The 1,153,433-nt window shown below is 38.3% G+C and overlaps 2 protein-coding genes across 7 annotated transcripts; both read left to right on the forward strand.

The window, feature by feature from the left end:
- The first annotated feature begins 12,218 nt into the window (after nt 1-12,218).
- CDH12 (cadherin 12) lies at nt 12,219-817,808 on the forward strand. 6 transcript variants are annotated; one of them, XM_060774685.2, is made up of 14 exons: nt 12,219-12,534; nt 265,807-265,899; nt 494,054-494,213; nt 604,728-605,140; nt 673,740-674,034; nt 742,776-742,895; nt 749,699-749,866; nt 771,185-771,372; nt 782,539-782,792; nt 797,226-797,362; nt 802,369-802,490; nt 808,347-808,464; nt 813,172-813,423; nt 816,565-817,808. In XM_060774685.2, the coding sequence occupies exons 4-14, from the start codon at nt 604,919-604,921 to the stop codon at nt 817,062-817,064; spliced, it is 2,376 nt and encodes a 791-aa protein (XP_060630668.2). In that variant the 5' UTR covers nt 12,219-12,534; nt 265,807-265,899; nt 494,054-494,213; nt 604,728-604,918; the 3' UTR covers nt 817,065-817,808. The 6 variants fall into 6 exon arrangements, with proteins under 6 accessions (XP_060630668.2, XP_060630671.2, XP_060630669.2 ...); XM_060774688.2 differs by lacking the exons at nt 12,219-12,534; nt 265,807-265,899 and adding an exon at nt 365,386-365,512; XM_060774686.2 differs by lacking the exons at nt 12,219-12,534; nt 265,807-265,899 and adding an exon at nt 493,477-493,753.
- Nucleotides 292,324-293,262, forward strand: LOC137096813 (uncharacterized; the record flags this gene model as incomplete). The annotated part of the gene is made up of 1 exon (XM_067467043.1): nt 292,324-293,262. A coding segment is annotated over one exon (792 nt), but the record flags the coding sequence as incomplete, so codon positions are not given.
- Nucleotides 817,809-1,153,433: the final 335,625 nt, after the last annotated feature.

The raw sequence follows: 1,153,433 nt of genomic DNA on the forward strand, positions 1-1,153,433 counted from the left end.
GAAGATGCCTACCATAGATGTTGCCAAAATGTTAGAAGGGAATGCTTCTGGAACATGGCCATACAACCTAGAAAACTCACAGCAACCAAGTGTGTGATTATAAATAGATCAATAATAGCTGGAATGCATATCTAGGGGATAAGTCAGAGACAATTTCAAGTGTGAGCTGTGAACAGCAAACCCCGATGCTGCTTACATTCAGAAGTGTGGAGTTCATAGTGGATATTCTGAGCTCGTTGATGTTTCACCTAGTCCAAACAAACCTAATGCAGACACCTCTGTCTTTGACTAAGTAGTTTCAGTGCTGTGCCTTTCTCAATCATTGTAAAGTAACATGAAGGACTATTGATAAAGAAGAAGCATAGCTTTTACTTGGCAGCAATTTCTCATCCATTCATTTTATATTTATATTCTGACTTTCTCCCAACACTGAGATCACAGCAGTTTCACAGCTTGATTAGAATTAATGCATCTAAAAACACAATAAAAAGTGGACTCTCACATTACAAAAAATAGCAATTGAATGTTAAACACTTCATTAGCCTAATAAATGTCAAGGTACACTGGGAATATGGTTTGCTAAGGATCCTACATTCTGCCTGTGGACACAGAAACCCTGGAAAATTTAAATTTACAAGGATCTCAATGTTTTTATTATCAAAATTTTAATTCAACCTTTGTGGCAAAAGAAGCACTAACTTTCTGATCACATTGCACCACATATAAGAAGTTGGACCTTATGTGGGACAAAGATTGGCAAAATTGCTTTTGTCTCAGTAATATAACACATTTTGAATGCAAAAGTTCTAAGATTCAGTTTCCAGCACCTCTAATGTAAGGTATTATTAAATTTCTCCCAGACAGTCTATACAATAATATATTCAATGGGTGAATGACCTCTTTGGTAAGGTGCAAGCTTCTTAGCTTCCATTTGTTCTCAATAACATAATGTTTTCAATAACAACATGAAATATGAAATAAGATAAGTAGCACAGAATGAGCTCAAGTTCAAAATAAGTTGTTTCTGGGGAAGTCTCAGCTTAAAATGTCTCAATTCAACAACTTCATCCAGAGAAAATAGTGAGGAATCTCACCCTTCATTACTTTTATGGTAGCATTCAGCACATCAGTGGACCTATACATGTGCTTCATTCTGTCAAGGACTTTTCATGAGTGTTTGGTGTCCTCATGAAGTGAACCTTAACTGGGTTATAACATAATATTTCCCTGGTTGGCAAGTTTAGGACTTCAATCTTTTCTAAGAATAGAAAAATATAACACTTGAACACCTGAACAGGCTAAACATTTTCACATATACAGGCAGTTGTCCATTCCCAGAGAAGCAACCAGTAGAGTTCCAATCATGCAATTGGAAACAATTTTCACAATTACACCTTCACCCTATAGATTCATGTGCCTGTCCTCCCAACCATTGTTCTGTGAGGCCTGATGATCTTCTGGAGCAGCATGAGAGTTTATGCATGAGGAATGGGGAATAAGAAAAAAAAGTGGCACAGTGCCTTTTGTTGTATGTGGAAATTATTGGCTGAATGTCCCAGATCTGCATCCAAAGGTATGGCCACTAAACAATACTGGCTTTCTTCAGACACCATAACATCTTGGAAAAGGAGTAGAATACAGGCATTAAGGAGAATGATACTAAGTGAAAAAAATCTGATGAACAAAATAACTGGGAAAGTGATCACATTAAAGCAATCATTTGCAGTTAAATACATAGCATTACAGAAAATGAAACTTAAATGCATTGGCTATTTCCAGCCTTGCCCTATATAGTAACTCATTTTCTGGAAGTAATCAGTCACTGCAGCAATTTCTTTTTTCTTAAAATACCAATGCCACCTTTTTCAGCGAAAGCCAAAAGTGAAAGCATTAAACATTAGGGCATCAGGTCAAAAAGTAATGCCCTACCATTGTCAGACATCAACAATTGTCTAAGTGTATTATAGATATTTTGTCTGAAGAATCCATTATGGGACACTGTTGGAAGCAAGGTGGCATGCGTAGAACCCTTTAATAATAGATTGTCATCTATTGTGAAGCTTAAAACTTCCCACTGCCAGGATTCCCAATAACTTGCCTATTGTTAGTATATAAGAAAGCTCCCAGTGTTGTCTGCCCTCCATGACATGTCTATTGTATACTATTGGCATTGCTGTGCAGGGAATAGATAGACTCTTTCATACAGTTGGTTAACTGTAATCACTAACTTAATTAATTAGAAGTGATGGACAGTTGATGTTTTCAGATATCCCAGAAATACAAGCTATAGTTATAAAACCTGGACATATGTGTGTGACAGCTTGGAAAAGTTACCTTTTTGTATAGAAATAATTCCTCCTGTTAGCAGAGGAATTATGGGAGCTGTGATAAAGAAAAAAAACGTTACTAAATTTTGGTTGGTGTGTAGGTAATGGGTGTCATGAAAGGAAGAAAAAGATTGCTAAGATGTAAATGGAGGGATGAATTGGAATTTGCAGTTGCCTGGCAACAAAGAGTTGGTGCTTTTCGACATTGTACATGAACTTGGGGTACTAGTGGATGACAGTGATTAAAAATGTCATAGATAGATAGGTAGGTAGGCAGGAAGGGAGGCTGCACAGTCAGGCAGGAAGATACAAGAGTCTCGAAGAGAGAAAATAGGGGGGAAATAAAGTTTGGGAATGTATGGTCTAAATACAATCATCCCCTGTGTGAGTCTTCTGCTGTACTCTTCTTGCAAAAACTGTATATGAAGAGGAAACTCTATCAAGAGAGCAACTATAATTTTGATTAAAAATCTTCTCTACAAAAGATATGAGGAGAGCAACAAGCATCATACATTCAATTTGTGACAAATTTCCATCCAGCATTTTCTAATCAATTAGAAAAAGCCATCCATTGCTTTCAGAACAGCTACAGCTATCGGGAAGCCTCCAGATATAACTTTCCTCTTACCAACAAATTTAAGAAGATGCTGGCAAACGCTGTCTTAAAAACTCTGGTTAGCAATCCAGGATAACACTCTTATGCTTCAGAGCATTGTATCATCTGAAAATACCTTAAGCAAACTGTCACTTTTAGGAGCATAGTGACCAGCGGGACCAACTATATTAAACAACATATCACTTTTGTGTCCTGAAATCTTATTCATATGATTGAATGCAGGCATGTAGGACATTATTTGCAACATATAGACTAAACATCCCATGAGTCTGCTATTTAAACCAGGAAGCCAGAGAATTGAGTTGGCAGGCAATTCAAAACAAATACCGTATTTACTTGAATGTACTGCACATATTTTAGCTTAATTGCTTAAGCAAAATGGAGATGTGCAGAACATTTGATAGTACATTAGAATAATGCATCAAAAGGTGGCTGCTCCCCTCCATCAAGAAGAGGATAGTGAACCCCCCCCCCCCAGCTTCTGCCTGATGGAGGAGTTGCGTCTTCTCAGCTGGCCTCATTCAGCTCTGAATAAGGCCAGCTGGAAAGCCACACCACAGCCATGTCAGACTCAGCTTAGCTTGATGTGGGGAGCCATTTCTCCTGGCCTTCCAGGTCAAAGGAGAAGGGATCCCCCCCTTCCCAAGCACATTTTCCATAGCCTCCCAATGAAAGGCTAAAGAAAAGGACTCCCATAGCATCATAGTGAGAGGCTGAGGGAAAAAACTTTCTTCCTTCCCAGCCTTTAAAGTAAAAAAAAACTAGTTGGAAAAAAATTCTTTGGATACAAGTCCCTAAATCCTCCATCCAGCAGGTGGCAAAATAGTTAATATGAAATGGCCTTTATTTACAACAATAATGGAGAGAGAAATGCTTGGAAAGGAGGACTACACATCCCAGAAACCTCCCACTCAGCTATTTTATGTAGCCTTTTGGAAAAAGGTCCATTTTTACATTGCAAGTGTCAGAACATGCAACTAGCATGGCTTTTTAAAAAAACAAGTAGCCACTTTGTAATAAAACCTTTATAATAAAAAAGAGAAAGATGATACCTGGACATGGTAGGTGCTGCTTCTCCTTCCTTTACTGGAAAATACATTTTTCCTAATATGCACCTAAAAATTAAATTGTGTATTACAATTAATGGCACATTAGATTCAAGTAAATATGGTAATCCAAATCAGCCTCTTTGAGGGCACTTCTATACAGGCCCCAAAATGCTGAAGAAACTAAGATAAAGGGAGGTGGGTTGGCTAAATGATGCCTGCCAAAAATGTGCACTGGATCTCATTAATGGCCAAAAAACATGTGTTAAAATGTGTTCATAAACATTATTTTGTCCATTTTTGCATATTTGCATGGCTGTATATCCCTGCACTCAAGGAAAACAAGTGATTTAATTCCTATATGCTGGTCTGCTTTTTTGTTTAATTTTCACACTTTTATACCATAAGAGTGGGGGGAAAGGCCAAGGGAAGTAAAATAAGTTGATTGTGGAGTTTTGTTAGTAAGTTAGGTCTATCCATAAGTCTAATGTACATCCAAGAATGAAGAAGCTGAAGGCATTGTTATTCATATTTCTATTTTTAAAGCAGCTCCATTCACAATGTCTTTAGCTTAGAAAAACAAAAAAAAATCATTTCTTTTTAATTCTATTTGTCTTTCTTGTTGATCTGCTTTCTTCTTATATTGTCCGATATTTTTGTTATCTTCTTCTCTGGGTTTATACTTGTCGGAACCCAGACACCTTAAAGAGCCAGGCTCAAGAGTATTGTTGGGGTGGTTTGTTATCTTAGGGTCTCGTTTCCTGCTCTGGGTTGCAACAAGTATGTCCAAAGAAATAGTTTATTAATACAAAGCAAAAGAGAATCAGAGACACTTACTTCAGTGTCCCTGGTCATAACTCAAAAGCAGCAGCAAGTTTCAGCTTGAAAAATGAACTAAAGCAATAATCCCGGTTATCCAGAGAAAAGATCCAGATTATTATTTATTATTATTTATTTCACGCATTTCTACCCCACCCTTCTCAACCCCCGAGGGGGGACTCAGGGCAGCTCACAGAAGGCACAATTCGATGCCAGCAATACAATAGTAAGATAAAATATATATCAGTAACAGTTACAACAATTAAAACAATCCAGTTATACAACACAACTAATAAAAATCAATCTAATGATCAACGTTAGCCAAGCTCAAAATCTGTAAATTCATTCCGCATTGTAATAATCCTATCCAATTCTAGTCATCATTGTCCTTTGTCTGTTTGCCAGATTACCCAAAGACCTGGTCCCATATCCATGTTTTTAGTTTCCTTCTAAACGAGAGGAGGGATGTTGATGACCTAATTTGCCCAGGAAGCGAATTCCACAGGTGAGGATTAAACTGAAGTGCTTCTAAAGTCACGCAAAACAACACAGCAAATGAAGGACAAACAAAGAGCCGTGAAGAGAGAGAGCCGTAGTCAAATGCAGTCCAAAATCAAGGAAGAGGAAATCTGCACTCACAAGAATCCAAGCCAAGTTGTAACACGAATGGAAACAGCAACATGCAGATCCAGGACCCAAGCCCAACACGAAAGCGGCAGCGACAAAACCCAAGGCACAAAACCAACACTTTGCCTTCTGCAAAGTTCTTCCATTTCAGTGCCATAAAATGCTGTGTCCAGGTTGGTTCATGAATCAAGGAACATGAAAGGCACTGCAGATTACTTCAACCAGAGAAATCAGCCATAGCAGAGCACCTTATGAACCAACCTGGACACAGCATTTTATTTGAGAACACAGAAATGCTGGACCACTCTCACAACCACCATGTCAGACTACACAGAGAAGCCATTGAAATAAACAAGCATGTGGACAATTTCAACAGAAAGGAGGAAACCATGAAAATGAACAAAATATGGCTACCAGTACTAAACTCTAAAATTACAACAGCACAACAACAGAGAGGAAGCAGGCAGAGACATCTAATTACCTCTCAACAAAAGTTTGCTCCAGGCACAGTCAGGCCATTGTATGCTAATCAAGGTGGTCAGTTGAAGCATTCACACCTAGCTCCAGCAGACAAGAGTCCTTTGTCTCACCCTGGTCATTTCACAGATATATAAACCCCCTTTTCCTAGTTCCAACAGACCTCACTACCTCTGAGGATGCTTGCCATAGATGCAGGCGAAACGTCAGAAGAGAATGCCTCTAGACCATGGCCATACAGCCCGAAAAAACCTACAACAACCCAGTGATTCCGGCCATGAAAGCATTCGACAATACATTGAACATCTCTACGGGTTCTAGGAATCTTGGTAGATAATAAGCTAAACATGAGTCAACAGTGTGAAGAGGCAGCTAGAAAATCCAATGTGACTCTAGGCTGCATCAGTAAGTGCATAGTCTTTAAATTGAGGGAAGTCATAGCCTCACTCCATTCTGCTTTGGCGATTTCAGGACACCGCAATTCAAGAAAGATATTGACAAGCTGCAACATGTCTAGAGAGGGGTGACCAAAATGATGAAAAGCTTGAAAACCGAGCCCAATGAGGAACAGTTTATGGAGCTGGCTATGCTTAGCGTGGAGAAAAAATGACTGAGAAGGGTCATGATAGCAATGTTTAAATTTTTGGAAGGAAATCACATTGAGGAGGGAGCAAGCTTTTTTCTGCTGCTCTGGAGACTAGGACACAAAGCAATGGATTCAAATTGCAGGAAAAAATATTCCTCCTAAACATTTGGAAGGACTTTCTGACAATAAGAACTGTTTGGCAATGGAATACGTTGCTTTGGTGGGCATGGTGGAGTCTTCTTCTCTGGAAGTTTTCAAGTACAGATTGAATAACCATCTCTTGAGGGTGCTTTGATTCAGTGATCCTGCATGGCAGTGGGTTGAACTGGGTGGCTCTTGTGGCCTCATCCAACTCTGTGGTTCTATAGAGATAGAATGGCTTCCGCCTTGTTCTTCCTTCACCAAGCTAAACCCTTTTTTATTCAGACATTTTAACTTAACTGTTTTAAAATGTATTTTTCTTTGGTTTTAATTGCATGATATTTTATTCAGATCAAAACCATTTTAATATTGTAATAATTTTGATTCTGTTTTAATTCTATTTTAGTATTTATTTTTCATATGTTTTAGTTGTATTGTTCTTTTAAATGGTGAGTTGGTTCGAGTCCTAATTTTGGGAAAATGTGAGATATTAGTAATAACAACTGATGTGAATGTGCAGGTGAAAGAAGACTTCCTCTGAGCTCTACATAGTATGAAACAAAGCAAGTTCTAATCTGTATTTCACTATGCTTCTCTCAAGTCTTTTCCCATTTGCAGTCTATTTCATTACATTCCAATCTCTGGAATACCAAGGAGGAAAAAAAATGAGTATATTATTTGGGTAAGGAAAATTGAGAGTAATCACATAGCACATAAGACTGAACTATCAGTGGTGGTGACTATGTTGAATAATTAGCTGTGACAGTTAATAAGGTAGAGCCAAGAGTTTTCAGCCATTTTTTCTTAGTGCAACAAAATCACTTTCTTGTTAATGTTTCCTCTTTCAACCCACACATATTAGAGTCTGTTTTGCAGTAAGTATCTGCTATCTTGATATAAACAAATTGATCATGTTGAATTTAACATCAGATAATTTTGGATATAACTATTGGTATGTTTAATTCCAAGCATTTGGTCTTAGGTAGCAGTCTATAGGTTGGCATGTTGTACTAGAAATCACACATAACCTTCTGTGATCTTGTGCACTGCACACTCCTCAACTTTCCACTTCATCACACTAGAGAAAAAATCATTTAAAATCTGGTTTTTGCCTCCTGCAGAATTCTGAAGTTTTTAGTTTAGTGAGGCTGTTAAAGGTTCCTCCCTAAACAACAAACCCCAGAATTCTGCCAGAGGCAGAAACCAGATTTTAAGTGGATTTTTTTCTCTAGTGTGATGAGGCAATGTGTCTTTTTCTGAGCCAGCTGAAGTGTTATTTGGTAGATATTTTAGCATGCAGCATGCAGAATGTGTGAGAGACTGCTCGTGGCTCCTGGACCACCTCCTCCTACCAATGGTCTAGGTAACCAAGAAGGCAGGCCTCCCAGGCTGAAAATCCTGCTGCCCAATGCCAGGTCATTGAATGGTAAGACAACTGCCACCCAAGGGTTTTTAATCTAATTTAATCTTGGATGAGCATGCTGACCTGGCTTGCATTACAGAGATCTGGTTGGGCAAAGTGGGGGGAGCAAATTTCTCTCAACTCTGTCCACCAGGTTTCAGTGTGCAGCAGCAGACCAGACCTGGGGGTGGAGAGGAGGAGTCACAGTGGTCTATAGAGATTCCATCTACTGGACCAGGTGCCCCATCCCACAGTCAACTACTGTCAAGAGTGTCTATTTAAGAGTGAGCGGCCGGGACAGAACAGGGATTCTGTTGGTGTACCATCCACCCTGCAGCTCAACAGTCTCCCTGCCTGAGCTAACCAGGGTGGTCTCGAGCCTAGTGTTGGAGTCCCAACGGCTAGTCGTGCTGGGGGATTTCAATAATCATGCTGAGACCTCCCTGTCAGGAGTGGCTCAGGACTTCATGGCCACCATGACAACCATGGGTCTGTCCCAAATGATATCAGGCTCCACTCATAGTGCTGGGCACACATTAGATCTGGTATTCTGTTTGGGACAGGATGATGGTGACGGTATTGTGGAGGAACTTTCCACTGTTCTTTTATCATGGACCAATCACTACTTGGTCAGATTTAGACTCACTGGGGCTCTAAACTTCTGCAGGGATGGAGGACCAATTAGGAAGGTCCATCCCAGGAGCCTTATGGATCCAGATGGATTCCTGATGGCTCTTGGGGAATTTCCTGATTCTCCATGAGGTGATTCTGTCAAAGCTCTGGCAGACCTCTGGAATACAGAGGTGGCCAGAGCAGTTGACACAATTGTTCCCCAGCGTTTTCTTTCACAAAACAGATCCAAGTCAGCTCTCTGGTTCTCCAGGGAGCTGGCAACGATGAAGCAAGTGAAAAAGAAACTAGATCAGTGTTGGCATAAAACTTGCAGCGAATCCCACCGAGCACAGTCTAGAGCTCATTTAAAAGCCTATTCCGTGTCAATGAAGGCGGCAGAAAAAGCCTTTATAGCCGCCAACATTGCATCTGCAAAGAACTACCCGAGAGAGCTGTTTTGAGTGGTCAGGGGGCTTTTAAACCTCAATCAGCTGGGGACCCCTAACCAATTGACAACTCATTTTGAAGAGTTTGCAAGGTTCTTTGCAGATAAAGTCACTCAGATCCATTCTGACTTAGACGTCAGTATCGATGTAGTCTCCATCGATGTGGCTGAGGCATCTGCTTGTCATTGTTTATTGGATCATTTTCAACTTGTGCAGCCCGAGGATGTGGACAAGATCTTGGGAGAAATGAAGCTGACCACCTGTCCTCTAGATCCTTGCCCATCTTGCCTCATAAAATCTGCCGGGGGGGGGGGGGGACTAGCAGGGTGAGTGAAAGTGCTTGTGAATGCCTCCTTGACTCAAGGCGTAATGCCAAGTATTTTCAAGGAGGCAGTAGTACGTATGACCTCTTTTAAAGAAATGGGCACTGAATCCCACCCAACTTAACAACTATAGGCCAGTGTCAAACCTCCCTTTTATGGGTAAGGTTCTGGAGAAGGCAGTGGCCTTACAACTTCAAAGGTTCTTGGAAGACATTGATTTTCTGGTTACATCTCAGTCTGGTTTTAGGACTGGCCATGGGAGAACTAGACAGGGGGAGTGTGTCTGTGCTAGTTCTCCTGGACCTCTCAGCGGCTTTCAGTATAATCGACCATGGTATCCTTCTGGGCTCCAGTTATTTCTGGAGGGTCAGTCCCAGAAGGTGGCTTTTGACTCCCTGGCTGGTGGCCTGTGGGGTCCCTCAGGGCTTCATTCTGTCCTCTATGCTGTTCAACAACTACATGACACAGCTGGGACAGATCATCCGGAGATTTGGAGTGTGGTGACAAATGTATGCAGACAATGCTCAACTCTATTACTCCTTTCCACCTAATACCAAGGATGCTGTCCTGCCCCTAAAGCATTGCCTGTCAGCTGTGATGGACTGGATGAGGACTAATAAGTTGAAATTAAATCCAGACAAAACAGAGGTACTCCTGGTCAGTCGGAAGGTGGACCAAGGTATGAGTTTACAGCCTATGTTGGATGGGGTCACACTCCCCCTGAAGACACAGGTTCACAGTCTGGGAATGCTCCTGGATTCATCGCTGACCCTGGAACCCCAAGTGTCAGCAGTAGCCAGGAGTGCCTTTGCACAATTAAAACTATTGCCACAGTTGCACCCATACCTCAAGACGCCAGATATGGCCATGGTAGTCCACGCCTTAGTAACATCCCGCATGGACCATGGTCGCCCCCATCTCTGTAACTCCCTCCCTAAAGAAATAAAGCTGCCCCCTCCCTCCTCTCCTTTAAAAAACAACTGAAGACCTACTTCTGCTCACTAGTATATGGAGAGGAGGAGGAATAGATGGTTGAGAAATCACTGCCGGCTCTCTGGTTGAGAACTTTTTGTATTTTGGCTTTCCTGGTCCATGTTAGCCAAATGACCTCATTTGACCACATAACCAACCCATATCATTTTGTGAATCCTTGCTGACAGTTGTACACTAATGTGGATGCTTTGTTTAGATTTATGTTATTATAGAATTTTGTCTGATTGTGTGTAATTTAATTTATTGGTGTCAGGTTTAATTTACTGATGTTAGGTCTTGATTTGATGTTTGGCTTTAATATTACTTTTATATGTGAGGGTTTTCTGGGATTTTATGTCAGTATCATGCGTTTTAAGTAGGCATTGAATGTTTGCCATTGTTATGCTGGAATCTGTCCTGAGTCTCCTCGGGGAGATAGGGTGGAATACAAATAAAGCTTGTTGTTGTTGTTGTTGTTGTTGTTGTTCTTCTTCTTCTTCTTCTTCTTCTTCTTCTTCTTCTTATTGTGCTGAAGAACATTAACAATCATGCTGAGGTCATTTTGTAAGGAGTAATTCAAGATCTCATCATCATCATAGGATTGTCCTGTTATATCTGTTGCCACCTAGAAACAGCTCATACTCAAGTGTAACCTAGTTTTCTTTGCTGAGTTTTCTTTGTGTAGCTTAGTTTAATTATAGCAAATCTGTAAAACAGATTTGGCCTAAGGTGCCTCTGCATCCTCTTGTGCAACCCGATGAGTTCACTACAGAGGTTTCCTAAAACTCAGTTTCTGGGGATACATACTGTAATTTTTGGGTTCTATGTCTGGACGTCCTCAGAACCATGGGTCTTGGGGTCTCTTTACAGGTTCTTCTATTTCAAAAACAAAATAAATTAGTGATTTCCAGTCTAAAGACCTTTGGCCTCAGAACTTATGAAAGTAGTAATTAATGTTTAATTAATTATTTAATATTTTGTCTTCTTCTCAATATGGGAGACAGGTTAGACCCTATATTGCCATGAGAATGAGTTTACTTAACTTCTTAGGGGGTCACAGGCAGTCAGCATGGGCAAGTGAGTGATAGGAGACCAAAATCCATTTTACTAGAGATCTTTACAAGATGCTGGACTGTTCCAGGATTTGACATTTTGCTCCCAGAGACAAATGAGTACCTGACCCCATTCCCATATATCCGCACATTCCAGGTACAGAAGATGATTAGCTCACAATCTCTTTGAGTGCATTGAAAGAACACTGGTTTACCTAAGAGGGCACAGAGCAAGCTCTGTGAAGCAAGCGTGGTAGTTTCATTCAGTCGCTGCACTTTACCTAATGGTAGGGCTTCCCAGTACTATCTTCATCAATACAAACATGGTTAATACCTGGCATGAATTGAAGTTAAGTCATAATATGAAAAATGTTCCTTATATCTATTGGCTTATAATATGTTTCTGTCTGTGTGTGTCTGTGTAAGCAAGCAACTAAAAGAGGGAAAATCCACAATGTTTGGCCAATTGCAATAATTTTTAGCTCCTTTAAACTTTGCATTCTCATGTTCTTACCCTTCTTTCAAAGAAATCCTACTTGAATTTCTTATTCAGTTGAGGATTCTCTTCAGGTTGGAAGACACTGAGGCTTAGAAACTGAGAAGTGTGCCTACATATGAAAGGGCAGGGTCAGTTTTAAGGAAGGGGTTAAGATTACTTCCCCCCTTTTCCCACAACTAATACATTTCAAATGCATGCTCTGCATGTGTCTTTTTGAAGGAGGGTGGTAGAAGGGGAATCCTTAGTACCTATTGGCTAGGCTCTATCAGCTGCGGTTTAGCTCAAGCTGCTGCTAAAGAGCTGTATTGATCTGAAGGGTAAATGTGTAGAGAGAGCCAGAGAGCTAGAGAGAAAGAGAGAGATCCAGATCCAATCATTTCTGAGAAGAGAGACAATCTCTCTGCCAGAAAGAAAGTGCTTTCAACCCATCTGTGTTCCTTGTCACATCTTTGGTGAATGAAAAAGAGGACGCCTGTGAAAGCTGTTTGTTGCTACGGTGGGGTACAGACAAGGTTTTCCCTTAGCCGAAGCTGCTGTTGCATCTTGCGGCCGCTGCTGCTTCTCTTACTGCTGCAGTTGCATATAGCAGGTAAGCCTGCCTTTTAAAGAAAACAAAATGCTGATGATTGAATGCATTTGGCTGGTGTCCGCAGCATCCTCCGACCCTGGAGCCAGTGAAGGGGGGAGGGGGTGAGTGTTTCCAGGATTTGCAAATGCTGCATCCTTAGATTGGTTGGGAAGGTGATTGCAATCTGGAGGAAAGGGAATAAGACTGTTTGTTGTCAGCTGTCCCAGACATGGTGAAAGGGAAAACTTGAACAAGTTTCCCCCCAACAGTAGACAAGTCTCTGGGATGCTTAAAGTATTGGTATGAAGAGAAGAAAGGGGATTGCAATGTCGGAAACAGCTCCTTTGCCAAAGTGTGTGGGGGGCAAATAGCAGATAATCCCCCTCTTCTATGGCTCAAAAAGGCACAGGTCATGCTTATTGATTGCTTGATGTTTGATGTATTAGACATAAGGACAAGAAATTGTCACCCTGTGTTGCTATCACTGGATTTTTTGTTTTCTAAAAGTTCATTCATCATCATAGCTAAACTATAATACAGAACTTGAGTTTAAGTAAATGTATGACCAATCTTATGATTTTTTAACAAGGTAGCAGATGGTTAGAGCACAGAAAAAACGGATCTTTTAAAGGGTGGAAAGAGGATTATTTCTTTGTATTCAAAATAAATCTACCCTAGGCAACTTTTCTCCGAAATGCCTGTACCTGTTGTTTTGCTGACTGTTAAACATATTATATTTCTGAGCAAAGACCTAACTCAGATGTAGCAAATAATGTGATTCAGTGCAAGCTCTGTGGTGGTAACCAAAACGGGAATAATTCTTGAATAAGCACTTGCATGGACAATTTATCAGGGAATTGTTAGCTTTCCTGGAAGCTTTGTATTTTGGATGTACAAGTGGGATAGGAGAGAAGCCACATCATTTGTTTCTATTTTTAGATGCATAACCCTCCCCCCCCCCCCCAATTAGATATCTGATTTACAGTTCTGTGACTTTAATAGCTTTGTATTCAGATTTTAATTTTTTTTAAATGCCTGTTCTCAGTTAATGTGTTTTCCCACAGTGAAAAATTAGGTGACCAAATGATTTTTTTTTTGTTTCTAGGTTCTGCAATTATGTTGGGATCCTGCTTGTTTATTTTCCCCATGCATTCTAAAACATATCCACAGGGTGGTTATGAGGGAAATAGCTATGGCTGTAAATATTGCATGTAACCCCCTATCCCCTCAAAAGTGATTGGGATTTGTTTGGATGTACCATTTTCCATTTCCAATTTAACCAACAGAAGCATAACAATTTAAACATGCCAAGCAGGTGTTAATGGCAAGCAAAGCACTTTTCAGTATATGCTTCACTGGCTGTAACACAAAATATTATTAAGGGTAAGCATTATCCATGGAAGAAATGTGTTAATGCAGTCATATAATTCATATACTAGTCAGGAGGTATTTTATAAAATCCCCCATTAAGACCTGATTAGATGTGTCAGTCACTGTCAAAAGGTTGTTTTTTTCCTGAGTTTTACAAATAAGTCTCCAGAAAGGGGAGCCAGATGGTTATACCACCAAAGTCATAAGCAGTTAATTGCAGAGCTGATTCATAGCCCTCTGGAACATATCAACACCTCAACGGTGAAGCTTACATCTTTTCTGATCAAACTAGTTGCTTTGTGCTCACCTGTGACAAGATCAAAGAGTCTTTTTGAGGGGAAATGATACAGTAATATAGTCACTCTGTTCTCTGTAGTAAGACAAATCATGGTTAATATGGAAAACTACACCAGAGAATAATTTGTTTTGTGTCTCTCCCCACAATTATGAATTGCATGACACATTTTTGGTCATCATTGTTCAGCATTAACATTCATTTGTCATAGTTTCTGCCAAGCTTGTGGCATCCCCTTTCTGTTTAGTTGGAAGGCAGCTAGTAGCTATAAGCTCTCCCAAAGCTTATGTCCTATTCACCATGGCAGAAGGAAGTTTCACTCCACCAGAATTTGAACGTTCTCTTAGCTTATTCACTCTCGCTGTCACTCAGATAACTGTATGCGGTAATTCATAATGCCCACTTGTTATGTGTATCTGCATGAAACATGAGTGACTGGTGCCAGCTTACTCAGATTTTTTGCCTGCATCATGAACAGAACTGCCATTCCCTTGCCAGCAAAAAAGCAAAGATCTTCATAGCAATCAACAGCTCAGCATAAGGGATCTCCTTCTTTTTTTCTTTTCTTTTTTTAAATTCCAAGAGCTGTGCAATATTATGTTTTATGTGATTATCTGTTATCTGGCATGGACTGTTACTCACCCCAGCAGTCCTAAATAGCAAATGAATAGAAGCAAATCTGACCATTTCAGTAGAATTTACTTGCAACTAGCAAATCCATATCACATTACTTCATAGGAAGAGAAGTCTTGGAAGTTCTGTGTCTTTCATAGTAAATCTTAACAGCATAGGAAAAGTGAAATCTCATAGGAAGATCCATTTAGTCCAACTCCATCTCCTCTGCACAGCAGTGATGCATTACTGGCAGATGAAACCACACTGTGGAACGAGTAATGTGATTGCTGTCACTTTTGTGATTGCATAGTTGCTCCTACACCAACTCTTCAGTTATAACATATAAGACTCCCTGGGGCCTAATTGTCATGTTAGCATTCTGGAATAGTTGCCATGCAAGAATTTAATCACCTTGGGTAGGTTCTATTGTCAAAGGAGCAATGATACCAATATCACTTCTCAGAAATATAACTGATTTGGAATGCAATATAAATTGGTTAATCAAGAGGACATCTGCTGGACATCCCAGCATTTTATTATGTTCCTTTAGGAAGAACTGGTAGTCAGCACACTGTTCCAAAGCATTTGATTGAATGTGAATGGTTGGTTGCTAAATATTAGTTATAAATGAAATTATTGTTCCTATAATTAATTCCGTGTGTGTGTGCTTAAATATTTGCATATTTTATCTGTAAAACACCTAGCCTGCAACTCAAGGTGATATTTGCTACAAAGTCAACCCATCTCCTCTGATCTGCTAAAAAAAAGTGCTGGAGAGATTTCCAGCCCTCCAAACTATAATGATGGTGAAAATATCACATATATATAGGTCTCTGAGTGTCTGCATTTTGTACTTCCCTCAGGATTAATCAGATTCTTTCAGCTGCCTTCCTCCTTCCCTCCCAACACCTGGTAGTTAGTAAAAAGAAAGGATTATGGCATAGGTTGCCTAAAGTGATCATAGATAATCATGACAATATTGTCTTTTATCATATAAAAGTGCAAAGACATTCATGAAAAGGTCCGAACCATTTTGAGGTCAATTATAGATGTTGAGGGATGAGGATCTTATAGTGTAGTGGTTCCCAACCTGTGAGTCCCCAGATGTTTTGGCCTACAACTCCCAGGAATCCCAACCAGTTTACCAGCTGTTAGGATTTCTGGGAGTTGAAGACCAAAACATCTGGGCACCCACAGGTTAAGAACAACTGTTATAATGCATGGTTGCATATATATATATATTAGGGCTGGGCAACCACGGAAAAAATTGTTTCTAAACTCGATTCGTTTTTAGGGGGTTTTTACGTTTCGATTTTTAAATTAATTCCGAAATTTTCCTTTAAAAAATTCAATATTTACGAAATTTCGTAAATTACGAATCAATTACGAATCGATTTCAAAACACTTACGAATCGATTCGTTAATGGCGGGCGCGATCGCGCAATACGCTAAAAAAACCTCCAAATGGGACAGGAAGCTTCCCTCTCCCTCTGTTGTTGACTGTTGGTGTGATAATTTATTTTTTTTCACTGAGAAAACAAACAACGACTATAAAACTTGCACCAGACATGTGGAAATAATAACGAAACGATTTCGAATCAATTACGAATCGATTTCGGAACAATTACGAAACAATTACGAAACGAATTGAAAAAATTTGTTTCGTTTTTTAGTTGCTCCTGAATGTTTCAATATCGCTTCGTTATCAAAAAATAACGAATTAATAACGAATTACGAAATTAACGAACGAAACCGCCCAGCCCTAATATATATATATATATCCCCAGATGCCACATCTCCATGCACATGACAGTGATGTAGAAATTTTAGCATGATCCAATACATTCCTATGTGATCTGATTATTTCAATGCTATTGTGTAGAATGCGATCAAGAAGTTCCCCTACTACAATTGTATAAATATGGTCGGTTTCTGAAACTCTACATTCTGAAATCTATTCTACCTCTAATCAAGACCAACCACTAAAAACTAGTGGCTAACCTGGACAAGGTATTGGACCTACTTATCTGGAATTTTGCTTGATTTCAACCGGATTTAGTTTCAAGTCAGCTTGCTCACAGCAGATCACTGCTGCAGTTTGCCAATCATTTCACAATTTTATCCTGTTAAGCTTTGCATAGTAAATTCCTGTAAGCTGCTTTGTTGTTAATTCCACTTTCCAGATAAAAGAACAGAGGCTGTTCCCGGAGTTCCCAAGAAATGTCATAGCTGACTGAAGACTGAATCCAATTTCTTGTAGTAGAAATTTAAGGATCATTTTGTCATCATTTATACTTTTAAATGGTCTGCCTAACGCAACATGAAATTCCTAGTTTGAGGATAGAAAATCTCTCCCAGTAGTCTTCCAAATGCTGTTCAGTTACAATTCCCATTATCCTGACAATTGACCTTCATAGTCGAACTGATGGGCATTGGAATCCAGCATCACAAGTTCTCTTCTTCTGTATTCCTGTAACTTCATTTCTCTTCAGAAATGTTATTCTTTCCTATAATTGAGCTACCACAAGATCTTTCACCTTTCTTTTTTTACTTTTCACAGTGTAAGGTGTTGTTTACATTAACCAAGAAATCCAGGTTTCTAATAAAATGTAAGGTTGGCAGTCTTCATGGTGCACAGTTCCTTCCAATTGGTATCCCAGGGTTTGGCTGTTTAAACCAGCTTCTCCCACTTCAGTCTAAGTTGGTGGGAGGATACTTGGAAGTTTTCTGGAAACTCCAAAATATCCCAATGCTTTGGGTAGAATGGACACCTGGGTGGTGTCCAATTTGACCCAATCAGCTGTTGGGAGCTAAAAAATCTCACTGACTGATCTCGTGACCATGCCAAAAGGGCCCCCTTTTTTCTTCCTGATTGCTTAGGCACCTCATGATATCATTGACATAGACACTGGTGAACCCAGGCAATCTCCCATTTTTCTTCCTAGTTATGTAGGTGCTAGGAGTAGTAATGGCCTGTAGGGGGTGAGACACAGCTGTCCTCTCCAGCCATGTAAGCCAGAGACATGGATCTGTGTCCATGGTTGCCCTGGGACACATTTACACTGGGATATGCTGTATATGTCACCCTAAGTGTACTCATTTTAAGGTGGAATGAGTGAACACATTGATGTAATGCAGAAAATGGTGTATAAATTCCTTTTTGTTTATTCATAATAAGCAAGATATATTTGCGATATACCTATTAGGAAACTTCTTCTCATTCTCCTTGCAGAGAGAAACAAAGATGTTGGACTGTCCAATATTCCACACATGAGAAGGTCAGAAATAAGAAAATTAGTAGGAAGAAATTCTATGTTTAGTTATTTATTAATAAGTTAATTCCAATTCAAATTACATTCATATAAAATGTGCTATGAACTATTATGTTTCTGGTAAATTGCTTTTTAAATACAAGTTAAATGCCTGCATTTAAAGTCTTTCAAGACTGATAACAAAAAAAAAAAATGCCATCCATGGTTTTACCCAAATGATTTTCTTCTTTTAATTTTGGGAGAGAAGAAAGAAACACATAATTTTGAGGGAGGTTTATTTTTTACATTGCCTGTCAAAAACTGTTCTCTGTTTTTCTTCCCCTTCTGCATAATTTGAACTCTTATCCTCCTCTTTTCCTATTTATTTTCACCAAAAGTCCTAGGGTAAAATACTTCAAAATTTAGCTTCTTGGGACAATGGGAAACTTATGTGAAGATTTGGGGAAATTATAAATCACAGAGCACATTCATCCTCCTATTTTTTTATTTTATTTTTATTTTTTGATTTCAGGACAGTGTTTCCTGGTAACATGGCATTTTTGTGTATGCAACTCAGCCTTCCATCATTTTAAGAGGAAATATTTCAACAAAAGTTCTCTCCCCCCCCCCCTCCCGAAAAAAAAAAATCCCAATGTCCTCTACAGCATGTGTGGGGCATTTTCCCTACAAATTATGTTTTCTCTCTGGGTGATTTAAGACTCAGAGGACGATTTCTGTCAACAGGAAGTGACTCAGTTTTGATAAAGAGGTAAATTTATTTGGTACTGTGTTTCTTATAGTGAACGAATAACCTGTTTAATAACCTATTTGTAGAATTGTGTTAGTGTTGAACTTTCAACATAAGTTAATATTTTTTTTTTCAAAATATATTTATTGATTTTTCCATATACAATTAAAAACAGAGGGTGTAGGAATGTGGGAAAAGGGACACTCTAGGGAGTCGAGAGTATGGGAAGGGAGAGGGGGGTGGGGGGGGGGCTCTCACTCCAGAAAAGCATTCATATCATAACTATCATACAAAATCTACTTCAGTTATATTTCATTCGCGGGGGACTTGGGAGGGGGGGGAGTGACAGGGAGGAGGGGGTGAAAGTGGGGGGGGTGAAAAAGTGCTTCCCGAAGCGCCTGCGAAGCGTCTTCCACTGGTCAATCCTTGGAGCGTTGCATAAGTCCTCAGTCTTCTGTATTTATTATTGGATAAGCTTTCTGGTACTCTATTTGGGATGGATATATGGTTCATGTTTCTGCATCGAAAGGAGATTTGATTTCTCTAACAATTGTCATTTATTCCCTTTTTTTTTTCTTTTCTCTGATCTCCAAGTAATTTAGGAAACTGCTCCAATCTGTTGTCTTGGTATTGTTTTCGGATATTCTTTGTGTCAGGAGATCCATATTCAAGATATCGTAGACCTTTAGGATCCACTGTTCTATAGTTGGAACTTCTCTAGATTTCCAATATTGGGCCCACTTAATCCTGGCGGCTGTGGAGAGATAAAAAAGGAGCTTAAGTTAATATTTTTAATCTATATATCTATATATCCACATAGTTAAAGCAATGGTATTCCCCATAGTAACATATTGATGTGAGAGCTGGACTATAAGGAAGGCTGGGTGAAGCAAGATAGACACTTTTGAACTGTGGTGTTGGATGAAAATTCTGAGAGTGCCTTGGACTGCAAGAAGATCAAACCAGTCCATACTCCAGGGAATAAAGCCCAACTGCTTACTGGAGGGAAGAATATTAGAGGTAAAGATGAAGTACTTTGGCCACATAATGAGAAGACAGGAAAGCTTGGAGAATATAATGATGATGGGGAGGAAAGGAAGGAAAGGGGAAGAGGGGCTGACCAAGAGCAAGATGGATGGATGATATGCTTGAAGTGACTGGCTTAACTTTGAAGGAGCTGGGGATGGTGTTGACCAACAGGGATATCTGGCATCTCTTTTTATTTAAATTGTCCAATGTAATGGAAAACTAGGTTGATTTTGTTATTATAGGCAGGAAACAAATACAATCCTAGTACATAATATTTGTGTATACATATCAATGCATTGCCAAATCATCTGCATTTTGTGTACTTTTCAAATTGACGTTTTCTTCTTTTTTTAACCTTTGTGGAGTGTCTTGCAAATTCCAAAATGTGAACATTTCTGACTGTCAATTTCATTCCAAGTCAGACCAGGTGGTACAAAGTGTATAGAGTCTAAGAAGGCTACTCCACACTCAATCCACTATCGTTTTGAAAACCATTTCACTATTTGGATCCTATTCCACTCTGTAACATTCAAATAATAACTAAATTAAGTAAAATGAACACTTTATAGGATATGCCACCAAATGGAGATGTTCTAGTTTTCTTATGGCTGGTGGTATGATTGATATTATTGAAGTAGACTGCAAGGTGGGATCCAGTACAAGAGGTTTTGCCATCCCACAATTGGAAACTGGCTGTACTCTAGGACATAGAGTACAACCCCATATCTGTATGGCCTACATTCTTCTCTAGGAATTTGCAAGGGCCATCCATGAAACACTATGGTAACTTCCAACAGAAGTAGATCAGATATTCACCTGGAGGCTCTAGAAAATTTCTGAAGAAAACATATTTTAGCAGATAATAGTAGGTGAAAATGTAGGTACTGGTTCGGCAGGTAGAGGGATTGTACTGTATGGGATATCATACAATGTTGGTATATGTAGCATGCCTACAGATTCGTTTCAAATATCAATGCTCAAACCAGTTCAGGAACCATATTTTATGGCCTCCAAAGTGCTTAAAACTGTCTTCAGTCCTGATCGAGCATCATAAACAAAAAGTGTTGTTTAGCCCCTAGTGTCTGCAATACATTATTGATTTGAGGAAGTGGATATACATTTTTCCACCGCCTAAACAAATGAAAAAGATGACTACATCCAAGAGTTGATAGGATAGAATCCTGTGTGGCAAACACGACTCTGTCCACAACACTGGACAACACTGTCCACTAGCTTTGCCTCACTTCTATGTCCTCACTCCTTCAGTATCTAATACGGCCTGAGGCTGATATAACTCAGATGTTGTATGCAACATTATGAAGGCAAGAAGGTACAGAGAAGTAATGGCGAAAATCATAATCCATGTCTATCAATTTAGCAGTCTTTCAAATTCTATAGTTTAAATGTGGGGTCTCTGCTCAGGCATGAAGTCAGATGGTGAATAATATGCATACTCAATTTAAATATGTTTGCATGAGATCACAGCATTACAGCGTTCTTACCCGCTGATTTGTAAAGTACTTAGAGAGGTCTTGAGTATGAAAGCTTCTCCTTCAGAGTTCCATTCTCTTTTACACTATAAATGGCCCATAAAAATGCCTCTCCTTTAAGTGTATGTATACACACACAAACTTCTGTATACACACACTTAAATGGGTGACATTTTTATGAGTCATTTTAAAGGGAGAATAGAATTTGGTATTATATAGCACCTATCATACTCAAGGTATTGCAGAGCAGTTTTCCAATGCACTTGAGTTATGGCTCATGCCAGCAAAAGAAGCTGCCTAGACAAATGCTCCTAACGGGAATAGTGTCCAAAACACCAGGTTCATCTATGGCTCTTCTTAAAAAATAGCCCATGATCTTCAGCTTTTACTCAATTAGTTGGCTGAAAGGGGTACAGTAAACTGGAATTCAGCATCTTATGTGAGCAACAGCTCCATAAAACTCAAGTACAGCTCCTTCTTTTTTCTTCTTTTTCCACCACTTGGTAGCATTGTGGAGATATTAAAATTTAGCAGACAGCTGGGTTTAGAAAACAAGGTTTCTGAGCTTTACAGAGAGTTCTGCATTAAAATACATTAGATTCCATTTAAGTTGAGGGCTGAGCACATCCAGTGTCTTTTCCTCAGTGACGCTAATGCTTGGGATGGGAAGTGGTACATTTTAATATGTGTGTGTTCTTTCTGTGCATTCTTGTTCTGCTCTTATCTCAGCAGAAGGGGTCCCCAGTGGCACAGTGGGTTAAACCCTTGTGCTGGCAGGACTAAAGACTGACAGGTTGGAGGTTTGAATCAGGGAAGAGTGTGGATGAGCTCCCTCTGTCAGCTCCAGCTCCCCACGTAGGAACATGAGAGAAGCCTCCCACAAGGATGGTAAAACATCAAAATATCCGGGAGTCCCCTGGGCAACATCTTTGCAGATAGTCAATTCTGTCACACAAGAAGTGACTTGCAGTTTCTCAAGTTGCTCCTGACACACACGCACAAAATCTCTGCAATATTGCTTAAATCAAAATAAAAATGTGAATTTAAAGAGACCTGTACCAAAGAGAGGGAAAATGTGACCTTCTGGATTTATTTAGACTTTAATTCTCAGCATCCCACATTACTGGCTACACTGACTAAGGCTAATAGTAGTGCAGTTCAGTAATACTCCCCAATCCACTATTATAGAATATTCAACTAGTCCTTGACATGCTCTCTTAAAAAATGATTGTGGCTGTCACTATCAGACCATATATAATCAGACATAAACTGCAGAAACAGGAGACAAGACAGTTGTGCTGATATTAGAGTTGAAATTCTTCATAAATTTAATTCTCAAAGGAAGCAACTCGTAATTTTCTACCTGCAACAGGAAAGTCTTTTAAAATGTGTTATTTTCAAGATCTATTAGCTGCATGGGCTTTTTTTCTCCATAGAACACAAGATCTTTTGCATAAAAACAGGAGTTTCTGCACAGAAAATAATATTTTAGTGCACAAATATAATTTTTATCCATGAAAGTGTCATTTCCAGTACATAAAATACTGCAGTTGGGGACTTACTTGGTGCAAATTTAGATATGGGTTTTTTTATGTTCGTTAGTTGTACAGAAGTAGAATTTTTATACAGAAAACAAATAAGAAAAAAGTACTGCATATATTCATGTATCAGTCAACCTTGTCTATAAGTCAAGGGGAGGTTTCAGAGCCAAAATTCTGTCTTTTGATATGATCCATGTATAAGTTTAGGGTTATTATAGACTGAGAGAAAGGTGGCAGCATCACCTCAGGGGGCCAATTGTCTCTGGCTGCCGCCACCATTTTTCCATGCAGACATTCAGAGTCCAGGGGTGGTGCCATGATGCAGAGAGTAGGGGGATAATTGTGTCTTTTAGGTTATCTTGTGATGGACTAAGCTTTCACCTTTCACCACTCTACTCAGAGAAGGGGATGGTTCCTTTTGAGAAAGAGTTAATATACAGTTTGTACATTGACCCATGGATTAGTTGGCCCAAATTTTAAAGTCAATTGTTGGCCTAATACATCTAGACTTATACATTGACTATATATGACTTAGGCTTTGTATAGAATAATCCTGAAAAATGAAGATTCTCATCAATTTGTGATTCTTCTTGTCAGTGTTTTCAAAAACTTGGGAAATACTCTCTTAGAAGGATGTGATACTTTCATAATATTATCTCAGAATATGAAATACCTCACCAAGTCTCAAAATTAGGAATATATATATATATATATATATATATATGAAAATAGCAAAATCATAGAAACCATTTTTCACTAACAACAAACCCGAATCAGAAGAATACTGGATTGATGAGTTTTTTTCATTCTTCAGGACTTATTCTGAACAAAATTTGCATGTGGTTGTTATGTGTGTAATAAAACAACATTTCTCTAACATTTCATTGTGCCACTACAATTGGGAAATCTAATCAAATCAATTTAAGCAGTACATTAATTTAATCAGCAACTTAATGGAGGTTTTATCTAATAAATTGGGAACGTCTAATGTTATTCTATGAGTTTTATTTGTTAGAGTGTGATTCAAGAGTATATTTCCTTATTGTTTCTATTGTGGTATACAGTATAATAGAGAATGATTTTCTTCTTTTATTCCATTTAATAAATTGTGATAGATAATTGTTCTGGTGATGACATTTAGAGAGGTTTAGAGAGGTTTAGAAGATAGGGAGAACTGGCCTGGCCACAACAAGATTATATTTTCAGCACCAAGCTAAAACATTTATCTTCTCCCAGGTATTTGATGAGGTTTGATAGACATTTTTTTAAAAAAAATAGCCTCAGGCCAACTATTATTTGTCATGCAGAGGGAAATGGTCCTTTTAAAGAGTGTGAGATCTGAGAATGTGTAAATTAATTGAAAGGAAAGTGGTAAATTGTGAAATAAAAATGACTTAGTGGTGAGAAAGTTGATTTTCCAGCATTATATAAATAGTTGGCAACCTGCTTACATGGTTATTTGACATACCCATTTCTTTAGTTTTAATTTGCTATTTAATAATATGATTGGAGCCCTGGGTGGTGCAGTGGGTTAAACTGCTGAGCTTACTTACTGAAAGGTTGCAGATTCGAATCCGGGGAGCAGAGTGAGCTCCCGCTGATGTCCCCAGTTTCTGCCAACCTAACAGTTTGAAAATAGGTAAATGTGAGTACATCAATAGGTACCGCTCCGGCAGGAAGGTACTCTATGCAGTCATGCCAACCACATGACTTTGGAGGTGTCTATGGACAATGCCAGCTTTTTGGCTTAGAAATTGAGTTAAGCACCAACCCCCAGACTTGGACACAACTGGACTTAATGTCAGGGGAAAATTTTTACCTTTACCTTACATCTGATAGAGTGAATATTCACCCAGAATAAATTCTTTTCTAAATATGCTTGCTGTAAATTAGGTTGGCCAGAGATTTTGCTATAAATATGACAAAACATATTTTCAAGTAAAGATCATTCAAGCTTTATAAATTTGCTGCTGTTGTCATCATGAATCATAAATTCCACATGACTGCTAGACTTGTGCATGGATTCAGAGTGGCCGATTCCGTTTGGCCAATCCGGCTTGTTCAACTTGGTTAGATGGCCATAATGGTAATGGCTCAGCCATCACATTTTTTTTGTTCATAATGAGACCATGTGACAGCAAATCACGGCTCATCCTCCCCTATTTGGCACCTTGTGGCTCACGGAGAGGCTGTCATGTGCTGCTCACATGGGGTTTCCCTATGAGCCCAGTTGGGCCAATCAGAATAGAAGAATGCTGTGATGTGTTTTATGCGCTGCTTCCTTAACCCCATTGCTCAAACCCAGACCTCCTTGAAAGGAAAAAAGAAAAGGGTCCCAAGAAGGATGCTTCCTTGACCCTGTTCTTCAAACCCAGAATCCCTTGTAAAGAAGATAGGAAAGGGTCCCAGAAATGGAAAGGGGAGCCTCGTAAGTTCCCCATTCCTGCCAATGGACCAGATCTTCCTGGATCTTTCAACTGCCTAGCTGAAAACAGATTTTTCAATTAGCTGATTGTCAAGAGGCTCCCGAAAACTGATCTGGGTACCCAACAAAATCCAGAAACCAAAAATGGTTTGCCCTCCAGCTGAATTGCACAAGCCTAATCACTGCTATTCCCACTACTCTCCTCATCCCTCCTGTTTTGCTTCTAAGGTTAAAGTCCAGTTCACCTGGATAGACTACTTCTAGCATAAATATATATGGCTAACACAATTAAAGGTTTCTTTTCATATTTATGATACTTCAGCAATCAGTTCCTCATGCTTTTCTTTCTTTTTGCTTGCTTCTGTCTTAAGCTTGACAGACAGTAACCTGTGATAAGGTCTTATTGGTAGTAACATTGATACAGTGTGAACTCCAGAAATATTATAATAATAATAATAATAATAATAATAATAATAATAATAATAATAATAATATTGATAATAATTCTGGGCGACTTACATGGGGCCAAGCCCTACAACACAGCAACTGAGAGGGAATGCCAGCCAGATGGACATGCCATCTTTGGGGATACTGTGTGCTTCAGGCATACATGCTGTGTGCTTACCATATTTTGAGACAATGTAGGTGCCTGGGGCTGGCATGCCATACTTGGTGATGGTGTGACTCCTGTGACAAACAGGATGATGAACCAAGGTGTACTAGCTCCATGATTGCTTCAGGTTGACCACAAGATACACAGTGGCCGACCACAAGGTACATGATTGCTACATGTTTACTGGAACTGGCCGACCACAGGGTACATGGTTGCTACATGTTTACTGGAACTGGCTGATTACAGGGTACATGGTTGCTACATGGTTACTGGAACATGATTGCTAAATGCTTGCCTGAGGATATATAAGCTTCTTGCCTGTGCCATTAGGGCGTGGCAGCTTGGGATCGGCATACTGCATGTTATGTTGTTTGTCCACCTTTCTCACTAATCAGTAGAAATAAACCTGTGTTTTGCTCAAACTGTTTGGGCTCCTGTGGTCCATAGTGTCCTGGCAAGTCCCCGGAGTGAGGGACAGTGTTCCCTAGGCTTATTTCTCTTTCACAACAAAATAAAATCAGAACATAAACAAGAACATAATCAATTACATAAAACATACACTATAAGAATATTACAACCAATATACAGTAAAATAAAACCATTCGAGACACAAAACAATGAGTGGGCCGCATGTACAAATTAAAATACTGAGGATAATAACATGGAGTGAGATAGCAGTGGAGCAACTTATTGTGAGGGAGAAACTCTTCCGAGATGTTGTCAAGAAAAAGGACCTTTGTATAAAGGGTGCACTGAAGAGAAAATTGAGGGTAAATGGTGAAATGAGATTGTATAGTTAATCTCTGAAAGCACAGCAGAAAAGCCCCCACTTTCTAAGGTGGGGGCTCGCCTAATCTCACCAGGCAGTGTATTCCATATTCGGGGAGCCACTGAGGAAAAGGCTCTCTCCCTTGTTCCCACAAGTCAGGACTGAGATAATGATAGAGGTGAAAGGAGAGCCTCCCCCAAGGATTGGAGGGATCTGACAGGTTCATGGAGGGAGATACGGTCATGAAGATAGGCTGTTCCCAAACCATTTAGGGCTTTATAGGTAATAACCTGTACCTTGAATTGGGCCCGGAAAATAAACGGCAGCCAATGGAGCTCCTTAAACAGAAATCTTCAGCTGATATCTACGCAACTTATATATTAGTTTTTAAAAATAAATAAATAAATAATAGTTGTCCCGAGCTTCCAATAGATGTGGTGTTATCTGTGCTTTTGTCATCTAAAAATGCTTTAACTAATTTTATTTCTGTCCTTGGACAATATTGGGTTTTAAAATGACCTACTAAAAATCAAATCAAATACTGTAATTCAGAAGATCATTTCTAGACACTTCAGTATTGTTGAACTATGGTTCTGAAAAAAATACTGTAGTTACTCAAGTCTAATGCTCACCTTTTGTCTAATGCTCAAGTCTAATGCTCACCTAAATTACACTGCCAAAATTGATTTGATGATGCATTAGAATCATGCATGGGAACCCACCTGCATTAAAAGACCCAGAAAGACCTATAACCCTGGTGACTAGATGGGGGGGGGGGTGAAGAAAATGTTCCTAGTGATGAAGCCCAAGAGCTCTGTGATGTCTACAGAAAAAGGAGGCTCACTATGCTGGAAACCCAGTCATCCCTGCTACTTAGAAGCAGAACCTCCTGGCCAGTCCTCAAGGCAGTCCTTAGGGTCTCTCACTGCTCCCCCTCCCTCAGCAAATCCAAATGTGCATCACATTTGATGGTGCATTATACTCAATTAAATATGGTATTAGACAAATAAGTTGAAGATTATGAATAGTATTTTTTTCTATTTTTATTGAATTTTCAAATTGCTACAATTTAAATCCCCCAGTTAAAACCCCCAAACACTAAAATAAGACAACCAATCCTCAAGTCAAAAAGAGTACAAATACAAATAAAAAACACACAGTTGACTTCTCCCCACTAAAATTAAGGCATCCATCAGAATATTATAATGTACTTTTATTCCACTGGTTGCTTCAACCTCTGCTAAAAATAAACAAATATAATTAGAATTAATTATTGCCCACGAGTAATATTAATACAAACAAATTAAACAGGTTTATACATAGCTGATAATTTGTAGTGAATATGAATTTCGGGTGGCACAGACAGCAAACCTTTGAGTTAGAAATCTTTTTCAGAGCAGGCATGGGGGTAGTATGGGTAGTTTCGGGGTAGGAACAAGAAGGTCATACCACATTTGATTGTACAAGTGGTAATTATCTTGCCTGACATTAAATTTAGTAATCTCAAGGCCTTGATCTTACATCAGAATGTGACAAACCAACACTATGTGAATTCAATTTGATTCAGTGGATCTAATCTATATGGCTGTAAACACTGTATATTGTTTATGTTGTCTCCTAAACATGAGGTCAGTGTAGCTCCATTTCCCCTACATGGCACCATCAATTTATTGTGAGGTTGGAATGATTTTATACACCAAAGCAAACCACTCCCTCCACATTATACATATTTAAAAACCTCTTTTGAGTTGCATTGTGAATTTTAATGACTGTGTGTCTGTAATCTCTCTGCCCCCTTCTGGAATTGTACATCCCCTGAGGATCCAGTTTGAGTCAGAAGGTATAAAATACATTTCAATAATAAAAGGAATAGTACAGAAAAGCTTATTTTACTTTCTCAGCTCTTGTGGAAAGTCAGCCCATTTTCTCCACAGCATCAGATACTAAGAGAATTTGTTGAACATTACTCGTACATATGCTGTTGCAGGTGGGTGGTGGGAGAATCCAGAACAAAGCCAAGCAGTCATTCACACTGACTGAACATGATGTGCATATAATTTATCCATCTTGATTGATGCCAACTGACCTGGGAGAATTATTTCAGGTTGACTAGAATAGAACATGATTGGAATACCATTGCTCTCAGAATGGCCTATAACTGACCTGGATCATAAACTGGCATTTGAAAGACTGAGCTAACCTATTTTGTGAGCTATTGTGTGGGCAATTCCCCTGGTGGTACTTCCTTTTTGGCTAAGAGCTTTGATCCACCTGGTTTGAAATGCCAACACTCCTGGCACAGACAGCATGGCCCTCAGGCTGAAATCAATTCCCTGCAAGGAAATGTATTGTAAAGTATTATTTATTGTGTTTGCTTTGCAGGTTCTTTCCATCTTTATCCATATGCCTAGAACACATGATTAATACACTGGAAATGTTATTAATAGTAAAAACAATAGTAGAAATACAACAACAACAGACATCCTCTTATTGACTCAAGAATCGATTCACCTATTTTTAAGCTGAACAGTACACATGCAAATTTGATGGCAAAACTGTACCTAAAGCAACATTAAACAGCAAATTGAACTGTCTCAGCAAATAGTCCGACCGCATTGCTCAAAATATAAGCATTCAGAGAGGACATTTCATGCTTAGTTCCCTTTTCTGTTGTTCCCTCAAGCCGAGAAACTCCCAAAGTGCATCCTATTCAACAATAGTCCGGGGGGGGGGGGGCAGAGAGGCAGAAGCATTTGTAGAGATTCCTCTCTTGTTTTGGCCATTTATGATGCTCTCATTCTTCAAAATTAGGACAGTGACTGGGGTGGTAGCAATGATTTTGCCTTGATAAGACAGAAATTTATCCATATGTATCACCAGCTACTGTTCACTTTTTCCAGTTAGTATTTTTTTAGTCACACAGGATGAAAACGAATTGCTCAGGAGTAACAGCTGGAAAAAAATAAGTCTTGACTGAATTGTCAACTTGGGATAACTCACTGGAGAGCAATCCCCCTCCCTTTTAAACACAATGTTAGCTTCCTCATAGTGCAACATCCCCAAATTCCAGCAGTGTCCCCAATTAAAGTAAAGCCTCAGGATGTACTAAAAACTGGGAGGAAATCTTTGAATGCTGCCTCTTAATTGGTTCTGAGATTCAGGTCTGTTATCAGAACTGAACAGGGAAGAATCAGTATTAACACCTGGACTCATGTCTATGCAAAATTCAGAGTTCCTAAAGCAGCAATTAAATGGCTTAATCTTAAAACCCTCCTAGGTTCAATTCAGTAGATCTGCTTTGAAGGGCAGTGCTAATTCTTCATGAATTGCCATTTCACATTAACCAATGCTGTTTTAATTTCTGCACCATTTCTGCTAGGCTCTCATCCAACTTCCTTCCAAGGCCCCCTCCCCTGAGTGACTTTCTTGCTTGTCCTTTAAAACAATCTAATATATATTTGTGCTTCCAACTGCAGCCCTCTCTCCTTTATTAGCCTCATTTGTTTCCCACTATCTCAAGCAGGAATCTCAAGTAAAGCCACAATAGAAGATGTTGAGGCTCTAAACTATGTCAAGATACTAACCCAAACTGTGTGTCTCTCTCTGTGTGAAAGTATATTATCATAAAGATTATATAGAATGCTTGAAATGAAAAGCAAATATATTTAGGAACTCTTTTTAACATCACTGCAACACTGATGCGGAAGGTACCACTTTATCTTTATACCAGGCTTGTGAAATTTACAACCTCATCACATGGCGCTTTCATCCCAGGACAGTGCTGAGACGCAACCAGAATGGAGCTCATCACATGACACAGGGCTACTTCCATCAGGGCTCATGCTGGCTTCCTGCATGCTGCATCTCGTGTGATAACCCATGTTCTCAGAGGTCAAGCTAGGGACAGTGCAGGAGTAAGCCAGGGCCAGATGGATATCAATGTGGGATGGAAAGAGAGCCATGTAGAGTGCTTCCCAACAATTCAACCTACCATCCAACAGATTTGCCACACTACCTCACAGATGTCCCTGCCATCTCCTAGCTTAAGGACCTTAATGTGGTGATGTCCTAAGTCAGGATGATCTAAGGGTGAATGGCCAAAGGTCACCCAGTGATTTAAAGTTCATTGGGGACTGGAGCATGAAGATTTAAGCCCAAATTCAGCATCTTAAACCTTACATCTCTCTTTCAAAGAAAAAAGGCATTCAGATATACAGCAACATACTTATCATTTAAAGGAACATTTGTGCCCAGTTGTGCTTGCAAAAATGCTCACCCATCTTGATTTATTATTTTGATTTCATTTTCCATTGCCTTTGTGTCTAATATCATCTCATAGCCCAGTCTTAATGATCATGTAACATTGTGATACCATTTGCCTTCAATGTGTTGGAATCGCACATTAATTTGGGAAGAAGAAAGTGAATCATTAACAGGGAGGAAACATTGCCAAAACTACATATAAATGGTGTGATTGCTAAAAAATAAAACAAAAAAATGACACTGAACCAGATGGGAAAGGAAGAAAAAGTGGTTAATTCACACAAACTATTTTCTGCAGGAACTATTTGTACCCCTTAGCAATAATTTTCCATCCCCAAAATAGAAAGTGGTGCAGCTTGACATATAAGTAACATCATTAGTGTGTGAACTCGGACAGTAGTAAAGCTAAAGCAATCAGTTATATTCCCCATACCAAGAGTATTGACCATTTCCCCTCCTTTGGCTTCAGCTGTACATTTTAATAGAATATCAGTCCTCGGAGCATTAACACATTTTGGAGCTTTTAAATCAACTGTGACCTATTCAGTCAGAGGGCTGCTCCAGTAATGCAATGGCTCACTGAGGTTAATGATGGATCATGGTGTGATGCAATTTGTACAGTGCCATTTCACCCATTAGATTTCCCCCAATGTTTGTGTTGGTCAGGATATCACGTCAAAATAATATACCGAGCTGCCCTTCATTCCAGGAGAAAAGCTTGTGATTACCGGAAAGTCTGGAAAGCTACACTGGGAGGGGTTCTGCATTTTAGAGGCAGATGATAAATTTATCATGCTTACAGCTAGAGGATGATAAAAGCAAGCCAGGTCAGGTTCCTCGGTCACTCTGTGACACCTGCCTCCTGCGGCTCCAGTTGACAATCTGGATGAACAGACAGTTGAGATGTGAGTAGAAATGAGACTTCTGACTCCCTCTCTGTTTTTAGCTACCATTTTCCCCAATGGGAAAGGTTAGCCGACCTGCCCTGCCCTGAAAGATTATTTACAATAAAACTGTCTGTAATTTCTCTCTTTCCTGCCTCCTCTACTGATGGACACACATGGCCTGCCTGAAAACACAAATGATGTGGCACTTCAAACTCACACTACTACTTTTCAAATATTTTTTTAAAAGAAATGACTCTAGATGACACATCAGAGTAGATCAGGCTGTTCCAGGCACCTAGAAGAGGGGAATGGAGTTTACTTTCTATAACTGTAAATTTGCTATAACGCTAAAGCAAGTGTTTCTCTCCTCAGTCCTCTCAGCCTTCATCTACTCCCTTGAGATTGCTGCATAGAGGAACTGTTATTCTGAAAATAACTGAAATGATACAAATGGACAATTGGCAATTTTGAATGCTTTTGAATGTTCTCAGGGTGAGCCTGTGTTCTAGTGTTAGTGTTTTCTCACAAATACTTTCCCAAATGGTTTATCTCTGTTGGGTTGCCCTAGCATTGCAAAAGGCTATCTATGTCATTTAGTTTTCTATTTGGATCTCTCTTACAGTCCTTTTGAAGCTATCAGATTGCAAGCTAATTTGTCTGCCTGAGAATCCTGAATGTTAGCTATGGAAACCATCAGAGGGAATTCTGTATCACACTCTTTACTTCTTGTACTTATTTACTTTTTTTGTCCTGTCTTTCTCCTGATATAAGGATTCAGAATGACTAACAATAAGTATAAAAATGCTAATTAAAAACGATGTGAACACATTTAAATATAAATATGATTTTTTTTAAAATGAACAATTTAGTTTATTAAAATTGTGAAACAGTACAATTTAAATATATATATTAAAATATTCACCCACTTTATAATCCCAATCTAACCATCTTTAAAAGCTCATTCTTCATCAGTTTATGAATTTCTGATGGCAGAGAAATGTTTTTACCTGCCTACAAAAGGCAAGCAGGGATGGGGCCATCTTGGTCTTTCTAGGGAGGGAGTTCCAGAGTCTGGGAGTACCCATCAAAAAGACCCTCTCCCTTGTTACCACCAAATGATGTTCAATGACAGGCCAAGCTTCTTGAATGCTTCTGCAAAGGTGTTTAGAGTGGCTTATAGAGCTGCTTCTGAATGCGCACAGATGACATTGTCATCAGCATACTAGAGTTCTATAACATGTTGTTGTAACCTTGGTTTTGGCTTTCAGTCTGCTGAGGTTAAACAGCTTGCTATTTGTCCGATAGATGATTTCCACTCTGGTGGGAAGCTTCCCATCAACAAGGTGAAGTATCATAGCGATGAAGATGGAGAATAGAGTTGGGGCAATAACCCCCTGGCTACATGCCTGCCACCAAATGAGGTTGAGAAGGCCACCTCCAGAACATTGTAGTGTTCTCACGTACATTCCCTCATACTACATAGCAGCATAGCAGATTCTGGTCAGATCCCTCAAGCTCAAAGAAACCTCCTTCTGTGAGTGTCTGCTCATATGACAGGAAGAAAAAAGACCATCCTTGTCACATATCCCTCTCACATGAGTGATTACATATCCAAGTGGATGGGTGGGAATGTCAAGCAGTTACTTCTCAATCACGATTGAAATAGATCTCAATCAATCCCCAGCAGCTGTCTACCAGGAAGTGAAAATTGAGGGATTTTCATGGTTCCTTAACAACCCCTAAACTACATATGATCATGAATATGTAGCAGTTATGAATGTGTAATTGAAAGTTACATTTTTGAAACTGCTTAATAGGCTTCTGGCCCCTAAGTATGATTTGTTTCATTGCTTTAGCCACAAACAAGTAAATGTATTCTGCATTGTTGATAAACCAAGAAAACAATGAAATAATTTTCAAGATAAGCAAACTTGAGTCATCCAAACCTATCTTCATGCATGAACCATGTTAGAGATTGAGATCTTCTTGGGAGGTCCTGCTCTCAGTCCCACCTCCTTTGCAGGTGCAGTTAGTGAGGGACTGGAGACAGGGCCTTCTCAGTGGTTGCCCCTTGGTTGTGGAACTCCCTCCCTATTAGCATCAAATAAATTATTATTATTATTATTATTAGTAGTAGTAGTAGTAGTAGTAGTAAGTAGTAGTAGTAATAATAATAATAATAATAATAATAATAATAATAATTTGTCAAAAGCCCGATTCTAAATGGCCAATTGCATACAGGGAGGAAATAATGAAGATTTTGTTAGAAAATAGAGACTTGTTTTTTGGTATTTAACAAAGAAGACAAAAATATACTTTGAGATAGCAAAACAGGGAATCTATTAGTATAATGATAAGGGTAGGTGTGATACTGGTTCCATATTGAGTGTTGCAAGTCATGGGTGGTGGTTCACGGGCAGGAATGGGGGGTTAGGGAAATAATGTTTGTATTTTGATTGTTGAATTTTGTATATTGCATGCTATTTTCACAGAACACAATAAAATTTATACCAATAAAAAAGAAAAAGGGGGGGAGCCCTATTCTGGCTATGAATGGGTAAGATTTGCATTTGAGTCCATCTGCTAAAATGGACCACAATTTAAAATGTTATTTGTAATGTAGCTGACCTTAGTCTGTTTTTGGATGTATGAGAAACAACATGTGCATATTTGCCCACCGAGATCTAGGGCTTAATGTTACAAAAAACATTGAATCCATCTTTACAATGACATGGAATTTGAGTTGCTACCTCTTTCCCCTCCCCGCTATAGGGTCTTTATTTATACCTTTTGGGTATGGTTGATTGTGCTGGATAGAAATTTTGTTTCAATACAGTTTGCATAAGAATTTACCAACATGAACAGATAACCTCATCATGGGAAAGAAATTTCTTATGGTTAAAGAAAAGTGAGGAAGAGCAAAAATGACACATTTTGACCATGATTACATTTCTGGAGAATTCAAAAAGTTAAAACCCATTAAGTTGGTCCGCCCCAGGAGGCTTATGGATCCGGATGGATTCCTGACGGCTCTTGGGGAATTTCCCGCCGCCTCGGTTGGTGATCCTGTCGATGCCCTGGTCGCTCTCTGGAATGGGGAGATGGCTAGGGCAATAGACACGATCGCTCCAGAACGTCCCCTCTCAAGTAGCCGAGCTAAACCAGCTCCTTGGTTCACTGAGGAGTTGGCAGCGTTGAAGCGAAAGAAGAGGGAACTAGAGAGCGTGTGGCGTTCAAATCTGAGCGAGCCAAATTGAACACGGTTTGTGTCCTTTTTAAGGGCATATGCCGCGGCAATAAAAGCCGCAAAGAAGACTTTCTTTGCGGCTATTATTGCATCTGCAAAGAACCGTCCGGCTGAACTGTTCCGAGTTGTCAGAGGCCTTTTAAAACCCACCATGCAGGATGGGTGCCCTGATGACTCGGCAGTTCGCTGTGAAGCCTTTGCTCAGTTCTTTGCAGACGAAGTCGCTTTGATCCGCTCTGGTCTGGATACCATATTAACGGCAGTCTCTGAGGATGTAACATGAGCATCTGCTTGTCCGGTTTTGATGGATTCATTTCAATTGGTTCAATCCGAGGATATGGACAAGGTGCTTGGAGGAATGAGAGCTACCACATGCATCCTAGACCCCTGCCCATCCTGGCTTCTGAAAGAGGCCAGAGGGGGATTGGCTGAGTGGGTGAAGGTGGTGGTTAATGCCTCCCTTCGGGAAGGCAAAATTCCAGCCAGCTTAAAGCAAGCTGTAATAAAACCGCTGTTGAAAAAACCATCACTGGACCCCACTCAATTCGTCAACTTTTGGCCTGTTTCCAATCTCCCCTTTTTGGGCAAAGTCCTGGAATGTGTGGTGGCCTCACAACTCCAGGCATTCTTGGTAGACACGGATTATCTGGATCCGGCACAGTCTGGCTTTAGGCCGGGGCATGGTACCGAGACAGCCTTGGTCACCTTAGTGGATGATCTGCGCCGGGAGCTCGACAGGGGGAGTGTGTCCCTGTTGGTGCTGCTCGACCTCTCAGCGGCCTTCGATACCGTCGACCACGGTATCCTTCTGGGACGCCTCGCGGGAATGGGTCTTGGAGGGACTGTTTTACAGTGGCTCCGCTCATTCCTTGAGGGCCGGTCTCAGAAGGTGTTACTGGGAGACTCCTGTTCAACCCCACAACCTTTGTCTTGTGGGGTTCCTCAGGGTTCAATACTGTCTCCCATGTTGTTTAACATCTACATGAAGCCGCTGGGTGAGATTATCCGGAGTTTCGGAGTGCGATGTCATCTGTACGCGGATGATGTCCAACTCTGTCACTCCTTTCCACCTGCTACTAAGGAGGCTGTCGAGGTCCTGAACCGGTGCTTGGCTGCTGTGACGGTCTGGATGGGGGCGAACAAATTGAAATTGAATCCAAACAACACAGAGGTACTCCTGATCAGTCGTAAGGCCGAACAGGGTATAGGGTTACAGCCTGTGTTGGATGGGGTCGCACTCCCCCTGAAGACGCAGGTTCGCAGTTTGGGTGTGATCCTGGACTCATAGTTGAGCCTGGAACCCCAGGTTTCGGCGGTGACCAGGGGAGCATTCGGACAGTTAAAACTCGTGCGCCAACTGCGCCCGTACCTTGGGAAGTCTGACTTGGTCACGGTAGTCCACGCTCTGGTTACATCCTGTTTAGACTACTGCAACGCTCTCTACGTGGGGTTGCCTTTGAAGACGGCCCGGAAGCTCCAATTAGTCCAACGCTCGGCAGCCATGATACTAACAAGAGCAGAGCGCAGGGAGCATACAACTCCTCTGCTGCACCAGCTCCACTGGCTGCCGATCTGCTACCGGGCTCAATTCAAAGTGCTGGTGTTGGCCTTTAAAGCCCTAAACGGTTCTGGCCCAACTTACCTATCCGAACGTATCTCGGCCTATCAGCCCACCAGGACCCTAAGATCTTCTGGTGGGGCCCTACTCTCTATCCCGCCTGCTTCACAGGTGCGGCTGGCGGGGACGAGAGACAGGGCCTTTTCTGTGGTGGCCCCGCGGCTATGGAACGCCCTTCCCATGGAGGTAAGATCAGTTCCCTCATTGATGGTTTTCAGGAAAAGACTAAAAACGTGGATGTTCGAGCAGGCGTTCGGTTAACTCAGTGCAATAAGTGTAATGATTGAAGGACTGGCAATCTGGACGACGAAACTGGATCACGATTTTAGTCAAGAGATGAATTGGATTGTTTATTGATATATGTATTGTGGATTATGTTTTTATGCTTTTAAACTGTATACTGTTGTTTGTTATAAGTTGTTGTAAACCGCGTTGAGTCGCCGGCTAGGCTGAGAAATGGCAGTATACAAGTATAGCAAATAAATAAATAAATAAAACAAATGAAAAAAGCCCACTGTTCCCTTCATTGCTACATGCTTGAGGGTATGATAAAAAGTGCATAATAATAAGAGCATATAGAAGGGGAGAAAATGTAGAGTGAATGGATTAATTCTCTAGAAGCTGTTTTATTTGAAAAGGTGTGCTGTGAAACGCGACTTAATGGAAAGGGCAGTGATTAAATCAGGATTATTAAAAAAGCAAATAAAAAATCATAGTGTGGTATTCCATCCAACCTATTTTTAGACTTTATACATTACAAAATAACTCTTTAAATTCATATTTCATTGTGTTTTGATAAGCCATCTTACAGAAGATAAAGATACTTTATGTTAAAGCATAGGAAGAGGTTTAAACATGGTAGGATAGTATATGTGTGTACATTGTGTGGAATGGGAGATGAAAGACTGACAGTTCAATCCTTGATATAATTAATCTTCTGTTTTAAATGGGTGTTAACTGCTGAGGATGTTAACTGCTGAGGATGTTTTCACTTTCAGTCAATGTGCTTTGGTGAGTGTTGTAAAGGAACTTGTTGGCATTATTTGCTAAAATAAATTTTAAAGTGGAAGGCACAGTCTAAACCAAGGGTCCTCAAACTAAGGCCCGGGGGCCGGATATGGCCCTCCAAGGTCATTTACCCGGCCCTCGCTTAGGGTCAACCTAAGTCTGTAGTGAGTTGAAAGCACGCAACAATAACAACAATCATCAGATCTCATCAGTTAAAAGCAGGCCCTCACTTCCCATTGAAATACGAATAAGTTTATATTTGTTAAAATTGTTTTTCATTTTAATTATTGTATTGTTTTTAAGTGCTTTTTGCACTACAAATAAGATGTGTGCAGCATGCATAGGAATTAATTCATTTTTTTTAAAATTATAATCCAGCCCTCCAACAGTTTGAGGGACTGTGACCTGGCCCTCTGTTTAAAAAGTTTGAGGAACCCTAACCCTCATACCATTCCTAGGGCCCCATATTTTCCATCATCCCCAATTCTCTCTCAATCTCTCTTAAGTCTTTGAAAATATTCTACTGACACACCAAATCACAGAGTCCAAAACTTCATAGGATCCAGACATGGGAGTAAAAGTGTAATCATAGGGCTAGAACTGTGAAAGGTGCCCAGAACAGGCTTTATTTGGGTTCTCGTTTTAGTTTCCTTTTTTGTTTGTTTGTTTTGTTTTTCACTCTCAGTCACAGTGCTTTGATGAGGGTTATAAAGGAACTTGTTGACTGATGCCAACAAACTACTCTAAATAATGTTCATTCATTGCAACTTCTCTATCCTTATACCTACCCTTGGCATTATTTATAGGTTCGATCTGTAATGCTTTTTTTTTTTCAGATTTCTTTTTTTTTTCCAAATCACAAACACATAAAGCATCATTCACCTCTAAAGTTCATGACAGCTTTGTAACCAATCTGTCTGGTATTTGGCAGTTTCTTTATCCTCAGAAAAAACCACCATGCTTCAAAAAGTTATCCAAATAGCCCTCCCCTCTCCATATTTTGCTTCTATAATTTGATTTTAGAAATATTTAATTGCTAACTTACATAAGAGTTGCAGCCTGAACAAGTCTTTGCTGATTGGAGGTGAATCTCATCAGTTGTAAAATTTTATGCATTTTCTATTAGGGTGATTCATAAAAGTCAAAACCCAACAATGACTACTTTTAATCGATAGTGTTACAAAATATCTAACTCAAGCCATGCAGGGTACATAAACTAGTAAACATATAAACATACAAATTTTCACTTTTATATAGAGAGATGCCAAAATGAAAATACAATGACAGTCAGTAGAAAGGCATAAAGTTTTTATCTGCAGTAATCTGAGCCAGTTTTCAGAAGATTTTATACTGAATTTGGACTTTTGTGCAAATTTTCCATGTGATAACATCTGTAGCAAAAACTGTCTTAGAATAGCAGTTGGAATCATATGATTTTTCAGATGTAGAACTGTCATTTCCAGTAGCTCTAACCAGTATGACCAGTGGAAAGGGATGCTGAGAGCATCAGTCCACTAGTACGTGGAGAACCATGTAATTTCCACTTCTGTTTTTGAACATGTCACAGGTTCCCTGCCCTTGTTTTTGGCAAGAGAGGATTGCTATGAATGTTCTCACTGCCATTTTAATCTTCTCATTGATAACTTCAGATTTTTTTGCAATCTTCTCATTTTACCATTTGCAATAAGAATAATTTCAAGTGGGTACAGAATATAGCTGCTGAAATGCAATACATTGGAATCAAGGAAGAGGTTCATTAGACTCTTTTACTTACTTATGGTCTGGTAAATCAGGGAATTCTGAAGCAAGCCTTTTTCTTCACAGAGTAAAAAAAGAAAAGAAAGAACTTTGTATTTCAGAAGCAATTAGGCTGGTGACCATCCTAATCTCTGCCCTTCCCTGCCAGGAAAAGGTTTAAAGATTATAAGGTGCAAGAATTTATATTGAGGAAAGAACCCTGAAACTTTAAGAATCCACACTGGAAAGGGGAAAACCCACCCTGTTAGCATTGATATTTATTTCTTCATTTTGCCAGAAAATGACAAATGGGACCAAAGCAAGTCAACAACAACTGGAAAAAGGCGACCTTTTCTTTTTTAAAAAATTGCATTTATTTCAGTATACCTTTCATTAAGGAAATTTAAGTTCCCCAGGCTGTACAAATCATTTTCCTATCAAAATAAAAGCCCTAGAAATGGCATGGGTCTAGTAGCCATTCTGAGGGTTTTACCAAAAAAAAGGAAAAATGTGGACAAAAGGAAATGACTGAAGGGTTTCATTAAACTGTGAGCATTTGCCTCATTAACGTTCTAATTTTGGACCAATTTTAAAGCTGTCTTCCACTGTCATTAACCCAGCTGCATTCTATAATGCACGTACTCTGAACATAGAGAAAGAAATGGCTTTAGAAACACTGATGTATAATTATTATGAAAGTTTTGCACACCTCATTTGGCTGAAGACTTTGACATTCACTGTTCTTGGACATCCCTCAAACATGTCATCACTGACTTGCATTTGAAGCCAGGGTTCTCCAAGCAGCCGTTCTTCCCATTGCTGTCACCTCCACTAGATCTTGACTAAACTCTGTACTTCATTATAGGTTGATCACCCATGGAAATAGTTCAGATCTTAGAACAAGGAATCAGACCCAGAATGAAACTGGGAGAGATTTGTACAGAGACTGGACAATTGGTGTGGAGGAACTAACCATCTCTCTGTTGCCATGGACTGACTCTCACCTGATAAAGTTTAGGCTTACTGCACCCCCCCCCCCCCATCTCTGCAGAGGTGGAGGACCAATTAAAATGGTCAGCCCCAGGAGGTTTATGGATTCGGATGGATTCCTCACAGCTCTTGGGGAATTTCTCACCACCTTGGTAGGTGATCCTGTTAATGCTCTGGTCACTCTCTGGAATAGGGAGATGACTAGGGAAATAGACATGATTGCTCCAGAACATCCCCTCTCAAGTAGCAAAGCTAAACCATTTGACAGTGATGAAGCAAATGAAAAGGGCTTTAGAGTGAGTGTGGCATATCAAGCACAATAAGTAAGATTGAGCACGGCTGTGTCTCTGTATAAGGGCAAATGCCATGGCAATAGACACCACAAAAAAAACCTCTCTTTGTGGCCAATATTGCGTCCGCAAAGAACCGTTCAGTTGAGTTGTTTCGAGTCATCAGAGGGTTGTTAAATCCAGTCCCACAAGATGGGATCCCTGACCACTCAGCAGCTCGCTGTGAAGCAGTTGTGTGGTTCTTAGTGGACAGAGTCTCTGATCCACACCGACCTGGACTCCATGATAACTGCAGTCTCTGAGGATGTAACACGAGTACCTGCTTATCTGGTTTTGATGGATTCATTTCAACTGGTGCTTTCAATGATATGGAAAAGATCTTTGGAGAAGGGAGGGTGACCACATGCATCCTAGACCCCTGCCCATCCTGGCTGATAAATGAAGCCAGAGGAGATTTGGCAGAGTGGATGAAGGTGGTGATTAATGCCTCCTTACAGGAAGGCAAGATTCCAGCCAGCTTAAAAGAGGTTGTAACAAAACCACTGTTGAAAAAAACCCGTCACTGAACCTTGCCCAATTGAACAACTTTTGAACAGTTTTCAATTCCCCCCCCCCTTTTGGGCAAGGTCTTGGAATGTGTGGTGGCCTCGTAACTACAGGTGTTCTTGAAGGAAACTGATTAGCTAGACCCAGCACAGCCTGGCTTTAGGCCAGAACATGGAATTGAAACAGCCTTGGTTGCCTTAGTGGATGATTTGCATAATGAACTTGAGTGTGTCCCTCTTGATTCTCCTGGACCTCTCAGTGTCCTTCAGTAACATAAACCACAGTATCCTTTTGGGATGCCTCGCAGGAATAGAACTTGGAAGTACTGTTTTACTGTGGCTACGGTCCTTCCTGGAGGGCCGTTCCCAGAAGGTGTGGTTGGGGATACCTGCTCATCCTCACAGCCATTGTCCTGTGGAGTCCTACAGGGCTCAATATATCCCCCATGTTGTTTAACTTCTACATGAAGCCACTGGGAGAGATCATCCAGAGTTTTGGAGTTTGATGTCATCTGTACGCAGATGACATTCAACTCTATCACTCCTTTCCACCTGCTACTAAGGAGGCTGTTCAGGTCCCGAACCAGTGCTTGGCAGCTGTGGCAGTCTGGATGGAAGCAAACAAATTGAAAGGGAATTCAAACAAGACAAAGGTACTCCTGACACAAGTCTGAACAGGGTATAGGATTACCCCTGAAGACTCGGGTTCACAGCTTGGGAGTGCTCCTGGACTTATCCCTAAGCCTGGAACCCCAGGTTTCGGTGGTGGCCAGGGGATAATTTGCACAACTAAAGCTTGTGCACCAGTTGTGCCTATACCTTGGGAGGTCAAGGGCCAAAAGTCTTTTGGACATCCCTGCTCTAGATCATAAGTATGTTCTACAGAGAATACCACACACAATGATGCATTTGTATTAATGACACAAAATCAGAGTTTCCTGGAAATGTCTTAGCAAAATGCCTCACTGATTATTTTCTATTCTGTCTGGAGGTCATTATTAGCTAGTTAGTGCTCTTTGATTTTCTGACAGGTGGCTATAAACCTTGATGAATGCCCCCTGTCAGCAAAGCAAAATGTGACCTCCCCTCCCCAAAAAGTTGGTGAATCCTAATAACATAGATTATTTGATTGATGCATATGATGCCATTTAATTACAGGAATAAATGAGGAAGAGGAAATTTGTCACTTCCTCATTTATTATCTCCTAATTAAACTGCAGCTAACCCAGCCCTCTGATTGGTTAACAAGATTATAGAAGTAATTTATGATTGTTCACCACTACAATAAGATAAAGCAAAAGCATAAATTATTATAAAATACTAGGACTTTGGACCCAAGTTGTCTTTTGTTTTAAAAAAACAAACAGTAAAAAGTCCTGCATCTTCCATCTGTCATTGTGTGTGTAATTTATGGAAGCAAACGAAATACTTCTTCTATACAATGACAGAGTACTTTTTCAGCCTCTAATATTTATGCATATGCTATTTTGGAGGCCAGCATAGATCAATATTATAGTGGAGAGGAAAGCATTTGTCTTGGTTTAGGCTTGTATATAGTTCATTCTGGATATTTTGCTTAGCATCAAAACACAATAAATAGACCCAAAGGATGATGGTAATGCCACATCTCAGGAGTCATTACATCTTAATTGTGGCATCTTACTGGTAGGCACCAGATTTAATTAAATATAAAAATTGATCAGATTTTCCCAATCTGACTTGGCAGAGGGGCCAGTTTTTCTTTAATACTGTTATTTGACTGGGCACAGTTGCTAGTTTTGAAGTCCCTTGGAATGTATTGCTGATGGAGCCATCATAATTAATGTTGGTTTTCATGGCCTTTCCTTATGTTTCCTCTCCTGGTCTGTTATGTGCTGTTAACAGGTTAGGTTAGTACTTGAGCTAGCTATCTATCTATCTCTATCTATCTCTCTCTCTCTCTCTCTCTCTCTCTCTATCTATCTATCTGAAGATGAACAAAGACCATCCCTGGAGAAAAAGAAAGAAGTAATGTGGCTCTCACTAAAGATGAAATCTTCATTTGCCCTTCCTTTAGGTGAGACAGGAAGTATATGACATTCTTCTTTCTTCGGTTGTCTCTTTGATAGAACATTAAAACTGCTCATCAGAAAGTCAATATTGTCCATCAGCTTAAGAAAGACTAATGTCTTACATAACTCAAGTTTAAAGCTGTACCTTTGATGGCCAACCATGAAATAATGAGACCAGACACAAAAATGGGTTAAACAAGGATCACTTTATTGATCTATAGAAATTAAAATCTACTGATTGGATTCCAATTATTTCTGAGCTCTAGAGTTTTATACTGTCATCCATAAAAAATGGCATGAGTTAACTGTGCTTCACTATACACATATAGCATATTATCATGGAAGGAAAACTATAGGTATCAACAATGTTGTATAGCAAGTACAAGAGATGGTATCTCTAGATTTAAGAGTTCTTTAACTATTTTTAATTGATCTGACTGTTTGAACTTCCTAGATTAAAGAAACAACCCTCTCAGACAACACACACAGGCTTTATTCTTGCTCTGCTCTTGTAAATGGTAAAGGTAAGAATTTTGAAGAAGTTGCTGAGTATGATGTTCAAAGTATAAAATTAAATACCTGAAAGCTTGTCCAAATGACCAAGGATTATGTGGTAATTACATGCAGCTGCAAAGCTATCTCACTTTTGTGTTGTCAAAGGCTTTCATGGCTGGAATCAGACCTCACAACCTCTGAGGATGTCTGCCATAGATATGGGTGAAACGTCAGGAGATAATGCTTCTGTAACATGGCCAAACACCCCAGATATCTCACTTTTCATTGCAGGTGTTAGAGAAATCGGCAGCCTAGTCTATCTAGATATATAATTCCACAAACTGAGAAAGTACTATTTTAGAATCAATACATAATTATCTCTAAATAACCATTTTTCACATTTATGAAGTCCAGGAAGACTGATTTCTGATATATTAAAGTGGCTGATATATAGCTGTCCAGATGTTTTTGAACTCTTTAATCCCACCAGGTCTAGAAACCCTACTGAAAAGTCAGGTATAATGGGAGCTGCAATCCAGCAAAATCTGGAGTCACATATGCTTCCCATCCTTCCAATATATGCTACATTATCTCTCCTATAATTGTTTTTGTCATTATTGGATGATATTTTTAAGTTCTCAGGCTTTCTTTAATTTCACCTGCTAAGTGCTGGAAGAATTCATTTCTTTCAGACTCCAATTACAAGTTAGAGTTCAGAAATGTAATTTGAAGAAAAACCTAACAAACTTAATAACAAATAAAAGTTATCTATAGTTGGGCAATGGTAGAATGATGCAACATGGTTGACTCCAGCATGTTGTTGCATTCCCAAAGTCTGAAACACAACAAGCCAGCACTAAACCATGTGATCTTTCTCCTCTTTCTCCTCTTTCTTCCTTATAGTCAATGAATAAGGCAAACACTATTTCAACCACAAAACCAAAGAATGATGCTAATGTAGGACCTTATCACTCTGAGGTTCTGAAGCCGGGCAACAGCAGGGGGATTTCCCAAGAAGTGGGGAAAAATGTTACCCTCCACATCACCCCCCACACCACTTTTCCCATAATACAGGAGAAAGCGTCACCATCAGACTTCCCCCATTTTATCTAATGAAAACTCTCCCATGTTCTCTGGGAAGCATCCTTTATGGAGCCCCACCAGTTGTAGCCTTATTTTGTATGAAGGCTCCATTGAGGAAGCATCCTAGAAGCATCCTAGACACTCCCCAAAGTGCATGTGATGAGGTCCAAAGTCTCTAAGGCAGTGGCTCTCAACCTGTGGGTCCCCAGGTGTTTTGGCCTACAACTCCCAGAAATCCCAGTCAGTTTACCAGCTGTTAGGATTTCTGGGAGCTGAAGGCCAAAACATTTGTGGACCCATAGGTTGAGAACACTGCTCTAGGAACAGATTCAAGCTCTGAAACACCATAATGCTGATATATTTTATTCTCACGGTATTTTCAGTATACAAAAAACTTCCAACAAATTTGATTAAAAGTTGCTGCCAGCAAAAGTTAAAAGTAATTGAGATGGTTGCAACAATTATAATGAAAAGGCCATTGTAAGTGAATCATATGACAGTTTAGTACAAAGTTAACAATGCGTTTCTCTTTTGCTCTTCTTTGATACAATGCTTACTGAAATTTATTAAGGTATCTAGACATGAAAAATGCAAGATAAAGGAGCCTGCAATAACACGGCACCCATTGGCTATAAATATGTTAGATAGGATCAATTTACTGCACTAGTTAATTATTTGCCAGCTACCTTCATAACTAAATGAAATTTGTTTTACAGCCTCCCATCTCAGAATTGCCTCACACTCTTCTGCTTTCTCCTCTCCCTTTCTTTTTCTTCTTCTTCAACACATTTCAGAAGGTTACAAATGCAATTAAATGAGAAGGTAAATTTGTTTGCTAAACCTGCCTTAATGGTGTGCAAATAGAAAAAGGATGTTTTGATAAGTTTGCTTTCTGCAATCAATGAATTAATAAAGTACCATGGGAGGGGAGGCGGTCAAATCACAATATAATGCTCTGTTTCTAAAAACATTTCAGCTGGAAGCATTTGGATGATGACAACAACAATGAAGGCGCTTTATTCAAAAAAATTCTGGATGGGTATTTTATTTCACACATTCACATACCACAAAGTACATTAATGCTGCAATGCTATAGCAACTTACTTAAGAGTAAGCCCCATTAAATTAAAAAATAATTTTCATTTAAGTAAATAATAGCATCACTGTGTAAGAAAATACTGTTCAGAAATAAAAGTTTATTGAGTTTAACACACAGCAAAGTGAGAGGAAGATTGTACCCATTAATGATATAAAGCAGCAATGAACAATGAACATAAGCCTGTACTGTGTCCCTGATGCCACACAATAAGGCCACTTGGAAAATGTGTGTATGTGGGGGGGGGGGGGGGGAGTCAGGTTTTGAATGTGAAACATTATTCCTCCGAAGCAGAAGCTCAGTTACTGAGGCTGGATCTACACAGCCTTATATCCCAGGATCTGATCCCAGATTATTATTTTATCCCAGATTATCTAATATTGCAGACACATAATCCAGTTCAAAGCAGATAATCTGTGGGACATAGGGTGATGCAGATCCAGCCTGAGCTTCTTCGCCCCTCTTTATATCCCTTCTATCCAGCACTAATCAGATTATTGGTGAGGCTCATCTTGAAATGTAAACTGAAAAGTATCTATTGCACACATTCCCCTTAAAAATATATGACATGATTAATGAGAATTTTTAAATGATTGTTAAAGTGGAATGTTGTATGAAATTACTTTGAGAATACAAATATTTTGCATAGATTCCTCATGCATTTACAAAATGGGTTGTAGGTTTTTCGGACAATATGGCCATGTTCTAGAAGCATTCTCTCCTGATGTTTCACCTACATCTATGGCAGGTATCCTCAGAGGTTGTGAGGTCTGTTCTTGATGTCCCACTGACAAAAATCTCCATAGACTGTGTGCTGTATGTAGATCAATTAGTCAACCGCTAGTATTTTTCATCTTCCATGGATTAATAATCATAAATGAAAACAGCCTTTCCATAAATGCAAACAAGCATGTATTTATGTTAAATGGCTGACCAATTTATGGACTGCTGGGCAGTTATTAAATCATTTAGCATATTTGTCATATCTTTCAACCCATATTCCTTGGTGGCTCCTGCTGGGTTCAGAATTTTAAGTTTATCACAGACTATCTCAAAATTGTAGATATAATTGCTCTCTTTTCACAACCTCTTTCCTCTGTATCAGTATCGAATATGATTTTCTGGTTGTGTTTGAACTCTTTTCTCATAGAATATAATAAGGATGCAATTTAATGTGATAGAACAAAAACATTGAATCAATGAGACTTACGTTATTAACTCACCATTTCATAGTTCGGACTAACTGATCTATAAGAACTGGGATTAACCAGACTATGAGAGTTTTGTACATTTTTGATTAAATATATATTAGGCATGTGTGATAAATAAATGTTTCAAAAGTCATTACAAAATTAGAGGTCACCAGCGATTTGTTTCTAAAGTGTTTCTAAAGTATCATTAGTGAAAATTTCATTACTATTTTGTTAATGTAATTGTGCACCTGGGAGACTTCTGAGGCTCCTTTCCCCCTCATTTTTACAATGATTGTGATGAAACATGCTACAATGGTAGAACACATTTACCACTGTTTGACCATCAAGTTTGAAAATTTTGTTACTATAATGAGAGTAATGAAATATCATTACTATTTTGTTAATGTAATTGCACACCTTGAGAGGCTTCTGTCTGGATGGGCCCCCAAATCACTTCAACCCATCCCTAGTAATAAAAAGCAAAGTATACATTAAAGTAAACTATAAATTACTTAACAACCTATTTGTTATTCAGTTGTGGCACTCAAAATCTGCTGTCTGAAATGGATATGATATTCAACCTAATAGTAAGCCTGGCTTTGCCGTCTTGTTTTGGAAGAAAAAGTTTGCTTACCACACTAAGTCAATGCATTCAAAGCTCTCTCTCACACATACACAAAACTTTCGGCACTGTTCTTAAATGCTTAAATGCTCTACTAATATCCTATCTTTGTGTTGCTCGACTTTATCATCAAAAAGGGATTTGTTCTATTTCTTGCAATTGCTAGCAAAGACAAAAACACCAAATACAGCAAAAAATGTAATTCCAATATCTAAGACCTATCAATTTTTTTTTATCTCTGTTACAGCCATGAGATAGAAACTCTACCTGAAATATGAATTTCAAATCTTCAAATTTACAGCACTGGTAAATGGTTTTCTGTTGTGCTTGATTTTAGGCACTGATGTTGGAAAACTTGTTCCCTATATTTCACAGAGTTTCTTTTAAAATAAACCTGCTGACAGCTCAATGTCAATGTGAAAAAACCAAGAGTATGCTGTAATTGCTTCATAAGAAGAACATTTATTTCAGAGAAAACAACAAAACATTTGCTGGAACCAAGCAATTTTTCATTTATGGTTTTTTGAGAGATGTGACCACAGGCTACTGAAACATCAGGATTAATATACCACCAATCAGACCAATAAACATATGTGGTTGAAGGGTAAGAAAGGGGTTGCATTTTTTCTTGCCCAGAAGAGAATCACCCTTTTCTTTTTCATTCATACTGAATTGAGCATGCAGATAGAGAGAAAGGTAAAATCAATAGTAATTTAGTTTTCAGATCAACTTCAAACAAAAAGGAAGTTGAATACTTTGGGGAATAAATTATAGAAAACTTTTGTATGGGTCTTTTTGTTCATTATGACAGGGTTCTTAAAAGAAGATTTGAACCTTCCAGCTTTCATAAAGCATCTCCAGACAGGGCTTAAACCCCGCAGAATTGAGATCTCCACTTATGATGAGCACTTTAGGACAAGAGGCACAGTTCTCCCCCCCCCCTCTCTTGGACTGATGCCCTCCTGTTGTTGATGACCCCCATGTTCTGGCACTTTGGGCCATTTTTAACCCCTTCATAATGTTTTTAATGACTATGTCATTAAAGAACTGGGCTTTCCCGGGTGTTGGCCCCATGCACTGGCATGGGGCCAACCCAACCCCCCATAAATAAATCACTGAGCTGCTGAACTTGCTGACTTAAAGGTTGGTAGTTCAGATTCGGGGACCGGGGTGAGCTCCCATGGTTAGCCTGAGCTTCTACAATATGAATGGGTTCCTTAGTAGACAGGTTAAACACCAATAATCCACTTATAAAGATAACATAATGAATAAGTCCAACAAATAGGTAAATTGTGAAACTTAGACTGTTCAATTCACAGTAGTCACAAAATTAAGCAATATGAAATAAGTTCTGTATAGTCTTTTAGTGATGTCGTTGTATGTTCATGAATCAGCCTCCCACGACCGGTTTCGGCCTTTGCTTTAGGCCTTCTTCGGGTGGTCTGTAATTTTACATACATAAATACATTTTACAATTGTATAGGTTGAACATAATGAAATAAAATGCATTTAGAAATACTTACAAAGTTCAGTCTTTTACATATGTTCTCATAAGAGATACAAGTTTTTTTGCAATGGGGTCTAGGTAAAAGGAACAAATTGTGGCTATTAACATTTAAACGTTACATATATCAAAATAAATGTTTTACCAATATATTTCACCAAATAGGTGTATACTCACAAGATACTCTGCTTCTAAGTTTGATTCTAATTGCGAGTATGAACAGGATCTGGGGGTTTCCTCTATTTAAAGAGGAAAATGCACATCAGATGTAGAGGAGACAGAGAAGTTAATTAAAGGCTCATTTAAAGTTATAGGTGTAGAGGAAGTCACCACTAGATGGCATTGTGAGTAATGTACTCCCCAGGGATGTGTAGTATGCAAGGGATAATACAAAAAATCTCAAGGTTATATATAGCAACTGTATGAATTGTATTCATTAAGACCGTGTGGGTGTTCCGTCCGTAATCTGAAGATCCAATATGTTTCCCTTTGTAGGAGTTTAATGTTAAAGTCCATGTGTTTGGATTGTGTGACTACTTCTAATATGTGGTATTTGAAAGATTCAGGATTGTGCCGTAGATCATCAAAATGTTTATACAGTATGGAGTCTCTGGAATTAGTTCTAATTTTGCTCCGGTGTTCTATAATCCTAGATTTCACTTCTCGACGAGTTTGACCCACGTACATCAGATTGCATTCACAAGTAATCATGTAGATAACTCCTTTAGTTATGCATGTAGCAAAATGGGAGAATTTAATATTCAATGGTGGGTGTTGGTGTGTAAAAATTTTTGTCTCCACCAATTGGTTACACACTGAGCAATGGTGGCACCGATAATTGCCAATCAGATTTGATTTCATGGTCCGAACATTATGTGTTAAATCTGAATGTACCAAAAAATCCCCGATACTCTTGGTTCTTTTATATGCTATTAATGGGGGTCTTTCACAGCCTGGGATGTCCCTTATTAGGTTCCAGTATTTTTTAATTGTTCTGATGGCTAAACTGGACATATTAGTGAGAGTAAGTGGCTATATTAATCTTTCTACTCTAGGTCTAGTCTTGTTCTCTAGAAGTTTAGACCTGGGAATATTGGCTACTTTTAGATAAGATGATTGTATTATATGTTCAGGATATCCCCGGTTTCTAAACTGTCGTTTTGTTACCTCAATCTCCTGAGTGAAATCCTGTTGGGTCGAGGAGTTACGTTTAATCCTGAGCATCTGTGAAAACGGTAGATTATTTTTTAATGCCCAATGATGGTAACTATTGTAGTGTAACAGAGAGTTTCTATCCGTGGTTTTACGGTGGTTTCTCACCCTCAATCGGTCGTTTTCTTTTATAATCATGACATCCAGGAAAACCAAGGATGTGGCACTGATGTTCCCTGTAAATTTGATATTGTGGTGTACTGTATTGATCCAGGATAATAATGTTTCTGCCTCATGATGTGAGTTTATAATGATGAAGATATCATCAATAAATCTGCAATATTTGATTATGCTATCCGCTACAGGGTTATATGCACGATTCAGAATTATATTGTTTTCCAAATTATCCATAAATAAATTTGCTATTGAAGGTGCAACAGGGCTGCCCATGGCCACTCCTTGTATTTGGAAATAATATTTTTGGTCAAATTTAAAGAAATTTTTTTCGAGAATGATATCAAGGAGGTCCAACAAAAAGAAAGTGGGAGGGTGACAGTTTGATCTCCTGTTCAGAGTAGACTCACATACTGTGCGTGCCTCTTCTATTGGAATGCTAGTGTATAATGAAGTTACATCTATGGACATCAGAACAGCATCTGTTGGAATCACCAAGGGTTCAATTATATTGATAAAGTGTTTAGTGTCCCTAACATAAGATGAAGTCTGTTTTACAAAGGGTTGTAAATGGTAATCCACAAATTTTGCTAATGGTTCTAGAATGGAGCCTGATCCTGATATGATAGGACGGCCCGGAACTGGCCTGATGTTCTTATGTATTTTCGGTAAAATATACAGTACAGGGGTTCTGGGCCATGGAGTGTGTAGATACTTATACACATCCTCTGATATATATCCAAGCGACAGTCCTTCCATTGTCACCGTTTTTATAATAGATTGGATGTGATGTGTGGGATCCCGTTCTATATTAAGATAGTGTTCTCTTATTGATAATTGTCTGTGGATCTCATTAATATAATCAGTATGGTTCATTAACACTATGGCTCCACCCTTGTCAGCCGGCTTCCAAATGAGGTTTTTGTCATTGGCTAAACTACGAAGCGTGTTCCACTCACTGTTAGAAAAGTTTGTACTGTGTGTCCCTTTATTTTTTGTGAATGTGTGACAGGACTTATTCATTATGTTATCTTTATAAGTGGATTATTGGTGTTTAACTAGCCTGAGCTTCTGCCAACCTAGCAGTTCAAAAATGTGCAAAGTGAGTAGATCAATAGTTACTGCTTCAGCAAGAAGGTAACGGCACTTCATGAAGTCATACTGGCCACATGACCCCGAAGGCATCTATGGACAACGCCAACTCTTTGGCTAAGAAATGCAGATGAGAATCCACCCTCACCCACCCCCCAGAATTGAACTCAACTAGACTTAACATCAAGGGGAAACCTTTACTTTTCCTTTATTGTGCTATTTTGCTTTCATGTTTATATCATTTATTGCATCTGTTTGTTTGGTTGTAAGTCATGCCCAGTCCTCCAGGGAAATGGGACGGGGAAAAATAAAGATGATTATGATTATTTGATGTGTCAGGAAGCAGGGGAAGGGGAACAAACCAGGAGTGATTTTCTGGGGACAGACTCCTCACAATGCAGAAACATTTCCAGGAGTTTGTCTCCACAGGGCCCATACCCCATTAGACCCGGGCCTTTCAGGAAGCCCCAGGTCTAATGGATTATCTATTTAATTTCGGTTTTCCTGCTTTGTCCTGAATTAATCCTTTTTTTTTTTACCTGAGGCATCATTTGGACACCTCAGGTAAAAGTCCAAGAGGACACTGTCTGGAAGCACCCATAAATATGTCTATACTGAACCTTTTGCAAGAATGATCTGCCATTAATTTTGGAGGCAACTAACAAAATTGTTTCATTTTCAGATGTCTCATAGATGTAAGTAAGAATTCACTGTAAGTGGCCAATGTAATTTGTTGGGGTTTTTTTGTAGTAAAAATCGGAGACATTTTAAAAATCAATATTGGCAAATAGTGTAATAATAGTAATAGTAATAATTACAGATGGCACAAAGAGCCTAAAAGCAAAAATAAAAGTAAACACAGTATAAAATACAATAAAATAAGACACATGCACATATAAAAACAACAATGTAGACTCAATCAAGCTGTGATCCTTTAACCATGATGGTAAATTCCTGGCACCATGATCGTGCTGTGAACATTGGAATAAAATAAGTCATGAAAAGAGGCATGGAATTAAGTACGTATAGCTCTGCAGTGCTGTGTTGTCTCACTGAAAAATCTTACTTTGTGATATATTTAGCATATGTGAAATTAACAGTCTTTCTCCAAAACTACTTCAAAGTTAATGGAAAGCTGCCATACTCCATTGTTCTCCCATAGCATCACATGATAGAAAAAGATTTGGAACTGAATGTGTTCTTCCTAGACAGCTGAGATCTATTTCCTTGCTATCTGAGTGAAGAGCCTAGAAATAATATATTGATTCTCAATTTTTACAAGACAAGATGATAGTTTAAAAGGTGTTTTGGATTTGACTCTGATTTGTTCTGGATTGGCTACTCCTGATTGGATTTGCACTCCCTTTTTAGCCTAGTTGATGTTAGTCCCCAGCACACCTTTGTCACTACAGGAAGGCTGTTTCCCCACAATTTTTTCAAATATCCAGTTATTCATGTCAGCTGTTTATGGAAAATATAAGTCACCCACAACCACAGATACCTGAACAAGTAAGTTCTCATTTGTACTTTTATGACAATTCAGAAATGATAATCTGGTATAAAATGAGGTTGCCCATATGCCACATCTAACAGTATTCTCAGAATTTCAGTGAGTGATATATTTCTAGGTCAAATCCTAACGGGGTCCCTTTTTTCCCACAGGAAAAAATGTATTGGACAGAGACCTAAAATAGGCCTTCCTCCATGGCAGCAATATTGTTGACATTTTAACACTGATCTGCTTTTTTGTGCATTGATTCCGATCAGTGATTATTTTATTATTTTTATATTACACTGCTGTTTTATTTCTCTCATTTTTCTGCATTACCCTTTTTGTTGGAAAGGTGTTATGCATGTGTTTGTTTGTCTGGTGGTATATATAAAGAATATAGTAAACAATATAATGCATACTCAAGTAGCAAACACTGGGTGGTCCTTTCTTATGCTCATTTAGTCATCCAGGCATGTAGCCGGGGGGGGGGGGTTTGAGGGGCTTCAGCCCCCCCCCCAAAAAAAAACTTATCATGGTGGTCCGCGAGAAGGCCTTACTGGTACATTATTTAAACTGTTATGTTTATTCATATCATGATCTGATCACCATGCTCAATATATCCCATATGCATGGGTGTATTAGTGTAACAATACAAAAGGTTTGCTAGGGTAGACCTTCTTTCACTCAGACTCAGCCCTCTCCAAATCAAACTCAGCTCCCCTCGAATCAAAATCCTGGCTACCGGCCTGGTCATGGCCAAATTATAAAATCACATCCTTAATGGGGCAAGTGACAAACCTCTCATATGGTGACAGTACAATGTTGCAAACTTCTCAGGCTGGCCTAAGAAAAAATGCTAAGAAAAGGTTTTATTATACATCAACAATCTCCATTCCACAATCAGTCTTACATCTAGCAACACAACTGAATTTCCACTGTATCTCTTTGCTTGATGTCCTCCTCACAGTTCCTCACAATAAGCCCATTGATGCTTACTTGGACTGAAGATTAGGGTTGTGCATGGATCCGTTTTTCAAAATGTGCTCTGTTACACCCAATCATAACAGCCATTTTCTTCCTGACTTCAACAGACCATATGGCTGCTGAAAATGACTGCTTTCATTTTTTCAGCTACATGTGCATCACAGAGAGTCAGCCATATACCTGCATGGGGTTTCCCTGTGAGCCCTGCCTGTTGAGCCAATCAGAACAGAAGAAAGCTATGCCTTTAATCCAAGCTGGGTTTCCATTTTTTTGTTGTGAGCAGGCTTCTGAGAGAGACAGGTGATCTAAATTATCAATGCTGCTTGCAGTTCTGCATGGCTTGGTTTGCTTTTTTACTCAAATAGTTTACTTTCTACAAACTTAAGAAACTGCCACTGATGCTGCACTTCACATGAGGTAAGCTTCAAATCTGGGGTAGAAGTATCTTGCCATTTATAAAGCTGCCATAAAATGAAGAGGTAATTTATATCTTTTTAAAAAAGAATGTGTAATGTGGTGTGGCTCCCATTGAAATAAATGTTTAAAAGGTGGCTTAACTCAGCTTCATTGAAAGGGTGTTGAGGGTAAATGATGCCAGAAAGAGTAGTTTCCTAAGTCTGATGCCTTTAAACCAGGTCTTATTGAAGGATATAAGAAGAACAGATCCCAGAAAGAGTGGATTCTTAAGCCTGATGCCTTTAACCCAGGTCTTATTGAAGGATATAAGGAGAGCTTAGATCACTCTTATTTGTGAGACGGAATGCAGGAATACAGGATATAATCTGCAGCTCATGAGCAAAACATTCACAGTTCTGTATACATGCATCAAAAACTATGAATCTGTAATCCTGAGAAGCTAGAGCAACCAATAGACAGGCAATGCAATTCAATTCCTTTGCAGTCTGCCTGGAATAACATGTTAGTAATAGAAAAAGAGTCCTTTTAGCTTTCCGTTAAGTCATTTTGAATCCATGCATTCATTCAGCCATGAAGAGATAAAGAAATTCTGCGGAATATTTTGCAGGTATAGAAAGACAGCTTGTTAGCTTTTTCACAATGATTTGGCAGTCTTCCCACCTTTTTATTTTTTTAAAACTATTTAATCCCAGCCATAATATTACACACTTATTTTAAAATGGAAGATTTTCTTTGAAAAGTACTTTTATTTGCATGTATTTTTTTGTTTTGATGCAATAAACTCCCACAAACAGTTTCTTAGGTTAAGACCCATAGACTCCTAGTGGGTTCATGGTTAGGATTCAAGAGGGATGCAATTTCCTTTTTGTCACAGTAAATTTTATGGTAAAATGGGAGTCTTTTCAAAAGCAGTCTCCTCAGTGTCTTTGTGTGTGATTAAAAAACAAACCATACTTCTTCCAAATTTGTCCTGGATCCCAGGAGGATGCAGTTAATCATATACATGCATACACACATACATATTTGAAGTACTTAACAAGCAGAACTAAAAATATATAAAATGAACAAAACATTTGGCTTCCCAATTTGTTGTTCTTTGGTATTGAAGTGTCAGCTCCTTCATGCATTTTGGAAAAAAGGAGAATATTTAGATCTGGGATCCTCAAACTTTTAAAACTGAGGGTCAGTTCATGGTACTTCAGACTGCTTGGGACTCAGACTATAGTTTGAAAAAAGAAATCCTATGTACACTGCACATATCTTATTTGAAGTGCAGAAAAATGTGAAAGAACAATGCATTATTTAAAATGAAGAACAATTTTAACCAACATAAACTTACCAGTATTTCAATGGGAACTGTATCGACTTGCTTTTATTGGCTCACGAGCAGTCAAGTTAATAAGGTTTGTTCTTGTTGCTATGTGCCTTCAAGTCTTTTAAGACTTAGAGCAACTCTTAAGTCTAACATTTAGGGCAAGGACTGGGTAAATGACCTTGGAGGGTCACATCTGGCCCATGGGCTTAAGTCTGGGTACCCCTGATTTAGACTTAGGAGCCAACACTACATGGCCTCACCCTATGGGAAAATACTATCATCCACTAAAGAAAGCTAGAAAACAAGAGTGGTCTAAGCTGTCACTTTGGATGCAGTTTCATCTATAGTAGCAAAAAAGGCAGAAGCCAAAACATTTTGCTCACCCTCTTTTTGGGGGTGGGGAGGTGAGTGTGGGTTGTTTTTGCTATTATTATTATTATTATTATTATTATTATTATTATTATTATTATTAAACAGTTCAACAATAAACATTACGACCGTTATAACACAAGATGTTGTATAACACATACCAATGCAACAAAACTCAACAATTAGACACAAATATTTTAGAATATTTTTGTTAATTTCTTCTTTTGTCCCTCTTTGTCTCTCTGTTTTAGAGAAGTCTACATGAAGGAAATTTGTTTTCAACAAAATATTATAAATAGTATGAAATAGTTTTGACTGTATTTTCAAATGGGGTTGAGAAACCCCACTCCTGAAATAGGAACTGTTGTTCTAGAGAGACAGTCTAGACATATGAGCATACTTTTAAAAATTAACATTAGGAATAGTCAATGTGTTTGGTTGCCTTGTTAAGATAAGACTCACAGTCCTGGATTTTCAAATTAGTTCACCACCCAGAAGACTTTTTTATGTGATGGTTTTGCTATTCATGGCATTTATGAGGCAGGCTGTATAAATGCTAGCAGGTTAATAACCTTTTTTAATGTTGATTTGGGATTCGACAGCATTTACATAATAGACCTTGGGATTTTGCCTTAAGACTTCAGAGCCTTGTTAGAACCCTAGGGGGTCTTTCAAACCTTTAAAATAAGAACGGTTAAATTCAGTTTCCTTAAACTGCATGGAGATATCCCTTCAATTAAGGATTCTGCCAAAAGGCATGGGATATCTTACCTGACTCATATAGCATGCTCTCTCTTATTATAATGTTTCTTGAGGATGTCGCATATGGGAAAAAAACTTTCTATAAATTTTATGTCCTTTATTTCAGATTTTTATTTATTTATTGTTTCAGGAGCAACCAGACATTTGTATTACATTTTTAACAAAACAAACAAACAGACAGACATAACACAAAGTTTGCAAGCTTGGTAATTGATTAGATGTCCTTTGACCAGTATCTGGCCACTTGGAGTGCCTCTGTTGTTGCCGTAAGAAGGTCCTCCATTGTGCATGTAGCAGGGCTCAGGTTGCATTGCAGCAGGTGGTCAGTGGTTTGCTCTTCTCCACACACGCATGTTGTGGATTTCAGACTTTTTCATGCCACTTTTCAAGACAAAGAAGTTACCACAAAGTAACTGTAACTCAGACAGAAAAATGATTTAATGTATTTGTAATACAGTTGCTAAAACCAAGAACAACTGGAAAAATAATTCCCGAATATTACAAAAAAACATGGAATACATCATTATTAAACCATCACAGCAAAACATTAGTCTAATCATCAAATTACTTTAAAATAAGACCAACAATCAACTTCATTTTTAAGATTGATTTCAAATCAAATCATTTATTTTGGTCATTGACCAGCACAGGAAATAGAGTCACATTTTCATACAAACTTGGTATGTTTGGTACATTAAAAATATAAATATAACTACTGAAGCACAATATGGGTGAGGGAGCGGAAGGGAAGGGGAAACAGGTTAAAAACATACAATGTCCAGATCCATCACCAAATTGTAGATTCAGAAAAGATTACTGGACACACAGTTAACTTTTGGGACTATTGATTAAGATTGATTTAAAAACAAACATCTGCAGCATCTATCTGAAGGAAAATGAAGAAGAGCAGAACTTATTTCTTTAGAGTGATAACACCTTAAATGTGGATCAATCACCTAGATATGTGATTCTCAACCTGTGGGTCCCCAGGTGTTCTGGCCCACAGCTCCCAGAAATCCCAGCCAGTTTACCAGCTGTTAGGATTTTTGGGAGTTGAAGGCCAAAGCAGTTAGGGACCCACAGGTTAAGAACCACTGAGCTAGCTGTCTTTTCAGTGGACTAGATTTCTCTCACTTCCTGTTGTCTCACCCTGGTCTTGTAAGTCAGAAGTTTGTAACCTAGGGACTGTCTGTAGAGACTAAGTCCATAGAGAATATTCTTTGTTAGGAAGTGAGCACCAAAAGATTCTGAGATATGAAGAAAAGTGAAATATATCACATGCACCAGATTACAAGTTTAATCTTTTGCATATATTTTTATGACCTCATCTAACATGATACTGAAATTGATGTGGTTTATGGCGGATCATAGCAATTCCAGCTGTACTCGTGGGGAGGGGGGCATGTCACTCCATGCCCTTTGTCGCCTGACTCACTCATTTCCCCATCCCATGAGGAGAAGTGTCAGCCATCTGGCTTTCCCCCATTGAGCTCAACGGAACACTGGAGTACTCCCGTGTTGCTGTCATGACAGCATATGCTGGTTGAACTTACCTTTTGTGATGGAGCCCTGAAGGAAGTAGTTTGATGTCATGAGATGGGAACTGGTGGACTCCATCATAAAACAGAGGATCAACCAGCATATGCTGCTCATTTGGACCACAACTGATGAGGTCATTGAAGGGATGTGAGAGGAAGGCTGGAAAAGAATGTTACTTCTAAGAAACAGCTGTGTTTCCAAACATCAACTGTTGATGGGACATCAACTTGGCTCCATAAAAGGCATGCCTATGTACAAAAATGCAAGTAACTGTGATTAAAAATGCAAGTAAATATTTCTGTGCATTTAACATTTTTGAGAAATTTTGCAGTTTCCATACATGTTTATTATTGACACCATTTTAAAAATATAAGAAACCGAAACTACAATTCCAAGCCTTCCCTTGTTCTATCCATCCATCTATATATTTATCTATAGTTTTTTAAAACCTTGCTTTTTCTCCCTCCCATTTTGCACAACCATTGTTTAATGTGGCAGTACAATAGCTAAGTTACCAACATTTGGATCCTCTTTCTTCCCACCTTTCTAGTATCCTCTTCCTTTAAAGATCCTTTTTTGCACCAATTCCTGTGATTAATGAACCAGTTGTGGCTATCCGTATAAAGTATATTGTGACAAGGGGGCATATGGCATGAAAGGTCAGAAGTAGCTGTACCGTAACAATGATTAAAATGCTGAAAATGAGTTATGGACAGAGAGATGACTCCTTCTGAAAATCCAAGTAACAGGAGGGACATTAAACTATCCTTCTTGATTCTTGTCACTGAGCCACTTATGTACCCTTTAGCTCCTGAACTAGCATTTTGGCTCATCATCATTAGTCCAGATAACTTCAACCGGTGAAATTCTAATGGGGAACTGTAGACATTTCCAGAGATAGTTGAGATGACAGCTGCTTTACATATTCAAATTATGTCTCTATTGCTTTCTCTTGTTTGTTTTTTTTAAAGTGTTCTAAACCAAGACATAGTATTTGGAAACATTTTAGGAGCCCTTCCACACAACCTTTTATCCCAGAATATTAAGGCAGAAAATCCCACATTATCTGAGTGTGCACTCAAATAACCCAATTCAAATCAGATATTGTGGGATTTTTCTGCCTTGATATTCTGGGATATAGGGCTGTGTGGAAGGCCCCTTAGTTTCACATTTATTGGGGTCTATATGTGCATTCACAGTATGCTTTTGCCACCAAAAATTACATTGTGTGGATGAGTAAAGGTAAAGGAAGAGAAAGCTTGGCAAAAATAATTCAGATGACCCTGCTGTCTGTCTATAATTTCACCAGGAGGTGTGTTTTAGACAAAAGAGACAATGGATTTTAGTGCAGACATACATAAGCCTGAGCAGATGTAACCTTTTTTATATTGATGGACTGGGATTCAGCACTGATTTATGCAAAATGCAAGATGTGTTAACATTTCAGGATTTGATGTTCTCCAGCACAGCATTTGAAGAGATCTTAAACATTTGCTGTCTGGTTACAACACATGTGTTCATACATAACAATAAAGTAAAAGCAGAAAATATTAGCCCTCCAGATGTTGTTGGACTACAAATCCCAACATATTTAATTACCAGCTAAAGGCAGAACAAATGCAAGAAACGCCAATAGAATCATATTGACTACTCCTGTATATTAGTTTCCATATTGGTCATAGATCAATAGTGTGCCAGTAATCCATGCACAATACATTGTGTAGGGTTAAGACCTAGAAAGTATCTATCTTCATTTATTTATTTAAAGTTTTTTTTATATTGCCTTCCAGGCATGATACTAGGCTTCATAGAACACTAAGTCTAATTGATATTCATGTCCTCAAAATCTCATTGTGATTGGCTCTTGACCTCTCCTATGCAAAAGGAAACCAATTTCATTTATATTGTTTTATTGATGCCTGAGGTTAAGGGCAAAGGTACATCAGTCTCATTTATCTGACTCCATTCCTTGCTGAGGCAGCTTCAAGAGCAAAATAGCTTTTGCACACTTAATCTAACTTGTCCCATAAGTTAAGACAAAAGAAAAACTCACCATATATGATAACATGAGAAGATGAGTACAATATGAATGTAATTAATATTTCTGTGAAATTCAGCATAACTAAAAAATAATGTGATGTGCTTTTATTTTAATGAAAAATGCACTGTTTTCCTGCTGATCTACTCCTCGAAGTGTTCTCCTGGAGTTTGTGATACATAAGAAGGGTGAAACTAAGTGAAGTCAAACATGCATTCTAGACTTAAGGAGGTAATTTAAGGTAATTTAAGGAAATATTGAATGCAATTCTGTAATTGGTTAAGCAACTGAACTGAAAGAGTGCTCACCAATGGTTTCTCTTCATCCTGGAAAGAAGTGACTAATGGTGTGCTGCAGGTTTTGGTCCTGGGCCCAGTACTGTTCAACACCTTTATTAATGACTCGGATAAAGGTTTAGAGGGCATGCTTATCAAATTTTCAGATGATACCAAATTAGGAGGGATAGCTAATAAGCCAGAAGAAAGGATCAGTATTCAAAATGACCTCATCAAATTAGAGAGCTGGGCGAAAACTAACAAAATGACTTTCAACAAGGAAAAATGTAAAATACTACACTAAAGCAGGAAAAATGAAAAACAGAGATACAGAATGAGTGATGTCTAACTCAATAACAGTCCATGTGAAAAAGATCTTGGAGTCTTAGTACCTAGTACCTATTAATCTATTCACATTTGCATTTTTTTCCAACTGCTAAGTAAAACAACAACAACATTTTAAATTGATTAGCCAGTCCTCTTAAAAAAAAATACAAATATACAGGTAGCCATAGATATATGCATCAGCTATCCTCGTCTCCCCTACACTGCACCCCAATCTGAGCTTTAAACAAAAAAAAGGGCAACTTTTGTTGTCAGAATGGGGTTATAACCAGCCAACAAAAATGAGGTTTTGGCCGCTGTATCTCAACTTGTTTTATTGCAAATAAAAGGCTATAAGATTAAAAGGATGTGAGGGCGATCTGGCTGCGACATCTGTCACCCCATTGATTGCCAGGGTTGATTCGGCTGATATGGCTGGCTAGGCGGGTATCCCCTTCCTCCCTCACGACTCCATGTGCGTCCGTCCTGAAGCTGCGCACTTGGTGGAAGAAGAAGACATCCCAGGTATAGAAGGAGTGTACCGAGGTTTCCAGTCTTCGGTCCTGGGTATACAATAGCTGTGCTAAGAAGAAACTAGGGCTAACAACAGGAACTCACCCTGTTCTGCGGATTCGAACTACCAACCTTCTGGTCACTAGCATAAGGCAGTGGCAATTCTTCTTTAACCATAGAATTTTCAGAATAAAACAAAGGTTGTGAACCACTTCATTGTTTTCCTTACAACCAGTTCAGTACTTTCCTCCTAAAGAACTTCAGAGCAAATTGATTAAATCTGAACAGTGCATAGATTCTGATTCTTTTCCTTTACTTTCTGCACTGTGGAGAAGGATACTTTTTTTTTGCTTGTACAAATTTTCAATAAAGACTTTTCTTTTAAGCTCGGTTCTGCTATACAGTGTGAAATGCCAGAATCTAATAGGGAGGAGTGAAGTACGCATTATGTTGCATATATAGCAGATGGTGGGAACTCAGCTAATAAACAAGCATTAACCTAGTACCTGTTGGTGCATCTGGAAATAAATCCATACGAGGCTACAGCTGGTAGAGAGATAAAGAACTAATGCTGAGCATAAGGAAAAAGGAACAAAGAGGCACTTGAAACATTAGAACATTGAATGTATTTCTGTTTGCAAATTGGAAATTGTCCTTTTAAATAGCGCAATATAAAAACAAGCAGGAGAGCAATGGGGTGGAGAAGAAGGGAATGAATATGAGCCCTAAACAACTTAAGTTGGAAATAGCGGCTGGATGGAGGAGAGAAAACCGTAATGATGCTCAAGCAGAACACAATACATAGTACAATGCAGAACCTAGGAATGTAGATATTCTCATATTTCATACTTAGATGCAAGAATCATTGAATTCAAATGGTTTTTCCCTGCTGGATGATAGCTTTAGAAAGTTACATGTTTCTGTATGAATGCCATGTATACACATACAAATATACACACAAGCACTATACAGAAAATTGAATTTGAAACAAATGCCGTCCAAAAGAGGTGAACAATATCAATATTTTGCAGTTTTGCATGTTCATGGCTTTACAGCCAAACCTTTTGTTGAATAGCACAGCTTTCCTTCCCATGTCATCTTCTTTCTCCACCTCCTGTTGTCACATCTAGACACAGTTGCCTTTTCAGAAATGGTCCTTTGCCCTTTTCCACTAAACCCTTTTTAATTATTATTCAGGAAGTATAGTCAAAGGTATTAAAGTACGTTGTCGATAATAAACTGAGCAGTACGTTGTCGATAATAAACTGTCCTATCCCCCACCCCATTTTTACATTTAAGGAACAAGGCTGATCTATGGACCTCAACACATGGGACTTTTTGCCCAACCTATGACGTTAATGAGACACAGCCAGGATGGAGCCCACCAAAACCCACTGCATGAGACAGGTCTACTTCTGGCGGGGCTCCGTCATGGTTCTGTGCAAACTGCACCTCAGCAGCAAACTAACAGACAGCCTGTATTATCATAGACTAAGCTGGAGACAGAGAGAAACAGTGTATGATGGGAAGGAGGTGATGTGGGGAGTTGGCCAACAGTTTTTTCTGCTGCATCATGGATTCACCCCATTGCCTCATGTATTCCTCTGCTGTTTCCCAGCTTATGGACCTCCATGTGATGAGGTCCTAATACACTTTGGTATCTGAAGGAAAGGGCAAGCTGGTACCATTCCTCCATTCCACATTCCAGGCAGTTGGATCTTAACTTACCACAGGCAAGGGATTACACATCTGATGACCACAGACTTAGGTTATACATGACATACATAGCTTGGTCTTCCAGCATATTGCTGCTGCTGATATACAGCTTCTATGCCTAATAGCAGGGTTGTACCTGTAAGGAACACTCTTGCAGGATTCAGATCTATGGATTAAATTTCCTCTTGCATCTCCTTCCCACTTTAAAAGAAAATCCTTTGAAGTGTAAGTGTGACATGTGCCTGCAATTTTAAAGCTCTCTTTTAATGTGCTGCAGCTCTCAGAAGTCTGGGAAAGACCAATTCAGGGAGTTCTCAGGGGGCTAACTGAGTTGAGAAATGAAGAATGATCTTGGTGACTGTGAAGAAAAAAACTAATAAAAACCCTGGACTGATGGCTATTGATAAAGCTCATCCATTCTCTCATCCAATAGATTTATAGTATATACAGCTCTGCAGCAAAGCTTCCAGAGTTTTTGTTGTATTCAAGTATAACACAATGCATAATTGCAACATATTAGAAATGATTAATCTTTGTGTATAGAGATTTGTGTAGTTGTGTTTCAGTTGTTTCTGTTTGCATTTACAAAGAAATTAGCAGTGCTGGTGCCAAGCAGACCTTTCTGTTGATGGAATTCTACAGATGGGACATGATTCTGAGAAATATCTCTCTGCTTGCCATTTGGCATATCTTGTACAATAGAGTAGTTTCATGCTTTAGTAAATGAGAAAAAGATGTACAAAGAAAAGAATAGGCCATATAAAACTTTAAAGATGAACACCAGAAGACAGTGAAAATCTCTGTTCTTACTATTTGAACCCTTGTTTCCATATGGTTCCGTAGTCTCCAAATATTCTAAGTTAGATCTTTTTACCACACAGTTCAATAATCAGTCTAACATGGAAAACTGTAACATCGATAATTGTGGTCAGGCAATTTCTATCCATGTTAGGCTTAAACCCTAGCCTAACAGATGAAAAATACTCCAGGGCAACTCCCTATTAAAATTTAGAACCAAGATGACTTCTTGATTGTGAATGTGATCCTTTAGGACAGGTACAATTCCAAACAGAAGAGGTTGAACACCATATCTATGAATATATTATCCATTTAACTACATAAAATAATTTATTTGCATTAATACAGGTATCTATAGCACTTGACTGAACAAGAGAAATATAGCTGAGCATTTTAGACTGTTGGTAGCACTTCATCTCAAATCCTCAAATTACTTCATATTTGGGGGCAAACTAATTGTGGATTGTCTTGTAATAGTCAGAAATTAGTAGAATCAAAAGTAACTCCTCCTTTATCAATGGAAAGCTCAAATTTTGGGTATGGAGACACAATCAAAGGATAAGTGTTACAATATCCATGTTATTTGACTGATACGTATTTTTGTCATTTATGTCATTAACTATGTCTGTATGACTATGACTATGTAGACTTCAAAAGAATTCTACACTCATTTGGCAGGGCAGATAAGTGTGTGGATATATTTCAATATTTAATCTCTTGCAATATGTATTCTGATAAAGTGAAGACTCCAGTAAAAATGTAGAACTGCTTCCAATTATGTATTATGCTATTTTTGTGTCCCAGTTCAGCTGTCGGGTGACATTCTTTTTATTAAGCTTTTCTAACAGCTATTAAATGGAATGCAATAAGCTAGTAATGAATGCAATAAGCTAGGATGAAAACCACCGATTCACAGGTAGAAGCTAAGTTGGTGAAATTCTAGAGTTTTTGAGGTTTAATTCATTCTTGTTATAACACTTTGGTATCAGAAAAAAGAAGAAAGTGACGTTTGTAAGAATGTTTTGAAGCATCATAGTTAAAAGGTGTGGAGAGCTAACAACCCAGAATGAAAAATTTAGCCTGAGAAAGGAAGGAATTTCTTTAAGAAGGAGAACATTGCACAAATGACACAGAGCCTCAGACTAATTGACTGTGAAATTATTTCGCAAACAGTGTCTTAAAATTTGTGACATCCAGTGCCCTTAATGGGGTTATGAAGTACACATGCAGAAATACTGTGGAAGCATGGCAATAAGAAGAGAGAAAATATATCTGATGGGTTGAATCTGGATTCAAAGCAGAAAGGGGAAAACTCCTATGCCCAAACCACTTGATCCCCCAACTTGGTCACCCACCCATTCCTCCATACCCTACTCCCAGTAGATTACAGAGAGATAGGCAGAGAAATCTCTAGTTATCTCCTTCCTTGTGTGATGCTCTCCCTATTGATTTTGTGGGAAGGAAGAACATCATATTAAACTACCTACTCTCATTTGATCCTTGCAAGGGCCCAGTAAAAGTGTCCCATTTGATTTCCAACTCTCTTGCAAAGTTTATTTATGTATTTACTACACTTCTACCCCACCCTTCTCACCCTGAAGGGGACTCTGGCTTTACAAAGGCAATGATACAATGCCACACATATACATATTGGTAAATAAACAATGCATTAAAATCAAACCAATTAATAACACCAATGTTTAAAAAGATCAATTAAAATCATGCTATTCAAGTCACACACTAGGGCCATTCCATTCGTCATTGTGTTATTTTTTATTCTCTTATTCCACTGTTCCAAACTACTAACCAAAGGGTTGGTCTCAAAGCCATGTTTTTTTAAAAAAAAATTCCTGAAGGCCAGGAGGTAGAGGTCTGATCTAATTTCACTAAGGAGGGAGTTCCATAGATGAGGGGCTACCACTGTGAAGGCCAAGTCTCTCGTCCCCACCAGTTACACTTACTAAGGGAGTGAGACTAAGAGCAGTTCAATTATAAGTTCAATCCAGAATTACAAGAGATTTGATCATTTTAGGATGTGTTTGCCGATTGATATGATCATACATTTGCCTAATACAGGAGCAGGACTCATGTGTTTAGATAACAGATGTCTCTGAACTGCAAGTCCCATTATTATGTGGCTTGAGGTGGTGGGTATTGTATAATTAAATTTAGAGAGTTGAATGGATTTTGCATTTTGATATTTTTTCTAAAGAGGGGAAGATTTTCAATGCTGCTCAAAATGTTTTTTTATGTTCTCCCTTTAGCTCAGATCTAATAACTGCTTTTTCATAATTGTGGGGGTTGTGATTCTTTTCTCATGGCAGCTAGTACTGCTATAAAGTAGAGATTTAAGAATTTGCATCTCTGAGGCCCATCCTTCCCGCAGTGCTCTTTAAATAATAACAGTACACACTTTCATGTGAGAATAAGGTCAACTACAAATATCTACTTGCAAGAAGAAGTCCTGATGGATTCTTTTAGTTATGGGGGTGTAGGCCATTTGAAAAGATTGAGGCATTTGAAAGAGGACACTCCTTTTTCTCAGCAACAGCTGATTCTGAACTGGGTGCTCATATAACTGAGTAATAGTGACGCTATTCAGAACACATCAGTTGTAGAGAATAAGACACTTCTTCTCTGAATATTGACACCATTATTAGACTTCTTCCACTTTAGATTTTTTAAAAAATTGTGTAGCTTTCTTAGTTTTTAAAAAAATGCACAGCATGATATTTACAAAAAATCATGTTGAGGATGGCAAGAAAAGATAAACCATTGCAATTCTCCCACCCTCTATGTACTTTGGACTACATTAGATCTGTCTAACATGGAGTAGCACAGAGCCTACACTATTTTTTTGTTTAAACTGTATCAAAGTCAGTTGACACAAGGAAGCCCTTAAGCACAATTGTACATAACTCTCTCTCTCTCTCTCTCTCTCTCTCTCTCTCTCTAAGTCTATTGCCTGTGTGGTCTCCCCACTCTGTCAAATTGTGGGTCCAATACTGAATATAACAGCATGAAAGTGAGTTCCACGGAACAGTGCATAGTTTCTTCCTCTCCTAATTCAAATTCATGCTTGAAAAAATGTTTGCAAACGATTTATTTTGTCACAAGGTTTAAATAAAAGAGAGGTCTTATGGCAAATATCAATTTCACAGGAAATGGGTCATGGTACTTTTGGGAGAAGAAAAAACAGAAGGAAATTCAAAACTCCACAGTTCTTTGCTTTGATTCCAAATTAAATGGCTTTAAGCAACTCCCAAGGTGTTCTTCTAACATAAGCAGTATTTCCATTTTTTTTCCAAAAAGATCCTCAGTATGTAGGCACAAAAGGAAAATTATACTCAAACCAACAAATAAACCCTCTAGTATCAGAGTCTTTGCTCCCCTTAGGAATGTAATTATTCACAAAGGGCACTTCTATACTGACAATATAATACAATTTGGAACCAGATTGGAAGGAACAAGTTTCACGGTGTGGGTGATAAGACTGCCATGCCTGGAATCCATTTAAGTTGAAGAAAGTGATTATACTGAAATCAACTTGCAGCCCTATCCCCTACCTCCCCCCCCCCCATTTTCTGCAGAGATGCACCAGAGGCTCATGGGTGTGGGGTGGGGGAAGAAACTGACAACAAGCAGCAGAGGTGATCAATTCCTGCTCCATGGACTCAGTTTTCCCCCTGCTGGTCAGCTATGTTTCCTGGGCAGTTTTGGGCAGTCCTCATTTCTGGGTTCTTTTCTGTGCTTCATTAGGGATGGGTGACTACCATGCACTCTACATTTTGTGGAGTCAATTTTGCCCTGATTCTGGAATCCCCTGGTATCTGCTGCAGTGCATTTTTGGTTCAACTCTTCACTTTCCTAAAACGTTTTTTTAACAAATTGTATACCCTTATATGACTGGTGTAGTAGTACCTAAAGTTTCTTCTTGAAAGCAATTATAAGTAATGTATGCAATGTTCTTTCTACTGCAAGAAAGACCTAAAAGAAACTCACCAGTGTCAAATGTTATTCACAATTTAGTTTATTTTATACAGAAAACAATAATGAATAAAAAAGACCAGTATCTGACTGGGAAAAAAATCAACATACAAATATTAATCCATTTAGCAAAGTTATTTTCCATGCTAATCAAAAATGTTTGACTTTTACAAAAAAAAATATAGCATCTTCTGCACTGAAAGTTGAATATTCTGTGCATGAATTTTTTTTACCTTTCCCCACTATTTTTAGAATATCCCTTCCACACTTGCCTGTCCATTATTATATCTATTGTACACAGAGCTCCCCTTTTTGATCTTGGATTATTTCCCAGTGATTGAAGACACTACAGTCTTATTATCTGAAGCCCGCATGAACTTTCTGTTTCCAATTACATTAGCCAATCACATTTTAAACTACATTACTCTGGTTGCTAGTCCAGTGGAACTTAAATGTTTATTTACATAACAAGCCTTATTCATTAAGTCTTGTTGTGTAAGCTATTGTAACAATAGCCAATTTGTTCCATATTCAAATTTCACATTATCTCTGTAAAGTATCATGTTATATCTATCTATAAATATTTGTCTAAGCATGTTTGATGTTTATCATCTTAAAAAACCAACTCTGTCAACCTGTTATCACATTTTGATAAGGTGCTGAAAACTACTCCAACTTCTAATTGCCTCTAAGCTTCATTGCATTTTTTGATACAAGTTTCAAAGATATCCAGAGTCATGCTAGGCTTGTGCCAGCATAATACAAATGAGAACTGATTCTGAATTAATATATGCCAGCTCAATGGCCAGTATAGATGTATATCTGATGTGTGAATTTTTCTAAGGGTTATAACAGCTGTGGATCCTGTTCACTCCCATGTGTACTAGGGATTATCCTACACACTTTATCATTACAGCCTAAATTTCTCTGGGTGAATGCTTTAGCTCTGCACAAATTTTGACTGTAGATATTAGATACATATTGCAAAAAGATAATGTTTTACTTTCACATGAGGTCTAGCCAGTAGCTACCGATAGATAGATAGGTAGATAGATGATAGATAGATAGATAGATAGATAGATAGATAGATAGATAGATAGATAGATAGATAGATACCGCCCCCCAAATCCCCACCCCATATCATCTAACTTGCTTTTTACATAAAGTACTGCTATGGGTTTTCCATTGTGGTCTAGGGATTTTGCCAGCAAAATTATGTTATTTCTTTTGTCACTACACTAGACTGTAGTATCTAAATGCAACAGAGCATACTATTAGTCCATTACTACTTTTTTCAAATGCATGATTAAGTGCTTTTAACTTTAAAAAAGGTATATATTAACAGTGCAATGAAACATCCCCTAGAGTGTCCTAATGCCATTAAACTAAGATTTCTAAAGCTTCAATTGATCTATTAAGATTTTCTTTTTCAAACAGTCTATAAGCTTTAGGTAATTCATTGGAAATAGGCATATTTTAAAAGTCAATTTTCTCTTTTAAAATTTTAATTAAACTCCTCCCATGTGAACATCTAATGGATTCCTTAACATTATAAAGAGTTCAGAAAGTGTTCTGTGATTGTAATGGCTTCTTTTACTTTGTTAACTGAAATTATCATAATTAGTCTTAGGTTGCTCAGATTCTCTTTTGACAATCAAGGTTATGATGAGGAAATTTTCTGTTTCTTTTTCTATTTTTTAAAAACACAATCTCAAGTTCTTTTCCTCTCAAATGTGAAGAAAAGTGTCCATTTTGTTAAATTCTACTTTAAACAGAAGTGATTTTTTTTCCTAATCTATGTTAAATGAGTTTGATAGGTAAAGGCATTCAGTAGGTCCAGGGACAAAAAGACAGAAAACTGTTAATAGAAGACGGAGAAAATATTCAAAATAATTGAAAAAATATGAAAAAAAAGAGTGTCAGTTAACCCTTATGAGGAAAAACCTGGATTCCTGACAACCTTCATGCTTGAGACTTATTAAATGAACAATATGCACACTGCAGATTTTTTTCTGTACAGAAAGACTGTACTGAATCATCCCAAGAGGTGAAGCATTGGAAGAATGTGACCCTTGCCCCGAGGAAGCTGAATATAGAGGGCTGGTTCCTAAATTGCGGGTCCTGACCCCAAATGGGGTCTCCTTAGCTCAATGTTGGAGACACAAAACCTGGCAACAGTAAAAACTTTCTGAACACCACCCATTTACACAAATCTGGCAACAGCAGTATGCAGTATTTACAGTGGGCTCTGCAAAATATTCTTCAGTTGTACTCCCCCAAAAGGGAAATCAGCCTGTTTAGCAAGCCTTTCAAATGCTGGTTTATTATAAGTAAATGTTTGATTTCTATACCTATCTTATGTACCTGTATACCTAGAGTCATGTAAAAAAAATTCTCAGGCAGAAAAAGGATCACAGGTGAAAAAAGTATAAGAAGCCCTGGTTCAGAGAATATGAATCTCAACTTGCTGGCAATCTCAACTAAAGTAGACTCACTGCATCTATGACTGAATGTAATTCAATGCTTCTGAACATTTTTCTACTCTAGTTAGGATTGCCAATAAAATTCCAGCTCTGTTTTCAAATGACGTTGGATGCATTTACATAGTACAATTAGGGCACTTTAACACTGCCTTAATTGCCATGACTCAATGCTATAGAATCATGGGACTTATAGTTTGGTTTAATAACAGCACCCTTTGGCAGAAAAGGCCAAAGACCTTATAAAAATGCATGTCCCTTGATTCAACAGTGTTACTCCTTGGCAGTTAAAGTGGTGTCAAGCAACATTAATTATGCACTGTAGGTGCATATTTGTACTGCTCGGTATCTTCTTTTTAGCCAGCATCAAGCCAGCCACTCCATACAAAAGGATCTTGGAGCACATGAGATACCCAAATAGACATGTCTTCATTCTGTACTAAAATGCTGCAGGTTATGACCTATTTAAATTTAATTTTAAATTGTGGTATGAAACAGCCTATGGGGTTCAAGTGTTTCCTATATATACTGTATATATATACATACCTCCAGAGTCCCTGCTACTAAATTTCTGTGGTGTGGCAATATTTTTTCCCTATGTTTTTCCTAAAACAAGGCATGATGGGAACATAAACTCTGTATACAGTGTTATTGCATTTCTGGGATTGCAGTTCTAGTCATAAAGAAGGTGTTCATTTCTTGTTGTGGTGACACTGTCCTTTTTTTCTCAAGCACTAGTTTCATTCCATGGTGTGGAGAGACATCAAACAGAATGAGAAGGAAGTGAAATTTGTCTGCCCTCGAGTTCAGGTTTCAAAAATGTCAGGATTTCATTATATTGAGATATTGGTAGAGACTGCTTTCGCAAATGTTGCCCTTTTAATATATGAATATTATATATGTCGTCCTGCAGGATGCTCAGCTGGAAAGCCACATGTTAACTTTATGAGTGAAACCATAACTTTTAGGAATACAGATCTGCCATGTCTGAAATGCTAATTATGGCGATGGACGAGCTTCAAAGGGATTACCACCTAGGTTCAAATGTCCACCAGCTGTAGCAGTTCAGAGGCAGCAAACCAGCTTGAAGACTTAACTTTACCAGAGAAGGCAAATTAGTTCTTTCTGAAATTATACAGCCAGGCAGGAAGGCCACAATCTCTTTGAAGTTGGGCTACTGCTAACATTTCTCAAGCAACTCAATTTCAAAGAGAGAGGCTTCCTTTACTTGCCTTCTATATAAGTAGTATGTCAGAAGGGACTGGATTATTTTGTTCCCACCCCTCAAAGTAATATTTTAACACTAGAAGAGAGATGTAGATATTTTCTCTAAAAGTTATACAGTTTCAGTGTGAATTTTTTTTCACACAGAGAGATCTTGGAACGCAGTCAAAATTGAGTACCAAAGAGGTAGTGCAACTTTAGGTCATTTGCTGTAGTTTCTTTTCTTTAAAAAGTATGTAACTTCAGCAAGGCTATCAATTTAGGTAAAAGTCTATCCCAACTGAAACATCTTTTTTTGAAAAGCTAAAGTATATGTTCTTTTCAAATACAAACCCTGTATAAGGGGAAAGCAACATGCAGCCTACAGGCATCTTTTTATTCTCATATGCTCTGTTTATTGTACTGACTGTGTCCCTGCTGTCTCTAAATTGACAGCTTTTGCCACCAACTTTAAAACAACAAAATTATTATGACTCCCTCCCTTTCTTTTCCATTGCTTCAGAAAGATAGAACCCCCCCCCCTTCACTATCATCCTGCCACAACAAATCACTGTAAGCTATTGTAATTGCTGCCAAATTAGCCAAAATGACTAAGAGAATATTGTCATACATTGGACACATACTGATTCAACATGATACACTGGAAAAGATTATAATCCTTGATAAATTGAAAGATAGTAGGGAAAGAAGACAATCACATGGAATATGGAGTGCTCTGTAAGAAACACTTTCAGATGGTTGCCAATAGCAGTTTGGATTAGGCTTAAACTTTGTTACAATTGGTATACCAATGGAACTTAAGTTATATCATGATTAACTTGTATGACTTGTTTCAGTGAGCAGTTACTGCATCTAATTTAATCTGTGCAGCAACTTGTGTTGTGATAGCAACTGCTATAGGAATAGTAAAAGAAATGCTAATCCTGTGACACTCAGGGCAGTTCCAGACAGGACTTCAATGCAAGCCCAATTGATTGGGCTCGCATTGCAGTCCACACACTGGCCCAACATCCACGCTTTCCTGGGGTAGGGGGTGTCCAGATGTCATGCTGGACCTTCCAGCAGGGCACCTGGACACAAAAGAACCCCTCCCCAGAAAAGCCCTAGAAATAGAAAACAATTTACTTGGACAGCATTTCCCTGCTGCTGGCCCTCTCCTGGCACTTAGAAAATTTTCTTCCTCCCCCCTTCTCCTTGCACGTCATTTCTACCTGCCAAGAGAGAGCTGATAGCAGGGAAATGCTGGCCAGGTAACTCATTTTATTTTTAAAGCCCTTTTTGAGGGTTTTTGGGAGCGGGTTAGAGTCCTCTGGGCTGATTCAGCCTGGAAAACATGAGGAAATAGTCCAGGCAGCAGCCATAATGGGTTAGACCCGGGTCTTCCAGAAAAACCCAGATTGAATGCACTATCAAATTACTTTGGGACAAAGCAGAGTTTTCCTGCTTTATTCTGAAGGAACTTGTTTTTACATGAAGTGTTGTTTGGACACTCATGTTAAAACATGGCTGCTCACACATTTTGGGCTCTGTCTGTCAGATGCCTCTGATGATGGAGCCAATTAAGCTTTGAAAGCTTGCATGGGATGTTTTGTGCTTATTAGTTGACCCCATAAAGTTATGTTTGGTTTATGAATTTTGAATTTGTATTGTTCCATGATCAACTCATATCTTAATATTTCTGCACTTAGCCTATCTCAACCAAAGAACTGTCACAAAAATCCCAGACTGGTGTTCAAAAGTCATGCAGATACTAGACAAGGAGAACAACAGTGAATTCGGCTTTTAAAAAATGTGTTTCAATGAATGTATTTCATAGAAATATGTTTTAATATATGTTTTTATGTGGTGTTTTATGATGATGTGTTTAAATATTTTGTACCCCACCTCGAGCCTCGAGGAGAAGTGAGTATGAAATAAACATTATTATTATTATTATTATTATTATTATTATTATTATTATGACATGGGGTGTGCTAAAAACAAAAATCGGCATCCCATTCCATTCAATCAAATTCTATTAAATAATATTATTTCATGAAAAACTACAAAACTAGTGTTCTAGTATGAATGAAACCACAGTGTGAGTATAATACTGTGAATTCCTGTAAAAGGAAGCCACAATCTTTTTCACTCATATTTTACATATTATTCATGCAAGTAAGTATCAAACATGAGTTATTCCCCCTCTTTCTGTAAACCTATTCCTATACAGCTCTCAGCAGTACATCTAGGAGACAAATGCAAATCAGTTCATTCTTAGAAGCCAAAATGCTTTTACAGCTGCAAAAGTACAAGGCAGGGAAACACCTACAATACAGTAGCTATGGATAAGTAAACATGTTCCTGATTCACTCTCTTATTTTCCTTTTCTAAGGGTGCTTTTTTAAGAAGTGCAGCGATTCACAATAGACGAAATTGAAGGCTTAACAAAAAACTACATCTCTTTCTTTCTTATTGAGTTTAATATCTGCCTATCTCTGTGCCATGGTTGGAAAAATCAAATCAAATAAGTGTGCCTACTGTGTCTGGTGGCTCTGAAAAAAGTACAACTCTTACACACAGAAGTGCAGAAAATGTTCCATATATTCTTCCACAATAGGGTGAATCAATCCTCTTTTATCTCATTCTCCTATTCAATAGGGTCCCACTGTGTTGTGTTTGATCTTTTCTTTTTTAATGGGAGGGTTTCTCAAGGGGTATTGGATTCAAGGAATAGGAAAGAACCTGAAAATTTGAGGTATTTAAATCTACTCTTGGGAACCCTTGGACCAACTGGAGAAAGGGGAGTCACACATTGTAGTGAACTAACTCTCTTCTTACACTACAACTGCCATCTGAATTCCAGAGTTTGGAAAATTATTTTTAAGATATTACAGTGGAACCACTACTTAACAGCATCCCAATTTAAGAGCATTTTGAATTAAGAGCTGTTGCTCAGCCTGGGTTTCACTTTCTCATAACAGCAGTGTTTTGAGTTAAGAGCTAACACCAGGGATAGCACTAGTGCCAGAGGGAGTGCTAGCATGAGAGTACAGGACTTTAAGGGAGCAGCCTCCGTGCCTTGTGCTCTTGTCCACTTTGAAGAACTTTGGGTTGGTTGATTTTATGTGATTTTTATTCCTGGTATGTTTGGCTTCAAATGAATACAGTCTGAAGAATATGCCATTTCACTTTGTGCTTCCTTGCCACAACTTTGTGCTTCTGCCATTTTAAAGTTGATATGAGAATGAACAGTTTTTGCCTTGCTGTTACTCTGGCCAACACACATTTTATTGCCTCAAATGTGCTTACTTGCCACAACTCTGTGCTTCTACCATTTTAAAGTTGATTTTTTCTTTTTTCAATTCATCCATGTGAATCTGCATTTATACATTATTTGTTATATATTAAGTACATTTTCTTATTTAAAAACACATCACAAAATGGATTAATAGCATTTCAATACATTCAATGGGAAAATTCACTTTGAGAGTACTTTTTAGTAACAAGCCTGGTCACGGAATGAATTAAACTTTTAAGTCAAGGTAACACAGTACAATGACCAATATATAGATAAAAATATTGTTTTTGCTGCTGTTGTTCTTATTTTGCTGCTGTTGTTCTTTCTCTGTAGGTTAAGGTGGGTAACAACAAGTAGCACAACACTTCAGTTATAAGAGTATATAGAACCAATACATATTAAAATCCACTTTCATAATAATTTGGCTATATCTGCAAATGAGACTGGTCTTTGCTGCTGAGTTAAACTCAGTGACTTGAATTGATTTGAATCTCTTCCAGAAGGTCATTTCAAAGACTGGGGGCAGCTAAAGAAAATGGCTTTAAATAAGGCTTTAAAGGTAGTAACCAAAACGTTGAACTTGCTTGGAAACTATTGGGTGGCCAGTGAAGGGTTTTTTAAATAATGTATTCTGGTAACTTCTCAATGGATCAATAACCAGACTGACTTCTGTATTTTGAACTAACTGGAGTTTTCAAACTTGTTACAGAATATCCCAATGTAGAAAGCATTGCAGAAATCCAGGCTTGAGGTTTCTATAACCACCACCTTTAGATCCTCCAGTTCTTGAACAGCTGATGCAATAGTTTATGATGAGAATAAGCACTACTTACTATTGTGTCTCTCTGGACTGACATTGGTGGAGTCAGATGCAGTACCACTCCCAGGCTGCAAATACAGTCTTTCAGGGGAACTGTAACCCAATCTAGGACCAGTTGATATACTTCCGACCCAGGTTAGGACCCTTGATAGTCAAACCTCCATCTTGTCTAGATCCAGTTTTAGTTTGTTTTTTTAGCATTCTAACCCATTACTGCCTTAGGCATTTATTTAGAGGAGACACACTCTCTTCATGTAACGGATGGCATCAGACTGCCAGTATATCCAAACAGCCTTCTAACCTCTATCTGACTTTGGTTTATTATGTCAATGCCACTACGAGAGAACTGTTCAGTGTGTGTGGCGAAGAGACAATCCTGTAATTACAACAAAGTTAACCCTCATGGGTCATAACTTAATTCTTCTGTTTTTGTTTGTGTGTATACATACTGCATAATTCATTTAATAGCTTCATCTACATAAATAAAAGGTAGAAAGAGATTTGAATATAACCTTTAAAAATAATTATTATTGAAAAGCACAAAAACAACCTCTTTTCACCTGTCATTTCAATATTTACAAATATACTTTTCATCCTTATTACAGAATTCCAAACTGTTCTTCCACAGTTGCATTAGTAATCATTCTGTTAAACTGTTCTGGTGTTACAGTCAATCCTATCAGTTTAACTGATTCATTTGGTCCTCCTGTTAAGTTAATATAGCACTTTTTATGCAAAGTGAATAACTGAAAAATGGCTGGAATCCTGTTGTGTGTTATACACTCTGAAGTGATCAGCCATGTTTCTCCAGACATGTGAAGAATGTCTGCCTTTGATTCAAAGTGGTGGAAGAATGTGACACCACTGTGCATGCAAGTGTGCTTTATGCATAATCATAGAGCTGGGAGAAACCACATGCGCCATCTGGTCCAACCCCCTGCCATGCAGGAAAAAGACAATCAAAGCAGCCCCAACAGATGGCCACCCAGCCTCTCTTTAAAATCTTCCAAGGAAGGAGCTTCCACCACATTCTGAAGCAAATGTTCTGTCAGAGTGGTTATAGTTATTTTATATGTATGTATGTTTTCAATGTGTTTGTATTAGTATTATAATGTATTACAATGTATTAGTTTGCATTTCAAAGATGGATTCAGCTGAGTGTTAGAATTGTTATTAAGAGGCAGAGAGAGAAAGAACCTTGAGACAGAGATAACGAAAATTCCTTTGCCCAGGGAAGCAAAAGGGAGTTACCCAGCTTGAAGGACAGGATGTTTATTCTTGCCTGTATTATACTGCTGTGTCCGTCGCCATCTTTTAGTGTTCCAAAATGTAGTTCCTATGTAGTAGATGCTTTAGTAAAGCTCTCTTAGAAGAATGCTGCCTGAGATTGTTTATTTCTGAAACTACACGCCTGTTGCGCCAGACTGGAGAGTCTGAACTCTGACATTGGTTATGGGCCCGGATTATGCCCAGAATTACGCCCTGATGACCAGATCTATGGATGATAAGAGTACCAAGGAGCAGACCTGTAAGCATGCTGCCGGAGCCCTGAATTGCAACCCAGTTGACAGAAGAGGCTGACGGAGCATGGGAACTGAAACAGCCTGACGGAGCAAAAGGAGAGAATTTTGCCGTGGCTATTCAGTGTGAGTTGATGACAAAGATTGCAGCCTGCGGTGAGTGACGCGGCTGAGTTTTGAGAGAAGATACGCAGCGGGGCGCGCTGGGCCAATTGAGTGATTAAGAAGGTGATTGATGTTGGAATCTGCCAAGCCATAAAACTGCCAGAAGCTGTTTTTCTTACAGCTGGGCTTAAACTCGGGGACCGAGGGTTAAAACATGGCTACGTCTATCAATCATCCTACAGTAAGTTTTGACAAACTGAATGATGACAATTACAATGAATGGTCCATATACATGCAGCATTTGTTGGCAAGAGAAGGATTACAAAATTGTTTAACTGGGACTGAAGCAGATCCTGAGAAGAATCGTAAAGCTATTTCTACTATTGTATTGTGCCTGAGTGGTGGTCAACTTTTACACATAAGGAATTTACAAACTGCAAAGGAGATCTGGGATACTTTAAAGGAAATACATGTTACTGACAGTGTTGTGGCAAAATTAATTTGGACAAAGCGGCTTTACAGAGCTAAGCTTGAATCAGGAGGAGACATTCGCACACATCTCAAGCTGATGAAAGAATTGTTTATGGGATGCAGTTCCCGGGGAGTGGAGCTGAGCAATGAATCAAGAGCTTACGTTCTTTTGGCATCATTAAGCTCTGAGTGGGACTTTTTATTTCATTCATTACAATCAGTAAGAGCACAAGATTTAACAGTAGAATTGGTGTGCAGTCGAATTTTGCAAGAAGATGAGCGGCGACGTTATGAGAGAGAACAAAGTCTTTGCGTGGGGGAGTCAATAAACACAGCCGATGAAGCACAGCCATCAGTCAGGTCTGTTACAACTGACCGGAGATGTTTCAACTGCAATAGAATTGGACATTTGGCACGTAATTGTGTTGAGAGAAGAGATCAACCCAGAAGCAGTCGTGCTCATGGTTCTAGAGGTCGCGGAAGCAGAGGGGGCTATTATGGGAGAAATAGCTCAAGTCAAGCCGAAGAAGCGAGGATCATGGTTGCTGCTGTAGGAGAACTGGATGGCATCAAAAGAGACAGATGGGTACTAGATTCGGGTGCGACGCATCATATTTCGAATTCTCTACGTAATTTTAATTGCACCCAATATACCCAGGGGAGTATGGTAACAATGGCTGATGGGTCTTATCTCATGTTTGAAAAGTTTGGTACCTGTTATATCCCTTGTCTTAATGTTTGTTGGGAGAAAGTATTGTATGTACCAGAAATGAGAACTAATCTGTTAAGTGTAGCAACTTTGACTGAACATAATTATCAAGTAAAGTTCAAGGGAATTTATTGTTATATTTTTGACCCCAAGGGTGCCTTGATTGCCAAGGGTGTGAAGAAAGATAAAATGTACTTAATGTTTGAGAAATTGAATCAGACAGAGAGCAATGAGAATGTACAAGTGCAATGTGTTAAAAATGAGATTCAACATGACAGGTGCATACATTTACTCCATAGGATTATGGGGCATGCTGATATGGAAGTCTTGAAGAAAACTTTAAATTTGTGTCCAGAATATGAGCTTGAAAAATGTTATTTTGATTTAAAATGTGCAATCTGCAGTGAGGTAAAAAGACAACCAATTAAGTGTTACAAGAAGTCCAAAATTAGAGCTGAGAGACTTTTCCAAATAGGACACATTAGTATTGCAGGACCTTACCAACAAAGTGGTGCAAATTCTAGATTTACTATGTTTTGTTTTTTTTAAATAATCTTTATTGAAGTTTCTTTTATGTTACAAAGTCTTTGAAATATAGAAAAAGAGGGGTGAATTGGGGTAAGGAGGGGAGGTGATGGGGAAGGCGAGGGAGGGCAGGGGGGGGCAAAGGAAGGTGCTAGTAGGGCGAGGAAAGAGCCAAGGAAGAAAGGAGAGTAAAAGAAAGAAAAGAAAAAGAAAAAGAGAGGTTAAAAAAAAACATAAATAAAAATAAAATAAAATTTAGAGACAGATGTTCTCGTCTCTCTTGTTGACTTCCTTTGTGACCTCCAAGTGGATCTTCCCTTTTCCTTCTTCCATTTTCGAGGTTTCTTCTCTACTCTTCTCTTCTGATTGTTATTCTGAATTGTTATTTATTTGGTTTATATAATTTGTTACTTTTGTCCAATCAGTTTCCTTTATCGGGGTTCCTTTATTTTTAGATAACAGATAGGTTAATCTATCCATATTTTTTATGTCCAATATTTTTTCTATCCAATCTTTTATTTCTGGTATTTCTTCTTTTTTCCAGAGTTTTGCATAGCAAATTCTTGCGGCAGTACTCATTAAAAAAAGGATTTTGTCTGTATCTCTCTCCATTCTCGTATCGACTATTCCCAATAGAGAAACCTCAGGCGTGAGCGGTAGTTTTATATTTAATATTTCTTGTGTTGTTCTATGGATTTTTTTCCAATATTCTTTTGCTTTTTGGCACGACCACCACATATGAAAATAAGAACCTTCTAACATCCCGCACTTCCAGCATTTGTAATTTAGATTTTTATACGAATTGTTCAATTTTTGGGGGGTCATGTACCATCTATGTGCTACTTTCAACCAATTTTCTTTTAATTCTGTGGCATATGTGTATTTAAGTTTTATTTTATTTTCCAGATTTTTTCCCAATCCTCTTTCTTTATTGTTTTCCCTAAGTTCTCATTCCATCTTTTCATATATTTTTTTTCTCCTTCTGCTTCTGAATTCCATTCTAACAATTTCCTGTATAATTTTGTTATTATCTTCCTTTCCGTTTTTAATATCTTGTCCCAGAAAGTGTCTTGTTCTTGGAAACCGAGCCTTTTATCTTTTTTGTAGCACTCCATTATTTGTCTATGTTGGAACCATGAAATATTTTTATTTATCGCATTCATTTCTTGTTGTGTTTTTAAAACCATCTCTCCTCTTTCCTTTTTTAATAGTTCCTTGTATCTGGGCCAATTGTTCCATCCCATTTCCCTTCTTTGCGTAGCCTCCAGGGGGGATAACCATGAAGGGGTTTTTTCGCCAATTTTTGCTTTATATTTCTGCCAAATTTTAATGATAGCCGATCTAATGAAGTGGTTCCCAATTTTTTTTTCCTTTTTTTGACCTTCGTACCATAAATAATGGTGCCAGCCAGTTCTTAGCTCAAATCCTTCTAATATGAGTAATTTCTCCTTTTTCAATTCTACCCAATCCTTGGCCCACATCAATGCGCTGGCTTCAAAATATAGTCTTAAATCAGGCACAGCAAATCCTCCCTTCTTTGTATCTTCTGACATATTTTTGAAATTAATTCTAGCTTTTTTGCCTTGCCAAATGTATTTCATTATCTCCTTATTCCAATCTTTTATTATATTTTGGTTCCTAATTATAGGTAAATTTTGGAAGAGGAAGATCATCCTGGGTAGTATTTTCATTTTTACGCTGGCAATTCTCCCTAGAAGTGATAGATTCATATTCTTCCAGCTTTCCAATTCTTTTTTCATTTTTCTCCATCCTTCAATGTAATTATTTTGTAGTAGCTGTAAGTTCTTTGCCGTTAATATTATACCTAGGTATTTTAATTTAGTTACAATCTGTATGTCCCATTTCTCTGCTAGTTTTTCCTTTTCTTTCCGAGTAATATTCTTTGTTAGGGCTTTTGTCTTATCTAGATTTAATTTGAAACCCGCTACGTCGCCGAATTCGTTTATGGTTTTTATCCATTTTCCCAAATTCTTCTCTGGATCTTCAATTACACATATGATGTCGTCAGCATATGCCCGGAGTTTATAGTCTTGGCCTTGTATTCTCGTGCTTTTAAGTTCTTTGTCTTCTCTAATCTTATCTAAAAGGACCTCTAACGTCATAATAAAAATCAAGGGCGAGAGGGGACAACCCTGTCTTGTCCCTTTTTCTATCCCGATTTTCTCTGTTTCTTGTTTATTGACCCAAATTTTTGCCTCTTGTCTCTCATAGATTGCCGAAATCATATTTTGAAAATAATATCCAATATCCATCTCTTTCATAAGTGCTTTAAAGAAGTCCCAATTCACCCTGTCGAAGGTCTTCTCCGCGTCAAGAGCGAGAAACATTACCTTCTTTTGGTTATTAACGTCATAGTATTCAATCAAATCTAGTATTGTTCTAACATTTTCTTTTTGTTGTCTATTTGGTAAAAAGCCGGATTGTTCTTCTTTAATTCTATTTTTTAACAATTTTTTTAATCTTTCCGCAATTATCGAGCTATAAATTTTATAATCCAGATTCAATAACGAAATGGGTCTATAGTTTTTTACTTTTTCAGGGTCCGAATTTTCTTTGTGCAGTACCGATATATTAGCTTGTCTCCAAGAGGTTGGAATTAATTTGGTCTCTCTAATTTTGTTCATAATTTTATTTAAGTAAGGTATTAGTTCCTCCTGAAAGGTCTTATAATAAATGGCAGAGAACCCATCTGGGCCTGGTGCCTTTTCTGTTTTAAGGTTTCTGATTGCTTCTTTTATTTCTAAGTCCGTGAATTCTTTATTTAGATCTTCTCTTTCTTCCTCTGATATTCTTGTTATTTTTCTTTCTCCCAGGTATTTTGAAATCTTTTCTTTATCAATCTCATCTTTTTTGTATAAATTTTTATAGTACTCCCTAAATTGCTTTTTTATTTCTTCTTCTTGTGTGTATGTTTTTTCACCTTCTTTTAATTTTGTCACGAATGTTGCTTCTCTCTTTGCCCTTAGTTTCCTGGCCAGCCATTTCCCTGGCTTATTTGCGTTCGTAAAATAATTTTGCCTCAAGGATTTTAATTCTTTCGCTCTTTCATCCATTTCTAGGTGCTCTCTCTGTTTATGTAATATTTTTAATTTTTCAGTAATTTTGCTGTTTCGGGGTTTTTTTTTGAGCTTTTCTTCTTCCTGATTAATTTCTTCCACAATTCTTTCCCAATCTTGTCTTTTCTTTTTATTCTTTCTTGCTTTCTCCTGGATGAAATTACCACGCATAACTGCCTTACTGGCTTCCCAAATTGTATATAGATGTGTTTCTTCTTTATCATTAAATTCGAAAAACTCTTTTAATTTTTTCCTATTATTTTCAATATCTTCTTCATTTTTTAGTAAATTATCGTCCAATCTCCATTTTTTTGTTGTCCTAGATATTTGTAATTTCATTTCTAATGGGCAGTGATCTGACTCCATTCTTGGTAGAATATTTATTTCTTTGACATTAATCATTAGGGAATTTGTTAACCACATCATGTCGATTCTTGACCAACTTCTATAGCGACCCGAATAGAAGGTATAGTCAATATCTTTTTCATGTTTTGTTCTCCAAGTGTCTTGTAGGCCATACTCTGTCTTCCAATTTAGTATTGATTTTGGTAAATTTCCGCTAATCAGCTTCCTCTTTTTTTCCTGTTTTGTCAGTTTACTTCTATCCAATTTACCATCTGTCACTCCGTTAAAGTCTCCCAGGATAAGTAAATAGTCAAATACTTGGTTATCAATTTGTTTCTTTAATTTTTCAGAAAATATCGTTTTGGTGTCATTTGGGGCGTAAATATTACAGATTAGCAGTTTTTTATCTTGAATCGTAATGTTAACACCCAGGAATCTTCCCTCCTCGTCTTTAAAAGCTAACTCCGCTGGTATATCTTTGTTTACATAGGTTGCCACCCCTCTTTTCTTTTCGTTGGCGGAGGCATAAAACACTCTGCCCAATTGTTTGTTATTTAAATGTGCTACATGCTTTTGTATTATGTGAGTTTCTTGAAAAGCCACGACATGATATCTTTTCTTTATTAATCTGGTAAATATTTTATTTCTTTTATTCGGGGAATTAATACCATTGATATTATTAGAGTAAATTTTTAGTTCTCCATACATTCTTCTTTTTGTGTCTCCTTCTCCTCTTCTTCCTCCTCCCTCTCAGTCTCTCCGTATTCTTCTTCTTCGTCCTCAGTCTCTTCTTCTACTTCATTTTCTCTTTCTTCCGTCCTTCTTGAGTTCTCTCTCTCTATTACTTCATCCATGGATGTCATCTTGTATCTTTCTGGTTGGGCTCTTTGAAATTCTTGTCCATCCTGTTTTCCTGATAGGGTTCTTCCTTGTCTTTTTTCCATTCTTTTTTCTCTCTCGTACTTCTCTCTTCTTTTCCCAGCCTCTCTCTTTATTTTATCGAAGAAGTCTCTTGCACATTCTTCATTAAGGATCCAGTAACGTTGCTCTTTATATGTTATCATTAAACCGTCTCCTCTCTCCCAACGGAATCTGATATTTTGTTTCTTTAATTCCTCCGTGAGAAAGTGATATTTCCTTCTTTTATTCAGTGTTGCCTTCGGGTATTCCCTCATTATAGCCACTTTCTTTCCTTTATAATATATGTTTTTGTTACTATTTATTCTTAATATTTCATCTCGAACCGTTTTTTTTGTTAAATTCACTATTACATCTCTTGCAGTTTTGTTCTTTTTTGCATATATTGTGTTAACCCGGTATATCCTGTCCGTGTGGTTTATCACTTCTTGCTCCGTCCATTCTAACATTTCTGTTAGGATTTCTACTACTTTCTCTTGTAAGTTCTCTCTGGTCTCTTCTGCTATATTTCTTAATCTGAGTTGATATTCAAGATTTTTTGCCTCCATGGCTTCCTGTCTTTCCTCTATACGATGACTTTTTAGGTCCAGAGTTTTTACTTTTACTACAATTTCTTCCTGTTCTTTCTTCAGCTCTTGTTTTTCTTTTTTTAGATCTTTTAGCTCTTTTTGTATGGAGGTTATATTTCCCTTCATAGCTCCCAGCTCTGCCTTCAGTCCTGCCATCTGTTCTTGGGCGATGTTTTGATAGGCATCCTGTTTCTCTTGCATTTTATCCTGTTTTTCTTGTATTGTTTGAATTTCCGCCAATATCTTTGTCATCATCTGTTTTAAATTCATGTCCTTTGGGATCGTCTCCTCTGTCAAAGAACCTTTCCTGGTTGGTCCTTTCATTTCTTTTGACTCTCTGTCCCCTTTGTTTTTCGGTGTATTCATCTCTAATAAGTAGATTCCCTTTTGTTTCTTATTTTTCTATGTATTCTCTTTTCCTTATGTGCTGACTCTGAGGGTGTAAGTGAGGGAGTTTAGGTAAAGAACTAGACCAGTGGAGCAGTTAAAATACTTTTTCAATTTATCAGCAAATGCTGGATTAATTTAGTATTAATGTTAATTGAGGTATAAATTATCCTTTGTTTCCTTACCCTCTCCTTCTTAGTTTTCCTGATTTTCTCTCTTCCTCTACTGAATTGCTGGATTGGTAACTCTTATTCCTTCATTGGTCTCTTCTATCTTCTTTTTGTTCAAGTTCTTTGCCTTTGGTCGCGTTCTGTCTTTCCGTGCTCTTCTCCTCGCGAGATTCTGACGTTTTCGGCGTTCTTTTTCCTCTTTCTGTCCTTCTTCCGCCCTTCTTCCGCCCTTCTTCCGCCCTTCTTCTCTCTATCCTACTTCCGCCCTTCCTTCTTCCGTCCTTCTGCCCTTCTTCCGCCCTTCCTGATCTCTTCTCGCCTCTTCTCGCGATGGCGCGCTCTCGCTGAGTCCCGCTCTCGCTTTTTCTCGCGCCAGTTCGTTCCCGCGATTCTGAGCCGCCCGAGACTTCCTCCCTCCAGCGTCTACTGTTCACTCCCCCGCGGCTTTCTTGTTTACCTTCACTATGCGCCTTATCGCTCCTTATCTTCCCCTGAATGGCTTATTCAAGGTCAGTTGCAGCTTCTCTTCAGTTTCCTGTCTTCCTTTGTTCCAAATTATCTGGGTTCCAGTTACTATATTATTTCTAGGGCGTTATTTTTGGGCGTTATTTTCGGGCGCTTACTTAGGGCGTTTAAAAAATATTAATGGGATTCTCCCGAGCTATGGTTTGGTGGATTGATACAATTATTGATTTATTCTCTGGCTTTTGTTATTATTGCCTTATACCGGGGTATCGGAGTATTTGATTGAGAAGGGGGGTGTCTTCACTGATTTATTTTTCTTTCTCCCTTCTTATTCTTTATACTTTATACCCCCCTTTTCTCTTCTTGTATCTCCGGACCCTCGTTTCTCTCGCTATTCCACTTAGGGGGTGTTTATAATTTCTCTTTCTATCTCTTGTGTTCTCTTTCCTCTTTCCTTTTCTTCTCTCTCCCCTGGGGGCTTCACCCCTTCTGTTTCAAATCTGTTTTTTATTTCTTACCTTCTTGTCAAATATGCCTTCTTCGTTTCATCCCAGAAGAGGCTTCTTCTCCACTTTTCCGTCACTTTCTTTGTTTTCTATTTCTTCCTTTCCATTCTCTTACTTCTTCTTGCAATCTAAATGTGCTCGCCCGGAGATATACAGGGGGGTAAGTTCCCTGTGCGCTACTGAGACGGCCCGCCTTACCTCGGAGATCTTGTTGCCGGATCCTTTAGGAGCCCCCCCTTGAGGAGGGAGCCCCTTTTTGGACCATCGGCCGATCCCCTTGCGGTTACGCTGTTTCTCTCTCTTCGATCCGAGAGAGAAAGGGAGCTTTTTGCTCTACCCAGCCGTCTTCAGAGCTGACACTCTCTTCCGAGCTAAAGTGCCTGTCTCTCCGCCATGGCGGCGCACCGGAAGTCCCTCTAGATTTACTATGTTGATAGTGGAGAGATTATCTAAATTTTCTTTTGTATATTTCTTGAAAGATTTGTCAGAGGCCACTGAGAAGCTCGGAAATTGGTTAAAAATGGTTGAGAATGTTTTCGATGTACAACTGGAGATGCTGTATATTGATAAAGGAGCTGAAGTGTGTAAAGATGAGTTAAAACAGTTTGTGAAGTCAGAAGGAATTGAAGTCATTGAAATGAGTCAGTTTAAGAATGAGGAAGGAATTGCAGATAAAAGAATGGAGTATATAAATGAAATGAAAACATGTATTTTCAAAGACTCGAAGATTGAGAATGTTTACTGGCCAGAAGCAATTCACACAGCTAATTATATAATGAATCGTTTATGGGATCAAGTGTTGGATGATATTCCTTTTCGTAAGTTGTATGGCTATGCACCAAGTTTCAGACACATGAGAATCTTTGGACACTGTGCAAATGTGTTATTATCTGTGAATGAGAGAAACAAACGCAACCGTTATCGTGAGATGTTTTTCATAGGCTATTATAAGAATTATCTAAAATTTTTGAGTTCACCACAAACAGTCAAGTTAGCTAGAGTGGCATATTTTCAGAGATTGAGAGACTGGGAAGACATACACACTAACAAAGAGAATTTACATGGTTTACCCACAAAGAGAGAGGAGAGAAGAGTTGCACCAGATGTAGAGGTTGAGCAGAAGCACAAACAAGAGGTAAAGATTGAGCCAGATACACGTAGAAAAGAAAGGAGTGTTGCCACAGGCACAGAAGTGAAAAAGAGACATGAGTCAGGAACACACACACAGACAAAGAGTGAGAAAATAGCTAAGCAATATGCAGAAGTGATGCAGAGGGTGCAAGAGTTGGCAGAAAGAGGTACACATTCAAAGGAAAGAGAAGCCACATACAAGTCAGAAGCAGAATCACCACAAAGTAAAGGAGAAATGACAAAAACACCTGAAAGAAAGAGTTTGCAAGTTAAACAGGAACCTGAAGAGCCAATAGTTACAAAGCAAGTTAGTGTCATGAATGAGAGAGATGCAGTGAAATACATGCAGTACCATAATTCAGCCACTGGGGGCGTAGATACAGTTGCAGTAGGGAAAGATTATAGCTGGGACGATAGTGATTTCTAGAACCAGCAAGTACCGGAATGTTTTGAAATGAAATGAGTTTGTTATTAATTGGTTTAGATTGTCAAAAATGTAATAGTGCAAGATGTTTGAAATTGTGTTCAACTAAAAAGCGTAGGTGCCTTTGCAAAAATGCAATGTGTTTTATGTTCTTTGTAGTTTTGCTATGTGTATTGCTAAGATTTTTATGATGCATTTATTTCCCCTGTATTGTTGTATTGAGACTAAGAAGTCATATCATGTGGTGTAAAGTTATAGAGTGTAAAAGGTTACAATTATTATGAAATGATTATTAAAGGTAATGGTTATTAAAGTATTGAGGTAACGAAGAATAGTAGTTATATTGAAGATATGATGTATTAAGTAGCTATGATGTATTAAGAGAACAAACGAATATTGTACTTAAAGAAGAAATGTAAGAATGATATGTATTAAGAGAATGATATGCAATAAGAAGTAATGAAGAAGATTAATTGTGTGTATTGAAGAGATTACAGAATCACAAAAAGACATTATGAAATGAATAGCAGTAATGATATAGAGGTGATATGTAAAAGAAATGCAGAATTGTATGGAGACATGATTGTATGTACTAAGACATTATAAGTTTGCAGAAATGTGTTATGTAATGAAAAGAAGTTATTATGTGTAGAAAAGTTATAATGATGCAAAGCAGAGTAATATGGAAGAAGTATAATATGTGTTTAAGATGTAATAGAAACAAACAAAGAAATGATTGTATGTAATAGAAATGTTATTAGATTGCTAAGAGAAGTTAAGAGAAGCAAATGTATGATGAAGTTATTATAGAAGTTAAAAATAGTAGACAGATGTGTAAGAGTGAAGAGTAAAGTTAAAGAGCGAGAATAAGTGAATATTGAAGTTGAGAGTTAAGAGTCAAGAAGTTACTATTATGCAAACCACATGTATGTATAAAGAGAGGTATTGTAACACATTGAAAAAGAGGGGGAATTGTCAGAGTGGTTATAGTTATTTTATATGTATGTATGTTTTCAATGTGTTTGTATTAGTATTATAATGTATTACAATGTATTAGTTTGCATTTCAAAGATGGATTCAGCTGAGTGTTAGAATTGTTATTAAGAGGCAGAGAGAGAAAGAACCTTGAGACAGAGATAACGAAAATTCCTTTGCCCAGGGAAGCAAAAGGGAGTTACCCAGCTTGAAGGACAGGATGTTTATTCTTGCCTGTATTATACTGCTGTGTCCGTCGCCATCTTTTAGTGTTCCAAAATGTAGTTCCTATGTAGTAGATGCTTTAGTAAAGCTCTCTTAGAAGAATGCTGCCTGAGATTGTTTATTTCTGAAACTACACGCCTGTTGCGCCAGACTGGAGAGTCTGAACTCTGACATGTTCCACCATTGAACAGCTTTTACAGTCAGAAGGTTCTTCCTCTTTTCCTGCAATTTGAACCCATTACCCTGGGATGTAGTCTCCAGATCTTACATTTGTCTTTGTTTAACTTCATTTTGTTAGTTTTGACCCAGCTCTCTAATCTGATGAGGTCATTTTGAATTCTGATTCTGTCTTCTGGAGTATTAGCTAACCCCCCCCCCCCCAAAAAAAATGGTGTCATCTGCTAACTTGATAAGCATGCCTTCTAACCTTCATTATTAATAAAGATGTTGAACAATACTGGGCCTAGTACCAAACCCTGTGACACTTCACTAGTCACTTCTTTCCAGGGGGAAGTGGAACCATTGGTGAGCACCCTTTAGGTTTGATCACTTAACCAATTATAAATCCACTTAATAGTAGCATTGCCTATTCCTCATTTAACTACTTTATTTGCAAGAAGGTGTTGGGGAATGCTACATCCACACCATTCCCTGCATCTACCAAGCTTGTAACTCTATCAAAAACAGAGATAAGATTAATCTGGCATGACTTATTTTTGAGAAATCCATGTTGACTTTTAGTAACCACAGTATTGTTTTCTAAGTGATTGCAGATGGCTTCCTTAATTATTTGCTCTGGGATCTTTCCTGGTGTTGATGTCAGGCTGACTGGAAGGTAATTGTTTTGGGTCCTCTTTTTTCCCTCTTTGAAGTTAGGAACAACATTTCCTCTCTTCCAGTCTCCAAGAATTATCTAAGATTATTGCCAGTAGTTCTGAAGATACTTTGCTACTTCCTTCAATACTCTTAGATGTAGATCATCTGGTCCTGGGAACAAATTCATTTAGAGTAGCTAGTAGGCCTGGGTAACAACACAAAAATTTGTTTCTAAAATCGATTCGTTTTTTTTGGGGGGGGGGTTGCGTTTCGTTATTTAAAAGAATTACAAAATTTTCCTTTAAAAAAGTTCGGTATTTACGAAATTTCGTTATTATTAACAAATCGATTCGTTAAGATGGCGGACCCTCCGCGCATGTGCAAATCACTTTTTTCTTTTTTTAGAATATTTTTTGAATTTTTTTAAGAATAAAAGAAATATTTATCAGAAATATTTTAAAATGGAAAATTAACAAAATGCTTGCCCTGTTGTGGAGTGAACACAGCCACAGGACAGGGACAAACACACACACAGGCACACAAGGTTTTTTTCTTTTTTTAGAATATTTTTTGAATTTTTTTAAGAATAAAAGAAATATATTTATCAGAAATATTTAAAAATGGAAAATTAACAAAATGCTTGCCCTGCCCTGTTGTGGGGCGAAAACAGGGCAAAGCCTCCCCGCTGCTCCCAGCAATGAATGAATGAATGAATGCAAGCACAAGCAATGAATGAATGAATGAATGAATGCAAGCAAGCAGCCAAGAGCCAACCAAGCCTCCCTCCCGCACCTCCCGTCTCCTTCGCAATGAGCAATGCGGCCACGCGGAGCCGCTTTTAAAGGGCAGCCCGCCCAATCACAATGAGCCACGGTGCTTGGGAGCGCCGGATTTCCGAAACGGGTGGAAGCTCATAAAAAAGATGGAGGATGCCGTTTCGATATTTAAAAACACTTCCGGGTTTGAAAATAAGTTTTGTAATCATTTTGTAATTGTTAAAAATAACGAATATTTAACGAATTACAAAATTAACAAACGAAACTGCCCAGGCCTAGTAGCTAGATATTCCTGGATTACTTCTTTACCTATTTTGGGTTGCATTTATCTTGTCCAAATAATGTGCATGTGCTTGCATTAATGTTGTGAAGAGAGGTGGCACATAAGCCTTCTTATTGCCAGCTAATCAGACATCACAGTAAGTTTTGAAGAGAGAGGCTATCGGATAGAAAGGACACAAAACTGAGGCTTGTAACATATGGTAGATGGGGAAACACTTGCAGAAAGAGATAATGGAAAGATTGCACAAAGACAGAGAAAATCTGCAATAGATACAAGATAGCCATCCAGTCCTGAATTTGATTCTAGGTTGCTGTGAATTATTAAATAGTGAGAGGATTAATGCTTGATCTAACAGCGTAATAATAAATCTCTACTTGTTTATTCCTTTTTTTCCTTAACCATATCTGTCTGTTCCTGAATCTGGCACCTACAAGCAAATACAATTTTATTCTGAAACATGCCTGGCTTCCAATCTGACTTAACAAGTTATTTCAACTAGTGGCTTTTTATAATTTTCATTATACATTTACTTACTGCCTTGTATTTTATTGTTGTGAGGTGCATTGAAAACCATTTCTAGGGGAAAGGTATGGCACAAATTAGATTAGATTTTGATATTTTAGTCTCACTTATTATGGAGCACCCACTTAGCTATATGTGGATCTTGTTTTCATAAGGTACAAAATCTATCTGCACAAATTTTTACAGGAATTTAAAAAAAATCATGCATTCTTATAAAATGCATTTTTTAAAAAGAATGTACCCTAGTGATTTGGTACATTTTGAATAATATTCTACTCTTAATCAGTGATTTGTTGCCACTTATAACACATTTTTTTCACTTTTGGGGATATTTCATACCTTTTGCAAATAAACTCTACATAAAAGATTCATTTTGAAGCTCAAGTATCAAGTTCAGAGGGCAATTGTGAGGAGAAAGAGGGTAAGATGGACGGTTTGGATCTGAAGATTTGGGTTATATGGACAGCCCAGAAAGGATCTGTCACTGATGTACATATACATTTGATCATACATTAAATTGCACATTTGGGGTCTTGGTTCAATTGAGCAACATTGCTATTCAACACAAGAGTGGTATAGTACAATCAACACATTACTTTGCATGCAGAAAAATACATTGTGCAAACCACGTGTAGAATCTTGATGATAATGTAAACGCAAACCTTTCTTTGGTCTGGCCCTGAAAATGTACCCCCTCCCCCATCACAATGTTAGAATAGTTCCCTTCCTTTCTATGATTGAGCCATTTAAAACATAGAGGTGGGGTGGGGGCTGTCTCTGATGAGCATGCAGTCTTTACACAGGTCTTAGCTACTTAAGGTGTTAATGGGATATGTCAAACAAATGCCAGATCACTGGTGATGCCAACCTATAACATTGTCATTTCTGTGCTGAATCGTCCTTTAGTCTGTGCCAGAGATCGAAAATGAAATTGCATCATGGAGCTGAGACATCATTACTTCAGTGAAATCGGGGTTATATAGTGAGCAGCTGGAAAAGAATATCAAGTAGTGTGTAGAAGAGAGCAGTTTATAAGCTTAGGGTTCCTCAAATGAACTTCAGAGCTGTCATGAGACATTGGTTTTGAGCTGTCAAAAATCTTAACATTGAACCAGGATTTCATTTTGGTCATGCAATGCTGAAGTTGTTTATCAGAAACTCCGAGTCATTAATCCTTCCTTGAAGCCACATAATTAAAATTCAAGAAGGTATTATTTTGGATTAGTGCTGGAATTTTATACATGATGTCACCCTATAAAGTTTCCTTATTTTATGCCTAACCCAGCTCACTTATAAAGCAGAGACCTAACACCAAGTAAATTGGCTGCTGGTGCTATCAGCATCCTGCAGTGTTTTTTGTTAATTATCTTGCCATAGTTATCTGATGCAGATAACAATCTTTCCAAAAGAGGAGACAGATTTAAAGAGGCAGGAGTAATGAAAATTGATTTTTGCAGCCTGTCATGAGAAGATCTTTTGGGAGGCCCTTCTCTCCCCCCCCCCCCAAATGATCTTCCTCAAAGCAATATGTAGTCCAGGTGGGGGGCCCAATGTGGCATACTAATTATGGAGCCTGAACAGGATGTGTCTGATGTGATTGACAGCTCAACACATGAAAAAGTCTTCTGAATTGAGTTCATTTGTAAAGCACCCTGGGAGAGTGTGGATCCAGCTACTGGGAGGTTGTAAGAGCAAAGATGAGAAAATAAGATCAACAGAATGAATGTATTATTACAAAAGCATGTCTGGGTCTTATACAAACCATGCATACAATTTTAAAGCATGTCATGTTGACAGAATAACATATCATTACTAGAATCCCAGCAGTTACGGTGATGTGAAGACTAACAGTAAATATATGATATAATTGTTACAGGTCAGTACTCTGGAACTGGCTAGCTACATCTTTATCCTTTTCTCTGTTTAGGTGGCTTCAAGTTGCCTCTAGACTTATGGTGCCCCGTGAATTTCATAGGGTTTGTTAGACAAGAAATACTCAAGAGGTAGTTTTGTTTGATCTTTTCTTTCAGATATAGCCTACAGTATCTGGAATTCATTGACAGTCTCCCATCTAAGTTCTAGTGAGAGGAGTATAGTGCCTAGATCAAAGAGGGTAACGGTGCCCCTCTATTCTGCTTGGGTCAGATCTCACCTGGAGTACTGTGTCAGGTTCTGGGCACCAAAAGGGAGATGGACAAGTTGGAATATGTCCAGGGGAGGGCAACTAAAATGATCAAAGATCTTGAAATCATGTCTTATAAGGAGCAGCTTAAAGAGCTGGGTATGTTTAGATTCTAGAACAGAAGTTTGAGAGGAGACCTGATCACCATGTTTAAATATTTGAAAGGCTATCATAAGGAAGAAGGTGCAGGCTTGTTTTCTGCTACCCTGGAAGCTAGGACTCAGAGCAATGGGTTCAAATTACAGGAAAGAAAATTAGGAAGTACCTCCTGACCAGCTGTTCAACAGTGGGAATCTCTGCCTCTGAGTGTGGTGGAATCTCCGTCCCTGGAGGCTTTTAAACTGAGGCTGAATGACCATTTGTCAGGGGTGTTTTTTGCTTTTCCTGCATGGCAGGCAGTTGGACTGGATGGTCCATGCAATCTCTTCCAATTTTATGATTCTAGGATTCTGTGACCCTGCTTAACCTCCAAGAGTAGATGGTAATGTGGTGCTACATGCAAACACACTTTTTTTCCTGAAATTTACCTGGCTTCCACTCTGACTTTTCAATTTATTTCAACCAGTGGCTATTTATAATTTTCATTATAAGTTTATTCATTGCCTTGTATTTAATCGTTGTGAGATGCCTTAAAACCAGTTATAGGGGAAAGGTGATATACAAATTAGGGTAAAATAAAGGATAGTTTGGGAGTCTACATAGCGTCTAGGATAAAAATGCAGTTTTTGTATTTTGTCTTACTTTTAAAGGTGCTACCATTCAATCTAAAACTGTCTATCCTGAAAATCTCAAAATTACTCTCTGTTGGTGGTAATCAAGGTACATCAACTATCCCTAGCCATTGTTCAGATGGCTATCCAAAGCACCAAATGTGCTTCATTACCAATTGCACATTGGTGCTGATGTGCAAGGCTCCCAATGTATAATGTTCACCTCCTCCTCCTCCTCCTCCTCCTCCTCCTCCTCCTCCTCCTCCTTCTTCTTCTTAACTGCATTTCTATACCACTTTTCTCACCCCTGAGGGGACTCAAAGTGGTTTACATAATAAATGGCAAATTCAATGCCATACACAACACACACACACACACACACACACACACACACACACACACACACACACACATATATATATATATATATATATATATATATATATATATATATATGCACTTCCCATACTAAATTCTGGCTCATTCACCCAATAACCTGAATGCTGAGTTAAAATTGTAGATGGGCTAGTTATTTGTTGGATTTACATTTTAAAGTAAGGTTTCCCAATTAGTATGTCTCAAAACTTCAAGCAAATCTGTGGTGCCATTACTGGTCAGATGAGCATCATTCACATATTCTGGTGGAAAAAAAATGTGTGCAGACACACCTGAATTAATGTGTACAAAATTACATAGATTTGGGGAAAGTGCAGTGAAAATATGGAGTGATGTCTGTGGAAGTTCACAATTGAAATAAGTTTGTTGATAAAAAATGAGACCCTTGGAGAGCCTGAACTTCACAGGTCCACATTTTAGCTACTGCAGTTGTCCATTAGCTAAAATAAATTCTTAATACAATTTATACAGTATTCCAACCACAGCAAAATCCCCAAAGAGGAGATCAGGGATGCCTGAGGAGCAAGTTGTTGACTCTCAGCAGTTCTTCATTCCTGACATGAGAGCAGCAAGGTGAAAGAGAGGTTGGAAATTTCTATTTCAGCTAACATAGCTGTGTGGAAGGAGTAAGGAACAACTAACAGCTCTGCTTTATAACTAATTGCCTTTTTCATTTGTGAGATGGTGTGATATGACTTGAAGATACGCAAAATTAAGAAAAAGGAAAAAAAATCGGGGAAAAAAACCGTTTCTGTACAGGGATCCTTGGAGCCTTCCTTGTAGTTTCTCACACATCAATTTATACAACATATTGGGCTGTTATCTTGCATTTTAAAAAAATCGACCTTTTGTGTGTGCCACCTTTTGAGAGAAATATATTTTTCAAAAGGTAGTCAAATTTATCAGTATTACTCAGCTCTGGTGGAATCTTCTTTTGTCAGCTTCTTTCTTGTTTGATGTGGAGGTCATTATTTTATAGAACTCAAACATTGATCATAGATATGTCTGAGAGGGTTAGAATTTTGATTTAAAAGAGGAATTCAAGTCAATGTTTTAAATAGATTGAAAATGCTTTCATATGCCATCAGATTTCTTTGACAGGTTGAAGAATAAGGTTAAGAAAATTGCACTAGATATCAAAATGAGGAGTAATGATCACCTTGATAGTGATGCCTCAGGCATATGTGCTTGGGGATTTTGTACCAACTTTGTCCCATCCGTTGAATAGGAAAGCTTACAGATAGAAACACTGGATGCTATTCTGCTGTTCTTACAGGCAGTAATTCTGGAAAATGCACATCATCACCCTATGATTCTTGTGAAGGTGTTTTTCGAAAGACCTTCACAAATGTGAAACAGGGTGAAAGCCCACATTAACTTTCAGTTAGACCCTCAGTGCCTTCTCTCTTCAGTTGTAATCTCTGAATGCTCTCAATATCATCCTAGAACATGTTTACATGTTCCATGCTATCCTCAAGAGTCATTTGTTGTTGTGCTTAGTATTTTGGTCTTTTTATAATGGATACTTACTGACACACAAACTCTAGAAAAGTCTTCCTTTACTTGATGGGTTTAAAGTAATCATACTTTTACAGGCTGGACAAACTAGACAAGCTATGATTACTCCTCACTGACCATAATTTAGCTAGTGCATAAAATGGTAGGAGGCGTCACAGAGAAGCCCTCTGGAGTGCTCTAAAGAGCTGGTCTGCAAGCCATTCATTTGACAGGGGTGGAAGTAGCAAAAATTCTTCCCCAATCATGTGCAGGAGAGAATTTTGTGCAGGAGAGTGACTGTATCATGTTTTTTAAAAGCAATCAACCACTTAATTTATACAGGTATATTGATAGTAAAAGTGAGACTGTAATCGTATGCACACCTGGAAATATGTTCCATTGAATTCAGTGGAGTTTACTTTGTGAATATATGCAAAATGGTTGAGTGAAACCTACAGCAATTTCTGAGTAGTCTATGTCAGAAACTAGACCATTCAACTGGAAATTAAAAAATCCAGAGCAATATGTGGATTAAGAGATTTTCAAAGGACCTTTACTTTTCTTAGGAAGAGGAATGCCATAAATACCCGATAATGTATTTTCAGCCTTACTCTTAAACAAGTGCTTAATCATTACATAATATCTTCTTTCATTATTTTCTTTCAGCATTTTTTTCTTTTCCTTCTTTGCTTTAGCTTTTCTTGACTAAAATAACTCATAATTGCAGTGAAGGAAATGCTCATCAAAAAAGGAAAGAGAAGTGAAGTAAACTGCTGGTGAATTCAGAATGATTTTATGTCTTGCATATTATACACACACATACTATTTTAGATGGGAATTATCCCCTCTATTCCTGTTAGCAGCTAGGAAATAGAAATGCTATGTTAAAGCTAAGAGATTATTTCAAATGTACAGCTGAACTGGCAGTTATTGGATGAAATGCACAAAATATGCCTACGCCAGTACACTCCAGATTTTCTATCCTCCAGGAAAATTTTCTGCACCAATGTGTTTACAAACAATGCTATGCATTAACAAAGAAAATTTGGCCATGTTCCACTATGCACATTTGGTCAATAAGCTATTTAAGTCTTTTAAACCTTTGCCCAATTCAGGAATAGGGAAAGTGCGGCTTCCTATCAGCTTCAGCCAGCATTTCTAACAGTCAGGGATGGTTGGAACTGTGATCAAATCATATCTAAGAAGCTATTGCTTCCTTATCACCTCCATATTTGAAATGAAACTATATATTTTAAAACTCAGATAACATTCTTCACCTCAATATTAAAAATTGATAGTTCTTTCTTTGATGTATTCTCATCCCATATTAATTATCTATACCTGTCCATTCTTCTCAGTTTGATATAATCCCGACAAATCTTTGTAATCCCACTTTTTGAAGTTGCCATGCTCTTTGCTCAGCTGTTTGCTCTTCCTAATTAATACCTTTAGTCATCTTGACCACACTCTAATGTTGCTTAGCCACTGTTTACATGTGTGAAATGCTAGAGGATATTAACCTTTGATAGCCTTATAGAAATCTTCAGGAAAAATCTAAGGTCTAAGAATCAATAGCCTATCAATATCCCATAAGCAACCTTTATTTTATGTTCACATATAGAGGTAGAACATGCATTCCACTGAAGGGTAATTGATTCAGTAAACTCCTCTACATTTGGAGGTAGTTGCTATGAGAAGCCATCACAAAGGGCTATTTCAGTTGGTTGAGGGCCACTTTAATCTGTATTCTCCTCTCTTTACTTCCTCTATTTTGTTGTCTTTTCATGAAATCAGTCATAAACCTGGATGATAAATAGTTCATATCAGAATAGGTACACTGAAGTTACTTTCTGATAAATGGCTTTAGATTTCTAAATTAAAGCAATGGTATTCCCCGTGGTAACCTATGGATGTGAGAGTTGGACCATAAGAAAGGCTAACCAAAGGAAGATAGATACTTTTGAACTGTGGTGTTGGAGGAAAATTCTGAGAGAGCCTTGGACTGCAGGAAGATCAAAAAATGAGAAGACAGGAAAGCTTGGAGAAGATAATGATGCTGGTGGAAATTGAAGGAAAAAGGAAGAGGGGTTGACCAAGGGCAAGATGGATGGATGTGCGTGACCGCATCTCTGTGTACAAACCCACATGATCTCTTTGTTCATCTGGAGAGGCCCTGCTCACGATCCCACCTGCATCACAAGCACGATTGGTGGGGACGAGGGATAGGGCTTTCTCGGTGGTGGTCCCTCGACTCTGGAACTCTCTCCCTAAGGACATCAGGCAGGCCCCATCGCTAACAATCTTTAGGAGGAGCTTGAAAACGTGGTTGTTCCAGTGTGCCTTCCCAGAATAAGGAAACTCCTAGCATTATGTCCCAACGCACTTCATCAGAGATCTAGGATATCTGCATGCCCACCCCCTCCAAACATCCCACCTGGTCACGCCCAGCACCTTTTAACTTTACTTATTACATTTGGCCCTGCCATTGATTTTAATTGCGTCATTGTATGTTGTTGATGTCATTGCTTTGTTTTTTGAGTTATTTTGCTGTTGTTGTTGTTATTGTTTTTACTATTGTATTTGGGCTCGGCCTCTTGTAAGCCGCACAGAGTCCTTCGGGAGATGGTAGCGGGGTACAAATAAAGGATGATGATGATGATGATGATGATGATGATTATTATTATTGTTATGTTATCCTTTAAGTGACCGGCTTGACCTTGAAGGAGCTTGGGGTGGTGACAGCTGACAGGGTGTTTTGGTGTGTGGTGGTCCATGAGATCAGGAAGAGTCAGAAGTAACTGAATGAATAAACAACAACAACAACACACACACACATGTATATATAAAGAGAGGGGGGTCTGTTTTTGTTTAAAATGTCCAACGTAATGGAAAACTAAATTGCTTTTGTTATTGTAGGCAGGAAACAAATACAAACCTAGCACATAATATCTGTGTATACATGTATACATTGCCAAATCATCTGCATTTTATGTATTTTTCAAATGGATGTTCTTTATTTACCTTTGTGAAGAGTATTGCAAATTCCAAAATGTGAATATTTCTGACTGTCAATTTCATTCAAGTCCATGTTCAGGACCAAATTATTATGCCTCTGCTATATAAACTATGCACAAATTTGACTTGTATTATGTAAGCAGAAACGTACATTCCTGCTTGCTATTGAAAATCACTCCAAGATTAATTCAGCGTGTGATGTAATTTTAGAATAGCTACTTTTTTAACCTGCATTGATGTGGAAGGTTTAGTTTAGCCTGTGAACAAATACTGCCATGTTTTTATTTCTGTTTTTGTAGATGGTCACTTTCAGACTTATTCAGCACCAGGAAGGTTTGAATTAACCAGTGTACCCAATTTCAACTTTATGGATGTTGTAAATGTATTTTAGCACCATTTCCCAACCAAATACCCTTCAATGCTTCATATGGCATTGTCTACCATTCTTATTTATTTATTTATTTATTTATTTTATTTCTGGTATTTCTACCTCGTCTCTTCTCTATCCCGAAGGGTGACTTACATTTTGTCAGTGATTTGATGCCATTACATATAAACAATTACAATAATACAACAACAATTAAAATATATACAGCATTAATTAAAAACCGTATATAAAGCATCAATTAAAACAATAAACGATATCATCAGCTGTAACGCCATTCCAGTCAATTTCCAACCAAAGTGCTAATTATGTCTGCTATCCAAAAGCCTGGTCCCAAAACCACTATTTCAATTTCTTCCTGAAAGCCAGGAAGGATGAAACCGATCTTATCTCATTTGGAAGTACATTCCAGAGGCAGGGGGCCACAGCTGAGAAGGCCCTGTCTCGTCCCCACCATGCACATTTGTGATGTTTATTTATTTATTTATTTACTTCATTTCTATCCCGCTCTTCTCACCCCTCAGGGGACTCAGAGTGGCATACATCATACATCTAGACAAAAATTCAGTGCTTCATTATACAAACCATATAAAACATAACATAAAATCAGTAGAAACTGTAAGCATATAAATACCATTTAAAACTGTTAAAGATATTAAACCATAATAATCCCATACACAAACAACACATTGCACAAATTCTTTAAGCACCCTACTAGAGCCTCCCCTTTCCCCAGTCAAGATCCAAAGGCAGTGCCTCTCAACCCACCGTAAGGAGCCAGTCCCCAGGAGCTGAGGTCAAAGGCAGCCTGGAGCAGACAAACACTGCCCTTTCCCCAAAGCTCCATGCTGCTGATGTTCTTTGGCCGTCTTGGATGGTGCTGTTGGTGGAAGTGAGAGCAGGGCCTCCCTGGATGATTTTAAATTATGAGGTGGGATGTAGAGGCAGATGCATTCAGACAAGTAAACTGGGCCAGAACTGTCTAGAGCTTTATAGGTCAAAACTTTGAATTGAACTTGGACCGGCAGCCAGTGGAGCTGACATAACGGGGCGGGGGGGGGTATGCTCACTGTATGTTGCCCCAGTTAGTAATCTGACTGCAGCCCTTTGGACTAGCTGGAGTTTCCGAACTGTTTTCAAAGGCAGCCCCACATAGAGTGCATTGCAGTAATCTATTTGGAATGTAACCAGCTGGTGCACAAGTTTTAACTGTGCAAAAGCTCCACTAGCCACCACCAAAACCTGGGGTTCCAGGCTCACTGATGAATCCAGGATCACTCCCAAGCCGTGAACCTGTGTCTTCCGGGGGAGTGTAACCCCATCCAACACAGGCTGTAACCCTATGCCCTGTTTGGCCTTTCGACTGACCAGGAGGACCTCTGTCATGCCTGGATTCAGTTTCAATTTGTTAGCCCTCATCCAGTCCGACACAGCAGCCAAGCACCAGTTCAAAGTCTGAACAGCCTCCTTAGTAACACGTGGGAAGGAGTGACAGATTTGGATGTCATCTGTGTACAGATAACACCTTACTCCAAAACTCCGGATGATATCCCCCAGCGGTTTCATGTAGATGTTAAATAACATTGAGGACAGTACTGAACCCTGAGGGACTCCACAAAACAACGGTTGTGGAGTTGAAGAGGTGTCACCCAGTAACACCCTCTGGGACCGACTCTCTAGGAAGGACTGGTGCCACTGCAGAGCAGTACCTCCAAGCCCCATTCCTGAGAGGCGTCTCAGAAGGATACCGTGATCAACAGTATTGAAGGCCACTGAGACATCCAGCAGAACCAACAGGGACACACTTCCCCTGTCTAGCTCCTGGCGTAGATCATCTACTAAGGTGACAAAGGCTGTTTCAGCACCATGTCCCAGCCTGAAGCCAGACTGTGCCGGATCTAGATAATCAGTGTATACCAAGAATCCCTGGAGTTGCGAAGCCACTACATGTTCCATGACTTTGCCCAAATAGAGAAGATTGGAAGCAGGACAATAGTTGACTAATTGAGTGGGGTCCAGTGATGGTTGTTTTTAACATTAGTTTTATAACAATCTGTTTAGTACCATATCCTGGCTGGAATCTTGCCCTCCTGTAAGGAGGCATTAACCACCACCTTAACCCACTCTGCCAAACCCCCTCTGGTTTCTTTAAACAGCCAGGATGGGAAAGGGTCAAGGTTGCAAATGGTAGGCTTCACCTCTCCAAGGTTCTTGTCCATGTCCTCAAACTGAACCAATTGAAATGAATCCATTAAAACCGGACAAGCAAATGCTCATGTTACATCCTCAGAGACTGCTGTTAATGTGGCACTGAAGTCGGAGCAGATCAGAGAGACTTTGTCTGCAAAGAACCAAGCAAATGCTTCTCAGCGGTCTGCCGAGCTGTCAGGGATCTCGCTCTGAGGTAGATTTAATAGTCCTCTGACAACTCGGAACAACCCAGCTGGATGGTTCTTAGCAGACGCAATATTGGTTGCAAGAAATGTTTTCTGTGCAGCCTTTATTGCTGCGCCATAGGTCCTTAAAAAGGAACCCAGTCATGCTCGGGCTGATCTGCAATGCTTCCGCCACCACACGCACTCTAGCCTCCTCTTCTTTTGCTTCATCACTACCAGCTCCTCAGTGAACCAAGGAGCTGGTTTAGCTCGCTTACTCGAGAGGGGGCATTCTGGAACAATTGTTCTTGAATAGCATAACCAATAACCCAAGATGTTAACTGTTCTGAACCATAATGCATTGAGGGCATCACGCTGTGTTGATTTACATACCCACTCTTTGGCTTGTGGGAGAAATTGAGAATATTTGTATTTTATAGCAATCAGAATGTCTTAGATCTTGCACGTACTAAATATTTTCTTATTTAGTCATATAGTTAATTATTCTGCCAATGCTGAGTGTGGGAATCATCACGTGTTTGGGAATTTGTATAGATAACAAAGACTTTAAGCAGTGAGGCTTAATAATACATCTTGAAATTTTCTATCTTTTTTGATCAAGTCACACCTATTTCCCAGGAGCACAATTTGATGGGGTTGTCTTTATGGACAGCTTTCCATCGACTTTACAGTGGAATAGCATTTATGTGAGAGTTTATATCTTAAGAGTCTGCCATGTCATTTGGAGCTTTCTGCCAGCTGAAACTTTTGCATTCTAGTCATTAATAAAGTAGAAAGGTGACCTTCCTCTCTCCCCCCTCCCTTTATTGTTGTTGTTATGAAACTTAGACTGGAAATAATTGACATACTTCGAACAGTCTCTAAAGATTAATTAGCCACAGGGAGAAATGTATTAAATCAGCCTGGGTTGAATGAAACGCCTCTTCCGGGAGGAATAAAACTGAAGTGCAGGGGGAGGGGGGGGGTAGACTCAGGTTGCTTTACTACTGCACCCAGATCCATGACAGAAAGACAGCTAATTCACGTTTGAAAGTTACACAGTGAATAGTACAATTATCCATATTTTTCTTGAATCTATAATCATCCTTAAAATTCATTACTAAGATTTTTGCAGTGTGACATAGATTGAACCCAAGTATGCTTACTCAGAAGAAAGTACCATTATCCCCAGAGGGAAACTCTTTCTGATTAATGTACTTAAAATGTCATACTTGTTTCTAAATATTTTCTTCTCTTGCACCCAAATTTTGTAGAGATTTTTTTCTGATGTGAAATCCACCTTATCATATAGTGCTTTTCTCCAAGTAGACCCATAGACCTTCCTGAGATTTCAGTCATCCTACAGTTTTCAGTACTGAAGCAAAACTAAATATGATGAAAGAGATAGGATAGTCAAGGACAAGTGAATCTCAAAATGACAGATAAATCTGCAGAAAATAAATGGCAAGCTTATGAGCTAAGAAGGTCATCTTTGAAGGTTAATAGAAACGGTACACAACTACAATTTGAAGTTTGGGATCTGTTTATAGAGTTCTTATCTAAGCACAGAAAAGAGACCCAAAGTGATATTAAGTGAATAACTGACGATCTCTATGCCTGAATGGCAGGATGCTAAGAGTCAGAAAGACACCTAGAATACACAAGGAAGAAGCTCCCATAGTATAAACCTTGTCAGTCACATGTCAAAAAAATCATATTACAGAACTGCAGAGTGAAAACTAAAGTGACAAAAAAGTCATGGTAAGAAAGGACTTCATGCAAGTTTTTTTTTTTTTTTTTGCTAAAAAGGTTTCAACTCCTTAGCTACCAGTTCTGTTTGTATATGTGTGTGTGTGTGTTTAATTGTCATCAGTAGGCTTTTATGACATCCTGTTGGGGCATTGTGCTATTGTAAACCCTCCGAATTGATCTTGCCAAAAACCAACAGGCAACCATCATAAGTGCCTATGCACCAACACTAGATGCTGATGAAGACATCAAGGAAAATTTTACTGTCAGCTGGACACCGTCCTATCGGAGATACTTAAGGAGGACAAAATCATCCTCCTGGGGGACTTTAATGCAAGAGTCGGGAGAGACTTCAACCCGTGGCCAGGAAACAGGAAAAGACGGGGTTGGAAACAGCAACTCAAATGGCATCCTGCTTCTCACCAAATGTGCGGAACACAACCTTGTCATCACCAACATGCTCTTCCACCAGAAAAACAAGCTCAAGACATCATGGAAGCACCCCCGGTCAAAGCATTGGCACCTCTTAGACTACGTAATCACACGTGCCAGAGACCACCGTAATGTGCTCCTCACAAGAACCATGACAGGTGCTGACAACTGCTGGACAGACCACAGGCTAATCTGATCCACAATGTGTATCAAGATCAGCCCCAAGTGCAGACTCCAAAGAAGAAAGACAAGGCGCAAAACACCCAAGCCCTTCAGGAGCCCTCCAGACGAGCCCTTCTCCAAACAGCACTCAAGGACCATCTACCCACAGAAAATGTTGAGGAACATTGGAACAAACTGAAGACCTCTATCATCACAGCCTGCAAAGAAACTATTGGATATCAAACCAAGAAACATCAAGATTGGTTTGACGAAAATGACAATGAGATCCATTAGCGCTGCCTCCAGCGTGCTGGAAGAAGCAAAGACCACCAGCATTGAAGTGATGGTCCTCCGCCATCAACTCCACTGGACATGCCACGTTGTCTGGATGCCCGACCACCATCTCCCAAAGCATTTGCTCTACTCCGAACTCAATAATGGAAAACAGAATGTTGGTGGACAGGAAAAGAGATTTAAAGATGGGCTGAAAGCCAACCTTAACAACTCTGGCATAGACACTGAGATCTAGGAAGCCTTGGCCTTTGAGAGCCCAGCTGGAGGTCAGCTGTGACCAGCAGTGCTGCAGAATTTGAAGAGGCACAAATGGAAGGTGAAAGAGTGAAACATGCCAAGAGGAAGGAACGTCAAGCCAACCCCAACCGAGACCGCCTTCCACCTGGAAACCAATGCCCTCACTGTGGGTGAAGGTGCAGGTCAAGAATAGGGCTCTACAGTCACCTATGGATCCACTAGAATACTGACCCTGGAAGACTATCCTACTCATCCAATGAGGGATCGCCTAAGTAAGTATTGTAAACTAACTGTGTAAAGTTGAATTGTGCCAATGCAAAATGATCATATTCTCATTACAAAGGCGAGATACATGGCTATACCAGAGATACAATTGCACAAGTGGTGCCAGCAATATCTCCATAGAACAATTTGTCCTATTGCATGATACACTTCCAATACACAATGTTTCATGATAAATTATGTGACCTACTGTACAACATGTTCTGGTGCACCACATGTCCCAATACACAATGTGTCCTGATTCACAGTCTGTACCAATGCCCACTTCCGGGTGCACAAGATGTCTCCTTGTGAAATGAAAACTCTACTATACAATAGGATATGACCCGCTGTGCAGTCCAGCTGTGGATTGTAGGTTTGTCATTGTGAGGTTACACAATAGTGGATATTAGTATTTGTAGTGTCCCCTTTTTTAAGTTGAAAAAGAGGCATCGATGGATTACAATGAACACCCATTTCTGAAAAAAATATTTTTAAAACCTACAGCATGTGTGTTGTGCTGACCACAACAGTCCTTCTATAGAAGTCATTACACAGTTGGGAATCAGGGTTAATGAACTAATGAAAAGATATGTTCAGGTGACTTTGCCACAGCTGTGTTGCTGTTGTTTGTTGTTATGTGCTTTCAAGTCAATTCCAACATATAGTGACCCTATGGCAGGGTTTTCTTGGCAAAATCTGTTGAGAGTGATGTTGCTACTGCCTTCCTCTGAAGAGGGCTGAGAGAGTGTGAAGGTCATTCAAAATGTAGGTCTTGAATCTTGATCTCCAGGGTTATTACCACCACCATCTTCATGGATTGATGATGACAATCATGGTTGAGTATGATTGTCTTTCAGAAGTAGAGTCTTGGTGGTGGATCTGTAAGTGACTGCGAAAAACTGTTCTGGATCCAAATGGTTTTTCACATTGAGGATATAGATTTTCAGGTGGGTGGCTGTCACAAAAGGGATTTTACTTGATGTGCCTTCCTTAAATGCTCAAACCACTACAGTATTTATTTATTTATTTATTTATTTATTTATTTATTTGGGGTTCTTTTACCCTGCCCTTCTCACCCCGAAGGGGATCCAGGGCGGTTTACACAGTAAAGGCACGATTAGATGCCTGCATCACAACAATCATCACAAATTACAATAAATTCACAGTTACCAACAGCTTCATGCATTATTCCAATAAAATCAATAAAATCAATCAGTAGACTAGCTCTTACACTAGTACTAAGGATGAAAGAAACAATTTGTTAGATTTAACAGTATCGGTAGTTTGTGTGTGTGGCTGAAACCCATTGCATGAATAAACACACATATTATACTTATAGGTTCCACAAAACAATGCACATGTTTTAAAATATAAGGGGCTAGAATTGTGAAATTTACAAGCACGCTTAATGAGTGGTGAAAAGTATGTGTATGATACAATACATAAATGTGTATTTTCAGGAAAAAAATGTTTAGAATGTTTAAGAAGTTAATCATAGGAAGAACAAAAAATCTCCCAACCTAATATAACAAAAATGGTAATAATAAATAGGCAGCTTTTGTTCTAAAATAGCACAAAATGGGCTTGGGAATTTAAACACTGTAGTGCCAGTATAAAAAGATTTTCTTTCCAATAAAGTCCAAAGGGCACCTGGATCTCCCAATAAAAGATGTAATGTTCGACCACTTCTTTGGAATAGAGGTTAGTGTCTCTAAGTACAAGCTAAGTACACAAAGCACAGGGGAGCTTCTGTGTCTATTTCTGAAGCAGTAGTAAGTATCCCATGGAGATGAGATAGGACAGGATGTCCTTAAGCAGTAGCATACATACTACTTGAGTGTGTGTATGTGCATGGGGGACTAATAATAAATTGTGGGGCTATATATATATATATATATATAGAGAGAGAGAGAGAGAGAGAGAGAGAGAGAGAGAGAAGGATGCAGGTCGAAGATCTAAAGAACTTTCTTCTCAGTGCTAGATCTCTGGTCAAGTTAGCAGCCTTCCCCAGTATTTCAGATTGGGATATCTAACTTTAGATGTCTTTTAAAACATTCTATGTTAAGTTTCAACTCTGTCAGCAATTGCTATTTAGGAACATTATGGACTTGGAAATCTGCTCCCCCTTCTGTTTTGACTTGGTAAAAGATAGATACATAATTACACAACTTAGTTTAGTCCATAAAATGAAAGTAGAAATACTTATATGTCACTACTAAGTATTCTTAAAAATTAGTATATCTCAAATGTAGTAAAAATGTGTGTCAAGTAAGTGTTTTGACACCTTGTGATTGGAATCCTCTTGAGTGTTAAGGCAGAATAAGTACTGTTTAGACAGATGGCTTTGGTTTTCAACATTTATAGTACCCCATTAAATACATTTCCACATTAATCCACAGTGACATGTCACATGTGCTCATCTCCATCCTACTATGACTCAAACAAACTTTGGAGTGTCCCTGATACTAACTTCAGAATAGTATCAGGGACACTCCACATGCCCCTTCTTCTAAATTGACTGCCACCGCTCAAGAGCCTCCATCTCTGTAAGGATGCCAGAAGAGCTTTACCTTCCTGTAATATTAAATACTATCTTCATCTATATCTTGAACAGTGTTTTTATAAAACTACTTCAGACAGAAAATATGTTTTAGCCCTAAATTTTCCTTGTTTTTGAACAGATAATAGGTCATGACAGTGTTGACAGTCCCATTGAACAGAACTTTATCTGGCTTTCTTTCAGTTACAGCCTTTCTCTTTTTCCCAACTTCTCTCTACTCTGTTAAGTAAGCAAATAACGTTTTTGGAGACAGAAGGTACAATGAATACAGATTGACATCACTTTAACTGCCATGGCTCAATACTATGGAATCACACGAATTGTAATTTTACAAGGTCTTTAGTCTTCTCTGCCCAGACATGTAGCCCGGGGGGGGGGGGTGGTCTGCGAGAAGGCCTTACTGGTACATTATTTAAACTGTTATGTTTATTCATATCATGATCTGATCACCATTCTCAATATATCCCATATGCATGGGGGTATTGGGGTAATGATACAAAAGGTTTGCTAGGGTAGACCCTCTTTCACTCAGACTCAGCCCTCCCCCCACCCTCCGAATCAAACTCAGCCCCTCCCGAAACAAAATCCTTGCTATGGGCCTGTCTCTGCCGAAGAGTGCTGATGCACCATAAAACTTTAAATATCAAGATTCCTCAGCATGGGGCTATGGCAATTAAAGCAGTATCAAACTGCATTCATTTTACAGTGTAGATCCACTTTTACAGTGGTATTTTTTTTTTTTAGGTGAGGAGCAATAACGTGCATAAATTGAAGGAATGTCACTGTTCTTTAATTTATTTGTGATTTTCCAAATGAGGCATTAGGCCAATTTGATATCAGAATTATGGTTGGAGTTCTTTGGTTCAACATAATTCCCAAGTTCTTCTCATTGTGAACTTATAATATCCTGCCAATATTCTTTATGATACAATTTTCCTGTGAACAAGGCACATCTGGGTGAGATGGAATGTGAGGGCATGCTTTTGATAGAAAAGCTGTGTAGTAATAGAGCTTGAGTTACAGTTTGGGAAATGTTTCAAGAGAACATTTGTTTCTCATCAGCAAGATCGGTGAGGTAGTTGGAGACAACTCTATCAGCCAGTGCATGCTTACTTGGATTAACTCAGCAGTGAGAGAGAGACCCTAAAAAACCTTCTTCTTTAAAAGCCTGCCTCAACAATAAAAAAAAGGTTTTAGCCTGCCACCAGGAGGGCATCAGGGAGTTGTTCCAAAGGTGGTAGGATTTTTGGGTGATAATATATGGAGATGCCCAACAGTGTATAAAAACAAACAAACAAAAAAGACAATGGCTGACTTAAGAAAACGCAAATGCCCTCTGTTAGAGATGTGGGTAATGTAGATATTGATGGCAAATGGAGAGGCAGCATTTTGAAGGCCTTTTCTGGGAGAAAAAGTGGATGTATAATAGTTTTAATTGCATGTTTTAATTGAACGGTTTGGACAGCTTAATTGCATTTTATTATTTTATGCAATTCATCTGGGGAATCTTTCTACACTGAGAGGATACAATTAGATAAATTGAAAATGTCAAAAATAATAAATCTCCCTACTGTACCTTAACAAGGCTAAGCACCAAAGGTCAGACTGAACAAGTAATAATCGCAAGTCTTGAAATTAACAATATCAATATATTAAAATGTACTTCACTGTGGACTCTGGCAAAATTGAAATCAGGGAGCATCTCAGAACTGGGAACAGTGGATAAAAGTTTCATTATTTTATCCCTAGATGACTTCCCTAGAATCTGATCTGCAAATTATATTATTGGGACAGTATCTTTGATGGATTCCAGATACCAAATAGACTTTATAAACACAAAAGAGGAGTATTCGAACCCAATACCTTAGTTTCTTAGCAAAGCAGAACTCACACATTTCAGATCTTAAACGACTGACTCAAGAATGTATTTTCCTAATAAAAGAAACATTTCCAATAGCACAACTCGGTGAGAATTGTCCATGAATTGTATGTCCATGTAAATTGGCCATGCATATTTGTGTCTGTGATGTAGTGCTTTATGCTTTGGAGAAGGGCCCTGGAGAACAAGGTTGAACTCTACTCACCCATCAAAACCTAATGGGTGAGGATGGGTAAGTCACACTTTCTCAGCTTAAGAGGAAGGCAAAAACAAACTTCATCTGAACAAATATTGGCAAGAAAATCGTGTAAAAATTTCTCCTTAGAGTCACCATCATCAGATCTTCTATATGATAAATGATATATTTTTTTGTTGTTAGATATTTCTAGGCAGGAAAAAACACAGTAAATCTTTCTCTTCCAGTTCAGCTTTGCTTATATAGCAAGGCCTTTTTGAACTCTGGCATTTCTCTATCCTCTTGAGTCTTGATTGGATACTAGTGTCTCAAACGTTCCAGTTTTGTTTTTCAGTTCAGATTTGTTAGTTGGCTTGTTTCTGCCTCTCAGGGTGGTTCTACACATCCATTTAAAATTAGTCAGGAGTGAATGGAAGAGAACCAGTTCACTGCAGACCATCTACATAATCACCCCAAGAACTAGTTGGAAGCTGGGATAGAGGCCACAAAGATCCACTAAGTGCAGGTTGATCTGAACCCATTATTTTTTTATTTCATCATTTGGTGAGATCCACTGATGTATATCAGCATGACAAACTCTAATAGGCATTGGCATGACCAGCTCTGATGCACTTCACCATGTCCATTTGGATTAAGAGCTAGACTAAGGCAGGCTTCAACAATTGGGGACAAAGGGATGGAAAAAGGGCCTTTCCATGAGAATGCTGTGATTTCTTCTTGTGGGGGGAGGTGGTTGTTTGCCTTCCAGGGAGCTGTGTTTCCAGGTTTTTCAAATGAGTCAGCATTAGCCATGTCCTGATGAGTGCTCCATGTTTCTTGGTCTTGATTCCAGCCCTGCATGGGATATAAACTGAATGACTGCAGCAGATTTTGAGGCATATTACTGAATTTCTGGTGAGTTTTTAAATAGACTATTTCAGACTGGATGCATTATGTAGCATTTTGTAGACACCCTGACCTTGAGGCAGTTTCGCACTATATCACAATGTCAGTATGGAACTGCTCTTAGTGTGTCACATGACTCATCTTTGGCTTTAGGTCTAGAGTACTAGTTGATACCAAGACCCTTGGCTAATTCCAGATTACTGCTCATAGCCCGGCTCTGACACAATAGTTTAAGAATAGCACAATTGCCAAATTTCTGATACTGATGGCTGAATCAAGGCTTAAGGCTAAAATCAGAATGAGGGACAATAGTAGTATGGTGACCTGAAGACCTGGTGGATCTCCTGAAATAGAGTTTGAACACTGAGGTGACATGGTTTCTCTGGGAACTTTATATACACAATTACACCAGACTGACATTCTGGCATCATATCACTTCCTAGGGGCAGGAAGATTTTTCTGATATGAATGCTCCATTTGAAGCTGTCAGCGGTTTTCACACTGAAGGAACCTCGGTGATGGATGTAGAGGGCATTTAAACCACAGGACAGCAAAATCTACCTTAAGAGAAACTTCCATTATCTGCTTGCTGAAAACTAATATTTAATTTCAGTAGGTTATGAGGAGTGCCTGCTTTCTCCTTAACATACCCAGATGTTACATTTGGAACAATGAGTTTATATAAATAGACCATATTTTAATTCCCATTTCAACATACCTAGTTATCTAGTGTGCCTTGCCGGAGTCATTCACTGTCAAGAAAATATTGTCAATCACTTATTAATAAAAGAGAGTTAATTTAAACCTTCTTTAATGCTTTGATGTTTTAAACTCTCACTCAGCAGGGAGTTTTTAAAGGAAGTCATGAAAATAAAGTTATGTCTTTATCATCTGTGATCTTGGCATAGAAATATCTGTTTAAGGCTTAGCTTTGCTTAACCTCATATCTCTACCTTATAAATTGAAGAAACCTAATATTTTATGCTGTGTTTGAATGGTATGCAATTTGTAGCCAAACTGTTTTAATGAAATGTGAAGTAAATTTTGCAATCATAAAGTGCAGCAGGTGCTTTGCAATGAATTTAAGCAACTGATTTCACAGGATTTTGCTTTTATTCCTGAGAAAGTTTTTTTAATAAGTTAATTTAGCAGTATCAGATAAAATCCTTCTCATGTTCTAGAAAAAAATATGACCCAAACCAAATGAATAAAATAACATAAACACATTATTAAACCACCCTTAAAGGACTTGTTAAAAACTAATAGACAGCTGGATCCCAAGTGGACTTCTGTTGATGACCAGCTTGATGGAAGTCAATGTACCTTTCTGACACAATGCTTTAGCCACATTATATCTAGAATATAGAATCAAAGTCATTCATTCTGCAGCTAAAGTCCCAAGGGAGGCATTCACATTACAGACTTCCTGGGCAAGTAAAGTCAATCATCAACACTGTGTCGAGGAAAACCTTGATGAGAAAAATGCCAATGTAAAGTCAGTACTGGTAACTGAACCCAACTCAAGAGGCAACTGGAGGTTAGAATAATTTCCTCTGTATGAAAGAGGAATAGTTTCAACACATTATTCTCTTCCTATAGAATTTTAGAATTATTAGAAGTAAGTAATTAAATCTCCATAATAAATATGAATATGGTGAAGTCTTACATTGGATTGCCATATTCTAGCTCCTCAAATCCAGGCATATTGTACATAGTTTATATTGTTTTGCATATTATACAAAGTGCTATAGTTATACATATTATACAAATTATTACAATTATGACTTTCTAAGTATGTCAGTTCTTCATGTTAATATCTCCCATTTGAGTGCTATATTTTAGTCTTGGTGCCATTCTACATAGTAAGTACTTTTCCAAGAGCACTAATAGAAATACCTTGATAGTGCTGGACATGGAACAGGGAGTACATCAATACCACATAGGTCAAATGGGCCCTGGATGAGCTACTAGGTGATATTGAGTGTCTTGTCCACTAGACTCCTTGTGAGTAAGAGCCTGTCTCAGGCTCCTTCTACACAGGCCTTAAAATCTACAAGAAACTGGGAAAAGCGGGGTGAGGTGGGGTTGGTGGCTAGATGATGATCAGTGAAAACACGCACTGGATCATGGGATTGGAGGGAAACAAATGTTAGAAAGGTTCTCTTTAAATTTGCAATTGCCCAAAAATGCACTGCTATGGAGGACTGTATATTTCTGCAGTCAACCCCCCTCCCGCCCAAAAAAAATGGGACTTGGTTGTGATACAGTGGTGTGGACTGCTCTGATCCTCATTTTATAATCCCAAAGTAGCTGAAAAGGTAAGTAAAAAAAAATACAGCCACAGACACCCAGGTGACAAAATGGAAAGATGAGACTATAGCAACCCCCATGAGAACTCTCTCCAACCATTCCTTTGTTCTCATATTTATGAAATTAAACAGAGCTTTAAATTACATAGTAGGTACCAACATGACAAGCAAGTGACTCCAAAGAGAAATGGGGTTCAAGAGGGCAAGCCCAAAGGCAGCAGGATGATGAAGAGATATAATGACAAAAAATCTGCTTATGTGCACTTTCTTATATCTGCATCACTGCTTATGAGGTCCTGCACATCTGTGAGTGTCAACTAAAAAAAACAAACACTTCTGGTGGATGTCCCACATTCATTTTGAAAAACCTGCAATAACAAGGCCTTTCAGGATGCTGGAGGACTGAGCTCTGTCTTTGGATTTTCCTTAAAGTACCACAATTTTTGCCCCACTTTATGTCCCAGATTAAGAGGCTGTCTGTCTGGAAGGGCCCCCAGCATCAGAGGCAGTCAAAACCCTGTGGTTGTTTTATTTTCTGTTGTCATAAGTCAGACATGACTTTAAGGTACATAACAATATCAGTTTCAGTTGGGGAATTAAGGATGCCTGGCCTTTCTCACATCTGGAAGAACATAGACCTTCTGTTTAAGCCAGCTACCTGGTAAACTTGGCCTGTTTCTGACTCAAATATGGATTCCCTTTCTTACTCCCTTGACTATTCTATCTTACAATAGAGCCAGTCTTATACTATCCTGAAAAGCTCACACTTTTGTAGTTTTCCCCAGAAAAACAGGATTCCATCCATGCTAAAGTTAGACAAATATTCAGAGAATATACTTTGATCAGAGAAGAAATTTAATATTTAGCATAACATTTTGCATGTTTTGAAAAATTCTGAACAGGTTAAGTAAGCCCACCCCCTTTTTAATTTTTTCATTTTTTTATATATTTTGGTAAGCACTACTTGTTTTGAGGTTTGTATTTTCAAGTGCAAGATAAGCCCAAGTATTCAAAAGCTACATCTGTTCAAAGCTTACAGATGGTCTTTTGTGTTTTCTCTAGCTTCTGCATAATTATGTGCGACACTACATTTCTTTGGGAGATGTCACCATGTAGAGATACATTATAATTGAACTTGAATCTGTGCATGCTCCATAGGGTTTTCACAATGGTTATAATGATTTCTTCAGTTTACACATTGGAACCTCTTGAGCAAGGATGAGACTTGTAGGCATTAGTCAGCGTACTACTTATTGCTAGATGGAGGAAATAAGTTTTATTTTTATCATATTTTTCCTGTGAATAAAATAAGCCACAAACAGCTCTCTATAAATTTGGGGGGGGGGGGGTCATCTAAATAGCCATTTTGTTAACTGAGCCATCCAGCAGAAAATTATAATAGTGCTATCTAATGTATGTTTATTCCTGAAATGCGGAGAAAATCTGAGTCATTTTTTCATTATATATCCTTTCCTCAATAAGGGTCAACAACAACGATTCTTTATTGATTAGTCAATTTTGACCATATCAAAACATGCAAAACATACAACACACACACACTTACCCATACATACAGTAAAACCATATATGAATATAAGGCATCCCGGCCTGCTGGCCTGTCGACCCACTCCTAAATGATTGTGCATCTACAAGATAAAAAGATTAAAAGATAAAAAAAATGATTAATTCTTTAAAGTAGGGATTGGGCGGGGACGTGGGTAGGTAAAACTAGTGGCATATCCATATTAAGTTTTTAAGTTTGAATTTTTTTTGGTGGCAGCAAGGTCACCTCTCTCTGCTTCCATCTTCTCACGGATGGCCAGCGCTTTTTCCGTGAAAAGGGTCAATTTTAAAATAGAGTAAGATCATCTTCCATGATCAATAAGGGTCACAAAACAGATAGAAACAAAGTAGAACTAAAATAAAACAAAACAAAATCCCCAAACAATTCTGATAAAATACAAATAGCCTGGAGCCAACTCATTCTGGGATTATAAATCACAACTACGACTTTGAATTAAAAGCCAAATGATAGCAAGTTAAGTTGTTGTACATAACAAGGAAGTTACATTATTTCTATAAATAACTTGTATTGCACAATACTAGTGTAATGCTCACTGCAGCAATAGTTAGTTGGTTTATATGCTGTATTGTCATGTTCCACCTCCAGTCTTGCTTATATACACCCATCACAGTTTACCAACTTGAATAGGTTCATGATGCCCTCTGAAGCCAACCAGCATGCAACAGCTCTTGGCAGAAGGTGTCTCTTCCCCATACTAGCTACACTGTTTAAAGTGAGGAAATTGTCTTCCCGCACTGGCTATATTGTATGCAGTTCATCTGGCAGCAGAACAATTTATTTCGTCTCTAATAATCACCCTCCTTTTCTGTCAAAAAAAGGGCATGAAATGTGGCTATTATGCAATAAAATATGCCCCCACCTCAACTGTCTTGATTTGGCAGGAATAGTCCTCATCAATAATCTGTTGTCCCAATTTTAGACCACCTTTAGATGGCCCTGGTCCTCCCACTTTCTTCTTTGGTCTTCAGCTTACGTTAATTCATGCAAGCTGATTTCAAAGTGCACAAGTATTCTGTACAAAACTACTTCAAGAGATGAGACAGAAGACTCAGGCAAAAGCAAAGTGCTAGAAGCTCTCCTAGCTTGTGTGTTTTTCTCATTAATACATTTTGTCATCTTGAGCATGTTTTGATGTTGCTTGACCATACATTATTTTATTTTATTCTTTTGAAATGCTAGTAAGTATGATTTATGGAGATCAGAATCAACCTTAATGTGAATTTCCATATAATCTTAACAACACCATTGCAACAGTGGGGTATATATCTAAGGAAACACATGCAGTACTGTACCATTATATATTAAGGATGCATGGGCTGTCTACATTCAGAGAAAAATGAGTGCAAAATTTGTTAAAGATGAGCCACAGAGATCTGCAGACTGGTACAAAATTAGGAGGAAGGAGTAACAGGAGGTTATTTATTCTTTTGATAGCTATTTCTGAAGGTGGGAAAATTCACTATTCTATTGAATAAACAATGTGTTCCCAGTGGGATCTGTGACTGAAGCCAAATTTTACTCATTGTATTATGAAGAATTCATGTGATCTCTTTTATAGAAGCTCGAACCTCTAGTTCCTCAGTATGAATGGTGAGTGATATTTCATTCCATACTTTATTCATTTATCTAAGGACCATCTCCATATTAAGTCACATAGCTAAAACTAAAAAAAAAATGTTTTAAAAACCCCACACATAATAAAATGTGTGTAAAAAAAGAAATCCTTTTGGATAACTTCTATTTACTTCTCTCTTTGTGCTAAATGGCTAATTGCCAGAATAACTTCCAATGTCAGAATTACTCTCCAGAAAGCTTTCTAATGCTGTTCAAATGCAACTCTGAGCAGCATAACTACAAGCAAAGAATGACTAAGGTTTCTATCCAACATTTAGAGGGCCTCACATACTCCATCCTTAACTATTGCTATCAGGGAACAAACAGCATAGTATGAGTTCTGAGACTGCCACTAATCTTTGTCCTCCAGAAAATATGAGTGACTCTTCATTCTGGAAAATGAATTCATCCCTTTGCTGCTTCATATTAGGATAAAGTTTATCAACTGTCAACTAGTACACATCATGTTGTTAAGACCTATATAAACGTGGCTTTTATGTGACAAGACACAATATAGATAATGTTTTTGTTCCTATATAGGTAGCAAAGAAAGATTTCTTCTCTCTGCAGATTCACATCCAGATGAGCTGTTCAGAGTGATAAGAGGTTTAACTTAGATACCTTCCCATTCAAACCCATTATTAGAACCTTCGGTAGCTCACTGTGATGCCTTTCATAACCATTTCACAGATAAAATTGTTGCATAAAAGCCAACTTAGATGATTTATTGCAGGAGAAGTTGATAATGAGGTGTCCAGTAACTCTATGATTGCAATGACAGTGGATCAATTTCAATTGGTGAGTACTGTCAATGTGGACAAGCTGCTTGGACATGGAGCGGGGTGTGTGCTGATGACATCCACATATGTTTCTCCATGCCTTCAGAAACACTCTCGGCTAAAAATAGTGTGTCTCCTCTGAATGAATGACTGGAGGAGGTAATGGGCTGGATGAAGGAAAACAAATTGAAACTAAATCCAGACAAAACAGAAGTGCTTGCCATGAAGGGTTCTAACCTAGGGATGTAGATGTGTCAGTCAGTTCTGGATGAGGTTACACTATCTGAAAGACTGTGTTCACAGCTTGGGAGTGCTTCTGGACCTGTCTCTACCAAAGTCAGCCCAGATGTGGTGGTCAGGAGTGCTTACTGGGTCATACAGCCCAGAAAACTCACAGCAACCCAGTGATTCCGACCATGAAAGCCTTTGACAACACAGTAAAGCACATTGCAGAGGTCCAACATTGAGGTTACCAGTGTGTGCACTACCATCTTTAGGTCCCCTGAATCTAGAAAGGGGAGCAGCTAGCATATCAGTCAATGCTGATAGTAAGCACTCCTGATCATCCCATCTACCTGGGCTGACATTTGGAGAAACAGATCCAATAGTACTTCCAGGCTGCGAACACAGTCTTTCAGGGGGAGTGCAACCCCATCCAAAAACTCAAAGTGCTCAATATATGGCTGTTTTATTATAAAGAAAATGAAATGTGTTTCAAACTGTATATATTTTATGGCCTTCTTCAGGGCTACATAAAAATAAATATGAAAGGACAACACATAATTAGATGAAAACACACACATAATATTACATCAGAAAAAATCATTTTAATTCTTGCACATTGCCTGGGGCCTGTAAGTACTGATTTGAAATTTGACTGAGGCAGAGAATCTTATTCCATTTTTCTGTACAAAAAGAAACATGTGAACTAGACTCAACTTCGGTTGATTTTAGAAGCTGGTCAGGAAGGGGAAAGAGTGAGAGTTGATGCTCAAGGGCATATCCATGTAACTGAACTGACAGAGGAAAAGAGTGTCTAAGAGCTCTGAAGGAATTTACTCCAGTAGGAGGAGATCAAGTTTGCTGTTTAGTTTCCTAGCAGCCAAATATTGTAATTTTAAAAGGCACTCACCCTCTTTTTTTGGAATCTATGAGAATATGGTATAAAATGCTACAATATTATTCCTTATCCAAAAACATTAGATCTAGAAGGGATAGATGCAGATAGATCCATTGAAGAGATTTGATTTAGAGTAAACTAAAGATTTCACATATATTTAGTTTCTTATTTTGAACCATGCAGAAAAAAGCAATCCAATGGAATCTCTACCAGACCTTCCACTGCTTACCTATTGATACTTCGGTCCTGGGTATTATAATTATATTATATTATATTACAATTATAATTATAATACTATAATTATTTATCTTTTTCAAAACATGTGTTATATTTTTATCTTATCCATGTTCTGAGATGATCAAATTGATATAGCTAATGCTGATATTACTGGTTGAGTTTCATAACTGAGTGGAGATTTGATCCTCCATTTGAAATTGAAAGGGGGTGGGAAGCATTTCAAAAAATTTAAATAGGTTCCTTTCTAACCCAAAGTGTACCCAGAGTCTAAAGATTTAGATTTGGAATGAGAAGCAATTGAGAATACAAAGAGGCAATACTTCTGAAACATCTAAGTGGGTTTGATGCTGTGCAAAGTACTTTGGGAAATGCTTTCAGCATGAATCATCTTTAGAACAATTTTGGAGCAAGAAATTAAACTGTATTCAATTCTGTAGCTCATTTTTCTCAAAATTAAGCACACTGATGGAACATCTCTTGTAAAATAACAAATTTTACTTTTATGCTGTCTGCAGTGGATATGATTTGAAAACTTAATATATATTGAAACACACACATACACATGTTTCCAGTATAGACTGACAGGCACAGGTTGTATGTTAGCTGTTTAACTGAAAAGATTGAGAATGCTATCTAATAAGATGTTTATTCTAAAAATGGAACAATAATTAAGGATTTAAGCAGTTCTTAAAAAGTTAAGCACTTAAGGTCTTCTACCTGGATGAGCAAAGCCCCATGTTTGATTAAAAAACAAAATTTCAATTTTTTTCTATCAAGTTTTTTTTAAAAAAAGTGAATTTTGAAAAATCTTTCCAGTAAACTATACTAATTTCTTTCATCCTTATAAGAATGTAATCATTAAGTGAAAAAAAGCAAGAGAAAGAGTAGAGCTTTCAATACATGTGATATTAAGAGAGATTATTGGGCAGAGATTTCATCAGAGTAGTGAAGGAATTTCCAAGGTAATTTGTTATGATTTTCTGAAAACCAATCCAGATATTACAATCAGTTCTATAGACATGAATGCATGCCTTGTGCTGAGTTTCTGAGCAAAAATCTAGCTTTCCAACAGCTTCGAGAGTCTGTATAATGCATGCCAAATGTCCACTTGCAAACTGTCTAGGTTTTTTAATGTAAATTTGCACTCTTAAGGACAAACCAACACATTGTGGCACCATACAGGAAATGTTATATATAGAGGGGGGGAGGGGGGAAGAGGGAGAGAGAGAGAGGCAAACTTTATGTTCATGTATGAAATGTGTTTTCACAAGCTCACCTATTATGGCAACAAATATAGGAGCACAAAAGTTCACATTGCCTCTGGAGAATCTCTTGTGAGTTACATGCTGACACTGGAGCCAAAATAAGGCAGGATCGCTAGTGGGTTATTGGCTTTTGAAGATTTTACAGTTCAGGACCTATTCTGCACAAAATTCACACACAATATTTGTGTGTGGAAAAGGCACTTTCTGTGCAGGTAATATTATCTATGCAAAAAAGAAAGAAAGAAAGAAAGAAAGAAAGAAAGAAAGAAAGAAAGAAAGAAAGAAAGAAAGTTTAATGTTGTTTATCCCATAAGAAAAGTTTGTTATGCCTGAAAGTATGACCCTTGTGCGCATGTCCTGAACTGTGAAAATCCAGGAGTCTTTTTGTCAGGATGTCTCAAGGTATATGTGTATGACCCTGTTCCAAGTATTTTCAAAACCTTCATTCCCATCTTGCTTCCCACATCTACACTGACCACTTAGTGAAAAGGGCCAACAAAGTTTATAAGTTTTCTTAAGGTCTAAATTATATGTTGCATTCTCTTCAGTGTTAGATGTCTTTGGTCTCTTTCAGTAAGGTCTTCAACAAGGTCCCCCGGGACCTTCTGGCAAACAAACTAGTTAAATGTGGGCTAGGAAAAACAATGGTTAGGTGTATCTGTAATTGGTTAAGTCAATGAACCCAAAGAGTGCTCACAAATGCTTCCTCTTCATCCTGGTAAGAAGTGACATGTGGAGTGCCACAGTGTTCCAACCTGGTTCCAGTCCTGTTCAACATCTTTATTAATGACTTAAATGAAGGCTTAGAAGGCATAATCATCAAGTTTGCAAATGACACCAAATTGGGAGGGATAGCCAATACCCCAGAAGACAGGAGCAGAATTTGAAATGATCTTTACAGATTAGAGAGATGGGCCCAAACTAACAAAATGAAGTTCAAGAGAGACAAATGCAAGATATTCCACTGAGGCAGAAAAAATGAAATGCAAAGATACAAAATGGGGGAAAAGTTGACAGCAGTACATGTGAAAAAGATCTTGGAGTCCTTATGGACAACAAGTTAAAACATGAACCAACAATGTTGTGTGGTGGAAAAAAAGCCAATGGGATTTTGGCCTACATAAATAGGAGGATAGTGTCTAGATACAGGGAAGTCATGCTACTCCTCTATTCTGCCTTGGTCAGACCTCACCTGGAATACTGTGTCCAATTCTGGACACCACAATTGAAGGGAGATGTTGACAAGCTAGAATGTGTCCAGAAGAGAGCGACTAAAATGATCAAGGGGCTGGAGAATTATCATTATGATGGCTTTGTATAAATATGTGAGGGGAAGTCATAGGGAGGAGTGAGTAAGCTTGTTTTCTGCTGCCCTGGAGACTAGGAAGCGGAACAATGGCTTCAAACTACAGAAAAGGAGATTCCACCTGAACTTTAGGAAGAACGTCCTGACTCTGAGAGCTGTTCTCTCTCCCCCGGAGTGTGGTGGAGGCTCCTTCTTTGGAGGCTTTTAAAGAGAGGCTTAATGGCCATCTGTCAGGGGAGTTTTGAATGTGATTTTCCTGCTTCTTGGCAAGGGGTTGGACTGGATGGCCCATGAGTCTCTTCCAACTCTTTGATTCTATGATGTGGAACAATGGCTTCACACTACAGGAAAGGAGATTCCACCTGAACATGAGGAAGAACTTCCGAACTGTGAGAGCTGTTCAGCAGTGGAACTCTCTGCCCTGGAGTATGGCGGAGACTCCTTTTTTGAAGGCTTTTTAACAGAGCCTGGATGGCCATTTGTCAGGGGTGCTTTGAATTAGGTTTTCCTGCTTCTTGGCAGTGGGTTGTATTGGATGACCCACGAGGTCTCTTCCAACTCTATGATTCTATGGAATCAAAATGCTGTTTGTTTTCTGGAGAAAAATATACAGAAATGGGAAGCGTACATTGAAATAAGTTGTAGAAGTATGGATATATTACATATTAAGTGACAATTGAAAGTCTTATATGCTATTCTTGTCACTAGCAATTTCTTTTGGATCAAGTATGAGTGAGATCCAATTTATTTTAATTTTTAGTGAAAAAATCTGTGTTTTAATTGCCTAATGAAAATATAGTCAATAAAGTATGTTTTGCATTTTATTTTCTTACAAAGAAAAACCCAACTAGCTAAAATTCAATATTTGCTTTTTCTCTTCCTGCCCATGGGGTAAAGAATATGTAAATCAGTTAGCCAAAATTAACCTCAAATTAGGATACATCTAATTAAAAATGTAGTGTTTCCTGTGGAGAAAAATCTGGGGTTTGAGCTTCACATATATTCTTATGCGTAAACTTCCATTTGCTTAAAAAGGCACAATATGGCTAATTTGGATTTTAAAGAAAAATTCAAAATAAAGCCTCATGTTGTTTATATATGCAGACTTTATAGCTTGAATACAAAATAAAGCCTCTCCTCTTTCTCCCTGAATTTTGAAATCCACATTAACATACCTGTATACTTTTGAGTTCATTCATAATAGATAAAAGTCTGCATGTTTAAAATTGAATAAGCCTTCAGGGATAATGCAATTAAATAAATGATTTTAAACAGTAGAAGTTTTTTTTCTCTCTTTGGGTACAAATTGTTGGCTTGTCTGACTGTCATCAGTATTATGAGATTACCAGAGTTTTTGGTCCATGAAATCAAACATATTAGTAGTCGTACTGTGTGGTTGTTGTAGTTGGAGACTCAAGTGCATTGACTTTCAGGCAAGCCATCATGCAAGTAAATAACTTTCCATTTTACCAATGAGAAGGATACTCATCAATTTTAGCATAAATGTTTTAAAAATTAAAGCACAGGCATCTCCCAAGTTATAAATAAGATGAGTTCTGTAGGTTTGTTCTTTAGTTGTATTTGTTCATAAGTCAGAACCAGGACTTTTTTAAGTGTAACCCCTTGTATATGTATATGCATATGCATATGTATACACAGATGCATGTATGCATGCTTTGGATAATATAAGGAAGGCTTTACACCTTTGTAGTGCTTGTTTTGCTGTCTGTGTCCCTGTTCAGAATATTTCACAACATTTTCTGTCCTTGTGATCATTGGATTTTTTTAAAAAATTGGTTATTGTGGAAACAAGGACTGGTGAGGAAGTTTCAGTTTTTCCATGATAACTCCTTCTGGGGTGAATTTTCCTTTCTGGGGGTAGATTTCTCTCACTTCTTGTTTTCTCACCACTGTTTGTAACTATGAGTTGTTTGTAATTCAGATGTTTATAACTCAGGGTCTTCCTGTAGTCCAAACACACCCTGGGGATTTTATGGGCTGCCTTCTAAGCTTTTGATGCCTCTTAATCCCTCTGATGATTGATTTTATGTTTGTCTCAATCTTTATAACAGGATTTTGAAATATGACAGGAGTGCTAATGAAAAGGTAGTCCATATTATTACAGTTTAGCCTCATGCACATGTGACAAATTTTCTGCTGGAGGTGATCAAGAGTTTTTTGCCACCTGAGGCAGTGCAGCAAGTCGAGGTATCTCACCTACCATTATAAGACCAAAGACTAATCAATTTATTTTGGCATCTAAGACCAAAATGTATGGCAACTGACTCTCATCCTCCCTTGTCAGTAAGTATAAGTTGCATGTGGAAGACAGTATGTTCATACTGTAAAATCCTGGCATATGAGGAGGATTACTGATTTTGATGGCTTCCGTAGAAGTAAATTATCATATCCTCAACCTCTGTACATGTTATACGCTAAAAGTAATGTGGAGCATGGCCCTTAAGGACCATTAACACAGAGAAGCTGGCTGATGTTTGGAAGCGACACACGGGATTCTCAATGCAACATTCTAAAACTAATAAAGAATTCAAAAACAGGAAACACTGCCCATGTTGTGAATCTCAAGGTATGTTTCCAGCATGGAACTGGTGATACTAACAATGGTCTTTTTGATACTTTACAAAATTCTCTCTTAAGCACCAGCAGAATCAGCAGAAAAATGACTTCAAGATTATAAGGTTTGTATAAATTTATCAAACTCCTGTTCTGTAATCTGAGGGGGAAAAAAAAACCCGGGGACAGATAATGTTGTTTCTGTTCTTCTCCAGTGAACAATTAAAACCACAAGGTGTAACAGAGATTATTTAATTTTCTTCTTGAAAATTATGACATATGGTGAGGGCTTCCACCAAGGGGGGGGGGGGGGAGGCAGCATTTGAAATCAATTTCTGTTTTGCATAAAGTGCTTGATAAGGCTAACAACTCCAATTATATAAATCAATTGAAAAACACAGTCTTTTATTTTTCCCTCTATGATAATGAAATTTATAATGAGCAAGTATCACTTTACTTACAATATCAGTGTTCTGTACACACATATAAACCAAGGCTTCGAACTCATGACCTTTTGGTCAGAGTGATCTTAATGCAGCTGACACTCAGCCAGCTGTGCCACAATCCCTGTGCCTTAATCAAGAGCAAAAAGTAGATAATACATTAAAAATACTTAAGTAGTGAGTACTACACACAATCTTTGTGCAGGAAAGAAAAATGCTTAAAAGTTTCCGTTGTGGCCAGAGTGGTTGTTTGAAACTAGGGGAGAAGGGAAGGAGCTGAGACTTCACAAGACTTTGAAACTTTAGGTTTTTCTAAGTTTAATAATTATAATTGAGAAAGAATTCAGGCTGTTTTGTATCATGTGCAAGAAAGGAGTAATGGATGCACAATTTTTCCATGGCATGATTCAACACTGAAATATGTCCTTTACGTACCACAACTGGTGGAGCAAAGCAATATTTGCTGTTCTTTTTCAAGCAGTAGAATATCTTTGGAATGCTCTTCTGTCTACATTTGCTGATTCAAGTCTAGCTGACAGCAACTGCACTGAAATGGCTCCCTTGTTCACAACCACAAAGTGACAAGCTGTTTCCAAAACTTGTTAAGACATGACAGCCTCTTGGCACACATTACATTGGCAAAGAAACGAGGTCCTTACCTTAGATATCAGGCACTGAGATGTCCTGGGCATTTACAGCATCAAACCCTACATGAGTAAACAAAGACATTGTCTCAGATATATTTTAAGAGAATGATGAAATGTGAGTCTTAAAAATCAGGAAAGGCAGCAGGGATGCTACTCCAACCTGTTTACTTGGGGACAAAGATATATTCAATGTTATGCTCTGAAATTAAATAGGGAAGATAGTGAGTTTTCATTTTGAACTAAATGTTCTTGTTAATTTCTGATGAGTGGAACAATCTTATCATTTTATTATTCAGAATGCTGCACATATTTTGTTGGGCTCTGGTTTAACTATTTATTAACTATTTATAATTAATTTAGTTACTTCATTTGTATACTGCTCTTCTCACCCCGAAAGGGATTCAGGGCGGTTACACAGGTAGGCAACAATTCAATGCCGTAAAATATACATACAATAAAATAAATTGTATACATTGAAACAATAAATTAAAATACATATAACATTAAACATTAAAAATTATTAAAAGACCACACAGTCAAAATTCATAATCCAGGGCCACGTTAGTCATCAACTAGAGATAAGAGTAAGTTAAAATTTTGATAAAATTATTTGTAATGACCTATCTAATATTTTTGTCAATTGATGCTAAATGAATGTATGTTTCTTGAGACACTCCTTGGGCTAGTCTACTGTTGAAGACTGTGGTGATACCTTTTACTGTTATGTTTTTAGCTGTGGTTTTACATTTGGTTTTATATCAGTTTTATTATTGTGCCAGAACCATTTTAGAGAACATTTTCAGCAAAAAATAGAAATAGATAGCTAGATGATAGAAAGAAAGAAAGAAAGAAAGAAAGAAAGAAAGATAGATAGATAGATAAGAGCAGACAATATTCCAAAACATGTACCGTGGGTTTTCCAACTGAGTATCAATGAATGAAACATATAATCAAATAGTAGTACCTGTAATATCAGTTTACTTCCTTGATGCTCAGGGTTTTTCCCTTTTTATTTTGTTCTGCACATGTGTTTTCCACATTGGATTTCAATAAAAAAATGAAATTCAGTTATATTATCTGAAGTAATGTAGGGACTAGATAATATGACATAATCATCTATCACAGTTGATGCTTAGAACCATATAACATGCCCCCCACCAGTCCTCTGTGCGATTACACTGGGGCAGAAGTGTGCTGGCACAACACGGGAGTCATGTTTATGAGGAGCCAGGCTTTTAAAGATGAAGGTTTTTTAAAGATCGAATTAGGGTGTGCTGTGGTTTTTTTTAAAAAAAAAAAAACTTTGAACATGTTTTTATGGATTCTAACTGTGGACTCTTTAATACTATTGATATTTTATTCTGTTTTAATGTTTGCATATTTGTATATTTTCAACTGTATGCTAATATTTTTATGTTAAGCTATGTTGAATCTCCTTCAGGAGAGATAAAGTGGGGTGGTAACAACAACAACAACAATAACAACAATAACAACAACAACAACAAGGCACATCCATGCCAGTTGGGTATGGAGCCTCCACCAGAAGTTAAGGGATGGCATGTGATGGCTATGTGTCCATCCATTCCTCACCTGGCTGGCAAGAGAAATTGGAGGAACCATATTTTGGAGTGAGGGTCATTGAAGTAAATTTGATTACCATTCATAGCCAGGAGTCCCTGCAAGACATTTTTCACAGTAAATAATGTTTGAAGTCCAACACTGAATAAGAATTAAATTAGAAAATGTCTACATGTAAAATCAAAGTATTGTCTCTCATCTCAATGGAGGATATTTTCAATCCATACTACATTTCATATAGGCAATGCTTCACTACTTGGTAATGAAAAGAAATCCTTCACTAATAGAAGTTTATCTCAGACTCATTTGAAAATAAGGTTTTTACACATTCAGAAGGATTGTGATGAACTAAAACAAGCTGTTCTTTTTTTTCCAAGGCCACTTGCTAATTTAATTAAGGTCATGTAATGAGTAACAACTAGTCTGTTACAATGTTCCTCTATGCCTCTTTTGTATGACTAATATTTTAATAACTAAATGAGACTTCTTGCTTATTCATTAATGCCCAGCAGATAAAGCTGGATGGTTTTAAATTCCCCCATATTAATGCCATACAGACTATTTACATTGCTGCATAATGGACAACAACATGCATGTCAACATTATTTCCGCTTAAAAATAAACAGTGATGCACTCTTTCTATTACATTTTCCACAATAACAATAATCTTGTAAATGAAAAAAGGAAGAAAGATATTTTAAAATGCAAACTAAAGTGAACCAGCAAACCAACAACAATAATCCTATAAATGAAAAGAAGTAAGAAAGATATATTTAAAGGCAAAGCAAAACAGCAAAATTGAAACCCAGTAATTTCTTGCTTGCACTCCCAGTTTTCAAAATATTTCTTAATGCTCTTGGAAAACTTAAGAATGAAGGTTGAATTACCCTGTCATATATGTTCTGTTACCCACAATTGTGTCAAATATCCTATGTGATACATGGGATATGGCCAATGAATACCAGCTGCAAGCCTAATCTAAAATATATTGACACAAGAAAAAACCTAGATAAGGTGCAGGAAAGAGGAAATAGATCCATATTTGCTCGAGTATAATGTGCCATCAAATGTAATGTGCACTCAATTTTGCAGGTGTGCATTACAAAAAAAGTTGTTGTTGTTGACTGTAATGCAAGGCATTGGTGGCCAAAAAAAGGCTCATGGGAAGCCACATCTCTCCATCTGGTCTTCCCACCAGCCTTTTCACAGCCATGCATCTGCCTCCTTTGTCCCCAGCTGGGATCTCTTGCCCAACAGTGTGGATGGGTTTAGGTCCATGATTCTAACATGCCATCAAGTCTAATGTGGACCTCAATTTTAGCTATATAAATTAGTTTAAAAAGCATGTGTTAGATTTGTGTAATTATGGTAATATAAGTTCTTTTTTTTTTACTTCAAAGATAAGGGCAGTGTATCCTGAAATAGGAGGCATTAACCTGTGGAATAGATATTATGTATAATAATTACAACTTGATGACCCAGTCATACGGCAGTTGATAGCCCTTACCAAAAAGCTAATACCCAGAAATGTTTTGACTTTTAGATTTTTAAAAATAAAATTGGAATACCTGTATTTTCATATCTTGGGAGGCAAATCTAAACATGAAATCCATTGATATATCACTTATGCATGTAACCTAAAAACAATCATATACACAATATTTGCAATAATATCTTGCAGGAAACAATGTTTCTATATATTGAACCACAAGAAAGCAAAGGTGTCACTATTTCAGCCATATAAGTAGACATTTTCAGATTTTGGAGTATTTCTAATTTCAGAATTCTGGAATTCTAGCTAAGGGATGTTCGACCTAAAGAGGTTAATCTCAGTACTTCCATACTGTTTGTAGGGTATTTTAGTAGCTGTACGATCATCAATCATTCTCATTTAAGTTCAGTGTAATGTCATAACTAGAATATTCAATGGCCATTTGACATTTTCAGGATCTAGTCTATCACGAAAAAAATTGAAGGTCATGGCGTGACTTGTGGCCACTTACTATTTTCAGCCTGACTTGCCTTGCATGTCTGTTGTGAGAAAACAGTAGAGATGAAAGGGGTCTCATTGTTCACCAGAGAAATGATGGAATATGCAATATACATGTAACTAATAAAGTAAATAATCTGTATGTTCCTCATCTCACATTCCAAATACAGCACTTAAACTACTGCATTACAGAAGAAGTCCTATAGTAATGTGAGCAGCCTATTCAGTCTTGTGACAAGAGGCCTAAAGAGGCCTAATTCTGAAGGTAGAAGGTGTTGCTTTGTTCTAGTATATCATTTCTAATTATCTTTCATGGTGAGGGAATTGCAAGTGTCCTTCCCAGTTTAGGAAGCATTTATTCATCCTCTCCAGTAACTGCCAAATTTGTTAGATAACAACAGAGTGTTAACACAGAAAGCCTCCAACACTTCTACCCACTAGCAATCACTTTGGTGACCTTCAACAGCCTGTATTGGCAGCTGTATTGACATAGCCTCCATCATGGCCTAATTGTCCTTACTCCTTTCCTTATTTTTTCTATTAAAGTTAGGATGTGAAAAGCAGTTCGATAGCTGAGGCACTTCAGGACCATCAGTAATTTAATCTCCTTCCACACATCTCCTTTTCAAATGAATTTAGCCTCTTGAAAGCTGAAGCTTGAAGGGCCCTGTCATTCTAGCGGCCTACATTTGGAACAAGTGATATGCAGCTGTAAACACTTCAGAGCTGCAACGAAATAATGTGGGACCAGTTGACATATACCTTTCAGTATAATGCACGGGATAAGTGTTTTTGTCAACAATATTTTTTAAATCGTTTTTATTAAAAACAACATTTGATACCTCTTTATGACAGTTGCCCATGCAGCACATGCATTCACACATGCCTCATGGTCTAAATTGCTGCCACCCTGATGATAATATTCAGCCATTCATGTGATGCTTAGCATAGTTTCCAAAATGTAATAAAATCAGAAGGTTTATGGCAAGCTAGTATGTGGCTGATATCTCACATTTGTCTGTATGACTTAGAATATCTGCAAACGCCTAAGTCCTTGGCTTTTTACCTTGCAATACTTTAAAGACTCCAGATCCCAGCTGAGCTTGGAAGAGCCTTTTTAAATCCCCATGTCCTTTTCTGACCATTTGGGTGCCTCCCAGTCCTCTGACACTTTTAATATTTTTAGTTATTTTAAAGTGTGATGATTTTTTCCCATGCAGCAGTCTGTAAATTCCCTCTGGTTTAGTTTTCAGGTATTTTTTTTTATAAAAAAAGAAATTGCCTATTTGTTCAAAATCAAACAGCTCTACTGTTAAAATACCAATTTTGGAATGTCTTAAACAGACTCCTGAGAGTTAAATTTGTAAAGTAAAATAGTTGAGGGTATTTTTTATCTATGCTGGAGGTTAGAATCATAGAACAGTCATCGTTGAAAGAGAGCACAAGGGTCATCCAGTCCAATTCCCTGCCATGACAGCCCTTATCTATGACCATTCAGTTTCCAAATAAGGAAATTTTATCTAACACTGAATCCGCACTGTCAAACAGCTATGGATCATTGCCCACTAGCAACTTATTTAATGTCTCCCCACTTCCACTATTGTGTTCTTGAACTATTTGTCTCTATAACAGTGGGGCTATTCATGACCAGCCATGCAATGATGCGAACAGGCAGCGAAAGTTTGCTTGAATAATGGCTCCTTTATTTGCCTTTGGATTTTCTTCTTTCCTATTTAAGTTGATTGGACCTGAAAGGGGCACATTGGACCCTTCTACGCAGGCCCAAATCCCAAGAGGAATTGGGATTTTATGTCCCCGTTTCTCTTGGGATTAAGGCCACAAAGCTGGGCCAAACTCTGTGCTCTTAAGAAGGGGTGGCTACATGTCCTCCTGGCTCAACCAGAGATTGACCAGAGAGGGCATTTAGCCAGCCCCCCAGCCCCCCAGCCCAGTCTGCATGCTGAGGTCCTTCAAATAAAGTTTCTGATGAATCAAAAGGACGGCTCAAGAGGTTTGGAGAGGGGAGGGGGAATTTCCCCTCTCCAAAGCTTCTGACTTGTCATTTTAATGTTTAGGGAGCAACAGGGGGAGGCTGGGAGGTTAGGGGGTGCCATCCTTTGGGCTCTTAGAGCCAAAAACCAAGATGGCAATGGAGATTGACCTCCGGGATTGTGGAATATGAGTCATTCCCAACAGGCCCAGCATTTCAACAGATCCATATATTTCAGTAAGATCCAGATATGTTGAGGTGTTTTCTTAGTCCGTAGTAAATGGGGAAATCACAAGTTACTATGGATTAAGCTGGGTTAATCCAAAGTGTTGTTTGATGGGTTGTGGGCTTTGGGCCTGTGTAGGAGAAAGTTGGTATGAGGAATAGCTAGGTCAGGGCAACAGCTAGATTAGGTGTCTGCCCTACACTATTTCCTCAAGTTTCTCTTAGGTGAGACACCCAAGTCCCAAAGGCAATATAATAGTCCACCTGGATGCCCATTTATTAGAAAGTAAGCCCAGGACACTTCTACTTCACGTCCCAGGACCTTATACTTGAGAGCAAATTCCCCAGGTCAGCTTCAATGTTACTCCTTTCCCACCCTGCAAATCCCAGGACTTGAAGAATCTCTTCTAGAGCTCTGTCCTACACACACACACACCAAATTGTGTAGGTGGTGGGGAAACTGAATATTTGAAACCCCCCCCCCCCACACACACACATACACATTCACACCTGCCAGATATTAGGCAATATACAGACATGCCCCAAAGCCAAATTCTTCAGATACAGTATGGGAAAGGTAAAATAAAACAGGTAAAGAGAAAGAAATGTCTACCTGATTCAGGAGAAACCTGAAAACTCACACTTCACTGTAGGCAGGAGGACATGCTGTATTGTTTCAAAGAAGCACATGAGGACTTGAAAAGCCTTAAATAGCTTCATACCAACTTCACTACCAATTACATGTTGCATTCTGGCAACTGCATTAAACATGCAAGTTTGCTCATCCCCAAACATAATGGTATCAAAAAGGTACCTTTCCCCACAGCATATTTTGACATTCTGGTGCACTTCATATTATCTCTAGTACTTGATGTGTTCTTGACCTTGAGAATTCTATTTTCTTTCCCCACTAGTATTAACTAGTATTGTAGCTCTTCAATATAATTATTATTCATTACCATGTTCATAGAAAAAAGTACCACCCCCCCTCCTCTCTCTCTCTCTCTCTCTCTCTCTCTCTCTCTCTCTCTCTATATATATATATATATATATATATATCATACATAATAAACTAATGCTTTTAACAACATGCTTATCGATGTACATTCTCTAAACTGCACCAGAAGTCACATGGCTGTTCCTACTTATGGTAACAGTGTATGTGCATTATTTATTATTTATAGATCAAAGGATTCCCAGACACACTTTTAGGACATCATATGCTTTAGAAGGTTGCGTACAAATTTCAAGATAAAACAGAAAATATATATGAAATCATCATCTGAAAACACATCATGTCACTTAAAAATGAATGTAAGAAATTAATCCAATGTATAGCTATTAATGGAATTCAAATTTGAATTGATGTATAGAAAAAAATATATGTAGCTAGGTGATAGATAGATGATAGATAAAATTGCTAACAAAAGTATGAAAAGGATTTCCAGAGGGAATTGGTTGCATAGATGTGTATATTCATGTTTTATAACAGTTCTCACCATAGTTCACTGGATGCTGTTTTTAGTTTAAATCATTGTTTTATATGCTAGTAGTTTTTATCTTTTATTATTGTGTATTTTTATGTGTTGTTCCAGGCACATTGTGCTCTATGTAAGCCACACCAAGTCCCTTTAGGGAGATGGAGTCGGGATACAAAAATAAAGTTATTATTATTATTATTATTATTATTATTATTATTATTATTATTATTATCAAGGTGGTTGTTTCGCAAAAACAGTGACTATATCACCTGGTAAGAGAATGGTAAATATCTGATTTACCAATAACAACTGCAATGATTATTTAGAAAAATTATTATTTGATAGTAGACTTGAAATGAAGAGGCATGGCACTAAAAACTCCAAAATTCAGTATATATATAGAACACAACATTCTCCTTCTGAAGACAGATTCTGAGTAACACTGGGATATAGAAAGCTGTTTATAAGCCAATACATGTGGGGATTACAGAATTTGCCCAGAACACTTCTGCAAGTGAGTAATATTGATAAAGTTACCTGTTGAATGGTTTTACTCTACAATCACAGGAAGACACTTCTTATAAGCTACTCTGAGGCAGAGAAATGTATTAAGGTGGTTTTTGAGCACTTTTCTAAATTGGGGCCATTATATTCTAGTCTGATGTCTATTACTGGCATGAGGCTTCCTTCAATGAACCATCTGTGTCAACTCTACGAGGGGATTCAGCAGAGAGGAAACTCAGTACCATGTCAAGTATGCTATGCATTGTCATTGACAGAATGCTAGATTTTAGTTATGCGGTACAAGGTTCAAATTTATACTTTGAATATAAGTGTCATAAGAAAAGTTAGGTATGGTTATATATCAATTTCTGTCTAAGAATGGAGGCAGAAATTTATATATGTGTTGAGTTGACAGATATGGCCATTTCTGGACTTACTACATAACTAAAATGTTTCAAGAGCCTTGTGTTGAATTTACAGTCTTGTAAAGTAACTTCCCACATGAAAGCTTGGATTACATTAATTTAAGGGTAAGCAACTGATAGCTCTGTGGATTTTTTCAAGCCTTGTGGGCATCTTAGTGAGATCCATCATAGTTTCAACATTCTATGATCTGCTGTTTGATGTCTTAATATATTTTGGCTATTATTAATCACTACAAAGAAGTAGAACAGTGGGGATTTTGTGTGGTTTGAGAATGTAATCACAATTGTTTTTACTAAAGACTGTGATGAGCCAATTCCTGTTAATAAAAATCCTACAATCTTTTGTTGTCTGCAATAGTTCCTTACATATGAAGGAATATACAAGTGTTTTACACTTCTTTTCATGTCTGTATCAATACTTCTCAAGTCAATACATGTGTGATCTCCTAAGCCTCCCTCAATTTCTATCTCTCATCTCTGTTTTCTTAGTGTACATGTGTGCTGTTTTTCAATATATTTCATTAGGAATACATTCTTCCTTTCACTTTCTCTCATCCAAATGCCATCTACCCCAGACATTTCAGATATATTTATTTTTTTTTAAAAAAAAAATTCATTATTTGTCCTTGTTCTTTCTTTTATATGGGAGGGGGCAAGCAATTAGCTTTGGAAATAATTCTCTCCCTTCCCCCAACATTTCAGTAATAAAGAAAATTATGTGTGAATCCCTTCCTAACCTTGATTGCCCCTTCTCCAGCTCCATTTCTCATCAAAGCACTCACCATATGTTGGACAACAATTGGTAAAAGGCATGTTGGAGACAGTTTTTTGAGTAATTGATGCTGACATATTCTGTAGGTGTCAATGCCATTGATCTGAGGAATAGTTTTCCTTTTCAGTGAATGACATGTGGAGTCAAGGATGCAGACAGTACATATTTCTCCTGTCCATCATCAGTTCTCTGTTTGCTCTCTGAAATATGCTCAAACGTGTCTTCTGTCTTCCTTGCAAATTTATATCAGGCTGAGTAATATTTCATTTACAGATCACATAACTGAAGAAAAGAGTTGTGATTATTCTGCCAATTTCCACTGTGAAGAACTATGTGTACAGCTGATACCAATGTGTGTTATAGTGCCCAAAATCCTCTTTCAACCTGACAGATGCATGAGAGCTGTAATTTTCTCTTCGTGGGCCATTAGTTGCACAAAGAGAACAAAACTACAATTGGATTGTGGCCCTTATGTATGCATTAATTTAAACAAGATTTTGATCTAATTTGGAAATGTCTTAGAGAAAAAACAGTGTTGGAAAATGGGGTTCTGTCAGACCACAAATAGGTTTGGTACCACTGTGATATTTCACTATTAGCTTTAGCAAATCATTTAGGGCTCTATTACCAACTTTTATATCTTTAACCAACTTAATGTAGTCACTGCGATAAATAATCCAGGGTTTGTGGTGTGGGTATCAATATCACACTTGAAATGCATAGTTCTGCCTTTAAAAGGAGGCGGGGAAAGATCATAAGGAATTTAGAAAAAAATGTTTTCTGGATATACTGGATGTTGGCAGAAAAAGTTGGGCTTACTCCAAATGCATTGGCAACTTTGTTAGCCATTAAATAAACTTACCTGGAGGTATGGATAATGTTCTTTATTGGATTGTGTTCCCCTTTGAAGAACCAGAGGGCACATCTTGAGAAATAAAAAGATATGGAATTGATGTGCACTGACTAACTGGAATGGCTAGACTAGGTTTAAGGATCATGTGATTGTTTTATATGTTCTTAAACTGTTTTAATATATTTTATAACTCTGTTTATATATCTGTAATTTGTACATATCCTATGGCTTTGTATGGTTGCTTACTTGTAAGCCACTTTGAGTCCCCTCCGGGATAGAAAAAGGCAGGGTAGAAATGCCATAAATAAATAAATAAATAAATAAATAAATAAGCAACAATGACAATAACAACAAACATTATTTATATCGCACCCCATCTCCCCATGGGGACTCAAGATGGCTTACAACAATGATAGGCAAATATTCAATGTCTAAAAATGCAATACATTAAGCGATACAATTAATTAGTATAAAAATCAATAATATAAAGCAATAACATAAAATAGCAATAAAACATATTAAACAGTATCAATAAGAACAAAATTAAAAACTATTTCCATAGACCATTTCATGTTTAGTAAGGCCAGGTTTTTAATCATTCATATCTCCATATGCCTGGGTGCATAGGAAGGTTTTTAGTTGTTTTTTTAAAAGAGGACAGCAAAGGGGGCATTCTGATATCCTTCGGGAGAGAGGTACAGAGGTGAGGGGCGATTAGAGGGAAGGCTCTAATTATCCTCACTAGCCAAGTTTGGGACATGGCTGGAATCGAGGGGAGGGCTTCCTCTGGTGAATGCAGTGACCAAGCAGGTTCATATGAAGAGAGACAGTTGGTTATGTAGTCTGGACCCAGACCATTTTGGGCTTGAAAGGTAATTGAGAGCCAGTGGAGCTGCTGTAACTTGGGAGTTGTTCTCTCCATGTACGGCACTCCCATTACTAACCTTGCTGCTGACCTCTGAACCAGCTGAAGCTTTAGAGCACTCTTTAAAGGCAGCCCCATGTAGAGTGTATTGCAGTAGTCCAATCAAGATGTAAGTAAGGCATGACCCAGATCTGGTGTCTCAAGGTATGGGCACAGCTGGCAAAGGCACTCCTGGCCACTGCGAACACCTGTGGCACCAGGGTCACCACCAAACTGCAAACCTGTGTCTTCAGGGGGAGGGAAACCCTGATCTGCCTTGCAACTGACCAGGAGCACCTCTGTCTTGTCAGGATTTCATTTCAATCTATGCTCCCTCGTCCAGTTCATTACTGTTGACAGACATCGGTTCAGGACCAGAATAGAATCCTTGGCTTTTGGTGGAACGGGGTAATAGAGTTGGGTGTCACCTGCATAAATATGACACCAAACTCCAAAATACTGGATGATCTCTTCCTGCAGTTTCATGTAGATGTTGAACAGCATGGGTGACAGAATGGATCCCTGAGGGACCCCACAGGCCAAAGGCCAAGGGGTTGAGCAGGAGTGACCCAGCTCCACCACCTAGGTTTAGTCCTCTAGGAAAGAACAGGATCATTGTAGAGCATTGCCTCCAAGCCGCATCCTAGAAACAAGGCCCAGAAGGATACCATGGTTAATGGTATTAAATGAAACTGAAGGGTCCACTAGAACCAACAGGGACAAATTCCCCCTGTCTAATTCTCTTTGTAGATCATCTACCAAGGCAACCAATGCCATTTCAGTTCCATAACCAGATTTGAAACCTGATTGAAATGGATACAAATAATCGGTTTCTTCCAAGAAACTCTGGAGGGCATCATGGTCAATAGTTGTTTAACTGAGTGATATTCAGTGCTGGTTTCGTTAATAGAGATTTTACTATGATCTCCTTAACACTAATTGGCATTTAGCCTTGTGCAGAATTAATGCAATTCAAGACCACTTTAACTGCCATTGCTTAATGGTATGGAACCCTGAAACTTTTAGTTTGGTGAGGCACCACCACTCTTTGGCAAAGTAGGTTAAAGACATTCCATAGCATTGAGTCATGGCAGTTAAATTGGTATCAGGGTGAAATAATTTTACAGTGTAGATGCACAGCCACTTTGAAGATCTGGGGTGGTCTTGAAAACACCACTGTTCCCATAGTGACAAGTACTTGTTGTGGCTTGGAGTCCTTCCACCCTGGTTCAGATGGGCAACCTCTTCTTCCTGATGAAAGCAAATTTTGACATTGAAATCTTTGCCTTAAATTTCACTTGGACTAATGTAAGAAGCTCTTCATTAAGTTACCCTTGGAAAGTATTTGGCAATCAAAGTTACTAAAATTAATGGTGGCTATGGTGATGACTGACATGAATTTTGGCGACAATAGCCTGACTCCTCTTTGGAATCCTAACTAGAATAGATCTATTGAATCAATTCCTAAATTTCAATTCACATGTATATCCTATTGACTCAGTTGGTCTATCCTAGTTGGTGTTATATTGCTCCATCAGTGGTCATTTGCCAGCCCCCGTCCTCAGACGGATATAAAAAGGCATGACACACACATAAAAGGGTATGGCAATGTAGAAGAAGTCCATCAGACGTAGGCTGCTCTTTTCTCCCTGAAAGGCAAGATCAATAGCAATTGGTATGGGGAGAAGGACTTTCAGCATTGCTCTGTCTAGGTTTGATGGGTCTATATTTATCAGCTCTTTCCTTCTGAGGCCACAAGAGTGGCCACTGGGATGGAGGGAAGTCCTTTAATCAGTTGTTGGGCTGACACAATGGTTTTGTGCCTGTTGGGGCATGAACAATATTTATACCAGTGCATCACTGGTCTTGAACCAACTAACCTGGCCTTGAGTGTGTGTGTGTGAGCAATTTAAAAGGCTTGGTGTCAGGACAAGCTATATGAATACCTTTTCCTATATATGCCTGCTCAGAATTTGCAGTTTCTAGCACTAGATTTCCAACCATCTAGTGAAGCTAATTTTTGTCCCCAGCAGATCATCTTAGCTCCATTACAGTTTCAAGGAAATTGTGAAAATTTCACTATTCCTTTGGAACACTGGTGGGTTTGTATTGTTGAAGGCTTTCATGGCTGGAGTCACTGGTTGTTGTAGTTTTTTTGGGCTGAATCACCATGTTCTAGAAGCATTCTCTCCTGACGTTTTGCCTGCATCTATGGCCGACATCCTCAGATATCACAACCTCTGAGGATGCCTGCCATAGATGCAGGCAAAACATCAGGAGAGAATGCTTCTAGAACAGCTCGAAAAACCTATACCAGCCCACTGTTGGGTTTGAATTTCTTCTGGATTGGTTTCAAACATGTTGTGTTTCTGCTTTTATTATGTTGTGATTTTATGATACCACAGTTGCTTTAAATGATACATCACTTTGTGGTCTCTGATAGACAGATTAACAATATTTAAATGAACAGTTCTACAAACAGAGCCAAAATGGTTGTGAAACGGTGGGATACAACAAATAGCAGCAGGCTAACATTTTAATTAGTGGGCTCACCAGGGACACATTTATTTCATCCTGTGGGCTTATTACACCCTTTATGTTGTCTGATATGTGGCTCATTGTCATTCATTCCTATGAAGATAAATGAAATGTTTCAGAAAGTAAAAACCCTTTTCTCTACCTCTGCCACAGATTGACTTAACTCCTAATTATAGGCATTTCAGAGTTGTGTAATACTTCTCCTAATTTGGAGTAAACAGACCACATTTTCTCTGCATGATTTTTAACACATGCCCCATCCTATTCAGAAATAACATATATAACTGTCTTTCAAATTCAGCACCTTTTGCTTTAGGTATTGGATGTTTAGTAATGATCTGATCAGTGGTTCTCAACCTATGGGTCCCCAGATGTTTTGGCCTTCAACTCCTAGAAGTCACAACAGCTGGTAAATTGGCTGGGATTTCTGAGAGTTGTAGGTCAAAACACCTGAAGACCTACTGGTTGAAAACCACTGATCTAGATGCTTAAGAGTCCTTGGTTGGATTTTATAATACATTAACTTTGTTTTTAGCACACCTGGATTTCCAGGTGTAGCTTAAATCACACCAGAGAAAGATATATTCTCCAGTGAGTCCCATTTACATTATGTCACCTTGAATATTTTCTTCTTGACAGTTTTAAAATAATCTGCTTTGTGATTTCATACAGGAGAAACTGCAAAGGAAAAAAATAAAATAAAATAATGGATCACACTAAGAGTTTTTAATCAACACATTCACCACAGAGGAAGACTTTTTCTTCAACATCAGTGTGACTGACTTTGCTGATCAGTTGTTTTAGAAATTAATAGAGACAATAGAATATGGGTCATTAACTTTATTGGCCTTTGCCTTAACATGTGATCAAATCCAAATCTCTCCCAAGATTGTGAATGACGCACACAAGAAGCAGGCATAGTTTTAGTTCTTCTATTCATCTTGTCAGAGACTACTGTAGTTATGAAACAAAATGATGGAGTGATTTAATTTTAGGAGTTGACTATGTGGAATGAAGTCATACACACTTGAAAGGAGTGCCCGGCACATTTAGATGGATAGTACTTGAATTTTCCTTTTTCTTTATAAATCCCTTGCCATGGTTTGCCTCAATGCTTTACCATGAGGTTCCAGGCAGTACAGTCTCCATCAAGTGATATGAATGGAGAAAGTATTCCTTACTATGCAGGTCTTCTTTTAAAAACTGACAGTGTGCTGCCCCAAAGAAGAAATGGATCACTAAGTAATGGTGGTGCTACTAAAAACAGGTTCAGACCCTGTTTATTTTGTTTCTTGGGTGGGGTGAGTGTTCAATCAATAGCAGACCTATGAATGGACAGAAGCCACTTGTGCATAACCATAAGACAACCAGTTGGCCAGATAATCTCCTCATTCCAGGGATGTTGGATTTGGGACAAGTAGGAAAGGGATTTGAAAAAGAAATACTTCTCCTAATCTCATCTCTCCTTCCTTGATTTCCTGGGAACCAGGAAAAGTTTGCAAGTGCCTGCTGCCCAGAGAATTTGGTTTTCTGGCACTGCCAGTGGTAATAAAGCCAGAATATTGAGACTTTTCAGTCCGGAACTATTTAGGAGAGTGTCTTCGATTACTGACTCTTCCATTTAGTTCCAGTAAACTAGTTGTTTGCTTATGAAACAGAAGTCTGACATGTATTAACTTACGCATATTTGAATCTTCCATCTGTCTATGTAAGTGTGCTATATAATTTGTCACAACATCATGTAATATAAATGCATTCTTCAATTATAATTGACTACAGGATCACAGAAATTACTTGAAATCACATCTATAAATATGTTAGTTTCCCTGAGATATGAAGTTCTTTGGTCTGGTATTTCATAAAGAGAAAATCACTGCTGTCTTGCTAATTTCATATCAAATCAAGAAGCATCCTTTTTTTGCAATGCCTTTATGACTATTAAAAAGAAGAAAAATATTTAGTTTTTTTTCCCAGTTGCACCCTGTAAAGGCCCAACACATCACAACATTCTTCTGGCAATGTCACATGGCTGTGAAACCTGAAATGACAATATTTGTAGAGAAATTCAAGCTGAAATAACTTGAAGAATACCAGAATGACACATGAGGGCCACAAGCTGATTGCTTCATGATATTTCAAATTATTTGTGACAGGAAATTGTAGCTCATGTTCAACTACTACAGTTATGTGATTTACAGAGTTACAGATCTGAAACTAATTCATGTTTAGAAATTTTACATAGTCATGATCATGAGACTCTTGCCATGATTATAGCAAATCCCCAAAACCTCCTTTGCTGGGCTTTCAGCTTTTTTTGTTGTTGTTGTCAAAAACCAGAATCCCATTATTTACTGGGAATCACCGACGGGGATATAAGTTTAGACGCAAATGAAGATTTCTTGTTTATGTTTTTGACCACAGCTGCCAGGATCCTACTCGCACAATTATGGAAGCAGAAAGAAATTCCGGCTAAATTCCAGTGGATAAAGAAGATAAATGAGATTAAGGACATGGATAAACTAACCTTTTTATTGAAAAAGAATACAGGCAATCCAATAAAACAGACAAACTGGTCAATAATTGAAGACTATATTGAAAATAGATTAGGGGACCTTTAATCACACAGAAGGAGTATGGAAAATACATATGGTTGAATATAAAAGGAACAGTAATAAAAAAATAAGGGTTGGACAGGATCAAAGGAAGTCCACATTTTATTTTTACTTTATTTTTATTATTATTTTTCTTTTTTTCAATTTTTTTTCTTTTTTCTTCTCTCTTTTTTTTATACATACATTTTTCATGGGTTGTTTTTTTCTTTTTCTTTTTTGGGGGGTGATATGTGTAATTCTTCTCTATTTTCCTACTTTTCTATCTTCTCTAAATTATTCTCACTCTTTCGATGTATTCTTATAATATTCTAATTTCAATAAAAACATATGAAACGGTCAAAAAAAAAAAAACCAGAATCCCAAAACGTGTGGCTCCATAGGTGCCCAGTAGGCCTGGGCGGTTTCGTTCGTTAATTTTGTAATTCGTTAAATATTTGTTATTTTTAACAATTACAAAATGATTACAAAACTTATTTTCAAACCCGGAAGTGTTTTTAAATATCGAAACGGCATCCTCCATCTTTTTTATGAGCTTCCGCCCGTTTCGGAAATGACGTTTTAGGGATGGAGGATGCTGGGTGCGCCAGGAGCCAATCCGGCACTCCCAAGCACCGTGGCTCATTGTGATTGGGCGGGCTGCCCTTTAAAAGCGGCTTCGCGTGGCCGCATTACTCATTGCGAAGGTGAGGAGACGGGAGGTGCGGGAGGGAGGCTTGGCTTGCTTGCATTCATTCATTGCTTGCATTCATTCATTCATTCACATTCATTGTTGGGAGAGCGAGGGCGGTTTAAGGACCTGGGCTGGGAGCAGCGGTGAGGCTTTGCCCTGTTTTCGCCCCACAACAGGGCAGGGCAAGCATTTTGTTAATTTTCCATTTTTAAATATTTCTGATAAATATTTCTTTTATTCTTAAAAAAATTCAAAAAATATTCTAAAAAAAGAAAAAAAACTTGTGTGCCTGTGTGTGTGTTTGTCCCTGTCCTGTGGCTGTGTTTGCGCCACAACAGGGCAAGCATTTTGTTAATTTTCCATTTTTAAATATTTCTGATAAATATTTCTTTTATTCTTAAAAAAAATCAAAAAAATATTCTAAAAAAAGAAAAAAAACTTGTGTGCCTGTGTGTGTGTTTGTCCCTGTCCTGTGGCTGTGTTCGCTCCACAACAGGGCAAGCATTTTGTTAATTTTCCATTTTTAAATATTTCTGATAAATATTTCTTTTATTCTTAAAAAAAATCAAAAAAATATTCTAAAAAAAGAAAAAAAGTGATTTGCGCATGCGCGGGGGGGGTCTGCCATCTTAACGAATCGATTCGTTAATAATAACGAAATTTCGTAAATACCGAACTTTTTTAAAGGAAAATTTTGTAATTCTTTTAAATAACGAAACGCAACCCCCCCCCCCAAACGAATCGATTTTAGAAACAAATTTTTGCGTTGTTACCCAGGCCTAGTGCCCAGCAATAGGGTCTGTGATAACCAATTTCCCCAATTTCAGATGAACTCCATAGAGTTGCACAAGGACTATATATACATCTCAGGGAATGCCCCAACACTGAAGGCCCTTCCAGACATGACAGAAACTGGGAGGGAGTGAGTTAAAATAACCCTCCCCCCCCACCCCCAGGTCTGTTCCTGCTTCGGAAGCCCAAAGTCAGAAGGTTTTTATTACTTTTAGGCTCTTCCAAACCAAATCTATCCAACTATATTACCTACAGTTTGGCTTTTAAATTTAAAAAAAACACCTGAAGTATCAAAAGACCACTGCTTTTCAAACAAAATAGGAATATCCTCATCTTGACACTAGAGACTGATTCCATGAACATTTTCCTCTCAGGAAACAAAACAAGCCCAGCTGGAAGACCACACATTATCTTCTGTGAGGCAAATTTGCACTGCTTGTGCATTCAAACAGGGAGACTATCTGGTTTCCAATAACCCTGGCTAACCCTTAGACAGTCTTTCTTTCTGGGCACTGTTTTCACTTATTTTCCTAACTATGTAGCTGGTAGAGGAAGGCTTATTATCTGAGATTTTCCCATTTAGCCCATCTACCTTGTCTTGCAAGCATGGATTTGCTGTCAGCCAGTCCTTACTCTCATGCCTGACTACAGTGAAGCTTCTTCTGAGTGAGGCTGGATCTACAGTGTCTTATAATCCAGTTCAAAACAGATAATCTGGATTTTATATGTCAGTGTAGATGGAGGCTCCATCTATTGTGATTCTCTGAAGTATTTTCAGTACAAAAAAAGAAAAAAAATGTACAACTTATATCAGTGGCAAGGCATTGTTGGATTGCAATACTCAGTGTTTCTCATTCCTGGCTAAGGTGGTTGGAGCTGCTGGAATGTGGAATTTAACAATACTTCCTTGTTGTGTGACTCATGAACTTGTCTTAAATAGTTAAAATTGCCCACTATATTGAAGGAGATTGGGAATTACCATACAGTAGCATCTGAAAACCTGCTTTTTCCTTAAATATGATGAGAACAGCCTGATTAAGCATAAAATATTTCTTAATATAGGAAAGCAGCCTTGTGGCATTTGGAAGGTTTCACATAAATCACCAACAATCACAAAAAAGATACTTAAATATGACTAATGTGCTGACATATGACAGTGTAGAAATAAAAATGGATTTTATTTATTGTCCAAATAGTTAAAATATGACAAAGGAACCTGAGATAAAAGAAATTTATTTTCCAAGTTTTGATCAGAAGGTCATCCTAGTACTGAATGCCAGCACTGTAGAAATCTAACCCCTTGTTTCAGAAAGTTTACAATCTGCTTGCTTTGCATTTTAGAAAGAGGAACAAAAATTTGAAGCAGGAGTTTCAGGAGCCACTTTTGTAATTAAAGTTGTTAAAGTTGGGTTGTTAATGTTAAAATTGGAGAGTTGTGCATAAAAATGAACTCCACAGATGTTATTTGTCATAAAAGTAGGTAACAATAAACACCACCTTAAATTTACTCTGATTGACAGTCAGTTCAGGAGATCTCTGTAAATGTAACTTTGGCAACTGTATTTTATTGTTAATTCCTAAAACGTAATATGGTAGTCCTAAGGTTACAACCTTTTATCAGAATCCTGGAATTCTGGGATGATCTGTATATTAGGGTTGTGCTTTTGGGGTAAACTCTGCCCCATTTTGTGTCCCAGCTTTTGGTTGAGAGCCTCCCAAAATTGGGAGGGTTGTTTTTGGTTCGGACTCCTGAAAATTCGACCATTATGGAGAGAGGGACTTCCCACTCACTGGCTCCTCTTTGTGGGTATGTGCTTCTGTTCTTCTTACCTGAAAACTGCTGTTTCTACTCTAGAGTAAGAGGAACACTCTCTGAGAGTGCGGGTGTAGCAAGGTGTGCAGGCAGACCCGAAAAGTGTGCACACCTACCAGTGCCTGCAGCTGAGCAGGTCTTACTCTACAAAAAGAGGTGCTCATCTGCAGGCATGTTCTGGGCCTGCCTGCACACCGCACCACAAACACACTCTCTTTCCAAACCAAGAAGGCAATTTCAGCTGTAGATGAAAGTAGGCTTTTGTGTCAAACAGATTTTTATGTGGGGAGGGGGCTTCCTGCTCATGCTCCCAAAGGAACAGAAGACATGAAAGAAATGGAAGAAATGAATTCCATACACAACTCTACTGTAAATAATAATAATAATAATAATAATAATAATAATAATAATAATAATGTATGGATTGTGGATGTTGCAATCCCAGGTGACAGCAGGATTGAAGAGAAACAACTGGAAAAGCTGACACGATATGAGGATTTAAAGATCGAACTGCTAAGACTCTGGCACAAGTCAGTCAAGGTGGTCCCAGTGGTGATTGGCACACTAGGAGCAGTGCCTAAAGACCTTGGCCTGCACTTAAACACAAATGGTGCTGACAAAATTACCATCTGCCAGCTGCAGAAGGCCACCTTACTGGGATCTGCACGCATTATATGTTGATACATCACACAGTCATAGACACTTGGAAAGTGTCTGATGTGTGATCCAATACAACAGCCAGCAGAGTGACTTTGTCTGCTGTGGACTCATCTTGTTGTGTTTCTAATAATAAAATAATAATAATAATAATAATAATAATAATAACAACAACAACAACTTTATTATTATATTCTGCCACCATCTCCCCGAAGGGACTCGGGGTTGCTTACAAACAGCACAAAGTGTCTAAAAACAAACAAAAGTGAACACAATATAAAATACATTAAAATAAGAGACATGCACATACAAAAAACATCAATTCAGACTCAGTCAAGCTTCGATCCTCTAACCCTGCTGGTAAATTACTACAAGACTATTGGAATCATTTCCACTGCTATCAGGAATGGGTTTTGGCAAAGCTTGCAACATTTAATTATGACTAGGCCACTTCAAACCTATAATTGCACAATACCTAATTTACAACAATGGGAAAATTCATTATTCTGCTTGAGCTACTGGGAGAAATGCAGTCAACCTCAGAGAAAAAGGGAAGTCGAGACCTCTTTTACACTGCCATATAATCCAGATCAAAGTAGTTAATTCACATTATCTGTTTTGAACTGGATTATATGAATCTACACCACTATATAATCCAGTTCAAAGCAGATAATCTGGATTTTATACAGGCGTGTAAAAGAGGCCTGAGGTGTGTAGCAGAGGATGCCATTGTCTTTGCTGATCAAAACATGTTGGTACTGTGATGTTGTAAACCCTGACTCCACCATACTACTGTTACAAGCATGCTATTCTGTTTTCATTATGTTCTTCTTTGTACACAAATGTAATGTTGTGTGTGCAAAACTTTTCTTGTGACAGATTTTTGTCATTTAAAAAAACCCAAGGTTGAGAAATCATTGAAAATATGTGCAAAAACTCTCATAATCTACCCAAAGTGGGAAGAAAATGTTTGAAATTATGCATGCAAGAACAACAGAAGGGAAGGTTTATCTCCCTATTGAGTTCTCTGAAACTTTTATCTTTTGGAAATCTTCTTTTAGGGTGGAGGAAGCTGACAAAGTCATTTAAGCAGACAGAACTAAGTTTTATGATCTTTTTGATATTAATAAAATGTATACCTTCTTCTGTTCCTTGGTTTGTTTTAATATGCTTTTCATGAAAAATATTTTCTTCTTTAAAACAAAATTGAGAGTTACAGTAAGAGTCATAGCTGGGAAACAGGGTTTTAGCATTTTAGTGAATAAATAACAATTTTATTTAAAAAATAATTAACAAGGAGGACTCACTAGTTTCACTGAATTTTAGAAGGCATTGCTTTCCCGTTCTAGAAGAGGAAAACAACATAGTAAGTCTTTTATACACTGGGACATCATCTACACTGTCAAATAATGTAGTTAAACTGAATTATATTGCAGTGTAGATGACACTAGTGTCAGAAAGGAGGAGGAACAAGTAAATGTCAAGAGAGCACAGGTCCCTTTTACACAGCTGTATAAAATCCACATTATCTGCTTTAAACTAGATTATACGGAAATGTAGACTCATATAATCCATTTCAAAGCAGACAATATGGATTTGATAATCTGGATTATATAGCAGTGTAGAAGATGCCATTTAACCAATGCATTCTATATCTCTCATAATTAGAATATCTAGCTGCTTTTGCGTTTTACTCTATATTCTCTCTCTATGGCCCCTTCTACACTGCCATATAAAATCCAGATTATCTGCTTTGAATTGGATTATATGGAAGTGTAGACTCATATAATTCTGTTCAGATTCTGTGGATTATCTGCTTTGATAATTTGTATTACCGTATATACTTGTGTATAAGCCAAACCGAATATTAGCCAAGGCACCTAATTTTTCAACAAAAAAATTGAGAAAATGTATTGACTCGAGTACAAATCATGAGTGGAAAATGCAGCAGCTACTGGTAAATTTCAAAATAAAAAATAGGTACCAATAAAATTACATTAATTTGGGCATCAGTAGGTTAAATGTTTTTTAAACATTTACATAAAACTGTAATTTAAGAAAAGACTTTGCAAATCTGATTAAACCATTGTTTAACCTTCTTCAGTGTAAATGTGCTTATGCATCCTTCCAGTAACGATAAAGAGAGTAAAATAATAAATGTAATAATAATAATAATAATAATAATAATAATAATAGAGTAAATTAATAAATGTAATAAAAATAACAAATAGAGTAAAATAATAAAAGTAATAATAAATAGAGTAAAATAATGGAAATGTAATAACAACAATAACAGAGTATAATAATAATAATAATAAGAAGAAGAAGAAGAAGAAGAAGAAGAAGAAGAAGAGAGGAGTAAAATGATAAATAACTTTGATTCAGGTATAAGCAGAGGGGGACTGTAAAGAAGCACTAATCCCACCGCTTGTCAACAAAATTATGTGAGGAAGTATTAATCTTCTTTTAAAGCCACTAATATTCTGTGAGGAACCTTCTTTTAGATATCAATTAAGCTGCCACCAATATGTTTAGAGACGCTGGTTTAGGTCTCTGTTTATCTTTAGTTGTGTTGTGAGGTGACTTTGGTAGTGTGGAATGCACCAAGCATGAAAGCAATCGAGGAGGCAGGTTTGAAATACAAAGAGAACAAGATTTATTGTTAACAGAACGTAATTGTTGCAGTTTTGAGAATTTGAACTTGGCACAAGGCTTGATGTTACAAAATGGCTGGTTTGAGATACATGCTTCTGATGATACAATTCTACAAACTTCTTCTTTAGTGAAGTGCTTATACTACTTCAGAGTTCCCTATTGTGAATATCCACACGGTTTGCCCTATACTCGGAACAAACCACTGATCACCAGTCTTTCCTTACTGGCAATCCTGAAAACCCCCTCTGTTAGATTCCTTTAACCTAAGCAATCTAACAAGGTAACACCTTCAGCTTTCTTGCTGAAGAAATATTCACAAATTCTAGGAACTACTGAATTCTCACAGCTTCACAACAGAGCCCTAACTGGCACTCCTCTTCCCCGGGTCTCTTCCACCGGACAAAACTACTTTTCCCAGAGTCCTTTCTTGACTCTGCTATTTCCCAGAGCCCTTAACTGGCTCTCCTCTTCTCCTCAGGGTCTCTTCCGCCTGACTGGAGCTTAACTGCCACTTTCAAATCTTTTACTCCTTTAGCTCCGCCCACCTCCTCTGAGGCTTTGTCTTGTCACCATGGCAACCTATCCCTCACAGCTAGGCCATGGCAATAAATGTAATACATAAATACAGTTTAAATACAGTATAATAAACACTCTATAATAAACATTTCTCTACACCTTCCTCCCCAGAAATATATTTTTGCACATTTCTTAATCCTAGAATGGCAAAAATAATCCTACATATCATTTAACAATAAATACATATACACCAATTCTGAAAGGGAAACATATTAGGGTTAAATACATTTCAATTACACATACATACAAACCTTTAACCTACGAAATTCTAGTATCATCTATGGATGTGGTATCAAAGTCTCACATTTTTATACTTATACATATATTTGTAAATATTTATTGCCTATTGCAAAACGTATATACCTATCACACTTTAATATAATGGGTTCATATCTTATACCTAGGGTATGAAACATATACAGTTCACCACTGTAATAACATCATACATTTCACAAATTTGCAATTAAAACAGGTTAACCATTTTTAAAATATTACACTACATTACACATCTATTACCTTTTTTCATTAACACTTTTATTACGCAATGTGTTATTTGATCTGGCCCTTGTAGAGAATAAGGTTTTTGTTTTTTTTTCTTTTACTCAATTCCAATTCTCCTTTCCCTGATACCCATTCTCAAATTATAACAGGCCAATACACTTCCCCCAGTACCACATTCTTCTTCTTTCTCCTCTCCGCTACTGGAGTTATCCTCTTTCCATCTGGTCTTCCAATTATCAGGAACAGTTCTGTTTTTATCGAGTTCTAAGGCTTGAAATGAGACTTGCTTCAGCGTAGCACTCTGTTGTTGCGAAGAATCAGCACTTCCTTGAATATTCTCTCCTGGTCTTGAAGAGAACTCGCCACCGTTGGAAGAACAAACAAGAACACCTTTTCTCTCCTTTGTGATCTCATCACTGTAGTCTGGATGAACCCCCGAAGCTGGAAATTGTAAATTCTTCCTTTTATCACCAATATAGTCTGTGTATATTAGTTTTCTTGTCAGTCTATCAACTTGGCTTTTATTCTCTCTTTCTTCTTTGTTCAAGGATAAAGGAGATTTCTCTTCCGACACCTGGCCAAATCTTCTTTTTCTGTTCACCCTCTCTTCATATGTAGACACATCGACATGTTCAGAGTTAGCAAGGAAGAGTTGATCTAAAGTTTTACTCTCAACAAAATGTCTCTCTTTTCCACCATCACCTGTCATAGGGTACAATCTTGTATTTATCATTTTGTTGATGCCAGCTCTTTGATAAGTTTCACATAAACTCTTATCCTCAGCTATAGTTCCATTCTTTAGAACTTCTTTTGTTTGATCATCTGGAACTTTTACAGTGGATGAATCATGTCCAGAAGTCATCTTAATTTCAATTAGCCCTTCAGGTGTATGGATCTTTGTTTCACAGAAGACCCCTGGATATTCTGGACTCGCATCAGCTTCTACTGTCACATCTAGAGTTTGTTTTTCTTCAGCTTTCCCTTTAGATTTTATTTTATTGTCTTTGTCAAAAAGTTCGGCTGAGGTAATTTCTTTATGTGGAGCTGAAGGAAATACATCTTTTAAGGCCAAGGATTCCTCTTTCTCCTCAGAATTTATCACTTGTCTTTCCAGACCTATTGTTTCTATACTCTCTTCACTGGCTCTCAAATAATCAGCCACTGGAATCGGCTCTGCTGCAGGGCTTGTTCCTCGTTTGCATGGTCTCTCCTGGCTGTACACTTCTGACTTTATATTTGGAACACCACCTCCAGCAATAAATCTATAGGGTTGTTCTTCTGCTCTTTGTTCCTGTTGAATTTCCTCAACTCCTCCTGTCTTCGTAACAACCTTAGCAACTGTAGCACTGGCTTCTGGGCTATCATCCCCATCTTGTCGGATGGCAAAACACAGGGCTTTCTGTTCAGGGCTTTTGTTGATACATTTTTTCTCCCCACACGCCATCTTACAGTATTTAATCTCCTCAGCCAAATCATTTCCAATTAAACATTGGTATGGTATGTCAGGACTGACTGCAAAATCCCACACACCCTTCCATCCTTCATATTGTATTGGCAAAGTCACGACCGCTGTCGGAATCGCAGGACCTAAGCCTTTTAATCTTACTTCAGAGGTTGGCTGCTGAAATCTCTGAGGTATTATTTCGGGATGCACTATGCATATTTCGGAACCTGTATCTCGGAGTCCTTTCCTGTCTTTGTGATCAATAGAAATGGTTTCTAAGTAGTCCTTAGATGGGCTGCCTGACAGGATGAACAAACATTGTTTCTCTTGAGGCTCTGAGCTTGAACTCTCCTTTGAAACAGTATCTGCTTCTGCCCTTGGTGTTTCTTTCATTTTATTCACAAAGAGGGTTGTTTTCTCCTTCTTTAACAGGGGACATTGATATTTTAAATGATTCCATTCTCCACATTGAAAGCACCGTCGTTTTACCTCAGGAGCAGTTGGTCTTATTACACTCTGCCTCCTATAGGTGGTGTCTTCTAATTCAGCACCCTTTTCTTGCTGTGGGCGCTTTTGTTGTGAATAAAATGGCTGCCTGTTTGTTCTTTTGTCCCCTGGCAGATCTTCCCTTTTAAATCCTTCTTTCAAGGTTGTTATTTGATCTGCCATACCCGCTGCCTCTACAATCGTGGATGGCTTGCGATCTTGAATCACCCAACGAATTTCATAAGGAACTAATTGGAAAAATTGTTCCAATTTCAAAAGTTCCCTCAGCTGTTGATAATCTTCTACCTCAGACGTCTTTATCCAACTATCGAACAGTTGAGACAATCTAGAGGCCACCTGAGCAAAACTTTGTGTTTTATCTTTCTTCAACGTCCTGAACTTAAATCTATAATATTCAGGAGTCAATCTATATTCCTGTTGAACCTGTTTCTTAAACAGATCATAGTCTCTACAAGACTCCTCCGGCATCTGTCCATAAATCTGCAAAAGTTTCCCACTTATCTGTGGCCTAAGGTATGTCATCCATTTTTCCTTAGCCACTCCAAAATCACGACAACATCTTTCAAAAGATATTAGGAATTTCTCTGGACAATCCTCCTTGGTATATTTTGGGAATTTCTTCATCAAATCTGGGGTATCCCCTCCAGATCTCCCTTCCTGAACATCACTGGATGTTTGAGACAAAGCCAATCTTTGTTTCTCTAGCTCAAACTCCATTCTCTTCAATTCTAACTCCTGTTCTCTCTCTCTTTCTCTTTGTCTTTCTTCCAGTTCTCTCTCTCTTTGTTTTTCCTCCATCTCCAATCGTTTTTCCTCCAGTTCTCTCTCTCTTTGTTTTGCCTCCATCTCTAGTTCTAACCGTCTCATCTCTAATCGTTTTTCCTCCATTTCCAGTTTGTATTTATAAGCCATTTCTGACATAGGCACTGCCTCTGTCTCTGACTCAGAGCTCGAGCTTTCCCCTTGGTCTCCCTCTCTTTCCTCAGCCAGCTTTCTCTGCCGCCTGGTAGCCATGTTTTCAGCAACTTTTACCTCACAACTTATTTTAAAATTAAACTTAAGGCACTCGATTAGTTGTTACACGAATCCCGTCGTCTGCCACCAAATTATGTAAAGAAGCACTAATCCCACCGCTTGTCAACAAAATTATGTGAGGAAGTATTAATCTTCTTTTAAAGCCACTAATATTCTGTGAGGAACCTTCTTTTAGATATCAATTAAGCTGCCACCAATATGTTTAGAGACGCTGGTTTAGGTCTCTGTTTATCTTTAGTTGTGTTGTGAGGTGACTTTGGTAGTGTGGAATGCACCAAGCATGAAAGCAATCGAGGAGGCAGGTTTGAAATACAAAGAGAACAAGATTTATTGTTAACAGAACGTAATTGTTGCAGTTTTGAGAATTTGAACTTGGCACAAGGCTTGATGTTACAAAATGGCTGGTTTGAGATACATGCTTCTGATGATACAATTCTACAAACTTCTTCTTTAGTGAAGTGCTTATACTACTTCAGAGTTCCCTATTGTGAATATCCACACGGTTTGCCCTATACTCGGAACAAACCACTGATCACCAGTCTTTCCTTACTGGCAATCCTGAAAACCCCCTCTGTTAGATTCCTTTAACCTAAGCAATCTAACAAGGTAACACCTTCAGCTTTCTTGCTGAAGAAATATTCACAAATTCTAGGAACTACTGAATTCTCACAGCTTCACAACAGAGCCCTAACTGGCACTCCTCTTCCCCGGGTCTCTTCCACCGGACAAAACTACTTTTCCCAGAGTCCTTTCTTGACTCTGCTATTTCCCAGAGCCCTTAACTGGCTCTCCTCTTCTCCTCAGGGTCTCTTCCGCCTGACTGGAGCTTAACTGCCACTTTCAAATCTTTTACTCCTTTAGCTCCGCCCACCTCCTCTGAGGCTTTGTCTTGTCACCATGGCAACCTATCCCTCACAGCTAGGCCATGGCAATAAATGTAATACATAAATACAGTTTAAATACAGTATAATAAACACTCTATAATAAACATTTCTCTACAGGGACTTTTTCAGCCTAAAGAAGGGCTGAAAAACTCAGCTGATCCTTGAGTATATACAGTATGTGTCAGTGTAGAAAGCACACACTTTCAATTCATTTGTTAACCTAGGTTGACCATATGAATTTCATATAGTGTTCTACATGCTGTCATCTGTATTGTAAAAGGGACAGTGTATTTAACCCTTCATCAGCCTGCCCTGGTGTACTAGCTTTTTCTTGTGCTGCTTACTGAGAAATGATGGCTTCTGCTAAAGGCTCCTCCTCTGCAATAAGTAAGCTAGGTTAGGAGGGCTACTAGGAACAGCTGATCTCCAACTCCGCCACTGACACTTCCAACAACCCTTTGTCCTTGTTCTGAGAGCTGCCCAGGACAGATGGCTTACACCTGTCATGGCTGGGATACTGCTATTTGATGATTCCATATATCTTGATATGCCATTGTGACTATCAGGGATACAGCAATCAAGTTTATTGATTTATTATAAATAGATGTAAAGGGTACATGTGCAAGCCCTCTTTAACTGAGTCTAAGCTTTATCCAAGCATGTTTGTAAACTCTCTTGAGAAGATCTAATTGGAAGGCAGGATGTAAATTGTTTAAGCAATAGGAGGAATAGGAGGCTACGGAGTGTGGAGCCAGATCCCTCTAAAAGTGAATAATGATGCATTATTGATTTCAATATTATGTCCCTTAGTCTCTGAGTGATTATAGATCTGTATTAGGTTCTATAAAATGTATCAGGTTTGTGGCAGTGAAAATGATTCCAATAGTCTTATTGCATGGCATTTAACATAAAACTGTTTATAATCATGAGCCAGTAATTATGATGTTTCATGCTTATTTTATTACTTTTGTTATTTCATGAATATTTTTTTGCCTATATAATGAACATATGTTAAAATTCATAAAACACAAATTCTCTTTTCCTTTTTCTCCCCCCTTTCACACTCTGAATGATTGCTTCTTCATTGGGATTAACTCTGTCACAATTACCCTCTTGTCATCCTCTTGAAGGGAAAAAAGCTCTCATTACTAACAGAAAATATGTTGTGAATTATTTAGCAGCTTATTTCGTAATAATAAATTGGAAGGAAGAATGAGGAAGGGAGAAAGGCAATGGAGACATAAATAAATAGCCCTAATGCCCATTTAACATATGTGTGAGATATTTTGAAGAGATTACGGACATACAGCCTTGACATGGAAATAAGATACCATGCCAAATACTTCATTCTGTCGTGTCTTTTGATGTCTATTAAGTCTACCACAGAAATGCATCTTAGGTTTAGTGTAATTCTTTTTGTATTTCACTACATTTGATCACATGAATAAGTTCTTTCAAGAGTGGGTAGATTGTTTAAGGCAGTGGTTCTCAACCTGGGGTCCCCAGATATTTTTGTCCTACAACTCCCAGAAATCCCAGCCAGTTTACCAGCTGTTAGGATTTCTGGGAGTTGAAGGCCAAAAACATCTGGGGACCCCAGGTTGAGAACCACTGGTTTAAGGCCATCATATTAACTAAAATATTGGGTGCTCCCAGTGGCACAGTGGATTAAACCTCTGAGCTGCTGAACTTGCTAACCGAAAGGTTGGCAGTGTGAGTCTGGGGAGCAGTGTGAGCTCCCACTGTTAGCCCCAGCTTCTGCCAACCTAGCAGTTCGAAAACATGCAAATGTGAGTAGATCAATAAGTACCGCTGGTGGGAAGGTAATGGCGCTCCATGCAGTCATGTCAGCCACATGACCTTGGAGGTGTCGATGGACAACGCCAGCTCTTCAGCTTAGAAATGGATATGAACACTAACCCCCAGAGTCAGACATGACTGGACTTAATGTCAGGGGAAAACCTTTACCATTTTTATTAACTAAAATAGAACCCTTTTTCATCCTTCAGTGATTTTCACGACTTTTGTTTACTTGCTTTTCTTTGACTCTTTGTTCAACTCTTCACATTGAAATTTCTCCCACAACCTTATCCTTCATGAGTGAGGAAAATCAATTTGTTGGTCTCAGATGGTAGAGGTGAGGCAAAGTTATATCAAGCAAGGCATGTCAAAAGTGTATTGGGCAGAAGGGTTGGGATAAGGAGTACATCTATTTAAAACTTGCTCCATCTCCCTTCTTTTCTTCTTTGATCTGAAATTAATGTCCCATAATGCAAGTAATCTGGTTAGTTTGTATCTCGGTAAGGATCCCCCAAGGTATTTTTCCCCACAATGTAAGTAATCTGGTTGCTTTGTACCTCAGTTAGACACATCCTCTGGGTATTTTTGTTTTTACATATCCTGGGGAGTAGAAATGGGAAGGGTGGAGCCTTACATAGCTCCTAGTTGGTTTAGGGGATGGGTGGTGGAGGGACTTGAGTTTGGTAAGCACTTATGGCATTTCTTTCAGTGAAGAATGGGAATCTGGTCCTGCCCCTGAATATTAGCAATCAGGAAGTGGAAAAAATACTGTCCTTGGGTCTATGTCTATCTTGCCTAGGGAAGGAAGTCTAGAGGTGACCACTTTCACAAATGCTAATGCATGCATTAGGTTATGCATAGTACTTAGAAAGAATTAAATATGTCACAATAAAGTTACCTTTATATCCATTTATATGTTTTGTGTGGTCTAATTGTTCCATCTTTTGGTCAAATAATCCACATTTATTTAGCATTGTCACATGAAATGAACATAGTGCTTTGGACATCCAAGTAATATGTACATAATTATTCTATAAATAAAAGATGGGAGAGGTGACCTTCTAGGAGTTCACTGGTGCTGAATGGAGATGAAGTCCGGCAGCATCTGGACTTGGGTTTTTAACGGTCAAATTTATTCAATGAAAATGTCTTGTGATGGAAGAGAGATGACAAAATGCAGTTTCAGTAAAACTTTACGTTTACTGGACCATGCAGTTAACATTTTTATTGGGCATGAAAAGGTCTCCACTTGTATTAACTCAGGAAGTTTCAGTTCTGGAATTGGTTTAACACTGAAAAGTTTGTGTTCATCCGTTCTGTATTTTAACTTGAATGGCAGTTTTGTATATTGGGAGTTCTGTTGGTTTGTTGCAATTTTGTTTATTTTTACCTGAAAACTACCAGGGGAAATTTGCCTATATGACAACCTACGAATTGCACATTCAGATGAATGAATCTGTGATTCAACAGCAAGACACATAATTTGTTTTCACAATGCTTTTAAGGTTCAATCCCTGGAACTTCCAGTAAAATAGTGGTAGAACTGGGACTTCAACCTTTGCATAAAAATCTTATTATTTAGAGAGTTGTTGTCAATCACAGTAATCATTCTTGGAACTAAGAAAGAACCTTATTCTATGACATCCACCCCTTCCCCCATTTTTTAAACCGTTTTAATTAATTTAGGGAATGAAAAATGATGGACTCCATCCTATGATGCAGAGGGACTTCCTGTCTGCACCCATCAAGCTCCCTAATGTAAACATTTAAAACAGTTGTTTTTTTTTTAAAAAAAAAAGGGAAGGGAGAAGACAATCAGAGATCATCTCAGGAGCCTAGGGTGCATGATTTCTAATTTGCTGAAAACACATGGAATGGATTCTGACAGATTTTCTCATGTTGAGTAATTTCAGTGACATGGAGGAATTTGTATTCTTCAACACATTGCTTCCACTGAATTTTCTCCTTAATAGTAATCTAGGTTCAAAATTGTGCTCTTGGTAGCTTTTTAACCCAGCCCTGGCCTAATGAAGGGAAGAAAACCTAGCAGAAAGGAATTGTGGCAAAGTGGTTTATAATTACACTGATATAATGGAAGGAAGGAAGTCATGAGAAAGACTTATCATGGCAAAGGCATTTAAAATTACACCAAAATAATAAAGGGAACCATGGGGATCATGGCAAAGTGGTTTAAAATTTCATTTGTGTAATGAAGGGAAGGCAAAGACTTATCATGGCAAAGGGATTTAAAACTCTCCCAACTACTCTTTCCAGCCAATGGCATGAGGTTGATAGTAACCTTGGGTTTCAATATTGAAATTTTCCCTGACAAAAAAAAGTAATACGTAGAGGGTGGAGAAAAGGATTCTCCGTGTGATTATTTGGAACATGTGGGATGGGAAGATGGAACATGAAAACAGACTATTTGAGATCTAACAGAATGATTCCATTTGATAAACAGATGGTGCCTGATGCTTCTCAAGGTCCATATGATAAGGTCCGAAGTGTGAAAAACATGCCACATGGAGTTTTGCTTTGTTTTTCACACATTTTCCTGATTCAAAATTCCCAAATTGAACACAATAGCAGGCATTTTGCACTTTTTTTCCAGCCATGTAATGAGTTCCATTAAAAGGGAAGAAACAACATGTGCACAATAGAAATATGAGTAAGCATTTCATACATTTCTTAATTGTGCATAAAAATGCTTTAGTTAAGGCAGGGACAAATTTATTAATGTGCCCCTCTGAAAAAATGCACACAACAATTCATTTTTCTTCTTTAAAAATAACCCACATACAAAATCACAAAATGAACTTGAAAATTTGAGAATGACCAATTTTGCAGACAGACATGAATGAAAGAGCTGTCCTTCCTTAATTGTAAGTTTATTCATGCAGCTTCCTCTAGTCCAATTCTTTCCATTTTTGACTTCACATGAAGCAGTAGGTGGTCTAATTAAAATAAAAGAGAGAAAGTAGTTCTGTGTGTATGCTGTTCCAGTTTTGCTTTCACATAATTAGGATGATGGCATTTTTGTGGAAAGAAATTGACTCCAGTGCCAATTATGTGCGTGTTTAAAGCTGTGTAAAACTGGCTGTCACTTCAAGGGATATTTTTTGATAGTTTCCTACATGCATATGAAAGCAGCATTAGCCTTAGTTACTCCTGTTTATTGCTTCTCCCCTATTGCTTTTTTTGTGCATTACGTGTTGAGCTATCAGATGTCACTGTTTTCTACTTATTTAACAGTATTGATGGAAATCACCTTGCATCTTTTTTTGACACTGGCCGATTTAGCTACAAGCCACCTTTTCCAGCATGGAGATTCTTAATCAGCCTGAGGCAGCATGCATTAGGAGGAATTTTCAGCAGAGAATGAAAAAGAAGAAAAAGAAGATGAAATGAACAGCTCCTTGAAAGAGCCGTTACCATCAGATTAACTCTGATTCTCTACAGGAGCACCAAATTACCCTGAAGTAATAATTATAATACATTAGTAGAGGTTTAATTTCCAATAAGTGCTGTCTGTTTAAGTGATCACAATCTCACCATGGCTCAAAGAACAATATATCTTGGTACTGGTGAGAAGGAACTTGCACTGAATTAAAAGACTAGTCATAAAAAAGCATTATTGTTAGGAAACGAGGACAAAAATACACCCTGCAACTTTCCTGTTGCTATATTTATAGGTTAAAGTCCATTAGCAAAATGTTTCTTTACTGATAAATAGGCACCAGGAATGTTGCCATTTATCTAGAGAGAAACATTGAAATTTCCCATAGTTTTATATAGAATATTAATTCCAGTGCTGTATAGTTGGATTCATAGGTACAGCATGAGGTTATATAATGGTCAGAATTGCCATCTGAGGCACTTCTATTTTAAGTCCTGGCCAACCAGCTATGTGATTTTTCAGAATACTCCATTCAATTATTCCTTTGCTGTTTTTTTATCCTCCACCCACTAGATGTGATTTAGATTTATCATTTCCTTTCCTCATGGTGTGAGCATTGGACTATGAACCTGGAAACCAGGGTTCAATTTCCTACTTATCTGTAGAATACCACTGGGTGACCTTGAGCAAATCACACTTTCTCAACCTATAAGGAAGGCAAAGGTAATCCCTCCTGACCATTTTTTTCCCCAAGAAAGACCTATGATAGTTGGCTTTAGCATTACCATAAATTGGAAATGACTTGAAAAAAAACGTAAGTATTAAGGGTGTTCTGCAAATATTTGGACTTCTCTAAGCCTTGTAATAAGTGGATTTTGGCTACCGAAGGAATGAGACTGAGATAATTATTTCTCCAGTAGTATATTGGATTGCACTATGTTAAACCGTAAGAAAAGTACCATTTTGGAATACTCAGATACTAGAGGGTCAGCACAAATGTATATCCTGATGAATGAAGAACAATTCTGGTTATATTTTAAAAGATGTCATAAAGAAGAGGGAGCTGGCTTGTTTTCTCCTGCCCTGGAGATTAAGGACCCCATCACATTGAGCCAGGGAACAGCAGGGGCATCCATGGGGCAACAGGGCAAATCTATGAGGCAGCAGGGGAAACTATTGTCCCACACTCCCCCATCCCATGGGGGAAACTGTCACTAACTGACTCCCCCACTCTCACCCCCACACTGGTAATATTACAAGATGGTAACATTAAAAGTAATCACCTACAGAAGTACAGCATGAGTGCTTCATGTGTGTAGATGTGTAACTGAGGAGCATCACAGTCAACTGCTAAGGATTAATTGCATGGTATAAGTAGGACAGGGAAAGCCAGTGAAGAAGAAGTGAACGCAGTTTTTCAGCATTCACATTTTTAATACACATTCCCTTATTTGACCCAGAAATTTGAACCCAGACTTAGGTAAGAATAACAGCCATGAAGAAGGAAGTTAGAACAGCTGTTCTAGCCTTAACTGAGCCACGGAATACAGACAAATCACTATCTGCCAGGGTTACCTAATATGATTATTGTGAGCATAAAATAGAAACAAGCCATATATTTCACCCAGAGCTCACTGATGGGAAGTTGGGATGGAAAATTAGGATGGAAAGTTATTATATAACTGTAGCTGATAAATGATATTAAATTTTCAGATCAAAAACTAATATAAAATTGAGAATCCCATATTTATCACCCACTGTCAGGTGCAAGTTATTTGGAACTTGGTAATGTGTACATCAAAGACTTGCAAAACCTAAACAGATGACTGGTGTGTGTTTGTGTGTATGTGTGTTCAATTATAAAGGATTAAAAGCAGGTTGGACACTTTATGCAAGCACACTCATATGCCTCATTTTTAGAAGTCTGCCTATTTCCTGTTTTGATATGCAGATGAAGCTGTATCTTCACATATGAATCTTTCTATTATTATTTTAAAACATAGCATTCCCAATTGTCTGAATAACTAATAACACAGCTGGTCTGCAGTAATTGGTCTGGGTTAAAACTCTGTGAAGATCTTTATGCCTATTTTTCACAGTTTCTGGTTCTAATGCTAATCTTTTGGAATTTTTGGAAAAGAAGCAGTCTTTTTTTGGCATTACCCAAAACAATATTAAAATGCACTAGTTATGTGTTCTGAATTCAGTATAAAGCAGAGTACCTATTGAATTATACTATGGCCATTTCTACACTGCCATATAATTCAGATTATCAAAGCAGATAATCCATATTATCTGCTTTGAATTGGATTATATTAGTTTAAACTGCCATTATAATCCAGTTCAAAGCAGGCAATGTGGATTTTATATGGCAGTACAGAAGGGGTCAGCATCTCAACCAATTCAACATAGTGTATATACTATGACCCGAATATAAGCTGAGTCACCTAATTTTACATAAAAAAAACTGGGGAAACGTATTTACTCAAATATAAGACGAGGGTGGGAAATGCAGAAGTTACTGGTGAATTTCAAAATAAAAATTGATACCAATAAAATTTCATTAATTGACTCATCAGTAGGTTAAAAGTTTTTGAATATTTACATAAAACTATACTTTAAGATAAGACTGTCCATTTTTCTAACCTTCTTCAATGTAAATGTGCTTATGTATCCTTCCAATAATAATAAAGAGAGTAAAATAATGGAAATGTAATACGTAACAGTAATAATAGAGAAAAATAATAAATGAAATAATAAGAATAATAACTAGAGAAAAATAATAAATGTAATAATAAGAATAAATAGAGTTAAATAATAAATGTAATAAAATAATAATAGAGTAAAGTAATGTAGATGTAATAATAATAATAATAATAATAATAATAACCACCCAGTAAAATAATAAAATACTAAATAACTTTGACTCAAATATAAGCTGAGGGGAGCTTTTTCAGCCTAAAAAAAGGGCTGAAAAACTAGGCTTAAACTTGAGTATATACAGTAGTTTGCGGCAGTCACAAAAACTAAGTTTCTGGAGTATAATAACCACTTGCTAAATAAGTACTGCACACTTAAACAGGAAATAACATTTTCAAACCAGGAACATTCTTCCCAATTCTGTCAGATAGTATTATTCATGACATTACTGTAAAGAATCTATTATATTAAAATTGTTATGTTTGAGCATTTGTATTTAAAAGGAAGTTAATATTCTAAAAGAATCAGCTCTTTACATTTGGTTCTTTCATGGAACAAAAGAGTCACATCATGATTTAGTGTGTATTGTTTTGGTGTTTTGTTTTGTTTTTCAAAATGCAAGTAGCATGACCAGGGGAATATTCTTCAAAATAAACAATTAAAAGTTCAGTCTGTCACACACTTAAGATTCGAAATTACCATACACTCTTTAAAAAAAAAAGAATGAATAAATCACCCAGTACAGATTATATTCCAAATAGGGGCATATGTCCACATCACATTGTGATGGGAAAGCATGGGAAACTGTCCCTTTAAGGTAGAGAATCACCCCTCTTATATCGTCAACAGCTCCCTTTCGAGTTCTGCCTTCCCATCAGATTCACATGTGGAAACCTAAAAGCTGGCAATAAATTCATATTACGTTCAGACATAGTCAGTTACTTTTTTTTTTTAATCAGGAGAAACAACAATATCTGAAAGCAAAGAGACCTCTTGCTCTGCCCAAAGCCCCTTACACTGAAGGAAACTGACACCAGTTTTAAACTACTTTTTTCCAAGGGATAAAATTGTTCTGCACCAAACTTCATATGATACAATAGACAGTGCTCCAGGTAAAAACCATTTCTTTCCATGGGATAAAATTGTTCTGCACCAAATCCCATACTATACAAGAAACTGCTGGTGGTTGGGCAATGAAAAAGGGTGGGAAACTCTTGATGGTTCCCATGCCACCTGTTTTTCAGTTGGAACCATGAGAGTAAAGCACGTTAAGAGGTTGTTTTTTTTTTTGTAGTGTCAGGAGTGTCCTGTTGTGAGAGAATTGGCCGTTTGCAAGGACGTTGCCCAGGGGACACCCGGATGATTTTTTGATGTTTTATCATCCTTGTGGGAAGCTTCTGTCATATTCCCGAGGAGCTGGAGCTGATAGAGGGAGCTCATCCGCCTCTCCCCGGATTCGAACCTGTGACCTGTCGGCCTTCAGTCCTGCCAGCACAGGGCTTTAACCCACTGCACCACCGGGGGCTCTGGTGTTAAGAGGTAGGAGCTCTGAAAACGATTACTGGCCCGTGTTCAGAGTTCCCTCCTTTCAGGACATTTGAGCCTCCTTTCAGCCTTGCAACATGTGGTGAGCTTTGTGACTCTCCATGCTTGAAAAGAGGCAGAAGTGTCCTACAAGGGGGAAGTTTCTCAATGTGATGAGGTCAGATTGCGGGGTTCTCTCATTTCAGGACATTTCTGCCTCTTTTCAACCATGGAGGGCTATGCATGACAGCTAGGAGTCATTTAACTCAGGTGATGAGCTCAGTGCCTCTCCATGCTTGAAGAGAGGTTGAAGTGTCCTACAACTCGAAAATGTCTCAATGTGATAATGTGGATAGTCATCAAATCTACTTTTTTATTAATATTAACAAGTCACATTTTCCAATATGAATCTACAGACAAATTAGAATGCATTTATTTGCTGAAATCAGAGGTTTCTTAACTACTTTTTGAAAGTGTGCATACTAGAAGTATACCCCAAAAGACATAAATAGTTTTTTGCAGATGTGTCTTTTGACAATTATTCTGATGTCTCCAAATTAGTGTTACAGCAGTCTAAAACAAATATATATTTTAAAAAATAAAAATTGGATGAAATCAAAGTTACTTGATCAGCCTATCTCTAGTTCCCTCTTCCCTCTATTTTTCTTCTTCTTCTTTTGGGACCAACACTTTATAAAGTGACTCATGTATTTCAAACATAGGTTTTCCATAACTGGATTGTAAGTTAAACAGACCCTTTTCAAGTGCCTAGTTTTCAAGCTGAAGGGATGAAACAGGACACTTGAATTAATTTCAGTTTAATGAGTGTACAGCAGGTAGATTGGATTTCTCATACCAGGACTTTGCGAGTATCAAGGAAGTTGAACAAGATCCCCAGTCAAATATTCAAAGCATGAAGAAGAATCATGATTAGCTTCCCAAATGTTTCCAGTATCTCTGGTACAAATAATATTCTATTTTATATGAATAAGAGAAAGAGTGTGATAGGATTGCTGTTTTACGCTGTTTTTGTCCATGCACACTTTCCTTTAAAAGCCAAAATCTGGGTCCTACTTGATGGAGAGATCTGTATTTTGGTCTTCGATTGCCAGCCATTATGTCCATCTGTTCCACTAATATAAACCTGGCAAAGAAGCTTATTAAATTTGTATTAATTTCATTACCACTTTCTCCTATTATGGTAGCTTCAATAAAACCTCTCATGCTGCTGCTAGTGACTCTGATTTTCTTCCTGTCAGGCACATTTCCAATAAACACACATACATAGATACACACATACTACCAGTTTATATTTCCTGGTGGAATGTAATGTGTGGGTTATGTATAAGGCAGTTGCTCTGTTCTGTTCTTCGGGTTGGCTGAGTATTGATTTATGAAATCCAATGTGATTCCATTACTGTGTAAAGAGATTAATATTTTCTTAATCCTGTCAGGTTTGCAACTTGATTTATATTTTTTTACGAATGTGCCTAGGTGAAGGTTTTTTCTTATCTTTTAGCTTGATAGATTTAAAGTCAGGGTGTCAGATAAAGGTCTAAATAAAAAATATGAGAGGCCAGACCTATATCTCTTACCGTAGTTGGTGACATACATACTGGTTTAAGGATAAATAGGATCTGAATCAGCAAGAAATTGTTTTCCTCAAAAGGAGCCTTGAAGAAAACTGTTATGAAGTTCAGGCCACACCTCAAGTAAGTCTGTTTATGCCAAGAACTGCTGAACAGACCTTTTCAGACTTAAAAAATACCTGCTTTGTGGATAGAGATCACGTTATATCAGTTATGGTATAGGGCAGGGGTCCACAAACTTTTTAAACACAGTTTGAAGGTCACAGTCCTTCAAACTGTTAGCGGGCCAGATTATAATTTGAAAAAAAACACGAATGAATTCCTATGCACACTGCACATACCTTATTTATAGTGCAAAAAACATTTAAAGACAATACAATAATTAAAATTAAGAACAATTTTAACAAATATAAACTTATTAGTATTTCAACGGAAAGTGTGGGCCTGCTTTTGGCTGATGAGATAGGATTGTTGTTGTTATTGTGTGCTTTCAAGTAGTTTCATACTTAGGTTGACCCTGAGCGAGGGCCAGGTAAATGACCTTCGAGGGCCGCATCTGGCCCCCGGGCCTTAGTTTGAGGACCCCTGGTATAGGGTCTTGCTCACATTCTTCTGAGATAGGCTACTGAGCATTAGAAAAGGGCTTCCTGCTTCTATTTCTGTTTAATATACTTTCTGTTAGGGAAAGTCTAGGAAAACATTTTAGATTCAAATTTACAAACAAAAGAAAAAAATCTCTCAGCCAGCATGACATCAGCTAGAGGATTCCATTCTGTTCTTTACAGTAAGTCCTTAAGAGAAAATAAATGTTTGTATTACCGGGAGACGGAGTGAGTGAGTTCTCTTAAACTGATTTATCTACCAAGTAGAATTTATTTGAGGGTTGTGAGGAATGTTATTATTTGTATTCTTGTTGTACCTACCTCACATCTCCATCCACATGAGACAATGCCATTCATTGGTGAAGGGAAAATGGGGTGGATTGTGCCTATGTCACTATTATTGCTACCTCCAGCAAATAGTAGAGCTCTGTGTGAGCTCCTGATCATTGTGATTACCCTGTACTGGCAGCAACAGTGTGGCCCACATGACCAAATGAAAGTAGAAAGACTGGCTTCCTCCTTCTTCCCGGTGATGTGTGCACCTCCACAGATGCCAGCATAGGATGTCCATGATGACTAGGAATTCACACAGACCTTTGCAGCCAAATGGAAGTGGAGACAATATTATTTATTTATTCATTTATTTATTTGTGATATTTCTATCCCACCTTTCTCGAACCCAAAGGTGACTTAACAATATATACTTAAAGCCACATTTAAAATAGAATTAAAGTACATACAATAAGACCTTTAAAAACATATAAACCCAATATATAAAACCAATATCTTCACTGTGAGTCTTGTTGTCCAAAATCATTGTCTGAGCCATTCCAATATTCAATTTCACATAATTTCGTGTTTGACTGTTGCACTCGTTCAAATAGCCACATTTTCATTTTTTTACAGAAGGTCAAGAGGGAGGGGGATGACTTAATATCCCTAGGAAGGGAGTTCCACAGTCAAGGCACCACCATTGAGAAGGCCATGTCTCTCGTCCACATCATCCGTGCATGCGAAGAAGACGGGACCAAGAGCAGGGCCTCCCCGGACTATCTTAAGCTCTTCATAGGGAGAGATACGATATTGGCAGTGAGAGGATGCTTCAGTGGGACCAAAGCAGTCTCAGCCTAACTGGACCATGGAAAACATGTACCTTGTACAGATTTCTCATTGATGCTTGCCTGTGTGTATTTGTAAATTGTACACATTCTTAGTCATTCGTATTTTTAAACATGTTAGCTTGAACTTATGCACACCTCATTGTACTAAAATGCCCAATGAGCTGTCCAAATGCATTGGCTTTGGAGGTAAGATTCCGTTGGTGTCAAAGAATGAATACTTCTGTTGAGAATTGTGTACATAAAAATTATTCTCCATCCTTCCTATAATGTATTTTTTTATGACCATATAAGAAGTGACAACCTTTTTCTGTTCTAATTATCCATGCACAGCAAAAGTAGAATTGAAACCTAGGTGAAAATGGACACAAAACATGCACCAGCTTGGCAGCATTATTAAAAGAAACTGTTTTCTATTATTTTTTTGGTATAGGGATCACATATAGAAGTGTGCCATATGAACTGGTGATCTACCGTTATCACAGTTACTGTGGGTTTGATGCACATGTAACTTGGAATACATTAATTCGAGCAGTTGACATTTCTTCTTCTACAAATTATGTACAAAAGATGTAAAAGATGTCAAACACTTAATAAATCAAAATGCATTTTACATTTTATAGAATTGTCTTCAATAGAGTGGCATATCTTTCTGCACAATTAAGATGCACTCTTTTCTTGTTCAGTTCTGAGCAGTGACCTATAGATAGAGGGAAGAAATCGTTGAACAGAGCACAAAACAAAATCTGTGACTCACAGAGATCGGAATAAGCTCAGAAATTGTTTTTTTCCCCTTTTACTGACATATATCAAATTCCCATGATTATTTTTTTTTTGCCCTCTTCTCTGGTTCTTATAAATGGCACACATGCAGCTAAGCCCTATATATGTCTAGTCAGAAGCACATCCAACTGAAGTTAATGAGATTTATTACCAGGTAAGAATTTTAGCACTCAGGTTATTTTCTGCAGACAAACTTAGTTTGAATCAAAACTAACAATAAGATTTTAGAAATAAATAAATAAATTGTACTGTGATAGTATTGGATCAGTCTTAATCATTTAAACAGTGAATAGGTAAACAGACTACATCCAGACATTTCCTTTCCCCCTTCATTTTTGTGTTTCAGACAGGTTGTAGTCAAAAGGACTAAGCACATAAGCTTAATGGATTGAAAATGTTATCACCAAGAAAGCTACATTTCTCAGAGCTACCCTAGTTACAGTCATCTTACTTGACATAATAACAAGATCATGCTTAGCTTCCATAGAAAGAGAAAGAAGGAAATTAATCTGAAACACATTTTATCTACGTCAAGGCTAGTCTGATCCTGAAATATATCCAGATTTTGAGTATAGGCATGTTCTCTGCATGCACAATTGGGTGAATACCCTCCATCTGAGAGTACATTAAACATATAATAGAAATCCAAGTCACATGTGCTAAATACATCTGAAACTGCCATATTTCCATAATGTGGGACAGCAGTCTCACTTCCCAATGTTTTTAACTTGACTGCTTTGTATGATAACATGCTCTGGCATTAGCTCTTAACTCAAAATGTTGCTCTTATGTCAAAGCTAAATGGGTCAGAGTGACAGCTCTTAAATCAAAATATTCTTAAGTTTATTTATTTATTATTTGTTATTTATTAACTTTATTTATACCCCACTAACATCTCCCGAAGGACTCGGTGCGGCTTACAAAGGCCAAGGCCCACAATAAAACAACAGCATAACAAATACAACAATAAAACTCATAAAGCAAAACAATAAACATTAAAGCAATAACAATAAACATAAAAAACATTAAGTTAGGATGCTCTTAAGTAAAGGTTCCACTATACTGTCAATTTCTATGGAAAATAGCTCTCCAGTCATTCTTGGAGTTTGCTGGTCTGCTCAAAGTAATAAATAATATCCATCTTTAGCTTACCAAAGTCAATGAGTTTGAAGATCTTCTGAGTGGTATTATGATTATTTTGTGGTTGTCTAGGGATGTTATATGCTCTTCCAGAGAACATGGGAAAGTAATACTGAGGTATATGTGGGAAGATTTTTCAAATTAATACTAGAAGAGCTTGTAAGGGATGGAACTGTCTATAGTCCTTTTATACAAACCTCATTTCTCTGTATCACAGGAGTAGGAATAATCTCAACATCTGGATGCTTTCTGACTGCAAATCCCAATAGCAAAGACAATGGAGAGGAATTATGGATGTTACAGCCCAATAACATTGGAGGACCACACAATCATTCCATATATGACGTATGACTTGTAGAATAAATGGCTTAGAATTGTTTTAAAAGACATTGTTATTTAAACATGGTTCTTAATACGTATGTGTTACCTCAAACATTTTGACATAATACCTCAGTTGCAATTCTGGTTGTGTAGAACACTGCTTAAAGAGACTTCCATATTAAAAAATTCTTTTAAAGTCAATAACCTATTAATTGAACCAGCACAAAACGCAGAAGAGATTGCTGAGATTACTCTCAATGGCAGTTTCAGCAGAAGTCAGAAAATGCCTGTGAGAATAAAAAAAACATTTAAGATGGTGATGAACAAGGACTAGCAGAAAGGGACAAATCTATCATTTTGCAGTCTTTATTACTCGTGGATGTGTTCACGCATGTTTTTGTTTTGCTCTATTTTCCTTGGTAATCGACGTTTTTGGGGAAAAAAAGTCAGAACATGACTATTATTTCAATACATTTTCATAGATAGATAGATAGATAGATAGATAGATAGATAGATAGATAGATAGATAGACAGGTAGATTCTTTAAAATAGTTTTTTATAAACACATTTTTACTATGTATACCTCATCAGCTTATTCCTTTGGTAGAGAGAATCAAAATCTATGTTGATGTCAAAAGTCAATGCAAACTATTCCCTGATTCTTACTCCCAAAGATGTCTGATTTTATCATCATCCATAAAAATGCAATCCTGATAAGAATCATAAAGAAAAAGTCTACAGCCATTTACAATTTTCAGTATCACATCATAACAGATAAAGCCTCACTTTGTAATTTCATCATTTTTACTACAGGAAAACCAATCCTCATCTGCTTCATGTCAGGCATGAGAGTTCAAACAAATTGAAGATGTTCCCATAGGAAAATTGTATTTTTCACATGGTGGTTCTTGAAATAGGATGGAATAAATGCACATTCCCTGTGCTGTTTTAAGCAGTAAATAGATGACCAGAGTCATAAGTAGGAAGTGAATATTTTTGGTATTTTAGAAGATGATGGGAGTCCAATACCATCAGCTCCTAGTGTTCAATCCAATGAGCTGTATGTCAGGTGTGAAGCAGAAATTACATTCATAGTAGTAATAGATATTTATGGCATATAAGATGGAACATAAAGCCAGCCTCATAAACCATATAGATGAGACCATTTGTCAAGAAGTTAGGTTGGCTTGTATTATTGGCGAGGTGTCATTTTTTCAGCTCTGAACCCTTATCATATCTAGCTTACAGCATAAAATACACAAAATGCATATATATCAGTTTGACTTTTGTAAAAGATGGCTGAGATACAATTAAAATCAATTACAGTATTTGGAGTTAGCACAACATTGGAAAGTGATCCCTCATTTAAGGACCTGAGGCAGTGAGTAATTTTGGGAAGCATAGGGGACAAGAATTAGGGCTGCCAGCCTACTTTGCAGGACCTCTCTAAAATTAATGATGTGACAGAAGGACAGCAGGGGACATCTTTTTCCCTCAGCTGTACCTCAGTGTAAGACAGCTGCCTCAGGCAGGACATTTAGAATGCTATGAAAAAGCAGGTAATTGTTAATACCTGAATTTGTCTAAATTGGTTTCTGCACTATTTTAGAAATGGTGAGGGGTTCTTTTGGGGTCCTTAATAGATCCATCATAACATGACTGGCTTGTGGTGCTACTTGGGTTCTTGAGATACTGTTTGCTATTTTATCTCAGGATGTAATCTGTCTCAGGCTAAAAGTGTCGTGGAGACTTTTACATTGAGTATTAAACTTCCTCAGTGGTAGCTTTCTGGGTGCATTTACACTGTAAAAGCCATGCAGTTTTTAGTACTATGGCTCAGTGCTGTGAATCCTAGGATTTGTAGATTAGTGAGGCATCAGCACTCTTTGGCAGAGGTTAAATACCTTGTAAAATTGCAACTTCCACAATTCCATAGCATTGTGCCATGGCACTAAAAGTGGTGTCAAACTGCAAACAGTGTAGATGCATCCTCTATTCTTGCTCTACTTTACTCAAATTAGGAGTGTGCAACTCAACAAAAAAAAAATACCATTTTCGGTCCAGTTTTTGGCTTCCACCTCTCTTCCGTTTATTGGAAAATGCCCAAAATCGGGATTGTGGTGTAGTTTTTGTGCTGGTAAGATTTGGTTCATTGATGCCAATGGGGAAAATTTAGAGACTTATTTCTCTGTCATTCTTAGGCCTATCAACATGAAACATGACTCACTTGTAAGCCACATTTGCAACTGCAAGCCCGACAAGTTTCAGAATGTTTCTCCAATCTACTGGTTTTGGGAAAATTTAAAAGTTTTTGGTATAATATTTTTTTTTAAAAAAAGAAAACATACAAAAAAGGATTCTGGGAATTGAAGTCTAGTGTGTGCCATAAGAGAGGAGGGAAATGGAAACAATCAGGCCTCTGATTGGCTGAGAAAGAAACATTTTTTTTAGATTTCTAAAGATTTTTTTTTAACTTATATGCCGCCACTCCCCTGGGGCTCGGAGTGGCTTACAAGAATAGCTAAAATCTAACAAAATTTAAAAGCAATTTAAAACAATTTAAAAACAACAATATCAAACATTAAAAGCCTGTCGAAACAGGTATGTCTTACATGCCCTGCGGAAAGCTGGTAAGTCCCGCAAGGCACGGACTTCAGGTGGCAGAGTGGCAAACATGAGAAAAAAAGAGGGGAGAGAAAAATCTCAACTCCCATCATGGCCTGCATGTGAGCACAGAGGTTCCTTATATGCCTGTGCTGTGCAAAGTGCTACTTGGGAAAGTGAGTTCCCAGTGGGGCCCTCTCTAAAGGAGAGGCCTAGGGAAGCTTTTCCCTCTCTCTGGCTTTATTTGCCTCAAGCAGGCACTCCACCGAGGGGGGGGGGGGTGGTGTTGGTGGGGTTGTTCAGGAAGGCTGCCGGGTTAGAAAGAAGAAGAGAAGCCACAGCCACTAGGTGTCTGCTCTTGCCTGATCTGCTAGGTCATTCACACACCATGGCCTCCACCTTAGGTAGAATGCTGCTCAGCTCCATTAGCTCCCATTTGCCAAAAGATCCAGCTGCTAGTGATCCGTATTGGTTGAGCCTTTCATTCCCAATTCAAGTAACTTCCCAGTAAAAAGAATGAGGGGTTAGCTGAAAATGGACCCCAAGACAGCATGACTTTTGGCCACACTGCACAAACCTAGTGCATACTCCTACTGCAAATTAACAAAATGGTGACCAGAAGAGCCTTGTCAATTGTGCAATAGTATCTGGAGAGTCTGGCCATGATGTTTGGAGTGGGGCGGAGTGAGGGAAGTGGGAAGTACTATTAAAAAAACAAAAAAAACCCATTTTTTCTCTTATATGTTTGCATTGAAGATCTTGCAAACAAAGAGGGGGAAATGTTTATGTTGAAAAAATTTATTATTTATCCATTTTCTTTTCCTCCTAAAATTAAATGGAAAGTTTCCAAGGCATCTTATTGAACAAATAAATAGGTTCTTGGCTTATAAGGGTTTTTCCCTCCTCTTGCTCCAATGGAGAGGAACAGTTGGATTTCCAATTACACATACAGCACTGAAATTACAGACATTTTTAGAAACTGAAGAAATAGACAAAAAACATATCCTTTTGTCTCTCTTATGGATACAAATACACACACGCGTGCATGCACATACACACACACGCACACACATACATAGTGAGTCCAATAGAAACATAAGGACAAATCTATATATGCTAGTTATCTTGAATATTTTTAATACTCTTTTTCAGTCACTGTATTTTAACTATGGACTTTCTCAATTTGTGCTGCTAATTAATGAGATTAAGCTGTCCTTTGGCACATTCTTTTATGGTGTTCCCATCGGCAAGAAATAGCATTTTAATAATTGTTTGTGTGCTTGTTTTCTCCATTTTATTTACATGCAGAATAAGTCTGAACCATTTTGTTATTTTAGCAAAATTCTCCAAAGGAAACTTTTCTCCTGGTGAACATGCAAATGACTTAGCAGTTTGCAAATAAAACTTTTGTCATTATCAAATAATGTTTGAGGCTTCAGGGAGTTCACAATATGGAATATCATTTGTTTCCTCTCTGTGCATTAATTTACAATGCACCATGTACATTTAATGCTCAGTGCAACCACTGGAAAGTTGCCACTGAAGTTATTTGATGTGAAACACATTAGGCACCCATCTAATCACAATATTACAATAGATAAACCCGATTCAGGTTTATATCCTGTTTCCTAAAATGGATTATCAATTTCTTGGAAAACAACAAGTAGAATGTCGATTCAGGTATTTCAATTCCGTGCTACAGTAGGTTGGGTCCTCTCACTTTGTGTTATCCCAGCTGCTAAAATACTTGGTATCCCCTCAAAAAAATGTAATTGTTTTTTATTCAGGACTAATCCATTTTAGCAGGCAGACTAAAGTACAATTAATGTATAAGAAATAAATGATACTTTTTGATACCGAAGATCATAAAGGAGAAGTATATTTCCTAAGAAGGGTGTGTGATCTTCCTAAATATGTTCATTTGTTCATATTTCACTTCTTTCTCAAAACCATAAGAATGAAATGACAAATGCTACTTTTGAAGACTGGATTCTTAGTTCATTGGGATGGAATTCCATCACATCAGACATACAGGGTGTGTGATGCTGCATAATAAGGATGTGACAGGGCTATAGATCTTTTCATTTTTGCCCAAATATTATAAATTGCTATGATCAATAGCTTGAGTGCCATATTTGTAGATGTAATACAAAGAAGCTACAAAAGTGAAGCTCCTTGTTAACATTTCTTAGCTCTTTTTTCTCAGTGTGTGGGCATTTAACTGGCATTTTTGGCTGTAAATCTAGAGTGATAATAATCCTATTGACTTAAAATTAAAGAGTCTTACTTTAATTACTGACACTAGTTGGCATTTACTATCTGCTGCTTAGAAAACCTTGTGTCACAATGAATCAGTTGGCTTAGTGAAATCATTGTGCTTGCATGCCTTTTTAGTAATGGGAGATTTCAGAGTCATTCTAAGACTAGATTAGAAGTGGGAATTGTGCAGTCTTCCAGATGTTCTTGGACTGTAAGCCCCAGCACCCCAAACTAGCATAACTGAATATTTGAGTTACACTCCAATAACACAATCCTCACTCTCCAGGACTATTAGATATCAATACTGTCTTGCTAAATAAAAACAGGAATCAAGCAATTCACACTATAATGCTTTTGAAACACCACTCTGTATGGTATCTTAGGCTCTTCTTGTTGTTTATTGTCATCAAATCATTTCTGTATTATGGCAACCCACACATGAGAGACCTCAAAGAGATCTTGCTCTTAGCAGTCCTGCTCAGGTCTTGCAAATTCAAAGTAATGGCTTTCTTTATTGAATCAACCCAGTCTTCATTTCTTTTCATAATGACTTCCACTTTACCAAGTATTATTTTCATTTCTAATGATCCATGTCTTAGCTAGGGATTTTAGCTAGAAATGCATTATTCTCTAGATTATTTTTCTACCACATTCACTAAAGAAACAAACAGACCTTGAATTCTTTCTATTCCATTTGTGAAGTTATATACTTATATACTTACTTTTGCAAGTCTTGAATCTCATGAAAATCTCAAACATTTCCACTTGTCAAAATCAGCCCATGTGCTTCCAAGTGGGAAAAGACCATGTTATTCTTGATAGCTAGGTAACTAATAAGCCTTTCAGAAAGAAAAGTTGGTGATACTGATTCAACATTAACTAATCATGAAAATGAATATGCAGAATGTCAAAACTTACCTTTAAAATTTTATGGGCTCAAAGTCCTGGGATTGGAGAGGTTAAAAAACTGTTACTTTGGGCTCTTCCAGACAGGGCTTTATCCCAGGAGCATCCACTTTTAAAAAAACACGGATGTTCCTGGGGCCCTGTCCACACTTACCCCAGAAAGCACATACTTTCTGGGATGGGGTGTCCGATTTTCTTCTGGTACTGGTCCGAGATAACACCTGGAGACTCTATTCCCCTCCCCAAAAGCCCCAGCCCCTTTAAAAAATGAAATTACTTACCAGCCTCCATTGGAGTGCCACTGCAGTTCTCCTGGCACGTAGAAATGACGTGTCAGGAGAAAGGGGGAGGAGGAGCGATTTTCCTCCTCCTCACCCTTTTCCTGACATATCATTTGATTTGTATGTGCTAGGAGAGCTGTTGTAGCTCTCTTTTGGAAGCCGGTAAGTACATTTATTTTTTAAAGGGGGGGTTAGGACTTTGGAGGAGGGGGTTGGGATTCCCACAGTTTTCTGGGCTAATTTACTGTGGGAATGGTGTCTGGAAACCAGAAGTGATGGGTTTAGGGGCAGAATAAACAACTATATAATTGATTTACCACAAACCAGGGTTTTTCTGGTTTATGGAAAATCAATTTGGGATTGTCCAGAATGTTGTCTAGATAGCCACCTGTTTATTGCAGAAGTTTCCATAATACAGGGGTTGTCTAGATCCTCCCTTGATTTCTCCTGCTCAATTTCTTCCATGTTGAAACTGAATTTGGAATTTAAACTGACTCCAACAAAATTCTTACTCACCCCTAATTTTAGCAGCTAAGAAATGTAATACTGGAAATACAGATATTGCCTACAACATAAACAGTAGAATATCTCTGATATTTTACTCTTATTCTAGAAACTATATCGTTCTTCATTATTTTTGTTCCATTTTAGCCTGTACAATTTTCTCTCTTTCTAAATACTTTCCCACAGGACTATTGAATTGATATCCATGACTATTAAACGAGGAACAATGGCGACAATTAACTGAGCTAGCTCTGCTCTGTTCATAGATTCACCATCAGAATCTATGGAGCAGAGGTGTGCAATTCAGTAAAAACCTGTTATGTTTTTGATATCCAGATTTTGGTGGACCCCCAAAACTGTTTTTCGGGAGCCTCCCAAATTTGATCTGGAAAAAAAATCAATTTTTTGATCTGGCCATCAAAAGATCTAGAAAGGGAGGAGGAAAATCGCTCCTGCTCTCCTGACATGTCATTTCTATGTCTCAGGAGAGCTCTGGCTACAGTCTACTGGAGGCAGCATAAGTTTTCTTTACTTTTGAAAGGGGTTTGGGGGCTGTGGGGGAGGGGGGTAGGCCTTCTAATGTTCTTGTGGGCCAGTCCTGCAAGAGCATCTGGACATCCACCTCAGAAAGTATGCGATTTCTGGGTTGGGTGAAGAGAGCCCCCCTGGAACATCCACGTTTTTAAAACACGAATGATCCTGGGATAAAAGCCTGTCTGGAACTGTCCTCAGAAGCCTGCTTGCAACAGAAAAATGGAAACCAGCTTGGTTAAAAGACATATCATTATTTTCTTCTGTTCTGATTGGCTCAACAGGCAGGGCTCGTAGAAAACCCCATACGGGTATGTGGCTTCCTCTCTGCTCTTCATACATAGCCAAAAATTCAGACAGCAGTTATTTTTGGCAGCCAAGTGATCTGTTGCCACTGGAATAAATGGCAGCAGATCATTTGCCATTACAGCTGGCAGAAAGGGCTTTTGAAAAATCGAATCATGCACAACCCTATGATTCACCATATGTTGCTGTTTATTCATTCAGTCAGTTATGACTCTTTATGACCTCATGGACCAGCCCACGCCAGAACTCCCTGTCGGCTGTCACCACCCCCAGCTCCTTCAAGATAAAGTCAGTCACTTCAAGGATATGATCCATCCATCTTGCCCTTGGTCGCCCCCTCTTCCTTTATCCTTCCATTTTCCCCAGCATAATTGTTTTCTCTATGCTTTCCTGTCTTCTCATGATGTGGCCGAAATGATTCACCATATAGCATGTGGCAATGATTGCAGTATAGATAGACTGGACATAATTACTTTAAATTATTTTTATTGATCTTATTTTTAGCTTCCTGGAAAAAGAGTGCTCTTGGTTTTAAGTACCAGCTAGTCAAAGACAGGTTATAAATAGTGGAATGATCTTCTTTGTTTTTAACCTTATTGCTATGCTGCCTTCCCTTTTTCTTTAATGCACTCAAAAGTCTGCTTTGATTTTTCTGAGTGTCTTTGAACATTAACAAACTATCTTAATCAGCATGATTTTCAAGGTTCCTTTGCTCAATTGCTAAACCTTGATGGTTAAAGGACAGGAAAATGCATGAGGAAAGTTTCAAGTCTGTTTTTTTTAAAAAAGAAGTGCACTATATGTTCCATAATATGTACATCAAGATCAGTGTGAATCAAGACCATTGTGTATGTTCATTAATTGAAACTGATCTAGGATTTTATTAAATTTAAAAAGGACAGAGCCTGTTATCAGTAAATGCCACCTATTTACATAAATCTTACTTCTTCTAGATGCTTACTAATTATAAATTGAGGTCTGTCTCGGTCTTATCTCTTAAATCTGTAGTCCCACTCAGTCTATTTAGAATATCTTCACCAAAGCTTTATTTCATAGTTTTAATTAATTTTTATATCATTTTAAGATTGTTGGCTTTTGCAAAGTATTAAGTTAATGTTACAAAGAACAATAATAATTAATGAATATGGGAATTTTAGAAGCATTGTTTTCGATTATCTTTAATGAACCTTTTATTTTCTGAAAATTTGCAAGTTTGGACAAGTTATGTTTTGCTTTTCTTCCTTCACCTCTGCATCTGAGGATACAGGCAGTCTCCAAGTTGCAAACATCCAACTTACAAATGACTCATAGTTACAAATAGGGGTGAGACAACAGGAAGTGAGAAAAATCTACCCCTCAGAGGGAAAATTCACTCCTGACAGAGTTATGACGTTTAAGACTTCTCAACTAAAGCTTTCCCACCAATGCTCGTTTCTAATTATCACAGGGACAGGAAATGAGGTGAAATCTTCCGAACAGGGATACAGAAGACAAAACAAACACCTCAAGGGTGTTAACTCTTCCCTATGCTATCCAAAGCTAAAATTTTTACATATTTCTGACCAGAATTACACTGTACCTGTTCCAACTTACATACAAATTCAGCTTAAGAACAAACTTACATATCCTATCTTATTCGTAACTTGGGAGCTGGCTGTATATTGTTTCTTGCTGTTCTGCTTCAATTACACGTGTTCTGTTGATTAAAGAGATGGACAAATGTGGATATTGGCACCATTTTGAGGACTAAAAAGACTATGTATTCATTTATTGAATTTTATTTTGAAATGACATTTTTAATTCTCAGCAACGATATGCTTAACAGTAATTTTCCAAGATATCAAACCAAAGTCTTTCCCAACTGTTTGAGAGACTTTTCACTATTACAGGCTATTACTATTTCAGAGTCGATTGGGGTAAACTGTAGGGGAGATGCAGATATGATCTGGACCATAACCTTTTTAACAGCTTGTTTATTTTAACTTATGTTGTACTGTAAGTGTTTGTCAAATGTTTTTGATACAGCCAATGGGCTAATCAATACTGTACTGTACTATTACAGGCAATATTTGGAAGGTTCTGCCTTGAAAAGAAAAGGTCCTTTCTCTATTCAGAATTGGGCACTGAATGCATATACTGCATGGCTGGCTAACATCTTCAGGGTCCGTGTCCTTAAACCTCTCCCTCTCTCCCTCCCTCTCTCCCTCCCTTCCTTTCTCCCTTCCTTTCTGTACAGAGGCCATGAGGAGGTGATTTCACCAGAATTTCAGGCAAGGCACCTAACATATGAAGCAAAGCTAGAGAATTTTTTTTAAAAAAATTATTTGTCCATCAGTCACTTTCACTTAAACCTAAAGTAGGGCAGCCTAATCAGGGCCGTTTTTGGTTTCATTTCCCCCATTACCTCATCAGAAAACCCTGGTTATTTGGTGTTTATTAGTATGAATAAATTTATTTTTGTGTGAGGTGGGAATCATTGGGTTTGGAATACCTGCATCTCATGAAATGCACTTTATCTGTCCCTAATATACCATATATACTTGATTATAAGCTGAGCTGAATATAAACCAAGCTACCTAATTTTACCACAGAAAACTGGGAAAAACTATTGACTCAAGTATAATCCAAGGATGGGAAATGCAACAGCTACTGGTAAATTTAAAAAAAATAAAAATAAAAATAGATAGTGATAACATTAAATTAATTGAGGCATTAGTAGATTAAATGTTTTCGAATATTTACATAAATCTGTAAATTAAGATGAGACTGTCCAACTCTGATTAAATCCTGTCCAAACGGATTCTCCCCTACGAACCATCAAGGTTGTTAAGATCTTCTGGAGGGGCTCTGCTCTTGATCCCACCACCTTCACAATCGCGTCTGGTGGGGTCGAGAGACAGGGCCTTCTTGGTGGTGGCCCTTCGGCTGTGGAACTCTCTCCTGATAGAGATCAGATCTGCCCCCTCCCTCCTGACTTTCAGAAAGATGGTAAAATCTTAGCTCTGGAATTTAGCATTCTCAGATTGATGATCAAATCAATAACTGTTGACCACAAGGCGGATAGTGATGAATTTGTGATTTACCTTGATGAATTGGCTTTATGTAATTCTTGATATGTATTTTAATGTGTTTTAATGTATTAATGTACTATGATGTTATTATGCTTTAGTTTATTTGTATATTGATTCTCTGTTGTTCGCCGGCCTGAGTCCATTCTTGGAGGTCGAGAAGACCAGTTTATAAAAGCTCTAAATAAATAAATAAATTATTCTAAGCTGTTTCAATGTAAATGTGCTTACATATTTTTCAATAATAATAGAGTAAAATAATAAATGTAATAATAAAAATAATAACAAAGTAAAATAATAAATGTACAATTATAGAGTAAAAATAAATGTAATGATAATAATAATAGAATAAAACAATAAATGTAATAACAATAATAATAAGAGAGTAAAATAAAATGTATAATATAACAATAGAGTAAAATAATAAGGGTACAATAATAATATAGTTCAATAATAAATGTAACAATAACAATAATAGGGTAAATAATTAATGTAATTAATGATCATAATAAATAGAATAAAATAATAAATGAAGTAGATATGAGATACCAGAATTAAAATTATTGTAAAGATTTCAGAACTGAAGCCAAATAATGGAGTGGTATTAGCAAACAAGCACTTCCTTTCCTGCCACCAACTTCTTCATCATTGCTCAACCAATAACTTCCCAGACATATACTGCAAAGTTTTTCCTAGCCCACTGTGTGCCACCATAAATTTATCAGTTTCTCTGTTAATACCATCTTGATAAAATTGTATTCCTAGGTGGGGAAAAGTGAAAATGAAAGAGTCAGCCATTCTTTCCCTTTGAGATGTGAAGGTCACTGGACTGATCTCTTTCTCAACCTGATTGACATTACATGAATGTTATGGGGGTTCATGTGGAAGACTGCAGGACAGGTGGTTTGTAAATGAAACTCTCTCAAATAAACTAACTTAAAACCTCACTCTTTTTCATGCAGGCATGTCTGCCTTTTCACAGAGTACCTTGTTTAAAATATCCCTTTCTTTGAATGACAGAAACTATAGCAATGACATTTTGCCCTGTAGGAGAATGAACTCCTGTGTTTTCTGAAATATACTTCAGAGGCCAAGCATTCATAAACTGTGGCAATTAAGAAGGGGAAAACCTTTTGCAATCTGAAAAGCAAACAGAGGGCAAGGGAGGAGATGAGCCAACTCAAGCACCTTTAATGAGAAAATGCTTTTTAATCATGAAACCACCACATGACAGAAGCTGCAATTTGGGCCACTTTGATATCTGAACAAGGCAATTTATTTTCATTTATTCCCCTGCTAGGAAATAGAATAGCCTGCACTTGGTACCAGTGTGGTAATCTGGATGACTTGGAATTTGCTAGGAGGAAAACTTTTCTCCTTCTCTCCTATACTGCTGACTCCAGGTAATCTAATTGTGAATGTTGCATCCAATCTTGGAAGAAGATTAGAGGGAATATTACTGCAGGACAAGTTGTGAAGCAATTTGTTTTTCTGTAAAACAGATGTTTCTGATTAACAATCTCATTTTTGGTTAGTTTTTGGAATACATTTTACACAATGGAACAAACATGCAACAAAATGTTGTAAAGGTCCGACATATTCTCTTTCCAGATGATCAATTGATGGCCAATCATGGAAGAATGATACCAGACACAGAAATATGGGTCAAAGAAAAACATTAATGTGTACTCCCCCTCCTTTTTTTTTTTTTTTACTGGAAAAAGGGTGTTGTGGCCATTACAGAAAGACAATAACTGTGTGGAGCCAGCTGTCTGGAGTTTCCTCTCTCTTACTTCCCCTCTCATTATCTGCTTTGAACTGGATTATGTGAGTCTACACTGCCATATAATCCAGTTCAAAGAAGATAATCTGGATTTTATAGGACAGTGCAGAAAGGCCCCTAACTGTCTCCAGATTGTGTTTCTTTTTCAAAGGAGGAGGAGGCAGGAGGGAGAATGGAGAGCCCAAGACCCAGTCAGCTCTAATGTTATAATTAATCAAGAAAAGCAAGAAATAAATTTCAAGACCCCCCAAAAGTGGGGCAACTATTATGCGGCAAAATATAGTACTTCCTAAACCTCGGTGGGGTGCATCTGCAGTGTAAAATACTGCATGAAATTGTGGGAATTATAATTTGGTGAGGTATTGGCACTGTTTGGCAGAGAAGAATAAAGTTGTTGTAAAACTACAATTTCCATGATGATCACCCTGGGTAGCTGGGAAATTAGATAAAGTAGCCAGTATGTCAAAAGTATGAAGCTTGTTGGATTCTTACCCTCTTACTACCAATATTGTTATGTCCAGTTATGTGTGTGTTGAGTTTATTGTGTTGTATATTTCTTAAAATAATTTTGCTTTAGTATTCCTGTATTCATTCCCCCCATCTATCTATCTATCTATCTATCTATCTATCTATCTATCTATCTATCTATCTATCTATCTATCTATCTGCAGCTACTCTAAAGTCACCATAAAAAAGAATAAAATAAATAGATTATTTCATTAATGCCAATAATTGGCTGTGCTTATTGAGGGAGAACACATGGAAATTAGGAAGGGAGTCTTCAAGTAGGCACCCATATTTCTATTTCACATAGAGAAGAAACGATGAAGAGGGGGAATTATTTGTTTGTTAAATCTAGGATATCTTTAGAAACCATTGGAAAATACAGTTATGGTGAAGGTCTACTTCAGTGGTGTACATCAGCAGGAATTCATTTAATGATATCATTAAAACTCTGAAACACTCTGTAATTATTTGTTTCAAAAGATAAACAGGTACATTCAGTGACAATGGAATGAGACAACAGAGTCTTATCAGAAATGCTATCCTAAATTGTACATCATTGTACACGGTTTAGAACCTAAATTGTACTTCCTTTCCAACCTTGCAGGAAACTGAGATGGGTGGACAAAGAGATGTTTGTTAAACTTATGAAGAATCCTAACATAAATCTAGAGGTCAAACAGTGTCCTTGTGTGTGGCTTTTGAATGAAAATCCAGCTATTTCTGCACTGGTGTAAATGTGTATTGGGGATTATATTTGGAATGACTACATGTGCAACCAGATTGCACACAATGGATGTTTGATCTGCCCTGTAGCATTTTTTAAAAACCCTGAAATCATGGTCCTAATACTAAGAGACCCATAACAATATCTTTAAAGAAAGTCAATGTGAGGGAATCTAATCTTTTAGAAGGAGGTTAGACCATCCAGGTGCATTATGGCAACTGTCAGTTGTATCCCTGCTTGTCCTTATGGAGAGAAAAAGCAGGATATAATAATAATTATTTTTATTATTAATAATAATAATAATAATAATAATAATAACAACAACAACTATATGCTGCTCACCTTCTTTTATTAATTTAGATGTCATTACAAAACATTCTAAGAGAACCTGTGTGAAAACAGTGTGAAAAGTTCTGTGGGGATGAGAGGTAGCAGTTCTGCATTTAATAAGTTTCTGAACAAATTTTGACGGAGGCAAAATATATATATTACCAGTCATTGAGAAAGGATCAACTCTAGTTCCCCCAGTCAAGGCCCTTTAACAAATATTTGAGCCTAAAGAACAGTAATACTGAGCATCTCTTATTGCCTTAAGCCAAGAACCATAGTTCATCATTCATTAGTTGTGCTGCTGTTTGTATGGACTGAACTAGATAGCCTTGGGGTCTCTTCCCATTCTATAAATCTATAAATATTAAGATCTTGGTTACATCTGAAGATTTCAAAGTAGTATAAAAAAGGAAAAAGAAAATACAATATTTTAAAAATACATAAAGGCAAGATACAAGAATTGCATTATGTATAAAACGTCACTGCAAAAACTAGAATATATATATATATATATATATATATATATATAGAGAGAGAGAGAGAGAGAGAGAGAGAGAGAGAGAGGAAGAAACCTAAAAAATATATTGCACAACAAGAGTTTTTAAAATAAATGAACCAAGTAGTTTCTAGGATGATGTCTCTTGAACTCCTGTCCCATTTAACTATACAGGAGTCAGTACAATAATTTGCCTTAATAGTCCTTAGCTATAAGTTGGCCATATGGTCATATTTCTTCAATATCATTCCAATAAAAGGAGAGATGGGGGAATATATTTAGTTAAAAGTGAAACATGCATCAATTGCTTCAATAAATTATAAAGCCTTATATACTTAAACAAAACTTTTGCTTCAATATGGCATTTCTCTTTGGAATCCTTGGGATCAAGTAATTACTGACTTACTCTCTGATTCATTAACCCATTTTAGAAGCTCTAATGGGATGCTAGGGAGTGTTAGAAGCAATAGGATTAGATGAAGTCCTTCCAGAAGCATGCCTACTGTTCCCATCTTTGATCAATATAGAACAATGTTTCCTTTCGTCAACAGTGTAGAGGTTTTCCTTCACTGATGCCAATCTTTCCAGAAGCTACTTCAACAACCCATCAAGTTTCTTTGAGCTAATGAACACACTTATTACTGATATTGAATCATGGAGACTCTATTTAGTTAGAAATAATTACTGTTAAATAATACATGTAGCCATCTTGTCATCTAATTTAAAGTGGGCTTGAGGTGGGCCATGACACCGCCTTTAGGAAATTTTCATAAATAGCAGTATACAATGGCTTGCTGTTGAGGGGAAAAATAATAATTGCCAACCGCTATGACCTGCCAGAACTCACAATGCTAATTGGGGAAAAATCTCATGCCGCCTGTGAAAAACTCCCCATTGAGGTGCTGTGTGATGTGCATACACACTTTTCTTCTAGTTTAGTTTGGCTTGCTTTTTTACGTGAATGTTCGGAATACATTTCTCATATTGATGAAAAAAAATTGTCAATGAGGCTCTGTGTTAGTCAATAAAGAGTGTTTTTCCTCTTCGATTGCCAGAAGTAATAAACTCTGACATGAAATCCAGATTCCACTCACTCTCTTAATGAGATATCTTGTAGTCCCAAAGGGAGCTAGCATCTGAGATGACAAACACCATAATAACTCTAGACGAATGACAAGTCTGTTTACCAGGCATTTGTCCTGCTGTATAATTACTGACTTTGGAACTTATCACACCCAGTTCCCTTGAGTACAAGAAGTCGTGAGTCAGAGCAGGCTCACTTCTAGGCTGCAGTTGTTGAACTACAGATTTATCTCTTCTTATTCTACCATATCTGATCTTTTTGGTTGCTTCCCTGACTACAAGAATTATGATCTCATTTTTTTTTGCACACTTACTGAGAACAGTGCATCGTAGAGATTTATATTTTTTACTGACTGGTAAAAGTGAAAAACGATCATCGTCTGTATTATTCTTTCTATAGTTATCTGTACTAGTGTTCGGTTGGGACACCTTGAGATACCTGAATATCAAAGTTATTTTTCTCTTATTAATTGAGTTGAAATTTTAATATCTGTCTTTAGAACTAGTCCCTGGCTTTTGCATGCATTGAGATCCTCCAGATTATCTTAACTGACAACATAAGTAACACCTGAGAAAAAAATGTAGGCCTGTGACTCTGATATTATCACTCTCCTTCTCCTGTATGAGATTTTTATTAAAGAACTTTACCTTATCAAGAAGGCAAGGAAGCTTCTTAGGCTTGCATGATGTGTTTGTGCATTTTTGTTGGCCATGGCCAATAAAGGTACTGCTTTTTTGTTGATTTTTTTATTTTGTTGTACAAAGATGATGTATCTCTCCTTAACGGCGCTCCATTCAGTCATGCTGGCCACATGACCTTGGAGGTGTCTACGGACAACGCTGGCTCTTCGGCTTAGACGTGGAGATGAGCACCACACCTAAGAGTCAGACATGACTGGACTTAATGTAAGGGGACTACCTTTACCTACAAAGATGAAACTGAGTGTACATCTACATGCGACACCTGCACCTTGGATGAGGCTAGAGAATTGATGCTTCAGACTGGCCCCAGATTCAGTGGAGGTTTTTACATGCTCTGCTTCCAAACTGCAGCAACAGCCAGAGTCGGGCCATTCAGTTGTATGACCATCTTTAATTTTGCTGTCATTTGTCACTATGACAGCTGTCTCCAAAGTTCCAGAGAGCTTCTGGCCATCACTGTCTGCCTTTTACTGACATCAACATAGGCACCCACATGATCTGGGACAGTGCCCCTCCTTTTCTCAGGTCATGTGGGCTCCTTTACTTATGTCAGCAAAGGAGCCCAGTGATACCAGGTACTTTCCAGAGCTTCATGGCTACTGCTGCAGTGACAAACAATAGCCCATGAAAGTTCCACCCCCTTTTCCTTGTGTGTAGTGCACAGGAAAAATGAAATAATGTTACTAGCCAATGTGGACAGCTGGACTTTTTTAAAAATAAGAACTTATACAAATGTCTACACCAACCTCAAAATATTCTGTCAAGATAGGATAAAATTGAGTAATCCAAGAAAAACTTCTGGCCTGAGTCATTATCTGGTCCATGAGCTGCATCCAAGCAAGACCTCTGTTTTCAAAAAGGTTTTAAGCAGGAAATCTTTGTTGTAACTTTATCAATATTCAATTTCTCTCTCCATTAGATTTTTTTTAAAAAAAACTAAGAACAGTTGCCAAGGTGTCCTTGTGTTGGAAAGATAAATGTTGAAATAAAAGAGATGGATTCATTTGCCTTTTTTTATTTCTCCACCTCATCTGTCTATCTATCTGTCATTTTGGCTGTATAAACAGTCATGCAATATTTCCTTAATTGACAAGCAATTTGACAAGGCCATGTTGTTTAATAAGGAAATCTTTTCTGGGCCAATGTCAGCAGTATTACAAGGGAGGTATCCCAGCAAATGAAGAGTTTAGCCAGAGACGTAATACAATCATACACAGCTGTCATTGCCTAGAACTCATTTCCATTTTTTTCTAAAATAGAGGGAAAGTTTTAAGTTGTGATGTTATATTACAGAATTATAGGGTGCTAGTCTTTCAATATATGAAGATATACTTATCTATCGTGCTTCTAATTATGTTCTTGGGAGACAGGAATCTATTCCGTGGATGCACAATATTTTCATAGCAATAATAATAATAATAATAATAATAATAATAACACTTTATTTGCACCCCACTACCATCTCCCCAAGGGACTCGGTGCGGCTTACATGAGGCCGAGCCCAAATACAACAATACAAGCAAAACAACAACAGCACAAACAATTAAAATAAAAACATAGACAATAAAATATACAGCATTATCAATAAGAGAACACACAATTAAAAACAGTGTACTTTATTTGTAAATAAAGTACAGTGGTATCTAATCTAAGGATCGGTAGGACTTCAGGATCTCAGGTAGGATTATTTCTCATCTGTTATACAGTTTTTTAATCAGGAAATTCCTGGAATTGAAATGAGGACCTTCAGCACATAACATGCCCATTTAACACTGTTTTTAAGGATTCGCTCAAAAGGCTGCCTTGCTTTTATCATCAAAAGTGGTGATGATGGGCTATTTGGGAAATTCCAAATTATTATATAGTATAGGGCAGGATGTTTGGGTGGGTGGGTGGAGAGAGGGTCTTATTCATTACTACTCGAAGACATTGGTACATTTGGAGATATTGCCAGTTCTGTATGTGGCCACATGGGAGAGAGATTTCAGTTCTATTGCTCTCTTCAAGAAGAGTGTAAAGTATGAAAACACATCTTTTTATCTGGCTGCCCTCCTCCTCCTGCAGAGTTAAATTATTTTAGTTGTCTTGAGGTGACAATGTTTTATCTTGTCAACAATGTAGAGGGGTTTTTTTTAAATAAAAAAGTTAAAATTTAAAAAGTAAATAAAAACAAAAGAAACAAGGAGTTCATCCACATGTGATCTGTATCATTCATCATACAATAACCTCCAGCAAAGCAATCAGAAAACCCTACATTTTTACATCACCATCACACTCCCAAGCTCTAGTTTTGAGTTATCTTGAACAGAAAAGAGCTCCAAAACTAAATAGCAGTCACATTTTAATGTACCTTTGTTATCGACTGAATTTGGTACATGAAAAATACATTTAATAATGTTATTCTCGAGTGATTTTAGATGGTCATATTAAGAAGTCTCTGGCCTTGATATGAGGCAGTTTTTGAGTTTTTAATTTCCATCCTCTTTCCCTCTACATTTTGCTTACTATTTATATACATTTACTTTGGATGTATTAGGGCAGTGGCTCTCGACCTTCCTAATGTCGTGACCCCTTAATACAGTTCCTCATGTTGTGGTATATATTTATCATATCAAAAGTAAACCAAGAGTACAGTTGTAATGTATTTTAAAAACACAATGTTTAAAAACTTGTCATTATATTAAATGTCCTTTGACCAGTAGCTGACCACTTGGAGTGCCTCTGGTGTTGCTATAAGGAGGTCCTCTATTGTGCATGTAGTAGGGTTCAGACTGCTTTGTTATAGGTGGCCTATGGTTTGCTCTTCGCCACACTTGCATGTCGTGGACTCCACTTTGTGCTCTCATTTCTTAAGGTTGGTTCTGAATCTCATGGTGCCAGAGCACAGTATGTTCGGCACCTTCCAAGTCACCCAGTCTTCTGTGTGAACAGGGGGGAGCCTCTCATTCGGTATCAGCCATGGCTTGAGGTTCTGGGTTTTAGACTGCCACTTTTGGACTCTTGCTTGCTGAGGTGTTCCTGTGAATATCTTTGTAGATCTTAGAAAGCTAGTTCTTGATTTAAGGCATTGGCATGTTGGTTGATATCTGAACAGAGGATGGGTTGGAGATGTCATTGCCTTGGTCTTTTCATTATTGACTGTTACTTCCTGGTGAATGCCGAGTGGTTCAATCCTGGCTAAACAGTATAATTTCTCCAGTGGTGTAGGGTGCAGACATCCTGTGATAATGCAGCATGTCTCATTGAGAGCCACATCCACTGTTTTAGCATGGTGAGATGTGTTCCACACTGGGCATGCATACTCAGCAGCAGTGTAGCATAGTACAAGGACAGATGTCTTCACTGTATCTTGTTGTGATCCTCAGGTTGTGGTTAATTAACTGTAAGTTTGCTACTGCTATGAATCGCAATGCAAATATCTCATATGCAGGATGTGTTTTCATTCACTGGATGAAATTTGGCACAAATACTCGATATGCCCAAATTTGGATACTGTTGGGGTTGGGGGAGGGATTGATTTTGTCATTTGGGAGTTATAGTTGCTGGGATTTATAGTTCACCTACAATCAAAGAGCATTCTGAACTCCACCAATGATGGAATTGAACCAAACTTGGCACATTGAACACCCATGACCAACAGAAAATACCATGTTTTTGATGGTCTTTGGTAACCCCTCTGACACCCCCATCATGATCACCCTCAGGTTGAGAAACACTGGATTAGGGTATTAGACCCTGAGTTTGCTGTTGTAAATGACTTTGTTGTATGCTCTAATTTCAGAAATCTATAAGAAGTATTTCTTTGCACACAAATGTATGTTACCTGCCATACTGAGGCTGACTTGAAATTCATTGTATCTCCGATGTTTTTAAATGAAAGTGAACTATCCCTTCTTCTTCTCTTCTATTTCATCACAAAATAATAGGAGGGGATGGAACAAAGGCAAGACAGAGCTAGGTTTTTTAGAGGTTTTGTTTTACATTTTTACTGTCATAAATGGTGACAAGCCAAACAAATACTGCTTTAAAGACATGAGATCAAGCTGAAAAGATGACATTGATATCTTTCAGAGGTATGATACATTGCTGAGATACCAAACAAAACAGCAGGTTAGCCCATCGGCCTGTTACAGTCAGTGAGGTAAATCAACAATGCATGTAGAACCAGAAGCAGTGAAATTTAAAAATCAGGAACAAACGCCTACCTGCCATTGATCTGCCACTAACAGGTTTGAAATAAACAGGTAATCAAGCAGAGAAGCAAACAAAAATGAGTGAAATTTAAAAACAAACTTATGGTGAGTAAATTTAATCCAGATGTCAATGATGGAACTCCTGGCACCTCATAGTGTGGCAGATTGTCATTATTCATAAGATCCCTTATAAAGCTCTTCATGAATGAAAAATATTGGGCTTTTGCAAGCATCCTGAGTAAATAGTGAAAATACCCATAGATTGAAGTCCTTAAGGAAAGCTTGGAAAATTTTCAGTGTGATGATCTGAAAATTTGCAGTGTGGTGGTCCAAAAATGTAAATCTGCAAGTGCTGGCTGTCTGACACTTCTGTGAAAATACTCATGGAGTCACACGACCTCATAAGATGGGGCTTACTTCGGCGTCATACTCCAGTTCAATCCTAGTTGACCCACAGAGCCTGCCAGCTCCCCTCTCATGATGCAAAGAAACTTCTGGCAGGGCTCCGTGGGTCAACTAGTGCAGAACTGGAGTATGCCGCCGAAGTAAGCCCCATCTTATGAGGTCGTGAGACTCCATGAGTATTTTCACAGAAGTGTCAGACAGCCAGCACTTGCAGATTTACATTAATATGCTGCCATGGGAAGCCTCCCCATGTTGCACCGGAAGAAATGGGGAGAAGTTGCGTGATCAGTGCTTCACACAGTGGGATTGGCTTAAAGAGAAGCCAGGTGATGTGGGGCGATGGGTTCCCCATGCCCCCCAATGACAGTCGCCAAATTTGTCATGATGAACGGCGATTTCTATAGCTCATGTGAAAAAAATCATTAAAGACAACTAATTCTGCCATTGTGCCATACCTTTTCATGGGGTAGACATTTACATTGGGTAAGAGCAGGGAAAGTTTTAAAATGTTTTCCACTCTGTGATGTTTTAATTCTTCATTATTTGTTCCTTATCTTGAGTGTCCTTGTTAGTTGAGAGGTGTTATAGTAATAAACAAAATACATACTCAAAGAATAAACTTTACATTACACACAAGGCATAAATCTTACATATTACTGTTCCCTAACCCATATACCATCTGTGGAGGAGGCACACCGTAATCCAAAGATGATAATTATCTTCATTGGACATATATCTATCTGTATAGGAATCAAATTTTTATTGAAGTGTGTTTAAGAAAAGACAATTTCTTTGTTTTCAGCACAGTTTAGGTTATAACAATTATTATTTTATTTTTATACCCCACCAACCATCTCCCCTGGGGGACTCGGGGCAGCTTACAAGGGACACACCCAATATTACAATTAAAACACACATGTAAAACACAGGTTCAAAATGTTGGTATTCTCTGCACCACTCCCAAAAAATAATCTTCATGGCAATAATATTAATCCATATGCAGACACCTTTCTTATATGTGTTCATCTAAAATAACATTCTGTCTGAGGAGACTGAAATGATATTAAAATTATTTCTGTTGTGTTTCTGGCATGCCCATGTTGGCTCTTATACATACGTGAAGGAGTTGTTCATAGTTGTCATCTATTTTATGTTATTTTACTAATACAATGTCAAAAATACCAGCAGTCCTCTTCTTTGAGATGGCAACATTCAGTACAGTTGAAAAAAGTTTAATTCCTAAGAACCTCTAGGCAAAATGCACTTTGGTGGCATTTCCAGCCACTGTCACTAAGTAATTTTTTTTCTCTTTCAGTCTCTCTATGAGGGAGGCTTTGCCATTCTGCATCAGAGAGTTAGTCATCAAGCCCAGTGTCTTGCCTCAGGCAACAGCCAATACATGCTTTTTTGGATGAAAGTGCAAATAAGACATTAGTCATCTTGCCTGTTGAATAGAGATTATGGGGTTCTGTGCTAAGGGCTTCTGTCAGTCATTTTGCTACCTGGTGCATAGACATAAAGCTTCTATTTCTATTCCTACCTTGGCTATGGAAGTATTTGTAAAGGAGTGCTGTACTTTAGTCCTAACCATGTGTACTTATTAACAATCTACACTGATTCTTACAGCACAACAACATGGCATACTCAGTTCAGTGATATTACTGAAAATGACATCCACTGTTCTGTTTTGATATAGGAACAGATAATTTAATTCATGTGGTAAAATAATTATGTTATGCATTTTCCCTATTTATAAATAGAAACCAATAATATGAAGTAAGAAGAGATAACCATAGTATATTGCTGGGATATGATGAAACACTGTGGGTCAGAGAAGGAGAACTTAGCCCACAAAGTTTAAATGTTATGTACTATGTATCATGGCAAGGTTCTCACATACTCCAAATGGCATATATTTATGATCTCAGCTTTATTTGCCTTTTTTACCTGAATTTTTTTCCCTTGAGAAACTGCAAGTCACTTCTGGTGTGAGAGAATTGGCGATCTGCAAGGATTTTGCCCAGGGGACACCCGGATGTTTTGATGTTTTACCACCCTTGTGGGAGGCTTCTCTCATGTTCCTGCATGGGGAGCTGGAGCTGACAGAGGGAGCTCATCCATGCTCTTCCCGGATTCAAACCTGTGACCTGTTGGTCTTCAGTCCTACCAGCATAAGTGTTTAACCCATTGCGCCACTGGGGGTTCCTTTTTTACCTGATCAAACTACTGCATTTCAATGTACGATACCAACATTTCTTTGGATATTGGAGGGAGGTGGAAGGTTACATGTAATTTAGTAATTATACCACATTGTTAAAACAAAAAGAAAGGACAACCTTGATATTTTCTTTTCTGTTTCCTTTCATGCAATGACATAAAAAAGTAAAAATATTAAAGAACCTTGACTCGCAACTCCATTAATTAGTATTTCACCCTCATCAAGTAATCAACATTTTCAATTAACCTACTGTTTCAACCAATTAAAGTGTGTGGTCCTAAGAAGCATGTTTATATTTTTTTGAAAAGGACTCAACAATTTATAATGGTTTCTTTAGGTAATCCTTTGTGGCTGAATATGATTACCTTCCAAAGGTAAAATTTTGGTGGTGGGTCTGTACGTGACTTTAGAAGCCTATTCTGGTTTTGCATGGTTTTTTTTGCAGTGATTACACAGTTTTCCAGATGGAAGGCATACACAACAAGGGTTTTCTTGTCCCACCTTCCTCTTGGCACATTTCTCCCTTTTGCCCTCTCTTTGTGCCTCTTCAAATTCCTACTGTTTTGGGAAATGGTGATTAGGTCATTTGGACATAATGGCCAGTTCAGTGAAGTTAATGGTGGAGGGTCATTGCATTCATGCTGGTGGTCTTTGCTTTTTCCAGAATCCTGTCCACCTGTCTTCCCAAGAGATTTGCAGGATTTTTGAAGGCAACACTGATATATATAGAATGTCCAGGGTGGGGAAAAGAACCCATGTCTGTTTGAAGCAAGTGTGAATGTTGCGATGAGCATATGTGATCAGCATAGAGCAGCCTTGCAGCTGCAAAGTCAAACAGTAAAGGTATTTGCATGGCTGTTGTTTCCGGGGGGGGGGGTGTCCTTTGTTTGGGGGGTGTTAACTGGCACTTGATTGTTTGCTATAGGGAATTCCCCTGTTTCCAAGTTGTTTTCTTTATTTACTTCTCGATTCTGGTGTTACCAGATTTTGTTCATTTTCATGGAATCCTCCTTTCTGTTGAAATTGTCCACAAGCCTGTGAATTTCAATGGCTCCTCTGTGTAGTCCGCCATGATGGTTGTCAGAGTGGTCCAGCATTTCTGTGTTCTCAATATTCTGTATCCAGGTTAGTTCATCAAGTGTTCTACTATCACTTATTTCTCTGGTTGAATTAGTCTGTAGTGGCTTTTATGTTCTTTGATTCATGTTTGGGACCACCAAACACAACAATGACAAAGGAGTTTGTAGAGGAACCCCCTCCTTCTTGCTGATTGGCCAGGTTGCCATTGTGACCTCAGCAGACATGACTGTATCAAATAGGTGCTTGCAAGGATCTCTGTGGCTAGTGAAATGTGGCTGTATCAACACAGGGATGATCAATTCCTTTCCCTTTCCCTGTATTGATCAATGGTGATTGTGGCAGTGTGTATGTAAAGGACTCAGCTGAAACCGACCCAACCCAGTTTTTTCAGATTGTCTAGAGATTCCATCAACTCCAGAGTGAGGAACAAAGTTGGATTAAGGGTTTAACAACTCCAGATGCTTACCAGAAGTCTCTATCAGCCATGAGGATTGTTAGCTCTGGATTTCTGCAAGTATATTTTGTTTTGTTTTTTTCATATATACAGACACTGGCTTTGAGAACTGTTCTTTGTCGTTCTTTTTGTGGTGGCTTTCACCTTTCTATCTACAGATTCTTTGAGAAAAACTAATTTGACATTTTGAAGAGTATAAAACATTCTGAATATTTCCACTTGCAAAATATAATAACAAATATGATCAACCACTCATGTCTGGAGGAATAAAAAGTACTACTGACACTAGTAAAGGTGACACCCATATCCATGAAAGTACTGCAGTCCCCCACCCCTCCACATCTGTACAAATTCAGTTGCATGGTGTCCTCACATTTTTCTCCACAAATAGTGTGGAGAATATTGAGACTTCATTGGTGCACAACTTTTAATTAAGTTGTCTTGGTAAGATGCTTCATTTTTAAAACTGCACATTCTGACTTGCTCATCATGAAAGTCTGCAAGTTCTGAGTTTCTTTATTTTACTGCCAAATATAATTCACTTTCAGCTGTATGTGCACTAGGCACCTGAGACATGATTATACCCAGTAGAAAATAAATAAGCCTGCATACCTCTCAGCTTTTCACAGCAGTGGCTTTCCTTTAAATTGCTGCATATAGAAAAAAATGTGGAGATATTATGGAAAAAATGAGAGTGTTCACGTTCTTTCCCCATTGTCTGCTCCATTGGTTGCCTTTCAAATGTGAGGGACCCTGGTTAAAAAATCCCTCTGAGACATGAAATCCATTGGGTGACTTTGGCCATATTCTAACAAATATCATAGCTGTGCTGAGAAAATAAAATAGAGCAGAATCAATCATGTATGTCCCCAACATTTCTGTGAAAAATGGGTGCAGGTCCAACCATTTCCTCCCTACCTTATGTTGTTTTACTGTAGTATCACAATGTCAGAACTATTTGCCTTTGAGCTAAGGTTTAAGGTTTTATCGTAAGTGTTTTCATGGTGCATTGTTGTGAATTTATTACAATGTGCATTACAATGTTCTTCAAAAGAGTGCATAGGCCACATTGATTCCAATCACCCCATTACCTTGTCAATGCATTTATTTATTTTCTGTCTCCTGCTATCTCCCTACATGTTCCCACTATGTACTGGATGTCCCTACTGTGTCAGTGGTCACTTTACACAGACATACCTTGATCTATCCTGCCTCATATTCTCTGGACCATGCTTCTAAATTGCCAGCTCTAGCTCTTTTGTACAGCCATCAAATAGTCCTCTTACTTGTGTTTGCAAAAGCTGCTTCCACGAGGGTAGGAGCATCATCAAATGTCCAAGGAGTTGCAGTGGGGTTTGTGAAACAGTTTTCTCATCATATCCCAACCATACAGTCCTGATTTAATATGAATCAATTCTCCAAAGGGTTTAACACTATTCTCTTGTTGACTGGCAGTGAAATGCTTTGTGTACAGACCTGTCAGTGTCTAGTATTAAATTAAGCTCTACAAGTAGAAGAGGAAAGAGCAGTAGCAGATCCTTGTCTCTCATAACAACAGCATAAGCCCTTAAAGAGATATTTGCATTCTCTAGCCCAGCATATTTAGGATTGATATGTAGGAAAAATATTTAATCAACAGCATGCATCTTTGTAAAGGAAATGTCAAAAATAACTTATTACAGCTCTTGTCCATAGACATTTAGCAATGCTAGCTATCTTTGCTTGATCAGGATTGAGTGTTTTGTTTTTGTTTGTTTTTTAAATGGCTGACAGCCTGACATATGCAAGGCTTATTTCTGCTGCATTTCTCTCTTTTTCATATATGGAATTATTTTTCTGAAGAATGATAACTGTGCTTTGTGTTGATCAGAAGTCTTTTTATGAATATAAAGTTTGAAATTTAGGGTTCCTATTTTCTGTATCTTTTTTTTTTTGAAGACTGAATTTACAGCCATAAAAAGAATGCTGATCTTAGCAACTCTATATGATGGTGGCGAGGATAATGGGATTTAATGCTGCAAGTGTTGGCTAAAATTTGTGAAACGGTTCAATATACTTTGCTAGGTAAAGGTAAAGGTTTCCCCTTGACATTCAGTCTAGTCAAGTCTGATTCTTGGGGGTGGTGCTCATCTCCATTTCTAAGATGAAGAGACAGCATTGTTCATAGATGCCTCCTAGGTCATGTGGCCAGCATGACTGCATGGAGCACCATTACCTTCATGCCAAAGCGGTACCTATTGATCTACACACATTTACATGTTTGTGAACTGCTAGGTTGGCAGAAGCTGGACCTAACAGTGGGAGCTCACTCCATCCCACATATTCGAACCACCAACCTTCCAGTCAGCAAGTTCTGCAGCTTGGCTGTTTAACCTGCTGTTTAACCCACTGTGGTCCCTTTCTATACTATGCTAGTACCTCCAAATTAACAGGATGTCCTTGATCCATTTATGAACAATCATGTGATCACAGCTATCCATCCAGGTGGTCTCTGAATAGTTATGCAGGCAATCCTGCAATCAATGCTGTTATAAAAACCAGTTTCCCAGTGGCATAAGGGATCCCCATCTGAGATTTAGGTTGCATCCACACTGAAAAATTAATGCAATTTGAAACTATTTCAATTGTGATGGCTTAATGCTATCAAATTGTGTCTGTTGTAATATTACAAGCTTTCTCTGACAAAGAGTGATGATGTCTCAACAATCTACTATTTCCATGATTCCATAGCCATGCAATTAAAGTGGGTGCAAACTGCATTAATTCTATAATGTAGATGTATTCCTTGAACAGCTTCCTCAATCAATCAAACTCTATTATGGTCCAAAGACCCAATTTGTTCAGTGGTAAAAAGTATACAACAGATTCATAAACTGGTAAGACCACTTAAAAATAGGATGGGTGCAATGCAAGATGCATATGAACAAGCGGTTTTTTTATGTCAGATTTTTTTTTATTTCAGGAGTGACTTGAGAAACTGCAAGTCACTTCTGGTGTGAGGGAATTACCTGCCAGTAAAGATGTTGCCCAGGGAATGCCCGGATGTCTGATGTTTTACCATCCTTACAGGAGGCTTCTCTCATGTCCCCACATTGGGAGCTAGAGCTGACAGAGGGAGCTCAACCCACTTTCCTGGATTCAAACCGCTGATCTATCGGTCAGCAGTCCTGCCAGCACAAGGGTTTAACACATTGCACCACTAGGGGCTCCTGCAAATAGTTACAAGGCAAGTTTCAACCTGAGTCTTATATAGGATGTTGTCTTATCTGTGATACCTTGGAGAAAAACTTGGCTACAGCCAAGGTCACATGGGTGAAACTGTTAGCTAGTAAAAACTTTACATGGAATTGGGCTGATCTACCAGGTAAGTTTTTCGTTAGTGAGTTAATAATATGTAGCTGAGCTTATAAAAGCTACAGGACAATAAGATGTGATATATACATTCAACAACCTGTTATTACATCAGCAGAGTCTTGCATTGTATGAGACTCTCGCAAATCTACCTCAAAACACTACAGATGGGAACACATTACACCTTGACTTTGGGAATAGACAGCGATATTTGGGCACAGTCAAGTTCTTAAGATAATTTGCTTTCTGGAGAGGTCCAGCATAGAGATGGTGTCTCACCAAGCTACAACTTCCAGGATTGCATAGCCGTGCAATTAAAGCAGAGTCAAACTGCATTAATTCTATAGTGTAGAATAGAGGCATTCCTTGAACAGCTTCATGACTTCAATATAAAGTAGAGATTGCCTTGGTTATTTTTAAAACTGTAGGGTGATGATGAGGTTTCATGTGTTTTACTCCATGGTAATAATGGAGAACTCAAAGAAGAAAAGGGGAGAAAGGGAGAGATCGATAAACTGAAATTGGAAGAAGAGATAATAAGAGAACAGGAGATGCGAGAAAAAAGAGAAAAAAGACTGAGATGAGAATGACTGGACAAGAGTGAAACATATATGTTACAAAACAAGGCAAAACCGGGTGGTCAGACATTAAAAGAAGAAGAAGATGACGAATAAAATTTACTCAAATAACGTTAATGGACTAAATTTCAAAAAAACAGCGACAGTAGGTGCTAGAAATGTAAAGCACACCAGGGATCTTTCTACATATGTGGTGGAACTGTGTAAAAGCTAGAGACTTCTGGAAAGACATTTATAAAACAATACAACAAATTTTGAAAATAAGGTTCAAGTTTAAGCCAGAATATTTTTATTAGGTATGTTTGACTTTGCATTAGACCAAAATCAAGATAAAATTTTGACTTATATGATGACAGCAGCAAGATTAACTTACGCAAAACTTTGGAAACAGAAAATGATTCCAACTAGAATATCATGGTTATTAAAATTACTGGATATAATGAATATGGACATACTGACTTATCAAATTTCATGCCATTCTCCAAATCCTAAAAAGAAAACAGACTGGACATTACTAAAATGTTTATTTGAAAAATAAAAATCTGGAAATAAAAGTTAAAGAAACTAATATATGAAATACAAGGAACAATTGAATTTATATACAAATAGGACTAGCAAGGTATAAATAATTTCTTTTTCTTTCGATAATAATTCTTCGAGGCAAAGACAGGAAGTACCAAGTTTCCTTTTAAATTCTTTGTTCCCCCCTTGGTTTCGGTTTTGGTGTTTGTTTGCTTTTTCTTCCTTGCCCCCTCCCTTTTTGGACTACAGTTTTTTCCTTCAACCTTCCTACTTTCCTATATACTTATAATGTTTCCCGTCTTTTACTGTATCACTATAACTTTCCCGAATTAAAATTATCAGTAAAAAATAATGGAATGAGAACTGTGCAGCTCTTCATTCCTGGATAGATTTATTTCAAAACTTGCTTTTTGTTTTCAATCGGACATCTACATGCACAAATGTACAACATCACACCTAGTGGAATAGCACTTTTCTGATTGATTGTTATTTATACTCATGCTAACCTAAATTATTTGTTAGTGCCATATTCCCCTTACTATTTCCATCCTCGAATAGACAATATCATCCCTTTACAGACATCTCCAGTGCTGAAAAATTGAGCATACATCTGTTCTTGTCCTATAGCCCTATATTAGGATATATGATGCAGTCAGCAGTGGAAACCTGTTATAAAGGAAACCTGAATTCCCATCACATACACAGAACTATACTCTTTCTTATAGATTTTGCTTTTTGTGCAACTTTTCTCCACAGTCTACTTACATTCCTTTGTAATCCTTTCCCGAGCAACCTCCTTATAACTATCACATTTTCGCAGCTTGGATACAGTAGCTTTCACTTTAACCTCAAATAGGCAAGAGAATATCACTTTCATTCTTTCTCCAGGCTACACTCCATGTTCTGCTTCCTTTGCTAAGTGCACCATCGGCTATTATTTCCCAATTTTCTAGGTGGAATGGAGCAGTGTATGTGTGTGCTTCCTTCAATGTGTGAAAATAGGGAGAAAGTTAATACCTTTGTGATCTTACATGGGCAAATGTTGTGGGAAGAAAAAAAATGCTTTATTATGGCAACACTGGTTGGAAAGAATTTGAAAGTCCACATCAACAACAATAAGAACAACAATTGCAGAAAAAATATCAAAAAAGTAACAATGGATTAATTAACCATAACATTTTCCCCTTTACTGTAACATATTTTCAACCTACTCTCTTTGACATACTCATAAGCAATTGAGCCTCTTCAGCACTGCTCCCACATCTTTTCTCCTATTCTAGTATTCCATTTTTTTTTTTAAAAAAAAAATGTGTCTTCATAATATAAAAGTCTGAAATTTAGGGACTGAAAGGCCACCATTGCGTTAATGAGAGAAATCTACAGTGGGGAAAGAAACTTGCAGAAATGATGCAAAAAAAGCAGGCTCAGCCTCTCCTTTTGTTGGTGGTGCTTTTCTTTCTCTGCACCGCTGTGAGAAAAAAAGTTATTTTTATCCCCAAACAGCAACAGGAGTTAAATGGTGTCATGTGTGTGGTTTGACTCTTCTTGAACTCTCCTGAGAGAAAAGGAAGAACTTTCATGCACTTCTTTCAAGACTGTGCTGTAACTGATACTCTGCCCAAAGTAGGGGGTAAAGAAGAGGCTTACCTGTTCTTTCGAATGGAACTTAATATCTCTTGTAGTGGGAGGAAAAGTTACTAAAGTGGAGTTTGGTTATGTACTTATATCCTACCCTACCATAATTTCAAATCTGTGCTCAGATACATGGTATATGCAAGACACCCCCCCCCCCCCAACAACCCAGGCTTTTATGTTTGAATGATCATAATTGTGTAGATGTGTTCAGTTTAGTAATTTTGATGCAGCCAACAATTACATATAATGGCCTAGACTCATAAGTAGTAGTTATACAAAACGATAGGAAAATTGTGTTTCATGGAGTATCTGAAAATGTTGTAACAATGCACCTTAGAAGTGATGATACTACCTATAAATTCTTACCTTCTGGGATAATGAGGACATAATGCTGTTACATTTCAAAAGCCAGTATAGCATAAATTTGGTGTAACCAGTAATATTTTCAGTTAACCTTTAAAATTATTTTATAATTGCATTTTAGGCATTTTACATGACAATATGGGTGGATCCCCCCCCCCCCCATTTTGAAGTTCTCATTGAAATTACCCATTAGATGCTTTTTTTATTCATTCTGAAAGAAGATGTGCTTTGTCTTCAAACTTTGCATATTTCTCAGATTGGGGTATGTTTCATACACACAAAAATAGGAATGCTGTTGATGTATTACCCACCCTGCTGCCAAGTAGTCTCCTAGCCTGGACTGGCCATGAAAAAACCCTGTGGCTATGGTTCTGGGGAATTAGAACATATAAATTAAGGCTATCCTGATGAGAATGACTCAGTACTTGATGGCTACCATAGTAACTATTAAGATATCTCAGCCTGTTGTTGGTCCAAGATATGAGGCATACTATGGATCTGATTTTTCCATCTTCCAGAAGGAGGATGATCTGTTTTTAAGAGGAATTTCAACAACCCTGTTGTCATTGTCAGAAAATTTCCTCATGAAGTTTGGTTTGGTGGTAGCAGACCCTTCCTGAATGGGTGGGGAGGATCTATTAAGATAGTCTGCCTTGGAGAAATCTGAAATGAGGATTTTCTGGCTGACATGGCTAACAATTCTATCAAGCTTTTGGTTTCACCATGGAATGGAGAGATGGCAAGGATGAGCAATCAAATCACTCCTAAGTACCCAGTAGAGTGTTCTGAGACCTGTAATTTACCTTGGTTTACAGAAGATCTTTGGACAAAACAGCGGGTTGAATGACTGGCTGAAGTTCAGACAGTGTAGGTCTCAAAATGAATGTCATCAGAAATCAGCACCTCTTCACTGTATCTACTATGCACCAGTGAAGCAGGCCAAAATTCATGTTACACTTCCCACCTAGTAAGTTTTTTCCAAGTGGCACAATGTTTTTTGGGTATAGGCCAAGAGTGCTCAGGTATACAGCCCATGACTATCTACTCAGAAAATATGTGTTTGGTACATTGAGTAAAACCTTTGCTAGCATTACCTCAGAACTTTACACCAAATTTGTTACAGAACCTGTAGGGTGTATTGGAGGGGAGATGACCAATACACTTTCTGTTCAGTTTTTATTGGAACAGTTTCAGTTACTGAAGATTGGTGATATGAGCAAGATGCTTGAACCAATTTAACCTATCACATGTAAGCTTGCTCCTTTGTCTGATAAAATTTAGCCAAGACGGAATGGCAGGGCTGTTCACTATGCCCCAATATGCCAGGGAGAGGCACCTACTGTCTTGAAGGGGACAGTAGTGAATTCTCTTCTAAAGGGGACCTTCATGGACACAGTGGGGTATGAAGACTACTACACTATTGCAAATATCCCATTTTTGGGCAAAGTCTATTTGAGCAACTACATATATTCTTGTAGGAAACAGATTATTTGGACCCATTTTGTCCTGGTGTCAAGGCCAGGATATGGCGTTGAAATAACTTTAGCTACTCTGAATGATATATGTCACAAGGAAAGCAGTGGTGGTGGTGGTGCTTTCTGATCTTCTTGGATCTCTGAGTGACTTTTGAAAGCATTGATCATGGTATCTTACTGGACTGGCTCTAAGATAGGAATAGGGTGCAGTGTTCTGCAGTAGTATCATCGACAGCTGGGGCTGTGCAAGGGCTGACCCCATAATAAACTGGATGATACCAATAAAGTGAACCTGGATCCTGATAAGATAGAGGCTTCGTGTATTTATGGTTCACCGGACTGTGATTTGGATTCTGGATGGGGTTGCACTCCCCCTGAAAAAGCTTGAGTGTGCTCCAAATGAGAGTTGTAGTAGTTACTTTACTTTCTTAGTTTTATGCCATTCTTGTAAATACTAAGTTCCAAATTAAAATGAACCAAATAAAAAAAATATAAGAAGTAAATTCAGGAGTCACTAAATTCCCCCTCCTTGTTATCATTAATGAGGCAATGGCAGTATAGCATATTATATAATGATCTATATTTTTAAAATGTCTTTTTATGAGTTTGAATAGATTAGCAGAATCTTGAACCATGATTTCCAACTGAGTGCTTGGTTGCTGAAATGGGCTAATGCTGTATCCTTCATTTTAAAAATCAGTTTCACAGTTGTGGACACCTGAAAAGAGAATAGGAAAGTCTATTGACTCTGTAGACGTGGACTGGTCAAATACAACAGATCAGGTTTGCAAGCTCAGTATATACTGTGAATCATACATTTCCTTTGAAGATGACAAAGGACAAAATAAACAAACTTGGAAAATATTGTAGGTTTCACATAAGGATTTTTTTAGTGGTACCTGCATTCTGTTTTTTCCCCAAATATCCATAGTTACCTGAAGAATCCAGGAATGAGCAAAAAATACCTTTATGGATCTTACTGGAATGGTTCTGTGGGATGGGAGTAGGAGGCACTGCCCTGCAGTAGCACTATCACAATGAATGGGGAATAGCAGGGGAAGGGTCACAATTGAATAAAAATAAATGGGGGAGTTTATGCTGCCCATAAGGTATATATTGCCCACCCCAATCTTTTGGAAAATTGATCACATTTGGGTACATATCTGTCCAAGTGATTTGGGCTAATGGAGGAACATATCTCAAAAACCTCTTTCCATTCCTCAAATTCCTAGTTCCATCTCTATCTATAGCAACCCCGTATCTAATTTTTGAATTAACTCATTAGCCATTTGATGGAAACCAAAATCTGAAGCTTGAGATAGTCTCCACATTTGCCCTACTGGGAGGGCTGTTCTGGAGAGAGTAGGATTCACAGAAGAGAAGCAGCCACAAGGAATGCTATTTCTGACATAGTCATGGTCAGAGGATGGAGAAGCTCCCCTCCCTTCCACTTTTTGAAGAACTGACAGGAAGATCTAAGAAAGGATTTCTCTTAAACCATCTCCCTTATTCTAGAAGTGAATGCAGCCTTAATAAATATGCTTTGGATGAAAATGTTGATGGCATTACAAATTAAATAAAGTAATTGATGAAGGGAAGCCCATATGTAAAAGTGTGTAACTTAATAGTTTATCTGCCCTGTTCATTAAAAGAAAATTCCAATGCACTCTATTCTAGAAAACATGCTTGATTTCTTCTTAGAAAGTATTGATATGCAGGCAGAATTTGAAGTCAGGCTTTCCAACTGGGTGTTTGGTTGCTGAAGCAGCTTAGTGTTGTACATGTCCTTTGTTAGAATTTGGGAGTGTGCTTTCTGCACAGTAGGAAGGATTATAAAAATGAGAGAAACTCAGTTTAATTTTGCCTTATTTGCTGTTCATAGCAATTATGCAATTATTATATTCAGACAGCTAATAAATAGCTAGTGCTAAAATCATTGCTCAATTAAATGTGACTAAGTCTAATTAATACATAATCATAGCAGCAATCATTGATACAAATTTACTGCCTTGCCTGACTGTAGAGAAGTTGAGTAGCATGAGATGCATTTTTCAGGCTTGAGCCCAGATCTGTTTTAGCCGTTTCCTTCAACCAATCTGTTTTCTTCAGTTTGTTCGGGTGCCCGTAACAGCAAGGACCCAGCCATCACAGATTCCAATCCACAACGGGACTACAATGGGCAGTCAATCTTGGCTCCTCCTCCCCTATTCGGCACCACAGTTTCATCTTTTTGATTTTTCTTTATTTTCTTTATTTTTTTTATTTAGTGGGACTGACTAGGAGTTGGGGATGTATGGGGAAGGGTGGGTGTGGTGCATGCCTGCATTTGGGGGCTTGGAAGAGTCACTTTTTTAGTTTTTTTCTCCTTCCCTTCCTCTCCAAATTCCTCTAAAAAATAAATAATAATAAGAGCAAATTAAATGGTGGAAATATGATCAAGGCTATCAACACCTGGGCCATCCCTGTCATTAGATACACTGCTAGAATTATGAACTGGACACAAGGAGAGCTGAATACTTCCAGTCACTATTCCATTTGTCACTAATATCACTATTCCATTGCCTAACTTTAGTTTTGTAATTGAGTAGTTTTTAAGGGTTAGCCTGAGATTTTGGCACTAGGTTCATTAATTGATAACAATCAGTTTTATCCACAGTTATGACTGCATTTTATAAAATTGGAATTTTAATTTTATTATGTGATATTTTATGGCTGTGTGTTCATGTTTTTATTGCTTTTATGTTTATGTAATTTTTTTTATTTTATGTGTGGCACTTTGGAGTGCTTTGCTAGCTGCTCCGAGTCCCTTTGGGGAGATGTTAGTGGGGTATAAATAAAAAAAAACTTATTTATTTATTTATTTATTTATTCATTTAATGTTTGCCAGTAGGATTGTGCTCAAATCCATTTTTCAAAATGGGTTCTAGATGTTTCCGCCATTTTGGCTAGATGTAACTGCACAGGCTCTGCCACCATTTTTTTCCAGCCACAACAGACCACATGACTGCTGACCATGGCTACATTCGGTATAATTTGGCTACAAGTGGAGCACAAAGAGGTGTTTGAGTGCCCGCACAAGTGTTTCCCTGTGAACCCTGCCTGTTGAGCCAATCAGAACAGAAGAAAGCCATGATGTATCTTTTACCCAAGCTGGGTTTCCATTTTTCTGTTGTGAGCAGGCTCCTGAGTGAGAAAGATCAATGATCGAAATTCCCAGTGCCGCTTGCAGCTCTGCATGGTTTAGCTTGCAAGCTTCAAATGTGGTATAGAAGATGTATCTTACCATTTCTAAAGCTACCATAACATAAGGAGGTAATCTATATCTTTTTTAAAAGAATGGTTAATGCTCCTTCAGGTGGCATTGCTCTCATTGAAATAAGTGTTTAAAAAGGGTGCTTCCCTTAACTCAGCTTCATTTAAATTGTGTTGAGGTCAAACAAATCCCAGAAAGGATGGATTCTTAAGCCTGATGCCTTTAAACCAGTTCTCTTTGAATGATATAAGGAGAACGGATCACAGAAAGGGTGGTTTCTTAAGACCGATGGTGTAAAAATTTCAGAAATTGGAGCCTCGTAAGCTCCCCATTGCTGCCAATGGGCTAGATCTTCTGGATCTGTTCGTTGCTGGATAGAAAATTTGATTTTTTTTCCCAACTGAATTTGGGAGGCTCCCAAAAAATGGATCTGAGGGTCCACCAAAATCTGGACACCAAAAACAGAATTGCACACTCATATAAGATAAGCTGAAAGTGCCTTATCCAGAATTCCAAAATTCTCCAAAATTCAAAATTGTCCATATGGGAAGCTGAGATCGTGGCATCTTTGCATTCTGATAGGTAAATGTATACAAACCTTCTTTCGTACACACAATGAAACATTGGGTGACAAATTGGTTTCAGGCTGTGTGCTTAAAATGTCTATGAAAGATGAATGATTTTTTATTTAGATGAGGATCCCATTTCTGAGATATGGCATGAATTATATATAAATATTTTTAAATGCAAAAAATCCCAACATACTTTTAGTCCCACACATTTTGGATAAGGAATATTCAACATCTGCACTGAAAAATACTGTGATAGGAAGGATAATTGTTTATTGCTTTATACACTTTAATATGAAGTTTAATCCCTTCACCCATTTTTGTTAGAATTATGAATTTTATGCCATTTCATTTGAAGAAGCTGAGCTATGGAGAGGAATACTCTGTGTTAATGTAAGGCAGCTGCTGTGGACTTTTTGGCTCAGATTGAATTGCGACAAACTAAAAAAGATTATTTAATTCTGTACACATTCATCTGGACACATACTCTTGGTTCCCAAAATTATTCTAGGTATAGAAAAAAAACAGATATCAATGTTTGTGTGTGTTAGATAGAGAGAGAGAACATATTTTTTTTAAAAAATGATGGATCTTGCTTATCATGTCTATTTGTATAATTTCCTCTGCCTAGCTTCTTTGATCAAAGCACTGCCAGCCTCCACAAAGTGTTGTGTGATTGCCTATGATGATTTTCATTGCCACATCAATATGATTTTTTCTCCAATACCACCTTTTTAACAACACTGAGATAATGCTCTCGATCTTTACGCTTCATAGTATTTGGCAGCAGGCATTTGGTTTGCATGCCAATGAATAAGCCACATTTCACCTGCCTTTTTAAACTGTGACAAGTCACCTTATCTTCAATATTTGGGTTATACACTGTAACCATAAAGTAAGTCTTTGACATGTCTTCATTTTCGAGATGGTGTCAGTTAAAAGCTTCTATCCCACCTTCATTTCTCCACATTCTGCAAAAACAGTTTTCATTCTCTTCATTCGCATAAAGTGTGTCAGGTTAAAATCCTTCTCATTATTTCTCCCAAGAACCTGCTGTTTTAGAGGGGATTTTTTTCTTTGTGTATTCCTGCCTTGTTTCTTTGAAAGCCCTTCCACATGATGTAAAAACAAAATGTGCATTGTGTTCAGTTTCTTGTGGGGCTGTTGTTTAAGCAAATAGCGCTTTACATAGCATTGCACTACTGAAGTGGCTCTAGTTTTATTCTCTCAACTCTTTTCCTATTTTGGTCCAGACAAAATATAGAGATCATTACCATATTTTACTATGTAGTACCTCGTGGATAGAGTTGTAAGTTCTCTGACAGATGTGGAATGTGATACGTCAAAGCCATGCATTATGCTTGCCAAATAGAGCGGTCTAGGTTACCATATAATTGAAAAGAGATGAAGGTGTACATTATTCCAGAAAAGGAAAAGATGAATCTCCTTACTGTCAGTAATGTCAGCAATGACCAATATTTTAAAATCTGCTCTCTGTAGTCTGATGATTGGTGACCTGACACCAGGGTACAAAATCCTCATGCTGCTGGATTCCCAGCACCCCATTAAAATTCACTGCAGAGAAGTTATCCCTAGTTCCTTTATTGCTTTCTTTGGGGCACAGGGAAAGAGGAAGGTGTATTTTAGTCAGTGTTGGAAATCTGGAAGCTGCCTTTCTTTTTTACACACTTCCAACACAACCCTCTTCTGTAGCCTTGCACAAACTTCAATCAGAAGTGACAATCTGTGTCCTCATTTCAATTTTACATGCCTGTGACATTGTTACTCTAAGACAGTGTTTTTCAACCTGGGGGTTGGGACCCCTGGGGGGGGGGTCACAAGGAGGTGTCAGAGAGGTCACCTAGACCATCAGAAAACAATATTTTCTGTTGGTCACGGAGGTTCTATGCGGGAAGTTTGGCCCAATTCTATCATTCGTGGGGTTCAGAATGCACTTTGATCGTAGATGAACTATAAATCCCAGCAACTACAATTCCCAAATGTCAAGGTATATTTTCCCCAAACTTCACTAACATTCACATTTGGGCATAATGAGTATTTGTGCCAAGTTTGGTCCAGATCCATCGTTCTTTGAGTCCACGGTGCTCTCTGGATGTAGGTGAACTAGAGCTCCAAAACTCAAGGTCAATTCCCACCAAACACTTCCAATATTTTCTGTTGGTCATGGGAGTTCTGTGTGCCAAATTTGGTTCAATTCCACCATTGGTGGAGTTCAGAATGCTCTTTGATTGTAGGTTAACTATAAATCCCAGCAACTATAAATTCCAAATAACAAAATCAATCCTCCCCAACCCCACCAGTATTGAAATTTGGGTGTATTGGGTATTTGCGCCAGATTTGGTCCAGTGAATGAACATATATTTTGCATATCAGATTTGCATTATGAGTCACAACAGTAGCGAAATTACTGTTATGAAGTAGCAATGAAAATAATTTTATGGTTGGGGGTTACCACAAAATGAGGAACTATACTAAGGGTTTGCATTAGGAAGGCTGAGAACTACTGCTCTAAAGCATTGTGACAAAATACAATAATAGTGTTTTGCCTCCCAAAGTAAACCTTTTGATACTGATGCCAGTTCCCCACTCTGTCCACTTGGAAATCTCTGAGTTAAACCCACCAATGTCAGAGGAAATTTGCCAGAGATCACTCAGCTGAGAACCCAATCAAACCTGGGGGAGGTCGTGTGCTGGACAACTTTTCTCATTTTAATAGGATTGCCACACAAAGTCTAGAAGGCTCCTTTTAGGGATCAGAATGTTCTGATGTAGATCACTGGTGGATAGTTTAGGATGGAGTAGGATGCCTTCTGACCCATGCATCCTAGAAAGATAAGTTTAGAAGTAGTAGGCTTGAAGATAATGAGACTAGCTAAAATGTCCCTCACCTTTCATGACAAGAAAAATTGTTGAGTAATTTTAAAACCCTGGTTTCACTGCTTAAAGAAGGGTTCAACTGGTGTCAATTATGTGGAGCCAAATATTATTAGGAGTAGGAGGAATTGTCATCACCATAGCAATCATCATAGTTTTTACACTTTTCCTGAAATGAATACCAGATTGGGCTTGACTAATTGCTTTAGAATCCATCAGAAGTTCCATAATGAGTATCCAAAAGGTACTGTCTCTTTTGCTCCTCTGTCTGACCTCAAAAGACTGTATTTGAAATAGTGATTTATAGCAGGACAATGGGGTGAGGAGGTGTCATACAGGAGCAACTGCTTTTATGCTGCATTGTATGGGTTCAGCAGAAGTGTCATTCCCTAGGCAAGGCCAAACTGCAGGTCATACTAAAAAGAATGAATTTTTTCATGTACTGTAACACGTTTAAATACATGTGATGAAGGTGAAGGTTTTTGTTTTGTTTTTGAGAGAGAGAGATTGGAAGACACATACAGAGAGACACAAGGAGAATTGAACATTGATATGAGATACTCCATTTAAAATATATTTTCCTTTTTTTGTATACAACATATTGAGAGGGGGAAATGTAATTAAGTCATACAGATCTGACTTGTATACAGTACCGTCTTCACCATATCACTCCATAGCAATAACACTTAAGCAATTTGATTTTTCACAAATTTAACTCTGGTTTCTCTTCATATAATATAAATCTTTCACCTTTTACAAATTTAGCTTTGAAAGCTATTGGGTATACATTTTTTTTTGTACTTTGAATCCATTACTCATGTCCTATTATCTGGTGCAGTAGGCAACAAGGTGGTCTCATCTTCAATATAACATCTCTTATAGGGAAGTGAAGGGAAAGGGAGATGTACTGACCATTGATTCTATACATCAACCACCAGTCTCTGGCTGCTGTTGCCACACTTTCTAGATATGAATTTTATTTCTCCCCTACTCAGCTCACTTCATAAGGACCTTCTGTTCTTTTATTCCAAACTGATGCTTCAGCAGAAGTCTGGGGATTTCTGGGCTAATTCTTTGAGCATGACACTGCTCCACCACATTTAGTTTCTCTTTGAACCTTATTAGACATAGTCTTCTATGCATCTTCTCCTCATTTCTCCATATTGTCAAAACAGAGTTCCAAGGAAGCCCTCACATGATGCAGGATAGCTTGTGGCAGGATTCCGTGTGGCTTTGTTTCAGCAATGAAGAGAAACGGAGCCCAGAAGTTAGAAAAGATGGGGAGAGGACAGGAAACTATGTGGGATGGGAGTCTATCTCAGAAGACAGGGGGAAATAGAAGGGAATTAAGGAGGGAAGCATCCTCTGCTTTCCCCTGCCATCAGATAAGATCCTTTGGCAGCCTCTTTTCCCCTTGAATACTTATACATATTCAGAACAGGTTATTCTTCTTGAACAAAGAGAAGAAAAGAAAGAGTACTACACAGTACCAAGAGAAATGGATCATCTTGCCTAGGAAGGCTCTTGTTACACATGCTGCATGGAAGAGAGGCAGGGATGGAGTGAGAGGCATTAAAGCAGATGAGCCTCAAGAATTGTTTCTGTGCAAAATAATCACATCAAATTTTTCCATAGAGGATATCCCAAACAGTGAGTTTTTGACACTCTTGAATTCTTCCAATCAACATTTCTCAACACTTGAGAAAAATGTTTTTGACCATTTGGAGAATATTTTTGAATTATTATTTTCATACCTTTCACTCACTATTTCGTATAGCTTGCTTCTTCCCTGCTTCTTCAAACAACTAGGAAACCATTCACTATACCAGGACTGATAGAATATCACTGGTATGTGTGTATACTCATGTGTACATGCAGACAGAGTCCAAAAGTTTATGTTTCCCTGCAATATGCTGATCACCCTTGACTTCTCTCAAAAAGTTGAAACTATTTTTCAAGTGCTGTCCATTCACTCTGACAAATATCTTCTAGTTTCAAGGGAATTGGGTAGATGCTGCTGACTATCCATTGTATTATTTGGGATTTTTTTTGGAGGGGGGAGCTAAATGAGTAGCTTCTCTGAATAAATGGTCAGATTTCTTCAGCCATATCCAGGCAGATGCTGGAAGAACTAATGAACTGGCAGTGATGCAACTAATTAGGCCAAATTGGTCTGGTTAGCCTGAAGCAATGTGATTACAAATGACTTTGCAATTTCTAAATAGGACATAGATTCACTTTTCATTTTACCATCATTATTTTAATCATTTTCATTCTATGCTTCAAGGAACCACATGGTTATTTATTTGCTTGTTTATATTCCATTTTTCTTTCATATTACAAGTCAAAGAGCTTGTCCTGTATACTCATGTTTAGAAATCAAAACTCAACTCAAAAAAAGATAGTTGTGATAGGTAAGACCCTTCTACTTTCTCTGCTATGGTACAAGCTTCTGACTTTTTTGAATGCCTGAGTGGGGAAATGGATATGATGCTAGGAGCAGCTGGCCCCTGAAATAGCATCAATATTTTCCCATCTCCATGGAATGACCCTCACCTTATCTTCTGGGCATATCAAAATCCATAATTTTGCCCCCTAAATTGATTTATACATGAGGTCAACTTATGCATGTATATGTATGGTACTCAATGTTTCCTAGCATTATCCCATCCGGATATTGCCTGGACAGAGGCTTCTTAGCTGAATCACTATGGCATTTTGGATACTGAAGATGTTGTACAGTATAGGGGAAAGGATAATATCAGTATTGACAAACAGTTAATTAATTCCTCAGGCAGATCGTACTGTTTGTCAATACAGGAGCTGAGTTTTGACCTGAAAATATTTAAAAGGTCAGCATAGTTGAAATTTCTCAGTAATTGGATTTGTGTGTCTATGGGCCAGATCCTGGTGTTATCCATTCCCTGGAACATAATTATCAGTAATGGAAGATAAGTAATGACAGATTATTCTTCCCTAAATGAGAGTCTCCTTCAATTTTCCATCTTCTGCAATGAAGGGGCATCATGACCTTTCAAATGAATTCTTGGTTCATCTAGATTATTAATGTGACCCAAGGGAATTGGTGAACAATGCAGAGCATAAAATGTGCATCTTCTACAACACTCTTTAAAATCCATCCATTCTGTCTTCCTTTCCTTGCCGTCCCATCCCATCCCTTCCCTTCTTTTCCTGTCCCTTCCCCTCCCATTCCCTTTCTTCCCTTCCCTTCCCTTCTCTTCTGTCTTTTCTGTATTTATCACATTTTTAAATCACACACAAAACCATTTTCTGGGCTATGATCAGTTAAAAATACAAAAATATGAAATATTTTTAACAGATCATAGCTCACAAAATGATTAAAGTCAGCAGAGTATAAAATCGAGATAACATTGGCATCATAGAATTCAATACTGTAGGTTATAAAACAAAATTAAAATCACTAGCAGAATAAAAGTTAGATCTGTTAAAATGACTAGAATAGTTCTTTAAACACATGACTTTTTGAAATAGTCTTTGCTTGGTGCCAGAAAAACCATGACATAGATGCAAAGTGAGCATTTTTGGGAAGATTTTCTACAAAAGACTTTCACCATAAAATAGTCTCTCTCTCTTGTAATCTCCTCTAGTCAGTAGATTAGAATGGAATGAATTTCTTGGAATAAGCAAGGTTCTGACAGCCAGAGACTTGAGTAAGTGGAGTTTTTAATTTCAATTTTGTTAATTAAAATTCCTTTTAAATGGTCCTAATGTCTTGGCTGGATCAGTTCACAGCAATCAACAAAACAAACATGTCTGTCTATATATCTTCCCATCACAGGTCATGCCAGACCATGATATAGAGTGTGGTCACAGACTATGCTTATGCAAAGAAGAGATGTTGCATGGAAAGATAAAAATGCCAACTTTTTTCTAAAGCCAATTTCTCAAAGTTCTGCTGACTCTGTGGATATTGCTCATTTGCATCATCATAGAATAGCTATTATAAGCCTGAAATTCAATTACTAATTGATGTGCATAGCCTCAGTGGCTATACTGAATAAATCTGCTTGCTGTGATTGTACATGATCTGTGTTACAATCACTGATGTATTTCTCTGTCTTTCTGACAGAAGTAGTAAACTTTGACATGGAAAAATATTGTGTTATCTTTACTATGCACTTTCTTTTTTGAAAAATAAAATGGGGAAAGCCCACATTAATTAATCTTAAAGGAAAATGGGAAGATACTAGATTATGTTACTATTTATACAAAACAAATTAATATTTTGGCCTCCTGGTGTTTTATTTTTGAAATATAATCTATTTGTATATTTATGTTAACAAACAGAAGTTTCATTAAACATTATTATGTGTAATTCATTCATTTCCACATTCTGGTTGTCATGCTAAGACTCTCATGGATCACAACAGGCATAGCTTGTTGCAAGAGATCATGGGAGCTGCAACTGACATCACCTTTTTAGAAAGTCATTGGCATTTCTAATTTCACAAAAGAAAGTACTGAAAATTCTATGTGAATTTCAAATATTGCAATTTGTAACCTGTGCTATATTCATACGGTTTGTGTTATGTATAGACTACATTCTTTTGAATATTTGCAGACTCTGCTTCTTGTTCAGGGGATTTGTGTGCATATAATTAAATTAGGTCTGCACAAATTAACTGCCATAATTGTAGCATTTTTCAATTTTGTTTGATAAACCTTTGAAGCATGGCTTTCCTCTTTGGTTATTACTCTTTTTTATATAAAATGAATTTTCTTCTCAGGTAGTTTTGAAAATTGACATTCATAATCTTGTGCCACCTGTGTACTATTTTTCTTCTTTTACAGCAATGCTCCATGTAAATCCTGTACATTTTTTTTTATTTCCTGAATCCATAGCTAGTCGTTTTATAATAAAGTGCTCTAATGGGAATAGTCTGAGAGCAGAATAAGAATTTGAATTATTACTTAAAGACTAGAGGGGGAGAAGTGTTTTAAAAGTTTCTTTTTAAAAAGGAGCTACTGTTTTGGTTCAGATAAAACTACCCCAAAAGCTATTTTAAGTGAAAGATTTAACCCACAAAAGCAGTGTAGACTCAAAAACTCCAGTTCAAAGCAGATAATTTGAATTCAGAAACTGGATTATATGGCAGTGTAGATGCAACCAAAATCTGAGAAGAAATAGGGAAATGAACCAGATGAATAAGATTGTTGTGATACTTTACAAAAGCACTGTTCTGCACAAATGATTGTCTAGTTTAAACTTGAATATTAGTTTATATTCATGGATTTAAAATATTAATAAATCCTATTGATCAGATCTTGAAAATTTCTGAAGCTTGGAGTAAATATTTCCTCATGTGTAAATTACATATAGAAAACTATTTAAAATAGGAGGATTTATAGAAAAGATCGAAGGATTACAAATTTATCACTTTATCTCATCCCTCAGTTGAGAATATCCTCATTGTTTATCCCACCGGAGTCTCTCATTAAATATAGCACTTTATCTACCTTACCCATGGGTTTTACAATTTTTACTCCTCACACTTGGCTCAACTCACCCTCATTTAAATTCTTGTACTGTTTTTTATACTCTGTTATATTATGTTATTGTTACGACTTTATTGACTTATTATGTTATTGTATAAGCATTTTTTATTTGATGTTGTTGTGTCTCTTGTATGCTTTTTTTTTTTTTTTGCTTTATTGTAATTGCTTGGGCTTGGCCCCATGTTAGCCGCCCAAGTCCCTTCGGGAAGATGGAGGCGGGGTACAAATAAAGTTGTTGTTGTTGTTGTTGTTCAAGGAAGAACAGTTCAAATATGAATCCAAAATTTGACAAAGTGTGGCAAAAGCTGTATTTGGATCCTTTAAGAGCTGCCTGCTCTCAGTAGCAGAAGCAGTTCAGAGGGTAAGAGTTTCTACATCAGCCTTCCTGTGCCTGCCTTGTGGACTACAAAACCACCTGGGACTGCTACTGAGCAAGCCTTTTGGTGGGGCCCTAATTCCATCTGCCTCTGCTGCCTCTCCTCCGTGGGTTTCACCTTCATGGCATACTGTTTAGCTGCTGGTGGCATTGGTGGTCCCGGCGTGTGGTGAGATCCGCCGTGCATGCTGTTCGGCTGCTTGGCGACCTTGGCAGCTCCGGCGTGCAGTGTGTTCCATAAGGAATTCAATCTTGCTGCTCACCTGGTTCCCACCTGTTTCCATCTGCCGCGGATCTGCTGCTGCTGCTAGCGTGGCTCCCACCTGGTCTGGGGAGCAATCCTTGACCAACGCAGAAGTGGTTGATGATACCATCTTAGAGGCCTCCCAACACCTGCCATCTTAGAGGCCTGGATTCATCACTGAGCCTGGAACCCCAGGTTTCAGCGATGGCCAGGGGAACTTTTGCACAGTTAAAACTCATGCACCAGCTATGCCCGTACCTTGGGAAGTCTTATCTGGCCACGGTGGTCCACGTTCTGGTTACATCCCAAATAGATTACTGCAATGCGCTGTAGGTGGGGCTATCTTTGAAGATGGTTCGGAAACTTCAGCTGGTTCAATGGGCGGCAGCCAGATTACTAACTGGGGTGGCATACAGGGAGCATACCACCCCCCTGCTATGCCAGCTCCAACGGCTGCCAGTCCATCTCTGAGCCCAATTCAAAGTGCTGGTCTTGACCTATAAAGTTCTATACAGTTCTGGCCCAGCTTACTTGTCCGAACGCATCCGACCCTACTTCCCACCTTGTAATCTAAGATCATCCGGGGAGGCCCTGCTCTCGCTCCCATCAACAGCACAGATGCGCCTGGCGGGGATGAGAGACAGAGCCTTCTCGGCTGTGGCCCCCCACCTATGGAACACACTCACAAATGAGGTAAGATCTGCTCCCTCCCTCCTGGCTTTTAGAAAAAAAATTAAAATTATGGTTTTGGGACCAGGCCTTTGGGCAGTAGAAGTAAAGGTATGCAGCATTTCAGGAAGACAATGACTAGAATGGTGATTTGAAGAACAAGACTGTTTTATTGTTTTAATGATTGTTTTATTGCTTATGGATTTATGGTTTTAATTTGATTTATGTTTAATTGTAGTGTATAATTGTAATTGTTTGTACTGGCATTTTGCCATTACTTATGTATAAACCGTTTTGAGTCCTCCTCGGGTTGAGAAAAGCAGTATAGAAATACTGTAAATAAAATAAATAAATAAATAAATATTAAGAGCATTTAGGAGAAATAAATTGCTATTGAGTCCATCTTACTGGTATTGGTATGATCAAAAACAAAATAATGGCCCACATATACATTCAATTCCCAAAGAAAAGGGACACCATACAAGGAAATTATATAACAAAGACTTTTGCCAAAGAGAAATACCAGATGTCCAAGTAGGGTTCAGGAAAGTAAAAAGAAGTAAGGATCATACTGTAAAATGACTTTGGATAATGGAGAATACAATAAATAAATAATCAGACTGTGCTTGGTTATTTATTTATTTATTTCTTGCTTTCCTCCCAAAGTTATTGATTTGATTTTTATTATTCTTTTAAATAACTAATACATACAAAAAAGATTATTATAAGGACAGAATATGGAGAATCAGAATGGATTTAGCTTGGCGAAGAGCTCAGCAAGGCAGCCTTTTACCATATTTATTGACTTAAACACTGAACATAATCTGTTTAGAATGGGATTAGATGTGGAGGAAAGAAGAATTGAAGATCTCTCATTCATAATGTTGGCATATGTCAAAATTGACTTGTCAGAAGTTTACAACAACAAGAAACTGGAAATAGTCATGTTACTGTTGGATGTGAATTAAATTTCTTGTGTTCACATTTCCCACCATATATTTCTTTGCCCCTGAGAATGGAACAAAATACATCTTACCTTAGAAATTCTAACATCTTCAAGCTTTGTGAAGAATGTGCACAAATGCATGTGTACTTTTGAAATTTGTATATTTGAATATTAAAAGTTGAATGTGTATAAATATTTGTATTAATTAATTGTGTATATGTATGTATATATATATATATATATGCCAAATGAAATATGTGCATAGGAATAGTGTGCACAACTATGTTTTAATCAACAGAAAATGAATGCAATATAACACATATATTAGTAAAAACCTATATTTGAGAAAAGAATCATGAAGAATTATGGTACAATTTCAATGAGGGAAAGGGGAGAAAGTCTTACAACCTTATTTATTTTTCATGTCAGGAACGACTTGAGAAACTGCAAGTTGCTTCTGGTGTGGGAGAATTGGTCGTCTGCAAAGATGTTGCCCAGGGGACGCACAAATGTTTTGATGTTTTACCATTCTTGTGGGAGCTCATCTGTACTCTCCCTGGTTTTGAACCTCTGACCTGTCGGTCTTTGGTCCACCCAGCACAAGGGTTAATCCCTTTGCACCACTGGGGGCTCCTGATGTAGACCTGGGATAAGCCTGCTAGTGAGATTTTGTACTATGTATTGAAAATAAAAATGATCTTGACATCTTTGCATAGTAGTATAATATTCTCTGGAACAATGAAAAAATGCCTGTTCTAAACAAAAACCTAAAGATGTAATTGGTAAAGATGTTTTGCACAGAGGATGCTGCTATCACAGAAATGGGGAAAAAAATCAGGATAGAAATTTCACATGTCATGTCATTGTGGATATAATAGGAGTTAACATGGTGACATTTTCTTCTGTTGGCTCTTTTAAGCCATATTTATGTGGGTCTTTTTAAAAAAGTGTTCTTTTATTTCTGCAACCAAAATAGTGAATAGTTTCCATATGTAAATTATGGGACATGGTTAAAAGTATAGCTGACTTTCACATTTTTTTCCAATAATTGAAACTAAAAGTAGATTTGAGAGAGCTGGAAAAACAGAGGAATGTTTCTTGGCACAGTCTAATCAGTTCACTTCTCATTTCATTAGCATTGAAGCTTAATTGTCTAGTTCAAATCAATGAGATTTAAGAGCACTTATATTTTGACTGGTCTTTATTTCTAAAAACACTACAATATTGAGATGGCTAGTTTGACTTCAGATATGATCCTTCTCTGTGGATAATGACAGTCACAGGCTTCAGCAAATCTCTTTCCTCCCCACAATTTCATGGTTTCTCTTCATCCAAGAGTGATACTAAATGTAGAGGCTTCATCTGGAAAAAACACTCAAGTGCAGAGTTGTACTAATGACAGAAGGCAAATTGTTCATCCTGTCAATGAATTCCAATTCCATGTATACAGCACATGTGTGTGGAAAGCCCTATAGTAGGCCCTTAATGTCCTAGAACATTGTGCCCTTACTCCACTGTGTTTATAAATTCTGCAACATCTAAAAGAGAATGTTATTCTGCTTCTCTGTTTTCTGAGAGTTGTCTCTTTTCCAGAGTATAGGTAACACATCAAAGCAATCAAATGTCATGGAATAACAATTTATTTTAAAACAAGGCATACTTCTCATGAAGTACACTAGGGAAGCTTTTGGTCTTATCAAAAAGCATAGAATGATTTTCTTCTAAAATTCTTAGTATGCTCTATTGTCTAGTATATGCTTGTAATATGATCACTCATGCCTCTTGTTTTTTTTAAAAAAACACTGTATGGACATTTGATATTTCTTGCTCCATATGTGGCAAAGGTTTTCTTGTAGAAACTTGAGTGTTACTTTGACTGCTTGGAAGACTTCCTGCGCAGTGAAGGCGGGGAGAGCAGATTGCCTCCACCCCTGAAACCAGAGATGGAAGGTTCCATTGGAACCTTCCTGAAGAGTGGGAGGAGCCAACCTCCCTGTTTTGACTGCCTTCCTCCCTCATTCAGCTTCAGAGCATCAACCCACCACCCCTGCCCATTCAACAGTATAATCATTGGTTGCCAGTTGGGACCAGGTAGGAATTTTTCCTCCTATGTTCTAGGAAGGTTTTTTTGCCTACCCTATAATGTTTAGGGGCTAGATGGCCTGGTGGTTATAAATAGGTGTAGTGAAAATAGATAGGGAAAAGATCAGAGTTGGTGAACACCCAAGGCACCCCCTTAAGGGGTGAAGGCCTTTAACCAAATCACTCACCTGTTGACCTTTGTTCAAGGTGAGGGGAAATCAAATGGCCTTAAATGGGGGAGAGTCGGGCCTCAATAAACTTGAGGGAGACTTCTCCACACTTTTCCCTTAGAGGTTGCTTGGGTTTAAATTACCAGGAGGCCTAGGTGTTTTTCACCCAAAACAGTCAAGCGGTAGGCCAGTTAAGGACGCTACCTCGGCTTAGACACCAAGTTCTATACACACATTAGTTAGAGAAAGTTAAAAGTTAAATAGGTAACAATTCAATAAAGTTGCCCTTAATTTAACCCAATTATACCTTGTTGTGTCTTGTTATTTCGGGGGTTGGAAGGCAAATACCATTGTCTGATGATAGCTACCGTCCCTGCGTATTGGAAAATAAATTGTGTGTTTCCAGTATGCGGACTATTGTTTTTGTTTTGCTCTCATAACATCTGAGGATGCTTGGCACAGATGCAGGTGAAATGTCAGGAGAGAATGCTTCTAGAACATGGTCATACAACCTGAAAAACCTACAACAACCTATTGTTTTGTTTTCTATATTTTATTGACTTTTTGTTAGAATTGGAATGAATTATCTCTCAGTAGCTTGAAACAACTCTTATTGCTATGGCATCTGTGTTTGGAAATTTATTCCTCCCAAGTCCTCTGCTTTATGTTTTAAGATTATCTTCAAATGGTTTTTAATGGAAGGAATCTGCCATTGTTTCATCTCATTTATACAGTTCCCAGGTGTATTTCTTTCAGCACTTTTTGATTTTGTACTGATCTTATAATGGATTCCCCTCTTGGTCATCCCTTTTTTGTTGTCTTCTTTATTTCTTTGTGTTGGATAATATAATAGTCATCTTTATCCTTGAGTACAAATCTCTGAACAATTGTGTTCAGGATTCTGATCCTGTTTCTCTTCCCTTTTACTTTTGATTCCTGTCTTTCCTTAACTGCTTGAAGAGTTTAATTTGTCATCCAACAAGGGATTTTTTTTCCTTTTTGACTACAGATAATGTGTTTTTTCAGTTCCCCCGATAACATCCCTAGCTTCAGGCCAGAGTTCTTTTGGTTCAGTGTCCTTTAGGCTTAGTAGTGGAAATCTATTATTTACATACAGATTCGCCTAGTCTTTTTAAATACTTAATATACTTTTCTATAATAGTTTTCCAAATGCACATATAGAATGCATTGGCCTGTATTTTCCTTGATCCCTCTCTTTTAAAAAGTCACTAGGTTGGACACTTCTAAGTCCTCTGGAAACAAAGATTGATCTCAGAGCAACATGAGTGTGTTAGAAGTCCAACAATCTCATATTTAATATTTGTTGCCTTGTGAACTGTGAGGTATCTGGTTCTTTAATGGAGTAAATAAGTAAGTAATTCAGCAATGCCTATGTTATTTTCTGGTTACACTTTGCTAGAACCTGTCAAAATGTAGAAGGCCACTCAATAAATTCTGGCAGAACTTTTTACTGCAGTTACCTCACTCTGAAGATACTATGTTGGTCAGTATAGTAAATATGAAATACAGATTTAGTATACCCCCTGTTTTATTTCATAAGTGTTTCTAAATTATCTTGAAGGACCTGTTTTGTTTTGAATTCAAAACACCAAAATTCATTAATATTTTGTTCCATTAAGCAAGTTTGGCTGCACCTCCCAGGAGAGCTTGCTTGCACTCAAAAACAAGCTAGCTCATGGAGACATATGAAAACAGACTCACTTGTTCCAAACATTTTGGAGATGGTGTTTTTATTCATCTGCATTCAGCAACAGTGGCAGTGGGGGTGCAGGGGGCTCTGTGTTTGTAAGTTGCATTATAAGTATGAATTTGCTGAAATACTTACAACGTACAAGCTGTGTCTGAATTTTTGCAAAGGTCTGTTGGTTAGAAGAGAGTTCATTTGGACTATCTGATAAACAATCCTAAATTGCACCCAACTATCCATTTGCTTCTTTTGGTGTTGCATATCTGGATCCTCTTCATGACGCTATATAAAACAATTTTTGTTCCTGGGTTATAAATGTCATTTTATAAGTGGCTATTTCATAAAAATAGGGAAAATATTTTTAAAACTGGAAAAACTTTGTTTTTGCAGGGCATTCTGTGGCACATTTCTATAGTTTTTCAATAAATATCTCATAGAGTTTCAACCAATTCAATATAGTTTGTAGTAACCACAAAAACTGAGTTTCTGGAGTATAATAACACTTTCCAAAGTACGTACTGGCTAATGAAACAGGAAGTAATACTTTCAAACCAGGAACATTTTTTAAAATGTTATATAGTGTTATATAGAACAATAGCCCAGCATTGGCATGACCACAGAGCAAACAATGAGTCTACTTATACAAGCTCTTGTGGGGTTTTAGTTATTTTTCTTCCAAATTTCTCAATTCAATTTTTTTCATCTGTAAAGTGTTTCCTTGTTATAACATTGTTATATACCATGAAATGGCTATTCTGATTTTTCTCTCTCAAAGATTTTCATTTTTAATATTGGGCTTCTCATTGTATTTCAAACAATTTTTAATGTGAAGGTGATTGATTATATAAGTGATCTGGCAATGGTAAAAAAAAATGTTCCTGTGAGAAAAATATCCTTACTTCACTTACTTAAGGGAGACAGGGTTGCAATAGATTGATGACTGCTGATAGGTTGGTACATCCTTCAAAGTTGTTTTACCCATTAGAGATAAATGAGTAACACATGCATAGCTGCCCTGATTGTGACCTCTCAGCAACTCATTTAAATATACTAACAAGTATAAAGCATCTATCTCTACCTCTTGCTGCTCCTTAGCAATCCCCCCCCCCTAAAAAAATGTAAAAGAGGACTTCTATTACACCACTTCAGAAGTGAGAAGCAAAAAGACATCATGGAAACATAGAAGTGGAAAAGACTACAAGCGTCATGTAGTCCCCCCAGAAAAACATAATCAAGACATTCCTGTCAGTACATCCTAGGTTGCAACACAAATAAAGAATTCAAAAGTAACACACACATTAAGGGAATAAGGCTAACATTTGGCTATCTGGCAAGTTAATATGGTCAAACTTTACTTTTAGTAAAGTAATTAAAATTATGAAGAAACAACTAAAATGTTGCTTTGCTATCTGGAAAATCCACAGGGAAAGTGAGAATAACATTTCTGAATGGAACTTGACATGCAAGAAGATATCTCCCAGCTTAAGATTTTGATAGTGTAAAAGGAAAGAAAGAAATTCTAGCTTCTGACTTGCTTAGAGGTTCATGAAGAAAGGCAGAGTTATTCTATAGTTAAACTTCAATAGACATGTGCTGTCAACAGAGTTAACATGGGTGAGAACTGCATTTCAGTTTTATCACAATCTGCAAGAATTTTATGTGAGAGAAAGTGTCAAATTTGTTTATCGGTATCACTAGATACATTTCCACTAAAAGCCAGGTTATGTAAACTATGCATCCAGTAATGTGGGTTGATGGTAGATGGTAAAGGTAAAGGTTTTCCTCTGACATTAAGTCCAGTCATGCCACCTCTGGGGGTTGGCGCTCATCTCAATTTCTAAGCTGAAGAGCTGCTGTTGTCCATAGACACCTCCAAGGTCATGTGGCTGGCATGATTGCATGGAGTGCCATTACCTTCACGCCGGAGCAGTACCTATTTATCTACTCACATTTGCATTTTGTGAACTGCTAGATTGGCAGAAGCTGGGGCTAACAACGGGAGCTTACGCCACTCCCAGAATTCAAACCTGCAACCTTTCCGTAAGCAAGTTCAGCTCCTCAGTGGTTTAATCCACTGTGCCACTGGGGGCTCCAGTAATGTGGGGGTGTGTGTATGTATGTATATATTAGGGCTGGGTGGTTTCATTCATTAATTTCGTAATTTGTTATTAATTCGTTATTTTTAGCGATATTGAACCATTCAGGAACAACTAAAAAACGAAATGAATTTTTCCAATTTGTTTCGTAATTGTTTCAAAATTGTTTCGCAATTGTTTCGAAATTGTTTTGTTATTATTTCGTTATTATTTCCATATGTCTGGTGCAAGTTTTATAGTCGTTGTTTGTTTTATCAGTGATAAAAAAAATTATCACACCAACAGTCAACAACAGAGGGAGAGGGAAGCTTCAGAAGTTCCCCCTGTCCCATTTGGAGGGTTTTTTAGCGTATTGCGCAATCGCGTCCTCCATTAACGAATCAATTCGTTATTGTTTCGAAATTGTTTCGTAATTTCCGAAATTTCGTAAATATTGAACTTTTTAAAAGAAAAATTTCAAAATTCTTTTAAATAACAAAACGCAAAAAAAACCCCTAAAAACAAATCGAGTTTAGAAACAAATTTTTCCGTGGTTGGACAGCCCTAGTATATATATATATATATATATATATATATATATATATATATATATACACACACACATATAGACATACACACACACACACACACTCAACAAGTCAGTGGCATGATGGTTTGAGCACTGGATAACTTTGGAGGATCCCACTTGACACCCAATCTGACTATGAAAACCCTCTGGATGACCTTGATCACATAACAAGCTCTTAGCCTCTGAAAAAAAATAAAAAGTGTTGCCATTTCTCTTCATTATATTCCAGCCTTCCTGCTAAACCGCTTCCAATTTATGTGGTAGTTTACTCTGTCAGATCCAAAGTTGTATAAACCTTAGTAGTACAAACAAACTATTCTAGTTTAGGGTGAACTTTTAAAGATCCTGAACCTTATTCCCCCCAAATAAGAAAATAATTACATAGTTTGTTTTCTCTGTTCTTTTTAAAGGAAATCCAAATTAAAGTTTTTCATGGAAACAAGCAACCACTTGTTTGACCTTTATTGGTTACTCAGACCTTTCTTTCAAGCTTGTATCTGAACAAAATGTTTTCACTAGCACCAAGCTATTTTTCCCATCTTGTAGGAGAAGCTGGAAATATTTTGTTACTTGAAGTAATAAATAATACCCTGCAACACACATTCACACACACACAATTCCAAGTTCAGGAACAAAGTGGACTAGCTTAGATCACATTTTGGCCTTTTTAAAACTTTCACATGAAAAAGTGACCAAACATATTAAGTCATTGTAATAAAGAAAAACCATTCCTGTGTGAGATGAGGGGGGAAACCCAGCACTCTATGTGTACTATTAAGATCTCAGTGGTTTGCAATACAACACTCAGTGTGAAAGTAACCTTTTCTCTTTCAGTGAAGCAAAACATGCACATAAAGCAGGCACAGAAGGACAACAATTATTGATTAACTAGAAATAACTCATCACATGCCTCTTTTTTAAAAAAAATGTTTACAGGAATGGTATTTTGTTCAAAAGTTATGACATTTGTATATATTGTGCAAAGACATTCTATATAATAATAGAGATGCACAATTAATCCAGTGCTTGAAGATCATGCTCTTCTATTACATTCTTTTCCTAAAAGCTGATCATTTATACCCGTGACCGTGCGTAAGAAGGTAGCAAGTAAACACAGAGTCCCAGTGGGCCATCTTCTCCCATTGGCAATGGGGTTTACCATTCCTGAGAGTCTCGGGTAAGGAAATTATTATTGTGAACATTTAAAATGTGAACCCATCCTTCTCCACGTTTGTCATTTTACAAACATGAAGCAAGAAAGATTTCATCATTCCAAGTGGGAAAGAATGTGAGGAAAAATGTGATGACACTGCCAATCATGTATGAAGTTTGTGCAGGAAAGAACCACTTACAAAAATTGGGGCAATTGCAGGAATCTATTTCTTCAATCCACCATTGTGGCATTTAGATTTCTTTTATTACTCTCTAAGTGGTTCACTATGAATACAGAGAATTTGGTGCCCTCTCCCCGCCTCTATGTGACAATTGCGCCTATTGTAAATGCAAGATAATTTATCTCTCTAACATCTACCGGGAGACCTTTTTTTCATTATCTTTCCCTTGTTCAACAGAAAAGTTCTCTCTTGCTTGATCTTCCTTTTCTTATTCATATATGTGCTTCAGAGATTTAGGTCTCCCAAGCATGCTGTCTTCCTTGATGTTCCTACTGTTGATGACCCATATCTCACGAACAAGAAACCTAATTAAATGCACACAAGCACCCTGCAGATGGATAGTAGACACGTTGTTAACATTGTGATGTGAAACAAAATCTCTGTGCCTGGCACTTCTTATATCGGAAATAGCTAGGTTTCGAGAGTTTCTGAAGTCAGAGTTGGTTTTTCTCTATTTCTGTGGATGGAAAACTACTATTGTGACTCTTTCTATTCATCTGCGATATTTGTTAGGATTCACTGCATTTTCCCCAGTCTTGTTACACTTCTGCCAGCTAGGGTTAAAGAAATGCAGACCATCTCAATAAAAAAGTATATGTCCCACTATATTTTTTTCCATGTTCTTGACTGGGTGAAAGTGCCTACTGAACCCTTATTTCTTTTCTTTGACTTCTAGCTGTTTGTGTGTAGGGTATTTTACAGAGGAGTGGATTTCATCAAATGTAATTTCTAGGCTTTGTCCTGGATCAGTTTGACTGAAGGTGATTTGTAATACGAGGGTTAAATGAAAAGTTATGCCTCCACCTTCGTTACTTGGGTTTAGATGGGAATATTTTAAGAAATCAAACCCAGAAATAATCCTTAGAATGTGCTCCTTAACTACCACTATTCACTTTTCCACATAATCACCAGATAATTGGATACATTTATGCCAAAGATGAACAAGTTTTCTGAAGCCGTCACAGAAGAAGTTGACACTCTGCAACCAGCGTCTCACAGTTCTCTCATCCTGGGTACCCAGCATGCACAGATCTTCCGATAGTCAAACAAAGCAATAATGTGACCCACACATTCTTGTAAAATGCCGATTATGCTTGAAATTTCTCTCTAAGTGATATGACAATCATTCTGAATCAATCTGTCAACCTTTTGCTTGTGAAACTCGGTGGTTGCTCTCACAGGATGTCCAACTCTTTGTTTGTGATGCAAGTCAGATGTTTCCACCTCAACATCTTTAAACTTACTCACCCAACAATACATAGTACTCACATCAACGCAATCACCATAAACAGCTTGCATTTTCTGATGAATCTCCTTTGGGGTGATGCCGTCTGCTGTCAAGAATTCAATGACTGCACATTGCTTAAGTCGCATTGACTGACCATCTGTGCAGGGTTCCATACTCCACACTTTAACAACACAACCATTCAATGCTAAGGCTTCCCACCAAAATGGAACTGTAGAGGAGAGTCTACTGAACAAGCCAGTACCTGCCATATACCTGTACTGCCATCTGTTGAGGAGTTATGAAGGTGGAGGCATTAATTTTCATTCAACCCTCATATTTGGTGGTTCATTTCATATAATTCCCCAAAAGCAGAAAAGGGAGGAGGGAACAGGAAAGCCAGCCAAAATGGATCAAGAGAGCTGGATTTATCAGGTACTGGAGAGAATGGAGTAAAGTCTCCAATACACCTGAGGCAGGGGTCTGCTGTGGGGGCTCCTGGAGAAGATGGGATAAACTGTAACATCTTTTCTTCCTTCCTGCAGTGGAAAAGATCCCTAGGCTCCTCCTTCAAAGAAGGTCCTGCTGGGAACTTCCTTTCCCATCAACACTTGCATGGGGCAGGTATTGAAAAGTCTCTGAGTTCCTCTCAGAGCATGATGGGAGTAGAAGTTCATTTTCTCTCTCTGTCTGTCTCCCAGCCAATAAAAGGCTTGGTTGGGTCCATACTCTGATTGGCTGAGAATGGGCACAACTCCCAGAAACCTCACTTGTGATTTGTCTTATTTTTAAAAATGTAATGGTAAAAACTTAAAATAATTCTTAAAAAATCAAATGGAATCTAAAACTGAGGTAGGTTTTATGCAGATAGGCCTTAAAATGGCTGAGGATTGGGCCTTTAAGATCTCCCATTGTAACCAATGGGCCAAATCTTTGCTGAATGAAAATCGCAATACTCCTTCCCAGTAAATAGAATGAGGAGTTAGCCAAAAACGGACCTTTCAACGGCATGCCTTTTGGCTGAATTGTACAAGTCTAGTAATTTCCTTACATGCAATTTCATGAGGTAAAGTTGAGGAATGATTTAACTGCTTCATTTATCTGTTGCTTATGCAAATGAGGCCACAGTTGCTTCTATTATTGTTGTACAGGGATGCCCTCATTTAAAATTCTCATCACATGCACACAGACATATTTTTTCTTCCAAACTGCTGCTCCATTTTATAAATCTCAGTGGAAATTTATGAAAGAAAATGTACTACTGCTGCCCCTGTGGGGGTCCTTGAAGGATAAGTTCAAATTAAGTGTTTCTTCATCTTAATAATTAACATGCTCAAAAAGACATGCTCTACATAAAGAGGTACATCTCAGTTGTACTAAATAGCACAATGTAAGAAAGGTGGCAGTGTATGTTTTGTGTGTGTGTGCATGAAGAATTCAGAATATCTCATTTTCCCTTTTAATATTTCACTTTATGTACTTAAGTGTCTCTTCCTGGAGCAAAATATCTTTCCAGCCATATTCACATGCATTTTGTAGGTAAATAATGTCAAATAAATATGGGAAGTAACCTATATGGCACATCAGCTTTATCCAAGTAAAAGCACCCCTTGATTTGTGAGGAACAACAACCAGGTGACACATCATGCACCATGAGCACAGACTGCCTTTTGTTCAAAATGACTTTTTGACAGCAAGCATTAAAAATACATGCCTGTTGAAAATAAAATGAAAACAACAAAAACTGCAATAACAATTGCTTCTCGTTTGAGATTCCCTATTATTAAAAAAGAAACTTGTTCCTTCTAAAAATATTTCTCAATAGCTAGTCAATTTCCCTATTGCAAATACTTCCACTTTACAAGTATTTATTGAAAGTTGATTGAAATGTTATATAAATCGAACATTGCAGGTAAAGAACGGAAGTCTCTGATACTGTATCTTTGGCCATTCACGCATCATTGTTTAGGCATAAACAACCATGCCAAAATATCTGCAAAATCCCAGTTGCAGGAGAAGTTGCAGGAGCAACATTAAATCAAGGGATGTTGCATAACTTTTGACTTGAATGTTCCCATTGAATCAATAGGCCTACTGCACCTGCGAGTAATGGGTGGATTTTGGCACATGAAGTAACTTTACTGGGACCAGACATCTTAACGGTTTATGTTATTTGCCAGTTGTTTGCTGAAAATTTTCTGCCATACAACAGTGAACTCTTATTTTAACGGTAGCATGTTCAAGCATGACTCTTATGGATTTCTTAGTCTAGTTGTTTCTGGAACTTGTACTTCTCCTTGTCTCCATGAGACACAGCTCAAAAAAAGAGAAGTACTCTTTGTGTAGATACTAGGCTTGGGCGGTTTCATTCGTTAATTTCGTAATTCGTTATTAATTCATATTTAAATTAGCTTACGATCCAATATTGAGCCATGCAGGAATAGTGTGAGGAGTAAATTAGATTCGAAACATTTTTTCAATATATTTTTCGTAATTATTTTGTAATTATTTTGTAATTATTTTGTAATTATTTTGTAATTATTTTGTAATTATTTCGTAATTATTTCGTAATTATTTTCACATGTCTGGTGCAAGTTTTATAGTTGTTGTTTGTTTTATCACACCAACAGTCAACAACAGAGGGAGAGGGAAGCTTCAGAAGTTCCCCCTGTCCCAGTTGGAGGTTTTTTTAGCATATTGCACAAACGTGTCCGCCATTAACGAATTGATTCGTAATTATACAAAATTTCGTATATTTCAAAAATTTTAAAAGGAAAATTTTGGAATTATTAAAAAAAACGAAACGCAAGGGCCCCCTAAAAACAAAACGAGTTTACCACTTTTTTCAAATAAAGAACAATAAATGAACCATGATGGATCAGACAAAAAGTATATATCTATTTCAATGCAGATTAAGCATCTCTTATCCAGGATTTCCAAATTCAAAAATACTGTGTTCCAAAACCCAAAATTGTCCACATGAATGGCTGAGATAGTGACACTTTGCATTTGGATGGTTAAAAGCATGCAAACTTTGTTTAGTGTAGAAATTTATTGAAAATGTTGCATAAATTTACCTTTAGGGTAAATGTATATGGTTTCATTCCCCAACAAGTAGTACAGAGACATTCAACTACCTCTGATATCACAGGTGACATTAGTCCTCCTGACTAGTATCTATAAATTTATATAATTTCTTTGAAAGTAATTCAAGTTGGTACCCATCACAGTGTATTATGGAAGTCAATTCCACAATTTTAACTATGTGGTATGTAAAGAAGTACTTCTTTTTATCTGCTGTAAAGATAAAACATGTATTCATAAAGTACCCAACGTGTGTGCCTGTGTGTAGTAAGATAAAATAGATGTAGAATATAGATCAGGGGAGGGCAACTGCAGAGAACACATCATACATAATATATTTCCCATATTATGGATAATGCATTGAATCCCATAGGGCTATAGAACAATAGAAATGTGTTAATATGGGTGTAATATTTTCGTGACTATTAAATTGTTATCAATAGGCAGACAAAGCCTTTTGTTCGTGTTTCATTATAACATCACAGAGCCTTGTAAGGAAAGGTTTCTGTTATGCTTCTTATTGTTTAGTATTTCCTGTGCCATGCTGTGTTACTGATGATTTTACTTGATGAAAGCTCTTATCTGATATTAACACTTAACAAATGTGCTGCCATGTGTGTACTGTGGATTTCATTAAATGCATCCGATGACAAATTGTGCACTTGAAAATGCCAGCAAAAGAGATTTATACAGCAGCACTTTGGGCCCTGATGTGCTTTCCCATCAGCAGCGGGTAGCTAACCCATTTTGGAAAAGTGTCTCTGCATAGCCTGTTCTGTGGCAGGTGAAATACTGGATGTATTAGCTTATTTGTTTTGCAGGCACTTGAGATAAGAGTAAGATAGATCAGCTCAGTTCACATAAAACTGCATGCCGAAAAAGGGGAAAAATGTAACCCAAGAAATACTGGATGTGTGGCCTTTTTGACTCAGAATGCAATGCCAGCAGAAGCTACCTTTTCTTCATGGCAATTTCACTGAAAAAAATAATCTCCAAATTATGGAAGAGTGTAAGGAAGAATCTTCTGTAAGAATAGTACAAATTCTTAAAAAAAAACCACACACAAACATTTGTATCCAATTCAGTAGGTTAAAAGATTTGTGCCCTCTGCCCCTTCCAGTCCACTCTGCTCCGAGCTACAAAATTAACACTGTGGCATTACTGAGTGCACAAATTTTGTCACTGATTTCTTGTTTTCCTGTACATTACATGCTCCAGTCAGCTGCATGGGGATGTGTAGTTGTCTTCAGAGAAGTGTCAAGTAAAATGACCTGAAGAAGTTGCCAATAATTTTATTGAGTACCTCTTAATTACATGTACATTAGGAAACAAATGGCATACCTGAATACTAAATATAAGGTTAGGGGTTGTACTGATTTGTTAAATAATTTACCATTCATTAGCCTGACAGGTATTCTGGGATCCACCATGTTGCACGTGAAGACTGGTCCTGAGGGATAGTTCTAGACAGGGCAGGAGGAGATTCAAAGGGGAAGACAGTTTCAGTACCAACAAAAGGATCAAAATAGAGAGCTTATTGCCTTGAAACTGTCTTCTATATCTAATAGCCTGGGCATTCAGGGTGACAGCCCCCCTAGGTTGAAAGTGGTGCTGTTGAATTCTAGGTGAGCAAATGGAAAAACGACTGCTATCCAGGGCTTGATTCTGGATGAGCATGCTGACCTGGTGAGTATCACAGAGATATGGCTGGATGAGGCTGAGGGGGATTAATCTCTCTCAGCTCTGACCACCAGGATTTTCTGTGCAGCAACAGGCAAGGCCTTGTGGGGTGGGGAAATGGAGTTGCAGTGGTCTATTAGGATTCCATCACCAGTATTTGAGTGAGTTTACCTTAAGGTGGGTAACCAGGACAGAATTGTGATCCTGTTGGTGTACTTCCCACCCCACTGCTCAACATTGTCCCTTCCTGAGCTAGCTAAGGTGGTCTTGGGATTGGCATTGGTGTCTCAGCAGCTAATAGTACTGGGAGGCTTCAACATCCATGTTGAGACTGCCCTGTCATGGAGAGACTATGCCTGTGTGAGTCTGGTACATTGAAACAACTGAACATGTGCTCCTCCAATGTGTATTCTATAGGCCTGGGTAACAACGGAAAAATTTGTTTCTAAACTCGTTTCATTTTCAGGGGGTCCATTGTGTTTCGTTTTTTAAAAGAATTCCGAATTTTTCTTTAAAAAAATTTCGTTATTTATGAAATTTCGTAAATTTCGAATTGATTCGTTAATGGCGGACGCGATTGCGCAATACGCTAAAAAAACCTCCAAATGGGACAGGGGGAACTTCTGAAGCTTCCCTCTCCCTCTGTTGTTGACTGTTGGTGTGATAATTTATTTTTTATCACTGATAAAACAAACAACTATAAAACTTGCACCAGACATACGGAAATAATAACGAAACAATTTCGAAACGATTTCGAAACAATTTCAAAATAATTTCGAAACAATTACGAAACAATTACGAAACAATTACGAAATAAATTGAAAAATTCGTTTCGATTTTTAGTTGCTCCTGCATGGCTCAATATCAGATCGTGAGCTAATTTAAATACGAATCAATAACGAATTATGAAATTAACGAACGAAACCGCCCAGCCCTAGTATTCTATAGAGACATTAGAGCTAATCTCATCACTCCATGGCTTTTAAAACATCCAGGATGCCCTGAACGATATTACACCTTTCTGCTGCTCCCGGACTCCTGCTCTGTGATAACCCATAGTGTTGCCAAGTTCTGTGCAGCAGCAATTAACATTAGACAGTTGATGACTGACTCCGCTAGGCAACTTCCTGCCGAGAATACAGCCAGAGTGATTTGTAATAACTGAAATGATGTAAATGCTCCCTTCTCATCCCTCTTTAGAGTCTCCCAGTGGTTTCATATTTCCTATTAGCCGCCCCCCTATTTTAGACTCATACATGCACTTTAAACTGTAAGTTTAGTCTGTTTTTTAATCTGTCTCTTTTATTAAATGTTTTTAATCTGCTGTTTTATCTGACCTACTTGGGAACTGCGATTCCCTTCCTTGGTCACCTGTGCCTCATTCTATAGTGTGCTGGTCAAAGACCGTAATAAATCATTGATGGATTGATTGATTGACTTCTAGCCTTATTTGGGGCTTGTGGCCTATATAGATACACCCTCTGTTGGAAGCACTTGACGGAAGACAAAGACAAAGAGAGAAAGTTGGGGAAAGTGGGAGAAACTGCGACATGTTAAAAGTACCTATAAATGTGGGGTGACAAATGATTAACCAGTGCTATCTCTGCCAAACTGGGTCAGCTGGAAAATATGCTAATTAAGCCCCAAGATAGTGTCTACCTCTTCCTTGTTGATTGGAAGTGAATCCAATGACAAATTTTATGTGCAAAACATTGATTTTAGGATCATACCCAAAAGCTGCAATCCTTAAGGGTTTATCTGAGATGAAAGTCATTGCAGCTGGTGTCTCTTATTTCATGTAGTGAATAAGAGTGTTGGGACTGGGGTAGTAGCTTTTGTTTTCCAAGCACTTGCTCCCCCTCCCTTTGTCTAGGTTAATAGCATGAACTTCCAGCCATATTTTTTAGTGCTTAGCTCAGCTTGGTGCTCACTGAACTGAAGAAAAACTTCTGCAAAATGCAATTGAATTAAATGAATTTAAAGTTAGACTTTTTGTAAATTGGTTGTTTGTGAGTTTTGCAAATATAAGCATTTACAAAACCTGTCCTTTTATTTCTGCATAGTTTTACTCCATCTGCTCCTGATATTTTTTGTTTTGCATTTTCAAACAGTTTCTATGCAGGCAGTGCTCCTGTTCCTCCCCCTTCCATCTCCCCCCAAAAAGCATTTCCACAAATGGATACTGGCTGGTTCACACATGTTTATGCTTGCCATATGAATGATCATTGCAAATGAAAGTGCAATGATTCTTGTTGTGCATCAATTATAGATCCATATTGCTATCTTGTGTTAATGTTCAAGGGCATCTGCGTTTTCAGATGAGCTTAAGAGTCTGCCCAGCTACAGACTTGAATTAATCATAGCTTTGTTTTTAACTAAATAGGTTTTGCCTATATCTATTACTTTATATATTGAGCTCTAATCAGACTGACAAACAATTTTGTATGATTCTTTTGTGCAAATTGTACTCAGTGGGATGTGAATTTCCTGTAAGAGCAATGAAATGCTGTCAGACCATTGCATGCTGCTCATCCCAAAATGCATTTTGTTGCATAATCAACCTGTGCTTTTCCCAAATCCTCTTTTCAACCAACTTGAACACATCCAGGTACAAATCTAAAGTAAATGGAATAGGACACATGAAAGGTCGGAAAAGTTTGTATGTTGAGATAACTTGAGTAATTTGTCCAGAATGGCAAACCAAAAATATTCATTTTAGAAATCTAGCCTGACTGCTATTGCAGCCTCTATTGTAATAAAAAAGGAATCAGAAAGAAAATAAGAATTTGATGTACCAACAGGCATGGATAGTTAGAAAAAAAAACATTGTATACATTCATATCTTCCAACTTTTTACAAATGGGAATTTTAACAAGTGACTAAGCAACATCAGGTTATGGGTAAAATGGGAGAATTATGAAAGAACAATCACATGATAAGGCACGTTGCAGCACTTTACTTTTTTCTGAATCTAAAACAGATTACAGAACTCTACTCTCTCACTCTTATTTTTGCATTTTGGGGCAATTGAACTAAGCTGAAGAGAAAAGAGGAAAATGGGAGAGAAAGAAATAAACTAGTACTTTTTTTAAAAAAAAAAGCTTCAAAAGTAGAATGTCCCTGCCATATCAGGGCAGTTGGAGGGTATATAATGTGATACTTAATTCCTTAGAGCTTACTTACTAAAGTCACAGAAAATAAATAAATAAATAAAATATAGAACTCATTGCAACATGTATATCTGCATGCATATTTATGCCTTTGAAACAGAAGCTTTGGGGAAAATTATTGGGAATTGACAAATCACTAGTTGTGACTGATTTGCATTCTGATTCTTATGGCTATGGTGTTAGATGAAAAGGCAAAAAAAATAAATACATGATAGGGATTTTCTTCTTCTGATATCATCTTAGATCACAACACTGAACTCATTCTGCAAATAGTGATCCCTCACAGAAGCTCAAGAAGGCTTTCAGGAAACAGTGAGGAGAAGTAGAAAAACAAGCATCTTTAGAAAATTGAGAGGACAAGTTCTGTCAATGGAACTCAGTGAATAGTAGGTGTTAAGAATGTGAGAGTGATGAAAAAATGTTTCAAAACTCATTAAAAATTAGGGTGCACCAGTGTTTTGTTTCTAAAGTGTTTCTAAAGTATTGTTAGTGAAATTTTCATTACTATAATGAGAGCTTCCGAGGTTTAGAAAATTCAAATGAAAAAGATTAAGTTTCAATTCTTAATTTTTTTGCATGGGCCATAGCGACATGGCAGATATCATATCACATGTACGAATTTACCAAATTTAATCAGACTTACAATTATTAACAAAAAATGTCCACAGCCCTAGTGAGTATGCTTACTCTGTAAAAACCATAATACTTGGCAGAGAATACTAGAGCTGGAGAGAGGAAATGTGATCATGGGGAAATTCAATTGAATATTCAGGAATTGGTCATGGCTGGTTGGTGAACTGAAACCTAGAATTGGAACATGTGACACTTCAATACTTTGTTGTAGATTACATGAGCCAATCATATGCGCTAGTCACATAATATTGTGCTATTCATCCTCCCAATACTCTTCAGGAAATTTGATCAAAAATTATTCACAATACCTAACTATTGTGAGATTAGAAGAGGGGAACAAAGGTTAAAATACAGCTTAAAATGCAGGAAATAGGAGGGAAGATATGTTTGCAGTGCAAAAACTGTGATGACTCAAGGAGATATTTCTGTAATGTTGCTTTTCAACTTGTTCTTAAATGATCTTATGTTCAGGATGAATGGTGAAGAAGTCTGATAATCTGTCTATCTATGTCCCATCTTTCTCTTAGATCATAGGAAACTAACAATACATGTAAAACAATTCTAACCAATTTTAAAATACACTAGTTTGATTAAAACAAATTAATTATGAAGAATTCCAGAAGGTTTGATCTAAACTATGCTAATGATAAGTTAAAAAAATGGATATAGTTAGTTTTATAAAAAGAATAGCCTTACACCTTCATAAGGTTTATATTTCACTGCACTGCAAAATGTAGATTATGGAGCTTGAACAGGTGTGGGAAAGAACAGCCAATGTGATACAGATGTATAGCACTCTCTTGGTATATATTTCTAGCATATTATAATACAATATTTAGAGATAAAGAGCTTGAGGGAGAAAGGAAATCAAGGGGACATATTTTAATCATATTGAAATTATTCATGGGATGAATATGATGCCTAGTGTTGCTTTCATAGTACTAGAAACTGAAGTCATATTATCAAATTGATAAGTAGTGCTTCTTCATACAGTAGAGTTATGCTGTGAAATTTGCTCCATAAGATTATGGTAGATTATTATTAAACAGCTTTAAAGGAGGTTAAATGCATTTGGGGGATATAGGCTATAAATGACTACTAATTTATCATAATAGTTTATGTTCCTTCTGGAAATGGAGGCAATTTGGTTATGGATAGCAGCTGCCCAGGCTCTACATAAATTGCCAATCCATAGCCAGTCTGAAGCAGAAATTATCTGCCTGACATACCTGGTCAAAACTGATGCATTATCACATTTTCATCCATGTGGTCCCAATTAGACCGAGACCACATCAGCCCTGCTAGTACATTACCTCAGTGTGTGTATCACTGCCACAGCTCCAAGCCAGATACAGAGCTCTGTGTGATTTCCTAACTGTTTTAGCTATACCATTATAAGATAAACAGAAGCAGCTACATAATCTGGAAGGAGGAGTTAATCTACTCACCATCTTTATGTTGCATAGGAGTTTTTGATGATCTCAGAATGGGATACCTGTGACGGCCAGGAGCTTACACAGAATTCTGTTTCTGACTCGCAATGACATGACCCATTCCCTTTTTCCTGTGCTGATGAAGTTAGAACATAGAAAAGGGGTGATAGTGCCAGTGCATTGTCTGAATAGCAGACCTGTGTGAATTGGACACAATCAGACTGCCTCGTGTCTACAGAATATGGCAGAATATTTAGCAAACTTCACTTTGCTTGCAGCAGGGCAAAGCTCTGTAAAAACCATAATACTTACTTGTGAGGATAGGTAACAGTCATTTTAGGGTGGCAAAGATTTCCTTGTCTGTATAGATTTATAAGTGGAAGTTGAGGTTTTTTTTCTGAGTACATGGGACTGGCTTCTATGGGAACAGACTGCTAGACAATGTAGGGGATTGAGCTAATCCAGCATGATGAGAGTATGAGAAAAAAGAACTAGACAAAACATTACAATTTTATGTAATTTAAAGGACCCCCAGTTCCAATCCTTTTGGAACTGGGGGTCCTTTAAATTACATAAAATTGTATTCCACTTTAACATTTCTGGTAGCATTCTATGGAAACCTGGAATTTGCATTTTCAGTAAAAGAACATAGAAATTTCATCAAAAACAACCTCTAGTTACAGACTATATTTTCATAGGCTGTTGCTATTCCACTTAAAGTGAATTAAATCACTAGTGTGAACAATGCCCCGATAAAGCATTTTTTCTTCACAATCCTCCCACTAAGACAGTGTAGTAAGCTCTTAGGCCACTCTTCACTTTTTTTAAGAGAATGCTATCCCCAAGACAGTTCTATTAGTAATCTAATCCCAGAAGGCAGATACAGAAATAAGTGCTTCCCTGGTAAAGATATGCAGAAGTGTAGGATAAAAGATATGTCCTTGAAGAATGAGGTTGACAGATTTCTCTGTTTTGCCTCATATAACTAGCATAAGGCATATTTGTTTTAAATGTTTAATTAATTGGTTGTTAGTGTCAGCCTTTGGGACCCATGGAATTCCCTCAGAAAAACAGTGTGTGTGTGTGTAAGTGGGGGGGGGGGGGGTTTGAGAATCTGCTTTGCTTATTAAATAAATCAATTATCATATCCCCTATGGAAGCAATTACAGGATACATAGTGTGCTCTGAGGATCACCTAACTGTAGCCTAAAGCAGTCACTTATTTGGCACGTTTCTTACCCATACTAGCTTTTTAACATATTTCCTATGAAGGCAATTGTAGGATATCTACAAGGCTACATTTTTCTTACTGAATTCTCAACAAGTAAAAATATACATTATTCATTGCATGTGGAATAAATTTGACACCTGGTATTTCTTCATCAGGTGTAGAGGGAAGAAGGGTTATTTTTCAAGGGAAGCATACGTTGCTGGGGTGGGAAGCAGAAGACTGGGACAAAACAGAAGACTGTAGTAGTAATGATAGAGAAAGGGAGTTCCAAAGCATTTGTCCCAAGCTGTTGACAATTCTAAGATTAAAACTTTTAGTATAGAAAACAAACTCCAGGGAAACATTGCTTTTTTAATTTTATTTTAATACAGATTAGCATCCCTCAGTGAAACATAATCTGCATTTATCTTGACATTGCCTAAATCCAGTGAGACATATTTCAACGGGATTTACCTCTGTGCAAACATCTACTTTGATTAGGCAGCATTGTTTTATCATTTAGGAGACCCAGGTGTAACACTATTGTAACTACAGCAAACATGATTGCAGTATAAAGTATTCAATACCTCTAAGATTATTCTAAAACTGAGGCATTGCAGAAGGGTTTATACTGAGTAAGCATGCATATAATTACAGCCAGAGTGTGAACAGAAGATGTGTCCCTGAAGAGTCCCAGTTCTCAAGAGTAGTGGCTCAGCAGCAGTTAAAGAAACCACTTCCCAAGTGTCAAAAAGAGAATATATGTGGCAGGTGAAGGAGAGTAGCAATTAACCAAATCCATTCTATGCTGTGGGTGCACTAGGAAGGCTTGGTGAACACTTACCTGTTCTGTTAGCACCATCAGACAAAGACCTTCTTATGTAAGGAAACTTTCAACCGTTAACTGGAGGAGAGAAAAGGATGTTCAATTGATTTGTTTTAAATATGTAGTATGTGTGGAATGTGAGCCAGCATGCTATAGTGCTTTGAGTGTTGGACTATGGCTCTGGAGACCAGGGTCTGAATCCCCCACTTGGCCATGGAAACCTTCTGGGTGATCTTGGGCAAGTTACATTCCCTCAGCCTCACAAGAAAGCAAAGCTAAACTCCTTCTGAGAAAATCTTGCTAAGAAACCCCCATGATCGGTTCATCTTAGGTTCACTGTTAATCAATCCAACTTGAACAACTATAACAGAATCTAATATGTTGTACATGTTTTTGATTACTTTTATTGTTTAACTATTTTGTTTAAACTTATATTGCAAGCCACTTTGAATCTCATGTTGGCAGAAAGGCAAGACAGAAATTAAATTCAATTAATACGATTTATAGTGCTAGGCCATTAAATTAATTTACAAAAATATCACCTTCACTCCAAATTCTGCTTTCCAGAGGTGTCCAATTAATCACAAAATGCTACTGAATTAAATACCATATTTCTCAGCTGTCAAGTTGGAAGGAACTTGACTCTCCAAGGCAATTGCTGAATTGATCATTTAAAATGGACACATCTTGCAACTGCTCTGAGAAGTTCATATGGTATGCAACTGGTTTCACAGCAGAAGTGCCACTTCCAGCTGTTAATCTAGCACAAGGGGAGTCACAAATTACAGGAACCTCTGGAATGGGCCAGGTGCTTTTGAAGTGTGTACAGCTGAATCCAGTCCAATTTAGTGTCCACACAATAAACAGACTCACTATCATTTCAATTGTCAGAGCAGTCTTGTAGGTTATGTCATTTCTGCTTGTGACATGATTTGATTCCCTATTGTGAGCTCATCAGAAGCAATGTGACCAATAAAACTTCGCTTTTGGCCAGCAAAACCACATTTGTAGCCTCAATACACTATTGACCCAGCCAGTCATCTGCACTCAAAAAGAGATCTGGGTTGCTCTGTCACTATATCTAGGACACTGAAAAAGAGCACTGTACTCTGGATTATTTCAATAAGTGTATTTTCTGCTCAAGTCACCCTTTCCTCTCAAATATGAGCAATCTACCTCCAACAATGGATTATGAGAGGTTATATTTGGATGACCTGTTTGCAATGAACTTTCCTTTGTGAACAGAACTACATGAAACTCATAGTTTGCAAACAGCTGAACGAGAGGATCCTGAATTTTGACTCAACATCCTTTTGCTATAAAAAGCCTTGTATAGTCATTGTGATTTTACTCATTAAGAACTAACTGGAGTCATCAGCTATAAATTAGTCTCCCTAGACACTCAGCCAATTTAGAAGACATTATAAAAAGGGACACCCAGGATCCCTGGCACAATTTTTATAAGCAGTGTTCTGGCACAAAATGCACAATTATTTCCTCTTGCCAAAAAACCCCAGGTAAATAGCAAAAAAAAAAAAAAAACAAAAACCAACAACCCAGGATTTGTTTTTGGTTTTCCTTTCGGGGTTTTTTTTTTTTTTGGGTGGGGGAACAAGTCAGTGTCAGTGAACAGGAATATAAAGAATATTCACAAATTTTGCTGATGAGTAGAGATGTTTGAACACATCTAAACACATTACAAACATATTTTTATGTAAGTATGTAGATACAGATAGCATTTGAGGATTGTTGAATCACTGAAAAACATTAGAGAAAACATTTGAAGTTTTCCATTCCCATATGTGAACATTAAGCAAATATGTATCAATCCCAAACAGTATTGATTGATGTCAACTGACTGTATAATGTTAGGTTCATAGCCCGGCACACTTTGCTACTTCCAAAAGTCATGATCAAGACATGAACCAAATTTTAAGGCAACAAACAAAAGTTTATTCTTTCTGGCCAGAAAGGATGTCAGTATAGAGTCTCAGCTCACAATGAAGTTTCTCAGCACACAGAAGTGGATTTATCAATGAGGGGGAGGCTTATCAATGGAAGGAAGCTGTGGTCTAAATAATCACAATATTTACTTATTTACTATAAGGGGACTCAGAGGGTCCCTTACAAACTACGGCAAAAATTCTAGCTGCATTGTGCACATAACAATAAGGACACCATATAAAATTATAAAACAGTTAAAACATATAAACTTTTAAAACATATAAAACAGTAATACAGATTAAAAACACAAAATCAACTGGGATTACAGTCTTACTCATGAGGAGCCCCAAAGCCAGGAACCAGGAGCAGGAGAGCTTGCAGGGAATATTCTGACTTCTTCTATAGCAGCCACAGCAACATTGATAGATATCCCATCAATTAGCACCTTCAGGCTTGCATAAATTAGCTGGCTTAGTCCATTTTCTGTACCAAAATGTGAGATTAAGCAAGATAATTATATAGATTCATAGTCCCAGTTAGACTTTAAGTGTTTGATTTCATTTGATAAATTATACAATTTCATAACAGTAGTTTTCACACACAAGAGGACATATAGCTGGCTGGACTTTTCTGGAGTTGAGGAGTGGCATTTTGACATTGGAAAATTGGAAAAAAAGAATAAAATAAAATAAATTCATGTTTAATTCATTTCTGTTCATTTTTGTTTAACTAAAAGGGGGCTGTCAATTTCTCAATAATAACAGGATGGAAGAATCTGTGTTCAGAGATGATAAAAACATGATAGAAAGAGGCTATGGTTTGTTTAGACATTTTCACAACAACTTGGAATTCTATCCGTTCTCCTACTTCTTAATAGATGAAGCTAGTTGCTATCTCATCATTTGTAGCAAACAATTGCAAAACTTGCTAAATGCTTGCTAATCTTTGAAAAAGATGACTCTTTTTTTATTTTCCCAATGAAATGGCTTTTCAAAAAGGAGCTAGAACTTGGTTAAGATATCTGCAGATGCAATGTTTTGAGAATATCTGAGCATTCAAAGGCAAATCTCTGCCTTTTATAATTGACTTTTCTATTATTACTGTAACATGTTCACCAAATAAACTGTGTATTTAAGTCCCAAACTATTCCGGAGCGATCACTTCCTGAACCCAAAAGAAACAAGACACCATTGTCAGATAAAGGAGTAAAAGTTTGTTTGATTGATTTACAAAACATTGAGATTGGGTTGAAATTACATTGCCATCTTCTCGCCATGTGCATATTTATGGCTAAGACAAGCTGCATTCTAGATTTATTCAAAATATCAATCCTATCTGTCAAGTTCCATTCAGTAAAATGAGCCATAGAATCATAGACTCTTAAATTGGAAGGAGCAAAAGAGTGATCCCCTTGCCATACTAGAACTGAAAAGAGCTGCATAAAATTATCCTTCAGGATACAGAACAAAAATATTTCTGAAATTAGTGCATCCCACCTCTTATTTAAATACTTCCATACATGGAAACTTTACTGCCCTCTGATGCAGCCCATTCCACATTCAAAGAGTTCTCCTATAAATAAGTGATTCCCAAGGCTTAGATGGAAATACTAGGCCACTAATACTTATAGAATCTGGTAAGGCTATAAGGATATATTTCCTAGCTCACACTCTGGATCAAAACTGTTTAAGGCTTTAACACCTTATGTTGTACTAGAAACTAATTTTGTAATTGAGACCAAGCACAGTTCTTTCACTATAAGTATAATATGCTCCCTGAGGCTTGTTCCCATTAACAGAGCTCTGACATGGTTTAAACAGTCTTTAAATGTAGTACCGTGAAGAGCACATTACATGGAGGTCACCACAGAGGCATTAACAGTATTGTATAAGACAAAACGAATGCATAGATAAAATTTAGTAGGAACACATTTCACCTGAGGATGCATATATCTGGTAATTGATATTGTTACTTTTGATGAAGAGCATACATTTTCAGAACACATGAGGATTTTTTATGATCCTGATAAATTGCCTTCACATTCACTTTGTGAAAAATAGACACTTCAGACTATAAAAATCTGCAACCAGTGTAAATGTTAGAGACTGGGATTTTGGTGAGATATGAGGATACATTTTACTCCTCTAATTTGTGCACAACAGTCAATCATTTTGTTAGATGTGAAAAGACATGACACCCATGAACTTTTTTGAGGTCATCCCAAAACATTTTGAGCTGACTAGCAAACTATACCAGTCAGCAGTAGTAAAAGAAGAAGACATCACACAGTGAAAACCCTGAAGGCATCAACTCTCCTTCTAACCTCTGTTCATAAATTGTAGTTTGGGTCATCAAAACCTGGAGCAATGCTGTATTTAAGGAGCTGGTGGAAATAAAGTTAAATCAGGAAGACTTATCTATGAAAAAATAATGTACTACAAGTATGCATCATTGATGAGCAGCTTGTGGTGTTAAAGTTAAAAGACAAATTCCAGTTATTTGCAGGATGATTTCCATGACTCCAAACTGTAACTAAATCATCATAAGTACCACGAATATGAATATGCAACTCTTAGATTTGCAGTTTATTCTAAGACTTGTTTTGGATCAGGAATGGAACACATATGGCCTCCCCATGTTAACAGATTGGTATGCACACCACCTTCTTACTATATATTGCTCATGGAACACAACACATTCCAAATTCAGGTTCCATCCATGGAAGTAGACATTCTTCTGTCACAAATACTTAGGCCCAGAACTCAGACTCTGAGAAGCTCTAATCACCCAGATCAACTGGTGGAACAGCAGTTTCACGACTCAACTAAGACTGATCAAACAATGGAAAGCAAAATTTCCTCAATTCTCATTGTTTGTAGACAAAATAAAGAAATTGGAATTTGGGCTTCTTGATGCTGGCCCTGGTTTGAACCAGGTATGAACCAGGTGTTGCTCCTGGACATCCAGACAACACCCAGAGATTTTCAGTTGGCAGTGCAGGTAAACCCATTTAACTCATGGTGCATCTACATAGCCAAATAATACAGTCCTGATATTGTATCAGCCTGCTGTGTCTTCAGAACACACATAATGCATGCAGGCTGATGCAATTTAACCTAGGGTAAACCACTTAATACAGCTGCACCATGGGTTTAAAAAAATACAGGGGAAGGTTCAAATCCTGCAGCAGGTATTTAGATTTTTCTTTTGTTGGCACATTGGGGACTGCCATCCTGAATTCCTATGTGGGCAGGATCCAGGATTATGTCCTCACAACAATCCCATGCTCCAAATCTCAGGTACACCAGGGAAGTGGGATAGCTGTTTTTTTCATGCTCTCTGCACTCCCAATTTTCTCCAGGAGAAGAAAGGAAAGCACCTATCACATGGTATGCAGTTTTCTCTCCCTAGTTGGATACTATGTAACTGACAAAACAAAAAAAAGTCTGAGATACTTGCTCTTTCCAATTTCCTTTGACAATTAGATGGCACAGAACTCAAAAGAGGGTGATGAACCCATATTGATGGCAGTTAACAATAACTCTTTGCCTTTCTCTTCATACTAAATAGCAAAATTTTAAATGGAGTATGAAAAGTTTTTCTCTGGAAATAAGAGCTTATGTGTGTGTCCATATCACGTTACTTAATCATATTATTCTGCCTCACTCTCTTCAGTAATCAGCCTAGGATTGTAAATGCATGTTATTTTTGTCATGCCTAATTATCATGGATTTTCATATAAAAGGAACTTTCACTGAAAATATGCATGTCAGTTATAGGTGACAGATCATTTAAAAATCGTGAGGAATGCTGTCATGCACTAGTTTGCAGCCAGCTAAAAAGGATTTTTTAGAAACCTCTGAAAAATGATTTGAACAATAGAAGTCACAAATTGTCTGAGCTTTAACAGATGGAATAGTTGTTAGTGTTGACATATGCCTGACACTTGTGTTGAGAATTATTAATCAGAAAGGAAAAAGGGGGGGAAAGAGATTTAGGCAGCAATCCTATAGCTCAGCATTACAGTGGAGTGCCTACAGATGCATTAGACACAAATTCCTATAATTTCCAAATAAGGATTGTGCTGCTATAGAATAAAACAGAAGAATAAAACAAAGAATAAAATACTATGGGTTTTATTTTTAGTAGATATATAAAAATTGTGCGAATAATCATACTTTAAGTTATAATGTATCATTGCTATTCCCTAACTTCTATTATTTGACATGATTCTCATTCCTCCTTTTACAACACTATTTGAGACCAGACTATAGGATAAGAAGACAATGTTCAGACCTCGATGAACAAGAGCTACCCTTATTTCCCCTAGTTACACAGGCATCTCTGCATTAAAGTAAACTACAACTCTTTGAGACATCAAGCCATGTACATATCTGTCTCATGCCCTACACACACAGATTCGACCCAGGCTCTGAGTATAGAAACAATTGGTATAGACTTGCATACATATCATCAACAAGAAAGATATATGAGGAAGATCAGATCTACACCATGCTCCCCTTCATAGACCAATAGCTCTGAATGGGTGAAATTCAAATGAGAGAAGGGTGTTGAACACCATGTTTAACAAGTAGTGGTCAATCATCCTACAGTAAGTCACTCATGTTTATTCTTTCTTCTTTCTGTCTTTCCCTACATTGAGCTCTCAGTTGTAATAATGAACATTGGTATAATCATATTTTTCATTATAATGAATCTTCTCTGCTCCTTGATGATAGGTACATCACAGGCATAATGAGAAAAGAGCTTCAAATCTTTAGCCTATATTGTGTGAAGACAATAAAGGTTGCATTGGCCCCAGCAGTAACTGATTCATTCTGCACTGTATTCAAGAGTAGAGATTAAGGTTATGAACTTTTTCAACTCAAACTGAGAAAGCAGACTTCCAACATAGTACCCATCTGGGTCTGCTGCCACATCAGTCAAAGCTATTCAAGCCCATGAGTCCAGAATATTCTTTAGGATCAATGCAATATTTTTGATATCAGTGATGGGGAACCATGTCTTTTCCAGGATAGACTCAAAATAGATTTTTTGAACGTGTGTGTGTGTGTGTGTGTGTGTGTGTGTGTGTGTATGTGTGTATATATATATATATATATATATATATATATATATATATATATTAGGGCTGGGCGGTTTCGTTCATTAATTTCGTAATTCGTTATTAATTCGTATTTAAATTAGCTTACGATCCAATATTGAGCCATGCAGGAATAGTGTGAGGAGTAATTAAAAATCGAAACAATTTTTCCAATTTATTTCATATTGTTTCGTAATTGTTTCGTAATTGGTTCAAAATTGTTTCAAAATTGTTTCGTAATTGTTTCGTAATTATTTCCGTATGTCTGGTGCAAGTTTTATAGTTGTTGTTTGTTTTATCAGTGATAAAAAATAAATTATCACACCAACAGTCAACAACAGAGGGAGAGGGAAGCTTCAGAAGTTCCCCCTGTCCCATTTGGAGGGTTTTTTAGCATATTGCGCAATCGCGTCCGCCATTAACGAATCGATTCGAAATTAACGAAATTTCGTAAATAACGAAATTTTGAAATCTCAAAATTTCAGAAGTATTTAGAATTTGGAAGTTACATCCCATTTGGATTACTACACTTGGACTGTTTCTGAAGAGTTTTCTGTAACTTCAGCTGGTTTAAAGAGCTGCAGTCAAATTGTTAACTGAGGCTGTCTATAGAAAGTATACAACTCTTCTGTTGCAACAGCTCCATTAGCTGTCCAGGTTATGTTGCAGATCCTATCTTCCTGTATGGATCACCTGGGCTATTAGATCCTCAGGAGAGGCCATTCTCTCAATCCCACCACTAAACACAGTTGGTGAGAACACAAGAGAGGGCCTTATTGGTGTCTGCCCCCAGCTCTGGAACCCTTTGTCTAGTAAGGCCAGAATGCCCCCTCCCTGCTGTTCTTCTGGAAGCAAATTTAAAACTTTTTATTTAGGCTGGCCTTTAAAAAATAATTTTTTTAGGACCAGCCGGGAAGTCCTAACTTTGGCTAATAAATGTTAGAATCATCCATTTGGAAAAGGTCACAAGGGTCATCCAGTCTAATGCCCTTGTGCAAATCAGTTTCAAGATACTTGTACTTATTTATTTTAAGTATAATTTAAGAGAATCATTTTAATACTTACATAAGTTTATGCCATGTTATTTTTTTTCTTTTTTGTATATTTTTGATTGTTTTGCTTTTTTAGGTAAGCAATGCTTTGGGACTCAATTTAGACAAAAAAATAGTGTAACAATAATGATGATTAAAATAAATGACCTTGACCAGACACAAGTGAACAAACAATCTGTCATTATTGAGTAAACTGGACTTTATCACATTTTGTCCATTTCACATTTAGGATGGATAAAACTGTCATAATCTGCACCTCATCTTCCCCATACTCAGAGAACCTGTGTTCCTCATTGTGGATCTTCAGTTGTTTGAAAACGTTTGTTCTTTTTGAAGAGGTGAAAATAGTACCTTTCATCATACTTGGAATTATGGAATTCAAGGGCTATTTTTTTCTTAGCAGCCACTAACAAGGTTTACAAATGCAGCCTTGCCTGACACAAGGATTAATTGCTGCTAACTTATCCATGAACTCTTTTAAAAAATCACACTGCCTGCTACAAGCAAACAATGGAATTAGGCACTTGAGCAGTGTTTTTTTTCTGTCAAACAGCATAATGTCCCACCTGGTAGTGCAGCTGGTACAGGGCATTGGCAGCTTGCCAACACATCTTATTTTCATATACTTGTCTTGCACTTCAGCAAAAAAGAAAAAACACCACCATAAGGGGGGAAATAACAACTCATGCCTCTTTAATGAAACTCCACTTGTTAGGATCTCATGTATCTCTTTATATACTTAGCCCACTACTGATAGACATCCTGCCATGAATTATAATGCAAACACATTTATTCTCCTTTTCTGAGACCCATGGTATGTGATTCTGGAATGCCATCTTCTGTGTTATGTTAAATTAAAGTAACACAAGGAGAAACAAATAAGGCAACGTAGCTCATTTGGACTATGGGGTCTGAATATAGAAGTGCTTTGGAGGCATCCTCATCTTTCTAATTTGAAATATACATTTAGTTTTGAAGTGACCATATGGCCATGTGTTTCACTAAGATGACATTCACATCCTGATTGGTTTCGTGGTGAGCACCATTTTAACTCTACTAGCTCACCTTGCTACTCTGCTTTTAACAACCACTTGCTGAACAAAAAATGTAGTTTTGAAAAGCTACTTTCTTGACTACAGACTTTATAATATCATCCTACTGTCTCACTGTAATCATGTTAAGTTAAGGAAATCTTGGAATATGTACATTCATTACTGCATGTTTCTGTAGTTGCATGGTCACATTGTTTTGATGATCTGTGGGGCCATGTTAGTAACACACAGTATCCTACCTTTTAAAAAAATAACAAGAGTAGTAATAGTAGTAGTAATAATGATGATGTAATTGTGCTATTATGATAATATGAAGAAAATAAATTCAGTCCCAGAGTTACAAGCATCTGACTTACAAATGACTTATAGTTAAGAATGAGACAATGGAAAGTGAGAGAAAGCTAACCCCAGGAAGGGAAGAGTTAACATGGGAAACAGGTGTCTCCACTAAAGCTTTCTCACCAATTCTTTTTTTCCAAAACAAGCCAAAAAATAACCACAGGGAGAAATATTGAGGGAAAAACTTATGAAGAGAGGCACAGACAGCAAAACAAATACCACAGGGACATTAATCCTTCCCTATAGTATCCATTATCCAAAGCTAAACAAATATAATTTTGGCTGGAGTTACACTTAAAAATATACCTGTTCTGACTTATAAACAAATTCAACTTAAGAACAAATCTACAGAACCTAGCTTGTTCATAAGTTGAGGACTGCTTGTAAAAGGGAAAAGGGGGGGGCATACTGTGTGGGAATAGTGTGTGTGTGTGGGGGGGGGATCACTCCTACTGATATCAGGTGACTGTTGGCATATCACAACTGTAGCAGAAGGGACCTATCACACTGAAGGAGGCAATAATATTAGAAAGGCAGTGATAGCACAGTCAGTAGCATTAAGGACTTTGATGGATTCTACTTTTCAGTTACAAGGTGTGGTACATTAACACATAGAATGCAAAACAGATACAACATTGTGTGGTAAGTACCAGCTAAACATGCTATTATACCACTGTAATTCTGCTTTGCCAGATGCAAGTTCAATAACTCTCAGAATCCTTCAGCCAACATGGCTGATGGGAGTTACAGAATGAAAAAGTACATTTTCCAAGCTCTACAATTCCTTTCTGTTACTTACTATGCTAACGGGGGGATTCCTGGAGTTGTCCAATAATAGTGGCATTTCCAAGTTTTGCAGATATTATAACAGGAAGCATTTTACAATATTAGAGTTTTCCTAATAGAGTTTCCACCAGAAGGAAATATCAAAACATTGTTTTCTTTGTGTGTACAGACACTGACTGCTCTAGCAGGGGAATCATTTTGCTTCACTGGAAACAGAACAGCATCCTAGACTGTATATTAAGATAACAGGGCTGATCACACAACACACAGATATTTCTTTCTCCAACATTTAGCTCCAGACTCTCAGCATCTACCACTTGAGGTCACTGCCTCACCTTACTTAATATTAGGACCAGCCCTGAACAGCATATAAATAAAGTCCTGATAATATCTGTGCATCAAGCTGCTACTGAGAACATAGCTGAAGAGGATGGTTAAATTTTGGCAGGTCTGTTTGTTCATACTACGTCAAACCTTACTTTATCTGCTGGTCCTCTTCCATACTGAGATAAAGATGATTATAAGGTTCCTTTTCCTGTATCACATGGCACTGTATCATCTCCTTTTCCTTCTCCCATTATAAAAAAATCAAAATATGTGTGTGTTTTTCCATCTCATCAGCTCATAGTTTTGTTATATTCAAAACTGATTGAAAACAAAGAGTGTTTTTCAAGTTTGCGGAGTCTTTGGGCTTATCTACATCAGCCAGTTATTTGGGGTAGTCTGAAGCAAAAAATTCTCAGGATTGGTCCCAGAGGTCATGGAGGTATCTACATACTCTGTGTCTGACTTACAGCAGTGGGGGAAAAATCTACACTGTTGAACTGGACTGAAACTGATTTGGCATGGCTGAATGGTCTCCTTTCCTTTCTTGCTGCTGGCCATTGTGGGTATCATGGACTGAAATCAGCAGAAGTGCTCACACAATCAGGGAGTAAATGAGGAATGATTTCTCCCCACTCCCTTCTCCTTGGTCATGTGTATTCTTCTATTGATTTGAGCATGAAACTCCTGTGACAGTCAGGAACTCTGTAGTTGTCTACAGTGACATGGGGGTAATAAGGACCTGATACTTGATTTTGCCCCTTAACCCCTGAAATAACGAGACAGACAACAAAGGTATGGATTCAAATTGGGCAACTTTTATTGAATGTTACCTATTTAACTTTACCTGAACTAAACTATGTGTCTAGGAACTTGGTGGCTAACCGAGGCAGCATCCTCGGCTACTTAGTGTGTAATATCTGTGTGCCCTGGATCCCCAACCGGCCAACCTGAAGGTAAAAGTCTGGAGAAGCCTGTGTCCGATTATTGATATCAGCTTCTCTCTTTACTGTGCCAATTGATGTCCCCTCACCCATTTGGTGACTTCTAGGTGAGTGTTTGTTGTACACTGACCCCCACCCTTAAGGGGTGCCTTGCGTATACCTCCATGTCTGTGTTTTCCTGATCTATTTATGCTAGCCTAGTTAAACCGGACCACCCCATCTAGCCCCTAAGAACAGTATAGGGTAGGCAAAAAAAAACCCCAGAACATGAAAGGGAAAAAATTCCTACCCGGCTCCAACGGGCAACCAAATATACTGTCAATGGGCGGGAGTGGTGGGTGGAAAGTCTTGACAAGACTGAGGTAAGGAGGCTGGCTCACATGGTTAGCCAGCCCCCGCCCCTCTTCCAGGAGGTTCTAATGGAACCTCCCATTCTCTGCCTTCAGGGGGAGGGGCAAATTGCTCTCCCCACCAACTGTGTTGGTGTGGAGAGTCCCTTCTCTGCAAGGACAAACACAGAGAAAGGGAAATGGCAGTACTGGCTCATGTGGAAAGTGGAGCAGTCTACTTTGGAGCCAGTCTGCTGCCCACCCTACCTGAAGTGTGGGACTGTCTTAACACAAAGCAAAACCACTTATTTATCAAAGTTTTGACACACAAAGTTTTTGCTGTGTAATAAACTTTCCCCATGTTTTTACAACAGAAGCAATGATGAACCAATATTTATAACCCAGGAATATCACCCCATTCTTGCAGGCACAAATGCACCACCAAAGCTGTCCTGACAGATGGCAATGCAGTCTCTGAATAAGGATAATAATGATGAAATTTTGTTCTCGGTTTGAAAGTGTGAGTTTCTGTTTAATGGTGTAGACCTTATTTTGAAAGTACTTGTCATACTCCACAAACTTTGTTTGTGTTCCACAAACTTTGATAAATGGGTGGATAGTGATGCCCCTCTTGACACGACAAAGTTTTTGCTATGTAATCAACTTTCCCCATCTATTTACAATAGAAGCAATGAGGTACCGACATTCATAACCTAGGAACAAAGCAACATAAGTAATCCCATATTTTTCTGAGTGCCGGAACATACAGAGATTTGAAGATCCGAATCTTCTGGCCAGAACGGGGTCATTCCCACACTTTTTTCCGGCTTTATAGCGATTCCTCCCACATTTTCAGCCTTCCATTTTGAACTGGGAGCTCCTGTGATAAAGGTACTGTGTGGATGGGTCCTAGATGTTAGGTCTCTATTAGCCAGGCCTCTGGAGACAAAAGACAACAAGCGCATTTATGATTACCAGGTTCAGCTAATTCACAGTGTTGATGGCCCCATCCAACTGCAACATGAAATATTTCAAAATTCCATTTCTTAGAACATAAGATCTAGGAAGAATTTTAAATCCCCAGAAGTTCAATATATGAATGGCAGCACTAAGTAGTGTATGCAGCCTTCCAAGTCTTACTCCTCTCACATTTTATCCATTAGCCTCCCATACAAGTCACTGGCATGTTGTTTCATTTAAAAGCTATTCCATAATGGTAGATGACAGATCATTTTTGCTTTAGGGCTATTCACAGATAACCCCCCTCCCCCAAACACACTCTCATCCATTAGCAACTTGTTGAAAAAGAAACACAGATGTTAGAAGTGGGGTGGAAATAATTGCATTAGCTTTACCTCCATGTTAGATTGCCAGTTAGCCAAGACAAGTAGAAGTGACAGGCACTGAAATACTACATTTGAATCTAGAGAAAATGCCAATGGGAAATAATTAGATCAGTACACAAAGAAGACCATGTGTGCTTCTCTAAGATATCATGTAACCAATTATAAACCAGAACAGATATATGTTTATAAAAATAATAGACCTTCCTTATGATCTGAAAAATGTGTAATCTTGCTTTGGTGAGTTCCAGAGTTCAAAACAAAACAGAAAATGAACTATTTCTATAACTGAAAACAGCCTAAGGCTTTCAGAACTGGAGATATTAAAAACCATGCTATTTCTTTCCAGGAATGTGATCCCCCCCCCCCCCCCGGCCCAAATTCACATGGCTAAACAAACCAAATGCACATTTCAATGTTCATTACACTGCATTTCCCAGAAGAACAAGGCAAAGTCAACTGATGAAATTATAAAGGAATAGAATCAGGGAAATGTACTGCACCCTACTAATAGAGAAGTATTTGGAACAGAGCTTCCAAAGATGTTATTGGAAGAGGAGTATGAGAAATATAATTTCTCTTAGGTACACAATTTAAAACTGTTACCATTAATTAACATTAATACTATTTTATTTGATAGTGCAGCAGTAGAAGTGGTTTAAAATTTATTTATTTATTTACTGCATTTCTATGCCGCCTTTCTCAGCCCAAAGGCGAATCAAAGTGGCTTACACTGGCACAATTTGATGCCATGATAAACATAAGCAAAATTAAAAACAAAATTAAAAATATTTAACACACAATATAAAAACCCTGTAAAAAGCATTAAAATGATAAAACACCAGTAACTTCCTATTAGCACATTTCCCAAAGACATTGTCAAGCCATTCCATGTTCATTATATCTTTAACCTCTCAATAACAGCAGCAATATTTATAAAAAAGAATGCTGGTTTAAGGCCAAAATTAAGCCTACTCCATGTTGCCCTTATTTCCACAAACAAAACTAAAACAAATCTTCAACAAAACAAACTTGTGATCAGCAGTTGTACAAAGCCACAAATTGTGCCTCATACCAATTAGATGCTCCATGCTGCTACACTTTTCAATGGTAATGTATATGGTGGGGTTGAAGTGTTTGGGCATGGAAAAGAATGTTCTTCCTTGGCTAATCATGAAAGGCATGATGAATCATCTTAATTTTCTACTGCATTGCTTTAAAAGTATGATCTTGCATAATGGAGGGTTGGACTGCATGGCTCTTGTGATCTTTTCCAACACTGATTCTAGAATCTCCATATGTTGGTCTTTTTATGTCTGTTTGTGTTTTCATCCCAGTAGTCCATTGACCAGGTTACATAGAAGAAGATGGAAGTATCCTCTGCAATGTTTTTAAAGACTATCACACTAGCCTGTAATCCTGTAGTAATTACATTGTTTAAGAAAAACTATTATTGGAACATTCACTTTCCCCACTCACTTTTAGTTTCAGCCCATAGGCAATTGTGCTTTGCCTATGATTTGGTGATGTGAATTCCCACAATCAGCTTTCCACACAGCATCACTTTCCTAGCTGCGTTTTGCTGATACTCTACAGTAGTGGTTCTCAATCTATGGGTCTTCAGGTGTTTCAGCCTACAACTCCCAGGAATCCCAGCCAGTTTACCAGCTGTTAGGATTTCTGGGAGTTGAAGTCCAAAAACATCTGGGAACCGCAGGTTGCGAACCACTGCTCTACAGTTACAACTTTTTAGCAGTCTCTTAACACCTTCCCTCATTTCCCAGTATTGAAATTACAGTGGAATCACACAATAAATAGTGGTAGAATAGCTGTTGAGACTTAGGTAACAGAGATTGTCTTTCACAGCAATTGAAATGATAATAGCAGTCTTTAATGAGATACAAACTGAAAGAGGCACTTAACAGCAGTGTAATTAACAATTCAAAAGAGCCTTCAGGCAGGTAAACAAATAGTAGATAATCCGGATCTTCCAGGACTTGAGCTCAGCCAAAAGGAAAGCAGGAGTAAACAAGAGCGTGTGGCAAACACAAAATCAAAACAGTCTCTTAATAAAGCAGAATTCAGAACAATAACAAGGTCCGATAAGCAGATGCGTAGTCCAAAACGATTCCAAGGTCAGGAGCAGGATGAAGTCACTCACGTAGGATGATTCCAAGGTCAGGATACACAAGGCAGGAAAACTGGATACCAGGAACCCAAGCAAAAGTTAGGCAGCACAAAGCACGTAAACAACACTTTGTCTTCTGCAAAGTTACATCTCCCAGCGTGCTCAATTTATTCACAGTCACTATCACTTGATTGAGCCTAATTACTCGCATCTGAATAATTTTCCACAGCTGCTGCATCTTGGCCACACCAATGCTGCCATCTTTGATCCAGTGCCTGATCCTGCCAGGATGAACCCTCCTTCCAGGTATCCTGGAACCCCTCAAACTCATCACTGGACGTAGCTTGGGTGTATATGTCCCTAATGTTCTTAACAAGAGCCCAATCCAGTTCCTCCTCCATTTCATCCTCACTAGCTTCCAGTTCCCCTGAACTGGAATTGTCTGCTGTATCTTTAAGTCTCTTAGACAGAGTATCGCTATCACTGTCAGACTCACTGGCCACCCGCTTTACTCCCCGGTAATTTGACTCTACTAAGTCCTCAGGGCCGAACCCTGCAAAGTCCTCTGAATCGCTCGGGGCCAAAAAGATATCACGAATGCGCTTCAGCTGACGCTGATCCAGGTCTGATTCAGCATCACTCCTTCTTCTCCTGCAACCAGTAGTAGATACGGTGCCATGACGCTGAGCCTCAACAATAGCAATGATATTGATTAATTCTCCCATCAATGAAAAGAGATTATCCAATAATGATTCAAGCACAATGTAACTATATGGCAAATGTACTACGTTATTACACTAGGGCTTTAAAGCAGACAGTTTCATATTTCTGCCATCTGCTGAATTCAGGGAAATGCAGTTTAGGGCTGGGGACTTTTGAATTCTCTCCTCACCATCCTAAACTACATTTACCAGGATTCTGCAGGCGGCTGAAATACAGAGCTGCCCACTTTAAAATCCTGGTGTGATAACGTTGACAGTCTTGTTCTAATCAGAAGAATCTTTTGCTTTCATGTCTCCATTTAAACCACCAGCACTTTGGGGTTTTTCCCAAGTAACAATGTGAGTTACTGTGTATGAAGCCATTGTTGCTGCTATTATTGTTCTTCATCATCACCATCTTCATCAAGATTAAGAATACTCTGTTCACAAGACAACAGTCTAAAAGCTGGCATAGTGGAAAATCAGTACAGGAACCCCAAACAAATGGGAACCCCAAACAAATGTGTGCTTCTCTGGCTTTGGAGAGAAAAAAAATCCCTTCATTATTTTATCCCATTTCTTGCTAGCATGTAAATATAGATGTGATATGATAAGGTTCAATAACCATATCTTATAAAAGACATCAGATATACACTAGACTAACCATAAGCCCTTCCTAGCTTCAAGTATTAAAAAAATACAATTCCACACAAAATCATTATTTTGCAGAATAATACTTTCTGCTTGGCTACAGTTATAGTTTATGAATATAAATAGTATGATAACAGAGTGTGATCAAAACCTTCAAATTTCATTTCCATCAAATAAAATGAGAAAGGAAAAGTCATATTGCTTTCTCCTTTTTCTGTGGTAAATTGTACCCATTAGAATATCTGTATGGAAGGACAGCACACAATTAATTCAACATCTTTTTCTAACATACTTTAATAGAGCTTTCTTCATACAGGTATTGCTTATCATAAATTTGGTATGGAAAACTCCTAAATACAAAGAGGCTTTCACAGAGTAAGATGGCAGCTATGGAAAGCATGGCCTCCTAGGCTGCATCTAAGTGTTGTTGTTCATTCGTTCAGTCGTCTCCGACTCTTCGTGACCTCATGGACCAGCCTACGCCAGAGCTCCCTGTCGGCCGTTACCACCCTCAGCTCCCTCAAGGTCAGTCCAGTCACTTCAAGGATGCCATCCATCCATCTTGCCCTTGGTCGGCCCCTCTTCCTTTTGCCTTCCACTTTCCCCAGCATAATTGTCTTCTCTAGGCTTTCCTGTCTCCTCATGATGTGGCCAAAGTACTTCAACTTTGTCTCTAGTATCTTTCCCTCCAGTGAGCAGTCGGGCTTTATTTCCTGGAGGATGGACTGGTTGGATCTTCTCGCAGTCCAAGGCACTCTCAGAACTTTCCTCCAACACCAGAGCTCAAAAGCATCTATCTTCCTTCGCTCAGCCTTCCCTAAGGTCCAGCTCTCACATCCGTAGGTGACTACAGGGAATACCATGGCTTTGACTAGGCGGATCTTTGTTGCCAGTCTGATGTCTCTACTCTTCACTATTTTATCGAGACTGGACATTGCTCTCCTCCCAAGAAGTAAGCGTCTTCTGATTTCCTGGCCACAGTCTGCATCTGCAGTAATCTTTGCACCTAGAAATACAAAGTCTGTCACAGCCTCCATGGTTTCTCCCTCTATTTTCCAGTTGTCAATCATACTTGTTGCCATAATCTTGGTTTTTTTGACGTTTAGCTGCAACCCGGCTTTTGCGCTTTCTTCTTTCACCTTGATTAGAAGGCTCCTCAGCTCCTCCTCGCTTTCGGCCATCAGAGTGGTGTCATCTGCATATCTGAGGTTGTTAATGTTTCTTCCAGCAATTTTCACCCCAGCTTTGCATTCATCCAGCCCCGCACATCGCATGATGTGTTCTGCATACAAGTTAAAAAGGTTGGGAGAGAGTATGCAGCCTTGCCGTACGCCTTTCCCAATCTTGTTGTTCCGTGGTCAGTTCTGACTGTTGCTACTTGGTCCTTGTACAGATTCCTCAGGAGAGAGACAAGGTGGCTTGGTATGCCCATCCCACCAAGAACTTGCCACAATTTATTATGATCCACACAGTCAAAGGCTTTAGAATAGTCAATGAAGCAGAAGTAGATGTTTCTAAGTATTATGCGCAAAAGTGTAACAATACACATCATCATGTGTATTGTCATTGCACTAGGAATGGCACACCCTGGTTTTTTTTTTTTTGGTTGCTTTATGAAAGCATGGTGAAAATCAAATCAGTGATGCCATGCCTTGCAACCATTTAATATTACATACAAGTTGAGCTTTCTTTATCAAGAATTCAAAAATCTAAAATCCTGAAAAATGGCTATCAGAGATGTTGACACCTTTCTGTTCTGATGATTCAGTGTTCATAAACTTTGTTTCGTGAATTAAAATATTTAAAATACCAAATTTAAGGATAGTTTCCCCATAAAAAGAAAATTGTACAAAATTTCTTCAAGCTATATAGATAAAGTATATATAAAATCATAATTGTATTTCATGTTTAGAATTTCATGCCTACATAATAAGATATCTCTGAGATAACTCATTATGCACGCATCTATAAATAAAAGTATCCCAAAATCTTTTTCAAAATACATCTGAAATTGAAAACATTTCTCATCCCAAACATTTTGAATAAGGGATCTATATCACAAAAGAATACATTACACTAGTACTATAACATGTTTATCCAGCAAGCAGAAACATGTTGATATATAGATTTTAATATCTGACTTAAGAATATAAAGCATTTTTAAACAACATTTCATCAAATTTGGATATACATAATATGCGTGCGTGCGTGTGTGTGTATGTATATATATATAGGTAGCTGAACATCAAATAAAACTACCAAAGACTATGCAGGATCATAGATGCCTCCATAAATGTTATAGATAGATAGATGATAGATGATAGATAGATAGATAGATAGATAGATAGATAGATAGATAGATAGATAGATGATAGATAGATAGATAGATAGTTTTGGCATCTGAAATTGTATAATTTTGATATCTCAAGTTGTATAATTTTACTCAGGGCCCCTTCCAGACAGCCTCATAATCCGGGACAAAAAACTGACACAAAAAATCACGGTACCTGAAAGCAAGTCCAAACATGGAGCTATCAGTTTCAGCAAATAGTTCCCTGAAAAGTGTCCTGAAAGGTTTGTTTGTAGTGGATTTTAGAAATCTGCAAAATGAATCCAAGATATCTGCCAAAAGTTTTCTTTTATTTTTTTAAATGATTCTCCAAGATGTGCTGGATCTCATAAGTGTAGATGTGGATATAAGAAAATGTACACAAGCAGATTTCTTGTCATTATCACTCCTTACCCTCCTGCTGCTTTAAAATTTCCCCTCTTGAACCTTGCTACCATTTGGGGTAACTTGCCTGTCATGTTGGTGCCCACTGTGTAAATTCAAGCTGTGTTTAACTTCATAAATATGAGAACAAAGGAATGGTTGTAGAGAGTTCTCATGGGAATTGCCTTCCATTTGTGCTTCCATTTAGTTACTTGTGTGTCTGAGGCTCTATCTGTTTATAGTTTTCATCAGCTGTTTCAGTATTTTAAAATGAGCAGTCTACCCCAGCATATTGCAATGAAGTCCCATGTTTTTCTTGAGTGCTAGGATATACAGTGATGTGAACATACACATTCTCCAACCAATTTCAGATTATAAAAGCAACTTTTTAACCCATATTTCCAGCCAATGATGCAATTCAGAGCACATTTTCAGTTAAGTGTCATCTAGCTGCCACCCACCCTCCAAACATCCCATTTTCTCTTAGATTTTAGGATCTCTGTAGAAGGCCACTCAGCGTGCACTTGTGTGCTTGTGCTGCCATTAAGAAGAGTGGAGAATCCACTCAAAAGGCTCCAAGCTGTTTTCCAATCACTAAAGTGGATTTTGCAGCATTATCTCCACTTATCTTTCAACTAGATCTGGGTTAAGGCATCAGACTTAAGAAACCACTTTTTCTGGGGTCACCTCACTTCATATTCTTCAACTAGACCTGAAAAGGAATTTAATTAACCCCTTGGAGACTCAAATAAGTTAAGCTATCCTCTTCCTTCACTAAACCACCCCAATATTTAAACAAACACCGATCCCATAATGCCCTTTCACAGCCCCTTCCAAACGCACACCCGCCCTCACTTCCCTAGTGAAATAATAAAAAAGAAGGAATTAAAGATATTAAACTAAGAAAAATAGAGGAAATTGTCAAAGGAAAGGATTGGAATTGAGTCTAAAAGCAAGGGGAGCAATCCTAAGAGCAGCAAAAGCACCAAGATAGAAGACAGATCTAGCTAGCATGTGAGCGAATATCTTCCATGCACAACTCTCGTAAGCAGACCCCATTCATAACTGTTTTGAGGACCAAGGTGCATGAACACTGTAGAATTAATGCAGTTTGACACCCTTTTTAACATCAGTTTCTCAATACTATAGAATATGGGGTTTGTCATTTTACAAGGTCTCTGACCTTCTCTGTACAATTCTCAAGATTCAATAGCAATGAGCTATGACAGTTAAAGAGGTGTCATACTGCATTACTTCAACAGTGTAGATCAAACATTGACAAATCTTTTTGCTTTGGGGACACATTGCGGGCTGGGTAAAGAGGGTGGAAAAACACTGGAGTGCGGCCCCTTTGTAATCAATTAGAGATTTCTCTTCAGTGTGTGGCTCACAAAGAGAGAGGCATGCCTCTGCCCTCCCTCCTTTTCCTCCCTTTCACTACAAGGCTCCCAGACAGAGGTGCAGTAACACTGCTCCTTCCTCTTGGTCCCCTTCTGGCCAATGTCACAAGGTGGGCACGGCAGGGGGAAATTGGAGAATCTCCCTTTCTTAGTGATGTATGGGAGGAGGCTGGAAGAAATGCAGGAGGTAACAGGGCGTAGCAAGGGGAAGGGTTTTTCTTTATTTTGCCAACATGCACACATGTGCACTCAGGCTGAGTGTGGCTGGTTATGTACCCCTTGGTCCCCCCTACTCCTCTTATAACTGGTGATAATGGGAATACCCAGTGGGGACACATCCTATTTCCTCTTGCTGGCTTTCTCCACACAATCCTTCAAAGTAGGTTAGGCTGAGGAGTTTCCTGGCTCAGGAGAGGCCACAGTTTGGACTGTCCTAGGCCCCTCGCTCAGGCTGAGCATGATTAGTTGCACGCCCTTTGCTCCCTCCCCCCTCTTTCTCTTCTGCTGATTATTACTGCCTCATGCCATGGCAGTTGGTCCCTGAGGGCTGGCTCCTCCCAGTCCTCATGGTCGGATGCTGAGGAAGAGAGTCTGCACCCAGCACAGCTGAGGCAAAAGATTGCTCTCCTCCTCATCAACACTGCCTTCATCCCTCCATTGGTGATGCTTCACTTTTCTCCCTCCTTTTCCCTCAGAAAGAAAGGCATCTGGGCCTGTTCACCTAGGGGGAACTCCAGCACAGCCCCACCAATGTCATCAGCCACCTCTCCACCTCCTCCACAGCTCTCCTCCTTGCCTCAGATCCTAAAACCCTCCAGTGGGCTGCTGCATCCGTCCGGTGAGAGAAGAGTGTGGAGACAAAAGAGAGGGTGCAAAGGACTGCATCCAGCCTGTGGGTCTTAGTTTACCCATGTCTGGTGTAGATGGATCCCAAAACTGGTCTCATTAAATGTCCTAACACAACGTAGGAAAGATTTGTGTTCCAATTAGGTAGTGGACATCACATCATTATCAAAATATGGCAACCCAAGCCCATTGTTCAGTGGTAGAATACATATTTAGCACTGCAAAATCACATACTCACTCCCTAGTTTAAGAATAACTGAGCTTCTCTGACCATGAAAAGAGTTGCTAATCAATAAAGATGTGTTTACAAAGCCATTCTCCTGGTTTTCATAGCATGGGTATTAGCACCACTACTTGAGATCAAATATCTAGGTTTTTTGGATAATTATTTATAGGAGAGATTAAATTGTCATTTTTTTCACAATGCTCAAGCAATCTTCAGTTAGTAATAAGATGACTATAAGGCAACATTGTGATCAAAAGTGCTCAAGTGAAAACCAAAATATCCTGACATCTTTAATATCTTTGCAAATGACCAGTTTCAGATCTCACCAGAATCTCCTCACATTTCCCTCAATCTATTCAGAGAAAGCGCTTCATGGTCCTCTCAGTTTCTTTCTCATCAATTCATATTTTAAAAATCCATTAAAAATGAACTCAAGAACACATGACTTTGTTCTTGAGGTAGATGTGGATGATATGTGTGGCTAGGCAGATGGATGGATGCTATCCTTGAAGTGACTGGCTTGACCTTAAAGGAGCTGGGGGTGGCAACAGCTGACGTGGACTCCTGCGTGGGCTGGTCCATGAGGTCTTGAAGTGTCAGAACTGACTGAACGAATAAACTGTCATGCGTTAGCATGAGTAGCATGCAGATTGACTCTAGCCCAGTTAACTGTGTGTGTGATGAATTGGCTCATAAAAGAAAAACACACGAGATTTCAGCTTAAAGTAGAAAAGAAAAATATTGTAGTATTGGCAGCATACAAAAACAAAGTAGCAGGATTGCTGTTTCCACAAAAGTAACATGAAACAATATCTTCTGAGAGATATCATTACTCAGCTGTGATAAGCAGGAATCCTTGTCCTCTTCTCATGGCTGTGTCTTCGCAGGACATCTGCAGCATAGTCCCCGGCTTACACAAAGCAGAATGGCACAGAGGCATAGATGCACAAACAGCATAAAGGCACAATGGCATAAACGCACAATGGCAAAGAACTAAACACACAGTAGCTATCTTTATACACATGAAAATAACACTCTCAATTAACTCTTCAATTAACTGAAACAGCTGTAGCACAGACAGCCTTGAACCTTACAGCAACTTAAAGTTATAGCACAAACAACATTGATCCTTACTACAACTTAAAGTACGTTGCAACCTCTTAGTAGCAACAACAAAAAAAGACATTGAGAGAAAATAATGTAAAACACAGCTAAAATGCATTATTAAACATTTTTTAAGTTTGATAAGATTTGTGATTTCACAGCAAACAATTATGTACACCCAATAATAAATTTTAACACCACAAATGCCTATTAGTAGCTATATTTAATTTGTCTGTAGTCATAATAGCCTGCAGGGGATCCACTTCTAATTTTGCTGGATGCCCAGGTGTGATAGCATTTGAAATGCATCATGTTCAGAATTGGGTCATTTATTCCTACACAGAAAAATTTCCTCCAGTTTTGTCATTCCATATGAAATTGTTCATTAGAACACAGTTGGCAGTGGGCTTTTTTAAAAGACAAAAAACATACTCATTTATGCATGTAAACTTCCTAATAATAATATTTTCAATGGGTTGTACAAAATGATAAAGCAATTGCTATTTCTAGTAAGTGCATCCTATTTGGACCTATTAGCAGCAGGAATGCAAAATCTGTTTTAGACAAGCACTCTGCCACGGACTGATTATTACAGGTGATTGTACTGCTTTACATACTTTTTAATACTAATATTCATAGAATCAGCTCAAGGCTAAATAAACACATTTTTTTCAAATATAAGAAACTTACAAGTTAAATTTCAGGTACATTGAGGTGTTGAAATTACAAAACAGATTATGTGATATTTGAGAATCTATGTTTTCTTTCCTTGGGGCCAGTTTACATATTTCATTTCAGTTCTTCAACATTTACAGATGTATAGAGAAATTACCATTTAAGTGTGTGTGTGTGTGTGTGTGTGTATGGTTGTTAGGGATTGTTTGCTCAAGTGAACACTGCATCTGAATAATTGTGATGTCCAGATACTAGTGGATAATTTAGTTCTAAACTTTAGAACTAATACAGCTGAGAGACACAATTCAGGTTGGTTCTTTACAAATTCACAACAGCTAAACTATCCAGTATTTGACACATACATTTAAATGCTGACAGAAAAAAAAACCCCATAATTTCCATGGATGAACATACATATTTATCTGCCCAATGCAATGGAAAATAGCTTGATATTGTGCCTTTGCAACAGTGTTACTGTGTATTCAGTTTTATGTTGCCAAGGGTGCTCTCTACAGAAAATAAATAGTGATTTATGGTGATAGTAATCGCGGTGGAGGAGAGAGGAGCCATAACTAGGCAATAGGGGTATACACAATATCATTTCAATATACTGTATTCGGGGGATTTGGGTGATCCGTTAGCTGGATCCCCAGAAACAAGATGGGTGACAGGGACAGTAGAAGGTCAACAATAACTAGGCACATGGTGCAGATCTTCATCAGATTCTGGCTGAATTTGCTGCCCCCCATGCATGGGTGTCAGGTAGTCTTGGCAGAGCCAATCAGAAGAAGAAAGCAGATCATGTGTCTTTTTGCAAAGGTGGTCTATATATACCAGGGTGAGGTCTGCTGCTTTTCTGTGGCATCCTGCCATTTGAGAGACAGAGAAAGAGAGAGAGAGAGAGAGAGAGAGAGAGAGAGAGATTGTGCTTGCTAGCTTCATGTGTTCTATCACTGCTTTTTAGTGCTTAGGGATTGCTTTTTGAGAATTCCAACCTTTTTGTTCTACACTGAATTTTCTTAGTTAATATTTTCTTCAAGTTTTATTTTACTAGTAATTTCACTAGGAAGGAGTTGGTTGTATGCATGTGTTTTGGGGTGGGGATGTGAGTTTTAAAAATGCTTTTTTGTGTTTGTTGAAATATTTTACGGATTTTTTTAAAAAAATGCTTTATGTTGACTGAGTGTGGGATAGGTTTAGGGAATAGCCTGACTCCCTTGAGTCCTCATGGGGAGAATTTCCCCAGATCTACCTTCTGGCTTCTGTATTATGTCCTGCAGAAGCAGCCTAAGTTCCTCCCCCTAAAAAATAAAAAAAAAACTTTTCTTCTAGTTCACCTTTTTTACTCTCTGCTATTCCTTCCTCAGCCCTACTTTTTGGCTTGTGTGTGTGTACTTCTGCACCAGTCCAGCAACCTTCTTCCTTTATTTGAAGAAACTTTTAAAAAATATTTAAAATCAGTGAATGAAGCTTGAGGGGTGGCAGTCATATCCTCCAAGTGTAGTCATTTTCATCCTGATAGCCATAAAAATGATGGAAAGAGGAGCCTCACCATGTCCCTCACTGTCAACAATGGGCTGGATCTTCCTGGAACACAAATGGAACTTCTGGCTGATAGATCATGAAACAGTATTTTTACCCTCCTGATTTCAGTAATTCTCTGATAAACAGAAGGGGGGATGGGACTGAAAATGGGATGGGTTTTTGAGAAATCACACACCCCTAAAAAAACATGCTATATACTATATTTTACTCTGAAATCCCCCAATAATCCCCCAGGCAATTCGGTGTTGGTTGGGTCAATGGTGATCATCATGGTCTAGTATTGTGAAGGACTTAATTTTTCATGGTGATGGTGATTGGGAAGGGCTGAGCAGTGATGTGGTGGCAGGAATTGCCACCATGGAAGCAGAGAAGCATTCAGCCTTTGCAGCCCTTTATTGAGCAGAAGATCTCCCATTGCATAATTAGGATCCACTACTAGAAAGAAAGCTCTAACTCAACTTGCAGCAGCTTCAAAAATAATGATAATAAGCTCCAGATTGAATTCAGAACCACCATAACAATAGATCTACTAGCAACCTCAGGAGGAGGGTTAGTGGTCCTGATGGCGGGGGGGGAGGTATATGGGCAACTGTGTTGGCTCAGGGGGGATAGCAGTACTCTGTCCTTCAATTTTATTTACGGCCATAGGCCACCATGGCCTTGCTCCAAATAAGTGTGCAGAGTTTGTTCTTTCTGGAACTGTCCTTCAACTATATTATGAAAGGTAGAAATAAATTTGAGGGCAAATGTGTAAATCACAAGATATAAGGCAGCCATGTGTACCATTCTCCCCAAGTTGTGGTGGATTATGCACTTCTCATGCAAGCTGTGATTTGTGATACATTGCATGCCCTCCCTTTTAACACACAGCATTGCCTGCTGTCTGCAGTGCATGGTTAGGTTGTAGCTAACATACTGGCAAGGAGTGAATCTTGACTCTAGCTTCCAAATGTGGACATAAGGCACAATATCCTAACATATTGTGCCAACCAAAGACCAACTATAAATAACCATAGGTCATTTGCTCCAGAATGCATTTTGCTGGCCAACAGATAGAATAATGATACCACAAATAAGATGTGAATTGAAATAAAGGTAAATGTATTAATGTTACATATTTAATTGGTTCTAATTAATAAGCAAAAGATTTAATGGGTGAACAATCTGGTGCAGGCACAGCTGAGGCAGTGGAAAGAGAAGGGGCATTGTACAGAAGGCAGTAAAGTAATTAAAACCTCCCCAAATGAAATTTAAACAACTAATTAACTAGCCAAATAAGAAATAAACAATAAACAAAATAAATCAAATACTATAAACTAATTACTAAGATAAAGCCCAGCATTTAATTAACAAACTAAACTATTTTTTTTTTTACAATTAGAACGCAAAAAACAAAACAAAAAATGAACTGCCAGCTGAATGGAGAGGAATATCAGAAAAAATGCAATGCCTATCCCTTCTGTCTATATAGCTGATGATGATCCAAGAAGCAACCCTCTTCAGTATCCTTGCTTCAGACTCTTTCCAATTCTTCACCAGGCATAGCTTCCCTGACATCTGGCATCTTACACCTGAGGCCAGAAAACTGATCTCCCTCATCCATGAAAGCTTTGGTGTGGCAAAAATCATAGTCATTTGATTCAGTGAGTTTTGTTCACATTTTCTCTATCAATGAATTAATATTTAGCAGTAATCATACCCTAAGGGCACTCATCAGTTTTCAGTGGATGACTGGAATATTGCATTGGCAATATACATATACACATAGATACACACAAATACACACAGCAACATTCTATATTGTTAGTCTTCCCTGGATAACAGAATAACCCACTGTAAATGGAATCAAGGTGAACCAGATAATGAATTGATTTGTTCTGCTGTGTGCAAACAATGTCTTAACCAAGCATTACAAATCACTTCTTCTTTCTGTGCAGTCAATACAGTATTCAAAAAATAGCTCAAGTTGCTAAGGAAGAATCCACAAGTCCAGTACTTCATGTTAAGAATAGGAACCAAAGGTTAACCTTCACACTCAATTCTGAGACTTTTCTCTTCTAGCAGAGAGCTTCCTGTACATAATGAAAGAATATCTAGAATTTTCTTTTTATACATTTCTGTTTACTAGCCAAGTACTCTTGACTTGTAGAAGGACAGAGCTGTTGACAAGGCTGATTCAAATCTAGAAATGATGTGGGATCCCCCATCCCAGTTTCTCAAATGGAGTCTCAAATGAAGTTTCCAACACTTTCGGGAATCAGTGTGAAAACAAAAATATATGGAGTTTTTCCAGCTTTGCAGGCAGTCTCTCTTTCTAGCACAACTTTGCTAGCCTTCTCCATGATAGAGACCTAACATTATGTAAAAATCCTAGAATCAGAGTTGGAAAAAACCACAAGGGTCATCCAGTTACAATCCACTGCCATGTGTAATGTACCTGACTTACTTTAGAAAGTTAGGAAGTGACATACCTTAAAGGGCTGGCAGGCAAACAGCCATTTTGTGCTGCCCAGAGAACAGTAGCACCAGTGGGGGAAGCCAGTTACATGCGAGTTACCTGATTGGTCATTTGCAAATGAGTGGGTGCCAAGATTTGAAAGGGGGCAGAAGCAAGGATGAAAGTTGGAGACGCCCAACTGAACATTCAATGGCAGCTAGGGAGTCAGCTGGAGGCATTCCCTGAGAGTTAGCCAGTCAATTAGGGTCTGGAAGGAAATAGCTGAGGAGCAGCTGGAAAATTGGTTAAAGAAACCTGTTTTTATGTATTCGAATAACCGTCCTTTGAGAAGATAAGAATAGTTTGAGAGAAACTCATATTGAAACATTGTTCTGTAAGCAGCAAGCAATTGATCCTATGTAACCACTAAACATATGCCATAAGAATTATACAAATAAACTAAGTAACTGTTTTACCTTCAAACAAACTCTCTCTCCATGTATCACTTCCAGCTCGAGCAGTCTTAAAAGGAAGAAGAAGAAAACAATCCTTTGCTCCTTAGTGCAATATTTTACTCAGACTATCAGCCAGTCCCCTTCCTGACCATTTTGCATATCTGATTAGATAAACAAATAAGAGGTCCCTTCAGCCAGGCCACGAGACCAGAGAGTGTGTGTCCCATATTTAATGGTGGCAGAGTTGGGATTATAAAATAAAAGTTCCACCTTGAAAGAATAGAGACAGAGTGTGTCTCATATTTAATGGTGGCAGCAGTGGGATTCATGTAAAAAAAACTAATCCGATGCAAGGCTGAAGGGATTTGAATGACAAAACCAATCTAACATTTAAAGCAAAGCTGGTAGAAGTTGTGAGGTAGAGTGAACTCACAAAGATGGCACTGCCAGAAACTCAGAAGGCAGTCTCTGAGGAGATACAAAAGTTGAAATGGCAGATAGAACTAAAAAGAAGAAAAATACAAGAAATTAAAGCGGAAAGAGAAAGAGAGAGAGAGAATAATTCATGAAAAGAAGATGATACAAATTAGGTAGATGATAGAGACTGATATGGAAAGAAAGAAGGGAAATGATATATTTGTGAGTGACCTCTGGGAACTGATAGAAAAGGAAAGTGAAGAAATTACAACAGACGAAGTTCAGTGTTTCCAGAACCCAGATGTTATGAGTGAGATAAAAGAAAAAGAATATAAGCTTCCAGAGGTTTCTCAACAGCAATCTATACAGGCAGTGAGATCGTGTGTGGCTGTGCAGCAGGCAAAATGTCTAGAAACAGAAATTACTAAAAGCAAAACTGAAACAAGAGAAACTTCCAGAGTTGCTTATGATACATCTGCATCAAATGCCAAACACATATGCCCAGATGCAGGAGAAACAGGCAAAGAACAAAAAGAAGAATATAAGGATGGTGCTACTGTTCTCTGGGCAGTACAAAATGCCTGTTCGCCCACCAGCCCTTTAAGTTTGGGGAAGGTGGGTTGCCTTCTCCAGGCTCAGAGGAGGAGGAGATACACGTCACTGGTGAGAGCTCTCCAAAGAGCACTAGTCAATGGTGGTCCCTGCCTCGGCCCTCCTCTCAGCCAAGGGACATGGTAGGCTGCTGTGTCCACATCCGGAGAGGGGGGCTGAGACAGACGGGGGCTGGAGGGAAGAAGTCAAAGAGTGGTGCCTAGACTGCAGGACAGAGTTTGCCAATGCCTGCACTAAACCATTTCCCTCCACGGTTTGGCAGAAGTTTATTTCACAATATTTTACAAGGGTCAGCAATTAGAAGAGCCACACCAGCACTTTCATAGCAGCAGTTGTGGGAAGATAATTAGAATAATGCGGAACTGAATGGATCTTCTGTCATTTTCCCCCAAATCCTACAAGTATTTCAAGTTGGCCACAATGTTAATGTGTGCCAAATTTGGTCCAAAACCATAATTGGTGAGATTCACATGGCTCTCTTTGAATGTGGGTGTATTACAACTCACACCACCCTCTCTCAGTGCACCTTCCATATTTGTTGTTGGGTCATTCATCAAGCTATGTAGGAGCCTTTGTGGTGTAAGTAAGTGTGTGTGTATATATATACACACACGTACATACACAGGCAATATCAACTGATAAAACATGTTTAAAAACTAATTACAAAACTATGGGGCACTGACATTATGTTTTTAAAGTGTTTCTAAAATATGATTAATGAAAAATTTCATTACTACATTAGACTTTTACTTATCCAACCTTCACTCATCCAATGCTCTGTATTATCCAACGCAGTCTGCCTCCCACCCAGATCAACAGCTGTTACAATACATTGCGATGTTTTGGTGCTAAATTCGTAAATACAGTAATTACTACATAATGTTACTGTGTATTGAACTGCTTTTTCTGTTGATTTGTTCTAAAACATGACGTATTGGTGCTTAATTTGTAAAATCATAATGTAATTTGACGTTTAATATGCTTTTCCTTAATCTCTCCTTATTATCCAACATTTTCGTTTATCCAACATTTTGTCGGTCTATTTATATTGGATAAGTGAGGCTCTACTGTATTATAAGAGTAACAAAATGTAGTTATTTTTGTTACAGTAATTGTGCATAATGGGGAAAATTCAGGGGCTCCTTTTTACCTCATTTTTACAGCTATTGGGGTAAAACTTGCTACAATGGTGGAACTCATTTACCACTGCTAGCTCATCACATTTCTGAGTGTTTCACATATCCACAGAGTTTGGGGGAATTTCCGCAGTTTTTATAAATAACATTTTTTTTAAAAAAAATACAAGAGGTATCTCTTTACATTTTCTATACAATGACATAAGGTAACAGATAATCATGTCTCCCAACTTTCAGAAATATTCATACATCTACTGATTTTAAGGATTTTTAAAATTTTGGATAAAAAAAACTTTTTTAAAAAAGGCACAACAGCTATTGCATGGAACGTCTCTGATATTAAGCAATAGAAAGCAATATTAGCCAACTCTACATTTTCATAGAATTCTATAGTTGGAAGGGGTCCCCGAGGGCCATCTAGTCCAACTCCCTTCTTCCAGGCAGAAGGGCACCATCAAACTCTCCTGGCAGTTGGCTATCCATGCTTCCCTTATCGAGTTGGAAGGGACCTCCAAGAACAATCCATTTAGGGCTTTCTTTCCAGACTAGCACTGATTTAAATAATAATAATAATAATAATAATAATAATAATAATAATAATAATAATAATATATTATTATTATTATTATTATTATTATTATTATTATTATTATTATTTACTAGAAGTATCAGATAGTCCTCCTCTTTGCAGATTCGACCATTCATTGGAATTCTGGCTGGCTGCAGAGGGATAAATCTTTCTCTTCTCCTGATTGGGGCTTTCTGATGTGAGTAAGTTTTGATTCTTAAATTTTAGGCACAGGCCACACCCACATGTTAGATATCACTTTGGAAGTATAGTAGGCTGTCTCTAAAGCAAAGTATTATCACTCTTATGTTCCTCAAGTTCTTGCTAGTCAAAATTGCTGCCTCTACTAGCTTTTATTTGTTTTCTCATAGCATTTTGAATCAATTGTTTTTTTTTGTTTTTGTATCAACAGATCACTGTTACCAGTTTCAAGTGATAATTTGGGGTGTAAGGACTTAAAATTTTGGTGCTGAGAACATCAAGAGATGTGGGATTGTTGCTGCAGGTAGGAACCAAAAAGTTTAAAATATTGAATGTTGTCTAGAGAATTTTGTTAAGAGTCCCCCATGCTCACTTATGACCTCATCAGATTGACTTTGTCCCCCTCCCCCCATTTCACTGTCAGCCATTGTAATATAATAGGGAGTCACAGCTGCTATCAGATGACACAGCCATACTTTTGGTAGTCACCCCCCCCCCCCCGGTCACAGAACTACAGATCTATTGTCAATTTGGGCTGATCTGTGATCACTGAGAGAAATTGTGAAATTGGCAAAAATAGTGTGAAGGACCCATCATTTTGTCTCAAAATAACATGTGATGGGATCCATATCAGTCTCTGTCCCATTTTAGCGCTCAGCCTGGTGGAGAGGGGCGGTCCGATGAATGATCCTTAGAGCAGTGAGCTGGCATCTCTGTTTATAGAAAGGCATGATTAGTCCTTCACAATTTTTTTAAAAAAATATATAAATGACAGATACTGCTGAATAGAGGTCTTAGAGAACTGAGAGAACTGGCAGTTCTCCTTTGCTGGTTGTTTTAAATTTGTTATTGTTTACTCTTAAGTTCTTTAATTGTTTTTTTTTAAAAAAAACCTTGTCTTTCTTATTTCACTTCTATCCTATTATTGTACTTCAATATGTAATTAGATAGTAATGGAGTCTATTTTCATTTTGAGATGTCCATGTAAGGACTTCAAATCCAAATGGTAATAAATATCAAATAACTTTATATTGTTTCCTGTTATAATACATATGAAGTCCACTGTAAAGAAACCTATCTGGATATTATAGAATTTTAATGAGGTGGCTCATCAGTAGAATTTCTTTACAAAAAGCCCCACGGTGGGCAGAGACTTCTTGGCTCTGTATGATGAGGAAGATGCCATATGCCTACAGGGAAGCACTCCAAAGTTTGATCTGTCTGATGAGAGGAAAAGTCATGAAACAAAGCGATGGAGGACTGAAAGGTATTATCTGTTCATGATTCCTCTTTTTACTTTATGAAATGATCCCCTGACACACACCGCTGTCCTATAAGGTCCCTAGTGGGGTTTAAAATTCAACTCCAACACATTGCAACCATGTGCTGCAAGTATATTTAATATTGCTTTGCTTTAGAATTGATTTATCATGCAGAATGTGAGGAGGAACCCTGGCCCAGAGTCTCTTAGGGCATGGCTGTAGATCAGTGGTTCTTAACCAACCTGTGGGTCCTCAGGTGTTTTGGCTTACAACTCCCAGAAATCCCAGCCAGTTTACCAGCTGTTAGGATTTCTGAGAGTTGAAGGCCAAAACATCTTTGGACCCACAGGCTGAGAACCACTGCTGTAGATGCATGTTTCTTTGGATCATGGTAATTTTCTTTCAAGAATATACCTATTATATAGAAAAAATGCAAGTAATGTCAGAAAAGAAACATGACCTTGGTTCAAATATTTGTCTAGCAGTGGTGGCAGCTTGGGATGCAGCATCTGGATCAGACTCCTTTCATGCTATGTAAGCATATCTTGTGTAGGCTGACCATGTGTTATTTTCAATGTATGCGATATTCATGATACTTCCTATTCTCCAGAAAGGTCGGATCAAGAGTATCATATGTATATTAATTTGTAAACTGCTTCATGTGATGTCAGTTGCCCAGTGCTAGAAATCCATGCCGAATTGTTCTATTGAACAAAACATGTTTGATCTGAAATGCTAGTGAGAACTTGGGCACCCACTGAAAACAGATTTACAGGTGTTTTGGTTGTGCCAACTCTCAAGATGCTTTTGAAAGAAATGCTCCACAATGCTGTTTGCACCACCACCACACACAAGATTTTTGTGCTGTAATACTGTTTGGAAATAAAGCATTCTTGGGTTGATGATGGTTGTGGACTTCTCTCCATGTCTCAAGGTGAATGTCACTGGCTCTAGGTAGGGTTCATATTGGACAACTAGTCATCTGTCCATTTCAACAACTTTTGCATGTGCACAAAGGAAGTTTTGTTTTGTTCAAAATAAAATTGCTCCGGTGCTTCAACCATCTTTATCAAGGTTTGGATTATTTTTGGTGGACCCATAAGTGTCTACCAGGTGGCCACTGACATGCTATATGAAGAATTATATTAGATATAATCTGAAAGTCTTCAGACTCTGCACACAGACCTCCACATTTCCACCTTCCCTGTGATCTCTGCTTGACATTTCTTTGAGTGTGTTCATTATCTTGTGGAAGATATAAAGCTCCATTTTAATAGAATGCTTTATATAATTATTCTGGAAATTATTCTAGAAAATTATTATTATAGTTGGACCACCCAACTCAAACTTTCTGGCTAAGAGCCTGAGGCTGTAACTGCTATGCAGTTTAACAGGAAATGGCATCCCCTTTACAGGTTGCTTGTTCTCTGCTTGCTAAAGGGTCAGAAATTCATTCGGGAACAAATGAAATGGCCTTCTACTGAGTCAGAGCATTGGTTCATTTAGCCCAGTGCTATCTATTTCAACTAGCAGTGGTTCTCTGAGGTATCCTGCAGTGATTTTTCTCAGCCCTGTAAGCTACTTGAAAATATTTTGACTGGAAATACCAGGGAACTTGTACATGCACAACATGTTTTATGTTACTGAATTATGTCCCTCCCCTTTGAGATTTTTCATGGTACATTTCCTTCTTCATATTGCTTTTGTCAAATGGGATGCGTCTCATTTCAAAGTTATGTCTCCAAGCTTCCGAGGGAGCAAAAGACAACCATAGTCGACCACCATGTTGTTTGAACAATGTATTGCTTTTCTACTTGAATTGTTACTAGCAGTTTCAAACTGTAAGATGACTTTTCTCTGTGTGTGTTTTCATGCTAGCATACTGGAGCTGTTGGCAATGTTCTATGTGCACAGTTTGCAAAGTCTTCTTGTCGAAGGATGCTTTCAAATAGTTAAAATGGTCATATTGTGCAGTGTCAGTTCTCTTTATCACAACATCAGAGCTGAAACAAATGTGGGCGAATTTTCCTGAATATTGCACATGGTGGGGGAAGTAACATAAGGAAAATATTTTGGCAGCATTCCCATAGCACCCCTGATGTGCCGTTTTGCTGTAGAAGATATATGTCAATTGTCATCCTTGTTTACAAGGAACTATTTGCACAGGGCTTGAGTTAATGAACATCCCAGTGCATATACACAGTATGATGCACATCTAGAAACCAAGTATCCAGAGAAACCCATTCCTACAATGCACAATTTTAATGGAAATGTGCTCTTTTATCCACATCCAAGATCACAATGATTTTCCACATACTGAAGTCCATGTTATTCATATGCTTTCCTCAAAGCCATCTAAATTAGGTTCCTAATAGTTAACCATCCAGTACTGATGCCTGCTAGTCAGGCTCCATTTACTGGGTCCTGTCATATTCTTAGGATATCAACACATGGAGATTCCTAACAGTAATGACTGGGAGGGGGGATTCACCAGACAGAATGGTGAATCCATGGGGCATGGAGGAAAACCGTCAAACCCCTCCCCCCCATCACCCACATTGCCACTTTCCCTATTACACCGTAGAAAGCATTGCTGCCTGGCTTCCCCCCACACTGACCTCCTCATAACTAATGAGAACACAGGAAGCCTCCCATGTTCTCTGGGATCCATGATAGGACACTTCCAGGATGGAGCCAGAATGGAGCCCCTCCGGAAGTAGCCCTGCATCATGAGATGGGCTCTGACAGACTCCGTCCTAGCTCTGACCTGGACAGAGCCCAAGGCTAATGTGATGAGGTCCTAAATTCCTCTTCAAATGGGGCAGTGACATATAGCCCTCAAGAAACAAACAAACAAACAAACAAACAAACAACAGGATCTTATCACTATGAGGAATGCATGACTCCATTAACTTGATGTAGATGGAGATTTTTTAAATAAAAAATCAGCAGTTACTGGAGCTCCGAGTGTAAGACTTTGATATTTTGAGGGGAAAAAAGATCGCTAGGTATATATTTTATATTACATTCATATAAGGTCACCTCCCCTCATCCCCTCCTACATTCTTTGAGAGAGGATGAATACCATGAGGATATGTATTTGAACAGATAACCTGTGTGTGGGGATAGCCACAATGTTTGCCCATACACAGGTGTGGTGTACAAGGGGAAATCATGTAAACTTTTGTACATTGATAAATATTGATTCCATGCTAGGATCATCGTCATCGTCATCATCATCATAATCTTAATTGCATTTAAAGATAAATTACTGAGCATTTGTTAATTTTAATTTTAGATTATCCTGTGTGGCAACCAGCACATGTTTATTATGAGTGAACAGATTACTGAAAATAGGATGACATGATTAAAAGTCAATGCATCTTAGACAAATGTTGCTTAAATTTTCATTATCCTATCCATAAAGTAAGAACTCTTAATCTGTTCCAAAAGAAAAAGCTCCAATGATTTCAACTGCCTTTCCTTCTTCTTGAGTGGATACAGCTAATATAATTTATGTTGCTTCCATGTTAGCATTCAAAGTGATCCTTCTGAGTATCATAAGGCAACCTACTCTGACACAAATCCATCCTCCAAAGCACCCTGAATAATCACACAGATAATTAAAATCCCATTGTTAATAACAAGAAAATATAGCAGGAGGCATGAAGAAAGTGCTCTATTGTAGGACAACAACCCCCAATTTGCTTTACAAATGTATATGTCATTTAAGCAGCAGGCAGAAGAACCACACAGTTATAGATATTTTGGGTGGGGAAAACACACAGAAGCCTAATAAATCATGGGTAGGATTAAAAGTAATGAACATTTATCTTCTTAACCCTGTAAAGCAACACTGCAAATCCAAGGATTACAGCTTGCTGTGTTTTAAAACTTGGTTCAGTGATTAAAAAGTGCCAGCCTTTTTTTAGTTTTTGTTGTTTTTGGTTGTTTTCCACTCCTCTGCTTTGTGTTTGTTGTTTATTTGTATCTTTTTAAAACAAAAACTCTCTCAATTGACAAAGATGTATGCCTGCTGTGGAAAGGGAAGAAAAAGACTATTGGAAATTAATTAACAGTCAATAAAGACACTTTGGGGCTCAGGCTCAAAGTAATGTTTTCAGGTATCAGCCTCTGAAAGTGGCATTGATGCATCTCTCCAGTGTATAACATCTTGTAACATTTATCCATGTCATGTGACATTATGGTAGTCCATTTTTCTCCCTCATCAGTCAAGGTCTGTGTAAAAACCTGCCTCAATGGTTGCCTTGTATTTTCAGGTGCTGAGGAACCTCAACTTACTAAGACACATCTGGCATGGCTTATGGTTCAGGATTGTCAGAAGTTGTGGACAGAGCAAAAGATAAAACAGGAAGTCCACAATGGATAATCACTCATCTGGGTGAAAATGTGGAGCTGAATGAAGGCCATGGATTGGAAATGTAGTACTGCCATGGCTGTTCCTCCCCCACCCATCCCTCTAGAGTTGAGGTAAACAGAGAAGAGTAAAGGAGAGTGGAAATAAGATGTGAGATTTTTACATGAGAAAGGTATAGAACAAGAGGAAGAAAGACTGAAGCTCTACAAATTGTCACTGTTCCATGATTTTCTGTCTCAGGATCCTGAGGGAACTGAGTTATGTCAGGAAAACATTTTTCAAAGGCATCATCATCAGCATGTAGAATCCTTTTGCCCATGCCTGTGTTTCTAATTAGCTGTGCTTGGATCACAGCCATTCCAGACACTGGTTTTTTTTTCTATTTGTATCTATTCTCCAAATACTAATCCAAACAGTTTTGCAAATCCAATGGGTTCCATATTTTTCAAAATGTATTTTGAGAATGATAAACATCCACTGGTTTGAACAGAACAGGCTAAATGTCTGAATCTACATAAACAAAATTAAGAGTGTGTTCATAATGCACCATAGTAGCTGATGGGCATATACTGTAACTTGACACTAGGCTGGCTGAAACTACATTGAATCCAAATTCAAATCTTAGCCTTTTGGGCCTTATGCTGACATAACATTTGCTTAGGGGCATTTGGATTTGGTATACTTCAGTTCCTCCCTTAATCTACTCCTGTTCTACTACTTTTTTTCTTTTTTGCTAACTGGTTTTAGCTGACAGGTGAATCCATTGGCTGACTGATCTCTAAAATCACCTGGCAAAGACAGGCATTATACTGCCAGAGGGATGTTATGCAATTTCAACCAACACAAGATGATTCTGCCTATTTTTAACCTCTACAGCTGCAATACCTTGGAGCCAAAATCACACCGAGTCTTAGATGCTTAATGTCTGCAGTATAGTAAGAAAAATATGCATTTCATTTTTTTCTTGTTTTAGACAGGTTACATCTTTTAATAGTCCATTAGGTTACATCCCATGATATCACAGTAGTCACAGCAACATTCATGCTTTCAAAAAAAAAATTGAAGGTCCATCTAAACAGGTCCAAAATGCAGGACCTGCCTGGGTTTTTACCAAGGGCATCCAAACAACTCCCCTAGTAAAAATGAATTCATTCAAAATAACCTCGATTATTCCAAATAAGTCAAATACCTCATTAGATCCAGGCCTTCCTGAAAGGCTCTAGTCTAATGGAGAATTGAGTCAATGGGGACTCACTACTGGGTGGTCCCAGGACTACCCAGGGGTCCATTCCCATTTGCCATCCTGAACCATTTGGGCTCCTGGAGCCCAAGGGTTTGGGATGGCACCAAACCCAAGCCTTCAAAACAACCCTTAAAAGTTAAAAACTTACCTCCATTAAGATGCTCATTGCATCCTTGTGGAATGAGGAAATGATGCACCAGGAGACAGGGGGAGAGAGGAAAATCTCTTCTCCCCCGGCACCCGTGTATCATTTATTCATGTCAGGAGGGTACAAGGAGACCTTAATGGTGGCCAGGTAATTTGTTTTACTTTTAAGGATATTTTGTGGGGCTTTGGGGTGGCTGCATGTCTTCCCAATTGTTATCGGGATGGCATGTAGCCACCCCCTCTGAGAAAGTTTGGGTTTTGGGTGGCTTGTGGGAACTGAAGCCTACACTAAAGCAGATTTTTATACCTGCTTTGGCATGGGTTTTACCCCTGTGTGGAAGCGCCCAGAATCTACTCTTCAATTCTGCTTGTGCAACCCAACATGCAAGACCTTTCACTAGTGACATAAGCTATATATTTTAATAAATATATTTGTTTTGTGATTGTTTTGTGATTTTCAACATGCTTCTCATACTTTCAAAGCAAATGACTTTGGTAACCTTGTAATATAGTAGCAAAGTTTGAACAGCAGGCTCTTAGCAGGATAGCCCCCATAGACATGTCCCCAAAAGAGTCCAAAAAGGCACACTTCAACAGTTCAAAATACAATTCTAGCAATGTTCATCTCTACCTGGAGTGAGGCCTTGATGAATGAAATGGTCTTGTATATAATTAAAATTGCGATGAGCTAATCTTAACAGGGATAGATGAATCCATTTCTCTCCCAGCTACTTTGTACTGTGCAGCAAAGTTCCAAGGGAACAGGAAAGCCTGAAGTGGACATGGCAGAAGATGAGTTCTTCATCCCAGCTAACCACAGGATTGTAGCAGGATTTGTATCTGTGAGCCCTGGCTCCATTGCTTGGGTCACTAGTGCAATGGCTTATATGTTGGATTGTGCAAGCAGAATTGAAGGGTAGATTTGGTCTGTCTAAAAACACGAATTGTGATAAAAGCCTGACACTAATGTAATATTACCACTGAATGTAACCAGAAATGTTTCACCCTAGAAAGTTCTTAATTCTATCCAAAACATGAGAAACAATTTGAAACTCACATTTTTCTTACTATAGTGCAGTCATTTCGGCATTAAAGACATAATTCTTTCAGATTCCATCAATGAAAATGCAGGCAAGATAACAAAGTAATATTATACTACATAAGTCAGCAGTCAAGCAAATATGAGTTTATGCTAATCACCATATGCCCTGAGAAACAGACTCATGCTAATATTTCACTGTATTCTACTTTTGTACCACATAAAAGTCAACAAGCCCATCTGATTGTGATTTGGTGTCACAGTCTCTGTGAATCTAGCTGAAAAGAAACGTGAGCTTGGTTTCTGATAGCAGAAACTGTTCCTTGAAGGCTGCAGTAAAAACTAATCATAATTGTAATCTCATACTGTGGCTGGTATGACCTTATATCCAGATACAAGATGATACATCAGGCATGCACAACCTGTGTCCCTCTAGGTCTTTTGGACTTCAGCTCCCAGAATTCCTGCCATTGAACAAGCTGACTAGGGCTTCTGGGAGTTTGAGGCGCAAACAACTAGAGGGCAACAGGTTGTGCAGATCTGCATCATCCACTTATACCTCCAGAGAACCCCAGTGGGTCTCAGTAGATGAGGTATTTTTTTAAAAAAATGTATGTATATAAAGTGAGATGTTTTTCCAAAATGCTTATTCTCACCAGCAATGGGGTCAGTCATAGCATAGTTATGTGTTTGGAACTGCTACAGTTTATCAGACCATATAAGTATGTGGTCTCTCTATTTATTTATTTTTGTTGTGTCAGGAGCAAGTTGCTTCTGGTGTGAGAGAATTGGCCGTTTGCAAGGACGTTGCCCAGGGGATGCCAGGATGATTTGATGTTTTTATCATCCTTGTGGGAGGCTTCTCTCATGTCCCCGCATGAAGAGCTGGAGCTGATAGAGGGAGCTCATCCGCCTTTCTCCGGATTCGAACCTGCGACCTGTTGGTCTTCAGTCCTGCCGACACAGGGGTTCAACCCACTGCGCCACCATTTAATACAATGAGAGCATTGAACCAACACATAATAGACTTGTCAGGCCTAATCCATCTGAACAGAAGGGAAGGAATTGGTCATTAATTTCATTTTAAAACTAAGCAATAATACATTTTAGCCATTTTTCTGAGAGTAAGAAAGTATTCAAACTACACGTTTTCAAAATACTGTTTGCAGTTGGGAACGAATTCTAGAAAACATTTGTGTTCCTTTCCCCTCAACAGGAAACAGCAATTCCTGTGATGCAATAAAATTCTATCATTGGGAACTTATTCAGCACAAAATTTATACCTTTTAAGCAGAAAAGAGTGTTTCTAAACAGAATTATTATTATCAGAGAATATTTTAAAAATATGAATTTTCATGTAGAAAAACTCAAAATCTAAAGATTTTCATAGATATACATTATATTATCTAGCCACCATCCCATCAAAATGGTGGGGTTTGGGGCTGCTGGGTGGCCTAATGTCTGAGAGAAACCAGCATTTAAAAGGGCCCTCAGTGTACGTCATCACAATGATTCTCTTTAGGAAAAACAAATAGAAACAATGTTCTTTAATATAAAAGAGTAACATAATTGTTTATTGTATCTTCCATTTTGTGTGTGCATGGAATTGTCCACTATCCAATGAGGGACAATTGGGAGCACTGAACCATACAACCTTCATTTGCAGGCTGAAATGTTAAAGTCCAAGAATAATTTTATCTATCTACTATTCATGTGTATTAATTTTTTTATTCCATCCCGATGATTAGGAAGGAGAGTTTTTATCCTCTATTTTCACCTCTGGGAGATAATGTATAGTAAAGTGAATGTCTATTTCCTGTGCCATTACCACTTTTATAGTATGAATTGAAATTATGCTTCCTAATATGGCTGTGTAAATGGGAGACAGTGGTCCCACCCTAGAGTTGGAAAGAAGCTGTTCCTTTAAAACACCTGCAAGATGCAAGGATGCAAGGATGCTAAATCAAAGTAAACAAGGAGACACAGGTGGTCTAATTGGAAGGAGGGAGGCGGGAATGGAGGAGTGGATATAAGAGTGTGAGAGAGGAACAGGAGGCTCCATTGGACTTGAGTTGCTGGCATGCTTGAAATAAAGGAGTTGCTGAGAGAACTTCAAACGTCTGCTTGAGACTTGTTTATCGTAAGCAAACCAACAGAATGGATGAACGTGCTTATGATGTTCTCCTTCCTGTGGGGGATGCTGGACCTTCTCACAGGCTGTGAAAGGGAGGTATAATTCCTTAATTTGTAAGAAACTTTTCAGTCTTCTAAATTAGACTCTTAGGCATATGTTTTCTTTCTAACTAGTACATCCAAAGGAATTACTTCATTTTCTACCAAGCTACTGTATTATGCTTAATATAGATACCAAATATTGCTATAATCTTAATCATGTAATTTCTGTTATCAAAAATAACCAATTGATACACTAAAGAAGAGAAACAGAAATTTTAATTGGTGGAGGGAAATGAACAGGCAGCCACTGAAGCAGAGAATGTCACCAAACAAGCTTAGAAAATAGGTGAATGCAACCAAGCATGCTTAGAAAATATAGGATAGCCTCAAGTATTTATGCATGTTTTAGCAAAACCAATATTTGATTGCAAGTTCTAAGTACATGCTCTAGTGCTGAGTTGCATGTTTGCATCTGAGAACCTTTCACTCAGAAATTGCTGTTGGTAGAAACATGTCCTCGCCTCCTCTATTATAATGTAACTGAAAGAGTCACCATTTGTATCTCCATGAAACTGATTATAAGAACTGTAATATTTTCTATGCTAGCCTGTGTTAGAGCAGAACAACAAAATCTAAAAAAAGTCTGGGTGGGGGGAATCATGGAACTCTCCATGACAAAGATCAAAAATGGCCTTCAGATCAAAGCTTTGGTATGTAAAAGAATTCAGAGCCCCAAATAAGAAAGATGTATCATTTAGAGAAAGAAACATATTATGATACATATGGCAATATGCTTTTAAAGTCAAATCTGATATATGTTCAGTGTAAAACAATTCTATAGTGGAACTCATAAAGGTTTCAGCCATTCCTTGTATTTGAAGCCAATTGTTATGAAAGCATATCATACTGTTGCTTTATTAGCCAAGCCTATGGGGGTACATTCTATGTGTTCTCATTGTGGCTGATGTAATTTAAGCAACATTATCTTATAACAAAAGCACATAAAATCATGGTGTTAAAATTTAACAAGAGTTGACATAAGTCTAATACAGAGCAGTAGCAAAGATGACAGCTAAGTAAGTCTTCAAACAAATCCTGACAGCCAGCATTGTCTACTTCTCTGCCCCTTCTAGTTCAGCAAACAATAGAAGCCTGAAGTCAGAAAAGCTTCAGATCACTTATGAGTGCTTTGTAAAAAATTGTTTGAGTGTGCCTATACCTGAAATACCTTGAAATCAAATGCCTATATTCACAATATATTACTTTGTACCCTTTTTTCAAATGTAAATATTAACAAAGCTATTATCTATCCACTCTGTATGTTTGGGGAGATGACACTAAACAGAAATACAGTTTGTAAAACAGATTTTGAGACAAAGGAAAAATGTTGGTTATGCTGGAAGATTTTCTAAAAATGTTGGCCTAAATAAGCTTATTTCTGTTTACCTGGAGCAGGCCTGCACAAACAAGGGACCAAGAAGGAGGACAAGAGAAATGGAACTTAGGCCAGGAAGGTTCTACAATTTCCTGCCAGAAGTTGCTAAACTACCATTCCTAGACAGCATAGTCAGTGATGAGGGATCATAATATGGAGTGGCAAAGTCACCCATTTCTGAATTTATTTTCCTTTTTACAAATACTCAACAAATTGTGGTTGGGGAGACCTATCAAGGTTCTTTCCCATTGTGCAATTCCCTGTAAGGCAAGGGAGAAGATTTGGTCTGTCAACCAAACCCAGCTTAAGTGAATACCTAAATCTGGACCAAAGAATCTATAACCACAAGCCACTTTCCAAAGATTGAAGTGGATACCAAATAGGAGACATCTCTGCTATCTGAAACACAAGCATAAATGGTAATCAGTGCTAGGGATAAGTGAGAATTATATTATTATTATTATTATTATTATTATTATTATTATTATTATTATTCCTTAGTATGAGAATTAATATCATTCCAATGTTTTTATCAGAAAGTGAGAAAGTGAAGAACTCATAGATTTGCCTAACCTCATTCTTCCCCTTTACTTGAAGAGAGAGGGGGGGTGGAAAGTAAATCCTGGTCTCCAGTCTAAAATCAGGGTGGAAGGTTCTTTGACCAAGGTCATGATAATTTAAATTTCCATTAAAAATTAAGCGAAAGAAAACTGGAGGGCACAGGAGCCTTTTAAAACATTGCAAATGCTGGGAAAGTTGTCTTAGCAAGAAAAAAAATCCATCAAAGTCCCTGGATTTCTTACTGTACAAACAAATTTCATTTTTGAGATCTACATGATGTTTTTCCCCATCATAAAGTATTGTACATGAACAGCTGGCATTTGCAGGGACTTTTCATTCCAGGGCTCCAGATCAGTTTAAACTATCTTGAAATGAAACGTACCTCTCCATGGCTGTCTGTCTATTTTATAGCAGAACTAGCCAAGAAGGCTGCCAAGCAAACGCAGCTCTTGTTCTCAGGGCAGCAGAGTCAACAGAAATCAAGCAAGGCAAAAAAGAATGCCTACAATAAAATACAATGATCATAATGTTTACCTAATGTAATATTACTAAAGCCCTTAAACATTTTGACTCTAATTCTTGAATAGTAATTAAAAAGGGCTCAGTAATAATGGATGAAAGTCAATTTCTAAAACATCTCCTAAGACAAGATGTGACATGTAACCACAGCAAGATTCATCCAATTATCAATAAAGACAAAACTTGGCACACAAAGCCCCCATGACCCACTCTACATCCTACTGCAGTTTGGAAGAGGATGGCCCATGGGTGATGGGACTTGCAGTAACATCACTCACTTTCTGAGACCGCTGTGACCTTCATCCAATGACTGATCAAGACCAAACTTGGCAACAATGATGGATCAAGATCACAATTCACACAGAGAACCCGCATGAACCACTCTATATCCTGGTGCGGTTTGGAAGAACTTGGAGATGGATGATGGGACTTGTCACTTCACTCACTTCCTGAGACCACTGAGACCCTTGGCAATGACTGATCAAGACCAAACTTCACACACAGAGCCACCATGACCCACTCTACATCCTGTTGAAGGAGGATGAACTATAGATGATGGTACTTGCACTACCTTCTCACACTTCCTGAGACCACTGTGTCCACTGTGACCCTCACTAATGATGGATCAAGATCGAACTTAGCATACACAGCCCCCATGACCCACTCTACATCCTGGTGTGTTTTGGAAGAGTTTGGACCATGGATGATGGGAATTGCAGTATCTTCACTCTCTTCTTGAGACCATTCTGACCCACACCAATGAATGATCACAATCAAACTTGGCATACAGAGTCCTCATGACCCACTCTACATCCTGGTGTGTTTTGGAAGAGTTTGGACCATGGATGATGGGACCATGGATGATGGGAATTGCAGTATCTTCACTCTCTTCTTGAGACCATTGCGACTCACACCAATGAATGATCACAATCAAACTTGGCATACAGAGTCCTCATGACCCACTCTACATTCTGGTGTGGTTTGTGGTATGATGGACTTGGAGCACAGACAAACAATGCCTATCTCAAATAACCCAGGAACTGAAAGGTCCCCAAGCTAGTATACAAAACAAAGCCATACAAAACCATACAAAACAAAAAGACAATATATGTTATAAACTATATAAAAGACTACAAAACATTAATCTAGTAGCTTTTTATTATTTGTTACAACATGTGTTCAGTTCAATGTGTTTTTTACTCTCTTGCCCTTAGCTATAACTGTGCAGTTGAGAGGTAAATATCCTTTGTGTGTCTGCAGTAGAATGCTCCAAAAGTCACTTCAAAATATATACATATTGGATATTCTACAACAGCAATGAGAACAAGAACAGCAACAGTAACAGATTAAAGTCAGTGTCAAGTTTCCATTAAAACCAATAGGTCTTGTTAATCACACGAACTGAGATTCCAATGAATATCATATCTCTTTTAGTTAGAACAAACGTTGGATTTGTTCTAATGTCTGCAACAATTCTGAACTCTCTCTTTTTCCCTTCTAGTTCCTCAAGTGCAACTCTATTTTGATCAATGGGTGAACCACTGTTTTTTATTACACAAACAGAGCTGTAAATTGCGAGACCATTAGCACCTATTATCTTTAGTGCACAATCATATATGCACACAGTTTTGTTAAAGTCCTGTCCCATCCATCAAGTTGGAAAGTTGCTCATGCTCTCCATAATGCTAGACAACTTATTCCTTAGCAGCATCATGGTCCGTCCTATTTCTGGGGCAAAATAGCTTCTACCAGTTTATTCACAAAGGGAGATTTAGGGTGTCCAAGTGTACATCCGCCACTGATAGTATTCCTAACTCTATTTCCTCTTCCCTCTATTTTAGCACATGAAGCTTCTAAATAAATGGAGAATTTCAGAATTATTATTTGTGTCTGTTGCTGGAAGGAGGCCTTCCTAGTGTCTTGCACTAACTTTCTTTTCCTTTTGTTCTGCAACACTGGCAATATATTTTTGATGGTGTGTTACCAATCAATATAAATTGGCAGTTTTACTGAAAATAAGGACCTGCCATGCTGTTCAGCACACATGTTTTGAAACCTTAATAACATATTCATAAACCTGTTGGGGAAAATGCAATATGTTTGGCAGTTCATATCACACAATCATATCAGTTTATGGCCTGTGTATCTTTAATTTCTATTTTTGTGCATTTGCGTGTAGCTTTTCAGATAGGCTTATTTGTTGCATTTAAAAATATAATGCCTGTGACAAGCTGCATCTTTCACCAAAGGCATTCAGGAGTTTTATATCATTTTATATAATGTCTATTTTTTTCTTCCATAAAACTTTATCGCTATTTTTATAGGACATAATATGTACTCAATGGACCACAGCAGGCAGAATACCCATGCTAGTTCATCATGTAAATGACTATTTAAATAATTCCTTAAAGTGTATGATGTACAATAATTGAAAATCTATCAACCCTAATTCTGCCACTCTCTGACTAATTCACACAGGAAAAATAATACATGAATAGGGTAAGCACCCTCAGTAGTAAGAAATGTTGACATAAGTGTGAATTTGAGTTGGCTGGTAGCATCAAAACAACCTTTTAAAAGCTATATGTTTATTAGTTTCCATTTGCAAATCATTTTATAATTACAGATTCAAGCCTTAGTGAAAAATAAGGAAACAACAATTAAAGTAACCAACCCCAGTGTTCAAAGTTAAACTGAAATATGTTTTAATATTCTCCCAGCAGTAGGTTTTAATTTATTGATCCACTCTGATGTGATGTGCTCTCATCATAGATTTTTTAAAAACCTGTTAAATTTAAGTGTTCAAAATGAGTCTACATCATGTTTCTGCATTAAATGCACAATAATCCATTCACAAAAGGAGCAGCAGCAGCAACAACAACCTATACTCATGAGATCGTGAAAGTCTCAATTTCAATGAATTTTCTTTTCTTTTTGCATCTAGTCGCTTTGGGCTCCATATGGGAGGAAAGTGGAATAATAAATAAGTACAATCTCGATTACAATCAGCCAGAATCTTGACTGCTGTTATTAGGCATGTGTGATCCATAAAAAATGGTTCTAAACTTCTTCCAGAAATTGGGAGTGCTGGTGCTTCATTTCTAAAGTCTTTCTGAATTTTGGGTGGTGAAAATTTTAAAACTTAAAAAAAACTTTGTAAGTACTAAGTTAATGGCGGTCACATATGCCCAAAAAGGAATATATCACTGCTAGTGGGGAAAATTCAAAGGCTCCTATCTTCCTCATTTTTAGTTGTTGAGGTGAACCTTGCTACAATGGTAGAACACATTTACCACTGTTAGCTCACCAAATTCCAGAAGGTTTGACTCATCCAAAGATTTTTAGTGAATTTTCAAAGTTGTTATAAAAACATTTTTTGAATAATAAAGAAAATATGTTCCTGATTTGAAAGTGTTATTTCCTGTTTCATTGTGTGGACTATACTTTGAAAGTCATTGTTCAACTCCAGAAACTTTGTTTTTGTGGCAGAAACCATGTTGACTTCATGGAGACTCAACAAAGCAAAATATGCTCTCTCTATAAAGAACAATGTCCCTTGTGCAAAGCAAAGGTTTTTCAGTGTAATAAACCTTTGCTATGTTTTTATGACAGAACCAATTAGAAACTGCTATTTATAACCCAATGTTGCATGTCAGCCTGTTCAGCCTGTGATTGTGTTTAATGACCAGGTTGCTTTGGATGATGGGATTGAGAATTTTGGGTTTAATGATCAGGTAGCTTTCAATGATGGGAATGACAATGTAGTTCATGTTCAAGTTGATTCCTCTGATGGGAGTGGGGATGCTGTTCATGTAGATGTTTCTGAAGGGGGATCATGGTCTGTCTCCTGGGCCTAGTTTTAAGGATGTAGGGCCTGAATGCACTTCAGTTGATGGCTTAGACAGGGTTGTGTTGCTGCAAAGAGAATCTCAAGGTCTTGAGCTTGGGAGAAGCTCTGAGCTACAGTCACAGGGTCAGTTATCTCCAGGTGTAAAATTTAATGAGGCCTTGAACAGATGAAGAGCTTTCAGCCAGCAGAGACAAACAAGCAGAGACTCTAAGGCGCTCAATCAGATTACAACAGAGACTAGTAGACAAACCAAAATGAAGAAAAATTAGTTTCTTGCTGTTTGGGAAACAAAGTAGATCTATAGTGCCAAGTACGGAGCTCAGCTTCAGATGAAGCATTGTTGGATTTTAAAGATAGTTCTCCATGCCATGTTCCTGGACCTTGTTCTTTGATTCCTGTTTAAACACCTTTGCTGTTGTTTTTTGCCTTTGAATTCAAGCCTCTGGTTCATTGCATTTTCTGGAACGCTTTCTTTGTGGGTTCATTGCTCTTTTTACTTCCTAATCAATTGGATTTACTTTTTTTACAGTGGATTACTTTATTTGCTGTGGCTTTTACTATTTTCAATAAGCTACTTGGTATTTTTAACTCAACTGTGGGGTGTTGAGAGTCAGAGGGGATTCTGCTCTGAATTGCAACACCCAGGAACAGAAATCATAGTACAGACATTATCAAGGGATATCTAGACTGATCCCTCTTTTTCTGCACCATCCAGACTCTCCTGACATCCAATTAATATGCGTCCCTTATTGACACACAACCACATAACTACAACTTAGTACTGATTTATAATATTACTTACTCGTCTTTGCAGATTCCATGATTCTATATATTATAATAATTAGACTGACTCTAAATGACATGGCTGGCTGCTGCAGCCCAATGCATTCTGGGACATGTAGTTTAGAGCAAGCATATGGCTTCTCCTCACTTCCCATTAAATTACTATAAATAGGGAAACTTCAGGGGCTCCCATCTCCCTCATTTTTAAAGCTATTGTAGGCAACTTGCTAAAATGGTGGAACCCATTTGCTACTCTTTGCCTATCAAGTTTTATAATGTTTCACTCATCCACAGATTTTTTGGGAATTTTCATATATATATATATATATATAGAGAGAGAGAGAGAGAGAGAGAGAGAGAGAGAGAGAGAGATCTATGCCTCCACCTCACTCCTCTGTCAGCCATCATTGGCTGAGATGCATGCCAACAGATTGGCGTTGCCTCTCAGCAGGGCTTGGTTGCCCTGTGAATTTTAGCTGTGTCACAAAGACATCCAAGGCTTAAGAACGGAAGGCTCCTTTTGATTCAAATTCTTAATATGGGGGGGGGGGGCAGCGAGCAGGCATGTCACAACTCTCTTCAAAAGTACTGTACTTCCAAATAACTTATTACACCCAAATACATCACACCAAATGAACATCTCTAGTTATTATTGTGGTCATTACAAATAGGACCACAAGGATGAATGGCTAATTGTTGTGCTTCCCAGATTACATTATGGGGGTAGTCATCCAATGTACCTGGAAAATATAGGATGTTATTATGTGGTTTTCCCCCATTGCTCAGGTTGATGTGCATTTATTCACATGCAAAAAGAATAAGAGTTGTCATCAAACTATGTGAAACTGGAATAAGGTAAAAAAATCTAGTGGGAAATTGAAAAATGAAAAAATGAAACAAAGGGATTCAGTGTCCATAATCAGCTTTTTTGGGAGGGGGGCTACAGATCTTGCCTGGGGGATATATGTTCCCTTTTAATAGGGATTTCTTTCCATTCAATCCACATAGGATAAAGTTGTCAGTCCATTTTTTGTTTCCAAATATGTGGAAAAGATCATGATATGCTTAAGACCATGGTGTTGCATGTTTGCAGCTTCAAAACAGTAAGAATACAGAAAGCTATTTCCAGGACAAAGATTATGACACCTACATATCACATTTTAATTGATACATTGATTGCAGTAGTGTTTTTTTTCAATATCTCCAGGTATTCTTGATTCTCATATGGGTTAGGAAAAAATATTGGCAGGAGTTATCTGTTGGATAGTGTTTTGCTGTCTTGTATCTTCAAGCCATTTCTGACTTCTGGAGAACCTATCTTTTGTTTTGTTTTGTTAGATTTGTTCAGAGGACCACTCAGAATGGGTTTCCATGACTGAGCAGAGATTGAAAACTGGATCTCCCAGAGTCTAATTCACACCTGAATCATTACACCACATAGACTCTGGGATTTAGTCACTAGTCCACTGTGCCCGGTGCTCATGACAGCCATGTGCATATGGCAGCTCTAGGAGTTTCTATCTCAACTACTAAATGGATTATTTTCCCCTGAAAATTTGCCAAGAAGTATTTGGCAGTTTCCTATTCCCAAACTGTGGATCTGCGACTTATTGTTTGTTGTTTCCTGCTGCTAGCACTTAACTGATGTGAATTCAGCTGTTGCATTAGCAGCTTGAGTTCCAGCTATTGAGCATTGATGCAGCAGCTATTAATCAAATGCTTGTGATCCATTGGATACACTGTGGAATGTAAATCCAGCACCGTTCTTCTTGGAAGTGTGGCCTGAGTAATTTGTGCATAGAGTTAATGCTCACATTAAAACAAGGTAAATCTATTTGTCTTCATGTCATCCCACAGAAGTCACTGAACAACATAACACTGCATTTTCCCATTTATGGGGTAAAACATTCAGTGTGAAGATAAAGATTTAGATCAATGGTGCTGCTGAGAAATCAGAGCTTTACAGATGGTTAGCGGTATAATCTACATGATGAGATAAATGTGATGTGTTAAATAATATTTACACTTTCCTGTTTTCCTTCAGTGATAGTTTTTCCTATGAATGTTTGTAATATAGCCAGGTTTATGAAATATTTTGATTTGACACTATTTGGGAACAAGCTGTCATTTTTTCAAAGAAGAACAGATAGCTATTTTCTTGTGCTTATAACTTGCTTTTTTCCAAAAGAGCTCAAACAAGCTTGCCAAAGAATCCTGAGGTAGTCTGCTATCTAGGGATGGTTTATAGGGCCAGACTAGTTTAACTTCAGCATCATATGCCTTTGGAGGATTCTCTAGACCCGTAACCTTGGTGAAATAATCCAAGCATGTCAGCCAGATCTCATTATATGTTATGGAAAGCAGGGCTGGATAAGCTCCCATAGTCTCAAATGAGCAATAATGAGTAAAAGAAGAAAATGTTCAGAAGAGGGGAATCTCCCTTCCCACATGTAGCATTGCTCTAAATGTTTTACCCTCTGGAAGTTTCAATATCCCCTTTACCTAGTGACTAGTTGTGGTTCTCTCTCCCCTCCTCCTTTCTTTCTCATTCTGCTTGCTGGATGAAACGTTCACACACATTACAGTGAACTCAGTTCTCTGCAAATGCAAAGATACATCAAAAGAGTTCTACATCACTTTTATCATCAGTATACATGTTTTCAATGTATTGTAGGAGTTCTCTGTTTGCTAGAATAAGCATATGTGCTGTCCGCTAACCTGAAATCAAAAGTGCCACAGCCTGTCGACAGATACAGTACATGCATCGGTTGATGTTTCTCTCTGTAAAGGTTGCAATAAAGAATTGGGCTTGGTTGAGCCGACATTTGGAATTCTGACATTGACACTTCCAGGCGATTGGAACAATGCCCCTGACTTCAACCAGTCCTGATTGTCATACCACATTTTGCTCTGATAAAGTAGTCTTGATACAGCTGAATAATACTAATTCTGCACAAATATTTTTCTCTATTTTTTGCTTTCATTTTGATGCTACTGGGTGAAACAAAGACAGTGAAAACTTTGTTACATAGGATGATAGTTTTTTTTTTTTGGTGAGTCACTTAAAATATCTGAGAGTTAACCGGCTAATATTTGTTTATTAATTAAAAATATCTATTAATCACTTTTGATTGGGGTGAAATGAAGATCTTCTAAGGTGATGCAAAATTTAAATCAATATAGCAATATGTATAGAACAAAAGAAGTTCCATATTCATTTTTTCCATTTCTTTTATTAGTATGCATTTCATTTGTTATTATCATTCTCATTATTCAGTGTTACTTGATGATCTGACTTACTTTTTCTGTACTGTAAAGGCCTTGCTTTATGTGTAAGGGACAATTTTATTACACCTTCTCTGTCTTTGTGGGCTAGTTTTGCTCTCTCTTAGACCTTTGTGGTCACTTCTATTTTCTAAAAAAAAGGAAGGAAGATAAATCTATAGGTTACAACGCAAATTGCATTGCTCCATTTACAAAGCAAATTGCCTTACTCCAGAGGATCTGGGGCTTTATTTTTCTAGACTGAAGGCTATTTTCTTCCCAAAGGAAGGGGAGAGTGATTCTGGATGGAAGCATGTGATTCAAGGTCTACATTTTCCCATCATTAATGAAGAGAAAAAACTATTGATAGCATTATCTTTGTCAGGTTAAGTTCTTCAATCACCTGTTCACCCAGTTCTTCTACCATTTCCTACATCATGCGGTTTTATTCCATCTCTGAGACCCAACCATACTTCCAAGTGGAATGTTTCATTTTGAAAGTGATAGTAGCTAGATTATCTTGAGGTGGTAACAGGTAGCTCCTAAGCCAGTTGAGCAATGAATCCACCCTGCAGTTTTATTTAACTTCAAAAAAGCTACAATGTGTCAAACCTACTTTGAGGGTGTGATTCAAGACCTACATTGATGATAAGGCCAGCAACATGCGTATTGCCTATAAAGATAGAATTAAATTCCAGAACAGATTCTCCATCCCACTGATGTAGAATTCACTAATGTGGAAACTGTCACTACCAAATCGCTGACAGATAGATCTCAAATTGTTGTGTTAGCCATGCTTAAAGCTATTTTTTATAACAAAATGAAATCCATTTAATTGATTGACTGAATGAATATGCTGACTTTCTCCCAGAGTAAGTCCTAAAAGAAAAGAAAAAACAAAAAGAAATGTGACAGAAAAAGACATTCCAGTATTCCACCTCAGTACCCTGTGCTCCACTAGTGGAGCCACTGTGCTATGAACCCTAGAGTGTGTGATAGAAGATTCAAAATTCAAATACAGCTCCATCAGTTGAAGACTTGTTGGCTAGAAATCAGCTGCTAGCTAAATCAAACAAAAGTGTACAAAACTGCAAAACAAAACCAATTATATACAATTCAGTGATTTTACATCTTACATTCTCCCAAGTGCTATGATTAGAAAATATTTATGTGGTTCTTGCTCAAAAATTGATCCTGAGCATTAGGTATAACAGGGAAACACTGTCTGACTTGCTCAGTTTTCTTCAAGTTGGTTGGTCCAAATTGCTTCACACTAAGCTAAATTGTTTCACATCCAAGCCATGGTAGATCATGCAATCTGAATAAGTAGAAATGGTGCTCTTTAGAATTGAGAATTTATCCAAAGTTACTTGACAGCCATGTGCAGTAATCTCCGGTGGCTTTCATGTCACTGGGGTAGTAAAGCTCTTCCAATTTAAATTGAAATTTTAGATATTTTACTGAAGTTGTAGACCACTCTGCCCAAAATAGATTCAGCAGCTTAGATTGCTCTTTGAATGTCAAATTAAAATTTGGAACTGATTCACTGAGCACTGACATTGAATCCACCAGACACCATTGCTGATTAGTCTATTGGAGTGTGATTACATTTGGAAATTGATTATTGGTTGCATAGGAATAAGATCTTTGATTTCTTCAGCTGTTGCCATAAGATTATAACTAGTACACTTAAAGAGAAGGTATTATGTATAGTTTAATAATATTAGCTTTAAACCATGGTGGCTAGACAATCAAATCCTACTAAAGGGTTCATCAGTGCTCTGTTTTTTTTAATAATCACTATGTGGACTTTAAACTGGTTCCAGGATTTCCTATGTAATCATCTGCACAGCAAAAACATTTTCTTCAAAATGCATTAAATTATCTGTGTAGATGTGCCCGAAGTATTAAACCCAAACATTGGTAGAGTTGCACATAAGTGTGAGAGTAATTGTTACAATTCTACACACTTAGTTTCAAAGTCCTCATATTTTTGGTGTAATAAAATAGTAAATGCTCTTCACATGTAGTACTATTATAATTACTAAAACGAACACATGTAATTTACAGTAGTAGGATTCCAGTATTAAAGATACCAATGTAACAAATTGCCACCAAAATTGGCTACATGACCAGGAGTCTCCATATTGAGACATATTAACTCAGGGGTACCAGAGATTATTGGGAATTCTTTCTTCTTCCTATTTTTGGGTTCCATAGAGTTCTAGTGGCTCAGTGTATTAATGTCAAATGTGAAAAATGATGAGGCTTTGAAGAGTAACTCAAAAATACAATGCCTGGGGCTCCTGGCAGAGGTGAAATGGATGCTTCTCTTTGAAGTTGGGTGTAGATATCTGTGTGGTACACACTTATAATACTCCTTTGTCTTCATTCAGAGAAAGCTCAAGTTCAGCAGAGATAAGGGCAGAGGTGGTGAAAAAGATTTGCCTTAGTGAAGAGATGGTTCATGATCTCCAACTTAAAAGACCACATACAGCTTAACATATTATTGGAAAGCTAGAGATGTAAAAATAAATTCAGTCAAAGACAAAGTAGAAATGAAATGTGAGTCTTTTTTTCTGATAGGGGCAAAAACCTTTATTCTGTAGTTCCAGATTATTATTATCATCATCATCATCACCCTACTTTTTCTCTCCACAAGGAGACTCAGTAGATATCAAAACAAGCAACTAGCAACAGCCAAAGATAAGAATGTCTCTTATACCCTTCAACAGCTTTTCAAATGACAATATAAGTGTAGATCTCCTAGGTAATGCGGACATGTTCTACAGAATTTCTGAGACAAATCCCTTTCTTTGTGACTTGCTATAATCTTCCCTTTTTGTTGGGAAATGTGTCACCCCTACCCATATGCAAAATGAGCAAACCACCCTAGGTAGTGGATATTGTCTCTCACACACCCACAGTTCAGGACCACTTTATCCTTTATGCATTTTAGGCAAAATTTTACAGCCTGTAACAACAGGATTAACAAAGAAAAATGAAGGGATTAAGAAGTAAAACAAAATAAAGATGGTTTTAATTTTCAATACTTAATGGATATGCATATCTTGAGATTAGTAGAGGTCGATAGGACAGTTCTTTTGAATGAAGTCTGTCTGACCCTAGTAATGCAGCATTGCAAGATAGGAAGATGAATACAAGAATGCATAGGATCTCTTCCCCCACCTAAGCTATTCAATCCAATGCTGACAGGAGACCAAAGCTGAATGTACCAAAAAAGTATGTAATCCACCCTCTAAACCACCCTTGGTAGTGAAGTTGATCCCTTCGCTAGCACAATTTAGATTATCTGATTTGAATTGGATTATACAAGGCCCCCTTTACACTGCCATATAAAATCCATTTTATATTGGATTTTATATGGCAGTGTAAAGGGGGCCTTGCCCCTTTACTTGCCCCTTTCCCGATCCCTCCTGCCGCACTTTAGTAGTATTGAGGGCTAGTTTTTTTGGGTTTCTTGTCGCACTTTAAGATCCTGCACCTTATGAATCGCCCTAGTGGCTCATAGTCATGGAGTTTACTACTGTTGCACTTTAAGACTCTAGCACTTTAGGTATCATCTAACTTTCGTGGCTAAAACGGTTACTATTTTGTATCACTACCATCCTACTGAAGTGTACTGTTTTCATCCATGTGGTCCCCCACCCTCCTTTGTATACTGTCCCTGATATTACTGACTAATGAGGGGGGCAGGGGAGGAAGTGGGCTGGAGCCCATGAAGAACAATGAGGAGGGGAGGGGGGATAAAGAAAACCAAGGTAATTGGCAAGAAAAAACGCCAACAATCCAAACAACTAACGAAACAGAGACTAAGTCCTTGGTCATGGACTGCGGCACAGAGGAGGGGAGGTGTTCCACTAGCCGAGGGGCCCCCATAGAGGTCGTGGTGGGAAGGAGGAGATGCGGAAAAAGGAGACCTCAAATTCGGCTTAATTCGGACCGTTTATCTACATTAACAACCCCAAACCGGTCTCCTAGGGTAAATTGGTGTAACCAGGTTGGCGGGCCCTCCGGATTGAAGGTGGTGCTGCTGAACCCCAGATCTGTCAAAGGAAAAACGACCTTTATCCAGGACTTAATCCTGGATGAGCGGGCAGATCTGGCGTGCATCACGGAGACCTGGCTGGATGAAGCTGGAGGAGTAAATCTGACCCAGCTTTGTCCTCCAGGTTTCTCCGTGCAGCACCAACCGAGATCCGGAGGTCGGGGGGGCGGGGTCGCAGTGGTCTATAGAGATTCCATCCATCTGACCAGGTGCCCCATCCCGCAGACCACAAATTTTGAATGCGTCTACCTGAGGGTGGGTGACCGGGACAGAATAGGGATTCTGCTAGTGTACCGTCCACCTCGCTGCACTACAGTCTCCCTACCTGAGCTAGCGGGGGTGGTCTCGAGCATGGTGTTGGAGTCTCAACAGCTTCTTGTGCTGGGAGACTTCAATATCCATGCCGAGGCGACCCTTACAGGTGCGGCTCAGGACTTCATGTCTGCCATGGCAACCATGGGGCTGTCCCAACAAATATCTGGCCCCACTCACTGTGCTGGACACACATTGGACTTGGTTTTCTGCCAGGGATGGGAACAGGGTGGCGGTGTGGAGGAGTTATCCATCTCTCCGTTGCCATGGACCGACCACTTCCTGATCAGATTTAGGCTCACTGCGCCCCCTAACCTCTGCAAAGGTGGAGGACCCATTAAGATGGTCCACCCCAGGAGGCTGATGGATCCGAATGGATTCCTGACGGCTCTTGGGGATTTTCCCGCCACCTCGGTAGGTGACCATGTCGAGGCCTTGGTCGCTCTCTGGAATGGGGAGATGGCCAGGGCAATTGACATGATCGCTCCGGAGCGTCCCCTCTCAAGTAGCCGAGCTAAACCAGCTCCTTGGTTTACTGAGGAGCTGGCAGTGATGAAGCGAAGGAAGAGGGAACTAGAGAGCGTGTGGCGTTCGGATCCGAGCGAGTCAAATCGAGCACGGTTTGTGTCCTTTCTTAGGGCATATGCCGTGGCAATAAAGGCCGCAAAGAAAACCTTCTTTGCGGCCACTATTGCATCTGCAAAGAACCGTCCGGCGGAGTTGTTTCGGATTGTCAGAGGTCTTTTAACTCCCGCCACCTCAGGCGGGAGCCCTGACAATTCGGTCACGCGCTGTGAAGCATTTGCTCGGTTCTTTGCAGACAAAGTCGCCTTGATCCGTTCTGGGCTGGACGCCGCGTTAAATGCAGTCTCTGAGGATGTAACAAGAGCACCTGCTTGTCCTATTTTGATGGATTCTTTTCAGTTTGTGAAACCCGAGGATGTGGACAAGATACTTGGAGGAATGAGGCCCACCACGTCCATCCTAGACCCCTGCCCATCCTGGCTTCTGAGGGAGGCCAGAGGGGGATTGGCTGAGTGGGTAAAAGTGGTGGTGAATGCCTCCCTTTGGGAAGGCAAGATTCCAGCGAGCCTAAAACAGGCTATTATAAAGCCGCTGTTGAAGAAACCATCACTGGACCCCACTAAATTGGACAACTTTCGGCCTGTTTCCAATCTCCCCTTTTTGGGCAAAGTCATGGAAAGCGTGGTGGCCTCACAACTCCAGGTATTCTTGAGAGACACGGATTATCTGGATTCGGCACAGTCTGGTTTCAGACCGGGACATGGTACCGAGACGGTCTTGGTCGCCTTAGTGGATGATCTGCGCCGGGAGCTAGACAGGGGGAGTGTGTCCCTGTTGGTGCTCCTGGACCTCTCAGCGGCCTTCGATACTGTCGACCATGGTATCCTTCTGGGGCGCCTTGCGGAAATGGGCCTTGGGGGCACTGCTTTGCAGTGGCTCCAGTCATTCCTGGAGGGCCGCACCCAGAAGGTGTTATTGGGGGACTCCTGTTCTACACCACAACCTTTGACTTGTGGGGTTCCACAGGGTTCCATACTGTCCCCCATGCTGTTTAATATCTACATGAAGCCGCTGGGTGAGATCATCCGGAGTTTCGGGGTGCGGTGTCATCTGTACGCAGATGATGTCCAACTCTGTCACTCCTTTCCACCTGCTACTAAGGAGGCTGTCGAGGTCCTGAACCGGTGCCTGGCCGCTGTAACGGTCTGGATGAGGGCGAACAAACTGAAATTAAATCCAGACAAGACAGAGGTACTCCTTTTCAGTCGCAAGGCCGAACGGGGTATAGGGTTACAGCCTGTGCTGGATGGGGTCGCACTCCCCTTGAAGGCGCAGGTTCGCAGCTTGGGTGTGACCCTGGACTCATCGTTGAGCCTGGATCCCCAGGTTTCAGCGGTGACCAGGGGAGCATTTGCACAGCTCAGGCTCGTGCGCCAGCTGCGCCCGTATCTCGGGAATCTGACTTGGCCATTGTGGTACACGCTCTGGTCACATCCCGCCTTGACTACTGCAACGCTCTCTACGTGGGGCTGCCCTTGAAGACGGCCCGGAAGCTTCAGCTGGTTCAGCGCGCGGCAGCCATGTTACTAACTGGAGCGGGATGCAGGGAGCACACAACGCCCTTGTTGTCCCAGCTCCACTGGCTACCGATTTGCTACCGGACCCAATTTAAGGTGCTGGTTTTGGCCTACAAAGCCCTAAACGGCTCCGGCCCAAAATACCTTTCGGACCGCATCTTGGCCTACGAGCCCACGAGGACCTTGAGATCGTCTGGGGAGGCCCTTCTCTCGATCCCGCCTGCCTCACAGGCACGTCTGGCGGGGACGAGAGAGAGGGCCTTCTCGGTGGTGGCCCCCCGACTGTGGAACACTCTCCCTGCAGACATCAGACAGGCGCCCTCCCTTATGTCCTTCCGAAAAAGCCTCAAGACATGGCTGTTCGAGAAGGCATTTAATTAAGTGCTATAATAATGTGGTAAAGATGACTGGAATGGAACAAGGAATATGAGATTGGTTATGATTCCACTATGAGACGAAGCGGATTATTTAGTGTAACTTTGTAATTGTTGTATTGTTAATATGTTGTTTGTAATTGCCTTTTTGTAAACTGCCTTTTTATATGTGTTGTACACCGCCATGAGTCGCCCTAAAGGGCTGAGAATGGCGGTTAACAAATGCATCAAATAAATAAATAAATAAATATTATTTGGCAGTTCCAAGCAGAAATCCAGTTCCAAGCAGAAAAGGTGGATTATCTGTTTTAATAATCTGGATTATATGGCAGTATAGAATGGGCCTGAGCTTACACTGCTTTATAATCCAGTTCAAAGCAGATAATTGGATTCTTATGGCAATGTAAATAGGATCTGGATTGTCCTTTGCTCCAAATGTAAAATGTTTTGGAAAGGTTCTGTGTCTACTGTGATTTTTTTTGTCATGTCAGGAGCATCCTGTTGTGAGATAATTGGCCGTCTGCAAGGACGTTGCCCAGGGGACGCCCGGATGATTTTTGATGTTTTATCATCCTTGTGGGAGGCTTCTCTCATGTCCCTGCATGAGGAGCTGGAGCCGATAGAGGGAGCTCATCCGCCTCTCCCCAGATTCGAACCTGCAACCTGTCGGTCTTCAGTCCTGCTGGCACAGGGCTTTAATCCACTGCGCCACCGGGGGTGATTAATGATGGACATATATAATTATGTGAAGAAATACGATTTTATTACAAAAATCAGACATATGTCGCCTTCCTGAGTGTGAATTTAAGAGATCACTGCAAAGAATGGATGCACTTTCTTTTTAGATTTCTTTTGATTTTAAACTCTTTGTCTGTGTCAATCTCTCCATTTTTTTGTCACTTGCAGGCATATTTGGTTTAATAAGGCTTAAAATATTCTAACCATGTAGAAAATGGCAGACCTGAAAAATAAGAAAGGAAAATCCATGAGTATTTCTCAGTGTGTAATTTGGTCTTTTTATTATTTCTATTAAATATGCATAGTCTGGGGAAGAAATAGCTATACATATTGCATGCTTCATACAGAAAAAAAAGTAGCTCCCTTTTTGCACCTTAGTTTGACAACAAAGCTTATGAAGAATAAAAAACTTATCTAATTGAAAGATGGTCAGGTTTATGTCTTGCAAAAGCAGTAAGTCATAAATGCGTGATCTGGTAATTCACTTCTCATGGATAATTCTTTTTTCTGCCTTCTGATCAGATGGTTGGAAAGTTAATTGATTCTTACACAAAAGGTGAGCTTAACACTTTCACTCTTTTTGAACAACTTTCTTGTTAGAGTTGTATAATTTCTTAAGTAACAAGTAGTGTAAGGATCAAGGCAGCAAGCAGTAAAAATCAAACCATGTGGCTTAGTATTGTGTAATTACACCCAGGGTGAAGTAGCCGTTGGGTAATAAAGGAGCAAAAGGCTACTCCTTGCTGAGGTGTTGGAGTTTTATTGAGGTGTAGGAGGGTTGGAGTATACTGAAGGTTGGAATTCTGAGATGCTTGTGTCTTGAGGAGATTGAAGATTGGAGTATCAAGAAGAATTGGACTACAAAACCAGCCTGCTGTAAGTAAGAAGTCTCCAGTTATCTGGAAGTATCAGGAAAAGAAGGCTTGAGAAGTATTCCAGTCTTCAACCACTACAAATAGACTCTGTATACTGTATATATATTTGTATAAAGTCTGCTGCAAAAAGGTGTGAGTTTACTCCTTGATCGGAGGAGGAAAGTTTTTGCAGCTGTTTGTGACTACACATATCAATCTTCATCGTGACATTTCTGTGCAGTTGGAAGATTCAGAACAAACACAATAGTGTAGTTCTGATACATTAAAAGTGCATGATTCCTTAGCCTGGGAGAGAAACAAATTTAAAGACTGTAGCTGCTACTAAACTTTTGTTTCAGTAAAATCATTAAAAAAAACTAATTCAGTTTGGAAAACACTAGAGAAGCACTACAGTTTGTTAAACACTCCAGATTGTCACCATCTATGAAGATGAATGCAGGGAATAAGTGTCAGTTTTATTAAAAGACAATGCATCCTGTATCTGATCAATGCTCAATTCTCATGCTGATCCCAGTCTGTCTAGGGATGGACAAAGTTTAAAAAAATTGCATTTTCTCACATTTTTAGAACATTGTCTTTAAAGCACACCCTCAAATATGAATTCCTTGGCCGAATTAAATAGACAGACCTATTTCCATTATGAGGGGCAGCGAGCTTTGTCTGCTTGCCATGTGGCTTTGAAAGAGGAAGAATCTCTTTGGAGAGAAAAAAGTCAGGACCATCATTTCACCTGAAGCCACAGCCCTGAGTCTATAAGATGAGATGCGTTTTGTGGAGGTCTTTCATACATAGCATTACCATGCATTAAAGTTCACTTGCTGGCAAATGCCACAAATCTCAGTTCAGTACTACAAGTATGATTGAATAAAAATTAATTAAAACTCAGACTCTGAGAATGATACATTCAGAGTTTTATGCTCAGAAAGACTTATCTGTCAGTTTTCCTTTCATGTATGAACCTTTCCCACCCTCATGCCGTTAGGGCGGGAGAGAAGTTTGCCTCCTCCCCCGAGGAGAGAACATTTTTGAGTTCCGATGGAACTCTGACTGGCCTGCCTCCTTTCTTGATTCTAGAGCCAAGTGTCGACCCACCACTCCCACCCATTAAACAGTATATTAGGGTTGCCGTTAAGGGGCCGGGTAGGATTTTTTCCCCCCTCTTACGCTCTAGGAGGGTTCTTTCGCCTACCCTATACTGTGGCAGGGCAAATTGGGGCAGTGTGTCATTAAATAGGTGATCACAGTAAACAGTTAGGAAAAGCTAAAATTTGGTGTGCGCTTAAGGCACCCCCTTCAGGGCATCCACAAATGTATGGGGAGTGTACAAAAACTTTTCTAGATATAAAAGTAGTCAGTGTCAGAAGCTATTTAAAAGTTTTGATCCTTTTCTGTATAATTAGTGTACTGTAAAAGATTTAACTTTTATTTATAAATTAAACTGGCAGTAGATGGCTAGGAAAGAAATTTCAAATCAGCACTGTATGGGGCAAAAATGTAGCATCATTTATATCACTGGTATATATTCACTAAGGCCCCATTTACATTGCTATATAACATTCAGATTGTCTGCTTTGAATTGGATTATATGGTGAGAGAGACTTGCATAATCCATTTCAAAGCAAATAATCTGGATTATTTTTTATAATCTAGATTATATGACAACGTAGATCCAACCCAAGACATTTAAATGGCTAAGAATGAGTTTCAATATGGGTGACAGTTAACAGTTTATGCTTTTATGCTACAAGAAAATGCTTTCGGCTTGCTTAGTGTTTTTTATCTTCATTGATCCCTTCCTCATCTAAATTATTTGTATATTCCTTGGTCAGTTTACGATCTATAGAACACTGAAGAGAATTTTCCTTTGTGTTCTTTTAACTTTCTCCAATCTTTGCTTGGATCTTACAATCTTATTTCACTATGAGAAGAATTTTTCCCCACATTTCAGAGAACTTAGCCAATACTAATATCTTTCAGAATTGGAAAACAACTTGCATTGCAGTGAATTTCAGTGATGAGTTGAACCCTCCTGACATGGCTGTCCAGTTTTGTTAGAGTTTTTCCTCCTTCCTTATTATTCCTGAGGTGTTTGACTTGCATACCTGGCACATGCAAATTTCTCTTTAGAATGAAATTCACGTATCCTACCTTGGAAGGCAAGATATTTGGTTGGTAGCAAGTGAAAAGTACTGTTTCATTCCAATTCAGGATCTTGCAATTATCCTATAGTTTTTTCTCCCTTTAGGACATCACTACAGCCTTTCATCCATGTGTGTATGTCTGTATCTCAAAAATATCTAGCAGATTTCCTGGCTGTTAGGATTGATAATTAAATCAGTACTATTAGGCTTGAATAACATTCTGGGTAAGAAATGTTTTACAAATTCAGTAAATAAATAAACATGCCTTGGACTACAAGAAGATAATGATGCTGGGGGAAATGGAAGGGAAAAGGAACAAGTGACTGGCTTGATCTTGAAGGGGCTGGGGTGGCGAAGGCAGACAGGGAGCTCTGGAGTTGACTGGCCCATGAGTTCACAAAGAGTTGGAAGCAACTGAATGAATAAACAACAACAAAAATAAATAATACATTTTTAAAAGGGTCATTAGTGCTATCACTCCAAACAGTCTCACTTTGTTTTTTGAAGGTCATAATTCCATTGAGTTATAGAAAATTGGTGGTCAATGAAACAAACTCAACAACAATTATTGTAGCGGAGTAGATCCCAAAACTATGTACAGTGGAATATTAGTGAGGGTTCTTCATTGCCATAGTGAGGATGGCCCCCAAGAAAGTCATATTGTGTATTTCCCATTCCTATTGGGAATCAGCCTGTGTTTGTGTTCCAGGATTATTTATTTATTTATTTACTTTATTTCTATACCGCTTTTCTCAGCCCTCAGGCGACTCAAAGCGGTGAACAACATCAGTACAAAATATCACAAAATAAGTATAGAGCAATTAAAAACAATTATCACATGAATCATTAACATCAGTATAACAATCATTAGCGCCTCAACAGTAAAATCAGAATCCAGTCTCATAATCCATTTTTCCGTATTCCTATGTTCAATTACACTGTTTAATCAAATGCTTGTTCGAACAGCCAGGTCTTCACTTTCCTCTGAAACGCCAGCAGGGAGGGGGCCAATCTGATATATTCAGGCAGGGCGTTCCACAGCCGAGGGGTCACCACTGAGAAGGCCCTGTCTCTCATCCCCGCCAAGCGTGCCTGTGATGCAGGCGAGACTGAGAGCAGGGCCTCCCCAGATGATCTTAGTGTCCTAGTCGGTTCATAGGAGGAGATGCGTTCCGAGAGGTAAATAGGGCCAGAACTGTTTAGGGCTTTATAGGCTAAAGTCAGCACTTTGAATTGTGCCTGGAAGCAAACTGGTAGCCAGTGGAGCTGGCGCAACAGAGGAGTAGTATGCTCCCTGAGTACCGCTCCTGTTAGCAACCTGGCTGCCGAGCACTGGACCATTTGAAGCTTCCGAGCAGTCTTCAAAGGCAACCCCACGTAGAGAGTTTTGCAGTAGTCTATGTGGGATGTAACCAGAGCATGGACTACCGTGGCCAAGTCAGACTTCCCAAGGTACGGGCGCAGCTGGCGCACAAGTTTTAACTGTGTGAATGCTCCCCTGGTCACCGCTGAAACCTGGAGTTCCAGGCTCAGCGATGAGTCCAAGATCACACCCAAGCTGCGATCATGATCATGATGCTTCTGATGTGGGCAATTCTGTGAGAAATGATGAGGGAAATTATGGAATGATGGTGCCGAGGTGCAAGATGGAGATGGTTTGGTCAATGATTTTCTTGCAGACAATGACAGAGATGCCCCAGTGCCAATTTTTTATGAGAATATTTCTTCTGGGCATAGGGATGGTGGTTTATTCCCTCTCTGTTTGAGCCCTCAAGATTTGGGTTTGGAAAACAATCTGACACCTGGAAATTTTAATGAGCAGCCAGAAAGGGAGTTGAAAAACAGGTGGCTGGAGTTTAGCCAGAACCGACAACAAACTCAAGGTTTATGTCACTCTGAAAGGCTTCATCAGATAAGAGCCAAGGGTGGGGGAAAATGAAACCAGTTTCTGGGTTTTGGGATATAAGGTTTGCTTCAAGAGAAAACCTGTTAGATCAGGCATAGTTTGGAAATCAAGTTCATGTGCCATGGAAATCCCGTTTAAGGGGTCTTGTTCTTGTGGATACTTCTAGCCTTTTGGTGTTGATTAGCAGCCTTTGGATTGTCTTTGCATCCTGTTGATTCCTATCTGGATAAATACTGCCTTGGATTGCTTTTATATCTTTTGTGGACATTGCTTTGAGTTACTGCATTTTACTGACCTTTTAAGTTTTGGAACTTCCCTATTTTCTTACAAGCATTTCTTTCTTCTGACTATTTTACTAAGCTCCAATAAAAAAGATTTGTTTCTTCACTCAACGTGTGGTGTGTGTTAAAATCAAAGGGCTTTTTCCTAGGCCTGGGTAACAACGGAAAAAATTGTTTCTAAAATCGATTTGTATTTGGGGTTTTTTTTTGTTTCGATATTTAAAATAATTACAAAATTTTCCCTTTAAAAAGTTCGGTATTTACGAAATTTCGTTAATATTTACAAAACGTTTTGTAAAGATGGCGCCCTTTTTTTTTTCAATATTTTTTCAATATTTTTTTAATTTAAATATTAATTTTTAATCTGGGATAAACTGAACACCTGGGATCAGATCCTGGGATATAAGTTCTGCCTGGAAGGGCCCTGTGATAATCCAATCAACTCTGGGTTTTTTTTTTTTGTTTTTGTACATCCCCCTGCCATTGGTATTCTGGATCATGTAGTTGTGCAGATTGCCCTAAACCTCCCTCTCCACTGCCATATACTCACGGGGAGTGGGTGGCTGGGAGTGGAGTGAGGAGGTCGGCGGGAGAGGACGCCCCCGGCTGCTCTTGCCCCGCCCCCATGGATGCCCCTTCCTGCCGCCGCTGCCCAGTCACTCCGAGCTTGAGATGGAGCCGGGGGCAGGGACAGCTCAGCTGGCCACCACCCCACCAGTCTCCCTGATAACCGGGCCTGCCGCTCCTCCTCCTCTTCCTCCCCCCTCACCCTCGGCATCTCCGAGTGGCGCGGCCTGAGGAGGAGGAGGAAGAGAAAGGGTCGGAGGATTGGGGGGGGAGGAACGGAAGGCCCCATGACCAGGGAGACTGGCGGGGTGGTGGCCAGCTGAGCTGTCCCCACCCCTGGCTCCCTGTCAAGCCTGGAGTGACAGGGCGCGCCGGCAGTGGAAGGGGCCATCCACAGGGGCGGGGCAAGAGCAGCCAGGGCAAGAGCAGCAGGCTGCGCCGCTCAGTGGGGGCGGGGAGGAAGAGGGACCCTGCTGCTGCTGCTGCTGCTGGAGGCGGAGAAGGAGGAGGATGGGAGGAGGAGGAGGAGCAGGCTTACCAGCAGCAGCAGGGTCCCTCTGGTCTCTGATAGCTTCCCGCGTCCCTCACTCTCGGCGCCCCTGGCAAAATAAAGTGTTCCGCAACGGCTTACTTGCTAGTTGCTTCACGTAATGGTTGAGCCACCCCTGAGCCCGCCTAATCAGAAGAACCCACAGGGCAATCAGCTCTGTGGGTTCTTCTGATTGGCTCCCGGAGCTCCCAGCAAGCATCTAGCCATCTTACGTATTTCCGAAATGGACGGAAATACAAAAATATTTGGCACATGCCATTTCGATATTTAAAAACACTTCTGGGTTTAAAAATAAGTTTTGTAATCATTTTGTAATTGCTAAAATTAACGAATATTTAACGAATTACAAAATTAATGAACGAAACCGCCCAGGCCTACTTTTTCCTGTCCTGGAATGCAACAATTCAATTACATCATTGGCCGAATGCCCAACAGAATTATTTTGAGAGGTGAGGAACATGTTGGAATCAGCCTCAGAGAGGCCAATAATGCAGCTCTCATTTATCTGTTGTGCTCTGTTTACCAGGTCCTTTGAGGACCAAGTAGTTCATATTTCTTCTGAATAGAATGCTAAAGTTATTATGGACTCTGAGAAAGTGCTCCATGTTTGAAGAAACATTTTCCCCATGTTCACCTTTCTAAGCACTGGAAGGCAGCATTGTATAAGGGTTTTCGACACTGTAATCTAATCATGATGCATCTTCCAGTTTGTGACTTGATTTATACCAATGGTAGCACCAGTCCATCACGAGCTGAAAATGTGGCTTTAAAAAAATAAAAAAAAAATCCAGCCATTTGATCTAACATGAATAGATATTAATTCTTTTAATATGCTTTAATGGGTAAATTCATTTTATGTTTTAATTGTCACACTGATGAACAGGTTTTTATGCTGCTTAAAATATCCCTCATCCATTTAAAAGTGAATTGTGCTCAACTATTTTAAATCAATTTTATCTGTAGGCCACAGTGAGATTCTATATAATTTAACTGACTGACGGCTACCTATCTGTAAGACAAATAAATAATTGTGTGTAGTGAGGGGGGAACTATGCAAGATTTATTTCTATGGGGTAGCATTCCTCAGTCACTTCTGAAAACAGAGTTCTAGACATATACAGCAAGAGAGCTCTCTTGTGGCATGTTCCCTTCTCACTGTAATGCAATGGATTAGACCCTTTCCCGACATCTGCAGTTCATGCTTTGAAAATCTTTTCTATAGCATTCTTTTATTTTCATATTATCTTGGGAGCAATAGTTATCGGTACAATCCTAAAGCCATATAGCCATATCACACTTTCCTCCCCTAGACAGAAGCCTCTGCAACAGATGAAAGCCTGAATCTAATAATGCTGGCATTTATATTGTGTGGCCTATGTGAAAATTTGAACTATGAGAAATGCATAATGTGAAATATAACAGTGACAGAAGGCAGACTGGGATTGCAGGGGCTGTGTGGCTATTTATAACAGATGGCAAGGAATAGAGGTAAGTTGTTCTTAAGAGAGATTTTTAAAAAAATAGGTAGCAGGAATTACTAACAATATGATCATGTACTATTCGTTGGACATGAAAATATAGTAAAAGAAGGAACTCTGGGTCGTTATGACAGATCTATGATAAAATGTAAAACAGAGGGACTTCTGAACGTGACTCCCATCACTAGAAAGAGATTGAAATGTGAGCCTGCAATTTTTCCTTGAGTTCTGTGATCTTCATCTGGCAATCCTTGAATGGGATCATCAAAAAGCATATTTCATGTTGGAGCCATTCACAAAACCTGTTTTCATCTGTCAGGGGAATAACTTCAGGGACTTGTCTTCACATTCCCCTTAAGAGTATATGTACATGTATATGGTCATCCATGAAAACTTTTTCCAACTTTTTTTCTCTTCTCTTTATTGACACTCAAATTACGAACAAAATTTCTCCCTGTTTTTTTTAAACACAATAGAAAGTAAACCAAACAACTTTTACAGGTAAACCTACTGTAAAGTCAGAAAATCCTCCCATTCCCTAAGAATAATGAATCCTTTCTACTCTATATCTATAGACTGTTAATACAACAAGGGGTGCATACACTGTGGAATTGATGAAGTTTGCCTCTGATTTAACTTGGAAGGTACTGGACAAACTGTGATCTTGCACCACAAGATGCAAAGCCAACCTTAAGAAATGGGGCCACAACGTGGAGTCCACAACATTCAAGTGTGAACAGCAAACCACAGACCACCTATTATAATGCACCTATTACAATGGAGAACCTTCTTATAGCAACACCAAAGGCACTCCAAGTGGTCAGCTAGTGGTCAAAGTACATTTAGTATAATCCCGACTTTTTAAAATACACTACAACTGTACCCTAGGTTCGCTTCTAATATGATAAATAAAAAAATTGGCAGGAATCAATGCTATGCAATTGTGAGAGTTGTAGGTTTACAAAACCTTTTGCATTATTTGCAAAAGGGATGTTAAACTGCATTAATTCTAAAATGTAGATGCACCCTTAGGCTTACTCTGCACCGTAGAAATAATGAAGTTTGACAGTATATTAATTGTTATGGCTCAATGTTATGGAATCTTGGGATCTGTAGTTTGGAGGGGCTAAAGAAGGCTAAAAAATTGTAAAACTATAACTTCCATGATTGCATAGCATTGACAGGTTAAAGCAGCATTTCTCAACCTGGGGGTCACAACTCTTGGAGGGGGTGTGTTGTGAGAGAGTGTTAGAGGGTTCGCCAAAGACTATCAGAAAACACGGTATTTTCTGTTGTCATGGGGGTTCTGTGTGGGAAGTTTGGCCCAATTTTATCACTGGTGGGGTTAAGAATGCTTTTTAATTGTAGGTGAAATATAAATCCCAGCCACTATAACTCCCAAATATCAAGGTCAACTTTCTCCAAACCCCACCAAGGTCCACATTTGGGCATACTGAGTATCTGTGCCAAGTTTGGTCCAGATCCATCATTGTTTGAGCCCACAGTGCTCTCTGGATGTAGGTGAACTACAACTCCCAAACTCAAGGTCAGTGTCCACCAAACCCTTCCAGTATTTTTCTGTTCGTCATGGGAGTACTGTGTGTCAAGTTGGTTCAATTCCATCATTGGTGGAGTTCAGAGTGCTCTTTGATTTTAGGTTAACTATAAATCCCAACAGCTACAACTCCCAAATGACAAAATCAATTTCCCCCAACCCCACCAGTATTAAAATGAGGGCATATCGCGTACTTGTGCCAAATTTGGTCCAGTGAATGAAAATGCAGCCTGCATATCAGTTATTTTCATTACGATTTCCAAAAGTAGTAAAATTACACTTATGAAGTAGCAACAAAAATAATTTTATGGTTGGAGGTCACCACAACATCAGGAACTGTATTAAAGGGTCGAGGCATTAAGAAGGTTGAGAACCACTGTGTTAAAGTGTTGTCAAACTCCATTTGACAGTGTTGATATACCCTTTAGAAATAAAGAAAAGCATTTTAAAGCCCCTTTATTTATTTTTAAAATAGTTATTTTTAAAAAGGATTCAAAAAGTAGTTTGTTTTAAAAAAGAAAAGCAATAGAAAATACAAAGAAACAGAAAATATAGTACCAGTAAATTCTGTTTTATCTCTTCCAGTATATATTTTCTGGACATATCAGGTATGTATTTGGCACACAGCCCCATGACACTAATTGCAAGAAATCATGTAAGAAATAAGAGATGAGTCCAGGAATCTTCTTGGATAATATTCTAGAAAATCCATGGGAAATGAATTTCAAGAAGGTGAGAACAGATCTTGTAATCAATAATGGCCTAGATTATTTCATAGCCTTTTTATTGCCTGCCTGCAGTACTTGGATAAATTAAGAGTGTTATAGTGACTGACTCTATTTTCTGTTTATTTGTGCTGGGCTGCACATTCAGATACAGGGTTGCTTATTATCAGGTGTGGGCTTTAAATGAATGTCAGATAGTCAGCTTAGTATGTCTGTAATCCTGCAGACATATACTTAAGAGTAAGCCCTAATGTATCCAATAGGGCTTATTTCTTTGCAGGCTTAAATAGAATCATGCTTAGGGGGAAAACGAGAAATATCCTAAAGCCAAATGTATGGCTTATTCATTTCCTCCAAAACTCTTCATCATAAAGGTAGGTGGGAAGCAGTACCTTTTAATTCACAGCACGATGCTTGCAATGCCCTCACTTTCTCTGCTTGAGGCAACAGAATGTTTCCAAATAAGGATGTAAAGCTACTTTATAACCTGCATGCAGATTTTCCCCCTAGTAAAATAATAGGAGAATAGCTGAGAAGAAGTGTGATAAATTAATGCTGTGCACCTTTTTGATATGTTTCCATAGAAAACGTATAATTTTAGATAATATTGGCTCACCTACAAATCTTGCAAACTGTGTCTCTTAAGAATTAAGTGCTTATCAAATTGATAGTCTACGGAAATGAAGGAGATTAGTTTCACTCAATGTCATATTCTCATGGCACGTGTACTCCTTGTGTAAGCCTTTAGACCTGAATTATGTTGGTTTGTTTCAACTAAAGTTGCAGGAGCCCCCGGTGGTACAATGGGTTAAACCTTTCTGCTGCCAAGACTGAAGACTTGACAGGTCAAAGGTTCGAATCTGGGAAGAGTGTGGATGATCTCCATCTATCAGCTCCAGCTCCCCATGCAGGGACATGAGAGAAGCCTCCCAAAAGGATGGTAAAACATCAAAACATTTGGGCGTCTTTGGGCAACGTCTTTGCAAATGGCCAATTCTCTCACACCAGAAATGACTTGCAGTTTCTCAAGTCGCTCATGACACAGGAAAAAACAAACAAACTAAAGTTGCAGATCATCCAGGCTTTTATCCTTCAATGTGAGGTTGAATAATTAAATTTATTTTCTATTATGACAGAAAATATGTATTCCTATATAGTATTCTTCCTGTATTTTATTCTGAATTGCAGTGCTAGAATTATTCTGAATGGAAGCAGTGTTTTCTTATGTAAAATCCATGTTTTCTGTGCAATGTTTTCTGCACTGAAAACCCATTTTCTGCACAGAAAGGAGTTTTCCACTACAATTTTGTTTTTCATAAAACAGTTCCTGTACATTACTTTGGGGTGCTGAATTTTCACACTGTATTTCTTCAAGTTGCTTCCTATCTATGCTAGGCTTAAGGTGAATTGATCACAGAGCCCTTCCATTCTTTTCTTTCTTTCTTTCTTTTTTTTTTTTTTGAGAGGGTGGAGATTTCTTTAGAAGAGATTTGCAATCCTCTGAGGTGGAAAGGAAGTGACTTGCCCAAGCTCACCCTGTGGAATTCATGGCAAAATTGAGATCTCCATTATTCACAAGGATTTCATACATGATAAGTTTATACATCTGTAGTTGTTTCATGTCTGCAAATTGCTCATTTCCTGGAATTAATAAATGCAATACATTTTACACTGTAAATGTTCTTAAGCTGAAAGGATGACACAGATCTGAAATAGCTCACTTTGCCTTTCTTAATTCTCACTGTGACACCAAAAATTAGTGGCACTGTATATCTGTTATTACCACTTCCTAGATTGTATGAAATGTTATAGTTGTGATTATATAATTTCTTTTTCATTGAGGTATCTGTTTTAAGTGTGATTAGTCTTTATGAAGTTAGCTATCTTTAATTTGCCATTCCTTTCTAAGGTTCTTTACTGGTTTTAAGAACAAACAAATATGTATACACATGGAAACAATGAAAAGGGGAAACAGATTTAGGACTTTATCTACCACAATTGTGCTATGATTGATAGCAGATACATACCAGATTGAGCGACTTCAAAATCGTACTTATTAGGCTTGTTTGAATTTTAAAAAATGGTTCAAAACTCGTTTCGGATGTAGGAGAAGCTGGTGGTTTGATTCTAAAGTTAATTCCGATTTTCACAGAAAAAAATGTTCAAAACTTTTTCAAAACTTCCAAGATTTCCGAATCCTTTCGTTAATGGTTTGAAAGTGTTATTTCCTGTTGAATTGGGTGGTCTTTACTTTGAAAGTAGTTGTTTTACTCCGGGAGCAGGGAAAAGCAAGTGGAGGAAATTCCTTCCTTCTCCAGTTTAACACTGGCTTCTCTGGCTTGAGGAAGAAACAGGGAAAGCAAACGGAGGAAATTCAGCCTTCCCTGGTTTAAAACTGGCTTCTCTGGCTTGAGGCAGAAACAGGGAAAGGAAAGGGAGGAAATTCAGCCTTCCCTGGTTTAAAACTGACTTCTCTGGCTTGAGCTGAAGCCAGGGACCAGAATAATTTCTGACTCACTTCCTGAGTCGGAAGGAAAATGGCGAGACTAGCTTCGGAAGGGCAAAGGGACTTCAGGTTTCCTAAAAAAGTTCAAAATTGCTTTAAAAAAGTATTTTTTTCTGAATTTAATCCAAATTACAAAGATTCCGACTGGACCTAACCATGCCTAGTACTTATCTTCAATTGTGTAATTCTACCAATTCACTAGTTCATGGTCTTGCAATCATACTTCCACATATGTTCATAAACCAGTAGTACCAATGTTCTTTACGAAAAAATACAGAAATTTTGTAATTGCAGCTTCGAGCAGGCCTTCAACTGAGTATATCTTGAAACGACACTGGAATGGACTAGGATTATGAATTTTGGCTATGACCCCAGGACTGGACGAAGCGGATTTTTAGTATAAGTATATGTTATGTTTGTATTGTCTGGTTTGTATTGTCTTGATTTATTGTACACTGTCTCTTTTTTGTTGCTGTTCACCGCCCCGAGTCGCCCTCGGGCTGAGAGGGGCGGTCAATAAATGCAAATAATAAATAAATAAATAAATAAATAAAAACAAAAAAGGGCAAATATTGCTATGAAATATAAAATGAAAGAAAAATGGGCAGTTTGGGAATAGTGAATAGGAGGGCAGAAAAGAACTGGCTCTTTTTTTATCTATGATAGATGATGGGAATATTGTGTGATTGAGAGCTATTGTTGAATTTTACCTATCAATACTTTGAAATGGGACAATCACGGGGAAGAAGCAATCTAGAAGCATAGTTTATTTTCCTTATGTGATAAAGCCCTTAGTCTAAAATCCTACATATGTCTACTCAGAAGGAAGTTGAAATATCCATTATTATCAAGAATTCTATATCCAAGTTGAGGTGGAAAATAAACATATCTGGAGAAATTATGTACTACTACATTGTTACTTTTACTGCTGTGCTTGTTTAACCTTAGCTTTGATGAAATGATCTAATGTTTAAAAATGTACAAAATATCAATGAGTCTATAAAATCATCAACCACACAAGTCATAAATATTCATATGTTTAATATGATCCAAGATCTTTGAAATTTTTAAAAAGTTGCAAGTGCTCTGCGTACTACAGCTAGTTGTATTATGCATTCAAGCATGCATAGCACATAATACCTCTATGTGAACCAAGCCCAGATAACCCCAGATCCCCTTCAGGGTGAGAAGGGCGGCATATAAATGTCGCAAATACATAAATAAATAAATCTTTAACAGAGTCAGGTCACACATATGGTGAATCATGCATTAACATCCCATGAACAAGAGCTCAACAACACTGCAAGAAGTGTAATTTAAGACAAAGAGGTTTTTATATTGCTATAAGTATTTGTAGAAGTAAAACACTGATTGGCACAGCATTCACTAGAAGAAATTTGGAAAACTTATTTTTACAATTACAACAGTTCTAGGAAATACAAAGCTAAAGAGGTTTGGAATTTGGAAATCCTAAAGTAAAACTATATTTTATTTTCTTGACAAGATTTGTTCAGAAGACGTCTGTCATTCTTTGTCTTTCATGGCTAGATAGGGATTTGGACCCTGGATTGAGTCATAGACCAGCACTCAATCCATTTATAAAGTCTAAGCAAGACATTGGGAAAGTCACATACCTTATGTATAAAGGGAGCAAATACTACAATTCAAAAAGTTTGAAAAGTTATTTTTAAAAAAGTAGTTTGCACTGATATGTCCAAAATAGTTAACTGAAATTATATTTATATTCAAAGTAAGTATGGTAAAATGACTCAAAAGCAAAGGGAATTGTTGTTGTGTGACTTTAGCGTCAATAAAAAAGACACTATCATGTACAAGCTAGGAAATGTATTGCAAATGTTGTCTAGTTTGGTATTGTATCATTTGAAGGAATTTTACCTTACATTTTCAAAATCTATGATTTATTAGTGTATGATCGCAGAATACAAAAAATACCTCCCTCAGAACTTCTTTTTTTGTGTGTGCAATATATCGCATATACCCTTAAGGAGACTTAGTCTTCATAATATCCTCAGTCTAAGATATTCTTTCAAGCAATATTCTGTGTGAAAGAGTGTGTGCATAATAGAACTATCTTGTATTCTATTAACTCCACAAATGTCCATAGCATTCTGCTGCTTTCCTGAAAAAGCGGAAACTGATATTGTTAAATTGTCTAGCCTACACATGCGAAGAGGCACCAAGTGCTTTTGGCCAGAGCCACATGTAGACAATGGGTGTGGAGATTAATGTGATACTATCTACTTTGGAAATAGTGTGTCGAAGTTTTTACTTACTTTCTCCAATAAATCAGAAGTGCCTCCTTCTCCTTTATCTGTTTTATTAATACTTGCTTCCCCTGGCTATTTCTTTTAAACAGAAGATATAAAGTGGTTATTTTTCACCTTCTGCATTGGCATCAGGAAATATATTTTTCTCTACTACATAGCTTCTAGGAAGCTTTCCTACTTTAATCTTTGGGGGAAAATACTATTAGCAGCTTTAACTAATATTTTATCACTTTATCACTGGCTGGAGAAAACCATCGGATACTGTTTTTATGCTATTTTTGTGTCTCTACATATTAATCTCTGTGATCATGGATCCCAGTTGTTTCTTAACTATGTTAATTTAAGAGATTTCTTGTTTACTACTGCAAAAGTCTTCTACCCACAAGTAAAAAGGCAAGAAGACGAAACAGTATGCCATCCCTCTCTATCTCTCCTCTGTTTTCTCCTCTCTGCTAGCGTTGTTATATGCAGGACTGCTTCAAACATTATGACGAGATCCAATATATTGTAATAAGCATTTTAGACCAGGAGAGAGGAAGAATTTAGTTCAAGACTTTATACTTCATTAGACAAAGCTAGAGAAAATTAGGAAAAGTGGGAAAAATGTATTTTTGGGTGGAGCTTCATGGCATTTTGTGGTGTTCTGTGATTAAAGATGAAGAATTTACTCACCCCTATCACACAAGATTGGCTCTTCCAGTTTCCAACTCAAGCATCTGCTGAATACCCATCACAAGGGCAGGCAATGTCTTACTTTAAATTAGATATCATTTTCAAGATACCACTTTCCCTTGTGTCGTTTGTACTGAATCAGGGATAAGGCACCCTTGTTTAACACTTCTTTCAGTGGGACCCACACCATCTGAAGGAGCATTAGCAGACTGGCCACAAGAATGCCCACATTTTCATGTCACTAAAACCCTCTAAAACGGAGATTTCCATTTTACCATAACATTAGCACCTTTTGTCATTTCTATGTGAATGAGGAGCTCTGGCATTGATTGCAATCAAACTCCAAAAACCCCAGTTTTGACACATTTCAGAAAAGGAGTCCCATGGGAACTGACAGGAAGTCCTCTTGCAAAATTTGATGGACTCTGTGGGATAAAGTCTTTAAAATGGATTTTAAACAGCCACCATCTGATGAAGTCCTTTCTGCTTCATAAAGTTCTGAAGATGGTTATGAGTATTTGTCTGTGTAAAGTATTTCATGGGGTTGTTGTGATATGAATAAAAGTGATGAAATTTGAATAAAAAATAATGAAGAGGTTGATGCCTAGATCTTACAGTTCCTGGACACAATTTCAGACAGGGAACAAAGTGGTGTGAGATGGCTACATGGTTTGGTGTATGCACACTCCTACATGAGAATATGGATATGATGGATGAAGTTATACAACCTCTTCTTGATCAACACTTGTCTTATTTGGATTGTTAGAGATCATCCTCCTTCCTTTTGTTTCCCTTTCTTGCTACTGTAAGGCTAATATACATTGTTGATCATTATTTAATTGGGCCGAGGTTTTCTTGACTTTTCTTTGTTGGCTTATTTTCCAAGGGTAGGTTCTCTGGAGAAGGTTGATTTTAATTTGTTGAATTTGATCTATCATTCAGACAGACCCAAGACCAGTTAATAAATAGTTACCATTTCCTCAAAGCAGTAGCGTGGACATTGATTCTGTTCCTTGCTAAAAGAAGAAGGCAATCCAGCATCCCCCAAGCTGAAAGAGAGTTAGGACACGTTAATGCTAAAAAGACATTTAAAGCAGCTTGGGTGTGACAACACCTATAAGACCCTAAATGGTTCAGGCCCAGAATATTTGCAAAACTGCATCTCTGTATACAAACCATCTTGAACACTGTGATCTGCTGAGGAGGCCCTGCTCTCAGTTCCACCCCAGTCTCATGCACAGCTGGTAGGAATGAGGGAGGGGGCCTTCTTGTGATTGCTTCCCGCCTCTGGAACTCCCCTACCAAAAGAACTAAAAACTGCCCCTTCTCTCCCTCCCTTTAAAAAGGTTGCTACACATTTATGCACTTTGGTGTACTGAGAGGTGGAAGACTAGTTCATCTCTATATTTATCATCACCAGATATCTTAAATCCTATCCAGATACTTGAATTGTTTTCAGCCTGTTGGCTGATGGAATGAACCCAGCTCTTAACAAGGTCTTAGCTTTTTAAAATGTTTTATTCAGTTAATACGTATTATATGATTATGTTGATTATGAGTTATTTAAGTTGTATTTTTGTTCATTTTTATTTGGTGTTAAGTTTATAGTTAGGTTGATTGTATATTGTTTGATGTATTCTGTTTTGATGTAATTTGTTTATATGTTCTTTGTAGGCATTGAATATTTGCCATATGTGTTGGAAATGGCCCTTAGCCCCTTCAGAGAGATAGGGCAGTCTACTACTACTACTACTACTACTACTACTAATAATAATAATAATAATAATAATAATAATAACTACACTAAGGGAATGTATAAACAGGAGGTTGGGTGTAGAAAAATCTTCCATCTAGAATGCAACAAATTGGTTTGGATCAGTCCTAATTTTAGATGGGTTTACTAAACCCCATCGACACTACCATATAATCCACTTTCAGAATGTAGATTAACTGTATTAACCTAGATTACATGGTAGTGTAGACTCATATAATCAAATTGAATGCAGTTCAATGTGCATTATATGAGTGTACACTAACCATTATAATGCAGTTCAAACTCGATTATATGACAGCGTAGATGGGACCAGAGAGGACATCTATAACATTTTAATTCAAGAATGGTCTTCCTACCTGTCAGAGAATATGTAGCAAGGCATCACTGGGAACAGACACATTTTATCTCTGTTTCTTTTAAAAAACCTTTCTGTAAAGCAGTAAAACTCTCCAAAACAGCTTGAGAAGCAAGCTGTAATTGGAAGAGGAAATTGTGAAGACTGTCTCCTTGCCCTCCTTTTTCAAGGTGCTTGTGTTAATGGAAGAATCTAGTTCCATTAAAATAAGGTGCCTTTCTATTTGAACAATACACAATTATTCTGTTCACTCAATAAACCGGTTAACTCTGCAAGTCCATCAGGTTGATGCCTAATGGACAACTTAAATACCATTTCTCCCATCAGATAGTACAATTGGAAAAACCTTTACTTCACTGTGTGCTTTTAAAATGTTGTCACCTTGCTGTTAGAAAATAACTTCCTAAAAATAGTACCAAGTGGTTCCCACCTAGAGTGATCTTTTTTTTTTGTTTTGTTAATTTTAAAAGTTTAATTTGTTTGGAAACTTGAAAACATTTTTCACTTTTTGTCAGCAGAAATGTCAATCTTGGCAACATGAATCCCTTATAACAACTAAAAAGCCTTTTCTAGATCAAGTTTCATTTTCAGATTGCTAGATTATTTTCCATTGATCATTTTTGTTTTTATTTTCCCCTTCAGTTTATTCATACATTCTGATCTGAAACATTTCCTCAAGCAATTTAGACTGTTTCCAAAAAAACAAAACAAAACAAAAACACTCTTCTATCTATCTTCTATTTAAAGCAATAACCTTTAAAAAAGGAGTCTGTTATGTGAAACTGTATAACGTTTTAATTCTATAAAATAAAATAAAATGGAGACTTGATTGAAAAAATATCAAAAATCAAACTTCCTTCTGGAGACTTTTTTTTCTTCAGATGAAGTATAGCAGTTAATAGAATGGAGTGGAAAGGTAGATACAATATGCATTATTGTCTCAATTCCACTTTTAAGTAACTTTCCTTTATCAGTGGTCTGCATTTCTACCAGATAAAAAGGAGCAAAAGTATCCCAAATAGTCCCTGACACGCATAGTGGTGATAGTCATTCAGTCTGCATTAGAAGCAAGATTAGCTAAATTGAAATTGGTCAAAAGACGAGCAAGGCATGATTTATTTGTTCAGGTCACCTTGTAGTTCCTGGACCCCTGAAAAGCTAAAGAAAAATCGGGATAAAATTAATGCCGTAACTGCATGATCATTTTTACACTTGGATGCTCAGTTCTGCTGTGCGAATCATAAATCTATCAGTTTAGGATAAAGTCAATGACATACTCACATTTGGACTGTGGTGTGTAGCTGCCTAGAAAAAATATTGTTTTCTCTTTTCTTGATGTGTAGAACATGTTGCCATCCAGACACTGAAATGAAACTTTCATCAGCCCTAATCCTTGTGATCATTGAGTATGACAGGTGGAAGGTACAGTCCAATACTACCAAGAGTTCAGTGTTCTCCATTTCTACTCTGAGCCCCATGGGCCTTGAAATACTGCCTCTAGATGAGTTGCAGCACTTGCTGCCTATAGATAATTTTGAAAATATTTCTGAAAGATGCTCAAGCTCAGGTTTGTGTGTGACTTCAAGAAGAGGCTATGTGTATGGGACAATAACTACCAAGATGTCTTTGTACTACATTATTGTTGTGTGCCTGCAAGATTTCTTAAATCTTGGGCTGGGCTGGACCACTGTTGCTTAAGACTGACCCTTGGATTCAGCAGAGGTGAATGACATACTCTACTCACCAACTACTGTAGCGGTAGGAGCAGAGTCAAAATCATCCAGCAGAACCCAATCTCATTAATCACCACTGGAAGGTCACCCTTACCTATGCTGTTGCTTGTCACTTTGACAGCAGTCATGGAGCTCTAGATTGCTCCTGGCAAGTTGTTTATGTGACCCAGGGAAAGGAGGGGGCAACCATTATCCTTTTCCCAAGAAAATTCCCTTGAAGCATACCTTGACTTCTGCTAACTCAAGGTAAATCAGGCAAACTGGTTTTACCCCACACTAGGGGTTGGAAGTCCGTAAACGTCTTATGGATGTCTAGGAGTGACTTCTGACTCAATTGATGGTTTGTGGCCCTTGTAGATAGGCCCCTGGCAACTCTAAGGTGAACTTACTGCTGGCCTGTTTGGTGGAGAATTCTGTGGTTTGTAGTTTAGTGAGGCCAAGGACCTCTCTGGTTGAGAATTTTAAAGGCTCCTCCCTAAACTGCAAATCCCAGAATTCAACAGTAAGCAGCCATAGATTTTAAAGTGGTATAGAAATTTTGAACAGTGTAGTGTGATAATCCCTCGGTCTCCAGATTAATAATCCATTGTTCAAGTAACTACCCTATGCTTGCTTACATTGCATTATAAGCAAAGTTAATAAGTCTAGATATTAAACATGTACACAACCTGAATTGTGCTATTTTGTGGAAGGTAAATGTAATGTCTTTGATTATAAAGAAATCAATCAAAATGAAATTGTCTTGTCTGTTTGGTATCCAGACAGAGAACCACAAATATTTTCTTAATGGCTTGTTCTATGAGCTTTGAAAAATCAGATTAAAATGTGGTCACCCTGCCAGCACTTGGAGGCTGAAAACAGATTAGAGGGATTGTAGAAGATTTTTCTTTTCTGAAATAGAGTGAGTTTAGGCCAGAAGTTATAAAGCTGAAGCTCACATTTTTAATTTGGTTCTGCTGAAAAACACAAAGAGCTTTATTGGTCTGATCTACTTCCAAAGAAAGTAGCTCATTATTGATTTTCTTCCTCATTTGTGGTCTGCTTCTGACAATTGCCTCCAAATCTTTCCAAACTCGGTTCTATTATAGTGTACCACAAATGTATTTCAGAAGTTTTATTGAGTTCATTATATATTTTTCAGAAAAATTGAAATGTTGGGTTAGGATTGGAAATATTTTGGGCCTAGTTAATGTGTCCTGTTACTGATGCAGATATGGAATATTGAAATATTTAAAATAAAATGATAATTAGAGATAGATAGCTGGTAGATAAATAGATCTACATCTTCTGGTTGAAAACAGAAGTAGATTCAATTTGCAAACAAAAATCCAAACAGTTGTTTGCTTGTTTTTTGTGAACTAGTGCAGCTTCTTCAAAAACAATTGTTTGCACTTCTAAAATATGTTCAAACACACTTTATTTGATGGGACTAAGCATCAGTTAATGGGTCAAATAATGATTCTATTTCAAAAATGCAGGCAAAAATATCTATTCTATACATTTTTTAAAAGAAAGAAAAATTAATGGAGCAGATATGGAGGTGGAAAAGGGTGGAACTCTGGCAAGCAGAGACCCGTTAATATTCTCTACATCATCTACCCAAAGAAATTGATAAAACCTGAATCTGTTCATTCATGTACCTCCTACTTATGATTCTGACTGAATGCAAATGTGAGGAGTAATTTATGACCAGAAAGGTAACATGATGCAAATTATAATGGCTTATTTGAATTTCCTTTGCAATGTGTGAGAATAATATTCAATAGTTTCAGAGAGAGCAAAAAGAGTTTCAGTAAAACAAGTGAACTGGTACACTGTTGTTGCACATTTAGCTACCTGTGACTAGTGAAGGTTAAAAATTGTTTGTTTGTTTATTTATTTATTTTATAAAGAGCTTTCCAAATATTTTTATAATTGTAATAAAAGGAAGTGAAGGCTTTAAAAAAAAGGTCGATAGAAGCAAAACTGACAATTTTGCCAACAGAATACTTGGTTCTTAGAAAGTCTGAGTTTAATCCCTTTTATGTCCAGCCATGCCTGTGCTGTTAAATTATGGTTGCTTTACTCCCTTACATGCTGAGCATAGCCATACCAATATAATGTAACACTTAATCATATGATCAGTTTGTTTTAGTCAAGAACTTGCCAAATTCAACAAATTTCTTCATAAACTGATGGAAAAAAATTCAATACAGAAAAATAAAATGTTGGAGAAAGTAAAATGTACAGGATTATCCATGTCCACCCCCATCCTGCATCTCCTCAAAAGCTACATTAAAGATGACTGCTAATCTAGTTGCATCATGGAAACTATCTGCTTCTCATATGTGCCAACTGGAAACCCAAGACTGAGAAACAAATTACCTATGTAAAAATTAAAAATGGAGAAACTATATTAAGTTTCTACTGAATTTTGGTCAAACTAAAAATATGCAAAATGGAAAGTTGTTTCTGTTGCTGAGCTTCTTTAATGAGAGTCAATAAAAATTTCAGCACACGGGCATTTCTCACAAGGTAAGGGAGCTCTACAGCAAAACTAGACAGTGGGCCTGTGAAATGAATGAACATTGTTTCAATACCTATTACTAAATGAGGGAGGGAGGTGGTGAATCATTTATAGAGTGTTTCTAAAATATCATAAGGGATCCATGTCATAACTATAGTGATGTAAGAAAGTTTTCATTATTTTTTCGTCAAGTAATTGTGCCAATGGGGAAGCTTCCAGGGCTCCTTTCTCCCTGTCTCCTACAATTGTAGCATGAAATTTGCTACAATTGGAGAAGACATTTACTACTGTTAGTAAATGACCTCCCCCTTCTCTCCCCCCCCCCCACCAAGTTTCAGAACATTTCACTCATCCACTGATTTTGGGGGGAAATTTAAAGCTTTTGCAAACAACATTTTATAAAAAAATAAACTACAAGAGCTATTTCTTTGATTTTGTCTACACTGACACAAGATAACCAGGGTACAGTTCCCCCAAAGTTACAGAAAGATTTGCACATCTACTGATTTTTGGGGAATGTTTATAGTTTTGACAAAACCTTTTTTTAAAAAAAATCCACAACCCTTGAATGTATGACACACAACATACCACGGAAGTTCAATTTATGGATTTTCCTCCCATTGCAGGATAGATGTGCTATCAGTTCTCTTTGGAGATTCAATAAGTTATTGGAACTCAAAACTGTGTGGCTGGCTGCTGCTACAGATAGACAATAGTTCTCCTCTACCTCAGTGGTGCTTACTGATGCAAGCAGAATTCTGAGAAATGTAATTTAGGGCAGGGCCTGTTGAATTCCCTGCCACAGGTGTCCTCTTCTTACCAAACTACATTTTCCAGAATTCTGTCCACATCAGAAGAAAGGAGCTGCCAGCTTTCAAGCCTTAATCAGTCTCGCTCACAGCATGCTTGTCCTCCCACAATGGCAACAGGCAACCTCTCTTTCCTTAAATTAAAGAGAAATGACCCCCTTGGTTTCGTCCCACTGGTACAGTTTGCTTGTAACTTTGGGTGACTCTACAAGGCTTACTGAACTTTAAAGAAAAGTCATAAGTGATTGTTTTGATTCTTAAGTTTATTGTGTGGGCTTCCCCACGTTTCTTAATATCATCTTGTATGTAAAGATCTTAAGACATAGATCCAATTTACGGGACACAAGTGGCTTTTTTGAACAGCCCTACTAGATAGTCTGTGGCATTCTCTTTTATGTATTGTCGAAGGCTTTCATGGCTGGAATCACTAGGTTCTTGTGGGTTTTTTCAGGCTATAGAGCCATGTTCTAGAGGCATTTCTCCTGACGTTTCGCCTGCATCTATGGCCTCAGAGGTAGTGAGGTCTGTTGGAATTAGGACAATGGGTTTATATATCTGCGGAATGGCTGGGGTGGGGCAAGGAGCTCTTCCCTGCTGCAGTTAGGTGTGAATGTTTCAGCTGATCACCTTCATTAGCATTTGAAGGCCTGCCTGAGCCTGGGAAAATCTCTTGCTGGGAGGTGTTAATCTGTGCCTGGTTGTTTCCTCTCTGTTGTTTTGCTGTTGTAATTTTAGAGTTTTTTAATACTGGTAGCCAGATTTTGTTCATTTTCATGGTCTCTTCCTTTCTGTTGAAATTGTCCACATGCTTGTGGATTTCAATGGCTTCTCTGTGTAGTCTGACATGGTGGTTGTTGGTGTGGTCCAGCATTTCTGTGTTCTCAAATAATATGCTATGTCCAGGCTGGTTCATCAGGTGCTCTGCTATGGCTGACTTCTCTGGTTGAAGTAGTCTGCAGTGCCTTTCATGTTCCTTGATTCGTGTTTGGGCGCTGCGTTTGGTGGTCCCTATGTAGTATTTGTAGTATTTGTTGTTGAATAAAATTCATGACTTCGCTTTGCCTGTTGTCCATTCTGCTGCCCACTTCAAAATGGCTGACAGGCAAGGGGAAGCTGCGCTCCTCCATCAGGTCAAGGTTGGTGAACTCATCAGACTTGATTTTAGAGACAGGCAGCAACTTCCCAACTAAGCCCTTATTCACAAGGACTTCAGAACTGAGGGGGAGATTTTGAAGGCCTCATGAGTCAGGCTAGCTGGGAAGTCATGCCCCTTCATTAGGCTGAGGCTTGTGATCTCACCAGCCCCAGCCTAATGGAGGGGCGCAGGCAGGTTTACATGTACAATTTGCTATTGGATCTATTTTACACCTTGCTTTTAGTTATGCAATTTAGCCAAAAAAGAGAGCATTAGATTTGAGTAAATAAACTCTAGGATCTCATAAAGGACATCCATGAGAGATAAAATTGAATCATGATACTATCATTGTATAATATTAAATGGCCCTTGTTCAAAAGAGGGAGATTGAGGGAGAGATAGACAGACAAACAGAAATCATAGGATGCATAACTCTTATTTAAGCAGAGTTGTATGTTCCATTAAAGAAGAGTTCATGATCTTTGCCTCAGCCTGAATGCTGTGTCAAGTTCTGGGCAACACCATTCAGGAAAGATATTGACAAGCTGGAATGTGTCCAGATGAGGCTGGAGAACATGCTCAAGGGTCTAGAAAGCCAAGACCTATGAAAGCAGCTTAGGGAGCTAGGTATATTTAGCATGAAGAAAAAGAAATATCAGAGTGAACATGGTAGACATGTTTAACTATCTGAAAGGATGACATATTCAAGATGGAACAGGTTTGTTTTCTACTGTTCTAGGGATTAGGAAAAGAAGGAATGGATTCAAATTGCAAGTAAAGATATTTCACCTAACATTTGGGGAAAAATCTTAATGGTAAGAGCTGCTTAATACTGGAATATTCTACCTTGGAGTGTGACTGAGTTTCTTCTTTTAGGAATTTGTAAACAGAGATTACATAGCCATCCTTCATGAATGCTTTGTTTATGAATTTCTGTATCACTGAGGTTGGACTGGATGGGCCTTGATTTATCTTCCAGTTCTATGATTCTAAGATTAAATTAGTGAAGAGATAGTAATATTGCAATCTTCCATATGTTGTTTGATTGTAGTTCCTAGCATTCCCATCACTGAATATTGCAGAATTTTTTATATAGAATGTTACATTATTCTCACAACTGATTTGACAAAACAATATTGTTATTGATTTAAAAAATGTCTAGAAGTAAACTTCTGATCACTTTTCATTTTTAAAATAATAGACACAATCACATGTTTGGTTTAGATGAAGTCCATGATAGAGCTGTCCTTCAGGTTCATTAGAATTACCCATCTATCTTCTATAGTACACCTTGTTCACAACATCATAAAAAATATGATCTTGAAACTCATTTTTGTTGAACTTTTATTTTACTGTGGGGATGTGGTGACTCTTTCTGAATAAGGATATTAATGCAAAAGGTATAATCCCAGTTGAAAATATAAATTTCTTCCAGGGGAAAAAAAGTGTGTTTGCATGTGTTCTGTCCCATTCCTGCGTCACCCAACATTGAGAGCAATTAGCCTTAAGTGATCACTACACCTTGGGAAGAAACACATTTTCCTTAGGAGAAAAACGATCCATGCTGTGCTACCTAATTATAACTAATTGTAAAAATTCTACTCTTCATTATTGTCAAGTGATGAAGACAAACACTTGAATCCCGTGATTAGGCATAGTTATAGTAATCTAACTGCTTTTTATTTCATTTCACTTGGAAAAGTCTCCATGCCTGATTAATGTGGACATTTGAATATGGACTCCTTTTCTGTGAAATCTCTGCTATTGTCAAAGGTGGATGTAATCTTGTGAAAAATACAAACATGTATATAGTTCAAAATACATTCTGACTCTAGAACTAAATTTGGTGTTCTGTCATTTCTTCAACAGCAGCCTACAGGCACAGTTTAGTATCCACTGTTTTGCAAGACATCCATTAAGTTCAGCCTTCATGAAGACTATTATAATTGATATTCATATTTTAGCATAGCCCTTTACCACTCACATCTTTCCCCCCTTTCTTCTGGGAATGTAGTGCACTATAGATGTTTGCATTCAGTGAAAAACTGACCTTGATGAGATTGAGATACTAGCTGTTTTGCTCTCCAATATCCCATCCTGTGGAATGCACATGAATTTGTTGATTTTCTTTCAGAATGTGATCAGTACTGATAAAAAATGATCCTTCAAGTAAAAGACATGGAATAATAAAAATAAAATATGCATGAAGGACACTATATAGACAGAGCTGTAACTTCAATTTACTTCGATGGAAGCCGTAAACATGTTTATATCTCTCCCATTGAAGTGAGAGACATGCATCTTCTTAGCTTTGGAACTTAACCCTGCTTGATTTTAGATTTGATAGTTGTCTGAGTTATTTATTACCACAGAGTTAGATACCAGTTAACTTAGAACATGATATTTGAATTTTCTCTATTTCACACTTGGGAGAAAGATATCAGGACACAGAAACTCACTTATTCTATTCATCCATGAAGGGGAAAAGAAAAAAAAAACAATTCCAAATGTTTTCTCCCTACTGGGTGTGATAGGATATTTTTTCAACCTGTTTCATATTCTAGGACTCTGTTTTATGAAATATAAGAAGTCCAACTTTCTTTGCATAAATAAATATTTCACCTGGAAAGTTCTGAAATAAATTTTAAAAAAACTGTGCCACAGAACTTGGGACATTTGCAACTATCATTCACATCCCTAGTTAATGAAAATGGAAATAATTATAGCTCTGGGTTGGAAAGAGCATAGAAAATGGGAATTTTAAAAATGGTTTGGTTATTTAGCAGACTTCATGCTCCAGGATTACATTTTTGAAAGGAGAATTAAATACTCAACTGATTGTTTCAACAAGAATTGGAACTTTAAATGGGGAATTTTGATAGCTAGAGTAAAAAATAAAATAAAATACAAAGAACCGAATCATAATCTCTTCATGATTGATCAATTAAAATAACACTAGAATAGAGGATACAACTGTTCCTGGAGGGTGGGTGGCAAGGGGGGGGGGAGGGAAGAAAAACTGTTGGACACAAGTGGGAGATAAGTGCGGAATTGGTAAGGTGAAGAAAATAGGACATATCAAATTGAGATAAAATGTAAGTGGAATTTGCTTGTTCTATTTAACCTAATGGAATTGTTTCACAAGATGGATTTAATGTTCAAAATCTGACTTTTTATCACAATACATATCTTTTGTTTACTACAAATAAGTTGGGCAATATTGGAATAGATTCTTTTTATGTTTTTCTCTGATGAACTACCTTAGGATCTATTCATTTGAGGAACAAAGGAATTGCACCCCATGTGATTTATGCTGTTAGAATAGCTTTTGTGTGTGATATCTTGCATAGAATCATAGAGTTGGAAGAGACCTCATGGGCCATCCAGTCCAACCCCCTGCCAAGAAGCAGGAATATTGCATTCAAAGCACCCCTGACAGATGGCCTCCGTTTAAAAACCTCCAAAGAAGGAGCCTCCACCACACTCCAGGGCAGAGAGTTCCACTGCTGAACAGCTCTCACAGTCAGGAAGTTCTTCCTCGTGTTCAGATGAAATCTCCTTTCTTGTAGTTTGTCAGTTGTTATTTGACTCATAAAGTCATATTAACAGGCATGGAAGGAAAATGGGGAACACTGGAATAAGTTAGACTGGTAGAAGGAAAATACTGGAGATGCTAGATAAGGAGGAAAGTAGGAAACTGACAGTCTGAGCAAATACAGTTAGACTCAATTCCAGTGGACCATTTTGACTCATAACATGGATTGATTCATATGGTTTTTCTCATATCATGAGAGAGAATTGTGTGAGAGAATTGGCAAATATTTAAGGACATTGCCCAGGGGACGCCCAGATGGTTGATGTTTTACTATCCTTGTGGGAGGCTCCTCTCATGTCTCTGCATGGGGAGATGGAGCTGACAGAGGGAGCTCAACCTGCTCTCCCCGGATTCGAATGGCTGATCTATCAGACAACAGTCCTGCCAGCACAACAGTTTAACCAATTGCACCAACCAGGGCTCATAATGGTAAATACTTGTCAAATACTTACCAAACATCCACACCTTTATGCCCTGCTTTAGCATTTGCTGTTTGGGATATCACTTGTTACTTGTTACAGTAGTTGTCACTACTCATTATAAAGCCTCTCAATGTCTCTTTAAAAAGTGATTTCAAAGTAACTGTTGTTTCACATCAATTAAGTATTGTTACTTTATCACATTACTTGTAAGATGTAGCTTCATTTCATTACACACTCTGTACCCCCAAAAGTAAATTGATACAGGACACACAATCTCATTCCATAGAAGGGCTATGAAAGTACTGCCATCTTCTTTATGTCTTGCCTAAATAGTCCACATTTACCCCTTTTTGAGCTTGAAAAAGTTACATTTTGGACTACAGGATACTATTATAGTACATAACTGTAGTGCAAAAAGTACTCTACCTTTTGTTCTTAAAAGATGACTATAGATGAACAAAATGGGTTCCATGTCATGAGCATAATTAACCTAGGAAAATCTAATCATTAAAACAAGAAAAATAATGTGAACAGGAAAGATAGTCCTTGGGACTATTATCCTGACTCTCTCTCACTTACTCTTGACTATATACAATATAAAAATTCAGCTAGATAAATAGATGTTTGTATTCATGATTACTTTATATTTTCAAGGCTACTAATGGATATTAAACACAAAATGGTACACATATGTAGAGACCAATGAGATTAATAGGATCCGTTGCATAATTGTTTGCTTTCCATGGCTAAAAATAATTGCTGCATAAGAACCTATACAACCCAGATTGCAATCTGAAATGGCAAGGATTTAATTTGAATGACTATATAAATTGTGTGCTTAATATTCATGAGGATGATGTCAAATAAAGTAGGAACTATTTTTCTTCCTAACCACAAGAGTCATGCAATGGCACTGTCTAAATCTTTTCTGCTGTCACGCTTTCTCTTGGCATACAAAAGCACTTAACCCTGAATACTCAAATGTAGAGGGAAATTATTTTTAGTCCACCTCTATCCTTTAACATAAGGTCAGATTGTGGTATCTATTGGCAAAGTTTGCAGTGCATTGGTCTCAGCTTATATAAACAAGGGGGAATATTTGTATATATAGACACCAGTCAGAATGAACAGAAGGCTAATTCTATTCTATATATATAAGCAAAAGTATAGCAAATTGGCCTAGAGATAATCTGTATATTGTATTACAGTATATGACATTACATTAAGCCCCAATTTATACTTGTGTTTGAACAAAGCATCTTGATCCATTACAACAAAATGTATTCAATTATTGGAAAAAAATATACCAACTCCATCTTAAAAGACATAGATAGTATACAATAAAAGAATACAATGAAAACAATAAAAACCTATCAGTTAAAGCCCTTCAAAAGAATGGAAAATTACTTAAATGGAGTTGGATGTTAGATTCCAACTCCTCATTATCGTGGATTCTAGGTCATGTTTTTTCCTTCTTCAATTAAAAAAAAGAATACAGTTTGGAAGGACATGATATCTGAATTGTTGGATACCAGTGAAGAAACGGTTAAATGCAACTTCACATTTTGTGCCTCTTGCACATTCATTCTTGCTTGACAAATTGGAAGGGCAGACAGAGACTGTAAAATAATATGATCTTTTGAGTCAGGGTTCAAAAGATCAAAGCACCAGCACAGATATTACTAAATGTATCTGCAGCACATTTTATGGAGGTGTAGATTTTCCAAACACTAAGAGATAGTGTTGTGGGCCACCATTATTCCTGTGTAAAATAGTTCAGGCTGATCTAGTCTTGAATAGACAATTAGGGTATAGCTATACAAATTCTCTGTTCTTGAGGGAAATGAAAACACGTTTTAACTTAATCCTATGGACAGCTTCCACCAGAAGACCTAGAGATCACATTGGAGGAGCTAGAAATGCCTAGAGAAAATGCTTCTCTAGGCATTTCTAGGTCCTTCAGCATGGCTTTATCACACATTTCTGCTGACCATACAATTGCTCTGGACAACCTACAAATATGTAGAAAGAAAAAAAGTTGATTATTTTTAGTTGTATTCATCATTTTTCTAATTTTGCAGGTATCCTGTGCTCATCAACAAAAGTTGATGGTCAAGTGTAATTTTGTGATATATTAAATACTTTAACTGTGTCTTCAATAACTTTCACATTTTGTTGATTTTGACTATATTGCAACTCACATGTTTTACCTTTGCTACAGCAAAAACAACTTAGTTTACTTCGTGTTTCCTTTTAGTTTTGTGTCAAATTTGACCAAAGATCTAAAGGCCTTTTTAAGTTCTTCAGATCAAAAGATAAGACTCTTCAGATCTTGCTTATCAATATGGATCAACAATATTCTCCAAAGAGCTTGTGATCTCCTGATGATCAATGACCCTTCAGAGCAGTGCACAATGGAATACAAAGAGTTAAAATTATATTATGAAATTTCATTATAAATATAACTGTTTTTTTTTTAGATGTGCCCATATTTCCTCTTAGGGACTATTTTATTTTACATTTTCTTCCATGGCTTGGAAAGCACTTGTTTCCTTTCCTTTTTCCTTTCCAAAAGCCAGAGCTTAAAAAATAAAGTTCTTCACACATCATCAAATAACTTGAGATGTTATGTGCATGTCTCCTACTGATTGATCTGCATGGATGAATATCAGCAGTCTTTTTCTTCAGCAGAAAGCCATCAGTGACCCTATTTTTGATAGGGAATGTAGCATAGAAATATATATTGCCTTTCACTGTAAAATAGAATTAAACTTTGCGCTATTGAGGCTGCTAATCATTACTCAAAACAGCATTGTCCTAGTAATGTAGTGAGAAAAGGCTAGAGGAAGATGTCCATCTACTATTAAAGTGGTTATTGATTGGAGGTTAATGTTGTGTGTCTAAGAGATCACACTGCATCCTTCTGGTAATCAAATAAGTGTAGAATTGAATGACTGGGTAAACTGCTTGGGTGGGTGTCCATTGGATTCAATATCAACATTGATTGTTTCAAGAAGTATCCACAGAGTCTGAAAGGTTTTGACACTGCAACCTTCAGAGCTACTGGCTGCCTGGAAATGATCATGTGAAAGATTGAGCTTGTTCACATGGGCTTATTTCTGCTGGATCAGAATCCTGTTTCCAAAAATGCTTAACTGGATATCTGTGGGGAGCTAAAAGCTGGGGTGAATCTCTGAAGCTGCTGTTGCTGTTAAGAATCATGGTATAATTGACAGTGGACACACATTGTGTTATTGTCCTAAATTTGGTAAATCATGGCACCTATAAGACCTCACAAAACAACTCCAGATTAATAAGTCAACAAATCAATCTACCTATGATATAGATAGTTATTTTCATGCTAGACTCCTTTTTGGTTCACAGAATCAGTCAGCTGATTCTCTATAAACAAAGTAGGGCTGCAATCAAAATAGACCAGGGGTATTCATGCGTATATTCATTCATGTGTATTCATGAGTAATCAATTCTAATGTCCATTTTGAATGAATTAAAAGTAGTCCTAACCATGGTGTTGTAGTAGAGCCTGTAAGTAATGTTGAGTAAGTTCACTAAGGTCTCATCTACACTGAAACTGCATTATGTGGTCAATGTAGACTCATATTTAACTGCATAGAACTGCAATATATGAGTCTACACTGACCATATAATGCAATGTCAATGGGAGTTTACTTACAGGGAAAACCCAGGATGTGCTAAAGATTTAAACAAATTATTCTTGCCATTGCAATAACACAATAACTTGCCAATGGAAGATATCATGTATCTTTGTGTCTAAAGAAGAGCTTTATCCCATCTATCTAGGCATTTTAGGTCTCTCTTTGTCATTATACTTTCTGGTTAAAGTAGCACACAACTCAACCATAGCAGATCAAAGCACATAGTAAAAAAAATAGTATTATGTCCAGAAGAGAAGAGATGAAAGGAGGATCATATCATTTCTGCTCATTGTCTCTTTGGTTCTTTACACATGACAGAGAGAATCAACAGCTTTTCCACTACTTTTCAGATTATAGACCAGATGGAGCTCCATTTCTAACTGACCCATTTTTTTTCAGTTCCATGAAATTTGTTCCTGAGTCATTTAACCTCGCTTACCCTTAAAATGCTAAATTTAGACTAAATTTGCCTGTTTCAGTGTAATGCATATAGCCTTCAATCCTGTGTCTTATTCAGAAGTAAGTCTAATGTTTGATCAATGGATGTGTGTTTATTCAGTAGAGCACATGAATGACTCAAGGCCCTTCCAAAGAGGCCAAAAACAGAATAGAAACTGGCATTTAAAATTCTGCCAGGTTTGCCCCAAACCCGGCAATTTACTGATATTGGGGGGGGGGGGTATGGCCACTACCCCCTGCCCTCCCACTCCCTCTTTTCTGCCATTAAACAAAGTAAAAAAAAGTAGTTACCAAGGCTCAAGGCTTAAAAGTACTCCGTTGCAGCTGGAAAAGATGCAACATAGCTTTTTTTTTCAAGAGATTGCATGGAGGTGAGATTGCTCTGAAGACTGCTCCTGAGATCGCAGATATCGATGTCAGGAGCAATCTCTGCATACCTGCATAAACCCAGACTTTACTCTAGGTTATACCATATTACCATGAGAGGCCATTTGAATGCCTCAGGCTACTCCAGTAAAACCCCCACACTTTAAGCTCTCGGGCCACATCTACACTGCCATTAAAATATAGATTGATCTGCATTATATGGACAATATAGACTCATTTAACCCAGTTTAACTTCATAGAACTGGATTATATGAGTCTGCACTGACCATATAATGCAGACGCATCTGCATAATAAGGTCAGTGTAGATGGGCCTTTAGTTCAATTTTAGCCAATGTTAGTATTTTTCCTGTGTTCATTCATAATTTTTGCAACTCATTCCCACATTGCTCTGTATTTTATGTCTCCGTGTTATAAAGCAATACTTTTGGGTTGGAGAGATTAGTCATTTACAAGGTGTTCCCCAGGTGGTACCCGGATGTATTTACTCTGTCTTCGAGAAGGCTCTTTCCATGTTCAGTCAAAAACCAACTTACTAATGCCCCAAAAGATCTCTCCACCTACTACAAAGATAACCACTTGAAGCCTAATCTTGTCAAGATGTAAATGTGTGCTTTCCACCTATGTAACAGTGAAGCCAAAAGGAAACAGAAAGTTACCTGGGAAGGCCAAGAATTAAAACACTGTTCCCATCCTAAATATATCGGTGTCACCTTAGATCAAACACTATCATTTAGGAAACACTGTATGAACACCAAGCATAAAGTAGCTGCATGCAATAACATCCTGCTAAAACTTACTGATAGCGCATGGGGTGCAGACCCAAAATTAATGAGAACATAAACCCTGGACATGTCTTATTCAGTTGCTGAGTATAACTGCCTTGTTTGGCACAAGTCTGCCCATGCGAATCAGGTGAATATAACACTGAATGAAATATGCAGAATAATCACAGGACCTACACCAGTTTACAGGCTCTACAAGCTAGCTGGCATTGCCCCCCCCCCCCCCATGTGTGATGAGAAGTTGCTGCCAACTGTGAAAGAAATAAGATTGAAAACTGTGAAAGCCACTCACTGGATGGGTAACAGCCTCCTCCCAGTAGACTAGAAAAAGTTTCCTGAGAACCACCACTCCTCTTAATGTTTCCCCAGCAACAGCAAGAGTATCCCTCTGGGCAACTAAACCAAGAAATCCCAACTTGATGCCCCCCCCCTCTCATGTGGGCATATCTCCAGGGGCAAATCAAAATGGGCAACTAGAAAATCCCTGAATAGACTCAGAAGTGGAGTTGGGAGATCAAAAGACAACCTGGCTAAATGGCACTACCTAGAAGAATCCTCCACCTTGTGTGACTGTGGAGCAGAACAAACAACTAAGCATCTGTATGCTTGCCCACAATGCCCTGTCTTATTCACAGAGGAAGAACTGTTTAAAGCAACAGACAATGTGGTCACTGTTGCCTGTTTTTGGTCTAAAATTATTTAGCCACTTGTGTTCCTTCTATTTTATCAGTTTTATACTAATTTATTTTTGCAATGCTTTTGATACAAAATAAACAATTGTGTGTGTGTGTGTGTGTGTGTGTGTGTGTGTGTGTGTGTGTATTTTGATGCAAACAGGTTTAAATATATATCAGTCCTAATATAATATTTAAACACACACATGTTGGAATTTGTTCTCAATACAAATGCATTGTAAAAAGTTTAGAGGGAGAAAAAAATCAGAAGGATTTTTTCAACTCACTCCTTAAACCAGGAGCTATAAATGAATCAGGTCATAACAGAGCAAATTGCTCACATCTATCTGTTGAAAAGTATGAATGAGTTTGGTGATACTTGCTTTAAGGTTATGCTTTTATCTTGCATGTATGAAATACCTGAGTTGGTGAAAGATTTTATCTAATCCAAATTATTGAATTAAATTTCCTGCACTAATACATGGACTAGAGTACAAATACGTGTTCTTCCAAGTTGGCTTTAACAAATGACAGTTCTGTAAGAAACCCTGTTGTTACCACCTTTCTGGTTCTTTTAAATTCAGGACTGTAACTTCCTCAGTGGAGTCAATCCACCTGTAATATTTAATTTTTTGTTTTGTTGTAGCTAATTTTACCAGAGTCGCCTTGGTCCCACTTCAGGATATAAATAAAATAAAATAAAAATTGCCCTCTTCCTTCTTCAACTCTATCTAATGATTCATATTATTTCATGGTGCTCCTACAGTACGATAGTCTCAATTTAATATTTTTTGCTGTTAGTGAGAGTTTGGACTGGTTAATATCTCATTTTGACAGTCCACATTTTAAATTAATGGATTTTTTTTTGCCCCCTGTCAGTTTTGACCCCATCTATACTGTGTTTTCAATCTGTATTATATGGCAATGTAAATTGGGCCTTTCCCAACTATAGAGCTTTCACAACCACACATTAAAATCAGAAATCATAGAATCATAGAATCAAAGAGTTGGAAGAGACCTCATGGGCCATCCAGTCCAACCCCCTGCCAAGAAGCAGGAATATTGCATTCAAATCTCCCCTGACAGATGGCCATCCAGCCTCTGCTTAAAAGCTTCCAAAGAAGGAGCCTCCACCACACTCCGGGGCAGAGAGTTCCACTGCTGAACGGCTCTCACAGTCAGGAAGTTCTTCCTAATGTTCAGATGGAATCTCCTCTCTTGTAGTTTGAAGCCATTGTTCCGCGTCCTAGTCTCCAAGGAAGCAGAAAACAAGCTTGCTCCCTCCTCCCTGTGGCTTCCTCTCACATATTTATACATGGCTATCATATCTCCTCTCAGCCTTCTCTTCTTCAGGCTAAACATGCCCAGTTCCCTAAGCCGCTCCTCATAGGACTTGTTCTCCAGACCCTTGATCATTTTAGTCGCCCTCCTCTGGACACATTCCAGCTTGTCAATATCTCTCTTGAATTGTGGTGCCCAGAATTGGACACAATATTCCAGATGTGGTCTAACCAAAGCAGAATAGAGGGGTAGCATTACTTCCTTAGATCTAGACACTATGCTCCTATTGATGCAGGCCAAAATCCCATTGGCTTTTTTTGCCGCCACATCACATTGTTGGCTCATGTTTAACTTGTTGTCCACGAGGACTCCAAGATCTTTTTCACACGTACTGCTCTCGAGCCAGGCGTCACCCATTCTGTATCTTTGCATTTCATTTTTTCTGCCAAAGTGGAGTATCTTACATTTGTCACTGTTGAACTTCATTTTGTTAGTTTTGGCCCATCTCTCTAATCTGTCAAGATCGTTTTGAATTCTGCTCCTGTCCTCTGGACTATTGGCTATCCCTCCCAATTTGGTGTCGTCCGCAAACTTGATGATCATGCCTTCTAGCCCTTCATCTAAGTCATTAATAAAGATGTTGAACAGGACAGGGCCCAGGACGGAACCCTGATGCACTCCACTTGTCACTTCTTTCCAAGATGAAGAGGAAGCATTAGTGAGCACTCTCTGTGTTCGTCCACTTAACCAATTACAGATCCACCTCACCGTATTTTTGCCTAGCCCACATTGGACTAGTTTCCTTGCCAGAAGGTCATGGGGGACCTTGTCGAAGGCCTTACTGAAATCCAGGTACGCTACATCCACGGCATTCCCCGCATCTACCCAGCTTGTAGCTCTATCGAAGAAAGAGATCAGATTAGTCTGGCATGACTTGTTTTTGATAAATCCATGTTGACTATTAGCAATGACTGCATTTGTTTCTAAGTGTTTGTAGACCGCTTCCTTAACAATCTTTTCCAGAATCTTGCCCGGTATCGACGTGAGGCTGACCAGACGGTAGTTGTTTGGGTCATCCTTTTTTCCCTTCTTGAAGATTGGGACCACATTGGCCCTCCTCCAATCTGCTGGAACTTCTCCCGTTCTCCAAGAACTCTCAAAGATGGTTGCCAATGGTTCCGAAATGACAAATAATCTGGCATGGATGGTTGTGATTTTAGCATTCAATGGCATATCTTTACACTTGAAGATTTCATCTAGTACTTTCCTTCAACATCTTAATCTTCTTCCAATTTCTTGACTACAGTTTTCATTTTAAGAATTTTACAAGTTGGTTCAAAATGTCTCTTGAAATGCATAATGGAAAGAAACTCTATCTCAATCTTTGTTGAATTCATGGTGATAATGCTTTTAGCATATAGAAATGTCTCAGACATGAAGCAATTATCTGTATTCCTATTTTTTCCTTTATTATTTACATGTAGATTCAGATTTTCATCTGTGGAATCCTAGGGTCTTCTCATTCCTACTTTTTATCTACAACAACTCTGTGCCCACAGAGACACAAATGACTTTCACAGAGAGTTTCCCATGGCCCAGTGGTGACTAGAATTTGGATCTTTCATCTCAGTCCAACCCTAACTGCTGCTCCTAACTCTTGTTTCTGCCTTCTCCTCCTTTGCTTCAGTTCCCCCTGTTTATAGACTTTCCCAATAGCATAGACATTCCTTTGTTTTAGTTTCCAGGTGGAACTTAAAACACCCCTCAGAGGCCTGCCTCAGTTGGTTTGGTCCATTTTCCCACAGAGCTCTTTGCTGGACTTCTCTGAAGTAGAGCCTTAGAGACCTGGATATTGTCTGGAATCTTAGGCCTAACAATTCAAAACAGGCATTCTTAGCACTTTCTCTTGCTGTTGCATTTAGCACTATTTTATACCAACAGTCCAAAGGACAAAAAAGATGCTTTTGGCCAGCCAAGCTTAACAGAAAAGAAGGTTAAGGCAGTTCATAACCATCGATATGGCACCAGAGGCAAAAGAGACTTTCAAAGACCCCAGAAAGATGCCTGCAACCAATAAGTTCTCCTTTTGTAATGTGTTGTTTTAAGTTATTCTATGATAGTCCCAGATGGAGTTAACCCTTTATTCATCTTGTTTTAGTAAACTCGTTTGGTTATCTTTTCATCTTGCCTCAAAGTGTCTCTGTCTGCTAAGGGTCTATCTTAACAGAAGGTATCAGATAATCCCTGAGTAAAGTCAGACAATATAGTTTTCCCAAAGGCTCAGGCATGCCATCACAACTTTCCTCCCCAGATGTAGTTTCCAAATGACAAAATACACCAATTCATCCAAGAATATGATTTTGCTCATCTATTTATATTCAAAGTTCTTAATTTTGTAATTGGTCTTTTAGAGGTAAATATAAGCTTAGTTTGCAAGTCTGATTTTAGACATCTTTTTCTAAGGAAATCCTGATGTTAATAATGAGGGACGTGCATTCTCCATGATGTTTACTTTGGAACTGATTTTAATACCCTTTCATTCAAATATGTTTGTGGTGCTACAGTTGAATGTGGGTTATCTCTTTTTCCTGACAATTTTGTCATCTTGTCGGGACATTTCAGATTTCCTACAGGCCCTCAAAGTGGCAGAGAGGAACAGAAATAGCAGTGTCATGAAACATTATGGAAAACATAAAAAACAGGACAGACTTTTGCATGTTTCTTCTGCTAGCATGGTATATGTACAATCTAAGAATTTAAGATTCACAGGCAAAGTATTATTGTCTGCTTCATTGATATGCACAGCTCTTTCAAGACTGTGAGCCTTTCAAGATCTGGTTCCTCATTTCTGGAATGGTCTTTTTTTAACCTCTGGCTTGAGGAGAATATTGTCCTTTTCTGTAAAGGATCGAAGATCTCTCTCTGATTCAGACTTGAGCTACACTTCCATCTAATCCAGTTTCTGAATCCAGATTATCTGCTTTGGACTGGATTATATGATTCTACACTGTCATATAATCTAGTTCAAAGCAGATAAACTCAATTCAGAAACTGGATTACATAGCAGTGCAGATGGTGTCTCCCTGAGGCTGTATCTGTACTGCCCTAAAATCCCGTTTCAGAATGTGAATTAATTGCAGTGAACTGGATTACAGGGCAGTGTAGACTGATATAGAAAGTTATAAATTGATGATATGCTTGTTTAAAAATCTAGTAGAAAGAAGTCCAGTTGGTTGAAGCAAATAGTCTGTGAGCTGTGGCTGAGGAATATCATGTCAGTTACTAGGAAGTCAATAGGTTATAAGCAGAAGAGATGAAGAATATGAACTGAGAACAATACAAGATTGATAAATTGGTTGCCAATCAAAGTAAAAGATCCAAGGGATTCAGCAACAGATTTATAAATCAGTCAGGGATGTGGGATCAAAACAGTTGAAGATTCCAGCAGAAATATATTGTTTCCTGCTTTGAACTACTACCTTGCTTATAATCTTAAGGCTCCTCCCCCAAAAGCATTCCAGCTGTTGTTATTTAACACCTTCTTAGGTGTGCTTCTTCTGAGATGGGAAAATGATAAGATAATCTTTCTGGACTTGCATCCTGTGACTATCTTTGGAGAATGACTAATAAATTGTCAGGAAGCAGGAGGATGTGTTGAATCATAATGTCAAATTTTGTTGGTATTGGTTTCTACCAACAATGAGTTATGTAGAATCAGTAAATTCATCTGACCATAATATGTTGTGTGTGATAATGATATCTACCTGCCTTCCTATAACAATATCCTTATTTGGGATTGAGTTAAATTTGGAGAAGAGAAATTGTAATGTACTGCAGCAACAAGTGCCAATACTCCATACCAAAAGGTCAAATTGTTAACTTGTTCTCTCCAGTCTCTGAGTAGGTATATCAGAGATGTCTAATCTGTCTGATATGAATTGTTTTAGCTTCATACATTTTGATGAGTTTAACATCTATAAATTATCCTGGATAACAATTAGCCTGTCTAAAACAAAGCGTCAATTTCCATTTTCATGCTAATGAAACCTCCTTTGAAAAGGTGTTGAAAGCAATCAGATAGCTAATGATACATTGTGCATGAACTGGGCATATATATAAAGCTCATATCCTATAGATCAAAGATCCCTCGAGGAAATGAAGATTTTAAAAATTAAATTAAATGTAAACCTCCTAGCCTCAAGCAGAGGATAGTGGGCATTGTTCGGAAGAAGGAATTTAACATTTTTCATTTTTGCTAAAGAACTGAAAGTAATGCATGCTCTGGTTCACTCATGGGTAATTATTCTGCTGCTCTGTATAGGAACATTCCTTTCAGCGACTAATAATCTTTTTTTTGGACTTGAAAAATCTGATTTCTTAAAACGAATGTAATGTATATGCATGCTCAGATGTAAGCTACACTGAGTTCAGAAGATCTGCCTCTCAGACAAAAATAAGATGGCAGATTTTTTTTTCTCACACTAAGAAGTGCCTTCCTCTTTAAGCCTTCCTTAAATTCCAGTGCCATATTTGTTTCAAGGAGTAAAGTTAGATGGTGATTTCTATTCTTGTTTCTCTGTATGTGTTACAGCTTATTTCTAAAGACATAAAATTATCAGATTGTCCAGTTGACTCAGAGAAATTTGCATCATTCCTTAAACCAGGGGACCTCAAACTAAGGTCCAGGGGCCAGATGCGGCCCTCCAAGGCTATTTACCCGGCCCTCGCTCAGGGTCAACCTAAGTCTGAAATGACTTGAAAGCACTCAACAACAACAATCCTATCTCAAAAGCAGGCCCACACTTCCCATAGAAATACTAATAAGTTTATATTGGTTAAAATTGTTCTTCATTTTAATTATTGTATTGTTTTTAAGTGGTGGGTTGTTTTTTTTGCACTACAAATAAGATATGTGCAGTGTGCATAGGAATTCATTCTTGGTTTTTTTCAAATTATAATCCAGCCCTCTGTTTAAAAAGTTCGAGGACCCCTGCCTTAAACTATCCCTGCACTTTCAGGGCCCTTCCAGACAGTTGCTTAATCTGGAATTAGGAAGTGGGATTAAAAATCCCTGTACCTCAAGCAGAGTCAACACATAGTCCCACGGTGTCTAGAAAGGTTTGGTTAATATGGATTGAAGGGAACTGCAAAAGGTATGATGGGACATCAACTGGATGTTTTCTTTTCTTTTTTTTTTCCTTATGACATTTCAAGAAGTGCTGCACCTCATAATCATTTTGCCAAAGTTGCAGTACTGATGCAGACATAATACAGTGTGCACAAATATATTTGTATGTTGTTTTTTGTTACCCTCACCCCTGGTGCTTATAGGTTTGCCCTCTTGAAACCCTTTGAGGTCACTTGGCTGCAACATGCTGCGGTCCACTGTATAATTTCAGGCTCAGTTTCCTTTCAGTAATACAAAGGAAATGAGAACAAAGGTGTGGTTGGAGAGAGTTCTCATGGGAATTACTTTCCTCTCATGCTTCCATTTATCCACCTGTGTGTCTTGGCTCCATCTGTTTGCATCCCTCCATCAGCTGTTTTGGTGTTTTAAAATAAAGTTAAGTGCTGGAGAAGCCTACACGACACCAGTGTACCACAAGGAACTCCCTCTTTTTGGGGGGAAGCTCTGGGACATACAGAGCCCAACATCAGATTTTATGCTAACCTTTTTATCATGTGTTTTTCATGTCATCCCATGATCAAGTGTGCATTTTGAGTGTATGTCTTGTAGCCACCTCCCCCCCCCTGCAGATTCTCATGTCACTCCTGATGTTAAAAAAAGTTCCATCTCAGTGGGAATTAGTTTAAAATAAGGATGGTACAAAAATAGAGTGGAAAACATCCCAATACTTCCATTAAGCAAGCAAAACTGAAGGACATTGTGATTACTTTACTAAAAGGCCAGATAATAACCATGCCTCCCATTCCCACCTCTGTAGTTCTAAATTCATTTTTATATCACAAGAAAATAAATGAGCACTCTTATACACACACACACACACACACACACATGTAATTTCCAGCCTCTCATTTGGATAATGAGAAATGAATGCCAATCTTATATTACAGCCTATTAAAATGAATGATTGGAACATTTAAGAACAATATTAAGATAACATCACGCCAATGCCTATCAGGATAATGTCATTGGCTGAAAAACACAGTCATTGGTTTTAGTTTGCCCATATTTTGTGTTGATTTGTGGATATGGGATGGAAATTACAAGGAGAGTAGGAAAAGCAAAGAGTGAAATATTATTTGGGTTAATATTAGACATGAATGAGGAGTCTACTCCTATAAGTGTTATATAGACTTTTTGATAATTCTACACATTTATAGATTTGTTCAGAAGTTAAAGGAAAATGTGCACAGATGTCAACAATATATACACAGTAAAGCATACATCTTAAAAACACACACTAAGGCCCCATCTGCCATATAATCCAGTTTCAGAATGTAGATTAACTGCATTGAACTGGATTATATCGCAGTGTTCAAATCAGTCAATCTTCATTCCGAAACTTTATATGGTACCATAGAGTCAGTCATAAAGACACTAAAAGCACCTGGTAAAAAAAGCAAAAATTGATGGATCTAGGAATGTACCAGACCCTATAGATAGAAAGAAAAAGAAGTCTAAAAATATGGATGTTCTAGCTGGGCACATCCTCGGCTAATGTGCATTTTCAAAAGGAGGAAGGGAAGTAGAGCTTTACACTGCAGTAGGGTAGGAAGATGTTGACAAGATGAAAATTGGAAGATGAAAATTAAGAAAGCTATGATAGATAATCATTGAACTAATTGAATTAATAATTTGAATGGAAGAAGTGTCAATCCATTTTACGTGTAGGGATTATGTGGATTTCAGATGCCGTTCGACACTTGTGTCTTGTCAGAGAAAAACAGCTTCTTCTTGGCCCATCATAGAAAAAGGAACAAAACATAGTGATATTGCCAAACACCTCCCAGGGTTCATGTAGGGCAGTGGTTCTCAACCTGTGGGTCCCCAGATATTTTGGCCTTCAACTCTCAGAAATCATAACAGCTGGTAAAGTGGCTGAGATTTCTGGGAGTTGTAGGTCAAAACACCTGGGGACTCACAGGTTGAGAACCATTGATGTAAGGCCTTACAGACTCTCAGACGACACTTTCCCCACATCTTATTGAAGAGATCTACTCTATAGGCAACTAATAATTGGAATTATACATTGCCATCACAAGCCTCAATGAATCTAGAGGGAATATATATATGTATATATTTGCAGGATTAAAACTTAGATCTCCCATCCTCTGTTAAAAAAAAAAGCATTATCTGCAACCCTTGCCCCAAAGCATAGTTTATATAACAAAATTGTCATGTTTTTACATATAAGTCTTCCACTCATACATTTTTAACACAATGATACTTGCAGTGCTCATTTCTCAAGACACTGTAGCCTATAATATATCAAGCTAAGGGCCTAGTCATTACTTTGATTCATGAGATTCATTTTACTTATAGCAAATGATGTGGCTGTTAGGGTAGCATGAATCAAATATATACTTTAGAAAGGAGCAAGAACATAAAAGTACTATTCTCACAAAAACATTATTGCTATTCTGATGTACTTTCTCTATGCTCTTCAGCAATTTCTAATGATCCATGAACTTAACAGTTTGGAAAAGGACAAGTATGCATGTTAAAACTTTGTAACCCAGGAACTATGACCCCATGGTAAAATAGATGAAGGGAGGGGGTTTATTTTCATGTGAGAAGATGGCTTACTTCCCGCTTGTAGTTTCCTCTTCTAAATCTTTCTTCTAAAGTAATGGTTCTTGATCTTTGGTCTCCTAAAGTTTTGAACCCCAGAATTCCTAAACACCACCCATGATGTCTGAGACTTCAGAGTTGATGTTCAAAACATCTGAAGTCCTAAACATGGGGTACCACATTGAAGACTGAACACTTTAAAACCAGGTGGAAATCATACATATAGGAAAAGCAGAAGAGAAAGGCAAGCATTCAGAACTTTCAGGTGTATATCTCGCATATTAGAAAGGGCATTAGAGGAATTAGAAAAGAAAATCAGAAAACAAGGAAAGGGGTATGAGTACTTACCATTCCCCTCTTTCATATGTGCATTGTACATAGATGCAATTCAAGTAGCAGTGATTGAGAGTACCCGATCTGAGGGAAAAAATCTTGACTGTTGAAAAAATTGTACCTCCTCCTTACTAGCTTTTTTTGTCACTTAGGGCCCATCCAGACAGCCTTTAACCTGAGACATTTTTTTCAGATTTATCAGAGGCAAATGATGCCTCTGGTAAAACTGAATTAATTTGGGACAAACCCTGCTTTGTCCTGAATTAATTAGACACCTGGTAAGACCTCAATCTTTGTTAAAATCTGGGTCTTTCCAGATGTGAGTCCAGTGTGGATTGGGCCTGGGGACCATGTCATGCAATCCCCGGGCCCAATCCGGGGATTGGGGGAGGTGTGGGAACTTAAGCCTGTGCCAAAGTGCGTTGCTTTTGTGCACGTTTAAGTCTGGAATTCCCTTAATGTTGCCTATTTGTTGCCTTTGTATTTATATTAGTATTTTTATTTGAAAAATGCCATTGTCTCTTTTTTTAAAAAAAAAAATAATCCTATACCATGCATCAGGACCATAAATTGAAGAATAATCCAGTTAATATAATAAATGAGATCATGATAATGTGAGTTGAGGAGTGACCCATGACAAATTGTATTGAATCTCTTGAGAGAAAAACAAAGTCTAAACATAGATTTATTATGTATATAGCACCACACATGTTTTTTGAGTGACAGGAGCAAAAGACAACATCTTGCTATTGGAGCGTCCATTCTAAATTTCCAAGTGGGTTTGACATTCTGCTTACAATTATAATAAAAACCTTTCCAGATCTGTTTTTCCCCTGAACTTTGAATACTCCCATCTGACAGCAAAAGGGAGCTCGAAGCCCTTAAAATCTAATGCTAGGAGACAGTATTCAGTCCAGTCTTTTAACCTTGTTGCAATATTGGATTAATTTTGAGAATCTTTTAGTCCTACTTTTCTCAAAGATTTTATCCTGGAAGAACCCTTGAAATAATTTTTAGTTCTCAGAGAACACTTACATAAAATTATTATGTTGTTGTGTGCCCTATTTTTTCTTTTATTATTCAACCCTTTGAGTTTTAGAATTGAGAATTCAAAGCTGTCCAAACTGTAATAGGTATATTTGCACAGCTTTTTTACTAACACAATTTTCTGTTATATCTTCTGTTATTCAATACCCTCTGCATGTTTTCACAAATAATTTTGTAGAGTTTTCATTGTTTTGACTAACCTAACAGAAATCTTTCTTAAATATTATTTATCCTACTTTATTTTGGAGATTTTTCTAGCAAATAGCACCTGATTTGAGGGAAAAACACATTGTAGGCACATACTCATCACAATAACAATTTAATAAGAAATTAGGATTACAGGATGAGGTGGTGGCATAAGAGGGAGATCAAAACTTTAAATAGAGAAAAACTCTATTAAAAGAAATATGGCTTATTGTCCATTCAGATAGTCTTCATATATTGATAATGCTCACTTGTAAAGGTCATGGTCTGAGCTTTTGACATGGTATTCATGTCTGATGGCCTCAATGCATATTCTAACGTGAAATGGGAGGCAGTAGTAGTGTTCCATTTCCCTTCATTGACATTTTATATTCTTTTGAAAAAATCATGAACAAAAACCCTATAGAGGTGGAGGAGAAAAATGCATGTCCAAGAAACTCCGAGGAAAGATAACTATATTGTTCCTTATCCCTTTCTTTTCCAAAGAAATATTTCAAATTCCAGAGTTGAACCATTTTACTGTGTGTCTAAGAGAGCTGGAGGGCTTTAAAATAATATGGTTAAAAAACTTTCCTCAGTCTATATTCAGACTCCCCTATTATTACTGTAAGCATGATAATGTTAACAGTTGAAAGAACAAGGGGAGAGGTTTTCAAAGTCACAAATGTACTTTGCTTATAGACTTTCCTATCCTTGAATGGAAAACTAGATTTACTAAAACCTATGATTTCAGAATCTCAAAGAAATGCCATAGGAATCAACCTTAGAGCACCAACAATGATACTTGCTTAAAATAATATATTGATTTTAAGTAGAACCAATCTTTTCCTTTTGTAGTGTTTCAAGAGCATATTTGTCTAAAAGGTTTCTCCATTGTGTAGATTTTAGGGCTGTGCACAGATCTATTTTTCAAAATGGGCTCTACTGGTTTGGCTCTTTCAGCTAGCCATAATAGCATGGGCACTACCACCATTTTTTAAATATATATTTTTGGCTACAATAGACCATGTGGCTGTCAACCACGACTACTTTCAGTTTCTTTCAGCTACACATGGAGTGTGCAGAGAGCTAGCCACATGCCCACACAGGGTTTCCCTGTGAGCCCTGCATGTTGAGCCAATCAGTGCATTGTTTGCCTTGCTTTTTGACTCAAATAGCTATAAATAAGCATTTCTGTTTTATACACTTAAGAAACTTTCACTGATGGTGGCCTTTACTTGACACAAGCTTCCTGTGTAGGATAGATGTACCTTGCGTTTCTAAAGCCACCATAAAATGAGGAGGTAATATATATCTTTTTTAAAATAATGGCTAATGCTTCTTCAGGTGGTGTGGCCCCCACTGAAATAACTTTTTAAGTGTCACTTCATTTAAAGGAGAAACTATGCCAGAAAAGGTGGTTTCTAGTGAGGTCTCTGAGGATGCTTGCCATAGATGTAGGTGAAACACCAGGAGAGAATGCCTATAGTCTAGAACATGGCCATATAGCCTGAAAAAACCTACAACAACCCAGTGATTCTGGCCATGAAAGCCTTTGATAATACATTGTTTCTCCTGACGTTTCGCCTGCCTCTATGGCAAGCATCCTCAGAGTTAGTGAGGTCTCTGAGGATGCTTGCCATAGAGGTAGGCGAAACATCAGGAGAGAATGCCTCTAGAACATGGCCATATAGCCCGGAAAAACCTACAACAACCTAGTGATTCCGGCCATGAAAGCCTTTGACAATACATTTTCTTTAAATGGTTTGAAAGTGTGAAGCAGGAGGAGAGAGAGTCATTTAAATGATTATCATTTGTTTAAATTCCAACTGTGATTCTGTATTTTGTGTGTATATTCTTCTTTCCCACAATATGCAAGATAAATCTATGCCCTCTGGCTGCAATGTTTTCACAGCAAGTCATCCATGCTCCTTGAATCTCCAATATAAACCAATTTGTTTTATATGTGAGATACCTAGAGAAATCATTAAGCTGGAAACTTATAGATAAGCATACAAAAAAGTGGCAGAACAAATGTTAGTTTAAGTGGATTTCTGCATACTTTAATGTACACATTCCTTTCTGGCAACAACTTTGGGAGTCCCAGCCTTTTAAAAACAGCCCAACTTTTTAAAATGAGGGTGAATAAAATGTCACAATAGTATGCAACAGAATGGAAGGATGCAAATTTAAAACAGAGATTACCTGGACTGATGAGGAAAATCTTAGAGACATCTGCATATATTATGGAAACGTTACCCTCTCAAGGTTAACAAATGGTGTCAGAAATGCAACTCTGAAAGCTGAGAGAGCAGAACATGTGACAAATGCAGTCCACCAGTCATATGTGGTAACTTGACATGGAAGGAATTCAATAAGTTTCAACTCATTCATTCATTCAGTAAAAAGAAATAAGAATCATCAACCTGCTAGGCTGCAAATTATTTATTATTTGTTTATTTGCAGCACTTTTATCCCTTACTTTTCAACCTGAAGGCGATTCAGGGCGGTGTACAAATTGGCAACAATTAGATGCCACAACATACAGACATACATCAGTTAAAAACAATTAAGTCGCATAATAAAATCCATGTAAAAACCATTAAAACTATAATAATCAATGTCTTCCAGTTCAAGTCCTTACCCATTTACATTGTTAAAGCCATTCTGTGTTTGTTATTTCATAATACTGTGTGGAGGGGGCCAATCTAATATCCCTGGGAAGGGAGTTCCACAGCCGAGGGGCCACCATTGAGAAGGCTAGCTTTTCTTAAAATGGAGATCCACAGATACATAGGCCTGCAATAAAATAAAAGAGTGCTCATTGGAACATGGGATTGTAGCCTCAAACATATGGGTCTCCAAAGGTATTGATTTTTCCCATATCTTTGTTTTATTAAAGTGCTTTTTTTTGTTTACCAAAATTATGTCAATGTAAAGTGGACAAAACCATGAAGTTAACAAATCATTTGAAATATTGTTGCTACTGCTATTTAAGGATGTTTGAAATGGTTGACCTCTCGGAGTTCTGATAAAAAAAAACAACCTGATCTTTAACATAGTTGTCCACTGGATTGTTATACTGTGATGTAAGTTTTTGTCATTTGAGTATTTCCCAATAAGGGAAAAATACACATTTAAATTTAAATTATGTTTATTGTTACAGGAATTCCATTTTGGATAGAAAAGAAGATAGACATAACACAATTACCAATACTTTTAGCACAAGAGTACCAAAAGCTGATTTTTATCGATGAGTATAATCCATTCTGAGGTTATAACCTAATGGATACTTCTTTCTCGAGGCTCATTTACACAGGCCTAAAACCAGTCTCTCTCTCCCCCCCCCCCCCCCCGATTAGTCCACTTCAGGCTAAAACCTGGATTTCCATTAAAAAAAAACAAACAAACAAACAAACAAACATCCAGATCTTTGCAGGTGTGAGGTGTGTGAAGGATGCTTCTGAGATTGATATTCATGATCTTTGGAGCAGTTTCCACAGAGATCCCTCTCCCTTGGTCTCAAGCAGGCAATGGAGGAGGAATGGCAATGCCATCCTCCCCTCCCTTTTCCCCTTGTCTACCTTTAAACAAGTTCAGTAGTTATTAAGGCTGGAGGCTTCAAAGTGCTCTGTTCTGTCTGGAAATAATGCATCAGAGTTTTCAAGAGGGGAAGGGGGAATTTCACCTCAAAAACTCCACTGTGTCATTTCTAGGTGCAAGAGAGCACTTTGAAGCCCCCAGCCTTGGTCACTTCTTTATTTTAAGGTATAGAAAAGGTGAGGAAGGGCAGAGGGATAGTGATCTTAACCACCACCACCCCCTCCATGCCAATGCTGGTTTGGCATGGGAGGGAATGTGGCTACCACCCCTCCAAAAAAAATCTGGCTGCAAACCTGAGGGAAAACTACATTTTAAAAGCTGGTTTCTTTCAGGTTTTTAACCCTGAATGATCCTTGGACAAAGGGTCAAAAAAGACTAACTTTTTGGAAGAAGGAGGAAAGTGAATTCTATAAGTAGGCAGGGAGCAGAAAAGGCCTGACCACAGAGATCAGTGGTTGTCAAACTTTAGCCCTCAGGTTCAAATTAAAAAAAAACCTATTATGGTCATATATCAGCATAAAGAAAGTGAGGCAAGTTTCCCAAAACCAATGTACATTAAAATCTAAAAGGCTAAAAAACAAATGCATGTTAAAGGTTAAAGTGCAAAAACTATTTAAAGAAGGGACTAGAAGGGAATGGAGAGGGAGAGAGATTGATGGAGGGGCAGGAGCATTCAGGGCACAAGTCTAGACAAAGAAGCAGAGTCTCTCTGGATAGATGGTCTCCCGGTATTGGCCCTCAAGTACAGCTGATGGAAGGGCATGATATTGGGCCAGGGTAAAGGCCCTCCGATAATTGGCAACCTCTAGATTTGTTAAGTATACCATAGGGGAGGTGAGATATCTGCTGGCTTCATTGACAATAAAGGTTGGGGCATAGGCTAGATCCAATCGGCGCTCTTTGTCTGAGATACGTTGTTTGATGAGTGCTCTGGCTTGATTGTGCTCCATACTAAGTAGCAATGGTTAAACCGTTTTCTTTCAGTGGCAAGATCCCTGAACAAAGTTTATAAATTGAAGTTGTAGCAAATGTAAAGTTCCCTTTTCTATAATTTATACTGTATTTTATGCTGTTTTGCTATGTATATGCTAATAAAAGCTTATTCGCTTGGATTGGACCAAGTAGCAACTCCTGGAGAGAAGCCCAGTGATTAGATTTTCATTGCTACTGCCTGTTTCCATGTTGACTGGAAGCCCTCAGGTTATCTTGGACTTCTACTTTTAGAATGATCAGCCAGCTTGACCAATTGTCAATACATTCCAGAAATATCTGGTAGATTAACATTTTGGAAAAAATGACATAGCTAAAAGAAATTGAAAGATGAAAACAAAAGGGCAGGCATGTAGATCTTCCTGTGTTCCTAATTACTAGCACTGACACCTCTCCATTTCAACGAATCCTTTAAAAATAAATTACACAATGTAACACAGTTTTGTTCCTGGATTATAAATGTCATTTTCTAACTGGATCTATCATAAAAACATGGAAAAGGTTTATTTAATTGAAAAAAATTGTTTTTGTAGGACATTCTGCAGCACGTTTTGCTATAGATTTTCAATGAATATCTCATGGAGGCTCAACCAATTCAACATAATTTGTGGCAGCCCCAAAAATGAAGTTTCTGGAGTATAACAAATACTTTTAAAGTAAGTACCATACAATGAAACATAAAATAAGACTTTGAAACCATGACCAGATTTTTTTTTCAAATTTTGTTATATGGGGTTTATTAACCCAGTGACTATAGATATTTTTCCCCAGATCCTAGGGGAGATTCAACATTCTACTAACATGTAATTCACCAGCTGACGCTGATTCCCATATGGGATTTTTTAAAAATAAAACTGAATTTCAGTTCTGATAACTATCAGAGAGTTAAGAATTTTCTTCCAATGAAAATGGGTTTTTTAAGGTTCAGATTTAAGCTGTGACTAAATATGATTATGAGTGCCAACATGTCACACTTAAATGTCATAGCATATCCTCAGTACACTTACAGACAAGTTCAAAATTAGTCACCCATTTTTAGTTTCTGTTTTAAGTGTTAGATGAGTGTGATATGGATAGTTTTATAAAGATAAAGATTAAATCTGGAGAGGAGAAAATGTATAACTCATTTTCACTCCTATGACGAAATGTATTAATGGCATTCCAGCACTTCATTTCAGTAGCTCATTTCCTAGCTCTTGATCTCTAGAGCATATCAAAATGCTTACTACCTAGCAATCACTTACTGTGAATGTCAATCAATAAGAATACTGCTTTATGGCATCAATTTCAGCATTCAAAATAAAATGTATTTTGTACAAAGATGATTTATATGTGTGAGAAATTCTGTCATGGGATAGATTTGGACACAACCAAAAACTGAACCTGGTGGTCTGAAAAAAGAATAAAGGATAGGATGTGTGAGTGTATAACAAGATTGCTACCAAAGCTCCAGAACATTCAACATTCTGGTCTATACATATAGCAGAATGACGTATCTGAATGGCAGACCACTTGGATCTGCAAATAGATTATCAGTGCTTCATACATACTTCCACTAAGTAAATTTGAAGGTGTAAAAATATAGTATACAGTCATTTTCCAACTTGCTTGAAAATATTGAACATTCACAATTGGATTCACTCGTCTATAATCAGAAAAGATGAAGTACATTTTACTGTTTCGTTCTATCCATTTTCTTTATATACTGTATATAAAGTCAGAACCCATCCCATAGTTTTTTCTACATTACTGTTCTAAAGCAAAAGTCTCTCTTCTGTGGTTCTCCAGACTGTCAAATTATTTTTGTAGATGTTAGTGCATTCCGTTGTTGTTGTTGTTGTTGTTGTTGTTGTTGTTTGGAACATAAGATTAGTACGCAAGATCACTATGCTGGCTTTTGTCGGACACTTCCCATGTGTCTAGGATTGTGTGATGTATCAGCGAATAATGAGTGCAGATCCAAGTAGGGTGGCCTTTTGCAGCTGACAAATGGTAATTTTGTCAGCGCTGATTGTTTTTAAGTGTAGGACAAGGTATTTGTTGTTATTTCTGACTTGCCTTATGGTTCTAAGTGGTTTACTACATAGCTACAAACACATAATCATTATATAAATAAGTAGATTGGTGAATCTACTTCAGTGCAAGTAATGGATGAGCCAAGCAAACATTTGTGCCAGCTGGATAAATGATCTAAATGTATTGTCGAAGGCTTTCATAGCCGGAATCACTGGGTTGTTGTAGGTTTTTTCGGGCTATATGGCTATATCTGTGTATATGGCTATATGGCTATATCTGTGGAGATATATAAACCCATTTTTCTAGTTCCAACAGACCTCACTACCTCTGAGGATGCTTGCCATACATGCAGATATATAAACCCATTTTCCTAGTTCCAACAGACCTCACTACCTCTGAGGATGCTTGCTCTAGATGCAGGCGAAAGGTCAGGAGAGAATGCCTCTAGACCATGGCCATATAACCCGAAAAATCCTACAACAACCCAATGATCTAAATGTTTTCCATAAAGAACATGAGGCATGACCAAGATAAGACATCAGTTCTAGAACGTTAAAGACCCACATAAAGGGACCCACCAAGCAACATTTATTTTTCTAACAATATTTCTGACATGTTGCTTATAATATATGTTTAATTAATATGTGTTTAATTGATCTTATCAGTTTATTAATCTGTTGTGCACCTTTTACTGCTGAGCAAATTTAATCTTTGAACTGTAATAAAGTTTTGATTGAAAATATGTTAGGGACCTCTGCACATATACGTTTCCCTTAGAGACATGAATCTTCTTTTGGATACTGTAGTGGGTTGGTATTGCTTCATGCACCCTATGTGATCATTCCAAGCTGGCAGGGTCAGAGAAGTGTCTGGCTTACAACCTGATAGATGTGAAATGATGGCATCAATAGTGATTCTAAAGGCCCTTCTCAGCTGTGCTGTGATCATTTCATGTTTGGCTATGAGAACATTCCTGCTTGCTTGTTGCAAAGCACAGATTGGATATGTGGGGGGAGTTCAAAAGTTGATCAGTAATTCAGGATGGGTAAGTAATAGTATGTGGTTCAGCATAGAGCACATTTGCTTGCTGATATTTATGCTGTGTTGAGAGAATATAAGACTGAGGCTAAAATGTTAATTTCATGCAAAATATTATCCCAAACTAATACTCAGAGCACTTAAATGTAAATGGCATATTTGAGACTTCTATTAAAGTTATAATATTATAAGGGAAAACTTTGATTGCAAGTTTAAATAAGGTGTGAATTTGTCTTATGTGTTTGAAATGGAAATACGAAAGGACTTCAATGTGCCTTCATCTTCACTGAAAGTTCTGTGGAACAGGTTGAGTATTCCTTACCTGAAATGCATGGGATCAGAAATGTTTTGGATTTCAGGTTTTTTTTTTTCGGTTGTGGGAATATCTGTATGGGACCCAGGTGTAAATACATAATTCTGTTATCTTGCATATATATGTTATACACATAAACTGAAGGTAACTTAAAACAATACTTACAATAATGTCATGTATGAACCGTGGTTTTCGTACATAGAACTATCAGAAAGCAAATATATCACTATCTTAGCCACTCACATGGACAATTTTAAAGTATTTGAATTTCAGAATTTCAGATAAGAATTGCTCCACCTTCATAAGCATGCATGCTTTATTTTTCTAACAATTATTGTACCAGGTGGCTTACAAACCATACTAAGCCTATAATCCTGCTGGTGATCTATGGCCTCATCTATACTGCCATATAATTGTTAGAAATTATAACTGCATTATATGGCCAATGTAGACTCGTATAATCGAGATTGAACTGCATTGAACAGGATTCCATCAATCTAAACTGCTATATAATCCAGTTCAATGCAGTTTATCTGCATTCTGAAACTGGATTATACGACAGTGTAGATAGGACCTTAGATTACACTTTTTAAAAAATACATTTGTTATACATTGTTTATTTTACAGCAGATTCATATTATTCAATACAACCTATCATACTTAATTTTTCTACTTATACATATTTCTACTTATACATATTTTCTATTTCTCATCCCTGTGCTCCCCTCCCCATCTCTCAAGCCACAGCTTTTACATATCAACTGTCCAAAATTTCAGTATTTCTTGTGGAGGTAACTTTCCTTCTTTCTTTTTAAATACTTTTTTCTCCATATTTCATCAAAATCACTGTTTCCATATACTTCTTTTAACTTTTAATATACATGTCAGCTTGTCATTTATTACCAATTTCCATACTTCCTTGTACCACTCTTCTATTTGTATATTTATTTATCTTTTCCAATTCCTTGCTATAAGCAGTCTTGCCATTATTAATAAGTTTGTTATCGCATCTTTATCCTCTTTATTATTATTATATAATGATAATAAAGCTATACTAGGACTTCTTTCTATTTTAATGTTCATTTTATCCTCTATTTCTCTAAATACTTCCCCCAAAAAATTATTTACATATTTACATTGCCACCACATATGTATATATGTTCCTGATTCTTGGCATCCTCTCCAGCAATTTTTGAGTAGTTTTTATTTGCTATTCTTACTGGTGTAAGGTACAATTTCAATATTAAATTAGAGTAATTTTCTTTATTGATAAATTCTTTAGATGTCTTTGTCTCCATAATTGTTGCCACTCTGTTTCATTTATTTTTATCCCTAAATCTTCTTCCCAACCTCCTTGAGGGTGTTGTTTTTTTTTGTTTTTTCTTCCTTATTTCAAATATTATCTTATAATGATTTCAATTATTATTCCTTTCAAATTTTCATGCTCTTCTAAAGCCCTTCCATTTTGTATTATTTATTCAAATTGGTTAAGCTTACTTCTGTTTTTATTATTTTTTATCCAGCTTTTAAACCATTGCTCTAATTGTATACAATGGAACCATGTCAATTTTATTTCTCTAAATTCTTCCATTATCATTTCTTCTTCATTCCCACCTTTATCCAATCACCTATTTTGTCTAAGTTTTTCCCCCTAACATTTTATCCATTACTTTATTTTAAAAAATTGAAATTTCTTTTCCGTTACAATTGGGGTTATTTCTGAACCATCCGTTATTAACATTCTCCCATATTTATTCCATACTTCTAATATATTGCTCAACATTGAGTTTTTTAATTTCCCTAGTTTCTTTTCTCGAAAACTCTTTAAAAATATGTATTCCAGATTTCTTCCTCCACTTTTTCCAAATCGTTTCTTAGCCAATCTACACCCTCTTTTTTATCATTCCTTCTATAACCAATATCAGTATGCTACACTTTTTATAGCCTCATGCAGTGATAAAGTTCTGACCTCTATTGGTTGATCCCAATGATAATAGCCCAACAGAATCAATTATGGTATGCTGAGTTGAAAAGTAACAAAAATGCAATTTATTCAGGAACTCTATCTGGAATTTAAAATGATTTAGGCAAAAGTATGATTTGGTTTCAAGAAACCACACACACGCACATGCACGCACATACACGCATACACACATGCCCCCTGGTGCCTTCTTTCATAACCACAAGATCCACAGTGTGTTTGCTCCTGTCATCACCATCTATAGTATGTTTGCTATAGGATGCATCTAAACTGAATATTCTGTTGAACCATCAATTTATATCATGTATTTAATTTGATACCTGGTCCATAATTTTATAGCAGTTCCCTACATAGTTTTCAATGTTGAATCTTCATATGTTTTCTCACTTCTTTCTCCATTTTTTTAAAAAAAACCATGCAGTTGGGTTGTTGTAGGTTTTCAGGCTATATGGCCATGTTCTGGAAGCATTCTCTCCTGACGTTTCACCTGCATCTATGGCAGGCATCCTCAGAGGTTGTGAATGGATGCAATTCTTTGCTAATTTTCTTCTGCTCTGATAAAATCTGTGTATTTTCCCAGCATTTTAAGTGGCTTGTTACATTTGCATCAGAAACTTTTATGAGATATTTTTACTTTTAAAACATATTGAAAATAATATTTAAAATATGTAAAAGAAAACTTTGAATTTAACTATTAGGCTGTGATTGGTATTTGAACCATAAAGAGAGGCAAGTTTGTGTGGCATTAAAAAATCCTTCATCTATAACACAGTATCTAGATCAATCGCTTTTTCTTCCCTTAGGCATAAAGCAAACAAAAACTTCCACAGATGTTCATCATTATTCTTTATTATACAGGGTGTGGGGCTAGGTAGGCATGAGGGGTGGGGGAAGAGAGAACAAGGAATAAAAAAGAGAAATATAGCTCTGAATTATGCTTTCATATTTTAGAGTGTCTGTTATGTAATACACATTCAACTTCATTTGCATCCTTTATGAATATATTTATTGTGTTGAAAGCTAATTGCCCAAGTTTTCCAAATCTTTTGAGGCACTTAGTCAGAGCTCTCCGAAGTTTGGAAGCATATTGCTTTTGACAGTCAGAAGAACATTAATTACTCTGTATACATTAAAAATGAGCTTTATGACATCCTGTGCTTTTCTAGTATACATATTTCAGCAATCGATGTAATTACTTTGTAATTCTAAAAGCCACACGTGTGGTGCCTAATTCAATTTAGTGGAATGCTGCTATATCTCCCCCACCCACCCACACACACACACACACACACCCATACATACATACATATCATAAACCTTGAGACATTACATAGTTAAACCGTAACAAGCTGCTGAATTGCCTAACTATAATAAAAGGACTTCTACAGAATGGTGCCATCCACACAATTATTTACTTCTATCGTAGAGAAAAATGATGATGCTTTCTACTTTATCTAATATAGGAAATATGCAAAGAGTACTTTTGCATTGCTGCTAATCCATCGTAATATAAAACTGGAGGGCTGGTATAAGAGTACTCCTTCTTATCCCATCTCACACCTCCACCTTCAGTTATTTTATACTTAATCTTCTTTCACTCTCTTCCCCCCCCCCCCACAAAGACCCCAAGTAAACACCCTACACACACACACAACTGATCTGTTCAAGTCCTTCTTCTTTGCCAGTTGTTTATCAGATTTGGCATGTAGTGACTGAATAATCACTTTCCGGTAATTCTGCACCAATTTCCGGAAGGTATAAATGTTCAGGCTACTTACAACATTAGAACTCAGAGATGCCTTCATTGATTTGAGGTTCACTGACCTCTAAGTAAGTAACAATGTGAGTGCTCCCTCCCGCCTTTAAACATTCCAGGCTGTTTACACATTATAGCCAATACAATAATGCTCAATCAATAGGGAAAAAATGGTTACATTTAAAATTTTTCTGCAAACCTTATAATATTATCTGATTTAACACAATGTGAAACTTTTATCTTCATGACTGAAGATTAAACTGGAATGCAGCACTGAACACTTCAATCAGCTAGGTTGTTATTTTTCCAGCCTATTGTTTTACTTCCTTGAGATCTAATATGTTTACTATTTTATTAGAAACCTTTTCACCACTAACATACTGAGAAATCTAGTTTACAAAACAACTGGGCCAGAGGGTTCATCCTGTAGGCATTTGTTCCTCCACAGTGTGTTCCGCTATCATGTACAACACGTGGCATTTTGTTTTCACACTATTTGTATAATTTGTATAATTATTCCTTCTTTTCTTGTATTCAAAAGATGTATAGGCATAGGCCTGAAATTCATATATCACACATGTTAATCTTCCTTCATCAGGCTTTTTTGTGCACTAACAAGGAAGGTAAATTCCCCAAAAGACAAAGTGGCATTTCCCTTGAAACAGGGAAATGCCACTTTGTTATTATCCTAGCTGAACAAGATAGTGGTGAAGAATGATCACAGTAGGGGTGCTTCAATATGTGGAAAGTGGTAGGTTCTCCATCATAATTTTACATGAATTCCCACTTTCTCCCAATTATTCTTCTATGTAAAACTATTCAGCCAAACTACTTAGCAAGCAAGCCAGTAGAAGTTCACACTTTATCTAATTTCCATGAATTTATCATAATCTAAAATAGGTTGAATGCCCATTCAGGGAAAATCAAAATAATATATAACTTCAAGTGAGGGATTTTCCTCTTGACTAGTCATTGTAGTTATTTATCACAATAGGTTGCATGCCCATTCAGGCTGATTATATTAAAACATTTGATCTAATTTTTTTGGATAAACTATGAATTGTGGGGATGCAAAAAAGATAATTTTGGTTGCTTCTTCCACTGCATTAATTCATCATAATCATCACCATCACCATCATAACAGTAAAAACAGTAGCAACACCTTATTTCAATAATACTGAGTTTATCATAGTCAGATTTGAGTAAACACTATTATCTTTTCCAAATTAAACTTTAATTCTGGGAAAGGCATGGCTATATATCTGTTCTCTCTGCTGTTGTTTTGTTTTGATTTTAAATTAAAGTGTGTACTGAAACACCAAGCTCCAAATTTTATTAATCTAAAGAAAATCTAAAGAAAAGTGAATGCCTGAATGGGGAGAAACTGCATAGTGGGAGAGAAAATGTTTCGGTTTCTGAAGCCGGCTCACAACTGGAAATACCAATAATGAAATAGTAATTTGGTGCTTGCTGTTTGTGCCTTCTGGTCATTTTGGATGTATGGTGACCCTTAGGCAAATCTATCACAGTGTTTCTTGGCAAGAGCTGTTGTTCTTATATTTATTTATATCTCTTTTTTCACAAAGACTGGAATTCAAAATAATCTACAATTGAAACGAATACTATTAAAGCCATACAAAAAGTAAATCTCAAAATAAAACTAAACTAATTACATTAAATCAATCAAGATCTGAAAGAAATAAATGCAATAATAAATGATAAAAAGCTCTTGAAAATTATTTTTAAATAGGACAGCACTCCCTAGCTTATTCTTTCAAAACATTCTGTTTGAATACAAATGTTTTAATCTGCCAAAATAAAAACAAAAGAGAGGCTGTCCCATCCTCCTTCTCCCCCCCTCCCCCGAGGAGGGAGTTCCAGAGTCTTGAAGAAGCTGCCCTCTTTCATTTCCCCCACCAAACAAGATAGTGAAGGGGTGAGATGAGGGTCTCTCATAAGAATCTCAGAGTCAGATCAGACAGGGAGATGTGGTTTGCTAGCTAACCCACACAGGACTGAGTACAATTGTCTTCCATGAATGACTGTGTAGATCTATTCTGGGCCCACGTGGTATTTTACAATGAGTTCATAGATATCCAGATGGAAGGCAGTCACAATAAGGACTTGCTTGACATGTCTTCCTCTTGGCATAGCCATGTAGGCTTTATAGGTTTCAAGTAGCAGTTTAAATTGTGCCCAGAAACAAATGGACTGCAGGTGAACCTGTTGGGCAGAACTGAAAGAGGTTACACAGAGAGAGGGAGAGTCCTCATCTAGATAGGTCTATAATACAGACTAGGTTGGGTGTCAAATCCTGAATAGGACTTGTCTTTTTATTTACCAACCTTTTAACTCATGCATTTTCATCCTAGGGGGACCTTCACCAAGACTATATGAGCTGTTACACTTGGGAGAGAGCTCGAAGACAATGAATAAACTGTTTCACTCTCCACTTCTTTAATTTTGTATTTTTTTATTCCTTGCATATCTTCCTCTGCCCTGTATTACTCCAGTGGCTTCTCCATGATTCCATGCACCTCTTCTGTAATGCATATACTTCCTGTACTGGACAGCCAGAGGGGATTTGTCTTCCTCTGAAGCTGAGAGGGTATGATTTGGCCAAGGTCCATGGATAATTGTATTGGGTGATATGAGAGGTTATTGTTGATTTCTCAAGCAAAGCATTTTCTTCATTAGGCAGAAGTTTTAACAATTCATCATCCCACAGGATAACTAGTAGAGAAAGGAGTCAAACTTAGGCTGGGCCTACACTGCCATATAATTCAGTATCTGATTCCAGGTTATCTGCTTTGATTTTTTTGTTGTCCTTGCAGTCTGCAAGGACATTGCCCAGGGGACACCCAGATGTTTTGATGTTATACCACTCTTGTGGGAGGCTTCTCTCATGTCCCCACATGGAGAGCTGGAACTGATAGAGGGAGCTTATCCACACTGTCCCCGGATTCGAACCACCAACCTGTTGGTCTTCAGTCCTGCCAGCACAGGCGTTTAACCCACTGCGCCACCAGGGGCTCCTGCTTTGAAATAAGTTAAATGAGTATACACTGCCATATAATCCGGTTCAAAGATAATCTACATTATATATGACAATGTAGTTGGGGCCATAAGGTATATAAAATAGTATTTACTCACAAATACTTGTGCAGATTAGATTCAGGTTCATCTTCTTGATATAAAAAAAGAAGGAATGCTATATAATATCAGGAGAATTGGAGCCTATTACCCAGAGAAAGCTGTTATAACATGTGTGTCAAGGAGGACAGGCAAGAGACATATGTGAAAACAGATGAGGCCTTAGAGAACAAAGGAAATGTTACATGATTCAGGAAACAAGTGTGTGTATATGTGTGTGTGTGAATAAACACACACACACTACAGACCTCATCAGAAAGCCCAAGCAAAGTGTCCCGCTTTGCCAGAATTCTGCAAGGAAAAAGGGAGCAGTGGGGTGAAAGTCATCCCATGTGCAGCTCCCTCTCCACAACACTTTCCTATCACATAGGGAAAGCACCACTTTTGTGGGGAAGCCCCCTGTGTTGGGGAGAAAGCATCCAACAATGCTTTTACCCCACTTGTGGGCAAAGCCTCCATCAGATGTGACAGATAGACCAATTATTTTATTTATTACTGCGCTTGTATACCGCTGTTTCTCAGCCTACATTGGCGACTCAACGCGGTTTACAACACTACAATAATCAACAATATTCAGTTTTAAAAAGCATAAAAACACATACACAATACACAATATTGGGCCACCAATACAAACCAATGCATCTCTTAACTAAAATCACAATCTAATTTCATCGTCTGTGATTACCAATCCTTGATCATCAAATTCATTGCACCGGCTTAGCCGAATGCTTGTTCGAACATCCATGTCTTCAGTCTTTTTCGAAACACCATCAGCGAGGGGGCTGATCTTATCTCTATGGGGAGGGCGTTCCAAAGCCGAGGGGCCACCACAGAAAAGGCCCTGTCTCTCGTTCCCGCCAGCCACACCTGTGAAGCAGGCGGGATAGAGAGCAGGGCCTCCCCAGAAGATCTTAGGGTCCTGGTGGGCTGATAGGCCGAGATACGTTCGGATAGATATGTTGGGCCAGAACCGTTTAGGGCTTTAAAGGCCAACACCAGCACTTTGAATTGGGCCCGGTAGCAAATCGACAGCCAGTGGAGCTGGTACAGCAGAGGAGTTGTATGCTCCCTGCGCCCCGCTCCTGTTAGTATCATGGCTGCCACCCGTTGGACTAATTGGAGATTCCGAGCCGTCTTCCCCACGTAGAGAGCATTGCAGTAGTCAAGACGGGATGTAACCAGAGCGTGGACTACCGTGGCCAAGTCAGACTTCCCAAGGTATGGTAGCAGTTGGCGCACAAGTTTCAACTGTGCGAATGCTCCTCTGGTCACCGCCGAAACCTGGGGATCCAGGCTCAGCGATGAGTCCAGGATCACACCCAAACTGCGAACCTGCGTCTTCAGGGGGAGTGCGACCCCATCTAACACAGGCTGTAACCCTATACCCTGTTCGGCCTTGCGACTAACCAGGAGTACCTCTGTCTTGTCTGGATTCAATTTCAATTTGTTCGCCCCCATCCAGACCGTCACAGCGGCCAAGCACCGGTTCAGGACCTCGACAGCATCCTTAGTAGCAGGTGGGAAGGAGTGACAGAGTTGGACATCATCTGCGTACAGATGACATCGCACTCCGAAACTCCGGATGATCTCTCCCAGCGGCTTCATGTAGATGTTAAACAACATGGGAGACAGTATTGAACCCTGACCAAGACCAAGACACAAACCACCACACTTTCAAGTTGTACTATCTTACTCATCAAGCCTTCAGTAGAAATAAAGAAAATAAAGGCACAAAAAAGCTAATGATAGAGAAAAGTGGATTTTTGCTTATAAACGTGAATTGCTCTTTCCAGTCCAAAGTGATTAAAAGCCACATTTTTCAAATGGCACAACATTTCCAACTTATGACAGATTGTTGAATATGTAAGAGAAAGAATAGGTAGACAATGATGCCCACATATAACTCTATCCACTGAGAGAAGAAAATAATCTCATCAGAGTAGACCTGAAAATTCCATGACCCATGAAAGCAAACACATTTCACCAGCCAAGAGTGGCCTCAACCTGTTTTTGAATGAGTTTGCCAATTACACACATAGTTTGGAGAACTCTAAGAAAAATAATTTCTTTTTCCCGAAGTTCTAAATTGAGTCATAGTACGGAGTGAACTTTATTGTATTGTTTAAAACTGTCATTAACTTTTTGTTCGCCTCCTTGACAGTATTCGCTACAAAGAGAAAGAAAATAAATGCTAACACAAAACAAAATTTATCCAAGAGGGAATTTTCAAAGCTCATTTTTTCTGGATAAACCTAAGGAAATCACTGGCGTTGTCAAACTAAGGGTTAGAAAAGATTAAACTTGCTGATAACTTTTAGAAAGGCCTTTCCCTGATTTTTCATTCACAAACATGCCTGCAATCTATAGTTTCTTTGACCTTTCAGCTTATAATATGGTCAAATGTTTTTCCACTAGAAATGAGTCAGCATTTAAAAGCAATGAGGGACACAACACCCAAACACAAATCAAGGAACATGAAAGGCACTGCAGACTACTTCAACCAGAGAAGTCAGCCATAGCAGAGCACCTGATGAACCAACCTGGACACAGCATATTATTTGAGAACACAGAAATGCTGGACCACTTTAACAACTACCATGTCAGGCTACACAGAGAAGCCATTGAAATCTACAAGCATGTGGACAATTTCAACAGAAAGGAAGAAACCATGAAATTGAACAAAATCTGGCTATCAGTATTAAAGAACTCTAAAATTATAACAGTAAATAAAGAACAAAACTCAAACACAGGGGAACTCCAAAGAAATAATCAGGAACAGCTAATCACCTCTCAACAAAGGATTCTCCCAGGCAGGAACAAGCCACACCTAAAAATTGTCAGGCCATCAAATGCTAATCAAGGTGGCCAAGTGAAACATTCACACCTAGCTGCAACAGATAAGAGTTCTTTCTCCCACCCTGGACTTTCCACAGATGTATAAACCCAATTTTCCTAGTTTCCAACAGACCTCACAACCTCTGAGGATGCCTGCCATAGATGCAGGTGAAACATCAGGAGAGAATGCTTCTAGAACATGGCCATGCAGCCTGAAAAATCTACAAGAACCTAGTGATTCCGGCCATGAAAGCGTTAGACAATACAGTACCCTTGATCTTTCACTATTTGTTGCCTAAAGCTTGTAGGATTTCTAGTTCAGTAATATCTGCAATGCCATGTGTTTTCAAATACTCTCCTAAGGGTTCATCTTTTGATGATGATGAAACAATTTTTTTTGGGGGGGGGGCAGTTTCAAAAGTTTGAGGTCACAATTAACAAATCTATGTTCTTCATGCTAGGCAAGCAGGGCTGCAATAGCCAATATTAATGTTTGGGTGCATGGACAAATTTCTAAAGATGGGTGTAATTCTAATATCAAATCTGTATTTTAAATTGAGCCTGCAATTGAACAGACAGTCAATTCAAAAAGAGTTGGAAACTCACAACAAAAAATGTAACAGTAAAAAAAAAAGTAATTGTATTGCAGAAAAGTATTCTAATTCCTCCCAGGTTCTGACTAAGAAATGATGACTTTAAGGACAAGTTCAGAACTTTCTCTTGATTTCTTCTGAAGAGATCTTCTTTCTAGCCTTTATTCCATGTTCTTTGCCTGGTTTTAACTTCTGTTAAGCCTCTTTTTTTCCTTTAAACTGCACACTTGGTTCTTAATACTTCAACCTTCTTTCCCCAAGTTATAAACTAAATTTCTTCAATCATTGGCTTCTTTAACTTTGACTGAGTTTCTTTAAGCTTTAACTTTGTTTCCTAAACCTTAGACTGAATCTCTTTAACTTTGACATGGAAGATGTTTCAGCCTCTTAGCTCATTGGCACCCTTAGACTGAGTAACTGCAAAGGAGTTGGAGGAGGAATGCAATCTCTGCCTCTGGAAGGGGTTTCTTAATTAAGATTCCCTCCCACAGAAAACTATACAAAAGGAACAGAACCCATTCTAATTAAAGGGACAACTGAGGCTTGTCAGAAGGCAAGAGAAGGTGCTAGAGAGCCTTAATAAAGATTTAAACATTTTTAAACTCTGTATTTAAAGATGTTATAAAATCTAGAAACAGCAGACTGTTTCTAGATGAAGTTCCATGATACCTAGAAGAAATCTATTGTTCATTGTTGTTTTGTGACTTTCTGCATCAATGGCAAACTTAATATTTTGCAGTGGCCCCTCTCTCTTATAGCTACAGTTCTTGGCTCTTGAACCAAAACTTTGAGGTAAAACAGCTTGACTAAAGGAAGAACTAAGAGCTCGTATTGCTCCTGAGTGGACTCCTTAACTCAGTGGTGTTCTCCATTTTCATGTATAAGACTAATGTGCTATTGTATCAAGAAACTCTGAAAGCTTGAGCAGCAGTTACCACAGAGTATTCAACAGAAGGAGAACCATGGCTGGGAGAAAATAATGCCATCCAGTGTTCCCAACCCAACTGTTTAGATAAGAATGAAGTCATCATTTTCTCAAGATTCTAAAAAACAAAACAAAACAAGCAGTGACTTTTGCTAATGTAGTTCAAGTCCAGGCCAGCCAAATCAGTTCTATTTATCATATAGCCACCATGGAAATAATTTCCCACCCCTATTTGAGGGTTAAGCATCTGTATAGATGTGCCATGAGAACAAGGAGCACAAGGTCAACACAATGGAGAAGCTTATTAGAGGAGGATGACTGTAGGCATTTGGACTTGGTTTAGAATGAGATCCTGGAGAAACCAGGTATATTACTGGATTGAACTTGTATAAAAAGTTCTTTGTTTTAAGGTAAGATGCAAAAAAAATTATTGTAGTTTGTAAAACATATTATAAAAATATATTGAGCTCTAGTTTCTTCCTGAGAATATGGAGGCAGCTGGTTTTGGATACTATGGTACTGGAGACTATGAGAATCCTGCAGCAAGTAGTAGTAAGCCTCAGTGCTGTGTTTTCTTATTGTTTTTCTTTAGTTCTGAGTTAATGTAATTTAACAAAATGTGTGCTCTGTTTTGTTTTAAGTGGTTGCTGTAACACAGATTCCTTGCTCTGTTTTCCTTAGGACTAGCCCTCTACTTGTGCATCCCAGAGCGCTCATTTGCTTAACAGACTATGCAAAACGATTCTACTGGGGACCAGACATTATCATAGATTAGTGCTTCGTGACTTCTTTAGCTTTGCAGACTTGCAATTTGGGTATTAGTTTGGTTTTATTTGAAGAAATTAATTAGGGCCCTTTAAAAATAATAATTACTCTTTGTTAATCACATATTATGGCCATTTTCCAACCCTGTTTCCTCCTTTCTGTGACATACTTGCTGATCTAAGGATTATTTTATATATATTACAGGAAAGATGTGAACTGTGCAGAATAGTTCCAGACTGTATGAAAAACCTGTAGTCTTATACTTTTTTGGGAGGATTTTCTCTCTGTCCTACCACTTCAACAAGCTATTTGGAGAAGGACATGGGAGTTAATTGCCCATCCAGACAGGGCCTTTATTGCAGGAACTCCCGCAATAAAGGAGGGGCTGTCCAGACAACATTCTGGACAGTTCCAAATTAATTCACTACAAACCAGAAAAACCCTGCTTTGTAGTGAATTAAGTCTAGACACTATTCCCACAGTTTAAAGGTAGGTAAAGGTAGTCCCCTGACATTAAGTCCAGTCATGTCTGACTCTGGGGTGTGGTGCTCATCTCCATTTCTAAGCCGAAGAGCCAGCGTTGTCCGTAGACACCTCCAAGGTCATGTGGTCAGCATGACTGCATGGAGTGCCGTTACCTTCCTGCCGGAGCGGTACCTATTGATCTACTCACATTTGCATGTTTTCGAACTGCTAGGTTGGCAGAAGCTGGGGCTGACAGCGGAAGCTCACGCCACTTCCCGGAATCGAACCTGCGACCTTTCGATCAACAAGCTCATCAGCTCAGTACTTTAACCCATTGCGCCACCGGGGGCTCCCGCAGTTTACCAGGCTAAATATACCCGGTAAACTGTGGGAATACCTACCCCCTCCTCTCAAGCCCCCAGACCCTTTGGAAAAGTATTTTTTCCACACTTGCAGTATACCCTCGGAGCATCTCTCCCAGCATGTATAAATGATGCATCAGGAGAGTGGGGGGGGGGGGGGTAGAAGGGAGGAAAATCATTCCCCTCCTGCTGTGTCATTTGTACATGCTGGGAGAGCTGCTCCAAGAGTATGCTGCAAGCCTGTTAAGATTTTTTTTAACTTTTCTAAGGGGTCTGGGTGCTTGGGCAGAGTGGGGGAGGGCTTCCGGACATTCTCTTGGGCTAGTCCCGAGAGAACATGGGGACAACCCACCCCAGAAAGTGTGTGCTTTCTGGGTGGGTATGGATAGGCCCCCAGAAACATTCACATGATTTTAACTTGGATGCTTCTGGGATAAAGGCCTGTCTGGCTCCAGCCCCAATCTCTCTTCTCAAGATTCTTTAGCCCTATCTCTATCTTTTTTTTCCTGGATGCATTGGCATTTAAATAGGCTTTCTGCCTTTTAGTGGATGGATTAGAATTAGGAATGTATGTGGTCCTATTTTGAGTCAGGACTAGCTTTACTTAATGAATGTGGATTATCTCATCTCATTTGTTTTTTAAAAAAGAATTTACCTACTATTGCACATTTCATCATGTTTGAAACAGAAAAGAACTCAAGTTTAAACATCTTTCTTTATGCAGGAAAGGATTCAAAACCAAACTGATAATTGTTCCATCCTAGGTTACAACAAAAAATTAACCCCATTACTAAATTTTAAAAATGAACAGTTTTCTCCTCCATAAGATCCCCCCCCCCCCCAGTGTAACACCTCACCCCTTTGGTATTCTCTCTCAATGAGAGAAAGAGAAATGTATTCTTTAGATAGCTTTATTAACTGCTGGTGTTCTTATTTGTCACAGGAGAATCACCATTTTCTGAACTTGGGTCTTGGCAGGGAATGAAGTGTTTCATCTAGCACTTATTAAATTAACTTTACGGAATAGGATCACAACACCACTGAAAGGTTGAATGAGGGTGTCATCGTCTTTCTTAAAACAAAGTTCAAGTGTTAATGCCATCTTCTCAGCAGTGTAACATATGAAGCCAAGCCAGACAAACTGCAAAGAGAAATTATATAGACAGAAAAAGAGATCTAAGGAAATATTAAGAGAAAAAGAGAGTATGGGGATTGAATGTTAAGTGTAAAAACAGCTCTTCCCATTAAGAAGAGCATGGATTGAAGAAGCACTACAGCACAGCAGTGAGAGTGCTTGACCTAAAACAGAAAGACTTGGGATAAAGTTGTTAGAAAGATGTCGACTTTGTTGAAAGTAGGGTGAATAAAATTTAGTGTCAGTTCCATATCTGGAAGGAGACTGTGATACTGATGGATGTTGACTAAAATATGTTTAGAATTGTTTATGAAGAAGATTATAAACATATAGTTTGTGAGTGTGAACTATCCATGAATCTGTTGCTCTATCTAAAGTATGGCTAATTAATGCAGAAATAAGAGAAATAAATTTAAGAGTGTGCCATATGAAAGTGATAAAGACAAAGTTGCTAGAGGATTGCAAACATAACAAAAATCAAAGTTCTAGGAATAAACACCTTCTAACAATTTGTTGAGGTGATTGCAATTCTCATTTGGATGGGCAATTCTTTCAGTTTGCTCCCACTCTTACATATTTTACAGTAGGCAGGAATCATGTGATCATTCAGATATGATGGAAGCAGGCTCGTAGCCAGGATTTTGATTTGGGGGGGGGTGAGTTTGATTTTGGGGGGGGGGGGCTGAGTCTGGGTGAAAGAGGGTTTACCCTAGCAAACCTTTTGTATCATTACCCCAATAACCCCATGCATATGGGATATATTGAGCATGGTGATCAGATCATGATATGAATAAACATACCAGTTTAAATAATGTACCAGTAAGGCCTTCTCACAGACCACCCTGAGAATTTGCCTGGATGGAAGGCCTGGATGGAAGGCACCTCCCAGAATTCCACACGTATAACATTATTGCTGGGAGTTTCTGTCCATGAGCATCTGGGATGTCACATGATTTCTATTCCCATTGTACAGTCTGCCACCTATGGATGAAACAACCTTATGGTATAGTTAGAGTTGTTTCTGATGTGGTGACTAGTAACCTTAGCCAGCAATAATCATGCTGTTGAGAATCAAACTCATTCCATATACATAGATCCACCCTGCATTCTTTGTCTTGATCACAAAAAAAAGTGTTGCAGAGCATTAGGGACTTAAAGATATGAATAAAGTTATATATAACTTGCATTGTCTGGTAGTAGAATATGATTTAAAATCTTTAAAGAAATAGCTCTGACAGTATAGCTTGCTCTGTTTCCCCCCCCCCCCCCCCCCCGTGATTTCTTTGGTACCTAGTTTTGTTTTGATTTATACACTGGCTATCGTTCACTTATTGTTTTTCTCTCTCTCATTGTCTCCTTTTAAGGTAACGAGAGGGAGAAGCAATTTAATAGACTGGTGGTGAAAATAATTACAAGTGCTCTAATTGGTAATATATAATCCCACTTTTGTTGTACTAGTACACTGCATTGCAATTATAATCTTGCCTCTTCAGGGAGGAAAAATGCCATTAGTAGAAGGAAATGTAATACAGTCAATAATGATGTATTGTATTAGACAAAATATGCTCATCAAAGCATGCTTTGATAAAGTCACTATAATAAGGTATAATACAGGAATAAGAATAAGGTAGGATGGAAAAAGAGACAAAAATTAAGCATCACTCTTCTACTGTGACATTCTGAGGGATATTTGGCAAATTACTTGACCTTTCTGTTTCTCAGTTTGCCATCTGCTGGAACCAATATATTACTCTCATAATTTACAAGAGTTTCACAGTATCTGTAAATCACTCTGATTTCAATAGATACAAACTGCTTGAGAAAATGACATTTCTGTATACTGTGACAATGGTAAATCTTCAAAATTCTGCCTTTGGGATGGTCAGTGCATATACCAGATACAAATAAACAAAGCAAATCACTTCCAGATATTATCAGTGAATAGTTTGAAATTTCTGTATATTGTATATTGTACCTGTGGTACAATGTTTCAGAAGGATTCGGAAAAGTGAATTGGATAAGCTGGCAAAAATGTTCCAGGACTCAGTATCCAAAGAGTTGTGTTTCCCAACTTGGAAGGAAGGTGTAACGAATTAGTTAATTTTATAGGAGTGTTATAAGTGTGTTATTGAGTGATATAAAGTGCAAGCAGGCCAGTTTGAAATGTAGTTGTTTGTTGGCTGCGTTGCCGTAGCAATGTAGGCCTCCAGGCAGAAGCAAAAGGGGTATCGTGGTCTACTGATGAAGAGTGGCCATTTTAAAAAAGAGGCCTCACTCTTTAGCTGGAAAGTTAAAGGGTAGTCCTAGCTATGTAAGGGCAGGACTCAGGGGTTTATTATAACCAGTTTAATCTTCAGTCTTGTTATTTTAAGAGTAAAAGTAATTAACTTTGAAGTATAATCTAGCCAGGGTGCTAGAGGAAAGAGATTCCCGATAGTTTTATTGTGATTCAGTGTCAAGTCTGAAGTAATAAAAGTGGGAATTTGAGTTTAATGTCAGTCAGAAGGACTGAGGTGAGAAGTGCTTTTTAAGGAGTAAATATTCAGTTAAATTATAAATAAAATGAAGAAACCGTAAGTTTAAAGTGACACAGCCAGGAGATAGATAGATAGATAGATAGACAGACAGACAGACAGACAGACACACTCTCACACACACACACACACACACACACACACACACACACATATGGCTGTTTGTAACTGGAGGACTGCCTGTAAGCAGTAAATGTTTATTGTAGAGACATTTTGTGCTTGATTTAATGATTTCCCCTGTATACAATAAAATTCAGAACTGTTTTGGAGGGAAAACCCTGAGTATCTATACACATGTGTGGCTACAGGTCAATACATGTGACCTTGCAGTCTAGAAACCATGTAATCTCCATCCATGTTGTAGAGTCTATCCACATGGAAACTCTGTTTTTATCCTTGCACAATGGCTTTTCATGTGCTTTTTCACAAACATTCCTTAAGCTGAGGTGGTTTTAACATTTTTAAGTATTTTCTTATTGATTAAGTTCTACAAGTGGATAAAGTAAAATTGCTATAATTGTTTACAATTAATTAAAATGCATCTTTAATTAATTATTGGCTTTTGGGTTGAATCATAATCCAACACCTTTGCTGGATAAATCAATTTCATCTTGACTTTCTGACCTTGAAAATACAGGGACAGAGGGCCCTTCCACATAGCCTTATATCCCAGAATATCGAGGCAGAAAATTCCACAATATCTGCTCTGAACTGTGTCCACACTCAGATAATGTGGGGTTTTCTGTCTTGATATTCTGGGATATAGGGCTGTATGGAAGGGCCCAGGGACTGCTGTTTAGTTTCCATCCTTTAGGATGTTCCAATTGATTTGAATTAAAAGAAAGCAGATTGCAATTTAACATTAGGAAGACATTCCTAGTGGTAAGAGCTGTTCACCATTAGTATGGATTACCTTGGAAAGTAGTTATGGTCTGTGTTACCCAGAACTGGAGAAATTAATAGAATTGAGATCTGGCCAAAGAAGAATAATTTGGTACCATCACCTTAAGCCTAAAATTTGATTTTAAAATGGCATATATTGGTAGCTTATCAAAATGTATCTCATATCATTTTAACTGTCTTTATTATTATTTTGGTTGAAATTATTCTTACATTATGTCAATTACTAAGATAATGTAAAAAGGCATGGGCCAATTAATGTTTCTTCTGTTGTGGAAACTTGATGATTCTATATTGAATGGAGGAATCTGTAGAAATTCCATGAAAACAAAAATCAGTAAAGTGCAAGGATAAGAAAATATTCCATGCAATATATTGGATCTCCACTGAAATGGAAGACATTCGTTAGAAAGAGAAATGCATGTCAAGATTTTGATTTTAGGTGTTTTCCATTAAGGTTGCATTGCTACTGAGATTTTTTGTATCCTCTCTTGCTTTGATTTCTCTGTTTAGTTCCATTATTTAATGTGGGCATAAGAAAGTTGTGTACAACTGAAGCTAGAAAAGACATCATCTGGGTGAAGACAATGCATTTTACTGATTCAGCTCAAAACAAGCATCAGAAGCAATCCAAACCAAGCTAAGCAGTATTGGGTCACATTGATTTCAAGAGCATATTTAAGTACATGGTTAAATCTCTAACCTTTGAAATCAATGGTGACTAAGTGCATAATTGGCAGGATTGTCCCATCTGCTTTCAAGCTTCACAACCCCTTTGAACTTAATATGATGGATAAAAAGAAGAATCTAACACAGCCTTTGCATAGCTAACATCTCAAAGTGGATATCACCTTGAGCATCATTTAGATCATTTAACCAATAAATAAATAAAAGGATTGGGGATAGAGAAGATTAAAATCAACAAAGTACTGCAGTGCTCCTGTTCAGCTCCACCTTCTTCCAGAACACTTTGTTACATGCTACTTTCTTGTTTTCATTTTATTTCAAACCATTACCATATTTTGCTCATTGAGCATGTTCAGTCCTTATTGAATTATTCAGAGAGTTAGGATTGTGTATGTACATTTTACTGTCTTGTTACTCCTGGTCAAATATCATCAGTTGGCAGTGGCTGTGTACAATGACAATTTGCCCTTTTTCTCCTTTCAGAGTGTTTAAGTTGTTAGCAAGAATAGGACTGTGTTTTCCTTGTCAACTTCGGTCTCTCTTTTCTGTAATCTAGAAAACAGAATAAGCCTATATTTTCCTATTAGCCACTTAACTTTTAGAATTTCTCCTACAAGGGAATATAAACTGTGCTAGTGCTACCATTGGGACTTCTCACCACTCTGATAAGTGAGGAGCACACAATGGATAGGATAGATCAGTGTCTCCCAAATTCTGTTACAAATAGCAAAGGGTGAAATGGAAGTGCCTTGTGACACATTCACTGTTAAGAACTTTCAGACCTTTATTTTATTTGTTTCCTTGCTGGATGGGAAACAGTGCAACCAAGAGATTTATAATGTTATCGACAGCACAGCCTCCATTACTCTCTCATCTGTATTCTTCACAGACCCTATAAACATGGGCTGCCAGCCAGCTCATCCTGTCAGAATTCTACATTCCCTCCTCTCTCCAACCCTCTCTCTTTTTAGGCTCCCCCCCCCCTCGCCTCAATTCTACATGCCGCAACCTCGGTAAGGTTCTCATCATCACATCTCGTTCATCACTATGACACCAAACACTGCACAACTTCTTAGGGAAAAAAAGGTCAGGGATATGAAAGAGGAAAGCGAAATAAACAACTTCCCAACAGAAGCAGCTGTGCTACAAGAAACTGTGGGAGGTAAGAACGGAGCCAATTTCTCTGCCAGCAGCTGTGTTGAGCATACAGTACTTGAGCTGGGCAAGTCCTAAGCATTTTTTAGTTAGAGGGCAGCATAGGGGTAAAATCCTAGTGTTTCTTGATTTCTTGCCTAGAATAAAGGATTATCCAAGGGACTGATAAATAATAGCTAAATAAAAAATGAAAGGGGCAAAAGGAAGGAAAAGGGGAGGGGGAGAAACGTAATTATCTTTTACCACCAACAGAAAGTATATCAAAATAGAGCTGAGATGTGTTATGAAACTGTTATATGCAATCTCGGTTGAATTGTTGTGTTGTCAGGAAGTGAAGTATGTTATGGTATCAATGGAAGCTGTAGCTTCACCTGTCCCTACTTACAAGGGCCAGACGGTGTCTTGGTTTGCTGAGAAATTTGATTTGCAGATTCATTTAGGAAATGACTGTGCTCGCATGGGTAAGGTATGGAACAAAAACATAGCTTGTCTACAGACCGTTTTTTAAACTTTTCCTCATCTTGATGTGCAACTCTTAGTTGAAATGTGATGTACACATTTGGGTTAGCCACTGATGACCAGTGAATGTGAAAAAGAGAATGAAACTGTGCCAGAAAGACAACAAATGACACATGAAAAGCTTTGCCTACCTGCTTTTCTCCAATAAAAATTATCTTCTCTTTTGTACCTGAATTACCTTTGAGATATTTTTTCTGTTTAGATTATGATCAGTGTGGAAACATAGGGCAAGGTTCTTTAGGACTCAGGCTACTTTTCTTGGTCTGTGAAAGCAAATATAGATATGGGAATATCTTGATCAACAAATGTAGTCACAAGTATACAAAGTGCAAGTGTATTGTTTTCCTTCCAATACCATTCCATAACTGCCTGTGGTGAGAGTAAATATTGTTTGAATCACACTGCATGTTTTTGAAGTCCATTTACATGCATCTAAATTTGAACTGTGAATTTGAACCACTAAAGCTGTCAAGGGCTTATGCTTTCTTTTAAATGACGAGATCTTCATTTTATTAAGAAACAAATTCAATTGCAATTGTAATCAAGAAACCAGTATAGGACTGGCTACCTTTCAAAAGGAGCAATGAGTAAACATCACAATAAGAAGAAGAAATACACACCATCGAGGACTTTAAGATCATCTGGGGAGTTCCTGCTCTCGGTCCCGCCTTTGTCACAATTACGGTTGGCAGGGATGAGAGACAGGGCCTTCTCAGCGGTGGCCCCTCGGCTATGGAATGCCCTCCCTAGGGAGATCAGATTGTCTCCCTCCCTCTTAACATTTCGGAGACAAGTTAAAACATAGTTGTTTGAGCAAGCGTTTACAAATGCAGAGTAACTGATATAGGAAATCAAATAACTTGACGATGGAATTGGACAATGCTTTGATAATAGGGAGACGCTAATGACGTTGTTTTTATTGCATTTGTTGTGTTTTATATTGTTTTAATGTTTTAACCTGCATTATGGTATTATGTGTACTGATTTGTTGTAAACCTCCTTGAGTCGCCGACTGGCTGAGAAAGACAGTATACAAATACAGTAAATAAATAAATAAACTATAGATTCTGCATTTGGAATCATGGAAGAGAAGTGCTTAGTTAGTAAGACCAGAGGAGAGTTGTGGGATGTGTGATCCTTCAGATATTATTTCTCATTAAATGTAGCCAGCATAGTTTATTGTGAGGGAGAATGGAAATTGCAGACCAGGAACACTGGGGGATCATATGTGTCCCATTCTAGAAATATATGCCTCTCCAGATGTTGAACTGCAAGTATTAGCAGCCCTTTCTATTTTCCCCTTGTCTTCAGTTAACACCTCAAGGCAGCTATCGGCTGAGTTGTCTTGAAGTAATCCATACTTATTTCTGCAAAAAGGTCAGATATAGAATCCTCCTTTGGAGGAACCTCTCCATTCTTTAGCAATTTGCTTGCTTTACCATTCTGTTTTCCTGGGGGGAGGTGTTCTCTCTTCCTTTTTCCAGCCCTTTCAAAGTGGTGAGGAATAATGAGTATTGCAATAGAAGAACAACTGGGGGACCATATGATTCCCATTTCTCAGCTAGAGAATTACAAGAAGAATTTGAAGATATCACAAAGTTTGAGGAAATGTTAAAATGTCACTTGGATGGATGATCACTACTTGATTTTTTTTTGCTTTCATGTTTACAGCACAACATATAGTTGTGTTTTAACAAGAATTTCACAACAGAAGAAGATGGAAATCATATTATATTTTTTAAAAAAATGGAAATACGTGTTTGATTGTTTTTGAGTGTTGAGAAACTCTGACAAGAATCCTTAACTGATGGGGATCTTTGCAGATCAGATCCTCTTCTGCAATAAATCAACAAATCAGAGACAACAACATTTTGTGGACAGAAAGTAATATTTGCACATAAAAGCTGAAATTTGTACAGAAAAAGTTGCTTCCTGAAATGGACATGCCTGTTTATTGTACAAAACTGCCACCTGTGAATTCTGTGCAGAAGCCCCAAATTGTGAATAGACTTTGAAAACTGACATTGAAGACTTCCAGACCACATGAAGAAAAAATGCATCAATCATTTGTTTCTTCCTTTGAGTAGACAAAGAGTTAAGAATTGCATTCCTAAATAGGGTATTTATTTATTTATTTATTTAGGGTACAGCATTTGCATCCCTTAGTATTAAAGCTACAAGTTATAGTTATAATGCTGCATATATTTCATGAGTTATAAGGAATCATAGAATTGGAATCATAGAGTTGTAGGAGACATTCAGTTGAGTACCACTCTGCCATGCATGAATGCACAATCCAACCACTCCTGACAGATGGACATCCAGCCTCTGCTTAAAAACATCCAGAGAAGAATGCTCCATCACATAAAGAAACTCAAAGAGGACCAACAGAGGGAATAGGGTTGCAATTCTTCATGCAGAATGCCCCAACATAACCAGACATTGGTCTATAACAGAACTTTCCAAACTATGTGTTGTGATACATTAGTATGTCAGCTACAGTGTACAGGTGTGTCACGTGAAAGTAACTAATAACCTCTAAGTTTCTGTGAAATAAACCATAAATTATATCTTTAAAAATAAGATTTTTATGAGATATATTGTTCCCATATTAAATACTAATTTTGTTAGTAAAATTTATGTACATGTTTGTTTCTCTTGTAAGAGGATGGTTTAACATGGTTTGCTAGTAAAACAGAATTACTGTGTCACAAAATGATGCATGTCTGAAAATTATGTCCCCAACATGAAATGTTTAGAAAGCTCTGGTTATTCTATCATATTCTTTTCCAGTCTTATGAGAAATATGGGAAAATGGGTAGTGAGAAAACTCAAAATTACAAATCAATTTATTTTGCTTAGAGTTTTCTTTAAATAGCACTTGTGATAGGATCTTTCATGGGTTGCCTCATACTCATTTTGGTGAGAAATTGCATCTGGGCTATTTGCGGGTTGATTTTAATTGAAAAACTAGTTCTGGGTCAAAAACCATTTCCCTCTTTCTTTGGACTTTGATTTTAGACTTTAGCTCCTGCAGCTGCGTTATGTAAAAGGAGAAGCAATTAAAGACAAATTACATACAACTGAGCATCATGTGTATGTTGACAATTAGGCATATGATTTTTGTGTATCTCTGTCTGTGAATTATGTTTCATCTGACAAGCCACTCTGATTGTGGCAATATGTAATCTACATTTTTATCCTCATATGCCTAATAAGTACAGTGACCTCAGCCAAATGACTGATTAGATAAGTGCTACTTTAATCATGGTGTCATTGCTTAGAGATCATGGAAGAAGAATGATTAGGAATGTAGCAACTTAAATGCACAATGTGTTTTAATAGAGGCTTTGTGTGTGTGTGTGTGTGTGTGTGCATATTTCAGCTTAATGCAGCTCAATATGAATGTTGTTAAATAAGACAGCTGTAAAATAGCATTGCATCATAGACACAATATGCAAAATCAGCAATAGGATTTTTGTAGGCCTTAAGAGTGAACCAGTCCATACTTAAATAAAGCCTGACTGCTCATTAGAGGGAAGGATAGTAGAGGCAAAGATGAAGTACTTTGGCCATATCATGAGAAGACAGGAAAGCTTAGAGAAGACAATTATGCTGGGGGAAAAGGAAGGAAAAAGGAAGAGGGGCTGACCAAGGGCAAGATGGGTGGATGGGATCCTTGAACTGACTGGATTGACCTTGAAGGAGCTGGGGATGGTGATGGCCGACAGGGAGCTCTGGCGTGGGCTGGTCCATGAGGTCACAAAAAGTCAGAAACAACTGAATGAATGATCAACAACAACAAAAGAGTGAACAAACAAAAGTAAATGTTTTGCTAGTCTTCCAAAACAAAAGAATCCCATCAAAGAGGACCCCATCATCGAGAAGGTTTTTGGTGGAAGAGATGATGATCATAATTTATATTCCACCTTCAAAACCAGGACTCAAGATAGTTATCAACCTCATTTTAGGTGATAGCTATATCTAGAGTAAACTGATCTTGCAATATTTTAATTTCTGTTGCAGGTATTTCCTATTGTATTTCAAGTGGAGTGTCTCAGGGGCCTTAAAAGTCAGCTCCAGCTCTTTGAATTTGGTCTGAAAATTAATTGGTGACTAACAGAGCACCTTCAGTCTTCTTCTATCATTCTTCCTGCAATTTACTTGGCTAGCAGAACACACCTTGGAGCCAATGCATTTTTGCAATTATCTTTAGACACAGTCCAACACAAAATAGAAATGAACTATACACACATACAATTATTTTCCTTACTATTCCTGTCTGTAGCCATCCTCTGTTCTGTGGAGTCTACATCCAGTTTTCTCAAGTTCTTCTGGGGAAGAGAAATAAAAAAGAATAGGAAAATTTATAAAAATATCCAAAATAAACCAATGCCAAATAAAATGGGGTGACAGTAAATTAAGGAAGAAACCCCTCTCTGATCTTTATGTCATTCATGCCTAGCCTATAAGAGGTTTCTGAAGTCCTTCATCAAAATAGATAGGAAAATGATTAAGCACCCTCATAAAATAACTTGTTATAAATTATGTACCATTGTAAAAAGCTGCACACTAATAAGAAAAAAATGTTGTTTTGGCAGAATTACAAACAGTGAGGCTTTTCTAGGCATTCCTACATCATATGAATACAGTTATAAGGAATATAAAGTAGTTTTAAAAGATAAATTTATTTAGCTTTAATACATCTTCAGCATCCCTTGCATCTTTCATGCACTTCAACTTGAGAGCTGTGATAAAAAGGGACATGTCAGCTCTCCTAAAAAGTATTGTGAACTTTCCCAAACTTGTTTTGTATTTCACAAAAATATATTGAATATTTTACACAACTGAAAAGGAACCTTCCAGATTCCTCTTATATTGTGAATGTAGCAACTATATAAGAATACCTCTGACCCCTTCACAATTTATATGACTGTTCACATAAGGGGAGTCTCCAGCTTTTATTCAAATTTGCTTAAGGCAATGTTTTGCTGACAGATAATACTCCTTTACCATCTTACCTGACACCTGGAAGTGTCATAATTATTGAAGGTGCGGAATCTACAGTAATGCCATTTTAATGTACTGAATGCATTTGTCTGGATTATGAAACTGGATGGGAAAAGCAGTGAAGGGATGGGAGAGATGTGTACAAATTGAACACATGGGGGATAAGATATTCAGAAATCAGACAAAACTAAGTCAAGCTGAGAATAAAACAAATTCTAGATTAATGCAAACAGCAGGAAACAACATAGAGTGTCTGCTGAGAATAATAATCAGCAATGTGAGTACATCAGAAAGGGGAAGTGTATTTAGTCGCAGGAATGTTACTATGGACTGTCAAGTATAAATACAGCATTGTGACTTTGCTGTGCTCAGTGCTGTCTTGAGCCACCTCTTCTTATGTCTGGCCCTAATACAAAATGATTCACAGACTCCAAAATAAGACAAGAAAGAGCATTAGAAATGAAACTGAGTTGGGAAGCAAAACACTTGAAAAGCACATCCATTATACCTCACAGAAGAACTCAGGCAGTGTGAAGGGAAGCAAAATACTCATGGCACAATTAAAAACTAAATGTGAATGGCACTGTAGAATCTGTGGAAGCCCTGTGAAATGATAATTGTATTGTTGCAAAAATAGCGGGGGGGGGGGGGGGGTTAGAGAGAGATAGAAGAAATAAATAAACATTAGGAAATGGAAAATATAATATTTCATTTAATAAACTGTCAAATAGATGTCTGTTAGTGGTTACTAGTAATAGAATAAATAGTTTGAGACTACAATACTATGCCAATTCCTTTGAGAATAAATCCTTCTAAACACAGTGAACAGGTTTAGGGTTTAAATACAGGCTAAAATCCTAAACACTCATAAACACAAGAAAATGGTGTTAGACTGACCAAGATAGCTGGAATTGGGAAGTAGTTTTTACCTCCGACTAAGAAGTCTCACGTTTTTTTTAATCAGAGGAGGGGCACCAGATTGACGTTGTTAGCACCTTTGGTTTAGATTAGTTGTGAAATCCAGGTGTGATTTATTTACCTATTTTTAATCTATCCCTTAGGTACTAGAAAGCCTATGTCAGAAAAATTGCAACACAGACCATATTGGCCTCGCAATACTTTCTGTCAGAATTATGAATCCCCTGTAATTTCATATATGTGCAATTGTACCTTTTTGAAAGTTTCCTGTAAGGCTCACAAATATGTTTGAGGTAAAGTGCATATTTTTTGCCAAAGCCTTTGGGGGTCTAAAATGCTAATTTCATCAAAACTATTGAACCAAATGAAATTGTTTCCATCAGTAAGGAAAAGAGATGAGGATTTGAATGTCAAGTAGACATGGAAAGAGAGCCATAAGATTTGAGTGTGAGAAGTTGCTAACTTGGAAATAGTGGTGCAAAACTCTGTTGTTGTTCTTACAAATAGGTCAGTGAAGAACAACTCTGTCGTTGGACATAAAACATCTTGTTAACTTGCAAATAATGATGCAAAGTTCACCTCTTTTGCAGTTATTACTAGTAGGTCAGTGAAGGACAACCCTGTCCTCGGAACATAAGAAGCAGGGGTGTCTGTTTAGCCTGGACATATCTCCATTCCTCACTATCCTTCACATTTCATTTACTGCCCTGCAAGATGGGGTACATTCAAGAACACCCCTTCTTCTCACATCATTTATATCTATAATGGTTTGGAATCTGCCAGAAAGCATGGGTTTCCATTTCCTCTCCTAAAAGCATGGCCTCATCAGGGATTTTGATGGATAGTCATCTCTTGGCCATCTTTCATTTTCACCAGAATGTTAAAAATGAAGTTTTACAAAATGTATCTTTAAGGAAGTTACAAAGATGAAGTTTTTGTGTATTCACAAAGTCACATGAATGCATGAATATACACATACATGCAAACACAAATTGTAGATTGTATAGCATCATTAGTCTGAAAACAATAAAAGTTAAACACTCATTTGGACAACATAAAATAAATATCTGTTTTGAATGAGAAGATAAAAAATAACATCAGATATTTCATGGTGTAAAATTTTAATTTCTACCAAAATGGGTAGAATCAATTAAATACACTTTGAACAGATAACCAATGGCATGTTTTTAATGAAAGACACATAATATGAAATCTAGTATTTTAGTATTTCACAGCTTGTAACTTTATCAGTAATTGAATGTTATGAAGTATTGAACAACAGAGTTTGTACATATAATGAATAGATATGCTCATTATTATTTATTAATATTTATTACAATAAATCTCTTGTCTTATATTTAATTGCACATATCAGATACATATTATGTTACATTGGCCATAGATTTTGTTCTTCCTTCAACATATTTTTAATCCCATTTGTCCCACTCTCATTCAATTTTCTGGGAGGGGAATTGGTCTCTTTCCAACCATCGGAGGTGGGCAAGTTCTAGTATGCAGAGGAGACCAAACAGTGAAAGCATTTATAGATCTACAGTGGCAAACATCTTGTTACATGCTCCTGTTTCCATTTTTCGGACAGTTTAGGAAACTGTTGCTTATTTTGTTTTTTAGTATTTTAAACCAAAATTTATCTAATTTGTAGCATTTGTAGCATTCAATACTGAACCCAATATGTAGTGTAAAGTCCTTACATGTCTGTGGCTGTTTCTACATAGATTTGAGGCCACTCCATACGGGCCTTGGAGGTAAGGATAAAAAGACTAACTTGGTGTAATTCACAACACATCCAAGTGTACACAGGTGTGAACTCATGTTGAGTTGGTGTTATAATTCTAATGTAGATTATTAAATGTGTGCATGGTTGGTAGTTGCTCAGGTTCTCTTTGTTGTCTTTTTTGAAGATGATGGGGCAGTGTTTGTCATCAGGAATGAACTAGGCACACTGATAATTGCAATAGCTGTCTTTGAAAAACCTTTGGATACTTCAGTGTCCAAAGAGGTGTATCCAAATTGTCAGCTAAGGCATCTTACAAAGGCCAATCTGCACTCTGGAATTCCCTTCTTTCAGGAAGGCCAGAATGGCCCCCTTTTTATTTAATTTTTAATTTTTCCAGAACTAAAACATTAGCAGAGTGCCAATACATAACATGAAAAGAAAATAACAAGAAAGAAAGATAATCATGTTACTAGTTTAACTCCGTTAAAAAGTTAACTTTTAATGGCTTTGTTCTTTAAATTGTGAGATGCTTTTAGTCCTTATTATGTAACAAAATTTGAAAAATTTTCTGTTCCTGATTTGAAAGTGCTACTCCTGTTTAATTGTGTGGTACTTACTTTGAAAGTAGATTTTATAATTCAGAAGCTTTGTTTTTGTGGCTGCTACAAACTATGTTGAATTGGTTAAGACTATGAGATATTAATTGAAAAACAATAACAAAATGTGCTGCAGGATTTCTTGCAAAAACAAATATTTTGCAGTTTAATAAACTTTTCCATGATTTTTTTAATGATCAAACCAATTAGCAAATCACATTTATAACCCAGAAACAAAATTTGTGTTACATAGTAGGAGTGTGTGAAATGGCAGGAATCTGTTCTGTTTTTGTTTCAAATGTGTTTCAAATTTTGAATTGCCCCCCCCCCCCCCACAGTTCTATTTTCAGGAAAAATCAGGAGATTTCTTTTTTGGGGGGGAAGCGTGGAGGTATTTTATTCTTATTTCAAAATATGGAGGAAAATTTGGTTCATTGGTTCCAATGGGGAAATTTGTGAGGGTCATCTTTCCATCATTTATTTTTTGCTCCACTTATAGTACACATTTACAACTGCAAGCCTGCCAAGTTTCAGTCATCCACTGAATTTTAGGATTTTTTCTAAAGTTTCTACAAAGAGTCACAGACCTAAGGAAGGGTTTTTTGTATTTTTTAAAAAAATGTGGGGAAAGATGGGCTGCTAGTGCAGGAGTATACACACAACCCAGAAAAACTGCAAGGAAGAAGAAAAGTACTAGGTATGTAGGGCTGGAGAGTGATTGAACTTGAAATGAATATTATATTAATACTACCCCATTTTCTTCCCATGGAGTCTTAAGGGAGGCAGCAAATAAATATGCCTTGCCTCCCTAATCCCACACTCACTTAGTCAACTCAGTTTCAAAAGCAAAAAAAAACTAAAATCCTAAAAGAGATTGAGAAATACACACCAAAAATGCATTTTCAAACTCACAGCCCCCCTCCCCCAAACACATACCCACATCGTCCTAAATTAAAAGATGGAATAAGGAAGATAATAAAAATAATTATGAGATGTCAAAAGAAAAAAAATCTCAAAAAACTAGTAACACTAGCACTCCTAAACAAAGGCAGGCGGCAGCAGGAGAAACAAACAAATGGAACGAAGCACGTATGTTCTCTATCCCCAATACCACACCACCCACAAAAAAATGGAGAACCTTGCACCACTATATTTAGACCAAGTGTTGCAAAAAGACACGTTATCCACTTCTTTCTTCTAATTGGCTAACAAGGAAAAAAACTGAGTGCAGCTGCTCCTGTCAATTAGGATTTGCCAGCAGCTGCCGGGCCCCTCCTACAGACTAATCTTTTTTTAGAGTGAGCAAGATTAGTCTGAACCAACAGATCTTTCTCAAATTTTAGCCAAAAGATTTGGCGAATTTTTTGTTCCAGGAAGGCTTTGAAGGGGTCAGTCAGTCAGTAGCCTTTATTTTGGTCCAGACCATTTTTGGCACCTCAGCTACCAAATTGCCAAAATTATCCAAAATTCGAAGCAACCAATGGAATTTCACACAATCCTATTACATAGTGTTAACTGGAGAGAGAAAAACAGGTTAAAAACAAGTGTAACAATGATAAATGATAATAAAAGGAAGGCATTCCAAATGTTCTTTAAAATATACAGTCTTCAGTTTTGCAGTGAGTAACATCCTTCTTTCTCATTCAGCCCCTTGTAACATTGTACATCTGACTCAAATTATTATTTTTTTCAAACTGCTTATACATTTAGGAATGTTAACCTTAGTCAATGTCATTCTTGCAGGGAAATAAGTATACATTTTTCCCCACACTGTGAGATAATGCATGTGGTTTTTAAATGCACAAAACAATATTAGCTGCTTAGAAAATATATGTATTAGCTACACATAAAATATATTTTATTGCACACACACCAAAGCCACCTGCATTCTTCACACAAAATAAGTCATGAGCTGCAAGGAATCTCATCCCTTTATGATTGTCCTTGATTGCATTTTCCAACCATTTTGGAGGAATTTCCATTCTTGTTATAAATATTTCAAAGAAGCAAGGTATTTTAAAATATAGTGGAGCAAGACCTTCTGAAATACAAGTGTTGATGCAATTGAAATGTTTCAAAAGATCTGCTTTTTACATGGCTTGCACCTCAATTCAACCCAGTGTTTAGATTAACTTTTTCTTACCTGGTGTCCTCCAAATGTTTTGGACTACAGCTCCAATTCGTTTCATGCAATATGACCAATGCTCAAAGATTTTAAAGGTATCAGACTGTATGAGGCTCAGTTAAGCTTTTGATCTACAAATATGTGCTTTGTTTTGTTTTGTTTTTGGAGAGGAAGCACTTGGTACTACACATTTTGAGCACTTCTCCCCAGGCACAGTGAATTGATCTAGTATCTCTCTATGGGAATACTGCCATTATTGGCTTTCTCTGCCTCCATTCCCTTACCTATCCACAGAAATAAATGCCTTTCCATTTCCTTGAACTCTAATTAAAATGCTTGCTTGAAAAAGGAACAACACATGTGCTATGTATCACTGAATAACAATTCTTTTTTGTCTTCTGCTCTTTCTCTTAATTGAGATCTTGTTTTCACCTCTTTATAAAGGAGAGAGAAAAAGAAAGATTTGAATTCCCCAAATAAAAATTGACAGTAGCCAGTCAACTGCAGATAATTTTAATTAAAAATTCCTGCCTGTTCCTTACAAAAATAATTTAATTAGCTTTTAAATGATATTAAAGTTGATTAAAGATCATTTTTGTCAAGACCAGTTGAAATTGAGAATATTTCTCCAATCAATGGTGCCCTAAAGTTTTCTGCTATATTTATTCCTTTTTAGGCATATAAACCGAGCTGTGGTAAAACCCAGTACACCATTTCATCAATTTCTTTCTGAGTTGATTGGGTCTTCATATAATGAGACATGATCCATGCAGGTCTACCTAATGGCATCTAAAATAGATCATGGGAACAATGGCGTAAACAAACAAACAAACAGAAATAGACATATCAAAACACATTAGTAAAATGCAATGGTTACTAGCAATGATCAATCTTTAAATTGCCTCTGACTTCTTTCTAAACTGTTGTATGCAGCCAACCATTCTCCATATTTTATTGAGTTGCACAAATATATTTGCTTGTTCATTCTATGTTTGACCCTAGATTGACAATAACAAACACCCAAAATGCACATTATAATTTAATTTAAAGAAGTATACACACATTGTGTCTAGCTATGTAAAGGGAAGGTGGGGGAGTGTGAGTCTCACATCTCAATTACCATGTGAGATAGACAGACAAATACTGATTTAGATATAGATTTATATTTGGGTTTATAGATACTAACTGCAAAAATCCCTATTCTACTACCTCATGCCTTTTTCCACAATCCTAGCCAAGTCAGTATGATTATTTCCCTCTAGATTTCCTATCTGTTATTACTTTTACATTTCCCTGATACCTAAAAGTAAGAGAGCGTACTTGGCTTGCATAATGGGGAGCAAGAAATATCTATGAAACACATGAAAGAAAAGGGATGAGGGAGAAAATCTTAACTGTAATACTAGAATAATTAATTGAATACCTTCAGAAAAATTTATATTTCTTTTACCATGTTCTGTTTTCATAACATGAAAATGTTTTTTCAGCAGTGTTGGGATAACCTCATAAATAATTTGCCCATTATCACTCTTGAACCCTAGTGTACACACTAATTCAAATGAATTGTTGTCATTGTATTGCATACATTGGGAAAGATGTCTAACTATTCTACCATCTATTCGGGAGGTTTAAATTGGGGAAGTTCACATTAAATACAAATGAAACTATTTTCTCATTTATTCATAATCTGAGATTTCTGTCAAGCAGTCATATTCATTCCACCCAAAAATGAAATGACTCCCTTTCCAGTGTATGTGTGTGTGCATGCATCCTATTATCAATATAGTTCTATAATCCAGTTGACCTCTGGGGAATGGGTTACATCTTAATGATAAGTAAAACAATGATTATGAATTATTCATTTATTCCTAGGAAAACGTATCCTTTTTTTTCTTTTCCTCCATTATTTTCTTTATTTCTCTTCACTTTGTTTAATGAGGAGGAAAAAAGAAAAGACAACATCAAGCATCCTAAAGTGCTGAATTATATAAATATGAAATCTATTTAATGTTCAGGTATAATGCACCACTGTGTAGCTGCTGTTTTCTGGTGTGATACACATGTCATGAATGCAATAAATCATTACACTCTTGCTGATGAGTTGCAAATGCTCACTGTTTCATGGCCAACGATTGTTTCCTGCATGGAACTGATGGTCCCCGTTATCTGACAAGTTAACTTTATACTCTTTTCTTTTTTAAGCAAGAGCCAAAGTGCCAAATAATATCACAAAGTGGTGCCTATGCTCTTGAAGAGATTGATCAGTTTTTAATTATAAATCAAATTTTAATTCAGTTGCTCTGTTCGTTCAAGTATAACTTATGAAATTTAATGTATAAAATATTCATATGTGTAATAATTGAGTTTGTAGTGCTGGTGGGTCCCATTGCTCAGGAATTCAAAAATAATTTTCACTTTCATAATGTGTTTGGGAAGCTGCAGCCATTTTAGAAACTGGAGAGGTGTCTGCAGTCTGAGGTGGAAGATGTGATGTGACCACTTGTCTCCTATTTCTGTTTTTTAAAAAGTTAAACATGCTAATTCTGTTCATCTTACTGGTTCAATGCCTTTTGTAAGGCCTTTTTTCTTTTTAAATATATTTTATTGATAAAATACACAAAATATGGAGGGGTACAGAAATCAATATAGAGTAGGACTGTGCACTGTTCTATTTTTCAAAATGGGCTCCAATGGCTCCTATCACACTCCTGGGAAGCTCAGTGGCAAAAGTACAAAAAAAAAAACCTGTCACATCCAAAAAAATTGCCAGCAGCACATCATGGGAGGCTTCCCATTGTTCCATAAGGGAAGATGGGTTGAGGTGACTTACTGAGGCTTTCCTCAATGTGATGAGGGTGGGGGGGGGGATCTGGGATGGTGCAGGACACAAGGCAACATATTCCCATGCCCACTGGGCACGCCCTGCTGGGATCACCACATTCTGTGGTGATACTTGGCAATTATGGGGGCGCAAGTGAAGAGGTCTCTAGTCTAAAAAAAGCAGATATAGAAGAATATGTAGAAACATAGAAGGTAGGAAAGTTAAGAAATAGAAATGGAAAGCCCTAGCACTTCCTTCCCTAACACTACTGCTTCCTTCATAATCAAAAATATCAATCTTTTTTGTCTTGCATCTTCTTACTTCTGGTAGATTAACTTGGACATCATTGGGGATCCTGCTATTCTTGTCATTACCTCCTTTTTCTTTTCTTGTTAATCTTACATCTCTATAATAGTAATTATCTCTTATTATCATGCAAAATCCAATATTTTTATTTTCTTCTATTCTTTTAAAAAGTTAATAAAATGCTACCATTTTTTATTTGTTTTCACAATAACCAACTGGTCTGAACAGGAATTCAAAATCCATCAGGTCAATAAAATCATCCTACCTAATAAAGTTTTGATGGAATGACTTGATCCACGTACATAAAAGGTTTACACCAACTGCTTTGTTAAATAGTGGCCAGGATTATCCACTGGTTCAGTTTCCTTCTGTGTCTCTTTCCCATCAGTATTTGGAGTGTAGTTCTTGTTGCCTCTTTCCTTTGGAACTCAAGTCAGTCTGCAAGAATCTCAAGCTTAGGTAGGGTATTCCTGTTTGTTGTGCTTTACACTGAAATGGACAGATAGCATATTGACACTGTAAGAGACAATATATTGAATGCTGCAATTGAAAGCTCTGAAATAAGACATTTGAGGCAAAAGAGAAACCTGGGTGCAGTTACCTGACCTAACCAAGCAATACAAAAAATGGGGAAAGGTTGGAGGATTTACACATGGCTTTGCAATTAATTTTCTTAGACAATGCTCTATTTCCATAGCTTCAAATATAGTAGACATTTCGTATAGATTAATATTTACCAGGTTTTCAGCATTAATCTATGATTTTTTTTACCAGTGATCCTCATGTAAAGTTTGAAAAATGCTATCCTTTTCTTAATAATGTTCCATGATTGGTGGTGATCTCTAAGTGGTTATGAGTAGTAAAATGCTTTTGCAGATTATACTGTCCAATCTCAAATATGCTCTCTCTTGGTAATTTCAAAAACACATTTGCACAGTTTCTGAAATGTTCATCAGACAGAGTTGTTTCATTTTAAGACTTGCTGGAATTGAATCGGTTCCTTATGGGAAAAAATGTATTTAAAAACCTGACTCCATTACCATACCACTGCAAATAATGGGTGAATATGAGAATCATTTACCAAGTGTAATCACCCAGTAAGGTGGGCTTTTTCTGCCAATTGAAAAGGAGATACAGGGTTTAGCAGTGCAGTATAATACACAATGTAACAGTTAGCCTTAGGCTGATTTGTGGGACTGATAGACACAAGTAGAGAAAAATCTACATAGGCTGTGCTACTGCTAGTGGCAGTTGTGGCCAATCAGGTCATTGTTTTCTCCTTATGTGGCTATGTTTGTGTATGAATGAGGAATTGTGTCTTTTGAAGTGGTTTTTTTATGGATTTAATTTGATTCACACCTCATGAGAAACACGGAGAACCATTGTGAAGTTTGATTGTGAAACTTCAACGCAGTCTTCAAAAAAACACATTCCATATGGACAAATGTCAATTTTATGCTGACAAAAATCCTGCATACCTTTGCAAAATGTACACAAACAAACCTTTCCCCATGATTGCATGTATTCAGTAATAAAGCAATTAATGTGTTGATTAAAAAAAACACTATTCATGTTTTGCACATTAAAGATTGCATAACGTGATCACAAGGTAGAATTGGAAATGGCAAAAGGAGGATTTTATGGAAACAAATTGGTCCAAATGATGCTTCTAGTTGCTAGATATTTACAGTATTGCCACTAAATTTCTTGTAAACAAAAAAAGAACATTAATTGATTATTTCACTCTCTAGGAGAAGGCATTTCACAGTGGGAGATACCATGGAGAGCTTTGCAGGATTTGTTCATCATTTTGTTTTCTCAGGTAGCCATTAGTATCTATTGTTAGTTTGAAAATAAGGAAGGCTTCTGGTTTTCAGGTTCAATTTCAATATGTTGCACTAACCAAACAATTCTTAACCCAACCTGACAGAATAATTCAGTTGAAGGTTGTTCCAAACAGACATAAAAATGAACTCTGAATAATCGGGAAGGAACTACAACCTGTCATAGTGACACATATTTTCTTAAACTAGAAATAGGAGGATTTTTAATTTGGCTTTATTATTTTTAGAGGAACTTCCAGAATGCCAAAAATCTTTCAAACATTTGACATAGCTTTTAAGTTTTTCCTTAAAAACGGTTGGAGATAGCTGTTCTGATAGATTTGGCCATCCAGAAAAGTATTTTCCAACCTTTGGTCCTCCATGTGTTTTGGACTTCAGCTCCCAACATTCCTGACACTTTGACAAGTTGGGTGGGATTTCTGGGAATTGAAGTCCCAAACACCTGGGAGATAAAATGTTGGGAACAATTGATCCAAATGAAAGGTTTCAAGTGCTGAGATCTTGCAAGATTGGTTGTGAGATTGTTCTTGAGCCATGACACTCCCTTCTCAAAAGATTTATGGACAAAGAAGATGTTAAGCAAAACTTATGTTTTATCTTTATTTTTAAAACATTTTCCACATTTCAGTTTCAAAATATTGATGTTGCTGGAGGTTCCAGTAGAACCGTGTAGCAGCTGAACCTCAAACTTTATTATATCTAAACCCTTTAATAAATGTATAAAACTGATACTTTTTGTGTAAAGTGTATTGCTTGTACACTATATCAATTTTAAGTGTATTAACCAGTATCAAATGTATCTCGAAGGCATTTGCTGTCTCCATATCCCCTGTTTGTATAAGCTCCTAGGAAGAGAAATTGCTAGACAATTAACAAAAGATCTTTCCAGCAATCTCCCAAGCCAGATAAAGTGTCATGATCATTCTGCTGTGCAACTATCAGCTCCCCAGTGCTGACATAGAGCACATGGCCCATGGCTAAAAGGGAGGACAGGATGCTGCCAGGACACATGAACTAGCCATTAAAGTCAATTGCTCTGATGTCTGAGAAGGTGGACTCAGATATGTCGTAAAGCGTGGACACCAGACACCAGAGGTTTTGGGTGATTTATGATATTGTAGTTAAGGCCCTATATAGATGGACTGTAGTACGAGACTCTTGTATTCTGAACAATAAAGATGTGTGGTATCTTCAGCCCCTGTGTGTCTTGGCATACTCTTTCAAGAGAAAACGAAGCCCATAGGAACACAGTTAGCGCAAAAAAACTTTTATATAAAGTCAAAATCTTTGTGTACAGATGTGAACCAGATTATTCTTTTTGTCACCAAGATGAGCTTAAGATGTTTTCTTGTTTAGACATGGTGAGAGGCTTGTCAGTCCCATGGAAGAGAAGGTTAAACAAACTTAAATACATTCGTCTTCTGAATAGGCAGCAGGCCCCTGATTGTTTAATATCACCTTTTTTCTTTTGGGACTTTCACCTTTGTTTTCATGGAACTGGACACTTAAGTTAATCAAGGAATCATCTGCATACCCACTAAATCACTTCCTTCAGTTTTGTGTTTTCCCAGGGCCAGCTCTGCAACACACTGCACCCCTAAACTGACCAACCATCAGCTGTTCTTGTTCTCACCACAGGGATTTCCTCCTTCTGTCAGTGATGTCAGAGAAATCTCTGGCCAGTTCCTGCATGGAACTTAGTCAGCATGGTTTCTCAGTCAATCACAGGGAGGTGCAGAAAGTCTGAACCTCCATTATTTATTCATTTATTTATTTCATATGTTTTTACCCTGCCCTTCTCACCCCTGAGGGGGGGAACTAAGGGCGGCTTCACAACAGGCACTCATTGAGTGCCATCCACATTCATACAGGTTTAAAATCCAAGTCCGGGTTAGTCCATTGTCATTCATATCACTTGAGTCTGACCCTTGATTGCTGCCTCTATCATTCAGACACTTGGTCCCATAACCAGGTTTTGAGTTTCTTTCTAAAGGACAGGAGGGAGTTCTGAATAGCTGTCAGAACTGCATAAAATGTCATGTACTTTTGTGTGAATTTATGCTTGCACATTTTAAAGCACTTTGCTCGTACTTGCATCCCTTTTGACCAAACTGTAATAAATCTCTGTATTTGCTTTTAACTCTGAGTGCTTGATCTCTGTCTTGGCTGATCTGGTTTAGTGGAAGCTTACCAGGCACATACCACCTTATCTGTGATCCTAACTGAAAGATCCTGATATTTACCAACTATAACATACAGGCAGAACATAGTCATCTCAATGCTACAAATAGCTTTACCTGTATTTGTTTGAAAATTTCATTTCACGTGTGGGTTTTATTTAAAAGAAAAGGGAACTTTCCAAAATTAACAACCTCTTCACAAGTTCAATGGAACAATTGGGTTGTTGTTTGTTTTTGTTTTGTTTTTTAAAAAAATCTAATTGGAAGAAAGCAAAACTGTTAAATTATCTCTAAAATGAGCAGATTGTGAAGCTTCAAGATAATGAGGATTCATATGCATAATAGCTACATATTTTAACTGTACATCTTTAAAATAATGTATGAGTAGCTCTTAAGACTGAACTAGAAATGTGTGAACAATTGTTTTGACAGCTCTTTTTATTAGGTGAAACGGTGGCTTGACAGGGGGCAAAACACCTTCACAATGGGTAATTTTGTGCTGTCAAATAAGAATTGCCTTGCTCAAAACATAGGAATGTTTTGAGCAAAACACTTCCCAGGAATGTGTACCCAGGTTACATCTGAGCATGAAGTATGCTTCTCCCTTTCCCCTTTCCTCACGTCTGTTGATTTGTTTTCATAAGGAAATTCCTGCTCTTCCTTGATACCAAATTTCTATGCACATTATGCTCATGTATTCTTTCTTTATTATTTTTATGCACACATTTGAAATAGTTCATTTTAATTACATTTTTAAAGTACTCCTTTGGGGGAGACACTTTGGAAATGTTTCTGTAAGTGTGTGGGTGCTAGAACATAAATTGAATTGAACCCAATCCATAGAGCTGGGAACTGGAGATTGGAGAAAACCTAGACCAACCCCCCCCCACTCCAAAAAAAATAACACAACAACAATCCATTGAGGCTGTTTCCTCAAACTTTTATACATATTTAAAAACTCATATTTGCTTTAGAGGCATATTATGTGAATGCAGAATCCAAGTTGTAGATGTTGTGACCAGCCTGTAGTTTGAAAGACTTTATCTCAGCAATATATCTGTGACATACTTGTTTCTTCTACTTCCAGTTTCTTACAGTCTTAAAGTGTGAATTTCCCCCTTGCTCTCTACTCCAAAATCTTAATTTGCTGAGTCCTACCTAGGTTTGTAAACAATACTTGGTTGCAGCTAGCATGATATACCTTTCGCCAATCAAGAAAATTGTGTATCATGACAAGAGATCCTCTCAAAAATGTTAAACCACCAAATATTTATTTTTGCATTTTTCCATTACGTTCATTTTTCATAGAAGTGTTTTGCATAAAAGATGCATGTCTTTATATATATTCAAAAATGAATGGCTTATAAAGAAATAATTTCTCAAAAAACATACTAAGACCCAATTTCATATTCATATTTCAAGAGCTCTACCCAGAATCAGTACAAAAAGTGATGCATCAGAAACAGACATTTAACTCCTATCACGTCTATGTTATTTTGTGTTTGTGCTGTTTCATTTGAGAGGAAGGTGCTTTTAAAGACTGGGAAGAACAATGCCAATTTATTTTTTTCATTTCTAACCTATTGGGAATAAAAAAAAAGGTCTAGGAATATTATCCATCATCAAATTTTTCTTTTCCATATTGTAAAGCAAAATATGTTCATATATCACCAAACATTTTTCTAGCTCTGTATTCATAAACATTAATCATAATGTACTTGTGACTATTATTAAAATTTACTCATACCACACTTTTTGTTTTATTTTCCTTTTGAGATCTTTTTGAAGACACCCCACCCCCCACCCCCAATATGGTTGAATACAGGACATGCCTTGTATAGATCAAACAGAAATATAAGGTATTCTGCAAACTATTGCAATTGTACATCAGGGAATAAATGTCATTTGTCAATCAATATATTTGTCATAGCATTTTTAATATTATTATGTTGCTATTGCCCTCACAGTGTGTCATTTGGTGTACTAAAAAAAAATATTCCAGTGACATAGTGAAGCCTCAATGAATTCAGTGAATCAAGTGCTTGGGATCACTACCAGTCTGGTATGCTTGAAAACCTAGGAAAAGGCATCAAGTTGCACAATCTTGAACCATGCAACATTACTTGGATGTGTGATGGAACATCTTTTTTATATATATATTTGCCTGTAAACTGATGTGTGGTGAATATTCCCTCTTGAACATGCCATGCTTTATCAGGTGACAAATATGTAGTCAACTATGAGAAGATGTTCCCTCAGACTGTAAAATTTCCACCTGCCCCTAAAGCTGTCAGAAACTAAATATGCTGTTGATTTGAACTTTAGACTTATCTATTCTCCCAGGCTTTTGATGAACCTTCCAATGTTTTTTTGTAAATTGTTTTTTAAAAGTGTATGTGATCTCCTCTGTTCCTCTGCTCCTTGTTTCGACTTTTATTACAGACATTAATCACAAGACTGGGTTTTTATTGGTATTGTATCCACTTTGGGATTGTTTCATAATGAAAAGCAAGGTATATATCTGGCAAATAATAAATAGGCCGCACATAGTCAAAATCATCTTGCTTGACCTTTAAATAAAATGGTAGCATGAACAGGGTGAGACCAAATGGGATGACACCTCATTCTATATTACTTTGTGTGCCTCTTGCATATGAAGAAACGACACCATTAGAACATACAAACCTACTTTTAAAGGTTTTTGGAATGAGAATTTCATTTGTTCAAAAAAATCAATATCTGACTTTCAAGAAGGGGAGAAAGCAGAAGATAATGAAAAGAGCAGATCCCATCTCTACAGGCTTCGTAAAGTGCTATTACCATGGAAAGAAGAAAATATTCACCTGGTAAATAATTCATGGTAATGTTCACTTCTTTACACTGAGAAAAAGGAATATTTCACTTTCTGTTTTGAGGTCATTACTGTACTGCTGTTCAAGAGAGGGAAAGGGTTTCACCTTGAGTGAACATTAGCTACTGATTCATTTAAGCAGAGATAGGTGTGGTTAAGATGATCCATTTCATATATTCATAGTGTTAGAAGCGTTCTTGTAGACTGCATATACCAACACCAGGCTTATGTTGGTGATCCAAAGCTGTAACATTCCTAAATACATGTCTTGTTGCTTCTTGATGATGTACTCATTACTTAGCATCTCTCTAAGTAATAAATTTCATTGATGTATTCAGTTATGAAGATATTTCTGCCAATGTCCACGTGAAATCTGGTGCTTTGTACATTTGGGATAAAGAAAGTGTGCCCCATTGGCCTCAAGTACATTTTAAGTCTTATTTTGGAACCACTGATGCTGCAAGTGGGGGGGGGGCAACCCTCATTTATGTTTGGAGGATATGATTTTCAGTTCATGTTTACTCCCAATGCACTCAGACTTCTGGGCTCATATCACTCAAAATAGATAGAGATGTCCTAAATTGGCCAATACTGATGAGAATGAATCATGTAGCATCACTCCATTGGTATCAATAACACCTGATGGAGGATGTATTATATTTTCTGCATAAATTGAGAAAAAAATATTACAAATCAAGTGCTTAAAAGTGGAGAAAACCAACACTGGGAACATAAATTTGTACTGATTTGACAGCCACATTATCCTTACATTGTCAGATTATATCCAATGAATTCTCAATACATTTTCCCCTTTTTATTACCTAAGCTCTACCTTTTGTTGTCTTTTATGGGTTTTTATCTCATTCACTCATAATCCGTCTGCAGAGAATAGAATAACTTATTGGAATGCATTTGCCTGCAAAATTATAGGTCATGGTGGCTTGGCCAAGAAGATGGGGGAAGTTGTTTGGCAAGGCCTTGTATTCACTGGATTGTAGGATGACTGCTTATGATAAATGCTGCCAATTCCACTTTATGGTCTACATGGAGCAGCTAATCTTTCCCAAGTGTTAGAGAGAGAGTTAATCTGCAATATACTTTATAGTTTACTTCATGCCAGCTGGGATGATTACTAGAGCCTCTTTTCTTCTTAAGAGCTTTTGAATATATAAAAACTTTAGCCTTTGCAAAGCCTCTCATAGTATATTATCAACAGGATTCTTTAAGGAAAAAAATACAAGTAGATGATATGTTATGAGAGACCAATGGAATTTTTGTCTTCAAGTCTAGACTAAGGCAAGACTATAGAGACAGACACAACATTGATCTGTATTGCATTTGTCCAGTTTCTAAACCTAACACGGAATCACTTCCTGTTGCAGATATCATTGATTTAGAAACACATGTACACAAACATCAAGCCTGTTATTTATAGTTATACTGCTAGAATGTAGACACAGAAGCCACAGCTATCGAAACCAAAGTCTTGTGGCACCTTAGCAACTAACATATTAATAAGCTTTCATGGAAATGAATTCATATATAATATATGAAGATCAATCCTTCATCCTCAATAGATGATGAAGAGAAGTAATCAGGGGGATATAAAATAGAAAGCAAAAAAGTCATATTTACAAAAATGGTTATAGCCAACCACCTCCAAAGGTCTGTGCTGGTGATAACACAGTCATAATCATACTCACATTGGTAATTGGGGAAAATCCCAATGGAGTCAACACTAGCTTGTTCCATGTTATATTCGTATTTAAGGTACCACAATGCTACTATAATTTTGCTGCCACAGACTAACACAAGTATCCCTCTGGAGCCTATTAGGTTGGAGCATTAACTAATATATGAGGAGAAATGTAGCATTTTGCTGATAAAATGAATTCCCAATGCCAGATTTTATTAGTTTAACCAGGACGTCTATACTACAGGAAGAGTGGTGACCTAGATATCAGTGGATGGGCAAAAATATCACTTCAGATGTAGGAATATAAGTGCTGCATATCAAAAAGCCATACAATAGTGATTGGGAGTCAAGGTTGTCAAGCAAAAAAATGGCTGATTAATATCTCACCTCTTCAATGAAACCAATGGGCCTTTTCCAAGTTATTCTCTCCTCCATCATTTTCTCACACTTGTACATACCTATTTCATTTGTTAGATAGGAAGAAAAAATATTAGAATATCCTGGAGGATTCTTCGAAAGACTGCTGAGATGAGGGGTGTCATTCACCAGTTTTGTTCTCAAAGGAAGCAATGTGTAATGTTAGCAATTTTCTCCCCAATCCAAGGAAGTGCCATTTTTGAAGAGTATTCACAATTTTTGAAGTATTTGAAGACTATTCAATATCCCACATTTATTCTGCTTATTTATTTATTTATTTATTTATTTATTTATTTTATTTTATTTGTCATGTCAGAGCAACCAGTCCATTATATTACATTTCTAACAGAACAAAGCAAACAAACAGAAAAATACAAAACTTGTGAGTTTGGTAGTTGGTTAAATGTCCTTTGACCAGTATCTGGCCACTTGGAGTGCTTCCGGTGTTGCTGCAAGAAGGTCCTCCATTGTGCATGTGATGGGGCTCAGGTTGCATTGCAGCAGGTGGTCAGTGGTTTGCTCTTCTCCACACTCGCATGTCGAGGATTCCACTTTGTAGCCCCATTTCTTAAGGTTGGCTCTGCATCTCGTGGTGCCAGAGCGCAGTCTGTTCAGTGCCTTCCAAGTCACCCAGTCTTCTGTGTGCCCAGGAAGGAGTCTCTCATTTGGTATCAGCCATTGGTTGAGGTGCTGGGTTTGAGCCTGCCACTTTTGGACTTTCGCTTGCTGAGGTGTTCCAGAAAGTGTCTCTGTAGATCTTAGAAAACTATGTCTAGATTTAAGTCGTTGACATGCTAGCTGATACCCAAACAGGGGATGAGCTGGAGATTCTGCTCAAAATGTGTTTATGCAAGAAAATTGCAAGGGAGTAGCATTTTTGTTGCAAAAAAATCTGCATAGAAATACTTTCTGAACAGAAAATGCTGGTTCCTTTGATGTTGGCATGTACATATGGCTTCTTATGCAAATATTGTTTTCTGCACAGAAAATACTGCCTCCTGTATAGAAGATGTTGCTCACATTGGGGGAAAATCCATATATGTATTTTATTAAAACACTTCTCAATTCAAGATTCCCCTTGCCAATATTTTTGTGTATCAAGAGGCATTTTATCAGCCAATTTGGGAATTTTAAAAAATATTGTTTTTATTTACAGACAGTCCCCAAGTTTCAAACAAGATCGGTTCTGTAGGTGTGTTCTTAAGTTGAATTTGTATGTAAGTCAGAACAGATACATTTTTAAGTGTAACTCCAGCCACACACACACATTTGGGATAGCATTGGGAAGGGTTAACACCCCTGTTGTATTTATTTTTCTGTCTATTTCCCTGTGCAGAAGATTACACCACACATTCTGTCTCTGTGATATTTAAATTTGGAAAAGAATGGCTTGTTGTGGAAACAAGGATTGGTGAGAAAGCTTCAATGGAGACACCTTTTCCCCATGACAATACTTTTGGGGGTGAATTTCCCTTCTGAGGGGTGTATTTCTCTCATTTCCTGTTGTCTCACCTCTGTTCTTAACTATTAGTCATTTTAAGTCAAATGTTTGTAACTCAGGGACTGCCTGTATAAATAAGTTAGTTCATATCTGGTATTCTTTCAACATTCATAAAGATAATTTTAAATTTATCTTATTTTTTGTCATTGGAAATGCTTGATTAACTTTTACAATTGCATGTTTGAGCTGTAAAACATAGAATTCTTCATTACCACCTTCCTTTTACAAGAACACTACATAAATGTTTGACTGTCTGGTTCCCCAATTTTCCCTGTTTGGTTTCTTCAGACTTCATTATAGAGTAATTCTAAAAAATGTCCCTTGCCTCTCTCTATACCACCAATCATCAGACTGGTACTAGGGGATTCAAACAAAAGTTCTGTACTGATTCTCTGCTATCTATAGCAATCAGGTAGAAAGGGAAAATTCAACACTTTTCAGATCATTGCTTGGCCATCATATCCTACTTTCCTGACTCAGGAAATCAAGGGATCTGAGGGAAGCAGATCTATATCATTGCCAGATCTGCTTCAATGAATTAGTGGTTAAATCTTACAGTAACCTGGATGTATCTTCCATATTATCAGAGGTCTACAGGGAAACTCACAGAACAGGTGGGGTGACTCCTTCTAGTCCAATCTATGTCCACATGAATCCTCCATGTCTTCTCTCTCTGCCCTATGTGAGAGCTGGCAATGATGGGTTGCAAGACCTAATGAGTGTAATTTGGTGAAGATATTTCCAGCCAAGAGGGGGGAAAGCATGTCCCAGTTTACTTGGTTTGGACAGAGTTAATATCATTAGCCTCTTTGTTATTAGAGTAAAAGGCCTTCCCCCAATCTTTGGATAGCTTTCCTGAAATGTTAAATAAAGCCTGCAGAACAGATGAGCACTTCTAGAGAGTGATGAAAATGAACAAAAACAACCCTATTTCTGTCTTATTGGCATGCATCCCTTGATTTCCGTAAATGCATATCAATATTTGCAAGAAGTTCCATTTTGGGGGGCACTAAACTTGAAAATGCATCAAGGGCACCTGAAGAGGAGGTGTCTCAGAGGAAACATCATGACAAAGGAATGGATCGACTGAAGCCAGAGGTATATTTGGAAGCATCTGTTGAGAGAATTATAGCTGAAAAATGAGATCAAAGAACAGAAGATGAAAACAGACTCCTGAGACATCCCTCTTTTTGATGGAATTCTTTCTGCTGTGCTTGAGGAAGCATTACATTATTCAGGATCACAAATATGCACATAACTAAACTTGCACATAAGCATCCACCTGAATTCTTATTTCAAATATTCTTTACTTTTAAAAAAAGAAGAAATGTTGACCAAGGCTACTGGCAATCTCTCTCCCTTGACTGCTATGTCTCCTAGCAGGTAATACGTGCAATTGTTTGAAATTTAAATGTTTTAAACACTTTGAGAGTTCAGAAGCTGTCTTATACTGAATTAGACAATTGATCCATTTGCATCAGAAATGTTTACACTCACTAGCTGACTGACAGATGTCAGACAGAAATGCTTCCCAGTTTTAGCCAGAGATGCTGAGGAATTCAACCAGAAATCTCTTGCATGAAAGGCCTGTGTTTTTGCACTGAGCAATGGGCTTTCTCATGGGAAGGAGATTCATGGGACACATTTCAAATTCATTTGAAATTGATAGAAAGGAATTGTGGAAACATTGCAGCTCAGCTGTAGAGCACATGCTTTGCATGTAGAACAGAAAGATGTGGAAAATTTCTCTAGTGCTTTGGCTGTGGTTCACTGGAATCGGTCTACATTTTTCCTTATCACTGCTTGCTTCAGGAAATGAGCTAATTATTATTTATTTATAGAAGTAGATTTTTCTTTACATACATATTTTCCATATTTCCCATCAATTGAAGGAAGTTTGTTCATCTTTGAAAAATGTGTGTATATATTTGAGTGTGATCCGAAAATGGGGGATAAGGAGGAATCTGATGCTTATTTTCCTCCCAATGGCAGAATAGCCCCAAAATATGTACATATGTCATAAGTATATATGTAATGTCATCAGCAAAGAAATGCACATTCATATTTGTTAAATGCAAAATTCATTTCCATTTTTAGTCTCTGACGTCTCTAGGTGTATATCTTCACTGTAGAATTAATATAGTTTGATACCTCTTTAAATGCCATGGTGAGAGAGCAATACTATGAAATTTTGAAATTTGTAGTTTGCTGAGGAAGCAACATACTTTGGCAGAGAAGACTGATGACCTTGCAAATGTACTGTTCCAATGAGTTCATAGCACTGAGGTTCTTTCCACATTGCCATATATTCCAGATCAAAGCAGACAATCCACATTATATGCTTTGAACCGGATTATATGAATCTACACTGCCATATATTTCGATTCAACGCAGATAATCTGGATTTTATATGGCAGTGTAGAAGGGGCATTTGTCAAAGCAGTTAAAGTGTCATCAAGCTGCATAACTCTACAGTGTAGATAAGGGCTTGGGAGGGCTGGGAAGGAGTCTTGTTTGGCTTGAATCCAATGATCTGCTATAATGCAATGTGAGCTGTAGTGACCTTGATGGACTAAGGTTTGACTCAGGATGAGATTACTTCCACTGTTCATATGCTATATTTTGCAATGAGCTATTTTTTAACTGGGTTTCTTCTTTTTCATTTCTTCCCCCCAGGCTTGCTTTCTCCTTAATGACTGCATTCTATTTCCTTTTAGGACAAACACCTCCTTTCCTTTGCAGTGGTTATATAAAAGCCCCTTTCTCACCAAGACAGTCAGGCAATGCCTCAGGCAGCACAGAATTTTTTTCTACTCAAGTTAATTTTTAAAAGATACATTTTTTAAAGTTACAGATGAATCAAAAATGCTACTTAGGAACATAGGGTGGTGCCTAATGCTGTGTAAGGCCTTTAAGGCATCTACTTCAGTACTGACTATATTGACCCATTTCAGAAATTCAGGATTGTAAGCATGGATCTTTTGCAGGCCAAATCAAAATAAAACAAACAAATAAACCGACACAAAAATTGGGCATATCTTCTATGGATCCATCTACACTGTAGAATTATTGTACTTTCATCATCATGACTCCATTCTACAGAGTCATGGGATCAGTAGTTTGTTGTGGCACCAGGACTCTTTGGCAGAAAAGTTTAAAGACTTATAAAACTACAAGTCCCATGATTCCAAAGCACTGAGCTATAGCAGTTAAAATGGCATCAAACTACATTCATTCTATAATACAGACACTTTCTATACATAATAGAGTTGTGCGCAGAATTTGTTTTCCCTGTCTCATTCATTCTTTCATTTCTTTCGGAAGCACAAAACGGGAAACCCCTCTTAGTACAAAAATCAGCTCAACGTGAAAACAAATGTGAACAGATAACTGGTTCCCCCTCTGCTTTTGTGACCATGTGACACTCCTAGCTCAACTGAGTTCCAGATCATTGGCTCTTCCTTCCCTGGGCCTTCTTGAAATACACAGCCAAAGAGCTCCCCCCTTCCTTCCTCTCTCCCTCATCCCCTCTCTCCATGTGACAGGAGCCTGGATAAGGACAAGTACACAATCCCAGAAAGAGGGGTATCTTTAACCCTCCTAGGTCCGGCCTCCTCCTCTTTCACCACCAACATGGAAAAATTTAACAGCAGCAACAACCAGGCTTCCAACTCGCATCTGCAGAAAAGGGAGGGGGGGACCAAGGCTAAGTACACACAGCCAAGGGCCAAGGAGTTCCCTCCCTCCTTCCCTCAACCCCTCTCTGACAGAGATGAACCCGGCACCACAGAAGCCTCAAAGCCAAGCCACATCCTGGCTTTTCTCTAGTAGAAAAGCTTTAAGAATAATTAAACCTGGTCTCCTCATCTACAAAGGGAAAGGATCCTGAAAGAGTAGTAACTCCGATGCTTTTTAAAATGAAGGATATGGAAGGGGGGCCTGTGGGAACCCCCCTCGTAATGGGTGCTTTCTTAACCCAGTTGAGGCCAATGGGTCAAAAGGAATTTTTCAAATGCTGAACAAAAATCCCATTTTGCAGCTCACTCATTTTCGGGAGGTGCTGAAAAACAGATTGGGGTTCTGAAATAAACAAGCAGAAACTAATAGCATTTCTATATGAATGCACAACCCTAATACACAAAGCATGTATTCTATAGCTAAGATATGGAGTGAATCATCATTTTTTTTTACAAGTCACAAAATTCTCCAACCAGAATATGTTGTGACCCTGCTGGCAAGGGAATTCTGGAAACTGTTATCTAACAATGTAGTTTTTCCATGTTTTGTTATGTTGTAAAGAAATGTAATAACTTAGTAAATTTGCATGCATTAAGGTTGCATGTCTTTTCAATGGATCATGTTCTGTAGAACAAAATTGTCTGGTATAATTGCATTCAACTGGCAGAAGGCCCAGGGCAGATGAAAAGGTACACTTCTTTGTTCGACAAATAATTTAATCATTTATCAAATTCATATCCACAAGAGCTGGTGATTATGACTACTGCTGCAAATGCCTTTAATGATGATTGGACAAATAGATTAGAAGTGTGCCTACATGACAAAGTTTGATACCATTAGTGCTGCCATGGCTCAATCCTACGGAATCCTGAACATTTTAGTTTGGTAAGATACTTGTAATTGTCAAGGTCTAGTGCTGTAATTTAGCAGAGTGGTTGAGAGATCTCTATAGAAAATTTCAAGTACATCACCAAGTCAAAGATCCTAGGATTCCATAGGCTGAAGCAAATGGTAAAAAACATGGAAGTCAAACCCCAAGAGGAGTAGCTTTGCAAGTTTAGTGTGTTTAGCTTGGAGAAGAAAGGTTAAGAGAGGACATGATAGCTATTTTAAAACATTTGAAATGCTGTCACATTGATGAGGGAGTTTATTTTCTCCTACTCTAGAGACTACGACACAGAGCAATGGATTCAACCTGGATGAAATAAGCTTCCACTTAAACATTAGGAATCACTTCTTGATGGTTAGAGTTGTTTGACAGAGAAATATGCTGCCTTGGCGTGTTGGGGAGTCTCCTTCTCTTGAAGTTTTTAATCAAAGCCTAGATGGCCATTTGTTGGGAGGGATTTGATTGTGAGATCTGACATGGTGTGTGTGTGTGTGTGGGGGGGGGCAGACGGACCAATAGCCCTTGTGGTCTCTTCCAACTCCATTATACTTCTGTATCTATAATTAAAAATGCATTTTGTTTTCAGGAAGCCATATTAGAAATCAGTGTGCATGTAGCTTTACTTCAAAGCAAGGCAAGAAACTTACTAGGATATCCTGGGCATATAATTTTACAATAACCCATTTCCTTCCAGGTTCTTCTTTTATAAATATGTATACATTTCAGGTTGTACACATTATTATATACATTACAACACTGATTAAAGCATGCATTTGTAGGCATTTTGGAAATGTGTGTATTGCTTCCCATTAGAGGTGTTTTAAAATCATATTTATTTCATAAGTTTTGTATATTTGCAAAAACTTAAGAATCAGAACTCACCCAATACTTTTTTGTTTGAATTCTGTAATGCTCAGAAGTCATTTTCATTTTTGGTGCAAGCGAGGCAAAACCAAAAAGGCTGCCATTCCTCTGAGTGAGTTGAGTGAGCTGGGAAAAACACTGAGAGAGCATAGAATTCTGGGAAATGTAGTTTGGGAAGGTGAGGAGCCCTATGGCAGAGAATTCAAAAGGCGCTGCTGTAAACTACATTTCCCAGAATTCTGCCCAGCATCAGAATGCCCCAATGAGGAAAGCTATTTTCCCTCTGTAGCAACAGCCAGCCAAACAGTTTACTATTCTGCAAAAAAGGACTGATGCTTCAAAACTAGTAAGGAAATCTGTTCTGGGCTGGGAAGAAATCCCTAAATTGTATCCCCTCTTATCTTGTTTCATTGTACAGAGAATTCAAGGATATAGCTCTTTTTATATTATGAAAATTTTGAAAATCCCCCAAAAATCTATGGATGAGCAAAATGTCCTGAAACTTGATGGACTAACAGTGGTAAATGTATTCTATAATTGTTGTAAGTTTCATGCCAATAGCTCTAGCAATGAGGAAGAAAAGAGCCCCTAAAGTTTCCTCATTGGAACAATTGCTTAACAAAAAGTAACAAAAATAGTTAACTCATTATATGTAGTTATGATACTGGCCTGTCCAATTTCAGAAACACTTTATAAATGATTTTTCCCCACCTCTTAATTTTGTAATGAGTGTTGAAACATATTTTTCATAGATCGCACAGGCCTATTTCCCATAGATACTTTTCACATGTGCACAAAAAACGTAATGAGTTATGTTTTTTGATGTGATAAAGTGTGTGGCTTTCTGTAAATAAAGTAAATATTGTCCAAATCTATTATGGTATGATATGGAAAAACTTGATGGAGATCATTTTTCACACATCCATAAATCAAGATGAGTGAAACCTCAACCACAGAATATTAATTTGAAAGTTTCTGAACACTATATATTTTCCCCTCCTCAGCATTCAACAAAATATATTTTATTTTTATGTATTGTATCTTGTGAATAGCAGTTTGCTTTCCATGCAAGAGAATATACATCTACAGCAGAGCAATGTGTTAAAAGAAACAGAGGGTAATTGAGGGCAGTTTGGGGGCCAAAATATGGCTTTGGGTAAGTCAAAGATAAAAGCTAGGGTTGTGAATTTCCAAAGGTGTAAATGAGGAAGCAAAAGAAAATGATCTTTAAAAACTTACAACATTACAGGAGGGAAATCTGCTTGTGCTTGCTTTGACTGGTGGATGAGGAGGAAATTAAGGTAAATGATAATTGTGTAATGTAGAGGGGAGATGACTTGGTGTCCTTGAAGGAGCTGGGGGTGGTGACAGCTGACAGGGTGCTCTGGCGTGGGCTAGTCCATGAGGTCACGAAGAGTCGAAAATGACTGAACGAATGAACAACAACAACAAAGGTGACTAGGTGAAGAGAGCTAAGAAAATGCAGATCCATTCCTGCTGCTGTTTTCCTGCCCGGGCATTCAGAAATCCAGAAGCAGTTCCATGGCAGAGGGAGTCAAAGGGTGGAAGGGTGAATGCTTCTGTTAGCTTCTTTCAGGATGGACTAACCTCTTGTCTCTCTCCACTGTACTCAGAAAAGGGGATGACATGTGTGTGTGTGTGTGTTCAGGTTGGAGAGAGAGAGAGAGAGAAAATATAATACTCACAATGATCCATGGAAGTTTTCCCAGGTCTTTTTAGACCTGTACACAAGTATATATACAGTAGTATTTAAGTCTTATGTGATAATGCTAACAAAAAGTAAACTAGATTTTTTTGTTTTATTTTGTTTTGTTTTGAACATAGACTACTGCTGGCACATCTCTAAAAACAACTTTATTGGATGTAGGCCTTCGCTTAATTAAATGAAATTCCATCTGTATAACTTGCAACTGTGTTTGATGGACCTTGGTTTTTTTTTTTGTTTTTTTGTAAAACACTTCCAAGCACAGAACCCATTAATTAAAATAACTTCATAAACCCGAAAGAGAACAATAAATGTAATCTTACATGGGACAAAAGGAATCTGCTGAGTATTGGAAAGTGTGTAATTATAAAAATCATAACTATAAAGGCTTTATTTTGCTATGGCAAGAACGTTTGGACTAAAACCAGAGGTGGAATTGCTTTTTCATTGAGCTGGAAGTCACCTGTTGTTGATGTACTTATACATAATGCATCATTTTCAATGAATTTATTTTTATTATAATTAATGTCTATTAAAATTAAACAACAATGGCAAAACAATGAGAAATAACATTAGAAATATGAAGAATACTCACAAATGTTCTTAGTCTTTATAAATAAGACTTTGCAAACACAATGGGCAAGTACAAGATTTTCTCTGAAGTTTGGAATTTCTTGTGGATTTTCTTTTTGCCTTTTTCACAAAAATACAGTTTTCTCTGGGAAAAAAAGTACAAATGACATTTCCATGCAAAGCCATGATTTGTATTAATAGACATCTTCTGTTCTTTTTGCATAGCTTTTGTAATGGGGGAAGTGTCCCAGTTATTTTCAGACATGTCAATGTAATCATAAATTTTATTTGTTGTTATTGTTGTTGCCATAGTGGCAGCCAATGATCTCCAAAGCGCCTTTCTCAATTTAATCAAAGCCATCTGCATGATGTGTGTGTGTATGCACATGCGCACCTTTGCATTTAGGGGGATTGCCACTCTCCTTTTCTTCCCTCTCCAAGTTGTGTAGGTACATTTGGAATTTTGAATCCACTGCTATGATGACAAAAATATGACACAGGTAAGAGTAACCATCTCCCTGCCATCATAGGGGGATGGAGATAGTCAATTGGTTGGTCCAGAGTGCTGCCAATTTGACACCACTTACAACATGGATCAATGCTATGGAACCCCAACCATCATAAAAAGAACTAAAAGAATATTTATATATATTTGTAAGGAAGCCTCATCTAGTAGATTTTGTTTGAATTCTCTGGGATAAATATTACAGGTTTTCATATTAGTCTCTTCTATTGCCATCACATTTCCTCTGTTATCCTCCCACCTCAAATTGTATTGTTACTGCTCTTTTGCTCTTTCCCCTTTCAGAGCTCTATCTTACATCCTCCTTATTTCTCCTCCCACTTGGGTATAAAAGGAAGGCATAAAAGCAGCTGTGGATCATTCCAAACACAGCTGTTTTACTGTGCAATATTCTGCTAGCTTGTGTTGCTATTCTGAAACTTAAAGCCTTGTTACACCAGCAGAAAAATAATAATAATATGCACTGGAAATATATTCTGTCTGTAATAGACAGGGTTTTTTTTTCCAGATGTGAAGAAATTTATTCAAATTTCTGTAACATTACCAGTGTAAACAGCTACAAATGAAAGGTAATTTTCAACTTTTAAACATTTGAATACATACATAGGAAGCACAATAGGGCAAGAAAGATTGACTGGAGTTGTACTCTAAAGTTATCACCAAAGTTTTTCTGATATTCTAATTAGTTAAATGCAGAAATAGAATGAACTGCTGGTCAACTTTTTCAAAATATTACTGCTTTCTTATGGGACGTATATTTGTAGTTATGTATCATTATTTCTTCTTCTGTTCCTAGCCATTTAGGACATTCATTCTGATCTGTTTAGAATATGAAAATGTTTTCTGAGATGGCTGTTAATGTTTGTAGTTATTAAAATGGTATGCAATTCAGTTCCATTATAGTCAATGGCAGCTTGGCAAATCACTTCAACAGGATGCAGGTTGCTCCCTTGCTCAATACTTTATATTCCATTGGTGGGACTGAAATGGGTGTATAGATTTTTCAGAAGTACTGGAATGACTGTCCACATAATGGTGTGTAAGCACAGAAACTCAATAATTCATTGATAGAAATCTGCCAGTCTGACATGAATTAGTATAATTTATTATTTTTTACGGAGCCCATATTTTCCCCATATCATTAATGTCACTGGCAGTATCTCATTTGTTCCTATTCAGTATGTTCTTTATAGTTTTTTATATATTCTGTATTTCAGTGTAGTCAAATATTGTAAGTCTTTAATTAGAGTGATTAAAGTACTTGCTATAAAAACATGAAAATATCAAATCACTTTAGAGAAGTTTGTCATGATCAGAGATATTTTTCACATTTTATTTATTCATGTTTCTCCTAAATTCCTTTTTGTGTGTGAAATAAATCCTCCAGGGATTCAAATCCATATGGATTGCAAAGGGATTGCTCCAACTGTTTTGAAGGTGAAGATGTAGCTTATAACTCTGTCCATTTCTCTCGCTCTCCTTTAAATATAAAACATGCAAGAGATAATTTTCTATTGATAATTGGCAGAGGTGCCTTCACCATTTGTAGGTCCAGAATCATTTGAATGTATGGGCCAGTAACAACATGGAACATATCGTCAAAGGGCTTTGTAGAGCCATGGTCCTGATTGGGTCCTTTGCAGCCACTTTAGACTGAGTAATAAAAAATGTCTTTTAAAGTATAGATTAGTTGATATTTAATTAAGTCTACTATGATGTTAGTAACATATCACTAATCACTAATATGCAACACCGATTTATTAAAAACAAGTCATGGCAGACTAATCTGATCTCTTTTTAAATAGAGTTATAAGCTAGGTAGATGCAGGGAACACCATGGATGTAGCATATCTGGATTTCAGTAAGGTCTTCAACAAGGTCCTCCATGACCTTGTGGCAAACAAAATAGTCAAATGTGGGCTAGGCAAAACTATGGTTAGGTGGATTTACAATTGGTTAAGTGAACTTGGATTTGCAATTGATTAAGTGAACTAACCAAAGGATGCTCACCAATGCTTCCTCTTCATCCTGGAAAGAAGTGACATGTGGAGTGCCATCAACAGGGTTCCATCCTGGTCCTGGTCCTGTTCAATATCTTTATTAATGATTTAGTTGAAGGGTTAGAATGATGATCATCAAGTCTGCAGACTACACCAAATTGAGAGGGATAGCTAATACCCCAGAGGACAGGAGCAGAATTCAAAACGATCTTAACAGGCTAGAGAGATGGGCCAAAACTAACAAAATGAAGTTCAGTGGGGACAAATGCAAGATACTCCACTTAGGCAGAAAAAAATGAAATTCAAAGATACAGAATGGGGGCAGTATGTAGGGGAAAGATCTTGGAATCCTTGTGATCAACAAGTTAAACATGAGCCAACAATGTCATGCAGTGGCAAAAAAAGCCCATGAAGTTTTGGTCTGCATAAATAGGAGTATAGTGTCTAGATACAGGGAAGTCATGCTCTCTATTCTGCCTTGATTAGACCACATCTGGAATACTGTGTCCAGTTCTGGCACCACAATTGAAGAGAGATATTGGCAAGCTGGGAGATGTTGACAAGATGTTGTCCAGAGGAGGCAACCAAAATGATCAAGGGTCTAGAGAACAAGCCCTATGAGGAGCAGCTTAAAGAACTGGGCATGTTTAGCCTGCAGAAAAGAAGACAGACAGAAGACATGATGGCCATGTAGAAATATGTGAGGGGAAGTTATAGGGAGGAGGGAGCAAGCTTGTTTTCTGCTGCCCTGGAGACTAGGACACAGAACAATGGCTACAAACTACAGGAAAAGAGATTCCACTTGAACATTAGGAAGAAATTCCTGGCTGTGAGAGCTGTTAAGCAGTGGAACTCTCTGTTCTGGAGTGTGGTGGAGGCTCCTTCTCTGGAGGCTGTTAAGCAGAGGCTAGATCGCTATCTGTTGGCAATGCTTTCAATGCAATTCCTGCTTCTTGGCATGGGGTTGAACTGGATGACCCACAAGGTCTCTTCCAACTCAATGATTCTATGATTCGATCTATAGTCCAAGTTATGCCTGCACATGATTTTTGGGGAGAGTCATAGTGGAGGTCAACTTTCTTTATCTTCTTGTATTATGACTAACCCACACCCCTGTCCCTGAAAGTCAACCTTTCTTATGCTACCTCTTTACCCCATGGCCATGTAGTGTCTGGTGGGGGGCAAAAATGGCTGGGAAGTAATTGACTGTGTGTACCTTCAGCCGGATGTACATCCTCCAGGACCTTCCAGGGATCCTTGGGATCTGGATTATTATATTGTAATTTTGTGTTTTGCTACAGAAACTTACACAGGTATATTTCTACCAGATGCTAGATGGCTGCGGGAAAAAGGTGAATTGTGACAGAGTGGAGAGGGGAAGTATATCATAGTTCCATTATGGTAAAACATAACAACACATACAAGTCCTGAGGCCAAATTTTAGCCTGCCTTATGTTGACTACCTTTCTTTCACATTTGGGACCTTTAAATCACTATCTTTTTACCCTTTTTTTGTATTATCCAAACATTACTATCTATTTCTGCATTTTTAGGAAGAAGTAGAAGTCAATCTCTACTCCCTCCACCTCCCTATTCCTCCTCCTTCTCTACACATTATTATTCGCTTTGTATGTTATCATCGATTCTACAAAAAGTTTTTCAGATTAATAAATAATTTACTTGATATCTAGGTAGTAGAGTTTTTAAAAGATGCTGTAAAATTGCACAGTCAAACAAAATAAATCTTGGTGTCTTGGTTTTTTGGCCTGTTCCTGGCAATATTTGGGGCAGTGATTCAGAAAATTGGATTGGAGGATAGCTCAAGTTTCTTAGATATAGTTATTATAATTTTCTAAAGGTGAGTAGATAGAAACTGATAGATAGTATGTGTTATGCATCTCCAAAGCTAGAGCTGATGGGGAAAAACTGGTGCTGTATTTGGAATCAGCAGATGAAATATACCCAGATCCAGGACTAACATTTGAGGCATCAAAATGTGTCTTGGCCAGTGTAATCTATAGAGTTGGTACAATGTTGTAAAATTTCAAATTGTTTGTTTTAGTGTATATATGTGCAGGATTTTAAATACAATGATACATTGTCTAACAATTTTTACATCACATTTTTCATCTGCCTTTCATAAAAGTTTGCATTGCATTTGAGGAGCATCAGAAAAAGAATGCATAACAAGCTTTCTGGAATCTGCCAGTAAATCATTATTCTAGCAGTGTTTAAGGTTTATTTTAATTTTTTATCCTTTACTCTTTCTGTTGTTGATGGGCTCAATGGACTTCCAACTGCTTTTCACCTTTTGATGGGATCACAAAACACTTGTTTGGAACCAAACAGAAAGTTCTGACAGACAAGAGAAAACAAGAGAAAGATCTAAGCACTACCTCTCTCATTTATTTCCAACGGCTGTTTCCAAAAATATTTTCCCTTTTAAAATATTCAGTATCTCAACCGCTTTCTTATATGAGCATAATAAAGAACATAAAAATGGCCAGATGTAATGATGGATAAAAGCAGACCCAAGTTCAGAGAAGGTAGAATCAAAGTATTATTGTTATTGTGACCAACAATATTTGGCAGTTTTCTATGTCTTCTTTACTTGATTAAGGGAACATTTTCCAATAAAATGAATTGGTGAAAATCATTCAGAATTTACTGTATAACAAAGTAGATATATTCGCACTCAGACACTGTCAAGCTTTGAACGTGACTACAACATTCTTAACATATAAAGTGCTGGCTTTTCATTAAATAGGTTCGAATAGAAAAGGTTCACATTAGTACCGCTTAAAGAAAAGAAAAACAATCTTACCTCAATTCTATGTGCCCTATTTCTCACATTTTCTCCAGAGGGTTAGTATGCCTCTGGGAATGTCAAGGATGCAGTATAAGGAAATGCAATGGGAGAAGGAACTAGCGGGAGGCATCTTATATGAACACAGACTCCACTGCATAGCTGGAGAATATGGCCAATCAAAACTGACAAGAGCAGGTCTATATGTATGGGAATACAGTGCAGTTCCATCCCTTGCATCTTGACCCTGTATAAGAGAGATCAACAAATATTGTTTGTTTGTTTTTTCACCTTCCAAACTCTCCTATTCCTTCCCCTCTCCCCTTTCCAGCCATTAAAGATACAACAAGCCTTGTCTCATTTTGGCAACTGCCTGTTTGCTATCAACCATTTTCCAGTTCAGGAATAATTCTGCTTTGCACATGTATTACCTTTCTACATCCCCTGAACATGATCTGACTGGCAAACATGAATGTGTAAAGAGCACACCAGAGGATTCAGTGCTGATAGATTTTTCTCCCTCTACAGAAGGCTTAATCTGTATAAGAGGAAAAAGAAAAATTCCACAATTAACAAAGCAAGCAAAATCTGATTTTTTAAAAAGGTCTAGCATTTTCTCTCTCCCTGAAATATATTTTATTTCTTTTCACTGGTTGGGGTTGCCATCCAGGCTGAAGCACTGGATTAAGTAGGTGAGACTTTTACTAGATGGGAAATGATTCATCCATTTCACCCATTTTCAATAGGTTGAAATCAAAAAACAAGACACAAAAGTAGTAAACCACTTTAAAGAGCTTTATACCAGACATCTTCGGATTTACTTTTGCTTTCATTTTACTTATATGTTGAAGAAAGAACAACTGCTGATTTTCTGTTCATTACATGCTGGGTGAATAACACAGGGATTCCTATTCAGGGACATAATTGTGTTACTCTGTATCAGTATACAAAGGGATCATATACACCTTTGAGAATGAGAGAAAGCTTTTGCATATTCTGTCTATTAACAAAGTAAACTGGTGAAGTAGACTATAAAAGCTTTTGCTTTATACACCTCATTTAACTGTCAAAAATCAATACAAAAGTGAATTGAACCATCCGGAATTTGGACCAATAGTGACTGAATAAGCAGGGGCTTCATGGTTGTTCTATAATGTCTAATTCTAACATGGCTTCCGCCTCCTTGTTAATTATCACCTGCAGCTTTCATTGCATTTCTTGGTAGGTAACATGACTGTTTACGGTTACGTGATGATATGTTCTGCTATCAGGATAGTAAACCCTATTCTTTTGGAAAAATACACCACATAACTCTTGCTCTTTTTATCTCACTTGTCCTAGTCAACCCTCATTATTGGCTATGTTAATTAATTGTTGAAATTTCGGTTCAAACAAATCTGCAAGACACATTGTTCATCCTTGATTTAGAGCAGGGTCCTCAAACCTTTTTAACAGAGGGCCAGGTCACAGTCCCTCAAACTGTTGGAGGGCCAGATTATAATTTGAAAAAAAAAATGAATGAATTACTATGCACTCTTACTTACTTAAGCGATCCCTCTTTGTCCAAGTAGGATAGTCTTCCAGGATCAGTGTCCTGGTGGTGGGTCCGTAGGTGACTGTGGAGCCCTATTCTTGATCTGCATCGTCTTCCGCAGTGAGGACATTGGTTTCCAGGTGGAAGGTGGTCCTGGTCAGGGTTGGCTTGATGCACCTTCCTCTTGGCACATTTCTCTCTTTCGCCCTCCATTCATGCCTCTTCAAATTATACAGCACTGCTGGTCACAGCTGACCTCCAGCTGAAGCACTCAAGGGCCAGGGCATCCCATTTCTCAGGGTCTATGCCAGAGTTTTTAAGGTTGGCTTTGAGTCCATCTTTAAATCTCTTTTCCTGTCTACCAACATTCTGTTTTTTGTTCTTCAGTTCAGAGTAGAGCAACTGCTTTGGGAGACAGTGGTCAGGTATCCAGACAAAGTGGCCGGACCAGCTGAGTTGATGGCAGAGGACTATTGCTTCAATGCTGGTGGTCTTTGCTTCTTCCAGCATGCTGACATTTGTCCGCTTACCTAACCAAGAGATTTGCAGGATTTTCCAGGGGCAGCACTGATGGAATTGTTCTAGGAGTTGCATGTGACATCTGTAGACAGTCCATGTTTTGCAGGTATATAGTACAATAGCTTTAACAACAAGCACCTTGGTATCCCTACGGATGTCCCGGTCCTCAAACACTCTGTTTCATTCGGAAAAAAGCTGTACTCACAGAGCTCAGGCGGTGTTGTATTTCGGTGTCGATGTTGATTTGGTGGAGAGGTGGCTGCCAAGGTAGCGGAAATGGTCAACATTTTCTAATGTCACACCATTAAGCTGTATTTCAGCAGTCATCAGCACCTGTCATGGCTCTTGTGAGAAGCACGCCATGGCAGTCTCTGGCATGTGTGATTACATAGTCTAAGAGGTGCCAATGCTTTGACCGAGGGTGCTTCCTTGATGTCTTGAACTTGTTTTTCTGGGGGAAGAGCATGTTGGTGATGACAAGGTTGTGTTCCGCACATTTGGTGAGAAGCAGGATGCCATTCGAGTTGCTGTTTCCAACCCCGTCTTTTCCTATGGTCCCTGGCCACTGGTCAAAGTCTCTTCCGACTCTTGTATTAAAATCCCCCAGGAGGATGATTTTGTCCTCCTTAGGTATCTCTGATAGGATGGTACCTAGCTGACAGTAAAAATTTTCCTTGATGTCTTCATCAGTATCTAGTGTTGGTGCATGAGCACTTATGATGGTTGCCTGTTGGTTTTTGGCAAATTCAATTCAGAAGATTTTTATATTTATTTATTTACAGTATTTATATACCACTTTTCTCACCCCTAGGTTGAGAGTCGTTCATTGATGCCAGTGGATGCTTCAGTCAGATGTTTCACCAGATCATTTCTGATAGCAAAGTCAACTCCGTGCATTCTTTGGTTTTCTTCAGGCAGTCCCTTGCAGAAAAAAATTGTAGCCTCCTTTTTCTTCCTTCAGCTGTCCCTCTCTTGCTCTCTAGGTCTCCTGAAGTGCTGCTATGTCGATTTTAAAGCATCCCAGCTCTCTTGCAATGATAGCAGTTCTGCGTTTGAGGTGTTCACTGTCGGTGTTGTTCATCAGTGTCTGTACAGTGTCAGGGACTATGCACACTGCATGTATCTTTAAAACACTTTACAACAATACAATAATTAAATTGAAGAAAAATGTTAACAGATATAAACATTAGGCCTGGGAGGTTTCATTCGTTAATTTTGTAATTCGTTAAATATTTGTTATATTTAACAATTACAAAATGATTTCAAAATATATTTTCAAACCCGGAAGGGTTTTTCAATAACGAAACGGCATCCTCCATACTTTTTACAAGCTTCCGCCCGTTTCGGAAATGGGATGGAGGATGCTGGGTGCCCTGGGAGCCAATACGGCGCTCCCAAGCACCCAAGCAGTGCACCGTGGCTGATTGTGATTGGGCGGGCAGCCCTTTAAAAGCGGCTCCGCGTGGCCGCATTGCTCATTGTTGCGGAGGCGAGGGAGAAGAGAAGACGGGAGGTCCGGGAGGGCAGCTTGGATTGACTTGGCTTGGTTGGCTAAGCTTGGATTCATTCCTTGCATTGATTCATTTGCTTTCATTTTTGCATTCCTTAATTCTGTTGTTGGGAGAGCGAGGGTGGTTTTTGTTAATTTGTTAATTTTCCATTTTTAAATATTTTTGAAAAATACCTTTCTTTTATTCTTAAAAAAAAATCAAAAAATATTCTAAAAAAAGAAAAGAATCTTGTGTGCCTGTGTGTGCGTTTCTCCCTGTCCTGTGGCTGTGTTCGCTCCACAAGAGGGCAATTTTTTTTGTTAATTTTCCATTTTTAAATATTTCTGAAAAATATTTCTCTTTTATTCTTCAAAAAATTCAAAAAATAAACTTAATAATCGATTCGTTATTGACGGTTTTACGAATAACGAAATTTCGTAAATGCTTTGCGCATGCGCTAACGCGGGCGCCATCTTAACGAAACGATTCGTAAATATTTACGAAATTTCGTAAATACCGAATTTTTTAAAGGGAAAATTTTGTAATTATTTTAAATATTGAAACAAAAAAAACCCCCAAATACAAATCGATTTTAGAAACAATTTTTTCCGTTGTTACCCAGGCCTAATAAACATTAGTATTTCAATGGGAAGTGTGGGCCTGCTTTTGGCTGGTGAGATAGGGTTGTTGTGGTTTTGTGTGCTTTCAAGTTGTTTCTGGTTTAGGTTGATCCTCAGTGAGGGCCAGGTAAATGACCTTGGAGGGCCATATCTAGCCCCCGGACCTTAGTTTGGGGGGGGGCTGATTTAGAGCATCAATTCACAACTTATTCAACACTTAATGACATGAATCAAAGTATTGTATGTCCATGATGACATGGACAAAATGAATGGCATGGACAAAGTTCCTTCTCAAATGAGGATTACGGATCTAAAACACTAACAGTTGTTAGTCCCAAGCAAACAAACTGCACACTTCAAGTTAGTTTCTTTTTCTGCACATTTTAATCTCCATTTTGTATTAATAATTGCAGGAGTACATAGTTGCAAATATGTGTGTATTATGATCCAAATGTTATCATTTTTTAAAATAATAGAATGATGAGTAAAGTTGTTTAACATCTTCACTAATTTGGACCTCTTTTGTAACTGTCATTCAACCAAGCATCAATATTTTGAAGTCTGTAGCATTATTTATTAATGTTATGTCTAAATAATATGTTTGAAGGCTGCTCTCTCCTCACAAGTGCCAGATGTTATGCTGAGATTGCCACTTTAGACTTAGTTTGCAAGAGCTCTGCTCATTCACCCTAAATAGTTGTGTATCAAGAGTCATATAAAATGGCTGAAAATTAACACAAAGCTCTTGGTCCATGAAGGAAGAGGTGGACCCTGGTGATTGAATGCCTTGGCCTTGCAACATAGGAAGCCAACCAGCCAACCAGTTAAAATTTTACTGCTTGTAGAAATGAAACCCTGCCTACAGTGTATTATGGTATCAATTATACATCTGTGCATGACATCTATAATTGAAGGGTTTTCCCTCTCCATGTTAGGACTGAAGCTACAGATTTGTAGATTGTTTATACCAAAGGGGATCATTATTTTTAGGGGCAAGCAGAATTTTTAGAAGCTACTTAAAAACAGGTAAACCTACAGCAATTTCTGCCTCTTCTACTAAAATGCAGGAGCCATTCAGACAGAATGTGTACAGAGGTTAAGGACAGAATATTTTCTATGAAAGTAAATATGCATGGTGCTAATTTTTGCTGTGCCTTTTAAAGAGAAATAGGAGGGAAATGTAGTAAAACTGTAAATCCTGCTTGTATTCCCTTCCTTTCTCAAAATTGCTGCCTTCCTGGGAATGAGAAAGTCTACACAGTGTATGTTGCTAAATCATGTTTGCTTGACTTTCTTCTGCTAATAGGAGTTTTTAAACAAACCAAGCAATGTTTGTCTGTGGTTTGCTTAGTGTTACTTACAATGTAAGATTACTATCTTGATGTTTTCCTAATAAGAAAGCTATGGCCCCTCAATTCATAGAATCATAGAATCATAGAATCAAAGAGTTGGAAGAGACCTCAAGGGCCATCCAGTCCAACCCCCTGCCAAGAAGCAGGAATATTGCATTCAAATCACCCCTGACAAATGGCCATCCAGCCTCTGCTTAAAAGCTTCCAAAGAAGGAGCCTCCACCACACTCCGGGGCAGAGAGTTCCACTGCTGAACGGCTCTCACAGTCAGGAAGTTCTTCCTAATGTTCAGATGGAATCTCCTCTCTTGTAGTTTGAAGCCATTGTTCCGCGTCCTAGTCTCCAAGGAAGCAGAAAACAAGCTTGCTCCCTCCTCCCTGTGGCTTCCTCTCACATATTTAAACATGGCTATCATATCTCCTCTCAGCCTTCTCTTCTTCAGGCTAAACATGCCCAGTTCCCTAAGCCGCTCCTCATAAGGCTTGTTCTCCAGACCTTTGATCATTTTAGTCGCCCTCCTCTGGACACATTCCAGCTTGTCAATATCTCTCTTGAATTGTGGTGCCCAGAATTGGACACAATATTCCAGATGTGGTCTAACCAAAGCAGAATAGAGGGGTAGCATTACTTCCTTAGATCTAGACACTATGCTCCTATTGATGCAGGCCAAAATCCCATTGGCTTTTTTTGCCGCCACATCACATTGTTGGCTCATGTTTAACTTGTTGTCCACGAGGACTCCAAGATCTTTTTCACACGTACTGCTCTCGAGCCAGGCATCCCCCATTCTGTATCTTTGCATTTCATTTTTTCTGCCAAAGTGGAGTATCTTGCATTTGTCACTGTTGAACTTCATTTTGTTAGTTTTGGCCCATCTCTCTAATCTGTCAAGATCGTTTTGAATTCTGCTCCTGTCCTCTGGACTATTGGCTATCCCTCCCAATTTGGGATAGCCAAATTGCCAAATCTGGAACTCCCTCCCCTAAAGATATCAGACAGGCTCCAACTCTGGCAGTCTTCAGGAGGAGCTTGAAGATGTGGCTGTTCCAGTGTGCCTTCCTGAAATAATGATCCCATAGCACTTTACATTTCCCTGAGTCTGCTTGTATGCCCTCCACAGACATCAGTATCACCTTTCGTTCATGCCCAGCATTATTTCCTATTTCAGCTCTACATTTGGCCTGCCCACTGTTTTAATTATGTGTTGCTTTTATTTATTTTTGATTATGTTGTGTATTTTATTGTCTGTGTTTTTAATTGCTTGTATTGATGTTTTATTGCTTCTATTGTTGTGTTTGGGCTCGGCCTCATGTAAGCCGCACTGAGTCCCTTGGGGAGATGGTAGCAGGGTACAAATAAAGTTATTAAATAATAATGCACTGCCATATAAAATTCAAATTATCTGATCTGAACTGGATTATATGGCAGTGTAGACTCATATAATCCAGTTCAAATCAGATGTGAATTATCTGCTTTGAAAATATGGATTATATGGCAGTGTAGAAGAAGGCACACATTATTGTGTCAACCATCTCAACTCTGAGATATGAATAAAATATAGCCAATGAACCATAGGCAGCTAACCTGTATTTTATATGGCAGTATAGAAGGGGCTTAAGCCTGCCAAACATCCAAAGTGTTGATCCAACAGGTAAGGAGAATTGGACTGGATTAGTACTTGAATGGGAGACCAGAAGTAACTACTTTGTATCTTTAGGGACAGCTAGAAAATCATGGGCCACCAGTCAGAGTTGACAATATTGGATATTAATTTATTTATTTATTATTTAAACTTATATGCCGCCACTCCCCTGGGGCTCGGAGCAGCTTACAAGACTAGCTAAAATCTAACAAAATTTAAAAGCAATTTAAAACAATTTAAAAACAACACTATCAAATATTAAAAGCCTGTCGAAACAGGTATGTCTTACATGCCCTGCGGAAAGCTGGTAAGTCCTGCAAGGACTTAACAAGAAAGCTATGGCCTCTTCTACACTGCCATAACAACCACCAGCTGGGGGTGGTTGTTATTAATATTGTCTGGTTTGCCCACCCTGGAACATGCAACATATCATTGTACTTCTTTAAAGGTCCCTTTCAAATCTATGATACTATATCTCTGTGTGTGAATCATATCTATCTATCTATCTATCTATCTATCTATCTATCTATATCTATGGCTGGATGGCTCTTTGCCAGGAGGACTTTGATTACGTTTTCTTGCTCTGATGAAGGGAGTTGGATTGGATGGCCTTAAGTATTTTCCGTTGGTTATGGGGGTTCTGTGTGGGAATTTTGCCCCGATTCTGTCATTCAGGGAGTTCAGAATACTCTTTGATTGTAGGTGAACTGTGAATCCCAGTGACTACAACTCTCAAATGACAAAATCATAATTTTTTGAGTGGTGGTCACTCCTTGTCTTGTGAGACGTTTTGTTGCCAAATTTGGTGTGATTTCGTTCATTGGTTCTTTTGTTTTTAAGGTACTCATCATGGACAGAGCATTTATATATATATATATAGATGTTATAATAAAATATATTGGTTTAGTGTGTGATTGCACACATTCTATAAGGGGGGAAAAATCTATCAAAAAGGGGACTTCCCTTGCAACCTTACCAGGGAGTCATTGTTTAATAAGAAATGGCACACTTAATTTCCCAGCCAGTTTCATAACCCTTCCCACCATCTCTCTTATTTTGTCTAGACATAACTAGGATTCTCTGCAAACAGAGAAAATAAAGAAGTTTTCAATCAGTTTCTTTCTTGCCTAAAAATTACAGCTGCATTCATTTCAATTTGACATTTGTTTTATGTCCTCACTGATCTGATTTGAACACAATCACTCTGAGCAAGGCTGAGTAAGGGACTGAAAATAGACAATTTGACCTCATCCTCCATCAATTCTCCTCACCCTGTAGCCAATTCCATCTTCCTCTGCCTGCTTTTTATAGTAGTGAAAGTGAATATACATTTCTCAGAAATGATGGGGTTGCCTATCATACTTTTTTTGGAGTTTGTGGGAGAGAAAGGTTTCATAGTCACTTGGGAAGCAAATGCCTTAGATTTTTGTTATGTGGGTGTCTTAAAATACACTCATGGCTCTTTTGTGAAAGCTGGGGGTGGTTGTTATTAAGTCTGATCCAAATGAAAATATATGTAAAATCTATATTTGAGGCAAGAAAAGATGTTGGACATGACTCAGAATGGTCACATTTTGAAAGCACTATATATTTCATCTCTTTTTCCTCCACAAAATATGTCATTTCTTTTCCTTTTGGATTTTGTAGAATTATATATTCTATTAAGTGTATATTTATTCCTAAAGTTGTTGTTGCTGTTGTTTGTAAAGTGCCTTGCAACCAGTTTATTATCAGAATTCTTGTTTTTGTTGGAGAGCAGCTTTGAAAATAGAGAAATAAATAGAGGTCAAAGGCCCAAAACACTTGAAGTGGACCAAGCATAGTTTTTGTTGTTATATAAGAGCCACTTCTTTTATAACATACTAGCTTGAGGACCCGGCACTGCCCGGGTTATTTGAGAAAGGAATTGTGTATCAAGGTTGGTCTTTCTCAGTTATTTATATGGCTTGCAGTGGTCTCAGGAAGTTAGTGAAGGTACTTGAAGTCCCATCATCTGTGGTCCATCCTCCTCCAAACTGCACCATGATGGAGAGTGGGTCATGGGGGCTCTGTGTGCCAAGAAAGGAGATTCCATCTGAACATGAGGAAAAACTTCCTGACTGTGAGAGCCGTTCAGCAGTGGAACTCTCTGCCCCGGAGTGTGGTGGAGGCTCCTTCTTTGGAAGCTTTTAAACAGAGGCTGGATGGCCATCTGTCAGGGGTGATTTAAATGCAATATTCCTGCTTCTTGGCAGGGGGTTGGACTGGATGGCCCATGAGGTCTCTTCCAACTCTTTGATTCTATGATTCTAAGTTTGGCCCTGATCAGTCATTGGATGAGGGTCGCAGTCGTCTCAGAAAGTGAGTTATGGTACTACAAGTCCCATCAAGTTTGGTCTGTATTGGTAATTTTCTGACACAGCCTCAGGCCTTTTCCTCTCCTCTCTGTCACCTCAGAATCTTGGGGATTTTGAGGCTGGCCAATCAGAGACCATATGCAAATTGTACCACAGTGACAGCCAGTCAGAAAGCTGCCACATACACCTCCGTCCTACGTCCTCCCTCCATCCACCGCACTTCTGCCCTCCACATACAAACACTGACATTTATTATATACCTAGATATTTTTCCCTTCTTGGTTGGAAACCAAACTAGTCTTGGTTTGTAGCCAGTAACTAGCTGGATTCACCTAAGGCAATAAGTAAAAGTTTGGAAATTATTGCCTGACAGAAGAGAAGAGCATCACAAAGAAAGAGAACAAACCTGAGAAATTCTCTTTCACAAAGGGTATGTCTATACTGACCACATAGGTCGGTTTGGCACTGGTTTGGGAGAAACTGGTTTCACTGTGTTAATTATTAGATTGAGATATCTAGACAGGTCTATGGATATGGAGTGTGGACTTAAACCAGTTTGAGAAGCTACAATATTTTCCCCATTTTTTGGATGAAATACCAGTGCTCCAAAGACATAAGAAGCAAAAAGAAAGTGTTAGTTAGCAATTGAGATAATCAATTCCCTGGACCCAGGAGGTTAATTTGCCCCCTGCTGCCCAGCTATGCTTTTAGGGTGGTTTTTGGCAGCCTTTCCACCCCTTCATTCTGACTTTTCTTCTGATAAAGAACCCATAAACTATGTAAATAGATAGACACAGGCATATTTACAATCACATAGGTTGGGTATACTTCTCCTTTTTCCAGTTTTTTTTTAAAATTTAACACCTATATTTGGATATGCAATGAAATTTCTTGGAGATAGGATACAAGTCTGAACACGAAATCTATCTCTGTTTCATATGCTCCTTATGCACATAGCCTGAAGATAATTTTATACAATATTGTTTGGGAATTGTGTCCATAAAACAAAGTCTGTGTATTCTGAACTGGCAAAAAAAAAAAAAAAAAAACCAAACAAATATGTCACTATCTCAGCCATCCACAATATTTTGGAATTCCTGATAAAGAATGCTTAGCATGTATTTAGGGCCCCCTGGTGGTATAACAGGTTAAGCCGCTGAGCTATTGAACCTGCTGATTGAAAGGTTGGCGGTTCGAATCCAGGAAGTGGAGTGAGCTCCTGCTGTTAGGCCCAGCTTCTGCCAACATAACAGTTTGAAAATATGTAAATGAGAGTACATCAACAGGTATAGCTTCTGCAGGAAGGTAACAACACTCCATGCAGTCATGCTAGCCACATGACCTTGGAGGTGTCTACAGACAACTCCAGCTCTTCGACATAAAGAGATGAGCACCACCCCCACCACCCCAAAGTCAGACATGACTAGACTTAATGTCAAGGGAAACCTTTAACTTTACCTTAACTTGTATTTCTAACTTATAATTCTGGGGCAAAAGTGTGGGTTTTTTTTCAAAGAAATATATCCCCATAACAGGATTTAAGATTTGAATAGCAGAGAAGTGTAATAAAATTACAAGATAAACTAATGCAAGTTTTAGCTCCAAATAAATCATTCTTATAACATCTATTCTTCACTATAACTGTTTTAACAAAGCCTTTAAAAAAATCACCACATCTCCTAAGACCCCAATTACACTGCCATATAAAATCTAGATTATCTGCATTAAAACTGGATTATATGGCAGTGTAGGCTCATATAATCTGCTTTGATAATTGCATTATATGGCAGATTATTAGGGAACACCCTGAAAGTATGTGTGTATAAATAGACAGACAGGTAGGTTGCCATATATAGCAATAAGTATTCACAAGACATTTCCATATGTCTGCCAGTGTAACTTACATGATAAGCAGAGAATCAGCAAGGGCATTACATTCTGAAAACCTGGGATGATTCCTTCCATGGCCAACTGTAGGTGATCTTAGATAGCCCACAGTTCCTCAAACCCAGAAGACAAACATAAAATTTTGCCAAGAAAATTGTACAAAAGTTTCCCCTTAGGGTTTTCATTGGTCGGAAACTTACAAATCTGGAAGTTGTTTAATTTTAGTACACTACACATTTTAATGAAGTTTTTTTTTTACATTTTTACACTTTTAAACAAATGTGAAAAGAAATGGGGATAGGCACAATGTGAGTGATATCCAGAAGGATTTAAACAGTATTTCACTGCTTACAATGAGATATAGCTGGAAGCCATGCTCATCTTCAAGATTACAGTTTCAGCCTCACCACTGGACAGTGATTCATTTTGACTGTTCTCTTTTATTCTTAATTAATGGGATGCAGGACTCTCTGACCTCCTGAGGTGATACAACTCATTTTTATGCACGTCACTTCTTACAAGACATTGGAGAGGACTTATTTGTCAAAGGACAGGGGCAAATAAGTTAATATAAATATATAACTTCATTCATTCAGATGGATGGATGGATAGATAGATAGATAGATAGATAGATAGATAGATAGTTTGGAAGGATCTCTTTGCCCTTTATGTCTCTAACACACAGTCACTTACTGGCTTTAGGTGGCTATTAATGAACTGTAGTGATCATCTTTGTTTTTCTCTGTTAATGATACTGTAATAATATAAGAATAATGTATAGTGACTGTATCACTTATAATGGTCAGAAAATATGTCCTGCCTCTGCAAGTTCTCATCTCTCTATTCCAGGATGGAACTACTATTAGCTATCAAGTTATACAAAATATTACTGTTATGAACAGAGGCATCACGGGTAAAGAGTTTCTATGAGCCTTATCTAACCTATGCTGGGACTCAGTGCATAGTTCATGGAAACATTTTATATGATGGTTGAAAATGTATACTTGAACCATGTAACAAAGAATAAAACTGTCTTAGGACCTTGTCACACACGCTACTGGAATCACCGAGCCTTGCTGCAGATCCTGGTGATCCCTGTGGCTCTCGCCCAGGAGGAGTGGGCTTGTTGCCCCATGCCCTGTGCCATCATGACTTCCTCCCTACCTCCCTCATGACATGGGGGGAAGAGTTTCCAAGCCAGCTCAAACCATCATTCCTTAAGGAAAGATGGGGAGCCTCTCTTAGTCCACTGCTGGCAATTTTTCGCTGATTACATGGTTTTTGAGATATTTCCATCACTGAGTCATCACAGAAGTACTTTTAATGTGTGTGATGGGAACAAAAGTACAAAAATCCCATCGCTGTCTCAAAATTTTGGGTCATGTGAAGAAGTCCTTAGATGTAACTCCTCCCATATTTCTTGACAGGTAAAGAAAAATCTGTCAGTTCAGTTTTTCTTACAATCAAATTCTTTAAGCCACATATTATTTCCTTGTTGAAAATGAAGGCCAACAGAATCCCAGTTTTAAGGAAAGGTTAGTATATTAGAAAGTAATGAGTGTATATTTCGGGATATAACTACACTTGTATGTGTTGTGTTGGTGGAACATCAGTGAGTAAAGTAAAGAAAAATTGGGGTCATCCTTCAAAAAAGAAAGTTATTTCTACAATACCATGTTTCCTAAACAGTCCTTTTTTTTGGGGGGGGGGGGGCAAAAAGTTCTCTGGAAGGCTGACTTGGGGCTCCTCCGCACAGCTATATAACCCAGAATATCAAGGCAGATAACCCACAATATTTGATTTGAACTGGATTATCTGAGTCCACACTGTCATATAATCCAGTTCAATGTTGATTTTATACAGCTATGTGGAAGGGGGCTTAGAAAATCCCTTGATCTATGGAGAACTCCAAACATATGAAGCCAATAGCCTCGTTCTGACGTTGTTGAACTTCTTTCCACTGCAGCCAATGCATAGCCATGAAGTTAATACAGTTTGCCATTAAATTAGGTGTCATGGGTCATATGGTATCCCAGGATTTGTAGTCTAATGAGGTGCCAACACTCTTTGAGCGAGAAAGCTAAATACCTTGTAAAACTGTCATACCTTGAGCTATGACAGTTAAAATGATATCAAATGGCATTGATTCTACAATGTAGATTCATTCTTTGTAAAACACAACACTTTTACAAAATGGGGCATGTTTCAACAGTATTCCAGCCTAAGAATTTTTCAGTTTTATACATATCTTTTAAATCAACTATGAATTGAAATTAAATTCTACCAGTCCATTTCATCTGAAATCTGATTTGGGTTTGAAAGCAATTCATATTTCCTCCAGTTTTTTAAGGAAATCTATTCTCAAAAAAATTTGCTGACCAACTGGGAACATTCCATGGAATGTGCCTTTCTCTAATTATTGCAATACAGTTCTTGGTTATAATATTTTATACCAGTGCCAATGTTAGGTTAATGTACAAGACATGAAATGATCATTTTGGCTTAGGTGGTACAGACCTTTGGTTGCATCCATGTGGCAGATTGGATATACTGATCTGTCCATTCATAAACCCATGAGAACTTCTGGGTATCAGCATGCTGAATATTAATGCAATTTTATTTTAAACAAGAGTGAGCTTGTCAGATCTTATTATATATGTTTTATTTGCCTCTCAGTTGGCTGTCAAATTCTATTTCAATACAGTGGCTTAAGAAGGCATTGTGGTTGTGGTTCAATTGCCTAGAATGAGACAAGACTTGAGCTATTAATCTGCATTTTTAAATGGCATTCTTGAAAGGAAAGTCAAGGTATTGGTTCTTCATCCTCCACAGTAGATAAAAGATGAAAACTATTTAACTTTCAAGAAGACTCATTGAATAGCATGATAATGGTCATTAAAGTTAAAGATAGTAGGAGAATAAAAAATACTGCATTACAGGTAGACCAAAAGCCATGTAACTGAGTCTGTAGAGCCAAATAGGACTAATAATAATAATAATAATAATAATAATAATAATAATAACTTCTCATTGACAGTGTCATCTTAAGTTGAAGCCAATTTGATGGCACGCAACAAGAAGAACTACAGATTATGCCTCAATGGTTCACTCACATTGCCATTGGAACCTCATTCTTTGATAGAATTCCAAACTTTGTGAGTGAAGAAAATTGGCATATTCCTAAAGAGTTACTATTTAGTAAGAGTTTTTTCTGAGTGAATTGTAAATATCCTTGTAAGAAATTCATGAATGCATCACTTTTGACACTCCAACTCCCCCTACCCCCCCCCCCCCACATTTATAATCAGTGCCCCTGGTGGCACAATGGGTTAAACCACTATGCTAGCAGGACTGCTGACCGAAAGCTCAGAGATTTGAATCTGGGGAGCAGAGTGAGCTCCCATCTGTCAGCTTCAGCTTCTCATGCAGGGACATGAGAGAAGCCTCCCATAGGATGGTGAAACATCCAGATGTCCCCTGGACAACGTCCTTGCAGATGGCCAATTCTCTCACACCAGAAATGACTTGTAGTTTCTCACAAAAAAATGATCACCTGTTTGATTATAGAATCATAGAAGAGACCACCCTGCAGGAAAAGCACAATTGAAGTACTCCTGACAGATGGCCATCTTGCTTTTACATCAATTTTGACTACTCCAAACCAGTGTTGGGAAGGGCTCTTTTTCATATATGGTGTACTTATAAGAAGGCAAAATAAAGACTTAGCTAAGATGTATGTGTTAATGCAAATAAATGCAATGAGAAATGTTTTGTTGAGCGTCATGGAGAACTGGCAATTAAACATTATTTTTTTCCCCCAATACATGACAACTGCAGTACGAATATTGTTTGCTCAAATCTGGAAATGGACTAAAACACTGAGGATGGAAGAATGAATTGTTAAGGTTGCTGAATTAGCTCAAATGGCCAAATTACTGCAGGTTGTAAAGGATAAAAGACCTTGTAAAATACTGGAAAGGATTTATGGAGTTTTTGTGCAATAGGAAATCTAGTAATATAACAAGCTGTGGCAATGACTATTAGTAATTTTAGAAGGGTTATTTAGTTGGATCTGTAATGATAAAATGATTTTCATCTTTTTTGTTTTTCTTTCCATTATACCCAGGATTAGGGTGTGTTAGTTTAATCTCTTTTTATCTTTTTACTCCTTTCTCTCTTTTTTTGTATCTTTATTTTTATTACATCATACTTTTAAAAATTAAACTGTTCATGTCAAAAAATAATTTAAGACATTTCAAAAATTGGCTGTTACAGATTTTGTGTGTTTCCCCTTCTTATATGGTATTTCCCTCCTGAAAGGTATTTCCTCAAACAAAATGTGAAGGATATTACAAGATGACGATGTTTTGATTCATGGATTTGATTCATGAAGGGTGAATTTGGTAGAGTCACATTAATATGTGAATCTTCCAAACCCTCACATTCTTATGCAAGACAGTCCCAGATGTGGCGTTCTTTAATATGGATCTCTGGTTAACATAAAGTGGTAGCTATGGTAGGATGTGTGTGTGTGTAGCTTCAGGGTGAAAAAAGAATTAAACTGCTTGAGGGTGGAAAGGATAATTTTTTTTTCTTTTAGGTTCTTTCCCAGATTCATAATAGGCTCACTTCCTATACTTTTGCATGATAATCAGGTATGAGAAAATCAGGAAAGGATTCTGGGGTCTATAGCTTCCAGATTCTCAGCTGCCTTTCCACTTCTCTCCTGATGTCATAGAAGGTGATCCAGGTGAATCTGCCCTTCCCTTACTAGAGTATTTCCTCCCAGGTGAGACTTCTTTGCATACTAAGGGAAAAGGTTGATTCAAATATTCTTCTCTCTTGCTTAAATGAATAATTCAACATAGGACATCCCTAGTGCAGCTGTAATGTATGTGTTGCTATCAACCCTGTTGTAAAATAGAGGTACGTTTTAATTTTGGTGGTATTGGATGTACAGTATATGTACAAGATCCTACTTTATTTATTTTTTTACATAATAGAGGATACAACATCTCTCTTACACAAATCTTTAAGCATAAAAGTGATTTTATGCACTGCCTTTTTCCAATTCCATTTGAGATATCTGCAAAAACTGCTAGTAGGAAATGCATCTCAATGTGGGGATTTCGCATGTTGAAGACTCCAAATGATCCAATAATATTTGGCACCATGGTGGGCACATTCTGACACCTGTGATATTGTTTGCAAAGTTACATTTATTTATTTTTTAATCTGGTGAGCATCTAAAACCAATAAATACTCATACAGGTATGATTCATGGCTATGCATATGTCTTCTTTTCATACCAGTGTTGGAGCAAGAAAGAATTATGTTTGTGAGAGAAGAAAAACAACAACCAGCCTTTTCTACTAAATTTCTAAGGTGCACAGTTAAGAAAGTATCATGCACAATGTCTTTGTGTGAGCCTTTCCTGATGGATCTCAGTTGTTATTGCCTTTTTCTTTTTGCATGCAGAGTCTTGATTGGTATTAATGGAGACCTTTGATATTATCCTAACTTGGAATAGTGTTTGTGTATTTAAATTGCAGGTGAGGAACTGGTCTATACATACAATTCTGGGTCCTTACGGTCAGGTCCAAAGTGTAGAACCTGTATCAGTTTTACCTAAGACATCCAAATGATGCCTCAGATTAAACCAAATTAATCCAGAAAAAATGGGAATTTCCCAGTTTGCTCCTGATTAATAAAACAGCTAGAAAGATCTGGAACTTAAGGTAAAGTCTGGATCTTTCCAGGTGAGGGTCCTGTGGGAATAGACCCCCAGGACTGCAGAAACCTGGGAATAAATTCCCCACAGCCATCCTGGTTCTTCGGGCTACTGGGAAATCTTTCTTCTCCCTCCCCCACCTCCTGATGCAGCATTTTCACACATCAGGAGAAATCTCTGGAAAGTGTAAGTTCTTGAAAGGAGGCTGGGGGGATGGCATCTAGACACCCCCAGAGAGAGAGCTCGGGATTTGGGGTGGGCATGGAGACAGCAACCTAGGAAAAACTGGATTAAAATAACCCACTTCCGCCTGGGTTTTTGGGTAGTATAGAAAGGCCCTTTGTTGGCAATATCAGTATAGGAAATAAAGCTGTATTGTCTCACATTCTGTTTTCATTTTGAATGTTTATCTTTGGACCTCAGTCATTGTGAATGTGCTTGTATGTAATCTGTTGCACTCCAGAGCAGAATCCCCTCTGAACTCTCAACACCACACATTTGAGTTAAATATAGCAAGTAGTTTATTGAAGAGAATAAAAGCAGTATCAGTAAAAAGTAATCCACAGTAAAAGGTACATCCAATTAGGTAGAAAGGTAGATAGGAATAGATAATCTAGGAGAATAGTCCAATAGGGTCCATGAAAATAGATACTGGAACTTCCAAGGCAATAAACACCAAAGCACTTAAGCATGAATCAAACAAAGCACTTAAACATGATGAAGAAGGCAAAACATCCAGGAACTTGAGAAGAGAATTTGATCTAAATCCAATGATGCTTCATCTGAAGCTAAGCTGTGTGCTTGGCACTATAAATCTATTTTGTTTCCCAAACAGCTAGAAACTGATTCTTTCTTAGTTTTGGATTGTCTACTAGCTTCTGTTCTAATCTGACTGAGCGCCTTAGTTTCTGATGTGTTTGTCTCTGCTGGCTGAAAGCTCTTCATCTGTTCAAGGCCTCATTAAAATCTACATCTGGACATAACTGACTCTGTGACTGTAGCTCAGAGTTTCTCTCAGGCTCAAGACCTAGAGATTCCCTTTGCAGCAACACAGGCCTGTCTAATCCATCCACTGAACTGCATTCAGTCCCCACATCCTTAAAACTAGGCGCAGGAGACTGACCATCATCCCCATTCCCTTCAGGAACATCTATATAAACAGCACTCCCATTCCCATCAGAGGAATGGCTTTGAACATGAACAACATTGTCTTTCCCATCATCCAAAGCAACCTGATCATTAGACACAATCAGAGGCTGAACAGGCTGACATACAACATAATCAAAATATTTTGCATAATGAACCTATGCTACTCAATTATTTTTTGAACAGCTATCTTAGGCTAAAACCAATGACACAAGGGTTTCTGGAAGATATACAAGATGTGATCCCACGGATGTAGGTGAATTCTAGTTTCCATCATGATTGCCTATTGACTGGGGCTGATGGAGTTCAAGAATATCCCGAGGGCCACAGATTATCTCTATTCTCAAAACTAGGTTTTAAAAATATAATTGCTCAACAATATTTAAAATTTAAGGAGACAGAGCAGCCATCTGGCCTAGGATTTCTGAAGCAGATAAATTAACGGGTTGTGAAATAAACAAATAATTGAGATATCATTTTGGGGACTGAGTTACTAAACTATATTACATTTTGATTAAAAACAAAATAATTTATATGCTATGATTTCTGATCTGTAGAGTCATTTAATAGTATGGGTATGTGTGTGTGTGTGTTTGTGTTGTGCATGCAAACACACTGTCTCTGTGTTTGCATGCAACTATGTGCACACTTTATGTATGTGTGTATGTTTATTGGAAGTGAGAAAGATTAATTATTTATTTGGGAAACATTTAGAATTAAAATGTAGTAAATTCCTGAGCAGTATATTTTGATGGACAGTTTAAATACCAAATGATGATGTTGTCAATGGACCTAAAACCCTGCAATGGACCAAAAACCCTGCAGCTCCAATAGCACCCAGAAATGGAGTCTGCTGCAATAATCCTTTCACCAGTTTCAGGTGAGTTCTAAATAAATTCACCAAGATTTGCACAAGCACTACACACACCAGGGAATATCCCACCATTTAATTTAGGAAAATACATAATTTCCTCACAATACACCAAGAGTTTCATAATGGGCTTAAAAAGAGACACAGTTTATTGTCGAAGGCTTTCATGGCTGGAATCACTAGGTTCTTGTGGGTTTTTTCGGGCTATAGAGCCATGTTCTAGAGGCATTTCTCCTGACGTTTCGCCTGCATCTATGGCAAGCATCCTCAGAGATTGTGAGGTCTATTGGAAGTAGGAAAAATACTACTATAATACACAGTTTTTACAAAATTTTATCAAGCTTTATCCCTTGGAACACATCCCAATCCAAGTTGTCAGATCAGACCACCTGCCCAGGGCTGTACCAACACCCCTGGTACCCATTTGTATGACAAGCTGAAACCCATTGTACTGTTCCAGACAGACAGGAACAGAGCCATCAACCCTATTAACACTGACCCAGCCTGCATTCCCTTCCACTGTCACCATGAGTGAACTAATAAAGAGCTAAAAAAAAAACTCCAAATCAATCAGTGATTGTTTATTAAAATTCCCACCCAACCTGCAAGCCAGTCAACAATGTTGGATGGTCTGTCTTCAACAATTAGCAAGCAGTTTCTAGCTGGCCCCAATCTAGACCTATCAGCATCCAGGATGGCAAAGTCCTTTGTTCTGAATAGCTGTCAAAGTGCTATAAATATATCTGTATGTTTGCAATTGTTTTTATGTCAGTTTTTGGAGTGCAGACTCTGCTGACAGCAGCTTTGACTAAGGTGAATAAACACCTCTGCTCTTTGCCTCTACTTTGCTTCCAACCCATCCATGTCTTAGTGGGTCCTTTGGAGCTTGGCACGCCAGGCCTCTGAACACACAGTTTTTGCAGAGCTGAAATCACTTGACAAAAGCTATAGGCTTTGAAGGAATGCAGCACTGGAAGAATATTTGTTTGAAAAATGTATTGATTTGTTTACCATCTTATAATAAGGGAGACTCCAAACTGTTCGTGTAAATGTTCAAATTTACAATATGACTGAAATACTATTGGGAGTTTCAGGCTTCATTTTTTAAATGTGTACTGGATTTAGAGAATCTTTAAGGAATACTCTATATCTATGATAGTGCATTATTTATTTTATGTAGGTTAGACTTTAAAAATGCTTTTGCTAGGAGAGTTCTTACTCAGTTCAGATTTTCCCTAAAGCTCTCTTTACTTCTGCAATACAAATCTAGCCAGAAACAACTGAAATGAATCCATGTGTGTATGTCACAGAGAGAGGGAGGGAGAATAAAATTACAGATGAAGATATTGGTAGGTTTGCAACATACAGTCCATATTTTTGACAACAATATTGATTTATTTCACATTTTCTGGTACACTGATTCTAAGCAGAATCTTTTTCAAAATTCTCTTTTGGGTATCTCTTCTCTGCTACCCCTATGGGAAAAAAAAACAATACATTGATTCTTCCCTGCATGCTGCATCTTGTCCAATATGTCTTCTATCGCTGTGCTGTCACCTGTTGATCTGGTGAGATGATAATGTGCTAAATGACTCCCTGTTGATAGGAATACTCTGCTGGCACTGAGAAGGTAGTAGTTGCAATGATAGGTCCAATGATACACCAGCAATCCAATTCCAATCCAGTGGAATTCAGAAAAGCAAGGGGGGCTCTTTTGCTTTTCTTACAGCACTATCCTAAGCGTGACAAACTCAAACTTGATTTCCCTTGAATTTTGTAACCAAAATGTGTTTTAGGTTTATTAGATTATTTCTTAAAGGTGTGTATAACTGTGATAGCAGAGGATTCCTCTATTTTTGTTGCTGTTGTTAGTATTAGTTTAGTACTATGAGTAGTATTACCATTATTTTGAAGCAAGATTCCACATGCTATGTCCAATTACAGTTCTCCTCTCTCAATCTCCAATGTTCTTCTTTCATAGACAAGCTTAAGCACATGCATTTCTTTTAACATTTTCTTCAGGAAGGCCCTTGAAAGTGACCTTGCTTGCCAGGAAAGCATCTTTTACTGTGTTGTTTTAAACAATTTGGTGTTTTAGAATGTATTTATTGTATTTTAAATGTATTTAAACTAAACATATACAATACTGTTTAATCATTTTTTCAATGTTTGTATTTGCTTTGTTTAAAATTGATAAACATGTGTTACTGTTAGCTGCCTTGAGTCCCCTCAGGGAGGAAGGTGAGGTATAAATTAAGTAAATAATAATAATAATAATAATAATAATAATAATAATAGTTGACAGATTCCAAGTGTAGACTCTGCTAGGAAATAGACAAAATGATGGATCACATACTCAGTTGCTGCAAGAAGATCATGCAGATGGACTACAAGCAGAGGCATAATACTGTTGCTCAGAAGATCCACTGGAACTTGTGCCACAAATACCATCTGCCTGCAACAACAACAACAACAACAAACTGGTGGAATCGCAAGCATGAAAAGGTTACAGAAAATAAACATGTCAAACTATTCTGTGACTTCCGAATTCAGACTGACAGAGTTTTGGAGCACAATACTCCTGACCTCACAATCATAGAAAAAAAACAAAGTGGGGATTATCAATGTTGCAATCCCAGGCCAACAGTAGAATTGACAATAAGCTACTGGAAATGCTTACACAATATGAGAATTTAAAGACTGAACTGCAAAGACTCTGGCACAAGCCAGTAAAGATGTTCCCAGTGGTGATCAGCACGCTGGATGCAGTGCCTAATGATCTTGGCCTGCACTTAAAAACAATCAACGCTGACAAAATTATTTATTTATTTATTTATTTACAGTATTTATATACTGCCTTTCCCACCCCTGGGGGGACTCAAAGCAGTTTAAATTACCATCTGTCTGCTGCAAAAGGCGACCCTACTTAGATCTCCATGCATTATTTGCCAATATATCACACAATCCTAGACACTTGGGAAGTGTCCTATGTGTGATAGAATACAAAAGTCAGCATACTGATCTTGTTTGTTGTGTACCAATCTTGTTGTGTATCTAAGAAGGAGAAGAACGGTGCTATATTTTCTTATACAGTGGTCCACAACATCTGCAGGGGCACTGTTTTGTAGTCTTGCACAAACACAAAAATATTGTTGATGGTTGCATCCTATATTTTTACATGGTGGTGATATGAATTGTACATGTCAGTGTGTTTGTGTTCACATTGCTGCTATTTAATATGGGTCATGACTGAATTGTGGGCCCGGAGCCTGTGGATCAGGATGATCCACTGTACTGAATTTTTAAAGAAATAGCTTTTGTAATTTATCTTACTTTTTTAAAAAATGTAAGCAAGTCTTGTATTCCATTAATGGGAGAAGACTAAAATATGACTTTCCAGCATGAACCTCAGAACAGTCCTTTAACAAAGACAATGCTAAAAAATTATCAAGGAGCATAAGTGAGGAGTTTTTCACCTTTCTAAAATCCTTCATATCTTAAAAAGGTTAAGTGCAAATGTGGCAAACATTACATAAGCCCACTTGTGTGAGAGATGGAATTGCCTCTGTCATCTCTGTACTTGATTGCGAAACCAAAGTGACTTTTTGAACAATGTTTAAACTTAGAAGGCTGTGTGGGAATTTGAAGCAGCAACAATAGTAACATTTTTTATTTGTTACCTATTTCTCCTCACAGTTCAAGGTGGGGCACAACACAGTTAAAACACATCACCATAAATATATATATCATTAAATACATTCATTAAAACATGATCTTTTATATTTAAAACTCTATCTCAAGTCTGAAACTATAAGACAAAGAGAAAGGTTTCTGTTTTGATGGTTTGAATTTTGACATAATAAAAAAAAAGCCAGAAATTTTGGGATTTTAAAATATTGATTTATAAATATACATTTTTTCTGCCATGGGTGGGAAGATATGTTTGTGTGATTTCTGTCATGTATGAGAAGAGATGTTTGTGTAGCTTCAGTAACAAAATAATTTGGCTGAATTTGAGTACCAAGAAAAGATAATATTGTGCATCCAGGAACAAAAGACTAGGGATTCTGGAGTTATCTGAGCACATGTTTTGTAATGACAGTCCAGAGCTATTAGATACATGTCTTGTTTTTTGAGAAGATGAGTAATGGCAAAGAAGCCTACCTATTACTTCACAAGAATGTTGGGCATGCACCCAGGGGCGGCTCAACCCATTACGCAAAGTAAGCATTTGCAGTATAATTGATTTTGCCCAGGGGCGCTCTTGAAGCGCTCTTGAGGGAGAATAGACCTTGACATATGCGAGTTGTAGTTACTGGGATGTATAGTTCACGTACAATCAAAGAGCATTCTGAACTCCACCAATGATCGAATTGAACCAAATATGGCACACAGAACTCCCACGATGAACAGAAAATATATAGCAGTGATTGGTTGGGGGGGGGGGGGCAAAATACGGTTTGCTTACCATTGAAAATTACCTAGGGCCGCCTCTGCATGCACCATGACATACTTTTAATTGATGTGGTCCAAGAGTCCTGGGCAGGATTCTGTGAATAAAGCAACATGCACTAAAGTAATGTACAGTGTGAATTTAGTAGTGCCAAACTGGAAATGAATGCGACCTGAAAACAAGTTTTCCTTTTACTGCTGAAAATGGTAGCCTCAATTGGTTTGAAAAGAGATAAAGTAAAATTGACTTGGACATGACCTTCAATGCCAAGTTAAAGACCAGAACAAATTTCAAAGAGCTTGAGTTATAAAACTCAGAGGAGCAGTTTTTTATTGCAAAAGTGCTGATACAACCTTAAGCATAAGCGTGGGTGACTGGTGTGGCTATAATTTTCTTAAGAAGTGGATATGGGTGTCTGCATCTGTGAACAACAAATATATCTTGAATAGTAAGTGCTAAACAGAGTAAATGCAGAGGCAAAATGCTGTGGCAATGAACAAATAAGTAATTAATGCTTAGAGCCCACAGAAGGATAAGAAATCTTCCACTGACTAACTGATGAGGGAAAATATCTTATATCAGTTGTTAAATCAATTAATTGCCATTATTTATATGGATATAATAAACAACAATTTCTAAATGTTCAGGAGGTTGCTATAAATTGCACACCCTGATTGCTCTGTGTCACATTATTATAATACATTTTAATAGCTATATGTGCAATTTGTTTATGTTGCCTACAAAGCACTTATTACAGTCAACCCGTAATCTAATCTAGGCTGGTTCCTGAAACATTTTTTAAAAACATAATATATCAAAGTTCCACTATTCGCTGTGTTTGCACAGCACTATGGTACAGATTTGAGGCTATTTCATTTGTGTCCCTTTCTTCATCACTAAGAGTACAGAAAAAACAGGGGGTTTTTTGTTCTCAAATGGCCTCATCTGCAGTTCATTTCAGAGGGCAATATTTTTACCAAGAATTCAGAACAGAATGATTTTATCAGATGGAAGTAGGATTTAACCCATTGATAAAGGACATAATTGCTTAGTGTGGCAATGGATTAGAGAGAGTATGATAGAAAAATCTATCCATCTCATTTGTATTCTCCTGCATTCATCTCCTACATTCAGATTGGAAAAACTCAACTTCATTATATGCTCAATTTGTAATTTTGTAAATTATTCAGAAATGAGGCAAAATGAAATTTTAACCCATCTGCACTGAACAAAGTTGAGAGCTCCTGATATTCTCAGTATGGCAAGGGCGATGCTGCATCTTCCAGTAATTAAAAAATGTTCAGAATAGGCTGGGGGGGGGGGGAATGCGAGAGAATGAGGAGACTCTAATACAATAATCTTAATTTAGCATCAAACCCATTTCAGCATTAACATGACTGAATGTGCAGAAATACAAACCCAAACTTTTAAAAGTTAGGAACTCAAAGGAGGCTGGGAGAACAAATCTGTCAGTTATTGAAATAATTTTCTTAAAATTGCAAGCGATTCCTCATAGAATCGTTGGATCATAGAGTTGGAAAGTGTAACAAAAGTAATCACGACCTCATCAGATGGGGGTGAATTCGGTGGCATGCTCCACTTTGCCTTCTCTTTAAGCATGAAGCCTGCCAACTCCCATTCCATGACACACAGCTACTTCTGGTGGGGAATTACTTTGGACTTACTGAGATCACCTAGATAAAAGCAATCTGGTGCAATCTGGAAGTACTCCTCGTTACTTGCATGCCTTTCTATTCCAGCCAAGAGTTGAAGGAGACCAAAGAACAGCAGAGATTGGAAGAACATGAGAAGGAGGGAGGAATTTCAACCAAGGATGGAAGGAGTGTTGATGAAGCAGAATGAAGATTAAACTGAGAGGAAATGCAGCAAGGGTTCACATAGAGATGATTTTGAAAAAACTGGGGTTTGAAGGAGTACTGAGGAAGGAGAGTGAGAACTGAAATAAAGTGGAGAAGAGAGAGGGTTTGCAGACAGGGCCAAACTAAGACATCTAAAGGCAAACACTTCAAAAGTTATTGGTGCCTCCATATATACCACATCTAACTAGAAATATAAATAGTAATAAAGCATAAAATAAAATGCATTTTTCAAAATGAAACAAAACCTAGAATAAGATAGAAAAATGTTTTGTTTTGTATACTTTTACTTTATTTATATTTGAGAACAGTTTTCACCTTCTTTTTGTAATTGCAAAATCTTTTATATAATGGGAGCCACCTTTTTGTGGAACCTGATTCAGTGACACTATTTGCAGTTTTGCAGCATTTGGTCCACAACAATTTATTATTATTATTATTATTATTATTATTATTATTTATTTATTTCAAAGTTTTCTATACCGACCTTCTCACCTCTTTGAGGGACTCAGCCCAGTTTCCAACCATAAAAACACATACAATCAGTAAAAATATCATAGTTCACAATTACAGTAACACATTAAAATAACAAATATATTTAAAACTACGGTGGTCAGTTGTCATACTAAAATCAGATATACATCATCTTCCATCCAAATCTTAGGGTGTTATCTCTTAGTGAAAAATTTCTGTGCTGTTCCCTTGATGCTCTAAGCATGTGCTTGTTTTTTCTTAATGGTTAGTCAATTTCAAACACCAATGCTTGAAACAGAGATTGGAATGGAATGGGAAGTGGGTGGTGTGGGAGCACGAGTAGGCAAAGAAAGGCATTTGATGCTCTGAGTGATAAAGGCTTGCCCGTACCAAGCCACAGCAAGAAATCTTTCAAGACACAGGAGTATCTCCAGATTACTGGGGTGATTTGCAAAGGATTGGGAATACATCTTTGGGTCTCATGGGCTGCATGCAGCACACATCTGGCCACCCTTTTATAAAAGTATGAATAAAGCCAGTTTTGACTAAACTGAAATAGAATGAGCAGTAGAATTGTCTCTCCAGAAGTGTAGTTTCTCAGCCCCTTCCTTTAATAGTAGCTCTCATGCTGTTTAGCTCCATGTGCTTCTCTTTAGCTCTGTCTTTCGCTCCTTTCTCTTCTGTGAGAGATCGGTAACAATCTGAGGGTGGTGTGTCTATCATCTTTGTATAGACAGCGCTTTTGAGTGCCTACCTAATGTTCTGAGGATACTAAACCTCAAATTATCATTTGTATTTAGTATTTATGTTGCAGCTACTAATTATAGTTCTCAAGTTGGTTGATGCCTATACAAACAGCCATCACAGCCATTCTTTCAATGTCAGAATGTTTTACTTTCATATTGTCTCTTCTTCTCTTTTGTAACTATCCTTCTAAGGCTGCACTGTTACTTCAGATTGTCTGATTTTTATGTTACCTTTGCATTCATTTCACATGAGACTCTAGTACAGAGAGGAGAGCCAAACACTTCATTCAACCCACTATCTGTGTCAACACAATACTCAAAGGGATAAGTGAACATAACTGAAATTCCTGATTATACATACACTATAACAAAACATTATTTGAAACTCCTATCGATTGGGGACCTAGACTAGTATCTTGATGTTTAATGTATATATGCATTCCCTCTGGTTAACTTCTTCTCCCCTTCTGTTCTTCTGCAGACATGGAGGGACTTTAAAGTTGCAAAGACAGGGAATGAATACTTAGTTGAAAGGTTGGAATGCCTTTGGATTTTACCATTCCTAGGGGAAATAACATAACACCCTCAAGCATATAACAAAGCTTTTCTTGGAGGCTTTCAAGCCCAATGGAAAAACAGTAATGGTGGAGGGTGCTTCACAAGCCATTTCATGTGCTCACAATTGCTATCATTAGTACTTTTTTCCCTTCAGGACTCTAATTCAGTCAATATTCTTGTATTCAAAAGTCCACAGTGGGAGAAGATGGAAGTGAAGAGATAGGGAGTGACATTCAAGCAGATAAAATATCTGGTTTGTAAAGAGCTATGCATTCCTTCTCCTAAAATTAAGGCATTCAAATTAATCTCTGCCAATGCTTTCAAATAATGTTCACACATTTGACTTTTGGTCAGATGCACACATTTGGGTGCATTATGAAGCTTGCCAGTTATTTTCCCTTTGTTGAGGTATACAAATTGTGACAATCTTTAGATTTTGCTGGGTTTTAAGTCACGACATTCCTCATTACTACTTGTAGTTATGTCTGGATAAAAATAATGTAAGAACATCTGGAAGGCCACACATTGCCCATCTCTTTTTTTACTGGAATCCCATCCTCAGCACTTCAGCTTTTTCAGTACAAATACATTTGGAACCACCACTTCGCTAAGATTTTCTTTTAAGTATGAGCATTTTCATTGAAATTCTTTATGTTATTTTGTCTTTATACTTGAAATACTGGACATGTTTTGAAAACCTCATATGTAATCAATGTTAATCCAAATGGGCCCAAATGTTTATGAAGAAGAGAAAAAAATCTCATTTTATAGACCAGTACTATCTCAGGAGAGATTTATCTTCAAGTGGTTGTGATACATAAAATGATCCAAATGGGCATCAGAAGTGGAAGCATACAATTGTGTGGACAGTTGTACCACAATTCAACCCAGCAACGTAAAGAAGTTCTCCTGATATGATCCAAATTTAAAGTCATAGGAATATAGATAGAAATTTCTCAGATCACATTTTTAGATGTGTTTAGAATGTACCACCCCAAAATGTGGAAAATAAGCATACTTCAGCTCCTCAACCTGGTTCCTTCACATTATTTGCCTGTCAAATCATATTCTAATCTTCTGAATACTAATCCTTTTTCTGCAGCAAACCCTCACAGTACTAACTCAGCAATGTGTGTTTGTTTTGTAAGAAGTCCTGAACCCTGCAGGAAAAGAGACCATTGTGAGGGAGTGTTCTCATTTAAATGTTACCTTATAGTTTTCATCAGCTTCACTGGAGTTGGTGCTTGAGGCAGTTTGAAATGCTCTGCTGCCTCAGCAGGATACAGCTAGGCTAGTTCTTCAATACACATCTAACAAAGTATTAATAGCATAGAGGTTGTGACTATGAAGGGTTTTTTCCTTGTCCCTTGATGGCCCTATTTATAATCTTAACAATAGTGACAACAATTACAATTAGATATATTTGTGTGTATTTTAAAGCTCACTGGGCTAAATAACCGAGCAGTGTTGTTTCTCCCACAACTTACCTTTTTCCACATATCTATTAGGCAGTGTTACAGTTATACTATGTAGGTATTCTTCTGGTGTTAATTTAGAAATACAGAACTATGAGGATTATTTTATTAAGACAAAATTAAGAAATTTCTGGGATACCATGCCCAAATCAACCCAAATACAATGTTTGATTTTTAAAAAGAAATTGAGGGGATAGAGATGGAAGTGGGAAACATGATATAGCACAGTCATGAAAAGGGGTCTGGCAGATAAGGGGCAGAACTTTGTGGGCCAAGACCAAATTAGAAGTATTGGATGGTTTACATGCAGAAAAGAGGGTTTTTTTAAAAAAAGATACCAACATTGGTTGCTTAGAAGGACATTGTTTAGCCACATGGGTGGGGTTGAAAAACACTGAAAATATTTTTGAATGGTTGAAAATGTGTTTTTAGTGTAAAGAAATAAGAAGACAGTTTAACACTGGGTTAATTTGAATAAAAAACAACATTTTCTGCATAGGAGGCAACTTTTAAAAATTATTCCTATGCATAATATTTTGTGCAAAAAAAACCTATGTGAAAATTTTGCACTGAGTGAGTTTGAATTAAGAACGGCTTTTGATTTCTGCATTGTTTTAGAAGACTTTCTCAAAGTAGGAATAACATTGCTAAAATCACTTGTTGCTTCCTTTGAAAAGAAACATACTAGTGAAGAATCATATCCCTGCACATGCAACAACAAAGTACTGGCTGGGTGACAAACACAGAAGGTCCAGTCTCTTTTGAAGAAATAAATCCTTCCATTTCATCATTATTTCCATCAGATATGCAATCCCAAAAGAGATTAGGTTACCCCCCCCCCCAATCTTTGAGATATAGCCTTAAAACATGGGTTTTTAAGCAGGCTTTTGACCTCGAGTAGGTTGAAATGGGCCCATATGATATTTACACTCTGGCAATATAGTTGTGAACTGATGGCAGCTAGTTTTATCTGCAGATGGTCTGCGTTTTTAAAATTGTGTGATGTTATTTTATATGTGTTGATAGTGGTTGTTTTTATAATTTCTATGTGATATTGTTTTATATTTATGGATCATTTGTGTTATATGCTTCACCTTGGAGTGCCTTTGTAAGCCACCCCAAGTCCCCTTGCAGAGATGGTGGCATGATATAAATAACATTTATTGTAATTATTATTATTATTCATAAATAGCATAAGAAGAGGCAGGTCAGACAGAGGTCTTCTCTGTCTTTGTAATATCACAGGGATATGGAAAACTGAGTCAGACAGCTGGTACTTCTGAACCAATGCTATCAAATTTGATTAGCAGCAGATCTCCAGTCCTACACTCGAGAGTATTTCCTAATCCAACTGGAGATACACTCCTATGCAGGTACTACCCAGATCTGACCATATAAATCTTCAGAAATGTGTAGTGTGTGTGTGTGTGTGTGTGTGTGTGTGTGTGTGTGCGCGCGCGCGCGTGCGTGTGTGTGTGGGGGGGGGGCTCAGAGTACTGTAATAATATTGCCCAGTTCTGCCAACATGGTATGTTAACTGAGAAATCAAGGGGAATGATCCTAATCACAGTCTAAGGGCACCTGATAAGGTAAGGATAGCACAATGGTTTTGGACAGTCAGAGCCACAGAGCCCCTCACATGAAAACTCCATGCTCTTTGGTTGCCCTAAGCTTAAAGTGGCTTGAAGGCATCTAACAGCAACTACATTTTTTCACCAATTATACAATAGTGTCTCTTGAAACCCATATTGTGTGACAAGGTTCTATGTACAAACGCTTTAATGTAGCTAAATTGCCATCTAAATTGGAACAAGGTTTGGACCTATGAAACAGTAATTTGTCTCTTGCATCTACTGATTGTATTACTGAGTTTTGGATATGCGCACATATTGTTTAGATGACAAAATTAATTGTATTTCCATTTTATGTGATACCCAGTTACATAGGACTGATTGGTGTAAACTCATTTGACCTAGAAAGTAGTAGAGGAGAGAGGCAATCATTTTATTGCCATCTCTTCTAAATGGCTAACCATTAGGCAGATGTGCATAGATAGCTCATGTTATAATACAGAAATGCACAATTATTCTGAGCATGTTTGTGAATATAGAAATTAAAGACTTGAGAAAAGCTGTCTTGTCGCATTTGCCAGAACATGCACGCATGGCTCGGGCATCTCTCCAACTGCTGTTGGCTTCCATCGACCCTTTGATTTCTCTCTGCACAATGTCCTCTATCTAATGGTCAATTAAGCCAAATCAATATCCCCCTCATACCTGAGGATGTAACTGTTGAATAAATAACTAAATAATTAACATTGTATTATACAGTACCTTACTGGCTCCGAAGTCCTCATTTATTTATTTCAAGCCTCATCCAGATGGATTTCTTTTAAAACATGCACTGGGTGGTTTTAGGGGATATTTCTGGTCTCAGTGAAAATCCAAATTCACAATAGGATTTGATTATGCAAAATGAGAATGGCTTTAGACAATATTCCAACACCCAGATTCATGTTCAAACAAGGTAACAATTTGTTTTGAGCAGCTAGTAGACATCCTTTTCTGTAAACAATAAAAAGAATTCTGTGTCCTATAATGCTATCACTGTTCTTTTCAATGGAAGACAAGCAATAAAAACCCCAATAACTTGTGAATCTCAAAGTAGAAAATATGAACCCCAAATCAAAATGTTAGGATATTGTATTGTTATAGGCCAATTTCTATGTTAATGATAATAATAATTTTAAAATATCCCTGCTGAAACAAATGTCGTACAGTGGAGGGTCAGTTGCCCTCGATGGACTGTCACCTTGTCGTGGTGAGGGGGCTTGCGTGTTCCGATGAACCTGTAGGCACAACAACTGGAGTCGTGCACTCCCAGGAGTGGCCGCGGGGGAGGTTCCAGACCAAGCACAGTCCGAAGACCCAAAGACCTCAACGGCGGAGCAGGCGGAGGATAACATGGCACATGTTACAACGGCTGCGAAGGCGGAAGAAGGCTGCAACAGACTGAGAAGCCACGGTCATTGTGTTAAACTACATCACCAGTGGAACCTCACTCTGTGAAGACTGTGTGTTGATCAGTTGTGCACTGACCTCCACACATTAAAAAAACCCACGCACAGGCGTCTTCCAAAGAAAATAAAAACAAACCAACCAAAGCCCCATGGCGATCAGCGAGTGGCGACGGGGGCAGGACTGTGAAATCTGGAAGCCCCTAGTCACAAACTGGCACATGGGCGGTGGGTACGGACTCAGTCGTTCTACCTCAAGGTCCGAGGCAGTTGAGTAGTTCGGCAGCTGTATCCGCGACTGAGCAGCCCTATTGAGGACCCACTCTGCTCACCCCACATGGGGAGGGGGCTAGAAAAGGTGCCCTAAACATAGTCTGCCTCACTTATCCCTGACTGGACTGCCGCGTCCAGTGGGGTCACCACCCTGCGGCCAAAAAAGGAAAATGAACTTCGGTACGTGGAACGTACGGACTCTGATGGACAACAGTGGCAGTGAACGCCCCGAACGCAGAACTGCCATCATTGCAAGGGAGCTGGGACGCTTCAACATCGACATAGCAGCCCTTCAGGAGACCCGGAGAGCAGGAGAGGGACAGCTGAAGGAAGAAAAAGGAGGCTACACCTTCTTCTGGAAGGGACTGCCCGAAAAAGACCAAAGAATGCATGGAGTTGGCTTTGCCATCAGGAATGATCTGGTGAAACATCTGTCCGAAGCACCCACTGGCATCAACGAACGACTCTCAACCCTCCGAATCGATCTTGCCAAAAACCAAAGGGCAACCATCATAAGTGCCTATGCACCAACACTAGATGCTGACGAAAACATCAAGGAGAAATTCTACTGTCAGCTGGACACCGTCCTATCGGGGATACCTAAGGAGGACAAAATCATCCTCCTGGGGGACTTCAATGCAAGAGTCGGGCGAGACTTCGACCTGTGGCCAGGGACCATCGGAAAAGACGGGGTTGGAAACAGCAACTCAAATGGCATCCTGCTTCTCACCAAATGTGCGGAGCACAACCTTGTCATCACTAACACGCTCTTCCGCCAGAAAAACAAGTTCAAGACATCATGGAAGCACCCCCGGTCAAAGCATTGGCACCTCTTAGACTATGTAATCACACGCACCAGAGACCGCCGTGATGTGCTCCTCACAAGAGCCATGACAGGTGCTGACGACTGCTGGACTGACCACAGGCTAATTCGATCCTCGATGGCTCTCAAGATTGCCCCCAAGCGCAGACTCCAAGGAAGGAAGACAAGGCGCAAAATGAACACCCAAGCCCTTCAGGAGCCCTCCAGACGAGCCCATCTCTAAACAGCACTCAAGAACCATCTACCCACAGTACACCCCGAAAATGTTGAGGAACATTGGAACAAACTGAAGACCTCCATCATCCAAGCCTGCGAAGAAACTATTGGATACCAAGCCAAGAAACATCAAGACTGGTTTGATGAAAACGACGTCGAGATCCAACAGCTAATTGACAAGAAAAGGAAAGCCTTCCAAGCATGGCAGAGAGACATCAACTGTGCTGCTAAGAAAAAGATCTATGCCAGTGCAAAAGCTGAGGTCCAAAGAAGGACAAGAGAACTCAAGAACATCTGGTGGACAAAGAAGGCTGAAGAAATCCAACACCTGGCAGATACCCATGATGCTCAGGGATTCTTCAAAGCCACAAAGGTCATCTATGGACCAAGAAACCATGGCATACAGCCTCTACGCTCATCAGATGGAACCAAACTCCTGAAGGACCAAAACTCAATTGCATTACATTGGAAAGAGCACTACCAAAGCCTCCTGAACCGCAGCTCCAATGTGGCCGAAGAGGTCCTCTCACAAATCCCGCAACAAGAAACCAGGGACGAGCTTGCAGCACTGCCTAGTTTGGAAGAAGTCAGCAATGCCATCAGCCAACAGAAGAATAACAAAGCCAGTGGACCAGATGGGATCCCTGCTGAAATCTTTAAAGAGGGAGGACCTGAGCTGACACACCAACTCCACCAGCTCATAGAAAAAGTGTGGGTGACCGAGAAAATCCCAGCAGATTTCAAGGACGCCACCATCATCACCCTCTTCAAAAAAGGGGAAAGAACAGACTGCGGAAACTATCGAGGAATCTCCCTTCTAACCTCCGCTGGGAAAATCCTCGCAAGAATCCTTGCAAACCGCCTTCTGCCCCTCTCAGAAGACACCCTCCCAGAATCCCAGAATGGCTTCCGCCCCTCCAGAGGAACAGTGGACATGATCTTCACTGCAAGACAGCTCCAAGAAAAATGCAGAGAACAAAACCAACCTCTGTACATGGCATTCATCGACCTTGCAAAGGCATTCGACACAGTGAATCGCAGCGCTCTCTGGACCATCCTCCACAAAATCGGGTGCCCAAACAAATTTGTGAACATCCTGCGGCTCCTCCATGATGACATGATGGCAACAGTCTTGGACAGCAGTGGCTCCCAAAGTGACCCATTTAAGGTGGAATCAGGTGTCAAACAGGGATGTGTTATTGCCCCAACTTTATTCTCCATCTTCATCGCTATGATACTTCACCTTGTTGATGGGAAGCTTCCCACCGGAGTGGAAATAATCTATCGGACAGATGGCAAGCTATTCAACCTCAGCAGACTGAAAGCCAAAACCAAGGTTACAACAACAGCTGTTATAGAACTCCAGTATGCTGATGACAATGTCGTCTGTGCGCATTCAGAAGAAGATCTACAAGCCACTCTAAACACCTTCGCAGAAGCATATGAGAAGCTTGGCCTGTCACTGAACATTGAGAAAACCAAGGTGCTGTTCCAGCAGTCGCCAGCCAATCCCTCTCCAATGCCAGTAATACAGCTTAATGGTGTCACATTAGAAAATGTGGACCATTTCCGCTACCTTGGCAGCCACCTCTCCACCAAAGTCAACATCAACGCCGAAATACAACACCGCCTGAGCTCTGCAAGTGCAGCATTTTCCAGAATGAAGCAGAGAGTGTTTGAGGACCGGGACATCCGTAGGGATACCAAGGTGCTTGTTTATAAAGCTATTGTCCTCCCAACCCTGCTATATGCCTGTGAGACGTGGACTGTCTACAGACGTCACATGCAGCTCCTGGAACGTTTCCATCAGCGCTGCCTCCGGAAAATCCTGCAAATCTCCTGGGAAGACAAGCGGACAAACGTCAGTGTGCTGGAAGAAGCAAAGACCACCAGCATTGAAGCGATGGTCCTCCAACATCAACTCCGCTGGGCCGGCCACATTGTCCGGATGCCTGACCACCGTCTCCCAAAGCAGTTGCTCTACTCCGAACTTAAGAACGGAAAACGGAACGTTGGTGGACAGGAAAAGAGATTTAAAGATGGGCTCAAAGCCAACCTTAAAAACTCTGGCATAGACACTGAGAACTGGGAAGCCCTGGCCCTTGAGCGCTCCAGCTGGAGGACAGCTGTGACCAGCAGTGCTGCAGAATTTGAGGAGGCACGAGTGGAGGGTGAAAGAGAGAAACGTGCCAGGAGGAAGGCGCGTCAAGCCAACCCCGACCGGGACCGCCTTCCACCTGGAAACCAATGCCCTCACTGCGGAAGAAGATGCAGAGCAAGAATAGGGCTCCACAGCCACATACGGACCCACAAGGAAATCCATAATGGAAGACCATCTTACTCGTCCAACGAGGGATCGCCTAAGTAAGTAAGTAAGTAAGTAAGTAGTTGCTGTGCTGAAAACTATGTTCTTTGGATATTGAAATCATTCTGGCAAGTGAAGTTCCCACTTGTAATACATTATCTGGGTTTCAGAATTGCTTTACTACTGCAGTAGTAACAATGGAGGATGTGTAGCTTTGCGTGCTGATAAATGCCATGGCACAAATTAGATTTCTAGTTAGCAGAACTACACCAAAGCACATTTCTTTCAATGTGGAAATATGGTTTAACAAATATCATTGCACTATAGCCAACCTCTCCAGCAAAATGTCCCTCTTCAGAGAATATGATGTCTTCGCATCACAGCATGACTATATATTTCTGCCTTATTTGCCTGAAAGAAATAGGCATTTATTTCTGACCTCAACCAGCTGGTCAATAGTGTTTAGAGCCATCTCTGGTGTGTGCCATGTTCAGAGCTGCTCAATATACATAATTCACATGTTCCCTCAAAGTAGTCATTTCATCAGTCACTCTTGCTTCCGTGTTCGTGTACCTTTGCTATTTTCTGAGTACATAAAATCTCTCCAGGCTTATTGGTGCTCTGAATTTCGTCAAGGCTTCATGTTGTTGATGCTACATCTACACAAAAACAGAAGGTCAGTGCCTGTAGTATCAAAAGTTTTCACACTTTCTTTGCTGGGGTTCCTCTCAGCTTCTGTGCCATGTGTCTCTATTGGTTAATGTTTATTTTATGGATTATGTATAAGAAATAGTTTCTCCGAGAAACAATTTAAGATTTCTAGCATGACTTCTTTGTTGCATCTTTTTTTGGCCTGTGGTGCTCCTGAATTTTTCCCTGCAATGAATTCTCTGTAGTTACCAGCACTAGGTTCTTTTTTCTTTATTTCCCATAATGTCAGTGTCTCACCTGAGTTGTTCCTAGAGAACACTTGCCCCCTTCCTTTGAGCAGTAGAAAATGAGTTGTTTCTCATCCAAACTATTATACCAGCTTCTCTGCATTATTTTTCACCCCACCCCCCAAATGCCATGGGAAATGGTATGAATTTATTTTATTTGAACCACATACATCACATTGTGTGGGACAAAAAAGTGCCAGAGTGGCAAAACACAATTGATTTTTTGGAACAGTTTTTGCTCCAACTTGTTTTTGTCTTTTAGAAACTCAAAGAAACAAACCTTGGCAGGTAGTTGAAACTTAGACATACATTTTAAAACTTTTAAGATGACAGCATTGTAAAATTCTGATCTTTCCACCTTCTACACTGCCACATAATCCAGATTAGCAAAATAGATGATCCACATTATCTGCCTTGAACTGGATTATATGAGTATATACTGTCATATAATCCAGTTCAAAACAGATAATCTGGATTTTATATGGCAGTGTAGAAGAGGTCCTTGTAGGTCTAGTTCTGTGTGACATCTCTCACAAAATATGACACTAGAATAGTAAAATATTTCATCTGGTAGGATAAGGGTTAAAACATGATGAACTTCATCTGTCTTCTATTGTGTAGAACTTCCCAGTGGTTCACCATATTTACTTAACTTGACATTGCTGGCAGATGTTTGGAAAATGTAGCCTTGAGAATTCAGTGTTACATTCTTCACATTTTTGCAAAGAGCATGCCACATGAGAACATGGCCATTCGAAACCTTGATTAAATGTTAACAATTCAATTTATAGCATCTTTATCCCATATAAGTGGTATTTAGTAATAGACAGGTATGCTTCCTGTTGAAAAAAGGTAGGTGTGTGTGTGTGTGTGTGTGTGTAATGTATGTATATTTCATGTTCCATAGGGGGATCTAATCAAATGTCAGGAATTCTGTTCACTTTAGTCACATATTTTATTTCTCTTTATGAATGTTCACATTTGAAGTCCTGGATTCATCTGTCTTCTTTTATTTGATGCTCTGCATTGCAATGTTCCACATTTTAATAATTTAGAAATATTTTGTTTTAAATTATGTGATGTGGTCATTTCATTTGATATTATTCCCTTATCCTATGTGAAATTTGGTTCTGGGTTAGAGAAAAAAAAATGTCATTATTTCTATTGAACCCCAAGAGCACATAAGGTAAAGGTAAAGGTAGTCCCCTGACATTAAGTCTAGTCATGTCTGACTCTGGGGTGTGGTGCTCATCTCCATTTCTAAGCCGAAGAGCCAGCGTTGTCCGTAGACACCTCCAAGGTCATGTGGCTGGCATGACTGCATGGAGCACATACATAGATGCAAATTTAGTGGATTTTCAAATAAAAAGTGGACTTCCAAATGAAATATATGCTGAAAAACATATTATATTAGACTACTATTCTAGTATGACAATGATATATTAGACTACTATTCTAGTATGACTATGACAATTACCAGCTGTGTATCAAGACGTCTTCACATTGAAATGTTTCTTTACACCAGTCACTCTGCTTGTGAAAATTTGGGATACAAATGAAAAGTGAAATTGTTACATAGGACTGAAAAATGAAACGGTTATTTTGTATCTTTCATCTGGCTTACTGATTTCTCAAAAACATCCAAGTATTCCTAATTTTTGAAATCTTTTTCTATACTTGGATTGTCACAGTCCTGCCTAGGATATTGTTCAGTCTTCAAGACTTTTTATGGCTTCCACTTTTTCTATTTTGGTTCAAATGATACACAACAGTAAAACTAGGCCACAAACCACCTTATCATATTGTGAAATTTCCAAGTCATAGGACACTTCAGCTTCTTTTCAAGCATGGGGAGGCATGGGCCTCAACACATGAGTTAAACTACTTCTCGCAGTCATGCATCAACCTCTGTGGTTTAAAAGAGTAAGAAGTGTTCTGAAAGGAGTGAACTCCGGCAATTGACCTCATCACATTCAGAAATGTCCCCCTTGTAGGACACGTTAGCCTCTTTTCAAACATGGAGAGGCACCGAGCTCATTACAAGTTTCAGGGTTGAAAAAAAAATGTCCTGAAAGGAGGCAACTCTGAACATGGACCAGCAATTGTGTTCAGTGCTCCTACCACTTATCACACTTTACTCCCATGTTTACAACTAAAAAAGAGGTGTGATGAGAACCATCTGAGTTCCCTATCCTGTTTCATTGCCTAGCCATCAGTGATGGTTTTAACCTAGATCACTGTCTTTTGTATCTTATGGGCTTTGATGCAGAACCATAGGATCCCGTGGAAAGAATGGTTTTCAACAGGTGTCAGTCTCCTTTAATATAAGGAGATTTGGTCAGGGCAAGGGAGCTCTTGGTTTTTGGATATTGTGGTTAAAAACAAAAAAGTAATATTGACCTTGTGATTAATGTAATATGAATGTATTGCCAGCTCTTAATTTTCCATGTGTGAGTGTGATGGGGAGGCAGAACACAAAATGGGACGATACAAAAGGGGTGACAGTCACCCATGTTTTCCCCTCTCAATGTGATGAGGTGGGAAGAGTACAAGTCATAGCCTTATTGATAACATAGACAATGGGAAAATATGCAATGTCCAACATTTTCTGAAATCCTTTTAGCTACATGCTGAAACAGCTGCAGGTGTAAGTAGTTCGCAGGCTGTTACTTTTAGCTCTAGATAAAAGGCCTTGAAGTTAGTAAACAAGGCCAATCACAAAATCAGACCAGGTAGGTGTTTTCCTTTTCCCTTCTGAGACTGAGGATGCATCTACCCTGTAGAGTTAATGCAGTTTGACACAATTAACTGTCCTGTCTCTGAACGATGAAATTCAGAAAAATCAGAAGCAGAGAGGATGAAGAAATGCCTAAGGTCCTTATGCAATCTATGGGCTAACTATTGGTCACTTCTGCATTAGGGCAGGACTTGGAATCAGGAAAAGGAGTTTCCTGGTGTCAATCAAAGTAAATACAGCTTGATACCCCAGGGATCAATAATAAGTTCTCCTTTAAGCCATTACATACCTTCCATTTTAGACATGAAAGTTGGGTTATGTGTGGTTAAGCAAGAACATAGCAAAAGTTGTTACTGAAGAATGGACTGTAGCAGTTTACTTTTGTTTGAGGGCCCATCCAGAAAGTACCTTTATCCCAGGAGCTCCTGGAGCAATCAGGAGGGTGGCCAGATGCCATACTCAGTAAACCTGGAAGTAATCGCAAAAAAAGGCAAAACAAAAACAAAAACGTGAGATATCCAGGTGCAGGAATATCCAGATATTTGCATGTCTGTATATCTGCATGTTCCTGCAATTGAATATCACAAGATTTTTTTGGTCTTGGTTTGTTCCTGGGTTTTTTATGCTTGTTTCTGATTTATCAGTTCCTAAAAAGAAGACAAAGTTGAAGTACTTTGGCCACATCATGAGGAGACAGGAAAGCCTAGAGAAGACAATTATGCTGGGGAAAGTGGAAGGCAAAAGGAAGAGGGGCCGACCAAGGGCAAGATGGATGGATGGCATCCTTGAAGTGACTGGACTGACCTTGAAGGAGCTGGGGGTGGTGACGACCGACAGGGAGCTCTGGCGTGGGCTGGTCCATGAGGTCACGAAGAGTCGGAGACGACTGAATGAATGAACAACAACAACAACAACAAAAAGAAGACAACACTTGAGTAGAAGGCAAAACTTTGTCCTGGGAAGAGGAACTTCATCCTTCACCTGTTTAATGAAGTTTGTGGCAGAAAAATGAAGTTCCTGGAGTACAACAAGTACTTTCGTAGTAAAGTAGTACATAATGGAACAGGAACAGACATTTTCAAACCAGTAACAGAATGCCATAATTACTATAATTACTCAGACCTTGTGTGCCATCTTTGCAAACAGGTCTCATGGTGTACTTGTGTCAGGGAATAACAGGATGATGTTGCCGGGTTAGACATGTTGGTTCCTCATTGGGTGTATGCTGATAACATGTGTACATATTATGGCAAAAAGTTACTACTTGCTGTTGAGACATGGATATGTTGGAGAGGAATGTAAATATCTAGAACCGAGGTCATGCACATGGATAATAGGAAAAGCTATGTGTAACCCAGAAATAGCTTTGTGTTGTTTGGACAGATGGCCAAGCAGCTGTAAAAAGTGACAATAATGACAAAGTTCTGTTCCTAGCTTGAAAGTGTGTGCTCCTGTTTCATTGTGTAGGCTGGATAGAAGTAGTCATACTGTAAAAACTTTGTGGGCCAGAAACTTTATGAAACATGTAGAGGACACAGTTCTTTTGGTCTGCACATAAATTGAAACTTATGCAGAGATGCAAATATCCAGTAATAAGGAAAGCCAAATGAAACCAAGAAACAGGACCCTGTTGTTGGATTCCACAAGTACATAGCCAAATCTGTCTAGACAGATGGCCAGGCAGCCGGGCTTTAAAAATAGTAGATAATGCCAAAGTTCTGTTCCTGGCTTAAAAATGTGTGTTTCTGTTTCTGTCATGCTGACTTGCACAGTAGTGGTTTGTAAATGTGAGAGATGCTTCATGAAACGTTTTTTTTCTGGCCAGAACAAAGAACTGAACTTTTGCGGTTAGCTGTATATCCGAATGTCCGCATATTGGCATCTCACAATGTTTTTTTAAAAAACTGCTGGTTTCCGGCAGAAGTCCTGCCTTCGGCAGTTATCTTGGGAGCCTCTAAATCTCGCAACAAACCATAACATTTGGACAATGGAGGCAGCAATCCCAGGACTAACAGGTGTATATGTGGACCTCTCCTGAATCCCGGGATTTTTTTGCCCCTCACTGCTGTCTGGAAGCACCCTGAGACTTCTGAGTCAAGCAAGACATTATTCACTTCTTTTTCTTCTCTCACTAGTTTAACTAAAACCAAACTTTAAAAACAACAACAACAGTGAACTTAGTTTGTATCAGCTGAAGGAAGATGTAGTTGGAAGAGGAAAGTGGGTGGAGGAGTAAGAAACTGGGGCACTGTAAAAGCAGCTGAAAATGGAACCACAGAGGAATACTGACACTGTCTCTGCCAAATAAAACATGGCTTACTTGAAGCTTTGCATTCATAACGCTTTATTTTAAAATGGCTGAGTTTGTGGCTGCCACACTGACAAGAAGGAATGGAAAAGGGGCAATCAAGTTATCATTTGCCTGTCTATTCAACCAGAAAAATGAATAATGTTATCATCTATGCCAAAAACGTTTGTGTGAAAAATTGAAGCTGCTCCTTTTAAAGTAGTAATTTGAGTTTGTGGTGTTCCTTCATAGAATCACAGTTGGGAACTCAATTTTCCCCAGATGAACTTTCCTCCAGTACATGCCAGAAAACTACCTAAACCACCTCCCAGCAAAGTTTATTTCAGAGAAAATCATCAGCAGAAGCAGAGATATTTGGAGAAGCTTAGAGGACAATTACATCCCCAGGCTGTTTTTCCTACTCCAGAAAGCACTGAAGAGAATGTAGAGGAGTCAGCAGTACATATGAAATGTTGCAGTGGGGGCTCTGATTAAATCTATCTTATTTGATGCACATGTAAGATGTTCCACAAATAAGCCATTTAAATTGGAGCTCCTGTCGCTATGTCATAAACAGGTGGGAGTTTTATCCCTTAAATCCAGACACCTTGTGGGAGTCTCTTATAAATGCATTTTTCTGTCAGCAATATTTATTTCCAGATTAGGTTTCTCTTCTTCTTATGTTTAACCTTTAAGGCCATGTACATAGTTAAAAAGGAAAACTTAGCTTTCGAAATGAAGAAGAGGAGGAAAAGGAAGGAGAGGGAGAAGAACAAGATTTTTTTTTAAAAAAAATAGAATTATAGCAATAGTATTTCCTTTATTATCAAGTTGATGAGCTCTGTGTCTAAGATGCAATTCTATATCCATTTATTGAGGAGTTATGGTTACACAAGGTTGATTCTACCTCTAGGCAGACAGAGGCATTTGATTTAGGTGGAAACCGGTGTTACTGGAGGCGTACAGTGGAATGAACCACACAGGGGGATACCATCAGAAGGGATGACACCAAAGTTATTGTCTAGAAACTGTTTGTGTAGAGTTTCAGAAGTTAAGATATATATGTGACCATTATAGTTAGATTAATCAAAACAAAAGCAAAAAAACCTAACATTTTTTGTAATCCCAGTTTACATGTACTGTACCAAAACTAAAACTCTACGCTAATTTATGCTTGGACCTTCTAATGTGCATGCATTCTGGTCAGAGCTGTTGTTATTATCCAATTTCAATGATACTTTCAATCATGTTGTTTGGTCTGACCCACAATATTGTGGTATGGTTGGTATGGGAGGAAGTCCATGTAATACTGCTCTAGTGACACCAACCATAGCAATGTAATTGACTGGAACCATAGAATTACAGAATCAAAGAATTGAAAGAGAGACCACATTGGCCATCCAGTCCAACTCCTTGCCATACAGGAAAAAACAATTGAAGCACCCTGACAGGTGGCCAGCCAGCCTCTGCTTTAAAAACTCCAGAGAAGGAGACTCTACAAAACTTTGAGACAGAATATTTCACTGCCCAATATCTCTTAATGTCAAAAAGTTCTGCCTAATGTTTAGGTGGAATCTCTTTTCCTACCATTTGAATCCATTACTTTGTGTTCTAGTCTCTAGAGCAGTAGGAAAAAAGTCTGCCCTCTCCTCAATGAGACATCCTTTCAAATATTTAAACTTGGCTATGATATTGTTCTGCTTTCTTTTCTCCAAGCTAAACTCATTCAGTTTCCTAAGCTGTTCCTTGTGAGTCTTGGCTTCCAAACCTTTCACTATTTTGGTCACTCTTCTCTGGACATATTCTAGCCTGTCAATATCCTTCTTAAATTGTGACACCCAGAATTAGACACAGTATTCCAGGTGAGGTCTGACCAAAGCAGAATATTTATTTATTTGTTTTTATTTCATACATTTCTACCCTGCTTTTCTCCCCACAGAGCAGCCTTACATAAACATAATAATAATAATAATAATAATAATAATAATAATAATAATAATAATAATCTTTATTTATACCCCGCCACCATCTCCCCCAACGGGGACTCAGGGCGGCTTACATGAGGCCAAGCCCAAACAACATATTAAAGCAAAATAAAACCAAAAACATAAGCAACAAGAAAGAACATCATAATTACATAAAAACATATGAAAACATTAGCATTATAACATTACAATAAACACAATCACAGTGACAGTGGACAGGCCACATGTGCAGGATAAAATGTTAAAAAACTCTGGTGAGATAAGAAAAGGTGCAAGTTATTTGCAAGAGGGAACTCATAAAAACAGGGTTGTGGAACCAAGCTTTTCCACAAGGGGGAGGGGGCATGTACTCCAGTGACAGAAGTGTTGAGGGGAGCAGTAGTGTCATATTGTGCATCTACTCACCAAAGGCGCAGCGGAAGAGCCAGGTTTTAAGGTTTAAGGTTTCTAGGGTATGGGCTTTCCTGATATCTCCAGGTAATGAGTTCCAGAGTCTGGGGACCACAGAGGAGAAGGCTCTCTCCCTTGTGCCCACAAGACGAGCTTGTGAAACTGGCATCAGATGATGCTGGCAACATATACGCCATAAAAATTACAATTAAAACAGTAAAATCAATTTAAAACATTATACAAAATCATCAATAGAATAGAATGAAAGTATGATTTCTCCCTATTTAAATCAGTGGTTGCCAATCTTTGGTCCTCCAAAGATTGTTTTGAAGTTCATCTACCAGAAATTCCGGCCGTCTCACCAGATGTTAGGGATTGTAGGAGCCAAAATCCAAAACACCTGGAGGGCCAAAGTTTTGGAACTACTGTACTAGACACTATATTATTGATACTGCATAGAATCTCATTGGCTTTTTAAAGCAATTCTAGGCTGCACCAATGCAACCCTGACATCGCTTCACTGATCTTTTCCTTATCTTGGAGACAGAGCTATGCTCTTGTCTTGCAAGCTAGTCTGCTGTAGAGGATTTTATCTTACCACCACTATTACACTAAGGTTCATTTCAGTCATTTCTTTACATGGAAGGCATTATTTTGCCCTTTGCCACAGGATGAAAACAAATGTCTTTCCCATTCTGTATTTTCCTCCCAGTAGATCTAATATAGGCTTATATTGTTAGCTAACTAGTGTTTCTTAAGATAGAACTGAGAAATAAAGTCTTCTTCCCTTAAAATTTAGACAGAAAATTCTTATTTAGCTTGCTGTTTGCCCCAAGAATAATGGTCTGTCAGTAAAAGTGCTAACATTCCGGTTTTTGAGCAGTTAGAAACACAAGCTTATTCTCAGGTGATTGGTAATTTCTATGCCTATAGGAGAAATCGACAATGAAATTGGAGTGATTTGAAAGGTGAATGTCACTCTCATTATTGCATGACCTGGTTGGCTGGGTTTTACTCACATTCTTAGCAACATTAGTTATCACCATTTGGATATCCCTCTGAATAAGATTTCAAACTCTCAGCTTTTGTTTTCTGGAAACAAAGATGTGATGTGTAAAATGTTGACCTGTTGTTTTGGACAAAATGAACCTGCTACTACTTTTCAATATTCCCAAGTATGATGGCACACCGGGAAGGTTTGATGAGAAAACTATATGTGTCCGGCTATTTTCCCAGTGACCATCGGTATGCCCTATATGTACTTTAATTCCCCCAAAATAAAACTCTAGAGACAAGACTACATTTAACCAATTAAGTTTACTGAACAATCAAGGTGAATCAAAACAAGGTATAAAGGTGCAGTTTGATTCTTGATGGTATAGAATTAGAATAATAAAGAACAGGTATAAGGTATAATTCTGAGGTAAATATAAATAACAGGAGGCTATGAGATAATGGTGGTATGTGCTTTGAGGTAACAACTACTATATTTTCTATGAGGTAAGCACTCTCTATAAACTCTGGGGCATATACTATCTAATCTATATGGCAAATACAGATGAATTCTTTATAACATATACTATAATCTATAGACTCTAAGGCAAATACATTCTAATCTATGAGGCAAATATGTGCTAATGATGGCCTGTTCAGACTGCTAAGCCAGACCAGACACTTTCTGGCTAACTACTACAAGCTATGTCCAATTAGAATGGAATGAAAGGTCCTTCCACCAGGTTCTGAGCCAGAATGGGCTGAACCAACAGAGCTCGGCCTCTAGGAGGATCCTAAGCTCCTACTCTAAAACTTAGCAGAATGGAACAGTCCACCTCCAGGGAAATAAACAGAGGAGTAAAAACTAGGCCGAGACTTCACACCAAGAAAGGTTATAATCTGAGAGGAAAGCCTAATCTATTTCCAAAAAGTGAGTGTTTTTATATCGCATTAGTGAAGAAAATGCAATGCCATTCAGGCAAAGCAGGGTTAAATATGCTACTAAAATGTCTTCAAGCTATAATGGACTCTTTCATTTTTGCTGCAACAGACTTGCCACAACAATATGATTTTTTTTACTAAGTTTCCAGAAAAGTCCAAGTTCCGTTTTATCATGCACAAGCTTCCTGGGAGTTAAGCTGGATGTCAGCAGTAGGAAAGATGTTGGAAGAGGATGAATTGCTAGACAGTTAGGTGACAGATAGATAGAAGTTTATTTGGATAGATAAACATTTGCTGAGGATATTAGGTTTGTAGAAATGGTACTATAATTAAAAACTTGGATGAGAGCTAGCAAGTAACCCACAAGCACCCTGTAAATTTGCAGCCACGTAATGATTTGAATTCAGGTCTCAGGCCCCTTCTACACTGCTATATAGAATTCAGTTAGACTAGCATAATCCAATTCAAAGCAGATAATGTGGATTATCTGTTTTGATAATCTGGATTATATGGCAGTGTAGAAGGGGCCTCGCTGATCTAGTTCTGACAATGTTAGGGTTCCACATTTCCAATGCTACTATACTGTTCTGGGTATTTTGTCTCAATTGGTACCTCAATGCCAATATTGGAAAAATATAATAATAAATCAAGTAAGAGTTTAATGTATACATCAATCACAGTGAGACTCCTTTTTAAAAAAACAAAACAAAAAAACAAAAGCCCTTTAAAGTCCACTCCGAACTCTCATTCTTTCTTATACTCCCAATGCATCGGTTGATGCATTGGGATGATGGTAAACGATGTCTGGAGAAACACAGATTTTTGATGTAGGGTTGTAGGAGTATGTGTATAGTAAACAATGCAATAAATAAAGCTTGAACTGGTAATGGAATTGTACTTCAGCCAATCCTGCTATAGTGATGTTTGCCTGCCCACAACATACAAGGTCAAGAGCATCTGCCTCCAGAATACCTTATTGAGCATGAATGATCAGCGGAAGAGAGAGAGAAAAGGAGACCACAGATAAGCCTGTTTCTCCAGCAATTGTTAGCATTTTTAAAAGATGCTTATTTTTTTCTTGCTTGTCCTATCAAATTGGTAGATATGGTACATTTAGGCACTATGCCACTCACTTGATAAAAGATGCACAATTATTCACCAAGTTGAAACATAAATCTGTCTTTTTTTTCTCCCTCATGTCCTGACCACATCCTGGTAATTTAGATCTCCATGGTATTGCTTTACTTCCCTGTTGCACTTGGTTCTAAAAACTCTTAGGGCCCTTCCACACAGTCATATAGCCCAGAATATCAAGGCAGAAAACCTCACAATATCTGCTTTGAACTGGGTTATCTGATTCCACGCTGCCATATATTCAAAGCAGATAATGTGGGATTTTATTCAGCTGTGTGGAAAGGGCCTCATATGCCAGACATCTGGAGCTCCTATCTGCCCAAGACTTGGTCAGGCTGGAATCCCCATCAGCCCCAGATTTGACTGGCTGCAACATTGATCAGCCCTATATCTGGACAAGTGCAACTCCCATCAATGCTGCAACCCCCATCAGCCCCAGATTTGCCTAAGCTTCAACTCTCATCATCCCCAGATGTGGTTTGACTCCAACTTGTGGCTGTCCTCCTAAATTCAGATGGCTTAGGGTTCTTCTTGAGGTACAATGGCTTAGGGTTCTTCTTGAGGTACAATACCCATCATCTCCAGTATACCTAGAAAAGGGGTAAGGTTCTTGGGAAAGGCTGAGCTATCTGAATGGTTTGAAGGAGAGCCACACTTATAGCCACACTTATAGTCACAGTCTCCAGCTGTGGGTGGGTGAAAGCTCCCATCCTTCTCTTTCATTCTTCCCAAATCCCATCAAGTTGGCCAAGATGCATATGTGTGCCACCTTTGATATAGTTCAATCACTGGTAAGATTCACACACCCCTCCTGATGTAAGTGGACTGCAGCTTGCATCATCCTCTGTCAATTCTTTCTACCCACCCAATAAAAAAAAACAAAAAAACAAACAAACTACCAGATAATCATAGGAAACATGAATAGTTGCATGTATAAATCCCCCCATCCTGGCAATCCTGGTTTGACTGTTGGACTACAAATCTGGAACACGAAAGTTCAAATTTCTACATGGGAATTGACACCTGCTTGTAGCCTTGGGCAATTCACACAGTCTGACAGTCTTGAAGGAAAAACCCCATCCTTGATCAAACATTGTCAAGAGAACCCAGTGGTAGACTTGCCTTAGGGGTCACCATAAATGAAAATGACTTCAAGGCACACAACAATAACATTGATATCTTGGCTCGTATTCTTATTCTGAAGTAGAGATATCTGATCTGTCTTGCCTTCACTTACATTTCACTTTTTCTATATCCCATGTGTTTTTTTTTTTTGCTTCCTATATGAAGAAATTGGTTAATTTGTAAATGCTTCTTATCCAAAACAATCTCATCAGTCATCCACACTGGACATATTCAATAGCTACAGCTGTTCCTAGCCCAGAGAGCACAATGCCATACCTGCTTGTCATTTTTATGAGAAATCTGTCAGGAATTAGAGAGGTGACATAGGGAGAGGTAGCAGCTTTAATTCAACTCCACAAATATGGTTGAATACACAGAGATTGAGATGTTTAAAAACCAAGCACTCAAAAGCTTTTGCCCGAAAGGTCAGATCTGTCACTTTTTCCGTATTCTGCATTTGATTTTGTGAACTCTCAGCTTCTTTTCATAATATTTAGTGAAGAAGTGAGCATTGCAATAGTGCTACTGTTCTCCAGTGGTGTTACTAAATGCTCCTGTGAAAGAAGAGACTATGCTGACAGTAGCAGAGCTCATGATAGGGTCTCTTGTGTTAGAAAGGCATTTGTTGAGGAGCCAGACCAAATGTGCCAAATAGCTCCTGGACATCAGAAATATTGGGAATGGATGTAATACTGGCACTCTCAGAAAAAAATGGCAGTGGCACCATAGCTAACAGTAATATGCATGGTAAACCCCTTTTGAGTGCTGTTTACCATGAAATCTCTATGATGAGACAATTCAAATAGAAGCAAGAAAATTAGTTCTAAAACAGACAGAATTTTGAGACAGAATCGGGTAGAGATTAAACTGAAAGGCTGAATGCCAACCAGCGAGCTATGGTCACAAAAATGCTGGTGGAAAATCATGCCTCGTCCACCTGGGCCTCCCACTAGCCCTTTTGCAGTCACCATCAGCTTCCACCAACCTTTCCACCTCAGCCTCTCTCTCATCTTTCCCCTGCTGGGATCTCTTGCCCAAAAGTGCGGATGGGTCTAGTTGCAGATGGGTTTAGGTGCATGAGTCTAATATGTCATTGAATCTAATGCACACCTCAATTTTATCAATGAAATTTAGCCAGAAAATGCAAGTGTTTGACTCAAATAAATATGGTAACTAATGCTATTCACCTCCTTTCTAAGGCTACTTACTTATACTGACTTAGTGAGTGATGAAGCCACTTTTGTTTGTAGCCCGTATGCAACAGCAGGGTGGGGACAAATTTTCAGTAAATCAATGCCACTATTATGTCAGATTAAATTCCATTCTGTTGTTAATAAACAGAGCATTCCTTGTATGTATTCTAAAAAGGATGGTGTTGTTGTTGTATTTTATGAATCTAGAGTAGGTTATATCTATTTGTATGGGACTGGCAAAAAATGTGATGTTTACAAATATGGATTGATAGCTGCTCTGCTGACTTCAGAGAATGACTTTTTGAGAGTATCACTTTAATGAAGGCTGGCCTAGTGAGCGTTACCACAAGTGACTTGGGTTTGACAATTATTACTGACAATGGGCAGTAATCATTGCTTGTTCCCCAAGTATCACTTCCCTCTTGTGCTTTGTCTGACTCATGTCAAATGCACGTGCTTTTATGATGACATATTTCATAACCCTCTAAAATATTTGCAAACATAGAGGTCTTTGAAGGTGGCAGTTTTTAATCTAATCCAACTCTCTGAAGTTTGCTTAAGTTTCACTAATGCAGTGTTCAGATGAGGAAAGGAGAGAAAGCAAATGAATGACCTACATTGCTGTCATTAGTTTTATTACTACTGGGACAAAAAAGTATTGATAGTTTAAGTCTATTACATTTTTTTTTTTTTTAGAAAAGGAGGAGATGAAAAAATGCAGTTCCTTTGTGTCTGGGTTTGGAAGGAGGAGGAGTGTAGCATCACTAAAGACAAATCAACATGATTCATGGTTTTAACCCTGGCAAACTATAATCAATGCATAATTTATTATTATAATTTACATGAGGTATGAATTTCCAAAATATTCAAATATTGAACATAAGCCACCCCTTCATTTTCACTTGGCCTAAGAATGAGCAAGACAGATTGCTGGATATTTGTATGTGGGGTGAAAGATCAAATTAAGTTAGGTACCATTCATACATCTAGCAATTGTATAAAAGTATATGGGAACATTGTCACCATTTGATTTTATCAAGACTCCTGCATTGGGGATGATATGTGGGAGACGAAAGATCTTCCCCTCTCTTTTTCTGACACTTGTATTATAACAATAGTTCCAATTCACACAATAGAAACTTCTAATGGAAATGTCAGGTGGGGGATGTTAAAGCCCCAGTATTCTTAAATTAAGGGTATAATCCAGTCTCACATGAAGCAAAAAGTAATTTTAGTAATTTTCTTCTTGTGAGAAAGTCCTTGAAAACTAGTTTTTGAAGACAATTCACAATTTAAGTCTTTGTGTGTGCAGTATTCACATGCCACTGTGGGTTCTGCATAAAATACCATTTTTTGTAAAGAAAATCTGTTCTCTACATAGAAAATGTTATTTTCTATGCAAAAAAATATAACTTTTTCACAGAATCAGTCTTAAACTCTAAAATTCCTCACCACTCCAGTATCCCTGTCATAAAAGTTTGCTGACACTGAAGAAACACATTTCTAACCATTTTAACAGAGATTCTTTTTATCTCTATTTTAAATTGAGAACATATATGCTAATGATGGAGGACTGTCTAATGTGGGCCGGAACAGTGGGTGGCTTCCATGCCAGTGGAGTAAATCATAATGGGATTGATTCCACAGTTTCAAAGCACTATTCAGGTTTCTGAATAGAGAGTTGACAGCTTGGGTAACTGTTTTAAAGCCTAAAATAAAGAGCAAAGTTGAGTCACCGAACCTCCCTAACATCAAAGCCACCGGTTGCCACTACCCACATGACTAACAATCCTGCACAGTCAGGGTACATCTTCTTTACATAATTCCTTCTTCAGTATTTGTAGTGTGATCAGATCAGAAAAAAAAGGATTTGATGGTGGGGCTGTGTTTTTAAAAAGTGTGTTCCTCAATTTCCCCACAGTAACAGCAATGGATAGATTAAGGCCTACAGACTAACATAAGGAACACACAAGTGTGTGGGATGTATGTGATTGAGGATCTCTGACAAGTTCTACATTTAAGTGGGAAACAGCCACATTTAAATACTGCAGTGTGTGGGAGGACACTATCCTACAATCAGTCCTATCCTAAGAAAGATTCATCCAACAACTCTGTAAGCTTATATATGTGCAATGGATAGAGACATCATCTTATGCTTTCGGTCAGGCAGTGACTGGCCTTGTGTAAAATATATGTACTGCAAATTTGTATTACAAGCTGTAGGAATAAACCTAGAAAATGCCAAGCTATTTGTCAGTTGAGATATGACTATGACAATTGCATGGCCTAATGGGCAAGGTTCAAAGACATAAGGCAAATATATTGTCAATGGAAAACAAAGCTCCCAAACAATGACTGGGAGAAGGATGTGGTAACATGGCCTTATGTCAGAGCTGAGATTTTAGGTGATGAACAAGCTTTGAGTGTTAATGTCATAAAGCATGTTGAGTCAAATTTTAGCCCTTGAGCTGACAATGGACTATAGGCTGGTCCTGTGGTCTACATGAACCCTTTAAATAACAATTCCAGCCTTTAAGCAAATTGTTGGCTATGTATATTGCAACTGTAGAAATGGTTTGAATAAAGTCCACACTTTCATGTTCTGCAGTTTCCTATGATATGCAGAGTGGTGCACTGGATCCAGTCTTGAGAGATCTGAAATCTCAGGGCATTTGAGAAATTGGAACTATGACATGATCTGTTACATCCCTTTGACATCCCTGTTCTCTCTAAAATGAATTCCAGTCTTCAGAGTACTGGAAGTATATCCATTTCTTCAAAAGGAATACAGGTACATCTCAGTTGACAAAGCCTCTGACTATAAAAGCTTCTTTTCATACTCCCAGCTTCCCCTTTTCTTCTTATTTTTCTATCCACCTTGAAAATGTTTTTAGCAACATTTTTTATCAGGAGAATAGTTAAGGAGGAATTGAGAAATAGACTACTAATATTGGGTACGTGTAGCAGTATCACATTTAAACTGAACAGTGCAATAAAAACTCCAAGTGGGGACCAATGAGATTAAACTTTAGCTGACCACTGCAGTTATTTGTGTCTGCTTACAACCAGCAAGGTAAACAGGAGATAACTCCATGTAAAGGATGCACGAACAAAAAAGAAAAAGAAGAAGAAGGCTAGAGAAGAAGAGGGGATGAAGATAAATTTTCTCCACCAGTTTCCCTAAGATGTTAAAATGCCATAATAATTCTTGGTACTTAGCAACCAAAATAGAAACATTAGGAAAGGTGGAAGAAATCATAAGAAAACTGGCTGCATTTTGGTAGGATTTTTTTTACTCATGCAAGGTAATTCTCTTTCACATGCTAAATTAAGAACTATATTTGTTTGTTTGTTTATTTATTTATTTATTTATTTATTTATTTATTTACTATGCTTCTATACTGCCATTCTCAGCCCGAGGGTGACTCATGGCGGTTTACAAAATGGCACAATTTGATGCCCACAACAGTACAAAAATAGTTTAAATATTAGTTAGTCTTAACGGTGCTACCACTTTCCTTTTTATCCTTCCCCTCTCTTCATTTTATTTTGAAAAATAACTTGAAAGACATTATATGTTTAAAACCACGGTGAATGAATCAACAGCAAATGGAACTGTAAAAAAGTGTTGGAAAAGGCAGATAGATTTACTTTGGTAAAAATTGAACAAGGTTTTCTTTGGATGTAAGTGATAGAAACAAAATATGACATGAATGACATTGCATGCTGTGTGTATAACCACTTTGGTAGGCTCCACCTGTATAAAAAGGAAAGAAAACAGTTTGCCTTTAAACTTTGGGAATCACTAATACTATATTCCAAGGTTCCTTTATCCCACTCAACAACAACACCAACAACAACATGATCCCAATCATACGTAGTGCCACCACCTGCATTTTAAAATCTTCTAGTAGCCTAGCATTTTAGGCATTACATGAAACAGCTCATCTTGATAAAACCCAAACCAAAAATTAACCAAAAGCGAGGTGATAAAGAAATACTTGGTGACAGTCTAAGGAGTGTTGAATGCAATGGTTGCTTCTTTTCACCTCACATGGGCTTCTCCCCCTAAACAACATATCTTAACATTTACCCCAGATGATATCAATGTTGAAGCCAGATGGGCAACTTCAGCGTGCATAAATTGTAAATCTGTAATTGAATAGTCTCACAGCTGCCTCTATTCTTCCTGACAGAGTTTTCCAAGCATTGAGAAATCTCTTTCACAGCCAGAGACAAATAATGATGTCTATGCTTTCCAAATTTAAAGGAAAGGTCAAACCCATAAATCCTTATTCCGCAATATTTATGGATAGCTGGTTTATGAGAAAACTAGTTTCTTAAACATTAAAGTTGTTTTTTTTCTATATTAATGTATTTGAAAAGTTGGAGGGCAGCAGAGAAAAATATTTTCACAAGGGAATAAATATTATTGTACTCAGTACCACTGGCTTCTTTTGGAATTGGGCTGTGAGCCTGCCAGAGGACTTGTGAGTGGATTACCAGTGTGGATATAAAGCCATTACTGGTGAATTGGTCTGTATACCAAGAGATGAGAAGGTGCGTGTGTGTGTGTGGGGTGGGGGTGGGGTTGTTAAGACAGTGAATTTCCCCAAACTAATAATCAACAAGATGTTGATATTCTCTCTCTCAGAAAATTGGCTATTTTGTTAGTCAGTGAACTTGAAAAAGGAGCTGGTTTAAAAAGCTCAGCCCTGGAGTCGAAAGAAGAAATTGCATTTTGAGTTGACAGTGATAGACTGTAATGGAGGGCAAAACTTTGTTTTTACATTCCATAGAGTAAAGGGAAGATACAGCTTCAAACCAATTTTCTTATATCTTCTTTCCATAGTCAAACATTCCATCAGCCTGCTATGTTTGGTTGTAGCTTTATATCAACCAGCTAAAACTTAATCTAAACCTGGATATAAATAAAGGAGTGTGATTAGCTGTATTCCCCTCACCTTCTGCAAACTGCCCAGCATAATTGTATAATTTGAAACACATGATTACCCTCCACTGGGCTAAACAGAGACATTTGTTCTCTAATACATAACTAGAAATAATACTTTTAATCTACCTCACCCATAAGATTCCAAAATACATATGCCGCCAAGTTGTTTTGACATAGAAATCCAAAATGCCCCAATAACAAATTTAGTAACAAACAATTTGGTTCTTTATCATGGCCAGAAAAGCATGCTTCCTGAAGTGGCTTTCTTAAATGCCCAGACATAGAGCTTATTCTGTCCTCTGCGGTTCATGTCACACTATAATATTCCATGGTGAATGATTGCACTCAAAACAGGGAAGTGGTGAACCCACTCTGGAGTTGGGTCCAAACATTTATTAAAAAGTTGCAAATCTTTTATGCAAAAGAGGCTAAGCACCTTGAAAAACTTCCTTAAAGTTCAGATGAAATCCTGGATAGATTTACTATCCCACCGGCATTGAAGTCATCAGCTACTACTGTTTCTATTCCAAATCATAAATAAAATTGATTCATGGAGCATGTTATACTCAGTGGTAAAAAAAGAAATACTGTTAATAATTTTGATAACAAACTAGCATGTAGGCCAAACAGGGATGAGCATTGCTGTCCAGAATGGGAAGAAGAGGAGAATCTATCTGTCTCCTTTTTATATGTGTGATGTATAGAAAAGAGGTAGTCAGTTAAAGCTATGTTTGACATTGAAAAAATGAGAATGTTGGAGTAATGTTATGTAAGAGGTGTATGTAGTTGGGAAGGGAAGAAGTACAGTGTTGTGCATGATTCTCTCATCAACAGAAAATTCTACATGGAATCTGAAGGGAGAATTGAGAGAAATAAACTCACATGAGGAAAGAAAGTGTAAATTTACATGGCTTCACGTAGGCTAAGCTAGACCATGTCTACACTGCTTAGTAAATCCAGGGCCAATCTGAAGCAAAAGTACTCTGGACTGGCCCTAGAGGTAGCCACATGTACCCTTCTGAACCTACTATGGCAGCAGCTTGCAATCTACATTGTCCAGCTAATTTCCTTCCTTTCACCCATAATGGCACACATGGAATGTATTGTCAAAGGCTTTCATGGCCGGAATCACTGGGTTGTTGTAGGTTTATTTGGGCTATATGTCCATGTTCTAGAGGCATTCTCTTCTGATGTTTTGCCTGCATCTATGGCAAGCATCCTCAGAGGTAGTGAGGTCTGTTGGAACTAGGAAAAGGGTTTATATATCTGTGGAATGACCAGGGTGGGACAAAGGACTCTTGTCTGCTGGAGCTAGGTGTGAATGTTTCAACTGACCACCTTGATTAGCGTTTGATGACCTGGCAGTGCCTAGGGCAATCTTTTGTTGAGAGGTGATTAGATGTCCCGGATTGTTTCCTCTCTGTTGTTTTTCTGTTGTAATTTTAGAGTTATTTAATCCTGGTAGCCAGAGCCAGATTTTGTTCATTTTCATGGTTTCCTCCTTTCTGTTGAAATTGTCCACATGCTTGTGGATTTCAATGGCTTCTCTGTGTAGTCTGACATTGTGGTTGTGAGAGTGGTCCAGCATTTCTATGTTCTCAAATAATATGTTGTGTCCAGGTTGGTTCATTAGGTGCTCTGCTATGGCTGACTTCTCTGGTTGAAGTAGTCTGCAGTGCCTTTCATGTTCCTTGAGTCACGTTTGGTGGTCCCTATGTAGACTTGTCCGCAGCTGCATGGTATATGGCAGACTCCTGCAGAAGTGAGGAGATCCCTCTTGTCCTTTGCTGAATGTAGCATTTGTTGGATTTTCTTGGTGGGTCTGTAGATAGTTTGTATGTTGTGTTTCCTCATCAGCTTCCCTATGCGGTCAGTGGTTCCCTTGATGTATGGCAAGAACACTTTCCCTCTAGGTTGATCTAAGTCTTTACTCTTGTGGCATGTTCTTGGTCTTGCAGCTCTTCTGATGTCTGTGGTGGAGTATCCATTGGCCTGTAAAGCCCAGTTTGCTTTTCTTGTTTTTGGTGTTTAAAAGTGTAGGTGGACTTGCCTCCTATTTAAAAGGTAATGTTTTTAGTAGAGACAATTACAGTGCTCTATTCAGATCATTGAAGGTTGCTAGAAGTTCACTATGTATTGTATTCTGTGGTTGTTTTGTATTGTTTGAAATTTTTAAATGAATTTTGTTGTTATATTTTAACTATGTTGAATATAGGGCTTGTCTTCATGTAAGCTGTCCTGAGTCCCTTCGGAGATATGGAGGCAGGATACAAAATAAAGTTGTTGTTATTGTTTTTTATAAAAAGTCTGAGGAGTCAGGGGGCATCAAGGTCAAAAAAGAGCATTTTGAAAGGGACAGGGCCAACCTCAGTGCTGCTCTATGCCTACTCCTGCTTTATAGTCACACTCAGAAAGAAAGAAAAAACATCATGTAGCTATAATCCTAGTGTTTTAGGGGGAGAGGCACACATTTCTCCTGAAGGGGAAATAAGTTGGTTAATTTCTAATTATACAAGGTGTGCGGTCTTTATCTCTAAACATGTTAAGCTGCTGACTGGTTTCACCATATGTATGATATACTGTTTAAAGAAGTCCCAATAGCTCTCATGTCTCTGCTGTATTAATTATGAATCTTTGAATACATTCATTCTGGTAGCAGAACCCTTATATTCATAAGCATGAGATAACCGAATTGCAATTTATCATACAAGTAGCCAGCTTCTGAGTCAGTGATAATGTTACTTTATGTGCTGTGTTCTGCAAGGAAGACTGGCGGAAGAAAGGAGATGTTCAGTTCCATATTAAAGAGAGGGTTCAAAAGGAAGATAGAAAACGCAAAGAAAACATTGGGAAGAAAAAAAGTAGAGTTTTGCAAGGCCTTCTATTCAGCTGAAAAAAATGTTAATTAGGGAAGCCATTGATATTCATATTTATTCAACCTCTAAGACAAATCCTGTAGTTTTATCATTCTCAAAAGTGTAATGATCCCTGGTTTGATCTATTTAAGATTAATGTTTTTGTCATCCAGATAGTTTAAGAATCTGGAAGATGTCCAGAGGAGTGTGACCAAGATTCTAAAAAGCAAGCCCTGTGAAGATTGGTTGGCCCAAATAAGAAAAAGCTGGAACGTGATATGATAAATACCTGAAAATATATGCAGAGTTGAAGGGTCAGATGAAAGATTTAAGCTGAAAAAAGAATCTTCCTGTGTGGGGGACACAAAGCAGTTCATTCAAATTACCTGCCAAGAGGTTCCAACTCAACATATTCCATCAACTAAAACAATTAAAACAGTCAAGCAAATAAAACAAATAGAATAACAACACATTACATACATATAAAGTGCATAGTCCCATTCATCCATAATTCTTAATCCTTGCTTATTGCATCCATGCCAGAAGTACAAATGACTGTTTCTGTTACTTGTCATCAAATCAGCTCCAATTTATAGTGACACATGAACAAGAATTTGACTCATGAATTGGGCCAGGAAACAAATCGGCAGGCAGTGGAACATTCTCAACAGGGGAGTAGTATGTTCTTTAGAGTCAGCTTCACTGAGTAACCTGGCTGCTGTTCTCTGAACAAATTGTAGTTTCTGGACACGTTTCAGGGGTTGTCCCATGTAGAGTGCATTGGAGTAGTTCATGTGGGATGTAACCAGAGCATGTACCACTGTGGCCAGGTCAGATTTCTCAAGGAATGGGCGCAGCGGGTGCACAAGTTTTAGTTGTGCAAAGGCAGTTCTGGTCACTGTTGTCACTTGCACATTCAGGTTTCAAGCAGAGTCCAGAACCACACCCAAACGGCATACTTTAGATTTCAGGGGAAGTGTAACCCCATCCAGCTCCATAGTTGGATCCCTATTCCCGAATCAATCCTATGTGATACCCACAGTACTTACATCTTATCTGGATTAAGATTCAATTTGTTTGCCTCATCCAGTCCATTACCACCCTCAGACACCGGTTCATGTGCAGAACTGCTTCCTTGGCATCTGATTGAAATTAGTAATAGAGCTGAACATCATCTGTGTACAGGTTGCACTGAACTCCAAAACTCCAGATGATCTCTCCCAGTGATTTCATGTAAAAGTTCAATAACATCGGGGATAACAATTGTCAGAATGGGACCCTCCTGGGGTCTTTGCACAGCAGAATTGAGGTTACCAGATCACACAGACGCAAATTATAACAAACTGCATTTTCCAGTTTCAAAATAACAAAGTCTTTACTGAGCACATTTCTACATGTCCATTTTCCAAGCAGGCTACATCTTGAAGACAAAACTATAAAGCACAGTTTAAATTTCATCTCCTTATCAGTCTTGGCTGAATCCTCCCTTTTCTTTCCCAAGCAAAGGAAAATGTCTTATCTAACTTTTGCCAAGGTCTTTACTCTCTCTGCCTCTAGTGACTACAATTCTAGCACACAGCTGAACATAACTGAACCCATTTTGGATACATATGAAAAACATGATTATACATATTGAAACACATTGAAAAACAAAACATACATACTTTCCATAATCCTGACAACAATGAGCCTTGCAGTACCCCACAGTTTATAGGCCATAGGGCTGAGTAGGTTTTCCCAACATCACCTTCTGGAGATATCCTGTGAGGAAGAACTGGAACCACTGCAATGCAGTGCCTCCTAATCCCATCCCCGCTAGTCACTCCAGAAGGATGCCATGGTCAAGGGTATTGAAAGCCACTGAGAGATCTAGGAGGGCCAGCAGAGTCACACTCCCCTGGTCTAGTTCCCTCCAAATATCATCATCAAGGCAGCCAAACCCATTTCTGTCCCATGACCCAGCCTGAAGCCAGATTGAATTGGATCTAGAAAATCTTCATCCCCATCACCAAAAAAGCAATGACAGCTGTTTCTTGTAAGAACTCTCTCCACTGAGAAGGAACTCCCATGGCTTCTTTATTGGAGGACAGAAGGAAGCAGCTGGCTCCCACTCCTAGCCAAATGATCAATGGCAGCCCTTCCTTGCTGGGGATGGCATGCCTGAACAAGGCAGGGAATGCAGGAGTCAAAAGACAGTGTTATACCAGCAGTGTGGGAATCAGATTGTGTGATCATGGACAAAAGCACCGGGAAAGAGAGGAAAGAGACAACTGCAGTAAAAATTGATGCAACACTGATATGCTTCCATAATTAAATTAGTAAAATTGTTCAGGACAGAAGGCTTGTGTGATAAAGTCCTAAATATAGTTGGATCAGTTTTCCCATCAAAATGTAATGAAGATGGAAGGTTGAAGGAACATCTGGTTCCTATTTCAAACAAACAGTTTGAAATCAGTTTGAAATCCTTCCTACAAAGGGAGCATGTTTTGCATTGCCCATGATTAAGGCGAATGTCAATACAAACTTTTACTGAAGCCAGATCAGGTGAAATTCTCATTTGGGAGAGATTTACTCTGGAGGGATTCAAGCTTTAAGAGAGGCATATCTGCCTCATGACTGGTAAATGCTTGTCTGCATTCTTTCCATATATGTCACAAACTGAGGTAATATAGTTCTTGCTAGGTGATAGTTTTCTTGACTGTGAATGCTATGCTTTATTTGATTCATCCGAAGGTTAAATTGCATGGCATTTTGTTGTGTGTCTCATTTTCTATTTTCAACCCAAGCTGATGTTTTATACCAGCCCAGATTCTGGTTTCCTTGTGCACTACTGAAACAGTTGTTGGAGTAGTCTATCATGGACAAAGAAAAAACAGTGCATCAGCACACTATTCCAACTATGGCAGAATGGATTGATGAGTGCTTTCTAAATCACATTTTATGCCTGGTGGAGTGCACAGATGACCATTTTGCCATAAGCACATCAGAATCTGGACTGACAGATAGGAAATGAGTATCTAGCCACATGCCTGGACAGTGTGTGAGCCAGCTTTCAACATTTTCAAAACATTTTGATGCAATAGCATGGATTGAGAAATATGCTTCCCATGGAAAGTGATGAGTAAGATTACAGAACAGAGCCTTTAAAGTCCCACTGATTTTACAAAATTGTACCACATAATGGATGTGATGGTAGGAAAAAGTATCAATGTTAGCTAAGACTTTTTGTACAAATGTGTCCAAATTTTCAAAATAATTTATAAATGTAATTGAAATAACATGATAGTAAAGTGGTTTTTTTTAAAAAAAAAACTGGTAGAAATTAACACTGACAAATTTGCTAAATTAGACAGATATAACAACAATCATGATTAAGTTCAGAAGAATTTGAAAGCAAATTTTAATCATGATTGTCATTTACAGATTAGAATTGATACTTCATGCCTTTTTCTCTTCCCAGTATTTGTATTCTCTTCCCCTATTTGTCTTTCACAGCTGCCTGACAGGGGAGTTCCATTTTGTTCTCTCCATGGTTTATGTAGCAAAATCACTTGCATTTTATACTCAAAGGGAGTATTTGGACTATCCTGAAAACTGTACTTCAGATGAGTGAAATAAGTCTCTCTATCACAGTATTATGCCAAATTATAAATACTTGGATTTATTAGGACAGTAGCATGGCACAAAGTGGTATAAAACTTCAAGTATACTTTATTCCTCTAGCTTCTACAGAAGCAAAAATGTGAGAAAAATTGTCACTGCAATCATGTCAAATTATTTCAAAGGCAACAAAGGCAATAGTATGATAGCTGGGACCCTAGGCTAGTTGGGTCTGAATTAATGAAGGAAACACGTGTACGAGTGAGCAGAGTGAGTGAGAGACACAGTTGGGAGAGGAGAGCAGTGAAGTAATTTAACTCATGTGTGACAGGAGAAGAGTGAAGTAATGTAACAGTTATTTAATGCTAAATGATAAACAGCAGCTTACAAAGACCTTAAATGGGATAGAAATGAGCTATCTGTGCCAAAAGATTGGTCGTATTTCCTCCCTCCTTTTTATCCTTCCTTTCATTTGTTGTATTTCCCTCCCCCACTTTTTTATCCTTCCTCCCATTGGTCATATTTTTCCCCTCCTTTTTTATCCTTCCTCCCATTGCAATGACTCTGCCGCAGCTGTGTCTCTCACTTGATGCGCTCATTCAAGCATGTGTTCCCCTAATTCAGACCCGCGTTGCACATCCAGTTTAGCGTAGGGACCCAGCTATCATACTATTGCCAATTAGCCAATTAGAGAAAGCATTGTTGCAGTTAATATTATTGAGGGAGGAGGGCGGATGGGTTAGAATTGTAAAATCCAAGTGTTGATCTGTGCCCTGTAGTGAACTTGCTGGCTGAAACATTCTAGGAGATTTAATCCGAAACAGATACATTTCAAATTGTTTTATTTTAAGCATGCAATCACTTTTCCTTCATTAACTGCTGTAGATCATCTAGAGGTAGCCAGTACAAATTTTATAACAGTTTTGGTGCTGTTAATTTCAATGTTTCAGGTCCAAGTTAAAGCTAAAAACATGTTACCCTGAGTGACAGGCTGACCACAGTAGCTCTGATTAGATTATTGATCCGGAGAGAGTATGTTGTGCTTCTTGCCATCATAAACTGGAGTATATAAATGAACACCATACTTTTGTGTTAAAGAATGGACCTTTTGGACAGCTTCTTTCTTGTATATAAATGAAATCAACATGTATCAGGTTTTGTAGACTCTTTAAGCAGACTGTCATGTCTTGCTGCAGTTGTGCCATGTTTTACTCATCCACTTTATATAACAATATAGAGTAACCCCCATAACAATATAGAGTAGCCCCCATCAAAAATTTCAAATCTTAGAAGACAAGTTCCTTGAGAAATGTAAATCCATCTGTACCTGTTCATTATCACTATTTTCTACATGTGGAGAGCAATTGGTACACTGGTGTTAGAGTATGTTCATGATACATGAGTATAATGCCTCCAGTCTGGGTGTGTGAATCCATTCTGTTTTTGTTTCGATTTTCAGGTGTCATCTGTTTTTTGGGGGGAAGATTATGGGAGGTTAGGAGGAGGGGGGCTGTTCAAATTTGCAATTTGGCACCCTGTGTTCTGTTTCCGTTTCAGGAAAAATCCATACCATTTTAACTGCTAGGACTTTTTTCTATGGGTCCCTTGAATTTGTAGTTCCGTGCAATACTTAGAACTCTCTACTGCAGAGTACTAAGGTGTACAAGAACTCTCCAACATAGAATTCCAATGACCATAGAATGGACCTGGCATGTACAGACCAATGCTGTTATAAAGTACTACTCAAACTTAAAATATTGTGGCAGTACTATATCATAAAATTATATCCTTAGTTTGGAATGGGATTATAGAAGATGTGGTATTATACCTTATGGCAAGGAAAATAGACAAGGTTTTTTTCATGGTTTCCCCCCTCCATTATTTTCCTCCAATTATAAAAACAAATAAAGCAAAATGACTATATGGAATAGACATGAGAAACAAAAACCAGTCCTAATTGAGTTTTGGTTGTTAAAAAGCCAGTCAATATTTTAGGCACATATTTATACTTTATACATAGGATCTGATATTTTGCTGCCTGAAGTATTTCTGCAATGGCATTTACTATCCACTTTAATCTTGGCACACAATACCCTAAGTAACCCATAACTTAAATCTTCTGTACACCATCCCCCCAGAAAAAAGAACCAGTAGTACCAAATTAAATAAGTTGTGATTTACTGTTCTTTTGCAACATTTACTTTGCTGAATCTAGGAAAGCCCTTGATATAAAATTGTAATGTATGATCATGCATTTTTTTCCTGCACATGATTATATAGCAGAAATGAGGTCCTGTTGTATTCCAGTTGTTGTTGAGGTCCAGCTTCCATTGTCTCCAGACAGCATGTCCAATAATCAGTGATGATATAAATTCTAAAAACCATCCACACTGCAGAATTACAACAGTTCAACATGTCAGTAGCAGATTTCTGTTGTTTGGAAAAGCATCATAAATCATTTCCATGACAGTTTGAGGCCAGTAGGAGGCACTGGTGAGGGACAGTGGTGGCACCTGGAATTGCTGAAACTCTTTCTCATAGAAATACTGTGATAAGAGACTTGGGGGGGGGGATGTGTGGAATAGACAAGAGGGGGGTTGAAGATAGTGAGTAGAAAACCCAGGACTTTTATGCATAGACAGCATTAAAAAAATTCTTTGTTGTAGTAATCTAGGCAATAAATCTCATTCCAAAGAGTGATTTGTGTGTAGATTTTATTGCTGGTGAGATCCTGCAGTGGCGGATACAACATCACTTTTACTGCTATACCACTATCCAATGGAATCCTAGGACTTGTAGGGTTTTTTTGTGGCACCACAACTCTTTGACATCTAAACTGGCAATTTAATGGGTCTTCCACCAGCCACACATTCCCATGTGCTGCAGCATGAATTAAAGGGTATACAGAACACTGGAGAAAGTTGCAGGACAGTCTGACTTAATCTCTTTAATGCACTGCAACAAACCCCAATATACCCTAGATTTCAGAGTAAAATTGGATTTCATTGTAGACACTCAGTCTTGATGAAGCCCTGTAGAATTTGGGACAAGGGGGTGAGGAGGCTTCTGAAAATTTCCCCAGGGCATGGTTGGCTAGCAGGGTAAATATTAATTATCTCCACTTCTAACTGTGATTTTCCTTTTTTCCCCTCCTTCTATGCCTCTAGAGTGCTGGTGTGGATCTTTCCTGGAAATCTGGGGTGGACACAGAACGAATTGAGATCAGATCCTGTGGTTAATGTTATCCCCTTCCTAGCACCAAACCAATTCCAAACCTGTTGATCTAATCACCTTCTTAGTGACATCAGTCCCTCCCAAATCAATTCTAAGCTGCATTATAATTTTACTGTAGACATATCCATAGAAGAATAAATATCTCACAAAGCTACAAGCCCTAGAATCCCCTAATATTGAGCCTTGGCAGATTATGTGGTATCAAACTGCTCTAATTTTGCAGGATGGACACAGCTATAATATCATAACATCGTCCCTTGTACTTTTTATCTCTCCTGTATGGCCTTATACAAATTCTCACTATTTCTAACTGTCCAGTTTAACTGCATATACTTCTGCCTTGGGGAATCATTACATCAAAGAAGAAGAAAAATATAAATCATCAAGGCTTCTATCTTTAAAATGTTTACTCTGAAGTTGTATCATCACAGAAGAACTAGGACTTTTTAAGGATAGTTCTAAAATAATGAAGCTGGACATAAAGCAGACTATGCTTTTATAACCATTGACAATTACGTTCAAAAACACTGCCCCAATCTAGTACATTTATAGAATATTCCATATATTTTTGCTTGACTCTCGGGTCTCTGCAGTACACATACTCAGACATGGGGAAGGAAATTAGATATAATCATTGATATCAGATGGCTCCTTTCCTATTGCTAATTTATCCATGGAGTATGGATGTATTTAATTTAGTCTGAAATGAGGAGATTGCATTTGGGAATGGCTCAGAGATTAAAATCTTTGTATTGTAATGGGATGGGTTGTGTTTGCACAATTTCCCATTATCATTACAATGTGAGTGGGTTCATGTTGATCCATATTCTCATCTCATTACCTCTCATGTCACAGTGATATAACACTTTCCTTGTTTCCTAAGGGAGGAAATAGCATGAATATGCTGATCTGTCCATTATCACACAAAAAGGTGGCCACTGCGACTATTATTCCTTGAGCTAAATTAGCAGTAGAGAGTTATTCCCAATATTGGATATATTCCTAGAGGGTGATGGACTACTGCTCTGGAGATTCTTTGCAGAGTACCTTACCAGGAAACACCTAAAACTGTGAATGAAGCTGTTATTTATGAATAACGCTGTAGCAGCAAATTTTTAAATTCAGAAACTCATCATGAGAGCTCTTTGCTGTATTCTCTACATAGGATTGAATGTGTTCCCTCCAACAGCTTACATGGAGGAACGTTTGCTAGAAAAGGTGTGGCAGACTGACCAAGATATATCTACAGCCTTGTGGGCTGACTGGACAACTGAAGAACAGCTTGGATGTGGGGGGGGGGGGGGGTGGTGGTGGAGAGAAAATAAAAGCACTTACTATTTCAGTCTCAAACTGCCAGCAAAGGGTTGAGAATTCTCAGGAGGCTGTTGTACCTTGTGAGAAAGCATGTCTTGGTCAAAACTGAGATTATGATTCCCCCCCCCCCCCTTCAGAACCCTAATTATCACATTGCATCTAGCATAGAACCATAATCAACTGCTGTTTTTTAAAATTTACATAATGCAGGCAACCCATTTTTTTCCTAATCATATGGATCAGTTCTCAAAAGTCTCTGTTTCATTAAATACCTCATTTTTATTATTTCTCCCTATCCTTGCTTATCTCTGATTGAGAGTGTCTATTTGTGTGTAGGTGTGTTTTGCTATATTGTGTGCATTTTCTCATTGTTGAAATACAGTTAATGGATGGTGGGTTGTTGTTTTTTTTTTTGGTTTTTTTTTTTTGCAAAGACATAACTTTGAATTTTACACTTTAATTTGTGTATACTTCAGAAGGAATATAAAATGAGAAAAATGTGGCTTCTGGTCTCTTCCCAATGACAGGAGACTGGAAGAGCTGGGCATCTTTCCACAGCTTGAATTCATAGCTTGACTACCTATAAATTGGGTGAAATTATGTTTTTCTTTATTTCTGTATCCCTATTAATTTCTTATCACCTGTCCCATTCCCAATTTCTTAATGGATCAAGGCTCTTGTGGTATTTAGGAGTTCATTGCAGAATTGACATAGACATAATGAGGCATTCTGTTTAAGTCATATGCCGAATTCTATCAGTTTTTTGTTTGGATCTAAATCTTGATGCAAACTAGAGAGCTAGCTTTCTTTAGCAGGAAAAATCAGGCGACCTAGGATGCAACCCAATCTGGGGAATTGGGCCACATGTTTTAAAAACTTTTCCCCAACCTCACCCCCCCCCCCCCAAAGAAAAGCAGAAAAGTGAACTGGTACTTTGTGGGTTTTTAAAAGCACATTCATACTGCATCACAATGTACATTGGAAGAAGAGTAACACACTGTGTTCCAACAGAACTTGGACTGGATTAAGCATACATTATATTGTATGAATAGTTTCACCCATAAAAGTAAAAGGAGAAGCAATAGTGGTGACAGCAGCAATGATTAAACTATAACATACTTTCAGTAAAATGTTCACACATATGCACCCCACACACACACACACACACTTAAATTAAGCAAGTTTTAGGCTTAGATATATTTTTTCCTTTGTTTCCCTTCTTCCTTGGACAATAATCTGCACTCTCTTATGTCATTCACCACTCTATTGCCCACTTATTAAATTTGGAGATATCCTTTTCTATAAGACTTCCTAGCCTTCCAGTGCAGATCCTCATCTAAAAATAATTTGTCTATTGAAAGTTCAAATAGAGATCATCAGAACCCCAAACTGTGAGAAGACTGACAATTTACTCCAACCTTCTGCCTCCTGTCCTTCAATTTTAAAGATCTTTAAAAGATCCTATTTTCTCATCCTGTGACCACTAGATATTCATTTTATTCAAAATAAAAAAGAGATTTTATAAGAAAACCCTAAAAGCAGTCCAAGTATACAATATGTATAAGATTTACGATTTGTTGTTACATGCCTTCAAGTCATTTTCCGACTTATTACTCTCAAATGATCTTTAAAATGAATGAGGTAGGAAGCTTCACAGAAACCATGCTTATTTGTTTTCAGCAGCCTCTGTCCTTCAATGTACTTTAACAGAACGTTTCCTTAGTTTACATGGATCTCAAATGAAGCTGACCTATCTGAAATTTCCTAGATTCCCATGCACTGTGGACACTAAGGAGACGGTTGGTGAGGGATAACATGAAAGGACATCTTCTTCTTATAAAGAACAAGACAGACAAAGAAATGAAAGAAGAGGGAGAGAAATAATAAGAAGAAATGAAAGTGAGGTCAGAATTGACTGCACTGGGACAAGAGGGAGGACCTCAGGAGGATGGCAGGTAGTCAGGACAACATTTACTCCACTTTGGGTGAGGACATAAGGACAGAAATAATAGCATCCATGTCCTTCTGTGTGGAGACTACCAACTTGGACTCATGTGACAAGCAATGCTACAGGGAAGGAATAGAACGTTGAAACCCTTCATGGTAGAAACCAGTGTTCTTTGGGTATGATATAGCATGCCAGGATGTGCATGTGATGGAGAGAAATTGGAGGCTCTTTAAAGCTTGATATCACCCTTCACATTCCTCTTTGATATTTTGCAATGTGGCCCATGCTTGCATGTTCAGCATACTGTGAGACTTATCTGGTTGCTTTGGGGAGAAGTAGGGATTTCCTTCTTTTATGTCTGCTTTTTTCCCCCATGCCCTGTGTCTGAGGGACATAGACAATCAGCTTCAGGTGACATCATTAAATAGGTTTTCTCCAGGCAAATGGTAAGGGGAGAATACCACTATTTTTGATTCCTGATGGCACCCTTTGGGGAATCTTAAACTTCATCCTGTAGGGTTTTGAGTCACAGAGTTTGGAGAATGAGATTACCCTTGAGATTAACCTCAGACCCAGGGTCTCACTTGTAGAGTTAGGTATCCTATTTATTTATTTATTTATTTATTTATTTACAGCTTTTATATTCCACCCTCCTCACCCCGTGGACTACAGTGTACACATTTATGGCAAACATTCAATGCCAATTTTTGACATACAAACATATACAAACATACACAGAGGCTATTTAACTTTTTCTGGCCGCCAGGGGAGCTGTCACTTTCATTGTCCATCTGCGATGCTGATGAAGTACTTCCACATTCCCTGCATGCTTCCCCACTGGAATGCTTTGCTGGAGTCTTCTTTATGGCCTCATAAATTAGTTACTTTAGCCTCCCCACACTTTAAGGTGGTACCTAATTTTCCTACTTGACAGATGCAACTGTCTTTCAGGTTGCAAAGGTTAACAACAGGCTACACAATTGGTTGGAAACCCACTCCAACCCAGGCTGGCTTCGAACTCATGACCTTTTGGTCAGAGTGATCTTAATGCAGCTGACACTCAGCCAGCTGCGCCACAATCCCGGTTATCTTGGGAATACAAGTGTAAGGGGGGAAATCCAAGTATTTGGATTGTCCTTGGAACTAAGATATTTCACCCCCTCCCAAAGGTGGAGGAGGTTGCCAAAAGGTTGATGGCTGGCTTCAGGTATCAATCGACATCAGGTAGTCCTAATTTACTTTCCTTCGAAACATGCAGTGTGTTATGCATACTATATTTGTACATGATCTTTGCAATTGCTGTTTGATTCTTTTTTAAAACAAAACTATAGTTATACATTTTCAGTATAGTTCAGTACATAATACTGTGGAAGAAGAATTCTCATTACTCTGTGGTAGGTTATAAATGAAAGAATGTGGGTTTGAATTTCCTACCTTATCCAAAATCATGAAAAATGTGTGTGTGTTTCTAAAGCTATTTCATATTAAAGGTCTCAAATAATTATTTATTAATTTGTGTTTTGTAGTTCTAAATCAGAGGTGGGGAGCCATCAGCCCCTGGGCTGCATGTAGCCTACAGGGACTCTTTGACATATCATGTGTGATCAAAGATAAGAAACAAAAACCTATATAAAACTCAGTAAGCTGTTTCATGGACTGGATCTGTGTTTTGCATGTCAAGAAACTTGGACACTGGGGCTTATTCCCAGACAGACATAAAATGCAGCTGCCCTTTGCAATACTGATTGCTGTTTTATTTGGGTTTACTTCTGAGTGGAGACACTCTAAAACAGAATTGTACTTTGTATGATTAGTGGGAAATGTCCAGTTGGAAATAATTGCATCAAATTCTGCCAGCTGCTAAAATGTGGTCATCAAATCAACCTCCCTCCTCCCTTTCCTTTTAGCACTGTTTAGATGGATGCATGTGTTCAACAAACATTTCATCCAAAAGTTATCCTGGTGAAAAGGGAATAATTAATTTAACCTCATAACAACCTTTCTGTCCTTGAGTGCAGTCTTTATGCTAAAAAGAATATGAAGAATAATTCACATTAACTATATATCTCATTGACTTCATTGGGAGGGTTCATTAAAATGTTCCCCACTGAAATTAATGGGCCCTGGTTTTGACTGGATTGTACCTTTGCTTTTAAAGATATGACAGTTCAGATTGGTACTACAGATATATGTAGGGTTGGTCTAAATACATTCTGCCTGAGAGTGCGTCTACACCGTAGAATTCATTAAGGGAGTTGTAGTTTTATAAGTTATTTAGCCTTGTCTGCCAAAGAATGTAGGTGCTCAACAAACTACAAATTCCAGAATTCCATAACATTATGCCATGGCAAATATAGTGGTGTAAAACTGCATTAATTCTGTTTTGTAAATGCCCCAAGGCCGAGGACAAGATGATTTCAATACCTCATTTTCTCTAAATGCAAGATTGGCTTTCACACTTTGTGGTAGTAGATATAGAATATTTGAAAGCACCATTGCAATTTCAATACATGGTTTATTTTTCTATCATCAGCAGTATAATTATTTTCTAAACTATTTTAGAGAAATGTCATCTTGGTCATGAGGAAGCCACAAAATGTATTATTTAGGAGGTGTTTTTCTTGCAAGGATTAATATTTCATACTTAATATTAATCATAAATAAGTAAATTTGTGTCTTTTATATCATTAATGTTATGAGAGAAACTTGCATCCAGGTGATTTGCCAACAGGCACTGTGTAAATGTCAGCCTGGTGGGAGAGTTTACTGTTCACTGTTTGGTTGACTTGTTTTGTAAAGCTTTAATTAAGACAGAAAACAGGATTCAGAATAATTATGTGTACTGTATCCTGGCAGAAGTCTCCAACTGGAAATATATGGAAAATATGACTGATCGGAATGACACATCCATGTCAAGAGCCCAAAATAAACTTGATTTCTTTGAAACGGTGGCCTCAGCAACATTCTGATTGTATTAACAAACTTCAATTACAAAATGTGCTGAGGCAAGGGCTTTATTTCAGGTGTCAAGGGCTCAGAACGGGTGTGCAATATATATTGGCAGTTCAGTATTGAGCTATAGATAAATAGTGCTTGTAACTGTATGACTTGCACCCCCTTTTAGAGGCTTGTACATTTTTCTCCAAATATTTTGATAAGGACTTCTCCTAGTAGCTTCATGACTAAGCTACTTAATATGTCTTGTTTCCCTCTGTTTCATTTGCATTAATACCATAAACTTCTGCAGATATATTCAGACTCTGAATAGTAATGTCAAGGGGGGGGGGGAGAAATCACAGTGGTGGTCCTGGATATGGACATGTCTTACCCTAATTCTTTGCCTCTTAACCCCTGAAATAACGAGACTGGACAACAAAAGTTTGGATTCAAATTTGGGCAACTTTATTAAATGTTACCTATTTAACTTTCACTGAACTAAACTATGTGTCTAGGAACTTGGTGGCCAAACCGAGGCAACGTCCTCGGCTATTCAGTGTATAATATCAGTGTCCCCTGGAGCCCAAACCAGGCAACCAGGTAAAGGTCTGGAGAAGCCTGCCTCAAATTATTGATATCAGACTCCCGTTTCTGTGCAATGTGATGTCCCCTCACCCATTTGATGACCTCTAGGTGAGTGTTTGTTGTGTAATGACCCCCACCTTTAAGGGGTGCCTTGTGTATACATCAATATCTGTGTTTTCCTATGCCTATTTAAAACACACCATCCCAGCTAGCCCCTAATAACAGTATAGGGTAGGCGAGAAAAACCCCAGAACATAGGGGGCAAAAAATTCCTACCCAGTTCCTGAAGGCAACCAAATAATTATACTGTCAGTGGGTGGGTGTGGTGGGTTGAAATCTCATGGTAGAATGAGGGAGGAGGCTGGCTGTATCAGTCAGCCAGGTTCCGCCCTCGTTTCCAGATGGTTCCATTGGAACCATCCATTCTCTCCATTCAGGGGGAGAGGCAAATTGCTCCCCCCACCAACTTTGTTGATGTGGAGAGTCCCTTGTATTAACTACATCAGATCCATGAAATCAATGGGAACATATGAGTTTACCATTTATGTGTATTCACAGTAGTATCACTAGGGTTAGTGTCTTCCATGGCAGTAACACATGTCATCACCTTCATGGCAGTTGCAAACCCAATGTGAGCTTGTAGTAGGTGGAGATGTAACTATGGCCCATCTATATTGACCATTTAATACAGTTCAAAGCTAGCTAGCTAGCAGACAACAAACACACACAAAAGAAAACCCTTCATGTGCATCAGTGCTCTGTTGTTTGTGTAATCCCCATCTGGGCCTCAAACTGGTTCCAGAATTAACTATGTAAACATCTGCACAGCGAATCTACTGTTTTGAATATAAGTTTGAAACCGCATTCAATGGTTAGTTCCAGGACCCTCTGTAAGCTGGTATTCAGATCTATGGATACTTGAGTCCCATTATACACTATGGTATAGTGAAATGTTGCCCCTTGCATAAAATAGCCAAATTACAATTTACCTTTCATTGGTTTAACCTATGGAGGCAAAAACCCATAGATTTGGGTGGCTGACTGCAGATCAAATTTAATGTCTTATGCATTGCTATTGATATTTTTTTTTACAATAAAATAGAGCTTTTTAAGGTTATTCAACTTGGTGCTTCAGTGAATTTGAAAACTTCTTATAAACTAAGGGAGTGAATTATGAACCTTCTCTAATGTTATAGTATTGGCAGTCATATTTTTCCCTGTGGACTACTATAGCCATAGCTAAGGGGACTTACAATCAAATAAAATTGTTGGGCTGCATGATTCCCATCCATGTGGCCATCATTCCCTCAACAGTATACTCTTTATTTTCTCTTGCTCTGTCTCTCAATCTCTCCCTCCACCCCACCTTGGTGCAATTTTCCCACTTGTAGTCTCGACAATCTTTATCACAAGCTTGCTTGGAAACATGATCAAGTTAGCTTTTCATACAAGTAATATATCAGAATTAGAGACATGTTCCTCAGAGTGTGAACTTCTTTTTCCACACATACATTCACAGATACATTTTTTGGTGGGATTATGCCATTTCCCTGAATTTTTTTTTCAAAAGAAATAAATAAAAAGCAAGAAACAAGAAAAAGCAAGAAACAAGAAAAAGCAAAAAGCAAGAAAAACAAGAAACAAGAACCTGTGTTTCTATCTATTTGTTTTCTTTTGCAGATGTTGAAACGTGTATTTCCACCCACAATGCTTGACTCAGGACTATATTCAGACTTGGGAGCTGCAAAGTGGAAAATGTCACATTAAAATGTGAACAAATTGCATACTCATTCTTATTGAGAAAACCAGTAAAGACATTTCTTAAATTGTCTGAGCACTCGTTCCTTCTCTTCAATGAATTTGGGGCAAATGCAGTGTTGTAAGAAGTATGAGGATCATTGAAGCAACTTTCATTGAACTACAAGTCCAAATATCTTTTAGAAGATCCCAACAGTTAAAGCAAATTTAAGCTTATAAGAAAGATAGGAGACAACTATGTAAGCAGTAAACAAGGTTCTTACAGAGGGCAACTGCAGCATTCTCTAATTTATATGCAGCGTAGGAAAGATGTCAGTTATCATTAGGGAAATTAAGTTAAAATAGGGTGATTTTATTCCACACTTTATTGTCTTATATGCGAGTGCTATTTCAGTTCTTTCTATTATTAGATCAAAAGGATGCACGGAGGTTTGCTAAAAGCCAACAACTGGACCCCCCCCCCCCCCCAAGTTCAACCTTGGTCATGTGGAAATTATTTTGACTCAACTGCTACTGATGGGGAAGAGGAATTTTAGTTGAATGATGGCCGTGACAATAATCTCTTGCTACTTATCCGTTTTATGGGAATGAGCAGACCTACACATTTATTTATTTATTTACTACATTTATATGCCACCCTTCTCACCCTAAAGGGGACTCATAGAAGCTTACAATTAGATATTGTACTATGCTAATAGTATAATATATTGTGTGTGCGTGCGTGCGTGTGTGTGTGTGTGTGTGTATACACACACACACACATACACACATGCATTTATTTACTACAATTATATGCCGCCCTTCTCACCCTAAAGGGGACTCATAGAAGCTTACAATATATATATATATATATATATATAAAATATAAATAAAATTTGAAGAAAACGGCACTCTCTAACTTGACACTTTCCAAAAGTTTTGGGCAAATGCGCCCTTGATCCCCTTTATATATATATAAAGCTTCTATGAGTCCCCTTTAGGGTGAGAAGGGCGGCATATAAATGTAGTAAATAAATGTGTGTGTATACACACACACACACACACACACACACACACACACACACACATACACACACGCACACACAATATATTATATTATTAGCATAGTACAATATCTGTATTATATATATATTGCCATATTGTACTATACCATTATATTATAATATCATTAGTAATATTACATGTAATATAAAATATATAATTATAATATTGTATTATTATTAGTCTTATATTGTATTACATCATATTATTAATATTATATGTATATACACTATATTATATTATATTATATTATATTATATTATATTATATTATATTATATTATATTATATTATATTGCGGCGCTCCATGCAGTCATGCCGGCCACATGACCTTGGAGGTGTCTACGGACAACGCTGGCTCTTCAGCTTAGAAATGGAGATGAGCACCACACCCCAGAGTCAGACATGACTGGACTTAATGTCAGGGGACTACCTTTACCTTTTATATTATATTATATTATATTATATTATATTATATTATATTATATTATTATATTATATTATATTATATTATATTATATTATTAGTAAAGCACAGGAGACATGATGGAACATATGTCCTTAATGTAGTTAAAGTTCATACCTTGGATGACATGAGTTTCCAGAAATAAAACACTCCCAAGTTCAGATGAAAATATACTACATTTTAAAACAGATATGGAAACAAGTGGCTTCTGGATTATCCTGATGAACAATGAGCATTAAATATGATTCCAGAAGGTGACTGTGGACTTGGCAAGCACAAGCACAGAAGGTTGTCTTAGAACATTTGTTATTTTTGTCACCTTCCTTAAATGCCCTCTGTTTAAAAATAGCTCTGATACTATATTTACACACATATACACACAGAGAGAATAGGTTTGTGTTCTATTTTGAGTTGTTTATAACAACAACAAAATCAATAAACCACTTTTTCCGTTGCAGCAATGGAGTCTCCAAGGCAGGGTCATTATATTTATCAAATGGCTCTCTGTATAAAATGCAGAAAGCTGTGTGCTTGCTTTAACCAAATAATCAGGAACATTTTCTATCTAGTAACACTCAGAGAGTTAGACCTGCCTGAGAGATAGAACATGGCATTTCTCGGACCTGAAAACAGAAGCAGGTACCAATCAGTGTTGGGATTGTTTTCTCTTTTGCATTGGAAGCCTGCATTTCTAAGCCACCACTATCCTATGCTTCAATTACTGCAGCCATTACGCTGTGGTTGGTATGCATGCATTCATCATTCCACTATCGCTTTATCTATTATGACTGCTGAACAGAGAAGAAAAGTGGACTTGTCATACTTACCATTTCAATGCATTCATCACGTTCTATCAGTAGGAGAGAGCTGGAAGCCATCAAATAATGCTGTAAAATTCTGCCATTGTGAGTGGCTCATGCATCAGTCTTCCAATTAAAGAAATGCTCAGGTAAAGGCAATCAAATTGACTAATATAGATATCTATACCATTTATGCTACTCATTTTCATTCCCCATCTTCACTTCCAAAGTGGTTATTAAATGTTAAACAATCATGTGACTAATTGGAAATGTATATTTAAAAATGGGCTGCAATCCAATATTCTTATTTCAGTAATAGGCTTCTATTAAGGTTGCAGCACTAAATCCTGCCAAGCAATGGGATTCAGGGTGAAATCAAATGTTCTCAGAACTGTTGGAGATATACTTTTTTTCTTGTGAGATTTGATAGATGCACAACACAGAGAGAGGCAAATTGAATTCTCCTCTTGAAATTAGTAAAGAATTCAAGTATAACCTTTAAGCTGGTGTTTGGCTTTAAATGTATATCTAAATATATAGTTGCACTTTGGAAAGTATTTCTGTCTCTTAATAATGAACCAATAGCTCTTTTAAAGCTGAAACTTATTTTTTTTTTAAATTCCCAACCTCTCACATTTGCTCTTACCATATGCCATACTAGGAAAAATTACTTTTGGACTACATGTCCATGCTGGCCAGGGGATTCTTGAGCTTTTGACTACAAAAGTTCTGAAGAGGGGTTCCACCATCTGCTTTCTACAAATTTCTTACTCATACTTTATGTTGCCTTTTTTCTTTCTATCTTCAACTATCACTCTGTCTTCTGTGGATACTGAATGTCTTGGTACTCATTGTACAGTGTATGGTGGTGGAGGTAAAGGGGAAATAATCCTTTTTCAATATTTGTTTGTACTGATGCAAACCGAAACCTATTTGTTCTGGTTTCTTTAAGAATCTGTTTTAGCTCCACTAGGTTCTTGTGGGTTTTTTCAGGCTATAGGGCCATGTTCTAGAGGCATTTCTCCTGACGTTTTGCCTGCATCTATGGCAAGCATCCTCAGAGGTAGTGTTTTAGCTTCAGTTCTTGCAGCACTGACCACCTGAATTCATTCCTCAAGGAACTGGTTATGCACAATATGCTTATGTTAGGGTATATACTGAATCCCTTCCCTTCTACTATCTCACTAAAATTGAATAATTTGGACATTTCCCCGCTGGCAAAGCACCAATAAGTGAAGACAAAGGTGGTTGTTGTTTTAAAATAAATCTTTTAACTTTCTAAGACAAATTATTATTACCATATGTTGCTAATAATAATATTCTTAGTACTATGTAACAAAACTATTTATAATTAATAATTAATTAATTAAAGTGAATTTTTATAATGGTGATCTATACAGGTCTATCTTTCTGTTTGTCTATCTCAATTGTGTAACCATTTAAGGTTAGTCTGTACCAAAGCCAAGTTCATACACATCAGGGTGCTTTTTTTTCTTTTTGCATGGTCTGGGGAGAAATGACTATACAGATAAAGTCTAATACTATAATGCTGAATACATTTTGCAAACACACCTAATAGTAATAATTGATCAGTCATATTAATTATTTGTTTATTTGTTTACTTTGTTTATTATGGGCTTGGCATTGTAATGTTAAAACTCATCATTTGATCAAAATTCATTACAATCATCATCATCATCATCATCATCATCATCATCTATTTTACCTAAAAACTATTTAATGGGGTTATATCTGATATAGATGTGCAAAATTTCATTTTTAATTAGTAAGTCGTATTTAATTCATAAGTTTTGTATATACAAACAGATATCAAGAAACCTGAGGCAGAGGGGTTGCCCATGCAAAAACTTAAGAATCATAACTCACCCAATACTTTTTGTTTGAATTTTGTAATGCTTGGAAGCCTATCAAAGTCAATTTCATTTTCAGTGCAAGTGAGTGAAAGCCAAAAAGTATTCCATTCCTCTTTAAATTAATAGCCTCTCATCATGAGGAGACGAAAGCAACAGGGCAGTACAAAGCTGTGTGGGCTGGCAAAAAGACTGAAAGAGCACAGAATTCTGGAAAATGTAGTTTGGGAAAGTGAGGAGCCCTGTGGCAGAGAATTCAAAAGACCCTGCTCTAAACTATATTTCCCAGGATTCTGCTCAGCATCAGAAAGCTCCAATTAGGATAGGGGAAAGATTTTTCCTTCATAGCAGCAGCCAGAATTACAATAGATTGTAGAAACACCAAAGAGGAGGACTGACTGATATTTCAATGTTAGTAAATAAATTTGTGCTAGGCTGAGAAGAAATCTCTAAATGTAAGTTCTATTGGTTAATATGAAAGACATTCAATGAGATATCTGTTGTGGCATTTTTGTAAAAAAAACAAACAAACCAATTCTTGTCAAAACTTTTAAAAAATCCCCCAAATCAGTAAATGTATGAATATTTCTGAAACTTGGAGGGAATTATCTCATTATCTTGAGTCAGAACATTACCAAATCAAGTCATTTATTTTGGTCATAGACCAGCACAGGAAATAAAAGTCACAGTTTCATAAGACCCTGATACATTTACAAACAAACAAATTCTTGTCAAAACTTTTTAAAAATTCCCCAAATCAGTAAATGTATGAATATTTCTGAAACTTGGAGGGAATTATCCCATTATCTTAAGTCAGAATATGACCAAATCAAGTCATTTATTTTGGTCATAAACCAGCACAGGAAATAAAAGTCACAGTTTCATATGAACCTGGTACATTTAGTATATTTGAAATATGAATATGAATATTGTCTCTTGAGTCGTTGTATAGAAAATTCACGAAAATAGCTCTTGTCATTTGTTTTTAAAAAAGTTTGCAATTTTTTTTAATTCCCCCCAAATTTGTGGATGAATGAAACATTCTGAAACTTGATGGGCTAACAGTGGTATATGTGTTCTTTAATTGTAGCAAGTTTCATGATAATATCTCTCTCAATGAGGGAGAAAGACACCCCGGAAGTTTCCCCATTGATAATTTCTTAACAAAAAGTAAAGAAAAAGTAGTTAACTCATTATAGTTACAATAAAGATCCCATCCAATTTTGGAAACACTTTAGAAACTATTTTTCCCCACCCCCTAATTTCATAATGAGCATTGAAACTTGTTTTTCGTTGATTTTAAGGCCTAATATTTGAGTGATAAGAAGAAGTGGGGGAACCTAATGTGGATTAAAATGAAAAACAAGACAAAAACAAAAAAATTAATGAGGGAAATCCAATCAGTCCTGAAATGACCAGTGAACTTGAGTCAAAATTAAGAGCACACAGAGATATGAGGGGGAAAGACAGACTTAGATACATAGTCTTCTATCTCTGCTTCCTGTACATTCTGTATCCTGGCTTTCACTGCAGTTTTTTTTTTAACCTACAGTCCTGGATGTGAAAACTGCTTATTTAAAACCTTTTCTTGAGTTGGATCATCTGTTTTATGATCCAACTATCTGCATACTGCTAAGATGCTTATGTGTTTGGCTTTCCATCTACAAATACACCTCCCTTTTCAAACATTTGTCTTCCCATCCCATGCTAATAGCACATTAACAACTATTGTGTGGCCACTTGAAGGTAACACTGCTGGTGTCTCTTAAAGTTTGGAGTTTATGAAATAGCTAGGTATCTTAGAAGTAATTATTTGTAGTAATAATGTTCAGTAAACAACCCATTAATTGCTACCATTATTTACAACAGACACATATGCTTTACTTCTTCCTAGTATATGTGGCGACTCTTTTGCACCTCCGGAGTTTGGAAAGTTACTACAGAAAGATAATAATTTATAATTGTAGAAGTGATTTATCATTACAGTTATATTTTATGGAAAAACACGTTGCTTTCCCTTTTGTCAAAATAAATAAATAAAATAACCAGAACAGTTCATTTTTAGTTATTTTAAAGTCTACCTGAATCTTGCAAGTTTGTCCCTGTGCCACACAAGGGTTATCGTTTAAAATTGTGGCATAAAATTTTGTTAGAGAAAATAAATCTCTCCTCCTGTCCACTTCATTGCTGCCCATTGGAATCCTGGAATTTGCAATTTGGAGAGGCACCAACATTCTTTGGAAAAGAAGACATTTGAAAAACCATGACTTCTATGATTCCATTAGAATTTAGCCATGACAGGTGAAATAGTATCAACTTGTATTAGTTCTACAGTGTAGATGTACTCTTTCTCCAAAAGTTTATGCTACCAACTTTATTCCATTAGTTAGTCTCTAATGACCTTATCTGACTTGTTACTGGAATACCATGCATCATGGCAAATTCAGAGGTGGAAACCATCGCCCCATGTCCAACATTGCCTGGCTTTCCCCTTACCTCATCCCATAGGGGGAAGCATCTGTCACCTGGCTTCTCACTATTGGCTCCTATTGAATGATGGAAACCTCCTGTGTTGCTCCTGTGGTGGTATGCCCCAGTTCATCAATAATTTTATGACAGAGCCCCGCTAAAAGTAGTTTTTACACTGCAGGATGGGAGCTGCCAAAACCTCCATGTGATGAGATAATTTGATGATACAAAATCTGATATCCCAGAATAATATGGCTATGTCTATTAAGTCATACTGATATATATTAGTATGAACTTTACTTTCTTTAATTATTGATCTGGAAACGTAGGCACAGTAACAAAGCATAACTGTGATCGTCCTTTTTCAACAGCTGTGATAATGACAATTGTACTCCCTATGGTATGTACCTGGTTCAAAGCATAGGGCTAAAAAAATGACCTTCCAGAAGTTTGTATCCTACTTATGTGAAAGCTATTTCACTTCATGCAGAGGGAAGCAGAATTGCCCAGATTTTATGGGACTTCTAAAATTAGATTGATGGTTCATTCTAAGCTAATAGCAGAGGACTGGATGAAGGAACATTCAAACCAACACCTTCTCTAGCAATATTAAAATACATTAGGTATTGCAATTTAATACCTTGAGTTAGGTCTAGAGCTTAGAAATAATTAATAAGTAATCTCGCAAATGAGTCCAGAAGAGTTCCACAAGGAAGGCCACATTATTTCTATCTCTGAATTTAAGACTATTTTAGTTACTTTTGAGAAAAGGGCAAGCAAAAAGTTCCTTCAAGTTATACCAAGGATGATACTTAATCCAAAAGCCTAGGAACTATGGATGCAACCAATTTGGAAATTTAATTCTTTAGGCTCTATTTGGATCAAAATACTTCCTGAATTGGAAAGCTGGAGGTTGGGGTGTTATTTTAGAAAACAAGTCTGACATCTTCCAGTGGTGTCTCCCTCCCCCTTCCCCTCCCCCCAATATATATCTATATCTATATCTATATCTATATCTATATCTATATCTATATCTATATCTATATCTATATCTATCTATCTATCTATCTACCTATCTATCTATCTATCTATCTATATATATATCAGGGGAGATCTAAAAAACTTGTTCCAGCTCTTGCTCAAATTGAAGTTTATTTATTGGGATGTGTGTACAATCATGAAAGAAAATAACAGCTGCTAGTTGGTGTGAACAAGCCTTTAATAATATAAAGGACAGCAAGTTTCAGCTGGCCCTCTCTCTCTCTCTCTTCACTACAAAAGAACAGATGATTTATTTGTGGGATATTTTCCTTTTCACAGCCAGATATTGAGGCTGTCAGACACTGAAAAACTACTGATATCAGTGGGAATATTTCATCTGGTTGGGATCTGTGTCTAAAGAATCCCGGTGTTGACAAAGGGAATGAAATCTGCATTCCAATTTAGCATTAATGATGCTCGGGAAATATTCTTTAAGTCTGCATTCAGTTAATCAAATCTGAGATCAAGAGAGTCTTTGGTTAAGCACAAAAGCAAATCTATGTGTTATAAAGAAATGCCAAAATTACTGGTACTAAAATTTCTCTCTCTCTCTCTCTCTCTCTTTGGTATTCTGGGTTTTTGTCTGAGGATGAAGATATCCACTAAAGCATTGCAAACAAAATTAATGCAATCCATGAAAGATTTTTTTCTCCCACTCTTCTTTAGTAATGCACTGCTAGCAGTACCTGTTTTACAATGGTTGAGCTAAATTCGTCACCAAAGAAGCATCATTATATCCTGCAGCATTTTCCTAATTGTTCCATCTGCCTGTACTTCTTCCTCATAATATGCCTTTTTTCTCTATTGTCTCCCACCTTTTTCTGCCTCAAGCAAGTTGCTTAACCTCATTTCCTTTTCCTGAGCTCCAATATCGATAAAACATAAATAGCAGGAAATACTGACTTGCAGTGGACCTATGTAGATGCTTTGTACTAGGTGAGAATCTTTGTCCATATAGCCTGGTAATATTGATCAGAGGTTATTCACATGATTTCAAGCTGTACCCTTTCCCAGCTTTAGCTGTAGACTTAAGACATTGAAACATGGAGCTTTTGCATTCAAAGAAAGTTCTATAGCTCTACATCTTTATCTCTCCACAAGTATGCTATAACATTGTGTTCTCAAAAACTGGCCCTCATTAATTGTCACAATTTCTATTCATAGATATGTTGATTTGGGTTTCTGGGAGTTAAAAACCATTGCTGGAGAATAGAAGAGGACTAAAATTCAGATTTCAACTAGTGAAGACCCAAAAAATAATTCTAGCAGTTTTCTCTCTAATGCAAGAAAGCAGTTGACAAATGCAAATTTGAAGATTATTTGTAATTTGGAAATTATGTGTTTCAAAATGCATGTGGAAATTTTGTGCAGAGAAAATGTACTAGGCAGTAGGTATTTCAGTTGATGAAAGAGCTGTTTTTAATTCTAACTGGTGGCAGTGGCTTCCATGCCAGTACCATGGCAAAACTGTACCGTATTTTAGTTTTTATTTTAAATGAGTTTCTCAAAGTGTAGAACCCTATCTTCAAAATTGATTCAGCACCTTGGAGAGCTCTTTTTAAGTTTAAACCCAGTACAGACACTGCAGACTTAAGTTTCATCTGTCATAAGCTTTCATGAACTCCAGCCCACTTTATCAGATTATATATCTTACAAAGCAGTATGGTGAAGGTGGAAAAGCTGTTCTGAGAATAAAGGCTTGTTTATGCTAGCCAAAAACCAAGGAATTGACTGAAATCGAAGACTTGCGGTCTATGATACACAGCAACTTCCAGTGATTATTGCAATTTCATATTCAGGGTGGTGGCAGTGGAATTTTTTCAAACAAGGAAATAGTACCACATTTTGACCATCGTCAGACAAGGTCAGGAGACTGCTCACATTTTGCTGGAAACTCTGGAGTATCCACAGCTTTCGCATAGTTTGGAAAGATAGATTGGTGCAATCCGGTCCTATCAGCTTTCCATCCCTTCCCCTGTGCTCATCAGTGCAGGAAAATGGGATGGATAGTGGTTCTGTCACCTACATTCCTACCTGACAAAGGAGCTCCTGACAAGATCCTAGCCATTATATCTCTTTTGACATCAGATTGGGGGCTACTCCAAGGTATATTTACATCAGATTGAAGTGGCCTGTGTAGATGAAGCCCAAGTATGCATGTTGGACAGATTAACATGGAAACATAATGCATTGGATTTTTTTAAAAAATGAACAGAATATGGCATGTGTCAGAAATAGCTAGCAAGTGAGCTAGCTAGATAGCTAGATAGCTAGATAGCTCACCAGAGTGGTGTACAGGGAGCATACTACCCCTTTGCTATGTTATCTCCACTGGCTGCCAGTCTGCTACTGAGAACAATTCAAAGTGCTGGCGTTAGCCTATAAAGCCCCAAACAGTTCTGACCATCTTACCTGTCCAAATGGATCTGTCTCTATGAACCATCTCTTAAGATTGTCAGAGGAGGCCCTGCTCTTGATACCACCTCCTTCGCAGGTGCAACTGGTGGGGACAAGACAGGTCCTTCTCAGTGGTGGCCCCTAGGCTGTGGAAATCCCTCCCTAGGGATATTAGATTAGCCACCTCCCCCTTGACCTTCTGAAAGAAAGGAAAGACGTGGCTTTTTGATCAATCCTTTGAAAATCCAATGCAATAGATAAAATTGGAATTAAATGCAATGACTATTGGAATGGCCTAGACCAGGGGTCGTCAAACTTTTTAAACAGAGGGCCAGGTCACAGTCCCTCAAAGTGTTGGAGGGCCAGATTATAATTTGAAAGAAAAAAACCCATGAAGGAATCCCTATACACACTGCACATATCTTATTTGTAGTGCAGAAAAGCACTTTAAAACAATACAATAAATAAAATGAAGAACAATTTTAACAAATGTAAACTTATTATTATTTCAATGGGAAGTGTGGGCCTGCTTTTGGCTGATGAGATAGGACGGTTGTTGTTGTTGTGTTGTGCTTTCAAGTCATTTCAGACTTAGGCTGACCCTGAGCGAGGGCCAGGTAAATGATCTTGGAGGGCTGTATCTGGCCCTCGGGCCTTCGTTTGAGGATCCCTGGCCTAGATTATGATTTTGGATAATGTGGTTTACAGTGAAGATATTGTTTTATATCTTTAAATGTTTTAATCTATTTTATGCTTTGCTTTAAATATCTATTTTAACTGAACATTGTTTTGAAGGCATCAAATAGTTGCCTAAATGTATGCCACCTTTAGTCCCCACCAGGGTGGAGAAAAGTGGGGTAGAAATGTTGTAAATAAATAAATTTGGGAAAAAATGTCTCATTGGGCAACAGCTCCAAGAATCTCCCAGCCCATATAACAGTTTTTTAAAAATAAATAAACTCGAATGTTTCCATGGTCTGCCCATTTTTCTAGCTTTATCTTTCAACCCCTAATTAAAGCTAACCAGAACCTGCCAAATATATGTATTTACTTATTTATTGATTGCATAGCCTGCCAATCAATGGCAGGCTATTGGTGTAATAGCCTGCCTCGGATTACTGGTGTAATCCCAGGCAGGAAAATCCTGGCTCCACTGGGTCACCAAGGTCATATCCTACCTTCATATCCTGCCTTCCTCACAAGATAAGATTCAGTATCTTACAGAAGAGGCATGTTATATGAGTAAGAATTTCAGATATCATTGTTCCTGTCCTATAATCCATGTTGAATTATATCTTCTATCCATGTGTAAAGAGAAAGCTTCTATCATCAGAGAAAGCTGTAACAAGTTAAATTCTTTGTCTCACACTGCAAGTGCTGGGAAGTTCAATTAGGAGAAGGTGGGAATTCTGAAATTGAGAGGATGGATCTCAGTCTCAAAAAGTGCATTCACTCTTTCTAGTCATATTGGAAGTCAGAAAATGACTTATCATAAATCTCAGGTCTAGGCTTGTGTATGGATTTGGTTTGGTCGATTCCCTTTGCCCAATCCAGCTTGTTTGGCTGGCCATAATGGTAAGGGTTCAGCCGCCATGTTTTTTTTTTTTGCTGTTTTTTTTTTTGTTTTTTGCTGAAACAGGACACGTGGCAGCCAGTCATGCAGCATGCAAAGAGGTAATGGTGTAATCCCAGGCAGAAAAATCCCTGCTCCACTGGGTCACCAAGGTCATCAATAGAACAGAGGAGATGTTCTTAAAGTGTACCTAAAAGCCTTATTGTCCTCCTTGCCATCCCAAGCATTTCCACACCCCCTCCGCCGATTCCCTTACTGTCCAAATATTATTTTGCATGCTCACCTTCCTTGTGGTGGGAGCATTTTTTTTTTTTTGTGCTGGGAGTATACTTGTCGATTTTGCATCAGCTGCCCCACACAGGCCACCAGCTCCTTTTCCCTTGTTTGGTCTGCTGCTAGACTTAGAAAGGGTGGGGTGGCCAGCCAACCACTCCATCTCCAACCCCCAGCCATACTGGGGATCTCCTCCTTCTTTCCAAAAAAACCCCCATTCCTTCTTTAAAAGATTGATTGGCTCTTTGTAGGGAGGGCTGCCAGCTGCCCACACCACACTGCCCACCATCTCCTTTTCCCTTGTTTTGCCAGCTTCTAGACATAGAAAGGGTGGGGTGGCCAGCCAACCACTCTGCCCCTGACCCTTGGGTTTCTTGGGGGTCTCCTTCTTCCCCAAAAAACCTTTTCCTTCTTCAGGAAACTAATTTAGCTCTTTTTGGGGCAGATGGGAGTCCTCTTGCCTGCAAAAAGCAATCCTGCATCGCCTGTCCCACACAGGTCACTAGCTCCTTTTCCCTTGTTTGGTCTGCTGCTAGACTTAGAAAGGGCACGTGTCCAGCCAACCACTCTGCCCCTGCCCTCTGGCCATCCTGGGGATCTCCTCTTTCCCCCTCTTCCCCTTTCCTGCTTTGGGGCACTGATTGGCTCTTTGTAGGGAAGGCTAGCCAGTCAACCATTCCACCCCTGAGCTGAAGTCATTCTTCTCTCCACCCCCACCCCCCCCCCCCCGTCCCTGAGCCCCTCTATTTCCCTTTTTGGAGGCTGCTGTCACCACCTTGCCTTTCTGAATCAGTGAAACTGATGAACTGCTCTGAACCTCTAAGACTTAAATAAAACATGGTTTTTCCCTCAAACATGGCTAGATTTCCCACAATACATTATGAATTTTTTCCCCTTGCCACCAATGGGCCAGATCTAGCTGCATTTTTGGCTGTGGACTGAAAACGGCTATTTGGCTCTCCACCTGTTTTTGGAAGGCACACAAAAATATATCCGGGATTTTTCCCAAAATTCAGCCAGCAGAAATGGATTGAGGTTCAGCCAAAATGCACAAGTCTTCTCAAGACTTCTTTCACTGAAATCTAGGATAATCCCTTGGAGACTTCCAGTAAAATAGCTCACTCTCATTAGGAAACTGTAGATGATACTCAGCCTTGTATTTGTGTATATGCACATGTATCCAATCCATATTCCCTTCACACTTCCCATTCATAATTATGTACTTGCCACGTAATGTGCAAATAAATCTTACATAACACAAAACTTTGTGCATTGAAAATGCTACCTCGAATATTTCCCAAGAGGATATAGGAAAATGCTGCAGGTGTTGAAGCTATGGTGTCATTTACTTCTGACATACACAACCAAGACAAGTGGAAACTACTTTGAATTCCCAAGGCAGTTAAAATAGTTCAGAAAAGCAAGGCAGCCCTTTAGGGATTAGGCAAAGGTTATCTGTATTGACATGTGCAGTAAAACTTGATCTCTTGATTAATGTGAATCATCTCAAGACAAACATTGCATAGGATTTTGAGCATACTGCTCTTCTCTTAAGCTGTAGTTATAGTCTAACCATGCCATTGATTTCTGTTAACATTTACCCTCCCTGTTCTCTATAAAAAGAAACAAAAGTCAAACTTTGCTTTTGGCTCTTTGTGTGTGTGCATTTTTGAAAGGGTAACAAATGAGGCTAAAAAAAAAAGTTCTAAGAAAATGAGACCTATTCCTCCTTAAAATCAATAGCTCTAAATTAGTAACAACTAATATACATGTTAATATTTTAGGGTTCATCTATATGAATGATATATGATTTAGCTCTGTTAAAACCATAGGTTTGGGGCCCAGAGTGCCAAGCTTCCAAAGAACCAGATAGGACACAGATGGGTTGAATGTAAAATCAGAGGCTTTGTTCTCAATGGTCAAAGAGGATGTCAGTGGAGACATCACTGTACAGAACTGACATACCTGCAACTTTGAACCCATGGATTTATTAACAGTATATTTGACAGCATGACAGAATAGTACAGAACAATTGAAAATTGCCACACGGGTTCCTCATTAATCCTGGAGGGTGTTGGCTACGATCTATAGCCTCATTGGCAGAGGAGCAAGTCCACTTTTATTTCTGAGCCAATCGGAGGCAAAGCAGAAAATGTAATAAAATGTCATTCGTGGATTTGAAGACTTATGTTTGATAGTGAGTTCTTCCCAGAAATTAGGTGTGTCTGAGTGGAATGCAGTTTGATGGGCATTTGATGGGTCCTGATGGCCCAATGCCAACTAAACATGCTGGTGTCATGGATAAATATGAAGTATGGTTTGAATTTAATTGTGAGAAAGGTGTATGATTGGGGCTAAAGATGCCATCCTAAGAGGCTAAAGATGTCATCCTAAGATTGAAGCCTGGAAAACTACTATGCAGCATGAACTGTAATTAAAAGTTTCTGTCCAGGAATTTATGGGAGTCAGCATGTTTTGACTGGAAAAAACAACTTGTCATTCATTTACAAAGACAATAAGAACATAAGAAACATTTTACTAGTTCAAAATTTATGGCAGACCGGAGGAGTCTGGTCCACCTGCCAATCTTCTCCAAAGGGGTAGAGGAAGATGGTGCATTCATAGAATGGTAGATTTGCAAGAAATACAATTTATTTATTTTATTTATTTATAGCTTTTATATTCCGCCCTTCTCACCCTGCAGGGGACTCAGGGCGGATCACAGTGTACACATATATGGCAAACATTCAATGCCAATTTTAACATAAACATATACAGACATACACAGAGGCTATTGTTACTTTTTCTGGCCACCAGGGAAGCTGTTGCTTTAATCATCTATCTGCGACGCTGATCAAGCACTTCCACATTCCCGCATGCTTCCCCGCTGGAATGTTTTTGCTGGAGTCTTCTTTATGGCCTCATAAATCAGTTAATTTAGCCTCCCCACACTTTAAGGTGATACCTTATTTTCCTACTTGACAGATGCAACTGTCTTTCGGGTTGCAAAGATCGACAACAGGCTACACAATTGGTTGGAAACCCAATCCAACTCGGGCTGGCTTCGAACTCATGACCTTTTGGTCAGAGTGATCTTAATGCAGCTGACACTCAGCCAGCTGCACCTACTTTGAGAAATCTTTTCCAGGAGAAGGAAGAAGAGATGGTAATGTATGCTTGATGAGGAGTGAATGTGTGTGTGTGATTTTAAAATACATTTTGTATATTTTATATGGTTCTTTGTATTTTGTAGTCTTTGGAAAACCAGTTGTTTATGAGCATCAGTGTACAAAAAAACTATTTTCTTTAGAAAGATTCCTTTAATGTACATCATCATGAGTATCAGCTCACAGAAATAGGGTTGAAAACAAGTGTGTGGGTAGTGTCCTTTCAAGTTAAAAAAGAAGACAGCAACTCAGGGGAACAATGAGTTCAAAAAACACTGAAAGATTGGACATTAGGGGGCATTTCATTTTCCTCGTTTTGCACACTTCAACATATACAATTCAATAATACAAATGGAACATCTTGTTTGATGTGTCAGTACCAGACCCCAGGTCACAGGAAGAAAATTAGATCAGATTGTGTCAGGACAGTACTAAAAATCCAATATATAAAACACTTATCTTATTTATTTGAAATATTTTTGGGTATTATGATTTATAAAAAGACTCGAGGGAAGGAAGGAAAAAACTGTAAACATGTTGTATCCATGTTGCTTTATTTAACTTTTGACTAGCTATTAGGGCTGGGCGGTTTCGTTTCGTTAATTCGTAATTCGTTAATAATTCGTTAATTTTTTCAATTACAAAACGATAACGAACCATTCTGGAGCAATTATTAAAAAAACGAATTTTCAAAAACGTTTTGTAAATGCTTCGTATTTCGATATTGTATTCGTTTTGTTATTGTTTTGAGGTCGTTTCGTTATTATTTCCGCATGTCTGGGCCAGTTTTATGGTTTAATTAGTGAAAAAAATTATATCACACCAACAGTCAACAACAGAGGGAGAGGGAAGCTTCAGAAGGTTTTGGAGGTTTTTAGCGTATTTCGTGGTCGCGTCCGCCATTAACGAATCGATTCGTTATTGTTTCGGAAATCGATTCGTTAATTTTTTACCATTTACGAAATTTCGTAAATATCGAATTTTTTAAAAGGAAAATTTTGTAATTATTTTAAATATCGAAACAAAAAAAAACCCCCAAATACAAATCGATTTTAGAAACAAATTTTTCCGTTGTTACCCAGGCCTACTAGCTATGCCAAGTTTTCTTCAACACAAGCTAGCATTCAGTCTTACCTCTAATACAGTAACATATTGACCTCTTTGGATTGTTTTTGTTCTTCTTGTTTCTCCAGCAGAAACTTATTCTATGCATTTATTTATTTATTTGAAGTAGGTGTTGATTTTATGACAGAATTAGAATTAATTTTTCTGTAACATATTTGCATAAGAAAAGCCCTTGTAGAATTGACATGAAGCTTCCCTTGAGTTTTTTTTATGTTCTCTCCTCATTAGGAGCTACTCTAAAATGCATGACTAAGAATTAGAATGCATGCATGTTTTCAATGTTATTTTCTTTAAAAAATATTCACTTCATCTTAGAGTGGCTTAGGGCAAAAAATGTATGAGAAAAGACTACTTAATGCAGTGTACAATTTTTGTACTCCCTTTCACCTTTTTACAACATTCTGAGTTTCTTTATGTGGGGCTGGGTGAATGAAAATCCCAGGAGCTTCCAGAAAAAACAATTTTCCCTCTTTGGGGACCAGTAAATAGTGCATTGTGTGGCGTTTGAAGAAATTGTTGACATGGGCCTCAAATCTCTATTTTGTTCATCCTTGAATTGGGGTACATTTACATTATAGATTTAATGCAACTTCACACCACTTTAACTAGCATGGCTATGGAAACATGGGAATTGTAGTTTTACACGATCTTTAACCTTCTCTACCAAAGAATATCAATGTCTACCCAAGCTACAGTTTCCAGGATTCCATAATATTGAGCCATGGCAGTTAAAGTGGACTCAAATTGCATTATTACTACAATCTAGGTACATCATAAGGCATGTTGCCAGTTCATGTACCTACCAGTTTTACCATGGTTACCCACACTGAAAATCATTTATGTAGACTTCATAATCTCTCTGAATGTCTTTCGTGTAATTACAATAGTCAACCCGGTGATTAAAAACAAGTGATCAAAAATATGATGCCATAATTTGGATGGCATGGGCAACTATGATAATATAATATCAAAGTGAATGTAGATTTTAATAAAAATTGTGTGAGATATCTCCAGGTTGACCTCTATATGAAAATCTCAGGGACTGAACTCGAACCTTTTACATTGAAGAAGACCATGCTTTTCTGGGCTACACTCTACACATTTGCTGTCACTGCTAACAGACTGCACTACTAAAATTAGTGGTACCATCATAAGAAAACTACTGTCTTCTTCTTTACCTTTTTTCCAGATAGAAAGGATGTTCTCTGTTCTGAGAGTAAAGGGGGGCTTTGGAACTGGTTAAAAAAGAACCACTGAAGATGGATATTGAATTTCAATGGCAGCATCAGTGGCAGAAAAATCAGTGACACCTTGTGAATTAGAGCAGCAGTAGAAATGCAGCATTTGGGGTTGTTTCATTGCATCTTACATCCCTGGAAGTTGCCAACCTTCAATATATGTAGCACCTCTGAATTCTATGAATTACTCCTCCTTTAGAAACATTTCACGAGAAACAATAACAGTAAATGTCTTTAGCAATTAATACTTTAAATGACTGATGAATATTCAGCTGATCCATTGACCCTTGGTTCGTCAATCAGCCACCTTGAATCTCATATAAATTAAACAAATAAAAATACTGCATGGAGATGATGATGATGATGATGATGATGATGATGATGAGAAAAGTTTATTTTTGTGGGTGTTTATCATTGAAATGAGTTCTACATTTATTTAATTTGCTACCAATTTGATAACCCTGTTTGGATGAAGCATATCTCATCTGGAATATAACTTGCATGCCAAATAGCTTTTTCTTCCTGCTGACAAATGTGTCAGGCAGAATTTACTTTCCTCCCACCCACCCAACAATATTTCTTTGCCATCTGGAAGATGTGTCCATCACAGTTTCTGTTAGACTGGAACCTAAGTGTGCCACTCCATACTTAAAGGAGAACCTATGAAGTCTCTCAGTTCTCAAATCTCTTCATGTGGCTAGCATCCTGTATTAAAAGAGATTCCCTCTGTCTGTTTTACTTAATCAGCCATAACATGTTCAGAACACCGATGCACCTTGGAAAAGGCAGCCTTGCTGGAACGCGTTGCCTTTTGAAATCGTTAGATGGCTTTCCACTGTGCGTCACCCACCTTGCAAATTACAACCTCAGCTGCAGCAGCACATCTATTAATCTGGTAGAGATGACGCTCCCAAGTGGCACTGGTGCCTTATACAACTCCCTGGTGACCCACCGATCCTCCTGGTGCACTCCGTACATGTAGGAGTGTGCCGTGTGTTAATCAGGTCAACGATCATCCACAGCTCAGGGACATGATAGAAATCTATCACAGCAGCCACCGGATCCTGGAGGCTTGAGCACATTTTGTCAGATCTCCTCCTCCCCCCTGTCAGCAACAGAGCTTTTGTACTCTTTCACTTACTCAGGTCCCTCCGGAGGATTCCAGCTTATCTTTCCTTCTCTCTCCTTTTTCTAGACAGTGAGGAGTTCAACGTCAACAGCAAAGGACAGCCCAGGATGTCTCTCTACCTGGAGGGTGCTGATTGAAAACTTCAATTGTTTTCCAAATAAACAGTTGATTGCAAGCGCTTGCTGCTTTCTCTTAGCTTTGTGAAAAAAGAGGATTTTCAATTAAGGTAAGTGCTGCGTTATCTGGTTGACTGCATCACTCTGAATTTTCTGCATTGAAAGTTCTAAATGAGTAAACTGACATTCTGCACTGCAGCAGCTCAGTCAGTCTGTGGTGTCAGGAAAAGAAAAGAGGGGGGGAGGACTGGAGGTGCTTACTTTAGGGGGAGGTATCCAAGAATAGAACAGTTGTCTCAGGAGAATATTTGTTTGTTACCACCTGCAAAAGTGCAAACTCTTTGCGGAAGTATTGGATGGTGCTTTAAATCTCACTAAAATGCTTAGATTGTCTATGTAGATCTGTATGTGTAGGCACAGGCATGTGTATGTGATGAGTTAAAGCCACATTATTATTAATATTGTTTTCATCGGAGAGCATCCCTAGCCAAATAGAATCTCATAATCAAAGCCTTTCAAAATTCACCTCGGGGGCAGTCAAGGGTGATTCAAATGCATGTGGGGAATATTCGTTCAGCCTTCCAGAATGGAAATGAGACTGAAGAAAAGCTGACTTTTATCCAAGCTATATATATTTGACATTATGGGGGACGGGGAGGGGTGAAAGGAAATATTAAACATGCAGCATTTTTTTTACACAATCTCTTCTTGCAAGATTAGCAGCTGAATTGCATGCAGTAGAGGTTGCGGGCAGGGGTGGGGGGTAGAAATAGCTTCTGATGCGGTTGGGGAAATGAAATCTACAGTTGTCAGCAGTAATAAAGTGTGACGTGAATAGTCATTTTGATTAAAAGGTCAGGAACAGATAGAACAAAGGAAGCCTGGTGGTGTGTTAAGAGAGAGAACTAAACTGACAGTCGAGATGTTTTATTTGAAAGAGGGGCATGGCAGGTGAAAGTGGCACGTCTTGAAAAATTAGTGATTTTTTGAGTAAAAGTCTTCAGATGTTTACATCTGAAACTACTCTTAGATAATTGTGTTAAGAGTGGAAAAGTCCAAGATGGGCTAGCTTGAGTATTCTTAATCTCAGTTTCTAAAAAAGTTGAGAGAATTGGGGGTTGGAAAAGTAGTGCGCCATTTAGAACTTTGTTAAACTGCATGTGACACAGCCATCCCACATTCACCTTTCTTGACATGTCAGTGACAAAGTCCTGTCATATAACAGATAAAACTATCCTGTAAGCTCGATGGAACCAACTTATGGAACGTTACATAATACTATGCCACTCTACATGCATTTGCAAGGTTGATTAAAAAATAGCTCAGAAAGATGTACTGGGACTGGTCCATGAGTTATGAGTTGCTGGTCTGCAGCATGTTTCAAGAAAAGAAAGAGCAAAATGTTTGAGGAACAAATGTTATACTGGTCCCTGACACATAAGGGGAAAAAAAGGTCCCTCAGATCAGAGCACTGCTCTAAGAAACGCCAACATATTAACTTTCTTATAGCATGGGGAGATCTGTTGGTGAAGGGTGTTAAAGCAAAGGAAAAAATAGTTTGGCTTATGAGGACCTTGTGAATTTGTGGCAAAAGTGAGATTTAAGTAAAGGACTTTCTGAGTCATAGATGTCATGATGCTACATGAAGTATCAACATCTTCTTTTAGTTTGTTTGAAGATTCACTTTAAAGGAAATCCTTTAAAGGAAATAATCTAAAATGTAGCTAATACTTCTGTACCACATTGTACAGAATGTGTTCAGTGAATACTATTCTGTCACATAATGATAGGTGCAAAATTAACCCAGTGTCCAGACAGAATGTTGTAAGTATGCTGTATTATACAGCGTTTATGCTCCTTTATAATCTACAAGTATGCAAAGTTATCTTGTCCCAGGTCATGATTTTTGTTCACTCAACCTAGTAGTATCTCCTCTGATTTGAAGCATCTCACATTGTCTTTTCTATCAGTTGCTACCTGAGCTTTTAAATCAGAAATTTCTGGTTGTTTAAACTTTAGCCTGAACTCAGAACCCTTTACATGCAAATCATATGTTATACACCAAAACTGTGGTGCCACCTAAAAAAAAAATATGTTGTTTGACTTTAGAGATATGTAGGGAATTGGCACTGCCAAGATTTTGGTATGTGTGCTTGACCACATTTTTATCTTTATGATTAATCAGACCCCTAGATGTAATTGGTAGTCAGAGGTCCATACAATTTGGTGGTTATGATGTAATCAGTGAAATAATATGCTCATAAACAATGTGTCATGTACAACTAATGTGCAAAAAACACCACATTTTTTAAAAAAATGTGTAGAAACATGCTGTCATCAATAAGGCATTTGTCTCATCGTGAATACAATTGAATAATGTGCACAAATGTAAACATTTATTTTATAAAAGCCTGCATGGAAGAAGTGAATAAACTTGCAAATAAGTAAAGGAGAAAGTATGCAAACACAGACAGATCAGCCCATTTCTGTTGACCCTCAAATTAAAATCAGTTCTCATGTCCTACACATATATGGTTTGGCTTAAATATTCCCCATAATATTTCATTTGGATTTATTTTCCACTCTACCATAATCACTCTACATGTCTTTCTTTCTTTCTTTCTTTCTTTCTTTCTTTCTTTCTTTCTTTCTTTCTAGAGGTAACTAAGTCAACTCATCCTCTATCTTCACTTTTATTTGTATTTGTTTAAGTTGTACTAATTATCCCCCTGTTCTCTTTGACTCAAATATAGAAAATGTTTTATAAATAATATATATATATATATATATATATATATATATATATATATATATATATTTAAAGAGTGTATAAGTGCACTCTTCACAGCAATCATGTTGCGTATTTGTAATATGTTTTTGGTGTGTTTGATGTTTGTCAGGCAATATGGAACCTGAGTTCAAACTGTCGTAAGAAGACTAATGGTGCAAAATGCTAGGAGCCAAGATCAGTGTGTTATACCTCCAGCCCAGGAATCATAGATAATGTTATCCCTTTCAGTTCAGCTGCTCACTACATTATTTTCTCCATCCATTTCAGACAACATGCTGCCATTCACTTGTCTCATGCTTCCCATTATGCCTTCATCCCAGGATCCATATTTCCTCACTACCAAAAAGAGGGATTATTGGTGGGTAAATATGTGACTATGGTTTGATATATATGAGGTGCCATAAATAGAAAGTCAGTGTGCCGTAGTGGTTCCAGTTTCAGGCTAATATCATATCTACTCTAACCATTTAGGCTGGTGTGGAAAGTCTGTAGTGGACAAAATTCTGCATAGGGCAGCATTAACTCAAAGTTGCTTAACTCAGACTTATCCTAGGTTAAGCTAATTTAGGGGAAAATCCAACCCCCAAAGTTTTTGCCTCCCTCCTCCCAGTCTCATTTGCAGACCATACAACCCAATCATAGAAAGGAAGACCCATGAGAATAGGGCCCCTTCCACACAGCTGAAAAAAATGACATTTTCTGCTTTGAATTGGAATATATGGCAGTGTGGACTCAGATAACTAGTTTAGAGCAGATATTGTGGGATTTTCTGCCTTGATATTCTGGGTTATATGGCTGTATGGAAGGGCCCTAAACAAGGTAACCATCTCACTGCTACAGGCAGTAGTGATACAGAGTGGTAGAGTGGCAGCTGAATTCTTGTCCAGAGGTGTCAAATTGTCTTCAGCACATCTGGGTAGTGGGAAATTAATACCACCACCATGGCAGCTTAGGGAGCCTGTTTCAGGCTGTCATGTGAGTTTGAACTTCTGTCTGGAATGCCAGCTTGAGCCCACCTATAGTGTCAGTGTAGAACTGCTCTAAGACCTCAGATAACTAGGATTCAATTTCCTTCTCAGTCTTGGAAACCTACTGATTATTCTTTGATAAATCATAATCTCTCAATCTCAGAGAAAGGTAACAGTAAATCTTTTTTGACTGAAGAGTACTGGGGCAGGAGGTGATAAGGTCATCTTAAAGGTAAAGGCTTCCCTTTGACATTAAATCTGGTTGTGTCCAACTCGGGGGGCGGGGGGTAATGCTCATCTCCATTTCTAAGGCGAAGAGCTGGCATTGTTCATAGATACCTCCAAGTTCATGTGACTGGCATGACTGCATGGAGCACCATTACTTTCCCACCGAAGCAGTACCTATTGATCTACTCACATTTGCATGTTTTCAAGCTGCAAGATTGGCAGAAGCTGCGCCTAACAGCAGGAACTCACCCCGCTCCCCAGATTCAAACCACCAGCCTTTTGTTCAGCAAGTTCCTCAGCTCAGCACCTGTGCCACCAGGTGCTCCTAAGGTCACCTTAGGGTCACCATAATATGGACATAACTTGAAGGTCTACAACAACTGTTCAAAATATTTAATATTAGCGGTGCAAAAGGCCTAGATTTAAAGAAAACCAAGCAAATCAGAGTTTAAAATATTACAAATAGGGTCCTTAATTTTTGTTTTGAAAATCATTTTTAAATGCCAGTCCTGCAAATTGCAGGAGTGGGGCTGCAATCAAAGTCATCTCATGCTAATCTGAACATTAATTTTCATATACCATAACAGTTTTGAGAAATTAAAGCCTTTCCCTAAGCTTCCAAAGTTTTTTTTACTTTTGTAAGGCAGGAGTAGGAGTGCTTCTGCTGAGCACAGGTAGATATGGGAGAAGGCCAAGGGTTGCCTTAGGCATACATGCCAGGGACTGTTGAGAACTACAAAGTAATTATTAACACCTTTACCTATGCCTGAGTTTATGCGAGAAATAGCACAAGGAAATTTATCAACATAACACAACCACAGGGTATTAGGTTTTTCGAAATAAGGTTCAGAAGTGCAAAACTTGAGGAGTGACTTTTTTAGATAATTTCTGAATAGACTTATCCAGCTGATGGTATCAAAGCATTGCAGGTATGTGTATGTAACAATGCTTGCAGAGCAGTGTCAATGTGCATTGCTTATTATACATTGCTGCTTCTATGACCTTTCATTGTTTTTTGTATGTTGTATTATAATGAAAGTCAATAGAGAGTTTGTGTACTACTTTGCTATTGTGTGCCTTCAAGTTGTTTCTGACATATGGGGACACTAAAGTGAACCTATCTAGTGCTTTCCTGGCCTGAGAGTGTGTAACACACACAAGGTCACCTAGGGGGTTCCATGACTGCAGGGAATTGAACCCTGGTCTTCAGATTCATAGGTCCTTTCTCACCAAAACTGTAATGCAGTTCAAAGCTAACTTCAAACTGAGGCGACCCTCTCAAGAAAAAAATCATTCAAATTAAAGTTGTTAATGTACATCAATACTCTGTGGGTTTTTTCACAATCCAGGCCTCAAACTAGGTACAGGATTTCCTATGTTATCTTCTATACAGTGAAACTACTTTCTTCAGTACCAGTTTGAAACTGCATTAAATGGTCAGAGTAGAATCACAGATTCATAGAATAGATGTATCCTGAGTCCAGTGCTGAAACCACAGTGACTCTCTGTGTACAACTAGGGTAGCATAATTCCAGAAGTAAATATCTACACTACATTCATAAAATGTTGTATCTCAGCTTTTACAAGTAACAACGATACTCTAAACAAGGATGAGGCTTGCACATTCCTACCTTCCTCCCCACATTTGTAAAAGTGTCATTCTTTGCTCAGCAAGATTACATTTTGCCCATTATAGTCTGCCATTTAGAGGAGACACATTGTTGCTTGTATTAAATATATGAAATGGTCAGGGGCAAACTGCTGGACTTAAAACAAGAGCTCCACACTGCTCACAGCAGCATACTGAAGTACTGTTTGAAAGGAGTTTCATCATTCATCCAGCCTGGCCAAAAAAAAAAAAAATGAGATGAAAGGGGAGAACTGAACGTGATATAAACTACAAGGCTGACCCTTCTGTCTTTCTTCTTCTAATGTGCACTGTAGTTTTTCTTGTGATCTCCTGATCTCCTGACACTGAAGGAGAAAGTCACAAGGACTATGTGCTACATCCAGGTCCAAGAGGATTATGCATCTAAATACAAGTAACTAGAGAAGATGAGCAGAATAATGATGTTGCTTGCATGTCTTCCTTGTTTGTTCCCCATAGCTAGTTCGCTGACATGCTGGGCTAGATAGGTCTTTGGTCTGACCCAGCAAAGAAGTTCCTACATCCTCTGTTATTGATAATAGACACATTACAATATTCTGTAATGCCAGTGGAAAAGGGAAATGTGCACATCTAGGGACCATGTATGAAGTAGATTGCCTCCCAGATTGACCATACATGTTCATTTATATTGTAGAATGGTGTTCTTCAAAAGAAAGTACACATAAAAAAATTCTGCATTTCATTTTTTTTTCTGTTGAAGTGCAGTACCTTCCACTTCTCATGTTTCAAATTAATTCTGTTTGTTTTGACACAGGTCTCTAATCCAGGGGTCCTCAAACTTTTTAAGCAGAGGACCAGGTCATAATCCCACAAACTGTTGGAAGACTAGATTATAATTTGAAAAAAAAAATGAATGAATTCCTATGCAAACTGCACATATCTTAATTGTACTACAAAATACTTAAAATAATACAATAATTAAAATGAAGAACAATTTTAACAAATATAAACTTATTAGTATTTCAATGGGAAGTGTGGGCCTGCTTTTGGCTGATGAGATAGGATTGTTGTTGTTGTTTTGTGCTTTCAAATCATTTCAGACTTACGTTGACCCTGAGTGAGGGCCGGGTAAATGATCTTGGAGGGTTGTATCCAGCCCCTGGGCCTTAGTTTGAGGACCCCTGCTCTAATCTGTTAAACTGACCCTGTCCTTTGGAATATTAATGTTGTGTCATATAGACATTTGGAAAGCATGACATCTATTATATCATCCATATCATTGATAAAGATATTGAATAACACTGAGCCCAGGACAGGACCCCCTGGCAGCCCACTAGTCATTTTTCTCCAGGATAAAGAAGAGGCATGGTGATGAGGACTTCTTGGATTCAGCATCCTGGTCCAGATTTTACAAGCTTGTTTGCAATAATTTCCTGGTCATAGTGCATGAAGTATAACACCTCCTTTTGATCCTTATACAGTCCAATGCATGCTAATTATTTTACACCTCCTGTACAATGGTTAGCATCTTTGTAATGCTGCATGGATGTGTCAGAATCAAATGAATGTGACGCATTCCACTTGAGATTTGACATAATTTGGTTTGGTGAGGGATTCATCAGTATAGCCTCGAGAATGAGTGTCTAACAGAACATAATGCTAATTGTGTCACTTACAATCATGTCACTTAAAAAAAACCCACACACACATAGACAGGTAAGGACCATGTAAGCAGGGAGGGAAAGTATAACACTTTCTTCCTCTGCCTTAATCATACTGAACTCTGCTCTTAATGTATTAAAGTTTTCCTTAGCAAAAAAAAAAAAAAAAAGCTTTCATTAATACTATGGAAATATTTTCTTGTTACAGTATGAGAGAGGGTCTTTTGCATTGCACTTGTGAATGGTTCTTTGAACACAAGACCATGCAGCCATGAGTGCTGTAGGCAAGGGGGTGGCTTTGATGGCCTTCCGGGATAAAGGTCTATTAAAAATAGCTTGGCACACACACCAAGGCTGTCCACATGTGGAGGTAAGAGACAAAGACTATTAAAAAAAATTTAGCCCTCACATAGGCCTTTCTTTGAATTTGCATGATTCACTCCCCTGTCTTCAGTGTAGTATGAGTTGATCTAGTTGTCCAATTTTCCCCCTCTTTGTGTGAGTGGGTGTGCCTACTGTTTCTAAGGGACTGAGGAAATGACTTCAATTAAGCTTCATTGGCAGATTTGAAGGGAGGAGAGAGAATACCAAATATTAGTGTGCACCTTGGCACGATTTGGGTGAAGGCTGGGGCTTTGAAATGACTTTTTGGGGATTCTATGGCCTAGGAACTGGGAAAGTGTCTGCCCTTGGGATGACAGAAGGGAGGGCTTGTTCTTGCTTTTTGAGTTCTGAGGCTTGTATATCTGCTTTCTAAAACATGCAATCTATGGTGAGCAACCCATAAGACTGGATTGCCCTCAAGGTCAGGTGTTTTCACCAAGGGGAGTATGGGGAGATTTGCCACATGTAGTCACCTGCCTCAGCTACCACTCAAATCAATTTTCTTCCCCTCTCTAGCATGTTTCCCAGGCTTTAATTTTAAATAGTTTAATAGGTAAAATAAAGTGGCCCTTATTTTATCCAACCTTATGTGTATGTCCTTGTTATTTCAAACTTAGCAATGAAAAATGTCCTGTGTGCTTCACTCTCAGGGATGTTCCTGTTAAACCTGCAATTCAGTCATGAGTAAGGACCTCATCAGATGGAAGTCCTTAAGCTGGGGAAAACTGGGGGCATCCATGGGGAAGTGGGGCAAATCTGGTAGGTTGCAGAGGAAACCATTTCAATGTGCAACATCACTCACATTGCCTCCTCCCCATCACATGGGGGGGGGGGCTGCTGCCACTCGGCTTTCCATCGTGCTTTCCCCAGCTTGTTGCGTGAGAACATGGGAAGCCTCCTGTGTTCGCAGGACTCCATTGTAGGACCCTGTCAGGATGCTGGGAGGATGGAGCCCCTCCAAAAGAAACTGTGCATTTTCTGATGAGATCCATCAGGCTTAGTCTTCCCAGAATTCTGGAAGTGTCCTAAGATACTGAAATTGTCAAATGTAATGAGGTCCTATCTGAGACCTTCAGGATGTTGGGCTGCAACTTCTGTCAAGCATAGCCATACATCTAGTCATTCTGAGAGGGGATATTTTCCATCCAAAAACATCTGGAGAACCATGGTTGCTGCAATTGAATAAGGATAATAATTTACTTTTATACTTCTGCATGTCAATATTTGTATTCAGCTCTGTATTGAAAGGTCTCAGGAGAAGTAATAATTGAAAACAACCTTCATCAGTTTAAGACAGTTAAAAAACAAGTTAGAACAGCCTAAATCTATAAGCAAACATTTAAATTTGAGTGTACACAATATAAACAATCTGCAAGCTAATAAGCTAATGAGTCTTAGTCCTGAAGAACTTCAATGCAAAGAGAGCTTTTAATTTGGCTCTAAAATGAGACATCAATAGAACATCAAGGAGAAGGCATTCTTCAACCAGAATATCAAAACAGAGAAGGCCCACATACATGTTTCCACGTAGTATTTAATTTCCACTGGCAAGGCACAGGAACATTTGTCTCACCCAATGTCAATGCAATAGACATGGCAGAAATGCTGCCAGGTTTGGATTTTTTAGGTATGCATGTGTTGTTTGTGTAATTTCTCCTCTGTGCTCCACCATTAGGAGTATACTAGACTTGGAAATAATATTTAACTAATATTTAGATAATGGCCAAAATCCCATGTTTTTCAAATGTCAAGCAATTCTGATGTTAAGGATCATAGACAGGTCAGAATCTCTGCAATTTTATAGACCTTTTATACAGAATTTGCATTAGATGTTTTCCTCTGAAAATATACTTTCCAATGTGTGACATAGTATATTTTGATATATGTGTTCTAGGCCTGGGTAACAACGGAAAAAATTGTTTCTAAAATCGATTCGTTTTTTGGGGGGTTTTGCATTTCGATATTTAAAAGAATTCCGAAATTTTTCTTTTAAAAAGTTCGATATTGACGAAATTTTGGAAATTACGAAACAATTTCGAAACAATAACGAATCGATTCGTTAATGGCGGACGCAATTGTGCAATACGCTAAAAAACCTCCAAATGGGACAGGGGGAACTTCTGAAGCTTCCCTCTCCCTCTGTTGTTGACTGTTGATGTGATATTATAATTTTTTTCACTAATTAAACAAAAAACAACTATAAAACTTGCCCCAGACATGCGGAAATAATAACGAAACGACCTCAAACCGATAATGAAACGAATACATAACGAATCCGAAGCATTTACGAAACGAATTTAAAAATTCGTTTCGTTTTTAAGTTGCTCCAGAATGGTTCGTTATTGCTCCGTTATAAAAAATAATGAATTTTTAACGAATTACGAATTAACGAAACGAAACCGCCCAGCCCTAATGTGTTCCTTAGACATGGAACCACATTGACATCCTTACCTTTATGTGGTTCCAGTGTATTTTAGCAAGACAGTAGCCACTGTCAAAACTATAACCAGTTCTTGTACTTTTCATGGTTGTGTAGAAGGGGAAATTTCAGCAGATGCTGCTTTTACCTGTTTGTGTGATATTCCACTGTTACTGACATCTCCCCTTTTATGAAATGAAATGTACAGGAGCCTTCCACAATTCTCAATTTTGCAACTGTATTTTACTGGGATGATAGGAATCACTTTAGAAGCACATTTATGATTCTGATCCTGCACATCCTATTTTCAAGGGGTGGAGGTCAAGTATGTAGCACCTAGCTTAAACATTGTCCACTTTCTTTATTAAAACAAACCTACAAAACTGGAGCATGCACCTTTCAACTTTCCCTGTATTTTGCTGCTGTGGAAGGAGCCGTTGAGTCAGAAGTCACCAATCCCACAGAGCAAGACAGGGAGAGAGAGGGAGAGAGAGAATGCTGCCTAAGCTAATGAAGTATCTCCCTTATGCCCTTTGTGCTATCACTTCCTTAAAAGAAGAAAAGCATATCTGAACTATGTGATTAATGGTGAGAAAGGACTGGATTGACTTTTATGCTAAGTAAGCTATAGAGCTGAGGCCTAATTTCCCTAGAGCTCCTGTAATCTAATTGTTGGAGAGCACATCTCCTTTCCCCTTTGGGCTCTTTTAAAACTTTTATAATCAACACTAGCTTACATTTAAAATGTTCTCATTGTGAACAATTGCCTTACCCTTTTCTCCCATAAGTTGTGGACATGCATAGTTCTCTCTTGTTTGGCTCCTCATGTGGTCAACCCATTTAACAAATATTGCCAAACTTCATATTTAATGTTAATTAGCTGTCCATCCTGCATTTAACTTATTACTTATTTCTCCTACAAAAGAGTGTAATAAGGCAGAAAATCCACTAAAAAGATCTGTTGTGTATTCTATTGTGTTGGATTTTTTAAAGCACTTATTATCTATATTAGCTCTATGTGGGGCTGCCTTTAAAGACTGCTTGGAAGCTACAAATGCTCCAATGGGTGACAGCCAGATTGCTAACCGGAGCGACATACAGGGAGCATACAACCCCTCTGTTACATCAGCTTCACTGGCTGCCAATCTGCTACCGAGTACAATTCAAAGTGCTGGCTTTAGCCTACAAAGCTCTAAACAGTTCTGGCCCAGTTTATCTGTCTGAACATACCTCCCTCTATGAACTACCATGGAGTTTAAGATCACCTGGGGAGGTCCTGCTCTCGGACCTGCTTCCTTCGCAGGCACAATTGGCAGAGACGAGAGACAGGGCCTTCTCAGTGGTGGCCCCTCGACTGTGGAACTCCCTTCCCAGCGATGTTAGATTAGCACCTTCCCTTATGGCCTTCAACAAGAGAGTAAAAACATGGTTTTGTGACTAAACATTTAAAGAACTTGTGAAATAGATAGACTTGGAACAATCTGCAATGACCATTGGAATGGCCCAGATTATGCTCGTGGATTATGTGTTTTAAAACATTTTAATTGCTTTAATGTGCTTTTAAATTCCATTTTAGTATTTCTTTAAGTGTATATTGCATTTTAGAGCATCCGATTGTTGCCTGTATGTAAAGCCATGTATGTAGGGATGTCCACCATACTATGGGGAAGCATATGAATTAGTTTAGAGGCTGGGTAGCCATCTGTCAGTAGAGTTTTGATGGTGTCCTTCTGCTTGGAAGAAGGGGGTTGGACTAGATGGCTCTTGGGGGTCCCCTCCAACTCTTGGATGCTATGAAAGTGCAGAATTGGTTAATATTGGTTTCTATTGGTTAATATGAAAGACATTCAATGAGATAGCTGTTGTGGCTTTGAAAAAAAATTGTCAAAACTTTTTTTAAAATCCCTAAAATCAGTAGATGTATGACTATTTCTGAAAGTTGGGAGGAATGATTCCCTGTTATCTTGTGTCATTATATAGAAAATTCAAGGAGATAGCTCTTGTAGTTTCTTTTTAAAATGTTGTTTATTAAAAAATGAAAATTTCCCAAAAATCCCTGGATAAGTGAAACCTTCTGAAATTTGGTGAGCTAACATGAGTAAATGTTTTCTACCATAGTAGGAAGTTTCACCTCAATAGCTTTAAAAATGAGGTAGAAAGGAGCCCCTGAAGTTTCCCCAATTATAGTAATTTATGTGCAATTACTTTAATGAAATAATAATGACATTTCATTACTCTTGTTATCGTAATGGACTTTTCACTAACTGTACTTTAGAAACACTTCAGAAATGAAATGTCAGCACACCCAAGTTTAGTAATGATATTGAAACAATTTTAATGGATGGCACACCCCTAGTATGTATATATGTATGTGTGTGTATTCTGGCCATGGATGTTGTTGAACTCCAATGAAGGCTGTGAACATAAATGCATCGTATAATTATAAGGCCACACAAATAGTAAGCAAATCACATACAAATATGTTTACTCTGAAATCAAAAGGATTATAGAATTTTTGATGTGAATGAGTTAAAATATTTCAGGATGAGTTTAAGAATATAGAATAATATTAACTCTGCTGTTGAACATCAAACATTTAGTTGAATGTGTATTGGACGTTACAAAAGAAAGAGGAGCAATTTATTTCTGTGAGGTTTGTATACAATTTCAGAAAGCTTTTCTGTATTTCCAGACTGTAATTTTAAGAAGAAAGCAGTAGCAATCATCACACATATACATGCAACTGTATTGACCTTTCTATAAAATTCCTGTTCATGAGCTCTTTATGTAATACATAAACAGTGGCTGCCCTTCCCATTAATGAATCTATTAATGTGACTATTAATATTATATCTATATCTGACCTTTTTCCAGTTTAGAAGTTGGGGAGAACTTGCAACATTTATAACACATATTGCTAAACTATTGTATGTAAAGTTACACATTTTATTAAATGATGTATTAAGAAATAAAACATAATCCATTAGTGAAAGACAACAAATTGAAAATCCATCATATCATATGAGGAATATCCTTCTTAAGCAATTAGTCCTAATGTGTATGTTGAAAACAAAATGTTTCTATCCACTTGCAGAATGATAGCAGGGAAGGTACCACTCTAATCTTGCTGGAAAGGGAGTTTCAGAATCCGAAACAGCCTCCACATATTCCTACACAATTTGTTTGTCAGGTTGGTGGGGCAGAGAGAAGGGCCTCAAATAGCTCAAAACATGGATAGGCTCATGTGGGAAAATACAGTCCTTCAGATAACCCAGAGCTGACCATATAAGATCAAAACTAACATTTTGAAGTATGCCTAGAAGTGAACAGGCATTCACTAGAGCATTTGCAACAAGGGAATTGTATGCTCTCTGTAGTTTGCTCCAGTTAAAAATCTGGCTGCACTCTTTGGAGCAGATGCAGTTTCTAAACACTCTTCAAAGGATGTAATTAAAGCATGCATCATCATATCCCAATCTAACATTCACACCTAGTAAAGTAAACCTTAAATGTGCACATGGACTCCTACTTATTGCTGAGTGTGTGAGTTTGAGTATACTATAGATGAGGATCAGAGGGAGTGTAGCCCTTTCCAAAACACTTCCTCTGATCTGTCTTTTGATTGGCAAGGGCTCAAGCAATGTTTTGGGATGGAGATGGAAAAAAAAGAGTAATGGAAGTGAGTGTCATCTACATACTGATGGCACTGAACTCTGAAACAACCTCGCTTCCCATGTTATTTACACCAGGGCTTTAAAGTGAGCAACCTCACATTTCTGCTGCCTGCAGAATTCTGGTACAGGAAGGCAAAAATCTCTGTAGCAGAGAAGTCAAATGGTCCCACCCTAAATTACATTTCTCAGAATTCTGTAGGTGGCAGAAATATGGGGCTGCCCGCTTTAAAGCCCTGGTGTGATAATGTCACAAGTTTCATGTATTTATGATCCATGTCCTGATAAATCCCACAAGGCAATAGTCAAAGGGCTAAACAGGAGCCACCAACACTATGTTCTGAGCTCACCCCACTAGGAGGAAATTAAAGCATTGTGAAACTGTCAGTAGGAGTAAAACAGTGTTTTTCCTGGGCAGATCTACATAGACAAAATGAGCTTCATGTACACAGCCATATAATGCAGTAGTAGAACGTAGATTAACTGCATCAAACAGGATTATATGATAGTGTAGATGTATATAATCCAGTTCAATGCAGTTGGATTGGCATAACATGAGTCTACACTGTCATTACAATACAGATCACACTGCATTATATGGCAGTGTAGATGGGGCCTTAGTATACTGAGAACCTGCCACACTGAGGTAAAACCACATTAAACAGCTGCCGTGGCTTATTTTGGATCAGACCTGTGTGGTGTTTATGAAATTGGAGGGGGTGTTTTTGAGGGTGTTTCCAAAACTATGGACCTAAAAAAATTGCAACGATAATGAAGTAACATTGTTGTTACATTTTTTTAAAGTAGTTAAGCGAAGGGAGACTTCTGGGGCTCATTTCTCCCTTATTTTTTAGAGTCATTGTATCACACAGTTTCCACTGTTTGCCCATCAAATTTCAGAACATTACAGTAATCTACTATTTTTTGGGGGAAGTTTTGATTTTTTTAACAAACATTTTTTTTAAAAAAAAACCTACAAGAGCTTTCTACTTAGATTTTAGTGATTTGTTTGCATAAATCTAATGAACTGCTAACAACTTACAGGACTAACAATTGTTTTGCACAGCCCTAGTGTTTAGCTGCCACAGGGCTGATCACTTTTTACACTGACCTGAGTGTTCAATGTAGATGGGTCCCTGACACAATTTTCAAAAGTACAAAATGTTTCACTTACATTTTTCCTCTAATCTTTACAAAAGCTTCTGTTAGCCAGTCATTTCCCTGCAATATAGACCAGGGATAAGTGGCATGAAGAATGTATGTCTCCCACTCCCACTTCCATTCTGCAGCCCTTACTGCTTCTGCGGCATATCATCCACAAAGATGTTAGATGGTTGCATGAGATGTAATAAGAATGGTGGGAGACTAAAATCCAGGGTGGATGCTTTTGATATGTGTGCTTTTGTCTCCTTCTGCCCAGTTTTATGGAATGTCTCCTTCCACAAAAAAAGACTGACGTTTATTCAATGGCCATCTTACATTCCATAGATACTTCTCACAAAATTGATTGTGCACTATATAATGATGATGATGATGATGTATGGCTCCACAATAATAATATGGTAGCTAGCTACCCATATTTTGTTTGAACTGTGAAGGAATGAGCATTTGATTGGCTTCAGAAATATTACTAGAGTGAATTGCTCACCATGTCACAATATTAGAGTGGTCTACCTACCACTCTTTTTAATGTAGACAATCAAACATGTAATGTACACAGTGATATGTATGAAATAGGCTAGTCCAACAGAAATAAACAGTTTAGACAGCAAATGCAACACATGCAACAATCTAATCAGCTGTAATAGGTCAATTTAAAGTGGAAAAAAAGAAAAGAGGACTTAAATACATCTCGACAACCTCTTTCGATGAAAAAAAGATCTATTTTCTATGCTTGTTATTTAAACTCATCATTTCAAGCATCCTGAAATTCCTTGAGGCATTATCTTCTGACAAACAATGAAGGTTTTTTTTAGCACAAATGCTATGGAAAGGTCACTTATTTTAATCAACTCCCTTATCTCTGTAAAAGCTGGATGACATTTTTTTGGCCTACTTCTGGCCAATGAGCATGCATATTTTACATCAGAAAGTGACACACTTCAGTGTATTTTGGAGCATCACCTTTACAGAGCAAAACAATCTGCAAAGATATGGCCTAATTCAGAGGAGATATACAAAGTTCATTTAATTGCCATGGGTTGTGATAAAATATGGATGGTAGCATTTCATTCACTCACATTCTTTTCTGCACTCCCCTCAAAGGACATCTTTACTCAGTTTATAATCATGGACATATAAACTTGTATACTGTGATGTGCAAATCCAGCCAAATGTCAGATTTCTCAACTTGTATGGAATGCCTTTCAACAGATGGAAAGTGCTATCATTCAATAATAAAGTGCCTATTGTGCAGACTTAAGGATCCTGATTCAATTACTGATATCTTGATTTGATGGATATCAAATAGGGTGAGATGAGACGTCTTCCTTCAAGGTCCCGAAAAGCTGTTACAAGACAATATTTGGCTGAATTGCATTCAGCAGCTTCATCTGTTAGATAATGGTCTCTATACAGTTTGGAGCAATTTAAGACTCAAACGATGTTTCTCAAACTGTGTTCCTCCAGATGTTTTGGACATCAGCTCCCAAAATCCCAGCCAGCTTACCAGCTGTTAGGAATTGTGGGAGCTGAAGTCCAAAACATATTGAGGAGCACAGTTTGAGAAACTCTGGACTAGAAAATCACCTAGAAAATTTTTGGACCCAGTCTGAGGCTCAGATGATGATAACACAAACCACAACAATTCAGTGCCCCTGCAGTTCCATTATAAACAATGTGTGGGCCTAGTGGACCCAAGTCATGTGTTCTGCCTCCGAATGACAAATATAAAATTACAAAGTATTCACTGAAAGAGTAGATATGACTGTATTCGATATCATTACTTAATTGTGTCCCACCCCATCTGGTAGAATTGCACACTCAGTCCAGTCAGGCAGTCATAGTAACTGCTGATAAACTGCTGAAGTTTTGTTTCAGTTTTTCCTTAATATTCACATTGTCCTTGCTGGAGATGAATAGCGTTGAAAAACCTAAAGACAGATTGTATCTATCAATCTGTTCTACATGCTGCTTAGACATAATAAAATGTTGCTGAGATGTACAGTGCATGCTCCTTCAGCTTTATTCCTCTGTTCAATGTTTATGAGACTTGTTAATGATTACAGAGTGTGCATAGTGATTAGCAGTTTCTCTTCCATTATTTATTGCACACCGATATTTTCAATATTCATCTCGGATGGGAAAGAGAAAGGGGGAGTGAGTTTAATTTAAGAAAAATGGGAGCACATTGATCTTTTAAATTTAGTCTTTGCTTGCTCTGGGATCCAAAATAGGGAGAGCAACTGCGATTTGTTGTGTGTGATGAAGGGGAAAATGTTGAGTAATTATAAATTCATTCCCTTCAAAGATAATCCCACCTTATTCATTGAATCCCATTTCCAAAAAAAAAAAATGTGTGCAGAGTTTGAAAGCTCTTTGGACTTCATCCCATGCAGTCTTTTCTCTGTCTTCTTTCTGTTCCTCTGCACTGCTGAAACAGGGTCCCTCAATGGCCATCACATGACACAAGGCCACTTCCAGTTGTTACCCATGGGACTCTGTTGCATCAGTGCAGGAAAATGGAGGGAATGCCAATTTTGCAGAAATCAAGTGCTACCGAACTCCAACTGAAAGTAGTTGAAGAGAAGCTGGTTAGAAGTGGGGAATAGTGGGAACAGTGGGGAAAGGACATAGGATGGCTGCTATTCCTGAAGATGGAAAAGCACATAACCTCAGCAGTAGTGGACGAAAGAGGACAGTTCACTCCACTTTTCCCTGCTTTCTCTGCTGTCATGTGATGAGGTCCTTAGTCACTTTTGGCAGAAATAAATAGGAAATTGGAGAGAATATCTTAGTTTTGGTTCTTTCATTCTGGTTATGGTTTGAGCAAATATGTGTGAAATTAAACTCGTAACAGAGAGAAAAATGTTCTTGAGAGAAACCAACAAACACACCATACACTAGGGAAAAGCAATATCTTGTCATCTAGATATTTTATATAACTTCTGTACAGTCTCTTAACATTGGTCTTGTTAGATGAGCTGATGGCAGATGTAGGCCAAAACATTTGGAGTACCCAATGTCCCCCACCTCTGCTATACAGAAAGATAGTCCACATCTGCATTATGAAAATTACACATCTTTTATAAATTACTAGCTATTTATTATTTATTTATTTACAGTTCTTATATTCCGCCCTTCTCACCCCGCAGGGGACTCAGGGCGGATTACAGTAAACACATATATGGCAAACATTCAATGCCAGTTTGACAAACAACATTTAACACACAAATACACTGAGGCTATTTAACTTTTTTTTCTGGCCGCCAGGGGAGCTGCTGCTTTTCATCGTCCATCAACGACACCGATGAAGTTCTTCCGCATTCCACATTCCCCGGAGTCTTTTTACTTTTTTTATGGCCTCATAAATTAGTTAAATTTAGCCTCCCACACAAGGTGGTCCCTTATTTTCCTACTTGACAGATGCAACTGTCTTTCAGATTGCAAAGGTCGACAACGGGCTACACAATGGCTGGACACCCACTCCAGCCCGGGCTGGCTTCGAACTCATGACCTTTTGGTCAGAGTGATCTTAATGCAGCTGACACTCAGCCAGCTGCGCCACAATCCTGGTGCCCAGACAATCCCGGACAATTTGGGCTAGCTACCCCCCCTGCCACACGTTGCTGTGGCCCAGTCTGGTGATCTGGAATATAAAGTAATGAGAAAGTAACTATAATCCCAGTAACTATAACTCCCAAATGTCAAGGTCTATTTTCCCCAAACTCCATCTGTGCTCATATTTGGGCATATTGAGTATCCGTGCCAAGTTTGGTCCAGATCCATCAATGTTTGAGTCCACAGTGCTCTCTAGATGTAGGTGAACTACAACTCCAAAACTCAAGGACAATGCCCACCAAACCCTTCTAGTGTTTTCTGTTGGTCAGGGGAGTCCTGTGTGCCAAGTTTGGTTCAATTCCATCATTGGTGGAGTTCAGAATGCTTTTTGATTATAGATGAACTATAAATCCCAGCAACTACAACTCCCAAATAACAAAATCATAATTTTTGAGTAAAGGTCACTCCTTGTGTTGTGAGACATTTAGTTGCTAAATTTGGTGTGATTTCGTTCATTGGTTCTTTTGTTTTTAAGGTACTCATTGTGCACAGAGCATTTATATATATATATATATATATATATATATATATATATATATATAGATTGTCCTCTGAACATGCTGTATCTGAACTGAGGAAAATGTGTGCATATATGCAGAAAGAAAGGGATAGGCTCCACACATTCCTAGTGTAATGATTGCTTTGTCCATCCAAGTTGTGAACTTGCCTGCAGGCAATTCTTGAGTGGCTATATATTTAGAGAAAATAAATGACACTGCAGAAAGTGGTTACAGAGATGAATGAGGACTGTAGTTGCTCGATATTCATCCCTGTTAGAGAAATTTGTATATTTGGAATAGTTTACCATTCCACTGAAATGAAGGAAGAATCATGTAACCTGTTTAATATATCTGTTGTTTATGTTTTTCGGCTGCCCTTTTCCAGAAAATGATTTCCAGTTAATGAATTTCCATGGTTGCGTCTCATAGAATGTATAATAGTGCAATGTATGAATCTGGATATTAGATCAGTTTCCTGATGGATGATTTATTTTATTTATTTATTTCTCACATTTCAATCCCGTCCTTTTCAACCCCTGAAGGGGGGCTCAGGATGGCTTACAACGGGCCCCATTCCGAAGCCATTATGTAACAAATTACAAAATTAGAACCACAATTAGACATAAAAGCATAATTAACAATACATAAGCCATTGTTAAAACAGTAAAACAGTCTCATCAGCCATATCGTAATTCCAGTCACATTCCCTTAAAGTGCTGCTTGCATCTATTGTCCAAAAGCCTGGTCCCAAAACCATGCCTTTAGTTTCTTTCGAAAAACTAGGAGGGAGGTGGCCGATCTTACCTCAGTTGGGAATGTGTTCCATAGGCGGGGGGCCACTGCCAAGAAGGCCCTGTCTCTTGTCCCTGCCAGGTGCATTTGTGCTGTTGACAGGAGCGAGAGCAGGGCCTCCCCGGATGATCTTAGGTTTCAAGGCGGGACATCTATTCTGCACTCTAGGAGACCATTGATGTCAAGAATCACAACATATAGACTGGACTGCAGACTTGAAATGCCTCTCCAGTTAGGAGAGTAGCCTATGGGAAGCCCATTCTCTCTTATCCAGCCCAGTATCTCCAGAACTGGAAGTGAAAATGTGACAGAACAAGTAGTTTAAATAAGAAAACCACCAAGCTGACTTCACAAGATTTTTTTTACCTGTTATGTTTATATTGTGAAAGTAATTACAAAAACTGTAGATTGCAAATCACAATTTCTATATTCTAAGAATGTCTACATTGAATGTAACATGAGAACATTCACACGGTTAATTAAAGACTGTTTATAATTGGAAGCTAATTTTTCAATACTTTGTTAACACAGTAAAACTAGAGCTTCCAAAATCACAATTAAATAATGTCAGGCACAGTGACACAAAATAACACTTCCTATATTATCGAAAGATCTTCTTCCATAAACAACATCAGAAACAGTGACACATGGTTTATCAATATTTTGTCAACACAATGAACTTAGAGCTTCCAAAATAACAGTTAAACAATATCCGGCACAGTGGCACAAAATAACACTTTCTATGTTGTCAAAAGATCTTCTTCCATAAACAACATCAGTGACAGTGACACACAACAAGGTCTCCCGGGTTGTTTCCCTTGTTTCGCAATGTCTTCATCAGGTGTTATGATGTTGTAATTCAATTCTAATAGGTAGCTATCAGTTCTGTTTTGATTTCCTATCAGCATTTATAGTCTTTGGATTCAATTCCTGTAAACAGCCTTGGCTCTGAGTAAGGAGTTCTGAATTGAGAATGTAACTGTGTGAATGTTCTCATGTTACATTCAATGTAGAAATTCATAGAATATAGAAATTGTGATTTGCAATCTACAGTTTTTGTAATTGTTGTTATAGATATCTGTGCATGTTACAAATATATTGTGAAGGTAACATGTTAATGTGTACTTTTCTTCTTTCAAGGGAAATGTAATTTTATCCCTCTGTAGCAAGTGGCCTGATATATTAATATCATGACAGTTCACAGTCAAGGCATCTCCGTTACTGTAAGGATGGGTTCCACATCAATAGAACAAGGAATCTTTGGACTTGGGTCTAAACTTTTAAAGAACTATAACTAAATTTGCCCTCCCCCCCCCAAAAAAAAAACCAGACTGCACATACCCTTTCCCAAAGCAAAGTGCGGATTCACTGCCCAAAGGTGTGTCCGTACTGTAAAATTAATTCAGTTTGAAACCACTTCAATTGTCATGGCTCAATGCTATGAAATTATGGGAGTTGTAATTTTACAAGATTTTTAGCCTTTTTTCCAAATAGTATTGGTATCTCGCCACACTACAATTCCCTTGATTTCATTGCATCATTGGTTAAGGCAGTGTAAAACTACAGAGCCTACATACCCTAAATATCTTAAGAGCCAGCAACTAACTCTGAGGTTATATGAGATCCATCAATTTCCTTGTAAAAATAATTTACCACTTCACCCAATTGTTCATCCACTCCTTTTATTATTTCAGCTTTCTCCCAGAGGAGGAATCAATATGGTTTACATCCCAAATCCATAAATTTCTAAAAACATGTTTTAAAGAATATAACAAGAATGGGAAACAAAAAAGTATAACACATTTAAAGACATTTCCACAACATTCAGTTAATAGTAAGAAAGCTTATCTGAATAGGGACATTCTATCTCCTGTATATGGAGGTAGAGCAGAGTCCAAAAGTATCCAGCTTAACCTTCCATCCAAGGCATTTTCACAGCTTGGGAATTACCACTAGTGTGTTTGTGGGGAAGATAACATCAAAATAGACAATTTCTTCAAAAATCTCAGAACTCAGGTAGGCTATGCAGCTGTTGGAAAACAGGACCTGAGCCATATGGGTCTTATAGGTTGTATTCATCACTCTGAATAGTGCTTGGAAATGTGCCAGTGCATTTGCAGTGGCCTCGACTTTCAGTTCTCTCTGTTATCAACTATGATCAGCAGTCTAATTACTGCTGGAATTTCTACAAACTTTTGAAAGACCAACTCATGTAATGTGCATTACCAAATGTAACCAATGTTTAAAAGTTTCCTGGCTTTGCCATCTTAAACATAACGAAAGACCCCCAAAAGCATTGTCCATGTTTTCAATGTCCTCCCAAGATACAATTGCAGGTTTTTATCATTTTCTTTCTTTCTTGGATCTGAGTACTTCTTGTGTTGCTGCTTCAAAAATTCCTTTCAGGGCTGCAGCGAGAATTCATTTCAAACCAAGTACTGTACAGATAAGATTCAGTGCACTCCATTTTTCATTTGCACTCTTAGCATCAGGTTTCCTCTATCAGTGGTTTCCTTAGCACCTATTTTAATTTCTTTACATAACACTTTGGCAATCTGTTCCCTGCACTGCTGTGTCAGTGAACCATTCACTATTTAAAATGGGATTTTCTAGCAAAGTGTAATATAACACTTACATTGTTTTGTGTGGAAACATCCTTTCATTTTAAAGTCTTTTAGTGTGAAGTTTGAGATAGTCTTTATATTAAGTTGTTGGGAAGGGAGAGAAAGAAAGAAAGAAAAAAAGAAAGGAAAAAAAAGGGAAATAGGTATGCATCTATCTTTCCACATAACAGACTTGTTCAAAAGTGCCTACATTGTTCCATTATAAAATCAATACCCTCTAATCCCTTTCCTTAAATAGCATTTTTAGTATAGCAAACCCAATAATGTTTTACTGCCTAGAAAACTAGTAGCAGCTTTGAGTTGCAAGACATAACAGAGCTCCAGCATCCATAACCTGGCCCACGACATCATGGTTCAATATGAGGATTAATCGTGGAAATGATTGTGTTAGTTTTCGAATTATTCAAATCTTAATTACAACTGTGTTGGCCCAATTAGTTTAGAACACAAGGCTAATGTTAGGGCTGGGTGGCTACTTGGCATCTGTGTGCAAGAGAGAGGCATCTGTTGCCAAGCGCTGGAGTGATGGGAAGTGTCAATTTGCCAGCTGTGAAGCCAGGAAAGCTGTTTTAAAAACAAATTTCAGCCAACATAATGATTTAGCACACTTGGGGGGCTGGAGAGCTTCTTGGACACGTACAGCTACTCTGCGTGTATCACAAAATGGGATCAGAAAAACAGTAGGAATGTATGAGTCTCTGGTTGCATCTCCAACAATGTTTTCCTTGTCAGAGGAGAAAATTTTGGCTTGGGTGTCACATCACTGCTTATTGTTGCCTTGGAAAATAATAATTCTGCCCAGCTTTCCTTTAATAAGACACCAATGCAGGCAGGAAATCTGACCCAAATGAACAAACAAAACATAAAGTCCTTTATCTGACTTGTACATTTAAACAATTGGGGAACACAAATCTTTCAAGATAGAAATATTTGTGACAGTGAAATCAATAGCAAAATACCCCAGTACAACCCCAAATATGGTTATTCTGATTTTCTGTGGGCAAACAGATGGTGACTGATATATGGCACATGTTTCTAAAAACAACTAGAGCTGATGGGAGAAAACTGGTGCCATTTTTGGAATCAACAGGTTAAATATACACAAAAACAGGGCTAATATTTGGGGCACCAAAATGTGTATTGGCTAGTGTAATAATTCCAAGCAGAAATAAAAAAAAGAACAACGCCAATTACATCTTTCTCCAAATAGTCACTAAATAATATATTTTTTTAGGTTTAACCTATAACGTCTTCACTTTCAATTGATTTTGTTGATTTCTAGTATCATAGTTGCCCATTCCATCCAAATTGTGGAATCATCATAATTTTTAATCAATTGTTTTAAATCACCATGTTAAATATCGTAATTACATCAAAGACAGATGATGACATCTACAGACACATTTTTTTACGTGGATATAACCATGGTTAAACAAGTATTACAGAAACTGACAACATGGCTTAGGGTGCATCCACACTGTAGAAATAATTTCGACACCACTTCAACTGCTATGACTCAATCCTATGGAATCCTGGGATTTGTATTTTGGTGAGGCACCATTGAAGAAGGCTAGAGATTTTGTAAAACTACGTTTCCACAGCATCAAGCTATGTTAACTAAAGCAGCATCAAACTGACTTAATTATGTAATGCAAATGTACCTTTACATCTTTGTTTTAACATACTACATTATAAAAAGGCTTTTCAAAATAGGCAGGTGTCCACATGTTATCCAATGTATTCCTGATTTGCATCCTGGATTGGACTGAGAAAGTAGTACACCACTAATGATCTCTCAGTCTGGAAGTGATGTGTTTCCTGTTGCCAGACTCGTGTATAATAACTGGGCTGCACATTCTGTACTAGTTGGTGTTTCCAAAGCACCTTTAAGAGCAGCACTACATAGAGAGTAGTCTGTAGTCATCCAAATAAAAGGCTGCCAGGCATAGATGACATGAGCCAGATCCCTGTTGATTTTACTTTTTCCTGAACACACAGCAGCGACTAATGATGACATGGTTGCTAGGAATCATTATAATACAAAGAAGGAATTGAATATAGTGAATCTTTAGAAAGTAAACTGTCACCTTGGAAAGAAAAAATAAACTCAACCATTTTAAAATAGTATTGTTTATGTTGTTTAAATATAAATTTCTCGTTGTGTTACACAGTCTAAGAGATAAAGAGAAATGTTGCATTAATTATGAACAGCAGCATTTCAGTTGCTTAAACCTATCTGTCAAGGTGAATTTTATGGCTCTGAGAATGGAAACCAAACTTAGTAACTTGCTTCTAATATTGCCTTCCTCTTTTGATGATATTAATAGCATTGATAACTTTATGGTGGCATGCTTGATATTAACATTTAATGAACACATGGAAATGTTTCTGAAGGGTAATCAATTGACAAAAAGATAGAAAAAGAAAATAAACATTAGAAGCTGGAGCAAAATTGTATTGAACTCTAATACATTTGTTTTAAACCTAGTTTTTATTATGGATCTTTCATTAGCAAACATTTGGGGCCTTTGAGGGTGTGTGTGTGTGGGGGGAGGGGGGGGCATGCAAATGGAGGTGCATTTAGGTTCTATTTCTTTGAACTGTAATTTAATGTTTGTAATTTAAATTAAAGGCACTGGAGGATGAAGGAAATCCCTTCTCTCCCATCTCCTCATGCACCATTTCAGCATGCCAGAACTTTGCAAGCAGGCTCTGTGCCTAGCAGCCAGTTTCAGGTATTTTTAGAGGCTAAATTTAGGGCTGAGGGTGAGGGGCTGAGTGCCCTCTCATGCCTTTGGGCTGCATGCATTAACCCCCGGTATCACAGAACGTGACCCCAGAAGTCAATCCCCACACGACCAATACCTCATTAGACCCAGATCTTTCACTAAGATTGGATCTAATGAGGTATTTAGTTAATGTGGAGTAAATTGCCAAAATCCAGTTTACTCCCCATTAATTCATGTTTATTGGAAGCATTGTTTAGACTTCTCTGGTAAAACCAAGACAGGTCCCACATTTTTGGGCTGTCTGGATGGGCCCTTAGATTAGTTCTGTGCTTGATCTTTGCATATCACACAGTGACTACCATTGCTTCACTGCATTTCTATTAGATTACATTTTTTTTCATTGTATGTATAGGGCACTTATCCACAGATATTTGCTTGCTTCCCTCACTCCCTGTTTCACTCCAGAGCAGGAAACAGAGCCCTCTTGTCATTAATACACCACACCTTGGTTTAGGAAAAATACAACCCTTTTTATTGAATGATGAATATAAAATAGATTGAAGTCCAAAGGTTAAAAAAAAGCCAAAATGAAACAGCAATGTCCAGAAAGCTTGCAGAAAATCCAAAACAGTAATGTCCAGAAAACTCTCAATAGAAATCCATGAACAGATTAGCCCTGCTAACCTCACTTGAAGCCAGAAACTCCCTTAGAGACCAGACCACTGGAAACTGGAAAACCCAGGAGGTTTGTACTTGATACTAAACAATTGGTCTGAGGAAATTCCCCTCACAGGCACTTTTAAATCCCAAAAACTGATTCCGTCTAACTCTAACCTTTGCTTTCAGTAGTCAGATTCTCTCAGACCTACGTACACATTGAGCCTCACTGTGGTTCTGGCTTATCTCCAAGCTACGACTGTTATCATTGACCTGACCAGGTGTCAAGTTATCTTGCAAGCTCGGGCCAGGAGGAAAGGGGAATGAATTTTCTTCTCTCAGTCTGACAGAAACTTTCTCATGGCTTTCCCCCTGAAGCCTCTAAATCAAAGCCTGTAGGATTTTTGCTGCCCAAAGTGTCTCCATCTTGAGCCTCGTCGTCATTGATCACCTCAGCCTCACTATCCAAACTTGGCCCATCAACATTAACATCAACATTAGCATCAACATTTGCATCAACATTTGCATCAGCATTAGACAATACAATCAGAAATTCAGGCTCAGGTTCACACACAGGCTGAGTCCCAACACTCCCTCCCTCTTTGCAGTGGGAGTGTAACTTGGGGACAAGCAAGATATATTCTGAAGGTTTGTTCTGAAGTTGAATTTGTATGTACGTCAGAATAGGTACATTTTTAAGTGTGATTCCAGATATATATATATATATATATATATATATATATATATATATATATATTGGTTTTCCCCTGTCATTAAGTTCAGTCATGTCCAACTCTGGGGTGTGGTGCTCATCTCCATTTCTAAGCTGAAGAGCCAACATTGTCTGTAGAGTAAACACCTCCAAGGACATGTGGCCAGCATGACTGCATAGAACGCCATTACTTTCTTGCCAGAGCAGTATCTATTGATCTATTCACATTTGCATGTTTTTGAACTGCTAGGTTGGCAGAAGCTATGGCTGACAGCGGAAGCTTACGCTGCTCTCCGGATTTGAAACTGTGACCTTTCAGTCAGCAAGTTTAGCAGCTCGGTGGTTTAACCCACTGCACCAGCGGGGATTCATATATGTGTGTGTGTGGGTGTGTGTGTGTATATATATATATATGAGAACACTTAATGTACATAGTTTTCCTTTCATGTTCACACTACCCCATATCCATATTTTTCCAATTGTATATGTGTCTATCAGAAAACAAAAAAAAATTGCAGAGCATTACTAGATTCAAACACTTCTTTGTAGTGGGTCCATTCTTTTATGAAAGAATAGTTTCAGAAGGATTGCAAAAAGGCCTACCAGTGTTCAAGCACATATAATTTCATGAAACATGGGTAATAAACTTCTCTGTTGTTTTTCATTTGAATGCCCTTCCCCAAAAAACAGCCTACCTTGTCCCTTCTGCATATATTTTCCCCAATAGCTTTTTGCCCACAGACATTCCATTTCTTGGGTTGATTGCGGCAATATCTTGAAAATGTTTTTGTGAGAACATTGATTACTATTTTCAAAAGGCTATGCTATCTTTTAACTCCTTTTTTTACTAAAAAAGGTGATATGTTGTTTTTTAACAATGTGAAGAGATGCAGATATGCATGGATGTCCTCACATCCTTAATTTCCTTAGGCAAATGCTTGTTCTCTTACACTGTTGGAGAAATTGGGTCTCTCTTTTTCCAGCTATTTCAAGTGGCTATTTTTACCTGTAGATAATTATCCTGTATTCAGCAGCATCCCTTAATATAAGATGCAAAAACAGCATTCCGCCTATCTTGCAGATGTGAATCCTTACAAAACAATTCACTAAAAATATAGGGGTGAGTGCTGCTTCTCCAGCTGAGCCAGGGGGTAATGAAGTGTAAATTTCAGTACCTGAATAGATTGGGCTAAAGTTAATTTGGAAAGCACTTTCATTCTTCCAACTCACCTTATGAGAGGAAGAGGGAATCCAAAAATTCAGGGAATAGTTAATATGACTAGCTAATTGAATCACTGTTGGACTAGAGATGGAATGTGGTAATCACTTTTTGCTATGATTACTAGACTATTTCCACTGGCAAATAACCAAAAAAGTTGCTACTAAAAGTTTCAAAGGGCCAATCTGCACCTCTGAATGGTACTTTAGACAGTGGGTAAATATCTAGCACAGCTATTAATGTTTCTGTTCCTTCTATTCCTGATGGACATTGCTGCAATTCACCTACAAAATGTTCCTCTTCCCCTTTAAATCACTCAGACAATAGAATAGCACTTGTATACTTTTACTAAACAACTTACCAATTCAAGGGGGCTGCCTGGGCTGCATGATGTGAACTGAGAAGTGATAAAGCATGGTGCTGTTTCAGTAAAATAGAATAAGAAATCATTTTGACAGAACCTACATCTTGGTGTGGGCTTCTGAATGCATTTCTCTCCCCCCCCCCCTTCACTTTCAAGGTCGATGTTCCTTATTTCATGTGGAGTACATCTTGTATGACAGCACAGGAAGAAACACGGGCAGGCTGGGTTAATGCATTTGGGGTCAAAATGGACTCACAAATGAAGGAAAGCTGCCCCCATGAGAGATAGGACTGGCACTGGAAGTGATTGTTGATTAAGCCTCAACTGCTTAGAGTGCATGCAACAGTCAGAAAAGATAGTGAAAGAAGAAACACAGATTAAGCCCTTAAAACACAGAGAGATATTGGATTTGTGTACTGTCAAAGAAGCCTTGAGTATATACATCTATATTTTATATATATTACATGAAGCTATGATTTGATTGTCCAATTTCTTTTGCATCCTTCCCCCTTCAGGGACTTCTATTTGGTCTACTCTTACTGTCACAACAATTTAGCAAGGTAAAATAGGCTGAAAGATGGTGTATGAGAGTTAACCATGTCTAGGGACTCTGTCCCATGGGGTGGGGACTTCATATTGTCCCATGGCATTATGTCCCATAGTGTTATAAAGGACTTGCTTCTGTTTCCCATTCCTCTTCACACATTGCCTTGTCTTGCCAGTTTTACTGAATTTATCATTTTTCAGATTTATCCAATGAGCTAGTGTAGTCCCTGCCCACTCTATTTTCAAAAGAAAAAACCTTGAGAAAAAAGCTTTATGGGATACTTAACTTTCACCTCTGATCCCACTACTTTAGAGTAGACCCAAGTAATTGATCTTAGAAATGGCATTACTTGGTGGAAAACCTGACTTTCACCTCTGATCCAGTTGTACAATGGAAACAGTTGATAGGAAAAATCAACCATTGGAAATATGTTGCTGAATAAGGGTTATGTGGATGCTGTGGACTGCATAAAGAATTGCATAAAGAGTTGAGCAAATCAACTCTGAACTCTCCCTAGAAATCATGATGACTAAATTGATGACTAAATATGACTACTTGGACATATTATGAGAAGCCATAATATGTCCAAGACAATAGAAAAGACAATAATGCTTGGTAAGAAGAAAGGCAATACAAAAATAGAAAGATCCCATTCCATACGGGAAGACTCAAATAATGAAGCGATGGCCCTGAGGAAGGCTGTTGGTAATAGAGTGACTTGGAAGACTCTCATTCATGGGGACACCACGAAGTCAACTTGATGGAAGTTGATGACAGCAACAGTTTTCATAGAAATCAGTTTCAATCTGAGAGAAAATAATTGCATAAAATCCTGAGTTGATACATTCTTTTTATTCATTTATTTTATTTATTTATTTACTATATTTCTATACCACCCTTCTCAGCCCGAGGGCGACTCAGGGCGTCTTACACGACCAACACAATTCAATGCCACAATAATATAAACAGTTAAAAGCATATAAACATCCATAAAAATTCCATAACAATAAAATCAATAAAATATAAAAACATAAATCCTCCGTATCTAATTTCCAGAATCATTATCCGATTACAATTGTCCAGCCATTCTGAGGTCAAGCAATTATTTGCTACACTGCATTTGAGAAAGCCTGCTCACAAAGCCAGGTTTTTACTTTTTCATGAAATGTTAAGAGGATGGGGGTCGATATAATGTCTCTGTGGAGGGCGTTCCATAGCTGAGGGGCCACCACTGAAAAGGCCCTATCTCTCATCCCCGCCAACCGAACCTGTGAAGAAGGCGGGTCTCTCCAGAAGATCTTAAATTCCTGGATGGTCCATAAGGAGAGATACGTTCGGACAGATAAACAGTACCAGAACTGTTTAGTAGGGCTGGGTGGTTTCGTTCGTTAATTTCGTAATTCGTTAATAATTCGTTATTTTTCTTGATAACGAAGCGATAACAAACCATTCAGGAGCAACTAAAAAATGAAACGAATTTTTAAAGCTATTTCGTAATTGTTTTGTAATTGTTTCGTTATTATTTCCGTATGTCTGGTGCAAGTTTTATAGTAGTTTCCCTCCCCTCTCCCTGGTTGCAAGCGGTCGGCATTTACCCCACTTCCGGGTCCCTGGCCTCTGCTTAAGTGGATCAAATTCTCCTCTCCTCCTGTCGTCACCTCACCTCGTTCCTCACTCTGGCCTGCGTGCATTGGGCAAAGAGACACAGCAGTGCAGCACTCAGAGACCTGCCTGTTGCCTGCCTAACCTCTTTCCTTCTCCAGGTTAAAACTATTATATTTATTATTATTATTATTATTATTATTATTATTATTAAGAATGGATGGCCATCTTTCAGTAGTGCTTTGACTGTGCCTTACATGCAGGAAGGCAGAAAGTGGTTTGTTATAATAATAATAATAATAATAATAATAATAATTATTATTATTATTATTATTGGGAAGCGTTGTCAAACCAGAATAGAGATCTCACCCCTCCTCTCTTTCCCCCCTCTTTCCTTCTCCAGGTTCAAACTATTATATTTATTATATTTATTATTATTATTAAGAATAGATGGCCATCTTTCAGTAGTGCTTTGACTGTGCCTTACATGCAGGAAGGCAGAAAGTGGTTTGTTGTTGTTGTTATTATTATTATTATTATTATTATTATTATTATTATTATTATGAAGTGTTGTCAAACCAGAATAGAGATCTCACCCCTCCTCTCTTTCCCCCCTCTTTCCTTCTCCAGGTTCAAACTATTATATTTATTATATTTATTATATTTATTATTATTATTATTAAGAATGGATGGCCATCTTTCAGTAGTGCTTTGACTGTGCCTTACATGCAGGAAGGCAGAAAGTTGTTTGTTATAATAATAATAATAATAATAATAATAATAATAATAATAATAATTGGGAAGCATTGTCAAACCAGAATAGAGATCTCACCCCTATTATTTTCAGTTGCGCAACCGCGTCCGCCATTTTAACGAATTGATTCGTTAATATTAACGAAATTTCGTAAATATCAAACTTTTTAAAAGGAAAATTTCGGAATTCTTTTAAATATCGAAACACAAAAAAACCCAAAAAACGAATCGATTTTAGAAACAAATTTTTCTGTTGTTACTCAGGCCTACTGTTTAGGGCTTTATAGGCTAAAGCCAGCACTTTGAATTGTGCTTGGCAGCAGACTTTTACACTAGAAGCATATCAACTGAAATAATGGAATTTGGCCTGGTGAGTAGAAACTGTCCTTGAGATGCTTTAGAACTATCCCCTTTAACCTCTAAGCACCACTGGTAGGGCAGTCGTTTTGAGTCTCCTCCTGAAGAAATGAAGCAGGATATAGATAAACATAACTGGTCGCAAAAAGACACTGCATCTTCCAGTTAGGATCTTCATGTAAAGAACTTCCTGTCAGCTCATAGAAGGGAAGGCCTATACTGTCTTTTGACCTCTGAGATACCTTCTCAGGCACAACAGACACAGCTATGTTCAAATAGTATTTACAAGTATTCCTAGTGTTAAAGACTAAATGGTAAGCTGATGGATTATAAAATACCAAACAGATTTGGTTATGGTCAGAAAAACAAGGGAATGGGAAGCTTCAAGCAGAAGATATAAAATGTAATTAAAGATAATGAAGCTTTTAATTAGTTGGGCTTACACACAAATATTCTAAAAGATATTCTAAAAAACCAGAAAAAATCCATTCAAAAACAAGCTGTCAACTCCTGTAGCAGTATAATAACTTGTACATAGTGCAAATAATCATCGCTCTTAGGCACCGATCATTCTATAGCCTAACAAAATTGGATGTATACATGTCTACAATATAGGTGGATTGCAATTTCTTAATGCTTCAGATAATCTTACATAGTTATTACAAGCTATTTTGGGGGAATAAAGTGCTGCGAGAATAATATTTTAAGTCCTGGATTAAAAAGCATTCCATTCATTATTCTAAAAGAGAAAATTGCCCATAAGAGTGGTTTCTCCCACTTATCCTGTTCTGCCTAGATTCTCTCCACCCACACTGGAAAATGTAAAGGGGAAACTGAAAAAAAAAATCACCCTCATGTAACTCCACCTCCACTTTTCAGTTTGTAATGATGAAAGCCAGAGGGATGAAGCCATGTGAGAGAGGGGAGATGGGAAAGGAGGAATTGCTCCCTCCTTTCCCACTTCCCTTCTACAGTTGCCTCATCATCATCCTGTCTACTGTCATTACGGGTGCTACCAGTACCATTTTCATGCCTAAGGGACACTGGAAAACCCAGAATGTTGGGGAAAAGGTAGGAGCCATCCCCTTTTTCAAGGATGCCCAAGCCTTGAAAAGTGGAATGATGTGAATTTCAGAAACTGTTATGAGAATAGATTATACAGAACCTGTTTGATGATGAAGTGTGGTGAACCTATATCTAGAATGTAAGAGTCCCCTTCCTTATAAATAAATAAAAAAGGAAATTTTTGAAAAATGTCATATCCACTTTATCTTCTGTACTAAGTTCTCCCAGACTGTAATATGTAATGTCTTTATTTCAATATGGGTGTTGCTAAACAGTTTTTCAGGTCATTCTTTAGAGGAGTCTGGAGGGTTCTCTTTAAAAGTACAGTCAGTTCCCGAGTTACAAACATTTGACTTACTATTTACTCATATTTAAAAATGGGAGTGAGAGAACAGGAAGTGAGAAAAATTTACCCCTCGGGAGTGGGATTCACTCTTGGAAGAGTTATCATAGCAAAAAGGTGTCTTCACTGAAGTTTTAACACCAATCCCTATTTCGACAACAAGCCATTTTTTTTTTCAAAATCCCACTATCACAGTGACAAAAAGTGAGGTAAAATCTTCTGAATAGGGGCATGGGCAGCAAACAAATCCTTTGGCACCCACCATTCTATAGCCTAACAAAATTGGATGTATAAATGTCTACAGTATAGGTGGATTGCAATTTGTTTGTAACTTGGTGACTGGATACAATAGCATCCTTCTGATATATCATGTTGGCATGTTCACACTCAATGTTCTATTCAATGTCTCCTTTAATAGGGTCAACATGTAAGCAATTAAAATTAGGAAAATTCAAACTGCTTTGGACAGTTCTCCTTCTGTATTTTTGTTCTATAGGTAGCTTACGCTTCTTTAGGTAATAAGATTTGCCAGCCATTTTTATTTTTCTGGGTTCTTGTCTGACGTTTATCTTAGGCTTACATTCAGATAAACCTACAGCTTAGGCACAGACTTTCTCAGATACTTATGTGAGCCTGTCTAAGTCTTAAGATCCTTGAGGAGGTGACTTGCAATCCTGCTATTGTCAGAGGTTTATCTGGAGAGGCCATATGAAGGGGGGTACATGAAGACCATTTCATATCTGTTTAATTCTCTTCCAGAGGATGTTAGCTAGCCCTCCTTCTGTCAGTTTGATATGACTTTACTTAATCAGACATTTTGCAATTAATAGGTTGTACAGAAAGGGTTTTTAGTAGATGGAAATACTGTATATTTCTGCTCATTATGTTTTTTTTTTATTTTGTAATTTCTGAAATTGCTGTAATTTAATAGGACAGCTACATTTTTTTTAAAAAAAAAAACAATCCTGTGGTGTGCTATTAACTAATTTATTTATTCTCTTGCCTTTTCTTTGATTCAAAACACAATTGTATTTTGCTTTAACAAGAGTTGCCAGTTGCCTTTAATCCCATTGCAGGAAAAGAATTAGAATATCTAAGACATGATGTTTCAAAATATCTATCCTAATGGCACCTATAATGATGAAAGTTTTGTTTAATATAAATATAATATTTGTGCTTTCTTGGTCATAGAACTTGTGAGCATCCTAAAACCTTTCAGGTATCTTATGGGTATACACAACCATTAGGGATGACCGGATGCATTCCAAAACATCTGGAGTTTGCAGGTCTTGTTGGGCTACCTCATGCTAGTAACTGACTTTTTCCTAATCCATCCAATTGTGTCCATAGGCTACAACTGTTTTCCCTCCAGAAAGCTACTGTAGACCATAATTTTGAGTAGTTCTTCTTGGGAACATCTTTGAAGACAGTTTCCAAACTATTTTTAAAACACCTTGACAGCTTCCAGTCTTTTCAAGGAGGACACCCTTCTCACTCTCTCTCATTTGGTTAATTACATTTTCATACTGTAATAGCAAGCTAACCCCATCAACACTGTCAATATAATTAACTGTTGCATATGTAGATATGTCATGGCTTGAAACACATCCAAGTCCCCCCGCTTTTTTTTTGTCCTTGAGCAGACCTCAGTTATTTGAAAGGTAAATTTTGGCTATGGTCCACCTGCCAAATGTCTTTCAAGTTTAGGAAGAAAGGTATTTGGAAGTGCCGTGCAATAAAATCTGGGTGGTTGCACAACCCCCTCCTCTGCTTTACAAATTCCACAAGATCACTCCAGGGCCAATGCTTACCCATTTACCTATTTAGACAGTGCTTAGCCTTGGAGCAATATCTGTGCATAAAACTCACAGGTATACAAAGAAGTACAACAATGTTTGTTTCTTGATTGCTTTGCATTAAGAATTCTATCACATATATTTACTTGTCTCTCCAAGAGCAATCAGAATATCTATAATTTTTCCCATAAGTGCTACATTCATTGCATTAGATTCCTTTTTTAGGTGGAAGCATGGCATCCAGGCAATGCTCTTTGCAAGGCATTTGTATGATGTTGGCAACACTGTGCATGTAAATATGCCATTGTTATTTTGAAAATATGCAATTTCCATGTGAGGGTAAATATAGAGGACTATAAGCTTATCTGAAAGTTAGAGCATGATAGAAAAGCACAAAGGAGATCTCCAAGGGTTGGGACCCCAATTCCTAGTGAAGGACAAAAAAGGGATTGAGATCCATGTGGAAAAGTCTTTAAAACCTACTTTTTTTGAACTTCAGCACACAAAAAATACCTAGTTAACATGGTTACTGGCTTAGTGGTTGGGAAATTACAGAAGTTGCAGTCCAAAAGGTAACTTTTCCAGGGTCTGTGTTTGACAGTTTATAGCATTGGGCTTAGTACTGCATCAAACCAGAGACATGTAAAATGATTTTCCTCAGCAGGAAGTAAACATTAAAAATAGAGGCAGAAACAGCAGGAGCATTTTTTGTCTGTTTGAAACACTAAAAGGGTGAAGAAAGATAATGCCATAAATACTCTTGGAGACAAACCTTTAAAATACAGTATTCTGAGGAGCAAGAAGGTCAGACTGAATAGAAGCTCACAAACTAAACTAAGTATAGAATGGGTGTGTAGAAAGTCAGGGATGCACAGGCCATTTAGAAAAGTTACGGGTGGCATAAGGTTTTGTGCTTAGTAATTCAAAAGAACAAAGGTACTTTAAACAATTTCCCTCAGCAGGAAAAGAGGCATTAAAGGGTCATTAACGAACAGGGGGTGAGCCAGCAGAGACATTTTTATTTGAAACATGTGAAAAAGTGAGCAGAAATCCAAAATGCAATACGTACTGTCAGAGACAAAACTAATAAATACACATTTTATGAGATTGGAAAGAGTAGTAGATCAGAAATAGTAAAATAGGGCTACACACACACACACAAGCACACATACACGTTTGATACCATTCTACTCAGGTTGCTCAGGTATTTCTAGGTAATGTGGCTTTGCCTCTTAGCTATCCATACATGATTAGCAACATCCTCAGCTATAATATATGTTTCTTTGTTTTTTAGGGAAGCTATCAAAAAGGCTTTGATGTATGCTAGGGTATTGTCTTTTCTGCTTGCTCCACCATAAAAGACAGAAACTCAGACTGAACAGAGGAAAAATATTTATGACAATAATATCAGTTGTTGAGTTAACACATCTTGATTCCCTTAGATGCAGGAGGTGCTTGGTAAACTTCACAAAATTTGAAGCAGAAAAGTTTGCAGTCCAGAAACTTCACTAAGTGTCAAAACACAACCAACTACCAAGAGTAGTAACTCATAAATTGAGGATTTCATCCATATTTCACAGGTCATATTCATAAGCCTGGAGAATAGACAAAGCATGAAACACGTATCCAGAAATCCTGTGTATATTCACATTACCAAAATGGCAGTTATAATGACTCAGATAGGATGGTGTTGGGATAAGTGTTGAGAACAGTCGCAATATATAATGATTTCAAGTCAGGAGACTTGGCTCCTTCTTCACAGGCAATATTTCAAAGAACATCAACCACCTCTTCATATTCAGAGTAATTAAATGAGTGCTTATAGGTTTCCTACTATATTCTAAAACATAATTCAAAGGGTGCAAAATAGTGGCTCATCTGCTCATGTTTTCCAATATGGTCTGGGGCAGTGCTACTCTAAAGTGTTGATCCCTAGACCAGTGCTGATTCATAAGCCTGTAAGTTTTCAGGAAAGAAAGAATAATTGTAGTTAATGGGAAAAAATATGGTCCCATCTCTGGCAAGTTGGGAGAAAAAAAAACCTCTACTGGTCTCCCATATTAAAAACTGGTAGGGATGTGTGAAATGGCAAAGAATCTATTCTGCTTTCTTCCCGATTCTTCCTGAAATGGAAACAGAACTCAGAGTTCCAAATTATGAATCTGAACACCCCTCCCCTCCTGATTTCTTGTAACCTTCCTGAAAACAGAATGGGCAGCAATCAAAATCTGAAATGAAAACAGAACAAAAACAGAACGGATTCACCCACTCCTTAAAAAAAATCAAGGAGGACTGGTTTAGAGCAGGCCTGCACAACATATGGCCTGCAGGCCAGATGCGGTCTACAAAAGACTTCCCTGTGAAAGGTGCGGGGCTTCCACTTTGCTGGTTGGCCCTTCCTCTGCCTGCCTCTGCCGTCAGGGAGGGAGGAAGAAGGAATTTATAAATAAATAAATAAATAAATAAATGGCTATTTACAACTTCTAAGTTGTGCAGGCCTCATATACAGGATTCAAGAGCATACCCATATCAATTCATTCAAACGTTAAAGATATCCAATCAGGAAAGAAGAAACAAGGGAAGGACTGCAGTCTTATCACATTTAAAGATAAGTACTTACTCCTCAGCCCCATTTCAAAAAATCTTAAGAATTTGTGTGCTTTACAAAAGTGTCCAATCTTTTGGGAACATTTTAATGTTCTCTTTGAAACATACAATAATTACAAGCTGAATATTTCAGCTTAGCAGTAGAATATTCACTAAAGTTTTACAACTGGCTTGGTAGATGCAAGGGTATAGCTTTTTGCCAAGGGAGAGTGGAACTGACATTGCTTTGTAGATTATTTAAAGCTATCTGGGTGTTTAAGTAGTCACCCATTTTCAAACACTGCCCTCTCTTTATTTTTTTCCCCCCATGGGGCATGTATGAGGCTGTCCTGCACTCACAAGGAACTTTTTCATTTCTTGCTTTAACCACCATGCTAACCTTTTCTAATATGTCTTCACATCCCTGGTTTAGCCACATAATAGCAACATTACAACAATGTCATCAAGAATAATATAGCTAAATGTTGTGATAGAAATAAAAAGGTGTTAATGAGTCTAGTGGATGGAAGGATCAATAGCTGCTGAAAAGAAAAGTTAAAAGTAAGGACATCAGTCATCTATGATAGCACTGAAATTTAGTAATTATCTATTTCATATCTGCAAACTTATATTTGTCTTGAAACAAAGAATAAATTTTGGAAAAGGAATAGTTCCATCCTATTCTGTATCCCTGAGTGGAGAAAAATGACTGTTTTTCTGAAAGATCAGATAATAATCTAATATCTATTTGTCTCAATCAATAGGTTAGACAGAGAACAGATAATGAATTAGCATGTTTTTTTTAAAAAAAATGAGAAAAAATGCTCAAAGGGAAAAATCACAACTTGTATAATCAATATTGAAATCTGGATTTTAAAGAAAATGCTTAGAATGTGAATGATTCAATATTAGCAATATATTATGTTTTAAGAGGATTTGTTTGTCTACTTGTAAGCTTTTTTGAACTATATATCAACCAAAAATGAAAATTAAAAAATGGGACTTGAAATACATTGCAAAATCTCTATTTTAAATTCAGAAAATCAGCATTATTCCAAAGCTGACATTGGGATCTTTTTCAGATTCGCCACCCTTTGGGAAAAAGATGTGGTTCAATGGAGAGAGCTTTGGGAATCTGAAAAAGATCCCAAAGTCAACTTTGGAATAATGTGAGGATTAGCTCTAAATACTATTATGAGTGAATGATGTTTTTACACTTGCCATAATCTACCAGGTATGTTATAATTCTTACTCCATCTGATGCCTTGAGTTAGAGCCTGACTTCCCAACTATCTCTTGTAAAATTCTAGACTCCCCCTCTCTCTCAATCTCTCTCTCTCTCACACACACACACACTTTGGATACCATAGGGAAGGGCTAAAACTGTGATATTTGTTTTGCTCTCTGTGCCCAAGTTCAGAAGCTCTCACCTCACTTTCTGTCCCTGTAAGAGCTGGATTTTGGAAAAAAAATAGCTTATTGTGGAAACAAGGATGGATGATTAAGCTTCTGTTGAGAAACCTTTTCCCATGATTTTCCCTTCTTAGGAGTAGATTTAACTCAATTCCTGTTGTCTGATCCCCATTTTAACTATAAGTCATTTGTAAGTCAGATGTTTGTAACTCAGGGACTCCCTGTATGTATGAAGTAGAAGCTGAGCTTCCACTGAAGGTATTGAGAAATAGAAACCATTTTTTGCAATGCTAGTAATGGAGCTCATTGGTTCTTGATTATAAAGCAAGAAAAAAAAAGATTAACATGAAGCTTCATTAACAGCTAGTTATGTGTTCTGTGCTCTTCCATTTAAACATGAGAAAGAAAAGTAGAACTATGGACAATGAGGCCCAAAATGGAAAAAAAAAAACACTTCTTCACTTTTGTCCTTTGAAACCTTCAGTTTTGTTAAACATATTTGATTTTGGTGATGGTGGTACCCGGGAAAGGAGGGAAATCGCTTCATTTATTTTAATTAATTTAGAGAGACTTTAGGTACTGAATTAATACTCTTTAGGACAAAAGCATTTAAAGCTTCAATTACAATCCTTCCTATAGTAAAAATGACATGATCATTTTGACCCTTCCTGCTTCCTCAGATATACTACACAGAGGATGACTAAATTTGATATGTCTCTTGACTCACAGTAATTTAAATAAAAAGTAATGTTTGCCATAAGGATTTCTCTGTGCCCTCTTGTCCCAAAAGATTGGTGAAGTAGCAAATGTTAGAAGTGTACTTTTACATCACTGTGGATAATTGATAAATATACTCTACTGCTCATAAGGTTGTGTCTACACTTACTAGAAATCTCTTGTCAGAATCCAGATGCCTTTAAAGAGCCAGACACAGTGATAAAGTCCAAACAAAGTTTATTAAAGCCAAAACAAAAGGTTTCAAGCAGTTTGCAAGACACAAACTTAACTTGGCAAATAATCCGGATTTAACCGGCATATAATCCGGGATAAACAAAGGATTAAGCAAAATGTTCCAAAGTCTCAGAGCTCAATGAATGCAAGTAAACAAGGTGGAAGAACACAAAGCCGTAGTCCAAAAACAGTCCGAAGTCAAAGATATTAGAGTACAAAAAGCAGCGCCGTTGTCCAGGCAGTCCAAGGTCATGAAGAGGGGAAGTCAGCACTTACAGGAATCCAAAGCCAGTCAAGACACGGAGAAAGCAGCAACCTGTAGTTCCAGGACCCAACAAGATAATTGGCATCGACAAAGGCCTAGGCACGAATCCAACACTTTGCCTCCTGCAAAGTGCCATTACTCCAGAGCCTACATTTATCTTACAACTCATTATCTGTTGATGAGCTGTCCTCCACCCTTTCTTCATCGCTATCAGCTGCTCTAGCCTCCACAACTAATCGCCAACGCCCCTCTCACCAGCTTTTCCATCTCTTATCAAGACTTAGGTCTCCCTAACTATCACCAGATTGCCAGTCCCCAGAAAACCCTTCAAAAGTATCGCTGGACGTAGGTTGTGTACACACATCCCTAACTTCTTGCACACAAATCCAATCTAACCCATCCTCCTCCTCAGCACTACTCCCAGACCCATCACTTCCAGTGAATCCCATAAAATCTTCTTCAGTTGGAGCAGTAAGTATATCACGGATCAGTTTCCTCTGATGCTCCTTGTCAGACTCCTGCTCCCAAATCCGTTTTACACCCCTGCTTTCATCTCCTTCCTCCTCCATTTCTCCTTCTGAGAAACCCTCAAATGAGTCATCGTCTGTAGGGGACATGAATATCTCCCTAACTCTCTTTCTTTGTTGTTCCTCATCCAAACTTTGAGCACCTCTCTTTCCACCTCTGCTACTCCTCTCATCAGTAGTAACAGTACCAGGAGACTCAACTGCAACATCTCTGATTTAGAGGACTCCATATTTTCTCTGGGAGCCCTTTGACAATTCGCATGACCAAACATTCTCATAGTATTAATATGTTTTTTATTTTCAATTTACATATTAATAAAAACAATGAAACAAATCTATATGCATGTATATATGCATAAATGAACACAATAGAATACTTTCTAACATCTATACAATTTGGTTATACTCTCCCCCCCCCCACTCCTCCTAATTTAGTGACTTCCCATCCCTTGGGTTTGATGTATTCATATATAACACCATTCAATTGGGCAATCTTTAGAAGACTAAACAAAACAGAATGTATTTGAATAGATGGGGCAAGAGACTCCAGATGTTCATATGCCAAATTCCCCCCTCCTCTCTCTCTATATATGAATGTGTTTCTTTATTTCCTAAGCTGACTGGAAATAGATTATCAATTAATCCATTTAGTGTGGGTCCACTTCCCTGAATTTTCAGATAAAATTTTAAATATCACACTTTATTTTTAAAATGAAGCAGGGAAAGAGTTTACTGAGTGTAATTTTCATTTCCTTAGATATCTCTTCTTCCAGATTGTCAATGATTAACCTTTGTTTCAAAAAAAATCTCTGGCAGTCATTTGAAAGAAGGGCAATGGTGGAAAAGTTAATGACTTCGATCTTGTGATGAGCATGTGAGAGAGTTTCTATTCTGATAAATACTACTCTCCTTCTCCCTTTTTTAAGAAAATGAGAAGTGTTTTTGGAAAGCTGTAAGTTAATGAAAAAGTTTTCTTTGATGACATTAGGAGTCTTATTCTCACCTGAAGTAGTGGAGAATATAAACTGAAATTAGATACTTATATTGGAAACTGTGTATAAATTACAATTTATATTTTTAAAAGCAGTTCTATAGAGTAGGCATGACTTGATGAAACCATGCTTCTAAGTTTTGACTTTTTTTTTGTCCATTTAAATTGCCTTCTCGGAATTTCTAGCTTAAAAAAAACCCCAATTTGAATCAAATAGGAAAACTTGAGCTTTGATCCAGAAATTAAACCTAATGCCTAATACCATTGATTTCCACATCCTGTTAACAAGCATGGAATTAGGCATGCTCAGGTGGAATTAAATTATTTCAAGTAACTTGAAGGATAACATCATCCTTCTCTAGTTTGAACACATTTTGTTTTCTACTTTCTGTGGCAGAGGCCCTAATTTTAAAATCCACAAAAAGTAGATATAACCTTTCCTCATCTCCTCTCTCTCAAAATTTACAGATCTATCTATCTATCATCTATCAATCTATCTATCTATCTATCTATCTATCTATCTATCTATCTATCTATCTATGCTTTTCCTTAGTTATAGACAAGGATTTAGTCCTCTTTGTGGCTTCACTAGTTTGACTTGGGACCTTATCAAAAAGACCCATGGATTTGCCCCGCATTGGGACAAACCCATGGCTCCCAATAGGGGGAATGAAAAAACTGCTGATCCACAACTCACATTGCCTGCCTTACCTTATCCCTCATCCCATGGGGGAAGCATCACTGCCCAAATCCCCCACTGCTGGGAAGGCAAAACAGGAAAGCTACCATGTTGCCATGGCTGTGGCATGTGCTGCTTCCTCTTCCTTTTTGGCCCGGAGCCCGACCAGAAATGCCTATACATTGCATGAAGAGCTCTCTGTCAAAAATGGAGGGGAAGTAGTCTATGACTGGCAAATCGGTCCATCTGATGAGGTGATTAGTAAACAGAAAGTATTTGGATATTATCTCATTGGGATATATTCCATTTCGCATTGTTGTTGTTGTTGTTGTTATTCTTCTTCTTATTATTATTATTTGAAACACAACAAGTTGAGTCCACAACAGACAAGATCACTCTGTTGGCTGTTGTATTAAATCACACGTCAGACACTTCCCAAGTGTCTAGGGTGCAGATCCCAGTAAGGTGGCCTTCTACAGGTGGCAGATAGTAATTTTGTCAGTGCCAATTGTGTTTAAGTGCAGACCAAGATCTTTAGACACTGCACCCAGTGTGCCGATCACCACTGGGACCACCTTCACTGGCTTGTGCCAGAGTCTTTGCAGTTCGATCTTTAAATCCTCATATCGTGTCAGCTTTTCCAGTTGTTTCTCTTCAATCCTGCTGTCACTTGGGATTGCAACATTGACAATCCATAATAATAATAATAATAATAATTATTATTATTATTATTAAACCCAACTTTATCTCCCCTGAAGGGGACTTAAAGTGGCTTAACATAAAAGCATCAGTATAACAATTAAAATATATACAAATATACAAACATTAAAACAGAATGAAATATAACCAGTATTTTTAAAATTCCCATTTTTCAGACACATACTGATGGAATGGGGCAAACTTCATGTGATGGGACCTGTTCGGAATCATGTTCAAAAAATTTCAGAAATGGAGTATATCCCAATGTGATAAAATACCTAGCCTTGACAAACTTTTTTTCAGTGGGTAGAAGATTATATTAAAAGAGCTTTTTCTTGACTCACATATGCAGAAATTTATATGCTCATACTCTTTAAACATATTTTTCTGCTGTAATGTTGTATGTTAAATAAATCGAGCTGTTAACCATCAAACAAATAGGAAAGTGAGCAGGACTTGAGGAGCAGAGGTACATACAAAGAGATATTGTATTCCAAGGACCAAGACTCTAATGAGTTTTCATTGGGAAATATTGTATGTTTACATTGTCTCTCTGCCAAGTGATTGATCTTTCCTATAAAAAGGAGAGGCCCTGAATAGATCCTTGATTGTTTTTCTATTCAGAAACACTTGATGTTTTACTCTTTTATTAACCTGGTGCTCCTGGCTCCCACAGGATAGTTAGGAACACAAGATTAGCTGAATTGCTTAACACATTGAATTTTAAGTTTAGCATTAAAAAGGAAAAAAGTACCCTTTGAATTCTCTCTTGTCCTTAACTTGTTTTTATTCTATTTTCTGTGTAAAGGCACACCTAAAAATAGAAACAACAAAGACCCTATCTTTCTCCTCCTTCAAGGACAGAGCAAGATTTGGTTTCATGTGTCAATGTAAAATAGTTGTATGGATGTGCAGATGGAGATACCAATTGTTTCCAGATCATTTCTGTGAGTTGTTGCTGTGCAAAATTATTCATACAACTCTATGCATCATCAAACTACGTGAAAACAGATTCCATCTAAATATTAGGAAAAGGTTCCTGAGTGTGAGAGATGTTTGGCAGTGAAATATGCTGCCTCAGAGCATGCTGGAAGTTTTTAAATAGAGGATGGATGGCCACCTTCCAGGAATGCTTTGATTGTCTATTCCTGAGTGGCAGTGCATTGGACTGGATGGCTCTTGTGGTCTTTTCCAATTCTGTGATCTTGAATGCTTAGTGTGACTTTAGACTTCTAAAATAGACTATCTCAGATTACTAACATTTTTGCTGCCTATTGATTCTGCTTGTAATATCTTTAGGCTTCAAACCTTTAAAGATTACTTGGATGCATATATTTACACGCAATCATAGATATCATTTACAGAATTTTTACGGGAAAATGTGATCTAAAAGAAGAATATGTAGAATGACTTTAAGTATTTTCATTTTATATTGAGCAACTGGAGATGAAACATCTTTCTGGGTATTATATTTATTGGAAGTGAGTGGAAGTTAGTCCCAAGACTTAGTCTTTATTATGTCCATTTAAAATAAAATGATACAGGCACTCAATTTCAGGGCTCAAATATTATTTAATGCCTTCTAGTGATTGACCACATTTGGCAATGATTAATTGGACATCATAATTACATAAAACAGTCCTGGAAAAAGAATTTGTCAGTGATCGTTGGAGCATATTTCAAAGCTCATTGTAGTGTTTCATTTCTGTTATCAAGCTATGTTTGTTTCCTTTCTCTGCTCTACTTTGACTTTTGCTTCTATCATATTAAATGTGTGTGTTAACTTTGTGTAGAAATTTTAAACCTGTAGTTCGGTTAAAGTTATTGAATGCTACATCCACATAAAAAGGGACATTTACAAGTAATTCAATATACATGACAGCATTTGGCAATGGTTCGCATACATAGGTCAGTTGTTAATTCATTTACTAAGACTGACAGTCTGTTCTGCATCACAAAACTATATGCCATGTCTTGGCAATATTTTCCTGTTATAAGAAACCTAGGCACTCACATTTGGAAGGATGAGTCCAAAGGGGCCCAGGACAGATGGCCATTGTTGTTGTTGCTCTTGTTGTTCTTGTGTATCTTCAAGTCAATTCTGACTTATGGTGACCTTGAGTTGAACTGAAAATCAGGTTTTCTGGGGCTGGGATTGTGTGATGTCCCCAAAATCACCCAGCACATTTCAATGGCTTAGCTGGGGATCAAGTTGTAATGCCCAGAGTCATAGCAATGACAGACCTTTTGCACCTCAGTGGCTTAACAATTTCTGTTATTGAAAGGTAAAAAAGTTATGTTAAACTGTAGACCATATGTAAGTATAGAAACACATTTAACAGTGTTGGACATTTAGCCCAAATCCAGATTAAGTCTCTTCTTCTACACAGAGAGTGTGTTTGTGCAGTGAAATCCCTGCAACGTGATGCACATGCAAACCACTCATTTTGTTTTCTTGTATTTTCATGTGATCTATCAAATGAAAAGATTCAAGTCCCAGCTTCTGTTTGTATAAGCAGAAAGAAGCTACATCAAATAGGAAGAGCAAATCAAAGTGCCTTAAGAGAGTAGCGATTTAATTCTTTGCTAATTTTGTTCACAAGGGGAGCAGTGAGTAATTTTAGCAATTTTCTTACTGCTGCAAGGTTTTCCAAAACTTCACAGTTTTCAAGGATCATTTACAATATGAGACTTATTCTGCAAAAAAAAAATGCATGTGGTATTTTTGTAGGAGTATTTGGTATCTATAGCAGTATACAGTGCAGCATAGCCAGTGCTATGAATGAGGTTATGGTAGAAAACAAAAGTAAAAAGAAAAAAACCTTACTTTCAATGTTGCAAGTAAAATCTCTCAGATAAAAGAGCAGATAGACGAAAGAACATGAATTAACTTTGGTTCAAGAGTCCCTAATGCTGACTCTTGTATATGTGTGTCAGACATCTTAAGCCAGAGAGAAGATTCACCATGTTTCCTTCTCAGATAAAGGATATGAAGCACTAAAGACTTCTGGAAAAGAGGGGAATTGATCTCTACATCCAGTCAAGAAGCAAAATGCTCTGAGCTACATAGATCTAGGAAATAGGGGTGAAAACAAGACAGTAGACATTCATTATAGGGTTGTGTCTGTTCCCAAATGTTCTCCATATAAGTGTTGCTACTTCTACACTTCTACATTTTTTTATGAATGCTGTTTTCTATGCAAAATTCACATTGATCAACGCCAAATAAGCCTGTTTAGTGAAAGTTTGAGGAATGCTGTGATGTGCGGGAAGAGAAAGGGAGGGCAGAAACTAGAGGTTTGTCTAAGGCAGTGGTTCCCAACCTGGGGTCCCCAGATGTTTTTGGCCTACAACTCTCAGAAATCCCAGCTAGTTTACCAGCTGTTAGGATTTCTGGGAGTTGAAGGCCAAAAACATCTGGGGACCCCAGGTTGAGAACCACTAGTCTAAGGGAAAGATGAGATAGAGCAGTCAGGGCTTGAGGGCTCATCTACACTCTGTAGATGAACCCTCAATGCCTGACTTTGTAAAACTACACAGTCACTTAAATGTGGGGGTCAATCCATGGGAATTGATTCTTTGAACTGGCCATGGATTCAGCAGGAGCTATGTCCAGGTGGTTCGGTGGACTGAACCTGATTTAGTCATGCTGGATGGTCACCCTTATATGGATTGTTGTGTCTGTTGTCATACCAGTAGTTGTTGAGCTGCATAGAGCTCCTGGTCACCGCTTAGAACCTTGGACGACTTCACTCCTTTCTCCTAGTTTCTCAGGTGCCTTTGGTGATGCCAGCAAAGGTTCCCAGCAAAAGTCCAGTGCTCTCTAGAGCCCTTGGCAGGCTGTCATGGTGACAGGAATGACATGGGCCCGATTCATCTGCTTTTCTCTACACCAAGGGGCAAAGGGAAAAAAAGATAGCAGTGTCTGCCCTTGTGAACAGTGGGCTGTTTCACATTCAAGCTATGGGGCTGCTCCAGAAGTATTCAAGCCCAGAGAGAGGTTGGGGGAAGGGAGAGATGTATTTGAGAGCTGTGAATGAACAAAGAGATAAGGGAGTTCATGTTTAACTTAAGTCTTAAACAAATTGTTAATAAATTGTTACATGATTTATTTTCTATGACTGTGTCTGACTGATCCACACAGACAGTTGTCGAGAATAGCAATCACCTTGAAGCTTGATTACCAGATCCAGAGAGGGATCTTAAGGACAAAAGTACAATTTGAGTGACAGGAGCCCCAGGGTTGGAACTGGAAGGCCAGCCTAGGTAAGGGTTCTGTCTCTGTGATTTTTTTTCACAGAATAACTGTAGCACCCCCTACTGAAGCATTATTAGACTATAAATGTAGACATACAAGGGAACCCATTGGGGCACCTTCTGGGAATATATATATACAATTACTTTGTTACTGAATCATTGATTTCCATGATACAGGCTGTTTTGCTAATTAATGCAAAATTTTGCACATTGAGGCTAGTTTGCAGGCTATAGTAAGCAACATGTAGGAGAGAGAAGAGAAGAAGATGAAAACATCGGAACTCGTTTACACAAACTGAATATCTGCAAATGCAAAATATTAGCTATGACAGTTTCTGCTGGCTGCTGTTGGTTTGTAGATATGCTAGTAGATATTTTACTTGAACATGGAGTGCATCCCATAGATGTGGAAAGTTCCTGTTTTAGTCTCCAAATCTATCAGTAAGGCTATAAAATACACTGGTTGAAATACTGGAGAGGCATTCCTAGTCAGTTTAAAGCAGGAGGGACCAATTATTTGGTTCTATTAGATAATTTTCCAATTCAAACTCTGATTATTTTTGTCCAGTTTGTACATATCCATGAACTAAAAAAACCTATTCATATGGTGGAGAAGGAGACATGAACACGCTTCCTCAAGGTACATAAAATAAAATCTGATTAAACATCCTTAGTGTTGTGGCTTCATGTATGCAGATATGACTTTGCCATTTCTAGATTGACAGAGCAATCTGAAGTGTATGGCTGTGCATCATGGTGTTTGTTTTTCTGCAAACCATGAGAAACTACAGTCCCAGTAAATGATTAACTTGGTCCTATGGAAACTAATATCTTAAAGTAATGGAATATAAATAAGCTGAATATTAAACAAGTGTCTAGCTTTAAAGATAATATAATGGAAGTCTGTTGCTTGCTTGTGATGAAGCTTGCTGGTCACTAGATTTTCTGCAAGTAAGGCATTTGTTTGTGATGTGAAGCTACAGGCATCACACATAAATTTCAGCACTGAGTAAAATATTATCTGTGTTGCAGCCAGCTTCAGGAATATCTCATTTTAATACCTTCATAACTCAAAGAAATGGTTGTAATGCTAACATTTTAATTGTTATTTTTTGAATATCATCAGCATACTAAAGTGTTTGGCTTTGAAATCCAATTGTTTTCCTATCAGCCCTTACTCTATTATATATATATATATATATATATATATATATATATATATATATATATATAAAATAGAGTAAGGGCTGATAGGAAAACAATATAGAGCAATATTTTTTAAGTACGTTAGCATGGCTAAATAGCTCAAAGCAGTTTTCTTTATTACATTGCATCAGCTGCAGGGTGGATCTCAGTATTGGCTTTACATAAAATATTCTCACATAAAGACGTCAGCAACATAATATGCTGTCAGCTTTATTTATTTTTTTAAAATTATGTTCAAAAGATTGAAAACGGATACTTGCACATGTGCTCCCGCATCTTCATCTTCTCATTCCAACACTTCTCACGCTAAATCTGATGTATGTGTGTGTGGACAGGTGCGTGCATGTGCACGCATCTGTGTAAATGTAATACGTTCTTATCAAAGCCATGTCTTATTAAAGCCATGCCAGGAATCAGTCTTCCCCAATGTGGTGCTCCGGAGCTGTTTTGGACTATAGAACCCATCTCTCACTGCATTAGGTCATCACTTCTACTGTGCTTACTCTGACTGATGTAAAAGTATATAGAAGAAACTGTGTTAGAGTGGATTTCTTCATTTGACAGTGGTTCCAAAGTTGTCACCCAAGATTTGTAAAAAAGAAAGAAAGATGTACTACTAGATTTAATTCACTGTTGTCACTCCCAGCTTTGGCACGTAAGCAACATTCAGCAGCACATGCAAAAAAAGGAAAGTTTGTGAATAAAATAAACTCATACAGTTCACACATAGTTAGAGTAACCTCCCCTTCTCCTTTTATTAGCTTGATATTACATTCAGCCCCTCCAACCTGCTCTTGGGTTGGTGGCATTTATGGCCGAGCACGGATTAGAATCCTGGTAAGCATTTTACAAGAGTAAATTAACTGGCATTAACTCTGCAGTGGCTTTAAACTACAAATCTACTTTTTGTTGTTGTTATTTCTTTTCCTGGAAGAACAGCTTTGTGAAGCTAGTCACATAAAAGATATTGCCTACCTGTTATCTCACATTTTATGAGGTGAATGCTACAGAATTCTATATATTTCCCACCCAGATTAAAGCCTTGTCCAGAAGCCCTTTTTAGAAAATATGTACTGAGCCCATTGTAAAAAAAAATTCAACTTATAGATTATGTATTTATTAAAAAAATACTCTCACTTTTCTTACAGAAATGCTTCCCTGGAACAAGCTCAATTTTGTTACAGTTCTACTCCTTTTGTTATCAAGTCCTACTGATGAATACCTTCTCTCCCTCTGTTACATCCCCATACACACATGTCACACGCATGATGGTATCGTTATATAGTATCAGGGGTGTCTATTTAAAATGCTTGGTTTAAACTGTAGAAAGGAAACAACATTTCTGAAAATATTTGAAAGAAGTTGCTTTCCTTCATTGTTGAATAAGTGTGCATATTTCCCTTACAAATAGCATACCTGAATATGAAAATACTTGTTCACAGCATTAAGGAATTTTAGATTCAGATAAAACTCAAAGGATCATCTAGTCCAACTTCTTGGCAGAGTTGTACTTAGGGGATCAGAAATGAGGACTACCCTCCCACACACACACATGCATAAAATAATTCTGCCTCCTCAAATAAAATCTTACTGCCTTCTCCAAATTTCAAGTGTTAACAACAAGCAGCCGTGAAAGTAATTCTTAATAATTCCTTTATCCACATTCCTTTAGCAACATTGTTTTTCCCTTTTCTTTAGATTCCTACCTAGACTGTATTTTGAAATGCTCAACTGAACTTTCATGAGTCAAAGTGCTTGAAATTTGAGAACTGAAGAACATTTCATTGGAAGGAGCAGAATTCTTATTTATGGGGACAATGTACACATTTTGCCCAACTCCCACAGCTATACTCTTTCATCCATACAATGCCGTAAGACACAGCTAAAGGATCTCTGATAGTTGGCTATCAAATTTGTTACAAGAATTTCAGTGGAGGAGAATCCACACTTTTTGAGTTGTTTTATGCCATTGTTGAATAGATCATACTGATAAAAAAATAGGTCCTTTTGTTTAAGATTATCTTTTTGTGTAATTTGAGTCAACAAACTCATTAATTTTGCAATTATTTCTGAATATTTTCCCCAAGCATGAATTGAATGCTTGATTATCTGTTGATGTGTTCATTATAAGAACTGTGTTAGAACATATGACTTGTGGATATAAAATTTCTAACATGTATTAATTACTGATGTGCAGAAATGATAATTAATAGGATAACATTGTATTTCTGTTCTCTGCCTATGTTTCTCAATTATGTGGGACCTTTTTTGGAAACTGAGAGTCAGGTTGATTGGACTGTCCCTGTACCATTTAAATTAAAACCACAATGGCTTCAATAAAATTGGAATATTTGTGTTTCAGAATTAATGTATCTACACAGGCATTTGATAATTATTAATCTATATGTGCTTGTGAATGAATTGAGATTGAGTGTAGATATCTGCACACGCTGCTCAAATTCTTCTCCATTATGCAAATAGTTGTTTTAGGTTGTAACATTCTTGGTTTTTTTTCTTGACTATACTAAAGCATCAGTGCTTTTGTTCACATCTCCACAGACTTCACATATCCATTTGGTGTATGCAGTTAACAAATATAGCCTGTCAGTCTTGAAGGATCTGCTTTAAGAACCACATGAGTGATATACAGGATACTTACTTAGACATGTAATAGGCTTCAATTTTCCTATTAAATGAGATGAGATGAAAGGAAATGGATTTGAAGAGGTTGGGTCAAAAATAGTTTGTCTTATTAATAGATTAAGTGACAGAACTATCAAGGCCCATGACAGCCATCTAGTTACATTTATCAGTGCAGTGAAGCTCCGTGAAGGAGCCTAAAAATGTATTTTTTTACCTGCCTGATGTGAAACTTGAGATGTATTCTTTCTTGTCACCCAAGTCTACTTTACATACAGTTCCACGAGATAGCATTAACATGCAAAGAGCTTTAGACATCAGGTATCTCTAGCTAGGGATCTGTGACATTGTCAGTTTTTATTCATCTCAGTTTCTAATTTTTCTGAGAAAATGTGATTTGGGGTTTACAAGTGAAATCATTTAGCAAGGAAGCCTAACTTGACAGGAGACGTCTGCTGGAAAAAAGAGGGCAGGAATCATGATTTCCAGTGATCTCTTTGGATCTGCGGACTCTTCTACACAGCCATATAATCCAGGATATCAAGACAGGTAATCCACATTATTTGCTTTGAACTGGATTATCTAAGTCTACATTGCCATATAATCCACTTCAAAGCATATAATCTTGATTTGATACAGCTGAGGCTATACCACATATGTATCCCAAAGTCCAGAAGCATAACAAAAATGCCTCTGAAAATGTAAAGAAAGATATCCCTGGTTGTTAATGCAGTAAGAGATCTGGATATTTTTGAGGAAAGAAACAACGAAAGGTCATTGCTTACATGAGAAGTCATGGGTATTAGACCTATTTTCCAAGCCTTCCTATTTGAAAAGAAAGTAATGAAGTGATCACAACTAAATAAATGAATAGAATGGGGGTTTTCAGGAATTATTTATGATGCATTTCCATTTGCTTCTCGAAAGAGAAATGTTCTATTCATCAAAACCCTCGACTCATCTTTCCTTTTTTGTTATCTCAGGAGTATTTAAACTGATGGAATGTACAGCCTGCTCTTGATAGTACATCAGACACTCCTTACTGTGGAGGCAATTTGCAGCCATGTCTGGCTCTGTGTTAAGTCCTTCCTGTAGGCTTCCTGTAAGCCAATTTTTGCAAATTGCACTTGTGTGTACACTGGGATTGCTTGCCCTCTTTAAAATCAACATTAGTAGCAAATTAAAAAGCATTCTGTTGCATTTGCCTAGTTAAAAAACATGTTTTGAACACACTCAGCATGGTAAGCAACAGATCGGATAAAATGACTACAGAGAAAAGTTCACTGTGTGTTAAGATAATTAGTGAGGATACTTGTTCTGTGTTTTTTATTACTATCTTACTATGGCAGCTTCGAGTTTTAAAGGCACTGTTCTTAAATAGTATATGCCAGGTTTGTCTTCATTGATTACTCCCTCTTTCAGAGAACTGCTGTGATATTTAAGGCCTTTTTCTTTAGAAAATGAAACATAGATTTACTCATATACACTCATTTCTTTCATTCCTGAAAGAGTTATCATGGGGAAAAAATAACTCAGCTGAAGCTTTATCAACAATCCTTGTTCCCACAACAAGCCAAATTTTTCAAAATCCAATTATCACAGGGACAGAAAGCGAGATGAAATCTTCTGAACAGGGGCCTAGACAGCAACACCAATACCACAGAGGTGTTAACCCCTCCCTATGCTATCCAAAGCTCTCTCTTTCCCTTTCCCTTTCCCTTCCTCTTTCCTTTTCCCTTTTTCTTTCTCCTTCTCCCTTTCCCTCTCTCCCCCTCTCTATATACGTATTAGGGCTGTGTGAAAGATAAAAAAAGTTTCAAACTCATTACAAAATTAGGGGGTGCTGTTGTTTCATTTCTAAAGTATTTGTACAGTATTGTTAATGAAAAACATTTTACCATAATAAGAGTAACATAATTTTGTTACTTTTTCGTTATAGTAAACGTGCAAGTGTGGAAACTTCAGGGGCTCTTTTCTCCCTCATTTTTACTGATGCCGGGGTGAAATTTGCTAGAATGGTAGAGCACATTTTCCACTGTTATCCCATCACATTTCAGAAAGTTTCACCTATCCACAGAATTGTAAGGAATTTTCAATTTTGTTATAAGCAACATTTCAAAAAAAAAAAACAAAAAACTACAAGGGCCATCTCTGAATTTTCTATACAATGACACAAGATAACAGGGGATCAGTCCCTCCAACTTTTAGAAATATTCATATTTCTACTGATTTTAGGGAATTTTAAAAGATTTTGACAAAAATGTTTTTTTTTAAAAAAAAAAGTCACAAAAAACTATTTCATTGAATGCCTATCATATTAGCCAATAGAACTTCCATTCAGGGATTTCTTCCAAGCCAGGCACAAAGATTTACTTACGCCAGTCTCCCTCTTTTCAGATTTAACAATTTATGGGAACCAGATTCAACAATTTATGGGAACCAGATTCAACAATTTATGGGAATTCAGGCAAGCTTTTTAAAAATGAAGGGGTTTCAGACTATAAAGAGCTGCTGTGTTTTGTAATGTGATTTTATATGTTTTTATGGTTTTAACCTGGATTTTAAAAATATTAATGTTGTTTACTACTGTTTTAATATTTGTATATTTTAAGTTGTATTGAAATGCTTTAAGTTGTGAGCCGCTTTGAGTCTCCGTATGGGGGTATTCACCATCTTTACCATCATCATCATCTGATTTTAGGAGGCTTCTGAGGTTTACAAAATTCAAACAAAAAATATTCCCTCCCTGCACTCTGTTCCACCACAAAACCAAAGTAGTTTACCAGTGCAGAAAGCTTCCCTGGAGCTCCATTATGCTCAGAAATAATGTGATGGATTTTTTGAAAGGAATCCCTCCCACCCTCCATAGTGTCATTTCTGAGCACTACGGAGCTACAAGGAAGCCTCCTGCATCAGTTAACAAGCTGTTTCTTCATTTTTGGGGACAAAATGGGGCATAGGAACGTATGTGTGCAGTCATCAGCACAGGTTTGTATATGGCAAACCCCCCCCCCCATGAGATGGGGGGTGGCCTCTAAAAGTAACCTGAACTACCACATTTTGTATCACATTTTAACCGGTGTGAAAGGGACCAGAGTCTCAGTCCCCTTCTTTTATTGTATTTATTTATTATTATTTATTATTTAGACCATTTCTACACCACCCTTCTCACCCCCGGGGGGGGGGGACTCAGGGTGGCTAACACAGGCAACAATTCAATGCCAACAGTATCAAAACAACAATATAAAAAAGCAATATAAAATCGATTACATAACAATTAAACAGTGATATTAATTAAAATTGCATAATCACATAGAACAAATCACATAATCACAGGTCATAAACCCATTTCCAATTTTCAAACAATCCTATTGTCTGAGTTCAATGCCTAAAGTGCTGCTGTGCCCACTAGCCAAAGGCCTGGCTCCAAAACCACGTCTTTAGATTTTTCCTAAAAGTAAGGAGGGAGGATGCCAATCTAATCTCGCTGGGGAGCTAATTCCATAAGCACTGAGAAGGCCCTGTCCCTCGTCCCCACCAGACACGTTTGAGAGCAGGGCCTCCCCAGTAGATCTGAAATTATGAGTTGGAACGTAGAAGGAAATACGTTTGGATAAGTAAGCTGGGCCGGAGCCATATAGGGTTTTATAGGCCAAGACCAGCACTTTTAATTGTGCTCGGAGGTGGACCAGCAGCCAGTGGAGCTGACGCAACAGGGGGGTGGTATGCTCCCTGTATGGCACTCTGGTGAGTAATCTGGCTGCTGCCCATTGGACTAGTTGAAGTCTCCGAACAGTATTCAAAGGCAACCCCACATAGAGTGCATTGCAGTAATCTATTCGGGATGTAACTAGAGCGTGGACCACCATGGCCAAGTCAGACTTCCCAAGGTACGGGCGCAATTGGCGCACAAGCTTTAACTGTGCAAAAGCTCCCCTGGCCACTGCCGAGACCCTCAGTTTCAAGCTCAGCGATGAATCCAGGATCACTCCCAAGCTGATCAATATGATTCAATATGAACAAGTATCTTGATGTCTCTTCTGTTGGATCCATTCTAATTCTTTAAGATTCCAGTTGGCAATATTTAACTGTTTTTAGTGTTTGAATGAAATTATACCTGATGAAAGTTAACCTGTGCTATTGTAAAATTAGCAGAGGAACATGTTTCATGCCTAGATAACTCAAGAATATAATGCAACCCCAGGTAGCAATTTTCTCTTCAAAATTAAATATAGCTAATGTGCTCACTGCTTTAATTGACCACAACAGTGGGAGAAGAGCTATAGATTTTACCATTTTATTTTAATAAGGTGGGATCAATGACCTAAAAATAATCAGACTATTATGCAGGAGAATGTAAATTGATTTTTCCCCCCCAGACTTACGTTGTTCTTTAGCCAGTTCCCAAATATCTGTGATGTTTAAAAAAAAAACAATAAATAGCTTGCAGAATGACTTAGTAGACCTTCTGGGATGATAAAAGCAGTTGTTGCTCATTAATTGTGAGGCAACCAGACTTTTCCTCAAGGTACTATTTCTGTTGCAGTGATAACACTTTTTACCTGCATTTTAGCTTCAATAGTTTGTCTCTGTTAAAATGCAACTTTTCCCCAGCTAGTCATCATTTTTAATTGTGATATATAGAGCCTGGTTCATAGATGTCAGTGGTATCTGTTTGATGGTGTCTGTAATGTCACCACTGATGGATAGTATACTTTCCTCCTGTTTCCATCATGTTGTGAACTTTCTTAAAATGTTGTCTATCTTAGTTCATGGCATGCCTTAGATATTGATCCAAGCTGATGGACTTACATTTCTCAAATGCTAATGATTTGAGTTTCTCCTTCTTTTATTTAGTACTGTAATCAGATGTATTCAGGAAATGTACATCACCCTGAGGTTATACCATATATCTTTCACATTCAAAATACTTGTTGGTTAATTCTTTGAACATTGTGCTAGTGTTCAATGGCACTGCCCTCACTATTTAAAATACTCTGTTGATGGAAGAAAGCACCATATCAGCCTGCTGGGACCAAATGAATGTACAGAAAGCCATAAAATATAATTTGGCAGTGTACCATGTATATTATATACACACTGTAAGGCCTGTGCCTTGTGTTTAGTGTGGGAGGAAAAATGTTTATTTCATATCTAGCTTTCCCTCAGGAGAGGGCCAAAAAATAAAGAAGTATGTTATTATCTATTAAAAATGAGTATATTGTATATAACATAATAATAAGTGTCTTTAGTAAGCCACTTAGTAGGATCTATTTGTTGCTGTGTACCTTCAAGTTGTTCCCAACTTCTGGAGACACTAAGGAAAATCTATCATGAGGTTTCCTTGACAATATTGTTTAGAAGAAGATTTCTTAGGATGAAAAAATGTGACTTGCTTAGAGTTATTCTGGTCAAGCAGGGATATGAATCCTGGTCTCCAGAGCCATAGTCCAATCTCAATATTTCAATGCTCAAAATGGACTTCATAACATGCATGTTCTCCCTCATTTTCACACACTTCTAAAATAGCAGCTTCGATCCCACCATACAATGCAAGAAAACCCCCACCTCTTATCCGAACTGTTTTGGCTGTGATCTGTCTCTGAAGTTAGGGAAATGGGGAAAACTGGAGCCAGTTAGAAACCATCTTCTGAGTTGCATGTGGAAATAAGAGAAAGCAGAAACACTTGGGATGGGATCTGTCAAATTTGCTCACACTGAATCACTTCAGTGATGTGGAGTAAGGGCATGGAGTAATAGGCATTCCTATGGGTGGTCTCTTACCAAGCATTGACATTTTTCTTCCCAAATCCTGCTTCATGAACCTAGCATGAATTTTTTTAAAATTAATTTAATCATTAGGAACACCGCAAGTTAGTATCACAAGTAATGGGTGTTTGGGTAATAGAGACCAAGAATTGGATGTACTACAATGCCTTTTCCCCCCTCTATGGATGGTTGAGTTAGAGGTGGGAGGAGGGTAAATTCTCTTTAATGATACACTCCTACACAAAGAAGATGATTCTACGCACAAAAAAACCCCAAAATATTTCCTCATTTTTTCCTCACTTTCCTCATATTTCCTCACTTTCCTCATTTTTCCTAGCTCCATCTGATGAAATCCCACATCATACAGTACAAATGTGTTTACTGAAATAATTGAGTATGCTTCTGAAGGCCAATCAACCCTGCCACATAATGTGTGGCAATAATCTCCTTAGCCTAGGATGCCAAAACAATGCCCCAGAGCAATGTGATGAGATAAACCTGTCACTCTCTCAACAGTGGGTAAACATCTCAATAGATGCCCAACTTTGAATCATGTGTTTGGCAAGATATTTTTTTCCAGAAGGTTTTTAATTACATATGTTGTGTGTACACATCCATTGGTTAGGAAAAAAAAATTAAGAATAGTACTAACATATCCTTAAGTGTTTCTATAAGCATATGAACTGTGGGTCCTCAATACTCCATTATCTATTATGCCATTTATATGTCACTTTTAAAGGCTTTTTGAGAAGATAAGAATTCAATATTTTTATGCATTGTTCGACAGTATTGAATATTTGAATACTCAAGGGGAGAAAAATGAAGAAACAGGCTTTATCACAATTCCACCAGCATAGCCTCTAGTGAGGAGAATATATTCTTATAGAGTTGTCTTTCAGTTTCACCTGGCAAGTTCCCAAACTAGGAAAAGATCCTAGTAGGCTATGGTCTACAGATTCATGGTGACCACATGCCCTTGATGCAAAGCAAGATATGTAAAAGGGGTGGGGGAAGGAGAAATAGTCAACGAACTGGAAGATTATATTCTTCCAGAGTGATTACTGCCTTCCCATCCTCCCAATGCCATGCAGAGCGGCCAATGCTAATCTCCCCTACACAATGTTGGAGACTCTCAACATATGAAGGTTTTTTGAAAACTGTATAATTTTAATATTAAATGATTTCAAAGATGTCTGGCAATGAGAAGAAAATGTATTAAATTTGAATGATAATTTAGTACAGCGCATCCATACTGTATTAACCACAAAAATCCCTAAGTTGTTTGCTACTCTGCCAGGGTGACAGTCAAAATTTGATGAAGACTGTACTATGAACAATAAGGAGGGTGAAATACATGTTTCATTGGTAATATTCTAACTAATTTATCTTAAAATATTCTGAATACATTTTATTTGGATTTTCTACTTTGATTAATAGACTTTGTTGAAAACCTTGCATTGTGATTGTTATTTTAAATAATTTGCACTTATCCAGATTGTCTTGGACCTATCTGTGTTTTACGTTTTTACAAATTAACAGTTTCCAGAACAACCACGTTTCACTTGAAATTACTAAGTAACACAGAGAAATCCATCAATACTAAACTCCCACTCTCACAGGGAGAGGTGTTGTAATTGCAGCTTAAGCAACTTATACACAAGTGTCACATTTCAGCTGTGTTAGTTGAACAAAGAGTAGCACAAGTTTTTTTTCCCTGTGATTTCTTATTATTGCTTTCACTGTAAAGATAACACTTTCCTTTTTTCTTGGTATTTGCCATGACAGTACATCCCACTTCTGAAATAGTTCCCTCAACATGCCAAACATACTGTGCTGTAGATTTAACTCAGAGTTTGACCAACTTGAGATGTTGAGAAGAAAAAACCTTTGGGATGTTAACTGTATTGTGATTTATTAAGTGGCTTGTTCTCCCTTTCAGAAAAGAAATAATATAACTCATACTCCTAAACAAATTTTAAATAATACAGGCATTTAAGATGCCCATATTATACTAGGCCTACATTATGCAATATGCTTGGAAGTGTATGTGGAGACCATCTGTTTAGAGATACAAATATCTCCTCTTTGGCTCGTGGCCTAATTTTGTGGTTCACATTGGTTTATGGTTTAGTTCAGAAAAATACAGAGTGGATCTGACTTAAATTGAAATTGAAATTCAGAAATCTACATTTTAGTATTTCCTATTGAGTTGCATTGCAATCAAGGTGGGAATTGCTCCCCTCACCGCCTTATATGACACACAGTATAATCAGCCATGCCAAATTGTTGCTGGCCTGATTCAGTACTAACAACTTTAAATTTTGATTTTACAGGTTTATAGAGTGCTAATATGTTTGCAGTTTTTCTGCACCTTACTAGTGTTTATGATATATAGGCTTCTGTGCTTAGACTTACCATATATATGTGATATACAAGTAAAAGGCAGAGCGAACAACAGAATGAACAAACAAGATCAACTGAAAACAAAATCAAACTAAGGACCTCTTCACACAGACTTCTTTTTGGTGGCATCAATTGTGGGTTTTTAAAGTTGTTAGCTTCTATCATACCCAGTACAACTACTTCCAGGCAGTAATGGGGACAAACTGGGAAAAAAAACCTGTTATAGTTGAAAATAAGCTGGCAGTGTCCAACGGGAGGCTCCCCTTTTTTTCCCTTAGGAAAGATGGGTCGAGCCAGATTTAGGAAGCTTCTCCTTGTGTGATGAGGCAGTGGCGGGGGGGGGGGGCATGATGGTGCAGGGCACCGGGATACAGAGAGACTAGCCAATTCCAGCAGTACATATGACAAGAAGTAAATCTAAAAAGCTAAGTTCAAAAGTGTGTGCATGATGTAGGTTGTGTGTGTGTGCGCGTGCACACACACACACACACACACACACAATATTCAACCTTAATAATAATAACAACAGGCAATCTCTAAGTTATAAACATCAGACTTACAAACAACTCATAGTTAAGAACGGAAGTGAGACAACAGCAAATGAGAGAAATCTACTCCCAGAAAGGGAAATTCACTCCTGAGTTATCATGGGAAAAAGGCATCTCAGTTGAAGCTTTCTTACCAATCCTTGTTTCCATAACAAAATCTAATTATGAAAAGGACAGAAAATAATGTGAAATCTTCTGAACAGGGGCACAGACAGCAAAACAAACACTACAGAGGTGTTAACACTTCCTATATTATCCAAAGCAGGAGTTGTGCTGAAAAATGTACCTGTTCTGATTTATATACAAATTCAACATTAGAACATCCTACAAAACCTATGTTATTTGTAACTTGGAGACTGGCTGTACATGAAAAGTAATAGACTATATATTTTCCTGCTCATCCCCGAAATAACGGGACCACACAACAATGTTTGGGTTAAATTGTGGCCAACTTTTATTTAACATTACCTATTAATTTATGCCTTAACCTAAACTAACAGATGTCATGAAATTGGTGTATCAAAGCAGAGGAAGTGCCCCAGCTGGGCATACCCCTTGGCTAAGTGGGGCGAAAGACCTAGGTCCCCTGGTAACCTAACCCGGGCAACCTCTAAGGGAAACATGAAAGAGATCTTTCTCAAACTTGTAGAGACCAGACTCTCCCATTTTGGGGCCATCCGATTTCATTTCATCGAATAGCTTAACTTTCAGATGAGTGTTTTAGCAAATGGCCCACATCCCTAAAAGGTGGGTGCCTTGGGTGAACACAAACTTTTGTATTTCCCTAGCTATTTTTCGCAAAGGCCTATTTATATAAACCCACCATACCATCTAGCCCCTAAACATTACAGGGTAGGCGAAAAACCCTCCCAGAATATGGGAGGAGAAAAATTCCTACTGAGTCCCAAAAGGCAACCAATATTATACTGTTAATGGGTGGGTGTGGCAGGTCAACGTCCAGGTCTTGAATGAGGACCAAGAAGCTGGCCAGCCTATTACCTGGCCACACCCCCTTTTCTAGATGGTTCCATTTGGAACCATCCATTCTCTGCTTTGCGGGGTGGGGGAGGCAAATTGCTCTCTCCTCCCAGCATTGCTACAGGTAGAAAGTCCCTTGTCAGTCTTGTATGTTCTTATTTATTCCCATTGTTCTAACTAGAGCTAGGTTTCTCATTGCCAGTTTCCTGAATCATTAGTAAAAGGCAATTACTTGTACTTGCCTAAAAAGTTGTTTATTTATCAGTTAGACAGTGCCCTAGACAGCTTCTTGCAATCTCTCTAAACACATGACACTTTGAAATGGCAAAACAATCAGAGATGTATGCAAAGAGTTGAACACATGTACTACCTTATTATGAATCACTCACCAGTGTAAAACTTTCATATGCTGAGAAGATTTTTGAGAGATAATTTCATAGTTGAAGTCAAAAAAACTCCAAAACAGAATGTGTACAAGATGGTTTCAAAATTGTGTCATGATGGGACGGAACACTTGCACCATTTCTTAAGTTTTACAAGAGACTGCAATGGATGCTACAACCTTCAGCTCAACCATTGCTCAGTGACCATTTAACTCCATCCCAAAAAAAAAATGTATCTTGCACAGTGTGTATGTGTGTGTATATATATATATATATATATATATATATATATATATATATGTAAATTTAGGGTCTCAAATGGCTCTTAGCCACTCTGTAATTTTAGGAGATCACGTGATTTTAACATGGCATACAGCAATAGCAAACCTCCTTTGAATAAATCTTACCAAGAAAATAGGATAGGATTACCATAAGTGAAAGTGAATGAGAAGATACATAGAAACAATAAATAAGGACAACATAAAGCAAAGACTCAAGTACCTATTGCATCCACTTCATGTTTGTTGTAGGATTCTATAACTTGTTAAAAATTCATCCAAACTCTGATGGTCATTATTTGTTCTTGGTGAAACATCAAATACGCTTCAAAGTTCAATTGAAGAGGACCTGCCTCAACATATGGAGAAATGTCAGAAATGTGCCGAAAGCAAATTCTCCAATGGAGCTAGCAATCTATGAAATCTTTTTAAAAAGGTATATAATTAAGACTGTCAGTAATTTTAAACCCAAGACAATTGATGCAAATTTGGAATATTTGTTCTTTCTAAGATCCCACCTGTGGATGTAATTCATAGGAGACAATATGCAAAGCATGAGAGACTTTGCTGTGGTTGGCACACTGGGAATGAGCTTCAACTATTAATGCAAATAATGCATTTTTATGTGTTTTTGGATAGATTTATCTGAGACTTAAGAAAGCATCTAATCTATTTAAGGCACTCTGAATATGTAAAATTAAAGATTAAGTTTATACTGATCTCTCCTGTTGCAATCAATGGGATTTAAAGGGGTTTAGCTTTAGTTGGATCATGTCTTGTCATGATGGATCATTTAGTTGGATCATGTTTTGTACCTTCAAGATTTTTTTTCAATATTTTTGTCATAGGGGAGTTGAAACAAAGATTGGTGAGAAAGCTTCAGTTAAAACACCCGAAATGAGTTTGAAAATGAGTTTTAACAAGGAGAAATGTAGGATACTACACTTAGGCAGATACAGGATGGGTGATACCTGAATCCTGAATCAACAATAGTACTTGTGAAAAATATTGTGAAATCTTATTACCAAACAAGTTGAACATGAGCCAACAATGTGATGCAGAAGCTTAAAAAGCCAATGAGATTTTGGCCTGCTTCAAAGGGAGTATAGTTTACAGATTGAGAAACGTCATGGTGCCTCTCTATTCTGCTTTCATTAGACGTCACCTGGAATACTGTGTCCAATACTGAGCACCATAATTTAAGAGATATTGACAAGCTGGAACATGTCCACAGGAGGACAACTAAAATGACTAAATGTCTGGAGATCATGCCCTATGAGGAGTGTTTTAAAGAGCTGGATATGTTTAGCCTGCAGAAGAAAAGGTTGGGAGACTATCCTGACCATCAGAGCTGTTCAAAAGTGAAACTCTCTGCCATGAAGTGTGATGGAAGCTCGTTCATTGGAACCTTTTAAACAGAGGCTGGATGACCATCTGTCAGGGGTGCTTTAATAGTGCTTTTCTTGTATGGGAGGAGGTAGGACTGCATGGCCCTTGTGGTCTCTTTCAACGTTATCATTCTGTGATTCTATGACTCTGGAATTATACCACAAGATTAGATGGTGTGTGCATATGTGTGTGTGTGTGGGGAGGGGGGGGAGGGTTAACAATAGGTATGCATCAAAATGGCAGAAATATGTTAAGAAAGCTGTAGAATGTCTTTTGAAGGTTATTCAGATATCTGTTGTGTACTTTTTTTTCAAGTTTATTGTACTCCGTCTGGACAATGGTACATGGTTACTGGATCTGCTCTAGTTCATAATCTCTACTATCTCCTACCGTTCCTCTGTTTATTTGGCCTTGCCTTCATTAATGTTAGGTACACATATGGACATTACGATTGGCATTCTGAATGGCAAGACTTATAACTTGTAGTATTCCTATTTTTCTTCATATTGTGTCACTTTCTTTTTATTAAGCTTTTATGCCAAAGCTAAAAATAACCCTCATGCTATTTTTCAGTGGTGGAAGACAGAGTTGCCTGAGATAGAGTTGCATTAACTACAGCCAGTTTGACGAGGTATAGGCATCATAGATCATATATGAGACTTTATTGCGAATCTAGAGGAAATTAAGTTTTGAATGACTTATGGTGATCTTTGCACAGCTGTGGAGTCTAGGAGGAATTCACATTTTTGCCTCTGTTCCATGCATCTGATCATTTCCATAGCACAAAGTTTTTAAATGCAAACCATGTGAAATGGTTGTGTCTTAGCAAAGTGCAGACTTTTAAACTCTGAGAAAAGTAGTCATTAATATTATGTGCACTTCTAAATTTTCTGCACTGTATCCACAATTGATCTCAGGTGTATCTGGAACTAAAGTACAGATATATCTTTTTTTGTTCTATTTAAAAAATAATAGATGTATAGACATACAAAACTGTTTTTATTTATAATTTTCAGCACAACTACACTATTTTAACATTTAAAAAGAAATGAAAAAGGCATATAATATAAAATGAATTGAAATAGTCAGTTTGGACTAGTGAGAGAGAAAGGAGAAGAAGATAATCTTATCCATTGATTTCCCTTTACTACCAGCCTGCTGGTACAGAAGTTAAAGCGATTCATTGCCTTAAAGTAGGTGGTGATAATGCTGTGAAATTTGGTGCTATTGACAGGCTTTAGTCATTAATATTTAGGAAGAGGAGACTCTTGGGGGGGGGGGCAGTGGGATGCACATGGTGTCATGTGATAGGGACCATCACCAAAGGTGCAGTTCTGTTTTGCATGTCTCATGCAATGACATACAGAAAGCATTCAAAGTTATCTACTGTGTGTCCATGGTCAAGCAGGGATTTAACCCTGTTGTTGTGTTGTAGCCTCCCCAGAGAACTTTAATTATTTGCTGGTTTGAAGTAAAATAGGTTCATCTGTTAATCACTCTTCTTCACAAGCCAATTTGATGTAATGGTTATCATTCTTGCGCATTCCACACCCTATGTCATTCATTTGCCTAATGATCTGAAAGGGATTTCCATGCTGGGCACATGTAGGCTTTTGTCTGCCAACCCACGAAGAAACACACGAGAATAAAAGACACAACACCAATGCGTTGGATTCAAATTGGGCAACTTTTATTTAACGTTACCTATTTAAGTTCTTAACTTAACTCAAGGGTGTAAGGAACTGGTGTCACCTAACCCAGGTAGTATCACTACCCGATAATAACAATTTCCGGGCGAAGCACCTGGGTTTCGGTAATCAAACCGTATCACCATCAAGGGAAAGGAATGAGGAGTCTCTTCCAGAGCTCTTGTATCGAGACTCCTTCCCATTAAAGGCCATTAACAACACCTCACCCCTTTAAACTGTAGGTGAGTGTTTAACTTAAGGGCCTTTCACCCCTTAAGGGGTGCCCTAGGTGCACACCGACTAAAGGAATTTCCCTATCTATTTACGCCACGGATTGGGGGCAAATGTCCATTTTGCCCCCATCCCCCACCAATTCCTCTAACACCCCTAAAATACCTTCCTGTAAATCTAACCGAAATCGTTGGTTGCCCAATTCCGAAAGACGTACTCCAAAACCCCGATACAACCTCTCGTCGTCACGAGTGATGTTTGGGTGCTCAATGTAACGACCCCTCTGATGGATCCGAACAATCACATGGCCCGAGTCACTCGTATTCTGGCTTTCTCAAGCCTTCCCATGTCGCCTCTGCACTTGCGACGAGGTATGATAGCGGACAAACGACGTGCACCCTGGGCCATGACCAACAAATCCTTCGAATGCCCGCCCGTGGATCAGAACAATCACATGGCCCGAGTCACTCGTTTTGTGGCTTTCTGAAGCCTTCCCACGTCGCCTCTGCACTTGCGACGAGGTATGATAGCAGACCAAACGACGTGCACCCTGGGCCATGACCAACAAATCCTTAGAATGTCCGCCCGTGGCTCAGAACAATCACATGGCCCGAGTCACTCGTTTTCTGGCTTTCTGAAGCCTTCCCACGTCGCCTCTGTACTTGCGACGAGGTATGATAGCAGACCAAACGACGTGCACCCTGGGCCATGACCAACGGTGGATAACCAACACATCAGGAGAAACACCCACTCCTGGTAACAAACAACAAAGGGAACACAAACCGTCCCAATGCAATGCAGTCAACGCCGCTGCATGATATAACACCTGCTCATAAACTGATGTGTGCTAAAGCCGCCAGCCAGTAATTTGCTGCAGCTCTGTAAGGCTAACTTTCCAGCCAGCAACTAAGCGGACCCGCCTTGATTGGGCTGGGGCCCTTTTGGAACAGTAACCTGTCCAGGGTTCCTTCTATTGAACTGGGCACCTCTTGGCCCACTTCTTGTGGGTTTTCCCTTGTAACAACTATTGGTTGCGTGGTTACCCTGGCATATTGCACAGGCGTGCTGATATTTACAGTCCTCGCGGGCGCAAGCTCCCTGGGCCGCGTATTCCCAGCACATAGCCTTTTGCCTTTGCGGCTGTTGTGCTGGGCCTCCCTCCCGAAAAGGGCTGACTCTCTTTAGTGTTCTGTATAGTATGGCCGCTATCGGCCTTCTCACCAGAAACTGCTCTGGTTGTATTCATTACCTCCATCCACAATTGACTGTCGATGAGGTCCCATCGCTTGTTAGGCATCGTGGCAGCCTCAGAACGAAAGCGGCTATCGTAAACAAGCCACGCCTGACCAGTGTAGTTGACATATGCCCCATATATTATATTTTGATATTTAAACAAGGCCTTGGCCCTGTAAGGATGAGCTTCCACTAGCAGGGATGCATATATGGTATAACAAGCTATCCAATTTTTCCAATTCCGCTCAACCCGCCTTTTCTTTAGCTTCTCTTTACGTTCTTCGTCCAAATCCTCTTTTTCCTTTTTATCTAACTCCCTAAAGTATAATGAAAACATATCTATATACTCATTCCTGAGTATCTTGTCTATGGTTTTCTGTGACAAATGAGCCCCCAAAGAGGCTGAGGCTGCCGTAGGTACTATCGGCAAAACCCATTTATCGGTTCCCCAATACTGGTTGTCATCCCCCGTCCTAGCCATTTCTAAGGTTATGGGGGCAACCGTAGGGACTTGAGGGCCAGCCTTTGCGACCGAAGCTCCTGTTGCCACCAGGGCCGGACTTGGGAGAGTAGGTGTTGTGTTTTGCGCATGGCACAGGCCCCAAGGCCAGACCAGTGTGGTGTTATTACCTGCGGATGTCGAAGGCCCGTCCACGACGATGGCTTGTGTAGCAGGCTGACCAGGTGCCGCCCGCTCTGGCACAGCTGGTGACGCCGAAGGAGATGTCATGACCGGATCAGCCGGTGTGGTGGCCGATGGTGATGCTTTCTTCTCAGGCTGTACCTCCGCGCTAACTGGTTGAGACCAGGATACAGCCGGGGCCGCGCTGGTCAGCGTTGTTGTTGCTGGGTTGTCAGCCGACACTTGACCCACGACCGTTTGCGGTGTCGGGGCCGGAGGATCTTGTTCCCTCTGATTGGGCTCCGGTTGGCTGTTGTGATCAACTTCTTGTGTCGCAGCTGCTCGGGCGGCCTCTAGAACAGACATGCGGGAGAGCAGATTTTTAAAAATTATCTTCCTGCTAGCCTGCCGCGCAGGGCGCGGCCCAGCCTCCCTCGTTGAAAGCCCCCTCTCTCTCTCAAATTTGTCCATCCTAGCCATAAGAGCATTCAATTCTTCGGCTGAAACGTCCTCCTCCTCCGATGATGATTCCCTAGGAGGGAGGGGGACGCTTCGCCGGAGTCTTCTTGGCAGGTCCCTTTCCTTTAGGGCCACCCACATTCTTCCTCGGCGTCATCCTGAAAGAAAAATTACCAGTGACTGTGTCAATAAGTATAAAGCGCCAGTAAAACAAGTTGACAATGACTTTATCACTATGTATATATATATATATATATATATAGGGCAATGCAGAAATGCTTAAATCTATGCCTCACCGACTGTTGTATAGTTATAACTTAAGTGACCTAAGGCTCACCTTAAGTTCCCCATGGAATAAACCACTGTTCAAGCAACTAATATGCTATTTACCAGCGTCCGCTTTGCCTAAAGGCGGAGCTCTCTAGTGCCTTCGTAAGGGAAGCCCAGGCTAGGCCAGGGCATATTGATCAACTCACATTTGCATTGAGTCTCGCTGTGAGGTTATCACAAGTTGGGGCTGACCCCAGAAGCTCACCCTGTACCCAAGTAGTCAGAGCCTACAGTTGGGTCTACTGATCAATTCTTATTTGCATTGAGTCTCACTGTGAGGCTATCACAAGTTGAGGCTGACCTCAGAGCTCGCCCGCACCCAAGTAAACAGAGTCTACCGTTGGGGCCTATGGATCTACTCACAATTGCATTTATTGCTGCTTAAGTGTTGATTTTTATTTTATATACATATGCATTGAGTCTCACTGTGATGCTATCGCAAGTTGGGGCTGACATCAGGAGCTCTCCCGCACCCAAGCAGCCAGAGCCTACCGTTGGGGCCTATTGATCTACTCACATTTGCATTTATTGATGTTTAAGTGTTGGTTTTCATTCTATATACCTATGCATTGAGTCTCACTGTGAGGCTATCACAAGTTGGGGCTGACATCAGGAGCTCTCCCGCACTCAAGTAGACCGAGCCTACCGTTGGGCCTATTGATCTCATCACATTTGCATTTATTACTACTTAAGTGTTGATTTTTATTTTATATACATATGTCTTGAGTCCCACTGTGAGGCTATCACAAGTTGGGGCTGACATCAGGAGCTCTCCTGCACCCAAGCAGCCAGAGCCTACCGTCGGGGCCTATTGATCTACTCACATTTGCATTTATTGATGTTTAAGTGTTGGTTTCCATTCTATATACCTATGCATTGAGTCTCACTGTGAGGCTATCACAAGTTGGGGCTGACATCGGGAGCTCTCCCGCACTCAAGTAGACCGAGCCTACCGTTGAGTCTATTGATCTAACCACATTTGCATTTATTACTACTTAAGTGTTGATTTTTATTTTATATACCTATGCCTTGAGTCTCGCTGTGAGGCTATCACAAGTTGGAGCTGACATCAGGAGCTCTCCCGCACCCAAGTAGCCAGAGCCTACCGTTGGGGCCTATTGATCTACTCACATTTGCATTTATTGCTGCTTTAAGTGTTGGTTTTTATTTTATATACATATATATACACATACACATAGATATCCATATACATGGATACATACCTACAAACATATACATATATACATATACATATATATATATATATATATATATATATATATATATATACACACACATATACCTTTTTTTGGTATCAGAAGCTGGAACAAACAGCAGGAGCTCCCCCTCTGATCCTATTTAAAATAATAATATTATTTGGGGTGTATCAGAAGCTGGATCTAGCAGCAGGAGCTCTCTCCCTGCTCCATTTTTTTTGCTATCAGAAGCTGGATCAAACAGCAGGAGCTCCCTCTCTGATCCTATTTAAAATATTATATATATATATATATATATATATATATATATATATATATATTGGTATCAGAAGCTGGATCTAACAGCAGGAGCTCTCTCCCTGATCCATTTTTTTTGGGGAGCTGTGGCTAACATCGGGAGCTCGCTCCGCTCCCGAATAAGAACTATCGACCTTAGGTCAGCAACCTCTGTAGCCAAGGGTATAACTCCCCTATTACCTGTGTAACGTTGTATATTTAACATCATACCTACTACATATAACACACATCCGGCCCAAAATAAAGTAATTGAAATACCTTTCACTTTCATTTTGCCCCATGTGGCAAACGAAATTGGGCCTATCCTAAAATGGCAGCCGCCCCATCTCCCACAATGGCCTCCATCAACGGCCCGGACGGCGACCAAAATTGACGCTGCGGGCCCCGGCAGTGACGGATGCCAATTCAACACGAACCCTATTGCCAGAACCCTCAGGTAGCTCGAGGCCGGGCCCAATCCTAGGCCACGGTGACCATGCGCCAGGGAATGTTGATGGCCGGCTAGCCGCCTGCCAAGCCGCCCAGCTCCAGGCCCCTGGCCACATGTGCCCTTGTTTGCCATAACCAAGGCCTCTGTGAAGGGCCCTGAAGGGCCCAGCCTTCGTCCGGGAGGGGGGTGGGTGGGTGAAGCCTCCCTCCCCCAGGACCCCTGTACAGACCTGTAGATGCTCTTCTTATCCCCTTAACCTCTTTTCTTCTCTTCTTTGCTGAACCTCTTCAGACTTCTTGTCTTCGCTCTTCTCTGCAACCTCTCTCCCCAACTTCCAGGCGCGGAATGAGCCTGGGAGGGCCTGGCCTGTGCTATCAGGCTACGCCCCCGGATGTTCTGGAGGGTTCCTCCAGAACTCCTCCCTGCCTCGTGTGAGGCAGACAAATGTTTTTTATCTCCCCATTTCTTGGGGAGAGGAAAACTGTTTATTCGAATGGGAATCCAAGGAAGTAAAGTGCTTTACATGCATAGAGAGACCATTTTCAGACTTTTAATAACAAAGTGGGAATAAACAGCATCCTGGAAAAAATCAGTATACATGCAGTGAGGTCTGAAGGGAATAGCAGTAGATGTTTGGAGAAAGCACAGAGGTAGGGAATGCAAATTTAACGGTGTTTTTTCCTACTGCAATAATATATTTAATACTGCATCTCCCATTTCATTTGTTCTTTCATTTCAAGGGGGAGAGAGGTGAAACAGGACCCCCCACCCAAAACTAAAATTAGCTCAAAACGGAAAAAAAAAACATTAGTGGGTACCACTTCCTTGCCTACTTTTCATGAACACAGTTTAATCTTTGTTATCAATCCCCCAGCCCTCCAAAAATAAACCTTCATTAACCCCAGACTTACAGAAGGTCATGACTCTTCCTTATCTGGAAGTAGAAAGCCTCCTTAAAAGGCCTTGGAGAGTGTGTGGCTCCTCCTCTCTCCTCCTCAGCTTTTGTAGCTGCTGCCTTGGGTCACTGTTGCTGCCGCCTCTGACTCTCATGCAAAAAGAACATCCAGGCCCCTCCTCTTCCTCCTTCACACCTCTTACTGTAGAGTAAGCCAGGTGGCAGCAGCAGCAGCAACCCAAGGTGGCAGTTACAAGAGCCAAGGAGGAGGGAGCATGAGAGGGTAAGAGGCATGAAGGAGGAAGAGGAGGGAGCTGGAGGTGCCTTCCTTGCATGAGAGACAGAGAAGGAGAGAGTAAGGCAGCAGCCGCAACAAGCAATCAAACATTATAAAACTTGATGGGCTAAGAGTGGTAGATGTGCCTGCCACGTGAGGCGACTTTAACCCCTCTAGCCCTAAAACTGAGGGGGAGGGGAGCCTGGGTAAGTCCACCCATTGCCGCTAATGGGTGAATTTTTTTCGTATTTTCAAATGTTGAACAAAAATGCCCATTTGGAAAGGCACCCCTTTTCGGAAGTTACTCAAAAAAAAGTGAGCCTTACGAATGAAACAAACAGAAACAGATAGCAATTCTATACAAATGCACAAGTCTACTGTGTAATGAAGGACTTTGTGCAAAATTTAGCTCTTTTGACACAGAAAATATTTCCCCTTTCCCATAAGAAAAAATAAATAAAGATTCTCACTTGTCGGGTATATCTAGAATTCTCCTATTTAGAGTTTGCTGATACTCCAGAAACAAAGTTTTAGCTATTTTTCCCCTCATGGTTGTGATATTTGTTTTACCTCTATATAGAAGTGGTCTTGTTTTAAACTGATGCATTAAAAATATGAACTTCAAAACCTCTAGTAGAAATCTTTAACTTCTTCTACTACTGAGATCATATCATTTTACAGAGAAGGGTCATTATTTATCCAAAGTGGAGTACATTCACTTTATTGATTTTAGTGGTGAAACATTCAGCTTACACCATCCATTCCCTGCATAGATTACTCTAGATTTTCCCTTCTACTTGTTTATTATGAAGGACCCACCTATCTATTTGGTCATGCCTAAACCCAAAATAAACGTATGTAAGCATTGCCATGCAATAACTTCACAAGATATTTGTAGATTGTCATTTATTGTTCAAATGAACACAAACACGTTATATACTTCCATATACATCCATGCATATGACATAGGTCCAATCCCAGTGACACTTCAGTAACCACAATCTAAGATGAATTGTTTCATTATCCAAAGCTGGAATTTAGGCTGTGTTTGATCAGCATATAGAACTCCTGTTAATGGTCATACCATACTACTCAATAACTTATTCCAGCGCATTCATCCTGAAATGATTAATATTGCCTCTCCAAGCACAACTGCTCAGAGAGACAGAAAAGAATAATAGTTCCTTGATTATAAAGCTTCTTTGAAACAAAAACTAAGCTGCGGAGAGATTATGCATTAAAGTTAAAGTGATGACAATGTACACCCAATAACGTTTCATAGCACCACTAAACCTTAATTGTTATCAACAGAGGTTCTGCAAGAGGACGTTGTACACTATTTTCACATGGGGATGGGTGCAACAGTTCTTTTTTTTTAATGATGGTCTATCTTCAAAACATAAAATGTTTATTCTGTTTATAGGGCATAAAAACTCAGAAGGGGAGGGAGAAACCCACATTTTTAAATTACTTGAGTGATTATATTGAGTATGGAAGCTTTCCAGATTTGATAATGCATTATAGTTTACTCTTTTGAATGCTATACAATTACCTACTGATGGGTTCTAGCTTAGATAGCTTTAAAAGATGTTTAGGCAAACTATAGACAATAGGTCTCTGACTGGGGCATAGATACAGCAGGGGGAGAATGGAGGCATTGCACTTGTTCAATGAAATTTTCCTTCACTCATCAAATTCCTAGCATTGCATTCTCTTGATAATTTGATGGTTTTTCCCTGGAAGCTTGCACTGTATATATAAATGCTGAAATGAAGCTTTAAGCTACTGCAGTGATAAAAATGTGAAGACTAAAGGGAATTTTAATTGCAGGAGATAATTCTTATTGGGCATGGGAATGCCCTTATTTCACCCCATCCTAGTTGGATGTCCCACATCATAGAATCATAGAATCAAAGAGTTGGAAGAAACTTCATTCGCCATCGAGCCTCTGTTTAAAAGCCTCCAAAGAAGGAGCCTCTACCATACTTTGGGGCAGGGAGTTCCACTGTTGAACAGCTCTCACAGTCAAGAAGTTCTTCCTAATGTTCACGTGGAATCTCTTTTCCTATAGTTTGAAACCATTGTTCTGCATCCAAGTCTCCAGGGCAGCAGAAAACAAGCCTGCTCCCTCCTCCCTATAACTTCCGCTCACATATTTATACATGGCCATCATGTCTTCTGTCTGCCTTCTCTTCTGCAGGCTAAACATGCCCAGCTCTTTAAGCTGCTCCTCATAGGGCTTGCTCTCTAGGCCCTTGATCATTTTGGTTGCCTCCTCTGGACAACATTTTGTCAACATCTCCCAGCTTGTCAATATCTCCTCTCAGCCTTCTCTTCTGTGGGCTAAACATGCCCAGCTCTTTAAGCTGCTTCTTGTAGGGCTTCTCCAGACCCTTGATCATTTTAGTAGCCCTTCTCTGGACACCTTCCAGCTTGCCAACATCTCCCTTAAATTGTGGTGCCTAGAATTGGACACAGTATTCAGGTGTGATCTGACCAATGCAGAATAGAGGCGTAGCATGACTTCTCTGGATCTAGACACTATACTCCTATTTATGCAGGTCAAAATCCTATTGTTTTTTTTTTAGCTGCCACATGACATTGTTGGCTCATCTTATTTTGTTTTACATGCTGTTAGTAAAGGGACCTCTGCATAAGAAGCTGTACACCATCACATCTGAGTTGCAGTGAGCAACAAAGAGTTGAAGATCAGTGTCTTCTTTCTTTATTAATAGATGTCAGAGAGAGGGAGAAGAAGACTAGATGGACCTTCATTATAGCCATTATAGGTTTCTAAGGACTCACAGATTGTCTGTTTGGTTCTTTCGTCTGTCAATGAGAAGGGAGAGAGAGAGTTAGAAGGGCAACCTAAGATGGTGTTGTCTTTCATCTATGCAGGTGTATAGGTCTTTTTGAAAATATTCTAGCACACTTGTGACAAACCTGTGTATGTATGTCCACACAGGTTCCATCTTTCCTGACCATTGGAATCATGGTTGAGGCTGATGGAAGATGAATACAACAGGTTCACCATTCTTGTTCTAATAGATTTAAATGTCTTGTCTGATGCATGGAATGTAGCCTTGGAATACCTATGGAAGGAAAGAAAAAGGAAAGGAGAACAAAGGGGTAAAAGAATTTTAGAACACTTTCATGACTGCTAAATTATTTTAGCATAGGTTTCAAGTGGCTTTCCACTTTTTTGGAAGCATTGATGGGAATGCAACATTGAAACAATAAATATAAATGCAGGTGTGTGACACTAAAAGGGGATTCAGAATAGGGCAAATATCCCTCCCCCCGGTAAATAAGCTTTCATGAAACATATATGACACTCTCATGTGCCTGCCTCCAAGTCTGTAATTACAGATAATTTATTAAGAACCCAGTATTGATCTGTTAAACAATGTAATGCTATTTGTTTGTTGTTGTTTATAAGATGATCTGTCTCCTTTACACACACACACACACACACTTTCATCTGTTTCATATTATTATAACTGTTGTGGAAGACAACTACATGGGTTTTATTACAGTGCCTTTGAGATCAGAAATGACATGCCTTTGCTCACTTTTAGGCATGCGTATAATCTGAAACATAGTGGGCAAATTACTTTTAAGTTTGTAGAGACAAACCTGTCAGCTTCTGACAGCCAATTTGCTATACCACTAATTAATAATGAAGCACCAAGTCTGTTGCTATTTATGAAGCCTAGGAAGTGTCACACAGAAATGAGAATGCCCCACATGAACAAGCAGAAGCAACATGTGCAAAGGTCCTGAAAAAATGAATTTCAGCAAAGGTGGAACTATGGGATGATGTGTGTCTGCAATATGAAGCTACAACCTATATCTCCATGCAAGTGTAATGCACTCTAATTCACTCCCTTGGAAGATGGCCCAGAATTGCAATTGGTACAAAGATTGGTAGCCATGCTTCTAACTGGAGCTAATGATAGGGGGCGCATGATGCCCCTATTAATGCAGCTCCACTGGCTGCGAATAAGTTTCTGGTCCCAATTCAAAGTGCAGGTTATGATCTATAAAGCCTTAAACCAGTGGTTCTCAACCTGGGGTCCCCAGCTGTTTTTGGCCTACAACTCCCAGAAATCCAAGCCAGTTTACCAGCTGTTAGGATTTCTGGGAGTTGAAGGCCAAAAGCATCTGGGGACCCCAGGTTGAGAACCACTGCCTTAAACGGTTCAGGTCCTGCCTATCTTCGGGACCACATTTCTCTCTCTATGAACCAGCACGGACCACTGGGGAGGCCCTTCTCTTGCTCCCCCTACCGTCACAAGCACAGTTGGTGGGGACGACGGAGAGGGCCTCCCAAGGAAGATTAGGCAAGCCCCTACACTGTCCTTTCATAGGGATTTGAAAACCTGAATGTTTCAATTTACATTTGAGAATGCCTAGCCCCTAGTTATAAATATCAATTCCCTAGATTCCTTAATAATATTTTGTCCCCTGTATTTCATCCATTGCCTGGCCCTATGATAGGCTGCTTGCACTATCCCATGCTCAGTGCTTTTATAGCCTGGTCATGCCCATTGTACTACTGGCAATTGGTTTTGTTGAGTACTGTTTTAATTGAGTTTTAACACTGCTGTTTTATATTCTTATGTTTTATTGAATTGTGTTTTTATCTAGATTGTTATATTTAACTATGTTTTTATTATAATTGTGTTTTTGTTTGAATTGACTGTTTTGTATTTGTAGGCATTTTGTCTCATATGTAAGCCGCCCCAAGTCCCTTCAGGGAGATGGTTGCAGGGTATAAGAATATTATTGTTATGAAAATCCAGCTCTCAAGTCACTGTATTATTCTTCCACCATTGTTCCATATGAAGATTTTTAAATGCCAACAAAGACAATGCTACTAGTCATACTGCAGTAAGCCCCAACTTTTCAAAATGACATGTACAGCATACTGACTCATGCCCTTACAGAAATGCTTAATAACATAAGGGAAGCACTTCACTCTTTTTTGAGTGATTTCTGCTTGACCAAACTAATTCCATTACCAGTTAGTCATGTCTACCCCTGACTAATAACTCATGCAGAGCTCTGCAACCATTTTTCATCTTGCTCTTCATCCAGGCCAGTGCCCAGAGAGGCTTGCTAGTTAGAAATTATGTGGAGGTATTCTGTCAACCTTCACATCACAGGAAGTGAATGAGGGACAAGGTCAGGCTTTCCATAATGGCTGTGTGAATTGACATATGACAAGAACCAGTACCAAGACATTTCAGAAGGTGGGGCAGGCATGGTTATCTAAGAAGCCCAAACTTTCTAATGGACCTTATTGTTCTCCACAAAATGTTTACATGGTTGACAGGGGAAAGGGAAGTATGTGATTAAAAGCTTCCTGACAGTTTAGCAGAAATCTGTTTACCTTCAAATATCTCTGTCAGTTCATTCCCCCTGAAAGAAAAATCTTCCAAAAAGGTTCTGAAATCCCAGCACATATAAGAAGCCAAAGGATTCATTCAGAATGAAGGGAAGAATGCTTGACATACTTCTGCATTTTCTGCCCTTAGTGCATTTATGACTAACTGAGCAGTGTGACTAAAAATGTTTAGTGGTACTATTAACTTTATTTTGACACATCGCTGCCCACCCTCTGCCTGGTGCATCTTAACACTCCCTCTTTCTTCTCAGCATTCAATTCACAAGTTTATCCTGAGCGCATAGAGCAATACTGCCAAAGCCAATAACTATGGTATGCTTTTGGGAAGACTTGTAAAATGAAATTGTATTTTATAAGGTACAGTGTCTTCTTGTTTCTTTACCAAGTGAAAATTTCCTATGGGAAGCATTAAGGAACTTGATAGGTTGGCTGTCCTTTTTGCCATGTATTGGGAGAAATCTTAACTCATCTCCTGCTTTCTTGAGCTTCCCATGAGGTACAGAAATGTAGCAAGGTGCTCACTCCTTGGTTAAGTTTTCCTGTCAAAGAGATCTTAAAATTCTTCAGATTTTGCTTGTGTCAATTCTCACTATGGCAGTAAATTCAGATCCAGATTACATTTTTAGGTGGAAGCTAGATGTCCACTAGGCCTGGGTAACAACGGAAAAATTTGTTTCTAAAATCGATTCGTTTTTTGGGGTTTTTTGCGTTTCGATATTTAAAAGAATTCCGAAATTTTTCTTTTAAAAAGTACGATATTTACGAAATTTCGTAAATGTTAAAAGAATTACTAAACATTAACGAAACAAATACGAAACAATAACGAATCGATTCGTTAATGGTGGACGCAACCGCACAATATGCTAAAAAACCTCCAAATGGGACAGGGGGAACTCCTGAAGCTTCCCTCTCCCTCTGTTGTTGACTGTTGGCGTGATATTATAATTTTTTCACTAATTAAACAAAAAAACAACTATAAAACTTGCCCCAGACATGTGGAAATAATAACGAAACGACCTCAAACCAATAACGAAATGAATACATAAGGAATCCGAAGCATTTACGAAATGAATTAAAAAATTCATTTCGTTTTTAAGTTGCTCCAGAATGGTTCGTTATCATTTCGTTATAAAAAAAATAACGAATTTTAACGAATTACGAATTAACGAAACGAAACGGCTCAGCCCTAATGTCCACTTCAGTTTATCATTACTTTTAGGAAGACATTTTAAAACAATAATAAAAGTCAAAAGTAAAAATGGTGGAAGGAAATCAGACAAGGTAATTATATCTTCATTGCAGGTAACTGGCTTTTTTTTTTTGCATCAACTATTCTCTCTCCATAAGTATAATAGGTAGAGCTGTGCAATTTGGGTAAATCGTGATTCATTTTGGTGTCCCAGATTTCAGTTGGGACTCTGATCCATTTTTCGGGGAGCCTCCCAAATGTGGAAGTACAGAAATCCATTTTCAATCCAGGAAGTCAAAATATTCGTTTTCAATCAGGCCCATTGGTGGCAAATGGGGGGGGGGGGGTTACCATGCTCCTCTTCCCATCATTTTAGGCATTGTTCATGTTTATATCTTTCATTGAGACCTGAATTAAAAGCATTCAAGTTAAAATACCACCCTTTCTAGGATTGTTTTTTTTCTCTGTCTTTTTTCCTGTCTTTCTGTCTGGGTTTGAGGCAGGGGGTTAAGAAATCCCGCTTACTGGGATCCTTTCCCTTCTGTCTTTAGAGGAGACATGAGTTTAAGATGAGGGCTTAAGAAAGGTATATGAGGTAGGCCCGAAGGGAGTGCAGTCCAATATTGTCTGCAGTACCAATACCCCTTAACTTTGTTCATGTGAAATATATCCAATGAGCCTGGGAGTTGCTGAAGTATTTTAAACAAGAGACTTGAAGCCACATATAGTTTTGTAGCTGTTGTTTAGTCCAGGCAGTGTTTTTATTTCCTGTGTTCCAAGATATTTTCTAGGTGATTTAATTGCATCAAATCATCTGTCTCAAATAGCAAGTTCTGTAGCACAGTGGTTGCTAGTAGCATCCGTGTCAGAGGTTTAATGAATCTGCTATGAGTATTAGTCTCCTTTTTAAGGGATCTGTCCAAGGTGCTGAAACCTACATAACATGGAGGTATGTGTTAAATTTTCAGGATTTTTTTTTTTTTTTTTTTTTGCAATCTGAAATAAAACCTCTAGCAGATTTATTGCATTTCTGGCATGGACTCCACAGGTCTGAATAGGGTAAAATCATGTCTCATATCTAATAACTGCAACATAGATTGGTTAGACAAGAAGAATAAGAATTCACCTTCACTCCCAATTGAACTGCATACTAAAGTAGGTGTGCAAATGAAGGTTGGTCTCAGTCTAATACTCTATATGTGACAACTTAAGTGGGTAGCATTCATCCCTTCATATCTTGTTGAACTGAAGATAGTCAGTGGTGAGAAGTTTGAGGAGGGAAATTTGAGTCTTTGAAGATCTGCACAAGGGCTGAACACATTCCAATATTGATTTCACCTTGATGGGTTTCCAGCAATTTCATTTGGGCACAATGTGAATACTAATCCAGATAACATCTGGATCCTTATTTGCTGAACACTCAGAAATCTTTTTCTACTTACAGATCTTCCTTGTTTGATTGGAGATCTGTTATATAATTAATGGTCCTCTGGTCCTTCAGCTTCAATGAACACTTGGGCTGCTTAAAATAAGCTGTTGTAAAATGTATGCTACACTGTGTACTGTTTACAGCTGCCAGCCTACTGCATCTTTTGAGTATAGAGCAAATCAGAGTTGCATTAGAGGAATGAAATAAAACCAGGTGAGAATCTAATCTTTACATCAAAATGCTAAAATGAAGTAAAGCCTGTTTTATGGAGGTAGAAAATACATGCTACAAAGGAAAAGCCTATTATATTATAGTGTTGCACACAGGTCTTTTCTGTGTTGCTTCTGTAGCAGCTCAGCAAAACATTATATTTTTTAAAAAGTATGAGGAAAATAAGTAGGTTGTAGGACTTTAGAGACTCTGATAGTTGCCTGGATTTCAAGATTGTCCTTCCTCCCCTTTCTTCTAGCAACTTAATTTTATTATAGTGACCCAAGATGTCTCTGTACAGATTCTACCTGGTTTCAGTTCACTTTGATATATTCTACATCCCATAAAATATGTCCACCTGAGAACCAGATTTGTATCAAAACCAATGAAAGTGGCCAATGATTTAGTTTCCACTTATGTGAAATATAATAATACATTTTAAAAATGGTTGTAGAGAACTAGTATTTTATTTAAAAAAATAAAAAGGAAAAATTACTTTCATCAATGCCTCTCATAGGTGATTCATGTGATTAATTTCATTGGGATCCTAGACAAAACAGAGAGAAGCATTATACATTTGGGGAGATTTCCAAGCTAACAGATTTCTTTTAAAAAAGACTTTCGGGACTCTAAATGAGCCAGAACCACGGAATATTTAGTAATACAGCCTGCCCTCCAAATGTGGGGGACTGACATTTACAGATTTGATTCACAGATTTGATTAAATATTTTCTCTAGACCTCTCAAGGTTTTCCAGTTTAACTATGTGGCTATTCTCCAGTGGAAGTTTACCATAGAATTATGCTGAAGGATTTAAACATTTCTATAAAGATGCTCTCTCATGATTTTTTTTAGAGTTTTTAAATTTTTCCCAATTTAACAAGGATCCTGCACTCCTAACCTCAGTGAATGTTGAGTAGTTTACTGTAGTTTGAAAACAGATAGAAAAAGAGGATTGGGAGAGAAGAGCAATGGCTGGCTTGGAAGAAATGATATTCTGAAACCCTTCTTGGGCGTACTGAAGCCATACACCATTTGCACAGCTCACTTCTAGCAGCAGTTATCACCACCATGTTCTCTCTCTCAATTTACTACCTCACTTAAAGAAACCTAATTTGAATCTTTGATTTTATTGGTTAATTAAGACCAAGTACACATAATTTCCAGACAAACATTGTTGCTCAGATACTTATCTAACCTTTACTGTCAGTCTCATTATTTTTTGTTAAAAAAAACTAATTCTATTAGCTACTACTGTAACTAATAATAGTCTGTTGTTAAGACATCACATTATGTGTCTTGGTCCCTATTAATTGGTAGATATCTACGGTCATAGTTACAATTGGAGATCCTTGGAGATTAAAATACCATCGTTCCTGTACATATGCCATGTTACCAATAAAAAAGTCATTTTAATGTGATCCATTTTAATCGGGTTTTATTGCTTTTACCAACAGGAGCAGGTTCTGTTGGTAAAAGTTGTTGTAAAGTTTTATGTTTATATGGGTGATGTTAATGAGTTATAATTAATATGTTTATTGGGATTTATTTTTCTTCTACGTATTATGATTTGCCTTTTTGATTTATTTGTTTTGATTTAACCTTTTTTGGATTGTAAGTGTGACTGGTATTATGTGCATTGTTTCCTCTTGTTGAAACTCACCCTGAGTCCCCTTAGGGAGAGGAGGCAGAATATAAATAAAGTATCATCATCATCATCATCATCATCATCATCATCATCATCATCTGTGGCACTTGTTGATAGAGCAGTCTTCATTAACACATGTGGTGATCTTATGGGAAGTCATTGATTCTAAGAGGGCATAAAATAATAACAGTGTTAATGGAAGTTTTATGATGAAAGATATGCATTGGTATAAGAGTTGGAAGGCATTAAATCAATTTGTGACTTGTCCATAAGATCCTTCTTCAATTAGTGCATATTTCCCATTTCAATCAACAGTCTAGATAAAATAAATCCCAAAGCTGTGTCATTCACATTTTAAAATTTGTTGATTTTCTTGTAAGCCATGTGGTATCTTTAGGCTAGAATGTGCTGAATTCACACTCAGGCTTTGTACTCTGGGGTAACACTAAAGAGTTTCCTGTTTAAATACACACTGCCACCATTTAAACTTTGATTTCTTCTGTAAACTGCTTTAAATTGTCTCACACAGAGGCATACAGGGGCAGTGATTGTAAACAAAGAACAATGTTGTTTATTTGAGAGAACTTGAACAATACAGGCTTTAAGCTTAGCGGTTTCAATGTTGAATAAAGCGTATGTTTTCTTTAAACAGTTCAAAACTTAGTTGCAAATAACACTCCTTTCTCCCTCCAGAAACTACTGGCAGGATTCCTCTCTGCCTAGTAATCCTAAACTCCACACAGACAGTCCTTTCCTTTTGTGATTTGTCTCTCCACTCCCCTAGCTATCCTTCCCAGTAGCTGTAAATCTTCTCACTAACTTTTTTCTCAAGTTAAGCTCCGCCCACTTTCTCCCAGTCAATCACAATCTCCCCTCATTTCCCTCCAAGCTGTTCCTAAGCACGCCCCCTCCAGGAAATGAGATTCTAAGATGGATGCCCCCAGGCACCCTTCTAAAATGGCTGCTGAACATCCTAGGCCTACTTTTCTGAGCTTATCCTAGCCTACTAGGTAAGGGAATACATCACACCATGTTAGGAAAGAAAGCAACTTATTCTCGTATTTATTTCCTTCCTTTCACAAGCAACACTTTCCCTGCCATATGACTCATATCTTTGACATGCATACCCCATACATAGCAACTGAACATATTTCTGATTGTAATATCATATTTGTAGGTACTCTATTAGAGATGCAGAAAGAGTATGCAGAAAGGGGAAACATACTTTTTCAAGAGCCATGCAAGAAGTGGGCAGCCAACATATGCACAGACCATGGCACCAGGCAGTTTGAATGTATGCATATATACAAGCAAGTGCTGCTTCAAGTTTCCTTAGGCTGAAGTATTCAACTCAAAACCTCTCTAGAACTGACCACTTGAAAAATGAAAGGAAAAGGTTTAATTTAGGTTTTCACTGGCACCCTCCCAGGACAATGAGAGCTAAGGGCACACAACTAGCTTTGAGCAAGGCTTATGAGAGAATAATGTGCATATTTTGTTGCATTTTTCTCTTATTGAATTGAAATCACAGATTCTGCAGTTATCCCTATGTCAGCTATGGGCAGGAGACCAGATGGAATTTAAAACTGAGTATTTACTACTGACCTTGAGTGCTCATTCATCAACAACAGGGTAGCATATGGCTCAAAACAATATGTTGGTTTGTGCTCTTAGCACTGTCCCCAAAAACCTGTATAAAGTGTTGTCTTTCTATGCACAAATCTGCAGAGCAACCTTGTAGACAGGACTTGTTGTCCAATAGCCTTTGTGAAAATTCCCAATAATATACATGCTGCAACTGATGAAATGTTTGTGTTGAGTTCCTAAAGTATAATATAGAATTTAACCTCATTGTAACCTACTATATAATAAATAGAATTGTTGGCAAAAAAAGGTCATTACTAGTGTTGGGTTAGATATCCCAAGCCAAAGTAAGACTTATAGCTACAAAAAGCAGCTCAATGTTGTATGTTATTTACTCAGTCAGTCCCTTTGCTAAGAATGAAAGCTTTGATGAAGACTTTATCTGTTCACTTCTACCTTTTAACAGACAGTATTTCCAAAGCACTGTTTACAAAGGCAGCTGGCAAACAGAAAAGCCTATCTGCAGTTGTTAGAAAATAGTTTGAAAGGGTGAAAGGGCAAGAATAGAAGGCAGGATATGTTTCTGAAGGTTGAACTTCTAGGAGTCATTCAATTCTCAATGAAGTTAGTTTTTTGCCTTGATTTCCTAGGAGTACAAGGATAATCAATATGAGAGAGAAAAGAGAATTTGTAGTACTTAGCTCTGACTTTGCTTGCATAAAATCAACATTTATCTTTGTGTAATGAAATGGTTCTGCCTTGACAATAATCTCAGTCCTTGGAGACAGAAGGTTGCCATTCCTCATTCATGAAAAGACATTTGAAAGACATCAAATAATGTTTCTCTTAATCATGTTGCTAATGACTTTTAAAAGTGCATTTCCCCCTTTACATATGTCTTTCATTTTTTCCATCATTAATTCACTATACTGTCTAAAGCATTGCTTACATGTTCACATTCTTTCAGATTGTCTCATATTTTAGTTGAAATTAAAACATAGATTGCAACTGTCATGGAAGTGTCCTAGGCTCACGAGTTGTGCTGACTTCAGTGGAGACAGCACACTTCTTCCCTGGTTGGGCAACACTTCCCCCGTGTGCAGCTTATGGGGCTACAGAGTTGCTCCATGTTCTTGTCATTTCTCCTCACTTGCTTGGGAGCCCCCGGTGGTGCAGTGGGTTAAACCCCAGGACAGGTTGCAGCTTCGAATCCGGGGAGAGGCGGATGAGCTCCCTCTATCAACTCCAGCTCCTCATGCGGGGACATCAGAGAAGCCTCCCACAAGGATGATAAAATCATCAAATCATGCAGGCGTCCCCTGGGCAACAACTTTGCAGACAGCCAATTCTCTCACACCAGAAGCAACTTGCAGTTTCTCAAGTCACTCCTGACATGACAAAAAACAACAACAAAAAAACCTCACTTCAGTCATCCCTTTTAATTTGATTTCTGTCAAATTGTATTGACACAGTTTTCAAGTGTTCCAACAGATGTTGTTGGAACACAGATGATGTTCCAACAGATGATGTCTTTTGTTATCACTAAATTTCCAATTGAGAGTCATTTTCAGGGTTTTATAAAAGACTACTTAGTAGCTAAAATAGAAAATTGATTTAATTAAGTCTATACAAAATACATAATGAGTAATAGAATTTAAATTAGTCCATATTATAGACTTACTCTTCATGTGTAGCTAAAAACAAAATTGTTTCAACCCCACCCCTGATTTTTTTTTTCTGGCTATGAGTCTGGATACAAGTGCCAAAATAGCTATGAATTGGGAGGGAAGCATCTATTGATGTGTTTACCTTGTTCACATGTGCCCTTTATTCAATTGGTCCTGCTGATTGTTTTGACTTCTCAAGTTCTCTAGGGGCTAAAGAATATCCCCTTTTCTCCATTTTGTTTCCCACAATTTTTGAACCTATCAGATTGCATGAGTATTGAGCTATAGAACCCCCACTCCCCTTTCGCCATCTTTGCCTTCTGTTCATAAATGGTCAAGTTAATAAACCTTTGTAAAGTTTACATAAAACTGGTACAAAAGGTCATGGCAAATGATAGGGCTCCACACTGTGCCACTAATTCCCAACTACCAGCATGTAGAAACAGACCTTTGAAAGAAAAAAAAGTTAATTTAATCTCTTCTCTCTCCCAATCCTTTCAATTTTTCTAGTATGATTGCTTTGTTTCATCTTAACAGAAGATGGACACAAATATTAAAAATTCAAAGCCATTCAGAAATCATTCATTTCTTTTTCTACCAGTAAATGAGAACATGTATGTGCTTGAAAGGGGGGAAAACATGTTTTTACTCATCTTGGTTGTTATTTATCTCCACCATAGTGCTCTTTTGATGTTTGTTATTTTTTGTCAATAATAATAATTATTGATTCTAATATAAAGAGCATGAGGAAATACTTTCTGTGCACCAAATCCACAAACATAATGATCCACATATTTTATGCCTTGAAACTGTGAGCAGCTGGAGAGCAATTAACACTTATATGTCTCCTTTGTTTGAAAGACCTTACTATTTGTAAAAATACAAACTTCTTAAAATTATATTTAAAAGTTTAATATACGCAAAGTTTCAGGTTACTCTGGCTGGGCAGGGGCTTCCAAATTCATCTTAAATTTTCTTTTTAGTCATTATTGATAGAGTTAATGGTTGATTCGATTGTTGCTTTCATATTCTGTCAATGTTTTTTATTTTGTTTTATGCTGTTGTTTATGTATTTTATATTCTGTATTTTGTATTTTAATGTCTTATTTTTTTAAAATTGTTGATTGGGCTTGACCCCATGTAAGTCGCCCTGAGTCTCTCCGGGAGAGGGAGGTGGGGTACAAAAATAAAGTTATTCTTATTCTTGTTCTTCTATTATTATTAGTTGATGCTGGTTTATATATTAAAATATTGATATCCAACGCTATTATAGAATCTCAGTATGGTAATAAAACCAAATCTGTTTAAAACAATGCAAAATGTATAATAGTAAAAAAAGAACTGGAACACCCCAAAAGGCACGTAAACAACTTAACAAGTTAACACAATTTAAACTATCTAGATGAAAATATTTAAGTTTTGTCGCTAATGACTTCATGATGTATGGACCTTTCTGAAAAACTTGACAAACCGTCTTGGCTACCCTGTATGTTTTCAGATTTTTGGTCTAGAGAAGTGCCTCCATGTTTGTTTGGAATGTCGTTTTAGCTGAAAATGTGTGATGTCTCTAATTGAGAATAAATACAGTGAGAATATCTATAGGTATATAAAATATATAGGATAAATTCAACCAGTAAGTTAGCAAGGAACCTTATGGAAGACAGCCAGCTGACAGCTTTTCAAGGTCAAATCTAAGTCAGGGATTGTATTTAACAATGCTTCTCTAGAAAGGCTTTTAAGGAAATGAAAGCATAATGGAAATCATTGATTAGCAGCTAGCAATTAGGAAACACAGGATATGCCTAAATGGTCAGTTTTTGAAATTGAGAGAATAAACAAGAAGTGTGACCCTCAAAGTATTTTCTTTGTTCCCTGTGAGCATGCTTGTAAATATAGCCATTGATTGTTACTGAAGGATAACAGAACAGATGCAGTACATGGAAGCAGAGAAATACATAAAACATAGAAGAGGGGGAGGATTTGTCTTAGATGGCTCCTGCAAGAGGAGAAAATTGACAGAAACAACAAAATGGATCTTCATACAAATTTAAAGTTATAAATAATACAGAGATAGATGTAATGGAACAGAATGGTGTAGGACTGAAAGCTACCAGTTCATAGATTTCTGGGGAGTAGAGAGTTGATAAAGGTTTTACTAACTATTCTGATTGTGTAGGTGCCTTCAGGTTGACTATTGACTTATGGTGATCCCATGAATGTCTCAGGCAAGGAATACTCAGAGGTAGTTTTACAAGTTCCAGAGTTCCTTCCTCTGAAATATTGCCAACAGCACCTGGTATTCATTGGTAGTCTTCCATCCTAGGCTGACTCTGCTTAGCTTCCAGGAACTGAGATAATGTGATCTCTAGTGTGTTTAAGTCATTATTGAACAGAAATGCATGCACACAAACATACATATTACCTCAATGCTTCTTTTTCCAAAGTCCTTTCTATGCCTGCCCAGTCTTCTTTTTCTTCCTTGTCATCTGTCTTACTGGAAGTTTGGTGTTTGTTTGAAAACAACATCAGCATTTAGAGCTGGAGAAACATATTTTTCTTCTCAGGTTACAAGAGCATGTCTTTATTAAGAATGCAATAAAGCGTGGAGTGGTAAAAAAAAAAAACCCCAAACTCCAGTCTTCTTGAGGTTTGTATTCATGCAGACATTTGGAGTAGGTTCCATTCAGACTGATCTATTAACCACATGCACATGGTTACCACCACTCCTTCCTCATCACTGAGCATAATAATTTTTTCCCATTCTGATCCACAATTCCTATTAAGCTTTGGTTCTGCTTGGTCAGTTGATCTGGCTGAAAGCTAGAAAAGCTACTGTAAGTGCAACTCTATGATTCTATGATACTGCATATTCCTGTATGGTTTTGTTTTCAGCCTTATGGAACATAGGGAGTAAAATCCTGTAGTGTCCACCTGCCAATGGAAAAATTTTGGTGCCCCCCCCCCTTTTTTAAAAAAAGATAGGTTTTTTTTATATATTACTTTAGAACAGAATAGAACAATGGTTTTAAAATATTGGGAATGCAATGTCAAAAAGTTAAAACAAAACCCTTTGCTGGAGGATTCCAAATGAGATAGAGGAGATTCAGGGTTTATGCTGGTGGATAAACAGAGGGATTCCCATTTTGTGAGCAGAATGAACATGTGCAGTGTTCCATGTTGCCCTTTGCAATGTTCAGGGATATTTGTATACCATACAGTTTTTAAAATTAATTTTCCACTAAATCTTCTGGTTTAGCTAAAAATCCAGAATACTGAACCATTATGGACATGCAAGTGAAAGTTCATCCTCCCAATTATACGATTCCCTAAAGGTTCCTTTATGCAGTTTTGTGCTTAATTACTCTTCAGGTAAATTTTGAGAACATTAAAATATGCAAATCCTAGTAATCAGAGCAAGGGTTTTTCATTTGCATATTTATTTTCCCCCATCTATGTCTGTGTAATGATCCAGTCCACAAATAATTTTGACTTGATTGACTGACTTCTCTTACTGCATGCATACACATTAGGAAGGAGTAGCTATTTGGTGATCATGCATGATTCACCATTGTCTTTTAAGGCCCAACCAATTTTCCCGAGAGCTCACTAGATAAATATTAATCTCTGCTTCTGCTCCATCCTTTACATCATCGCTGCTTATTGTTATTTTTAAGCTAATTGTATTGTTTTAATCTGCTTCTGTAAACCGCTCCGAGCCAAATTGGGAGTAGAGGTATACAAGTTAAATAAATAAATAAATATAATCAACACTATACCCTTGTTATTGTCACGTTCTGCTCTAGATTTTTCTAGAATAGTGGTAACTTCTGTCCAATTCAAAAAGAGAGATTAAGCATGCTATTGATAAGAAAATACATTATTTGTCATGTTAGTACCACTGAAATGGATATCATGGGTGTTTTGGTGTGCTGGCGTGATTAAGCATTTATATTGAAAGAACTTACAAATTATTTGTATTGTAACTATAATGTATCCAGGGTATTTTGTATGGCTTTATCTTTAAAGAGAAAGCATAGGAACCTTCTGCCATGATGTGACATGACATGTCTAACACATTTATTTAAAAGAGGTAAGGGTAGGAACATCATCATGTATTAAATGGCACCACCAAGCAAACCAACCAGGAGATAATATCTCATTGTAGGATGAAGGACAAAATAGATACAATACTTTTGCTTGCTTGATTTCTTGCTTGTGTTGTTTTATATCAATTTTTTCTTCCATGAATTGAATGAATAAAAATTCATTGATCTCCTGATACAAATCTAAAATAACACAGTAGTAAAATAATAATATGGTTTCTTATCACATAAAAACTCTTTCCATTGTAACTTAGTTTTGTTACTAAAAGCCCACATGATTGAACAGTTATTTGCTTATAAAGAAAGAGAAGGAAATAATCTAGCCTCCCTTGGTAGGAAGTTTCAAAGCTCAGAGTACCCACCGAGAAGGCCATGTTTTATAGCTGCTGCAGGCATGTCTCAAAGAAAACAGAACCAAATGACTGTCAACTGAACATCTGTTTCTGGGCTGTACTGTTTTGTCATGCACTTAGGGAATCAACTGTTTCAATCAAAATACACACACACAAACAGCTGGAAGGTCACAGAAAAATGTTCTTAGTCGCTTCTCTGGCACACTACATTTTTTTCTGTACATGGAGTTAATACGTACTTTGTGCAGAGTACAATCATCCATGTCCCACAATTTATATAGGCCCAATCACTACACAGTGGGACCTCTACTGAAGAGCATCCCAACTTAAGAGCATTTTGAGCTAAGAGATGTCACTCGGCCCAGTTTCACTTTGACATAAGAGCAGTTTTTGAGTTAAGAGATAGTGCAAGAGGGAGCGCTAGAGTGAGAGCACAGGGCTTTAGGGCTTCAAGAGAGCAGCTTCTGTGCCTTGTGCTCTTGTCCACTTTGGGAGATTGCTGTCCAATTTGCTCTTGTTTGCTTTGAGGAAATTTAGGTTAGTTTATTTTGTGTGCTTTTATTCCTGGTATGTTTGGCTTCATGAAAAGAAAGAGCAAGGGAGGGAAACTGAAATGAGTACACTATAAAGAAATTGATGCTTTAGACTCTTCACTTTGTGGGTCCTTGCCACAACTTCGTATTTCTATCATTTTAAAGCTGATCTTTCTTTCTTTCTTTCTTTCTTTCTTTCTTTCTTTCTTTCTTTCTTTCTTTCTTCCTTTCTTTCTTTATTATTCCATGTGAATGTGCAGGTTTTGCCTTGCTGTTACATTGCTGCCTCAAATGTGCTTTCTTGCCACAACTTTGTGCCTCTACCATTGTAAAGTTGATCTTTCTTTTTATTGTTCCACGTGAATGTGCATTTATACTTTATTTGTTATTCATAAAGTACATTTTCTTATTTTAAAAGACATAAAATTGGGGGGGGGATGAATTAATAGCATTTCAATGCATTTCAATGGGAAAATATTTTGAGTTAAGAGAGTTTTGAGTTAAGAGCTCGATCATGGAACAAATTAAACTTTTAGGTCAAGGTATTACTGTACTCCAAACGTACATCACCTCCATTTTGCTTCTTTTGTCCAGATTACCCTCCCCTCTAGAGCTAGGAAGGGGAACCTACAACCAACAAACCTCAATTTAGCATTCCAATTCCCTGCTGCCTTCAACTCTTATTTTTCCCCTGCTTTCTGGCATGCTACATCAATTCATTTTAGTTGTTTTCATTAGGTGGCTTTGGAGGTTTTTTACAAATCTCACTGCAATGTGTGTGGTGTATTGGGTGGGGTCATTGTAAGTCAACCCAAGTAGTTCTGCCTTTCTCTAATACTAGAAAATTTTGACTGGACCATATCTATGACAAACGCACACAAGCACACATATACACACCAAGCCACTAGACAAATTCTTAATCAGGTCATGTATTGCATGTCTCAATTTGTATTTGTTGAACCAAAGGAATAGTAAGACTGTACAGATATCATCTCAAAACTTTGCTCAGTTTCTGAGTAGCCAGTCTTAGAATTTTAATACTCTTGAAGGCAACAAGCGGTACATAACTGTGTGTGTGTGGGCATCAAAATGGAGTTTAAAACAAAGACTTGCTTTAGTCCCCTTTGAAATGGAAAATATTGCTCCTCCAGGGGAAGAAACCCTCCCAGGAATATCAAAAGCTCCAACATCAGAGAAACCTTTAGTTAGAGCCTGGCAAAGTAACAAAAGCCATTTGAGTTGAAATCCCTTTAAAGAGGTAAGCTTTCATTGTCTTTCATACCCTTGATTGTCTTTTACACCTTTCCGACAACCCCGGAAAAGCAAATACTTGGAGTTTTGTAGCTTGAACTTCCTACTTGATACAGTCTAAAATAAACTATCACAGGGCAATGGGAAATGACTTTTGCTATCAATGAGACAATATCTGTGCCTTGTAACAACTTGTGACTCCTGTAAATGGAGTTATTCACAATGTTGCTTTGGAAGAGTGCAAAGTAGGGATGCAAATCTTTGTTTATTTCACTGTTGCACACAAGAAAGCAAAAGTTAAAAAACCTCATTAGGCTGGAATATGGGAGGCCTCCTTCTCTTATTCTTTTTTAAAAAATTCCCCCTTATTTCAGGGCTATTTTTAAAAAGGATTACATAGAAGGCCTTTTTCTCTCTCACTCCACAAAATCCATTTTTGTACCAAATGCAGCGTTTTGAATAAAATGTTCATGCACAAGCACCTTTGCTTGAGGCAGATGCCAGAGGAGCTTTGAAAGCATTTTGTGCTTTCTAGTTGGCCAAAAAATATATCAGTGTTTTGTGGATTTTGGAATTTGTTATATTTTCTGTCTTTCTTCATCCTTGCTTCTGAGCTGCTATTGAAAAATAGAACTCAGTGTAGATTTAGAAAGATTTTATTTTTCCCTTTTGTGTTTTTATATAGGTTATATAGGTTTCTGGAAAAAAATCCTTTTTGTATTTGCTACAGTCTTCTTTCAGACACAATTTATTTTATCTCTAACTTTTTCATGTTTGTGAATGTTAAAATATTCTCCTATTTTCAGTTGACATTTTGACTCTCATCTCAATACAGTTCAGTTTATCTTTTGTTGCACTGGATGAGCCTTCTGTTCAGAGCCATTTTTCTTCTACTTATCTTGTCTCGGTGACCTCAGTTTCTCTTCTTCTTTGTGGGTTCTTATACCAACCCACCAAATTTTGTCAATGTGAAGATGTCACCTATGTTGAAATGAAAACAATAATAGGAAACAAAGCTGGGATAGATGAAGAACAAACAGTTCTTGTAAGAAAAAGCAAGAGTCCAGGAAACATTTTTCTGCTCTCCCCCACTAGAACCTAGTGTATTTTTAATAGTACTGTTCTGGACCCTCAAGGTCTCTAACCCCACCCTAAAAAGAAATCCAAAATAAAGAAAGTAGAAGTAGACATTCATTTCTAGATTTTGAAATTAGCATCTTTGTCAATCTTATTTCAAATGGTTACTCATTGCTAACCACACAAAGGAATAAGAAGGCCAGACAGAAGATTTTGGATGAATTAAGGACAACTTTACCAATTTTAACGATTTGAATGTTGTTATTGGAAAACAAAAACTAAAGGGGGAGCAATTGGGGGTTTCACCTCTACCATATATCCAGCTTTCCTTGGGTGTAATGTAGCCTTGAGATAAACCCTACATATAAACAAGTTGGAAGGTTGACCTGAGGGTTTCAATTCTCAAGTCACATGGCCCTGGAGAGACCAAAGCTCAAAGATCAGCCCCAAGGGCAGTAATTTCCTCCACTCTGTGATCTCATGGATCTCAGAGGCAGTTCCAGATTTCTATCCTTTGCAAGAAGTGTGCCAGAGGTGTTCACAAAACTCATATCTCCCCCAATGCCTGTCAGAGAGGGCCCATTTTAGACACCACCCTTGGCCATTTACCAAGCCCCGCATAACATTGTTGAATAAGGAGGGAAAATCCAATTCTTAATGAGGGAGGGAAATTCCTGTCCATCCCTAAAGGGATCAGAAGTCTTACACTGTGAAAGGAGGGGGGAGAGTGGGTCAATGAAACCAAAATGATGCTAGGACATAAGTTATGCTAGCCTCTCTCCATTGGAGGTCAGCAAAGCAACATACCTGCCCCACAGCTTTGCTAAGATTGGGGGAAATTGTATAATTCTTACTTATGTCATTGTACTGTGTGTAACAACATAACTTTTCAAGCCTTTGCCATACCAATGTATGCACAGTAGGTGCAGATGACTCCAGCTCTTAATGTATGTGGCGTATGTGTGGGGTGTGTGTGTTTGTATATATAGAGAGGGGGGGCGAGGGGGGAGAGATGTATATATATTCATTTGCCTGTGGTGCATGCTTTTGAAAAGTTAGGATTGCTGTAGCTAGAACAACACTTAGAATTATTTTGTCCCCAGTCAATGTTTGCAATTACGCTATAAAACTGCAAGTATGACTTATCTTATATGTCTCAAGTTATTGAGCAAGATCTATTGACATAAGCTGACCATGTACAAAATAGAATCTTTGGAATTCACCGTTTTGTATAGAAGGGAAGGAGATTCCTTCCAAGAGTCAAACATAATAGTGGAGAAGATTACTCAGTTACAGATATTTTTTTAATATTCTTAAGGAATTGCTACATGCCAGAGCATATGCCTCTGGGCACATCTACACTGTAGAATTGATGCAGTTTGACACCCATTTAACTATCATGGCTCAGTGAAATGGAATCCTGTGATCTGTAGAATAGTGAAGCACCTGCACTGTTTTGAAGAGAAGACTAAAGACTGTGTACAGATTCAGCTTATATATATATATATATATATATATATATATATATATATATATATATAAACAGCATTGAGTCATGACAATTAAAGTGGTGTCAAACTAAATGAATTCTGCAGTGTAGATGCACCCTTAGTGTGGTATTCAAACTGCAGGAGGAAAATATAAACTTCTCTCTCTCTCTCTCTCTCTCTCTCTCTCTCTCTCACACACACACACACACACACACACTTTTTTCAAGAAACTATCCCCTCAAACTAAATGAGTAAATAAATGACATAATCTCTTTTTCCCAGCAGAAAAAGACATTTTCAAGGGAATCAACAGGATGGAATCAATTTACTTGAGTAGTTGAAATGAATCACCTATTGGCATATCTGTTGTTTTCATCTTACTGCAGGATTCAAAGACAGTTATCAAAATCCATGTTCAATCAAGAGTCAAATTAAACCCCTCCCAACTGAAACTGGCTAATAAAAATGTTTTTATTAGCTTTGAGCTTTACACCCTTTACATATCATGGAGGACTTTTTATTAAGCCTGGAGATAATCCTATTTACAAAGTACTCTAGTTTATTCTCTCTAGTGTACATGCTTATTATTAGAAGCCCTTAAGGTAAACTTTCCATACTTTGATATCAAAATACACATCATGGAATCCAAGCTTGCCACTTAAGAAATCTGAAAAAAGAAAGCGGAAGAAGAGTAATCAAGGAAAACAAAGATTTTGAGGTGTATAACATTTGAACAGTTTTCTGTGCCTAGGTATAGACTGATTGCTGTGTAAATTGCTTCTATGATTGAAATTCTGTGAGGGCTAAGATGTATTATTTCCTACTTTTTCCTTAAAAATAATTACACATCTGTCATTTTAAAGAAATCAAATATCAAAAAATGACACAGAGTTTAAATATTTTTTGTTCTCCCCTAACTCAAAGCCTGCATTGGCTTTAGGAAGAAAATCTTAATTAAAATGGGGGGAAGGGTCTGAAACTACTTGGCAGGAAGACATAAGGGGAAGTTGGGGTGGTAGGAAGTAAGAAAGGAACATATAAAACTTAATGTAACACAATACTGTATAATTGGAAAAATCACTTGGAATTGCTCAAGAAAGAAGCAAAGAAAGTGGGAAGAAAATCCAACCATGATGTTGTCATCATCATCACCACCACAAATATTATCAACAACAATACTATAACTGTTGTAGTTGCTTTAGTTCTCACTTATGCAAGTGGTGCCCTCATTCTCTATTATTTACTCATATTTTATTCTATTCATTACACTATTAATACATTTTTCCTGGGTTATAAATATCATTTCCTAATTGGTTCCATGGGACAGAGTGGAGACTGGGTCCCACACAGAGAAATGCTGTTCAGATGCCCAAAAGTGTAGAGGGCCGATGTTTGTGAATGACTTAAAAGAGAAGATAAACAAAATGTTAGTTAGCCTAGTGGGAAAAAGGAGCTAGGTGGATGCCTGCGCCTTTTAGTGGTATGGTAAAAGTTAAATAGGCATGGTAGGCCCTGTGGCATCCCTTGCTCTAGGGTGTGAAGGCTTGATTCCCACAACAGTCCCGATATTTTTCATAAAATGGTAGATACACTTGGGGCTGGATTGAGTGTCCTCAATCTTAAAAATTATAGAGAGCGCCCCCAGGATGGTCTTCCAGCTATGATTGGCCAAGTGGTACATCCAAAGAATTTTCGTTGGCTTTCGAGATGAATATGTCCTTGGAGATGATCAGACAGAGTGACACCTGGCTCAGGGACAGTTCTCATTAGTGGCTAAAAGTCCATGAGATGTTTAACAGATTGATTCCCCTTAATAGGTTTTCCCCCCCATTTACAGGTTATTTCAAATTCTTTTAATAAGTAGGTCAGGAAATGGCCCTTCAGATCCATTTTTTGTGTGTCTTGCCCCTATTTCATGGTGGGAATTCAATAAACAGGAATAACTTTTTCAAACCAGGAACAGAATGTTTTTTTTCAAATTCTGTTACATAGTTTTATCCTTCACCTGCTTTATGAATTTGGAGGAAAATACACTCAATCTGAAAAAAGTTATCATACAAGTGCCAACCCAACAAATCTATTTTTCTATGAAAAGTGATGGGTTATTTAAATATGAAAACATAGATGCACATTTAAATGTATCATTTGAAATGCTACAGTCCCAAGAATTGTACACATGATCTATCTCTGTGTGTTATTCAGTTGTGAGATATAGCTCTTTCTATTCCCTAACATGTTTTCTTTTATAAACTTAATCTACTTAGCTTGGTGGAGAAATCAGTGAATGTTTTCTCCTTCCTCATTCAATTCTTCTTAACATTTTCAATTTGTTAGAGCTTTCATCCTACGTATAGAAGATGGATTGTGCAGTTTTCTCTTCAGACCATTTCAAGGCAACCAACTGCACATACTAGCATTATCTTTCACTATAATGCCATTCATTGGTGGTGAATTTTGCAGAGATATTGTTTCATCAGGGACTATGTCAATGCATGGCTTCAGGGAAACTTAAATTTACAAATGTATCATTGATTTTGTATCTAAACCACATGTCGGCAAGCTACAATGAACAGACAAATTTATGCTTATTTTCAAAGGATGGACACAAAAGATACTGTATTAAATCTATTGATTGTAGCTGCATTTATTGACTTCAAGAAAGCTTTCTAGCCAAACAAAAGAAGTATACTTTATCTGTGATTTGTGCTCTCTCAAAGATGGTGCAAAATTTGATATTTTTGGTGTTATACAAATGCTCCTATTAAGACACTCTATGAATATATCTAGTTTTCCTCTATTGGTTCCCAGGGTTCCTGATGACACTAAAACTGAGGGGGGGGGGGGATCCTGTTAATGTTCCCATTGATGTGAATAGGGAAATAACAACAAAAAATGAATGGTGTTTTCAGAGCTCCATAATATTTTCGACATGGACCTCGTCTGCCATTTCAGAATCACTTATAATCAAAATGGGTGTAACACGATTTTCATTAAGGCAAATGAAGAAGACTGTCTTTAGTCGTGCACACCCCTAGTAATTACCCTCATCCCCCCAAAGATAATAATGGGCAGCCATGATCAAAATAAATAAATAAATAATCAGTTTTTGTTTGTTTTGGGTTTTTAAAAAAACAACACAAAATATAACGTACATTTGTTTGAATAGGATCTGCTACATTTCAAGCATGTCAAGTCCCTTGACTGCTGAGAGCCAATTCATTTGTTGCAAAATTACTTGACTTATTAGTCATGATTTGTGGAAATATGCAAAACACCCACCAGAGACTTTTGGTTCTTTCTAATCATGTAGGTCAAGCAAAATTCTTGTCTTAGGGAATTATTGTAACTTCTTTTGTTAAAGGAACATGTTGGGTATTTTAACAGTAAAGGATGACTTATAAGGACTCAATTGCTCCCCTAGGAAAGTTTTGCAGGGAGGATTGAGTGGGTGTAGCAATAATGGAGTAACTTCCAAGACATAGCTTTTTATTTCAGCATGATAAATAACAGGCAACTAAAAATAAGGTGGGATCAAATGACAAAGGGTTCTAATAATTCTATCCTTTTTCATTAAGGTTACCTGTAGGTAAGCAAAGAGTTGTTTGGATGAAGACAATTTAACTTAATATTTTAGATTTTGTTTTTCTCCTTCCTTTCTAAAAAGTGTTGGAGTCTCAGGACATTATTATACATGTCTCCTAAACGCATCTTAGCTGGTGCCTGCCTGGCCCAGCATGTTACTGCACATATACATTTTGCAGGTGTTTTAATCTTGTACTGTGCAATGTTGTGTGATGTAAAATAATCCATATAAATCATGGGGATTGGGTTGGGAATGGAGGGGATGGGGAAGATGTGACATCATTTCTGTGACAAAACAAAAAAATTAACCCTTTTCCCCTCCTCAGCTGCAAAGATAAGATTGGAATCAAAACTTCCATTTAGATTCCAAAGGAATTTGCAGTTTGAAAGCCCATTGGAAACTAATGAAAGACTTACTCATAAGCAAATTCCATTCAAATGAAAACTTCACTTAAGGCCCTTCCACATAGACCTATATCACAGAATATCAAGGCAGAAAATTTTCACAATATCTGCTTTGAACAGGGTTATCTGAGTGGCCTTCCACAGAGCACTATATGCCAGAATATCAAGGCAGAAAATCTCACATCATCTCAGTGTGGACTTAGATAACCCAGTTCAAAGCAGATATTGTGGGATTTTCTGCCTTGATATTTTGGGATATAGGGCTGTGTTTCAAGAGTTAATTTCACTACACCCTATTAATCTGTGCAGTTCATTGGTATGGGATCCTGTGAATTGTATTTTCACAAGGTCTTTAGCCGTCTCTAAAAAGAGTGCTGGTACCTCACTAAACTATAACTCTTAGGATTCTCCAGCATTGAGCCATGGTAATTAAAGGGGTGCCAAACTCAATTAATTCTACAGTATAGATACTAGGCCTGTTTGATCAAGAAAAAATTTGTTTCTAAATTCGATTCTTAATTGGGGTGTTTTTTTGTTTCGATATTTAAAATATTTACAAAACTTTCCAAAAAAATGTTTTGTTATTTACGAATTTTCGTAAATATTTACAAAACATTTTAGAAAAAAAAATTTTCTTGATCAAACAGGCTAAGTGTGAATGTTGCAGTAATGGTCACCTTGATTAGCATTGAATGGCTTTCTCCCACCCTGGACATTCCATAGATAATATTAGATGATATATAACTCACCATTTGCCTAGTTTCCAACAGACCTCTGAGGATGCCTGCCATAGATGTGGGCAAAATGTCAGGAGAGAATGATTCTGGAACATGGTCATATACAGCCCTGAAAAGTCACACAAGTGGCCTCCGCGCACCATCCGGCTCCGGCTCCTGCGCCCTCCTCCTCCTCCTCCTCCTCCCAGCTGGGAGGAGGAGGAGGAGGAGGAGGGGGGCGCAGGAGCCGGAGCCGGATGGCGCGCGGAGGCCGCTTGTGAGCGCGCGCGCGCCATCCAATGGGCTCCGGCTTATGCGCCCCCCTCCTCCTCCTCCTCCTCCTCCTCCTCCTCCTCCTCCTCCCAGCTGGGAGGAGGAGGAGGAGGAGGAGGGGGGCGCAGGAGCCGGAGCCGGATGGCGCGCGGAGGCCGCTTGTGAGCGCGCGCGCGCCATCCAATGGGCTCTGGCTTCTGCGCCCCCCTCCTCCTCCTCCTCCTCCTCCTCCTCCTCCTCCTCCCAGCTGGGAGGAGGAGGAGGAGGAGGAGGGGGGCGCAGGAGCCGGAGCCGGATGGCGCGCGGAGGCCGCTTGTGAGCGCGCGCGCGCCATCCAATGGGCTCCGGCTTCTGCGCCCCCCTCCTCCTCCTCCTCCTCCTCCTCCTCCCAGCTGGGAGGAGGAGGAGGAGGAGGAGGAGGGGGGCGCAGGAGCCGGAGCCGGATGGCGCGCGGAGGCCGCTTGTGAGCGCGCGCGCGCCATCCAATGGGCTCCGGCTTCTGCGCCCCCCTCCTCCTCCTCCTCCTCCCAGCTGCACTTCCTGCAACACAGCTGGGAGGAGGAGGAGGAGGAGGAGGGGGGCGCAGGAGCCGGAGCCCATTGGATGGCGCGCACGCGCTCACAAGCGGCCTCCGCGCGCCATCCGGCTTCTGCCACGGTGCACTGCTGGGGTGCTTGGGAGCGCCGGATTGGCTCCCAGGCACCAGCACTGCAGCACAGCAGCCTCCATCCCATTAACGAGCGGAGCTTCCGCTCATAAAAAAAATGGGGCTGCTGCTTCGATATTTTCAAACCCTTCCGGGTTTGAAAATATGTTTTGATATCGCTTCGGATATGCAAAAAATAACGATTTTAATACGAAATAACGAATTAACGAAACGAAACCGACAGGCCTAATAGATACACCATTGGATGCTGATGGCAAAGCAAGCTACCATTCTCAGGATTTCATAGCATTGAACAATTCAATTAAACTGTTCTCAAGCAAGAGTCTAGTTTAGAGTAGATAAATGATATATCTGCCCTTTGTATAATCTCCAATCTGTTTAGGAAATTATCTGGACTGGGATGTTGTGCATAGTACCAGCTTGGGTACTCTTAACACATGATTAGAAGAAAAAGTAGTCACATAAGTAGCAGTTCTTACTGCCTAGAGCTTGTTCAGAGAATGGGGTTTCTGGGAACAGTAATATATATATAAATAAAAGTATTCCCTCAAGATCTGTTACTGCCTTTATAGCTAATTTCTATTTCTTTGTCTGTGTATCCTCTGATGGATTGGAATGGGTTTAATATACTAGGGTTGAACTAATTTAAAAATAGGAAAAAAAGAAATGTGAATTCTTATGGTACTAAAATGCCAAAACAACATGCAAGTGTATTTCTCATCATACTGGGAGCAACCATATTCAATTTGTCCCCTTTCAAAATTTGTGGATAAATTTGTTTTTAAATAATTTATCATGGTTCACAAATTTCTTCATGTTTAGGAGAGAGGGAACCCGATTTTTAAAATTTCAATGTGAGAGAAAGCTAAGCTAACAGATTTGTGTGTCCCTGGTTTGCCCTTCTTGTAATAATGATTGACATTTTGCTAGATAGCTGATAAATTGTAAGTGTTTGTGAGCTCATTTGCAAGTTATTTTATCCAAGTACATGACAGCCTGATAAGCAATTAATGAGTCACAGACTATAGCTCAAATTAGCAAAATGCATAACAAGCTTAAAACAGACTAACCTTGATTTCTGAAATCTATCACATTTGTACATTGAAAGACATGTTTCCATCATAATTGGAAAGCTTCCAGTATTGTGAATTAATATACTTCATTAGAATACTGTGCAAGTCTTTGTTATTTCTAATCCCCATCCTCAACTATATCTGAATTAAGGATACCTTAATAGATATTCATTTTCAGATATTTAAATGTTTTTAGTTTCTTTTTCAGTTCATTATTTGAAAGAAGAATAAGTATATACTAGATAATTGAAGATCACCTTCAAAATATTGATGCTAGTCTAGTAAACCCCTAGAATTCCTCAGGCAGAAATAAAAAAAGATGAATGGAAGGAAAATGCAATTGTGTAACCATCTTCACTAAAATAGACATAGACTTGGAACAAGATAGTCTTTTAAAATTTTGAAACAATTTCCTTTTGATATTTGTTCAGGTAGCATAGTCAAACGAAGTCCGAGGTTGTAGTAAGCCAAATCCAAAGTAGCGAAGTTCCAAAGTCCACGTAGGCAGCGTCATAGTCAAATCGGTCCGGAGTCAAGGAAGGGGAAAATCAGCACTCATAAGAATCCAAGCCGAGTTGAAAGCACACATGAACAGAAGCAGTAACCTGTAGATCCAGGACCCAATGCCAACACGAAACAGGCAGCAACAAGTACTCCATGCACGGACATAAACCAACACCTTGCCTTCTGCGAAGATTCCCCATTTCAGAGCCTACTTTTATTGTACACATCATCATCAGAAGATGAGCTGACCTCTGCCCCGCCATTATCTCTTGCAGATGTTCTTGATTCCACTCGTGAACTCCTACTCCCATCCCTCCAATTTCTCCATCTTCTATCAAGACTTAGATCCCCCCAAGACTCAGATGTATTTCCCGATTGCCAATCCTCATTACCAGAGAACTCTACAAATGTATCACTAGACGTGGGCTCCGCACATACAGCTTGTACCTCTTTTAGCTTAGTCCAGTCCAATGTGTCATCTTGGTCTACATCACTCCCTAACCCATCACCCCCAGAGAAACTCATGAATGATTCCTCGTCTGTGGGAGCATTAAGTATATCCCGGATCCTCTTCCTCTGTAGCTCCTCATCAGACTCCTGCTCCCGAGTAGCCCTTTTCCTTCCCTTAGACCAATCCATGATGTTTCCTTCCTCCTCTTCACTTGTTGACCCATCATCCCCAGTGAAACCTATGAATGAATCCTCGTCTGTGGGAGCAGTAAGTATATCCCGGATCCTCTTCCTTTGTTGCTCCCCATCAGACTCCTGCTCCCGAGTAACCCGTTTTCCCCTTCTAGTGCCCAAACTACTATTAGCATCATTACTCGCAAGCTCTACTACAATACTTTATTTATTTACAGTATTTATATTCCATCCTTCTCACCCTGATGGGGACTCAGGGTGAATTACAGAACATACATATGTGGCAAACATTCAGTGCCATTTTATACACAACTAGGCATACAATTATACATTGGTAAGAGGTATATATATTGGCTTTCCCCATCTTATGGCATCTTAGAAGAAGTTGCCAGTAATCAAAATATTTCTCGTATCACATTTCCAAAAGTCCCTGGATACGTTTAAAATACTGTCTAAGGAGATATAATCTAAAATGGCTTTGATTTGTATGGTAGTTTAGAAATATGCAATTATATCTCCCTTATTTAATATTTACAATTTTTTTCAAAGTAGCAAATATTTGATAGCAAAAAATTGGGGCATTCCAAGTTTATGTCATCTCCCCCTTTAAAGAACAATCTCTTGTGAGCCACCAAAATGAACAATATATAACTGGACAAGCCTTATTAATTTAGGCTCATCTACATGGACCTTATAATAAAGACTCTATCTGAGTCCATTTCTGGCTGTCCCCACGACATTTTTACATCCTATAAATAATACAAGTTAAACCAGATTTTGTTTTCATGTCAGAAGCAACTTGAGAAACTGCAAGTCTCTTCTGGTGTGAGAGAATTAGCAGTCTGCAAGGGCATTGCCCAGGGAACGCCCAGATGATTGATGTTTTCCATCCTGTGGGAGGCTTCTCTCATGTCCCCGTATGAGAAGCTAGAGTTTGACAGACAGGAACTTACCCTACTCCCCGAATTTGAAACACCAATCTTTCGGTCAACCAGTCCTGCCAGCACAAGGGTTTAACCCATTTCACCACCAGGGACTCCAGATTAATCTAGTTTAACCCTATGAAAAGATCAGGGGATAATTTGAAGTTTGGTTGTGACTTAGGAGCAATGTGGACAATGGGATCAGACCTCATTTGGATTGGTCCATTGGCCACATGAGATACAGCTGCCATTTCTCCATCCAGTCCCTTCTTCTTTCTGGTGGCAGTAGCAACATGGTTGGTGAGATGACAGTCCAGTAGGGTCTTGGACCATGTGGGTCATGTAGACTCTAACCCGCAGCAGGTTTGGGAAAAGTATATCTTTTTGCCCTGGCCTGGTCTTGGATTTAACAGCCAATGTAGACATGGTCTTAATGGGCCTAGGCTGGGTATGTCCTCCAAATGACATTTCTCACCTAATATTCAAGTTTGAAATATTTGCAGGGTCAGTCAAGTTATTTGGGACACTGATTCTTGCAAAAATTAGTTTCTACTCTTCATGTACATTCTTGTTTCTCTGACTACCATCATTGAGGCTATATATTTGTGTCAGCAGTAATCACTTCAGGTCTTTCACATCAGAAGCTAGAAGGGTAGCTGTATTGCTTACACATTTCACTTTGCTGAAGTAAACTTTTATAGCCAGCACTGGGTTTCCTCATAGCTCTAAGTTTTCTGTAGAGATACTGCATCTTTGGAACTCTCTCACCAAGAGATCCAGTAATAATTGATTAGAGCTATCTTCCCCAAGCAGACACTTTCCCAGTATACTAGAATGCAGCTTTCATTATCCCCCACACCATGAGGATTGCAGAATTTGCAATAGGACACATCTGAAAAGCTTCATGTTGGAAAATGATGTATCTCAGTTTGATTTATCACAGTTTGGCCCAAAAACCCTTTCACATTGCATCCAATGTACAAATTATCTTGCCCACATCACATGTTGATTTCTCCCTCCATATGCCTGTATGTGTGTGTTGTGATCTAGATTACAAATGCCTGTCGGGAAAGGTTTTAAACTAGAAAAAGATGGATTTAGATTTGTGTAAACAAACTGAAATTTAGGGCACATCAGCAGTGAACATATAATCCACTTTGAACCTAGCTTCAAACTGAAGTATTTTATAGCTGGGTTCAAACTGGTTATATGGTCAGTGTAGATGTTCAAAAGACACCAGAATTGCTTCTGATCAGTTGTAAGATAGATGAGAGATTCAGCCTATAATGTATGGGGTTACACTCTCTATGAAGATGTAGGTCTACAGGTTCAATGCAGTCCTGAATTCAATTATAGTTTGGAAGTAAGATCTTGGTAGGTGCCAGGTATGCATTTGTGCACAAGACTTGAGTACTTACTGCACCCGTTTCTTAAGACATCAGATCTCACTAGGTGACATCTGTTTGGTTTATTGTAACATATTTTACATAGATTTTCCTTTGGATATGGTGAGAAGGTTACAGCTGGTCTAAAAAGTACTAACAGATTGTTTGCTGGGGCTAACCATGAGGAGCAAATATCTCTCTTATTGAAACAATTCCATTGGCTACTGGTGAATTTCCAGACTGATAAAATGTATTGTTTAAGACTCTTAAATATCTGTATGGTTCAGCTCCTGGTTATCTAAAGGACTGTGTTCTCTCATATGACTTGGCTGTGTTTTGAGATCTCTGAGAGAACTGCTTTGCTCAATTCTGGTCATGTGATGGAAACATAGGAGAGAATATTCTCTGCAGCTGTTCTCAGGCTCTGGGACTTCCTTACAGAAGTTACGTAGTCTGGCAGTCTCCTCACTATCCTTTCGTAGGTGTATAAAAGATTTTTTGAAAGTTCTTTGAGACTGATGGCTGACTGGAAAACAATATTATGTATGACCTATATTTGCCACTGCTCTTCATGAAACTCCTTTAAAGAAACAAGTTTTTTTCCTTTCTCAGTCAATGAGTAATGTTTCATAATTACAATTGAAGTTTGTAGCTTGCCCTCTTTCAGTTCCTATTCCCAGCTAACTGGGTCAATGTTACAAATCTTCACGAACATTGAGACTTTAAAGGAAAGTCTACTTTATATCTGTTTTGCAGATTCCAAGCAAATCATTGGAGTGAAAGAGCCAGAGTTCATGAAAACTGCTGGAGGACCAAAGCTTGCAAATTATTGGTCTAAAGCAGGGATTCCCAAACTTTGGTCTTCCAGGTCCCTTGGACTTCAGTTCCCAGAAGCCTCAGCTGTCTTGCCAAATGATCAGGACCAATATTTAGGAAACACTGGCCTTAAGCATCAAAGAAAGTTCCATGGGATCATGGGGCAAGATGTGCAATCATTCAATTGTTTTGCAAGAAATAAACCTGCCTTTCCCTCAGAATTATGACATATTTTTGTTTTACATGCCATCTTTCATTTCCAATAACTTGGATTGATGTTATGACTTTTTGGGAACATGGCATGTCTGTTTTGCATCGTGCAATGGAACCATTGGCATGAAGAAGCAATGATTCAACAAAGTAGATTGAAAACTCTAAACAAAATATTAGCAGTTAAGGTTCCATGGAGTCTGGTGTTTTGTGAATTCCTAGAGTCAACAAAAGATGATCCGTAGATAGGTAATTAAATAGATAGATTGTATGAAGGGTACCTATGATTCTCTCACTGTTGACATCTTCTGGGGAAGCCCTACTCTTGATGCCACCTCCATCGCAGGTGTGATTTAGTGGGGATGAGAGACAGGGCCTTTTCAGTAGTGGCTCATCGGCTATGAAACTCTCTCCATAGTGAGATCAGATTGGTCCCCCCTATCCTAGATTTTAGAAAAAGAGTAAAAACTCGGTTATGCACTCAGGCATTCAGGTAGTGTAATATAGAATCGGCATAGTGACACTAATGATGGTAATGGGAATAAGTACCACATGTTAAAGTTTTAAAGTTTCATGATATGTTTATGTTTTCTCTGTTTTATTGTTTTGTTTATATATTGTTGAATTGTAGCATCAAATTGTGCCAAATTATGTAAGCCATTCTGAGTCCCCTTCATGGAGAGAAGATTGGGGTATAACTATAGTAAAGAAATAAATAAAATAAATAACTGCATGATGTGGGATTAAAAGAGCCATCCCTACTATTGCCATCATTTTTCCATCCCATCTTGCCTTTTCGCCAATCCTGCTCTTCTACTATTTCCTCCCACCTTTTTTATCTCTTGGAATTTGTCTTGTATATCTGTGTGCTCATCTGTCATTTCATAAAAGGTTCACAACAACATGGATTTGATAAAGGGTGTGGAGGTTTGGAGGTGTAGTGTCAAGAGCAAGGAAAAAATCAAAACATGCAGCAGGAAAGGGGGGGGGGGTAGGAATTATATCAGGTAGCAGTCCCATAACATCTGTACGATGATGTTGTACTGCATTCTGCAGTCTACAACCTGTAGGTTGGGAAATCGTTTGAATAATTTCTGCCTATTATAAACCTTGTTCAATTGCCTAGAACATTTTGAATGCCAATATGGCACAGGGGCTTGAAGCAGAACAGTTTCATGTTCAATTTTATCTTCTAAGTTTTATTGGGCTTATCTGTATTACTCATATAGAGTGGATAGCTACAAATTCTGGGGAAGAGACAACCCTGCTGGGGGTATAAAGTTAGGGTTTTTTCTCTCTCGATACAAAGAATATGCAACCTTCTTAATGACCCTAAAGTGTCTGGGAGGTAGCTTGGTACAAATAACCAGAGAAATTTCTATCTGATGCCAATAGAAAGGGCCACAGAAAGGACTACAGTTATGCTATTTTCACACTTTCCTCCCTCTCATAAAACTATGACATATCACTTCATATGAGCATAGGAACATGTGCACTAGAGAATGGATTAAGTGTGGTTTATATTTTTTCTTGAATGTTATCTCCAGGCCTCAGGGGAATGGTTTCCCAGTCACTAGAGTCCAGCAATCTCTTTACATTACTTTAGTTCTCTATATAATACTTTAACAACTCAACTGGATGACAGACATGGCCAGAGGCTGAGATCTGCAGAGAGAAGTGTTTTGTATCAAGTAGAACCTCTTTGGGAGTTGCTGCTCAACAGCACAGAGAATAGTTTAGGGAAGAGCAGAGAGTCAGATAGGTCTGTTTTTGAAATTTATTGTTTATGTCTCATGGTTATTTCCAATTATAATCTGGATAAATGCAAGTGAGGAAGGCAGCTAACTATCTGTGGGTCCAGCTGACATGTAGTCATTCAAATGAAGTAGATAAAAGAAACCACAAAGCTAAAGGGGCTTGTTAATCTGCCGGACCTGGAAAATGCATTATTGATGAAAACCCTCTGATTGTAATACTGTATAGTGCATGTACATTAAACGGAGGAAGCATCTGTTAAATAAATAAAGTGGATAAAAAGAAATGTGTTTTATGTGTACTAAACCCGAGCACTTTCACCAGCTCCAGATATGAGAGGTTCATTGCTTACCACCTACCATTAATGGCAGACAACAACCCAACAACAAGAGAATATGTTTTTGTGAATTATTCATGATTTGGCCTAAATATGACCCAGGGAAGATGGGCTCAAGGGAGAAAAATAGCTTGTTTTACAAAAAAAAAAAAAATGTTGAGAAAGTCTTCCTACAAACTCTAAACTTTATATAGTAGATATATTAACTTTCTTTACTGCCAGCACTACCCTACTTTAATCCTTTCTGAATACAAGGATCAGCCAGTCACTTTAACTACATTTTCATTGCCCTTTAATCTCTCATTTTTATTAATCTCTCATCGTTTTTCCCTCTCTTTTTGTGCAAATGTTTCCGTTTGCCCTTTAGATCTTGAAACAAACCAGTTTCAGGGCAAGAAAAAAGGGAGACTGATTTTGGCTGTTGAAATTAAAACCTTTCTCCTGTTTCAGGCTGGGCATAAATGGCATTGTAGATTATGTCTCTTTCTTCTTCCTTTCCTCTGTCCTTAGAAGTCAGATTTCTCTCAAAATGCCAATTATTTATCCTTGATGATAAAACAAGACAGCCTGAACTAGCAAATAATATTTGGATAATTACTTCTGATAAGCACTATATAATTAGAAAGGAAAACAGAACTTCTGGAAATACTTTAACATTGTGTGTGTGTGTGTGTGTGTGCGCGCGCATGTACAGGGTGAGTATCCCTTGTTTAAAATGCTTGGAAACAGGAGTATTTGGGATTTCTGATTTTTAATTATTATTATTATTATTATTATTATTATTATTATTATTATTATATTTGGATTTGGAATACTTGTGCAATATATGTATATCTGTATATAATTAGATTTCTTGGAGATGATGGTACCAAAGTCTAAATGTGAAATTCATTTAGGTTCCAAATGCACCTTATACACACATCCTGAAGATATTTTTTATACAATATTTTTAATTTTAATGATTTTGTGCATGAAACAAAGGGGTTTTTATACTCAAATTTCAGAAGTAATCATGTAATTATCTCAGCCACCTATGTGAATCGTTTTGTATTTTGTATTCAAGAATTTGAAATTTTAGACATGAAATTTGTTTACCCAGTAGCCAATATTGTAAAGGCAAAGCTTTTAATGTAAGCAACTGATATACAAATAGATTGTAGAATTTTGAAAGGAGATTGATTTCAAAAAAAGTTGGCCCCAGGTAATACCCAAACTGTGGGCCCAAGTAGACAATGCATTGTGGTTGATTCCAACTCCATTTTTACTGAGATAAACGTGGAATAGAGAAGTACAGAAGATTCATGAGGCATTTTATACCAGTTTAATTGAATGATAAATATTGAGCTCATCATCACAGCCCAAACAACCGCAACTCAAGAAGAGTTCATGACAATCAAATCAGTCCCTCTGATCCAGCATTATTTATTAAAAGAATAACTACATAGCTAGCTGTGTTTGCTAATGAAAAAATGGCAGAGTGAAACCTTCTCCATTCCCAATGAAAGGAAGGAAACATGGTGCTTTATGCTAATTCAAACAATCTCAAGACAATCTCACATTGTGCTGCTCCCCTGCCACATATTGAATTCAACTGGTATCATTGTCCTAATTTGAGGAAAGCATAGAGGGAGGAGGCTTAGGAACATTTCTGCAACTGCCTTTGTCAACCTGGCACCTTAAGATGTGTTGGACCATAAATGTCATTATTATCAGCCAAAGCAGACAACACTGCCAGATTCTGTAAAGGGTTGATACAGGAAACATTCCCTACACTTTCTTATAGGATAACACTTACCTATTCCTATATAGTTTAGAAGAGGGGAATAATTTAAGGTGTGTGTACAGAATCAAGTTACTCAAATCATTCCTTTGTATTAGGTACTCTTAAATAAACAATGTTGTATTCACTCCTTATTCTTAGAAATAAGGCTGATCCTGTAGGCAATCTAAGGCATGCTTGCCTTGCTTTTCAAATGTTAGATTCTCATTAAAGACTAGTAAGTCATATTTTCTTCTATCAGTGTTTGAGTGGTGCAGGCATATTTCAGTTTGCACCAGCCTTTATTCAATGGTGTGTGTGGAGGTGGGGGTGGGGGTGGGGGGAGCATCTGGATATCACTTTGTAGTGATATCCAGATGCTGGCACCCCATGCCAAGATTATAAGAGGTCAGGCATTGGCTATCTTATGACTGGCAGCTATGCCTCCATGTCCCCTTCTTTTGGATCACGTCAACCCATCCTCCCATCTCCTTTCACAGTATAAATCATCTGGGTACTTCAGGGTGAACTAGTAATTACACCCCCTCATTAAAAGGTTGATTTTCTCCCCCATTCTATACTATCACAGAGAACTTTGCAATTGGCTCAGGATGATGGAACTCACTGGCAGATTTTGGGGGGGGGGGGGCAGGGGAGATGTGAGTTCAGGGAGCACCTTCTGGCACATATTTTGTGAAGTATGGAAATCTGAAATTGGCCCTGATTCCCATTATGTGATCCAGAACTTCGGAAAATTACTGCCCTTGGGGCTGGTCTCTGGGTTTTTGCATTCTTTAGGTACCATGCAGTCTGAGGAGCTCAATACATGCGGAAAATTCTTCATTGTAGAACACTTCACTCATGCAGTTGGTACGAAGCCTGCTGGATCTCATCACATGACACATCTATTTCTGACAGGGCTCCATGCCGGCTATATTGCAAAATGTACTATGAGAGAGAAATCTGAACATGGGAAACTATCCCTGTTCAGATAGGAAATCATGGGGACAGTGCGGGAGAATACCAGAAAGGTACACTTCTAATGTATGGTGGGCGATGCAGAGCGCTGGGCAATAGTTTTGCCCTGCTGCCCCACAATTTGGAGCAGGAGTCCTTAAACTTTTTAAACTGTTATAGGGCCAGATTATAATTTGAAAAAAGCACATATTTTATTTATAGTGCAAAAAAAAACCATGTTAACAATACAATAATTAAATTGAAGAATAATTTTAACAAATATAAACTTATTAGTATTTCAATGGGAACTGTGGATCTGCTTTTGGTTGATGAGACAGTGTTATTGTTGTTGTTGTTGTTGTTGTGTGCTTTCAAGTCATTTCAGACTTAGTTCGACCCTGAGTGAGGGCCAGATAAATGACCTTAGAGGGCCGTGTCCGGCCCCCGGGCCTTAGTTTGAGGACCCCCGGATTCTGGATTGTATGTATCAGACTGCTGACAAACCAATGCTGACAAATGAGACCAGATAGCAGATATGGGATGAACTTTATTCATTATAACTTATTTAAATGTCTTTAGTGATAAGCAAAAACTAAAAGGAAGAAGCAACCAGTTGTGGGAGCAGCCAAGGCACTTGGTCTCATCTTACCTATACTTCCCAACTACCCCTGAGTAAAAACACTGAGACTGGGTCGCTGCTAGGCCAGCTGACAGGATGGAAGGCTGATCTGAAGATGTCAACCCTCAAGGCACCTCTTGGCCCATAGAGAGGGTGAAAGCTCTGAGACTACCCCCAAGGACAGCAATCAAATAATACTCAGGGGCAGTTCCAGCTAACTATGCTTCACCAAAGGTTCTCAGCAAACTCACATCTTCCCTAAAAACCTGCCAGTGCCTATGTAAAACAATACTTGCAACTGATTATCAAGTCCTCTATGACAGTATAGGGTAGAGAAAAACAATAACCTGGGGGGTAGGGGTGTCATATCTGGTACTAAAATGACCAGAAGACTTCCACTATGGAAGGAGGAGGGAGCATGAGTCAACAAAGTTAAAAGAGCATTAGAGGGAGGCAGAACTATCTTAAATAAACTCAGCTCTTCCTCTTCTCCCAGAAAACGAAGGCATTAGTCATACTGGCCTCCTTCCCTTGGTGATCAGTAAAGTGAGATACCTTCCTACCCCCACTGTTGTGCTAAAGGTGGGAAAAATTGATCAAGTATGTAGGAAGTGAGAGATCTCTTTTGCTTTGTCTGTTTCTTGAATACTATACCCCTTTTCTGAATTATTTAGGAGCATAGGCATGAATTAGATATTGTTAGAGTGCAAGTCACATTAGTCCCAGCCAGTATGTTCAGGGGTGAGAGATACCTGAAGTTACAGTCCATTAACATATAGACCAGATGTGTCAAATTTGTGGCCATCCAGGTGTTTGGGTCTCCAACTCCTAGAAGTCCTAGATAGATTGTTGAATAGTTAGGAATTCTGGGATATGAAATCCAAAACACCTGGAGGGCCAGAAGTTTGACACCACTTGTCTAGAGGGTTGCATGATTCCTGCACATGGTTTGGAGGAAAGGAGTCACCTAATAACCTGGTGGTGCAGAGAATGTCATCAATTGATGGAGTTAACAGCCTTTTATGGGGTTAACACAGCAAATATAGTGCTTTCTCTCATTCACATTTCCTTCAGCCAGAATGCAAAATGAGGTCTAATAACATAACTGTACAGGGCAGGAGGTAAAAACAACATTGTGCAGTGCAGCATAGAAAAATGGGGCACAATTCTTTGTCCTCCAAAATATTTTAGTTTTCACTATTCTGAGTTCTTCATATCTTTAAGTTCTATTCACAAATTGCCTTCTCATGTAACATTATGGTTTTCTGCTACTGTGCCACATTATTAGCTCCTGCTGGCCTTCATCTAGCTCTAAAGAATTTGCCCATTTGTAAATAATTACACTATCTGCAAAATCATATATTTATTCCCCTTATTTTAAAAGGACCAGAAGGCTGTTTTTTGGCTTTTCTCTACCCCATTTTAATATTTACATTAGCAACACAAAAAATCTAATGATAAAATTTGTCTACTCTTGCTCCTGGTGTTTCGTTTTGTTTTGTATTTTTCCCCACATATGAATCCCAAGTAAATAATATCTGAATTCACTGGTGTGTAACAGCTTTATTTTATAACTGGGCCATAAAGGGCAAACTGTATGCTTCTCTTCAAGCAGACAGTAAAATAATACAAAACAGAAACAGAATGAAGCAGTCCTATAGTTACTGTGCAGTGTTGTGTTGCAAGTCAGATCTCCAGCATAAAAACTCAATACTATTTGGAGTTTTGTTCTGTGGTTCAATCTTGCTCATGCTTGCTAGAAAATAACTAGGTGTGAGAGAATTTGGATGAATACTTCAGTGCGATTTTATATAATTTCATTTTGCCCTATAAATCTCTTTTATAGGTCTCTTTAGATGGAATTTAATGCAGCAGAAACCTTGCCACCAGAAGGATTAATGTCTGCATTAGCATTTCGGCAATAAAAAAATCCGGAGCTAAGTGGTGGAGGCCCTCGGACAGCCTCAAACCTGGATTCTTCAACTCATCATTCCGTGTTGGAGTTTTTAATTACTTGCTGTAGGGAAACCATTGCCAATGCTTACAAGGAACTGCTTATCCCTCCTTCTCTGGGTCCTGTTCGATGGAGGTCTCTTAACACCACAACCACAACAGACTTTAGAAGCTGAACCAAGGGGAAATGTTGCCACAACACCAGAACGGAGGATGCCCGCCGTGCGGGTCAAGCGAGGCTGGGTGTGGAATCAGTTCTTTGTGCTGGAAGAATACATGGGCTCCGAACCTCAGTACGTGGGAAAGGTAAATGTTTTGTTTCCTCAAAAACTCAGCAGATTAATGGTGCAATCCTATAAACATCTATTCAGAAGTCAGCCCCATTGTTTTCTCTCAGCTAATTGTGTAAATGATAATTATGTTATATATCACATATGCATGTATTTCAGTCAGCTCTTATTTTCATTCCTTGTTTAAGTGTTCCTAAACTATTTTATTATTTATATTTATTTAGTAGCCTGTTACTTTGAAAGGAGAAATTATATTTCTTCTAAGACATCCTTTGAATCACAAGTGTATCTTATGCGTTTTTGTTGGTGGAGGCAGTAATGAAATTAGAGTGTGTCTTACAACTGAAGGAATACACTTTCTGTGTTTAGCAATATTGAGTTTTTAACACAAGGAAAAATGATATAGTATGAGGGTACTATGTTGTTCTCATTTACCTAGAAGCCAGGCCCACCAAAATTAGTGGGACATTCTTCTGAGAAGTGTGTTGTAAAGGATTTAAAAATAAATACAGATTCAAGGTTTTGCCAGTGCAGTCAAGAAAACAGTTGAAAAAAATGTTGCAAGTTTCAGAATTGTTCTTAAAACATATCATTTGCAGCCTATTGAAGCAAATAGTTCTTTTTCATCCCGTTTATTTCCTTCTTCAACATGTGCATTCCTGCTCTTCTCCCACACCGCAGAGTTACTCCTGATTTTAATCTGAAAAGGTCACATCTATTACACTTTGATATTGATTTGACTTGTGGTGGTGCCTACTTTTCAGATATCCTTTTAAATGGCTTGAGATAATTCCCTCAATGCATCTTTCCAGATAAATAATATATGACCTCTTCTATCAGGAAAATCAGCTGACACACTTCTGATGTGCTACAGCAATTCATGGGTCTGATTAGGAAACAAGTACATGAGTACTTTCGAGTGTGCAAAAGTAAATGTATGTTAAGGTGCAGTTATTTTATTTACATTTATAATATATTGGCAATGACATTTTTCAACTAAAAGGTCCATTTCATTTTCCAGCGTCCCTATGGAGATAAAACAGAGTTTTTGCTTTTGTCGTGTTTGGAGTGGGAAAAGTACAAGAAGTCATATGTTGCTGTTTATTGTATGAAACCGTGGTGAATTTGTTTTACTAGGTAGCCTATTATCTAAATGGGTGAGACAAATTGAGATTCTGTGATAAGGAGCTCCCCTTTGGACCACAATTTACAAGTGCCTTAGATATACTTCAAAAAACTACAGGATATGGCTAGATAAATCCAACAAAGGGGCATATTTCTGTAACCTTAAAAGAAAAGAATATAATTGCCCCAAAGTTATCTGTGTCACATATCCTTTTTTCTTTAATTAAAATAAATAAAAGTGTTCAATATAATTTCACATTTTTCCATTTTAATTTCCATTCCATTGTAGAGTATTTACAAGGGGAAAGAGATACAACTGTAAAGGACAAGGTTCAATTCTCAATGCATCCTTTTTTCCTTTGTTGGTTATTTGTGAATTTTCAGTGGTATTAAATAACCTTGAAAATTTGACCTAGCAGAATCTGTTGGTGCTGTTGTAAGTTTATTTAGGTAACATTTATGAAAGAGAGAGAGAGACATCAGCATTAATTGCTTTTTGAAAATGTATGCATAATTCTATCTACATATTTAGAAAGCTGTTGCAGGAGGATATTGCAGCTTCACAAAAGAAAATGCAGCTTTCATATAATTTCCATTTGGTATCTTTCACACACACATGCTTGCGTGTGTGCATGTGTGTGTTAACCTTGTTATGTTAAAATTAAAAAGGCAGCATCTAGGGTCACATTTAATGCCATTTATATCCACAAAATACACATCCATAGTAACATACATAAATAGCAACAATGTGTCTCTGAATTACATTGTTCTCTGGTTATTATATTACAAAAGAATAGATGTTAAGCCAATCACAGGGTAATGTCATATTCTATCATGAGTTCAACTAGATGCATTTGCATACTTTAATGTGAGTGTGAATGGTTCCTATATAGATACTGCTATAAACAAAAGGTCTTATGAAACATGTACAGTTCAAGAAAACACAAGCATTGATGAGATCTCACCTTCCAAAAGATGGACTCCATCATTCATCGGTCCGGTAATCATGGCTAATAGTCACAAATGGGCACTATATCCCAGCATCTGAAGGACTATAGGTTTTACACTAATTTCCCTCCCTTGCTTACAACCAATTCTAGATAGTATCATGAGAAGAAAGAGTCAAGACCAAATTATATCTCATTATAGGAATGCCCTGTTTCCTAGACCAGGAGAGTTATGTTTCATTTCCCCCTTTTTCTTGACATAGTTTCATGGACATACTAAGTTGGATGCAGCTCTTTAGGCTATCAGGGCAACACACACACATATCCTTCATGCAGTTACTCCAACTACAGCATCCCTACCAGAATCCCATTTTTTTCTTTTACCACCTCATCAGATGTGATTTTAGCATCCTAGCACATGCAAGGGAGCTTCCAGTGGAAACCCCTCCTCCAGATGGGGTGAAAGCATCACCAGACAATTCCCCAGCAACATGGGAGGCTTCCTGTGTTGTGCTGGCTCCACTGGAGAAAGCGTCACTGAGAGCAAGTTGGACACAGAGTGACAGAATTGCACCACTGCTCCCTCTTTCCTCTCCAGAAGCCCGGTAAAGAGGAATGCTTTGCCAGGGCTTTATGAGAAGGTCAATGAGAGGAGAAAATACGACATCATAAATTTCCTTGCCCTTATATCATTGGCAATCCATGGGACATAGGATATAGTAAATGCACTATTGTACATCAGAGCAAGTTGAAGTATATGGCAAGTACAGAGGAGAAAATGTTACAAGGGGAGGTGTTTTGAATGGCAACTTTGTGTGCATCGTATCTGGTCCCAAGATTAATTTTTCATAGTAACCCTATTTGAGTACCCAGAATAGAGTTGAAACAAATGCCTTCTAGTCATGAATGTCATCATAATGGATCTGGGAAGGCACACATGGATGTTCCAGTGTGCCTTCCCAGAATAAGGACTCCCGAGCAATATGTCCCAAATGCACTTTACGAGAGAGTTAGTACTGTCTGCACGTCCACCTATCTTTAAAATATCCAACCTATTTCCCTGGACATGCCCAGCATTTTAAAATTTTAATTCTTACATTTGGCCCTATCACAGGTTTTTAATTGCATCATGTCATTATTGTATTGTTTTGCTTTGTTATGAGTTATTTATTGTTGTATTGTTGTTGTTATGTTTTATGATGTATTTGGGCTCGGCCTCTTGTAAGCCGCACTGAGCCCTGCGGGAGATGGTAGCGGGGTATAAATAAAGGTTTATTATTATTATTATTATTATTATTATTATTATTATTATCTCCATGTGTCCAAAGAAGAAAGACTCCATTTCCCTTGCAGAGGACCTGCGTGCAAGCTGAAACCCTGGAATAGTCTCTAGGTATAGCAGGGATTTTGCTTCTCAGTCTGTCCTTCTTGAAATCTAAGATTTCACCTCGTATTCCAGTTAATGTGTTATATGATCTTTGGTCAGACACATTAGTGGTATCATTAATGTTCTATTTCTGATTTGCTTATTCATGTGCTTGTATAGCAAATTACACTGTAACCTCTTAAAATTATTGATACATTCCAGCCAAGATTCCAGTTAATATTTATTTTGTGTATTATCTCTGTTTGCACATAAAATAGAGAAATTTCATAGCAGCTGGTAATTTTTTCAATGGGATGTCTTGATGCCCTAAGACATTCCTATTAAAAGTGAATAAAAGTGAGTATGAATACTCCTTACAAGTCTACTAGCTAGTGAAAACAAATGGGAGGAAACTGATAAAAAAACAACTAAATCAGAATACAGATAGACACTGCTTAATTGTTACAGTAGCTTGGCATTTTGTTGTTGAGAGGCAGAAATCATACTCATGATGAAAAAGATCCTTACAATGGGTATAATCACCGATTTGAGATAAGTAATATTGATGCATCCTTGAGTACTAAGTGTACGCTTTAAAGCAAATGTGTCCCTTGTGTGCAACATGTTTCTAGATGATAAAAATAAAATATGGCGGCTCCTTGGGGATAGAATGCAAGTAATGTATGTGCAATGCATATCTCATTAGCAAAGAGTCAGTAAGCATAGTCTATGAACATGAAAACTGTGCTTGCTGAATGGGTAGTGAACTGATATTTATGGTTGACTTCATCAAAGTAGGATTTATAGTGGTAAAATTCTTAGCTGCATCTGATTCCTAGGGTCTGATGAATGTAGTTTTTCTCCTTTTGGTAATTATTTATCTGCTTGATTTCCTTAAATAAGTAACAGGTTGTTGGTTTAAACTGCAGCAATATATATGCAAATAAGTGGCCCAATAGTATAGAAAGCTTTCATCATTATGTTTGCACCATGGCTGCTAGTCAGTACCAGCGCACTACAGTGAATCTTTACAACTTCCTCCTACAGAGCAAATATGTATAGACAGACTTGACAGAGTATATTGTGTGATACAGGAAGATAAATATCTAGCAATAAATCCCTCCTTGACCTGTATTAGTTGTTCTATACAGTAGAGCTGTTTATTCAGTGAAAATCAGGAAACTCGATATCACTTATTTGCAGTGAAGCATAGAAATCTAACTTTTATGAGATAGAATTGTTTTTATGATTTCAGGTTGTTTGTATTCTGAAGAACTATTCATTAAATCATGGTTAACATGAGGAAAATGTTGGCATTAGCTTTTTTTTCTTCAAACCTTATATAAACAAATATAGAGAGATTAAAGTGCATGTATATGAAAAACAATCTGCATAACTACATTTCAGCCAATGTGTAACATGCAGAAAAGGAGATGCTATGTATAGCAAATTTATTGATCATGTCAGGAGCAACCAGACATTTGTATTACATTTTTAACAAAACAAACAAGCAAACAGACAAAACACAAAGTTTGCAAGCTTGGTAGTTGATTAAATGTCCTTTGACCAGTATCTGGTCACCTGGAGTGCCTCTGGTGTTGCCGCAAGGAGGTCCTCCATTGTGCATGTGGCAGGGCTCAGGTTGCATTGTGGCAGGTGGTCTGTAGTTTTCTCTTTTCCACACTCGCATGTCGTGGATTCCACTTTGTAGCCCATTTCTTAAGATTGGCTCTGCATCTCATGGTGCCAGAGCGGAGTCTGTTCAGTGCCTTCCAAGTCGCCTAGTTTTCTGTGGCCCAGGGGGGAGTTTCTCATTTGGTATCAGCCATTGATTGAGGTTTTGGGTTTGAGCCTGCCACTTTTGGACTCTCGCTTGCTGGGGTATTCCAGCGAGTGTATCTGCAGATCTTAGAAAACTATTTCTTGATTTAAGTCATTGACGTACTGGCTGATACCCAAACAAGGGATGAGCTGGAGATGTCATTGCCTTGGTCCTTTCACTATTGGCTGCTACTTCCCGGTGGATGTCAGGTGGTGCAATACCGGCTAGACAGTGTAGTTTCTCCAGTGGTGTAGGGCACAGACACCCTGTGATAATGCGGCATGTCTCTTTAAGAGCCACATCCACTGTTTTAGCGTGGTGAGATGTGTTCCACACTGGGCATGCATACTCAGCAGCAGAATAGCATAGCGCAAGGGCAGATGTCTTCACTGTGTCTGGCTGTGATCCCCAGGTTGTGCCAGTCAGCTTTCGTATGATATTGTTTCTAGCACCCTATATAGCAAATACACTCAAGTGAGTATAAAATGTAAGGGAAAGGGGGGATATTATTGGAACCTTTATATGAAACTTGAACTGCATGGACACACTACAAATTGAGGATCCATTATCCAAAAATTCAAAATACAAGGGTTGTCTGGAAAGTAAGGTTACAAGATTTATAAAAATGCAAAGAATGAATATATATTTATAAAAATTACATGGATTGTAGCATAGGTATTACATTATTTTTCCACATAATCACCATTCAGTTCAATACATTTTATCATCTGTGGAATGTGTTTTTGATGCCTGTGTCATAGAAGTTTCTCTTCACCTTTTTTGGTCAGTTTGTCACTTCGATTTTCACCTCGTCATCATCGGAAAAGTGTTTTCCACCAATGTGTTCCTTCAATTTAGTGAACAGATGATAGTCACTGGATGCAAGATTGGGGCTGTGAGAGGGGTGGCTTAAAACATTCCAACCAAATGAAGTCAACAACTATTGTGTTGCATGAGTAGTGTGCGGACACACATTTTCGTGAAGGAGACAAACTCCCGTTTGTTTTGGATGATTCTGTGAAGATTCTTCATGGTCTCACAATATGTTCCATACCCATTTTGTCACATGCTGTTTTGACATTATGTCCTCTCCATAAACGGAAACAATTTTGCAATGTATTGCAGTGACATTCATGCCCTTAACATTTAGGTAGTGTATTATGTTATTAGTTTACTGTATATGGATTTTCTGTTGTTATCCGGCCTGAGTTCCTCTTCAGAGGTTGAGAAGACCATGTTATAAAGGCTCTAAATAAATAAATAAAATAAATATTACAGCACCAACTACGCATTTGGAGGGAAACGGAATGAGGATGCTCATCTCTAACCTTCACTACAACACCTGTCGATGAGCTACTGATGTCTGGCACTGCTTGTTTACTTCTGCTGGCTTCCTGCTACATGGCAGGAATACCAACTTCGCTCGAGAAACTCCCCCATGAGAGCTATGGGCTTTGTAACCTTACTTTGCAGATAACCTTCATATTCCCAGATTTGGAACTGTCCACATGAGTGGATGAGATAGTGACACCTTTTCTTTCTGATGGCTCAATAATAATAATAATAATAATAATAATAATTCATTTGTTACTTGCCTCTACTAACAGTTTGAGATGTTTCAACACAGTCAAACCATATCAACACAAAAATACATACAACAAAACACATATAACAAAGCACAGGGTACAAGGATCAACTTACAAAGCAATAGAATTCAAATCCGAAAACCATGTTTCAAAGTTAATTGGGTAGAACTGCAGGAAGGGATGGGACTTCACTTGTGCCTTAAATTCTGACACCTCATTTAGCTGTTGGATCTCTTCCACCAGTTCATTTTTTAATGCACAAAATTATTTACAATATTATACAACATCACCTTCAGGCTGTGTGTTGGACATGTATATAGAACATAAATATATTTTGTATTTAGACTTGGATCCCAAGTCCAAATATTTTTATAAACTTATATATGTATGTATATATGGGGTGGGGGGGGGGAGAGAGAAAATTCACAGCACTTGATCTTAAACCTTTCAGGTAATGAATACTCAACCTATGGCAGGGTTATGAGAAGCCTAGTAAAAATGAAATGTACAGAAATTAGAGAAGCATCAGTGAGACAGATCATTTATAGCAATAAAATAAAAGATAGAAGAGGAAATGCTTAATGGTTCTGCTACCAAATCCTCCTGTTTGTGCTCTCACTAAAGTATCCTTGTTGCAAGACAAGAGCTGCTGGGTTGCCAAGGAAAATTGGCAGACATATTTTATTTAGGTGCCAGTAAACAAAATCTCTGACAAATAAGCTCCTTCTTACACCTGAAGATCTCTCCTTTTCCTCCACTTTCACATTAGCAAGACATTTTTACCACTGTTAGCATAGACACCCAGTATTGGATTGCAGAAACATGTCTTCAGTACACAGTGCACTCAGCCAATTCTACTCTAGTTTTCTCAAGACTCATTTACACTTTACAATGACAACTCAATGCAACTCCATGCCAATTCAAAACTGTGGCAGCCATAAATTGCATGCTGCTAGTGTGTGCTGCAGTGTGCATTAAAGGGGATACAGCACATTTAAAAAGCTACAGGAAAAGTCTAAAAACAAGCCCTATAATGCACTGTAGCATTCCAATATATTTCAGATCCAGGATGAAATTGGCATTGTAGACACCTACCCCTGCTGATGTGCTTTGTAGAATCTGGAACACAGGCTGCTAAGAAATGCTCCAAAGACATGGTTGACTACTAGCAACAACTGAATATGAATGCTCCAAATCAGCCCCAGATTCTGCTAAGGTATTTACACTATTCCACTACTGAATGATATCAGCAACAGGAACACAGTCCTCTCTGTACAGTTGGACCAAATTTGGTTTGATCCCACTCGACAGTAACTTTTACTGATGTGGTTTTTCATTGGTATAACAGCTGCAACCGAGCTCTTGAGCACTGCTTTTTTTAAAAAAAATCCTTTTCTGCCTGATAAATTTTTATGTGATTCCAGGTGTATAAGCTAACATCTGAAAGACTTACTAAACAAGTTAATTTTTCATTTTGTGGAGCTAAAAAGTTTTTTGGAAACTCCACTGTAAACACTGCCTGTTGCTACTATCAGATGGTAAGCCACGTTGGGTCCCATATTAGAAAAAAACCCCACAAAAATATATATTTAAGACGTATATGCATATAATGAATGCATTTGGGAAGGCATGAAGGAGCAAGGCAATAGAACCCACAGAAGTTTAACACTGACTTTTGTGGAAGATTGATTTCACACTTACACTTTGACCGTTTTAAATCAGATGAATTATATTTATTATATTATCAGGAATTTATAGTTTTGGTGGGTGATGTTTCTTCTTCTTCCACTTCTTCTTTGTCTTGTCTTCCAAATGCAGCATTCCCCCTTCACACTATAGTGTGGTGCCACTTTGACAGGCAGATTGATAGCTCCTTTACTTTTTTTAGAAACACAGCACTAACAATATCACTGTCATTTATAAATAGGATTTTAATGGGCCTATTAAATGTGCTGCCAATTTTGCTAAACATTTTGGGATGTCTTGTTAATTTTGGAAGCCACCTGGAAGAGCACTGACACAATTTACTGCAGCCGTGTCAGATGCTATCAGCTGAAACTCTCAATTCATTTTATGTTGACTTTCCCTTTTTCTTCTTTTCCCCCAAGAGAGTATTTTTTAAAAGTGTCAGGTTGTAGAAAGGGATGGAGAATGGTCAAGTTCATGCTCAAAAAGCTTGAAATAGAGCTTGAGGTTGACACTTTCAAACCAATCACAAAAAACACAAGTTGTGACTGTGCTGGACTACTGCAATCCATGTTGTGATCAAATAATCTTTTGTCTTTATTATATTACAACTGTAAAGAAAAAAATCAGTTTCATTGACATGAGAAGGGGATAATTTAGCTAAGATGGGCAAGAATAGATCCCCTTTCCCACTCTCTTAATTATTTTAGTTTTTTTCCTTGGTATTACCACTTAACAGAGCAAGAAATCTACCCCCACCTAGACTATAAAATTCATAAAATCCAGTTTGAAAGTCCATTATATGTTCAGTACAGACCCATATATTGTAGTGCAGACTCATGCAATGCAGTTTCAAAGTGGATTATATAGCAGTGTAAATGTGGTCTCAAACTACTCGTAGTTTAAGAACAAGGCTTAGACAAGACAAAGTGAGAGAAGTCTACCCCTCGAAAGGGAAATTCACTCCTGGAAGAGTTATCATGGGGAAAAGGTGTTTCTGACCCATCCTTGTTTCCACAAGAAGCCATTTTTTTTCAAAATCCAACTATCACAAGGAGAGAAAGTGAGGTGAAACCTTCTGAAACCTTCAGCAAAACAAACACCACAAGAGAATTAACCCTGAGAAGGAAAGCTAGAGAGAGTTACACTTAAAATGTATCTGTTCTGACTTACATACAATTTCAACTTAAAAACAAACCTACAGAATCTATCTTGTTCATAACTTGGGGACTGCCTGTAATCTGGATTCAGAAACTAGATTATTTGGCAATGTAGATGGGGCATTAATCCTATCATGAGAAGGGGAAGTAATTTTCTCAACTTTCAAATGTGGACAACCACATTAGATCTTTTTTTTTTGTCCCCGGCTCTCTGAGAACCAAAGAGCCCCAAAGCTTCTCCCCCAATATAAGAAAAAATGAAGTGGCAAGCAGTTTTTAAAAAGGGTGACTCTTTTATATGCAGCCTGTTCTAAATTGTGAATTGCACATCTTTTTTTTCTAGCCCAAAGAGTAAAGTTAGGAGTTTGGGGTGGGGGTGGGGTGGGCAGTCAAAGGAAATGCTCATTTGCACGCACTTCTATCTTGTGTATGAGCCTTCTGGTTGCTAGTTGACCTATGTGGATTCCATGAATTTCATAGAGATTTCTTTGGCACTATAGAAGTAGTAAGATATTGCCTTCTTTTGCAATATGCCCATAAGCATCTGGTGTTTGCAACTTGTATTTAGACCTGACCCTGCTTAGTTTCCTTCTTCAGTTGTACACAGTATTCCAAGGAATTATTATTAGAAGTTTTATTTTCAGTTCTATTTTATAATTACACAATGAGATATCTTTTTTTTTTACAATACACACACACACAAGTCCAAAATTTTGTCTTAGTTATATTAGTAACCCACATTTCCTGAATCAGTTAGAACAAGTAAACACATGATCTCTGAACGGTGGGAAGCTAACATAGCCTAGATTGGGAAAAATAGTTTGCTCGAGATTGTAAATGCTGCTAAGTGACTTTTAGTTGAAGTGGTTCTATAATACATACTTCATCCATTGTGGAATAAAATTTTTACTTCTATTTGTTTTTTTTAATTGTTCACATTAATTTTAACACATTAATTCTCAAGTCACTGCAGGGCAAGCTATTGAAGAGTAAATGAAAACAGAGCTCTTAGCAATAAATAATGAGAAATAAAGGTCAGGTGGGACAAAGCTAAGGGAATCATTTAAAGAAAAGGAATTAATACTATGTAAAAACAGGACAAACAGTGCACTGTAATGGCTACTGATAGATGAGTCATCCTAAATACTCCAAACGCAGCAGAAACTGTTTGATTTTAGAAGTTAAACAGGATCTGGATGAGGAACTGCCAAAATAAATATAGGTTGCTTACCTATAACCTTGTTTCTTCGAGTGGTCATCTGTAAAATCCGTACATATGGTAGCAATTTTCGCACATGTGTAGCAGCTTGGACCCTATAACAAGCTCTCTATACCTTTACGGCTATGGCCCCACCCGTCCTCCCCATAATACATATAGGACACAGGTGGGGCAGTAGCACCAGTTCCTCCACTGTGCAGCGGCAGATTCACTGGGGCATGACACTCAGCGGGGAGGCAGGGTTAGATGAGTAATCCTAAATACTCCAAATACAGCAGAAACTGTCTGGTTTTAGAAGCTAAACAGGATCTGGATGAGGGACTGCCAAAAGAAACCAGATGCTATAAACTATGTGTGAGAATAAGACAGTGTCATTTTACTTCGGTGTATTCTTGCCTAAAACTCTAAGAAACCAATGGGGTCAAGAAGAATGAATGGTGTGTTGAATATGTGTACACATCACTCTATGAGTACATCTACAGTGTAGAATTAATGAAGTTTGACACCACTTTCACTGCTATGACTCAATGTTATGGAATCATGGGGGTTGTTTTTGCAAAGGTCTATATATTTGTTGCAAAGGTCTTGTTTGCCAAAGAGTTGTAGTACCTCACCAAAATACAACTCACAGGATCTTATAGTATTGAGCCATAGCTGTTAAAGTGGAGCCTAACTGCACTGATTCCACAGCATAGATGCACCTTATGATTTTTGCAAGTCCCTACCACTCAGTTTACCTACTTTACAGGCTGGATGCCATTATAAAAATAGTGGAGAAGAATCATATATACCATCCTGAGCTCTTTGGAGTAAAGGCAGAATAGAGATTCAGCAACAACATTGATCACTTTTCTAATCAAGCTTAACATATTGCCTGGTCAAGGGCTGGGACTTGTGACTAGTCAAATGTCCACTTGTTATCCAAAGTAGACAACAAAAGCCAATGAGAAGCCCAAGGCACAGTATTAATGAAAGCGCTCTCCCCCACCTGTAATCTTGTGATTTATATTCAGAGGCATGTTGTCTGGGTTGAAGACATTATATAATCTCAGAAATGCTAGCAATTCATAGCCCTAGAAAGTACAAGTCAATGGAGGCTTGTGAAGCCCAAATAAGGTGGTTGTGTTTAAAGGAATGGTGGTTTCAAGAGTCACAATGTACTTAATTATATTAGTAGTACAGCTAATTCTGCATCCTGAGTGGTCTGGAACTACTTACATTCCTTGTTTGACATAAACATAAGTCCAAAAAGGCCGAAATGATTTCATCCTAACCAAGATTGTGTGTTTAACAGCTGCATTAAACAAGTATAGATTCAGTTGACAGGTTTTTCCAGTTCAGTGCACATCCATACTAGGAAAAAATGAGCACTATTAGTATGAAGGAAGAAATATGTATGTAGTTTTCATCACTTATAGGGATTGAGATGTATTTTCAAATAGTCATTAGTGTTTATAAAATCACCAACTGTTAATATCACTTTTGGGGGTGCTATCCCACTGTATCAGCTGCAGAGGCAACATCCTAACAACTGTTTCAGAAATAAAAACATAGCTACATTGTGATTCCATCATTTATTTACTTGTTTGATTCATCTATATATTACAGATAGAACTGGGATCTAGAATAGATCAAATAGACAAATGATGAAAGCTTTCTGGTAAAAAAAATCCCAAGGAAAATGTGTTGTTAAGAATACATTCAGCAATTAAAAACATTTAAGGCATATTCTTAAAAGTGATAACAGTGGTGAAACAGTACATAATTAAATGCTTTTGAAGTCCATTCTCTAAAGCTTTGGAACAGAGTTTTTTTTTTCACTAGCAGATGCAAGGAAAGTAAGGAGGGGGTTTATTTATTTATTTATTATCCTAGGAAGGGATTTACAGAGCATGGGAGCAACCACCAAGAATATCTTCCCCCATATTGCCTGAGAATGGTGGTTTGAGCAGAAGGGTTTCCCCCTAAAGATTTTAAAGCTTAGACAATTATATCAGTTAGTTTCAAGGATATGTAACTGTTGCACTCTAGCACTGGAACACCTTTTCATCCAGTACCACACCAGGTCCAGTAATTCAATGTAAGAATGTTTAATTTAATGTAAGAATAAGATTTAAAAAGAGAAAAGGGGGAAATCCAAAAGATTCTGTTGAGTAGAAAAAACAAAATAGCGGTAATCCAAAAATGACATGGAACATAAAGCCAAGGAATCCAAAACCCACAGCAATAATCCAAAGATATATCCATGAACATGAAAACAGGAATTCTCCCAAGGAAGCACAGACATAAACAAGAACAGGAAACTTGAGTATACTTGAACCGAGAACTTGAGAGCAGAAATCAGAGAATGATCTACTTTAGCAACATTTTCTCCTGTGAAAGACCAAAAAACAAACCACTAATTTAAGCCCTCCAAGCCATCTATGACATCATGCCACACACACTTGGATTTCTTAGTCTTATCTACGAGCCTCTGAGAAAATCTTGTTTGCCGACTTTTAACACACTGCATTTTCAGTTCTAATCTAAGTTCTCTTGAAACCTCTTCATTGGCTGAAGGGAGGGGGGTTTGACAATTGTAGCAGGCACTTGCTGTTCCTTCATTTCCTTCTGCACTGTGCCAGGTATGCACATGTCTTCCATTTGCTACCCCTCTTATCTTTCAAACCAGTATATTTTCTTTTTTCCACACAATCTGTGTCCATCATTTGCAGATCCCTGACACCATGGAGGTTACCTGGTAAATGGAGTGATGGATGGGGGAGGAGAGACAGAGAAGGTAGTACAGCTGGAATTGGATTCTAGGTTGAAGCACAATTGTAACAGTATACAGGCAGTCCCCAAGTTTTGAACAAGATAGGTTCTGTAGGTTTGTTCATAAATGACATTTTAAAGTGTAACTCAGGCCAAATAGATAGATAGAGGGGGGGGGGGGCTTTGGATAGCATCAGACAAGCCCCAACATTGGCAGTCTTTAGGAAGAGTTTGAAGACGTGGTTTTCCAGTGTGCCTTCCCAGAATAGGTAACTACAAGCATCATGTCCCAAATGCACTTTACTAGAGAGTTAAGATTGTCTGCACACCGCACCTATCTCCAAAAACCTATCCATTTCACCTGTCATGTCCAGCATTTTTTTTTTTAAAATATCATTACATTTGGCCCGGCCTTAGTTTTAAATGTGTCGTGGTGTTATTGTCTAATGTTTACTGCTAGTTTTTTAATGTTTATTGTTTTGTTTTATGAGTTTATGAGTTTATTTATTGTTGTATTTGTTATGCTGTTGTTTTATTTATGTGTTGGGCCTCGGCCTCTTGTAAGCCGCACCGAGTCCTTCAGGAGATGTTAGCGGGGTATAAATAAAGGTATTATTATTATTATTATTATTATTATTATTATTATTATTACAGGGATGGGTTAACACCCTTGTTGTGTCTTCTTTCTTTTCTTTACTTTACTTTACTTTACTTTACTTTACTTTACTTTACTTCTTTCTTTCTTTCTTTCTTTCTTTCTTTCTTTTGTTTTTTGGCTGTCTGTGCCCCTGTTCAGAAGGTTTCACCTCACTTTCTGTCCCTATGATATTTGGTTTTTGAAAAATTCAGCTTGCTATGGAAACAAGGCTTGGTAAGAAATATTATCCCCATACTGGATCCCATGGAGGGAAGTGTCAGCTGCCTGGCTCCTCCCCCCCCCCCCCATTGATCCTAATGCAACATGAGAAGTCTCCTGTGTTGTTGCCCTTTTGAAGTGGAGTCTTGTTGGAAGTAAATGTATTTCATGTGATGGGAGCCACCAAGCTCATGGCAAAATGGAAAAGGAACTGGTGTATGACGACAATTTAACCCATTTGATGAGATCTTATGAGCTGCACAGTTCATAGAGCAGTTGCTCTTTGGCAGCTGACATGCCTTCAGTGTTGATTGAGATTATTGTCATGGTTGGTCCTGAAAAGGTCTGTTGGTTGGTTTGCTTGTATGGTTGTATGCTGCAAATGGCTTCTGGTCTTATGAGCCATTTGCAAGTTGTATGTTTGAAAGTTGGGGACTGCCTGGGTTTCCTTAAGTAGAAGGAAGCACAGATGGCCCAACATAGTAGCTGCAACTTTTCTACTGACATATTTCAGGTTGTTTCATCACTCAAAGCCTCTAGATCCTACTCTAAGTCACCAAGTGGCTTTGAGTGAAACCCAGGAGTGTAAGGACCCTACCAGTAACTAAATGTAGCTACTGTATATACTTTTATATAAATATAGAATTATCCATGGGTCAATGTAAATACTGTTACTCTTAACAAAAAGTGAATGATGACAACTTAGTCCATCCTGGGTGACTATAAAAGAAGCACTGACCCTTCCTATTCTCTCCACTAACACATCACTTCTGGCCCTTTTTAATGCTGTACAGGAAAATGGCAGGTGCCAGGGGATGCTGATCACCTGAGAGAATGCTGGCACTTTACCCAATGTCTCCCAAGTTGTCCATGACTTATATCAAAATCCTCAATTTTGACCCCAAAATCTTTCCCCAACTTATCAATGAGGTTGATTTGTACACAAAGATATATTGCAATTAATTGGGAGAACTAAATTCACTCAGGACAATGTACGCCTCATGAATTGACTACCAGAGATTACTTCCACACCTCATTTGAATCCTCTAAGAATTTTAATCCTTTTAATATGCATAAAAGCAGTGATGGAATAAAATGTCATTCCAAAAAAGAAAAGAAAAAAGAAATGCTTAGTTTACCAGAGTATTTCTTTATAAAACACTAAGCACATCTTAGAGAAATTTTGTTTCTATTTGTCTTTTAAGACATGGTGGCCGAACGATAGATCTCTGAATAATAATCAACAAAAATGACAGGATGCTTTCTTGTTCCAAATTGAGATGCTGAAATGGAACAACTTTTGGAGGGATGGGGCATGGAAGTGGATTTATATATGTGAGATGCTACTGAAAACAAATTCCAAGCATGTTCTCAAAGGCACTGTTTTTCTGTAATTCTGCAAGCATCTCCCTCTGCCCGACAAATAATGTCTTGCCTTTCTTCTGTTGGCATCTAATAAACAAAATGAAGTCAAAACTGCAGGTCTGATGTTTTGTCTGTACTGCCTTAGAACATTTAATTACTATTATTAACACATTTATATCCTACCTTGTATCAAAAGAGCTCAGGGTGGCATAAAGAAAGAATCAATGCTCACAGTATTAAACCTATTAAAACCAATATTTTAAAGAAGCTAAAGAGATAATAAACATATTAATGTGTTAATTCTGCTGGACCTCTCTTCGGCCTTCGATACCGTCGACCACGGTATCCTTCTGGGACGCCTCGCGGAATGGGTCTTGGGGGTACTGCCTTGCAGTGGCTCCGGTCCTTTCTCGAGGGTCGCTCCCAGAAGGTGTCACTAGGGGACTCCTGCTCGACTCCTCGGCCATTGCACTGTGGAGTCCCGCAGGGCTCAATACTGTCCCCTATGTTGTTTAACATATACATGAAGCCGTTGGGAGAGATGGGGCCATAGAAAAAAACCCCCTAGCAGACCTCATTCGGGAACATCTAGGAAAGGCATTCCCTCAAATATGAAGACCTCAAGCCATTTGGGACTTTAAATGTCACAGTCACCTTCAATTCAGACTGTATATGCATTTAGATAGTATTTCATATAGGTATGCAATATTTATGAAAACAAAGGTGCATCTACACTTTAAAATCAATTTAATTTGACACCACTTCATGCCCGGCTCAGTGCTATGGAATCATGAGATTTGTATTTTGGTAAGGTACCAACACATTTTGATAGAGAAGACTAAAACTACAGCCACCATGATTCCATAGCATGGAGCCATAGCAGTTAAAGTAGGGTAAAACTGTATTCATTATACAGTGCAGATGCATTGAAGTTATTGATTTAAACCAATAACTGTTTTTAGTCTGAAATTATTGTCTAGTTTCATTGCCAGAAATAGTATTTAAAAGACTGGTGCTTACTTCCAAGTGAAAATAAACCAATTTCGAGTATTCCTTACCTAAGAAAGCCCTATGAAATTCATGGGCTCTCTATAAGTCGATAAGCAACTTGAAGGCAGATACATATATACAAGAATGCATCAAACTGTACAGTTGGTTTTGGCAGAAAGAAATATGTTTGAATTCCAAGTAATTCTTGTTATCTGGACTTTTGATTCTGGCAGTCTAATTCCCCCCACACCTTCGAGCTTCCCATCCTATCTTGTTCACTTATAATGAAACTGTTGACCTTAAGGGTGGAACCTGTGAGAAAAGGAAATGGCTTTCTCAGCAAGAGGTTGTAAACTTTTAGGACCCTCAACCTCAGCAGAGTAAAGTGCCTACAAATCTCACCTTTTTCTCCCCTTCTTTCATTTTTTTTTCTTTTAAGAGTCTACATGAGCTACAATCGTAAAATAAAAAGAGCAGTATACAAGAAATGAGGAAGTAGAGAGAAAAATACAGAAACAAAATTGTCAGCCACTTCACCATTTCCCGATTATGATTGCTTTATATTTGAAGGACACTCCAAAATATTGATAACAGAAATGGATAGCCAAATAAGATAGCCAAGAAGAGGCCAAAATAGTTTGTTCTTTTATGTGGCATGGAATCTGATATATAGTCAGCCCTCCATATCCACAAATTCTGTATCAATGCATCTAATTATCTATGGCTTGAATTTGTTATAAATAAATAAATCTAGAAAGCAAACCTTGACTTTGCCACTTAATATAAGAGACACCAATTTGATATGCTATTGTATATACAGGCAGTCCTTAAGTTATGAACAAGATAGGTTGTCTAGGATTGTTCTTAAGCTGAATTTGTATGTAAGTCAGAAAAGGGTACATTTTAAGTGTAACGCTACCCTGTCTCCCCCATATCTATCTATTAGGGCTGGGCGGTTTCGTTCGTTAATTTCGTAATTCGTTAATAATTCGTTATTTTTCTTGATAACGAAGCGATAACAAACCATCCAGGAACAACTAAAAAACGAAACGAATTTTTAAAGCTATTGTTTTGTAATTGTTTTGTTATTATTTCAGCTCCTGGCTGCAAAGGGGCCCGAGCAGGGGCAAGGAGAAGGGAAGGCAGGCGAGAGAGAGAGACTGAGCGAGCAAGCTCCCTTCCCGGCCTGGCTTCCTCCCCTTGCTCCCCTGGCTCCCCCCGCCCCCTTCTTCCCCCTTTCCCCGGCTCACCTGGGCATGCACACCCCACTGACATCTTCACATGCCCGGCCCGGCGCAGGGGTGGTCCGGCATGCCCGCTCGGCGGGGCCCTGGCATCCACCGCCCTGGGAAAGACCCCCGCCCAGCAGCAGTGGCAAGGCCGACGACGCTGCGGTTGCTGACTCCCCCGATCGCCTCCCCCACCGGGAAAAGGAAACGCAATAGGAGGCGCAGCAACAGCAGCGGAGCAACCCAATTCTTCTCTCTCCCTCTCTCTCTCTCCCTCTTTGCTCAGGGTTGGGCTAAAGGAGCAGCTCAGTGCATGTGCGTGTGTGTGTATGTGTGCCTCTATCTCTGGCTGGGCGCGCGCTGCATGCGCGAGATGGAGACGACCGCGCGGGTGGGAGGGAGGGATAGAGAGGGGGCGGGTGTGCGCGCTCTCTCTCTAGGTCTCTCTCACTCTCTGTCTTTCCCCGACTGTCTCCCAATCCGATCCCGGGGCTGATGAATATGCAAATTTCTCGGTGGCGTCTATGTTGGTAGGGTGGAGGGAAAAGAGGGAGGAGAGCGAGAGCGAGCTTGTCAAAGTGACCTGAGCCGAGTGCAAGTTTTATGTCTGGTGCAAGTTTTATAGTTGTTTCCCTCCCCTCTCCCTGGTTGCAAGCGGTCGGCATTTACCCCACTTCCGGGTAAACTATTATTTAAAACTATTATTTAAAAGTAATATTTTCATAATATTTTCATTTAAAACTATTATTTAAAACTAATATTTTCATGTTGCGCAACCGCGTCCGCCATTTTAACGAATTGATTCGTTAATATTAACGAAATTTCGTAAATATCAAACATTTTAAAAGGAAAATTTCAGAATTCTTTTAAATATCGAAACGCAAAAAACGAATCAATTTTAGAAACAAATTTTTGCGTTGTTACCCAGGCCTACTATCTATCTATCTGTCTATATCTATCTATCTATCTATCTATCTATCTATCTATCTATCTATCTATCTATCTATCTTTTGGTAGCACAAGGAAGGACTAATATCCTTGTGATGTTTGCTGTCTGTGCCCCTTTTCAGAAAATTTCACCTCACTTTCTGTTCCTGTAATAATTGGATTTTGAAAAAAAAAAGGTGTGTTGTGGAAACAAGAATTGGTGAGGAAGCTTCAGTGGAGACACCGTTTCCTCATGATAACTTCCAGGAGTGAATTTCCTTTTAAGAAGTAGATTTTTCCTAATTCCTGTTGTCTCAGCCATGTTCTTAACTATGAGTCATTTGCAAGTTGGATGCTTGTCAATCGGTGGCCTGTGTTTGTCACTCAGTGGCCTGTCTGCAATTGAATTTGAGCGTCTACAAATTTTGTTATTCACGGGAGATCTTAGAACCAATCCCTTGTCAAAACCAAGGGGGCACTATACCTAGATGTCAAGTGGCAGCTTTCTAGGCTGTTAATATAGCCTCATAGACAAAGATTTTTATGTAACAGTCAGAATCAGCACTGCCATTAGCCAGTGTGGTGCCCTTCCTTCTGGCAGCAGCTGTGGGGTATCATAAAGATGAAATGAAATATAAGTTATTAATTTATCCTTGCTGAATTGTTACTGCAAGACATATTGTGGGGTTTTCTGTCAGCAGTGCCAAAACAAGTTGGAATTATGTATCTTGATTTAATACAGAGACACAATTTTCTGCTTTGCCTCAGGTGGCAAGATGCCTTGGGCAAACCATATTCATGTTTGGTTGATACTTTTAGAAATGAGAGTAACAAGCGAGTCCAGCAGCTTTCAGAGAAAACCAGCTGGTAGTGAAGACTGAAATAATCAGTTATAAATATAGACAAAGCAAGTTATTTTTTTGTATTTATTTCCAGTAGAGTAGGATGACCACAAACAAGACTGGAAAGTTTCAAGAAACTGGTTTTCAGTTCTGGAGACAAGATGCAGCAGTTTTGGTACAATAGGATTGAGTGTCTGCAAGGCAGGTGTAATTGATGGTGTTCTACTTTCTGACCCAAGAGCACTGCCAATATCAGTAGGAAATGTAAGTGATATTCATTAAAACAGGAATGTGCAGCCTATTAATGCAAGAAGGCATTAATATTATAAAATATAACCTCAAACAAATTGTCATTATGCACAAAAACACATTGTAAAAAGGAAAATTACTTAAAAGATGTGTGCTTTCTAATGTGTACATTATTTTATACATTTGGAAATGTTGACTCCATGCAGAATTGGTTAAAAAACCTTCAAAGTTAAGATAAAAAATGAGAAACCAAGTGAGACCAAAACTGACAGATTTGCTTGTCCCCACTAGTGAGCTATGATCCTTCCTCAACAGAATTCTTAGATTTCCCTGAAGCTCTTGCAAGTTGCAATGTTTTGTTGTTCTTTGCAATATAGCATAATTTATTTCTGTCTCTAGCCTTTATTTCAGCTGAAGCCTGTATAATGGCTAATATAAACAGTATTTCTGTTACTCTGGGATGACATTTGGGATTCATCTGTTACTCAAGTTTAATAGTGACTATAATTTGTTTTGATTGTGTTTGCTTTGGTAGCAACTATATACTTCTGAGTTATTATGACAGTTTTAGGATTTCCTAAGATGAACAGAAGCTGCTTCATAGATGGTCTGTCTCCCATTTCTTCCCCTTCCTTTTCTACTAAAAGTATAGTTTTGAGTTTATATTTGAAAATATCCCAATGGACCAGTGTTTGAAGACAAGTTGGGCTATAGTGTCTAAAGACCAGCTGAAACTAAAGAAGTGGAAACTTCTCTGAATCCAAACTCCTAATCTAGATGTTGGAAATTATTTAGGGTCATTGTTGTCTTTGGGGTAGTAGTCAAAGACTTACTGATGTTCATCTTACGTATCAGTATCCAGAAGGATCTTGTAGCACTTTAAAGACTGAAAAAACAAAGATGGTGACATAGGCTTTCATAGACTATGGGCAGGTTAGTATAAATCTGATCTTGGGGCGACCTCCCATTCAACACTTCTGTGTGAAATGCAGAACTGCTGTTCAGAAAGCCTGGGAACACATCTGCTCTGCCTGAGCATGACTTCTTCTGTGTTTTCATCACTCCTACTCATCGATAGAGCTCTAGCTGAGCTTCTGTGGCTGAGCTGTTGTTGCTGAGCTGCTGAGTTGCTGGGCTGTTGTGATTACCTCTGCTGGTATCAAAATGAGGCATCCATAAGACCAAAAAGAATGAAGGGGGTGATTGCCTCTCCTTCTTGCTAATTGCATGGATTACTTAGGCGATCCCTCGTTGGATGAGTAAGATGGTCTTCCATGATGGGTTTCCTTGTGGATTCATAGGTGGCTGTGGAGCTCTATTCTTGACCCGCATCTTCTCCCACAGTGAGGGCATTGGTTTCCAGGTGGAAGGCGGTCCCGGTCAGGGTTGGCCTGACGTGCCTTCCTCCTGGCATGCTTCTCTCTTTCACCCTCCACTCGTGCCTCCTCGAATTCTGCAGCACTGCTGGTCACAGCTGACCTCCAGCTGGAGCGCTCAAGGGCCAGGGCTTCCCAGTACTCAGTCTATGCCAGAGATTTTAACGTTGGCTTTGAGGCCATCTTTAAATCTCTTTTCCTGTCCACCAACATTCTGTTTTCCGTTCTTGAGTTCAGAGTAGAGCAACTGCTTTGGGAGACGGTAGTCAGGCATCTGGACAACGTGGCCAGCCCAGCGGAGTTGATGACAGAGGACCATTGCTTCAATGCTGGTGGTCTTTGCTTCTTCCAGCACGCTGACATTTGTCCACTTGTCTTCCCAAGAGATTTGCAGGATTTTCTGGAGGCAGCGCTGATGGAATCATTCCAGGAGTTGCATGTGACGTCTGTAGACAGTCCACGTTTCGCAGGCATATAGCAGGGTTGGGAGGACAATAGCTTTATAAACAAGAACCTTGGTATCCCTAGGGATGTCCCGGTCCTCAAACACTCTCTGCTTCATTCGGAAAAATGCTGCGCTTGCAGAGCTCAGGCGGTGTTGTATTTCGGTGTCGATGTTGACTTTGGTGGAGAGATGGCTGCCAAGGTAGCGGAAATGGTCAACATTTTCTAATGTTACACCATTAAGCTATATCTCTGGCATTGGGAAGGGATTGGCTGGTGATTGCTGGAACAGCACTTTGGTTTTCTCGATGTTCAATGACAGGTCAAGCTTCTCGTATGCTTCTGCGAAGGTGTTTAGAGTGGCTTGAAGATCTTCTTCTGAATGTTCACAGATGACGTTGTCATCAGCATACTGGAGTTCTATACCAGATGTTGTTGTAACCTTTGTTTTGGCTTTCAGTCTGCTGAGGTTAAACAGCTTGCCATTTGTCCGATAGATGATTTCCACTCCGCTGGGAAGCTTCCCGTCAACAAGATGAAGTATCATAGCAATAAAGATGGAGAATAAAATTGGGGCGATAACACATTCCTGTTTGACACCTGATTCCACCTTAAATGGGTTACTTTGGGAGCCATTGCTGTCCAAAACTGTTGCCATCATGTCATCATGGAGGAGCCGCAGGATGTTCATGAATTTGTTAGGGCACCCAATTTTTTGGAGGATGGTCCAGAGAGCACTGCGATTCACTGTGTCGAATGCCTTTGCACGGTCAATGGATGCCATGTACAGAGGTTGATTTTGTTTCCTGCATTTTTCTTGGAGCTGTCGTGCAGTGAAGATCATGTCCACTGTTCCTCTGGAGGGGCGGAAGCTGTTCTGGGATTCTGGAAGAGTGTCTTCTGAGAGGGGCAGAAGGCGGTTTGCAAGGATTCTTGCGAGGATTTTCCCAGTGGAGGTTCAAAGGGAGATACCTCGATAGTTTCCGCAGTCTGTTCTTTCCCCTTTTTTGAAGAGGGTGATGATGGTGGCATCCTTGAAATCTTCTGGGATTTTCTCGGTCACCCACACGTTTTCTATGAGCTGGTGGAGTTGGTGTGTCAGCTCAGGTCCTCCCTCTTAAAGATTTCAGCAGGGATCCCATCCGGTCCACTGGCTTTGTTGTTTTTTTGTTGGTTGATGGCATTGCTGACTTCTTCCAAACTGGGCAGTGCTGCAAGCTCATCCCTGGTTTGTTGTTGTGGGATTTGTGAGAGAACCTCTTCGGCCACATTGGAGTTGCGATTCAGGAGGCTTTGGTAGTGTTCTTTCCAATGTAGTGCAATTGATTTTGGTCCTTCAGGAGTTTGGTTCCATCTGATGAGTATTGAGGCTGTATGCCATGGTTTCTTGGTCCATAGATGTCCTTTGTGGCTTTGAAAAATCCCTGAGCATCATGGGTACCTGCCAGGTGTTGGATTTATTCAGTCTTCTTTGTCCACCAGATGTTCTTGAGTTCTCTTGTCCTTCTTTGGACCTCAGCTTTTGCGCTGGCATAGATCTTTTTCTTAGCAGCACAGTTGATGTCTCTCTGCCATGTTTAGAAGGCTTTCCTTTTCTTGTCAATTAGCTGTTGGATCTCATTGTCATTTTCATCAAACCAATCTTGAAGTTTCTTGTTTCAGTTTGTTCCAACGTTCCTCAGCATTTTTGGGGTGTACTGTGGGTAGATGGTCCTTGAGTGCTGTTTGGAGAAGGGCTTGTCTGGAGGGCTCCTGATTGGCTTGGGTGTTCATTTTGCGCCTTGTCTTTCTTCCTTGCAGGCTGCGCTTGGGAGCAATCTTGATAGCCATCGTGGATCGGATTAGCCTGTGGTCTGTACAGCATTCATCAGCACCTGTCATGGCTCTTGTGAGGAGCACGTCACGGCGGTCTCTGGCATGTGTGATTACGTAGTCTAGGAGGTGCCAATGCTTTGATCGGGAGTGCTTCCATAATGTCTTGAACTTGTTTTTCTGGCAGAAGAGCGTGTTGGTTATGACCAGGTTGTGTTCTGCACATTTGGTGAGAAGCAGGATGCCATTCGAGTTGTTGTTTCCAACCCCATCTTTTCCTATGGTCCCTGGTCACAGGTCAGAGTCTCGCCCGACTCTTGCATTAAAGTCCCCCAGGAAGAAGATTTTGTCCTCCTTAGGTATCTCCGATAGGACGGTGTCCAGCAGACAGTAATTTTTTCCTTGATGTCTTCATCAGCATCTAGTGTTGGTGCATAGGCACTTATGATGGTTGCCTGTTGGTTTTTGGCAAGATCAATTTGGAGGTTTAAGAGTCGTTCGTTGATGCCAGTGGGTGCTTCGGTCAGATGTTTCACCAGATCATTTCTGATAGCAAAGCCAACTCCATGCATTCTTTGGTCTTCTTCAGGCAGTCCCTTCCAGAAGAAGGTGTAGTCTCCTTTTTCTTCCTTCAGCTTTCCCTCTCCTGCTCTCTGGGTCTCCTGAAGGGCTGCTATGTCGATGTTAAAGCGTCCCAGCTCCCTTGCAATGATAGCAGTTCTGCATTAGGGGCATTCACTGTCAGTGTTCTCCATCAGTGTCCGTCCGTTCCATGTAGCGAAGTTCATTTTTCTTTTTTGGCTAAAGGATGGTGACCCCACTGAAAGTGGCAGTCCAGTCAGGGATAAGAGAGGCAGACTATGTTTAGGGCACCTTTTCTAGCCCCTTCCCCATGTGGGGTGAGCAGAGTGGGTCCTCAAAAGGGCTGCTCAGTCATGGATACAGCTGCCGAACTACTCAACTGCCTCGGACCTTGAGGTAGAAAGACTGAATCCGCATTCACTGCCCATGTGCCAGTCTGTGACTAGGGGCTTCCAGATTTCACAGTCCTGCCCCCGTCACCACTCGCTGATTACCATGGGACTTTGGTTGGCTTTTTTAAATTTTCTTTGTGCGTGAGTTTTTTTAATGTGTGGAAGCCAGTGCACAACTGATCAACACACAGTCTTCACAGAGTGAGGTTCCACTGCTCGTGTAGTTGAACACAATGACCATGGCTTCTCAATCTGTTGCAGCTTTCTTCCGCCTTCACAGGCGTTGTAACATGTACCATGTTATCCTCCGCCTGCTCCACCGTTGAGTTCTTTGGATCTTTGGACTGTGCTTGGTCTGGAACCTCCCCTGCGGAGTGCATGACTCCAGTTGTTGTGCCCGCAGGTTCATTGGAACACACAAGCCCCCTCACCAAGGTGACAGTCCATCAAAGGGGCAACCAGTGATCTAGATATTGTACTCCTTTTGATGCAGCCAAAAATCCCATTGGCTTTGTTGGCTACTGCATCACACTGTTAGCCCATGTTCAATTTGTTGCCCACTAATTTCAGAGTTTATAACATTACTTTTTACAAAATGATTCCTGCATGTGTCCGATTACTGATTAGTTACTTTTTAGATGTACTGTTGACATAGGAGTTAGGCTGCAGTCTTCTGTACAGTAAATTCCTATTGAATTCTTTGGGATTTCTTTCTGCATAGATTTTAATAGAATTGTGTGGTTGGATTGTGTGTGTGTGTGTGTGTGTGTGTGTGTGAGAGAGAGAGAGAGAGAGAGAGAGAGAAAGTATTTGAGGTGTATAGCATTGTACATTGGGTTTTATTTCACACTTTAAAGAACATTTACAATTCCTGTGTGCACTGTTTAAACTTTCAGTGTATTTACATTATAACATATCTACCAAATCAGGATCATAGGAAACTCTTTTTTTTGCTTTCAAAGACACTGGGGCTATTATAAAGAATTGGCAAAAAGACATAAGTGGAAGGAATCGTTGCACTGAATTGATCGATTTTCTAAGTGAGCCCTTGAGCTGCTAAAATGAGTATCATATCTTCTTCTCTGGAGTGTTTCTGATACTGTTGTTGTTCTATATATGACAATTTCTGCGAAGAATTATAGGATGGGATCTTCTTATGTGACAAAGAGCTCCCAATTTTCTCTTCTAAGTGAATGAAAGAGCTACAGTATATTGTAGTTGGTTCTAAGATGAAATGCAAAGATTTGGAAGGCCTGAATTCAAGTTACTTTCTAAGCATTGCTAGAAGCAAACTAATAGATTTTACTATGGACAAAGTTTCATTTTGGCTCCCATGCACATAAACTAGAATTATTTTTAAATTGGGTGAGGTAAACGACCAGCAGTTTTTGTGCTGATTGCTGCAACAATGCAAGGGTAAGGCATTCATTCAGAAGCACATGATTTGCTGCAAGGGAGCTGGCCTATTTTAATGTTAAAAAGCATTCGGATTCTTGCAGAGTATCCTGTTTTAATCTAGTGTGTTTAATTATGCTAATGTCTTATTTATGAATCCTTTCTGTTCTGCTGAAACTTCTATTAACTTGGTCTAGTGATTAATATTCTTACTCTGCTTCTGCATTCTATTGTTGAGGCAAATCGGACAGTACAATATATGTGAAAACCATCCTGTCCCTTTGGCTTTAATTTAAGCATAATACATTGATGCCAGGTTGAAAAAAAATGAGAAAGGAGGGGAAAGACCAAACTCAGTGGCATAGCACATGCTTTGGAGGCAGAATGTTCCCTAACAACTCTGTTTAAATATAGTTCAGCAGAAAGACACCTTTTGAGACCTTAAAGTCCCACATTGATTTGAAGTAGACTACTGTGTTCTAACTTGGTGTAAGGTTGCACAGTTGGTTTGTGAGAGCCCTCCTTTTTCTCCTCATCTTATCACATCATTTATATTTATTTGGAATTTTTCTTGATCTGTTATTCACAGAAGCCAGAACCATTGAGATAATTTGCACAAACAGTTCCACCATTTAGAATTTTGTGCATCCAAGGTTTATGCATATAGAGCAGAATTCTGTTGGCTAATTAGAGTACTACCCATTTGATGCACTTTTTACTGCTAAGTCAACACATAGGCAACAATAATTAATCAATGTATCTACTTTACTTAGGACTAACAAGAATTAAGGCAATATTTATATTGGTGCCAGGGGCGGCAGGTCCATTGTGGTTGTTTCCATCAGGGAGAAATGTATGTCATTGTGTGCCACAGGTATCCTTTGTCTTTTCTAAGAAAGACATTTTTTTTCTCAAGAGCACAGAGAGAGGGCAAAAGTCGAGGCACTGGCTGAGGTGTTCACGGAATAATCCTGTACTTTGCAAGGACATGAGCAAGATGATGATTCAGGAGGTCTTCAAAACAACATCAGGCCAGGAAGGCTATCTCTTCCAGACCCACTCCCACATTTCTCATCACTTTTTAAAGTGACAAAAACTTCTGACTGGTTTGCAGCATTCCTGGCTAGTGTCCCTGCCATAAATATTGTCTGCCTCTGATCATAACTTAAAACTTTATTCTCACAAATAAAGAGGAGCTTGAGTTCAAGAGAAAAGGTACTGCTTGGAATATAGTAAGAAGACTTATGTATCAAATGAGGACACAACTGTGACTTTTGCTCATGGAATGTCTGAATTCCTACACTCCAATCGAGTATGCATTTATGTGATTAGAGTATCAGTAAAAATCCCTCAGACATTTGCATATTGTGAAACTCTAAAACTAAAAACCACTTATGTTCCTCTTTTATCAACACCAGATGTTTCAGTCCAACAGCACTTAACTGTTTCTAGTTTAAGCCTAATTGATGCAACTGAAAGAAATGTAAAATCAATCAAGGAGTATGTGCATCTCAAGATCCACGAGGAAATCCATACCAAATCCTAATGAAAACTGGCAACCTCCATTTGTAGGGCTTAACAGCTGTCATAAAACTTAAAACAGTAGCTAGCTTTTTTGGAGTGTGTTCTCCCCATAAGCACTTTTGTTCACAGTGAGAAGCTCTTGTACTGAGTAGGCTGTCATCCAAGATTGTCTGGGCACAAGACAGCCCTTTCCTGGGTCAAAAGATAAATAATGTTATTGCATTAAATAGCAGATCAGAATGATTGCTAGTGTCATCACTTTGCTTTCAAGAGCAAAGAGCTTGGAATAGGGCCAGACTCTGAGCCATGCTGTGACATGTTGCGTCTGCTGTGTAGTGTATTATAGGACTTAAGGTTGCATAGGACCTTTGATTCATGTGGAATTTCAAAAGAAAGTGTTGACATTCTTCCTCCTCAAGTAAAACATTCTTGACATTTGAAAGAAAGCAGACAGAGTTTCAATATCATTGGTATTTTTGGTAGTTGGACAAAGTCTTCAGAAGGCCTTATGTAACATATATGAAGAAGGATGGGAAGGAAGAATTGGAAAGGGGAAAATCTCCAGTGCTCAAAGAAGCAAAAAACAAAACAAAAACCAGATCAAAGATGTATTTCTTTGAAAGACTATGCCTCTCTTCTATCTATACCTTATGAAGAAATGTTCATTCCTCTGAAGAATAGATGGGTGACAACTTTCTTTCAGTTCACGTTTGAAGGCATGAGTAATATTTCCAAACTGTTCTACTAAGAAAGTTAGTGATTCTATGCAAGGAGTTTCCAGAATTCTACTCTGTGAGTTTTATGAAGTAGAAAGCAGTCCACAAAAATATATATGTCAAATAAAGCATGTTAATCTTGTTGATTTTATAAGGTAAAGATGCAGGGCATTCTTGGGGGAGTGGCCATAACATCAGGAGAATATGGATGATACCAAAGCCAGGATTTTTTTCTTATCCAGTTTGCCAAAATGTGCTGATATGCATACCAATGTCTATTTGGGATCAGTACTAGACTGTGCCAAGATACAGGAAAGAAGAACAAAGGGGTGGAAAGTGATCAATCCCATGAGGATGCTGCAGTTTACTCTCCCTGGGGGTGCTTGTTTACATTCTGGCCAGCGGTGTTTCCAGGTTCTGTAAAATGTATCAATGCTTGCAGTGCCCTGACAAGAGCTCTGTATTTTTCAGTTTTGGATTTTTGCCCTGCACATGATATACTTTGATGAGCTGCAATTGATTTATTTAGCCTATTCTGGCTTTTCTGGTGAGTTTTTTTAAACACACTTTATCTGGTTTAATGTACACTACAGTACACATTGGGGGTGTATGTGTTGTGGACACCCTGCTAAAGAGCCAGCTTTGAACTGCTTTATAGTACCTATGTAGAACCACCTATGGAGAAGGTCAAGATCCCACCCACTCCTCTTCTACCTGTTAATTTTGACACACTACTCTTGTACTTTGAAATAGGCTTGCATCTGTAAGATGCAGAGGAAGTAAGATGCAGAGAGGGGTAGAAAGTGAGAAGAGGTGAGAGAAATAGGGACATTTGCAAAGCATCTGAAAAACTGGGATGACAGAAAATTAAGGACTGTTCTTTCCAAATCAGGGTTGTTGGAGGATATGTGAATGTATTTGCAACTGAAGCAGTCCAGAATCATACTTCAGGCATCATTTGGATGTTTTAGGTAAAAGTGAGACAGGCCCTGTGTTTTGGGTCTTCTTTGGAAGGACCCACAGTTTTACTTAACTATTAGGCCTGTCGGTTTTAGTTCGTTAATTCGTTATTTCGTAATTAAATCGTTATTTTTACCATTTCCGACGCGATATCAAAACACTTTTTTAAACCCGGAAGGGTTTAAAAATATCGAAACAGCAGCCCCATATATTTTACGAGCTTCAGCTCGTGTCGTTAATGGGATGGAGGCTGCTGTGCTGACTGAGTGCTGCTGCTGGTGCCTGGGAGCCAATCCGGCGCTCCCAAGCACCCCAGCAGTGCACCGTGGCAGAAGCCGATTGGATGGCGTGCGCGCGCACACAAGCGGCCTCCGCGCGCCATCCGGCTCTGGCTTCTACGCCCCCCTCCTCCTCCTCCTCCTCCTCCCAGCTGTGTTGCAGGAAGTGCTAGGAGGAGGAGGAGGAGGAGGAGGGGGGGCGCAGAAGCCGGAGGCGATTGGATGGCGCGTGCGCGCTCACAAGCGGCCTCCGCGCGCCATCCAGCTCCGGCTTCTGCGCCCCCCTCCTCCTCCTCCTCCTCCTCCCAGCTGTGTTGCAGGAAGTGCTAGGAGGAGGAGGAGGAGGGGGGCGCAGAAGCCGGAGGCGATTGGATGGCGCGCGCGCGCTCACAAGCGGCCTCCGCGCGCCATCCGGCTCCGGCTTCTGCGCCCCCCTCCTCCTCCTCCCAGCTGTGTTGCAGGAAGTGCTAGGAGGAGGAGGAGGAGGAGGGGGGGGGCGCAGAAGCCGGAGGCGATTGGATGGCGCGCGCGCGCTCACCCGAGGAGGAGGAGAAGGGCGCAGGAGCCGGAGCCGGATGGCGCGCGAAGGCCGCTTGTGTGAGTTTTCAGGGCTGTATGTATGACCCAGAAGCATTCTCTCCTGACATTTTGCCCACATCTATGGCAGGCATCATCCTCAGAGGTCTGTTGGAAACTAGGCAAATGGAGAGTTATATCATCTAATATTATCTATGGAATGTCCAGGGTGGGAGAAATGAAAGCCATTCAATGCTAATCATTGATCAAGGTGACCATTACTGCAACATTCACACTTAGGCCTGTTTGATCAAGAAAAAAATTGTTTCTAAAATGTTTTGTAAATATTTACGAAATTTCGTAAATAACAAAACATTTTTTTGGAAAGTTTTGTAAATATTTTAAATATCGAAACAAAAAAACACCCCAATTACGAATCGAATTTAGAAACAAATTTTTTCTTGATCAAACAGGCCTATTAACTATTAATACATGACAGACATCAGGATTGATTTTTACAGGTATATATATATATATATATATATATATATATATATATATATAACATGCGGAGACATTGCCTCTCTTTGTTCCATCACTGGGAAGAGTATAGAAGGAATGGAGGGTATGTTGCATGAATGTATCGATTTAAGAGTAAGAACCCTGCTTTTTCTTGATGTATTAGTTGAACATGGATAACTGTTTAAGCAAGCATCCTTCTATCACACACACAATAATAATAATAATAATAATAATAATAATAATAATAAGAAGAAGAAGAAGAAGAAGAAGAAGAAGAAGTAGAAGTAGTAGTGACATACTGTGTTTTTGTGTCAGTAAAATAATAATAATAATAATAATAATAATAATAATAATAATAATATGCAATGTGGCAAAATTCATGTTTGATAAAGCCATGGAATTAAGAATACATCTGCTTTAAGATTGCTTAAATAATTGTTGTTTCTTCTAGCAAACTGCATGTTGTCTGTAAGACCTCTGCACATTATAACTGACAAGCTCTATCATCAGCTAACAACCCATTGGGAAGAGAAATACTTTTCTTGTTATGCAGATGAGTCCCTGCCATGTTTTTTTTTTTACTTCACCTAGTGATTACCACTCTTGTTAGACTTTATGTTCTACTTCTAAACCAGGCAAATTGACATTAGTGTTTGAAATTTACAGCTGCGAGGTGAGTAAAATCCTCTGGGGCTTTGAGAAAGAGAGTGGAGAAAGTAAGCAGAAGGGAAAGTTGTCATCTCTTACAAGTTTACAGGCATGGGTCATCACTCTCAGCTACGCTGTTGAAGCCACGAGGGAAACTCCAGACAGCAGGAAGCAATGTCTGCTATTAAAATTCATAAGGTCCACTTACCCCCTCACTCTTCTGGGATGGCAGGGTTTTGTAGATTTTTGGGTTGGTTTCCACTCTGAAAATAACCTTTTGTTTACTTGTGTCTCAAAGCTTGTCAGCCCCAAACAACTGATTTTGTAACATTTATGGCACGTGGTGTCCTCTCTGACTGTATCTACACTGCCATGTAATGCAGTTTTTTGGGAAGTTCAAATGGACTACTTGATTTATCTCCTTGACCTTGGACTGCTTTGGCTTTACTCATGCTTCTGCTACTTTCTAGTGCTTGTTTTGCTTGAACTGTTGCTCTGACTAGGAAAACACCCCCAGTAGCTGGTTCAGATATTTACATACATCTGTTAGCAATAATGTGCGGCAAATGTTGACTTTACTTGATGGTTTTCAATTTTTAGTTTCAGTAATGCTTGCCTTCAAATTTTGATACTAAAAATTTCATTCATAAACTATGTTCAGTTGAAATTAAAAAAACATCAGTTATCTGCCATAAAAAATGCCTGCAACCTCTGCAGAAAAAGGAAGTTGGTTTTTGTTTTTTTTAAAAAAAAAACTTTATTACATAAATTTTCAGATAATTATACATTAAAAATTGGGAATAGTAGGGAAGAGATCTGACTGAAATGGGAGTGGGGGAAGGAGAAAAGAAAAATAAAAAAGAAGAAAAAAGGTCCTGACACGGGGGGGGGTGACATAGGAGAGGAGGGGGGAGAGGAATGGTAGGATAGGAGTGAATGTCTTCTGGTCCATTCCACAGAGAGTTTTCACTTTCTTCTTGAAGCTTTCCTAGTTCATACTATGATTAAACTATTCTATCTGTACAGTTAGTCTTTTTTTCCTGGAGAAATTCCTTATATGCTGTCCACTTGGTTTGGCGCCTGTCTTTCCGGACTTGCAGTAGAAATGCCCCCATTGTAAAGTAGGGATCTTATACACCACCGCCGCTGCTTCCCATGTTTCCTAGCCAACAATGGGGGGGAAGCAGAGTGATGAGGGGCATGGGACAATGGATTCACTATGCCCCAAGCTGGATTCTCCATGATGTGTGGCAAATCCCATTGGTAATGTGATGAGATTGTAAATGTACAAATCCTCATGATTCATAATATTGAGCCAGGACAGTTAAAGTCATGTCCAAGTGCTTTAATTCTATAATGTACATACATCCCTGGACTTCAAGACTCAGTCAGAGGTTATTCCTGGTATTCCTTTCTCCCCATAGTGCTGCAATATAAAATGTGAAGCCTAGGTAGGTAGGAATTACAGAGCAAACGTGTCATGCTTACTTAGGCGAGCGCACATAGTCCAAGGATGATGGTCCCCCAAGGGATGTGTCTTGTCAGTGCATACGTAGGTGGCTGTGGAGCCCTATTCTTGACCTGCATGTTTTCCCACAGTTAAGGCATTGGTTTGCAGGTGGAAAGCGGTCCTGGTCGGGGTTGGCTTGACTCGCCTTCTTCTTTGCACGTTTCTCTCTTTCACCCTCCATTCGTGCCTCTTCAGATTCTACAGTACACAATTCACAGCTGACCTCCAGCTAGAGCGCTCAAGGGCCAGGGCTTCCCAGTTCTCAGTGTCTATGCCAGAGTTTTTAAGGTTGGCTTTGAGCCCATCTTTGAATAGCTTTTCCTGTCCACCAATATTCTGTTTCCTGTTCTTGAGTTTGGAGTATCGTAGCTGCTTTGGGAGGTGGTGATCAGACATTCGGACAACGTGGCCTGTCCAGCGGAGTTGATGGTTCAATGCTAGTGGTCTTTGCTTCTTCCAGTGCACTGACGTTTCTCCACATGCCTTCCCAAGAGATTTGCAGGATTTTTCTGAGGCAACATTGATGGAATCATTCCAGGAGTTGCATGTGACATCTATAGACAGTCCATGTTTTGCAGGCATATAGCAGGGTTGGGAGGATAATAACTTTATAGACAAGCACCTTGGTATCCCTATCAAAGTGCTTTAATTCTACAATGTACATGCACCCCTGGACTTCAAGTCTCAGTCAGAGTTTCCTCTTAGTATTCCTTTCTCCCCATAGTGTTGCAATATATAACTTGGAGCCTAGGTAGGTAGGAATTACAGAGCAAAAGTGTCATGCAGATGAGGCATCAGTCACCTGTTTAGTCTTTCCTCTTATTCCAGACATCTGCATTTCAAATTGAACCCTTTGAATATTATGTGAAAATAAAGCATTTGTTTGCTCTTTAGCCCTCAATCTCTATAATTTAAAATGCTTTCATTTGTATTCATATTGTTTTGGATAAAAGAGAATAAATCAAGAGTATGGTCAAAATTAAATGTATCGGCTATTTTTATAAAAGAATAATAATTACCAATTAATGGGGCATAATCCACCATGCAGGAAACAAATACCCATTCCTGCCACTTTTGCATGTCAGAGCACATTTTTAATGTCTGTTACTAGCAGACAACTAGAATGTTAGCATGATTCATATGCACGAAACATTTGCTTCTGTAGTCCGATATATAAAGGTCTGGAAATGCAGCTAAAGCATTTCAAGCATTAAATGCAGCTCAAGCATTAAAGGGGAGGGGGAGGTGTGGAAAATCATGTATATTCTGGAAGAAAATACCAGTTGGAGTGCAGAGTGAGATCACACTAGTAATATATCTCCACATAGAAAATCTGTAGATAACTGTGATTGATTTTGGAGAATAGCCCATTATGTGGGACGTAGAGTGACCCATGGAACAAAACAGGACCTTCAGCCCTCCACCAGAAGTTGACCATAGAATTGCATTAGAGGACCTAGAGATTCCTAGAAATATGTTATCTCTGGGAATTTGGAAGTCCTTCAGCATGATTCAGTGTCTGGCAGGCAGAAATTGACCACAGACTCATTTGAAGACCTAGACATTCCTGGAGACAATGTTTCAATCAAATCCACAAAAGTCAAGCCCACAAATGTCGAGAGTCAATTGTACTGGTTTCATCAGCTTTCAGAACATGCTAAAAATATTACCACTGGTAGGTTGCTCCCCCTTATCCTATTTTTGCAGCTCAAACATGTGTGATTTTAGATGATTTCCCTATGATTAAAATGGTCTGAAAATGATAATCGTGTTATTAAACCACACTCCTTCCACAGTGTCAATTTCCACTTGCATGCAGCTCTTTGTGATTTGAAGAGCAAGCCACTGATGTAAGTAGATTCTTTTTTATTTGTGGAAACTCTATGTGCCTTTTCAAACTTCCATTAGCAAGGCAAAAGAAAATTGTGGGTTTTTAAAAATATTATTTGTGTGTGACATTTTTCTTGTAATGGAGAGGGGTTTCCCTTTAGCAGTAGTGTTCTCCACTCCCGTGGTTACTGCTAGCTACAATTGCTAATACTGTATTTACTCAAATGTAAAACTCACTTTTTTTGGTTAAATGAGTTGTTCAAACTTAGATTTGTGTCATACAGTAATCTTAGCACTGAGCCAAAGCCGAAGCTGCTTCCGGAGGACCTGGAGCTCCTATTTGAGGGATCTCATCTCTAATTAAACATACAGGGCTCAATGCTATGCCATCCTAGGATTTGTAGTTTGGAGAAGCATTAGCATTCTTGTCAAACTGCAGCCCCCATGATTCCATAGCACTGAACCATGGTAGTTAAAGTGTATCCATTTCACAGCATAGATACATCCTAAGGTTTTCTTTTCCATTGCTGGAAGCTTTGGTGCTTTCACACTTTTGTTTTTAAAGAAGAAATCCTAAGCAGGCAACAACTGCAATGCACACCTTTTTTTTGCCAAATGAAAAAAAGTGCAATTTTTGCCAGCAAATGCTCCCCCCCCCCCCCCCAGCATTTTGGAAATTGAGGTAGCATTAGATCCGATGGTGCATTAGACTCGAGTAAATATGGGTAGTAGCAACAGCAAAGATCCAGTGCTGACAGTTTAATCTGCATTGCATTAGATAGATCTGGACTGATGACTACATGTTGTTGTTGTTGTTGTTGTTGTTGTTGTTGCATGCCTTAAAGTCCTTTCTGACATATAGTGGCCCTAAAGCAGACCCATCACACATATAGTTGCCAAGATTTATTCAGAAGGATATGCTTTCTCTTTCCTGTGATGCTTTTTTTTTTTCATGCCAGGAGTGACTTGAAAAACTGCAAGGAACTTTTGCTGTGAGAGAATTGGCCGTCTGCGCGGACATTGCCCAGGAGATGTTTTACCATTCTGTGGGAGGCTTCTCTCAAGTCCATGCATGAGGAGCAGGAGCTGACAGATGGGAGCTCACTTGGCTCCCTGGATTCAAACTGTCAGTCTTCTGGTCAGCATTCCTGTTGGCACAAAAGGTCAACACATTGCACCACTGTGGGCTCCTACTCCTCTGATGCTGAAAAAATGTGACCTCCCCAAAGTCACTCAGTGGATTTTCATAGCTGTGCAAGGATTCAAAGCTGGGTCTCTAGAATTGCAGTCCAGGGCTCAAACTACACTGAGAAAAGTATATTTAGCAGGCCACCTGCTGAGAGTTTTCCCTTTGGGATTTTTTTCCTGTATATTCAGAAGAGTGAATGCATAAATTAGTTGCTATCTTTTTAAATAGTCACATGTAGTTTCAATATGGTGTAACACTAAACTCAGATGAGCAAGCATCTGTGAAGGAGTGAATAGCAGTATTTGGCTAAATGCTACCAGTGTTTTATACATTTTGACAATTTTAATAATGCAAACACATTTTGTAGCATCTCTTTTCAGTTAAATGGATAAAAGCCTATTTTCCTATGCCACCCATTATTCTGTTCATTCCCCGATAGCTTAGCAATCATTTTGTTAACCATCAGTACTACATAAATAGCTCATTGCTTAATGCAGAGTTACCATCACTTTAGTTAGGCAGATAAACATCCCTATAATTTGGAATGATAGTCACTTATCCACTCAGTAACTATTTTGAAAGTACTGCTAGTAAAACTGCACTCTCTCTTTTTCAGAGGTCTGGTGGCAGCAGCATACACAATACAAGATCTTACATCATTTTAGACATCTTTCACAGCTTGGCACTCTGAAGTCAGCTAATACTGCTTGCCAGTTAAATAAAATCAAGAATGAGGAATTAAATAGATTGACTCTAAAGCCATCTGAGCACTGGTGTGTTTGGTTTTTGCTGCTTTCTGCTTAGCCTTTAATTGAACCATCCAGACTTTTCCACCGTCTTCTTTTAACCCTTCTTCTCTGCATCTCAGGATTTGACTTGACAGACTCATTTAAGCTGTGCTGGTCACATTTGTTAAGCAAACCAAGATGGCCTTACCATCTTGTAGAGGTAGCAGGAACCTGCTTCTCAGAGCAGGCTTTGGGAAATAGATATTAGTGTTTTTTTTAAAGACTTCAAAAGAGTCTGGTTTGATCAGAAAAAGCCTCCAAAATATCGCCAAGCTTGCACAGTTTTTTTTAAAGTCAATTGCTCATGAGGAGTACATTTCCAAATTTTAAAATCTCAGGCAGTAGTAGTAGTAATAGTAGAGGTAGTAGTAGTAGTAATAATAATAATAATAATAATAATAATAATAATAATTTTATTTCTTACTTGCCTCTCCTCATGGCTCGAGGCCAGTTTCAACGTTGCTGAATCAAAACACGTAATCATTTCAAAACAATCTATAGAATACATCTATTAAAACATATTAACATATAAAATACATATTAAAATAGACAAAATAAAAGTTAGACATAGAGTGGTAGTTTAACATTTGTCATTAAAACCATCTGGATAGGCTTACCAGAACAGATAGGACTTCACTTGTGTCTTATATTCTGACAGCTGATCTAGCTCTACTGGCAGGTTGTTCCACAGTGTTGGGGCAGCCAATAAAAAAGTCCTCTGTGTGATGGTTGCCAGTCAGGTTCTGGCAGGCTGGAGCAGATGCCCTCTAGTGCACCTCAGGGTTCAGGGAAGATTGTATGGAAAAAGGTAATCTGGACCCAAATAATTCTGCAATGAACAGAAAATCCACAAAATGTACACCTCCAATGCACGCTGACAGAAAAGAATGTTTGAAAAACTAACTGAAAAGTCTGGAATAAGCCAGATAATGAGCTTCTGCAGCCAAACAGTGTATATCATATTCAGGACTTGAAATCAGAACTGGAAAATGTGGAAGATATTGTAGGACAACCCTAGCACTGAAGCACTTTAAAAATGCTGAAACACAACTGGCTCAAAAGTGAATAATTACTCCCCCAGGAGAGGAAACTACATCATTCCTATGGGAACTCACACTTTCCTCCCCTTTGTCCTCATTTCCTGTGCCTTGCCATGGTCCAGCACTGATCCTGGATGGACATGGATATGCACATCTGTGCATCTCAGCAGACTGGCTAAGACCACCCCTCCTCACATTTTCCATTTCTGTCTAGCTGTGGATACTAAGACTCATGGGTTTGATTATGATCTACAATCACAAGATATTGGGGCCAATATCCTATCCTCATACTGACCCCTAGGAGTTTGTGTGGGTGCTGCACAGCAAAACTGGTCTATGAAAATCCACTTCCAAACTGGATTATCATGTCTTTGTAGAACTGCTATAGGAACTATTTATGCAACCAGGCTTAAAATATTAGGATCACGTTTGATTGGATGAAATGGTATATCCAAGACTGTTGTAATTTAATAGGGATTGATTGTGGAAAATTGGAGTTTAAAATATTGTGCCAAATGTATCTCATGTTTAACAGAAAGGATATCTTGCCACATTGAAATACTGTATCAAGAGAGAGGGCTGCATTCAAATCTATGTCTAGCCAGGAATTTTGTTGGCTTGGACTTATTACTACCTCTCTGTATAATCAGCCACACCATTTTGTCCAGATCATTTTGGCTTCTGAGAGAAACGTTCAGTTATTGAACCGGAAAACGTATTGTGCATATTTTTAAGAACTCTTTCATCACAAAGGCAGTGTCTTGCAGTGGAATATTATAATATTGACCTTTTAAATTTTCATGGAACAATTGCTGTAACGTTAAGAAAGATATCTTGATAAGAAAACTTTAAATTTGCATTGAAACTTAAAATAACATAATGGGTCATTCTTGAGTTGATCAGCAAAGAAACATCTAATTGTGCTTATATTTCATGGACCACTCATAAAATCTCTTGCAAGAGTTTCTAAAACAAACAAACAAAAACCATAACAGAAAACATGTAATTTATTTTCCCCATTAAACTCATGTATGTTTCTTAACTGAACTAGAATTAATGTGTTTTATGAAATATAGTTTCAGAAATTCATTCTTCCAGCAAGGACATTCCGATCATGAATGATGAACTTAACATACCTGCATTTGCATAGATAACATTCCTACTTTAGTTCTCAAAATAAAAATAAATATGACCTATTGCCAGGTTACCTGAGTTGTTCTGAATGCTTGGTTTTAAGAGAACTCCAAATTAGATGAGTTTTAATATCCCCAGGCTTCTGCTCTACTGAAGAGCTATAGTAAGTATATTCATCCTTTTTTAAGGATGTAAATTCACCTCCTCCCGCTCCCTCCAAATAAAACTTCTGGAGAAAAGAATATTAATATCAAATGTTCTGTTTTCATTATAGCTATTTGTTGTTGATTTTCTGACATCTTCAAACTAAAGAATGAGTATCTTTCAGTTGTAATAATGGTTTTACATATTCAGTTTAACTCCTCTGAGTTTTTGCCCCTCTAGTCATGTTTTCTTGGATAATCCACACAGAAATATACCAATCATATAGTCATTCTGTGATATTACACCCTCACAGTTGCATAAAGATAGCCTCATTTCCAGCTTCTAGACATTCATTTGTTGCATTTGTAATTTAGCAAACAAGCAAACAACATTTGGTACAAAATTTCCCACCAAATCTGTTCATTTTTTTCAATCACTGGTGCCTTTCTCATTAGTTCCAATGAGTACAAAGTGTTAGCACAAAAGAATATTCTCCAATACTGTAACACAATGTCCCATACTTCAAAAAAGCAGATGTGCCATTTCCTTATTGTCAGCCAGTTGCCTCCATTCATGGGAAGCTGAAAAAGTGTGCATTGGGAGATGATAGAATTCTTACTGGGGTTAACCCCCTCCTCACATACAATAAATAATATATTCGGCCAAACTGTAACAATCAATGTACTGGATTTCTCATCAGAATCAAAAAATATTCCATAACCCATAAAATTCACTTTTTAATTGGAAGTTTATGATGGTTAATGACAGTATCAGTTTTCTTCCAAAGTTTGGTTTCATTATCATTTAAATGTAGGAAGCCATTTGTAGTATATAAATACATCTATGTGTTGTAGAGCAGTTGAATATTGGCTGCATATAGTCAACTTCCTTTTATCAGTGACTGGAAAAGCAAGGGGGAGTGGGGACAACAGCATACCACCAACGTACAAACTGAAGAGGCATTAGAAGCAATGCCTTATAAGTGAAAGAGTGTTTGAGGAGATGACCCCATTTTTTAAAAATGGAAAGGTGGTTCATAAGGAGATAAACATTTCTCCTCCTCCAGCATTTCAACACATTTTCAAAATGTGGGGAAGGATGCACCACATCTAAAAGTTACACTTTCACCCATACTCATATAAAAGTACTCTTTCATTGAGGTTTATGAAGAACTTTTTGAATTATGGTGTTCTCTACTGTATTTGCAACAGCTAAATCCTGTGGGTGTTGTCATTCCCATATAAATAATAGCATGTTATGAAGAAGAGCCCATCAAAAGGGAAAGGAGGAAACAAGCCCTAAATTCAGCACCCCGAACATGGTTGAATACAAAGAACTGAAAGGTAGACTTCTAAAAGCTGAAGACTAAACATTTTTTGTCTGCAGGGATGTCTTCCAGATTCCATTAAAAACTTTTATATGACACTTGAAATGCCAATCTCTCAGCTGTCTCATGTTTTCTCCTGTGTTTTTTCCCTGCAACATGGTTTCCCGGTCATCAAGAACCACTTTTATTATTTCTCTCCCTGCTTATCTACTATGGGACAGCAGATGATTTCACAATTCAGAAATCTTAAAAAAAATATCTCTATGCTTGCATGTCTGTCTCTGTAATAGATCTGTTCATCCGCATACATTACCCAGCCTTTATGGTGCTCTTCCTACCCAGGATATCAAAATGCCCATGTCACAATAGATGAGGATTACATCTGATACAACTTGAGATAATGAAAAAGAATCTAACATGAATAAAGAAAAAAATCTATAAGCAGCATATGTCAAATCCTTGTGCAGAAAATAATTAATCCAAGAAAACCTACAAATTAAATGTGGGATAGAGCATTCCAAGTTTGTTGAAACAGTTTTACAGTAATAAAAATGAAGGATAATAAGATTTTAGATGGAAGGATGAGACTTTGCTGCCATTCTCAGTCCTGATGCAAGAGTAATGTTGCCCCTCCAAAAGATGGGACTGTTCATTGTTAATATATTTGCCTTAGGATACAATAGGATGCAAAGAATTAAAATGGCATTTAATATAAAAGTAACCTTCAAGGTCTTTAAATTGCCGTTATTCTTAAATGTTAATCATTTCCTCTGAAAATAGAAATGTTAGTGAATGTCAAAAGGATCCCACTTCTTAAGATGATCTCGTTTAAAAAATAGAGATAGATAAAAAGAACAGTTAAGAGCTGCATATATTATTCACATGGCTTGATAGAGAATTCTTGTACTCTGACTCCACTTTCTGTTTCTATCTGCTCACTTTTCTTTGTTGTACAGAAATAGATTGCACTTTTTCACATGTGAAGTCTGTTTGCTTTTTATTCACAAGGAAGGTTGTGTGTGTGCCCAGCAAAATTGGCAACTGATGCATCACCTAGAAAATCTGTCGTACATGTGTTTGACATCAGTCTTGTTCTTTTTCTTAACCTGACTGCAGTTAAATAGAAATGACAACATTTCAATAATGCTGCAACATTTTATGTCTGAGACATGGTAAGATTCCTTTATTGAGTGCTGCATCCCACTACACACAAATTATCTTGCTTTCTGAAAGAATTGTATTATCTTGGGGTTTTTAAGCTATTAACAATCTTATTTGTTATATCAATAACATTTATACTCTACTTGTATCTCATAAAGCTCAAGGTAGGATCCATGGTTGTTCTCTTGCTCAGTTTCCCTTCACAACAACCCAGTGAAGCAGGTTGAGAAAGTGGGCTGATCCAAAATCTTCCATTGCTTTAAGAACTCAAATTCCAGTGCAGTACAGTAACCACTATACTACACCTATACTACAATGGTGTGCAACTACTAGGCATGTGCAATACATTCAGTAGTGTTGGAAATTATAAGAACATTGGACGTTTTTTAAGTTGGAAGCCATATCTGAAGTGTTTGCATGGCCCACTCCAAATATTTTATAATCAAACCTTACCCATACTTTTTCATTTTAGTTTTGTAAATTTCAGAAGGCTCCCAAAGTCAGTTTCATATTCAGTGCAAGGAAGCAAAGCAATTAAGCTAAAAAGGCTGTCTGTCTAGAATTAATGGAATCTCAGCATTAGGGGCCATGAAAAGAGGGAGCAGTGCATTTTGGGAACAGCATAGAACTCTGGAAAATGCAGTTTGGGAAGGGGAGGAGCCCTATGCTCTGCCCTAAACTACATTTCCCAGTATGCATTAGCACCAGAAAGCCCCAAGTAGGAGAGGAGATCGATCTGTAGCCAAACAGAATTCCAATACATTTGTTAATATTATACACTATGAGTTTTATGAACCGCAGTGGCACAATGGGTTAAACCATTTTGTCAGCTGAACTGCTGACCTGAAGATTGGCAGTTTGAATCCATGAGATGGGACAAATTTCTCCTTGTCAGCTCCAGCTTCCCATGTGGGGACATGAGAGAAGCCTCCTACAGGATGGTAACACATCCAGGCATCCCCTGGGCAATGTCTCTGCAGATAGCCAATTCTCTCACACCAAAAGTGACTTGCCGTTTCTCAAGCCACTTCTGACATGATTTTTAAAAACCCTATGATTTCTGTTCCTGGGTTATAAATGGCAGTTCCTATTTTTTTTCTGCCATAAAAACATGGCAAAAGTTTATTACACTGCAAAAACTTTGTCTTTGTGCAAGGGACATAATCCTATAGCACATTTTGCTTTGTTGAGTCTTCACCAATTTAATGACATTTCTGCCACAAAAACAAAGTTTCTGAATTAGAACAACTACTTTCAAAGTAAATTCTCCACAAATAAATAGGAAATGACACTTTCCAAGTAGGACAGATTTTCTTTATTATTAAAAAAAAGTTGTTTTAAAAAAACTTTGAAAATTTGTCAAAAATCTGTGGATAAGTTAAATGTTTTGAAATTTGGTAGGCTAACAGTGGTAAATAGTTTTACCATAGTTGCAAGTTTCACCGCAATGGCTGTAAAATAAATGAGAAAGGAGCCCCTGAATTTCCCCAATTATAGTAATTTAATTGTGTGCAATTACTGTAACAAAGTAGTAATGAACCCATTAGTCTCATTATAGTAACAAAATTTTCATGAAGTATATTTTAGAAACACTTTAGAAATGAAGCGCCAGTCCCTCCCAGTTGCATAATGTCTTTTGAACTATTCTAATGGATCGCATATCCCTAGTAATGACTACTGAAATTGGCAGACCTGCTGTGTAAACTTGTAATGTTACATCTTTCCATATTGTGTTTAACTGTTTTCACAAAATGCAGTCAATGTCTTAATAACAGATTAATGGTATTTCATCCTGTGTTTTATTTAGCCATACATTCTGAAAATGTAGAGAAGGAAATAAAGTAGGGTTGTCTCTTTTGGCTATGGCCTGTGTTCTCAATGATATTTGTTTAATTTCACATGGTCATACTCTTTGTTTTGAATACCATGTTTGATGCTCGTTTGCTTTGGAATTGGGTGGGTCATTATGTATTCATGTTTATATCTGTCTTGAGGCATTGAATGTGTTTTCTGCTTCTGTGTTTTTTGTTTGTTGGAATCTGCCCTTAATCCCCTAGGGAAGATAGGGCAGAATACAAATAAAGTCTATAATAATAATAATAATAATAATAATAATAATAATTACAAATGTTGTAATAATGGTTCTCTTTAGTGGTACCTCAGCTTCAGCAGGGTTCCAGCTCTCGGCTAAAGTTGCCATGTTTATCTGTCAAAATGGTGGTGTGAAAAAAAATATCAATAGATCTATGTCACCTTGCCCATGTGCAACTATTTGGCTTTGCAGGCAAATAGGTGAAATATTTGAGTTGAATTGATGTGGAGAAAGAAAGGATACATTATGGAGAGGAGAAAAGAAAAGAGTATGGCAAAGACCATGCAATCCTAAATTCATAAATCTTCCCAACTGAATGGACAGAGTAGTTTGTAAGCAGTAAAACTTTGAGTACAACTTGAACCACAAACTTGGCAGACTCCTCTGGCATAGTTGTGTAGTGAGTTATATGGAGATAAATGAGGATCTCAGCCTTGTGGCATTGGCACAAGCCTTTTCATCTCAGCATTCCTTGTTTAATACATTTGAGGGCCTTGAGGTTATCATTGGAAGGTGAACAGCAAGAGATCTTAATGAATTAAGGATTCTCTTTTATGGACTTTGAAGCCTGACTGTTTTTCAGAAGACATGGTGCAACTTGCTGTGACTTGCCAAGAGTGTGTCTCCAAAAAGTACCTGACTCACCATAGTTCACTATGATGAAAGGTAGAAGTACTGCAGCATTATACTAACAGATACAATTAGCACATGGTACCATGAAAAAGATAGATATTACTTTATTTTATTTTCTAGTGGCAAACTTGCCTGCAGCCCAAATACTCTTTCATTCCAATGAAATTCACATTTTTCACTGGGTTTCAATACATTTTGTAATTCTTGGTTTCTGAGCTGTTATAATTGTACACTTTGCTTTCTCAACAGCATCAAGTAGCACAGAGAGACAGAGTGGCTTTTGTCAACTTTTTAAATAATTGTTAATTTACAGATTAACATGACTAAGGGACTCATCACATGACTGACGGGATAACAGGGGAAAGGGAGGGAAAGCAGAGGGAACTGCCTTACCCTGTTCCATCTTTCCCCATCTTATGGGATGGTCAGCCAAACAACCATCCCACATGCTCACCGTGCTCTTCCCCCAGTTTCTGCTGCTTGGAGTCAGGTTACACTCAATTCCTGCAGATGTCTGCTAGGAGCGGTTTCCATGCGCTATGGAAATGAAGCCCCATGATGTCCCAATGGAAGTGCCTTAACATCATGTGATGGTCTCTGTGAGATTCCCATTGGGCTCCATTTCCTAAGTGCATGAAAATGGAGCCCAAAAATCATCTTATGAGATCCTAAGTGTAGATACATTTTTGAATGTTCATTATGTATTGGAAAGGGAATACATGAAATTAAACTCCCTTCTATTGCAACAAAAGTGTCACTTCTCATAATGTTGACAAAACTTTGTCTTCTTTTTATAGCACCTAATTTCTTTCCGTGACCATGACAGGTATTTGGAGGCCCACAGCACTAGCATAAGTTTCAGGTAGCTGTAACATTAAAATGAAAAACTCTACACTTTCAAAGCAGATAAAAGCTCATTTTTCTTACAGATGTTTCAAGATGCTTTTTCCCTGGCCATATATTATATTGCTCTAAACAAGGCCAACTGGAGGCAATGAGTGATGACTCTTTGCCTAAAGTTTAGAAACATGCTCTCAAAGTGAGAATGTTACTTTCTCAAACCATTAGCTCAATGCATCAAGAAAAATAATTTTGAATTCTTTTTACTGGAAACCCTGATCATAGTAAATCCAGTCCATTATTCTATTATGTTGAGACGATGGCAACTGAATCTAAGAAATGTGTCATGATTTGATATGGAGCTGGAGCTAAAGCAAGGCAAGGGATTTTGTCAATGATTTGAAATAGGAAGATGTGCCTGTACTACAATGAGGAAAGTCACATTTACTTTATTTATTGTTATAATGTGTGCAGGGTATTTTTTAAAAGAGTTGAAATAGGATGTATTATTGAACTTCTTTTCCTTATTTTCAAGTTGTAATATTTCTTGAGAGAAAGGAATTTTCAGTGGTCCAGTGGCTGTTTATGTCTCTTATGTCTGTGAGGCCATGAACCTGAGTTTTAGGGCCCTTCTATATGACAGAAAATGTGCAGGGGAATTCCAGTTCCATGCACATTTTCAGGTATCAAAATATTGTCTTTTTGTGGGCACATTCCCGCCTGTACTTATTGAGGGGGGAGGGGTGGTATAGCTACTGGCTACCTGTCCTTTCTCATCTCCTTTTCTGTCTTTCAAAAATGAAAGCTTATCAAGGCTGGAGGGTTCTCATGGTCCAGAACTTTTGTTTTTTAACCTGGAGTAAACCTGTAAATCCAAGTTCACTCCAAGTTATACTGGATTAGCATGAGGTGCTTCAGAAAAGAACACAGGATTGAGGCCTGTGTAGATGGGCCCTGAGTTATACAAATGCTAATGTTCTGCTAGAGGATAGGGTCCAGAAGCTAGGATGACTCCAGGACCTATGGTGGTTCATCTAAAGTTTAGATTCAAACACAGAGCAAATTCACAGAATCATTGACATTTTAACCAGCAGCTACTACTGCAATTTTGCCCCTTATACATGAAGTACCAACCACTCATACTCTCTTGGCACTCCTTTGAGAGGACGTACCATTGAGTTGCCATCTCCATTTTCCTGCATCACTAGGGTTGTTGCTATCACATTCTGATAGCATAGTGTTACCACTGTGGGCCTTTTCCATATTACAATCCCTGCCCTGCAACTTTCCTTCTGGGCAGCTCAGAATAGGTAGTTTACTTCTGGGTCATTAAGTAGAATATCATTCTCTTCATTCAGAAACAGCTTGTATTGGGTTTCTCCTGATATTTTTCAGCTTGTGTTGGGTTTCTACTGCTATCTTTCTGTCTTTTTAATAAACACATAATTTTTATGGTGTCAAGATCAACTTGTGCCCAACCTGATTTTTTCCTCTTTTGGTGGTTACCTCTATCCATACAAAGCATGTACAGTAACTGTAAAAAAATTCAATATTTTTAAACAGTTAATGAGAGTTATTTTAAAAAAAGAAAAAAAAAACAGAGGCAAATCTTGGCTAAAATGAATGCTCTCTGCTCCAATGAAGCTTATTGTTCTCCATTCAGGAGGCAAATTAATTGAAGCTCCCCAGAAAGGATGCATTGTTTGCAAAATTGTCCACATGCCTTTTGTGTGTGTTTCAGGTAGTAGAAGTGCAAGCTAGGGAAAATTAACTGCTTAATATAGCTTTTACCTTGTTATAGATTTATGTTGAACACTTTGTAAAATCACCAGTTCTCAGTTGTTATAGTATTCCTTACACTGAAGTATTTCTCACAATAAGTATTTCTAATTTGTATTATCTCCTGGCACCATTGATTTGCATGGCTGGAATAGCATACCAGACAGTCTAGTACAGAGACATCATGGACAAAAAACAAAATAAGACATGCTGTAAAAATAATTTTATTTTTCAAAATGGCCAAATTATTTTCTTTTTGCATTTTGTTTCCAATATTCATTCCTTCCTTCCTTCCTTCCTTCCTTCCTTCCTTCCTTCCTTCCTTCCTTCCTTCCCCACTCCTCTGAAGAGGAATATGTTTTCTTTCTGTTTTTCTCCATAGCTGAATGTGAAATCATTATAGCAATATTGAGGCTTCCAATTCGCAGCGCTAGTTTCATCATTTTGTGTCTGGCTACTGGTAAATGTTTCTACAATTTTGCCTGTCCCCCACGAGTAACAGAATGGGGTTTTTTTTTTTAGTGGGAGTATAGTTCAGACACAGTTCAATAAGTTGGAATGAAAGGCCTTTTGGAGAATAGGAATATCAACACAAACATCAGTCTAAATAGTACATATACTTGTGTAAGGGAATATTATATATTGCATGTCTCTAAGACGAACCAGTGTGGTGTAGTGGTTTGAGTATTGAACTACATTTCTCTAGAACAGAATTTGAATCCCCACTTGGCTGTGGAAACCCATTGGGTCAAATAAGGAAAGTCATGTACTCTCAGTCTCAGAAAACCCCATGATAGTTTCACCTTAAGATTGCCCTTAGTTGGAAATGACTTGAAGGCACACAACAATGACAATGTTTCTCACAGGATTCCAGAGAGAAATGCTCAACAATCACACACACAATACTGACAAAATATGTGTTTTCTTTCTCATTTAATTCATGGACCATTTTTTTCTTTAAAAAATACAATATTAATAAATGTCCACATTAGATTTCTGTGTATGGTTCACAGAAATCTAATTAACTTTAGAAAATAAAATGTAAAATGCATACAGATAAAAAGAGCAGAAGACAGAGTTGCTGCTCAATGTCTCCATCACTCTTGATGTAAATACTTGATTTTAGAAATTTTCAAAGATCTTTGACCCCAGCAAATGCAGCAGATTTGAATCCATTTTCTTTCATTGCCTGGGGCCAGTACTACATCTCCTGAAAGGGAGGCAAGGTGCTTAGCAGGTTTTGTGTGTGTTTTTAATTTTGGACTGTTGTGGTGAAGGGAACATTTTTCCATCCCTCTCTCTTGTTTGCTTTTTGTATTGCCTGCCCTATGCAATGAGATGTTGTGAAAATGTGAAATGACCTTTCTGGCGATGTTTGCACTTGCTGGAGCCCATCCTGCTTTTGTTAGAACAATATGCTGGCATTCTAGTGGCAAGACAAACATTCCCAACATATGCAGCTTTAGCCATTGTCACACAATGTTCATAATGCAATTATTGTAGAGAAGTGTTGTTTACTTGACTCTAACCCCAGCAGAAAACACACTAGCTAGATCTGCTTCCAGTTATCTAGATGTCAATATCATTGGTTGTATTAATTAAAGCTGTTCATAGGCAGCTCCTCCGATAGACATATTATCCTTTTACAGAAGTCCTAATATGTGGACAGTTGAAAATGTAACACAGCTTGTTGAGCAGGCATGGAAACAGATGTGTATCGCTTCTCCACAATTTTGATGTGATGTCAATTTCATGCAGATTATCAATAAGGGGGACCTCTACGGAACTCAATTATAATATGTGATGCAATCTATGAACCTCTTTTTTCCCCTAGCAGGGAAACAGACAATTCCCTGCAACTATTGGGTTGCTTTGTCTTGAACATGCTGCCAGTATTTATTTTAATTTCTTTTCCAACTGTTGCACTTTTATTATGTCCTTAAAAACAGCTTGTTGGTAATTTTAAGTAATTTTATGTAATCGTCAATGGTGGCTTAACTAGTATGGTTAATTAATTTGTTCTGTTGATAATGTGTTTGTGGGATGGTATATTGTGTCTTATGTGCATTTTAATTTTTATGATGCAATAAAGTTTGCAAGGGACAGCTGTGTCCAAAAAGTTGGCATATAGATAAGTTGGAACAGCTATGCTAAGGAGAACACCTCCAGATATTGTACAAAGAAGAGAAAGCACCTGCTTCATTTTTCTCTCTCTAGGGAATAGGACTGCCTGAATTTTCAAATTAATTCTATTTTTAAATGTCCTACAGGCTGAGTATCTCTTATCTGCCAAAATGCTTAGAACCCAATGAGATATTTTAGTACCGATATTTGTTTGTTACATATAATGAAATGTGTTAGTAATGGGATCCCAAGTTTATGTTCATAGCAGCTTAGAAGTACCCACTCCCCCCCCCGCCCCGTAACATGATTGGAAGAGTGGGTGGATGTAAGGATGGATGGGAACACAGCACAGATAAAGCCATCTGATGCTAGGAGAAAACGAACTGTAGGATAGCAACTGTAGGAATGGAATGTAGCCAGTAGAAGGCGATGGGATGGGTGAATGATATACACAGAGGTTTGGTGGGAAACCTTCAGACCTATCTTCTTCTGACTGTGGTAAGACAGAATAAAGCTATATCCAAAGATTGGCCTTTGTGAGCGTTTTTGTTCCAAGAGCTTCCAGGTCCTTACACATGAACCTAATTTATGTTTCATATACACCTTATACAAAAGCCAGAAGGTAATTTAATGCAATTTTATGTGTGAAAAAAAGTTTGTGTATATTAAAATAGCAGAAAGCAAAGATATCATTTTCGTGGCCACCTACATGGGCAGGTTTGGATTTCTGAATATTTCAGATTTTAGAATTCTGGACAAGGGATGCTCAACCTACTCTAAGTCATTTATTTCATCATTATGAATATTGTTGATACTATCTTTTTAAAAGGTAAAAAACCCTTCTGAAATGGTTTTCATTCAGCAGTAGAGTGCTGACACAGCACTTAATTTCAAAGTAAATTGTTTCAAGGTTCATCAGAAATCAGTAAAACTCATGACTCTGAGTTTTACTCATAGATATGAGTTAACATAGACCAGGATAGACCAAGTGCAGGTAATGAGCAACATGCATCCCCATACACCACTTTTTCTCTACTCCCAAATTATTTTTGGAATTTTGGAAAAAATTATCGAGGGTGGGGAACAGTCAACCGTCATTTGTAGAGCAATAGACCAAAACTCAAATAAGTCAAAATGTGGTCTTAAATTCCAGAAGTAGAATTAAATGCTCATTTTAGCTAACTTTTTTCCAAAAAAGTGGGTGATGTGGTCCACCAAAGTTCTATTTTTTTTTTGGAAGGGGGGGAGTCGAGAAGCTTCAAAATCCCAATAGAAAAATGGAATGTTTTCTCACTCTTTCGTTGTAATCTATATAAAAATTAATTAAAATCCTAATTACAAAAATTAATAAAATTCTAATTATAAAGAGAAAAAATAAATGTAATAATAGAGTAAAATAAAAAAGAAGAAAAAATGGAATGTTAAAATTTACCAGCTTTTAAATTTTAAAACAATTAGGCTTCAGCTCAAAGAAACCCATTCACTCAGCATACCAAAGCATCTGTATCCACTACTTTCTCCATTTTGCATGCATTCCCACTGCTGGAACTACTAGGACTTCCATGCAGGTCCTTGAGTTGTTAACCTTGTGGCAGAAGCTCCTTTCATCCTTTTTGCTTTACAAGATTGCTTTATCTACTTCCTCAGAGAACTTCATCCTAAGTGAGTGCCTCAATAATCCTTAATAAAAGAGTTTCCCGAACCCGGACTTAATTTTTTCCACAGAAATGCAAAATGAAGCTGCAGAGACTCTTCCATGTTACAAAGACTGACTTCACAGCATGACATGGGCTTTTTGAAGTTGCATTGTTTCACAAGTCAAAGCCTTATAGTGTGCTAACTTGGGATTTATTTTGATAATTTGTACATTATAAAGATAACATGTCTTTTTACTTGTAATTCTTGTTATTTTATTTATGTTTATTTTAGGGGATAAAAATAAAATAATACAATCTTATATACATACATACATATGCACTAATTGTTAGACTTTCAATTTCTTTAATTGAGAGACCAATACTTACAAACATTATTGGCGTGCATATCTCCACATTTGGAAAAAAGACAGTTGTGTGCAAATATGTTTTTCTGCAGATTGTTTTTGTGGAACTATAGAAACCATGACAAAACATACAGTTAGGTGTTTGTTGTTTTGACCTCACTGTGATATTTAGTGATATAGCAAGCAAATCCTTGCAATACTATCTCACCATGCTGAGACAGCTTGGCTTGACTAAAATCATGGTACCATGAAGTTTCTTATCTCCCTATCTGTTTTTCCTCTCTGTGTTCTGGTCTAGTTCATAAGAGAGGGTAGCTGAGATGCATTATAGATATATGCTTACAAATTCTTTTTTGGAGTTCATGTTGAAGGAGTAATAGTTTAAAAACTCAATTCCTCTTGTTGTAGCTTCAGAGAATGTGGCTCAAATGCATAATTTATTCATTTATTTAAAATATTTATATGCTACCTTTCAGGTCTAGGGTCCCTCAAGGCAGTTCGTATAACCAATGTTTTAAAAAGAATACTTAAACACTAACTATTGCACAAACCGTACAACTGGATACCAAAACCAGCATCTCAAACATCTTTCAGGAAGTGGGTCTCACGATGTTGAGGGGTTTTTTCCTTTCTAAATGAATGACCAAATGCAAAAGAGGATAAGATTCATTTCTCTACCTTTAACAATAGTATAGAAAAAAGACATTGGTGACAGGTATTATAGATCACGCTGCTAGGTGTTATGAAAATAACATTGCAGAAACTGGATCACCTTCACATATACTTGGAAAAAATGCATTTATTTACAAATAATAAAAGTTCATATTATACCAACTGCAATAGGCATGGGTAAAAATTCAATTTAAGAGTACAAGTTACAATATTGAGGTCCCTGTTATTTCACAATAATGATCCATGTCGGTGTGTGAAAGATTATCTATATATTCGTCTTTCTCTCAGTATGGTAGAATGATAGATAGAAATAAGGCCATCAGATTACTTATGGAATACTTTAAAAGTGGTTCTTACATATCCTTCCTTCCTTTTTTGCTTGTTCCTGTGATTTCTCACCCCATCCATATTCATGTGTTTATATGTTTCCTTTGTATGTTGCAACTGATGAAATGTTTTAAAGAAATAGCATGATCCTATATGGCTTTTTTGGATGGCAGTGTTAAAACTCAGCGATAATATTTAATGAAATAGTGTGACCCTTCTTGAGGCAGCACCTAGGACTGCACTTCTGACGACTACTACTTCTGGCGGAATTAGCATGTGAAGTCACCTGAATATCATAAGACCTACTTCAGAAGTGTTATTTGCTATTGGAGAAGACTGCAGTAGGAGATCATAAGAAATTTCCAGTTCCGTTGGCGTGGGTCTTCGCCCATGAACTACACAGCAATATGATGCAATTGTACTTTAAGAACATTCATCTGACATTGGGGGTTGCATTGGAGGGGACTGGAGTACTCCATCATTCTGTGAAAGGGACATAGAAAGTGACAAGTTTGAAAAAACTTTCCCTATCCATGGACATTCACCATGTGATCAGAAATTGAAGAATCAAGGTCTCCAGTTGTGTGTAGTGCCTCCATGAAGAGACTTGTCACTCTCCATGAGAAAAGTATAATAAAAATAAAAGTAGAATAGCTAGGGCTAAACTATCCCCATTTCATGTGCTTGATAGAACATGCTTAGAAAACAACAGTGTAGGGCTAGTGTCTCTGCATAAAATTTTCAGACTCCTATCATAACTAACCTGCATTATAAACACAATCAAAGCTCTGAAATTGATTCAGAGTTTATTCCTCAGGGAATCTGTATGAGGCATATGACAAGAAGTAGACTGGATTTTGATATGATAAATTATGTTAAAATAAATAATACACTAGATATGTGGAATAAAAACAAAATGGGGAGGTAGAAGGAGGGTGCTGTACATATTCCAGGACTTTCTTAGTATCATTATGCCATCAGTTGAAGATGTGTTTTCTTTTTTCTTTAAAAAGACATACAGACATTGTTGTGCATTTTCATATAGCATTTCCTATTCATACATATATTATTCATACATATTTTGTATATTGCGTATACTTTCCACATCTCTGCTACTATATGTATGTTTGAAAGCTACCTTTACTATAAATGTGTGTTTTACTTTATTTTTCCCCATTTCATGAATGTACTTCTGTTGTTGAGAGGGCAACTGTGTAGGAGAGCTATGATCATCCACCACACTACTGTAGGATACAAAGGAAACTGTGTGCACTTATCATTGTCATAACAACTGGTTTGACATTCTGGGTGGGGATAAGATAAAGCACTGCATTTAAAATGAAAATTCACTTGGATGAGTAAGTGGTATTTAAAAACTACATGGTGGCTTCTGGAATCACTAGTATGGGGCTCAGAAGAGTAGGGCTTTTGTGTTTTTCTGTATTTTTGTGCACTTATTTGGTGAATAGTTTAATATATGTCATATTGGATTTGAGTATGGATTTCATTGCACAACTACACCCTTGAAAGATAGATTGAGAAATAAATATTCAAAAAAACTCACACAAAAATTGGTAGGAAGGCAAGAAATTGAGCAAGAAACGGTTTCTTACTAATTTCTACTTATGTTGCTCCCAAATCTTACTTATGGCCTTATCACATGAAGCATTTTCCCCATAATAAAAAACTTCATCTCAATTTTGAGGACGAAGAGGCACGGAGTTCCTCGTGACTTTTGTCTGTCATCCATTGCCCCTTGTACTTAAAATAGAAATGAAGTCTGCTGAAAGGAAGGAGTTCAGAACACGGGTGAATAATCATTTTCTGAGCCCCTGGTGCTCACAAGAACCATCACTAATGCCAAAAAACACATGGGATGGGATCTGACAGATTTGCCCATGTTTATTTGTTTCAGTGACATGAATAGGCATTCCTCACCACTTTGCCGTCACTGCACTTTCTCCTTAATAGCAATCTGTGCTCAAATTAATGCTCTTCCTAGCTTTTTAACATAACTTTTAAAAGGGGTTTGGGAGCTGTGGGGGAAGGGGGTGGGATTCCCACAGTTTTCCAGACTAATTTAGTTCAGAAAACTGTGGGAATGGTGTCTGGACTGCAGTAGTGGGTTTATCCTGCACTTTCCAAGAAGGCAAGGAATAAATCCACTAATTAATTCTCCACAAACTAGGGTTTTCCTGATGAATTATGTGTGGAGGTCAGTGCACAGCTGATCAACACACAGGTGAATTAATTGTGGGTTGCCTAGAATGTCATCTCCCCCTCGATGGGCTGTCACCTTGTCATGGTGAGGGAGCTTGTGTGTTTCAATGAACCTGTGGGCACAATGACTGTGGCCGCAGGGGAGATCCCAGATCAAGCACCATCCGAAGACCCAAAGACCTTAATGGTGGAGCAGGCGGAGGATAACATGGTACATGTTACAATGATCGTGAAGGCAGAAGAAGATTGAGAAGCCACAGTCGTCATGTTAACTATACCACTAGGTGGAACCTCACTCTATGAAAACTGTGTGTTGATCAGCTGTGCACTGACCTCCACACATAAAAGAATTCACGCACAAGCATCTTCCAAGAAAAATAAAAACAAACCAACAAAAGTCCCATGGCAATCAGAGAGTGGTGACGGGGCCAGGACTGTGAAATCTGGGAGCCACTAGTTACAGACTGGCACATGGGCGGTGGATATGGACAGTTCTTCTACCTCAAGGTCTGAGGCAGCTGAGTTCAGCAGCTGTATCCATGACTGAGCAGACCTTTTAAAGATCCACTCTGCTCACCTCACACAGGGAAGGGGCTAGAAAAGGTGCCCTAAACATAGCCTGCTTCTCTTATCCCTGACTGGACTGTCGAGTCCATTGGGGTCACCACCCTGTGGCCAAAAAAGAAAAAAAAAGAACTTTGGAACATGGAATGTATGGACACTGGTGGACAACACTGACAGTGAATGCCCCAAATGCAGAACTGCTTGTGCACATTCAGAAGAAGACTTACAAGCTACTCTAAACACGTTCTCAGAAGCATACAAGAATCTTGGCCTGTCATTGAACACTGAGAAAATCAAAGTCTTCTTCCAGCAGTTGTCGCACCTCAGAGTAGAACCACCTTGCTTAAGACACCAAAGAACACACCAGCAGTTGTCTTTGTAGTTTTATTTAAAAGAAAAGAAAAAAGTTCAAAAAGCAAAAGTATATTTCAACAGATCAATCCAAGCTAACATAGGCAAACAAGATCCATGAAGACACAGGCAAGGCAAAGTCCCTTAAGTGTATGACAAAGTCCTAAAACATGAACATGAAAGGCAACAAGATAAATCCCAAAGTCTCTTGGTTAAAGTGTGAAGTTGCTCTGACACCGAGGCACATTCAAACAGTCTGTTTAATACTCTTGGTCCAGCATGAAAGTGTTCCTATGGCCTCGGGCCTCTCTCTCTCACCTCCCGGCGATCCTGACACTCTTTTGCACTTTCAATTCCAAGCTATCAGCCCTATCTAAATCACCGGCCCCATCCAGGTCAAATCCCTTGTTAGCTGTCTGAAAACTATCCTCCCTTTGTACATCCTCCCTTCCATCATAAGGCACCTGGCTCTCAGTCTCAGTAGCTTCACTTTCCCCAGCGTCAACCCTTGTTGTGGAAAACAACTGAACTTCTGCCCCCTGATCCTGGTCTTCCTCGTCTAACAGAGGAACATCCTTGCCTCCCATCTGATCATCCCCATCAGAATCACTGATACCATCACTCTGTGATTCCAGCTGAGTCACAACACCAGTCACCAGCCAACCCCTCTCCAATGCCAGAAATACAGTTTAATGTATTTCTAAAAATATGTTGACCATTTCCGCTACCTTGGCAGCCACCTCTCCACAAAAGTCAACATTGACACTAAAATACAACACCGCCTGAGTTCTGCGAGTGCAGCATTTTTCCAAATGAAGCACAGTGTTTGAGAACCCGGACATCTGTAGGGATACCAAGGTGCTTGTTTATAAAGCTACTGTCCTCCCAACCCTGCTATATGCCTGTGGAACATGGACAATCTAGAGACGTCGCATGCACCTCCTGGAACAATTCCATCAGCTTTGCCTCTGAAAAATCCTGCAAATCTCTTGGGAAGACAAATGTCAGCATGCTGGAAGAAGCAAAGACCACTAGCATTGCAGCGATGGTCCTCCATCATCTACGCCCTGGGCCGGCCACATTGTCTGAATGCCCGACCACCATCACCCAAAGCAGTTGCTCTACTCTGAACTCAAGAATGGAAAACAGAATGTTGGTGGACAAGAAGAGATTCAAAGATAGGCTCAAAGTCAACCTTAAAAACTGGCATAGACACCGAGAACTGGGAAGCCCTGGCCCTTGAGTACTCCAGCTGGGGATCAGCTGTGACTAGCAGTGCTGTAGAATTTAGAGGCACAGGGACAAATGGAGGGCGAAAGAGAGAAAGGTGCCAAGAAGAAGGCACTTCAAGCCAACCCTGACCGGGACCACCTTCCACCTTGTGACCGATGCCCTCACTGTAGGAGAACCTGCAGGTCAATAATAGGGCTCCACAGTCACCTACATACCCACCACCATACATTGACCTTGGAGGACAATATTACTTGGACAACAAGGGATCAGGTAACTGAACAACTGCCTAGAATGTAATCTGGACAGCCCCTTTTTTATTTCAGAAGTTTCCACAATAAAGGGGCTGTCTGGATGTGCCTCCTGTCTTCCTCCTTCACTCCCATTCTTCCTTCCTTACCCACTTTCTTTCTTTTGTCTCTCCTTCCTTTCTTTCCACCCACTCAGACAGAACTTGAAATGGCATCATTGGAGGTCAAAAGGCATGATTTCCTTCTTTAGACAGACAGTCTCCCTTACGTCTCAAGGTCCATGTGATGAGCTGTGTGTATCTCCCTATCAACCCAAGACATGTAGCTCTCCTCATGTGGTTGGATTTTATTTATTCACTTATTTCATTTTGGGTATTTCTATCCCATTCCTTCTCAGCCCTCGAAAGGGGACTCGGGATGGCTTGCATTTGGCAGCAATTCGATGCCACTACATATAACAGAGCAATATAATAACAATTTAAACAATAAATAAAACATTCATTAAAATAGTAAAAAACAGTATTAATAGCTGTATCACCATTCCAGTCAATTCCATATCCAATTCCATGTCCAAAGTGCTATCTATGTCTGATGTCCAAAAGCCTGGTCCCAGAACCATGACTTCAGTTTTTTCTCAAATAACAGGAGGGACGGAGCCGATCTTGCCTCAGTGAGAAGCGAGTTCCACAGGCAGGGGGCCACAGCCAAGAAGGCCCTGTCTCTCATCCTTGCCAGACGTATTTGCAATGCTGGCGGGAGCGAGAGCAGGACTTCCCCAGATGATCTTAAACTGCGAGGTGGGACATAGAAGGAGATGCGTTTGGACAAGTAAACTGGGCCAGAACCATATAGAAAATTTTATATAATTATCTGCATTTTGAGAAAGAATGCAAGGTGTCCTGAAATATTAAGATGAGTGTTGATTTCCAACTATAACTGACATTTCTGTAATCAGAAATTTTAAGATATCAAAAGTTATGTCTATTAGGCCAACTGCTTCAAGATCCATCATTTTCTGAGCCATATGCAATTATAAATAGATGTAGCTACAATTAGAAGTATGGATTTGGACCCTAATGAAAATTGCACAGCAGTTCGAACAAATCGTTAGATTTGTGACTCTTCAGTCTCATTAATTCCAGCAAGACTCAGCTATTTTGGACCTAGGGGCTCTAACAATTTTTTTGCAATGCATTGGGCATCTAATGCTAGACATAGAGCTTATAATTGTAAAGGTATGGGGGAGTGTCTGCGTCAATAACCAATTCAGGCACTTTTATGAAATAGGTATCTTATTGTTCCATGTAAAAGCTAATTATTAGCTGATGTGACAAATGTGCCACCAAATGGGAAAATCCTGAACTAGTAAAGCTATTCTGATAATAGATTTCTTACCTTGAATAGAACACCTAACACTGCACTTTCAGACAAATGCATTTATACTATTCCATTTGATTTTCTTCTTGTCCCCTCTCTGTGTTAACTCAGGACTATTTTGAGGAAGCATTTCAGAAACACAAAAATGTTGGAGGATGAAAACGTAGTGGAAGGAGTGAGGATTTCCAGTCTCTTGGTAGTCCTATGATCACTCTTTTTGGCAGGCAAACTATGTGAAATGTGTATGTGTTTTATATAAGGGATAGAATTTCACTGTGCTGTTGTATAAAATTGAACTTGATCCTTACAGACTTTGGTATCCATAGAACAAAGATCCCACAATATACTTTATATTTTTATAATGCAAAATGGGGGAAATTTGAGACAGAACAGTCTTTTGAATTAATGGATAAATTCAAATTGACACAAATCAGACATACCAGCAATTTAGTTATCACTACCATAAGGTCCCTTAGGACCCTTCCAAACAGGCCCTATATCCCAGGGTCTGATCCCAGGTTTTTTCTTTATCCCAGATTATCTGGCAGTGCAGATTTATATAAACCAGTTTAAAGCAGAAAGCCTGAGATCAGATCCTGGGATATAGGGTCTGTCCGGAAGGGTCCTAATTTGTTCACTCTTGCATCTCTTTTGAGACATTCATCATTTTTTGTGTTTCTGACCATAATTATTATTGGGTATTCTTCCATTTAGTGAATTCAACTGTGCACATGAGCACTGAGAGATTTTGGAAAGAAGACAGATAATTAGCTAGTTGGCATGCAGAAGTTGAAAACATAATGCTTCCAGGGAAAACAATACCCCTAAAGGCATGGATTAATTTATTAGGAAAAATTGGAGCTGGTTGCAATTTGGAAATAGTTGGATGAATTAAAAAAGGATTGGATGGAAGGTGTGTAGAACAACAACTTTTATAGTTAAGTACATGTTGAATTCATTAGGCAAGAATTCATACACGTACTAGCTAGAGCTACATTCTGTTTTCCAGAAGAGATGGCTACACGCCATTAGCCTTAATTGTAGATTATGAAAATTACTTTTTTTAACTTTGTCCATACTGAGATATTCATAGTAACGACAAGAGCAGATATATTATGTGACTCATATTCTATATAAACTACCTTTTATATTCATTGATGAAGCCAGTATTGCAGCACAAATTAATTTATAGGCCATCCAGTTCTTAACCTGCCACCACACTTGAACTGCACTTCCATTCCCTCTTATATCATCCACATGATCTACATTGCCTCCACATTCTATCTGCACACAAATAATATCACATATATTTGAAAATGACAACAAAACCCATCACCTTTTTGTTCACTCTGCCAGCATCGAGTGTATTCCACACAGTAGAATATCAAGGCATTTTGTGACAAGGCAACTGAAGAAAAAAAATGCACATTCCTACAGTATATCAACACATCCCTACCACATTAGCTTTGAAGGGTATTCTGTGTATGTGTGTGCCTGCATTGCAATAGTTGTTTATTTATGTCAAGATTTATATCGCTCTGCTTTGTTCTATGCAAAACAAAACTGAATGGTGGAAGAGATCTTAGGCCTTGGCAAATGGTATATAAATTTCAATGAAAAATCATTAGTCATATAAAGCCTGCACAATCTCTGAAAGCAAAGTGGTGAACTTTATTTCTTTTTCTTTAACTAACAGGGTCATGATTCAATTGGGAAGGATATTTTTTTGCAGCCCAGTTCCATTCATGTTTACTCAGAAATAAGTCCCACTGAGCTCAATGGGACTTGCCCTTTGATAAATATGTTTAAGTTTGTGAAAGTTTCAACAGATTAAAGAGGTACTTTAAAAAATGATTGTCAATGGGGAAATAGTTAATAAGATTAGCACTCTTTAAAGTGAAATCAGTATAGATATGCTAGGGTAAAATGCAGCATGGGTAACTGACCCGAGAAAATCGATACAATAGACCACTCAATTTACCCATTGTAAGATCCCTTTTTAGATTTTAGGTGAACTGTTTGTTTTGTTGCTAACTCAAGACCTTTGGCATCCATGTTTGTTCACCCACATGATCATAGTTACAATGGGTTCTTTGATCAGATGCACTTAAACTGCTGTGATTTGAAAGAAGACTGCTGATTTCCTTATTGACTTTGATGCAGTGCCATGGCAGGCAAAATGAGAAAGAAAAAGCCATTCCAAGCCAGTTTGGAAGAATATCTAATTAGTTTCATTAGGGCAGTTTCAATCTCACACAATCCTAATTAGTAAATTGCTGAACGGGTCTTGAGTAGATGAAGTTTGTATGCTTATTTTGTCATTTAAATAGTTTAGTGAGTCTAGTGAGAAATGGTTACACTTTGCTTCCACTTTTCTAGGGCACCTTTGATGTTTGTGATATTTTTTCATAATATCCAAATTCTCTAACTATCCCCCAGGTTGTATCTACACTACCATATAATCCAGTTCCAAGCAGTTAATCTGGATGTTATATGACAGTGCAGATCTAGTCCCAGATAGCTTGATTTATCCCATTCAGGATTTGCAAGCAATTCCTCTTTCATTATTTGATACTTACTCATGGAAATCCATTCCAGCATCTTTTGAATTCAAAAACAGTTACTACTGAAATGTAACTGCTCGTTCCTAATTCTCTAACACACTGGTTATTAGGCTGTGGAAAGCTTCAGAGCTCAATTTTGTAATTCAGAGAATTATATGAGTAATTCATCCAAATCTCCAAATTCCAAATTGGACCAGAAGTGCCCGAAGCATTAAGAATCAAAACAGAAGCCTCCAAAATGTTTCAGAGAGATTAGTAAAGATTTGTTGCTTCTGAGAGTTTCAAGATGTGGTCGTTTTTTTCAATGTAACATACTCCTGTTGTCTGGGGTGGATGGGGCAAGGGGGTTGATGTAATTGACAATGGCAGCATGCTGTTTGTTTCCTTGTCATCCAATCAGAAGAAGAACCAAGTAGAAAGTCAATCACATGGCTTTCTGCAAAGCTGGTGTCTGCCCCTCAATGTCTGTGTTTCTTTGTGAAGTTAGTAGGAGAGAGAGAAAGATGTGTACTGCTTGTTGTGTATTTGTTAAAACTTAAACTAGTAGCTTTTTGATAATTATGTTTCTCTCTGCCCCATCATATTCCACCTATAACCTTCCTCTGTTGAAATTATCCAACTCCAAGCTTATATTTTCCAAATTCCCATACTCCCTCTCCAAACTCTACATCCCTGACCTTCTCCTCATTTCCGAAATCTTTTTTTTATCAGCTTACTATGTGTGCTTATTGCTTATAAGTCTCATTGATATGAAAGAGATTTAGGTTAATCGCATGTGCTTTGATTGAAAAAAAAATCTTTAAAATCGGTGGTTAGACGGATTGTTCTGAAACTTGGCAATTTGAGGGGATACCACTTGTAGTTTTTAAAAAAATGCTTTTTAATTGAAAAAAGTTTTTAAAAATCATGAAAATCAATAAATGAATTAATCTTTCTGAAACTTTGTAGAATTGATTCCCTGCTTATGTTTTCCCATTGTGCAGAAATTCAAGGGGATACCTCTTTGAGGATTTTTTTAAAAAAATATTTCCAAGAGTGTTTAAAATTCCTAAAAATCAGTGGATGACCAAAACATTTCAAAATTTGACAGGCATAAAGTTGTAAATGATGCCTACAAGTGTGCCAAATTTTATCTTGATAGCTTTAAAAATTATGGAGAAAAAGGCCTCTAAATTTTCCACTTTGCCGCTAATGGAGCAAATAACAAAACAATTTCAAAGCTTCAGAAATTTGGATTACAAGTAGAGATCCCTTTGAATCTTTATGAAACGAAGTGGTGGGCCACCAATTCTCCAAGAATGAACTGCTAATCAGATTTCAACTGCCTTGCACACCTCTACTGGTTATCATCTCTTATAGTTTGTTTTCCATTGGTCAACGGGAAATAATGTAATGATCTATGTGAATATGTATATTATATATCTGTGCGCAGATTGTTTGTGGAGGCAGTGAAGATCACCAGAATGTTAAGGAAAGGGCTGTAACTATAATACAGGTATCAGTATATATGTGTTGAGCTTATAGAAAAACAAGAGATAAAGAAAAACTTCAGGCTGATATGAGCCCAACTTGTGTCTCTGGTCCACTTTTACACTGCAATTTAAACTCCAAATTATCTGCTTTGAATGATTATATGGCACTGTAGACTCATATAATCCTGCTCAAAGCAGATAATGTGGATTATCTGTTTTGATAATTTGAAATATATGGCAGTGTAGAAGGGGCCTAAGCTATAAAAAACTGCCCACAGTTGGGGGCCTTTCCAGACAGGGCTTTATCCCAGGAGCCTCTGCGTTTAAAAAAATGTGGATGTTCCTGGGGCCCTGACCACACTCACCCCAGAAAGAACACGCTTTCTGGGGTGGGTATCCTGATGTTGCACTGCGACTCCCCCCCCCCCCCCTTCTCCTGGCGTGTCGTTTGTATGCGCCAGGAGAATTTGGCAGCCATTTCATGGAGGCAGGGTGAATTATTTTGCTTTTTTTGTTGTGTTTAGGGTGGTTTCTGGGGAGAGGGTTGGGATTCCCACAGTTTTCTGGGCTAATTTAGTCTGGAAAACTGTGAGAATAATGTCTGGACTGCAGTATTCTTCAGACCAGACACCGGAAGTACTGAGTGTATCCCACACCTGCCAAGAAGGTGTGGAATAAACAAACTATCAAATTAATTTGCCACAAACCAAGGTTTTCCTGATTTGTGGTGAATTAATTCTGGGTTGCCCAGAATGTTCTCTGGACAGCCCCCTTTTTATTGCGGAAGTGTCTGCAATAAGGGGTTGTCTAGGCTGCCCTGAGTCTTATTGACCATTTGGGATCAAAATTCAGCCTCTAAAAATTGAGGGCTAGAATATGTAAGGAGTGACACTAGAAGGGTATAGGTGGCACTAACGAGTATTGTCTAGATGGGAATGCTTGGCATGTTTCACACTTTCCTGTAAATAACTAAAAACACTGAGCATACTTTATTTTACTGTCACCTTTCCTGAAATTTTAAAGTTGTGTATCATTTTTAGGAGAGTTTAATTATGATCTTTAAATGTTGCAAGTGCTGGATGTAGCTGCTGAGAAATCAGTTAGTGATGCTTAAACCCATTCAAAGAATTTCCCTTCCCAGAGTTCTCTGTGGAAAAGGAAACAAAGTTATTTCTTAGTTGAAATGCAGAACTGTTCTCCCGGTATTTCACATTAAGAACCCCTATGGATATTCCTAGATGTTCTGCTGTTTTAAAATAAATATCTGTTTTCTGTAATGATTTGGAAGCTTTGTTATAGTAAATTGGAATCAAAGGGGCAACCACTTGTATGCTAATGCATTCTGTTTCCTGTCAAGTTGGAAGCAGAAAAAGTCAAGGAGAAACTCTTGAGAAAGCACAACAGATGCTATGTTTCTCCTGGTGTCTGATTTTTTATTTTATTTTATGGGTTATTTTTTGCAAGCCATCTGATGTAGTTCACGAGTGTTAACAATAACACTGCCACCAAACAGATGCCTTGGAGGCTGCATGTCTATAGTTCAACTCTTAACACACACTATTGTTCAGCGTGTCCTATACCCCCAATTTAAATTAATATGGAAAGGGTGAGATAAGAATGAAACAGGTACAGCTGGTTAATATGCTTTCCCTTTTACTGCCACGGAGCTATAGACAACAGTCTTAGAATAAAGAGTGTATATGCAGCCAGCTGTGGCAAGAAGGAAAAGCTCTGTGAAGACAATACAATAGAATATGTTAATCTCAAAGCAATGGATTTGAACAGATAGTGAGGACCAGTGACAAATGGCAGTTGGCACTTCTAAGCTTGTGACATAGGACAGACTACAAGGTCACTCAAGCATCAATGAAGATTTCACCAAGGGATTTAAATGAAGGAATCTCCCATAGATACACTGGAAACTCAAACTGAGTTTCCATCCATACTGACCGTTAATGGGTTGTACGGGTGGTAGTCTGGGGATCCAAACAATGTCTGGGGCTAATGCAATTTAACCTGGAATAAACCTGGAAATTTAGACTTATTCAGGATGGAAAGTTCTAGACCTTCCAGAAAGGTCCACATCTTCCCAGGTATGGACCCTCGGGGACTGTCTCTTGAGATCACCATGCAGTGCCACTTTCCCCTCCCTGCCCCCGTTTCATCCCAAAATTTACTGTAAATGCCTCAGGAGGCATGAAGCTCCGGGTACATCAACATTATGTGTCAGGAGCTTTGGAGAGAGGAGAGGGAATCCTCTCTCTTGAGCTCTTGGCATCATTTTGACATGACAGGAGATCTAGAGAAGCCTCACGCCATGGTGCTAAAAGGTTTACAGTAAGTTTGGAGGGTCGAAGTGGTGCAAATGGAAAGAAGGGAGCCAAGGGTCATAGCCACCATGCTGATTATGAATTAGCACGGGTGGGTATCTGGCCACCACCACTCCAGAAAGGAAAGCTTTAATTTCCCCCCAAAATGAGACTTGTTAATTCAAGTAGAATTGCTATTTTAAATGCTGATTCCTCTTGCATTTGGGCCAGTGTGGAAGAGCCCTGAGTTTGCATCTACACTGGCTGCATTATGCTCTGACTGGCAACCAGTATGGAGTTTTGCCAGAAAAAGCAGGCCAAACTCTGTGTAGCACCACTTTGGTGTCCAGATGGTCTAGCTTGGGTGAGACTGCATCAACCCTGCTGAGCCATCTTCTCTGTGTCTCCACTGCTGATCCCCATTGGCAAAGGAAAAAAAAAGGCAGATTCATTTTTTAAATATAAGAACTAATTATCAGGGTCAGCCCTAGTAATAGGCAGTCATCATGGAAACTATCATAAAATTAATTAATTAACTAAATAAAAGTATTTCCCTCTTTAAAAGAATTTGGCTGACGGTATTAGGCATATTGAATTCAGCGGGTTGGTTCATAGAAGAACCAGAAAGGTCCTTCATCATAAATAGCAAAGTGACAGGTTCATTTGGCAGTCCTGAAGTGCTGAATGGTAAACACTTCAGCACTGCATTAACCTAAAGCTAGATTCAGCTGTTTTTTTTTTATCCAAGCCAGTTGTGAGATTTATGAGCAGCAGATGGTCTTGGCAGGTACAGGAGACATCCAGATGCACTCTTGCTTCTATTGACCCTAAGCTTTGCCATTTCTGTATCAGAGGTAAAGGTGAATTTCTGTCAAACACTTTTCCAGGACTGTAAGCCATATGGACTTTATAAAGGGATGACTTGGCCCAAGGTTCCAATACACACAATGAAATATCCTAAACCAGTTTATTTCTTATTAACACATTCAGATTAGGGAGGCTGAAGAAAATATTTTTTCCATCTTTCTCATATCTTGGATGTGGTCTATAAAAGTGTTAAGGTGAAGTGGTTCTGTCAGCACCATTTCCATCTGTGCCTTTTCCTTTCTGAAAAGACAAAGCTGTGACTAAGGCCCATTGCAATGCCATATAATGCCGTTTATACATTGAACTGCATTCTATGGCATTGTAGACACACATATAACGCAGTTCAAAGCAGATGAACTACACAACAAAACTTCATTATATGGCAATGTAGATGGAGCACAAACCCTACTCTTAGCATTAATAATAAACGATAAAGCTTTATTTACATCCCACCCATCTCCCCAAGGGAACTTGGGGTGGCTGAGTCCAAAAGGAAAATTTCCTCCTAAAAGATTTTCTAATCTGATCTAAGAGAATGGGAATACTGAGTGTAAAGTGTTTGTGTGAATCTATATTCTCTCAGAAAGGATTTTAATGTATGTTTTATGACTGCCTTCTTTTAATGTTTCCTTTATTGTAAGCATGCATTTAAAGACTAAACAGGAAGAGTTTAGTCTAAGAAATTACATTCTAATGATGGTATACTGGAATGTATCTGAGTTTTCTTTAAAAAACACACACATATATATATATATATATATATATATATATATATATATATAGTTGCTAGGCAGAGAGACAGCAATTATCTCTCTGTTAGGAATATTACCTATTCATTCCACAAGTACTGAAGAAATTTGATGTATAGCAAGGGGAGGGAAAAGATACTGTAATGAATGTAATGGATTTGGCACACAAATGAAAGCTTTTTCTATGTTGAAAAGATGAAATCATTATATAATTCATTTTTTTAAAAGGCCAATTTGTAGGAAAGCAGAAAATGCTATGACGTTGACCTGGTTAATATGCTGACCAAGATATCCACTGGAGAGACACAGATTCAGGGAGTTATACTCCCACATCTCCCTCGACTGCTTGATGGTCACTCAGTATAATTTCATATTTACTAAATGGTGAAAACAGATTAAATAGGCTGTCCATCCTTTCTTTCTTTTTCTTGTCATTATTTTGAATTTGGTGTATTGAACCAACAGGCTATTACTGCAGAAGGAAAGCAAGCAAACAGGGAGAGAGAAAAGATTTTTTTCTCTCTCAGCACTTCGTTGCTCTCACCTTACTGGGTTGGATTGAGAATATTTTTTTTTCCTTTACAAAAAAAATCTTTTCAAACCTTCCATCATCATTGATTCAGAGTCCAATTGATTCATTGTCAATCTGGGCTGATGACGATAGTTAGCTTCACTCTGCAATATGCACTTTATTAAAAGTGGGAGGGGGGAGAGAAAAAGGCAACAGTTCTCACTGTTGTTCTAATTTGAGGGAGGGTCCTTTGGATAAAGGAGTTAAAGATCTGCTTATCTAAATCTATTGCCACTAAAACGTAAATACAATATATAAGATTGATTTAAGGAAGGGGCATGAACACTAGTAGAATAGAATAGTGAAAAATATTGTCTCTGTTTTGATGTACATGTTAGCATGTACAATAAGTTCCTGCTATGGGGCCCATATTTTTAGAGAGCCAAACAATGTATACAAGTATCTCCTACATAGAATCATAAAAGCTTAGAGTTGGAAGGATCCATAAAGGTGATTTGTTATCTAGCTTTGCTGTCTTGCTCAGTCCTGGACTTACCCATGAGGAGACCTGCAGCCACAACCCCATTCTAGCCAGCTGATCCAGCAGCCTCCAAGGAGAGAACATAAAAGGTCTGACCTAGAGGCCTGGGAGAGCTTTGTTGGAGCCTGCTGCAGGAGAGACCCTGAGGCTTGAGCATTTGTTATCCAGCTTTGCTGTCTTGCTCGGCCTTGGGCTCACCCATGAGGAGACCTGCAGCCAAACCCTCATTCCACCTTAGCACTCCTGCACTTTAAGATCTTGTGTTTTAAAATTGTGGCACCTTTACCCTAATCCTGTACCTTTCTAACTAGCACTTTATATTGCCTTACCTAATGGTAGTAATGCATAAGACCACTTTTACTAGCAGGCTTATGTTTGGCCTATGGGGGGAGGGTGATTGGGAAACTATGTTTTAATCTGTTTTATTGTATTTATATGTTTTAACTCTTTTATTATTTGAAATGTTATATTTATTATTTATATGTATAATGAGGCATTGAATTTTGCCATAATCTGGAAGCCGCTCTGAGTCCCTTTCAGGGTGAGATGAGTGGGGTATAAATATAGTAAATAAATAAATCTGTTCCAACCTAACAGACAGGAACACACCCAACTAAAACATTTCTTAAAGATGTCCACCCAAACATGACATCTTCATTGTACATCTCTTCCTCACCCTAGTGTGGTGAGCTGAATTTGGAGCTGATTTTCCTGTGTTAATGTTGTGTGTTGAAGATCTCCTTGGAGATAATTGGCTCAGAAAACAGAATATAAAATTTTAAATTTAGATTTTAAAACAAATAATAAATACTTATGTGGAAGCCTGCTTATATATAAAATATGAATATTTATTCATATTTTCTGGCTTACTTGGCACTTCAGTATTCTCGTTATGCTTAGAAATGGACTAATCTGTGCTTACAAATGGACTACTCCTTATACTGATAGTCAGACAATGTTGTGAAGTTATTTTGTCATGCATTCCTTAATACATTTTCAATGAAAATGGGAAAATAAAATGTTATGAAGCAGAGAGGGAAGGAGAAGCAGCACAGGATTGCAAATAAAGAAAAGCAACATTTAAGGACACAGGTCTGAAGCACTGCTGCTTTGGACCAACACTATGTCCATGAAAATAAAATAGAAGTGATTATTGGGGTGTGTGAAACACTTGGAGCTGCAAATTATCCTCCCTGCCATCCCTGTCATTGCATGCAACCAAATCAAAGAAATTCAAACTCTTAAACAATTTTGAAAGTTTGGCTTCTGATTGGCAAATTTACAGTGTGTATGGTCAGCATGCATATGCTAGTTGGCTTTCTCATGACAGATGTTTAATGTGTAATGAATTGTAGAATGCATAGTGCCTGAATGAATCATATATCAAGAACTGGGATATGATAATCCTGGGGGGGGGGGGGGGGGCAAAAAAACTCATGGAAGATAGAAATGGAGTGGAAAGAAAAATGAAAAAAAATTGAAAAGATAAGCAAATTTCATGGTGAGAGAAAGACTTTAAAAGGAAGAGTAGATGAGAAGAAAGTCAGTAGAGTGAGCAGTACATATGCACTTGTATTACAGTATCCCTGTTCATGTTTTGTATTAAAAAACAACAACATTATTGAGTATTTTCTAAATGCCTTTAACTTATTGGTCTAATGAATAGCTGCTGTTCTTCCATCCACAAATTTCCCTATTAATGATTTTGCCTTTCTCTTTTTCTGCTAAGCTTCATTCAGACTTGGACAAGGGAGTGGGAAGTGTTACGTATACATTATCAGGAGATGGAGCTGGTACAGTGTTTACCATTGATGAGACCACAGGGGACATTCATGCCATAAGAAGCCTTGATCGTGAAGAGAAGCCTTTCTACACTCTACGAGCTCAAGCAGTGGACATAGAAACAAAGAAGCCACTGGAACCTGAATCAGAGTTCATAATCAAAGTTCAGGATATTAATGATAATGAGCCAAAATTCCTTGATGGGCCTTACGTTGCAAGTGTTCCTGAGATGTCTCCTGTAGGTAAGAAAGATTTCACCTCTTAACTTGAACCTTTTGATCTCATTAAATATATCTTTCCATTTACTGATGAAACTAAAAGTTAAAAATACATAAGTATCTGTGTTGGTTTTAAATATTGAATAGCATGAATAAAACTATGTTAGCAACACATTAAAAGCATGGGAGATGACTATTGTATTTTGCACAGAAATTCCATTTATGTGATCTGTCATTTGCATGAGGTCTGAGTAGACAATAGCACATAGCACATTAGTGTTATAAAACAGAGGTCCCCACTTTGGTATCACACAGTTTGTTCCTGCAGAATTCTGGAAAATGTAGTTCAGTAAAGCAGATGACCTCTTTAGCTGAGAAACAGGGAAATGAGTGCCTTTGCTTTATAATGCTAATCTTGCTTGGTCACAGAGATGTCAGTGTTGGTGGTAACTCTGTTTTGAGGTTCTGTTTTGTAGAATATGGTATGACCTTCCTCCTCCCCACCCCACCCCAGATCCATGGGGTAGGTACCTATGGCTTTCTTCATCCATGGTCAATCACATATATCCATTCTGGGCATTTTCTATACTCTTCTTGGGCCAGAAGTTCTTAATTTCAATAGGGTTTGCTATTTCCTACAGTTTATCATATCTATGCACAGTTTGGGGTTGTATTTCCTGTGCTTATAGGCGTCCTACTGTATATAACAGTTGCCTATGTAGGGGAAATCGAGATAAACATGACTCAGCAATAATGTCATAAGCCTCTACTCCATTTAAAAGTGGGGAGTTAACAGATGGTTGTGAAGTGTAACACAATTGGCTCAGAAAACAGCCAAGAGGTAACAACAGCCAAGAGATAACAACAGCAGTATAACACATGAGAGAAACTGATAGTCCATATCAAGGTCGAAAGCAGAGTCTAGAATCCAAGTTCAATCCAAAATCTGAAAGCTAGAGTCCAGAGATCACAAATCCAAGATAGGCAACAGTCCAAGATCATGGCTCCAAACACTGACATTGCTACCAGCAACAAGGTGGCACACTTGAGCTTCTTAAATGCTAGGTTCTCAGGTGTTACCTATTACTAGTTCATTTCTAGAGGACCTGCAAAGTTGAGCCTTCTCTCTTTGCAGGTTCACAAAAGCTGGGACACTTAACCCTTCCTCTTTCTGCGCAGAGCTTGCTCGTGTTTGTTCTGCAAACTGAGAAGTCATAGCTAGTTACCTACATGGGCTCTTCTTCTAAGCTCAACTGAGGGAGCTGCTGGGTACTGCTGGGCTCCAGCTCCAATACTGGCCCTTCAACCAGCATCTCCTCATCCTCACTGTCTAAGCTATCCGTGACAAGTAGCCTAACCATCCGCCAAGGCATTTGCATAGGGTTCTTGACATGTATCTATGTTTAAATTTTGTTTAAGCTTTGACACCACTATTTATTTATTTGTATTTCTGCATGAAATTTTGATATGCACTATATATGGCTGGAAAAGCAGAGATGACATTGAAGATGTCTTTCATGTAGCTTGCTGATTGTATTAAGGAGGAGGATTGGTCTGTAATTCACAGGGTCAACATTTTCCCCTTTCTGTTTATTAATGGGGACAATGATTGCAAGCCCTCGGTCCTTGAGATTTTGCCATAGTTGTCAATGCATGTAAAAAGTGAGGCTAGAATAGGGATCCAGAAATCCAAATTGTTATTGATGACCTCTGCTGGAATTAGATCTTCTCCTGGGGCCTTTCCTAGTCTTAACTGGGTAACAAGATTCTTGATTTCTGTTGCTGTCACAGGTGGCCACATTGAAAGATTTTCTGTATCTAGGTTGGAGCAGTCACTTCTGGCATACTTCCATAATTCCTGGAAGCATGCCTCCCAGGTCCCTGGGGAAATAGGAGAATCCATCATGGGTTGGTCATATTTTTGGGTATTTGATATGATAGGCCAGTAGGTGGCTGAGTTTTTGGACTGTTTGATGAGCTGTACCCATTTGTTTTTCATGAATTCTCATTCTATTTCATAGAAAGAAAATTGCCTTGGAGAGAAATGTACAAATGAGGAGAATTATTTATTTATTTATTTATTTACAGCCTTTATATACCACCTTTCTCACCCCTGTGGGGACTCAAAGTGGAGAATAAATAGAGACATGCTTATACTTACTTTATTTATGTGCTCAGACAAACAAATCAGTATCTTGTATTTCATAGTACAGGGTTTTTGGACAGTCTGCAGACTCCCCAGCTTCCCAGGCTTCTGTTAATATTCTAGGGAAGATGTCATGGAGTATCTTCTCCCATGAGGGTTTTTCTTTTCTTTTTTCAGATCAGAAAGTTCAGGTGGCCTGGGAGACTTCTGGATGTTAAAAAGATATGTACAAGAAAACACAAAAGACACACAGCACAATCAGCCATCTTACAATGATAAGATCAATAATGTCATGTAATCATGAGCATAAGCTACTAGATAGAAATTCTTTAAATGAAAAGCTAGAAATTCAAACCAAGTTCTAAAGGGCTCTAAGACTGAAGTAGACAAACAAAAGTCTTTGTCATACAGGAAGAAAGGTTTTAGGAAACTGTAAGAAACTTTGCATTGTGCTGTCTAAACATTTTCAGGCTTGACACGTGTATTATTATGTCTCTGTAGTGATCCAGCTAGCATTCTGCTAGATTAGTTTCAAATAATTGATTTTCCACTATATAGATTTTGTTACTGAAAAAAGCAAGTTGTTATAACTGCAATGTGTTATAACTGCTGTAGTAAGGTATGGGTGTCTGGAGATTTCAAGCAGGGACGAAAAGCTTGCAAAAGTTCCAAACAGACCAGCCAATGTTAGTTGATAATGGGAGTTACAGCTCAATAATATATGAAGACTTAATAGATTGTCCACCCCACATCTAAGGTACTACTGCTTATAATTCTATAATAATAATAATAATAATAATAATAATAATAATAATAATAATAATAATGTTCTATAATAATAATTATTATTTTTATTTATTTACTTATTTATTTGTATTCCACCCTATCTCCCCAATGGGAGATAGGGTGGATTACAAATAAATTTAGGGCAGATACGAACAAACAAAAAACACAGATGCAAACATTCAATGTCTCACCTCAAATACGAACATGAATACATTAACGGCTCACCCAACTTCAAAGTAAACCAACATCAAACAACTAATAAATAATTAGAACCTAAAAATTACACAACCAATTACACTATAAAATTATATCTAAATTTAAAAACATCAAATTATTTTGGACCATATAAACATGAGCCTCCATTTACTGCACTCCCGAAGGTTCACTAAAAAAAAATAAAATTAGAATTAGCTGAATTGCAAATATTCAACAGTACTGGTTGATCTGCCAAGGCCAGAGTACAATGAAGATATCCAATCAAGTTGAACTAACTGGCTGTTGTTCCCTAGTCATCTTCCTCACTGTATGCTAAAGTGCACAGATGGGTTTTTAATTGTTTTTGAAGGAGAGGAGGGAAGGTGCCCTTTTGTGGAGGGTGATCGCAGAGAAGGCCCTCTCTCTCATCCCCACCAGCTGTACTTGGGACCGAGAGTAGGCCCTTCTCCATTGATCGCAGTGTCCAAATAGGTCAAATAGGTCAAATAGGTCAATAAGAGGAGATACAGTTCTTTAAGTAGCCTGGACCCAACCCATTTAGGGATATATATGTAATGACCAGCACTTTGTATCTAGCCTGGAAGCAGGCCGGCAACCAGTGGAGCTCCCGCAACATGTAACCATCTTCTTTGATCAGGAAAATGCAATGAACTGATTAGCAATATGTGTTGACAAAATGTGTTGGAATATGTGGCTATCTAAAATGTTATGAAGAACTCAAGAATGTGGTCACTGCCCACTCCTGCACTTGTAAGGAAACAGAGGACCAACATGGTGCATTAGGGAGAGATAAAACTCAAAGAAACTGTTTATATGAAGTTGGGGTTTTTGTCCAGCTCATCCTGTGTTATTTATGAATGCTTCGTGAAATGCTCAGTCTGAAGTTTTCAATGACATATCTTACTTCAGCTTTATAATTGGAGATGTCATGAATTGTTCTGCATGCAAAACATGTACTGTAGTGAGAGTTAGACCAGCCAGAAGACAGAGACAGCAACCTTAAGTAACAAATGTAGGAGCTAATACCTCTTACATATATATACTGCTTTCAGGTGTGGTAAAGAAACCTGTATTAAGGTTCTAATCCAACTGTGACCTCTACAAGGAAATAACATATTGAAAATAATTCATCTTGTCCTTTATTTCAAACAGTAGACTGTATTTTGTCTGATGTAGCAACAGACCGTTCTTTGCTGGAATATACTCTCCTTCCCTCTACCTTTTATTCTGTCTACAGTGGCAATGAGAGCTTGTTCTTTCCATGGCTGTATTCAGCAACATGAGCTCATACTTAATTAGTGCTTTTACCAAGGAGAGAAAAAGAATTTAGCATGGACATTCAGTACTGAAATATGGTCATTATGCAGCAGAGTAGCAATTTTTTTGGTCATGTCAGGAGTGACTTGAGAAACTACAAGTCACTTCTGGTGTGAGAGAATTGGCCATCTGCAAGGACATTGCCCAGGGGACACCCGGATGATCTGATGTTTCTATCATCCTTGGGAGGCTTCTCTCATGTCCCCGCATGAGGAGCTGGAGCTGATAGAGGGAGCTCATCCGCCTCTCCCTGGATTCGAACCTGAGACCTGTCGGTCTTCAGTCCTGCCGGTACAGGGGTTTAACCCACTGCGCCACCGGGGGCTCCTTCTGTAGCAATGAGAAGAGGAAGATGTGGTTTGATCTGTCCTTTCCATTGCCTATCTACTTTATTAGTGTGTGGAAACTATCCACTATCTATGTATTGTTGAAGGCTTTCATGGCTGGAATCACTAGGTTCTTGTGGGTTTTTTCGGGCTATAGGGCCATGTTCTAGAGGCATTTCTCCTGACGTTTCGCCTGCATCTATGGCAAGCATCCTCAGAGGTAGTGAGGTCTGTTGGAAATAGGACAATGGGTTTATAAAAACAATCAGGAAAGATATAAACCCATTGTCCTATTTCCAACAGACCTCACTACCTCTGAGGATGCTTGCCATAGATGCAGGTGAAACGTCAGGAGAAATGCCTCTAGAACATGGCCCTATAGCCCGAAAAAACCCACAAGAACCTATCCACTATCTCCTTGTCTTGCTGTCTATGTATAGGCAACGATTATCATTTGTCATTGGTTCTCATGACCTCAACCCATACCACCTTGGAATGTTACATGAAAAAAACTAAGTTCTGTGCAATTTTATATTCCCCTTCCAAACTAGTACCTACCTTTTAACTGTTTTTTTTTTTTAATCCAAAGGATACAAGCTTTTGTGGTACAAAATACTCTTTCATCCAGTCTCTGTCATGGTCACTTCTACATTCTATATACTAAATCATGAGGCATCAACACAAGCCAGAACTTCAACCATGTGATATTTCTCCTCCATCATTTAGTGTGGTCACTTCCCCATTACTATATAAGTATATGAATAGGTGCTGGTTAAACTACAGAGAAATTATTGCTCAGAAGCAGAATGTAACTTAGTCATGCATTGCTTACTGACAAATGCATTTACACAGCTTTTGTACAACCAGTGACTTCTCAGCTTCCCTCTTGTTATAAAACTGATTTCTTTTGAGGAATTTCCCTCTGTGCTCCTTGACTGAGCTAAACAGAAATTGGGACTCATGGGGAAAAGTGTTGTTTGTTCCACACATTTGCTTAACAAGTGTGACCTCTGTGTGTATATTTCATGGCATCTGTTATGCTGTTCAGAACAGCTAGAGCAGGCTGCAAACATCGGAATGTACTCTAAAAACTAAATAAAGAAACTGTTTGGCAGTTTGTCCTGTCAGATTTGTAGTGCCTATTTCAGAGATAAATGCAGTGTATGATGCACAGAGCATCTGGTTAATGCACCTTGTAGACTCCTTTGTCCCGATGCATCCCTCCTGGCTCCAGTCTTTCCTGATTGTTTTTATTTTACTTTATTTTTAGATTGAGCATGACATTACTGCCTTTTCTCAATTGTTGGCTGGAAGCTCAGCTTGTGTCATATAAAACAAACAAAAGGATTTATCAATAGGATATCATATGGTAGAGTAATTGCAAAAGAGGGTACATACTTCAGCTGAATAAGCTGGAACATTCTAAAGTGATGCCCAGCAGAAGGAAGAGCACATGAGTGAATGAGTTATCAACAACTAAATTTGCTATCAGCGGGTTATACTTGAAGCCTGACGACTGAACTGGGCAGTAACAATGGAAGACTAATGGAAGCTTAGCACGGAACCTTCTACAGACATATGGAAATATATACTAACATAAAATTAATAAAGATCTTCCAGGGATGCTCTTCTCTCATTCCCGCCCTCATCTCAGGCACGGCTGGAGGGGACGAGAGAAAGAGCATGCTCGGTAGTGCCCTCCCCCCCATCTCTGGAACTCCCTCCCTAGGGAGAGTAGGCTGGCACCTTCCTTAGCCACATTCCATAAGGAATTAAAGATGTGGATGTTTCATGCTTTCGACTGACGACTCCTACTTGTATCGTGATCTGAATTCATAATTTAATCTGAATTCCTATATTACATTATTATTCATATTGCAAGTTAAGCCAAATTGATCCTGATCCTGTTTAATTGCTCTGTTTCCATTATTTTTTCTATGCTATTATACATTTCTATCCACCTTATTGAACCACTTACCCTTTAATCAGTTTTCATATTGGCCTCCTCCCCCCCCCCCAAAGAAATTAGTCTGTTAGTTGATGCTTGCTTATTATTGTTATGCTGTTTTATGCTATTTTAATCTGTAATTTGTTATTGTTCTGCTTTTAATTATATATTGCCTGGACTTGGCCCCATGTAAGCCGCCCCGAGTCCTTTCAGGGAGATGGAGGCAGGGTACAAAAATAAAGTTCTTCTTCTTCTTCTTCTTCTTCTTCTTCTTCTTCTGATGATGATGATGATGATGATGATGATGATATGTTCAATTAATTGAACAGTTTTCTAGAAATTAAAAACTAGAAAGAGTTCAGAGTCAAAGAGAGACACATAAGACATTTCAGAAACCTTTTTAGAGCAATGTATTGTTGAAGGCTTTCATGGCCAGAATCACTAGGTTGTTGTAGGTTTTTTGGGCTATATGACCATGTTTCAGAAGCATTCTCTACTGACATTTCACTTGCATCTATAGCACGCATCCTCAGAGGTTGTGAGGTCTGGAAAATTGGGTTTATATATCTGTGGAAGGTCCAGGGTGGGAGAAATCACTCTTGTCTGTTGCAGGTAGGTTTGAATGTTTCAACTGACCACCTTGATTAGCATTTGATGGCCTGACAGTTTTTAGGTGTGGCTTTTTAGAGCACCTTTTCTTCTTCCGAAAATAATATAGTTTATTTTACTCCAAATTGCTTTGAAAATTTGTCAGCAATCCTATTCTTAGAACACTCAAATATAAAAATCAATTGCCAAGAGTTATTTCAAGTAACAATAAGAGCAGCACATATGGTGATTGCTAGAGGATGGAAAGACAAATCAAAATGGACATTAAGTAATTGAAATGATTATATGTATGATCAAGTATTGTTAGACATTTGGGGAATTATGACTAAGCAAACAACAAGAACAGACAAACAAAAGGGCATGACAAATAGATGGAAGGTCTACTTCAACTGGGTGAAAAATGGAGGAGCCAACAATCACATCAAAGAAAAAAAATACAAAGACTTTATCAGTGGCTGGATCTCCAATATTAGTAGAAATATACTGTGGTTGAGGAGGGAGGGAGGGAGAGAGAGGGAGGGAGGGAAAAATACAAATTACACCAGTGTAAATTAGCATAATGCCATTAATATTTGTTGAATTACTCGGGATTTATGATTGTAATACTTGGAATATGATTTGCTAATTTGTGTTTATAGCATAACAAAATATGTAAAACTAAAAATTATAAAAATATAGGAAAATAGAGAAATTAGTTTTAGTATGAAGTCAACCAGATGTCTATGGGGAGCCCACAAGCAGGACCTCAGTAGTATATCCCAACAAGTAGTAATAAAATCAATCTTGCCTTTCAAAGTAGATATGATAGATGATAATCCAGTATCAATGTTAGTGGCTATAGACATGGTTAGCTTTCACCCCATGATTACTACTATTATTTTTTTAAAAAAAGAAAACACTGACTAGAACTTCACAACAGAAGATCCTGTGATGGTGTGCTTTGTGCAGAGTAAAAGCCCATCTACACTAGCCCAAATGTATGTGAAATTGGCATTTAAAACATCGATTTCATGTGAATTTGGAGACCACAGAAGGGGACCAAAACCCAGCCTTTTTGACCAGGAACTGGTCAGACATCCACCTGTGGTTGGACATGGCCACCCATACTCCTGCCCTCTCTGAACACTATTTTACCTGTAAAGAGGAAAGACATTACTCCTTACCAAGGCTGGAAGCTTGTCAATTCTGTCTCATGTCTAGATGATACAATGCAGTTCTGGAGAAGAGAAGAGGGAATTCCCCCTCCAGCGCTCTGTGCATCATCTGAAAGGAGCCATTTATTTCATTTTTACAGGCAAAACAGAGTCTCGGGAAGGTAGGATGGCCCTGCCACCCCACTCTGCACACTGCCTTAACCCACAGAGGTGGAATGGCTATGGGACCTGTCCCCATGATCATGGATGGTAATCCCAAGAGGAATCGCCATAAATCCCCCATCTGGGAAAATGCAGAGTTCCCAGGAAGGTCAGCATCTTTCCAGGCATTTTTTAAACTTGGAATAAACCTGGATTTCCAGGTTTTATTCCAGGTTACTCCCGATTATCCTGAAGTGTTGTTTAGTGCAGTGTAGATGGGGGCTCAGTCTCAAACTGTGAACACTCTCATGATTTCCAGATTTCCCTTGTTGGAATTTCCTCATGCTCAAGCCATAATTTTGTCAACAAATTTCAGATTTCGTGTTTTAAAAATCCACTCTCTATTAGAGATATAGTAGTTATGAATGGTTTCTTTTTTTAACATGTTCTAGATTTTGGGGGTTACTAAGATCCGACTGAACGAATAAATAACAACAACTACGATGTTTATCAGCAGCCTGAGATCTCCTCTTCCTTCTGATTAGTCAGCTTCCCTCCTTTCAATGAGCAATCAGAGTGAGAACTGTATAATAACAATCTATTTAAATTAGTTAAGGATAGGCATTTTGTAATTACAGAGCACATTTCTAGGCATTATGTGGAAAATCTCATCAGCTGTTATATTTGCTGCTGTTGCATGCCTTTAAGTTGTTTCTCACTTATGATTATCCTAAGGGGAGTCATAGCAAGACTTGTTCAGTGAGGGTTTTCCCCATTTCTTCCTCTGAGTAAAAAGAATGTGACAACCAAGGCTACCTAAGTCATATGGTTCGATGGACGAGCAGGATTCAGATTTTGGTCTTCAGAGTCATCCTTCAACAAGTTTTGCCCCTTAACCCCTGAAATAACGAGACAGACAACAAAGGTATGGATTCAAATTGGGCAACTTTTATTGAATGTTACCTATTTAACTTTTCCTGAACTAAACTAAGTGTCAAGGAACTTGGTGGCAAGCTGAGGCAGCGTCCCCAGCTACTGAGTGTGTGATGTCTGTGTGCCCTGGATCCCCAACCGGGCAACCTGAAGGTAAAAGTCTGGAGAAGCCTGTCCAATTATTGATCTCAGCTTCTCTCTTAACTGGGCCAATGGATGTCCCCTCACCCATTTGTTGACTTCTAGGTGAGTGTTTGTTGTACAGTGCCCCCCACCCTTGATGGGTGCCATGTGTATACCTCCATGTCAGTGTTTTCCTGAACTATTTATGCTGGCCTAGTTAAACCAAACCACTCCATCTAGCCCCTAATAACAGTATAGGGTAGGCGAAAAAACCCCCCAGAACATGAGAGGCAAAAAATTCCTACCCGGCTCCAACGGGCAACCAATTATACTGTCAACGGGCGGGAGTGGCGGGCCGACAGTCAGACAAGACTGAAGGAGGGGAGCTGGCTCACGAGGTAAGCCAGCCCCCGCCCCTTTTCCAGGAGGTTCTAACTGGAACCTCCCATTCTCTCTCTTCAGGGGGTGGGGCAAATCGCTCTCCCCACCAACTGTGTTGGTGTGGAGAGTCCCTTGCCCCTTAACCCCTGAAATAACGAGACAGACAACAAAGGTATGGATTCAAATTGGGCAACTTTTATTGAATGTTACCTATTTAACTTTTCCTGAACTAAACTAAGTGTCAAGGAACTTGGTGGCAAGCTGAGACAGCGTCCCCAGCTACTGAGTGTGTGATGTCTGTGTGCCCTGGATCCCCAACCGGGCAACCTGAAGGTAAAAGTCTGGAGAAGCCTGTCCAATTATTGATCTCAGCTTCTCTCTTAACTGGGCCAATGGATGTCCCCTCACCCATTTGTTGACTTCTAGGTGAGTGTTTGTTGTACAGTGCCCCCCACCCTTGATGGGTGCCATGTGTATACCTCCATGTCAGTGTTTTCCTGAACTATTTATGCCACAGATTGGGGGCAAATGTCCATTTCGCCCCCATCCCCCACCAAGCCCCTTAAAACTTCCTGAATGCCTAACTGCAAATCTGCTAAAAATCGTGCGTTGCCCAAATCCGTTAAATGTACACCATCCGAACGATAAAACTGTGCTTTGTCATGTGTGATGTCCTTATGTGGAATGTAAGACCCCCTGCCCCGTGCTAAAGCCGTGCGCATGGCCCGGTTCACACGCTTTCTGGCCTTCTCGAGCTTCCTGACATCACCACCTCCTGGCCACCGAAGGCGTGGAATAATGGCCGACCAAGCGATGTGAACCCGGGGCCATGCCTGCCAGATCTTCAGAATGTCAGCACGGGCTTGAAGATACAAGGCCCTGCCGTTAAGCAGGCCAAGATCGTTACCTCCAATATGGAGCACCAAAACATCAGGAGTGGGCCTGCTCCTGTCCTGGAACAACAAGGGAACCAAACCGTCCCAACGAAGGCCCCGAACACCCTTCCACTCGACCAATGCAGTGGAAGCGCAACCCAGATGCTGGCCAAAGGATGAGTTCCTGGCGTATCTCTCCGCCCAGTGGACATAGCTATGCCCACAAACAAGGATTCTCCATCTATGCGCCAGCCTGGCAGACTCTGAAAGAGAAACAACAAACTCACACAAGTACCGAGCGAACATAACGCCTATAAGCGTCCGATTTCCACCTGCCTATTGATTTGATGGCCTCCTCATTGAAACCCAAGTGCGCTGCCGAAGATGCTGCTCCAATTCGAAAGGAGTGAGTGCCAAATTTGTGAGAACCCAACCCCAGCATCTTCAGCGCCCTGTCAGTGATGGCCCAAAACTGATATTTTGTGAGGGGGGTGGAATCCTGATGACAAAACAAATATCCTCCCGCCTGAGCCCTGACTTGAAAGAACTGTGCCATAGCCGAAACAGGGCAAAGCTCAGGGTCGCTGCATCTGTCTAATGTAACTATAGCACCCCTGGCTTGCTGGTCCGTCTTGGACGAACGTACTAAAATTTGGAGGGTGTCATGTGTAAGTTTTATATCCGACAACACCAATGCCCGCTGGGAGACATCCCTCTTTGATATGGCAAGTAACTCACTTATTCTAAGAGCAGCGAAAAAGGCCGTCAAGGCCGCCGCATGGAATAACCGCTGCTCATACTCGGACTGACACACCCTGGGCCATGTTCCCCTCAATCCCTTTAAAATTGTGGGAGACAAAGGTTCCCTTTTATCATGCGATGGACCCCGTTGGCGTGCCCAACCTGCAATGATTTTATGGAGGCGGAAATCGTTTGTGGGATCAGAAAAACCCTGCGCTTTTGACCAGTAGGCCAACGCCGACAGCTGGGACTTAATAGTGTGCGGCGCTAGGCCCCGTCTGTGTGAATACACACAAAATTGCGCCAAATGTTCGTAAGGAATCGGTACTGTAGACGGTAACTGATAAAACTGCCTAAAATCATGAAACTCCTCCACCACCCTCAGGTAAGACTTCCGTGAACTTGGGGCTAAAGCTAAAGCCATACCCATTACCGCCTCGTCCCTCCAACCTGCCAAAGATGGCCTGGCATACGCTGTGGATGAACGTCGGCGTTGGGCACGAGTTGTCTGAAGCGCTCCATCTGCATACGAGATAGAGCGTCAGCCAAAGAATTGTCTATTCCCGCTATGTGAAAGGCTTTAAACAAGATGTTATGCCTCAAGCAATGTAACGTAAATTGCCTGAGCGCCCCCATCACCCTGTTGGATTTGGAAGTCAATGTGTTGATAACCTGAACAGTGGCAAGGTTATCGCACCAAAAATGAACAGTCGAATTGGCAAAAGCCTCAACCCATACTGTAACAGCAACAAGTATGGGAAAAAATTCCAAAAACGTTAAATCTGCTGTAATCCCCTGCGTGTGCCAACTGTCCGGCCAGACTTCGGCACACCAGTGTCCCTGAAAAAACACCCCAAAACCAACTGCCCCTGAAGCATCGGACGCCACTTTAAGAGCGTCCTGCAGCCTTAACTCTTGCCTCCAGAATGAAACTCCATTAAAACCATCTAAGAATTCCCTCCAAATGGACAGGTCCTCTCTAACTGAACGAGTAACCCTAATCCTGTGATGGGGCATTTTAACTCCTGAAATGGCATTACAAAGCCTACGCAAAAAGGCTCTCCCCGGGGCAACCACTCTACAAGCGAAATTTAAATGGCCAATTAACTCCTGAAACTCTTTTAAAGTGGCCTTTCTACTGCCCAAAAACTGTTGAACCTGGCCCGTCAAGTCTGCCACTTTACAAGGGGGCAACCTGGAATATTGGCGAACCGTATCCAATTCAATCCCCAAAAAAGTCAAAACCTTTGCTGGGCCCTCTGTCTTTTCTTCCGCTAAGGGAACTCCTAACTCCTGTGCCAGTCCCTGGAATGACTCGAGCAACCCCTTGCAGTTGCCCGACCCGGAACGCCCCACAAAAAGGAAATCGTCCAAATAATGGGTGACTCCAGACATTCCGGATTTGGTCCTAACGGCCCAATCCAAAAAGGTACTAAATTGCTCAAAGGCCGTACAGGAAATGGAGCACCCCATGGGAAGTGCTCTGTCCATGTAGAAAAAACCCCCAAATTGAAACCCCAGCAGCTCAAAATCCACCGGATGAACGGGAAGCAAACGAAATGCCGACTTAATGTCGCATTTAGCCAGCTCTGCCCCAAGCCCAAACCGACGAACTAGCTGGACGGCCGAATCAAACGATGCATAATGAACGGAGCATTGCTCATCTGGGATCGCATCATTCACCGACCTGCCCTTGGGATAGGACAAGTGATGAATGAGGCGATATTCCCCCTGGGTTTTCTTAGGTACTATCCCCAAAGGTGATACCCGCAACATCGGCGTTGGTGGCGCCGTAAATGGGCCCAAAACTCTCCCCTCTAACACTTCCTTATCTATTTTACGCTGAACTAACTCCTCCATCCCTATAACAGATTTCAAATTCAGGGATAAAGTCTGAAAACGGGGACCCAACGCCGGAATACGAAAACCCTCCGAAAAACCTTCCCATAGGTATTTGGCTGACCCCCTATTCAGGTACCTCTCTAACCAAACTTTCAACTGATCTAACTTAATTGGGCTGGGGCCCTTTTGGAACTGGGGCCTGTCCTGAGGGCTTTTTAACGAATTGGGTGTCCCTAGGATTCCCTCTCGCAGCTCTCCCTTTAGGGCAATTTCTAGACGGGTGCGTGCCATAACAAATTGTGCACGAGTGGGCATACCGACATCCCCTACGTGAACAGGCTCCCTGAGCAACAAATTCCCAACAAAGAGGCTTTTGTCGCTGAGACTGCTGCTGGGGAGCCCCCTGCCGAAAGGGCTGTCCTGCCCTATTCTGAATGGTATGCCCACTATCTGCTTTCATGGCAGAGGAGGCCCTAGATGGATTCATCACTTCAATCCAAATTTGATCATCAATTAAATCCCAACGCTTGTCCGGATGTGAAGCCGCCTCGGTTCTAAACCGTCTATCGTATTCCAGCCAAGCATTAGGAGGGCCACTGACGTAAGCTTTATTAATGATATTCTGATACTGCCATAAAGCAGTAGCCCTTTCCGGGGCAGCATCAGAAAGCAGGTTCGCATACATTGTGAAACAAGGGAGCCAATTCTCCCAATTCTGCTCAACCTTGCGCTTCTTGATCTTCTCTTTACTGTCCTCATCTAACTCCTCTTTCTCTTTCTTATCCATATCCCGAAAGTATAAAGAAAAGATATCCACATATTCATTTCTCAATATCTTTTCCATTGTTTTTGATGCCAAATGGGAACCCAAACCCGAAAGGCTAACAGTAGGTGTCGCCTGCGGAGGCCATTTCGCAGTCCCCCAAAATTTGTTTGCTTCCCCCGTTCTGGCCGACTCTAAGGTGACAGTAACTGGCTTAACCGCTTGAACGTTGGCGTCATCCTTATTTTCACCTATCTTGGGGTCCAAACCACCCTCAGACTGAATCCCAGCTACAACATGTGACTGCGTCCCTACCACCGATTGAGCCCGACCCTGGCCCCATGGCCAAGTGAGTGAAGCAGAAGTAGTTGCTGATGTGAGTGTGGCACATGCTGATGTGAGTGTGGTGGAAGTACCTGCTGGGACAGCCGTAACCAACTGCTCACGCCCCGCTACATCGACCGCAGCAACACTCGACCCCACCGACTGAGTGGACCCGGCCACAGCACTGGACGTGGAGGCCAATGCCGTGGGCTGACTGGGTCCGGCCACAGCAGCCGCCAAGGAGCCAGATGAAGCCTGCACAGACGGATGAACTTCGGAGCTGGTGATGGTCTGCACAGCCGAAGACACCACAGAAGAGCCCACAGCAGACCCCGGAACCGCCGGTTGTTCAGGAAGCCGGACCGCCCTTTCCGCCCCCGCGGCTGAGGTCGATTCTATAATAGAAACCCGGGACAACAGAGATTTGAACAACTGTTTCTTACTCGCCCGGCGAGTGGAGCCTGAACCAGCCCCACCCGAACCAACCCCCCTATTTTGTTCTATTTGGTTAACACGCTGAAGAAGGGCCTCCAAATCTTCCATAGACACTCCATCTTCATCCGACAACGACCCATCCTGACGTAAAGGGCGCTTTTGACCCGTCTTCTCCGCGGGACCCTTCCCCTTAGGGCCCCCCCTGTTCTTCTTTGATGGCATCCTACAAAATAAAAGGGAGTAGAATGCCAATGAGAGCCCACTCCACACGCTAACGCCCCCATGGCAACACCCCTCCAGTGATGCGAAAGTGCCCACAGCACCCCCTAAACATAGAATCAAAGAGTTGGAAGAGGCACACTGTGCCATTCCTTACCCCCCGACTAAGCTCCTTAGCCTCATAGAATCAAAGAGTTGGAATAGACCCCATTTTCCATCACCCTCTCCCTCTTTCACCGCCTGGGCAAACTCCAGCAACGAGGAGAAGGGGTTGGATTGGAGAAGGTGTTAGATTACCCTTATCCCGCATGGCGGAATAGAATCAAATAGTTAAAAGAGTTATACATAAAATTATCTACCCTACTAAGGAAAGCCCACATAAATTGGCAGCATACTGCCCTTCCTGTATTATGCCTTCTACAAAATGCTATTGCAGTCACACGCTCCCCCTAAAGTCATATGTATGACAACCCAGTAAAGTTTATGAGCCAAGCCATCAAAGTTCTGTTCGAAGCTGCCTTTGGCGTTTCAATCTCACTCTGTGGTTACCAATGTATGGTGAAAAGGGGGGGGGGCATTTTAACAGCACAACTTGAGAAAATTCAGTGGGCAAAACCCTGCACCGTTAAACAACCCCCTAATGTGAAGAGGGCTCTAACTGAGAGGCCTAACAAGCCCCAATCCTCAGGTGTCCTTATTATTTCGTTTCATTATTATTACGTTTTTTTTTTGAATAAATGTCAGCATTATTCTTGCGTTATTACTAGTACATTCCCTCACCCAACAGGCAAGGCCATGCACCCGACCGTGCCTGGTGCAAAGTGCACCCATTAAATAAAATTATACGACCATTGCCTCCAATTGACGACAACAGCGTCAAGCTTGCCCCAAATTGGCCCCAAACTGGCGGCGACTGCCAAAAAACGCCATCCAAAATGGCGGCCGCAGCAAGAACCGCTCGAAAAATGGGGCCCTAAGATGGCGGCCGTTCCCGCCAAACTCCCGTGCTGCGTCACCAGCAGCACAAAATGGCGGCCGCCGCCACGATTCCCAACATATAAAAAAGGCAGGCACCCGCCCCAGTCGCGCACCGGGCGCCCAGTGTTGACAGTCAAAATGCGCCCCTCAAAGAACGCGCCAGCCACAAACCCGCGGGCTTTACCGCGGCGCCAAACCATGGGCGCCCAAGAGCAGCCAGCAACACGCGCGTCCTTCTAACGCGCCGCGCGCCGCTAATCTCGCGGCGTTTCCCGCAGCGCCACACACTGAGGGGCGAATGCAAAGCTCAGCGGCAGCGGCGGCCGCGCTCCCAAGCGACCCGGCGCCGCTCGGCTGACAACTTTGCCGCCCGAAGGAAAAAACGACGAGTGGAACGGCAGCAGCCGATCCCTCGCTCCGCGAAGCTCCACGCTGCCTCCCGAGGAGAAGGAGCAGCAGCCTCCTCCACCCTTCACTGCTCCAAAACCGACCTGGAGCAGCTTGATGCACGTCTTGCCTTTCCGACAGTCAGACAAGACTGAAGGAGGGGAGCTGGCTCACGAGGTAAGCCAGCCCCCACCCCTTTTCCAGGAGGTTCTAACTGGAACCTCCCATTCTCTCTCTTCAGGGGGTGGGGCAAATCGCTCTCCCCACCAACTGTGTTGGTGTGGAGAGTCCCTTCTCTGTTAGAATTTCCTCACTCAGTAAATACTACACCATGCTGCTTCTCAGCTGTTGTATTGCTGTTAAATGGATGGTTATTCTCTTACCAAATAAAAACCTTTCCTTTTTGAGTGCAACTTTGGGAAAAATTTGGTTCAAGGAAAGGGCAGATAAAACTGTTCTGTGGATGTTGTATTTTAAAATACAGGTTGTGATTTTTTTAAAAAAAAATCTATCAAATACATCACAAATCACCTTCTATTTCCCTCAGACTCGGTGTGCACTTTATAAAAGCAGCCTCATTTCTCATTTGTTCATGGCCTCCTTTACTATACAATATTGTCAAAAATATTAATAGAATGCACAGAATATATAGAAAATAATTATATCACTGACTGTGGCCCATTTGGAAGTCATGACATCAATATGATTATGTCCCATTTGATCTAGTACTCATGCCATGGGATTATTTCACATAACTGGTGTGGTGTTGGGAATTCCAACCACAATGAATGCCAACAACACTGGCTTGCAAGATGTCTAGAGTATGATCAGCAGTCACTGAGAATTGCATTGACTCTGTTCTCTTTCTAAACCTAAGGTGGCAAAACACAATTCTGCTCATTTTACATGTGTTTTGTTTTAAGTCTGAGATATGTAATCATGATAATTTCAAATAATTCAGAATTACTATGAGAAACCCATGTTATCCTTTAATAGTTCTAGCTACGAATCTAGTTACTCATTTTCTCTTCCCTACCCACTTTTTATCCTTTTATTGCTTTCATAATCAGGGTCTTTCCAGACTTTGCTTACATGGAGGCCATGTGCTGTTCAGAATGTCTGGTGCTGATCCTCAAGAAAATTCTCCATTTGGAGAAAAAAATTGGAAAGCCACTCTGTGGATGCTCGGGTTTTCAGCGCATTTTCTCCTGCAAGGTCTGAAACACATTGTAGCTTGAATCAGCTTTCTTAGTCCTTTTTTTGCTCCAGTGACTCCAGATCACCTGCTTTCCCTTGTGATCTCCACTCTATGTCTCTTCTAGCCTGTAAGAAAACTTGACAATTGTTAACAGATGCTCTGTCATATCTCTTGCATGTAGTGTCACTGGCTTTTAAGAAATCCTCTATTCACAGGTTTTCTCATCCTGGGCAAGTAATCATTACCAAACATTATCCATCCCGAACTAAACACCTTGCTGATCTCACTGATCACCCATTCACGGTATTTCCTACTACATGTTTTCTGTTTTCTTGCATCAAGCTAAGAAAATATGTTCAATGATAAAGAGTTAATCCTGGTTACCCGTTACCAAAAAATTATGTGATTCTGCACTGAAGGAGGGGTGATTTGAAGCCATATCTTTTGTAAAAATGAAGTACAATTCCAATTACAGGGGTCATAAGGTAGCTTTATTGACATTTTTTACAGTGACTTTTTTACAGTGACAACTATGTTGCATTATCTTCAACAGATTTCTGGAATTGCAGATAACATTTTCAGAGGCAGAGGCGGCTAGTGGACGATTTAAAATAGGAAGCTTCTAAAAGTCTAAGGCACTTGAAACCCAAAACACACATTTTTTTAATCCTTATATACTTTAGAGGGAATCATATTGTTATATATTTTATTAATGGAGCAAACATATAAACCTAGAGATGGAAGCACAAGAGAAACATGAGACAAAAGTGTGATGTGGCATCCAAAAAATTGCCAGTGCAATTCTGGGCACATACAAGGAAGTACACTGTCCAGACTGAAGTAAGTATTTGATGCACTTATTTATTATTTATTTGATGCACTTATTAACCGCCATTCTCAGCCCATAAGGGCGACTCATGGCGGTGTACAGTACACATAAAAGACAATTACAAAAGCCATTTCAACAACATATAAACAATACAACAAATTACAGACTACACTAAAAATCCGCTTCGTCTCTTAGTGGAATCATAGCCAATCTCATATTCCTTGTTCCATTCCAGTTCTCATTACCGTATTGTTTTGTTGTTTAGCACTTAATTAAATGCCCTCTCAAACAGCCATGTCTTAAGGCTTCTCCGAAAGGACATAAGGGAGGGCGCCTGTCTGATGTGGGCAGGGAGAGTGTTCCACAGCCGGGGGGCCACCACCGAGAAGGCCCTCTCCCTCGTCCCCGCCAGCCGTGCCTGTGACGCAGGCGGGATCGAGAGAAGGGCCTCCCCAGACGATCTCAAGGTCCTCGTGGGCTCGTAGGCCAAGATGCGGTCGGAAAGGTATTTTGGGCCGGAACCGTTTAGGGCTTTGTAGGCCAAAACCAGCACCTTGAATTGGGTCCGGTAGCAAATCGGCAGCCAGTGGAGCTGGGACAACAAGGGCGTTGTGTGCTCCCTGCTACCCGCTCCAGTTAGTAACATGGCTGCCGCGCGCTGAACCAGCTGAAGCTTCCGGGCCGTCTTCAAGGGCAGCCCCATGTAGAGAGCGTTGCAGTAATCCAGGCGGGATGTGACAAGAGCGTGTACCACCGTGGCCAAGTCAGACTTCCCGAGATACGGGCGCAGCTGGCGCACGAGCCTGAGCTGTGCAAATGCTCCCCTGGTCACCGCTGAAACCTGGGGGTCCAGGCTCAACGATGAGTCCAGGGTCACACCCAAGCTGCGAACCTGCGCCTTCAAGGGGAGTGCGACCCCGTCCAGCACAGGCTGTAACCCTATACCCCGTTCGGCCTTGCGACTGACCAGGAGTACCTCTGTCTTGTCTGGATTTAGTTTCAGTTTGTTCGCCCTCATCCAGACCGTTACAGCGGCCAGGCACCGGTTCAGGACCTCGACAGCCTCCTTAGTAGCAGGTGGGAAGGAGTGACAGAGTTGGACATCATCCGCGTACAGATGACACCGCACCCCGAAACTCCGGATGATCTCACCCAGCGGCTTCATGTAGATATTAAACAGCATGGGGGACAGTATGGAACCCTGTGGCACCCCACAAGTCAAAGGTTGTGGTGCGGAACAGGAGTCCCCCAATAACACCTTCTGGGTGCGACCCTCCAGAAATGACTGGAGCCACTGCAAAGCAATGCCCCCAAGACCCATTTCCGCAAGGCGCCCCAGAAGGATACCGTGGTCGACGGTATCGAAGGCCGCTGAGAGGTCCAGGAGCACCAACAGGGACACACTCCCCCTGTCTAGCTCCTGGCGCAGATCATCCACTAAGGCGACCAAGACCGTCTCGGTACCATGCCCCGGTCTGAAACCAGACTGTGCCGGATCCAGATAATCCGTGTCTCTCAAGAATACCTGGAGTTGTGAGGCCACCACGCTTTCCATGACTTTGCCCAGGAAGGGGAGATTGGAAACAGGCCGAAAGTTGTCCAATTTAGTGGGGTCCAGTGATGGCTTCTTCAACAGCGGCTTTATAATAGCCTGTTTTAGGCTCGCTGGAATCTTGCCTTCCCGAAGGGAGGCATTCACCACCACTGTTACCCACTCAGCCAATCCCCCTCTGGCCTCCCTCAGAAGCCAGGATGGGCAGGGGTCTAGGATGGACGTGGTGGGCCTCATACCTCCAAGTATCTTGTCCACATCCTCGGGTTTCACAAACTGAAAAGAATCCATCAAAATAGGACAAGCAGGTGCTCTCGTTACATTCTCGGAGTCTGCATCTAACGCGGCGTCCAGCCCAGAACGGATCAAGGCGACTTTGTCTGCAAAGAACCGAGCAAATGCTTCACAGCGCGCGCCCGAATTGTCAGGGCTCCCACCTGCAGTGGTGGGAGTTAAAAGACCTCTGACAATCCGAAACAACTCCGCCGGACGGTTCTTTGCAGACGCAATAGTGGCCGCAAAGAAAGTTTTCTTTGCGGCCTTTATTGCCGCGGCATATGCCCTAAGAAAGGACACAAACCGTGCTCGGTTTGACTCGCTCGGATCCGAACGCCACACGCTCTCTAGTTCCCTCTTCCTTCGCTTCATCACTGCCAGCTCCTCAGTAAACCAAGGGGCTGGTTTAGCTCGGCTACTTGAGAGGGGACGTTCCGGAGCAATCATGTCAATAGCCCTGGCCATCTCCCCATTCCAGAGAGCCACCAAGGCTTCGACATGGTCACCTACCGAGGTGGCGGGAAAATCCCCAAGAGCCGTCAGGAATCCCTTCGGATCCATCAGCCTCCTGGGGCGGACCATCTTAATAGGTCCTCCACCTTTGCAGAGGTTAGGGGGCGCAGTGAGCCTAAATCTGATCAGGAAGTGGTCGGTCCATGGCAACGGAGAGATGGACAACTCCTCAACACCGCCACCCTGTTCCCATCCCTGGCAGAAAACCAAGTCCAATGTGTGTCCAGCACAGTGGGTGGGGCCAGATATTTGTTGGGACAGCCCCATGGTTGCCATGGCAGACATGAAGTCCTGAGCCGCACCTGTGAGGGTTGCCTCGGCATGGATGTTGAAGTCTCCCAGCACAAGGAGCTGTTGAGACTTCAACGCCAGGCTCGAGACCACCCCCGCTAGCTCAGGTAGGGAGACTGTAGCGCAGCGAGGTGGACGGTACACTAACAGAATCCCTATACTGTCCCGGTCACCCACCCTCAGGTAGACGCTTTCAAAATTTGCGGTCTGCGGGATGGGGCACCTGATCAGATGGATGGAATCTCTATAGACCACTGCGACCCCGCCTCCCCGCCCTCCGGATCTCGGTTGGTGCTGCACGGAGAAGCCCGGGGGACAAAGCTGGGTCAGATTTACTCCTCCAGCTTCCTCCAACCAGGTCTCCGTGATGCACGCCAGATCTGCCCGCTCGTCCAGGATTAGGTCCTGGATCCAGGTCATTTTTCCGTTGACAGATCTGGCGTTCAACAGCACAACCTTCAGTCCAGAGGGTCCGCTCACCTGGTTACACCAATTTACCTTGGGAGACTGAGTTGGAATTTTTAATGTTTTGGATAAGTGGTCCGAATTTGGCCGAATTTGAGGTCTCCTTTTCCCGCGTCTCCTCCTTCCCACCACGACCTCTATGGGGGCCCCTCGGCTAGTGGAACACCTCCCCTCCTCCATGCCGCCGTTCCTGACCAGGGTCTTAACCTCTATTTCATCAGATGTTTTAAATGTTGGTGTTCTTTCTTGCCAATTACTTTGGCCTTCTTTATCCCCCCTCCCCTCCTCATTGTTCTTCACAGGCTCCAGCCCACTTCCTCCCCTGCTTCTTCCACCAGCCAAGAGTATCAGAGACAATATACATAGGAGGGTGGGGGGCCACATGGATGGAGACAATACACTTCAGTAGATGGTAAATACAGGTGGTAAACGTTCAACCGCAAAATAGGGTGGTCCCTATTTTAAGTAATAGATCATTCTATTTTCCTTTGGTCAGACTCCATACTGTGCCCAGGTCTGGGTTCTGCAATTGAAGAGGGATATCGGCAGCCTAGAACATACTCAAGAATTTGGAAACCAAGTCTTAGTGAGCCAGATTTGTTTAGCTTAAGGAAGAAAAGACTGAGTGGTGACATGATAGACAATAACCAGAAGGATGTCGTGAAAAAGATGGAGCAACTGTGTCTTCTGCTGCTCCAGAGATTAGAACAATAACAAATAGATTGAAATTGCAGGGGGGGGGGGTTATTTCCTTCAGTGGGTGATGGGTTCTCCTTCATTGAATGTCTTTGAATAGAAGCTAGATTGTTATCTTTCAGGAGTTGATTATATATTTCATCATGGCATGCTATTAGACTACATAGCCCATGCTGTCCCTTCCAACTCATAGATTCAGTCTGAGAATGGAGAAGGGTTTCATGTGTATTCCCTGAAATGTTTAGGGGAGGGATATGCAGAGAAGAGAAAGGAGGAGGCAACATGCTTCAACCTTGTTGTCTTGACACAGTACAACTGGATATCAAATGCTGGAAATGCATTAAATTCCTGTAGGTTGTCATGAGATTGTTTTGGCTTAGCAAGTTAAAAGTCATATAGGCCAACCACCCTTAACTCTGTTGCAGCCTCTCTTTAGGAGAGCTTGGAAATTTAACTCACCCCCCTCCCAGCACAGCTGGAGGGTGGGAGCTGTTTTTCCACCTCCACCAAGTAAGAGACTAAAAGAAAATATCTCCAGCCAGAGCTGTTTTCTGGGGACAGAGGTACTTGAGTAGAAATCTGCCTCTTGAATTCATTTTATATCTACAAGCTGACCCCCCCCCCCCATTAAAGTATAATTAATTGGTCGCCTTTGGGGCCAGGTAGGATTTTTTCCCCCTATGTTCTGGGGAGGGGGGAGAATTTGCCTACCCTATACTGTTTATAAGTAGGACAATAAGGGAAGTTGTGGTTTAAATAGAATATAGTAGAAAACAGTAAGGAAATTCATTTTGGTGTGCACCTATGGCACCCCTTTTGTGTGTAGGTCAGGAATGGAAGCCCTCACCTGTGGTTCAAATCACTGAGGTGAGGGTGAACAGAAATGGTCTAGGAATGAGGGGAGTCGGGCCTCAATAAATCCTTGGGGCAGAACTCTCCATCACATTTCCCTTACTGTGCCCAGGATTATTTCAGCCGGGGAACCCAAGTGCTTCGCCCAAATTAGCCAAGGAGTAGGTCCAGGATGTCCATTGCCTCGGTGTTATCCATACCAAGTTCATGCCATACTTTAGTACTAACTGCAAGTTTCAAAGTTTAATTAGGTAACATTAATAAAAGTTGTCCATAGTTTAACCCATACTTGTTGTATGGTCTCTTTTTTTCAGGGGTTGGGTGGCAAATAAGTTTTGGACAAATATGGGAATTGAGGTTTGGAGTTTTAAATTGACAAGCTGCCATTTTCATCCTATCCTAAACACAGACAAGCAATAATTTTATAATCAGGAGTTAGTCAGCAGTATGCCCAACTTAATTAACAAGGTTTTTTTGGGGGGGGGGGGCAGGGGTGTCAGTGGAATATTTTTCATTATGTGCATTTATTTATTATTCTGTGTTATTACTTATTTGGTCCGTATAGTCTATCACTCTTGTCCAGTCAGGTTCTTTTATCGGGGTTCCTTTACTTTTGGTTATAAGAAATGTTAATCTGTCCATATTTTTGATGTCCAATACTTTCTCAATCTAATCCTTTATTTCAGGGGTTCCTTCCTTCTTCCACAATTTCGCATAGCACATTCTTGCCGCAGTGTTCATTAAAAAGAGGAGTTTATCTGTGTTTCTTTCTATTTTGCTCTCAGTTATTCCTAATAAGAAGATTTCTGGGTTGAATAATAATTTTATGTTTAAGATTTCCTGTATTATTTTATGGATTTTCCTCCAATATATTTGTGCTTTTGGGCACGACCACCACATATGATAATAAGTACCATCCATCCTCCCACATTTCCAGCATTTAATATTTGAATTTTTGTATGATTTGTTTAATTTTTTAGGGGTCAGATACCATCTATGTGCTACTTTCAGCCAATTTTCTTTCAGATCTATTGCGTAGGTGTATTTAATCTTTGTTCTCCAGATCCTTTCCCAGTCTTCTTTCTTAATTGTTTTGCCCAGATTTTCATTCCATCTCTTCATGTATTTTTTCTCTCCGTCCTTTTCTGAATTCCATTCCCTAAGTTTCCTGTATAACTTTGTAATTATCTTTCTATTGGTATTTAATATCTTATCCCAAAAGGTCTCTTGTTCCTGAAACCCTTGTCTTCTGTCTTTCTTAAAACACTCCGTTATTTGTCTGAATTGAAACCATGATATCTTTTTATTTATCGCATTCATTTCTTGTTGTATCTTCAATACCATCTCTCCTTGTTCTTTTTTTAATAGTTCTTTATAGCTCGGCCAATTATACCATCCCATTTCTCTTCTTTGGTTGGCCTCCAGGGGGGAGAGCCATAATGGGGTTTTTTCACATATTTTTGATTTATATTTTTGCCAACTTTTTATAATTGCGGATCTAATAAAATGATTCCCAATTTTTTTTCTTTTTTTGAGTCTCCATACCACAAATAGTGGTGCCAACCGGTTCTTAATTCAGTTCCTTCCAGGGTAAGCAATTTCTCCTTCTTCAATTCCGCCCAATCCTTCACCCACATTAATGCACTAGCTTCGAAGTATAACTTTAAGTCAGGAACTGCAAATCCTCCCTTTTTTGTATCTTCAATCATATTTTTAAAATTAATTCTTGCTTTTTTACCTTGCCAAATAAATTTCATTATCTCTTTATTCCAATCTTTTAATAGGGTTTGATTTCTAATTATTGGTAAGTTCTGGAAGAGGAAGATAAATTTAGGCAAAATTTTCATTTTTATACTGGCTATTCTTCCTAATAACGACAAATTCATACTTTTCCAACTTTCCATTTCTTTTTTCATTTTTTTCCAGCCTTCTATATAGTTGTTTTGCAGTAATTGCAAATTTTTAGCAGTCAGTATTATTCCTAGATATTTCAACTTGGTTACCACCTGGATATTCCAATTTCTCCCTAATTCATCCCTCTCTTTTTGTGTAATATTTTTCGTCAATGCTTTTGTTTTCTCTAAGTTTAATTTGAAGCCCGCCACCTCACCGAATTCATTTATTGTATGTATCCATTTTCCTAATTTTTTCTCAGGTTTTTCTATTACGCAGATGATGTCATCAGCATATGCCCTTAATTTAAATTCTTGCCCTTGAATTTTTGCACCTTCCAATTCCTTATCTTCTCTAATTTTGTCCAACAGGACCTCTAATGACAGAATAAATATTAGCGGGGATAGGGGACATCCTTGTCTTGTCCCCTTCTTTATTTCTATTTTCTCCGTTTCTTGCCCATTAATCCAAATTTTGGCCTCTTGTTTCTCATATATTGCGTTAATCATATTTTGAAAGTGATGTCCTATATCCATTTCTCGCATGAGTGCTTTAAAAAAGTCCCAATTTACCTTATCGAAGGCTTTCTCCGCATCAAGGGCTAGCAGCATTACTTTTTTTTGATTATGAATATCATAATATTCAATCAGGTCTAATATTGTTCTGACGTTTTCTTTCTGATGTCTGTTTGGGAGAAAGCCGGATTGTTCTTCTTTGATTCTTTTTGTGAGTAATTTCTTTAATCTCTCCGCAATTATGGAACTAAATATTTTGTAGTCTAAATTTAGAAGTGATATAGGCCTATAGTTCCCAACTTTTTCAGGGTCGGAGTTTTCTTTGTGCAGTACCGTTATGTTTGCTTCTCTCCATGAATTTGGGATGGTCTTGGTTTCTCTAATTGTGTTCATAATTTTTTTTAGGTAGGGTGTTAATTCCTCTTGATATGTTTTATAATATATGGCTGAGAAGCCATCGGGGCCAGGGGCCTTTTCTATTTTCAGGTTTTTAATTGCTTCTTTTATTTCCAAATCTAGGAATTCTCTGTTCAGGTCTTCCCTGTCTTCTTCTGATATTCTTTCTATTTTCCTTTCTCCTAAGTATTTTGAAATCTTTTCTTTATCTATCTCATCATTTTTGTATAGGTTTTCATAGTATTCCTTAAATTGCCTTTTTATTTCCTCTTCCTGGGTGTATATTTTGTCTTCTTTTTTCAATTTTGTCACAAATGTTGCTTCTCTTTCCCTTCTCAATTTCCTTGCTAGCCATTTCCCTGGCTTGTTTGCGTTCATAAAATAGTTTTGCTTCAAGTATTTTAACTCTTTTGCTCTCTCTTCTAATTCTATATGTTCTCTTTGTTTGTGTAGTATCTTGAGTTTGTCGACACTTTTGTTATTCCGTTATTCCCATTACTTTTTTTGACTCATTGTGTTAATATGATTTGTTTGTTTATTTTACACTTCAACAAAAAATCACTTGGCTTTTTAATTGCACTGGTGGAAGTTGTGTCAGAAAGGCCACAAGTGCCACAGACTCTGAGCATATGGAAAATTGTCAGCTTGAAGTCAGCAAATTTAGTTTCCTTATTCTCACTAGCACTGCTTGATCTTGTGGCTAACTAGAGCATTGCACATAAAAAATCTTCAAGGATTGACATAATGATTGTTGGCTTGCCAGCAGTAATCATTTGAAATACAAAGCCAAGGAAGGAAGGTTTGCCACATGTTGAGGCAATGTATAAATGTATAAATAAATGTATAAATGGCTAAGACATATGAAAAATCCACTGTCATTGAGACCTATCAAACCAAAAGATATTTCTTTCCATTCCTGGTTGGCAACAATTGTCTTTGGACTATAAGAGTTAAATGGTGACCTCTGGGAACCTATACTGCTCTTCTTTCTTTCTTTCTTTCTTTCTTTCTTTCTTTCTTTCATCTAGTCTAGTTTATCTTTTCCTGCATTGACTTCTATAGATGCCACAGAAAGGAGTAGGGGATGGATTTTAGTTTGGAAAATCAGCTCCAGTTTTTAAAGTTTATGTAGAAATGATATGATTAGCCACTATCTTTTTCAACTTCAAAAGGTGTCTATCACATCACGTTAATATTTTCAGAAGGTTTATTCCCCTTTTAAATATCACCTGCTAGGCTACTAAAATTGAAGCCGATTTGTGGAAATCTTCCTGGCAACATCAGAGCCTAAGAGCACTTTGAACATTCGGGCTGGAGACAAAATACCTTGACCTGAGTTGCAACTGGGTTTTTTCACTCTTTTATTTATTGAAAAAGTGGTATTGATTTTTCCGTCTTTTCTCGTCTGTCTCCCAAAATTGTGATGATGACCTTGTCATGCTACACTGCCATTATACAGTAATATCACTACAATATACTGAATGTGATTGACAGATGTAGGCCACTCTACCATAACCAATCTCGCATGAAGTATATTAGCAGTTAACTTTTGCAGGCATGAGCAGCAGGGAGGGACATCACAAATAGAAGTGTTAGAAATACTGTAGTCCTGTAGTCCTGTAGTTAAGAGAGAGCTTTCTACACATGCTCATTCTTCTTAGGAATGGCATGGAGTGCAGCCGGGCAACTACAAAAGATGAAGGAACAATTTTTATCCAGTTCCTAAATCAGCTGCAAATAAGCTGTAGCCAAAACCAGAAGAAACTTTTTTATTTACATGTGAGATTTTTGGCTAATTATTTATTATTGTTATTATTTGGATTTTTAAAAATGTTTTTAAGCTATGTAGAGATTTTGGAGGTTTCCAGGAATGAGGAATCTAGTATATTTCCTCCTTGAAATATTTTGGGGCTTCAGGACCTGTGTGGTTATGGTGGGGATGTGGAGAGATATAAGAAATCCAATAGAGTGTGGGTAAGCCATGGACCACAATTTTTGTCCACCCTCACATAGAGGGATGTCACCACTTACTAGTGATTTAAGGAACCATTAATGCTTCCTGACTTCAATGCATCAATCTCCATCAACACCCTACATACTTTTGTATACTTCCTTAGAGATGTATACTTGTTTTACAGAACAGTAAAGAAAGAGCTAAAAATGATAGAATTTTACAGAGCAAAAATGTTTTGCAAACACTGCAGAAGTGAGCCAAAATAATAATAGCTTTTCACTAGGAATGTGAGAGAATTTTTTCTACATGTTCATCTGATTCTGTTTCTTTTTTCCTGAAATGAGCATAGAAATGAATACCATTTATATTCATAAATCTATACATTTCCATGCTTGCAGTATTGTTCATTAAAGAATATGCAAGAGATCTTGGATCAGAACCATAGCTGTGTTACATCTAATGATCTGACTCCTGAAATCCTTCCAAAATGCCAGCCATTCCAACCAATGATGTTCTGCAGTATGGTATGCAGTATCCCTCTCAAATACAATGCAGGATGATGATACTTCTAACAAACAAGCAATTGTATGATGAAGAATTTGAATAGGAACCTTCTGGGATTCTTATTCTCCTTTTCACACTTTTTGGTTACTGGTGAGCTCGTTAAACATCCTGCATGCCAGAATTTTTGCACGTGGGATTGTTGACTAGTTTTTAAAGTACGTGAATAGGAAACAATTTGATTATAATCTGTAGGATATATTTCAGAAGATGGAAATGGGAAAAAAAAACACTTCTTAGCATTCCCTGCCTTTGCAGACAGGCTGTTATCCCAAGAGCAACCATGTTTGTTTGTTTGTTTGTTTTTTAAAAAAGGATGGATATTCCTGGGGGCCTGTCCACACCCTGCATGCGCTTTTTGGGGTGGGTGTGCATATGTTCTTCCTGGACTGGCCCGGGAGAACATCTGATGATCCTACTGCCCCTCCCCCAAAGCCCCCAAACCCCTCTTAAAAGTAATTCCATTATAGTGTTGCCAGTGTTCCCCTTGGCATGTAGAAATGATGCACCAGGAGAGTGGGGGAGGGAGGGGAAGGAAAATTGCTCTCCCCCCCCTCCGGCTCTCCTGGCATGTCATTTCTACATGTCAGGAGAGCTCCGGCAACACTGTAATTGAGACAATGTAAGTTTATTTTACTGTTAAAGAGGGGTTGGGGGCTTTGGGGGAGGGGTTGGGATTTGCACAGTTTTCTGGACTAATTTAGTCCAGAAAACAATGGGAATGGTGCCTAGACTGCAGAAGTAGTGGGTTTATCCCGTACCTCCCAAGAAGGCGGGAAATAAATCCACTATCTAATTAATTCACCACAAACCAGGTTTTTCTGGTTTGTGGTGAATTAATTTGGGATTGTCCAAAACATTGTCTGGACAGCCCTCTCTTTATTGTGGAGATCCATCCTAAGAAAACCATATCAAATCCAAGAGGTCAGTATATGTCGACAAGTGACATGAAGGCAGGCACGCACACACACATGCACACACACAAAACAAACCCACATAAAGTCTAATTGGAAGCCAGACTGTCTCTCAAAAAAGTATACTAAAAAAAGCACAACACACATTTTACAAATTACTCATGGAACATTTTAGTCACTATGTAATGTTAATTAAGGTACCCATTAATATAGCAATTTTCAAAATGTATATATGCGTATGTGTAAAAACATATTTTTCCCAAAAGATACAAAAATCTTATTTTTTTAAAAAGTAAAATGTGCAAAATGTTTCTTGATACCACAAACTAGGAATAAGATTATGAATGTTGTGAAAAGTCTACAATTGAAGATTGGTGTTCCTAAAAAAACAAGCATGCATTAATATCTCCCTAGAGTATGTGATGGCAATCTGACTGAGACATTCATCATTCAGTTGATTGCCAGGGTTGATTCAAGTGATTCAGCTGGCTAGACGGGTGTCCCCTTTCCACCTCATTGTTTCATGTGCAACAAAGCTACATTCTCAGTGGAAAAGGATGACTATCACAGGTAAAAGGAGTGTACTGAGGTCTCCAGTCTCGGGTGTACAATAGCTGTGTTCTCCTGTTAGAACCTCCTAACAATATGTCCTTAAACAGGAAATTATTTTTGCCAATGAATTCATGCTGTTACTCTGCCTAGTTCAGCAGCCAGGTTGTGTATACATGCTGCTGGAATGGAATGAAGCCTGACATCTTGATATTCAATTATTCTGGAAGAAAACAAGCCAAAAGCTGATAGATCTCACTTCCACCCATGTGATGTCCATGGCAAAAGCAAATATGTCTTCTCTAAATAGTGTGTGTAGGTGTTTGTGTGTGTGTGTGTGTGGGGGGGGGGGGGGGGGGGTTTGACATTACTTTGTATTTACCAGCACTAGTGTGCCTATTAACATTTATTTGCTAACTTTCAATCAAAAATGTTTTTGTTTTATTTTTAAACTGAGTTGCATATGCATAACCTGAGGTGCTATGCAAACATTTAACAGATGGATCCAGTTTGTGGGAGTGTTTGCAATATGGGAGTCACAGTCTCCATGTGTGTTTTCATACTGAAAATGCTGGGCCTGAATTATTATCATGTTTGGAAACAGAGATGAATACAGTTGGCTCTCGGTATTTCTTAAGTTTTTGCTCCAAGACCCCCATGGATATCAAAATTGATGAATGTTCAAGCCCCAAGTATATAAAATTGTGTTCCTTATATAAAATGATGAACAACAAGCAAATTCTGGAGAGAGCCTAAGGAAGTGTGAAATGACATGAGGCTACAACAGGGTATTCCTACATATCAATGTAGTGCTTAGTGCACTGTAAAAATCATTTTGTTGTCTTTTAAAACCTGTATTTAAATATTTTGGGTTGTTGTTGATTGAATATGTGGATACAGTACCTCTGGATATGGAGTTCTTCTGGATGTGTACACTTACAAGAGATTTTTGTGCATTTACAATTATTGCTTTTGGTTTGGTTTTGTACTTTGTGTCCTTGCAGAACATTCACTTGGTTTTGCAGCACATTTTTTCATAGAATACTACAGTCATGCGAACACACACACACCACTGAGGGTTACCCCCCTATTTCACAGCTGCCAAAATCTCACTTTGGCTGACAAATTTTCTAGTACAAGAAGGTTTGTGAATGTTCTCTACACTCTACAAGTTCAGGATTGTTTATTGATTTACTTTTCAGTCCCAATGTTACCTTGATTGATTCTATTCCTTGAGCTTTTTGTTTTCACATTTATGTGATTAATGTGATTGTTTGCTCCTAGCATGCTGCAAGTTAAGTGTGTGGATTAACAATGGAACAGTGGTTGTTAGATATATCTATTACAAATAGATACAATAAATTGTATGGAGGTGGGTTTAAGTTAGAGGTTAGAGAAAATGGTTCTCGATCCACTACAGTTTTATGAATCTGAGAAAAATCTCCATATTGCAATTTTAAAGTTGTGTTTTGGTTGTGTTTTATTGTTGGTTTTTATTTTGCTGAAATTAAATTTTGAGGCAAATGCCAAGATCATGTATAGCATTCAAATAATTTTCAGTGTTTTCATCTGGATATTTCCACCTCTTCTAACATGCTACTGATTTAAGGCAGAAGCCCTCAAATCATCAAAAGAGAACATTTCCTTCTAAAGATCCAAGAACTAAATTTTATTTTATTGCTTGAGATTGATGTTATTAGCCTTTCTAACATTCACCTATGATTTGTAGAGAGTGGGACTTTTGTTCTCATACATCCGATTTATGTGGGCAATTCTAGAAAAGCTAATGGAGGTTATACAAAGAGGACAAATGACTGGTCAGTGTGCCATGTAAATCTTTGTCAAAGTGGTGAGTTTTTTAAACTGTTTTGATCAGAGGAAATGTTTAGCTCCATATTAATTTCTATTGTTTCATCTTGGTATCAGGTTTTGCTAGATTAATATCTCTCTGTATAGATTTTTTTTTTTCAGTCACAAAGATATCATACATGGATATATACCCTTTCTCAATCTCAGAAGTGACCCAGTGATATCGGGCATAATCTGAGGCACAAACATGTTCATTGGATTTTAGCAATCATAAATATAGTTTTAATCAAAGTTAACTTTAAGAATTTGCCCAGATTTACTCTGGGCAAATTCTTACATGTACATGAAGTGAGAGAAAAGAAATCAGATTTCAATGTTAATTCATGGAATTTTGCAAAGTGGAATTACAGATAAGTAGTTCACAAGTTTTATCTTCCAGGTGTTTCAAACACCAAATGTCCAAGTTTAGAACATCTGGACGTATGACCATTACTACAGAGGTCAAATTGCAAATGAGCATTCTATGCTTGCTCCCTGGATTGTTCTATGAAGATTAGAACAAAATAATAATATTGCATGCAGTTAGGTTTTTTTTCTTTCTCTCCATTGGACTCATATTAAGATACTCATAACACCAAGACTTTGAACATTTGAATGTTTGGTTGTCATGCTGGGTAGTGGGTACCCCATAACAGCATTTAGACATTTATAAGCTAAGCTTAACCCTCTCTTTCTCTGTTGTGTTGTGAAAACAAAGTCAACATATTCTAGATCAGATGCTGGGAATGTGTGGCCTCTAGAAGCGGTCCTACAGCTCATACCATCCCTAGCTAACACAACCATTTTGCATATTGATGAGAGTTACACTCTAGAACCTTATGAGGACCACCCATTTTCCATTCCTGTTGTCAGGGGAGTAAAAGGGATGTGCAATTTTACTTATAGGGGCATAGCCAAATATATATATATAAACAATAGAACTCCCAGTTTGTCGGGTGTTTTAATCCTGTGGTAAAAAGTCCAACAGGTAAATGACAACTTGTCTTGATTAGTCTTCATGTGATTAGGCACAAGATGTGTTCTGAGCTGGAGGACAAACTGTTGTTTTCTCCATTAAAATTTTGCATATGGAGATCATTTTCTAGTCAAGTAGGCAAGCAAACATGCTAACCGAAATATGCATGGACAAATACAAATTGAGACCACAATAAAACACATAGCAGAGTTATAGCTCCATCTCTGCAGATTCCCTTTCATGTTCAGTGTGTATATTTTTCTGAGCGATTGCTTTCAACTATGACTGAAAGTGGTTGGACTTTCCCCATGTGGATGATTCTTCATGTGCCCATTCCTGCCATTACATTTCTCTTTATTTTCCCCAGAGTTCCTGTGCTCACTGCAGTGTATTTATTCTGACATCCCTCATTCATTGCAAGAGTTTCTGGGATATCAGCACACTGATGGTTGTTACAAATGGCCGTGAACTCTTATTCATTCCTCATCCTCCCTTTCTCTTTTGTGTCTGATAGCTATTTAAAAAAAATGGTGAGATATTTCTGAGCAAAGTAGTGCCAACTCATGCTTCAATATTCTCACTTAGAAAAATGAGGTGTTTTGCAGGAGCTCTCAAAAACTTCCAAGCATGAAGCAAATGTCAAGCTTTCTTACGGAGTAGCATAGCCTGGGTTATCTGTTTCTGCCTGAGATAAAGGGCCAGATGGTAGTACCTCTCTACTCCATTCATAGAAACCCACAGGAGTGGCACCTGTATTTTACTTGAATGCAAGCAATGGAACACAGTTCTTTATCACATCTGAGCCCATGAATTAACTTAAGTAGAAGCAAGGCATCTTACAGAGCAACTCTGTCTTCAAATAAAACAGAATGGCTAAGAATTTCAGGATTAACAGCCAAGAGTTTGCCACTGATCCCCTACACATGTCAACTATTGTAAGTTAGTAACATCACATGATGGAATGGTAGAGACATGCCTGAAATCAAAGCCTTTTGGGTTGCTCTCTGGTTGGGGGAAAATCCTACAATGTAGGCATAGGAATTGTTCAATAGGATAATTTTGGTTTATCTCAGTTGATTTCCCCTAAGTTTCTCCAAGTTGTATTCATTTTTACAGAAGTCTGGTGGTTTTTTGATAAAAAAGGCTGCATGTTTTATAAATGTTTCTCCTAATATGTACATTTGTACTCCCAATTGTGCAATATACAGTGAATATAAATTTTAATGATAAACTTGATGGTTTTTTTTTTTACTAATATGTGTGTTGTTGTAATTTACATATTTTTTGTTCCCTTGGTACATCTCAGAGCACTAAGAAGTATAAATCATAGAATCATAGAATTGGAAGAGACCACATGGGTCATCCAGTCCTGCTATGTGGGGGGAGGGTGGAGGGGAGGAAGGAAAGCATGTGTTTTCCATGCCTGCAGGGATTCTCAGGCATGGAAAGGTACATTTTTTTTTCAGGAGGAATTGGGTTTGAAGGGCACCTTTTTAACATGTGTTTTCCAGTCCTTAATCTGATTCCTCCCACATTTTGGCAAAATGTTGTTTAGCCACCCCATGCCTTTTAATCCAATTTAACCTGGTTTATAATGCATGTTATAATGCATGTGTAGAAGGGCCCCTAATCTTCAGAAAAGCCAGCAGAAAATAAAACTGCTCCTTCTTCCTTATAACATCTTTCTATAGCATGAAGCCATGACAGTTTAAGTGGTGCTTGACTGATATAATTCTGCATTGTAGCTACTAGGCATGTGCAATCCATTAAAATGGATCTAAACTCTTTCCAAAAATAGGGTTTGCTGGTGCTTTGTTTCTAAAGTTTTTTTCCAATTTTTTGGTAGTGAAAATTTCAGAACTCTAACAAAACTTACGAATCTTTGTAAGTACTTCGTTAATGGCAGTCGTGATTGCGCAACAGGGAAAACTTCACTGTCACTGGGGAAACTTCAGGAGCTTCTCTCTCCCTCATTTTTCAGGTATCATAATGAACCAAATTCCAGGATGATCCACTGATTTTTAAGGAATATATTTTTATCTATCTATCTATCTATCTATCTATCTATCTATCTATCTATCTATATTAGAACTGCCTCCTTGAATTTTCTAGAGAATGACACAAGGTAATAGGGGATCATTCCCCCCAACTTTCAGAAATATTCATACATGTACCAATTTATGGTAATTTCTTAAAGTTTTGACAAAAACCTTTTGTTAAAGGCACAACATAAAATGTCTCTCATATTAACCTATAGAAGAAACCAATAGCAGCCAATTCCTCATTTTCATAGACCCTTACAGTTGGAGGGGATCCCCTAGGGCTATCTAGTCCAACTCCCTTCTTCAAGCCAAAAGGGCACTATCAAAACTCTACTGACAGATGGCCATGGTATGCAGCCTCTAAATTAAGAAATAAATTATTAACATGCCTCTAAATTTATTAATTAGATCAAGCCAACAGATTTATTCCAGAAACATAATGGAACTACTCAATCTCTTATGATTGAAGATTAATAAAAAACAGCAATATGATCTTGTCTTGACTGACCAAAATCCATCCATGCTTTTGAGCCAGCTAAAAATGAAGGGTACAAAAAGATCTGACAGGATTTGGGGTGGGGTGGTTGTTGGCCAAAATCTGGAATGAGCTGTCCAGTCAGCATGGCAATGGGACATGCCACCCTCCTCAGTTCCTTCCCCTGCAGCCGCACTGCAAATGCCTTCCCTCCCTCCTACATCACCCTTAATTGGCTGAGAGACAAGCTAACAAGTTAGGCTTTGCCTCCCAGAGGGGCATGGTTGCCCTGTGAATTTTAGCTGCGTCATAGCTACATGCGAAGACATCCGAGCCATTAGAATCAATAGCTTCCTATGGTTCAAATTCTTAACATTGGGGAGCTGCATGTGGGCACATCAGAACCCTTTTCAGAACTGCTGTACTTCCAAATAACTTACTACTCCCAAATACATCCACAAAAAGCACACCTATATTAGCTACATCATTGCCCTCTGGATATTCAGTTTGTGACAGTGACATTTGAATGGTGTGCATGGGTAATGTGAATGAGTAATGCAAATAATTGTGGACTGGGCAAACAGCACTTGCCTTAGAATCATAGAATCATAAAGTTGGAAGAGACCTCATGGGCCATCCAGTCCAACCCCCGGGCAAGAATCAGGAAAATTGTATTCAAAGTACCCCCGACAAATGGCCATCCAGCCTCTGTTTAAAAGCTTCCAAAGAAGGAGCCTCCACCACACTCCAGGGCAGAGAGTTCCACTGCTGAATAGCTCTCACAGTCAGGAAATTCTTCGTCATGTTCAGATGGAATCTCCTTTCTTGTAGTTTGAAGCCATTGTTCCACCTCCTAGTCTCTAGGGCAGCAGAAAACAAGCTTGCTCCCTCCTCCCTATGACTTCCTCTCATGTATTTATACATGGCTATCATATTTCCTCTCAGCTTTCTCTTCGTTAGGCTAAACATTCCCAGCTCTTTAAGTGACTCCTCATAGGGCTTGTTCTCCAGACCCTTGATCATTTTAGTTGCCCTCCTCTGGACACATTCCAGCTTGTCAATATCTCTCTTCAATTGTGGTGCTCAGAATTGGACACCATATTCCAGGTGTAGTCTGACCAAGGCTGAATACAGAGGTAGCATGACTTCCCTGGATCTAGACACTATACTCCTATTGATACTGGAAATAGTATAAAATACTCAGGATGTCATCATGCATAACATTAAAATTAATACCACTAATTCAATAGTTTTCTTAATTTATTTCCAAATGATTTCAGAATACTAAAAACATGCAGAATTGGGGAATATGAATTTGAACTGAGAATTGACAATAGGAAGGTTTTCCTATCCTGTTTTTTTTTTTAAATCTTTGGTCAGTAGTGTTTGGAGTTCAGTCTGTGGTGTTAATACAGAGAGTAACCTCAAGAACCCTGCAGGGTTTCATGAAGTTCTGCTGAGGGGTGCACATTAGAAATGACAGCTTGTGGCAATAAATTGCATGCTAGGTTTCAGATGATGCAGGCAGCAAATGAGACAAAAGTCAACTGTAAGAAAAATGATGTAAGATGACAAGGGAGGGAGGTGAATGACACACGAGCCCAAGCAAAGGCAGAATCAGCAAGGGGCTGAGTGCATTGTGTGCTGTGTTGCTCCATTTCTCTACTTCCTGTTCCCTGTGCTTTGCCATCTCTGTTGGGTGTCGTGTAAATGGCAAGCACAGGCAATGCTTGATCCTTTAAATGAACATTCATTGAAGTAGGGCGAAGGAAAAACACCAGGAGAAGTGATAATGATATCCCTGATTATTCTGCGATCCTGGTTCTGCCTGCCTTATCTTTCAGCCGGAGGGACTGGAGCTGCATCTGCTGTTGTACTTCTTCTTAATAGCCTTTGTGAGAACCTACTCTAAGCAGTTTCTAATTAGACACACTCAGATGGCAGCCACCAAGCAGCTGTGTACCCAGCTGGGTGGGTACATGGAGGAAAGGTACCTCCAGGCTCTGTCATGCTCTTCTTCACCAGGATCCAGATACAAATTTATTATCACATTTTTCCTTTATTTTTTTACATAGAAGAACAGACCAAAAGTAGAACAAATCACATTTTTGTTATAAACATCAGCGATTTAGAAGCATTTAGATTTGTATTTAATTTGTGAGATCTAGACTTATCAAACTCTATGCTGAAATTGACATCTATTTTATGTTAACACATTTTTTCATATTTCATATTTAGATGTGAATTGGGTATGTTAATTGTATGGCCCAGGAGATGCCCTTGGACTGCAGTTCCAAGCAGCTTTTGCCAGGATAGCTAAAGGTTTAGGATGATGATGGGAGTTGGAGTTTAATCACAACTGAAAGGCTATATAATTCCATAATGGAGATACAGTATAATTTCAGTATCTTCTTCTTCCTCTTCTTTTAAAAAATGACTACATTATTTTTTTTATTTTAAATTAGCTGTGTATTTTGAAAACAAATGGAAATAATATGTGAGCTCTTATAAATCATTAAGAGGGGATAGAATATTAGTGCATGTCTCAGAACTCTTTGACACCTACATGTAATATGGGCTGATCTGAGACTCTGGATTGTCCCCATATGATGTCCTTACAGAGTCTCCCTAGCCACTTTGGAGGTGGTAGGGAGTTCCTACTGCTCAGTGGCAGCAAGCATGCCTCTTGGGTGTGACTGCTGTCGTCTGCTGTGTCTTTGGTGCTCTGGCTGATGTCAACCAGAGTGGCCACATAGACAGTAAGTGAGCTGGAAGCGGGGAAGTTCCTTTCATCCCTTTCTGTCAGTGCACAGACTGATCTGGTCAGTGCTCAAGGAATCTGAAGCGTTGCAGCTGGGGACAGCTGAGACAGGTAAAATGATGGTAAAGACAGCTGTGAACAGTTCCAGTTAGTAACAGTCCCTGTTGTTTTGCAAGCCCTACATTAGGCAAAATTCCATAACTTTAGGGGCTGATTCAATCTAAGTCACTGGTATAGAAAAGCCCAAGGTCACAGGTTTGATCCCAAATGTATCCAAGAAAAATTACAAAAGATCTTCTATTTTAATAAGAGTTTACCTAATCTTACACTTGTAAATCAACACATGTACCAATACTTCGTTAACCTTAGACATTAGATTTTTTTTTTTAAAAAAAAGAATGCTACTGCATTCCTCCTCAGAGAAAGAAATTGAAACTGATATAGTTATCAATCTATCTAGTTCCAAAATAAAATAATTGGAGAATAAGTGGAGGAAAATACCTTGGTAGTCTCCAAATTATTGTGACTCACACAAAGCAGACAACTCTGGATGAGGGTATAAGACATCTTGCTAATCAAAGCAATCAAGTTATAATTGGGATTAGAACTGAACTCATAGGTAAGGCTGAAGCTTTCAAGTCCTAACATTGACGTAGATCATAAAGTAAAATGGCTGTAGAGATGTCATTGATTGCCATATCAAAATGAAATTTAGTAAATGAAGGTCGGTTCTCCTCAAACCCCTCCAGTATATTCAGCTAGTCATGGGGATTCTGTGTGCCAAGTTTGATTCAGGTCCATTGTTGGTAGGGGTCAGTGTTTCTCTGGTTGTAGGAGAAGTACAACTTTCAAAACTCAAGGTCAATCCCTCCCAAGACTCTCCAGGAATCAAATTTGGACACATAAGGTATGCATGCCAAGTTTGGTCCAGATCCATTAGTTTTCGGTTCACAATACTCTCTGGATGTAGTTGAACTACAACTTCTCCAAATGAAGGTGTATTTTTTCCCCAAGACCTCCATGAGGTCATGAGGGTTCTGTGTGCCAAATTTGGTCCAATTCCCATTTTGGTGGGGTTCAGAGTGCTCTTTGATTGCATGTGAATTATAAATCCCAATACCTATAACTCCACCCAAAACTCACCAGTATTCCAATTTGAGTATATCAGGTATGTGTGATAGGTTTGGTCCAGATTCATCATTGTTTGGGTTCACATTGCTCTCTGAATGTAGGTGAACTACAACTCCTATAAATTCCTCCAAATACCTCCAGTATTTTTTGTTGGTCATGAGGGTTCTGTGTGCCGAGTTAGTTCCAGTCCCATCGCTGGTGGACATCATAGCACTCTGTCTTGATGCAAGATAAACTATAACATCCATCATGTTGAGTCAGTTCCCCAAAACCCCTCCAGTATAATAAGTTGTTGATCAATTCCTCTGTTTGCTGTGTGCCATAAGAAAGGGTAGGATAGGGTTAAGGGAGAGTCACTGGTCGGGGTCATGCAAATAACACACCAATGGTAAGAGTCAGAAACACAGGAATGTGGTGGAAACACATCAAATCTAGGATGAAATTGTCACTGTATAAGAGCCTTCACTTGGGTGGTAGGCAGTATGGTGTTTGGGGAGGACATTGGCAGGGGTTGGGAGACACGTTCATGGCACCCTCTATAACCTGAAATGTCCTTGGAGGGAGTGCCTTTAGTGGCTCCTCAGCACTGTGGGTAAACGCTGTTTATGGAGGCGGGAGGCTGTCTGTGTAAGTGGACACCTCCACCACATACAAATTTTCACTTTTATTATGTGGCTAAATAGATAGACAGACAGATAGACAGACAGATAGATGTGAGATCAATGTCTTATAGTACATCGATTGCCTCCAACTTTCCTAATTTAACAAGGATTGTCCCGATAAATCCAGTTTCAGCTACTTTTTCAAATGTTCTATCTTTTCCTTACTTTTCCTAGTTTCCCCATTTGTCTTCAGTTTACTTCCATTTGTGAGAGATGAGATCAAAGTGTTAATGTATTTTACATTCAGAGAGGAGACATGGGGATGCTTTTTTGTCCTTTCCTTTAGACTAAGACATAAGCAATTGTGTTCTTTCTTATTAATAACTTTTTGCCATCTTGACCACATTCCGATGCTGCTTGCCCAGACATATCCTTGAAATGTTGAAGGACATGCATTTTTTCTGCCACATAGCTTTTACTTTAAAGCTTTCACTCTTTTTCAGTTTGTATAAGTATTAGTTGTGTGTCCTGTCTTCTTTTGCTTCAATAGAGGCAGTTTAGTAGAAACAGCTGGAGGAAGAGGAGAGGCTGCTTGATTCAGGGATCACCAAGGGAAATAAATGGTTTCCAAAAAAATATCTAGACTTTTCCACAAATGAGGCCTAGAATCCTATAAAGGTGTAAGATTCTAAAATCTTCCCGTTGGAGCTAAAGGGAGACTGAATAAACTTGTCTCCTTGTTAAAAATATATGTTGTCCCTAAAACATACTGAATTAAATAGAATGTAGATACTTGTAACTATGAGTAAACTTCACTTGACAATACTGACATCTATCAAAACTTAATGTCTGTTGTAGACTCAATTTTTTCCACACTGTAGAAATTGTGGAATTGTAGTTTGATACATATTTATTCCTACAGATTCAATGGATTTTATAGTTTGGGATGGCACAAGCCTACAGATTTTGCAAAACTGCAAATTTCAGGATTTTTTTGATGGACCTACAACTCTTAAAGTGTTGTCAAATTGTGATAACTCAACATGTTGTCAAAGGCTTTCATGGCAGGAATCACTGGGTTGCTGTATGTTTTTCAGGCTGTATGGCCATGTTTCAGAGGTTGTGTGGTCAGATGCTTGCCATAGATGCAGGCAAAATGTCAAGAGAGAATGCTTCTGGAACATGGCCATGCAGCCCAAAAAATTTACAGCAACCCAGATAACTCAACAGTGTGGAAACTTTACCAGTAGGCTTGTTTAATCAAGGAAAAAATGGTTCAAAAACTTGTTTCAGATGTAGGGGGCGCTGATTTGGTTTGGAAATGATTTCTGAATTTTTCCCTATTTTATTTTTTTTGGAATTTCCGAAATTTCCGAATTGCTTCATTAATGGTGGATGCAATTGCGCAATATGCAAGAAGCTACAAATGGATAAGGGAAGCCTTCCGGGGATTCCCTCTCCCTCATTTTTAGACCGCTATTGACAAAACTTGGCACTGTGGTAGAAAACAACCTCCTCTGTCATCATACTAAATTTCAACATGTTTAGATGATCCATGGGTTTTAGACAATTTTTAAGTAATTTCAGTAATCTAATAATCTGAATCTAGTAATCTGACTGCTTGTGCAAGGAACGTATTAGGAGACAAGGGGATTTCTGGTATCCCAAAGTACAAAGTCTAACCCAAAAGGAAAGGGAGGGTATTCAAAGTTGAATTGGCTGCATGGAAAAGTGGATTTCTGGTACCCCAAAGTACAAAGTTTAACCCAAAGGGAAAGGGAGGGTATTCAAAGTTGAAATCACTGCTTGTGCAAGGAACGTATTAGGAGACAAGGGGATTTCTTGTATCCCAAAGTACAAAGTCAAACCCAAAGGAAAATGAAGGGTGTTGATGGTTGAACTGGCTGCATGTGCAAGGAAACTATTAGGAGAAAAGTGGATTTCCGGTATCCCAAAGTACAAAGCCTAACCCAAGGGGAAAGGGAGGGTATTAAAAGTTGAATTGGCTGCATGTGCAAGGAAACTGTTAGGAGAACAGTGGATTTCTGGTACCCCAAAGTACAAAGTCTAACCCAAAGGGAAAAGGATGGTATTCAAAGTTAAAATCACTGCTTCTAAAAGGTAAATTGGCAGTGGCAGGCAAGAGAACACTTGTCCCAGCTGCCGCTGTGTGCTGCCCTGCCCTTCTTCCCTCCCCACACACAAGCAGAAAGGCAAAAAATGGGCCTGCTAACAGCTGTTCTCCCCTGTTGTTCCCTTCCAAAAAAAGTTTGTTCTCTTCCCTAACCCTGTTGTTCCCTTCCCAAGCAGTGGCACCTTTCCCACCCAAGCTCCTTCTGCGTTTGCTTCCTGGGCTCACAATTACCCACTGAGGCACACACAGCCATTTTTAAAGTGTAATAGCTGCCGTGCTGAAACCCCACCCCCCTGCCCACATGGTTTCCCCTCATTGGTTGGAGGCAAGCATCCTAGCATGCAAGCTGCTGCTTGCCTCCAAATGCTGAGCCATTTTGGGTTCACTTCATGAGTCGGAACAAAGATGGTAACAGTGGCTTCGAAAGGGCAAGGATACTTCCAGGTTCAGAAATCACTTCGACATAGCTTCAAAAAGGAATTTGATCAGAATTTAATCCGAATTACCAGAGTTCCAACCAGACCTAACCATGCCTATTTACCAGTTTAAATCAGTACAGTAAAGAATAGCTTTTCAGTTTTGTTTTGTTTCAGAGCTGAACATTGGCAGAGGATGCTATAATTTAACATCTATTTTTCATTTCATTTTTCTAGTTAAACCTCTTGGTTGAGTCCTTTCATAACACATTTCTATGTAAGTGTTCTTCAAAAATCTTTTCCAATATATATCGGGTCTATGTGATTTTTTTGTTCTTATATAACAAAACAGAATTTTGATTGTCTACTGGCAGGAATTCATAATAAAAGAAAAGAAAAGGTTATGTGATAAGAATCTGAAACTTTGAATCATAAACGTCTTCATATCTTTGGCTCACTGCTGAAAGCCAAAATGAAGAATCAAATTATTCTGACAGAGCCTGTCTTTAAATTTTAAGAAAGAAGAAGAAAAGAAATTACATTCATTTTCAATATCCTATGAGATTATAACAAAAACAAAACTAAAGTTGGAAGTCCTTGATAGACATGTCTTTCAGAATTCAATTATCAAACCATAGTCAGTATTTTAGGATTTTTTGTCCTTTTAAAGTAAAACAAACAATGCAGACTAGGATCAGCTATTCGTACATAAATAATTATGAAGCTAACTTTTTATTAGTAATTACAAAGAAATGAAGACAAAATAAGTGGAAAAGACAGATAAAATGTTGATTTGCTGGCAAGAATAATAATATATGTGGGTTGGCCACATTTGCTTCAAAAAACATTCAAGAGGTATCTACAAAATGTTAAATCCCCCACACAGATCAGAGGGACCTTTCTTGGTTACCCTGTTTGTTCTCAGTGCTGGCATTCTCCTCACTCTCTGAAATAATATTTGCAGGGCATTACATGGAATCAAGAGTGACAATTAACTATTTTTTTTAAAAAAAAATGTTTCTCATTTTTTTAAAAAAAAAAATGTTTTTTAATGTTTTTATTATTCTTATAAAACAATGATACATAACCATAATTACTAGGCCTGGGTAACAACGGAAAAAAATGTTTCTAAAATCGATTTGTATTTGGGGGGGTTTTTTGTTTCGATATTTAAAATAATTACAAAATTTTCCTTTTAAAAAGTTCGATATTTACGAAATTTCGTAAATGGTAAAAAATTAACGAATCGATTTCCGAAACAATAACGAATCGATTCGTTAATGGTGGACGCGACCGCGAAATACGCTAAAAAACCTCCAAAACCTTCTGAAGCTTCCCTCTCCCTCTGTTGTTGACTGTTGGTGTGATATTATAATTTTTTTCCACTAATTAAACCATAAAACTGGTCCAGACATGCGGAAATAATAACGAAACGACCTCAAAACAATAACGAAACGAATACAATATCAAAATACGAAGCATTTACAAAACGTTTTTGAAAATTCGTTTTTTTAAATAATTGCTCCAGAATGGTTCGTTATCGTTTTGTAATTGAAAAAATTAACGAATTATTAACGAATTATGAATTAACGAAACGAAACCGCCCAGCCCTAATAATTACCATGCATTTTGTCCTTTTTCATTCCCTTCTCCCTCCCCGCACCCACCCCTCCCTCTTTCCTGTTGACAATGTAATCCTTTTTTCCCCCATTACATGAACCTTCTTTCGATTCTATCCACTTTTTTCTTCCAGCTTTCATCATCTGGTTTAACGACCTGTAACCATCTTTTAAATGGGGTCCAAATTTCTTTAATTTTCTTCTGTTTGTCTGACCATGTCTTTTTGCTTTTTATGATGTCCATAATATCCAGTTGTATTTGGTCCCACACATTTTCATATCATTTTTCAGGTGTCCATCCCCCCCCCCCAACCCCAAGCTATTACTGCATGTGCTGCTCTAAACATCATCATAATTAATTCTTGATCTTGGTCTTTAACTCTTCTATCACCATATATCCTAGTAACAAAATTTGCATATTTATATCAAATTTTATTTTAGTATGTAATTCTACCTGGTTTAAAATTTGATTCCAGAATTTTTTTATCTCTTCACACTCCCACCAAAGATGTGAATACCATGCCTCCCGACTTCCACAATGCCAACATTTGGGATTTAATCCCTGAATCATATGTGCCAGCTGAATTGGTGTTCTATACCATTTCGTTATTATTTTCAGTTCTAATTCCTTGTATTTTTCTATTTTTATTTTATTTAAACCATTGATTATCTTTTCTATTTTTCTCTTCCTAGGCCCCCTTCCTTTTCCCACTTGTTTCTCATTATTTTATACATAGATTCCTAATCTTCTATCATTCTTCCATATATTTTATTAAGTCTTTTTTTTACCTCCCAATCTCTCTTCTAATATCTTGTCTATTATATTTTCTCCCTTACTACTTTCTTTCTTTTAAATTTGTTACCCAAATCCTCTTAGTGTTAAAATTTAGAATTAGGAATTCACATTTTTTGCTTTACTAAAATACAGGCTTCAGCTCTCAAGCTTTTCAGCAAGATAATTTCAAGTTCAAGTTTACTTTATTATGGTTGATGACCAGTTCAAGAGAAGAGGGACACAGTCCCACACAAGTATATCAGAGCCAACAGTCAATGTAATGACTAGATTTGTGAAACACTTTGAGCTGACACCAAAGGACACGATCAGGCATCCCCACAGATTAATATGATCTAAGATACAACTCTTAATAATATTTTCACGCATGCTTTGTACAGAGTACCTATCAGAGGAAGACTGAAATAATTCTCAGTTGGTAAACCTCACTCTCTTCTGATGTTGATGAGATTATGTGAGCATGTTATCACCATATATTAATTTAAGAAAGAGAGAAGGAGTGATCACAGTGTTGGGACATGTTATCTTATATGGTGGTTTTGCTGAGGGGATGAGTATTATATACATACAATTCTGGAATAAATTGTTAAGAGTCAATTCAAGAACAGACTACAGTTTTATCTGTTGCTGAATGATGACATAGAAAGAAATTTTGGAAGATTATTACAATATACGATAATTGCACCAATAATTGTTTATGCTCGGTGATGGAAGGAGCCCATTATCCCTATTCAAAAAGAATGGCTGACAAATTTGCAAAGTATAATGATTAAGGAGAAATCTTTGATTATCTGCATCAAAAATTGAATTTCTTCATTAGCTTTTCACATCAACAGTGAGGACAAATGCCAACTGTAGTATTTATAAATTAGAAGGGTGTTATCAAAAGAAATGTGGTCATATCATTTGAAATGAGTAGATTGATAAGAGATAAATATGATTAAATGGTGAGTTTGAGGTTCATAGTATTGTTTCCTTATTACTTAGTTTAGTTTGAGTGCATAGATGTGTGTTTTGTTTGTGTTTTGATGTAGCTTTGTACTGTAGTTAGTTGTAGTTTTAACATGAATTATTATAAAATATTTTTGCATTATTTATGCTTTTCTCCTATGTTCTTTCTTTTGAATAAAATTTATATCAAAACGATTGTAAGAAGGAGTCAGAGCAAACAGAATCCTAGAATTTCTGGAGATGTCAAAAATACTTAATTTACTCTACTAGTGTTGAAGCACCATGTCCTGAGAAATTGGGGAAAAGATGACAGTGTCTCAAAATGATGGAAAATATTGCTAGATTTTCTGACATGGGGAAAGCTGTTTTGGATTGGACAAAAGTCTATCTAGTCCAGAATTATATGCACACAGCATCTGATAAATAGGAAAAAGCCACAAGTAGAATGTGAGCCTTCTTGCTTTTGTTCCTTAGCAACAGATATCAGAAGCATTCTGCCTCAGATAACTTATAGGGGTCATGGCTAAGAGCCATTGATGGTCTTTTTTGTCCATGAGAACTAGAAAAAGACAAATCTTGGAAATTATAGTAGCAAACATGTCTTCAGTAGTTTTTGGCTGAAGTCAGGGGAAAAATGAAAAACAAGCTACGTTTGGTTATCCTCAGTTTAGAATTCTACAAGGAAAATAGCACCATCTGGTGATAACCAGCATAGCTGATGAAATAAAGTCTGAAAATTGTACTGCTTTCACGTAGAACCTCTGAAGTTCATAAACAGTCTATTCCTTGTGATGTAAAATGCCCATTTTCATGTAATAAGAAGTAACAAGCAGCACTACAATTCTTAAACTAAAAGGTAAACCGCTAATATCATGGATAATGAAAATAAGAATAGAAAACATTTTTTAGCAGATTACACATTTTTTAGTTCAGCAAATGTTCACTCTCTTTTGCCCTAATATGGACAATGAACTGATTTATCTGTGCCTGAGTGGGGTTGAAAGAAGGGCAGCTATTAATAAGTTTTTTTAAAGTTATGTATTGCATTTTCCGTAAAAAGAGATGTGGTTCTAGTGTCAATTAAAGGAAATATAGATAATGAACTGTGTGTGTGTGTGTGTGTGTGTGTGTGTAGTATGCATGACTTAAAAATGGCTTTGTTTGTCTTAACAAAATTCTTGTGATCCCGTTTTGATTCAAAAATTTTTGAAAATATTTTAAGGGATCTGTGTTTGTTCTGTTACAGAGTTCTGAAAACTTAGTTAATTTTTTGTTATGTTATTCACCTATTTGCACCAATGGGGAAACGAACGGGGCACCTCCCTTCCTCAGTTTTAGGGCTATTGGGTAGAAACTTGCTATAATTGTAGCACTCATTAACCTTTCTCATTCAATTGAGGGATTTTCCTCAGTCCAGCACAGATTTATTACTTACTAGCAGTCCCTTTTGCAGATTAAATATATTACTTGGAACTTTTTTCTCCCATCAATAGATGTTCTTCTCACACTAAAAGTACACCACTCTCCCTCAGCCTTGATAGGATGAGAGACATATGTTTCGCTTCACCTCCTGGTATGTTTTGCATGCACTCACAATGTAACTGACTTTGGGAGACTTCTGAGACTTACTTAACTCTTCTGAAAAGTTGTAGGTGAGTGTTTCAAATGTTAGTTTTTTGTGTGGGCACCACCCACTTTTTGAAAATGGCTTCTAATGCACAGACCATCTGAAATACAAATGGCATTTGAAGCACTTATAACTTTCTGCTTAGCCCTGTGTGTGTGTGTGTGTGTGTCATACTAGCTGCTTAAAAGAGGATATTCTGGCAGGCATTACTATTCCAGGCTGGAATCTACAGAGGTGTTTTAGAATGACCAAAAAAGCCTGGCAGCAAACAATAAAGGCAAGGACAGTGGGATGAAATAATAGTGCATTTTTTTGCACCTAAGTCAAGTAGAGTGGTTGGGATGCCATCCTATCAAAGAATCTAGGTCAGTGGTTCTCAACCGGGGGTCCCCAGATGTTTTTGGCTTTCAACTCCCAGAAATCCTAACAGTTGGTAAACTGGCTGGGATTTCTGGGAGCTGTAGGCCAAAAATATCTGGGGATCCCAGGTTGAGAACCACTGATCTAGGTAATGGTAGAGGTGTTGATGACCTGCCATGAAGTAATGAGCCAGACACAAAGACTTGGAATAATAAGGGGCACTTTAGTTGACCTAAATGCTATTTATATTATTTACACCTGACAATCTGAAATGGGTTAAACTAAACTAGGTGTCTATCTGAGACCACCTGCTCAGCCTCCTTTAGGTGAAATACATGGCCTTGAGATGAAATTCATTCGTATAGGTTGTTTACCCCTGCCTGTCTTTTTCTGGGGAGCAAACCTAGGATCCTCCCTCCCAAATATTGATCTATATAGAAGAGATGAAACCACAAGCATCCCCAAGGGCAGCTTTTTCACAACCTCCCAAGCCACCAGAGTCAAAGAGGTCATGTCAGAGAACCACCTTTCACCCAGTGGGTGCCATGATGTACACCAAACTCTTATCTTCTCCCAACAAAGTAGAACATGAAGCTTATTTCCAGGCTCACACTCAGCCACTTTCTAATACATCTGATACATTATGAGGTAGGTACTCCCCCCCCCCCATACACCAATAAGTTGGGATGAAAAAATTGCACTTGTCTTTGGAGTGACCAACAGTAAACCCCTACTGTACAGAGAGTGGGGCAAACTTAGAGCTGTAAATGAGGCACATGATAAGGAAGAAAAGGATTAAGAAGCCTTCAAAATCTGTCATTCCCACATGGTGTAGCCTGATAAGCCTGCCAGGCACATGATTTATATGCACTTTCCTGCCCATAGCTTCTTTGTTTCATGGTCCCAGGTGCAAAATATTTCTACTGATGTATTGTCGAAGGCTTTCATGGCTGGAATCACTAGGTTCTTGTGGGTTTTTTCGGGCTATAGGGTCATGTTCTAGAGGCATTTCTCCTGACGTTTTGCCTGCATCTATGGCAAGCATCCTCAGAGGTAGTGAGGTCTGTTGGGAAAGGGTGTTGGAACAGACCTCACTACCTCTGAGGATGCTTGCCATAGATACAGGCGAAACGTCAGGAGAAATGCCTCTAGAACATGGCCCTATAGCCCGAAAAAACCCACAAGAACCTTTGTCTGCCAACCCACGAAGAAACGCACGAGAATAGAAGACACAACACCAATGTTTTGGATTCAAATTGGGCAACTTTTATTTAACGTTACCTATTTAATTTCTTAACTTAACTCAAGGGTGTAAGGAACTGGTGTAACCTAACCCAGGTAGCATCACTACCCGACAATAACAATTTCCGGGCGAAGCACCTGGTTTTCGGTAATCAAACCGTATCACCATCAAGGGAAAGGAATGAGGAGTCTCTTCCAGAGCTCTTGTATCGAGACTCCTTCCAAATAAAGGCCATTAACACACCTCACCCTTTACACTGTAGGTGAGTGTTTAACTTAAGGGCCTTTCACCCCTTAAAGGGGTGCCCTAGGTGCACACCGACTAAAGGAATTTCCCTATCTATTTAAGCCTTGCCTATTTAACGCGTAGCCCACTTCCTCTATCTAGCCCCTAAACAGTATAGGGTGGGCAAAAAACCTCTCCTATAAAACAAGAAGAGGAAAAAATTCCTACCCGGCTCCGCAGGCAACCGCAAATTATACTGTTAATGGGCGGGAGTGGTGGGCCAACTTCCAGGCGTGGAATGAGCCTGGGAGGGCCTGGCCTGTGTTAGCAGGCCACGCCCCCGGATGTTCTGGAGGGTTCCTCCAGAACTCCTCCCTGCCTCGTGTGAGGCAGACAAATGTTTTTTCTCTCCCCATTTCTTGGGGAGAGGAAAACTGTTGTCTGCCAACCCACGAAGAAACGCACGAGAATAGAAGACACAACACCAATGTTTTGGATTCAAATTGGGCAACTTTTATTTAACGTTACCTATTTAATTTCTTAACTTAACTCAAGGGTGTAAGGAACTGGTGTAACCTAACCCAGGTAGCATCACTACCCGACAATAACAATTTCCGGGCGAAGCACCTGGTTTTCGGTAATCAAACCGTATCACCATCAAGGGAAAGGAATGAGGAGTCTCTTCCAGAGCTCTTGTATCGAGACTCCTTCCAAATAAAGGCCATTAACACACCTCACCCTTTACACTGTAGGTGAGTGTTTAACTTAAGGGCCTTTCACCCCTTAAAGGGGTGCCCTAGGTGCACACCGACTAAAGGAATTTCCCTATCTATTTACGCCACGGATTGGGGGCAAATGTCCATTTAGCCCCCATCCCCCACCAATTCCTCTAACACCCCTCTAATACCTTCCTGTAAATCTAATGAAAATCGTTGGTTGCCCAATTCTGAAAGATGTACTCAATCACCACAATACAACCTCTCGTCGTCACGTGTGATGTTTGGGTATTCAATGTAATGACCCCTCCGCTGGATCATGAACAGTCGCATGGCCCAGTGCACTCGTTTTCTGGCTTTCTCGAGCCTTCCCACGTCGCCTCCTTCCAGCCACTAGCAACGAGGTATGATAGCAGACCAAACGACGTGCACCCTGGGCCATGACCAACAAATCCTTTGAATGTCCGCCCGTGCTTACAAAAGAGGGCTTTGCCTGCTAACAGGCCCACATCGTTACCACCGAGGTGGATAACCAACACATCAGGAGGAAAAACCACTCCCGGCATCAAACAACAAAGGGGGCACAAACCGTCCCAACGCAGGCTTCTCATGCCTCTCCATTCCACCGTTGCCGTGGAAGAGAGACCCAAGTGCTGGCCATAGGCAGTCCTGTGGGCCTCTCTCACTGCCCAGAAGACATAACTGTGTCCGCAGACCAGTACCATTCTTCTATGTGCCAGCCCTGTGTGAACAGTCGCATGGCCCAGTGCACTCGTTTTCTGGCTTTCTCGAGCCTTCCCACGTCGCCTCCTTCCAGCCACTAGCAACGAGGTATGATAGCAGACCAAACGACGTGCACCCTGGGCCATGACCAACAAATCCTTCGAATGTCCGCCCGTGCTTACCAAAAGAGGGCTTTGCCTGCTAACAGGCCCACATCGTTACCACCGAGGTGGATAACCAACACATCAGGAGGAAAAACCACTCCCGGCATCAAACAACAAAGGGGCACAAACCGTCCCAACGCAGGCTTCTCATGCCTCTCCATTCCACCGTTGCCGTGGAAGAGAGACCCAAGTGCTGGCCATAGGCAGTCCTGTGGGCCTCCCTCACTGCCCAGAAGACATAACTGTGTCCGCAGACCAGTACCATTCTTCTATATGCCAGCCCTGCGTGGCCTGTGACGGTAATGATAACTAGGCTGAAACCAACCGTATGTAACTTCTGGTCTGTTTTGGAAGTTCTACTTCTGATTTCCACACTATCTTAAAAAACTTTGATGTCGGAAACCAAAAATGCGCGGTGTGAGGTATCGTTATTGGCTAATGTCACCAATTCACTCACGCGTAGCTGCAAAACGTGCATTCCACGCCGCCGCCTGATATAAAAACTATTCATAATATGATGTGTGGGGAACATGGCTCAAGGGCCGGGATCTGAAAATCCTCCTAAAGCCGCAACGCAAGTAATTTGCTGCAGCTCTGTAAGGCTAACTTTCCAGCCAGCAACTAAGCGGACCCGCTTTGATCGGGCTGGGGCCCTTTTGGAACATTAACCTGTCCTGGGTTCCTTCTACTGAACTGGGCGCCTCTTGGCCCACCTCTTGTGGGTTTTCCCTTGTAACAACTATTGGTTGCGTGGTTACCCTGGCATATTGCACAGGCGTGCTGATATTTACAGTCATCGTGGGCGCAAGCTCCCTGGGCCGACAAGTATAAAGCGCCAGTAAAACAAATTGACAATGTTTTATCACTTATATATATAGGGCAATGCATAACTGCTTAAATCTGTGCCTAACCGACTCTTATATAGTTATAACGTAATAGTCCGAGGCTCACCCTAAGCTCGCCCTTCAAGTGACCCACTGTTCAAGCAACTAATATGCTATTTACTTGTGTTTGCTTTACCTAAAGGCAGAGCTCTCAAAATGCCATGCAAGGGAAGCCAAGGCTAGACCGGGCATCTTGATGAACTCCCATTTGCATTGCTTCTTGCTGCGAGGTTATCCCAAGTTGTGGCTGACATCAGGAGCTCACCCCACACCCAAGCAATCAGAGCCTATCGCTGTGCCTATTGATCTATTCACATTTGCATTAAGTCTCACTGTGAGGCTATCGCAAGCTGGAGCTAACATCAGGAGCTCACCCCACACCCACGTAATCAGCGCCTATCGCTGGGCCTATTGATCTTTCACATACCCTTTTGTCTTTGCAGCTGTTGTGCTGGGCCTCCCTGTCGAAAGGGCTGACTCTCTTTAGTGTTTTGTATAGTATGGCCGCTATCGGCCTTCTCACCAGAAACTGCTCTGGTTGTATTCATTACCTCCATCCACAATTGACTGTCGATGAGGTCCCATCGCTTGTTAGGCATCGTGGCAGCCTCAGAACAAAAGAGGCTATCGTAAACAAGCCACGCCTGACCAGTGTAGTTGACATATGCCCCATATATTAGATTTTGATATTTAAACAAGGCCTTGGCCCTGTAATCCTTTAGGGCCGCCCACATTCTTCTTCGGCGCCATCCTGAAAGGAAAATAACCAGTGACTGTGTCAATAAGTATATAGCGCCAGTATAACAAATTGACGAAGACTTTGTCCCTTATATATATCTAAACATATAGGGCAACACGTTTGCATTGAGTCTTGCTGTGAGGTTATCACAAGTTGGAGCTGACATCAGGAGCTCGCCCCGCACCCAAGTAGCCGGAGCCTACCATTGGGCCTATTGATCTACTCCCATTTGCATTGAGTCTTGCTGTGAGGTTATCACAAGTTGGGGCTGACAACCGGAGCTCACCCGCACCCCAGTAGCCAGAGCCTATCGTTGGGGCCTATTGATCTACTCACATTTGCAATTAGTCCCACTATAAGGTTTACATAAGTAGAGGCTAACCGCGGGAGCTCGCCCCCCTATACCAACCCAGGCCTGCCACTGGGCTTATTGCTCTAGTCATTTTCCTTTTTGAGTATACAGGCCGACTGTAAGGCCAACCTAATTTGGGGCTAACCAAGGGAGCTCACCTGTAGCAACTGGCAAAGACTGTACCATTGGGAGGTCACATAAGTTAAGGCTCCCATCAGGAGCTTGCAATACTTATGGCCAGGGCCCGCGACAGGGCTTATTGATCCCTTCCCATTTGACTTCATTGCTGGATCTAACAGCAGGAGCTCTCTCCCTGATCCATTTTTTTTTTGGTATCAGAAGCTGGATTAAACAGCAGGAGCTCCCCCTCTGATCCTATTTAAAATAATAATTTTTATTTTTTATTTTTTTTTGGTATCAGAAGCTGGATCTAACAGCAGGAGCTCCCCCTCTGATCCTATTTAAAATAATAATATTTATTTATTTATTTATTTAGGTATCAGAAGCTGGATCAAACAGCAGGAGCTCCCCCTCTGATCCTATTTAAAATAATATTTTTTTATTTTATTTTATTATTATTATTATTAAAAAAATTTTTATTTTTTTTATTTTTATTTATTTTTCTTTTATTTTTTTGGTATCAGAAGCTGGATCAAACAGCAGGAGCTCCCCCTCTGATCCTATTTAAAATAATAATTTTTATTTTATTTTATTTGGTATCAAAAGCTGGATCTAACAACAGAAGCTCTCTCCCTGATCCATTTTTTTTGTATCAGAAGCTGGATCAAACAGCAGGAGCTCCCCCTCTGATCCTATTTAAACTAATAATTTTTATTTTATTTTATTTTAATTTTTTTTTTTGGTATCAGAAGCTGGATCTAACAGCAGGAGCTCTCTCCCTGATCCATTTTTTTTTGGTATCAGAAGCTGGATCTAACAGCAGGAGCTCTCTCCCTGATCCATTTTTTGGGAGCTGTGGCTAACATCGGGAGCTCGCTCTGCTCCCAAATCGACCTTAGGTCAGCAACCACTGTAGCCAAGGGTATAACTCCCCTATTACCTGTGTATATTTAACATCATACCTACTACATATAACACGCATCCGGCCCAAAATAAAGTAATTGAAATAACTTTCACTTTCATTTTGCCCCATGTGGCAAACGAAATTGGGCCTATCCTAAAATGGCGGCCGCCCCATCTCCCACAATGGCCTCCATCAACGGCCCGGACGGCGCCCAAAATTGACGCTGCGAGCTAGCCGCATGCCAAGCCGCCCAGCTCCAGGCCCCTGGCCACGTGGGCCCTTGTTTGCCATAACCAAGGCCTCTGTGAAGGGCCCTGAAGGGCCCAGCCTTCATCCGGGAGGGGTGGGGGGTGGGTGAAGCCTACCTCCCCCAGGACCCCTGTACAGACCTGTAGATGCTCTTCTTATCCCCTTAACCTCTTTTCTTCTCTTCTTTGTTGAACCTCTTCAGGCTTCTTGTCTTCGCTCTTCTCTGCGACCTCTCTCCCCAACTTCCAGGCGTGGAATGAGCCTGGGAGGGCCTGGCCTGTGTTAGCAGGCCACGCCCCCGGATGTTCTGGAGGGTTCCTCCAGAACTCCTCCCTGCCTCGTGTGAGGCAGACAAATGTTTTTTCTCTCCCCATTTCTTGGGGAGAGGAAAACTGATTTCTACTGACTTTCCTTGTTTTACAGGATTTTCTCTTTTCTCAAAAAATCTTAGACAAATTAAATAGAATAGATGTTCTTGAGTTTGAATAACTGAACTACAATAGTTAAATTATATTTTTTCCAGTTTCAGCTCAAAAAATGTGCCTTGTATTTAAATTTTTATTCAAGAACACTAAATAAACCAAAAGTATGCAAAACTCACATTTTTATAATGTTGGTTTTTGTTTTAGCATAGCTTAGGCTATGCTCTAGAAATCAGGCCTTTTCCATTGCAGCCTTTCAGGTGTTTATGCTTCCAACTTCCAGAACTCCTAGCCAACTTTTTCAATAGTTCTAGGAGCTAAAGTTCCACATACCTGGAGAGCCATAGGTTGAAGAGACTTCTGGATAAAGCTGGTGCAAGAGTTTGATAGGTATACACTTGATCAACAGAATCTAGGACACATCACACGTGTGTACCTTGTACATACAAAGACCTGGTAGTTTTGTGGAAGGAAATTAAGATATGGCTGTAAGTATGAAGACAAAAGTAAGGAGGAAGAAAAGGGTGTACATACTTGGTGACAAATGCAGCAATGGCCTTAGCTTTACTGGTTAGAGCTCAGGCTGAATTATAGTGTCATTTCAGTAATGAATCTGATTTCTTTATATGCTCATCTACCAAGCAATATTTGTTTCAACCCACATTCTGTGTAGACTAAGATGTGGTATGGAATGAAAGTCGAATTTTTGGTGAAAACTGCTGGATGGATTGCCATGACAGTTCTCAGAATGAATCCTTGCATATGGACCCAACCTTCAATATTTGGGGCAGATAAATTTATCCACTTCTACAAAAAAATGTATGTGATGCCATTTACACCTAAAGAACAACTCTATGATGAAGAAGTCCAAGATATTGTAAAAACAATATCAAGAAGGGGATGAAAACCTCACAGGAACTTGACCACAGGAAGGGCGGGGGAGTAGAATGAAGAAATCTGCTCTCTGAAAGTTTCCTCCATACATTACTAGCATCACTGTTTCTGATAAGACGTAAACATGCTAAAAAGCACCACATCCTGTGAAATCTTGGAAGCTAAGTGGACCCCAGCCCTGGTTAACACTTAATTCAGTTCCCACCAACGAATAGGCTATATTTCAGAGGAGCAAACTGAGAAATCCTCTGGTTATTCCTTGTTTATGAAAACCCTATGAAATGCATAAAGTCACCATATGTTATAGATGACAAGACACATACAGTAAGCACACATGCATGCAATGCCTAGAGAGTCAATCTGATGCCGTTAGAGAACAACTAAAGACCAGGTTCAAATCCCTGATTGACATGTAAATCCACTGGGCAAATCATGCCCTTTCATCCTCAGAGGAAGCCAAAGTCATCCTCCCTATCAACAAGGTAAAGGTAGTCCCCTGACATTAAGTCCAGTCATGTCTGACTCTGGGGTGTGGTGCTCATCTCCATTTCTAAGCCGAAGAGCCAGCGTTGTCCGTAGACACCTCCAAGGTCATGTGGCCAGCATGACTGCATGGAGAGCCGTTACCTTCCTGCCGGAGCGGTACCTATTGATCTACTCACATTTGCATGTTTTTTAAATTCTAGGTTGGCAGAAGCTAGGGCTGACAGCGGAAGCTCACGCCGCTCCCCGGAATTGAACCTGCGACCTTTCGATCAACAAGCTCAGCAGCTCAGTGCTTTAACCCACTGCATCACCAGGGGCTCCCCCTATCAACAAATCTTGCCACAAAAAACATGATAAAGTCACTATAAATCAGAAATGCCTTAAAGATGTACAATAATAACTAAAACATTAGAATTGATCAAACTAAGGGAGAGTGAGTAGGAGATATCAAAAATCCAAAGAGGCTAGAATACTCTACCAAGGTGGAAGACCTGATTGAAGCATTTAGTATCAACACCTAGATTTTGGTCCTTAATGTGTGTTACTAGCATCAGCCAAGTCTCAGTTGCCTGGGTATGGAGGGAAAGGGCATTTCTTGTACTCTTCACATAATGCTGAAAAAAAGGCCTCTTTCTGTTCTAGTCATCCGCAAACCAGATCAACAATTGGGTCACAAAGTTTACAGAAAACCCACACACACAGATAGATATCTACATAAAAACTCCAACCATCACCCAAGTCAAAAAAGAAGCACCATTAAAGCCTTGGCAGACTGCAAAAAGAATCTGCAAAGCCCACCTCCTCCAAGATGAACTGAACCACCTAAACTGGGCTCTACAGGCCAATGGATACCCCACCGCAGACATCAGAAGAGCTGCAAGACTGAGAACAAGGCACGAGAGTAAAGACAAAGATCTACCCAGAGGAAAAGTGTTCTTGCCATACATCAAGGGAACCACTGACCGCATAGGGAAGCTGATGAGGAAACACAACATACAAACTATCTTCAGACCCACCAAAAAAAATTCAACAAATGCTACATTCAGCAAAGGACAAGAGGGATCCTCTCACTTCTGCAGGAGTCTACTGTATACCATGCAGCTGTGGACAAGTCCACATAGGGACCACCAAAGGCAGAGCCAAAACAAGAATCAAGGAACATGAAAGGCACTGCAGACTACTTCAGCCAGAGAAGTCAGCCATAGCAGAGCTCCTGATGAACCAACCTGGACACATCATATTACTATTTGAGAACACAGAAGTGCTGAACCACTCTAACAACCACCATGTCAGACTACACAGAGAAGCCATTGAAATCCATAAGCACGTGGACAATTGCAACAGAAAGGAGAAAACCATGAAAATGAACAAAATCTGGCTACCAATATTAAAAAAAACCTCTAAAATTACAACAGCAAAACAACAGAGAGGAAACAATCAAGGTGTTGGGGTTCAGCCTCCGTGCTAACCAAAACCTGAACCTGATTCTTTAATTGTTTTTCCTGATGCAACTGGCATCTGAACATGTATCTTTCCCTGATGGCATTGAAACTGTTGATTATGAGGCCAGTGGCTGGGAAAGTGAACTTCCTGATCAGAATGTTTTGGAATCAAGTAGTGATAGCTCTCCAGAGGGACTCACACCTGGGTTTGCTAATGAAGACCGAAGAGAACAGATCTGGAAGAACAGGAGTGAATCGCAGTTTCTACGAAGGTCAAATAGATTACGGGAGAGGGAGGCTTCAAAGTCTGGAGCCGTTTCAAGAAATAGTTTATTTAGTTTAAGGGGCCTCTCCCCAGCTGTCTAGCTAGATCAAGCATCGATTTAGACTGAGGCAGTACTTTGGCAGATTTCCTGTGTTCCATGGCCTGCATTCCCAGAGGCTTCTAGTTTTCAAGTACGGTTAGTGATATGCTAACAGGTTCCTGGTTTTTGTATTGTGGATTGGAATTTTGCTCAAGTTCAGAGATTTTCCTGACTGCTGTGTTTCTACCGTGGCATTTTGACTTTGCATTTACCTTTCTTTTGTAACCATTTTTCATCAATAAAGAGGATTGTTTTTTCCATAGTCCAGTGTGGTGGATTTAATCTTATGGTCTTGTTTCCAGAACTGGGATGTAACACAAGGACAGCTAATTCCCTCAGGCACTAACAAACTGCCAGGCCATCAAATGCTAATCAAGGTGGTCAGTTGAAACATTCACACCTAGCTCCAGCAGACAACAGTTCTTTGTCTCACCCTGGTCATTCCACAGATATAAACCCAATTTTCCTAGTTCCACCAGACCTGACTACCTCGGAGGATGCTTGCCATAGATGCAGGTGAAAAGTTAGGAGAGAATGCCTCTAGAACAGTGCTTCTCAACCTGTGGGTCCCCAGATGTTTTAGCCTTCAACACCCAGAAATCCTAACAGCTGGTAAAATGAGTGGAATTTCTGGGAGTTATAGGCCAAAACACCTGGGGACCCACAGGTTGGGAACTACTGCTCTAGAACATGCCCATATAGCCTGAAAAACCTACAACAACCCAGTGATTCCAGCCATGAAAGCCTTCGACAATACAGCCTCTTTAATCTTTGGCAGAGATACCCTTCCCTCCTCCAAATCTCCTACCTCTAGGGCACAAACAAGAAACTACATTAAACAGGACTTTGCATCTGTGATGGAAAGCGAGACAATCATTTTTTTACTAACTTAAGAAATATCCCAGAAAAGTCAGAAAAGTATCCAAATACAAGTTATGTATAAACTTAGGAAGTGTGAATCACATTGGTTTACCTAAAGATCCTGACCAAACATAATTTCTGAAACTCGCCACTCAGCACACAATCATTATGTACTTCAAGTGACCCATTTAGGCTCAATTTCTGGAGTAACTCTAGTTAGAAATTATTGCATGCATTTGGTAATACACATGGCATTCTCACACCAGCAGTTAATTAAACCAATTAGGAGTGTCACCTTACTTGTTATGTATGGCTCATTTGGAAATGAATTCCATTTCCTTCACACCTTGGTTTTCTTTGACCTCTTTTAAAGATCAGCAAAACCATCACTGAGTCTTATAATTCCCCCTGCATATGGAAGTTTCACATATGAGAAATGCAGTTTGTTGGAAACTTTGCCTGTCATAATTTTTTGGCGAATTACTCTTCAAACTTTTTGTCATGTTGACATCTGAGTGCAATGTGTTCCACTATGTAAAAATGTTTTCTCCACATGCTAAAAGTGTGGAGGCAGTGTGACCATTCAAGTGTGTGTTGATATTCAAATAGGTTTTACATGGCTGCACTCTTGTTCTGCCTGGCATTCAAATGATGGCACCAGTTTAGAAAGACAAGCAGCTGATGGTTATGAATGGCATTATAACAGCCTAGCTTCATTAATGTTCAAATGCCAGGCATCAGTCTCTTTCCCTTCTCACCTTTCAAACTAAGTGTGACAATCCATCCAACACTACACAGAATTGTGTTGAAACGTTTTCTTTGAAGCTGTTGCTTCCTTTCAGATTGGGGGCAGGAGGATGTTTTCCCTTCCTTTCCAGCTCTTTTATAATGAAGCCTCAAATATAGTAATCTAAACATAGTACATATTGCAGTTATATCTGTAACTGGCACAGAGTTTGTCTGGTTTTTACTGCTCCATCTAGAATGGCAGTGAACCAGGTTGTTCAACCTGCTGCATAGCAAAAAGGCAGCTGTCAACGTGGCAGTGCCAAGAAAGTCATATTGAGATGTCTGAATGTAAAAGTTCCAAATATAATCTCAATTTGAATTCCAGAGGGCTCGCTTGAAGCATTATATAGTTCTCTTTAATATTACTTTAGGATCATAGCTCACTTTGGATATCTACTTTCTTCCACAAACTATCAAGCATTTTATCACCACTCAATGATGTGTGGTCAAATATCCCTTACTATATGGTTGTGTGATGCAAATAACTGTGTCCACAACCAAAAATGTATGTTAAAAAGCAGTCATCATCACATCAAAGCGACAGATTTTACACTAGACTTCTTCCTGATGGTGTTAGTTTATTATTGTTTTTAACAGGTGAGGACCTTTTAAAAATGAGATTTCTCCAACTATATACTAGAGGAGTATAGTCCTGTAGGGTTTCACTGCACTAAATGACTTTTCTGGAAAAAATTTTTTACTATATCCTAGCTTCACCCATGGTTATTTTCTTAAGATGTTTTTTTCTGTCTTTTAAGAATTATATTTGCAGAAAATTTGGAAGGCTATAAAATTGGTATAAAGATAGAAATATTTTGTTTAAGCTTTTGACTGCTTAGTGGCTCTGGCAGAAGGGTCTATTAATGTGATGTATCTTTTATTTTCATTATTTGTTTTTTAAGGTATGGGAGAGAAGACAATTTGGTATCACATGAGTGTCTCAGTTTCTCCTGCTATCTTCTTTGTCACCATGACTTATGATCCTGAAAAGCAGATGTGCTGACAGTTAGGAGCCCCTGGTGGTGCAGTGGGTTAAACCCTTGTGCTGACAGGACTGAAGACCAACAGGTTCAAATCCAGGGAGAGCACAGATGAGCTCCCTCTATCAGCTCCAGCTCCCCATATGGGGGCATGAGAGAAGCCTCCCTCAAGGATGGTAAAACATCAAAATATCCGGGTGTCCCCTGGGCAATGTCCTAGCAGATGGTCAATTCTCTCACACCAGAAGTGACTTGCAGTTTCTCAAGTCACTCCTGAAAGGAAAAAAATGCAACAGTTACAGTGGTAACTTGTTTATAGGATTGAATGCCTCTCTGTGTGAGAAAGTGACTTTCCTCTCTTTTCCCCCCATTACTTTATTTCTTTATTATGGCAAAGATAGAAACATTGGGATATTATAGTTTAAGCAAGACAAATTCTTTGTGTATAGTAAGCATGTGAAATCACAGAGACAATTTCTCTTCACAATTATGTGTTCTTCCTTTCTTTAGTTTACCTGTGTTGAGTGCTTTTTCTTGGCACCCACAACTGATAAAATGGAGTTTGGGATTAGGTTTTGTATCTCAAGTCCTTCTAAAACAGACCACTTATGAAGGAATGTGGCAGTTGTGGTAATATGTACAGATTCACATATGTTTCCCAAGAAATAACCTTTCCCTTATCTGCACACTGGAAGGGAGAGAAGTTTGTCCCCCTCCCCTGAATAAAAAGAAATAGTTCCGGCTGGAACTACTTATTTGGGGGTGGAGCCAGTCTGTTGGCCTGGCCTGCCCCCATCCTTCATTCTGAAGCTGACCTTCGACCCACCACACCCTCCCTATATAATGGTTGCCATTAGGGGGCCGGGTAGGATTTTTTCCCTCCTACGTTCTAGGAGGGTTTTTCGCCTACCCTATACTGTTAGGGGCAAATTGGGATGGTGTGGTTATAAATAGGTTACCACGGAAAATAGTTTAATAAGTTAAATAGTTAATATAGTCCCTAGGCATCCCCCCCTCAGGACTGATAGGCCATTGAAGAAAACACTCACCTGAAGTTCTCTATGGCTAGGTGAGGGGAAAAAATGGCCTAGGAATGGGGTGAGGGGGAGAGTCTGGGCTTGGTTATCTGAATGAAGTTTCAAATTACATTACTTTAAGAGGCTACCCGTATTAAGATTACATGGGATACAAAGTTTCGCCCCACATAGCTAAAGATTAGGCTCGGCAAAGGTGCTATCTTGACTTTGCCCCACTAAGTTCTGGTTACTTCAAAACAGTTAAATTGAAATAGGTAACAATTAATAAAGTTGCCCTTATTTAAACCTAACTATGTTGTGTGGTCTGATTATTTCCGGGGTTGGGGGACAAACAGACTTTCCCCATACCATATTTACTTGAGTCTAATGCACCACTGAATGCACACCTCAATTTTCAAAACCACAAAACCCAATTTTTTATCATATTATACAAATTTAACATGCACACTAATTTAGGGAAGGTAATTTAGTCAAATAAAGGTGAGCATTAGAATCAAGTAAATACAGTATTTCCACCAAATTGCCTATTATGAGCTCTGCATGGTACATCATAAAGCCAGGAAAATACATCCCTGTAAATGTGTACATCATCATCTGAATAACAGCTCTCTGTATGAATAATATATGGAAAATGGTGGAGTGTAAATTGGTGCTATAGTGAAATTACGCTTCTTGTCTATGCTACCCATTTCAATCACATCTCAACTCCAACTTGTCTACTGCCCAACTACCCATTTTAGCTGATCTATTTGAGTATCTCAGGTGTTAGTATATTTGTCATGGGAACAGCATCCTAGTATAGCGAGGTTATCAAAAATCTCATATCCCTCAGCCAAACTGGCTTGAAGAAATCTTACTTGGATTTTTTTTTCTCTTAAGACTTCTGCAGTTCAACCCACTTTCAGTCATAAAAACCGACAAGCTTGAATCTGAAAATGCAAAATGACCAATCACTATTAGAATCTCATGTTGAGCGAAAGGAAGGATATAAACTCAATAAATAAATAAAGAGAATAAATAAAGTTTTCATTGTTTCCTAAACTCCCGTGGGTGTATTATTTGCTAATTGGGAGTTGTGCTTCTTTTCGCTACATTATTATTAGTTATTATGAGATTGCTGCTCCATCCCTGAATGTCTTTTATATACATTTTGGGTATACAGTAGCCTATTAGCTGTATTTTGTGTGACCTTGTTTTTTTCAGATAAATAACTCCAGTAAATGTTAAGCTGGCTAAGGAACTATGTATACTTCTAGGGAGTCTTGTAAATACATAAATAATCAACGGTACTCATCTATATTAAAAATAAAAGTAAGAAAAACTAACATGGAATATTTATAAATACATACATAATTTATATCAAATACAAATTAAGAAAATGCATGAACATGCAATTTGTTATGTGGGATTCCATTCAGCCTTCTTTATTCACTGTTTTTTAAAAGAAAAATCAAGTCGGGCTTGATTCATCATGACAGATGGGTACAAAAAAATGATTCTTGGTGTTTTAAAAGGAATTTTAAAAACATTTTTAAGAGTGTGTGTGTGTGTTTATGGGCCATCTACATGAGCTATGAATGATGATGGTGATCTAGAGTTGTTTGCATGGCCAGCAGATCAAATGGGAGGATCTACACCTACCACTTACCCCAAGGCTAATCTAGAGTGGCAAACACTGGATTGTCCCCAGCATGGTTTAGTGATGTTGGCACCAGAGCAATGCAGATGGAGAGGAATCACCCCCTTCTTTCCCTCCTCCCATCTTTAGTCAATTGGTTGTTGTGTTAAGGAGAATAGGTGGGAGAATAGGTGGGATGTGAGACTCATCCCACATCCCTAGGACCAGGGAATACATGATGGCTGTATAAAAAGTTGTGGCCAGTTTGGTCTCAGAGCTAGACTAGCTGTTTACATGGACCCATGGTTTAAACAGGATTTTGGGGAAAATTTGGAACAAACTGTCACTTTGGTGAATATGATTCAAGGCTAAGTTGAGCAGTTTTGATTCACAGCATAGATCAACTCCATGTGTTGTTTAGCTGAATCATTGGTCCTTCATGTTAACTGGCAATATAGTTTACTTTCCTTTTCTTCCTGTTGAATGGATGCTACCTTTCAAGAGTTTGGGAGTCCTTTTAGACCCTCTGCTGACGATGGAGGCCCGGGCCTCCACTGCTAGCAGAGTTGCATTTTTCCATCTGCGTCAGGCTAGGCATCTGGTTCCCTATCTGTCCAGGGATGACCTGGCCACGGTGATCCAGGCTACGGTCATCTCAAGGTTGGACTACTGTAACACCCTTTACATAGGCCTACCTTTATCGGTGATCCAGAAATTTAAACTAGTGAAAAATGCTGCTGCCCGGATTCTCGCAGGGATCCCAGCGAGGTGTCATATCACTCAAATCTTGCAGCAACTGCACTGGTTGCCGATTGAACACCGGATTACCTTCAAAGTGCTGATTCTTACCTTTAAGGTCTTATATGGCCTGGGGCTGGAGTACCTGAGGGACCGCCTCACCCCCTACCAACCCCCGAGATCACTCCATTCAGACGATCAGAATCTCCTTGAAGTTCCCAGTTTTAGGACCTTTCATCTGATGTCTACTAGGCGTAGAGCATTCATGGTGGCGGCTCCTTACCTGTGGAATGCCTTGACAGCGGAAACACGAGCTCTCCGAGACTTACTATCTTTTCGTAGAGTTTGTAAAACTTACTTATTTAGGCTGGAATTTAAATCTTGCTGATCAAAATTTTTCTTTGATTTTAAATGTAATGTATCATATATGTATAGTGTAAACCACTCTGAGCCTTCGGGGAGTGGTGGTATATAAAATTGATTGCTAAATAAATAAATAAATAAAGACTGTGAAGTGTGCTGGTGGGACTTCTAGGATTAACAGCTGACAGGTCTGAAAAGTTGCTATTATGTCTGCCAACAAATTATGCCTAAATAATGAACATCCAACATTGACACCCACTTAATTTCAATGATAAGACTGTTGTAGATGGTGGGAACCACAACACAGAAATATTTATCTGTATCATAGTCAAATGGGTCCAGTTAAGCTGATGTATGATAAGCACAGCAGCTCCCTTAAGAATGTAAGGTCCAGGAAAGTTTTTTTTTATGGGAGAAGGCAGTTTCTTAAGTAAGCTAATCCTGACCTGCATAGGATACTGTAAAGCAAAGGGAATGCCTTGGATAGGGCTGATTTGTAAAAAGGGTCAATCAAGTGTGGCCAGCCTATCAATTTCTAGGTATGATCACAGTTGTTATATTAGATTAAACTGTGAGGTGTTTCTTGCCACTGAGGTGAATACCAGGTCAGTGAATGAAACAGCAGCGTCTATCCTGGACTTGATTCTGGATAAGTATACTAACCTAGTTTTTATCATGAAAACCTGCTTGACTGCAGCTATCTGTGTGTGGATGTTACATTTGCTCAGCTGCCCCCCCCCCCGGGCCCAACTCTATCACCTTGTCTACTTCCAGAGTAAAGCACCCCCCAAAAGATGGATATCCATCCTTTGAAATAATAAGAATAGCCACCCCAATGACCATCCAGTCCAAATTTATTCCGCCATGCAGGAAAAGCACAATCAAAGCATCCAAACAGATACCCACCTACCCTTTGTAGTAGTAGTAGTAGTAGTAGTAGTAGTAGTAATAATAATAATAATAATAGCAACAACAATAATAACAATAACAACAACAAAAACAATAGCAAGTGCAACCCCAGGGGCCATCCAGTCCTACCCCATTCTGTCACGCAAAGAAGATTGCAAGAAGATTCATCTGATCTTCCTGGTATTGATTTGCATTTTGAAGGAAAACAGTATGAAAAGATAGCAGAAATTGTACAGTCATATAAGCAGTTTTATTTTTGTAGCAATCCAAACTAAAGATTAGGAAGACATTCAGTACTTGATTGTACTTTGTTTTTTACAGGCCATGGTGACAGAAGCAGTGGGGCTTCTGTCCAGACCACTTGCTTTGGGGAGGCCCCGTAGGCTGCATAGCAGCAGTGAGGTGCTCCACAGGCCACATTCTTCATATGCACGAGGAGCAGGGTGGCAGGGGCCCCATGGAGCCCCTGACTGTCCTTCGCGGAACCCTAAGAGCTCCGTGGAGTACTGTTTGAGAACTGCTGCTTTAGACAATTAAAACTTGTGTGACAACTGTATAAATTCCTAGAAGCACCTGGCTTGTCCATGGCCATACATCTATCAGGCCCATCCTATTTACATCACTGTAAGATATTGGGCTGCATTTGAAGAAGGTTCAGAAACATTCGCTGATGTAAACAACTGATGTCAGATTATTAACTTGCTACATTATGCCAGGGCTTTCAAGTGGGAAGCCCCACATTTCTGCCACCTGCAGAATTCTAGGAAATGTTGTTTGGGAACATGAGGGCCTCTGTAGCTTACAATTCAAAAACGTCACCCCAAACTACATTTCCCAGAATCCTGCAGGCAGCAGAAATGTGGGGATGGCTACTTTAAAGTCCTGGTGTGATAATGTAGTTGGTCTGGTCCAGGGAGCATACAACTACTTTATTACAACACTCCAGGGCATGCTTGGTATGTTTCTCAGCAAAATTCAAGATGGTGATTATGCCCCATAAGTTCTTACCAATGCTTATGGCTCAAGATGGGGAACAACATCAGAATAGAGCAGATCAACACAATGGACTTGCAATGCTAGTTAAAAGAGTATGCATATAAAACAATAAATACTAAAAACAAAATTCATATTTTAAAATGAAAAAGTCATCTGGATATGCTTGCCAGAAGGAGCATTGCTGGTATAACAATCTAGACTGATAGTGAACATTTTGGCTTACTATTGTGCACTAGCCATCCCCTGGATCCCATAAACGAACTCCTTGGCTAGATTAATGAGTCACAAAACCTGATATGAACATTCAAGGCTTAGTTCAAAACTTGTGTCACTGTCTCTGTGGAAACATTTCATTTAATCCACAAGGTATCGAAAAAATTCATATCTATTTGTCCCTACTTAAAGAGCATGTTCCATTTTACTCAGTAGGAACTACATTTCAGTAATTATGCCTAACACTGTAAGCAACTGAAGGCAAACAAATTTTTATTTGTATATTTAGATCTTTAGTGTTAGGAAGCATAGAGAGAAACTGACTTGTGATGTATGGATCCATTTAGTTCAGTATTATTACACATGGAATGGAGAACTTCTGACCTATGGGTCAGATGCTATTTCCACATCCAGCCTACAGTCTTCATCTGTCCTTATCTGATTTACATAACAGATTGCTTTTGCATGGAATAGGAGCTAGATTTGTATTAAGGGGAGACTTTACACAGAATAGGAAGTTTGAATTTGGCATTTCCATTTAGATTCTCATTTTGCTTCATAACTTTCACTACTGATTTTCAAATATTCTCACTGGCTTTTTATATATGTGTGCTTCCAAACATGCATTTAACTGCTAAATGGATGTATACAGAAAAAGGCCTCAGCCCACCTCAAGTATTTTACTTTAGCGTATATAAAACATCTATGCACGTAATATCTTAACCTGCCATTCTTCATCAATTATAGTGAAGAATGGCTGTGTGATTTATGTAAAGACTGACACATGAAGGTAAGAGGAGATATATATATTCACTACACTTTCAAGACTGCAGAAACAACAAATGAGGATGTCCCTCCATTTTTAACAGCTGAAAAATTGATGAAGAATGCAAACATAGATTACCAGGGGCAGTCCAGGCACAAATGTAATATTAAGAAACAAAGGTCCTCCCTAGGTCAACTCCTTCTTCCTCACATTACTCATTGAAATCAAGCTTTAGAAGTAAATCTTCTGAATTTATTGCTGGTAATAGTTCCATCTACACACACACACACACAACCATAGGCAGTGTCAGCACATATCTTTTTATGTATGTCCCATATACTCTCACAGTTATAAGCCTTCACTAAAACTGCCAGTGACAGGTCAGGAAAATGCATTTGGAGTCTCTAAAGCCTTCCTGATGTGAATTCCAATACAGTAAAGCCTAAATCTCTTCTGTCATACGTTCAAGAGGAAAAAAGGCAAAGAAAAGGTGAGGGCAAGGCAAATGAATGGTGATTGATTTTGCTGGAATAGAGAAATAAGGATAGGTCATTTTTTAGAAAAGGTGACAGATTGCTATATTTGGCAATATTACTGTTGCAAGTATTACATTTTTAGAGCAATCACTTGAGAGAGAGAAAGAGAGGGAGGGAGGGAAGGATCCTCAGATTTTCACATTTGAAAAAGGCACTTAATACAGAGTTGCTCTCATTTTATAGTAGGAAGGTGCCAAAGATGTACAAGTGAACAATGTCAGAGGTCCTGAATATCTCTTCTTACACTGCACCCAAAATAACTGATCACAAGGTTTCCCCATTTGTTAACAGTGTGGTGTCATGAGCATATGAGAGCTGGGTTCAAATTCATATTCTAGATGTTGCATTTAGTCTCTTGAACCATTCTCTTGTAAATTTGTTCAATTGAAATTGGGAGCTGTCCCATTGCATCATGATATCAATCCTAAATAATCCAACTCTTCCACCTAAACAAAGATTGTGGGGAGATGAGAAGGGCTGTTGTTGGTAGCAACTTTGAGAGTTAAATTGTATCAGAATGAGCTAATGAAGAACTTTTTTGGGTGAAGAAGAACTTGGTTCATCTCAAGAACATTCAATTTAAAGCCAATCCCACAAAGGGCATGCAAATGACCTGAAAGATGTTGAATACTGACTCTATGTTTTGATATTTAGCACAGTATTGCTGAGAAAGAAGTCATGTGGCTATAAAGCAGCTTATGCTTAGCATATTCTAATCCCCAAAACATTGCTGTGCCAGCTGCAAATATTATTAGGCAGCAATACCAATATAGCCCTTAGAGTCAATTGTTTTTGGTTGGTGGGAGTTTTAATTCAATAACTTATGGAGGATCACAAATTTACCAACCTTATCCCAAAGTAAGGAATATCAAGAAATTATAATGAGCTGCATTCTAAGCAGACATCATTGATCCATGTGGATCCTGTGCCTTCATTATCCACCAACAATTGGTCATTTTGTATCTTAGTTGAGAGAGTGGAGGGGGGAAATCATGGAGCCCACTCCTTGTTGTTAAAAGTATGTTTGTCACCTTGAGATTTTCAATGACAAAAAAAAGTAGACTGTGGTTATAATCAATACATTATACTTTATCTAAAAGAAAATTAGACATGCAAGAATGAAGTTATACAATAGACAATAAATATATATTATGCTAAATTCAGCTGTTTTGTTTTTCTGTATCTAATCTTCTCTTAGGGGCATATGTGCTGCAGGTCAAAGCAACAGATGCTGATGACCCGACATATGGAAACAGTGCCAGAGTGGTTTACAGTATTCTTCAGGGACAGCCATATTTCTCCATTGATCCCAAGACAGGTAATGAACATATTGTCAGTGAGAATGTTATTGCTTTCCACTTTTTCAAATATCAAGCTGATTAGATACCCACCTGGACAATCTTCGTCTGATCAGAGAAAAGGAAGTGACATTTATAAATGTGATGCTTGCAGATGGAAAAGCAGCAGGTAGCCCCCTTTTTGCATTAGTGTGAGTACTGACTTACTCTGCCTACAGGCACTGTTCCATATGGGAAACCATGGAAATTACTCCCAGGTGGTTGTAGCACAGTTGTGATAATTTTAACCCCACTTTAAATGATCCAAAATAAAAACATAAATAATAAAAAGCCAACTCCTACCTCAAAACATTTTGAGGAAGGGGATGTTGCAACGGCTGAATGTCACATGAGTGACACATTGCACACATAATTTGCCAGTCTGAACAGTACCTGTGGAATTCTGATTAATGGTCCCAAATTAATTTATTAACTTGATCAATTGAATGGAACACTCTGTATATTACTGACAGCTGCTTTATAGTAAATAAGAGATGGCAAATATTTGTTGGAGACTCTGATGATTCCAGTTGAAATCCTAAACATGTGTAATTTCTTGTGGGTTTCATAGGGGAAAACAGATTCATTTCTTCTTGTTATCTGTCCCCTAAATGCCCAGAAAAGGATTCCCTGAGCAAATACTTTTATCTGATATAGATGATTTTTTAAAAATACTATCTCTAATATATTAACCTGGGGAGTCAGTTATGACATTTTAGAGACAGGGAGAGAGAGAGAGAGAGAGAGAGAAGCAGTTATGAAAATGGTGATTTCTTAGTGTTCCGTCGCACGCTGGGCCTGTAACAGCTGTCTTTTTTATAGGACATATACTTTAAACCCAGAGGGAAGCCAGGGGGCCTCAAAGAGAGATTCTCAGGGATTTTTCTGAAGTGATGGTCTTTAGAGTCTTTAATGATACAACAAAGTCTTTATTATGGAACAAACAACAAATCTTCAATGGTTCAAACAACACTTCAAGGCTTTCTTAGTCTAGTCCTCAATGGACTGGTATCTGACTTTGATTAACTGTACTTTCTCTGTAAGAAAAAAAAACCCCTATTTAACCTCTCCCAGGCTGTTTACTATCTATGCCTCATTGGTGAGGGTCCTACTACTGGTTCCAAATGCATCTGGGTATCGAGTAGACCTACCAGCCGAGGTTTGTAGATATTTCAGCTGGGGTTCAGTGGATCTGTAAGTCCTCCCTCCGAGAATTCTTTGAAAACTTCAGGGCTGTTTCCCTCTGATTGCTGTGAGGCTGAGAGGCTGTGAGCTCTCAGCCACAGCCTTGGGACCTTTCCCCTGGAATTTCTGTTTCTGTTTCCCCGGATGTTCTTGAGAAAAGAAGCTTTTCTATGGGACAAGCTGGTCTACGTCCTATAGTTTAGCTTCCTTATGTGAGACTGCCCAAAAATGGCTCCTTTCCTTCCCAAAGCCCTGAACAAGGGGCGGAACCAAAGCTTAACTATGATGGACAGGTGGCCTGCCCTATGACTGCAAACAGATAACAGAAAGAAAATAAAGTTGGAGCTCCTGGTACAGCTGTACCAGCACCCTTAGTGTAGTTAATAAATTCTGAGGTTGACTCATTAGTCTCAAAACATTGGGAGTAGGTTCATTTGCATGGATTTGGAGATGGAGGAGAACATGATAATGTTCTAATTTTACTGCATTTTTAATTTATTAAATGGATGCAATTTTTTCTTCAGACAGATTCTTAAAGGGTAGCAATTGTGCAAAAGTCTGAATTGAATAAAATGCACAAGAATCATTTGCATATGAAATTTTATTTATGTTAAAATATCCTGACTATGTTACACCCAGTCTCACACATTCACTTGTTTAGGTAAAGCAGTTAGATCAGTGGGCAGGAAGCAATTATCAATACCAAACTGCTATTTGGAGCTCAGTAGTTGTGTGCATACAGTGGGAAAATGATTCATAAACAGCCAGAAATGCTCTTGGGACAAGAGTACAGTCAGTTATGATAATTACAAACTTTGTCCATTCTGTATTCTGAAATGCCATTCTTGCTTCTGTTTTTAATAATTCAATGACTTAACCAAAATGTTCCACACTAAATGCTGTCAATTGTGTGTCTTGAATGCAATATAGGAAGAGCTGTCTGACAGCCACCCTTTTGCAAATGGAATTCTTTTCCCCCAGCAAGTCACTGCTTGAATGTCAAATGGAGTATTAAAGGACCTCACTTCCTGGCTAATCAATGAATAAAGGTGGAAACAACATAATACTGTCAGCACGGGCTCTCTTGAGGTCATGTCCTTTGTCAAAATCACCCTATTCTTAACAAAAGATTACATCACATGTGTGAATCAGTAGCTCTGTTTTTGACATTAGAATGATTTTCTCCACCACCAGTGGCTGAGAGTTAAAAACCACCTTCTTTCAATATTATTATTTAATTAGATCTTGCTGACAATGCAAAGGCATGAAAGTGTAGTGTGTGTGTGTGTTTTCTATTACTGTATTTCATCGATTCTAAGGTACACTTTTCCTCAAAACAATCAAGGCTAAAAATTGGAGTGCTTCTTAGAATTGCCAGCATCTCAGATTCACAGTCCTTGTTGTTCTTAAAAGAGGATCAAGAGTGACAGCAGTGGCTGAGAGAGTGGGAGGGAAGCCAGCAGGGAGCAAGCGAGGAGCCATAAAGCTTCACCCAGATCTCTCAGCCCCTTTCCCTTTTTATTCTGCTGTTTAACTCCCAATCTCTTGGCTAGTTTCTCCTTTCCTTTGCTGCATTACTCCCGATCTCTCAGCAGGTTTTCCCGTTTTCTTTCCTTACCATACCACCAATCTCTCAGAGGATTTCCCCCTATGCCTCACTGTCTTTCTCCCAATCTCTTAGCTGGAGGAATGAGGAAATAATTAAGTATTTAGTTTTTAACATGATACAAACTGATCCAGTTTATCATTTATCACATTGCTGAATGAGGCTAGAAGAGTTAACCACTTTTAACTTTATCCAACACAGTTCTTTGTACAAAAGCAAGCTAGATTTGATGGACAGGGAGTGGGTATTGGAGTGGTCTTCCAGGATTCTATTCCACTGACCAAGTATTCTATCCTCCAGTATTTGGGTTTGAATTATGTACCTGAAGATGGTTGGTTGGGATGAATTTAGAGGTTTACTCCCCACTTAGCTTTCCTGAGCTTTCTGAAATGGTCTCAGGATTATATTGGAGTACAACTGGATCATAGTCTAGGGCAGGGGTTCTCAAACTATTTCAGCCGTGGAGCCATTTTTGAAGTAAATGTTTCTCATAAAGACTCAATAAAATTTTATATTATATTATATTATATTATATTATATTATATTATATTATATTATATTATCAAACATTAACCAGGCCAGTGGCAGATGTATGGAGAATGTTTGTGTGAACTGCTTCACACATTAGAAAAAAAAACAAAAACAAAAAAGGGTGGTTGGAAAGAAACACCAATACCATATTTAAAATGAAGAACAATTTTAAGCAACATAACCTTAAAAGTATTTCAGTGGAAGACCTCAGGAGCTATCCTGTTCAACCCACTTCTGCCATGCAGAAAAAAACACAATCAAAGCACCTCTAACAGATGGCTACTCACCCTTTGTAACAACAACAACAACAACAACAACAACAACAATAAAATAGCAGAAACCTCAGAGGCCATCCAGTCCAATCCCCTTAAGCCAAGAAGGGGAAACACAATCAAAGTACCCCCAACAGATGGCCATCCAGCCTTTGTAGAAGTAGTAGTAGTAATATCAATAACAACAACAACAGCAACAACAACAACGGTAGGACCTTGGAAGCAATGAAAGGGGGAGTCTGGGCAGTGAGGGCTGGAGAAAGAAATTGTATATGCCCCAGGAGGACGCTGCTTCTGTTTCTATTTCCAGAAGCTCCAAATTTTAATTTCCCTGCATTTCTGAGGAGGTAGAGGGAAGCAGTATGGCACCATGGAGCCCCTCACTATCACCCTCAGAGCCCTTGTTTGAGAACCCCTGGTCTAGGGAACTTCAATTTCCAGGCTGAGACTGTCCAGTAGGGAATGGCTCATAATTTCATATATATCATCAAATCAATGGGTTTATTGCAATTGATATCTGGCCTTACTTGTGCTGCCAGGCACATACTTGGCCTCATTTTGTATTATGGGTGTGGAAATGATGATTCGGTAGTGGAGGACTTGTCTATGCTTCTAGTCGGTTTTAGGAGTGAGATATCAATTAAGGAGTGAGATATCGATTAATAGAATCCATCTCAGGATGCTTATGGATCTGGACAGACTCCTAATATCTTCTTGCCTCAGTTTTCTCCTCCATGTCTTGGGCCTCAATTTTCTCCCCCCCCCCCATGTCATTTATCTATATAAATAAAAGTGAAAATATGTATGAATTAATGTTTGTATGTATGTATGAATCAGTTTTTGAGAATGGTGCCCACATCCGGAGAACCTCATCATGGCCAGCGATGATGGCTCTGGATTAAATTTGGCAACTGTCATGAACTACTAAAAATGTTGATGGAGTTTGAAGGGAGATTGATAGTCTGCCAACATCCGGAGGTCTGTGTGATGGAGTTGGGCCACACTGGGACATCTTAAAGGGAAATGCAGTTGAGGTCTGGCCAAAATAGAATAAAGTGTTACTCTTAGTTTTCTTGATCTAGACATTATAATGGCACAGTCTAGAATAGCATTCTTAACAGTCCTATCATGTTCATGATAACATGACTCATGTTTGCTTGTTTACTGTCTGTACATTTTAGATTCTAAGGTTCAGGTTTTGGTTTTATTTCAAAATATCTATGGATGAAGCTTTTATATATGTGTCTCATACACTTTGACAGGGTGAAGATAAAAAAATAACGCTTAATGGTTCCTCTTTTTCTTCGGGGTTATTTGTTCTGGTTAAGTACTTCTGGCAGGGCACATGAACACCTGCTCTTGAAGAGGCTGCTTCTCATTTTATTAAGCTTTTTAAATGGGAACAAAAAGAAAAGAAACATTGAATGAAAGTGCTTTCAGACACTATTATTCACTTGTTATTCTTTTTTTAAGGAAAACTAATCATAAAAATAAGTTGATTTTTTAGTGGGAGATCAGAATTTTCTTTTGTATATAGTAACATTAGCAAGAACTGAACCATATTTAAAACAACATTATGTTTTTTTATATATAATAAATAAGTATAGTCAAGGTTGTGATACTTTTTGCATAGAAAATACAAAGTGCTTCAAAATGATGGATCTAATTTCAAAGCAGTATATTTCATTATGGCAGTATAGCACAATTACACTAAATGTAATGAATTATCAAATTATCAAGTTTTACTTACCATTTTGAGCCAGATATAAACTTAAAAAATAACTCCGCAAATGATAACTGCAGCAAGAATTGTTGAAGCCCAGAGATGGAAGGAGCCAATTATCCCAACACAAGTGAAATAGCTGATGAAGATTTGTGAACTATCTGAGATAGACAAACTGACTCTGCTGATTGAGGAGAATCTTTGACCAACTTTAAGAAAGTTTAGTGTTTAGTTATTTTGTTTTTGCCATAGCAATGAAGGCATTTGATGATGGTGGTGGTGATTATGATGATTTACTTTATTTATACTGCACCTTTCTCCCAAGGGGATTCAACATAGTCAATAATACACACTGATCAATTTTAAACAAAGTGAAAATAAACAATAACAAAAAAAAACCCCAAAATTAAATAGTACTGTGAGTCTTAGGTTAAAATATAGTTCAAATATAATAAATACAATTTAAAGTGTATTTAAAAAAAATACACAATCCCCTCACCCACAGCCTTCCCAATAGTTTCTCCTTATTCTTCCCCAAATGACCAGCTTGCAGAAGGCCAGTGTGATTATATAATTGTTGTGACTCAGCTTCACTCTGAGTCTGAAGCTGAGCTCTGTGGGCCTTCTGAGCTAGAGGAGGATGGGTTACAGATTTCTGTACATGTTTCAGACAGGGCTGACGGTGGGGCTGCTGAAAGAGAAACAGCAAGTCAGTTCCCAGGAGAAAGGAATGTTAGTGAGACTGATAATGAGAGTGAAATCCCACACGGCCAGGTGGAGATGTCTTTGCCTTCCCACGGTGATCCGGTCCAGCAGGACCAAGATAAGGGGTTACATAGCCTTGAAGATAATGAATGATTGAGCAGACAAGATCGTCTGCAATTAAGGCTCAGGAGAAGCACTTGCTTGGCTAGCAACGTTAGTTTAACATTGTGTTAATTTTAATAGGTATTTAGTTGTAGTTCTCTAGTAGCACATAGAATGTAGTTGTGTAGTTTTTACTATTACATAACTCAAATTTGTGTTTTATTATTGCTGTCCTGTTAATGGCCCATAGGTGTGACCATTGTCTACATTCTGACATCCTGTGCATGGCAATGCATTCATCCTCCAAGAATGTCCCAAGGTCTTCAAAATTGGATTCTCATTGTATGCTCCATTGCCCACTTGACCTCTCAGCCAGTAAATTACCATGTCAGGAAAATAAGTTGATTACTAGAGGAGAGACTGGAATAGTATCTCAATTTATCTGAAAGCTTGGGAGGAAAAAAAAGTGTTTTGGATTTTTTTCCCCTTTTGAGTATTTCCCTAATCCTTGTTTTGACTATCCTCTTTTGAATATTGTTTCCATCCCCAAGTCCAACACATTTGGAAGTCACCAGATGCTGAAGACTTTGAAACTATATGCAATTCTGTCTCATAAATCTACATTAACATCATATAAATATATTTTGTTTCTCTTTAAAGGTGTTATAAGAACAGCCTTGCCAAACATGGACAGAGAAGTCAAAGAACAATATCAGGTTCTCATTCAAGCCAAGGATATGGGAGGACAGCTCGGAGGATTGGCGGGGACTACTACTGTGAACATCACTCTCACAGACGTCAATGACAATCCACCAAGATTCCCCAAGAGTAAGTTAAATCATACATAATTCAAATTCAAAATTAAACCAGATGTATTTGTTATATCCATGTGATAAATGTTGTAAAAATGTGTGCTGTTGATTGATGCATTGTGTAAAATACTGAAAATGATTGTTGTTAAACCCTCATTTAGCTGTTTCGTTGTATAAAGTGTATTATTCTCCCTCCCACCCCATTTCAAGCCAGTGTATTCTTCATCAGGACTCATTATGCAAGTCAAAGCCATCATTATACACAAATGAGTGATTTCTACTTAGGATATCAGAGCTCATTAAATATTATAGAGAAACAATTGTGAGTTGGAATGATCAGCAAGAAGTAATAAGCTCACACTGTTATAGAAATAGGATTGTGGAGAACATTTTGCAAGAACTCAGGAAACCTGTCCTTCAACAGAATCTGTAGTGTATGAAGGCATGCGTGCACATGCATGTGTAATATAAATGTTTCTAAAACTAAAAAAAAACCCTGAATAAAATCATAATTAACTAATGCAATGAAAAGCAATTTAAAAAACAGAAGGGGACCTTTCACCCAGCTTTGATATGACTGTGACAAGATGACGAAATAATTTCAGGCTTTAGCATCTCTTTCTCTCCTACCATAACACAATATCTTGTCAGATCTATCCAGCATAAATATAACGATGATCTTGTTTAGGAAATAGAGAGATTAAAAATTTGCATGGATGACACCTAGCATTAGTTACACAGGAATGTCTAGATTCATACAAAACGTATATGCGCCATATATCCATAGAGCCTGTGAGCCCAATGCTTGCTTCTATGTTCCATTCCATGTAGAATATCCGTTATAAGTTTTGTGTGGCTGTATCATGTCCATTAAACAGCACTGCTAAGGATTATCTTCTAAAATTACCCTAGATATTACTTTACAATCGCAATAACATTGGTGGCATTTTACTTACTTGTGAAGTCTTATGCATGTCCTACCATTTGTTATCAATCACCTCTCTAGCACCCTGATACTTCCCCAACTTCCTGCATATCAATTTACATCTAAGAAAAGCTGTAATAACATCAATATTCTTCCTGTTTTTCTGCAAAATTTCAGATCTTTTTCTTACACTCTTTGAAATAAAGTACCATTTTGCATATTTTTCCTACTATTCATTTATTTGGTTGTGCTTATCTTCCAAATGAATTTTTCAGATATCCCCCTCCCTCCAGCAAAAAAAAATCATTTTGTCATGTTTACCTTTTATGCGTGCACAATACCATGGAATAACAATAGCTCAAAATAATGAGTTAAAGAAGGAAGGAAGGGTCTCTGTTACTAATGAACTCAACCTCCAGAGGTTATTAGAGTATTTCTCCTTTCTCTAAAAAAGCCTGAAAACACATACATACATGCACACATACATAGGATGGGAAATATGAGAGGTGATTTGTGACAATTTATAGGGATATATGTTTTTGGAAGTTAAGCAAGGTTGGTCCTTGTTAGCACTTGGATGGGACTTATTAACATCAGTAAGTATCAGGTTCTGTAGGCTACATTTCAGAGGAAGCAACTGGCAAAATCACCTTTGACTATTTTCTGCCTAAGAAAATCCTAGGAAATTTACAAGATTGGCATTAAGTAACAAGTAACTTGAAGTCACATTCACAAATAGGGAAAATCTATGACATGACAGCCATGGAAGATTCTTTTCCTAAAATGTTCAGATAAAAGTGAAGGAAGCCTATAGCAGGGATGACACTTTCTGCGATAATCAAGAACATCTGTAACCTGGCTCTGAAGTTCCTGCTACAAATATTTCAGAAATCCTTCCTTTGTTGAGCATTTTTTGACAGTAAGAAAGGTGACATTTTCTGTGTCTTTAATGGCCTGGTCTTCCCGCCCCCGTAAAGACCAAATAGTTGATCCTCTGAAGTACCAGTTTCCTAGTTATTCTGTACAATGTCTGACCCCTCCAGAGAGGTCTGCATTTTGCCAGATGCTTGGTGTCATATTGCTTTCACTTCAACAATATTTTTGACTGCTCCTGCTATTTGCTCAAACCTGGATCCCAATATTGATTTCTAACAAAGCCAGCAGCTTAATAGACTCCGGTGTTTCCAGGTGCAAAGGGTACAGAGTACTGACAATGCACATGTCTACAGTGTGCACACACACAATTTTAGTTTCATTCAGTGAGTATACAGCAAGGTTCATTCTACTCTACTCACTTCCAGCAAAAAGATGTGGATATAAAACAGATTGTTCTTATGCTGCATTTTTGCTGTCAAAAAGCCAGCACTTCTAGCCGGCCTTCTGTTCAGTTCCATGCTACAGTTGAACATCTTTCACCTCTATCATATAAAATGCCACAAAAACCAAATTATGGCTGTCACCCTCTGTGGGAATAGGGCTGGAAATATTATGCAAAGCACTAGCTAGTACAAGGAAGGAACATTATTAAGCTAAAAATTAGCATGGCCTGTGGCAATCATGTAATAGAATGCTTTAGTGAATTGTGGAGTGATTAATCAGAGCAAACATTTAAAGGGAAAGCAGCAGAACTTTTGCTGTGCCTCCCATTATATGAGTATCTTGTAAACAAAAAAAGATGGTCACAGCTGCACTAGAATAATTCTACAAACACAAAATAAAACTTATATCCATGTCCTGAATTATGCAATATCAGATCCTAAAATCAATGTTTAATAAGAGCGTAGGTCAAAAAGTTTTGCCTCCTTTGTCATAAAAAACATTATGAATAAACCTACAGAAGCAAAACTTGCTACAGAGCATAGCCTGGACTGTTGTCTACTCAAAACTACCATTCAACATAGTCACCATCAATTTTTACACATTTGTTCTATCATTTCACCCAGACATTAAATCAATTTTGGAAAAATTCAGGGTTTAGCTTCATGACTCATTATTTTAAAGCTGTTTTAACATCATTCAAGTCACTGAATCTGAAATAAAGTAGTTATCTTTCAGAGGTCCAAACAGGGTTAAAGTCAGAAGGGGCCAAATCATAAACATTCTTCAAGCAATGATGGATTTTCTTAGGTGCACAACCTTCTTTTGCCAGAAATGCAATGATGACTTTCTTTTAGCTCCAGATTCATAATTCAAATCAGCCAACTGGAAAAAAAGAAAAGACTATATATGTAGAGTAAGGTTACCTCTATCATATCATGCATAGATAGTCCAGTCACTGCGAAAGCAAGAAATTTAGAGCAATGGCAGTATTACTTTTTGACCCACCCTCGTACATAGAAAGGAGTGAATAGGAATACAAGCTGGGCATTTCTTCTGGTTGAATCCAAGTGTTTTGGATTTTGACACCCTGCCCCCCCCCCCCTAATATTTTGGAATTCATCACTTTCATATGCACTTTGTATGCATAGCTTGAAAGTAGTTATTTATAGTATTGTTAATACTTTTGTGCATGAAACAAAGTTTGTATATACTGAACTATCGGAAAGCAAACATGTCATTATCACTATCTCAGCTACCTTTATGGACAATTTTGGATTTTGGAGTATTTCAGATTTCAACCTGTATATCCCTTGCTTTTATCAGAAGTTTGATAAGTTTCATCTCCAGCTTTGTTGATATGTATTCTATATGGGCCATTTAACGTATTGCTCATACTCTGCCCCAATTGTTAGCTGTTACTTTATAGTCATTCTTTCAGTTAAAGTATCAAGCTGACCAGTAAAAATGCCACCTTTCCAACAGCACAGTAGCTCATCACTTAGCACAGAAAGCTGCTATAATGAATACAGCTAGCTAAGCTACAACACATAGATATGGCTTTCTCTATCCCCCCCCCCCCTCAATTGCTGCTGTTCTAGATTCCAGCAATTATGAAATTGTAGCCATGGGACCATTCCTAGTTCTAATGAAAAAGTCTGTATATAATACACTAAGTAATACAAGGTGTATTGTTTAATTCCTAAGTCTGACATAAGGCCCATTGCAAAGTAAGAGATGCAGCAAGTATTTGCTATTGGGCATGACTTCTGGACATGTCAAATGAATATATAGTATGATCCCCATGGGTACCTGAAACAGTAGATAATAATGAACTCATTTTTTTTATTATACTTGGGCTGAAAGGATTAGAAGACAGGAACACATACAGTTCTAGGAGTGTGGCTACATTAGCCCTGGATATTAATCCACAAATAATGGGGTTAGATTTTTTAAGTACTTACTTCTCTAAGCTACCTTAGATATATTAGATTCAGAAATAGCAGAGGAAACTTAATACCTGTCTAGCGTTGGAATGCTAGTCTTAACTGGTGGTATTAGATAATATGCTGCATGTAGTAACAACATGAATTCAAGCCCTGGTCTCTAGATGGATAGTGTAATGCTCATAATATTCTATTGGCTCTCATTTGGGAAGACAGGCTCTACATAATTCATACTCATATCACTCCATATCACTTTCATATTCTTTACCTTACCTTGGCTGATTCAACATACATGAGACAATATTTAGTTACAATTGTCGAAGTGCATATTTGGAAGTGTACATGTAACAATATATGATATTATTCATACTAATGATACATATTGACCCTACCACTATGGTGTATTGACTCATGTTGTTATTAGTAGTATGACTTTTTGCATTATCCCCCCCCCCACTCCACCCCACCCCACCCCTTGACAGTTTGGAAGCATTTTTATAGTATTTCTCTGTGTGTGAGACAATATTTCCTTGAGGGAGATTTAGACAACTTATATCTTATACTCAGTTGGTGGGAATGAAAGAACGGGCCTTCTCGGTGGTTGCTCTGGAACTCCCTGCTCAGGGAAGCCCAATGAACACTGATAAGAAGGTCCAACTAGCAGGTGAATGACAGCAACATCATTAGCCCAGAGGCAAGTTCCAGCTGGCGAATATCTCCCCCAGATAATGGGAAGATGGATGCATTGCCTACAAGTGTTCAGAAAAATTGTTACCTCCATAACAACTGTGGAAACATAAGCAATCCAGCAGAATGAAGCAATGGGAAAGATACCATTATGCTCATGCTGCCAAAAGGACAATTACAAAGAGAAAAAAGTCTTCCATCTTATTTTCTTTAATCACTTTCTCATCTAACATTTGGGATTTGTGGATTAAAACTAAAGAGAACTTCAATTTTGCAGTGACATCATGACATCAGCAAGTTGCCTCCTTTCTGGATTAAGAAGAGAGAGACTATATATACCAAAAAAAAACTTCGCTGGGTTGTGCTGTAATTATTGCCTAATTGATTATGGAAACAATAATATTAAAATGGGAAGTTTGAACCGCTTTTGATGGAATCACATTGGATTATTTTTAAAGACTGAGAGCTCTTGTGGGAAGTGTTATTGCTTTGATAAAAGAATACATTGTATTTGTGATACAACAAAATAACACTACTACCTTATTTGCAGAACTATACATGAATTTAAGTTCTCGACTGTACAAAATGTTGGATAGTAAATATGACAACATTTAAAAAAGGAAGGGAGGTTCATTGGGAGGAAGATTTGGAAAGTCTAAATAATTAAGGTAATCTTTGAAGAAATATGTAAAGAAGTGAAACTAATGAAAAAGGAGTCAAACCAGATGCTGACAAAAGAAAATGGAGAAGAATCTTTGGAGAAACTGGGGTTCAAACAGTCAGATAGTCTTGCCAGGGGAGTGAGAATCCCAAAAATATGAAATTTCAAGCCAAAATAATAGTTTTTTTTATTGATGAACAAACTCAAAGAAAGAAGAATTGTGTTTTAGTCTTGAAGAACATTTAGAGAACCCTCCAGAGATCAAGAGATTTAAAATTAGAGAGAAGTATGTGGTTTTGGAATATTCTGTTGGGACTATGAGATTTTTTTTTGTCAGAGAAGAAATTGCAACCTCTGAGGCTAGAGAAACTGTAAAAGAAAAGCATGGAGAAAGGATTATTTTGTCCAGAAGGCTAAAGTAAGAAGAAGAACCAAGAACAAACACTATGGGATAATGTACTCATCCAATGTTTTTGTGTGGCTTAGGGATTTTTGTAGGATTGATTATTTCATCCTTTTATTTTTATTTTTACAATGGCTAAGATATAATAGAAAATCTAGTGTGAAATATAAATATGTACAATTGATAAATTAAGGCTTGACTTGATCTGTCTTTGGGCTAACACATGCTTACAAAAAAAAATCTTTTTAAGGATGCTTCTGGGGTCTATTAAAGCAAAGAGAATATTTGGAAAATGTGATAAGTTACATATATGTGTGTGATAACTCAGAAATCATGGATAATGATTCTTGTACATAGAATTTAGCTAGTGCTAGAAGCAGTATTGCTTACTATGAGATATATTGGGAAGAAGGTGGAAAAAAAGAAGGCATTGTCATAAAAATTGGGAAGACTGCCTCAGGATAAAGAAGAAAACATTTATTTCTTGAGATTCTTTTTACAATGAATATATTGTTAAAAGACGATTATTGAACTATTAAATATTAATAAATTTAATAATATTATTTGACTTTGTTGAATGTTTGTGGAAACATATTCTTTAATAAGATTTGAGTTTGTTTAGAAGATGATAGTTGTATGAGATTAATATATGCTTAAATAATTGCTGAAGAGAGGATGAGAAGTCAGAACTGTTATCTTTTGGTGTCTTTTCCTTTTTTTTCTTTTTTTCTTTGTGTTTTCTAAGTTTTCTGTTTCCTTGTTTTTGTTTTTATTTTGATTAGGTGTTGCTATGATTAGGTGTTGCTATTTTTTTTATGGGTAATGAATGGGTAGGGAGAGAAATAACCTAGCTACTTCATCACAGTAGAGAATGAATCTACTTTAAATCTGGTTTCTGCCTCCTGCAGAATTCTGGGGCTTGTAGTTTAGTGAAGTTGTTAAAAGCTCCTTCATAAACTACAAACCCCAGAATTCTGCAGGAGGCAGTGAATTCATTATCTAATGTGATAAGGTCTGATTACTCTTGCTTAAGAGAATATTTAAAAAGATATATGCATAGTTTTGACATCCTAAAATGTATAAGACTTAAGTGTTCCTCTCCATGAGAGAAGAACTAAGAAGAAAACAAAATTTCTGATTATCATTGAACTATGATCAAACCTTTTGACCTTTAGCTATATTTTGATATATATTTGGAGAAACCAAGAAGTCTGTGACAGATGGTTTGTGTAGCAAGCATCTTTCAAAGTTTCCATCTGTAGGAAATTGTTTCTGTTGAAGATTTTCATGTCTGTTTTGACAACTCTTTGTACAAGTCTGTCATTCTAAACGATTGCCATTTCTCTGCGGGAAAAGACAGTATATATTTGCAAACACTGAGACAGCCTTGTCATATTTTTCCTTGCAAAGCAAAGGAATATTTAAATCAATAAATGTGAAGCTATCTTTTATATTGAATAGGACTAGATTATCCGAATTCTCAAGGAGATGACTGTCAACAGTTACTATCAGATCTGCTCATAACATGGCATGAATTACATATGATTCTTAGATAGGACCTTGACCTTTTTACCACATATATGACATGCAAAAAAATTGATATATATGCAATAATTTTCCCTTGTTGTGTTCTAAATATACCAACATTATATTGTCATAACCAGGGCTGACCTAAAATATTTTGTTTCCCGAGTTGATGGGAAAAAAATGAACCAGAAGAATAAATATGGAGAGGCAAAATGAGGACATAAGCCCTCAAATGTTCCTTCATTTCCCACATTTCATTTTCTAGCATTGCACAGAACAAGAAATTCTTATGTTTGCTTTGTTTTCATCCCTTAGCCACCATGCCTGTCTCTCCCCCCCCCCCCTCCTTTTAGGCTATTCTATTTGTAATAGCTCAACTAAGAGTTTATATTTCTGCAGTGATAACATTTTGTGTACTGAAGGAAAAATTCACTGAGGGAGCAAAACCATGTTTGGGATCCTGATTTAACCTCCTGCAAATAGCTATGCCCCTTAAAAGAAACTTGGTTGACAACTGGGGAGTCCAGGAGGCAAAGGACACCTCTACATTGACCACTTGGGTCATTTTCAAACCAGCATAGAGGAAAGCATTTTCAGTGTGCAGGTGTTTAGACTGGAAAATCTGGAACCAGTTTGAGGTCTATTGTGTTGTACCTCAATTTGATCTGTGAAGAGGTGACAAATAAAATGCATTGTTGTTAATAATAATAATAATAATAATAATAATGACATGATATGAGGATTTAAAGATCGAACTGCAAAGACAGTAGCACAAGCTAGTGAAGGTGGTCCCAGTGGTGATCGGCACCCTGGGTGCAGTGCCTCAAGACCTTGGCCTGCACTTAAACACAGTCAGCGCTGACAAGATTACCATCTGCCAGCTGCAAAAGGCCACCTTACTGGGATCTGCACGCATTATTCACTGATATATCACACAGTCCGACGTGTGATCCAATACAACAGCCAGCAGAGTGTCTGCTGTGGATTCACCTTGTGGTGTTTCAAATAATAATAATAATAATAATAATAATAATAATAATAATAATAGACTGTTATTACACAAACTACAGAAGCTGGCCTTGAACCGGTTCCAGAATCAGCAGTATCTGCAGCTTCACAGCCGCAGAGAATACAGAGAGGTTTTTTTTAACTACTCATCCACCAGAATGCAAATCTGCAGATCACCTGAGTACTTTGAGTGTCTGCACAGCATTCTTCAAAGTCACAAAGTTTGCTATGCAATATGTTTATACCAGAGTAAACTGATGCACATTAAGAACTCTATGTCACACTGCTCTCTGATCACATTTATTTTGGTTTAAAGCCCTTAAAATGTGCTGCAGTGCCTTTTCATAGCATGCATTATATAGCTGCTGCACTTTCTGTCTGACATCAAATGGTCAGTTCAGATGTATCCAAAGACAAGGGATTTCTGCTTTGACACAGTCATTCTTGCTTGAGGTGATAGTCTTGCTTGCATGGCTTGAGCTGCAAGTTATTCATCTATTGCACATGGTTTCGGCTTTCCAAACAATGTATGTTTGCTGTGGGTTCTGACAAACCACCAGAGGATCTTAAATAGTGTGAAAAAAATGAATTATCTGACAGGTGGAAGCAGATGGCATTCTTTGAGATAAGATAAAGGTTGGAAGAATCTGGAAGTCAGAAAAAAAAACAGTTTACTGATGTTCTAAAATATCCGAAGTACATTTTTATGACTAATGCAGCTGATTTCCAACTGTTTTAATCCATCTTCTTCAGGATGAGGAAACAGATTTACTTGCAGTTTAAATGACAGAGGGTATATAATTAGCTGAAATAAATTATACATTATTGAATAGAACAAATTAAGTGAAGTGGTTAATTCATATTTAGCAGGATATTTATTCTGAGGCTCTTTTGTCACCTCATTCTTGACAATGAAAGTGAAAATACAAAAGTAATTTAAATACATAATGTATTATACATGAAGAAATGAGTTCCCATGGGTACAGTTTGGTTCAAGGAAACTTTAGACTGCATATTTGCTATTGAATGAATGGAGGGCAATCTGGAATAAGATGCACAAAACCTTTGTCATGGTTAAATCATTTCCTTATGAATCTTGTTTTGGCAGTAGCAGACCTTCCCTGCAGGATGGGAGACTGACTAAGATGGTCTGCCCTTAGGGATTTTTTTTTTTTTTTGGAATCCAAAAGATCCTGAATGCTCTGTGGTATTTTTGGCAGACAGGAATGGTAATTCCGTCAAGAGCTTAGTCTCACTATGGAATGTTGAGGTGGAAAGGGTTATTGATACCATCGCTTCTTAGTATCCAATTCAGTGCCTGTAATTCATTTTGGTTTACAAAAGATTTTCAGTCAATGAAACAGGCCATATGAAGGTTGGAGTGCAGATGGTGAAGGTTATACAGTGAATACAGCCAAGAGGCAAAGATGTTTCATTGTATATTCTATGTGACTGTGAAGAGCAATGTCCCTCCCAAAAACCCCAGCCCTATTCTATCTTCAGCACACCATCAGATTTTCTCACTCAGATTTTCTCTGAGTGAGAAAGAGCCAGGAATTAAACCCTCAGTTGCTTGCTGTGATAAATTTGCCAGACACTTGAACAGAAAGTTATCCTTATTCATTCAGAATTTGATGCCTTTGTAGAGTCTGGGAAGCTGCCCTTTGGCCATCTTTGGGCAAGGTGGCTGGGAAGGCGGCTGGGAAGCTTCGGATATTATTGGAGCAAACAGGTTGTCTCAACCCATTTCACTCTGGTTTGAGGTATAGTACCGAGAGAGACTTGCTACCGCATCACTAGGGCTGGGCGGTTTCATTCATTAATTTCGTAATTCGTTAATAATTTGTTATTTTTCTTGATAACGAAGCAATAACAAACCATTCAGGAGCAACTAAAAAACGAAACGAATTTTTAAAGCTATTTCGTAATTGTTTTGTAATTGTTTCGTTATTATTTCCGTATGTCTGGTGCAAGTTTTATAGTTGTTTCCCTCCCATCTCCCTGGTTGCAAGCGGTCGGCATATACCCCACTTCCGGGTCCCTGGCCTCTGCTTAAGTGGATCAAATTCTCCTCTCCTCCTGTCGTCACCTCACCTCGTTCCTCACTCTGGCCTGCGTGCATTGGGCAAAGAGACACAGCAGTGCAGCACTCAGAGACCTGCCTGTTGCCTGCCTGACCTCTTTCCTTCTCCAGGTTAAAACTATTATATTTATTATTATTATTATTATTATTATTATTATTATTAAGAATGGATGGCCATCTTTCAGTAGTGCTTTGACTGTGCCTTACATGCAGGAAGGCAGAAAGTGGTTTGTTATAATAATAATAATAATAATAATAATGATGATTATTATTATTATTGAGAAGCGTTGTCAAACCAGAATAGAGATCTCACCCCTCCTCTCTTTCCCCCCTCTTTCCTTCTCCAGGTTAAAACTATTATATTTATTATATTTATTATTATTATTATTATTATTATTATTATTAAGAATGGATGGCCATCTTTCAGTAGTGCTTTGACTGTGTCTTACATGCAGGAAGGCAGAAAGTGGTTTGTTATTATTATTATTATTATTATTATTATTATTATTGGGAAGCGTTGTCAAACCAGAATAGAGATCTCACCCCTCCTCTCTTTCCCCCCTCTTTCCTTCTCCAGGTTAAAACTATTATATTTATTATTATTATTATTATTATTATTATTATTATTAAGAATGGATGGCCATCTTTCAGTAGTGCTTTGACTGTGCCTTACATGCAGGAAGGCAGAAAGTGGTTTGTTATTATTATTATTATTATTATCGGGAAGCGTTGTCAAACCAGAATAGAGATCTCACCCCTATTATTTTCAGTTGCGCAACCGCGTCCGCCATTTTAACAAATTGATTTGTTAATATTAACGAAATTTCGTAAATATCAAACTTTTTAAAAGGAAAATTTTCGGAATTCTTTTAAATATCGAAACGCAAAAAACCCCAAAAAACGAATCGATTTTAGAAACAAATTTTTCCGTTGTTACCCAGGCCTACTCATCACACAAGCCAATTTTCCTGTCGTACGCCACTTGCTCTCCATTTTCAGCATAGATTCTATTAGCCAATGTGCAGGGACTTCCAGCTGGGCTCTGTGATGAAAGAGCAGAATAAGTGGCACACATTTCGTCATGGCAACATGGGACCCTTCTTGCGTTCCCTTACCAGCAATGGGGGGAAGCCAGTGGTGATGTGGCCATGGAGCAATGTTTTCTCCACACTCCCCTGCCAGGAGCCCATGGATTCTCCATGATGCATGCCAAATCCATGGGGCTTTGTGATGAGATACTTGGTTGCTCTGATTGAATTACCTATTCTAGATGAAAGATAGGGAAAGTGTTACCATTCCAATGTTCCCAGAACTCTCTGAAGCTTTTGATACCATTTCTCATGATATCTTATTGAACCAGTTGTGGCAGATGGAAGTAGGAGGTACTGGTTTACAGTGACTGTGATTCACTCTGCAAGGTCAGTTCTAGAGAGTGGCATTAGGACACTCCTTCTCAGCCCTGTGACCATTGTATTATGCAAGAATTCAGGGTTGTCTCTCTACAAGACAAGTTTGTTAGGTGGCCCCTCAGCTGCTATTGTTAACCTCTTAACCTCTGAGTTGCCCAAGGGCTGAGAAAGGCGGTATATAAATGAAGTAAATAAATAAATAAATAAATAAATAAATAAATAAATGTTTCTTCAAGTGGTCCACTGTGAAATTCACACAATCCCGCCCATCCTCCCCGCACTCAATCATGCCTTCTATCTCCAACTGTCTTTCATGGTACGGAACTAAGGCCTCAAGCCCCACTGCCTGGCTTTATTACTGGAGTGGATGGGCAGGGCTGGAGTCCCTGATTTGGCAAAAGCTTTTCAGTAAGGATCCGAATCAGCAGCATGTACACAGGAAATACCACAGGTGTGAATTTCACAGTTGACCACTCGAAGAAACATGGTTACAGGTAAGCAACCTTACTTTCTTGCTCATTGTCCACATTCTCAAAATCATCCAATCACATCGTCATTCTGGTACCACTATGGATTTATAATTTGTGGCTTCCGGAAACCATAATAACATAATTACAGTAAACAGTTGATTACAGTGGACAGAAAAGGTTAACACAAAAAAAGGCATTTTAAGTAGAAACCCCACCTATGAAAGTCTCTCCACAATGAGACCTTTATCTTCTTTATCAGTTCCAGGTTCAGACCTTTCTCTGCTTTCAAGTACTTGATTAGTGTTTATTATTTATTTATTTATTATGGTTGCTTATACCCCGCCCTTCTCACCCGGGGGGACTCAAGTTGTTGAAATATCACCCTTATTCCAGATATAAACTGTTTGTTCAGTGTGTGTGTGTGTGTGTGTGTGTGTGTGTGTGTGAATTTTAATTGTACATCTAGATCAGTGTTTCTCAAACTGTGCTCCTCCAAGTTTTTTGGACTTCAGCTCCCAGGAATCCCAGCCAACTTACCAGCTCTTAGGAATTGTGGGAGCTGAAGTCCAAAACATTTGGAGGAGCACAGTTTGAGAAACTTTAGTCTAGAGGAAGAGGAAGAAGAGAAGGAGTCATTATGATGGTGGCTGTTATGGAAAACAAGTGTCCTAAAAAGAAAATCTTATCAACAATTACTCAGATCTACCAAGTAGTATATTTGCTGGTACTGAGACACAAAGCAAAGCAACTTCTGATAACCTGGGCACTTTGGTAAGTTCATGCAGCAAAAATGTTATTTTGGCACTTGATGATGTACTTCTGTTGAAACATATTATACCTGTACTCATGCAAAATGGCTTGCAGCTCAGGCAGTTTAAAGCAGAGAAAATGCTAAACAATTCTGTGAAACACTATTTGTGCTTCTAATGTTAGTCCTGCTGAAACAAAAGAAGCTTAGTGGGGGAATCTGGTATTCAACATTGCCCTTCTGCCTTTTCTCTATGCCCAGTCCTCTTTCTTTATGAAGATTTGAAATGGCCGACATTGTAACACACACAAACACACACACCTTGACTGTGCTTCTGTATCACAGAATTAGTCCTGACTCATGAACAAAGATGTCGAATCAGCTTGAGGCTAATGAGGGCAGGAAATCCCATTGAGCCACATGTACAGATCAGGTCGTTCATATTGTTGTACATTTCCTACTCCATGAGAGTTCTATTAACGCACAGATGTTTGATGTTCCACAGGGGAAGCAAAAGTAAAGCAGCAAACTTAATGCAATTTGACATTTTCCCCTAGTCACTGTTGCCATTTGGGTAACTTCAGCTAAGCAAAAGGTAATTTGTGCTTCTGTAAATTACAATGCCTTTCCTTGCAGTAACTCAAGCATGTGTGACATTTAGATTCAGTGTTCCCTTTCCAGTGATCGTGAGTTGACTCTTACCTATGTGGCCAGTGTTTCCATTCAGATGTTTGCTGTTCAATTACTTTACCCTGGTAGCAGGTATATGAAGTGTTTTTTTTCTCCCTTACTCTTGTTTTATCTCATTCATAGAAGGATCATCTCCTGATTTCCTCTGTAAACTTCTATCTTGTTACTTAGCTAAATAATCTTTAGAAAAATGCAGATATTTCAGAAAAAGTACAACTTTTAACCAGTTTTAAAATAAAAGGGACACATCTTCAAATTGATTTTTTTCCATTAATGGCATCCTAGATTCAGTGTAATACAGTAATAAACTGGATTATTAATATTGGCTGTTAGGAATGTATATCTCACCTTTTCCCCAATAATAGGACTCAGCAGATCTAACAACATATATAAAACAATATAAAATAAAATTATAAAGTACAAACATAATGTATTGTCGAAGGCTTTCATAGCTGGAATCAATCAGTTCTTGTGGGTTTTTTCGGGCTATATGGCCATGTTCTAGAGGCATTTCTCCTGACGTTTCGCCTGCATCTATGGCAAGCATCCTCAGAGGTGAGGTCTGAGGACCTCACTTCTGAGGATGCTTGCCATAGATGCAGGCGAAACATCAGGAGAAATGCCTCTAGAACATGGCCATATAGCCCGAAAAACCCACAAGAACTGAGTACAAACATAATATTTAAAATTCAATGACAGGATTTATATACTGAACATTAAAATGTTGAAATTCACAGAACCCTTATAAAAATAATTTTTAAAGTATCATTGCAGGCCCCACACCTTTTGAGAGGATTATTTCTTCCTCAGTTTCTGTCATTTCTGAAAATTTAAATACAGAAATATATGGCAGAATGTCAAAGGGCAAGAGCAGGTTCTGCTTCCATAGCCTAACTCTTAAGTGTTCTTTTCTTCTTTTATTTCTTTCTTTGGCAAAATAGTGCCATTCCCTAAATATCACACTGTTCTGAAATGTCAAGGGCAAACGACATTGATTTGCTTCGAAGTAGCCTCGTGCACTGTATGAATATTAGCTTGAGCATGTTACATGAACATATGTGGGTAATGCTTGGACTGGAAGGATTTGTTGTGATTCCTCTGTATTTATAATATCATCATTGGCCTGTCTTTAATTTATGTTTTTTTTTAATATTCAGTGCTATTTTCTTTTATCTTTCCTGTCCCTTATAGACCAAATAAATATGTCTATTTTGTAGAATCCCATATTTCTGCAGTTCATATATATATGCAAAGCCCACTTGCTTTGAATGATGTCTTCTCCTAGCACAGCAAAACCAAGATTGCAAAGAAATGTAACCCATGTGCCTTATGGGCAACATTCAGCTTGCCTAGTTACTGTTTTGCATGTTTGCTATAGAAAATATTCATGTAATATTATCATTTTGCTTTTCTATATCTTTTTATTTCTTTGCCAACCCATTCAAGGCCACATAATACAGCATGATTGTAAATGCTTGGTGTTGTTGCCTTCTAGTTCTTTCTAACTTGTGGAAACCATAAGGTAAACCTGTCACAGAGTCTATTTGACATCATTTGTTCACATGAAGCTGATCATTTCCTTTCACTGTGACTATCTACTTCATCACATTAGAGAATGAATCCACTTTAAATCCAGTTTCTGCTTCCTGCAGAATTCTGAAGTTTGTAGTGTAGTGAAGCTATTAAAGCCTTCTCTAGTGTGATGAGGTCCTGAGAGAATAGAACTTGCCCAAGGTCACCTAGTGGACTTCCATTGCTGAGGAGGAGTTCTAATCCTGTTTTCCCAAACCAGAAATCATGCTTCACCTACTGGAAATGTTATGAAGAGTAATCACTTAGAGTTAAATACAATCTGCGGAGAAAGTAGAATGAAGAAATTAATGCATATTTTAGTTTATGTTGAACTAGTTGCCATATTGCTTCATTACACACCCAGATCACAAGCATACCCAAATTTACAATTATATTGTGAGTTTGCTGTAAACCATTGTAATGTAATATATACCTGTGCTGCTCAAAGTCGTGGCCCATAGACTGGTGCACCAAGCCATCAGCTGCCAGATCATGTTGAATTTTGAAGAAAAAAAAGAGCTGTGGCCAATGGCCCATCAATGCAGAACTTGTCTCAGCATACTAGGGAAAAAAAACTCAAATCTCCCACTTGCAGTAGATATGATTGAGAAGCACTCATTATTCATGAGGTGCCTATGCTATACAGGTGCTTTCCAGAGACACCTGCAGCAGCATCAGGATGATGGAAACCCAATCCATCTCCTTCTTCCTGCACGAATTAGCTTTTTCTTTTGCTCACATTGTCTGTAAATCAGTGTTCCTCAACCTGTGGGTCCCCAGATGTTTTGGCCTACAACTCTGAGAAATCCCAGCCAGTTTACCATCTGTTAGGATTTCTGGGAGTTGAAGGCCAAAACATCTGGGGACACACAGGTTGAGAACTAGTTTAACCTTGTGATAAGGACACAACATCCTTGGAAGTAATAAAGGCATCCACTAATGACTTGTCCGCCACTGCAAGTTATTCAGCTCATGTAGATGAGTTAATCACTGCTAACTTAAATCTCATTGGTTCCAATGTTTCTACTCAAAGCAAGTTTAAATCTAAATCTAACTCAATTACTCAGAAGAAAAGAACATGAATAATTGTGTAAAGACTGACAGGTGGACTGTGTGTATTCCTTGCTTACCTTTTCCCTATCTCTGTTCTTATTAAAAGAAATAGCAAAGTGGATTTTGCATTTTACCCAGCAGTTGAAAGAAAACATACATTGTTTATTTTGATTATTTCCCTTAACAGTATGCTGCCAAACAGGATCCATTAAGAAACTCCACATGCTACTGAGGTACTATTATTGGAGGATGATGGCAGCATAATTATACAGTACATCATCAGAAATCTTAGTTTGGCAGGAGCTGAAGAATCCTTCAGAGTTTCAGATTAGTCCAAATGACCCTGGCTTTTATTGCTGCTGAATGTCTAGAAAGCAGTGGGATGCCACATTCCTGCAAATAAATTACTGGGGCCAGGAAAAAAATGACACTTCTGTGAGTAACACATTCCTTTGAATGGGAATCTTTAATGCAAGTAAGCCTCTCTTAATTGACTATAATGTTGTGCAGCTTGCTAAAATAAAAAAATAGGCAAGCAGAATATGCCCTCCATGGTAATTTTACACTGTCCCAAACTGTGAAGTTTAAGGCCTATCAACACACCTCAAGCATAAGGAGAATGTAAGATACACATGGATAACATTTGGCCCATAAATTGGGAACATTGGTGATTTGTACTACAATTCCACAACTGTGCACCCAAAATATCTGTTTCAGGATTTGTGGTGACCCATCATGAACAATACTAATCCCCTGTACCGGCTTTGATAAGCTTCCTGTTTGCAAATCACCAGTTGCACTGATTGTGGACAAGGAAAACCAAACTATAGTCCAAAGAATGTTTTACTTATTCATCATGATTACAAAAATCCTCACAAGTCAAATATTTGTACATTCAATAGTTGCTCATTTGCTTAAGAGATTGCCTGAGTTTTGTTAGCCTATCTCATAGTTCTTGCCTACAAGAAAGAAATTTACAGAATTGTATTCCAATGTAAAAGAATAAATTCTCTTGCAGGATATAGCTCTGAGTCTACCTGGAAACCTCCATATGTGTGCCACTTTTCAATGCATGTGTACCCATAATAAGATTCGCAGTAGCTTAGCAATTAACTCATTGCATCAATAATGAAGAGATAGGTATATTTCATTACAATTAAAATTACAATATTCCTTTTATTGCACAAACAGCTTACAGTTACATTGGCTAACTAACAAACAACAAAAGGGAATTACATTTTCACTTAGCATTCACATACATATGAACAGTAATCCATCCTCATTCATCCAAATATTACCATATCAATTTCTTCCTCCTTGGAGAACACCTGTTAGGCCAGACCCTGTTTCCTTACTGCCTGCCAATACATCATTCTAAAACTTCTATAATGCCAAAACTTCAAAACTCCAGACTCCCTAAGAATATGACTTCAAAACACACCCTTTTCTCTTCCCTTGAGAAAAAGAGGCAAGAAAACAGACTGCTCCCTGCCACTCTCAGAATACACCATCTTTTTCCATAGCGCATGGCGGGTGGACAAAACCACTCTGGTCTGCCACACTTCAGAATTATTAGATTGAGTCTTTTATATGAATATTCTACTGATGTTGTAAACAATTGTCCTGTTTGAAATTATCTTGAGTCTTCACCTCCTGACATAGAAGTTGATCTTCATTGTGTTCTGGGTTTGACTTGAAAGAGCACTGTCTTTGTCTAATGTAAACAGAGATCATTTCCTTTAGAGTTAATTTGGATTCTGGTGAGCAAATGTTGACAGATGTAAACATATATAAACATTTATCTTACCATTGTCACTGTTTACTTTTCAGTTTTCATTAGCAACTTTTAATTACAGTCCAGCAAACAAGCAGTTAATGATTTAGAATGGTGTCTTCAGTCTAAATTATTAGGTCTCATTCATTCATCTTTCATTCAATTCAAGCCATATATCATATTTTATCATGACACTTAATTATGCCACTCCTCATGCTACTGTTGTGGATGTTGAGTTGATAGAGAACAGAGATGCAGTATGTTTTGCAACATAGACCAGCGGTTTGTGGAATTCTGTTGGTTTTCTTTTGAAATGGCCAAATGAAAATAAACTCTTGGTTACTTTGAAACAGGAAGTGAAGATTTGTGTGTGTGCATGTGTTTGTGTGTGTATAATTGCAATGATTCTAATGACTGACTTCAGGTGAGATGGATTTTAAAAACCCTTTAACTGCAACTATTTCATTTTTAAAAGTAACATTTTATCTTCTAGCTGTGAGTGAAATCATTACCAATGGCAAACAAACTTAATGCTGAATTTATAGCATGATTAACTAATAAAGGAACTGCACTCAGTAGAACATTTTTTATTCTGCCTCCAAAAGCTCTTCCAAAGTATGGGCAGAGAAGAGGAATGACTTCACTAAAACCTATTATCTTAAAAGCTCCAACTTCTTACTTTGACAGAATTTCAACATTATAACTCTCCTGGAATTATTACTAAAATGTTAAATACATTCTTCCTCAATAGGAGCATCTTTCAGCAGTGGGAGCTATTTGGTCAGAATTACGCACTTCTTAAAGTACTTTCTATAGTCAATGGGGCCTTCTGAAATGAAGTGCTGAATGATTCTATTTCATATGAATAGTTTTTTCCTCCTCTGATGAATATAACATTCAGACAACATCATGAAGGGTTGTGTTGAGAAAAGAAAAAAGTAAGGTGAGGCAAGTCTCCTGATTCAATTCAGAACCCAACATGGTGATTTCCACCCAGCCCTAATGTCATCTGGCACAGTTTGGACCAAATCCAAAACTTGAACCTGAATCAAGATTTGAAAATCTGGATCATGAGTTCATCTGTTTTTATGCATTATGAAAACAAAATAATAATAATTTACATGAAATCACCCTTTCTGCAGTTCTTGTGTAATAATTGTGGATATGGTGCATATAACCAGGAATAAAATATTGGGGGTTGCACTTTGCACCAGCCGCAATGGGAGCTGGTTTGATTCTGCTAGATGAGTACCCTTACATGACCATCAAAGTAGGTGTCATTTCCTGTACCCACAGCATACTAGTTGAGGAAAGTGGTATAGCCTTGTGAACTGTATCATTACATTCTGAATTGGAACTGACCCAATTGTTTGCACTACGTCAAGGTATAGGGATGCTCCAAATCTTTGGAAAAGCTCCAGAGCATCCCCTAACTTTGCCTAATGTGGGACAAAACCACATTGAACACCCATGTCCTGTGTTGAGGCTGATTCTTGCCCACCACAGCCTATACTGCCTACGTATACTTAATCAAGTAGCTTGCTGGCTCTACTTCCACCCCACCTCCTAAAAAACATAAGGTAACATTTGGTCATACTCCAGTCATCTGCAAAATGGAGCTCCTTCACTCCATGAAGTTGTTTCCCTGTAAAGCGTGCTGAAAGGGGAGTTACAGTTGTGGCACTAGGGACAAAATCATGACTAAGTTTTAATTGTGAATATGAAAGTACTAGAATAGTAACAGTAATTTGTTAGTAATGAGTAACTCAGCAAATCTCATTTCTAAGTAATAGTAAAAGAAAGACGTAATGACATGTTGAGTTTTGATTAACTTGTAAAGTCATTATTTGAAAGTAGCATCACATTGCTCCCCCACCACTGAAATAATGAGACCACACAACCATATGGGATAACATTGGGCAACTTTGTTAATGTTACCTTTTTACCTTTCTTTGTGACCTGCAAACCAGTTCTTAAAGGGTATGAACTTGGTGTGGAATAAGCTGAGGCAGTGGTCATCCAAGGCCTACTCCCCAGCTAACTTGGGCAAGACACCTGAGTCTCCTGAGTGCAACCCCACCTGAGATGCTCCCAGGGCAACCTCTTAGAGAAACTACACAGACAGTCATGAGGCCTGAATTCCTGCCACTCCAAGACCATTCCCATTAGTTATTCAAACCCACAAGTGAGCGTTTATCTTCCTGCCCTTCACCAAAATGGGTGCCTTAGTTGCACAACAAGATGTAAAACCCATCCTGGTTTCCCACATGACCCTAATTTATGTCTTACCAATACTATTTAGCCTCTAAAGAAATGGGAAGGGAAAGTTAATAATTTGCAATTGACTCCTCAAAAATCCATGAAGACACACAGGAAATGAAATATTATGCAAAGTAACACATTAAGGCAAATAGAGAATAAACGACAAAAAATAATGTAACAAGAGGTGCAGAAATGAAGAAGGCAGCCTCATTTGTCATGTCAGATGGTCATGCACATTTATATTAAATATTCTGCAGGTCTTTATTGAATGCTTCAATATTATATGTATCACATGTTTGAAATTTTGATATTTGTATTACATAGAAGCTGGTAGTCTGATTTTAATATTTGATGGTTTATTAGTTTTATGGCTGCAGTATCATTGCTTTTTAAGTTGGCAATAAAACTAATAAATGGCATGTAGCTATAATTATTTATCTGACTGCATTTCTGAAACATAACGGCATTACTGTTTCAATTGCACATCTGATGACTGATCAAGATAAAAGAATACATACAAGTATAATGCAAGTACATGTCAAGCTTTCAGTTCCTACTTCACTTTTAATATCAGAATTCCTAGATTGAAAATTCACTTTCAAGCTTTGGATAATGAAGCTGGGAATTACTGCTTGATTTGAACATTTAAACTCGACTACAAAGGGAACAGTGATAGTTAATTTAAGCCTTGTCTACTGCCTTAAGTTTGCTAATAAAATGAGTATATGTTGCACTGTCCCTTCTTGCCCAATACACTATCAAAACCTTGTGTGAATAACTAATTATTAATTTATCATAGGTATATTCCACTTAAAAGTACCTGAGTCTTCTCTCATTGGTTCCGCCATTGGAAGAATCAGAGCAGTGGATCCTGACTCTGGGAGGAATGCAGAAATTGAATATACTATTGTTCCAGGAGATGGAGGAAACTTGTTTGACATCAGCACAGATGAAAACACACAAGAAGGGATCATCAAGTTGAAAAAGGTATTAGATCCTAATTAATTACAAATGGGTACATATTGTACATTTAAAAAATGGCATCAGTCTTAATGAGGCTTGAAAAGAAATTGTAATGTATAGATGTCTAAATGAATGTTTAAAATGCACACTTTTATAACTCTTTTAAGTATTTTTTTTCCTATATTAAAGCATCACTTCATGAACTCTTTCCCCTCTTTAATAATTTTATTTCTGTGGCACTGTTTCTTCAAACCCAAGTTTACCTGCAGCAAAACCACAAAAGAGAAACAGCATTATGGTAAGTTAAAGATTAGGGATGTCTGCATTTTGATATCACAAACAAATTGCTCAATAAGGCTAAATAAAGAGATCAAGCAGTAAGTCAAACATAGACCAATTGAGAATGGATCCTTCCAGACAGGCCCTATAACCAAAGTTATGATCCCAGGTTTACTGCTTTAAACTGGATTATATGAGTCTGCACTGCCAGATAATCATGGATAAACAGAAAACCTGGGATATAGGGCCTATCTGAAAGGGTCCAGTATTAGGAAGTAGAGGAAAACTCATAATTTTGACTCTGAAGCATATCTGACGTTATCATCATCAACAATAGTTGCTTGACCACTCAATGCATTCCTGAACCTTTAAAAATATTCAAGTAAATGTAACAGTCACAGTTTGGGTACTATATACCTATTGTCTTAAAGAAATTGTGCGCTAAAGTCTTTCCCTTATTAGTTTCAATAGCTGTTGTAATCCAGTCTTGCCTGCAGGGAGGTGTGTGTAGTGCATTTTAAATCTCATAATAAGATTGCAGGCTATTTGACTTTGAGCTTTCAGGCCAAGTACAACTTCTGCTATTGCCTTCGAACAAATGCATATCTTGGGTCTTCTAGTGCCACTTCCTGGTTGGAAACAAAATAGCATCCAAGTAGAATAAAAAAAGAAATAGGTTCTGCTGTGTATCACACTATTTCTCAATGGGCAAAACTTAGATAACAGTGTTAATAAAGTTAACAGTGTTATCTAAGTTTTTCCCATTGAGAAATAGTGTGATACACAGCAGAATGCAGCACTGTCTGTTGTTATTCCAGATTGTAGCCTGAATTGGTTCATTTGCTACACAGTTCATAACATCTCATGTGAAGCAATACCAATTCTAAGACCTGTCTTTGTAAGGCAACAAGCTAAAATAGATTGCTTTGCTCCATGAGCTTGTCCAGAGACTTGTTTGCATACACATTAAGCTGTCAAAAAAGGCTGGAATCTTGTTGAAGTACATTAGTATAAACACCATTAAATAATTAATTGCACAGGGGCGTCATCCCAAAAAGGGTTAACCAATGTACAATAGGCAAGAAAGCATACAATTGGTTGTTCAGGCTGGATTTACACTGTTCTATATCACAGGATTTGATCCTGAATTATTTGCTTTCAACTGGATTATATGAGTCCACACTACCAGACAATCCGGGATAAGAAGATCATTTGAGACCAGATCCTGGAATATAGGGCAGTGTAGATCCAGTCTCAATTATACAATCCAGTATAAAGCTGATGCAATATTACCCTAATCTTGCTGCTCAAAATGTTTGCTGAATTTGTGTTACACAAATGCAGAATATATACTTTCATATAGGTAGGCAAGTTTATGTGTTCATGAACATGCTATAAGGTCCCATCTACACTGCCATATAATGCGGCTTCAGAATGCAGATTAACTGCATTGAACTCTATTATATAGCAGTGTAATTTCCTATAATTCAGTTCAATGCAATTTAATTTGCATTATACGATGCTACACTGACCATATAATGGAATTCTAACTGCATTATATGGCAGGGTAGATGAGACCTAAGGTAGGACCTCCTCACATTTAAACTTTAAAACACTTAATCAGCATGCATCCCACATTTTTTACAACAGGATCCTGACATGATGCATTCACCCTCCATTACACAACTCGTACTGTTTAAAGTAATCTGTTTTACTCATCATACCATGGAAGCTTTGCCCTTTCCAATTCATTATAATTTCTGCATACTTCACTCTCTGCCTCTTTCTCTCTCTCTTTTTAAAAAAACCCTGATACTTCTGAAAAAAGATTCCACGAATTTGTGCAAATTCTTTTGCAAACACATTTTTAAAGGCACTAAAGAGCTACAGAGGTTTTCTCTTACCACATAATTTAAGAGAAATGGTGAAGGATCCTTTCATGACAAATCTCGGGATCCACAGGGTCCACCCAAGAGACACATTGTCGGAACACAGACGCCTTTAAGGGCCAGACTCAGAGTTAGTTCCAAAACAGAGTTTATTAAACAAAGGAAAAAGACTCGGAGGCACTTAACTCAATGTCTCTGGTCAAAACTCAGAGGTAAAAACCAGTCCTGGTTCAAAAGGTTAACTGAAGTAATAATCTGGATTATCTGGAGAAAAGAACCGAATTAAATAAAGTACCCCAAAAGCCACACAAAACAGCACAGTATGCAAATGGTTAACAAAACAAAGAAGCCACAGGGAAGAAAGTGTAGTCAAGCGAAGTCCAGGGTCATAGCAAGCAGAATCTGAAGTAGTGAAGTTCCAAAGTCCACGGAGGCAGCGTCATGGTCAAACCAATCCAAGGTCAAGGAAAGGGGAAATCCACATTCATGAGAATCCAAGTTGAGTCGAAAGCACACATGAACAGAAGCAGCAACATGCAGATCCAGGACCCAATGCCAACACGAAACAGGCAGCAACAAGTACCCAATGCACGGACGTATACCAACACCTTGCCTTCTGCAAAGATTCCCCATTTCAGAGCCTACTTTTATCTTACACATCATCATCAGAAGATGAGCTGACCCCCGTCATCATCCCTTGCAGCTGTTCTTGATTCCACACGTGAATTCCTACTTCCATCCCTCCAACTTCTCCATCTTCAGTCAAGACTTAGATCCCTCCAAGACTCAGATGTATTCCCCGAGTGCCAGTCTTCATTATCAGAGAACCCTTCAAATGTATCACTAGACATCGGCTCCGCACATACATCTTGTACCTCTTTTACCTTAGTCCAGTCCAATGTGTCATCCCCATCTTCATCACTCCCTAACCCATCGCTCCCAGAGAAACCCGCAAATGATTCTTCATCTGTGGGAGCAGTAAGTATATCCCGGATCCTCTTCCTCTATTGCTCCTCATCTGATTCTTGCTCCTGAGTAACCCTTTTTGTTCCCTTATTCCCATCCATTGTATCTCCTTCCTCTCCCTCACTTATTGAGCCTTCATTATCAGAGAACCCTTCGAATGAGTCCTCATCGGTAGGTGCCATAAGTATATTGCGAATCCTTTTCCTTTGTTGTTCCTCATCTGACTCCTGCTCACGAGTACCCCTTTTTCCCCTTCTGGTGCCCATACTACTGCTTGCAACATTACTTACAGGCTCTACTACAACACCCTCCCCCCCAAAGGAGATGTCACAGCACAAGGAACAGAATGCTTACTGTTTTGCTGATCATACATAAAAGCAGTGCATTGCATACAATTTATATTTTTTAAAAAATACAATATGTAACCCATGTCCAAATGCTCCATTTCAGACATCCTTGTATGCAGATTGCAATGGGTTGATGATGAAAGGAGACAAATGGCATTTGATGGGACCTGTCAAGATTCATATGTAAATGAGGGTCATTGTCAATGGCCTTAAAAACACCAACAATAATTTCAAAAGGCTGATGCTTCACCAAACTACAAATCAAAGCAGTGCATAGCAATGAGCCATAACAATTAGATTAGAGATGATGCTCCTCAGATAGGAGCCCAAGGTGCTCCTGAAGTAGCTTCCTCATTTGGTTTGGCTGAGCACTAAGAGTACTGTATTATATGAATTTAATGTGCACCCTAATTATGGGAAGGTAACTTAGCAAAGAGAGAGAGAGAGAGAGAGATGAGCATTAGATTTGAGTAAATATGGTATGTTGTCAAATGGGAGGATGGTGTACACATTGTACATAGACAATGAGCCACATGACACATGCTTCCCTAGAGAAGAATACATGCCTTTTACTATCCCAGATAAAATGGCCCTGAAAAATGTCTGTGGGAGCATCATATGACAGATATTTTTTATGACTGGGCTGTTAATTGCATTGCTGCATTCCAATAACACACTTTCTTAACTGTGTCCAATCTAGAACTTGGAATCTGTCTCCTTTCTAGTGACATTACAGAACCACATTTAACTGAGAAAATTTATGCAGAACACCAAAGTAGTAGTAGTCTGTAGTAACACAAAGGATATTAAAAACGATTTGTATATATACACACTACAATGTATTGTGAGATGAATCCTTAAGTGATTAGAATCTCCACATTTTAGGATGTATTCTGCAGAGATTTTGCACATAGCTGTTTCATGTAGTAAATATTTTCTACACTGGAAAAGAGTATTTCTGCAAGGGACTACTATTTTTTTCTTCAAAGAAAGCTGTTTCCTGTACAGAAAATATTTCAGTTGGTTACATTTTTTGCATAAGGCATACATAGTTGATTTCCACACATAAAATAGCCTTCTCTGCACAGGAGACAGACTGTTCTGTGCAAAATATATTCACACAGAAATAGTATTTCCCAAGGGGAAAATAATATGCAAAACAATCACATGCAAACCTCATATAAAATAAAAAAAAATATGAATAGCATTTGAAAATTGTTGCAATGAAAACTATTGCTAAAATTATGCCTTGTCTCCTTTGAAAAGAACATTAGTGGCAGATAACATTACTAGCAGCCAGTACAGCTTTTGAATCAGGAGATGAAGGTCATCCAAAGTTGAAGGCATCCTTTCACCTTTGTGTTTATGAATCTATTCATGGTTATGGCCAGGAATAACTTTCACTAGCTATTACCAAAGTAGCAAACTTTATTCGTCTGACTATAATCTATCAACTGCCATTATTATCTGTCCTCCTATGGGACTTCTCTTGATGCTTGTTTGCAAACATCAGCTGGCACAGCTGTCAGCACATTAGATCAATGTCCTACCATACAATGTGAATATGGCTTCATATTCAATTCAGGACAGAATTCAAGGTGCTGACTTTGTGTCTAGAATATACTAAACAAATTAGTTTAGTTTGAGATGTAAGATTTCATTCTTCCATTATGTCTTTAACATGAAATTATAGCACTTTTCCCAGACTCTGTACTATGGTGGCCTCCAAGTGACTGCCAAATTAATCTCTTCAGTCATTGTCTCTCCTCTTTGACCATAGGGAATATTTCCAGTTGTCTATAATGGAAAATGATAGACATATTTCATGTTCATGCCTCTCCATAGCATGAAATGGAGAAGGCCAGATATAGACATGATAGTATTAGCAGAGGTAGAAAGAATATTGACCATGTTTTGCAAGCAGAAAAAATTACATGAAAATTTTTAAAAACCGTCACGATGAATACAACAGAACTGACATTTTAATCTAATATTTGCATTTCTCAAAGCATATCACAGGGAAGGGGTGAGATCAATGCAAAAGCACTTGTGAGGAGTTTTTTGTCCTGAAAATACTATAGAAAATACAAGGAGATATCTCTTGTACTTTCTTAAAAAATGTTGTTTATAAAAACTTAAAATTTCCCCAAAACACTGTGGATAAGTGAAATGCTTTGAAACGTGATGGGCTAACAATGGTAAATGTTATAGCAAGTTTCACCCCAACAACTAAAAATGAGAGATAAAGGAGCTCCTGAAGTTTCCCAACTTGCATCATTACAATAATTAAAATGTAAAAAAAATCATTTCTCTTGTTATAGTAATGAAATTTTCACTAACTGTACTTTAGAAAGACTTTAGAAATGAAACACCAGTGCCCCCTAATTTTGTAATGAATTTGCAACTTTTTATCAATTGCACAACCCTACTGGTTGCCATACAGCTGAAGTATATTATTTTCCAAGAACCTCATCATCTACAGAAGGCCAGGTTGTTATTTTTCTGTGCAGTATAAAGAGTCTGCATGAGGTTTTTTTTTTTTTTTGGGGGGGGGGGAGGGTTGTTAAAGGTGACACTCTTGATATTTTTAAACTGTAACTTCCTTTGTCCCAGACTATTTTCCAGGCTCGATGAAGTTGATCAAAGTTGCAATCTAACAGAACTTGATGAAGCACAGACTTTCAGCCTTCAAAGTAGGGTGAAACAGGAGTGCAGTAATTCTAAGTATTTAATGTAATATTATCAACAGGAATATTATTATTATTATAACTATTTTTCTGTATGCGGGATTCTAAAAGAAAAGCAGAATAGGGATTGAAATTAGGTCTTTTATACTTCTGCCACACCAAGGTAAAGCCAGCTTGTTGTCTGCACTTGCCATCTCACAGAGTGATTTTCCTGTCACCCTAAAATGGCAGAAACAATGGCATTGAAAAGGCCCTAGAAGACTTCAGTATAGGTCCAATGGGCTGCCTTTTGGTTTGGCTGCTCTCAGGCTGTGCAGGCCTGACCCAAAGACACCAGATAGAAACACATTTCTCTGTACCAGGGCTGAGAAACACTGATAATGCAATGTACGGAAATGCCTTGCTGTTCCTTTTCATGCACTGCTTGTTCTGTGGATAAATATAGAAACTGTTTAGCTGTGCAAGTCTTCACAGATAGCAGACAGCGCTGTGTGTCACCGTGCGAGGACTGTGAATGAGCAGAAACACTTCATTTGCAGTATTAGAGCTGTGTTTCTGACAACAGATTATTCAATCATTTTTTAGCCTTCACTTTGAAATATGTGGTGTTTGCAAAAATAAAAATGAAATAAATTGTTCCAATATCCAAGATGTCTTTGCTTCAGAGTACATTAATTCAGACAAGGCTGGTTAAAAACATCAAAGGTCCCATATTAGATCTGAGCGAGAAGGCAAAGGAACTAGGGGGAAAAGCAAGATTCTAGCAGGGGAGAAAACTTGCTTTGGATCCTTGCAAACAAATTGAAATAAAAGAAAAATAAGAGGGGGAGGCAAGCACTGTGATCAGGAAAGATGATTCACAATGCTTCAACTCTCTGTGTATGCCTAATGAATGAGTAGAATGGAGTACTTAGGATGAACAAAGATGTCTCATACTCTTTATTAACTTACGAAGCATCTGATGGAGGCATGAGGATTCTGCATACTTTCTCCGCAACAGTGCAAGAGAATGTATGTCATTCAGATATTGATGAGCACGAGTTCCCATCAGGGCCGGGGAACCAAGTTTAATGGTAAAGAGTATTGGAAGGAAATGTCTATCAACATCCTGAGAGCCAGTTTCCTATCCCTGTCCTACACCCAGGTCATTTATCTGACACAAAGTGTTCCTACCTGACCTTCATGAGTTTAACATCTTATTTTTTTTACTTCCTGCAGAATTTTTAAGGTTTTTTTTTTCTCACAATGACTTCAAAAATCACATTATGGAAAATAAGCTAGCAAGTTATGAATATGCTTGCACTGACATGCAATGCTTGAGAATTTGCAAAAAGCCACATACAAACTGTGGTCTGCATAAGTTCAGTTTGTTGACAACAGAATCTAACTGTACTGGTCATGGAGCACTTCTGTGCAGTGCACCTAATGAATAATTGCCTGCTAATCTGGAACCTGAATCTAAAGTAGCAGACTAAGGACCTTATCATATTAGAAAATACTCCATTTCTGAGACTGTTTGAGAATGATTTTGAATGGGTCCCATCACATGACATTTTCCCCATCCCATCAATATCCCACTGAAATCTGTTTGTAAAGCATCACAGAAACATATTATTTGCAGATGGAATTATATTCGTGTTTTCTGAAATACTGCAGATTCTTCCATTGCTGCAATGCTGTTTTTGTGTGTGATGGGCAAATCTGTATGCATCCCATCAGCATAATAATAATAATAATAATAATAATAATAATAATAATTATTATTATTATTATTATTATTATCTTTATTTATACCCCGCAAAATCTCCCGAAGGACTTGATGCGGCTTACAAAGGCCAAGGTTGCCGACAACAACAACATACAATACACAATAAACTCATAAGTAAAAAAAATAAAACATCAAGCAGAACAATAAAACAGTAAAACAATGACACTGTGACGCAAGTAAAACCAAAATTTAAAAAGTGCTGAACTTGACAGGTAATATGTAGAGGTATTTGGAGGTAGGTGCAATGTGCGGACAATCCTGAATCTCTAGCAAGGTGCATTTGGGACTTGAAGCCAGGAGTTTCCTATTCTGGAAAGGCACACTGGAACAGCCAGGTCTTCAGGCTCTTCCTAAAGACAGTCAACGTTGGGGCTTGTCTGATGTCCTTGGGGAGAGAGTTCCAGAGTCGGGGGGCTACCACAGAGACGGCCCTGTCCCTCGTCCCCACCAAACTTTTTAAAAGGTCATACAGTGATGTAGGAGGTGTTTTGAATGGGGTGGGAGGAGCCAGCATTTTGTGGTGTGATGAGTCAAAGCACAGTATTTTAAAATCATAAAAATTATAAGAATCAGATGTGATGAGAGTATGCATCCTGTCTTAATACAGTATGCACCCAGTCCTAAAAAAAAAATATGGAAAGCATACTGCCATAAAGAGATTACATCCCAATCTGATCAGGTCCTAATAAATCAGGCCTGTAATCATTTCTTTAATCTAGTTTATTGAGTTCAATTGTCATTATGCAGGTCTGTGGATTAATCTTTCTGTATGTGTGTCTCTCTGTTTTAAGAGTTCATGAAAAACATAGCTTAAGGTGATGATGTGCAGAAGTCTCCCATCCACAAAAAATATAGCCAGGTTTACCAACATTTTTGCTTTTCTAATAAATCCCCGGGTATTCCCCACATCAGTAACCTGAATCCACCTTCCAATTTCACTTCAGGTAAAATTTCATGAAAATGTCATTCTTCCCTAAGTTTCTTTTAGAGTAAATTATTTTAACAATTGTCTTCCTGCTGGGAGGAGAAGCTTTGGAAAACCACAGTTTTTGAAGGTTGCTCACAGTTCAGAAATTCTTCTGCACAAAAATGTCAAAAAACATTTTTTACAGAAAAGTTTGCATGAAGGAAGGAACTATCTATATTGTTCTATATGATTTCCTGTACTAAAAGTGCTGTTTGCTGTGTAGAAAATATTTTCTAGGCAAATCACCCAAAAATGTCACTTTCCGTTCAGGCATTGAGATTTTTGCATATAGATATTAATTTCTGTACATAAAGGTCAGTTTTCTGTGTAAAACAACCAGATGGGAAGTTTGCACACAAAGTATACAATTTTTGAACGGGTTTTTTATATATATTTTCTGTTCGTCATGGGAGTTCTGTGTGCCATATTTGGTTCAATTCCATCATTGGTGGAGTTCAAAATGCTCTTTGATTGTAGGTGAACTATACATCCCAGTAACTACAACCCACATATGCCAAGGTCTATTTTCCCCCCAAGAGCGCCTCAAGAGCGCCCCTGGGAAAAATCAACTATACTGCAAATGCTTACTTTGTATAATGGGTTGTGCCGCCCCTGATAACAATAATCTTTTAACAGTACTACTTTGATGTAAGGGAGGAGGGGGAGAGCTAAGAGAAGAAACTAAAGGCTTTAGTGAAGTCTAAAGGGTGACTCAAACTCAGAGTCACCCTAAAAGAAAAGATCAACTAATAGGCATCAGGCCATTGTAAACGCATACTTGACTGCCCACAAATATTCTAGATTGTATCAAAAGCAGATTTTACAAAGCTTTCTGATTAGTCTAAATTTCACATGCATTAATAAATCCAGGGCTTGTGGAGATGTTAAAAACAGAACTGGGGAAGATTTTTTTTTCTCCTTCAATACAGAGCTTGGAAAACTAAATTTTCCAGCCAGGAATATTTTCTCTCTCACTTGTATTAGATTAGATGTTCATTATTTGAAAGGCAGGCATTCAGCAATCCATATTATCTACTTTGAACTGGATTATATGAATCTACACTATCATATAACCCAGTTCAAACCAGATAATTTGGGATTTGTATGGTAGTGTAGATGGGGCCTGGGGCTCATCTCTTGATGGGATGAGTTCTGGTGATGTCATGAAGCATAATAGCATAAGCATAAATCAAAATTATCTGCTTTGATCATTTGGATTATATGGCAGTGTAGAAGGGGCCCCAGCCTTATGTTCGGGTCCTGAAATCACAGGACCTAGGAAGATGCTGCCCTAGAGGCTTTTGTTCAGATAGATGGTATGAACATTTTTTAGACATTTGATAAAGTTTTGCTACAATGAAGAAAACAATTTCAATAAAATGTGAATAAGAAATGATATTTGTGAATGTCTTTTAAGGAATTCTGCAAGAAAATAATTTCAATGAAACTGTCAGCAATTGTCAAAAGATTTTCCTTTGTCCTGGTTCAAATACAATATTCAGCTATATTCCTGTTTCTTTATCTTCATTGCTTATATCTTGCAAATTCATAACAAACTTGTTATTGCTATCTACAAAATATATGTCATAAAAAGCAGAGATTGCATCCATGTTTGGGATGAAACATGCAGCTCATAATTGATAGAGATGGAAATTCAAAGAAGAAATATGAATCCTTCAATAGTGTACATTGGTTCCTTTCTTGTAACTGTTCATTTTAAAGAATGAAAAAAAGATCTGTGTTATTACTGAAACTGGCCACAGGATGTCAGTGTTAGCTAAGCGCAGAGATAAGAAGGACAATAGAATCAGAGGGCCCAATTCTGTGAAATCACAATATAAGCATCAGACATTTGGTTTCTATTTGAATAGGTATCATCAGGGCAATTAGGTACATTCCCCAATGAGGCAGGTTTATTGCACAGAAAACATTGTTTTCAACCAAGCCGGGTTAGAGACTCAACAATATGCCTCTGGGACCAGGAGCACATCATTCAACTGAGTGATGACAAATGTCTCCCTGGGCTTTTCCTCACACTGAAATCCTTTCAGTTAAGTTTCTGGGAAATGAATTAAGGGAAAACCCTTCAGGTATTCTACCTGCTGAGCTGTTGTCTTACTTATTTATTTCTTGGGTCTCTGTTTTCCAATATCTGTGTAATATCTTTGTCAAGTACACTCCACTTGGAATGTCCTTTCCACTCCACTTGGAATGAGTTCACATTTCAACTAGATTGTTAATTGTCCAATATGGTGTAACATTTTGAACTTGTCTATCTTTATTGCAGCCATTAGACTTTGAAACAAAAAAGGCATACACTTTTAAAGTAGAGGCCTCAAATGTTCATCTTGACCATCGCTTCCATTCTGCTGGCCCTTTCAAAGATACTGCGACAGTCAAAATCAACGTGTTGGATGTGGATGAACCTCCAGTTTTCAGCAAACATTTTTATACCATGGAAGTTTATGAAGATACTCCAGTTGGAACAATTATAGGAGCTGTGACTGCTCAGGACCTTGATGTTGGCAGCAGCGCCGTCAGGTAAGAAAATGCTTTATGTTGATGCTACTCAAAGTGGTGATCTGTTGACTTGTGCTGGTGCAACTAGCTCATTATCCACAGAGAAACTCAAAGAAAAACTAAACTAGCTGTAGCCAATTGGCACACATCTAATATTGGTCTCTGGTCCAGGAGAAAGGAAAAAAATCTGCCCCCCCCCCCCCCCATACATATTTCACATAGCATGGAAAGCACAATTCTGTGCCATAGGAATATAATGACCTTAGCAAGACATCAGCAAGTAGAAGCCTCAAATGTAAAATTAAAACTCAAAGAAGTCAAAAGAACACATTTTGGATTCAAAACTAGGGATAAGCAATTTAGCTCCTCTACTAACCCAGATGTCAGAGCTTTACCAAGATAATTCATCAGTTAAGTTTAAATTTCTTCAATATTTGTTCAGACATCATTAATTTCATTACATAACACCAACACAATTTCCAAAGTTTGGCAAATAATTGAGAGACTATTCAAGAATCACTTTTAGATTATACATTACTTATTGTAAAAGGAGGCAAAGCCTAAAGTGGCCTCATAGGACCTCGCCACATTAGATAAGGAGCCCCCGGTGGCGCAGTGGATTAAACCCCTGTGCCGGCAGGACTGAAGGTTCAAATCCGGGGAGAGCGTGGATGAGCTCCCTCTATCAGCTCCAGCTCCTCATGCGGGGACATGAGAGAAGCTTCCTACAAGCATGATAAAACATCAAAACATCTGGGCGTCCCCTTGGCAACGTCCTTGCAGATGGCCAATTCTCTCACACCAGAAGTGACTGGCAGTTTCTCAAGTCACTTCTGACACAACAAAAAAAAAACACATTAGATAAATTCCCCTTGACTCAGCCAGCCTGGAGCCTGCTGGATCTCATCCCACGATGCTCATCTACTTCCGGGAGGTTTCCTTGCCAGCTGTTTTGAGGAAGCATGTTAGGAGGGGAAAATCTTAACATGGGAGTCTACCTGTGTTCAGATAGAGACTCATGGCAACAATGCAGGACCACACCAGAAAGTGTAGCTTTCCAGCATGTGTTGGGTAAGTGGGTGTGTAGGGGATGTTGGACATGAGGTGACAGATTTGCCCCACTGCCCCAAAATTTGCTCCACTGCCCTCTGCCCCCCATTGTCCCCTGTAATAAGGACCTCATTGTTATGAGATCTTTAGTTTCCTCCTGCTAGCACGCTGTTCCCATGTGCTTAGTAATGGAGGAGATGATTAAAGTGCTGTAGTTAGGAAAGAAAAAGAGTAGAGAGATCAGTCAGGAATTCAAGTCCCAGATGAATGTTAGCCTGTTCAGAGATGATGTTGCCCTGGGGATTGTAAGATTATCTGGCCTGCTGTATATGTTGTAGCTGAAGTGGATGTTGGTTTTGTCCTCATTTTTTTTCTTAAAATGCCATTTAGAATTATAACATTAGTACTACAAAAATGAAAATAAGCATTATTCAGTCAAAAATATAATTCAGATTTAGATTAAGATGCTTAAAATTGGCTTTATAATGAGTACAAAATCCACATGAAAGTATAAATAAATCTAGGCTACAGAGTATAATATAGTTAAAGGGGGGATTATTGGCTCTATATTCTTGGTTCATTATCAGAGTTTAACAAAAGACAATAAAATAGTTTAAGATGATGTGCCTCATCCAAAATTAAATAATGAGCTGCCCAATGGAGAACCATCAGCTTATGTTTTTATCAAAGAAAGGGAATTCTTAATTACTGCTTTTGAAAATTGGCTTATGACACATTTAATTTGATGCACTCCCAGTAAAGCATCCTACATTAATTTCTGAGAATCAGATAGTTTAGTGTCAAGTTGGGAGACATGTTCTGAAAGATGATGAAAGAAATAATCAGTTAGTCACCCCAGGCTGAAAAAAATGGCCAGCATTGTGATGTTAAAGCAGCTTGACCACATCATCCTGCTAGCAAATTTACATAAGACTATTTATGCCTGATCATGTAAATATTGCCTCGCTACACTCTCAAGTGTTTACAGCCTTGCACAAGGCAGAGTAAAAAAAAATGGTGCTGCCAACAGAGATGAACACTTTATTATGTGGCATTTGCTGGTTTTGCCTGTGGTGCCTACATGACCAAGAAGGACTGTTGTCTCTATTTGCATAAACACTAGAGGTGTACACGATGCTGTTTTTCAAAACAGGATCCAGGAAGTCTGGTGGTTTTGGAAACCAAATATCTGAAAATGGAATAGGCGACAGCGCTTGGATTAGCTCTGCTGAAATGGACAATGTGGTGGCCAAAATTGGCTGCTTTCAGTTGCTTTCAGCACCCACACGAGAGGGGGGAAGTCCCCTTAGCTTTGTCCAAATCAACCAGAGCAAGAAAGAAGATCTTTTTCTTTCTTTCTTTTTTTTTTTTTGCCAAGGTGGTCTATTGATGAATTCCTCCATTTTCCCATGGCGACCTGGCATTTGAGAGAGAGAGAGAGATTGTGGGCTAGTAGCTAGCTCTGTGTTCTATCTCAGTGCTGTCGTTGCTTAGGATCACTAAATTTCAATCTATTCCTTTGGCAATTTTATATAAAAATAGTTCAATATATTTCAGTGCTTTTAAAAAACTATTTCACCAGGTAGGTGAGGGTGGGCATGCATTTGTGAGGCTTTGAAGGGGCATTTGGAGGGTGTTTGTTTAAATATTTTTACTTTTGTTTGGGGGGGGGCATGTTAGGGAAGAGAGAAAGAGTGGCTCCCTTGCATCACCACGGGAAAAGTTCACTCCCTCCCCAGACCTATCTATTTTCTTGTTTCTGTACTCTGTCCTGTACCTTCCTTCCTCTTGTTTTTTTTACCTTTTTTTAAACAAAAAAACCCTTTCTTTTTTCTTATTCACTTCCATGACTGACTAATTTATTTCTGTCCCCAGCCCTACCTTCTAGCTTATGTGTGTAGTCCTGCCCCAGTTCACCTGGTGTGTGTGTGTGTGTACCCTCTAGCTTGTGTGTATTCCTGCATCAGACTAGCAGCCTTCCTCCCTTCCCAAAAAAAGTTAAAAACAATTTTAAAAGCCTTATAAGTTATTTGTTTTTCTCTTTGACTTTCCCTCTCTTATTTTTCTTGTGACTTCTGTGTATGTGCTCCTTCTTTCATGCAATAAGTCTGAGCCTATTTCCCCAGTATAAAAAGATATACACATACACACACACAAACAGTAACAAGAACAACAAGAACAACAAAAACAATATTACTAATGAGGTGTGGGAGTGGTATAGGTGGATCTGCTCTGCTGGGTCATGTGTCAAGGCTTTGAGGGGAGAAAAAACCAGAAGGAGAGGTGGTACTGATGCAACTAAGAATATTGTAAAAATCAGTGGATAACCAAAATGTTTGGAAACTTGGGGGGCTTGCAGTGGTAAATGTGTCCTCCAGGTGTGGCAATTTTCATTCTGATAGCTCTAAAAATGACGGAAAGGGGAGCTTTGGAAATTCCCCCATTGCAACCAATAAGCCAGATCTTCCTGGAATGAAAATTGAACTTTCAGCTGCCGGATTGAGAACTGGTATTTTCCTCCTTTCGATTTTGTGCAGTTTTAGGCAGCCAAAACCTGGACACTGAGAATGGCACAGGGTTATCTTGAATTGCACACTCTTAATAAATACTCCCTGAAGACCACCTTAAACACCAACTTAAGCAAAGTTCTCAAACAAGATGCAGACTGACAACTTCATGACCATTTATTTTCTTCTACTGTATGTTATGCAAAATTTGGCCTGTTGAAGAAGTCAGTAAGCTTCAGAAGTCAGACGTCTTTGCTTTTTATTGATATAAAGTATCACCATGTTAGGTATAGGAGTTTGTTGTAAGTTGCTGCATGGTTAACAAAACTGTCACAGAATATATATTTTATGTGAAAATACGGTATTTACTTGATTATAATGCACACATTTTTCTGATAAATTGCTTAACCAAAATTGGGGTGCACAATGTGCATTGCATTCAGTGGCGCATTAGAATCATGTCTAAATCTGTCCCCCTTTCCAACATCCCTCTAAATCCAGATGCTCCTCTCCTCTCTCTTGCCAAGTGGCAAGACTTTATGCACCACTGCAGCACCATGCTCAAGTTCCTCCTCTTTTTCAGGGCATGTAGAGCCACCTAACCCCCCAGGTGCCTTTGCTGACTGCTCACCTCAAGCCCAAGAGCCAAGGAGACCACTCCTCCACAAGTACAGCCAAAAAGTGAGGGGGAAGAAGCCACAGTGTGCATACAGCTTCCAGCTGGCCCCAGAAGCCAAGGAGGAAGAGACTAAGGTAGCCATGCCAGTGAAGGAGTGGCCTCTTTTGCACCTGGGCCCTGTGGTGAGAATGGCAAGTGGCCAACAAAGGTGCCTGGATCATGCAGCAAACACTGGGCATCTTCTTCCTTGGCTTGCTGAGATTGTCACCTCGCCAGAGCCAGCTGCCTCACCAGCCACTCACCCTGAAGCAGAGGAAGAGAAGAAGGCAGCCTCCTTCACTCTGGCTCACTGGGCCCTTCCCACGGAGCTGGATTTAGTTTTGCCTCCACAGAGCTCCTTTCATTCTTTCTCCCTTCCACCCTTCCTTATCTCTGCCTGTACTTTCTCATTCTTGTACCTTTTTACTATTCCCTTTCCCTCTCTTTGCCTATCCTTTCAATGCTCTTTTGTTCTTACACCTACTTTCTATTCTCTTTCTCTCTCTTTGCCTTCTTTTTCAAGGCTCCTCTCTCACTTTCCTTCTTCAACCTTCTTTCCATTCTGTTTCTGCTGTGCATTACATTTGCCAGCAGATTCTTTTTTTGATTTTAGGGTCTTGAAAACTGAGATGCATATTAGATTCAATAGTGCACTAGATTCAAGTAAAGATGGAAAGAAACTGTAATATTTTTTCTTGTTGTGATAGGAATAGGCCAATAACTTGCTGCTAATTTTCTTCATGAAGGAAATAAGTAATTTTATTCACTGTTCATGACTTATTTCTATGTAAGCTTCAAACTGCATTAAATGGCCAATGTAGATGGTGCCTGAATCATTATTCCTACCACTCATTTTCCAGTAAAACTCCCTGTATCAGTAAGGGCAGAATCTCCCTTTTTTCTAAATAAAAACAGATTTTAACTAGGGAAATCACATGTGTTTGTAATCCATGTAAACAGTCTAGGGTCTTTGAATCCCCACCTTGAATTAATGAGACCAGACATAAAGATATGGAGAAATAAACTGGCCATTTATTGACCAATTTAAAACTAGCAATTGAACCAAGTAACTAGTTGTGGGGAGGGGGAAGCAGTGTGACACAGGCAATGGTGTGAGGCAAGGTATCATTCTCTGCTTGCCTGCCAAGCCATCCACTGGATGAAGCACCTGACCTTGGGGGCATTCTACATTGATGATTTGCTATTGCAGCCAGTAATTACTGGAAGGCCATCCCTGGGGACCTTCCTCCTGAGCCACAGAACCCAATAGGAGAGAAGTAAACCCCCAAAGGAGATATTTTGGGGGATCTATTAAGCCCCATAACCCATAGAGATTGACCCAAACGTCCCCCTTCACCCCAAAAGGTGAACACGGATGCATGTTCTCTCCCCCACACACACATACACTTCTTGCCAGTGACAACTAATTATGACAGCCCCACCCCTTTAAATTCCTTACTCCCAGCAGTTTCAATATGGGGTAGGGTAAAAAACATCTTAAAGAGGGGAAAAATTCCTACCCGGTCTAATGCGACCATATTGAACTGAGGGCAGGAGGGTGGGTTGTGCTGCCAGAGACTAAATGCAGCAGGGAGAGGCTAATCAAAGGAGGCTTCCTTAAGCCTCTCCCCACTGCAGAGTGGCAGCAACACCAGTCTCAGGAGAACACTGGTCTCCTCGATTGGGAGGGGGGGGATTCAAAGGCTCCCCTCCAGCCATATGGCTGGCCTTTCTGTCCAGAGGTGAGTACAACCTTGTTTCCCAAACATTTTAATATAGCTGTTTATTTTAATATATGTGAGTAGTGATGTGGAGATAGCATGTTTTTAAGACAGCAGTTGTTAGGATTCAAATGAAAATTTGCAGCGTCTTATGCTGATTGTGCTTTTTTACCCTTTTGCCTGACTAAAGGAAAGACAATATTTGCAGTTGTTAGCTACTGATGTATTAGACTTTGCTACTCCATAAGGTTTATATCCTCTTAATTGAAACTAGAAGTCAATAAACAGAAGTTAGTAAAACATAAATTTGTTAAAAACAGTAGAATGTGATTACAACATCCGACCGCATTACAACTTACAGCCATTATGCTGTGTTGGCTTTTTAAAATCTAGTTTGCCTTGTCAAAGTAAAGAATGGTTTGTGTTGCCTTTATAATATTTTAAAGAAAGAACTTGCAAAGTGTAATGCAGTTGGGGAGGGAGTAAGGATAGGTCTTTAAGGCAATATGGCAAGAGAATAAGTGTTTTTGTTTACAGTAGCCAATATAATGTGCTGTGCCATTCAGTTTCATTGCAAATTAATTCATTTTCTCTGCAATGTTTTCCATATGCGGCTTTAGCCATCACAATGCCTATTACACAAATCTGTAATCTGCAAAACAATGGAGAGAGAAATAAAAGATAGATCTATGCTTTGTGCAGTAGACAGCACAACTCCAGAGAACAAAGCAGTCCAAAACAGCACACATTAGCAGAAGTAAGACTAGTCGTGGCAATTTATTACACTTTATCAGGCAGAAAGACTTACAAATCTGTTGGCTTTGACATATGGGGATTGGAAGATAATAGCTAAATGATAGCAGAAGGAAATCCACTTATTTAAAGAATAGAGAATAAGGGAAAATGCTTTGCACAAAGTCATTGAGAATGCTGAGGTTTATTTTTCTTGTTTGGATAGAATCAAAACAGCTGAAGTTTCTAAGAAGACAGGAGTTTGTTGTACAAGGATGAAAATGTCAAGAATATGGAATTAAAAAGGCAAATATTGAATCAAAAGAAAATGGAGAAAGAGAAAGATGATAGAGATGAGGCCAGTTAGCTTTACATTTTCAGACACTCTTTTTCCACCTATTCTACTCTTATTTATTAGTTTGGGTTTTTTTATTTTATTTGTTTTCTCTATGAGAGGAATTAAAGGGATCAACAATGAACCCACAAAAAAAAAAAACAAGTACAGTGATATTGAAAGACATTAATTGAAATGTACAGGGAAAATAAAAGGATTTAAAATAACATAGGAAGAATTCATACTCATTGATAAGAAAGATCTTTGTGTAGTAACCCATTCTATCTGTGGGGGGGGGGGGGGGACAATATTTGTCTGCCAACAGAAAGGCAGAACGGAGGGCCAAGTTCACTTAGACAAAGATCCTGGGAAAGCCACAGAAAATGCCAGTGTCCATGGCTCCATCAAATATTTCTCTGCCAAGTTTGAAATCATGAAAGGCCTTGAGAATCTAAAATCTGGAATGGTCACATGCAATCTCATATAGCCTAGATATCATCTGGATAGGATGTTGTAGGTTGTACCCAGCACATTAAATTGAACCTAGACATTGGTAGCCACTGAAGTTGTCCAAAACGCTGGTCAAATTTTCCACATAACTGGCCATTAAGTGGCTATAAAATTCTTGCAAAGAGAACTCCTTGATATGTGTAATACTGTAGTCCAAATGGGATGTCATCAAAGTAATGTGTAATCATGGTCACCTCTGATATATTCCAAAATGGATGGAATTGGTTCACTAGTCTCGGCTGTGCAAACACATTCTTGGCTACTACTGAAACCAGGGCATCCACATTGATAACCTCATCAGACGGCGCTTGTGTTCAGTGCCATATGCCAGCTCAGAGATAGTTTATCCACAGAGCTCACCAGCTCCCATCCCTTGACGGGATACTACTTACAACAGGGCTCTGTGGCTAAACTATCAAAGAACATGCTACTGCGGTGGCAATACGGGAAGATTCCCATGTTGCACTAGCAACAATGGTGAGAAGCTGGTGGTTAGGGTTAGGTTGACACTTCCCTCTATGGAATGGAGATATTGGTGAGACTGATGATGTGGGTTGTAGGATGATGGACATGATATGTGGTAATTCTGACAGCCTGCATGATAAAGTAACGGGTCTCAATGCAATAATTCTTCTAAACCTTTGTCTTATATTGTCAGAGATTTTCTCCCTATTCCATAATCTGATTTTGACTCACCCTCCTTTACACATTATTTTGCCATAAATGACTGTTACATTTTTTCCATTTATCTCTTTTTTCATCTTTCCCATTCCTCTCTTCCAACCCAGATTATTATTGCTTAAAAAATATATCACAGGTAAATTCACAACCATGTTTAGTTACCACAACCTATCAAAATGATCAATGATTTAGAGACATAGCCACCCAGCTATTTTAAAGAAGACCATAGTTTGAAGAAGACCAAAAACACAGTAGTGTGCCACTGTCAGTGTTTTCCTTCTCCTGTGTCCATCAGGCCTGAATGCAAAGGTGATAGCTATAGTGCCAATGCAAATTAAGCAACTTGGGATGTCAGTTATGAGACTTTCAGCTTTGTGTTTGCCAGGCACTACAGAGTTGTCACACAAACTTATCACATATACTCTTATTTTGTGATTGACCAGTTTTTATACAACCGGGGTTAGGGCTGTAGTTAGGGCTGTAGGGGCTTCCGGTTTTTTAAAAAACTGATTTACTCATGAATTTTAACTGGTTAAGCAAATTCCCATGCTAAGTCTATGAGAAGCAAAAATTAAACCAGTCCCTCCAGAACTGTAAGCACTATCTCAAGCAAATTTTGACAATTTATTCACACTGTCATTACTTGCAGCAATAGCTGATATAGTGGAAGCAATCAAGTTGGCCCACCCATTACTAGCAGGCAAAGCCTAAGGCATGGGGAGTGGGGTTTGAAGGCCCTCATGAAAGAGACCAGACTTGAATGGGATGGTTGACAGGGGTGGAGCTGCAGACTATCTGAAGCTGCTCCGCTTCCCCACTCCCCACCATGCTCTTTGCTTCAGCGTGAGGTAGGAGGTAGGTTCCTTCTTGCTTTGCCTTCTTGCTCTCTCCCCTCCCCTTCTCCAGATAGTAGGGTTCCCATTGCTATGCCTTTGCCCCAGGGAGACACCCTACAATTTGGGCAATTTCTGCCCTTGGCATTTATTGGCAAGGATTTTTCTGCTGACCATAAGGATCGAGCCGGAGGTTTGGGTGGCTGCACTAAGAAGAGTTCCCCTGCAGAAGGAAGGCACATTCTGTAGCAGAGGAGGTTTGCTCTCCCTCCTCCCCTTTTAAAATAAACTCTTAGTAAGTTGTTGCCTGGGTGAGTCACACTCTTTCCTCAAACCTCAAGTCATGATTTCTAGGTCACAGAGGAAGTCTACAGACAATTCCTTCCTTTAAAATAATGCTTGTTGAATTTTTGTCTGGAGGGAGTCACACTGTCTCACACCCAGGAAGACACAGGCAATTCTACTCATTAACTGTGTCATCACATACAGAGGCCTACATTTTATTGCATGCCTCATGTCACACATTAAGCTTTGGCCTCATGTTAGTTTTTAAATTGATTTTATTTCATCTGATTTTAATTGAACTCTGAGTGAAACTCAGGGTTTTTATTTTACTTTTTATGGGGTGAGAAAGGTGGTATATACAATAAATAGGAAACAACCAGAGAGGAAACAACCAGGCACATCTTAACACCTCTCAACAAAAGATTTTCCCAGGCTCAGCCAGGCCTTCAAATGCTAATGAAGGTGGTCAGTTGAAACATTCACACCTAGCTCCAACAGAGAAGAGCTCTTTGCCCTACCCCAGCCATTCCACAGATATATAAACCCATTGTCCTAATTCCAGCAGACCTCACTACCTCTGAGGATGCTTGCCATAGATGCAGGCGAAACGTCAGGAGAAATGCCTCTAGAACATGGCCCTATAGCCCGAAAAAACCCACAAGAACCTATGTAAATAAATAAATAAATATGACTAAAAATCCAAGACCCTCAAAAGAAATCCCTCTCACATCATGCAGCATGCACACAGTGTCAAAACTTGGTGAAACTGCAGATTCGCTAACACCACATTACAGACAATAGGTACATGGATATCTGTGTTCTGGATCTTGCAAGTTTGGTGCCTTTTAATGAAGGGAGAGATCAGGATTACAGTTTCAGAGGTACTAGTCTTGAGAATTTTCTGTTGAAAGCATTCTTTCCATTTGGAAAATGCTCCTTTCTAGCAATAAAGGATACCCTTTTCTCCTTATCTATCCTTTGAAACATTGTTCTGAAAATGACCATTGTGGTCTTCAATAGGTAGCCTGTAACATCTCAGAGACCTTAAAGCAAACTTTTGAGGGAGGATGAGTTCTTATTTAAGTGGGATAGTGATTTGCATCCTCCCCCCCCCCCCAATTTTTCAGCGGGGAAGAGCAATCTGTGTGATTATGGAGCACATCCTTGAGGTGTCTTATACTATCATCTATCTATCTGTCTGTCTGTCTGTCTGTCTGTCTGTCTGTCTGTCTGTCTGTCTGTCTGTCTGTCTATCGACCTATCCATCATCTATCTTCCTATCTTCTATTTATAGAGAACTTTAGAGTGATGGAGCTGCTAATTATATTGAAGATTATATAGAAATCCAATATAAGTTTAATAAAGTTTAAAATAAAAGTTAGTACATTGCTTACCTATACATTATTACGTACTTATGGGAAACATGCAGAACTTTTAAATGGACAGAACTGAAGTCAAATTTGACATTGACAACCCAGTCAAGGCTTCAATAAGATTGTCATGGGTTGGAAAGTTGCTAAGTGTTTGTCAGACCACTAGGCCTGTTTATTGGATTCAGTTCAGAATGGCATTATTACTTATTCAGCTAATCCATAATGCCCTACTGAGTTTAGGATAGATTCATACTGTGATAAAATGCCAATGGATAAATAGTTTAAGACTACATAGACATTTCAGTATTGATGTTAACACACACATTTTGAACTTTAAAATCTTTAAAGTTTGCTAGTTTGTTATGTTCTCCAACTGCTTGCATGAGGATATATTATCAAGTGGATTATGCTGACTTGAGCAACCCCCACCCTTTTTTGTAAGTGCTCAATGAGCAAAGCTCTCATTGATTTGACAGGATTTAAATCTAATTTACATGGATAGTTGTGTAGGTTCTGAAGACTAAAATGAAGTGACACGAGGAAAATAAAGCTGCTAATCCTTCCTGAGGAGCAATACATTTCATGTTCCAATTTTAGCAAACATCTCCTCTATGTAAAAGTGAAACAGAATAATAATAAATGTTTGCACTCCAATTATCAGAACTTCTGTTTACAAGCTTCATCACTCCCTACTATCTTCTATTGTGCATTTACTTAACAAACTCTCCTGCCAAATCATGACAGCGTTGTATTTTTCATAATGCAGCAAACTGCTTAACAAGAGGTGCTGAGTTTTGAAAATACTGATTCAGTTGTAATGATTAACAAACTGCTGGGTTTTGTCCACATGTACAGTCAGCCTTCAATATTTGTGGATCTAGCTTTTCTGAATTTTGTTATTTGTGAATTTGATAAATATGTTCTTTCTAGGAAACTCTAGATCCTCTAAGCACTATTCTATGGTCAATGTCCTCATCACATTGAGAGAGAAAAACATGGGTGACCATCCCTTTAAGAGTAGAGAATCACCCCTTTTATGGTGTCAGCAGTCCCATACTGAGTTTGACCTCCTCATCACACTCACACTCACTCATGGAAATTTAAGAGCTGGCAATGCATTCATCTTTTTTTAAAAAAATAGGAGAAACAATATCCAAAAGCCAAGAGATCCCCTGCCCATAGCAACTTGCATTACTCTCATTTCCTTCCATGAGATCCTATTGTTCTGCCCCAAATCCTATAGGATACAAGAGACAGTGCTCCAGGTTAAAACCATTGCTTTCCATGGAATCCTGTTGTCCTGCATCAAACCCCATAGGATATAAGAGACTGCTGATGGTTGGGCAATGAAAAAGAATGGGAATTTTTTGATGGTTACCATCCCACCTGTTTTTCAGTTGTAAACATGGGAGTAAAGTGCAGTAAGAGGTAGGAGCTCTGAACACAATTGCTGACCCATGTTCAGAGTTCCCTCTCACATGAGCTCTCACATCCATAGGTTAAAATGGGGAATACCATTGCTTTAACTATGCAGATCTTTGTTGCCATTTTACCAAGATTGGTCATTGCTCTCCTCCCAAGCAGTAAATGACTTCTGCTTTCCTGGCTGCAGTCTGCATCTGCAATAATCTTTGCACCTAGAAATACAAAGTCTGTCACTGTCATTCTCCCTCTATTTGTCAGTTATCAATCTGCCTGGTTGCCATTATCTTGATTTTTTTTATGTTTAACTTCAACCTAGAGTTTGCACTTTCTTCTTTCATCTTGGTTAGAAGACTCCTCAGCTCTTCCTCACTTTCAGCCATCAAGATGGTACTATCTGTATGCAGTTTAATTATCCTTTATCAGGAATTCTGAAATCTGAAATACTCCAAAATCATTCACATGGATGACTGGGACCTCCTCTACACTGCCACATAATCCTGTTCAAAGCTGATAATCTGGATTTTATATGGCAGTGTAGAAGGGGCCCGAGACAGTGACATCTTTGCTTTCTGATAATTCAATATACACATAATTCATGCACAAAGATCATTGAATATTTTGTGTATTTATTTTCAGTCTATCAGTATAAGGTATATATAAAACATGAATGAATATTGTCTTTAGACTTGGGACCAGTATATCTCATTCTGTGTATGCCATTATTCCAAAATCCAGAAAAATCCAAAATACAGAACAGGTCTAGTCCCAAGCATTTTGAAAAAGGGATTCTCAGCCTCTACTGCTTTTTGTGTATATTGTATCACTGAATATCTGAATATCTGCCCTGGTTTTCAATAGAAGAGTTATACAAATAATCAAAAGTGTTCTTTTCCCAGCAATAGTGAAAATAACATGGATTGTTTTGTGTCTGCATTTTATAATTTCTTAATTTGTAAGGCAGGCCAATCAAGGTTCCTGATATTTACATATTTCTAGTATTTTTACTGTGTCTTTGATTATCAGCCATGGACTCACAAGACCAGACAAAGAGAGTTAGGTTAAAAGGAGCAACTTTATCTTACCTATTTAAGTGAATTGAACCTGAAAGAGGGAGTAAGGGGAGAAGCAACCTTATGTGGGTCCAGCAGAGAGCAGATGTCTATACTCGACTACGTACTCAGCCTTTTCTTGAGTAAAACACCAGAACACTAAGGACAATCCAATAGTTGGGTGGCTCTGTGACTTGTCACTTACTGGAAGGTACAACCAGGGCACTCCCATGGAAGCTTCTAGACCTTATAAATGAGTTCACACATACACACACCATTCCAGGTTTGCCTCAAGGATAGTCTTTATTTCCACCTCTTTAGTTAGAGGATCTGCAGAGGTCACTGCACCACCAAAGGGGTGCCAAGATGTACACTGAAGTCTTACATTCTCCTGCCATCTAGCAAATTACAGCCAATTTATTATCACCACCCTAAGTCAATTATCACAGTGTCACACATAAAGAATGGTAGGCAAAACATCTAGAAAGGGAGAGAAAATTCCTACCTGGTTCTGAAGCAACCAGCAAAGCTCATACTGCACTGAAGGAGAGAGGTGGTGGTGGAAGATTGTGCAAAATGTAGCAGAGAGGGACATAAGGAGGTGGTCATGCCTTAAATAGCTTAACTAACTACACATGATGTGTTCTGATGACATGTTGCCACGTAATGTATGGAAAGGATCCTGATCTCCAATCTTGCAGGACATCAAAGCCATATACTTCTGAAGCATATTTATACCACACTGCTCCCAATGTGTAGTCTAAGAGGTATATGACAACTAATGAAATAAATAAGGCAGTAGAATATTTATCACAAGGCAACAGACCAGTGAGTAAACAATGGAAATATACTGTGAACAGAAACATGCTTGCTAAGATAGCAAGAAAACATGAGAAACAGCAGCCAGCAAAGCAAATGTCCAAATTGAATTTGTGAACAATACTAAGAAATAGAGCTAGATAGATACAGGTTTCTCCTAATGATTCTGGGCTTTGAAAATAGAGAAGCATGTTGAATTGCACCGGGGGGAAAAACATTTTGGATGACCATATTGGAAATCCTGTCAAAGATATTTACACTTTCTCCGCTTCTTTTCTCAAGTCCATCTTTCATTACTCCCCTTTTAGCCCTCTGACTTGGCATTAACGCAATCACTGCATCTTTAGTACAAGGGAAATCACTTATGAGAGCAGAATAACAAAGCTCATTAAGCTGTTCCAGGTGCTATTATAATAAATAGCTAAACATTGTCAATTTCAATTTTGTCTTCCTCTCCCTGCTCCCTGGCATCTGCAGATACTTCATAGACTGGAAGAGTGATGTGGACAGCTACTTTACGATAGACGGAATGGAAGGAACTATTGCCACAAACGAATTATTGGACAGAGAGAGCACAGCACAGTACAATTTTTCTATAGTTTCAAGTAAACTTAGTAAGTATAGAAGAAAAAATATGATAAAAGTAGTTATCAAAATTAATTTTATTACTTTATTATTTTTTAAAAAAAATATGTACAACTGCATCTTTGGTCATCTTTGATGTTAAAGTCTTTATTTATCATTTAGGGGAATGTTCCCATTTTATAATGTGTATTTGTGGCACATTTCATATTAGGAATGGAGTCCCCGGTGGCACAGTGGGTTAAAGCACTGAGCTGCTGAGCTTGGTGATTGAAAGGTCGCAGGTTCGATTCCAGGGAGCACCGTGAGCTTCCACTGTCAGCCCCTAGCTTCTGCCAACCTAGCAGTACGAAAACATGCAAATGTGAGTAGATCAATAGGTACCGCTCCGGCGGGAAGGTAACGGCGCTCCATGCAGTCATGCCGGCCACATGACCTTGGAGGTGTTTACGGACAACGCTGGCTCTTCTGCTTAGAAATGGAGATGAGCACCACACCCCAGAGTCAGTCAGACATGACTGGACTTAATGTCAGGGGATTACCTTTACCTCATATTAGGAATAGGGCTCATATTTCCAGACATCCGCTCATTGATACCTTTGAAAAATCTATCTGATATTGTAATAAGAAGTTATGCCAACCATAGATGGATGGAACAGAAATTAGGACATGATCTATTCAGAAATATTATTTATCCCTCAATTTTTAAAAAATATGGGGATGAAATAGATTTCAATAATCCTATTTGTTCATTTTAACTTTCCTCTTTCACCTCTTTTTTTCCAAATGAAAACTCTTTCTGGGAAACAATTAAATAATTCTGTAGATATTGAGGAGCCAGAACTCATATGACCTGGTAACCAGCCATAATTATGTCATTTGTTAACACCTTCCCAGTTTTTAATCCCTCCTGAATTTAGCAAGTATTTTGAACACATGATAGATGTCACCAGTCCTTCTATAATGTTGCATATTAGCACTGTTTTTAAGTCAAACTTGGCAGTGCTTCCCATGAGAATATTTGGGGAATAATATATTTGTCATCAGGAAATACTCACATGGAGGAAAACTGTGAGAGAAGTAGTATATCCATGTAGCTGTTGCCTACAGAGTTGGTGTGAGTTTGATTTTCAAGATGCTATCATTCATCAAGCCATCATAGCCAAATAAATGACCTCTACTCTATCTGGAGGAAATGCTTCATGAACACAGACTTTCTACATAAGGTCTGTAGCACAAATCCTGCAATATCCCTTTGTACTTCCACAAAGTATTTGTACAAACCCATTAATAAGTATGAACTGGACTTGGTATATATTGTACTGTGTGCTGTGTGTTACCCATTTGAAACAGACTATGTTTTATGAAATTCAGGGCAAATATTCTCCAGCATAGTTCTAAACACCGATTTCCTGGGATGGGGAAATGTCAAAAAACATCTTCCCATTCCTAATCATAAATGTCTACCACCAGCTGGACTCCTGTCAGTACTCAGAAATAACAAATGAAACAGGACTTTGCCACTTTGCATGAAGAATCAGCAAAGGTCAAAAGCAGGTGTCTGCTATATCAGCTGTGTGTGTCTCATCCCTGAAGCACTCTGACAGTTGTTTTCCAAAGAGCATCTGTGGCTTTGAGATGGGGCAGTATTTAAAATCAATAATGATGCTTATCTTGCTGCTCTCAAAGCAAATAATCTTTAACAGAAGTGATTTGAGATCCTGTTCAAATCTCAGGAGATCAAGTTGTTTTTCTGGTGCTACTATAAATGGTGTGCAATTTGTGCTGATAAAGACCGTGTGGAAATATATAATGGAAATGAAACCACAAAGAAATGATTAATTTCTCTTCATCATAATGTTGTCAGTTATGTCCAGTATTCAACAATCAGTGTTATCACTGAGAATATTCTGTATATATTTTAAAGAGTTCTTTCATCCAAAGTCCTGCACTCTGTAACTATCCTATATACCGAGTCCAGTTCATATCCTGATAAAGAGCAGAGATTTTATTGAGCAGCGTATTTTATGGGTTATTATGATAGTGATTATTTAGTTTATGATGAAATAAAACAAAGATTTGACTAGCTGCACAAATTGCTACCATTAATAGTTTGCTTGTTTGTTTACAAAATTGAGTCAAAATACCAGTGTTCTGAAAAAAAGTTGCTGTTCTGTTCCAAATCCTTATAAAAATAATGGAGACTAAATGCAAAATATTTATCAGTTCATAATTATATAGCAAAAAATAATTAATAGAGATATTAACTATTTGTTAAGGAAATACCAAAGACGGTTAACAAATTATTTCCCAAATCTTGCTATGGTTCTCAGTTAGATAACTGATTTGGGAGATTTGTATTCAACAACAGATAGGGAAGCAGCTATTTTTATTATACTATTGATTTTGTATAATAATCTAAGTTTAGGTATAATGAAGGTAAAGGTTTCCCCTTACATTAAGTCTAGTCGTGTCTGACTCTGAGGGGTGGTACTCTGTGATAGATCTACCTTTTAGCTGGCTAGGCCGAGGCCTGCATGGCAGTGGTTGGCCTCCTGGTTGTTAAGCAGAGCAGGAGGAGGAGTCAGGCTGACTCCTGATTGGGTGTAACAATCAGGGGAGGAGTCAGGTTAGAGAGGGAAAATAAGCTGCCAGTTTTGACAGAAGGGGGGAGAAAAGTTTAAGAGTTAGACAGAGAAAGTTGGATTTTTGGAGAGAGGAAGTTACTGCAGGGAACTGACAGGAGGAAAAGAGCTTTTAGTGAATCTCTAGGTTTAAGGAATAAGGGGAAGAAATTAGGCTAGAGCTTTACTAGGTTAGAAAGACTAGTAAAGGAGAGCTGTGTCTTATTGAGCCTAAGAGAGGTTTCAAAGATACCTTATAGCCAATTGAGGGAGGCAGACGGGGGTCTGTGCTCCAAGTAAAACTGTGTCTAATAATAGAACAGTTGGTTAAAGAGACTCACAGCTGTGAAAGCTATTCTGTCAGAGAGAACTGTTTGATTTAAGCAACCAAGGTTCTATAATTGCATCAAGATTCTGTACCACTCATTTCATCGCGTTGCTGTTCATATTAAGTTCAAAATAAACTCTTTCTTGTTCTATTGTTAACTGGAGCATGTCTCAATCCATTCGCCTCTCTTAGAAATCATTCTCTCAGCTTAATCTTAAAATCCAGTCATCCAGTAGAGGAAGCCATAAAAGATTCCAAACCTCAAGCAAGCCTATTTTACCTATAATACATTCATACCTTTTTGGTTCCTCAGGCCAATATTTCTGAGGTGGTGGCGGCTACTACTATTAAGATCAATCGGTCAATCGCATATGCAACATAGGGTCAGCCTTTGGTTTTACCATATTGGTGGCAGAGGTGTGTTATTTGTCTGCCTACCCTGCCTCAGATATTCCTGTGACACCTTTATCTTGGAGGTAGTGGTGAGATAAAATCGTTTGACCACCCTGCACCTAGGTTTGACCCTAGTAATTTTATTATATTGGTGGCAGCGGTGGGATCGCTTGACCACCCTGCCAGAGGTTGACCCTTTAAATTCCTTTATATTGGTGGCAGCGGTGGGATTGCTTGACCACCCTGCCAGAGGTTGACCCTTTAAATTCCTTTATATACTCATTTCCATTTCTAAGCCAAAGAGCCAGCATTGTCTGTGGACACTTCCAAGGTCATGTCACCAGCATGACTGCAAGGAGTGCCGTTACCTTTCTGCCAGAGCAATACCTATTGATCTACTACATTTGCATGTTTTAAAACTGCTAGATTGACAGAAGCTGGGCCTAACAGCGGGAGCTCACCCCACTCCCCAGATTCGAACCACCAACGTTTTGGTCAGCAAGTTCAACAGCTCTGTGGTGTAGCCCACTGTACTACTAGGGGGCCCATTAGGTATAATGGAAATGACAAAAAAAATCCACCCACATAAAAACTTCCATGTCAAGAAATTTAGTTATGATTTCTTTTTGACAAGTCCATTTTCTATGTGGAAACTGTTTTTTGTAAGAATGAGCATTCATTCATTTATGTCCCACTGGTCTGGAATTGTACAACTCAAATCATACAAATGTTACAGGTTTCAAACCGAGCATGAAATTGTGTCTTGTCAACATAGATTCCGAAGTATGCACAATGTAAGCATGATAAGATGAGCCAAGTTGATGACATGCATTCCTATGTTTGTGAAAAATTGAATATTAGTTAACTGACAGGGCTGGTGGTAAATTTAGGTGCTTCACGTGTATACAAGTACAGGCAGTCCCAGAGTTACAAACATCCAAGTTAGAAATGAATCATAGTTAAGAATGGGGTAAGACAACAGAAAGTGGAAAAAAACCCAACCTAACCCTCGGAAAGGAAATTCACTCCTGAAAGAGTTATCATGGAGAAAAGGTGTCTCAACTGAAGCTTTCTTAACAATCCTTGTTTCCACAACAAGCCAATATATATTTTTGACTGGAGTTACACTAAAAATGTACCTGTTCGAACTTAAAAACAAATTAAACTTAATAACAAACCTACAGAACCCATCTTGTTTTTGACTTGGGGACTGTCTGTATGGTAGTCTACACAGAATCAAAGGGTGTGCATACAAATAGGAATTTGAATATCATAACTGTTTTTCCACAACCTGTCTATCATCTTTGAGGTATTGAAGTTCAGCTAAAGTGCTGGATCTTACATATGAATATACCCAAAATATGGAGTTGTGTCCTTTGCCTATTCTTCATATAAAATGTGAGTCACATGTGACTCCCCACATGTTCTTGGATTGTATCTCCATTAGCCCTCACTAACCAATGATGTCTGAGGATGTGAGTTATAGTCCAACCATATTCATAGGGGTAACCCATCCCTGCTCTTTATCAGAGACACAGTATTTTACAAGAGGTATATATCAGATTGTTATAAAAGAATATGTCAAGAAAGATTGGTTGTGATGCCCTTCATTGCTTTGTGCCTTATATATAATGGTGCCTGTGATTCTGCTACTATTTCATAACTTCTTTTTTATTTATTTTCCTTCTACCAGGCAATCCACTATTAACCAGCAAGGTCAATGTCATCATCAACGTCTTAGATGTCAATGAATTTCCTCCAGAAATTGCGGTACCCTATGAATCTTATGTGTGTGAAAATGCTAGACCAGGACAGGTACTTCATTTTTTCTCTGTAATGTATTAGATGTGTTTTCAGTCATAGGAACATGACATCAAGTACAAAGACCAACAAAGAAGAAAAGACAATTTAAGAATAGTTCTCTCTATAGCTATGGTATATTTAAATCATATTTTTTATTTATCAAGTAGCATAAAGACTGAGGAACATGTGATTCTCCAGATATCACTGAAACGCAACTTCTAAAAAACCTTGCCATTCTAAGCAGTGATGGGAGAGGATGTGATTTTCAATTCATATGTTCCCCATCCAGGTTTTAAAAAGAGATAAGTGTTCAAGGTAATCTTTATCTACTGGAAGCTGAGGCTGGTACAATAATCATAAAATTAAGGTTCAGTGGTGAGTTTCTTGCGAAGAAAATCAAGGAATGACTACATGACTTATTTATTTGTGTAATGTACATGCATATTATTTATTAGCATTCTTTACAACTCACTTTTCTGTCTATGAAGGCCCTTAAAGCTATGTACAACTTTAAATCAGTTTTTTTTAAAAAAGAAAGTAATATAATAACAGCAAAGCTAAAGGAGTAATGGAGAATCTCAGAAAACAACCCCAAAAGTCCAGTGAAATAGAGCAGTTTTTACTTCCTACCTAAAACTTGTGGATGATGGAGTCAGCTTGATATGTCTCCATAATTGTGGTGCTGCTACTAAAAAGAAATAAAACAAATGCCTCCCCCACCCATCTTTTATGTCATAAATCTAGGGCATATTTATACAGACACTTAACCCCAAAGGGGCAGCAGATTCCTCCCTCTCTCCTTCCTACTTCCCTATCATTTCAGATTCTTGGCTAATATTATGCCTGTTGCCAAGAACTACCATCCATTTTGAGGCTGGTGGTCCTCCCTTTGACAAGGTCTGCCTTTCTTCAGTGCTTCTAATACTTGACAGCTGTCATTTACTCTTGAATTCAAGTTGTCTCTTTTGTAGGAAGTCTATACATTTTTGTGCATTCTCTTTTCAGTGCTGTTGGACAGTTAGGACACTTACTATCTCCATAATGGCCTAGTGTCTAGCAATAAAGCCCATCCTCGAACTGATCTGGAGTTCAACACTCCAAATCGGACCAGGGTTATTGTATCCATGTGAACCACCCCAGCCCCTTCTTATCATGAAATGTGCAAAATGGCATCTGATGAAGACCATAAATTAAGATCATGTTCATAAAATACAGAAGGAGGCAGTATTCAAGACTTCTAGCCACAAACCATTAGAGCTTTCTAGTTAAATATTATATATACAAGCCCTCCCTGCATCCAGATAATATAGAAGGAAGCAATAATTCAGACTTCCTGGCCAAAACCACTTAGGCTTTATAGATCAAAAGCATCACATATATTCCCTCTTGGCACCCAGACAATGGTTAATAGTGGCAGCAGGTTGAAAGGGACAATAGTAGTTATGCATCATCAGCATAGTGATAATACCGACAGGCAAGACTCCATATGATATTCTCCAGTGGTCTTGTGTAGATAAATGATAGGGGACTTTTGGTTTGCAGGACTTATTCATATGAAACATTCACCAGGTGATGCTGTGAGGTAGCAGGAATCTGCAGTTTGGATGCATATATTGAATAATGAACCCTAAAAACAGAAACATCAGAAACAAACAAAAAAATCATCCTTATTTGTTGGAAACATTCAATCAAATAAAGTTAGAAACACTACAAAATTGTTGACCCAAGACCCTATATCTCATACGTTCCCAAATAATTCACTGATAAGAGGTAAGAGATGTGTGTATTTGCAAATATTTTGATCTTCAACAAGAAAGGCTGTGTTGAAACAAAATGTCATACATTGAGACATGCCCTCTTCTGTTCAAGGGGGCATGCCTCAATGCATCCTCTCACCCTGTGTTAGTGTTTGTTGGGCTTTACACAAAAACATTGCATTTTCCACAAAATATATTTGATGGGCTGTTAATTAGCTAGAGGGATGCAATGGAGGTTGGATCTACACTGCCCTATATCCTAGGATCTGATCCCAGATTACTTCTTATCCCAGATTTTCTGTCAGTATAGACTCATATAATCCAGTTCAAATCAGACAATCCAGATTATTTACTTTGATAATCTATAGCAGTGTAGATCAAGCCCCAGTCACATATTCTTAGCCTCAGAAGGTTATGTAAACCTGCTTGAAAGTGAAAAAATGGAAGTATGTCACCTAAAATGTTATAATATAAAGGCTAGATGTGGTGGCCATAAATTACTCCCTGCTCAGGCCTCCTCTACAGTGCCATATAAAATCCAAATTATCTGCTTTGAACTGGATTATATGATAGTGTAAATTCACATAATCCAGTTCAAAGCAGATAATGTAGATTATCCACTGTGATAATCTGCATTATATGGCAGTGAAGAAGGGGACCTAGGAACTAATCTAGTGGTTGGTTCATTTTTTTACCTATTGACTGTAACCTTTAGTGTGTTTAGTTGAGGGAGTGTAACCTCATAAAATGTTGGAGGAGCAATATTACATGATTCAAGTGGTCAATGCAAAAGAGTCAAATGTTTAAAATATACAAATGGTGGCTTTTAATGTTTTGTAGAAATACAAGAGATTTGGATTTTTTTATGATAGCAATTTGTGCTAAACTACAAGGAAGGAGATTTTGTCCTCCTGCACAGCTAGGGGATTAAAGAGATTTGCCTCCTTCCTGAATGGAGGCTATAAAGTAGTTCGAGCTGGAACTACTTTAAGGGGGCAGGGCTGAAACAAAGCAACAGTCAGCCCCCCCCCCTTTTTTTTCCAAAGATCGTTGACCCACCATGCACGTTCATTAACAGTAAAATTTATTGGTTCCTTTATGGGACTGGGTAGGGATTTTTTTTCCTCCTATGTTCTAGGAGAGCTTTTCACCTACCCTTACTGTTCTGAGGGGCAAAATGGGATGGTGTGATCTTAAATAGGCCACAACAGAAAACAGCTAAGGGAACTTACAATTTGGTGTCCACCCAAGGCATTCCCCTATGGGGTGAAGGCCATGAACTTAAAAACTCACCTGTCGTTCATTTAGATGAGGTGAGATAAAACCAAATGGCCTAGGAATGGGGAGAGTCTGGCTTCAACAGCCTTGGGGGAGACTTCTCCAGCATGTTGCCCAGGTTAAATCAACAAAGGGACCCAGGTGCTTCACTGCAGTAAGCCAAAGGTAGGCCAGGCAGGGACACTACCTTGGCTTTATCCACACCAAGTTCATGACACCCTTAGAAATAGATAAAGATAAATCTTTATGCAGTAATAGTTAATATAGAAGTTGCCCATATTTTCAACCCATAACTATTGTGTGGTCTCTTTATTTCGGGGGTTGGCAGGCAATTATTTTTTATAAGTAAGTTTCCAAACTCTGGGATCTAAGCTGCCTTTGGACTTGCTTGGTAAATAGTCATTTAAGCTTGTTTTAGGCAACTGCAATTTTGTCTAGTGGCTTCTTTAATGGATAGGAAGTGATTGTACCGCAAATTAACTGTGGCTCTCCAAAAGATGTATTCAGCCATCATATAGCTGGCCTTCAGGTGTCTATAGAAGTTAGGCAATATAATCACAAGTTTCTTACCTGGGAACAAAACTCATAAAAGACAGCAATTTCCTTGCCAGGATGGAAGAAATAGCAGATTGAAACATAAACCCAAACTATATTATAGGAGTAAATTCTGTTAACTCTCGCTGCCTTCTAGAACATGTTGTTCCACCTTCTCATTAAAAGTTACCCTAAACTCTACTTCTTTTTGAGTTGCTTCTCAATAGTAACAAAAGCAACAAAATCTGTCCTGTTATGTTGCATTATATAGTGCTGTTTTATAAGCTTTACAAAATCAAATAGAGAGTTTGAAGCCCTCAGGTTATAACAATTTTTTTCTTGCTGTATTCTAAACTATTGCCCAAAGGAGATGAAACTTGCAGTCTCAACAGTTCTGCACTTGAATTACTATACCTGTGGAACAAAACTAAGTCTTTGAATCTCCTTTCTACAAACACAAGTGGAGTTCTAAATAATTTCCTGTGGAAGCTGCTCATACAGTACAACATTTGACCCTTTTCCAGCATTTGTATCTTTGGACACACAATATATGGGTCTGCAACAGCAGCATCCTGAAATGGCAAAAATGTTGACAGTCACAGGCTAATGCAAACAATCTTGAATGCATATGTTGAAGGGGACTGGCATATTTACCACTACATCTTTGTTTTGCCCTGAGGACCAAGATAAAGTCTGTGGGCCCGTCCAGAAAGTAGTTTTATAGCAGTAGATCCCACAGTAAAGGAGGGGCTGTCCAGACAATATTCTGGACAGTCCTGAATCAATTCGCTATAAACCAGGAAAACCCTGCTTTGTAGTGAATTAATTTGATAGTGGATTTATTCCACACCTTCTTGGAAGGTGCGGGATAAATCCACTATTTCCGGTTCTATTCTGCAGTCCAGACTTATTTAGCCTTATTTATCAGGCTAAATAAGGGGACTGGGGTTTTAAGGGGGCCTCCAGACATTCTCTTCGGCTAGTCCCGAGAGAACGTCTGGACACCCACCCCAGAAAGTGTGCGCTTTCTGGGGTGGATGTGGACAGGCCCCCAGGAAAATCCGCGTTTTTAAAACGTGGACTCTCCCAGAATAAAGGCCTATCTAGATCCACCCTGTGTCATGTTATGAAGTTAACTCAAGGCTGAGGATGTTACAACTCTTGCTGCTTGACCGTCCTTCAAGGCTGGTGACAGATACAGAGCTGTAATTGTACTTCTAATTGTACTTTGAACTAGAGTAGATTGGTGAATCAGATCTCATAAAATCGGCAGGGGAAAAGTCAGGGAAAGTGGAGTGAACTTTCATTCCCTACTGTCTTTCCCTGTCTTCTGAAATGACCTCCCATATCATGCTGTTTCCTGTATTTTCCCACTCCCTATTCATGTTTCCCCAACTCTTCAAAAAGCACTCTGAGTTTGGTTTCTCTACACTACTGAAATGCAGCTTTACAGAGTCCCCAGGAATTTGATTGCATCATGTGATGAACTCCATGGGACTCTATTTCAGCAGTGTAGTTCAATGGCGATAAGATGCAGAAAAGACTACATCTGATAAGGTTGTCAGTCAAACTTGCAAAAGTGATAAGTTGCCATTGTCTCAGGGGATCTATTTCCATTTGAATTAGCTATTGGATTTAGGTCTTGCAGTTGAAAATTGGTTATCTGTACTCTGCTTCTAATAACAAACCAGAACTTCATAGGTACTTTTGAGCTGGCAGTTGGCCATGCATATTAGATACATTAAAATTTGTTACATTTCAAGAATATCTAAGATATAGAGTTCATAGCTAAGTCAGTAGGGTCTCCCAATATAGCATTACTAATCCTAGAAGTTCTGACATCTGACCATTTGAAACTACTTGACCACGGGGTGGTCATCAGTGAACTAGCTAAAGTTAAAATTCTTGCATCTAGCAGCTATACATGTCTCAAAACCTCTATTCCTTTCATTATGGGTTTATCAGATTTGGAAGAGAAGTTAGATTTTATTTTTCAATTCGAAGACCTAAAAAAGTCATCCAGATATATTTTTGACATTGCAGATAGACAAAGATCTAAAGCTGTGGATTGTTATCACTTATAGTTAGTATGTGCATATTTACATTTGAAACTAAAATGCAACTTTCTGTTATGGAATAAAGAAGCAAAGTCTCAATAGTCATGGAGGATGCCATATCCAGTCTTGTTATAACTCACAATTGTCCACTTCTGCTGTGTTATTCTGTGATAAAATTAAGTTTTTTCCCCCCTTTTCAATTGGAAATCTGTGGTTTCCTTTTATTTCCACTGTTCTTTTAGGTAATCCAGGTTGTTGGTGCTGCAGACAAAGATTTGTCACCTGCTGGGCAAAAATTCTCTTTTCGACTGTCACCTGAGGTTTCTACAAAGCCAAATTTCACAGTCCATGATTTCAGAAGTAAGATTGCTTTTTATCTTTCTACTTCAGATAATATTGCTGCCAATTATTTTGTTCTATTATTCTCATGCCTGAGGCTTTTGACCACATTGGTGAAAATAAGTTGTTTCAGTATGTAATTGTTTCTTAGACGCTGGACAAGAAAGAAAAGACCTGCATTTTAAGGGAAAGGAAATGCAAGGGATAACTAATTTATACATTAGGAAATGTTAGGATTCTACAGTGATGGACCCAAAGATATAAAGGAGCCCTCCAATTCAAGGGAGGACAGAAACAATGCAACTAAATATGTTCCTATCAAAAACATACACCTTTGATTGGGAATAACTGATAAGATGCCTGTTCAGATTTTAGGGAATTTCCCTGATTATTCAAAGTAGCTTTCTAAACATTGGGTGAGTGTGTGACTTTACTTAATGTCTTGGAGGGTTGAGATGTAGAAGAAGAACATACAATGACTGGTCAGTAGAGCTGGCCCAACCATTAGGAAAAAGGGAGGCAGCTATTTCAAGCAACAAATTCAGGCTGTTGTGAACAAATGCACATTCTACATTTAGCCCCCAAGTATGAGATAGGAGATTCTTGGCTTAGCAGGGTTTCATGTGAAAAAGACCTTATTATTTTTGATCAGAAATTGAACATGACACAATAGTATAACAGTGCAGCAAAATGCAAATACTATATTATTCTGCATTAATAAAACCATAGTTCCCAGTCATAAAAAATAGTATTCCAGTTATGTGCATGTTAGATCTCATCTGGAGTACTGAATTCATTTGATTGCTTTGAGAGGGACATGGACAGGTTGGAGTGGTTTCAGAGAAGGCCAACAAAAATGATAGAGGTATAGAGAACCAAACATATGAGGAAAGCTTGAAGGAGCTGGACATGTTCAGTTTTATGAAGAGAAGACTGTGGAAGTGACATATTGTAATAGCATGTTTAACTACCTAAAAGGCTGACAGAAAGAGGAGTGTATTCTCTGCTGCTCCAGATAATAATGGTTTTAAGTTATGGAGCATTTTAGAAAGGACTTTTTGACAGTATGAGTTCTTTGATATTGGATTCATCTTCAAAAAAAGTTGGACAATTACCTGTTGGAAATGTTCATGCTGAAGGTTCCACACTGGATTGAGGGCTTGATGATTTTTGGGATTCTTCCCAAATTTGTTAATCTATAAATGTTGAAAAGATTTCCATTAAAATCATTACCCTGACTTTTATAGTTTGCAGTATGGTATGGATGTGTGTGTCTGTGTGATGGGGAGTAAATACTTATTCCTCTTGGACAATAATATTACTTTAACCAGACATGATAATTAGAGTCCTACAGTTCATTTGTATATATTTTTACTAGAGAGATGAAAGTCTTTTTTTTGTTTCACTTTGTGAAACTTGTCTTGTAGGGACAGTCATTCAGAAAAGAAAATTGAGTCTTTTCCACAGAAAAGAGAAAGTGATAATGCAATCAGAGCAGGCAACTGTCATGTGTGACATTCCTATTTGAATGTGGCTTTGTAGCACTTGGAGTTGTAAAGAGAGCAATGCAATGTTATATTATGGTCTGCATTTTAGTCTGGAATGAATACAGCTCAGCTGGGTTCATATTGGAATTTGAAAATTTCAAATTCTTGTCAAATTGGTACAGGATCACCTCTTTACTACAGTAGTAGGTTGTGCGGCTTGAATCTATGTTAATTTCCATGGCTCAAAGCTATGAAATCATGGGTGTTGTAATTTTAGAAGACCTTTAACCTTCTTTGCCAAAGGATACAGGTGCCTTACTAAACTTCAAATCACAGCATTGATCCATGGCAATTAAAGTGATATAAAGCATTAATTTTGCAGTGTACATGCACCCTGTGACAGGGAGAAAGATGCATGCTGGGTATAAAAATATCAGGTTGACTTATTCTTCTTGATGAAAACTCCCAAGGAATACAATTCTTTTACAAATGTAAGCATTTTCCTATGTTAGTTCAAGTAAAGCCAAATGATTGCCTTCTCTATATTTATCTGCCTACAAACATCCTTGAATGTTAGTCCTAAGGGGAAAAAAACTTGAAATCTTATCTTTTTAAAAGTAGTTCATTATGTAAATGACTTCAAGGCCACCTCACAAAAAAGGTAACTTGATGTCATTAACATTACAACAACAAATAATCCATCTTTTTTTAAACAAAAATTAAAGTTTTAAAATGGCCTCATTTTTTCAAAAACAATCAAAACCTTTGAAATGCCCAAAGAGCATTTTTGTCCCAAAAAGTACCAAGAAAAAGTTATGAGTAAACATTATTCAGTGAATGGAGAAGATAATCTCCTTATCAGTCAACAGATTAAATTTTTTTTAAAGAAACATGTTGATGTCCTTATTACATCCAGCACAACTTAAAAAAAAACATTTTTCCATGTAGCATCAATTTTATCTGCCTGATCTGAGATAGCAAAACTCTAAAATCACAATCAAACATCTTGTTCTAATTTTCATGATAAATCTTGCAGCCATTCTACCTACAGCATTGGGGGGAAATGAGCAACTTCTTATCTCTTGTTTTTGAAAACACATATCAGTTATTTTTCGCTACCATTAGGTCATTATCGTTACTGTAACTTTCACATTTGGCTACTAAATTCCCCCCCCCCTTCCCTCTTCTTATAACTTTTTAATTTTTTGTATGTGTTTTAGTTTACAAAGCAGAGGGCAGATACAATATTTGGAATTAAATTATCAACAGGGCAGCCTGGGAATCTTTTTCAGATAAAGATCTGTAAGGGGAAAAAAACCCTTCAAATCTATAAAATGTAAAGGTTTCTGTGAATCGCACAATGAATGTAACACTCTACAACCACATTAATCTACAAATGTTATAATCCAACTGCTGGTATTAGTAGCATGGAACCGAATAGCTAATTTAAGAAAATTAAACTTCCTAATTCCACTCTGAATTGGACATATTCCTTTCAAATAGGGTAAAAATAGCTTTTGTGCTAGCAGATACTGCACTAGTCTAATGTATGATGCTGTAATATCAACCCAGGGGCCTTCCCCTAAAAATAAAACTTGTCTTCAGATACTCCGCAACTGATAGCTCCCATGGGAAATGAACCTATCTGCAAGGAAACAGGATATGTCACTTCATCTCTCAGATTTCTTTTGCAGCTGCATTCAAAGACGGAAGGGGTTTTTTAAGCATCCAGTTGAGAAAGCCATGTAATGTTGTGGGAGATGCTGTGAACTAGAGAGCGTTGTCGAAATAATAAAGCAGCAGAGAGCACCGCAGGCAATCCCAATCAGAGCTGCTAGCAAATTGGTTTCTAATCTCACTTTCTGCTTAATCCCTTCAATCTTTACATCAGTTTTCTTCCTCATTCGGTTTCTTTGATTCAAAGGAAAGCAGTGATAACCCAGTTCCTACTGGGGAAAATGGCAAAATACCTCTCATAGAAGCCTGCACTTGCCTTAATCAGAGATTACTAGTGAATGTACTAATGGCATGAAGTGCCTAGTTTGATTTCTGGTGGGACTTTTCTTCTGAACAGGTGCAGGGTTGCAGAAGATTTCCTACCTTTTGAAAAGGGTCTCTGGTGATAACTGGCAAAACAAGAAAGCCACACTTCCCTTCCTGCTGAACAAGAATTGCAGCAGCTGAAGGGCATCCAAGCAGACTTAAGGAAAAAGCAGGAGACAAGTGATATGGAAGAGATAACATCCCCTGTGAATGTGATCCTTCTTGTTTTTCTAGCCCTGTCCTTTTCAGCTCTGACAGGCTTGCTGACAAACCGATTTTGCTTGTAGCACAAGAGTCCCAATAATCACAATTTGTCCAAAGAAGAAGGGGAGGATCTCATTAGCTTATGGCCAATTTGAGCTTGACATTTCCCCCTCAAGTTTTTTTTCCTTTTGTTTGTTTGGTAACATTAGAACAAAGAAATTGTCTTATTGCTTCTGGAATCTGACATAGGTCAGGATTTCATTGGTAAGGAACATATGAGGCTGGCTCTTGAAGCAGCACTATATGTCTTTTCTCTCTCTATAGTGTGCAGCAGGACTGGTCCTGCCCTGAGGAAATAACATCAAAGTGTTGAAAGCCAGAAGTTGATAGATAAAATTATTTGTGGTCAACATCTTCTGTCCTCAGGAGTGGTGAAGGATGTTGTCCTATTGTAAATGCTGGAGAAAGACTCAACTCCCAGGAGTGGCAGCTGCTGACTCCAGTGTCTTTGGGAATATGCATGCACTCTGGATGAGAATTCATATTGAAAGTTATTATCCTTAAGGATATGATACAATAAGGTCCTTTAAGGTATAGATTAAAACCTGATTAATTGTACTAATGACAATGGCTTGTATACGAGAAATAATGTGGAGTTGTCTGTTTTCTTCCTTGGAGCAACAAAATGTCTTGGACAGTCTGAAATGGATAGTAATACACAATGAATTGTATTATTTTCCCACCCCACTCCACCTTATTAGCTGTTGCTTGTGGGAACATAGACATTCCCCAGATGATAAAGGCACACCACATTTTTCCTGACTGGATATTACTGAGGGAACATGAACATGATGAAGGGTATTCCCTGAGCCAAACTATCTAGGTTCAGCCGTTGTTCCTAGCATATTACAACTTTCACCATTTTAAAATCATAAAGCTAAGAACTCAGTAGAAAGTCATTGTTTTTGTCCTAAATGTTATTTCTTTCCCCTAGACAATACAGCTGGGATTATAGCCAGAAGAAGTGGATATAGCCGTCGGCAACAAGAGCTGTATTTTCTTCCAGTTGTGATAGAAGACAGCAGCTATCCAATACAAAGTAGTACAAACACAATGACAATCCGTGTTTGCAGATGTGATTCTGATGGTACCATCCTCTCTTGCAATGTTGAAGCCATCTTCCTGCCTGTTGGACTCAGCACAGGAGCCTTGATAGCAATCTTGTTGTGCATTGTTATACTTCTAGGTTAGTGCATCTCTTCTTGCATAAAACAAATCTAGGTTTCACAATAAGATGAGCCTCTACAATTTGACATGTAACAGAAAGGGATATATGATCATTACAAGAGATAAGTGAACAGATGGCAGTTGATATGATCCACACAACCCCACAAGTTGTGTCAATGACAGCTCCTATAAACTAAGCATAGCCAGATAAATTGATCCAGGCCATGTCTATGTTGGCCAGAAAATGTGGAATTACTTTCCAGCTTCTGCAGGGAGTCCATACAACACATGGCTGGATTCATAACAGAAATGTCACATCCAGCCATTTCTCCAGCTCGAGGGAGTAATCCCAAGTTTTGGAGGTGTGGAAACACTACTGTGGTGATGCGGAGGACAATCAGCTCCTTCTCAGAGGCTTGCTGGCAAAGTCGCTTCTAGTGAGGTCATATCAGGGCACTCACTCATGTTACTAGGAAAAGTGGCATCACTTTACTAAGAAAAGTGACATCACTGCATTGGGGAGGTTCTAGTGTGAAACACCTGGGACATTATTAAAGTAACCCAGGGACATTATTAAAGTAACCCAGAGAACATTGGATTATTTATTATTTATTTATTGATCAATTTTATATAGCGCTGTTAATCCTAGAAGTCCCACCAGCACACTTCACAGTTTTTATTTATTTATTTATCAATCAATTTTATATACCGCCACTTCCCGAAGGCTCGGAGTGGTTTACTATATATACATGTAATACATTAAAATCAAGGAAAAATTCAATCAGCAAGGTTCAAATGCCAGCCTAAATAAATAAGTTTTACAAGCTCTACGAAAAGATAGTAAATCTCGGAGAGCTCATGTCCCCGCTGGCAAGGCATTCCATAGGTAAGGAGCCACCACCATAAATGCTCTATGCCTAGTAGACATCAGGTGAAAGGTTCTAAAATTGGGAACTTCAAGTAAATTCTGGTCGTCTGAACAGAGTGATCTCTGGGGTTTGTAGGGGATGAGGCGGTCCCTCAGGTATTCCGGCCCCAAGCCATATAAGGCCTTGAAGGTAAGAATCAGCACTTTGAAGGTAATCCGATACTCAATCGGCAACCAGTGCAGTTGCTGCAGGATTGGAGTGATATGACACCTCACTGAGACCCCTGCGAGAAGCCAGGCAGCAGCATTTTGCACTAGTTTAAGTTTCCGGATCACCGATAAAGGCAGGCCTATGTAGAGGGCATTACAATAGTCCAATCTTGAGATGACCGTAGCCTGGATCACCGTGGCCAGGTCATACCTTGACAGATAAGGAGCCAGTCGCCTAGCCTGATGCGGATGGAAAAATGCGGCTCTGCTCACAGCGGAGGCATGGGCCTCCATCATCAGCATAGGGTCTAAAAGGACTCCCAGACTCTTTACCAAAGATGATGGACATAATGTCACGCCATCCAGGGCAGCCAAAGAATCTCCATCTTCGCTGGATTCACCCTCAATCTGCTGGCATGCAACCATCCAGTAACGGCCTCAAGGCATTGATGGAAATTATCGGGTATGGAGTCTGGTTGGCCTTCCATCCTCAGAATGAGTTGAGTGTCATCATCATACTGATAACATTGAAGCACAGAGCCTCGCACCAGCTGGGCAAGTGGCCACATATAGATGTTAAACAGCAGAGGGGAAAGGATAGCCCCCACATTCAAGAGGGGCCCTCTTAGAGACCGAACCTTCCCACTCCACACGTTGACCCCGTTTAGACATGACTTCAGTGTTGACTTTCTGATGCTATATGACGGCATTTTTTCATGGAATTTTAGAACTGGTTTTGCCTATTCTGTGTAAAGTTCTAGATACTATGTATAATTGAAAGTGTCTGTGTCCATCCTGATATACAATCCCTGTCCAACTGATGATAGTTGGTTTTAGATGCCAAAAAGAAGAGCCATTCAATGTCATGGAAAGGGAGTATCAGAGAAGTACAGAAACATTTCTGAGATGCAAAGTAAATTTTCTGTATCAGTGTCTGTTACAAAGATAACAGTGGGAATTTGGCATTGGACTCACATCTGCATAGGCGGACACAGACCTGCAGGAAGTAGAATTGTGCAACTTCACAGTATCTATATTTAGTAGTGACATGCTATTAGTTTACTATGTAAGGGATCCTGCAAAATGATTGTTGCACATTGGAGCCAGTGCAGATCAAATACTCCTGATGCCCATAAAGGGAATGACTAAGAACTGCCAGTGTGCAGTGGGCACTCTTGTTGTTGTCTTCATGTGCATCTTCACAATTCACTAGGAGGATCACATAGCACCTCTTCTACATAGTTAAGCATGTATAAAGGTAAGCTATGTAGATCACATTATGGAATAAATATAAGCACATTTGAATCATTTTCATAACAAATTGATCTGTGATATTATATCCAAGCATTTTAGTACTTAAATAATGCTTTATTAGAACTTCAATTAAAACTCAACAAATTTTGTATTATATCTGATATTGTTTTGTTAACTCATATGTGAGAACTGTGTAGCAAAGTGACTGCAATTCATTTCCCCATTCCATTGAAGTAAGCCTGTTTGAACGCAGTGTATCTTAAGCTGAATATATATATATATATATATATATATATATATATATATATATATAGGATTATGCAGACAGGACCATAGATGAAGACTTCTTTGATTCGGGTCACATTTATGAATGCCCTTGGTAACATGGCCTTGGTGAGCCTCTCACTTTTAGCATTAGCCTTATTGTTCAATGTGTAATAGATGGATAATAAAATCAATCTAGGACAAGGTTTTTCTAAAGTCTACAAAACTTAGTTTTAAAAAACAAAACAGTCCAATCTTCTGCTGCTTTGTATCTATCACAGTAAGTCACACTAACATACAGGAAAATATCTGAATTCCTTCAAACTATCTATGCTCAGAGAGTCTTTTTTGTTTTTTTGGAGTGAGGAGGAAATAGCTTCATGAAGGTCAGGAGGCTGTTTTAGCCTAACCTTAACATTTACGTTCTCATCCATTTTATGCTTGAGATTTCAAAGCAATTTAAGGAACAGCCGCTTATTGTTCTTAGATAGCAGACTGTAATCTTTTTCATTGGAAAAAAACAAAGTTCTTCCTGTGCTTAATTGATTATTTTTCTTCTTCTAGTTATTGTGGTTCTGTATGTAGCCTTGAGACGGCAGAAGAAAAAAGACACCCTAATGACCTCAAAGGAAGATGTCCGAGACAATGTCATCCATTATGATGATGAAGGAGGTGGTGAAGAGGACACCCAGGCTTTTGACATTGGGGCCCTGAGGAATCCTAAAGCAATCGAGGACAACAAAATGCGCAGAGATATAAAACCAGAGGCTCTCCGCTTGCCTCGTTCAAGACCACCCGCTGAGGACAATACAAATATCAGAGATTTTATAAATCAAAGGCTGAGAGAAAATGATGGAGACCCCTCAGCTCCCCCTTATGACTCACTAGCGACATATGCTTATGAAGGAAATGGATCTGTGGCTGAATCTCTCAGCTCTATAGATTCCCTTGCAACTGAAGCAGACCAGGATTATGATTATTTGAGTGACTGGGGACCACGTTTCAAAGTCTTAGCAGAGATGTTTGGAGAAGAAGAAAGCTATAATCCTGATAAAATTACTTAGCTGGGGGGATAGAGGAAAAAGGAAAAGTTAACCCATGGCAGATTTTGAAATGAGCAAGCTTTATAGAACAAGATCCTTTTGATGATAAGAGACAGAATCTGTTTCCAGCAAGCTCCTATATTTATCATACCGTCAATCTTGGTTTAACTATTTGTCAAAGGAAGGATCATCCTTGACTTTTTTTTGTTGGTTGGTTGATTTTTATTATTATTATTTCCTTGGATTCACAGTGAGGCAATCTCAGGCCTATTCACTACAGTTTACTGTTACAGAAAATACCCAGAAGGAAGGAAAGCTTTCCAGCATCGTGGTGGAAGAGTGGTAGATTTTTCTTAATTCCACTGAAGTGCCTATTGAAACTCTTACCATTTAAAGTGGAAGTGATTGCAGCAATGGAGTGATGGAAAACTGACATAAAGAAAAGGACATTAATCTTTATGTCGAGAAGCAATAGCCACATGCTGACTTCTGATTCTTTTAAAACACAGCAGCTGGAATCTGTCCAGTGACCACAACTTGACGGGGATAATGTTTTATTCTTATTCGTTTGTTTTTGCTTTTGTTTTGTTTTTTAAACCGGGAAACATTTTTTATTCCTACACTTCACAGGGAGGGGGGTAATTAAAAAAGTGGTTATTCCCATTCAAGTTGTAAAGTTGTAAACTTAATTCAATGGATATTTAAAATGTTCATCAAAATGTTACACTTTTTCAAGAATTAAAAAAATGAGATGTGACAGAATCATATATGTCTCATTTCAATGACACAATTATTGTCCAATGTTTTCTTTGTGCTAAGAAAGAAAGAGAAAAGGTGCAGAAAGGAAGAGTTTTCATGTGAACCTTTCATTCCTGCAATTATCACATGAACTGGTGAGTGATTTCCTACAGTTTGTAACTAGCTATGATTCTCAACCTTTGGTCCTTCAAAAATTTTGGCCTTCAATTCCAGAAATCTGAACCAGGATGAATAATAGCAAGAGATTGTTGGGTGACTGGAAAGATGAAAACTCTAGTCACAGATCTCAAGGCCTGTGGTTGAGAAAGCTTAGGAAGAACATCAGAAGATGTTCAGAAAAGTTCAATTGATCCATCATATTATTTTTCACAGGAGACAGCAAGATGAGTTACCAGTAGAGTGATGGATGCTCCTTATTCCTGCAATGATGAATACTTCTAATGTACTATGACTACGAATTGGCTTAAAAAAGTACCCAGCATTCAACATGCATTCAGTAAATATCTGTTGCAGCCCAATGACCTCATCAGATGGGCTGAAATTTGGCAGTGTATGCAGGTTCCTCTTCAGTTTTACTATGAAGCCCACCATCTCCCTTTCCACAATGTACATCTATTACTCTTGGGGCTCCATGGCAAAACTGACGCAGAGCTGGCACATGGCCCTGTAGCAGCAACACAGGGGGCTTCCCTTGTTATACAGAGATCAAAAGGGGAAAGCCAGGCAGTGGATGCTTCCCCCTGTGGGATAAGGTAAAGACAGGCAATACTTGGTTTGAGGTGACAGGTTCTCCACACCTTATCCTGGGGACTGCTGGATTTGCCACAATCTGTTGCGATACTGGTGGCAAATATGATAAAGTCCCAAGAGTGAAAATGCACATCAGAAATATACAATGCATATCACAAGTTCCCAGTCAGCAAGAGACATAGGGTGTGATGTAGAATCACCATAACAGCCATAAGAATGATGATGAGTTTTCATGTAAAATGTAATTATATTTATATTGTGAAAACTGAAATTCAAGAAAGCCGGAAGAATTAAAGGTTTGCTACTGCAGTAGGCCTGGATGACTCCACATTCAAATTGACCAAGAGCCCAACTGTGGCATGTAACAGTGTGACACTGAAAGAAACAAGAGCAGTAATGACTATAATGAATGGCCTAAACCTCTAGCCAGTCAGGTTATCAAAGTATTCATTGCAGACTAGTTCCTTTTTCCGGAAGGTTTAAATTGTAACTATAACTAGACAGCAGTGGACAACTCTCAGAGGTTGGTGGAATACACTTCTCCTTTGGAGAACTTGGGGGGCTGCATTTCCCCCCCTCTCCTCCTTCCCTTCCCTTTCTTCATCTCCTCCACCCCCCACCCCCACCCCATCCCATCTAGAAAATTACAATTTTTCAGGTGCTTTCAATGGAGGACATGTGGGAAACATTTCATCATGTTTTTGGCCTCCTATGGAAAACAGCAAACACAACAAATAGTCTGTTCTTTTAGATGTGAGTTTTACAACCGCAGTGTGTATATGGGTGCTTTATGGGATAGGATTAGGGTTGGGTTTATGGATTATTATGCTCACTGTTGTAGAAGAGGCATAACAGAGACAATTATATCAGTTTGAAAGTAGGTCTTTAAATATTTCCCTCTGTTTATAGGCAGAAAAAACTTAGGGTATAATTTCTCATTAAGAGAGAGAGATAATTTTCCAAATGTTTCAGGGTTATGGTCATCAAGCAGGGTAATTGTAGCATGCATCTTTGTTTTCTCTTATGGTTATGTCTATATGTGCATGTATTACCACCACAAATGATTACAGCAGTAACTGTGTGGACTATAAGTCCCAGGACCACATCCCATTGGGCGGGGGGGGGGGATATATCATTTTTCCCCATGGCATTCCATTGTATTCTGTCTTTATTCCTTAGACTTTTGTCTCCTCCCATTCTGTCCCTCTCAGTGTTACCACATCAGTGTTTTCTTGTTTTGGGTTTTTTTTTGGGGGGGGGGGGGTTCCCCTTAAAATTTGTGCAATTGCTGAAGTGCAAAACAGGAAATTATCAATAAAGCAACATTTTAGATGTTCAAAATTGCAGTTACAGCAACTTTAAAAAAAGAAAATTATTTAGCATTTATTTTCTCTATACAAAGAGCAGTGGTGGCAGAAGGAGCATTGGGGAGAATGAAAATATCACCCACATATATACTCACACTGAAGCATTGGAATATCGAGTGAAAATGGGCAAATGCACAATTTCCCATTCCAAAGGGGAAAAAAACCTCATTTTAAGTGTTTCTATGCACATGGGGATGAGTCGAGCAATTTCTTCCCATCTTTAAAAGCTTCCTATTTCTACATGTTGCAGAGGCAGAATCCCATGGACAACCTATGGGTTGTGCATCATTTGATGGGATCCATGGAATTCCATCTTTGAAGTGTGAAGAAACTGAAACCAACATCCATCTGATGAGGTTCAGAGTCATAGTTGTTAACTTTTTCTTCATTGTGTCAGCATGCTGGCTTAAAGTTTCTGGGAGTTGTAGTCCAAATCATCCAAGCTTTAGTCCTAGCTTTGGAAAGTTCAATAAGTTATGGAAAATCTTGTAGAGTCTATGGCAATTTCTTCAAGAATTAGTCTCCGAGGAAATGTTTGAGTATGGGATGATTAACTCTGAATAGGTTTGCTGATTTGAGCTTGCAGTAGAGGTGATGGTGTGATGGCATCACAACTAAAGCATGCATTTTAATTATTGTTTCCTCCCAGAATAAGCAACTACAAGTGCCACATGGTTCAAGAAATTCTCTTGTTGGCCACTCAGTGATTTCTGTGTTGGAAATATCCTTGGGCGCCTCCCCCCATGCAGACACACCATAGCAATTTCAAGAGCAGATGTATAATTTATATAGATATCCAGAGTCTTTTTTTAAAAAAAAAAAAACAGGCAAAATGTGAATTTCCAGTAGGAGTGAGCCATTTGGCAAAAGCCCATGCCATTTTCAGTGCCCTGTTTTCACCCTGCCCCCCCCCCTTACATTTTTGGGGAACTTCCCAAATTTGGGAGGGGCTTCTGTTTTCATGCTGGAAAGATTTGGTCCATTGGCACCAATGGGGAAATTTTAGAAGCTCGTTTCTCCATCATTTTTAGACCTATCAGTATTAAACCTGGCTCACTTATAGGCCAGATTTATTCCTGCAAGCCTGCCAAGTTTCAGAACGTTTCACCCATCCACTAATTTTTTGGAAATTTTTCTATCAAAACTTTTATTTTATTAACAATCATATTGCAGCAAATATATATTTTAATCAAGATCAAAAACAAATCATTGGTAGCACTGCTTTCCTTCCCTTGCTCTCAAAATCTACACATATATGTATACATAAAACACATATAATTCAGAACAATGCCTAAAATTTTAATCTGTTTTTATTCTATATGTTTATTGTTTAACTGTTTTAATTGTTTTTAGTATATGGGATATGTTTTATGACGATGTTTTAAGTGGACCCCCTGGTAGCACACTGGATTAAACCACTGAGCTGCTGAACTCACTGACAGAAAGCCCTGCTTCCTGGTTGAGCCAATCAGAAGAAGAAAGCTGCCCAAGTGCTCTGTGTTCTATCTATCTCAGTTCCTTAGCTGCTCTTGGGATCTTCCTTTTGGAGCAGAGTCAATTCCAGTCTTTTCCTTTGGCAATTTCATTTATGGGCTATGAAAGGGCATTTTGGGGAGGGGTGTTTTTTTGTTTAAATATTGGGGTGGATTACTTAAGGGAGGGGATAGCCTGACTCCCTTGAGTCCTCACAGGGAGTATTCAGTTCCTCTCCAGGTCTAGCAGAAGGAGATTAAAGGAAATTATGCTAGAATCAGAAGTGTCTTAAGCCCAATGCTTAACTCAGAGCTATCTGAAGGAAATTAAAGGAAAGGATGCTAGAAGCAGGGGTTTCTTAAGCCTGAAGCTTAACCCAAGGCTGTCTGAAAGAGACTAAAGGAAAGGGTACTAGAAGCATGGGTGTCTTCAGACAAATGCTTAACCCAGTGCAGTGTGAAGGAGATTAAAGGAAAGGATGACAAAAGCAGTGGCAGGGAATGGTTCTTAAGACTGATGCCCTAAATATGCCATGTAAGCTCCCCCTTTGCTGCCAATGGACCTGATCTTCCCGGATCTTTCAGCTGCCAAACCAATTGTTTCTCCTGGCTGAATTTGGAGGCTTCAAAAAACAGATTGGGGGGGGGGGCACCAAATCCAGACTCCAAAAATGGCACCAGGTTTAACCCAATTGCACAACTCTATTAAGTAACAATGAGTGGGTGGATACATTTTTCATCAGAATCCTAATGCTTTTATGAGGTTCACCTCACATCTTTTATCTTCTCACCTGAGATGCTCTGCTCAGTTACCTAGTCTTTTTGCACTCTAGTGGACCCACTGTGGACAGCTTCATGAAGCTATGTTGGCTGACTTCCATTTCTTTTATTTCCCTTCCATTTTAATTTTTATAATGTATCCACTGTTTCTTTTAACTGCTGGTCATAACAAAAACAGCAACACCAGGAATAAGGAAATATTTTGTGTCTCTTATTTTTTTTTCCCTTTGGTACAAGCAACACAGAATTAAAGTGTAAATTTGGGGATTTCACTTTGACTTGGGCAGGTGCCCAGGTTTTGTTTGGTTTGTTCATTTGTTTTGCTGGTTAGTACACACCATGAACTTTGGACTTGCAGTGTACAAAATCTGCTGAACTCTTTCAACTCAGTCTGGGGGAAAACACAGTCTTTTTCTCATCAGAAAATAGACAGCTTGCTTCTTAGCGTGACTGTTTTTCATAGATCACCTCAGGCTTGGGGAAGCAGCTGGCAGAATAAGAAACCATTACTACAACATCCTTAGCCCCATTTCTCCATGTTTTTGTTTGACACTGGAACATAAATTTCCAACCTTTGCTCCTTCAAGTGTTTGGGACTACAGCTCCTCAAAGTACCAACCAGCTTGGCCAACTGTCAGGAATTCTGGGAGCTGAAGTCTAAAATATCTGGGGGATCAAAGGTTGGGATCCACTACTCCAGAAGATTACACATCTGCTCTATCTGAAAATAAAGCATTTTTCCTGACATGAAGTTTTAGGAATTCTGAAATCACTGTAGAAAAGGGCAGAAGGGAGGGCCAGTCATTGTCTCAGGCCTGCATCCCCTCTCTTTCAAAACATATTGAATGATACATATTACTGAAACCAAAAACATGCCTTACATTTAAAAAATCTTGCTTCTGGAAAACTACAGGGTAAAAAGGAAAGCTTTTTTTAAAACTGAATTAAAGACAAAAAAACCACATTGCAAACAACTTATTGTCAACTTGATGTGCCTAAACTGTAGCAGCTACAAATTGGTTCTGTTTTATTTTTCATCCGTGTGGACAGGCCATATGATGCTGTAAACAGCCCTTTGTTTTCAAAGTATACTCACAGTTGTGATTTATGGCAGATTCTCAGGCACTCTTCTGGTTCTTTGTGTTTGTAGGACTCAGAAATTTGAGGATTTGCCCCACTATTTGTTTTCCTGCTCTCTGTATTCTTAGCCAAGAATCAAAATCCTGGGGTCTATTTCTTTATCTTCTACAATCCAACACAGTTACAGAAAGGATTTTCCCTCTCTTGGCTGACACTAACCCACAAGGTGTCCCTTTTTTTCTCTGGCAGCATTGAAAATATGGGCAAGATTCATTTCTGACTTTGCAGTTGACTGTTCTGGGGATGCTTTTACCTAATAGAGTGGTTGTTTATATCCAAAGTGTTTCTTGCTTAAGTTTGAATAATCCTGAATTGTACTTGGTTTTTAACTATGCAAGACCTATTATGGTATTTTATGAAGTACTTTAGAGGTGCATCTCACCACAGTTTTCTGAGGCATTTTAGTGGTTTATGTAGTATTTTAATTGTGTATTTAGCATTGTATTTAATGCTAAAATCTCTGGTTTTTATGTATTTATTTGTTTGTATGTGAAAGACCTATGGTTTAAGCACTAAATAAACTAACTGACTTGCTGACAGAAGGAGAGTGAGGATGGAACTCTCCTGGCCTTTTAAGAAGGGAATTCCAAAGTCTGGGAATAGTCACCAAGAAGGTCCTCTCCCTTTTCCACACTAAGGACTCTTCTACACATGCAGTAAAACCCGGAAGTAACTTGGATAAAAGATGGATGGGTAAACAACATTTGGGGAAAGTGCTCGTGGAATCAGGTTAACAGCTGAAAAGCACTTAAAAGGTGCACTTAAAATCTGATTTCACAAAAAAAAAAAAATGTGCACCTTCGCATGACTGTAAATCCCTGCAGTCATGCAAAACATGTGACTTCCTTCCCATCTCCCTGTGTGGACTGCTCCAATGCATGTGTTTTACACCTGAAACAGCTGATCAGACTGTAAAGAAATGGAACAATGGACACACTGGTGACTAAAGGGAAGCACAATTGAAAAGCAATTAGAACTTTCTGTAACCATTCCTTTCTTTCTTACAATATTAAAGGGAGCTTGAATTAACAGATGGATGAAGAGAGAGATAAGAAATTTGCTTGTGTGTACATTGGGATCTCCGCATGTGCACATATGAGATTCAAAAAAACTTCTGCCAGCTGTCTCCCATCCCTATTTCATTTTTATCTGCTTCAAAGGAAGGTGTGAGGGCACTGGGACCATTTCCTGGGACTGACAGGTCTGTGTGTAGACTTGCTGTCAGGCCCTGATATTTTTTGGCCCAGCTTTTAAACCTGCATTTTGACACTATCTAGAAGCATCCTAAATGAGCCTGAGAAATATGTTAGCCAGAGGATAGGTTCCTCCAGAGAATCTTAAAACTTTAATGGGCTTTTTAGGGGAGATAAGGTCCTTTCAATGACATTGACCCAAACTGTTTAGGGCTTTGTAGGTCAAAAGTCAGCACTTTGAATTGTACTTGAAAATGGGTTGGCATCCAGTGGAGCTGGTTTCAGTTAATAACATGGCTGCAGCTCCCTGGGCCAACTGAAATTTCTGAATACTTTTGAAAGGCAATCAAACATAGAGTGTGTTACAGGAATCCAAACAAGACATAACAAAGTCATATTTTATCACTTTATCTGTAAATCAACCTAACAGGTTTTATTCTTATAGAAGCAATATATTTTAACATATAGAAATTTACAGCTATCTTTCAGTTCTTTGAATTTTTATGTTCAGAAAATCTGCATGGCAATTTATACAGCTTTTTTAAAACAACGAATTCCCACTGAAAAGCAGCATTTTTTTTTCTTCTGGACAAGATTACCTCTCCTCTACACCATCTCCTGCTTTTGTCTTGTTCTTTTTATTTTATTTTATAAGGGAAAATAGAGAGATTACTCTTTGGCAAAGCCCAACCACAGGTGCAGATCTATGAGGGCAATTCAAGGAAACCCAATTTAGAACAATGCAAATGTCGTATTGTTGGCTTGTGATAGGATAGGCTGGGAAAATATGGTAACTAGAATCCTGGCAGGAAGAGAGAAGTTCCATTACAAACCTTTGATGGTTCATTTATAATGTTAATAGTGGGGAAAAGACACCAAGAGCAGCATGTTTGGTAGGTAGGAGATCTAGTTCCAAAGCACACCAAAATGATGCCAGAGAAACAAACTGCCTTCCTAGAAACTCAAAATGAAATGAGCTTAAATTTGACAGGGAATATAATAACGTAGTGATTGCATAGTTGTGAGTTATTGGAGGGGTGTGTACCAAAAATATGTAACATGTAGTAATGTGAAGGCTTGTACAATGAATAATTAAAAGATACAAGGACAGCACTGACTCAAGACATTTTTTTCTGTTGCTGATAAAGGACTTGAGAACACTCACTCTAGAACTAAATGTTGGATTTTACACAAGTAAGGAATAATTTTAAGGAACACTCTGTGTATTACTTACTTAGGTGATCCCTCATTGGCTGAGTAGGATAGTCTTCCAGGATCAGTATTCTTGTGGGTCTGTAGGTGACTGTGGAGCCCTATTCTTGACCTGCATCTTCTCCCTCAGTGAGGGCATTGGTTTCCAGGTGGAAGGAAGTTTTGGTCGGGGTTGGCTTGACACTCCTTCCTCTTGGCACATTTCACTCTTTCACCCTCCATTCATGCCTCTTCAAATTCTGCAGCACTGCTGGTCACAGCTGACCTCCAGCTGGAGTGCTCAAGGGCCAGGGCTTCCCAGTTCTCAGTGTCTATGCCAGAGATTTTAAGGTTGGCTTTGAGCCCATCTTTAAATCTCTTTTCCTGTCCACCAACATTCCGTTTTCCATTCTTGAGTTCGGAATAGAGCAACTGCATTGGGAGACGGTGGTTGGGCATCCGGACAACGTGGCCAGTCCAGCGGAGTTGATAGCGGAGGACCATCACTTCAGTGCTGGTGGTCTTTGCTTCTTCCAGCACGCTGACATTTGTTTGGTTGTCTTCCCAAGAGATTTGCAGGATTCTAAGGAGGCAGCGTCATCAAGTAGGTTAGTAAGATGTCGTTGTTTATGTCCAGTTCCCACTCTTCCTCAAAAATTCCCAGAAGATAGTGTTCTGCTTTCATCTGAATCTTTATTTTAAGAATCGTTTCACAGGCTTCGTTTATCTTTTTCCAAAAGGTTTGGGTTGCTGGGCAGGTCCACCATTGATGAAAGAATGTTCCTATTTGCTCTTCGCATTTCCAGCATTTGTTGTTGGTATTTTTGTACATGAGTCCCAGTTTCTGGGGTGTCATGTACCACCTGTGGAACATCTTGTACCAGTTCTCTCTCAAGGCTGTGGAATAAGTGTATTTGATTTTCTTAGACCAGATTCGTTCCCATTCCTTAAACTTGATGGGTCTGCCGATGTACTTCGCCCATTTAATCATACAGTCCTTAACTGTTTCCATTTCTGTCTTCCAGTCCAACAATTTATTATAAATGCATGTTATGTTTTTCTTATCCCTTTGCAAGACTCTCTCCCAAAATTCATCTTTCTCTATGAATCCGACTTTTTGAACTTTATTAAAGTGTTCTCTAAGTTCGAAATATTGTAGCCAGGAGAATATTTTGAATTCACTAGTGATCTCTTATTTTGTTGTTAGATGAAATGTTCCTTCTCTTTTCACTATAGTGTCTTTGTAAGTAGGCCACTTCCTCCAGCCTTCTTTGTTCCCCCTCCAGGGGTGATAACCATAATGGGGTCTTGGGATAGAGATATTTTCTATACTTTTCCCAGACTCGGAGTAATGGCCTTCTAATGGGGTGGTTATTGAAGTTTTTTTCCCTTTTCACCTGGTTATTCCATAGGTAAGAGTGCCAACCGACTCTCAGGTCATAACCTTCGAGGGCTAGCACTCTATCTTTTTTCAGGAGTATCCAGTCCTTGATCCAGGATAGCCCACACACATCATGATATAGTATCCTAAAGTACCATGGAGCTGGTTTAGCTCTACTCTGTGAGTGGACACTCAGAACCACGTGTGTCAAATGACCTGGTGGTTTTCTTATTGCAGATGGCAACCAAGACATTAGCAGAATCTCCTGCAGAAACAACAAGAATCATTCAAGAGCCATTAGGAATCAATCTGAATCTGTAAGCGTCCTAAGTAAATCATTCCCTAGGATGATAGCTCATTCACTTCCAGATCACCATCACCATCATTCCTCCCTGAACAGAAGACAAGGTCCAAGCATGAGTAGAACAACATTTGGGACAGTCCCATGGTTGTCATAGAGGACACAAAACCTTGCCTCACTCCTGAAAGTCCCACATCACAACAAACCAAAAGGATTCTAATCCCAAAACCATCCCAGCTGGCTCAGGAAAGGAGACTTCCACAGGTTGTTGTATCTGGTGACAATAGTAGGAATTGAATGCTCTGCTTCCATCTCTACCTTACCAAGGCATTACACATAAATGAATGTTTAAAAGCCCCCCCCCCCCCCCAGTGATTCAACTTGTCAAACAACAAGGTAGGTATTTGATATAACACTCCTGTCTTTATTAATTTTTTAACTCATAAAAGCTGTACTCATGAGAGGTTTTTGTAAGATGAGGTTTAGTTACAAAAATATATTGCAGCTTTTTGTTGCCTTTATATAATCCTCTTGATATTGCATGATGAAAACATTTGATGACCCCACCTTCACAAAAAGGGGGTATCTTAAAAGCAGAGCTTAACAAAAAAAAGTAGCCCTTGGGATATGAAAGGAATAAAACTCAGCTGCCATGTTTAACATGTGTGGTGTTGCCTATGACTCACTCAAGTGAGATATAGAAATAATGCCCACACTCTGTGTTTGAGGCAACAGAGCTCATAATGAAACCTGTTTGATGCAAGGGAACTTGCTGTTCTGAGACTATTGTTATATCCGATCTTCTGGAGGAATTTCAATAATTGCAGCTGTTTTTCCATTGTGTAAAGGATTACTTCAATCATTTCTTGAATAGATTATTAATTATGTGTAAAGCAGTTTAGACGAGCATGAAATATACATTTAAGGTGTCAGTCTTTTTCTTTCTTTCTTTCTTTCTTTCTTTCTTTCATTCTTTCAATATTATATGTTGGTGCTTCTTAAATTTTTCTTATCCAAATTTTTTTCTCAGACTTTAAGGTTTCAACTGAAGGTGTAAGAGCAGGGGAAGAAGATAAAGAGTTGGCTCATATTGGATGACTAGCAAATGGGGCAGCAAGGAGGAGGAACAGCAGTTCAACATGAGCATAGAAGAGGTAGAGGATATATGACTGAGGCATAATATATGACTGAGGCAAACATAAAGCATGCCAGTTTTAAGGGAAAGAAATTGAGGAAGCAGTGGTGGGATTCTGTCCATGGAGTGGGGAAGTTGTGACATTCATCATTCCTTGCATCTTAATGCATAAAAAAATCCCTTACATTCTCTGAAGATAGGGGCAGCTCTGTTCATTGACTTTACTCAATTTCCCCGACTAATGATTGAAGTGGCAGCATAACCTATACATAGACATAACCCGTGTCAAAAAAGAGAGAGTCTGTATTAAGAGGAAGCAGTTACAAAAACCTAACCTATTACAGATATTATTACATAGATACTTGAGTAGGAAAGTGTAATCAATGGGCTGAGAAAAAATTAAAATACAAAAAATACAAACATGGATTTGTCTGTGATCATAAAAATACAAAATCCATTAGTTAGATAGTAGCATAGATGTAATAGCATAGATGCCCCAATTAACACATTTATTGTGATACCAAATCAAATAAGTCAGTTACAGTATGTTCTAGTTAAAATATATTCATCCTTCAAGAAAACAACAAATTATTTCTGTTTAATTTGAATGTAACAACCCTATGTTTTATTGACATTTGTATTTGCATGTATACATTGAGTTTATTTAGATACATTTGCATTACTGCAATTAGTGGAATTTGGTATCTTTACACAACTATTTCATGGAGATTTATAGCACATTATGATGGTCTTTAGCATGTTTGAGTGTGACACTTTAGAACAAGCATCCTCAAACTGTGGCCCTCCAGTTGTTTGGGCCTTGAACTCCCAGAATTCTTGACAATTGAACAAACTCATTAGGGCTTCTGGGAGTTGGAGGCCCAAACAGCTGAGGGCCGCAGTTTGAGGATACCTTCTTTAGAAGCTGTTCTGAAATGTCACTCTGAAGTGCTCCACTGCCACATACTACAAACTTCTAATACATGGAGGAAGTCTTCAGTTTAAGGTAGTTTCTGGGGTTAGTTCCTTAGCTTATACATAACTACATTTAAATAATTACAAATTACAAATGCAATATAAAATCTCAGCCATTCATTCTATATCCTGCCTTTTTCCCAGTTTGAAACCCCAGATATTTAATAATATAGACTAAAACAAAACATTTCCATTCCTTCATCTGGATATTACCTTTCAAAATGAAAGAAGATGGAAACCATATCAATATAATCTTCGAAGACTGAAATAATAGACTTTCCCCAAAATACTATATATATATCTTGGATTCTGCTAACAACTTGGGATTCAGCTTTTGTTTTCACAGCAGGTGCTTTGCCACTGAGCTGCAGCCCTCTCCTATAATTGCATTTTCCAGTATTTTGGTAACAGCTGTCAAATATCACCTTTCTAAACAACGGAATTGGCTATATAATTTTAATTGCCGAGTTTGATGATGTCAGCTACTTTGAGTACCCTTTTCTCTTTCAGCATCACATTGCAATTTTTATACAATAAAAACATAATAGAGTTTCTATCTTTTCTTAGACTTCACAACTTCTTTATACCAATAGAATAATTACATCTTTGTGGTTTTCTTTCTTCTTTTCTTTTTTCATCAAAGTAAGAAAATCTCTCTTTTGTAAGGGATCAAGGTTGCAGTTCTTCTGCTGATACATTCAAGTAATGTTTGTGGGAATGTGTGAAGGACTTTGGGGGGGGGGGAGCATTCAAAATGTGCAATAGTCTTATGAATGCATGTGGAACTTCATGCCTGGAGCCAAATAAAGCTCTTTCAAGGTCCAATCTGTCAGTGGTTCAGAATGTCCACAGTTGGTCTTTGGTAGTTTCCCAGCTATTGTCCTGGATATTTCCCCAATCAAAAAGGTGGAAATCCCTCTACTCAAATTTATACTAAAATCCTGTTTGCAGAGATGGGGTATAAAGTTCTGCCTATGTTAACTTATGCCACAACTTCACTATCACCACTATAGAATGCATCTATCACTTGTCCCCCCCCCCCCAACATATTTAGTGGTGAATGGAGATCAGGAGGCTCATGGAGGAGATTCTGCCTCTATAGCTGATCACACATTATCTTGAAATCTCCTGGGATTTTCCAGAGATTCTGAAGGATGACATCATTGTTTGATGTCTGGCTTACTGGCTATTGGGATTTGTGGGATTTATGTATGGATGCCCTCAAAAGATCTCTTATTGGAGAGCAGAAATTCATTCAGCAGAGCTTCATGCAACGAATATTCCTGCAGTCAGGTATCTTGATAATATGGGACCACATGTCTGAATTGCAGTTTAAAAACAAGAGTTTCTTTGCAAGTATCTACACTCCTATGTAGATCTTGGAGGAAGAGGTAACTGGGTGACAACAAACACCTCTTTTTTCAGAAAATCATTAAGCCCAAAATCATTGTTCCCAAAAATGGGGAACAATGAAGTGGGTTTGTGAATGCAGGAGCTAAAGGGAATCCAAACACAGACCTGTCAGTCCCACTGCATAGTCCCCCACCATCATCACAACTGTTTTTTGAAGCTAATTAAGATGGATGGCAAATGAGGAACATCCAGCAGAAGTTTTTTTTTAAAAAAAATCACTCTAGAGATTTGCATATGTGCATATGAGTTCCAGCACATAATTAACCAGGAGAGAGAGAGAGAGAATGCACATGGAATACACCTGGGATACACAGGCATGACAAGGTGTGTGTTTCTCATGCAAAATCGGCTTTAAAGGGCACCTTTTAAATACATGTTTTCTATCTTTAATCCAGTTCCTCCTGATTCTCTCAGACTTTGGCTAAATGTCATTTAGACACCCCCACTCCCATTTTAACCCATTTCCTTTCAAGTTTTAATGCATGTGCAGAAAGGCCCTAAGACACTTCTTAAAGTATAGAAAGGAATTGTGGCCCGCTAGATAACACTGGGTGCCAGCTTCCATTTGTTTCATTGCACTGAGCTCCACATTACATGGAGCACAGAGATTTGGAAGCACACATTTGCTTTATGATTCTAAGTTCTAATAATTCTAAGCTGTAAAAAATTGACAAGTGTGGATTTGTGCTTCAGTGTTACGACTTTTCTCTTCCATCCCACCCTAACACTAAATTGCATTTGTTGCATGCATCCCCGACTAACAGATATAGAGGTTAAGTTAATATATCTTCAGAAAAATATAACATAGATGTTTTCTATTCAACTCATAACTCTGGATAGATTGTCTCTGTTTCTGTGAGGCATTGTTTGCCCTGTTTAATTTTTTTAAGATGCCATGGAGTTTATTTGCACTTCATTGTCTTTTATATTGTTGTGATGACATCATAAATCTATATAGAATTAATGTACCCTTTATTAATATTTGCGAGTTAATGGTTTGCATTTCCTTGCTACAATCTATAATCTGTACTCCTTATTTAAAAAGCAATAATACAATAAATCAGTGCCATTATGCCAGATTAATCCATTTAACTTGGATGTCATTGATATTTGCAAGACAGACACTGACCACCTTAGATCTGAGTGAATTAGGATAGCTGAAAAAAAGAAATTGCATCTCACTGAATATTGAAATAACCAAAGGAGATTGAACAATTTATGTTATTTACAGTGGCCATATCCTTGAATATCAGATGTCTAGACACATTCCAAGTGACAAGGGTCTGGTTATTCCTCAAATCTCCATAGTACTACATTAGGTATGATCCCATAATCTGAAAACATGATCACGATATCACAATAGCTGATGTAGATACCTAAAGAAAAATGTTTCTGGTGGCCTTTCAATTGGCTCCATTTTCCCCTATCGGATTTAAATGTGAAGGAGGATGTATATCACTATATCCCTTTTCCATACACAAGGAAATAAAATTATCCTGTGGCTTCTCCAAGACTTTTACCAGTTGCTTCCAATAAAAAATAATAACAATGAAACTTCAAATCATGTATCCTTCTTCAACTTCTGACCAATTCTTGTTCTTATTTTGAACCATAAATCCTGATTTTCAGTTTGAAGAAAATACTGCTTTTCCTCCAGAAAAAAAACCTTGTTTCCTGTACAAAAATGCAAATCAATCATAAATTTTGAACAGAATTCATTCTGTTCAAGATTACTTGAAGAAATATTTCTGTTATTCTGTAAAGATGTATTGGTATTTAAAAAAGTATTTTTGACATCTTTTCTGAACTTTTAGAACATTACTTTTGTCTCTATATGAAATACACAAAGATATGATGTTCATAATGGGCAAATATTTTATACAAGCTAACCTTTTGGATAAGGCAGCATGAATGCTGAATTACAACCATGGAGACTAGGAAATCATATACACTGACCATTCTGGTTTATTTGTTCTTGGAGCCGCCCCAGAGTAACTAAGGGCCATACAGAGCTAACCCAGTTTAACCCAAGGCCAATTGATGCACTCTTGTTCTGGGTTAAGCTAAATTGGAGGAAATCCCTAGAGCTGTCAAAGCAGCCAGAACTACTACAGCTATCTTGACTTCTGTTCCATATTTCCCATGCTCAGGCAGTGACACCCCACCTACCTTCTCTTGTGTGCTCTGATGTCAGTCATGGCGCTGACATGCTGATGGAGGGGGAGAGAGGTGCTTCCTCCCAGCTCCCTTAGTAAGGTCCTGAAGACAAGTTAGATGGTGTATCACAGCTGGAGGCAACTGTGCCAAACATGTTTCAGGACCATTGGTCAGTCAGGAATTTCTTCTTTCTTTCAGGAAGGCCCAGATCTAATGGGCTATCTAATTAATTTGGGACAAAGCAAGGTTTTTCTGGTTTGTCTTGAATTAATTCACTTTTACCAGAGGCATCGTTCGGGTTTTTTTAAAATCTGTTTGCTTATTTTGTTCTGTTAGAAATGAAATACAATGTTCTGGTTGCGGATGACACGATAAATAAAAAAAATCATTTGGATGCTTCTGGTAAAAGTGAGAGAGTTCATGCATTTTGGACCCTGTCTGGATGGGTCCAGAGTGTTTATCAAGGTGGTTCCCAGATACAATCAGTAAAAATTATAAACAAACAAAATTATCAAAAATAGAGTACAATATCATTTGATAAATATAACGTTTTAATAAATAAATAAAACATCCCAATAAGAAGCTCTCCTGCTAGGGCATTGAAAGACTGTTTGGACAACATAGGTCCTTGCCTGCTGGTAAAAGAATGATCAGAGATGGGATCAGCCCTGCCTCCCATGGTAAGGAGGAAATAGCCACTGAGAAGGCTCTCTCTCATTTTCTCTTTCTCTGTCTCTCGTGCCTTCATAATGTGAGCCTATGACAGTGGTGGAATCAAAATAAAGCTTGCTAAATCTCTTGAGGACTATTTCATCTCATTCAATCCCTCCCCCTCCCCATTATACAAGATGGATTAATTTAGGGCTTTGCACCAAGTTTCAAGGTTGTGGAAATCGGCAGATTGCTTGACTCTAAACGCAGCTGAGGTGAATTACTGCATCTACAAAGTCAGTCCAAATGTTATTTGAATTTCTCTTGAACATTGGTAATTCTCCACTGCCTCAGAGCAGAGGAGGCTAGTTTAGGTGATACAGTCCTGGCTACTAAGAATACAACATCTGTATTGTCAAAGGCTTTCATGGCCGGAATCACTGGGTTGTTGTAGGTTTTTCCGGGCTATATGGCCATGTTCTGGAGGCAATTTTTTCCCTGACGTTTCGCCTGCATCTATGGCAAGCATCCTCAGAGGTACTAGTGAGGTCTGTTGCAATACAACATCTGTCTTGCAACAGAGGACAATAGCCAGATGGATGCCACCACTGCCCACAGCAATCACTTAGCTCGAACCTTTAGTATAGAGCTAACCCTTTGTAGGATTCATATGCTTTCCATTCTTAATGTGAAGGAAACTGAGAGCTCTGTTCTGAATGTCTTTGTGTCAGAGGGCAGCTGGCAAGCAGTCATAACATTCACTGCTCAACCAGTCAGTATTCCTTCTCTTAAGGACAAGGAAAAGAAAAAAAGGATGGAAGCAATATATAATTTGTCACATTCCATAGGAAAAAAAATGAAAGGCATATTATTTTGTAAACCAGTTCACACATTTTGGCTTCCCTCCCTCATATTAGCAAGATTTTTGGAAGCCAATCTCTCCATACAATTGCTCTAAGATATGTGAAAGTTGCAGTCAAGTGGCATGTTTTCAAATTGCTTTATACATTTTTAAACCAGTGTTGTTGAATATTAGTGTTTTTAAAATTGTTTTCAAGTTTTTAACTGCAATTTGTTTAATTTATGTTTCATATTTCTTTGGGTTCCATGTCAAGGGGAAATCAACTGTTACTGTAATACTTCACATGAGTAGAACCAGGACATGGAACATTTGGAAGAAGTAGCCAAGTAGTAAATCATTTTGTGAGTGAAAGGAAAGCATTGATCTCACTGGAAGAAACAGAACAATAGAGGTATTAAAGAGGAGCCTCTTGTCTTCATCAATAGCATGCAGCCTTCTAATTTGCATTCTGCTGTATAAACGTATTGATTGGGTTGTCTGTGCCATGCTGAAGTCATTTCCAGATCATTAAACATGAGAAACAAGCCTCATTTTGTTGGCAAATAAAGCCACACATTATGCAGAGCTATATTTATTCCTCAGATTTTTATAGAATAAGCCTGACAATGTTTAATACTTTACTGAATTTGTAATCACTGCATATAAAAATGCAGGTTCTGATGTATGAATGTTATTTCATCTGTACAGGGCATGAATGTCAGGAATTCATCAGGTAGTCACTTTAACCCTATGTACAAATAATGGGACAGCTCTCTGGTCATTTGTGATTGTGTTAAGATACCTTGTGACTACAAGGAAGCTGTTGAGTTATATAATTATGATAAGGGCACAAAGGTAGGAAAGGGTAAACACATCCAATTATATAAATTAGACAATTGTAAGACCTATAAAAATAATCCAGGGTTACAAAAAAACTGATACAATTTCTGTTTCACCATCCATCATAAATGTTTATCTCTGCCACATAATTGTTAGAAATGAAGGACACTGAAATCCAGCTACATCTCTGTCTCTGGAGAGCCACATATGTTCTCTTCAAGAAGAAGCATTGAGAACAAAGACTGCAATGTTCTATGACCTTGTGATTTGTTTATCTTTAAAATCACACCCTAGAGTAATGGAGATTTGGAAAATCCTTTTGCTGACATCATGGTGATGGAGACTAGCTGTATATGTACCCAGGACAATGGGGAGAGGTCCTAACTTGACCTTAAGAGGCATCCCAGCCCTCTTTCTTCCCACTTAAATGTTTTCAATGCACCCTCTCACCTCCTTACATAGTGAAATAGTTTTTGTCATTTTAGAGCCAGATATGAATTCCCTCCTCTTTATGGGGTTACTTTTGCCTGCATTACATTGTCATGGAGATTTGAAGAATTGGCTAAGGACAGTGTCTTAAATAGGTCTCAATCGCAGGTGTTGGAGATAAGAAGTTGATTATACACTTTTGGGCATATTGCTGTAGGATGAACATTTGGAACTGCTCCAATATATCACACAATTTGAGGTTCGTGAAAAAAATCTCCTGTCCTTGAGGCTGGTCTTTTTATCTTTTGCCTTCACCAGGAGCCACAGCAATTCTGACTTTCAGAAATTCCTCTTGGGGACTATGGTGTTTTTGCCTAAGGTAGGCTTCACTCCGGGAAGACTGACCATTCTAGCTGATCCAACATTTAATTGTTTCCCTTCTCTCATTTAGATTAGCTTATCACACAGGAAAAAAACACACAATTAAATAGGTAACAGTTAAGGGAGTCACCTTTATTTCATCCCATCTTTTGTGTCTGGTCTCTTTATTACTTGGGCTGGGCAGCAACATAGAATGAGATAAATGGATGTCACATTTGAATTCATTCTATTAACACAGGTGAGCACAGGTGGTTAACTTTTTTTGAATGCGTGAATTGTAATAACTGAACAAAGTTCCCACAAATGTCATCATGAACTGAGGATTAAGAATAGCTTCCCTCTGGTAAAATATACTTCATTGATTCATTTTTTCTTTTAAATTCATTTTGAATATATACATTTAAAGCCCTGCATAGTTAACATCCTTTTGTGAGCTATAATAATGAGCTGAGAGATGACACCAAAATGATCCTCATTGAGGATTAAAGTTATCTCACTAGGCCTCTTGGCAGGAACAGCATAGAGGAATTATTACAGGATCACCACATTCTGTGAACAGTCATACATACCCAGATGTCCACACTGCTGGAATACTGTAAATATGAAGCCATATTACTAGTACATATTTTATGAGCTAGTCCTGAAACTGAGGTTCAGTTTCAGGACTAGGAGGACTAGGGGCTTCTATCAGTAGTGCTGAAGAAAGCAGGTGGAGGTGTCATCTTAGCAAAGCGTTATCTTCCTCTTCCTTTTTAAAAGAGATAGTTTCATTTTACAAATGTCATCAGATGCTTTATGTGATCCAGCCTTCTCCCACTCTGTCCCACATTCTGAACCATCACACCAGCAAGTACAGTTTCTACCAACTCCACACTCTTTTCTTTTTCAAAAAAATCAGGGGTAACTTTAAAATCCAGCACTATTTTACCCTTCTTCCCATGCCTTGCTGCCCTGGTTTAGTCCAGAACTATTTAAACCCCTTTTGACATGATTTTCTCTTCCAATATCTTGCTGCCCTGGTTTAGTCTAGAAATATTTTAACTCCTTTTGTCACCATCTGCTGTTCCCATGCTTTGCTATTTTATCCCCTGTTGATACAATCTTCTGCTCTCATGTCTTTCTGCCCTGGATTAGTCCAGCATTATTTTAACTCCTTTATCTACTTACCCTTCCCATGCCTTGCTACCCTGGATTAGTCCAACTCTACTTTTATTCCATGTGTTATGACCTCACCTTACTTATTCTTGAGGAGACAGGAAGCATCTTTCTTAAAAAAGACCCTGCTCTCATCTCCTAATCCCATTACTCTCAATTGAGGAAGTCCAACAAATTTGAAAGCCAAGATCATAGGAGAAATGACAGAATAAACAAAGTGAAATTTTAGTATTTCTAATAATTGAATACATTTTTTAAAAAATCAATATTTTGGAAGATAAATATAGGAGACCATTGATAGGAAGACCCATTGTTCCATGTCACTGAATCGAAATGATATGAGGGAATTTGACAGATCCCATTCCATGTGTTTTCTCCCCCTTTCTTCCATTTCCACCAGTATTGGGAGCTCAGAAGATGATTTCTCCTCATTTCCTTTACCCCTTTGTTTCTCTACACTGCTGCTATATTTCAGGGGAAAAAGGCAACCAGAAGTAGTTTGATGTTGTGCAAAGGGCTCAGTGGTCCTATGTCCCTGAAATATCTTAGAAGTTTGTTGAAACAGAGGAAGACTTGTGTCTGATGAGGTCCTTGGTGGCTATATATTGGATTCAGGTTTGCATGGAAGTTGTGATACATTGTTGAGATATCATTTCATTAAGGAGACATTGACCAATGAGATCTGTGGGTTTATGAAACCCATTATGAAACCCATAATTTTTAGGCTTCAACACTGTAGCACTTGATGGCTAATAAACACATTTATGATTAGGGCTTTGTTTAGCACCTGTGTGATTATAGGCAGACCATTATTATTCTCTGGATTTCAGTCTGAAGAACAATGAAAAGTTTGCATGACTGAAAAGAATTTAAGCAAGCATAATTCATTCCATTGCACAATTTCACTGTTGATCAAATCACACAGCATCTGCTAAATGCAACTTTTCTAGGTCATTCCTGTAGTGTTGGCTCCCCAGTGCCACAATCAAAAAATGTTGCTCATCTTCCCTCTCCCTCACAACATTACATTCTTCATACTTGCTGGTTGCTCCTTTCTCGTCAGTTTCTCATTTGTCAGCATACTGTTAATACGCAGGACACTTCTTGTTGCTAAGGTACTGTCCATCTACCTGCTGACATCAGAATAGGATGTCTGTGTGACCAGCAAGAGAGAGAGGAGATTGCTCCCTCCTTCGTCCTGGTCACTTGGGTGCCCCATTCCAGTATCAACAGAAGCACTTGTAATGAATCGGAGCTCAGATGAAATTCCATGGCCAGCTCCACAGCCAGCTCAAAGTAGCAGTGCTAGCAAAATAGGCATTCTCTATCCTGTGTAGGGATATTAATATGGCACCAGTGTCCAGACTTAACAGTAGATCAATCTGCATTGGACCAGATCCCACTATTCCAACAGCCGCAGAAACTTTGGAATTTCCAGCAAACTCTAGAGCATCCCCTCACTTTGTCTAAAGACAGGCAAAAACCTTTTAAAACCAAATTCCCAGAAAACTAGCTGGAACGTACTGTGCATTGTGGGGAAAGTCAGTCTTCCTTTTGAGGTTTATTTGTTTCTTTTCTTTCTTTCCCTTTTCTTTTTTCTTTTTCCCACATAAAAACAAACCCTTGGCTAGAAATAACTGCCTTGATTTCCTATAGAGGGAGAAAGGTGAGATAAAAATAGAGCAAATAAATAACTAAATAAATATGAAGTACATAAATAAATAAATAAATAAATAAATAAATAGTTGGCAAATAATAGTTTGTAGAAGAAGGGTGTGATGATCCTTACCTCATAGGCTGCAGTAGGAGCCTAAGATGTCAGTAAGCCGGCCTCCATTTTGTGAAGGTAATCCTAGGAGGCAGACATCTTGGGAGTGTTAGAACAGCAGAGGGGTGGAGCTGCAGCTAACTCTGGATTGGCTAAGGCAGGGTGGGAGGAGTTTTAGCCCAGGGAGAAAAAGGGCTGTCAGATTGTCAAAGAGAGAGAAGGATTTCTGACAGGAAGAAAGAAGGGTTGAGAGAGAGAGAGAGAGAGAGACGAGAGTGGGTTTTCTGAATGAGCTCAGGGTTTTCCTGTGAGAGAATATTTTGGGGCAGGTGCTTCTACAGAATTTGACTAGGAGAATCAAAGTGGAGACCTGTGAACTTGTGTTGAGTTAGGACACAAGTTGGTTTATTCTCTAAGGGGCAGGGTATTTTAGCTAGTAGAGATCTCTTGTGAAGAGAAAAGTTATCTTACTCTGGGAGACAACCAGGTTTGGTTTGTCTGTGGAACTGGCTCATGTTGTAAGAAAGTAACCTATAGAGGGAAACCACCAAGATTATTAAGACCCTGAAACCACTTAAGAATTATATGCTTCAGTTACCATTTCAGATTGTGTACCTCATCATAGAAGTCAGTTGTTTGTTCAAATACTCAATAAACTTTTCTCTAGTTCACCTTTTAAGAAAGCCTCAATATTGATTCATTCTAATAAGATTAGTTCCAGTGATTTTCAACATCTTTACAATTCAGTCATTTGAAAGGAGCCAAAAGGAAGAGCTGGTGTATAGTCGGATTTACCTCAGAGACAACATCTTTAGTTTCCCAAATTCCCTTGGGTGGTGGCAGCTTCGACAATCAGTACATACACGTTACCTCATCAATCATTTACACCTCTCCATGCTAAGTAACATATCCCACCAGATTGGTAGTTGTGGTATCTGTAGTATTTTGGAGATCTCTTTCCCCGTATGTGTGATCCTTTGTCGTTTTACAAAGGGCTACTCTTAGCCTTAAGTAAGTGTTACCATTCAACAACCTAGACATTTATGTCTCTGGAACTGGAAAAAATATTCTGCAATCTTTTTTTCCAAATAAAGAAGTCTTAATCCATTCCTTCCATTCTCAGAAGCTCTGAAAACCACTAGACTACTTCCTTTAATTCACAATGATTGTCTGTTATTTTCTGATCTTACTCTGGGTTGAAAGGCTGTGCTGAATGACAGGCTGTTTATTGGAGGTGTTATAAGAAATTTCACACATACCCAGGTGTGAATGGAAAAAAACCCTGTTAGTTGTCTTTTCTCTTTTTCACTGATAATATGGTTTTTAAATGTGGGTGGAAGCCTTGGATGATGAACAAAGCCTGGACATCTCCTCCAAAAGGGTCCTTTTTGTAAAGTCTCAGAAACATGGTAGTGATTTAATCCTCCCACATTTTATGTTTGTGCATATCTATAATTGAGAGTCTTCTAATGAAACTAATTGGCAGGAGAAACTTCATGCCATGCAATTTGTTGCCAGAAATCTTTCTATTAGAGCATAGAAATTATCTCAGAAATCTGTATGGAGCCAAGTATTGCTAAAGACAATAAGAAAGATGCAATGCCAATTTACATTTAGCTGATGATTTGGGTCACAATTTCTGAATCCCCACATGAGCTTCTCAGTTGTCTATTTTGCATCTCTGTTTGAACTAGATGATTACTACTGGCAACCTACTGCTATTTGTTCTTTTTACCTTATGCACTTCTGGGTAACTACTAATTAGCCTAAAGGAAGAGCTAATGAAGGTGTTCTGATTATTTTAGCACCATGTCTAATTGTTCCAGAAAACATCAAAGGCAACACATATTACTGTTCTAGCAGATAACACAATATATATTTTGACAGCCCATGCATGTGTTACATGATCTTTACATTTTACCATCCCCATGTTCATATGGCTTTGTGGTATATTATTTGTTGTTGTGGCTGACTGCTTTTTGTCTTTGAAGGGTAAATAGATTCAAATGAATCCCAGTTGTTTTCCCAAACTCTGCCATATTCCAGAGAGTAAGCCCATTTATTTCTTTTTAAAAAAAGAGAGGATATAACTACAGGGTTCAGATTTCAAATTGTCAAGGGAAGATCTGTCTGTTCAATCTATAACAATGAAATGGAATGCAGCCCATGTCTTTTTAGAATGTCACAGCGATCTGTACCTAAGGTAAAAATAGGATAGAACAACAGAAAAATAACACTGTTTAACACAGTTATTGTTTCTGGGTTATACATGTCATTTCCTAATTGGTTCTATCATAAGTAAAGGTTTTCCCCTGAATTAAGTCCAGTCGTGTCTGACTCTAGAGTTGGTGTTCATCTCCATCTCTAAGCAAAAGAGCTGACATTGTCCATAGCCACCTCCAAGGTCATGTGGCCGGCATGACAGCATGGAGTGCCGTTACCTTCCCGCCTGTACAATACCTATTGATCTACTCATATTTGCATGTTTTCAAACTTTTAGGTTAGCAGAAGCTGAGGCTGACAATGGAAGCTCACGCCGCTCCCCGGATTCGAACCTGGGACTTTTTGGTCAACAAGTTTAGTAGCTCAGCAGTTCAACCCACTGCACCCCCGGGGGTACCTGGTATTATCATAAAAACATGGAATAGGATGTCCTGAGGAACATTTTAGTATAGCTTTTCAATGAATATCTCATAGAATCTCAATCAATTCAACTTAGTGTGTGGCAGCCCAAAAACAAAGCTTCTGCAGTATAACATCTCTTTTTTATTATTGTTTTATTGAGATTAAAATTGCTCACAAGAGTGTGGAGCACAGTAGAAAGACATATTTGTGCCTGATAATAAAAGAAAAAAAGAAAAAAAGAGGTTGTTACAAGGAAAATGTGGGAACAATGTGTATAGGAAAGTAGGGAAAAAGGGGGGGGAAAGGAAAAGAAGAACAAAAACAAAAAAAACCCTATTTTTAAAGAAAGTACCACACAATTAAACAGGAAATAACACTTTCAAACCAGGAAAAGATTTATTTTCAAATTTTGTTACATAGGAGGAGGGGTGGAAATAAATCATTTTATTTATTTACATTAGCAGTATGTTTTGATTTAGTGCTATGTAAAAAAGAACTTTTAAAGAAAAATTACAATTTGCATTGTTGGTAAATATTTTCCTTAACATGCACATCTTGTATACAATTTTCTAATATCTTTAGGAGATACTTTGTATACTACTTCACCAATGCTAGTGAAATAGAAAGCATTGTTCCTTTGGATGTTATTATTTTCAGCTCCTTTCAGAGTAGATAACACCAAGGGAGAGTGGGATTTTTAAACCAAAATATCTGTACTTCATCCATTGTATGCGAAACTTGTGATACACACATTTCCATGTATTGCTTTTATTCCTAAATCAAGATTTTTTTTCAGATTTCTTATTGGGTTTGCATACAGTTTCTCACTGAACATCTGAATAAATGCCACTAAGAATTTGGTCCTGAAAGTCCCTTTGTATATTAACACATTACATATTAACTTGATGCGTGCATTCAGAGAGCATTGTTCCACTTTACTATTTTTCATCAGCTTTGTTCTGGTTTAGTGCTTCAAAAAGAAGGCAGGTGGCAGACGTACACTATATTCTGGGCGTGATGCTGGTTTTCAGTATTATAATATGATTACTTCCACTTCCATTCTGCAAATTCTGTAAACCTGCTCATATTCTGCAGCTTTCATGGAAAGCAGTGTTTGTGTTCCTCAAAGTATTTGCCTGAAGATAAATCCCCAAATTCTCTTAGGAATTTGCTAACGGCAAAATCCAGTAAAAGTAAAGTTACATAATCCACCTAGGAAATATTGGCAGTTACAGGGATTCCCCTCTCCCCCATCTCTCGGTTATCTAAAACATACTTTCCTTTCCAGTTTTTCTTTGAGTGTTGCCTTCGGTGGCCCCTTGTACACTGCCATATAAACTCCAGATTTTCTATTTTGAACTGGATTATATGGCAGTGTTACATTTTGGCAGCAATTTGTTGCTAGATAAAATGTTATCTTACAGTAGATTTTAGGTATGTGTCATTCATTTTTGCATGGCCTAGCCCATGAAAACTTGAAATGCATTTGAAACCTATGATAACCGCACCAACTTCAAAAACTTTTAAACTGCAGCCTGGAATTTTTAATTCTGTACATTCAAAATCACATGAAGAGAACAGTGCTGGTTCAGTGACACTTTATTATTGTCATTATGTTAATATAAAGCCCACTTTTTATCTCCTCAAGGAGCCCCCCGGTGATGCAGTGGGTTAAACCCCTGTGCCGGCAGGACTGAAGACAGGTCGCAGGTTCGAATCCGGGGAGAGGCAGATGAGCTCTCTCTGTCAGCTCCAGCTTCTCATATGGGGATATGAGAGAAGCCTCCCACAAGGATGATAAAAAAAACATCAAAAATCATCCAGGCGTCCTCTGGGCAATGTCCTTGCAGATGGCCAATTCTCTCACACCAGAAGCGACTTGCAGTTTCTCAAGTCGCTCCTGATACAAACAAAAAGTCTCCTCAAGGAGACTCCAGGCCCTTCTAAACTGCCATATAATCCACATTATCTTATTTGAACTGGTTTATAGGAGTCTATACTGCCATGTAATCCAGTTCAAAACATATAATCTGGATTTTATATGGCGATGTAGAAGGGGCTTCCTTTTTTATTTCCCCTTTCTACTGATGATCTGTGCAGATCTTCTGTTCTGTTACTGTGGACACTTAAAGTCTAAATCAGAGGTCCTCAACATTTTTAAACAGAGGGCCAGTTCACCGTCTCTCAGACTATTGGTGGGATGGACTATAGTTTGAAAAAAACCAAATAATTCCTAGTCCAAAAAAACCATGAAAGAACAATACAATATTTAAAATGAAGAACAATTTTAACCAACACAAACTTACCAGTATTTCAATGGGAAGTGTGAGCTTGGTTTTGGCTGATGAGATAGTCAAGTTAGGATTTTTGTTGTTGTGTGCTATCAAGTCATTTGTGCAACCCTAAATCTAAATTTCAGGGCAGGAACCAGGTAAATGACCTTAGAGGGCCACATCCAACCCACATGTCTTTGTTTGGGGACTTCTGTTCCAAATCATGTGGGAAACTTACTTATGGGAGACCATTTTTTCCCTCCAAATATTCACGTATAGAGTGCAGCAATAGATAGATGGGAACATTAGGGCACACAGTGATCTTATAGTGTACTTTTGTCCAGATGCTATTTGATACCTTTTTAAGTAGCTCTTGTGATTGATGGAAATGTGGGGGAACATGTAGTACATTTTATTATATGTGGTGACAGTCTTATAAAAAGGACCAGAGATACTGAGTACAAATTCATTTGACTCTAGAAGAAATTGTTAAAGTGAAATTTGAGGTGAAATCTGAACTCTATTTGCTTGGGATGTTAGCTGATCAACTCAATAGTAAATGTAGAAGTCTAAGGTTGTATATAACTATGGCAGTAAGACTAATCTATGCTCAAAGATGGAAAGAATCAACTACCCTGACACAAGCAGATTGGCTTGTGAAAATGTGTGAAATGGACAAACTCATGGTGATCTCTAATCAATTCCAAAAAAGACCAGGACCTATTTGTTATGCTCTCTTGAGCAAACATGTGGTCAAACCTCCTTTATTGGTTTTTTTTTAAAAAAAATAGAAGTGTTTTCTTATGGGAAAATGATGTATTAATGACTTTTCATCTTTTAATGGCATGGAAAACTGAGAAAATAAAAAAGATCTAGAAAAAAATGTAACATCCTTAGACTAAAAAAATTGTAGATTTTCTTGACTATCAGTTTTGTGTGTTTATTCTTATGTCTTTCATTTTTAATAGGCTCTTAGTTGTGGTGTTTATAATTATAGTAGCTTAACTATAGATGTGGTAGCTTAAATTGTTAGCTGTTCTTAGTCCCCCTCAGGGTGAGAAAGGCAGGGTATAAATACAGTAAATGAATGAATGAATGAATGAGTGTGCAGTTCTAAAAACATAACTAAAAAACTTGCTCATATATTTATTATTTTTATTATTTTTGTGTAACTATATTTTTTCTCTTACTGAATAAAAATATATTAAAAAGGAAAATTGCATGAGGGGAGAAGAACTGAAGGAGGTTAGAGGCAATTCACACACAAATGTATAGCTGAAATACTATATAGGTTGATCTAGAAGTTAAGTGTCACTGATTCTTAAGGAATTATTTATGAGTAGACATGTACAGAATTGTTATGTGAGTCTTCAAGATATAGCCATTGAAATGATTATTTGATTTGAGTTTCAACTTTTGCTTATGTCCTGATATGCAATTCTAATCTTTGTGTCAGGTTTATTTTTAAAAACACATAAAAGGTGTCCTAATCTTTATTCCTAAACCTAAAGGGAAAAAAGAATGTGAAACTCATTCCCAACCATCTGGAAAGGAAAAATAGGAGTAATCGCTTCAAAGCCAAAGCAGGTCCTGAGAGAAAGCAGACCTTACGTATCCAGTTATTTTAATTTCCTTTTGAGCATTAATTTTCATTATCATTACCATATGAAGAACTTGAATTTCTTGCTTGAAGAAGGCTATGTCTAAAGGGTTTCTTTAAGGTTGCCCTCTGAGGATTTTGAGGCAAATTGAACGGTTCCCAAAAAGGATGTCCTTTGTCAGCAGTTACTGAGGATATTAAAAACTGCTTTATATTTTGATACCTGACAAGTTTTTTACAGGGCATCACTGCATCCTTGTAAGAGCTATCTTTCATTGCCACCTCCTGGAATACTGATTTGAATGAAATAAAGCTGGCTGCTTCAAAATGTCACAGATTTTATGAAATGGCAGCCATGAGATCAAGCATTCCATACACACTTAACTGAAGACGATTTCAGACAGCGTCAAAATGCACATTTTAAAAGTGAGGCAAAAAATCCCAGGACCTGACAGCAAGTCCACACACAGACCTGCCAGTCCTCGGAAATGCTTTCCCACTGTCCTTATACCTTCCTTTGAAATGGATTTTCCAAGTTCACAAGATGGAGGGGTGTCATCCGGTGGAAGTGGGTTTTTTAATTCTCTCCGAGGTGTGATGAACCTCATATGCGCTCATGGGGAGATTCTAATGTACACACAGGCAGATTTCTTAATAGCTCTCATCACCCAAATATAAATCCAAGCTCTGTTTAATATTATAAACATTTGAACAAATAAATAGTTACAAAGAGTTCTAATTGCTTTCCAACTTTGCTTAGATTGAGCCACCAGTGTGTCCATGGATCCATTTTGACAGCTCAATCAGCTGTTTCAGGCTTTTAAAATGTGTATGTGCACTGGATCACATGCACATTTTAAAAGTCTGAAACAGCTGATTGAGCTGTCAAAAATGGAGCCAGATACACACAAAGGAGCCAGATGCATGCAAAGGTGAATACTTTTCTGAATTAACAGGCCCATTGGCCAAAGGGGAATATGCAGAACTAGTTGTCTGTTGAAGTGGTTTTCAAGGTTTAACTTTAGGGAAACAGCTTGATTTGTTTCTCAAAAAAATAATAATGAACAAGTGCCTGCCACAGAATGTGTATTTACCTCCAGGATATGGTATGGTATGTTTTAATTGACACTACTCATTTCAAATGGAGCACTTGAGCACACAGATGTGTGGGCCCCAGCTAATGGTTGTATTGAAGTAGCACATTAAGCCCCCTTTACACTGACATTTAATGCAGATTATTAAAGCAGATAATCAACATCTCATTTGAACAGTAGTATATGAGTCTCCACTGCCATATAATCCAGTTCAAAGAAGATAATCTGGATTTTATATAGCAGAGTGGAAGGGGCCTTAATAAACCAACAATAATTACTGTGGGCTACGCATTGCAGAAGGAAAATTGCTAGTGGCAATGCCGTTACTTAGGCCCCTTCTACACTGTCATATAATCCAGATTATCAAATCATATAAACCACATTATCTGCTTTAAACGGGATTATAGGAGTCTATACTGACATATCCTGTTCAAAGCAGATAATCTGGATTTTATATGGCAGTGTAGAAGGGTCTTTAGAAATCCTTATTCACTACTAATCTTGATATTTACATTACCCTGAAAAAAATTATAAAAAAAAATTCTAGAACACCAAAACAAATCTTGAAGATTCAGGATGTAACTACACTGTCCTGTATCCCGGAGACTGATCCCAGTTGATCTGCATTGAAGTGGATTATATGAGTATCAACTGTTATATAATCTGGAATACACAGAAAATCTGGGATCAGATCCTAGGATACAGAGCAGTGTAGAAGGGTCTTCAGGCATGGAGAATAAATGCATCAGAACAGAATGTTCACATCTTAATTGTGGGGAGTTATAGGAGGTCTTAAATTTCATTCCAATACGCACATTCTTCCAAAAATCTTTGATGGTAATTGGAGGAAAATCTCTGACTAGAAAGGCTTTCAATGGCCCCTTCTACACTGCCACATTAAATCCAGATTATCTGCTTTGAGCTTGATTATATTGTAGTGTAGACTCCTATAATCCAGTTCAGATAATATTAATTATCTGCTTTGAACATCTGGGTTATATGTAGAAGAGGCCAAAATGGTTGTGTTTTGCTCATCATGTAAGACAATACAGTGCTTCCTATCCCTTAAGGTCCTCTCCCCTCATTCTCTGTTCAGCAAAACCAACGAGGTTGCAGGGGGGGGGGGGGTTATAACATGTCAGGCTGCAATTAGGGACATATTACTTTATTCATTACATAAATACTCTTTGCAGAAAAACAAACAAAATGAACAACTATGAGAAACCCATGCTTGTGTTATGCTGTTTTACCCTACACAAAAGTTTTTTATTGAAGTAAGTGAATATTCAAACTTTGATTTACCCATCTAAAGCATGAAGAGTGGTGACCATCCTATTTTTTACATAAACCATGCTTGAATTAAATAAAATCACAGCTGAAATACATCATTTGAAAGATCTGAAAGGTTGGATGGTTGAAACAAATTTCTCCAATAAAAAAGATAGACAGGTTAATGTGAGGCTGAATTAAATCACAAAAAATCCATTTTCATGCAACAGTAAAACAGTATTTGCAAGAGTTCAGTTGTGAAAAACTCCAATGTCCATCTGTGTGCAAGATAGAGGGAGAGAGATTCTGATCTCTGGGTTGATTAATTGATCTAAATCAGTAATGGATATGGTTCAGTGTATGAGAAATGTCCAGCCCTTCAACACCAACGTTTAATGCCAAAGGTCATTTTTTTGGGACGCAATAGTTGCAATTACCACCAAATTTTTTCCCCTTGCCAACTTGCTCAAAGGTACCCACTGAAACTTCCAGAGTATTATTTGCCATTTTGCCCCTTCTTTCACAGGTCATTCTTTCTGAAGTCTAAATTAGGCGAGTTGACAGTGAATATAGGATTGAACTGCCAGTTGTGTCCTTGGGACTTTAACAGGGTGCAAATGGACAGTTGCTTAAATGTTCCTAGTAAAACAATAATAATTGGGAGGGGTGTATTACATGACAGTTTGGGCTCTTGGAGATCCTGCTGGGATGGACTTCATAACTGCTGGAAGTCACTCAAGACAATTCTGAAACTTTATTTGACCTGAAACTGTCAATATTTTAACAATGTCACTTTCATGAAAAGTGTACCTAACAGTTCTTTCAGAAATGCCAACTACAATTAAAAGTGCTTCTTTTCAGATACATTGTGGAGTTTATGCATAGTGACAAGTGAATCTTACCAAGTGAACTCTTCAACTTTTGGATAGCTGAGCAATGTAAACAGAGTGTTGTTTTCTAGTCAAATACAAGTCATAACCATATGCTAGCTCGGTGACTGAAGGAGAGAAAGATGTGTTTGTGTTGAAAGAGGTATTTGTGCACCCAAACAATGCAACCTATTGGAATCATTTACAAGACATGTTTTCAGCACAAGCACTCGTTTGGACATGGGGAAATTTAATGCCTTGAAGTACATTGAAATTGTCAGTGGACCTACGTAATAACCCCCACAACTGACATTATGTGAATTTGATTTATTCTACAGCATGAAAGTTAAATTATGTTTCTTTTTCAATATCCTGGTGCCCTTTGTTCATGAAAAAAACAGTACGGGGATGAACTCTAAAGCAGCTGTGTACATTATGGATATATATAGCACCACAAATGCATATTTGAAACACTGCAAAACTGGTATGAACAACTGGTGAGATGTTGGTGAGATGCTGTTCATCTTAGGTTGGCATTAACATTTTTACTCGGACTACTTTGCTCAGTTGAGTGGTTTGCTACCAAATGACAAATCCACTACTCAAAGATGTATAATTACACTACTATCACCAGTATTATTCTCACCTATATTTTCAACTGATAATATTCTTGATTTCTGAGTCAAGAGATACAATTTTAGGAGAACAATTTATTGCATGTTGGCTTCCTCTATAGTAAAGCATCACATGTTTACAAAACAAGAGGAACAAGAAAAGGAATAACCAACATCAGAATCAATAGTTGCACAATACTATTACAATAGCTTTGCCCCTATACCTTAGAAATAATATAAATCTGAATTATATGAGTTGTGAAGTATTCCCTTCAACAATGCCAGTACTGTCCTTTCAATGGGAAGACCTGTAGCAATAGACACTCATGGACTGTCTCCAGTGAACTTAATATCAGGGTCCAGTTGAAGAATATTTTGCTTTTATAAGCAGAAATTTAGAACTTTAGAGTTCTATAGCTGCTTGTAAATGACTTTAAAACTTGGCAAATTAGGAGAGGTCATTCTGAAGATGACTCAAGGCCGTGCTGAAAGAGAGAACGTAAAAAAATGGCTGATGTGACCAATGATATATAGGCAAGTTGTAGGTAATAATTTCAGGTAATTTGCTTGTTTCTGTTGATTTGGGAAGGTATTGAATTCTTTTTCACTCATTTGCCATATTTGTGTATGAAGAAATGACAATTTAAGGGGAAAAATATTCTTCTGCAACTCTCTCACTTTAAATTAATATTCTACATCAATAGTCATGTTCTTTATTATATATGTGTAGGTTTCTGAGACCTCACTGCCTATTTTAATTAAGAAGTTAAATGGTGCTTTACAGAGGTCCCAGAAATCATTATGAATAGAAATAAGAAGTCCTTGTTTTTCATATTTTTAAATTTGACAGTCCAGCAAGGTTCCGGTTTGTATGTAACTAGGAAATCTGAAGCTGAAATTTAGGAGTCCAATTAACATGCTAACTCACCAGCAAGAAAAATAGAATATAGACATTACTTATCTTCTAACTGAAAAAGAAAAGAAAGGAAGATGTTGGAATGATGAATTGGTTGCTACTTAGGTTATGTTTGAAGGGGGAAATGCCTGCAGGAGAAATTGTATATGCGCTTGGGAACTCAAGGAGATTTTCATACACAGCCCCCCCCCCCACCAAATACAAAATAATTCTGAAATAGATAAATCTCTCAGTTATTGATTATAGTCTTGATGGGGATCTTGATGTGTTGAGACTTTCATTCTTATTTAAAAAATCAACACATTTGCAAATAATCTTTAGTTTTCTAAAATTATATTTTAACCACCAGGTAACTAAAAATATGGTAAAGTAAATTTATCTGGAATTTATTCTGTGCTCTTCAGAAGACTTAGACAAAAATATGCTCTCCTACTGGGGCTTAAGGGAGTTCTAGTCTAATACAACTGAAGAGCACTAGATTGCCTACCCCTGAGGAAAAGGATCATCAAATATTCAAGACATAGTAGAAAGTAGAAAGTAGTTGTGGCTAAATAGAATTCTATTTTTACTAATTCAGATGTCTGACCAAATCAGTCAATCTCAACATTAGTGTGAGCCAATTAGTGTTAACTCATTTAATTAGTGTTAATTATCTTAAAACAATTATGCATCAATGAACAAACAGAGTGTTCCCCAAGTCCTCTGTTTAAACTTAAGCTGGTCACTAAAAGTGTATTCATTAACATTTCATTGGAATGGCTCTATTAAAGCGTGCTTTCTCAACTCCATTTCTGATATCCAGGCTCACTTGAAGGAAAAAAAGAAAAGGTTCCCTGGAAGGGTGCTTTCTTAAGTCCATTGCTGACATCCAGGCTACCTTGAAGGGTTAAAAAAAAAGAACAGACAAGGGAGCCTTTTAAGTTTCCCATTACCATCAATGGGCCGAATCTAGCCACATTTTTTTGGCTATGGACTGAAAACGGCTGTCTGGCTACCCACCCATTTTTGGGAGTCATGCCAAAATGGATATGGAGATCTACCAGTATCCGGCCAGCAGAAATGGATGGAGGCTTAGCTGAAAAGCACAAATCAACTAGCTAACTAACTCACTTAAACATGAAGGACTTAATACTGAGTGCCCCTCCAATGGCACAGAGGAATTCTGTCAATGAGTTTGCCCCATAGGTACAGAAAGTCTGCCCCGTATGTACAAAAGCTCTGTAGTGATAGAACTTCTACCATAAATGTTTTTGATGGTTATAATGCCTTAAAGAAATTACTCAAAATCAGATTACAATGGCCTTGAATATACAAGATTCGAATTGTCCTTTGATCAACAACCCTTATAACCAGGGGTGTACAATAAACTTGTTTGGAGCAAACATAGCTAATTCCTTAACATTAATATCCATCAGAAAAAGTAGAGAAATTGACTTCTTTTTTCTGCTAGAGTTTGAACCTGGGACCTTCTCTCTACAAAGCAAGTACTTTTTCAGCTTCCAAAAAAGAGTTATTTTAGGACAAAAACACCTACCCATACAGAAACTAAGCAAATATCAACACATGCCAGAATTACATACATTTCAGTCTTGTGATATATTGTAGAATGTCTCGATAATCTATTTGAAATGAGAACAAGAAAATATATGACAGTATTGCAAGAATCAGCCTTGAATCTGAAGGGTTCACTGCCCAAATAATCTTAAATGTTATTCGGTTTAGCATATATTGCATGAACGCTCATAGTAACAAATGCTTCCAGTTACCCAGACCTAATGCAAATATAATAGAAACTCCTATTGATGCATGATCCCAATAATGTATTTTCTTCTGTAAACATTGATGAGTTGAATATATGGTTGAAGTGGGAAATTATGTTAATCCATCTTGGGCCTTACGGTGACACAAATTAGCTGGCATCCTCATTTATATTGTTGCAAATATCACATTAATCCAGTAGCAACTTGAACATTGTTCTGTGTAGTACATAAGATCAGTGGAGCAGATAAAATATGCAAAATGGAAGGAGCAAATTATATTTCTGACACTTATTAAGTGATTTCCTCATTTCTTGTCTGTGTTCTGCCATTGCAAGTTATCACTTAGGCTGTAACACTTCCATTATACTTTGAAATGGGCTTGTCCATGAAATGTCTAAAAGTGAGAAAAAAAACACCAATTTAATGTTTCACTCCTCATAAATTATCAGGTAACTCTAGTCCCAAATCAGTCGACTAATATTAGTGTCACAATTTTTTGCTTTAAAGCATTGTTTTCCTTAACATTGTTTCTGCTTCTATATTATAACTGGGGCAAACCCTCTTTATAACTATGCACAGTAATTGCTGCTGCCAAGAAATTAAAGATTTTAAGAAGCATTGATTTTAGATATTAGTGCCAACTCATGGCTTCCATACAGGAAAGGCAGCAAATTAGCTTTGTGTATTATCACAAGTTTTAAAGGAGTTCTCCATGGTGCTGAAATCTATTCTCATAATGGAATTATTTAGAGTTCAGAACACAGTCATCCATCCCCCTCCCTCCATTTGCTTATTCACAGATTTGTTTAAAATGTTTTGTTTAGTAATTTGTAGGTCCTTCCATGTGAGTCTATGGTTAACTTTCTCTGGTCATACTGGAGGACATATGTAGGAATTGCTAGGTCCTCCATTGCAATTCTACAGTCAACTTCCAGTGGAGGATCCAGAGTCTAGACATTCTTAAAGAGGTGTTCTGTCGGGTAAAAAAATTGCAAAAACTCTTGTGAATGCAGAATTCTTTCTCTCAAGATTTTCAATACTTGAAAAATAAGTTTCTCAACCCTTTCCCCCCAATATTTTAAAATATTCTTCCCATCCTTAGTGTGGACTGGGTCATTTCATGCTTCATACATGTTAAACTCCTCAATCATTTCTACTTTTTTCACAGAGTATAAGAAATTACATCATACAAAGAGCTCACCAAAGAGACAGGATGTTACAAGGAATTGATTAATTTTCCATCTGGGGTACTTTAGTCTACAGATTATGCAGTGTGCATTTGAATCTGTAGATGGTTATATACTGTTTCCGGAATTACATTCTCTCCCCCGCTCTCCCCCTTTAAACATATATATTTTTTTAAGAAAACAAAAAGAAAAGAAAAATAACAAAACAAATATCCAAATCACATTGTTCCAGTATAGCTGCTGTCAATCTCAGCTCAGTGCCAAAAGTTCAAGTACACAGTTTGGTTGACTCCATTCAGATAATGCTATGCTTAATAAAATTTGACATTTCTGCAACTTCAACAGTTATGAATGTGAAATGACTGTTATAAATTCCTCTATAAAGTTACATTTGTTCTTGGGATGGTTTGATAGAAGATACATTGAAGTTAACATATTGAAAATAAACAAAATATGCAGCCATAAAGTTGCCATTGCTTTCAATTCCCTATGTGAATTCTCATTTGAGTGGATGCATTATGCATCACTATATGGACATTCATTATTGTCCTAAACATATTATCTTAGACTTTTCTTTTTAAAAAGGAAAGAAAGAAAAAGAAGAAAAGAAAAGATTTGATTTCAGTGGTTGGCATTGCATTGGCACAATAGTCTTTATTTATTCAGGAAGATTGCAGGGTTCACAAATGGTTTTTCAAAGGGAGTTCATCATTTCAAAAGCACCTATGCCATGTACCCTGCTTAATGTTTAATTTCTAAAGTGATTGCCGCTTATTAAAATCTCTGACATTACATTATTGCTGGTCATGCAGAAAATTACTTTGCTGCAGGAAACACAACCATCCAGTATACTCAGTCTCTTTTTAGAGAAGAGAAGATAATTGGATTAACTACACTGCAAAATCATGGAGGTAAAATGCATTGTTTGTAAACTGAACCATGTCTATCACTTAGCGAAGAAGACAGAGTCTACAGCTTTAGCAAATGCTTCACCAAGCTCACCAATTCTTACACAATCATCCAGAACTATCTGTTTGCACTAGTAGTTTACTTCAATTTCCTTTTGAGATTGCAATAGTATTGTACAGGTAATAAAAGTTTAGATATTAAATAAGTGTTGGATGACCTGGAAATTCAGCCTATGTGTTAACTCTAAGGGAAATTGCATTGGAATGGGAGTGGTTTGCGGTTTATTGGCTTCTGTTGTGCGAGCAGTTTTTCAATTTTGGAACTCATGTCAGGATGGCATCTTATGTCTTATTGAAGAAATTTATTTCCCCCACTTTTTTACTATTAAACAGTGATTGAGATTTGCACAGGTACAGATTTTAAAGGTCAGTATATTTTTTTTCTTTGCCCACTTCTATTTGGATTTAGAACATTATATTGCAAGGACTGGACAATTTCACTAGTAATGACAAAGCACTACCAGAAATGATGGTCCCTCATAGAAAAATTAATGAGCTTTTAAAGGAAGATAAAATCTGATTTGGATTTGAAACAGTTAAACCAGAATTTATTATTAAAGATCTTTTAATTGCAATATATATATATATATATATATATATATATATATATATATATATATATATATATATAAATTCCTGTTAAAATCTGAAAGGAAGAAAAGCTGAAAGATTGTGTGCTTAAATGGTTTGAAATATAGGTACACAAATGCAGTTGAAAGATGTTGAAATTTATTTTGAGTAATGATCTGAAAGAATTTTTGTAAGATGATGTACAAGTGACATTTGACACCAGATATACCTTTTAAGATATGTAAAGGCAGCTCCAGTACAAGTTGAAAGCGTGAGCATAATATTGGAACATTTATATGTGGTGGTCTTCCAGGAAGAATCAGAAAAGACTCCAAGGAAGAATTGGTGTGGAATGGATCTGGTGTAGTGGTCCTTCATGACCTAACCCCCAACTAATTTGGGTGAAACATCTGTGTCCCCGGCTGAACTAATCCTGGGTGACCTTTAAGGGAAACATAATGGATAATTCTGTCCCAAGGATTAATTGAGGCCAGAATTGTAAACATGCATCCCTTTTCTGAACTTCTTTGCTGCTCCTCTTTCCCTCCCTGCCTCTTTACCTAAACCATATTGGGCCACAGCTTTCAGCCCAGAGCCCTGGGTTATTCAAAGACATTATTGTTCCACAGCATTTACATGGTACTCACTCTGACAGATCAATGGTGAAAGAGAGAGCAGGTGACTGCATGGTTTCAGCTAATAATAGAATTGTTATCTATAGTTACACCCTCCCCCCCGCCCCAGATAGGATGCTGCTTGACCAGAAGGTGCTTTAGCCTGGCCTATCAGTGCACTCACCCAGGCATCTTAACCCTTCGATGACCTGATGCTTCTAGTAACACATGTGTTTGGAATAATGCTTATAATGCTAGCCACATTGAGCTGAGCTGGAGATTGTGGTCATATTCATGAGTGCAAGTTAATTGCCTCATTTCACAGACATAATTTAAGCATACAAAATGTGCATTACAACATTAAATACATAAGAGCAAATAACTTTGTTAACAGTTGGTCAAATGAAATAGCAATTATATTCCTTTCTTCTGGTACAATTTGGTTTGCAGGTAACAGATCCCAAGGGGTGATCTTCCTTTCATCAGTTTCATTCTAATGGAAGCATGATCCAGTCAGAGTTGGATATCAATAGATCACTTCCACTAAAGCAGACACCACTAAGACTAAGCTCCTTTTCCCATTCTAAAGAAAAATCTCTGTGGTGCAGGTATCTTCAAATATTAATAAAATTAGGTTTTAGACCAAAAGTACTGGAGATTTTTTTTGTTGTTCTACCAGGAACCTCAGAAATTGCAGAGGGAACCCCCCCCCCCCATTCCTCCCAGAAGAGAAACAGCAAAGATGAAAATTCTTGGTCTTGTATGTAACATACTTTGAAGTTTTCCTATATGATGTTATCTCTTTTCCAATTTAAAATAAACTGCCTCAAGCTGTTGATCATCAAAACTTTATTTTCTTGGCACTCAGAATATATGACTTGATGGATCGATTCTGATTAGCAGTGGCAAGGTGTTTCATATACAAGCCAGAATTGATTTTCCTCTATTTGTTTTGCTTATTATAAGAATTTGATCAGTTTTTAATCTGTCTGTTTGGCCAATAGAAAGATATTAAAAGTAGTGTAATGCATGACTAATTCAAGACTAATAAAATGCCATAAATCCAAGTCTAACCATTAGATTACTCCAGGATGAAAAGAGCATTGCAATATGGGCATGTATCAAGAGGGTTTTGTAGGGGAAAGTGAATATTAGAAAAACAAGAACAACATGAAATATTGCACTATGGTCTCCTCTACGAGTTTCGTGGAAACTCTTAAAGATATATCAGGGATATACCAGGGATTGACTCCTGGATCTAATGAATGAAAGGCATGTGCTCTATCCTGAGACACAAACATACAAGAGTGTAATAACTTCATAAGCCTTTACTTTAAAAAAAAAAAAGCAAAACATTTCATTAGGGTCAAAATGAAACTATTCATCTATATTAATTTCCAATCATTTCAAAACTGTGCCCTATTTAAATTGTGAAGGTGAAGCCTTATCAACATACTTATTTATATTCATTGTAAATTAGGATAGGAAATAGCCAATCATGTAGCATTAATATGTTATTAGTTTTCCTGACTTAGCCCACTCAATTTTCTTTGTGTTCATTAGCTATACTTAATACTGTTGCTAGACTTGAGTTATCTGGGAGTAAACTACTTTTACACACTGTATGTTTGCTTGCTATTGCCAGCAGTAGTGTTCTGCTACAGACAAGGTTCACTCTGGAACTTTTGAATTAAATTTCAGAAATATTTTTAATAAAAGGGATGATAACATAGTCTGTCAACCTTCTTAGGTTTCACCATTCCCACACAGCTTAACTGTAAACTTCCTTAAAGGGCCAGACACAAAAATGGCTTCAAAACAGAGTTTATTAAAACAAAGAGAAAAAGACAGAGAGACACTTAAACGCAGTGCCACTGGTCAAAACTCAAGAAACAAACCAGACATGGTTCAAAAAGGTTAACAGAAATATAATCCAGGCTAACTGGAGGAAAAAGAAATAAATCAAACAAAGCGCTCTGAGGCAAAACAAAAAGGCACAGTACACAAATTGTTAACAAAAGAAGGGGCCGCAGGAAGAGAAGCGTCATCAGCCGAAGTCCAGGGTTGACGCGGGAGAAATCCGAAACAGCGCCGCTCCAGTGTCCGCAGAAGCAGCGTCTTTAGCTAAACCGGTCCAGGTCCAGGAAGGGAGAAGTCCACTCTCACAAGAAGCCAATCCGGGTCAATAACATGGAAACGATCAGGAGGCAGCAGCAAGTCTACAAGAATCTTTTCCAATACACAGCACCCAACACACCAACGTACATCAACACATACAGCAACAGTGGCACTAAAAATAATTGATGGTGAAATGACATGACTGGAGTAAAAGAAACCACTTTAAATATATTGCTGCACCACAGTCAACACCATTTCTTCAAGATTTAACTCTCAGCTAACATTCAGTCAAACAGAAGGTTGAAAGAACAGCTCTCACTAGTGTTCGAGCTCTATAATGACTTTATATATACAGCTTCCACTACTTGGAGTGAAATTGGTCCCTTCTTTTGGATATGTAGCTTGCTTCTGAACCATAAAGCACCCATTTCCATCTTTAGGAAGAGGAACAACTTCATTTGGACCTAAAAATAGACTTGTTTCTCAAAAATCAAATGTGTATCCAACACCAGATTTTCATCCAAAATTTTCATGAGCTTTCCAAGATGCTGAACCTTGCATAAAGTTCAGCACCTTGAACTGTTTATTCAATGCTGAGAATAAAATCTGGAGTTAATGTATCATCTCAGTAGCAGGAAACCAATTACAAGCACTGTGTACTATCCATCTGTGTACTAACTGATAAACTGCATATGTGAGCTGACTGAGATGATCTCAGTGAAGATGTTCAAATCCCTAGTCCTATTTTAGAAGAGCAATCCTGGTGGATTATGGTTTTGATTTTGATTTTGATTTTTTGGCAATGTTGTGCAGTATCACATCTTTCAAGTCTTTTACATTCAATGTTTTTAAACAAATTATGAATTGCTATGAAAGGTCAGCAAGAGATTGGGGTGAGATGAATTTCTGTTGCAGATTAGTAATGGAGAGGCTGGGTGAGGCAAGATAAACTAAATTCAAATGAGATCAAATTACTTATGAGAGAAGGTTGAGAGATCATCACTTGTCGAGGTAAGGAAAGAATATAATTACTTTCACAGGATACATATCTGAACCTTTACGATAATAATATAATTATAATAATTTTATTTTTATACCACGCCTCCATCTCCCTGAAGAGACCGGGGCGGCTTACAGAGGGACAAGCCCAAGGATTACAAATAAAACAGACACAGTAAAAACAATAAATAACAACAAATAATAAAAACATTAATATCAAATTAACATCATAAAAACAATACCCTGGCTGGCCAATTTGAAACTGGGTCCGGGCTCAGAGTAAGTGCAATGATTCCTTGGGAGGCAGGATATATGTCTGATAAAGCCCAAAGTTTGTTGCACAAGGTACAAAGTATCAGGAAGCTGCAAATTAGGCTTGGGCGGTTTCGTTCGTTAATTTCGTAATTCGTTATTAATTCATATTTAAATTAGCTTACGATCCAATATTGAGGAATAGTGTGAGGAGTAAATTAGATTCGAAACAATTTTTTCAATTTATTTCGTAATTATTTTGTAATTATTTTGTAATTATTTCGTAATTATTTCGTAATTATTTCGTAATTATTTTCGCATGTCTGGTGCAAGTGTTATAGTTGTTGTTTGTTTTATCACACCAACAGTCAACAACAGAGGGAGAGGGAAGCTTCAGAAGTTCCCCCTGTCCCTGCGTGACCGCATTTCCATCTACGAACCCACACGCTCGCTCCGGTCATCTGGGGAGGCCCTGCTCGTGATCCCACCTACGTCGCAAGCGCGCTTGGTGGGGACGCGGGACAGGGCCTTCTCTGTGGCGGCCCCCCGACTTTGGAATGCCCTTCCAAAAGAGCTTCGTCAGGCCCCTACTCTGGCAGTTTTCAGAAGGAACCTAAAAACTTGGCTGTTCCGATGTGCCTTCGCAGATTAGGAATCCCCATCCCAAGTCCTAGATGCACTTTAGCACAACTAATGTTGCTGCACACCGCACTTTTAATCCTACGTTCCTCCTGCCATCTCAGCACTTTTAACCCTGTACCCCATTGCGCTGGCCGAACCAGTTTTAATAGTGTCTTGATGTATTGTCATTGTGGTTATTTTGCTTAATTGTTTGATTTGCTTTGTTTATTGCTGTGTTATGTTTTCTATTGTATTGTGTTTTGTGGCTTCGGCCCGTGTAAGCCGCATCGAGTCCTTCGGGAGATGCTAGCGGGGTACAAATAAAGTTAATAATAATAATAATAATAATTTGGAGATTTTTTTAGCATATTGCGCAATCGCATCCGCCATTAACGAATTGATTCGTAATTATACGAAATTTCGTATATTTTGAAAATTTTAAAAGGAAAATTTCGGAATTATTAAAAAAAACGAAACGCAAGGGCCCCCTAAAAACAAAACGAGTTTAGAACCAAATTTTTCCATGGTTACCCAAGCCTACTGCAAATGATGGAGATGGGCCCAGAAACTATTTAAGGCCTGGCCACCATCAACATGTCTCTTTGGTTATTTTATTTATTTATTATTTTAATTTTTTATTGTTCACTCCCACCCTCCACCCCTCCACTCTGGACATACAATTTATACAATAAACTACAGAAATTACATTTGAAATATCAGTCTTAGTCTTGGTTTTTCCACTCCACATCTTAATAAATTCTCTAAATAATTCCTAACTGGATCCCACAAGTTCTTCATTATTATAACATTTTCTATTTTGTCTATATTGTTCAATTTACAATTTGCTATTTCCACATTTAGTATATTTACTATATAGTTATACTGATTTGTCAGAGTCCACTTTGTTTTATCTTTCCAATCTCTCACTAAAACAATTTGAGCACACACCCTTAATTTGTCATCCATTCTTTCCATTTGCACATCACACACTCCTGATATCCTGGCATGTAATACATTTCTATTGGCTATTATGATTTGAAGATTTTACATTCTATTAATTTCTCCTTCAATTGTTCTCCAATACTCCTCTACTCTTTCACATTCCCATATCATGTGATTAAACACACCTCTTTGTTTACAGCCATGTCAACACCTGTCCTTTACCCCTGGTAAAAAAGTGAAATTTGTGCAGGAGTCCTGTACCATTTTTGTAACATCTTCCTTCTTGTTTCCCTAAGTATATTATATTTTCCCTTTGTTATATTACTTATTTCCCTTTGGATATCTTTCCCCTCAATCTCCATATCAATTCTCCACATTTAAAATATTTCCTCTATTATTTCTTCCTTTACCATTATAATTTGTTCGTAGAAGTCTCTTGCCATTTTTTTCTCATCTCTCAAATATTTCCTAATCACCTTCTCAAATGGGCTGAACTATTCCCTAATTCTTTCCCTCTGTGCTTAAATAATTTGTCTTATAGTCCAATTTTGGATCCAATTTCCTGCTTATATCCGATTCTGAATTTCTTTTTTCCTTTAAAGGATTCTCATTTTCTGTGTACAAGTCATCAACTAATCTTTTTCCCCTGCTTTCAATTGATCTCAATGGTCCACCCACATTTACATCTGTATTGTGATTAAATTGCCATATTGTTGCCATTTTATTGTTTTTGTTTTGACTTAATTTCATCTTTCTTTTTTCCCCACACTCTTATTGTTCCTTTAAATTGTTCCTTACATTCTGTTTCCTCTCTTCTATTCCATTCTTTAAATATTATTTATTTTTCTTTAATACTATTTATTATATTTTCCATATTTACCCATTTTTTCTTAGTATACTGTATTTCTAACAGTCTTTGAATTTGAAACACATCATGGTATGCTTCTAAACTTGGTATTCCCCAGCCTCCTTCTTCCTCATTGGCATTTAACCATTTATCTCTAATTCTGGGTCTTTGTCCTCCAACTGCCCATTTTTTATTCTTCTATCCCACATCTTTAACATCCCCTTTTCTATTGTATTTGGTAATGTTTGTGACAAATATAAGAGTTTATGAACATTTTAAGGCACTGATTTTATCCACTCTTGTTAATGTTTTTCCTTCCCATTTCTTGAATTGTTTCTCTATCACTTTCATATTTTCTTATAATTCCCCTTAACTATTTTCTTTGGGTTTTTGTATATCCATATTCCTAAGTATTTTAGCTTTTTAAATCCTAATCTCAATTCTGAGATTTTCCTAATCTCCCATTGTTTCCTTGGTGGGGTATTAAGACACAGTACCTCTGATTTATTAATGTTAATAGATAATCCTGATACATTCTCAAAATCTTCCAATTTTTTAATCAAATCTTTCACCATAGATAATGATTGACTTGTAACAGCATCATCCGCAAAGAGATTTGAACTTATCTCTTCATTCTCTATTCCTTCCTTCTCTATTATATAACCTGCCCAATTAGTATTATCAGTGATACTATTAGCTAATATTTCTAAAGCTATTATAAATAGAGTATGGAATAGTGGACAGCCTTGTTTTGTCCCATTTGAAATGAGGATTTTTACCCATTCTTCCATCGTTCACTCTTATTCTTGCTGTGCAATTACTGTACAATTGTTGCAGTGTGTTGCAAACATTTTCTCCCATGTCCAATTTCTGACACAATCTTAATAAAAATTTATGATTAATTTTATCAAAAGCTTTATAGACATCCATTTTATAAATTCCAATTTTTTTCTTATTTGAATTTGCATGATTCTTTGCAATAACCACATTTTTTTTTATTGGATCCCCAATTCTTCTTCCCTTCATAAATCCATATCGATCTTCTTTAATTATTTTTGGCTTTGTTATTTCCAATCTATTCACCAGAATTTCAGGAAATATTTTATAATCCTGATTGCATTGACTAATAGGCCTATACAACCCTGGCTGTGTTGAATCTCTTCCCTTTTTTGGTATTGTAATAGTTTCTGATAACTTCCATGTTTGGGGGACTTTTTGCTTGATATATATTTCATTAAATAACTCTGTTAAGTGTGGTATTAATTCCTCCATATATGCTTTATAATATTCCGCTGGAAATCTATCGGGCCCTGGTGATTTGACTCCCTTTAACCCCTTTATTACCCTTAATATTTCCTCTTGTGTTATTGGTTGATTAAGTGGCTCTCTGTCTTCCTCTGTAATTTTTTCTTTGATATTTAAGCTCCCTTGCTCTACCTTTACCTCCTTATATAGATCTTTATAATATTTTGTCAATATTTTCCTAATCTTACTTTGCTCCTTTTGTTCCTTCCCATTTTCATCTTTTAATCTGTTTATCCATTTTTTTTTCATTTTTCTTTTTCAGGTAATATGCCATCCTTTTCATTGATTTTATATTCCAGCTCTGGGCATAACTCTTAACATATAGGTACTTTTTCATTATATTCCTTTCCTCAAAAGTTTCTAATTGTTTTCTTTTCTCTTTTAACTTTCTCAAAACCTTGCTGTCACTTGTTGTTTTGTGTCTATCCTGCAAGATTTCTATTTCTTTTATTCTCTTATTTTTTTCATTCCTCCATCTCCTTCTGAGATTTAACTCTAAACTTATACAATATTTTCTTAATACAACTTTGTTCACATCCCATACTGTATCTTTAGTTACTTGTCCTCTGTTGTTAGTCTTTTCTCTTTTAATCCGGACTCCAGTTAGGGAGAAATTTATGATCCTTTATGGGCTTTTTGAGGCTTTAATTGCCTTTATAGTTAGGAGAGCAATTAGGCATCTCTACTCTCATTGATGCATGCCATGTCTCTTTGGTTCCACCCTTCTACCCATAGTTCAGTGGTGAACTTAGACCTCCATCAGTTATCCTTGATGCTTTTTTTGTGTCAAGAGCAACTTAAGAAATTACAAGTCGCTGCTGATATCCAGGTTCAGTGCAATTTAAACAGGTTCTATGTCTGATAAAGTGGTCCTTATTTATTCTAATATTCTGAGTCTGGTTTCATGGTTAATAATCAATGTGCTTTGTAACTACACCACATCATGCCATAACATTGTAATTTAGTTGGGAGCGAGGGTGGTTTTCTCATTGTTTCTCCTACAACTTCTGAAAAAAATAGCTTTAGGAGCTTTAGGCTTCTTCTCCTATTATATTTCACTTGAATACTAGAGGTACTTGATGCAAGTGGTCTGCTTGATTGGAGAACATAAAGACAACGGGGCTTCAAATTGTCAGTAAGAACAGGGCAATTCTATGCTCTGAGATCTTTGGTAGTCATTTTTAAAATGTGTATGTTCTGTTATACCTTAAAACAAGGGCATATATCTGGATTTGGCAATGTATGTGTTGTTAGACTACAGGTGTTGTTAAACTGCAAATTTCATTAGAAATAGTTGACCCAACTAATAATAAACAATGCTGTGTTGTGATAAATATGATGTGTGGATTAAATGGAATTGAATGAAATATTAAAGATGTATGAATGGGGTCTGGCAAAACTGGAGACTATCCTAAAATTGCAGCCTAGAAAACTGCAAAAGAAAATGAAGAATTCATTAAACTACTAAACTGCTGGCATGACCAGAGACAATTATTAATTCTTGGTGGAAAACAACATATTTACATAGTCAAAAACCATGGTTCTTTATGTTAAGAAGGAAAACCAACATCAGTTTAGGAAGAAAATCCAACATCTGTCTGAACTGATGGAATCAGCCAGTATTATCTGCAAAACAACCTGTCAGTCATTTACAACTTTTTGGAACAACTACAGCAGAAAATGGCTATATAAGAGACCTTTTTACTATCTAAAGTTGTGGCAGACAACAGAGTCTGGTCACTCACTGCTTTCTCCAAGAAATGGGGAGAGATATTCACCGAATGGCAGATTTGCAGGGAAGATGATCTGGCCTACATTCAGTTCTCTTCTCCAGGAGAGGGAGAAGAGATGGTAATGTATGCATGGGGAGTGAATGAATGTGTATATGTGTATGAATGTTGAGTAAAATGTAATATCCCCTTGTTTATGTAACCAATGTATCTATATCATCTCTGTGTGTCTACTTATTTCTTTGTAAAGTGCCTGTGATATACTCTTATAATTTTTAATGGTTAAAAAGTAGTTATGACAGTGCTATGGGGTCCATCATCACTTTGTGGGTCACAAATTGTCCACTTTGTTATAGATATGTATCCTATGCCCTTCAGCTAACTTGACACATTGGTAATCCAGCCTTTTACAGAACTTATACAACAATACATTTTGGGCTCCTGTGCCAAGTGCGGTAGAGCCACTAAAATTGTCATGGATTTGATGGAATTTATGTAGCTTTTGCTGCAATCTTGGGTTTTTTGGCATTACAATACTTTTTCTCTTGTATTTTGCATGCATTACAGTTTTGCTGGCCTTGCAGATGATATCTGCCCATGTAAACAAACACATGAAATAAAATATGTGTGTGCTGTGTTCCTGTTTACTTGACTGGATTTACTCAAGGGGGTTCCATATCTTTCTTTTCTTGCTCTATATTGCTGAAGGGGGAAAGGATAATAAAGCTTTATCTTATGGGGAGGGGAAATTTACAGGCTGTAACATGAGCTCTACTTTTTCTTTATAAAGTCAATATGAAGAGCTTCTATAGCAGTGTTCCCCAATATGCTGATATACAAATATTTTAATCTCTGCAGTGAATGTAGGAACATACTTTGGATTACATTTTTTCTGAATTCTTGACTGCTGGCAAGAAATCATAGAGACAATGCATTCCTTTACTAATATTGGTCAAGCAACTTTTAAGAGTTGAAGAGGTTTCTCAAGTTGAAATCTAAAGGATCTTTTGACACCAAGTTGGGAAAGGCTAAAAGTGTGGCTATTATCCTGTTGTGGCATACATAGGTGTAAGAGAATATCATGCTTGTGTACTGGATTATTTCAGTAGTTTCCAAGTAATAAAACCACTACTTCATTCACGCCTCAATAGGACATGGTTGTGTTTCCCAGAACTGTTCTGCAAAGCTCTTCTTCTATGGTCCTATGAAAGCAAGGGGCATTTCAGGAACATCTGGCTATGTCCCTAATGCCTGATAGAAACTGACAAGGGTGCCATCCAGACTTTTTTACATGTCTGGCTTAAGCAAGTGTGTGTCTCCTTCCTAAGAGTAAGGAACAGCTTATTCTCAATAATTACAATTCAGTAACCTCTGCTGTTCTTTTTGAGATTGTGACTGTACATAAAATGAGATGACCCTCTTGTAAAGGGTCATTTCTTCTTTCTGATCATGTCCTTTCTTTCCTACTTGATGATAGCTGAAGCTTGTATTGTAGACTTACTACTGGAGGTGGTCTGCTTGGTAGAGGGATATGGAGAACCTGGCACCACATGCCCCACATTGCCTAGCTCTAGCCTAGGGCAATCAAATGGGGGAGAACTGTTAGTGTGAATGGTATGTGCCACTTTCCCTATGGATTCTAGAGCAACATGGCAGCCCTCCAATGTTACCCTGGTGGCAGCATGTGCTGGCTTCACCCTCCTTCACCCACAGTGCTGTGTTGCCATCATCCAATGGGAGTCAGCCAGTTCTGTGAGTGATGTGGATTAAAAGGGGTGCATGCTGCCGTTTCTAGCCCTTTGTGATGAGGTCTTTAGCTGCCAGGGTATGCTTCAAATGTCCAGGCTGAAATATATTGCATTAAGGTCTGGCAGTAGCTTAGGAGATGTCATATCCACCCATCTCTATTTTAAAAAAAAAAACAGGAAAAAGCTGCCAGTATTTCTGGGGATCATAGTTTACTGTGAGAGAGTGAAAATAGCTGGTAACATGCACACAATTTTGTCACTGTTATAGTTATTGTGATTAATATAAAGCAATTGCCTATCTTTCTATAAAGGTCTGAAGAGACATCTATTTTCTGTATACAAACTAATACAGATCAAATGGCACAGGTTAGTTACTCAGTTCAGATAAGAAAAAGTAGGGAGGCAAATCCTTGACTAGTTCCTAGACCCTCACATGCAAAAAACCCCCCAAAAACATTCAATGTAGTTTTATCTTGCTGTTGGAGAAAATTAATATTTCCCCAAAGTATACTCACAATGCCTCTAGAACATGGCCCTATAGCCCAAAAAAACCCACAAGAACCTATACTCACAATATTCAAAATGTTTTGGAAGAATTACTCTGCATATAAAAATACATTGCTATTATGCAACCCCTCCCCACACATGTACACACACACATTGTAGACATGTATGCCTTCATTCACTCATTCATTCATGGCAGAATAGACGCAAATGCTTTTCTGTTCAGAATAATTGTTCAGAACCACTTCAGGATATTCAGATGTGAGTAGAAAATTATGGAAGATCTTTGGTAGTCTATTACTCTTTAAATGTGGTTTCCCAAACACAGGAACCCTGTTTTTCAACCTGGAATGAATGAACAAAAATTCATCTTCAATAATAAGTTCAACATATTCTCCCATTTTTACTGTTATCTAGCTTAAACATTATCAGTAAAATGATAAGCATGTATGGCTTAAAGTAAATACCTCTATCTTGAATGGAATTTAATAGCTCTATGTGCATGTAAGAAATATAAAGCCTCATTTTTTAAAAAAAAATTAACAGTTTTGCACTTTAGTATATTAGCAAATGAAACTTACAAAATCATTAGTGAAAATGGCTTTGATTTTCAGAGTGATCATCCAAAATGGATAAATAGAAAAGGTCAGCAGGAGGGGACAAAATGTGCATTTTCTGTTTAAACTAGAAAGGAAGGAGATGGAAAGTCTGAGCATGAACAGAATAACGATAATGTTTTTAAAAGCTCTGATTCCATTACTTTTTATTTGTCCTCCACAATGAAATAGTATAAGTAGAAGTAATTTTGTCCTATCTTGATTACCTGAAAGAATGGAGGAAAGAAAAAAAAATCCTTTAAAAGATAAGGCGGCATTTTAAAAGAGTGCAATTAAGACTACTTAGATGTACTCTAACCTTTTGAGCATTTTGAACAAATGGGAAAAAAGCACAAAAATGACTTGTTTTTATTTGTAGTAATAATCACCATTTGAAACATGGTTTGAGTGATTTCTGCTCCCCTACCTTTGAAAGCAGTCCCTCATTAAGTCTCCAATCATGTTTATGTTTATTTGTTGAACTCAACAAGGTTTTTTGTGTGGAATTGGAAGTGCAAGTTAGTAGGTCCACATATGGGTAAATAGGGAAATTTCAGATTTTCCTGACTTTGTATGTGTCCTGATACAGAAAGAAGCCAGGATTATTGGGGTAAAAATAATCACAAGACCAAAAGAAGCTGGACAGCACATTTGAAATACCATGGAATCATTAACTTTCTCTTGATTTTAGCTCACCTTGCCATTGTACTATCGCAAGCAGAGCAAGGGTGGATTTATTAAGGGGGAAAATATGACAGCTGCATACTTACTTGTGCATTGAGAACACTAGCCAGATCATTGCACTAATGGAGAAACTGTCAGTTAAGTCATAGTTTGGAAAATTACTTTGTGCAGATGATGGCTATTTGATTGCTAAAATATATGTTAAAATTTGAAATGGATTAAGAACAAGTGAAAGATTCCTTCTATATTGCTATGTAATCCAGATTATCAAAGCAGATAATCTACATTATCGGCTTTGAACTGGATTATCAAAGTAGATAATCTGCATTATCAGCTTTGAACTGGATTATATGGGTCTACACTGCCATATAATCAAGTTCAAAGCACTTAATCTAGATTTTATATGCTACTGTAGAAGGAGGCAAAGACTAGTTATTTGGGTACACAAATTCAACAGGTGAAACAACAGGTGAAGGTATGATTGCAGAGTTTAGGATTACTTCACATAGTGATTTGACAAAAAAAGATGTTGAATAGAGGTTGATACCAGAGAGGCTTTCTAATGTCCCTTGCACGCTGCTCCTAAATCCCAGGATCTGGTCACAGATTATCTTCTAATCCCAGATTATCTGGCAGTGAATACTTGAGCCCTTCCTTAACAAATCTTCCCAAGAAAACCCCATAGTAGAGTCATCTTATGACCTCATCACAATGACCAAATTCAGCATCCCAGGATGTTTCCAGCCTGTTTTGGAGATGGAGGCCCATGCTGGCCATCACACAATATTATTTATTTATTATTTCCCATATTTATACCCCACTCTTCTCATCCCAAGGGATACTCAGAGCAGCTTGCAGATTGGTCACTTTAGTGCCAAAATTGCAATACAAAATATATAAAATATAACACATTAAACATCAAGAAAATAAACATACAAATACATAAACTGTTAAAAGCTGTTAAAACTGTATAGCTAAACTGTGGTCAACCTTCATGTTGCTACATATCAATTCTGTGTTGCACTATTCTCAAATGTCTGATCCCAGATCTCATTGATGTTTTGTGATTTCCAGCAGAGGCCCCGTTCCCAATGAGGATGGAAGCATCTTTGAACACTTCCTGTGTTGTGTTGGCTCCAGAAGGGCAACACTTCCCTTATGTGATGGAGAAAGCAAATGACTTGAGGGCACATGACAAGAATAATTAAAATAATAAAAAATCTGAAATGTGAGATCAGTATCTTGGATTTCTGCTAGTTTGAAAACAATATAGTAATAGGTACTTTGGGAACATATATAGCGCCCTACTTTAACCTTGCTTGATCCCTTGCTGTGCAAAACTGCCTAGAAACTAACAGGAAGGTATCATGGTGGATCGATGTAAATAAAAATTAGAGGGTCATGATGTTTAATAGATGTGAAATGGCTGTTCCAGTGCTATGAATGCTTATTTTAATCAATTTGTGCAACATGAAGAGAAGGAAAGTCACAGTGACCCTAAAAAAATCTTTATTTCTTAGCGGTTCCTAAAATTATAGTGCCTAAGTGACCTATATTCCCAATATTTTGCAAAGGCCAAACTGCATTTGAAACAATATTGTCAATAACAAAAATTTGCACTGCACTTTTCAAACATAGATAGTGTGCAGACTTTTGCCGCAGTCTGACTTTTATTGAGAAAGGGTATTGGATAGCCTGCAGCTCTGAAAGGAAATATGACTAGAAATGCCTACCATTTGTGGTTGCCACCCTTTCCTCCTGCTGCAGTGATTCAGATGAACAATGAGAATTTCCTTTGAATGATAATCAACACATTCCACAGACAATTCCTTTCCACCTGTAGTGTCTGCCTGAGAATTAAAAGAATGAGTTGTGACAACTAGAATACAGGCAAACCCCAAGTTACATACAAAAGAGGTACTGTAGGTTCATTCTTAAGCTGAATTTGTATGTAAATTGGAATAGGTACAGTGCATGCTGCTAGCTGGAGCACGAGGGGAAGGTCAGAAAAAGTGCACTCCTTTATTTGGCTAATAAAAGGGTGCACATCACAATTGCTGTGTGCTTTCAATTCCTTTTTTAATAACAAAAGGGCTAGAATGCCAAAGCTTCAAGCAATGGAAAGGAAAATTGTCCAGATCTTATTGCAAGTTGAGGGTTAAATGTGTGCTGCCCTTCTTGAAATAGGAGGAGAGAACACCTACTTGTGTGATGGGAAATGAAGTAGATGACTGAGCTAGAAATGGGATGAGGCAATCTTGTGTGATAAGTTCTCCCTCTTCTTTAGATATGGAACACCATGGAATGCCATGTGAAGAAGATGATTCCACCCACTTTCTCCTTCTTGTGGGATGAAGTTTTTAACTGTTGGAGGTCTTCTTATGCTTCTCATCAGAATGGCCACCAGTTTGGAAACAGGAAAGTGAAGTAGTTGAAAGTAATGACCATAACATGGCCATTACTTTTCTTGCCCCATGGTTAAATACACCCAGGTGTTTTGGATTATTTTTACTTACATTTCTGGACTTATACATGAGTGTATACAGTATATATCCCAGAATATTAAGGCTGAAAATCCCACAATATCTGCTTTGAATTGTGTTATCTGAGTCCACACCCAGATAATATAGGATTTTCTGCCTTGATATTCTGGGATATAGGGTTTTGTGGAAGGGCCCTGGGCCACAGCAACACATGGCAGGGGACAACTAGCTATATAGCTCAAACACATCTGAGTTTGAATCCTGTTTACTTAATTGTGTTGATGTTGAATTGCTGTTACTAACCTTTTAATTTAATTTAATTTGGAAGAGGCTTGTCACATTTATTTCCGATATCATAGCACCATTGTCAATATGCTGGAAATAGCTGCATCAATTCTGATGCAAAAAATAGAATTTTGCTTCAATTTACATTCAAATGCTTTAATTTGTATGTGAATGAATTTATACATTTATGCATATATGGGATGAAAATAATTTGATATTTTTCAATGAATGTAGAAAAAAGCAAAACAGTTGGATTTCTCATATCTGCTAGAACATTTCAGAGGAGTAAAAGCTTTTGTTAGACAAAGCCATGAATTTCATATAAGTCCTAATTTGAGTCTAAGCCTTTACTAAAAGTCAGGAGAAGACAAGTCACTGAATTTTTTACATTCTTCAGGGCCTCTGATCTACATTACTTCTTTGCACGCTGTACATTAGTCAGACTGATAGAATACCATGGCAAATGGCCTTTTAAAATATGATTCAAGAGAATTGACATACCAGCCTAATTGTCAATTAGTTCTTTAATTGCTTACAACTAATAAGATCAGAACACAGGTCAGCAATGAAATTGTCCTTTCATATTAACAACTAAGTCATACTGGGATGGAAGTCTGTTTAATGAGGGAAATCACAAGGCAGTTTGTTCAGCTAAATTTATTCTTGGAAACTTGGGTTGGATTTTCTCTTCTGGGTGTATTTAATAAGATATGTCTCATAACAATATACAGAGTCTCTCTCTCTCTCTCTCTCTCTCTCTTGCACACGCATAACCAACACACATTAAATGGTTATATGTTCATAGTAAGATGAATCCCATTCTATTATAACTATTAGCATTCGATTTATATCTCACATTTTTTTTTTCACAGCAGCTGAGGGAAACTAACAACTAAATAAAAATGTACACTTAAATCACAATATCTAATTATCTAAAACCAAAGTATAATACTTATAACAAGCCTGATCTAAAAATGCTTAAAGGAAATCTAAGCTGCACCAATTTCAACAGGTTTTCAAAGGACCTTTCTACCATTTTGGAATGGTTATGAATTTCTTTTGAGCCAAGCTTGGAAAGAAAAACAAACTTCAGGGACTCTTAACAGCCTACCTCAAAACAGAAGCAGGCTTTTGAAATCCCCACACTCTTCTTTATCTAAGAATAAAATATAATCTAGAGAGGGGAAATGCTAAAGCTCCTTTCCCCCAGTACTGCAGACCCTGTTCTCCCCTTTTCCTTAAACTGCAGATGGATGGGTGGCACCACTGGTATGTGAAATTCTTCCCATCACATAAAAAGCTCTAAAATTACTATTTAATCTATTTTTTTTAAAAAAAATGTGAGGAGCACTTATGGGCCTAATAATGGTTTCTAGGGTGTGTGTGACTATACCAAGTCTATACCAAGGGTATAACAAGACTGTCATGGTCTCTCAGACTGTTGGGGGGGGGCATGAACAAATTCCTATGCACACTGCACATATCTTATTTGTAGTGCAAAGAAATGAATGAACAATACAATATTTAAAATGAAGAACAATTTTAACCAACATAAACATATCAATATTTCAATGAGAAGTGTGGGGTTGCTTTTGGCTGATGACATATTCAAGTTAATTATGATTGTTCTTGTTATGTCCCTTCAAGTTGTTTCAGACTTAGGGTGATGTCAAGGGCAGGGGCTGGGAAAATGACTTTAGAGGGCCACATCTGACTCATGGACCTTTGTTTAGGACCTTTGTTCTCTACTTTCCCTAAAAATTTATTGTGAATATGTGTAATGTATGTAATCTATCTTAGGTCTTCTATAATAATCTCTGGTAAAATTACTCTGGCCCTTCTGCAAGGGCTTCTCCTAGAATCTTCTGAGTAGGCCTGTTTGATCAAGAAAAAATTTGTTTCTAAATTCGATTCTTAATTGGGGTGTTTTTTTGTTTCGATATTTAAAATATTTACAAAACTTTCCAAAAAAATGTTTTGTTATTTACGAATTTTCGTAAATATTTACAAAACATTTTAGAAAAAATTTTTTTCTTGATCAAACAGGCTAAGTGTGAATGTTGCAGTAATGGTCACCTTGATTAGCATTGAATGGCTTTCTCCCACCCTGGACATTCCATAGATAATATTAGATGATATATAACTCACCATTTGCCTAGTTTCCAACAGACCTCTGAGGATGCCTGCCATAGATGTGGGCAAAATGTCAGGAGAGAATGCTTCTGGAACATGGTCATATACAGCCCTGAAAAGTCACACAAGCGGCCTCCGCGCACCATCCGGCTCCGGCTCCTGCGCCCTCCTCCTCCTCCTCCTCCTCCTCCCAGCTGGGAGGAGGAGGAGGAGGAGGAGGGGGGCGCAGGAGCCGGAGCCGGATGGCGCGCGGAGGCCGCTTGTGAGCGCGCGCGCGCGCCATCCAATGGGCTCCGGCTTCTGCGCCCCCCTCCTCCTCCTCCTCCTCCTCCTCCTCCTCCCAGCCATAGATGTGGGCAAAATGTCAGGAGAGAATGCTTCTGGAACATGGTCATATACAGCCCTGAAAAGTCACACAAGCAGCCTCCGCGCACCATCCGGCTCCGGCTCCTGCGCCCTCCTCCTCCTCCTCCTCCTCCTCCCAGCTGGGAGGAGGAGGAGGAGGGGGAGGAGGAGGAGGGGGGCGCAGAAGCCGGAGCCCATTGGATGGCGCGCGCGCGCGCTCACAAGCGGCCTCCGCGCGCCATCCGGCTCCGGCTCCTGCGCCCCCCTCCTCCTCCTCCTCCTCCTCCCAGCTGGGAGGAGGAGGAGGAGGAGGAGGAGGGCGCAGGAGCCGGAGCCGGATGGTGCGCGAAGGCCGCTTGTGTGACTTTTCAGGGCTGTATATGACCATGTTCCAGAAGCATTCTCTCCTGACATTTTGCCCACATCTATGGCAGGCATCCTCAGAGGTCTGTTGGAAACTAGGCAAATGGTGAGTTATATATCATCTAATATTATCTATGGAATGTCCAGGGTGGGAGAAAGCCATTCAATGCTTTCTCCCACCCTGGGAGAAGGGAGGAGGAGCTGGGAGGAGGAGGAGGAGGGGGGCGCAGGAGCCGGAGCCGGATGGCGCGCAGAGGCCGCTTGTGAGCGCGCGCGCGCCATCCAATGGGCTCCGGCTTCTGCGCCCCCTCCTCCTCCTCCTCCTCCTCCTCCTCCTCCCAGCTGGGAGGAGGAGGAGGAGGAGGAGGGGGGCGCAGGAGCCGGAGCCCATTGGATGGCGCGCGCGCGCTCACAAGCGGCCTCCGCGCGCCATCCGGCTTCTGCCACGGTACACTGCTGGGGTGCTTGGGAGCGCCGGATTGGCTCCCAGGCACCAGCACTGCAGCACCACTCAGCAGCAGCCTCCATGCCATTAACGACACGAGCTGAAGCTCGTAAAATACATGGGGCTGCTGCTTCGATATTTTTAAACCCTTCCGGGTTTAAAAATATGTTTTGATATCGTGTCGGATATTCAAAAAATAACGATTAAAAAACGAAAAACGAATTAACGAAACAAAACCGACAGGCCTACTTCTGAGGTATACAAGTTACTGCACAACATTGGTCAAAACAACTGAGAAGTAGAAAGAGAGGCAACTGATACCTTCCCTATTAGCTATAAACTGGTTTGTTTTTCATTGTACACCTTGCACTTTTTTATTCTTAGTAATGGCAGTAACATACTTTATAATTGCAATGAAAAAATCCTGGAAAACATATCTTCTCCAGTCATGTTGCTGCACTGGGAAAAGGCTCCATCCTCTGATTTTCTCTTTGGCAAGCACCTTTCAGAGGCAGGAAGTTACAACTCTGTATTGTTGAAGGCTTTCATGGCCGGAATCACTCAGTTCTTGTGGGTTTTTTTCGGGCTATATGGCCATGTTCTAGAGGCATTTCTCCTGACGTTTCGCCTGCATCTATGGCAAGCTTCCTCAGAGGTGAGGTCTGCTGGAGCTGGGAAAAAAGGGGTTTATATATCTGTGGAATTTTGGTCATGAACAAAATCTGGCTACCAGTATTAAAAAATTCTAAAATTGCAACAGCAAAAACAGCAGGGAGAAAAACAGGCAGGGACATCTAATCACCCTTCAAGAAGAGTTTGCTCCAGGCACAGTCAGCCCATTGTATGCTAATCAAGGTGGTCAGTTGAAAGATTCACACCCAACCCAACTTACAAAAGCCTTTTGTCTCACCCTGGTCATTCCACAGATATATAAACCCCTTTTTTCCCAGCTCCAGCAGACCTCACCTCTGAGGAAGCTTGCCATAGATGCAGGCGAAACGTCAGGAGAAATGCCTCTAGAACATGGCCATATAGCCCGAAAAAACCCACAAGAACTGAGTTACAACTCTGTTAGAATATAGAATAAAAGCCAATTAAATGTGTTAATGCTTTTCACAAGTGATGACATGACTCACTGAGCCTCACTATCTGGATTAATATACAACTCAGAAAACAATTATCCTTCCAATCCTACACTTCTCCAAACTTCGTAAATATTGTTCTCCCCTGAAAGAAAGGAAGATGGATGTTTAAAAATGAACACATTACAGTATAATGTATATTTAGAAATGTATGGATTTAGAATCATGTATCCTGTGCATAAATACATTTAAATTAGTATTTAAATACATATCTGTTTTTAGCATACTATAAAAAAATTATACATCAGTGTGAAAATTGGACAGAAAAAGTTCATGCAAAAACATGAGCAGAACCGAGGACCAGAAATAGACAGATCTTTTCATCCCTAATTAACACCCTTCAGAACCATGACTTATGTACTTGTTAGTACTTCTTCTATGTTCAGAGAGGAAAATGCTTGTCCGCCTTACTGCAGACAAGCGTTTTCTTCAGGGATTAAGCCTGGCCACATGAGGGTTAAAAACAAAGTTGGAAAAATCTACCAATTCTACTTGTCCCGTTGAATTGTTGCTTTATTTGTTATGAATCATTTCTTTCTTGAAAAAGGAAGAAATATGCAAATGTCGGCACAGTCTTCAGAAAAAGAAGACTTAAATTCATAATCACTTTAAATAGCCACTGCTATTTATTCCCATATTGTACCTTGATACATTTTACCTGTATTGCACATGACTGCATTCTTGTATGGAGCTCAAGGCCAACAAATGTGATTCCTCCCTGCAGCACTCTTGCCATGTTCTCTGCAAAACAACCACATGCAAATTTTGTTCAGAAGAAGTTCTGATGTGCAAACATTCTTGTCATTCTGAGGTTATTCTCATTTGAGTTTCTCAGCTTGTGTTTTCTAATTTATTTTATCAAATATTTTTAAGAGTTCTATCTCTAACAGCAAAAATAAAACCTCATATTTGTAAGCAGTTAATTTCTTATCTATGTGGCTTCTAAAACTTCATTTGATTACTCAAAAAAGCTCATGTAGTAGATTCCTACAGTCAGAGAGTTAGCCTGTGGAGTCCTTTCCAACTCTTAGTCTCTGATTTATATTTTGAAGTACAGGTTTTTTCAAAATGATTGACCCAATTTCAAGGCAGTATATTTTACAATGGCAACATATTGCAATTACATAAACAGTTACAAATGCTTTAGTGGGTTGTTCTCAAGTTCTCAAATGTTACAAACTATTTTGAGCCAGAAACAAACCTGAAATAACAATTCTTGAAATGTATCCTATTGGACTATGTTTGGGGTCCTCATTTTGCAAATGATTAAGGGGTTATTTGTGCATTGGATGAGACATTTAGTGGTAATCATTTGAAACTATTCTCCATCCTTTCAAGTAGTAAAAGTTTCATTCATCAATTGTTTGTGGCTGCAGAGACACAACAATTTCATTTCAAAAGGTTAGATGGATTTCAGAAGGTTAGATGAAAAGCCACCTGTGTAATTCCATATTCCACTCCAGTAGCGTCAGGACATCCTCCTCTACACACACTCTTAACAGCCTTACATCATGTCCCACAATTGATACAGAGTTTCCCAAACTTCTAAAGTAGGTCTTTCTGGTGGATGGTATACTGTCAATTGTGGAAGAAGTAGGATAAGGTACACCACTGGGACCTGACCAGGTCCTGCAATTCTTATAAGATATGAACCTGTCTTCTAAGCTTTGGCAGCCAGAGATTTCATCCTCTTATAGGCTATTATTATCTAACTTCAGGGAAGAAATTCACCAACTGAGGAAATAATGGGAGAGTGCTGAAGTGATTGTAACTAAGAAAATGAGGCTACACTGCACAACATTTATCTGAGTTTTATATTATATTGAACTGATTGTGTTTCTACTTTCAAATATATAGCTGAATTCCCTACACAGGTGGTAAACCAAAGATCTTTGCAAGGAAACTAGACTGAATTGTTTTTCAGCAGAGCATTGACACCAGAACTCATGATGGGAATTTTGGAAGAACAGAGGTAAAAAGATGACTTCATAAGCTTGAATAGCTGGTGGCTAAAATGGCTGCTGCATATTAAAATAAAAACAACAAAAACACCTTAGTATGGCTGGTTTACTAACATGAGTCAGTTGTTGCTTTTCATTGTTCAGGCCATGCAATTTGCATTTGAATACTTACATTTGAATAAATAAACCTTTTAGATGAGCACATTGTTCTGTTTAAGATCCATTTGTACCTTTTTTGATCTTCAGTAAATACTAGGACTATGGACTTATTATAATTCAGCTATTCATAGTATAGTATAATAGATTCCTGAATCAAAGAGTAAACAGTTTAGGGCTATTTTGGGTAATGAAAGCAGCACAGCAGGATTCAACAATAAAACAGTTCTTGTGAAGGACAGTTTAGAGGCATGAGATTTTATAGAAATTATTTAAAAAGAAATCACAAGTGAAGGTGCTGAAAAACCACCACGCCTGACATTCATAATGACAAAAATGGAGTTCAAGAGCTGTTCCTCCACTCTTCATCTGTTTTGGCTTGGTGTTTTGTTGTATCATATAATGATGAGAAATAATGCACATATGTCTTCAGCTATCGGCATTGACAGTGGTCCACCTTAATATCATTAGTGCTCTGTTAAAGAGTAAATGTGGCTAAAAATTTATCACCAGATATTGAGGTATTTTTCTTCCCTCCATATGAGCTATTTTTTAGCAGTCATCCAAAGTAGAGGAGGGATGTCTTGAGCTTTCCTCTCAAAGGGAGCAACAAGTAATTTTAGCCATCTTCTTCCCTCTGTGAGAACATCTTCAAGCCACAGTTTTCAAATTCATACTGTACAAAAATTCATACTGCACAAAAATGTGCAAATATAAAGAAAGAAAGAAAATAATTACCAATTACAGAATAAATACCTGCTACAGAATTTTCTATGCAAGAAATAGCTTTTTGTGCACAAGCAAGAATATTTTTGCATATCATTTTGTAGTTCCTGTGTAAAATATCCCCCTCCCTGTAAATTTTGCATAGAAGAATCCCATAACTGAAATCATTTTCAGCAGTCCCAAAATTTTATTATTTATTTATTATTTTCCACATTTGTACCCCACCCTTCTCACCCCAAAAGGAACTCAGGGCAGCCTTACAACAGGCAGTGATGCGACGCCAACACATATCAATCCAAAAATAAACAAATACAATAAAAATCCCAACAATTTAAAAAAGATCAATTATTAAAATAATAGTTAAAATTGCACAAATTCAAATCATAGTCCCAGGCCTGTCTGACTGTCAATCAAATTAATTTGTTATCATTATTGCACTGCTACAAATACTGCTTGAATGCTTGGTCCCACTGGCACATCTTAAGTTTTTTCCCTAAAGGTCAGGAGAGAAGGGGACATGAGAGAAGCCTCCTCGCAGGATTGCAAGATATCCGGCGTCCCCTGGGCAACGTCTTCGCAGACAGCTGATTCTCTCAATCCAGAAGAAACCAGAGACGACTTGCAGCATGCAAGCAAGCAAGCAAAACAACCAACGGACCTTTTCAGGACCAACCATGACAATAATCTCTATCAACATCGAAGGCATTTCAGCCGCCAAAGAACAACTGCTCTATGAGCTGTGCCGAGATAAGAAATGTGACGTGCTGTGTGTCCAAGAAACACACAGGGATGAAAGACAGAAATGACCCAAAGTTCCAGGAATGGTCTTAGTAGCGGAAAGACCACATGCACAGTATGGAAGCGCCGTCTTTGTCAAACCAGGCCTCCAAGTCAGCAGTGCCCACAACACTGAAGAAAACAATATCGAGGTTCTAACAGTAGAGCTCAATAACATCACCATCACCTCTGTGTACAAGCCCCCAAATGAAGAGTTCTGCTTCTCCTCCCCCGAGAACTTTGACAGGCACCAAAGGGCGGTAGTAATTGGTGACTTCAACAACCATAGCCACGTATGGGGCTATGCCCAAGAGGACAGAAATGGAGAGGCTGTCCTCTCCTGGTCTGAACTGCACAAACTATCTCTCATCCATGATAGCAAGCTCCCACCATCCTACAACAGCGGGAGATGGCACCGAGGTTATAACCCAGACCTCTTATTTGTGAGCGACAGCATCGTACAGCAATGCACCAAATCAGTGGGACCACCAATTCCAAACACACAGCACCGACCAATAATATGTCAACTGTTCCCAACAATAAGGCCTCAAGAAGTTCGATTTAAACGAAGATACAACTTCAGAAAGGCAGATTGGACTAAATTATTAGACATGTTAGATGACATGATCTCATCAGCCACGCCAATCCCTGAGGGATACGAGCATTTTATTGAAATAGTGAAAACCTGCTCACGGGCCTCGATACCGAGAGGCTGCAGAACCAACTACCTTCAGGGCATTACTCCTGAAACAGCTGCCTTGTTGGAAAACTATTACAGGCTCCATAACGAAGACCCATTTAGTGAGCAAACCCTTCAGGCAGCGCAGAGCATTGTGTCCTCCATCTCTGAAGCCAAGAAAGAACAGTGGATCAAGCTGATCACAGAGGTTGACATGGGCAGGAGCAGCCAGAATGCATGGAGGCTGCTAAGACGGTTTAGCAATGACCCCTCACAAACTAATACCCATGCCAACATAAAGGCAGATCAGATAGCACACCAACTCTTGAAGAACGGGAAACGCAACTTTGCCACCAAAGTAGGAAAGAAACCAATAGCCAGACAACAAGAGATTGAGAACAACAACCTTCATGAACCCTTTACATCCACTGAATTGGACATGGCACTCAACAAATGTAAGAATGGCAAAGCAGCTGCTTTGGATGATCTACGGATGGAACAAATCAAGAACTTTGGTCCAAAAGCAAGGCGCTGGCTGCTGGAGCTGATGAACAACTGCACTGCATCCTGTCAGATCCCCAAAATCTGGAGGAAAGCAAGAGTCATAGCCATCTTGAAGCCAGGCAAAGACCGCAATGACCCAAAAAGCTACAGACCAATCTCCCTGTTGTGCCACCTCTACAAAGTTCTGGAGAGACTTATTTTGCATAGAATTATGGAAAAACTAGTCCCATGTCTGATCCCACAGCAAGCTGGCTTCAGAAAAGGCAAAAGCTGCACATCGCAAGTGTTGAACCTCACTCAGCACATAGAAGATGGTTTTGAAAGGCAGCAGATCACAGGAGCTGTCTTCATAGACCTGTCAGCAGCCTATGATGCTGTGAACCACCGCCTCCTCCTGAGGAAAATGTATAATATCACAAAGGACTACCACCTCACCCGCCTCATAGGAAACCTGCTACAAAACAGGAGCTTTTTTGTTGAGTTCCAGGGCCAGAGAAGCAGATGGCAGAAACAGAAGAACGGCCTGCCTCAGGGGAGCGTGCTTGCCCCATCCATGTTCAACATCTACACAAATGACCAGCCAGTGCCAGAAGGGACAGAGAGTTTCATCTACACTGATGATCGTGCCATTACTGCTCAAGCAGGGAGCTTTGAGATGGTAGAACAGAAGCTTTCTGAAGCTCTAGGTGCTCTTACTGTCTATTACAGGGAAAATCAGCTGATCCCCAACCCATCTAAAACACAGACATGTGCCTTTCATCTCAAGAACAGACAAGCATCCCGAGCTCTGAAGATCACCTGGGAAGGAATCCCACTGGAGCATTGCAGCGCACCCAAATATCTGGGAGTCACTCTGGACCATGCTCTTATCTACAAGAAGCACTGCCTGAACATCAAGCAAAAAGTGGGTGCTGGAAACAATATCATATGAAAGCTGACTGGCACAACCTGGGGATCACAACCAGATACAGTGAAGACATCTGCCCTTGCGCTGTGCTACTCTGCTGCTGAGTATGCATGCCCAGTGTGGAACACATCTCACCACACTAAAGCAGTGGATGTGGCTCTTAATGAGACATGCCGCATTATCACGGGGTGCCTGCGCCTACACTGTCTAGCCGGTATTGCACCACCTGACATCTGCCGGGAAGTAGCAGCCAATAGTGAAAGGACCAAGGCAGAGACATCTCCAGCTCATCCCCTGTTTGGGTATCAGCCAGCACGTCAACGACTTAAATCTAGAAATAGTTTTCTAAGATCTACAGAGACACTCACTGGAACACCTCAGCAAGCGAGAGTCCAAAAGTGGCAGGCTCAAACCCAGAACCTCAACCAATGGCTGATACCCAATGAGAGACTCCCCCCTGGGCACACAGAGGACTGGGCGACCTGGAAGGCACTGAACAGACTGCGCTCTGGCACCACGAGACGCAGAGCCAACCTTCAGAAATGGGGCTACAAAGTGGAATCCTCGACATGCGAGTGTGGAGAGGAGCAAACCACTGACCACCTGCTGCAATGCACCCTGAGCTCTGCCACATGCACAAGGGAGGACCTTCTTGCAGCAACACCAGAAGCACTCCAAGTGGCCAGATACTGGTCAAAGGACATTTAATCAACTCTCATACTCACAAATTTTGTAATCTGCTTGTTTGCTTTGTTCTGTTAGAAATGTAATATAATTTGACTGGTTGTTCTGACACGACAAATAAATAGGAGAGAGGAAGCTGACCTGATTCTTCTTGTCAGCACTCAAAACATGTGTTATACAAGTCTCTCTCTCTCTCTCTCACACACACACACACACACATAGTCTTTTTTTCATTATTTCCTGCTATTTATACTGGGGAGAAAGTGAAGGTGCACTATAAGTTAGTGCAATTTATTTCTTTATTTTTTACTATATTTATATCCTGCCCTTCTTGACCCCGAAGGGGACTCAAGGTGGCTTATAGCAGAGGCAAAATTTAATACCTTAAAGAATTCAACAATTAAATAACATTTAATTAAAAACATTTAATTAAAAATTAAATGAGGTTAAAAGAAATTAAAACATAACAATATCACTTACAGCTATAAAAATCACATTATCCACAATCAAGGTTGGGCCATTCCAATGGCCGTTACACATAAATCCATGTCATCTATTGCACCGTATTAGTTGCCAAAGGTTTGGTCACAAAGCCATGTTTTTAACTTTTTTCAGAAAGTCAGGAGATGAGCAGCTGATCTAATATCACTGAGGAGGGAGTTCCATAGCTGAGGAACCACCACTGAAAAGGCTCTGTCTCTCATCCCCACCAATTGCACCTGTAAAGTAGGTAGGACTGAGAGCAGGACCTCTCCAGATGATCTCAATCTCCGAGATGGTTCATAGGGGGAGATATGTTCGGACAGGTAAGCTCGTCCGGAACTGTTTAGGGCTTTATAGGTTAAAGCCAGCACTTTGAATTGTGTTTGGTAGCAGATTGGCAGTTAGTGGAGCTGAGACACAGGGGGATTGTACACACAGGGGACTGTGCACACAGGGGGATTGTGCATCGCTCTGGTGAGCAATATGGCTGCTACCCATTGGACCATTTGGAGCTTCCAAATAGTCTTCAAAGGCAACCCTACATAGAGTGCATTGCAGTAATCTAAGCAGGATGTAACCAGAGCATGGACCACCATGGCCAAGTCAGACTTCTCAATGTACGGGTGCAGCTGGCACACACATTTTAATTGTGCAAAAGCTCCCCTGACCACCACTGAAACCTGGGGCTCCAGGCTCAGCAATTAATCTAGGAGAACTCCCAGTCTGCAAACCTGCATCTTCAGGGGGAGTGTAACCCCGTCCAACACAGGCTGTAACCCTATGCCCTGTTTGGCTTTACATCTGACCAGGAGGACCTCTGTTTATTCTGGATTTAATTTCAATTTGTTTGCTCTCATCCAGACCATCACAGTGGCCAAGCACTGGTTCAGGACCTGAACAGCCTCTTTAGTAAAGGAATTATTTTGACTTTTGCTCTGATATTGTGCACAGGATCCAGTGTAGTATCTCCGTTAATAGAAACAACTCCATCAAAGGAATTTGACATCACTTATTTTTGATGGCTCAAAGTCATAGAATCATAGCATTAATAGCTTGGCAAGTTACTAACACTTTTTGGCAGAGAAGGCTATTGACCTTGTAAGAGTACAGCTCCAATGACTCCATAGCATTGAATCAGGCCAGTTAAAGTGGTGTCAAACTGCATTAATTCTACCATGTGGATGCACCCAGATTATATATATATACACACTTTTTGTCTAAATGTCACTAAGCAAGAAAGTAAACCAAATGTTAAGGGGAATCTTGATGGCTTCCAAAGCACCTATATAGTATATTACCATTTTTTTAGTTTTCTGTATATATAATGTATATACTCATATATAGGTCTAAAACTTTTAGTCAAAAATTGATACCCAAAACCTGAATGAACTTATTTATTTATTTATTTATTTGCTATACTTGTATACCGCCATTTCTCAGCCTAGCCGGCGACTCAACGCGGTTTACAACAACTTATAACAAACAACAGTATACAGTTTAAAAACTTACCTATGAGTTAATGTACATACTGTCATAAACTCTGTATTGATTTGATAAGAGTCTCCTACATTGTTGAAAATTATAGAGAGAAATTATTGGACTTGATGAAACAGAGTTTAAACCTTTAACATAGTATCACAATGATTTTAAATCTCACTCACTAACAATACATTCAATTTATAAGTGCCAAAGCAGATTTGGAACTGGAAACAGAGTCACTGAAGAAATAGAGAAAATTATCAGCTTACTATATGTGTGCTATATATAAATATAAGGAGGGGGGAGGGATAGAGGGAGAAACACAACATATACACATATAGAAAGAAAGTCTATGAAGGTATGGCTCAGTAAACATAGAATGCTGCTTGTTCACTGGAAAGGATATTCAGTAAACTTGATATAGGGTACCGGTCACAAGGAAAAGATATGAGTGGCTAAAAGAAACCTTGAACAGGCACACTTCCATTGATTAGTGAGAAGAATGTGTAACATTCTGTTGTGAAGTCTACATGTCAATGTATAGAATATTAATTCTGACACTATTGTTACACTAAGTGAGCCAACCTAGTCTCCAAGCCAGCCTGCATGTATTAGCATTTGGTTCAGTAACTGCCTATGCAAATCTTGAATTGTTTCATGTTTCATTCATAGTTTTGCTTCCCTCAATAAATTGTGAACATTTTAAAATTCATATATTAGCTGGAAATCCTTTCCTATGCTACTTACAAACACAATCCTTTTCTGCCAGTTCTGCTGACCAAAAGTTGGTGGTTTGAATCCGAGGAATGGGGTGAGCTCCTGCTGTTACGCCCAGCTTCTGTCAAACTAGCAGTTTGAAAGCATGCAAATGTGAGTAGATCAATAGGTACCACCTTGGCTGAAAGGTAACAGTGCCCCATGCAATTATGCTAGCCACGTGACCTTGGAGGTGTCTACGGACAACGCCAGCTCTTTGGCTTAGAACTGGAGATGAGCACCACACTCCAGAGTCAGACATGACTAAACTTAATGTCAGGAGAAACCTTTACCTTTACTATAGTTCATTTCACTTCTGTTGTTTGGTCTCTTTACTCCTCTGGTTTGTCAGCAATGAATTCAAGGTGTTATTTCCTAGATTTTGTTATTGATCACAGTGGTCATCACACATTTTGGTGCCTCAAATGCTAGCCCTGTTTCTAGTATATTTTACTTGGTGATTCAAAAAAAAGGCAACAGTTTTCCCTTATCAGCTCTAGTTTTTGAGATACAGAACATATGCCATCTACCAGTCACCGTCTGTTCACCCATAGAAAATTATGATAACCATATTTAAGAAACTAGAGTTGATGCAGTCTACCCAATGTCAGTTTCTGAATCAGTAGCCCAAACAATTCCAGTAACAGTCTTAAAATCCAAGACAAGAAAATTTTTGTTAGGCTGTGTTATTGTTATGGCTTATTTGCACGTTACCTCCCTCATACAAAAAAAATGTAATCGTCCACCTTTGGTGCAGCCTTTTAGTTACTTTAGTTACTTCTAATATACACTGATGTTAAACTTCTACTCCTCAATCCTATTACCGCTTACGTAAAAATGTGAAATTTCTATTTCTGCCTTTTACCCAAGTGGGCAATGCACAGTTGTAATTATGAGTAGAGATATTTGTTTTTCTAAACTCACAAATGTAAGTAGATTAGTTTTGGAAGTGAAACCAGCATGGTTCCCACAATCATGTTCATAACAGGTGGAAAATTTGGAATCTTAGAGAATGTATTTCTTGCTTCAGAATATGGTGAAATTTGTGTAGCACATTGATATAATGTAATGAAATGTTTATAAGCAACACCTGACAAGTTTTTCATGTCTCTGGTGAAGGAAGGATTTGAAGCTACACTCTTTTCAACTGGTCCAAATCACAGAATAGCAGACATAAAAAGACACATTGCTTTTTGAAAGAAGGAAGACTCCTCCCTCAAAATAAGTTTTCCTTTATATTTTTATATTTATCTCAATCAATCTATCTAAACCTATTGGTATTAAAGTCTAAGCATGTCTCTCTGTTTGTATCACACAGGCTATTTGCTAGGTGAAGTGGCCTCTGCAATGTCACTGGATTGGCTGTTGCAAGGTGAAGGATTGACTTTTGCTAAGTGAAATGGCCTTCTGGGAAAGAAAGGTGACATAAGGGGAAGGGAGGAAGGAAGGAAAAAACCATAAAGAGAGCTATGCTGCCATGGAGACATTGTGAGGTAGGTCCTCTCAGAGCTGGAGAAGGGAGAAAGGGGAAGGGAGAAAGGCAGACAGGAAAGAAAGAAAGAAACGGGAGGGAAGTAAAGGATAAGGAAAAATGAAGTAAATAAGAAATAGGAAAAGGGAAAAAGTTATAAGGGGAAGGAAAGAGAAAGAAGTGAAAGCAGGGGGCCAGAGGTCTCTCCAACAACAAGGCAGGACTGGATATATGTGCTGGTAGGTCCTCTCAGAGCTGGAGAAGGGAGAAAGAGGAGGGTAGGAAGGAAGGAAGGATGGAAAGACGGAAGGATGGAAGGATGGAAGGACGGAAGGACGGAAGGAAAGGAGGAGGATGTATAGGAAGGAGAAGGAAAAATGAACTTAGGAAGAGATAGGAAAAGGGAAAAGATATGAGGGGAGAGAAAGAAAGAAGTGAAAGCAGGGGTTCAGTGGTCCCTTCAACACCAAGGCAACACTGGATATATATGTTGCTCTTTCTATATTTTAAAAAAATTCACATGAAGAAAATAACCCCTGAAAATTAGAAAATTTGGATCATAGATCAACCCCCATATCGATTCTGTTTCCAAGAATGACACATTTATTCTGAACCTTAATTTAATTCCAACTAAAAGAAGTGTCTATCCTTTATTTATTTATTTATTTATGGGGGGGGGGGTAACATGGAGAAGTTGTTGATACACAGCTGACATTACTTTGATTTGACAGCAGGTTGGCAGGAGAGAGATTATAGCAAGCTGTCTGATTTAGGTTGAATCCCCCACATTTTGGGAATACTATTATATGTTTAAGGAGCTCCACTGGCTGCCATTTACCTACCGAGCACAATTCAAGGCGCAGGTGCTTACCTACAAAGCCCTAAACGGTTTGGGACCTGCCTACCTGCGTGACCGCATCTCCGTATATGAACCCACCCGCTCCCTCCATTCATCCAGAGAGGCCCTGCTCACGATTCCACCTGAGTCACAGGCTTGTTTGGTGGGGACGAGAGACAGGGCCTTCTCTGTGGTTGCTCCCCGACTTTGGAACACCTTCCCCAAAGACATTAAACTAGCACCCATGTTGGCAGTCTTTAGGAAGAACTTGAAGACCTGGTTATTCCGATGAGCCTTTCCAGAATAGGATAACCTCCAGCACTACATCCCAGAAGCACTTTATAAGACTCTCTGCACATTGCACTTGCCCAGAATCCCAACATATCGCCCTCTCACACCCAGCACTTTTTAAACCTGTACCCTTCATTGGCCCGGCCCTGGTTTTATTGCGTAATAGTGTAATGTTTTGTTTTTGTTATTGCTTATGTTTTTAATTTGCTTTGCATTGTATTGTTATTGTCTGTTGTTGTTGTGTTGAGGCCTTGGCCTTTGTAAGCCACATTGAGAGAGATGCTAGCGGGGTACAAATAAAATTTAATAATAATAATAATAATAATAATAATAATAATAATAATAATTTATATCCCACTTTCCTCCCTTAAGCAAGACTCAAAATGTCTCATGACATTAAAACAATACAAGTATTAAAAGTAAATAGATATTTGTAACTAATTAACTCCAATATTTTGTTTCCAAATTTGTTTTCAACTAACCACATAAGTTTTGAAAGTTACTAAAAACTTTTGGAATTAATTTACAGGTGAAAGTGGGAACTGAGTCCTTGTAATACATTTCTTCCAGCATTATAGTTGTTTACAGCATTAAGTCAATGTCCCAGAGCAGCAGATCAATACTGCGTTATGATGTTCATCACTACTCATAAGGCTTTTCAATAATTCTTACTTTAAGGAACTGCTGCTGAAATTGTGTAGTCATTGATTGCTTAAAGGTTAATATGAATTAAATGTTATTTTAGAATCAATTATACATGTTTCACCATGCTTCCCGCTCTTACTTTTTTCATAAGTTGCTTCACAGTATTGTGTGTCCTTATTGAAAATAAATGGATCTATAATAAGGATATAGATGAAATTAAATTATACATAGATGGAGAAGTGAATTTTCATTTTCAGTGAGGCATTTAAAATATCCTTTTTAATGCCACCCTAATTTCAGCATTTCTTGCAAATGTTTTCACTTTTCACATAAAACTTTTCAGTCGACTTCATGAACTTTGAGTCCTCAAATAGTCCACACTAACATTTAAACCACAATAAACGTATTTTAATTAATACATATTTACTTGATATATAATTAGTTAGATAGAAGATAAAACACAGCAACTAAATCTCTCAAGCAACTGGCACAAAAAAAAATCAAAGAAATAATACTGCATTCAGAAAACTGTTTTTATAATACAGTAAAATGGTGGCTGGATCTACACAGATGTATAACACAATTTTAAAATGTAGATTAATTGCATTGAACTGGATTTATAACTGCCATAAAATCCAGTTCAATGCAGTTAATCTGTATTCTGAAACTGGATTATAGATCCAGCTACAGTAAGTTCAGTTTATCTTTATTTGTCTTTCATTACTGTTGTTGTTGCTATTATTATTATTATTATTATTATTATTATTATTATTATTATTATTTTACTGATATAAAAACACAGTATGTCACAGCAAATGAGATATATATCCCGATTTCGTATCACAAAATCACAAATTGAACACTTCTGAAGCGTCTAGGACTTTGTGATGTATTTTTGAATGATGTGCTCAGATCCAAGTAAGGTGTCCTTTTGCAGTCGACAGATCATGATTTTGTCAATGTTTATTGTTTTCAAATACTGGCTGAGGTCTTTTGGCATGGTACCCAGTGTGCCAATTACCGCTAGGACCACCTGTACTGGTTTATGCCAGAGCTGTTGCAGTTCAGTTTTGAGGTCTTGATAATGGTTGAGTTTTTCCTGTTGTTTTTCCTCATTGTGACTGTCACCTGGTACGGTGACATCAATAATCCAAACATCATCATCATCATCATCATCATCATCATCATCACCATCTGTCTTTTTCTCTCTAAAAAGAGACCCAAAGCAGCTAACAATACTTAGAACAATACAATGTACAATTTCAAGCATAAACATATAAACACTAAAACAGACTCAATATCAGGTCAAATATCTAATATCTAATACTATACCCCATACTACACCATATTATGAACTCTGTGTTCATAATATGGTGTAGTATGGGGTATAGTATTAGATATTTTTTAATAGTAACTCTCAAGCAATCCCCATTTAACAATCCCTGTGGGTGCTGGTTAACTCAGAGCCTATGCAAATAGTAGTGATAGTGAAGGAAAAAAAATCCAAGCTAGCTTTGGTACCAAGGTACATCCAGGAAAAGATAAGTTAACACATGCGGGGAGTGAGGGTAGGAGTGCTGATGTTAGACTCAGTGGTCTGAAGACTACTGAAAACTGCTATTTTAAAAAGTAAATATTGTCTTAGCCTGTGTAAATAGAATCATAGTTTCCAAGTCAAGAGAAATTATTGTTCCACTATGCTGGTCATACATGATTTGGAATACTGCATCCAGTTCTGAGTGCCTCTTTTTATGAAGTGTATAGATGTGTTGGAGCAGGTTCAGAGGAGGAAAACAAAATAGAGCACAAATCACATAAGGCAAAGTTGAAGGAACTTGATGAGAAGACTGGGGTAAAGGATAACATGATTGCACTCTTTAAATATCTGAAGAGCTATCACAGAGGGTGTAAGCCTTTTCTCTGCTACCCCCTAAAGACAAAATCAGATCAAATGCTTTGAAGTTACAAGATCATAGATTATGATTGAATAATACAAGGAAGGCCTTGTCAGTAAAAGCAGTTTGACTATAGAATCAATTTCCTAGACATCTGATTGTCTCTCCTTTTGGGGAGATCCTCTAAAATGCCTGGACACCTACCTGCTTTGGGTTCCAGGACTCTCAAGACTATGTAGGTATTAGATTGTCATACGATTGTTTATCACATGCATTCTGAAAACAACATGTAGATAAATGAATTTAACACTGTCAGCCTTAGCCCTATACATTTTAACTGCCATTGTCTGATAAAGGTACTTTGGCTCTCAAAGCTAGCAATTCATAATTTTAGTTATTTTAATAAACTAATTATGTAAATACAAAGAGTGACATGCTATTTGTATAGATTGATGACCTCATAACTATTTATTATTAATGGTGCTACTATCATATATGTAAATTTCAGTAAGGCCTTCGACAAGGTCCCCCATGACCTTCTGGTAAGGAAACTAGTCCAATGTGGGCTAGGCAAAACTACGGTGAGGTGGATTTGTAATTGGCTAAATCGACAAACCCAGAGGGTGCTCACCAATGCTTCCTCTTCATCTTGGAAAGAAGTGACGAGCGGAGTGCCACAGGGTTCCGTCCTGGGCCCGATCCTGTTCAACATCTTTATTAATGACTTAGATGAAGGGCTAGAAGGCATGATCATCAAGTTTGCAGATGACACCAAATTGGGAGGGATAGCCAATACTCCAGAGGACAGGAGAAGAATTCAAAACGATCTTGACAGATTAGAGAGATGGGCCAAAACTAACAAAATGAAATTCAACAGTGACAAATGCAAGATACTCCACTTTGGCAGGAAAAAAGAAATGCAAAGATACAAAATGGGGGATGCCTGGCTCGAGAGCAGTACGTGTGAAAAAGATCTTGGAGTCCTCGTGGACAACAAGTTAAACATGAGCCAACAATGTGATGTGGCAGCAAAAAAAGCCAATGGGATTTTGGCCTGCATAAATAGGAGCATAGTGTCTAGATCTAGGGAAGTAATGCTACCCCTCTATTTTGCTTTGGTTAGACCACACCTGGAATATTGTGTCCAATTCTGGGCAGCACAATTCAAGAGAGATATTGACAAGCTGGAATGTGTCCAGAGGAGTGCGACTAAAATGATCAAGGGTCTGGAGAACAAGCCCTATGAGGAGCGGCTTAAGGAGCTGGGCATGTTTAGCCTGAAGAAGAGAAGGCTGAGAGGAGATATGATAGCCATGTATAAATATGTGAGAGGAAGCCTCAGGGAGGAGGGAGCAAGCTTGTTTTCTGCTTCCTTGGAGACTAGGACGCAGAACAATGGCTTCAAACTACAGGAGAGGAGATTCCATCTGAACACGAGGAAGAACTTCCTGACTGTGAGAGCCGTTCAGCAGTGGAACTCTCTGCCCCGGAGTGTGGTGGAGGCTCCTTCTTTGGAAGCTTTTAAACAGAGGCTGGATGGCCATCTGTCAGGGGTGATTTGAATGCAACATTCCTGCTTCTTGGCAGGGGGTTGGACTGGATGGCCCATGAGGTCTCTTCCAACTCTTTGATTCTATGATTCTGTGATTCTATGATTCTAAATGTTCAAAATCCATACCTTAACATGCAGTCACCTGCACCAAGGGATAGGGTTCTGAGGTGCTGGTGAGTGTGGCAGCTGGACACCAAGGAGTTGTGACATAGAATGCATTTACACTTACAGTTCTTCAAAAGCTCTAGGCTTATGGTGTTGCATTGCATCCCAGTTTTGAGACAAAGCAGGATGCATCGTTCTTCAATGCCTTACTAAGCATTGCCACAGAACTATCTCTTGGTGTGGCTGGGTGGATTTTTAAAAATAGGTTAATGAGTATCAGATTGGGAAACAGATTGCAGGCTATGTACATGGTGTAGGATATGAGCCAGAGTTTACAAATTTGTTTTATGGCCAACTCAACTCCCTCTGCATTTGTATCTGAGCTATGTGCGTGTTTCTGCTTATAAATACATCTGAACGAAGAGGCCCTGTTTAAATGCATTTGAAAGTCTCATTGACAATCATGATTCCTTACTTACTGCTGAAAAGTGCCTTATTCATTTGCTGCTTAAAATAAGTGCCACTTGGAAAAGATTGAGATAACAACCACCCCCTCCTGAGCAAATGTTCTCTGAACGAAATGTGTGGTAACAAGATACACAACACAAATGTTGTTATTATCTCTGGTAACATGTTTATGTAAATACACATTTAAGTAAGTAAAGGATGTCTCAGACTCCATCTGAGCAAGGAAGAGAGGATTTCCCTTTCCTGCTTTTCTCATTGTCTCTCTGTTTCTTTCAGTGGAAGAAGAATGAAGATATTTGAGAAAATGATACCTGGAAGAACCGTTCCTGTTACTGATTCAAACAGGCCTGCTCCAGAGCTACTGGAATAATATGCTGATCATAACTTACTTATACATTGGCCTTTGTCAGGCCTGTAGCCAGGATTTAGATTTGGGGGGGGGGGGGCTGAGTCTGAGTGAAAGAGGGTCAACCCTAGCAAACCTTTTGTATTGTTACCCCAATACCCCCATGCATATGGGATATATTGAGTAGGGTGATCAGATCATGATATGAATAAACATAACAGTTTAAATAATGCACCAGTAAGGCCTTTTCGTGAACCACCATGAGAATTTGGGGGGGGGGGGCTGAAGCCCCCCAAGCCTCTCCCCCCCCCCCCCCGGCTACATGCCTGGCCTTTGTATTGCCTAAAAGTTAGCATGCCGTTCTCAAGTTAGAAAGCACATTAAATATATATTTTGATATATTGAAAATATATTTTAAAATGCATTGATTGAGAGAAGATGCTTCATAGACTAAAAACCTGCTGGTGCACAATGTTCGAGGATGCCTTTTTTGGGTTAAATATTAGCAGAGTTGGCATATACCAAGCTACCTATTTTCCCTGTGCCATTCTTTCTTCATTGCAGTTACATTTGAGACCTTTTCCCGCTGACATCATTGCCTATGCCAGCATAGTTATAGTGTGTCCACAGGTTTTTGTTCTAAGTAGTAGCTTCTCTCAAATGATATATTTCTAAACACATTTTGTGCTGATACACAGAGAGAAAACTGAGTGAAAAGATGCAAAAAGCCAAGGCTTGGAAAATTACCCTTTTGGTATACAGTTTTCAGAATCCTGCCAGCATGGCCAGTGGTTATGTTGTCTGGAGGATTCTAGGGATTTCCATCAAGAAGTAGCTTTTTCAAATGTTTCAGCAGTGACCTGAATTATGACCTTATCACATTGGCCACCAGAATTACCATGGATCATGGCGAATCTGGTGATGCCTGGCAGGGGGAATGGAGATCCCATTGCCCCACACCCTGCATCACCTGACTTATACTTAGCCCATCCCCACAGGGGGAAGCATCCACAGCTTGGCTTCCCCCTATTGTTGCTAATGCAACATGGGAAGACTCCTGTGTTGCCGCCATGAGGTATGCACTGGGTCCTCTCCAGTTTAGCTTCAGGGCCCTGCCAGAAGTAGCTGTACATCATTAAATAGGAGCTGACAGGTTCCATGTCTAAACTGGAGAGGAACCATCATATGCCACCAAATCCGGCCCCGTCTGATGAGGTTGCTAGAAAAGATTGGCTATCCCTTGTTTTAAAACTGTGGATTTCATGAACCTAAACAATTCAACAAAGGGGAAATGGTCAGGAATGATCCTTTTGGCAAAAAACCTTCAGAACCACATTATCATTTCATGGAAAATCATCTTATCTATAGGATATGATGAATATTTATTCATCAAATTAATATTTCACTTGAGATCTCATTGGCATATACTGAGATAGAATGACACTGCTTTAGAGCAGGAGATGAGAAAATTCTTTCAGTCTCCTCTGATACCTTTCAGTTGTAATAGAAGTTATCTCTGTCATCCTGTGCCATAAGAATACTCATTTGAATGAAGTAATCTAGATCTTGTCCACCAGGAGGCAAAGTTGTACTGCACATAATAAAATCATACATGTATTCATATTCATCCCCCCAAAACAACAACTGATCAACACACTATTGATTATTTCTCCTTTTTGTAGTATGAATACTACTTGTACCTTAAATTTACCTTTGTTCATTTTGTATTATCACTACCAGCAAGATTATAGTTTTGATCAGGGCTGATTTGAGAAGCATCTTAAGCATACTCAGGTCTCAAATCATAGAATCATAGAATCAAAGAGTTGGAAGAGACCTCATGGGCCATCCAGTCCAACCCCCTGCCAAGAAACAGGAATATTGCATTCAAATCACCCCTGAGAGATGGCCATCCAGCCTCTGTTTAAAAGCTTCCAAAGAAGGAGCCCCCACCACACAAATGTTGAATTATCAAGTGGTACTGTAGAATAAATAAAGATTCCTGGAATCAGTAGTCAACAAGACTGTGAGGAAAAAAACATGATGTCAAATATGATGGGAAAATATCAAACCAAATTGGGGAACTCCATGTTCAGAGATAATATAACTTAGAAGAACAATTGTTCATGTGTAGCATGAGGTAGGTGCAATTATAATGGCCTTCATTGAAATCCTCATTGGTAAGTAGGATGGTAAGGCAGATGTTCCAGAATAATAATCCTTAGGCATTTGCCACAAACCTAATGGTATTATAACTTTTTAATTATTATCAGTCCTTTAGAAAATGCAGGGAACTGTAGTTTGTTGGGAATGTTTTGATGATTCTGGTCCTCCTCATTTATTTATATATTGCACATGGTGCTTTAAAATTAAGAGAATAACAAACCTGTCCCCTGTCCTCAGGTTTATAATCTAAGACATGATAAGTAAGGGGAAAGGGATAGCAGTATGGAAGAGGATTAGGTCCAGCAGGTAATTGCTCTTCTTCTTGCCTTCTACCATCAAAGTAGTGGCAGTTGGGATGAAGCAAGGTCCTTTCATCTACTTTTGGGCATTATGGAGTAATGCCCATCTTCTTCATCATCCTCAGGACTCTCTCAAAGAAATACAGAAAGGTAACATTGGGAGAAGGAATGAATGTATGATAGTGTATGATTCTTTTTTTTTTAAATAAGTTTTATTGGTATTTCTTTTAAAAAGTACACTTACAGACATCTATAAGACATTAATAGAACATTAAACAGTTTACAGTGTATCCAGATAGACGCAAAAAGAGAGAGAATATATATATATATATATATATATATATACCTATATGTGTACATACACACATGCCTACACGTGTATGTATATATATATATATATATATATATATATATATATATATATATATACACACATATCTACATACGTACACATGCATACATAAACGGGAGAGAAAAAAGAAATAAATAGCACAGAACAAAAAAAAAAAACAAGGGGGGGGGGAGAAGACAACCGATACAAAGGGGGACAAAAAGTACGACACGCCCCAACCACCCCCGACTTCAAACTAACAAAAACAAACACTTAAACATATAGACTTCCAGATCCCCCCAGGTTGAATAGCCTCTCTTTTATGGTTGGTGATATTGATATTCTTTATCAGTATCTATATTTTTCTTTTCTTTCTTTTGTATACTTTCTTTTCTCTCTTCCTTTCTATCTCTTTCTTTTCTCCTTTCCTCCTTCTTGTCCTCTTGAGTCTCCGTTTTTCTTCTTGAGTTTACCTTTGAGAATCTCTTAAAGGTCACTAATATAGATTTCTTTATTTTCTGTTTTGATATAATCTATAAATTTTGTCCAGTCCGTTTTTTGAAAGTTCTTATCATTTTGTGCCAGCCTTTCAGTGAGCCTGTCCATATTCAGAATATCCATGACTTTCAGTTGCCATTGTTCCTTAGTTGGGATTTCCTTCCTTTTCCACACTCTAGCTAAAGTGGTTCTTGCCGCAGTTGTCAGGTAAAAGAAAAGTTTATCTGCATTTTTCTCCATCTTATTATCTGTTATACCTAACAAAAAGGTCTCTGGTTTTAGTTCAATTTTTATCTGTAAGATGGTCTCTGTTTGTTTCCCTATTTGGCGCCAATATTCTTTTACTTTCTTGCACTTCCACCACATGTGGATGAAATTCCCAGTCTTTTTTCCACATTTCCAACATTTATCTCCTGTTTTTCCTTTGTTGATCTTTGCTAATATTTCTGGTGTTAAGTGCCATCTATAAAATAACTTGTACCAGTTTTCCTTTATTTCTGCTGCATATGAGTATTTCAGTTTTTTCCGCCATATTTCCTCCCACTCTGCCATGGATATTGATCTCTCTACATCTCTAGCCCACTGCACCATGTTTTTTTTGACCTGTTCTGTCTCCGTGTTCCATATTAGTAGTTGTTTATAGATTCTGCTTATCATTTTTGTGTCTGTTTTTATCATCTTATCCCAGAATCCCTCCTTTGTTTCAAAGCCTGTTTTTTTGTCTATGTTGAAGTTTTCTCTAATTTGGAAGTAATGATACCATGAAATTGTTGGATCCAGTATCTTTAGTTCTTCCAATGACTTGAGTGTCACTCCTTGTGAGTTTGTTTTTAGTAGTTGTTTGTATTCTAGCCATTTGTCTCGGGGTAGTTCTTTAATATGAGTAGCCTCATTGGGTGAGAACCATAGTGGCGTTCTTATGTATAATCTATCCTTGTATCTGTTCCATACTTGGATTAGCCCAGATCTTATCACATGGTTCTTTCTCTCCTTTTCTGCCTTGCCCCTCCAAAGATAACCGTGCCAACCTTGGACTAGATCAAACCCTTCCAGGGTTAGTAATTTCTTCTTCTCCAGTGTTGTCCATTCTTTTATCCAGTCCAGGGCAGCCGCCTCATAGTATAGTTGGAAATTGGGCAGGGCAAGTCCCCCTCTGTTTCTATCGTCCGTTAGATTAACAAAACTTATCCTATGTTTTTTTCCTTGCCATATAAACTTTCCTATGTCCTTGTGCCATTTTTTTATCATTGTATTAGATCTTAATATTGGCAGGGTTTGGAATAAGAACAGGACTTCTGGTAAGATACTCATCTTTATGATGGATATTCTCCCAAGCAATGATAGATTTAGATGTTCCCACTTCTTCATTTTTGTTTTAATTTCTGCCCATCTATTTTCATAATTATTCTTTATGAGCTGTGTGTTCTTCGATGTAAATATTATTCCCAGGTATTTTGTCTTGTCGACTACTTTCATTCCTGCTATATTCTTTAGTTCTTCCTGCTTCTTTTTGTTCATGTTCTTAGTGATGATTTGTGTTTTATCTTTATTTATTTTTAGACCTGCCACCTCCCCAAATTTTTCGATTTCCAACAGCCATTTATTTATCTTAACTATGGGATTTTCCACAATACAGACCATGTCGTCTGCATAGGCCCGAATTTTATATGAATAATTCTTTATCTTTAATCCTGATAGATCATTATTTTTCCTTATATTGCTTAATAATATTTCTAAGGTCAAGATAAATAATAGCGGAGACAGTGGACAGCCCTGTCTAGTTCCTTTCTGTATTGGTATGTTATTGGAAGTTTGACCATTTATTGCAATCTTTGCTGTTTGTTTTGAGTATATTGATTTTATTGCATTTGTGTAATGGTAGCCTATATCCATTTCCCTTAGCGTCGCCTTGATGAAACTCCAGCTTACCCTGTCAAACGCTTTTTCTGCGTCAAGAAACATCATGGCGACCTCTTTGTGGGTGTTTCTTTCATAATATTCGTTGATGTTCATTAGCATTCTCAGATTGTCCCTTAACTGGCGTTTCGGAAGAAATCCAACTTGATCATCTTCTATTCTTGTTCTTAGTAGCTCTTTTAGTCTATCTGCCAGTATGCTAGAGAATATTTTATAGTCGACATTGGTCAGTGAAATTGGTCTGTAGTTTTTAAGCTGTGTGCTATCTGTGTTGTCTTTGTGTATAATGGATATTACGGCTTCTTTCCATGATTCTGGGATGGTTGCTTCTTCCATAGCTTTATTCATCACTTTCTGTTTTGGTGTTATAAGAATATCCTGGAATGTCTTGTAGTATTTTGCCGTGAGGCCGTCTGGTCCTGGGGCTTTATTTATCGGCATCTTTTTTATTGCTTTTTTTATTTCTTCCTGTGTGATTTTGTTATTTAACCTTTCCCTCTGTTCATCTGATATTCTCTCGATCTTCATCTTACCTAAGTATTCCATTATCTTATCTTTTGGAATATTGTCTTTTTCATAAAGTGTCTTATAGTACTTCTCAAATTGTTTAATTATTTCTCCGGTCTTATAGTAATATTTCCCTTTCTCTTCAATTTTTGCTATATGTCGGGCTTGTTTTTTAATTGCCACTTTTCTGGCCAGCCACTTTCCTACCTTGTTAGCGTTTTCGAATTTGTCCTGTCTGGCGAATTTAAGTTTCTTTTCTATTTCCTCTAACTGTAGTGTATTCATTTGTTTTTTTAGTAATTCGAGTTGGTGATGTACCTTCTTATCTTGTGGGTTCTTTTTTGCTTGTGTTTCCCAGTTTGTTATCTCTTTCTCTAATCTGTGTTGTTCCATACTTCTTAGTTTTTTTTAATCTTGCTCCTTGTTCAATTAAGTGGCCTCTTATGTATGCTTTGCTGGCATCCCAAATTATATGTATTGATGTATCTTTTTCTATGTTGAACTGAAAAAATTCTTGTAATAAATTTTTATTTTTTTCCTGTTCTTTGAGATCTTTTAGTATGTTATCGTTGAGTCTCCATCTGAATATTCTTTGTCCTTCCTCTTCTTCCCGTATTGTTATTAGTAATGGGGCATGATCTGAGTTTATCATTGGTAGGATTTGGGATTTGGTGACTTTATTTAGTATTGTTTTAGTTCCCCATACCATATCGATGCGTGTCCATGTTTTATGCCTACTTGAGAAAAATGTATAGTCTTTTTCATTTCCATGTTGGAATCTCCATATATCCTGTAGGCCTAGATCTTCTTTTAGATCTCTAAATCTCATTGGTAATCCTCCTGTGATCCTTTGTTTTGTTTTGGGGGTTCCTGTGGATTTATCCTTTATTTCATCCAATACCCCGTTAAAGTCCCCCATGATCAATAACTCATCATAGACTTGTTCTTCGATCTTTTTTTCTCAATTTATCAACAAAATTACTCTTAGATTCATTGGGAGCATATATATTACACAGCAGTACAGTTTTATCACCCATCTCAATTTTAACCCCAAGCATTCTTCCCTCCATATCTCTGAAGGCTAGATCGGAAGTCATTTTATCGTTAATATATGTCACTACCCCCTTTTTTTTCTTTGGGCCGGATGCATAATACATCTTCCCTAAAGCTTTGTGTTCCAAATATGTAACGTGTCTACTCGAGATATGGGTTTCTTGCAATGATATTATGTCATATCTACCTTTTTTAAGTCTTTGCCATATTTGTTTTCTCTTCTTTGGGGAGTTTAACCCATTTATGTTGTTAGAATATATCTTAACTTCCTCCATTTCGTTCTTCTTGTGTTTTTATCCCTTGCGTCATATCCATTTCGTTCATACTGGAAGCACCGTCGTTGAGGGTCGGTGATTCTTCTCTTGCTCTTTTCCTGCTTTTTTCCTGTTCTTCTTCTTCTGTCTCTTTTTGCCCTCCTCCTCTTTCTTCTTTGATTAGTTTTTCCCAGAATTATTTTGCCTTCATTTCTGATGTCAGCCAATATTTTGTCCCATTCCACGTTACCATTATTCCCTCTGTTCTTTCCCACTTAAATCTAACGTTTCTTTTTTTCAGTTCGTTTGTCAAAAAGTGGTATTTCCGTCTTCTTTCTATTATGGTCAGAGGGTATTCTTTCAATATTGCAATTCTACTTCCTCTATACAGTGTTGGGGATTTCGCGTTTTCCCATAATACTTCATCCCTAGTTAGTTTTCTCACAAATCCTACGATCACGTCTTTTGGGGTATTGTGTCTTTTGGAATAACTTGTTTGGATCCTGAAGACCCTGTCTATTTCTGCCTCTATTTCCACTTTTCCTTTTTTTAGTATGTCAGTTATTATGTCTACAACAATCTCTCTTATGTCTTCTTTGTCCTCTTCTATTATATTTCGGAACCTCAGTTGACATTCCTTCTCTTTAACTTCTATGGCTTCCCATTGGTTCTGCATTTTTTTTACCGTGTCTTCCAGATTTTGGATTTTTCTCCTCATTCCTTCTTGTTGGTGTTTGATGACTCTATTTTCATTCAGTAGTTCTTTATTTTCCTGTTTCAGTTTTCCTATTTCCTCTTTCATTCCTCTCATCTCTTCTTTAATTGTTGTCTGCATTTCTTCTTTTAATTTCTTGCCTATTGCCTGCATTTCTTCCTTGATTGTATTGCTTTGCGCCACCTGACTCTCTTGTACTTTCCATATTTCTTTCAATAAGTCTCTCAAGCTTAATTCTTCTGGAAGTGAATCTTTTCTGGCTGTACCTGTACCTTTTTTCCCCCCTATCTTTATCCTTTTCTCTTTCTTTTTCCATTTTCCCTTTTTGTGCAGACATTCTTTTTATAGGGTCAGAAATAGTTTGTTTGGGTTGCTTTTTCTCCTTGCTTAATTTATTTTTATTCACCCCCTAGATTGACGTGTCGTATCTTAATGTATCTTAATGTCCTTATGTACTGGGCTTACTATATTCTGTAATCTGTGTGTGTCTTATACTCCCAATATTTTCTGTTCCTGGTCTTAAAAGACTTATTTCTTCTCTAAGAGGTTTATGATAAATTTATATTGGTATAGTGGTATAATCACCAGTCTTTTTTCTTATATCAATTCATTAGTCTTCTAATATTCACTTCTTCTTCAGACGCTAGATTCGGACTTTATAACAGAAATTTCCTCAACGTAATCCTTTCTAGTTCTTCCTTATTACTCTATTTTATATTTTCCCTTATTTCGGATTATTTCGGATTATTTAATTTCATTGTGTTTTTACCAGTTATATATTGTATGTTAACTTAACTCTTAAATTATTCACTTATATGCACTCGCCCCAGCAGTAATTATTGCACTCTTATCATTAAATGTCTAATAGCAATTCATTCACTAGTACATACAAGACATACTATTATCAATTATATATATATATATATATATATATATATATATATATATATATATATATCAATTATATACGCTCATTTATTTAATAATTATTGCACTCTTATCTAAACTAATCAGAGCTTAGCTCTTAGGTTCTTCAATTATATGCACTCGCCCATTAGTAATTATTGCACTCTTATCTTAAATATCCAATATCAATTCATTCATTAATACACACAAGACATACTATTATCAGTTATATATATATATCAATCAATTATGTACGCTCGCCTATTTAATGATTATTGCACTTTTATCTAAAATAATCAGAAGTAATTCAGAGGTCTAGGTATATAGTTAATGAGTATATAAAAATTGACAATGTAGCATCTATCTATAACATCTTTCTATAAAGCATCTATTACATGAGTAATTCACATTAACTTCTTTAAGAGTCCCTTTTAACTTTATCACGCTGTAGTCTCTGTTACAATAATTCCCACAATAATTGACACTACCTTTGTATCCCAGATCTCATATGGTCTCATGTACTCACAGTCCATCCAAGTCTCTCTGATTTTGTTTCTTCAAAGTTACTGTCCTTAATTCATTCAGTGATGCCAAAATAGTAGTCAGTCTAAAGTCCTTTCTCATACATTAATTCTCTGTTCCCCTGAGTTCTTTCCTGTATGTTCTTCTCCTCTGTTGCGTTCTTCTCCGCTCTACTCCTCTCTGTTCCACTCTCTTCTATTCTTCTCCTTCCCTTCCCGCTCTTGGCTCCTTGTCGCTTTTTCCTTCCTTGGGGTGTCTCTTTTCCGTTTTCCCTCTCCAGTCTCCGCCTCTCCGCCTCTTTCGCCGCTCGCCGTAGCTTCTCCCCTTTCTTTCTATCTCGTCATTCTTATTTCCGGTTTTATTCTGTTCACTTCCGTCCGCTCCTCTCTGCCTCCCTCCTTTCCCAGTTCTTTCCTTTCTCTTTCTCTTTCTCTTTCTCCTTCACCTCTCCAGTCCCCTCTCGTCTCTCACGTAGTTCAGTCTCTTGTCTCCTCTCTTCCTTCCTTTTCCTTTCTGTCCTTTCTGTCCTTTCTTCTTGGCTCTACCTCCGGAGCCTCCGGAGCCTCTCTCGTTCACACTTGGTTTATCAGACTCTCGTTCACCGTGCTCAGTAGGTAAGTGTGGCCGTGGCGAGGGGGAACAGGGGTGGGAGGGGAAGGAGTGGGGAAGGAGTGGAAGGCGTGGAGGCGTGGGGTGTGAGGAGTGGAGGCCTAGTGGAGGCCTACCGAGTCTCGCCGTTTGTCCCCCTTGAGCGTTAATCGCCGCCCGCGGTTTGGGATCCACGCCAGAGTTTGCGGAGCCTTCAATCCAGGGGCTGGAGTTATATTCCTCGTTAATATTTGGTCTTTGTCAATGACCTTGGTCCTTAGTTCTCTGTCAGAGTCCTTATTTGAGGATTGAGGGATTTCTCTCGAGTGGGCCTTTGTCCTTCTGGCGTTTGGCGTTTAGTTTCTGAGTCTCTGTATTTGAGGTAGCTCAGAAGTAAGTTCTGCCCACTCACTCTTCCTCTCTCCTCTCTCCTCTTTGCTTCTTGCTTCTTACTTCTTCTCAATGGTAGATTCGACCTATTGTGTTATTTGAGGTCGACTCCTATTCTCAACTTGGGGTTCCCTTTCTTCTTCAATGTATCTTCTGCTTTCCATATTTCTCTCAGATTAAAATAGCAGCTGGCGACTAGACCCGTGCTGCAGCCTTACGGCTGCCCCGGGCGACCTTACTAAACCCCCGCACAACTGGGCTTCTGACACCCTGGGTTTGGGAATTGGGATACCTCATTCCTGTGGCTCCCCTTTTTCCAGGCTGTGTCTGTCCAGTTGATAAGGTACCAGCCCGCTTCTAGCTGCTGGGTTGGGGGAGCATACGCTCTACCAGGGGTGTTTAGCTGGTCGGTTCCCTCAGAGCTCTAGAGAACCGTGGCAGCCGCCATCTTGCCGCTACCGGAAGTCATAGTGTATGATTCTTGAAGGAAGCAGGATGTAATTTTAGTGATTTCCAATTTGCTGCAAGAAATTAATCAAAAGTGGTACAGTTTTGGGGTGTATTCTGTACTAGACTTGCATGCACTTTTTGTACAGAAACATTTTCTGCACAGAAAGCATCATTTTATGTGCTAATAATAATAAGTTGGATCAAATTCATTAGATTCATACTTATGACGTGAATTAAGAATCAAAACTTTAGCCTTTTTTTGTAAGTTGCATAAACATTGTAACTCTATGTGACAGTTTTAATTCACAGAGCAACCAAGCACTATCAGGAGGTGATGGTAAAAATGTTACCATGCCTCCCAGCCAATCAGGGCTGAGAAAAGCGGGGAGGGGAGGGGGAGCTATGCTCACTGCTCTTTAAATTCTCCAGCATCTCTCTGCGCCCTCTATTCACACTTGGGGAAGGGAAAGAGAGAGGAGCTCCATGCCAGGTTAGCTTCTAAGCAGACACAGGGTTGCACTGGAGAAGAGAGCAAAGGATCCTGCTTAGCTTATAGCTATTAGCTTATTATAGCTGAGGCTGACTTCACGCTGGGGAAAGAGAAGGAGAGAGAAGCTTTGCATGCTGTAGAGACACTGAGACAGGCAGTGGCAGGCAAGAGCTTGCTATTCGTTTTTGGGGATGGTTGGTACCCTTTGCCTTACAACATATTTTTGCTACATTGTAGAGAATCCTTGAGGGATATTGCCTGGACTACATTGTTCTCTATGTGCATAGAACCAAAAAGCACATTTTTTTCACCCAACCACAACTTGTCTTGGTAGTATTTCTAGGGCTGGTGTGATCTCTGTGCACAATCCAGCAAAAAAGAACACAACCATTTGTTTTCCTTGGCCACAAGTTGCCTTAGCTGCTTTTTCTAGAACTAGTGTGATCTCTATGTGTATTATCCAGCAAAAAAAAAAAAAAGAACACAATCACTTGTATAATTCTGGCACAAGTTGTATTAGGGTTCTAGAGTTAGTGTGATCTCTGTGTGCATAATGCAACAAAAAAGAACACCACCACTTCTTTATCTTGCCCACAAGTACAAATGGTATATATTTCAGATATATTTAACATTTCATTTTTTTCCTGCACATATACAAGAGGAAAAGGTATAGAAGTCTGTTAGGAAAGAAAAAAGAGAGAGGTGGTATTGAGTTTATTGTTAGTAAGTTTTGTTTAGTGTGAAGGTCAGTCTATCACTGTGTCTCTCTACGAGTTCTCACTCACAAATAATTCTGCTCCTTCATCTCACCCTGAGTTTTTAAATCATTTTATGTACATGCGGCCCGCTCACTGTCATTATGTTTATTGTAGTCATATGTTCTTTATTTTTCTGCGATGTTGGTTATTTTATTGTAACTTGTATCTAATTTTATTGTAATTTGTTGTATGGGCTTGGCCTCATGTAAGCCGCCCTGAGTCCCTGTAGGGGGATGGTGGCGGGGTATAAATAAAGATGATGATTATGTTGTTGTTGTTGTTGTTGTTGTTATTATTATTATTATTATTATTATATCTAGTATTTCACAGGGGATGGGGAGCACAGGACAATAGTCAATGTATATAATTGTGATTGTTATGTCTAATTTTTCATTTCTGTTATAATTATTGTTATTACTTAAAGTATTAAAAGCTCATTATATTTTCTACAGCTAAGAAAAGAGTGATATTATCAATTAGTATTACAGTTTGACAGTTTGACCTGTATATATTCTACTCCTAGGCAACAATGTACTCATTTTTCATTTTTTATTCCATTATTTCTAGAAACTAAGTGCATATTTGTATCCTTCTGCTGAAATAAATATGTAGCAAACTATGATATTTCTTTAGATCCTGGTATTTAGTCCCCCTTTCTCTCTTTCTCAATCAATCACTCTCACAAGTTTTCTGACAACTATATCCCCCCCACCACCACCAAAAAAAATGGACTGTTCTCTCATGAGTACTCAATTGGTACTGTATCGTCCTGTCTCCTGTTTATTGCTATTCTGTGCATATAAACAACATTGGAACTAGTTTATCAGTGTGTGGCAGACACAGCAATTTATAAACACAGTAACAAACAAACAAGCTCAAAGAGGATGTGACCCCAAAGCCATCCAAATCAGCTGGATGCTTTCCACTGACTTTTGCAAAGTTTAGTCCAGCAACACAGATTTCTCCATCTAAACTTTTATAATTCTGATCCCCAAGCTTCAAAACCAATTATTCATAGAGTTGTTAGCTTCTTAGAAATCCTTATATAAAATATGTGCAGAAATGATTTGCATTACTGTTGGGAGAGAAAAGAGACAGATCTCATATTAAACACTTCTGATATTGCATTGAACCGAGTGATGTTTTCCTGCAACAAGATTTATTACTATTGGCAAGCCTAAAATTCACACCTTGCTGTATGATTAAATTTGACCATAACTATGAAATGGATTTTTACAAATCTTAGAATATTTCTGATAAAGAGAGACATTGCTCACTTGAGAATCTAGTAAATATCCTCATCCCTCAGTGGAATGATCACTGTATATTTTTTTCTTGATATGAAATATCTTAGCAGAATTCACATTTATAAAACTGAAAGTATCAATTGAATGGGTGCATATGCCTTCCTCATCTAGCCCATCCTCCCAATTTAACCAGAGATATCTGAATAGTGACTGAAACCCATCTGAATAGTGACTGAAACAAACATATACTATACAGCAGTGGTTCTCAACCTGGGGTCCCCAGATGTTTTTAGCCTACAACTCCCAGAAATCCCAGTCAGTTTACCAGCTGTTAGTATTTCCGGGATTTGAATGCCAAAAACATCTGGGGACCCTAGGTTGAGAACCACTGCTATACAGGTTTTCTCATTACTCTGTGCACCGTGAAAATGTTCAGCTGTCCATCATTATAATTTATTTTCAAATCCTTCTGCTCAAGCCTGAAATTTAGGAGATAGAGAACATGTGATTGACATGTATGGCCCTGTTTTCCCTCCATGCTTACAGCTTTGGAACTCTTGAATAGGACTACCATGAACTCCTGAATATGACTACATATCATGGATGATATTGATGGTGTCCCTTATTGTTTAATTTGTGTACAGAGTTTAGACATGTCTCAGTATCACTTCACATTTATTTCTGAAGAAAGTTACATATGTTATTACCATTTAATTGTCAAGTGAAAAAAGATCCCATTTTACTGGCACAGTTGAAGTATTGTGAAAGACTTCAGCATGGATGGTGGTGTGAGATATATATATATTGTGTGTAGATGTTACCAGTTTGAACTCTTTACTCTTTATGGTTGTTCTAATTCATTACTATGGTGTACATTATTGACATTTAGAATTAAGCATAAAGAAAAATAAGTTATATATCACCCGACCATGATATATTCATTCAAAAATAGCCATGTCAAGTAGGCAAGTGACTGGAAACACAATTCCTAAGATTTTGGGTTTGTTTTTTTTTTTAAAAAAAAAAAAACAGGCTAGAATCTGAACCTTTGCAGGGTCAGATGAAACCCTATTGGTCCCTTAGTTCATTTTATCATAGAATCCTAGAGTTGGAAGAGATCTCATGGGCCATCCAGTCCAACCCCTTGCCAAGAAGCAGGAAAATTGCATTCAAAGCACCCCCAACAGATGGCTATCCACCCTCTGTTTAAAAGCCTCCAAAGAAGGAACCTCCACTACACTCCAGGGCAGAGAGTTCCACTGCTGAACAGCTTTCAGTTATGAAGTTCTTCCTCGTGTTCAGGTGGAATCTCCTTTCATGTTATCTGAAGCCATTGTTCTGCATCCTAGTCTCCAGGGCAGTGAAAAGCAAGTTTGCTCCTTCCTCCCTATGACTTCCCTTAACATACTGTATTTATACATGGCCATCATGCTTTCTCTCAGCCTTCTCTTCTTATCCTTGATAAGTTTTAATATTACCCCTTTCCACAATGATAGAGCCAATAGCCCCCTACTCTAAGAACCATTTTATTGACTTACATAGTGAGGGACTTGAATAATCAAGTCCCTTACTATGTAAGTCAATAAAACGGTTTGTAAATGCATGTACAGAAGCAGAAATTTGTGTGAAAATTACTTTTTGTGCTCAATTCCCAGAAGTCTTAAACCAGCTAGGTTGAAGAGTAGGATATCTTCACAACAGTCCTGTGAGATAAATTATATTAAGAGATAGTGACAGTTGCAAAATTTCAAGTGTCATATTTAAATAGGAATTTGAACCTGGATTGACCCAGTTTTAGCCTAGTACTCAAATTACTACACACAATGGTTCTCCACTAGTGGGAAAGGGGAGACAAAAGGTGGGATTTGCTGAAAGAAAAACTTCCTATAAATGAAGCCCCTTTTCTGGATATGTACATCTATATATTTTAGGTAGAGCATATCTTTGTATACATAAATTAAAATCCACTTTAGTACTGAAGGACCATAGGTATTTTGTGGTGTGTGTGTGTGTGTGTGGTGGTGGTGGTGGTGGTTCTAATGATGATGTACTTACAATAATGGGAAAATTCTGGTAGTCATCCAAGCAATAATATGAGGGCATCCCCTATATCCAATCAGTGATATTTTGGGTTGCAAGATGAAGCTGCAGCCCAGTACCATCTGGATGCCACTGTATAGCAGAGGAAAAACCAATGCACAAGGAGATACAATTTTATGCATTATAAAATATTTGTTAATGCAAATGATCAATGACAATTTGCTCAGAAGTTTCCAAATTTAATGTTGTTTAAAAGGTCAAATTGCAGATGTGTAGTCACTGCCTGTTGAAAAACATTTTTGCTGTACTATTGCTATAAATATGGGTGGGAAGCAAGAGATAAATTTTCCATTAAAGTAGATAAATATTGGACTACCTGGAGAAATACTCTGAGGTGACATAATACAGTTCCTATGGGCCAGTTATTAAAAGGAAATATACCAACAGTCAATACAAACACTGCACAGGAAAATGAAATTAGCCAGATCACCTACTGTGCTGATTATTTTACAGACTGCTTTATGTGTTATCTTAGTTCATAAAGACAAAAGGTGTCAAATCCCACTGTTTAAAAAAGTAAATTTCACATTAAATCTTATTTTATTAAGAAGAGCATTATGCCAGATCAGATCCCTCCAAGTGCTATGAGAGCATATTTATTTGAAATGTCAACTGGATTTCAATAGCCAAAGATCTACAGCCAGCTCCTTGCAGCTGAATGCCAACATTTCAGCCCCTACAAATATGGCAGGTTTGAAGTGACTTAACCTTTACTTATTATTTCATTCCATCAAGAAAAAACTTATGAAATAAGTTTTTATCCTTTTTGAGAGTTATCCCCATGTTGAAAACTCTACATGCAATGAAGCACCCTAACCTTTAGCATCATAGGACTGCATAGTACAACGGTAATGTTTATCACCAGAAGCGAAATGATATTCAACCAATTCTGAAGGTTCTGTAATATGATGACTACAAAGCCTATATTGAGTACAGGTGAGTAATATGACTTTTCATGATGGTTGTTCAGAGTGCAGGTTAAGATCTATAAATCCCAATATGATACAAATTGTGGCTATTTGGAAGATTGCATCTTTCTGTATAAGCCAGTTTCTCAGGCTGGACCTACTCTGCCCTATAATCTAGTTTCAGAATGCAGATTAACTGCATAGAAATTGATTATATGAGTCTACTAGGCCTGTCGGTTTCGTTTCGTTGATTCGTTATTTCGTATTAAAATCGTTATTTTTTGCATATCCGAAGCGATATCAAAACATATTTTCAAACCCGGAAGGGTTTGAAAATATCGAAGCAGCAGCCCCATTTTTTTTACGAGCGGAAGCTCCGCTCGTTAATGGGATGGAGGCTGCTGACTGTAAATGGGGCGGGCGGGGCGAAGGGGCGGCGCGAGGAGGAGGAGGGCGCAGGAGCGCGCGCGCCATCCGATCGGCTCGGCTCCTGCGCCCCCCTCCTCCTCCTCCTCCTCCTCCTCCTCCTCCTCCCAGCTGGGAGGAGGAGGAGGGGGAGGAGGAGGAGGGGGGCGCAGAAGCCGGAGCCCTTTGGATGGCGCGTGCGCGCTCACAAGCGGCCTCCGCGCGCCATCCGGATCCGGCTTCTGCGCCCCCTCCTCCTCCTCCTCCTCCTCCTCCCCCCAGCTGGGAGGAGGAGGAGGGGGAGGAGGAGGAGGGGGGCGCAGAAGCCGGAGCCCTTTGGATGGCGCGTGCGCGCTCACAAGCGGCCTCCGCGCGCCATCCGGATCCGGCTTCTGCGCCCCCCTCCTCCTCCTCCTCCTCCTCCTCCCCCCAGCTGGGAGGAGGAGGAGGAGGAGGAGGGGGGGGGGCGCAGAAGCCGGAGCCCTTTGGATGGCGCGTGCGCGCTCACAAGCGGCCTCCGCGCGCCATCCGGATCCGGCTTCTGCGCCCCCCTCCTCCTCCTCCTCCTCCTCCTCCTCCCCCCAGCTGGGAGGAGGAGGAGGAGGAGGAGGAGGGGGGCGCAGAAGCCGGAGCCCTTTGGTGCGCGGAGGCCGCTTGTGTGACTTTTCAGGGCTGTATATGACCATGTTCCAGAAGCATTCTCTCCTGACATTTTGCCCACATCTATGGCAGGCATCCTCAGAGGTCTGTTGGAAACTAGGCAAATGGTGAGTTATATAATATATATCATCTAATATTATCGAATGTCCAGGGTGGGAGAAAGCCATTCAATGCTAATCAAGGTGACCATTACTGCAACATTCACACTTAGCCTGTTTGATCAAGAAAATTTTTTTTTCTAAAATGTTTTGTAAATAATAACGAAAATTCGTAAATAACAAAACATTTTTTTGGAAAGTTTTGTAAATATTTTTAATATCGAAACAAAAAAACACCCCAATTAAGAATCGAATTTAGAAACAAATTTTTTCTTGATCAAACAGGCCTAGAGTCTACACTGCCAAACAATCCAGTCCAATGCAGTTAATCTGCATTCTGAAACTCTATTATATGACAGTGTGGATCCAACCTGACTCCCACCACCATTTCAAACACAATTGGTGGGGATGCAAAACAGGACTTTGTCAGTGACTGTCTAAATTCTGAAAGCATTTCCCAAAGAGGCCATCAGCAGCCTAAAACTTGTGTATTCTGTAAAGCCTCTAAACAGGTTTTTAAAAAGCACATTATTACAGCTAGGTGTCTAGTATGATTATTCATATTTAACACAATAGACTAGAAATGCAGGGAAACTATGTTTGCTACACAATTTAAGCTGAGTCAACTCGCTTTGCAAAGTCCCTTTAAACACGTATATTTTGATCATGTTTTTATTATATTGATTGAAAGTTGTGATAGTAGCTATGGTCAGTGGCTTACAAATGTGTGAAGTTAACAATAGGAAAACAAGGGGCTAGATTCTCCTTCTTAATGCTAGGTGCATAACCGTAACTTCTGAGTCTGAATTTAAATGATTATTACCATGCAGAGGATTTGCAATTCTTGGGATTGGGACCTTACTCAACCCAAGGACTCCTCTTCAAATTGGAGGTCTCACTTGCAGTGAAGTTTCCTCTTTTCAGATCCAACTGGTCAGACACTCATTCCAACAAATTGCCATGTATGTTGCATCTTCAATGGGGTGGAGCTAGTCTTGTGCTTTCAGACTTTTTGGAAAAAGACTGCAAAGGTGGTCATAAAAGAAATGTAGGTACCTTCACTGAATGACTTCACCCAATATCCAGATCAGGACTGCAAGGAATTGGGGAATGAAATAAACAAGTGCCCCTTGGGTGATCTCTCCTGCTCTGTATTTCCAGGATGTTTACTTTAAGCCATTTCAGCTCAGAATTAAGGACCATAAAGCAGGCTGCCTCTGTGTAACAGTAGTTGGGAAATGTGAGAATGTGAGTGATACAACAGTCATGTCCTACTTGTTGGGTTCTCATTGGCACCAAATTGAATACCATAGGAATAGAATGCTAGGCAAGATAGGTCTGTTGTTTAATTCTACAGTACTCTTCTTGCTTTCTTTATGATAAGATATACACTTGAAAAAAGAGATCAACAGATAAGATAAATTCGATGGGAAAGTATGTATTTTGTGTACAAGGAAAATGAAATGTCAAAAGCAACAATAACAAGGAATTGCAAAATTGTTCATGTATTCAGCAATTGACATGGTAACATTATCTCAGGCATGTAATTTCTGTGCCTTTCAAAGAACATGGTTAGCATCCTGCCTGCCCCTTAAGACATCTGAAACACTCAGATACTTTTATTTATAGTTCTAGAGATGACCCATATTGCAATGCATATGCTCTGACATTGAGTTATAGTACTTTCCTTATTTCCTATGTCTCTTGCCCTCTTTAATACAGCTGATTGATTTTTTTGTCTTACAAGAACATATTATTAGGATATCAAAATGCCTGTTCCAAGTAAGGTTTTTGTCACAGAGAATGAAATTTGAATAATTCATGTCACCATCACATAATGTACCTAACCTTTCATTTGAAGATATGTCATTGAGTAAATGTTATGCAGTAATGGTCCTAAAACTTGATATTGGAGCCTAATCTGTTGTTTAGAAAGTGCTTAGGGTTTCATTTCAGCGGAGATAATAAAATAAGGTCCCTAGCTTGCCAGTCAGTCTTTGAACTCTTGGGAAATGTCTTTGTATTGAGGGACAATATGAAAGAAAAGTAATTAAAAATGGTGACTGCAAAATATTCTCTGAATCATTGCAAGGAATAATAATACCTCACTGTAAAGGTCTTTGTCCAGACATGAAGGTTAACAAGAGCAGCGAAAGGGTACAGAAATCAATCAGTTTCATTGAAAGCCATCTGAGCACTTCTGTCTGTTACACAGTACTAAGGAAACACAAATCTGTTGACCTTAATCTTGTTGAGTGTCTCCATTTTCAGCTGCCATGTTAATTTCAACTCAAGAGATCAACATCACCTTACAAGCCCCTTTCCCAATGCATGAAAATGTATATGTATTTCTGTCAACATTTTTGTAAATATCCTCAGAAAGCTTAAGTGTTTTATTATTTATTTCTTTAAAATATTAATATCCCATTCATTCTCATTGCTACTTAGAACAGGGTTCAGACAATAAAGTAATTCAAAGCAATTTTGGATTTAAAAGTACAAAAAAATTAGATATAATTTAACATTGTATATGTAAATAGAACTTTGCAATGTATTCTCCCACTGCCTAAATGTGTGCTTGTTCATTTAATTTGTTCCTGGTTTTTTTCAGACATGTTCTGGATAAGAGAGCCCTCTTTCATGTTTTTTTTTAAAAAAATCTATATAATTTCTCTGTGGTCATGTCACGATAAATAGTCATACACTGTTTCAATTACTTACTTTTTGTATATATCCAGCCAATATAATGTTTATTCATTTGCTTTTTAGTTTAACTTTCCTCCAACTTGCTCTGGGTTAGACTGAGAGAAAGTGACCCAAGTTTACCCAACAAGTGTCCCGTCTGCATGAGAATTTGAATTAGAGTTTACATGCTCAACTTGGAACTCTAAACATAAAAGTGTATTCCTCTAGCTCCTCCTCACCCTGCTGTTGTTTCTTTTCCATTAGTAATATGTATTGAAGTAAAAGTAGGCTTCTCAAAGGATTTACTGGCAACTTCTTAGACTCATTGCCAATATCTTGAGGGCAGGGAGACATTCAACACTTATTGGTTTTCAGTATCACATAAGGTCTCATGCAGAGAGAATGCGGACTGAAAAATTAGGATATTCAAAAAAATATCAAAAGTCAAAGATCCTCTATACCACATTGCCCAAATCAAACATCCCTTTGCAGGCCATGTGATGCATAGAACAGATGGGCCCTGGAGCAATGCCATGACAACATGGTACCCACAGGTATGGATGCAACTTCTTGGTCATCCTCCCACCCGATGGTCTGATTCATTCTGTATGGTGTATAATGTGAGAGATGAACATGGTCGTATAATGGTACATTAGTCAACTTGTGCTCGAAATAGATACAAATGGAGGTAATTAGAGAATATGTTGTATTTTTTTAATTTATTTATTTCCAGTATTTCTACCCCATCACTTCTCTACCGCTGAAGGGGGACTCAGAACGACTTACAGTAGGCACCGATACGATGTCGGTGCATAACAATTATAATAAAACCACAATTAAACATAATGAAACCACAATTAAACATAAATTATTATTAAAACAGTACATAAATAATCATTAAAACAGTAAAACAGTCTCATTAGACATATCGCCATTCCAGTCAATGTCCATCTATAGCCTTGCTTTTGTACAACATGTGCTATCTCAGAAGCATAATGGAAAGTACATTTTCCTGGACTTTTTATTCATGGAGATTATCTACAATGAGCCATTTGGGGGAAGGACAGGGATAACTAATAAGCTCTGTCGTGACTGCATGATGCAGGGAGCTGATTCTGGTTAACGTAGGCCAAGACTGCTTAATGTGATCTTGAACTACATTGACAAAAGTCACAGGTTTTTTCCTCCTTTTTCATTGAATTTAGAGCAAATAATGAGTATGGGTCTGTACATGCAGTTGCACAGCTGAGATAGAACCAGCGGCATTGGAAACTGCATTTCCATTGTGATAAATTTTTTTTATGTTTATCTCTCAGATGTTACAAGGTATTTCTCAATGATAACCAGCACAATTCAAAGTACTGGTTTAAACCTATAAAGCCCTAAACGGTTCCGGCCCAGTTTATCTGTCTGAACATATCTCCCTCTATGAACCACCAAGGAATTTAAGATCATCCAGGGAGGCCCTGCTCTTGGTCCCACCACCATCACAGTCACGTTTGGTGGGGACGAGAGACAGAGTCTTCTCCGTGATGGCCCCTTGGCTGTGGAACTCCCTCCCTAATGAGGTTAGATCTGCTCCCTCCCTCTTGACCTTCCTGAAGAAACTTAAATCCTGGCTATGGGATCAAGCATTTGCAGAATATAGACCGATTTACTGGTGAAGATAAGACTTTATTTGACCTCAATGGACTGATTTGGATGACGATTTTAACCTGGCAAAATGTTTTTTAATGTATATTTATAATTGTTTTAATGTATATGGTTGTATTTTATATGTTTTATATTGCGTTGACACTGAATGGTTGCCAGTTGGAAGCCATCCTGAGTCCCTCTTCAGAGGTTGAGAAAGACTGTGTATAAATGTTTTAAATAAATAAATAACTCTTCACAGACCAAAGTGTTTAAATTAGTAGCTTATTTTTGGTTTCAGTTCTTCCACCATCTTTTTTCTCTGCCTTCCCCTCTTCTCTATCTTTTATATCATCATTCTTTTTAAAGATTTTATACTTATTTTGATTATTAATAATAATGACAGTATTAGAAAGCCTCAGATTTACACACAGTAAAAAGAATGCTGGAAAACAATGGATGATTATTTATAGCACTTTAAAATGCATTATGATGGCCTATCTATCTATCTATCTCTATCCATCTATCTGTATTTCAGAGTATTCAACTTGTTCATCAGTTCTTGAAAACAGAGCACAGCTCTGAAACAATTTGATTAACTCAAATGTTCAGTCCTTCTGCCAATGAGGGAAACTGTCTATCACATCCATTATAGCCTCTGCCAGCTCACATTTCTACATCCTCTGTGATGTGTATCACAACCAGGTGTCTGGATCAGCTATGGTGATATGTGGTGGTAATGCTAATTAGAGACGTTTATCCTCTGTATTTTCCCCAAAGGAATATCACTTGTTTCTTCAATTAGAATGGAAGAGTAATAAATTCCACTCAGGCTGAAATTAACTAGCGGCAAACTATGTGTGAACAACAAAAGAGTCATTTTACATTTCAGGGCATTTAAATTTCAATACTGGTATCATTTTATTTCTCACCTGTTTTATTTCCTTATGATTCTAGGTAACAAAAAGTGAGTCTCCACATAAAAATGCTAGAGGACCAAAACTAGGTGGGAAAACAAATTGTACACATAAACATACAATCCTCTGCAAACTGGATGACTTCAAGGGTGCTTCCAAGCCATTACGGGGCTCTTAATCATAGAATCATAGAATCACAGAATCACAGAATCACAGAATCACAGAATCATAGAATCATAGAATTGGAAGAGACCTCATGGGCCATCCAGTCCAACCCCCTGCCAAGAAGCAGGAATATTGCATTCAAATCACCCCTGACAGATGGCCATCCAGCCTCTGTTTAAAAGCTTCCAAAGAAGGAGCCTCCACCACACTGCGAGGCAGAGAGTTCCACTGCTGAACAGCTCTCACAGTCAGGAAGTTTCTCCTCATGTTCAGATGGAATCTCCTTTCTTGTAGTTTGAAGCCATTGTTTTGCATCCTAGTCTCCAGGTAAGCAGAAAACAAGCTTTCTCCCTCCTCCCCGTGGCTTCCTTTCACATATTTATACATGGCTATCATATCTCCTCTCAGCCTTCTCTTCTTCAGGCTAAACATGCCCACCTCCTTAAGCCGCTCCTCATAGGGTTTGTTCTCCAGACCCTTGATTATTTTAGTTGCCCTCCTCTGGACACATTTCAGCTTGTCAATATCTCTCTTCAATTGTGGTGCCCAGAATTGGACACAATATTCCAGGTGTGGTCTAACCAAAGCAGAATAGAGGGGTAGCATTACTTCTCTAGATCTAGACACTATGCTCCTATTGATGCAGGCCAAAATCCCATTGGCTTTTTTTGCCGCCACATCACATTGTTGGCTCATGTTTAACTTGTTGTCCACGAGGACTCCAAGATCTTTTTCACACGTACTGCTCTCGAGCCAGGCATTTTCTGTATCTTTGCATTTTGTTTTTCCTGCCAAAATGGAGTATCTTGCATTTGTCACTGTTGAACTTCATTTTGTTAGTTTTGGCCCATCTCTCTAATCTGTCAAGGTCATTTTGAATTCTGCTCCTGTCCTCTGGAGTATTGGCTATCCCTCCCAATTTGGTGTCATCTTCAAACTTGATGATCATGCCTTCTAGCCCTTCATCTAAGTCATTAATAAAGATGTTGAACAGGATCGGGCCCAGGACGGAACCCTGCGGCACTCCACTCATCACTTCTTTCCAGGATGAAGAGGAAGCATTGGTGAGCACCCTCTGAGTTCGTCAAAGTGCTATATGGAGATTCTCCAAGTTTACCCAAAATAAGTTCAAAATTGAGAACAGTATTTCAAAATTGTATGCATTTTGGAGTTTCTCACAGTGCCAAGAAAATGGCTGAAATTATTGCTATTTTGAGAATAGAACCTATATGCTTAGTACAAATGTTTATTCTTTCATAGAAAAAAATTACTTTAAAACTATGCAGGGCCCTCCTAAATGTAACTGAAGCATTCTGCCTTTATCTAATATAGCCCATTTCAAGTTGTGAAAGTGAAATATAAAAATATTATCTAAATTATTCTGAACTGAAAATAAATTACTGTCAACAATGCTGCAGTCGAAATTGCCCATCATCTTCTTCATCTGTTCCTTCTAAGGCATGAGATATTCTGAGAGGAACTACTTTTGAAATCCTTGCACCTGAACTTTCTACTAAGAAAAGTGTGGAAAAGGAAGATAAGTTTTGCAATATCCTGAATATATTTGCAAGTATGTGTAAATATCTTTCTTTAAGTTTATTGATGCTGATGAAAAATGAAAAGAGACTCTCACATGCCAAGGGGCTGAAAGTGTTCTGCAGTATAAGTGGATCCAATGTTGGTATTCATTTTAATAGATACGCAGTCTTCACACACAGTTTCTGATGTGAAATGTCATTCTGGTTGTTGAAAGGATTATATGCATATATGGGGTTGTTTTACACGTCAAAGAAAAAAATAACAACAGTGACACAATGAAACATTCGCCCATAGGTTTCCCAGACCTGCTGATGGATCACCACACAAGGAGAAGAAAAGAAGTAGCCTAGCAGAAAAGTATCTCCCTAAAACAGCACTGAATTTCTCCCTTCACCATAATATTTCAACAAAGTATGAGACAGGGATCAGCTTTGCTTTCATTTTCCATGTTTTTGTTCATTTCTTCTTTCTTCTTTCTTACACAGCCATGGCTCATATTCTCCCTGTCAATCGGACAATGAATCTTCTGAGGGGCTTAGTATAAGCATTTTATGAGCTGGGTTGCAGTAGGTTTGTTGAAGCTAGGTGTGAATGTTTCAACCGCCACCTTGATTAGCTTTGATGGCCTGGCAGTGCCAGTTTCCTAGTTCCAACAGACCTCACTACCGCTGAGGATGCTTGCCATAGATGCAGGTGAAAAGACAGGAGCGAATGCCTCTAGAACATGGCCATATAGCCTGAAAAAACTTACAGCAAGCTAGTGATTCCGGCCATGAAAGATTTCGACAATACATTTTATGAGTTGTTCAAAATGTTAAACCTTGCTCCCCAAATAGCTTTGCTACCTATTGAATAGTTCCTTCAAAATTTAGACCAAAATTCCAAGCACTGGATTTGTCATAAAACTGGATTTCACAGGATCATACTGTGGTCTAAAAAATTAAATCAATTACCCCACATCTTCGTCCTATGAAACAGTCTTCTGGGACTTTGGAATGAATTTGCTTTAATCCAAGGCACCCCAATGCTCCAGCAAGTATCTATTAAAGGAGGCAACATTACGATTGGCACTTGTATTGCCTTAGAAATGTCTACTGGGATTTCTGTATTCAGGTTTTTTAAAAAGAGGAGGTAGTGAGGAATCAATTAACCCCTCTACACAGGCATCTAGAACAAAGTGTTTGTTGCTGTTTAGGAGGTAAGACAAAGTTAATCTGAAGTAAATACTGAAGCTAAAACAGAACATACACTATTTGACATTGAATCCTGCTGTTTGAAGAGCAAAATGGTAGATTTTGTAAGACATGCCTGGGAGGACAGGGAAGCACCACTGAGTGATTTATTGGCTGTCTGCCATCCTCCAAAAAGCTGCCTGTCAATGCAACATGTGACATCTTTCAGATAGGGAGCTCCTTGAAGCAAATCCATCCAAAAAACTGACGATGAGAGAAAGAGAAAGGGAGAGAATAAAAGAGTTTTTACTTTTCATGAAGACCCAGATGTGTCGTTTCCCCCTGAAAAGTATAAAAATTATTAGCGCCAAAATATTTCCAGCAGCTATTGACACAACAGGGATGCTGCAATGAGTCTGACAAATTCTTGAAGTCGTCCTCTCATCTTTTATCCTTTTTCTTTACTTTACTTTTCTTTATCCTGTTTCTCCGTAACAAAAGTTTACATGTTCTAAAGATAAATGCACATTTTTCTGAAATCTCATTGAAATTAATTATTTTTTTATTTATTTACTTTACTTCTATACCGCTGTTCTCAGCCCAGAGGCAACTCACTATTTTTCTTTTGTAAACAATTCAACTATTCACATCTACTATCTAGACATATGTGTCATAGATTATGGAAGCCAGATAAGGGAGGAAAAGGGCATATATTATGGATTATGGTCAGCCAGGTTGCAACGGTGTCACTTTGTATTGTCGAAGGCTTTCATGGCTGGAATCACTCAGTTTTTGTGGGGTTTTTTGGGCTATATGGCCATGTTGTAGAGGCATTTCTCCTGACGTTTCACCTGCATCTATGGCAAGCATCCTCAGAGGTGAGGTCTGCTGGAAGTGGGAAAAAAAGGGGGTTTATATATCTGTGGAATGACCAGGGTGAGACAAAGGGCTTTTGTAACTTGGGCTAGGTGTGGATCTTTCAACTGATCACCTTGATTAGCATACAATGGGCTGACTGTGCCTGGAGCAAACTCTTCTTGAAAGGTAATTATGTCCCTGCCTGTTTTTCTCTCTGCTGTTTTTGCTGTTGCGATTTTAGAATTTTTTTTAATACTGGTAGCCAGATTTTGTTCATTTTCATGGTTTCTTCCTTTCTGTTGAAATTGTCCACATGTTTATGGATTTCAATGGCTTCTCTGTGTAGTCTGACATGGTGGTTGTGAGAGTGGTCCAGCATTTTGTGTTCTCAAATAATATGCTGTGTCCAGGTTGGTTCATCAGGTGCTCTGCTATGGCTGATTTCTCTGGTTGGAGTAGTCTTCAGTGCCTTTCATGTTCCTGGATTCTTGTTTGAGTGCTGCGTTTGGTGGTCCCTATGAAGACTTGTCCACAGCTGCATGGTATACGGTAGACTCCTGCAGAGGTGAGAGGATCCCTCTTGTCCTTTGCTGAACGTAGCATTTGTTGGATTTTTCTGGTGGGTTTGTAGATTGTTTGTATGTTGTGTTTCCTCATCAGCTTCCCTATGCGATCAGTGGTTCCCTTGATGTATGGCAGGAACACTTTTCCTCTGGGTGGATCTTCATCTTTACTCTTGGGCTTGTTCTTGGTCTTGCAGCTCTTCTGATGTCTGAGGTGGAGTATCCATTGGCCTGTAGAGCCCAGTTGAGGTGGTTCAGTTCAACTTGGAGGAGGTGGGGTTCACAGATTCTTTTTGCACGGTCTGCCAAGGCTTTAATGGTGCTTCTTTTTTGACTTGGGTGATGGTTGGAGTTTTTATGTAGATATCTATCTGTGTGTGTGGGTTTTCTGTAAACGGTGTGACCCTATTGTTGATATGGTTTACGGATGACTAGGACATCTAGAAAAGGCAGTCTTCCTTCCTTTTCTTTTTCCATAGTGAACTGGATGTTTGGGTGGATGCTGTTAAGATGTTCCAGGCACCTGTTGAGTTCAGAAATAGAGCCATACAAATGACAAACTGATCAGCTTCGATGTGGTGTCTCTATTTACCATGGTCCCAGTTACAGACACCATGGCACTCATCAACCAGAGGTTCCCAGAAGACATCACGGCGCTGTTTCACCATTGCCTCACCACCAGCTATTTCCAGTGGGACAATGAATTCTACGAAGAGAAAGATGGAGTAGCCATGGGGAGCCCTCTCAGCCCAGTCATAGCTAACTTCTACATGGAACACTTTGAAAAACAAGCTCTTGAAACAGCAACCAAAAAGCCCACTATATGGTTCAGATATGTGGATGACACTTTCACCATTTGGAGCCATGGAGAAGAAGAACTCAACAGGTTCCTGGAACATCTTAACAGCATCCACCCAAACATCCAGTTCACTATGGAAAAAGAAAAGGAAGGAAGACTGCCTTTTCTAGATGTCCTAGTCATCCGTAAACCAGATCAACAATTGGGTCACACCGTTTACAGAAAACCCACACACACAGATAGATATCTACATAAGAACTCCAACCATCACCTAAGTCAAAAAAGAAGCACCATTAAAGCCTTGGCAGACCGTGCATGTTCAAACATGAATGTTGGTAGATCCACATCCTTTTTGCTACTCTTCCACTTCAGGTGTTTTCTACCTCAAATAATCCCATTTTAAAGTTCAATGGAAGTATTTAAGAAGAGAAAGGGTTTATTTGACCAGTGATATTGGCTACTAGGACAGGCATTTGTGTGTATGTCACAGAGGCTTGTTATTTCCCTTGGACATCCACAGTTGATATGAGCGATGGCTATGACATAATTATTTCAGAAATAGAGCCAGCTTAAGTTTCAGAAGCATCACCAAAGATGTCAAAATGGCATTGTATTCTACCAGACACAGCACCATCATCTGGAGTATCTAGGAACTCCTGTGGTTCTTGTTTCCCAAGTACAACTGGTGGTTAGCTTGGGAGCCATACTATAAAATAATCCCAAACAAGACATTGTAGATACTTACAGTGCTGGTTGGCTTGTAGTTGCCTATCACTGATAATATTGATATCCCACTGGAGGAATTCTGGTGTCAGAGAGAGTCCAACAGAGGCTTTTAGCATGGTTAGAATCAGAATTAACCATATCCCGAATGTGTAATTATGCAGTTATCCCATGAGAGGGGTAGCCCAGCCTAGTAATCTGTCTAAAGTGGAAGTTGTTAGGCCAAAGAAATTCCCAACTTTAGCAGCATTGCTGCAGGGTATCTGTCTTCAAACTAATTCAGCCAGAGATGTTGGGTTTTACTTCCTTTTTTCCTGCTTAGCATAATTATGGCTGTATTCATTGGATTTGAGTTGTAGTCCAGCACAATTTGTAAATGACAAACAGGTATCATTTCCATAAAATAGTTCCCATTATTTTCAGATTTTAAATAACTTTCTAACCAACAGTTTTCTTTGTGCCTTCACAATCATAGAGCTTCAGAAAGCTCTATAAAAACCCCAGCTCTTTTTTTCATGCATTATTCAGATACAAATGTGGAAATATCCAGGGCAAAGGGTGAATGACAGAGAAAGAGATCTCCAGCTAAGTATTATGGACTCCACAGTAAGAGGTTTAATTTGCCAGAATGTTGTGGATTCTATTCTTAATCTCCAACAGTTCCCGGTTTTCAATAGAACATAATCTTTCTTGACCTGTGGCTTCTACTCCGGCTTTCTTTTTCCCTTCTTATTTTAATCTCCCACTGTCTCAACTGTGAATAAACTAGATTATATAAAAGAAACTTGATTGAAAAGGTAGAAAAAGGCAGAGGAAGATGAGTCAAGGTCAAAGGTTCAAAATATAATTCTTCCTGTAATCTGAGCCACTACGGAATCTGGGGTGCCCTCTAATTTGGTATGGGAACAGCTAGGTTTGAGGCATACTGGGTGAGTCTCATGCCAGTTAGCAGTTAAGCTAGGATAACATTCCTGATGTATGAATGAATCACTGTAATAAACCCTGGGATTGCCTGAACCCTTCTGACCATTTATCTTGACTATGGTTTCGAGGAAAAATAGTAATGAATTCCTGAAGAACTAGTGTCATGGTTACATTACAAAATTTAAATGGAATCCATGTTGGAGAACGGAGAATAAGGTGGTCAGTCAACCTAGGCAACTCCATTCTGCACATATTCGAGAGCAACCCCTATAGATTTTGCCAACAATATATCCTAGACTCCAATACAGACATTTTAAATGCCTATCAATCCATCATTCAAAATCTCAGACCCAAACTGGTCTGTAGCAAACAACTAAACCCCAACATTATATAGGAATCAAGTAAGAAGATTTTCATATTAGGGATGCTCAGTGAATTTGCTAGCTGTGAAGAATGATATAAATTGACCTGATTCAGACCTCCCAGATTATAATATTCCAGTTCCTCTCAGGATTTCACCATGTTGTTAAAAGTAAAGCAAAAGCATTTGCAAGCAGGTGACTTAACTAACAGGGAGGGAGGTCATGTGAAGCAGACTCAGCGTATTGTGGGAAGAGTCTATGTTCGTCATACAAGAGGGATCCAAAGTTTAATAAATTAATTTGGGGGGGGGGGGCTTGTTTAGTGTGTTGTGTTGTATGTGTGTGTGTGCATAAAGTTATTCTTGATTTGAGAATCATCATTTTCACATTGTGTGGCTAGATGTTTGGCTTCTGTGTATGTTCAGATAGTGCAGTGTTTTCTCTGGCTGGTACTTCGTCATGTTCATCATTTAGTATTTGGCATCAATTCAGTTTAGACTAAACTACTATCCTATTCAGGTTACAATTAGGGCTGTTGGGACAAAGAAATACAAAACTTTTGACACCCACCTCCCCTGCACTTTCCCCCCTGAAAACAGATAACCCAGGAGTCAGATAGCTCTACAGCCCTCCTCAAGCAACATTCACAGGGAACTCATTTATGTAGACTGCAGCAATAAATAGCTCCATCATTTTAAGCTGTCATCTTCTTTCTTTCTTTCTTTCTTTCTTTCTTTCTTTCTTTCTTTCTTGTATGTTATGACTAAATGACCATTTTGTGATCAACTGTGTATCCCTTCGTGGCAGATTTGTTATCTTCTAACTTTTATGATTCTATGATGATGGGATTCACCTCAGTGCTTTACTTTAGTTTCCCCCTTCACCACTGCATTTCTTCAACTTTTCTATAACATAAGTTTCCTACTAGTATCAGGACTTTCTCCAGGTCTGACTCTATCATTTTCTGTACTGTTATATATTCTAGGCAACCACATTTGCTTTAGATAGATTAGATAGAAGGATTCATAGATACATTGATTGATTGATAGATAGATAGATAGATAGATAGATGATAGATAGATAGATAATTGGTTTTTTAAATGAATTCTCAAACTGCATTTGAAGGCACTTTGTGCACCACCAATTACACCAACCTTATGTAACCAGGCATGTAGCCGGGGGTGGGGCTTGAGGGGCTTCAGCCCCCCCCCCCCAATAATTCTCATGTTGGTCTACGAGAAGGCCTTACTGGTACATTATTTAAACTGTTATGTTTATTCATATCATGATCTGATCACCATGCTCAATATATCCCATTTGCATGAGGGTATTGGGGTAACGATACAAAAGGTTTTCTAGGGTAGACCCTCCTTCACTTAGACTCAGCCCCCCCATCAAACTCAGCTCCCCCCTCCCCCGAATCAAAATCCTGGCTACGGGCCTGCACATAATGCTATGATATCATGAGAATGACCATTATCTGCAGGTCTGAATTCTCTAGAGTGATTATGGAAAAAGAAAGTTGACATTTTTGTTGATTTTTTTCCAGAATTTCTAATAATAAGTAACAAAATTGAATGACTCCACTAATTATAGAATAGAACAAGGAAATATATATTAAAATGTAGAAGCTGTTTGGATCTGTGGTATTTAGAGAAATTAAACTACATACTGTGATTTGTTATTCATTGTATATCATGGAATGTGATTTTGTTTCATGCATTATAATATGAGAAATTGAAAATATACATTCTAAATCACATCAGATCAAGCTGAGAAATCAAGTGACCCTTGGGACATTGTTGGAATCTTATTCCCATACATGGCCTACACGAAGACTGCTGTGAATTACAATTCAGAAATGTCAGGAGGGCCAAATATCTCTCACCTCTGCTCTAGACCCTTACATATTTTCAATCAATTCATGGGAAAAAGAAAAACCACTTAGCAACAGGTAAAAAAAATCCTAAAATGATTAAAAACCAATTTTGATTAACTGTAGGAAGCAATAGAGGAGAAAAAAACTTGGCAGGGAGAAAAGAGAACCATTAACAGAAAGGAATTTGGCACCAGAGGTCATCACAGAAAGCCAGACAAGCTTGTTACAGACATGTTGAAAGAGATGTTAAAAAAGTTCCCAATAGTTTGATTGGAGAGGTTTAAAAATATTTCAAAATATCTAGAGAGCAGGTAGTCCTGTTAGCTTCAAAGGAGGAGACCAGCAAATTGCTACAGTGGCTCAGTTGTGAAACATTGTGTGTGTGTGTGTGTGTGTGGAGACTATTATTAATTCAGCATTGTGATTTTCTGTGGAATAGGATGGAAGAGATGAAAGAATACTGCTTGAATCAAAGGTGTGACTTGTATTTAGGAGCAAAAAAAAAAAAGAATTCTTCAACCCCTTTTACTTGTTAGGAGATATTTCCCACATAGAGATCTAAGTACCAGCCCAACCGACATCTCCAAAACTACATAAATTTAATTAGATCAATATTCCTACATAGCACGGGGTGGACTTTCTCTAGTAATGTACAACATTCAAGTCAACCACTTTGGGACTTGGGAAAAAGATGTATTCATTTTCAAAATTATAAAAACAAATTTCTGAATACACCTAATGGGAAATATGCAGTGTTGCCCTTTTTTCAGTGTAAAAAAAGTTATTTCATGTTCCAAGCATTCAAAAACATAAGCCATGTTTGTCCTCTATTAAAATAGCACAACCATCCTTATTCAAGGTGAAAAATAATCCATGACCAATGTTCATTTGGGACATATAGAGATTTTTCATGAAATTTCATATCAACATGAAGGTATTTATGCTACATTAAGAGGATCATCATCATCATCAAGAAATAAAATTATTATTATTTATTCAAAACTGAGCTAAGAGAGAGCAAGCGATGAACATACAGATTATGATAATCAGTCTGTAAAATTCAGGCATACCTTACTTATTGTGATTAGTAAAGTTTGTTTATTTATTTATTTATTTACTATTTTTTTGTACCCCACCCTCCACAACCCCTAGGAGGACTTAGAGCGATTTCACATATCGGCAAACATCTAATGCCTTAAAAACATACAATTGGTAAAAAACATCTACATTAAAACACATAAAAATAGTTATATCAATTATTAAAATCACATCACCCCATGTTGTACTCTAGGGCCATTCCAAAATGTCATTCACCAGATTCTTTGTTAATGTATTGCACTGCAGTTAATCTCCAAAAGCTTGGAGATTAAAGGTCATATATGTTGTACCCTTTTACCAGAATCCCAACAGAATGTTTTTCATCCATCTTCCCATCAGAAGAAGGTTGGGCAGGAGAATATGTACTTAGGATGGATAGTCAGAAGAATGGTTGGCACTGGTAAAAACAACATTAGTAATTGAAGGAGTGGAAAGAGATGTTCGGAATGGATTTTTTCCTGGTGATTCTCAGAAATGTAATTGTTGAAGCACACTGTAAAATATTCCTCTCATGAGCATTTCCACTTCTTCGAAGATCCCACTGTTATATTTCTGCAGGGCTCACTACTGTGAAGTGCTGATTGCATGGAAATGTAACCTCTGGGTGCAGTTAATTTTACAGTGTGTCTGTGGGGTACATGACAGCTGGTTTCCAGAAAAAGTTTAATTTCCCAAAATAGTGCTGAGATGACCTCAACTCCCAATTGCATTCCAACTAATTCAGGAGGCTCAGGAGGAGCAAAGAGACCAGTGCAAAGTCATAAAAAGAAAGAAAGAAAATAGAATGAAAATGTGAAAGGGATACACTTTGGCCAATCTATAATGTTGTTGCGGTAAGGCCTTGCATTTCCTCTCCCTCAAAGATTCCCCTGAAAGAATCTCTTGCACAATTCCTAATAGATTGTTTCTTTTCACTGTTCCACACCATGGCTACAATCAGTATCTCTCAGTATAATATACTAGTATAATATTAGGCAGATCTATGCTCTTGTTTCTGTGAACCTTGAAGTAATTTCCAATTTAAAGTGAACTTATCACAAGGGGTTCCTTGTAAATCTGTTCAGAGAGGTTTGCCATTGCTCCTCTCTGAGGTTAAGAGAGTGTGAGTTGCCAGATATCAGCCAGCGGTTTTTCTTGGGAAAGTGAGCTTTCTAGTCCTGGTCTCCAGAGTCCTAGTCCAATACCTAAATAACTTCAACATGCTGGCTCTACCTGTGCTATGCTGAGTCATACCTTTGATTAACTGAATTGTCCCCCACTCATCCTTAAACATTCCATGCTTCATAAATCAGAAGTGTCTGACTAATTTTTTCCCATACTCACAGGCAAACTATTACAACAGCCTTCAAAGGAGCCTAGCAAATCTCAGTACTGATGTCATCATTTCAAATTTGGCTGCACAGATGCTTCTGTGCTCAGCCCCCATAAGGACTGAATGGCCATGCAGGAGAATTCAGGGACTATTCAATAAGAAAGGATACTGACGGGAACACAAGTGTATATGCTGTAAATAAGGTTGTTGTTTTTTTTTTGTCGTGTCAGGAGTGACTCCTGGTGTGAGAGATTTGGCCGTCTGCAAGGACATTGCCCAGGGGACACCTGGATGATTTTGATGTTTTTATCATCCTTGTGGGAGGCTTCTCTCATGTCCCCGCATTAGGAGCTGGAGCTGATAGAGGAAGCTCATCCGCCTCTCCCCAGATTCGAACCTGCGACTTGTTGGTCTTCAGTCCTGACGGCACAGGGGTTTAACCCACTGCGCCACCGGGGGCTCTGCTGTTAATAAGGTGCCAGCCCATGAATGATGATAAAGGTCACATGATAAAAGCATAGCTTTTACAGACTTCACATATTGCTACACAGAAAACTGTGAGTGTGGAAACATAAAAACTTCACAAAATGTCTCCAACCTTGTTGAGAAAAACAATATATCCTCATTAATAATTGCATAGCATAATTTATACATTTGTGAAACTTTATTCTGAAATTGGGTTTGTACAGACAGCTATTAAAATACTAAGTGTAAGGGCGGTTTCAGACAGACAGCTATCCCAGGACCAGGCCTGTAGCCAGGATTTCGTTTTGGGGGGGGGGGGGGCTGAATTTTTTTCAGGGGGGTTTTTTGGGGGGTGAGTTTTTTGGGGGGGGGCTGAGTCTGAGTGAAAGAGGGTCTAGCCTAGCAAACCTTTTGTATCATTACCCCTATACCCCCATGCATATGGGATAGATTGAGTATGGTGATCAGATCATGATATGAATAAACATAATAGTTTAAATAATGCACCAGTAAGGCCTTTTCGCGAGCCATCATGAGAATTTTGGGAGGGGGGGCTGAATCCCCCCAAGCCCCCCCTCAGGCTACATGCCTGCCCAGGACTATTCATGTTTTAAAAATGTGGATGTTCCTGGGGCCTGTCCACACCCACCCAGAAAGCACGCCCTTTCTGGGGCGGGTGTCCAGATGCTCTCACTGGGACTTGCCCATAAGAACACCTGGAAGTCCTATCCCTCTCCCCTAAAGCCCGCAAACCCCTTTGAAAAGTAAAGAAAACTTACCCGGCCTCCAGTACAGTGTTGTAGCAGCTCTCCGGTGCATAGAAATGACACACCAGAAGAGCAGGAGGAAGGGGGAGAAAAATCGCTCCTCCCCCCCCCCCCCTATTTTGTACACTTCTGATGAAGTTCACAGTGAGTTATAAATAAAACCTTGTAACAAAATTTGAAGAAAAATGTATCTGGTTTGAAATGTTATTCTTGTTTAATTGTGTTATACTTACTTTGAAAGTAATTGTTATACTCCAGAAACTTCTTTTGTAGCTGCCACAAAATGTGTTGAATTAGTTTAGATTTGATGAGGTAGATATTCATTGAAAACTATTGCAAAATGTGATGTGGGATGCCCAATGTTTTCAAAGTTTAATAAACTTTTCCCATGTTTTTATGACAGATCCAATTAGTAAATGACATTTATAACCCAGGAACAAAAATCGTATTCCATAGTGATTCTTTCCCCCTTAATAATCAGCTATTTATGATGATTAATCATCAACAATAAATAGTTAAGTGGCAATGTTGGGAAGAAAAACAAATAAGCTTCAACTTTTGGCATCAACTTCTGGAGTGGAGGTTTCCTGGTGAATCTTTTATTTTGTGATTACTTTTCTCATTCATTGAATTTTAGGAGTGGAAGGAATCAAGACAATGCAGTCACCCATTTCTAATCTTTCCTTGTTTTTCTTTCTTTTTTTTTCCAAAAAAAGAAAACAATAAACGAATTATGCTAAGAAGAGAAAACTAGAATAAATCCATGGCACAATGTATTTTGATTGGAAATGGTATAAGCCACACCACTGGAATCAACCTAACAAGAAATCTCATTGAAGATTCTGGTGGCAATGAGGAGTTCAAAAACACACACTATGTATGTTCATATTAACATTGTAGTCAGCCCATGTTGACTGCTTAGAAACACGGTGTACAAAGGCTGTTTTATAAGAGGACATAAGGGGCCATCTGGAAAAGTTCACCTCCCTGAATGGTGACATGTTGGTGGATGAATTCTGGAGGATAGGGATATATGACTTCAAGAGAGATTGTCTTGGTGGGATGGGGGGGGGGGTTACTTTTTGTGGATGCAAAAAAACTATGCCTGAAACTGATTGCTTCTTGAATAATATGAGTACTGTAGCACATCTATCTGAAGCATCTGCTGACAGAGAATATTATGACTGCTGAGTTCAACTGACTGTCACAATGAAATTATCCAGAAGTTTGATTTTTAAGTTGCTTTTCATGGCAATAGCCGTAATAAAGTAGGTAGTGATACTGATCAATCAAATGTTTTTTGCCTGGAGTTATGAAAAACTTAACTTTTCTTCTCTTTTCTATGATAAATAATGCTGAATTCATAATTATGGGTGTGTAATCTAAATATACACATCCATAACTTATTCATATTACTGATTCCTATGTATTGAATAGTATAGGAAATTCAGATTCACCATTTGATCACTACAAGCAATAATCTTTTATTCCCCTTTAAACTGGGATGAAGCAGATTGATATTTCCAAACTTCCTTCCATAATCTATCTCTGGTGTGAGAAGGAATTGTAACAGGTATCCTGCTTCTGGCTGTAGGGGTAGAAATGTCAATCTGCTCTGCCCTTATTGACAGGAAAATAGATTCCCATTGCTCACAGTGGCTGTTATCTGGTAAGTCAGAATTGGGTTGAGGGTTCTGGAAGACAATACTGAGCATGATTACTTAAGTATGTTGAGTAAAGAGTTTAATTCATTCCGTGACTGAGCCTTTAACTCAAATCATTCTTATTTCAAAGCAAATATCCCCATTCAGATGCATTGAAATGCTATTAAACCATTCAATCCCCGCAACCCTTTCCCATTTTTGTTATGTGTTTTTAAATACAAAAATGTACTTTATAAATAACAAATAATGTATAAATGCACATTCACATGGAATAATAAAAAATAAAATCAACTTTAAAATGGTAGAAGCACAAAGTTGTGAAAAAGAAGCACACAGTGAGGAGGCAGAAGCATCATTTTTTTTCATACTGGACTCATTCTACCTCCCCCCCCCTTGTCCTCTCTCCCTTTCTCTCTTTATACCTTTAAGCTCTAAAGCCATGTAGTCTCATGCTAGCACTCCCTCTGGTGCTAGTTCTTAACTCAAAATGCTACTCATATGTCAAAGTGAAACCCAGACTTAATGACAGCTCTTAACTCAAACCTCTCTTAAGTTGGGACACTCTTAAGTCAAGATTCCAATTTGGTTGGTGTAGACTATTGGCCAATGTGTCTAAGATGTATTTTCTGCACAAAAATATGATTTTGAAGATTGTTTTGTAGTAGGTAAAATTACTAAAAATGTCCTGTCTGACTCTCCAGGCTGGATGTTGTGAAAACTGCTTGATTTTGAAGATTGTTTTGTAGTAGGTTAAAATTACTAAAAATATCCTGTCTGACTCTCCAGGCTGGATGTTGTGAAAACTGCTTGATTTTGAAGATTGTTTTGTAGTAGGTTAAAATTACTAAAAATATCCTGTCTGACTCTCCAGGCTGGATGTTGTGGTGGCAGGTGCCCTCCCCGAGTGCTATCTTCCCTTTTTGGGCAGACCATGCAACCAAGAGCATATCCCACCCTGCCCTCTGATTGGCCAGGCGGGGTCCTCTCTCTGATCTACTAGCATCATAGTTTGCCAGCCAGTTCTTTCCTGGATGTCTCATCCCACCCATCTTTCAGATTTGTTAACATTGCTTACCATTGTATTGTTACAGTTATGTTCTTTGTCACAACTTGCAGGCATTTGTCATAGGGACTGGATTCGGTTTGCGTAACTCCCCCCCCCCAATTTTGGAGGGGGGCGTTTCATGGTTTATCAAGAGTGTGACAATATCAGTGTCCCAACTTGGAACTAGTCAAATAATGGCAAAACTCCCTGGTGGTTAAGTGGTATCGGACTGTCTGATTCCTGATCCAGGACCCATGCATGGTGGCCAACCCTGTTTCTCATTTGTGACAAATCAACAAGTTGTTGCCTTTTGTTACCCCAACACTATGTGTTTGTCTTCCTTCTGGTGGGTAGTGGGTGGTTGCCCATGCCGGCACAGTTTCCCATGGTTTCTTTTAAGAAGAAACTTAGTGTAAAAGAAATATGATACTTGTGAAGATGACAAATGGCAGATTTTGGATCTGAAAAATATTTCCTTCCAGAAAATCCATGCCCCAGAATTGTATTTCCAATGGGAAATCTATTGCTTCTCTGTTGCATTACTGCTGTAGTTTTATAGGTTTTTAATAGCTTTAATTAACTTTTGTTTTTCAATAGTATATTTTGAAGTCAGGCTGATTTTTTTTTTTAGAGAGAGAGCTCAAATGTAATATTATTAGAAAATGAATCCACTGAATGCATGTTGATACAAGAGAAATCAGTAATTTGTGATAGTATGTGCTTATAATTTGAAGGGGGTTGATTAGCTCGTAAATCCAATAATTATACCCCAGCTCAACATCTGTTTCTTGTTTTGCTGTCAAACAAGGATATGATGCCATACAAGGAGACAAAATTCAGTGAACCCTAGGATCATGAATATGCTCATTATGTAGGTAAATTAATTTAGTTATCTGGCTTTTGCAGACAGAACATTGTTACAGCTGTGCACTGACCTCATCTGTTCTTCTAAGCCAAAAGGTTATTTTCTGATAAGGAGTGAAACATAATAATGGAGCTTTCTGACCATAGGCTCAATGTTCTTATTAGAATAACACTTGTAGGATTGGTACTGCATGAACAGAGTCACACCAGGAAGAAAAACACTGACATGTAGCAAGAAAAGCAAATATATCATCAGATAATGTGTAACAATTACATATGCCGTTAAACGTGTGAACAAAAGATTACATTACAGTGGAGCTGTAATTACAGTTAAAGTGAAATACAATGAAAGAAGATAAGTGATTAAGAAGAATTGTAAAAACAAGGACACAACTTTTGTTAGTTTTCGCTGCAAGTAGAATTGCCACAACACATGAGTCAGGATCTGTGCACCAACCAACCTACTCATTGACCTATTAGCCTGTTGGTCCATTTTGCACCAGGCAGAATGCCAGGCAGGGGAGAGGTGACCGATCTCCACTGGGGTCATCACCCTTGCAATACTGGTAACCCTGGCAATCATCCCCATGATGCCTGCACACCTATATGGCAAATCAATGCCCTGTGAGCAAAATTCCAATCACCATACTCAGGACCCATGCCACTGCCCACAGCTGTGATAAGTGTGTGGGAGCTGTGATAAGATAATGCTCTAAAACACAAATAGAGGAGTGTGGGATGGATGTCATCCTAAAAGTGAATGAGCTCCACAGTCAATTGGCCAGCAATATATACCCCTGGGTGCTTCCTCTCTAGTCGGTCTGATTGGCTCACTCCTCTGCACATACCAAAATCATGAAAAAAAAGCCAAAGACAAAAGTGTTTTCTTTATTTCTCCAATGCCAGGTATCATAATTACATAAAAATGGAAATTGATAATAGGAATGTAGAATGAAAGTCAAAGAGTTGGAACTAACCACGAAGTCTATCTAGTCCAACCCCAGCCATGCAGGAAAACACAATCAAAGCAAATCTGACAGATGGCCAGCCAGCTTGTGCTCAAAAATCTTGAGAAAGGGAGACTCCACCACTCTCCAAGGTAGCATATTTCACTGCCATATTTCTATTGCTCAATTTAATTTTTCATAAAGTTTTTCCTTTTAACTACAGTAATACAACTAAGAAAACCATGCAATATGGGATTTATTTTGCACAAATTTGCATCTGGTTGTTTTACACAGAAACAATTGTTTCTGTACAGGAGACCGTTGTATGATACAAATCTGAAACCGCAAAGGTTCACACCTGTCTAGGATTCTTCTCATTGGGATTTCTCAGCATAAAATGTATTTTTCATCAATTTTGCAAACATTTTAAAATATTATTTTCCTTTGATTTCAACTTTTGTATTTACATGAATCTGTTTCACCCTGCTGGCTCCTTTCTGACTTGTTATGAGAACTTCTGGACTGGCTGATGATCACCTTCTTGTTTCACCCTTTATTTTGTTGGAAAAACCTGTGAGTAACCTGAACTGAATTAACTAATTGAAAGCTCGGGCATTCTAACAACCTGATTCAGGAGTATATGACATTATTAATGTTTAGACCAAAACCTGGAGTGAATCCAACAGTTTTTCATCCAGGGAAATTCAGGGAAGAGTCTTCAATTAATTGTATGCCCACCTGTTGGGTGGCCTCATGTAATCATCTTGGATGTTTATGTAGTGTTCAACAGATTTTGTATATTGGGTATGAAAATATATCTTGTGAGAAGTAATATTTTGGGAGCAAATACAGTTTACATACCACCAAAGAGATTTAGATTTTTTTTTACTTTTCTACTAGAAGTGTGAATCTGCTTCAATACAAGTAAGAAGCTGCTTAGCAATCTTGAAGAAAGAATCCTTATAGATTTCATTTCTTTCATTTTTTCCGATTTACAGTAGCCAAATTGAGTAGACATGATTATTCCATATTATATGTCTATACCACTGGTTCCCAACCTTTGGGCCTCCAAGTGTTTTGGACTTTAGCTCCTACAGTTCCTATCAGTTGGTAAACTGGCTGGGATTTCTGAGAGCTGAAGTCCAAAACACCTGAAGGCCCAAAAGTTGGGAACCTCTGGTCTATACCATCCAAGCCTTGAAGATGTGAAGTATCTCTGAAAAAAAAAAAAACACATGATGAATACACAGAAATTCAAATAACAGCTTTTAATAGTTAATCACCTCTTGCTCTCCACCTATATGGAGAAAGAAATTAGTTTAGGTTTCTCTCACTATCATTATTGTATCTCAATTTGTTTTCAGATTCTTTTGAATTTGAATTAAATTTGAATTATTTTACTCTAGATGTGAAGAAGTAAATTTTAGTAAATTTTAATAAAAATAGAGCAGACACATTTTTTTCTCCACTCTCAATTCAGTACATAATCATATAATGTTGTCTCAATTGGTTTTCTCAACAATTATATATAATACAGCAGATATTTCATTTTATGCAAACCTCAACTATTTGCTGATAAAAATGGGAAGCGTTTTTTAAAAAATACTGTGCATAAATCAGTGGAAATATATGCATACTAAATTATGCACAATGCTTTTAAATTAAGGGTAATGCACTCTGCTGCATATAATATATCCTTTGAATACCAGATGATGCAGAATAGGTTTCTATTTGATCAGACCATTTCCACATGATGGCTGGTTTCTGATTTTAGATCCCCTGAAAGTATCTTCTTGAACTGCAGTACAACACTGGTCATGTGCCAGCTTGATGAAATAATCTCATGTGAATTGCTGCAGACATTGATAATTAGAAATTGACACTAGTGTGACAGGCAGAGCATGGAGCTCATACCTGGACCATTCCTCACAGTCTTGCAGCATTAAAAAACCTTCAAAGGTGAAAGTTTGAGTCTAATTCTTAGATATTAATGTATATCTAGATCATATTGAAATGCATGGAAGATAATATGGGAGAAGGTATTTTGCCCTATGCCCAAACAGAAGTTAATGTAATGCTAGTTACCCGCTATAGGTAAAAGTTAAAGGTTTCATCTTGACATTAAGTCTAGTAGTGTCTGACTCTGGGGGGTTGTGCTCATTTCCTTTTCTAAGCTAAAGAACTGGCCTTGTCCATAGAGACCTCCTAGGTCATGTGGCCAGCATGACTGCATGGAACACCATTATCTTCCTGAAAAAGTGGTACCTATTGATGTACTCACATCTGCATGTTTTCTAACTGCTAGGTTGGCAGGAGCTGGTCTAACCGGGAGCTCACCCTGCTCTGTGGATTTGAACTGCAGACCTTTCGGTCAGCAAGTTCAGCAGCTCAGTGATTTAAGTTGCTGCGCCACCAAGGGGTCCAGTTACCTGCTCTACACTTTAAAAATGAGTAAAAAAATCAACCCCACAAACTGGAGAAGTCTTCTGAATCAAAAATCCAGAAAGAGGAGGCTGATATAATTGAGGATGGAGATAAACGTGAAAGTGAAAATCCCAGCTTTGCCAATTTCAGCACAGAAAGAGCAGGTGTCAGAAATGCTAGAAGGTTTACTTGATGAATTATCTACCAAAGATTGTTTAAAATTTATACATGGATCAAAGTAAATATCTTACCTTAACTATTATCAAAAAAAGAAAGAAAGAAAGAAAGAAAGAAAGAAAGAAAGAAAGAAAGAAGAAATACATTATTACCATCTCTGAATAGAGCTGTGAAATTGGCTCTCTCTCCATTGTAGTGCTACTTCTGGCAAAGAACTGGTAGCAACCATGGGTGGCTGCCCCAGAGGTGGCATTGGTGCTTTCTCCTCTTAGCAGAATATTCTCAATTTATCTATGGGCCATATCAAAATCCACAACCCCAACTCCCCACCCCCCAAACCTGCCCTCAATTTCTACATGAGGCCAACTTATACATTAGTATATACTGTAATCCCCATTTTTTTCTCTTGGGTTTATTGAAGAAGACCGTTTTCAATGGAAGATGTGGCTGTAACAGAAGGATTACACTTACTTTTGGGTAAATGGATACTCATTCTATGTATGAGACAATGTGGTGTCGGATACAAAATATAGTACATATTAAAAAAATAGTGTGTAGTTTACTTTGTGTGATAGCATTTCAAAAGAAGGCACTAGTGAACCAGCAAGATTTTACAGTGTGAGTGAGTGCATGCACACACACACACACACACACACACAAAGAAAAGAGGAAGGAAAATCAAAAGTATGAAAGTTTTTTTCTAATTTTAGGATCTTGCTTCAAGAAAACCATACTTTGGAGAGTATATAAATGCTCATTATTTCTTCAAAATGTATGGGGATTCCAATTATCCATGTAAACTGACAAAGGTCAGTTTTCCTGACAGCTCACCCTTATCTCAGAAAATCTCACTGTCAAACTAATCAAAAGAAAAGATTATTGTGGCATTTAGCTCTGGCCCCTTCTGCAGTTATAATAAGATCTCATACATTATTATAGTCCTGTTCGTATTATTCTCTTCCTGAGCCACATCTCCTGCTTTGGTGTGAGTACATTAGTTTCTTCGCAACCCCATGAGATATTTTGTCTCTTCCAAACACTCTTTTAACAACTCTTTTGCTGTTTATTTCCTGAAGATGGCTGAAACAATTCTATTGTTGTCTTAGAGTGGTCTGCAGTTAGTGGTATTAAGTATTTTTTTCTGGAATCAGAAAGGTATTCAAAGTCTTCACAGTCTCCCAGCACTAACTATTGCAGGGCTTCCCAAGATCCAAAGACAAGTTTGAAGTTCTGAAAGACTGATCATTTCCTCTCTCTCTATCCCTAGCTTTCCCACCTTTAGGAGATAGAACCTTCTCAAGCAACTAACACACACAAACTTACACACAGATGAACACACACCACATGAAAGGCACATAGAAGAGTAAGAATGATCAAGTTTTGTATGAAAACTAAGGCAAGCACAGTGTAATGGTTTGTCAGTTGGACTTAGATTCTGGAGACCAGAGTTTCAATCTCCATTTTGCCATGACACCCACTGGATGACTTTGAACAAGTCTCTCAGCCCCAGAGGAAGGCAATGGAAAACCTCTTCTAGCCAAGAAAAGTTTGTGATAAATACACTTCAATGTTGCCATAGGTCAGAAGCAACTTGAAGACACTAGTACTACATGTATCACATTACTTTAGCATAAGTTGCTCATTATACACTAAGATGCCTTAGGTGAAGCACAACCTAGAAAATAAAATGATTAGCAAATGCCTAAATCATATTCAGAAGCAACAGCAGCAACAACAAAAAAACAAAACATGCCTAAGCTACATGTTTCTCTGTTCTACTCATGAAGCTATGGACAATCTGTCTTCAGATGTGGGAAAGTAGGGAGTTTACCTCTTTGCCCAATTAAATTGTAGCAAAGTGTGCACTGGGACTTTGACGCAGCTGGCTGGGTGTCAGCTTCATTAAGATCACTACTGACCGAAAGGTCATGAGTTCGAAGCCAGCCTGGGTCAGAGTGAGCTTCCGACCAATTTTGTGTAGCTTGTTGTCGACCTTTGCAACCCGAAAGGCAGTTGCATCTGTCAAGCAGGAAATTTAGGTACCACCTACGTGTGGAGAGGCTAATTTAACAAATTTATGAGGCCATAAAAAATCTCCAGCAAAAAACATGCGGGGAATGTGGAAAGTACTTTATCAGTGTCACAGATGGATGGTGAAGTGACAGTTCCCCTGGTGACCAGTAAAGTGGGAATGTTAAATAGCCTCTGACTGTCTGTCTATGTGTTGTGTGTCTATGGCATAAAATGTTTGCCATGTATGTGTACATTGTAATCTGCTCCGAATTCCCTGTGAATCCACACCATCGAGGTTGTGTGGGGGAGGAGGAATGTTGGTCGCCAAAATCATCCCAGGGAGAAGCGCAGTAGAGTCTATGAACCCACACGACCCCTTTGATCTTCTGGAGAGGCTCTTCTCTCGCTCCCGCCTACATCGCAAGTGCAACTTGTAGGAATGAGAGAAAGGGCCTTCTCTTTGGTAGCCCCCTGGCTGTGGAATTCACTCCCAGAGATATTAGGCAAGCCCCCACGCTAGCAATCTTCAGGAGGAATCTGAATACCTGATTATTCCAATGTGCCTTCAATGATTGTGTGTCACTACTGTGTCAACTATCTCTCCATAAAAGTCAACATTGGCACTGAAATACAACACTGTCTGAGCTCTGTGAGTGCAGCATTTTTCTGAATTAAACAGAGAGTGTTTGAGGATCAGGACATCCATAGGGAGACCAAGATGCTTATTTATAAAGCTATTGCCCTCCCATCCATGTTATAGGCCTGCAAAACATGGATTGTCAACAGATGTCACACTTCACTTCTGGAACAATTCAATCAGTGTTGCCTCCGAAGAATCCTACAAATGTCTTGGAAAGACAGGCAGACAAATGTCAGTGTGCTGGAAGAACCAAAAACCACCGGCATGATCCTTTGCCATCAACTTCACTGTACTGGCCATATTGTCTGAATGTCTGATCACCGCCTCCCAAAGCAGTTAGTATACTCCCAACTGAACAATGGAAATCAGAATGTTAGTGGACAGGAAAAGATATTAAAAGATGGGTTTAAAGCCAACCTTAAATAATGTGGCATAGACACTGAGAACTGGGAAGCCCTGGGCCTCAAGTGTTTGAACTGGAGGTCAGCTGTGACCAACAGTTCTGTGGAATTCGAAGAGACACAAAAGGACAGCAAAAGGGAAAAACATATCAAGAGGAAGGCGTGTCAAGCCAACTCTGACAGGGACCACTTTCCATCTGGGAATCAATTTCCTCATGTGGAAGAACATGCAGATCAAAATTAGGTCTCTATGTCACCTACAGATCCACCGTCAAGACACCACACTTGTAAGACAATCATACTCATCACTAGTGATCACCAGTGAATTGTATCTTACAAACACAATTACAATTTAAGTCTATAGGCACACACATATGGACACACAAACACACAGCAATGCAATAGATTATATAATTTTCTATTGCAACCATTTGGAGCATGTTTTTATATTGGTGAAAAAATTAGTTGTGCTTCTGTTCTTTTGTATGATGATGATTAATTCAATTAATATGTTTCCTTTGCCCTTCTGCATTTTCACTTGAGCAGTTCTCTCCCATGCAAAGAATTTTTTGATAATGCTGCTTTAATTTTGTTTTTCAACCTTCATCACAGCAGTCAAATTACTCCAGATGAAACATTGATGTTTGATTCCTCTTGGCAATAGGGCATCATGAAATGCCAACAAGATAAGAAGAAAAATTGAATTGGCTCCTTAAGGATAGGAAGGATCCCTCCCCCTTGTTATCTGATAATGGCATTTCTTTCAGCTGTCTTTTTTCTTCTGGCTAATGTAATCAGCTTAACCTATTAGACATCCTAGTTAAACATTAGGTTTTTGCTGGAAGGAATGGGCAATAGGCCAGCAACACTTTTATTCCCCTTTCTTCAGTTTCTGAATGCCGTTTACCACCTTTCCAAATCTGGTCTTCTCTATAGGTGCTGGACTACAGCTCCTACTATTTTGAATTTAATTTTTAAAATGAGCTAGCTTTCATGGCAAATATATTTTAAAATTAGGTTTTGTCAGCCCTCCTGAATTTATCAAGTTAAATTGTACTTTCTGGAAAAAAAATCGTGTTTTCACATCTAATATATTTATCAATGAGCTTCTCTATTTGGAAAAAAAATCATTGGGCTTAAATGCATTGGGATTTTTTAATGTTTGGGAGGAGTTACATTTTTACTGCTGCGATTAGTGATAATTTTAAGATTGACCACTTGTTCAATTTTTGCTTCAATTAGCAACACACTTGCAAGCAATTTTTCTACTTAATCTTTTGTTAACATAATGCCCAGATGTTTAAAGATAGAATAACTAATTTTTATTTCCATTTATATTGAAGTAAATTTAGATTGGATTTGAAAATTTTGACACAAAATAATTTGGACTTTTTGAGGCTTATTGTAAAACGAGAGTATTTTTTAAAAATCGACGAAATGAAGGTAAGGAACCTTTGGGATTTGTTCAAAATAAGAGGGCATCACCTGCAAATGAATTAAGGACATGTGTATTTCTTTGAACGGTTACTTCTTTTATTAGTTTGTGAAATCTGTTTATGTTTGCTAACGATACAATAAGCAATATAAATAATGTAGAAGATTAGGGCTAACCTTGTTTATTTCTCCTCCTTTATGGGCTGTGAAGTTAAACTATCGTTGTTATGTAATATGTAAACTAATGGGCTATGAGGCTAAACTATTTATGTAAACTGATGCATGGGATTTAGAATAAAGATGATTAGTTAATAAAATTAATTTGGTTCTGTGTTTTTTCTACTTTTAAAAAAGTATTTCTATTAAATAGGGTCATTCCACCGTATGAAAAGCCTTGAGGACATCAAATGAGAGGAACACGATAGGGGTACCTGTTTTCTTTCTAAAATGAGTGATGTTCAGAACTATATGTCCCATGTGAAATGTTTATTTTAGAAATAAAACTCCAAATACAGTCTGAAACTTAAGAATTCAGATGTGAAGTCAATATTGAATAACAAATATTGTACAATCTTGGTTCAATGGAGTGATTGGTCTGTGCAGTGTAACTGAATGAAGGTCACTTCTAGATTTAAGTATAGTCCCAATTTTGGCTGACTTACAGCTTCTAGGAATCCTATTACTCATTATTGTAATGTTTCATTTGCTTAGGAATAAGGTAATCTTTTAAAGTCTTGTAGACTTCCCCAGAGAATTTTCCCAATTCTCTTGATTTACCTATTTTAGTATACTTGGTAGCATCCTTTATTTCTTTCCCTACAATGGCCATTTCAAGCCATGGGCGACAGAACAAATTGTTATAGCTATTATAGTATGGCCCAAAGGTAATAAGGAGAAACTGCAGGACTGATGCCAATGCCCCTCTGGTTTTGCTTGTTTGTAATGTACTTGTGTGTTATCTCAAAAATGTCCTACTAGGTCTCTTATGGTGCAGTAACCTGTTAATATCTGGGTTTTTTTTTAAGCTAGTTTTGCTTTCATGTCTCTGTCTTTAGGCTCTTTATAATCCTATTCTCAGAAAGGTTTTATGTCTGTGGCATTTTGTTCTTTCAGTGCCTGGTGTTCTGCTTTATCTAGTTATCACTTTATTTAACCTAGTGTGAGGTCACTAATCTATATATTTAGCTCATTCACATTCTTTAAAGTGGTTGCTTTGTCTTTCTGTTAAATAGAAACTGCAAAACTGCCTTTCTCTTGTTTAATATAGCTTCTATTTCTGCAGAAAGCATTTCCTATGCAATTTCTTCATGCCTGTATCAAATAGCATGAGGGCCACAAGGAGACAGTGATGGTAGTTGTTGATTGCTATCTTAAGTTTGGATGGTTCAGCAGCAGCAGTTGACCTGAGAGAGCAGAAGGCTTAGTGCCATGAAAGTCCAGAACATTGACTGCTGGCTGCAGAGAAGTCTAGTTGAGGGATATATTTTCCTTCCGTACCCAGTGCTCAAAAAGGATTGTGGGTGGCTGGTTTGAGATTCAGAGGCATAATAGTTTTTCTCAGTATCATTGGATGCTCTCTAGGTTGTCTTTAATGGCAGGCATATGTCACTAAAAGAATACCAGCCAATTTAACATAATGATTTGGTCACACTTTGTTAATTTGATAATTATTTTAAATATAATGGACCAACAAGACAAATGAATAGGCAAGGTCCGTTGCCATGGTGTGATTTTTACAGCTGGTTCTGCTGGTTTGCACCTGAAATTCAATGACTAGATAATCCTTGAAAGATTTCATAAGTATGGGATGAAATGGCAAGAACTTTTCTAATTGTTATCTGAGGAGTCATCCACTAGACTGGATTGTAACCTGTACTTGACACAATAGGATTCTATTCTCCCTGTTCATCACATTATTTTATGGAGTACATACTGCTATGTGTAAGGGAGGGTGATATCAGGTATCTTGTACTTTCCCATGAAGCACTCAGCCATGACAGAAAGAATGTCAGGGGGAGATAATTTGGGATATTTCCTGCTGTACCTTTATAGTCTGTCTGAAAAGAAGAATGTATGTAAAGAAGATGTGTGTCATGTTGACCAGTTTAATGTGTGAGGGGAACTATGCTTCAGCTTTTTCTTTGTTCATAGAAGATTTGCTTCAAAGGTAAGTATTCACTGAGAATATTGACATGTTTTGGGTGAAGGAGGATTCTACTGATTCACTCGCTGGGTCCTTAGCTTTAGGAAAGAAATCAACCTTTGGTGTCAGCCTTATCTTTAAATTTTGGGATTTGTGGCATAGTCTGAGATAGACTTCTCAAGAATATCTCTATGAAGCCAGTCAAGATTATATCGTGTAGTAAGTCTTCTTTAAAATGGGGAAATAGATTTGTTTGCATTTGGTTATTTCAATTATTTCTGAATTTGTATCTATCTATGTATATTACAATGTACCAAAGTATCTTCTTTTTTCCCTTGATGCACAAGGAGCCATCCTAGAAATACAACAATACTTAAATAGTTGCTGGATGAGATTGCAAATGCTGGGATAAAAGTTTTATAATCTTTTGAATTGTTTATTTTTGAAGTGATTTGACAATGACCACATGATCTTCAATAATGAGACAGACAAACAGATCGTGGGTGATTTTCTAATCAGTGGGATAGTCAGTTCAATCTGGATTATAGTGTAGACCTATCCAAGATGCTCAACATATTTGAGAACTTGAATAGCTCCTTTAAATATTGACTGTAAAGTTGAAGTAACTGCAGTGATCCTTTGACATTGAATCTTGTAAATTAAAGGAAAACTATGGAAAATGTCATCTTTTGGAATTCACTGGACTGCAGCACTCTTCAGCCTTCTCTACTGGCTGTTTTCTCTATGGTTGATCAAGGCTAAAGTCCAACAACATCTAGAAGATAACAGATTCTTCAGTCCTGAGATGAATTAACTGAATGCTACACAACTACACATCATTTTGGAATTAATTTTAGACATTATTTTGGGGAAGTCACAATTAAAGAGGTACGATAAACTAACACCATGATATAAAGGAAGAGAAAATGGAGACATATCATTACCAAAATTGAATAAAAAATAAATAATTTGGTTGCATGGACTTACTAGTATTTTTACTAGATTGGACTTCTGACACTAGATTGTTTTATATCCAAAAGCTGAATACATTTAATGGAGAACAGTTTGTCCTCCATAATTTATAGTATTGGGTTTCCTCTTCTGCCCAGTCTTGATGGGGAGGGCTATTTGTCCACCCCAATGAATTGGGAGCAATAAAAATAGTCCATGCCAGAAATACATTCTGGGGATGAAGTGCAGCATTTAAGATGGTCACCCCCTACAGCTGTAACATTGAAGCAGTGGCCCTTCCCACCCTAAAGTAGTGTACCAAGGCATTGCTTTGGGGCTGGATAGGAATCCCCTCCATTTAAAAGGTTTTTTTCACCTACCCTAAACTGTTGAGGCTAATTGGCATTGAATTGAGTCATTAAATAATGTGGAAAATGAGGATGCAATTTACATTTTGATGTGCACCTGTAGCAGCAATTTTGATGAAAGCCAGGAACAAGAACTCCCACCTGTGAGTTCAGTCAACCAAGGTGGGGGTGAATGGAAATGGCCTTGGAGCTGTGGGGCAATTCTAATCCCAGAAGTCTCTTGACTTGGGGTTTGAACACTCTATGTAGCTTCCCTAAGCAGTTGCCCTGGTTATGACACAAGTTGAGTTATGCCAGGAACTCGGGTATCTCACCCAAGTTAGCTGAGGAGTGTGTCTAGCATGGTCACTGCCTCAATTCATGCACACATCAAGTTCAAACTCCGACTTTTAGGTGGTTGCAGTTCATGAAGGAAGTTTAAATAGGTAACAATTTAATAAAAGTTGCCCAATACAGTTGTCTAGTCTCATTAATTCATTGATTAGTGGGTAAGTCATACACATACAATATGTGTTCTATTGGAAAGTACCTACAATAATGCATCTGCTTCCTGAGAGTAACCAACAGGGGGAAATTGTCATGTGATCTATTTAACACACATGTGAAACGTATTCTATATCCAACATGATACCCCAAATATAAATGGGAAGAACAAAAGTTATTGTTAGTATACTTATTTTTTTACTTGGTTTTGTCATACAAGGAATTTTAATTAGCACCAGGCTGAATAAGTTGGATCCTAATTTATCAAACCAATTGAAATTAAAAAGACTTAAGTCATTGACAACTAACTTAAATTCCATTATTATGGTGGGTCTAATCTAACTGTGATTAGATCTAAGTCCAGTCTGATGGGCATACCCATTTTATCACATAACTTCATATATGCATCTTGACTCCTAAACTGGGAATCATATTTTTAAATGAAAATGTCAAAAATGCAAGAAAAACATTTTGAAGTAAAGAAGATTAAAAGTACATGTCTAATTAAAAATTACTATACAAACAAGCCCCCAGTCATCCTAAGGAAGTGTGCAGTCTACTCCTAAAGACATTCATTCATCAATTTTAACAAGACTCTTGACATAACATGTATCTGCATTGAATCATCAACTGTCATTTCCACAAGCAAACTAGCACGGAGACAATGAAATGAGAAGGGAAAGGAAATGAATGAAGCAAGCTAATTATATCCTGCAATGAATAGGGATGCTATTGTATTGACAACCAAACTACACAATTAATTTAAAGTAATAAAGGTGCTAAAGATTAAGAGAACCAATATGATGTAGGCCTGCACAACCTGTGGCCCTCAGTGTGTTTTTAACTTAAGCTCCAAGAATTCCTGGCCACTGGAACAGCTGGTTAGAGCTTTAGAGAGTTGGAAGTCCAAACACCTGGAAGGCCACAGGTTGTGCAGGCCTGGTGTAATGATTTGAGTGTTGGATTTTAACTTTGGAAACCAGAGTTAAAATTCCCACTGAGACATGGAAACCCACTGGGTGACCTAGTACAAGACATGATCTATCAGGCTAAGAGGAAAGGAAAAGCACCCCCCCCAAAAAAAAAAATCTTGCTAAGAAAACCCTATTATAGGTTTGCCTTAAAGTTGCCATAACTAAGAAAAGCACACAACAGCATTAAATATTAGACCCAAGATTCTGCATCATTAGACTTAGCTACAATAAAGAAGGTGATAGAATATCTGTTTGAATACAACAAAGAAGGTCCATCATTGTAGCTGTATTTGATCATTCCACTTCCAAATTCCACTTCCAGACAAGCAGACCACCAGTAGAAAGTTTTCCAAGACACTGCTGGTTGGAATGCTGGGAAATGATACCTGCAGCACTTTCCCAGTCTCAGGGTACATTGAGAAAAGGTCGATAAAGAGACCTCTCAAGGTCCTTTCACAACTGCTTCTTTCAATGTAGTCCAGAATAAGGTGTGACTAGACACTGCTCTAGACATCATTAGCCACATGTCACCCAAATTGCCTCAGATATCAGTGCCTAGCTTCCCATCCATAGTTAGCAGCAAGTCTTCTGGAAAAAATATTGTATTTGGAGGTTCTCCATTAAAGGAAGAAATTTTTCACTTGCTTAGGCAGCACATGTAGGAACCTGTCACACTACACTGTTATAGCACTATATTCTACTTTAATTGCAATGGCAATATCTTATTTAATGTTGTGATTTGCAATTTAGGGATGAGTATTTAGAATTATCAGTCAGAGCTCCTGAGCCTCAATGAACTACAAATGCTGAATTCCATTGGATGTTGCCATGGAACAACAGTGATTCCATAACAGTGTAATGCAATTGTAGATTAATCCATGAAATAATGAGACCACATAAAAAGCCTAGGTAGAAATACCATATTTCATCACATAATAGTGGCCACCACATAAATGTCACAACCCCATTTTGGAGGTGACAAAAATGGTATTTTGCTGTTCCTTGCATAATATGCACCTGCCCAGGCTAGTGAATGAAGGGTGAGAACCTGGAACAAGTACTGTGTATCTGTCCCCTCAGAGCTATGGGACTTATCTTGGCTGGTATTGAGGAAATGCAAAAAGAAAAAAGATACAGGAGGGTAACATTTACTCATATGCCTTCTGCCCCCCTCCCCACACACGCACACACTTGTCATGGCACGTGTTGCCATGTGCTTTTTCTTCCTGGTCAGCCAGGAAGAATTTCCTTTTCCCCTGTGACAAGAAGAGAGAGGGATCTGGATAAGGACCTTAATGATATGGGTATGGAATTAAAAGAAGCCTGTATATAATTTTAAAAAAGGTCAAAAAAGATTTTGTAAGAGTTGCATTTTTGGGGTAATGGGATTGACAGAATAATAGATATTTCTCTAATGGAAAAAAAATATAAGTTTACTATTATTTGTAGTTTCCCAAATACAATTATCATGTAATAATATATTATTGTTAATGTAGTTTTTGACAATCCTTGTTTTCCATTTCACTTACATTTGTATTAGTTTTAACAAAAAATACATTTATTTTAATTCTAATGATAATTTTAATGTATTTCCACCAAATTTATGATTACATTTGTAAATTTTGGTGTTCTTATTAAAAGCAAGCAAAGTGAAATTCTTAATCCTTTGGACTGGTCTAATTCAATGAGACCAATATAGAATTGGAAATCATCTGTTTGTCTCCTGTGTGGTTGCTTAAAGATAAGGAATATCTGTGGAAGAAGGAGGAAGAAAAAGAAGAGTAGTAGTAGTAATAAGAGGAGAGTGGCACATTACTTTTTATTTGCTTTGTCCTATAGTCTTCACTTTTAAGATAATTTCATCAAATTTATTGCAGAATTCATACTTGTGCTTATTAAAATATGAAACAAGGACTGATAGGACCTTGGAGAAATTATAAAAGGAAGTTTTTAAAGCTCACTTAGTGTCACTGTCAAGCATTCTTGGATACCTGCTAGGGATTCTGTGGGCCAACTGGACTTCTTTCCTTTGAAAAATATAATAGTCCTAGGGCATTTCTTTGAACTGCACCAAAAAGCTTGACTTAGTAACCACTTAAAAACATACCCTGGATCAATGATACAGTGGGAGAACTGTAAAGAACTAAAATGTCAGCCATGCCTAACAGTCAAGCACAATTTTTAGGAGGGGCTTACAAAGACTTCCAATTTAGATTGCAGATGGATGTGGTGATATGGACATAATTAAGCTTGGGCCAATTCACATCAATCCAACCAAATCAATCCTCCCCCACCTCCTTTTCCTCTTCCTCTACTTCCTCTTCCTCCTCCACCTCTTCTTCTTCTTCTTCTTCTTCTTCTTCTTCTTCTTCTTCTTCTTCTTCTTCTCTCTCTCTCTCTCTTTCCCTGCACATGCAATACATGCAGGAATACATACAAATTTATACAAGTCCATGCAATTCCTTTTTTCTTCTTTTAATATCTTTTAGGTTCCTTAAAAAAATCACTGCAACTCCACTTTGAGACAAGTACAGTCAATAGAGTGCTCAGTCCTGACACTACATGCTGCTTTTTGTACTCTAATATCTGTGATGTATGCCTGCAGATTGTGAAGTATGATACTAACTGTGCATTTGTAGCTGCCACACACACATTAGAGACAGACGAGTCAATGTAAGGAAAATGAACAAACAAGGTTAGGCACCCTCTCCAGGAAGACATAGCCCCATTGTAGTTGGGACATCACACTAAATCTTCTAAGAGCATCCTCAAGTCCAAGGACTTAAGTACAACTGCAGTAGAAACTACAATGAAAGACCTGAAGCTGTAGTCTCTGGAGACATCTCTGAAGACATTTTGAGAGGCAGGCTCCATGAGGTAAAGGCCAATACTGACAATAGTTTGTAGATCATGCTCAACTGTGAAAAGCTTGTCAGATTCATGTATCAGGTTGGAAGATAAAAGTGCCACTAAGACAGGTCAAGCTTCCTTTCCTTCTCATTCCTACTCCACCACCAGAAGGTTCTCTCTGTATGGTGCCAGACATTTTCCTCCTCTAAGGCGACTGGAAGTATTCCAAAACAATTTGGAATTGACAGATTCAAAAAATCAGGCTCAACTGGCCGCCTCTAGATCATGTCTCAATCAGGTCAGAATTGGTTTAGGATTTAGAATTTGTTGAGAATGGTTCCATAACTCTACCTCATTTATCATCTTCTTTCTCATTCTGTGTTTAGAAGCAGCAAGTTATATGACGTTGTTAACCTCTTCACATGGAGCTAAGTTTGGCAGCATGCACCAATTTAGCCCCGGTCACCCATTGAATTGGCCAGCTCCCATGAAATGATTTCAGCGCAGCTCCATGGGTGAAGGAGGGTAGAGCCAGTGTATGCCAGGACAACATGGGAGGGCTCTTGTGTTGCCATTGCAATGCATGAGGGAAGGCTGTGCACACTACGTGCACACACACTACCTCCTAACTATACTATCACCCTCAGCTGGAGCCAGGCAATGTGGAATATGGGGTGCTAGTTTCCCCACGCCCATCTATGAAGTGGAACACCTCCAACAGCCATCTGACAAGGTCATCATGCTTTGAAGGGTTGAGCAACACAAGAGTCTGAATATAGTAATGAGGTTTCAAGCTTTTTGAAGTCATTCATGGGAAACAAGAAGTCAGGAAGCATAAAGTTGAGGAAGTTGAAAGACTCCAGCCCTGCCCATAGGGTTAGGAATTGAATTTACAGTTACCTGACCTTGACAGCCAAGTGGCTATTATTGCTTGGTGTTTGATAGCTAAGCCAGTATATAAGGCATGAACTCTGTCTCTGCCCCAGTTTGGCTTGCCATTGCTGCCTGTTGGAAATAGGTTTTTCCTGATGATCCACCTGCTGTGTGACGGAAGTGAGGTTTATTGTTCAGAGATTCTGCATTGTCTGGGTTTGTTTTAGATTCTTCAAGTTCTGTGAAGCCCTTCTCTTCTATAATCTCTCCCTAATCTGACTGCTGTGAGTTACAACAATAATCTTGTTCTTCGTCATTTGAGCCAGGCAGGATTATCAGTGGAGAAAATAGTGGTGGTAGTAGTAGTAGTAGTAGTAGTAGTAGTAGTAAGCCACCTCTTCCTTTTACTATGGTCCTCACAAACCTTCCATCCATATTTGTCCCAAGTGCAATTGCTTGTTTGTTTTTTTCTTCTGATTTTAGGATCAGGTAAAATGAGTTTTGTATGGTGCCAGACATTTTCCTCCTTTAAAGTGATTTTAAAACATTCACCTTATTCCAGATATAACTGAAAGAAATTCAGCCATCACAACATGGGGATATACATTTGTGTGGAATGAGACAGCTGGACTGCATAATGCATTATTATCATCAGTATATGACACTAAGTAAAAGAGAGTTGTTACAGCAGTTAAATCTCTTGGGTCTCGTTAGACACACAGAATGTATTCCAAGCTACAAAATGCATGGCTTTTCATTCTCCCTCCCTCATTGTCTTGACATCCCCCACATTTATGTTATTAGCTCTTCCTTCAGTGGAATCATATTATTGCTTTGTTTCATAAAAGTACAACAAAGCCTTGGGGTCCCCTTTCCCACCCTGACACACATGCTGGATGAAAAAAATTTCTAATGTAGGCTTCCCATAATATTCCACAAGATTGGCTTTCATGTGGGATAGTTAATCTTATCAGTGTTTTAGGCTGCTTCTACACTGTCAGATCAGAATGTGGATTAAAGAAACCCAGTTCACCTCTGGAAAGGCTCCATACACACCTTAGAAGCTGTAAAAAAAAAAAAAAAGCTCCTGTGGCATCCACAAAAATTTCTCTTGTGCCAAATTGATCCAACAGAACAACATATTTTTTCTTACCCATTTTGGAGCAATGAGCCAAACTGCAGAAGCCCATTGGATAATAATTAGCAATTGAGCTTATTTTCCAACTCAAAAACAAAAAGGGAAAAGTGATTTCTTTTCAGAGAGGGAGAGGAAAGGTGTTTGCTTACCTTCTTCAGTGTGTCATATCTAGTTTCTTTATCTCAGTTTTCCAGTGATGGCACTGTTTACACATCCATTGCACATGTTCCTCCTGAATTCCTCATGTCCAGTGTCCATACATTGACTATACAGTGCATTTTATCACCAATTTTGGACAATTTTGGACTTAAATATGTGTTTTCCATGTGGATGCACATTGCAGAGTGCATTAGGGTTGTGCATTTTTAGCCACTCTCTCTTGCAATCCAGTTCACTGTGGATTTTCTGGCCTGTGAAGATGGGGACTCACTCTGAAGTCCTCCTTGGAAGTCCAAAATACTTGATCCTAATGCACAAATAGAGTGATAATTTTGGAAAATGCCTTTGAAGTTGGAACTAAATGTGAAGTAATCCCTTCTTGATCTTAGAAGCTGTAGAAAGGAAACAATTCTGACACCACCAGATTATTTCATACAGAGAGGCAGCAATGTCTGCGTGGTTAGAAAATGGTGTATAAAATGGTATGCCAAAATGATGTCATTGTCATCCTGAGCTGAGATCTGACAAAAGTGACAGGAAACAAACAAATGAGCAAGGAACTGCTGCTGTAAATAGTACAGCTATCATATGTGATGACTTTTCATTGCTACATCATGTGATTTATAGAGTTGTCACCAGGTCTTACTGCTAGACATCTTAAGCAAACTTTGAGGAATTTAAGGTGAAACTTCTTTTTCAATGGAACCATTTCTTAGGAAGCAAAAAAGTGAATGTTCTTCCTTTTTTCTTTTTCTTTTTTTTGAGTGGGGACATATTTTTAGACATCTTCAACCTGTCAACGAATTATGTATATAACACAATTCAAAGCGAAGTTAGTTTTTCTGCTTGAGTAGAAATTCTAAAGGGAAGGGAAATTATTCAACAAAACTGGGGGGGGGGCACTCCCTTGGCTCATCAACATGGGCCACAAAATCCAGGGTTGCTCTGAAGCTTTGCTGGTTCTAACCAGCTCCCAATTCTACCATGTTGTTTTAATACTACTCCCGAACTATAGTAACCTGGTTTGACTCCACTGAACAATCAGCCTTACCTGTGCCATTTTGCATTTTTGCAATTGTACCATAGAGTGTCAGAGAGTAAGGAAAAGTGTCCACACCACTTGTACAGTCACCTTTTCTGACATTAGTGAAGATGCCAAGCAGTGACTAAGAACTCTCTGAAGTTCCATGGCTGCCACTACACAGATGAAAAAGTAGAAATGTAAGTGCCATCCCATTTTCCTTACAATGCAGAGTGTAGTAAAACTGACCTTTGTGAACAATGAGGGTAGTTCTTAATCAGAACAACAAGGCTAGTTCTGATTCAGAACACATACATCTTAAAATATTTATATAAACATACAGGTATATATGTTCTGGCGCAGTGCGTTAAACTACTGAGCTGCTGAGCTTGTTGACCGAAAGGTCACAGGTTTGAATCTGGGGAGCTGCGTGAGCTTCCGCTGTCAGCCTCAGCTTTTGCCAACCTAGCAGTTAGAAAACATGCAAATGTGAGTAGATCAATAGGTACTGCTTCTACGGAAAGGTAACGGCGGTCATGCTGGCCACATGACCTTGGAGGTGTCTACAGACAATGCCGGCTCTTCGGCTTAGAAATGGAGATGAGCACCAACCCTCAGAGTCAGACACAACTGGACTTAATGTCAGGGGACAATCTTTACCTTTACCTATAGACAAATAAAGGAGAGGGCTCACCTAAAAAAAAAGTGTCCTTGTTCTACATGTGCATACATTTTTTGATTGATCCATTGACCGTATCAAAACATTAAACGAACACATTTAACACACAGCATACAGCCCACGTTACAATCATACAGCATACAACCCACATTACAATCAAAGTTAAAATAAGCATGCTATTAACAAGGGGTCTTGTACCAGATCTGTCCCTATCTGGTCCCTGCCCACCCAGTGTCTCCAATGATGGCCCTCGATGTTATGTTTTACGTTTGTTTCTTGTTTCAACGTATATCCTTCAGCTGTACTTAGAAAACAAACCTTGCCTTGGGATGCCCTTAAGAGGCATGGAAAACCTCTCTAGTAGTTTCTTCATTTTTTCTCTGCATTCATTTTCATCATCAGCAAAAAAAAATTGCTTTTTGATTTAACAGCCAAATTTACCCTCTAAGCACCTATGTATAAATACATTAACAGCAAGTGTCATGCTTGATTGGGAGCCATATGGCTGCCAGCTTTTTAATGCAGAAGCATCTGCATTCTTAGACAAATGGGAGAGTCTTGCTAACATAATTTGCAAAGTTTATTTCCCTACATGTGCTCTTTTTTCTTTTCTCTTTTTTTCATTCCTGAAAATCATTATGGTTTTTCTGTCCATGAGCATCAGAACTATGTTTCTTAGACAAAAGGAGGCATATGGAGAGAAATCTTTTGTTTTTAGAATTAACTGTTTTATTCAATTTCCTCAACTGTAAGAGGAGAATGAGCTGCCACTGCGATCAAAGGATTCAAAAATAGCAAACTTAAACAGAAAAATAATTACTTCTCAACAAATATCAACTCCATTAGCTTCTCTAAGTGCTGAGTGCTTAGCTTACTCAAGCAATAAAGTTTGAAACCAAATACTTGTTCCATCATGAAATTTTAAGAATCAAATCTGGGGAAGAGGATCAAATATATACAGATTTATCAGTATTTAAGATGGGTTGTAGGTTTTTTGGGCTATATGGCCATGTTGTAGAAGCATTCTCTCCTGATGTTTTGCCTGCATCTGTGGCAAGCATCCATAGCCCAAAAAACCTACAACAACCCAGTGATTCCAGCCATGAAAGCCTTCGACAATACATTATTTAAAATATTGCAATTGGACTGTTAAGTGGACATATTAGACATGTAAATTAAATGAGTCAGTAGCTGCTTTGCAACTATGCATTGAACAGCATATTATGGGTTGGATGCCTTTGATTAAATGCTCTGTCTGTGTCAAGCTTAGTACCTGTTGGAAAGAAGCCATTCTGAATTAAAAAATCTTCCAAGACATATGACTACAAGGTTGTGTTGTTAGAAGATCTCCTATCTCTGTCCTCATGATTTATACCCTTTAATTACTCTAGGAAATCCCTTTTCAATATTAAAAATTTCACCTGACTGCTTACAAAGAGTGAGCAGTTGATTTCCTGCAGTCCTCTGCTCTTCTGCCCAACTAACCTCTAAACTCAAAAAAAAAAAAACTACCATATATTCTAATGGGAAGTGGGCTTGCAGATTTTTTAAAATCTTCTGAAGTGATTGCTAACATCCACAAGAAGTGAGGTAGATGTGAGTTATCAAAGAAGACCAATACTATGACAGGTGGACATGATATGGCCTGACCTCCCTTGTACACATGCTTGTTAGAATACCATTGTGTATTCACTCCCCACATAGATGCTGACAGGACACAAACAAAAGGGTTTCAGTGGACCAGAGATAGAGGGCATGAGCATTAGACTGGAGAGGGGAAAAGAGATCAACAGTTCATGAGGAGGTTTGGGGTGGAATAAAAGAATGTAGTGGAACCACATTATTTTATGATGGCACAATAACATTTGATTTGATTTAGCATTTGCACTCAGGATGAATCCACCTATTTATCAGTTTTGGAATGGCAGAATTTACCTGAACTTTACTGTTGATCTCTATATTTCTTATCACGTGTTGTGTGTATAGGCAGAAAAACAATTGAATCCTGCTTCTTCTCCCTTATTCCAAACATATTATTGAAGGGCACAGAATCTGTAGTATAAGTCACATTCTTCTTGGAGAAAGAGAGTACTATTATAGTGAATTCATGAATATCTCCTGTTCCATTGAACTAGAATATAGACAAGCTGTTGTATGGCCATAAGGAATATGTTTCTGGAAACTGCAGATACACCATAAACATAAATAACTCCTAGTCACAATATGCCATAGAGCTGCACTGCATGACCTATATATTCCTAGAAAAGTGTCATCTCTGGACATTGGCTAGGTTCTCCAGCATGATTTTGAGGTAACACCTGGGAAAAGCATACCATAGAATCACACTGGAGGATCTAGAAAATGCACTGAGAAACCATTCTTCCCTAGGCATGGGTTCCACAGTTATGGGGTGTCTTCCTGTACCTTGAAATGTGTGAGGGAAGCATCTTCAAATGCTCTTAATTTTTTTCATTGAAGAGAACATGTTTTTATTTTCCCTCTCATGTGCAGGAATGAAAGTAAAGATTACATTCTTATAATCATATTCAGGTAATCTGATTTTCTCATTACACACACACACAGGGACTCAACATCATGCTGTGTTGTTTGACACTGATATCTATCTCTCTGTCTCTCTGTCTCTCTATCTTCTATCTACATCTCAAAATATTTTTTTTCAAATGAAACTCTACAAGACACCTGTTTGGTTGTTCCCCTTAAAATTAATAATTATGTGACAAGATAATAATATTGTAACTTTGAATAATGAACATTGTTCTAGACAGGTCACAGGAATCAATCTGTATATATTGGATTTGAACCTGCTAACTAATGATACAATTAATTGTATAAGTGCTTTGAGTCTTCATAATCCAGAAACCTCTCACTTTGGATTTGATCTAAATGTTTCATCAATACAAGGATCAATTCAGTTGTTTAATATTGTTGTCTCCCCATCCGAACTGCAATAAATGTTGAAGGAAGAATTAAACTCAGGAGCAGATTGCTGGAACAAACAAGAGAAAGTTTTGGTTTGCCTATAAAAAGTCTCAAGTACTAAATCATGAAATAATTGTGTAACCTTGAACCAAATGTCACTGCCTAGGTTAATTATTTAGCTTCATAATTATAGAAGAATTCAAAGATATAGCAACATTAGCATTGATCAATACGGAAAAGGATCTTACAGCATCTTTGAGATTAATTGTTAATCTCAGGGTGCATTTATACCAGGCATGGGCAAACCTTTTTACACAGGGGCTGCATTGTGTTTTAAAATTCGACAGACAGGTCAGGCCAGTGGCAGATGGATTCCCCCTCCCACCCCCTCCCACCCCTGGGGTCATTTTACATCAAAGAGAGGGCATTTAAAATACAATATAATACAGAAATGACTTCTGGTCACTTCCTGTTGCTAAAAAAGTCCTTCCGCTGGCATAACATGACCGGGAATCCTAAGAAAAGGGGAAAGTGTGCCCATGTCCCCAGGGAGAAATGGGAAAAAAACAAAAGTATCTTTTTGCAGTAGGTAGCTCAGGGGTACAGCTCTCCAGGATCTCTGAGATGTGCATGTCAATGAAGTTCTCATTTGCCCACATTTGTCTGTTCTGTACATTAAAAGCAAATGCAATGTTTATGGTGATCTAAATCTCCATTATCATCTGCATGGAATTTGTTTAGCATTTTTGCAATTTGTTGGGGAGACATTCAATGATAAAGTTGTTGTGGCTTTTAAAAAAAAAGGGTTTTGTAAAAAAATAAAATTACTAAAATCAATAGATGTATGAATATCTCTGAAAGTTGGGGGAATGATCCCCTGTTATCTTGTGTCGTTGTACAGAACATTGAAGGAGATAGTTCTTGTAGTTCTCTTTTTAAAATCTTTATAAAAAAATTGAAAATTCCCCAAAACTCCATCAATAAGATAAATGTTCTGAAATTTGATGGGCTAGTGGTAAATAGGTTCTTCCATTGTAGCAAGTTTAACTCCAATAGCTGTAAAATGAGGGAAGAAGGAGCCCCTGATATTTCCCCACTTGCACAATTACTATAACAAAAAAGTCAGGAAATGTCATTACTCCCATTATAGCAACAACATTTCCACTCTATTTTAGAAACAAAATGCCAGCACCCCCTAATTTTTTAATAACTTGATTTTTTTATCCTTTTCACATTCCTACTATTCAGTCCAACCTCCTGCCATGTTGGAACAAAGTACTCCTGACAAATGGCCACTCAGCTCTGTTTAAAAGCCTCCAGAGAAACAGATTCCTTCACACTTTGAAAGTTTTTAAACACAGTAAGCATGGGGAAATGATCCTGATAGGGAGTCTACTTGAATATAGTACTGATACAGATTGACTATTCATGCCTGAAGTGTGCATAAGGAGATATTTCCATGTGTTTCAAAGGGATAGATTGTTCCCATGCGAATTCCAAGTGCATGGTAGCTGGATGGAAACCAGATAAAACCAACTTAGGTTCAAAGCTCAATATTGTTTGGCTCCTCTAAGTTTATTTTAGAGGCAAGGAAGATGCCCAATTCAGTGTTTTAAAGGTCACATTTAATATAGATGTAAGTCTACATAAAAACTGGTTGAGAAACGAAATTTATGAGGAGAGACAAAAAGCAACCATTTCTACCTGGTATTTCTTCTCTGAAAATTCTCCATGACATCAGCATTGATTTTATCCAGAAAGCACACAACTTGGAATGAGTTCCCAGAGTAACATAGAAGAATAATAAAAAAACCTCTTAAGAAGAAGACTCCACTATATTTCACTGTCAAACAATTCAACTACTACACTTTCAGTTTTGTGAACATATTAAATGCAAAATATTTTTACATTACCTTCCAAATGTGTAAAGTCCTTTTGCTTGTATATGATAGCAGGATGTTTATAAGGAGAAAACAAAAACAAATCTGTAATGTGTTGAGTCTTAAAACTACAAAATATATTATGGAAACATATTTTAGTGAGATGAGTAAGCATGTGGGTGTTGAAATGATAGCATCACAAATTACCAGAGTGGGAAAGGTGACCTAGAAAGTGAGCATCTAGGGGCTGAACTGAATAATGGAGAAGAAACAATAAGAACAAGTGTCAAAAATTAAACTAATATTCTAAAGGCTTTTTGGGTGTTAGATTTAGAGAATTTTATAATTACTTTAGGCACTTATGATATATTAAATATTGGTACTAAAGTTAATGGGAGTGCTGAATGGATAAGTGATGAAATTAATACAGTACTACCTACTTTAAAATACATTTTAGATATATTCTTTGTGATATGTAAATATTTTGTATGCTGAAAACTGTTTCTTAATGAGCTTTCTTCACTTTGCTTTAAGAAGAGAGAAAGCCTTGTTTATTGATCACATTCTGATTAGGGACAATGCCACCATAACCATAACCCATCCATGATTTTCTGAATTGTATTTACAAATATAGACTTTTTACATGATAGGCACAAAGCAATTCTCTCTCTTATCCTAGGGAACATTTTAACCTGTGAGCATTCACTTTTGAGTAGACTGCATTTTAACCTGGGAGCATTCATGTTTCTTAAACGTGATTGCTGCAGAATAAAAGTGCTGTCCCCTAGAAAGTGCATGCTTTTCTGTGGAGGGTGTCCAGATGCCCTCCCAGGAGGACAGGGAGACAGCCACCACCCCTCCCAAAACTCCTTTAAAAAGCATTTAAAATTAAATAACATACCTGGCCACCATTAAATTATTGATGGAGCTATCCTGGTGTGTCATACCTACATGGCAGGAGAGCTCTGGCAGTACTATAATGTTGGCTAGGTAAGTTATTTTATTTATAAATGCCTTTTAAGGGGTTTGGGGATGACCTTAGAGCCCTCTCAGATATTCCAGGCTCGTGGAGCCAGGAAAATGTGAGAGGGCTGTGAAGATGGCCCCTCAGAAGTCCCAGGACTTCTGGGGGGATGCAGTGCAGACTCCACCAACATCTTGAAAGATCCAGGTCTTTCCTGCTGACAAAATACCTCAGCATAAAGCAGGATTTTTCTGCTTTTTACCAAAAAGCTGTAGTGTTTACGTGGGGCATAATTTGGATGCCCTGGGTAAAAAAGCAGGAGCTTGCGCTTTTAAGAGGCTGTCTAGATGAGCCCCTAGTCTACTTCACAATGTCACAGCAAGATTCAAATGGACTACACATGTACTAAAAAAAACCCCAAATATTTCAAATAGTTAGGATAACCACAGGCCTTCAGCACTATTCACATATTTGTTTTTGCCAATTTTAAAGCTCCAGGAATTACACAATGCATATATGACGGGGAGCAAGTTGATGCATGGTTGTATGTAAAGGGGAGCCTCCTGTAACTTCAGGCACATTTCTCTATAGGATTAAATTTGATTGCTAAGTTTGTGGACCCAGTCTAAAACAGGTACTGACTGACATAAATGTAACAATGTGCACTGAAATGTTAGAAAGTGTACAGTTTTGCTCAGCCACTTTAAATTTTAGGTGTGAAAGGCTCAAAACTGGATTGGGAGTCTATGGACCATTAAATGTTGTTGTTCTATAATTAGCTTCCCCCACCCTCTCTTGCTGTGAGGGGAGAGTGTTTTGCTCCCTTCCATCAAAAAAGAGCTGTGGAGATGGTGTTTACTTTTAATTCAGTGCAGACCCACCTTCTCACCTGCTAACAGTGTACTTATGGGATCACCTTTAAGGCCGGCTTCAAATTCCCCCCCTAGGTTCTAGGGGATTTTGTTTTGCCTACCATACAGTTTCTTTATGGGCTAATTGGTGTGCAGGGGTCTTAAATAGGCTAAAATGCTTAGTGTGGTATTTTGTTGTATTGTTTGTTATGATTTTTTAATATTGAATGTGATTTTAAAAGCTTTTTGTATATATGTACTTGTTAGCATTAAATATTTGCCTTTTATATTGTTAGCTGCTCTAAGTACTGTATTGCGAGATGGGGTGGAATATAAATATATTATTATTATTATTATTATTATTATTATTATTATTATTACATGCGGGAAAACGAGGATGGGTTCACATCTAGGTTTACACCTAAGGCATCCCTATATGGTGTAGGCCAGGAACGGTAACTCTCACTTCAGTTTAAACAACCAAGGTAAGGACAAACAGAAATGGCCTTAAAGCAGGGAGAATTCTGATCTCAATAAATCCTCCAGACTTGAAACAGAATTATCCATCTGTTTCCCTGAGTGGTGGTTCTGGAACCAATAATTTGTTGCATCTGGGGACCCGGGTGTCTCACCCATGTCAGCTGAGGAGTGAGTCTTGGATAGCCACTGCTTCAGCTTATTCCACACCAAGTTCATGCCCTTTGAAATTGGTTTGCAGGTCACAGAAAAGTAAAATGGTAACAGTAAAAAAAGTTATCTCACATAGTCATCCCACATTATTGTATTGACTCCTTATTTCTGTGGATGGGGAGCAAATACTGTAGCCTCAACATCGACTTGGCTCGCTTGGATTCCAGCTGCAATCCACTACGATCCAGAAAGCAATTTGTATTTTGAAGTAGTTTTAATGTTTGAATATTTGAATTATTTTGTTCTTCTGTGCTTTAGATTTAGATAATCCCTAACAGAATTCAAAAGAATACAACTGATAAGAGCTTCTTTTGCAATCTTAAAAATATTAAATCTTCTCAAACGTTCACTGAGTAGAAGAATTATTAAAAGATGAGCAATATGATGTTACAGAACAGTACAAAACAAATAAAATGTGTGTGTGCACAACACCAAATTGATTGAAATGTGTTTATGTTTGTGCCTTCAAGTTTCCTGCTGATTTACAGTGGCCCCATTAATTTATTAGGCAAGGAATACTTGGATGTGAATTTACCAATTCTTTCCTCTGCCATATAGCCTACCTCACTTGTATTATTGGTAGTCTCCCATCTGAGTATTAGTCAGAATTGCATATGCTTGACTTCTAAAGCCAGGTGGAATCTTACAGCTTTAGGTATTAAAAGTCCTAAGTATGTTTAGTTTTCAGAATGACCTGTAGGTGGCACAGAAACCCTTAAAAGGTATTATTCTTGAAGTAAGCAAGAATATATTTGCATAGATGCCAAGACAGGGTACACAGACATGAGATTTTCTAGTATGAATGAAATTAAATAATAGAGAATATTAGAACTGTTATGGTGCTTGATAATTTATTCTTAAAGTGCTATATTAAATCAAAGAAAGATTGATGGGCAGTTTTTTTTCCTGTCAGGAGCGACTTGAGAAATTGCTAGACACTTCTGGTATGAGAAAATTGACCATCTGCAAGGGCATTGCCCAGGGGACACCCAGATGTTTGATGTTTTACCATCCTTATGGGAGGTTTTTCCCATGTCTCTGCATGGGGAGCCGGAGCTGACAGAGGGAGCTCAACCCACTCTCTCTGGTTTTGAACTGCTGATCTGTCATCATCAGTCCTGCTGGCACAAGGGTGTAACCCAGTGCACCACCAGGGGTCAGGTGATGCCTGGTTTTCCTAGTTCCTGATTGGGGCCCCTTCTACACTGCCATATAATCCAGGTTATCAAAGCAGATAATCCACATTATCTGCTTTGCACTTAATTATATGAGTCTACACTGGATTTTATATGGCAGTGCAGAAGGGGCCTGGGTTTGGATCAATACTGCATTATGTGGTCAGTGTAGACCCATCAAATGTTTTAAATACTATTCAAACTGCATTATATGGGTCTATACTATTTGGCAGTGTAGATCCAGCCATAGTCTCTCATATCACAATATTTCACCATTTATCTTTGAAAATACTAATTTATTATCAAATTTCATGACCATCATATTAGATAACTTCCAAAACTATGGAATCATTTTCACTGTAGTTATACACTATTTGCTGACAGATCTGTATCCAATGATAAAAGTTAAAGTGGTCAGCTTTTGTACTGCAGTGCTCGCTTGTAGCAAAAAATGACATCATAAGCTTAAGATAATTTTACTTGTATTTAATCATATTTATTTTTATATAATCTTATTATGAATATTATTTGTTCAGTTCTTCAATCGATTGATCATTATAAATTTATTCATTCAGTTATACATGATCTTTATTTGCAGACAAAGAGTGCTAGTGGCTCGCCAAATTACAAATCCCAGGTTTCCATAGCACTGAACCATGGAAGTTAAAGTGGTGGCAAACTGTATTAATTTTACAGTGTAGATGCACTCCATTTACACACATTATTTTTGTTTATCAGCTGAGAATTCATTATCATCCTGCCACCAATACTTTGATTAAGCAGGTTTCTAAAACCTGCAAATTGGGCTTTTAAGGAAAAATTGCTTCAAAGTAAGCCATAACCAAAAATAGATCATGAATATAATTCCCTCATTCTATCCATGGTTCCTTTACAAGCATGAGAAACATTGGCAATATATACAAGCAGGCAGCAGTGTGTTGAGGCTTATCTGGAAGCAAGTATGATAGTTCAAATAACAAGATATGCTACAACATCTCACAACATTACAGAGCCAATAAGCAGGAGAAACTGCTTCTGATATGTAGCAGTGCTGTATCACAGATTGGCTGCGACTACATGAAAAAGGACCTTTTGCTTCTGTGAAGGAGAGTGAAAATCAAGCACTTAGTTATAAAAGTTGCATGACACTACAAGGGATGCCTGTAGGCAAATGCCAAAACTTTCTTGCCAAGAGAAGAACGGTGAGCTAGAAAATGTTACTTGCTTCCAATATCACAGTTTTTGCTGGCTGCAGCAAGTCCTTTTCAAAGTCAAAGTTGCAGAAGAAGAAGGAGAAAATGAAGAAAAAGAAGCCCCAGAATGTCAGAGTGCTTTCAAACAAAGAACACTTTCTCCTTCCAGAATACTAATGCATGGAGAGCATATTTAAAAAGGAAACTTGGTGTAAGTTTAGGGTTGTTTTCTGACCTATTTTTCCTGACATGTTCAGTGCTTCAGGAATGGACATTCTTTTGTTACAGCAGTAACAAAAGCAATTTCCCTATTTATATTTCAAAGATCATGACCAATACCCAGGAGCTGTGTGCATTTATTATGGAGAAAATACTAATTGGCTATCACTGGAAACTAGAAATCCTTTCATTTTTTCCCACCTGACTTAAATGAATAGATAAAATAAATGTGGATATCATAATACTTTCAAGACTTATTGAATCCACAGTTGATTTATTAGCAAAACTGGTCTAACAGTAACAAAAGATTTCTAATCTAACAAAATCATCATCATCATCATCATCATCAACAACAACAACAACACTACCACCATCAATAGCCCATCTTCTCCCCCCTCCAAACTTATGATTCAAGGCTGCTTATAATAATAATAGATTCTAACTGAAATAAGTAAGGCTCTACAATAAAATAAAATCAAAGTATTTACAACATTAAAACAATTTAAAGAATATGTTTTAAAAGGATAGTAAACAGTTTTTAATACAGTTAAAAACATTTCTTATGGAACCAGGATGGAAGTAGTCTTTGTTGTAACTTCTTCCCTGCATTCCTAGTATGCACATAAATATCTTCTCTGAATGGTTAGGGAAACTCCAGAATATTGATAATGGGACTGGACTCCTTTTGGAGATGGGAAGTGCAATTGTTGTGTATCCATTTTTTCACAATCGGAATCATTTAGGGCACAACTCTTCTTAGCTAATGCTCCCAGAGGCAAGGAAGAGCTCGGTCATCCAGTTCATTAGCATGTATGTAATAGTCATTATAGTGTAAAGAGGTAAGAGAACCTTGATCTGTTTGCCTCTCAAATGTGTTCATGCTGCCTGTAGTAGTGACTGACAAGGTCATCCCTAACTGCATTCAGAGAGACTGAATAGGCAGAGAAGCCTTTCTCTTTCATTATCAATGTATGCTGATTTTGAAGAGGGGCTCAAGACAAACAGAAATATTTACAAAGCAGAAGAGAATTGCAGAGACTTGGGAAGATAAAAAGCACTTGAAGATTTAACAAGGGAAGGTTGAAACAAGTAGTGGAATAGCAATGCATTTGCAGGTGTGTGCCAAGCTCCAACCCCCCCCCCCCCTTTTAACAGAGTGAGCACTGCTATGCTCTGGAGTCATCACAAATGCTGCTTTTCTTAATAAGTAAGGCTCTACAATAAAATAAAATCAAAGTATTTACAACATTAAAACAATTTAAAGAATATGTTTTAAAAGGATAGTAAACAGTTTTTAATACAGTTAAAAACATTTCTTATGGAACCAGGATGGAAGTAGTCTTTGTTGTAACTTCTTCCCTGCATTCCTAGTATGCACTGTATCTGCACTGTAGAATTAATGCAGTTTATTTATTTATTATTTATTTATTTATTTGGTACTCTTGTATACCGCCAATATCTCAGCCTAAAACGGCGACTCATTGCGGTTTACAACAACATTAAAACAACAGTATTCCAATTAAAAAAAATAAAACACAAACATATACATTTCACAGTATTGGGCCACCAATACAGACCAATGCATCTCTTAATTTAATCATGATCCTATTTCGTTGTCAGTAATTGCCGGTCCTAGGTCGAAAATTCCTTGCATCGGGTTAACCGAATGCTTGCTCAAACATCCATGTTTTCAGTTTTTTACGAAATACCATCAGTGAAGAGGCTGTGAAGAGGTTTGACACCACTTTAATGACCATGGCTCAATGCTATATACAATGATGGAAGGTGTGGTTTTTTCACCTTCTCTGCTGAAGAGTAATAATAATAACTTTATTTTTGTATCCCACCACCATCTCCCCGAAGGGACTCGGGGCAGCTTACATGGGGATCAAGCACAGACAACAGAGATTAAAATATAATACAGTAAAATGACAGATACAAACATCATAAAACATATTTGCATCAACAGCAACCAACAACCAACAGAGTATTTATGCCTCACCGAACTACAACTCCAATGATTTCTTTCTATTGAGCCATGGTAGGTAAAGTGCTGTCAAACTGTATTAATTTCACAGTGTAGATGCATCACTGCTTTTAGGTCTGCCTTCTCAAAGTATAGAAGCAATGATGAGGCAAAATGGCTGCCTGAGACATAGTTTGGCATGTCATGAAAGGGCAAGAAATTGTTAGGTAATTAAAGGTGTGTTTACTTCCGGTAGGTGGAACTGGGTAGTTTGGATCAGCTTTCTCCTTTTCTCATCACCTTTTCTTCCTCCTTTCTTTGATTTTCTTCAATTTTTGTTCATGCTGTTGCTATTGTTGCTACTTTCTGAGTCACAACACTGATGGAGCTATAGGCCTGTATTTGTGATATCCTATTAGGTGGATTTGTAATTGCTTGAATGACCAAACCCAAAGAGTTCTCATTAGTGGTTCCTCTTCATCCTGGAAAGAAATTACTAGTGGAGTGCCACAGGGTTTAGTCCTGGGCCCAGTGATCTTCAACAACTTTATTAATTACTTGGATGAAGGTTTAGAGGATGTTTATATCAAGTTTGGAGATGACACCAAATTGGGAGGGATAGCTAATACTTCAGACGACAGGATTAGAATTCAAAATGACCTTAACTGATTAGAGAATTAGGACAAAACTAATAAAATGTATTTCAACAAGAAGAAAGGTAGGATACTACATTTAGGCAGAAAAAAATGATATGTATTATATCTGGTTTGACAACAGTACATATGAAAAAGATCTGAGTCTTAGTAGACTATACATTAATTAGACCTCACTTAGAACTAGATATTTGACAAACTGGAATTTGTCCAGAGGAGGGCAACTAAAATCAAAGGTCTGGGAAACATATCCTATCAGAAGTAGCTTAAAGAACTTAATATGTTTAGCTTGCAGAAGAGAGAAGAGGAGGGTCAGAGGAGACATGATAGCCATGTTTAAATATCTGAAAAGATGTCATAAAAAAGAAGGAACATCCTTGCTTTCTGCTGACTTAAAGACTAGGACTTGGAGCAGTCAGTTCAAATTATAGGAAAGGAGATTCCACTTGAACATTAGGAAGAACTTCTTGGCTATGAGAGCTGTTCAACAGTAGAACTCTCTGCCTCAGAGTGTGGTGGAAGCTCCTTCTTTGGAGGCAAAATGGCCATCTTTTAGGGGTGTTTTAATTGTATTTTTTCCTGCATGGCACAGGGTTGGTTTATGTGTGATTTATGTTAGATGGCCCTGCAATGAGATAAGAGGAATCTCTGCTGTGCATCTCCCCCTTCAAATAGAGATTCCAGTTTGAAATTTGACTTACTCATCCCTGAAAAAATGGATTGATGTACAAATGCAAGTACTTTTGTTGAAGCTGAAAGTCAATGTATTAAACATTCTGTTGTACATATAGCTAGGAAAGCAAAGGACTTTGTATGCTTTTCATGCAGGCAATTGGAAATAGTACAATGTAGCAATAGGTGGCCCCTACTACCCAGAAATAAATTACATATATGTCCCCAGGGGAAAGGTGTTTTTTGTATGATGTATGTTTTACAAAAGAGGCAGACAATATTGTTTGAGTCAATGAAAGAGAAAATAAAAAGTGGAAAAGGACAAAAGGGCTATAATTCACAAAACCCAAATAATGTTGGAAATTGAGTTGAAATGAGTAGTAGTTATTTTGTTTCTTCATTTAGTAACTCTTGTTTGGTCAATGTATAGGTTGGGTTCCAAAGGGATTGAAAGGAGGCTCCTGTACTTTCCTAATCTCCCACAAAAATTGGCTATGTTTAGAGAATACTCACAAATTATTCACCAGCTGTAAGAAAGAGTGTTCATTGAAATATGCTATCAATAATATTGTCAATTGCAATGAGCACCCCCTCCATTTTGTGACCTTTTGGTGATAAAAAAATGTGCAAAATCCTCTTATTTTTGTACAAAGTGCATGTGTATATTTATAAACTTATTTGAGACCAATGAAATAAATAATTTAATTTCACTAACACTACGATGGTATTTAGTTCAGCTTCATGAATTCAATACATTTGTGAGGGATGCAACAGATAAGACAAGTTCTAAACACACTGAGTGGCTGCATCTTGCTCAGCATCTGAAAGGGTTGAGTCCATATAGAACAGGCTCTCAGTTAACTGGAACTCAAGTAACCAGAACTCTCAAGCAACTGGCAAAAATGAAGAAATAATGTTTCATTCACAAAATTGATTTTATAATATAGTAGCATTCCATTGGCCGTTGAGTGGGAGGGAGGCAGTCTACCAACCAGGCACTCTCCAGCAGCTGTTGAGAATCTCCCACCATCTCTAACTGCCATTCTATTGGCCATTGAGTGGGAGGTAGCCAGCCTACCAACCAGGCTCTCTCTAGCTGCCATTGAGGGGCCCTCCTGCCATATTTAACTGCCATTCCACCAGCTGCTGAGAGGGAGGTAACCAGCCTACCAATCAGATGGTGAGATACCCTCCCACCATCTTTAACTACTCTGGGGTAGCCTTTTACATCGGCTGCCCAACTGACAAGTGTTCTACTGAGGGCCTGATTCCATTGGGGTACCTGTGTTCTCACATAGACCCAACCACCGGTGAGAGCAACAAGTGTTGTGACTTGATTGGTGGCTTGCCTGAACTGCACTCAACTTGACTTTTCCTCCCACTGCCCAGCATTGAGAGGTAGGTGCTGCAGAGTCACTCTACCATCACCACCATTTCTCACTACCATTTCTCACCTTGCCGCTAGCTAGATGCAGAATGGAGAACACCTGGCTTCACAACAGTACATCTGAAAAAGATCTTGAAGTGTTAGTGGACAACAAGTTAAACATGAGCCAACAATGTGATGCAGCAGCTAAAAAAGCCAATTGGATTTTTGGCTGCATCAAAAATGAATAGTGTTTGGATCAAGGGAAATTATGGTACTTCTCTGTTCTGATTTGGTCACACCTCACCTGGAATACTGTGTCCAGTACTGGGCACCACAATTTTTAAAAAAAATATATTGACAAGCTGGAAGGTGTCCAGAGGAGGGTAACTAAAATGATCAAAGGTCTGGAGTCCATGGTCTATGAGGAGTGGCTTAAGGAGGTGGGTATGTTTAGCCTGCAGAAGAGAAGATTGAGAAGAGGCATTAAAGTAAATAATGTGAAATGATGTCATAAGGAAGATGGAGCAGGCTTGCTTTCTACTGCCCTGGAGACCAGGACAAGGAGCAATGAAGATGAAATTATTGGAAATAAGATTTCACTTGAAAATTAGGAAGACTTTCCTTACAATAAGAGCTGCTCAACAGTGGAACTCACTGCCTCAGAATGTGGTAGAAGCTCATTCTTTGAAGGATTTGAATGACCATTTATCAGGAGTATTTTGATTGTGCTTTTCCTGCATGGCACGGGAATAGATGGCCCATGTGGTCTCTTCTAACTCTGTGATTCTATTATTCTAGGAGTGAGAAAGAAATATATTTAATATATGAACATTTTTAAATCATGGAAAAGAATCAGTTCAAACAGTCAGATATAAATTAAATATGCGTTTACAATGTAGAATTAAAGCAGTTTGACACCATTTTTAATTACCATGGCTCAGTGCTATGGAATCCTAGGATCTTTAGTTTGGAGAGATAGTAGAACTCCTTGGCAGAAAAGGCTAAAACCTTGTAAAACTAAACTTCAATTATTTCATAATATTGAGCCATAGCAGTTAAAGTGATGTCAGGTTGCATTGATTCTACAATGTACATATGCCATATTGAGCAAAGGAGCTATGGTAGCAGTATTTTGGAAGTTGAGATAAATATTTGGGAACTTTGCAATTTAGATAATCAAATAGGGTAAATCAATATATTTTGCTCACTTTTTATTGACAACATGTTAATTTTAACAATTCAATCAGAAGAGTGCTACCCATTAATTTAAACCAGGGCCATATTAAAGCTCATATTCTAAAGCTTTTCAAAATCCAATCATCATTATGTTGTACAAAGATATGAATTTCTGCTTAATTATGCCAAACTTACTTTTTAGAAAAAGATTTTTAAAATCAGGATAATTTTCATTTAGCTTTTAATAAATTACTTGTCTTATTTCTCCCCTGTAATACTAACTTAAAATCATGTTACCCTATACTTACTAGAGAATAAAGCTTTCCCTTACCTAAAATAATAATAATAATAATAATAATAATAATAATATTTATTTATAACCCTGTCTTGGGGCAGCTTACATGAGGCCAAGCCCGGTAATACATTACAGGAAAATACAGAATGGCAAAAAAGTAACATCACAATAAAATAAGAAAAACATAAGAGTAAAATAAAGCAGTGCAAAATACAAAGTGAAAAATGAAAAAAAAATCAAACACAGTGGGTGGGCCAAATGTGCAACATAAAATGATAAAACTCTGGATGAGATAACAATGAAAAAGGTATATTTGTAAGAGAGGAGCTTGGAGGGGATCTTTGTGTTTTTTAATTCCTCAGTTGAATATCAGACCAATTTAAATATAAATCTCCACTAGCTTTGCAATGAAAATATCAATATGATTGTTTTGGTATAAAAATTGGTGGCTAAAACCAATGAACAACTTATTTTAAAATCCTTTTTCTTAAATCTTCTAATAACCTATAAAAATGGCAAAGGAAAAAAAATGTGAATTCTCTTTTTAAAGCAAGAGGTTGCAGGTCTGTTAAAATCCTTTAGAAGTTGCTGTTGTGCTAAGTTATTTTGAAGGAAATAAAAATGTCAAATGATTAAAAATGAAAGCTGTTTTATCAATGTGAGGTAAAATGTGCTGTTTACTGTTATTAGAACCTTTCTTCTTAAAAGACACAGTTGGAAGTTTTATATTTCATTCATGGCAGAAAATGACTTCAGGGTTTGTTTGTTTGTTTTTTGGTAATGAGCAATTAATTCTTCTCACCCTACCTGCTGTTTCCTTTTTACGACTCATTTTACCCTCCCTAAAGGTAAGATTTTACATTTTCATCCCGAGAGAGTCTCTCATAGCTCTGCAGCGAAGAGGTAAAAAAATGCAACATCGAGATGCAATGAATTAGGCAGATTTCAAACCTGTTGAGGAATACTTTCTCCATTTTTGAATATCCATTTTATAAACAGATGATAGAAAAATATGTTGAATGACTTCTGTGACCACTAAAATAGCAGGCTTGGAGCCCGGCATACTATGCTACACCTAAAGTCAAATCAGTACATGAATAGGGTTGAAGGTAAAACAAACAAAGATTTATTCTATCAGGCCCGAAAGGATGGCAGAATAGAGTCTGCTACCTCAAAGATATGATATGCCCTACTGGAACATATAGAGAATATTTATTCATTTTGACAGTCATTTGGCATACCTGTCAGCCTCTAATTCACTTAAAAATGGCACAGCTAGGATCCTGGGCTCCCAGTAGTTGGGGATTCCATCTGGTACCATTGCTGGTTGGTGTTTCCCTGTGGTGGGAAAAATAAACAGCTATCATTTGTTGGTTTGAAGTCTGAGTCCATGTTTTTTTTTCTGCCTCCAAAAAAGGGGCACAAAGAGATGCAGTGTTGAAGTATGTAAATGATTGACTTAACAATTCAGCTTGAGTACACACAAAGGGAGGAGTTTGGTAAAAACAATGAGAAATTATGTGGGATGGAATAGTACAATGGATGATAGTTACTTGAAAGATGTGCACTGATACCTATCAGCAAATATTCTGGTTTTATCAATGGAAGCCATAAAAACCTCTCAATGACAGCTAGAGATTTCTCAACGGAACAGAGGTTTCACATACACAATCTGTAAGGGTCTTGGACAATGAAAGCAGGGAGTGATTTGGGCATGCATGTCAGCAGCTCTTCCTCTAACCCCTGTCCCATTGTAAAAGGGGCTGTGTTAATAGGTACACATTCAGGTGAGGCTGACAGACATGCCAGAGGTGGTTTGGTATAAATATGTGGAGAGAGGGATGCAGCCCGACCTATTCCAGTTTGGGATTGTGGAACCTTGGAGAAGTGATCCATAGTAGTTGTGAAATCATAAGGATATATATATGTATTAGGCTTGTTTAGGTTTGGTTCGGAAAAACCCTAAAATTCAGAAAACCCTACTGAATTTGGACTTTTGAACCAAATTCGAACCATGCAAGAAAAGTGAGGGGAGCAATTCCAAATTTGAACCACTTACCCATTATTCGGAATTATTCTCAGATGTCTCCCACAGTTATTTTGATTTTCAGAGCCATTAAGCAACTTCGCTAAAGCCTAAACAAACAGTTTTAAAATCTCGTGGCTTCCCTTCCCTCGTGAGTGGCAATGCAAAGAGGGATGAGGTGGCCGTGGCTAAGCACAGCTATTCTTGAAGGCCATGCCCCCAGTGGTAGAGATTGCAAAAGGTCCTGTAGTTTAACAGTGCGCATGCGTGTCTGCCATTAACAAAGCAATTCAGAAATTTTTGGAAATTTCTGATATTTCCAATCTTTTTTTCCAGAAAATTTCAGAAATCATTTCAAAATTGAATAGCCAGTTCCCCCTACATCCGAAATGAGTTTTGAACCATTTTTTTTTTTGGATCAAACAAGCCCAGTATGCATGTGAAGTTTATGAATGGACTTCTCCCATCCACACCAAAAGTGATTAATAAAAGAGACATAGGCTAATTTTAAAAGTAGGGGAGAGTTACAAAAATGGGAATGGGCCAAACATAACTGTATGAAAGAGCTAAATTCCCTAAACGTATAAATATTCACATTGTCACTCAGGCTGTAATCTTGTTGCCTGCAAACTCTCTGTATTCAACATAAAGATGCACAGCACAAATAATAGAAAGTTGAACTCCTGTATGTGCACATTTTCTAGGAAATAAATTTAGCCACTTTATCAAATTCCTGGATTATAACCTGAGATGTCATAGAAGATTATTTGTCTTAAAAAGTTTAAGTGGGAACTAGGATAGTTTCATTTAAATATTTAAAGAAATGATTTACAAGTATACACAGTGATGGTTTATTCCTCTTATGACCTCATCAGATGGGTGGCTTTCCCTCTCTTAGCATGCAGCCAGCACACTGCCAGGACAAAGTCCACTGGAGCCCATTAAACGATGCAGGGCTGCTTCTAGCGGGGCTCAGTTGGGCTCCATACAGGCAACATGTTAAGAGGAAGCCTTCATTGAAGAAGCCAGGAGCAGCATTCAAGGAAGCTGGAGGCAGCACAGAAATATCATGGGATGACAGCCCACGACCTACAATGGTAAGGGGATCAAGCTGGGCTCTTTCCCCTGGCTTCTGGACCTCCATACAATGAGGTCCTTAGAGCTCAAGCATGTGTATATTTTTGTTCTTTTCTTTTCTGAGATTGTCATATGTTTGGTACTAAGCAGTGGAGAAAATGGAAGTGTTTCATTGTATATGTTCTCAATGCTGAAGTGAATTGACATAGTGAAACTTCATTAGCAGTGAATAATCCTAGTTCTTTTCCAATGATCTGTGCCATCAAGGAAACCTTTATGTGTTTCCATTTTGCTTTGTTTTTCTCTAAATGCTTTTGCTCTGAATTCTTAATAACTTCATGACAGAGAGAGTTTAAATTTTCATACATCACTCATGCAAGTCATCCAGGGAAACTACAATTATAGTAAATCACAGTAGCAGTTTTTTTTAAAAGGACAAAATCTAGGATCTAAGATATTACTGAGGAGGGAAAAAAGATAGTCTTGGCAGAGTCCAAACAAATCCCTTTCACATGCATCACATGTTGAGTTTATTAAAATTAAGGTTCAACAAACATTGCAGCTAGCACATTCCGACTCATTTAATCATGTTTACTCAACACATGAGGAGGGGAAATGTGATAATTTCATCCACTAAGTCATCAAGTATGTCACCTTATACAAGCAACGTGGAATCTGGAAAGAGTCCACAATCCCTAGAGAGCATTATTCAAATTTGAAACCCCAGACAATTGATAGATCTGTTTATTGATTAGCCCACTGACCATGTCAATAATAAAAGACAAAACAAAAATACACATACAAATAGACACCAATCACTATGTTGAAACTCCTATAATAGTTAACTAAAATAGATGAAAACACAATAAAATTTGATTAAATAATATGTTTGCTAAAATTGGATTAAATAACATGATGAAAGCAGGGGAGTAGAGTGATGAGTGTAAAAGAGTCAGTTGGAGAATTTAGATAAGTTCATCACCATGACTAGGGACCCCATTGGTTGAGATAAAGAGATCTCTCAGCTGGGTGGCATTTATAATGAGCTTGGCTATTAAGGTTTCTGGTTGTATAGAGAGCCTACTTTAAGATTGTTGTTATATCCGCACACCGAGAACTTTGTTGAAATGGGAGCGCTAATGTACTTTCCTTCCAAGTATGTTGAATTAACACAATTGAATAACACCTGAATAGGGATTAATGATTTCTGCCATGTATCAAAACAAGTCCATATCCTTGAGCCCCTCCAAATACCAGTACAAGTGTATGATGACCTGAGAGATGCGGTAATGGGTCTTCAGCATATGCCCCACTATCTATCTCTGCTAGGAAAAGAAATGTAGCATTTACCCAATGGTAGAATCTTCATTTAAGACTGTGGAAATGTACATTCCAATTTAATTCAGACAAGAAGTTACTGGTTAACCTTAGGGTTGTCTTTATCTCTTAGCATAAAACTACCTCACAGTGTGTTTCAGAGGACATAAATAACTCTTGTCACCTAAGGCTTCCATTTTAGCCACAGAAGGTCAAGAGCTCGTTTGACACAGATGAACAAACAAATTAACGATGAAAAGGTCCGAGCCATTGCGGCAAGAACTCAAAGGCTGTTCAAAAGCATCATTCTTCACCATTCCCAAAGTAGAGGAAGTTACTTTGAAACACAGTAGAAAATGATAGGTGCTTATCAGAGCATAGTAGGAAACTCAAGTTGCATGAATAATTTCTGATGGAGAGATGAGTGCAGGAAAAAGAGTTAAGCAATTCCTCCTGCTTGCCATTTCCAATTCATTTTGTCATCTAGTATTGAATGGCTTTCTTTGAAAACAATAACAAAATAGGGCACATTTCTGTATAGGATTGAGTTTGGCTTAAGAATATTTATCAGCTGATAAAATATTTCCTTATTGCTTTTGTGGATGAGATCAAGGTCTGTCTATTCCAGCCTTCTTCAGCAGATGCTGCCCCTACTGTTTGAAATGGATTCAGCAGAAGATATGTGCACGATCAATTGCAAACAGTGCGTCGCAATGATGACAATCCCTTGCTTTGCCTTCAACATTTTTATAGTTGGAGGTAGGGCTGGCTCTACCATCAACCCGAGTAAGGTATCCACATACAGAGTAGTGGCAGCCTTGTGGCTATATTTAAAGAATTCTGTATTACCTTCTATTGAAAAAAGATTGGTGTATTAAATGTAAGCTAAATGGACCCCATATACTAATCCTAATGGATGAAGAAAAACAAAGTTTGATGGGGAACAGAAAGTCATCTGGAGTAGGGGTCCATCACATTTTCATTCACTGGTATATGGGACGAAAAATGTTGCATATTAATTTTCCATGAAAGTATTTTAATTTTGACAGAGTGGGTCAAAATTTCTTATGGGTTAGTTTCTCAGAAATGAACATTCCATAAATTTGCTTGTCTCTTTTCTATCCATTGAGGTAAGGGGATACTACTAAATTCCATAATCACTTTTGGATTAAATGTGTCATTTGAAATTATATTGTAAAAGGTTCTTGGTTGGATATTCTGATGAGATCCTGAAGTATAATTTGTTGGTGTAACATGTTTTGTATCAAGGGTCCTTCCTTCAGTAATCTCATATAGACTACATAGTTTTTGTCAAATATAAAATATGCTTTTTTGCATAATTGAATACTGGTGCCAGGAAAATTGCCAAACAACAGGTCACCTCTTCTACATTGTAAAAGAGATTTCATAGAAGGCTGCAGTGTCTTGAATTTTTCCATCTAGTTCCTCTTGCCAAATCTAGTTAAACCATTCCAGGCAGTTGATCAAAGTTGGATAATTAGGGCTAGCAGGAGTCCTAATTCTCCACTCTAGCAAAAGCCCTACTTCTGTTCTCTTGAGCCAAGCAAGCACTCTTGAATTCATATTAAAGTTTTTTCTGAAATTAGTCTATTTTGCAACAGGCCAATAGGCCATCTCTTCTTGACATTATTTCCTTCCTAATAAGTGTTGCCATTGTTACTGTAAGTAGCAATCCCTCACCTCCCATTTAAATAAAATTGGCTGCACTCGAGTGAGAAATGTTAATGCTTTTCATTTGAGATATGTTCAAGTCTTCACAAATATAATGTACTGACAGACTCCAGTTCACACAAGTTTTCATCAGGATCAGCAGGTTCAAGAAACAAGAATTAATCATAGCATAAAATTGTTGTCCAGATTGAAAACTTTTTAGTTACACATTATCATTAAAGCACAAAGCAGTTTAAAAAAAATTGTGAGCTTTCCTCCTAGATGACAACAACCTAAAACATTATGTCTGCCAAAGCCTTACATCTCCTTCTTTCTCTTACTAACTTTCAAATAGGAATGGCCAAATAGGAACCCCCAGTGGCGCAGTGGGTTAAAACCCCAGTGACGCAACAGGACTTAAGACCGACAGGTCGGAGGTTCGAATCTGGGGAGAGTGCGAATGAGCTCCCTCTGTGAGCTCTAGCTCCCTATGAGGGACATGAGAGAAGTTTCCCACAACAATGGTAAAACATCAAAACATCTGGTGTGTCCACTGGGCAACACCCTTACAGACAGCTAATTCTCTCACACCAGAAGCGACATGCAGTTTAGTTACTCCTGACACACACACAAAAAAACCTTGACAGCTCATGGCTTGGTATTCCTTCCCCACACATCTGCTCATTACCCTAAGGTTCAAATCGTAGGGGGATCTCATCATCCCACATTTAGAAGATATGTGCACAAGCACGACAAATCAATATGGCAGGACCTATGATAGAGCACATGGGGAATGTGAGATAAGTTATTTAAATCAACTTTACAAAATAAAGGGACATTAAGAATTCACCTTGTATTGCTATGCAGTATGCAACACTCCTTGCCTTTAGAAACAGCAGTCATTCTGTATAAAGCACTTGTTACACTGATAAATCTCCCCAGAGCTTCCTGATTAAAGTGCTCTTCTGTTATTTGCTGTTCTCCACTTTTGAATAATACCCAAAGTGTATGCAGGGAATGTGCATGTGTACAGCTAAAGGGAATGCTATGGGAATAGGTTCAACAAGTTCACTCATCAAAGATTGTTTTGTTAGCTTGTGCTATATAAGTTTGAAATCTCATTCCTACCTGCTGCTGACTTCAGCAAAATGTCTTGTGATGTATTTGACCTGATATAAGGACATATTGGCCCCTGGGTCATATGCATTTGATTATTAACTTTAATAATTAGTTATATTGGGTTGAATCCAGACTGGTGTTGATACCCTAATTCAAATATGAATTAGTTGCTGGGGGTTGGGATTATGTTGCATACTCTTCTGGTGGAAGAAATAGCAGAAGAGTCAAAAGAAAAGAAGGGGAGAAGAGGAGGGACATTACACCAGATCCAAATTATCTCCAGTCGAAGGACATCCCTTCCCTCATAGAAGGGAAATAGTCTAAGTAATTTCTAACATTCTGAATTAGATTCAGCACAGTTTCTTCTGGCCTAGTGGTGGCTCAACTGACCCTTGGCCATCTTGGATAGTTAGGACTGTACTATTAGTAGCCACTAGTAAAGCTGATTCTCATATTCTATTAGTACCTAGAAGAAATATTCAAAGTCTTTAACAAAAATAAGGGCATTGCCTAATATGGGTGTTTCGGAGAGAGAGTGGAATCCACTAGAAGAACCCTAACAGAAACAATTTGACTTTCCACCCCCTAGTATGCCTTAGTGTGTGAGTCTAATAAAATGAACTTTTGGCCATGTCAGGTTTTTTTTTTTCATTTTGCATTTTTAGGGATGGAAAATTTGTCTCTGGATACCAAGAACTTTTCCATTTTGTTTTACAAAGTATGTATTTGCATACACCTTTGTTGAAGACAACCTTCATTTTGTGATCAAATTTGAAAAAAAAATGTTTACAGAATGCTGAAGTTGGTTGCTTGTCTTGTTCTTGCATGCATGAAAGAGAAACTGGAAAGTTATTCTAATCACCTTTGAGATGGGTGAGATATTTTCTGTCTATCTCAATTGAGTTTTAGTTTTGTGAGAACATTTTTGTGTAAATTATGCTAAGTGTGCCAATTGTAGAAATAGAACAACTAAACTATCATTCCAGCTGTCTTGGTGCAAGCAATTTTAAAAATCAGAAATGTCATGTAGTGTGTGTGCAGCTTTTTATCAATTTTTTGGATTGGCTGCATACATAAGTTTTACTTCACTATGGAAAAAGGCAAGAGTATATGAGCAAATTAGAGAAGTTTCTACTGAAGACAAGAAACGTGTCTTTGTCGTTTGATAGAGACAAGAACTGTGGTGGAAGTTGGTGGTTTCTCAAAAACTTGACTTAAAAGACCAAAATAATATTTGTCAAGAAGATCTTTAAAAAGAGAGAAAGGAGATGCCAAAGGTCATCTCATCAAACCCAATACTGAGTGGAGGAAATCTAGACACAGGATTTTTCCAGAATTGCTTCTGTTGTTATATTTCCCAGTGAGTGAAAGTCCATCCCACCACCTTCTAGGTAATTGGTTTCATTAATAAAATGCTCAGACCATGAAGATGTATCTTCTAATGTTCAGCCTTATAATCTCTTACTCATTAGATACACTATCAATATGGAGCCATCAGTGTGTGCCTCTCTGTGTATATTGGGGCAGGGGAAAAGAGAGAGAGGAAGAGGAGATTGAAAGCAGTGCTTCAAATATATAATAAGAAAATGATAATGGGTTTAGGTTGCAGGAGATAAACTTTAATCATTTTAGAATTGTTTATTTTACTCTCACTAATAAGAAAAGATCTCAGCTTTTCTTGGTGAGCTTGATGAAACTACCTGGAAGGAACAGTAGCCATCTATAGTTCATTTCAAGAGTCTGGAACCATGTTCAGGAAAGAATCAACCTGGTATAACCAGTGATGTGGTTGTATTTCATACACTGTTGCCTAACTTTGTAACAATCCGATTTATGTGAGCTGAGTTAATTGATGGATGTACCTGGCAGTTTTTCTGTCTTGAAATAGATTTTGAGAGGAAATGCTACTCTCTGAGGACAATAAACATAATCACAGGGGCGACTGCTGTCAAGCTAAACAAATAATGTATGCACAATTTTATCAATATTACCTGCTTTGTAAATCCATGAAAACTGTATGAAACATTTTCCTTCTTCAGGATGATATCAATGATATTGAAGAAGTCAACTTTCTGTATATCAGGGACTGAAAGCTGCCTCAGAGAGTTGCATTAGTGTTCAAAAAACTTGGGGCCAAATTTTATAGTAACAAAGCAGTAGGAGTGTGCATCATTTTGGTTTTATGTACCGGATTTGGAGGATTCTGTGCATTCAGTTGCAAAATCCATGAAAACGAGCAAGGTGCAGGGCAGCTGAAGCCTTAGCCAGTACAGATCTCAGCAGCCATATCTCTTTGGCTATTGGAAGTTAATGGGGACTGATGGGGCTGAGCAACACTCTACCTTAGGTGGCAGTGTGTGGGCAGGGCAACCTTGCAAACCAGGAAAGCTGTGGCTGCTTTCTTCTCCAGCAGCCTCCTCCATCCCTTCCCAAAGGCGCTCCCCACACTCCCACTTGAGGCAAAAGAGAACTTGCTTTCCCAGCATAACTTTGTGTGGTGCAAATATTGGAGGAACCTTGTGCTCCCTCCGAGGGCATGATGGGAGTTGAAGTTTTCCTCTCTGTGTGTTTTTCACTTTCTTTCTCAGCCAATTACAGTCATGGTTGACTGTATCCATTCTCCTACCTTCTTGTGACATGAGTTTGGTATTTCCATTTCTAGAACCCCCTCTTGTGAGTTTTTTTAAAAATGTTAATGGTAAAAAATTTAAAATTTTCCAAAAACATAGTGGATTGGTGAAATGTTTTGAAACTTGACAGGCTTGCAGAAGTAAACATGGCCTACAAGTGAGGTGAGTTTCAAGCTGATAGGCCTAAAATGACAGAGAAATGAGCCTCCATAATTTCCCCATTGGTGCCAATGGACCAAATCTTTCAGGCATGAAAAACAGAAACCCTCCCAAATTTGGGAAGTCCCCCCCCAAAAAAAAAAAATGAAAAGGGAGGAGCTGAAAACCGAGCACCAACAATGGCATGGTTTTTTGCTGAATTGCACACCCCTTCAAAACAGTCTGGATTTTCAATCTATAGAATAAAAGGTTCTCACATACAAGCACCTGTGACCAATGATCAGTAGATTAAAAAGCTGTTCCCAATGGCACAGCTTAATTTTGAACTCCCAGTGTTCAAGTAACAGATGGCATTCACCAAGTTGCGTATTCTTTCATAAATTCTTGTGTTTTCTTTTGTATCTGATATTAGTGCCATTTTATTATATACACCCCAATAATTTATCCAATAATAAACCTAATTAAATGTGATTGAATCTACACTAATTGATAATGAAAATTAAATTTGGTCCTTTTCTCAAAAGTACTTTGTAAGTCACTCAAGTGTACAAATATTTCTGGCAATTTGAACATCTTTTCACAATGAGTTATCAGTGAGAATTTTGTTATCAGTGAGAAAAATAAGAAAGATTTTTTTTTTACTACTGCAAGAAAATATTCACAGCAAACAACATTTCTGTACAGAAAAAAAAGGCATTTTCCATGAATGATGGTGGTGGTGGTCATAATGATGATGCATGTTTTAAAATTAAGAATAATTAATAAACTCATCAGAGCCCCCTGTGGCACAGTGGATTAAACTGCTGAGCTGTTGAACTTGCTGACTTAAAGGTCACTGATTTGAATCCGGAGAGCAAGGTGAGCTCCCCCTGTTAGCTTCAGATTTTGCAACCTAGCTGTTTGAAAACATGCAAATGTGAGTAGATCAATAGGCAGGAAGGTAATGGCACTCCATGCAGCCATGCTGGCAACATTACCTTGAAGGTGTCTATGGACAATGCTGGCTCTTCAGCTTAGAAATGGAGATGAGCACCAACCCCAGAGTTGGACCCGACTGGACTTAATGTCAGAGGAAAACCTTTACCTTTACTAATAAACTCATCAAAATGGTTTCTCATCATCAGGAGTTGAAAACCCATTTCTTGTCTGTTTCAATATTTTATTTCCCCCCTTCTTTAGAACTGTGAAAACATTAGTTTCACTAACACTGTTAAATCAAACATTATGCACATTTTGCACATAGCACACATTCATGTTTAAAATCTCCTTGTTTTATGACAAGCACTGTGTCTTTTCTTTAAATTCATAACAAAACTTTCCAAATTTGCTTCCCTATAGACAATTGAGGGTGTCTATAGCTCACCAAGAAAAAAAATAGCTATAGCTGGAGTATCTCCTGAAGATGAAACTTATAATGAGCTTCAATTGTTGTTTAGGGGTGGGGTGCAGTTCGAAAGGCTTGGTTGCCCATTCTTGTTTTTTTTTTTTTTATGTCAGTGCTGGTAGACAAAAATATTTTAGAAATCAGGCCTTCATGGGTCAGCGATTCTATAATTTATGTGCTGCTCCTAGCTGTCAGCACCAGTCAACTCATCTGCAGTTGTCAGTCTACCATTCTTTAAAGTTCCTGAATTAATTCACAATTTCATGCATAAATGATACAAATGAACTGATGAAAGTAAAGCCAGTAATATGTCTTTTCTATTTAAAATAGCTAATTCTAGGGATATTAATTTGTTCTTCTTCAATAATTTCCAATGCAACTTAATCCAGAGAAAACAAAGGTGCTCCTAGGCGGTAGAGAAACAGGATTAAGGAATGAGTTCCCTTCCACACAAACCTATATCCTGGAATATTAAGGCAGAAAATCCCACAATATCAACTTTGAACTGGCTTATCTGAGTCCATACTCAGTATACTCAGTGGTATATTCAGTCTTAATATTGGTGGGATATAGGGCTGTCTGGAAGGACACAAGATGTACTGGAAACTGAAGCCATAGGTTCACTGTTTTGTTCAGTGAACCCTAGATTGAGCTCTAATCCATATGTATCCAATTTTTTTACAACAGGATGCATACAGGATCATGACAGTATGCATACATGTGAATTTCTTACTCTTTAAAGTAATTCAGTTTGAATCATCACACCACAGAATCTTTGCCCCTCCTAATTTGTTGTAATTTATGCATATGTCACAGATTTTGTAGATCTTGCATCTACGCAGTAAAGAGCCACTATCACTGTCATTTGGCATGAACCAGAAAATAGCAATTTTAATAACATGCTGTATGAAGGTATTCTGAGGTATTGTCCTGTCAAATTTTTTTGAAAATACATTTTAAAAAAGGACTGAAGGCTTCAAAGTAGCCATTACAGAGTTCTTCTCTCATCATGTAGTTAGAGATAAATGATAAAGGCTCGGTTTATGACATTACTAGCAATTTTTTAATCTGCCTTATTTTCCCAAAGTTAGTTATCTGTTTCTCTGCAGTTCACATAGTTTATTGGTCCTCAAGCAACTAAAACGCATGAAAAATATGTCTGTGTATGAGAGAGGGGGACTCATTATTTTTTAATACTGCTTTTGACAAATTTGTAATTGAAATCAAATTGCATTCATTATGAAGAGGGTTCATGGCATTGGCATTAATATTTCACTTTTCTTAAAGCAAACAGCTACTTATATGGAATATATGTATTACATTGAAAAATCTCTTTTCTTTGGAGAACATTTTTAAACACTTGCTAAAACATCCTATCATTTCTTATTTATTTATTTGCTTGCTTGCTGATACAGGAACAGACAGTAGGGCAGTGTGATAAATTATTAAAGTACAAAATAGGTATCCTAACAGACTGGTAAGACCATCTCCATAGAGAAAAAATGAGAAAAATGAGAAAAAAATGAGAAAAATTCTCTTTGTGCAGAGAATGAGTCTGTGGTTCTAACTGTCTAAAAGAAGACGTTTCATATATTCATACCCATTGCAATATTTTATCTTTTTATCTCAGCTAGCCTTGCCCACAAGCTTCACACTTAAAAGAAACAACTTCTACATTACAAGGTCTATGTCTCTAACTCTTTCTGTGTGTAAGATTTTTGGTGCATGTTGGAACCTTTCATCATCCCAGTTTTAAAATATTTTGGAAGTCTATGTGTTTCAAAAGGGCACTGTGCAATAGATTTCTCTTGTGGATGTCCGTACTTATCACATGGATGTCAAGAAATAAGCATTAGTAGTACCACAAGATCTAAAAACAGCCCTGCAGTCTCACTTAATAACATTGCCCTTCACACATGAGTAGGGCTTTGCTACTACCATTTGTTTAGGGCTGGACATGCTGCTATTTAATAGCAGATATGCCCAAACTATAGATATTTCCAAGAGCAAGTTTTTCTGTTATTTCTTCCACTCTACATAGAGCAATTGAGTACAACTATTACTTCCACATCACCAGTTTTTCTGCTCCTGAATGCAGAAGCAGCTTGTGAACTGAGAGGGTCAAATCACAGACTTAGAGGAGACCCCAAGGATCATTAAATCCAATCTCCTGCCATATATATATATATATATATATATATATATATATATATATATATATATTGCTTCTGATGGATGGCCATTCAGCATCTGTTTAAAAACCTGCAGAGAAGGAGACTCTACCCCTCTCCAAAAGTATGCCTACCTGCCCAATTATTTCAGGATGATCACCCCTGAATTTGGCCCACACTGTGGGATGTGTGTGTGGAAGGGGACAGCGCAATGAAATATACCCTTCCATAGCCACAGATTCTGTATCCATGGATTCAATCATCCACAGCTTGATTTCTTTTTTAAAAAAAATCCCTGGTTTTGCCATTTTATGTAAGGGAAACTATTTTTGATTTCAAGCGTTCTTCAAAAGGTTTCTGCACTTTTAAAAACTCTATTTATTAAGAAGAATTTTCTCTCAAAATTACATCACTTTCCTACATAGTCACTTTTTGCAATGCATTTTTTTCCTATCTTTGTACCATCTTTTGAATGCTATCAGCAAAACAATATATTTGGTTGAATGCGTATCCACTGATGCACTGATATGAATCAGTTCCAGGGTTCTTTCTTCATTCTTTATGGCCATGACTGTATCTGGATGGAGTGCCAAACCCCAGTAGATATCAAGGGCCCATTATTCTGCTGCAAAATAGCTGGTTCTCCAGCCTGTTTCTAATTATAGGCAGTCCCCAAGTTAGAAACAAGATAGATTCTGTAGGTTTATCCTTAAGTTGAATTTATTTGTAAGTCAAAACCTCTGTGATATGTTTGTTTTGCTGTCTATACCCCTGTTCAGAATATTTCACATCACTTTCCATCCCTGTGATATTTGGATTTTGAAAAAAAATGGCTTGATGTGGAAACAAGGTTTGGGTTAAAAAAAAAGAAGCTTCAGTTCAGACATCTTTTTCCCATGATAACTCTTCCAGGAGTAAATTTCCTTTCCAAGAGGTAGAATTCTTTCACTTCCTGTTATTTCACCCCTGTTCTTAACTATGAATCATTTATAAGTCAGATGTTTGTAACTCAGGAACTGCCTGTATAAGGAAACAGTTCATAAAATTGTCATTCTTTGCTGACTAAAAGTCTGAAGGCAGAACCCATTAAGGCACACATGTCAGATGCTAGACCTGTGGGCTGAATCTGGTCCACCACATAATTTTACGAGCCCATGAGGCTTTCAATGCCAAGTCCACATATTTTGATTTATGTGGCAATCATAAGGTTGATGTGGCCCTTGGTGAAAATACATTTAACACCCATGGGTGTTAAGTGATGAAAATCTGATGTTGACTGGAAACCACTATATTTTTGTTTTGAAATTTGCTTGTTTTTTAAACCTGTTTTTGAAACTTACATAAGAAATGTGCAATAGCAAAAATACATTGCAGCACAAATTATTAACCAAAACATATCTGGCTGTTATATGCTTCAAATGCAGTTATAACTATTGTTTATTTCACTTCTAATCTTTTCTTTTGTTTCTCGTTTCCTCCAAAGTTAATTCTGATTTATCCTTGTAATTTCAACATAGATAACTGATAAAATTGTATCTAGCTTTGACCTGTCATTATTGTGCAATTATTATAAATGTGTTGTGAATGAGCAGTACATAGCAGACAAGAGCTCAGTACTTTTTTATACCTCCTTTCCAATTATGTAACTCACAAAATCAATGTTGTTTTTTTTATAATAGTAGGCAATATGCCCTACTCAGTAGATCACACACATGTATTTCTGTTCAGAAAGTATTTTATCATGACAACTGACAAAGTTTAGTATTTGGAGAATGGTGACAATTTTCCTGGGTTTGTTTTGCATTAAGAACTTTTCAAAACTTTTTAGATTTCTCAGATATTTTCATAAGCACAATAAAAATAATTTGATATTTATTTTTCAAAATTCTAATTCAGGAGAAATAAAATGGACGGATTTATTTATGAAGACAGAGCACCATGAATGATATGATCGTACAATAGGCAGGTATAGGATGATCCTGTCCATGCTTGATATTATTGAAAAACCCTGAATTTGATTTTTACATATATTTGGGTATTAGCGTGATAGCAATTTAACATTATTTTATTTATTTATTTACAGCTTTTATATTCCGCCCTTCTCACCCAGCAGGGGACTCAGGGCGGATTACAGTGTACACATATATAGCAAACATTCAATGCCAATTTTAACTTACAACATATACAGACATACACAGAGGCTATTTAATTTTTTCTGGCCACCAGGGGAGCTGTCGCTTTCATCGTCCATCTGTGACGCTGATGAAGTACCTCTGCATTCCTCACATGCTTCCCTGTTGGAGTGCTTCTTTATGGCCTCATAAATTAATTAATTTAGCCTCCCCACACTTTTAAGGTGGTACCTTATTTTCCTACTTGACAGATGCAACTGTCTTTTGGGTTGCAAAGGTCGACAACAGGCTACACAATGGTTGAAAACCCACTTCAACCCGGGCTGGCTTCGAACTCATGACCTTTTGGTCAGAGTGATCTTAATGCAGCTGACACTCAGCCAGCTGTGCCACAATGCCGGTGTTTCTTCATCAACAAGATGAAATAAAGTCATTTTTTTTAAAAAAAATGATGTTGGAAAAAGAAAAAAAATCACTTTAAGTCCTTTATGAGAGAAAACTGGGATCTAAATAAAATAATTAACCATTCTTGGACTGGTGCCAAACATATTTCTCATGCAATTAATTTTTTTCCATAAAAATAATCCTGAAATCACAACATCTTGTTGTACTTTGTAGCTTCTTTAACAGGGTATCCCAATGCATCAAGTTTTTTTTTATCATCATGGATAACAAAATTTGGGGACATGCTTTACATCTTTGCTTTTCAGAATAATTGAATCAATTTCCAAAATTCTTGGGTTTCACTGCATTAGAATAGTGTAAGTTTCCTTTCTAGAGGGATACACTTTCTTTTTGGTCCTTTGAGTACATTTTTGAGACATCAGCATAATTATGTATATTATATTTGGTTTTATGCTTTAGGACACAATCTCCCCCTCTCCATTCTGTCACTTTTATTTGACATCAGAAGAAAAATATGCTAACATCGGCTAAACCCATTTTTCCTTTAGTGTAAGAAAAAGCTAAATAATGGATATAACATAATTAGTAAACTCGAGACCTGAACCACAAAAAGACCTCTGACTGATTTAGCTAGAAAAGTAAGTCAAGATGCACAATGTATGCCTGATCAAAAGAAACTGATCTGACATTTCAAGGTCAGATCAGAGAGGCCAGAAATGTGAGAAAATAATGATTTAGCATCGTTTTAAATCTACAGAAATGGGAGAAAGGGTGCTACTGGCATAAAGGCTTTTATTTAAACAACCTAGGAGTGACATCATGGAACAAAATGTTTAGGGACTCAAACCAATAGTTTATTTTCATTGCATTATTTTTGTATAAAGAAGAAGAAGAAGAAGAAGAAGAAGAAGAAGAAGAAGAAGAAGAAGAAGAAGAGTACTGTATTTAAAATTTCCAACAGGTCCAGGCAGTGGCCTTGAATATGACTCTTGAGAAACTATGTGAAACTAAGAGGAGGAGTAGAATGTTGAGAAAAAGAAAAGAAGAAGAAACCACAGAATCACATAATATCACATGCATTTTTACATGAATGTTTCCAAAATGGTCGAGAAAGTGGAGAATAAACACATGGGCTGGTTATGTAGCATCTACCAAAATGTTCAGTGATGGTGGGGTTTCTGTTAGGAAACTTATCATTTAGTACATATTATGGAAAAAAATCACAAAATAAGCCCACAATATGAATTTGCAGAAGGGGGTATAGACAAGGTCAAGAAAATGGGCTGTGTACTGCTGAAATGTCTGCAAAATTGTGGTGAAGTTCTGGAGAAGGCAGCTATAATGGACAGTAATTAGAACTTGGTCATTAAAATAAAGTTAAAACTTTTCCAGTTAAAAGAGAAACCCAATTAAATTTATTTTAATTCAATTGATTTAAGTTGGATTTAAAGCATTAAATTAATGCCAGGATTAATTTATTTAATGTTATTAATTAATTAAATGAAAGACCATGCTAAAGAGGTGACATTCCTGTTTAATAAATGAAAATGTCTGTAAGAATTTTTATTTCCTTCATGACTAGAATATGGTCAGTTAATTCCAAGATTAAAATATTTTAAATAAGCAAGTAATAAGGCAGTTTGTCTTCTTTGCAAGTTGTCCTATATTTTCTTTATTTATTTAAAACATTTATATTCTGCCCTTCTCACCTCAAAGGGGTCTCAGAGCGGAGTACAGCATATATATGTCAAACATTACATGCCGGAACACTGGGTTATACATTAAAGACTCTTCAGCTTTTTCAGAAAACAGAATTGTGAAGACTTTACACTTTTCTGGCATCTTTTTTAGAATGAGCAAACAAAAGAAAGTGGAAAGATAAAATAAGATTATAAAGCAAGGAGAAAGAAAAAAAATATCCTGCAGTGGTTTCCTTTTATTCCAGATTTAAGTCAATGAGAAAAAGAGAGTGCTAACACAATTGTTGATGATGTTTTCAGCTTCATTCTGGTCAGTATTCTGGTGTATAAATGACAAGCCGAAATGCAATAGCAACTTAACATATTGTAATTGAATTTGACTTAGTGTCTCATTAATAATAATAAAACACACTAACACCTTTCTATTAACTTCCCTGCATCTTTTAGTAAGCTATTTAACTGAGCTGGGCTCAACTTTCTATATCTACATTTTCTTTCCATAATTTGGTCCCAATTTAGTTGAGCTTGAGAAAGTTTGAACCTTGATAGCTAGAAATGCACATGGATCTGAAATGAACAATGGGATTATTTTTCACAGAGGCAGTCATAACAGTCTGTCAAAATGAACACACAAAAGTAAAAAGGGAAGAGGGCACTTTCATCTATTCCTCCTCACTTGTGTTGATACACCAAATGAATATCAGGTATGTTAGCAATAAACTTTGTTGAAGTTGGATTGAGGGTTAATTGAATAGTGAAGTATACGTTTTTCACAGTATAATTTAAAAGGATCTATATGCGGCAAAAGGAAACAACTCCTTCTCAGCAGAAGCTCTCCCTCCCTAGTTTAAGGAGTAGACATACACCAATTGTCTTTGTAGAAGAAAAAAGACTTAATACAAAAGAATATTTACAATACAGGAACTCTTCTTCAAACCTTTCTACCAATAACTCCCAAGCAGTTGAAGCCTTCTTGCTTAACAAAAGCTTTTCCCTTCTTCTTCAGAAACTTTGCAGTTTTCTCTTAAACACACTCTTCCAACAAACTCTCCAAACCTCCAGCAAAGACCCTCCAGCCACAACCCTCCAAAACCAATCCTAAAAAAACAAAAACAAATCAAACAAAACAAACAAACATAGAAGCTTTGTACTGCTTTGCTACTTTTACAACTACTCCACCATGGCTGCAAATTACATAACCAGATTAACCAGCTGGATTGATTGTCATTACTTACAGCATGCTTGGGTTTGATTCTTACATTTAATTACATTCACTTAAAAAATGACATACTTAAAAATTTCAACAAATTTATGACACTAATCAGAAATATTCAAATAATTGTGTAAGATGATGCAGGTCTGTCAGGCTCATCTGTAATTCTGAGGTGTAGAAGCCTTACCAAATATCTACTCACTTGAAGTCAAAAAATTAGTTTGAGAAAAAAATGTCACATGCCTGCTTGCGAGAATAAGTTCATTTTATACATAAGGCAGCAAGAAACTATTGCCTCTGTTCATAGTTGTATAATTCATTGTCTCATTTTGGTTGTAATCTGATTGACACATGCCAATGAAGGTCAGCAGGAGAGGGAGCAATAGGCCTGTGTTTGGTTGATCTGGTTCTGAAATTGAAACTAGCTGAAAAGACAAAACTGTAGCGATTTGAAAAGTGTGATAATAGTAATCCCTTTCCTTTCAGTTTTGGTATTTTTAATGGACCGTGGGGTAGATTTTGAAGTTGTGTGAATAATTAAGGAAGGTAAATTCTTAATGTTACATGCTGATTTTTAAAAGTAATGACATATCTTAGAGTGCAAAGAAGCACCTTCTGCTCTGACAAATGTGATGGATTAAGGAGCTTTGAAAGCCTTTTTTTCTAAAGTGGAGCTTTTCACATTTTTCTAAGAAGAACTAGCACAATTGATTTATATAGCACAATTTTATGATAAGAAGATGCACAAAGATTGGGTTGAAATAAACGCTGCCTTCATTTAAACTTATCACATATTTAAATTATCCCTTGAGATGTGTAAAAGCAGGGAGGAACCTAGTAAGGCAAAACATGGGGAAGTTGGTCTATCCTAGACCTCTTTGCATCCCAGCCACAGGGAGAACACAAAAGTGTGGTTTCTCCATGTCAGCAATCTGGAGGTCCAATCCAATCATCTTCTAGTGAGGCTAAAGGCCTTGGGCCATCTCCAAAGGCAGTCTCCTTAGTCCTTCCTTCTTCCACTCACCCTAAGCTTCATGACATACCATGGCAACCCCAGAGACTTAACCTTCATCAAATGGGTGCCATTAGTGTTTGGCAAATTCGTACCCCCCCCCATCTACCCACATACCCAGAAACTTTGTACATCACAGGTAAGAGTCAAGAGTCTGCTTGGCCCCTGTACCACCCCAAGCAAACTCAAAAGGCCTTCATCTTCCATTGAATATATCTAAGTTCCCTGCTTCTGATAAATGGATGCCATCCATTTAGTAAAGCTTCAGCATTTGAAATACTATTTGGGTTGTGGGAGAAAGTTGCCAATTTTCTTGGCCAGAGTTTTCCTATTTTTTTTTTCTTTTAACTCTTCATCGGGCTGTGTTGATATGATGGGAATCTCATTTCCCAGGCAATTCCCATCTAGGCACAATCACTTGCCAAATGTTAGCCACCATAGGCCATGAAGAATGAATGGCCTCCATGTCTTTAATTACTTGCACAATTAGGATAATTTTATTTATTTATTTATTTATATTCTGCTTTACCTTTCCTGGAGGAGACTCAAAGCACCTGACATAAAAGCATTAGCATACAATTTAAAATATACAAATATGCAACCATTAAATCAGGATTATATATAAATAGTATTTTAAAATTCACAGTTACAATCAATTAAAACATAATCCGTTAAAAACCACCCCCCTGACTAGATCTTTAAAACCTTCATCTTTATAAGCCTGTCTGAATAAAAAGGTTTTAATCTGCTGCTGGAAGGACAAGAGGGAGGTGGACATTCTGAGTTCCTTGAGCAGGGAGTTCCAGGGTTGAGGGGCAGCCACTCAGGCTCCTTCCACACAGCTGAATAAAACCCCACATTATTTGCTTTGAACTGGAATATATGACAGTGTGGACTCAGATAACTCAGTTCAAAGTAGATATTGTGGGATTTTCTGACTTGATATTCTGGGTTATAAGGCTGTGTAGAAGGGCCCCCAGAAGGCCAGCTCTCTTGTTTCCACCAACTGAGCTTGAGATGGAGGTGGGACCGAGTAAAGGGACTCTCTTGGAGATCTCAGGGCCTGGGCAGGTTCATACAATGGATGCGGTCAACCAAATAGCTTGGACCTGGACCATCTAGAGCTTTAAAGATCATAACCAGTACTTTGAATTGTTCCCAGAAACAAACTGGTAGCCAATAGACTTGGTATAGGGCGGGGGGGGGGGGTATTCAATTCCCTGTAGCCAGCCTCAGTTAGCAACCTGGCTGCAGCTCTTTGAACCAGTTGAAGTTTGTGAGCATTCTTCAGAGGCAGTCTCATATCCAGCACATTACAGTAATCCAGATGGGATGTAAATAAGGTATTGCCATTATGGCCTGATCTAGCTTCTCAGTGAATGGGTGTAGTTGGTACACAAGTTTTAATTGTGCAAAGGTCCTCCTGGCCACCACTGATACCTGAGCCTCCAGATTCAGTGCCAAGTCCAGGAGGACCCCCAAGTTGCAGATCTGTGTTTTCAGGAGGAGTGTAAACCCAGCCATCACAGGCCGAATACCTATTCACTGATCTGCCTTTTGACTGACCAGAAGTACCTCTTTCTTGTTTGGATTAAGTTTCAATTTGTTTGTCCTCATATAGTCCATTACTGATGACAGACACTCGTTTAGGGTCAGAACAGCTTTCTTGGCTTTAGGTGGAAAGGAGTAGTAGAGTTGAGTGTCATCCTCATATAGGTGGCACCATACTTCAAAACTCTGGATAGCTTCTCCCAGTGGTTCCATGTATATGTTAAATAGCACAGGGGACCCTGAGGAACCCCACAAGTCAACAGCCAAGAGTTCAAACAAGAGACCCCCAGTATCACCTTCTGGGTATGACCCTCCAGGAAGGACTGGTGTCACTGTAAATTAGTGCCTCTGAGTCTCATCCAGAAGAATATCATGGTCAATCATACTGAAAGCCACTGAAAGATCCAAGAGAACTGACAGAGACACACTCCCTTTGTCTAGCTCTCTGCAGACGTGATCCACCAAGGTGATCAAAGCTGTCCTTGTTGTATAGCCAAGACTGAAACCAGGTTGAAATGGATCTAGAATTCCAGAAATCCCTAGAGATTGTAGGCCATCACACATTCCAAGAACTTGCACAGAAAGGGAAGGTTGGACGCTGGCTGATAGCTGTCCATTATAGAGGGGTTTGGGGATGGCTTTTTAAATATAGGTCTCACAACTGCCTCCTTTTGGCAAGTTGAAATTTTGCCTTGTTTTAAGGAGGAATTGACTACCATCTTCGCCCACTCTGTTTGATAATTAAGGAACAGCAAGGATCTAGAATATATGTGGTAGCTCTCACGTCTTCAAGGATACTGCAAAATTTCATTTTCAGTTAATTTTTGATCAAATTTGTTAGATTTGTGTATAAAAAATCAATATTAGAATCATGCAGGAAAAGTGTGTGTGGGGGGGGGTAGAATTTAGAAATTTACTTGGAATATCATAATATTCTTTTCCTTATTTTTATCACTTTAAATAAAAAATATTTACAAAAAAAGAAAGAAATTGAACCACTCATCAATCATTTTTTAAAGATTTTGTAACATTTGAATGCCTCCCAAGGTCAGTTTAATTTTCAGTACAAGCATTAAGCAACTCTGGTAAAGCCAAGAGAACATAAAGCATTTTAAAATCCAATCATTTTTCTTTGGCCTAATAATCACCATAAGCAAAGGCACTGGGGGCAGTATTAACAAAGTTAATGGGTGGGGGACTGAGAACACAGAATTCTTAGAAATGTAGTTTGGGAAGGTGAGGTCCCCTGTAGCAGAGAATGCAGAAGGTCCTGCACTAAACTACATTTCCTAATATGCTCAGCATAAGAAAGCCCAATGGGCAGCACCAGCCATTTAGTGTCAGTCTAATAACAATAAATAAAATTATTGAATCTGTAAAGATGACTAAAGTAAGTAAGTAATAGTATAAATCTGTGCTAAATTGAAGCTATGTGGTTGTGTATCATAAAGACAGACAGACATTCAAGGAGATTGCTGTTGTCACTTTTGGGGGCATAAATTGCTTTTGTCTAAACTTTTAAAAATCCCCCAAAATCTATAGATGTGTGATTTTTTTTCTGAAACTTGTGGGGATTAATGGTCTTGTCATTTATTTCTTTACTTCACTTGTATATCTCTTTTCTCTGCCCGGGGGGACTCAAAATGGTTTCCAACATATTTATGGCAAAATTTAATGCCTCACATATATATGAAGCCTAACATAAAATGACAATAACATATAACTGTTGATTAGATTATTAAAACATAGCAACATTTAAACATTAAAATGTGGAGTTAAAAACATATTAACGTAAATGTTAAAATCGCATAATTAAAAAATCATGGTCCAAAGTCATTCCAGATATCAAATATGAATTTCATATAATCTTGTGCATTGTATATAAAATTCAAGTATATAGCTCTTATAGTGCTTGTTGTTGTTTTTTTTAAATGTTGTTTATAAATACTTTGAAATTTTCCCAAAATTTGTGGATAAGTGAAACATTCTGAAATTTGGTGGACTAACAGTGGTAAATGTGTTCTACCACTGTAGCAAGTTTCACCCCAATAGCTTTAAAATGAGGGAGATAGGAGCATCCCCAATTATAGTAATTATGTGCAATTACTATAACAAAATAATAACAAAATTTCATGACTCCCATTTTAGTAATGATTTTTTCACTACCTATACTACAGAAACAATTTAGAAATAAAAAACCAGTTCCACCCAGTTTTGTAATGATTTTTGAACCATTTTTTATAGATTGCACATCCCTAGTGTTTAGTATACTGCTGGGATTTTGGTGACATAAAACCTGTTTATATCCTGTGTCCTTATGAGTTTGACTTTGTAGTGCAAGGCAAGCTTATTATTTTCCATTGAGTAGCATTATAAATGCTGGAATGTATCATGTTAACTCAACCATTAATTCAATTTCTTTCACATCACAGTCAACCATTCCCCTAAGCTACAAAGCTGAAATGTTCAGTATAATTGTATCTGTTGTGAAATAACAAAACCATCACAATAACAAAACCTATATGAACTATTCACTTTGTGGTAACCCATCCATCTCCACCCCCATCAATTTGTTTTGAATGGAATACAACATTGCCTTGTGAAATACATCTTCAGATTAATAGCTTTGAACTGAATGGCACTTATAAATGATGATGCCAAGGAAATTTTGTGTTGCTTTCCATTTGAAAATATTCAAAGCAAACAATGAAATTGGCAACAGAATTTGCTCACAAAATGCTAGTAAATTAGAAGTATTATCAGTATTATAAATCCATTTTACAAGAAATGTCAAATTATGAGCTATGACTTGTGCTGTTCACAGGTTTAGAACCTTAGAAGAATGTTATATGGATTGGTATATTATTCACTGAATCAACATAAGACTTGGGTGTCCTCAAAAAGGCACTTATTCTTCCTTAACATATTATAGAAATCTAAACTTCTCAACATAGAGCATTTTTTCTATTTGCATTTTTCCTCTTTTCTTTTTCTACTGTGTGACAAACACCTATAGCCTGACAGTGCCCTCGAAATGTCTGTTAAATTCTAACAAGGCAAAGAAACATGAATAGTCTTATGCCTGGTTTATACTCTAAGGTGCATCTAAACTTCAGATTCCTTATAATAGTATATCTGATGTACTCTTTATGCATTAGTTTAGGGATATAAAACAGTGAGTGCAGTCACTACACAGAGTTGAATATCCAAGAATATCCAGAGGTGAGCACTCATATCTCTCTATCTGGATGGATTAATCTGTTTCACTTTCCATCCCATTCATAAAAAAAAAAAAATTAAAATGCTACATTACTTTTCACTATATTTCCTAATAAATTTGAATTTCAAAGAGATCTTAGGTTTTTTTAAATTTTCAGGCCAACAAAATATTCACTTACCGTATATACTTAAGTATAAGCTGAGCTTTTCAAACTTTCTTTTAAGGGTGAAAAAGCCCTTCTCGGCTTATAATCGAGTCAAAGATATTGATTATTTTACTCTGTTATTATTAATATTTTAATACATTTATTCTTTTACTCCATTTATTATTATTATTACCATTATTATTACATTTCCATTATTTTACTCTATTATTATTAATATTATTACATTTCCATTATTTTACTATTATTATTATTATTACATTTATTATTTTACTCTCTTTATTTTTATTGGAAGGATACGTAAGCTCATTTACATTGAAGAAGGTTAGAATAATTGTTTAATCAGAGTTGGACAGTCTTATTTTACACTGGAGCTTTATGTAAATATTCAAAAACATTTAACCTACCAATGGCTCAATTAATGTAATTTTATTGGTATCTATTTTTATTTTGAAATTTATCATTAGCTGCTGCATTTCCCACTCTCGGCTTATACTTGAGTCAATATGTTTTCCCAGTTTTTGTGGTAAAATTAGGTGCCTTGGTTTATATTCGGGTCAGTTTATACTCGAGTATATATGGTACTTATTGTTTGTAATCATTACACTTAAAAGCATTTATTTGTTCTACTTCTCCATGGTAAAAAAGCAGGCAGTTTAGATTTGCTTCTTACAACCATATGGGGCAAATGAAGGTATATTTCTTCCTTCACAGAAAAGGAAAAAAAGGAAGTGTGGCTAATGCCCTGGTTATATACCTGAAGAGTACCCCCCCCACACACACACACACACTTTTATTTAGCAGGGGATGCCACTCCAGCTGCAGTACTAGAAATCTGTGCTAAAACCAAAACATCCAAAGACATTTAATAGGTTCCAGCTTCATCTAATGGCCTTGTAAAATTTGTGAACCAAGACCTATACGGAGAGGTAGTTATTACGTTTTGAGATGGCTGGTTAGGAGATGCTTACTTCAGAACATTGCCTCTGACCTTTAGAAGACATCATTCAGAATATTCAGCAAGCTTGGGGTATTTTAAAATTAAAAATTAAAACAAAATAGTTTGCCTGAATAATGTCACTTCCTCTGATCCATAAACCACACCACTACCATGGATCCTGTTTTTAGAAGCATTTATGGGGAAAGCAGAGTAAAATTGATGTTGTGTTCTGCTCTTCCATTAAGCATAGAATTGCTTTATAAAACATTAAGCTGAACACTAGTCAATGCAAATGCAAAGTAAAAATAATGAATGCAGTAGCAGATCTTTACATTTTAATTGCAATATCCTTTGATACATTATGAAGCCTTGGGAGAATATATTGTTATGGGAAAAAATCTTGTCAAGAAGAACATTGGAATATTAAAGGGAGTTGTTTTGTTTTTGGTTGGGAGATAGCAATCCATTGTAAACCAGAAAGTTAATGTATGACCTAGTGGAATTCAATATGTCTGGCTTGGAGGATTAGGAGGTTCATGTGACATAATGATATCCAGTGCGCTCTTTCTTTTTTTCTATTTTTCTTTCATTTTTAAAAAATATGTTTAAAATTTTGAAGTAACGTTTCCCATTTATTTGGCTGCAGTTCAGTTCTTTAGCTAATGGAATATAAGAAATGCTAGATTACTGCTGGTAAGGTCTCCTAGTTCAGGCACATTGTATCTGAGGAGTAAGATGAATTATACGAAACAGCTTTGGGCAGCAGCAGCAAATAGTAACTGGTGGAGGATCTCTCAGAGACAATGGCATTTGAACCATAGCTAATACTTATTTGTACTACCCAGACAGTGGCATGGTAAAGTTTCTTTGAAATATATTTTATCATGAAAACACTATCATGGGACAATCCAAAATTAAACAAGAGATGGTTCCAGAAGATGAGATTCCCAGTCCAAATGACACTAAAAGAGCAACAGAAGAGTTTCTCAATCTGTGCTCCTCCAGATGTTTTGGACTTCAGCTTCCATAATTCCTAACAACTAGTAAGCAGGCTGGGATTTCTGGGAACTGAAGACCAAAACACTTGAGGAACAGAACTTGAGAACATTGAGCTACTGATAGAGCAGAGTTCAACTGTGAGTAGTGTTCTGACTAGGCACAAAATGGACTGACACCAAAAGGGATGTTCAGCTTCTGAAATGCTCGGAGGCAAAATGAAAGTTTGCAGCCACACACATTAGACTTGGTTGATCAAGAAAAAATTGGTTCTAAACTCGTTTTGTATCAGAAATAGCAAAAATCTGAATAGCTTCGTTTACTTTGTTAATGGAAGGTGCCCCTCCCCCATTAGTTTAAAATCTCGCAGTTTCCCTGGCCTCCCTGTCGACAAGCGGCCATGCGGTTTCCCCCAGTGGCCGTCAAGAAGATCTGGGCATGGCCACGCCCACCTCCTCCCTCTGCCATCTAGTAAAGTCAAGAAGTCTTTGTCTTTATCTTTATCCCACCCTGCCACTTCCATTTTGCTTGTCTTGGAGCAAAAGATGTTGGAAAAGTGCTTAATCCATGTAGAGGCAGAGATTTAGGCTTCCAAAGTATATCTTACTCCTTGAGTTCCTCTAGTGACAAGTTCCCAGAATTTGTCTTCCTTCCGTTCTGTAAGTGCTTGTTCCAGTTCCTGCCACTTGGACTTTGTGTGCTCATCTTTCTTATCTTTAAGTAGACTTTTATACTTTGCCATGCATTTGGTTACATTTTCCATGTTTTTTCCAGATGGATTTTTGTGTGATTCCCTTATTTTATTTGCCAGATCTCTTTTGGCTGCCCTGCATTCTGTGTCAAACCAGCCATACATATGTTCAACATACAGATTAAACAATCAGAGTGATAAAATTAAGCTGTGTCGTATCCTCTTGCCAATTGGAAGCTATTCCATTTCTCCATATTTTATCCTGCCATGTGATGTGTAAACTACCGATGCTCTGGTAGAAAACCATAGTGACTAGAGTGACATTGGCTAGTCAACCTTTACCAAGCCTGCTCTCTTTCAAAGAGCCAAAACTGTACAATGGCCAAGGTCAAACTCAAGGATTGTTATCTTCATTCAGTCAAATAGGCAAAATCTCCTTTTCACTCTAAATGTGCTTATTCACATCAATCAGTTCCCCAACCCTATCCTAGGCCATATTATTTGAAAGAACCACCCTGAACCAATCAATAAGCCCTAGAGAGTTCAGTTGGGGGGGGGACACACCACCCCCTTCTGAGGACCGGAATATTCTAGAAAGATTGCATTAATTCCTATCGGGATCTGCAGCGATTAGCTCAACTAAGAGAATTTTGAGCAATGAAGTGGACAAGATAACCAAGCACGACAAGAAGAGGAATAAGCAACTGCTCCCCATTGGTAACTTACATTGCAGGTAATTCCAACAAATAAAAAAATATTTTCTCATATGTAGACATATTTCTATATATTGAATTCAACTTATTCCTAGCCTGTTTTTCATTAATAAAGAACATCTATTTTTCTCCATTACTGTAAAGATCAAGCAGACTTTTAACCAGAACTAGTTTTCTCATTGGCGATCTAGGAGAGTACATACAATAAATCATCATTTTATTTGAACTTCAGTCCTTTGTTTCTGTATCCAAATTAATCAAAATTTATAATGGCCAGACTCCTGCATCAACTCTGCATTAGTTAGAATATTGCAGATATATTTTATCCACTGCTCTGATCTCGGGATTCTACTTGAATTCTACCTTAAAATCAGCTGTCGCATGTAACAAAAATCTGAGGCAGTGGTGCGTTGTAGGTTGATATAGGCATCCATCTGCTGTGATATCATTACAAAGAGTTGAGACTGATCCCATAGCCCCCCTCTCTCCACTTCTACTTTACCCACAATCACTTGAGGGCAAGAAACAAGTAGTCAACTCATCTTGTTGATACACAGCACTCCATCACTCAGGATAACTGACTGGCTTTTAAGGTGGGTTTCAGATGCATTTATGATGGTTCCACAATTGTAAATGTAGATTGGGAACAGTTAGGTGGTCATAAATCTAGGCAATGATATCATATCTGATTAACAGGAAGTCAGTCAATATGTTGTGGAAGAGGAAGCACTCAAAATGAAGGACCGAAGTACAAAGAGGGAAGGTCTATTGGCATAGAGAGATAACTTAATTCTGAATAAACATCTTTGAATTGCACAGTTAGTACTTCCAAATGCCTCTATTTACAAAATGACAAAGATTTTGTCATTGCAACCAGATGGTTCTTAACAGGCTGGTGCAATGCTACTCAATCAGTTACAAGCTCAGTATTTTTTCCTGTAACAGGGCATTAACTTTTGTTGTTTTATAGGACCTATCACTTTAGTGATTGGGCCAATGTTTTATAGCTCTTTGAATTGGTCATGTGATGAAATTTGGCCAAAGTGAAGAAAGCGAGCACATATCTGCCACAACTCATTTAAGAAACTGAAGTCTTATGCTTGAAGATCATTTGAAGCAAAATATTCTGACCTGCTCCTGTTATGAGTCACAAGCAATTTATTGGGCACACAAGCTCTGTCAAAAGATCAGCTCATTAGTATCAGCAATTACCCTGAGAGTATCATTTTTGGTGATCTCTGAGTTTCATGGGGAAAGGAAAGAAAAATGTGTAACACCCCTCCCCAAAGTGGCATTTTCATGGATTTTAAGTATACAAGAATCAAATCGGTTACTGAGGCTTTAATGTGTTTATGTGTATAAAATGCCATGATATCATTTTAAAATGAGATATGAAACAATGAAAGAAACAAAATGCATATACTTATACAGATATCGCATAGACTTATAGGAAGATGTCAAAATTTCTCATATTTTCTATGATGAGGCACTTCAAAGTCCAATTTAACATTTTGCTTGAAGTACAATCCAGTAACAATCCAGTCATAAATGAAACAACCCTGGAGGAAGGTACCTTATTGATGTTGTTTTCACCTTCCTGGGATGTTGCAGCTGAGCTAATTTAGAGAAGGACATACTTCCAAGTGATTTTGCAATATATATATTTAATTGTGTAGTAAAATGAACATCTGATAGGTTTATAAATATGTAATTGAAACTTCAGGGAAGAATTACATATCCTTTGTTGGGAGGCAATCTGGAGACATTATACTGTGTTCAATTAAAAATAAGACCGATATTTAATGGAGCATTAATGAAACATTGTTTTTTTCAATGAATACCTTGACATAGGCTCCAGTATGTATACAACTTGCTTTGTATTATTGGTTAACATTTCTCTGAAAATGTATAAATACATTAAAATGGATGGTGGTGATGTTGATCTGACAATCTTCTATAAGAAGGCGGCTCTATTTGGAGCATTATAATAGTTTTTCAGCCTGTTAATTAAGAAGTAAGGTTTCAGAGCAAATAACAAACACAACAACTACGATAGCCAGGTACCTAAAATGTTGGCTCATCTACTGAAATGTTTTCATGTTCTTTTTGTTTTTTGGTTCCATAACTCCTTTGAACATCACAATTGTCACCATACTCCATTCCTTTTATTTTCACACTGGGTCAAATACCTTCATATTAGTTTACTAACAGAAAACAGCACTAAAATCTGGGGTCCTGTGTGAAATACAGTGACACCTGGTCCCCTTACTATCCCTTCTGCCAATTTGTTTGTTTCAGTGTAGCCAGTGAAATAAAATGACACATCATAACTGAGGATTGTGACGCTTGAGGATCCTATGGCACTGCAAAATTGGATCATTTGGAATAATCCCACATGCCAGTACAGCTTCATAAACATTGTTAATTATATAACAATAATAAAAGTTGTCCATAGTTAATCCCATATTTTTGTGTGGTTTCATCATTTTGGGGGTTGGATGGCAAAGCCTTTCAGTTTCTAAGGGCTGTAAATGTCTTCCCCATAACAAGATGTTAGGCTGCACTCCTACAAATGATAGCCAACATAACCAATGATAAGGGACAATGACAGCTGCAGTCTGACAACATGTAGTGGGACAGAAATTTCTCAGCCTTTGCTTTACACCAAAGTCTTGCACAACATCTCTGGTTATCCACAAGGCCTTATATTAAGATGGGGGCAATCTATCTTAATGAATAGTGGATATGAAGAAAAAAAAATAATGAAGCTTGTGATAAGAAGTTCATAAAAAGAGAATGTAAAAAGTTCAGATCCATCATTGTTTGAGTCCACAGTGCTCTCTGGATGTAGGTGAACTACAACTCCCAAACTCAAGGTCAATGCCCACCAAACCCTTCCAGTATTTTCTGTTGGTCATGGGGGTTCTGTGTGCCAATTTTGGTTCAATTCCATCATTGATGGAGTTCAGAATGCTCTTTGATTGTAGGTGAACTATAAATCCCAGCATCTACAACTCCCAAATAACAAAATCATAATTTTTTGAGTGATGGTCACTTCTTGTGATGTGAGACATTTTGTTGCCAAATTTGGTGTGATTTCGTTCATTGGTTCTTTTGTTTTTAAGGTACTCATTATGCACAGAGCATTTTTATATAGATAGATAGATTGATGGTGTTATGTGTGAATAGCTAAGTACAGGAAAATCATGGGGAGGAAGCAAACCAATAATGTGATGTATATGACATCATGGGCAAGATATCTTCATCAAAGATGATAACCCAGATTGAAAGTGGTTTGCTTGCTTCATGTAATAAAATCATAAAATGAGCTGCAGTCTCACTTCATGTTCCACAAGCTTGAATAGCAAGCCTAAAATATCCTTTTCCACCTGAGATGTGCCTTAGAATTCTAATCTCCATTCTTGTTTACTTGCTACTTTGCCCATACAGCACTGGGATTGTTGAGCAGATTGCTGAAATATGTGCCTACGTCCATCAGACTAGTAGTCCATGCTGCCATGAGGAATTATAAAGAGAATCCAGAAGCTCCCTACTTCTTTCCCATTCCAACACAGCTAAGTGGCAGGAGAGTGTTGGAAACATCATTATTCATTGCCCATTCTCCAGCTTTACAGAACTCCTTCACTTAGCACTGCTTCCTGGCTGCTAACATGGGTTGCAATTGGTCAGATTGGGAGGTTGATTTTAGATATGATATCATGGCTATGTGCCCTATGCGGAATCTCAGTCATTATCTTTTCTGCAGAAAATACATGAAGAAAATGAAAAAAGTCTCAAGCAATAGATGTGGGATGTCATGAAAAGGTAGTTCAGTATTATGTTATGTTTTTCTATTTTATGTTATTATCAGGGACGATGATAATTTTATTCTTGTGGGTTTTTCTGATTCATTAAAAAGCTTTCTGGGTTTGTGTACTATGCATATTGACTTAGGTAACAGAATGGGGAATGCAGTGGCTTGTCCATTCCATTGCAGGCCACAGAATGTCTCGAGTTGGTCTTCTTCCTAAGCTACACTGCTTAATGTTCCCAATTGTTAGAAATGTCATGAGTTATTCCATGGAGGCCGAAGATGTTCCTTGTACAGGTGAGCTCTGTACTATCAATACCAGGTCATATAATGTTTTTAATTCTCTTATATATTTCTATAAATGTACAATTACTAATTAGATCACAGACATGAAAAAACAAAGGCATTAGGGCACACGGAATATGGAAGAATCTTTAATCATTCAAGATGGAAAATTATAAAGTGGTCCTTTTTAAATTCATGCCATTGCATTTTCATGAATTGTCAGTTCCAGATATCCAATTTCATTATTTTTATTTCAAGAAAACTGGTCAGACAGAACCAGGCTCATAAAAACCAATGGGGATACTGTATTGATTTCAATGGGGGACTGGACCAATAAAAAATGAAATTAGCTATGCCCTGTGACTTAGTCAAATTACCATCTGTACTAACAATAAAAACTGCTGGCTGTGAAGGCAGGAAGCCATCACTACATAATGTCTACCAGTGCATCAGGGAAGTAAACACTGCAAATTGTGAATTGCTTCTTGTATACAGGGTACTGATTTCAATTAAGGAAGGGATATCATTACAAAGATTTAAGACATTCTTAAGTATGTATAAGGATGAAGCGAGCTTGCCTTATGTGCTGATAGTAGACAGAATTATTATGTACAATTCAAAATTAAATTACCAGCTATAACTTCAATAACAGGAGAATATGATTAGGAAATTAAAAACAACAGCAACCATGCTACACTCTATGGAAAAGAACAAATATATGGTAGATAATTTTCTCCAGACTTTATTGAAATGTTGAAAAAAATAGTTTTTCTCTACATGGGCCATAGTTTGAAACAATATTACAGTTCTACTGTGCTGCATCCTCTTTTACAATTTCTAGTAAATAAATCAGTAGTGTATTCCTTAACAGAAATGTATGATGGCCAGGAAGAGTTCAATAGCAGATAGAAATGGCAAAACTAAATTAATATGAGAAGACCAAGTTTCAAGTACAAGTATTCATCCATGTAAAAGTTTCAGTCATTATGTGGCCTTCCTCCTCTGTACTGTCTAAAGTTACTTCTTCACTGGTTAGTAAACTTTTCTGTCAGTCTAGAAACAGGGAAGGTGATTTTGCTTTCTGCTTCATTGGAAACAGATATATATCTCCAAAATTGGTGCAGAGAAGAAGGCCTGAATGTTCCTTCTAGTAGTCTCTGGACAGAGACATAACTTGTGAAATTTCCTAAACATTTCAAGGATAAAAGTTAAAGATGTTGTGAAACCTTATCCACTTCTTACAATCCTTGATAGTTCCAGCAAGGAACTTATATCATGGTTTAGGGGGGAGGGGGGTTGGCAAAGAGCCTTTGGAGAGGTAAATGGAAGGCATAAGAAAGATTCATTTTTTTTTTGTTTTTTGGCACTCATGCAGTTCTTACACTTGAGCTCTTTTACACCTTTTATACATAATTGGGACATATGCCATTTTAAACAAACACATCTGTTGTAATTATGGAAGATTAATTGTAGAATTTGTGCTTCCAAACAGAAACATAAATTTTACTCCTAGATTTGTCAATGTGGCGAAATTGAGCTTAACTTGGAAACACATATATTTGCAAGACATAGAATTCTGGGAGAAGAGGGTGCATGTACATTCCGTTCTGCTTTTGGAAAAATGTCCACAATCATATTTTATTAATCGGGAAAATGGTATAGAAAAGTGCATACTTCAGAAAAAATGCATGTGACAGTGCTTTGGGAAGATGTGCACAAAACGTAAACACACAAAGAAAGGATCAAAGTCCAAAATGGTATCAGAATGGAGTGAGAAAACTAGTGGAATTATGAGAAGTGCAACAAAATTATTCTGAATTGTTTTTACTTCCATGATCATATGCACACTGGGCCTATTTCAGCATTAGTGGAAGCTGATTTCACTTATTTACATTTAATGCAAAAAGAGAAAATTGACAAAACCAAACCTCCAGACCAAGAGTATCTATCAATCTTGCCCAACCATTTGTTCACTCTGTTTCCAAAAATAGATAATGTTCAAGAACATCTTATGAGAGGTAGGGCAATAAAAGCAGTGAAAAGTTAAATAAAGTATTCCTAGTTAACCTAACTCTTGTGACCTTCCCTTTTCTTCAAAATGTGTGTGCTTCTTTGTCTCTGTTTATCCAATAAGGCATACGTGTATCACAAAAGTGTTAAACATCTGAAAAGCAGTGATAAATAGAAAGTTTCTGCCAAAGTTGTTCTTCACACAGAAAGAACAAAACCTTCCCATTAAAAAAAATCCAGGAAAATTCCCACTTATACTGTGGCAAGAATTAAATGCTTCTGGTGCCCTTCTCTTTTCTTATTTCTCCCTGCTGCATTGACTAAGCACCATCTTCAGTTACCTCCCACCCAGAAGCCTTTGTTTTTCTAACCATTGTTCCACCCAGGGAAAGATGACTTAACACAGAAGGGAGGAGACCTTTAGAATTTTATAAAAAGTGAGAAAAACAATAAAAAGATTTCTAAAGAAGGAATCAGACAATGAAAATGTGGGTGCAGTACTCATAAGGAGCAACAAAAGGGGAAATTAACTCCCTATAGGAAGTTGTTCATTTTTGGATCTTTTCTTTTATTAGTGCATGCATGGAAATTATTATTAGTAATAAACCAACAGGACAAAATTTGGGTGATAATTTGCCACATTGGATGTTTCAAAATATTTTCATTAATATGTCACAGTACTTTCTTTCTGCAAATGTTCTATGTGCTCTCCTTCAATAATTATAGAGTTGTGGGACTGACTGCACAGACAGGAAAAAATTCCCCTTTCAGAATTTATTTCTATCATTATAGTGTTTCAAAGTTTTGTTCACTGTGTAGTCAAAATAATTTGTCCTGTCAGCATGAAATATGGCATACTCAATCTACATTCTAAAGCAGAGAGCTCAAACTCCAGAATCACTTCTGTGTTTTCCTGTTGTTCTTTTTTTTTTTTGGGGGGGGGGAGATTATGAAGATGGTCCCTTGGTAGGTTTTATCCTTAAATAATGAATTAGGATCACATTAAGCCTTGTGAAGGGTCCATGTCAAATTTTAAAAGCCCCATTAGTTGTTGTTGTGTACCTTTGAGACATCTCCAATATATGCAGATCCAAAAATGAACTCAGCATGGGAATTTCCTGGAAAGATTTATTCAAGGGAGATTGTCTTTGATTTCATATGAGGCTGAGGAGTATACATTACCCAAAGTCACTCAGTGGGTTTCCATGGCTGGTTTTCAAAAAATAAAGTCATTTGCAGAGGTGGGGGTGTATTTTATGGAAACCTCCAAGATGATAGCATGGGGAATTGTATTTTCTTTTTACAGGATTTTTTTTAAAAAATGGGGAGGGGCTAGAGGTTTTGGCAGAATTGAAATAACTTGAAGGCTGTACAAAAAAAGTTAGAGGCCACTTGTGTTACTGAGCACACATTTTCTATTCCCATTCTAAAATGTGGCTTGCCTAGCTTAAAATGTAATCATGTACTACAGAAAATGTAGCCTGTGTCTGGACATTAATTTGATTTGGAAGCCTGGATCTAGACTGAGAGCCTATTGAAAACAATGGGATTGCCGAAGTCCCATTGATTTTACTGGATCTGATCTAAACACATCTACTCATATACTCAAGTCTTTGTGTTTTACAGACTTACTGTTTTATTCAGAGTATAGTTTTGGATAGTAATTATGATGGGAGAACAGTAAGAAAAGATGTCTTCATTTTCTAATTGGTTACTTCTAATGAGGCATCTGCTTACCACTGTGGGAAGGAGGATACTGGAGAAAATAGAGTTTTCATCTGACTCTTTTAATGCTCCTGCTAGCTAGCTGAATGCTGAATGACTATTTCAATTATTTTGCTTAGGTGGTATGTTATTGTGGTAGAAAAGTGTACAATGATATGAACAATATAAGTTATTTGTTTCTTTAAAAAAAAAGAAAATCCAAACACTTTGTGGAATGTTTTCTGGTTTCACAAACAAGTTCAGTAAATTCTGGCTAGTAAAAAAAAATCAGAAACACAGTGAGTGCTGATATTTTCCAAATAAAGTGTATCTCCAAATACCCAAGGCACAAAACAAACTAACCAAAACATTTACACTTGAGGTGTATGGGATTGGGGATGCCACTCTGCTCATACCATGGGAGATTTTTGCCTCTGCAATGGAAATAGTTTGGGAGAACTAAATGCTCAACCCCAAAGGCTGCTGTTTGTACATTTCAATTCACTTCTCATATCATATTTTTCCCAATGACATGGAATGTTCTTTTTGTCTCAATATGTTAATAGGCCAGAACAAAATAAAATCCATAATGACAAAAATGAAGAAATATTTTTATTGTCTAATTTGTTTATATTTGTGGAACAAAAATGGCAAATGGTAGGTGCCTGGAATTTGGAGACATCCGTTTTTCAATTTTTTGGGATTATTTAGTAAGCATACCTCTGTGTACTTTCTGTACCAAAGGATTGAATTTAGGGAATTGAAATGGAACATTTAAATTGTTGTGGGAGCAAATCATGGTTCTGCATTCTTGGTGCCTGTACTCTGAGGGTACTATTGTGCGCGTATGGTGCTTTTTGTCATGGCCTTCAGCCCGTACAATAAACTATTTTTGATTGATTGAAATGGAACATACCAGCTCTTAAAGCTCTTCACACATTACAAAATACACATCATCAGAACAGCAGCATAAGGCATAGTATAAGCTTCCCCTTGAAACATATGCACTTCCTTCTTCAGCATTTGGTAAGACAAAGGGATGGAAAGAATATTCATTTGCATTATTTTCCCAACAGAGAATGGCTTTTATCAACATTTAAGAAATTATGTGACAATTGTAGCAAGATTTCTGTGCTTTTTATAGTAGGGCAAATGGTTTAGAATTCTACAGGCATAATGTCTTATTATGCTAACACTCATTTCTTTATAATCATCGGAGATAGAAATATCCAGTAACACCATTTGCAATGATCCTCTGCCCACTCAATCTACCTCCTGTTGCACAGGTACCATCCATGCTAGTTAGTACCTGGAGGATGAGTAGGAGTAGTTAGTAAGCAGTTATTTGTTTGACTTCAGTTTTATGCTTGAATAAAAATACATTCTTCTGGATTTTTCAGAGGTCTTCTGAAGATCCAAGAGAATACCATATCAACTCCACAGATACTTAAGAAACATATAAAAGTGGCTGATGCATGTTTAAAAGTGATGATTTGGTTTGTCATTCAAACCTCTTTATAACTTGAGCATCATAATTCATAATTTAAGATCCATAACTAAAAAGTGTCCCAAAACCAAAATTATCATGTTAACTGATAGTGGATGAAGGCCTCAGAAAATAACTACAAAAAATGAGCAGGCTCAGTTTGGAGAAAGCTAATCTTCAAATGTCAATAGGGCTTATATTACAATGGCATAGTGCATTTTAGGCCTAAAAGAAGAGTGGTAGAATAAATATGATAGCATATAGGACTGGGAACCATCAATGAACCATCACTTAATAGACACACACCACTGCTACAATTCAATTGACATACTTCTCTCAAACCTCTTGCCAATTGTTCTACCAAATGAAAAGTTTATTTCTGACCTATCTAATCATCAATTCTTGGATATACAAGAACTCCAGACTCATAGAACAGATAGTGTGAAATGAACTAGTATTCATGATCCTCTAAAATGCAGGAAAATGCATATAAAGCTATCATTTAAGATTTCTTTCTTCTGGAACTCATGCTAAAATTAGAATGAATCAAGTTTTTTCCATAAAAAATTCTGAGCATTTTATACTTGTGGAGGGCATTTTAATATATTTTTTTTCAAATTTATTTATTTGTTTGCTTGCTAGCTTGTAGTTCATGCAATTCCATCTCCTAGAATATATTCTTGGAAGCCATAACAACTAAAGATATTTCAAATCTGTAGTGTTTACCTATCCACCAAAGTAATGATTCATAAATCTGACTGAACTGTTCCTCAGTTCCTTGAGACTTTTCTGTGAACTGGAAGTATTTCTCAGCAACACACAGTGTCAGATTGCTAACTCCATATATTCCTATTCACCCTCTACATTTTATTCTGCTAAAATATATGTTTCCTCCAGGCTTCAAAAACATGAGGGAAATATTTGCTTACTTTAGAAATATTTATCATGGGAATATGTTGAAATGAATAGGCTTAAAAATAGGCAAGTGAGGTGCTCTTCTCAGTAGCAAGCAGAAGTTTAAATTAATGCACCATGTCATGCTGTCAGACTGGTATCTTCAGAAATAAAGAGATGGGTTTGGAGAAGTAAACAAAATACTTTAGTTAGAACTGTGAAGCTTTCGCACGAGAAGCCCCCAGGGATTGTTGCAGTTTTATCTTTCAGCATTGCATTGACAGGTACACATTTAAAAATCTGTTTCTCCCCAAATGAACTCCACTGTCTAGACAGAAGGCCATATAGTTTTTTTGAGTGTTTTAATATGTACAAATACTGCAAAAAAAAGTACGCTAAAGTAGCACCTCAGGTATAGAGAGCACAAATGACATACATACATCCATGTCTGTTTTCACAATGCATGCCCCCAAGAGTTGCAAAGCCATGACATGTTCATTTTAATAGAATCTCCAAAAACTGTGGGTAGAAAGGAAATGAACTAACTTGAAGAAATTGGGCCAGCACACTTCTACAGTTGCTAGAAATCCAATGATCCGCTCTACTTGATTATTGTGAAATTTCCATTGTCATGACCTAGACGTTACTTAGAAACCAAATTTTTCTTAAAGTTTGTCAATAATTTCTTGTTAATCAGGACCATCAGTTTGTCCATTTCAGCTAATTCACAAATCCTCATAAGCCATTCTTCTTTTGTCAGGTCAACTGGTTCTTCTATCTTTGTATATACTTTGGTGTGTAATTTGAATGATTTTTTAAATCTTCGATAAGCCCAAAAGCCTACAAATATGTGGATTTCTTAACTAAGATGACTCTGTTCCATGTCTTTACAGATGTGAAATGGATAATTTCAGATAGAAGCTCAAAAACATCAAAATTCTTTTCAAATTATAATGGAGTAATTTCCTTTGTCATCCAAAGAATAAAGTAGGCTTTTCAGCTGCCTGTGTTTTTGTAAAACTCACCTTCTGGTCTGCAGCAAATTCAAATAATAATGGCTGGAAATTAATGGAAGAAAATATTACTGTGCCTTGAAATAAAAAAAAAAGGTCATAGGATATGGCCCCTCAATTAATAAGCAGTAAAATAATTTTGCCCCAGCTTTTGAACAAAATGTATGGTATTATTACTAGATCTCATGTTTTGTTCATTTGGTGTTCTTGAGTGATACATATGCATTTGGTATTTAAAGAGATAGAACAACACTAATTTAGATAAATCCAAAGCTTTTGAAGATGCAAAAATAAAGCTTTCTCTGGTTCAGAAACCAAAAAAGATTGCATCAGCGAATCCTTCCATATGCCATGGAAGCATTTGTGGCATGAACACAAATTTCAGAAAAGTTATAAAAAAAAAACCAGGATATTAAGTGTATTGATCTCTTCCCAAGTTTTCAAGAGCCTAATAAACTGGCAGTGCCAAACCTGGAAATAAGCATAATATGCATGAAATAATGCCACTGACATCCATTTGGCAAAGTATTGTAGGTAACAAGGAATGTCCGTGGGCATTTAGTATACACCTGCAAATTGATTAAGAATCTGGTGATTCTTAATCAATTTGCAGGAGGGGAACAATTCTAAGAACCTTAGGGGACACCCCTCCTTTCTGACAACTAGTCTTTTAACAAAATAATGACCTGATCTGTTCAAGCAGAATTTGTAAGGAGGCGATCCTACTGGAAAGGAAAAGATACACCTCTTCTCATTGCTGAGGGGGATGCATTGCAAATGATGTTGACCTCAAAGCTCTGTTATCATTATGCCATTAATGATACAGAAAGAAGACAAAGTCCCATCTATTTCTTCCACTGTATCTGTCTGCATAGATATATATGTGCTTACATTTTATCTCATATAAGTCAAATTGGAAATAAAAGAGGATCACTCGTTTTAGAACTGATATTCTTCCCACTACACCAGTTTCTAATGTTGGAATGAGAGCACTTTAGAATCATCAGATCCAAAACATAATATTCATATATTTATATTATTTATTTATTTATTTATTTATTTCTTGCATTTATTGACCGCCCCTCTCAGCCCGAGGGCGACTCGGGGCGGTGAACAGCAACAAAAAGACAGTGTACAGTGAAAAATGACAATACAGACCAGACAAATACAACATAACATGTACTTATACTAAAAATCCGCTTCGTCAAGACCTGACATACTCTAGAATGCCTACTTTTAGGCTTCATCAACACTGCCATATAATGTAGGTTCAAACTGCATTATCTGTTTATTCAGATAGTATAGTTTAACTTCATTGAACTGTATTGTATAAGTCTACACTGATCATATAATGCAACTTCAAAGTGACAGTCTAGATGGGACTTTAGTCTTCTGTGCCATCACAGAACCTGATGTGGAAAGAGTCAAGAAGGTTTGTTCTCCTCTCTCTTATACTGCTATAATATGTGATCACTTTAAAGGTCCTCCCACACACCCTCCAAACCTTTGGTCCTCTAGGTGGACTTCAGCTCCCATGATTTCTATTAGATGGTAGGCTGGCTGGGATTTCTGGGAGTTGAAGTCCAAAGCAACTGGAGGACCAATAGTTGGGAACCACTGTTCTAGGAGATGTGTATCATTGATGAAAATGGGGAAACATGCACACCAACTTGAACTCCTTGTAGGAACAATGGGTCACAATTTTGCACATAAAAAGTTATTAGCCTTTCACTGTCCTAGGAACAAATTATATAATTTATATATACCAAATACATTTAATAAGCTACCTTTTCTATTGATTAAAAATGCACAATTATCCAGTGGGATTCCAACAGATGTCCTGAATGTTTTGCCATAATTTAACTACAGTAGGAGAGAGCAGTGAAAAGATTATATACTTTTTGTGGCTTTCGGTACTTCTTTCTCTCTCTCTTACTTTGTATGCATATGGACAATATTCTGTATTCTGTATAAACCCTCAGCTTGCTATCAATGATAGGATCACTCAGTCCTGCTATCCAGCACTGCTCAGTTCATTTCTCAAATATATCTTTCTCCATACTAACCTTCCCCAGAGCGTTGCCCTTGAGCTGCTTGGCTTAGGTTTTAAATTGCCCAAGGATAGCTGTGCTTCCTCATCGTCAAGCGGCTCCATAGTAGCAGTGATGGAGTGAGTTGTATTTTCAACCAGCTCAGTTTGATTGCCAAGGACTAAGGGTGATCATCCAAGTGACCTTTGCAGCAACTAGAGGTCCTACCAGATTTACACAGAGCTGCATTTTTTAAAAATAAAATAAGAAAAGGGCTTTCTGTCACAGTTAATGTACATTCTATGCATGATTACCCCTTATTTTATTATGCCCTTCTTGGTTCCTGCTAAGCAGGATAATATCAAAATAACAAGTCAAGAGCATTACCTTCTTTTGGCTATTAACCTGTAAGGCTAACACAAGGGAATTGGCCATTGCTAATGACTGGCTCATAACATTTGCAAGAACACCTTCTGAAGGTGAGGGACCTATTCTAATATGCTAATCAATTTTAATTTGAAGGCTCCTTAGGGAAGCTTTAAATCTTTGTGTGTATCTTAATCAATCAGAATCCAGAGTGATCTATTATTTAGAAGTAAACTCAAGCAGAGCAGTCAAGAAGGCTTTTCAGTATCTAGGTTAAGGTAGACTATCAACTGTCTTTTAACAGTCCTCTCCAAGACATTGAAAAGTGCTGAGTTGTCAGGAAAATACCACTGGATGCCACTCAGCAGACTTTGCATTGTTTTGCTTTCAATGAGAAAATGAATCTAGTGGGGGTGGGAAGGAAAAAAGCTGTATAGACCATGGAGGGAATTTGAAACTAGCACAGTATGGCCAAAATCAAATATATATTTTAGTTGCCCTGTGTTTTCAGAACATACTAAAGTGTTTTCTGTGTTTTCAGAACATACTACAGTGGCCACTGCCAGTAAACAGAGCTATTGCTTTCAGGATACAGATTCAAAAGAGATCAAGTGAGGAGAAGAGAAATGATAACATTGAAAGCTGCCTAGCAGGAGAAAAAATCATGCCCACCTCATAGCTGCCTTGATTGTGAAATGGCTTAAGTCAAGACCTCTTAAGCAGTTGAAGCCAACAATTCCACTGGACCAGCCACGTTGTCCGGATGCCCGACCACCGTCTCCCAAAGCAGTTGCTCTACTCCGAACTCAAGAATGGAAAACGGAATGTTGGTGAGCAGGAAAAGAGATTTAAAGATGGGCTCAAAGCCAACCTTTAACACTCTGGCATAGACACTGAGAACTGGGAAGCCCTGGCCCTTGAGCGCTCCAGCTGGAGGTCAGCTGTGACCAGCAGTGCTGCAGAATTTGAAGAGGCACGAATGGAGGGTGAAAGAGAGAAACATGCCAAGAGGAAGGCGCGTCAAGCCAACCCCAGCCTCCCACCTGGAAACCAATGCCCTCACTGTGGGAGAAGATGCAGGTCAAGAATAGAGCTCCACACCACTTACGAACCCACCCCCAGGACACCGAACTTGGAGGACCATCATCCTCGAACTACAAGGGATCACCTAAGTAAGTAAGTAAATAAGTAAGTAAGTTAATACTATAATGCAATATATTAAAACTTGCCTTTTGCTCTTCCATTTCCAGGAATATCCAGACTTTTGCTGTGTTTTGTTATGTGTACAAATCAGATTGGGCTAGGTTCAGGGAAAAGGGGCAAGAGATGTTACTGGGATAGAAAGCATCACCTTTTTTATGTAACCATTGCTACTTGCTGGGGTGTATTCTTTGAACATCCTTGTAATATTTTGTGTATACCACAACCACAGGGAAGGTTTACTCATGAGATAGTGAGTGGAGGATCACTCGCTTCTCTCCTCCCTTGCCAATGCTGCAGTGGCAGCTTCAGAGCAACCCAGAGGAGCACACCACATTTACCAAAAAAAGGAGCTGGCCTAAGTAAGTGGGGAAGTGTAAACTACTTACTCCTGCTTACACCCAAGTAAACCACTTATCCCCAAGTAAACCTCTTACTCCTGCATAAACCTCTTCTGAGTAACATGCTAAAAATTGTGTTGATTCGAATTTGCTATGTAGACACAGTATGAATTCAGTTTGGTTCATTACAAGCAGGTATGGCACCAACAAGATGAATCTGGGGTATCTCTGAGACTAAACAATCTGAATTACAGCTGTGACATTTTGATAGTTTCAAGCTTATCACAAAATTATTCTCATGCTTGAATACTATTATAATGATAACATATATTTTTCTCTTTGACCATGGATTTTATTTCATGAAGCCACAATTCTATAACTGTCATATTATCATAATAGTGGATAGATACATATGGGAGAAAGCACTTTTTATATCACATCTCTCATTTAGGCAGTTGTACCACTTTGACAATTCATAGCCCCATGATTTTACTTCCTTATGTCCTCCTAACTTTGCCTTCCTGCATATCCATTGCATCATTCTTCTTTATTTTTTTAAGAAAAATGTATCCATTTCAGCAGTTAAAAACAAAATAAAACTGTTAAATAGGAAATAAACATAAAACAGATTGGGAAAATGGTGTTGAGGGATTGGGGGAGGTCCAATTCCCTGATATAACTTCACTGCCAACATATTAGCAACTGAATCATTAGCACTAGCAACAATGATTTGCAGGTTTCTTTAAGGGGGTGCAAGAAGGGCTTTGCTAGAAAGGAAAATTATCATGATCTCAGAAGGACAGATTGGACAAGACAACCCTTGCTGGCCCTTCCAATACTAAGATTGTATTAAGTATGGGGCTATCATAGTTGCACACCAGTTTCTATAGCTTGAGCTGTTGTCTTATTCCATCGAAGGATACCAAAACAATGGAACCTGTTTAACCATTGTCATTTATTTTGGCTCTAGACTTTGATTAAAATTCAGTAGTTAATATTGCATTTGATTTTGGCTGTAATTTCCCAACAGGAAAAGCCACACAAGGCTCAAGTTAATTACATAATAAAAGTGTAAGCATTATTTTCTTTTTGCACTAATAAATCTTTATTATGAAGAAGCAATTATAGTCTATTGAATAGTGACATCAGACTTTACTTGTTGCAGGCATGTTTGTGGGATTCAATTACTGCCATTTTTCAACATTTAGTCTAATAACTAACAGTTTCGGTGGCATCAGTATTCAAAACATTGCAGGATCATTTGAACAGTTTCTAAGTGCCCATTTTAATAAATCTCATATTTAACATCGCAGATAAACCCAGAAGGACAAGGAGGAGGAGCCTTTCAATTAGTATTGCCTTTTGACTCTATTAGATTGCATCTCTGAAGTTCATTTCATTCGACTCTTCATAGCTATTCAATTAAAGAAAAAGAGACAGGGCTTTGCATCTGGGACTATAGACATTTGTTTTCTAAAGGAGCCTCTGAAACGACTGCCAGTGGCACTGTTTAGCAGTTTAACTATGCTGTTAAAGAAATATCTCAACCACTTTCTAAAAGGAATTTTCAAAGTATTATACAGGAAATAGAGGGAAGCGGGGACATAAAATGCAAATAAACCTTTTGGCTAGTTTTTGAGCTTAGTGAATGTGAGCTCACATACATGTGGCATGTGAACTATCTAAAAACTCGCATTATGGTAAAACATTTAATACCCAAACTAGAGCAAAACAGACATCTAGCTTTCAATAGTCACCACAAGTGTATATACACTGCAACATTAATGCAAATTGACTCCACTTTAACTGCTCTGGCTCAGTGTTATGTAATCCTGGGATCTGTATTTGATAAGGTACCAACACTATTTAACATAAAAGACTAAAACCTTGTAAAACTACAATTCCCATAATTTCATCACATCTGCCCTTGCGCTGTGCTACTCTGCTGCTGAGTATGCATGCCCAGTGTGGAACACATCTCACCACACTAAAACAGTGGATGTAGCTCTTAATGAGACATGCTGCATTATTACGCGGTGTCTGCGCCCTACACCACTGGAGAAATTACACTGTCTAGCCGGTATCGCACCACCTGACATCCGCTGGGAAGCGGCAGCCAATAGTGAAAGAACCAAGGCAGAGACATCTCCAGCTCATCCCCTGTTTGGGTCTCAGCCAGCACGCCAACGACTTAAATCCAGACATAGTTTTCTAAGATCTACAGAGACACTCGCTGGAACACCTCAGCAAGCAAGAGTCCAAAAGTGGCAGGCTCAAACCCAGAACCTCAACCAATGGCTGATACCAAATGAGAAATTCCCCCTTGGGCACACAGAGGACTGGGTGACTTGGAAGGCACTGAACAGACTGCGCTTTGGCACCACGAGATGCAGAGCCAACCTTCAGAAATGGGGCTACAAAGCCACTGACCACCTGCTGCAATGCAACTTGAGCCCAGCCACATGCACAATGGAGGACCTTCTTGCAGCAACACCAGAAGCACTCCAAGTGGCTAGATACTGGTCAAAGGACATTTAATCAACTACCAAACTCACGCATTTTGTATTTTCTCTGTTTGTTTGCTTTGTTCTGTTAGAAATGTAATATAATTGACTGGCTGCCCTGACACGAGAAATAAAATAAATAAATAAATCACATTGGGCATTCATAGTTAAAATGCATATTGCATTAATTCTACAGTATTGTGTATAATGCTAGATATGTACAATGCATCCCTAGAGAACTTTGTGATTCTTTTCATCCCATTACATTTGTCAAACCATTTATTAAGGTTTTGCTCAATGAGGAGCACTATGAGTTTTTCATTTGCTAAAAATAGTTTAAAACCATGTGTAGAGAGAAAGGTGGTTCTGGATTCCCAGGTCAGCATCTTGTTTGTTTAAGATGCTACAGTCAGAGGTATAGCCATTAGGGGTTGCATGGAACCAATTCCCTAAATAAAAATTCTGCTTCTCAATGACATTTTCCTTCAGTATTTAAATTTCTAGGCATCACAACAAAAGGTAAAGGAACGTTACTAAGAGAATACAAAATCAACAAAAAAATTATTGTGATTTTCAATTTATCAATAAAGTTAGGAAATACATTATGACCTCCTTATTCATATATTTCATTCACCCAGAAATGTTTGTGAACCTCTCTAAGTTCTTCAGTATAAGTCTATGGTATGTTTCCATTACACTGAAAATACAGGGTTCACTATTAATCCACAATTCTAGATATTCATGAACATACCATCCATGGATATGGGGGTTGGCACACTGTATAAGCATTCTGAGGGTCTACAGTCTTCAAGGTATTACATTCTGTAGTTTTATAAATTTATTTATTTATTTATTTATTTATTTATTTATTTATATGCTACATTTATATACTGCTCTTCTCAACCCTCAGGTGACTCAGAGCAGTTCACAATTGCAAAATTCAATGGTTAAGACGTCATAAGACAGTTAAAAACAATTAAAACATTAACATTATAACAATCCATTAAACATCATATAACATCTCATTATCACCTCATAATTAAAATCAAGATTCAGTCTCATCATCCAATAGTTCCATATACCTATATTCATTACACTGCCTAATCAAATGCCTGTTTGAACAACCAGGTCTTCACTTTCCTCCGAAATGCTAACAGGGAGAGTGCCAATCTAATTTCTGAAGGAAGGGCGTTCCACAGCCGAGTGGCCACCATTGATAAAACCCTGTCTTTCGTCCCCACCAGACGTACTTGTGATGCAGGCGGGACTGAGAGCAGGACCACCCCAGACGATCTTAATGTCCTAGCTGGTTCATAGGAGGAGATGCTTTCATAAAGGTAAGTTGGGCCAGAACCATTTAGGGCTTTAAAGGCTAAAGCCAGCACGTTGAATTGTGCCTGGTAGCAAACTGGCAGCCAGTGGAGCTGGCGCAGCAGAGGAATTATTAGTAACCTGTTAGTAACCTGGCTGCCAAATGTTGGACCATTGGAAGCTTCCAGACGGTCTTCAAATGCAACCCTACGTAGAGAGCATTGCAGTAGTCTATACGGGATGTAACCAGAGCATGGGCTACCATGGCCAAGTCAGACTTCCTAAGGTACAGGTGCAGCTGGTGCACAAGTTTTAACTGTGCAAATGCTCCCCTGGTCACATCTGTTGAGAAACAGATGGGGAGAATCCTGGGCTTTTTTGTGCAGGTCAGAACTTATTCTGTGCAAAATGGCTGGATTATGCAGAAAACCACAGATTCTTGGCCTTAGGTGCTGAAGAAAAATAGTTTTGCCACAGGCCTACTCTTTAAAGCAAGGCTGGGAAATATGACTTTCCAGATGTCATAGGACTGCACCTCTCATAAGTTGCAAACAGCATGTCTGATGGTATGAGATAATGGAAGTTGTAGTTAAACAACATCTGGAGAACAACATATCCTTTATTATTGTTTTAGGTGGCAATGTATATTTATTAGGAGTGTGCGAGTCAGCAAAAAGGTGCCATTTTCTGTTCTGTTTTCAGTCCCATTTTCATTCCTCCCCCCCCCCTCCCCAATCCTGTTTACTGGGAAATTCCTGAAATCAGGACAGCAGGGGGCGGGGGTACATTTTTCTGCCAGTAAGATTTGATCTATTGGTGCCAGTGGGGAAAATTTAGACGCTTGTTACTCTGTCATGTTTAGGTTTATAAGAACTTGTAGGCTACATTTATGACTGCAAGCCTTCCAAGTTTCAGAATGTTTCACCAATCCACTGGTTTCTGGGAAGATTTTAAAGTTTTTAATATAACTTTTAAAAAAACACAAGAGGGGGTTCTGGGAATTAAAGCCCCAAGCACGTGACACAAGAGGGTAGGGGAATGGGCACAGTTAACCAGGCATCTTATTGGCTGAGAAAGAAAGTGAGAAAAAGAGCAAGATAAATCCTAACTCCCACCATGCCCTGGGAGGGAGTGCAGAGGCTCCTTCAATGCCCATGTTGCACAAAGTGCTGCTGGGAAAGCAAGTTCCCATTTGCTTCAAGTGAGCACGAGGGGGGGGGGGGTTGGAAAGGGATGGAGGAGGCTGCTTCGAAGAAAGAAGAGGAGAAATCGCCAGTTACCAGGTGCCTGCTCTTGCCTGATTTGTGGCATGTGGATGTGAGGCCATCCACATGCCACCTCCATTTTGCTTCCACCTCAGGTAATGTGCTGCTCAGCCCCCATTAACCCCCATTAGCTGAAAAGATCCAGCTGCTCTCATCCATATTAGCTAAGGCTTTAGCTGCCCCTGCCAGGCCCATTTTCAGAGATTTGGCAGCAGGATTGCTTGAATCCCCTAAATACATTCTTCCATTGGATGTAGGGATGAATCACAATTTTGCTTCAGTTTGGTTTTGCTCAGAATATACTAAAATCCTCATTTTTGTCATGTTCAGGAAAAAAATAGCATAGGATTCAGAAAATATGAAATATGGAAGATCTGTCTATGTAGGTTCAAATGCTTCTTCTCCAAGAGTCTGCAGCTATGTATTTTCAACCATGTTACTGCTAAATTACAGCCACCTCCAGTTTTTCTTAAAAGATTCCCTTTTAACAAGTGTAGGAAAAACTGGTACTGTGTGATGGTCTCCATGCTGTGAACTTATCAGGTTTCCCCAGACCAGATGGTTAGGAATTTATTTCAGCCATTTTTTTTTTAAAAAAAGAACTGTCATACATTTGTTTCATGTCTGGGATGGAACAACCTCAAGATTTCTCCACCTTTAACTAAAGAAGGCTCATGTTGAAGAACACGACAGGACAAAAAATGTTAGTATATTAGCAGCAATGACAGTTAAGGTTATGTTCCTGAAATTCTGAAAAGCAATATATTTTCCTGGCACCTTTTTGTGGAGGATCTTCATCAGTGGGGACAATTTATTGGATGAGATGAGAGTGCAATGCACCTGAAAATGGAATGGGTCCTCCTATATTAGCATCACAGCTGACTTAAATGCAAATCTCTATGCTACTTCTTAAATAATCATCTTATTTCAATGGACTCTTATTCTCTGTTGCCACTGTCTGAAATATTAACCATGGAGGAAAAGGCCACAGTTGACATTCATTAAAATGTATTGGACTGTCATTTGCGTAAGCATTCAAAGTGCTTGGTGCATAAAATAAAAGGTAATGAAATTCTACCTTGATGCCATTCTGTTTCACACCTCTGCCCCCAAACAGGAAATCCACCTTACGAGAGCAAGTTATTAAAATTTATTATTTTAAACTTATGCCTACGGTAGGATTTGAGTATGGAGAACTGCAGGAATCTCCAAAATCTAACTACATTTTTTACTGGTTCTACCCACAACTCAAGAGTCATTTGCATCCATACTGAATTGGTGGTCTGTCCCCATATCATGACAGGCTTGTTGCATTTCTCTAGATGAAAATCGATCCCCTTCCGGTGTTGAAATGAAGACTTATATTTAATTGGCATACAACTCTCCTTTAGAACATGGGATGGTCTATTGTTTATACATCTGAAGTCACTATGCACACAGGGGGTAAGTGATGTGTGATGTCATATGGAGTGTAGTTTTTTTAATAAATGCTAAAAGCCACTGATGAGACTAAGGAAATAATGATGTGGAGGGGGGAGGAGGACACATGACAATGAGTACTGAGTAATGTGTCTAGATGGATACCATTCCTGAATATTTGGATACTATTCCTGAATGATATCCTTATCCATGCATTAAGAATTTGATTGAAACCAACATAGACGAGGATTCTTTCCATCTTCCTCCTTGTCTCTATTGTGACCATAATAGCTAACTGGAGGTCTACTAGTCATATCTATGTTTGTAGACCAAGAGATATTTCCCAGTACATCATGTGAACCCAGTATACATCCAAAAATTATTCCCCAGGACATTTTTCAATGTACAGGTATTACAGCTAAACATTGGGGTTCAAACTGTGATTGATTTGTTCTTGTGCAATAAATCACCATTTATTCTCAATGTGAGCTTTTCTGAGACAGTAGTTTGTTTATTTGTTTGCCTGCTTTTGATGTCAGAGAAGACATGAACTTTTTTTACAAGGTACATTGATTTTTACAGGAGGATATGCCTGTGGTTAAACTCCTTTTGGGCATAAGATCACTTGAGAACATCCCAGAGAAGATCAGCATCGAGGAAAGCTTATCCATAGTGACTAATCTTTGCACTAAAAATCCCCCATAAACTTCAAGATTCCTCATTTCACAGCTATAGAGTTTGCAGTTGTTTCAATAGCACCAGGCATGGAGTGTCTTTTGTATCATGTGAGTTACTTTTAGTCAATTAACATTTTTCCAAGTCCAAGCTCTTAAGAAAGAAGCTGCTTAGTCAAATTTCCACAGTAGGCCACAAGAATTGTTCTCTAGTATGCCTTTCCTCAACCTGGTGCCTTTCAGAGGTAATGAACTATCAATCCAGTCATCCCCAGCCAGCATGGCTATCAAGATTGCACCATGTTGCTTAAAGCTTATATTAAGGAGTGATCAGAGAGTAGAAAATTTTCCATCCATCTTGCATAGAAAGCCAAAAAATTCTGCCCCTGGATAGCACAGCCTCACTGTTTTGCTGGCAAAAAACGTTGCATCATAAACATGTTCTATTTTCCTTTGTTGAAAAAGTAATATTGTAATTGCAATTAAGGGTTGGCTTAGCGCATGGTGGAGCTTATTAATGCTCTCCTTGGGTGCTCAAAGGCACTTGGCCTCTTGTCAGGCTGGTATGAGTCTGAGGTAACTTTAATCAGTATTGCTGCATGGTCTATTGTTCTTTATTGTTTAATTAAATCATAGCTCCCACTGTTTTATTTTAATGTTTTGGGTTATATTAACCTAAGTATGAAGGTGGAGAGGAAAACATTGTTTAACGATATTTTAATGCATGAAAGGCACAAATTGCTCAGCAGACACAATTGTAATTATTTTTCATAAATGTTCCTTTTGTCCATTTGTTTTTCTCTCAGCTCTACATAAATCTCAGTGTAAAGCCTGAACACACACAGAGATATACTGATCTAGTTCCAAGTCTTTTTTCCGGGGGAGGGGGGATAGTTTTGTAATTCATTCCATCAAAAGGCAAAACACTGGATGCTCATGCATGTCGCTATGTCCACCTACACAGACACATTGCAAGAGGGCATACATTATGAGGGTGCATTCAAGGTTGTCCCTGGCTTCCCAGCTTCTGAGTACAGATGGAAAACATATTAGGAAAATGACCAAAAACTGTCTATTTTGAATGTCAAGAAACCCAGACAAGAAGAATTCTGTACTAATAAGGATCTTCACTAGGGCTGTCCAACCACAAAAAAAATTGTTTCTAAATTTGATTCGTTTTTAGGGGTTTTTTGCGTTTCGTTTTTTAAAAGAATTCCGAAATTTTTCTTTTAAAAAGTTCGATATTTATGAAATTTCAGAAATTATGAAACAATTTCGAAACAATAACGAATCGATTCGTTAATGGCGGACGCGATTGCGCAATACGCTAAAAAACCCTCCAAATGGGACAGGGGGAACTTCTTAAGCTTCCCTCTCCCTCTGTTGTTGAATGTTAGTGTGATAATTTATTTTTTATCACTGATAAAACAAACAACAACTATAAAACTTGCACCAGACATACGGAAATAATAACGAAATAATAACAAAATAATAACGAAACAATTTCAAAACAATTACGAAACAATTACGAAACAAATTAGAAAAATTCGTTTCGTTTTTTAGTTGCTCCTGAATGGTTCAATATCACTTCGTTATCAAAAAAATAAAGAATTAATAACGAATTACGAAATTAACAAACAAAACCGCCCAGCCCTAATCTTCACAGTTTGTGACTTATTCTGCACAAAATTCTCACTGTTGTAATGCCCTTGGTGTAGCCTTGGTCACTGGTGGAAGTGGGATGGAAATGTCTTCCAAACATGTCCCGATCACCAATAGAACTCCTTCTCTGTGTGTCTGATATCCTGTAAAGTGCATTGGTCGGGTTGAGCCAGGAGACACTGCATAGGTTAAAAGTCGTGTTCAAATTTTCAGAGGGAAAAAAGTCTTACAACAATTGATTCCCCTCCCCTAACATGTCAAGTGATCCTTTCTCACCTGCAATCAGAACATTCATGAATATCCTACACCTCATTTATTCCATTCAGATGTTATGGTTACTATATGGAGAGTGTACAGTGAAAGCATCTGTGTGCCCTTGCATTGTTTGAAATTGTTCCATATGGAGAGTTTTTCTGTAATGATGTATTTCATATAAAATACATTTTGATTTAAATCCCACATTAGCCTCAGAGTATACCCAGTGAAATGAATGAGATTTGTTAGTCATTAGTTCTGTGAATCCCACTGATTTTTCTAGTGTACTATAACATTGTATTTACTTGCAGTTTTGAAATTTCAATGGTTCATATTAACCTCCATTTATCTTGAGGATATGCATCAAGCAAATGATTTGAAAATCATTGTCATCATGTGATGAAAGGTTGCCCATCATTTTAAAAATATGGGTTAAAAAATACTTCCCTTCAATACTGATATTTTCTCCTGGGGTCTTATTCTGTGTTTTAATGACCTAAAACAGGTTTGCCATATGTTATTAGTAACTGGCAACATGCTTTTTTATTTAAAGTTAGTCCATCAACTTCATTGAGCACACCAGATTATGGATATCTCAGCTGCAAGGTAAGAAGCATATAGATCCACATGAGTCTGCAAGTTCTGCAAGTTTAGTTTGGCTGAACTGAGGATTCTTATCAATAATGTATTGTCAAGAAGTACTGATTCCTGTGTCTGACTTCAATGATTTTTTAATCCTTTAAATGAACCTATGATCCACATCTCTCTCTGAGGACACAATGAATGGATAATTGGAAGAATAATCCACAAATAAATCCTAGCAAGTGTCCTGTAACAAAAGCAAATGTGAGTTTAATTTTCACATGGAAAGAATTCCCATCATGAACTAATGATCATCCAGAATTGCTAGCATAAAGGAGTATTAGAAAACTGAATAAAACCCAACAAACCCTATTTTTTGGTTTGCTTGCATCAGCTCAGCTTACACAAGATTTTGAACATATGAAATAATTATTTTTAAAAAGAGATAAAAGCATAAATGTATACATCATTCCTACCCAAAAAAAATGCTCTGATGGTTTTGCATTTTAATAGGATTGGAGGCTAAGGCAAAAGTTGATCAAACATTTAGCACTTTGAAGCAAACTTAACAAACAGTTCAATAATTGAGCCCAAACTTGTAATAAAATCATTGTGATTAAACCTTAAAAATTAAATTTAAAATTTATATTAATTTTCTTGATGCCTTAGAAATAATTTGTTTTTGAAATATTCATGAAAACTGAAATAAGGATTATATAAATATTCAAACCCATCTACGTATAGTATCTGTAACTTCATAAATTGTGGGACTTACTTCATCTTTCTACTATGTACACTTCCTGTTGATTTGATTGTCAAAGTAACATCCAGGAGGACTTTTGTTTAACACTTGATTTGATTCGGGTTGGGCATATTGGCCACATTTTTTTCCTACATACTTCCCCCTGCCTCCATTTCTCCAACGTCTTTTTGGATTGTTTCTATGCAGATTTAAGAAGAGAGAAAGAAATAGAGAAAGAAAGAAAGAAAGAAAGAAAGAAAGAAAGAAAGAAAGAAAGAAAGAGAGGGTAGTGGGGAGAGAACATTGTATTTTATGTCTTTCTACATGGAAAATATAAGAGAGAATAAATTTCTGATGATAGATTGTATTCACTTGTGGTTTCAGTCTGGAAAATATAAGCAGGTATATCTGTAAAATAAGCAAGTCTTTCTTTTACAGAATAAATTTCTCACAGACCCCAACTTTTTTTAGCTAATATCCATAACTCTCTCAAACTTAACCAAACCTATAAATTATCAAAACCTCTCTAAATGTATTCTTTTTTTCTACAAAAAAGACAACCAAGGATTCTCTAACTAAAAATAGAGTGTGTTGCAGTAATCCAAATGAGATGCAACTAAGGCATGTACTATGATGCTATCTCAAGGACTAGAAACAGTTGGCAAACAAGTTTTAAATGTGCAAAGGCACCCCTGACCACTGCAGATACCTAGGCCTCCAGGATAAATGTTGAGTTCAGGAGTACACCTAAACTGTGAATCTGTGTTTTCATGGAGAGTGGAATCCCATCTAACATAGGCTGAATCCCTATTCCTTGATCTACCTTGTAACTGACCAGGTGCATCTGTCTTGTGTAGATTTGTGTTTCAGCTCCATTAAGTCTCTTACTGATGATAAACATGGATTTAGGACCAGGGCATTCATATTGGCTTGGTGTAGGAAGGAAAAATACAGTTGGGTGTCATTTGCATATTGATGGCACCACGCTCCAATATTCTGGATGACCTCTCCCAGTAGTTTCATGTTGATATTAAACAGCATGGGGGACAAAACAAACCAGTGGGATTCCACAAGCCAATGACAAGTATGTTGAACAAGAGTCCCCCAGCACCATTTTTTAGGTTCATCCCCCCAGGAAAGAACAGAACCATAGCAGAACAGAGCCTCCAAGTTCCATCCCAGTGAAGTGACCAAGAAGTATACCACAATCAACAGTATTGAAAGCCACTGAGAGTCCAACCAAACCAACAAGAATACATTTCTCTTGCCTAGTTCCCTGTGTTAGTCATCTCTCAAGGCAACCAAAGTTGTCTCTGTCCCATAGTAAGGCCTAAAATCAGACTGAATTGGATCTAGATCATTTGTTTCATTCCGATATTATCTGCTTCAAAAATACACAAAATTTTGCTGACCCAGCAAGAAAAATAATAACAAATATCTCATTTTGTAATCCCTGTCTCTCTTTCATTTTTTCATTTACTGGATTTGCACCTGTATTTTCTAAACTATCTTTCTAAATGCAATCCTGATGGTTGACATGCCTGTTTGTTTACTTTATTATAGACTACTCTGTTCTTAAAAAGACTTTTTGCGTAGGTGGAAATACGTTTTCCACCTTGGTGCAGTTTCATAGGTGAGGGTGATATTTTCATCTAGAATTGATTGCTATGTCAGAAAAAGAAAAGATGATGTTTGAATTAGCTCCAAGTGCCAACCATATTCAAGATCACTTCATGATTGTTTAAACATTCCCTCAGCATTCTGCCAAGGTCACTGCCTAGTTAGATTATTTTCAGGAAGAGTCTGCTGTATTCAGTCACTTTCAATTTCACAGAATTCTCTACTCCCACACAATTCCTTATTTGTACAAAGATGACCCCCCCCCCTTTGAGGTTCTCTCCAACTATATTTCTAATTCATTTTCACATCAAATAAACTGTTAATATGAAAAATAGAGTAAAAGATCAACAGGTGTCTATGAAAAAAAGTGGCAATTATGATTTGGAAACTATAAATAAATTTAATAAACCATAACAGTTTAATTGCTGGTCACTAGGATGGGGTGACACTGACATAGCATCATGAACCCCATTTTGCACATTTGAGCACAGTGTGGCTGGTGGATCACAATATCCCACAGACCATCTTGGGGCACCCAAGGTTTCCCTACATAACCCTCCCTCAATAATAAATAACAAATTAAATTAATGTTGCATTTATTGATTCATTGTATTGTATTCACAGGGTAATCTATGAAATAGATTCATACTCATCAGATAACACATACACGGTAATTCTGATTTACTGATGATACTATAAATCAGTTATAATGAATCACCAATGACACATTTATGGTGTTAGTTACTGGTATCTATTTGAACCAGTAACTGGACAATTTCAGAGGAAAGAAGGTGCCTTTGTTTATCATCACCTGGATACAATTGGTTTGATTGATTTTTACGCAACTGATGTTAGCACACATCTTGGATACCCAGGATGCCTTTTTCCCATCCCACTGTTCTTGTCTATATTTTTCCCATTCATCTTTTGTTCAACAAATGCCATTTGGCTATCAGATTTCTCTGCCCTGGAACACAGCCCAGGAAGCTAATCTTCATCTCTCACCTCTGCTGTGAAAAGATGGGCCAATTAAGTTCACAGATCCTCATTGCCATCTTTTTGTTGCTCTTGATTTTTGTCCAACTCCGGTCACTATGATTCTTTGGCAAGAATGAAATCCTTTGGCACCTCTTTCTGATGTACCCATAACCTAACCCTCAACAGAGGAAGCTAAATTATTGTGCTATTATTTCGAGGTATGACTCTCCACAAGCAGAGAAACCAGTTACTTTCTTTTAAAAAACCAATTTCTTAGAAACACATATTTATTAATATTTCCATTAACCTCATAATAATGTTTTAATAGTCAGATAATTAAAAATGGACAGTACAAATCTGGGGCTTTGTTGAGTTTATATTGTTGAGATTACATCTAGAAGAGCCTGTTAGGAAAAACAAACTGAAATGAAATGAAACAATAATATAGAGAACAAAAGAAAGCTTCTATAATCATTTTCAAGTAAATGAACTCAAGAACTCTCTTATCAGAACTATTTGACAGCTTGAACTTACCAGAGTTTTCAGTTGTATGTAATTTGGCATTCATATTTAACCCAATGTATCTATACTCCTTTTCAGATATTCTTCAGCAGTGGAGAAGAAATTCAGAGAGAGGGTATTCGGAGAATAAACTAGTTTGGTACATATGTTCTTTGACTCCTTCTATTCATGCAGAGAAAGAAATGCCTGAAAGGGGTTATGAATAACATCTTAAAGTAGATGTACCTCAAAAATTGTAGTGAAAAACCATCCTGAAAATGTTTCAATTTCTTATCAAAACACTTCATTCTTTCAGAATTTCTCAGAAGTGTCAGTGTGTTTGTCTCAAGAGACATTACGGTTTTTATCTTCTCCATTCACTTTAGGCCAAATATAGTAGAAACCAGAGAACAGCTAATTTCGTGATTCTGAGAAGTTTCATTATTTATTTAGCTTAAAAGCTCTGTGCTCCCTCCCAGTTTCACATGTATAACCCCTTACATTATATTGAATTCTGCTCCAGGTAAGATTTTAGAAGCTGTGATTCAGATCAGCACTATATGCATATTTGAGATGTAAAGTACAAAGGGTAAAAATGTTCTTTGTACAGAATGGGGGGGGGGGTTGTCTATATTTACTTCATGTGCTTTTTACAGTTACTTCCTCAGATTTCTAATTAACTTAACTCTCCTATAGAGAAAGGGGTTGTAATGTTTGATTACTTATAGAATGAAAATTCTGCAGTCTTGATTAACAGCACAGGATAGTTCAAATCCAAGTTGGATTGGTCATATTCATTTCCCCATCATATTTGTTCACAATTGTCTTTACATCTTCAACTGACCTTTGGAAACGACAGCTCTAATGAATTTCAAGTTAGCACTAACAAGTTTTTCATCTCTCGGTTTCATACTTGGATTCTTCCCTTTGTTTTCCCTTTTTTAGTATTTGAGTATTAGATATAAATCTTTGCAAGCTCCAGTAAGCAACAGCAATTACCAATATGTGTTTGCTGACAGATAACTCTTTTAATGTGCATTCCATATACATGCACCCTCCATCTCAAAAGGAGGAGGACATGTACAAATAATACCTGAATTGCGATCAGAGGAGTCTTGTAAAGATGAAAGTAGAAAACTTGATTTCTAGTAGCTACATTTTGCTGTAACATCAAGGCAGAGGAAACCTTGCATTCAGAGACAGACTGTTGTAACCATCGTGAATTCAATAAAAATGTCTCTTTACATCTTTCATCCAAAAATGAATAATAATTCTCAGTTCTTTTCAAACAGTGGGAGATCACTAATGTGTGTTCCTGTAGCTGTCTCTTTAAATAAAGTGAATCACTTTTTAACATGCCTTCAAAATCACTGTCTTCAGGTCTAGCACACAAAAGTAAGTTCTCTGCAGCAATCAATACTTTAGTAAATGCCCTACTTAGGCCTCACACACTGTACTCCTTTCACACAAGGTGAGAGAGATTAATGGCATGAGGTCAATAAATACTTCATTAGCTTAATGACATTCTGCTCTTCTTGTTTGAGTTAATGAAACACAAGGTCTTAGAGGCCAAAGAAGAGGATTCATAACTTGTTTCTGAAAGCTAACAAGACAAAGTAAAAGTTGTTTGCAAGGACCTGAGGGGATGTGACACATCATTATCTAACTAATGTGTTAATCTATTAAAACATTTACAGTACAATACACTTAAAAGGTAAAATCTCTGCACTGCAGACAGCTGCCTGCAATGAAAACATTTAAGCATGTGCAAGAATCCAAAATTTGACCCATTTAAAAACGCCTTAGTTCCTTACACAAATATATGGCAGGGTAGCAAGTATGAATCTTTTCATCTAAGGTGCATTTATACAGTAGAATTAATGGAGTCTGACGCAAATTTAACCACTATAGCTCAATGATACAGAATTATATGGTTTGATGACAACAGTCCTCCTTGGCAAAGAATGTTAAGGATATTGAAAAATTACAACCCCCATAATTGCATAATGTTGAGCCATGGCAGCTAAAGTAGAATAAAGTTGCATTCAGTCTACAGATAGATGCGGCAATTGACTAGGGATGCACCAATTGACGAGCTTTTGGCCCTCCAGCTGTTTCAGATTAAAGCAGTGTTTCTCAACCGGTGGATCCTCAGATGTTTTGGTCTTCAACAGCTGGTAAACTGGCTGGGATTTGTAGGCCAAAACACCTGGGAACCCACAGGTTGAGAACCACTGGATTAAAGCATTTCATATCCCATTACACTATGTAACACAATTTTTGTTCCTGGGTTATAAATGTCATTTTAATTGGATCTATCATTTAAAAACCTAGAAATTTTTTATTAAATGGAAAAAAAGTTTTTGTGGGACATTCTGCAGTACATTTTGCTATGGTTTTTCAATGAATATTCAATAGAGTCTCAACCAATTCAACGTAGTTTGTGAAATCCACCAAAATGAAGTTACTGGAGCATAATAACTACTTTCAAAGTACCACACAATTGAAAAGGGAAATAATACCTTCAAACCAGTAACAGAACATTTTTCAATTTTTCCATAGTGTTATCATTGTCTACACCAGTCCAAAATCCCTGTCCCAAGATGACACCTTTCATGTGTATTTTAAAGATATAATTAACTGTGAAATGACTGTAAAACTGGTCATGTAGGATATTGTTGCCAGCTTTACTAATGAAGATGAACTGTGCTTCATTTCTCTGTGAACCCATATTCTAAAACAATTGTAGAATAATAAGAGAGTGACTCAGAAATATTCTATTTGACATAATACCAATTTCATCAATATTAATATTTCTGTAATGCAGAGTGTTACGCAAATGTAGGTACAAGAAGGCACTGAGTAGGCAATTCCATAGTATAGACATTGCCACTGCATAGAATCCACCTGTTTTTGTTGTGTCCCTTCAAGGTTTTCATGACTTATGATGACCTATCACAGGGTTTTCTTGGCAGTGAGTGTCTATTACTGAGTCGACGTTTGAACTCTGATTTCCAGAGTACTCAAACCACTGCATAATATTGTAACAAATACACATGTATACGTTTATATTAAAACACAAACTTGTTCTTTAAAAATGCCTCACAGCCCATTAAGTATAGGCATCTGTAGGATAAAAGTTCATCTAATGCAAATTTCTTTTCCATTTTCCCTTTTCTCCAAAGGAAAGCAATAATCTAAGAGTGAAATACATGTGATCCACCAGATGTTGAACTTCAAATCTCATCACTCCTAGCCATAATGCCAATGAAAAGGGTGACAGGAATTTTCTGTAAACACTTTTTGTTATACAGGAGTACATCATTACCTGTGCTCTGTTTTCCACTGGTATGTATGCTTGTTACCTCTGATCTGGCAATGTAGATGGTGCTTCAGTTAGAGATTTTTCTCTGACCTGTTATATCAGGCCTGGGCATTCAACCTGGAGAGCCAAAGTTAGCCCATGCCTGTTCTCATTCATAGAGAAAACAGTGATAATATTTGAGGTCAGACCTATGGCTATTTAGACGAATCAGCAACCCACCCCCAACCCCATTTCTTTATAGGTGACAAAAAGATCAACTCCTTGACAAGGTACAGTATGTAGTGAGGCTTCTGATTCAGAATAGTGATTCACAATTTCATTGAGCTGGCTATGCATGCAAAGTATAGTATCTGCTGCTGAATTATGATGCATTGGTCGCCATCCATGTGTACAGTAGAGTTTTTGTTTACTCTGCAGTTTATTCCTGCCAAGAAGTTGTTTGAGCCTCATGTCAACAAGCTGGAGGATAATCCACTGGGACACAGAGTTGCTGTAAATAGAAAATAATGATGGCTCAATGTGCATACATAATGCTTTGCACACTTGCCTATTTGGGAAATCTCTCAATTTATGTCCATTTCACTTTCTTCTGTGACTTTGTCACACATGATGCCAGATTGGTGGTATGTCGCTGCATCCCAGCAGTGTTTGTATAAGGGGCATGGGGACCTGTCAGCCCATGCCCCTCTCTATTGCAGCTTCCCCCTACCTCATTACATGGGGAAGTCTGTTTTTGGTGGTTTGACCCATTTTTCCTTATAGAAAGACAGGGACCCTTCCTAATAGAAAGACGGGTATCTATTTTTTTCAGAGGTGGTGACAGTTCAGCCACAGAGCCACCCAGAAGTAATTCTCCAGAGTGTGATGGGAAACATCGGGCTTCATGGTTAAACAGGAAAGGTCCAATTGATACCACCGAATTAAGGTATATATGAAAAGATCATTTTATTGTTTTCTATTGTGATATATATATATATATATATATATATATATATATATATATATATAATTACCACAAAGGGTTTAGAGCTGGGCATGTTTAGCCTGCAGAAGAGAAGTCTGAGAGGAGACATGATGGCCATGTATAAATATGTTAGCAAAAGTCACAGGAAGGAGGAAGCAAGTTTGTTTTCAGCTGCTCTGGAGACTAGGATGTGGAACAGTGGCTTCAAACTACAGGAAAGGAGATTCCAACTGAATATTCGGATTAACTTCCAAACTGTGAGAGCTGTTCAGCAGTGGAACTCACTGCCCCGGACAGTGGTGAAGGCTCCTTCTTTGGAGGCTTTTAAACAGAGGTTGGATGGCCATCTGTCAGGGATACTTTGGTTGTGCTTTACTGTATGGCACGGGGTTGGACAAGATGACACACGAGGTCTCTTCCAGCTCTATGATTCTATGCTTCTATGAAATGTGCCATGTGCATATTCTTCCAAACAAGCTGAAATACAATTCCTTCTAATTTCATGGACCAAATTTAATAGGTGGAGCAATTATCAGAATGAAGAACAAATCAGAAAAGTAGTGTCCCTTATTTCTGCTGCTGCTGTTTGCCTTCAACTCATTTTTGAAGTATGGCGGTTCTACAGTGACTTATGAGTATCATGGGATTTACTGGGACTGAAAACTCCCTAAAGCCCCTATTGAGGCTTTAAGGCTAAGTGTGGACCTAAACTCTAGTCTCCTGGATCCTTATCCAGAGAATATGACATGCTGACTATCATTCAGCACTAATGTGGTAGATCATGCAACTAAGAAAAACCACAAACCTTTTATGAGTTAAATACCCAAAGCTATGGGCTAAACAGAAGAATCCATACATTATGAATTCTCCATATTAGATGATTTATTTATTATTTATTTATTTACGGTATTTATATTCCGCCCTTCTCACCCCGCAGGGGACTCAGGGCAGATTACAGTGTACACATATATGGCAAACATTCAATGCCAATTTTGACATACAACGTATACAGACATACACAGAGGCTATTTAACTTTTTCTGGCTGCCAGGGGAGCTGTCGCTTTCATCGTCCATCTGCGACACTGATGAAGTACTTCCACATTCCCCGCATGCTTTGCTGGAGTGCTTTGCTGGAGTCTTTTTTTATGGCCTCATAAATTAGTTAATTTTGCCTCCCCACACAAGGTGGTACCTAATTTTCCTACTTGACAGATGCAACTGTCTTTTGGGTTGCAAAGGTCGACAACAGGCTACACAATTGGTTGGAAATCCACTCCAACCCGGGCTGGCTTCGAACTCATGACCTTTTGATCAGAGTGATCTTAATGCAGCTGACATTCAGCCACCTGCGCCACAATCCTGATGATGGTGATTACAATATTCTTCACATTCACATTCTGAATATGAAAAAAACTTTGAATATGAAAAAAACCTGTGTTTTTAAAGGTTTTTTTTTAAAAAATGGAGCATGACAAGCAATAACATTTCCCACCATTTCTAGTTGGGTTCATAGATCATATGTCAAAGTTCTAGTGTAGACACTAGACAGATCTTGGCGAAAGCAGGGGATATGTTATTGTCTACCAAGTTGAGATAAAAAGTAGGAAATTTTGTTCATTCAGTGGACCTTGTACACATTAGAGCTTCTGCATACATAACATAGTCTCCCTGGTCTGGATGCTTTTGTAATTTTCCTCAGTGCTCTCTTTAAGCAGTCTGCTGCATCCTCACACTGGCATATTGAAATGAGCCAGGAATATGAAAATGTTTGCATCTTAATTGCATTGCTCCTTATGTAGTAGTTCCTTTTTTTAAAGAAAAAAATCCTCCAAAGAGAAACATCGCAACCAAATGAGCTCCTGAATTCTTAATGTGCATTGCCAAGTTGAGCATGCAGCATCACCAGTCCCTGAATGGAATATATTGGCTTTCTGCCACATTGCAATAAAGCTGCTGGGAAGCTGGAAGTCACCAGGTGGGCTCTGATTAATTCCTTGCATTCTTGATTTACATTTGCCAGGCTGTATTCCTGTTGGTTTTCTCACCATAGTGCTACAAAGCTTTCCTATCTTACTAACCAAACACTTATTTCTCTGAAGGTGCAACAGATGGTGCTTCTAGGCTGGAAATGAGTGATTTCAGTTTGGCAGGATGAATAATTTTATTTTTCTCCCTATTTTAAAACTCCCATATCGCTGTTGATCTCTTGAGGCTGTCAGGTAGTAGTCCAGGAGAGAATACTGAAGGAGAGATAAAATCTGAGGCAAGACTTGCATGATAAATCCTTGAAGGAATTATATGTACAAAACACATGGGAACAAAACATTTGCCTTCACCACTGAGGTTAGAATACTACCAGTGTTGTTCTTTTTTCCTTCCCTGCAGTGAAGAACAGGACAGCTCCTTGTGGGATATAAATGCATTAATAAGGATACAAGAATCTCTGTAGGCAGCTATCTACAAATCAGCTTAACAAGAATATTTAGGACTTACTACATAGAATATTAAAGGTGTTCTTGAATCTAGCATACGGTTTTACGAAAAATGCAAATTGCCGCTTTTACCTGGGGTGGGAGAACTCTTAACTACTAGCTGTGCCCTGCCACGCGTTGCTGTGGCCTATAGTAAAACTTATCAAAGTTGAGGTAGATATCTGGACTATTATGAAAGAGAGGTACCTACCTATTCCTTCCCCCTTTTCCTCCCCCTTTCTCTCCTTTCTTCCTTCTCTACCTCTTTCTTTCTTTCACTACTTGATTTCATCCTTCTCTCTTTCCTTCATTCCCTCCCCCTTTCTTCCTTTGCCTTTCTTCCCTCCCTGTTTGCTTCCTTCTTTCACTTTTTATTTCCTTTTATTTTACCACCATCATAACAATAACAATAATGCAATGCATTGCCTCTGGGACCTGACACCTCTCCCATTCCTCCAGGGTCTCATAGGAACAATAGCATAATAATAATAATAATAATAATAATAATAATAATAATAATAATAATAATAATAATAGAAATAACAACCTTTACCCGCCACGTGTTGCTGTGGCCAATCTTCCCTCTTTCTCTCCTTCTTTCCTTCCTTCCTTCCTTCCTTCCTTCCCTCCCTCCCTCCCTCCCTCCCATCTTTCCTTCTCCTCTTCTTTCTCTATCTCTTTCCTTCCTTCCCCCCTTTTCTTTCTTTCCTGCTGTCTCTCTTTTCTTTCCTTCCATCTTTCCTTTTCTTTCCTTTTCTTCTTCCTTCTTTCTCTAACTTTCCTTCCTTCCCCCTTTTTCTTTACCTCCCTTTCTCTTTCTTCCTTCTTTCCTTCCTTCCTGTCTTTCCTAGATTTTGACAGGGCGGGAAGGGACGGGGTGGGGTTTGGAGGTGGCGTGAAGTAAAAGGAGGTAAGATTGGGGTGGGGGAGTGATGGAGCGTGGGGTTGCGTGTGTGTGTGCGGCGGCGGGGGGGAGTGATGGAGCGTGGGGTTGTGTGTGTGTGTGCGGCGGCAGGGGGAGTGGGGTTGCGTGTGTGCGTGCGGCGGCGAGGGGAGTGATGGAGCATGGGGTTGCGTGTGTGTGTGCGGCGGGAGTGGGGTTGCGTGTGTGCGTGCGGCAGCGGGGGAAGTGATGGAGTGTGGGGTTGCGTGTGTGTGTGCGGCGGCGGGGGGAGTGGGGTTGCATGTGTGTGTGCGGCGGCGGGGGGAGTGATGGAGTGTGGGGTTGTGTGTGTATGTGCAGCAGGGGTGTGTGTGTGTGCGGGAAGCGGCGCGGCGGGGCTTGGAGTGGGCATGGTTTCCGCAGAGGGAATGTTGGCCGGAAGGGCATGTGCGCGCGCCAGGGAACTTGCGGCTGGGCGCCAATGCGCATGCTCAGTTGTTTTGCCGTTTTGTGAGTGTGTTGTTGTGTTGTTTTTCATTTTGAGTAGATACGTTTGTACCTTGTGGGTTGTGTTATGGGCATGGGAATTTTGGTTAAGTTTCGTTGGGGTTTTTTTGAGTTTTGTTTTTTTTGCCGTTTTGAGTGTGTTGTTGTGTTGTTTTTCATTTTGAGTAATATGTTTGTACCTTGTGGGTTGTGTTATTAGCATGGGAATTTTGGTTAAGTTTCGTTGGTTTTTTTAGAGTTTTATCCTTTTGCCGTTTTGTGAGTGTGTTGTTGTGTTGTTTTTCATTTTGAGTAGATATGTTTGTACCTTGTGGGTTGTGTTATGGGCATGGGAATTTTGGTTAAGTTTCGTTGGGGGATTTTTAAGTTTTGTTGTTTTGCCGTTTTGTGAGTGTGTTGTTGTGTTGTTTTTCATTTTGAGTAGATATGTTTGTACCTTGTGGGTTGTGTTATGGGCATGGGAATTTTGGTTAAGTTTCGTTGGGGGATTTTTGAGTTTTGTTGTTTTGCCGTTTTGTGAGTGTGTTGTTGTGTTGTTTTTCATTTTGAGTAGATATGTTTGTACCTTGTGGGTTGTGTTATGAGCATGGGAATTTTGGTTAAGTTTTGTTGGGGGATTTTTGAGTTTTGTTGTTTTCCCATTTTGTGAGTGTGTTGTTGTGTTGTTTTTCATTTTGAGTAGATATGTTTGTACCTTGTGGGTTGTGTTATGGGCATGGGAATTTTGGTTAAGTTTTGTTGGGGGGTTTTTGAGTTTTGTTTCCTCGTTGGATGCCTCTAACAAATTTATATATATAGATAGTTATCTTTAAATCATAATTATTAATTATTAATTAAATTGTTATAGACATGGTGAGGCTGCTTAAACATTTGTTCCCTGATATACTAAGGAAGACAACTGTCTTCTGGTGTTTGCTTCTAGGGAACTTCCTGCATTGGCATCAATTTGCTTCACTCAAAGCAAATGGTATGTCGAAAAAAAGGGCTCTTCCTCAGACCACAATAGGAGAGAAAATACCAGTAGTTCAATTCTCTCTCCATGCCTGCACAATCCTATTAATAATTATTTTGTCCAAAATGAGATACAACAGAAAAATGCAATGAGTTGCAATTTAATACATTAAATTTAATATATTTTATAGATTAATGCATTGCAAACATTTCAGACTGGAATCTCATGCCTGCTTACTAGGGAATAAGAACATTCAACTCAGTCAGTAGACGTACTGCAAAAAAGCATTAAGGGAATAGAAAAGCATCTGAATAATTTACTTCAGCTTATTTACTTGAACATATGCTTAATATATTATACCCCATTTGGTATACTGTTATACATTTTCTCAAAGGATCTCACACTGCCATGAAGAATCCTGCTGGCTGCCACAAAATAAAGAAGACATTGTTTATCTTGCCAGAACACCTGAGATAAAAAAAAATGTTGTTCCACAAAATATTCTTTTCAAAAAGTGTGAAAAACAATAAAATCGTACGTTTTCAAATAGTGAAAACACATACATGGAGGAAGGTATTGTGGAAAAGGTTTAGCATATTAACATGAATTTATTTGCAGAAGTAACACAGGCTTAGAAAAAGTAGCACAAATATATTCACTGGATCACCCAGTGAGTCTTGCCCTTATCTTAGAGCACCAGAAAGTCTGTCCAAATATTGCAATTATTTTTAATAAAGTATTTATCTTGGGTTTTGGGACAAACATTGAGCTGAGGTTTGAGACACATGACAACTTATCATGGGATTTGCATCCTTAGTTCAGATTCAGTTCTTAGCTAAGAACACATATGAAAGGATAGTTTACTCACGAAACACTTTTGATTACTGGGACAGAAAAAGCAACAAGAATATGAACTGAATGTAAAATTTTTGTTTGTCTGTGTTTTCATTTAAGTACAAATATTTTAAAAACCTGAATTGTCTCATGGCTACACACACTTTGACTGCATAATATGTATTTAACCAAAGGGAATTCCATTCTGATTCATTATTGCATCCTACAATACAATGAATATTTGAATTTTGAGAATAAAGGCTGGCTTTGCACCATAAAATAATGCAATTTGAAATCATTGGCAAAAGGGTTAATGCTATGAAATTCCGGGGGATTGCATTTTGGTGAGGTACCAGCACTTTTTGGGAGAGAAAGTTAAAGATTTTGTAGAAATGCATCTACCATGGTTATATTACATTGAGCTATGGAAAATAAAGGACTCTAGATAAACACAAAGTGTGTTTTGCAATATCTAAGCACTCAAATCACTATACACAGCCAGAAAATATGAGTTGGAAGAAAAACAAACAAACAAATTACTGTTGTGTTGTGTGACCGTTTTCAACCTAAGTACAAAACTGATTTTGAAAGATAAATACCATTGTGGTAGTTCAGTGATCATATTTATCAAAGTATTTTATTTCACCTTCATGATGACACAGACACATAAGCACACACAAAGCTATGCATCCCATCCCTCTTATGCTATATTATTTGGGACACAATAACTTGGCAATCCTATTTGGTGGGGTGTTCTTGTCTCAGGCATGTTCGTCTCCCACTTGTCTTGCTTTCAGTTCATATCAAAAATGTAAATTAGCAAACAAACAAATAAATCTTAAATTTTCTTGTGCAGCATGAGAAAAGTTATCCCTATATATCAAGAAACTAAATGAACAAATAGCCAGCCACTGTATGATTTCCCATAATTTGGGAGTTATGTTAAGAAAAAGTTGTCAAACTCTCATCATTTTGACCAGAAAATTATTCTTGCTTTAGTGCAAGAAAGTAAGTATTTGCATCCCTACTTCAGATTCAGTTCTCAGCTTGGAACACATGTCAACATTAATAATAATAATAATAATAATAATAATAATAATAATAATAATAATTTGAAATACAACAAGATGAGTCCACAGCAGACACTCTGCTGGCTGTTGTGTTGGATCACACGTCAGACACTTCCCAAGTACCTAGGACTGTGTGATGTATTGGCGAATAATACGTGCAGATCCCAGTAAGGTGGCCTTCTGCAGCTGTCAGATGGAAATTTTGTCAGCACTGATTGTGTTTAAGTTGAGACCAAGGTCTTTAGGCACTGCATCTAGTGTGCCGATCACCACTGGGATCACATTTACTGGCTTGTACCAGAGTCTTTGCAGTTTGATCTTTAAATCCTCATATTGTCTCAGCTTTTCCAGTTGTTTCTCTTCAATCCTGTTGCCACTTGGGATTGCAACATTGACAATCCATACTTTCCTTTTTTTAACACGATTGTGAGGTCAGTAGCATTGTGCTGCAAAACTCTGTCTGAATTCAGAAGTCTCAGAGGAGTTTGACGTGTTCATTTTCTTTAACTTTTTCCGGCTTGTGATCCCACCAGTTCTTTGTCGCAGGCAGATGGTATTTGTGGCACATGTTCTAATGAATCATCTGAGCAATGGTGCTATGCCTTTGCTTGTAGTCTACATTTGGGATCTGTCACCGACTTTTCAATTCTGTCTTTGATGGCATTTGTTCTAATGCCTTGTTTTTGGGTTGCCAGAATCGGCCCTCCATCTCCTTTTTAAAAGTTCCATTTCAGAGCTACAGCCCCCTTTTTTGTAGAGCCTTTTTTCTCCAGTTCTCTCTTCTGCTCTGGATTGTGTTTTTACGGTATTCACTCTTTGTCTTTTGCACTTGAAGCAGTTTACTACTATTGACTTCCCTCAATGTTGGTTCTTGACTCCCTTTCACATAATCTGTCAGTGTATGTTTCTCTTCTTCTACCATTTGTTTCACTTGCAGAAGCCCTCTGCCTCCTGATTTTCTGGGCAGGTATTATTATTATTATTATTATTATTATTATTATTATTATGTTTATGTTTATTTATACCCCTTTTTTTCTCCACAAGGAGAGTCAAAGTGACTAACATTAAAAAACATTTCAATAGAATTTGAAATCTACAAATCTACAAACATTAAAACATAATTAAATATTAATGGCATTAAAAATTCACATCTTAAATATCCATAAAAACCACAGCATTACCTGTGTATATTATACATATTATGAAATAAATGCAAATATATATTCATATTTAAACATAGATATTTACAGATTATTTTTACACAACTACAGAATTATTTGGAAACAGAGTATGATTAATCTTCATACATCAAAATGGCAGACAAAGAAAATAGTCTTGCTCATCCCTCCACTGTCTTAAGATCAGAGGGAGAAAAACAATCTGTAAAAACAAGAAATGGTAAAGGGCAGAGTCCAAGAAACATAGCCAAACAGATTTAGAAAATGACAAAAATGAAATACATCCATAATTCTTTTTGCAAACTTTTTTTTATCTCCCATACTTTTAAAATGGCATTTTGGAATAAAGAACAATGGATATTCTTCCTCAATTGAAAGCATAAATATTTCAAAAACTCACCCTTGCTTCTGCAATTTGGTTTTTATTAGTCTATAAAGATAGTGGACTTTCCCTTGGATGTAGAGTTCTATTGTCTGAATTCCTTTGATCTATGCAGCATATAGGGGCCTCCATTATATACCCTATCTTTTAATCTCATGCATCTTCACTGAGAGAGCACAAAGCATTTGGAAGTTCTTTATTCTAAGTCATATTCTGGTGCCCCTTATGTGAGAATATCTAACTGTTTGTGGCAGATATATTACAGAATCTTTATTAAACCCATCTGTTCAAATGCCTATTTGTCTCTCCTTTATGTGAAGTCATTGATTTAATAAATCATTTGGGATGGTGTGTGTGAAAAAAAACATGAACACACATACACACACAATCCATATTACCTTTATTTGGTTCTGTAGCTTAAGGGTAAGAATTCACGGACATTAAAAAAATGGCAAAATAGGAAAAATATCAGAAACAAACAAACACACAAAAACCAAGTGGGTTAAACATGATAGCAAAAAGTCTTTGACTGCTCCAAAAATACACATCATCAAGAAGTACAAAAATCATAATGACACAGCGCTGCGCTACTTTGACATTTTTTTGTCCAAGTCCAAAATTTGACTTTTATGAAGTAAATCTCTCTTCTTGTTGGAGTGATTTGATTTTGTACTTCTGCATGGAAGTGGTTGGACTAAATGGTTCTTGTGAACTCCTCCAGGTTTTTTTGTGTGTCAGGAGTGACTTGAGAAAGTGCAAGTCACTTCGGGTGTGAGAGAATTGGCTTTCTATAAGGATGTTGCCCAAGGGGTGCCTAGATGTTTTGTGTTTCACCATTTTTGTGGGAGGCTTTTCTCATGTCCCCACATGTGGAGCTGGAGCTGACAGAGGGAGGTCAACCCACTTTCCCTGGATTCAAACCACCGGTCTGTCCATCAGCAATCCTGCCAGCACAAGGGTTTAATTCATTTTGCCACCAGAGGCTTCCTCCAGCGCTATGGCTGAGATACATACACCATGTGCAGCCAATGTATGGGGCAAATTATTCTTCTGAAGATCCAGTATGCAACATCCCCTCTCTCTTTATTTCAGAAGAAAGAAACAGGTTTTTGTGCATAGACGTCTGTTACAGAAAAGCTAATTATAATCGAGATGTATTAATCTGGATATTATGGCAAGGGTAGTCAGGGGCTGATTACATTTGATTGGTCATTGTTTTACCATGGACACATAGACTTTGCAGTAGAAATGTATCCATTTTAGAGTGGCTAGCAAGAAAAGAGGCGGAGCTAGATAAGAAAGAGGGGGCATTTTAAAAAGTAGGGAATCTCTAGCCAGGAGCTAGAGGGAAGAGGATTGGTATTTAAGTTTGTGGCTTCCATTGTTATACTGAAGTAAAGAAAAAGTTAATATAAGTCAAAATTCTCTGTTAGGTAACACTGAGAGATAGAGATTCCTTTGGGACTAAGTTTTCAGTCAAACTATTGACAGAAGAGAGTGACTAAAAGTCATAAGCTAGCCAGCCAGGAAGTTGAGGAGAAATATATTTTGAAGGAGAAGAAAGTAGCTTACCAGAGTAGAAATAAGTTAAACTGTCTTGAAAGTTAAATAATAACATTTTTTTATGTATTCAGGGGAGTGAAAGACAGTTACAATAATATTCAAGTATCACCCTGGCTGCTTGGGTGTTTTTTTTTTTTAAATGAAATCAGAAAAGGTGCTTGGCAACAGTCAGGAACTCTGGAGCTCTGTGGTCATCTGCCACACTGATAGGTGGTGACATGAATTCAGTTCATCCCTTTTTCTTGCAAAACTCCCAACTTTGCTTAATGTGAGGTTAAACTGGTTCAGCCCTCTTTTTCCTGTGTTAAGAGCTGCAAAACTCTAGACATAGTTTGAGTATCTAGGAGCAACCATGGTCCACTTTGAGTTTTAGGGCTAATGTAGAGTAGTCCAGAGTTTGTGGGGTTGCATGAGAATTTAATTTTAACCAGAGTCAGAATTTGTCAGCACTATAATTGGCTTTCAGATGCATCATTAAAGAGAAATACTGAAATTTCAGCTTGCAATTAAAATTCCATGTAAAATTAAAAGATTATATGGACACAGATTGCATTAACTTTTCTAAGGCACATGCTCAGCATTCCTAATTTTAATAAAAGCATGATGAGTTGAAAGGCTGAGTACCGTATACATTGGATGGAGAGCTGATGGTAGTAAGCTAAGCAGAGCTTCAGCAGTATAAAATCATATTACATTGTGAAGGTGCCATGAGCCAAAATATTCTGGCTCACTTTTGTTTTCATCTGCTAAAATCCAGTATGTTAGCTGGTTCTGCCAGCTAGCCAGGTCACAATCTGTGTCTGAGCTATTATCAGCTTTAAGAATATCCCACATTGCTTTATATAGTAGTAATATGTGATGACTGAAATCAGTTACAGTTTCATTGCAGGCTACATGCTCTCACAAAAAAATCAATTGAGTTGTCATCTTGGTGCATCTCAGAGATATCATGTTAAAAATCCTTCTTTGACTGAATGATTTCACTGTGGGGTTTAGGAAAAGAAATGTTTGGCACTGGAGAGGCCTGCAGAAAAACAGCCAGTTCAAAAAGGAGAAGAGGAGAGAGGGGTGAAATATGTGAGAATCAAGGTCATGACAGAATAAGAGAAATCCAAGTAGGAAGAGATTAGCTCCTAAAGTTGATCCTTTCTTTTGCAGTTGGCAAAATCCTCAACAGATATAGCTCTGGGGCTTTCAATACAGGCAGCTTCTCATTCTCTTTTCTTTTTTAAAGATTTCTCATTTGTGCAACCTTTTGTGAGTTCTACATTTAAACTCCAACCACAAGTAATACAAAACGGATTAAGACAGGATTACAGAAAATGTGGAAAACTACACTACATTTCCAGTTTCTCCTTTCTACTCTATTTTAAGCACTGGCTTTGAGACCAAGTTCTTGCCTACAGTCAAATATGTCTTTGATGTAGAGCCACTTGCTGACATTGTTGTCAAGGAAAAATATTTTAATTTATTTTATTGTAATGGAGTGCATGGATGACCCAAGACATTGTATTGACTAAAGCAGCACCTAGCAATTCTATCTTCATGTACAAAAACTGACTGGTTTGGCAGTTGACTCTTATGTGAATACTGGAAAGTATAGTGTTCTTCAGCACATCTCATATTTAGGGATCTCCTGGAATCTTCCTGAAAACAGAATGTGAGGGATTCAAAAACAGAATGAAAACAGAATGGATTTACAGACCCCTAATATATGGATTCTTTGTTATCTCCCCCCCCCCTTCTTTCCTTTATTTCAGTTTATACAACCGATAATGGACAGTACTAGAAGGGGCATGTGCATATGTGGAAAGTCTTAAAAAGTGACTATTACATGACCCAAACAAAAAAAATCTTGGTGTCTTGGTTTTTAGACCTGTTTCTGGGGGCACTGCTTCAGAAAATTGCACTGGATAGACCACATCAGCTCTAGTTTCTAAGGTATGGTCATCATGATTTTCTCTGGGCATGGTATATGGCATGATTTCTGTATCTCATAAACTAGAATTGATAGGTGCCATTTTTTGGAATCAGCAGGTCAAATATACCTAGAAACACTCCTAAAATCTAAGGCACCAATATGTGTTTCGGCCAAGGTTATTCTCAAATATATGTAATTGACTATTATTTAGATATGATAGCAGAGAGAAAGACTGAGAAAATTCTTATGTATATGTGTCACATAAAATCACACTCCTTTTCCAAAAGATTCAAAGCTTCAATATCAGCAAGTAATACACTTTTCTTTCAATAAAATAGAATTACAGTGATACCTTGAGTTAAGAGTTTAATCCCATGACTGAGCTCTTAACTCAAATAACTTTTATCTCAAAGTGAATTTTCACATTGAAATGCTATTAATCCATTCTGGCCCACGAAAGACCCCCCCCCTGATTTACAATAATCTATAAATACACATCCACATGTAACAATAAAAAGCAACTAACAACTTTAAAATGGTAGAAGAACAATGTTGTGACATGGAAGCACAAAGCACAAAGTGAATAGCAGAAGCATCATTTTCTTAACAGTATATTCATTCCAGCCTTCCTCTCTTGATCTCCCTCCCTCTCTTCATGAAGCCAAACACACCACAAATAAAAATCACACAAAATCAACTAACCCAAAGTTCCTCAAAGTGGACAAAAGCAAAACAGACAGCAGTCTCCCAAAATGGACAAAAGCAGGAAGAAGAAAGGTTGCTCCCTTGAAGCCCTAAACTCCTGTACTCTGACGCTAGCGCTTCCTCTGGCACCAGCTGTTAACTCAAAATTCTGCTCTTATTTCAAAGTGAACACCAAGCTGAGCAACATCTCTTAACTGAAAACACTCTTAAGTTGGGACACGCTCAAGGTTTCACTGTATCCCTTCTCTGATCATCAATATCAGACCTTTAAACCTAGTGATTTGTAAATAATCTCTATATTAAAATTACATTGCCTCTCTGAATTCTCCAGTCGGTGGTAGTGTTCTTCACTATCAAGAAGAATGCCCAAGGAAAGACATGGTTTTTGATTCAGTAAAGGAATATAGTATCTAGCTCTTAACTCAGATTTCCATTCATATATTGAAGCAAAAAAGGAGCTGAGAGACAGCTTGTATTTTGAAAAACATGTAAGTTGGGTCATTCGTAAGTCGAGGCATCACTGTATATAGAATTGCAGCTAAAGATGTAATCGAAAACAACTTTGTAAGTCAATATAGAAACCCATTGTGAAAGAATGAAGATGTCCCATGATTGTAGAACTGAATAATATATAACTGAAAAATGTAAGGCACAAATAATGGCTTTTCTTTTTTTAAAGCTACTTTCATTGGGGCCAGTCCTACAAAGGTATGAATTGTCACATATATGACATTTATTGATGTTTCCATGAAACTAAAGACATTATTTTAAAAGGAAATGCAAATACCATATTTCTAAAATTGTTAATCAACCAATCTGTGCCCCCTGGCAGTGTTTCTTCTTGATTTAGTGAAGGTCTTGCTTGAGTCTAGAATCAAATTAGCCAGAATCTCTTGTGTATTTGGATTAGGTCTGAATCTGCTCTTCTAGTATCAGTTTATTGATTTACACTGTGGAAGATAAATCTAGAATGTCCCTCCAGGGCTTTCATTCCACAGCTTGGAAAGACCCCCATTTAAAGGACAAAGAGAAAAAGAGAAAGAAAACATGGGCAGAAAATACATCTGAATTGCATAGTCAGTTGTAGGTAACATTTCTGAAGTTTCACAAGGCTGTACCATAATGTCTTAGCAAAATATTGTCAGGGCAAAACTTGCATTCCTGAATTCTGAGAAAGGATTTAGTATGATACTACTAGCATAAAAATACTTTTTGATAAGGAAATCCTGGAACATTAGGATAATATCAATGAGGTATCAACATGCAGGCCACCATCACCATGCTGTTTTTCTTGACCCTTGAGAATTTATCATGTGCTTTGTCTTTGGGGAGAAGGAAATCATATGAACATGTTCTACCTATTTAGCCCCCAGTGGCGCAATGGGTTAAACCCTTGTGCCAACAGGACTGCTGATCAAAAGGTCAGTGGTTTGAATCTGGGTAGCGAGATGAGCTCCCGTCTATCAGCTCCAGTTCTCATGTGGGGACATGAGAGAAGCCCCCCACAGGATGTTAAAAGGACCGGGTTGTGGCACAGCTGTTTGGGAGTCAGCTGCATTAAAAGCACTACTGACTGAGAGGTCATGAGTCCGAAGCCAGTCCGGGTCAAAGTGAGCTTCCGGCCATTTGTCTAGCTTGCTGTCAACCTTTGCAGCCCAAAAACAGTTACATCTGTCAAGTAGGAAATTTAGGTATCTCTTATGCAGGGAAGCTATTTTAACTAATTTATGACACCATAAAAATCTCTCCAGCAGTGGGCAAAAGAATGAGGAAGTACTCCATCAGTGTCACAAGTGGATGGTGAAGCGACAGTTCCCCCGGTGGCTGGAATTAAAAAAGCATACCCTCATGAAGCTGGAAAGTTAAATAGCCTCTGTGACTTTGTCTATATATGGTATATATTTATGGCATTGAATGTTTGCCTTTGTTTGTGTGCATTGTGATCCACCCTGAGTGCCCTGCAGGGTGAGAAGGGCAGAATATAAATACTGTAAATGAATAAATAAAACATTTGGGCATCCCCTGGTCAAAGTCCTTAGCAGACAGTCAATTCTCTCACACCAGAAGTGACTTGCACTTTCTCAAAAAAAAAAAAAACAACCCCTTATTGATTACAATTAAAGCTTCAGGGAGAGTAGTCATGATAAAGGATGGAAAGAAATATCACATGGTTTGCATACATTGACATCTTCTGCTGTTGGTTCAAGTTGTAAATGTTGAGGTAACAATAACAGGAGAAGATGGAGGCTCCTTATAAACTGCCCTATATCTCAGTATTTGATCTCAGGTTATCTCAGCATTTGATCCAGATTATATGGCAGTTGAGGTTTACATAATCCAATTCAAAGCAGATAATCTGGGATCAGATCCTGGGATATAGTGCAGTGTAGATCCAGCCTTAGAAGAGTGTGTATGGTAAGCCAGGCTAACAGATTTTTTTTAAAAAAAAAAACTCCTGTTTTTGAGATGGGGAATATTTTTAAAGTTTCAACTCTAACTATTTTCCAAGCTTTAAAACTCACATACAAAATTGTATCACTGACTCTAATTTTTCCACATTTTTATGGACAATACATTATAATATTCCAAGTTTTAAGCCACTCTAAAAGACAGTACCTTAGCACTATAGAAATCATTTATCTCTCATGTATGTTATTGTATTGGAATAGTTCCAAGCTAATATAAATCAGTTTATTCCCACAGAGATAATTTCTTTCAATAGCGGAAAAAGTGAATAAACACCATTCCAGTCTTCGTTTGTCACTCTGCCAGCTTGTGACAGCAGGAAAGGATTTTGAAGATAGTTGAATTTCTTTACAAGTTATCCCAATATAATAAAATGCATGAATATGCAATTTTGGAAAATCATTGTTAATAAAGACCTCTAAAAAAATTAAACCCAATTTTTGTATTCAACAAGGACTGCTTTTCTGTCAAAAGGTGTAGGTTAATGCACCAAATTGTACTATTTCTTATTTTCATACTTCCAAATCCAATCCACACCAACTCCAAACATTTGTATCTATTGATAAATTGTATGAACATGAGGAGTGCTCATTTTATGGTGAATCAGATCTACAAATGCACACCCACACATACTGTGAGAGGCAGTAAGATAGAAATAATGAATCACACACTTATTTATAAAATACTCCGAGTGCTAAATACTTATCAACACAATACAGAGAAAAGGACACTTGTGGGGGCTGGGAGAAAAAAAAATAACTAAACTAATATAAATTATAGCTGTCATGGTATAAATTGGGGAATATATAGTGTGAATAACAAATCAACAAACCAGCATAATTGTTGTCTGCAAAGTTATTTAGAAAGGCAATTAGGAATTATTTTGAGTTTCCAACTTCGTTGACAACAAATACAAATGAGAAACATAATTATTCAGGGGGAGGGGGTAGATGACCTGCAGTTTAGGAAACAGCACTTACAATGACATGGATACTGGTGTAGAGGATCTGCCTAAATAGTATTAATTTTCATTGAAGTTAAAATTGGCTTGGTGGCTGACAGTCCTCTCTCAGTATCATATATGTTGTTATGGATGCTCTCTGTTTCAAATTCTGAATGCCTTGAAACACCACTTTACATAGCTCTTTCCCATGAAAAAATATGGAAAGAAAGTAGTTTGGAGAAAAAAAACCCAGCACTTTTTATGTATAGATTTTAAAATGTTCACAGCTTTGTGGTTTATATTTGAGACCATTTCATGCATCCCAATGATGGTGTTATGAAAACTTGTGAATGTGTGAGTATTTTTTTTATTAAAATGCTAACATTTATGTAATCTATTTTTAGAAAATTACATACAGTAATATGATTTATATTTCCCAGTAGAAGTCCACAAATTTCTGAGCATATGATGCATCCTAGGGTGAAAAAAAAAACATTGACAACATGTATATGGATATGGAACCAGGCCTTTGGGTAATCTGGCAGACTGACAAGGTAATGACGACCAGAATCTGGAAAGGGCTATGATAATGCTGAACGTTGGCCACTAGACTGGATTTTAGTTGTTATTGTATTAATTGAATGTTTTAACTATTGTGGTTATTGCTGTTATGTATTTTATCTGTTGAATTGTTGGCATTGAATTGTGCTGCTTGGAAGCCACCCTGAGTCTCCCCTAGGGGGTTGAGAAAGGTAGGGTAGAAGTCCCCGAAAAAAATAAATATATATAGTGAAAATTTCACAAATTCCTAAAATACACAAACATTCTCATAAAATCAATATTTTATGCATTAAATATTTTGATCCTGTCCTATTATTATGAGATTGCTGAGTGACAAACATTAAATTAGATCATGGGTCCTCAAACTAAGGCCCGGGGGCCGGATACGGCCCTCCAAGGTCATTTACCTGGCCCTCACTCAGGGTCAACTTAAGTCTGAAACAACTTGAAAGTGAACAATAACAACAACAACAATCCTATCTCATCAACCAAAAGCAGGCTCACACTTCCCATTGAAATACTAATAAGTTTATATCTGTTAAAATTGTTGTTCATTTTAATTATTGTATTGTTTTTAAGTATTTTTTGCACTATAAATAAGATGTGTGCAGTATGGGAATTTATTCATGTTTTTTTCAAATTATAATCCAGCCCTCCAACAGTTAGAGGGACTGTGACCTGGCCCTCTGTTCAAAACGTTTGTGGACCCCTGAATTAGATAAACAATCAAAAGAATAATGTATTAAAATTAATAAGCGATGTAAACAAGATAAATATATACCACATGATTCAATCAAGTTAACATTACTTTAAAAGGCTAAATGTGGTGTTTTTTTTTAAACTTTACATATAATATTAAATGTATATTCAACACTGATGTCTTTAATGAAGCTGAAGTCAGATGGGCCTCCAAGGGGAGGTCATTCTCCAACTGAGAAATTAGTCTGAGAAGACAGCCTTCCAAGTTTTCTTACATCATATTGCCTCCCACTGGTGGTCCATCTGGCAGATCTCAATACTCAGGCAAGTATATATAGGAAGGGATATTGCCAGCACCCTGAATTCAGACAAGAAATAGATTTTTCACCCTGTGCAGTTTCTTAAAGATTGATAGGCATGTGTTCAGAAATGTGCCAATTTTAAAGAAAGAACACAAAAACAAACACAAACAGTGCCCCAGTTACAAACATCTGACTTACAAATAACTCATGGTTAAGAATGGGGGCAAGACAACAGGAAGTGAGAGAAATCAATCTATCCATAGGAAGGGAAATTCATTCTTGAAAGAGTTATCATGGGGAAAAGGTGTCTCCACTGAAACTTTATCACCCATCCTTATTTCTACAACATGCCAAATTTTTCAAAATCCAATTATCACAGGGACAGAAAATGAGGTGAAATCTTCTGATCAGGGACATAGACAGCAAAATAAACACCACAGGATTGTTAACCCTTCCCTATGCTCTCTAAAACTTACACACACGTGTACGAATGAACACACACACACACACACACACACACACACACACACAATAAGCTGGAGTTACACTTAAAATGTACCTGTTCTGACTTACATACAAATTCAACTTAAGAACAAATCTATTGTGCAAAATTGAGCATCAGCTTACTATGCCTTATTTTTCTCCTTAAACCTGGTGTCCAGATAGTAAATTGAGATCTATGTGTATAAATGGTCTTTTAACCCCTGTTTTCTGGCAGATTATTTGTGTGAGAGCATGAGCTAGTTACTAAACGAAATTATCATTTACATGTAATTAATTCTTTTTTATCAATAATTGAGTGAAAACCTCATTAACAGTGGCAGCTGCTGATTTCCATGTCAGTTGTGGATGTGAGGTGAATTCATGTCAGTTTTTGGCTAGTTTTAAAGGAACTCTTCAAGGTGCTCAATTTGTTTGGAATATTGTTCAGTACTGTAGAGAGCTCCTTTAAAGCCTGGAAAGGCTAAAATTTGGAATGGATTTTGTGTTCCACTTACACAGGAGCCACTACAATATAATTGTAGCTTAATGAGGGATACTGTTATTTCACTCTGGAATGGTTTATGTGTTCCACTTACATGGGAGACACTACAATATAATTGTAGCTTACTGAGGGATATTTTCACTCATGTCTTACAGTGTAAATGGAATATTGGAATACAAGAATACAACCATCACTACCACATGGAATATGACACGATTCACATGTTTCATGCTGCAAGACATGCCCTATTTATGTATGGAGGCATTGACCAGATTGATGGATGGAGAATGTATTTCATATTACTGGTCAGAGTCAGCCAATTGGATCATTTGGGGTTTTTTTTTCCAAGTAACTCAAAATATTAATGTTCATTACATTTGAGAACTGAGAAAGTAAAGTTAGTTTCAAAATGTAACTACATTTTCAGTTTGGTTCTTAAAACAATCGTCCAAGATCCCCTGTTCATGTATGCAACGCTCAACCTTTCTGCATAGACAAACTACACAAAAGATATTAGCAATGTGTGACTCAATGGCACTACTTTTGTAACTTCCTCACATACAAAGCATGGGTAATTATTTTTTAAAATTGACTAATTATGTGTATATTGTCAGTTTAGCCATCCCTAAATTTGATGCCTGCTTTTATTTGGAATTCTGCTCTTACAATATTACACTGGTTTGTTTTCTCAACAACATCCAAAGCAATGAATGTTTTACACTGCCACCAACCATTAACATTAATTATACCAAGCAATTACAGCAAAGGTACATTTGGTACATAGCAGCCAAAGTACTTGATCTCCACTAGTGGCATCTGACAAGCAAATCCATCTTTCTAAAGAATAAAATCGCTTAATTAGTATTATGAGTCAAATTTGAAAATAATTATAAGAAATTATAAGATTTCTCAGTTGACCCCACTACACAGAACAGATTTTTCTGATATGCTATTTCAACTGCATTTCTTACCTTTCTAAAACTAAACTAGTCAGTACAGGTTGTGTTTGTTTTCATATCAGTGTAATTAGATGGTTGGGAGATCACTGCAGGCCAACTTAATTATTGTTTCAATAAATATGTTTTATAGGTCTCTAAATCATTGACTTGCTAAGAGCCAAGAAAAAATGATGGAATAAATGTATTTAGGTAATATGTTGACATGTGATGAAGGCTGAAATCATAACCTCTAAAGTAGACAAACCTTGTCAAATTTATGGAAGCCATTTGCACACAATTGTGTTATATTCAATGGTTGGTTACTCTAAATTCACAAAATTGTGCAAAGGAACACTTAGCTTCCTGGTATTTTGAAGAAAATGAAGCTGAAGTTGTTCCAGGTTACTAACACATCAATTTTAGTTATCTTGGTCTACATGACCAAAACTAAAGTTCTTAATTGTGTAGTAGACAATTGCACAGGAGGGCATCACTTCTGCAGTAATTTCTATCTTTACTTGAATGGTGAATTACGTGTATTTGCTCATACAATTGAGTGATATGTGTTAGCAAGTGCAGTTCTATTCTGATCTATTTACCAAACTATACTTACAACTTACTCAGTATTAGCAACAGCTGATAAGAAAGATATTTAGTTAACATGTATGTGAGATACTAGCCCATGACCTAATTTCACTTGTTCCTCAGAGAGTACTATCAGCAGACATAGTGTCCTTCCACACAGCCATATAACTCAGAATATCAAGGCAGAAAATCCCATAATATCTTCTTTGAACTGGATTATCTGAGTCCACAATGCCATATTTTCAATTCAAAGAAGATACTTTACTTTACTTACTCACTTTACTTACTTAAAGATTTCAGCAATGCCATCAGCCAATAATAAAATAACAAAGCCAGCAGACCTGATGGGATCCCTGCTGAAATCTTTAAAGAGGGAGGACCTGAGCTGACACAACAACTCCACCAGCTCATAGAAAAAGTGTGGGTGACCGAGACAATTGAAATTTCTAAAACAACAAACCTTTGAAAATGCCAACAAATCAGGTATATGGTTATCAAACCAAATAAGGAAGAAAAGACAGACAAATCATATAACAAAAATAATTACCAAGGACAAGGAGTTAAGGATGGATAAAGATATAATAGAGGAATTTAGAAAAATGTATAGTCAATTGTATGTTTCTGTGTTTTGTTAGGACTAATGTCTCAATAAAAAGTAATTTTCAAAAGTACTGGTGGGAAATCAATTAGTTGATAATTTTAATATCTATTGGCTGTCAAGACCCAGGCGGACCAGCAAAGCAGAATGGCAGTGAAGGAGTTAAACAAAGGTCTTTAATGTCTATTAACACAACAAAAAGGGCTCTTAAAGGCAGAGCTATAAACACAAAAGGCTTGCGGTCAGCAAGAATGTAAACAAACCAAGTCCCAGTCAGTCCTCGCTGGCAAAAGGAAAGCAAGTCAAAATGCAGGCAAAACAGCTTGAATTCAGCAGTGGAAACTCAGTTCATTTCAAATCCAAACAAAACAGCAAACAGCAATCCGCATGAAGAGTGGTCCAATGAAGTCACCAAGGGATTAGCAGAGGCATAGTCAGGCAGTCCGAAGGTCAGGGCAGGAGAAGACTCACAAATCCAATTCCGGCTAGGTCGTCCACACGATCAGGAATCCACGAAGCTGCAAACAGGAGCTCAGGGCAAGAGTTAAACACGGTAACGCGACACTTTGAACTCTGCAACTAGTCTGTTGCCAAACTGCTCCTTAAATCTCATCCGAGTCGCTGGAGTTACTTTCAGGTGCATCCCTTTCCACAGGTGAATCCCGACTTCGCCATTGCTGCCAGTCTGTACTTCGGGCTGCATCCTGCAAAGTAGTACCTGAAACCCAAGTGTCAGTAAAACCCTGGAATTCATCGCTAGACGTGGGAACATTAATCACATCTAACACTTCCTGCACCTTGGTCCAATCCAGCTCTTCCTCTTCGCTGTCAAACTCCTCACAATCAGCTACATCTCTAAGGCGTTTAACAACAGATCCCACATCACTATCTGAGCTGCTGGCTACTCGCTTTACACCGCGGTAATCCTCCAGCTCCATTTCCTCGGGTGTAAAACCCTCAAAATCTTCCTCATCCGTAGTCTCTAAGAACAAGTCTCTAATACGTTTCAGCTGTTGCTGAGCTTCTTCATCTTCTAAACCACGTTTCCTTCTACTACTAGTAGTAGATACATGAGACAGACGCTGACTCACAACAATTGGCATTGCTCTGATGCTGTGATTTTGTCTCACACCTCTCAACCCACACAAACATTATCTGCTACAGTATTTTTGCTAGGACAAGTAAATTGTAGGATTGAAACACCACCATGAAATAAATATCGCCTGATGGCAGTACCAGTGAGGACCAAAATAATGTATCTCCTGGCCTCTTTTCCTCTCCTGGTTGCAGGCTACTGTATATGTAATTGTGATGAATAAATGCATTCATCACAAATAAACATATAAGTATGCAATGCATTTCAATCAGAACTATATAAATGAAATAAAACATTTGGTGATCATGACCTGGATATATAAAAAGTTGGACTTTAGTTAATCCTCTTCAGCCTTTCTGTAAATACTTGTCATTCTAGAACTTCATCATATTTAAATTTATTATCATGAGGTATAACTTATCTGCATATATAAATAAAAGCAGAAATATTTACACCTCTCCCATTTCCCAAACATATCACATTCCTCATAAATGCATTAATATATTTTAACGGAGACAGTGCTAATTTGTAAAATAGACCTACGTGAGAATTTTCAAGATAATATGTTATAAAATGCTAAAAGCAAACAAGTAGTTGTAGAACAAAATTAAGTCTTTTTTCGTTTACAAAATTAAGATTCCTTGCTTTTGCAACAGTTTTAAAATTGGTCAAATATGTTTTGCCTGGTGGTATGAGCACAACAAAAGGGTGTCACATTCAACTGTCATCTCCATTTCTTCTTCTTTTTCTGTCTCATGGAAACACATGCATACAAATATTGTATGATCTTTCCAAAAACTAGTTGGATAGATACAATTAGTATCTACTTTCTAGTTTCAATTTGAAAGTAGAAAAAATAGACACCTGAGATTCTTACTCAGTAATTTTCTAAGGACAAAATCCCCAGAGACAATAAAGTTAGTAGGAAAGTGCCAATATGTTATTTCTGGAAATCTTTTCATCTCTCATGTTTTTACAATGCTTGAGTTATAATATTTGCTATCTATTTCTGGTGCTTTATTTCTTCCTCCATCTTCTTAGGGTTTATTCCCCATTTCCTGTTCTTAAATAAGAGATCCCCCTTTATTTTCTTTTTTCTTTATCAGCTGAGACCATCTGCTAATAGTGGCACCATTTCTTCTAGTTAAAATACTGGAATATAGTGAAAGAATTTAATAGGCAGATTTAAATTACCATTCCTAGAAATATATATAACAGTAAGTATTAACATATGGTGTCATACCTCTGCGCAAATAGTATAAGACAGATGTCTGATGTACATGTAATATTGATTGTATGGTGGCTATCTCAATCACACACATTCTCATTGATGATTATATAAATGAGAAACTTTGTTAATTTGAGATGAGTCTAACCACAGTCAGGCAAGCTGTCAGAATGTATGGTATTTTGATATTGGTATGAACTATAAGAATTATGAGGCATCAGCACATTGAAATGTCAATACATTGTGGCATTTCAGCAGCAACCACATTAATAATATAATTTCTTCATTCAGCAAGTGTAGATGTAAGAATAGTCATTTTGATGTATTGTTTCCATCAATGAGTTCTACAGATAACACTAGGTAACCAAGTAATGAAGGCAAGGGGGCTTCTGAAAAACCAACCCCTTAATATGTACAGAGTATTAACCTCCTATGTATCTGGAGAAGATTTCAGCAGTTTCAAATTTTTCAAGGGCAGCCATACAATATTTTAAAATGTCTTATCTCAGTCAATCAGTGACTGGGAATGACTTGCACATGGAAGCCAACTGGCTATCACTGAAAAGGAGGGCTTTCTAAAAAGAAGAAAGAGAAAGAGGGAGAAGGCTATGCACAACAGTATATGGTTATTGGTGGGGATATATTTGCTGGGGGCAGCTGTGTTGAAATTTGGGTTATCAAGCCCCTTAGAGATGGTTACCAGGATGGTATCATCATATTTTAAGTTTTCGCAGTCCCATAAGTGTCGGTAAGTAGAATGGAACAGCAGCATGGGGACTCATCGTGCTAATGGAAAACTTGGTCCAACAATTCAGCTTCTACTTTCTGTTCAAGAATTGAACACAAATGCCATTTTTATTCATGCAGTTTGATTTGTGTTAATCAAGTTGGTTTTAATAAATCATATGGTCATAGGAGGACATTACATGAAGTTTAGCATATTAAGTATTTTTTCATCACACTGTATCCGTTCAAGAAAATCAGATTTGGTGAAGACATCTCATCCCTCCCAATTTGAAATATAATGGGCCTACTATACTTGCAAAATCACAATCTGCAGATTCAATCCACCATGGATTCAAAAAAGTAGTGAACGGCTTCCATGGGGACATGGTTGTGGCAGCATCCCTGATCAGTCATACATGAACAAATGAGCAGGAATTCTGCCACTGCTTCCAATTGGCATGTCCTCATGAATGATATCTAAAGGTGGAAGTGGATGGTTGACAAGCTTCTCAGAGGCAGGGTACTCCAAAGAATTCACTGGATTTGCTACCTCTGTTACTGCCCTACAACATTTTAAAAAAGAGACTTGGGCATTCATATATATATATGGGGGAACTTGGAAGTTATCCTCTCGTGAATACTAAGAGCCCACTATTAAGTAGTGTTTCTTTTATATATATGTAAAGGAAATTTTGTGACAACAATATTTCTAGGATCCAATTAAACTCCTATTTCCTTTGCAGAAGCATGATTTATCGGGATAACACAATGTGTAGCATTAGACATCTAGCTACAACTGTGTGCAAGGTGTAGTGCTTTTTGTTTTAGATTAGATTCCCCTGCCCACCAAAAAGGTCCTTTTATGTAATGCACATTGCAGGTATAAGAAATCCTATCACTATCATAATATAGTTTCCTGCTGACTACATGTCAAGAGCCCTGTAATTAAGGCCAGAGCTTGAGGATTAATATCCTGTACAGTTTGGCCCTTAATGATACAATCCTTTGAAAAGACAGAAGTATCCATAGTGACAAGGAACATACCAAATGCTTTCCTTAGGAAATTAGCAACCTCATAATGAAGGCTTAGGAAACTTGAAAGCAAAGCTTTTAATACATTAAAAAATGAAGTTGTTGGACTATATAGACCCCCTGCAGAGTAAAACAGTTGATTGCCATCTCTGGAATAATTACTCAGAAGCTGATTACTTCAAAATATATGCACTGTCCTATATTGTATTTGTGTGTAGTCAGTTACATCCTTACCAGGAGGTAGCATTTGCATACTTTTAAAAAAAGATACTTTTGTTTTCATCTCCACTTCAATATACACATCATTTTAATGTCTGGAAAAAGTATATATTTTCTTTAAAAGGTGGATATATTGTACTATCATAGTGTTATCATTCTATTTAAAATACCAGGGCAACATTTCATGGAATCCATAGATTTGAAGTTTAGTGAAGGACGTTTAGAATTCTCAGATGCACCATTTTTGGGTCTCACTAAACTACAAATCACAGAATGCCATGAAATGCAGCCATTCATGAGTGGAATAATAGTGTAGCAACAACAACAACAACAACAACAACAACAACAACAACAACAACATTCTTTTGTATGTGCTTTATTGCTTGAACAAATCCCATAAACCTCAGAAATCTGTAAATGTTGCTGGGGAGTAGAGGGAGTTGCATTTTTAGTGAATCAAATGAAGCCTTTTTTCTAATCATTTACAACTGCTTTTAAATGCAAAATAAGGAAGTCTGCCTCTTCCTATGTCACAGCCAGCTATCAGTTAAGACCTCCATGTGATAAATAGTTTCAGACCCTCTCATCCCTGCTGTATAGAGTCATAGAATCATAGAGTTGGAAGAGACCTCATGGGCCAGCCAGTCCAACTCCCTGCCAACAAGCAGGAAAAGTGCATTCAAAGCACCCATGACAGATGGCCATTCAGCCTCTGTTTAAAAGCCTCCAAAGAAGGAGCCTCCACTTTGTATAACCTACAAAGAAAATTGTAAGGAATGTACATGCAAACACCTTCTCTTGTTATTTCTTTCACTCACACACACACACACACACACACACAAATATATTAGCCATACAAAAGACAGCAAATGTAGAAATGGCCTGTGCATAGTTGACTCCACACACAGAAAAACCTATTTCCTTCTTTCTATTTCTACAAGTATTCTTAACTTAAATTCTGTGTAGTAAAAGGCAATGGCATATTCAATGATTATTTTTGTCTGGGGGAAAAAATAGGAAAGAAAGCATTCAGCGTCTATGTAATTACCACTTTAATTTGCTGCAGGAAAAAAAATGCCTGCAATTGAATCTTCAAGTTATTTGACTTTGGAAAGATACACATGGAAGATACAAGTTTCCTTAGAGTTGTTGTGGGGGGGGGAGCCAAAATAAGGGTGCTCATGAACAATTATGTATTGATATCCTTCTCAATTTCTGTTTCATTTGCCAGTTCAAAGACCCCAAGTTTCTTTGTGAACAAAGAGTGAATTGTCAATATGACTGGGATTAAAATATCAGAGAGAGAGATCTCTGGAGACAGAAAAATGGAAAGACAAACAGCCTAAAAGCAAGGAAGGTCTGCCTATGATGAATGTGGGTGATAGAGACAGGAAGAACTAAAGGCAAAGTAGAATTATGACAAAATCTGAACCCTGGCCTCAGGAAAGCAGAAGACATGCATTTCGAATTAAAGAAAGCAGAAATAACACTCCCATGAGACACTGAAGAACTCCCAGTTGTGTGATGCTTTACACAAGACTCTTGTCTTTGAAGACAAACCAGAATATCTGTTAGTACAGAACATGGCTCCTATAGTCTGAGATGGAAGCAGAATTTAAGTTTTAGAAGGTGGGCATTAATGTGTCCTTTACCAGAACATCATTTGGCAAATGAACTCATTATCTCGAAATCAGTGGTAGTTATAAGATTGTGAAGGTACAATGCTAGATATAAAGAAATGTGTTTTCTTTAGCAGAAGACTGTCTCTTTGTAGAGAAAGAGGATGAGGCCATCTGAGCTTTACCTCAGTCAATTGAAATGGAAATATCTGAGAAGGAAAACTCAACTCTTAAAACGAACCGAGTTACAGAGCATTTTTTGTATGGAATCCTTGCTCCATAGAGTTTGAAGAAAGTTAGCAACAATAATCTAATTCATGTAAATGTAGGCCATTTCTATATGAATAAAAAATGCAGTGCTGCCATCTTCATGACACAAAACATCTAGTAAGAATTTGGATCTTTTTGCCTTTAATTTGACTTTACTTTGCAGTTAGCAAAGTCAGGGGATACTCCTGAGTGTGCAAGAACCTCCAGAATGATATTGGGGTTTGCACCCATCTAGACAGTTGGATCAGATGCCATTCAGCACACTGCCACTACCAGTGTTCACATGCATACAGCTGCCACCATTATTTCCCTTGTTCTGCTCAGCCATGTTATGTACTAACAGGGAAGAAGATGGGCTATCCTTGTATCACCATCACGACTTTTCATGAACCATTGAGGTTCCTGCAAAAGCCTGGCAATCACAGTTACCTATGCTCAGGTAATACCGAGAATGAAGTCTTGGCCCTGCTAGACCAGCTGGATCCCAATGTATATGGCTGCCATCATGGATGATCGGAGGCTATTCCAAACAATGTTCCAAACTGGCCCCGGATTAAGCAGCCAGCATAGGCATCCCTTTATACAGAGTCACCATCAATAAAAGGAATGTACAAAAAAACTATAGTGATGTATTGCTGCCTCTTGTAATCATAAAAACATCAACAGATAAAGTTTATTATATGAACTGAAATATCAAAAGGTCACTAAAGCAAAATTGAATATATCTCACAATATTCCTCTTAGGTTCATTGAAAAACCAGAAAACACCAGGGAATCCATGAAGGGTACAAAATTCTTTATTCCATTCCATAACCACATTGTCTTAGCACTTTTCAAGCATGAAAACCTCTCCATCAGGGAAAATAATTTAATTACTCTGCTGAGTACTTTCTGCAGTATATGTACTTTTATAAATCCATAAACCCAAGCTTGTAAAGAAGACATATGCACTATTTCTAGGTAATTTCCACTCTGCATTTTTGTTTTGTAATTTGGTGTAGGCCTCTTTCTGTTCAACAATTTGTACAATAAAATGTCATAGGACTGAAGCATATGTCACATGCCTTCATTTCAGTCTTCTTCCGTGATATTTCTAGTGATAAGTGAATGTACTTAATTTCTTGTTAAACTGTAGAGAATTCCTTAGGTCTTCTCAAAGCAAAGAATTTCCCATCCTGGATATAGGAATGTATCTGATATTCCTTTTTTCCTGCTATGATTGCCAGTTTACAAAGAAACTGAATGCATTAGTGGACCCAAGGGATGGAGTTATATTTGAATCTAATAAGTTCAGGATAGAGAAAGAATATACTAGAATACAAAGCTTTCAGAATATAATTTCTTTTGTATGTGTTCCCCCAACACAATAGAAATAATTAAACATTGCCTTGCTCAGAAAAATACCTTCTTTTGATGTCTCTTCTAGGGGTGTGCAATTTGGATAAACACTGTGCTAGATTCAGTGTCTAATTTTTGGGTACACCCATTCAGGTTTTTTTTGGGGGGGGCTGCCCAAATTTGGGAGGGGGAAAATCCCATTTATCGATCCATCATCTGGAAGTATCATTTTTGCTTTAGGAAGATCTGGCCCATTGGTGACAATGGGGGAACTTCTAAAGTTCCCCTTTCATTTTTAGGGCTATCAAAACAAAAATGGCCACTTTGGAGGACACATCTTCTACTGTAAGCCCACTAAATTTCAAAATGTTTGGGTCATCCACTGATTTAAAGGATTTTTAAAAAGGTTTTTACAAATAACAGTACAAAAGCAAAAAAGTAGGACTGGGGAGTAATTGACATTGAAATAATATGCTATATAAATAAGATTTCATTTACAAAAAACCCAAAATGTGTTGCTTGGAATTTCTCCACAGTGATGGTATAGGAGCAGCAGCAAGGCATCATTCCTGTTAACTTTCATAAAGATCCACACATCCCACAATTTATAGGAATTCAAAAATATTTTTTTTACTAATAAAATCAAATATTGTTCCTAAGCTTTTGCATTCCTATGCTGTTGTCAAGCAGGAGTACACACAAGCCAGAAGGTAGGGTAGAGCAAGAAAGGGTGATAAATGAGTCAGTAAAAGAGGCGAATGAGAAAAAGACTTTAAAAAAATCAAATATATTGGGGGGGGGAGGTGCAGGACAGAGTACAGAAGTTAGATAGGGTTGGGGAGGGATTGAATTCTCCCCGTGAGGACTCAGGGAAGTCAGGCTATCTCCTCCATTAACTAAACCACCCCCCCACCCCCCCCCCCCACACACACAAAGGTAAAGCATATTTAAACAAACGCCCTCTAAAAATGCCCTTCCATGGCCTTCCCAAGGCACACACCTACCCTCACTTCCTTAGAGAAATAGTACAAAGAAGGACCCAAAGATATGAAACTAATAGGCCTGGGTAACAACGGAAAAATTTGTTTCTAAAATCGATTTGTATTTGGGGGTTTTTTTGTTTCGATATTTAAAATAATTACAAAATTTTCCTTTTAACAAGTTCGATATTTACAAAATTTTGTAAATGTGAAAAAAATTACAAAACATTAACGAATCGATTTCCGAAACAATAACGAATCAATTCGTTGATGGCGGACGCGACCGCGAAATACGCTAAAAAACCTTCAAAAACTTCTGAAGCTTCCCTCTCCCTCTGTTGTTGACTGTTGGTGTGATATTATAATTTTTTTCACTAATTAAACAAAAAACTTGCCCCAGACATGCGGAAATAATAACGAAACGACCTCAGAACAATAACGAAACGAATACAATAACGAAATACGAAGCATTTAAAAAACGTGTTTAAAAATTCATTTTTTAAAAAAATTGCTCCAGAATGGTTTGTTATCGTTTTGTAATTGGAAAAATTAACGAATTATTAACGAATTACCAATTAACGAAACGAAACCGCCCAGCCCTAGAAACTAATATAATTTAATACAATTGACAGAGGAAAAAGTTTGGAATTGAGTCCAAAAGCAATCCTCAGCATAAGCAGCAACAGCACTGAGATAGCACATGTAGCTAGCTAGCACATCATTTCTCACTCTCAGAAGCTAGGACACCACAGGAAAATGAAGGCACTTGCCCTGGTGTGTGTGTGTGGGGGGGGGGTTGTATACATACTCACACCGACCCACCCACATACACACACACACCCCAGCTTGGCAAAAAGACAAGTGATCTGCTTTTTTGCTCTGATTGGCTCAAGCAAGACTAAGAGAGGGGGACCCCGCACATGCAGCTGCTGCCACTGCACTCCCAAAAGCAACCGAAAGCTGTTATTTTTGACACCCACATGATCTGGTTCAACTAAGTCAAAGCAAGCTCTGCTGCCTGTTCTGTTTCCAACATTGTCTAATTTTCCAGATCTCATTTTGAAAAATGGCACCGTGCACACCTCTAGTATCTACATTGAAGACTTAATACAGTTTGACCCCACTCAATTCTATGGGATCACGGGAGCCATGCTACAATGAACCACTAGCACTACCTGGCAGAGAAGGCTTTAAAAACTGCAATGTCTATGATTCCATAACATTGAGTCATGGCAGTTCATGTGGTGCCAAAATGTATTAATTCTTGAGTGTAGATGCACTCCTTGCTTGAGCTTAGGATGCCAAAGATGAGATATTTTCAGTAGTGGCATCCTCATTATGGAACTATGTTCTTTTGGACTTCTTCAAACTAGCTCACTTTATGTATTTTAAGAAAATAATGAAAATCATGCTAGCAGGAGTTTGAGGGCGTTGCAAGTCAATTAGTTTTGCTATATTTTTCTCCAGCTTTCACTCAAACACTGTTGCTACAGTATTTTATAATTAAAATGATGAAAGACACCGTTGTTTCTCATTTGTTTTGATATATTGATTTTACCTCAGTATATTAATATACTAACTCCAAAAGAAGTATGTTGGCAAGGTAGAAATTATGAAATGAATAAAGAAGTAAAATAACAAATAGGGTAGGATCTGTAAAGTGTGGAAATGTTACAGTTGGAGTCTGGCAAAAACTGAGTCAGGGGTAGGCCTTGGGAAACTCCAGAATTTGCTAGGATTGATTATATTCACACAAGTAAGATACGAAGAAGGTGACTATAACTGAAATGATCACAACAAAGTTAAAAGAACATGAGTGTATCTTTTTTTTTTTACTCCTATCAATTTGACTCATGAATCACACAATGATATAAGCAATGAACTAATGCCATTTTCTTGTTGTATGTCTATTTATTAACACCTCTGTAGGTGTATCATTATGTTCCCAGTATTGTATTTTATAGTTGCAGGCATACAAAGGCATGATAATTTCCTACCAGTGAACAAGGCGAGGTTGTATTTTTAGCTGTCTACAGCTATAGAAGATGCTCTTAAATTTAAGTGACTACAATTTAATTATATAGAAAACTTTTTTATATGTAGCCCTATTTTTGTTGCTTTTGTTGCCAAGTTTCAAAGATGGAAAATTATGATTTTTTTTTCCATTTTGGGAGATGCAGAGAGAAATCCTTTCATTTGTTCAGAAAGTCCCAAATATCTTAGGCTTGACAGACTGAACTTAGTAAGACTGTTGACTGTTTTCAGTCAGGGGCAATTGATTATTATGTACTCCAGAACTAGTATGGCTCAGCAACAAAGGCTTTTTGGGGAGATTAAAGGGTTGTATTTTGGAGCCAGATTTTCCAAGATTGGGGAAAATATATCTCTGTTTCTGCAGTATCCTCAGAGGAGTGTTAAATGTGTATATCTCTGTGAAAAGGTACATCTCTGGCTCCGTCTACACTGATCATTTAATGCAGTTTTAAGATAACTCCAAACTGGCAGCCAAACAACAAACTCCCACTAAAGTGCATGAAAAGCAAGCCGTTAATGTTCATCAGTGCTTGGTGATTTGTGTAATCAAGGCTTCAAGCTGGTTCCAGAATCTCCTATGTAATCATGTGCACATGAAGCCACATTCTTCAATACCAGTTTGAGACTGCATTAAATAGTCAGTGTAGATGCTAGGGTCTCTGTTGCCATGTGCCCAAATATTACAGGTTTCTTTCACTCTTGTCACATTCAATTCAGCTTTTAGTTGGGATTGGTTGAGTCCATGGGCACAGAGCCCATGGATATGGAGAGCCAAATGCAAATGTAACTTATGTTAAAGGAACAAAGCTTTCTCTCTGTCTGTCTGTCTGTCTGTCTGTCTGTCTATCTTTCTGACACAAATGATTAAAGTGGTTTGACCAGTTACCTAGAATGGTGATGGGTTTTCCGTCATAGATGTAGCCAATTCGTAGGATGACTCTAATTTTGGATTTTTTTTTATATAGTATGTGTGGTTCAGCACATTTTTATCAATGAGCTTCATAGATGAATGATAATTTGTAAACCATGGTAATAGTTTAACACCACACTAGATATCCTTAAATGGTCAACTGTATGGCATATCACTGTAGTCAATGCAAGAAGTGCATGTCATAGTTGCTTTCTGTAGTCAATTTACTTCTTTAGAAAATGAGTCATTCAGTTTTTCGTCATTGCAGATACTAATTAATTATGCATAACCTTCTCAAAGCAAGGGGCCATTTCTCAGCCTTTGTAAACCAGCTCCTCCAGATTAAAAGACACAGATGAGTAGGATTCTTTTCACTCCTTAAAGTCTCAATAGATTTTTGTTCTTCAAAGGCCTGGGGCTGATATGGTTCATCAGTTACCAGAAGCATATAACTCATTAAAAGGAGAAAGGTGAATAGGTGTGATACCATTCAGATTGATGCTTTGGAGAGAGAGAGGCAGAATCAGCCTGAGCAGTTTTGTATAAATTGCTCTGTATAGAACCCTAACAACTGAGGTGGCTATAATCAATGCATTTCCTAGCAACATCCCAACATTAATGGGATTTTGATAAGCAAAACTTTAAGTAAGTTTACCCAAAAGTTCAATAAATGGGGGGAAAAACTTGACATATTTTGGGGGATTTTTCAGAGTCTGAAAACTGGAAACTAACCTGCTGTCCGGGGGCCTAACAGAAGAAAATTAGTCAGTCTTGATCAAAGAGGTCCATAACTTATACTGCCCAGTGGTAATAAGGCCTCAGGGTTAATCATGTTATTTCATTAGACATTACCTTGGGTGGTTCAGGTCTTGCTGCTCAGCTAACAATTCCTCCTGCACAAGGTCCATTTATTCTCCTAGCTTTGTAGTTACTCTGTATTTTCTTTTCTCTGCAGGACAGGCATTGATTACAGATGTAGTTTTGCTCAGTCTTCACAGGTCCATATTGTCTTTTTGGGACAATATCTCAGTATCTTCTGTGTGACACATACTTTCTCTTCAATGCAGAAGCAGTGCTGGATCCTCATGTATTCTTAGGCCAGAGTTATTGTTCTTTGTTTGTCTTCCTCTCAGTTTCAGGGCCATTTGAGCTACTTAACCAACATGGAGGATAAAGTAGGGCTGATACTTCTGACCTACACAATGCAACAAGCTTAGAAGACAATGCCGGCAAGTCTTACACTGGGAAGGCGCTTGTGTATCTGTTCTTTTATACAGAATGCAGATCAACAAAGCATCTTTCTATCAGTAGTATTAAAACAATTCCATCTGATTTCATAAATCCTGTATAATATAAGAATACTCAAGCTATATATAATGATAGCATGATCTTTGTGTAATATATACTATCAGCTAACATGAAATTTTCTTCATAAATCCAAGCCTGAGTCCTGCCATTGTTCTTATTATATTAATGGAATTTGCCTATGCCTAGGTCAGTGGTTCTCAACCTGTTTTGGCCTACAACTCCCTGAAATCCCAGGCAGTTTACCGCCTGTTAGGATTTCTGGCAGATGAAGGTCAAAATATCTGGGGACCCACAAGTTGAGAACCAATGGCCAGGTGTTTACTTACCATTCAAGAGTTAAGTCTGCTCTCATTTTGATTAATCAACAGGATTCCACCCAATACATGTGAATGGTTTGCTGAAAGTGTAATCAATTGGAATGGGGGTTCTGGAGAGAATGTCTGCTCTTCTCTTTCACCCTTTATTTCTTACTAAAATCTATGCTCTCAAATATTTTCCACTTTCTCTTAAGAAATTAGTTCTTTGCCCATGAAGGGATTGACCATGGTGACTGTCAGCTCGTACCCACACACGGCAGATAGCCTTTAAGGATTCCTGTATCTAAGTATAGGTAATATCATTTGCTTATCCCTTTTTCTATTTCAAAATATACTGAAACTATATGCAACCTCTTTCTCCCTCCCTCTAACTATATATCTTGATCTATCTATCTATCATCTATCTATCAACTGTTTGTCTATCCCACGATTCCTTATAAGAACATCCTGAGCACTTTTTTTCTGTTTCTACCACAAAATCATATTGTACTGATCTTCTGCACTCAGTGCTTAATATAGATGCCTAATATTCCTATAAAATTAAAGCACTACTTCCACATTTGAAATCCTTCAGAATTAATAGCGAGTAAAAACAACTATTGTGAATAATAGGGACTGTAGTCCAGGCAACCAGATCACACCTTATTGTCAAAATTTGTCATCTTCAACTAAGACAGAACGATTAGACCCAAGATCACCCAATGGGTTTTAGGGCTCAATGGGGCCTTAGACATCCCTGTTCAAATACTCTAACTACTAAACCACACTGCTTTTATTGGTGTCGGCTATTAAAGGAAGGTTAGTGACAGATGTAAATTTTGCTGTCCTCATAAAATACCTGGCTTCTCACCTACTTGTGAATGTAAATTTCTTTAAAGAGTATTGAGTAAAGATATTGGCAATTTTAATATCTCCTATTTATTATCATATTATGCTTTTTTAAACACACTTCATGATACATTCTAAGTTAAATCAAAGACAGAAGCCCAGTTGTCCCTCCTGAGTGAGAGAGATATACAGATGCCACTTCTCTCCATTCCTCTGAATTTAAAGTGAAAAATGTTTTCCTTTCTGTTATCTTATTCCATTAGCGTAATATTACTCTCTGGTCATAACAACCATTCAAACATGCTTGGCATTTAACATACACTACAGCAGTAAAGATGGTAATCTTTTAAATAAGTTTTTAGGCTTATCTGACAAGACATTTTTCTTGCATATGGCTATCTACAAATAATGTGATTAAGGATCAAAACGCCAGGTTATTTTCTTTTTTGCCCCTAGTAAAGCATGCTTTAAACAATGGGCACAGAATAAAATGAAAAGGATCAGATATATGTGAAATCAGCTTCTTACAAAAACCATATACAATTTAATATTTTCAGCAACTGTGGGACTGTATTGCTATCACTGGCACGAAATCACAAATCAGGACTTAAAAGAGAAGTTTAAGAAGAGTGACTGCCTTTGGAATTGACTTTAAAGGAAACACGAAAAGCTTAATCATTCCTCATCAGAACATCACGCAGCAGGAGGTGATAGTATTTCTGGTAATTAAATGTAATGTGCATACACACACCCCAAATCCTGGTTTTGTGCAGTAGGAAACTGTTGTCAGTCCAGATGTGCGATGTCGGAAAAAATGGAAATAGATAACCAATGGGAAGATGTCTAAGCAGCAATATTTTCTGAGAATTAAAATATTTGCTCTTTGTCTTCTTCCATAATGACTCTCTTGTCCTCATTCCATTCCCCTCCCCCCCACGGAACTTTAATTTAATCATGAAAGTTTCTACAAATTTGAAGCATGGACAGTTTATGGCACCTTTCACCACTATTTCCTGAACATGAGTTAAATCCCCCTCAACCACATTATATGCCATATATACTGCTTCAACTATTTACTTGGATGACTGCATTCTCAAAGTGAATACAGAAACGGGGCACACATCATGGCTCTGTCATCTACCTTCTTAGGAACTCTTCATTCCCACCCTCACTTTCCAACCTTCCCTTATAAAGCAGAGGGGTCTGAAGGTATATTTTTATTTATTTATTTATTTATTTATTTATTTATTTCATTTACTTATACCCCACCCTTCTCACCCCGGGGGGGACTCAGGGCGGCTTACAGTGGGGGCACAATTAGATGCCCAAAGCAATTCACAAGCAGTACAAATACAAACAATTCAACAATTAATTAAAAACATCAGTACATAATAAAATCATAAAACAATCTCTATATTATTTTGTTCACTTAAGTACAAGTAGAACACATTGTTTGGTGAAGACTCCAGTAAAGTGAGGTTACTAATGACATGAGGTGTTCTACTTGTCAACCAAAGTAAATCCAAGCAGAGAATCATTTCTTACAACAACATTTATTATGGTCCATAGACCCATCAGTAAAACAGACAGCTTATACATTCTCCCATCTCGGGAGAAGTTCATTGTACCAAATACCAGATACATCCACATGGTTTCAAGTAGTACCCCTATCGGAGGGTATGGCCTGTCGGAAATTTTGATGGACGAGTTTAATGTAGCTGTGGAAACTTTATAATGTATTGGTTTCATTTCAAAATAAGGACTAGGAAATTCATAGTCAAGGAAGAATTTGGGGAGTTAATTTTGAAATGACAGTGCACTCTATCCTCGGCAAATGATATAAATCCTTGAATGTCCAGAGCATCTATAAGGATGCACCTACACCTTAGAATTAATGCAGTTTAACACCACTAACCGCCATGGCTAGATGCTATGAAATTGTAGGACTTGTAGTTCAGTGAAACACCAGTAATCTTTGGCAGATAAGGCTAAAGCTTTGTAAAAATACAACTACCTTGATAGTTACTTTTGGGTTGGGGGCTGAATGCTATTCATTCAGCAGTACAAAACACAATGTGAGCCAGCACTTTAATTATGGGATAGTCCTTCTCCACAGACTAGTCAGACCAAACCTCCATAAGTTATAAGAATACACTGCATTACCAAAATATAAGAGTTATACCTAATTAGTCTACAATTGTAATGGAATGGGGTTAGTTACATGGTCACGATTTAGGGAAAGAATCGATTAGAAGTAAAGTGATTTTGAAACCAAAATCTCAAAAGATACTCAAAAGGTGTATCTAACTATATAATTAATGCAGTTTGACATCACTTGTACTGCCATGGCTCAATATTATTGAATCATTGGATTTATAGTTAGATGAGGCACCAAAACTCTTTGGCAGAAAAGTTAGACCTTGAAAAATTACAACTCAAATTGAAACCTTTGACTTCTACACCTTTTATTGTTCCTTCATTCTTTATTATTCTGGTAAGAACCATGAATGTAAAAACTACAACTCCCATGGTTTCATAGTGTTGATACACCCTAAGCCAGATCTTATTAATCATAGTGGACTAACAGAATCTTTATTTCTTGTTAACAACATCAACTTTCTTTGTCATATTGTATAATTTACAGAAAAGTTGATGAACTTGTTTGCAGCATCGGTATATATAAGAGCAGAAGGAATCATGTTATGGGCAGTGTTCAGTACAGATTCTGGATAAAAATAAGCAAACATAAAACATTTAGTAGCATGTGTCTCTAAAAATGTAGTATGGTAAATTTCACATTCACAAAAATAACTGGGGTATAGTTATTATTGTCATCCTTATTAAATTAATATTGTATGATCACTAAGTTCTAGCATGTGATCAGAGGTGGTACTTGTTTAATCACCTCCTCCTAGAAGATGGGTACAGTTTAAAATTTTAGTGCTTAAATGGAAACAGAACAAATTATTTCACACATTCATTTCAATTCTATTTTGAGATTACCTTGTAATTATTTATTGTTTTTGTGTCCTCTTTTTCCTCCAAAGAACTCATGGTATAATAATCATTATAAAATACCAGCAATAATTTTATCATATCACATTATTTTGCTAAATGTGCCTGGAATGGCATACAGCATAACCGTAAACCCATGTAACATAATAATTAATATACACCAAACAAACAATTTCTAAAAGCAGTAACAGAGCTCATATAATACTACCAGACCATTGGAATTCAGCAGCAAGGCTGACAGATACTGCACATTAAAACTGATAGCAATGTAATTAAGTGTTAAACATTAAAAGGCTGTTGAAGCTTTATCTATCTTGGAAGGCAAGTGAGCCTTGTTCAAGGTTACATCAGGAGCTTCATGGTGAAGCAGAAATTGATGCCCAAAACTTTTCAGTCCAATCCCATGAGTTCATTCACACAGATATATTTTACAAGTCCAGAATGTGTATCATAATGTAATTGTCAAGATGTAAGTTACAAATACAAGTCCAGAATGTGTATCATAATGTAATTGTCAAGATGTAAGTTACAAATACTTCCATAACCAAGGTTATACCGCCCAACTTTATTCCCGACCACACAGACCCCTTTGCTAATGTCAGCATAGGGTGCTTGCAGCTCTGTTTAGGAGTAGTGACCATGATGACATGGTCCCAATCCATCCCACTTAAAAGATAAGGGAAATGTGGATGGTAGCAGTGTCCCATGTGGTAGGTAAAGGTAAAGGTAGTCCCCTGACATTAAGCCCAGTCATGTCTGACTCTGGGGTGTGGTGCTCATCTCCATTTCTAAGTCAAAGAGCCAGCATTGTCCGTAGACACCTCCAAGGTCATGTGGCTGGCATGACTGCATGGAGCGCCGTTACCTTCCCGCCGGAGCGGTACCTATTGATCTACTCACATTTGCATGTTTTCGAACTGCTAGGTTGGCAGAAGCTAGGGCTGACAGCGGAAGCTCACGCCGCTCCCCGGAATCGAACCTGTGACCTTTCGATCAACAAGCTCAGTGCTTTAACCCACTGCGCCATGTGGACAGTGAACCAATCCTAATGTTCACACTGCACAAAAATCACAAGTTTGTGCCAGAATTTATGGAAACTCCAGAGTATCTCCTAACTTTATTTAAAGTGAAACTAAATCAAGTTAAGCTGGTCATAAATTACATTCGTTTTGCCCAAGGAATTCAACCTTTCAAATTATTGAACAGATTGACCTGACCCTCCTGCATTAGACTAATGTGCAGCTTGGAATATATATTATCCATTACAGTCAATATTACTCAGACTGTTCTCAGTAGGCTCAATTTCAAGTACTAGAACAGGTCATTTAAGTCCCCCCCCCCCATCCACACATTGTTTTAGAAAGCACAGAGTACACCAACAACGTAGCCATTCAGAAATATTGTCACACACTTATCATCATTTTGAAATTAAAAAAGGCTTCATCATCCTTTCTTTAAGCTCATCAGCTAATTTACTGTGTAGCGAAGAGTCATGCCAAGAATCCAATATGGAAGAATGCTCAGCCTGGAAAAAATAACAGAGGCATTTCTAGAATTTTCTGGAATCTGTCCATCTTTGAGACCTGCTCTGAGATGGTCTTAGTTCTCACACCTGCTACAAAAGCAGCATTGATTAACAAATAGTCACTGGAGGTAGCAGTTGACATGAAACCTCTAACTCCTTTTCTGGGGTTTATTTATTTATTTATTTATTTATTTATTTACTTTGCTTATATACCGCTGTATCTCAAGCCCGAAGGCGACTCACGGCGGTTCACAAACAGTAGAAACAGTAGAAACAGCAGTGGTTCCATACAACATATAACAATTGACTTAACACATTATCCATAAATTACCAATAAGCAATTACAATGCACAATTATTACAAAAAAACAACCGTACCCAATCTTCTCATCATCCAAGCGTAGTCCAGGTTTGTCGTCCATTGTTCCATTCCTATGTTCCATTACCAGATTGCACTAAATTACTCAAACGCCTGCACAAACATCCAGGTCTTCACCTTTTTGCGGAATACCATTAGAGATGGTGCTAGTCTAATGTCCGTAGGAAGGGCGTTCCACAGCCGAGGAGCCACCACTGAGAAGGCCCTATCTCTCGTCCCCGCCAGCCGAGCTTGAGAAGCAGGTGGGATCGAGAGCAGGGTCTCCCCGGAAGATCTCAAACTCCTCGTGGGTTCATAGGCAGAGATGCGGTCAGATAGGTAGCTAGGGCCGGAACCGTTTAGGGCTTTAAAGGCCAACGCCAGCACTTTGAATTCAGCCCGGTAGCAGATTGGTAGCCAGTGGAGTTGGCGCAACAGGGGGGTTGTATGCTCCCTGCGCTCCGCTCCTGTTAAAATCATGGCTGCCAAGCGTTGGACTAGTTGGAGCTTCCGAGCTGTCTTCAAAGGCAACCCCACGTAGAGAGCGTTGCAGTAGTCTAAACGGGATGTAACCAGAGCGTGGACTACCGTGGCCAAGTCAGACTTCCCAAGGTATGGGCGCAGCTGGCGCACAAGCTTTAGCTGTGCAAATGCTCCCCTGGTCACCGCTGAAACCTGGGGTTCCAGGCTCAGCAATGAGTCCAGGGTCACACCCAAGCTGCGAACCTGCATATTCAGGGGGAGTGCGGCCCCATCCAACACAGGCTGTAACCCTATGCCCTGTTCGGCCTTGCGACTGACCAGGAGTACCTCTGTCTTGTCTGGATTCAATTTCAATTTGTTCGCCCTCATCCAGACCGTCACAGCGGCCAGGCACCGGTTCAGGACCTGGACAGCCTCCTTAGTAGCAGGTGGAAAGGAGTGACAGAGTTGGACATCATCCGCGTACAGATGACACCGTACCCCAAAACTCCGGATGATCTCCCCCAGCGGCTTCATGTAGATGTTAAACAACATGGGAGACAATATTGAGCCCTGAGGAACCCCACAAGACAATGGTTGTGGGGTTGAACAGGTGTCCCCCAACAACACCTTCTGAGATCGACCCTCCAGGAATGACCGGAGCCACTGCAAAACAGTACCTCCAAGACCCATCCCTGCGAGGCGTCCCAGAAGGATACCGTGGTCGACGGTATCGAAGGCCGCTGAGAGGTCAAGCAGCACCAACTTCCTTCATGAACTGCTACCTCCAGATGTCAGAATGCCACACTACAAATTGCTATGAGATAAGGCTGTAAAGAAATTTACCTTATCCTCATTTAGAAAGGCTACTTTGGCCTGTCTTGATCATAACAATGGCTTTTCTTTATATTTTTTATTTTTTTGTATTTCCTGGCTTTTTGAATGAATTTTTGGGTTACTTCCAAAACATTGTCTTTTGTTAACAATGCATTGCTTCATATAGTGCATACTATATTTGCACATAATTTATGGTGTGCGTGTTAAACATTGACATTTTCACAAAATACAATGTTTATTTCATATGCGTAATTTTTCTAAGGAGCACTACTAATTCTAGAAATATGTGGATTAAAATGTCGTTTTAAGCATGTGCGCTCACATGATTGTTTAAAGGGAGTAGAGAAATAAGGGATAATAACTATCAGGTAGAAAATGAAAAATGTAACCTTTTTATAGTTGTGTGGCTGTGTACTCTTGGTAATTTTATATAACTAAAATGTCTCTGTGTTTTATTTATTATTTTTCTCATTTTTCTTTTAACAAGGAACACCAAGAAGGTGTGGAAAGTTGAAAAATGGACAAAACTCAACCATTGGTGAGAAAATGTTCAAGGTTTCATCCAGATCTGCAAGAATTAAAAGGATGATAGTTTATATCCCCAATACAAATCAGTATCTCATTTCAGAGGCAAAGGGACACAATCAGATGACAAGAGATAGTTATGTGATAAACTTAAATAAACCACTTCACACATTGCTTCATGTGATGCACATGAAGAGCATGTTTCTTTATTTGTAGCTGTGGGGTTCAATACAAAACAGAAAGTAGCTCCCTTTAAAAACAAGAATTGTGCCCAGTTTGGTAACTTTTAACATATTTTTTCTGCAACCACACACACACACACAAAGTGATAACATGTTTTCACACTAGTTCTTGAGTTATATGAATCTGCCGACTGTAGTTATCAGTGGGGCTATTTATATGAGTGATAGTTTGGAAGACGGGACCTCTAGGCATCATAGAGCCCATTTTGCACTTGTAATAAACCACAATGCACTTATTTGAAAAGTTGCTAAAGGGAAGATTTCTTCTGTACACAGTAATAAAAGAAAGTAAATAATCCCCCCAAGAATGGAAGAACATTACTTTAATAATAATAACAAAAAGAAAAAGAAACCAGCAAAGTATATCAGTCAAACCTATGGGAACATAAAGGCAGCACAACCAAGACACCATTTTAAAATCCTTCAGTGACAACAAATTACTTTTAGGAAGTAACTTTTCAAATGTTGCTGGATGTAATGACAGTGAAGTCAGAGATATTTCAACCCTTTATTTCTTATTAGTTGTGCATTCTAATGAGAAATGTACTAAGTTTGGAAATACTTTCCAAAGGTGCCAGACATGGCACACTAAGAACAACTATTGTTTATTATAATGTGAGCTAATGAACAGCTCCTTTTATGAGATGCTTCTAGTAGAGTGGCATATGATCAATGAAAGTGCATGCAGCAGTTATATGGTTAATCTTCAGGATGTCACAGGATATCTTAGAATTTGAAAATGTCTACCAGAATGCTAAAGAAATGCTAGACAAATTGCACATTTTAAAAACTAGGAGTTTAAAAAATATTCAGATAAATGTTACTCATTTTTTCTTTATGTTCATTTTGGTTTCTGTTTTACATATTACAAGTACATATTAGAAAGGATCAACAAAACAGGCAGAATTAGAGCATGGACAGTTTAAATATAAAGACATATCTGTATGATAGTACACTTTTCTAATTGCACTTAAACTTGCAGGATACACATTATGACTTGCAGATAGAGGACAATTTTCTTCATCAAAGAACAGAACCATTTATTTCCATTCTTCCAGTCTTTTTCAAAAGTCTGTTTATTTGAACCTGTTTTTGCAATCCTAGTCAAGAAGCTAGAGAAGAGTTCAATTGATGTCTAGCAGCTGCTAGTAGATGGGAGAGTGTATGTGCGTGTGTCAAATTTCTCAAGGCAGCTTTCATTTGGCAAACTGCCAAGTATTCTGCCATTGATAATGCCAAAAGTCAGTATCGCAAGCAATTTTTAAATTGTGGATCCAGCAAGGAAGAGATACAGAAGGGTGAAGTAGAGGGGATTTCAGGGAGTTAGTACAGTAAATATCAGGTTCAGATGCAAGTCCAATGTGATGCAGCTGAATAAAAGCCTATTTTTTTTTGTATTTGCTCTGATAAATCCAAACAGTTATCCAGTTTTAGAGAGATGGAAGGAATATTTTGGAACAATCTGAGACATAGTTACTTGAGTTTGCCATCACTAATCAATTTTGGATTAAAAGAAATCAGAAAATGGTTTCTCATTCTATTAGTTCACACACACACAATTAACATTAAAAGTACTCATAGGGGGGGGGGGATCAGAAAACAAGATTAAACTACCATGTACAAACAAACTTTTAAAAAGAACCTTAAAATATAAATGACCAGTTTACATTGTCAAAAGTTTTTTTGACATCTGAATTAAAGATTAAAACAGTTTCTCATTATGTATATCTATGGTGAAATCAAACAGTGTTACTTTTTTAAAAAATCACATAAAGAGGAAAGCCACAAGATTAATGTTATGAGTTACTGATAAAGCTTGTCCCTGAAAAAAAAATGTTCTGAAACACAGTAGATATTAAAAATTAATTTCACCATTTGAGAAGAGTTCTCTCATCTGTTTTTTATGTTTTATATGTGGTTTTTAATCTGTTTTGATAGATTATTATGAGGTTTAATTACTTATATGTGTAGGTTGTTTATATTTTTATGAGATGTGTTATTGTTTACCTGTGTGGCATTGATTTTTTGCGGAATTTGTAAGCCACCTTGAGTCACCTCTCGGGTCGAGAAAGGCAAGGTAGAAATGAAATAAATAAATAAATAAATAAATAATTTCTGCATCACATATATTCCTCCTGTGTGAGGTGTGTGTGTGTGGATAGATAGATAGTAGGCCTGGGTAACAACAGAAACATTTGTTTCTAAAATCGATTCGTTTTTTGGGTTTTTTTGCGTTTCGTTATTTAAAATAATTACAAAATTTTCCTTTAAAAAAGTTCAATATTTACGAAATTTCATAGATGCGAAAAAAATTACAAAACATTAACGAATCGATTTCCGAAACAATAACGAATTGATTCGTTAATGGTGGACGCGACCGCGAAATACGCTAAAAAACCTCCAAAAACTTCTGAAGCTTCCCTCTCCCTCTGTTGTTGACTGTTGGTGTGATATTATAATTTTTTTTCACTAATTAAACAAAAAACAACCATAAAACTTGCCCCAGACATGCGGAAATAATAACGAAACGACCTCAAAACAATAACGAAACAAATACAATAACGAAATACGAAGCATTTACAAAACTATTAAAAAATTCGTTTTTTAAAAAAATTGCTCCAGAATGGTTCATTATCGTTTTTGTAATTTGAAAAATTAATGAATTATTAACGAGTTACGAATTAACGAAACGAAACTGCCCAGCCCTAATAGATAGATAGATAGATAGATAGATAGATAGATAGATATTGAGAATCTACTTAATTGAGTAAGTGTAACAACATAGAGTCTATAGTACAGGAATTTTTGGAATCTTTTGGGCATCTAATAGTTAAATTCATTTCAGGTGAATTTTGCGCCATCCATCATAAATGCTCTGCCTGACTTACCAGATGGAGACAGATACCCTCCCATCTGCCATTGCACTGATGGGGGGCTTCTCCTTCCCAGAAGCCTCCTCAGTGGTGGGAAAGTTCCTGCTCGAAGGACAATTGGCCAATCGGGGGAGGCCTCTGATGACCCCCCGATTGGATGGGGATGGCTACCCATTGTGCTCCAAGGAGCCTTCTTAAGGCTGCACGAAGCAGCACACTTTTCTGGTGGTATAACATCATATGTATGACGACATTTGTCATTAATGAAGATATTTGTCATTAATATCATCATATTTGAGATTTCTACAGAAAGGGAGAGCATGGTATGACCTGTAAGATGCAGTGGGGTTGGTCAACTCAGATTCCAGGACTAACTTTGAAGTGTTACACATAATCCAAATCCTATCAGGTTCAAAGGATGTTCACCAAAGCATCCAATAATGTCTGCAGCAATCTAACTTGGAAGTTAATGGAGCATCAATTCAAGATATTTCATAGAGATAGAAAACAGTTCTGCATGTAATTCCTCTAGGAATGCAGCAAAAAAAACCAAAAAACTATGGAGTGCTAATGTATGGCTGCTACCACCAAGTTTCTGTTAAAAAAGTGAAATATAATTCAACATCAAACATTGAAGCAAAGAAAACCAAGCAGTGAAATAATTTCTAGTATATGCATCTCTCCCCCCCCCCCATCCCTCCCTTTTCTCTTTCCCTTATTCTCCATCAGTGTTTGCCAAATACTTTTAGGGAGCTATGGGATGAAACACAAGTTGAATGGTTCTGTAGTTAAGTTGGCATGACATTGGCTAATATATGACGTTCTGGAAGGTTACAAGAGTCCTGCAGAATAGTTATACAAGAACTCAGCCTCAGAATAATCTTCTACATAATGCGAAATTCTGCTTAGACTTGCTTGTCTTCACCATTGTAAATGTTCCATATCCCTTCCAATACCCTCAAATTTTATTTAATCCTTCTATTATCACAGTGGATAGTCTTGTTATTCCTGTAAATGACTTTTTAATGAATGCAGCAATATTTCTATTCTTGATTATTAAGCATTCATAAGCTAATTTCTGATTACAAAGTCGAACATTTCCAAGTGAAATGTATTCTACAAGGAACAATATAATATCTCTAGGAAGGATTTCCCACAAATCATGACAGCTCCCTTGAACCAAGCCGATTTGTGCTACATTGCTGAGATTGGAAAAAACTACACACATACCAAAATAAAAAGTATAAGAATACCTCCAAGCAATCATGCTTTTAATTACACTTTGGAATTATACTTAGTTCCACACTCACTAGAAACAACAGGAGACTTCAAGCAAGCTTTTAATTAACTTTGAAAAAAGAAATTTGGAAGTTTCTAACATGTATTTTTCAAGTATTTAGTTAGAAATCAACTTTGCAAGTTTTACACAGTTCTCTGAAAATTCCTTCTCATTATTTCCTTTCTTATTTCACCCCCCCCCCCCCCTTTCTTCCTTTTGTGGCATATATGTCTCAACAGTTAACATGGGATTATCATTATTATTATTAAGGTTATTTTTTAATTAAGTCCAAAACTGTTGTAACAAAATAGAAAAAATCTTTAAATACAGATGGTGATGATGATGTTGATGATAATTTTGGAGATCAGTTTTAAAAATGAAAAGCCAATCTATTGGAAGCTCAACAGGAGTGCAGTTGACTTGGCAGCAATTCTACAGTCAAATGTGTCTGCATCCTGTGCCTTGTATGATGGCACAGACCCTTCTAACATCTATAGGCAATAGATGAGACTTTCCGTTTAAGGTATGCCACTCCAAACAGACTGGTCTCTAATGCTTTGGGGGACAGGACACTAAGAAGCAAGGATATTGGGGAGGCTAGCATAGATTTTGGTTGTTCCAGCCAATACTTTCAACTCAGGACACAACTTTTATGTGACTTCAAATCATTTTACCAAAAATCGGATTACAAGTTAGAACAGGCATGGGCAAACTTCAGCCCTCCAGGTGTTTTGGACTTCAACTCCCAAAAATCCCAGCCAGTTTACCAGCTATTAGGAATTGTGGGAGTTGAAGTCCAAAACACATGGAGGGGTGAAGTTTGCCCATGCCTGGGTTAGTACTAGTAAGGAGTGGACACTGATTGCTTGTGTTGTTCTCTTTTTTTGTTATTACAGATATTTATAGCTTATTTACAATGTTCCTTTATCACTCATTAATATACACCATGTACTGTGAACACACGTATCACCAGATGTTACTGCTCAGCATCCTCCTCCCCATCTTCCAGTATTTGGTAAGGTTTCTAGATTTTACAGGAGTTGCAATCTTACCAAACAGTAATCCTGGTGTCTGTGACCTCAGTGGAGCAGGGAATCTATGCAGAGTTTTAGTCTAGACTTTGCATGGACTATTAAAGATGCTGAATTCTCCAAATTAGGTTCAGCACCATGGATAGCTCTTTTACACTCCAGAGTAAACTGTAAAGCTGTTTACTCTGGCAATAAAGCCACCAACATTCATTGGTAATCCTAATTTATACTCTGATCCTAAATGACCCACAACCCAAAGAAAATCCAAATGTCTACATGCTACGGAGAAAAATCAGCTTATATTTATGATTAGGGTTCAGTTCTATGTGTACAATTTTTAGAATTATTCCTGTTGAATACAAAAGGACATAAACAATACAATGTTTCCCCAGATAGTTAATAAACAGGAACCTTTGTAAAACTATCCCTGAAGATTATATATCTTGGCTAAATGAAAATACTATAGAAATTTATTTATTGTAGCTCCTGGGGCAAACTTGCTAGCCTTTAAATGATGGTTTAAAGGATTAAGAAGTGATACCTGCGACAAGATATTTAACAAGCATAAGTTCCTAGCGTCCAAACATAATAATCTCTCTGACTTACTGCTTCCTTCATTCAGATATTGAACTTTTTACCCCTAGTCACTTTAAATGGGCTTAATATATATATTGAAAAATCTATGCAATCCAAAAATATATCTTTTGTAGCATGTGAGGATATTTCCCAAAGGATAATGAGAGAAACTGGTGGAGTGTGTGTCTGAGTTCCTGCATCTAACAATTCCAGTAATAGAATTGTTAGATACTGGAGATGAAGACAGCAAAAAAATTAATCTGTTCCATTTGAAATTAGCTGTGCAAATTTTTCTTATATATACACATACAGTGGGAGGAAGAGACGTGTGTGTGAAAGAGAGAGGGGGAGGTATCTGTATTCATTCTAATAAATGCTATCATCTAAAAATTCAGAAGCATACATAAATGATATGTTTCAGATGCTACTGCTGTGGCATATTAATAAATTATGGTCTCTTAAGGGTCCCCTTCTAGTCCTTCCACGAGGGAGGAGGAAAACATAGTAGCTATCCTGGGAAGAAAGGCAAAAATATTGAATACCCCATATATTTCAAATGCTTGTTTTTTATAAAGGAAAAATAAATGCTTCCTATGTCTAAAAGCAAAACACTGACTGGTATTCTGCTAATGAGTTCCAGTAGTACAAGACTAACATATGTTGTTTTAACTCCCCCCCTAGCCATCTTTATATTACACAAACTCACCCAAAAGGATCATTTGCATATCATGGTGGAGGGACTGAAGTGTGATTCGCTGCATAAACATTATCTTTGGGTGCCTCCCTAGGAATCTAGAAGGTCACTAATGATGCCTGATGCAGATGGCTAGCTGTAAGAAAATAGTGGGACCTACAGCAACACAGATATGGAAATATTAGAGAGCTGCTTTGCTTAGGAGTTGGGAGCATAAGAATTTATGGTGACATGGCCATACGCCAAATGTATTTTCCCCAGTTATGGATTCCAGCAATTATGTGGTGCTTTCAGATTGATGAAGTCATGTTTCTCTTGAAAAAGAAATGAAAACTAGTGCTGGTTAGTAAACATGGATTTTTTTTACATTTTGTCATAGTTCTTGGATACCTTCCACTGCTCTTACCTAGTTCTTCTTTCTCAAAATCCTTTCTTTAGCCTGCAGTAAGTGCTGTTACTAAATAAGAACCTGTGCAGCCTGAGACATTGAATTGCTAACCAACCAATGGCATAACAAGACCACATACAAAGATTTGTATTGGTTATGTATTACTTTTATTTAAATTATCATCTATTTATTATTTTTTTCTCTTGAGATGTGCGAAAGGTAGGGAGGAACCTCATGCAGGATCCTCGGATGCAGTTGGTCTCTCCCAGATTCCCCTCCATCTTCTTCTGGGCAAGATCATCTGAGCCTCAAGGAGAACTGAAGGGCTTGGATGCTTCCACACTAGAAGGCTAATCAAAGAATGCAACCCCCAAATTTCATGAACTCAAGCAAAGGCAAATCCCCTGTGCTAGTCCAAGGAAAGTCTCCTTTCCACCCTCCAGGTCACATATTGAGGTAGTTCTAGACATAAGTGCCATAAGTATTGACAAAATGTTCACTCCCTACTACCTTTATAGATAAGGGACAAGGATATCCTAAGCTCCTGTCATCTACCAGGTTGGCCAAAATGCTCCTCACATTCTATTGCAGATCTTCTATGAGATATTAGGTTCCCCCTTTCAACAGGTGGATCCTTCAGCTCTGCAGAGCTTGGGCCATTGGAATGAGGTGAGAAATTGTCCAATCAATTTTCCATGGCATTTCCACGTGTCCCTTATTGCTTGAATAATTAGAGCCTTGTGCTTTAACAAATGTAGGTAATTACCCCCAAAGTGAAGCCCAGGGTGGTCTTCAGACAATATTGGCAGCAGATTGTGCCATCGAAGCCCCCCTTTGGCCAGCTGCTTAACTAAACCTAGATCACCCAATCCCAGGCCATTATAATCCTAGTGCACCGTCCTGTGAACAAGCTAAAATATGCTTGTGTTGTGTATTTGTGTTCATTTAAAATATGTGCAATTTTCTATGCATGAGTTTCATAAATCTCTATTTCACCAAGTGCATCCTCAATAGTCTGCTAACATGCAGATTATGAAATTCAAAATGCTCACCAATCATGGATTGAGGGATGTCGGTTGGAAAAGGTTCATAGACATTGTAAATGAAATGTTTCAGTTAATCTCATATCACAATGAATGATATACTTTCATAAAAGAATGCTTTATATGAGTGCATTATGCTTTCAAAATAATATTAATTCATCAAAGAAATGTGTATAAAGACTTGCACCCCTTAATCAGGAATTGCACAGTCCTTTCCTTGTAAAATGGACTTTACGGACAGCCACAAGTGACCCGTCTTTCATGTGGAGAAGGCACATTTCTGTGAAAGCAGAAGATTAATGCCCAGGAGGGCCAACAGAACAAAGTAAATTGGTGACACTTGTCAAACTGTGGCTCTGCCAAGAAACGAATATAGTTTGTTTGGGATGACTTCTTTTACATGCCACCCTCTGAGGAAACTGTGGTCTTTATGATACAAACCCTCATAGGCTTTTTGTCTGTTTGCCTCTTTGTCTCTTTGTATGAAGACTGAACTTGAAGAGATTTGGGATGAAAGTCTCTTCCCTAAAGGAAAGTCAGTCATTAACTCATGTATACCTTCTGTCACATGACACAACTCAAGCCTTCATTGTTTTTGCTGCATTGTCATGTAGGCTTTAAGGGGGGAAAAACACCTGCAACTTTTAATATTATATAAAATATACACACTCATCACTTGTTAAATATGATAGAAGGCAATGGTCCATACTGACCAACTTCAAGATGAGAAATCAGTTGTGAATGAGAGCAGAGCTTTCAGTAGAATGGCCTAGTAAAGGTTTATGACATTGCTATATCTCAGTACTAAAAAAATGAGCTATGTTAATTGTGTTTTAATTTTTGTTCCAAATGTTTTAATAAGTGTATTCTATAGAAATGTGCTTTAATATGTGTTTTTATTGAATATGTTTTAGTTGTATATGATATATTTTAACTAAACAACATTAGTAATAAACAACATTATTATTATTATTATTATTATTAGTAGTAGTAGTAGTAGTAGTAGTGACAATGCCAAGATGCATATTGCTTAGTTACCAGTTAATTTTTAAATGTAACTTTTTTTACTTTTTTATTTCTCAAAATAAAAAAGTTACTATGATAGTTTCATTTGTTCAAAAAGGACACTGGAATACTTTCAATTTCAGACTAAATCCCCATACGTCTAAGAATACCTAAATCAAGGAGTAGAATTGTACCTCATTCATTACAATTGCAATTGAATACAGTTAGAGATTAATTATTTAGGGAAAGAGTCTATTAGAAGTTAACTAGTTGAAACTAGATATTCAAACTTTGACCATTGTACATGTGCTCTGCTGCATGTGCACAGCAGAAGAAAACTCAATACTCTTGGGACTTCATCACACTAGAGCATCAATTTACTTTATATTCTGTTGCTGCCTCCATGGTGTTTGTAGTTTAGAGAGGGACCTTTAAACTGCTCAGCCAGAGTGGTCCTGGGTCTCACTAAACTACAAACCTCAGAACTTTGCAGAAGGCAGCAACTGGATTTAAAGTGAATATATGTTCTTGTCAGTGTGATGAAGTCCTATCTCTACTTGTAGAATCTGTTACATGTGTACACCAGGGCTATCCTCTTAACTCTCTCCTGCCTTATATTGCCCAGAATTGGTTAAAAAATGGCTTATCTGAATGTGACACTACATGTAATCAGAAATCTTAGGTAGTCACCTAAACCCAGTTACAGTACCTGCTCAGCCTTCTCTGCTGAGGCGTGCCCCCAAATAAGAGTTCTACTCCCAATGAATTTTTCCTTTAGTCCCCAAATTTCTAGAATTGCTGTGTCTTAAAGCTACAGTCAAGCATTTAGAAGTACAGTTTAGCCATCTAATGAAAGCATCTGGTAAGTTACCAATGAAATACAAAGAGCACATATAAGAACTCTAGATCTAAATTATTTCCAATGTCTCACTCTTTACAATGTAAGACATTTAGGGAGTAAAGGAAACATTCATTTGAAGGGACACAATTCCTATTTGTTCGGGCAATACTCTCATTTTGGTCTCCCCAATAGTCACATCACTGAAACATGTTGAGATAATAAGCGGAATCATTTCCTGGAAATACTTGTTTCCAGCTCTTCTTATTCAGAAATGAAAATTTAAACTCAACCATAGAGTTTGTATCACAACAGAATGAACTGAGTTTTAAAAAGAAAAGTTTGTGAAGTAGTAATAGCTCACTTACCATTTCATCTCTTTTTCCATTTTCTTCCTGGAATATGCATCTGTGAAATAGTCTATAAGTGTATCTACACTGTAGAATAAATGTTGCTGAACATCACTTTTACTGGCTCAATGCTATGGAATCATGAGAGTTTGCTGTGGTATCAAATCTCTTTGGTGTGGTACTAATAACTCAATCTAGAGGCATTGTAAAACCATGACCCTTATGATTCCATAGCATTGGGTCATACCAATTTAAGTGGTATCACACTGCATTCATTCTACAGTGCAGATATAAAGAAGTATATTAATACAAGTAAATGAATACCTCAGTAAACAAAGCCTTGGACAAAAAGATTTTTTTATATAAAAGTTTGTTTTCAGCCACCCAGCCCCACTTTCTCCTCCTCATCCATCTATCTAGAATGTTTACACAAGCAGTAGCATTGGAAGAATGGAACTCTGGATTCATGGAATCGCAATAGTGTTTCTGTCTCTTGAATAAACTATGCAATATGCTTTAAGCAGCAAAACAGCACAGTTCACCTCTAGTCAATCCCAGTTTAAATGTGTGTGCCATCCAATCACTGGCAAGTTAAACAACAGCTAATCCCAGCATAAGTGAACAAAAGAAAAAGGGGAAAATAAAAAAGCCTGCATCATTTACAATTTCCATCACATTAAAAAAGCGTAAGTCTGAAAATTTGTTCAACAAAATGGAGGTTAGGTTATAGTAGAATTGGAAGGTGATGAAATGGGGCGGCGGGGGGGGGGGGAGAGAGAATCACTGGAATAATTTTTGAAGCAGTTTTTCAAGATGGTTGAAAATGTCTTTGTCCACTTATGCAAAACTTATTTGAGGTGGTGTTAGTAAGAAAAAAACTTTATGTTAACAAGCTAATCTTTTTAGCAATATAAGGGACTGCCCCTGTTCTTTTCATGTTGATTCTGCCACTAATACCAAATTTTCTGTTAAATACACAATTCCCAGATACAAATTTGCTTTATTAACTGAAGGATGCTTAAAGCAATGAACAAAAATAACAATTGACTCATTGGCTAGCAGTGCAGAATATCTGGGGCTTTGCTGCAATTGTAATGGTCATTTTTTGTAAATTAAAGCACAACAAATTCAATTAGTTCACTTTATAATTTGAGGGTGATTTTTGCTGTGGGGCATCCACTACAATCCACTATTTCCTTAAAAGAGTGTCTGCTAAATAGAAATGTTTACAGGATTTCAAGTGAGCAACTGGTATGATTTCACACAACATTATATTCATTTGTTCTCTCTTGTTTTCCACATTTTCTAAGCAGTCTTTAAAGCTCTATGAAAAAGAGACAGCAAAATCCATAGCATAAATATGTATTACACAAACACATACAGTAAAAATAAATAAAAGCAAGGCAAGCTGGTGATCCTACAGAATGATGTTATGAACATGACTGTCATATCACGCACAAGAGCTCATAATTTCCTGGCACTATGCTTGTGGTGACTAACAAAGCAAATGTCAGTAAAAGGGAAGTAAGGGTGATTGTTCCTTTTTGATCCCTTCTGTATTCAAATTCTTTGATGTTCTGCTTTCTTTTGTCATTGTGCTACACACACACACACAAAGGAAGTCTCTAAACTCATAATGTGGGTCATAATATATAAGGCATTCTCAATTTCATTATCAAATGATTGTCCTTAAACAAGCAGTGAAACAATGGCACTTATCAGTGATAAAATATATGTAGGGATGGCACTATAAATACAAACAGTTCCTGTACCCACCATGGCATCATATTGGTGTTTTCTTGCATGACAGAAATCTGCAACAAAAGTAGACCATCAAACGAACCAACCAAACAAAAACCTTTACATCTGTTTGGAATTAGATGATGCCAGTAGTTTTTTTATGCAAAAATGTGAAGCTGAAGTCTTTCATCTCTGCAAGAAGCCAGAGGGAGAAATATATTATCAAGGGAATGAGATTTCTGGATATGTCAGATGAGCATAAATCTCCTGGTCAAGAAAAAAAAATAAGAAAGGAACTGCAGCATGTACATTTTTGATAATATAGCATGGTTTTATAAATTTATGGAGATCCTGAGCTTTTTCTGACAGGTAAGGTTCTTTCAAGCATAGTAAGGAATACATGACTTGACTTGTCACTTCATCACATTTATAATTGTTGTCCTAAACATATTTGAAAGTAGATCTTTTTGTATCTCTGTGGCACCCATTTGACTGTTAGTCATATCTTCTGAGTAAATATTTAGAACTAATGGTAATAGAACTGGACACTACATGAAATGCAAGTCTGCTCTAAGTAATAGCCACCCAAACAGCAAAACAAAGAAAGCCTCAGGAATACATTTTGATATATTGCATTGGAGGCTTTGTTTAAACAGCATAAATAAACCATTAAAAATAAAATGACTGCATTGCGCACATAGCAAAAATCACTACAGAATACCACTCATTAGTCTTTATCAAGTTTCCACTGGTAGGTCTTTATTAATTCTATATGAGACAAATCTCTGACCTTGGAGGTGAACACATTTTCTATCCTACTCAAAAGTGGATAAAGCTGGACTATAATCTTTTTGCCTTTTAACATTGGTTTGTAATAGGGAAAAGACCTTTTAAAAATAAAAACTTTGAAATAAATTATTTGTATCTATAGGTCTGTTACGCATTTTTACTTCTATGATGTGTATCTCATTTATTGATATTAAAAAATGTATATATGTCTCATTTTTACTTCACATTCTTGGCTGATAATAGCCAAGAAGGAAAACATACAGCATGGTGGCATCAGAGCAAAAACAAGTTTTGTTAGATACTATAATGGGAAGGGAAAAAACTTGACCTGAGCTGCAATTTTCCATGGTACTTCATTGTAATTTGGAAATAATGTGCACAGCCAATAGTAGCTTTCATATTTTTATACCTGAATGATCCAAAATCATGCCAGGCTGAACAGAATAGCTGTTGGATATTTCTGCAAAATTGGGGATGACATGGCTTGTCTACCAAATCCAACAGTATCATTAAGCAAGGACAGGATGGCCTCCATAAACTATATTACTCAAGAACAATAGCCTTTTGTTGCTTCCTCCATCAGAGATAGATAGATTTTAATAGCAGAAATAATGCTTAAATTACAAGAATTAAGGATTTTTAAACATGTAGGTAAAGAGATAGATATTGTACTATGTTGTTAACTGCTTTGAGGCCCATTGGGGAGAAAAGTTGGATATTATTATTATTATTATTATTATTATTATTATTATTATTATTGTGATAAAGGTTGAGCCATGTTGGGAGTACTGCACTCTGTTGTATGTGAGGCTGTCTTTGAAGGTTGTTTAGAGATTTTAGCTGGCTCAAAGGCTGCAACCAGATTGTTGTCCTATCTGTAGGCAAATACTTTGATGTAATAATGGAACTTTGATGACTTAAAAAAAAGAAAGGAAAATTCAGTGCTTTCTTCCAACTTATTTTATTTTAATGCCTTTTGTAATTTTAATATTACCGGTAGTTTATAATTGAATTATCCATATTATTCTTGTTTTAGATGATAAACTGTCTTGTGTTCTGGTTCTGAAGGGGAAATGGGATAAAACAATATGAATGAATGTATGAATGAATGTTAGAGGAGCTAAATTCCTGAAGAATTTTTAAATATGTAGGTAAAGAGATAGATAGATTTTAATAGCAGAAATAATGCTTAAATTGCAAGAACAAGAAATAGACTTTCTCCTCTCTCTCTTCTCATCACAAGGCAGGGACAATAAACAGTACATCATTCATATCCCCACCATTTATTGAAATTGATTTCCTGCTCTTCACTGGCAGCAGTATATTAACTTATACACAATATCCCTCCTCACTAAACTACATCTATTGCATTTACTATCTTTGAAGGATGATTTCAAATATCACTACATGAGAATAATCTAAACCAAAGTTACAGAAAGCAGAAGTTAAGAATCGTGTAACATTGCTGCATTAAAATATTTTGTGTATGGAGATAGAACTATAAGGAAATTGTTCTTGTAGGTTTGTTTGTCATTCCTGAGTCTGTAGGATGGGATATAGAAGTAATTCAAGCAAGCATACATCAGTGGGTTAAGGCATAAAACAATATTTTAATTTTAGAGAACAGAAGGAAGAATTATAAGTGACAAATGTAAGCATGTTCCAAGCAGCCGTCGTAGCCCTGGGTCATTTGAAATGAAATTTTCTGCATTGTTTACTTTGTAAAGCCAACATTTTTTTCTTATGTGACAGTAAAACTATATACCAAGAGTGTAATGCAACTCTCTTTATGGATCAATACCACATTTTAATATCACACAATACAGGGTAACAGTGCTCACTTACAACGTTAGCTCCCTGGATTAACTGAATCACTGTTATCCATGTCTCTTCTTGTCACTTAGCCTGAATCAATCACCAATATTTTAAATTGACTTCAGTAATATCTTTTCAGGAGGTCTGTTGAAATGCAGCAACTTAAAACAAACTAACTTCGGGGGAGCAAAAAACATGGGTCATGGCAGAAGGACAGCTATCACCCAGTGACCACTTCCTCACCTATCTTTGGGAGAGCACCTCACCATGGGGGCAATCCACTTAATGGCTTGCTGGCCCGGATGTTCATTACTGGAGGGCTGTTCCAGGGGCACTCCTTCCCTAGCCCCAGAACTCTACAAGAGAAAGTGGAAGCCTCTTAGTCCAATCCGGGGGGGGGGGGTGTCGTAAGCGGCCCCCAAGCTCCAGAACCTAGAGAAGCTGCCAAAGATGTCCCCTTCACCCCAAAATTGAGGATGCTAAGGTGAACACCAACAATGTCCTCTCCCCAGTTCCCCAGTATCCATTCAATGGATAGCATCCCAGAGTACTGAAGAAATCTGCTGACATACAGAACCACTTTTTGGAGAGAAAAACCTTGAAGAATGCCAGAGGTATGCAAAGACAACGAGGATAAGAAGTGTGGAGAGAGAGAAAAAAACATATCAGGAAAGGTTGAAGGAGCTGAGCATGTTCGGCTTGGTGAAAGGATAATCATGGTGTGACATGCTCATGCTACTTGTATACCCATAGGGCTGTCACAATGAGGAAAGTGCAGACTTTTTTTCTGCTGCTTCAGAGGGTAGATCTAGGCCTGATTTATCATTCAGCATGTTTATACCCAGTGCCTCATTGGGCTTGAACTTTCATTTCCCAGTAAATGCCAAAGTTCTGGGGAAGATTAAATTTTTTTGTTCACTTTTTGCAATTTCAAACTTTCCTGGTGGATTTCTTTCAAAATGAACTCCATCTTTCAGTTGTTAGAATGTACAGTTCTTCTGCAGCTGAGCATCTGTGTTCAGGTCTTTTTGACCCAAGAGTAAGATAAACCTTTTTGCATAGATACTGTGCTATCAAACTCAGGTTTTCAGCAGTTTTATTGCTGCAATTGTAGATAGTGGCATTATGGTCTGCATAAAAAGTGGGGTCTCTCGGGTTCCGATACTAATAAAGGACCTGAACCTTGAATGCATGAGAGAGAACAAACTATGTTTCAACATTCTGTCACTACTATAGTCAGTATATAGAAGTGTTAATAAAATGCTCTTTGTTCCCTAAATAATCATTAAATGACATATAATTCAGTGGAGGTTCATCATAAAAATCTTATTATATTTATTCAAAGAACTGCTTAAAAATAGACTGGTGGCTGATGCCTTTAAAATATTCTTTAGTGTTTTTCTTAAGTCTTAAGCATCGCAAATCCAGATTTTATAGATAGCAATAAACCCAACAGAACACAGATGGCTGCAAATATCAATTTGCTTAGATGTATAAGGGGCTCCTGAATATTTGTATGTATTTGTATCCCAACCTTTCCAGTGCATATAAATGTTAATCAGTCTCTTGGGAATTTCCACCACCACCTTTCAGGAGTCCTCCAACAGTCCATCAATAAGATACTGCTCTACCATTATCTCACACAGAAGACACACACAATACATGGGACTGGATAGGAATAGATGGATTAGAAAGCACGAATTAGTAAATAAAAAATATTGTACACTATATTGGACACTCTGTTGGTGGCTGGTTTTCCAACATTACTCAATAGAAAAATGATGTGCACACAAATCAATACCCTTTCATCCAGGAATCCCAAGCTGTGCAATCCAAACCTGAATATGCCATAATGTCACAATAGTCAAGAAATCACCATGATCAAGAAATCAGAGTAATTATTGTATTGTGTAACTGAGCTTACAAAGCAAATTTCAACACTATTGTTCCCTTTGTCTCATTGTTTCTGTCCTCTATCATCTGGCAGAAGTATATGAATACAATGGTTTCGTATTAAAGGAAGACCTCTTGACCACCAAGTTCATCACTGCAATCTGACTGAATTTCGTTTGTCTTGTTCTTCTCATCAGGAAATTGCTCATGAAATCCACCTTTCTTATTTGTCAGGCTTAGCCAGGAGAACTGAGGTAAGTTGTCACTGACCAGAACTGTTCTCTTTCTTTCCCAGCCCTCTCTAGTCTGATAATGTCAATCATATTCCTGGTTACTGGTTCTACTGGTTGTTCACCCCCTTCTTTCTGACTGCTATTCACTGCTTGTCCTGCTACTCCAATAAATTTCCATGATACCTTCTCATCCCTACTAATTTGCTTACCTGCAGCCGAAGTTGCCTCCTGCCACTCCCTTGCCCTTTTTTAAATGCATATTGTGCAACTTGCTTCCTGAACTGGAATACTGTATTTCATTTTATCTGTGATTTGTAATTGTGTTTTAGATGTGTTTTAACTGCTTTAATCAAGGTATTAATATAGTGTTATTTAATGCTTTTTAACTTTTGTGAAATTGAATTTCATTTTATTCTTGTTTAAAACTTTTGGGAGTCACCTTGAATCCTATCTTGGGAGAAAGGCAAACTATAAATCCAATAAAAGCAACAAATGGGAATTTGAGTTGATAGCAAAAGTTACTACTCTTTAGAGGAAACTACAAGGCTGTGGTGAATCTGGGTTTTGGTCTGACATCTGTGACACTCTTTGGGGAAGAATAGGTCTCTGAAGCTGTCTTTACATGCAATGTGACCTGTAGAATGGGTAAGAAAGCTGTCTTTGGGGTTGAGACATCTTCTAGGAGATGGTTGGCTAAGGCACAATCCAGCTTTTGGATATTTTTCATCCAGTGGGAGCTAAGGTGAAATCATCTGTCACAGCTGCTCCTGCACCTCTCAGGGAGGGATTGAAATAGGTGGCAAGGAATGAAAAGGAAAATCCCCGCCAAAGACACCAGGAAGACAGACCAAAGGAAGAGAGAAACCTCACTCTTTGTCTCATACTTTTTAAAACATTTCTGCACTTTTCTTTTCCGACTTTCCACCCCTATACCTACACTCCCTATCCAAATCCCACCTCCCCCACCCCAGTCTTAATATCCTCTACTTGACCTTTCTAAACCTCTAATCTTTGACCTGCTCTGCTTACACTATCCTACTTTTTAACTATAGTGATTTCTTTTAACCATATGTATTAAAAACTGAATAAAGATTTTTTTTAAAAAAGAAATAGGTGGCAATTAAATATAGCAGCTCATTTTTCAATCCACGTTCTTGTGTGTGTTTTCATTATTTCACATGTTGCTCATGCAACAATACATAACCAGGCTCATTAAACAAGCAAATTAAAAACAAAGACAAAAAGATTAAAACAAAGACAAACAGAAGATCCCCCTTTAACAAAAAGGATGCAATTATTCACTAATTTTCTTCTTGAAGCATTTTCTCTGCAAAACAACCATGTGTGAATTTTGCCTAGAACAGGTCTCCAATTGGAGAATTTTCCGCACTAGAATATTTACATCCAACTGTTATACAAAATAAATCCCAAACTGTGAGACCAAAACTGCTGTGAATTTCAGATTGTTTTCCAGATTTTGCAATATCTGTATTGCCTAATTTACTAATAAATTCTGAGCACAATTCAAAGTGCTGGTTTTGACCTACAAAACCCTATACAGTTCCGGCCCAGCGTATCTATCCGAACATATCTCCTTCTACGTCCTGCCTCGGAGTTTAAGATCTTCTGGGGAGGCCCTGCTCTCGGCTCCACCTCTATCACAAGTGAGGTTGGTGGGGACGAGGAGCAGGGCCTTCTCAGTGGTGGCCCCTCACCTGTGGAATTCACTCCCCGGGGAAATTAGGTCATCAACATCCCTCCTCTCTTTTAGAAGGAAATTAAAAACATGGATTTCGGACCAGGCCTTTGGGTAATCTGGCAGACAGACAAAGGACTAGTGACAACCAGAACTGACAGACTTGACAGTGTGGAATTGAATTCATGGACTCTGAGCTGGCAAATGTTGAGCATTAGATTGGTTTTATAGATTTTAATGTATGATGCATAATGGATTGTTTTAATTGTTTTAATTACTGTTTATATATGTTTTATTTTTACCTTATTGTTGTGCTGGCATTGAATTGTGCCTTTTGTAAGCCGCCCTAAGTCCCCCCTCGGGGGTTGAGAAGGGCGGGGTAGAAGTGCGAGAAATAAAAGAATAATAAATAATAAATATTGGAGATGGGACCCAAGTCTAAACATGAAATTAATTTATGTTTCACACACCAGCCTAAATGTTATTCTATACAATTTTAATAACGTGTACATTGAACCATCAGAAAACAAAGGTTCCACTATCTTCACCACCCATATGGTCAGTTTTGGATTTTGAAGTATTTTGGATTTTGGAATATCAGAGAAAGGATGCTCAGCCTGTACAGATCAGAAGCAATGGAATTGGCTTTTTTATTTAGGATTTGATCAAAATAAATGCAATGGGACTATTTCTCAAAATAAGGTATTAATTCTTGCCATATTCTGCACAAAGTAAAAAACAAAACAAACAAAAACAAAACCCTGCTATCACAGACTGACATACATTTTCACTTTATATACAACTTGGAGTTGACTTCTGATTCTTGCTGTGATCCATCCTCCCTGCCAGGTACCTAGGTTTTTTTTTCCAAGTATCTTGCATTTCAGCCCAAATTACAAAATGGATTTCATTTCCCTTGATTCAGTTCCTGCTCCAAACTCAGTACTAAAACAGAGTGTGTGTGTAAGGGAATCACTAAAGAGGATGCAATAACAAATTGAAAGTATTACATTGGAACCAGAAAATAGTGTCCTTTAAAAATTCCTCAGCTGTGGCAATGAATAGCTAAAATGAGAAGAGAATATATAAACACTTGAGCAATTGCAACTGCACTGTTTGAAAACACAGTAACACTCCACATAGTGATCAGCCTCAGAAAGGCTGCTGCAACATCTCATGAGTTATGTATAGCTTTTTCCAAGGGAGGTAGAGAGGAAAGAAACATTACGGTTATTCATAATATCTTGCCAATACATGTCATGCTTTGGTTCAGTATGAGGAAAGTTTACATGCCTAATCGCTGGGTGAGGTTTGGAGTTCAGTGCCATCTCCTTTCCACCTGAATCCAAGGAAGCCCCTCGGATACTGGATCAGTATCTGACTGCTGTGATGGCCTGGATGAGGGTGAACAAGTTCAAGATTAATCCTGACAAGACAGAGGTTCTCCAGGTCAATCACAGGCTGGATCGGGGTATAGGGTGGCAACCTGTGCTTGACAGGGTTGCGCTCCCCCTGAAAACAGAGGTCCGCAGTCTGGGGCTCAGGTGTTGGCAGTGGCTGGGAGGGCCTTTGCACAATTAAAACTCGTGTGCCAATTGTGACCATACCTCGTGAAGTCCAAGACCATGCCTTAGTTACCTCTAGATTGGATTATTGCAACACACTCTTCGTGGGGCTGCCCTTGAAGATGGCCCAGAAACTTCAACTGATCCAGCACCCAGCAGCTAGACTGTTAATTAGCCAGACTGCTAATTATGGGGAGCGGTCTGCTCCCCTGTTTAGGAAGCTCCATTGGCTGCCGTTCATTTTATGGGCCCAATTCAAAGTTCAGGTTATCACCTATAAAGCCCTGAATGGTTTGGGATCCGTCTACCTTCAAGACTGTATTTCCTTCTATGAACTTGCATGACCCCTCCGATCCTAAGAATCTGGCTGTTTCGGTGTGCCTTTGAGGAATGAATACAATCCCCACATCATGAGCAGCTCAGCACAATATGCCCATTAATGCACTTTATCTCATCCTTCATTGCTGTTCCCACTTGAAATCCCCCCCACCAGGCATACTACCCAGGTTTTTAATATTTTAATTCTACCCTTTTAACTTGGCCCATCCCGCTGTGCACATTTTTCTTATTTTATTTCATTGCCAGTATTTGATTTTGTATTAATTTGCTTTTTTATATTTCGTTTGATGTTATTATTTGCTGTATGTATTTTATTTTGATTTGTTGTAATTGTTGGGCTTAGCCTCATGTTAGCTACCCTAAGTTCTTGTTGGGGAGATGATGGCGAGGTATAAGTAAAGTTATTATTATTATTATTATTATTATTATTATTATTATTATTCTCTAAGAAGACTTTCATTTGATTTTGTAGTTGTTTTCTGGAGGAGAAAAGGAAAAAATGTAAAACTTAACACCATATGAAACAAGGAGGAGATTGAAGGAGGATACATCCACATTATGGTATGAATTAAGGATGTAAGGTGCACACATATTTTCATTCTCAGTGAGAAAGGATGCATTGAACACTGAAGTATTTCATTCAAAAACAGTCTGCTATCATGGGGTTTTTCATATTTTGGGATATTTGAAAAAAAAAAGCACTTAAAAACACACACACACACAACTTGTGTTTTTTCCACTTCTTGTGACCAGCCCTCTCTTATCTCTGACACACTTTGCAGAAGAGGCCACCACGGATGGGGTCCTGTCATAGCTTTGAGTCACATAATGTGTCAATGCCTGGAGAGGGAAGAAGGTTTCTTCATTCACCACTCTTCTCCTCAGTGTCTCAGTAATTCTTTGCTTAGTACCACTCCTGGCTTCCAAGGCAGGTTTTGGGAGGTCACATTAGGAGATATAACTGTGACAATAGAGCTGTGTTATTATAGCTATATTTCCCAAGGATGATATTGACCAACATTGTTGTTGTTGGTACTGAGTGCTTTCACATCCGCTCAGACCTATGGCTAATAGGGCTGTGCATAGATCTGTTTTTCAAAATGGGCTTCAGATGATTCAGCATTGACTACTAGATCGACCATAATAGCATGGGTGGCATGGCCTGTTTTTTTTTCTCAGCCACAACAAAACATTTGGCTGCTGAAAATGATTACTTTGTTTCTTTCAGCTACACGTGGAGCACAGAGAGACAGTCAAATACCCACAGGTTTTTCCCTGTGAAGCTGTGAGCCCTGCTGCCTGCCTGAGCCAATAAGAAGAAAGCCACTCACATGCTAGCTAACTTCATGCTCTATCTCAGTGTCTTCGCTACTCTTAGGATCACTTCACTTACTTTTGAACTCAATTCTAATCTTTTCCTTTGGCAATTTCATTTATTTTTCTTAGTTTAATATCTTTCATTCCTTCTTTTTTTTCTATTTTGTTAGGGAAGTGAGGGTGAGCATGCACTTGGGGGGAGCTGTGAAAGGGCATTTGGGGGACCTGTTTGTTGAAATATTGTGGTGGTTTACTGAAGGGAGAGAATAACCTGACTCCTTTGAGTCCTCACAAAGAGAATTTAATAATTCCCCAGCCCTATCTTCTTGCTTTTCTCTGTACTCAGTCCTGCACTTCCCTCTAAAAATATACTTTAAAATTACAAAAAAAGCGCCTTGTTTTTGTTGTTCACCTCTTTCACTGATTCCCTCATTTATTTCCTTCCCCTGCCCTAACTTCAGGCTCATGTACTCCTGCTCCAGTTCACCTAGCTTGTGTGTGCCCTCTGGCTTGTGTACTCTTGCACCAGTCTAGCATTGCAGCCTTCCTCCCCAGAAACAATTATATATAATAGCCCCTGTAAGTTGTTTGTTGTTCTTCTTTGACTTTCTCTCATATTTTGCTTGTGGCTTCTGTGTGTGCGTGCTCCTTCTCTCATACAAGAATCCTGATCCTACCCACCAAATATATATATATATATATATATATATATATATATATATATAGAGAGAGAGAGAGAGAGAGAGAGAGAGAGAGAGAGAGATAGAGAGAGCAAGCTTGCTACTGGGTCAAGTGGGCCAGGCTTTCAGGGGAGTGAAAGCTAGAGGGAAAGGGAAAGATACTACTGAATTTCAATCAGATCCTCCCATGGGATACCTTTTTGGGTCTTTTTAAGAAACTTTAAGAACTCCCTAAAACTCAGAGAAATGAATAAAACGTTCTGAAACTTGAGGGCTGGCAGTGGTGCATAAGACCTCCAAGCACGTCTATTTTCATACAAATAGCCCAAAAAATGATGGGAAAGGGGAGCCTTGAAAGTTCCTCAGTTGCTACGAATAGCCCAAATCTTCCCGGAGTGAATACGGATCTTTTGGCTGCTGGTTTGAAAAAAATGCATTTTGTCCTCCTGAATTCAGAAAGCTCTCAATAAATGGAGGGGGGCACCAAAATTATTTTTTCCCTTTAATGCATTTAAACAATTATTGAATCCAATTATTTATCTCATGCTGAGTTGTATTTGCAATTGAAATGGGAGGAAAATCATTATAATAGCATTTTAATGTGAAGTAACGTATTCAGCAAATTTGAATCAATGAATGAGCTGGTGTTTATTCAAATGTCTAAAACCATGCTTCCCAAAAAATTTCCATTAAGTCTTTCAGTAAAATTACATGGGAAAATCCTTACAAAAAGTGTGTGTTAACTTAAATTACATACCAAAAATCATGTATATTGTGCAAAAAAAAATCTTTATGTCTGAACTTGCTGTAGTGTGATTTGGCATCTAGCCAGTGCTTTCTATGGTGGCTTGCTCAATGGTTGACATCTTCTATAAATACAAAGCAAAGCCTTTTGTCATATAGTGCCTTTCAGGGTGAACTAACAAAAGCTGTAAAATGTCAGGTTCTGATATGAAAGATGATATCACTCTGGCCTATGTGCTTTGGTTATGAGTCAAGGATATTAGAAATGGGACTTCAGTACATAGCATTCCTTCTCAAAAGGAAGGACAGAAAAACTATCCCAAACAGTCCATTATAAAGAAATTTCTCTTCATTTTACCGTATCCCATTAAGATAGGAAATGTCAGGTTTTGATGGGAAAGGGTGAAAAACAGATAGTGTAAATAAATGCACACTGCAGAAGTGAATATTTCTTTTTACCAAAAGGGTTGAAAATAATCATATACGATAAACTACACTGGATGAAAATGACTGGAAAGGACTACACTTTAGTGACTGGACACTGTCTTTGCATGCAGAATATCCTAAATTCAACCTTTTGCATCTTCACACAACCTGATCAAGTAGGAAGTAAATACTCTTTAAAAAGTTATTGCCAATTGCAATAACAAATAATGGATCATATATATGTAAGTATGGGGTAAATTTCAATTCTTAAATTTTTGGCATGTGCCATGCCCACATATTGGTTATTATCTCATAAGTATGAATTTAACGAATTTGATACGACTTACAAACAAAAAAATGCAGATCTCTAGTAGCTACATCATAGATTTACCAAGTCAACCTGAAATCAGCATTCTGTTGTTCCTTCCTAATATTTGCTGGAAGATAGTCTCTTCAAATGTACACATATATACATTTTAGCCTGTGGAACACAGCACTTAATGGGAAAGAATATTGTGGTTTCTCAACACTTTGAAAGAATGAACCAGTAAAGAAAGAAGTAAAGAAGGGTGACAACAACATTACTGGTAAGGTTATGCAAGGCTGTGGAAATTCTGCCATTATATTTCTCTGCCCTTTTCAAACACTGCTGAGTTGCTTATTATGCTGAAGTGCTTTCTTTAAATGTGTACTCCTCCACCACACAAGAATTTACAAGTCCCTGCCCTTGAACTAAACATTGTCTCTCTCTGCTTGTAACCTGTGCATTTCTGTGGTACTGATTTATAACATCTTCTAAATAAGACTAGCAATGACTTGTCATTTTCTCTCTGTCTTTTCTGCCTGAGGCAGTTGAATTCCCTGACACTTCCATATCCCTTGTTTGAAGACATTCTTATTCTCTAGAGCGTTTTAGGCAGTCCTATTTAGTTTTGTGATTTATTCTCCTGTACATGTGCCTTCAGATGTTCTGTGCAGAAGGTGCTGTACAATTGTGTATTGCATTATCCTGTACTGCTGAGCAGCTTATGGCTGGGGAGGTGGGAATTCACTGAGATCTGAAACTCAAATAGTAGCCATCCATCACTCTTTCTGCTAGCTGTGTGCATATATTTCCAGCCACATACTTATAAAAAAGATAGGGATAGTTAATTTTTTCAACCCAAGAGATCCATTCCAATAAGCCAGGAGGTTGTGGTGAATGACAATCCTTTTATGAAGAGAGGATTTTGGAGAACGTTTTGTGAACAGTAGCAATTTAGATCGCTTGTGCTTACAAAATTAGATCTCAATTGGAGCCAAAAGACTAAACTGAGATTATATTTTTTGTATATGATGAAATGACTGAAATACTCTAGACTTTTTATATTTACTTAATTTCAGGTTTGGTATTACTATATCCTCTATGACAGATGATTGTTCAAAACACATCCCCTTACTACCAAAGGTACCACCCATACTATTTATTCCAAAATTCACTACTCCGCAAAGGCAGATAGATAGAACACTTACAGACATATATTAAACCAGCTTCAGAGTGGGTTTAAGTCCCCACATCCTGAGAAATTTGTCCCATCCACCTTCTAGTGCAACACTGATCCATGCCAAGAAGTCTCCAGAGAGGCCTAATGGCATCCCGGTAAGTTTTTATTTTATTTTAAAGCTTTTAGAGGGAAATTAGGGAAGGGAGGGGTTGGGTTTCCTTTTTGCTTCTCTGGGACCATGGGGCCTGAAGTTGTGAATTGGACTGCAAGGACAGATTACTGGGTACTCCAAGACTACCCCGTAGTCTGTCCCCAAAGGGCCCATAGTCCATTAGACCCGGGTCTTTCAGGAAGGCCCAGGCCTAATGGAGGATCTAAATATTTTGTGACAAAGCAGGGTTTTTTTTTGCTTTGTCGTGAATTATTATTTTACTAGAATCATTGTTAGGCCACTTCTAGTAAAAACATGAGAGCTTGCACATTTTGGGCCCTGTCCGGATGGGCTCATAGACAAATAGATACTTAACAGATGACATGTATTCTGATTTCCGAATTTTGACTAAGGCTTGAGACTTGATCTGGATCAGAAGTGTTAAAATGTAATTTGAAACAAATTTTGTGATCAGTGCAATTGCCTTATTCATGGGTTAATAAGCATCATAAAGTATATGATAAATACAATAAATAGAGTTATAAAATGAGAAAGTAATATGGTAATCAGTAAATAAATGTTTAAAATATTTGTTTTAACAAAAATTGAAAAGATACAATTAAAAGCTTGTGTTCTGTTGGATGTACACTGTTGTGACTCAGGCCCCCAAAGATTGCCAAACACAGCAGATAAAGGGTTTACAAAAGTCTTTAATGAGTCTTTAACGAGTCTTTAACAAGCTAGCAGCACTTAACTAGCACTGCTACTTAGCAAAATAAAAGGACCTTCGTGCAGGTAAACAAAACAGAGATAAACCGGATTATCCCAGGACTCAGTCTCAGGAAAAAGGAAAGCTGGAGCAAAAACAAACAGTGGCAAAAGCGGAGTCAAAACAATCCTTGGTCGATAACGAAGACAGGCAACAAAGTCCGGCAGGCAGATGACGTGGTCCAGAGACATTCCAAAAATCAGGGGCAAGGCGAAGTCACTTACATAGTCCAATCCGAAGTCAAGGTACACGAAGACAAGATAGCTGGATTCCCAGGACCTAAATGGAGGTTAGGCAGAACAAGACACCCGATTCAATGCTTTGTCCTCTGCAAAGCTAAACATCCCAGAACCCCCATTTTATTAGCAATCGCCATCGCTAAATTGATCCTCATCCCTAGCATCTGTGTCATTTCCTTCAGCTGCTGGCTCATTACTCCTCCATTTCTGCCAGCATTGATCCAAACCCGGACCCTGCCAAGATGTACCTGCCTGCCAAGTATCTTGGAATCCCTCAAACTCGTCACTAGACGTGGGCTGTGTACATATGTCCTGAATTTCCCTAACCCGAGTCCAGTCCAATTCCTCCTCCATTTCCTCATTACAGGCTTCCAGTTCATCTGAACTGGAATTGTCAGCTGTATCTTTAAGCCGTTTACTCATAGTTTCTTCATCACTATCAGACTCACTGGCAACCCGCTTTACTCCCCGGTAATCCAAATCCTTGGGTCCAAACCCTGCAAAATCTTCCGTGTTGCTAGGTGCCAAAATAATATCTCGAATACGCTTCAGCTGACGCTGATCCAGCTCTGACTCAGCATCACTCCTCCTTCTCCTACAACCGGTAGTAGTTTCGCTGCCAAGATGCTGAGCCTCAACAATACACATTCTGTACACACAGATCTCCTCATCTGAATGAAATGCAGAAGTCTACTGTATTTCATTGAATAATAGTCACATTTTACCTCCCCCCCCTCTTTTGAGCAAAAGAAGGGTGTGAAAATATTATATGCTGAAAAAAAATCCCTTGCTATAAACAGTCTAGCTAGGCTTCCCTTCCAGGTTTCTTTCTGCATTACATATACAACAACTTTGCACCCCCTGCCAACTGCCCCCTTTCAGGCACAGCATTTATTTTATTCACTCACTCACCTGCACACCTTCACTCAGCCATGTGAAGCCCTGTACATGGAAGACAAGTAAGTGTGCTGGTGAGTGAATGAATTAAAGAAGTGATGTTCCTGAAAGGGGGTGGGCAGGTGGGCAAAGCTGTTGCATGTTTATGTAGTTCAGCAAGATGCATGGAAGTGAAACCTAGCTACACTGTTTGCCACATGAAGACTGTCTTCCTTCACTGGCTATACTGCTTGCTTATTGTCTGACAGCAGTACATTAGGGTAATGAATTAACAATGTATCTATAATGCAATCAAAGCAAAAATACCAATTTTGGGATGCAAAAAATGGGTAGTGCAACTAATATATGGTGGTGACTATTATGTAATGAAAGACAGTATTCTACAGCATCTTTCACCTGGCAGTTGTGAAGCCCAATTAAATCATTGCTAAGAGAAAGGGAAGGTATACAGGGGCAAAAGAACAGCTATTGCCATCACCCACCAAATTCTTTTACATTTTCCTTTTCAGCAGAAATCTGCAAAGCTATTAGAATGGGATACTGAAATTGAATTAATAAAAGAAAATATGATCAAATGGGCAGTGGACCTCGGTCATTCCATCTTGTTAAATGAGTGGGAAGCTATTTGGAAAAAGAAATTAAAACATTCAAATAAATTAATATAACAGAGAACTGGCAAAAAATGTGTTTTTCTTTTCGCTGGCATTTGACTCCCCAACAACTGGCCAGATTTAACAGAGGTGTAAACAACAGTTGCTGGAAATGCAGAGAACAAGTAGGCTCTTACTATCACACTTGGTGGTTATGTAAAAGAGTGAAGATTTTTTTTTGAAAGAGAAACATATACATGTACAAAAAATACTACAGATAAAATTTGATATGAAACTGGAGTTTTACTTATTACACTTATTAGACTTCGACCCTGGGAAAAATAACGATAAGTTATTATATTACATGACGACAGCCACAAGGACCACCCTAGTAAGCAAGTGGAAGGGCAAAGAACTCCCATTCTTTGAAGCCTGGATTCTTAAGATAAGGGGATACATGGATGTGGACAATCTGGCTAATTAGGTGTTCGAACTAAACAATAAGAAGAAGACTGACTGGCATCCACTAAGAAGATACCTCAAGGAAAAGAAATCAATACAGATAGAGTAAAAGGGGAGGCGATTGTAAAACACCGACAGACTATAAGCAACAAGTACTTTTTCTATATTTAACCCTGTGAACCTAATTGGAAGTTCAATATTACTTGGCCTATCACATTTTTCTGTTTACCTTCCTCATCTCCTCCCCACTGCCACTTCTACCTCCCCTGCTTGTCCCATTGCCCCCCTCTCTTTTTAATTTTTTTCTTTCTCTTTTTCTCCTCCTTCTCTTTACCTTCCTTTTCTTTTTTGTTTCTGTATTATGCCCAAAACAATGAAAACTGTATAATAAAGATGATTTTAAAAAGAAATCTGTAAAGCCACCTTACATATTTAATTTAGGCAATACATCAGTGGCCACAGGGGGGGCGGGATTCAGGAAGTAAGATATTATGTCATATATAACCATAGGTGAGAAAGTTCAAAGTCATTATCTTACTTTTCCTCCCTATTTCTATTTGCATATTTGTTTGCTATTACTCTATTACTCTCTGTAATTTTATATTATTTAATGTTGTTTTTTATCTTTATTTCTATAATGCTAAGATGAATGTCTGTGTTACTCCCAGCACTTACCCTCTACAACCTCTTTAAAGCTAAAGGTTTTAATAATGGACAATTAACTCACAAGTGACTCCAAATAAAGGAGAAAAAGTCAGGTGGTGCAAAATAGAGTCATTAAGAGGGCAGAAAAAATATTGTTGGAGAAAACTACCACCACAGATTATGTTCAATAAACGACTAAACAATTCACATATCCAGTAAAAAATGTGTTTTCACCTCAAATTCTTACATTTGCAAAGAAACATCTGAAATGTTCCCTTTTCAATTTTCTAAACTCACTCTCTGTCCCGTTTCTCTCAAAAGTCCTTGAAACAGCATGAATCTTTTCATTTGAGTGTGAACCTCTAATGTCATCTCAATGTTTTAATATGGGCCAAATCTGATGGTGACTTAGATAAAGCTCAATCATACTATGCTCACATAAACAGATGTTAGCAGAAGGGTCTAAAGGACATAAGTGTCACAAGTGTCCATAGAGAGGAATTAAACTTAGGTAACATAATATATTACTGATGGAAAATAGCCTTGTCTCATAAAAAAAATTGCAAGATCCATGACGACCATGAAAAAGGTAACAGCATTATTCATAAAGGACTGAAGGCTCTCTTCGCAAGTCTATTTCTTTCTATTAATCTCATCAGAGGTCATAAATGACAGACCCAATAGAAATATTACAGCATTGCATGCACAGTGTATGGATCCTAGCAAAATAAATCATGCAAAAAATATAGCTGATATAACCATTTTTTTAAATGAGAAGTACTGTTGTATTGGAGATATTTATTTCCTGGTTCTGCTTCTTATCTCACCCCTTGTCTCACTAAACTAAAAAGAAAATTCATACCTGCAAGCATTTTATATACCTGAGCAATCTATGTGAATACTGCAGCACTGAATAGATATAACAATACTTATATTGATTTTTTCATATTCTAGTGAACATCAAGATTCATTGCTCTTCTAAAAATGATATTGCCTTCATTTTTATATTGAGTTTATATTTACTTCTTCACTCAGTATAGAATTTATTGGCATCTTAGAAAAAGTCAATAGTGGGATACCACAAGCCACTGAGATTGCAGAGTTTGGAGGACATGGCTATATACATGTGTAGTGAGTACTGGTTAAATTGTGCTCTACTATCTGATTTTTTTTTCTATAATAAATCTTATGCTGCTCTTCATATATTAAGTATAAGGATGAAGCTTTGTATAGAGTCTGGATGCTATTTTTGATTAAAAACTGGTTTCCTAAGAACTTTTATTACAGTAAAGTTAGTAACTTTAACTCACCTATTAACATATGGTGCCTCCACAATTTTTTCTAAGTTGTCAGCTTGCCCTCCATACTCTCCAACTGATATTTTCCTTTATATGGAGCTGGGAGGGAGAAAAACTCTTAATGGGTTTTAGTTCACCCCACATCAGAATTACTCGTCAATCTGGACATCATACAGATAATTCTACTTTGGCTGAATCTTAAATATGTGTGTCTCAAGTTACCTATAGAGTTCCAGTGACCCCTTGAATTTCACAGGCTTTTCTTTGACAATAAATACTCAGAGGTGGTTTGCCTTTCCCTAAATGAAAAAATATCAAGTTCCTTATAGGAAATAGCAGGAGGAGATGGTTAGTTAATTTTTTTTTTGAGGATATGGGAAAGTTGTTTTTGAGCATAACATTTTAGTGCAACTTATTATATGTCAATGTGTGCATGTCTGATCCTTAACATTACACTCAATGAAATTTAGAAATCTGAATATTTGTTTTGATCGCACCTATTTGACCTGTGTATGAACATAGTGAATATTGTATATATCCACATTATGTGTGAATATATACAAAATGGAACATGAAGAAGAAACAGAAATATCAGTTTCAAATTGTATTGAAGACCAAAGCTAGCTCCAAACTGCATTAAATGGTCAGTATACTATGGGGCCAATATTATTATTTCCACATTGATTACAACATTGTCACCATTGATGATAAAATGCCATACGTTAAGAGAGAAAACAGGAAAACATGCATCTATATCTCAGTAAGAATTCACAGTACACAACTAAGACACAGATCTAACTTCAAAATAAAATTAGGTTGTGTTTGTGTGCGCATTTACGCATGAATCCAAACATGGCCCCGCATGCATCTTGGCTCTCATTCCTGCCTCTCATACAGATGAAAACCTCTTATAGAAAGAAATGTATTAATATGCTAATTCTAATTCCATACCAACCCAAAGACTGATATCCAAATGTTTAACAATTAGACATTTCAAGTCTTAGGCATTGGATCTGTGACTATGTCTTGTCCCACATTAATTTTTTTTTGTGTTATTTAAAGAAATGTATTCTTTCTATCTTCAATATAAGAAAACCTGAAAATGTTGATGAATGTTAATGAAAATGAATTGAAACATTTTTTATTGTTCCACTTGCATCCTGATACAGGATAACCCAGGGAGGGTTGCCATGACACTTAAACAAGATAAGGGTAAAACCTTGACAATATGAAAAGTTGCAATATTATTAAATACGCTACAACACAAGATATGTAAGTTATTAGTAAGTGATTTTTTTGGAGTCAATGTGGTGGTATGGTTTCAGCACTAGATTATGACTTGCTTCCAGGAATCAAATGTGCCATGAAACCCACAGGGTGACCTTGAGCAAGTCACATTCTTTCAGCCTCAGTGGAAGGCAGTGTGGAATTTCTAAACAATATTAGCATGGAAGCCCTATAATAGGTTTGTCATAGGATGGCCATAAGTCCGAAACAATCTAAAAATATTTGGAAAGATGAAATAAAAAGCAATAAAAACAAATTCTTCACCAAACTCTTGTTCAAAAGACAGCACTCATAGATGCCTACTAAGAACTTCATCACACTGAGGTCCTGTAGCTGGGCATCAGCAGGGGAATCCCTGGGACACCATGGAGAATCTGTGGGGCATAGGAGGAAACCATCACTCCATCACATGGGGGAAAGAATTGCTGCCCATCTTCCCCCCATGCTGCCCCTGCTTACTCAGTCGGAACACTGGTGACTGAATTCTTCTGCCCAGCACACTGTCAACATGGAGCTGATACAGAACCCCATTGGAAGTAGCCCTATATCATGTGATGGGCTCCAGCTGGCTCCATGTTGCCTTTGTGTTGAAAGTTTCCTACAATTGGGCAAAATCCCCATGTGATGAGGTGCTGAGAGAACTATACATTTTCCCTTCCCTTTTCCACAGAAGTTCTTCATGCAGCTCTAGATCTCTCTGTCCCACAGTGAAGAACTGAGAGGACAGAAGTGTGTCATGGATAGTTTAGAAAGTGAGAATGAGAAGATGGTGGTAGAAGGTTGAGTCATTCAGCTAGTGCCCAGCAGTGCCCAGCAGTCTCCTCAGCCTTGAAGCTTTGAAGCAGAATAACCCATTGTTTGCACATAAAAGACAATAATACATGGTCACCAAAAGTGAGAGGCGAGTAAGTTGGAGATCTGATATTAGATGCATAAATCCCCCCTCACAGAGAAACCTTCAAAGGGCTTTTAAAACAGTAATGTGTATCTTTTCTTGCTTCTTATGAACCCCTGGGCCATTTCTAATGTGTGATTAAAAATCCTCTGGTAGGAACTGCTATAAAACATGCCAGAAGCAATAAACCAAGAATGCTGTTATTAAAATAAAAAGTTGATGTATAAAAACAATCACCCAGACAGCTTTTGAGATTTATTTGTCTTCGTTGATGGATCATTAAGCTATCACTTGGGAGGCCTATCCATAAGCCATTGCAACTAAATTGAATTATGTCACAATACGTGCATCAATACTTTTGATATTAGCCTCACTGCAAACTAGTGTGAAGAACAAGCTTGAAATGTCAATGAAAACTCACATTAGCTTTGTTTTTAAGCATATGTAAAAGTCTTGCTTGAAGGGGTGTACAATTCGGGGAAACCCCATGCAATTTTGGTGTCTGATTTTCAGCTGCCACCATGCTGTTGGGGTTTTTTTTTTTTTGCATTTGGGGGGGGGGGGAGCTGCCTGGATTCAGGAGGCAAAATGCCATTTTTTTTTGATCTGGCAGCTGGAAGATCTGATTTCATTTTGGGAATATCTGGACCATTGACAGCAATGGGGGGACTTCCAAGGCTCCACTTTCCATCACTTTTAGGGCTAGACAAAATCACCCCACTTGGAGGATACATTTGGCACTGCAAGTCCATCAAGTTGCAGAATGTTTGGGTGATCCACCAATTTTTAGGAAATTCTTAATTTTTTGAGAAATAAAATTGCCTCTTAAAAAAACCAAAAGGTAACCCCTGGAATTTCTCCAGCAGCAGGGCATCCTTCTTGCCAAATGTCATAAAGATCCACACATCCCACAATGTATAGGAAAATTTCAAAATTATATTATTATATATTTCTAGTCATTACTTTTTATATATGGGGGGATAGGCTCAGGCTTCTTGTGTGAGAAAAGTAACAAACACACATAAGCCAGGTGAACTGGGGATGGAGTACACACAGGCCAGAAGATAGGGCAGGGGCAGAGAATAAATGAGTCAGTCAAAGGGGTGAACGAAAAGAAAGGGCTTTTTTGTTATGCATTAAAAAATATTTTTGGGAGGGAAAGAAGGTGGAGGACTGAGTACACAAGCAAGATGATAGATAGGACTGGGGAGTGATCGAATTCTCTCTATGGGGACTCAAGGAAGTCAGATTATCCCCTCCCTTCACTGAACTACAGCCCCCACAAAGGTAAAAAAATATTTAAGCAAACACCCCCCAAAATGCCTTTTCACAACCTCCCCCAACATATCTTTATTCTCACTTCCCAAACAAAATAATACAAAAAAGGACTGAAATATATTTTAAAAATTTATTAAATTGCCAAAGGAAAATATTGGAATTGAGTTCAAAAGCAAGTGATCAGCAATAGTCCTGAGATAGAACACGGAGGTAGCTAGCACCTGATCTCTCTCTCAGAAGCCAGGGTGCCACAGGAATATAGAGGAGCTCACCCTGCTATATATAGACCAGATTGGCAAAAAAGACACGTGATCTGCTTTCTTTCTCAGATTGGCTCAAAGAAGACTAAGAGGGAACACCCCCACCCCCGTGTGTATGCGTGGCAACTGCCATGGTACAGCTGAGAGCAACCATTATCGGCCACCATGTGGTCCATTTCAGCCGAGTTAATTCGAGCCCTGTTGCCCTTCCTGTTTCTGGACATTTGGTTGCCGAATCAGTTAAATTTCCTGATGCAGAATTTAGCAGTTTACTGGAGATTGCACAGCTTGAAACCCCCTTTCCCATAGTTCCGGGCTGCTGTCTCATGTGATAAGTATGAATGCAGACTTTTTATGCCCACTGGATACTCCAAGCAAGGAAATAATATAAAACATTTCCTTCTTTAGTGGAGATGCATCCATGTCACAAGGTCAGATTATGATGTGAAACTTCTCTGTTTCCTTTGAATCTTTGCTCTTGTTTTATCTTTGATTCTCAGTCCTGGCTTTTCATTTGTCCCTCCTCCTAAATTGTTCCTGGGTCTTGGTTGCTTTTTGACTACAATTCTTAATATTCATGTTCATATGTTTGAAATACAGTAGACCACCTCCTCATTCCACTGGGAAAGTTGAAAAGGTTTATTTAAAAAAAATAAAAGCCCAATCTTGGACTCCCAGAGCCTACTCACTGCTGCCCTAAAATGTGACTGCTGAGCTGGATTCTATTTGGTATGTCTGATAATAAGTTCTTCAAACTTATTTAAGGCTGTAGCTAAATGTACTTAGTAAAATCAGGCATTCTGTATCTTTATTTCCTGATGAAATAATAATAATTTAAAATATTTCTTTCAAAGCTCAGAAAGAAAAGATTGATGAAGTTATACATTCACTTGTGCATCTGTATGGAAAGTTAAAGAGGAAAAGTAATGTCACATTGACTACGCTCTTATTTATTTGATTTTTCTGGAATGTTATCAAACTAGCAGAATTTTTAAAAAGGTCAAGATCGTGCCTGGCTGCTTCATTGCATCTCTCTCCACATGGACTTGCCATTTTACTGAAAATATCAGACATATAGATCAAGGCTCTACTAAAATAAGTTACTTGAACTAATTGGGAAATCCCATCTTAAATGAGCTTGAGGGCATGTACAGCATAAATTAATTGGTTTGTTAGCCATTAAAGGTGGAAAAGCAGCCATATTCACCTGGATCTGATGGTTTGTTAATATGGTCAGACCTTGCAAGCTTTTTCATGGTCAAGACTTAAACATGCCCCCTCTGATACAGCTATGGCAGAGACATAAAATTTCTCTAACCATGACACTACCCAATGCCTCTGAATTTACCATCAATTGTTAGACAACTATAATTGAACCATATGTCTGTTTCATATAACCTGACCTTTAGTTGTTCTCACAATGGTAACTGAGGATTATTTTCCCCCACTGTTGAGATTTTTCCTCTTCTACTGCTGCTTCTATATGAGTGAATCTACTTCTATTATAGCTTTGTCCATGCTATTGCCATCTTTGCTAACCCTGCTGCTGCAATCACCATTCCTATCAATATTGCAGCCACCTGTTGCTACCTTTTTGTAAGGGTAGGAAACTCCAGGAAATTAGGAGAACCCATTGCACTCCCAGGAACCCTCCTCAAGTAAATCCCCCCCCCCCAAGCTCTTCAAAATGAAACAAAAGCATTAGGGAGCATGAGGACATTTTCACCATTTTTTTTTTAAAAAAGTTATTGGTTTGCATACAGAAAACAAAACCGACACCAAAGAAAAACCGAAATAAGTAAAAAACAAAAAAGAAAGAGAAAAAAAACAGAAAAAAGGAAAAAAAAGATATACAAAAGAGTATGCAAATTTGCAGAATGGTATACAGTCAGCACTCATTAAACATATAAAAAATCAAATTTGACTGTACAGTTATAATACATTAACATTTAATGTCCCTCTAACCCCACACCCGTGAACCCAACCCCTGTGACCTCCGACACCACTCAGTATGGATCACATAACTAACCCACAACTACCCACGTGTCTTCTTTCACTGAATCCCCTTTATGGTGATCTTCAAATCTACTTTTGTCTTCTTTTCAAGATATCCAATTGCCAACCGCCATTTTTTAACAAATTCTTCATTATTTCCACCTCTGCTGCTATTTGTCAGTTTGGCCATTTGGATATAGTCTACTAATTTATCTCTCCAATCCTTAATAATTAACTCTTTTTCCCCCTTCCACGATTTAGCTATTATTAGTCTCGCAGCAACAAAACAATACTGACAAATTTCTTCATCTCCTGTGCTAATACGCCTCCTAAATATTCCTAATAAGCACATTTCTGGGTTTTTCTTGATTTTTTTGCTAATCATTTTATTTGTTTCTTTCATCACTTTTTTCCAGAATTCTTTAACTATGTTACAGGTCCACCATACGTGGAAAAAAGATCTCTTCACCTTCTTGCATCTCCAGCAAGCCCCTTGTCCTGTTTTCTCTATTTTAGCTAGTACCTCTGGGGTTATATAGGTTCTGTAAAACATTTTAAACATATTTCTCTAATTGAGCTGGCCACTTAGAATCTAAAGCCCTTATTCCAGAGACGTTCCCTCTCTTCTAGATCGATATTTCTGCCAACATCTTGGGCCCACGTGATCATAACGGATTTTATTTGGTTGTCTACTAAATTAGATTCTAAAATATATTTGTAAAGTCTGGATATTAGGCCTTTGTTGCCCTTCTCGAAAATACTTTCTAACTCCGATTTATTAGAGGCAAATCCTACTTTTGCATCCTTCCTAAATCTGTCGTGTAGTTGGAAAAAACTGAACCAATCTTTTAACCCAGATTCTTCTTCTTTTAAGTATCCATTGTCCTTTCTCATTGACCAGATAATCCTTGTATGTGCCAGAGTCAGCATATGTGGCTGGCCTCTGGACTGCTTCCAATGGGCACAGCCATAGGGGTTTTTTTGGCTCCATACCCTTCTTATATCTTTTCCATGTTGCTAAAAGGCTGGCTCTTATTACGTGCCCGTTGAATTCTTTGTTCACCCTGTCCTTATAATCCCATAGATAGGCGTGCCATCCATATCTTAAATTATGGCCCATTTTCACCATTTTTGTATCCTCTGTAACTTCACTTCCTATTTTCAAAAAGGAATTTTATGGCTCTAAAATGGCCTGGACAAGGCAAAAGAAAAAGGAAGGGGGGAGACAAAATTGCTTCAATATCCCCAAGAATACATGGGGACATTCTTGAAAACCAATGGGCCCTGAAAACCACATGCACCCCATGGGCTACACTTTATCCACCTCCACTTTTCTCCCACTGTGTATTCTTCCCACCCCTAATATCACTTTTATTCATCACACCTGCTTTTGAGAGGATTAGTCCTTCAGTTTCTAGAGGTAGAATGTCTCCTAGGAGTCTGATAAAGTCTGTATACTAGACTTGTTTGATCCAAAAAAAATGGTTCAAAACTCATTTTGGATGTAGGGGGCTCTGGTGGTTCAGATCTAAAGTCAATTCTGATTTTCGCAGAAAAAAAATCTTCAAAACTTTCCGAAATTTCCGAGATTTCTGAATCCTTCGTTAATGGTTTCAAAGTATTATGTCCTGTTTCATTGGGTGGTCTTTACTTTTAAAGTAGTTGTTTTACTCCAGAAAGGGGGGGGGGAGCAAAGGGAAGAAATCCATCCACTCTGGTTAAAACTGCTTCTCTCGCTTAAGACTGAAGCGGGAGGGAAAGGAAAGGAAGGGAATCCATCCACACTGGTTTCAACTGACATGGATTGGCGCAGGAGGGAAAGGAAAGGAAGGGAATCCATCCACATTGGTTTAGAACACTTCTCTGGCTTGAACCGAGGCAAGAGAACAGAAGCAGGGGAAAAGCTGAATAATTTCCAACGCACGCATTCGTAAGAGAAATGGTGGGAAAAGCTTCGGAAGGACAAAGGAACTTCCAGTTTCCTTAAAAATTTTGAAATCACTTCAAAAGGAAAATCTTTCCAATTTTATTCTGGATTACAAAGATTCTGACCGAACCTAACCATGCCTACTCTCTACGGTATTTAAGATAGGAGTGTCGAACTCATTGAGGGTCAAAACAGCCTCATGGTTGCCTTCAAAGGGCTACTGAATCAATGGATGGAGAACCTATGACCAACTATCTATCTATTCATCTATATACACAGTGGTTGATGCTCTTTAGCTTTTACTCAATTTTGGTTACCAGATTTTATTGAAAAACAACTCCCATTGCTTATGATTATCTGCCATGCAGACTGAGGATGATGAGAATTGCAACCCAACAGCATTTGTGGTTCTGAGGTTGGGGAAAGATTAAAGTCAGACATCATATTCACAAGCCTTGATCTACATTCAAATATTATGTGCTGGTATGTGGACAGAGATTAACCAAGACAAACACCCAGCTTGTGTCAAAGCTATTTACTTAAAGCACCACTTACCCATTTGGCTATTTAAAGGTCCAAGTTCAAAACATAAATATAGCACACAGGCACAGATACAAAGCAAAGGCTCATAACAAGGAGCATACTACAAACATTGTTAATTCACTGAACATTTCAAAGTATAAGAGTTCAAAGCATAGTCATAGTTACAAAGGTCAAGCCAGATAATCCAGAATGTAAGAGTGATCCAAAATCCATAGTTAAGAGTCAATCCAGACATTCAAGGTGCATGAAGTTTCACACAAGATACAGGAGCAACAGAGTTCATAAGAGGATTCTTACCAGGGTCCAAGGTTCATCGAGGTACAAGGTTCACAATACAGATCAGGATACCACAATCCATGTGACCTGAGGATAAAACCCATCCACAGTCAAGTACAACAAATACTTTTGTCCCAAAGCAGAGTCTCTAGGTAAGCTCTTATTATGCAGCTGATCACAGCTGCATCCTATCTCTTCAGGTGATCCTATCAGAAGAGTGAAAGGACTACAGACTGCATCCTACCAGAAGAGTGAAAGAGGTATTCACAGATTCTGCATCCAGTGTTTATCTTCCACAAGATTGTTTTTTAAATCCAAAAATCAAACATTGATTTTGTCATTATATAAAATGACAAAATTATATGATATAATATAAATTTTATATATTATATAAAATTATATAATATATAATGCTATTTTTGCAGCAATGGATTTGGTCTCTACTGAATGTATTGTGTTTGTATCCTGGAACCAAACCACAACAGATGCCTGTCTTGAAAGAAAAGCAGAGGCAACCTAAATACAATCCAAGTATGTTTAATAAATGTTTGAATAAAACATGAGCCCAATAAATCAATTTAATATGGCACCAGGATAAAGTTTTAAATTTAAGAATGTATTATTTTAATGATTTTAATTTATTCCTGTAATAAATTGAAATGACATATAATGATAGAGTAATGCAGATATTTTTTTAAAAAATGCATTAACTGATTAATTTAATTATTGCATAAATTAAACTTCATTTTAATACATGTATTTAGTATGAGCCTGGAATAAAATTAAATGCACTACAAAGAGGCCTTTGCCTCTTTGGTCTCTGGAAACACTCCCATTAAATTCTAGTGGTGTCCCATTTGGCAAATAGCTTCTAATATATCACGAAATTCCCAGTCTGACTTGCAACAAGAAAACAAACAGGCTATATACTCATGAGCTAAAGGGAACCATATCTATAAAAATATTAATAATATTAACTATTGACCTGGAAATTGCTTTCAAGTGCATTACAAATCAGGCAAAATTATAAACAATTCAGCAATATATTCTATATCAATGATCATTAAAATGGGCACAAATCTAAATCAGCTATTTATGAACACGTTACCTTACTGAAATAACTAAATACTGATATATAAAACTATAAACCTACATACTTTCCACTGTTATTAAACAGAACAAGAAGTCAATGTGATGAGGTCCTTAGATCTAATACTCTATCCTCAAGGGGACATGTCCTTCCCCTCCCAGGGTGCTTGTGCCCCACTTTGTGCTGGTCAGTGACCGTAATAAAGTTTGATACTTGTACTCTACCCTCAACACATTTGTGGAAGATATGTATTTCTCCAAAAGAAATATACACCCATAATATCCATAATGATATTCCCAGTGTGACATAAGACTATTTCAAGCTTTGGAGCTATATTTTAGAGCAGCTGAACACAGAGAGGGTGAAAGTGGCCTAACCACAATAATAAGTAGATAATTGTCCCTAATTTCTCTGTTGGATCAGAATCAGTGTTATGTCTTATTGTGACACTAATGCTTAACAGCCTTTGTAAGACACTGAAAGAAGGCCAATTTCCTTGGGATACATATATATTAAAATGCAAATGCTTGCAGTAGAATTTGTTACTGCTTCTAATACCTTATCAGCTATGGATACAAATGCTATAAATTGCATCAGAAAGATAAGGAGGTGAAAATTATACAAGTTTTTGTATGAAGGCATTGTCATTCTTTCCAATTTAAGCTTTACACTCTTTGCAAGAATAATGGTATTTGCATAAGAAAGGCTGCAGTAGTGTTTTATTGCTTTTTATCACCTTGCTTTGGAGAAAACAGCATGTGTCTATTAAAAACTGCAGGGAAACATCCCCTGCCAAACATTGTGCTTTGCTAACAAAACTGCATGCATTAGAATAAGATCCCCCCAAAATGGTGTTTAAATTCTCCTCTTTTTCTGTGGTTTCTGTAATCCCCCTGCACTCACTGAGTTTTATAAACAGATAACTCATTTTGTCCCTGGATGATACTACTGTGTTAGATGCAATGTTAGTGGTTCTTTGGGTGTATATATTTACTGGAATGTGAACTATGAATTTCAATAGGTTCTTTTAAGCTGCAATTATTTCACCATGAATTGAAGATAAATGCTAAAACATTAATTTCTTTTTTCTATTCCAAATTATGCACCTACTGTTAAGGATTTTTAGTGCTGCCTTGAAAAAACTCAATGAATAATGTGAAAAGGAGTTTTGTTCTTCTGTAAGGCTTGTTATTTTTTTAATAATGAGCATGCAAGACATTCATTCAGAGTAGCACTTAAACATGCTTATTACAAGCTGAGCTTGAAGCAGAATTTGGTTTTCTCTAAGAGACTCTTCACAGATGAACCACTTTGGCTTTATGAAGGACAATTGGCATTTTCCTATAATGACATTGGCTGACAGAAGGCTTGCATTGCTTGCAAACCACTGAGCCAAGCACAGCTTATCAATGAGTCATTGCGGTCTGCCAGGTGCTTGGCAGAAGCAACATTACCATCACTACCATGATAATTTTTTTAGTAGTAAGCAAGCAGCAGAAGTAGATGATCTATCAAGCCTGGGGGCATCTGTTTTCAAAGTATTTCTTAGATACCACCAGCCTCCTTCTGTTGTCCACCTCCATATTGGGTGGCAAGACCTTTCTTTGTGAAATTTCCATAGCGCTAGTTTGTGTCTTTCTCAATGTATGCCCTTTCTTAGGCATATACTGTGGCTTCTCTAAAGATCATATACATTTTAAAACAAACTTGCTGCATCTACTGAACTGATTTGATATGCATGCTTCTAAATGTACACATTTAGAAACACAGAAGCTGGGAAGCCCTGGCACTTGAACACTGTAATTAGAGGTCAGCTCTTACCAATGGTGCTATGGATTTTGAACAGGCATGAATACAGAATAAAAAGAATAAATGTGTCAAGGCACATCAAACAAATCCTTGTCATAACTGCCTTCTGCCTGGAAATCTATGTCCTCAATGTGAAAGACCATATGAATTTAGAATAGGTCTTCACAGTCATTTACTTATCCACCACTAAGACTACCTCTGGAAGACTTTGACAATGATATGTGTGATTTGCCATGTATAAATCAGGTCGGGGATTGAATTAGGTAATTGTACTGATGACATGGACCAGAATCATGCTGTTGCAAAGCACCCAAGTGACTGTGACTTTGTTGACATAAGTGATTATCGTAGTTGAGGAAAAATGGTCTTGGGTGCAACAGCTGTGAAGAGAGTAAAGCACAGGGGAAATTGACTACTTGGAGCCTGCAGATTTTGTTTATTTTCTTCTATTTGAACTTGGGGGAAAATAGTGTGACTCAGAGATTTGGGCTTTTATTTTTCCCATTTTGCATGAACCATATTTTCCACATTGTTTTTTGAACTTCCACCATGAAATAAAGACAGGAGACACAAGAAAATGGATCTAAAGGCCATTTTCTGATCTATTTATTGAAAGAACTCAGAAAAACTTGTAAAGGGAAAATCTGTAAACACATGAAACACAACTCACGGGTTAATGGCCCCCTAGTGAGCATTCTCACTCCCCGGTGTCACTCCCTCTGACCATCTCCTCCAGACTGTGCACCAAGGATCTCATCTATTTGACTGACTGATATGTATTTTAACTGCTATTTGTTTAGATTGTTTCATATTTTGATGAGATGTGTTTTATTGTTTACCTGTGCAGCATTGAATTTTTGCCGGATTTGTAAGTGGCCTTGAGTCCCCTCTGGGGTGGAGAAAAGCGGGGTAGAAATTAAATAAATAAATCAATCAAAATTCTTTGGCTGCACCTTTCAGCCAATAATAGCTGGACATTCTGATGGTGTTCCCTCCCAAACTGCAAAGGTTTTAAAGAGTGAGAATCCTCAATACAGCCCCCCCCCCACCAGTTGTCCTGGATGAGTACCCCCCCCCCCATGGCCCAGTGCATGTGGAAGTTGGTACTGTTGGAGGTTTTCTGATGCTGACTGACTCAGGGCCTGCTACCATGTTCAGTTTTGTGACTACAGCTGCAGGAACGGAGGGTATAACATCTACATAAGGAGAAGCCTGAGACATTGTTGATGCCAACTGGCCAAAGGTAGTGGCCTGGGACATTGGTGGTGCCACTATAGAGGACATTGTGTCTGGAAAGACAGGCACCTGAGGCACTGTCAGTGACACCTGAAAATAGGAAAGAGCCTAAGGCAGTGTTGGCACTACTATAGAGGAAAAGGCAGGAGTCTGAGGCACCGTTGGTGCCACCTGAGAATAAACAGGACCCTGAATCACCTGTGATAGTACTGCAGGGACCACAAGCACCTGTACACTTCCACAAGACCAAGTCCCAACCATAGCTCCTGGGGCTCCCAGATATTGAGAAGGCAATGGAGGATTTAATACTGCTTGCTCTGCAGAGGACTGCTGTTGAGAAAGTGTTGGCTGTTGAGTGTCCAGCTGCACCATCTGTACAGGCAGCTGGGATACCAATCCAACTTCTGTTGCAACTACCTTGGGAGGCTACCTGAGGGGTGAAAAGCAGCCAAAATGCCATTGCCAGGTTAAAAGAGGGAGCCTAGTTTCCTGGAGCCTCCAACATGAGCCTCCAGCAAAGCACACATGAAGATAGGAGGCCAATCTCCAACTTCTCCCTCATGTCAGCATGAGAAAAACTGAAATAGGGGAATGGAGCAGCCCTGTTGAACTTGTTATGCCCCCTCCCATGGATGGCCCGTTGGACTGGCTGGCCCCAAACAAGTCTGGTTACTTCATGAGGTCCTTCAAACTGCCCCCCTCCCAAGCCTTAAACCTTGCTAAGCTGTGGGTGGGGCGTTCTCATGTTCTTAAAGTTCCTGATACTAATCTCCTTTACGTGCACCGTGGGTAGTTATTGTAATAGAAAGCAACAACTTTTGGATTTTGGCATGTCATTCAACTGTAAAACAGGAATTCTCTTGGGAAAACATAGCATTTCATACTAGAACTGGCATCAGGAATTGGGAGCAGGCATAGTATATCCAATTATCTGCACACATGAATCTGTGTGCATTAAAAGACTGAGTCAGAAAATTCTGACACCCTCAGTAGTGAATTCACAACCAAGATGAGTTTTAAATCAGGGATTTTGTTTTAATTGTCTAGGACTCCCAATGTGTGTGTGTGTATACACACTAAAAGTTTTAAACTTTATTTTGTAAAGCAATATAGAAGCTAATGGAAGCTAATAACTCTCAGAAGACTCAAGCCTTACTATTACACTTACAAGTGTATATAATTTCATTTTTTTACCAACTCTCAGGAACACAACCAGAAGTTATGCTGTTCATTTATACTGATATAAATGCCTGTTGTTTCAATATAAGCTATCAAGAGGTGCATAACTGTGGTAGGACACAGTTTTTGACCTTCTTGGGAACTGGTAGGCCAAGTTCGTCTTCAGAGAGGGATCGCTTCTGTTCCTGCTGTCCTCCACCCACTCCCAAATTGTGGCAATGACCACAGCCACATTATCTTTGTTGCCACACCGCTGTTGAATCCTCCACTGGTGTAATTATTGCTGCCAACTTAGCGTGGAAGCCAACATAACAGCTTAGAAGCTTATCTTTTCTTCTTCTCTTCTGTTCTATTTTCTTGCTTGATTGCTTTCTAGAAGTTGCACAATAAATACAAATCCTTTTTTCGTGTTAAAAAATTAGATTTTTCTCTCTCTGTGATCTGCATCCATAGCAATAGTGATTTCCCCCCTTGTGAGCTGCTAGATAGTAAATCAATGATAGATTAATCTTTTAATTTCTCTGAATTTCCCATTTTTCCCAGTTCTAAATTTGGTTCACAAATGTTGTGGACATTTCCTATCTTTTGTTTGGCCCACTTCAAATATTTATATATTTTTAAGTTTGAATACACACACACACACACACACACACACATATATCTGTACACAAATTTGAAATACATCTTATAATAATTATCTCTATCTCCCCAAAGGGACTTGGAGAAACTTACATATGGCAGGATGTGCACAGAACAACACACAAAATAAACACACAGTACAATAAAAAATAAAACCATTAGCATATAAAACAATAATTTAAACTCAAAACAGCACCCAATTATCTATGTTGAGAACTGTTGTAAAACTGTGAGAACTTCTAATACATTAATTTTTGTCTTTTACTCAACAGGCTATTTTTTTAAAGAAACTGCCCTATATATCTATATCTATACCTAATTGTTATTATGGTCAATAGCCAACACCAAAAAAAAAAGTCAAAATAGGAACATGACAACATGACATTTCTCAACTTTTGCAATGGAATTCTCCAATCAAAAAAGAAATGCACCGTGCATATATTAGAGACACAAAAACAGAACAAAATGCACATTTCTGTAAAGGTCATTAAAACACATAACATTCCTAATGGAGAAATGTATGGTTCAACTTTAATTATTTTACTGAACGTTGCTATAGCTCAAACAATGAAAACTACAAATCTGCCCCAGTGCTCACAAGAAATGTCTGAAGCAGCTCGGGGTTTTTTGTTGTTGTTGTTTCATTAGTTTTTCTCTGTTTTTCCAGAGATAGCTATCATCAAAATAGAATTTGTAACCACATCTTAAACACTGATCCTAGGTATAAACAGTAATCATGAGGATCTCATGTATTTTTCCTAGCTGCCCTAGAATTAGATCCTTTCAAAAACACACTCATACACACACAATTTCCTTCATTATAGGGTTGTGCTTCAGATAAACAATATAATGACTCATCTGGATTTCAATTTTACTCCTGCAAACATTAATCTTACAGCCCTCTTCATAAATCAATGCAGAATGATGATGAGAATTCCTTCTGCAATCAAAGTTCTCATTTTATTACTAAGTTTCAAGTGGTGAAGTAGCTTTTTTTTCATACTTGTACCTAAATATGAAATGAATATCTGATAGCTCAATGGTTGTTGAAGTTAGTAACTAAGAGCAGAGAGTTAGTTTAGCTGAAAGTCTTCCTATATCACTGTAATGCCGATGGATGAAGTCGATATTTCACATTCCAAGTAAGAATTGGGATAATGTTATTGCACTTCTGGTCATTTGCGGAACAAATTAATGCATAGTAGAGATGCCATTACAATAATTATTCATCTCAAGAGTCAATGCAATCTGCACAGGACCTTCATTATTCACTGCTTCAGTGGTTTGGCAAAACATGCACAAAGCAGGACAACAAAGAGCAGTCTGAAACTATCACTTCTTTTACACTTCTGTTAATTGTGTTAAGCTGAATAACTAAAATCCAGCTCATAAAATCTTGGATATATAAAGTGATAGTATAAAATTGAATGAATACACACTTCCAAGGATGATTCTGGATTAATTAAAAATAGGATAAAATTAACAGAAACTATAAACCATTAATAATTTAGCTGTGGTGTTGTTAGTTTTACACCTTCAGATTTTGAAGCAAAGTTTCTCTAGTAACTATATGACCAGTGATGTTTACAAGCAAACCTCATTTAATAAATATAGATTTGTTATTTATTTTATTTTTTTGCTTTCATCAGTACAATTGAGAAAATACAATTTTATTCAGTGTAACAGAAAAATATTAGAGAAATTGACAGTTAGAACTCCTAATTCAAAATACACAAATAAAGAATGGAGAAATAGCCATTGAAGTAGTCCAATATTTTTATTTCTCGGGTCTTTCAAAAATCAATGCTTTGCTTTTAGTTTTAATCACTGTGGGTAAACACAGTGGCCAAGCACCAGTGAAACTTTTCACTCCATTCTCATAGATATTTAAGCTGTAATTCAATATTATCAAATATATATTATTATGATCACTATTCATTTATAGCCCAACCTCCTCTCAGTAATGAAATTCAAGGCTGATAACAATATGTGCAGATGAAAACTATGCAAAACAATCAATGGAAGTATACATATAGAAGTTATCTAAAGCAATTGAATGATTTATCAAGGTGAAAATGTAAACTTTAAAAAAATACAGTACATTGTAAGATTACATAAAAACCTTAGCAATAGTACCACATGAAATTAAAAGCCCACCACAAGCAGTTTTTAAAAGCCTTTTAGTATAAAAATGTTTTAACTTGGAAAGAGGGCAAGGATGCAGCCGATCTGGCCTCCTTAAAAACAAAATCCCAAAGCCTGGGAGCAGCCATTTAGAAGTTACTATCCCTATTAGTCCTGTGTGTGATAATTGTTCCATTACATTCATTGTTTCCTTCCTTTTGTTTCATTCAGGGGACATGAAACAGTAACTCTCCTCTATTGTAGAAAAATAAGCCTGAAAATGAAAGAAAGTGTGAATGGTTAACAACTATTCTGCTTATATTTGGATCACATGGCACTCCTCACATGGTCCGCCGAACATTGCCACATGCTAGTATTATCTCTGAGCTCTGCCTGATGGGACAATAGGAAAATAAGAATGCTGTCCACCTCACCTGCCGCCTGCTTACCTCACTTCACCCGTCTCCGCTCTGCAGGCGGAGGGGAAAACATCACAGAAATACTGGTATCTTAAGCCCTGTCTGTAAAGTCAGTTCTCTTCTTCAGATGGAGGGGAAAACATCTCAGTATTAGTGGTATCTTATACCTGTCTTTAAACTCAGTTCCCGTCTGAAGATGAAGGGGAAAACATCTCAGAATTAGCGCTATCTTAAGCCCTTCCTTTAAACTCAGTTCTCTTCTTCAGATGGAGAGGAAAACATCACAGAAATAGTGGTATTTTAAATAACTCTGATGCTTTTAATCCAGGTTGTAATGAAGGATATAAGGACAAACCGTGCCATTGACAAAAATGATGAGAAGGTATTTTTTACCCATTGCTGTCAGTTAAAGAAGAAGTGAATTCGTGGGCCTGGAGTGGGCACTGGGCTGTGTGTGTGATGTGTAGAGCATCTTTGACATTTGGAATAAAGGAATGCCCCCCCCCCTCTTGTTGCTGCTCCTGGAGAATTTAGAGGGTGAAGACAACGGAGGGCAAGAGATAATGTTTTTAAAGAGATTTTATTTATAGAAAGAAAAAATCCCTAAAAATTTGGGGATGATCCAAACATTGTAATACTTGGAGAGCTAAGAATGGTAGATGTGCCCTCCATGTGTGGTGATTTTCACCCTGCTAGCCCTAAAACTGAGGGAAAGGGGAGTCTTGGAAGCCCACCCATGTTGGCCAAGTGTCTGAACATTTTCTTTCTTTTGGATGCAGAATGAAAAAGTGCATTCAGAAAGGTGCCCATTTACAGCAAGTGCACGAAAACAGGGGCCTACAAATGAAACAAACCAAAATGAATAGTGATTCAATACAAATGCACAAGACTAGTCCCCATGTGTATCATAAGCAGTTGTAATGAAATGTATAAGTGAAAAAAGAATTCAGTTGTTAGGGTAGTTAGGGTTTAAAAAAATATTCTGCAATATTTTCAAAATTGTAGAGAAACATTTTTTTAAATGTTGATAAATTCTGATGAGAAAAATCCTTGACTAAAAAAGAAACCACAGTTCAAAATGTGTACATGGTTATTTTATGCAGGAAAAAATGTCATTTTTTCAGAACAAGAAACAATATTACATTTTTCAGAAGGTGAGGTCTAAGATCAACATCCTTCCCCGCTAAATAAATTGTTCTTTATAGGCAGATACACAGCTCATCTTCTGAGAATGTCCTTTCATGATGTATACTGATCATGAGGTGGAGACACTGAATTGCTATTTAAATAAGCAAACATAAAAAGTAAATTGCAGACCTCTTACTCCCTATCTGATGGGATTTTTTTTTAAACTGTAGCTAGTCTGCTCCATTTAAGCAAAGTTACATAATCACACTTCTGCATAATATATTACTAACGTACTACTAGTTCATGAATACTATAATTGATTATTTCCCCACCATTGTTAAAATATATCAAGCAGTACATCCCAGTCTCTTGAAGTTGGACAAATATTTCTCCTCTATTAGCCTAATCATTCTGAAACAGCCCAAAAAAGTGGTCCTCCTCTTCCTCACTTCTTCTTTGATGTGTATTGGTCTTACTTTGGCATCTCTTCTTCAGCAGAGCCCAGTTATGAATCTGCCATCTTATGAAATTAGATGAATAGATGGTTTAAATAATCTGAAATAAATGGCATGTGGCACTCAGTCATGAAACATATCCCTCCTACAGCAATCTAATGTGAATGAACTGGTCAATTGTCTACTAAGTAGATTGTTATGAGATTCAGGAGCTAGTAGCATCAGTCTAATGTTGCATGTTCTCTTGTCTGAGTCCAAAAAAGGTCTTGAGGAAGCAAGAAGACAGAAGAATATAAGTGGGACGACACATAATGACACAGTTCACTTGTATTTGAGGAGGAGGCGGGAAGTTGATTTAAAATTTTTTATTATGTTCTTATTTCAAATGTATTTTTAGTGTTATTGTAGGTAGGGGGAGGAGGAATTAATTTAGAGCAGAGGTTCTCAAAGTTTTTAATCCGTGGGAGCAAAAGTTTCACATGGAGCTCCAATAAATGTTTATACAGGATGAGGCAGAATAACTTCCTTTTTTAAAATGTGCGCCATTCAGTCGGTTGAAGATATAGCGGAGCGCTAGTGGTCTTGTTCGAGAGGTAGGAGTATAAAGTTTTGTTCTGACACAGTTCAGTCGCCATCATGCGTTGGAACAGTGAGAAGCATGCTTTTGCCGTTGAGGCCTAATTTTCGAGCAGATTTGGAGTGGTCGGCCTGCTCTCCAGATTTGGCCACTTGTGATTTTTTCTATGGGTTTTTTTGAAATCCTGTGCTTATGTGAACTGTCCAAGGACCCTGTAGTGAATCTTACCTAGTAGGCCAGAAAAGAAGCCTGGATAACAGTATGGCAATCCTCCATTTTGGGAGTGTATGCCAAGAAAGCAGCCATCTTGAGTGAGGATAGATAGAAGATGGGAGGAGTTTGGAGTCTCCTGGGATTGGCCAGAGCAGATGGGAGGAGCCAAGTCTTAGGAGGGAAAAGATTTCAGCTTCTGTGGAGTTGAGAACTGGGAGCTGGTGGGAGAAGAATTGTTTTTGAAATTGTGTTTTCAGTGAGAGAGTGTTTGTGACACAGGGGCTGATTAGCTGATGAGAGAAAGGTCAGACAACTACCTGATTTCTTGTGGGAGATAGCACAAGAGATTAGCTCTCTAGGCTGAGTTAGTTAGCAGGAAGAACTCTGGGAAGAGTTAGCTGATAACTCAGGGGACTACCTAGGATAGGTTAGTCAGAAACTCATTACTATTTCTATGAAGTAGAGTGAGGGATTTTTGTTACTAGCAGCTAGATCTGTTTGATTAGCTCTGTATGTAACTAAGTGAAGAAACTCATTCTAGCAACCATCAAGCTGTAGTACTTTTGTAACAAGCGTTTTGTGCCTATCAGAAGTAGTTAGTTGTCTGTTTTTTTTTTAAAAAAGAAAATCTTTTTGTATTTAACTTTCAGAAAGGTCTCTATCATTCCTCAATCTATCATTAATCCTTTGCAATAATTCCGGCATCTTTAACATCCTGATACTACAGAAAGGTTTCTTATCAAATACTCATTCTGGGAGCTAGGGGAACTTGGGTTGGTGGCAGCTTTAAACCAAAAGAAGACTAAAAGACAAGCAGTGTTCACCCTACCATTACACATATCTATATACATCTCGTTACCAAATTAGAGGCACAGGGGTAGGATTTTTGAGGAAAAAGTGAATCTTTAGGGGAAGAACCATCCTGCCCAGACATATTATCAATAAGCCTCCAGCCTCGCGTCACTGGTTGTGATCTTTTCCTTATTACTGGTGTCCAGTGGTGTGATATTATGGACAATCCTTTACAGTGGTGTTCAGCTGTGGGATATATTATAGTATATACTTTTTAATTGGTGCCAGTGGCGGGATTTATATTTGTATATCTGTAATAGATCCTACAAGATTTGAAGACAAACATCCAGAAAGAAATTGCCAACGCCTGCTATGCTGGCAAGAGTCATGACAAATGCCAGAAATCAGTTTACTCAGTGTATGGAGAATGGGGGACGTCTCCTATCTAATTTGATCTTCAAAACCATGTAAAATAAAACTTTAGGTATGCGCCTACATTATATATAAAAAAATTCTGATTCATACAATGGGTTTTATTAAGTTTTGAAAAAAAGAAGTTATGCTGCCTCACCCTGTATATTATCTTATATATAATGTATATATATCAGGCATGGACAAATATTTTGGATACAGAGGCTGCACTGCATTTTAAAATTTCACAGATGGGCCAGGCCAGTGGCAGTGGAAAAAGTTTGTGTGAACTAATTGAAAAAAACCTAAACACATTTCTATGTATACTGCACATATCTAATTTGAAATGGAAAATGAAAGAAAGAACAATACAATATTTAAAATGAAGAACAATATTAACATAAATTTAACATTATTTCAGTGGAAGACCACAGGGGTCATCCAGTCCAACCCCATTCTGCCATGAAGGAAAAGCACAATCAAAGCGACCCCTCCCCTAAAAAAAAATAGATAGGAATCCAGGCTTTGTAATAATAGTAATAGTAATCATAGTAGTACTAGTAGTAGTAATAATAATAATAATAACAACAATTATAGCAGAACCCTCAGGGGGCATCTAGTTCCCTTCTACCATACAGGAAAAGCACTATCAAAGCACCCTTTGAGCAGTTGGAAGGAAATAGGGTTTTGGAAACAAAGAAGGCAGGGAGAGGGGGAAGGATATGGTTAGCAAGAAAAAAAAGTCTGGGCTGTGAGGAGCCAGGGAGGGGTATTCCTTTGAGAGGTATTCCAGAGCCGGGGGACCACCACAGAAAAGGCCCTCTTTTTCGTCTCCACAAACTGCACTTGAGATGATGGTGGGACCAAGAGAAGGGCCTACCATGTTGATCTCAGAGCCCACACTGGTTTGTAGAAAGAGATGCAGTCATGAAAATAGGTTGGACACGAAGCAGGTGTTGAAGTCCAAAACACTTGGAGGGCCAAAGTTTGGCCATGTCTTCCCTACAGCATATGTCATTCTATGATGTTTTCCCATCCAAGTACTTATCAGAGCTGCTCCTGATTTGCTTCCAAGTTGGAATCTTGTCTCTTTAGGAAAAGGTTACCCTTCAATTTTAGCTATATTGCCACTGCATATCTATACCAAACTTTTGAAAGTTACAGCATTGGATTTATACCAGCAGCACATCTTGTTGTCTGTCCTCAAGTCTAATCGGCTTTTTTACAACCACGGGAAAACCATTGTGAACCCTAGTTATTATTCCATCCGTAAAACTTTTAATTTCCTTCAAGCAAAGCTAGAACAATATTTAATTTGTGAGCATAACATCTCTCCGGAGAGGTCTTTTTAATTATTTGCTTCATCTTTTTCCCCCTCTCTCCTTACTACAAGTAAAGAATGAGTCATATTCAAATTTCTGTTATGACAGAAAGATTCTGTAGCAAGGCAGAGTAAGGGAAGAAATGAATATCATCTGCATTTTAAAACAGAAGTTATTTCTATATTTGGAAACAACATCAAAGTATTACAACTTTTCTCCCTGGGAGCAAGGGATAAGAGTCTCATTTTGTTTGAAAGAAGCTTGCAATGTAATGAGCTGAACTATGCAGGATATAAAAAAGGGAACTGTATGAAAAGCTTTATAATTGTGATGCTCCTCTGTCAATCTTTCATTTTATATCCAGTCAGTCTTGTGATGGAACTAGATTTTTATAGTGAATACTACGCAGCACGGGCAATAGTCTATTCACTCTCATAGTGTTATATTCAGAACAATAACACTTGCTGCAAGTTAAAAGGTAAAGGAAGGAATGAAATCCCACCCCACCCCCCTCCCCAGACTTTGAACCAAGTTCTGGTGATCACACTTCAAAAGGAATTTTGTCAGATCAGTTGGCTCAAAAAATTAGAATGTCATTCCATACTAGTTAATTCAAAAGATGAGCCTCAGCAGCAGGGAAACCCAAATGGTATCACTCTGAAAACCCCATAAGTTTTTTAAAGCACACAAAGAAATGCCCCTAGGCTAAAAAACCCCCACAAAAATACCAATACAAGCATGAGAGCATATTCAGTAGATATGAAATGAGGAGTATGCATTGGATCTTGTAATTCTTGCCATTGAAAATGATAGGGAGCATACAACGCCCCTACTAAAGCAGCTCCACTGGCTGCCGATAAATTGCTGTTCCCAATTCAAGGTGCAGATTATGACCTATGAAGCCTTAAACAGTTCAGGTCCTGCCTATCTGTGTGATTGCATCTTCCCCTATGAACCAGCATGGGCTCTAAAATCTGCCAGGGAAGCCCTCCTCTCGCTCCCGCCACGATCAGAAGCATGATTGGTGGGGATGAGGGAGAGGGTCTTCCTGGTGGTGCTACCCCCTGACTTCGAAGTGCTCTCCCCAGAGAGATTAGACAAGTCCCTATACTGTGCTCCTTCCGCAGGGACCTGAAAACCTGGCTGTTCCAGCAGGTTTACAAGAATGATTAGACCCTAGGCCCTTCCCTTGGCCCTTCCTTTGGCCGTTAGCTAGGATCCTGCTCAGCACTTTATCCATATTTGACCATATTTAAATTTGGATTTTAAGCAACAGAACATTAAAGTACATTCAAAGTCTGAACTTTACATGACCAGAATATTTCCTGGTCATGTAAAGTCATAAATGAAAGAGACAATCTTATTTCCCTGAAGAGGGACCTCAATAAGTGGAGTGTTGTTAAAATCAATCAGTAAGAGTCCGCTTTGAGTACTAGTCAACGTAGCCCCTCTCTCTATACCACCATATAGGCATCTGATGCCACTATGGCATCTGATCATTACAGATTTGCATACAATTTTAGACTGGAGAAATAAATGTTCCTTTAATTATTATGGGCCTTTTTTTGGCAGATCAAAACTAGCACCTTGAACAATGAAGTTTCTCCAAAGCTGTTCTGATGTGACCTTCAAGGTACTTTGGAGCAATAATCATTGCTTTTAATGTCTGTGCGCCAGCTTTAGGATTTAGTCTGATATTTAGTGGAGCTCTCTAGATAACTCAGACAGTTCCTATAAAGTTCAAACTAAATACAGCAAGCCAATATTACTGGAGAAGGATCATAAACCCAATTATATAGAAACCACCAGCTACCATAGGCACTCCTGACCAAATAGTTTACTTGTTATATTTTGCATTAACTCTAGTTTCCAAATATTCTTCCAAACCATTAAAAAGTCATCTGAACATATTTTTCACTTACTTTTATCTCAAACCAAAAGGCTTACCAAACCAAGAAGTCTAGCAACCAAACCTAAATATTTATTGAGATCCCATTGCTGCTATACTGCTCTTGGTTTGGTGAGTAACAAAAAGTGCAAGAACAAGTGTCAAATATTCAAATTCATTTTTGCATCTTTCTAGGCTAGGCAGCAGATATTAAGAAAGGAATGTAAGAGGTGGCAAGAACCCCTCTATAATAAATGCACTGCTTATCTCCTGGGCTTCTCTAATAGATTGTGGAAAAAATAAATCTTTATCTTTTCTTTAGCCAGAGGGAAGATCAGGGTATATTGTTGTAGAAAAGACCACAAAAATGGGCAAAATAAATTGGTTTTGATGCAGTAATAATGAAATAGGCTTGAAATAGCTGCTAGGGGAATATGATTGGAGATAACAAAACAAATGATATCCCAGTTATCACAGGAACCATTACATTGATTATTTTGCTAAGTATAAAGCAAACCACATAGGCCAGCAGATCTCTACAACCATGGCATTAATCAGGTATTTGATTAACCAAGTTGCTTTTAGCTGAGTGCTTTTAATTTCACAATCTTTTGTTTTATGTGTCATTTAATTAAATTGTAGTACTAGGTGCAGAAATTATTGCCTGGGTCCCTAAAGTGCAAACAAATGATACATGATATAAACCAGAAGTCCTCAATGTGTGTATGTTTTTCCCCCAATTGAACAGAATGGAGCTGTATAAACTCAAGCAAATACATCCAGCAATGTCCATAGAATAATGGCTGTTAATGAGAGGGCGAAAGAGCGACTAATTTCAAAGCAAAATTAAATAGTATCTTGGCCTGTGAACTTAGATTAGTACCCAGAATGGTAAAAATTCTCAAGCTCTATTTTTCTGATAACGATAAAATGTGAAACTTATAAATAGCTAATTTTGAATGACAACCACCTCATACTGACTAATAGTAGATCAGACTTACACCATATAGGCTAGGAAATTTTCTGAAAAAGTTTAGCTAGAAAGTGGATAGAGAGGAATGAGATTTATCATTTTGAAAATCAACAATTGTCTAAATAATAATGACAAAAATATATAAACATACAGACACACACATATATATATATTGCTGGAACAAGCAAAGAGCAATTCTCTATGCCATCAACTCTGCTGGAATGGCCACATTGTCTGAATGCCCAATCACTGTCTCCAAAAGCAGTTACTTTACTCCCAACTCAAGAACAGGAAACATAATGTTGGTGGACAGGAAAAAAAATATTTAAAATGGGCTGAAAGCCAACCTTAAAAACAGTGGCATATACACTGAGAACTGGGAAGCTCTCAAGCATTCTAACTGGAGGTCAGCTGTGACCAAAGAAGCACGAATGGAGGGCAAAAGGGAGAAATGTGCCAAGAGGAAGGGACCACCTTCATCTGGAAACTGATGTCCTCACTGTGGAAGAACATGCGGATCAAGAATAAAGCTCCACAGGCATCTATGGACCCACCACCAAGATACTGCATTTGGAAGACTATCATCCTCAGGCTACAAGGGATCGATTAAGTAAGTAAAAGTAAGTAAGTAATGTCAAAAATGATTTGCTATATTTGATTTGTTTTGTACAGGAGTAGAAACATGTAACAAACACTCAGCCTGTATTCTATGTAAAGTAAGAGGAAAATGAAGGAAGGAGCATCATAGCCCACATTTTTCAGGGTTTGTTTTCATTACAACAAGCTCATGCCACATTATTATATTGGAACTGAAATTGTATTATCAATTCAGGATGTCTTGTTAAAGCAAAAAAAAAAAATGGTGTAGAGGTAAGAATACATTCTAAAAGGAAGATGAAGAAGGCATATCATCTGCAAAACATTTTGATTATGATAAACAATTCTGACCCAAAGCATTTCACTGTCTGAAGTGGTGCCCAAATCTCAATTCCTTTACTGGAGTCAACACTCTAAAAAAATTGCTGCATTATTCAGCCACATGGTTTGGACACAGACCCATGTGGAGAAGTCAAACCATCATGGCATACCATGATCCAGCAGAGCAAACATTAGGTCTTGGTTCCTGAATCAAAGATCCAATGCTGGAAGAAGAAATGTTTGAACAACTGATAAAAATTTATTTGGTCATTGTGAAAATAAATTTAGGTCTGTGAAATTTTCTTATAGAGTAAATGCAGTTACTTGACCCTAAAATCAACACCATGTTGGTATGTTTAATTTACAGGTTTCATCCTTCAAAAATGATTTAAAAAATAAATAATAATAAAGGCTAATTTTGCTTTGAGAGATTGTAGAGAAGGAATCTGGGTCGATGAAAAAGCAAAACTGCTTACCCACCATGTGCACATCCTGACTAGTGGTTTGTAACATTTTCACTTGATAAAGAAGTCTTTAAAACTTGAAGGCGAGTGTGATGCAACATGTACCTTTTGATTGGTGTATGAAAGGTGAATTGGATTTTCTGAACAACATGATTATTTCAATTCAGGTACATGTTTCAGACAGGGAACAAAACCTTGATGCTAATGTTTCAAATTAAGTTTTCCAGTGCTTATGACCTAGATGCATCTCAATAAATTGATTTGTACCTGTCCTTTGTTGTTTAAAAGCAGTTGTACTATGTTGCTCATTTGTTGAGACATCTGAAACAGAGAGTGGGCTTTAAACCATTTCAATGTGGTCTACATTACAGACGACAGTAATATATTTGATGAGCTGTTGGACCTGTCGTCTGTTTGAAGGGCTGTAGTCCCAGCATGGTTTCTGGGTAGAGAATCATAGGAAAGGCAGTAAGAAAGATGAAGCTGCTCATTAATGGTTAGCACATGGGCAGTAAAAAAAAATCCCTATGGTGAGATAAATTTTATTTATGTTTACATTTTAGTAATTCTACATTTCTATATAGATAAATAATAACACATGCCAATTCTCTGAACACTCATTTTTTGGTGAGTGATGTGCAAGTGACCATCATACTCTCCCCATTGTTCCCCTTACTACACCACCTTCCCAAAACAGATTATGAGAGATTTATTTATGGATAACTTCTCAATGAGACATTGACCTTATTGGAGACTGCCCACATATTTTAAGACTCCCTCTCCAGAGAAGGCAGAATGGCCCATCCCTGCTCGCCTTTCATTGGCAAGCAAATTTTATTTATTTATTTATTTATTTATTTATTTATTTATTTATTTATATCCTGTCAACATTTATAAACTGATGAGTTGGGATTTTAAGGCTTGTATAAAAGTTTAATACATTTTAATATTTTTCTATGTTTAATAGTTTTATATTTATTTAGGGGAAAAGAAAAGAGAAAATAAAAATAAAAAGAGGAGGAAAAAAGGAGGAATAGGGGGTAGGAAAGAGGAAGAAGCTAACTATGGCTAAGGGGGTATGGAAGTTTTCCTACTAATGGAGACTGGAGTGAAAGAGCTGGGGGGAAAGGAAAAGTAAAAAAAAATGGTGTAAAAAAGAAAAAAAGAAAAAAGAAAAAATCTTGAAAAGAAAAAAGGGGAAAAGAAACATTGTAATAATATGTAAAAATAAAAATAAAAGCTTCTTGTTTAATAGTTTTAACAGTACAACTTGGGTGTTTTTTAATGTATTTTAATGTCTTTGGATAGTTTTTAATTGTCATTTTTTATATTTATTGTTAGCTGGTTTGTATCTTTATATCAAGAGAAAGATGGAATAAAAATAAAGGAAACAAAATACATACATACATAATATTGGAAGAAGAGAAAAATATTCAATAGTAAAGGAGGAATGGGTCAAATGTTCCCTTCCATAATGCCATTCTCCTCATCCAATTAACAAAATAAGCTAATTAGCAGCCAGCTAGAGCATTAACAAGTGAAAATAACAAAGAAATATCTGCCCACTTATCTCCCTGATCACATCTCCTACCTGGGCCTTTGTCTAACATTTAAATCCGAAAATAACAGCTTCTGCTGTAAAGGATTCTTATGATAATGACATTCCATTTATTTTTTAAAACAAAAACATAATAGCATCAGATTATTGCAGCACTTGCCAAGAATTACTTTTCAGTTTTTAATTTACTTCAGGGCATTGTGAAACTTGCTTACTCGCCCCTGAACAATTACCCAGTTGAAGAGTTAGGTAATGGAAAATAATCTGGGGGAAGGAAAGAGTTTTTGTCCCCCCTGTTTCTTTATAAGTGCCTGGAGATGAGAAAATATTTATTTACTTATTACATTTGTCTCTCGGCTTTCATGCAAATAATGCCAAACAAATTTGTATCCTCTTATAACAGGCCTCTTAGGCAAGTCATGCAGTCATTTAGCGATTTCGTAAAGGTGAGCTTTCTCTGAGCTTCTGAGCTAAGAAAATATTTTGAGTAGCATTTCCAAAATCTGAATCCAACCTTGTTGACATTGTGCCACAGCAGTGAGTTGAAGTCCCCACCCCCAACATTATTTCAAATTCTAGATTTTAAACAGCCCCCTTCCCGAATAATATCTTTTGACATGGTGATTTATAACTGGAAAGAAGACTCATTTGCAATTCCTGGACTTGATGCAAATATGTTAGGTAAAAAATGTGTAGGGTTGTATTGATTGTACTAATTCAGCTAAGTACTGGTGGTAAAACTTGTACTGTTGTTTTTCAATGTATTCAAAATATGTGTATTTTTAAAAGTCTAACATTTGCATTAAGAAAAAAAACTATTTAAAGAAGCGGTCTAAATTCAAATGACACTCATGGAAAAAAAATCTGTCTCTCACCTCCCCCCCCCGCCCCCCCTCCAAATACATCTAGAAACCATTCAAGGGAGTGTCCTCAGATAATAATAAAAACAACAAAACTTTATTTATAGACCACCCTCTCTCCCTGAGGGGACTCAGGGCAGTTTACATTACAAAAAAACAAACATTCAATGCCCAGACAAATGCAATTTTTAAAAGAATAATACAATATAATCAACATAATCAACATAATAATGACAGTGAATTTATTGTATAAATTTGATGTCCAAATGAAAAACAAGATAATTCAATTCCATACAACCAATCCACAACTGACCATCTGAGATAATTGCTTCATTATGCTTAAAAATATGTCAGCAGCTGTAAAATTGACACCCTTCAAATGTTAAATGCAGGTCCGAGCATTACTCATGGTTTTGCCATGCAGGACTATCCTAGGTGACAAGATTTCTGGACTAATACCACAAACTTAAGCACTTGTGATATAATAGGTTCATGTTAGAAGAAGCAGCTCCTTGTGTTGTTGTTAAGCATTACACATAAAACATTGATCACAGATGCACAGAGTATTTATTTATGGCATTTCTGCCCTGCCTTTCTCTACCTTGGAGGGGACTCAAGGCGGCTTACAAGTAGACAACCATACAAATCCAAAGAATATGTAAAATTACAGATATATAAATAGAGTATGCCATTCAAGTGGAAGGCTTCATCTATACCAGGTAGGCTGCCCAGGTAAAATCTGGACTGGAGCAGCCCCATATCCAAGGTATATATGGCTTATCTCCATGTGCTCTGGGACTGCATTGGCCCATTGAGCTGGCACCTTGTCTTCCGTGTCCCCACTGCTACTTTCTGCTGGCCACAGAACTTCATCCAAATGCCTAGCCAACAACTGTCAATCTTCTAATGTCAGAATGGAGCATCTGCATGAATAGAAAGAAGCAGGGGTTCCAGCAGAGTTTCCTTGCAAGGTCTGAAATATCTTGACTTTGTCTAACATGGGATAAAGTTGGATTAAACCCAGAAAACTTGAAAACCTCACCAGAAGTCATGAAAACTTTTAAGGTTGCATTCAGAATGAGTCTGGGTTTCTTAGCCTATGTAGACACATCCTAAGATACTTTGTACTGTATAACAAATTAAGAAAATAAATATTCACATACTTTTCAAGGCAGTTTTCTCACCTAGAGGTTTTTCCTCTCTATTTGCAGACTTGAGAAGTGGAACCAAGTCCTGAGATCTCCTAGCCATAATTCCTCACCATCAGTTGTGCTGGTTTTGTTTCCTGGTATATCATAAGCAAGGAATGCTAGAGTCAGGAGGTTTCAGAGACCAGGAGTAAAATTTTCAATGGGGCAGGTGGGCCTTAGCAGATGATAGAAGATTCTGGTCTGGTGTGAAAAGGGCGTGGAAGTTTCCTTCTTTCCTTCTGAATAAAATTCTGAACAACTGGTCCATTTGGAGGCTGTTGGAGCTCACTCTTTTCAACATTATTGCCATCCTATAGACATCTTTGCTCCTTGATTCCTAAGCCAAGGTAGGATCTGATCCATTTTCTTGGACTTTTTTCCATATCCTGATTAGGGCAGGGGTTGACAATTTTTGGCCCTTCAAATCTTGTTAGTCTGCAAGTGCCAGCAGCCCTAGCAGCATAACCAATGATGAAGAATACTGGAGCTTTTATTGTACAATTATCAGAGAGTTGTACAATTCCCACTCTTGATAACCTGTGAGACACACCCCATTGACCTCACTGGGACTAACTTCCTTTTGGGTCTTAAAACTATCTAATGGTTTCCTTGGTGGCCATAATACTCAGTTGTTACAATCATATGGCATTATACCAGAGCTGGTATGTTCTTATGTTCCTCTTTCTTTATAGTTCTCTTTTCCTTCTGCTAAACTGTATATTTTTAAAGTTGGAAACTTTAAAAGTCTTTCAAAGCAGTGCAGAGAAAGGGGATGGATCATATTTGTGGTACTGATACTGCTCCTAGTCAGCTATGGAGCTCCATCTGAAGTCTTGGATATCATGGGCATCTCTGCTGATATCAAATTTGGGTGCCTGTGTGACCAGCAAAAAAAAAGGAAAGATCATCCTCTCTTGATTGCTGATCAAGTCAGCATCTCATTCAGACATCAGCAGAATGGCAGGAAAATGGAAATGCAAAAAGTCCAGTAGAGTGGATTCAGTCTGTGGCTGTCTGGGCAAACCCTTGGAGTCAGCGTGAACATGTTGGATCCGGAGCTGCTCCAGGACAGATGTACAGTAGGCTAAATTACCCAGTGTAAATGAGCCCAGTGCGTTGGAAAGCTTCACCAAGAATGAAGTAGCATGTGTGGAAAAACTGTCTGATACATTCCTGTATGTTACCCCAAACTATTTGACACCTTATTTCTTCATGCAAGAAAATGGTTATGGGATCTTTAATTTTACACACACACACATCCAAAATATATGAAACAAAATTCAAATTAAGGCCATCATCATCAAATGCCACAGCAAACAGCCAATTTCCAACTTGTCGCCAAATCACTGCCAATTGGAGAGTTCCAACTGGGAGGACACAATGTAACATCAAGAATTCACATTACGAGTTTGCAATTTTCTATCCATTATAGTAATGGTCACATTTATCCCATCAATCTAGAGCCTGTTACTACTCATTGGAGGAATATTGTTAGAAGTATCACAGTTTATTCAGAGTATCTGTAGTTGATCATTTTATTTATCTTAATGGGTTATAGGTTATAATTAAAAAGTATAGAATGGAATATTTAATGTAGAGATTCATTAATAAAAGTCTGTTTGCTAAGTGTCTTGATAAAACATATGCTGAACACAGTTATATTCCCACCAGGAAATGTAAAATGCTCTTTAAAACAGTAAAATGACCATAATTGACAGAACACAGATGCTGTTTAATAATCTAGTCGATTGCACTCTCAATGGGAATGCTCATTAATTCTATTTTGAGGCATAGTGCAATTCACCTGTATTTCAGATAATTAGCATTGAAAGCCAGGTAAGCAGAACCGTTAATGATGCTAAGTTTGATGACTGTTACAGCAGGAGCAATAGTTAAGGTTTGTCAACAATGAGACCATATTCTTCATTTCCAGAGAAAACAAATAGTTACAAGGCAAAATTCTGGTGTATTTCTGAAATAATCTTTATATTATACATTGGTACCCAACTTGACAAATAATGAGCCAGATAGAGAAATTGCAATATAAAACGGGCCCGCTTTATTCCCTAATTATTGTTTAGAGTGCCCCAGTGGTCCAGCAGGTTAATTCACTGAGCTGCTGAACTTCCTCACTGAAAGATCAGCGGTTTGAATCTGGAAAGCAAGGTGAGCTCCCACTGTAGCCCCAGCTTCTGCTAAATTAGCGGTTTGAAAACATGCAAATGTGATTAGAACAATAGGTACCATTTCTGTGGGAAGGTTATGATGTTTGATGTAGTGATGCTGGCTACATGAGCTAGGAGGCATCTATGGACAACACCAGCTCTTCAGCTTAGACATGGAGATGAGCACCTTCCCCCCCTCAGAGTCAGACTTGACTAGACTTAATGTCAAGGGGAAACCTTTACCTTTAGTTATTGTTTTGTTTTTAAGGATGCTATAAAAGGGGGACATAACTTAGTATAAGAAACTTTGCAATGGGAGGTCTCCTACTAAACCTCTTCTGCAACTTTCCTTGACAACACCTAAGCCCTGAGGTGGGATTATCCCCTCAGTCAAAGTCTGGAAGTTATGCCTGAGGTTTCCTCCTTCCCAAGTCTCTTGACTTAAGGCTGGATGTGCAAAATGCTCTTTAAAACAGTAAAATGACCATAATTGACAGAACTTAAGGCTGGATGTGTAGACCATAGGTTATCCAGAAACAAATCCTCTTTGGCTATCTCTCCAATCCTCTGTTCAAAAGAGGAAGTTCTCAAGGACTTTCTTTTGCCTAAATGGAGGTGCCATGCCATAGATGCTCACCAAATATGAATGACTCACCCGCTCCTTACCAGTGGTCAGCTATTTAGGACACCACCCAAAAGCCAATTGCCCAAGTCCCTTATGGACAGTATGGGGGTAAGGAAAGAAAACCCCATCAACAGGGGAGAAAAACAACCAATAGAACTTATCCTGCGATAGAAGGTCATTAAAAAAAAACAGAAAGAAGTAGAGGCAGCGGCAATGTCTTAAATATGCTCAAAGCCTGCCCCATTGTGGCACAAGGATCCCCAATGAGGTTAGACACCATATTCCAGAAGGCCATCAAAGAAGCCCCTCCGCCCTCCACCCCAGCATGGCTGTGCTAGCATGGGAGATGCTATATGTCCTGAGTTTCAATTATTCTCCTTTTGAAACAGTCACTAGGGACTTCATCACATTGAGGCATGGAAGTGTCTGGCAGAGAAGAGCTCAGTCTTACTCCACTTGTAACAAACCAGATGTTTTCTCTACATTCATCACCAGGATTGTGGCACAGCTGGCTGAGTGTCATCTGCATTAAAGATCACTCTGACCAAAAGGTCATGAGTTCTAAGCCAGCCCGGGTTGGAGTGGGTTTCCAACCAATTGTGTGTAGCCTGTTGTCGACCTTTGCAACCCGAAAGACAGTTGCATCTGCCAAGTAGGAAAATTAGGTACCACCTTAAAGTGTGGGGAGGCTAAATTAACTAATTTATGAGGCCATAAAGAAGACTCCAGCAAAGCATTCCAGTGGGGAAGCATGCGGGGAATGCGGAAGTACTTCATCAGTGTCGCAGATGGACGATGAAAGTGACAGCTCCCCTGGCGGCCAGAAAAAGTTAAATAGCCTCTGTGTATGTCTGTATATGTTTGTATGTCAAAAATTGGCATTGAATATTTGCCATATATGTGTACACTGTAATCCGCCCTGAGTCCCCTGCGGGGTGAGAAGGGCGGAATATAAAAGCTGTAAATAAATACAAATAAATAAATCATGCTGTTAAATGTCTCAGTTTTCTTTCTGTATTCCTTCATTGCAGTTGCCTTAACACTGCAGAAATATGGCCCCACCCACCATTCCTCTCTCTGCTCATTGTTGGAAAAAAAACCCCTCCTCTCTTTGAAATCCCTACTAACGTAAGATTCTAGGTGAGATCTGAGAAGTTCTGAGCATGCTCAGTCTGTCCAAACACTACATGCTGCATGCATGGAGACATGGTGTTGTTGTTGTTGTTGTTGTTGTTGTTAGACAGACTACAAGCAGAGGCACAACACCATTGCTCAGATGATTCATTGGAACTTGTGCCAAAAATACCATCTGCCTGTGACAAAGAACTGGTGGGATCACGAAAAATGAACATGTCAAACTACTCTGGGAATTGCAAATTCAGACTGACAGAGTTTTGGAGCACAATACTCCTGACAATCGCGTTAAAAAAGAAAGTATGGATCATTGATGGTGCAATCCCAGGCAACAGCAGGATTGAAGAGAAACTTCTGGAAAAAAAACTGACTCAACATGAGGATTTAAAGATCAAACTGCAAAGACTCTGGCACAAGCCAGCAAAGGTAGTCCCAGTGTTGATCAGCACACTGGGTGCAGTGCCTAAAAATCTTGGCCTACAGTTAAACACAATCGGCACTGACAAAATTACCATCTGCCAGCTGCAAAAGGCCATCTTACTGGGATCTACATGCATTATTCACTGATATATCACACAGTCCTAGACACTTGGGAAGTGTCTGATTTGTGATCCAATACAACAGCCAGCAGAGTGATATTGTTTTCTGTGGACTCATCTAGTTGTCTTTCAAATGATGATGATGATGATGATGATGATGATGATGACAACGACATTTAAAATGGATCCTGAATGTATTTATTCTCCCGTGCAGATGCATCCAGAGAAGGGTATGGACCTTGGAAAACTATAACTCCCAGAATTGCAAAGTATGGAGCTATGGCATTTAAAATGAGGTCCAAGAGCATTCATTCCATACTGTAAATGCACCAAGAGATGGGTATGGACCTTTGGAAACTATAACTCCCATGACTACACAGCATGGAGACATGGCATAATAAGAGGTTATTTTTAAAAAAGTAAATTGTTTTGGCAAAGTAAAAACTCGGTGAACAAAAGGCAATGCTTTCCCTAACAAGGATACTTTTGGCTCCTCCCACAATTTACCCTCCCACAAATTGGGAAAATATTTCATTTAAAACTTGGGAGCAACAAATGCCATCACATTAGAGCAGTGGTTCTCAACCTGTGGGTCCCCAGGTGTTTTGGCCTACAACTCCCAGAAATCCCAGCCAGTTTACCAGCTGTTAGGATTTCTGGGAGTTGAAGGCCGAAAATATCTGGGGACCCCAGGTTGAGAACCACTGCATTAGAGAATTGGCCAAACATCTGGATCCTTACCAAAAATCCATTTCCCCACCACCTCCTGAAATGCTTGAAAAGAGTATTGGCCCCATGCTTAAAATATGCAAAGAATGCTCTATCCTACACTTGAAGCCAAACAAATGTGATAAGAACAGTGGCTTCCCAGAGTTTAAGTGTAGCACTCAGTGAAATGTAGTAAATATGATGAAAAAGGCAGTATACTGTGTCATATTCCTTATCCAAGGTGACCCTATAGCTCTCCCCTTGAGTTCTGTTATTAAATAGTCTTTTTTCGCCATTAAAACACTTTCCTGGGTCTTACACTTTAATGAAAAAACTGATCTGTTTGGCTACAGAAATGTAGAAAATTGCTAAATGCAAAAAGGATTAATTGTGTAAAAAGTGGGTTAAACATCTAGTTTAAAGCTGGTGACATGCACTATGATGCAACATCTATTCTAAAATTAAATAACAGTTTCTCCTCTTTTCACATTCTCATCACTAATCAAACCCATCTCCCACTTACTGTTCTTATCTATTATTTATTTTTACCATTTTCTACTCCTTTCCAGTCTTCAATTAACTTACCAATAGCAAAGGCTTTGGTTATACACTCTTTCTCCTGCTCCCAGCCTTCCAAAAGCCATTATCAGCTACTTCTACTCAGGTTTGCCTCACCTCCACATTCATGCGTATATTCCATCAGTCAAAATGAAAATATGAGTTTGATTTCATTGTCAACCACGTTGAACAATCTATATATGTACATGTTTATGTGGCTATATTAAATAACAAAGAAGATAAAGCAAACCCATTCTGCAAAAATGCAGGTAGAGGAAAAACAAAAAGCAGATATATCCATATACAAATAAAAAATATAATAAATTCATTTTATGTCAGTAACTTATTTTATTATCAAAAGCTTTCATGGCCAGAATTACTGGGTTGCTGTGAATTGTCCAGGCTATATGACCATGCTGCAGAAGCATTATCTCCTGAAGTTTCGCCTGCATCTATGGCAGGCATCCTCAGAAGTTGTAAGGTCTGTTGGAAACAAGAAACAATCAGGGCTAGCTAATCCCTTCCCAACAAAGGATTCCCCCAGGCAGTAAGCAGCCAGACCTTGAAGCTGCAAGGCCATTAAATCCATACCTTGGGGAGTCGGATCTGGCCACAGTGGTCCACGCTCTTGTTACATCCCAAATAGATTACTGCAATGCACTCTACGTGGGGTTGCCTTTGAAGACTGTTTGGAAAGTTCAATTAGTCCAGCGGGCAGCAGCCAGATTAGTCACCGGAGCGTCATACAGGGGGCATACCACCCCTCTGTTATGTCAGCTCCACTGGCTGCCGATCCAGTTCTGAGCACAATTCAAAGTGCTGGTCTTGACCTACAAAACCCTATATGGCTCTGGCCCAGCATACCTGTCCGAACGCATCTCCCTCTACGTCCCACCTCAGAGTTTGAGATCTTCTGGGGAGGCCCTGCTCTCGACCCCACCTCTATCACAAGTGAGATTAGTGGGGATGAGGAGCAGGGCCTTCTCGGTGGTGGCCCCTCACCTGTGGAATTCACTCCCCGGGGAAATTAGGTCATCGATATCCCTCCTCTCTTTCAGAAGGAAATTAAAAACATGGTTGTGGGACCAGGCTTTCGGGCAATCTGGCAGTTAGATAAGGACAATGACAACCAGAATCGATAGTACTTATTTATTTATTTATTTATTTATTTACTATTCTTGTATACCGCTGTATCTCAAGCCCAAAGGCGACTCACAGCGGTTTCCAAAAAAGCAAACAACAGAGACAGTAAAAACAGCAGTAATCAATACATCATAACAGTTAAACTACACAATTTCATTTCTAGCAATAAACAAACATCAATACACAATTATTACAAAAAACCCACCCCAGATCGCCTCATCATCCAAACGTGATCCAAATTCGTGGTCCATTGTTCCTTTCCTATGTTCAATTTACCGGAGATTGCACTGAATTATTCAAAAGCCTGCACAAACATCCAGGTCTTCAACTTTTTACGGAATGTCATGAGAGATGGTGCCAGCCTAACATCTACAGGAAGCGCGTTCCATAGCCGAGGAGCCACCACCGAGAAGGCCCTATCTCTCGTCTCCGCCAACCATGCTTGAGAGGCCGGTGGGACCGAGAGCAGGGCCTCCCCGGAAGATCTCAAAGTTCGGGTGGGTTCATAGGCCGAGATGCGGTCAGATAGGTATCTTGGGCCGGAACCGTTTAGGGCTTTATAGGCTAGTACCAACACCTTGAATTGGGCCCGGTAGCAAATCGGCAGCCAGTGGAGCTGGTGCAACAGGGAGGTTGTGTGCTCCCTGCGCTCCGCTCCCGTTAGAATCATGGCTGCCGCGCGCTGGACTAGTTGTAGCTTCCGGGCCATCTTCAGGGGCAGCCCCACGTAGAGAGCGTTGCAGTAGTCTAGGCGGGATGTGACAAGAGCGTGTACCACCGTGGCCAAGTCAGACTTCCCAAGATACGGGCGCAGCTGGCGCACGAGCCTGAGCTGTGCAAATGCTCCCCTGGTCACCGCCGAGACCTGGGGCTCCAGGCTCAGCGGCGAATCCAGGGTCACACCCAAGCTGCGAACCTGTGTCTTCAGAGGGAGTGCGACCCCATCCAACACAGGCTGTAACCCTATACCCTGTTCGGCCTTGCGACTGACCAGGAGTACCTCTGTCTTGTCTGGATTCAACTTCAATTTGTTCGCCCTCATCCAGACCGTCACAGCAGCCAGGCACCGGTTCAGGACTTCGACAGCCTCCTTAGTAGCAGGTGGAAAGGAGTGACAGAGTTGGACATCATCTGCGTACAGGTGACACCGCACCCCGAAACTCCGGATGATCTCACCCAGCGGCTTCATGTAGATGTTAAATAGCATGGGAGACAGGATAGAACCCTGAGGAACCCCACAAGACAAAGGTTGTGGGGAAGAACAGGTGTCCCCCAATAACACCTTCTGGGAACGACCCTCCAGAAATGACCGGAGCCACTGTGAGACAGTGCCTCCGAGGCCCATCTCTGCAAGGCGCCCCAGAAGGATACCGTGGTCGACGGTATCGAAGGCCGCTGAGAGGTCCAGAAGCACCAACAGGGACACACTCCCCCTGTCGAGCTCCCGGCGCAGATCATCCACTAAGGCGACCAAGACTGTCTCAGTTCCATGCCCCGGTCTGAAACCAGACTGTGCCGGGTCCAGATAATCAATGTCTCTCAAGAATACCTGGAGTTGTGAGGCCACCACGCTTTCCAGGACTTTGCCCAAAAAGGGAAGATTGGAAACAGGCCGAAAGTTGTCAAATTTAGTGGGGTCCAATGATGGTTTCTTCAACAGCGGTTTTATAATAGCTTGTTTTAAGCTCGCTGGAATTCTGCCTTCCCAAAGGGAGGCGTTAACCACCACCGTTACCCACTCAGCCAATCCCCCTCTGGCCTCTTTTAGAAGCCAGGATGGGCAGGGGTCTAGGATGGACGTGGTTGGCCTCATTCCTCCAAGTATCTTGTCCACATCCTCAGGCTTCACCAATTGAAATGAATCCATCAAAATAGGACAAGCAGGTGCTCTTGTTACATCCACAGAGACTGCATTTAACATGGTGTCCAGACCAGAACGGATCAAAGCGACTTTGTCTGCAAAGAACCGAGCAAAAGCTTCACAGCGAGAGATCAAGTTGTCAGGGACCCCACCTTGGGTGGTGGGGCTCAAAAGACCTCTGACAATTCGAAACAACTCAGCCGGACGGTTCTTTGCAGACGCAATAGTGGCCGCAAAGAAAGCCTTCTTTGCGGCTTTTATTGCCGCGGCATATGCCCTCAGAAAGGACACAAACCGTGTTCGATTTGGCTCGCTTGGGTCCGAGCGCCACACACTCTCTAGTTCCCTCTTCCTTCGCTTCATCACTGCCAGCTCCTCGGTGAACCAAGGAGCTGGTTTAGCTCGGCTACTTGAGAGGGGACGTTCCAGAGCGATCATGTCAATTGCCCTGGTCATCTCCCCATTCCAGAGAGCAACCAGGGCGTCGACAGGATCACCTACCGAGGCGGCGGGAAACTCCCCAAGGGCCGTCAGGAATCCATCCGGATCCATCAGTTTCCTGGGGCGGACCATCTTAATGGGTCCTCCACCTCTGCAGAGGTTAGGGGGTGCAGTGAGTCTAAATCTGACCAGGTAGTGGTCGGTCCATGGCAACGGAGAGATGGTTAACTCCTCAACACCGCCACCTTCCTCCCATCCCTGACAGAAAACTAAGTCAAATGTGTGTCCTGAACAGTGAGTGGGGCCAGTTACTTGTTGGGACAGCCCCATGGTTGCCATGGCAGACATGAAGTCCTGAGCCGCTCCTGAAAGGGCCGTCTCGGCGTGGACATTGAAGTCCCCCAGCACAAGGAGCTGCTGGGACTCCAATGCCAGGCTCGAGACCACCCCCGCTAGCTCAGGTAGGGAGACTGTAGTGCAGCGAGGTGGACGGTACACTAACAGAATCCCTATTCTGTCCCGGCCACCCACTCTCAGGTGGACGCATTCAAAATTTGTAGTCTGTGGGATGGGGCCCCTGGTCAGAGGGATGGAATCTCTATAGACCACTGCAACCCCGCCTCCCCGCCCTCCAGATCTTGGTTGGTGCTGCACGGAGAAACCTGGTGGGCAGAGCTGGGTGAGATTCACACCCCCAGTCTCGTCCAACCAGGTCTCCGTGATGCACGCCAGATCTGCCCGCTCATCCAAAATTAGGTCTTGGATGAAGGTGGTTTTTCCGTTGACAGATCTGGCGTTCAACAGCACCACCTTCAGACCGGGGGGACCGCCAACCTGGTTACACCAATTTACCATATAAGGAGACCGGTTTGGAATTACTAATGTAGGTGCATGATCCCTAGGCCGAATTGTTGGTCTCCTTGTTCCGCATCTCCCCTTCCCCACCACCACTTCTATGGGGGCCCCTCAGCCAATGGAACACCCTCCCCCCTCCATGCCACATTCCATCATTGTGCGCTCTGTTTGCACTTCATTTTTAGTTGTTTGATTCGTTAAGGTCTTAAGTCGGTTCGCATTTCCACTCCCTTTGTTTCCCCCCCCCTGCCCCATTGCTTCCCACAACCTCCAGCCCTCCACAGATAATTAATAGTACAGATAATATATACCAGGGAATGGTGGGACACATGGGTACAGTTGCACACTTACTAGCGCTTCACGGTCTTATTGTGCAGCGAATACTCTTTACAAGTTCTTAAAGTGCGATGTGCAAAGTGCTGTTGGTATCTGACCAGATTCTGTTAAAGTGCAGCATGGAGGTAAAGTGCTAAGATGGATCAATAGCAGCATACAAGTCTAGGGATTAGCAGCAATAGGGATGGGGCGGTTGGCAAAGTGCTATTCTAAGCAAGCTTACAGACTGTTAAAGTGCTATTCTGAGCAAGCTTATAGACTGTTAAAGTGCGGCGAATAGTGCAGAATAGTACAGTTGTTAATAAGGAACAATGGACATTGGATGTGCGTCAAAGGGTGGTTGGTGTTAATCTTCCGGGCTCTAAGTTAATGGCCGCAATGGTGGGCGGCTCGTGCCTGATGGCGGACAGCCCACCCCTCCCCCCCTCACAGGATGACAATGCTCGGCCGAGAGTCTTAATAATCAACACAAGAATATAAGAGTCTCAATAGTCGGTCGGCATCAGCCTGCTGTAGGTAATCTTCCCAAGGCAAACTTGCCGGCACAGGAAGTTGGAGAATGCAGTTAGTCAGCCAGATGGAAATAGTATAACTCGGTCGACACAAACTCGGTCAGCACAAATAGTATAGTACAAACAGAAACTCGGTCAACACAGTCACTCAGCCTGATGATGACAACACAGCTCGGTCAACACAGGGCCGACTCATGCCGGAGCCGATGAGGGCCGAACTGAACCAGCAGGGGGCCGGTGCGATGGAGGGTGGGGGGTCTCGAAGGCCGGAGGGTCTTGAAGGGCGTCGGGAGGCCGGATGATACCGGGGTCGCGGCTGCGGGCGCCTCACTGCAGTCAGGCCGCGGGGCAGGCCGAGCCGCGCACTAGGCCCCGGCTGCGATGAGTGGGAGGATTGCGGCCTACCTCCCCTGGAAGGCCAGGCGCGGCCGCGCGGTAGCAGGAATGCCAAGGTCGCAGGCAGCTCAACGCAGCAGGATGCCAGTCAGCTGCGGAACGCCAGCCCCAGCGCCAAGCGGCAAGCGCCGCGGAAAGGCAGCGAGGCCTCCCCTGATCCTGGAAGGACCCCAAGGGGCGCCGAACCGCCAGAGCTGCAGGCCGTGGAGTGATCGCTGGCGCCTGCTGGAGTCAAGCAGCAGGCAATATTAGGATATTAGGAGGGAGCGAGCTCAACTGAGCTCCGGCCGGGATGGTTATAGTAATGGCCTCAGCTCTACCTCCTTCTTCTCCCCTCTCTCCCTTCCTATTTCCCCGGATATCTCACCAGACGGCCCCTACGGGGTCCTGGGGTGTTGCTGGTCAGGGACTCGATGTAGGGAGAACAGGATGGGGAGTAGATGGTTGCAATATGGCCCAGATTGGGGGTTTTGTCTTACCCCGATGGAGAGGTTGCTGTTAGCGTGCCGCCATCTTAACCGGAAACGTATGTACTTGACAATGTGGAATGAATTTACGGACTCTGAGATGGCGATCGCTGAGCAATAGATTGTTTTTATTGATTTTGATGTATATACTGACTGTCTTAATTGTTATAATTGCTGTTTACATGTTTTATCCATTGTTATGTTTATGCTGGCATCGAATTGTGCCTTTGTAAGCTGCCCTGAGTCCCCCCTCGGGGGTTGAGAAGGGCGGGGAAGAAATACGCGAAATAAATAATAATAATAAATGCTAATCAAGGTGGGCAATTGCTACATTTACACCCTCAAACAGACAAGAGTTCTTTCTCCCACCCTGGATGTTCCACAGATACATAAACCCCACTTGCCTAGTTTCCAACAGACCTCACAACCTCTGAAGATGCCTGCAATAGATGGTGGTGAAACGTCAGGAGAGAATGCTTCTGCAACATGGGCCCTACAGCCCAGAAAACTCACAACAACTCAGTGGCTTATTTCTTGCAGATTTCTTCCTTTAAAACATTAGCATTCTTGTCATTTCTTTTTAAAAAAATACAAACATTACCACTTATGTGTTTTATCTGTATCTTAGCTAAACATGATGATGCTTTGCTTTCTCTATCTCTTTTGTATTTCTAAACAATATCTTCCACCGTTTCTTTTTAATTTCCTGGTGGAGATGGTACTTTAAGAGATAAGGTGGAACCTGTTTTTTCCCTATCACTCCCTTTCTCTACTTGTGCAAAATCTTAGATGAAACACGGTTTTATTATAACTGTATTTTCAGCAAAGTTTGAAGCATTCAGAGCATTACTTTTACTGAAGGCATAAAGGGTATCTCATTTTTCCCCTGCACTACAGTACATTTTCAACTTGGATCACAAATATCAATATATATTCTGGCAGACTGAAATGTGCTGGTTTGCACTGCCATATGGGAATACATATTTTGCACCTTTTGAGATTGCTTCCAGAATGGAGAACATCTTGTCTCAGAAATCTATACATTTAAAAGGCCTGCAATGCATTTTGAAGAAAAGAATGTTAATAAAGCCATGTCTTCATTTGAAAAGTGTGTATACTTTTGGAGGGTTGGGAAAAATGACCACAAACACACTTTAGTCAGTAGAATAAAGGGTACAAAAATCAGAAAAACTGACCCAAGATATCTATATATTTCAAAGAATATGATTTCTTTACCATCACTTTAGTGCAAAGGGGAGATCACTTTGCTGACCTCCACATGAGAGGGGCCAGCAGGGAGTGGGGAAAGGGGGTTTGGACTGTCTACTTCGAGCAGTTCTTTACCTGTTCTCCTCCTTTTTGGAGACCATTGACCTGCCCTCACACCTCCTTTCACAGTGTAAGGGCAGTTCCAGACAGCACTAAATCACGGGCTTGAAACAAGGGCAAAAAATCCTGAGACTTCAGAAGAGATCCACATACAGACCTGTTGGTCCTGGGATTTCTGCCTCCGCTATCCAGACTTGATGTTTTGTTGTAAGATTTAAAGGCTCCCAAGATGTCCACCAGAGGACTTTTGCTGGAAAGTTCTGCATTTCTTTTTTTTAAAAAAACCCTCAAGATGTGGATATGCAAAGAATCACTGCAGCGAATCACTGCAAAAGTTTCATTCTTTGTCCTTGCCAGAGAAATGATGCCTTCAAGACATTTTATGAAGTATCTACCACACCAAGGTTATGGGTAGGACTGCTTATGCCCAAGTCAGCACTGCACAATTAAACAGAAACACACAATTTCAAGTCAGGAACATAACTTTTTCATTATTGACACTTTTTTAGAGCCTAGTTGCTTGGCCATCTGTCCAGACAGATTTGGTTGTGTACTTGTGGTATCAAACAACAGGGCACTGTTCGAGGGTTATACATGGCTGTTTCTGATTGCTCTTCTTGTGAAAAGATGTACAATGTTGACTAGGGGGGCACAATTCTTCCTAGCCAGAGAAAATGTGTCCCCCACATGTTTCATAAAGTTTCTGGCACACAAACAATTTTTTTACATTCTCCTCAACTGTCATCTTCTTTTTAGACAACTGTCCAATCAGGAACACACATCTAAAACCTGGGAACAAGCTTAGATAAAAAAAATCCTGTGATTTCCAATTGCAGGGATATACAGACATTCAAATATGTGTATATTTGGCTGAAAACTGTGATATTCCCATGCCTGGATATCTTGCGGTTTTTGCCTTTTGTAGCAATTGCTTCTGTGTTTAGAGGGAACAGTGTTTGGCCACCCTCCTGCAGGAGCTCCTGGGATAATGATACTGTCTGGATGGGCCCAAAGTCTTCTGTTCCCTTTGAATCTGGGAAGGATTTTTCTCCCTCATTAAGGATGAGGGTTTTTTACATTGTGTTGTTGAAAGTGCTTGGGGAGGGGGGATAGTATGAGTCAGTGAGCACCAGCTGGCATACTTTTGGTGAAGGATGAGGATTTGGAGCTGTCCTGTGTACAAATTTGTAATTTGTATGAACTGTATTTTAATGTATTTTATATTGATGATGTATATTTGCTTTGATCTTCTGTATTGAATTCTCTGTTGTTAGCCGGCCTGAGTCCCTCTCTGGAGGTTGGGAAGACCGGGTTATAAAAATAACCCAGTTATTTAAAATAAATAATAAGAGATCTAGGGATTCAGAAAAAAAAAATACTGTCCTTGCAACTGATCTCTGGGTCTTTGCCCTCTCCAGGGTACACACAGCTTGAGGATTTATACCCTCTGGTCATTCTTCCAGTTGTAGCTAGCCTTGGAATAACCCTGAACTTCAGAGATTCTTCTCAGAAGTCTACAATATCTACCCAGTCTACCCAGGAAAGGCTGGGATTGTTGTCTGGGTAAGAACATACACTCTCACAAGTTGCTCCTTCTATAGTTTTGCTCTTCATACAATAGTTATCACCATGTAAAAGTGCTACCCCCCCCCCCTTTTGATGGTAGCAAAATTGGTATTTTTTGTTCCTCATATAATAGTGACCGAGACATTTGGGACTGGGTTGTTGTGAGTTTTTGAGGTTGAAGAAAACCGCCGCATACAAACATTCACTTTTATTAGATAGATAGATAGATAGATAGATAGATAGATAGATAGATAGATAGAGATAGATAGATAGATAACTGAGTACTCTTTATTCTGACTGTTGTTATTTCACTCTCATTATTAGTTGTCTTTTGCACTTTGACATTTATAGGCCTTTCAAATATGTCTTGTGACTTGAAACATTTCACTCACCAAATGCAGTAATATCTTATTTCTCCTGTTCAGCCTGCAATTACAAAATACTTTCTGTCCAGATCCTCAGAAGAAAAAAGGAGTTACACTTGATGAGCATTAACTTTTCTGCAAAGTTAACATCAGCTATCTTGTATTATTTTGGCAATATGTTCTGTATAATCTTAAAAAGAAAAGAAAAACTATATTATACAAATTCATATATTACATATAAATCAGTTTTGACGAAACAGAGCACCCAGCTGATGTTAGTACACTAGATCATCCAGTGTTGACTTCTCAACACAAACTAGCCAGTTTTCTCTTTCTTCAGTACCTGGCTATGCATAGTCTTCTGAACCAAGGCAAAAGGCCAAAAGGAAGATTCATTGTCCATTTACATTTACATGTTTGAATATTGTGGAAGAGCCTTGAAGAGCCTTGAAGTATCTGACATATGTAAGGTTTTTCCCCAACAGAAGATGATTTTAGAATCCACCTAAGCAAAATTCTTGCCTACATTTTATATTTCAATCTGTTACATTCTATAATGCAGAAACTCATCAAAATAAAAAAAAATCAAATCCTTTTTGGCTGCAAGCATTTTTTAAATAAAGAAATAAAAATAAATCATAAAACTTTTACATTATTTTAATATTTTAATAATGCATTATCTTCAAGACTATAGCTGGGGAGGGGGGGGGGGTTAGGGGGTTCAACCCTCCCCCCTGAAAATTTTCAGGTTAAAAAAAAACCTGGTTTACTCATGAATTTTTCTCCATGCTAAGTCTATGAGAACGAAACATTAAATTGATTTAATTAACTCTATATAAATATAGAATGAACCATACTATTTAAATTATTTTGTGTTATGAAACTACTCTTCATGATTCACTTTAAAAAAAAGTTCAACCCACCCCCACCCCCCAAAACTTTTTCCTGGCTACGGCACTGATTATCTGCACTTTGTAATCACTTGAAAATGCAGGTTCCTAATTCTTTTAAGATTAGCTGCATTTCTTTGAATTATGATTGCTTCTGAAATTGTGGGAACTTATTCCTTGATATAGCCGTTCTGTGTTATATTGTAAATTGTGTTGATCTTCACTAACTTTTTAAGTGTGATTTCAATAGATTTGCATTTGTCTGTCAGCCAAATAATTCACTTATTGGGCATTTGGGGGTGAGCAAACTTCTGAGTTCCACTTTTATAAACACTTAAAACAGTATTCCTTTGGAGCATATGGATTCTCTTGCCAATATATCTTAAGTGTTTCTATTTCCATCTGTTCTTTAAAGATTCCTAGTACCCTGACACACTTGGCATAGGCACAAAATTGAACATAGCCACTTGAAACAGTGTAAGCTATTAACTAACAATTTCATTAAAGGGATATCTGTCTAGCTATGGATATATTTTAAATGTGTTGTGGTTGTTAAAAACTACAATTTAAGAAGTTGGTATACCCAGCTGTATCTTAATCCTCCATCTAGTGGGTACAAAGGTTTGAATATGTCTCTGTATTCTTATTTGACTGAAGAGCTTCTGAAGCAAGGAACACTTTTAGGGTCAGCTTTCCCACTGAAGGAATTCTTTCAACATGTTTCACTGAATGTCTCTGTGTAGGATACTGGCAGTTGCAAGAAGTGACCAAAATTTAAATCTCTGTTTGGCCATAAAAAAACTCACTAGTTAACCTTGGGCAAGTCACACTCTCTCACCCTTAGAGGAAGGCCATGACAAACCTCCTCTGAATATGTCTTGCCAAGGAGGCCCTGTGATAAGTTCACCATAAATTGAAAGTGACTTGAATGCACACAGCAGCAAAAGGAATAAAGCCTCATCTCAGACATGTATCTTTTTGGATTCAATCATGTTTGCTCTCAGCAAAGTGGCCATGGAATTACAGCCTGCATGCCACTTCTGAGAACTATTTGAGATGATGTTCCTTTCTGCTTATTCTTGGGAATAAGTGCTTTTGTGAACATATCTACTTGCACAAACAGTCAGCATCAGAAAGAAATGAGCTGTAGGTGATTGCAAACCATCTTGGAAGAAATGAAAGACTACAACTTGTATTTTCCCTAATTGCAGCTGAAATGGAATGAAAGATCTTAAAATTGTCACCTCCTCTGACATTGCACTGCTCACACAAGTGGACCACTCTTGGGAGTAGATGTCATTACAATCATGGCTTTGGGATCAGACCTTCAGACAGTAGATGTTTGTAGAATTTAAAGGACATGGACTAGAATGACAATACGACTGGCGAGACTGTTTTTATTATTTATTGTTTTAATGATTGCTTATATATTGTCTAACTGTGATTTATGTTTATTTGTGGTTTTATTATTGTGGTTGTTATGGTTTGGCATCGCGTCAGTATCCAATGTATGGTATTGAAGTTTTGCCAGTTATGTGTAAACTGCTTTGAGTCCCCCTAGGGGTGAGAAAAGTGGTATAGAAATACTGCAAATAAACAATAATAATAGTAATAAATAATTTGCTTCATGTGAATGGACTAAGATATAAGTGGAAGTAATATTAAGGCTAACTTCTTACATAACTGATCATATCTACAAACCAATTATTTATCATTAACACACTAAATAGTCAGAAGAAAGTGATTCTATCTCAATCGCAAGTCCCCGTTGTCATCCCCCAGTTGGATGGGGGTGGGGGGGCTTCTTTAAAAATGACAATAATAGGGACAGTGTAGAATAGCTGTAAAAGTAGCTAAAGGTTGTGAGCTGTTTTGGAAATGATGGTTATTTAGAATCACCTAATAATAATGCATTATTTGCATTAACTGTATTATTATTAATAACAACAACAACAAAAACAACAACAACTTTAGTCTTCTACCCTGCCACCATAACCCTGAAGGGACTCGGGGTGACTTACGTATGGGACAGAAAGTCCAACAGACATCACTAAAATAAGCACATCATAAAATACAACAATCAAGATAAAACACAATTAAACATAAAAGAATAAAAGAGCAGCACTGAAGCCATTCTACTGTATAGAACAGATGTATGTCCATGTCATTGTCCTTGTCTAGTGCTGGCTGAAACCTTTCTAGAATGAACATCTTATGGGAAATCACAAAACTGTTTTTCCATCATTATTAGTGAAAAAGCTACTTTTAGCAATCAGGTTTTTCCTTCTGAATTTGACCACTATTCCTAGTTGTTGCAAGACTTCAGTAGCTCCTTGAGCATGAAAGTTCAAGGCACACCTATGGATCTTTCTTTGAAAATCCCAATAATACCAGATCAGACATTGACTTTTCAAGATCTCTGCTTCAAGGACTACTAACATCTCCCTATGGTCTCCTGCAGACTCTTTGTGGCCTGGAGTCACTGTAGGAAGAAAACATGGTTTTGTCAAATTAGGTAACCTTTCTGAATAGTTCAGACCACTGCCGTGCTCTGGTCTTCAGCCATGAAAAACCTTGATGTAGAAACCTGCAGAGATTTTAAGTGAATCTAGGCTAAGAGAAGAAGTATATGGCTTATTGTTGCACGCCAAAAATGATCCCCAATTGAAGTGCTTCACTTGTTTTGCTCTAAGGTTAATTTTTTATTCTGTTTTATTCTCTCATCAAAATAATAGGAAAGTATATTGAAGTGGACTTGGAGGAGGGGGCAGAGTTTCATAAACTTAGTTGTTCCTCGGGATAAAGTAAACTAGAATTAACAAATCAGGCAGATGTTACACTCCACTTCTAAGTAATTGATATAAATAACAGCTGGAAACAGAATCAGATTTAAACAAGTTCAAAGTTGGCAGGAAGACAAAATCCATGTTTTCTAAAGGTCTCATAGCAACCCACCCTGTATTTCTGAATTTAAAATTGGATATTTATGTTCTTTAATTTTTTTGCTTCCAGAGTAAAGCATGTTCTCAATTTTAATCAGTTACATATAATTATGGTAACTGTTTGTGTGTGTGCATATCAAACATTTACTTTTTCCACAATGTCCAAGTCAACATTTTGTTTTGTTTTATTGGTAGTATGCCAATAAAACAGGAAAGTGAAAAGCCAATTCTAATGAACCACAACAGTGAAGTTCATGTAGTCAGAGCCCTGTGGAAACAAAAAGAAAATGTCTGGCATAGAGAATGAGTGGACAGAGTCTGGGACTCAAAGGCAGGGAAAATGCCTTCCACTGTTCCTACTAGTTTAATGACCACCATGGACTATGGGAGGCTTTGGGGGTATTATTTGTTGGTAGTTCTACTGACTCAAGAAGGCAGCAATATTTTCTCTAATATGCCCCCAACTGGTTTTATGCTTTAACATATTTGACCCAGAATACTCTGGGCAAATTACTAACTGTGGGCAATAATATTCTCTCTCTCTCTCTCTCTCTCTCTCTCTCTCTCTCTCTCTCTCTCTCTAAAATAGCATTTTTCTTATATATTTCTCTTTTTCTCTCTTCGGCCTCTATATAGTCTATTTTTAAGAAGACCTTACTTGGTCTTATATGGGATGACAAACTAGATCATATCAGATAACATATATTAGATTTAATAATACAAAAATAATTTGGTTCTGTGCTAAAATTTGATAGATACATCAATTTAAGATAAATATATTTGGGGGGAATCATACTTACTGCCCTTTCAAAATCAATTGCACAAATGAATATCAGCTGATAACTCACCATTTTATTGCAGATATCTTAATGGCTGCCATTTGGCTGTGTGAACCAACTTCATTCAAATTTGTTGCATCTTAGTTAACACATCACATAATAAGGAAGTTTGGTCCGTTAGATAAATCCTGGAATGGCTCATTAACACAAGCAAGTCATCTTATGTTGTGTGAATGTGTTCAAACTATTCCTAAAGGATTGCTTTTTAAATATGCTAGCATTTTCACTTCTGCCTGCAAGGATTGCTATTTTTACAAGTTGTGTCCAGAAGTCTATGAAAAATTAAAAATTAAAATTGTGAAGATAGGTCTCTGGTGTCATTTTACTCATGGAAGCATTAAATTCTCTTATTCTCAGAGGATTACACTGCTAGAAAACTTCAAAAATAGCACTGCCTTCAGCTGAGGACAGACATCCTTACAAAAGCTCAAAGTAACCCAAGTAACTTTTAGATTCATTTATCAAAAAGAGTACAGTTCTCAAGTCATGGCAAATGGAACTTTCAATACAAGAGATTAAACATGTGTTTTAGATAAAATCAGAAAATGGATTCCTTGTGTATTTCAATGCACTAATGGGGTTTGGAAGCAAGCAAAGTGTTGATTTCCCAGTCTGATATAAAATAATTAAAAAATATATACAGCTAAGAAAACAGTATTTTCGTTTGTCTGCCTCACACTTCTGATCAATCTCTGTATGGCTCAGAAGTAGACCCAATACTAATATTATAAAAAGGTAAATGATTTCCTTCCTTCCAAAAGACTGACAATCTTGTACTAAAGAACAAATTATGTGGTAAGAGTGAGGACAGCTGAATTTGTCTTTCATTCATGTGTAATACTAGAATTGTGTGTTAGCCAGTGACTGGCAGAACATAATAGGGAAGGTTGAGTCTGTTTTCTTTCTCCAACATCAGTTAAAATTGAAGTGTTTTCCATCCACATTTTCTGGATTTAGGGAAATTCCTATCAAGAGAAGAACTATGCAAATGTCTCCTCAATCTACACTGATCAAATGCAAAAGATAGTGTATGCAATATATTATATATACATGACATCTTATATTGTACTAGCTGTCCCCTGCCACGTGTTGCTGTGGCCCAGTCTGTGCTCTTGAAAATGAAGTAATTAGAAAGTATTAGTTTCTAATATATGCTATTTCTTTATACTTGTGGGTAGACAGTATTTCTTGTTTCTTTGTCAGTGTTGATGTAGAGATTGTCTGGTTTGCCTACTCTGGAACATGCAGTGCATAATTGTCCTTCTTTAGGGGTCCTTTTCAAATCTATGATACTATATCTATCATACACATGTGTATGTAATTGTATGTTTGTGTGAATCATATCTATCTGTATCTATGGCTGGATGGCTCGTTGTCAGGAGAGCCTTGATTATGTTTTCTTACTCTGGTGAAGGGAGTTGGACTGGATGGCCATAAGGCAGCATTTCTCAACCTGGGGGTCGGGATCCCTGAGGGGAGGCATAAGGGGGTGTCAGAAAGGTCACCAAAGACCACCAGAAAACACAGCATTTTCAGTTGCTCATGGGGGTTCTGTGTGGGAAAATTGCTCAATTCTATTGTTGGTAGGGTTCAGAATGCTCTTTGATTGTAGGTGAACTATACATTCCAGTAACTACAATTCTCAAATGTCAAGGTCTGTTTTCCCCAAACTCCATCTGTGTATATATCTGGGCATATGGAGTATTCCTGCCAAGTTTGGTCTAGATCTTTCATTGTTTGAGTCCACAGTGCTTTCTGGATGTAGGTGAACTACAACTCCAAAAACTCAAGGTTAATGCCCACCAAACCCTTCTGATGTTTTCTGTTGGTCCTGTGTGCCAAGTTTGGTTCAATTCCTTCATTAGTGGAGTTCAGAATGCTCTTGATTGCAGGTGAACTATAAATCTCAACAACTACAACTCCCAAATGACAAAATCAAAATTTTTGAGTGATAGTCATCACTCCTTGGGTTAGTAGGTGTCTTGTGACCAAATTTGGTAGCAATTCGTCCAGCGGATTTTAAGTTATGATGTCACTCAAAAGGAACAGAGAATTTATATATAGATAAATTGGAAAGTTGTTCAAGGATAAATGGCCAAGACAGCAAAATGGGACCTCCATTTCCAGAAGCACTGTTTATTCGAATACTAGAACTTGAATTTTTATCCTTTTTATGAACTTGGTAATAACTCTGGCTACTTCTTATCTTGAATGTTCTGTATGCATTAAATCTCTTTCTCATGGCTTTTGACTAGCACAATAAATACATTGAATTGAATGCCAGATATTGTCTAGAACTCCATATATATATAGAAGGGTGTAAGTAAACTCCTGCCCCCTTCCCCCACCAAAAAAAAATTCCCTTCAAAAGGGATGTTGGAATTCTAAGAATTTTTTCACACTCATTTATTAGAATTAAGAATTTCAAAAAAATCTCCTCATTGAGCAAGAGTGTGAGATTGTATAAGCTTCTTTAAAAATGAAGTCCTGAATCCTATTGGGAACTTAGGTCGTTGCAAGTGCAACAGTTTGAATTATGTAGTTCCATAATGTCAGCATCCTGTGATACACTTTAGTGCATCCACATTGATAGAGCCAAATACACATTGAGACATTCCTAACAGAGACCTGTTATATATCTATATGATTCAATAATGGAGTTTCTTAGTGCTTCTGCTACATAGATAAATGTAAAGTTGCATAACACAGACATTGGAGATCATTTTTGAAAATAAAAATGATTTGTGCAAACATATTTTCTGTGCAAAAAGCTTTTTGTCTGTATTAATACAATTCTTGGGGGAAGGTCCTAAAAGACAGTGTTTGCATGGGAATCTCATAAATGATTGGGTTGCTTCTATGTAGGGAGACACTCATTATGACAGAAAATGATAGAGTTTGAGCAATCTTTATAATGATATAGATTAAAACAACTTTTAGTCTTATTGGGTATGGCTTTTCTTACATTAACATAGTCTTTTCCTGTTGCCTGAAAAGAAAACAAGTTTTTTAAAACAAATACACTAATAGAATAGACATGTTCCTAAAAAATTTGTTTACTCTTCTATAAGTTTTCTGTTATGTCTTCATTTGACAGAAAATTATTTACAAACAAAAAAGGGAACGTGAAGTGGTTTTAAATTGCACCATATGAAGCTAAATGCTAATCTGACACAATAAACTCAAACATGAGGAGTAAATTAGTTTGTGTCTGTGTGTATTTTAAACTAGAAGAAGAGGAACACAGAATGGTGCTTTTGCATTGCTGTGTACATAGAAGAGTAAATTGATGACACTCACGCCTACTTTCTAAATGGATGGTTATTTTCAAGTGTAAAGACTAATAAGGTTTCAGCAAAATAATAAATGCAAATTGAAGGCACTCTTAAACAATAAATGAAAACAGTGCTCCAACAACAGAGTCACTTTAATCTTACTGCAAACATAAATCCATTCACTTTCACAAGTTTCCTTTCCTTTTTTTAAAAAAAAATCATTTGATCTTGTGCAGATACACCCTGGAGAACTATACCATTATTAATTCACTTTAACTGTCCTGGCTGTATCCTGTGAAATCCTGGGAATGGGATTGGTGAAAGACTGGACACTATCTAAGAAATTTAAAAACTTCTCCCTCAACTTCAAACCCCAGATTTCCATGGGATGAAATCAAATGGTTAAAATGGAACAGCAGCGCTACAACTGTGAATGGTCCCTTTTTCTTTTAAGTAAAATATGTATTTTTACTCAAAAGATGCTGGGATTAGCTGCTGTTTAACTTGCCAGTGATTAGGTGGCACACACATTTAAATGCACAATTAAAACACTCCCATAGAAAAGTTGCTGATCAAAATTCAGCTGCCAGTCTGAAGTGAACTAATTACTTTGTTAGATCTAGTCTAATTGGGATTAACAACTGGAAATGCATTGTTGTATTTACAAGTTGACTTGAAAAGTGCCTTTTAATTCCCCTCCTACTCCTTTGGAACAAGTAATACAGCGAATCCTTAGGATGATGGCATATGATCTCAATTATAAAACTGGTCAGTCATGCAGTTCTTTTGTTTTACCTTTTCTCATTTGTTTTGAACCATTGGCACCTACTGTACTTAGCATGATATTTCTGGTTCTCTGTGGATGTGTGCATATGCCTTCATGTCACCTATCAACTTATGGGAACTTCACAAACTTCATACGGTTTTCTTATGCAAGGAATACCCAGAACTGATTTTGCCAGTTTCTTCACCTGAAAAATAACCCAAGCCTCCCTTTTTTTCCACTCAAAGCAGAATAAGAACAAAAAGAAAAATGAAATTATAATAGTAGCTTTCAGACTACAGTACTTTATATAATTAAATGCAGCTTAGCCTTCCATTTTAGTCTGCAGAGTGCAAATGAGGTGACTTTTAAACTCCATAAAACCCTCAAGTATCCCTGCTCCATGTGTGAATGTTATCTCAGGTTCCAAATGGAAGTACTGACTCCACTGAAAATCAGTTTGTGTGAGTTATGTGCTGAAAGATATTAGAGGCGAGGTGAGATTGAAGTTCAGTTCTTATTCCCTGGCTAACTTTGGGACTAAACAGGTAATGAATTTCCAAGAGTGAACAACCCCACAATAGCATGAAAAATAAGCAAACATCACCTAGTGCTTGTTTATTTATCTAAGAGAATGACTTAACAGTATCAATACATAGGGAGAAGCGGTAAGAGATAATCATCATCCTCCAATGATTGGCATTGCCATTATCATTATATATCTTATGATGGCAGCTGAAGACAGTCTCTTAAATATTATGTAATAGGCCAGAGCATTTGACTTACTTTATGTTCTTGCAGGAGGATACGAGTAAAAGTTTCACTCTTTTTCCTTGGACAGGAGCATTCAGTTTAATTTGATAAACTCTAGGCCTTTGCCTTGAGGTAGGCTGTCACTGTACATCAATTCCCCTGTACATCAATTCTTATGATTGTTATCATTGGATTTAATACATTGTGGACATTGTTCAACCAAGTCTGTCTCTTTCTTTTTCTGCAAATCTTAAGAGGGAAGCTGGGCATAGCAGTGACATATGATAACATTAGACAATATATTTTGCTGCTAGTTAGAGGACTAAACTGTGTACAGTAGGCCAACAAAGGTGGACACTGAATCTTATTTCACCATTGGTAATGAGATAGCATTTTCCTCCACACCTACAAAGGGAGAAGGAAAGCTCATCTGTAGCACAGAATGAAAAAGAATTAGTTAGCCTTTCTTTTGTATAAAATAATTCTGTTCTAGATTTAAGCATGTTCTCACTAGTTAGTATTACTTATTGATTAATCAACTATGTGTAGTGTTGTTTTGGAAGCTGAACAGGGTAGGATAGTTTGGTGCAGGGATGAAAATAAAGAGGCCATC

Source organism: Anolis sagrei, chromosome 4 (assembly GCF_037176765.1).
Source record: "Anolis sagrei isolate rAnoSag1 chromosome 4, rAnoSag1.mat, whole genome shotgun sequence".
Classification (NCBI taxonomy): domain Eukaryota; kingdom Metazoa; phylum Chordata; class Lepidosauria; order Squamata; family Dactyloidae; genus Anolis; species Anolis sagrei.

What these genes read in the sequence shown, in the direction of transcription:
- CDH12 (XM_060774685.2), top strand. Translation starts at nt 604,919, where the DNA reads ATGCTTACAAGGAACTGCTTATCCCTCCTTCTCTGGGTCCTGTTCGAT. An exon ending in TATAGTTTCAAGTAAACTTA is followed by an intron (nt 797,363 to 802,368) that starts GTAAGTATAGAA and finishes TCCTTCTACCAG; the next exon opens with GCAATCCACTATTAACCAGC. An exon ending in GTGCATTGTTATACTTCTAG is followed by an intron (nt 813,424 to 816,564) that starts GTTAGTGCATCT and finishes TTCTTCTTCTAG; the next exon opens with TTATTGTGGTTCTGTATGTA.